Below are 933,402 nucleotides of genomic sequence, written 5' to 3'. Positions count from 1 at the left end.
AACAATATTTTTTACACTGTACTGTATCACATGATTCTGTCTTTTTCTTCTGTTCTTCACCACATGTGTCAGTCAAATAAGTTTGCCACTCTTGACCTTCATGAACAGAGGACAAGGGAACTGAGTACTAGTAGGATGATGATAAGATACTATTATTCATGACTCCCTACCCAGAGAACTGACCATAGGTACCATGTAGCGAAGGAGAGACATCACAGGTGTTGACAGGTGGGAAAGTTCATTTTTTTTAACTACTGGGGGCCATAAGGTCATGTTAGTGGATAATATATTGTTTATGGGATGTAGTCTTGTTGAAGGAGCGACTACTACTAAGCGTATGTAGCATTACCCCCAGTGGAGCTTCTGGATTTTGGGGCGGTGTGTTACCTCGTGGCTCCTCCTAAATTCCTAGGGGTGAATGATGCGTATTGCATGTAGTAGAAGTAAAGGAATGTCCAGACAGGTGCTCTTTATTACCCAGCCGGGTAAAAACAGTAAACTTGTGGTGAGGAAAGTAAAGCTGAAGAAGATAGGAGAATAGCAGATTCAGGCGTAATGATAGGAAACAGTCCTGCTCCCAAACGTAACACTTTTTAGCACCACTCCCACCGGAATGGGTTTAGTGTACCCGGACAGGCCTCTCTCGCTGACCAGGCAGCTGGAGTATCACTCGGACAATTATAGGATAAAGTCTCCTTGGTGAACTTGAACTTGGGAGAAAGTCTCTGCCACAGACCCCTCTCAATGAGCCTTAGAAAGATACCTCTGCCACAGGTCCCCTCTGGATTGAATTCTTGGAGATAATCCTCCTTAAATGAGTTACGTCTGGATCTCCTTCAACTTGTCCCCCAGATACCGACTGACAGGTGATCAATCCCATGGTGTCCGGCTACCTCGATCCCTGGTGGTTTGTCCAGGCCCCTTTGGACCGCCAGCCTTTCAATGGCGCTCCTCAGACTGACTCCCCACCGAAGAGCAGTACAGCTTGAGATCCTCAAAGTGGGAACCCAGTCACTCACTGGGTCCCCGTCGCTGTTCAGATGCTCCAGGTCAGCATGACCCCGGAAACCAGGAACACCACGTGGCACGCATGCCCTGGCCAGGTAGGCCATAACGCCAGGCGCCATGATGTGGCCACCCTAAAGGTGGGTGCCACACTGGACGAAGAAGACCCAGAACCAATGGCGTCTGCCCCATAAATACCCCTACCCAGCATGCACAGCGAGGACAAACACTTGTGATTGGCTGCTGGGAAAAAGCACCCAAACCTTGACTCCACTGCTGCCACCTGCAGCACCAGGGCTGGAAGAACACCCCAGCACAGCAGAATGGGCTCACAGCACAGCCAAGCTGAGACAGAGACCGCATTTAGCTACTAAAAATATGGATCAGAACTACACTCTGATCTACCCTTAAATTTAACTAGCACCAGTACTGTAAACTGTAAACTGTAAACTGTAAAGTACATAAGCGCTACTTGCATATGGTTCCACCGCATGCTAATTTTATGTTGCTGTGGCGATAAGGTCATGTAGGAGACCCATGTTATGAAGAAAGCTCTGAGTACAGTTTCTGTAACTGTAGAGACTGGGAAGTCTATTTTATTATAGCAATTAAAAGGTACACAGAATTTGGCTACAACAACCTGGTCCTCATTCTCTACAATGTGGTACATTAGAATACAAGGTTTAGATCAAAGGAATGCACTCTGTGGAAGGCTGCAACTGTCTAATTTGCCCCAATGCCCACGCCACTCCAGCCACAACAATGTAGACACAGAGGAGTTGATTTACTAAAGGCAAATAGAGTGCAGTTGCACTCTGCAAGTGTAGTTGCTCCAGAGCTTAGTAAATGAGCAGAAGATCTGCTGACTACCATCATTCAATCATGTGCAAGCAAAAATGCAGTTTTAACCACTTGCCGCCCGCCCTATTACAAAATGACGGCGGCAAAGTGGTTTCAATATCCTGACTGGACGTCATATAACGTCCTCAGGATATTGAGCCAATGCATCCCGGCGATCGTTGTTGCAGGGTGTCAGTCTGACACCCCGCAACACCGATCTAGGTAAAGAGTCTCTGACGGAGACTCTATACCACGTGATCAGCCGTGTCCAATCAGCCAACTGGCTGCTCCTCTGACAGGGGGGGTTTGTGCTGATCGATTATCAGCACAGCCCCCCCGAGGATGCCCACACTAGACCACCAGGGATGCCACTAGACCACCAGGGATGCCACCAGACCACCAGGTATCCCACCCTAGACCACCAGGGATGCCAATCAGTGCCCACAATGGATGACAATCAGTTCCCACAATGGGCATCACTGATTGGCAGGCATTGTTGTTTGGTACTGATTGGCATCCATAAGTACAATACAGTACATCCATGCCACCTATCAGTGCCCATCCATGTCACCTATCAGTGCCCATCCTTGCTGCCTATCTGTGCCCATCCGTGCTGCCTATCAGTGCCCATCCGTGCCGCCTATCAGTGCCCCATAAGTGCTGCATATTAGTGCCCATCAATTCCACCTCATCAGTGCCACCTCATCGGTGCCCATCAATGCCGCCTTATCTGTGCCCATCAGTGCAGCCCCATCAATGCCCATCAGTGAAGGAGAAAACGTACTTATTTAAAAAGTTTTGTAACAGAAACAAAAAAAAGCATTTGTTTTTTAAAATTTTCGGTCTTTTTATTTTTTTTTTGCAGAAAATAAAAATCCCAGAGGTGATCAAATACCACCAAAAGAAAGCTATATTTGTGGAAACAAAATTATACAAATTTAGTTTGAGTACAGTGTAGCATGACCGCGCAATTGTCATTCAAAGTGCAACAGCGCTGAAAGCTGAAAATTGGTATGGGGCAGGAAGGTGTGTAAGTGCCCTGTATGGAAGTGGTTAAAAAAAAAATCCTTGCATTACCTCATTTAATAAACTCTGGAGCAACTGCACTTGCAGAGTGCAACTGCACTTTGAAAAATGCACATTGTGGGGTAGATTCAGGTAGGGGCGCGCAATGATACGGCGGCGCAGCGTATCGTATTTACGCTACGCCGCCGTAACTTACAGGAGCAAGTGCTGTATTCACAAAGCACTTGCTCCGTAAGGTGCGGCGGCGTAGCGTAAATGTGGCTGGCGTAAGCCCGCGTAATTCAAATGTGGAAGGGGGCGTGTTTTATGCTAATGTGTGATGACCTGACGTGATTGACGTGTTTTACGAACGGCGCATGCGCCGTCCGTGTACATATCCCAGAGTGCATTGCTCTCAAGTACGGCGCAACAACGTATTGGTTTCGACGTGAACGTAAATTACGTACAGCCCTATTCGCGAACGACTTATGCAAACGACGTAAAAAATTCAAATTTCAAAGCGGGAACAACGTCCATACTTAACATTGGCTGTGCCTCCTAATAGCAGGAACAACCTTTACGCCGAAAAAGGCTAACGTAAACAACGTAAATAAATTGCGCCGGGCGTACGTACGTTTGTGAATCGGCGTATCTAGGTAATTAGCATATTCTACTCCGACAACAACGGAAGCGCCCCTAGCGGCCAGCGTCAGAATGCACCCTAAGATACAACGGCGTAAGAGACTTATGCCAGTTGTATCTTAGGCTAATGTCGGCGTATCTAGCTTTCTGAATACAGAAAGTAGATACGCCGACGCAGATTTGAATTTACGCGGCGTATCTATGGATACGCCGGCGTAAATTCTCTCTGAATCCCCCCCCCTCTATTTGCCTTTAGTAGATCAAATCCCAGGTTCTTGCTGTCCCAAGAAGTAGTTACAGATAAAAACAACAAAGGGAGGTAGCCAGTGCAAGTAGACAACCATGCGTATGCAAAGTGTATGAGTTCTTTCACTAACACAAAGACAGAGTTTGTTAATTTTACTGTACAACATAAATGTACATTAATTACTAAGTAAATTATTCCCTAACACAAATTAACAGCAAAGTGTATATGAACTCCATATTTACATTAGTTTCGATTAAACAGAGAATTTGACTCAAGGACTTTTACATTACTTTGCATTTGAAAAACACTTGGCAATTAAGTTTTAACGCATACAGACTGTACAAATAGATCATAAACATCCTGTTAACTCTGTATTATAAAATTGTAATTCTGCATAAGAATTTTCCATGCACATCACATATTAGTTTCATTGTTTTTATGCACACATCTAGGGCTGCAACTAATGATTACTTTCATAATCGATTAGTTGGCCGATTATTGTTTTGATTAATTGGATAATAACCTTAAAAAAAGTGTGGTGTATAATTTAGTTAATATGTACAGTTTAAAATAAAAGGCTATTTATTCTTATGTAGCGGGGTCATCCTGTTGGAGTCTCACGACAGGTCATCCCCACTGGAATTACATTCACATTTGTAAATATGTTGGACATTGTTATGAAGTTATGCATTGCGGGGCTATGAGTAGCAGGAGATATGGACTCCATTGACTCTGAGGAGAAAACAGACTACGCCCCTCGCAATGCCCTGTACCATTGGAACACATGACAATTCCACTCAGCCAGTCAGAACGGACATGGGAAGTTATTTAAGAAATGGGAGGGGCTAATTTCGCTCTCTCGGGATCTGCACTCTCTCCTCAGCGGAGCTGCTGATAACCACAGCCGTACCACTAGGCCAGAAGCCTGGGCCTATTCACAGAGAGACCAGCCATCCAGATAGAAGCAAGACCCCAGCATCTAACCTGTGTTCCCGGAGGTCGAAGAGGCAGCCCAGCTGACAACAGAAACAGTGGAGCACCCTCGTCCGGGACCCCTCGTGCTCTGGAGCAGTGCTTTACCAACGCGCCCCTTTCTGAAGAGAAAAATCAGGCGGGTCGGCCTGTCGGGTGAGAGAGTACATGCTTAGTTTCTGACTTTCTGGCTATTATAGACACCCAGTACCATTTCATCGGCCACAGACACCTGTTTGGCCCATAGCTGAAACTTAGAGGCCTAGTAAATCGTGTCAGTGATCCGTAGAAGGGATTGATGCTGACGGGCGATCACTCCACCAACGCCTTGCTGTCTTAGACATTGTTGTTATACAGTTTGTTCCGCTGATCGTTACCCGTGGATTACAATTTATGTACACCGACCGGCCGCAACACAGATATTGACTGATCTGTAGAACTGTCCGTTAGGGGCCGCTCATGAGCATAGACTTCCTTTTAGTTTAATGGATGGTACCATGCCTAGATTCAGAGATAAATGTCATCAATTACTGATTACTGATTCCTGCAAGGGCCCTTGCGAATCAGATTGAGTTATTACCATTGATTGTGATTATTTACAGTCCTACACCTGTTGTTTTCTGAGTCTTTATATAGTAAACTCACCCTGTGCATTCAAATATATTCACTGTGTGGAGTACATTTTCTTGTTTGAGGGACCGTTCTTCGCAGCAGGCAATTCTTTATCATCACTGTCATTGAATATTGCATGCTTGCTATTGTGACTTCAGCCCAGCAGGGGTCACAACAGTGGCGGCTGGTGACATTTTAGGATGGGGGGGCGCAAGACCCCGCCCCTCCACATTTGGTCCCTCCCACTTCTCATAAGCCACACCCCCTATAGAATACACCCACTCCGTCCCCTGTATTCCACTTGCTTCCACTCATAGTGTCAGGAGTATACAGCTCAGCATCACAGCACAGAGTATATAGCCCCAGCATCACAAATCATGGTATATAGCGCAGGCTTACAGATTGGCGCAAACAAACTAAAAAATTACACTGTTAGTTATGAAGGACTCTAAATGGGCATGAGATTATCAGAGACTGCGGACATACTGCACGAGATTACCAGAGACTGCGGACATACTGCACGAGATTACCAGAGACTGCGGACATACTGCAAGAGATTACCAGAGACTGCGGACATACTGCACGAGATTATCAGAGACTGCGGACATACTGCACGAGATGACCAGAGACTGCGGACATACTGCACAAGATTATCAGAGACTGCGGACATACTGCACGAGATGATCAGAGACTGCGGACATACTGCACGAGATGACCAGAGACTGCGGACATACTGCACAAGATTATCAGAGACTGCGGACATACTGCACGAGATGATCAGAGACTGTGGACATACTGCACGAGATGACCAGAGACTGCGGACATACTGCACGAGATGACCAGAGACTGCACACATACTGCACGAAATTATCAGAGACTGTGGACATACTGCACAAGATTACCAGAGACTGAAGACATACTGCATTACTTGTCCTGCGACTTGGGAATTCAACGTTGCATGACAAGTCGTACCCCGTATCTGTGCGACTTCAAGTCACAGCGACTTCAAAGTAGTCCCTGCATTACTTTGGTCGCACTTTGATGCAACTTGAGGTCCATAGACCTCCAGAATACACAGGCATTGCTTTAAGTCGCATCAAACTTTCAGACTGTTTTAGCCTGAAAGTCGCAAGATTCTGCCACAATTTTTTGCTGCGATTTTGCAGCGACTTGAAGCAATGCCTGTGTGTTCTGGAGGTCTACGGACCTCAAGTCACATCAAAGTGGGACAAAAGTAATGCAGGGACTACTTCGAAGTCGCTGTGACTTGAAGTTGCACAGATATGAACGGTTCTGATCAGGTCCAACTTATCCTGCAACTTTCCAGTCCCAAGTCGCTATTTCCACCAATTAAATATAAAAACCAATTGAATACGCGGGGGGGGGGGGGGGGGAGTATGGGTTCCCTTCCTGCCGCTATTTCCACCAATTAAATAAATAAAAAAAATAACATTTTAACAAGCCCGGAGGGGAGGGGGGATTGGATAAGGTCCAAAAAGAAATGAATGAATGAATGAATAAGCGGGGGGGGGATGGTTTGGCTATTTCCACCAATTAAATAAAAAAAAACAATGTTAAATACTTTTTTTTTTTTTTAACAAGCCTGGTTTGGGTGGTGCCGTTAATGCTGCTCTTTTGACATTGACAAAAAAACATCTGAATCATCTGAATAAGCGGGGGGGGGGGGGGGGAAGTTCGGCCGCTACGGTCGGTATTTTTGCCCAAAGTTTTTTTTTTTTTTATAGGTCGGGTGCGGGAAGGGGTCCGTTTGCTGGCTCTTGCATACATCAAACATGTTAGGCAGGGAGGGGGTTCATACCTGTTACTGCAGGCATGCTGGCAGATAGCTTCGAGGCGCACTCAGCTCCTGAGTCCCGACGTCACTTCCGGTTCTTCCTGAGACGTCGGGACTAGCACAGAGACGTGCGGGTGCACACAGAAAGTGTGCACCCAAGCCATAGAAAGACAGTCCATCGCGCCTGAAGCAAGTGGCGCGATGGAGAACGCCACAAAGGCATTTTTTTTTTGCCAATGTAGCGCCTCGTCTGCAATCCCGTGATTGCACAGACGTGGCCCTACCCACACAACACTGTGTCCAGCGCCCGGCGCTCGGACACAGTGCACCTAAGTACCTTTTTTGGAAAAAAAATTTCCTTAAAGGGACATGTTTAAATAAACATTTTTTTTTTTTTTTTTTTTAGATTTTTTTTTTTTTTTTACTGATTGGGGGAGGGGGGTGGCGCCCGGGCGCCCTCTATGGACGGGCCGCCACTGGGTCACAATATTCCTCTACCAGGCGTCTGATGTGTCAAGGGGTGATTCGAGCCAAAAGAGAGTAGATCCCAAACTAACCAGCGGCTCCTTCGGGGGTAGCGCTACACTTAAATATCTATATGTAGTGGTAAATGTAAATAACCAACTATATAGTTAGGGAGTAAAATCTCAAATCTACTCTGAAAATAACAGACAGAAGAGATATACCGTGTATACTATTAGAGGTTGAATCTTGTAAATATCATCAGACTTTTTTAATTTAAAGAAAAAACTATTTTGTGGACTTTCAGACATAACTGTAATTTTACTATGTATGACAGACTGACTCACTTGTCATAGGCAGGTGGCTTGATAAAAGCTATCTGGGCCTGCTGTCACCTCTGCTGGCCATACAAAAACAAAGGAATCCCCCATCGATGCTTCTGGCTCCTCCTGCCTTCAGAGTGCCCCAATAGTAAGCTGCAAAGTATAGTATAGAGGCCCCTATAGCAAGGTAAAGAAAACAACTTTTGCCTTGACATTTGTATAATCCATTATTTGTCAATTTATCGATTTGTTGTTTCGGCCCTACACACATCATTTAATTAATTAATTTAATGACATTTTATTGAATACTCTGTGCAAAAAGTCAACATGACATGATTTTGCATTCCTACTAATCAGATTCCTTTCTGATCACAGAGACCGTGACAGAATGAAGACAATCTAATTGGATAGACTTTCACTGGATTTGTTCTGTTTTCAGAAAGACAATGGGGTTATTTACTAAAGGAAAATAGACTATTCACTTTGCAAAGTGCAATTGCACTCTGCATGTGCAGATTCTCCAGAGCTTAGTAAATGAGATAACTCTTCATTTTGCAAAGAATACCCAATCACATGCAAGGAAAAAAAAAAAACAGCATTTTTGCTTGCATATGATTGGATGGTAGAAGTCAGCAGCGCTTCTGCTCATTTATTATTCTCTGGAGCGCTCTTGCATAGTGCAACTGCACTTTGCAAAGTGCACAGTCTTTTGGCTTTTAGAAATCAACCCCAATGTATGTTTGTAATGCGGAGGAGCAACTTGAGTGACAATATTCTAAAACATGGAAAATGTGTCCCACAGTCTCTGGGATAACAGGTAACAGCAGAACCTTGCAAGGAAAAGCTATGGAACTACATGTACCAGCATGCCTGTTCGTCAATGGGAATAGAAGAAACAAATCAGCAGCAAAGTTGCAGATCTGTGACAACAGAATTGTAAGGCTTTTGCAATGACAGCTAAAGTACCCGATAACATAAGTGTGCTCTTTAATGGTTTAATTTAGTGTCGGGGACCAGACCAAGGTAGCAGGTATAAATTGACTGTAGCAGTGCTTTCTGCAAAGAATGTAGGTCATAGTATTAGTTATAAGAAGGAAGGGTAATGAGTGTCTTCTTTTTACTCCTGTCTACTTTTTATATTTAAAAAAAAAAATCTAGGTTTTATTCTAGATTTTTTAGGAAGGTGTTTAATAGTTTAAAAACATGTGAAACCCGATTTTCACTTGGATTAGGGGCAGAGTACTATTACATCCTCCAAAAGCTTCACTTTCCATCAGTGTTGTATAGGCTAGCTAGACAGCTAGGGAATAAAGAGCTCGAAAGAGAGCATTAAAAGCACTGAATTTATGCACAGGTTGTACTATAAAACTATAACCATTGCCTGGGAGCCTAACCTATTCAGTCAGACACATTTTGTGCCTATGATATAAAGGAAGATGGATTTTAGATTTTCTATGGCAAAAAATGTTATTGTCTTATTTATTTTTTAATATACAAAAGGCATAGTGAAAATGGTCAGTCAGTAATACAGATAACATCACTGCCTAATATACATTCGGTATTGCTGCACATAGACATTGGTGTAACCATAAAATATGACAAGGTGTTAGGGAAAAGAGGTGTCACAAACCTCAAAAACAGGAGCATTACAATATGGGCATCAGGAAGGTGGCAGTGGTAGTGGTATATTTTCTATTTTTACAAGCAATAGGAAATATCAAGGGTATGCAGAAGGATTTTGGTTAGCCAGTTGAGTTGTTGTCAGTCAGGGCATCAGTTCAACTGAGGGGTAGAGGTCTTGAAAGTTCTTCAGTCTTGCAGGGTGTAATGGAAGTAGGGGACTGGAGATATTGCTACATTATATAGAATCTGATGTTAAAGACTTCAACATTTTAAAGAGATAGCAATGTTAAAAACAATGCTAAATGGGAAAAATAATACTAAGCTATAGAGACTACTATATCAGATTCATGGTGGTATAAAGAAATCCCCCTTAGGTCACTAAATTGCAATTCGTTGGAGCATCCTTGGAAAATCAATGCTCATCCAGAAACTGACTAGCACACACATAGGTATTTCTGTCATGTGACGTATAAGGTCTTATTCAGTTTATCAGTCTGGTTCGGAGTCTGGTTCCAGTTCTGTTGGGAAACAAATAAAGTTGCCTTGCAAGTTTTTTATTTTTTTTTGTCTGACAAAACTCAGAAAATCAAAAAATTAGAACCCCAAATAATTCTGAAATGTACATTACACACAGAAAGAATCAGTACTGAATTATATTTCTAATTGTTTTCTTTCACCTTCAATTGTATTAGAAATAATAAGAAAATGGAAAGTTACATAGCAAAAAATACTATTCGGAAATGTAATCAAGAACACGAGAAGTTTTCATCCGCAGATTGTCATGGATATGCAATAAAGTCTGGCAGCTTACCTGTCTCCACGTGTTCATTAGAGGCCTGACTCTCTTCCTGGCTGTCTTTTATCACCTTCCACCCTGTATGGCTCCACCCCAGGCCATCCCAGGAAGCCTATATTAACCACTGCACTGCTAGTCTGCTTTGCTGTTCAACCTTTGTTTGTAGCTTGAGTTCCTGTCTGCTGTGTGCTAAGTTTACCTTCCTGTGTACCGATTTTGGCTTGTATCTGACCACTCCTGCTTGCCGGTTTCCCTGACCTTTTGCCTGTCCCTCGGTTACCCTTGTCTGCCTGTTGCCCTGACCTCAGCTTACCCATCACTATCGCTTGTCCTGATTGCTCTCTCCCTGCAGAGCGTGACCTAGGGGACCCCAGGGGTCGCGACCTGGATCCTGCTGCAGCGAAGGCCATCCTCACTACCAGAGGCTCTGGTGAACACCAAGCTGGGTCTTAGACTCCGCGCCCTGGGGAATCTTGGGCTCCCGCTTCCTCTCTGTTCACAGCAGTCGGCTATAGGGTTCACTACCCTGTGGTGCATCCCTGACCCTAACGGGGTGCACTTGTCAACTGGCCACAGGTGACCTGACACAGATATTGAACTTTTAACAATGATGAAGGTATGAAAAATGATCGATCAATACAACATTGAATCATTAGATAATTAGTTATCAGAGCCCTCCTTTAAAATGCAATGCACTTTGTTTTTGAAAAAGGCACTTTAACTGAGGGTCCTAGAGTAAGCGAAAACAATACAGTCGTTCCAAAAAAAGGGGTGGGGGTGTTTTAACACTCTTACTCATGGCCTTAAAGACAATACTAAGGCGGAGAGGATAAGAGGAGAGGGGTAAAAAAGTAAGAGAATAAGATGAGAAATGGGAAATAAGAAAATGGGAAGAGGGGGAAAAGGGGGGTTTGGAAGGAAAGAGGAAGCCATCTCTGTTCCGGAGGCTCACTATAGGTATGTCAAGACATTGTGTAGATTAAAGTTCCAAGAAGAGCATAGGTGGTTGCGTCTTTGGGAAGAAATCTAGCCAAAGCTGCCAGATACATAAAAATGTATCATGTGTGTCAGTTAGCATCGCCATCAATTTATTGTTCACCAGGGTGCCACAGGGCATTTCTCATAGATGGGCTTATTTTCTACTGAGCATATCATCTGCATGCAGTTTGTTCTGTATGCAGAAAACTTGATGAAGGGGCATGCTCCAAAACATGTATTCAAGACAACCGGCTGTTCTTATAATTTACTTGTTATTGATTGCTGCCAGACCATCCAGCAATTTGCCCTTCCAGTGGCTTTCCCTTGGAGTGTTACCGTAAGCTTGTGACATCACATCTGGGCAGGCCACTCCCTACATGATCCGCACCGAGTGCAGACTCGGCTACCTGACACAGCGCTGTTCCGCACAGCCGTGGCACTCTCACTGATACTGCACCTGATACTGTCACAGCCAGAGATCAGTGAGAGAAAAAGTCCCCTTCCTTGCTCCGCTCATATGATAGACCTGGGAGGACATTTCTCACACAAGCTCCTGAGCAGGGGTGGTGCCAGGTGAGTCTGTATACCCTATCCTGTCTGTATATACCCTAGCCTGTCTGTGTATACCCTAGCATGCCTGTTTATACCCTAGCATGCCTGTGTATACCCTAGCCTGTCTGTGTATACCCTAGCCTATCTGTGTATACCCTAGCAGGTCTGTATACCATAGCCTGTCAGTATATATCCTAGCCTGTCTGTTTACCCTATATACCCTAGCCTGTCTGTATATATTATAGCCTGTCTGTATATACCCTAGCCTGTCTGAATATATCCTAGCATGTCGGAATATACTAGCCTGTCTGTATTTATCCTAGCCTGTCAGTATATATCTTAGACTGTCTGTGTATATCCTAGCCTGTCTGTATATACCCTAGCCTGTCTATACACTACACTAGTCTGTCCTGATACCATGAGAACGGCTTTGGATACACCCCTAACTCTGCTGTATTAGGGTATGTGATTAAATTGTTCCAATTTGGCAAGCTGGCAATTTATGTGCAATACATTTACTATATAATTTGGATAAATAAACTATGTTTTTTACTGCTATGCCTGGTGTTTTTGTGACCTTGGAGATAACATGTGGCACTCCTGAATGACTTTGGTCATTAAATATCTCAGTTGCAGTAGATTAAAATTGCCCATGTAGCTTTAGCCTTAATTGGCTTCAACACAAACTGTCCCTGGTGAGTATGGGGGTTATTTTGTTGCGGACATTAGATTGTAAGCTCCTCTGGGGGCATGGATTTATTCCGAATAGATGGATTAAATAAAGAATGTTCATTCTACTTCAGTTAACATAATACACAAATATTATACCATTAAAACAGAACATGAAAACGGGTTAAAGGTGGTTTAGCCAAATCAATAATATAGTACTTAACTTTCTTAAGGTATGCATAAATGTAATACACAGCTACTGGCTACTGTTTTAAAAAGGACATATCAGCTGAGAAAAATTATGAATAGTGCTTTTTTTACTAGTGCTACCTTATAAATATTTTTTTCTGTAGTATGTATAACAAAAAAGCACTACCACAACTGTTTTCTCAGTGTAAAGGTTATTTTTATAGCGGAGCTCCATCCTATTTCAATACATTATCTTAATTAAAAAGCAGACTAGAATGCATTAAGGAACGGAAGGTTTTTTTTTTGTGACAGTACCTTTGTTATCAGCAGCTGTCACTCGGCTTCCTGTCTCTCTTTTGCGGGTATTCTGCGAGTAGTGCGTCATATCCTTTACCCGCAATGCCTCCTGGGAGTTTTTCTGCGGAGGTTTCCTCTGAGTTATCGCGGGATTTCCTAAAGCGCGACGCTGCTGGCTCGTCACATCAGGCTCCCCATCACAGATTGCTTCGGAAGTGACGTTCCGTTGCCGCCATCTTGCTACTCCCCACACTCATGCACAGTAATGATAGAGTGAGAAGGGTCAAACGGTGTAGCAAGATGGCGGCGACGGTACATCACTTCCAGAGCAATCTGTGATAGGAGAGCCGAATGTGACGCCCGTTTAGATGGAAACCCGGAAGTCGACGTCACTGCTCGGAACAAGGAAATGAGTGCTTGTGGGCTTCACAGTGCCCACAAGCAAAATGGAAACAGTGCTGCAAAGATAGTATAAGTTCTAATTCCAGACAAAATCGGACAGCGGACGGCTTTAAACAGCAAAAGCGTGAGTCCTTTGTTTATACGCCATAAATTATTTAATGCCCCCAAAAATAAAAACGAATGGCCGCGGGAGATCCGCTTTAACATATATTTATTAATTTTCAATTAATTCACATACAAAACATTACAATTATTTGTCATTCAAAATTTTCATTGTACAAATCCTCACCCTCTCTCTCCCCCCTCCTTTTTTAATTCTCTCTTTTATTCCGGTTTCTCTCTTCTCTTCCTTCAACCTCATTCTCTCAAACTCCCATAATTTCTGCATATTTCCTTGTTCTTTTACATTTAAAATGTTTTCACTCTTGTCCCTTTTACCACAGTGCCGATGTTCCATTTTATATCTATATTCAACTTTTCTAATCCATTCTCCTACTAAAGGGCACTCTCGTTCCTGCCAGTATCGTGGAATTAAGCTTTTCACTGCATTCAATTAATGTGGTATCATGGTATTTTTGTAATTTTTTATTGAATTCTCTGTACCATGGAATAAACAGACCCAGGGGTTTTCTGCCTTTATCTGTAATAACACTTATCTCCAATATTTCTTTATTTGAGGGAATTCCCACCATATGTGGGCCATATTTCCCCATTGTTTCACAGCCTCGCCAACAGTTGATTTTCCTATTTGATATTTATGCGCTTTATCTGGTGTTATATACCATCTAGAAAGACACTGTATAACTTGTTTCAATGGTGTTTATATCTACAGCAGAGCTATGTACCATTTTTGTAATTTGATCATTTTGATCATTCACACGTGCTCCCTATTCCTTTTCACATTTTTCGATGTATGGCAGCATTTTAGGTTCGGCTAACATCATCAGTATATTATAGATGCTGTGTCTAGTATTCAATGATAAATACAGAAGTTCTAGGTAATAAATTCTCTGCCTATCTTATTGTTTGCGGCAACATTGACACAAAATGCCTCAACTGAAAATACCGCCAATCATCATCAATTCTTTTTTGTGCTTTAGATCCTGTAGTGTGCATATTTCCCCATTTTGTATTATATCTTTCAACTGTGCATTTCCATCTTTTATCTACTCCCAGATATTCTCTCTTTCCCAGGTGAAAAGTAACTTGTTTCCCTTAATGGGATAAATGGTGAATTAAACTTCCAATTTGCTTTTGTTAAATCCCAAATTTTGAATACTCCCAATGTCATTACTAGGGATGAGCCGAACATACCCGCGTTCGGTTCGCACCAGAACTTTCGAACGGACCAAACGTTCGCGCAAACATTTAAAACCCCATTGAAGTCTATGGGACTCGAACGTTCGAATTCAAAAGTGCTCATTTTAAAGCCCAATATTCAAGTTATTGTTGGAAAACTTCTTTGAGAACCCGGGTCTTGCCCCAGGGAACATGTATCAATGGAAAAAAAAGTTTTAAAAACTGTAGTTTTTTCTGGAGCAGCGATTTTAATGATGCTTAAAGTGAAAATAAAAATCTAAAATTCCTTTATATATCGTACCTGCTGGGTGTCTATAGTAGTGGCCCGTGTTTAGAAATGTCCCTGCACAACATGAGATTACTATAAGAAAAAATAAACTTAATACTGCTTGCGGCTTTAATGGAATGTTTGGTCCCTGCAATATGGATAAAAATCATTGAAGAAAATAGCATGAGTTTCCCCGCCACCACTCCCCCCAGGTCATTACAAGACCCAGTGCCGATCCTGACCTCCCTGGGGCCCTAAGAAAAATGACATGGCACATTAAAAATGAGAAGCGGGGGGCGCTGACGACAGTGACATGTCACATTAAAGAAAGTTGAGAAGCGGGGGGAGGGGGTGTTCTGCTGTCGTAAATGACTCAGCTAGCGTGTTAAGAAGCGGGATGAGGGTGCGAAAATTACTTCTCACCAGGCGGGGCCTCTAGTAATTTGGGGGGCCCTTTGCAGCTTTGCGGGGCCCTAAGCGGCTTGCATAGTGAGCCTATAGGGAGGATCGGCCCTGACAAGACCCTTTGGCCCTATATACTTTGAACAGCAGTATACAGGCGGTGCAAACAAGACAAGGACTGTAGGTTTGTTAAGTAGAATCTGAACCATGTCATACGTTGCTGCTGCATATTGCACAATTTCCTAAAGAGACCCTCAACAAACTACATGACACTTGTGCCTGGTGATGAGGCCATTGATGTGCCAGTGGTGGCCCGTGAGCCTGTGGCCATACAGGCTTGGCCCCCCAAAGCGCATGTGCTGTGTGGCAACAATATGTCGATTATTTTAGGGGTGGGCCATTACAATGTCAGATCTTTTTGGGAAAAATTCTAGAAAAAAGGGGTGTTGCCATCCGGGGCCCCCTTTGAACAAATTCTGTGAAGAACTCCTGTTCTCTGAAGGCCTCCATTATTTCTGCAAGTCAAAATTTAGCAAAAAAAACTAATGTCAGTCAAGCCTTCACTTTCTCCCCATATCTAACCCACAAACTCATCCACTGATCATAAAGTCCAAAAATCAAGTTTCGTATCGTCGTACTGCACGATCGTTTTCCCGACGTTTTCTACCGACTGCGAACGACGTTCTCACTCACGCAATATCCCTTTATACACTGCGCATGCGGGAAGCTCCGCACGTATCCCCGCCCATGACGATCGTTCTAGTAATTTCCACACCCCTTTTCAGTCGGTCATTGCACTTCACTGAAGACATGATGGAGGAGACTCAGGAGAGACAGGAAGCTGCAACCTCAAGCAAGGAGAGAGGCCAGGCACACACCAGGAGCAGGAGGAGGTACAAAGCCATCAACATGTCCTTTGATTAGATGGTGGAGATGGTTGCCATTCTTAAAAAGGAGGACTACGATTGTGAAAACGGGCCTTACAAGAACCCCAAGAAGGTCAAGGCCAAGATAATGGAGAGTGTGCAGAGGACTCTCCATCAGAAATTCAAGGTGCATAGGTCAAGGGAGCAGTTGAGGAAGAGGTGGTCAGACCTCAAAAGAAAAGAGCCGGAGTAGCTGGAGAGGATTCAAAGAGTCATCAGAAGACGTAAGTAATTTTAATGTGTACTCTGATTATTTGTTTATATTATTTTGCGGCATGTGCTTTTTCTTTCAGGTTGTGTATATATACAGTTCAAGAATAGATGTACTCAAGGTTCATGTTTATGTTCATTTTATGTGAGACCAATTTTTTATTTAATGTAGATGTGTTATTAACTAGATTTAAATAATACAACTTAAGTCAATTTACAGTAAAAGGAGAGTATGCTCAGCACAGCAGTTGATTACACATATGGACTCAGTAGCACAATGGTTGGCATGGCCGATCCGCCCTATAGGCTCACTATGCAAGCCGCTTAGGGCCCCGCAAAGCTGCGAAGGGCCCCCCAAATAACTAGAGGCCCCGTCTGGTAAGACGTCATTTTTGCCCCCTAACCCCGCTTCTCAACTCGCTGGCTGCATGGGAGAAGAGGCAAGAAGTCAGCACCCCTTGCTTCTCAATTTAATGTAAGATGTCATTTCCCACTTCTCAACTTTCTTTAATGTGCCATGTCATTTTGCTTCGGGCCGAAGGGAGGTCAGAATCGGCACTGAGTGTTGGCAACAAGAACAACCTAGTTAGGGTGTCACACAGAGGTCATAAAGTGGATACTTGGTGTTTTTCCATGTAGGAAACTTGGCCAAAGATAGAGAAATGCAGCAGCTTTAGTAATGGATAAAATCCTGTTAAGCTTAGAAGGATTGTAAAAACAGACAATTGTACCACACTTTATAAAAAGAATGATTGATATTCCTCTTTCAGGCCTCTAATCTTTTTGATTCATGTATCCTTTTTTTACAATCTCATAGGGCGCAATCAAGCTGCAGCAGTGGAGCCGACCAACCCCACACAGAGCCAAGCCCCACCCTCGCCGGATGTGCAGGAAGTGGAAAATGCCACCACATCAGGTCAGTGTCATACAGCACAGCTTCAGGTAATACATGTAGGCCTGCATAATTGTAATACATGTTTTTTCCCAAATTTCAGGAGGTGTTCGAGCTGTTGGTGGCGAATTGGACACCTACAGTGCCCAGGTCTTAATTGGGGAGATCATGTCCTGCAGGGCAGAAATAGAGGACACAAACCTCGCCTTAGAAAAGCTTAAAAAGAACAACCAAAAGGTGGACCAAAAACTAAAGAATCTCATCGATGTGCTGGGCAGAAATAAAGAAAAAAAATAGATGTAGACAAGTATTTCAAAGCAAAAATATATTTCTTGACAAAAAAAAAAATGTAAGAATTTCTATTAAGATATTTTTTGAAAAAATAAAAATGACACATTTTAAGTGTGATACAATAAATATTTTTGGATACTCTACAATGTGTGGCTTCTTATTATATCAATGCTGCCTAAAAGAACAAATCTAGATTTGTGGTTTTTACATTGACAATGATGAGTATTTAGTACAGGAAAATAAACATGACACTATGATAATGTAGGAGAAAGCTAGAATGAACTCAAATTAGAAAAGAATCAAACAAAGAAAAATACTAGAACAGGGGCAGAAAAATTGGGCCTTAGGCACTGGTGGTGGTGTCACAACACTGCAACCCCTCACAGATAATGTAATTGGAGCTCAGCAAAGAGCCACATGCAAAGTATTGCATCAAAAATTGTTATTAGACGCCCCTGTTAAACAGGGGTAGAAAAATTGGGCCTTTGGCACAACACAACACTGCAACCCCTCACAGATACTGTAATTGGAGTGCAAAAAAGAGCCACATGCAAAGTATTGCATCAACAATTGTTATTAGACGCCCCTGTTAAACAGGGGCAGAAAAATTGGGCCTTAGGCACAACACAACACTGCAACCCCTCACATATACTGTAATTGGAGCGCAACAAAGAGCCACATGCAAAGTATCGCATCAAAAATTGTTATTAGACGCCCCTGTTAAACAGGGGCAGATAAATTGGGCCTTAGGCACAACACAACACTGCAACCCATCACGCATACTGTAATTGGAGCTCAGCAAAGAGCCACATGCAAAGTATTGCATCAAAAATTGTTATTAGACGCCCCTGTTAAACAGGGGCAGAAAAATTGGGCCTTAGGCACAACACAACACTGCAACCCCTCACAGATACTGTAATTGGAGCGCAGCAAAGAGCCACATGCAAAGTATTGCATCATAAATTGTTATTAGACGCCCCTGTTAAACAGGGGCAGAAAAATTGGGCCTTAGGCACTGGTGGCGGAGCCCAGAAACAAAAAAAATCTTACTAGCTATCAGCAAGATCAGTGAGGAGGAAAAGGATATTCAGTCAGCAGCATAACAGGACAGTCACTCAGCATCAGCATAGGCAGTTTCCAAGGGATCTGTAATTTCAAAAAAAGTATTCAGTTACATCAGCATCAGGTGCTTGGTAGCTGGTGTTGATCCAAGCCTGATTCATTTTTATGAAGGTCAGTCGATCAACGGAGTCGGTGGAGAGGCGCACCCTGTGATCCGTCACAAAGCCTCCAGCAGCACTGAATGTGCGTTCTGAAAGAACGCTGGATGCAGGGCAAGCCAGTAGCTCAATTGCGTACTGTGCAAGCGATACCACGAACATGAGGATCCTTACGCAGGCTTTGCAGGATCAGGGAGGCCATGCAGCGTAGGTTTGCTGAGGCATTTGGGGCACTGTACTATGGGTCACAGAGGACTACAGGATCCGCAACCACCTCATCCCAGCCACGTAAAAGTCCATGGGTTCCTTGGGACTGTAAGTGATCCCTTGAAGACTGCTGATGCTGAGTGCTAGGCTCCACCTCCATGCTGCTGATACAATCCTCCTCCTCCTCGTCCTCTTCCTGTGTGCTAGGCGGGCATGCAGGACCACTGTCTGGATAAAGGGGGCCTTGAGAGGTAAGGAAGTCCTCCTCTTCCTCCCTCTGTTCTGCCGCAAGGGCCCTGTCCATTATTCCATGTAGCGTGTGCTCAAACATGTGAATAAGAGGGACAGTCTCACTGATGCATGCACTGTCACTGCTCACCATCCTCGTGGCCTCCTCAAATGGTGACAGGACAGTGCATGCATCCCTGATCAAGGCCCACTGGCGTGGGGAAAAAACCAAGCTCCCCTGACCCAGTTCTGCTGCCATATGGGCACAGGTACTCATTGATGGCCCTCTGCTGCATGTGCAGCCGCTGCAGCATGGCCAATGTAGAGTTCCATCTGGTGGGCATGTCACAGATTAGGCGGTTCTTGGGCAGGTTGTATTCCCTTTGGAGGTCTGTCAGCCGAGCAGTGGCATTATATGACCTTCGGAAATGCACACAGACTTTCCTGGCCTGCCTCAGGACATCCTGTAAGCCCGGGTACCTGCCCAAGAACCACTGCACCACCAAATTCAGAACATGAGCAAAACAGGGCACATGGGTCAGTTGTCCCTGTCGCAGGGCAGAGAGGAGGTTGGTGCCATTGTCGCTAACCACCATTCCTGGCTTAAGCTGGCGTGGCGTCAACCACCTCTGAGCCTGTCCCTGTAGAGCTGCCAGAACCTCTGCCCCAGTGTGGCTCTTGTCTCCCAAGCACACCAGCTCTAGCACCGCATGGCATCTCTTGGCCTGCATTCCTGCGTAGCTCCTCGTACGCCTACGGAGCATGGCTGGTTCCGAGGAAACATCAACACAGGAAGAGGCCGCAGAGGAAGAAGAAGAGGAGGGGTGGAGGAGAGAGGTGTGTCACAACCAGTAGTAGTGTTTTGGAGGCGTGGTGGCGGAACAACCTCCAACACTACTGTACCTTGCCCTGCGTCCTTCCCAGCTGCCAGCAGAGTCAACCAATGCGTCGTGAAAGAGAGGTAACGTCCCTGTCCATGCCTGCTGGACCATGAGTCAGCGGTGATATGCACCTTACCACTGACCGCCCTGTCCAGCGAGGCATGGACATTGCCTTCCACATGGCGGTAGAGAGTCGGAATCGCCTTCCGTGAGAAAAAGTGGCGTTTGGGGACTTGCCACTGAGGTACCGCACATTCCACAAACTCACGGAAGGGGGCAGAATCTACCAACTGAAAAGGCAGCAGTTGAAGTGCTAGCAATTTCGCTAAGCTAGCATTCAACCGCTGTTGAATGCTTGCCAACGAACTGCATGGCAGGTTGACATATGTCTGGTCAAGCATGTGGTGCCCAAGCGGGTGATGTTTTGGCCACGCGAGATACGCTTGAGACATATGTTGCAAATACCAAAGGTGCGATCTGATGCACATGTCTCAAAAAAGGCCCACACCAAAGAACTTTTGCAGTACCGTTGAGACACAGCAGCGCCCTGCACAGGCGTAGCTCTGCGATGTAATGCAGTTGGTGTGCTGCCCTTAAGCTGGCCCCTGGAGGGCACCCTGCCTCTCTGGGCTCACATCAATGCCTTCCTCTATCTGTGTTTCGTCATTGGAGCCTTCAAAACGCTGCGCATCTTCATGCAGCATGTACCCAACACTGTGTTGAAACAGTTCGGGGGACTCCTCAGGAGGACATGGTGGGACTAGGGAAGGATTGTGTGATGCCATTGTGCAGAGGGAAGAGGATGCCTTGGCAGCTGCTTTGCCAGACAAACTAAGTTCAGCCTGGGTGAGAGAGGATGAGGACGGCTTGGTCATCCACTCTACTAATTTCTCTACATGTTGAGGCTCAACACGGCCAGCTCCCGAAAAGAAGGACGAGCGTGTCAGACGGCCACGTGCTGAAGAGGATGCACCGTGTCCACCACCAGCGTTGCCTCTAGATGCAGAGCCTGCTTGCCCTCGTGACTCTCTGCCTCTCTTTGTTGTCCTTCCAGACATTTTAATGGCCTGCACAGGACAAAATCAGAAATAAACAGCACACGTGCAGTAAAAGCAACTGCGTTTATGGGCAAACAGCACACGTGCAGTAAGAGCAACTGCGTTTATGGGCAAATAAACAGCACACGTGCAGCAAGAGCAACTGCGTTTATGGGCAAATAAACAGCACACGTGCAGCAAGAGCAACTGCGTTTATGTGCAATTAAACAGCACACGTGCAGTAAGAGCAACTGCGTTTATGGGAAAAATAAACAGCACACGTGCAGTAAGAGCAAATGTGTTTATGGGCAAATAAACAGCACACGTGCAGTAAGAGCGACTGCGTTTATGAGCAAATAGCACACGTGCAGTAAGAGCGACTGCGTTTATGGGCAAATAAATAGCACACGTGCAGTAAGAGCGACTGCGTTTATGGGCAAATAAATAGCACACGTGCAATAAGAGCGACTGTGTTTATGGGCAAATAAATAGCACACGTGCAATAAGAGCGACAGCGTTTATGGGCAAATAAACAGCACATGTGCAGTAAGAGCAACTGCGTTTATGTGCAATTAAACAGCACACGTGCAGTAAGAGCGACTGCGTTTATGGGCAAATAAATAGCACACGTGCAGTAAGAGCAACTGCGTTTATGGGCAAATAAATAGCACACGTGCAGTAAGAGCAACTGCGTTTATGGGCAAATAAATAGCACACGTGCAGTAACAGCAACTGCGTTTATGTGCAAATAAATAGCACACGTGCAGTAACAGCAACTGCGTTTATGTGCAAATAAATAGCACACGTGCAGTAACAGCAACTGCGTTTATGTGCAGTTAAATAGCAGACTGCAGTAACAGCTAATGCGTTTATGTGCAATTAAATAGCACAAGTGCACTAACAGCAACTGCGTTTATGTGCAAATAAATAGCACACGTGCACTAACAGCAACTGCGTTTATGTGCAATTAAATAGCACACGTGCACTAACAGCTAATGCGTTTATGTGCAATTAAATAGCACACGTGCACTAACAGCAACTGCGTTTATGTGCAAATAAATAGCACACGTGCACTAACAGCAACTGCGTTTATGTGCAATTAAATAACACACGTGCACTAACAGCAACTGCGTTTATTTACAATTAAATAGCACATGTGCAGTAACAGCAACTGCGTTTATGTGCAATTAAACAGCACACGTGCACTAACACCGAGTACGTTTAGGTGTAAACTAAACAGCATACAGGCAATACAACACGTTAGAGCACTGCAGCTAGCACAATCTACTGCCTGACAAATAGGAATAGCTGATCTAGCTAAGCTATACAGTGTATAAATATATGTACAACTCCTAGGATGTATATATATCCTCTACACACTATGGGCCAAATTCTCAAAAAAGCTGCCTAACTTAACTTTCAGCAGTTAAGTTACACAGGCGTTAAATTTCTACCTAAGTGCCCGATCTTCAAAGCACTTACCTAGAAATTACACGCCGTGCTCCGGTAGGTACCCACGTGGGTAGGCACCCACCACGTGGGTACCTACCGGAGCATGATGGGACGGTGATGCCTATATAAATGGGATGCAAGGCGCGCTTCCATCATTGCAGTGAGAAGAGGCGTCGAGTCAACATCGGAAGAAGGGAGAAGAAGAGAAGAAGATGACGTCACAGAAGACCGCGCTGGCTGCCTGCTAGTAATTGAGCTAACACACGAAGATAGCAGGCAGCCAGCGCTGAAGGAGAAGGCACCGGACAGCTGGAGAAGAACCGGGGTGCGCCGAGTCAACAGCGGAGAGCGGCGAAGATAGAAGAAGACCCCCGGAGAGCGGAGAAGACCCCCCCGGAGAGCGGAGAAGACCCCCGGAGAGTGGAAGAAGAAGCCCCCCCTGGTATTAGAGCTAAAGAAGACAGGGGGGCCTCCGGAGTAGACTAATAAATGATTTTAAAAACCCTTGTGTTGTGTATTTAATAACTATCACTTTGCCTCCAGGTGAATGGGTAGGGGTACGATGTACCCCATATCCATTCACTTAGGGTGGGGGGTCGGTATCTGGGGGCCCCCTTATTTGAGGGGACTCCCAGATTCCGATAAGCCCCCCGCCCGCAGACCCCGACAACCAACGGCCAGGGTTGTCGGGAAGAGGTCCTGTCCTCATCAACATGGGGACAGGGTGCTCTGGGGTGGGGGGGCCCGCAGTGCGCCCCCCTGCCCCAGAGCACCCAACCCCCCCATGTTGAGGGCATGCGGCCTGGCACGGCTCAGGAGGGGGGGGGCGCTCGCTCGTCCCCACTCCCATTCCTGGCCGGCCGGGTAGCGTGCTTTGGATACGGGTCTGGTATGGATTGTAGGGGGACCCCCTACGTCGATTTTTCGGCGTAGGGGGGGTCTCCTTACAACCCATACCAGACCTAAGGGCCTGGTATGCTCCTGGGGGGGGAACCCATGCCGGTTTTGATTTTATAAATTGCCGTGGAGTTCTCCCTCAGGAATGCATACCAAATGCCGTCGCTTGAATGGGCTTTTACATGGTGTTACTAACTTTCCACATTGTAAAACCAGCCCTAGTTTTGCGCAAGCAAATCGGAACTTACGCAGAAATCACAATGCTTAAAAGCTTTGTGGATCTGCTTAAGTCCTCATTTGCATACTCAAAGCGGCATTTCAATGAGAAATGCCCCCAGCGGCGGATGCGGTACTGCATCCTAAGATCTGACAGTGTAAGTGTCTTACACATGTCAGATCTTCTGCCTAACTTTGGAAAAAGCCTTTTGAGGATCGTTTCCAAAGTTAGGCACAGAGATACGCAGGCTGAACAGCAGTTCCACCTGCGTATCTCTTTTGAGAATTTGGCCCTATAAATTTAACTAAACTGACTAGCCTGCCTGCTCTATCTATCTATCTGGTAGAAAAGACACTGTGTCTCTCTCTATCTCTCTCTCTCTAACTGACTGACTGTCTGATCTGTAACAACGCCAGAACACACTACACGCGGCCGCCTTGTAGGCGGCCTTATATAGTGTGGGGCGTGTACTAAACCCCCTGAGCCATAATTGGCCAAAGCCACCCTGGCTTTGGCCAATTATTGTTCTCCGTTTTTTGCGCGCTGTGATTGGCCAAGCATGCAGGGTCAAAGTGCATGCTTGACCAATCATCAGCGCGCAATGCCGCAGTGAATTATGGGCCGTTGCGCGTCACTCGAAATTGGCGCAAACGACCCATTTTGTTCGAAATTCGTCGAACGTATGAACAGACAATGTTCGAGTCGAACATACGTTCGAATCGAACACAAAGCTCATCCCTAGTCATTACATGTGTATTTGTGTCCAACTCTCTATATTGTGGTGGAATCCAAACAACTTTACTCAGTGTTGTGCTACTAATTATTTTCTAAATTTTCACGCATCCTTCATTTGTTTCTTTTGTCCACTCTATTATTTTTGATAATAATACTGCATTATAGTATTTTTTAACATCTGGTATAGCTAACCCTCCTTTCAGTTTATTTTTACTTTTTGACAAAAACTGTATTCTCTGTTTTTTATTCTGATATATGTATTTTAATATCATTGCTTTTAACATCTTAAAATATGTTTAAGGCAAGGGAATAGGTAATATTTGAAATGTATACATGATTTTTGGTAATATTACTGTTTTACCATGTTCACCTGCCCTATCCAGGAGAGAGGTCTAGTCGTTAGACCTTTTATTACCGTTTTTATTTCATTAAGGAACGGTGTATACAGGGCCGGCCCTACCATGGGACCCGATGGTACCATTGTACCAGGCAGCACTTTCAGGGGGGCAGCAAATTTCCTGCCCGCACGCCATCCCATTCCGCCAGTTCCACTCTCCAGTCCACTGTGGGGCTAATTGCCGCCTGACCGCTCCTCCCGTTCCGCTCTCCGCTCCACTGTGGGGTTAATTGCATGAATAGAGCCATAACAGGTCCTTTTTATACTCCTATATACATGTATAGAGCCATGATAGGTCCACTTTAGTTATCATGATATAAAATAATGGATGTGGGGGCATTTTGGTGGGCGTAATTTTTTTTTTTGGGGCGGGGGGCAGCATTTCATTCTTGGTACCAGGCAGCACAATGTCTTGGGCCGGCACTGGGTAGATAGTTTGTTTGATATATTTTTCCCCAGGATGATGACAATTTTATTCCTAAAGATTCATTCTGATTTTTTTTCTATGTAAATGAAAATTCCCGTTTTAACTCTTGTTCTACTTGTTTACTTACATTTATGTTCAAATTTGACATTTCTCCATTATATATTCAAATAGTTTAATAAAATTTGGCAATTATCCTTATATAATTTTTGTGGGGCTTTTTGTTTACATTGACCTTTACATTGACCTTGTGTATATGTAGAAGGATATTGTTTCCTTCGTAAATACAAAATGTTTTATTTATCTAGTTTAGACTATACTTTAGGGTTACTATAAAGGTCCTCTTGTTTTTGTTTTTTGTTTTATATAAAGTTTTTTTGTGAGATACACTTTTAACCACTAGGTGGTACAGTATGTTATCCAGGGTGACAAGAAATCATATCCATGGCTCTAGGTATAGGGATTTCTTATGTAATTATTCATTATGTGTATTTTTAATAATAACCGCAAGATGGCACAGGTAAAATTGTATCCTTAATAGGCGGAGTATTTTGAACAGTCTTTTGTTGTTAACGGACCGTGAATAGTTTAATCATGGCACAGGTGTTTCGGCTTGATCAGCCAATAGGAACTCCTCTCTGAATACTGAGTATTGTACTTATGCGTGGCATGCAGCGTGTGTACGTAACTTCACTTGTCACGTTTCGTCATAGGTGACATCACCTATGACGAAACGTGACAAGTGAAGTTACGTACACACGCTACTGCGCATGCACGACCAATGTTCCTACATCTTGTTTTTGGGAAATGGATTTGTTCCTAATTACATATGTTAAAGTGTAACTATGTAATTTTAAACGTAAGTGCAGTACTATTCTTTTAAATAAACATTGTGAGTTATACGGTATTGCGCTGGAGCCATGCCTGATGTTATTCGAGCTGAAGCTACTGGATCCAAAGTCTAAACAAAGCGCATATTGATCTCCTTGAGTAAGGGGGGTCGCTGGCTCTCTGGTAAGCCTCCAGTGTGAGCTCAATGTGTGTGACACCGTTGCAGCATTTGGATTATTTATTGAGCACAGATTTTCAATTTGGGACTTTCCTATTTATGGACAATGTTTTCTGATTTCACATATTTTTTGATTCGCAATTTTCTAATTTTTTCACTTTATTTTGCTTAAATGCACATAATATTTGTATAGCGCAGTACTTTGTTTTTCTATTTTTTAGTGTGCTCAGTAATCAGGTTATAGTGCTTGGCTGCTGACTTAGATTCCAAGCGCAGATATGTTGGGATAAAGGACACAACAGGATGTCAGGTTGTGGGTCTCGTTTCTCATCTCTCTTTCTCCCTACACCAGTTTACACCATGTGCTTATATCGGCTGAACTATATTGTACTGAATAATTCAGTGTACTGCTTCCTTTCTCCAACCTACAGTATATGAGGACATCTCCTAGAAAAAGGGCTTGGGTCCATGCTGACATTATGGGGTCCATTGCCAGCTAAGCCTGCAGTAATATGAGGAGGACTCTGGGGAAGTTCTGGTTAGGCCAGCAATCATTACCTACAGTAAGTTTGGAGCACTAGGATCGATGGGGCCTCAGTCAGGTAGTATTCTGCCAGATTATAGGAGTTAAATGGGGGCCAGGCAGGAATAGGTAAAAAGTTAATGTGCTCCGTTGTTACATAGCATAACAACACCTGACCCAACTGAGCTACTTGATTTTAGTGACACCTGAGCTACTCAACTGTAGTGACAGCTAACCCACCTGACACATTTGATTATAGTGACACTTGACTCACATGATCCACTTGATTCACGAAAAGAGAACAAGTGACATCTGACTAATGTGACTAAATGTACACATGCCTGACGAAGGGATTCTGCGTAGTTCCGAAACGTTGAACTCTTCTTATGTTGTGATCATGCAATAAATTACCTATTTGGACGCTAATTTTTGTTAATCCATGGTGTGCTGGCAAATATCAGATTTTTGACTTGAACTAGTATCCAGCTGGTTGTTGCTGCAGCACCCAAACTTTGAGAGCTTATCCAGGAAAGTGTGTGATTGGAATATGAAGTATTAAATGTACACTGGACTCGGACAGCAACAGAGAAACAGAGGATTTTGACAAATCTTCATTTAGTTTTTAAAAGCATGGGAACATGTTAGAAACATGGTCAGGTTTATGATTATTGTGTGTTACCTTACTGTCTATGTAATATGAGAAATATAGATAATTAAATAAAAAAAAGACAAAGGGCCATATCCTCAAAAGAGATCTGACGGCGTATCTACTGATACGCCGTCGTATCCCTGTTTCTATCTTTGGAACTGATCCACAGAATCAGTTTCCAAGAGATAGACAGAAGATCCGACATGTGTAATTGAATTACACTGTCGGATCTTAAGGATGCAATTCTAGGCCGGCCGCTAGGTGGCGAGGCCATTGCGACCGGCGTAGAATATGCAAATGAACACTTACGGCGATCCACGAGCGCTCCGACGGGCCCGTCGCTCTAAATCTACGTTGTTTACATCGATTTACGCCGTGTAAAAATAGGGCTGAGTCCTATTTTAATAAGCCCTATTAAGTATGGCCGTTGTTCCCGCGTCGAAAATTCAAACTCTACGTCGTTTGCGTAAGACGTCCGTGAATGGCGCTGGACGCCATTTACGTTACCGTCTAAGCAAATGACGTCAGAGCGACGTCTGTTAGCGCAATGCACGTCGGGTAAGTTACCCGACGGAGCATGCGCAGTACGTCCGGCGCGGGAGCGCGCCTAATTTAAATGGGACTCGCCCCATTAGATTCGGCACGCCTTGCGCCGGACACATTTAAGTTACACTGCCGCAAATTTCAAGGTAAGTGCTTTGTGGATCGGGCACTAACTTGGACAATTTGCGGCAGTGTAACTTAAATGGGAAAAGTTAAGTTACGCCCGATATTTGTGGATCTGGCCCAAAGATTGTAACCCTTCACCACCATTTTAAAATGCTGCATATACTTCTAGGTCCCTGTTGGAAGGATTAATCTTAATTCTTTATGCCAATGGCATGTCAGGAGATAAAGAGCAACTCTAATAATGTGGTAACACTGATATAAAAAAGTCTGTACAGAGGTTTTAACCCTTCTGTCCTTTATCATCATCTAGCATGTCTGTTCTGGCATTGAAAAGGCCACTGCAATGATTACATTCTGTTAATTGCTGATTCTAAAACTGTCTTTACTACTGTGTTTCTGTGTGGGGCAGTGTGATTAAATCAATTGTGAGTGTGGACAAAACATGTTCATGCATTAAATGAGAACTAGAAGGAAGGAATAACTGGAACACTAGGAAAAGCAAAGGGAGAAGGAATATAAAAAAGGCGTTCATAGAGATTATCAAATCAAATCTAAATGTAAAATATATTATTTATTGAGAGGATGTTGTGCTGGTCATTTTAGAAAGTGAAAAGACTATAGTAAAACTGTTTTTTTTTTATTATAAAGGGCTGAGGCGTCATTTCCTGTCATCACATTTGGATGGGAGCACACGGATGCTAATGTGCCCATTACACACATGCCGTTTTTCATCTGCTGGCATGTAAGTGCATTACTTTCAATAAAAGTCCTGTTAAGATTTTAAACTATTGTGGCATTTTATCTCTTGTTGGGGTATGCCAGTTGGTTCTTACGCTTGGAACAAGAGGATTTGTGATTTCCCTACTGGATGCCTGGAGTGATCTCCCCTGCCTTCTTTGACCCCCTGTAATAGGTAGGTGGTCAATGCTCTCTTAGCGCATCCTTAGATTGGTGGTGGTTTTATCACAAGTGGAGGATTCTGTTGGTGATTCATCGTTCAAGATACCTGTTCACTTATTTATGTCACGTTGGTGACTCGTGGACTCACTATTTTTGTTTAATAATACATAAATTATTTGAATTTAAGCACAACTCATTTTTATACAAAAAGACTGTATAGGACATGGGGCTGTCATAACCCTAGTATCCTCTTCAAGAGCGGGCGATCAGCTTCAAGATAAAAGTGGTCTTTTTGACCCCAGATCTCATATTTAAGAGGTTCTGTCATGCTTTTTTTCTATTAACCTCCCTGGCGGTATGATTCTTTCTGGTTTTAGGTGCTGAAAGCGGTACAATTATTTTGCATGAAAATTTGGCGTTTTACATTGTAGGCCTGTAATTCTTAAATCTGTCCAAACAAGAGTCTAGTAGACATCTCGGGTATGATAAAGTTTGAAAAACAAAATCATAAATTATAATATAATAAATAATTATAACAAATAATAATGTAATTATAATCAAAATTATTCAATAATGTAATCAAATCAAAAACACTGATATTTGCTCAGTTGCAGAATTGTCGCTGTCATTACTTTTATTTTTTTATGACGAATTTCCCCACAAAACGCTATCGCTCAATTCTGCAAGTGATTATAATTTATTATAGCTGTTTTCTAGCTGCTCTAAAACCATTTTTGACATAAAGGGACACTTTTGGTTGCTATGGACAATCTACAGTTTGCAGGCAGAAAGAACAGTTTTTATTTTATAAAAGTGCATGTAAGACACTGGGCAGACCACTAGGGACAAGGGGGTGTGTATTTTTCACATACAGTACTGTAATCTGTAAGATTACAGTATACTATATGTAATGTGTTTATTTACTTTTTTAAATTTGGTGCCGTTCTCCGCCCCGTGCGTCGTAACGTCGCAGGGAACGGAGATCGGCAGCACAAAGGCACTGTGTGAATCGAGCGAGGACGCTGCTCGCTCACACAGCGGGGAGGCATTGCAGGATCCAGGGACAAGGTAAGTAAACCATGCCTGTGGATGCTGCAAGGCGATCCCGAGTCTGGCTCGGGGTTACCGCTTTTGGTATTGAAATCTTACACAGAGCCAGACTCGGGAATACGGCCAAGGGGGTTAAGGGATGTTTACATTCCCTGTAATAGGAATAAAAGGGACATTTAAAAAAAAATAACGTGCCCCATCCCGCTGAGCTCGCGTACAGAAGCGAACGCATACGTGAGTAGCGCCCGCATATGAAAATGGTGTTCAAACCACACATGTGAGTTATCGTGAGAGAGCGAGAGCAATAATTCTAGCCCGAGACCTACTCTGTAACTCAAAACATGCAACCTGTAGAATTTTTTAAACTTTGACTATGGAGGTTTTTAAGGGTAAATGCTTGTCGCCATTCCATGAGTGGGTGTAACTTTGAAGCGCGACATGTTGGGTATCAGTTTACTTGGCATAACATCATCTTTCACAATATATAAAAACATTGGGCTAACTTTATTTTTGTCTTATTTTTTAATTAAAAAATTTTTTTTTCCAAAAAAAGTGTGCTTGTAAGACTGCTGCGCAAATACAGTGTTTTTTCACCTAATGCATCCTATGCTATGGACGCCGAGTGTATGACACGGCAGCGTGCCTTCAAGGTAACCCTTCGGGTTAGAGCTTCCCAGAGGGGGTTATCTATTGCAGGGAGGACCCGTGAGAGCTGCCGTGGGACCCCAGAAGAGGACGATTGAGGGGCCACCCTGTGCAAAACGAACTGCACAGTGGAGGTAAGTACGACATGTTTGTTATTTAATAAAAAAAAAAACTGAACCCATAGTATCACTTTAACATTTAAATACCAAATCTCAGAAAGAGGCTCGGTCCTTAAGTGGTTAAGTATAGTTTTACAAGGCCTTTGATGTTTGATAAAATCTGAAATAATCAATTTACCCACCTCCTGTCTGGCCCATGTAGATAACTATAACCAAATGTGAGCATAAACAATGCAGGTGGATGTACCAATAAGTCAGTGGCTCATGTGCAGCTCTTAGAGCGTGCACCGACTTAGCCTTTAAAAAGTTCAGTCGGGTAGCTGGATAAACCTATAATTAAAATAGAAAGGAAATATACTGGTTTTATCACAATGCTATTTGAATGTTGTCTTGCACAAAGCATTCAGTAAAAATGTTTAAAATTATAAACCATTTACACATCTAAAAAATATATATCTACATCTGATCTGGTTACTTCAGTGACAGTATCTTGGAGGTACGCGATGTATTCAGCATTGTAACACATTGCTGATAAATGTTAGCAGATAAATCCTTCTGTTCTAAAGATTATTTTTTGTTTTACTGCCAAATTGTCTTGTTAGAGGTGGAAAAAAGAGATTGTGCGTCTAGAAACCATAGAGACGGGTGACATGGAAACTACAAGTGTGAAAGGGAGCAAAAGAATTCAGACGTTACCCATTTGTCTTAGCAAGGGATAAGGTTTTAATGGAACAATGTATACATATGCCTGTTTGAATATTTTACATATCCTGCAATGTCACATACTATAAATGCAAAATGCTTTAGCAATATAGACATCAAATTGGCTTGATGGGATAAAGCAATGTACAAAGTGTAATAACCCCTAGAGATAAGTTGTATTTTTATAGAGATCACTGAAGTACATTCAAATTTGATTTGGTTTATATGGGTTACTCTGCTTTTCCCACGGTCTGCTTTTTGCAGTTCCTCACTAAAGCTTAACATTACACACACAGGGCCAGATCCACATACCCAAGCGCACTGTTGCGTCCGGCGTAGCGTATCTATGATACGCTACACCGTCGTAACTTACAACGTAAATTCCTGATCCTGAAAGAATTTGCGCCGCCAGTTACGGCGGCGTAGTGTAACTTTGGCGGCGTAAGGGCGTGCAATTCAAATGGTGGGGATGGGGGCGTGTTTTATGTAAATACGTCTTGACCCGACGTAATTGACGTTTTTTTTAACGGCGCATGCGCCGTCCGTGGGGGTATCCCAGTGCGCATGCTCGAAATGAACCCGCAACAAGCCGTGACGTTACGACGTGAACGTCATTCTACGCAACGCCCTATTCGCGAACGACTTACGCAAACGACGTAAAAAATTCAAAATTCGACGCGGGAACGACGGCCATACTTAACATTGAGTACGCCTCATATAGCAGGGGTAACTATATGCTGAAAAAAGCCTTATGGAAACTACGTAAAAAAAAGCGCCGGCGGACGTACGTTTGTGGATTTGCGGATCTAGCTAATTTGCATACTCAATGCGGAATTCGACGGAAACGCCACCTAGCAGCCAGCGTAAATATGCACCTACGATCCGACCACGTACTAAGATGTACGCCAATCGGATCGAGCCCAGATTCGGTCGTATCTTGTTTTGTTTATACAAAACAAAGATACGGTGGGGCATTTTAAAAATTACGCAGCGTATCCATAGATACGCCGGCGTAATTCATTTGTGGATCTGGCCCACAGCCTGTATTAATTTTTAGTTTCAAGAATGCAGGCATTTGCTAATCCTAATGTGGAAATTATGAAGACAGTGCTTTAAAATAGATATCAGTCAAAATTAAAAATCAGTATCACATCCAACATGTTTAGCGCTTTTATTTCTCATCCATAGCTGTAATGCACAAGTTCCCTTACTCCCTTTTGTTGGTGATCTGTTAACTTCTTTAGCTTAGCCATACCTCCCAACATTTTGAAATGGGAAAAAGGGTCACCTATTAGCAAAAACATGTTCACTTGGGACACACACCCTGCCACACCCCCTTAAAGAAGAATTATAAAAAAAAAAAAAGATTACTTAAACCCACAAGTTTTTATTATTTTTTTTTTTTTTACAACTACTATTCCTTTATATTGGCTTTTGACATTTACAAATTCAGCAATTTAGATATTGGATGAAAGGGTTAGCACTGGGAAACTTTTTGAATGATAAATAGTGCATTTTATTTACAACTGTATATATATCAGACCAAAATTAAGGACAAATGAGGAGAAAAGGGGACAGAGGGACTTTGTTTGAAAACAGGGACAATTGGGAGCTATGGCTTAGCTACCTGTAAACCAGGAGAGATATATAGACCCACTGCAGAATTATTGCTGCCCCTACCCTCAGAAAGCTTGATGTTCCTATTAAGAAGTTTCTCACAGCCACAAAACAAATTCAGACTTGCCTTGGAAATTAAAATCTCAATAGTGATACAGCAAGCAGAGGACGAGAAAACTTCACAGTAGGGTTGTCCCGATACCACTTTTTTAGGACCGAGTACAAGTACCGATACTTTTTTTCAAGTAGTCGCCGATACCGAATACCGATACTTTTTTTAAATGTGTCCCCAAATGCAGCCATGTCCCCCCCCATATGCAGCCATGTCCCCCACATATGCAGCCATGTCCCTCTAGCCATGTCCCTCACATATGCAGCCATGTCCCTCTAGCCATGTCCCTCACATATGCAGCCATGTCCCTCACATATGCAGCCATGTCCCTCTAGCCATGTCCCTCACATATGCAGCCATGTCCCTCACATATGCAGCAATGTCCCTCTAGCCATGTCCCTCACATATGCAGCAATGTCCCTCTAGCCATGTCCCTCGATGCGGCGGCGCGATGCGGCGGCAGCGGCGGGGGGGGGGAAAGGGGGGGGGGGTATTCTATTTAGGTATCGGGGGTATTTGCGCGAGTACGAGTACTCCCGCAAATACTCGGTATCGGTCCCGATACCGATACTGGTATCGGTATCTGGACAACCCTACTTCACAGAAAATGCTTCAGGAAGTGAGCCCATGCAATTCACATGTGAGAAGTTCACACAGTGCAGTGGATTATGAAGATAAAGATAAAACTACAGTGCTTGCTTAACCACTTAAGACCCGGACCAAAATGCAGCTAAAGGACCTTGCTCCTTTTTGCGATTCGGCACTGCGTCGCTTTAACTGACAATTGCATGGTCGTGCGACGTGGCTCCCAAACAAAATTGGCGTCCTTTTTTGCAACAAATAGAGCTTTCTTTTGGTGGTATTTGTTCACCTCTGCGGTTTTTATTTTTTGCGCTATAAACAAAAATAGAGCGACAATTTTGAAAAAAATTCAATATTTTTTACTTTTTGCTATAATAAATATCCCCCAAAAACATATATAAAAAAAATAGTTTTCCTCAGTTTAGGCCGATACGTATTCTTCTACCTATTTTTGGTAAAAAAAAATCGCAATAAGTGTTTATCGGTTGGTTTGCGCAAAATTTATAGCGTTTACAAAATAGGGGATAGTTTTATTGCATTTTTATTATTTTTATTTTTTTTACTACTAATGGCGGCGATCAGCAATTTTTTTTGTGACTGCGACATTATGGCAGACACTTCGGACAATTTTGACACATTTTTGGGAACATTGTCATTTTCACAGCAAAAACTGCATTTAAAATGCATTGTTTATTGTGAAAATGACAGTTGCAGTTTGGGAGTTAACCACAGGGGGCGCTGTTGGGGTTGTGTGTGACCTGAAGTGTGTTTACAACTGTAGGGGGGTGTGGCAGTAGGTGTGACGTCATCGATTGTGTCCCCCTATAAAAGGGATGACACGATCGATGACGGAGCCACAGTGAAGAACGGGGAAGCCGTGTTTACACACTCCAGCGACGATCGGGTCTGCGAGTCCCACGGTCACGGAGCTTCGGACCGGGTCGCGACCCCGCGGCTGGGCTTCAAGAGCAACATACCTATACGTTGATGTGCCCAGCCGTGTCATTCTGCCGACGTATATCGGCGTGAAGGGGTCCTTAAGTGGTTAATAGTATCCTTAGCTCACTCATTAATATAATATGTAAGGCCAGATTCCAGAATAACCAAAATAGGTCATAGCATAAAGCATTAGGGTTGCCAGGGGCAGCACGTAGTTACCTACACATTATATGAGTAAAATAGTGCCATGTATAAACAAAAGTTCCGAATTGCCTCCCTGCCACCCAATGCCATCCTGCTCCCCCTCCATAGTTTGCTCTTTTTTTTGGCCAAAAAAGTGTACCTTGTACTTATAGTTTACTCTCTCTGGGTCCTTACACCTTGAAATGAACTGTTAGAATAGTAGAGTGACAGATTGCCTTTTTTATCTTGAGGGTTCAGGGTGTCCTGACACAAAGTGGGCAAACTGTCTTTCACTCTCTCTGCCCTTAGCTCAAGCACATGGAAGGGAAAGGAGTACATTTATTCAATGCATGTTAACCACTTAAGGACCGCCTCCTGCACATATACATCAGCAGACTGGCACGGCTGGGCACATGTACGTACAGGTACGTCCTGTACTAGTACCCAGCCGTGGTCCGAAGTTCCGTGACCGCGGGACCAGCGGACCCGATCGCCGCTGGAGACCCGCGATCGGTCCCCAGAGCTGAAGAACGGGGAGAGCCGTGTGTAAACATGGCTTCCCCATGCTTCACTGTGGCGGCTGCATCGATCGTGTCATCCCTTTTATAGGGGGACACAATCAATGATGTCACACCTACAGCCACACCCCCCTACAGTTGTAAACACACTTCAGGGAACACATAACCCCATCAGCGCCCCCTTGTGGTTAACTCCCAAACTGCAACTGTCATTTTCACAATAAACAATGCATTTTAAATGCATTTGTTGCTGTGAAAATGACAATGGTCCCAAAAATGTGTCAAAATTGTCCGAAGTGTCCGCCATAATGTCGCAGTCATGAAAAAAATCGCTGATTGCCGCCATTAGTAGTAAAAAAAAAAAATTAATAAAAATGCAATAAAACTACCCCCTATTTTGTAAACGCTATAAATTTTGCGCAAACCAACTGATAAACGCTTATTGCGAATTTTTTTTTACCAAAAATAGGTAGAAGAATACGTATCGGCCTAAACTGAGTAAAAATGTTTTTTTTATATATTTTTGGGGGATATTTATTATAGCAAAAAGTAAAAAATATTGCATTTTTTTTCAAAATTGTCGCTCTATTTTAGTTTATAGCGCAAAAAATAAAAACCGCAGAGGTGATCAAATACCACCAAAAGAAAGCTCTATTTGTGGGAAAAAAGGACGCCAATTTTGTTTGGGAGCCACGTCGCACGACCGTGCAATTGTCAGTTAAAGCGTCGCAGTGCCGAATCACAAAAAGGGGCAAGGTCCTTTAGCTGCATTTTGGTCCGGGTCTTAAGTGGTTAATAAAAATATAAAAAAAATATAAAAAAAAAACAGTCAGGGTGGACTGGAGATTAAGTCAGTGGGTCAGTTATGTTCATCAATATCTGCTAACAGAAAATCATTGTGATCTAAACTAGACCTTAAACACACTCGGCTCTGTATGGCAGGGTTCCCGCTGTACTGATATGTCTCTGCTGTATGTAGCCAATGCACTGATCGGTCCGAAAAGGCCAACTTAAAGTGTTATGGAATCACTGATAAGTGATAAGTATCTTACTTTTCTTTTCCAATGGTTTTAATGGCCTGTCACATAGTCACTGAGATAAATAGAGGGCATGATTTTCCTAAGTGGGTTACAGACAGCAATAAAAACTTCAGTGATCCCATACCCCTCAACTTTTTGAGATGGGAACGAGGGACACCTATTAGCAAAAGTATGTAGACATAGGACACACCCTCTGCCACGCCCCCTTAAAGGAGAATTCTAAAATAAAAAAAAGATTGGTTAAACCCACAAATTATTATTCTTTTTTTAATCACTATTATTGCTTTAAAGTGGCTTTTGACATTTACAGATGCAGAAATTTGGATGGAAGGTTTAGCATTGTGAAACACTTTTTGAAAGATAAAAAGTGCATTTTATTTACAACTATAGAGATCAGACCAAAATGAGGGACAAATGAAGCAGAAAGAGTGACAGAGGGACTTTGTTCCAAATCAGGGACAGTCCCTCAAAATCAGGGACAGTTGGGAGCTGTGAAGATAGACACACAATTCTGGATTATTTGCATCTAGAGCTGTGCGACAGTCCCTCTACAGATGTAAACACTGGCACATGCATTAAGATATGTACAGCCACTGCATTTCCCCGTGTGTCATTGATTTTAACAAACTGACTGCTCGGAAGACCTGTTATTCACAGGAGGCAAAAAAACATGAGCCTATGCGCCTGCTTGAATAAATCCTGATCTACTCTATCCAAATTAAACTAAAATGGCTTTAGGTACACTTTAAAATGTATTACTATTGTTTCGATTTTAATTTAACCGAAAGCATACTCAATTGATTATTCGCATTGTAGACATAGTACCCCACACACTTGGGGGTGCATGCATAATCACATAGTATCAGTGTTGCCAACCTACCAGATTAAAATTTACTGACACAATCAGGGCCGTCTTTAATATGGTTTGGGCTCTGGGCAAACATTTTTTTTGGGCCCCCCTCCAGCTTATTTTGGGCCTGGCTGGTTCACATGTATGTTTTGGCGGTCTTCATTTGTGCAGGTACAGCAGCCCATTGATTTGAATGGGCCGCCATGCCTTTGTTTCCTGCAGAAAAAAGGTGCATTCAGCATTTTAAAAATACAGTTGCCTTGAAATCCATTCTACTTTTGCACCATGCTACTTACCTGCAGTTCTTGCACACACAAACACACTGTGTTTTTAAAAGCGTGACCTAAACGTCTAAAAATGCAGCAAGTTTGACAGTGCGGGAACTGCAGATAAGTCACAGCAGACAGCAGAATGGACAGACAGTGCTGTATTTCAGTACTTGATGGACATAGGCGTGCCTATTACATGAGGCATGCATATTTCTTTGCAGGAAACGCAGGCATGGCGGCCCATTCAAATGAATGGGCTGCTATGCCTGCGCAAATGTGGGCTGCCAAAACACATACATGTGAACCAGCCAGGCCAAAAATAAGCCCATCAAGCAGTTAAATACAAACAGTAATGCCATGTGCTCTGAGGCCTTACTCAGCCTGGACTGCAGGTCTGGTCTGTGATTTAAAGAGTTCCTCTATTTTACACATGGCATGGCATCCCATGGTGCTAAAGCAGAATGGACAGACGGTGCTGTGACCCCATGCCATGCCATGTGTAAAATAGAGGAACTTTTTAAAACACTGACCAGACCTGCAGTGAATCATCAAATATTATAAAGACTTTGGGCACACTCTACAGAAAACTTCTATTTACAATATAGATGAGCAAACAGTGACATACCTTGAGGAGCAGGACATGAAGAAGTCAGCCATGGGAAGAGCAAACTGGGGATGTTATAAAATCACATTCTAATTCACTTTTATATACAAGCAGCACCCAGTGGCAGGAAGGGAGAAGTGCACGTCTAAAGGGAAGCCAGGGGTGCTGTACATTTTAAAACACTGGGAAGGTAAGCAGTACTGTCACTGGCTGCGTGCCGCTGATGATTTTCAGCCTGATTTGTGGGCAGCACAGGGGCTTAACGGGCAGCAGGGCCACCATCAGGAATTATGGGGCCACTTACACATCTTCAGGCATGGGCCCCCTGGAGCAGAGAACCGGGATGGGGGGGTGCTGCCGCCTGAAATTGAGAAGCAGGGGCGGCTGCCGCGAATTTAGAAGCGGGGGCCCTTTACAAAAAAAAAAAAAGAAATAAACAAAAATATATATAAAAAAGGGGGTGTAGCCATCCTCTGGGCCCTTTAATAAAAAGAAAAAAAGAAATAAAAAATATATATAAAAAATATATTTTAAAAAGGGGGTTGCAATCTGGTGCCATGGGGACCTCTGGGCCCTTTAATAATTTTTTTTTAATAAAAATAAATTACAAAAAAAAGGGGGTTGCCATCCGGGACCTCTGGGCCCTTTAATAAAAAATAAAATATATAAAAAAGAAACATTTATAAAAAAAAAAGGGGGGGTTGCCATCCAGGGCCCTGGGGACCTCTGGGCCCTTCAATAAAAAAAAAATATAAACAAAAATAAAAAAATAAACATTTATAAAAAAAAATAAAGGGTGTTTGCTACATGGGGCCCTGGGGACCTCTGAGCCCTTTAATATATATATATATATATATATATATATATATATATATATATATATATATATATATATATATACATATATATATATAAAAGAAATAAAAAGAAAAAAAGAAATAAAAATTGAAAAAAAATTTTTTTTTATAAAAAAAGGGGGGTTGCCATCCGGGAGCCCTGGGGACCTCTGGGTCCTTTAATAATAATAATAACATTTATATATTATATATAATATATATATATATATATATATATATATATATATATATATATATATAAGAAATAAAGAAATATATAAAAAAAATTTTTTATGTAAAAAGGGGGGTTGTCATCCGGGGCCCTGGGGAACTATGGGCCCCTGGGGACCCCCAGACCTCTAAAAACAAATGGCCCTTTAATAAAAAAAAATATATATATTTATATAAAAAAAAAAATTGTATTTAAAAATAAATTAAAAAAGGGGCGTTGCCATCTGGGGCCCTGGGGGCCTCCGGGCCCCTGTGGACCCCTAAAAAATTGTCCCTTTAATAAAAAATAAAAATATATTAAAAAAATATTTTTTTTAATTGAAAAATAAATAAAAAATTGGGGGGTTGCCATCTGGGGCCCTGGGGGGCTCCGGGCCCCTGGGGGCCTCCGGACCCCATTTGCCCTGCGGTAAAGACGGCCCTGGACACAATATCCAAAACTTACGGGTACAGCCCAGTTTTTACTGGCATTTCCAAAAGTTACAAAATTACAATTTTAAGTGCAAATTTGAGTATTTAGGCTACAAACAAGTACAATATGCAATTAGCAATGTGATTTAAAGTAGATAATAAGGCAAAAAACATATTTTACTTATTTTATTTTTAATATATTAAAAAAATTGTCCCTTTAATAAAAAATAAAAATATATTATTTTTTTTTATTTTTATTGAAAAATAAATAAAAAATTGGGGGATTGTCATCCGGGGCCCTGGGGAACTATGGGCCCCTGGGGACCCCCAGACCTCTAAAAAAAAATGGCCCTTTAATAAAAAATAAAATAAAAAAATATATATATATAAAAAAAAAAGTATTTAAAAATAAATAAAAAAAGGGGCGTTGCCATCTGGGGCCCTGGGGGCCTCCGGGCCCCTGGGGACCCCTAAAAAAATGTCCCTTTAATAAAAAATAAAAATATATTAAAAAAAATATTTTTTTTTATTGAAAAATAAATAAAAAATTGGGGGGTTGCCATCTGGGGCCCTGGGGGGCTCCGGGCCCCTGGGGGCCTCCAGACCCCTAAAAAAAAAGTTTTATTTAAAAATAAATAAAAAAAGGGGCGTTGCCATCTGGGGGCCTCCGGGCCCCTGGGGACCCCTAAAAAATTGTCCCTTTAATAAAAAATAAAAATATATTAAAAAAAAAAATTTTTATTGAAAAATAAATACAAAATTGGGGGGTTGCCATCTGGGGCCCTGGGGGGCTCCGGGCCCCTGGGGGCCTCCGGACCCCTAAAAAAAAAAATGTATTTAAAAATAAATAAAAAAAGGGGCGTTGCCATCTGGGGCCCTGGGGGCCTCCGGGCCCCTGGGGACCCCTAAAAAATTGTCCCTTTAATAAAAAATAAAAATATATTAAAAAAAAAAAATGTTTTTATTGAAAAATAAATAAAAAATTGGGGGGTTGCCATCTAGGGGCCCTGGGGGCCTCCGGACCCCTTTTTTTTTAAAGGGGGTTGCTTTGGGCCCCCAACAGTGACAGGGCCCAGGGCACCTGTCCCATTTGCCCTGCGGTAAAGACGGCCCTGGACACAATATCCAAAACTTACGGGTACAGCCCAGTTTTTACTGGCATTTCCAAAAGTTACAAAATTACAATTTTAAGTGCAAATTTGAGTATTTAGGCTACAAACAAGTACAATATGCAATTAGCAATGTGATTTAAAGTAGATAATAAGGCAAAAAACATATTTTACTTATTTTATTTTTAATATATTAAGTAGATCAGGGACCAGTCTCAGGAGGGCAAGAAATTAGAATGGGCGGCAAACACACATAAAATTGACTCTCACAGTGACACTGACAGCAGTGTGCAGCAGCACAGATGATAATGAGACCTCACTGACACAACACGTCACCTCCTGAGTCACAGTGACAATCTCTCTCCAAGCCAAGTGGTCCCTCCAGTCTAAACAGCACTGATTGTCCTGGTCCCAGCCTGCCTTGCTCCCATACCGCAGACCCGGATACAAGGCTCTGGCCACTCTGCTTGGCTCCATTGCACCATGACATTACATGACATGCTCAGGCACCGCCTCCACCAGAGCTGCCCGATCACACTGTAACAAGCACTCGGATGGTCCCAGCCAACTCCGGACCAAGACGAGCGCCACAGCCATATTTTTTACTGGCAACCTTTTACTTTTACTGGCAGGAGAAAATTGCCTGTTTTTTACTGGCTGCCAGTAAAAATACTGGTGGTTGGCAACACTGCATAGTATACGTTGGTATAAAACACAAATGAAAATGTATATTCATGTTTTCATCAGCAATTGTGATTTTACAGATATACAAAACAGATTTACATAGACTCATGTAGACATGCTTTAAAAATTGCCTAGATAGTCAAGCTGTAGTTCTAACAAATGGTGTGTACTAGACACATGCTATCATATCTTTCTTTTTATGATACTCAGTTGTTGTTAAAATGCTAGAATGTTTTAGTTATATGTTTTACAATAGCAGTTTCCTCATCCCATGACACAGTAAATACTCTGTAATGAATTCAATACATTAGCATTTAATGGGAAACATTCAAAAATAACTCAACACCCTTTTCTGCAATTGTAAAACATAACACTTGGATAAAGTGTTAAAATGATCAAATACAGCATGTGTAGTACCATAAAATTAGTATTTCCTGCTACTGCTTCTACAACTATGACCTGAGAATAACACACTTCTATTTACTTGCAATTACAGGCAATCACGTATAGCAAAGCATAGTAATCAGTCTTAAACTGGAAGGTTTGTAGATGGTTTAAAGAAAATGTCCTCTGCTTGCTGCTGATATGCAGGGGTCTGCTTGTTCAGAACTGCTGATGGTCAGCTCTTGTAAAGGTGTTACTGTCTTCAGTTTGAAAAACTTCTGAGATCATGCTGATTATTAACAAGTGCATTTGACCTACAACAAGGGCTGTATTTTGGCCTAGGCAGACAAGGCCCAGGCCTAGGGCGGCACTTTGCGGGGGGCGGCTCCCCAGTGGCGTCACTAGGGTTGGTGTCACCCGGTGCGGTAAAACATGGTGTCACCCCCCTCTGTCTAGGCTGCCCAGCACCAAGCAGGCAGCGCAAAGGCACGGGGCGCACCCCAAACCAGCCCCTGTAAATGATAGTATAGTGGCAGTTTAGGGTAGTATAGAGTGGTATAGTGGCAGTTTGGTGTAGTGGGGTGGTATAGGACAGGTTAAGGTGGTATAGGGCATGTTGGGGTGATATAGGGTAGTTTGGGGTGGTATAGGGCAAGTTAGGGTTGCATAGGGCTGGTTGGGGTGGTATAGGGCAAGTTAGGGTGGCACAGGGCAGGTTGGGGTGGTATAGTGCAAGTTATGGTGGCATAGGGCAAGTTGGGATGGCATGGGAAAGGTTGGGTGGTACAGGGCAAGTTAGGGTGGCATTGGGCAGGTTGGGGTGGTATAGGGCAAGTTATGGTGGCATAGGGCAGATTGGGGTGGTATAGGGCAAGTTAGGGTGGCATAGGGCAAGTTGGGGTGGCATGGGAAAGTTTGGGGTGGTACAGGGCAGGCTGGGGTGGTACAGGGCAGGCTGGGGGGGGTACAGGGCAGGCTGGTATAGGGCTGTTTGGGGTGGTACAGGGCAGGCTGGGTGATTCAGGGCAGGCTGGGGTGGTACAGGGCAGGCTGGGGTGGTACAGGGCAGGCTGGGGTGGTACAGGGCAGGCTGGGGTGGTACAGGGTAGGCTGGAGTGGTACAGGGCAGGCTGGGATTGCACAGGGAAGGCTGGGTGGTACAAAGTAGGCTGGCATTGCACAAGGCAGGCTGGGTGGTACAGGGTAGGCTGGCATTGCACAAGGCAGGCTGGGTGGTACAGGGTGGGCTGGGGTGGTATAGTGCAAGTTAGGGTGGATAGGGCAAGTTGGGATGGCATGGGAAAGGTTGGGGTGGTACAGGGCAAGTTAGGGTGGCATTGGGCAGGTTGGAGTGGTATAGGGCAAGTTATGGTGGCATAGGGCAGATTGGGGTGGTACAGGGCAAGTTGGGGTGGTATGGGAAAGTTTGGGGTGGTACAGGGCAGGCTGTGGTGGCACAGAGCAGACTGGGTGGTACTGGGCAGGCTGGGGTGGTACAGGGCTGTTTGGGGGGGTACAGGGCAGGCTGGGGTGGTGCAGGGCAGGCTGGGGTGGCACAGAGCAGGCTGGGGTGGCACAGAGCAGGCTGGGTGGTACAGAGTAGGCTGGCATTGCACAAGGCAGGCTGGGTGGTACAGAGTAGGCTGGCATTACACAAGGCAGGCTGGGTGGTACAGGGTAGGCTGGGGTGGTACAGGGCAGGCTGGGTGGCACAGGGCAGGCTGGGTTGGTACAGGGCAGGCTGGGATTGCATAGGGCAGGCTAGGTGGTACAGGGTAGGCTGGCATTGCACAGGGCAGGCTGGGTGGTACAGGGCAGGCTGTGGTGGCACAGTGCATCTTGGAACTCTATGTAGTGACACTGCAGAGTAACTTACTTACATAGCATGAATGCAGATGAAGACCCGGGCTTGTGGGCGGGGCTGCTGTGTCCTCACCTCTAGCTGCTTGAGCTGCAGCATCATCAATGGTGAATGAGTCTGTGGGAGGAGAAGAGGAGGCAGCCACACCCACAGCTCCGCCCACCAACTCCGGCTCACACAGGGATATCCTGACTGAGGAATGTTACAGGCAGCTTCCCCGCACGGCTAGATGCCCTGCTCCAATCGATACAGTACGGTGTTTAGCGGCGCGGCGGCCCCGGTGTCACCCCTCTGGCAGGTGTCACCTGCTGGGCATGTCGGCTAAAAAACAAAACAAAAACGGGATGGTGTCACCCCTCTAGCGGGTGTCACCCGGTTGCGGACCGCACCCCCCCTAGCAACACCTCTGCGGCTCCCGCCTGCACAAAAACATCCCCCCGCCTGTCCTCCTGAGTCCCGGCTCCCGCGGCCTCCTCCCGGCTCACATACAGCCTCTGAGGTGCCTGACCAGTGCATAGTTATCTGCAGCCTTGCGTGCTGTGCCAAGGTCTGGGAGCCTGGATGTGTCTTCTTCAGACATCCCGCCCACTGCTTCACCATGCAGCGTGACATCCAGCCCAGACTCAGGTAGGAGGACACCATTGTAAGGGGAGAGTGGGGAGCCTGAGTGTATGGCAGCCAAGGAGTGAGTGTATGGGAGGGGGTGGAAGGCTGTGCAGTCTCGTTGTTTTGTGTTTGGAGGACTGGTGGCAGCCTGTTTTTGCTGGGGCTTGTAGTGCCCCATTTTTGCTGGGACTTGTAGTGCACTGTGGGGGCTGAAATATGGCAGCCCCGTTTTTGCTGGGACTTGTAGTGCACTGTGAAGGCTGAAAAATGACAGCCCCGTTTTTGCTGGGACTTGTAGTGCACTGTGGAGGCTGAAATATGGCAGCCCCGTTTTGCTGGGACTTGTAGTGCACTGTGGGGGCTGAAATATGGCAGCCCCGTTTTGCTGGGACTTGTAGTGCACTGTGGGGGCTGAGATATGGCGGCCTTCTATGCTGGGACCTGCTGTGCACTCTGGGGGGGGGGGTTGACATATAGCAGCCTCCTATGCTGGGACTTGTAGTGCCTTAGACTGTGGGGGGACTGAGGAATCCTCATTCCGCCACTGAGGGCACTACAAGTCCCAGCAGAGTGGGCTGCCATTCTTCCATCCCCTGTAGTCTAGGGCACTACAAGTCCCAGCATAGGAGGCTGCCATATCTCAGCCCCCCGGAGTACACTACAAGTCCCAGCAAAGGAGGCTGCCATATCTCAGCCCCCCGGAGTGCACTACAAGTCCCAGCATAGAAGACTGCCATATCTCAGCCCCCCAGAGTGCACTACAAGTCCCAGCATAGGAGGCTACTCTTACAGAACAGGAGAAAAAGCTGGGGGGGGGTGTGCTGGGAGGGGAGAGGAGGCACAGGTTTGAGATGAGGGGGGGATTTTTTTCTGAACGTGAGGATTTATGCTGGAAGGGGGAGATGGGGGAGGATTTGTGATGGGGAGGATTTGTGCCGAGAGATGTAATTTATGCTGGGAGGGGGATATGGGGGAGGATTTGTGATGGGAGGGGGAGATGGGGAAGGATTTGTGGTAAGAGGGGGATTTGTGCTGGGAAAGGGGTGGTTAAGGCAAGGGTTTGTGCTGAGAAGGGGGATTTTCACTGGAAGGGGTTATATGAGGGTGAGGATTTGTGCTGAAAGGGAGTATTTTTGCTGCTAGGGGGGACCACCACCCTCCATCAGTACAGACCACCACTAAGTATAGATCCCACCTCAGTACAGACCCCCCTCAGTACAGACCACCCCCTCATTAAGTATAGACCTCCCCATCAGTATAGACACCCCCCTCAGTGCAGACCCCCATCAGTTTAGACACCCCCTCAGTGCAGACCCCCCATCAGTATAGACACCCCCTCTCAGTGCAGACCCCCCATCATTATAGACACCCCCTCTCAGTGCAGACCCCCCATCAGTATAGACACCCCTCCTCAGTGCAGACCTCCCATCAGTATAGACATCCCCTCAGTGCAGACCCCCCATCAGTACAGGCACACCTCCATGCAGACCCCCTCATCAGCATACGCACCCCTCTCCCCTCCCATATCACCCCCCCTGCACATGTCCACCTACATACTGTATAGTAAAGTGTAGAGACCTCAGAACAACGCAGACAGATATAGTGTACACAGCGCTGTGTCCCTCAAGCTTCTCCTCCTCCTGTGTGGATGTAAACAGAGAGGAGGGGGAGGCAGCATTCGGTTCATTCTGCTGAGGGAGATAGCCGCCGAGACCCGAGAGTGTAGGGCAGTGGGCAGTGTCGCTACCCATGGGTGTCACTTCTTTGGCGTCACGCACCCCCGCCCCCCTAGCCATGCCACTTTCTCAGGCTCATGCTGTGTCACTCAGGTTATGTGACATCCAGGGCCGTCTTTAATATGGTTTGAGCCCAGGGCAAACATTTTTTTTGGGCCCCCCTCCAGTTTATTTTGGGCCTGACTGGTTCACATGTATGTTTTGGCGGTCCTCATTTGTGCAGGTACAGCAGCCCATTCATTTGAATAGGCCGCCATGCCTTTGTTTCCTGCAGAAAAAAGGTGCATTCAGCATTTTAAAAATACAGTTGCCTTGAAATACATTCTGCTTTTGCACCATGCTGCTTACCTGCAGTTCTTGCACACACAAACGCACTGTGTTTTTAAAAGCGTGACCTAAACGTCTAGAAATGCAGCAAGTTTTACAGTGCGGGAACTGCAGATAAGTCACAGCAGACAGCAGAATGGACAGACAGTGCTGTATTTCAGTGCTTGATGGGCATAGGCGTGCCGTGTGCGCAGCCTATTACATGAGGCATGCGCTTTTCTTTGCAGGAAACGCAGGCATGGCGGCCCATTCAAATGAATGGGCTGCTGTGCCTGCGCAAATGTGGGCCGCCAAAACACATACATGAACCAGCCCGGCCCAAAATAAGCCCATCAAGCAGTTAAATACAGACAGTAATGTCATGTGCTCTGAGGCTTTACTCAGCCTGGACTGCAGGTCTGGTCTGTGATTTAAAGAGTTCCTCTATTTTACACATGGCATGGCATGGGTCCCATGGTGCTAAAGCAGAATGGACAGACGGTGCCTTGACCCCATGCCATGCCATGTGTAAAATAGAGGAACTTTTTAAAACACTGACCAGACCTGCAGTGAATCATCAAATATTATAAAGACTTTGGGCACACTCTACAGAAAACTTCAATTTACAATATAGATTAGCAAACAGTGACATAATACCTTGAGGAGCAGGACATGAAGAAGTCAGCCTCGGGAAGAGCAAACTGGGGATGTTATAAAATCACATTCTAATTCACTTTTATATACAAGCAGCACCCAGTGGCAGGAAGGGAGAAGTGCACGTCTAAAGGGAAGCCAGGGGTGCTGTACATTTTAAAACACTGGGAAGGGAAGCAGTACTGTCACTGGCTGCATGCCGCTGATGATTTTCAGCCTGATTTGTGGGCAGCACAGGGGCTTAACGGGAGGCAGGGCCGCCATCAGGAATTATGGGGCCACTTACACAGCTTCAGGCCTGGGCCCCCTGGAGCAGAGAACCGGGATGGGGGGTGCTTCCGCCTGAAATTGAGAAGCAAGGGGGGGGGCTGCCGCGAATTTAGAAGCGGGGGGCCCTTTACAAAAAAAGAAATAAAGAAAAATATATATAAAAAAGGGGTGTAGCCATCCGGGGCCCTGGGGACCTCTGGGCCCTTTAATAAAAAGAAAAAAAGAAATAAAAAATATATATAAAAAATATATTTTAAAAGGGGGTGGCCATCTGGGGCCCTGGGGACCTCTGGGCCCTTTAATATTTTTGTTTTAATAAAAATAAATTACAAAAAAAAGGGGGTTGCCATCCGGGACCTCTGGGCCCTTTAATAAAAAATATATATAAAGAAACATTTATAAAAAAAAAGGGGGGGGGTTGCCATCCCTTAAATAAAAAAATAAAATAAAAAATATATAAACAAAAATAAAAAAATAAACATTTATAAAAAAGATAAAGGGTGTTTGCCACATGGGGCCCTGGGGACCTCTGAGCCCTTTAATAAAAAAATAAATAAATATATATATATAAGAAATAAAATATATAAAAAAAATGTTTTTTATAAAAAAAAGGGGGGTTGCCATCCGGGGCCCTGGGGACCTCTGGGTCCTATAATAATAATAATAAACATATATATATATATATATATATATATATAAAAATATTTTTTTTTTTATAAAAAAAGGGGGGTTGTCATCCGGGGCCCTGGGGAACTATGGGCCCCTGGGGACCCCCAGACCTCTAAAAAAAATTGGCCCTTTAATAAAAAATAAAATAAAAATTTATTAAATTGTCCCTTTAATAAAAATATATAATTTTTTTTTTAATTAAAAAAAAAAACAAAAAAAAAGGGGGGGTTGCCATCTGGGGCCCTGGGGTCCTCCGGGCCCCTGGGGGCCTCCGGACCCCTAAAAAAAAAAAAAAAAAAAAAATTTTTTTTTTTTTTATTTTTTTTTTTAGGGGGTTGCTTTGGGCCCCCAACAGTCACAGGGCCCAGGGCACCTGCCCCATTTGCCCTGCGGTAAAGACGGCCCTGGTGACATCCCTTGTTGCTAGCCGCTGGGCAGTTCTAGCAAGCAGTGCAATGGTAGAACAAAGTAAAATGGGCAAGATGTTAGTTATCTGCATGGCACCGACATCCATGAGAGATTTGGGGCTATGGGCCCCAGATTCGGGGCTATAGCCCCAATAGCCACCCCCTAGCGATGCCGCTGACAACAAATGTAGTACCACGTGTATATATTATCAGAATACCTAAAAAAAAAAAAAATGCATTTTCATAATATAGATTCAGAAGTAAGATGGGAAATGAACACATATTTATTCAGATCTCCTTTGTGGATTAATATTACCTAAAAAATAATAATCTCTGGATAAATCACACTTCTTTAACAAATATCACATGACTGTAATGATAGAACAAGCGCAACTACATATTTTTCCAATGATAGAACATCCTATAATAAGGATAACATTTACATTTAATCCAGGGATAAAAATATTAAAGCGGAAGTAAACCCATCGATGTAACACTTAAAAAAACTGTTAACATTCCCGGCATGCCGGGAATGCTAACTGCACATTGGTTGTGCTCTCAACCAAACTGTCAAACCATCCAATGGCTGGTGTCATAACTGATCACATGTGCAGCTTCATGGCAGTTGAAGATTGAACAAAGGCCAAGATGGCAGCTTCCTTGGCTAAAAAAGATAGGAGGGTTTACTTCCACTTTAAGCCTAGGTTCACACTGCTGCGAATTCAAAATCGCGGTAAAATGCGCAATTTTACCGCGATTTTGGCCGCAATTTAATGTAAATCGCGGCCCGAAATCGCAAAAAGTAGTACAGGAACTACTTTTTGAAATCGCAGATGCGGCGTCGCACTGATTAGGACAGTGCCATTGCCGACAATTGCCGCTGATTTGAGATGCGATTTGACATGTCAAATCGCATCTCAAATCGTTCCAAATCGTACCCAGTGTGAACCAGGGCTCCATGTCCCAAATAGGGTTGAATTGAATAGCCCCAATTGTATTTCCAGAAAACCTAAAACGGGAATTCCAAGCTAATCTTATAGCGCCATCTGGTGGACAGGTACAGTCAATGCCTAAAGAAACAATGAGGGTTATTTACTAAAGGCAAATCCACTTTGCATTACAAGTGCACTTGAAATTGCACTGAAAGTGCAGTCGCTGTAGATCCGAGGGGGACATGCAAGGAAAATAAAAAACAGCATTTTAGCATGCACATGATTGGATGATAAAATCAGCAGAGCTTCTCCTCATTTCAGATCTACCCTGCAGATCTACAGTGACAGTGCAATTTTAAGTGCACTTTGCACTTGTAAATGCATAGTGGATTTGCCTTTCGTCAATAACTCTCATTGTGTTCATTTATAGAGGTACCTTCCAATCAGATGTAGGTAAATATTCTGAACTACACCCTCTAGGCCTGTTCTTAGATAAGGGCATTTTATAAATAAAAAGGGAAAGTTCAGAGAGGAAATAGATCATCATCACTCTTCCCGGATCACACTTCATCACTTTTCAACAGACCATCATCTCGATCATGGATTCTTCTTGTCCAACATCAGTGCCCGATCGCAAAAATGCGCTTCTGGAAGAATGGTCAAACATTCCCATTGACACACTCCTAAACCTTGTGGACAGTAGGGATGAGCCGAACCCTCCCCCCCCACCAGAGACTGCGAACAGACCAAAAGTTTGTGTGAACTTTAGAACCCCATTAAAGTCTGTGGGACTCGAATGTTTGAAATCTAAAGTGCAAATTTTTTAAGGCTAATATGCAAGTTATTGTCCTAAAAAGTGTTTGGGGACCCAGGTCCTGCCCCAGGGGACATGTATCAATGCAAAAAAAGTTTTAAAAACGGCAGTTTTTTCGGGAGCAGTGATTTTAATAATGCTTAAAGTGAAACAATAAAAGTGAAATATTACTTTTTCGTACCTGGGGGGGGGATAGTATGCCTGTGAAGTAGCGCTTGTTTCCCATGCTTAGAACTGTCCCTGCACAAAATGTAATTTCTGAAGGAAAAAAATTATAATTTAAAACCACTCGTGGCTATAATGTATTGCTCCCGGCAATAATGGATCATGGATAAAAAAAAAAAATATGCGTGGGGGTCCCCCCTAAATTCAATTACCAGGCCCTTCAGGTCTGGTATGGATTTTAAGGGGAACCCTGCGTCAAATAAAAAAAATGACGTGGGGTTCCCCCCAAATATCCAACTCCACCCCAAATTTAAAAAAAATGGTGTGGAGTTCCCCCCAAAAATCCATACCAGACCCTTTATCCGAGCACGCAACCTGGCAGGCCGCAGGAAAAGAGGGGGGGCAAGAGAGCGCCTCCCCCTCCTGAGCCGTCTGTGACCCCTCAAAGCACCATGTCCCCATGTTGATGGTGACAAGGGCCTCAACCCCCCTCAAACCTTGCCGGGTGGTTGTGGGGGTCTGCAGGCGGGGGGCTTATCGGAATCTGGAAGACCCCTTTAACAAAGTGGACCCCCAGATCCTGGCCCCCCCTATGCGAATTGGTAATGAGGTACATTGTACCCCTATTATTTCACAAAGAAAGTGTAAAAAATTTTAAAAAAGCAGACACCGTTGGGAAAGTCCTTTATTAAAAAAAAAAAAAAAAAAGATTCCAGCGGTGGTAATCCACTCTCGGTCTCCGCTCCAACGCTGTCGGTATCCTGCGATGGGTGATCTCCTCTCCAGGGTCCAGCGATGAGATGATCTCCTCTTCATCCAGGTCCAGGATCCAACAATGAGATGTCCGCAGCGCATCCTGGAGATACCCTGGGAATGATGCTGCGGGAGCCAGTGACAGCTCTTATGTAGCTGAGGGCGGGGCCACCCGTCACGTGACCCCATCCCCCTCTGACGCAACGGGAAAACCAGACTTTCCCATTGACGTGCGGGTGACCCCGTCCCCCTGTGGTGCAATAGGAAACCTGCGTTACATCAGGGGGGGGCGGGGTCACCCGCACATCACTGGGAAAGCCTGGGTACTCAAACCTAAAGAAGGTGAGTCTTAGGGCTCTTTCACACGGGCGGACCGTACGTCCGGTTTTTTATCCATCCGTGCACAGATGAAAAAGGGACATACATTGGTCCCTATGAGATTGCGGGTGTCGGCAGATGAACATCCGCCGACACCCGATCTCATCCGGTTCCGCAATCCTCCGATTCTGCAGACGGAGGAAAACCATATTTTCTCTAGTCGTCTTCCAGGACAGCCTCTTGAGACCTTGGGCTCCTCCCTCCGGGACAGGAAACACGTACACCCTTTTCTTTAAAGGGCAGTCCTCCAGGTCTCCTCCTCAGTTATTTGTGTTTCCTGCCAGAAGGGAAGGAGCACGTCAAGGGACTAAGAAAATGCTGGACTTCCCTCCATGCCTTGGTACCCCTCTGTTCCTGGTCGGAAGAGGAGGTCACCAAGTTCCTGCTGCTGTCCTTACGCTCGGGGAGAGCGGGGACCCTTGGGGCTTAAAATCCTCCCCCCTATCCCCAGTACCTGGCCTCAGTAGCGTGGATTTCCACAGCAGGGGACTCAGCATGGCGGCGGTGAGTGACGCTGGCTTAGCCATGCCGCCCGGCACTTACTTCCTCTTCCGGAGCGGCGCTGAGGGGCGGGGCGGATTCGTTCCTCGGGCGGAAGTGCGTCAGAGGAACGAGTCATCAAGGGGCGCCGACGGATGTGGTCCCGTCCGTCAACAGGCGCAGCAGAGGAACGAAGGCTCCAGAGCGGCGTGTTTCACGGCAGCAGCGCTGTTTACAGCACGGGGACTGATGGAGGAAGCGAGGGCTACAGACTCCGGGTCCACCGGCTCCGGCATCTCCCAGGTAAGGGGGCGAGGCCGTTCTGCCTTACTCTGGGGGATTAGGTCTGGAAACAGACCACTATCACTTCTCCCTCCCTGGGTGGGGAACTTGGTGGAGGGACTCCCCCGCACTTATTTTCTGACCTATCTCACAGTGGTGTGTGGTCATAGGGGCTGTTTTCTGACGATTATGCTTGACTATGTGTTTGCTTGCAGGTCAAAGCTCAGGACAAGACAGCAGTCCAGGCCCCAAAAAGAAAGTGCGCTGTGTGTGGGGAGAAGTTAGGCTCTAGCTGGAAAAAGCCTCTATGTGCTGAGTGCATCGCCAGTTTAGTTAAAGACGACTCCACTGCGGAATGTCATAAAGTTTTGACATCTGTCAGGGACGAATTGGCATCCACCTTCAGCTCCTTTAGGGGGATGATGGATAGGGTACAAATGCCATCCCCAATTTATAAAGCCTCTAGTGCACCATCCTTGGTGGCCACTCCCGGAGTGTTTGAGCAGGAGGAAGAGGAGGCTGGTGGGTCCACGCGGTCCCAAGCCTCGTCCCAGATGGACTCAGCATCGGGCTCAGAGGTAGAGGAAGATTCCTCAAGGGGGACAAGATACAAGTTATCTCTAGAGGACGTAGGAGAATTGCTTAATGCTATCTACGAAACCTTAGAGATTCGAGAGGAACCGGTCCAGCTATCAAAGCACGACCAGTTATACCAAGGGTGCAGTGCTCAAAAGACCAAGGTCTTCCCTGTCCACAAGTCGCTAATAGAAGCTATCTTGCAGGAGTGGGAGCAGCCTGAAAAAAGGCCCTTTTTTGCGGGGAATTTAAAAAGGAGATTCCCTTTTGAGGATAATGCATCACAGCCCTGGAACAAAAACCCCAAGCTTGATGCACCCCTAGCCAAGGTCTCTAAAAGAACCGACCTGGCCTTTGACGACCTTGGATGTCTTAAGGATCCCATGGACAAAAAGGGGTGAAATACTACTCAAAAGAGCATGGGATGCCTCCACCATTGCACTAAAACCTGCTCTGGCAGCTACGTGCGTGGCTAGAAATCTAGAATGTTGGCTCAATCAGCTTCAAGCCCACATTACAGCGGGTACTTCTAGGCAACAGATTCTGAAATCTTTCCCGTTGCTTATGAAAGCTGTAGGCTTTCTAGCTGATGCTTCTTCTGAATCAGTGAAGCTGGCAGCTAGATCAGCTGCCCTGGTTAATGCGGCCAGAAGGTCAGTCTGGTTAAAGACGTGGACCGGAGATGCAGCGTCAAAACTAAAACTCTGCGGCTTGCCTTTTTCGGGGGACCATTTGTTTGGTCCAGGCCTCCAAGAGGCTCTGGAAAGGACGCAGGATAAAAAGAAAGCTTTTCCCGAGAGAAAGAAAAAAGATGGGAATATAAAGTTTTTTCGAGGGTTCAAGCAGAACCAAAAAGACGATAACCGTCCTAAAAAACACTGGGCTAACCAGAAAGGACGAGGTCGAGGGGGTATCTTGTTCAACCCTCCTCAGGCTACCCCCAAAACCCAGTGACATTCAGGTCCCCGTGGGAGGAAGACTGGGGGAGTTCCTCCTGCAATGGACAAAGTCTACAGTCAGTCCGTTTGTTTTGGATATAATAAAAAACGGTTACAGACTAGAATTCCTGTCCCCTCCCCCTCCATTACTTCTAATCACCCAACTACCAAAAGATCGGGAGAAAGCGGAAGCCTTGAGCCTCCTCATAGGAGACTTATTAGACCAGAGAGTCTTGGTGGAGGTTCCCCTAGCGGAAAAGGGTCTAGGAGTGTATTCACACGTGTTCGTGGTGAAAAAACCCTCAGGAAAATACAGACTGATATTGAATTTGCGCCCCCTGAACAAGTTTGTCAGGTACAAGCGCTTCAGAATGGAGTAAATTTTTTCAGTGACCAATCTTATCTTTCCAAATTGCTTTATGGCCACGGTGGATCTGAGGGATGCATACCTGCATATCCCAATTCGCCCGGAAAGTCAGAAATTTCTGAGGTTGGCAGTGAAGATGGGGACGACAATCAAACACTTCCAGTTCAGGGCTCTCCCCTTTGGACTGTCGTCCTCCCCAAGAATCTTCACCAAAGTGCTGGCAGAAGCCTTGGCGCACCTGAGAACACGGAATATCACAGTAATTCCATACTTGGACGACCTCTTATTCTTAGCCACAACTGGTACCTTCCCAAGAAGTCATGTATTTGGGATACAGAATTTCCTCGGTGGAAAGAAAGACCTTTCTCCCACTGGAAAAATTCCACAAATTGGAACAGGCAATTGCACAGCTTCAAACAAATTTAGAAGCCAGTATCAGGGAGGTGATGAGGGTCTTGGGACTCATGTCAGCATGTTTCCCAGCGGTGCCCTGGGCCCGGTTCCACCTACGCCCCCTACAGGGGCTTATGCTCAAACATTGGAATGGCAGGAAGGAAGGGTTGGACCTTCCAATGCCTATCCCAGACAGAATCAAAAGAGATCTGTGGTGGTGGCGGTCCAAAAAGAACCTAGTGGGAGGGCTCTCATGGCAACCCCCAACTGCCCTGGTGCTGACCACCGACGCCAGCGGAAAGGGTTGGGGAGCCCACTTAGAGGAGACTTGGACCCAGGGACAATGGTCCTCTTTAGAAGTCCTAAAGTCATCAAACCAAAAGGAGCTGTTGGCCGTCCTGAGGGCCATACAGACTTTCGGGAGTCGCCTAGTAGGACAACACCTACAAGTAAGGACAGACAATGCGTCTACGGTAGCCTACCTAAACAAACAAGGGGGCACAAGAAGTCCAGCACTTCAGGCCACGGCGACACAAATTCTAAGCTGGGCAGAGAAGAATTTGATATACCTTTCGGCAGTCCACTTGAAAGGATCTCTAAATACCCTGGCCGACTTTCTCAGCAGACAGTCAGTAAATCAGGACGAGTGGTGTCTGAACCAGGTTGTGTTCGAGCAAATAGTGTCTCTCTGGGGATTACCAGAAGTGGACCTATTCGCAGCAGAAGGGAACAAGAAAGTTCCAGTGTTCTTCTCTATCCACCATCAGGACAGGTCGAAGGGCATAGATGCCTTCGCCCATCCCTGGCATTTCAACCTAGCATATGCCTTTCCCCCAGTGAGATTAATTCCCAGGGTAATTCAGAAGTTTATCAGGGAATGCACGGACCTGTGAAGGGGTGTGCTTCCGCGCCAAAATAAAATAATTAATACAAATTCACCAAAGTAAAAAATAATTAACTACTAGGGTATTAAGCTGCTCCTCTGGGTCAGATTATTATGAAAATAATGTGCAATAGGATAAAAGTGTGAAAGAGGGCGCTAAGGAAATGTGGACTCACTGGTAAAGATACCCTCACACAGAAAGGGACCTCTCAGTAAGTCTAATGAATTGACTATACTAAACACTCCTGTGACAAAGAAAACAAAAAAACACAATATGATAGATAACTATATAAAGACAATAAGGTACTAAATACTGTGAATAAAATACTGAAAAAATATATATTTCACGATCCCGTGAATGTGCACAAAATGCTGTGAAAAGAAAATAAAGTGTCTCTCTTTGGCACTCTAATTATTGCAGTCCATTAGGTGTGATTTTCCCGATGAAATAAGTGATCATACGATACGAGGTGAATATTCATACAGCCATCACCAACTAATTACAGCTTCACCCGATGTGTTCTGATCTGTAAAACTCTTACCAGAAGGTGTGGACCCCTTTAATTAAAAAGGATGGTCTGTTGAGCTGAACAGGTTAATGTGCCTGCACACTTGGACACCATCTATTCAGACTGCTGTGATTGGCTCAATCGTATCTCAGGAATCCAAAAAACAAAGGAGAGCTAATAGTGCATTATTGTTTATTAAAAATACATAAAAACAAAGTGGCTGAATGGCCCCTTACTTGGTGGGTGCCTGCCCGGCACTAGGATGGCATGCGCTGGATAAGACTCTGGCTCGCGAATGCAGAGATCGTCCGCTGTGCGGGGAGTCCTATTGGCAGCTGTAGCGTCTGAGTGCGGGATCAGCTGGGGAGCAGAGAAGTCAGACTGCCTCCGACATATGCCACGAAACATATGTCGGAGGCAGTCTGACTTCTCTGCTCCCCAGCTGATCCCGCACTCAGACGCTACAGCTGCCAATAGGACTCCCCGCACAGCGGACGATCTCTGCATTCGCGAGCCAGAGTCTTATCCAGCGCATGCCATCCTAGTGCCGGGCAGGCACCCACCAAGTAAGGGGCCATTCAGCCACTTTGTTTTTATGTATTTTTAATAAACAATAATGCACTATTAGCTCTCCTTTGTTTTTTGGATTCCTGAGATACGATTGAGCCAATCACAGCAGTCTGAATAGATGGTGTCCAAGTGTGCAGGCACATTAACCTGTTCAGCTCAACAGACCATCCTTTTTAATTAAAGGGGTCCACACCTTCTGGTAAGAGTTTTACAGATCAGAACACATCGGGTGAAGCTGTAATTAGTTGGTGATGGCTGTATGAATATTCACCTCGTATCGTATGATCACTTATTTCATCGGGAAAATCACACCTAATGGACTGCAATAATTAGAGTGCCAAAGAGAGACACTTTATTTTCTTTTCACAGCATTTTGTGCACATTCACGGGATCGTGAAATATATATTTTTTCAGTATTTTATTCACAGTATTTAGTACCTTATTGTCTTTATATAGTTATCTATCATATTGTGTTTTTTTGTTTTCTTTGTCACAGGAGTGTTTAGTATAGTCAATTCATTAGACTTACTGAGAGGTCCCTTTCTGTGTGAGGGTATCTTTACCAGTGAGTCCACATTTCCTTAGCGCCCTCTTTCACACTTTTAATGCACGGACCTGATTCTGGTCACGCCGTTTTGGCCGAAGCGACCTTGGTTCACCAGCCTAAAGAGACTGGCTCTATATCCACCTTGGTCACTTCCGGAAAGAGAGGACCTACTGTCCATAGGTCCGGTTCTTCACCCTCGGATAAAGAGCATGAAATTAACTGTTTGGTTTCTGAGGAACAACTCTTAAAAGCCCGTGGCTTTTCAGATAGGGTAGTGAAAACCCTACTGGAATGTCGCAAGCCAGTGACAAGGGCTATCTACTCCAAGATCTGGAAAAAGTTCAATTCCTGGAGGTTGGAGCAAGGGTCTTTCCAAACTAATATTCCAGCAGTGCTGGATTTTCTGCAAGCTGGGGTAGAACTGGGCTTATCCTTAAGCACCCTCAAGGTACAGGCTGCGGCCTTAAGCATTTTTTTGGAGACTCCCCTTCAGCAAGATCGCTTTGTTAGGAACTTTTTCAAAAGCCTGGCAAGATCTAAGCCCGTTAGGGTTAAAGCATGTCCTACATGGGATCTCTCGCTGGTACTAAAAGCTCTTACCAACAAACCTTTTGAGCCGCTGGAGGAATCTTCTCTGAAGCATGTGACGTTGAAGACAGCATTCCTAGTCGCCATAACCTCGGCTAGGAGGGTTAGTGACCTTCAGGCCCTCTCTATTAGAGAGCCCTTCCTGAAGGTTTTAGATGATAGGGTCATTCTTAGGACGGACCCAAATTATTTGCCAAAAGTGGCATCGACATTCCACAGAACTCAGGATATTATCCTACCAACTCTGCATTCCTCGTCAGAGAATGATGAGGGGGAATTGTCGTCCCTACTGGACGTTAAAAGAAATATTTTATTTTATTTAGAGGCCACTAAGCAGTTTAGACTTAGTGATTCCCTTTTTGTTAATTTTTCTGGTACCCGTAAAGGTTACGGGACGTCTAAATCCTCTATAGCCAGATGGCTAAGGATGTTAATTACTGAGGCTTATCAGATAGGGGGTAAAGAACCACCAATTGTCAAAGCACACTCTACCCGGGCAGTTGCAGTTTCTTGGGCAGAGAGAGCCGGAGCTTCCCCGGAAGAGATCTGTAAGGCGGCAGCCTGGACATCCTATTCAACCTTTGCAAGGCATTATCGGTTGGACCTTATGTCAGATAAAGATCAGGCCTTCGGACGAAGGGTCCTACAGACAGTGGTCCCACCATAAAAAAAAGTAAGTTTCTTGCTTATCATCTCAAGAGGCTGTCCTGGAAGACGACTAGAGAAAAACCGGAGTTAGGCTTACCGTTAACTCTGTTTCTAGGAGTCTTCCAGGACAGCCGGAGTTTTTCCCACCCGGTGTCAATCTAGGAACTGGTAGTGTGGTAATGATCTAACGATGTGTAGATTGTGTCTTTCAGAGTCTTCTGTTATTTCTCGGGCAAACTGAGGAGGAGACCTGGAGGACTGCCCTTTAAAGAAAAGGGTGTACGTGTTTCCTGTCCCGGAGGGAGGAGCCCAAGGTCTCAAGAGGCTGTCCTGGAAGACTCCTAGAAACAGAGTTACCGGTAAGCCTAACTCCGGTTTTTTCCATCCGTCTGCGGATCGGATAAACACGGACAGACGGTCCGTGTTCATCCGATCCCCCCGTAGGGGAGAGCGGAGATCTGACAGGGCAGTCCCTGCACAGTGTGCGGGAACCGCCCTGTAATCCGGCAGCTCAGCCAGGATCAACGGAGCAATCCCCGCTGAGCAAGCGGAGATCCACGGGGCGGATCATCACGGATCCGTCCCATGTGAAAGAGGCCTTAGACTCATCGGGCCAGATCCACGTAGATCGGCGTAATTTTAAATGGGTGTATCGTAGTAACGCTACGCCGCCGCAACTTTGAGAGGCAAGTGCTGTTTTAACAAAGCACTTGCCTCTAAAGTTACGGCGGCGTAAATCTGTCGGCGTAAGGGCGCGGAATTCAAATGACAAAGATGTGGGCGTGTTTTATGTTAATTCTACTTGACCCCACGTAAATGACGTTTTTTTTAACGGCGCATGTGCCGTCCGTGGGGGTATCCCAGTGCGCATGCTCGAAATCACGTCGCAAATAGTCAATGCTTTCGACGTGAACGTAATTTACGCAAAGCCCTATTCGCGAACGTTTTACGCAAACGACATACACGACGGAAAATTCAACGCTGGCCCGACGTCCATACTTAACATTGGCTGCGCCTCATAAAGCAGGGGTAACGTTACGCCGGAAAAAGCCTAACGTAAAAGGCGTATCTGTACTGCGACGGTCGGGTGTACGTTCGTGAATTGGCGTATCTAGCTGATTTACATATTCTAGGCGTAAATCAGCGTACACGCCCCTAGCGGCCAGCGGAAATATGCAGTCAAGATACGACGGCGTAGGCGACTTACGCTGGTCGTATCTTAGCAAAAATCTGGCGTATCTTGTTTTCTGAATACAGAAAAAAGATACGCCGGAGCATCCTAGAAGTTACGCGACGTATCAATAGATACGCCAGCGTAACTTCTTTGTGGATCTGGCCCATTAAATATAAAATACATTCCATGCATTATTGTATACACAACACTTTAAAACAAGAAAAGACAGCAATGGTTTTTCTCTGCATCAGTTTTTTTTTTTTTTTTTTCGAAATATACCATTGTGTTTTTTCATCCTTCGCTTTCTGGCTCTGCGAGCAGGAAGCAGATGCACAGTATTATTCTCATTCTTGATTCATGTAAACATTACAACCTTGACATTTAGCTGTCGCTTTATTACAAGTTTTACTCCTGGAATCCAATTAGATGTTAGCAGACTTTCTTTTTTTTTTTTTCATGTTATATATACAAATATTTATTGTTGACAGAAGTATTTCTACACTGCTAAAATGATATAAACATTTTGAGAAATCAAAATGGTCTTAAAGTTACAATATGGATACATAATAGATAACATTTGTATTCCATATTTCATGACACTTTATGAAGCTGTTCCAAAATCAAAATGAGGATTTGCTACTACAATGCCCTGTCCATGTTATCTTTAAATTCAAATTGGTAAGAAGGGCAACATTTCAAGGTTTTGCTCTGCTATGTTTAAAGGAGAAGTGACCTGGCATGCTAGGCAGACAGGAATCCATTTTTCTGTTATGGGTGCAGGCACAACAGCTGCATCAAAAATTCTGAATGAACAAAATAGTAGCGCTAAAAAATAACAACGTTTCTAAATATTAAACAATACATTCGTGATACAGAAAATATTGTGAGGAATGCAGGAATATATAAATAAAGTGAAAAAATTGTATAAATATATATGTGAAAAAGCGTCCACATAGAAAATCCAAGGTGATAATATTCCAGGTGAAAACAATTAAAGTGTCCAAAGGAAAACAAATCTTCAAAAAATCTTCTTAATATGAGACCTTTCACCACACCAAAGTGCTCAGTGACTCCACACCCATAAGAATTGCCTTACCAATGCGATATGCCTTGCATTCTCATGATTGGCACAAACAGCAAAATATTTCTCCACACGAACTGACCAATTCCACCAGTGATTCTCACAAGCCGAATCGTTCCACATGAAAGGTAAAGTGACTCCAATGGTGAAGTATATCAAACTTGTTTATTTAAAATCAGTAAAAAAGCTTCACACATTGCACTCACATTTGACACAGCAAATCAAGGCACTTCAATAGTGAACTAAGCAGCGGGTTCCTCACAGGTGATTATCTTGTTGCATTATGGTCACAGCGGACCTAAATAAAAACCGTCATCCTCACCCCCTGCTCCGTTCGTCTCACTCGTCACTTCAAAAAACACACTACACATGCGATGGTCGGTACTCGGACGCTTCCTTGGTGTGCCGTGTAACTTCCCCTAGACTAGTTTCGTCGCTCTGGACTTTTTCACACAGGGTACAACAGCTGCATCCACGGCTAACTCCCTATGTGGGTAAATCGGTAGACTGTTAACGTTGACCTCCAGTCTTAGCTGTAGTCTTTCTCAGGCTCCTCTTCTGTACTAATATTGCTTACTCTGATTTCACTGCACATTGTGAGCTGAATCGCATTAATGTGAACGAGCACCATTGAAAACAATGTGATTTCCATTGTCATGTGATTCTGTGTGACTGAAGTCACATCAGAAATTGTACTAGTGTGAACCAGGCCTTACAACGAGCAACACAATCAATTTATTTAGATACAATATGTAAGATGGGGAGTTAGGTTAGGATTAAGCTCACATTGATGTATTAACCTGAGCAGTGAGCTTGCATTATTTTTTTTTTCCTAAAAAAATATTTGAATAACTCATGTCTGCCTTCCCTCTTCATTGAAGAGATATCAGCCAGGTAAAGCAGGCATGAAGCTGGTATTTTACAAGGAGGGCTGGAGAGCAGTCCAAAGCTAAAGTGCTATCTGCCGTTATGACGTATACCACCACCAGAGTGTGTGGGGGAGATGGATGGCCTTTCAAAATAAATAGGACTAAGTAATGTATTCTGCACCACCTTGTTCCATAAATAGTCGTGCTGATGATACAGACTAGGAGGAGATAGATTTGCTGAACCTTTCCCCTGTGAACTAGTATAAGTCCTTTATCAGTTCATCGTGGCACAAGAATCTTACAAATAAAGTGTTATTCATTATTTAAGTAAATTTTGTACAGACAAACACGGGAAAAACAGCAATCAGAGTTCACTGAGAAATACAATCTATGTTATACACCACATTGTGAGATAACAAATAGTCAGACTCCACACATAAGTATAACTATTGATGTTTTTACCACTCTAATGCCGCGTACACATGACCGTTTTTCACGACGTGAAAAATTTAATTTTTTTAAATGGTCATTAAAAACGATTGTGTGTAGGCTCCAGAGCATTTTTCTCGACGTGAAAAATGGGCATTAAAAATTTAGAACATGCTCTAATTTTTCTTGTTGTTTTTCACGTTGTCGTATTTCACGTCGTGAAAAACGGTCGTGTGTAGGCTTGAACGACGGGAAAAAAACGCGCATGCTCAGAAGAGACGGGAGCACTTGTTCTGGTAAAACTAGCATTTGTAATGGAGATAGCACATTCGTCACGCTGTAACAGACTGAAAAACACGAAGACTGAAAAGCGCGAATCATCTCTCACCAAACTTTTACTAACACAAAATCAGCAAAAGCAGCCCAAAGGGTGGCGCCATCTGAATGGAACTTCCCCTTTATAGTGCTGTCATACGTGTTGTACGTCACCGTGCTTTGCGCAAGCATTTTTTTTCACGATTGTGTGTATGCAAGGCAGACTTGACAAGAATCACGTCGAGAAAAACATAGTTTTTCTAGGACATTAAAAATGGTCGTGTGTACGCGGCTTTAGGCCTCATACACACGATCGGACTTCCATCGGATAAACACGTGGATTTTTGTCCAAAGGGCGTTGGCCGTGAACTTGTTCTGCATACAGACAGCAGAACTTTTTCAGCCAACATTCATAAAATTAGGTGTTTTTTCTGCTCTTTAGCGCCACCCTTTGGGCAACTTCTGCTAATGATGTCTTATGGTTAGCATTGGTTTGGAGCATGCGTATTTGTACTTGGATTTTAGTCCTATGGATTTGTGTACACACGATCGGATGATCCGACGGAACACATTTGTTGTTGGACAATTTGACAGCATGCACAGCCAACATTTGTTGTCGGAAATTCCGACAACAATTGTCCGATGGAGCATACAGACGGTCGGATTATCCGACAAAACACGTCCATCGGACAATTGTTGTCGGAATATCCGATCGTATTTACGGGCCTTAACTGTATCTTAAATTTTCAGTGCATATTTTAACAATACAACACCAAAACAGAACAATACGAGAGCAAAATAAAAACAAAAAATAATAATAAATAAAAAAGTAAGGGGGGGGGGGGGAGTGGAAGGAAAAATGGGGAGATAAAGAAAGGGGGGTAAAATCTAAAAGTAAAATCCTCTGGGGTTCTTTTTCATTGTCCCATAATGAATTCATAAAAGGGGTTGTAAACCCTTGTGTTTTTTCACCTTAATGCATCCTATGCATTAAGGTGAAAAAACTTCCGACAGTGACCGGCCCCCTAGCACCCCCCGTTTTACTCGGCAGAGATTCGCACTCCCTGTCTCAGCTATTGATTGGATAGATTGATAGCAGCGCAGCCATTGGCTCCCGCTGCTGTCAATCAAGTCTAATGATGCAGGCGCTGGAAGGCGGGGCCGAGTCCTGCGTAAATACACACATAAGCAGGACTCGGGAGCGTGCCTGCGCGGGAATCCACCAAGGAAAACGCTTCTCCAACGTGGACACCTGTTGCGGGGAGGAGCTACCAGCGCTGCCGGGGGACCTCAGAAAATGGGCCATTCTGTGCAAAATTAACTGCACAGTGGAGGCATGTATGACATGTTTGTTATTTCATTTTTTTAACACAAGGATTTACAAACCCTTTAAAGCTGAACTCCAGCCTTACCTTATCTTTAGAACATGAATTCACACTCCCATTCTGTGCTGATGCTTAATAATTTCAAGATCAGACGGTTTCACTTTCATTTTGCAGATTTCAATGCATTCACACTTTAAATGACAATTAGTCATGCAACATTTAACCCAAATAATATACATTTTATATAAAAAAAAAATTAAGACAGATAGAGCTTTCTTTTGATGGTATTTAATCACCACTGTATTTGTCTTTAAATAAAGTAAAAAAATAAAAATACAGTTTTTGTTATAAGATTTTGCAATCTTTCTTCATAAATTTAGGCTAAAATGTATTCTGCTATACTTCTATAGTAAAAAATAACCCATATCAGTGTATATTATTTAGGCTCTGTGAAAGTTATACCTCAATAACACCTCAAGACACATTCTGCTTTGCCTCCCGATTATGGGGGCAACACATGTGTGAGAATGTAGGAAACAAAATGAAAATGTATTTTTATACAAAAAGCTTTCCATTAAAGGGGAGTTCCAGGCTTTTTTAATGTCTATTAAAAGTCAGCAGCTACAAAAAGTGTAGCTGCTGGCTTTTAACACCTTCCATACCGCGTCATTGTAAAATGACGGCGGCAGAAACCCCTCACCGATCCGGGTGGACGTCATATGACGTCCTGTGTTCCCGGCGATCTAGGGCGCGCGCCCGCGGCGACGCTTGTGACCCGGCGGCCGCGATTGCCGTCGGGTGCCCGCGAATGTCGGTAATCACGGCAGGAGTGTGGATCTGTGTGTGTAAACACACAGATCCACCTCCGGTCAGCGGTGAGGAGACCAATGTGTGTTCCCAGTACAGAGGAACACACATCGGTCTCCTCCCCTTGAGAGTCCCCTCCCCCCTACAGTTATAACACACCTTAGTGAACATATTAACCCCTTCAACGCCCCCTAGTGGTTAACCCCTTCCCTGCCAGTCACATTTACACAGTAATCAATGCATATTTATAGCATTAATCGCTGTATAAATGTGAATGGTCCCAAAAACGTGTCAAAAGTGTCCGATGTGTTCGCCCGCAATGTCACTGTGACAGTAAAAAAATCTTTAATTTGTAATTATTTTGTAGACGCTATAACTTTTGCGCAAACCAATCAATATACGATTATTGCGATTTTTTTTTACCAAAAATATGTAGAAGAATACGTATCGGCCTAAACTGAGGGAAATTTATTTTTAAATTGTGATATTTATTAAATAAAAAAGTAAAAAATTGTGTTTTTTTTTTAAATTGTTGCTTTTCTTTTGTTTATAGCGCAAAAAAAAAAAAAACGCAGAGGTGATCAAATACCACCAAAAGAAAGCTCTATTTGTGGGGGGAAAAAAACATAAAGATTTCGTTTGGGTACAGTGTTGCATGACCACGCAATTGTCATTCAAAGTGCAACAGCGCTTTTCTTGTGAAAAAAAAAGTGCAACAGCGCTGAAAACTAAAAATTGGTCTGGGCAGGAAGGGGGTGAAAGTGCCCTGTATGGAAGCGGTAAATAAACATGCACTCACCTGCTCCACGGTCCAGCGACACGCCGGCCAGAGCTCCATTCCTCTCCACTCCCTCTTCGGCCGGCGTCTTCATTGTGAGTGTGGGCACCCAGCCGTGACAGCTTTTGGCTTCACGTCCGGGCACTCACTGCGCATGCGCAAGTGGCGCTGCGCACTGTGATTGGTCAGGTGATCGCCTGGGACCTGTCACTTGTCCCAGGCGATCGCCTACAGGGAGGGGCCGGTGTACGCGATATGATGTATCACCTAGGCGGTCCCTGGGTGGACGTAGGAAGTGGGACAGGAAGCCCCCACTCCCCCCTCCCAAAAAAATTACATGCCAAATGTGGCATGTAAGGGGGCAAGGAGTGTATTAAGCGAAAGTTCCGCTTTTGGGTGGAACTCCGCTTTAAAAACACATTTCTAACACACAGTCATACTTGGAATCACACCCAAAAACCCATTCTGAAACCAGAACAGAAACGCCTACAAAAGTACCACACTTTCAAGAGGTATATTTTAAGTGGCATGGTGAGTCTTTAACCACTTCAGCACCGGACCATTTTGCTGGTCAACGACTGGGCCACTTTTTGCGATTTGGCACTGCGTCGCTTTAATGGACAATTGCGCAATGTGGCTTCCAAACAAAATTTACGTCCTTTTTTTCCCACAAATAGAGTTCTCTTTTGGTGTTATTTGTGGTTTTTATTTTTTGCGCTATAAACAAAAATAGAGCGACAATTTTGAAAAAAAAAATTATATTTTTTACTTTTTGCTGTAATAAATATCCCCCCAAAATATAAATAAAAAAAATTTCCTCAGTTTAGGCCGATACGTATTCTTCTACATATTTTTCGTAAAAAATAAAAAAATCGCAATAAGCGTTCATTGATTGGTTTGCGCACAAATTATATAGCCGGATTCAGGTAGAGCGGCGTATTGTTTGGCGGGCGTAGCGCAGCTCATATGCGCTACGCCAACGTAACTTAGAGATGCAAGGCCAGTATTCACAAATCACTTGCTCCCTAAGTTACGGCGGCGTAGCGTAAATTGGCCGGCGTAAGCCCGCCTAATTCAAAGTAGGCAGGTAGTGGGCGTGTTGTATTCAAATGAATCGTGACCCCATGTAAATGAATGGCCGTACGAACGGCACATGCGCTAGCATGCTCAAAATCACGTTGCAAATACTCCCTAAGATACGACGGCTCAATGCGTACGACGTGAACGTAACTTACGCCCAGCCCCATTCACGTACGACTTACGAAAACAGCGTAAAATCCGATGTCCATACCCTAAACGACTTAGACCAGTGGTTTAACTTTACGCTGGAAAAACGCCTTACGTAAACGACGTAGATTACAGCGACGGGCGCAAGTACGTTCGTGAATCGGCGTATCAGTTGTCAATTTAATAAGATATTTTTCACACATAGCATGGGAGTACTTAGAATTATAACCCAAAACACATTCCACTACTCCTCCTGAGTATGGTAATAATGCGTGTGTGACTCTTTTTCACTGTCTGGACTGCTTATGTACTGGAAATTGTATCACACAAATCAACCAACCAATTGTATCAAAACCAATGTGCTACAATGGTCCCCCTCATACGAGTAGTCAGGGAAAATAGCTAAGTGTAACGACACTATAGCAGTCCCTGTTCCTATAAGCCAAGCAGGCCTAGCTTACTGGTATGTGGCTGCCCCCAGGAAGTACAGAAGGCTGAAAAAAGTAAGAACAAAAAAGAGTTCTTGTGCTTCCAGTGGTGCGGTTGCCCGTAGGGGGTGGCTGGGACTGGTGTCTCGCAGGAACATAGTAAGTTGGACAGATGAGTCAGTTCAGGCAGAGACATGGTCAGCAAACAGGCAAAGTATTGGTCCAGGCAGCAGGGAAAACATTGTGAGTAAACAGGTCAGAGTCAGTACAGACAGCAGGCAGAGGCAACATTGTACTGGTGTGGTGGTAATTAGGGACACCTAATAGGGGTTTATTTACTAAAGCTGGAGAGTGCAAAATCAGGCTCCCTTTTACATTGAAATCAATCAGCTTCTAGCTTAATTGAACAAGCTGAGGGTAGAAGCTGATTGGCTACCATGCACAGCTGCACCAGATTCTGAGTGCACCAGTTTTAGCAAATCTACTCCATAGTTATATCAGAGCAGTGAGCCATTGTACATGATCACCGCCACAGCAGTACAATCTTACCATGGTGACGCTGCATATATATTTTTTACATACTGTGACCAGAGCAGTGCAGTGTCACCCTAGTGACACTTTACTGCTCTAGGGGGTTAATCAGATTTTTTTTTTCACAGGGATTACTTAGACAGTCATGATGACCAGTGTAGGCAATCCTTTTCTAACACCTTTTGGCTGCATTAAGTCTGTTTACTCCCATGATTGGTCACAGGGATTACATGGTACAGGGCGATGGTCCACCTTTTATTCCCACTGGTTCCTGCTGCACATCAATCTTCCCTGGCTCAAAGTTCTTAAATCTAAGCTGTGGTGAAGTGAATGGGGTGTCTTCCAGCCCTTCCCACATACAGTAGCACAGGCTTGAGAAGAAGAAACCCCCCCGAGGGATCCCCATGTTAAAGTGACACTAAATTCTAGTTTAAAAAAACGAAATATTCAAGAATGTATTCTTAAAGGATCACTAAAGGAATTTTTTTTTTTTAGCTAAATAGCTTCCTTTACCTTACTGCAGTACTGGTCTCATGTCCTCATTGCTCGTTTTTGCTTTGATGTTGCTGTAAAACTGCTCTGATCTCCACACTTCCTGGTTGTCTATTTCCTTATAACCATCATACTGGGAGCTGTTCACAATGGTCTAAGCTGTCATTACTGTGTGTCTAAAATTTAACAGAACCAATCAGATTCATTTTAAAAACAAAACACTGCCCTGGATTTGTTTTTTTTTTGTTCTGTGGGTCTCTTTACTTCACAGAAACATGAAACCAGTTTAAAAACGAAAGTGAAACTGTAGGCACATTATATGATTGAATTTAATTAATTTTTAATCATTTTTAAAAGGAATCAGTTAACTTTTATGTCTCTATACCCTGTAAACAGTCATTTCAGCAAAAAAATGTTTTTCCTTTAGTGACCCTTTAAATCGAAAAAAAAATAAATATATACCTTCTATAGCTTTGAGCCGCCTCCAAATTTCTTTTTTCTTTTTGCTGTGGTCTGATTTTCTTAGGGGGAAGCTATATTCATTCTTCATGGTCCCAATGTAGGAATGTAGCCACCCAATCTTGCTCATGCACGAGATACTTGGGACTATGGGGTTTGTAAGGTACATAGAGCATTGAACATGACTGCAAAGAACATGCACTGCTCATTCAAAATAAATTTAAGTGAAGGGGAAAATAGGATTTTATACTCACCGTAAAATCCTTTTCTCCGAGTTCATGGACGGACACAGCCTTAATCTTGACAAAGTGGGTATTCGCCTTCATTTAGGAGTGACTAGGCAGAAAGTGTTAACAACTTCAAAGTTGAACAGCCCCGCCCAGGGGGCAGTCCTACTGGCTATAAACCCTCAGCCTGCACCAAGCAGTTCAGTTTGTAGCAAGCAGTACAAACTTAAAAAAAAAAGAGGGGTGGGTGCTGTGTCCATCCATGAACTCGGAGAAAAGGATTTTACAGTGAGTATAAAATCCTATTTTCTCTTTTGTTCATAGACGGACACAGCCTTAATCTTGACAACGTGGGACGTCCCAAAGCAGTGTCAAAATGAGGGGTGGGAACAGCATAAAATTAAACTTCACCCCAAAACAAAACAGAGCTCCCCAACTGAGGAGTTGTAACTCTAAACCGCCGCCTGCAAAACTTTACAGCCGAAGAAGCATCCGAAGATGCACTCACATCAACTTGTAAAGTTTAGTGAAAGTGTGACCGGGCGACCAGGTCGCCGCCTTACACACCTGGGAAACAGACGCTTGATGTCAGAAAGCCCAAGAGGCACCATTGCCCTGGTCGAATGCATCGTGACAGGGAGGCGCCCGACCCTTTATGGTGTAAGCCTGATCAGAATCTGTCGGATCCACCTTCGAAAGTCTCCTTAGGATTAGACGGATGAGGACACAAGGATGGCAGTACAATGACTTCCTTGAGATGGAAGATCGAAATGACCTTAAGAAGAAAAGAAGGCTGCGGACGCAGCACAACCTTATCCTTGTGGAAGATCAGATAGGGAGCCTTTCATGACAAGGCTGCCAGCTCAGAACCCGTCTTAACTGACATAACAGCCACCAAAAGGACCACTTTCTGAGAAAGTGTCAAAAAGGGAACTTTCCTAATGTTCTCAAATGGTGGTTTCTGAGGCACCTAGAGGTCATGCCGTCAAGGCTATAGTGGAGGACTGACCGGAGGGGCCGCATGCCGAAACCCCTGTACAAACGTTCTCACTAGAGAGTGAGCCGCCAGGGGTCGTTGAAAAAAAGACAGCCAGGGCAGATATCTGCCCCCTAATTGTACTTAAAGCAAATTTTTGGTCCGCCCCACACTGTAGGAACAGCAGGACTCTGGGAACCAAATAAGCATGTGGATGTCACCCAATTTCCTCACGAATGGATATGTAGGTCTTCCAAGTGCGATGGTAAATCTTCCTGTAGGGCGATTTCCGAGCACTCCTCATGGTAGAGATCACTGAGTCTGACAGGCCCCTGTCTCTTAGCACCTGGCTCTCAATAGCCCTGCTGTTAAGCCAGTGACTGTAAAACAGGATGGCATATGGGACCTTGAGACAGCAGGTCCTTTCCTAGCAGTAGACACCAAGGGACATCTGCTACTAGACGCACTAGATTGGCGTACCAAGGATGCCAAGGCCAATCCGGAGCAATTAGGATCATTGGAATCCCCTCTCTGCGAAGCAGATGAGGAAGGAGCTTTAGAGGAGGGAAGGCATAAGTTAGCCAGTACTGACTCGGAATGTATACAGCCGACAGGGCCGGTATGCTCCTTTCTGCCCACCTTAAGGTGTGAGTGACCTCTGACGCTGCAGCCAAGCTTCTTGTTCCTCCTTGATGGTTGACATATGCCACAGCAGTGGCGTTGTCCGACTGGATCCTGACTGGACGCCTCTGTAGCCTCCGAGACCATGTGAAGAGGCACAGCCTGATCGCCCGAAGCTCCAGGACATTGATCGGCAAATGGGAATCCTCCGGAGACCAGCGACCCTGGGTCGACTGAACCCCCCAGACTCCCCCCCAACCGGTAAGGCTGGCGTCTGTCGTGATGACTATCCAGTGAAAGGGATGGAACGACTTCCCGGACAGAAGTGCTGGTGAGGTGAGCCACCAAACAAGGGAGGTCCTGAGCAGATGGCTCACCTGGATTTGATAATCCAGGGACGATGGGCGCTTGTCCTATCTGGACAGAATTTCCTTCTGTAGCACTCGCGTGTGAGATTGCGCATATGGTACCACCTCGAAGGGGGCCACCATGAGGCCCAGGACTCACATGCAAAAGCGGAGTGATGTCAACTGCCGCACCGCAGCCTGAAGGGTCTGCAACTTTTCCACAGGGAAGAAAACCTTTGCATCTAAAGAAGTCCAGAATCAACCCCAGATATACTAGGCGTTGAGTTGGTACCATTACTGACTTCTGAATGTTTAGTACCCAACCAAAGCGTCGGAGGGTTTGACAGGTTATGGACACCCTCACCTATAGACCGCGTATCAGCAGGTCTTGAACTGCCCCAAATAGGGCTTCCAGACGAGTCGGTTGTAGCTGGAGGTTGGAGGGAAAAAATCTGTTTGGTGGGCAAGATAGAAATTCTATCTTGTACCCTGAAGACGCTACTTCGCAAACCCACCGGTCGGGGACCTGAGATGTCCACTGGGTCGCAAATTTGCGAAGACCTCCCCCCACCAGAGAGATGGTGGGGGCAAACCATCATGCGGACGTAGCTTTGTCTGCAGGTTTGTTGTGTTTGCGAAACCAGCGACGTCTCTGTCCCTGAGCAAGCACTTTATCGGCCTGTGGTCTTTTACCCGCCGTACTGGGCGGACGAAAAAAAACGCTTGTGTGCGGTAAAGAAGGGCCCTTGCCTACGGCGTGGCTCCTTCCCCTTTTCGGACTGTGGAAGCAGTGTGCTCTTACCTCCTGTAGCATCTTTAATTATGTCATCCAGGGAAGCTCCAAAAAGTCTGTCGCCCTTAAAGGGCAAGTCCATCAGGGCTTTTTTGGAAGATTGGTCGGCGGACCAAATCTTTAACCAAAGTAGACAGCGTAACACCACCGCCTGATTTGAAGCCCTGGCCAGCAGAGGAATGGTGTCCAAGGCTGATTCGCAAAAGAAATTTTAGGCCTTGTACTAATTGGTCAGCTAGGGTTACCTCGTTCGGGGAAGCCCGACGTGCTTGTAACCCATTGAGTAGCAACTTTGCCCATTCCGTGAGTGTCAGACACCAGGGCCCCAACTATGGTTGGGCGTACCGCCGAACCCACTACCGTGTACATGTTACGGGTGATTGCCTCAGCCTTCTTGTACGTAGTGTCTTTGAAGGAGGGAGCCCCCTTCACCGGTATGGTGGTTAGCTTGTTTAATCTGGACACAGGAGGGTCCACTATCGGGGGCGAGGTCCATTGTTTCAAAAAACACTTTAAGAGGGTAGCGCACCGCTAGATTTTTAGGGACTGAAAAAAACTTCTGTGGTTTATCCCACTCGTTGTATAAAAGTTTGTCTAAATAAGACACACAAGGAAACACCTTAGCAGTGCGGGTCGCCTTACGGAACGCGAAGGGGACCGGCACATCTGCTGCTTCTGTAGACCCCTGTATTTTGCACTGCGGTAATAAGGTCACTTACTAGAGCCCTATCGCGTGCTGACCTGGGTCCGAAGTCGTCCTCACTGTCTGGGTGATCTTGGTCCGCATCCTCAGATACCTGAGCGCTAGCTGGACCCGGCTCCGCATCTGAGTTGTCCCCAGAAGATGGCGGGGGGAGGGGGAGCTTTCTAGCCCCCATTCTCCCACGTGCTGCTTCCACCTTGGCCACAAAGGCATCTAGGATTGCCGACATAGCGTCCACCGATACATCGGGTGCAGGGGCATCAATTGCCAGCTCAGGTGTCTCGGGGGAAAAAGCATCTGCTTCGGACGCCATGCTGTCCATACACCTGACACGGACTCCCAAACAAGTAACCCACCACTCCTGGCTGCAGCAGAGATGAGGGGTTCCCCCCCCAGAGGATTCACCACCAAGGAACCGTAGTAGATGGTTTAGCTAGCAGAGCTGCTTCCTGCAGAGTGTGTCTGTCGATCTGTGCTCTCCAAAGCTGGGATCGAAGTCTGTTTGTGGGGCTGCTATTTTTGTCAATCTTTCAGACTGCTCAGTCAGCAGCGTGTATCTGTTCATCTGCCGTTTTTAAATGGTCTGATCCATGTTAAAATGGCCGCCGATCTGACACTAGAGGCCAACAGGGTGTGGGCCACAAAAGCTTGGTCGCCAGCGTAGATGGATCTACAGGAAAATGGCGGCTAGAGGCCGACCCAGCGCGGCTACAGGAATGATCGTTCAGGGCACCGCCGTATCTGGGAGCCTGGAGAAAAAATGCGGAGTTTTAGCAGAAAACCACAGTGCAGCAGAGTAATGCAGCAGTCAGGAAAATGGCCGCCGAGCCAATACAGATGCGGCTACAAGAACATGGCCGCCAGTGCAAGTAAAGAAATACAGCATGGACACACCAAACATGGCCGCCGACAGCATGGAGCAGGACACACAGGTAAGCAGAATCTCTTATGCAGCTTTATATACTGATTTAGTGACTTATGGTTCCCCAAGTGAAGCTCCCCAGAGGAACCCCTGCCCAGCAGCTAGCTCAGAGAGTCTAAGGAGGAGGGAAGGGAGGGAGGGGAGAAGGGGGATAAAGCCCTTTACTCACCTCTCCAGGGATACCCAGCTCTGTCTTCCTGCCGAAGCAGGGAAATACTACTTACCCTTCCTGAGGGTTGTGCTGGAAGCATCCTAAGCAGACCATCTCCCGCATGGTAATGGATGTGACTGTCGGCCTGGCTGCTGCCAATTTAGCCCTATAGACCGGTCATATGCGGGGGGTGGGCATGTCGTGGACAACCCAGTGCGTAACTATGGTCGGCACACGCTCAATGGCCGAAACTGTGGGGACTACAAGGATCTAGGATCCAGCCTATCGCCCAGTCGGCAGTTGATCGAAGATCACAGGAAGAAAATAAATTAAAAAAATAAAACCAAAAATCCAAAGTAGATTTGAAATAAAACCTCCAGGTCTATGGGCCCCGAAGGGAGCCATGTCTTCTCCTTAACTAGGCAGAAAAAAACTGAACTGCTTGGTGCAGGCTGAGGGGATATAGCCAGTAGTTGTTAACACTTTCTGCTTAGTCACTCCTAAAGGAAGGCCAATACCCACTTGGTCAACATTAAGGCTGTGTCCGTCCATGAACGAAAGAGAAAAGGAGAGGTTCGGAAGCTCATGGAGGACACTACAGCAAGGATGATAAACACAGTAATGGTTTAATGAAAACTAGATTACAGGGCCAGTAAGCAGTGGATGTGTATTACTTTTGGACAATATGGCTATAGTGGAGTGTAACTTTAATTCACTTATTCAACAGGGAACATAAACTGCTATGCAATAGATGCATAACGTAGCCAGACAATGGGAACAGGGACATTTTTCAGGTGCTAGTTACTAAACGAATTCTCAATTAAAATTAGAAATGAGGTGGTGGGAAGTTTCATAGTACAGACATGGGGAATTATGGAATCCCCAAGATTAACACATCCGATACATTAGACAATGTATTTTTCAATACAAGGACAATTAATAATAAAAATCCCACTGAATTATTTATTATACATTTTCATAAAAATAGTCAATGGGAGGGCCAAGTATTTTCTTAATTTTGAATTGTCTTCATGCAAGCAGTTCTCATGCCGTGATAATGGTTTAAAAAAGAATGGAAAAATTGCTTTGGTGAACTAAGCCTGTAACCCCTTTTCCGACCAGCCGTCACAGTTGTACTGCCGAAGGTTGGCTCCCCTGGGCAAACTGACTTAACTGTACGTCAGTTCGCCTTTTGACCACTAGGGAGCATGGGCGGGATGACCACCGGGCACCTGCGATCGCTCGTGACAGTGTGATCCTGGTTCTCTCAGGGGAGAGGAGACAGATCGTGTGTTCATACTAAGTATGAACACGGATCTGTCATCTCCCCTAGTCAGTCCCATCCCCCCCAGTTAAAACACACCTAGGGAACACAGTTAACCCCTTGATCACCCCCTAGTGTTAACCCCTTCCAGTGACATTTATACAGTAATCAGTGCATTTTTATAGCACCGATCGCTCTATAATTGTCAATGGTCCCAAAAATGTGCCAAAAGTGTCCAATTTGTCCGCCGCAATATCGCAGTCCCAATAAAAACCGCAGGTCACCGCCATTACTAGTAAAAAAATTATAAAAATGCCATAATTTATCCCCTATTTTGTAGACACTATAACTTTTGCGCAAACCAATATACGCTTATTGCGATTTTTGTTTTACCAAAACTATGTAGAAGAATACATATCGGCCTAAACTGAGGAAAAAATTCTTCTTTTTTTTTTTTAATTGGCAAAAAGTCAAAGATATTGTGATTTTTTCAAAATTGTCGCTTTTTTGTTTATAGCGCAAAAAATAAAAACCTCAGGAGGTGACCAAATACCACCAAAGGAAAGCTCCATTTGTGGGAAAAAAGGACGTAAATTTTGTTTGGGTACAGCGTTGCACGACCGCACAATTGTCAGTTAAAGCGACGCAGTATTGAGCAGCCAAATCTTCCGGGGCTGAAGTGGTTAAAGTACACTTATGGCATTGCTGAAATATTTGATACGTTGGAGAGAAGGCATGTCCCCATACCTGCACATGCAGATAGTTTCTTTCTGGAGCATATCACTTGCTATAAATCACATGAAAACTGTGACCAGAGATTGCATGTGTTATTTGCTGCTTCCTGCTGCCAGTGAGGACACCTGTCACATCAACAAACTGGAATGTGTAGGTGACAGTGAGAGCGAGTTACACAAGGACTATGCAAACTCTGGTTTTAATTTTATACGGACAAAGGGAGGTGCCCGATATCCAACCTAGATGACCATTTATTAGCTTAATCTGTCTGAAAATAGGGTCTCTCAATACTACAGTAGTGTCTGCGCCGGGCCAAAAATGATGGTCTGTTTTCTTGTGCGTTGCTTTTTTTTTGGGGGGGGGGGGGCAAGGAGGGAGAGTGGAAGCATAATAAAAGAAGTAGATTAAAGCTGCATCTATCTTTTGAAAGAGTTTTGTATATTGTCCTGTTGTTTAACGGTCCAATTATTAAATAATACCTGGTAGTTACAAAATAAAAGTTAAAACCAATACAGGAATTATGTAGACATGCACATGAAATCAGGACAAACAGTTTAAAATGCACGGGTCAGAACACAAATATGGGAACTATTGCTTACTGCAAGTATTTGGATTTTCATACTCACCCTTGATTCTCTGCCCAGTAAATTACTAGTCTGAAACAAACATTTAGTTAAAAACAAAATTGGCACATTTGCATTTTCTGTATCAGTGACTAAGTTTGTAGTTACAATTACTAGAGGAGACAGGAGGATGAATGTGAGGAAGGCTTGCCCTGATACATCCTAATAAATATACCAGCTTGGTTTATATTGGGAGAATCTAAGCTCAGAGGTAGCAGAGCTGCAGAACAATATATACTCTAGTAACCAGGAAAAATACTGTGGCAGTGAGAATGCGGATAGATGCGCAGCAATCGCAAAACAGGCCCTGGTGCTAGGTAATTGTTGTCAGATGGGCAGATTAGGCAATATCCCAAAAAGTTTGTAAATGGGGGGCGTGGCCAGGCAGCGGATGTAGCCGGACGCATCTTCAGCTCTTCTCCTCCGAATCTCCTGCAATCCATCCTGTTCTAATACCCAGCTTACCTGCTCTTGTCGCCTGATCGCTGCTGGAAGGTCCCCTGAGTGTCCCGGTACCTTCTGAGCCCCGGTACGAGTCGGATGTCGGCTGCTAGAAAGCAATTCGCGGCCTGATCCCTGGACAGCATGGCCCACCAAAATGGCGCTCAGCCAAAGAGAAACACAGGGAAGAAGCGGAAAAGCTTTTTTCCATGACGCTGGCCGCGGACCCCAATGGGGTACATGGAGAGTCGCCCGGTGGCTCGGCAGATGCAGATGACACGGTCCCCCTGGAGGCGGATCGGGGTATCCTTGGAGCGCAGTGAGTACTCCTAATGGCAGCTCTACTAGGCCGCAAGCCCTCACCAGCCCTACATCAGACGGTGAACCCTCACTCAGGGACATATTTGCAGCCATAACCACATGCAATACATCCCTAGCTGCCCTGACCGCTGATATTAAGGGAGTAAAGGCAGAAATATCCTTTATGAGACAGGATGCACAGAAGCTGAGGGAGAGGACCTCTGCGGTGGAAGGGAGGGTGAGGTCCATTGAGGATGACATGGCCCCCATGCAGAGGGATCTTACCTATAACAACCATCTTCTCACACAACACTCAGCTCGTTTAGAGGAATTGGAGAATAGGATGAGAAGAAATAACGTAAGGCTGGTTGGATTGCCTGAGAGAGCAGAGGGGAAGAATCCTGTAGAATTTATTGAGAACTGGCTGGTGTCTGCATTTGGCAAGGAGGCATTCACTCCATTATTCTCTGTGGAAAGAGCTCACAGGGTGCCTGCTAGGCCTCCTCTGCCGGGGGCTCCCCCAAGATCCTTTCTCTTCAAGCTACTCCACTATAAAGATAGAGATGCTATACTCCGCAATGCCAGGGTTAAACCAGAGGCCATGAAAGTTGACAACGCCAAGATCTCTTTCTTTCCTGATTTTTCTGCTGAGCTGCAAAAGCAACGCGCAAAGTTTCTTGATGTTAAACGTCGCCTTAGAGCCCTAGATGTTATACCCTTCCAGACTGAGGCTCCGCTCACTTCTTTGATCTACCTTCTGCGGCCGCACAATGGATGGACAGGGAGGAACAGTCGATCCGAGAAAGCCGCAACCGGCATCGGGCTCAACAGGACGGGAGATGTACTGTTTAAATCATTTAGTTCTGATCCATTTCTCCCCACTTGTCAAGGCGGAGAAGCTGCTAATGTTTTTCTGAAGCCTCCGCTGTGGGATCACCGCCACTGACATTACAAATGTTCCTCAGGGCCACTGGCCCCCACGTGACTGCCTTACCTGCCTACTGTGCGTTATACCTTACATTGGGCCTGACACCGTTACTGTGTTGCTTTATTTTGCTTTGCCTTTTTTTGGATTCATCTGATAGACTGATGCTAAATTTTTTCTTCAGGATACTTCCCTACCTCATCCCACACTGCTATGACTATACCAGAGTTGTCCTTATTCTGATAATTTCTGTAATGCAATGTCTAAGATAACCAGGTTTATGTCCTGGAATGTTCGGGGATTGAACAACCCTGTCAAGCTCTTGGCTGTACTTCGTGTAGTCAGGCGAGTGAACGCGGATATTATCTGTTTGCAGGAGACTCACCTCCCCCCCGACCTCTACACCCCAATTCGCTGTAAGACAAATCAGTCACCAGTACCATGCTACTTTCTCGGTGTACGCGAGATCTGATCAAGATGGTCGATATGTTTTTATTCTGTGCTCCCTTTACGGGACTAAATGTATTCTTGCAGGGATGTATATTCCTCCTCCCTTCTCAGCTAATACCCTGAAGATATTGACTGATTTTATTGTTCGCTTCCCGGGTATTCCGGTATTGGTGATTTCAATAATTATCTAGACCATACTAGGGATAGGCTCTCTGTTCAAGGAGGGAGTGGGGTGCAGAGACGGAGTGGGCCTACCCCATTTGCCCGTTTATTACTAGAAATGGGCCTAACGGATGTTTGGAGGATTCATAATCCTGATGCCAAAATTTACTCATGCCAATCTGCTTCTATAGGGGGTTTGTCCAGAATTGATCTAGGGTTAGGGAATGACTTGCTCCTGCCATTGTTGGAATCATCTCAATATCATCCCCGACAGGTCTCGGATCACTCCCCTCTGTCGATAGATGTTCGATTTGGGGCGTGCAAGGGTAACGCCCTCTGGAAACTTAACCCTTTTTGGCTTTCGCTTATTCCGGACCCTGACCCCATTCCGGAACTCCTTACACACTTTTTTAGGCACAACCTAGATTCTGCTTTCGATTAACGGTAGAATTAATTTAATCAAGATGATATGGGCACCTCAACTTCTTTATATTTTCCCCAATACCCCGATTTGGATAACACACAGGTGGTTCACCCGAATAGACGCCCAGTTCGGGGAGTTAATTTGGGGTAACAAGCCGGCTCGTATCAGCTTGCGCTCTTTGCAACTTGCGAAGGACCAAGGTGGTATGGCGGTTCCTCATGCTAGGTATTACTTCATAGCCTCGCAGCTCCAACACCTGGGTAATTGGGGGGTGGTGGATGAATCTGACCCGATTAGGTCCCTGATAGTTCTTGATAATTCTGATCTTCCAGCTTTGGTGTATCTGGAGGCGGGCCTCACGCAGTTTCCAACTACCCTCCCCACGATTTATTTACTGAATAAACTATGGGAGTATGTACGGTCCATTTTTAAAATCAGAGCGGTGTGTCCGTTTACTCCAATTTGGAGAAATAAATATTTTAAGGAACTCTTTAAATGCAGGGGGTTCGGCCCATGAAAGGAAGCAGGAATTTACTATATCGCTCAGTTATACTCCGGCACGGTACTTAAATCCTTTGCAAATATAAAAGAGGAATTTTATCTACATAACTCCCAATTCTATCAGTATCTTCAATTAAGGCATGCTATATATTGCGAGAGTAGGTTGTCCCTATTTGTTCAGACGGTGCACCCTCTGATGAGGGAGGTACTCTCGACAGATGAAAGGACAGGCATGATATCTAGGGCAGCCCTCAAAAATCCACTCGCCTGCTCGCATTTTGCGAGTGGATTATGAGGTCTGGCGAGGAGGGGCTGCCTGGGAGTCGGGGGGGCGAGCAGTCAGCGTGTTTTAAATGGGAGTCCTGCTCCCAGCGATCACCGAGAGAGGGGGAAGAGAGAGAGAGCCGCCTGTTAAGGTGTTAAGAGCGCAGCGGGGGGCACGGCGTGCGTGTGCACGTGAGGATGTGAGGAACGACGCGCTCATGGGTGGGGGTGTGAGATGAGCTGCTGGGAGGAAGGACGGGACGGTGCCGAACGCCGAATGAGGAGGAGAGACGCCAGCTTCCCTGCAGTCCCCGCTCAGCCCTCCGCTCCCACAATACCAGCCCTGCATAGGATCTCCAAGCCCGCTCCTACCGCAGCGTGGTAGGGTCGGCGGGTCGGTCGGACGGGACACGCAGCGCAGGACAGCTGATGCTGGAAGACAGATACGAGACGCATGGGAGCCACGACCATCAGCTGGGAAGGTATGGTAAGCGGGGCAAGCAGCTGGAGGAGGCACCTGTCATCCACGATCAGATTATTCACCTACACTGATGTGAGTATGTGGAACCAGTGGGTCTGCTGAGCCTAGAGGATCCACCCCTGTACTCCCCTTCTCTGATGCACCAGATAGAGAGGTACTCTGCAAGCTGTGAAAAATCTCTGTTGCAATAGATGCAAAAGATCCAGAAAGTCTGTTAATTATAGCACGACTGAATTGATTGAATTCATTTGACTCATTGTGGATGAGATTCACCATACATTAAGTATATTCTACGCTGTGAATATTAAATGTCAGGTATATTGATGTAAATGCGTGCCAGTCAAATGTGACCTGTAATACATGAAGAGACGCAGTGTAAATCACCACATGATAAGGATGGCGGAAGATGTTTGAAATTCGGAGCTAAGAGGCTGTTGGTGAAAAACGGACCATACGTACGGATTCTATGGGAAGGCAGGGGGGGAGAAGGGACATGGTGAACTGTCGGGTATAGCTCCCTCCCTACTCTGAATTACATACATAGGACCTGAAAAAAAAACCCCCAGGTGTAATATATAGGCCAGGCTCATATACTGGTCTTGCTGAATTTCTTGGAGGCTGGACGGGATATGCAATACCGGGAAAAGGTCTGAGAAGGAAGTTCATAGCCAACCTACCCTTCCTCTATTACAAAACTTCTATATTTAAAGGGAAAAAGGGGGTCTCTGCCTGATCGTAACTCTTTGCGGTCGGAATATTACTCCCCGGTTAAGACTAGGCAACGTCCTGTAATAGGAGACGATTAAACAAATAGGGGAAGAGGCCTTTAAAATCCACCTTTAAAAAAAAAAAAAAAAGGGGGAAAGAAAGAAAGAAAAAAATCTACTGCTCCACCTATCCCTGCTTTTTACATGAATTACCCCAGTCCAAAGGAACCTCTCCCCAATCGCCAATTCTCTCAAAAATTCGATAAAAGAGGTCAAGCTGGGGAAGAGAATTAGAAGGAGAGAAAATAAGAATATGAGTAGAATGACGAGTAGATCAACTAAAGGGGGGCCCCCAATTACCCCAAGTAATACAACAGCGACAAGCTCAATTAGACCATTTGTGACCAGGGGGGAAAGCCCGCGTGCCCCTGGGGGCCAGGGAACAACGAAGCAACAACAACAAGCAAATAAAATCAAAAGGACCGATAATAAGTTACCCCAGAGTGACACCTCCAGAGAAACATCTATAGAATTAGGAGAGGAAGGGCCCAGGGGAAGTGGACTGGAAAGCAGTAGAATGGAAGAACGAAGTGCAGATACACAGTCCCCCTCAAAGGGAGAAATGGCAGAGATGCTGCTTAAGTTGGAAAATGTGATAAAGGGGGAGATACAGAACTTACGGGCAGATTTTGGTCATATGCTTTCCAGAATTGAATCAGCAGAGGAACAAATAGAGAAACAAGAACAGGAATCAAACTCACTAAAAATTCAGATCGAGCAGATCAAATTACAACAGAGGCATATTCTCTACAAATTAGAAGACCAGGAAAATAGAAATCGGAGACAAAACTTGAGGATCAAATCAATACCAGAGAAGAGGGGCGAGGATCTCAGGGCAATCATGCAAACAATATTTAACCCTGTACTAGAAAGAACAGAGGACAACCCAATTAAGATTGAACGGGTACATCGAGTAGGAAACCCGAAAAGAGGGCCCCCAGAGCGAACTAGAGATGTTATAATAAGATTCAGATTCTTTGAAGAGAAAGAAGAAATATGGAAGAAGATGAGGGGGAAACCCCCGATAGTTTTTGAGGGGGCGGATCTCCGGATATTTACCGATGTGGCCCCAGAAACCTTGGCAAGGAGATGGTTGTTAAAACCACTCCTAAAAAAGTTGATGGATTTAAATATCAAATATAACTGGGGTTTTCCAGCATGTTTGATAGGGACAAGAGAGGGTAGATCTGCGACCTTGAGATTCCCCGAGGACTTAAGTGAATTTTGCAGGAAACTGGATATTCAGATCCCCGACTTGCCGGGTTGGGAGTAGGGGGGGGAGGGACGAGGGAGAAGGGGGGCTCTTCTATGAGACCCCCCATCCCGTCCCCTCTCTTACCCCCCCGGCTCCTACTTAGGTAAAAATCTGCCCCCTTAGGACCCCCTTCGATGGTGCCCTTCTCTCCTTACTTTCCTTCCATCTATCCTGGGGGACAGGGGGACACATGTTGGGCACAGGAGTGAACGACCGAAGCAAGGCCCTTTTTTCTCCTTTGTTTCAAAAAGATCAAAATCACCCGGGGTTTTCCTGCTTGTTGAACTGGGTCTTGAAAGGGGAGATCTACTGTGTTAAGAATTTCTGAGGACTTAGCGGGCTTTGCGGGGAACTGGAGATCGGGCACCAAATCTTTTCGGGGTGGGGTCGGGGGGGGGGTCGAGGGGGGCTCTATTCTGAGGCCCCCCTGTCCTCTCCAATCTTCCCTTCCCAGCCCTGACCATTAGCACAGTGTGCCACGTTAGGACCCTTCTTTTTGAGGGCTCCCTTGGTGTGTTGTGCTTTCCTTTATATCTTTTTTCTTTTTTCTTCTTTCCTTTTTTCTATCTATCACCCTGGTCCGCTTTCGGGACCCGAGAGGGCCCCAGGCGGTCACGGGGAAGACGATCGGAGATTGTTCCCCTCCACCCCTATCTAAATGATAGAGGAGGGGGAGGAAAACTCTAAACCTCACCCAGAGCGATCTGGACCAAGACATGGTAGTTGGTCTAGTGGTCTTTAATAGACCAAACGGGAGGGTTGGAAAAAGGGAGGGGGGAGGGGGAATGAGGGGGGAGGGGGGAGGAGGGAAGGGGGGGGAGGGATGGAGGGGGGGGGGAAGATGCCCTGTCTCACCTGGACAATTAGATGTGAGCGTGAACCATAGAAAGGAAAATTGTAGATCTAGATCGAGGATTAAAAAACAAAAAAAACGAGGATGCCAGTAATTAAATGCCTATCATACAATGTTAAGGGACTAAATAGCCCATACAAGAGACATAAGGTGTTGAAGGAACTGAAATATTATAGGGCAGATATCGCATTCCTACAAGAGACCCATCTGACAATAGGATCAAACGTTAGGATGCACTCGCCAGACTTTCCCACTTGGTATTATGGAGATACCATCTCCAAGAGGGCTAGAGGGGTCGCAATTGGGGTAGCCAAGGGTACAAGGTTTGTGCTTACAGATAGACTAATTGACCCAGAAGGGAGATTCCTCTTTTTGAGAGGAAAACTGGAGGAGGAAGACTATACCCTTGTAAACGTATATGCACCTAACATTTCCCCAATGAAATACATTGTGGGAATTTTGGGGAAATTAAAAGATTTCAGTAGGGGAAAGATAATACTAGGAGGAGACCTAAACTTCTGTATGGATCCGAAAGTGGATAAATCACACCGGACATTAGAAACTCATGACACACAATTAAGAAAGGCCAAAGCTAGCTTATACAGAAGTCAGTTAGTGGATACATGGAGGATTTTTAATCCTAGTCAACGAGATTATACTTTTTACTCCCAGGTGCATGGTAGCTATTCTCGGATCGACCACATCTTCGTTGATCATAGAATGCTGGAGGGCGTGGTGGAGACGAGAATAGAGCCCATGACGATCTCTGACCACGCACCCATTAGTATTTCTATAAAAATCTCGGGCAATCAAAGGCCCTATCAAAGCTGGAGAATAAATGAGGAACTATTGATTGAGGAGAGAAGCGTAACAAGGGTCAAAAAAGAACTAGAAGAATATTTTAAGATCAATGAAACGGAGGAAATCTCGGCGGCTACCCTATGGGATGCCCATAAGGCAGTAATAAGAGGGGTCCTGATCTCCGAAGGAGCAAGGAGAAAAAAGGAAGCGATCAGCAAAAAAGTTAAATTAATAGACGAGATTTTCAGCCTAGAACAAATACACAAAAAAGAAAGTAAGCAACGAGACGTATACCTATCCCTTGTTAACAAACGAAATAAACTTAAAGATCTCATGGATCAGGAAACAAGAAAAGAATTCAACTTAATAGCAGGGGAAAGATATAGGTGGGGAAATAAAACAAGCAAACATCTGGCTCGGTTGGTGAAAAAAAAAAAATCAAGGAATTACATTGACAAAATCAAAAATGATAAAGGAGAGGTTGCCCATACAACAAAAGAAATTGCCGAAACATTTAGATTATACTATGAAAAATTATACTCAGTTGAACAAAAGATTTGGCAGACAGGAGAGAAAGAAAATAAGATCACAACCTTTTTAAAAGAAGCAAGACTCCCAAAAATTAGTCAATTCGACGCAGAGGGGATGGACAGGCCAATCACGGAGAATGAAATTAAGTTAGCATTAACAAACTCAGCCTCAGGTAAAAGCCCAGGCCCAGATGGCTTTACAGTAATGTACTACAAAAAATGTAAAGAGATACTACTACCAAGGCTATGTAAGTACTTCAACGGCCTTGGGAAGGGGTACAAATTAAGTAAGGAGGCCTCAGAAGCAATTATCACTGTCATCCCGAAGGAAGGCAAAGACCTGAAAGGATGCTCGGGGTACCGGCCAATATCCTTGCTAAACACGGATATAAAACTGTTCGCAAGGATTTTGGCCGGGAGAGTTAAGCAGGAAATGAATAAATTGGTGCATCCAGACCAGACGGGGTTCATCCAGGGTCGAGAGGGGAGAGACAATGGCGTCAGAACACTTTTGATTATCCGGAAAATGAGGACAATGGGGTCCCCAGGTCTACTCCTGTCAATAGACGCAGAAAAAGCGTTTGACAGGGTAGACTGGGGACTCATGCTCTCTACTTTAAAGGAAATGGGGTTTGGCCAGGGGATGATGAACTGGGTGGCTGCCCTATATCAGTCCCCTATGGCCAAAATTAAAATAAACGGCAGCTTCTCGCAAACATTCCAAATGAAAAATGGAACACGGCAGGGGTGTCCATTGTCACCACTGCTGTTTGTGTTGTCAATGGAACCCCTGCTAGCCAAGATTCGTAATAGCCAAAAAATAAAAGGGATCAAAATAGGAGAGGAGGAACATAAACTTGCAGCTTTTGCAGACGACGTCCTCTTCTATTTAACTGAACCCAAAATATCAATTCCAAACCTATTAAGCCTCTGCTATGAATATGGAGAAATTTCTAATTTTAAATTAAATATCACCAAAACGAAGATCATGAGCATAAATGTTAGTAAGATAGAAGAAAAATCCCTGGAAAAAAAACATCGTTTCGACTGGGTCAGTGAACTTAAATACCTTGGGATCATGTTAGCCAAATCAATTAAAAAAACGTACGAGATAAATTTTATCCCATTGCTAAACGAAATTAAGAAAGAGACAAAAAGGGTGGAAAATAGAGCAATATCATGGATAGGACGAATCAATTATTGCAAAATGGTCATCATGCCAAAGGTCCTATATAAATTCCAGATGATCCCCATAGCCCTCCCGAGAACTCTACTCTCAGCCCTTAATAAATTAATTATGAACTTTATATGGAAGAACAAGAAACATAGGATATCTTCTCAAACATTAATGCAACCAAAAAAAAAGGGAGGACTCGCCGTTCCGGATGTTAAGAGATACTACGATGCGGTTATATTGACAAGGGTGGTGGAGTGGGCCAGACTCAATAAAGAAAAAAGATGGGTAAGTTTAGAAAATGAATTATCACAGGCAAGGTTAGATAAGATAATTTGGAACCCCCCCAAATTTAGGACACTGGACATAAACCTACACGAGATAACAAAAAAGGCACTGAAAACATGGGATATAGTATATAAAAAAATTGAGAAAGAATATAACTCACCTCTCATAGCACTGAAAAACAACGATTTCTTTGCACCGGGTAAGACACAAGTGGGGGGGCATTGGATTAAAAAAGACACGGCACAATTAAGAGACATAATGAGTGAGGGTCACATTAGAACACTGCAGGAGCTAAAACTTAATAAAAATTTTATGGAAATCAATGAGTGGAGGTATCAGCAGCTTAACCATTTCATCCAAGGTCTCCCCCACCCTTTGAGGTCAGGAGACCAGCTGTCAGACTTGGAAAAAATCTGTACCACGGAAAGATCCAAAGGTATTGTTTCAAAACTTTATAGGATCCTAATGAAGATGGGGGAGCCGGGTATACCCCCATTCATTGAAAAATGGGAAAGGGAATTGGGCACAAAGCGGGATAGGACTACAATAGAGAGAATGTTGACTCTGACCCACTCCTCCGCGGTGGATAGCCGCACGGCGGAAATGTGCTTTAAATGCATTGCCGGTTGGTATATGACACCGGATAAATTAAAACAATTTAAAGAAGGGCAGACAGGGAACTGCTGGAGGGGGTGTAGCACACTAGGAAATATGGCACACCTTTGGTGGGGATGCCCTAAGATAAAAGAGTACTGGGAAAAAATATTGGGATGCGTTGAGGAGATCACAAAGAAAAAGATAAAGATGGACCCATGGGTTGTTTTATTTCATGGGGGAGAAGAAGGTATTAAAAGGTACAGGGAATCACTGATACCGCACCTCCTGAACGCCGCCAAGAGATTAATCCCTAGAAGGTGGCAAGACCCAGACCCCCCTCTGATTTGGGAATGGATCGACGCAGTCGAGGAAACATACAAAATGGAAGAACTGAAAGAGGGTTTAGAGGGCAATAATATTTTATTAAGCACAAAATGGGAAAACTGGAGGATCTTCAAGAAAACTTGGAGCTACGCAGAAAAGCTAAGGGAAGAATTTTAAACGCTCTCCTAGAAGAATATTAGAAAGATCTACAGGTCTGAAGAAAATGTCTAAGGTGAGACAGGGGAGGGGGGGGGAGGGGTAGAGGTAAGGGGGGGTAAAAATTTGAAATGGTCAACCTTTTGGTATTTTTATTTGCTCTTTTGCAAGAGGAGGTATATATATGGGTTTATATGGGTTCATTGTATATGCGCATGTTACAATAGCATATGAATAATAAAAAAAAAAAAAAAAAAAAAAAATATCATAATAAAAAGGAAATAAATAAATAAATAATATATTAATTAAAAAAAAAAAAAAAAGAGAAACCCTTATAAAGAAAAGCGACACTAATGATGCAAAACCAAAATAGAGATGCAATGGGCTGGTACGTAGAACATGAGCATATATCCGCACTCTATGAGGAAGAGTCTGAAGTGAAAAAAAAAAAGAAAGGAAAAAAAAAAGAGCGCAGCGGGGGGAACAGACATAACAGCTTTAATTTCAATAGCCGTGTTCCCACCGCGCAACGTCATATAAGCCCCACCCCCTGGCCGGGGAACTTTGATAGACAGGTCACCCGTCCAATCCCAGTGACAGGTGACCTGTCAATCAAAAAACAAAAGAACAAAAGCTGGACAGCCGCACTCCAAAATTTTCTTTAAAAGAGATGTCTTTATTTTCAACTGTGCATACAGTCACTGCAAGCCCACAAAAATCAGTATGGCCAACGTTTCGCACTGGCGTCAGTGCTTAGTCACCTGTCAATCAAAGTCCCGGGACCAGGGCTGTATCTGACAGCGAGCGATGGGCAACACGGCTATTGAAATGAAAGCTGTTATCTCTGTTCCCCCAGCTGCGCTCTTAACACCTTAACAGCTTTCATTTCAATAGCCGTGTTCCCCGCCGCTCGCTGTCAGATACAGCCCCGCCCCCTGGTCCCGGGACTTTGATTGACAGGTCACCCGTCACTGGGATTAGACGGGTGACCTGTCTATCAAAGTTCCCCGGCCAGGGGGTGGGGCTTATATGACGTTGCGCGGGGGGAACACAGCTATTGAAATGAAAGCTGTTATCACTGTGTTCCCCCTCTGCACTCTCATCACCTGGTCAGCCCTCCTGTTCCTCGGCTCCACAGGTAGGCTGCAAGGTCGACACAAGGCTCTATGGTGGACAGTGGCCACACAGCTGCAGGGTGGGCACATGGCTACAAGGTGGGCACACGGCTGCTAGGTGGGCACTGGGCCCATCATCTCCAAGGTGGGCACTGGGCATACAGCTGCAAGGTGGGCACTGGGCACACAGCTCCAAGGTGGGCACACAGCTGCAAGGTGGGCACACGGCTGCATGGTGGGCATATGGCTGCAAGGTGGGCACACGGCTGCTAGGTGGGCACTGGGCATACAGCTGCAAGGTGGGCACACGGCTGCAGGGTGGGCACATGGCTGCTAGGTGGGCACACAGCTGCTAGGTGGGCACTGAGCACACAGCTCCAAGGTGGGCACTGGGCACACGGCTGCAAGGTGGGCACACGGCTGCATGGTGGGCACACGGCTGCATGGTGGGCACATGGCTGCAAGGTGGACACAAGGCTCCATGGTGGGCACTGGGCACAAGACTGCATTGGTGGGCACATGGCTGCATTGGTGGGCACACCTCTGCATTGGTGGGCACACAGCTGCATTGGTGGGCACACAGCACTGGGCACATGGCTGCATTGGTGGGCACTGGGTACAAGGCTGCATGGTGGACACAAGACTGCATTGGTGGGCACAAGGCTGCATGGTGGTCACTGGGCACACGGCTGCATTGGTGGGCACACAGCTGCATTTTTGGGCACTAAGCACAAGGCTGCATTGGTGGGCACTAGGCACAAGGCTGCATGGTGGACACACGCAGCCTGCATTGGTGGGCACGGATACAGTTGTTAATATTTATTTTAATAACTTAATTCTGCATAATACATTTGAGTGTCATTTTATGAGAGCGTGTTTAGGGGCGGAATTAGGGGAGGGCTGGGTGGGACAACTGGTGGCGAGTAACCCTTGAGGCCTGGCTAGTAGCTCAGGACTTGAAATTTTGAGCCCTGATCTAGGGTGTACGCCAGATTACTTAATTCCACACATGATGCGAGTAAACTTCCCTGCAGGAGAGGGGGGAACGTGACCTGGGTCCTATTGATGGAGAGGTTTGGGAGCTATGCCTGACTTCTGCTCCTATGGTTTCTGTCTCTGCATCACAGAGGTTGTCTCATTTGTACCTTTTACATAGGGTGTAAAGAACACCGGCCCGATTACACAAATGGGGTCTTAGAGACACCCCCTTGTGCCCAAAATGCAACGCACATACTGGGGATCTCCAACATATGCTATGGAAGTGTCCAAAACTTTTCAGGTACTGGAGGTACGTCCTCGATACTATATCGCAAGTATTTCAGATACCAAATCCAAATCCTATCCAGTCTAGTTTTTCCTATTCATCCTCTATTGGAGTGAGTAATATTACCCAGGAGTGTGACCGCTAACCATTGTGGACTTGCCTTCGGGCCTCATACTATAAGGATTTCCATCAGGGCAGCTATTGTACTGATTTTGATATCATTTCCGATACTGGTTTCATCACGACACACTGTTAAGATTTTTTACACTTGATGGTTTTTATATCAGTGTATATTTTCATCCTAATTGATACAGATTTACACTGCACCAATTTATATTTTATTTATTTTGTTTTTAAATTCACAGATTTATAGCGCAGTTTCTTTCTTCCCCTGTTCATGAATTACAAACATTGGCCGCTAAGGGGCTTAACGAACAGCTAAGCCTCAATTGCTTTCTATGATCCTTTGGAAGTTCTGGGAGATTACCTGTTGGTGTTTTTGGCACCCTCATTCATGGAGAAATGATGGGCTGGACAATTAGTGGTATATATGTTCCCTGACTGGATGGATATCCAGTTGATGGTCTTCACACTTATGTGTTCTGACCCTGATCTCTTTGGCAAACTGTTTGACATATATGTGCTAATTTCTATGTTTTTACACTGTTTGCCATTAATGTTGCATATAAGACTGATTCTTCTGTGGGGTGTTCTGGGCATCTATACCCATTTTAAGTGGAAGCCTCACTAGGTTTCCATACCCACTTCTTTTGTTTGGAATGGCATGCCCTTTTCCCAGTGCCGTTAGTCTTTGGGTTCTCACCGTTATTACTCCTCTGCAACTACTCATATTTTGTCTAGTCCTCGGGTTTCTTCCAACTGGTTATGAAGTATTGATTTACATTTGTACAATATGTATTCCCATCTTTGTGCACTGTGTTTTCTGTGGATCTATTGTCTGTCTTTTGTGGAGTGCTATTCACACTCTTACACGTATTTACTTTTGGCACATGTGGTTTCTTGGTCTTGCATTGTATTTTATTTGTGGCTATTTTTCATTTGTTGCTATATTGTTCTAGCACATCACTTGTTTTATCATTATGTCATGTTACCAATTATGCACTTTGTGATGTCATCACTAGGGGGTATTGTTGGTTGGTGGGACTTTGGGCTTATTGGTCTTTTCACCTCCATGGTGTAGTTTCTTGGGAAAGATGGAGCTTCATTGAAACATCGTCAATAAAAATATTGCTCTTTGGATCCATCTCCTCTGCAAGACCTGCGAGTGCCTCTATACCGGTTTTGGAATATATAGCTATATCTATAATGGAAAATGCCCTATTAGATTGCATTTCAGTAGGAAGAAGTGCAGGAGCAGAAGCTGTGTCGTGTCTTGCATCAAAATAACTTTTGTACTATTTGCAACAAAAGGCATTGAGTTTTGCCAATGTTTTTAAAGAGTGAAAGCGCTAGTTATTTACATACCAATTGCTGCTGCTCTAAGGAAATGTCAGCAATAGACATTTCAAAACACCAAATTGGTCACTAAAATGTTAACTAGGAAATTTACATTTCAATGTGCATGTTGCGTGCGCAGTCCCAAACTGTTGCAAGCAAATTTGTCAGACTATTAGATTTGCTGTCGGGAAAGATTATAGTCTCTGGTCTGAAGCTGCACAAAGAGATGAAATCACAGCTGCAATATCTGAATACCAAATGATCATATTTTAGTATTATAATGACATAAATATGCATGCTTGACTCAGCTAAGTGTTTGTGTAAAAACCTCTGGCCTTATGTCTTAGGAACAAGGGTGATTAACAAGGAAAATCCATTTCAATAAAGTATTTTCTTAAGAAAGCCAGGGAGTGGTTTCAGCCTGCTGGCACACATACAACTGCTCCTTGATCCAACTGTGGTCAGCCAGTCATTAATTGTTTATGGCAGGTTTCTAGTCCATATTTTATACATATTATTTATACATAAAGATACAATTTATGGAAAACATACTACCAATACAAAAATGGGATGACTGCACAGATGACAGTGTTTTCTCTAAGACAGCAATGCCCAATGTGGCCTGGTTGTCAGTGTTACTGCTGCCTGACAGCCAACTCACTGAAAGATTGAGTGGGGGCTTGGCAAACAGCTGAGGTCAAGTGAAGGGCACAACAAGAATCAAGAGCAAAAAAAAAAAAAAAGTTATATCTAGGTTCATATAGATAAATTTAAGCCACTTTTTTCATGCATTTAAAATGCGGCGACGCTTGTTCCAGATTTTCCTCAATTTAGAGATATGTATTTTCACTTGCTTTTTTGTCTATAGGACAGGAAGAAAAAAGGTAAATCTCCTAATCCGTACAAAAAAAAATGGCTTTAGAAATACTTTATGCTTAGAGAGTAATAAGTACATACTCTAAGACAATCAAAAAGCATAGCATTCTATTTACCAACAGATTTTTGAAAGCCAATCATGTAATTAATAAGCCATCTGGATTAAAACTATTTTTAAAAAACAGACTTTTAAACCAGTTTAAAAATGGAACAGGATTGTAAAACTTGATAGTTTTAGACAGCAGATATAATGGAACAGACATTTGACACTTTTTGTTATGGTTGTTTACATGGACATTAGCAGACTTAGTAAATAAAGCACTATAAAAAGCATGGACGACAAGTCAGTTGTAATCAATGGTAAGCAATCAGATTTCATTCTACTGTTTTGCGTAACGAGAACTATTAAAAATAGCTCATTGGATTCCCTGGTTTACCAGGCTTCACATATTTCTTAGCTGTAAAAAATAAATAAAAAATCTGTCTGAAATATTACCTTGTTATTTGAAGGCTAACTTCAGCAAAACGTTTCATATTGTATAAATCAGGGGAAGGTTAAAAAGCCTCTGACAGATTGTATTGGCTTCTGGTATCTTTATTGGAGATTTCTCCTCACTAGCCTAGTCGGGACTAGATATGATGTAAAAACAGAGGTACAAAAGAGAAGCACATTGTTAATTTGAGTAAGGATTAATTCTCACCATGTTTAGTGCTGTCCATAGGGGCAGAAAGTGAGGGGAAAAAAATTCTCCCCGTTGCTGTCTTACACAAAAACTGAAGACGGTCAGATATTTTAAAGGATATATACTTATACTTTTTGCCCCATGCCTTGGTGTATACTTACCCTGAGCAGATAGCCAAGGCACCTGGCAGTGGTGCCCTATAGGCAGAGGCGGCTCTCTAATTAGGCGGCCGCCTAAGGCCTCGCCCTCCCAGGGGCCGCCTAATTTGCCTTACGTGTGAGTGGTGACCGTGAGTTGGAAGGGATGTCCCCCGGTCGGTGTACCCGTCTTGCGTCCGGGACTGCAACTAGTTTTCCCCGTCCAGGGGATGGGGTAGACTGTGACTGACCACTTACGCAATGACCGAGGTCGCAGGGTCAGTGGGTGGCACCATGTACTCCTCTCTTCTGGCTCCTCCCCTCCTGCCGTGCACCCCAGAATCTCTCCGGCCATGTGCAGAGCTTGTGGTGGCTAAACAGCAGCTCCCTGATCTCTCAAGCAGGATGGACGATCACGATCTGTGACGGAGGACCAAGAGGACCTGCCAGAGCTGGAGCCTGGCGATCATCCAGGAGCCAGCCTGCAACAGCCTCAAAGGTACCGCATGTACGGTCCTGCCCAACACTGACACATCCTGTGATGTCACCTCCTGACTGAGGACTGCTGCCTTCTGCCCGTGACCTCACACACAGCCCTGAGTGATGATATACATGCCATCCCGCATATGCCACCTACTGACCCCCTGCCATCATTATCCTTCTCATCACCCCCCTGTTCCTGGCATCCTACCTCCTGTAATTACTTCCCACTGTCAGCTTCCTACTAACTACCCCGTCATCATCCCATCCTTATCCTAATCCCCCTGTCTCTAGCATCCCACCACCCTACCATCATCTCTGCTGTACCCCACTGCCAGCTGCCTACCATTGTGCCTCCTGTCATCATCATCCCCCCGTACCCCACCTCTGACATCCTTCCACCCTGCCTCCTGTCATCATCCCCCCATACCCCACCTCTGACATCCTTCCACCCTGCCTCCTGTCATCATCATCCCCCCTGTACCCCACCTCTGACATCCTACCACCCTGCCATCATCCCCCCTGTACCCCACCTCTGACATCCTTCCACCCTGCCTCCTGTCATCATCACCCCCCCTGTACCCCACCTCTGATATTCTACCACCCTGCCTCCTGTCCTCATCACCCCCCCTGTACCCCACCTCTGACATCCTTCCACCCTGCTTCCTGTCATCATCCCCCCTGTACCCCACTTCCGACATCCTACCACCCTGCCTCCTGTCATCATCATCCCCCCGTACCCCACCTCTGACATCCTACCACCCTGCCTCCTGTCATCATCATCCCCCCCCTGTACCCCACCTCTGACATCCTTCCACCCTGCCTCTGGTCATCATCATCCCCCCTGTACCCCACCTCTGACATCCTTCCACCCTGCCTCCTGTCATCATCACCCCCCCTGTACCCCACCTCTGACATCCTTCCACCCTGCCTCCTGTCATCCCCCCTGTACCCCACCTCTGACATCCTTCCACCCTGCCATCGTCATCCCCCCTGTACCCCACTTCCGACATTCTACCACCCTGCCTCCTGTCATCATCATCCCCCCCTGTACCCCACCTCTGACATCCTTCCACCCTGCCTCTGGTCATCATCATCCCCCCTGTACCCCACCTCTGACATCCTTCCACCCCTGCCTCCTGTCATCATCACCCCCCCCTGTGCCCCACCTCTGACATCCTTCCCCCCTGCCTCCTGTCATCATCCCCCCCCCCCCCTGTACCCCACCTCTGACATCTTTCCACCCTGCCATCGTCATCCCCCCTGTACCCCATCTCTGACATCCTTCCACCCTGCCTCATGTCATCATCATACCCCCTGTACCCCATCTCTGACATCCTTCCACCCTGCCTCCTGTCTCCCCGCCCCCCCACCAAATTCTGTTGGGGAATGTAACATCTGTCTTTTTATAAACAGAAAATTTGAAAGAAACCAGATTTAATTCTGAAGACCGGAACCCTTGTTGAAGGCAAATATCATGCTATAGGTTGAAAATGCTGAGAAATAGAGTCTGCAGGGCGCTCAAAGCCAATGTGTCGGCTTCTTCTGCTTCTAGTAGGGGATGGAGGAGTGTATAGAGGGATCATCTGTCTGCACTGTGTGATTTTCTGTGGCTTTAGTGTTTGGGGCTGCAGCAATATGATGTTACCAGGTTAGCCATGTGAGAGTTTGCTTGTCATTACCATAAGTCCACCTCTTGTATCATGTCTGCACAGTCTCTGACTATCTCTTGTTTTGTGTCTGCAGTCTCTGGCCATCTCTTGCATCATGTCTGCAGTCTCTCACACTCTCTTGTATCATGTCTTCAGTCTCTGACTATCTCTTGCATCATGCCTGCAGTCTCTGACCATCTCTTGTATCATGTCCGCAGTCTCTGACCATCTCTTGTATCATGTCCGCAGTCTCTGACCATCTCTTGTATCATGTCCGCAGTCTCTGACCATCTCTTGTATCATGTCCGCAGTCTCTGACCATCTCTTGTATCATGTCTGCAGTCTCTGACCATATATTAACCTGACCTTCATGTAAATGGATAAATATGTTTTTTGAATTTTGTTATAACTTAAATACATTGCTAGAAGCAGCTGCATAAATTGTATCTATATTTGTGTGTGTGTGTGTAAAAAAAAAAAAAAAAAAAAAAATATATATATATATATATTAATAAATTTTCCCCATTATGGGCGTGAGTGGGGCCTCATGCCATAGATTTGCCTAAGGCCTCATAAAGCCTAGAGCCGCCTCTGCCTATAGGTAAAAGTAAGCATCTCTGAAGAGCTATGTAGGATGAAGAGGTCAAACAGGATACGTGCACCATGGTCTGCTTAGCCTTTTCCTCTTTCCTAAACTATCAAAATAACTTGGGCTTCAATATCAGAATGTCTGAAAAGATGACTCATCACTAGCCTCAGATCTCCTGAGCCTTTTGAGTGGGTTCAATTGAGTTGGGAATACGTAAAGAACCAATGTTATCAGAACATTCTTTACATTAATGTAGATGACCAGGGTGGCAGGTCGAGTCAAGTCAACTTGTTGAATGGATATAATGCCAAAGACATATGATGGCTTTACATGTCATTTTTAAAGATATACAGTGGAACTTTGGATTGAGAGTAATGCGGGTTTCGCAATACAAGCACTATATTTAAAAAATCCTGACTTGGTCTGCGAGTGTTGTCTTGCAACACGAGCAGGATTCAAGCCAAAGCGGTGTGCAATAAAATCTCGGAAATACTCTGTTCCCGAGCCTTTCCGAATTCAGCCGAGGTGTTCTCGGCCCTGTCCGAGTGTTTACGAGGCTCTCCGGCGTCCCCCACCTCTGGTCGCATGCGGTATTGCATGCCATTAAAGTCCATGCAGAACAAATGGTTTTGGTTTCCATTGACTTCAATTGGGAAACTCGCTTTAATATGCAAGTACTTTGGATTACTAGCATTCTCCTGAAACAGATTATGCTCGTAATCCAAGGTTCCACTGTATGTGTATTATCCCTATTGATTCAGCCACATTTCTTGCCCTATTTGAAGCAACCTGCTTTTGCACCTTAGGAAAATTACACCTGATCTGACAGAGTTAATTAACAACAGTGAACAGCAATCTGTTAAAGCATTGCCAGAAGAAAGGATCCTTCAATATATAAATACTTCAAAATATTTATTAGATTACAAAATATAGTCATATGTTATTGATGAAATCCATGTGTTTGTATAGTCAGCAAAATGGAGCTTTATCTTATTCTGTGTCATCTTCTCTAGGGCGCTTACGTAGATTTATTTCAGGATTTGGGGAGTCCATCCCAGGATAAGGAGCTTGCACATCACGGAACCCTTGGTGCTGCAAAATATTAAGTAACTGCATGTAAAAGTGGTAATAAAATATGGTAAACACATTCAAGATAAAACTATATTTTGTGAATACATTTTTACCCCCTTCTTGCCCAGGCCAATTTTCAGCTTTCAGTGCTGTCACACTTTGAATTGTACGGTCATGCAAAGCTGTACCTAATTTTTATAATTTTTTTGAGACATGTAGAGCTTTCTTTTGGTGTAATTTAATCATAACTGGGTTTTCAATTTTTTTCTAAACAAATGAAAAAAAGAAAAGAATTTGAGGAAAAAAAATCAATTCTTCGTTTGTTGTAGTAAATAAGTAATTTTTCTTCTTCACTAATGTGCACTGATAGACCCTGATTATTAGTGTAAAAGATGTGTCGACAGTCTTGCCGGTTATGGGCTTTCCTTTCCTTCCACAGACAAAGAATGGTAGGAAAGGACTGCTGATAACCGGCAAGTCTGTTTACAATGTGATCAGTTGTGATTGGACACAGTTGATCACATGGAAAAGGGCCGCTATGATTGGTCATTTACCCCCATCTGTGTCACAGAGCACACCTGATGTGCACCGCAGGACGCCCTCCCAAAACAAGATGACTGTGCATTAGCCGTCTTTAGGCTATAGAGCAGTCAATAGTTAAATACTCCCACTAAAAAATTATCTTTTCTATTTCTGTCTTTACTATTTCTGGAGGGTGTACAGGCAATACAAAAAGCAAGGTGGCCCTTAACATTAAAGTCTACGCAAAGTGTGCTGTAACATTTCATATATATGCTGTTAAAGTGGACCTAACCTCACAAAAAAAAAAAAATCTAAAGTGGCCCTAAGGCACTGTTGCCTCGTGCTGCTAGTCCCAGGTGATATAGAGTAAGATTTTGTTTTTAATGATCACCATTTTGCTGTCCCCCTCCCCCGTTTTCTAGTTGGGGGCTTTGATAAAAGCAAGATTTGCCTCTACCAAAATAGCCACCTTCACACAAAGGCACAGTGCAGAACAGAACATACAAGTAAGATAACTGCAGGCAGACCATAGGCAATACTGGTGACTTGTTCTTTTCTCTCTGCCTCCCTCTTTATGGGCGCACAGTTTGCAGAGATCAGTTCCTCTTATTATCTTTAAATTCTTAATGCAATTTTGAAAGGTCAGACATCAAAATGTGTTTTATTGTTGGGAGAAGTGGGATTTTGTTTTACTCAGTTTAAAATACCCTTTTCTGCAGGACACAGCTCTGCTTTAGATAATTACCACCCACCTGTAGGAGTAGGACACTAGCTGTGCTAACAAAACAAAAAAGACAGTTTAGGTGGCGGCCCCTGCTGGTGGCCAAAACCCCATCAACAGCTGTGAACACTCAAGTTACACGGTATAGAAAATAAACTATGACCTTGTTCACACCAAACATATTATACCATATGCCTGCGTTTACCCGCACTGGAATACACAAGTGTTCTGTGCATTCCCATGCAGACAGTCCAATAGATAGCTATTGGGACACCGCAGCTGTGTCCCAATATAAAATCTCTGTGGGTGCGTGTCCCTGAATGCAGACAGTGACACGCACCCACATAAAATAAAAATTTGGGACACAGTGGTTATGACAGTGCAGCTCCTGTGTCCCAACAGACATCATTGGAACTGCCCTGGTGCCCAGGACCGATGGCAAGCTAGTCACAGTGTGAAATATGTCAACTTTTACTGTACTCCACACTGCCAGTGATGTCTTTTGCATGAAGGATCAATAAAAGTGCAGTGTTGCAGCGAATTCTGTATTTCTTTTGATTAAGCCAGGCACATCTCTCTATACACAGGATTCTCGGCGTTAAACTTAAAATTATTATGCTCCTGGAAGAGCCTTTCCTGATACATCCACATGGACCATGGGGCGGCTGATTGGAGAGCAGGCTATGTCTGTGTCTGCTCTGCATAAGCAGAGCAGACATTGACCAGCCACCCGCCTGCTCAGTGGGGACCAGTGTACAGATGCCCCGCTGAGTAGATGGACTCTTCCCGGAGTCCGCGCTGCTTGAAAGGTGCCTTAAAGATATTTCACAAGGAGAACTTCCCAGGTTGAATTAAGAGATATCTACAACATGCAAAGTGGGCAGATTTTTGTATGCACTTTACACTACCAAGTCACAGATTTTTTCCATTGAAATCCCATGGCGTGTAAAACACACTCAAAAAACTTCACCCGGTTCCAAAAAAATGTGCACAACATAGAGAGGTGACACAAAAACGTGCAACGGGTGTACACAAGCCCTCTAAAATCAGAGGGACTTGCCCTGAAACCCCTAGGGCGTTAGGCCTCGTACACACGGGCCAGAATCTAGTCGGGAAGAAAACTTGGCGGGAAATCTTCCGCCCGAGTGTACACACAGTCCTTTCAAAAGAACCGCGGTTCTTTTGAAAGCAAGAACGCAGTGACGTCATCGTGTAAGACAAATATGCACTCGTCACATTCGATGCCGTCGCCGCCATCTTGCTTCACCCTACCTATGCTGTGGAAGCTACCGCGCATGCGTCAAAGTCATTTCGAGCATGCGCGGGTTTCCATGGCGACAGATAAGTATACACACCCTCGGGTTTCTCGTCTGGAAACAGGCCGACAAGAATCCCAACGAGAAAATAGAGAGCAGGATCTCTATTTTTCTCGTCGAGATTCTGGGCAGATTTCCCGACGAGAAACCTGAAAGCCTCGTACAGACGCTCGGTTTACTCGGCAAGAAAGCTCTGCCAGCAGTTTTCTTGCTGGTTCTTGCTGAGAAAACCGAGCATGTGTACGAGGCATCAGGCTCCAGACAGAGAAAAGAGTACTTACACTTTGGTCTATCTGGCAGAAACCAGACTGACCCCGTTCTCTGGAGGGTCTTCCGGAACAGACCCACCCAAGTACTAGGTGGGGCTCGCCTAAAGGGAGACCCCATGAGAGAGGGCAAACTAAGCCAGAAGGCCATGTCCACCCACTCCCAAGACTTTCAGGGCAGGCCCGAGGACCAACACCCTACCAGCCACACAGTGCAAACCATGTACAAACATAAAAATACAAAAAGGTGACACACAAACAGAAATAAATAAAAGAAAGTGGGGGAGGAATAAGTGGAGTGGAGAGTGAAAGGTGGCCATTGTGCAATACAATTGCCAGGCCCTCCGGCTAGGAATAAAAACATTCCTCCGGTCCCGACCAAAAGGCCCAGCCCAGGAGGCAGGTGCTAAAAAAAAAAAAAAAGCGTGTTCTGGTGCAATGACTGTGGTGCCATAAATCAATGTGACCCCCCACTCACAGCGATTTTTTTGGCACCCCTGGACTTCCACTCCAGGGGCACATACTTTTTTTTTTTTTAAAAGCCTATGGCATGTGTAACACACCAAAAAAACTCCACCCGGTGCAGAAAAAATGTGCACACACATAAAGAGTGTTCACAAAAACGTGCAGACGGGTGCAACGTCAAGTGGTCCTCCTTTGAAGAGGGACCCAAACCCTGATCTCCCGGAGCGTTAGGCTCCAGACGGGGACTGAGGTAATGTGGTCTGAGCAACCGAAGCCGACACGGACCCAACTTCCTCGGAGGGACTGCCGAAACAGAACCCTCCCAGTACTAGGTGGGGCTCCCCCGAAGAGAGACCCCAATGAGAGCAAGTGAACTAAGCCAGAAGGCCATGTCCACCCACTCCCAAGACGTTCAGGGCTGGCCCGAGGACCGGCACCTTAATAATCTCACAGTGAACAAAACGTGCACAAACAAAAATAAGACAAAAACGTGACAAACATAGGCTTAAATAAAAGAAAGTGGGGGAAAGGGATAGTGAAGAGGAGAGTGAAAAGAAATGGTCATTGTGTTCAACAATGACCAGGCCCTCCGGCCAGGAATAAAAAATTCCTCCGGTCCTAGCCAAAAGGCCCGGCCCAGGAGGCAGGTGCTAAAAAAAGCATGCATCTGGTGCAGTGACCGTGGTATCTTAAATCAATGTGTCCCTCACACACAGTGATCTTCAGATACCCCTGGACTGCCACTCCAGGGGCACATGCACCATAGGCTTTTCGTTCCATATCCGCCCCCCCCGACCGGCCAGTGCAGCCCTCCACCCCTGCCAGCTAGAGAGCCCTTGAAGGTTTTCTTGGGGAGAACTGCCTCTCAGGTAGCAGCCTCCACCAATTCTAGCCCCTCCAGACCCTCCGTCAACCCGGTGGATTTGCATGGTCCTACCCCGTCCTAACACAGGGCATTACCAGCTCCTCCTACCGGATCGCTGACAGAGATAGCACTTACACCAGCCAGCAGGCCAGACTAGAACTCGGCAAAAAGACCAAGACCAAGTGCAGCACCCATCCTCACCAGGAGCACCCTTCCAGATGGCTCAGACTCAACCATGGGCCGGCCCCCAGTAACTGTCGGGCAGCACAGCGTAGTCCCTGCTGAAACCATCCTTCCAGTTGCAATGACGCCATTGGATTGCATCCACCCTCCCCATGTAGGAGGTGCTTTAGCGCTCCGCTGACAACTGATAAGAACAGATTTTTTTCTGTTGAAAAGCCTGTGGCGTGCAAAACACAACCCAAAAACTCCACCCGGTGCAGGGAAAAATGTGCACACGCATAAAGAGTGACATCACAAAAAAACTGCGACGGGTAAGAACAGATACCACACCTAGTCCTAGCCAAAAGGCCGAGAAGCGACAGGGAAGACACCACGGTCAGCACAGCCAGAGTGCAATGGCCGAGCCTCGCCCTGGGAGAAACACCTTCATGATCATGGTGTCTCCCCTACCAGGTAAGTAGGGGCAATATTTAAGTTTATTTTGCAAAGCAAATATACAAAAATCAAAGTAGGTAAGTAGGGGCACATTAGGCTTTCTGGTTCCTATCCGACCCCCCGACAAGGTCAGTGCAGCCCTTCGTCCCTGCCAGATAGAGAGCCCTTCAAGGTTTTCTCAGGGAGAGCTGCCCCCTTGATAGCAGCCTCCACCGATACTAGCCCTTCCAGGCCCCCCATCAACCCGGCCGATTTGCATGGGCCTACCCCGTCTCCATTCCAGGGCAGATCCAGCTCCTCCTACCAGATCGCCGACAGGGACAGCACTTACACCGACACCAGCCAGAAGGCTGGAATAAGACCCGGAAAAAAATCCAGACCCAGTGCAGCCACCCATCCTCACCAGGAGCACCCTTACGGACGGCTCAGACTCGACCACGGGCCGCCCCCCAGTGTCTGTCGGGCAGCTCGGCGTAGTCACTACCGAAACTGTCCTTCCAGGTGCCATGACACCATTGGATTTGCCTCCCCATGTAGGAGGTACTACAGCGCATCCTCTGGCAACTGATAAGAACAGATACTACACTTGATCTTATCCAAAAGGTCGAGAAGCAATATCAAGTTATATACTGTCAAATTGCATTTCAACGGGTGTGATTGGGGGGGGGGGGGTTCACAGGCGCGAAGATTTATTAAACTGACAAAGAAACCACAGGTGAAGAGGGGAAATCTTCAGACATCCATAAAGTCCATCAATTTGTAGTCTGAGCAGACTGTAAACCAGTCTGCGACAGTCCTCGATGGACATCCTCTCCCACTAGTGGATGAGGTGCTTTCTGGCGCACAATAAAGCGTCCTTGAAGCAACACAGCACCCGCCAGACGATGTCAACGTCCTTCTGTGAATGAGTTCCACAAAATTGTCCATTCAACACACCGAAGTGTGCAATAGTAGTCTGTGGCACAAAGTCTTTAAGTTCAGATTCCAAGGCCCTGTGCAAAGGGGCACTCCCGGAAAACATGCAAAGCAGTTCCTCCTGGATGATACAAAAGGGGCAGCGCCTGTATCTGCACAGGTTTCTGGCATGCATGTATGTCCTGAGCAGCAATCCCCCTTGGATTGCCATCCATGCAAGATCTTTGTGACCGTTGGTGAGTCTCTGAAGAAACATTCCTCCAGACCACTTTGCAAGTGGCTGAAGGAAGGCCTGGAACAACAATGTCCGATGCTCTAACCAACTTGTGGATAGTTTTTGGCTTCCACAAGTCCGGCTCAACTCCATGCAGCCCCAGCTCCCTGATACACTTAAAAGTATCCAAGTAATACCAAGGAGTGTCCCAGTTGGGATTGTTCCATCCCCTACATTAGAGGTGATTTATTCTTCTAAAGTAAATACACCTTGTTCCAATGTCTCTCTTCTACCTCACTCTACTAATGTGACCCCAGCGCAGACAGAGGGGCAAACAAGGATGCTTTGCAGGCGCATAATGTCCTCCTTCGCGTACCATGATTTTTTTTTTTTTGAAAAGCCTATGGCGTGTGAACACACCCAAAAAACTCCACCCGGTGCAGAAAAAATGTGCACACACATCGCGTACCATGATGTCATTGGTTGTTAGAACACCATCAGATAGATACGTACTGGCATGTATACAATTTTTGGGCAATTTTTAGGCAGGGCACCCCTGAAGAAACCTACAGAAAGTACAGTGTATCTGGTTGTTAAACAGCTAAGGTTCTCCTGACAACCTTACAGGAGGCGGGATAAACTTCAATTGGGTAAGGGTTGCCAGATATGCAAATGTTTTGACTGAAAGACTTGTAAGCTAGATAATTGAAATGGGAGTAAATACATAGAAAGACACATGTTATGTAATTAGAAACACACAACACATTTCAGAAAACAGTATAGTGTTTGGGAATGGTATTGGTAACTTTTTTGAGTGATTTGTATATATTTTTTTTGTGTATGTTAAAGGTCACTACAACTTGTAAGGGGTGCTCGTAACATGTGCCCTTTAAACAACACAGTATCTGGTTAAGACTATACTTTCAGGGATCATTTCTATAGTTTTTGACTGTCGAAATGTGCTCTAAAGTGTACAAACTCACCAATCACGATGAAGAGTGTTAGTGTTTCTTTCTGAGCGCGAAGTGGGCTTACAGTGCTGCTTCTAATTGTAGCTGCTGTTAGTTGTTGATGACCGTTCTCTGCTTTTATTTTAAAGGCAAGGAGGAAAGAAACACAAGCTGAGTGATTGTTTTATTGGTTCTAAATAATAGATCATATTGTATATCCCCCAGAAGTTGTCTAAAAGCATATACATGCAAATAGTACGTGCTTTTTGATGTCTCTTCTCCGGGTAGCAGAGTGAGATTTTCTGGTTTCTGCCTAAATTATTAAAAGCAAAAATGGTTGTTTCGAAATTTGCTAATGTCTTCATTACCCATAGTTTCCTATACTAGCTTTTTTTAATTTTTAAAACAGTTTGGCAGTCGCTTCCCACCCTTTGGCTAAGATCAAGTGTAGTATCTGTTCTTTATCAGTTGTCAGAGGAGCGCTGAAGCACCTCCAAAGGGGGAGGGTGGATGCAATCCAATGACGTCATTGCACCTGGAAGGATGGTTTCAGCAGGGACTACGCTGTGCTGCCCGACAGAATACTGGGGGCCGGCCCATGGTTGAGTCTGAGCCATCTGGAAGGGTGCTCCTGGTGAGGATGGGTGCTGTGCTTGGTCTTGGTCTTTTTGCCGAGTTCTAGTCTGGCCTTCTGGCTGGCTGGTGTAAGTGCTATCTCTGTCAGCGATCCGGTAGGAGGAGCTGGTAATGCCCTGGGATATGACGGGGTAGGACCATGCAAATCCGCCGGGTTGGCTGGCAGGGGTGGAGGGCTGCACTGGCCGGTCGGGGGGTCGGATATGGAATGAAAAGCCTATGGTGCATGTGTCTCTGGAGTGGCAGTCCAGGGGTATCTGAAGATCACTGTGTGTGAGGGACACATTGATTTAAGATACCACGGTCACTGCACCAGATACACGCTTTTTTTAGCACCTGCCTCCTGTGCCGGGCCTTTTGGCTAGGACCGGAAGAATTTTTTATTCCTGGCCGGAGGGCCTGGTCATTGTTTCACCACAATGGCCACTTATTTCACTCTCCTCTCCACTATCCCTTCCCCCACTTTATTTTATTTAAGCCTGTGTTTGTCACTTTTTTTGTTGTGCACGTTTTGTCACTGTGTGATTAGTAGGGTGCGGGTCCTCGGGCCAGCCCTGAACGTCTTGGGAGTGGGTGGACATGGCCTTCTGGCTTAGTTCGCCTGCTCTCATGGGGTCTCCCTTCGGGGGAGCCCCACCTAGTACTGGGAGGGTTCTGTTTCGGCAGTCCCTCCGAGGAAGTTGGGTCCGTGTCGGCTTCGGTTGCTCGGACCACAGTACCTCAGTCCCCGTCTGGAGCCTAACGCCCCGGGGGATCAGGGTTTGGGTCCCTCTTCACAGGAGGACCACTTGACGTTGCACCCGTCTGCACGTTTTTGTGAACACTCTTTATGTGTGTGCACATTTTTTCTGCACCGGGTGGAGTTTTTTGGGTGTGTTCACACGCCATAGGCTTTTAAAAAAAAAAAAAAAAACAAGTCCGCTGAAACTGGTCTGCTGACCAGTTTCAGCGGACTTGTTCGGTCGTGTGTACGGGGCCTTAGAGGTAACTGAGGGAATGGAAACACCTATAACAAAGAAAACTGGTCACGGTGATAGATTCCTCTAAATTAGGGAAGGCCCCAGTCCCAGATGGGTTAAATCTTGTTTATTAAATCTATATATTTCAGGATGTTCTCTCTCATTTTTTACATGCCTACAATTTCTTTTTTAGCTAACTAAGTTAACAGATGATGCCTTGAGGGCTCATATTATGGTCATCCCTAAAACAGGACAATGACCACAATCAATGTGGGAAATATTGGCCCATAGCTCTCTTAAATGCAGACTTAAAACTATTTTCTAAAATGTTAGCGAATAGGCTATTGCCATATATTCCCCATCTTGTCAGACAGATCAGGCAGGTTGTATCCCTCAGAGAGGGGCCAGGGACAATACCATAAGGGAAATAGATCTGATCCACTCTGCCCAAATGGAAGCCCGACCTTTTTTTCTTTTATCAACAGATGCCGAAAAGGCCTTCGATCAGGTAGACTGGCAGTTCTTACGATCCACTCTTATGCCACGCACACACGACCGTTTTACATGATGAGAAAAATGCAATTTTTTAAATTGGTCGTTGAAAACGTTTGTGTGTAGGCTCCAGAGCATTTTTCTCGACGAGAAAAATGGACATGAAAAATTTAAAACATGCTCTATTTTTTCTCGTCGTTTTTCACATCATCGTTTTTCTCGTCGTGAACGACGGGGGAAAAAAAATGCGCATGCTCAGAAGCAAGTTATGAGACTGGAAATTAGCATAATCAGCCCAAAGGGTTGCGCCATTCCAAGTAACTTCCCCTTTATAGTGCCGTCGTACGTCACCACGCTTTGCTCAAGCATTTTTTATCACGATCATGTGTATGCAAGGCAGGCTTGAGAGGAATCACGTCGAGAAAATGTTTGTTTTTTCCATGACATGAATAACGGTCGTGTGTACGCAGCATTAGACATATAGGTCTGGGGCTACAAATGCAGACTTGCATTCAGGCCTTATACACTGGCCCTACAGCCGCTGTGTTGGTAAACGGGGCCCGATCAGAGTACTTTGTCCAATGAGACACGACAGGGTTGCCCCCTTTCCCCATTAATCTTTGTGTTATCCCTTAAACCTTTTCTGTGCAAAGTTAGATCAGACCCCTTGATCAGTGGAATACAGGTATCAAGTAGGGAGCATAAAAATTGCAGCGTTTGCAGACGATCTTTTATTTTTTCTCACTGATCCGGAGGTCTCGCTAATTTTTCTATAAATGATCTTAAAAGTGAGGCGATGAGTATCCTTCTCACTAAAGAGTGTATTAAAAAGCTACAAGGCCTTTATCGGTTTCAGGCTGCATTCACACTTCGGCGTACAAAATCGCAGCGTTTTGTCCCGCGAATTGCGGCGACAAATAGCGGCGTTTTGTACCGCGATTTGCGGTGACAAAACGCCGCGATTGTGAATGCAGCCTTCACCCCCTCTATGGAGATGGTTCACATCTCTTATGCCGAACGCCGAAAGCCGCCTGAAAAAAAGGTCCGGGACTTTCCTTTAGGCAGCAGGCGTTTGGCGTGGAGATGTGAACCATCTCCATAGAGGTGCATGTGTTTTCGTCCCTCTGGCATCTCGGGGCTGCTGCGGCGTCACACACTACAGGCGACAAAACGCCTAGGTGTGAATGGGGGCTAAATGTGTCCAGTCTTTTTAAATATCTGGGGGTTAAATTAACACTGGATACAGGGTCACTATATTAAATAGATTTCCGTCCACTACTGGCTAAAATACGATCACATCTCCAACTTTGGCAAACTCTTACCCTTACGTGGTTCGGGAGGTGTAATGCATTTAAGATGACATTACTCCCACAGATTTTATATCTAATGCAAGCGATACCCATTAAATTACCTCAAGCCTTTTTTTTGTCCGTGTCGGACATGGTTACTTACATTTCTTTGGAATAATAAAGTCGCCAGACTCCGTTACTCATTTTTAGTTTTGCCTAAATCCCAGGAAACACCTATAACAAAGAAAACTGGTCACGGCGATAGATTGGCCTACCAGACTTGATTTCATATTATCGGGCTCTACATTTGTCTAGAGTGGTGTCATGGTGTATTTCCTCGCAGACCAAACCCTGGGTACAAGTATAACAACAAGTTTCACTGATCGCTTTGTCAGTGCTTCCTGCGGTCGCACATAAATACTATCAGGGTTTAAAGAAGCATCCTACAATTGGGGTTACTATTGCATTTTTTTTTTATTTTTATTGTTTTTTTTATTTGTTTGGTAACTTATTGAGACACATGCTGTGTCTGGTATTGTATCACTGAACAAGTGTATAGAGAACCATTTGATGGTAGTTGTTGAAGGGTATCAACCTTTAAAGTTGCACAATTATGCAAACATTTTTAAAATAAATTTAATTATTGCACATTTAATGCCGAATTAGAAATGTTTAACCACTTAAGACCCGGACCAAAATGCACAGGATAACAGTTTTCATTTTAATTGCCGTGTTCTCCGCCGCTCGCTATCAGATCCAGCCCCGCCTCCTGGTCCCGGAACTTTGATAGACAGATCACCCGTCCAATCCTGGTGACAGGTGATCTGTCAATCAAAGTTCCCCTGCCAGGGGGCGGGGCTGGACATTGAGCGGCGGGAACACGGCAAGTAAAATGAAAACTGTAATCCTGTGTTCCCCGCGCTCTAAACATCCGGGCGTCTCTCCTGTTCCTCTCCTCCCCTGCACACAGGAACCAGGTAGGCTGCATAGTGGACAAAGGCTGCATTTGGTAAACACAGGCTGCATGGTGGACACGGGCTGCATTTGGTGGACACGGGCTGCATTTGGTGGACACGGGCTGCATTTGGTGGACACGGGCTGCATTTGGTGGACACGGGCTGCATTTGGTGGACACGGGCTGCATAGGCAGCCTGCATTGGTGGGCACGGCTACAGTTGTTAATATTTATTTTTATAACTTAATTCTGCATAAAACATTTAAGTGTCATTTCATGAGATTTATGAGGGCGTGTTTAGGGGCGGGGCGGGCTGGATGGGGCAACTGGTGGCGAGTAAACATTGAGGCCTGGCTAGTAGCTCAAGACTTGAAATTTTGAGCCCTGCTTGTATAACAGTGTACTGGATCCAGCGTGAGATTGTAGTAGTCAACAATGCAAGGCCCTTACGTATGCCCTCTACAATCACAAACATGGAGTTTGTCCCAGCAGTAGCATTCAAGTGCACCTTAATTGCCCTGACTACATCAGAGGAGTGTAGAGCCACTTCTTGGGTAGACTGGATTAGAACACAGTGATGGAAGCAGGATGTCCTTGGTGAGGTGGAAATCTAGCCACTGTTCTCCTCCACACTGGAAAACCCAGAGCAGAAAAAGGCCACTGAGAAGAATTGAGGCCATACCCCAGGGATTTACACAATGCAAAATGCACCTTCTGCGTACAATTGCAGTTCATAAAAGGTTGTGAACTTGCATGCCTTGAGCATGCTACTGATGACTGCATCTGACAACCTATGCTCTCAGAACTTGGCTTTCAAAAGTCAAATCTATAAAGCCAATGACTAATGCAGAGTAGTAGATGGGCCCCTTAAGATAGCAATTCTTCTAGGAGCGGTAGATGTCAGGGAGCATCCACTACCAAAAGAATGAGCCATGTGTACCATGATCTGTGGAACCAATCTGAAACCACCATGATCACTTGGATCCTCTTGGATTTAATCCAACTTATCTTCACCAGAAGAGAATCATAAATCGAAGTTCAGCAGTCCCATGCAAACCAATAAGTCCACTGTGTCTGCTGGCATTGAAATGCAACACCAGCAGATCTACATCTGGTGACAGATCTGTTGGTAGACCTCTGGATGAAGGGCCCACTCTCCCTGATCCAGTCTTTCGGCAGAGACAATAATTTCCCTCCAGGAGGAGCATCCCGCAAAGCAGAGTCTACTTTATCATTCAAAATTTCAGCACACTGATGGAAAAGCAATGCCTCCTCCAAACTCCAAGACCTGAGGGGGGTGGAGACCCAGTATTCCCCCGGAGCCATGCAGACTGGCTTCTGATATTTTCCAGCGCACAGTTTGAAACCATTTCCTGGCTAATAGCGGGGAAGAGAGCCATCAAACTAAGGATGACTTAACTTTGTCTAGAAACAGAGGAGATCTGTTCCACTATCACAGGATCTTGTGCTGGAATGTCCTGGTGTGATGGGTGATGGTTATAAGGAATTGCCTCGAAGTATAGTACGTCATCATGAAGCCCAAAACTTTCATGCCTTGCCAGAATGGAGAAGGCATACCTAAATGTGTAGCTTTCCCTACAGAAGAAACATATTGGCCAAGTAGATGACCAAGACCAGCCCCAAGTATTCCAGGAAAAGTGACAGAATAAGTGAGGATTTCTTTAGGTCCAACATCCACCTGAGTTCTTCCAGAGTCTGAAGGGTGAATAAGGTTGGACTTCAGCTCCAAACAAGTTTTGCCAGCAAAAGGAGATCATCCAGGTATTCCACAATTGTTAACACTGGCGATGGGAGGCCTTGCCTTCCTTAAGCTGAGGCAAGGTGGTACTTTTTTCCTCCAGTAAAGCCCTGTACACACGACCGTAAATCCCGTCGGGAAAAAAAAACGTTGGTTTTCCCAACGGGATTCCTGGCAGGCTTGCCCTGAAAAGCCGTGTTAACACACGGCCACACAAAAATCCACTGTTCTTTTTAATGGCAAGAACGCGGTGACGTCATCGACTATGACGTGCCGGTGTCTCGTCACATTCGATTCCATCGCCGCCATCTTGCTACACCCCAGACGAACATTGTATGCTACTGTGCATGCATCGAAGTGTTATCGAGCATACGCGTTTTTCTAAACTCAGGTAAGCATACAGACGACCGGTTTTCTCGGCAGGAAACACTCTACCGGGAATCCCAACAGGAAAATAGAGAGCAGAGTTCTCCATTTTTTCCGTCTGGATTCCCAGGCTGTTTTCCTGACGGGAAAACTGCTAGGGAGCATACAAACGGCCGGGATTCCCGACCAAATGCTCTCCTGGCAGTTTTCCTGCCGGGGAAAACCAGTCGTGTGTACAAGGCTTAAGGCTTTTATAATTCCATCCAACAATGCGCCAGACGGTCCCCTGTCAAGGATGCTTCTGCATCCAACTTCAGATTGCAAACATACTAGGATAGGATAAGTTCACCTTTCTGAACATGTTACCATTTTTAGGGTGTAACATGTAAAGCATCTACCCACTAACCCCCGCCTTGTGACAGTGGGCCATGGAACTTCTTCCTGCACCTTCTGTCACTAATGAAAAAAGCGTGGCTGTGCAGGGATCCGCCCACAAAGCAACATCATCGATCCACAGATCCCTGTGAATCAATGAACTACAACTACCATTAGTCTTTGCGACTAGTAGATCTCAATGAACAACTAGGGCGCCGATGAGTGCTCTAGGTAGTTCACTGAGCTTCCTGTCATTCAGAAACTGCCTGTCTCTATCAGAGGTATGGGCAGACAGCTACAAAGACAGTCTGCAGGAGCCACTGAAAAACCTGGAAGAAAGAGGAGAAAATATTTTAAAGTGTAAATAAAATCAACTTTTTTTTTTGGGAAGAGTAGAGAGGGATTAGAATAACTATTAGGTTTTTATTACTGTCTGTGTCCTCGTTGGGAAGATTCACTCTCCCTCTTTGTCCTGTCCTGGGTTGTCCCTAGAGGGGAAACTTTCTAATTAGGACACTAGTTCTGGTGATCTAGGGGTGATCTAGGGGGCCCCAAGGGACTTCCTTAATTTGCAGGTATTTCTCCTCACTTCCTGTTTTGGTTATGTGACAGGAAGTGATGGTAAATCTCCCCAATGGGACTCAGACAGCAAAAAATAAATCTGGCAAGGGTTATAACCCTCCCTTATTCTACCCAAAATTAAAAAGATTTGGCTATAGTTACACTTTAAGCTCAGCATTAGATGTTTTAGATGCACAGACATTGTACAGCTTACATTTTAGTCAGTGACATATTGCTGCTTACCGTTATTTGATATTGTACGGTGCTTTCTTTCTGGCTTGGTGACTTGCAGAGTGTTGCATATCTGTAATGATAACAGGGGTCAGCTAATCTATAAACTAACAGCGTCTTACATAAACATTAACAGATATGTTACTTCAGGAACAGTCAACAAAATTAAGAACTAGTTGACCGACACAGAAAAGGGTAACTAAAACACCTCTTAAAATGTTTGTTTTTTAAATGAACATCTAAAACATTTTATATGTGCAACCCCATTGAGATAGCATCATGATTTTAGTAGGCTATTCAAAGGGGTTGTAAAGTCAGAAGTTTTTTTGTATCTTAATGCATTCTATGATTTAAGATAATAAGCCATCTGCGTGCAGCAGCCCCCCTCTGCCTCCTTAATACTTACCTGAGCCCCCTCTATGTCCAGTGATGTCCACGAGTGTCTTGGTCATCCGAGACACAGCAGTTGCGCCATTGGTTACAGCTGCTGTCAATCAAAGTCAGTTAGAAAGGAATACTTTTCCTATCTCTAAGGTCTCCAACAACTATATGACAAGGAACATACCCTTTAAGAGACTTGCTATCTCGAGTAGCTTTAGCAACTCTTAAATACCCCATGGTCGGTCTGACTAGATAGATGTGCAACTTCCCCTCAACTGCCCCCCCCCATTATCTTTACAATCAAGATACATCCTTTTTGACAAATTCAAAATTCTGAGTGCCACTTTTCTTGTCACTTTGCTATGACTTTGTATTTTATTTCTTTGACAATAAAATGTTTTGAAAAAAAAAAGTCTGTTAAGAGGGAGAGAGAGAGAGAGATGGGGCTGAGCTGGGCCGTGGCTCTGTGTCTGAATGGACACAGAGCTGTGACTCAACTCAAGTGAACCCCATATGAAGCTGCTTGCTGTGGGGGCACTTGACAGGAGGGAGGGGCCAGAAGCACCGGCGGGTGACTCGAGAAGAGGATTCTGGCTTCTCTGTGCAAATCTACTGCAACAGGACAGGTAAGTATAGCATGTTTGTTATTTTTATAGAAAAATAAACAAGACTTTACAAATCACTTTAAGTGACACTGAACAATGTTCTTACTCTCCAAAAATAACATCCACTACTTATTAGCCCTATAAACTATTTTTCAGAGTGCAATCCCAGCACAGAGACCGTGGTCCAATGCGAATGGTCGGGACCCGAAACTTCCGATTCCGGGTAACCCGATCGCTGCAATACAATTCAATTTGATTAAAAAACATATTTTTTTTAACTATTTGGGCCATTTTCCCTTTGAGAATAAAATAATAATAATGAAAATAAAAAGAATCCATATGTGTGTCCCAAACCAATGAGAACCCCTGAGAGCCGATTCTGCAAACCAGAAATGGCTGCAGAGAATTCCTCCCTAGACAAAAAGGAACTGGAGGATTGTGCCCCTGAGATGGTGGAAAACCAGAGCCCCTGAAACATAAAGCTTCTCCCATTGGGACAGGAAATAAGTTACCCCCAAGAGGTAAAAAGGCAGTACTCCAGGCCTCCACCTCAGTATACTCAAGCCTCAGGACTGCACTAAAAAAATAAACACGGGTAAAAAAAACAACAGATAAGGTGGGAATTGGACTTTCCTGGAAGACTACTGGAAATTGAGTTACCAATAAGCCAAACTCCAGTTCTCCCAAGTCGTCTTCCAGCCTAAGAGACAATAAGCCAGAACTTACCAGCCTAGGGACGGACGACTGCCTAGAGGACTTTTCTTCCGAATGCCTGGTCTTGACTTCATCTTTTGTAAAGCATTTTCACCTGGAAAAACTGGACCAGGTGGCTGCCTTACATATCTGCTCTGGTGTGGCACCTGCCCTCTCAGCCTAGGAGGCAGACAAGGACCATGTAGAATGTGCGTTAAAGAATGGAGGAGAAACATTCACGATTCTATATGACTTAAAAAAAAAGCCTGCTTAAACCATCTGGCTATGGTAGATTTAGAGGCCCTTTAACCTCTACGGGTAACTGTAAAAAGAAAAACCAACGCTTACCACTTCCAAAAACCTTTGGTTACCTCCAGGTAAGACAAAAGACACTCCTTACATTTAATAACCTAAAACTTCTCTTTTCCCCCCCCACAAGAACAACTACAGAAAGTGGACAAAACGATGTCCTGAAACCAGTGAAAGGAGCAGGATACCTTTGGCAGGAACCATGGGTCAAATCTTTACAACTACCCTATCCTCAAAAATGGTAAGGAAACGCCTCTTATAGACAGTGCTTGCAATTTTCTAAACCTATGGGCAGATGGGATAGCAACAAGGAAAACTGTCTATAGGGTAAGAAGTTTGATGGACGATTCCTCAAAAGGCTCAAAGGGACTTAAAACAATCACCTAGAGGGCTAGATATAAAGCCCAGACCAGACAGGACCTAATCATAAAGAAAAAGTTACGCCAACATGGCCCAATTGGTGCTGTGTGCTGAAAACAGCTACCCGAAGGTTAAATTAAGCAAAATAGTGACTGTAAGTGAATAAACTGGTCAATAATTAAATCAAAATGTGATACATTGAATGCATAATATACATATGAAAATCAGTAAACACAGTCACAAATGAACTGTGATCCAATATAGAGTCCACCATATAGGAAAGAAAGTTCATAAGTATAGTCTCCCAAGTGAAAAGGTCATCAAAACATCCCAGGGAAAAAGGTGATGAGAAAGGCACTTCCACCAAGATCACACACTGCCTTTTACCGAATTTAAATGATCTCTAAATTATAGGAGATCAAATACAGCATAAACGATGATATCCTTGAAAGGTTGTCCAGCTCAAAATGATCAGAATGGTGGATGGTCTCAATCGGTATGCCAACACGGGATGTATATGGAAAGGAAGAGGGGACTCACATAGTGTAAAATCCTCAAGTTTAATACGTAATAAAAGGAATTGCACTTACATCAAGTCAGTAGATATAAAGCATACAGTAAAATCAGCCGGCCGGCTCTCAAAAACAAACAGCCCGTATCTTCCGGGTCAGATTACAAAGCGCAGTGACGTCAGAACGTCGCCTCCCTAATCATGGCTGGCCTCATTCCAGCATCTTCTTTGAAATGCCTAGCTATTGCAAGATTTTCTAAAAGAGAATCCTGCACGAAAACACTGAGAGTAGCGACCTTAACGTTTAACGTGCTGAGGGAAAGCCAATGGTCTGCACATCCGAAAAAAACTCCAAAACAGAAGAAATATCTAGGGGAAAATTTTTGATCCTGCAACATCCCAAGCATTAAACATTTTCCAGACATTTGAGTAGATTGCCCTTGTGATTGGCTTGTGGCATTTGATCAAAGTCTTAGCGACTCTATCCGAAAACCCCCCGGGGCTTCAATAACTGTTCTTCAGACACTAGGTCCTTCCTTGCCCTCTTGGACCAATAAGGCACGATTATAATTTTTCTACCTGAAATTTGCTGAGCACGTCTGGAATGAGCCTGAATGTTCAGGGACTTGCTGACACATCTATCCCCATCACTGAATCCAACAGCCAGTGTCATTAGTACAGTGACAGTGTATAGTATTAGCACTGATCTCTGTATTAGTATATATAAATGAGTTTTCACCATGTCAGAGATAAGTGTGTTGTTGCCACATCCCTGATATATAGGAAAAAAGGACCCCCCCCCCCTAGGCAACAACACAAGTATAGAGTAAAAAGAATTTATTATTACACATAAAATTTGATCATACAAACATGTAATGATCAATTAAAAACATACTATAACAAAAGACAAAAAATAAATAAAAAATTACGTAGCACACATATAATTATATCATAAATACTCTTCAATTATTAAAAATTCTCCGGTAACGGACGTGTTTTGGGTACAAGCCCTTCATCGGGGGTATTGGATAGTAGAATATGTATTCATAAATTTGTCAAAAGGTAAGCAGAAGCTGATTTAAAGGAGTATATACTCTACTATGTGTAACACTGCAGAAGATGGTGTCACTGGAAGCCTACTGACACTGCCTCACGGAGTCAACAGGTATCAAATCGGAGCCCTCCATACTGGTTGGTCACAGATCAAAGTGGTTTGTGGAGTGCAGCAAGGGAGTTGTTAACACAGCTTTCAATCTGATGATTGAATCATCTTGAAAAAAAACTCCCTGTACTTGGAGCAGCTCATCAGCATTGCCGGAGAGATGGATTCCGGACGCTGATGAGCTATTCCAAGTATAGGTAGGGGTTTTTCAAGTGACCCTGAGTGCGCTACAAATGGACCAAGAGAGGCTATGGATAGCATCACTCAACAATCATTAGATTGAAAACTGTTAACTCACTCGCTGCACTCCGCATACCACTTTGATCTGTGACCAACCGGCTCCCATTTGATACTTGTTGACTCCATGGAAAAGTGTCAGTATGCTTCCAGTGACGCCATCTTCTGCAGTATTTCACCAACTTTTTTTTGTTAGCATAGTAGAGTATACTCCTTTAACCGGTTGCCGACCCGCTCCTGTACATTTACGTCGGCAGAATGGCACGGACAGGCACAATCACGTACCTGTACGTGCCCTGCTCGACGGGGTCGGGGGTCCGATCGGGACCCCCCCCCCGGTACATGGCGCGGGTCGGTACGCTGCAGAAGCGATCCGGGATGTGGGGGCGGCTGTTCGTTTTCAGCCACCCCCTCCGGATCGCTCTCAGCCAATGCCAGCGCTCCCCTCCTCCTCTTCCTGTGTTTAGTGTAAACACAGGAAGCAGGAACTGTGTGATGTCTCCTCGTGGTGGTCATATCGACCACCGCTGAGGAGAGGAGACATCACAAACGTAAGTTGCACCCAACACCACACTAACACCAGCTCACATAGGCACATTTAACCCCTTAAGTCACCGCCGATCGCCCCCCCCAGTCTCCTGTAACAATGTCACTGAATGCAGTGTCATTTTTTTTTTGATTACTGCATTTAGTGTCAGTGTTACAGAAAAAAGTGTTAGGGCAGTTAGTTTTAGCCCCCTTTAGGTCCAGGGTAGCCCCCTACCCCCCCCTAATAAAGGTTTAACCCCTTGATCACCGCCCTAGTTAACCCTTTCACCCCCTATTGCCAGTGTCACTAAGCGATCGATTTTCTGATCGCTGTATTAGTGTCACTGTTGCCGCTAGGCAGTTAGTTTTTTTTTGAGGTTCGCCGCCAGGTTCTATAGCATTAGGTACCCCCATAAATAAAGTTTTTAACCCCTGATTGCCCCCTAGTTAACCCTTTCACCAGTGATCACCGTATAAGTGTTACGGTTGACGCTGGTTAGTTAGCTTGCTGTTTATAGCATCAGGGCACCCGCCGTATATAACCCAATAAAGGTTTAACCCCCTGATCGCCCGGCGGGTGATATAAATTAAATTTTAGCGTCAGTCAGGGTCTGCGTCGCCCCAGGTAGCGTTAGGTTAGTGCCAGTACCGCTTACACCCACTCGCAAAGCATACACCCCCCCCTTAGTGGTATAGTATCTGAACGGATCGATACCTGATCTGATCAGATCTATACTAGCGTACCCAGCAGTTTAGGGTATCCAAAAACGCATTGTTAGCGGAATCAGCCCAGATACCCGCTAGCACCTGCGTTTTCCCCCTCTGCCCAGCCCAACCCACCCAAGTGCAGTATCGATCGATCACTGTCACTTCAAAAACACAAGACACATAACTGCAGCGTTCGCAGAGACAGGCCTGATCCCTGCGATCACTAACAGTTTTTTTCAAAGTGTTTTCTACATTTTCCTTTCTATAGTCAGGTGCTTTTTTTACCTGTGAATCATCACCAGTGTAGCACTAAATGTAGAGCCCAAAATGGCAAAGCGAATGTACACTGGTGAAGAGGCCGTCAGGATTCTGTGCATGTCAGATAGTGAAGAAGAGGAGGTCACGCATCTGTCAGAATCAGGCTCAGAATACAAACCCGTTTACGACAGCGGCTCCATGTCAGATAGCTCGGACGACGGAGTGGTGGTCCCTGCTAAGGCCAGGCGTACCCGACCCCGTTCTGATGTTGTTGAGCAGCAAGAATCGCAGGTCCCTCGTATGGAGCAGAGAGCCAGTACTAGTGCCGCTATTCCTTCTGGTGGATTGGCAAGCACCAGCGGCCTAGTACACCCTGGTCGTTCATCCAGCACTGCAGTAAGACGTGGCGACGTGGCGAGTCCCATAAGTGCAGTTCAAGCTGGTGAGGTGGCAAGCACAAGTAGTGTCCCGCTGCCACCAAGAAGAAGACAGAGACAGGCCCGTCGTGCCCATAGTGCCCTTCCTGCAGAATTTGCCTATCCTGATTGGGTCCCCACCACTTCTGCAGAACCCGTACTTCCCCCATTCACTGGCCAACCCGGTATTCAGGTGGATACAGCGAACTTTACGTCACTTGATTTTTATTCGCTGTATTTCACGGAAGATCTCTTTAGATCTATTGTGGACCAGACTAATTTATATGCTGGTACCTACATCGCCGCTAACCCCCAGTCTCTCCTTGCCAAAGAATGGAAACCTCTTGAGGTTTCCGAATTTAAGATCTTTCTGGGCCTTACCCTCAACATGGGCATACACACATTTCCGGAGTTGCGGATGTATTGGTCCACACATCCCATCGACCATATGCCCGTGTTCTCTGCTCACATGGCCAGGAAACGATACGAGGCGATCCTGCGGTTTCTGCATTTCAGTGACAATGCACTTTGTCGTCCACGTGGAGACCCTGAATTTGACCGGCTCTACAAAATTCGGCCCCTCGTAAACCATTTCAACGAACGTTTTGCAGCCTTGTTTAATCCCCAGCAGGTTGTTTGCGTTGATGAGTCCCTGGTTAAATTTGCTGGCCGCTTGTCTTTCAAACAGTACATTCCCAGCAAGCGTTCCAGATACGGGGTCAAGCTCTATAAGCTCTGTGACAGGGCCACAGGCTACACATGGAGCTTTAGGGTTTACGAGGGCAAAGATAGTGAGGTAGAGCCGGAAGGATGCCCAGATTACATGGGGAGCGCTGGCAAGATCGTTTGGGACTTGGTGTCACCCTTATTCGGAAAGGGGTACCACTTATACGTGGACAATTTTTACAGCAGCGTGCCACTTTTTAGTCACTTGTTTGATCGTCAGATTGGAGCATGTGGCACCGTGCGACCTATTCGCCGGGGCTTCCCCCAGAGGCTTGTAGATGCCCGTCTTAGCCTGGGGGCGAGAGCCTGCTTCAGATGTAAAAATTTGCTCGCTGTGAAGTGGCGGGACAATAGGAATGTTTTCGTTCTTACCACCCTTCACGCAGACACGACAGTACAAATTCGTACGGCGACTGGTGTTGTAGAGAAACCCCTCTGTGTCCACGAATATAACCAAAACATGGGAGGGGTGGACCTCAACGACCAGCTGATGGCGCCATATCATATTGCCCGCAAGATGAGACGCTGGTACAAAAAAGTGTCTCTACATTTATTTCAATTGGCTCTACTGAATGCTCATGTCTTATACAGAGCTTCAGGACAGAATGGATCCTTCCTTCAATTCCAGAAGGATATCATCACAGAACTCCTGTATCCAGGCGGTGCTGTACCTCACCATCCCCAACCAAATGCAGTAAGCCGACTGCATGAGAGGCATTTTTCGTATGCCCTCGAGAGTACCCCTACCCAACGAGCCCCCCAAAGAAGATGTCGTGTCTGTAGCAAGCGCGGATTTAGGCGTGACACCCGTTATTTTTGTCCCAAATGTCCTGCCGATCCTGGTCTTTGTATTGGGGAATGTTTTGAACGCTTCCACACACGAGTTAATTATTAGTGTAGGGTAAAAACATTTCACAGGCTAGGCTCACTTACACAGGGTCTCCCAAGATGCCATCGCATTTTGAGAGACCCAAACCTGGAACCGAAAAGTTGAACAGTTACAAAAAAAAAGTGTTAAAAAAAAAAAAGAGGAAAAAATAAAAAAAACAAAAATAGTTGTCGTTTTATTGTTCTCTCCCTCTCTATTCTCTCTCTATTGTTATGCTCTTTTTTACTGTATTCTATTCTGCAAAGTTTTATTGTTATGTTTTTTCATGCTTGCTTTTCAGGTATGTAATTTACTTTACTGTTTTCAGGTACGCCATTCAGCTGTTGTGCGGACTTATTTATCTCGACAGCAACAGCGTTTGCTCCCACGATATATAAAGCCGCGACTCCAGTGCTGTAGGAGGTGATTTCACCACCACAGTTAAAAAAAAGAGCATATATGCCGAAGCATGGGGGCAGCAGGGGCGGAGGAGCGATTTTGCTCCTAATGCCGCGTACATACGGTTGACATTCCTACGGAGGCTTTCCCGTGGAAAAGTCTGACCATGTGTACACGGCATAGAAAAGTCCGACCGTGTGTACACGGCATAGAAAAGTCCGACCGTACGCGGCATAACTTTTTTGCGGGAGGATGCCCCCATGCTTCGGCATATATATATTTTAGGCACAGGTTGCGTTAAAAAATTTTTTATTTTTTACTATGTTTTTTTTAATGGTATTTGCTTTGCAGGTATGGTATGATCTTACTGTTATACTGGAATGTTACTTTGTTTTAATGTTAACCATCATTTGCTTAGCAGGTACGCCATTCAGTTGCAGCGCGGATTTATTTAGCGTGACAGCAACAGCGTTTGCTCCCACGATACATAAAGCCGCGACTCCAATGCTGTAGGAGGTGATTTCACCACCACAGTTCAAAAAAGAGCATATATGCCGAAGCATGGGGGCATTAGGGGCGGAGGAGCGATTTTGCTCCTAATGCCGCGTACATACGGTTGACATTCCTACGGAGGCTTTCCTGTGGAAAAGTCTGACCATGTGTACACGGCATAGAAAAGTCCGACCGTGTGTACGCGGCATAGAAAAGTCTGTACACACGGCATAACTTTTTTGCGGGAGGATGCCCCCATGCTTCGGCATATATAAATGGTGCATGTATGCCCATCATTAGAAGTGGGTGGATGAAGGGAGGTATTCTAATGGTGGGCATAAACACCGATCAATCTTTTTTTCGTTCAGCCAACAGGCTGCATGAAAAAAAAAGGTTACAATACATGTCCAACAAGAACCATCAACGTACTGGTATGTTGCTGGACTTTGAATGGTTATACCAGAATGATGCCTGCGGGTTTAGGCATCATCTTGGTATCATTCTTTTCAGCCAGCGGTCGGCTTTCATGTAAAAGCAGTCCTAGCGGCTAATTAACCTCTAGACTGCTTTTACATTCAGTGGGAGGGAATGTCCCCCCCCCTGGATATAAACAGCGCCATTGGGAATATGGGGAAGCATTTTATCACACCGATCTTGGTGTGGTCAGATGCTTTGAGGGCAGAGGAAAGATCTAGGGTCTAATAGACCCCATTTTTTTTAAAAAAGAGTACCTGTCACACTATTGCTATCATAAGGGATATTTACATTCCCTGAGATAACAATAAAAATGGTAAAAAATAAAAAAATGGAAGTAACAGTTAACAAATAAAATAAAAAAAGCGAAATAAATATATAAAAAAAAAATAAAATAAAAAAAAGCATCCCTGTCCCCCCCTGCTCTTGCGCAAAGGCGAATGCAAGCGTCGGTCTGGAGTCATATGTAAACAGCAATTGCACCATGCATGTGAGGTATCACCGCGAAGGGCAGATCGAGGGCAGTAATTTTAGCAGTAGACCTACTCTGTAAATCTAATGTGGTAACCTGTAAAGGCTTTTAAAGGCTTTTAAAAATGTATGTAGTTTTTCGCCACTGCGCGTTTGTGCGCAATTTTAAAGTATGTCGTGTTTGGTATCCATGTACTCGGCCTAAGATCATAATTTTTATTTCATCAATAATTTGGGCAATATAGTGTGTTTTAGTGCTTTAAAATAAAAAAAAAAGTGTATTTTTTCCCCAAAAAATGCGTTTGAAAAAACGCTGCGCAAATACTGTGTGGAAAAAAAAATTGCAACACCCACCATTTTAATCTGTAGGGCCTTTGCTTTAAAAAAAATATATAATGTTTGGGGGTTCAACTTAACTTTCTTGCAAAAAAATAATATGTTTTTATGTAAACAAACAGTGTCAGAAAGGGCTTTTTCTTCAAGTGGTTAGAAGAGTGGGTGATGTGTGACATAAGCTTCTAATTGTTGTGCCTAAAATGCCAGGACAATTCAAAACCCCCCCAAATGACCCCATTTTGGAAAGTAGACACCCCAAGCTATTTGCTGAGAGGCATCTCAAGTCCATGGAATATTTTAGATTTTGACCCAAGTTGCGGGAAATATAACTATATATATATATATATATATATATTTTTTTGCGCAAAGTTGTCACTAAATGATATATTGCTCAAACATGCCATGGGCATATGTGGAATTACACCCCAAAATACATTCTGCTGCTTCTCCTGAGTACGGGGATACCACATGTGTGAGACTTTTTGGGAGCCTAGCCGCGTACGGGACCCCAAAAACCAATCACCGCCTTCAGGCTTTCTAAGGGTGTAAATTTTTGATTTCACTCCTCACTACCTATCACAGTTTCGAAGGCAATGAAATGCCAAAATAGCACAAAAAAAACCCAAATGACCCCATTTTGGAAAGAAGACACCCCAAGGAAACTGCTGAGAGGCATGTTGAGTCCATTTATTTTTTTATTTTTTGTCCAAAGTGATTGAATAATGACAAAAAAAAAAAAAAAAATTGTCACTAAATGATATATTGCTCACACATGCCATAGTTATATGTGGAGTTGCACCCTAAAATACATTCTGCTGCTTCTCCTGAGTACGGGGATACCACATGTTTGGGACTTTTTGGGAGTCTAGCCGCGTACGGGACCCCGAAAAACCAAGCACCGCCTTCAGCATTTCTAAGGGCGCAAATTTTTGATTTCACTCCTCACTACCTATCACAGTTTCGAAGGCCATAAAATGCCAAAATAGCACAAAACCCCCCCAAATGACCCCATTTTGGAAAGTAGACACCCCAAGCTATTTGCTGAGAGGCATGTTGAGTCCATGGAATATTTTTTTTTTTTGCCCCAAGTGATTGAATCATGACCAAAAAAAATAAAAATAAAAAAAATGTACAAAACATTGTCACTAAATGATATATTTCTCACACATGCCATGGTTATATGTGGAATTGCACCCCAAAATACATTCTGCTGCTTCTCCTGAGTACGGGGATACCACATGTGTGGGACTTTTTGGGAGCCTAGCCGCGTATGAGACCCTGAAAACCAAGCACCACCTTCAAGATTTCTAAGGACATAAATTTTTGATTTCACTCACACAAATCTTGAAGGCTTAACATCCCTCTCAGCAAATAGCTTGGGGTGTCTACTTTCCAAAATGGGGTCATTTGGGGGGGTTTTGTGCTGTTTTGGCATTTTATGGCCTTCGAAACTGTGATAGGTAGTGAGGAGTGAAATCAAAAATGTATGCCCTTAGAAATCTTGAAGGCGGTGCTTGGTTTTCGGGGTCCTGTACGCGGCTAGGCTCCCACACATGTGGTATCCCTGTACTCAGGAGAAGCAGCAGAATGTATTTTGGGGTGTAATTCCACATATGCCCATGGCATATGTGAGAAATATATCATTTAGTGACAACGTTTTGTAAAATAATTTTTTATTTTTTTTTGGTCATTATTCAATCACTTGGGGCCATAAAATTAAATATTCCATGGACTCAACATGCCTCTCAGCAAATAGCTTGGGGTGTCTTCTTTCCAAAATGGGGTCATTTGGGGGGGTTGTGTGACATCTTGGCATTTTATGGCCTTCAAAACTGTGATAGGTAGTGATAGGTAGTGAGGAGTGAAATCAAAAATTTATGCCCTTAGAAATCTTGAAGGCGGTGCTTTGTTTTCGGGGCCCCGTATGCGGCTAGGCTCACAAAAAGTCCCACATATGTGGTATCCCCATACTCGGGAGAAGCAGCAGAATGTATTTTGGGGTGCAATTCCACATATAACTATGGTATGTGTGAGCAATATATCATTTAGTGACAACTTTGTGCAAAAAAAAATCAGCTTGTCATATTCCCGCAACTTGTGTCAAAATATAAAATATTCCATGGACTCGACATGCCTCTCAGCAAATAGCTTAGGGTGTCTACTTTCCAAAATGGGGTCATTTGTTTTTTTTTTTGCTATTTTGGCATTTTATGGCCTTCGAAACCTTGATAGGTAGTGAGGAGTGAAATCAAAAATTTGTGCCCTTAGAAATGCTGAAGGCGGTGCTTGGTTTTGGGGCTCCGTATGCGGCTAGGCTCCCAAAAAGTCCCGCACATGTGGTATCTCCGTACTCAGGAGAAGCAGCAGAATGTATTTTGGGGTGCAATTCCACATATAACCATGGCATGTGTGAGCAATATATCATTTAGTGACAACTTTTTGTAAACATTTTTTTTTTTTTGTCATTATTCAATCACTTGGGACAAAAAAAAAAAAAATATTCAATGGACTCAACATGCCTCTCAGCAGTTTCCTTGGGGTGTCTACTTTCCAAAATGGGGTCATTTGGGGGGGTTTAGTACTGCCCTGCCATTTTAGCACCTCAAGAAATGAGATAGGCAATCATAAAATAAAAGCTGTGTAAATTCCAGAAAATGTACCCTAGTTTGTAGACGCTATAACTTTTGCGAAAACCAATAAATATACGCTTATTGCGATTTTTTACTAAAGACATGTGGCTGAATACATTTTGGCCTAAATGTTTGACTAAAATTTAGTTTATTCGATATTTTTTACTTTTTGTTATAAGAAAAATATTTTTTTTTCAAAATTTACGGTCTTTTTGCGTTGATGGCGATCAAATACCATCAAAAGAAAGCTCTATTTGTGGGAAGAAAAGGACGCAAGTTTCGTTTCGGTACAACATTGCATGACCGCGCAATTACCAGTTAAAGCAGCGCATTGCCAAATTGTAAAAACACCTTGGGTCTTTAGACAGCGTAATGGTCCGGGGCTTAAGTGGTTAAATCAGCTTCTGCTTACCTTTTGCCAAATTTATGAATACATATTCTCCTATCCAATTCCCTGAAGAAAAGCTTGAACCAGAAATGCGTTGGTTACCAGAGAGTTTTTAATAATCGGAGAGTATTTAAGATATAATTCTATGCTTGATATGTAATTTTGTTTTGTCTTTTGTTATGGTATGTTTTTAATTGATCATTACATGTTTGTATGGTCAAATCTTATGTGTAATAAATGCTTTTTACTCTATACTTGTGTTATCTTTAACCACTTAAGCACCAGACCATTTTGCTGGCCAAAGACCAGGCCACTTTTTGCGATTCGGCACTGCATCACTTTGTCAATTGCGAAGTCGTGCGACGTGGCTCCCCAACAAAATTGACGTCCAAAATCGCAATAAGCGCGTATTGATTGGTTTGCGCACAAGTTATAGCATCTACAAAATAGGGGATAAAATTATGGCATTTTTGTTTTTTTTACTAGTAATGGTGGCGATCTGCGCTATAAAAATGCACTGATTACTGTGAAAATGACACTGGCAGTGAAGGGGTTAACCACTATGTGGCGCTGAAGGGGTTACGTGTGCCCTAGGGAGTGCTTTTAACTGTAGGGGGGATGGGCTGTGTGTGACACGACAGTGATCGCCGCTTCCGATTACAAGAAGCTGTGATCACTGTCCTGTTACTAGGAAGACTGGAGAAATGCTTGTTTACATCAGCATTTCCCCCGTTCTTCCTCACCGTGACACGATCGCGGTCGGAATCACGGAGCTCGCGTCCACAATGCCGTTTCTTAAAGGGGACGTATATATACATCCTTTTGCCTGTCCGTGCCATGCTGCAGATGTAAATCTGCGTGTGGCGGTTGGGAAGCGGTTAAAGTCCCAGGCAGTGGGGTTCCTTTTTTCCTTGATCACTGTATTCGTGCCACTGGTGAGGTCAGTGGCAGATTACCCGCAGCACTATCGCAGTTCCATTATATATATCCCTGTATAAAGAAAAAAATATTTTACCAAAGACATGTAGTAGAATACATTTTGCCTAAATTTATTAAGAAATTGGATTTTTTTTATCTTTTTTATTGGATATGTTTTATAGCAGAAAGTAAAAAAACATTGCTTATTTTTTGGTCTTTTTTCATATATACTGTAGAATAATAAAATATATAAAAGCAAGCTATTTTTGTGTGAAAAGAAATATATCAATTTGGTTTGGGTACAGCGGTGCATAACAGCACAATTACCAGTTAAGGTAGTGCAGTGCTAAATCACAAAAAAATGGCCTGGTCATGAAGGGAATAAAACCCTCCGGAGCTGGGGTGGTTAATAAACACATTTCTTTCTACTAAGGCCCCTTTCAGACTGGGGCGGGAGCTGCGGTGGCGGTATAACGCCGCTAAAAATAGTGGCGCTATACCGCCGGAATTGCCGCGGGTATCAGCCGCTAGCGGTGCGGTATTAACCCCCGCTAGCGGCCGATAAAGAGTTAATATCGCCCGCAATGCGCCTCTATAGAGGCGCATTGCGGGCGGTATTGCCGCGGTTCCCATTGTTTTCAATGGGAAGGAGCGGTGAAGGAGCGGTATACATGCCGCTCCTCTCACCGCTCCAAAAATGCTGCTGACAGGAGATTTTTTTGTCTCCCGCCAGCGCATCGCCTCAGTGTGAAAGCCCTCGGGCTTTCACATTGAGTCTGCAGTGCAGGATTTTTTCAGGCGGGATAGCAGCGCTATTTCTAGCGCTTTACCGCCTGAAAAACTCCTCAATGTGAAAGGGGCCTTAAACTGACTTGTATGTCTATTCTACAACAGCCTTAAAGGGGTTATAAATTATTTTTTTTTCCGACCATTCTCCCATCTCAATGCGACTTAAAATAGGAGAGAAACGGGCAAATAATATGAATTGGAGGCTTAATGAAGATCTCCTGCAGGACAAAGATATAGAAATCAGTGTAAGAAAGGAATTGGAGGAATTTTTTAAAATAAACTCGACAGAGGACATCTCGGAGGCTATAGTCTGGGACACGCATAAGGCATACGTGCGGGGAGCATTGATTAAGATCGGGGCGGAAAAAAAAAGAAAAAATAAGGAGAACAGATTAACTCTTACAAAAGAAATTTATAAACTAGAACAGCAACATAAACAAGACAGAAATAAAGAAACTCTGCTAAAATTAAACATTAAGAGAGAAGAGTTAAGAGAGACAATATAACAAGAAACCAGAAGTACATTTAACCAAGTAAAGTAAGAGAGGTACCTATGGGATAATAAACCAGGGAAACATCTGGCAAAGTTATTACAAAAGAAAAAAAATCTTAACTTTATAGAGAAAATACAAACAAGTCGGGGGGAAGTAGCATATAAATCTAGTGAAATAGTAGAGAGTTTCAAGGAGCATTACGAAAAACTGTATTCAATTAATAAACAGGAAACTCAGGAAGAGCAAAGTGTAAAGGAAAAAAAAACATATGAATTTCTAAAGGAAATAGAGTGGGAGGAAATATCTGAAGAAAATCTTAATAAGCTTGAAGCTCCGATATCTGAAGGAGAAATTAGAGACATAATCAAAAACGTACCAAACGGTAAGAGCCCAGGACCGGATGGTCTAACGGTGTTATACTACAAAAAGTTTGTCGACATTCTGGCCCCGAAAATGTGCTCGTATTTTAATGGCTTAGGAGATAAGTGGAATATGAGTAAAGAAGCCATTGAAGCTACTATCACTCTAATCTTGAAAGAGGGGAAGGACAGCACATTATGCACAAATTACAGACCGATTCCCCTATTGAACTGTGACACCAAGATCTTTTCCAAAATTTTAGCAGAAAGAATGAAGGGTATAATGAAGGACCTGATCCATACCGACCAGGTGGGGTTCGTACCAGGACGGGAGGGGAGAGATAATGGGATAAGGACGTTGTTAGCCATTCAGAAAATTAGGGACGGTGGTGCCCCAGGCCTACTCTTATCAGTAGACGCTGAAAAAGCGTTTGATAGAGTGGCCTGGGGCTTCATATATAAGACACTAGAGAGAATAGGAATAGGGCCAAAAATGTTAAACTGGATCAAAGTATTGTATAACAAACCGGTTGCTAGAGTAAAAATCAACGGGACTCTTTCAGGGAGGTTCGAACTTTATAACGGCACAAGACAGGGATGTCCCTTGTCTCCCCTTTTGTTTGTCCTAGCATTAGAGCCACTCCTAAGGAGTATAAGGGAGAAACCAGACATAAAAGGCATAGAAGTAGGACAGGATGAACATAAACTCGCGGCATACGCGGATGACATCCTGTTCTACTTAACATGCCCAAGAACAACGTTACCAAATTTACTAAAACTAATGAAACAATATGGAGAGTTGTCCAATTATAAAATGAACCCAACCAAATCTGAAACTCTCTCTATTAATATAACTAAGAAAGATCAAAATACTTATCAAAAGGAGTTTCCATTTGTATGGGGGAAAATGGAAATAAAATATCTAGGGGTAAACATAGCTATCTCAAAAGATGGGATATATAAAGAAAATTTTGCACCTTTACTGGAGGAAATTAAAACAGAAGTGAGCAGACTTTCCACTGGACAGGTATCCTGGGGGGGGGAGAATGAATATTTTTAAGATGGTAATTCTACCAAAAATCATGTATAAGATACAGATGTTACCGATTGCTTTACCGCAGAGGTATTTTAAGACCCTACAAACGATCTTATTAAAATTTGTTTGGCAGGGTAAAAAAGCACGTATCAGCTGGGCAACTTTAAAAAAAATAAGACACAAGGGGGATGGGGAGCACCGGATATTAGAAGCTATTATGAAGCAGTAATACTCACTAGAGTGATAGATTGGATTAGGGACACCAAGCAAAAAAGATGGGTAAGCATGGAATACGAGTTGAGCAAGGCCAGTTTAGGGAGTATTATTTGGATTCCTTAAAAATATAGGGAGTTAGATAAACAATCACATAACATTACACGGCACGCTATTAAAGTCTGGGACAGAGTCCATAAGAGGGAAAAATGGGACTTTAACTCACCACTTATACCACTAAAGGATTCAAGATACTTTGCACCTGGGTTAGAGAAAAATTTTGGGAAATGGATCAAGAAAAAAAATGCTCAGTTGAGGGATGTCATGACGCAGGAAAAATTAGGTACCTACGAAGAATTAAAGGAGAGAGGGGAGATAATAGACATAAACAAATGGCGGTATGGCCAGCTAAAACACTTTTTTGAATCTCTCCCACAGCCACACAGATCGATGGAAAATCTTCGCCCCCTAAAGAGAATTAGTCAGGAGGATCGCGGGAAAGGAGTCATTTCTAAAATATACAAATGCCTAATAGAAGTGGGACACATGGACATCCCACCATATATCAAAAAATGGGAGGAAGAACTGGGATATTCCCTGAGTCTTCCTGAAATAAAACAAATATGGAGAAGAGTGTTCACCTCGTCAGTTAACAGTAAGATAATCGAATTAAATTACAAATGTCTGACGCGATGGTATATTACTCCAGACAAGGCCCACAAAATCAAGAAGGAGGCCTCAGAATTGTGCTGGCGAGGATGTAGACAGACCGGAGACTTGTCGCATATTTGGTGGCAATGTCCTAAAATTAAGTGGTTCTGGAGAAGGATTAGACAGCTTATTACTAAAGTAACAGATATAGAGATACCAGATGACCCATGGGGCTGTTTACACCAAATGATTAGAATTTCAACGAAACAATATAAAAAAAGTCTTTTACCCCATCTATTGACAGCTGCCAAAAGCTTAATAGCCAGTCATTGGCAAGACAAGGAAAGTCCCACCATTAAAGAATGGTTTAACAAAATAAACTACATTCAAAACCTAGAGCTCCTAAGGTTTAGCGATACAGATGGTTTGGAGGAATACGCTAAGACATGGTCGAAATGGTCGGAGTTCAAACACTCTATGGTATTTGCAGAGTTGATGGGCGCATAGGGCACGGGATAGGACGATGTAAGAAGTTCTATCTGTTCATGGCGGGATACAACTTAAGTATGCAACAAGAAGATTGATTATAAGATATAGAAAAGTAAAAGGAGGTACTGGGGGTGGGGAGGGGGGCGAGGAGGGAAGGGGGGGGGGGAAATAATTTGTTTATAAAAAAAAAAAAAAAAATGTAACAGATAAACAACGAATAATATTGCTCCTTAAAAATTTGGGGAAAAAAAAAAAAAAGAGAAAGATTCCACACATGATGCGAAACCAGAAGGAGACTTGTTGGGCAAATGAAAGGCGGGAAAGGCTCGCTACCTTCCTCCAGAAAATGGTTAAGTCTGAAGTGGAAAAAAAAAAATAATTATTTTTTTCCCCCTAAATAGCTTCCTTTACCTTAGTGCAGTCCTCATTCACTTACCTCATCCTTCGATTTTGCTTTTAAATGTCCTCATTTCTTCTGAGAAATCCTCACTTCCTGTTCTTCTGTCTGTAACTACACACCGTAATGCATAGCTTTCTCCCTGGTGTTGAGAAAGCCTCTTGAGGGGGGAGGGGGCGAGCAGGCAAGTCAGGACACTCTCTACTTTGCAGATAAAGAAAGGAGCTGTGTGTTAGTGGGCGTCCTGACACTCCTGCTCGCCCCCTCCCCCCTCAGGAGGCTTTCTCCACACCAGGGAGAAAGCCTCGCATTACGGTGTGTAGTTACAGACAGAAGAACAGGAAGTGAGCATTTCTCAGAAGAGATCAGGACATTTAAAAGCAAAATCGAAGGATGAGGTAAGTGAAGGAGGACTGCACTAAGGTAAAGGAAGCTAATTAGGGAAAAAAAATGGTTTTCCTTTACAACCCCTTTAACATGAAAGTGAAAAGTCAAAGGACTCAAACAGAAAGGCCAAGGCTGAGATTTGTCACTAATGGTGACAAACGCTGGTCCAGACCAGATTGGAAAAAGGACAGAATATGTTCTACTGAGTACTTTCTAGAATGAAAATTTGTTGACTTCCTCCAAGCAAGATAGGTCTTTCAGGTGCGATGGTGGACTTTATGAAACTTTACAGCCATTCCAAAAAAGCCATTTACCAAGAGGCTGGACCAGAAGGACCCATGGAGTGTTTCCCAGGAGCTAGAATATGTCATGAATACCATTTCCTCCCAGGCCAAAGGTGTTCTATCGTGTTGAGGCCTGGACTCTGTGCAGGCCAGTCAAGTTCCTCCACCCCAAACTTGCTCATCCATGTCTTTATGGACCTTGCTTTGTATACTGGTCCAAATCATTTGGTGGAGGGGTGGATTATGGTGTGGGGTTGTTTTTCAGGGGTTGGGCTTGGCCCCTTAGTTCCAGTGAAGGGAACTTTTAAGGTGTCAGCATACCAAAACATTTTGGACAATTTCATGCTCCCAACATTGTGGGAATAGTTTGGAGGATGACCCCCTTCCTGCTCCAAAATGACTGCGCACCAGTACACAAAGCAAAGTCCATATAGACATGGATGAGCAAGTTTGGGGTGGAGAAACTTGACTGGCCTGTACACAGAGTCCTGACCTCAACCCGATAGAACACCTTTGGGATGAATTAGAGCGAAGACTGCAAGCCAGGCCTTCTCGTCCACATCCGTGCCTGACCTCACAAATTCGCTTCTAAAAGAATGGTCAAACTTTCCCATAGACACGCTCTTAAACCTTGTAGACAGCCTTACCAAAAGAGCTGAAGCTGTTATAGCTGTAAAGGGTGGGCCAACTAAATATTGAACCCTATGGACCAAGACTGGGATGTCATTAATGTTCATGTAAATGTAGGTGTCCCAATACCTTTGGGAATAGTGTGTGTGTGTGTGTGTGTATGTGTGTATGTGTGTATGTGTGTATGTGTGTATGTGTGTATGTGTGTATGTGTGTATGTGTGTATGTGTGTGTGTATATATATATATATATATATATATATATATATATATATATATATATATATATATATATATATATTATATATATGTATATATATATATATATAGTAAGATTGGGGTTATTAGACTCCAGTGATAGATGCGTTTTCCAGTGAGTACGCCAATCCAGAACAGAGTTTTTAAGGGCCCGGTAGCCCACTTTTATTTAAAAGAACAAAAGTTCACAAATACAATAGCAGCCCTCGCAGGGGGTTTCACCATTCCTGTATCTTGCAAAATCAACAGTTTAGCCTCCTGGCTGTCACACTTGCCATCCGGCTGTTTCAGGCCTTTAGCCTAGGCCCCAGTTCTGTTCCTCAGAACAAACAGTTTCCCAGAGTTAAGCACACACCCAGGGCCGGCCTTAGGCCTTTAGGCGCCCTGTGCGAGAAAGAATTACAGCGCCCCCTAGTGACCACGCCCCTCAGTAACCACACCCCTCCATAACCACGCCCCTCCATAACCACGCCCTTTCAGTGTCCACACCTTTCTCCAATACCGGCTCCATTTAAAGCCTTCCATTCCCAAAAAAACAGATTACAAACTATGATAAAAATACAATTTTTATTTACATAATAATGCCATCTATACTGTATATCACACGCTATAATAACACTGCCTATACTATAAATCACACGCTATAATAACGCCACATATAAAATAAATCACATGGTATAATAACGCCACATATAAAATAAATCACATGGTATAATAACGCCACATATAAAGTAAATCACACGGTATAATAACGCCACATATAAAGTAAACCACATGGTATAATAACGCCACATATAAAATAAATCACATGGTATAATACCACTACCTGTAAATTTACTGTCAAATATCAAACATAATTACAATAAAGTATTTTTTAACTTTTGTATTTACTGTTCCTTTAAGAAACACCCTATTTAAATAAGAAAATACAAAAACAGACAATAAGCAGTACACTGCATTTATAAAAAAATAATTTACTTACAGAAAAAAAGATTTTTACATCCGCTGCCTGCTTCTGTGGATTCTTGCGCTCCTTTGTCTTCTCAGTGCGCATGGCATATGAGCTCCTCATTCCTGCTCCTCATAGCAAGGCAAGGACAGCCGCCCACGCCGTCTTTCCAGCAGAATCCGCCTGTGGCCTGCCAGTACTTTGTCCAGTTTTAAAGATGGCCGCCGCACTGTTGCCGAGCGGCGGCAATCTTAATGAGTAACCCACAGACTGCCAGTGACAGTGATCTCCGACTCCTAACAAGGCAGGGACAGCCGCCCACGCTGTCATTCCTGCAGAATCCACCTGTGGCCTGGCTGTACCTAGAGCATTTGGCACCCAGAACGGATCCTATATCTGCCCCCCCCCCCTACGGTAAAATTTTAAATCCCACTGTGCCCCCTGCATCCTTCAATATCTCTGTCACTACTGTGTACCCCTCTCCACAACTGCACCTCTGGACCCCTTTACATTATACAACACCCTGCATCACTTTACAATTCACAGCCCCCCACAGCTCTAGACACCTATATGTTACACAGACACCCCCCTAACAGTTCTGGACCCCCTGCATGTCACGCAGACCTCCCTACAGTCTCCCCCTACAGTGCAAACCCCCCTTACAATACAGACCCACCCACATACAATACAGATCCCCCCACAATGCAGAACCCCCCCCCACACACAATACAGACCCCCCCACAATGCAGAACCCCCCCCCCCCACACACACAATACAGATCCCCCCCACAATGCAGAACCCCCTCCCCCCTACAATACATAACCCCCTACAGTACAGAACCCCCCCGCAATACAGAACCCCCTCCCCCCTACAATACAGACCCCCCCACAATGCAGAACCCCCCCCCCACACACACACACACACACACAATACAGACCCCCCCCCCCCACAATGCAGAACCACACACAATACAGACCCCTCCACAATGCAGAACCCCCCCCCCCTCCCACACACACAATACAGACGCCCCCCCACAATGCAGAACCCCCCCCCCCCACACAATACAGACCCCCCCCACAATGCAGAATCACACACAATACAGACCCCTCCACAATGCAGAACCCCCCCCCCCCCCCCACACACACAATACAGACCCCTCCACAATGCAGAACCCCCCCCCCACACAATACAGACCCCCCCCACAATGCAGAATCACACACAATACAGACCCCTCCACAATGCAGAACCCCCCCCCCCCACACACACACACAATACAGACCCCCCCCCCCCCACAATGCAGAACCACACACAATACAGACCCCTCCACAATGCAGAACCCCCCCCCACACACACACAATACAGACCCCCCCCCACAATGCAGAACCCCCCCCACCACACAATACAGACCCCCCCCCCCCACAATGCAGAATCACACACAATACAGACCCCTCCACAATGCAGAACCCCCCCCCCCCACACACAATACAGACCCCCCCCCCCCCCACAATGCAGAACCACACACAATACAGACCCCCCCACAATGCAGAACCCCCCCCACACACAATACAGACCCCTCCCGGCCCCCACAATGCAGAACCCCCCCACACACACACAACATAGATCATCTGAGCCTCTGAGCCACGTGCTGCACACACACACAGCACAGGAAAAGGGGGAGGCGGCTGCACTCAGTGCACTCGGCTGGGCTGTCTGTCTCAGTCACAAGCAGCTGAGACTCAACAGACCCGCGGCGCTGCAAAGGGAAGGGGGATTATTGCTGCCGGGTCCCGGGTGTGCTGACGGCTCGCTCGGGTGCGACTTGCACCCTCCATGCCTGCTGTGTGTCTGCCGCTGCCTCCCGGCTGTCACCAAGCATGCCACCCGGCGCCCGCTAACGGCGCTAAGTAGTATTCAGTCGCGGGGGGGGGGGGGCGCCGCGCCGCCGAATCTGACTTTGACCATCGGAATCTGTGCAGGTCGTCAGGCGCCCATGTTGCTATGGCGCCCTGAGCGACCGCACAACCCGCACACCGCAAAGGCCGGCCCTGCACACACCTAGCTTACTCCTATCAGCGTCTTGCTGCTCAATCATTAAGGACATCTGCCTCCTGCAGACATACATACAGCCTCCGACTCCACTCAGAGGGATTTGGGAATCCACCCGATTCCCGGGAACAGACTTCCTGTCTGTGGGTGGGGCCCTGAGCCATAGTCAGGTCACAACGAAATAGCCCAACACACAGCTGTGCAATCAGCGTGTCTTTCTCTCTAAAATCTGGCGTAAACCAGCAATCTTTCCAATAGCACAGAGTCCCACCTTCACTATATATATATATATATATATATATATATATATATATATATATATATATATATATATATATATATATATATATATATATATATATATATATATATAGTAAGTCCATAATGGAGAGATTATACACCATCAATGATTTATGTAAGTCAAGTAAAGTAAAATTGCACCTTTGGTGCAGTTGCTGGTATTCTGTAGCTTGCCATGCCCCCAGCCATTCTTATACTCTGATCCAGCAAAACATTGCCAAGGAAGCCTTAGAGCCAGACCCAGCACATTTTGACAACCAGCTGTACAGTTTTGCGGAGGATATCTGTGGATTGGGACAAGTATGTGTAAAGGTGGCCATAGCTAATCTGTAATTGATTTAGGCAAGTGTGATCATCAACAAGCAATTTGTCATTGTTTAAAATAACAAATGATGCAATGCATATGGTGTCAGAAGCAAATCTATTCGAAGTGATCAACTAAAAATTATAGCTTAAATCGATCTGTATTAAGATCGGTTGCTTGACGCAGCCAAATGACTTGTCAGCATTGAAATTGATCAAAAGCTCAATAAATTGTTCGAATAGAGGGGGTCTGAGGTTTAAAATTCTTATTCAATTACGTAATTTTAGTCACCTCAAATGATAGACTGAATGATCATATTGATGCAAAGACTTACATGGGGAGGGGGAGCATGGCAAGCTAGAATTTTTTTAAACATATGATATAGTTCTGAGACTGAATACATTACAGCTGATACAGCTACAATCTAACGAGAGATTCACTAGTGCTTTGGCGGCAACCACTATTCTCCCATCACTGAGCAAAGACTGGGGGTCACTGCACACTGTAGCAGTGAATACAGTACCATCTAAGTTAAAGTCATATGATTCTTCTTTATGTGCTGGAATGATGTGTGCAGCCTCCTGGTGCCCTCCAGATGCCTATTGACTTTATTGTGACCTTGCAGGAACAAATGTGTTCTTATTTGACTAAAATAGTTAAAACACATAAGTAATAGAAGAATACTTATGTTCTTAAACACTAAATACAATGTAAGAGATTAATTCCTCCACTGTTAATATCGATTTACAGCGCAAAAAATGTGAAGACATTTAAAGCAAACTCATAATTGAAAAATGGAGAGAAACGTAATGAACTGTGCTTTCAAACCAATTAATGAAATTACTGAGATAAGCTAAGAGTGTGCAATTTCCACATCATATTCAGTTATGGGTCTTGCAGTGAAGCACCATTTTAAAATTCAGTTTGACACACACAGAGGACCTTCATTATAAAAGCCTTATGTAGATTTTGTAGAAAAGCTGCCTGGGTAGTTATGCTGTTTACATAAGAGTACACACTCGGCTATATTCATATTTAAACTAATTGTCCCCAAGTGTGATACGATAGTCAGTAGTGGCTGAATAATATCATCATGTAGCTATTCTCGCTGCTTCTTCATTTAATCTATCTAAATAACAGTACTTTACTTATATCATTTCTTTTTAATTCCTTTATGTGACTGTAACCATGTAATCACATAATGAATATCATATTGCATCTCTGAGAAGGGCTTTAAATAGAAACCGGCATCTAAAAACAGCCGTTTAGCCACGTTTGCGTCTAGGAGCGTTTGGAAAAAATAAATAAAACATTTTTGTTAAAATGAAAAACATCTGTAAACGAAACTGCATTTGGCGCTTGAAATGCCTCTAAACACAGCTTCTGAATGCATTTTTGTGGGTTCCTGAAACAGCCTAAAACATATTAAGGTGCCAAAACACAAGAGTAATATTTCTTGTTCAGTTATTTTTGTTAAACATTTTCAATACAAATGCAAAAGAGGGAAGGCCCTAATATGGTACATCCAAAGACAAAGACATGATAGGATGTATTGTAAGCATATGGTATTATCAAGGTATACAGATATCAGTTACAAATATGTTGCACACATTATGTAATTGAAGGTCATATATCTTGTGTAGGTTAACCACTTGAGATCCGCGCTATGGTCGAAAGACGTCCACAGCGCGGCTCTCAAGTGCCGGGTGGACGTCCTGCTGTTGTTGTTCCCTGTGCGCGCCGCTGGGGGCGCGCAGCGGGGAAACAACGTGCCCGGCGCATCGCTCGGGAGCCGATGCGAGTGCCTGGCGGCCGCGATGTCCGCCAGACACTCGCGATCGTCGGGAACACAGCTGGTAACACAGCAGGACGTGGAGCTCTGTGTGTAAACACAGAGCTCCACGTGCTGTGAGGGAGAGAGGAGACCGATCTGTGTCCCTTTACATAGGGACACAGCATCGGTCACCTCCCCCAGTCACCCCCCTCCCCCCACACAGTAAGAACACTATGTAGGGAAACACATTTAACCCCTTCCTCACCCCCTAGTGTTAACCCCTTCACTGCCAGTCACATTTATACAGTAATTAGTGCATTTTTATAGCACTGATCGCTGTATAAATGTGAATGGTCCCAAAATTGTGTCAAAAGTGTCCGATACGTCCGTCGCAATATCGCAGCCCTGACAAAAAAATCGCAAATCGCCGCCATTACTAGTAAAAAAAAATAAAAAACAAAAAACTAAATCTATCCCCCATTTCGTAGGCACTATAACTTTTGCGCAAACCAGTCGCTTATTGCGACTTTTTTTTTTTTTACAAAAATACGTCGAAAAATACGTATCGGCCTTAACTGAGAAAAAAAATAGTGTGACGGTATCGGTATGATATCCCCGTCAAAGATTCCCTTCTTCCATACGAACATCACCCCAATATTCCACTAGGAGGAATATTCCTGAGATCGCCCATTAAGCCACACATTAGTCCAGGCTTACTGCTAGAACAAGACAGACTTTAATGTTATATCACACAGCTTATATGTCATTTCCAAAACTGTTACAATGACAAATCTCCGCCCCCTCACACTGGGGCTTCCATACAGATGATTAGACAGACACGACGGAGCCGATGCTGAAAACACATTTTCTTTAGACAATGACATCAAGGACGCTGATTACTAGTTGTACTGAATACATTAACTAGACCGCTCGACCCCGCATATAGAGAGATAATTACCACAATGGAGCAATCAGAATAATTAACACAAGCCACTTAAACACAGATCTCCTTCACACAACACAATAGATCAATTAACCTTTAGAAATAGTGAGGGGACATTAGCACGTCAATAACCTGGTAGCCGAGGACAGAATTACACAGGGCAAGCAGGGAGAATTAGACTGAGACATATAGGCAAATGCATCACAAATAGTTTTTTAAAAAATGAGAGATTTATTATATAATATATATATTTTTTTAAATTGTCGCTCTTTTTTTGTTTATAGCGCAAAAAATAAAAACCGCAGAGGTGATCAAATACCACCAAAATAAAGCTCTATTTGTGGGGAAAAAAGGACTCCAATTTTGTTCAGGAGTCACGTTGCACGACCGCGCAATTGTCAGTTAAAGCGACGCAGTGCCGGAATCTGAAATTTCGCCTGGGAACGAAGGGGGTTTATGTGCCCAGTAAGCAAGTGGTTAATATCCTAGGAATGTACAATATTAGGTTAGGTTCACACTGTTGCGGTTGGTGCTTGCCACATTTGAGTGAGCATGGCATTTTTTTTTTTTATTAATCACTTTTTTCCTTTATTACAACAAATCTTGTTTTACAATCCAGTATATATAAAAAAACAATAAACAGAGACAGACAAATACAATGCTTACAATTTGCCCCAATAAATCCTTTTAACAATTATTCCCCTTATGCCTCGTACACACGGGCAAACATGTACGATGAAAACGGTCTGCCGGACCGTTTTCAGCGGACATGCCCGCCCGGAGATTTCTGTATGATGGCTGTATACACCATCATACAGAAATGAGACAATCCGCGCGGACAGACAGCGCGGTGACGTGTTCGCGACGTGCGCGACGCTGAAAGGTCAATGCTTCCACGCATGCGTCAAAGTCATTCGACGCATGAGAGGGATGGCGGCCGCTCGGACATGTACGGTAAGTCTGTACAGACGACCGAACATGTCCGACGGACAGGATTCCAGCGGGCATGTTTCTAAGCAAGTTTAGAAACATTTGCCCGCTCGAAAACGGGCTGGCAGGCAAATGTACGCTGGAATCCTGTCCGATCAGCCGTACACACGACCGAACATGTCAGCAGACATGTTCGGTCGTGTGTACGGGGCCCTAGATTTCTCTGATCTATCCTCCTGTATTGCCCTTTCATTCTATTCTTCCCTCCAGGGCACCCTTGGGTAACGGGAAACGCTCACATACACACATTATCCTCCAATCTCCAAAGAGAAGACGAGAGGAACGACAACTAAACAAAACAAACCCCCCCCAAAAAAAACCCTGGCTCTCCTCCCCACCCCCTGGGTCAGTCCGTCACTATTTCAGCAGAATAGTATAACCATCCTGCCCATATATCCTTAAATATGTCCTGTTGATCTCTTACTGTATGTACCCATCTCTCCGCTTCCATAATCCTCTCTACCTCCCCCTTCCATTCCTTTATCGTGGGGCATCTGGATTGTTTCCAGAATCTAGGAATTAGGGCCAAATCCACAAAAGGGATACGACGGCGTAATTGCTGTAACGCCGTCGTATCCCTGTTCCTAACTATGGAACTGATCCACAGAATCGGTTATCCATAGTTAGGCAGAAGATCCGGCATGTGTAAGGGACTTACACTGCCGGATCTTAGGATGCAGTACCGCATCCGCCGCTGGGGGCATTTTGTGTCGAAATGCCGCCTCGGGTATGCAAATTAGCACTTAAGGAGATCCACGAAGCTTTTCAGCTTCGTTTTTTCTCCGTAAGTTTTAGTTTGCATACGCAAAATTAGGGCTGCTTTTACATGGTGTAAAGTTAGTACACCATGTAAAAGCAGACCTTTCTGTCCAGCGACGCGATTTTTTTTAAATTTTGATTTTTTTTTCCCGCCGTATCTTTTTTTTTTCCCGACGCAACTTTATTGACCCGTCGCAATCCACAAAGCTTGTCGTAACGTAATTTTGCGCTATGCACGTTGGGAAAATGACGTCACGAGCATGCGCAGTACGGCCGGCGTGGGAGCGCGCCTAATTTAAATGGGAATCGCCCCCATTTGAATAGGAACGCCTTGCGACGGCGGAATTTAACCACTTGAGATCCGCGCTATAGACGAAATACGTCCGCAGCGCGGCTCTCAAGTGCCAAGTGGCCGTTTAAAAACGGCCTTTATGTGCATTACCCGCGCGCGCCACTGGGTGGCGCGCGGCGGGTAAAAACTGTCCCGACGCATCGCCGAAGACCCGATGCGTGTACCTGGCGGCCGCGATGTCCGCCGGGTACACGCGATCGTCGGTGACACGGTAGGTGACAGCAGGAACGTGGAGCTCTGTGTGTAAACACAGAGCTCCACGTGCTGTGAGAGGAGAGGAGACCGATCTGTGTCTCTTGTACATAGGGACACAGCATCGGTCCCCTCCCCCAGTCACCCCCCTCCCCCCACACAGTTATAACACACCCAGGCTACACAGTTAACCCCTTCCTCACCCCCTAGTGTTAACCCCTTCACTGCCAGTCACATTTATACAGTAATTAGTGCATTTTTATATCACTGATCGCCGTATAAATGTGAATGGCGCCAAATTTGTGTCAAAAGTGTCCGATACGTCCGCCGCAATATCCCAGTCCCAATAAAAATCGCAGATCGCCGCCATTACTAGTAAAAAAAAAAATAATAAAAAAAATCATAATTCTGTTCCCCATTTTGTAGGCGCTATAACTTTTGCGCAAACCAGTCGCTTATTGTGATTTTTTTTTTTTTTTTACAAAAATACGTCGAAAAATACGTATCGGCCTTAACTGAGAAAAAAAATAGTTTTTTTAAAAAAAAATTGGGATATTTATTATAGCAACAAGTAAAAAAAATATATATTTTTTTTAAATTGTTGCTCTTTTTTTGTTTATAGCGCAAAAAATAAAAACCGCAGAGGTGATCAAATACCACCAAAAGAAAGCTCTATTTGTGGGGAAAAAAGGACGTCAATTTTGTTTGGGAGCCACGTCGCACGACCGCGCAATTGTCAGTTAAAGCGACGCAGTGCCGGACGCTGAGATTTCGCCTGGGAACGAAGGGGGTTTATGTGCCCAGTAAGCAAGTGGTTAAGTTAAGTTACACAGCCCAAAATTTCTAGGTAAGTGCTTTGTGGATCGGGCACTTAGGTAGAAATTTTAGGGCAGTGTAACTTAAATGTAAAAAATTAAGTTAGGCACGATCTTTGTGGATTTGGCCCTAGTGCCTTAGCTGCATTTAGCAAGTGTGGAGTGACACTTCTTTTATAAAATGTAACAGATGATGGAATCCCGTGAAAAAGGAAATGTAATGGGGAGGACTCTATAGCTCTGAGTGTTAACTTTTTTATCCAGGGTGTTCTCTCCTCCCAGAATTTCTTAATCCTGGGACAGTACCACCATAAATGTAAAAACTACCCCTTCTGGTTGCATCCCCTGCAGCAATTAATATCGGCAGAGGGGTACATCTGCACCAGGCGGGTCAGAGTACGGTACTATATAGTAAGAAATTTATAGGACATCTCTTGTATATAAGAGTTAATTGAGGAATGGTGTGTTGTCTCCATCAATCTATCCACTTGTTCTATCGTGAAATTATGGCCCAATTCCTTTTCCCACTCACGAATGTAGTAGGGAGCTGTATGACCATGAGCACTCAACACCAACTTATACATTCGAGATAACATTCCCCCATTACTAAATACCCCAATGGAAGAAGTTTCTCTTGTGGTGCCACTCCTGTGCAGTTTCCTTTCCCCCTCCCTACCCCAGCACCCTAAACTACCTCTTTTCTCCCCCGGGGGAAACCAGGGAAAACCTTCCAGAGGTGTCAAGGGTGATATCGGGGGAGCGAATCTTCCTGTCTTATTCATTCTGTCCCATATTGTAAGTGTTGTTTTGGTCAGGGGTGATACATATTCCGACAATCCCCTGTGAATAGCCGGTATCCATGGTGTCCCTGCCAAATTCCTTCCTGCTAACGTTTTCTCCACTGGTACCCATCCTTTACTGTATGTATCATGGCACCAGTTCATAATACGAACCAGGGCCATGGCTCTTTAGTAGATCCTTATATCTGGGAGGCCTACCCCTCCCTCCCCCTTTGGTCTCCTCAGCATGGCACTTAATTCATTTGAATGGGCTGCTGTCCCTGACCCTTTTTTAACCACTTGATTTCCAGAAGATTTACCCCCCTTCATGACCAGGCTACTTTTTGTGATACAGCTCCACATTACTTTAACTGACCAATTAAATTTATGTATTTTTTCCCCCACAAATAGACCTTTCTTTTGGTGGTATTTGATTATCACTGCACGCTTTTGGGCTAAAAATAGCACCTGTAAAGTGCACAAATACTGCAGCTGCCGACTTTTAATATATGGTCACTTACCTGTCCTGGACGCCCGCGATGTCGGCACCCGAAGCCGATCTCTCCCTCGGGTGCTGCCCCAGCCATTTTCGGTAAGGGAATCAGGAAGCAGGCACAAAAACAGGTAATCAAAACTTTTGGACAAAAAAAAAAAGGGCTAACTTTACTGTTTATTTTTTATTATTCATTAAAGTGTATTTTTTCCCCAAAAATTGCGTTTGAAAGACCGCTGCGCAAATACCGTGTGACATAAAATATTGAAACCACCGCTATTTTATTCCCTGGGGTCTCTGCTAAAAAATAGGCCGGCGTAGCGCATCTCATTTCCGCTACGCCGGCTCAACTCAGAGAGGCAAGCACAGTATCCTCAGAGCATTTTCTTCCAACGTTGCGTCGGCGCAACATAAATTCGTAAGCGTAAGCTGGTGTAATTCAAAGTAGGAAGGAAGTGGGCGTGTTCCATTTAAATGAACCGTGACCCCCATGCAAATGAAGGGCCAAACGAACGGCGCAGGCTCACAACTCGGCCCGGCGTAGCCCCTGAGATACGTCCAGGGCATAAATACGCCCAGACAGGCGCCTGTCGAGCGCAAAAGTACATCTGCTTCTTTCCCCCCCTGAAGCAAGGTACTTTTGTTTGCCGTGTATTTTCGAGCCATGTCTGCTCCAGCTACTGAGAAGGACAAGAGGAAGAAACATTTTACGGACCAGGAGAAGGATGTTATCATCAGGGCCATGTCCAGGTATGATGTGTACCTCCATGGTGCAGAGAGTGGCAACACCACTAAGGCCAGGAAGGCGGAGATCCTGATGCAGATTGCGACAGAGGTCAATGCCCTGGGATTCGAGGTCAGGTCTTCCAAGGACATCCAGAAAAAAAATCAATGACCTGCGTCGCCTGGTCCGAGGGAAGCTGTCCAGGATAAGGAGTCATGCCAGTGGCACTGGAGGGGGACCAGCCACTACTATGACACTCACTCCTGATGAGCAGGTGGTTGCCCAGTGTCTCCACAGGCATCAAGTGGAGGGCTTTGACTCCATTGAGGAGGCCTTGAGGACAGGTAAGTGTGCGTTTTATCTCCTATCTGGTGTGTAGCATGTGAGGGGGTGCAAGGGACAAGTGTGTGTCTCCACCAACATGTGAATGTTTTGTGTCATCTGCTGCCAGTGGCCATTCCACACCATCCCCCGAACATCATTCCGAGCCTGACCCCCTGGGAAGCCATGAGTCATCGGTGGAGGGGAGTGGCCACACCTCTCCTCAGGAGGTGTTTGAGGAGGAGACGGTGAACAGTGACAATGATGTTTGCCTCTACTTGGAGGAGTCTCCCCCTTTGGCCCGGACCACTCAGACCTCCACCTCCATCAGGGGGAGCCCCTCAGGGTCCTCCCCCAACAGGTCTACCCCCTCAAGGGACTCCCCTTATAGACGGCCCCAAGCCTCTCCTGGCCCCAGGAAGGCTACCAGGACGACTAGGGGGGTGCCTGAGTTCCTCCCGGAACATCTCAAGAGGGAACAGGCCCGCCAGACCCGACATCTGGGTGAGGTTGCCGTCCAGATGCAGCGAGTGGCAGACAGCATGGCCTCCTCTGCCAACATCAATGACAGTATCCAGGATGTCAACGCCAACTGTGGTCACCTGCCTGGGGGATCTGCAGGCCACCACAGCAGGCCTTGTGGCAGAGATCCAGACCCTGGCAGAGGCCGTACGGGACAATACTGCTGCCATCCAGGTGGAGGGGAGGCAGTCAAGGCTTTTGCAGGCCGAGACCAATGCGGTTCTCACCCGCATCGCCCTGGCGTTGGAGGGCAGGCAGCCAGCGAGAGACCAGGGGATGCTCCTCCTCCTCCTGGTTCACCCCCCACCTGATGCTCCCACCATGCAGTTAAGGAGCCGGGGCCGTGGCACCAGGCGTGGGCCACGACAGCGCAGATGAGTGCGTTTTTTTTTGTGGATGTTCAGGTTATGTTTTTTTTTTCTCTTTTATACATGCTCAGGTTATGATTTTTTTTGTTTGTAGACCCAGCACACGGTCTGTAGTGCAGGCTACAGTGTGACTGGTGTGTGAATGTGGGGGTGACACTCCTGACAGTAAGGTGTGTCACCCTCGGTCGTCGAGCAGAAGTTATCCCCACGGCCGTGAGAATGTGGTATGAATGGACAGCGACATATTTGGGGCCTTGCGTGCCGTTGCTGCTACCAAAGTCCTGCATGGTGGACTTGGCTTATCCAATGTGATGAGGATGTGGGGTGTGTGAGCTAGGGACCACAGTGGTGTGCATGCGTGCATTGTCCGTGTGCCATGATGAATGTGTGTGTTTAACGTGCAAAGAAACGTTCCACGAGGCATCTCCTGACTGCTGTTCCATCAGCAGAATGGGTAGCTTCGGTCAGGGGGGGACTGTGTGATTCGGGGGTCAGGTCATCACGTATGTCAAGCTCCAGGCCCTTTCTCACGGCGAAGTTGTGTAGTATGCAACATGCACCGATGATCTGGCACACAAAGTTTGGGGAATACAACAGGCTCCCCCCGGACTTATCCAGGCATCGGAAACGGGACTTCAGGAGGCCAAATGTGCGCTCCACCACTGCACGGGTACGTATGTGTGCAGCATTGTATTTTTATCTCTCCTCTGGTTTGGGGATTCCGGTATGGAGTCATGAGATGGGGCCCAAGTGCATATGCAGAGTCACCTGGAAGGGAAAAGACAGGAGGATGTTAGTCGTGCATGTGCCCCTTGTGATGTCTGCATCATGGGGTCGGACAGTCATGCCTGACACCCATGTCACTCACCAACCAGCCAGCTGTCCCTATACACGGTCTGTTCTAATTCTGTTGGGATGTTGCTTTGATGGTATATGTAGCTGTCGTGGCTGGCCCCAGGGTGTTTGGCACGGACGTGCCATATGAGGCATTGGGCATCGGCTATCACCTGTACGTTGATGGAATGCCAATGCTTCCGATTGCGGTATATGTGCTCTGTGTCACGGGGGGGGGGGGGGGGGCGTAGTGCCACATGTGTGCAATCAATGGCCCCCACTGTGCGTGGGAATCTTGCAATTCTGTAGAAATCCTGCATTGCCTTCTGCCGCAGATGCTCCTGGGTGGGTCTGATGATGTGGTGGGACATGCGTCTGAGGATTAAGGGGACAACCTGGTGCACACATCTGCTCATGGAGGATTGTGCCATCCCAGCCACGACTCCACTTGTACGCTGGAATGATCCACTGGCGAGGAAATGGAGTGTTGCCAGTACCTTGACCAGTGGCTGCACTGCTTGTGAGCGATCTGTCTGGCTGGTGAGGTCATCACGCAGGGCTGTGCCTAATTCCAGGATGGCATCAGGGCTGAATCTGAAGATGCGATACACCTCCGAATCCCCCATGCCAAAGACGTTTATACGCGGTCGGTATATCCTCTCCCATGTCCTCCTCCTACGCGCCTGTGAAGCCAGTAGTATAGCTATGACCATGGCTGCCCCTGGCATGTTGGCATACAGATTGTTGTCCTGCAAGTGTGGATGCTCAGCTTGTCCGTAACGGTGCTGCTGCAGCTGCTCTCCGGCTGACCTGTGCATGTCTGCTGCTGACTTACCCCTGCTTTATGAAGGGTAACTTTAGGCCGGACGTACAGCTTACGCGGGGCGTGCGTAGCCGGCTTCGGGCGCACGTACGTTCGTGGATCGCCGTATCTTCTTCATTTGCATATTTGAATAGGAAATCAATGGGAGTGCCAGATGCGTCCAGCGTATATATGCGCCCACGCTGCGCGGGCGTAGGAGGTTACATCGGTCGGAAGAAGCCTCGTTTCAGACGTATCTAGTTCTGTGGATACGGCGCATAGTTACGCCGGCGCATATATACACTTACGCCGCGCATCTCAAGATACGCCAGCGTAAGTGCTTTGTGGATCTGGCCCAGAGTCTTTAAATGGTTAAACTGAGAACTTCTACACACGAAGTTCAGTTCATTGATAAGTAGCAACATTATATTCTTTTCTCACACTTGGCAGGCTGTCCAGAGACAAGTCGCTCTACAGGAAACTTCAGGCAACTTGCAATGACTTCTGTATCATAGAAGTCAATGCAAGTCGCGCTGAAGTAAATCAGCTTTTTCTTTTTTAAAACAATCGGCCGATGACGATTAATTAAAAAGTGCCAAAAATCAGCCGATATATTGGTCGACCTCTAGTGTGGGCCCCATCGGACTTTTTTTCCGATCGGTGTAAAAAAATAGAACATGTTTTAAATTTTTCCGATGAAAAAAAACGATAGGAAATTCCGATCGTCTGTGTGGAACTCCATCGGAGAAAAATCCATGCATGCTCAGAAGCATTGAACTTAATTTTTCTCGGCTCGTAGTAGTGTTTTACGTCACCGCGTTTTGGACGGTCGGAATTTAGTCTGATAGTGTGTAGGCAAGACTGATGAAAGTCCGCTTCATCGGAATTCGGACAAAAATTTCCATCGGATTTCATTCCATCGGAAATCCGATCGTGTGTATGCGGCATAACACTTTGTGGGAATCAGTGATCTAATACAGTAATCAGTGCTAAAAAATATACACATTCACTGTACCGACACTGGCTGGGAAGGGGTTAAACATTTAGGGCGATCAAAGGGTTAAATGTGTGTCTAACCAGTGTTTTGGTGTACCATGTGTGCTGTGTTTACCAAGGGACCTGATGGATTTTCTTTCCCTGCATTGTAGATCAGTTCCCTGCTCACAGAACAGAACTCTGCCTTGTTTACACACAGAGCTCTGTTCTGTGTCTCTCCTCATCGATCAGCGGGTGCTGGCCAACATCCATTGGCTGGCACCCACTGATCGGCTTGTGCTGATCGGCTTGTGCTGTGTCCAATTGTGTGCTTCCTACCTGGAAGGGCCAGATCACATACTAGGTACATGATCCTCTGCAGAGCGCCCACCCTGCCACAGCGAAAGTACGTTAAATGGTTAAATGTGGCCGCATAGAACCTCATGGTATTGGAACCATGCAATTTCACACACGCAAACATGCGCCACATTTTTCGCTGCATGGATGGCACCCCTGCGCATCTGGAAAAGAGCAGTGTGTTATTGCTGCAGGTGAGGGAACACATGCAATTTACATGCATTTCTGCACTCACAATAGTGTAAACCTAGCCTTAAAAGAGAAACAAGGCATCTAAGTAGCAAGTGTATGTCAACCAGGCACCAAACTCTGACTTTGAAATGCTCTTATGAGGTGGTGAGTTGTAAAGTGTTACAGAAGAAAGGGCTGAAAAGAAACAATTTAAAGAAGGAAAAGATTTTGAGGTAAGAACAGAAGGGTGATAAGGGAAGCAGGAGAGTTCCCTCCTCCCATGGGGTATTCAGGTATTTAATTGGCTCAAAAGTGTAGAGCCCTCTGGTTTGGCTAGGACTGTGAAATCCAAAGAGGCTATATTTTTTAATTAATTTGTCATGGGTATCAGGGAAACTTGGGAGTATCGTGGTGGTGATTCAGTGAGGCCTCTTTTGGGTCCTTGCATTTGTTTGCAGCCCAAAAATGTACAGACTCCATAAGAGCATAATTCCCATACCACTCTGTAACTTATGGTAATATGGAGTGGTTCGCTTCACTCTAGGGATTGTGGAGCCACATAAACATTTTAGTATCTGGTTTTGTAGACATTGGGCGAAGAACTTGGGAATTCTAATTGTTAGCACTTGAAAATGGTAAACGAGTTGAGGAAGAAATGTCAGTTTTAGTAAAGCTAAGATATAAGGTGCCAAACAAGTATTTTTTTTAAATTTATAATTCAACACAGACTATTGCAGCTGCATCAAACTAGGGAACCCAATGACAACCCAGAACAGAAGGCAAACACTAATAACTATATATATACTAGTGCTGTCAGTTAAACGCGTTATTAACGGCGTTAACACAAACCCATTTTAACGCCGTCAATTTTTTTATCGCGCGATTAACGAGGTTCACCCTTTAAAAAATTTTTTTTTTGTCAGCACGTACCTCTTAACCCTTTCACGCCGACGGGACGCATATATGCGTCCTCGGCGTTCGGGGGTTATACCGGGTCGCAGGCATCATCCCGGTACCGTTGTTTAGAGCGGGCGATCGGCTATCCAAACATAACAAGCCGCTCGGTTGTTATGCCGGAGGAGCGGGAGGGGACATCCCCCCCCTCCCGCCGCCTTTCGCCGCTCATAACAGCCTCCCGTCCCACCGGGAGACCGGATCCTCCATCCGCCGCGTTCTGTGTTCAGGCGGAGACTGACACTAAGCCGTAAACAGCTTTGATTCAGTCTCCGCATTGAAACCACGGAAGCGGCGTCATGACGTCACTTCCGGGTTTCTCGGCTGCCAATGGCGCCGGATTTAAAAAAAAAGTACACAGTATTCAGAATCGCAGTTTTCGGCGATCTGAATACTTTGAAGTGCAAAGGAGGGCTCGGAGGTCTTTTAGACCCTGATTCCTCCATAAAGAGTACCTGTCACCACCTATTGCTGTCACAAGGGATGTTTACATTCCTTGTGACAGCAATAAAAGTGATCAAAATGTAAAAAAATAAAAAAACACAATTTAATATTATAAAAAAAATAAAAATAAATAAGAAAACAAAAAAAAAAAATGTTTTAAAGGGTGAACCTCCTTAATCGCGCGATTAATCGTGAGTTAACTATGACATTAATGCGATTAATCGCGATTAGAAATTTTAATCGCTTGACAGCACTAATATATACACATACATACGCACGCACACACGCACACACACACACACACACACACACACACACACACATTATATACAGTATCTAACTGAGTTAACTATGACATTAATGCGATTAATCGCGATTAGAAATTTTAATCGCTTGACAGCACTAATATATACACATACATACATACATACGCACACACGCACACACACACATTATATACAGTATCTAACAAAAGTGAGTACACCTCTCACATTTTTGTAAATATTTTATTATATCTTTTCATGTGACAACACTGAAGAAATTACACTTTGCTACAATGCAAAGTAGGGAGTGTACAGCTTGTATAACAGTGTAAATTTGCTGTCCCCTCAAAATAACTCAACACACAGCTATTCATGTCTATACTGCTGGCAACAAAAGTGAGTACACCCCTTAGTGAAAATGTCTAAATTGGACCCAATTAGCCATTTTCCCTCCCCGGTGTCATGTGACTTGTTGGTGTTACAAGGTCTCAGGTGTGAATGGGGAGCAGGTGTGTTAAATTTGGTGTTATTGCTCTCAGTCTCTCATACTGGTCACTGGAAGTTCAACTTCTAAAGATGATGCACAAGAAAGCCTGCAAACAGTTTGCTGAAGACAAGCAGACTAAAGACATGGATTACTGGAACCATGTCCTGTGGTCTGATGAGACCAAGATAAATGTATTTGGTTCAAATAGTGTCAAGCGTGTGGAGCGGCAACCAGATGAGGAGTACAAAGACAAGTGCGTCCTGCCTATAGTCACACGTGGTGGGAGTGCCTAAATGCTTCCGGCACTGGGGAGCTACAGTTAGGTTATTGAGGGAACCATGAATTCCAACATTTACTGTGACATAGTGAAGCAGAGCATGATCCCCTCCCTTCAGAGACTGGGCCACAGGGCAGTATTCCAACATAACGACCCCAAACACACCTCCAAGACGACCACTGCCTCACTAAAGAAGCTGAGGGCAAAGGTAATGGACTGGCCAAGCATGTTTACAGACCTAAACCCTATTGAGCATCAGTGGGGCATCCTCAAACAGATGGGATATACTCGCTATACTGTGAGGGGTGTACTCACTATTGTGAGATTATATATATTTTAAAAATGTACATTCTTTATTTTCCAAGAATTTGGGTAGTACACGGGCAATGACAAGGCAACTACTTTATTTTTGTTCCGATTCTAAAAATAGTTGCCCTGTCATGCCATTTTTTTCTGTAATCTTTAACATGTACGAGAAGTAAAATCTATATAATCAGCTAAATTACTGAAGATTTAAATGGGTTTTCAAGTTTACAAAAGAAGTGAGAGTCGATTTACAGTACACCCCTTACATTTTTGTAAATATTTTATTTATTTTTAATTTTATTTCATGTGACAACACTGAAGACATTGCACTTTGCTACAATGTAAAGTAGTGAGTGTACAGCTTGTATAACAGTGTAAATTTACTGTCCCCTCAAAATAACTCAACACACAGCCATTGTGGTAATGGACTGGCCAAGCATGTCTTCAGACCTAAACCCTATTGAGCATCTGTGGGGATTTTGGAATACATTTTTAACACCTACTAAAATCCTTCCCAGCTGCATGGTGTGTAATGGTGTACTAAGCTATATGTTAATTGAGTATGTGCTGATATAAGCACCAAGTGAAAAACGTAAGCTATGGGCTTCAATTGATTGAATCACTTTCCCAGGCAGTTCCCTTATGGGCAACAGCATTCTCAGGAAAAAAATAGAGCCTGTGTAACAATGATGATGTGTCCTTGTAGATTTTGCCTCTGTGTGAACCTATCTTTAGGCTGCTGTTCATTTTTATTTAATTTTTTTAAACAAAGCAGCTCATGTTGTAGCCCACTACTGAGATTACACAGAAAAGAGGCGATTAGTGGAGGTCTCAGTGAAGGAGACCTTGTTGGCTAGTAGAGATGGGTTTGGGCATGTTTGGGATCCCATCTGCCAGATCCCGCCAGAAAAGCAGACAATGCACATGGCTAATCACAAGCAGTGAGAAATTTCTCGATCCGCAGCTGCACATATCAGGAAATGTCTCACTGTCTGTGGATCCTGACCTCCCTGGGGCCCTAAACAAAATTACATGTCACAGATTAAGGTTGAGAAGCGGGGGGGAGGGGGTGTTTTGCTGTCAGAAATTACATCTTACATTAAAGTAAGAAGCGAGGGGTGCTGACTTCTTACCTCTTCTCCCATGCAACCAGCGAGTTGAGAAGCAGGGTGAGGGGCCGAAAAGGACTTCTCACCAGGCGGGGGCCTCTAGTAATTTGGGGGGCCCTCCGCAGCTTTGCGGGGCCCTAAGCGGCTTGCATAGTGAGCCTATAGGGCGGATCGGCCCTGGTGATTAGCCATGTGCAGTGTCGGCTTCCTGGCGGGCTTGTGGGGTTTCGAACACGTCCGAGCCCATCTCTATTGGTTAGCATAAAAGTGGAAACTAAGGTGTTAAACGACTGTTGATTAACTTAATGGAAACAAAAGTGGACAATCCCTTTAAAATGGATCAAAAAATAGTAGACGGCAGTGAAATAGTAAAAAACAAGCTCACAGCCCAAATAACCCCTACCTGATGCTCATAGGGCTGGTTCACACCATAAAGCGGTGCGGGAAAGGTGCATTCCATTAGCATTTCCTGCACCACATTCATAATGCACTGCTGGAAGGGATGACAACACATTAACAGCAACTCAAACACAGATAACAAATGCAGTGCATTTGCAGGCACGTGAGGAAGTGGAAGCAGGATGCCTCTAAAATGTGTATCCCCCCCCCCCCCCCATAAAAAAATGACATGCCAAAATGTGGCATGTCAGGGAGTCACCTTCACTAAATCGGAAGTTCCATTTTTGGGTTGAACTCCGCTTTAACAGAAATTGCACAGGAACCCATTTCTGTGCGATTCAGCAGTAAAAAAAAATCCCAGCTTACTCACCAGCCAGCCCATACTGGCATGCAAACTCATAGCATACAAGTATGCATGTATATGCCATTTCAGAAATAATACACCGGAAGTGTAGGTTAGAAACATTTTTCATCTAGTTTATATATGCTACACTCTTGTGAGATGCTATGTGCAATAACTATTAGTTACAAAAGCTGCCACTCCCTTAAGGATAATTTCTACAATCAAAAGATATAAATTTATTGCAGTGATAAGGATCACTTGTTATTTTCTGTGTGGACTCACAAGGAGAGAGATGTCTTAAAGAGATGACACAAGGTTATATATACAGTTGCCATAAAAAGTATGTGAACCCTTTTGGAATGATATGGATTTCTGCACAAATTGGTCATAAAATGTGATCTGATCTTCATCTAAGTCACAACAATAGACAATCCCAGTCTGCTTAAACTAACACAAAGAATTAAATGTTTCCACGTTTTTATTGAACACACCATGTAAACATTCACAGTGCAGGTGAAAAAAGTATGTGAACCCCTAGACTAATGACATCTCCAAGAGCCAATTGGAGTGAGGTGTCAGCCAACTGGAGTCCAATCAATGAGAGGAGAGAGGAGATTGGAGGTGTTGGTTACAGCTGCCCTGCCCTATATAAAAAACACACACCAGTTCTGGGTTTGCTTTTCACAAGAAGCATTGCCTGATGTGAATGATGCCTCACACAAAAGAGCTCTCAGAAGACCTACAATTAAGAATTATTGACTTGCATAAAGCTGGAAAGGGTTATAAAAGTATCTCCAAAAGCCTTGCTGTTCATCAGCAAGACAAATTGTCTATAAATGGAGAAAGTTCAGCACTGTTGCTACTCTCCCTAGGACTGGCCGTCCTGTAAAGATGACTACAAGAGCACAGCGCAGACTGCTCAATGAGGTGAAGAAGAATCCTAGAGTGTCAGCTAAAGACTTACTAAAGGCTCTGGCATATGCCAACATCCCTGTTAGCGAATCTACGATACGTAAACTACTAAACAAGAATGGATTTCATGGGAGGATACCACAGAGGAAGCCACTGCTGTCCAAAAAAAACAAAACATTGATGCACGTTTACAGTTTGCACAAGAGCACCTGGATGTTCCACAGCAGTACTGGCAAAATATTCTGTGAACAGATGAAACCAAATTTGAGTTGTTTGGAAGAAACACACAACACTGTGTGGAGAAAAAGAGGCACAGCACACCAACATCAAAACATCATCCCAACTGTGAAGTATGGTGGTGGGGGCATCATGGTTTGGGGCTGATTTGCTGCGTCAGGGCCTGGACGGATTGCTATCATCGAAGAAAAAATGCATTCCCAAGTTTATCAAGACATTTTGCAGGAGAACTTAAAGCCATCTGTCCACCAGCTGAAGCTCAACAGAAGATGGGTGTTGCAACAGGACGACGACCCAAAGCATAGAAGTAAATCAACAACAGAATGGCTTAAAAAGAAGAAAATACGCCTTCTGGAGTGGCCCAGTCAGAGTCCTGACATCACCCAGATTGAGATGCTGTGGCATGACCTCAAGAAAGCGATTCACACCAGACATCCCAAGAATATTGCTGAACTGAAACAGTTCTGTAAAGAGGAATGGTCAAGAATTACTCATGACGTTGTGCACATCTGATCTGCAACTACAAGAAACGTTTGGTTGATGTTATTGCTGCCAAAGGAGGTTCAACCAGTTATTAAATCCAAGGGTTCACATACTTTTTCCACCTGCACTGTGAATGTTTACATGGTGTGTTCAATAAAAACATGGTAACATTTAATTCTTTGTGTGTTATTAGTTTAAGCAGACTGTGATTGTCTATTGTTGTGACTTAGATGAAGATCAGATCACATTTTATGACCAATTTGTGCAGAAATCCATATAATTCCAAAAGGGTTCACATACTTTTTATGGCAACTGTACATATATTGTTTGTTCAGACTATTGCACATATGAACAAATAGGAGAATTATTTGAGTACGAGTAAGCGCTGCATTCATTATAGAAGTCTTTTTCATCCAGCCTTTTTCCCAAGGTGGTGGTTCTGTCTGAACCAGCTGCAGTTGAGTTGAAAACGACAATGCATGATGGGAAAGTATACAAAAGCTTTATTTTAAATAAATAAGTTTGACACTTCAAGCCACTGCCTACCTTTAAAAATATTCATCATTCATAGTAACTATTCTACCTGTAGAGGTAACAGTTCCTATGTGTACTCTCAGCTGAGTTGCCAACTTTCAAGTACTATGTACTGGCAAAGACGCTGCGATTTTATAATTACATGACTCAAATTGTTTAAAAAATATGGAAATTCTTTAATATAATAATGCCACTCGTCATTGTGAAGAGCTAAACATCTTTCCTATGAGAACCGTGTTAAGAAGCCACAGTATTATTGTAAATGTAATCTTAGAGAGTGGCATTCTACTCAGCTGAACAAATTATGTATTGTAAAAGCATTTTCACAGCTTTCCACTTTTGCGGACTCCATGGCAACTTATTGCTGACAAAGACGTACTAATCCAGAAGAAAGTCAGGATGAAAGATGTTTGTGCATTTTAAAATCACTGAATTAGAAACAAACAAATAATGGACCAAGTGTTATGCTCTGACTACAGCAAGACTGAAACACTGGATCTGTTGTTTATGTGCTTCAATGAGCACAACCACCTTCGGTAAATTCTATTTACATTTCAAAAAGAGGCAAAATCCCACAGTCCATGCATAATGAATAAAAAAAACATAAACAGCGGTAAATTTAAAAGAGCGTATGCATTAAAAACCTACAAAAAGAAAAAACTCTGGGAATAATTTGCTTGGAATAATATACTGTACATAGCTGAATAGGTGAAAAGAAGGAAATCACACTGCTATAAAAAATACACAGGGATATTGAAGTGGTAACAATCCCTAATCTACTCATGTGCTATACATGCAGAACCATCAGTCTCTATGATCGATGCACTTGCTGTGACCAGCACTAAAAAAACCGCAGGATTTCTTTTGAGTGCACAACACTAAAATGTAGAATGTACCTTAAGAGACACGGTCACCTGCCTATTCAGGACAAAGTAACAGTACCCCCTGATAGCCTCTGCTGCCAGAAAGGTATATTCATGGATCAAATCTCCCAGCCTACCGCTACAGAAGTCAACCCCAAGTTGTGTCAAAAGTGGATGACACTCCCCAAGTGGATGACATCATGCCCTGCTACCCTATTTAACAGTGGGCTCTAAAGATTGGCCACTTAGGCCCGAGCACTGAAACCAGCTCTAACCATACCAGGAAGCCCTGCACTGTTAGAGCAATGATGCAAGGGCTCTGACAGAGTGGGGAGGTGGCAAAGGATTGCAGTTTGCTCCGTTGCCACTTTCTTGCTGGGGATGAGGTTTTCGAGTGGGGATAGCGGGTGGGCTAGTAAAAAGCATAGTCCCCCCCCTCGAGTTGAACAAAAAAAATAGGATTTTTTGTACTCACCGTACAGCCTTCTCAAGTCTTGACATATGGGTTAATGTTCCTGTTCATAGGAGAGGACAAGGCAGAACATGTTAGATATTTAAACGCATTTTACTTTAAACAGAGTTGAACAGAGTCCAGACATAACCCTCCGCCCTGCAGTTAGCAGCTCAGTTCGTAACAAGCAGTACAAACCTAAAAAGGAGGGGTGGGTGCTGTGTCCATCCATGGACGACAGAGAAAAGGATTTTATGGCGAGTACAAAAAATCCCATTTTCTCTTTTCGTCCATAGACGGACACAGCCTTCTCAAGTCTTGACATATGGGACATCCCCAAGCAGTGTCAAAAAAACGAGGGGTGGGAACAGTATAAAAAAAAAAACTAACTTCACCCCAAACAAGCAGAGCTCCTCAACAGAGGAGTTGCAACCTTAATAGCCGCATGCAAAACCTTGCGGCCAAAAGAAGCATCTGAAGATGCACTCACATCAACCTTGTAAAATTTGGAAAAAGTGTGAACGGACGACCAAGTCGTGGCCTCACACACCTGTGAGACAGACGCTTGATGTCGAAAAGTCCAGGAAGCACCAATTGCCCTGGTTGAATGTGCCATGACCAGAAAGGGAGGCGCCCGCCCCTTAAGGGCATAGGTCTGTATGACGGTCTGCCTGATCCACCGAGAAATAGTGGCTGGCGAGATCGCCAGGCCCCTTTGTGGACCAGACACCGACACAGTGAGTCAGACCTCCGAAACTGAGCCGTAGCAGACAGGTACACCCGCAAAGCAAGTACCACGTCTAAAGTATGGAGCGCAGTCTCTCTGGGATGCGACGGCCTAGGACACAAGAATAGAAGCACAATGTCCTAATTCAAATGGAAGGCCGAAACTACCTTTGGAAGGAAAGAAGGCCGCGGGCGTAGAACCGCTTTATTCTTATGGAGGACCAAGTATGGCGACTTGCAAGACAAGGCCGCCAATTCAGAAACCCTTCTGACAGATGTAATGGACACTAGAAAGGCCACTTTCTGAGATGGTGTCAAGAGAGGAATCTCTCTGATGTTTTCAAAGGGAGGTTCCTGGAGAACCGAGAGCACCAGATTCAAATACCATGGAGGAAGTACATGACGAACCCCCTGCACAAAAGGTACCTACCAGGGAGTGGGCCGCCAAAGGCCGTTGAAAGAACACAGCCAAGGCTGAAATCTGCCCCTTAATGGTGCTTAAGGCAAGTTTCTGATCTAGGAAAGATGAAAAAATGGTGCGCATACCAAATGAATATAAAGAAGAAGCAGCAAACTCAAAAATGTTATACAACATGAATACCATAGGACAAGAAATGGAGTCGCGCTAAACAAGGATGAATATACCTTAGTGAAAAAGTCATGTATAAATCATATGAATAAAAATGTGAAATAGCTAGCAATAATTAAACAGAAAGAGAATAGTCCCAATAGCAAAAACTTTTGCAAAGTAGAAGTGCAAAAACGCAAGTCCAATGACGTATTCAATCTGTTGTAGTATTGAAAATGCTGCTACGATAGGTGAAAATTCAGGAACCACCACCTAATAATAATACTGACCCTTACCAGAGTCTAAGATCCTGACGGATCAAATAGTGCAGCAAATGGACAGATCCAATGGATGCACCGTAGCTCGCCTCCTGACAAGGTCTTCAGAGCTACGGTGCATCCATTGGATCTGTCCATTTGCTGCACTATTTGATCCGTCAGGATCTTAGACTCTGGTAATGGTCAGTATTATTATTATTATTGGTATTCATTCTTGTTTAGCGCGACTCCATTTCTTGTCCTAAAGTTTCTGATCTACTCCACGATGTAAAAACAGCAGGACCCTGGAAACCAAATATGTCCGTGGATGCCACCCCTTCTCTTCGCACATAGAGATGTAGGCATTACAGGTGCAATGGCCCGTCCGTCATAATTACAGTCCAATAGGAGGGAAGGAAAGACTTCCCGGACTGAAGAGTCGGGGATCTCAGCCACCAACTCAGAGAGGCCCTGACAGGTGACTCACCCAAATCTGACAATCCAGAGATAATGGAGACTTGTTCCATTTGGACAGGATCTCCTTCTGCAAGACTCAAGTGTGTAATTGGGCATACGGTACTGCCTCGAAGGAGGCCACCATGAGGCCCAGAACTCGCATGCAAAAACGGAGAGACAACCATTTGCGGGATTGCTAGCAATTTCACAGCTGACTGGAGTGTCCGCAACTTCTCCAAAGGAAGGAAGACATTCGCCTCCGCGGAGTCCAGAATCAGCCCTAGGTACTCTAAATGCTGAGTCGGTATCAGGACCGACTTCTGAATGTTTAACACCTAACCAAATTCTCGGAGGGTCTGACTGGCTATAGACACATCTTCCTCTAATTCTGAGCCAGAAGCTGCACTCAGAAGAAGATCGTCTAAGTAGCCCACGATAGCAATGCCTCGCTGTCTCAGCAAAGCTAGAATCGGGGCAAGCACCTTGGTGAAAACCCTCAGTGCTGACGCCAGGCCAAAGGGAAGAGCCATAAACTGATAGTGGTCCTCGCCGATTGCAACCACTGAACAAATGGAGTGCAGCAACCACTGAACGAATGGATTCCATGCGGAACTTCCGAACCTTTACAAAGGCATATAACAGACTTCGAGGTCCAAGATTGGACGGACTCCGTCCTCCTTTGGGACCACAAACAGATTCGAATAAAATCTCTGAAACCTCTCGTTCAGTGGTACAGGCAAAATCACTCTGCACCTTAGCAAATCTTGCACTGCCCCCAATAGGGCAGACCGACAAGTCGGGAGGAGAGGGAGATTTGAGGGAAAGAATCTGTTCAGCAGGTAGGAAAGAAACTTGATATTGTACCCCGAAGTGACCACCTTGCAGACCCACTGGTCGGAGAGCAGGGAGGCCCACCGGGCTGTTAACCTGCAAAGCCGTCCCCCCCCCCCACCAATGAGTCAGGTGGGGGCAAAACGTCATGCAGTGGCAGGTTTGTTTGCTGCCTTGTTCAGCTTACGCAGCCAGGGACGCTTCTGTCCCCCAGCAGGCCCTTTGTCAGCTTGGGAGGGTCTACCCGCGGCCCACGACTGACGAAAATACTGCTTCTGCGTGGGAAAGGAAGGACCTGGCTTACAGCGCGGCTCCTTCCCCTTAGTGGACTGAGGGAGAAGAGTGCTTTTTTCTTCAGTGACATCCTTAATAATGTTATCCAGCCAGGTACCAAAAAGCATCCCACCCTTGAAGGGCTAGTCTGCCAGTGCTTTCTTAGAAGCCTGGTCAGCGGACCAGCATTTCAGCCAAATTAGGTGGCGCAATACCACCGCAGAAACAGAGGCCCTGGAGATTAAGGGGGTCGCATCCAGAGTGGCATCACAGACATACACAAGGCCCTGCACCAACTGGTCAGCCAGTCTCACACACTCAGGAGGGAGCTGATGCTTCCTCACCGTCTGGTCCAAAATCTTTGCCCATTCAGTGAGTGTCTGAGACACAAAGGTTGCAGCTAAAATAGGCCGCAACGCAGACACCGGCATGATGAACATGGACCTGCTCCCCGCCTCGGACCTCCTATCAGTATGGTCCTTAAATGCAGGAGTCCCTTCTACAGGGAGAGTGGTTACTTTATTCACCCGAGCGACTGGGGGTTTAACAACCGGAGGAGAACCCCATTTTTCAAAAGGATACCTGACTGCCAGGCACTGAGGGACCACAAAGAACCTATGCGGCTTTTCCCATTCCTTATCTATGAATTTATCAAAGAAAGACACATAGGGAAACACCTTTACAAAGCGGTTCAACTTGTGCGACCCAAAAGAGACTGACCCCTTCGTGGACACCTGAGCTGCACCTTCCAGCTTAAGAGAGTCCCTTACAGCATTGATAAGCGCACTAACAAGTGCTCTGTCTTGCACTGACCCGGACGAGGGGTCCTCCTAACAAGGAAGGTCCAGGTCCGCATCTTCTGACAACCCAGAACTTGGGTCATGTGCCGCAGCCAGGCCCGGGTCTGAGTCAGAACATTCCCCGGGAGATGGCGGGGGAAGGGGGTGCTTTTTAGCCCCTTACGCTCGCACGCCGCTTCCATCCTGACAACAAATGATTCCAGGACTGCCGACAAAGTGTCCATGGGAACCGCAGGTGCAGGGGCACCGGCTGCTGCTTCTGGCATGTTTGGGGAAGAAGGGCCAGACACCGACTCCATAGTACATCACTGACAGCTCTCAGGGACACAGTCAATAAAACTGAAAAATCCACCCTCCTTGCTGCATTGACCGGGGGGGTTACCCAGGTGACTCACACCCAGCAAGAGGCCGCTCAGCGTGTGTAAGGAAAACTGAAGAAAACTGCGAGGAGAATTGTGCTGCTCGCTGTTCAGGAAGCCAGCACTAGAGGCCAAAACCCACACAAAAATGACCACCAGACGCCTCAGAGAAAAAAGGGCACAACCACAAGAAAATGGCCACCCGCAATAACAACCTGCGCCACGGCAAGATGGCCACCAATTGGAAAATACAATGGAAGCAGCAGGCACACTAAAAATGGCGTTGCCGAAATGGTGCCCGAGCACCGCAATGTGGACGAGAAAGCCACGGCATGGACTTCCCTGGAGGCAGACCACCCCCCACAGAAAAGCGACACCCCAAAGTCCCCCACTGGGACCCGGTCGCAGCGAGCCCTGCTAGTGCAGAAGGGGAAAAATGACAGAGAGCAGGGAAAGGGAGGACAGGAGGAACCATACTTACCCTTCCATGCGAGGACCTGCTGGTGCGTCCCTGACAGACCTACAACCCAGTTGGAGTACCTGTCAGCCCGGTCCACTGTGAGTGAGACAGCAAGCAGCCCAGTCATATGTGGACCCTGGAGCAAAAGCCCACCTGCAGCCCCTGGAGCCATTGGGGAATGGCCGACCCAGCGCGTAGCCAAGGACTGCTCACACTCGCTGGCCAGACTGGGGAGACTACAAGGATCTATAATATCCAGCCTGTCACTCATCTGACAGTTGATGGAAGAATCGCAAAAAAATTTAATAAAAAATGTCTTCAGGACTCTGGGTCCAAAGGGAGCCACGTACTTCTCCTCTGCTAGGCAGAAAAAAACTGAGCTGCTGACTGCAGGGCGGAGGGTTATGTCTGGAGTGACCACCCCCTGGACAGGGCCAGGGATGGACTGGCCATTGGGACTACAGGGAGTTTCCCGGTGGGCCGATGGCTCAGTGGGCCGGCTTCAGTAACAGCGGACCGCCGCCCCCTCTGCTCCTCTGTCTCTCCCTTCCCGCAGCCCTCACCTGGGGGAACAAAGAAGCAGGGGTGGACCAGAGGAGCAGGGACGACGACAGAGGAGCATGGGGGAGGGGACAGACAGCTGACCCAACAGATATGGCCTGGGAGTTTCTCACTTCTGCCTAATCCTGTCCCATAAGGGGGGGCACCGAACCGATTCTTTTCCCAGGGTGAAATAATGTCTAGCTTCTTCACTGGTACTGCCTATAAGAGTACCAGTACCAGCCGTTCTACTCTAATAAAGTAGAACGGCTAGTGGCTAGTGAAGGGGGAGAGGGGGCTTGGGTGGCCGGGGGGGTTGCGGTAGTTGTCCGGCCGTCATGGGAGAGACCTGTCAAGGTGGGCCAGTCTGGATGAATTCCAGGGCCATATTTCTGTCCCAGTCCAGCCCTGGGCAGGGCTGGTTAACTCTGTTTAAAATAACGTGTGTTTAAATATCTAACATGTTCTGCCTAGTCCTCTCCTATGAACAGGAACATAACCCATATGTCAAGACTTGAGAAGGCTGTGTCCGTCCATGGACGTAAAGAGAAAACATTGTTTTCCTTTAGCCTCAGTTCACACTATTGCGATGCGGGAACCCATGCGATCCGATTCCATGCAGGGAAAAAAAAAGGTTCCTGCAGTATTTTTGTGCAAATCCAATGCGAGTTCAGCCATACACACTGTATGGCTGAATTTGCTATGCACAGACATCACATGCAATCTGCACATAAATGCAGCGCCAATCAAATGTGATGTCTGTGTTTGCAATAGTGTAAACCCAGGCTGAATGATCTGGCTTAATTAAACAGAAGTTATTTTTATCAGAAAATGGGTCTACTACTAGGCAGAGCTTTTGCGTAAAAATATATATATTTTTTAAACCTAATTTTCAGAACTGCTGTTTCCCATTTAAACTTTGACCAGACATTAAACCTAACAGCTAAAGAGAACTAAACAGTGTGACCATACTCTGATAGAATACAATATACACACACACACACATACACACCTTTGCATACCCTCCCAGTGAAGTGTTAAACGACTGGTTGCTGTATGTGCCCAACTGTCCCCTGGAAAAAGAAGAAACATAAAAATATGAGTTCAAATTGTGAAAGTGTTCACAGATAAGTCCATCTAATACATAAAACTTAGTTTTAGAAGAATCTGATGTGTTTAAAGTGTAGCTCCACCCAAAAGGGAGGCTGGAGCTTCTTTTTAAGCATGCCATGTTTGCTACATGCTCTGGTACATTGGTACCACAATCCCTCTACTAGAACTCCTCCCCCCTCAATATTGTGCTATAGAGGGCAAATTGGACCTCTGCAGAGACGCTGCTGCTTCCACACAGAGAGAAAAGGTTCTTGTCAGCATGCCGTCAGTGGACAAGCTTTTAGACTTATGGTATGCCTCCTTTATAATGGAAAATTACCTATATTACCTGGAATACCTTTTATTTTGATGCACCAGGAATGTATTTATCAGATTTAAACTGAAGGGTCAACTAGACTTTTCATATACTGTACATCTCATGCTTATAATCTAGTTTGGGTTTGCATCATTGCGCTATGGTATCGTTGGTGCACCACACAGTGCCTTTCAATCACAATGCTACTCCAACACAACATTCCAGCGCACCTGAATTTCTAAAATAGAACAGCCTAGTGTAATGCACTACTGTACATTGCAGAGAATGTTGCATGCACGATTTTTGGTCTGTTGTGGTACATTAGGTAGCCCTTTCAAATAGGCAGAACAATGCGTCTTTCACACAAGCTGATCTAGGAGGAGGGCGGGACTTTTGTCACAGTGCGGCCAACGTTTTCACACTAGGCTCCAATACATACAGTGGGAGATGCCTGCTGTTTGTGAAGTGTAGAGGAGGGAGGGAGGGAGGGGAGCGCTGCAGCCACACTGGCAGTGTGTGTGATAAGTTCTCTCTCATGTCACGCTGTCCCGGCGGCCCCTCTTCTCTTCTCGTCCATCCCCATTTGCTTGTGACATCATCTGGAATGGATGAGAAGAGAGGAGAGGCCGCCAGGACAGCGTGACATGAGAGATAACTTATCACAGATGCTTCCTGCATACTGGCTACCAGGTAAATGCTATGCCCCAGTGTGCGCCAAGTGCCCCATGCCCTTATGTGCCATGTGTCCTGATGTCCGTGCCCCGATGTCTGGTGCCCCAGTCTGCTGTGCCTCAATGTCGTGTGCCCTGATGTGCTGTGCCCTTTACCCTGATGTGGCCTGGTGTGCTGTACCCTGATGTTCACTGTGCCCTGATGTGCTGTGCCCTGGGCGTCAAAATGCACCTTCGCCTGAGTTGGCAAAAATCCTTGCACCGGCCCTGTCTATATCTATGAAGTTTCTGTCCCGATGTGGCCAACTCAATAGCAGATTTTTGCATGGATGTAAACACAGTGGCAGGCTGCCATGGACAGGTATGCGCAAGGGTGGGGAGTTTTAGGTTAGATTAGGTGGCTGGGGAATTATTCACAAAAACTGTATTTGTCTTAAGAAAAATAAGTCTTAAAACTACCCGATAAGCAGTTAAGGGAAAAAGGATAACCAAACAGTTTAAAAATACCCATAATCTTATTTTTTATACAGTACACAAACACTCGTTATGTCAGGCAACCTCACTGGTACATGATTTAACTTCTGATGTTTTTTTAATGGGCACTGCCAAAGCCAAGCAGGAAAATAAAGTGAGCAAGCGGAAGTAAAACTGCAAACATATTCAGCCCAGTGATTTCATTTTGCATTTAAATAAATATAAGGAAGTAATTTTGTCTCCTGTAAAACATCTAGTTAGTCAGCTCAAGGCAACCCAAGCCTCTTTTATAATTAAAGGATTTCCACTTCAGGCAAATTAAATAGGCGAGCAAAGATTAATGTCTCCACTGGGGACTGCATCTTGCACCCAGTCAATAAAGCGCCATTTAGTACGTAAGGGAGGAAATCCCTGAGGACAATGTGACTGTGAATACAAATTCTCTGAATAAGTATCATGTGGAGATCTGCTGAGATTTCCCTGACAGTATGACAGATATGAATGTATGAGGAAGCCTGTAGCCTTTGTTATATACTACAGGCAGCACGGACAAGTACAAAAGCAGAATCTGAAATATTGCAGTTGTGGTGAAAAAACATAAAATGGCAAATAAGTGAGAAGGCTAACATGGACTTCTAAATGAATTTGTCGTTTCTAAAGTTGATTAAAAGTAAAATACTGGGCCAACAAAAAACTATATACAGGGATATTGGACATACTCCAGCTTTATTTGCCAATTATTTATTCATTTCTCAGCCTTTGTTGCAATTCACAGACCTCTGCTACACTGCACAATCAGGAAGATTACTCCACTCTGACTCTAACCTGTTATGAGAGAAATATGCGGGCTGCCACTGCTGACCTATTGAAAATGCTAACTGTCTGGTTGTCTCTGTATTCAACCATTTCTCAGTGACCCTAAGCAAGCATTTACGCAGTAAAGTCTGAAATCACAATCAAATCAGATGGGAGGTGCTTCATTGCAGTCTACAGCATCTAAGCAGAGCGACATTGGTACTACAACTATGCAGGCAACTAGGGATCGGATATCACTCTGCCCAAAATGATGCTAGGCCTGGAGCACTGGGAAGGAGATCCATATGCCAGGTGTCTAAATATGAGGATTCCTATGCAAAAGTTATTAAACTGCATAAATATATCTTATGGAGGCATTATTGCCTTGAAAATATATCAAAGGGTTGACACACAACCTTTATAGGCGAGATATGCTACTAATGGCAACCAAGGCAATGGAATGTTTTACTAAACCTGGTGCAGTTCTGCATAGAAACCAATCAGATTCCATATCTTTTTGTCAAAGCTTAATTGAATAAGATGAAGTTAGAAGTCAATTGTCTATCATGCACAGCTGCACCAGTTTTCATTAATCAGCCCTATAGTGTGAACATGTCCTTCAGGTGCACCTGTGCTCAGACTGTGGAGTTATAGAGCTTGCTTATATTTGTGGTTGAAGGCAGAAAAACAAACGATTGAGTGGCAGTTTTACTGCCCCTAAACTGACGCCCCTTAAGCTGCAAAAGCCGGACAGGGGTTAATATATGCCATAGCAAAAGTTATACCCAGTTGCATTCGATGGGCAGTACTGCCACCAAATGCAACCCTTTCAAGTAAAAGGGCTGCATTGAAACCACGTCTCATGCACATCCAGTGTTCTGCAGAAAAATGCAGCTGCACTGCATATCACGCCTGCATTGTGGGGTGAATGGGCACATAGAAAACCAAGGTTTTCTTTGGGCCCCTGTGGTGACTGGTGTCCACTGCCGAAAAAAGGCAGTCACTGCACTAAAACTCGAGAGTGCAAAATCTTGTGAAGCGCTGCACAGAAACTAATCAGCTTACAGGTTTTTTTGGTCAAAGCGTAATTGACCAAGCTGATTGGCTACCATGCACCGCTGCCACAAATTTTGCACTCTCCAGTTTTAATAAATCCATGCCAAAATGTTTTTCAGCTGTAGATTTATTTTGAGTGGTACTTCAAAGTTAACATTTTTGTAATGTTGTAACAAACATGTTATTTTGTGAGAGAGGGGAGTCTAGCAATGGCACTGGTACCGGCCCAGAGCACGTAGAGGGAGTACCTGGTCTCTCACCCCACTCCATGAACTAACCAGTGACCGCCCGACCTGCCTAGTCAGCCTCCCGCCTTGTACCATCCCATCCCCTCCCGCAATACCCGGCCTGTTCCAGGCACGCCGGTCGGAAGCTGCTATGGTGTATGTGCCCCTAGAGTAGCAGTGCAGGGGTGCTTCTCTGCCTTTTGGCTAAGATCAAGTGTAGTAGCCGTTCTCATCAGTTGCCAGTAGGTGGTGCTATGCTAACCGTCCTGAGTAGACGGCGAGGTGGCAAGGGATGACGGTTGGCAGATGCTAAACCTGCTGGCGTGGAGGTGGAAGCCTTCTGATTTGGACGGAGAAACATGAGGTCGAAGCTGAGGGGCCGGGCCCCTGGCCTCGATTTGGTGTAGTATACGCCCTTTTCAGTTGGGAAAGCATGCCCCTTTTCGGTGTTATTGAGGGGAATTGGCCGGTACCACCGAATATAATTAGGTGGGAGCAATGGAGACTCTTCACCTCCATTGGGTCCCATTTGTTCTGATACCTTACTGACTGGGGTGGGGCTGCATCGGTCTGGGCCGGGGGTCAGGGTCCGTTGAAAAGCCTATGGTGATGTGCCCCTGGAGTGGCAGTCCAGGGGTGCCCTCATTGCACTAGTGTTTTTATCGGCACTTTTTGCTTTTTGGCACCTTGGTCACGTCACCATACCACACTTTTTAACACCTGCCTCTAGGGCCGGGCCTTTTGGCTAGGACTAGAGGAATTTTTGATTCCTGGCCAGAGGGCTGGCCGTCGTATTGCACTATGGTCTCAGCTTGATGCCGGAAATCCGACAGATTAGTACAATTACGCCTGATCCGCAGTAATTGACTACGCGATACAGATTTTAACCAAGCCGAGTGGTGGCAACTATCGACCGGAATGCAACCATTCCGGTCGGTCGGTTTGAAAAAAGTTTTTGTTTTCAGTAAACCATCACTGGAAAATATTTCCAAGTCTAGGAAGTGTATACTTGTATAACTTGCTTCATGAGATAACTTAATACCAATCCCATTGTTGGTAAGGGTGGACATAAAGGTCTCTAAAGAGCTCAGGTTTCCCTTCCAGAGGAGGAGAACAATCTTAGGTCGATTAAACGCATAGACGGACATCCTCCTTCCATTTAGCCATAAAGATGTTGGCCAGGCTGGGAGCAAATTTGGCCCCCATTGCGACCCCCTTTGTTGCAAAAAAAAAAAACTTTTTTCAAACCGACCGACCGGAATGGTTACATTCCGGTCGATAGTTGCCACCACTCAGCTTGGTTAAAATCTGTACCGTGTAGTCAATTCCTGCGGATCAGGCTCAATTGTACTAATCTGTCGGATTTCCGGCATCAAGCTGATATACTGAAATCAAGATTTATAGATAAGGGGTATCAATCTTGTGCCATAGATGATGATATTCAACAATTTTCATCCATGGACAGGAACTCTTTAATGACTGAGAAGCCACAACCTATTCAGGATTCGAAATATAAATGGTCTTTTTTCACCACATTTTCAGTTCAACACAAGCAGATTAAGGACATTTTTCAAAAACATTGGAATGTCGCCAAAAATGATCATATTTTAGGCCCCAACGTTAGCTGTTAAAGCAGGAGTAACATATAGAGGAGCAACCTCGCTAAGGGGTCAGATTGCGTCAAATGTAACTGGACCCCCTACAGTTCCAGTCTTCTTTTCACATCTGAAGGCTTACTATCCTTGTCGAAGATGTAAAATGTGTAAATGGAATTCATGTGGACGCGGAAAGATGGAAAACTTCCGTTCAGCTGCCACTGGGGTGGAATATAAAATTAAGCACTTCACTACTTGTGCAACCAAGTATGTCATATATTTGATCACCTGCCCTTGTGGGAAACAGTATGTGGGACGCACCATCAGGACTTTCTCCACAAGGGTAGGTGAGCACATAGCCAGTATAAGAAAGGGGAAAACCAATCATAGCGTCCCAAGACACTATTTAGAGTCCCATAGTAAAGACCCTACGGGTACCAAGTTCCAAATCATAGACATTTTAGTCCCTAAGTGGAGGGGCGAATCATGTCTCAGGGGGGTCTCCAAGTTGGAGACCTTCTGGATTTACCAGCTCAAAAGCTATAGGCCACATGGCCTTAATATAGATTGGGAAATTAATGCATTTATAAACAAAGCATAGTTCTCCAATAGTGTTGGATACTTTTTCCAATAGTGTTGGATATTTTTCCCTTTTTTCTTCGTATGTCTTATGTATATATTGGTCAGATGCTACTCCAACGCATTTTGAGGTGTACGTCAATAGTCAATAGTCTGGTCGATTATTTTAATTGGAATGGATCTTTCCACAACAACCATTAATAACATTATTTTAGACTCTTTGGGCTAGATTCAGGTAGATCAGCGGATCTTTAGATCCGCGTGATCTATCTGATTTAAGATACCCTGCCGCAAGTTTGAGAGGCAAGTGGGTAATTCACAAACCACTTACCTCCAAACTTGCGGCGGCGTCTCGCAAATCCCCCGGCGGAATTCAAATTCCGCGGCTAGGGGGGAGTGTACTATTTAAATCAGGCGCGTTCCCGCGCCGATTTAAATGAGCATGTGCCGTCCGCGAAATTTCCCGGCGTGCATTGCTCCCACTGACGTCACTAGGACGTCAGTGGTTTCGACGTGAGCGTAACTTGCGACGCGCGGGTTTCTGAATCGGCGTACGCAAACGACGTTAAAAAAATTCAAAATCGACGCGGGAACGATGGCTATACTTAACATTGGCTGCGCCTCATAGAAGCAGGGGTAAGTATACGCAGGGAAAACCGATACGGAAACGTCGTAACACTGCGTCGGGTCCGCGTACGTTCGTGAATTTGCGTATCTCGCTGATTTACATATTATTCAACGTAAATCAGCGGGAACGCCCCCGCGCCATTTTTAAATTACAAATAAGATCCGACGGTGTAACACAGTTGCACCTGTCGGCTCTTAGCCATATCTATGCGTAACTGATTCTGTGAATCAGGCGCATAGATAAGACCAGTGTAAGTCAGAGATACGACGGCGTATCAGGAGATACACCGTCGTATCTCTTTGTGAATCTGGCCCTTAGTATTACATTTCCTCTTTTCTGACTTTGATCCGTTGTACATATGCTTTTCATATATCTCATATGGTTTCGACTAGTCTTTGCGGTCTACTCATTATCCTTCATGACAGATTTTTTATGCCCAGTCTCTCATCGTTAGGGTATTATAGTTGTACATTCCATCTAGGTGACGTGTACATGTGTATATATTTTTTCCGTTTTCTGTTTTGATCATATACTTACCTTTTGATGATCACTGTTCATTACAATTGATTATTATACTGACATTGGGGTAGATCCACAAAGCGAGTACGCCGGCGTATCTACTGATACGCCGCCGTACTTTCAAATTACCCGCGTCGTATCTTTAGTTTGAATCCTCAAACCAAGATACGTACGCCTTCGGATAGTAGATGCAATACTTCGGCGCCCGCTGGGTGGAGTTCTCGTCGTTTTCCGCGTCGAGTATGCAAATTAGCTATTTCCGTCAATCCATGAACGTACGCGCGGCCGTCGCATTTTCTAACATCGTCTGTAGTCGGCTTTTTCCGGCGTATAGTTAAAGCTGGTATTTTGCGGCGTATAGATAGACTTGCCATGTTAAGTATGGCCGTCGTTCCCGCGTCGAAATTTGTTTTTTTTTGCATAAGTCGTCCTAGCGACGTCATTTAGCGCAATGCACGGCGTGAAATTTCGGGGGGACGCATGTTCAGTTCATTTGGCGCGGGGACGCGCTTCATTTAAATGAAACCCGCCCCCTAATTGCCGATGTGAATTCCGCCGCCAGAAATACACTACGCCGCCGTAACTTATGGAGCGAAATCGTTGAGGATTTGAAATTCCGCCAGGTAAGGTACGGCGGAGTGGATCTAATTCTATGTGGATCTGCCCCTTAGGAGTTGATATTGTTAAGTGATTTGTACATGTATGTCATATTGCTGGTACCATGACCTGGGATCAATATCATAGACATGCACAATGAGTATGTTTAGTCATATTGCTACACATCTCTCTCGTAGTCCACTTAAGTGGCTCATTTTATTAGTATATACATATTTCCTTTCTGCTATTTAATGTAATTGTGGGATGTAATTACTACCTGTAGCAGACTGGTTATCTAATTATTTAATCTAATTTACGTACTCTTCCCATGTTTTATGCTCAAGACTACACATTCCAGCATGCACCGCTGCACGCTTCGATAGCTGTGAGACGTGATTGCTGCGTGGCTGTATGATGTGTGGTTAATACGTCAATGCATTGGAGGGTTTAGTCATGGGACTCTGTTTATCCCAGACTACAGGTCCCTACCTGCATTGCGGTTCTTTCCCCTCTTGGTTGCGTATTGCCGCTATGAGACGTTGAGTCGTCCTTTGCGGTGGGGGGCGTGTTCGGGATTTACCAGCAGTGGTGACGCGGGCACGCCAGCTGGGCCCTACAGGTCACCCGGATTGGCTGACGTCACACGTTTTTTGACGTTGTGATCCCGGAAGTGTGTTCCGCAGTAAGACAAAACGTGGGGATTGGTTTTCAATGTACTCTCTCTTCCTAGTGAAGCGTGGGGACAGCGAGCTGGTGTGTACCCCAGTTGATGTCTTTTTCATGTGGAGGATTTCCCTTTCTTTTTCATATGTTTGACATCTGGGAATGTTTTTTTGGTCTGGATATTCTATCCCACCATATCGGGTCCCTGCTTTGGAGTTACCAATCCTGAAGGAGGTGCCGTGGATGAGAGAGGAGATGACCTGCAGATCCAGTTCCCTCAAGTCCCTGATGGGATGTAGTTAGCCTGATATCCGACCGTCGCATACAGCGCGTCACGAGTTGCTGAAAGAAGCCGGACTGCGAGTCGGCTCTATAAGGCGCCTGCGCACCAACGTTCGGCTTCTTTCGGCAAATCGTGACGCGCTGTATGCGACGGTCGGAAGCCTGTCAATCAATTAGGAACGCCCAATCCCGCAGATTATACCCGGAAGCCGCGGAGAACATCTACCTCTAAAACGGTATGTACGGCAATGATTAAAAAAAAAAAAACACCTGATTGCGCTTCTAACAACTCGCCTGAATCTAATGTTAAAATTTTGGGTGAGCCCCTGCTTTAACAATGCGCAAGGGCAAGGAGAGGAAATCCCCAATGCTGCTCATGTCAAAGCATTTGACCGAGTATATTGGGGATTTTTTTAAAGGGACACGCTCCGAAGTATAGGCCTGGGACAAAGATTCATGAGATGGATTAATAACCTATATAACAACCTACGGTCATGGTTAAGGTTAATTGAAGTATGTCGTCAGCCTTTGAGATGTTCAATGGAACAAGAAAAGGATGCCCGCTCTCATCACTACTATATGTAATCTCATTAGAACTACACCCACCCTTGATAAGCTATATCAGGCTAACTACATCCCACTACTCAATAAAAAATAAATCCGAGCTAAAAAATATATCGAGGAGAACTATCTCCTTGATAGGAAGGATACATTTATTAAACATGGTGATTTTACCAAAAACAATATATAACATTTCAAATGTTGCCTATAGAAATCCCACAACGTGTTTTTAAAGTAATTAAAACAATATTTTTGAAGTACATTTGGCAGAATAAAAAAAGCTAGGGTAAAGAACATACTCTTAACTAAAAAAAAAAAAAAATGGGGGGCTGGCAATTCCAGATGTAAAAATATATTATAAGGCGGTCATATTGGCAAGGCTATTAGAATGGGCAAACACACATACTATAAAGAAATGGGTGAAAATGGAAGACACACTAAGCGTGACACAACTTCCAAAAAATATTTGGATACCACTGAAATCAAGAACATTGAGCACAGATACAAACGATTTAACCAAAAATGTATTCAAAACATGGGACACAATACATCGACAAGAAAAATGGAAGTACAATTCCCCTTTAATTCCACTAATGGGCACAATTTTTTTTATCCCAGGGAATGGGACACGGATGGGAAATCAAATGGGAACCGCACAATTAAAGGATATTATCATCCAGCAAGGTATAATTAGGACAAGACAGGACTTAATAACGATGCATGGGTGGCACCAGGTCAATGATTGGGAATATTTGCAACTGAAACATTTAGTAAGCACAATCCCCTAACCAGAGACGAGAAAACGCTAAATCCAATTGAAAAGATTTGTAAACTAAAAACATAATATAAAAAACACGGAATATCTCAAATATATGAAATATTACCAGAACTAGAAGGACATGGGCTACTACCCTTCATAGAAACATTAGACCAAGAACTGGGCATAAAACTAGATGAAACACAAATGATTGGAGCAGTACATAATTTCGCATCTGATATAGCCACGATTGAAGCAAATTATAAGTGCATGGTACAGTGGCAGTTGACACCAGAGAGAATTAATAAAGTCCAGCCAAGTAAATCCTCCCAGTGTTAAAGGAATTGTAAACAAATAGGAACGACAATACATATATGGTGGGAGTGCCCAAAAATAAAAAAGAGTATTGGCAGGAAATTTTAGAATATATCGAAGAGATAACCGTGGAGAGGATCCCACAAAACCTGTGGACCCGTCTGTTCCATGGCACAAATAAAACAAAAAACAATATAAGAAAACTTTGATCCCGCCCCTGCTCAATGCAGCAAAAGGACTAATTCCAAAAAAAGGCTACGTACAAGGAAATCAAGTATAAAAGAGTGGATACAAAGAGTAGATCATAATTGTAGGATGGAGTACCTATGCAGCAGAGAGCAGGGGCAGGAAGAAAGATACAGAGTAACGTGGGAGAAATAGGGGTCCTTTAAATCGTCAGAGAAATACGTCCAGGGTATGACCGAAACAGACGGATGAGACAGAAGACTAGGAAGGGAAGATGAAAGATCGGGGGAGGGTAAGAGGGTTAGAGTAGGGGGGGGTGATAAAGGGGATTAGAAAATAACAGGATGTATGAAAGATTTTAATATGTGCATAAATGTGTTTTGTATATGGACAATTCCTTAATAAAAATTAAATAAAATAAAAAATACATGTTATTTTGTCCACCTCTTTATCCATATATTAACCTCCCTGGCGTTATGATTATGTCAGATTTTTGGTGCTGAAAGCGGTATCATACATTTGCATGGAAATTTGGAGTTTTATATTGTAGCCCTGTAATTCTTAGGAATAACTCACCTAAATCTGTCCAAACAAGAGTCTAGTAAACATCCCAGGTATGATAAAGTTTGAAACACAAAATCATAAATTATAATATAATAAATAACTATAAATAATTATAACAAATTACATGTAATTACATGTAATCAAATCAAAAACACTGCAATTTGCTCAGTTGCAGAATTGTCGCTGTCATTACTTTCAGTGTTTGATAACAAATTTCCCCACAAATCGCCATCGCTCAATTCTGCAAGTGATTCTAATTTATTATCGCTGTTTTCTAGCTGGTCTAAAAGCACTTTTGATGTAAAGGGACACTTTTTGGTTGCTATGGACAATCTCCAGTTTCCAGGCAGAAATTAAAGGTATTTATAATATGAAAGTGCATGCAGGGCACTGGACAGACCACTAGGGACAAAGGGGATGTGAAATAATTATTTTTTTTACTTTTTTAATTTGGCGCCGAACTCTGTTCATGTGCGTCGCAACGCTCGGGAACGGAGCTCGGCACTGTGAATCGAGCGAGGAGACAGCTCACAATCAAATCAAATCAAATTACGAGGAGCAGTTGTTACTGACACGAATATATTTTTACAAAAAGCCACAACATTTTGCTTTGATTTATTGCATATGCTACTATATTGAATCAGTTGCTTATATAGAGTTTTGGTTTCTAACCACAACATACCTAAAGCTGGTACCAAAAAGGACTCTCTGGGTCCAATTCTTGTAGTCATCTGGTTTGTTAGGATTACCTGTAGGGAAAAAAAAAAAACACATAAATATCACTAGCAGTTGTATTCCAATATCACCAGATTACAGGAAAACGAAATTGGGGATTGACAACCAGCAAACTCTCGATGAAGGACTGAAATACTGAAAGGGAAAAACTTGTTCCATAACTAAGGTAAATTTACCTTTTGACTGGAATATTCCTTTAAAAACAAAAAGTTTGGATAATTATGGCAATACATCAAAGTATTGGGATGAACCATTACAATGGAATTGTAAGGGTTACTTTCTATAAAGAGAAAACCTGAATCTACAAAGTATATGTCTTATTTTTACATGGCTGCAAATTTGATTTGGCTGGCAATTTAAAAAAATAAAATAGGTACTGTCACACACACACACGTATACGATGTGTGTGTATGTAGTTTTATATATATATATATATATATATATATATATATATATATATATATATACATATACACACACACACACACAGTATATATATATATATATATATATATATATATATATCAGGGCTCAAAATTTCAAGTCCTAAGCCACTAGCCAGGCCTTAAGAGTTACTCACCACCAGTTGCCCCACCCAACACCTCCCCTGCCCCACCCCTAAGTCCGCCCCTAAACACGTCCTTGTAAATTATCTCATGAAATTACACTGTTAAATATTTTAAGCAGAATTAAGTTCCAAAAATAAATATTAACAATAGTAACATAAAGCATATCAGTACCCATCTGTGCAGCCTCAGTGTGCCCGTGAACGCAGCCTTACAGTGCCCCATCAATGCAGCCTTACAGTGCCCCATCACTTGCAGCCTTACAGTGCCCCTATCACTTGCCGCATTACTGTGCCCCATCAATTGCCGCATTACTGTGCCCCATCAATTGCCTCTCAGCACAAATCCCCCCCAATATTCCCCCTCTTAAAAATCTTCACCCCCATATGCCACCTTTCAGCACAAATCCCCCTTCTCAGTAAAAAAATGCCCCCCATATCCCTCGTCCCAGTATAAATCCCCCACAAACCCCTCCTTATACAAATTATTTTACCCCCCAAATGCCCCCTCTCAGCACAAATCATCCCCCCATCTCCCTGCACAGATCCCCCCTCTCAGCCCAAATCACCCCCCCCCCCCCATCTCCATGTACAAATTTTCCCTCAGCATAAATCATCCCCCATCTCCCCCTCCCTGCATAGACCCCCCCCTCTCAGCACAAATAATCCCCACATCTCCCCTCTTTCAGTATTAAACCCCTCTTCTTGCCCAAATTCTCTTATTCACCCAACCAGCCACCCTCAGCAGAAGACTTACCGGTTATCAGAGACCGGGTCCTCAGTGATTGATGGCTGACACTTTAGCAGCTCCCATCTGTCCCAGCCGGCTACCTGCATGTTAGTGTCAGAGCGCCGGGGGATCGCCTTCGAGTGTGTGTCGGCATTTGCTGACATCTCCTGCGGGGTGTCCCCGGGTCTCCAGCGCAGTGATGGCTGATACATTAGCAGCTCCTATCTGTCCCAGCCAGCCGCATGTCAGCCGTGTCAGGGCGCCAGGAGATCTCTTTCCCAGGTTCCTTCTCTGCTTTGGCGTGTCTTCTGATGGGACGGGAGAAGGAACCTGGGAAGGAGATCTCCTGGCGCCCTGACACGGCTGACATGCGGCTGGCTGGGACAGATAGGAGCTGCTAATGTATCAGCTATCACTGCGCTGGAGACCCGGGGACACCCCGCAGGAGATGTCAGCAAACACACACTCGAAGGAGATCTCCCGACGCTCTGACACTAACATGCAGGTAGCCGGCTGGGACAGATGGGAGCTGCAAAAGTGTCAGCCATCGCGATCGCTGCGCTGGGGACCCCCTGCAGGAGATGTCGGCAAATGCCGACACGCACTGTAGTAGCCCACTCGCTATCACCTGAGACTGAAGCCCCACTCTTGCCCATGCAGTCCCGGCCCCTGGTGTCACCCCTTTGGCGGGTGTCACCTGGTGCGGTCCGCACCCCCATAGCAACGCGCTGTAAACCCCTCTCCATGACACACAGCGGAAGATGCCCGCTGTGTGTGATACAAGAGGGGGAGAAGGAGAGAGCTGCAGCCTTGGCTCAAAGAGGGCTGTGTATATATATATATATATATATATATATATATATATATAAACACACACACACACACACACACACACACACACATTTATAAATATAAATGCAGCAAATACCTCATTTAAGAGCCGAGATTGTGATCATATGACCAGCCAGCTCTCTCCTCCTCCCCTCCAGACTGACATCAGCAGAGGAATCTCAATATCGCCGGCTGCATCTCTCAGGAGGAGAAAGCTGGCTAGTAATGCGATCGCAATTTTGTCAGTGAAATTAGGTATTTGCAGCATTTATTTTTATAAATCATACACGAAGGGGGATCCTAAAATAGGAGGCAGTGCTGATGATGGTGTATACAGGTTAGAGTGGCTTAAGAATCACTTGAAGTGCTACTCATGGCCATCATCCATATTGTGCACATGATTTATCAGCACTAACAATAGTTTTTTTCATTTTGGACGTACAATAGATTATTTTATTTTACTTTGATATCAATAAATTGTGTAATTTTTGTGTGGCCTGTAAAGTCTGAGATCTTTCTTATTTGTTTCTCCAGAAAATACAAAGTCAACACATCCAGATCCATCCATCATTTAGGTACGACTTGCAAAAATATGTGTGCTGATTAGGTCAATTTTATTGTACCTGACTCAGGGGGTTAGCGGCTCATAACCCATGTTCAACTTATATGGCTTTCTAATTCTTATGTTACGGGCTTGACCCTATGAACTGTACTGAGTTTCCTTCTAATTCTACCCGTTTGTAAGATGATTAAAATATAGAAAAAAGTTATAACTTACTAAACTGCTAGCACTGATAAAATGCAGGCACAGTACTTTAGAAAGGAAGAAGAAGGAAGACATGCCAGAGCTTAAAGTGATTGTAAATGATCACCTTGTAAAACAACCCATTCAGTTTAAAATTTAAATAAAAGGCACAACATTTGTGTATAGATATAACAAAACATTATAAATACCGTTTTTCCCTTTTTTATACAACTGATCACATTCCCTCTGTTCTCAGCTGCATAAGAGCTGGGTTAGGAGAAGCAGCAGGTCACTGAACTTTCCAATCAAAGGCTGTGAAGGGGGTGTGTATCAGGATAAGTCTGATCATTGGAGGAGAGCACACAGTTTCCAGCTTAGCTAGGGAACTGACCATGCTGTGTTCTCTGACATAGTGTGGTCAGTTATTAAAAGGAAAGCAGAGGGACTGTCAAGAATGCTAGGGATTTCACACAAATGAAGTAATACAAACAGGATACTTTTTCATCGAAGTACATGGTACAGCAGGAGCATATCAGGAATATGAAATGTTAGGGTAACAAACACTTTAACATTGTTAGCGGAATAAAGATCTGTATAAATGTATACCCTTGCATTAAATATGCAAGCACCTCCATGTCCACAGTTTAGCAAGTTATAGCAGTGCATGGTAATTATATGTAGACATTGATTTATTCTGTCCAAAAAGAAATGACGCTCTGTGAATTTAAAATACATATCAAGTCAGAAACACTGCTCTCCTACCAGTTCTGAGACAACGCTGATGTCAATTGTGCTTACTATTTTTTATTACACAGGCTCTATGGTGAAAACTGAGTCTTTTAAAAGAATCAGTGGGGAAATACCATCTGTCAAACTGGTTTCCTCTTACAGACTGCACATATTCTTTAGTTATTTATAATATGACTAATGAGTACTATGTATTATTATTATACATGATGTATATAGCACCAACAGTTTACGCAGCGCTTTACTATGTACTTTCTGTCCTGAAAGAAACTAACTCCGGCATCAGGTCTCTTGTAAAGTAGTGTGAATATATTGGTTGGGACAGCCAATTTAGCTTTTTCGTCAGATGTACGGGGCTTTAGTCCGTAGGGTTCAATATTGAGTTGGCTCACCCTTTGTAGCTATAACAGCTTCAACTCCTCTGGGAAGGCTGTACACAAGGTTTAGGAGTGTGTCTATGAGAATGTTTTAACATTCTTCCAGATGCACATTTGTGATGTCAGGCACTAAATGTGGATGAGAAGGCCCGGTTCACAGTCTCCGCTCCAATTAATTCCGAAGGTGTTCTACTGGGTTAAGGTCAGGACTCTGTGCAGGCCAGTAAATTTCCTCCCCCAAACACTTCCCACAAAGTTTGGAGCATGAAATTGTCCAAAATGTCTTGGTATGCTGACACCTTAAGAGCTCCCTCCACTGGAACTAAGGGGCCAGGTCCAACCCCTGAAAAACAACTCCACTCCATAATCCCCCCTCCACCGAATGATTTGGACCAGTGCAAGGTCCATGAAGACAGGATGAGAAAGTTTGGGGTGGAGGAACTTGACTGGCCTGCACAGAGTCCTGACCTCAACCCAATAGAACACCTTTGAGCTAAACTAGAGCAGAGACTGAGAGCCAGGCCTTCTAGTCTACATCAGTGCCTTACCTAACAAATGCACTTCTGGAAGAACGGTCAAACATTCCCATAGACACACTCCTAAACCTTGTGGACAGTCTTCCCAGAAGAGTTGAAGCTGCAAATGGTGGACCTACTCAACATTGAACCCTATGGACCAAGACGCCAATTAAAAAATCATGTGTGTGTAATGGCAGGTGTTCCAATACTTTTGATAATATAGTGTATCTTTTTCCACAGAGAAATGGAAGGGATCCACCACTTTTATAGATTTTTACATATCTATGGGCCAAGTAGGAGTAGATGTTACAACACATCCTGATGTGGTAAGGAGGGGAGATCACCACAGTGAAAATGTACCTACCTTTGCAAAAAAAAAAAAAAAAAAAAAAAAAAAGTCAGTCATTCATACAATTAAGTGGTACGATACGATAGCTGCCGATTCTAGTAGTAAATGGCAGCCACTGAGTTTATATATATATATATATATATATATATATATATATATATATATATATATATAGATAGATAGATAGATAGATAGATAGATAGATAGATAGATAGATAGATATATGCTTAAACAACAGATATGATGCAGCATACTGTAAAATTCCTTACAAGAATACAATACTTGTTATTACCTGACCATTACACTCCTAAATTATCACAAAGTATGTCTCATCGCCAACATTAATTTCATGTTTAAAACCATAAAAACTGTTTTACATATGAAAAAATGTAAACATACGAAAGTGGAATTGAAAGAGAATATTTCACCAGAAAAGAGTGCCTAAAATCTATATCCGTTAATGGTTTGATACAAAAATATACAATATACTAAATTAACCACTTAACAACTGCGCTATAGCCGAATGACGGCTACAGCGTGGCTCGATAACTCTGGGAGATCGTACTAGGACATTCTCTCAGAATCGGGCACGCACACGGGTGTATCCGTGACAGTCGGGTCCGGAGGACCCAGCATATTACGGTAAATGGCTGCTGACAGCGGCCGTTTACCACGTGATTGCTCTGTCAAATGACAGAGCAATCACTTGTAAACAAATTGGCGTCATGTCCAGTTCCTCTTTCCCCTCTCTGTACCGAGTGAGCAGAGAGGAGAAAGAGAGCGCTTCTCTGTGCCCATTGCAGCCTCATCCATACTCACAGCTATGCTATCCATACTCAGCCATACCTAGAAATACCCAGCCATCCCCATTCATGCCACTACAGTGCCCATCATTGCCTCACAAAAGTGTAGTAGGTAGTCAAAAATGCCCCTAGAACACCTGATGGTGCTCCCTGCATGTTGGGCCTCTGTATGTGGCCCAGGCTGTGTAAAAGTCTCACACATATGGTATCACCATACTCAGGAGTAGTAGAATGTGTTTTGGGGTGTAATTTGTGGTATGCATTTGCTGTGTGTAAGAAAAAAACTGCTAATATGACAATTCAGTGAAAATAATATCTTAATTTTGAAAAGAATTGTGGGAAAAAATGTACAACTTCAAAAAACTCACCATGCCTCTTACCAAGTACTTTGGAATGTCTACATTCTAAAAAGGGGTCATTTGGGGGGTATTTGTACTTTCCGGGCTTAATAGGGTCTCAAGAAATGAGCGTGTGGACTCTAACCTTCACACAGACCAAATATACACAAATTTGAGTTATTCTTACCAGAGATATGTAGCGGTATAAACTTTGGCCAAAATGTATGAAGAAAAATTTCAAAATTTGCTAAATTTTATAACAGAGACTAAGAAAAATGCATTTTTTACAGAACTTTTGCTCTTTTTTCTTTTTAAGCGCAAATAATAAAAAACACAGCTGTGATTAAATACCACCAAAAGAAAACTCTATTTGTGTGAAAAAATTCACATATGTACAGTGTTTCATGACTAATTGTCATTCAAAATGTGAGGGCACCGAAAGCTGAAAATTGGTCTGGTTGGGAAGGGGGTTTTAGTGTCCAGTGGGCAAGTGGTTAATGGTGGGTGAAGCCATACTTAATAATAATGTAGAGAGTCCAAGCACAGTAGTGGCTAGAAATCCTGACTCCATGCAGCTTTCTGGTGTAGAGTTGGTGATTTAAAGTATATATAACCCAACCTTCAAAAATAATGTGCACTTTTTTGTTTTTTATTCTGCAGCCATCACCAAAACCAGAGGGGACATGGTCCACTGTTCTCAACATTGGGAAACTTGCAATGAGAGAGTGGGTAACCGCTCAAAGAGAACCAGGTAATCTGATTCCTGTGGTCCGAGCCAAGGGTGCAGGCAGTGCAATCAAAATGCAGGTTAGGATGAAGGAAAAAAGGTGGGACAGCCGCACTCCAAAAAAACTCCTCCTTTAATTAAAAATCACAAAATACATGCCACAGCAAAAAACAGCACAACAAAAGAAAAGCTGACGTTTCGCACTATGCCTTAGTGCTTCTTCATAGCTAGCTGGGAAACTTGCCCTAAGAAATGTAGCAATGGCTGCTTGGAATGCATATATATTTTTATGATAAACAGTACAGTGCTTTAGGAAATATAAATTATTATTATTACAGGATTTATATAGCGCCAAAAGTTTGTGCAGCAGTTTACAACATGGTGGCAAACAGTACAGTTACAATACAATTCAATACAGTAGGGATTAGAGGGCCCTGCTTGTTAGAGCTTACAATCTAGAAGGGGGGGGGGGTGTCAAGTGGAACAAAAGGTAACAGCTGTGGGGTAAGATCAGATGAAGAAAATGAAAATAAAGTTGTTAGGTGGGGGTAGGACAGGTGTTAGAGAAATTAGATGCTTATGTTATAATCATTTATGCTTAGAAGTAGAATTATTTCATATAAATTGAGATTTTCCTAGCTTGTGACGGAAAATATTAGTTATATGAAGACAGGAGGCGAGTATCTTGCATTTATCTTTCTTTATTAAATGCTCATAGCAGAAAATTTATTCTTTATATTTTATGTAATTTGTTAACTTTTTCACCTAAAATGGTGGATAAAAGAAACTACAATTCCCAGCAGTCCCTGCAAGTCTAAGCCACACCTCCCGGTGGTATGTATATAAGGGACTGCTCTGATGTACTTCTTCCTCTTTCTTGAACGAATGGCATAACAGGATACCTCCAGAAACTTCACACCGGAGTCATCAGCCCGTCGATCCTTCTTGTCGTGTTGTCGGAACAAGGTAGTAAATGAACAGCAACCGCGCTGTCAACGACTCCAAACGGAGAAACGGAACAAAACTTCGCCCCAACGGGGGCTCAGGATTCCACTGCTTTAAGCGTTAACGATAACTTGATATGGAGATTCAATAACCTGAAAATAGAATAGACAAATATCCGTGATAGGGTGGGTCGGGAGGGAAGATACTCGCCTCCTGTCTTCATATAACTAATATTTTCCGTCACAAGCTAGGAAAATCTCAATTTATATATCAGACAGGAGGCTCATATCTTGCAAGTTCAAAGCTATAATTACATATATATATAATCTGTCAGATCATAACAATACAATATACATGCAATATTCAAAACACCCACTGGATGAGTAGTGGAACAGTTAGAGATTATACCATATCTTAAGAGTTAATGACAGATAATGAGACATGATTCTCTGGTCTAAAGTAAAATTGCCGAAAAGTCGATTCTGACGACCAGTCGGCTGCCGCCAAGAGGTCTGAAAGAGAACCCCCTGAAGTAACCACCTTAGTGGCCATAGCCCCCCTAGTCGAGTGTGCGCCGAAGATGGATACATCTATACCCGACATTGCCATCACCAATCTCACCCATCTAGCCAAAGTGGCTGAAGATACCGGATGGTGTGGATGTACGTATGAGACTAACAATTGAGGGAAGTTAGGAGAACGAAGATTTGATGTGCGCAACTCATATGCTTGGAGGCAACGGACCACGCATAACCGTGGATGCGATAGAAATATTGGATAGAAAACCGAATGTAATCTCGTTTTGGTTCTGCGAACCACTGAAAACCTAACTCCTTCTGGTGAGAATTGTCGCCTAGAAATATCTAGGGCTCTCACGTCCGAGATTCTTTTTATGGAAATTAGACAAAGTAGCGTAGTCAGTTTAAGGGATAGCATCTTTAAGGAAAGTCGATCGTTGTCTTCCCACGAGGAAAAAAGTTGGAGGACCCTGGATACATCCCAGGTGGACTGGTAGCGTGGACGGGGTGGACGTGTATACTTAATGCCACGAAGTAAGCGACATACCAAAGGGTGTCGGCCGATAGGTAAACAGTCTACTGGCGAATGATAAGCTGAAATAGCAGACCTATAAACGTTAAGGGAACTGTATGATTTTCCCGATTCGTAAGATTCTGCTAGGTAGTTTACCACCGAAGCGATAGAAGCCTGAGTGGGATCAATCTGTTGTCTATCACACCAACGAATCCATAATCCCCAGGCAGATCGATATGCCGATCTAGTCCCTGGGGCCCAGGCCAGGGCGAGGAGGTCTCTAGCTGATTGCGAAAGGTCTGTACCCGATCCTGACATCCCGAAACCAACCATGCCAGGAGAATCAGTTTGCCTCCCAGAAGTAATGGGTGTAGACCCTTGGTCGGATTTGTCAACAGATGTGTTGAGTGGGGAAGGAGTCTGGGATAGTCGATCGACATTCCCAGAATCAGAGGGAACCACGGTTGTGTCGGCCACCAAGGAGTGATTAGAACAATCGTCGCCCTCTGAGAGGCTATGTGAAGGAGAAGCCTGGTGATCAGCGTGAATGGTGGAAACGCATAATGTATTCCCTCGGGCCACCTCTGGAGAAATGCGTCCACTGCCATTGCTTCCGGATCCGGTCTCCAGCTGTAGAAGTGGGGCAACTGTCGGTTGAGTCTGGAGGCGAACAGGTCCGTGTGAAACGGACCCCAGAGATCTTGTAGGACCCGAAAAACCGATCTGTCCAATCTCCAGTCGCTGGAATCTGTCAGATATCGCGAGTTCCAGTCTGCTACACAATTGGACGTCCCTGGAATGTATTCCGCCACCGGGATAATGTCGCGAGATAGGCAAAATCTCCAGAATTCGGCTGCGACGTCCGCAAGCAGTTTGGATTTCGCGCCCCCTAGGCGATTGATATATTGCACCGCCGCTACATTGTCCATGCGTAAAAGAACGCAACAGTTGGAGCTCTGAGAGAGAAAACTCTTGACAGCGAAGAGAGCCGCCAGTAACTCCAACGCATTGATGTGGAAAGCGGATTCGCCTACTGACCAAGTCCCTCCTGTGGTGTGAATGCCACAACGAGCTCCCCAGCCCTGCCGACTCGCATCTGATTCTAAGATGACGTCCGGTCGAGAGCTGAAGATTGTCTTGCCATTCCACTCGACTGCATGTCGTAGCCACCACCGCAGTTCTTCTTCCGATTCCGAGCAAAGGTTGACCTTGTCCGAGTAACGGAGGCCTTGCCGTAAATGGAGGGTCTTGAGCCGTTGTAAGGCCCGATAATGTAATGGGGCTGGGAAAATTGCCTGAATAGAGGCCGATAGAAGCCCGACTACGCGTGAGAGGACTCTCAAGGATACCTGCCCTTTGCGTAACACCGTTCTGATTTCTTTCCTGATCAAGGCCAATTTGGATTTGGGTAATCGTAAGACAGCCTGTCTGGTGTCCACAGAAAACCCCAAAAACTCCATTTCTTGGGCTGGATATAGAACCGACTTCGAGTGGTTGATCAGGAACCCTAGATCCTGCAAGAGTGACACTGTCCATCGTTTGTGTAGCTCGGCCTGTGTTTTGGAACGGGCCATAATTAGAAGGTCGTCCAGATAGATTATCAAACGGACTCCTCTGCATCGTAGTGCTGCCACCACTGGTTTCATAATTTTGGTGAAGCACCATGGGGCTGACGATAGGCCGAAGGGTAGGCAAGTGAACTGCCACATGCGATCTCTCCACATAAATCTTAGGAAATTTTGAGATGATTGGTGCATAGGGACCGTTAGGTATGCATCTTTGAGGTCTATCTTGACCAGCCAATCTCCCGGGACTAGGAGATCTCTCAAAAAATGTATTCCTTCCATTTTGAAGTGACGATACGTCACAAATTGGTTTAGTTCTTTCAGATTGATCACCGGTCGGTACCCTCCGTCTTTCTTCCTTACTAAGAAGAGGTTGCTCACGAACCCGGGAGATAAAGGGTCTACTTCTACCACCGCCTGTTTTGAAACTAGTTCCTGCAGTTCCTCGTCTATGAGGTGTATGTTCTGCGTTGTAAGATGTATGGGTCGGGGTTGGATAGGCCTGATCGGTTGAGATATAAAGTCTATTTGATAGCCCGCTACTGCGGCCAGTATCCACGCGTCTGCTGTAATCGTGTACCAGACGTGGGAAAAATGTCTCAGCCTGCCCCCTACAGGTATATGCGTGTGGTAATTCGTAGATGCACTTACCGGTGTATGGACGGGATCTGGGGAAACCTCTGCCACCGCGTCCTCTCCAAGGGCGTCCTCTAGGAGGGAAGAATGGAGCTGGTTGTGCCACCGGTACGGGATACTGCTGTTGTACTGGTGCGTAAGCTCGAGCGGGTGCCCTAGGGTAGGCCCTGTAGTAATTGTTTCGGCCGGCAGATCGGCCTCTTCCTCTGCCGGCCTTGTTAAAAACCTTAGGGCCATATCCGGATTTCTTTAGAGAAGTCTGAGCCTTGTCTAGACTATTAAAGAGGCCCACAAAACGGTTGATGTTTTTCATCAAATCGTCTCCGAATAGGAGACCTTCTGCTGATGGGCCAGGTTCTGCTTCCGCTAAGTGCGAGAGTTGCGGATCAAGCTTCATCAAAATGGACCTGCGGCGTTCCACCGCGCAGGATGTGTTGGCTGAGCCCAACAGACAGATGGCCCGTTGTGCCCATCCTCTCAATTGGCCTAAGTCCACTGCATCTTCAGTGGCGGCTGCTTGCTCCGATAAATTAAGTATTTTTTGTTAAGGGGCCTAACATGTCTAAAATGCGATCCTGGATCGCTTTGAAAGAGCGTTCTATGCCCTTCTTAGCATACTTGCCCGATTTTGTCAGGTATTTTAGCAATACCGGGTCAATTTCCGGAGTAGCTGTCACCTTTTTAGGAATGACAGGTCTGGGGCACTCCGCTCTCAGTTTGTTTCTGTTTGTTCTATCTAAGGACCTCCTAGTCCAGTGTCTGGTTTGCAGTAAATAACTGCGGATTCTCAGAGTCAGCCCCTGTACCTGATTGATCCTTCAATACTCCAGATCTTTCTGCCATATTAAAGATATTAAAATGCAGTACCGAAAACCTAATGATAGTACCTAAAAACGGACCACTCTGCTATGAGTGCTCCGTTCACATCCACTATCCTTTGGTAAAATTATCTAACTGCTCGTCAGAGATCTAAGGGGTTTTCACTCCTATGAATGCTCCGATATGCTAATAAAGTATTGGTAAACTTATCTGCCAGTGAACTGCCGCCGTGACCTGTCAGAAGCACCGCTCTCCGCACACTGGAGGCTAGTGCAAAGGCGCGCAGTCCAGCTCAAAACTGCAGTCTCGTGAGACTGCAGCGAGCCGCGATTGGTTGACAGTGTCCCTCAGTCCCGCCCCTAGGAGTGCCGGGCGGGAGAGAGGGAAAACGAGAGCGCGCGTGAAGGAGCGCGTCCTGTGAAGGAGACAGGAGACGCTGCGAACGATGCGGCCAGCAAGATGGCGTCGAAGTCTCGCGAGACTTCGGAAGGTCCGTGAAAATACCGTCTGAGGTAAATTCACTGCCGTCGGAAGGCGCCAGCAAGGGACCCGGATTGTCTGCACCGGACGAGTGCTGACCGGAAGGTTGCGACTCAAGAGGGTCGTACAGGGTGCTAAGCCCTCTATCCCAAGCGATGTAGCGCCAAAAACCCCCGCGAATCGGTACCAAACTGGCGGGAGGGAGGGATGGAGGAGGGGGGGGATATCCCCCGACCCCAAAACCAACTCAGATATAATAAAACACTATCAATCCAATAAATAAATAAATAAATTATCCCACAATGCAATAAATGATCAATGAAATAACTGATCAAACTTAGCGGGAGAGTGGGGGGGGGGGGGGGAAGGGGGGGGGGGGGGTCCTAGACCCAATACCAAATGCCAACAATGTTAATATTAGTAATATTAATCAGTAAGAACAATCAAATAAATATCAAAAGAAATAATTGATTGGCTGTCTCTACTTATCTTTTCTCGCCATGAGCAGAAAGAAAGAGGAAGAAGTACATCAGAGCAGTCCCTTATATACATACCACCGGGAGGTGTGGCTTAGACTTGCAGGGACTGCTGGGAATTGTAGTTTCTTTTATCCACCATTTTAGGTGAAAAAGTTAACAAATTACATAAAATATAAAGAATAAATTTTCTGCTATGAGCATTTAATAAAGAAAGATAAATGCAAGATATGAGCCTCCTGTCTGATATATAATTCATATTAGTTTGCATATATTTTATTGATAATATAATTATTATCAATATTATTCATATTATTATGAATAAGTAGTGTTCTTATCAATATTATTCAATGGTAAGCAATAGTTATTAAATCTTTATTAGTGTTATTCTATTATTCTATAAGAATACAGAATGTCTTTATTTTACTGAACTTTAGCTGGTATTGTTAAGACAGTCATAACTAGGTGAAAGTGCACTGAAGACAGTTTATTCCAAGTTCAACTAATTGGACAAAGGAACATTCTGACAACAGTTGAAATATAGCTGATGAGATAAGCACCAAAGATAGTGATACAGGCGGTTTAAAAGAATAAGGCAGTTTTGAGAAAGTTATGCACAGACATTAATCAAGCCTGACAGGGCCTATGTGTGCCCTATTAAAACTTAAAATACATTGTATAAGTTACATTAATAATTAGACAATATTGATATTAGACAATATTAGCTATGTGTGTGTATGTGTATGTATATATATTATATATATCTATATCTATATATATATCTATATATATATATATATATATATATATATATATATATATATATATATATATATATATATATATGTACATGTATGTATATATAATATAGATAATATAGTGTATTTTATGGAACCAAATATATAGATACATACACATAGAAATAGTAAGACAACAGATAAGGTGGGGTTATTGAAAGTTCATTCTCTGAAAGTTATAAATCTGTCATCCTTGAAGTTGTGGCTAACATAGCTGGGTGCCAGACTGTCTACACAGATGTCGTTAATTGGACACAACCAGTTATAAATCCCTTTTAATGAACATATAGGAATTCTGTCAATAATTAAGTTTGTTTGGTTGTAGGACAGGTGTTACATTGACGTAGATCTTAGCAACCAATCACATCTAGGAGAGATGGCTTAAATTAAGCTTGTGAGGGTATATAAATGCCAGTTTTACAATTGTTAGTCAGACAAGTCAGATAGGCGTCTATCAGGCTGACCGCTTGTCCATGCAGCCCTATAGCAAGGGTGGCAAGCGGTCAGAACCAATAGGCAAGTATCTGTCCTTTTGTTGTAACTTGTCTCCTCGTACGAGTCAATAAAGAAAACTTCTTAACTTGAGTGTGGTCTCAGGTGAATTTCTCTCACAATAGGCTTCTCTGAAGAGGGGGGTTTTCAGGGATCGTCTAAAAGCTCCTAGAGTAAAAGATAAATCGGACAGATTGGGGTAAGGAGTTCCATAGGATAGGAAAGGCTCTTTAAAAGTCCTGGAGTCGATCTACTGATGGCTACTAAACATAAGGAGCAACTTATTCTGATTATTTAATGTCAGAATTAGGAAAAATTGCTTGAATATCCCTTGTTTTGCTCTACAAGGATATATATGTGACAGGTTCTCTTGATACATGAATTACAATAGATATACATACATATTTACAGAAAAGGGATCTTATAACACTTCAATATTTAGATAAATTTGTGAAGTGTAGCTGCAGCACAGACCTCAATAAGGAGCCATTAGGCTGTTATTTCTTCTCATGATTGTACTGCTGTTTTAACGTTAACATTCTGTGAGCAAGTGTCTCCAAGGATCATGCCAATCATGCAAATCCTTTCTTTGGTGCAAATAGCATGTAAAACGTTGAAGCAAGGGGGGTGTGGTTCCTTTCAGCAGACGGCATTATGAGAATGCAATTTTGCATTATTTCTTTGAGTCTCAGCTAAAACAGCTCAGACCTCAGCACTATTCATTTGAAAGCCTGCCAGGTTATTATCTCTGGAACAATAAATACATTATACAAATAAAATAGAATCTGAGCGTCGAAGAGTAATGGAATAAAGCAGGCATCTGCTGAATCCAAAAAGCCCAATCAAGCAAGGCGACTTGCATGTTGTTTCCAGCTAAAATGTATTTGAACTGGCGCAATGACAGAAACTATGCATAAGCATGGCCCCTTTTATATCTTCTACATTAACTAGCTAATCAGGCATATCATGCTGTTAACTCCTCCAGCACTGAAGCCATTACATTGCCCGCTGATAGATCTTAGCTATATTTAGGCTGCTGTTAGAGCAGCAATTCAGTTGATCAGAGCCTAGGAGGCTTGGATGAGAGCAGAAAGTACATTTTATTTATATATGTACAGCACTGTAGCAGGCAAAACAAAGGGTTTTACTTAGGGAGGAAGGATTTAGAGAGGAGTCTTCTAGTTCATCAGTAAGCACTGTGTAATTAAGCCATAACTATACCCTTTTTAACAACATTTAGCGTGCTGCAAACGGCTTGAGCTAGAACTTTGCTGTTACAATTGTAAAAATGGAAGTAGAATAAATATGCTGAACTATTGCTGTCAATGTTTTCCATCAACAGCATCACAGATTCTTTTAAAATTGAATAAATCTAGAAAAACATGAAAAGATAATTACCCCAAAAACGCAATCAGATGTAAAGACAAAAAAACAAAAACCCTGTTGCTTGCTTTATGTTACTTCTAAAGTTTTAAATTCTAAAATCTAATTTTTTTTTTTTATTGAAACGCCTATGGCGTGCAAAACACACCCAAAAACTCCACCCGATGCAAAAAATATTGTGCACACAAAGAGGTGCGACAAAAAACGTGCAGACGGGTGCTTACGTCAATTGGTCCTCCATAAAAAAAAAAGGACCCAACCCTGATCCCCCGGGGCGTTAGGCTTCTGACAGGGACTGAGGTACTCACATGGTCCGTGCAACCGAAGCCGACACGGGCACCATTCCTTGGAGGGTCTGCCGAAACAGAACCCTCCCAGTACTAGGTGGGGCTCCCCCAAAGGGAGACCCCATGATGGCAGGCGAACTAAGCCAGAAGGCCATGTCCACCCACTCCCAAGACGTTCAGGGCAGGCCCGAGGACCGGCACCCTTACATCACACTGTGACAGACGTGACACCAAACAAAAATAAAACATAAAAGTGACAGAGGGTAAAATAAAAAAGAAAGTGGGGGAGAAGGAAGATGAGGAGAGTGAAAAAGTGACCATTGTGTAATACAATTGCAGGCCCACCGGCCAGGAATCAAAAATTCTAAAATCAGCTAATATAATATGCAAACTTTGCCTTAACACTGAATTAACCCAAAAACTGAAAGCTGAAATCAGGCTATTTATGAGTGCAATGTAATCTGATGGGAAGGAGAGAGGGGTACTCAGGTGTGCTTACAGGAGGAAACGAGTTCAAGATGGGTCACCAATTATTGACTCACAAACAGTAACCTAAACACAGCAAGGTTGAGTCTATATTGATTGTTGGGTACACTAGGCACTCACCATGGGTGCATTAGATTAAAAACGAGGATGAAACACATACACAAAGTGGTACCAAGAAAAAATTGCTTTTGTACGGTTGTTTATAAGCAAAGCGAGGACCACATCTGGGTCGCTAACCGCTGCACAGCAGATTGCAGTGTCTGGAGTTCTTCCGTCGGGAGAAAAACTCGCTTCTGAGCAATCGAGGACCAACCCCAGGTATTCCAGTCGCTGAGACGGTACCAACATTGACTTCTAGACATTCAGTAGCCATCTGAATATTTTGGAGGGGCTGGCAGGTGATGGACCATCCTCTCCTAAGACTGAGCTTAAAGAAGCTCTCAGGAGAAGGTCGTCCAGGTATCCCACAAAAGCGATTCCGCGCTGCCTTAGCAGGGCCAGAATCGGAGCAATCACCATTGTGAAAACTCGTGGTGCCGAAGCCAGGCCGAAGGGGAGGGCCACAAACTGAAAATGGTCCTCTTCGACCGCAAAACTCAGAAACCTCTGGTGTTTTGCGCGTTTGGGAATATGCAGGTACGCGTCCTGAGTACCCAAGGACGCCCCAAAGTCCCCCTGATAGAGAGCCGCCACTATAGAGCGAACAATTCCATCCTGAACCTTTGCACTTTGACAAAGGAGTTAAGGGCCTTAAGGTCCAGGATTGGACGGACCCCTTCCTTTTTTGGGGACTACAAACAGATTGGAGTAAAAACCCCTGAAACCGTTCCCTTGAAGGAACCGGTATAATCACTCCCCTGACCAGCAGATCCTGACCAGCCCCTGACAGGGCCACCCGGCGTACCGGAGGAAGCTGGAAGGAAAAAATCTGTTTGGTGGACAAGAGAGAAACTATATTGTACCCCGAGGAAATTACCTTGCAAACCCAGCGGTCAGAAAGAGGGATCTCCACCGAGCCGTGCATCCGTAAAGTCGGCCCGAGTGTGGGGGGCAGACCTACATGCAGAAGCAGGCTTGTCCGCAGGCTTGTTGGGCTTGTGGTACCAGCTGCGCTTTTGATCTACAGCGGGTGCCTTAGCACCCTGGAAAACGTTTTCCTGCCGCACCTGGGGGGGGGGGGGGCGAAAGAAACCACTTGGGGGAGGTAAAGGAGGGACCCTGCTTATGACGAGGCTCCTTACCCTTCCCAGATTGTGGAAGCAGAGTGCTCTTAACCCCTCTGTAGCATCTATAATGATGTCATCCAGGGACGCCCCAAAAAGCCGTGCACCCTTCAAGGGTAAGTCCCCTAAGGACCCTTTAGAGGTTTGGTCCGCAGACCAACACTTTAGCCACCCAAGGTGGCATAGTACCACCGTGTAGGCGGAGGCCCTGGAGAGCAAGAGGAGCGTATCCAGGGCCAATTCACAGACAAACTGCAGGCCCTGCACTAACTGGTCAGCCAGGCCCACACAGAGCTCAGGAGCATTATGCGCCTCCAGCTCCTGCAGCAGGGACTTTGCCTGCTCGGTAATTGCCTGTGACACTAGAGCTCCGGCCAAAACCGGTCTCACTGCCGACCCCACTACTGTGAACATGGAGCGGGCCACAGCCTCAGCTCTCCTATCTGCGGGGTCCATAAAGGCGGGAGCCCCTTCCACAGGTAAAGTGGTAGACTTGTTCAGTCTGGACACAGGGGGGTCTGCTCAAGTCTTCCTCAAGAGGATAACGGACCGCAAAGTATTTTGGTACATCAAAAACTTTCTGTGGCCGATCCCATTCCTTGTATAATATTTTGTCCAGGTAAGGAACACAAAAAAACACTTTTGCGGTGCGGGGCGGCGTGCGGAACCCAAAAGGGACCAGCATCTCTGATGTCTCTGCCGTCCTCAAGTTTTTGAGTATCCTGCACCGCAGTGATAAGAGCTCCAACAAAACGCCTTATCAAGCGCTGACCCTGAAGCAGAGTCATCCTCACTGACCGTGTGGGCTAAGCCTGCAACATCTGACATGACAGAACCAGAGCCAGCAACAGGGTCTGGTTCCGTGTCAGAGCCGTCCCCAGAAGCAGGCGCAGGGAGGGGGTTTTTACCCCCCTTCTGGCCGTTTGTCACTTCAATCCTGACGATAAATGCCTAAGGGACTGCCGTATGGGCTCTACAGAGACCGCAGGGGCACTAAGGGTTAACTCAGGCATGGTTGGCCTCTGTTCAGACTCCATGTTGACCCACCGCTATGCCGCCCTAGTACTGCAAGGCAGAGACCCACAGGTCACCCTCCCGGCCACAAAACAGAGAGCAGGGGACCCCCAGGTAACTCGCCACCCGGCCAGGCTGTAGTGCTGCTGAAGCGCTGTCTGCTCTGTGCTGTCCCTCAGGAAGCAATTCGCGGGCTGCAAAATGGCGGCCATACACGTGTTTAAAGCAACAGTGACACAGCAGAAAACACAGCCCAGCACACACAGCAACTCCAGTACAACAAATTAATAAGAAGGGAGATGCTGCTGCTCCAGGTGAGCACACCTGAGCAATCAATGTCCTCTCAGAAACAGGTGGGTGCCTGCAATGCATGAGGCAAAAACTTGAAGGCAGGGTATGGACAGCCGCACACCAATGAATCTTAAAAAAGTAAGCCTTTAATGGTGAAAGCGTAAAAGGCACTACAAAAAATTAATAGCACCACACAGCAGCACAGCCCCCGTAGTGACAGAGCCCCAGGCGGACCCCCCCCCCCCCTTACAGTCGCCACCCAGCATGGGGAAGGAGGGAGAGGAAGAGAGAGAGGAAAGCAGGGCGGACCCTCATTCGACCTCCCCAGGAAAGCATCAGCCATACCACCATGCCAGGGCAAGGGGACACTACTTACCCGTCCTGAGACCACCGGCTGGAGGCATTCCGGGCAGAACCAACGTCCGCTATACGGCATGGCTGTCGGCCAGACACACTGTCACAAAGCCATAGAGACCGGTCATATGTGTGCACTGGAACATGTAGTTCCCTGGCCACCCCTGGAGCAACGGGGCATGTCGTGGACGACCTCGAGCTGAGGGCCGGCACACGCTCGATGGCAGAGCATGGGGGGACTACAAGGATCAAGATCCAACCTGTCACCCAGTCGGCAGTTGATAGTAGATCTCAGGATTAAAAAATGCAGGAACAAAACAAAATAAAAGCGAAAAAAAAAAAATCGCTAAAAAATTGCAGAGTACATGGACTCCAGAAGGCCATGTCTACTCCTGACGCTAGGCAGAAAAAAACTGGGGCTGCTGAGGCAGAGTGAGGGATATACCCGGGGGCCCCGCCCCCTGGGAGGAGCTATACCGAGATTTTTTTTTAACACTTGAAGTGCTGTTTTTTTCTGCCTAGTCTCTCCTGAATTGCTGCTGTGTCCGTCCATGAACGGAAGAGAAATCTAATTAGCCACTGGGAATGGGCATGAACCCCCCCCCTCTCCCCCCAGGCAATGCCGTGTTCTTCTCACACTCCTGAAACAGGCTTCTTATGGGACTAACCCTACCTGGGTCCAGCATTTTTTTCCCTTCTTCTCTCGCCTTATCTGTTTTTTTTCTTATAATACCTCATACAGGCTCAGGTCTTGCCATTATGCCTCCTGCCTAGACCGAAGGCACAAACAAACCCTTTTATTCGCCTGATTTCCTTGCCCTCACTTCCATCATCCCCCTGGATTTACCACAACCATGAAATAGAGGAGCACTAGAGGCATTAATGATATTCGCAAGTTTATTCCTTTGTTTTCTTCCATACACTGCTCGCAATAACATGAGTACATGTCAATTTGGTTGTTAATGTCATTACATTACTGTCAGATTGCCTTCTGTTCCAATTGCACATTCTTCTGGAAACTCATGTGAACTGTGATTGTAATATATTATGACGATTGTACTCCTGCCATGTCTTGTACAAACTGTTTCTCCATTTTCAATAAAAACTTTATGTACCAAAAAATTGTTTTTTAGTACCAATCCTTTTTTGTTTAATTAATGCTTCAACCTAAATACTGTACTATGAAGCCTCTGTGATTTTTCCAGCAACATAGCCGAATTGTTAAGAATGGACAGATCTTTCTACAGGGCCAGTACATGACAGTTGTACACAAGAAATGGCTTTCATTCATAGCCATTGTATACTGGTATGTTAATCACTGTGATTGATCACAGTGATCACATGGTACAGACAGGGCCAATCACAATGTATCTGTACTATGTGATAGCTGTGGCCAGCCAAAGCTTTACAATAGTACACCATGAATGGAATGGTTGGTATTCATAAAAATGATTGCTTTGATCATCACTGTTCAAGGCAATCAGTGTTTTAACCACTTCCCGACCTCCTCATGTACATTTACGTCGGCAGAATGGCACGGACAGGCACAATCACGTACCTGTACGTCCTCTGCTAGACGTACCCCCCCGGTACATGCAGAGGTCGGGTCCGCTCGGGGAGCGATCCGGGACGACGGCGCGGCTATTGGTTTATAGCCGCTCCGTCGCGATCGCTCCCCGGAGCTGAAGAACGGGGAGAGCCGTGTGTAAACACGGCTTCCCCGTGCTTCACTGTGGCGGCGCATCGATCGGGTGATCCCCTTTATAGGGGAGACTCGATCGATGACGTCATTCCTACAGCCACACCCCCCTACACTAGTAAACACATACACAGTGATCCCTAAATGTTACAGCGCCCCCTGTGTTTAACTCCCAAACTGCAACTGTCATTTTCACAATAAACAATGCAATTTAAATGCATTTTTTGCTGTGAAAATGACAATGGTCCCAAAAATGTGTCAAAATTGTCCGAAGTGTCCGCCATAATGTCGCAGTCACGAAAAAAATCGCTGATCGCCGCCATTACTAGTAAAAAAAATAAAACAAATAAAAATGCAAAAAAAATTATCCCCTATTTTGTAAACGCTATAAATTTTGCGCAAACCAACCGATAAACGATTATTGCCATTTTTTTTTACCAAAAATAGGTAGAAGAATACGTATCGGCCTAAACTGAGAAAAAAAAAATGTTATATATGTTTTTGGGGGATATTTATTACAGCAAAAAGTAAAAAATATTGATTTTTTTTCAAAATTGTCGCTCTATTTTTGTTTATAGCGCAAAAAATAAAAACCGCAGAGGTGATCAAATACCACCAAAAGAAAGCTCTATTTGTGGGGAAAAAAGGACGCCAATTTTGTTTGGGAGCCACGTCGCACGACCGCGCAATTGTCTGTTAAAGCGACGCAGTCCCGAACTGTAAAAACCCCTTGGGTCTTTAGCCAGCATATTGGTCCGGGGCTTAAGTGGTTAAAAGAAAATCCTGATCACTTTCCCAGAGTAGTACAGTGTCACTATGACAACACCGTTCTGCTCTGTAAAAAAATTGTGACAAAAAACTTACCATGTCTCTTATTAAATACATTGGACCGTCTACTTTCAAACAAACAATGGTCATTTGGAGAGTACTGTCCTGGAATTTAGGCCCTCAAGAAATGAGATAAGCAGTCAATACATCAGGACTAATAGATTTTCAAATATAGGAGTATATACTATAGATCAGTGGTCTCCAAACTGTGGCCTGAGGGTCGAATGTGGCCCTTTCCTTGCTTTTATCTGTGCCTCGAGGCATCCTCCTCCCCCCCACAGTCAGCAACAGTGGGGCATAGTTCCTGCCACCGACATTGACCATGGGACACTATTCCTCCCACTGACACCAATGAAGCACTATTCCCCCCACTGACACAAACAATGGGACACTATTCCTCCCAGTTACACCACTGATGGGGCACTATTCCTTCCACCAATGATGGGGCACTATTTCTCCCACTGACACCAATGAAGCACTATTCCCCCCACTGACACCAACAATGGGACACTATTCCTCCCAGTTACACCACTGATGGGGCACTATTCCTTCCACCAATGATGGGGCACTATTCCTCCCACTGACACCAATGATGGGGCACTATTCCTCCCACTGACACCAATGATGGGGCAATATTCCTCCCACTGACACCAATGATGGGGCAATATTCCTCCCACTGACACCAATGATGGGGCAATATTCCCCCCACTGACGCCAATGATGGGGCACTATTCCTCCCACTGACGCCAATGATGAGGCACCATTCCTCCCACTGACACCAATGATGGGGCACCATTCCTCCATTCACCTCCATCCTCCATTCACCAGAGCTTCACAGGTTGCCACTGGAGTCCTCACCCACTCCTCCATGACGACATCTCAGAGGGTTTAGGTCTGGAGATATGCTTGGCCAGTACATTACCTTTACCCTCAGCTTCTTTAGCAAGGCAGTGGTCATCTTAGAGGTGTGTTTGGGATCGTTATGTTGGAATACTGCCCTGTGGCCCAGTCTCCAAAGGGAGGGGATCATGCTCTGCTTCAGTATGTCACAGTACATGTTGGCATTCATGGTTCCCTCTATAACTGTAGCTCCCCAGTGCCGGCAGCACTCATGCAGACCCAGGCCATGACACTCCCACCACCATGCTTGACTGTGGGCAAGACACACTTGTCTTTGTACTTCTTACATGGTTGCCGCCACACACGCTTGACACCATCTGACCAAATACATTTATCTTGGTCTCATCAGACCACAGGACATGGTTTCAATAATGTCCTTAGTCTGCTTGTCTTCAGCAAACTGTTTGCAGGTTTTTTGGTGCATCATCTTTAGAAGAGGCTTCCTTCTGGGACGACAGCCATGCAGAACAATTTGATGCAGTGTGTGGAGTATAGTCTGAGCACTGACAGGCTGACCACCCCACCCCTTCAACCTCTGCAGCAATGCTGGCAGCACTCATACATCTATTTCCAAAAGAAAACCTCTGGATAAGACGCTGAGCATGTGCACTCAACTTCTTTGGTTAACCATGGCAAGGCCTGTTCCGAGTGCAACCTGTCCTGTTAAACCAATGTATAGTCTTGGCCACCATGTTGCAGCTCAGCTTCAGGGCCTTGGCATTTTTCTTATAGCCTATGCCATCTTTATGTAGAGCAACAATTCTATTTTTTTTAGATCCTCAGAGAGTTGTTTGCCATGAGGTGCCATCTTGAACTTCCAGTAAACAGTATGAGAGAGTGAGAGCGATAATACCTGCTCCCCATTCACATCGGAAACCTTGAAACACTAACGATTCACAAGACACCAGGGAGTGAAAATGGCTAATTGGGCCCAATTTGGACATTTTCACTTAGGGGTGTACTCACTTTTGTTGCCAGCGGTTTAGACATTAATGGCTGTGAGTTATTTTGAGGGGACAGCAAATTTACACTGCTATACAAGCTCCACACTCACTACTTTACATTGTAGCAAAGTGTAATTTCTTCAATGTTGTCATTTGAAGATATAATAAAATATTTACAAAAATGTGATCGGTGTACTCATTTTTGTGAGATACTGTACATGTTTTCACTTGTATCTGTACTTCTGTTCTACGTTATGGGATCCTGTATTTATCCATGCTGTAGGTTATAGGCATGTAGGTTCTGGTATGCCATTATATACTGGACACTTTATGGATATCCAGGGTCACATGGTTATCATACCCTATCGTAACGTATACCTAAAGGAAAACTTTTTTTTAAAGCGGTTCTCCACCCTAAAGTGAAGTCGCGCTGATCGGCACCCTCCCCTCCTCCGGTGTCACATTTGACACCTTTCAGGGGGGAGGGGGTGCAGATACCGGTCTAAAGACAGGTATTTGCACCCACTTCCGGCCCAGCATTCACGGGCAAAAGACGTGCATTGCGTCACATCCCGTCGCCCCCCCCCCCCCCCGTTGTGTGCTGGGAACACTCGGCTCCCAGCACACAGCGGGAGCCAATCGGCGGGCGCAGCGCGACTCGCGCATGCGCCGTAGGGAACTGGGCAGTGAAGCCGGAGCGCTTCACTTCCTGGTTCCCTCAGCGTGGATGGAGGGGGGAGCAGCAGGGTGACGAGCAATTGCTCTTCATCTGCTGCGGACGGCGCTGGACTCCAGGACAGGTAAGTGTCCTAATATTAAAAGTCAGCAGCTGCAGTATTTGTAGCTGCTGGCTTTTAATATTTTTTTTGGAGCGAACATCCGCTTTAAGCTTCAGACATAGTGGAGAGGGATTAGAAAAGTAATCAGGTTTTTATTGCTGTCTGTACCCCCGTTACAAAGATTCTCCCTTTCTTTTTTTGAAAGCAAAGAAAACAAAAAATGGGTTGTCCGCGGAAAAGGAATAGAAGGGAAACCTCTCAATTGGGGACACTAGTTCTGGTAACCGGCAATCAGAAAATACACCCCTTTGAATTAATTTCCTGTCACTTTCTGTTTTGGACAAGGGACATGAAGTGAAGGGATATCCTCCCAATAGAAAAAAGATTGCAAAAAAATAAATAAAAAAAATGGAGATTATAACCCTTGCTTACTTTATTCAAAATGGGGAAAAAAAAATAAAACAACAATATTGCTTTTTGCCCCTATATTATTTGATTATGGCTGCAAATCAATATGCACCAGTTCAAAAATGCACTTACTGCTAATTTCCGATGAGTAGCAATGCCGATCAACTGCTGAGCTAAAGTGTTTAGCAAACGTGTCCGTAAAGACAGGTCTTCAAGGTCATGCCGGAAAGGATATGCAAGGCTGTCAATAACTACAAGTTTGATCTAAAAGGGGGAAAAAATAAATAAATAAAACATGCAGATTAAAAACGTATGCTCTCTCTTTTAAAACACAATAATATACAAAAAGTAGTGTGTCAACAAGGTAATTAAAATTTGTAAACAAATACATTCACGTTAAAGATCTGGGTTCATTTCATTTTAACATAAAATAAATATTTAGCATTTTTAAAAGAGAGAAATGATTCTAGTATGCCAACATATGCTGTTAAACCACACCTTCTAAAAGTTGATGTTTGTGGGGAATTACTGGCTTTCATCACTGCCAACTGCAAAAACAGCAATGACGACATGTTAAATTCAGTACCCCATAAAACAAATAAAATACGGTTTACTGTAGTCTGATAAAATACCTACATATTTTGGCTGGTTATTGGTTTTATTTTCTATCCAATGTGTGGTAGTACTAATGCATGTGGGAGACTACGAAACAAATGTGGCCCTTCTTCTCCTTTATGTAGGGTTTTAGGTTTGTGGTGATCAGATGCGGTGTAGTTCCGTTTTGACGTCTATAGGTTTACCACCTCTCTAACCAACCAAAGGCAAAAGCTTAATTCTGAATGGAGTTGATTATTACATTCATTTTCTTAAATTTCCTAGACCTTACTTAGGTTTACTCTTCATAGTATAACAAAAACAAATCTTCAAAGATCCACTGGTGAGATCTAAGCAAAAAACTCCACAAACCAAAAAAATAAAAAAAGTTTAACCCCTTCCATACAGGGCATTTTCACCCCCTTCCTGCCCAGACCAATTTTTAGTTTTCAGCGCTGTTGCACTTTGAATGACAATTGCGCGCTCATGCAACACTGTACTCAAATGAAATCTTTATGTTTTTCCCCCCCACAAATAGAGTAAACAAAAGAGCCACAAAACTTAAAAAAAAAAACTTTTTGATTTAATACATATCACAATTTAAAAAAATAAATAAAAAAATCCTCAGTTTAGACCGATACATATTCTTCTACATATTTTTGGTAAAAAAAAATGTCAATAAGCATATATTGATTGGTTTCCGCAAAAGTTATAGCGTCTACAAAATAGGGGATAAATTTATGCAATTTTTATTTTTTAACTAGTAATAGCGACGATCTGAGATTTTTTTTATTGTGACCGTGACATTGCGGCGGACATATCGGACACTTTTGACAAGTTTTTGGGAGCATTTTACATTCATACAGCGATTAGTGCTATAAAACTAACGATTACTGTGTAAATTTGACTGGCAGGGAAGGGGTTAACACTAGGGGGTGCTGAAGGGGTTAATATGTTCCCTGTGAGCGATTCTTACTGTTGGGGAGGGGGGACTCGCAAGGGGAAGAGACTGATGCGTGTTCCTCTGTACTGGGAACACACATCGGTGTCCTCACCTCTGACAGGAGGTGGATCTGTGTGTTTACACACACTCCTGCCATGATCGCCGGCAATAGCGGGTGCCCGGCGGACATCGCGGCCGCCGGGCACACGCACCGGGTCACGAGCGGTGCTGCGGGCACACGCGTCCTAGATTGCCGGGAAGAAAGAACATCATATGACGTCCACCCTGAGGGAGGTCGGGGTTCCTGCCAGCGTAATTTTATAATGGCCCGATAAGGAAGAAGTTAATACCAGGTACTTTTGCCCCCTTAAGCCAATTTATCTTTAAAGGATCACTAAAGGAATTTTTTTTTTAGCTAAATAGCTTCCTTTACCTTACTGCAGTCTTGGTTTCATGTCCTTATTGTTCGTTTTTGCTTTGAAGTAGCTGTAATTCTGCTGTGATCTCCACACTTCCTGGTTGTCTGGCTCCTTATAACCACAGTACTGGGAGCTTTTCACGGTGGTCTAAGCTGTCATTACTGTGTGTCTAAAACTCCTCAGAACCAATCAGATTCATTTTAAAAACAAAACACTGCCCTGGATTTGTTTGTTTTTGTTCGGTGGGTCTCTTTACTTCACATAAACATGAAACCAGTTTAAAACCGAAAGTGAAACTAGAGGCACATTATATGATTGAATTTAATCTATTTTTAATCATTTTTAAAAGGAATCAGTTAACTTTTATGTCTCTATACCCTGTAAACAGTCATTTCAGCAAAAAAATAATTTTTCCTTTAGTGACCCTTTAAGTGCTGTAAACACTGTACACAAACAATTTTTTTTTATCATTTTTGTTCCCACAAATAGAGCTTTTTTTTGGGTGGTATTTGATCACCTCTGAGGTTTTTATTTGTAAACAAATGAAACCAGACCGAAAAAAATAAATAAAAAAAAAAGTTTTTATTTGTTTGTTATAAAGTTTTGTAAATAAGTATGTTTTCTCCTTCACTGAATGAGGCTGCACTAACGGGCACTGATAAGGAGACACTTATGAGGTGACACCAATGAGTGACACTGATGGGCACTCATAGGCGGCACAGATGGGCATTGAAAGGCTGCAGTGATAGGTGCCCCTAATGGGCATCACTGCTATGGAGGCACTGGCAAGGTATACTCACTTGCAGTTTCTGTCCGAAACCAGATGGACTCCTTTCTCTGGAGGGTCTTCCAAAACAGACCTACCCAAGTACTAAGTGGGGGTTCACCGAAGGGAGACCCAATGAGAGAAGGCGAACCAAGTCAGAAGGCCATGTCCACCCCCTCCCAAGACTTTCAGTGCAGGCCCGAGGACCTACACCCTACCAGTCACACGTGCAAAGAAACGTGTACAAACATAAAAATACAAAGTGACAAATATAGGCTTAAATAAAAGTAAGTGGGGGAGAGTAAAAAGTAAAGAAAAAAATGTGCACACACATAGAGAGTGAAACACAAAAATGTGTAACGGGTGCTGCGTCAAATGGTCCTCCTGTGAGGAAGGACCTGACCCTGATCCCCTGGGGCGTTAGCCTTCAGACAGGGACTGAGGTACTTAAGTGGTCCGAGCTGCCAAAGCCGACACGGACCCCATTTCTTGGAGGGTTTGCCGAAACAGAACCATCCCAGTACTAGGTGGGGCTCCCACGAAGGGGGACCCCCATGAGAGCAGGCAAACTAAGCCAGAAGGCCATGTCCACCTACTCCCAAGACAATCATGGCTGCCCCGAGGACCAGCACCCTACTTATCACACAGTGAACATAACGTGCACCAACAAAAAAAAGACAAAGTGACGAACATGGGGTAAAATAAAAAAGAAAGTGGGGGAGAAGGAAGATGAGAGAGTGAGTGGAAAGTTACTATCGTGCAATACGTTTATTTTGCAAAGAAAATATACAAAAAACAAATACTTCAACAGGGTAATCGCTTCTCTGCCTTTTGGCGAAGATCAAGTGTAGTATCTGTTCTTATCAGTTGCCAATAGGTGATGCTAAGCTGACTGTCCCCAGTACCCTGTGAGAGGGGGAAAGGGATGGCAGTCGGAGGACGCTAAGCCTGTTGGCGTGGAGGTGAAAGCCTTCTGATCGGGACAGAGAGGCATGAGGTCGAAGCCAAGAGGCTGGGTCCCTGGCCTTTGGTGGCATCTGCCCCAGTCAGTTGTTCTGGAGGGAACCCTTGCTCCTCTTTTTACCGGGAGGTGCGGGTAGTACTTCCAGAATGTGATTAGGTGGGAGAGTTAGGGGTTGTGGGTAGTAGCCTGCTTAGGTGGGCTCTCCCCGACCTCTTCTCCCACCTTCCTGGCTGGGAAGGGTGCTGCCAGTCTGGAACGGGGGCTAGGGACCGTTGAAAAGCCTGTGGAGATAGTGCCCCTGGAGTGGCAGTCCAGGGGTGCCATACATTGCACTGAGTGTGTGGGGGGCACTCAACGTGTGGCACCTTTTTGGTCACTAATCTACACAAACACCTTTTTGACACCTGCCACTAGGGCCCGGCCTTTTGGCTAGGACCAGTGGAATTTTTGTTTCCTGGCCGGAGGGCCGGCCAATGTATTGCACATTGGTCACTTTACCTCACTCTCCCATCTTCCTTCTCCCCACTTTCCTTTTTTATTTTACCCCGTGTTTGTCTTGTTTTGTCACTTTTTTTGTTTGGTGCTTGGCATTTTATGTGTGGCAAGTAGGGTGCTGGTCCTCGGGCCTGCCTCTGAAAGTCTTGGGAGTTGGTGGACCCGGCCTTCTGGCTAAGTTCGCCGGCTCTCATGGGGTCTCCCTTTGGGGGAGCCTCACCGAGGAGGGTTCTGTTTCGGCAGTCCCTCCGAGGATGTTGGGTCTTTGTGGCTTCGGCTGCTTGGACCAAGATGGGTCCATATGGCTTCGGCTGTATGGACCACAGTTACTCTAGTGCCAGGAGCCTAACGCCCCGGGGGATCAGAGCTGGGTCCTCTTTTGAGGACCATTTGACGATGGCACCCGTCGCAGTTTTTTGTTTCACTCTTTATGTGTGCACATTTTTTCCTGCACCGGGTGAGGTTTTTGGGTTGCTTTGCACGCCACAGGCTTTTCAATAGAAAAAAAAAAAAAACAGGGTACATTCCACTCTGTACTGCGACGCAGCGCATAAATACACTACATAATAATACAGTTCCAAGCATACAAATAACTTACATTCTTTAATCCTGCGATATGATGCCTGATGTGTTGCGCAGAGTAAAATCACATCATGCAAGACGCTGCATTACCCTGAAAGCAGTACTTTAAAAACGTGTCATAAAATTTCAAGTCATTATACTGTCAAAAAAGCCTTCAACTGGGCAACGGGTGCCCACTCCAGGGGCACTATCTCCACAGGCTTTTCAACGGACCCTGGCCCACAGCCCGGACAAGCAGCACCCATCCCAGCCAGGAAGATAGGAGCTCTGAGAGATGGGGGAGAGCTCACGTCAGCAGGCTACTCCCACTACTCCCCCCTAATCACGTTCGGGAAATACTAGCCGCTGCCCCTGACAGAAAGAGGAGCAAGTGTTCTGTCCCAAACAACTAACTGGGGCAGGTACCACAAAATTGGCCCCTCAGCTTCGACCGCATGTTTCTCCGTCAAAATCAGAAGGCTTCCACCTCCACGCCAGCAGATTTAGTATCTGCCAACCGCCATCCCGTTCCACTTCGCCATGTACTAGGGACGGTTAGCATAGCACCACCAGCAACTGATAAGAACAGATACTACACTTGATATTAGCCAAAAGGCCGAGAAGCGAGCCCACTCCAGGGGCACATACACCACAGGTTTTCATTCAACCCTGGCCCACAGCCAGACCGGTGCAGCACCCACCCCTACCAGGAAGGCCTGGAGCTCTGAGAGCTTAGGTAGAGACCCTACTCATAGGCTCAACCATCACTCCCGTCACTCCTGCCCAATTATATCCGGGAAATACTAACCGCTCCCCCCCGATGCTAAAGGGGAGCCAGTGTTCTTTCCTGAAAAACTGCCAGGAAAAGAGGCCACACAGATCTAGGCCAGGGACCCGACCGTCCGGCCAGACCCGGTGAAGCACCCATCCTCACCAGAAGCACCCTTCCGGCCGACTCAGCCATTGATCGGCCTCTATGACCTGAGAGCGCCTGATGTAGCCCCTACCAAAACTGACCATCCAGGTGCAATTAGGTCACAGGATTTGCATAGCCCTCCCTGTTGGGAGAATCACAGCGCCTCCTCTGGCAACTGATAAGAACGGATACTACACTTTATCAAAAGGCTGAAAAGCTCTTGCAGACTGTCAGTTTAGCTGCTTGCTCGTACTTTCAATACAGGCAGGCAGTTATTTCAGTCTAGGAAGATTCAATGAACTACGATGATTCTCACCAGCACCCTCATAGTTCATTGAGAACTACAAGTGATTAGTCGCAAAGCCTGTTGGAACTTGCAGTCTATTCATTCACAGAACTCTAAGTGAATGGCGCGTTCGTGTGGGCGGTTACATGTGCCACCAAAAAAAAGGGTGGAACATGTTCCCAAATGTGAACTTATTGTTTAATTACATTTTACCACCCAAGCTTTCAGTGTCCAAATCCATGTTATGTTTTATACTATATTCGGTGTGCTGCAGTATTTACGCAGAGAACAGCATTAAAAGCTGGCCTAAGCTTTCTGCAATAATGTCAGAAACGTTTCTGATTTTCCACTGTAAATACCCAAGGAACAACTGCAGTGGCAAGTAATAGAAATGTAATACTCACTGTGAAATCCTTTGGTTAGAAATTCATTGATGGACACAAGAAGCATTTAACCTATGGTTTATACTGCCGCCTACTGGAGAATTGGAAAATAATAAAATGGTAGACCAGCTCAAGATAACCCATCCTACTACCTAATCAAACAATCAAAACAAAAGCCAGTGCTCCCCAAAACTGCCTCTGTAGTGTCTTTAATCCTCAAAGAAAGATTATCTCATGATTGCAGCACTATTCCACCAATATATCAGAGTGCAGATATATTATCACACTGCTTATCCAACTATGCAGCTCCAAGATGTAATCCAAAAACAACTGTTCTCTTAAATGGTTCAAATACATACACATTTATATATACACTGTATATACCCATAAGTAAATATATGTGAATGAAAAAAACAATACTATGAATTCAGCTGATTTGAGCGTCCACAAAAGGGAAAGTACAATGCAATAGGTCACCAATTCTCTCAATCCTTTGCTGACAAAATAGTTACAACTTAAAACAAAAGACCTGGTGGATCTTCCTACGAACATGTATCAGTTTAAGGTTTGGTTCACATTGGTAGGATGCCAGAACCCTGCGAATCCAGTGCGGGTTCCCACATTACACCTGAATCTCACAGCGGTTCACACTGACTTATGCGGACCGCTGGGAGTGTCAAAACAAAGTTAATGACACCCCTAGATCGGTTCGCATATCGCATTGTGAACTGTCCTTTTGGACATAAATTGGATCGCATGAGTGTTGTGATCCGATTCTGTATGGCTGAAATTGCATCGCACAGACATCAAATCACATGCAAATGCAATATCGCACAGTGCACCAGTGTGAACTGGGACCAAAGCAGTGCTTCTCAACCTTGTGAACAAAACGTGCACAAACAAAAATAAGACAAAAACGTGACAAACATAGGCTTAAATAATACTGGCCTGTGTACAATTTTTGGGCAGGGTACCCCTGAAGAAACCTACAGAAAGTACAGTGTATCTGGTTGTTAAACATTTAAGGTTCTCCTGACAACCTTACAGGAGGCGGGATAAACTTCAATTGGGTAAGGGTTGCCAGATATGCAAATGTTGTGACTGAAGGACTTGTAAGCTAGACAATTGAAATGGTGGTATAAGTAAATCCATAGAAAGAGACATGTTATGTAATTAGAAACACATAACACATTTCAGAAAACGGTTTAGTGTTTGGAAATGGTATTGGTAACTTTTTTGAGTAATTTGTATATATTTTTTTGTGCATGTTAAAGGTCACTACAACTTGTAATGGGTGCTCGTAACATGTGCCCTTTAAACAACACAGTATCTGGTTAAGACTATACTTTCAGGGATCATTTCTATAGTTTTTGACTGTCGAAATGTGCTCTAAAGTGTACAAACTCACCAATCACGATGAAGAGTGTTAGTGTTTCTTTCTGAGCGCGAAGTGGGCTTACAGTGCTGCTTGTAATTGTAGCTGCTGTTAGTTGTTGATGACCGTTCTCTGCTTTTATTTTAAAGGCAAGGAGGAAAGAAACTCAAGCTGAGTGATTGTTTAATTGGGTCCAAATAATAGAGCATATTGTACATCCCCCAGAAGTTATCTAAAAGCATTTACGTACAAATAGAACATGCTTTTTGATTGTCTCTTCTCCAGGTAGCAGAGAGATTTTCTGGTTTTCTGCCTAAATTATTAAAAGCAAAAATGGTTGTTTCGAAATTTACTAATGTCTTCATTACCCATAGTTTCCTATACTAGCTTTCTTTTATTTTTAAAACAGTGTGGCCATCGCTTCTCGGCCTTTTGGCTAAGATCAAGTGTAGTATCTGTTCTTATCAGTTGTCAGAGGAGGGCTGAATCACCTCCTACATGGGGAGGGTGGATGCAATCCAATGACGTCATTGCACCTGGAAGGATGGTTTCAGCAGGGACTACGCCGTGCTGCCCGACAGTTACTGGGGGCCGGCCTATGGTTGCGTCTGAGCCATCTGGAAGGGTGCTCCTGGTGAGGATGGGTGCTGCACTTGGTCTAGTCTTTTTGCGGAGTTCTAGTCCGGCCTTCTGGCTGGCCGGTGTAAGTGCTGTCCCTGTCAGAGATCTGGTAGGAGGAGCTGGTACTGCCTTGAGAGTGGACGGGGTAAGACCATGCAAATCCGCCGGGTTGACGGGGGGTCTGGAAGGGCTAGTATTGGTGGAGGCTGCTAACTGGAGCGGCAGTTCTTACTAAGAAAACCTTGAAGGGCTCTCTAGCTGGCAGGGGTGGAGGGCTGCATTGACCGGTCGGGGGGTTGAATTTGTAACAGAAAAGCCTATGGTAAATGTGCCCCTGGAGAGGCAGTCCAGGGGTATCTGAGAATCCCTGTGAGTGAGGGTCACTTTGATTTAAAGATACCACGGTCACTGCACCAGCTACACGCTTTTTTTTTTAGCACCTGCCTCCTGGGTCGGGCCTTTTGGCTAGGGCCGGAGGAATTTTTTATTCCTGGCCGGAGGGCCTGGTCATTGTATACCACAATGATCACTTCTTTCACTCTCCTCTCCACTATCCCCCCCCACTTTATTTTATCTATTGCCTATGTTCGTCACGTTTTTGTCTTTTTTCTTGTTTGTGCACGTTATTTGTTCACTGTGTGACTAGTAGGGTGCGGGGCCTTGGGCCAGCCCTGAACGTCTTGGGAGTGGGTGGACATGGCCTTCTTGCTTAGTTCACCTGCTCTTATGGGTTCTCCCTTCGGGGGAGCCCCATCTAGTACTGGGAGGGTTCTGTTTCGGCAGTCTCTCCGAGGAAGCTGGGTCCGTGTAGGCTTTGGTTGCTCGGACCACAGTACCTCAGTCCCCGTCTGGAGCCTAACGCCCCGGGGGATCAGGGTTTGGGTTCTTTTTCACAGGAGGACCACTTGACGTTGCACCCGTCTGCATGTTTTTGTGAACACTATGTGTGTGCACATTTTTTTCTGCACCGGGTGGAGTTTTTTGGGTGTGTTCACACGCCATAGGCTTTTCAAAAAAAAAAAAACCCTGAAGAAACCTAAAAACACCCTGGTTGAAAAACGCTATTTATAGCACAAGTGTTAAAAACAAAATAAAAACAATCCAACAAAAACAGTTTGTCTGTCCCAACTGCAAAAACTAAAACAAAAAAATTATATAATCACTTCTGTACCATAAAAATGGCAAGGTAATTGCTAAATTAGCTGAACATAGCTGAGAAGTTAAAATAGCTAGAAGTCTGACATCCAACAGACAGACATTCTAGGCTTACCAGATTTAAAATATTTCAACTATAATGGAGCAAATAAAAATCGTGACAAAGCTGCAAGAGTATAAATGATGCATTACTGCTCTCTGCTGGCAGAAGTGAATACATGTTAAAACATATTTTTAAATAACAAATACACATAAAGTTTGAGTACAATGTGCATGCCCACTTTGCATTTTTAGCCTGCAGGGTTTTAAAAAGCGGCACCAATGGCGTAAAGCGCACCACCATTACAAATACAGTGGTCAATATATGAAATCTTTTAGACACAGTGTTTGAATAACTCAGAAGAATATGTAGGTAGATAAACCAGGCTGCATGACTAAATTCCTGGTATATAACGCTCCGTTTCATTTTAGGTTTTTAACTGTAATTTAAAATGCACAAAGTGACACTTTATTAATAGCTCCATAGTGCAGTGCCATCCAGTGTCCTGCAGAAAAATACAGCATTCCTTTATTTTTCTGTACAGTATATCATGTCGGCATTGTGGGGTGAATGGGGCACATAGAAAAACCAATGATTTCTTTGTGCCTTTGTGGTGACTGGTGTTTATTCACTGCAGAAAAAATGTCAGTCACCGCACAAAGTGTGAACAAGTCCTTTAAGTGCTGTAGAGCTGGCTTACATTTGCGGTAGGCAGATTTTTTTTTATAGTTGAGCTGCATTTTTACTGCCCTTCAACTGACCCCCCTTAGGCTATAAAAGCTAGATAGGGGTTTACATATGTCATAGCAAAGGCTACAACCAGTTGCATTTGGCAAGCAGCACTACCTCTGAATGAAAGAGCCAGAAGTAAACTGGTCAGAGAGGCTACCAAGCGGCCTACAGAAACTCTGAAGCAGTTGCAGGAATTTATGACAAAGAGGTGTCATGGATCCCTGTACTCAAGAGTCTGTCCGCCGTATAAGCTTCCTTTGCCCGGTACCAGCACGATCCAAGGTCCCTTGGTCCAGCCAATCACTTGTCGAAGCATCAGTGTAGGGTGGTAACAAACATAAGACTGTTTATTCAAACACAGGCACATAAAGATATACACTCAGGGGACATTATGCTTTGCATAATGACACAGGGTGAAGTAAAGTACATTCAGTAACAAGAGACACACACGTGTTATTCAACTTTCCAGCAGTAGACCATCTTATTAGCAGGGAGGGCTGTTGGAGGAATTCCCCCCTCCCTCCACACATTAGAAACACATCTACATCCCATAATAGGTTGCTTCCGAGGCAGACAAACAATAGAACAATGGGATACAGCCATACCTCAAACAATCTGGTGCAGGGCCAATGTGGTGCCCATATTTAAAAAGGGATCAAAATCTTTACTAAGTAACTATAGACCCGTTAGTTTCAAGTCTATAGTCGGGAAGATACTGGAGAGATTAATAAAAGACCACATAGATGAGTTCTTTCTGGAAAAAAATAATATTTTAAGCAACAGACAGCATGGATTCATGAAAGACAGAAGTTGTCAGACAAACCCGATTTCTTTTTATGAAGAGGTAAGTAAAACCCTGGACAGAGGGGTGGCTGTGGACGGGGCATACTTGGATTTTGTAAAAGCGTTTGACACAGTTCCCCACACACTGCTCATGTGTAAAGTAAAGACTGAATTCAGAGAGTAGTGGTTAATGATTCTTTCTCTGAATGGTCTACGGTTATCAATGGATGCAAATGGGTTATAGGATGCAAATAAAGCAGAGTTAAAGAGTCACTAAAGGAAAATTTTTTATTGGTTTAAAATATAGTCTTCACACATATGTGAACGAAAAACGTCATAATTATTGTTTAAAATCTTGCTGTACCTGTTTAAAAGGACATTCATTGTATCTTCCGTCCGTCCTGAGTTTTCTTTCCCCTGACTACCTGGTTTTGCGGTGCGCGTTCTTGTTCTAAACGTCACCGCCTAATGGGAACTACAGTTCCCATTAGGCTTAGCGGTTCGCGCATGTGCAGAAGCGATTTTTTAGTTTCCAAGTGTGGATGAGAACGAGCAAAGTTCTCATGCACACTTTAGCAGCACTCCGCCCAAACCACCCCCAGTATACACCCCTTCCCGCCCCTCTGCCTATACACATTAGTATCTCCTCCCTCCTCCCACACATATTCCCGCCCCTCTGCCTATACACATTAGTATCTCCTCCCTCCTCCCACACATATTCCCGCCCCTCTGCCTATACACATTCGATTCTCCTCTCTCCTCCCACACATATTCCCGCCCCTCTGCCTATACACATTCGATTCTCCTCTCTCCTCCCACACATATTCCCGCCTCCTCCAGCCCACTAACCTTCCTCCAAGTTTACAGAATGGTGTCTGTGTTACATGCAGGTGATCCAGCTCTTTTATGTGCTGCATAACAATACCAGTCTGCCTGGCTGTCATTACCCACAAACAATACCAGTCTGCCTGGCTGTCATTACCCACAAACAATACCAGTCTGCCTGTCATTACCCACAAACAATACCAGTCTGCCTGGCTGTCATTACCCACAATACCAGTCTGCCTGGCTGTCACTGCGAACAATACCAATCTGCCTGGCTGTCATTACCAAAAATACCAGTCTGCCTGGCTGTCACTGCGAACAATACCAATCTGCCTGGCTGTCATTACCAAAAATACCAGTCTGCCTGGCTGTCACTGCGAACAATACCAATCTGCCTGGCTGTCATTACCAAAAATACCAGTCTGCCTGGCTGTCACTGCGAACAATACCAATCTGCCTGGCTGTCATTACCAAAAATACCAGTCTGCCTGGCTGTCACTACTAACAATACCAGTCTGCCTGGCTGTCATTACCAACAATACCAGTCTGCCTGGCTGTCACTGCGAACAATACCAATCTGCCTGGCTGTCATTACCAACAATACCAGTCTGCCTGGCTGTCACTGCGAACAATACCAATCTGCCTGGCTGTCATTACCAACAATACCAGTCTGCCTGGCTGTCACTGCGAACAATACCAATATGCCTGGCTGTCATTACCAAAAATACCAGTCTGCCTGGCTGTCACTGCGAACAATACCAATCTGCCTGGCTGTCATTACCAAAAATACCAGTCTGCCTGGCTGTCACTACTAACAATACCAGTCTGCCTGGCTGTCATTACCAACAATACCAGTCTGCCTGGCTGTCATTACCAAAAATACCAATCTGCCTGGCTGTCACTGCGACCAATACCAATCTGCCTGGCTGTCATTACCAAAAATACCAGTCTGCCTGGCTGTCATTACCAACAATACCAGTCTGCCTGGCTGTCACTACCAAGTCCGCTGTCCCTGTCCTCCACCTCCAGTACCATGTCCGCTGTCTCTGTCCTCCACCTCCTGTATCATGTCCGCTGTCTCTGTCCTCCACCTCCTGTACCATGTCCGCTGTCCCTGTCCTCCACCTCCTGTATCATGTCCGCTGTCCCTGTCCTCCACCTCCTGTACCATGTCCGCTGTCTCTGTCCTCCACCTCCTGTACCATGTCCGCTGTCTCTGTCCTCCACCTCCTGTACCATGTCCGCTGTCTCTGTCCTCCACCTCCTGTATCATGTCCGCTGTCTCTGTCCTCCACCTCCTGTACCATGTCCGCTGTCCCTGTCCTCCACCTCCTGTATCATGTCCGCTGTCCCTGTCCTCCACCTCCTGTACCATGTCCGCTGTCTCTGTCCTCCACCTCCTGTACCATGTCCGCTGTCTCTGTCCTCCACCTCCTGTACCATGTCCGCTGTCTCTGTCCTCCACCTCCAGTACCATGTCCGCTGTCCCTGTCCTCCACCTCCTGTATCAAGTCCGCTGTCTCTGTCCTCCACCTCCTGTACCATGTCCGCTGTCCCTGTCCTCCACCTTCAGTACCATGTCCGCTGTCTCTGTCCTCCACCTCCTGTACCATGTCCGCTGTCTCTGTCCTCCACCTCCTGTACCATGTCCGCTGTCTCTGTCCTCCACCTCCTGTACCACGTCCGCTGTCTCTGTCCTCCACCTCCTGTATCATGTCCGCTGTCTCTGTCCTCCACCTCCTGTACCACGTCCGCTGTCCCTGTCCTCCACCTCCTGTACCATGTCCGCTGTCTCTGTCCTCCACCTCCTGTATCATGTCCGCTGTCTCTGTCCTCCACCTCCTGTATCATGTCCGCTGTCTCTGTCCTCCACCTCCTGTACCTTGTCCGCTGTCTCTGTCCTCCACCTCCTGTACCATGTCCGCTGTCCCTGTCCTCCACCTCCTGTATCATGTCCGCTGCCCCTGTCCTCCACCTCCTGTATCATGTCCGCTGTCTCTGTCCTCCACCTCCTGTATCATGTCCGCTGTCTCTGTCCTCCACCTCCTGTACCTTGTCCGCTGTCTCTGTCCTCCACCTCCTGTACCATGTCCGCTGTCCCTGTCCTCCACCTCCTGTATCATGTCCGCTGTCTCTGTCCTCCACCTCCTGTATCATGTCCGCTGTCTCTGTCCTCCACCTCCTGTACCATGTCCGCTGTCTCTGTCCTCCACCTCCTGTATCATGTCCGCTGTCCCTGTCCTCCACCTCCTGTACCTTGTCCGCTGTCTCTGTCCTCCACCTCCTGTACCATGTCCGCTGTCCCTGTCCTCCACCTCCTGTATCATGTCCGCTGTCCCTGTCCTCCACCTCCTGTACCATGTCCGCTGTCCCTGTCCTCCACCTCCTGTATCATGTCCGCTGTCCCTGTCCTCCACCTCCTGTACCATGTCCGCTGTCTCTGTCCTCCACCTCCTGTACCATGTCCGCTGTCTCTGTCCTCCACCTCCTGTACCATGTCCGCTGTCTCTGTCCTCCACCTCCAGTACCATGTCCGCTGTCCCTGTCCTCCACCTCCTGTATCAAGTCCGCTGTCTCTGTCCTCCACCTCCTGTACCATGTCCGCTGTCCCTGTCCTCCACCTTCAGTACCATGTCCGCTGTCTCTGTCCTCCACCTCCTGTACCATGTCCGCTGTCTCTGTCCTCCACCTCCTGTACCATGTCCGCTGTCTCTGTCCTCCACCTCCTGTACCACGTCCGCTGTCTCTGTCCTCCACCTCCTGTATCATGTCCGCTGTCTCTGTCCTCCACCTCCTGTACCACGTCCGCTGTCCCTGTCCTCCACCTCCTGTACCATGTCCGCTGTCTCTGTCCTCCACCTCCTGTATCATGTCCGCTGTCTCTGTCCTCCACCTCCTGTATCATGTCCGCTGTCTCTGTCCTCCACCTCCTGTACCTTGTCCGCTGTCTCTGTCCTCCACCTCCTGTACCATGTCCGCTGTCCCTGTCCTCCACCTCCTGTATCATGTCCGCTGCCCCTGTCCTCCACCTCCTGTATCATGTCCGCTGTCTCTGTCCTCCACCTCCTGTATCATGTCCGCTGTCTCTGTCCTCCACCTCCTGTACCTTGTCCGCTGTCTCTGTCCTCCACCTCCTGTACCATGTCCGCTGTCCCTGTCCTCCACCTCCTGTATCATGTCCGCTGTCTCTGTCCTCCACCTCCTGTATCATGTCCGCTGTCTCTGTCCTCCACCTCCTGTACCATGTCCGCTGTCTCTGTCCTCCACCTCCTGTATCATGTCCGCTGTCCCTGTCCTCCACCTCCTGTACCTTGTCCGCTGTCTCTGTCCTCCACCTCCTGTACCATGTCCGCTGTCCCTGTCCTCCACCTCCTGTATCATGTCCGCTGTCCCTGTCCTCCACCTCCTGTACCATGTCCGCTGTCCCTGTCCTCCACCTCCAGTACCATGTCCGCTGTCTCTGTCCTCCACCTCCTGTATCATGTCCGCTGTCTCTGTCCTCCACCTCCTGTATCATGTCCGCTGTCCCTGTCCTCCACCTCCTGTACCATGTCCGCTGTCTCTGTCCTCCACCTCCTGTATCATGTCCGCTGTCTCTGTCCTCCACCTCCAGTACCATGTCCGCTGTCCCTGTCCTCCACCTCCTGTATCATGTCCGCTGTCCCTGTCCTCCACCTCCTGTACCATGTCCGCTGTCTGTCCTCCACCTCCTGTACCATGTCCGCTGTCCCTGTCCTCCACCTCCAGTACCATGTCCGCTGTCCCTGTCCTCCACCTCCTGTACCATGTCCGCTGTCTCTGTCCTCCACCTCCTGTATCAAGTCCGCTGTCTCTGTCCTCCACCTCCTGTACCATGTCCGCTGTCCCTGTCCTCCACCTTCAGTACCATGTCCGCTGTCTCTGTCCTCCACCTCCTCTACCATGTCCGCTGTCTCTGTCCTCCACCTCCTGTACCATGTCCGCTGTCTCTGTCCTCCACCTCCTGTACCACGTCCGCTGTCTCTGTCCTCCACCTCCTGTATCATGTCCGCTGTCTCTGTCCTCCACCTCCTGTACCACGTCCGCTGTCTCTGTCCTCCACCTCCTGTATCATGTCCGCTGTCTCTGTCCTCCACCTCCTGTACCTTGTCCGCTGTCTCTGTCCTCCACCTCCTGTACCATGTCCGCTGTCTCTGTCCTCCACCTCCTGTATCATGTCCGCTGTCTCTGTCCTCCACCTCCTGTACCTTGTCCGCTGTCCCTGTCCTCCACCTCCTGTATCATGTCCGCTGCCCCTGTCCTCCACCTCCTGTATCATGTCCGCTGTCTCTGTCCTCCACCTCCTGTATCATGTCCGCTGTCTCTGTCCTCCACCTCCTGTACCTTGTCCGCTGTCTCTGTCCTCCACCTCCTGTACCATGTCCGCTGTCCCTGTCCTCCACCTCCTGTATCATGTCCGCTGTCTCTGTCCTCCACCTCCTGTATCATGTCCGCTGTCTCTGTCCTCCACCTCCTGTACCATGTCCGCTGTCTCTGTCCTCCACCTCCTGTATCATGTCCGCTGTCCCTGTCCTCCACCTCCTGTACCTTGTCCGCTGTCTCTGTCCTCCACCTCCTGTACCTTGTCCGCTGTCCCTGTCCTCCACCTCCTGTATCATGTCCGCTGTCCCTGTCCTCCACCTCCTGTATCATGTCCGCTGTCCCTGTCCTCCACCTCCTGTACCTTGTCCGCTGTCCCTGTCCTCCACCTCCTGTACCATGTCCGCTGTCCCTGTCCTCCACCTCCTGTATCATGTCCGCTGTCTCTGTCCTCCACCTTCAGTACCATGTCCGCTGTCTCTGTCCTCCACCTCCTGTACCATGTCCGCTGTCTCTGTCCTCCACCTCCTGTACCATGTCCGCTGTCTCTGTCCTCCACCTCCTGTACCATGTCCGCTGTCTCTGTCCTCCACCTCCTGTATCATGTCCGCTGTCCCTGTCCTCCACCTCCTGTACCACGTCCGCTGTCCCTGTCCTCCACCTCCTGTATCATGTCCGCTGTCTCTGTCCTCCACCTCCTGTACCATGTCCGCTGCCCCTGTCCTCCACCTCCTGTACCATGTCCGCTGTCTCTGTCCTCCACCTCCTGTATCATGTCCGCTGTCTCTGTCCTCCACCTCCTGTACCATGTCCGCTGCCCCTGTCCTCCACCTCCTGTACCATGTCCGCTGTCCCTGTCCTCCACCTCCAGTACCATGTCCGCTGTCTCTGTCCTCCACCTCCAGTACCATGTCCGCTGTCTCTGTCCTCCACCTCCTGTACCATGTCCGCTGCCCCTGTCCTCCACCTCCTGTACCATGTCCGCTGTCCCTGTCCTCCACCTCCAGTACCATGTCCGCTGTCTCTGTCCTCCACCTCCAGTACCATGTCCGCTGTCTCTGTCCTCCACCTCCAGTACCATGTCCGCTGTCCCTGTCCTCCACCTCCTGTACCATGTCCGCTGTCTCTGTCCTCCACCTCCTGTACCATGTCCGCTGTCTCTGTCCTCCACCTCCTGTATCATGTCCGCTGTCTCTGTCCTCCACCTCCAGTACCATGTCCGCTGTCTCTGTCCTCCACCTCCTGTACCATGTCCGCTGTCTCTGTCCTCCACCTCCTGTATCATGTCCGCTGTCCCTGTCCTCCACCTCCTGTACCTTGTCCGCTGTCCCTGTCCTCCACCTCCTGTACCATGTCCGCTGTCCCTGTCCTCCACCTCCAGTACCATGTCCGCTGTCCCTGTCCTCCACCTCCTGTACCATGTCCGCTGTCCCTGTCCTCCACCTCCAGTACCATGTCCGCTGTCTCTGTCCTCCACCTCCAGTACCATGTCCGCTGTCCCTGTCCTCCACCTCCTGTACCATGTCCGCTGTCTCTGTCCTCCACCTCCTGTATCATGTCCGCTGTCCCTGTCCTCCACCTCCTGTACCATGTCCGCTGTCCCTGTCCTCCACCTCCAGTACCATGTCCGCTGTCCCTGTCCTCCACCTCCTGTACCATGTCCGCTGTCTCTGTCCTCCACCTCCTGTATCAAGTCCGCTGTCTCTGTCCTCCACCTCCTGTACCATGTCCGCTGTCCCTGTCCTCCACCTTCAGTACCATGTCCGCTGTCTCTGTCCTCCACCTCCTGTACCATGTCCGCTGTCTCTGTCCTCCACCTCCTGTACCATGTCCGCTGTCTCTGTCCTCCACCTCCTGTACCACGTCCGCTGTCTCTGTCCTCCACCTCCTGTATCATGTCCGCTGTCTCTGTCCTCCACCTCCTGTACCACGTCCGCTGTCTCTGTCCTCCACCTCCTGTATCATGTCCGCTGTCTCTGTCCTCCACCTCCTGTACCTTGTCCGCTGTCTCTGTCCTCCACCTCCTGTACCATGTCCGCTGTCCCTGTCCTCCACCTCCTGTATCATGTCCGCTGCCCCTGTCCTCCACCTCCTGTATCATGTCCGCTGTCTCTGTCCTCCACCTCCTGTATCATGTCCGCTGTCTCTGTCCTCCACCTCCTGTACCTTGTCCGCTGTCTCTGTCCTCCACCTCCTGTACCATGTCCGCTGTCCCTGTCCTCCACCTCCTGTATCATGTCCGCTGTCTCTGTCCTCCACCTCCTGTATCATGTCCGCTGTCTCTGTCCTCCACCTCCTGTACCATGTCCGCTGTCTCTGTCCTCCACCTCCTGTATCATGTCCGCTGTCCCTGTCCTCCACCTCCTGTACCTTGTCCGCTGTCTCTGTCCTCCACCTCCTGTACCTTGTCCGCTGTCTCTGTCCTCCACCTCCTGTATCATGTCCGCTGTCCCTGTCCTCCACCTCCTGTATCATGTCCGCTGTCCCTGTCCTCCACCTCCTGTACCTTGTCCGCTGTCCCTGTCCTCCACCTCCTGTACCATGTCCGCTGTCCCTGTCCACCTCCTGTATCATGTCCGCTGTCTCTGTCCTCCACCTTCAGTACCATGTCCGCTGTCTCTGTCCTCCACCTCCTGTACCATGTCCGCTGTCTCTGTCCTCCACCTCCTGTACCATGTCCGCTGTCTCTGTCCTCCACCTCCTGTACCATGTCCGCTGTCTCTGTCCTCCACCTCCTGTATCATGTCCGCTGTCTCTGTCCTCCACCTCCTGTACCTTGTCCGCTGTCTCTGTCCTCCACCTCCTGTATCATGTCCGCTGTCTCTGTCCTCCACCTCCTGTACCACGTCCGCTGTCTCTGTCCTCCACCTCCTGTATCATGTCCGCTGTCTCTGTCCTCCACCTCCTGTACCTTGTCCGCTGTCTCTGTCCTCCACCTCCTGTACCATGTCCGCTGTCCCTGTCCTCCACCTCCTGTATCATGTCCGCTGTCTCTGTCCTCCACCTCCTGTATCATGTCCGCTGCCCCTGTCCTCCACCTCCTGTATCATGTCCGCTGTCTCTGTCCTCCACCTCCTGTATCATGTCCGCTGTCTCTGTCCTCCACCTTCAGTACCATGTCCGCTGTCCCTGTCCTCCACCTCCAGTACCATGTCCGCTGTCTCTGTCCTCCACCTCCAGTACCATGTCCGCTGTCTCTGTCCTCCACCTCCTGTATCATGTCCGCTGTCTCTGTCCTCCACCTCCAGTACCATGTCCGCTGCCTCTGTCCTCCACCTCCAGTACCATGTCCGCTGTCTCTGTCCTCCACCTCCTGTATCATGTCCGCTGTCTCTGTCCTCCACCTCCAGTACCATGTCCGCTGCCTCTGTCCTCCACCTCCAGTACCATGTCCGCTGTCTCTGTCCTCCACCTCCTGTACCATGTCCGCTGTCTCTGTCCTCCACCTCCTGTATCATGTCCGCTGTCTCTGTCCTCCACCTCCAGTACCATGTCCGCTGCCTCTGTCCTCCACCTCCAGTACCATGTCCGCTGTCTCTGTCCTCCACCTCCTGTACCATGTCCGCTGTCTCTGTCCTCCACCTCCTGTATCAAGTCCGCTGTCTCTGTCCTCCACCTCCTGTACCATGTCCGCTGTCTCTGTCCTCCACCTCCTGTACCATGTCCGCTGTCTCTGTCCTCCACCTCCTGTATCATGTCCGCTGTCTCTGTCCTCCACCTCCTGTACCATGTCCGCTGTCCCTGTCCTCCACCTCCTGTATCATGTCCGCTGTCTCTGTCCTCCACCTCCTGTATCATGTCCGCTGTCTCTGTCCTCCACCTCCTGTACCATGTCCGCTGTCCCTGTCCTCCACCTCCTGTATCATGTCCGCTGTCTCTGTCCTCCACCTCCTGTATCATGTCCGCTGTCTCTGTCCTCCACCTCCTGTATCATGTCCGCTGTCTCTGTCCTCCACCTCCTGTACCATGTCCGCTGTCCTCCACCTCCTGTATCATGTCCGCTGTCTCTGTCCTCCACCTCCTGTACCATGTCCGCTGTCCCTGTCCTCCACCTCCTGTATCATGTCCGCTGTCCCTGTCCTCCACCTCCTGTATCATGTCCGCTGTCTCTGTCCTCCACCTCCTGTATCATGTCCGCTGTCTCTGTCCTCCACCTCCTGTATCATGTCCGCTGTCTCTGGATGTAGGTCAGACTGATAAGAGCGAAAGGGATTTGATGGATGGATGTATATAGGACAGTCTGATCCGTTCATCAAATCCCTTTCGCTGTTATCAGACTGTCCTAATATCCATCCATCCATTCATCAAATCCCTTTCACACGTATTAAACTGTCCTCTATTTATCCATCCATTCATCAAATCCCTTTTGCTCTTATTAGTCTGAACTACATCCATCCATTCATCAAATCCCTTTCGTACGTATCAAAGTCTCCTCTATCCATCCATCCATTCATCAAATTCCTCTCACAGCTCAGTCTGACCTACATCCACACGTGCGATAGAGATTTGATGAACGGATGGATGGACGTAGGTCAGACTGAATTGAGAGAGTGATTTGATGAATGGATAGATGTAGGTCAGACTGATAAAAGCGAAAGGGATTTGATGAATGGATGGATATAGGACAGTCTTATGCGTGCGAAAGAGATTTGATGAATGGATGGATGGATATAGGACAGTTTATTACATGTGAAAGGGATTTGATGAATGGATGGATGAATGTAGAACAAACTCATAACAGCCAAAGTTATTTGATGAATGGATGGATAAATAGAGGAGAGTTTAATACGCGCTAAAGGGATTTGATGAATGGATGGATGGATAGAGGACAGTCTGATACGTGCAAAAGTGATTTGATGCACGGATCAGACTGTCCTATATCCATCCATCCATTCATCAAATCACTTTCGCACATGTGGATGTAGGTCATATTGAGGTGAGAGAGGGATGGGATGAACGGATGGATGGATGGAGGTCTTATTGAGGTGAGAGAGGGATGGGATGAACGGATGGATGGATGGAGGTCATATTGAGGTGAGAGAGGGATGGGATGAACGGATGGATGGATGGATCTAGGTCATATTGAGGTGAGAGAGGGATGGGATGAACGGATGGATGGATGTAGGTCATATTGAGGTGAGAGAGGGATGGGATGAACGGATGGATGGATGGATCTAGGTCATATTGAGGTGAGAGAGGGATGGGATGAACGGATGGATGGATGGATCTAGGTCATATTGAGGTGAGAGAGGGATGGGATGAACGGATGGATCTAGGTCATATTGAGGTGAGAGAGGGATGGGATGAACGGATGGATCTAGGTCATATTGAGGTGAGAGAGGGATGGGATGAACGGATGGATGGATGGAGGTCATATTGAGGTGAGAGAGGGATGGGATGAACGGATGGATGGATGGATCTAGGTCATATTGAGGTGAGAGAGGGATGGGATGAACGGATGGATGGATGGATCTAGGTCATATTGAGGTGAGAGAGGGATGGGATGAACGGATGGATCTAGGTCATATTGAGGTGAGAGAGGGATGGGATGAACGGATGGATCTAGGTCATATTGAGGTGAGAGAGGGATGGGATGAATGGATGGATGGATGGAGGTCATATTGAGGTGAGAGAGGGATGGGATGAACGGATGGATGGATGGATCTAGGTCATATTGAGGTGAGAGAGGGATGGGATGAACGGATGGATGGATGGAGGTCTTATTGAGGTGAGAGAGGGATGGGATGAACGGATGGATGGATGGAGGTCATATTGAGGTGAGAGAGGGATGGGATGAACGGATGGATGGATGGATCTAGGTCATATTGAGGTGAGAGAGGGATGGGATGAACGGATGGATGGATGTAGGTCATATTGAGGTGAGAGAGGGATGGGATGAACGGATGGATGGATGGATCTAGGTCATATTGAGGTGAGAGAGGGATGGGATGAACGGATGGATGGATGGATCTAGGTCATATTGAGGTGAGAGAGGGATGGGATGAACGGATGGATCTAGGTCATATTGAGGTGAGAGAGGGATGGGATGAACGGATGGATCTAGGTCATATTGAGGTGAGAGAGGGATGGGATGAACGGATGGATGGATGGAGGTCATATTGAGGTGAGAGAGGGATGGGATGAACGGATGGATGGATGGATCTAGGTCATATTGAGGTGAGAGAGGGATGGGATGAACGGATGGATGGATGGATCTAGGTCATATTGAGGTGAGAGAGGGATGGGATGAACGGATGGATCTAGGTCATATTGAGGTGAGAGAGGGATGGGATGAACGGATGGATCTAGGTCATATTGAGGTGAGAGAGGGATGGGATGAATGGATGGATGGATGGAGGTCATATTGAGGTGAGAGAGGGATGGGATGAACGGATGGATGGATGGATCTAGGTCATATTGAGGTGAGAGAGGGATGGGATGAACGGATGGATGGATGGATGGAGGTCATATTGAGGTGAGAGAGGGATGGGATGAACGGATGGATGGATGGAGGTCATATTGAGGTGAGAGAGGGATGGGATGAACGGATGGATCTAGGTCATATTGAGGTGAGAGAGGGATGGGATGAACGGATGGATCTAGGTCATATTGAGGTGAGAGAGGGATGGGATGAACGGATGGATGGATGGAGGTCATATTGAGGTGAGAGAGGGATGGGATGAACGGATGGATGGATGGAGGTCATATTGAGGTGAGAGAGGGATGGGATGAACGGATGGATGGAGGTCATATTGAGGTGAGAGAGGGATGGGATGAACGGATGGATGGATGGAGGTCATATTGAGGTGAGAGAGGGATGGGATGAACGGATGGATGGATCTAGGTCATATTGAGGTGAGAGAGGGATGGGATGAACGGATGGATGGATGGAGGTCATATTGAGGTGAGAGAGGGATGGGATGAACGGATGGATGGATGGAGGTCATATTGAGGTGAGAGAGGGATGGGATGAACGGATGGATGGATGGAGGTCATATTGAGGTGAGAGAGGGATGGGATGAACGGATGGATGGAGGTCATATTGAGGTGAGAGAGGGATGGGATGAACGGACGGATGGATGGATCTAGGTCATATTGAGGTGAGAGAGGGATGGGATGGATGGATGGATGGATCTAGGTCATATTGAGGTGAGAGAGGGATGGGATGGATGGATGGATGGATGGATCTAGGTCATATTGAGGTGAGAGAGGGATGGGATGAACGGATGGATGGATGGATCTAGGTCATATTGAGGTGAGAGAGGGATGGGATGAACGGATGGATGGATGTAGGTCATATTGAGGTGAGAGAGGGATGGGATGAACGGATGGATGGATGTAGGTCATATTGAGGTGAGAGAGGGATGGGATGGGATTAGGAGGCACATGCATTATTGCATAGGGAGAAAAACCAGCAACATACATTTGATAATAAGTTTTATATTGCAATGATATTGTATCTGATGATGAAACAGAGTGAAAGATTTCCCATTTTTTTTTGGGCTTTTCTGCAACGTTTGTCCTCCCTCAGCAGCTGCTTGGAAAGTCAGTGTCTTTAGTGAAGTTTTCCTCTTAGCAAAGGGGGCGGGATCCAGGCAGGGCAGAGCCTGAAACGAATCTTTCAGATAGAGAGGAGGTGCTGGAGTGTTAGACACACCCACGATCTCACAGCTCCTTCTAGTCTACACAGACGTGCACAACGTTCTCACGCAGACCTGTAGTCTAAGCAGAGGGAACGAGCACGTTACTGACCACACTGAGAACTCCTCGCTCAGTGATCATTTTCTTATCTACACAACCAGGAAGTGGAGAGAAATGACAAGACAGAACTCAGAATTCAGAGGAAAAACGAACAAGCAGGAAATGAAAACTGCACTGCAATGAGGTAAAGGAAGCTATATAGCTGATAAAATTTTTTCCTTTAGTGACCCTTTAAGGTCAAGCCATGTGTTTGGACCATGATGACTTTGATAGGCTCAACACGTTTTGTGGCCATTTGCAACTCAGGAGCATGTCTCTGTGCAATATCACCAGGTAACTGTCCCCGTCATTTCCCCTCCGTCACCAAGACTGCACACCTCTGTTTTTCTTCACCCTTTCCCCTTTGGGGAATTTCATGTGATTTTTCACTTTTTTTTTTTGTTCTTTTCCTTTCTCTTTGTGATATACGATTGCCTTCACTTTGTATCGACTATGCTTTTCACTTTTTCAGGCAATAATGCGGGTTGGTTTATAGTTCATGAATACTGTATGTATATACTGGTATTATTCATATATATTGGTCCATTATCATTTACTCTACAGACATATTAGAATTTTTTCACCTTTGCCTATTACATTTGGAGGGTGCTCCTGGGGTGTGTTGGTGCACTCGCTTCCTCCTTGGGTTCATTCCCTGAGCTCCCGTGATAAACTTGCCTCACAGATAATGACTTTCAACACTGCTTATTTGGAGCTTTTTATACGCAAGTATTCCAGGGAGATGCACACCTTGTTTCCCCTTGCCCCTACCTTCTCTCTCACTATCTAGGCAAAACATTAGATCCTATTTGGTACCTTTTTTAATTTCTTCAGATATGCTATGCGTTTGCTCATGAGTTGCAACTGGCCGCAAAACGTGTTGAGCCTATCAATGTCACCAGGTTCCCAACACATAGCTTGACCTCAACGCTCATTTATTTGCATCCTTTAACCCATTTGTAGCCATTATTTAATAAGCATTGGCTTTTTATACTAGTTATTTCTATGGGATACTATGCAATTTGAGATGTGTGCGTGTACATACATGAATTCTTTTTTGCATGCCATCGCCTTATGTATATAGATAAAATATGTTCAACGCTTTGTTTATATGCAAATTAAACAATTTTACAATTTCTCTTACGACGTGTCTTGCGCTTCCCTCCCCCCAAAAACTAACTGTCTTCCACAATCTCACCTTAGTAGCAGAGTTAGCCTGTTTGTCACCCAGTGTTAAGCCTCCTACACAGCCGTTTCTGTTTCAGTTAGTGACCGCGTTTCAACCAACATATGAAATTGATGACCATTGGCACTTGCTTAAAGGGGTTGTAAAGGTAAAAAAAAAAAAAAAAATTCCATAAATAGCTTCCTTTACCTTAGTGCAGTCCTCCTTCATTTAACTCATCCTTCGATTTTTCGATACTTACCTGGCAGGGGAGACACCATGATCATGAAGGTGGTTCTCCCAGGGCAAGGCTCGGCCATTGCACCCCCCAGGCTGTGCTGATCGTGGTGTCTTCCCTGACGCTTCTCTGCCTTTTGGCTAAGATCAAGTGTAGTATCTGTTCTTATCAGTTGTCAGAGGAGCGCTGAAGCACCTCTGTTGGGAGGGTGGATGCAATCCAATGACGTCATTGCACCTGGAAGGGTGGTTTCAGCAGGGGCTATGCCGAGCTGCCCGATAGATACTGGGGGCCGGCCAATGGTCGAGTCTGAGCCATCTGGAAGGGTGATCCTGGTGAGGATGGGTGGCTGCACTTGGTCTGGTCTTTTTGCCGAGTTCTAGTCTGGCCTTCTGGCCGGCTGGTGTAGGCGCTATCTCTGTCAGCGATCCGGTTGGAGGAGCTGGTAATGCCCTGGGATGAGACGGGGCAAGACCATGCAAATCCGCTGGGTTGACGGGGGGTCTGGAAAGGCTAGTATTGGTGGGGGCTGCTAACTGGAGCGGCAGCTCTCCCCAAGAAAACCTTGAAGGGCTCTCTATCTGGCAGGGGTGGAGGGCTGCACTGGCCGGTCGGGGGGTTACATTTGGAACGAAAAGACTATGATGCATGTGCCCCTGGAGTGGCAGTCCAGGGGTTTCTGAGAATCACTGTGTTAGGGACACTGATTTAAAGATACCACGTCACTGCACCAGATACACCCTTTTTTTAGCACCTGCCTCCTGGCTAGGACCAGAGGAATTTTTTATTCCTGGCCGGAGGGCCTGGTCATTTTTGAACACAATGACCACTTCTTTCACTCTCCTCTTCACTATCCCTTTCCCCCCACTTTCTTTTATTTAAGCCTATGTTTGTCACGTTTTTGTCTTATTTTTGTTTGTGCACGTTTTGTTCACTGTTTGACTATTAGGGTGCCGGTCCTCGGTCCAGCCATGAACGTCTTGGGAGTGGGTGGACATGGCCTTCTGGCTTAGTCTGCCTGCTCTCATGGGGTCTCCCTTCGGGGGAGCCCCACCTAGTACTGTTTCGGCAGTCCCTCCGAGGAAGTTGGGTCCTTGTCGGCTTCGGTTGCTCGGACCACAGTATCTCAGTCCCCGTCTGGAGCCTAACCCCCCCGGGGGATCAGGGTTTTGGGTCCCTTCTTCACAGGAGGACCACTTGACGTTGCACCCGTCTACACGTTTTTGTGAACACTCTTTATGCGTGTGCACATTTTTTTCTGCACCGGGTGGAGTTTTTTGGGTGTGTTACACACGCCATAGGCTTTAAAAAAAAAAAATCCTTTGATTTTGCTTTTAAATGTCCTTATTTCTTCTGAGAAATACTCACTCTTGAGGGGGCAAGCAGGAGTGTCAGGATGCCCAGTAACACACAGCTCCTTTCTCTATCTGCAAAGTAGAGAGTGTCCTGACCCTCCTGCTTGCCCCCTCCCCCCTCAAGAGGCTTTCTCCACACCAGGGAGAAAGCCTCACATTACTGTGTGTAGTTACAGACAGAAGAACAAGAAGTGAGGATTTCTCAGAAGAAATAAGGACATTTAAAAGCAAAATGGAAGGATGAGGTAAGTGAAGGAGGACTGCACTGAGGTAAAGGAAGCTATTTAGGGAAAAAAATGTTTACCTTTACAACCCCTTTAACCACTAGCCGACCAGCCACCGTCATTATACGGCGGCAGGTCGGCTCTCCTGGGCGAGAGCCCGTAGCTATACGTCCTATCGTATAGCCGCCACTAGGGGGCGCGTGCGCGCCGCCGGAGGCGCGCGCTCCCCGCTCGCCCCCGACTCCCGTGCGTGTGCCCGGCGGGCGCGATCGCCGCCGGGCACACGCGATCGCTCGGTACAGAGCGGGGAACGGGAGCTGTGTGTGTAAACACACAGCTCTCGTTCCTGTCAGCAGGGGAAATGCTGATTTTCTGTTCATACAATGTATGAACAGAAAATCAGTGTTTCCCCTAGTGAGGCCACCCCCCCCCCCCACAGTAAGAACACACCCAGGCATACTTAACCCCTTCCCCGCCCCCTAGTGTTAACCCCTTCACTGCCAGTGGCATTTTTATAGTAATCTAATGCATTTTTATAGCACTGATCGCTATAAAAATGCCAATGGTCCCAAAAATGTGTCAAAAATGTCCGAAGTGTCCGCCATAATGTCGCAATACCGAAAAAAAAATCGCTGATCGCCGCCATTACTAGTAAAAAAAATATTAATAAAAATGCCATAAAAATACCCCCTATTTTGTAAACGCTATAACTTTTGCGCAAACCAATCAATAAACGCTTATTGCGATTTTTTTTCCGAAAAATATGTAGAAGAATACGTATCGGCCTAAACTGAGGAAAAAAAAGTTTTTTTATATATTTTTGGGGGATATTTATTACAGCAAAAAGTAAAAAATATTATTTTTTTTTTTAAATTGTCGCTCTATTTTTGTTTATAGCGCAAAAAATAAAAACCGCAGAGGTGATCAAATACCACCAAAAGAAAGCTCTATTTGTGGGAAAAAAAGGACGCCAATTTTGTTTGGGAGCCACGTCGCACGACCGCGCAATTGTCAGTTAAAGCGGCGCAGTCCCGAATCGCAAAAAGTCCTCTGGTCTTTGGGCAGCAATATGTTCCGGGGGTTAAGTAGTTAACATAACTGTGTAGCCACCCTGGGCGGTATGATTATGTCAGATTTTTGCGACTCAAATCGGTACATTGTTTTGCATAAAAAGTTGCCGTTTTAAATTGTAGGCCTGCAAATCTTATTCATAACGCACTTAAATCTGTCCAAATTAGTTTAGTAAATATCCCAGCTATGATAGTTTGAAACACTAAATAATAAATTATAATATAATAAATAACTATAAATAATTATAAAAATAATAATAATAATAATAAGATGGATTGACACAGATACAGGGCAATCTTAGAAGAAAACCTGTTAGAGTCTGCAAAAGACTTTAGACTGGGGTGGAAGTTGAAACTTCCAGCAGGACAACAACCCTAAACATACAGCCAGAGCTACAATGGAATGGTTTAGATCAAGGCATAGAATGGACCAAAGTCCAGACCTAAATCCAATTGAGAATATTTTGCAAAGAAGAATGTGCAAAAATGTCACTCTCCAGATGTGCAAATCTGATAGAGACATCCCCAAATAGACTTGCAGCTGTAATTGCAGCAAAAAGTGGTTCTACAAAGTATTAAATCAGGAGGGCTAAATACAAATGCACACCAATCTTTTCAGATATTTGTAAAAAAATAAAAACATTTATAATTTTCCTTCTAATTCACAATTACGTGCCCCATTGTGTCGTCGGTCCATCACAAAAAATCCCAATAAAATACATTTAGGTTTTTGCTTGTAACGTGACAAAATGTGGAACATTTCAAGGGGTCTGAATACTTTTTCAAGGCATTGTACTGTATATATAAAAGAAACATATACAATTTCAAGGAGCTACATGTTTCTAATGGTTACCTATATGATTTCTGGGATTACCATGTTTCTAATAGTCATCTATACAACACAATGCTATGTTACATCAGATCCCCTGGCTCCAATAGTCATGCCTTTTTCAAAGTCGTTTAGGTCACATTTTAAGGGCTTATTCACATTTGCACTTCCTTTTTCATGTGTTGCTTACACTTGTTGCGCATTATGTATACTCACAGCCTGTGCCGACGTGCCAGTGGGTGGTGGTGAAGCATGAGTTCTAATATTTCCCCTAGAGGGTGTTTTCTTAGTGGGATTGCTGTTTGCTTTAAAGGAACCTTTTTTTGTGCTGAATTTCTACTTTATATGGAAACCCTTTGTGTCAGCAATAACTGGTGGTATAAGATGCGATTCCTCTTTTATGCCTGTTCTTAATTTTTTGATATGTTCCACCTGTGTTGTGGACCCTATTATTGTGAACTTTCTAGTGAAGTATCACCTTTATCTGAGCACTGATAAATGGAGGGTTTAAAGTAAGTTGTTGTTTTTTTGGCCCATTCATACTTACCTAGGTGGATGCAGCATCAGTCCAATGTCCCCTGCCGCCTCTGCACTGAGAACCGAGCGATCGAACACAGCCGATGGCTCAGTTCTCACAGATCCCTGAGCAGAGAGCTGCCGACGTTCGATCAGCAGCTCTCCTATCGGCTCCTCCACGCTCACTGGAGCTCTGAGCTGTGGAGAGGCGGGGAGCGTCTGTCATAGTCTTTCGGTGGCTCGCTGAGACAGGCATCAGTCCAGGCCCCTGGCAGATCCAGACTTTATTGTCTAAATGATGCTGTACCTCAGGCATGTCCAAAATCCGGCCCGCGGGCCAAATGTGGCCCACGTTTCAGTTTAGTATGGCACCCCTGATGACTTGGATATATATCTTTTGTGGCCCCCAGGGCCACAAAACATATATACCGTATTTATCAGTGTTGCCTCGGAGGGGACAGGGAGGGGGCGGGATGAGCGCCTTCAGATTACATACAGGAGAATCTCCTGTTTACTCGGCGGCATATGTAATAGGAAGTCCCGTCTCTTGGGATGCCATTGGATGACTGTTCTGTCTGTCATAGGAGGCGGAACTTCGTATTAAAGAGCAATTATGGCAATGGTGAGGCTGCATTGATGGGCACTGACCCTTATTTTGCTTCACAGTTTTTTATTTACATTTTTTTTCCCCCCTAAAACTTCCATCTTAGTGAAGGTGTGTGTTATACGCCGATAAATACAGTATATCCAAATAACACACTCGAGATCATCTCTTCACCACACACAAAGGCAAGATAATTTTTGTTGGGCAGTGTATTAGTGCTCGGATGAACACACTTAAACCGAATTTTAATGGTTCAAAGAATGTCAGGCAAAATGGTCGGCCCTCACGCATATTCACTTCATCAAATCTAGCCCTCTATGGAAAAAGTTTGGACACCTCTGCTGTACCTGGACTGATTCCAGTGATGTCAGCAGAAAGCGGACTTCAGGCTGCTCTCTGCTGAAAACTGGTCACAGGAGTGCAAAACAAATTGCTTGCCTGTGACCCATAGGAAAAGCCCAGCCAAATGAGCTCAAGCTGGACTTCCTTCTTTTTGTATCTGCCTTTTAAAATATGTTGACAAAGTCACCAACCATGGGGTGTCCTTAATTTTTTACATGACTGTATTATAGAGAGGATGTTTTAGTACACTTGATTAAAATAAACTTACTAACCTTTAAGTGCTTTGCTAGGAAGTCTTTGAGGGTATGTATATGAGCAAGTAGCTCAATGTAGTCTTGACAAGAAAAGTAATAAATCTGTGATAGGATGTTATTAACAGTAAACCTTTGCATAGCTAGTCTGTGACCTGAAAAATACATTATAAAAAAATTATTTAGGACAAAACTGAAAAAAATATTGCTCCACAGTTAGTAAACATGTGTATATAGGGTGTATGCATGACTATTAAATGTGGAGTAAAAATTTCACTACGATTACATTTCATTTATTAGGACTCGTTTTTCTACAGCCAACAGAAACATTTTCTAGTGCCTAAAAATCGTATAGATTTACAATTTAGCATTAAATCCTTGCAGCAGCTACCTACAGAAGTGATATGATATATTACAAAAGGTCTAATGTTTGTACACAACTTTGTATCTGCTTATCTGCTGAAAACACCTGGGAAGAAACAGAGAGTTCCCATAGAGATTAAAGTGGAAGAAAAACCACGGTCTAACAACCACCCTGCGCCCCCCCCCCCTGGCGGCACCTCAAACACCCCCCCCCCCAGCCCACTGTCATACCCCATCTAGTTGGCGGGCATCGGCAGTGGGCCCTGAGGGAAGTGGGATCAGGCATTTCCTCCATCCTAGTGGCCCTGCATCTCCTCCCCTCCTCCTAGGCATCCAATAGGATCACCTGTCTTTTCAGCTAATTGGGTGATGGGGGTCTCACGACCCGCTTACTGATTGGCTGGGAGGAGATCAGTGTTTTAATAGCAAATATTTAGTCGCTATTGTAACATACCTGGGTGGGCTCTGTTCATATTCTCTGCGCCCCAAGTCCATCCTGTTTTGAAGCCTATTAGAGCCTCTGGCTCTAAACAGTGCTTCAAAACCCCCTCCCCGCATTGGAATCCAGGCATCCGGCATCCTGAAAGGGGCCGGATGCATAAATAAAGAGGGCAGCACCCTTAATAGACATGCTGCCCCTGTTGGGATGTAGGATAACACCTTGGCCTAGGCCAGAAACCAGGAAGCAACTGAAGAAAAGCAAAAAAAAAAAAAAAAATATTTAAAACAAATAAATATAATATACCTGCTTATCTTTTTACTAAGGCTAGGATGTTGCCAGGATGTTATGGTGATTTCCTTTAAATGGTGACTTTTTCCATTTAAAGCAAAATACCAGGGAAACGTCTAATGCCCCATACAGACGGTCGTTTTTTGTGATGAAAAAAAAATGACGTTTGAAGTGATGAAAAAAAACGACATTTTTGAAACTTCATTTTCAAAAATGATGGAGCATACACACCATCGTTTTGAAAAATGATGAACAAAGTGACGGCACTCTAAAGGGGAAGTTCTATTCGCCTTGAGGCTGCTTTTAGCTGGTTACTTGTTAGTAAAAGATGATTCGTGCTTTTTTGTCTGTTAAAGCGTGATGAATGTGCTTACTCCATTATGAATGGTAGTTTTACCTCCCGTCTCAAAACTTGCTTCTGGGCATGTGCGGGTTTAAAAACGTCGTTTTGCCCACACACTATCATTTTCATTGACACAAAAAATGACATTTTGAAAAACGACAAAAAATTCGAGCATGTTCGAATTTTTTTTTGGTCGTTTTTCTGAAGACATAAAACGACATTTTCCCCACACACTATCATTTTAAATGACGTTTTCAAAAACGTCATGTTTTTTCATCACAAAAAACGATCGTCTGTATGGGGCATCAGAATACTGCTGCACTCCGTATATGTTTATTTTGTACCTGCAAAGGGATTTTTAATTGTGTGCAGCCATGCAACAATATGGTTGCTAATTAACCCCTTCATGCTGACTACCAGCTTATATGTGGCAGCTGGGCATTGATTCCATATTTGTGTTGTATGGTCAGTAAGATGTAAAAAGAGACTTTAACCTTGAGGTGAACGTTCTTGCAGCAGCCAGTTTGGCATTACTATGACAGGCTGTATGCCTGGCTATTAAAAACCTTTGGGATGCAGGCAAGCTTTGACACTACCAGGAAATGTCAGAACCTGGGAGGTGAGGGAGGTTAGGACTGCCGTTTACCTCTTCAGTTGCTGAAAAAAAAATCTAAGCTGGATATAGACGATGTATGGCGAAATTACCCCCGCTGGGGTATTGTATTCTGACAGTTACCACTGAACAGTGGCTACAGCTACTGATCAAAAGTTTTCCAGCAAGTCCCTTGCACAGAAATTGATCAAACAGATCAGGAATGGCCACAAACTGAATTGAATTTGGTTGGTTCCAGCTGAACTATGGCCAGCTTCAGCCGTCCCCATCTATGTAATGTTAAGACTTATTTTTAACATAGGTAACCCTGTCTGTACTGTGCTGGCAGATCTTACTTATCAGTTGTAAACTAGATTTTAACACTAACTTTACAAAGGGTTAAAGATCTCATGGCTTGGGTAGTATGTACTTTTAATCCAAACTGTCCCCAAAGTGTTGCTAAATAAGCACATAGCAATTTACTCTGAAAAATACAAGCTGTCAGTAGAGTACTGAGTGTAATACAGCTTCAAGGAAAAACTAGAAATTACATTTTTTTCACAATTTTTTTTACAGTAAGCTGCAATGGTGAATTCCTGCGTCTGGAAAAAAAGAAAACGCCTCCTTTTTACTATTATATCGGATCAGCTTTGACATTGATAGCAGTAGCCAAGGACAGTTTTTGTTTAGTGGAGCTCTCTTTTTAAATTACAGAACCCATTAATTGGAAATACATTTTGGTAATCTAAAGCCAGCCATAGATGGAGCAATTTTCTTTCGCTAGTGATAATCCCATGTAAAAGCCGATAGGCTGGTTGTACCAAAGTTGTTCGTTCGATCAACTTGGGTACATTTAGGCTGCCCATTCGAGATTCAAACCATCTATGGCCGGCTTTACTGTTCAAAGAAGTACATACATTTTTTTTTTAATACACTAGAATGTAAAAAAAAAAAATCAAGCCACTTAAAAATTACACACACACAACACACACCTTCTTCTTGGTGGGCTTGAGTAATAAGACTACAGTGCAAAACACAAGCATTTGCAATTTCCACCAGTCTTTCCACTCTGAAGCTACTCTCGGTATCAAAGTAAACAGTTTCGCCATCATTGCCTCCAAAGCACTCTGGTATCTGTACATCCACTGCCAGCTGCATACTGGGGGAAAAAAATGGAGACCAGAGGGGGAGCTTAAACAAAAGAAAGAAAATATGACACCACATCACAGTTACATAAATTGAAACAAATGATAAGAAATTAAAAAATATTATATTACAAGAGAAAAATTATATAGTATCCCACAAAAGTGAGTGCACCCCTTGCATTTTTGTAAATATTTTATTATATATAATTTCATGTGACAACACTGAAGAGATTACACTTTTGCTACAATGTAAAGTAGTGAGTGTACAGCTTGTATAACAGTGTAAATTTGCTGTCCCCTCAAAAACGCAACACATGAAAAGATATAATAAAATATTTGCAAAAATTTGAGGGGGTGTACTCGCCTTTGTGATATACTGTATATTATAGAATTAAGGCTTTTCCCCACGGTTTCACTAAGACCCCTTTCACACCGAGGAGTTTTTCAGGCGGTACAGCGCTAAAAATAGCGCTGCTATACCGCCTGAAAAACTCCTTCACTGCCTACTCAATGTGAAAGCCCGAGGGCTTTCACACTGAGGCGATGCACTGGCCGGAGAGAAAAAAATCTCCTGTCAGCAGCATCTTTGGAGTGGTGAGAGGAGCGGCGCATTGCGCATGGCGGGCGGTATTAACCCTTTATCGGCCTCTAGCGGGGGTTAATACCACACCGCTAGTGGCCAATTCCCGTGGCAATACCGGCGATATAGCGCCGCTATTTTTAGCAGCGCTATAGCGCCACCGCGGCTCCCGCTCCAATGTGAAAGGGGCCAACACCTTCTGAAAAACAATCCATGGTGGAATGGAATGCAAACTGGTCAGGGGAAGGATAAATGCAGACCACATTTTACCACCCGGTTGACACCTGTGTGAATTATCCCTTTGTGTATACAATGGAGGGAAAGCAAAAATGTACGTGTTAAAAACAGAGTGAATATTGTAGGCTAAAATCTCTACTGCATATTAGCCTCCTAGTCTTCACAAACAGACAAAACTCTTGTAAAGAATCACCTTGTAAAACAACCTATTCCGTTTAAAATAGATATTTATAATGTTTTTTTATAAGTGATCACATTCTCTCTGTTCTCGGCTGCAAAGGAGCTGGGGAAGGGAGACGCAACAGTACACTGAGCTTCCCAGTGAACTGGTGTCTGTTGTGTGCCAACCATGAAGAAAAGTGCTTTAGCACATCACATGGTTTACATTTTTAAAGTTTCATAAATGGCACCTTATTAAACATGCCTGCATTTGTCTGCACAGCACTGCACATCATTGCTCTGCTGTGGTGTGAATGAAGCACATAGAAAACAATTGTTTTCCATTTTCTTTAGCAGTGACTCGTGTTATCCTTGTGCAGAAAAATGTAGGTCACAACATATACCTGTAATGTGAACGAACCCTAAGGGCTCTTTCACACGGGAGGCCCGTTCAGGTCCGCCTGCCAGTCCTTTAGGCGGACCTGAATGAATGCTCCTCTATGGAGCCGCGGATGTCAGCGGTGACATGCCCGCTGACATCCGACCCGCTCCGCCAAAGTGCGACGGAGGAAAAACCTACTTTTCCACCCGTCTGGAGGATCGGGTGAACACGGACAGACGGTCCGTGTTCATCCGATCCCCCCATAGGGGAGAGCGGAGAAAAGACAGGGCGGGTCCCTGCACAGTGTGCGGGGACCGCCCTGTAATCCGCCGGCTCATTACTGATCCGCCCTGTGTGAAAGGGGCCTAAGGGAACAATATTTTTCAATAATTAAGGAACAGGTACTTCCATTCAAGCACACACGGCATAGGGCCTTTGGACTTGAGCAGCCATATACTACTAGTAGTTTTTGTTCAAGACAACTCTGATGTTTTGTACTGTAACTACACTATAGAGAAGACAAATTCTTTGAGGCGACTAGATCTGCCCACATTTGTCCAGCAGGTTTATTTATATAGTGACCTTGAAGAGGATGTAGAGAATTAAAGACAAATACTCCTTTACCTCTCTGAAGGAGTCTGAATGTCTACAGTAGTGTGTGTTGAGAAGGTGGGGGTGTTCCAGGCATTAATAGCATCTCATTGGTCAAATCGAATGCTATTATATTGCAAGTGTGCTAAACGTTATTGAGGCCTGCATTTTCCACAGAAGAATGATAATTCAGACATGCTGTGGCTTGATCTGGCAATCAGCCTCTGTCGTATAAATCAGCCCCTATGTATAGAACACATATATTGCACACTACAGTATGGAACCAGTGTGACAGATCAAGCTCCTTTACCATAACTGTGTCTTTCCCACACCAGGGGGCCCACAAATCTCAGTGATCTTTCCCAGTGGCATGCCTCCCCCAAGGATTTCATCCAAGGCTGAGCAGAATGTGATGATACACCCCTGAGCTTGCTCCTGCTCAAGCAGTTCCAAAGCAGTATACTTTAGTATCTGTGAATCACGGCCTTGTCTTTTCAAAATCTGCAGTGCTTCCTGAGCGGCTTCTTCAGATATCCCAGCTTCTGTTGGCCAGAAGAAAATGCTAGTTAGGAAAACAGTAATAAGATATATCATACGGTCATTTCAGAATCAGTAAACAATTAATTAAAAACGTATCTTTACCACACATCTCATACTGTATTACGGGGAAGTGGAATAATTGGTACTGTTAATACTACACTGTCATTTGTATAGTTATATTACAACTGTATTGTCTTGAAGAATCCAGCGTGTTCATATTGTTTATTGCTATGGGCGAATTCTGGATACAGCAAGGAATGATCTTTTATTGGCTCACAGCTACACTTTCTAGGGATCTTTGAGGTCAACAATGAAGCTGAACCAGAGCCCAAGTCAGCAAATCAGACACACATGAGCAGCTGTTACTTATTATCATGCCATGTAGGGTTGGCTTTAACCACTTCAATACAGGGCACTTTCACCCTCTTCCTGCCAGGCCAATTTTCAGCTTTCAGTGCAGTCACACTTGAATTGACAATTGTGTAGTCAAGCAACACTGTACCCAAATTCTATTTTTTTCCCCACAAATAGAGCATTCTTTTGGTGGTAGATAATCACCTCCGGGTTTATTATTTTTGCTAAATAAAACAAAGACAGAAGATTTTTACAAAATAAAGCACATTTTTCTTCCATTTCCGTTTCAACATTTTGAAAATAAATAATCTTTCTTGATAAATTTAGGCCAAAATCGATTCTGCTTCATTCCTTTGGTGAAAGTAACCCAAATCACTGTATATTATTAGGTCTGTAGGAAAGTTATAGAGTCCACAAACTATGGTATATACAGTGGATATAAAAAGTCTGCGCACCCCTGTTAAAATGTCAAGTTTCTGCAATGTAAAAAAAAAAATGAGACAAAAGATAAATCATTTCAGAACTTTTCCCACTTTTATCCCAGGTTCACACTAGGCTGCGGGAGTCCCGATATTGGCTGCGATTACAGAGCCATGCAAGTCGTGGGCCGAAATCGCAGATGCTGCGTCTCACTAATTAGGACATGTCAAATCGCATGTCAAAACGCACCAGTGTGAACCAGGGCTAAATGTGACCTCTAAACTGTACAACCCAATTGAAAGACAAACTCAAATCTTTTAGGGGGCAATAAACGAAAATAATGTGGTTGCATAAGTGTGCACACCCTCTTATAACTGGGGGTGTAGCTGTGTTCAGAATTAAACAATCACATTCAAACTCATGTTAAATAAAAGTCAGTACACACCTGCCATCATATAAAGTGCCTCTGATTAAGCCCAAATAAAAGTTCAGCTGTTCTAGTAATTCTTTGCAGACATTTTCTTAGTTACCTCCTACAGCAAAAACCATAGTCCACAGAGAGCTTCCAAAGCGTCAGAGGGATCTCATTGTTAAAAGGTATTAGTCAGGAGAGGGGTGCAAAAGAATTTCCAAGGCATTAGATATACCATGGAACACAGTCATCATCAGGTGGGAAAAATATGTCACAATAGTGACATTACCAAGAACTGGACGTCCCTCCAAAATTGATAAAAAGACGAGAAGAAAATTGGTCAGGGTGGCTGCCAAGAGGTCTACAACAACATTAAAGTGGTTGTATACCCCACTTTCACATTTATACCCAGTGTTGCTCATCTTACTTTAAAAAAGTAATTAGTTACAGTCAGGGCTGTGGAGTCGGTAGATAAATGTTCCGACTCCTCAGTTTTATGTACTTCCGACTCCCCGACTCCGACTCCTCTGTATTAATATGCAAATGTATTTTATACATTCCTTGAGGGAAAGAAACGCAACCTACCACAGGACTACTGGCTGGGAAGCCAACAGTCTACTGTATTGCACAGTTTAAGCAAAAGACAAACACAATGAAAACAATCAAGTGGCTGTATAGTAGCAGCAGGCATAAACATCAGGAACAGGATCTTTACCAGTTCAAAAATACAAACCACATTATTTGGTTGATTTAGAACAAAAACAAAGCTTATCTATAATGAACCAAAAACAAAATCTGTAAAACCTAGAAATGGTTTATATTAATCTTGAAATGTAGTTATAGGCTTAGCAAATGCAAATCAATTCAATGTAGAGTTCTAAGGAAGAGAATTGCCTCTGCCAGATCCTCTTTCATAGAGGCTCTTAAGTCAGACTTTATTATTTTTAGGGCTGAAAAAAGAGATTTTTAATACAGCTTACCTGTAAAATCTTTTTCTTGGAGTACATCACGGGACACAGAGCGGCATTCATTACTATATGGGTTATATGGAGTACCTTCAGGTGTTGACACTGGCAATCTCAAACAGGAAATGCCCCTCCCTATATAACCCCCTCCCATAGGAGGAGTACCTCAGTTTTGTAGCAAGCAGTATGCCTCCCAAAATGGTCCCCAAAAGAGGGGTGGGAGCTCTGTGTCCCGTGATGTACTCCAAGAAAAAGATTTTACAGGTAAGCTGTATTAAAAATCTCTTTTTCTTTATCGTTACATCACGGGACACAGAGCGGCATTCATTACTATATGGGATGTCCCAAAGCAATGCTTACAATGAGGGGAGGGAGAACATCTCCAAGACAAAAGGATTTAATTTAGAGATATACTCAAATCATAATAAATCCAACTTAGTTGAGAAAAATAATTTTAAATTTTAAATTTAACTCAAAAAAGAGGAGCCCCCGGCATCCGAGGGTCTCAAACTGCAGCCTGCAGCACTGCCTGCCCAAAGGCTGTATCAGTATTCCTTCTTACGTCCAACTGGTAGAATTTTGTAAACGTGTGGACAGAAGACCAGGTTGCCGCCTTGCAAACTTGAGCCATAGAGATCTGGTGATGTGCTGCCCAGGAGGCGCCCATGGACCTAGTAGAATGAGCCTTTAATGATACTGGAGGAGGCAACCCATTCAAGCCGTAGGCCTGAGTGATTAACTGCTTAATCCACCTAGAGATGGTGGACTTTGCAGCTGCCTGCCCTTTCTTGGGCCCATCCGGTAAAATGAACAACACATCCGTTTTCCGGATCTCCTCTGTAGCTTTAAGATAGGCCTTCATGGCCCTGACAATATCCAAGGTATGCAGCAACCCTTCCTTTCTGGAAGTAGGTTTAGGGAAGAAGGATGGTAATACCAAATCCTGGTTTAGATGAAAACTGGATATAACCTTCGGTAGGAAGGAAGGATGAGGGCGGAGAACGACCTTGTCCTTATGAAAAATAAGATATGGTTCCTTACAGGATAAGGCCGCCAGTTCCGATACTCTTCTTGCGGAAACTATGGCGACCAAAAATACTAACTTCCTTGTCAGTAAAACCAAAGGAATTTCAGCCAACGGCTCAAACGGTTGTTTCTGCAAACTTGACAGAACAAGATTTAAATCCCACGGACAAAGCGGGGATTTAACTGGAGGTTTAATACGTAAGACCCCTTGAAGGAAGGTCTTAACCAGCGAGTGGGTGGCCAGCGGCCGCTGAAACCACACTGACAGAGCTGAAATCTGTCCTTTGATTGTGCTTAATGCCAATCCCTTATCCACTACTAGCTGGAGAAAACTTAAAACTCTATCGATGGTAAACTTGCGAGAAAGCCATAGCTTGGACTCACACCAGCCTACATAGGCCTTCCAGACCCTGTAATAAATCACCCTAGAGACCGGTTTCCTGGCTCTGATTAGGGTAGAGATTACCTTCTGAGACAGACCTCTACCCCTGAGAATCAGGGATTCAGCTTCCAGGCCGTCAAATTTAGATGCCGTAAGGCAGGGTGGAGGATCGGACCTTGCGATAGCAGGTCTGGCCGTAGAGGAAGAGTCCAAGTGTCCCATACTACCATCTTTAGGATTAGTGAGTACCATGCCCTTCTGGGCCATGCTGGAGCTACCAGAATGACTGGTATGTGCTCCACCCTGATCCTGCGCAGCAGGCGGGGTAGTAACTGGAGCGGGGGAAAAGCATAAAGAAGTTTGAACTGATGCCAAGGGCAAACCAGCGCATCGGTTCCGCAGGCCATCGGATCCCTTGAGCGGGATATGAACCTGTCTAGCTTCTTGTTGAGTCTCGATGCCATGACATCCACGTCCGGCACTCCCCATCTTTGGCAGAGTGCTTGGAAGATTTGTGGATGCAGAGACCATTCCCCCGGCAATAGAGTCTGGCGGCTTAAGAAGTCCGCCTGAAAGTTGTCCACTCCTGGAATGAATATTGCCGATATGCAGGGCACATGAGCCTCTGCCCATAAGAGAATCAAGCTCACCTCTCTCTGAGCGGCTTGACTCCTGGTTCCCCCTTGGTGATTTATGTATGCCACAGCCGTGGCATTGTCTGATTGAATTCTCACCGGGAACCCCTGTAATTTTGACGTCCAAGCCCTGAGGGCTAGTCAAGCAGCTCTGAGCTCCAAGATGTTGATGGGCAACTGCCTCTCTGGCTTTGCCCAAGTACCTTGGCGAGTGCAACCATCCAAAATTGCTCCCCAGCCCGTCAGGCTGGCGTCTGTGGTCACTGTCTTCCAAGCCACTGGGCTGAAAGACTTCCCCTTCAGTAGATTCTGAGGGTCTAACCACCAACACAGACTTTGTCGGACTCTTGATGAGAGCGGCAACGGGATATCCAAGGCCTGTGGCCTTCTGCTCCATGCTGACAGGATGGCTGCCTGCAGGATGCGAGTGTGGCTCTGGGCGTACGGCACCGCCTCGAATGTGGCCACCATCTTGCCTAGTAACCTCATACATAGGCGAATAGTCGGTTCCTTCTTGCTTAGAACCAGTAGGATTAATTCCTTGATGGCTTTGACCTTCATCAGAGGTAGAAACACCCTTTGTTGTTCTGTGTCTAACCTCATGCCGAGATATTCCAACTGCCTTGTGGGCTGGAATGTTGACTGTTCTCGATTTAGGACCCAGCCGAACCTCTCAAGGTATTGGACCGTGAGGGCCACTGCTCGCTCCAAGCCGGGAGACGAGTGATCTATGACTAGGAGGTCGTCCAGGTATGCTAGGATCGTGACCCCTTGGATCCTTAGCTTGGCTAGGATTGGAGCTAGGACCTTCGTGAACACCCGGGGGGCCGTAGCCAACCCGAAGGGAAGCGCCACGAATTGGAAATGACGCGGAGCCACCATAAAGCGTAGATATCTCTGATGTGGCTGAAAAATTGGAACATGAAGGCAGGCATCCTTTATGTCTATGGACGCCATGAAGTCGTCCTTTTGGAGTGTGGCAGCCGCTGACCGCACGGACTCCATCCGAAATGAGCGGATCTTTAGGTAAGTATTTACCATCTTTAGGTCCAAAATTGGCCTGACATCTCCATTGGACTTTGGGATGATGAAAAGGTTGGAGTAGAAACCCAGCCCTTGTTCCAGGACTGGTACCTCTACTATTACTTCCTGGGAAAGTAGATGATTTAATGCCGACATTAATGCGGCTCCCTTCTCCGGATCGTTTGGAATCCTCGACTCCTGGAAATGAGGAGGAGGAAACCTTAGGAAATCTAATTTGTAGCCCGTGGCCACGGAAGACCGTACCCACTTGTCGGGAATGCTTGCTTCCCAAACCTCTGAAAAGAGTCGCAGCCTTCCCCCCACCTTCGTGGGTGGGGGCGCCCCTTCATAAGGTCGGCTTGGGGGCTGGTTTTGCTGGTTTGCGAAACCACTGCTTTCTGCCTCTAGCAGCCTGTCCCTGCGACTTGCTGTTGAAGCTGAAGTTTGCTTTCGCAGGAGGCCGTCGATACTGTTTGGCATTAGAGGGCCCCTGCCCAGGGGAGCACTGTCGTTTAAACCCAGGCCCCTGAAACTTCTTTTTTGTTGGCAAGAGAGTACTTTTGCCGCTTGAAATGGTCTGAATGTATTTATCTAGGTCTTCTCCGAAGAATCGTCCTCCATGGAAGGGGAACCCTACCAGGAGCTTCTTGCATGGGGGCTCGGCCTCCCAGCTTTTTAACCATAAGAGTCTTCTCATATGGATAAGGGATAACGATAAACGTGACGCTTGCTGGATAGAATCCTTAATTGCGTCTACCGTAAAGCATATGGCCCTAGGGACATCCGAAAATTCTTCTGCCTGCTGGGCAGGAATAAGTTTAAGCATCTGCTTAATTTGATCCGATAATGCTTGAGCAACCCCAATCGCAGCCACAGCTGGCTGCACTACTGCCCCTGCAGTAGTGAAGGAGTTCTTAAGTAGTGCTTCCAAGCATTTATCAACTGGATCTTTGAACACCTGTATGTTTTCTACAGGGCATGTTAACGATTTGTTAACACATGAGATGGCTGCGTCCACCGCAGGAGTAGCCCATCTCTTGGAAACTTTATCTTCCATAGGATACAGGGCAGAGAATTTTTTAGGTGGTAAAAAGATCCTATCTGGCTTGCTCCAATCTTGGAATAAAACTCCCTCTAGCAGAGGATGGATCGGAAACACTGCATTGCTTTGAGGCGCCCTTAGTGAGCCCAAAGCTGAAACCGTCGATACTTGGAGATCTGGTACCGGCAAGTTGAATGCACTATGGACCAAGTCCGTTAAGGCTTGAATCCACCAGCTCTCCCCTTGGGAGACTGCTCCAGACTCCTCTGTATCCGGGTCTTCGATCCCTGAACCTGCTTGGTCCTTGTCCAAGAGGTCGTCCAATTCCCCTGAGGAAAGGACCTCCTCTTCCGAGGGTCCACGCTCGGGCGACGGAGACCTAATCCGTTTACTGCCCCGCATAGCTGTGGCTATCATTTTTCCCATTCTTTTCTCCATCTCTTTTAAAGAGGTGAGTAATACCTCGTCCGTGACCACCTTAGGGTTGGACTGACCCGCGCCAGCTCCAGCCCCAGATCCCGATGGCCCCAAGGCTCCTTCTGGGGAAAGCAGCGGCATAACCTTGTCCGAGACCTCAGACTCTCTGGGGGAATCCCCACCTCTTGTACCCTCTGACCCGGATGCCATGGTACAATACCGAGGTACACCTGCTAGCTTATTGGTACTTGGAACTATAAATAGTTAATTGTCCAAACACCTGTTTGGGGGATAAAAAAATGCCTCCTCTCCCCTAGATGACCTTTTTTTTTTTTTTTTTTTCAAATCCAGGAAAGAAAAAGCATTCTGTCCCCCTAAGTAGTATTGCCAAAGAAAAACTATTGAAATGGAAAAGAACAGCCTATTTCTAGGCTTGAAAACAGTCTTCTGAAGACTGTAATATCTTTTGTGGCCACTGTGTGTCCTCAACGCCCCGTGCTGCCGCTCTGTTCTTTCCCTCCTCAGTTCCAATCTTAGAATGAGCTGCTGGAACGAAAAAGGAAGGGCCGCCCCTTCCTTAAGCAGCTGACCCGCCCTTCCCCCCTCAGCTCAACGGCGCGAATTGCGCCTATAACACGGGGATGCGCGCGCCCGCCGACAGGGGGGGGGGGTTGGGGGGAAGGGAGCCTCTCCACGAGGAGGTCAGCGTCTGCCTGCTTTGAGGAGGAAGAACCGATGGAGCACCGCCTGGAGGCCTGCAGGTAAGCACAGCTCTCTGAACACACACACCATCACACAGGCCCCACTCAATGCTTTTCCAACACTACAAGGGAGGTCACTTCTTATGGGGAAAAATACACATAGAGCCATCCTATCATTAAAGATATGTGACTAGTTTGCCAGATGCAGTGCATAACTTTAGGCATGTCCCCTGTGACCCCCCAGAAAAAACCTGCTAAGAACCAAGTTCCGCAAGTTTTCCCCTCACTTACCTGCTCCATGCCGCAGGACTTTGCCAAGCAAGAGGCCCAATCTTCCCCCATCTCCGTGGGGCTGTCTAGACCTTCAGGCCCTGGGTTCCTATGAAGGATCCACTGTCCTGGGCCCATATAGCACCCTGGCAACAGAAACATTAGGCCCCCAAAGGTTTCTAAGTTCTGGGACCAGGGTCCAGCTCTCTAAAAAGAAAAGCATTATGGGCTATACCCCAAGGGTTTGGGGTCCGGTTACTGACCACTTTAGCACTGAGGCCTTTGGACAGAACCGGTTAGCTCACCTAATCCCAAGGATGCGGAGGCAAGCTAAACCATGACCAACACCTAAGACACTGGCGTAAAAACTGAGGTACTCCTCCTATGGGAGGGGGTTATATAGGGAGGGGCATTTCCTGTTTGAGATTGCCAGTGTCAACACCTGAAGGTACTCCATATAACCCATATAGTAATGAATGCCGCTCTGTGTCCCGTGATGTAACGATAAAGAAATAATCTTTCGACACTGACTTGGGTGGGTGGCATTGCAGTAACTATTCTGGCCACATCACTAACGATCTCTGGATAAACAAGGATGGCTTCTTCAACAGTAAGTTTTGATGAGCGATCATACTTTTCAACTTCTTTTAGTGCTTTATAAAACTCCTGTTGGAATTTTTTTATTTGGACACTTACTGGTTCTCTAACATGCGTTCCCTGTAAAAGCAGAACACATCACTATGGAAAGTATAAGTATTGCAGCTCCTAATTGTGCGTTGTGTGCCATATAGTGAAGCACATGAAAAGCATGCTTCTTCACGGTCACTTAACGTGTTCGTTTTGCGGTTACGTGAGGCACTGCATGCATTGGTCTTTATTCTTACAGTAGAGAAGTCATTAATTAGAACTTTTTGTGAATTGGGACATTTAAACTTGCTTTTTTTTTTTTTTATTCCAATCTAAATTTAGTAGGAGTCGGAGCATTGTTTGCCGACTCCGACTCCAGGTACCCAAAATTTCCCTCGACTCCGACTCCACAGCCCTGGTTACAGTTACAAATTACTCCTCTGAAAAAGTAATTGCGTTAGTGACTCAGTTACTACATTGAAAAAGTAATTACCGTATTTATTGGCATATACTTAAAATAAGGGGAAAATCGTGTGTGCGCGATATACGCCGATACCCGTGCTCAGTTTGAACGCCGCCGTCGACATATACCGAGCGCAGTACACTCGGGTACAATCGGCCAGGCTCGTGGTCACACTCTGTGACGTTTATGCATGAGAAGCCGAGCGTGCCCGAGTGTACTGCGCTCGGTATATGTCGGCGACGGCATTCAAACACAGCGCGGGAAGCGGGGATTCGACTCGGAGACAGCGCGGGAGAAGCGGGGAGGACACCACCGAGGCCGCCGGACCGGACAAGGCCGCCGTTGGAGGCCTGGCAAGACACCAAAACTGCAAGTAACTGTAAGTAATAAAATGTTTTTTTTTTACAGGAATTTCAGGTCAACATTAGGGGTGCACGCTATACACCGGAGCGCGCAATACCCTGATAAATACGGTAGTTACTCAGCAAAGTAACTGACTTTTTTTTTTATATTCTACAACATGCCTCACTGTGCCATCTGTAACATGCCTCACTGTGCCATCTGTAACATGCCTCACTGTGTCATCTGTAACATGCCTCACTGTGCCATCTGTAACATGCCTCACTGTGCCATCTGTAACATGCCTCACTGTGCCATCTGTAACATGCCTCACGGTGCCATCTGTAACATGCCTCACGGTGCCATCTGTAACATGCCTCACGGTGCCATCTGTAACATGCCTCACGGTGCCATCTGTAACATGCCTCACGGTGCCATCTGTAAGCTACAGATGGCACAGTGAGGCATGTTACAGATGGCACAGTGAGGCATGTTACAGATGGCACAGTGAGGCATGTTACAGACTGTAACATGCCTCACTGTGCCATCTGTAACATGCCTCACTGTGCCATCTGTAACATGCCTCGACGATCTCCCTACCTTCTCCTGTTTGCCGAGATGTCAGACGCCTATCACGGATGTCCTCTCGTCCGAGGCCGAGGATGAGAAGGCATCCGTGATAGGCTGAACACTAAACAGAGGCTCTGCTGGGAAAATTAGTGTTCCGCCTATCACGGAACAGTCAGAGGAGGCGCGCTTTTTTAAATAATGGATGGCCGGCGGCTGACACACAGGTAGGTGTAATTGCGGTAACGCCGTCCAAGTAATGGGAACGGCGTTACCGCGAGGGGAAGAGTAATCTGGTAGATTACTTGTTACCCTCAAAAGGGGCATCGTTAGGTAACAGCGTTTATTTTAACGCCGTTACTTAAAACACTGTTTATACCTATAGGTAAGCCTATAAAAAAAAAAAGCTTACCTGTAGGTAAAAAGAATATCTCCTAAACCTGTACAATTTAGGAGATACTGACCTTGCATGCAGCCGCTGACATTAGCGACGCATGCGCTCTGAAGGTCCGGCGCCGGCGGATGCTGCCGCAAAATAAGAGCTCCTTGCCGGAAAAAAGAACTCCCGCACTAATACTCTGGGGAGGTGATCAGGATTTTTTTTTTTTTTAAACACTGATTGTTTATGATCACATGGCCCTGTCTGTACCATGTGATCACTAAACAATCAAAGAGATCAATACAGTATTACACAATAAGTGTCATTAATCAAAGCCATTCATTGTACACAAAATTGTTATGTGATCTGCTGTGATTGGTCACAGCGATCACATGGTACTGGCAGTGGGCTGGTAGACTGATCTGTCATTTGCTGTGTCCAACGATGACAGATCGCGCCGGAAGGTTGACACGTGGGGGTTGCGAGGCATGATCCTGGGAGGACATCATTTCACATCCACCCAGGATAACAGGGCTGTATTGTAAAGTGACATCTGGGCAGGAAGCATTTAAAACAATATTTTACAAAAAAATAAAAAAAAAAGGTTGTGAGAATTTGCATGCCAGGAAGGTCAAGTCTGTCATTAAGCACAAGAATTAATGCGAGCACATGTTTATACTGTAGTATGGGACCTAGGAACTTGGGGTCTACACTGCAAATCCAACACTAGCACAGGCACCACTCTGCCTATTTAAAGTGGAAGTAAACGCTCTATAATAAGGCTTACCTGTAGGTAAGGTGAATATCTCAAAAATCTGCACTGTTTAGGAGATATTCACACTGCATGCAGCCCGTGCTGTTCCTTCAGAGCCCTGTGCCTTGGTCCGTGACTCCCATGTGAATGTGATGAATTTGCAGGACAGCCAATCAGATGGTTGGAGCATGCAAAACCAGAAGGAAGACCGGGTGAAGATGGAAGCCCTGTCAGCGCACCACTGGAGGGCTTCGTTCGAAGGCAAGTATTTTATAATGTGCTAGCATGCAATGCATACCAACACATTATGCCATTACCTTGCAGGATAAAAAAAAGGGGTGTGGTTTACCACCGCTTTAAACCCCAGCATGACTTGGGAAAGTTGCCGATGATCCTCAGCTATTTCTGTGACCTTGAGCTGACTCCATGGTTCTTACATTCTGTTATTGACCCTGTTTCTGGATCTATTCTGTTGCTGATCATGGCATGCTCTCCACACCTTTCTTACTGTCTGCCCATTTGTTACACCCTGCTGTCCACCTGAGCCTGACCTCAGCCTGTTTCCTGACCTCACTTGCTGTCTCGTTACAACCAAGGTATGCAGAATACCATCTCTGAATGCACATCACATAGAATCTTGAAGCAGACGGGCTACAGAAGCAGAAGACCACACCGGGTGCCACTCCTGTCAGCTTAGAACAGGAAACGGAGGCTACAATTTGCACAGGCTCACCAAAATTAAACAATAGAAGGTTGGGAAAAACGTTGCCTGGTCTGATAAGTCTCGATTACAGCTGTGACATTCAGTTGGTAGGGTCAGAATGTGGCATAAACAACATGAAAGCATGGATCCATCCTGCCTTGTATCAATGGTTCAGGCGGGTTGTGTAATGGTATGGGGGATATTTTCTTAGCATACTTTGGCAGGCAGGTTCACCCAGCTTCCCTTCATCCAGCATCCAACCTCTAAATCTCTGCCCTGCATGTACCGGTCTATGGTCCACCTGACACGGTCTCTTTCTCCCAGCCCTCCCCTACCAAACAATAGCCTACCCCAGCCGCATCTGTCACCTGTTCCATGCCGCCCGAGTGACTTACACTTAAGCCTGGCTGTATAGGACAGACCGCGGCTGAGGCCTAATCCATCCTCCTCCCACTGCCCCTTTTATACCTTTTCCTCCCTCTTTCTCCCGCAGAACTGCCAGGCATCGCTCTCCCCAGAACCCTCAGTGAGATTCGCAGTCAATCATAGACAGAAAATACACGACCTCATCACCCAGGACAACTTAGACTGCCCCTTCATTACGTAAAGTTGGCTAACATTGGATTGCAACACCATTCTTGGAGAACTTGTGCCAGAGAATTATGGTATCATAACCGAAAATAGACATGGGCAAAGAGGAGGAAGCCTGGCAGTGATATACAAGTCTCACCTTGCGCTCATCAAACCAGACCTACAGAGTTCACTGCCATCCATGAAAACTCTTAGGCTCCATTCACATTTATGCGACAAAACTAGAGGTAGACCGATATGGGTTTTTCTCTGGCCGATACCGATGCCGATATTTCAAAATTGGGGCGGCCGATATTTTAGGCCGATTTTTTGCGGCCGATATATTTTTTTTTTTTCATTATCTCAGAAAATCTAGGTTGGGGAGGAGGTTATTGTTTAGGGTGGAGAGGTAAAGTGTAGCCTATCAGTGTCCAACAGTGCCACCTCATTAGTGTCCACCAGTTCAGCCTGTCAGTGCACCCTCATCACTGCCTACCAGTTCAGCCCATTAGTGCCACCTCATAATTATTAAAAAATAAAAAAAAATACAGTCTTAGTCATTTTAAGGAGGGGGGTACAGAGAGGTGGTTGTGGAGGAGGGGGGTACAGAGAGGTGGTTGTGGAGGAGGGGGGTACAGAGAGGGCTGTAAAGCTACTTCTCTGTACCCCCTCCTCTACCGCCACCTCTCTGTACCCCCCTCCTCTACAGCCACCTCTCTGTACCCCCCTCCTCTACAGCCACCTCTCTGTACCCCCCTCCTCTACAGCCACCTCTCTGTACCCCCCTCCTCTACAGCCACCTCTCTGTACAGCCACCTCTCTGAACCCCCCCTCCTCCACAGCCACCTCTCTGAACCCCCCCTCCTCCACAGCCACCTCTCTGAACCCCCCCTCCTCCACAGCCACCTCTCTGAACCCCCCTCCTCCACAGCCACCTCTCTGAACCCCCCCTCCTCCACAGCCACCTCTCTGAACCCCCCCCTCCTCCACAGCCACCTCTCTGAACCCCCCCCTCCTCCACAGCCACCTCTCTGAACCCCCCTCCTCCACAGCCACCTCTCTGAACCCCCCCTCCTCCACAGCCACCTCTCTGAACCCCCCCTCCTCCACAGCCACCTCTCTGAACCCCCCCTCCTCCACAGCCACCTCTCTGAACCCCCCCTCCTCCACAGCCACCTCTCTGAACCCCCCCTCCTCCACAGCCACCTCTCTGAACCCCCCCTCCTCCACAGCCACCTCTCTGAACCCCCCACTCCTCCACAGCCACCTCTCTGAACCCCCCCTCCTCCACAGCCACCTCTCTGAACCCCCCCTCCTCCACAGCCACCTCTCTCTGTACCCGCCTCCTCCACAGCCATGTGTTGTGGAGAGGGTGGATGGTGCTAGGCGTGGGTGGGGATGCGTTGTGGAGTGGGATGGATGGTGCTTGGTGTGGGTGGTGATGCGTTGTGGTGATGCGTTGTGGAGAGGGGTGGGTGGTAATGCGTTGTGGAGGGATGTATGGTGCTGGGCGTGGGTGGGGATGTGTTGTGGTAATGCGTTGGAGAGGGGTGGGTGGGGATGCATTGTGGAGTGGGATGGATGGTGCTTGGCGTGGGTGTGGATGCTTTGTGGAGAGGGATGGATGGTGCTGGGTGTGGGTGGGGATGTGTTGTGGAAAGGGATAGATTGTGCAGGGGATGCGTTAGAGAGGGATGGATGGTGCTGGGTGGGGATGAAGATGATTATGTTGCATTGTGAAGATGGATGAGGATGACTCTGTGGGGATGAGAGTTACATTGTGAAGAGGATCTCCACAATGTAACTCTCATATCCACCCAGAGTCATCCTCATCCATTTTCTCAATGCCAGCCTGTCAACCTCAGCCAGGTTTCCCTTTAAACAAAAGTCTGCAGGGGGGGGGGGGGGACAGTAACACACACAATTTCTGTGATGTACCCTCCATCCATGCTGCTTCCTGGTATTTATACAATATCATTAGCATGAGACAAGCCGGAGCCTCTGCTGCCTGACTACTATAGTAACTCGACCCCAGCAGGAGATCGTGGCCAGCACTAGCTAAGCTTCTCTTCCTTCCCTGCTGAAGGGAGCATGCTGGCTGCTTGTAATTTTTTTTTGTGATGGACGCTGATGAGCTGACCAGCCAATCTGCATGCACATGATAGGGCTAGGTGCATGCAGATTGGCTGGTCAGCTCATCAGCGTCTATCACAAAAAAAATACAAGCTGCCAGCATGCTCCCTTCAGCAGGGAAGAGAAGTTTAGCTAGTGCTGGCCACGATCTCCTGCTGGGGGGAGTTACTAGTCAGGAAGCAGAGGCTCGGGCTTGTCACATGATGTTATTGTTCTTCTGCTACAGCTCGCCGGGGGAGGGGGGCGGGGCAGTGCGGTGCCAGTGAAACTTTTTCTCCCTCCCTTCTCCTCTACAGTGGCCAGCTGCCGCGCAGGTGAATGATTCATTTCACATGCTGCGGGAGCGGGGCCCTGGTCAGTACTGCTGGCGGCCGCGAATCGGCCTGACTTCCACAATAATCGGCCAATGCCGATTACTTAAAAATGGCCAAATATCGGCCGATATATAGGCCGACCGATATATCGGTCGACCTCTAGACAAAACACCCGACGCAGGACGCTTCTGCCACTAGAGGGGAGAATTCCCATTGCTGTCTATGGAGATGGTTCACATCTCATAGACGCCGAACGCCTGTCGCCTGAAAAAAAGTCCCGGACCCTTTTTTTCAGGCGACATTGCCGTTCGCCCATTGACAGCAATGGGAAGAATCTGAAAAAAAAAAAAAAAAAAGATACACACTCGCGGCAAAATACGCCACGTACGCCGCTGTCGCATAGATGTGAATGCAGCCTTACTCTGCAACTACAAACAACACCCCAGGACACCGTTCACATATTCTGTGCTATAGACGGCCAGGACCAAAGACGCATCTCCTCACATCACTAACGGAATTTATCTCAACGTATACATTGAACACCAAACACCTCCTGCTACTCTGAGACTTCAACCTCTGGGCTAATTCCCCACAGGATCCCATTGCCAAGGCCTGCATTGACCAATTAGAAGGACTAGGTCTGCAGCAACTAATAGGTGCACCCACGCATGTATTAGGTCATACCCTCGATCTTATCTTCAAACAGGATATAGACATTAACATAATGGAGAATAGACCGTTACCCTGGACAGATCACCATGCAATCAACTAAAAAATAATCAACAATACTGTCTTTAAAAAAAAGACAAACCCGTTAACATCACACTGGACAAGATCCCAGAAGAAACTCCACTCAGAACTCTTCAAAACCACATTATCAAATAAAATAACAACAATAAACCAAAATCAATCGACAGTGGAAATACTCAATTCCATTAAAGCGCATTTCCCGCGCCCCCTCCCTTTTTTTTTGCCATTATATTATTGAAAGAATATCAAATGAGTACTCACTTCTCTGCCGTTTCTAATCATCCGCACAGCGATTTAGTCTGAAATCATAACTTTTATTTTGTCAGGAAAGCCATTTCCATTTTGCTTGTGGGCATGAGAAGCCCACAAGCACTTACTTCCTTGTTTTGGTGAATGCTGAACTCCCAGCATTCACCGCCTCTCGTTCCCGCCATCTTACTACACCCCGCACTCCTGCACAGTAATGATAGTGAGAAGGGGGCAAGCGGACATATTGTTACACCCACCGGAGTTTTAGACTTCAGTTATTTTAAACACAAAACGGATACTGTATTTAAGCATATAAGCTCTAAGTTTTGTGTTGAAAATAACTGTGAAATCTAAAACTCTGGTGGGTGTAACAAGATGTCCGCTTGCCCCTCACTCTATCATTACTGTGCAGGAGTGTGGGGTGTAACAAGATGGCGGCGAGACTCCGCAATGACTCCTGGGAGCAATGAGAAGGATATGATGCACTACCCGCAGAAGAGGGGACAGGAAGCCGAGCGACAGATGCTGTAATCAAAAGGTACTGTCACAGAAAAAAAAAAAAAAAACGTCAGTTTTGTACTGCATTTTGATTAAACAAATGTTTAAAAATAGGGTGGAGCTCCACAAAGCTTTACTACAGACTGCAGACTAAATCGCTCCAAAACGCAGAACGCTCATACGAAAAAACAACTCCGGCTGGTTCAGTGACGCTCTCACACTATTGAAGCAAGAACGCAGAAGAGCGGAAGGCGCCTGGAGAAGAAACCCAACTACTGAAACCCACAAAATCTACAAATTAATCACGAAGAAATATCATAAAGAAATCTTCAAAGCAAAAAAAGTAAACTTCTCAATCATCCTCGCAAAAGCCCTGAATCGTCCGCATGAGCTCTTCAACTTAGTCGCGCAAAACATGAATCCAGCCTGCCTAGAGGCTCAGAATCATGATACTCAAGATTTTTGCACTGAATTATCGGATTTTAATTAAAAAAGTCAAAAATATCCGTGAAACAATTCAGCAAAATAAAACCACCAAGCCCGTCCCTACAAATCAAAAAGGTGACAATAATACAAATATACCACAATCTATAAAATTTAAACTTCAGCCCATTTCCATCGACACTAGAGATCGACCGATATTTGGCAGTTTTGGAGAAATCTGCATCGGTCGATTTTTATCCAAAATTAGGCAGATATTTAACATGGCCGCTAGCGGTGCCACGGCTCCGGAGCTAGGCCAAAGCCTTTCCTGATGCTGTGACCGCGGCGGCAATCCGTCACAGCATCAGGAAAGGCCGCGGCTTCGGCCTAGCTCCGGAGCCGTGGCCATCTTGGTACACCCAGCGCGGCAGCCAACCAGCGGGCCTGTAACAGCCAATCGGCGGCCGCCGCTGCCGACATCCTCCACTGTAAAAAAAAAACATCCCCTGACGTGCTGCGCGCCCTGCCTACAAACCCCAGAATGCAGCGCGGGCCGGTAACTGCCTCGGCCATCTTGTGGGGAAGGTGACAAAAATATCCGCAACTAAGGTTCCCAGAAGGGAGGACAGGATACCTGTGGAAGACAGGTATCCTCCCCCCAGAGTGCCAAACGTGGCACCGAAGGGGGGGGGGGGGAGTATAATGAGCGGAGGTTCCACTCCCCCCCTGTATAAATGAGGCCTAAGAGACAGGCACCCACCTGATGATACACATTAGAATACCCCACTGTCCATGGGACAAGCGACAGATATCCCAGGAGGCTTTGGAGAGTAGATGTCATTCTCACCTAGGTAAGAACACAGAAAGTGTGGGAGAATTCCCCAGAAGGGGATTAACTGCTTAAGGACCGCCACACGACGATATACGTCGGCAGAGAGGCACGGCTGGGCAAAGGCATGTACAGGTACGTTGCCTTTTTTTTAAAAGTCAGCAGCTACAAACACTGTAGCTTCTGACTTTTAATAAGGACACTTACCTGTCCTACTCGCTTGCGATGATGCCCCCCCCCCCCGATCACTGCAGGTCCCGCGCCGCCATCCTCACTAATGGAAACAGGCAGTGAAGTCTTACTGCCCGTTTCCTACTGCGCATGTCTCGCAACGATTTGTGAATGGGCGGCTGCTCTCTGGGATTACACACAGTTCCCAGAAGGCAGCGCGCCCCATTCACTAGAAGAGGATGCGGAAGAAGACCCACCGCGGATAAGGAAGAGGCAGATTAGGAACATCCACATAGCAACAGGTATTTCGGGTGAGTATAAAAAAGTTTTTTTCAATTTTTTTGCAGCATTTGTGTATTTTTTTTTTCAGGGTGGAACTTCACTTTAAAGAGGAGTTCCACCCTAAAAATTTACCTCCGCTTAACCCACTCCTCGCCCCCTTACATGCCACATTTGGCATGTAATTTTTTTTGGGGGGGAGTGGGGGCTTCAGGAGAAGGGGACTTCCTGTCCCACTTCCTCTGAGGGGCTGCAAAGGCGATACGTCATATTGCCTTTTGGCAGCCCCTCCCTGTAGGCGATCGCCTAGGACACGTGACAGGTCCTAGGCAATCGCCTGTCCAATCAAACAGCGCAGCGCTGGGCCGCACGCGCAGTGCCGCTCGCGCATTCGCAGTGGGTGCCCGGCTGTGAAGCCGAAAGCTGTCACGGCCGGGTGCCCACAGTGACAATCAAGACGCCGGCCGGGGGGAAGAGGAGCGGAGCCCCGGCCGGCGCGTCGCTGGAACGTGGAGCAGGTAAGTGTCAGTTTATTAAAAGCCAGCAGCTACACTTTTTGTAGCTGCTGACTTTTAATAAACTTAAAAAATGGGTGGAAAACCCCTTTAAGAGCCCAGCCGTAGATCTAGTGCGCACGCCGCCGGCAGCGTGCTTGCGACCCGGTCCTGAGCTCCGTGACTGCGCCACCGGTGTCCTGCGATCAGGTCACAGAGCTGAAGAACAGGGAGAGGTAAGTGTAAACACACCTTCCCTGTGCTTCCTAGTGAGAGTGTCACTGATCGTCTGTTCCCTGTCATAGGGAACGACGATCAGTGACGTCACACACCAACCCACGCTCCCTAACAGTTAGAATGACTCACTAGGAAACACTTAACTCCTTTGGCGCCCCCTACAGGTTAACCCCTTCACTGCCAGTGTCATTTTCACAGCAATCAGTGCATTTTTATAGCACGGATCGCTGTAAAAATGACAATGTTCCCAAAATAGTGTCCTATGTGTCCGCCATAATATCGCAGTCACGATAAAAAAAAAAAAAAAAATCGCTGATCACCGCCATTACTAGAAAAAATTAAATAATAATAATGCCATAAAATTATGCCCTAATTATTAGATGCTATAACTTTTGCGCAAACCAATCAATAAACGCTTATTGCGATTTTTTTTCCCAAAAATATGTTGAAGAATACGTATCGGCCTAAACTGAGGGAAAAAAATAATTTATATATTTTTGGGGGATATTTATTATAGCAAAACATATTGCATTATTTTCAAAATTGTCGCTCTATTTTTGTTTATAGCGCAACAAAGAGAAACCGCAGAGGTGATCAAATACCACCAATTCTGAGAGAAAGAGGGTTGAGATGGCTACAAATGGCTGGGGAGAGTTCATGTGTTGCATTCTCAAATGAAGCCCAGCTAAGGCAACCCCCATAACAAGTCCTGGTGATGAGCGTTAATCCTGTCCATACAGGTGACAGCAGCATTTACCTCCAGCCACTTCACTGACTGCCAAGTCTATGACATCGTGCAGTGTATGGAAGCCTGCAGCCACCAATCTCGCTCTGATGGCAGGAGCGATAGGAAAGCTGCCCACCTCCCGCTGCATACCCCGCACCGATCTTCCGTGCACACCGCCGCCAAATGACCAAGCCACGCCCAGCAGAGGGCGGGACCGGCGCTATAAAGGACCGAATTCAGCGACACGCGAACTGTAGTTCTAGCAATTCTGTTCTGCCAGTTGTTTTTTTAGGTTCGCATTAAAGTATGGAGTCGCTCATTCTAGCAGAAGAAGTAGCTTTATCATCGTCACAATGTTATATCGCTGGCTGTGGCGTGTTCTGCTAGGCTTAGCGGGTCTTCGGAAAAATGGCCGCCTCAGTCAGACACGCTGGAATGAGATGACGTCCTCTAGTGGCGGGACATGTACCCGCGCCTTCTAAGGTGCTGTGACGACGAAGAAGAAGGGTGTTGGTGGATGAGGTAACGGTAAAGATATGGAAGAATACTTAAAGTTGCTATCTGCCTAGAGCAGAATAAAGTGACATGTTGGAATCTATTCTCACTCAGCATTTGGATAATTCCCAGATATGTCTCTTTTTTTTTTTCACATTTATATTTATTTCTTGCATTGATGTCCTCAGTATAACAAACAGTAGGTATGCATATATGTCTCTTTCTAGTGTTCAATACTGACCCCCACAAACAGCAAATGCCACCAATGTGTAAAGAATTATTCTATCCTGCTATGTACACTTTTTAAAAATATGTTTTTTTTTTTGGGATAAAGTAGGAAGAATTTAAAGTATAAATAAAGGCAAACATTGTTTTGAAGTTTAGACAAAGCGGAGAGGAATTAGAACCCCTGCCAGGTTTTTATTGCTGTCTGTGTCCCCGTTAGGGAGATTCTCCTTCTCTGTTTGTCCTGTTTACTATTATTAAAAGTTAGGGCCCTTTCACACATACGGACCGTATGTCCGCATTTTCATCCGTCCGTTTGCGGATGAAAACGGGACATACATGGGTCCCTATGTGATTATGGGTTCATCCGCTGACACCCGTAATTTGTCCGCCTCCGCAAAGATCCGCATTTGCGGACGGAAGAAAATCCGATTTTTCTGCCGGATCGGATGAACACGGACATACGGTCCGTGCTCATCCGATCCCCCATATGGGAAGAGCGGAGGAAAGACAGGGCGGTCCCTGCACAGTGTGCGGGGACCGCCCTGTCAGCTCAGCTGGGATTTTACGGAGAATCCCCGCTGAGCTTTGCGGACACACAGAGTGGATCATTACTGATCCGCCCCGTGTGAAAGGGCCATAAAAGGGAATCCCAAATTGTATCTTCCACTGGGGACAATAGTTCCAGAGACTACCGGGGATTGTCCCCATCAGGGGTGTGATCATTTACTAATTGTCCAAGGGACTGAATTGAGGGGCCTAATCTACTTGTCCCTCATGACAATCTACTTGTCCTGATAAAAAAACAATAATTGCCCCAGACGCTTTTACCCCCTTAGTGACCAGGCCAGTTTTAGCGATACAGCACTGCGTTCGCATTAATTGACAATTGTGTGGTCGTGCAACGCTGTAACCAAAAAAAACATTGATGTCCCTTTTCCCCCACAAATAGAGCTTTGTTTTGGTGGTATTTTATCACCTCTGCGGTATAAACAAAAAAAGGCCGACAATTTTTCTATTATAATACATATCCAAATAAAATAAAAAATCAATTTAAGCCAGGGGTATCAAACTGGCAACCCTCCAGCTGTTGCAGAACTACAAGTCCCATGAGGCATTGCAAGGCTGACAGTGACAAACATGACAGACAGAGGCATGATGGGACTTGTAGTTCCGCAACAGCTGGAGGGCTGCCAGTTTGAGACCCCTGATTTAAGCCAATATGAATTCCGCTATATATTTTTGGTATAAAAATCCCAATAATCGTATATTGATTGGTCTTACGCAAAAGTTATAGCGTTTATGGACTTTAAATTTTTTTCATTGTTTTTACTGGTAATGGCGGCGATCAGCAATTTTTAGCGGGACTGCCACATTGCGATGGACAAATCTGACCCTAAGTGACACTTTTTGGGTACCAATGACACCAATACAGTGATCAGTGCTAAAAAAAAAATGCACCGATCACTGTATAAGTGACATTGGCAGGGAAGAGGTTAACTCAGGGGCAATCAAAGGGTCAAGTATGTTTCCTGCAAGTATTTTCTAACTGTGGGGGGCGGACTGACAGGAAGAACACAGAAATCACTGTTCCCGATTACTAGGAAGAGACGATCTGTGTACTTCCCTGTCAGAATGCTGATCTGCCTTGTTTACATTGACAGATATCTGTTTTGCCTCTCTGTGGAGTTATCGCTGGTGGCCGGCAGACATTGGGTCCGTCGGACCCACAGAATGACTGCTCCTCTGTGCAGCGGGTGCACGCCCACATTATTTTAACCGCTTGTAGCCCAAGGACGTCATATGACGTCTTTGACTTTCGGTGGTAATATCTGAATGATGCCTGCAGCTACGTTGTGATGTCACGTACGGGCCGCGGTTGTAAACATGAGATCATGATTTTTTTTTTTTCGATTTCTCATGCTTTCCAGTCTGGAGGAGAGATGTGTGGTCTTATTGACCCCGCATATCTCCATAAAGAGGACTTGTCACAAACGATTCCTATTACAAGGAATAAAAGTGATTAAAAAAAAAAGTATAAAAAGAAAGTAAAATTATATGTATTTTTTTAAAACCCCCCTGTTCCTGGTAGCTCGAGCCCGGGAGCGAACGCACACGCAAGTCCCACCCACATACTGTATGTAAACGCCGTTCAAACCACACATGTGAGGTATCGTCGCGTGCGTTAGAGCACGAGCAACAATTCTAGCACTAGACATTCTCTGTACCTCTTAACTGGTAACCCTGTAAAGTGTCGCCTTTGGAGATTTTTAAGTACCGAAGTTTGGCACCATTCCGTGAGTGTGCGCAATTGTTAAGTGTGACATGTTGGGTATCTATTTACTCGGCGTAACATGATCTTTCACATTATACAAAAAAATGGGCTAACTTTACTGTTTTGTTATTTTTTAATTCATGAAACAATGCCTGCCATTTTATTCCCTAGGGTGTCTGCTAAAAAATATATATATCATTTTTGGGGGTTCTGAGTAGAGGTTGTGGAACCACCTCTCTGTACCCCCCTCCTCCACAGCCACCTCTCTGTACCCCCCTCCTCCTTCACAGCCACCTCTCTGTACCCCTCCTCCTTCACAGCCACCTCTCTGTACCGCGCCTCCTCCACAGCCACCTCTCTGTAATGGGCGTGGGTGGGGATGCATTGCGGAGAGGTATAGATGGTGCCGGCAGCTGGGCGTGGGTGGGGAATGCGTTGTGGAGACTGGATGGATGGTGCTGGGCGTGGGTGGGGATGCCTTGTGGAGAGGGATGGATGGTGCTGGGCGTGGGTGGGGAAGCCTTGTGGAGAGGGATGGATGGTGCTGGGTGTGAATGCATTGTGGAGAGGGATGGATGGTGCTGGGTGGGGGTGCATTGTGGAGAGGGGTGGGTGGGGATGCATTGTGTGTGGAGTGCAATGGATGGTGCTGGGCATGGGTGGGGATGCCTTGTGGAGAGGGATGGATGCGTTGTGGAGAGGGGTGGGTGGGGATGCGTTGTGGAGAGGGATTTATGGTGCTGGGCGTGGGTGGGGAATGCGTTGTGGAGATGCGTTGTGGAGAGGGGTGGGTGGGGATGCATTGTGGAGAGGGATGGATGATGCAGGGGATGCGTTGGAGATCGATGGTGCTGGGCGTGGGTGGGGCATGCGTTGTGGAGAGGGGTGGGTGGGGATGCGTTGTGGAGAGGGATGGATGGTGCAGGGGATGCGTTGGAGATGGATGGTGCTGGGCGTGGGTGGGGATGCGTTGTGGAGAGGGATGGATGGATGGTGCAGGGGATGCGTTGGAGAGGGATGGATGGTGCTGGGCGTGGGTGGGGATGCGTTGTGCAGAGGGATGGTGCAGGGGATGCGTTGGAGAGGGATGGATGGTGGTGGGGATGCGTTGTGGAGTGGGATGGATGGTGCTGGGTGGGGATAAGGATTGCATTGTGAAGATGGATGAGGATGACTGTGTGGGGGATGAGAGTTACATTGTGAAGAGGATTTCCATTATGTAACTCTCATATCCACTAGGGTTGTTCCGATACCGATACTAGTATCGGTATCGGGACCGATACCGAGTATTTGCGGGAGTACTTGTACTCCCGCAAATACCGCCGATGCCTGGCCGAATACTAAGCCCCCCCGCTGCCGCTACACCGCATCGCGCCGCATCGCGCCGCATCCCGCCGCCGCTGGGTTAATACGGGCGGGGAACATTACAGCTTTCATTTGAATAGCTGTAGTGTTTCCCGCCGCACCGTGTATAGACACTCCCCCTTGCTCGGGTGATCTGTCCAATCCCGAGCAAGGGGGAGTGTCTATACGCAGCGCGGCGGGAAACACTACAGCTATTCAAATGAAAGCTGTAATGTTCCCCGCTCGTATTAACTAAGCGGCGCGGAAGCATCTAGGTATGGGGGGTGGCTGCTTATAAGGGGGACATGGCTGCATATATGGGGGGACATGGCTGCATATATGGGGGGACATGGCTGCATATGTGTGGGGACATGGCTGCATATGTGTGGGGACATGGCTGCATATGTGTGGGGACATGGCTGCATATGTGGGGGGACATGGCTGCATTTGTATGGGGACATGGCTGCATTTGGGGACACATTTAAAAAAAAGTATCGGTATTCGGTATCGGCGAGTACTTGAAAAAAAGTATCGGTACTTGTTCTCAGTCCTAAAAAAGTGGTATCGGGACAACCCTAATATCCACCCTCCTCATCCATTTTCTCAATGCCAGGTTTCCCTTTAAAAGGAGTTTAAATAAAGTCTGCAGGGGGGTCACAGTAATACACACTGAATTTGTGTGACTTACCCTCCATCCATGCTGCTTTCTGGCATCTATCTGCATGCACCTGATAGGGCTAGGTGCATGCAGATTGGCTGGTCAGCTTATCAGCGTCAATCACATAAAATACAAGCAGCCAGCAGGCTCCACTTCAGCAGGGAAGGAAGAGGAGCTTAGCTAGTGCTGGCCACGATCTCCTGCTGGGGGGAGGTGGCAGAGGCTCGGGCTTGTCATTGTATTGCATCCTCTGCTACAGCAAATCGACCTGGCTTCCACAATAATCGGCCGATGCCAAATATCGCCCGATGTATCAGTCGACCTAGTTCTGAGTAATTTTCTAGCAAAAAAAATATGATTTTTACATGTAGGTGAGGAGTGCCAGAATAGACCCGATTTGGAAGTGGTTAAAAGAAAGGCTCCAATCCTTAGAACATGCATATTTTAGATACTAATGACCTCAATATTAGATAATACATTCATATATAACAAGTTAAAGTGGAGTACCCCCAGTTTTTTTTTTTATCCTAAAAATCTTAAAAAAAAAAAAAAAAAAAAAAATTGCTATGCAGAAGTAGCTCTTCTGCCTCTTCTTCCACCTCGAGGGATCTTCAGGCTCGTCCTACGTCGCTGTGTCTGCTTGTGAATGAGCCGCGCTGCCTTCTGGGAACGGTGTGTATCCCAGGAGGCAGCCGCCCATTCATAAAGTGCGATTCGCGCGTGCGCAGTAGGAAATGGGCAGTGAAGACGCAAGGCTTCACTACCTGTTTCCCTTAGTAAGGATGGAGGCGCCAGGACCGAGCGATCGCCATCGCTGTTGGGGACCGACATCGTGGGCGACTACGGCATGGCTGTTAAAAGCCAGGTGCTGAGAGGCCGAGGCCTGTCGGATTCGGTTATTTCCACCATGCTGAGGGCACGGAAGAAATCTTCTCGGAAGATTTACCATCGCAAGTGGAAGGCCTACATCTCTGTGTGAAATGATGGGGTGGCATCCACGCACATATTCTGTTTCTAGGATCCAGCTGTTTTTATAGCGGGGTGTAAATCAGAAGCTTGCCTTAGGCACCATTAAGGCTGCATTCACACCTTCACGCCCGACTCTCGTGCCGCTGGAGGGGTGATTTAACATTGATGTCTATGTAGATGGTTCACATCTCCACGCCGAACGCCGAAACGCTGTACGCCTGAAGCTCAAAACAAGTCTCGGACCCTTTTTTCCAGGCGGCTTTCGGCATTCGGCATAGACAACAATGTTAACAATGTTTTGTAAAAAAAAAAAAAAAAAGGTTAAAACTACTCGTTTTGTTGTGGCAAATCGCGGTACAATACGCCGCAATTTGTCGCGGCAAAATACGCCGCGTTATAGTGTGAATGCAGCCTAAGGGGCAGATTTAAGCTTTAGCTGTTTTCTTTCAACGACCCTTGGCGTCCCACTCACTGGTGAGTACATTTGTTCAAGGGATTTGACATGTCACTCCTCCGGTTCGACCACCACTACCTCCGTGGGATTTGAACCTGATGCTCTCGGTGCTTCAGAAACCTCCTTTTGAGAACATCAGAGAAATGCCTTATTGACGCTCTCTCAGAAAGTTGCCTTTCTAGTGGCCATTACATCTGTCAGATGGGTTTCTGAGTTGGCGGCTTTGTCTTGTAAGTCCCCCTACTTGGTCCTTCATAGAGATAAAGCGGTGCCACAGCCTTCTTTTCTTCCAAAGGTGGTTTCAGCTTTTCATCTTAATGAGGACATTGTACTTCCATTCTTGTGTGGAGGCTGCGTTACGTTCCTTACACGTGGTACGTGCTCTGCGGGTGTATCTGTCTGCTACGGCTCAGTTTCGGTGGTCAGACTCACTGTTTGTATCGGTATCTGGTCCAAAGAAAGGCTTGGCGGTCTCGTCGGCCACCATTTTTCGGTGGATCAGACAGATCCCGATTCAGGCTTAAGCCCTGAAAGGGTGGGCACCTCCTTTTCCTGTCACGGCGCATTCGACCAGGGCAATTGGTGCTTTCTGGGCTTTCCGACATCAAGCGTCCGGCTCACAGGTGTGTAAGGCGGTGACCTGGTCGTCCGTTTACACTTTCACCAAGTTTTACAAGGTTCATGTTAGTGCATCTTCGGATGCCTGCTTCGGCCGCAAAGTTTTGCAGGTGGCAGTTTAACTTCTTGAGACCCGCGCTGTAGCCGAATGACGGCTACAGCGCGGACCTGAATATCCAACTGGACGTCAATTGACGTCCGCCCCTTTGGGCGTTCCCCGCGCGCGCTCCAGAGCGGGCAGCGGGGAAACTCTGTGTTGGCCGTGTCCCTTGGACACAGCCAATTACAGATCGCCGCGAACGGCCAATCAGAGTGGCCGTTTGCGATGCGATCTGTGCGGCCAATGAGAGATGATCTCATATGTAAACATATGAGATCATCTCTCATTGCCGGCTCACACAGAGACAGCGTCCTGTCTCCGGAGAGGAGACCGATCTGTGTCTCTTGTACATAAAGACACAGATCGGTCACCCCCCCCCCCCCACCTACAGTTAAAACACTATATAGGGAACATATTAAACCCCTTCCTCACCCCCTAGTGTTAAGTTAACCCCTTCAATGCCAGTCACATTTATACAGTAATTAGTGCATATTTATAGCACTGATTGCAGTATAAATGTGAATGGCGCCAAAAATGTGTCAAAAGTGTCTGATGTGTCCGCCATAAGTCGCAGTCCCAGTCCCAATAAAAATCGCAGATCGCCGCCATTTCTAGTAAAAAAAAAAAAATAATAATAATTCTGTCCCCCATTTTGTAGGCACTATAACTTTTGCGCTTATTGCGTTTTTTTTTTTTACCAAAAATATGTAGAAGAATACGTATCGGCCTAAACTGAGAATTTTTTTTTTTTTTTTTTTTTTAATTGGTATATTTATTATAGCAACAAGTTAAAAATATTGTATTTTTTTTCAAAATTGTCGCACTTTTTTGTTTATAGCGCAAAAAATAAAAACCGCACAGGCGATCAAATACCACCAAAAGAAAGCTCTACTTGTGGGGGGAAAAAGGGACGTCAACTTTGTTTGGCAGCCACGTCGCACGACCGCGCAATTGTCAGTTAAAGCGACAGTGCCGGAAGCTGAAATTTCACCTGGGCAGGAGGGGGGTATATATGCCCAGTAAGCAAGTGGTTAAGGTTGCATCTCCCCTGTTGAGGAGTTCTAGTGTGGTGGGGTGAAGTTTGGTTTTTCATTGCTGTTCCCACCCCCTCGTTTCTGACACTGCTTGGCGACATCCCTACAGTCAAGAGTATAAGGAAGCTGTGTCCGTCCATGGACATAAGAGAAAATAGGATTTTTGTACTTGCCATAAAATCCTTTTCTCTGAAGTCCATGGACGGACACAGCACTTCTTTTTTTTGTTTTTTAGTTTGTACTGCTTTTTGACGAACTGAGCTGCTCATGGCAGTGTGGGGGGTTATGACCAGAGGGACCACCCCCTGGTATAAGGAAGCTGTGTCCGTCCATGGACTTCAGAGAAAAGGATTTTACGGTGAGTACAAAAATCCAATTTTTTTTCCAAAATTGTTGGTCTTTTTTTGTTTATAGTGCAAAAACTAAAAACCGCAGAGGTGATCAAATACCACCAAAAGAAAGCTCTATTTAAAAAGGGTCATGTGCCACATTCACATGGATTTAGTTATGAGTAATTCTCTAGCTAAAAAAAAAAACACCTCTTTATTAGTTTCTGTCATCTGGATTTATTCTGGTTTATGTAACTGTATTTGCAACATTCAATGGTTAGCACACTGGCAAATGTTGCCAATGAATTTGAAATAACACAGTCAGGTAAATGTGCCTGGATTAGCCCATCATTTATAATTGAACCTGATTATATGCATCACACTCAGATCTCTCAAAACTGAGGGGATAACTCTTCTTTGACAGCTCTCACAATATCCCCTCACCCTCCTGTTGCTGTGACAACTCAAAATTGTTGGATTTCCTAGCACTTGTTGTAACTAAAAATATTGTTAAAGCGGGGGTTCACCCTTAGAGGGCACTTTTTCCCCTTAGATTCCTGCTCGTTTTCTCTAGGGGAATCGGCTATTTGTTTTAAAATATGTGCAGTACTTACCCGTTTACGAGATGCATCCTCTCCGTCGCTTCCGGGTATGGGCTGCGGGAATGGGCGTTCCTTCTTGATTGACAGTCTTCCGAGAGGCTTCCGACGGTCGCATCCATCGCGTCACGATTTTCCGAAAGAAGCCAAACGTCGGTGCGCAGGCGCAGTATAGAGCCGCACCGACGTTCGGCTTCTTTCGGCTACGAGTGACGCGATGGATGCGACCGTCGGAAGCCTCTCGGAAGGCTGTCAATCAAGAAGGAACGCCCGCTCCCGAAGACCCATACCCGGAAGCGACGGAAGAAGATGCAGCTCGAAAACGGGTAAGTACTGCTCATATTTTAATACAAATAGCCGATTCCCCTAGACCGAACAAGCAGGAATCTAAGGGGAGAATTTTTTTTTTTTAATACATGGGTGAACTCCCGCTTTAACAGGGCCAGCAGTGAGGTTGACTCTCCCCAGCATGGATGCAGGCACCAATCAAGACCCATCAAGGGTTCTAACATCTCACTATTCTATCCAAAAAAAAATGTTTATTTCACATGCACTTCATGCCTCAGCTTACAGACAGATTCAGCCTGTGAGCTCATGCTTTTAGTTTGAGACGTGAGGCTGGGTTCACACTTAATAAACGCAGCGGCTCACAGCAGGAGTTCATTGCGTCTCCATTCACCATTTCAGGTCCAATTTCAGCCCAAATTTTGGGCTGAATTCGGACCTGAAATGCACCAAAAGACGTACAGGGCTTCTGTGCAATTTGTACCGAAGCCGCTGCCGAGATGTGTGAACTGACTTCATAGAGAGCCAGGTCACAATCTCCTGCTATGCGAATTGGATGCAGGGGAACTCATATCCAATTCGCAATAGTATGAACCCAGTCTTACAATTGATGATGTCTGGTCAGTATCTCATCAGCTGAGGTTCTTACCTGTGAGCTGGCCTGATCACATTTCACCTCTAGCAAATACTTTAAAATTATAAAAATGTTATGGGTATGCTAGTATATAGGGAAGAAACATTGTTTGCATGTAAGCTAATATATATATCGTGTGTGTATGTGTGTATGTGTATGTGTGTGTGTATATATATATATATATATATATATATATATATATATATATATGTATATGTATGTGTGTGTGTGTATATATATATATATATATATATATATATATATATATATATATATATATATATATATATATATATATATATATATATATATATATATATATATAACATGTTCACAAACATTGACAACTGTGTTACTAATGTAATCGAATGCCTGTATTTTTTCTTTCCCCAGAAATACAATGTCACGTTCAAATATTGTTCTACCACCTTACCCTGTCCAGCTTGGATCAATAAAATTTGACTCCTGTGAAAAACGGCTTCATGAATATGTAAAAAGTGGGAACTATGTCAAAGCTAAACAAATGCTTAAGAAAGGTAAGCATTTTGCCTGCTTTTACTGCTCCTTTCAGTAGAGTTAAACGTGCGTTTTTTTAAATGATACTTACATAAGTGGATGCAACATGGATACTATGCTGCATCTGTCCCCCGCCATCTCTAGGGGTGAGAACTGAACGATCAAACACTGTCAGTCACCGCTCTGATCTGCCCCCCCTCCCAGGGTCACTGGAATACTGGGCTGTGGAGAGGGCGGGAGCAGCTTTCTGATATAGTCATGGTCTTTCCCCAGCCATTACTGGCTCTGTGACACAGAACGAACTGCACTCCTGTGATCCACAGGAGAAGTACAGCCAAATGAGCTTTGGCTGTACTTCTCCTTTAACCCCTTGCCCACCAGCGCACGCAGATTTACGTTGGCACAATGGCACGGCTGGGCAAATGGGCATACCTGTACGTCCCTTTTAAATTGCGGCATAGTGGGCACGTGCGCCGGGGGCCCGCGATCGTGTCAGTGGCAGAACGAGGAGATGCCTATGTAAACAAGGCATTTCTCTTATCGTCCATGGACGGACACAGCTCCTTAAATCTTGACAAGTGGGTTATGTTCCCTGTTTACAGGAGAGGACTAGGCAGAAACATGTTAAATAGTTAAATACATGTTACATTAACAGAGTTGAACAGCCCCGCCCAGGGGGCGGTCCCTCCAGACATAACCCTCCTCACTGCAGCTTGCAGCCTCAGTTTCGTTCTGCCTAGCAAAGGAGAAGGACGTATGGCTCCCTTTGGGCCCAGCGCCCTGAGGAGAAATTTTATTTTATTTTACTTTACTTTTTCTTGAAGAATCTTCTTTCAACTGTTGGCTGAGAGACAGGCTGGATATTATAGATCCTTGTAGTCTACTCAGTCCGACCAGCAAGCGTGGGCACACCTTTGCAAAGAGGCTTGGTCTGCCACGCCATACCTCATGACTCCTGAGGTGGCCGGTGAGCTTTGCTCCGAGGTCCACATATGACTGGGCTGTGGTGTTGTCTCAATCACAGTGGACCGGGCCGACAGCTACCTCCATTGCGGTTGTAGGTCTGTCAGGAATGCGTCAGCGAGTCCTCGCTCGGACGGGTAAGTACAGTCCCTCCTGCTTCGGTGGGTTGGTACAGCTGGGCATTCCTGGGGTTCGGGGGTCCCTTCCCCTTACTTCCCTGCTCCTTTCCCTTGCTGCATTGCTAACATTGCTGCTGTCAGGGGGGAGGGGGCCTTCCTGAGGGGACTGTGTTATCTGGCCTGTGTTTTCCTTTTTTGTATTGGGCTTTCCTGTGAGGTAAAAAGCCCTGTGATGAGCACAGATGTTTATGATTATACTTCAGCAGACGCTGACTGATTGGTGACACCTGTAATGGTTTTGCTTTTTATGCTGTATCTGTGACTTGTCCTTAAATAAAACAGCCCTATGAGGCTTTTCCTGTTTAAACACAGGTCCCTGCAAAAGTTACCTCACGGTTCTTTTCCTCACAGGCAGCGCTGGGCAGTCTCCTCCTGAGGGAGTCCCCTGGTTACCCCTGGTCAGCGCAGCAAGTGGGTGAGAGGCCCTGAATAGGGCTCTAGGAGCTTTTGTCTATTTGTATGGACAGGTGTGCATATTATAATACACACTATATGTAAATATTGGAGTCAGTATCTGGGTCCTTCCCCACATGCTGGTGGTGGCAGCAGGTGTTAGCACCTGTGATTCCCACAGAGTTTTTATTGTTAGTCCTGGACACAGTTTGTGCCAGGGTGGGGGTGGACTGCGGGCGGGCGGTAAAAGAGTGCCCCCTTCCCCCGTTATCCCCTGGGGAATGCTCTGTTATGGAGCCATGGACTAGGTACCTAGTTAAAAAAAAAAAAAAAAAAGGCAGAATAAGGCATTTATGGGTGCGCTTTTTACTGCTGCAAGGGACTCTCCTAAGCTGCATAGTGCAGCTGGGTTTCCGCTGAGGGCTCGGTCTTTTTTGGATCACACAAATCAGACCGCTGTGTAGGTTTTTTCCTTCTGTGCCCTTCTTTGATAATTTCTGAGATGCGGAATGAGAAAAGCCACTGAGGGCTTTTGTAGTCCCTCACCGCCGGGCGGGAACCCCTACTTGTATGGATCTGACTGATAGAAGATCCGAAGTACTGACCCGTTCCATGTTTACCATGCTGGGGTCTGGCTTGCGGCCTATTGTGGCCACTACACTGGGGTCTCAGTGGTCGCTGGCGCTATTTTTTGGGAGATTTTTCAATTACATTGAAAACTCCCATTGGCGCCCATTTTGTCGTAGCCACGCTATGGCGCAGCTTACATTGTGCTGGCCTTTTTCCTGTGGCCGCGTTCTGAACGCTCGGCGGCCATCTTGGAGTAGTCCTGACCCCTAGTGCTGTATACAACTCACAGAGTGAGCATTTTGCACCAGACAGTGGAGGAGCACCGACTCTCTCCTGAGGTTATTAGCCTAGCGGACCAGCTGGTCCAGGGCCTCATATAGGTCTGTGATGCTTCATTGAATGCTGCGCCCTTGTTATCCAGGGCGTCTGTTTCAGAATGGTTTTATGCACACGGTGGTGTAGTGCTTAACTCCATTACTTGGCAGCAAAAGAGTCATTGGTTCAAATCTGCACACTGACGCCAATCTGCCTGGAGCTTGCATTGTCGCTCCCTGTGTCTGTGTGGGTTTCCTCCGGGTACTCCGGTTTCCTCCAAAGACATGTGTGCATACACCTACATAATATACATACACACTATGTGTGTGTGTATTATTTAGGGGCAACCCTCCCAGGCCGTCAAAGGCCCAGCTGGGGGACTAATCTGTCCCTGGGTGCATAAGCCGATCACGCCGGCACCCAAATCCTGCCAATGTATATAGCCTTCCCTCCCTGTCTCTAGGTGGGAGGGGCGGCTTGCAGGTTCACAATTCAGTGAAACCTCCCTGCTCTCCGACTAGTGGGTCTGCGAGGTGGTCTCTTCGGAGTACTAGATAGGGTTTCCTCCTATCCACAGAACAAAGTTCTGTCCTTGTGTCTTCCCCTCCCGGCACGTCGGTCTGCCTTGGGCAGTGTGGGATTTGCTAAGCTGCAAGGTAATTTTACCTTTCCTGCAGGACGAGAGTTTTGGGGTTTTCTATGGGCCTCAGGCCCTAAATACCTTTGTGAACGTCGGGTAGTTCCGCATGGAATCCATTTGTTCGGTGGTAGCTGCGCTTCATCCGGGGGATGTCCTGACGTCCTCGGACATCAGGGACGCATACATGCATGTCCCGTTTTGCACATGTCACAGTGTTTTTTTCTGTGCTTCATGATGAGAGAAGGGTCTCTGTCAGCCTGTGGCCCTCCCTTTTGATCTGGCGTCAGCACCATGGGTTTTCAGCTAGGAGCTCGCACTTATTTGAATTTTGTTGGGACAGCGAGGCTTTGCCTCATTGGCTACTTTGACGACTTTCTTCTGAGAGCAGCTTCTGTCTCCGACCTAGTGGATAGGTTATTCCCATTCAGACCCTCCGAAGATTCGGGTGGATGTTAAACGTTTAGGCCAGAAAGTGTAGCTCAGTGGCAGCAAGCCTGCCCTACATGTGTGCGACCCAGGGTTCAAATTATGGGCATGCTAGGTTCCGACTCAGCGTTGGAGTATCTAGTGTTGATCCAGACTCCTCAGTGGCAAAGGTCCTTCTTCCCCTGGAGAAATTGCAGACTCTTCAGTCTGCGGAGAAGGTATTGGCATCACGCAATCGGTCTTCTCTCCGGGCGCCTGCTGGTTCATGGTCTGTGGGTAGCCTACTTCAAGGTGGTACAGTATTCCCAGTTCCACACCCTGGTTTTCCAGTGGAACTACTGTCCAGGTGGTAAAAATCTCTTGTCTCTGAAATCATTAGATTCCTGTGCGCCACCTAGTCAGAGTCTCTCTGAGTTGGTGACAGAGATTCCCGACTCTTCGGTCCGGGAAGTTGTTCCTTCCTTCCAGTGGTCGGTGTTTACGACGAATGCCAGCTCACGGGTTGTGAACCTGGAGGTTCACAAAACTGGGGGGTCCAGTCGGCCCTGAGTCGCTGGACTTGCGTGGACCTATGACCACACCTCCTTGAATGTGTCTGGTCTCGGTAGCTACCCAGGGTCGGGCCTGGCTAGTGCCTGGTGGAAGACCGCCTGGGAATACCAGGTGCTGTCTACTGTTCATTGTCCTACTATTTTAGGCGATCAGGCTATGCTTCTCCTTGTGGTCGACCAATCTGGTTTCAGCCGGACAACGCCACGGCCGTGGCTTCAGTCTACCATCAGGTATGCCGGCAGGCAGACTACTGGAGTCGCCAGATGCTGGACCAGGGCGACTGGTCTTTGTGCTTGGGGTGTTTCGGCTCCCTTGCAGGAGGTGAGCCTCACATGGCATGGATCTCCTGGCAGCTTGTCTCCGCCGCAAGGGTGTCAGTTAGTGGCCAGGTCTAGTGATCTTGTACAGACGCGTCAGTCGCGCTGGTGGCCCTGTGGGGTCTGTATCGGTGATTTTTTTGCCATTCCTCCATGGTAGTTGCTTCCTCGGCCGCTCCACAGAGTGGATGCTGAGGAGATCCCGATGATTCTAATCGCTCCAGATTACTCTCGGCGTCCTTGGTACGCTGATATCGGGCGCCTGGTAGCGGAGGCACCCTGGCGATTGCCAGGGCAGGAGGTTCCTGTCTCAAGGTCCCATACTTCCTCCTGTTGTACAGTCACTGACTTGCTTAACATGGTTATTGGAAGCCAGACTTTAGGTGACCAGGGTCTGTCTGACTCGGTCATCTCAACAGGGCACCGTAGTCTTCTTCCGGAGGATCTACCGTCGCACCTCTCTTGGTGCGAAGGGATGGAGTGACGTCCACGGGCGTACTTTCAATGTCCAGGGTCCTGCTGTTTTTAAAGCTTGGATTGGATCTAAAAATTGCTTAAAGCACCGTTTGGGGGCAGATTTCAGCCTTGGCTGTGTTCTTTTAGTGGCCTTTTTGCGGCCCGTTCCCTGGTGGGTCCCCTTTTTTTGTGTGCAAGGGGTTTGTCATATACTTTCCCCTCTTGGCCCATCTCTTCCCCCATGAGTTTTGACTCTGGTGCTCTCGGTTCTTCAGGAACCTTCCTTTTGGAAACATCAGAGAGATTTTCTCTTGACACTATCTCAGAAGGTGGCCCCTTTAGTGGCCTTTACCTCTGTTAGAGGGGTTTCTGAGTTGGCGGTCTTGTCTTGCAAGCCGCCATGCTTGATCCCCCATAAGGATTAGGTGATGGTGCGCCCGCGACCTTCCCTTCTTCCGAAGGAGGTTTCGGCCTTTCATACTTTAGGCGTGGTACGCGCTTTGCGGGTATACCAGCCTACTACGGCTCCATTTCGGAGCTTCTGACTCTCTTTTGTGTCGGTGTCTGGTCCACAAAAGGGCCTGGCGGTCTCGTCGACCACCATTTCTCGGTGGATCGGGCAGGCCGTCATACAGGCCTATGCTCCTAAGGGCGGGCCCCCCTTTCCGGTCACGGCACTTTCGACCAGGGCAATTGGTGCTTCCTGGGTTTTTTTTTTTTTTCCCGACATCATGCGTCGGTCTCACAGGTGTGCGAGGCGGCGATTTGCTCGTCCGTTCACGCTTTTTCCAGAATTTACATGGTTGCTGTGAGTGCATCTTATGATGTTTTTTTCAGCCGCTAGTTTTTGCCGGCGGCTGTTTAAAGTTGCACCTCCTCCGTTGAGGAGCTCTGCTTGTTTTGGGGTGAAGTTAAAATTGTTTTTACTGATATATTTCCCACCCCTCGTTTTTTGACACTGCTTGGGGACGTCCCACTTGTCAAGATTTAAGGAGCTGTGTCCGTCCATGGACGATAAGAGAAAATAGGATTTTTTGTACTCACCGTAAAATCCTTTTCTCTGAAGTCCATGGACGGACACAGCTCCCACCCCTCCTTTTTAGGTTTGTACTGCTTGTTACGAACTGAGGCTGCAAGCTGCAGTGAGGAGGGTTATGTCTGGAGGGACCGCCCCCTGGGCGGGGCTGTTCAACTCTGTTAATGTAACATGTATTTAACTATTTAACATGTTTCTGCCTAGTCCTCTCCTGTAAACAGGGAACATAACCCACTTGTCAAGATTTAAGGAGCTGTGTCTTCTGCATCAAGAAAAAACCTGAAGAGCCGCATTGCAAAGAAGAGGTCGCAGAAATCGGAGAGCTCCGTAAACTTGAAGACAAGGCGGCGCCCGAGGGCGAAGGCGAGAAGCCACAGGCGGCCGAAGCGGAACAGTTCTTGAAAGAGGACGATAAACAGAACGGCGAGGTGGTGACAAATCCCGAGACGTGTGTGTGAAGAACAAAAGAGACGTTTACTAAATGATATTTCTAGGATTAGTGTTAGGGCTGTGCCAATTATCTATCACCTTCCAGCTATTCGGGAGCCAAGCATACATGATACCACCCAAGGGCAAGAAGTCTCTCGCTCTACAATGATTAAATGGTCCTCATTCTTCATAATGGATGTCCGTTACCTGTCAAGGCTTTGGCACGTGTTTGGGTTGACACATTTTAGATTGTAATTTTTTAACTTTTTTTTTTTAATCTGTTGTAAATTCTTACAGTCCTGATTGTTATATATTGTTTATTTATGAACTTTATAAACTGTTTTTTTGTTTTATTGATTTTGGTTGTATTTGCTATTGCACTGGAAAACTATTAAATTATATATATATAAAAAAATCCTATTTTCCCTGTTCTGCCTAGCAACATGACAAGGAGCTATTGGTCCCCGTCATCGGGAGCAGTGATCTGTCATGTTCTAGTGAGAGAACACCCCCCCCTACAGTTAGAATCACTCTCTAGGACACATTTAACCCCTTGATCGTCCCCTAGTGTTTAACCCCTTCCCTGCCAGTGTCATTTACATAGTAATCAGTGCATTTTTATAGCACTGATCGCTGTATAAATGACAATGGTCACAAACTAGTGTCCGACGTATCTGCCATAATGTTGCAGTCACGATAAAAATCGCAGATCGCCGCCATTACTTATAAAAAAATAAATAAAAATGCCATAAATCTATCCCCTATTTTGTAGACGCTGTAACTTTTGTGCAATCCAATCAATATATGCTTATTTTCTTTAGCCCTAACTCTAACCCTTACCCTCAATAACCCTACCCCTAACCCTTTTTTTTTTTTTACCAAAAATATGTATAATACATATATCGGCTTAAACTGAGAAAAAAAATTTTTATATGTTTTTTGGGGATATTTATTCTAGCAAAAAGTTAAAAATATTGCTTTTTTTTCAAAATTGTTGCCTTTTTTTTTTTTTTTTTTTTAAAGCGCAAAAAAATAAAAACCGCAGAGGTGACCAAATACCACCAAAAGAAAGCTCTATTTGTGGGGGGAAAAAGGGGTCAATTTTGTTTATGTGCAACACAGTGGCGTATCGCAATAAGTGCTCTGATCAGGAAGGGGGTAAATCCTTCCGGGGCTGAAGTGGTTAAGCACAACATCAGGTACTAATTTGCAGAAAAAACCCAACTAAATCACACAGAAGTTATTATTTCTCAGCATTTACCATCTATGACCCCTTGGGGCAAAACCTAGTGGTATGTTAGAAAGTGGCGGCAATCTATTCACGCTCATCTAGATTTGGTAAAATTTATGCTCCCATCCCAACATTTTTAATCTAATGGCCAAATATAAATAAAACATCTTCACTTGCATTTCTTTCTCATTCATTGAGAAACAGTTTGATGATAATTAAACAACGTAGGGGTATACTGCTGCCTACAGGAGAAACAGTCACTAGGCACATGGAAAACTGAAGGCCTGTCCCTTTGAGGAAAACACCTTCCCCACCTCACGCCTGCCCATTTTTCCTTAATGTCTTCAGGAGAACGGATGTCTCCTTCCTCTCTGTTGTATTTTTTGCTTGAATTGGAAGACTTACAATTGATTGCTACTGGTAGATTCATGCTGGATATTAACCTTTCCTATTTGCGTTTGTCTACTGTGGCTTGTCAATAAATGTGTCAATTGTTTAAAGTGGTTGTAAACCCACTATTTGGACTTTTACCTACAGGTAAGCCTACAACATGGCTTACCTGTAGGTAAGGATAATATCTCCTAAACCTGCACGGTTTAGGAGATATTACCCCCGCAATGCGGGCGGCGCATGCGCAGGGGGGACTCCACGGCTGAAGGACCGGCATCGCCGGACCCTGACGATTTTAAATCTCCCGCGCGCACGCGCGGGAGTGACGTCATCGCCGCTCCAGCCAATCACAGCGCTGGAGCGGCGATACCCGGAAGACACGCCGGAGCAAGATGACATCCTGCTCGGCGTGGACCAGGTAAGTGGTACACACCTCGTTCCGAGGTAAGTATTTCATAATAGGCTAGTATGCGATGCATACTAGCCTATTATGCCTTTTGCATTGCAGGTTTGGGGGGAAAAAAAAAAAGTTTATGCGGTTTACAACCGCTTTAAGAGCAACGACCGGAGTGCGGATCGTCTTTTCATCATGCTGGATATTAGCCGCTTCCTTCCCATCCAGCCAGTGTATATAAACGAAGCAGCGATGCAGGTAAATGTTTGCACAAGTGTGCATCTGCCACTCGTGCGCTCTAAAGTGATCAGACATTTCGGATTTCCGATCGCTGTAATAAGCAATCAAAGTGTACAAACCCCCCCAGGAGTACAGCATGACCATGTTGACAATATGTAAAAAAATAATAAAAATGTGTTCCCCTGATTGCTGCCACAGCAATTCCAGTGTCCCTGATTACAGCCACACCAGTCATATTGTCCAAAATCACTGCCACACCAGTCATATTGTCCAAAATCACTGCCACACCAGTCATATTGTCCAAAATCACTGCCACACCAGTCCCAGTGTCCCTGATCACTACCACACCAGGTACAGTGTTCTTGATCACTGCCACACCAGTCCCAGTGTCCCTGATTACATCCATACCTGTTACAGTGTCCCTGATCACTGCCACACCAGTCATAACAAGCAAATAAAGAAGCTTTATATTGCCCCCTCACCAGCTGCTTTAACCCCTTAGACCATGCAGAAGCATCCCTATTCACTTTAATGGGTCACGATCAGCGGGCGTACAGGGGGGTATATTTTCTGGTTCAGCTGTAAGGCAAAGCATCACAGCCATGGCATGTGTACACCCGGAGATGCTGCCTCTGAGGGGTGGTAAAACGTATCCACAAGGTTTTATTATCACCCAACCCCATGTGTGAACGAACCCTAAAAGTGCAGCCAGTCACAGTTGGTCTCCCTGATTGTGGTCTGTACTAACCCTGGCCTCTTTATTGACCATGTTTCTACCTGTTTCCTGGACTGATTCTTTGCCTGTTTTCTGACCATGTCTTTGTCCACGCCTGAACTGACCCACTTGCATGTCCGTCAGACTATGCTCCTGCGAAACACCATACCAGCAACCCTCTGTGGACAGCTGCACTCCTGGAACCACAGAAAATCTTTTGTTCTTCCTTAATTTAGTCTATACTTCCTGGCCAGTGAATATTGGCATTCCTGGGGGTAGCCATGCACCAATAGACCAAGCTTGCTTGGCTTATAGGAACTGAGACTGCTATAGGTGATACTACACTAGACTATGGGCCATATTCAGGTAGAGATACAACGGCGTATCTCCTGATACGACGTCATATCTCTGAGTTCCGTCGGTCGGATCTATGCGGCTGATTCATAGAATCAGGTTCCGCATAGATCTCCTTAAGATCCGACAGGTGTAAGTGACTTACACCGTCGGATCTTAGGCTGCATTCTCACGCTGGCCGCTAGGTGGCGCTTCCGTTTGTATACGCGAGGAATATGAAAATGAGGAGTTGCGCCGATTCAGAAACGAACGACCGCCCGGCGCTTTTTTTTTACGTCGTTTGCGTTCGACTTTTTCCAGCGGAAAGTTACCCCTGCTATATGAGGGGTATGTGCGGCGTATCCTATGTTAAGTATGGCCGTCGTTCCTGGGTCGAATTTTGAATTTTTTACGTCGTTTGCGTAAGTCGTTCGCGAATACGGATGGACGTAATTTACGTTCACGGCGAAACCATTGACGTCCTAGTGACGTCATTTGGAGCAATGCACGCTGGGAAATTTAGCGGACGGCGCATGCGCCGTTCATTCGGTGCGGGGACGCGCCTGATTTATATATTACACTCCCCTAGCCGCCGGGGGATTTACGATACGCCGCCGCAACTTTTGAGGCAAGTGCTTTCTGAATAAAGCACTTGCCTCAAAAACTTGCACCGGCGTAACGTAAATCAGATAGGTTACGCGGATCTAAAGATCCGCTAACCTATCTGAATCTAGCCCTATATTCCTTGATCACTTTTATAAAGGTGAGCATAGTGTTTAAATGAGAATAAATTCAGTTCCTCTAATCTTTCCTCATAGCTGAGCTCCTCCATGCTTCTTATCAATTTGGTTGCCCTTCTCTGCACTTTCTCCAGTTCCCTGATATCTTTGTCATGGTTATGCAGTATTGTTTGTCTGTCAGCTTACCTCTCTCTCTCTCCATGTGCTGATGGAGAGGCCAGCCACTCTTACCTGGCTGCTTAAGTAATCTCTCCTCTAAGCATGGCTCCACCCCAGGCCCTATCAGGGAACTCTATATTAACCTGTGCACTGCAAGCCAGCCGTGCTGATCAACATTGTTAGATTTCGTGTGTGTCTTCTACGTCTGATTCCAGTTACCGATCTTGGCTTGTTCGCGGCTTTCCCGGCTTGCTTGTGACCCTGACCTTTGGCGTGTTCTATGTTTATCCTTGTCTGCTAGTCGCCCCGACCTTTGACTTATCCCCTTACAATCTCTTGTTATCCTGGGCTTTTGCGTCCTCTCTATCCTCCTGTAGCCTACTGTGAGCTGGGAGACTCTGGGGGCCACCACCTGGAGCCAGTTGCAACATAGTCCACCTTCACCACTAGAGGCTCTGGTGAACACCTGCTGGCTCTTAGACTCTGCATCCTGAGAAATCTTAGGCTCTAGCTCCCTGTGGGATCTGTGTTGGTGCTCCTGTGCACCTGCCGTAGGGTCCACTACCTTAGCGGTGCACTCCTGACCCCAACGGTGTGCATCTGACAATCTTTTTTGAGAACTGATGCCCAAAACTGAACTACATATCCCAGATGAGGTCTTACTAATAATTTCTACAGGGGCAAAATGATTCTCTCTCTTTCTCTCTCTCTCTCTCTCTCTCTCTCTCTCTCTCTCTTCTTTTTCTCTCTCTATCTAATTTTTTTCCTTCATCTTACTTACCTAGGTGGATGCAGCATCGGTCCCCCGGTGCCTCTACACTGAGACCCGAAAGATCGAACATCGCTGATGGCTCGGATCTTACATCTTACCTGGCAGGGGAGACACCATGATCATGAAGGTGGTTCTCCCAGGGCGAGGCTCGGCCATTGCACTCTGGCCGTGCTGATCGTGGTGTCTTCCCTGACGCTTCTCGGCCTTTTGGCTAGGACCGGGTGTGGTATCTCTCCTTATCAGTTGTCAGCGGAGCGCTGAAGCACCTCCTACATGGGGAGGGTGGATGCAATCCAATGACGTCATTGCACCTGGAAGGATGGTTTCAGCAGGGACTACGCTGTGCTGCCCGACAGTTACTGGGGGCCGGCCCATGGTTGAGTCTGAGCCATCTGGAAGGGTGCTCCTGGTGAGGATGGGTGCTGCGCTTGGTCTTGGTCTTTTTGCTGAGTTCTAGTCTGTCCTTCTGGCTGGCTGGTGTAAGTGCTATCTCTGTCAGCGATCCGGTAGGAGGAGCTGGTACTGCCCTGAAAGTAGACACGGGGTAAGGCCATGCAAATCCACCGGGTTGACGGAGGGTCTGGAGGGGCTAGTATTGGCGGAGGCTGCTAACTGGAGCGGCAGTTCTCCCCAAGAAAACCTTGAAGGGCTCTCTAGCTGGCAGGGGTGGAGGGCTGCACTGGCTGGTCGGGGGGGTAGATTGGAAGGAAAAGCCTATGGTGCATGTGCCCCTGGAGTGGCAGTCCAGGGGTATCTGAAGATCACTGTGTGTGAGGGACACATTGATTTAAGATACCACAGTCACTTCACCAGATACACGCTTTTTTTAGCACCTGCCTCCTGGGCCGGGCGTTTTGGCTAGGACAGGAGGAATTTTTTATTCCTGCCGGAGGACCTGGTCATTGTTGAACACAATGACCACTTCTTTCACTCTCCTCTTCACTATCCCTTTCCCCCACTTTATTTAATTTAAGCCTATGTTTGTCACGTTTTTGTCTTATTTTTGTTTGTGCACGTTTTGTTCACTGTGAGATTATTAGGGTTCCGGTCCTCGGGCCAGCCCTGAACGTCTTGGGAGTAGGTGGACATGGCCCTCTGGCTTAGTTCACTTGCTCTCATGGGGTCTCCCTTCGGGGGAGCCCCACCTAGTACTAAGAGGGTTCTGTTTCGGCAGTCCCTCCGAGGAAGTTGGGTCCATGTCGGGTTCGGTTGCTCGGACCACAGTACCTCAGGCCCCGTCTGGAGCCTAATGCCCCGGGGGATCAGGGTTTGGGTCCCTCTTCACAGGAGGACCACTTGACGTTGCACCCGTCTGCACGTTTTTGTGAACACTCTTTATGTGTGTGCACATTTTTTCTGCACCGGGTGGAGTTTTTGTGTGTGTTCACACGCCATAGGCTTTTAAAAAAAAATAAAAAATCTCCTTGAGCAGAGGGCTGCTGACTATCAATCAGCAGCTCTCTGCTCTGTTCCTTCAACTCACTGGAGCGCTGAGCTGTGGAGGGCTGGGGAGCGGCCATCTCAGGCTCTTAGCAGCTCGCTGAGACTGGTATCAGTCCAGGCACCTGGCAGATCCAGACTCCCATTGTCGGGATGACGCGGTGCCTGGACGGATTTCTGCAATGTGATGTGGGAGTGAGCTTCCTTCCAGTTGTATTCCCAGACTTCCTTGCCTCCCCACACCACATTTATATGAATCATCTATTCATTGAACTTCCACGTGGGCATCCATGTTGTCAGTCCTCTAAAGACAGCCCAGCTGTCAGTGTAGATAGTGACACGTAAAGAAAGATCAGCTTTCAACTCCGCATACTGACTGGATCCTCCAATTCTGTTCTCCTACAGGACCGTGTCTGTACTCTGGTGGTAGGCTGTTGCTGTCCATTTACGCCCAGACGAGATGACTATGGCTGAATCATCAGTGAAACATGCTGACTCTTTCATGTCTTCTGACAGAGACTCAAAGGGTGGAGCCTCTTGAATTGGGGATGACTGCAGCACAGGAATTTCTTCTGGCTAGGTGCTGGCAAAAGTAAAACTTCCATTTCATCAGTGTCTGGTTCTGAGCTACAGCTGCCCTAGTGGTCAGTCCATTATCCTGTTAGTGACACCTATTCTGCCATTGGCGTAAAACAATTGCATAAAAAATCGCATAAAAATCGCAAATGTGATAAAACCCTTTAAAATTACAATTATAAAATGTTATACTAGAATTAAGTCACTGATAAAGCAATTTAAGTCTAGCTCCACGTTCATTCCTTTTGGGCTGAGAGTATATGTCAAATATATCCATTTTGTTTTGCATTTAGATAGTTCCCTTACCCTATTGCTCCCTCTCCAATCAGGGTGCAATTTTTCAATTCCCCAGAATTTTAATCCTGAGGAGTCACATTTATGCTTCATTTTAAAATGCATGGAAACGCTATGCTCCTTGTAACCAATCTTAAAGGGTCACTAAAGGAATTTTTTTTTTTAGCTAAATAGCTTCCTTTACCTTACTGCAGTCCTAGTTTCATGTCCTCATTGCTCGTTTTTGCTCTGATGTTGCTGTAATACTGCTCTGTTGTGGACACTTCCTGGTTGTCTGGCTCCTTATGAAAAAAGTCATGGGAGACTTTAGTTTCGTTTTCCTAGCCATGACTCTCTATTGCACTGTCCAGCACAGAGGCATAAAATAACATGCAAAGACTAAACTAGTTTCAGTTTAGTTTTTGCATCTAGGAGGCACATTATATGATTGATTTTTAATCGTTTTTAAAAGGAATCAGTTAACTATTATGTCTCTATACCCTGCAAAAATGTTTTTTTCCTTTAGTGATCCTTTAATGTTGTTAATGTGCTCTGATACTTTTACCTAAAGTGCGTTTAGTGCGACCTATGTACACTGAAGTGCATATACTACATAAGTAGACATACATGAGATAAAGTATTTGGCTATAAAAGTTCTGAGATTAGCCGTTGATTGAAACTCAGTTAATCCTCTTAATCTCGTATGCACTTGTCGGCAGGATATGCATTTAAGACAGGCATGGAAACCTGGGCTGTCCCTGGACATGGTTAGTCTTATTGGTGGAGTTAATATTTTTTTAACCACTTTGTCTCCAAAGGATTGTCCTTTTCTGTAGATAAATACAGGGTTATCAGGGAGAGCCTTAGTTAATAATTTGTCTGTGCTTAATAGTGCCCAATATTTTTTTTTTTTAAATCGCATGGTAGGCACTAATAAAACCCCATTTAGTGTTCCTCTGTTTAGTTTTTTCCATCAGACATCCACTTTGAGGTATTTTTCACCTTAATGCATTAAGATGAAAACACTTTTACCTTTACAACCCCTTTAAGTCAGGCCAAGTAGCGGTGAAAACAAGAGACAAAAACATCTCGCCATATGGCTCACCTGGTGTGAGGTCAGTCATCTCTGCCACGTGCAGGCTTGTGCTCCAGCCAGGAGATGACCTCTCCAGGATTCTCAAAGAACAATACACGGCCATCATGCTCCACTCTCAGACATGCAGGGAAAAGCATAGAATAGTTCAGGTGACGGCTGCGCAGCCTGCGTTTAGCTTCCATGAAGCTCTGCCGGCGTTTCTGTATCTCGGCCGAGAAGTCAGGAAATATTGCCACTTTGATGTTTCCTACTGGGATGTTACCCGTCTCTCTCTCTCGCCAGCCTGTGCAGCATCCCGGTCTTTATAGTTTAAAAGTTTTGCAATGAAGGTGCGGGGGAAGCCTCCTGAGGAGAAATTTCAGCAGGCTTCCTATGAGCCCTCTCCACCACCAGCATGGGGGAGAAGGCCTCCCGGCCATATGTGGTTACTAGGAGTTGTTCCAGGAACGATGACGGGTCCCTACCTTCTGCCCCCTCCGGGAGACCAATGAAGTGGAGATTGCACCTCCTCAGGCGATTCTCCATGTCGTCTTGCTTGGCGAGTAACTGGTTAATCTGCCTCTGCATGTGGTCAGAGCCGAAGGGTGTCAATAGCCTAACATACACTTCCACATCTGGTAAAGACCGTAAATAATGTGCCAGTTGAAATCCTGACCAGGAGCCCAAAGGGGGCAGTGAGAGGATAGATAGTTCTTGCGTAGACTTCCATCCCTGCAGGGTATTGAAGTGCATATATCTAGTTATGCCCTGTCCTTCCATACCCCGAAGCTGTTTGTTGTCGAGCACTGGCGTGAAATCTGAATTCTGGATCACTGGTGTTAAAGGGGATGGATTGGGAGAGAGGCCCTTTATTAAGAATGTTTGGGTAAAAACTGCAATAGTAACCCCAATTGTAGGATGCTTCTTTAAACCCAGATAGTATTTATGTGCGACCCAAGGAAGCCCTTACAAAGCAATCGGTGAAGCTTGTTGTTTTACTTGTACCCAGGGTTTGGTCTGCGAGGAAATACACCATGACACCACTCTAGACAAATGTAGAGTACCGAATACCGATACTTTTTTTTAAATGTGTCCCCAAATGCAGCCATGTCCCCCACAGATGCAGCCATGCCCCCCCCCCCCATATGCAGCCATGCCCCCCCCCCATATGCAGCCATGCCCCCCCCCATATGCAGCCATGCCCCCCCCCCATATGCAGCCATGCCCCCCCCCATATGCAGCCATGTCCCCCCCCATATGCAGCCATGTCCCCCCCATATATGCAGCCATGTCCCCCCCATATATGCAGCCATGTCCCCCCCATATATGCAGCCATGTCCCCCCCATATATGCAGCCATGTCCCCCCCATATATGCAGCCATGTCCCCCCCATATATGCAGCCATGTCCCCCCCATATATGCAGGCATGTCCCCCCCATATATGCAGGCATGTCCCCCCCATATATGCAGGCATGTCCCCCCCCATATGCAGGCATGACCCCCATACGAAGATTGGGGGGGGGGGTAGGGGAAAAGTGCGCAAGTTTTAACCATTGTTTGGTAAAAGTGTATGTAAGATCCTGCATCAATGATGAGTGTGTGGCCGTAACCAATTGGCATATATCAAAATTTAAAGTTATAAAGGAAAGAAGGATAAGGTGAGCAGAAAATGACCTCAGGGGAGGTCATGGAAAATAGGGGCTACTATAGGTCACACAATAATGATCTTGTACCTGTTGAATATAAACTCATGATTGAATTATCAAAAGTATTTTAATTTTAAATAGTCTTCAAAAAGGTAAATACAAAAAAACACACAATACAGTCTACTAAAACATGATATAAGATGATGGGTATCACCATGAACACATACAACGTACGGGACATACAAAAGACAACCTGAAATCACAACGCTGTCCGGACATGCAGGGGTCAGACATTAGTTATCAGCACTATACTGGTAAGGTATTATATTTAGGTTCTGGACGGGAAATATAATAGTGTGGAAAGATATCAGAGATATATCAAATTGTCAGGCCTCCAGACTAATCCAATAAGTGCATTTACTAGTGGCTGAGCCCTGGGGGTGTGGGGGAGAGAGAGAGAGAGTAGAATGAATGAGGGAGTACAGCTGCAGCAGTAATTGGCCGTGATACGAGGGGAAGGGTAATGGTATTGAGTGGAAATAATCAGTTGATTATTGATTTTGTCTGATGTTCCTTTCATCCATTAATTAGGACAATTAGCCCCTGATATTGGTGGGTGGAACTCTGCAAAGTTCAGTCCCTCAAGATTTTTTGGGTGGACAAAATATTGAGGATTAAGACACTTATATCCTGTAATGGGTCCAAATGGTTTTCCCAGAAGCCCCGGTGTATGGACTTGACTAATGACTGTGTTGCAGGGCTGCTAAATATTGCGTGATGGTAGCTGTAGAGACTATGGTAGTATGCAAGCGTGACCGTTTTACTGGAAAGAAGTTAGTACATGACAGTACAACGTTCACACGTTAGACCAACTGTACCCTAACTGAAACAACACATTTGATCCAAATTGGGATTGTGTTTCATTGGAATCAATGGTACAGTGAAAAGTTAATTATGGTTTCAACGCAATACAGTGATCGGGTTTGCTGTGTTGAAAATAAAGCAATGCAAAAATGCTCAATACGGCCGTCTGTGAAATTTCTGAAATAGTACAGACTCATCCAATTCAGGCTTGATTGTCACTGAATTGGGGTACAGACCTTATGTTGATGCTTGCTCCACGCAAAGCTGTAGTCATAGTTGCAGCTAGCCTGATCAAAGGGAATCTTATAAGGGCTCATCCCTGACTGTATCCCATTTTCGCAGGGTTCCGTGTATGCTGGAATTTATTCTATGTCTGTGTAGCGGACATAATTGCTGAAGCCGGATACAATTCCTCCGTGTCTCCATGTCTGACTCTCTCTCACTCCGAGTCACGTGACCAGCGTCGGATGGTGACGTCGACGCGTTTCGCCGTACCCAATGGCGTAGCTTCTTCTTGGACGTAGTTTGGTATCAGCTGATGGCTGTTTTTATTTACAGACATCAGCTGTTCCTATCACCAGTGCGTGATGGAATGACGCTGGGCTAGTGTATGTAACAACGGACATTGCAGCGGTCATGGAATTGAGTTCTTATTTTTTCTCCTTCTTCTTGGGGCATAGCTATTGATACTATTGATGTCCTATATACATAATTTAATACATTTAGAAGAAAATTTTCATTATTAAAAAGGAAAATAGTGGCACAAGGACAGAGAGAGCAGTGGGTATTGACATTCAACAGTGAACACACATATATTTTATATATATATAGCAGTTTCCATTCAGTGATTGAGAATGGAGTTTGATCAATATATATAATATAATATAATTTTAGTCCTGATACCGAATTGGGATCAGGACAAGAAGTTGGAACCGAGGAATAAATCATATAGGTTTAGAAAGAAGGGAAGTTCTAATTATTATAATTATCAAAGGAGAATGCACTTCTTTGGCATTTTTGTATTTTTACAGTTTTGCATGTTAGTGAACCAAGCTCTGAAGTATAGTAGTATGAAAATATATATATTGGTGAACAATATGAATACAGTGAATTATAGAAAGAAAGTAAATGAATGGGAATTAACTGTGGAATGATTAGGACTAAATTAATCAATATAATATGTCATGACCAAACCACATGAGAGCAACCCTAGGGGTTCAAGAAAATTTGTAGATTTAATTCAGTGTTTAAGCCGACAGAGACTAGGGACTTGAGACGGTATACCCACCATTTCTCTTTTGGTTGAAGTATACGGTCAAAATCCCCTCGCCTATTTGGCAACTTGAGGGCGTAAATTCCCTTTACTGTCATCCCCTTGGAGCTTCTGTTGTGATGTTCAGCAAAGTGTTTAGCAAGGTGTTTTTCAGGATTTTTTAATTTCTCATTCATTTCTCTTAGATGTTCACCGATGCGTACTTTAAGAGGGCGTTTGGTTTTACCGACGTATATTTTGGCACATTGGCAGGTGATCAAATAAATCACGTTACAGCTTTCATTTGAATAGCTGTAGTGATTTGCGCCGCGTATAGACACTCCCCCTTGCTCGGGATTGGACAGTTCACCCGAGCAAGGGGGAGTGTCTATGCGCGGCAGGAAACACTACAGCTATTCAAATGAAAGCTGTAATGTTTCCCGCCCGTATTAACCAAGCGGCGGCGGGATGCGGCGTAGCGGCGTCGGCAGGGGGGGGGGAGTATCGGATCTGGCATCGGGGGTATTTGCGGGAGTACAAGTACTCCCGCAAATACTCGGAATCGGTCCCGATATCGTTACTAGTATCGGTATCGGGACAACCCTAGGTAATATAATGGGTATCGCTTGCATTAGATATAAAATCTGTGGGAGTAATGTCATCTTAAATGCATCACACCTCCCGAACCACGTAAGGGTAAGAGTTTGCCAAAGTTGGAGATGTGGTCGTATTTTAGCTAGTAGTGGATGAAAATTAATTGAATATAGTGACCCTGTATCCGGTGTGAATTTAACTCCCAGATATTTAAAAAAAGACTGGACACATTTAAACTGATAAAGGTCTTGTAGCTTTTTAATACACTCTTTAGTGAGAAGGTTACTTATCGCCTCACTTTTAAGATAATTTATAGAAAAATTAGAAAGATCTTTATACTGGGCAAAGCATTGAAATAGACGCGGTAGCGAGACCTCCGGATCAGTGAGGAAAAATAAAAGATCGTCTGCAAACGTTGCGATTTTATGCTCCCTACTTGTATTCCACTGATCAAGGGGTCTAATCTAACTTTTCACAGAAAAGGTTCGAGGGTTCACACGAAGATTAATGGGGAAAGGGGGCAACCCTGTTGAGTCTCATTGGACAAAGTAAAGTACTCTGATCGGGCCTCGTTCACCAACACAGCGGCTGTAGGGCCATTGTATAATGCCTGAATCTAAGTCTGCATTTGTAGCCCCAGACCTATATGTCTAAGAGTGGATTGTAAGAACTGCCAGTCTACCCGATCGAAGGCCTTTTCGGCATCTGTTGGTAAAAGCAAAAAAGGTTGGGCTTCCGATTGGGCAGAGTGGATCAGATCTATTGCCCTTATGGTATTGTCCCTGGCCCCTCTCTGAGGTGATACAACCTGCCTGATCTGTGTAGACAAGATGGGGAATATATGGCAATAGCCTATTCGCTAAAATTTTAGAAAATAGTTTTAAAGGGGTTGTAAAGGTAAACATTTTTCTCTTCCGTTCATAGACGGACACAGCCTTCATTGACATTAGGGTTATGCTTCTTCCTACCAGGAGATTTAGGCAGAATTTAACAGCACTTAATGTGTTAAAACCTTTCCTTCGTGCCGCTCCTCCCAGGGGGCGTGGCTCCCCCAGGCATAACCCACACCCTGCTCTAGGAGCCTCAGTCTTTTTCTGCCTAACGACAGGAGAGTCAGGCCCTCTCTGGAGTCCTGGACTCTGGAGTTATTTTCTTGCGATTTTTCTCGCTTTTATTGTTTTTGTTCCTGCATTTTTTTGAATCCTGTGATTCTTCTATCAACAGCCGACTGGGTGACAGGCTGGGTCCTCGACCCTTGTAGTCCCCCCAGGTTCGGCCTTCGAGCGTGTGCCGGACCTTCGCTTAGCTTTGGGACGTCCACGACAGGCCCCGTTGCTCCAGGGGCGGCCGGGGAACTTCGGTTCTAGGGCACACATATGACCGGTCTCTATGGCCTTGTCACAGTGTGTCTGGCCGACAGCCATGCCGTTCACGGACGTTGGTTCTGTCTGGGATACCTCCAGCCGGGTAGTCGCAGGACGGGTAAGTAGTGACCTCTTACTCAGGTAAGTGATCTGGCTGGAATGTTTCCCTTGGGAGGTCGACTGAGGGTTTTTTCCCTGCTTTCCTCTCTCCCTTATTCCTCTCCCTCCTTCCCTTTTTGGGTGACGGCTGTGAGGGTTTTTTTTTTTCTGGGGCTCATGTCACTGGGCCCGGGTGTAGCAGGGGCTGTGTGTGTGTCACTGCAGGGGGCTGTGGTGTTCACTTCTGGGCCTTAGCAGTGTGCTGTGAGGTGTTTTCTGTGTGACAGTTGCTGACAAAAAAAAAAAAAAAGTCACTGTCTTTTTAAATCTGCGTCATTGGCGGCCATTTTGCCGGAGCCTAGCCTTATATAGCCCGGCGGCCATTTTCTTGTAGTCCTATGCTGTTTTTTCAGCATTCGGCGGCCATCTTCATATTTTCGTCTGCCTCATGTGGCGGCTGTTGGCGCTGCAATCACCTCGGATGTGTCTCAGAAAGCAGACACAGCGCTGCACGGCTCTCAGCACACCCTGTCCTTCTCGGACCACGCTGCAACGGGTGGGGTGGTGAGTACCAGAGGCCCCCATGTTCTCCTTTAGCTGCAGGGAGGTGACCAGTGGGGATTTTTTTGTCCTGCCTTGCAGGGGGGGTGTCTCAGCGCTGGCACTATGGAACCTGAGCCAGGTCTCCCTCTCCACTAGGCCTGAGTTAACCCTTAGCGTCCCTTCCCCTGCCACATCTGTTATGTTGGCTGTCCTGGTTTTTCTTGCCAGGTTTGAAGCAGCTAGTGCCCGGATGGGGGGTAAAAAAGCCTGCTTCTAGGGATGTCTCTGACATGGAATCTGGTTCTGGTTTGTCAGAGGCTGTGGACTTGACCCACATGGATAGTGAGGATGTCTGCTGCAGTGTCAGCATAGGTTGTTGGAGCTCTTGTTTTTTTCTGTGGTGCGTGAGACTCTAAATATTGAGGATGTGGCGGAGACACAACCGTGTCAGTACCTTTTTGATCCGCAGACCGCCACACACTGCTGAAGGGTTCCTTGTGTTCCTTACTTGGTCAATATGTTATACAAGGAATGGGATGCACCGCAAAAAGTTTGTCAAAAAACTTTGCAACCCGTTACCCCCTTGAGGGGGTAAAAAAGGGTCTCTCCTCCGCCAGTGGACCCCCTTTGTCCAGACTGTGCAGGGCCACCACGTTGCCTGTGGAAGGGGCTCCTGCATTTCAGGATTCCGCTGATAGGAGAGTGGAGGCCGTGGCCCGCTCCCTATTCACGGTGGTGGGTTGGGCGGTGAGGCCGGCTCTGACCGGGGCCCTGGTCAGGCCCCGAATGAAAGGGCGAAGCTCCTGCTGCAGGAGCTGGATGAAGGGGACGCTTCCGAGTCCTCTTGGGACCTGGCTGAACGATAGTTCAGGGTTGGAATTTTCTCTGCGAGGCGGCCATGGATACGTTCCGGGGCTTCCGTCTCTGCAGGGTTCTGCGCCACCTTGGGTGGCTGAAGAGCTGGTCTGCGGACTAGTCCTCTAAGGAGGCCTTGGTGATGGCCTTTAAGGGTGAACGGTCCTTTTGGGACTTCCCTGGGTGGCATCATTGTGGATGCCACGGGTGGTAAGCACATGCTGTTCCCACATTCTGGGAAGGGCTTGGGACCTTGCCCTGCGCAAGGACCCTCCTTGACTACCTCCGAGCGTTTTTTTTTTTTCCGCCCGCCCTGTGCAGTGGGGGTAGGTCTACATGGTGCTTAAACCCCCGCCGCTGGGTAGCAGCGCACCTGATACCGCATGCCTAACAAGTCTGCGGACGTACCTGCTTCCGCCTGTAGGTCTGCTCCTGCCCGTCTCTGGGGTGGGTGACTGGCTTCGCACATTCATGGCTCGGTGGAGGTCTCTCCTCTCCGACCGTTGGGGTTGCGAAGTGGTTTCCTTGGGGTACAAGATTGAGTTTCTCTCTTGTCTGCCAAACAGGTTTTTTTCCTCTGGCCTCCTCCGGTTCGCCGGTTGGCTCTGTCAGGGGCTGTCCAGGATCTTCTGGTCAGGGGAGTGATTGTGTCGGTTCCCTCGTTGGAACGGTCTCAGGGGTTTTACTCCATTCTGTTTGTGTCCCCACGGAGGATGGGGCCCGGTCAATCCTGGGCCTCAAGTCCCTTGTTTGTTTTGTCAAGGTGCAAACTTTCAGGTGGTGTCGGTTCGCTTGGTAATAGCGGCACTCCATCAGGGGGATTTTTTTCTGGCATCCTTGGATGTCATAAACGCGTACCTACTTGTTCGCGCATCCTCAAAGCACCTGAGTTTCTGTGCTTTGCGGTCGGGGGGGACCATTTTAATTGGTGTCCTTCCCATTCGGCGGGTTTTCGCCAAGGTGCTCGTCCCGATACTGGCCCGGCTGTGACAGCGGGGGTTTTGTTATCATGGGATGTCTGGCCGACATTCTCCTTCGAGCTTCTTCGAGCTCTGCATTGGTGGAGCCGTGTCTATCACGTGTTACCTGGGACTAGTACTGGATTCCGCCGGGGCGGGAGTGTTTTTCTCCTAACGGAAAAACTTCAGACTCTGCTATCTGCTGTGCAGCAGTTGCCGACCCAGAAACGGTCATCTCTGCGATTCTGCAGGAAGGTTCTGGGTCCGTTGGTGGCCTCGTTCGAGGCGGTTTCGTATGTCCAATTCCACGCCAGGGTACTACGGAGGGAATTGCTGTCACAATGGGAATAGCTTCCGACATCTCTTGATTACCAGATTCAATTGAGTCATCTGATCAGGTCTCCCCTGGTGTGGTGGCTGGCGTTTCCGGTGCTTCGGGCCGAAAAGTAGTTTTTTCTGCTGGACAGTGGTCACGGATCGATGCCAGCCTCTCTGGTTGGGGAGGGGCGCTTGGGGCACCCAATCAGCCCAGGGGCACTGGACTCAGGTGGAGTCCTGCCTACTGATCAACGTTCTGGAGCTCCGAGCGATCAAGCTTTGCCTTGCCAGGTGGTCCCTGGATCTACAGGGCCGACAGGTCAGGATCCTGTCCGATGACGCCACGGCCTTGGCGTAGGTTGATCATCAGGGAGGCACACGGAGTTCTGTTGCAGCGACGGGGGTCGCGCACATCCTTCGGTGGGCCGAAGGGTCCGTTCCGGCTCTATCGGCCGGGTACATTCCGGGAATACGGAATTGGCTAGCCGACTACCTAAGTCGCACTGCACTGGGCCAAGGAGAGTGGTCTCTCCACCCGCAGGTGTTTCGGGGTCTGTGCCGAAAGTGGGGCACTCCGGACGTGAACCTTCTAGCGTCCCGTCTCTATCGGTAGGTGCCACGGTTCGTGGCCAGGTTTAAGGACCCGTGGACGGACGCGTCAGGCGCGTTGGTGGCTCCTTGGGGTCATTATTGCCTACTTTACACCTTCCCTCCTCGAAAGCTTCTTCCTCGCCTGCTGCGCTGAGTGGAAGCTGTAGGGATTCTATCAGTTCTGATTGCCCCAGTTTGGCCGCGTCGCTTCTGGTACGCGAACCTAATGCGTCTGGTGGCAGATGCCCCCTAGCGTCTTCCCCTGGGAATTGATCTTCTGTTACAGGGTCCGATCTTCCACCCTGTTTCACAGCCACCGGCCTTAGCGGCGCGGCTGTTGAGAGCCAGGGGCTTAAGAGCCAAGGCCTATTGGGCTCGGTGTTCTCTACCGTGCTGCGTGCACGGAGGTCTACCTCACGTAGGTTTTTTTCCTCATACATGGAAGGCCTACATCTCTGTGTGGGGGGAGATGTACTGGCACTCTCGTACATACGTTGTGTACAGGATTCTGCTGTCTTTGCAGCAGGGAGTGGTTCAGGCCCTCGCCTTACGTACGGTTAGGAGCCAAATTTCTGCTCTGGCTGTTTTTACTTGCGGCGACCCTGGCGTTGCACTCCTGGGTGCGTACGTTGGGTCAGGGGGTCTGCCCCTCCGGTGCGCCCTCCTTTACCCCCATGGGACTTGAATTTAGTCCTTTCAGTGCTTCGGGATGCTCCCTTTGAGGACATTCGGGAGGTTTTTTGTTTGTTGTCACTAAAGGTGATTTTATTTCTGGTAGCAATTACCTCGATCAGACGGGTGTCTGTCTGATCTGGCGGCCTTGTCTTGCAAGGCTCCCTACTTGGTCATCCGTATGGATGAGGTGGTGCTGCAGCCTTTTTTTCTCCCCAAGGTCGTTTCGGCTTTTCACATTGTTCTTCCATCCTTATGTCCTCGGCCGAAATGCCAGGAGGAGGCCACTTTGCATCCTCTGGATGTGGTTCGGGCCCTACGAGTGTACTTATGTTGCAGTTGCGTTCCGGAAGTCGGGCTCACTGTTCGTGTCGGTGGCGGCCCTACAAGTGGGCCTGGCAGTCTCGTCGGCCACCGTTCCTAGGTGGTTCCGACGGATTGTGCTTCAGGCCTATGCCCTGAAAGGGCGTGCGCCCCCCTTTCGGGTTATGGCGCATTTGACCAGGGCGATCGGGGCCTCTTGGGCTTTCCGGCATCTTGCCTCTGTTACAGCGGTGTTGGGATGCATCCTGGTCGTCAATCCACGCTGTTTCAAAGTCTTACAAGGTGGATGTGGGTGCATCTTTTGATGCCTTCCTCAGCCGCAGGTGTTACGGGCGGCAGTTTATGGTTGGAGTTTCTCCCTTGAGCAACTCCGGTTTTTGTTTGGGGTGTAACCTGGTTTGCTGTGTTACTTTCCCACCCCTCTAATTTTTTTACACTGCTTGTGGACGTCCCTAATGTCAATGAAGGCTGTGTCCGTCTATGAACGGAAGAGAAAATAGGATTTTTGTACTCACCGTAAAATCCATTTCTCTGAGTTCATAGACGGACACAGCACCCACCCCTCCTTGGTTTGTACTGCTTGTTACGGACTGAGGCTCCTAGAGCAGGGTGTGGGTTATGCCTGGGGGAGCCACGCCCCCTGGGAGGAGCGGCACGAAGGAAAGGTTTTAACACTTTAAGTGCTGTTAAATTCTGCCTAAATCTTCTGGTAGGAAGAAGCATAACCCTAATGTCAATGAAGGCTGTGTCCGTCTATGAACTCGGAGAAATGGATTTTACGGCGAGTACAAAAATCCTATTTTTTCCCTAAATAGCTTCATTTACCTTAGTGCAGTCCTCCACTTACCTCATCCTTCGATTTTGCTTTTAAATGTCCTTATTTCATCTGAGAAATTCTCACTTCCTGCTCTTCTGTCTGTAACTCCACACCGTAATGCAAGGCTTTCTCCCTGGCGTGGAGTGTTGTGCTCGCCCCCTCCCCACTAACACACAGCTCCTTTCTCTATCTGCAACGTAGAGAGCGTCCTGACTCTTCTGCTCGCCCCCTCCCTCCTCAAGGGAGGGGGCGAGCATGACACTCCACACCAGGGAGAAATCCTTGCATTACTGTGTGGAGTTACAGACAGAAGTACAGGAAGTGAGGATTTCTCAGAAGAAATAAGGACATTTAAAAGCAAAATCGAAGGATGAGGTAAGTGAAGGAGGACTGCACTAAGGTAAAGCTATTTAGGGAATTTTTTTTTTTACCTTTACAACCCCTTTATGTCTGCATTTAAGAGAGCTATTTTTTTTTTTTTCTGTTGAAAAGCCTGTGGCGTGCAAAACACAACCCAAAAACTCCACCCGGTGCAGGGAAAAATGTGCACACACATAAAGAGTGACATAAAAAAAAACTGCGACGGGTGCAAACGTCAGTGGTCCTCCGAAAAGGACCCGTCTCTGATCCCCCGGGGCGTTAGGCTCCTGACAGGGAAAAGAGTTACTGTGTTCCATACAGCCGAAGCCATATGGACCAATTTGATCCAAGCAGCCGAAGCCACAAGGACCCAACATCCTCGGAGGGACTGCCGAGACAGAACCCTCCTCGGTGAGGCTCCCCCGAAGGGAGACCCCATGAGAGCCGGTGAACCTAACCAGAAGGCCGAGTCCACCAACTCCCAAGACTTTCAGAGACCGGCCCGAGGACCAGCACCCTACTCGCCACACTAAAAGTGCAAGCACCAAACAGAAAAAGTGACAAAACAAGACAAAACAGGGGAAAAATAATAAAAGAAAGTGGGGAAAAGGAAGATGGGAAAGTGAGGAAAGTGACCAATGTGAAATATATGGCAATAGCCTATTCGCTAACATTTTAGAAAATTGTTTTAAGTCTGCATTTAAGAGAGCTATGGGCCAATAATTCCCGCATTGATTGTGGTCTTTGTCCTGTTTAGGGATGACCATAATATGAGCCCTCAAGGCGTTATCTGTTAACTTACAGTTAGCTGAAATGGAATTGTAGGCACGTAAAAAATAAGGAGAGAGAACATCCTGAAAGGTTTTATAATAAACAAGATTTAAAGGGGTTGTAAAGGTAAAGAAAAAAAATCCTAAATAGCTTAATTTACCTTAGTGCAGTCCTCCTTCACTTACCTCATCCTTCTATTTTGCTTTTAAATGTCCTTATTTCTTCTGAGAAATCTTCACTTCCTGTTCTTCTGACTGTAACTCCACACAGTAATGCAAGGCTTTCTCCCTGGTATGGAGTGTGATGCTCAACCCCTCCCCTGGAATACAGGAGAGTCAGGACACTCTCTACGTTGCAGATAGAGAAAGGAGCTGTGTTAGTGGGCGTCCTGACTCTCCTATATTCCAGGGGAGGGGTCGAGAACGACACTCCACACCAGGGAGAAAGCCTTGCATTACTGTGTGGAGTTAGACAAAAGAACAGGAAGTGAGGATTTCTCAGAAGAAATAAGGACATTTAAAAGCAAAATCGAAGGATGAGGTAAGTGAAGGAGGACTGCACTAAGGTAAAGGAAGCTATTTAGGAAAAAAAAATTGTACCTTTACAACCCATTTAACCCATCTGGGCCCAGGGCCTTCCCTAATTTAGAGAAATCTATCGCTGCGACCAGTTCTTTCTTTGTTATAGGTGTTTCCATTCCCTCAGTTACCTCTAACGGGCGCACATCGCGGCACTGGCTCCCGAGCGACACAACGCATGCCCCCTAGACGGCAGGGAAGCCCAGGACGTCATATGACGCCCGCCCAGGATGGTAGATCCCTCCTGCAGACGTCATATGTCTATAGCTGGGATGGGAAGTGGTTAAGGAAGAATTTGAGACATACCATACCTAGCCAATGCCCCTGGAAGCTGGAAATTACTGAAGTAGACACCACTACCTGAGTGATCGCCACTTGTTTATGGTCCTGATGCATTTTGAACACTTCTGGGGGGCACATTTCCAGGGGTCAGATTATCAGAAAGTGGAAAGTCAGTAGTGTGTGGGAACCCCCCTCCTGCTGCTACCGACGTAAGCTTTATGTCAGTGTCAGTAATAGGGCTAAAGCCCCACATCTGGCACTATGTGAATAAACCCTCCTACCCACCCTACAAATCTTTTTGCTTCTCTTACCTGGTGAATATTTTTCTTTATTGTACACCATGGGACACAGAGCCTTTAGTCTTTACATAGTGGGTTGTATGGTCACAAGAGGTGATTGGACACTGGTACAACCTATGAGAACAAGTTTCCCTCCATATTACCCCTCCCATACAGGAAGTACCTCAGTTTTTTCGCCAGTGTCTAAGAAGATTGTATGCTATGAGAATACGTGCTAAGGAAGCTCTGCCATGGAGGCCCTTTGGGCAAAAGAGCTACACTTCGGGTCCATCCAAGATGCTCATTTTATTACGCCCCATTGGATGGGGCATCCTTTAAGTAGGAACCTATATCCCTGAAGGTTGGCACACAATACCCGCAGTGATGGGTGAAGATTGGTTTGTTAGCTGACCTTCAGCAAAACCTGCGGCGTGGACAAGGTAAGCAGACAAATGTATTACGTTTTAACTTGTAGACTTTTTTTCTTATAAAGTGGGTGTCTTCTCTAATAACGCCACTAGATGGAGTAAAGAGCTGAGTCTCACTCACCTAAATCTCTATACAGTGTCAGGTCTTTTCAGCCAGCACACTCCTCGCTGCAGAACTCTGCCTTCCGACCCAGTCCCTCTTTCCTGCAGGGAAGGGCTGGTTTCCCTTCTCTGCCTTTTAGTATCTGTTCTTATCGAGTTCTGGTCTGGCCTTCTGGCTGGCTGGTGTAAGTGCTATCTCTGTCAGCGTTCCGGTGGGAGGAGCTGGTACTGCCCTGAGAGTAGACGGGGTAAGGCCATGCAAATCCGCCGGGTTAACGGGGGTCTGGAAGGGCTAGTATTGGTGGAGGCTACTAACTGGAGCGGCAGTTCTCCCTAAGAAAACCTTGAAGGGCTCTAGCTTGCAGGGGTGGAGGGCTGCACTGGCTGGTCGGGGGTTTGGATTTGGAATGAAAAGCCTATGGTGCTGGTCTGGGCCGCGGGTCAGGGACCGTTGAAAAGCCTGTGGAGATAGTGCCCCTGGAGTGGCAGTCCAGGGGTGCCATACATTGCACGAGTGTGTGAGGGGCACTCATCTTTTGGCACCATGGTCACGATCTCCACAAACACACTTTTTAACACCTGCCTCTAGGGCCGAGCCTTTTGGCTAGGACCAGAGGAATTTTTGTTCCTGGCCGGAGGGCCGGCCATTGTATTGCACGGTGGCCACTTTCCACTCACCATTCCCACCTTCCTTTTCCCCCACTTTCTTTTTTATTTTACCCCCGTTTGTCACGTTTTGTCTTCTTTTTGTTTGGTGCACTGCACTTTTAGTGTGATGAGTAGGGTGCTGGTCCTCGGGCCTGCTCTGAAAGTCTTGGGAGTGGGTGGACATGGCCTTCTGGCTTAGTTCGCCTGCTCTCATGGGGTCTCCCTTCGGGGGAGCCTCACCGAGGAGGGTTCTGTTTCGGCAGTCCCTCTGAGGATGTTGGGTCCTTGTGGCTTCGGCTGCTTAGGCCATGGTGGGTCCATGTGGCTTCGGCTGCATGGACCACAGTTTACTCTTTTCCCTGCCAGGAGCCCAACGCCCCGGGGTCTCAGAGCTGGGCCTTTTTCGGAGGGCCACTTGACGATGCACCCGTCAGTTTTTTTGTGTTTCACTCTTTATGTGTGTGCACATTTTTGCCTGCACCGGGTGAAGTTTTTGGGTTGTGTTATGCACGCCACAGGCTTTTCAATTGAGCATGTGCCCTCTGGTTTCACTTCAGAACGAAGGAAATCTTCTCGACCCTTTGGCTAAGATCAATTGTTGTACCTGTTCTTATCAGTTGCCAGTAGGTGGTGGTATGCTGGTCGTCCCTAGTACTCTGCGAGGGGGAAAGGGATGGCGGATGGCAGACGCTAAGCCTGCTGGCGTGGAGGTGGAAACCTTCTGATTTGGACAGAGGCATGAGGTCGAAGCTGGAGGGCTGGGCCCCTGGCTTGGATTTGGTGGTGCCTGCCCCAGTCAGTTGTTTGGGAGAGAACCCTTGCTCCTCTTTTCGTCGGGAGTTAGTATTTCCCCGAACGTGATTAGGTGGGAGGGATGGGGGTTGTGGGAGTAGCCTGCTGAGGTGGGCTCTCCCCAATCTCTCCTCCTACCTTCTGGCTGGGAAGGGTGCTGCTGATCCGTGCCGGGGGTCAGGGTCCGTTGAAAAGCCTGTGGAGATAGTGCCCCTGGAGTGGCAGTCCAGGGGTGCCATACATTGCACAAGTGTTTGAAAGGGGCACTTACCGTATGGTACTTTGGTCACGATCTCCACACACACCTTTTTGACACCTGCCTCTAGGGCCGAGCCTTTTGGCTAGGACCTCTCCCACCTTCCTTTTCCCCCATTTTATTTTTTATTTTACCCCTGTAAAAAAAAAGGGCTGGTTTCCCCAGCACAGCTTCAAGTTGTCTTCCCCAAGCTAAAAACTATAAGAGGCAACATTAAGCGTGCTCGCACGGGAGCACGCTTTAGGGGCGGGCAGGACCAGGCGGGTCGCGGACGTGCACATGCCTGTGCGCGTGCAAGTCGTCACAGCGTTTTTTGTGACAGGCAGAAAGGTTTTAAAAAGCCAGGCAGCCCTGCAGCTCTCCCTGGATGGGACACAGCAGCCAAGGACACGTAAGGTCTCTATGTGGATGGTTATCTTGCACCCCCAAGAGAGGACACCCACTTAGCATGAAACGGTGTGATTAGTTGCATACTGTATGTAAAAGGCTTAACTAGCACAGAAGTATATGCAGTTGATAATACCTTGGCTTTGTTGTTTGGTATTATGTCTTCCCAAAGGATAAAAGGCAAAAAAACATTGCCACCTAAGACGAGAGCCTCTACCCGGGCCCGCTTGGTACCCTCATCTCCGGTGATTTATGATGCACCTGTGCAGGATGAGCCATTGACTCCGGCTGGGGTCATAACCTCTCCTGGAGTGTCAGGGTCTGCATTTGTCACTGAGGATTCTTTGGCGGTAGCCCTCAGAAATTTTGAGGGGAGACTTGCTTCTTTAATCGCAAAATCCTCGCAGGGGGCTAATACGCGTAGTAGAATACCCTCAGTTGCTTCAGATCTCCCGTCGGAAGTCTGATGAGGGTGAGGAGGACATACCTCTATCTGATGGTAAAGATGAGGACTCCGAGGCATCAGATATTTTGGAAGAATATTTTTCTGCCTCCCGGACTGAACAATTGCAGGTGCAATATTATACTGAGATGGTAGGCTCTGCATTTAAGTTTCCTCCCTCTGAGCTAACTGACTCACCTGTGCCCGCGTTGGGGTCTTTAAAGTCCCGGAAGGTTACTTGTTCCTTTCCGGTTCATCCATTTTTGGAGGAACTGGTTTACGTAGACTGGATGCATCCAGACAATTGCTTCTCTCCTCCTAGGAGATTTGAGATCCTTTACCCAATGGAGGAAAAGTTTGCCAAAAAATGGAGCTTGCCTTCAGTGGATGCAGCAATCTCTTGCGTTAATAAGAGTTTAACCTGTCCGGTAGATAATGCCCATGGATTTAAGGAACCTTCTGTGAAGAAATTGGAATTTCTATTAAAATCTTCCTTTCTCCTGGCAGGCGCAGTAACCCAACCTGCGGTGGCGGCAGTGGGTATGTGTCAAGTCCTAAGGGATTAATTAAGGAAGGGTTAAAAGACCTACCCTCGGAGCAAGCCAAATTATGAGAGAATATGCCCAGGGCTTTATGTTTCGCAGTAGACGCCATTAGGGATTCTATACAGCAATCTTTGCGCCTTATACTCCAGCTAGTGCACATGCGTAGAATCCTTTGGCTGAAGCACTTGGGTCAGCAGAAGCCCCTTGTAAAAAACTTTTGACCAGTTTCCCCTTTCATGGGGAACAGCTTTGTGGGGAGGATTTAGAGAAATATGTCAAGATATCAAGCGGCAAGACTACTATGTCCTTGTTTTAAGCTCTCCCCAGCTCCTGGGCCATCGTCTAGGGAAGTGGCGACGGCGTTCGCAGACAGCCACAAAGCCTAAAGATCAGGGAAAGGCCCAGAAGTTCAGGAAGCAGTGGGGTCAACAATCTATTAAGCAGAACCCAAAAGCTTCATCATGAAGGGGCTCCCCCGCTCGGCCGAGTGGTGGGCGGCTTCTGCAGTTTTCAGGAACTTGGCAGACAGAGCTCCAGGACAGATGGGTAGTCTCTGCTGTATCCCTAGGGTACAAACTGGAGTTTCGAGAGATCCCATCCCATCGGTTCCGAAGTTCTGGGGTCTCCAAAGATCCAATAAAGAGGGATTCTTTTTTCCGCTGTTTGGATCATTTGCTGTCTCAGGGGGTAATCAAAGAGGTTCCCCTAAGGGAGCAAGGTGCAGGGTTTTATTCAAACCTTTTTGTAGTTCCAAAACCAAATGGAGATGTCGGACCCATTCTGGACCTGAAAGATCTAAACAGTATCTGATCATTTGCCATTTCCGAATGGAAACCATTCGGTCCGTGGTCGCCACCCTACAAGGCGGAGAATTTGTGGCGTCCATAGACATCAAGGACACCTATTTACATGTGCCTATTTATCCTGCTCACAAAAAATTCCTAAGGTTCGCGGTGAAGCATCGCCATTTTCAATTTGTGGCTCTACCTTTTGGTTTGGCAACTGCACCCCGGGTGTTTACAAAGATCCTGGCCCCTGTGTTGGCGAACCTGAGAGCACAAGGGGTAACGGTATCAGCCTATCTAGACGATCTACTTGTAATAGATCAGTCAAAGGCGGGGCTAGAACACGCCATACTCAATACGGTGAGATACTTGGAGAGGTTAGGATGGGTAATAAACCAACAGAAATCCTCTCTACTAGCTCAAAGAGCAGAGTATCTAGGCATGATCATAGATGAAGCCCTAGGCAGGATATTCCTGCCAGAACCAAAGGTCAAGTCCCTAAGGAATTTAATCCACAGGGTCAGGACAGAGAGGAGACCATATATTTGCCTGTGCATGAGACTATTAGGAAAGATGGTGGCCTCCTTCGAGGCAGTCCCTTACGCCCAGTTTCATTCTAGGCATCTACAGAGTGGCATTCTAGCTGCCTGGGACAGGAAGAGCCAAACTTTGGATTCCCCATGCACCTGTCGCCACAGGTGCGCCAAAGACTCAGTTGGCGGTTGAAAAGCGAAAATTTGCGAAAAAGACGGTCCTTCCTTCCAGTGGTTTGGAAAGTGGTATCCACGGATGCCAGCCTGTTAGGCTGGGGAGACGTGTTAGAGGAGGCCTCAGCCCAGGGTACCTGGGCCAAAACAGAAGAGAACCTGCCCATCAACATATTAGATATTCGGGCAGTATATTTAGCTCTCAAAACCTGGACACACAGGTTACAGGATTACCCTGTTCGGATACAATCCAACAATGCTACTGTTGTAGCCTACATCAATCATCAAGGAGGCACCCGGAGCCGGCATGCCCAGAAAGAGGTGAATCGAATATTAGTTTGGGCAGAAAAACATGTACCTTGTCTGTCTGCGATTTTCATTTCAGGGGTAGAGAACTGGCAAGCGGACTATCTAAGTTGCCAGCGATTAATGCCACTCCATCCGGAGGTCTTTCAGGCAATATGCCAGTAATGGGGGACCCGGATATAGACCTGCTAGCCTCCAGACTCAACAAAAAGTTGGACAGCTTTGTTTCCAGGACAAGAGATCCGCAGGCCTACGGAACGGATGCGTTGACAATTCCGTGGGATCAGTTCTCACTGATCTATGCATTCCCTCCGATCCCTCTCTTACAGAGATTGCTGTGCAGGATCAAGGAGAGAATACCAGTGCTCCTAGTGGCCCCGAATTGGCACAGGAGACCCTGGTACGCCAAAATCATAAAGATGGCAGTAGGAATACCTTGGGTACTTCCGCTCCGGCAGGACTTGCTGTCACAAGGTTCATCCTTCCTTACAGAAGCTAAGTTTGACTGTCTGGCTACTGAGACCTACATCTTGAAGAAACGAGGAGTCTTGTGTCCAGCACTTTCTACACTCGTTAGTGCAAGAAAGCCAGCCTCTAGGCTAATCTACTATAGAGCCTGGAAAGCATTTATTTCTTGGTCTGAATCCAAGAAATGGAATAATTTAAAATACGACATAAGTAGAATTCTCGCCTTTTGCCAAGTCAGAGTGGATATGAAATTAGTCCTGAGTACTATGAAGGGTCAAATCGGCTCTATCAGTCTTTTTTCAGAAACCATTGGCATCTCATTCCCTAGTTCGGGTGTTTATTCAAGGAGTAGTGAGGATAAATCCACCAGTCAAATCACCCTTGTGCCCTTGGGATTTGAACCTAGTATTGTCAGCTCTGCAAGAGCACCCTTTTGAACATATTCATCAGATTCCTTTGATTCTCTTGAGCAAGAAAGTGGCCTTTTTGATTGCTATGTCTTCCGCCAGAAGGGTATCGGAGTTGGCAGCTCTTTCTTCTAAAGAACCTTATTTAATTTGTCACAAAGACAAAATTGTTCTACGCCCTCATCCTACCTTTCTGCCAAAGGTGGTATCAGCGTTTCATTTAAATCAAAACATTGTGCTGCCTTCCTTTTTTCCTGAACCGCAGACAGCGGAGGAAGAATTGCTGCACTCTTTGGATGTAGTAAGGGCAGTTAAAGTTTATCTGCAGGCTACAGCTCAGATACGTAAAACGGATGTTCTGTTCATTATACCAGATGGCCCCAAAAAGGGCCAACCGATATCGAAATCCACCATTGTCAGGTGGATTCGTCAAGTGATTAGTCAAGCTTATGATTTAAAGAAGGTAATTCTTCCATTTCCTGTTAAGGCGCACTCGACCAGAGCGATCAGTTCCTCTTGGGCAGTGCATCACCAGGCTTCAATGGCTCAGATCTGTAAAGCTGCTACTTGGTCTTCAGTCCATACGTTTACAAAATTCTATCAAATAGATGTGAGAGGACATGAGGATTCTGCCTTCAGGCATAGTGTGCTGCAGACAGCGGTCTAGGGCTTCTTGTCCGTTGGCGGCCTGATGGATCTGTGTCTCCCACCCTTCATATGGAGCATTGCTCTGGGACGTCCCACTATGTAAAGCAGGGGTCTCAAACTCAAATTACCTGAGGGACACAAGACAAGTTTTCATATGCCATGGGGGGCCGCATGCAAACTTTCAAACTTCAAAAACAGTACTGGTGTCAGCGAACACATTATTAACCCCCAGCACTGGTGTCAGCGAGCGCATTATTACCACCAGCACTGGTGTAAGTCAGGGGTTGACAAATTTGCTTGGAATCTAGGAGCCAGCTAAAAAAGTTAGGAGCCAGAAAACGCACACCGTCCCGACGAGCTTGCGCGCAGAAGCGAACACATACGCGAGCAGCGCCCGCATATGTAAACTGTGTTCAAACCACACATGTGAGGTATCGCCACGATTGGTAGAGCGAGAGCAATAATTCTAGCACTAGACCACCTCTGTAACTTAAAACCTGCAACCTGTAGATTTTTTTAAACGTCGCCTATGAAGATTTTAAAGGGTAAATTTAGGGCCATTTATAACTGGTCCGCGGGCCGGTACTTTGAGACCACTGATGTAAAGACTAAAGGCTAAATGGTGTACGATAAAGAGAGAAGGATTTTTGAATAACAGCTTACCTGTAAAGTCCTTTTCTTTAAATACACCACGGGACACAAAGGTCCCCCCCTTCTATGGGATACGTACTGCTTTGCTACAAAAACTGAGGTACTTCCTGTATGGGAGGGGTTATATGGAGGGAAACTTGTTCTCATAGGTTGTGCCAGTGTCCAATCACCTCTGATGACCATACAGCTCACTATGTAAAGACTAAAGGCTCTGTGTTCCGTGGAGTACTCAAAGAATAGGATTTTACAGGTAAGCTGTTATTCAAAAATCGTTATTTTACCCTTTCGTCTTCCAGGACAGCCCTGTAGATGTAGCTCCTCCCTCCGGGACAGGAAACACAATCACCCCCAATTATAAAAGGCGGTCCTCCAGACCTTCTCCTCAGTTTTTTGTGTTTCCTGCCGGACGGGAGGAGATACAATCAGGGAACGTATCTTTTTTCTTTTGTGTGTGAGAGAACCTACCTCAGACCTTCAGCACTCCTCTGGCCCTAGGGGTAGAGAGCGTAGCTGGAGTCTCCCCCGCCGTGAGCTCGGCGAGAGTCGGACCCCGTTGACGGCGGGACCCATCCCCTGGAACGATCCGGATGGCATGGCTGCGAGGTGAGAGACGCCATCGAATCGGCGCGCCACTTCCGGTGTTTCGATAGGGGGCGGGTTCCATGCGTTCCAAAGAGAGGAAGGTGTATTCTCGGCGGAAGCGCGTCATCAGGGGGCGCCCGGAAGTATCGTTCCTACTTCAAAAAAGGGCGCGGAGGAGACTCGATGGATCCCGGCGCTAGTTTTTGTTCAGTGAGACTGAAACGAATAACACAAGACCATGGATGCAGCAGCGGCTATTTCCGATCCTGGTCCAACAGGCACCGGTACCTCTCAGGTAAGGCCTGGTGATGGCACATGGCTTACTCTGTTAGGTAGGGGATTGTTACCCCAGATACCCCCCCTAGGTGGTGAGCCTGTTTGGTGGAGGGTTTTGCACCTTCTAGGAACCTTTTCACAGTGGTGAATGTAGGTCTAGCTGGTTGTAATGTGGTCAAACTGTGTTATTTATTTTAACAGGTCAAGGCCCATGATAAGAACCAGCCTCCTAGGAAGAAATGTGCAGTGTGTGGGACAAAGCTAAGTTCTAACTGGAATAAGCCTTTATGTCCTGACTGTGTTAATAGCTTGGTTAAGGAAAGTTCGATAACCACTTGTAACCAAATGTTATCATCTTTTAAGGATGAAATGGCATCCACATTTCAGTCGTTTAAGGGACTGATAGACAGGATGCAGGGTCCAGCCCCGTCCCTAACTAGGGCCTCTAGTGCTCCTTCCTTACAAATTCAGGAAGAAGAGGAGGAGGTTAGAGACAGAACTCCCAGATCAGTTGTTTCCTCTCAGGCAGGTTCAGCATCTGAATCAGAGGGAGAGGAGGATTCCTCCAGGGCGGCCAGATACAAATTATCATTAGATGATGTGGGGGATCTTCTAAATGCTATCTATGATACTTTAGATATCCGAGAGGAACAGGTTCAACTCTCAAGGCATGACCTTATGTATCAGGGGAATGCGACTAGAACCAAGGTTTTTCCGGTTCATAAGTCTTTGATTGATATGATTCTGCGAGAGTGGGAACAACCTGAAAGAAGACCCTTTTTTTTCAGGCAGCCTCAAACGGAGGTTTCCATTTGAATCAGATGTGTCTCATCCTTGGAACAAAGTTCCTAGACTGGATGCCCCTTTAGCCAAGGTCTCCAGGAGGACAGATTTGGCATTTGATGACCTAGGTTCCCTTAGGGACCCAATGGACAAAAGGGGAGACCTACTATTGAAAAGAGCTTGGGACGCCTCTGCGATCAGTTTAAAACCAGCTCTAGCAGCTACTTGTGTAGCAAGGAACTTAGAGTGTTGGCTCACCCAGTTACAGGCACACATCTTGGCCGGTACCTCTAGACAGGAGCTTTTAAAATCTTTTCCACTCTTGTTCAAGGCAGTGGGTTTTTTAGCTGACGCATCAGAGGAGTCAGTAAAGTTGGCTGCCAGGTCAGCAGCCCTTGTCAATGCAGCCAGAAGATCAGTATGGCTGAAAACCTGGACGGGAGATGCCGCCTCAAAATTAAAATTGTGTGGTCTTCCGTTTTCAGGAGACCATCTTTTTGGACCCGGCCTCCAAGAGGCTTTGGAACGTACTCAGAACAGGAAGAAAGCCTTTCCTGAGAAAAAGAAAAAGGCTGAGGGAAAGAGTTTTTTTCGTGGCTTCAGGGGTTCAAACTTTTGGCAAAACCAGAAGAAGGAAGGCCAACCCAAGAAGCACTGGGCAGGCCACAAGGGGCGTGGTAGAGGAGGAATCCTGTTTAATCCTCCTCAACCCCCCCAAAACCGCAATGACTCCTGTGTCCTCGTGGGAGGAAGGTTGGGGCAGTTCCTCCCACAATGGACCAAGGCAACTTCAAGCCCGTTCATTCTAGATCTAATAAAGAACGGTTACAAGCTGGAGTTTGCATCTCTGCCTCACTGGAATTTCAGGGTGACTCATCCACCCAGGGAAAAAGCAAAAGCAGAAGCTCTCACGCTGTCCCTAGGAGAATTAGTGGATCAGAGGGTCCTAATTCCGGTACCCCTGGAGGAGCAGGGACAGGGAGTGTATTCCCATGTTTTCATAGTAAGGAAGCCATCAGGGAAGTTCAGGATGATCCTGAACCTTCGGCCCCTGAACAAATTTGTAAAATACAAAAGGTTCAGAATGGAGTCGATCTTTACAGTATCAAGATGTCTGTTCCCGGGGTGTTACATGGCGACCCTGGATCTCAGGGATGCTTACTTGCACATCCCTATACATCCAGATTACCAAAAATTTCTCAGGGTAGCAGTAAGTGTAACCCTAGGGATTCAACACTTCCAGTTCCAAGCCCTGCCCTTTGGTCTATCCTCGTCACCAAGAATTTTTACCAAGGTTCTAGCAGAAGCTCTTGCCCCTCTCAGGGACCAAGCGATCACAGTAATCCCATATCTGGACGATCTACTGTTTGTGGCAAGATCGGCTCAACAGTTAGAAAGGGATTTACTGGTTGCGCAGGAGTATCTCTCCTCACTCGGGTGGATAATCAACCGGGACAAATCCCAGTTGGTGCCATGCCAGGAGGTGGTATACCTAGGGTACAGGATATCTTCGGTAAAGAGAAAAAATTTTCTCCCCGAGGAAAAGGTTACCAAAGTAAGTCAGGCTGTTGCCCAGCTTCAGTCCAATCAGTGGATTTCAATCAGAGAGGTAATGAGAGTCCTGGGATTCATGACATCCTGTTTCCCTGCAGTTCCTTGGGCAAGACATCATCAACGCCCATTACAGGAACTTATGCTCCGTCTCTGGAGTGGCCTAAGTCAGGATTTAGAGTCTCTGATTCCAATCTCAGCCAAGGTAAAGAGGAAGTTGTGGTGGTGGCGAGGACATCACAATCTGAGCAAGGGTCTAGACTGGTCCTTCCCGGTAGAAGTAATAGTGACAACGGACGCAAGTGCCTGGGGCTGGGGAGCCCACCTAGAGGAAGCAGTAGCCCAGGGAGCATGGTCTCCAGCGGAGGCAAGTCGTTCTTCCAACCAAAGAGAGCTGTTGGCAATCCTAAGGACAATAGAGTCATTTCAGGAAAGGTTGGTAGGACATCACCTGCAAGTTCGCTTGGACAACGCAGCGGCTGTCGCGTACCTGAACAAGCAGGGAGGGACAAGAAGTCCGGCCTTGCAAGAAATATCCAACAAAATCCTCTCCTGGGCGGAGACCAACTTGTTTTCACTGACAGCAGTCCACCTAAAGGGTACTCAAAACTCTCTGGCAGATTACTTAAGTCGCCAGCCAGTGAAGCAGGACAAATGGTCCCTAAACAAAGAGGTATTCGCTCAGATAACACAGAGGTGGGGTCTTCCGGAAATAGATCTTTTTGCCTCAGAAAAGAACAGGAAGGTAACCCAGTTCTTCTCAATACATCCCAGAGACCAGGCCTTAAGGATAGACGCATTTACCAGTCCTTGGAGGTTCAACATCTGCTACGCCTTCCCCCCAGTAAGGATGATAGCAGCAGTGCTCCAGAAATTTCGGTTGGAGGCGACAGACTTGATTTTGATCGCGCCCTGCTGGCCAAAGAGGCCCTGGTTCGCAATCCTGAAGTAACTATGCATTCTTCCTCCATTTCCCCTTCCAATCCGGAAGGATCTGATCTCGCAAGGTCCAATCCTACACCCGCAGATAGATAGACTGAGTCTAACTGCGTGGTATCTGAGGAACAGTTATTGAGAGCAGAGGGTTTCTCAGAGAAGGTAATAAACACCCTACTGCAGTGCAGAAAGCCAGTTACGAGAGCAATCTATGCCAAATTCTGGAAGAGATTTTGTTCCTGGATGAAAGAACAGAAGTTAGATCATCCAGGTATTCCAGCTATTCTGGATTTTTTACAGGCTGGGGTAGATCTGGGTCTCTCCCCTAGCACCCTAAAAGTACAGGTAGCAGCCCTGAGTGTCTTCTTGCAGTGTTCCCTTCAGCAGAATTCATACGTTAAGAGTTTTTTCAAGGCCTTATCAAGATCAAGGCCAGTAAGGGTTTCGACCTGTCCTTCTTGGGATCTTTCGTTGGTGCTCAGAGCACTTTCAGGCAAACCTTTTGAACCTCTGGAGGAATCCATCCTTAAATGGGTTACACTTAAAACAGTCCTCTTGGTGGCAGTGACCTCAGCCAGACGGGTGAGCGAGCTACAGGCTCTGTCAATTTTGGAGCCTTTTTTGTTAATTTTTGATGATAGGATTATTTTGAAAACAGACCCCAGTTTTCTTCCTAAGGTTGTGTCCAAGTTCCATAGGACACAGGACATTGTCCTTCCTTCTTTTTGTTCCACCTCAGACTCAGAGGGAGCACCCCAAAACTTATTAGATGTTAGGAGGTGCCTTTTAGTTTACTTAGAAGCTTCCAAAGAGTTTAGGAAGAGCGATTCCCTTTTTGTTAATTTTTCAGGTAGTAAGAAGGGACATAAAGCGTCCAAATCCTCCATTGCCAGATGGATCAGGATGGCAATAGGAACGGCTTATGAGTTAGAGGGCCTACAAGCCCCATTTGTTAAAGCACACTCGACTAGAGCAGTTTCGAGTTCATGGGCTGAGAGGGCCGGAGCCTCACCAGAAGAGATTTGCAAGGCGGCAACGTGGTCAAGTTATACTACTTTCGCCAAGCATTATCGCCTGGACTTGATGTCTGAGAAAGATCAGGCATTTGGTAGGAGGGTCCTCCAAGCAGTAACCCCACCCTGATAAGTAAGTTTCTTGTCAATCATCTACAGGGCTGTCCTGGAAGACGAAAGGGTAAAACCGGAGTTAGGCTTACCGGTAACTCTGTTTTCAGGAGTCTTCCAGGACAGCCTGGCTTCCCACCCGGTGTTTATATTTCTAAACTGGAAATGGAAGTTTGTACTAACGATGTGTTGGTAGATTATGTTTTTCAGAGCCCTTCAGGAATTCTTGGATGAACTGAGGAGAAGGCCTGGAGGACCGCCTTTTATAATTGGGGGTGATTGTGTTTCCTGTCCCGGAGGGAGGAGCTACATCTACAGGGCTGTCCTGGAAGACTCCTGAAAACAGAGTTACCGGTAAGCCTAACTCCGTTTTTTTTGTCCTGGAGAATCACTGATGCCGTTCCTAGGTGCAGGGTGTGACGGTATTAGAATGATATCCCCGTCAAAGATTCCCTTCTTCCATAAGAACATCACCCAATATTCCATGAGGAGGAATATTCCTGAGATCGCCCATTAAGCCACACATGAGTCAGAGCTCACTGCTGGAACAAGACAGACTTTAATGGTTTCTTCTCAGCTTTATATACAGTACCAGGCATTAAAGCAACCATGAGATCTCCACCCCCCCTAATCACACACTAAGGCTAATTACTACAACATTCTAGACAGGTCAAAATGGAAAAAATGACCTAGGGGCAAGTCATGAACTTTGAGGGCACTGTAAACTGGTAAAGATAGTAGTCACCACAAACAGGGGGAAATTTTTGCTAAAAAAATATATTTATTACACAAGGTATTATTAAACACTTTAAGAAAATCTCCATATGATTGAATTTGCACAAAAACAAAATTACACAGCGTTACAGTATTCAGTGAGAACCATCAGGAATTGGTAATTAAACATAATTACATAAAAAAGAATTTCAACTGGTTATTGAGATATACTGTTGATAAAGACAAACAAAGAACCTCCAACCACTTATAGATTATATAAGTTCCTGAGGAAGGACCGAAGACTGCATAGACTGAAGGTCTAAACGATGACAAAGGAATCGCTGTGGCCTGACATGTTTCGCGCTGAGATATGGCGCTTCTTCAAAGGACTTTTTGTTATAAATGTGCTACAATAATGGAGAAAAAACATGAGTATATAAATACCTTTCACATGCATATATTATATAGTGAACCAAGATAAAAATAGAAATAGAGTAGCTGTGGATGCTGGCAGGCAGGCTAAATGCATGCAGGAAAAAAGACAGGGGAGGGAAAGCCCAAGGGTAAAAACCCGTGGGGGAGGGGGGGGGAAATTGGAGAAAGATGAACTCTCAGGCCCAGAAAACACCAAGCCGCAGAGTGTCCCTAATCCTACATAGCGGGGACAAGGTAACATGGTAATAGAGGTCATACAGGGTATGGTAAAGGTAAAGATAATAATATAGTAGATATAGTACTGACCAAACTGGCTTACCTAGAGGAGCATCAGTTGAGATTAGGGGTAACAGTAACCCGGAGTCTGAACTGGTGAGGGGTTAATGGTTAAAAGAATAAACTTGTACTGGCATCCAGTGAAAAAGTTCCATCTGCACCATAGTAGTATATAGCCAATGCAGATTGCAGCTAAAAATCTATGGATAAATATATAGCAATAAGATGCTAAGTTCTAAAATGACATGCATAACCATTTAAATAAAATAGCAAAACGAGGCTTACCCAGTGAAGGTAGATAGAGCTAATCAGGCTGTAACCATGGTGAGTTGAAATTAACACAGGAGTGTAAGCTGATCATATAGCAATACAGTGAATTTAAACACAATATTCACAATGGATGCACCCCAGATAGGTAACAAGGGGCCAAGTATAGACAAGCCCTGTCAGGTCTCTGAAATAGACAAATAGAGGGCTTAGAATGGCACTGCCATAAGGAGTCAACCAGATTGAACTAGCTTGTAAAGGAGGTAGAAAAACATACCTGATAGTAGAACTGCAGGCATATAAATAGTGTCCGTATGCCTCCCGGGAGGCTACAGATGTATGTGCTAGGGCTAAGGGCCCTTAAATAGCTCCCTGTCCCGCCCGGATCGACATACACTGCCGGGTGATGTCATCAGAGCTGGCCGCATAGTTACCAATGCGTGCGCCCCACAGGTGGAACGAGCGTACTGCATTGGATATAGTAATCACAGGGATGGCGCGGGATCGCCACCCTGTGGTCACTAAAGATATAGCAGTAAGAAAACTGGCTATATCTTATGCGGCCACGCTATGTAGGATAAAGAAGGGGCAGTAAAACGAGCCGCAGGTTGGTGAATAGTGGGCCCTCCCCAGAGATGTTATAAAACTTCAACCCAATAAAAGCCCGCAAGCACAGCGAGACACCAGCAAGCACAGCAATTGATTATAGAAAAAAGAAGATATTTAAACAAAATAATGACAATTATTAATGATTAGTTCACATAGCAAATAAATAGCAAAGACCTCTTTAAAATAGAGCAGCAGATTGAACTATAGAAATTATTTCCAAAGGTAAGTATTGATACAAAGGAAATAACAAAGACATGTGAACTACTTAGTTAGTACTCCCCCTAATTTATACATATTGATATATAGCGAGAACTAAAAGACAGGGCTGCTGATGGGAATATAAGCATTAAGTGTAGATTTGGGGAAAACACCTGACTATGCAAATTGCATTTCGAGAAGCATAGGGCCAGATTGTAAAGTCGAGTATATGCAGCATAAGAGCTTACAGAAAGGATTTATAGGATTGAGATTCATTGAGGCCTGGGGGCTGAAGAGCCCCAAGTCGCTCAATCCACAGGGCTTCCTTCTGAAGTACCTGTTTATCCCAGTTGCCTCCCCGATTGTCCTTAGGGATAACAGCTAGAACTATAAAGGAGGCTACCGAAGTATCGAACCTATGATAAAGGTCGAGGTGGCGACTAACAGATGTCACCATTTTCCCTTCCGAAGAAAAATAAATGTGGTCCCTAATCCTGCATTTCAGATTCCTAATGGTCTTGCCTACGTAGAACGCTTGGCATTTGCAAATCATAAGGTATATAACGCCTTGCGTGTTGCAATCCGCGTAAAAATTGGGAATAAATTGTTCACCATTAGGTAAAATGAACATGTTTCCTTCTTTAACCCAAGGGCAGAAGGCACATTTCCCACAACGAACAATCCCATTAGGGGGCCTATGTTTTTTTTTTTTAAATCAAAGATGTTTATTTAGAAAAGACAGAACAAAAAAACAAAACAGAAAGGAAAATCACAGCGAATACACAGCTCATTAACACATCACCGGAACATTCCACCAGTGCAAATAACAGTTCACACCTGAAGCACCGCAGACTCCCAAATAACAGAAGACCTCAGTGCGAGGCCACTATTTAAGAGGCACTAGCCCCACTGGAATACACACGTCCCCCAAATCGTATACAAACAATAAAACCAATGAATCAAACCCCCCATTCTCCGACTACCCCCCATGGCTGACCACCCCCCTCATCTACCTAAGCAGCCTTTCCATGACCAGATCCACCGGGGATAAGCCAGGTGAATCCAACCACGGGGCCCACACTTGTTCAAATTTTCTCGAGCAGCCCCTGTGTTGATAGACATACCTCTCCAATCTTATGGTGTCACCCATTTGAGCAATCCATTCCTTCAACGTTGGAGGATCAACTGCCTTCCAATGCCGAAGGATTAGCCTACGGGCCTGAAACAGAGCTCTCAATATGGCTTGCCTGCTATTGTCGTCCAGTGACGCATCATCTATAATGCCAAGAAGACATTGTTTCGGATCAACAGGAATGCTAGTCAGATAAACTCTGTTAAGGAGAGTCACAACCCCTGACCAAAATAAATGAAGCTTGGGGCACCGCCACAGTAAATGGATCAAGTCGCCATGATCCCTTGCGCACCTGGTGCAATTGGAGTCTGGCCTCACCCCCATCTTAAATAGTCTGACGGGTGTGTAATGCACTCTGAGCACAATGTACAATTGAGATAATTGCTGAGCCACATTCAGGAAGCACAACTGCACTGCCTCAAGTGCCTCCTCCCATTGCTCATCCTCAAAGGCCCCTACGTCCCTCTCCCACTTCGTGGACACTCCAAGTGGAAAGTCATCTAAGTAGATATTTAAGATCATTGAGTAAGCATCGGAAATAAAACCCTTAAACTGAGACACTTCGGCCATAAATTTGAATATCGGCGTCTTCGAAAGGACCCACGGGGCCCCCCCTGCCTGCGCCGTCACAGCATGCCGCAACTGCATGTAATGAAAGAGCATAGACTGTGGAAGGCGATACCTCTCCCTTAGTTCAGGGAAGGGGATCAACGCGCCCGCAACAAAAATGTGTTTCAGAAGCGTAACACCATGCCTGCTCCACCGCGTCCCACAGTCCAATGAGAGCAGTTCTCCATAGTACTTATTTTCCCAGATCGGGCTGAAACCTGTGAACCCCTCTACCTCCTGCATCTGTCTAAGTTTGTTCCATATTTTTTGCAGTAGCGCATATGTGGGAAACTTTTTGTTGGATAATGCGTATGCCAGGGCCTCCATACCAGTAGGTACACTATCGAAGCCAGTGGCATAACACATCAGGGCCCTAATGGGATCCGATCTCCCCTCTCCACCCTCAGGGGCCTGCCTCTTTGGCATAGCCCTGGCAATATGTTGTGCCTGAGCCGCCAAATAATATACCCAAGGATTAGGGAGGGCGAGGCCTCCCGCCATCTTAGGCTTCTGAAACTGCTCCAACTTCACCCTAGGAGACTTGGCCTGCCAGATAAAGGTCCTGAAAAGGGAATTAATAATCCTGAACACCTTCAGAGGGATGACCACAGGGGTATTGTGCAGGATATATAAGAGCTGAGGCATAAAGATCATTTTAATGAGATTGACCCTACCCACTAGGGACATCCTAAGGCGGGACCAGATCTTAACCTTATCTCTAATTCTATTCAACAACGGTGTCAAATTGAGTGCTAGAAAATCACGTGGTTCAGGGGTAACCTGGATACCAAGATACTTAAATCCTGTGGATACCGGTACCCTGTGAATCATCCTCTCCCCTCCACCCTGGACCTCATCCAGCAATAAAAGCGAGGACTTAGTCCAGTTAATGACTAGGCCAGAATAGGACCCAAACCTGCCGACCACTGCCATCGCCTCCTCCAGGGAGCCAGCAGTGTCACCCAAAAGGAGCATGGTGTCGTCGGCATACAACATAATTTTCTCCTGGATCTCCCCATATTGTAGGCCCCTCACTCTCTGATTCGCTCTGATCCGGGCTGCCATGGGTTCAATGGCGAAGAGAAGCGGGGACAGCGGGCATCCCTGCCGGGTACCTCTATGCAGGGTAAACGGTTTAGAGACATGGCCCGCCTCCCTAATCACCGCCCTGGGCGAGCAGTATAATAGCTGTACCCACGACAGGAACTGTTCACCGAAGCCAAATTTACCCATAACAGCCCAAAGGTAACCCCATTCTATACTGTCAAAAGCCTTGTGGGCATCTAACGACAATAGGGCCCTGTTACCCATGTGCTCTGACACTGTCTGAATATTCAAATAAAGCCTGCGGAGATTGATGGCTGTGCACTTTTGAGGCATAAAGCCGGACTGGTCTGAGTGGATGATGCAGGAGATAACCCTGTTGAGCCTCAGAGCTAGGACCTTCGCCAAGATTTTAATATCGCTCTGTAAGAGCGAGATCGGCCTATATAAACCCGGGTCAAGAGGATCCTTACCCGATTTCAGAAGAAGCACAATGCAAGCTCTGGACATGGAATCTGGTAAACACCGTTGTTCTCTAGCAAAATTAAGAACCCTAAGCAGGTGTGGCAAGACTATCCCCCCATACTGTTTGAATATTTCCATGGGTAGGCCGTCATCCCCCGGAGATTTCGAATTAGGAAAAAGACAGAGCCTCTTGCAACTCTTCCAGCCTAATCGGAGAATCCAGGAGTGCCCTCTGGGCAGCCGACAAACTAGGTAGTTCAATTTCCCGCAGGTACTCCTGTAACTCCAAATCCGAATAAGCCACCCGGGACCTGTACAGATCAGAATAGAACCTAACCAGCTCCTCCATAATTTGTGCGGGAGTATTTACGAGGCCCACCCCCCTCCTTTCGCAGTGCACCAATAGATGGGGATGTTTGGGATGCCTTCACTATCTTTGCGAGCAGACGGCCTGTTTGTTCACCCTCCTCGAAGAAAGCCTGTCTATTGAAAAAACGTTTTCTATCAGCCGATTCCCTAGTAATCCTATCCACTGCCTCCTGTGCTGCCATCCATGCCTCTCTAGCCGCATCTGAGGGATCTGCAATGAATTCTGCCTCCAGCCTGCTCACCAGTATTTCAGATTTCTCCCGTAGCCCATTCGTCTTGGCCTTGATACCATTAACCTCTGTTATCAAGATTCCCCTGAGAAACGCTTTAAACGTCTCCCAGATCAATCCCAAATTCGGGTGACCCTCATGGCGCCGCCAAAACCCAGCAATCTCCTCCGCCACTTGTGCATGGGAAGGGAACAAGTTGAGCCAAAAGGCGTTGAGCTTCCAAGGAGCCCTAGGGAGATCCGTAGCGGGCCTAACAATCAGGGATGCCAAAAGAGGGGAATGATCCGACACCCCTCTTACCAGGTATCTAAGATTCTCTAACAGATTGACCATCTGGGGCGAGCATAAGCATATGTCAATGCGTGACAGAGAGAGGTGAGATTTGGAAAAACAGGAGAACAGCTTTTGCTGAGGGTTACGGCTGCGCCACGGATCAACCCACCCTACCTCCTCCGTGAACTTCCGCAATGCTGTTCGAGCTCTGTTGCGAGAAACCAATGGAGGCGGATGTTTGTCCATGACAGGATCCATATAACAGTTGAAATCCCCCATAACGACAAACGGTACATCAGGGTGATCCAACTGATACATTAACAAAATCCGCAGTACTTCAGAGTTGAAAGGAGGGGGCACATATACAGCAGCTAATATACATTTCAGTTGACCTATTTTACACAGTAGAACCACATAACGTCCCTCGTCATCTATCAATTTGTCCAGCAGAAGAAACTCCAGGGCCTTGTGGACCAATACACTCACCCCTCTCGAATAGGAGGTATGGGTAGAGTGATAGGCCCAACCCACCCAAGAAAAACTCAGGCAAGAAACCGTGTCCGGCACAAGGTGAGTCTCCTGCAGAACATAGATAGCAGGGGAGTACTTCTTCAAAATAGTAGTAACCATGGTACGTTTCAGAGGGCTCTGAACACCTCTAATGTTCCAAGACAGTAATGTAACAGTACTCATGTTCAGTCCGTCCTAAGATCTGAATAACCTAAAATATCGTGTACCCTAGGCGCCGTAGGGTGTGCATATGTCCAGTGCGCCAAGTGTATCAAAAACACAGTACCTGGGATCTGCTTCAAGAGTTTCCTGTGAGTACATCGGCGTTGTCCAGAACTGCAGCTGTGATAATAAAGAATTAAAGCATAAAAAAGAAAAACGTGTATGCAACTAGCAAACAATACCCCCCAGCGACCATCAGGAGAGCCCTCCATAGTGCGGGGTTGCAAAGGTATCAACAATGAAAAAATAAAAAAAGGGGGGGAGAACAAACACAAAGGGGTAGAAAACCCACCCAAGAGACCCTGTAGGTCGAACCTAACACCCTGAACCTACACTGCAGGTGTCTCCTGAGGAAAACTGCCACAAGGACAAAAATATGAAAAAAAATCACTTAAGTTCTCGTTAGAAATATTCACTTGCTCACAACACTGTCAGAGAAAAGCTGTAGGTCGTGGCTTCCCAGCCAAACTGGAATGAACAAACCTGTACTGGGCCGGAACCTGCGAAGGCCATGAATCAGTCTCCCTCTGCCGCTGCTCTCCTGCCCTCTTGACGAATAGCGTGTTCGTTGGCGTCCAGCCAGGATGATGCATCAGCCGCCGCTTCAAAGAAATGAGACTGACCGCCAACTATGATCCGGAGCTTCGCCGGAAACAGCATGGCATATGAGGCCCGCAGCCGCTGCAGCCTCTTGACATCAGCAAACCTTGCTCTTCTCTTCTGTACTTCCGCCGAGTAATCAGGGTAAAACGATACACGAGCCCCATTAAACAGGATATTGCGCCGCTCCCTCGCTTGTCTGAGCACGATTTCTTTATCTTTATAGTTGAGCAGCCTCGCAATCATGGTGCGCGTTTGGTGACCCGGCGGTAAGGGTCTAGTTGGTACCCTGTGCGCTCGCTCCACTGAATATAACCGGGTAAAGACCTCCTTCCCAAACACCTGGAGCAACCATTGTTCAACAAATTCGGTGGGGTCCCTACCCTCGGTTTTCTCGGGGAGCCCCACTATGCGAACATTATTTCGTCTTAAACGATTTTCGATGTCGTCAGACTTGAGGTCGTTCGCCCTAGCAATCCTGGCAGTGATTTGCACATCTCTTATGAGTGGTGTCAGCTTGTCCTCCAAATCACTGATGCGTCCCTCAGCAGCAGTGGTGCGCTCCCGTGTCTTCTGCAGATCATGTCTAATGAACCCCAATTCCTCCTTCAAAGTACCAAAGTTCTCCTGTAATGAGTGTACTGACGCCGTGCATTTATTCACCGCACGCAGTATGTCAGCCAGGGAAGGCTGAGTATCACTCCCATCCTCCTCTTCCTCCTCCATCATCAATAAGTCCCGCACTGAGGAGGCCTCAGGGCCCTGAGTGCCTGCCTCATCCTCTGCCTGCGTGTGAAAGACTGCAGGGGTTGCTGACATGTCCTCCCCACTCCCATGTGCAGCTGCGCTCGTTGGCTTCTGGGCATAGTAAAGTATGTCCTTAGGGGGGTCTTTCCCAGTCCCTCGAGGGGTTTTAGGAGGCTTACCCGTGTCCCTGCTTTTATCCGTGCCTCGTGCGCGCTGTGAGAGAGGAGCCGCGGCGCCATGTTGGATTTCGGGCGGCCCGGTCTCCAGCTGTTTGTGGGTCAGCATGACTTCCACGATCGCCGCAAATGTCACCCGGGATGTCCAGACGGGAGTCTGCACCGAATCGGTCAAGTTCCGCAAGGAATAGCTGGCTGGGAAGAGGATCTTTGGAGGATTAGTGCGGGAGCTCCGTGATGCACGTCCTCTCACATGCCGCTCTCGGCCACGCCCCCCAGGGGGCCTATGTTGACTTTGATTGGTGTTATAGTGGCTAGAGGTTAGTTTATCACGTAGGGCGCGTGATTTTTTATACGTAATGTCTGGCTTTGGTCCAATGTATTTACTGAGAATGGAGTCGTTTGTCAGTATTGACCAGTGTTTGATCAGTATATTGCGCACTTCGTGATGGTGGCTGGAATATCGCGTGATAAACCTAACCGGTTGGGACGAGGGAATAGTTTTCTTTTTAAATAGTAAGGTAGTACGTGATTGACGCATGGCCTTGTTGTACGCCTTGCGTATTAATGATTTGCTATAGCCTCTGGCCAAGAGTCGCTGCCTGAGTAAGCTGGCTTGAAAAATAAAGTCCTTGGTGACAGTGCAGTTTCTGCGTAATCTCAGGTATTGAGCATAAGGTATGCTCTTCAATAAATTAGCTGGATGTGCGCTGGCCGCGTGGAGCAGTGTGTTCCCTGCAGTCTCCTTTCTAAAAAGGGAGGATGTAATTCTACCATCTATGTCCTTTAGAATTGTCAGATCAAGGAAAGTAACTTGATCTAGTGCGCTTGTAAATGTAAATTTTAGGTTGAACCCATTGGTGTTGAGAGCATCAATGAATTCAGAAAGTAGGGAGCTTGAGCCTGACCATATAATGAACACGTCATCAATGTATCTTAGCCAATTGATGACATGTCCGGTATAGATTGATAATTGGTCATCTGAGAAAATATCTCGTTCCCACCCCCCCAGGTACAGATTGGCGTAGCCAGGGGCACAACAGGTGCCCATGGATACGTCTATACCACTCCCTATTTTGTAATATGTTGAAGACCATTTTTTCATAGTTGGATTTTGTCATGAGAACTACATTGCCGCCTTTATCAGATGCTTTTATTTCTAAATCAGGGTGACGTTGAAGATTTTGTATTGCCTGTCCTTGTTTTTTAGTTAAATTGCTAATTAGGGAATTCGTATCCAGTTTTTTACAATCATTTGGAAAACACATAAGGAGTGAGGTTGATCACATCCAGACTGGAATTGGACGTTAAGTTTGTGGGGGGGTCGTCAGGGGCAAGTGAAAACTTGAAGCCTGAGTGGTGATATGTGGATCAAGGGTCCCTTGTCTAGTACATTGGTGTAGTTGTAAGGTTGTTTGAGAATTATCAAGGGATATATTCCTTCTAGGGACACCAATATTGGGGTCCAAGGGCCCCACATTGGTTCCCGTTGCAGAGGCGTGTGCTGTAGACTGGGCTTGTAATGTTTGTATAGCTTGGGAGGCTAACCCTCCCATGTAGTTGCTTTGTACACAGGCTCCATCACCACTAGGAAGGGTATCCGCCCGAGTGCGTTGTGGCATAGTGCTATCCTTAATGGGGGGATGTTTAGAATAAGGTGCATTAGACCCACCACCAAGACCCCTCTTACGTGAACCGGGAGTGGATGAAGTAGAAGTAGGATAGTTCCGTCTTGAAGGTTGCTGTGAGGGAAAAAAGGAAGAAGAGTCAGATTCAGTGTCATCCTCAGTTGTATAATGGTTACTATCCTGATTCCGGGGTACCCGAAAATTGGAACGTGAACCTCTAGATTGTGTGGAAGCCTGCCAACGATAAGCAAAGCCTTCACTAAAGGCCAATCTGTCTTTGGAGAGTTTGATCTGTTTTTTATGGATAATATCTTTTGTGATTCTAGTTATGAATTCCTTAATTTCCTGACATCGTTTCTCATAGTGAGTATGAGACTTAATGGTCTCATTACTGGACTGTAGTAAGAGAATATCTTGCTCTAATGATAATAGTTCTGATTGATGATGTCCCACCAGTAATTTCATTAATTGCGTACTGCAAGCCGTAAGTATTTGCTCCCAGGCCACTTTGAAATCAGAAGTGGCATTTTGGAAGGAAGGAAATACCTGCACTCGGAGACCTAGCGGGCTGATGTTTTCCCTAGCATATTTATTGAGGAATTCAATATGCCAATATAGATTGGATTTTTTCTTTAGGAGACGTTTCATTTTAGCCATATACTGGTTGATATTGATTTCTTGCTCATTGTCTACGTTACAATTTGTTTGGATTTCCGACATATATCCTAACCAGCCCGCACCTGCGCAGTCCATGGCTAATCAAATAAAAAGGGGGGGGGAAGGGGAGGGAGGAGGAAAAAAGGAGAATGATTGTAATATTGTATTCGAGAAGTACTGCTGCTAGAAAAGGGGCTTTTATGCTAAAAAATAGTAATGTGTAGCATAAAGTTATTAAATAATAAAAAAACACTAACAGCCCTGAAGGGTTAGGGCTGTAGATTGCCCGGGTGCTTCCACCCTTTATTAATTCAGGAAGAAGAGAAATTTTGATGCATCCTCACATGTAGTGAGCATGTGGATGCATGATCATAGTGCGTGTGCCGCGTCCTAAATATATTCAAAATGGAAAAAATGACCTAGATCTAGACAGGTCGGCACCGGCCTATAATTATCATGTCTAATCACTGCACATTCCTTAATTAATGGCATCAAACAAACCACCTTCACACACTGAGTTTCCTAGGCAGACGTTTCGTCTCCGCATGCCGCTTGACACCTATTCACACCTCTGAGCATCAATAGGTTTTAGACAGTGTTATCGCACAATTAAAGGCCTTTCAAAAGCTAGCCTTATTTAACATATTAACAGTGTTCACAGAGAGATGAGTCACACATGAAATCACCTTTTCATCTAAGACACAGCATTAAACTAGCAGGGAGAGAATTAGACTGAAGCATATTTGATATTTGCATAAAAGTCCGTCACACAGGGGATCACTAATCCAGAGCTGAAAATGCTCCCAGGACCATTTGCCACGTGCAGTCCACACTACTGATGTCACGCCTATAGGTACCTATGGCTCTGCACCCTATAATACAAATGCCTTTATATCACAAATTTGTTTTATACCCTACTAGACTCCTCTTATCGCTTCTCGGCCTTTTGGCTAAGATCTGCTGAGTTCTAGTCCGGCCTTCTGGCTGGCCGGTGTAAGTGCTATCCCTGTCAGCCATGCAAATCCGCTGGATTGACGGGGGGGTCTGGAAGGGCTAGTATTGGTGGAAGCTGCTAACTGGTGCGGCAGTTCTCCCTAAGAAAACCTTGAAGGGCTCTCTATCTGGCAGGGGTGGAGGGCTGCAATAGCCAGTTGGGGGGTTGGATTTGGAACGAAAAGCCTATGGAGAATGTGCCCCTGGAGTGGCAGCCCAGGGGTACCAGAAGAATCACTGTGAGTGAGGGTCACTTTGATTTGACTGGTACCACGGTCACTGCACCAGAACACGCTTTTTTTTTTTTTTTAGCACCTGCCTCCTGGGCCGGGCCTTTTGGCTAGGACTGGAGGAATTTTGTATTCCTGGCCGGAGGGACTGATCATTGTATAACACAATGACCACTTCTTTCACTGTGTGATTAGTAGGGTGCCGGTCCTCGGGCCAGCCCTGAACGTCTTGGGTGTGGGTGGACATGGCCTTCTGGCTTAGTCCGCCTGCTCTCATGGGGTCTCCCTTCGGGGGAGCCCCACCCAGTACTGGGAGGGTTCTGTTTCGGCAGACCCTCCAAGGAAGTTGGGTCCGTGTCGACTTTGGTTGCTCAGGCTCCAGACGGGGACTGAGGTCCAACGTTTTGGGGGATCAGGGTTTGGGTCCTTTTTCACAGGAGGACCACTTGACGTTGCACCCGTCTGCACATTTTTGTGACCACTCTTTGTGTTCTGCACCGGGTGAAGTTTCAAAGCGCAAAGCTTCTTCATCAGAGCTCAGCAGTGTACTACCCTCAATGGATCCCCTTTAAATACACCCATGTACACATGGATGTGCACCACTAAGCAAGCCATGGAGGACCTACCAGGGGTAATAGACTCCTCCCACCAAGGTGGGAGGTCTTGCATAACTAACAATAATAAATGTGGTACCTATTTACTACCCATGTGCAATTTTTTTTGTTCACTTGGGCTCATAAAAAAAACTTGGGCTTGTAATTTGGTTTTTAATTATTGAAAATTACCGGATTACATGGTGATTTTAATTCTCCTGTTTCATTGTTTATGGCAATGTACATTTTTTTTTATATATCTAGTCAATAGTTCAACATATTTTCTTATACAGCTCATAAGTCTTTAAACCTTCACTTTGTAATGTTTTAATTTTTTTTATATTGCAGTTTCTTTATTTGTTTTAGTTTATCTAAACGACTTAGAAATTGATTAAAACAAAACTTGTTTGAACAGGACCTGTTATTCAATTTTTCTGTTATTTTATAGTGTGTGTGTGAATATATATATATATATATATATATATATATATATATATATATACATACACACACCTTTAGCTGGTTAACAATTTTTATATATATATATATATAATTGTTAACCAGCTAGTCATGTAAATGGTAGATTATTAGGTAGTTAAATAACTTTTTAAATCTAGCATTTATCAGCAACAAAGGTAAACTGTTTTGTTAGGAAAGTACAGTGTATCTGGTTGTTAAACAGTTAAGGTTGTCCTGATAACATTACAAGAGGCGGGATAAACTTCAATTGGTTAAGGGTTGCCAGATATGCAAATGTTGTGACTGAAGAACTTGTAAGCTAGATAAATGAAATGGGAGTATAAGTAAATACATAGAAAGACACATGTTATGTAATTAGGAACACGCATAACACATTTCAGAAAACAGTTTAGTGTTTGGAAATGGTATTGGTAACTTTTTTGAGTAATTTGTATATATTTTTTTGTGCATGTTAAAGGTCACTACAACTTGTAGTGGGTGCTCGTAACATGTGCCCTTTAAACAACACAGTATCTGGTTAAGACTATACTTTCAGGGATCATTTCTATAGTTTTTGACTGTCGAAATGTGCTCTAAAGTGTACAAACTCACCAATCACGATGAAGAGTGTTAGTGTTTCTTTCTGAGCGCGAAGTGGGCTTACAGTGCTGCTTCTAATTGTAGCTGCTGTTAGTTGTTGATGACCGTTCTCTGCTTTTATTTTAAAGGCAAGGAGGAAAGAAACACAAGCTGAGTGATTGTTTTATTGGGTCTAAATAATAGAGCATATTGTACAGTGAATATGTCCCCCAGAAGTTGACTAGGAGCATATATTTATATATATATATATATATATATATATATATATATATATATATATATTACATGCTTTTTGGTTCTCTTTGCCTGGTAGCAGAGTGAGATTTTATGGTTTCTGTCTAAAATATTAAAAGCAAAAATGGTTGTTTCTTAAATGAACTAATGCTAATGTGTTCATTACCCATAGTTTCCCATACTAGCTTTTTATTTTATTTTAAAAACCGTGTGGCCTTGCAAGGCTCCACCCACACTGCCATGTCATTCATACACAGAGCTCTGTGTATGAATGAACTACAAGTCCCAACATTCGTTGTGGATGTCAGCTTGTAGTTCATTGATTCTTCCTGTCAGATTGTATCTGCTTGCCCTTACTTGGATATACAATACAGCCACACAGATACACTGACAGATTTGCTGGTGCAATGCTTTACAGGCTCCAAAAAAAAAAATGATTTTTTTTTATCTGCAAAAAAAATGCATTTTGTTTATTTTTTTAAATAAGTGAGTTTATCCTTTAACCCTTTTTATGCCAGGTCCATACGCCGTACAGAAGTTACCGCAGGTGGTCACTTCAATGACCATAAGCTTATATCAGAATTGTTCAGCAGACTTTGCTGAACAATTCTATAACTGATCAGCAGATTATAACCCGCTCATCAGAGTTATTAACCCCTAAAGTGACCGTCCACCCCGCCGCCTCACTGTCCCCTGCCTCCCCACCCTGCCGCACCCTTTCATGTAAAACGACCCCCCCACAGAAGTTGGGGCTTAGTAAACATTGGTTCGATAAACATTTTTGCAAATACCGCAGGAGTCTAAAAAATCGGTAGCACCTTCTTTTTATTCTAGAGGTCATATGCTTTCAGCAGGGCTCAAAATTTCAAGTCCTGAGCTACTAGCCAGGCCTCAAGAGTTACTCACCACCAGTTGCCCCACCTAATTCATACACTGCCCTGCGCCTAATTGCACCCGTAAACACGCCCTCGTAGATTATCTCATGGAATGACACTGTTAAATGTTTTATGCAGAATCAATCGCTTCTCGGCCTTTTGGCTAAGATCAAGTGTAGTATCTGTTCTTATCAGTTGCCAATAGGTGGTGCTAAGCTGACTGTCCCCGGTACCCTGTGGCAGGGGGAAAGGGATGGCAGTCGGCGGACGCTAAGCCTGTTGGTGTGGAGGTGGAAGCCTTCTGATTTGGACAGAGAGGCATGAGGTCGAAGCCAAGAGGCCGGGTCCCTGGCCGTTGGCCTGGATTTGGTGGTAACTGCCCCAGTCAGTTGTTCTGGAGGGAACCCTTGCTTCTCCTTTAACCGGGATGGAGCGGGTAGTACTTCCAGAATGTGATTAGGTGGGAGAGATAGGGGTTGTGGGTAGAGTCTGCGTCAGTAGGCTCTCCCCAACCTCTTCTCCCATCTTCCTGGCTGGGAAGGGTGCTACCGGTCCGGACCGGGGGCTAGGGACCGTTGAAAAGCCCGTGGAGACTGTGCCCCTGGAGTGGCAGTCCAGGGGTGCCATACATTGCACGAGTGTTTGAGGGGCACTCACCGTGTGGCACCTTCAGGTCACTGATCTCCACACACACCTTTTTGACACCTGCCGCTAGGGCCCGGCCTTTTGGCTAGGACCAGTGGAATTTTTGTTTCCTGGCCGGAGGGCCGGCCAATGTATAGCACATTGGTCACTTTTCCTCACTCTCCCATCTTCCTTCTCCCCACTTTCCTTTTTTATTTTCCCCGTGTTTGTCTGTTTTGTCACTTTTTTGTTTGGTGCACTGCACTTTATGTGTGATGAGTAGGGTGCAGGTCCTCGGACCCGCTCTGAAAGTCTTGGGAGTTGGTGGACCCGGCCTTCTGGCTAAGTTCGCCGGCTCTCATGGGGTCTCCCTTCGGGGGAGCCTCACCGAGGAGGGTTCTGTTCCGGCAGTCCCTCTGAGGATGTTGGGTCCTTGTGGCTTCGGCTGCTTGGACCAAGATGGGTCCATATGGCTTCGGCTGTATGGACCACAGTTTACTCTTTTCCCTGCCAGGAGCCTAACGCCCCGGGGGATCAGAGCTGGGTCCTCTTCGGAGGACCACTTGACGATGCACCCGTCACAGTTTTTTTTTTGTTGCACCTCTTTATGTGTGTGCACATTTTTCCTGCACCGGGTGGAGTTTTTGGGTTGTGTTTTGCACGCCACAGGCTTTTCAACAGAAAAAAAAAAAAAAAAAAAAAATGTTTTATGCAGAATCAAGTTACAAAATTAAATATTACCAACAACAACTTTAACAAAATGGGACAGGGCACTGGGGTCAGATCAGAGGGACAGGGCACTGGGGTCAGACCAGAGGGACAGGGCACTAGAACTGGGTCTCTTCCCCATTCTCTTGCTGTCTCCTCTGCAACTCCCATCCATCCTCTCTCTCTCCCATTCATCTCATCATCAGGAGCCTGTGTGTGCGGCTCCACGCTTGCATGTCCCCACTTCCCCCTTTTATTCAGGCTGGCAGTGAGGAGAGGAGGTGCAGCACAGCAGGAGGGAGTACAATCCAGCGCTGAGATCCACACAACTGCACAGCCATTGACACCATAGCACAGCGCACACTGACAGCGCACAGCACACATTGAGACCAGTCTGTTCAGTGCTCAGGCTGAACTGCTGGACACTTACATAGAGCACAAGGAGAAGAAAACTGTACAAACTGAAAGGCTGCCGCTGTCATGTCAGGGCAACTTTCAGTGAGCGCTGCACCGGAGTGGTAATTTTTGCAATCCTCCACCTCACTCATTACTTTCTGCTCTCCAGCTACATTGGTCGGGGGAGGGGGGGCAGGCTCAGAGAGGTCATACTGTTAGGTCCCATGGCTTAATGAGAATTGTAAGGAGAGCACCTGTGTACTGCTCTGCCTGTGCGCGGCTCAGCAGACTACTTTTCCCGAGCATGCACCTTTCCTCTTCGGCCGCCAATCTCATCGGGACTCTAAGTGTAGGCACAGATTGGAGGGAGATTGGTCATGTAGCCCTGTTATCACTCGCCCCAGCTTAAATCCACTCGCCAAATGCTAGTAGGCGAGTGGAAATTTTGAGGGCTGCTTTCAGAAAATGTTTTTTGGGGGTCTTTCACAAATTCTGAAAGCTGTAGGGAAAAAATGAAAACCTTCAGATTTTTTGAGAAAGTTGGATATTTACATTTTTGCGTACGTTCGATTTTCACCATTTTGCACAAGGGCGCAATGTCAAAATTTAAACTTGTTATTTATTAACTCCATACAGGTTAAGCTTTTATATTTAGTAGGGATTTAGCTGGAATTTTGTAAAATTAGCTGTGTTTTTATCTGCTAATAATGGTTTTAATGTTTTTTTGCCAATATATTGGTTTGATAAACATTTGTGCAAATACCGCAGGGTCTAAAAAAATCAGTAGCACCTTTTCCTTTTAGAGGTCATATGCTTTCAGAAAATATATGGTTTTGGGGGGTCTTTCACAAATTCTGAAAGCTGTAAGGGAAAGATGAAAACCTTCCGATTTTTTGTGAAATTTGGATATTTACACTTTTTCGTCTGTTCAATTTTCACCATTTTGCAAAAAGGCGCAATTTAAAAGTTACAAATATTTGTTATTTATTCACTCAATACAGCTTAAGCTTTTATATTTAGGAGGAATTTTGTAAAATGTGCTGTGTTTTTGTCTATATAAATCTATTATATATATATAATGGTTTTAGTGTATTTTTTGCAAATATATTGGTCCGATAAACATTTGTGCAAATACCACAGAGTTTATAAAATGAGTAGCACCTTGTTTTTATTCTACCTATCATGTGCTTTCAGAAAATATATGGTTTTGGGGGGTATTTCACTAATTCTGAAAGCTGTAAGGGAAAAATTAAAACTTTCAGATTTTTTTGAGATTTGGATATTTAGATTTTTGCGTACGTTCGATTTTTCACCATTTTGCAAAAGGGGGCAATGGAAAAATGTAAACCTTTTTGTTATTTATTAACTCCATACAGGTTAAGCTTTTATATTTAGTAGGAATTTTGTAAAATTTGCTGTTTTTTTTTTCTGCTAATATATTTTTAGTGTATTTTTTGCCAATATATTCGTTCGATAAACATTTGCACAAATACCATGGGGTCTTAAAAATCAGTAGCACCTTCTTTTTATTCTAAAGGTCATATGGTTTCAGAAAATATATGGTTTGGGGGGTCTTTCACAAATTCTGAAAGCTATAAGTGAAAAATAAAAAACAGGAAAAACTGCAAAAATGGTCTGACCACCTGACTGTACAAAATGGAGCACAGGGCCTGGCAGCGAAAGGGTTAGATAAAAGAAAAATTAATACTATAGCTATATGTAGTAATCACCCACGGTTATCGGAATGCAATTTTTATTTTTTTTTATTTTTTTTAAAAGCATGTGTCAGGGAGAATAAAAAACAAAACCATATTCATTACTTCTCTGCAATATACACCCATGTTTTATCTCACAACACTAGGAGTACAGGAGTTAAGTTTCTCCTGACTACATTGGTAAGAGCTACAGGAGGCGGGATACATTTTCATTGGTTAAGGGTTGCCAGATATGCAAATGTTGTGACTGAAGGACTTGTAAGCTAGATAAATGACATAGAAAGACACATGTTATGCAATTTGGAACATGCATAACAAATTTCAGAAAATAGTTTCGCGTTTGGGAATGGTATTGGTAACTTTGTTGAGTGATCTGTATTTTATTTGAATTTTTTGTGTATGTTAAAGGTCACTACAACTTGTAATGGGTGCTCGTAACATGTGCCCTTTAAACAACACAGTATCTGGTTAAGACTATACTTTCAGGGATCATTTCTATAGTTTTTGACTGTCGAAATGTGCTCTAAAGTGTACAAACTCACCAATCACGATGAAGAGTGTTAGTGTTTCTTTCTGAGCGCGAAGTGGGCTTACAGTGCTGCTTGTAATTGTAGCTGCTGTTAGTTGTTGATGACCGTTCTCTGCTTTTATTTTAAAGGCAAGGAGGAAAGAAACACAAGCTGAGTGATTGTTATATTGGGTCTAAATAATAGAGCATATTGTACATCCCCCTGAAGTTGTCTAAAAGCATATACATGCAAATAGTACGTGCTTTTTGATTGTCTCTTCTCCAGGTAGCAGTGAGATTTTCTGGTTTCTGCCTAAATTATTAGAGAAAATTGAGTACTGTCCGTGATACTTTTTTTATTTGCACTAACATACAATTACAAATACAAATCTCTATGACAATTGCACTAATACCGCTAAAATTACGTCAAGTATGCCTAAATTATTAAAAGCAGAAATGGTTGTTTCGAAATTTGCCAATGTCTTCATTACCCATAGTTTCCTATACTAGCTTTTTTTTTTTTAAACAGTGTGGCGGTGCGAGGCTCCACCCACACTGCCAGGTCATTCATACACAGCTCTGTGTATGAATGAACTATAAGTCCCAACATTCTTTGTTGATGTCGGCTGGTAGTTCATTGATTCTTCCTGTCAGATTGTATCTACAAATTCAAGGAGGTCTGAAGATTTCCCCTCTTCCCCTGTGGTTTCTTTGGCAGTTTAAAAAAATCTTCGGGCCTGTGAACCCCTCCCCCCTTCCCCATCACAACCGTTGAAATTAAATTTGACAGTATAACTTGATTTCGCTTCTCTGCCTTTTGGCTGAGATCAAGTGTAGTATCTGGTCTTATCAGTTGCCAGTAGGGGGGCGCTATGCTAACCGTCCCTAGTACACGGCGAGGTGGAAAGGGATGGCGGTTTGCAGATGCTAAACCTGCTGGCGTGGAGGTGGAAGCCTTCTGATTTGGACAGAGAAACATGAGGTCGAAGCTGAGGGTCCGGGCCCCTGGCTTTTGGCCTGGATTTGGTGGTGCCTTCCCCGGTCAGTTGTTCGGGAGAGAACACTTGCTCCTCCTTCCCCTTGGGGGGAGCGGTTAGTATTTCCCGAACGTGATTAGGAGGGAGGGATGGGAGTTGTGGGAGTAGCCTGCTGAGGTGGGCTCTCCCCATATCTCTTGGAACTCCTAACTTCCTGGCTGGGAAGGGTACTGCTGGTCCGGGCCAGGGTCCGTTGAAAAGCCTGTGGAGATAGTGCCCCTGGAGTGGCTGTCCAGGGGTGCCATACATTGCACGAGTGTTTGAGGGGCACTTGCCGTATGGCACTTTGGTCACGATCTCCACAACACACTTATGTTGAGACTATCACTTGATGGATTTTGAGGAAGAAGACGTCTGAAAATTAACCCCCCTCCTTTTCGGCCTTTTGGCAAAGATCAAGTGTAAAAATGTATAAGAAATAGTGCAGCGCAATATAAATACAATTAAACTAAAGTGCAAAACACAGTTGTTTGTTTTGCACTGGAGAGGATACAACGCTGGTGGTGGTGTATAGTGACTTCATCCTTGCCTTCACACATCTATCCCCTGCTGTATGGAATCTGGATGCAGTTTTACCTGACATTTGATTGGTTTTCTCCCTCTGTTCTGCTTCAATATTGGAACTGTTTGCTACTTTCTTCAATTTACCTGCATATTTAATGCATTGGACTTTTTATGGCTGTCCTGATTAGAACTCTTCATATATATATATATATATATATATATTCAATTTTTGTCATTCACTTGAATTTGGTTAAGTCACATTCATACTTTTATATTTAGTGTGTGTTTATGCTCATAGAAGTACTTGCCCTTTGGAGTACATTCATTTATATCACGTATTGTTATAATATTCATTCAATATGATTAGTTATTCACTTTTTATTTTTTAGCGCAACTTATTATTTTTCTTACCATTGTCTGCATGATTGTCACGTGTTTATGTTGCTGCTTTAATTCCTCACCTTTTTTCTTCAATATACTATCCTAGTCAGATTAGCGCAGAATATACCCCCCTTTTTTTTCCAAAACACAGTTGTTTTACCAATAACAAATTAATCATGAATGGTGCATAAATAATGCAAAAATCAGTCCTAAAAGTGAAAAATGCCAAAGGAATAGGGTGACAACCACTCCAAATCTTCACCGGTGACTTTAACTTTAAATAAGTGATCCCTCCACCGTTAGAAATGGCTACTCTCACCTTAAGGTATGGACCCCTGTTTTACCAGGCAGTCATACCAGCAGAAATCGACAGATTGGTGCAATATGTGGATAGCAAACTTCTTAGGCTCGGCAGCATTGAGATCGAGGATACAAAACAGATCTAAGTGCTCTCTGCTTTACAAACGGCTTAGGTTTATTAACCACTTGCTTACTGGGCACATATACCCCCCTCCTGCCCAGGTGAAATTTCAGCTTTCGGCACTGCATCGCTTTAACTAACAATTGCGCGGTCGTGCGACGTGGCTCCCAAACAAAATTGACGTCCTTTTTTCCCCACAAGTAGAGCTTTCTTTTGGTGGTATTTGATCGCCTGTGCGGTTTTTATTTTTTGCGCTATAAACAAAGAAGTGAGACAATTTTGAAAAAAATACAATATTTTTTACTTCTTGCTATAATAAATATCCCAATTTAAAAAAAAAAAAAACATTTTTTTTTCTCAGTTTAGGCCGATACGTATTCTTCTACATATTTTTGGTAAAAAAAAAAAAAAAATCACAATAAGCGACTGGTTTGCGCAAAAGTTATAGCGCTTACAAAATAGGGGACAGAATTTTTTTTTTTTAATTATTTTTTTTTACTAGAAATGGCGGCGATCTGCGATTTTTAATGGGACTGCGACGTTATGGCGGACACATTTTTGGCGCCATTCACATTTATACTGCGATCAGTGCTATAAATATGCACTAATTACAGTATAAATGTGACTGGCATTGAAGGGGTTAACACTAGGGGGTGAGGAAGGGGTTAAATGTATCCCTGCTTAGTGTTCTAACTGTAGGTGGAGGGGGGGGGGGGTGACTGGGGGGGTGACCGATCTGTGTCTCTATGTACAAGAGACACAGATCGGTCTCCTCTCCAGAGACAGCACCGCTGTCTCTGTGTAAAACGGCAATGAGAGATGATCTCATATGTTTACATATGAGATCCTCTCTCATTGGCCGCACAGATCGCCTCGCGAACGGCCACTCTGATTGGCCGTTCGCGGCGATCTGTAATTGGCTGTGTCCGAGGGACACGGCCAACACAGATTTTCCCCGCAGCGCGCTCTGGAGCGCGCGCGGGGAACGCCCAAAGGGGCGGCCGTCAATTGACGGCAGTTTGGAAATTGGGATCCGCACTGTAGCCGTCAATTGACGGCAGGCGGATCCCAAGTGGTTAAAAAGGCATTAACAGGCTACTCACATTAGCCCGAAAGGCAAAACGGCAGAAAGGAAATACACACAACATGTGTCTTCTCAGAGATGGCATCAAGCGACTTCAGGCTCCTTCCCCCGTACGCGTTACGTTGTAGCAACTTCCTCAGCCTTTTTAATAAACCTAAGCCGGGCGTGCGCGGCATGAAATCCTGCATGACGCGCAAATCCTGCATGAAATCCTGCAGGACGTCCATAGACGTCCAGTCAGGATTTCAGAACCACTTCCCGGATGTAAATCTCCTATTGACTGGGCGGGAAGTGGTTAAACATTTCTAATTTGGCATTAAATGTGCAATAATTAATTTATTTTAAAATATAATGTGAAATCAAGTCTGGTAGGCCAATGCCCCCCTGGGATTTAGGCAAAACTAACAATGAGTAACAGAGTCTGGTGACTTTATTATTTCAAAGAAATTTCAGTAACCATGGCCCAGATTCAGGTAGAATTGCGCTATATTTGAGCGGGCACAGGGCAACCATTTTGGCCTGCGCCCACGCAAATATTTTGCGCTGCCCTCGATTCACGGAGCAGTAGCTCCGTGAATTGCGAGGGCGCGCCGGCAAAATTGCCCGGCGTAAGCGCGCGCAATGTAAATGATCCCGCCGGGGGCAGGAATCATTTAAATTAGGCGCGCTCCCGCGCCGAGAGTACAGCGCATGCTCCGTCGGGAAACTTTCCCGATGTGCATTGCGGCAAATGACGTCGCAAGGACGTCATTTGCTTCAAAGTGAATGGCGTCCAGCGCCATTCACGAATCACTTACGCAAACGCTGTGAAATACAAATTTCATAGCGCGGGAGCGGCTGGTATACTATAGCATTGGCTGCCCCTGCTATTAGAAAGGGCAGCCTTGCGCTAAAGTTGCCGTACGGAAACTCCGTACCTGGCTTGCGTGGGGCCCGCGCAAGTTTGTGAATCAGTTGGTAGTATGCAATTTGCATACTACACGCTGATCAAAATGGGAGCGCCCCCTAGCGGCACACGCAAGAATGCAGCCTAAAATCTGCGAGGCATAAGAGCCTTATGCCGCGCAGATTTTAGGCTGCAGTCGTTGTAACGAGGTTCCTGAATCAGGAGCACTCGTTACACCGGAGCAAGTAAGAAATTGCGCCGTGTAACTTATGGTTACACGGGCGCAATTGCTTCTTGAATCTGGGCCAATGTCCGACACAAACGAAAAAAGGCTTGAGGTAATTTAATGGGTATTGCTTGCATTAGATATAAAATATGTGGGAGTAATGTCATCTTAAATGCATTACACCTCCCGAACCACGTAAGGGTATAAGTTTGCCAAAGTTGGAGATGTGATCGTATTTTAGCTAGTAGTGGACATAAATGTATTTAATATAGTGACCCTGTATCCGGTGTTAATTTAACCCCCCGGTATTTAAAAAAAGACTGGACACATTTAAACCGATAAAGGCCTTGTAGCCTTTTAATACACTCTTTAGTAGAGCTGCACGATTAATCGTCATGAATCGTTATCGCAATCTTTTTCCGTTGCAATTCTTGACACAGGGTTCCTCTATCTTTGACATGAAAATAATTTTCTCTTTGCACTTTGGTATGCAAAGAATTTCCTGTCTGCTCTCAGCCAAAAGTCAGTCTGGGCAGCCTGCCAAGTTTTAAAAACATTCTTTATCAGTGGAAAGTTAAATCTAAACATTGTATCACTTCAAAGGAATAAACTTCTGTATGTAAATTAGGGAAGTTTAACCACTTAAACACTAAACCTTTTTCTGACAGCTCTTTTCAAGTTAAAATCATTAATTTTTTTTTGCTAGAAAATTACTTAGAACCCCCAAACATTATATATTTTTTTAGTAGAGACCCTAGAGAATAAAATGGCGGTTGTTGCAATATTTTATGTTGCACTGTATTTGCGCAGCAGTCTTTTTAAATGCAATTTTTTTGGAAAAAATTACTTTAATGAATTTAAAAAAAAAAAAAATAGCCAGTAAAGTTAGCCCATTTTTTTTTTTTTGTATAAATGTAAAAGATTTTACGCCGTGAGAATCGTGAGAGAATCGTGATCTTCATTCTAAGCAAAAAAAAACGTGATTCTCATTTTGGCCAGAATCGTGCAGCTCTACTCTTTAGTGAGAAGGATACTCATCGCCTCACTTTTAAGATCATTTATAGAAAAATTAGCGAGACCTCCGGATCAGTGAGAAAAAATAATATATCGTCTGCAAACGCTGCGATTTTTATGCTCCCCACTTGATACCTGTATTCCACTGATCAAGGTGTCTGATCTAACTTTGCACAGAAAAGGTTCGAGGGATAACACAAAGATTAATGGGGAAAGGGGGCAACCCTGTCGTGTCTCATTGGACAAAGTAAAGTACTCTGATCGGACCCCGTTTACCAACACAGCGGCTGTAGGGCCAGTGTATAAGGCCTGAATGCAAGTCTGCATTTGTAGCCCCAGACCTATGTCTAATGCTGCATACACATGACCGTTATTCATGTCATGGAAAAAACAAAGTTTACTCTCAAGCCTGCCTTGCATACACATGATCGTGATAAAAAATGCTTGAGCAAAGCGTGGCGACGTACGACGGCATTATAAAGGGGAAGTTCCTTGGAATGGCGCAACCCTTTGGGCTGATTATGCTAATTTCCAGTCTTATAACTTCTGAGCATGCACATTTTTTCCCCCCTGTCGTTAAAGCGTACACACGACCGTTTTTCATGACAAGAAAAACGGCGACGTGAAAAACGACGAGAAAAAATAGGGCATGTTTTAAATTTTTAATGTCCATTTTTCTCGTTGAGAAAAATGCTCTGGAGCCTACACACAACCGTTTTCAAAGACCAATTTAAAAAAATTGCATTTTTCTCATCATGTAAAACGGTCGTGTGTACGTGGCATAAGAGTGGATCGTAAGAACTGCCAGTCTACCCAATCGAAGGCCTTTTCGGCATCTGTTGATAAAAGCAAAAGGTCGGGCTTCCAATTGGGCAGAGTGGATCAGATCTATTGCCCTTATGGTATTGTCCCTGGCCTATCTTTGAGGGATAAAACCTGCCTGATCTGTGTGGACAAGATGGGGAATATATGGCAATAGCCTATTCGCTAACATTTTAGAAAATAGTTTTAAGTCTGCATTTAAAGCGGTTCTCCACCCTAAATTGGAGTCCCGCTGATCGGAAGCCTCCCCCCCTCCGGTGTCACATTTGACACCTTTCAGGGGGGAGGGGGGTGCAGATACCTGTCTAAAGACAGGTATTTGCACCCACTTCCGGCCACACGCTACGGGCAAAAGACGGGTTTTTCTGACTTCCCGTCTGTCGCCCGTTGTGTGCTGGGAACACTCGGCTCCCAGCACACAGCGTGTGAGCCAATCGGCGGGCGCAGCGCGACTCGCGCATGCGCCGTAGGGAACCGGGCAGTGAAGCCGCAGCGCTTCACTTCCTGGTTCCCTCAGCGTGGATGGCGGGGGTAGCAGCAGAGAGACGAGCGATCGCTCGTGCTCTGCTGCGATCAGCGCTGGACTCCAGGACAGGTAAGTGTCCTAATATTAAAAGTCAGCAGCTGCAGTATTTGTAGCTGCTGGCTTTTAATATTTTTTCCCCATGGCACATCCGCTTTAAGAGAGCTATGGGCCAATATTTCCCACATTGATTGTGGTCATTGTCCTGTTTAGGGATGACCATAATATGAGCCCTCAAGGCGTCATCTGTTAACTTAGTTAGCTGAAATGGAATTGTAGGCATGTAAAAAATGAGAGAGAACATCCTGAAATATATAGATTTAATAATCAAGATTTAACCCATCTGGGCCTGGGGCCTTTCCTGATTTAGAGGAATCTATCGCCGTGACCAGTTTTCTTTGTTATAGGTGTTTCCATTCCCTCAGTTACCTCTAATGGGCGTATTAGAGGTAAATCACCGCTGCCGTTCCTGGGTGCAGGGGATCACTAATCTGGAGCTGAAAATGCTCCCAGGAACATTTGCCACGTGCAGTCGACACTACTGATGTCACTCCTATAGGTACATATGGCTCTGCACCCTATTATACAAATGCCTCTATATCACAAATTTGTTTTATACCCTACTAGACTCCTTGATATTACTCCCTATTTACTACCCTTGTGCACTTTTTTTTTATTCACTTGGGCTCATAAAAAAATCGGGCTCGTAATTTGTTTTTTAATCATTGAAAATTACCAAATTACATGGTGATTTAAATTCTCCTTTGTTTCATTGTTTATGGCAATGTACATTCTTTTTTATATCTAGTCAATAGTTTAACATATTTTCTTATACAGCTCATAAGTCTTTAAACCTTCACTTTGTAGTGTTTAGAAATTGATTTAAAAAATGTATTACTATTATTCTATTTTTCTGTTATTTTATAGTGTGTGTGTGTGTGTGTATATATATGTGTGTGTATATATATATATGTATGTATGTATATATATATATGTATATATATATATATATATATATATATATATATATATATATATGTATATATATATATATATATATATATATATATATATATATATATATATATATATATATATATATATATATATATATATATATATATATATATATATTATAAATTGTTAACCAGCTAGTCTTGTAAATGGTAGATTATTAAGTAATTTAAAGAACTTTTTAAATCTAGCATTTATCAGCAACAAAGGTAAACAGTTTTGTTAGGAAAGTACAGTGTATCTGGTTGTTAAACAGTTAAGGTTCTCCTGACTTGTAACAAAAAAAGTTTGTAAGCTCTACAGGAGGCGGGATAAAGTTCAATTGGTTAAGGGTTGCCAGATATGCAAATGCTGTGACTGAAGGACTTGTAAGCTAGATAAATGAAATCAGAGTGTAAGTAAATCCATAGAAAGACACATGTTATGTAATTAGGAACACACATAACACATTTCAGAAAACAGTTTAGTATTTGGGAATGGTATTGGTAACTTTTTTGAGTGATTTGTATATATTTTTTTATGTATGGTAAAGGTCACTACAACTTGTAAGGGGTGCTCGTAACATGTGCCCTTTAAACAACACAGTATCTGGTTAAGACTATACTTTCAGGGATCATTTCTATAGTTTTTGACTGTCGAAATGTGCTCTAAAGTGTACAAACTCACCAATCACGATGAAGAGTGTTAGTGTTTCTTTCTGAGCGCGAAGTGGGCTTACAGTGCTGCTTGTAATTGTAGCTGCTGTTAGTTGTTGATGACCGTTCTCTGCTTTTATTTTAAAGGCAAGGAGGAAAGAAACACAAGCTGAGTGATTGTTTTATTGGGTCTAAATAATAGAGCATTATGTACTTACCTGGCAGGGGGAGACACCATGATCATAAAGGTGGTTCTCCCAGGGCAAGGCTCGGCCATTGCACTCTGGTCGTGGTGTCTTCCCTGCCGCTTCTTGGCCTTTTGGCTAGGACTAGGTGTGGTATCTGTCCTTATCAGTTGTCAGAGGAGCGCTGAAGCACCTCCTACATGGGGAGGGTGGATGCAATCCAATGACGTCATTGCACCTGGAAGGATGGTTTCAGCAGGGACTACGCTGTGCTGCCCAACAGATACTGGGGGCCGGCCCATGGTTGAGTCTGAGCCATCTGGAAGGGTGCTTCTGGTGCGGATGGGTGCTGCGCTTGGTCGTGGTCTTTTTGCCGAGTTCTAGTCTGGCCTGCTGGCTGGTGTAAGTGCTATCTCTGTCAGCGATCCAGTTGGAGGAGCTGGTAATGCCCTGTATGGTGGAGCGGGGTAGGACCATGCAAATTCGCCGGGTTGGCTGGCAGGGGTGGAGGGCTGCACTGGCCGGTCGGGGGGTCGGATATGGAACGAAAAGCCTATGATGCATGTGCCCCTGGAGTGGCAGTCCAGGGGTATCTGAAGATCACTGTGTGTGAGGGACACATTGATTTAAGATACCACGGTCACTGCACCAGAAACACGCTTTTTTTAGCACCTGCCTCCTGGGCCGGGCCTTTTGGCTAGGACCGGAGGAATTTTTTTATTCCTGGCCTGAGGGCCTGGTCATTGTTGAACACAATGACCACTTCTTTCACTCTCCTCTTCACTATCCCTTTCCCCCACTTTATTTAATTTAAGCCTATGTTTGTCACTTTTTTTGTTGTGCACGTTTTGTGTCACTGTGTGATTAGTAGGGTGCGGGTCCTCGGGCCAGCCCTGAACGTCTTGGGAGTGGGTGGACATGGCCTTCTGGCTTAGTTCGCCTGCTCTCATGGGGTCTCCCTTCGGGGGAGCCCCACCTAGTACTGGGAGGGTTCTGTTTCGGCAGTCCCTCCGAGGAAGTTGGGTCCGTGTCAGCTTCGGTTGCTCGGACCACAGTACCTCAGTCCCCGTCTGGAGCCTAACGCCCCGGGGGATCAGGGTTTGGGTCCCTCTTCACAGGAGGACCACTTGACGTTGCACCTGTCTGCACGTTTTTGTGAACACTCTTTATGTGTGTGCACATTTTTTCTGCACCGGGTGGAGCTTTTTGGGTGTGTTCACACGCCATAGGCTTTTCAAAAAAAAGTGTACAAACTACCAATCACGATGAAGAGTGTTAGTGTTTCTTTTTGAGCGCGAAGTGGGCTTACAGTGCTGCTTGTAATTGTAGCTGCTGTTAGTTGTTGATGACCGTTCTCTGCTTTTATTTTAAAGGCAAGGAGTAAAGAAACACAAGCTGAGTGATTGTTTTATTGGGTCTAAATAATAGAGCATATTGTAAGTCCCCCAGTTGTCTAAAAGCATATACATGCAAATAGTACGTGCTTTTTGATGTCTCTTCTCCAGGTAGTAGAGTGAGATTTTCTGGTTTCTGCCTAAATTATTAAAAGCAAAAATGGTTGTTTCGAAATTTGCTAATGTCTTCATTACCCATAGTTTCCTATACTAGCTTTTTTTTTTTTTTTTTTTTTTTTTTTTTTAAACAGTGTGGCCGTCGCTTCTCGGCCTTTTGGCTAAGATCGAGTGTGGTATCTGTTCTTATCAATTGTTTGAGGAGCGCTAAAGCACCTCCTAAGGGGGAGGGTGGATGCAATCCAATGACGTCATTGCACCTGGAAGGATGGTTTCAGCAGGGACTACGCCGTGCTGCCCGACAGATACTGGGGGCCGGCCCATGGTTGAGTCTGAGCCATCTGGAAGGGTGCTCCTGGTGAGGATGGGTGGCTGCACTTGGTCTGGTCTTTTTGCCGAGTTCTAGTCTGGCCTTCTGGCTGGCTGGTGTAAGTGCTATCTCTGTCAGCGATCCGGTTGCCCTGGGATACGACAGGGTAGGACCATGCAAATTTGCCGGGTTGACGGAGGGTCTAGAGGGGCTAGTATTGGTGGAGGCTGCTAACTGGCGTGGCAGTTCTCCCCAAGAAAACCTTAAAGGGCTCTCTAGCTGGCAGGGGTGGAGGGCTGCACTGGCCGGTCAGGGGGTCGGATATGGAACGAAAAGCCTATGGTGCATGTGCCCCTGGAGTGGCAGTCCAGGGGTATCTGAAGATCACTGTGTGTGAGGGACACATTGATTTAAGATACCACGGTCACTGCACCAGATACACGTGTTTTTTTTTTTAGCGTCTCCTGGGCCGTGCCTTTTATTTAAGCCTATGTTCGTCACGTTTTTGTCTTTTTTTGGTTTGTGCACGTTTTGTTCACTGTGAGATTATGGTGCCGGTCCTCGGGCCAGCCCTGAACGTCTTGGGAGTGGGTGGACATGGCCTTCTGGCTTAGTTCACTTGCTCTCATGGGGTCTCCCTTCGGGGGAGCCACACCTAGTACTGGGAGGGTTCTGTTTTGGCAGTCCCTCCGAGGAAGTTGGGTCCGTGTCGGCTTCGGTTGCTCGGACCACAGTACCTCAGTCCCCGTCTGGAGCCTAACGCCCCGGGGCATCAGGGTTTGGGTCCCTCTTCACAGGAGGACCACTTGACGTTGCACCCGTCTGCACGTTTTTGTGAACACTCTTTATGTGTGTGCACATTTTTTCTGCACAGGGTGGAGTTTTTGGGTGTGTTCACACGCCATAGGCTTTTCAAGGAAAAAAAAAAAAAAAAAATGTGCTCTAAAGTGTTCAAACTCACCAATCACGATGAAGAGTGTTAGTGTTTCTTTCTGAGCGCAAAGTGGGCTTATAGTGCTGCTTCTAATTGTAGCTGCTGTTAGTTGTTGATGAACGTTCTCTGCTTTTATTTTTATTTTTTTGGTCTGTCAGCCACCCACGATCTCTCCACAGATAGCCAGAAGGGGGATCTGCCTATGTAAACAAAGCAGATACCTGTTCCTAGGGATTAGGAACCGCAATCTCTCTGTCCACTGCCCCCACAGTTACAAACACCTCACTAGGACACACTTAACTCCTTGTTAACCCTTTCCCTGCCAGTGTCAGTTATACAGTAATCGGTGCATTTTTTAGCAGAGATTGCTGTCTGCCGCAATATCGCAGTCCTGCTGATCACCAGCATTATGTGTGAAATTGATAATAATAAGTGTCATGAATCTATCATGAACCTATTTTGGAGAAGCTGTAACTTTATTTTACCAAAAAGATGTAGAATACTTTTTGGCCTAAACTGATGAAGAAAATTGCTTTTTTTGGGGGGATATTTATAGCAAAAAGTACAATTTTTTTTTTTCAAAATTGTCAGTCTTTTTTTGTTTATAGCGCAAAAAATTTAAACCGCAGAGGTGATCAAATACCATCAAAGGAAGGGTCTATTTGTGGGAAAAAAAAGGACGTCAATTTTGTTTGGGAGCCACATTTTCATTCAAAGCGCGACAGTGCCGAAAGCTGAAATTTCGCCTGGGCTTGAAGGGGGTATATGTGCCCAGTAAGCAAGTGGTTAAAGAACAAATAAATGACAATACAAGTTGCAAATTCGCCATGGTAAAAGGCTGTCACTTCTGATCCATTCTGTACACAATATGGCATCGATAGTCAATACCCTTCGAAAGGGTATAAGGCATCCTGCTGGCAGCAACGCCAGGAGAGGGGGTCCAAATCTGACTCTGTCAAAACCTTCCCTGTCACACCGCCCAATACGGGAATGCCTGTGACAAACAGGTGGTGCCAGGAGGGGAAAAGATGCCAACCCCAATAAGGGGGGCTCCCTCCGCAGCATAAAGATACTGTGGCCATAATTCCAGTTAGTGCAAAACAAATTAACAGTCCAAAACCGTGTAACCAAGAGGCTGTAAATTGAGAATGAACTAGGGAAAGGGAGAAAAAAATAAGGAAAAGTAAGGAAGAAATTTAGAAATAGAGGGCAAAGGGGAGTCAGAGCATATCTGCAATTAAGTGTGGAGTCCTCAAGTCCACAACGGGGGCCGAGCCACCTCCAGAGGGAGCAGAGGGACATTTTCCTGATGCCAAAGCTCCACCGCCTCCACGGGATCTAAGGGACAATATTAACAACGTCAAATCTAGACTAGAGGGTACATGCCCTGGGTCAGCCACGTAGGCCATCCAGGGTGCCCATATGATATTGAAGCATTCCATGGTACCTCTACAAGTTGCTATCCAATGTTCAGCTTTTCTAATGTAATTTGCCTTGCCAACCCATTCCTCCCTTGTAGGGATTCGGGACTGTTTCCAGTAGATTGGAAGTAAATGCCTAGCCAAATTTAGAAAATGCGGCAGTGCGCTCTTCTTATATCCACTAATCGGGACCTGAGGACATGTAAGAGGAAGTGGACCGGGGATAGAGGAACGTCTAGGCCTAGGATCTCTTTTTTTGGGATTTAATGTCTACCCAAAAGGGTTTGATCTGGGGGCATTCCCACCATATGTACATAAGTATGCCTCTGTGGCCACAATCTCGCCAGCATAGGTCCGATACAGAAGGGTAGATATGTGCCAAATCAGCTGGCACCCTATACCAGCACGACAGAATTTTATAATTCGTTTTTTTTGGGGGTTTTAGACTCAATAGAGCTGGAGTGGGTGAGCTGGTAGAGGTGGGTCGGCTGAGTTGTGGTTAGTTCAAGGTTTAGATCTCTCTCCCAAGCCTGCACATGTGCAGGCTTAGGGTCCAGGGTGGCGGAGCCTAGCAGGCGGTACATTTCCGAGATCATGTGGGGAATTTGATCGTCTTCCACAAAAAGGTGCTCAAAAGGCGTGAGGGAGGAGATGTCTCTTATAGAATGGCCATGGACCTCGAAAAAATGGTGAAGCTGCCTATACCTCCAAAAATTCATCTGGGAGCCACTGTGCCTGGCCTACAAGGTCTCAAAACTCAATAGTTTACCATTGCTCATGAGCTTTCCACAACTGGCGTTGCCATTTTCCACCCAAGGGCCAAAGAAGGCAATTTGCTCACCCGGAGGGAACCACAGAAACCCACCCACGGGAGGGGGTAGGTTTAGGGTGGGGTTGATTCGTTCCCAAATTGAAAGAGCATATGTCGTCAGCAGGGAGGTAGTGTCTGACAGCTCGCTATGCTCACGGGACAGCCACGATGCGTATGTTAAATTCCTCCCTGCCAAAAATTTCTCCAGGAAGACCTGCCACGACATTCCCCCTGACTCTTGGGGTGGCCGGTGAGCTTTGCTCCGAGGTCCACACATGACTGGGCTGTGGTGTTGTCTCACTCAAAGTGGACCGGGCCGACAGCTACCTCCATTGCGGTTGTAGGCCTGTCAGGAATGCGTCAGTGAGTCCTCGCTTGGACGGGTAAGTACAGTCCCTCCCGCTTCGGTGGGGTGGGTTGGTACGGCTTGGCATTCCTGGGGTTCGGGGGTCCTCCTATCCTCCCTTCCCTGCTCCTTTTTCCCTCTGCTTCATTACATTACTGCTGTCGGGGGGGGGCACCTTACTGAGGGAACTGCGGTACTTCTGCCCTGTGTTTCTTTTTACTGCTGGGGTCTTTTTCAAAGAGGAGTTTGGACACTGTTTAGCCTCTTTGGGCTTTCACTGTCCAAAATGCTGCATTTTGCCACCACTTTTGCAGTGCTGTCGCCATTTTTTGGGTGATTTTCAGTTACTATTGAAAATCCCATTGGCGGCCATTTTGTTGTAGCCACACTATGGCACAGGTTACTATTGCGGTCGGCCATCTTCCTGTGGCCGCGTCAGGCTCTATATGCAGCGTTTGGCGGCCATCTTGGCTGAGTCTTTGGCCTCTAGTGCTGGTCCCTGCAGTGCGCAGCACAGTTCTCGTTAGTTCCTCAGTTTATCTCAGTTTTTCCTCCTCTCACACACGCTGTGCACTGAGGATGGGCAGCTGTGCTGTGCAGTCTTCTCCTGTTATGGTGAGTCCCTTGGGACCCCCCGTTCAGCGCAGTAAGAGGGTGGGTTTTCAGTCTAACCTGAATAGGGCCCTGGGAGCTTTTGAAATGGAGTCAGTCTCTTCCCCAAACATGCCTGAGGTGGCAGCTGGTGCTCCTGCACCTGGGATTCCCACAGACACTTTGTCAGTAGTCCTGGAATCCTTTGTTAGCAGGGTGGGAGTGGAGTGCGGATGTGCGGGGGGTACAAAGCGCCCCCTCCCACCGCTATCCCCTGGGGAATGCTCTGTATCAGACCAGGACCTGGCTGAGGCTCAGGTCCCCGGTTCTTTTTTATCTGGAGACGTGGACGGTGGTGTAGTGGTTCACTCCCTCACCTGGCAGCAAGACAGTCACTGGTTTAAATCTGGACTCCAACACAAACTGCCTGGAGATTGCATGCTTTCTCCCTACGTCTGCGTGGGTTTTCTCCGGTTAATCCGGTTTCCCCCCAAACTCCTATGACATGTGTGTGCGCTGTATGGAACTCCCTTATGCTGTCTGTGCAGCGGAGGTTAACTCTGAGGGCTCTGTCTTTTTTGTGCAAACAGACCGCTCTGTCTATTTTTTTTCTTTTCACTAGTTAATTTATAAAGAATGGAAAAAATGCCGCAGAAGTCTTTTTAGTTCCTCAGCTTTTGAGGAGAGTTTAAAAAAAAAAAAATTCTCCTCAGGTTAGTGCTCTCCCTATAGAAGGGACACCTACCTTCAGGGACCTTAATGATAGGAGGTCTGAGGCGCTGAACCACTCCATGTTTACCATACTGGGATATGCATTGCGACCTGTTGTGGCCGCAACCTTGGTGTCTCTGAATGGGCAAGGTTTTACACAGACTGTGGAGGAGCACCAGCTCCCTCCCTAAATTGTTAGACTGGCCGACCAGTTGGTCCAGGGCCTTCTATATGTCTGTGATGCCACACGGGGCTTCCTTGATGTCCAGAGCCTCTGTTTCGGCAGTGGTTTTGCGCCGGCTGAATTGCTGGTCTGCTGACCTAGCATCTTAAAATGCCCTGGCTGATTTACCCTTCAGGGGTTGGAGGTTTTTTGGTACCTCGTTGGATGACATTATCAAGGATGTCACTGGGAGTGAGCGCACTCTCCTCCCTCAGTCCACCAGGGGAAAGGAGCCGTGCTGTTGGCCGGGTCCTTCAGTTTTGCATCAGTCAGGGCCCGCGGGTTGACCTTCCCAGGCCGACTAAAGGCTCAACTGGGGGACTGAAATGTCCCTGGGTGCGTAAGCTGAACATGCCGGCACCCTATCCCGCCAATGTATGTAGCTTCCCCCTGCCCGTATCTTGGGTGGGGGCACGTCTTTGCAGGTTCACAGCTCGGTGAACCTCCCTGCTTGCCGACCAGTGGGTCTGTGGGGTGGTCTCTTCGGAGTATTAGATAGGGTTCCTTCCTATCCACCGAAAAGATTTTTCCCCTCGAGTCTTGCGGCTCTTCGGGAACCTGAATTCAAACCTGAATCTGTTCTTGGTCCCAAAGATGGACAGGGTCTGTCTGATTTTGGGCTTCAAGGACCTAAAATTCCTTTGTGAACCATGGGTTGTTATGCACGGAATTCATTCGTTCGGTGGTAGCTGCGCTCCATCCGGGGGACTTTCAAGGACGCATACATGCATGTCCCATTTTGCGCAAGTCGCAGAGATTCTGTGCTTCGCGATTGGGGAGGTCCACTGTCAGTTTGTGGCCCTTCCTTTTTGATCTAGCGTCGGCACCAAGAGTTTTCACCAGAGTGCTCACACTTATACTAGCTTTGCTGGGACAGCGAGGCTTTGCCATCATGGGCTGCTTAGACACCCTTTTTCTGAGAGCAGCTTCTGGCTCAGAATTAGTGGAGGATGTGTCTATAGCCATTGTCGACCCTCCGAAAATTCGGGTGGGGGTTAAACATTTTGAAGTCGGTCCTGGTTCCGACTCAGCGTTTGGAGTACCTAGGGTTGATCCGGACTCCTCGGTGGCAAAGGTTTTTCTTCCCCTGGTGAAATTGCAGACTCTTCAGTCTACAGTGAGGGTGTTGGCTTCATGCAATCGGTCATTTCTCCGTTTTTGCATTTCGAGTCCTGGGCCTGTTGGTAGCCTCTTTTGAGGCGGTACCTTATGCCCAGTTCCACACTCGTGTTTTCTAGTGGGAGATACTGTCCAAGTGGTACGAATCTCTTTTGTCTCTGGATCATCAGATCTGGTGAGCCACCTACTCGGTCCCCCTGAATTGGTGGCTGGGATCTTCGGTCCGGGAAGTCGTTCTTCCCGTTCAGTGGACGATTAATATGACGGTCGCCAGCCTCACGAGTTGGGGGGATCGCCTGGCGGGTCCAGTCGGCCCAGGGTCACTGGGTTCTAGTGGACTCCTGTCTACCGATCAATGTCCTAGTACTTTGGGCGATCAGGCTGTGCCTCTTCTCACGGTCGAGGAGGTTGCAGGGTCGCCCGATCTGGATTCAGCCAGACAACGCCACGGCCGTGGCTTCGGTCTACCATCAGGTATACTGGCAGGCAGACTACCGGAGTCGCCAGATGCTGGACCAGGGCGACTGGTCTCTGTTCTTGGAGGTGTTTCAGCTCCCTTGCAGGAGGTGAGACTCACAGGGCATGGATCTCCTTTCCGCTCGTCTTGACCACAAGGTGTCAGAGTTCGTAGCCAGGTCTAGTGATCCCTGTACGGACGCGTCAGACGCGTTGGTTGCCCTGTGGGGTCTGTATCGGCTACTTTCCTACATTGTAGTTTCCAGAGTGGAGTTCGAGGGGATCCCGATGATTCTAATCGCTACAGATTGGCCTCGGCATCCTCGGTACTCCAATCTCGGGATGTACCCTGACGGGAGGACCTTCTGTCTCAAGGTCTTATATTTCCTCCTGTGGTACAGTCGCTGGCTTGCACGACATGGCTGTTGGAATCCAGACTTTAAGAGACCGGGGTCTGTCCGACTCGGTCATCTCACCCATGCTGAAAGCAAGGTAGTCTCCTTCCAGGGGGATTTTCCATCGCATCTAGAAGGCCTACGTCTCTTTGTGCGAAGAGATGGGGTGACGTCCACGGTGTCCAGGGTCCTGCTGTTTTTTACAGCTTGGAATGGATCTAAAAATTGCCTTAAGCACCGTTTGGGGGCAGATTTCAGCCTTGGCTGTGTTTTTTGTCAGTGGCCTTTTGCGGCCCATTTCCTGGTGGGTACCTTTTTGTGCTAGGGGTTTGGCATATACTTCCCCCTCTAGGTTCACCTCTTCCCCCATGAGTTTGGACTCTCGATTCTTCAGGAACCTTCCTTTTTGGAAACATCAGTGAGAACCTTCCTTTTTGGAAACATCAGAGAGATTCTTCTCTTGACACAATCTTGGAAGGTGGCATTTTTAGTGGCCGTTACTTCTGTCAGAAGGGTTTCTGAGTTGGCGGTCTTGCCTTGCAAGTCGCCATGCTTGATCCTCCATTAGGATTATGTGGTGGTGCTTCCTATGGTGGTTTTGGCCTTTCGCCTGAATGAGGACTTTGTTTTTCCATCCTTATGTCTTCGGCCGGCACATCCTAAGGATGCTGCGTTTCCTACATTAGACGTGGTACCCGCTTTGCGGGAGTACCTGCCTGCTATGGCTCAGTTTCAGTGATCTGACGCTCCTATTGTGTCGGTGTCTGGTCCACAAAAGGGCCTGTCGGTCTCGTCGACCACCATTTCTCAGTGGATCAGGCAGTCATACAGACCTATGCTCTTAGGGGGAGGATGCCCCTTTTCCGGTCACGGCACTTTCGACCAGGGCAATTGGTGCTGCCTGGGTTTTCTGACATTATGCATCTGTCTCACAGGTGTGCAGGTGGCTACTTGGTTGTCTGTTCACACTTTTTCCAGATTTTACTTGGTTGCTGTGAGTGCATCTTCTGATGCTTCTTTCGGCTGCTAGATTTTGCAGACAGCTGTTTACTGTTGCACCTCCTCTGTTGAGGAGCTCTGCTTGTTTTGGGGTGAAGTTAAAATTGGTTTTTGGTTCGAGTATGCTTATAGTATCAATGATCTCATACACTGATTAAAAAAATAAACATTAACAGCGCTTATTTCAAGCTCTCCGTGCTCAAAAAAATAAAATGTGTCACCACATCCTGCTAAAAACCATTAAATTCATGAGAGGTCACTATTGGAAATTACAAATGTGAATAAACCACACTAGTTAACCTTAACAGGCCTCAAAAGACAGTGAATAAATCCCAAAGTCCTTAGTGTAACTATACAGAAACTTCAGACAGTGATGGATGTCTATGCTACTGTAATGCACAGATACGCAGGGTCCTCCTATCAGTCCTAATCTCAAAAGAAAAAGCTTGAAAAACACTTCTGCAATGACTGTGATGGTGCAAACATTTGACACGAAGGGGTCCCCCTAAGAAACCTCACTCACCAGATGGATGTCATCAATAGGCATGAAATGCTGACTATCTCTGAGGAATGCTTTGAGGTACAGCTGGATCTCTCCTCCGTCCTTCTACTGACACCTGGTAGTCTCTGGTTGTGCTCAAGTGGATGCGATCATGTAAGAACAAGGGGGAGACTCCACATAGTGTAAAACAGTTTATTTCAACAAACAACAAGAGCTCTTCAATGTTAAGCTTACAATTAAACAATTCAAATATGGCGCTGTGTCTCAATAGGTTAGCGTGGCTCTCACTAGTTCTGCTGCATGGGGATTCCTCCTCCTGACGCCGTGAGTCCCGGGATCCCGCACACCTGATTGGACGATTAGGTCACGTGGCCACGCCCTGACGCGTTTCGTGATTGCATGTCACGTCTTCAGAGGGCGTGGCCACGTGTCGTGAGCCTACCGTATTTATAGCGCCGTTTATTCAAGCCGCCCGCCCTCTGCATGACGTCGGCTGAATGTGTAATGAGTACTGGGGACGCCCTGTGTTTTACAACAGCTGATCAGACGTAGCAAGCGTCACGTCTCCAGCTGATGGCTACGTTGAGCGAGTGACTATTCATTACTTAATATGAACTCACCGCGCCCCCAGTGGTCATTGTTCTTAGTGCGCTCGCTTAGTGCTAAGCCTAGTGTGCATTCAACCACCAAAATTAGGCATGTCATCACAGCAAGCTAGTGTATACTTGGTACCTTTCAAGCTTGTCTAAGCACCCTAACTAAATACACATCAAGATGCACTAGGGCGACCAAACGTTGACAGTCTCATAATAAATAGTAATAAAAGAGAATAAAATTGCATAGTACATAATAATAAAATGTTACAATTGCACTAATTCTCAATCTGCATCTATATTCTTCCTTAACTTAAAATTGGGGAGAGAGAGACAGAGACAGAGAGAGAGAGACAGAGAGAGAGAGAGAGAGAGAGACACAGAGAGAGAGAGAGAGAGACAGAGAGAGAGAGAGAGACAGAGAGAGAGAGACAGAGAGACAGAGAGAGAGAGACAGAGAGACAGAGAGAGAGAGAGAGACAGAGAGAGAGAGAGAGACAGAGAGAGAGAGACAGAGAGAGAGAGAGACAGAGAGAGAGACAGAGAGAGAGAGACAGAGAGAGAGAGAGAGAGAGAGACAGAGAGAGAGAGAGACAGAGAGAGACTCCAAATTGATCAACAAAAGTGACATTGGTGGTGTGGGCATACTTCCTGCTCGTACCCAATAGAAAAAGTAGCCAAAATCATATTTATCTCTACTCGGCCTCTATATTACTATAGGTACTATCTGATAATTATGCCATTCCTAATGGCAAGTCGTGCCTTGTCTCATCAGGTTGTAATATGCCCTAACTCTCATTAGAGTATGACAAATCAAAGCGATAAAATATTATTAAAAAATTAATTAATTAATTTACAGGGTCTCTTTTTATATTTAATGATTACTGATAAAACAGTTGAGGTCCAGTTCTATGTTTAACCCCTTTGGGCTTAAAGTGTTGGTCATTAATATCCATTTCCCGTACCATATTGGCTCCTCTCCATTTCGGATGAATTTTGTCCACTCCCCAAAATCTTAAGCCTCGATCCTGTTTTTTGAGGAAGTGCAACGACACGCTGTGATCCTCATAGCCTGTCTTAATGTTGTATATATGTTCCGAAACTCTTTTCCCTAGAGTGCGTTTAGTACGACCAATATACATGAGGCCACAAGGGCACTCCAATGCGTAAACGACATGTGTGGACGCACAGGTTATACATTCCTTAATTTGGAATTGTCTACCATTGGCTGTAGAGGTAAAGCTTGTGAGACCTCGTAAATGGGTGGATACCTGTTGGCATGCTTTGCAGCGACGGCATGGAAACCTTTTTTTTTTTTTCTTTTTTTTTTTCTAGTGTATTTTGTGCGTGTACTCGAGAGAGGAGCCGGACTGCAGGAGTTGGGAGTAGGCAGGCCTCCCCCAGAGGCAATCTGCCACCTTTCTCCATGCCCCGGGTGGCAATGGCGGGTGTGTGAGGGGATCCTCCCACACAGCCCGCCCTACCTGCTCCGCTTTGAAGCCCAACGGGGCAGAGGGACTCCCTATAAGGGAGTGAGAGGATTAGCCCGCTCAACCAGCCCCGTTAGTCCTTCGCCTCTCTTTAAGAGACCGCGTGGTCAAAGTGCGTGTGTGTTAACCCAATTTCAAGTGCGTGTGTAGGTGTGGTGGTTTTTGTGGGAGGGGGGTGGGCGTACTAAGCGCAGGCTTACCTCGCATAGCACACCCACCGGGAGCCGGGCTGAGACCACCAAACTCAATTCACATGTAGCCGAGACCGGGAACCGAACCCCTAGCTGCAGAGATGAATGGCTTGTCAGCGCAGTGCCAATCGCGTTGAGCCACCGCAGCTCCCTATGGAAACCCTTTTGTTCCCAGAACATCTGTAATGCCGCGTACACACCATCACTTTATGTGATGAAAAAAAATGATGTTTTTAAAAACGTCACTTTAATTGACTGTGTGTGGGGGAAAATGTCGTTTTATGTCTTGTAAAAAACGACCAAAAAAAAATTGAAGCATGCTTCAATTTTATGTGTCGTTTTTCAAAAGTGCACTTTTTACTTCACAGAAATTGACCGTGTGTAGCAAAAAACGTCGTTTTCTAAGACGTTTTTTCATCCACGCATGCCCAGAAGCTACTTATGAAGCAAGCTTCAATGGTAAAACGTGGTGGAACGTAACCTCACTTTGCAAGAACATTGTGAGAAAAACGATGGTGTGTAGGCAACTTCGTCTTTGAAAATTGAAGTTTCAAAAACGTCATTTTTTACTTCACAGAAAGTGTCGTTTTTTTTCATCACATAAAGTGATGGTGTGTATGCGGCATAATGGTTTAGGTTGATCAAGGACCTTTTTAACCACCTGGTCTCCAAAGGATGGAGTCTTCCTATAAATGAAGGTTGGTACTTCAGGTAAGGTTGGTTTGAGTATTTTGTCCATAGTTAAGATGTTCCAATGTTTCCTGAAAATATTCTCCACTTCCCTATATTGCTCGTGATATTGGGATATAAATCCCCATTCATGCTTCTGGTCAGGGTTTTTGTTTTTGGGTTGTAATAATGACTCCTGAGTGTTCTTTCCAACTTCTTCTCTGATTTGTTCCAATGTATCATGATTGTACCCTTTTTCAATGAAGTGTTCTGCAATTTTTGATGATTGTATTTGTTTGAGCACGGAGAGCTTGAACGGAGAGCTTAAAATAAGCGCTGTTAATGTTTATTTTTTTAATCAGTGTATGAGATCATTGATACTATAAGCATACTCGAACCAGATACCTGGGGTTAATCCTGGATTCCGCGGAGGCGAGAGTTTTTCTCCCAACAGAGAAACTTCAGACACTGCGATATGCGCTGCAGCAGTTGTCGACCCAGAAGTGGTCATCCCTTCAATTCTGCATGAGGGTTCTGGGTCTGATGGTGGCCTCTTCCGAGGCATTTCTGTATGCCCAATTCCACACCCGAGTGCTACAGAAGGAAATTCTGTCACGTTGGGACAAGCTCCCTTCATCTCTGGATTTCCAGATTCAGATGAGTCACCTGGTCAGGTCCCCCCTGGTGTGGTGGCTGACGTCGCCGGTGCTTCGGACCTGGAAGTCGTTTCTGCCGTGCCATTGGACAGTGGTCACGACGGATGCCAGCCTCTCTGGCTGGGGGGGGGGCGTTTGGGGCACCCAGTCAGCCCAGGGGCGCTGGACTCAGGAGTCCCGCCTTCCGATCAATGTACTGGAGCTCCGAGCAATCAAGTTGTGCCTTGCTAGGTGGTCCCTGGAGCTGCAGGACCGACCGTTCAGGTTCCAGTCAGACAACGCCACGGCCATGGCGTACATCAATCATCGGGGAGGCACACGGAGCTCAGCTGCAGCGATGGAGGTCGCGCACATCCTTCGGTGGGCCGAAAGGTCCGTTCCGGCTCTGTCGGCCGTGTACATTCCGGGAGTACAGAATTGGCAGGCCGACTACCTAAGTCGCCAAACACTAGACCAAGGAGAGTGGTCACTCCACCCGGAGGTGTTTCAGAGTCTGTGCCAAAAGTGGGGCACTCCGGACGTGGACCTTCTAGCGTCCCGTCTCAATCGGAAGGTACCACGGTTTGTGGCCAGGTCGAAGGACCCGTGTGCGAACACGTCAGACGCGTTGGTGGCACCTTGGGGTCACTATCGCCTAATTTACGCCTTCCCTCCTCTGATACTTCTTCCTCGCCTGCTGCGCAGAGTGTAAGCCGAAAAAGGGATTCCAGCAATCCTGATCGCCCCAGATTGGCCGTGCCGCTCCTGGTACGCGGACCTGGTGCATCTGGTGGCAGACGTCCCTTGGCGCCTACCCCTGAAAGAAGATCTTCTGTTGCAGGTGTCCGATCTTCTATCCTGCTTTACAGTCGCTGGTTTTAACGGCGTGGCTGTTGAGAGCCAGGTACTGAAGGAACGGGACCTGTCAGGCTCGGTGGTCTCTACCATGCTGCGTGCACGGAAGTCTACTTCACAAAAAATTTACCATCGTACGTGGAAATCGTACATCTCTATGTGTGAAGAGATGAAGTGGCACCCCCGTACATACGTGATGTCCCGGATTCTGCTGTTCTTACAGCGTGGAGTGGATCAGGCTCTCGCCTTGAGTACGGTTAAGAGTCAGATTTCGGCTCTAGCTGTTAACTTTCAGCAACCCTTGGCAGCGCACTCCTTGGTGCGTACGTTTGTGCAGGGGTCCGGCATGTGGCCCCTCCTGTGCGTCCTCCACTGCCCCATGGGATTTGAATTTAGTCCTCTCGGTGCTTCAACAAGCTTCCTTTGAGGACATTTGGAAGATCCCTTTGACTCTGTCACAGAAGGTGGTTTTTCTGGTAGCATATACCTCAGTCAGACGGGTGTCTGAACTGGCGGCCTTGTCCTGCAAGGCTCCCTACTTGGTCATCCATGAGGATAAGGTGGTGCTCCCAAAGGTTGTTTCGGCTTTTCACATTAATGAGGACATTGTGTTACATCCTTGTGTCCTCGGCCGGAAAACCCGAAGGAGGCCACTTTTCATTCCCTGGATGTGGTTCGGGCCCTACGTGTGTACTTATCTGCTACGGCTCCGTTCCGGAAGTCGGACTCACTATTCGTGTCAGTGAATGGTCCTAAAAAAGGTCCGGCGATCTCGTCGGCCACCATTTCTAGGTGGATCAGACAGGTTGTGCTTCAGGCCTATGCCCTGAAGGGGCGGGCGCCTCCCTTTCATGTTACGGCTCATTCGACCAGGGCGATCGGTGCCTCTTGGGCTTTCCGTCATCAAGCCTCTGTGTTACAGGTGTGTAAGGCAGCGACCTGGTCGTCAATCCACACCTTCTCAAAATTTTACAAGGTGGATGTGAGTGCATCTTCGGATGCCTCCTTCGGCTGCAAGGTGTTACAGGTGGCAGTTTAAGGTTGGAGTTCCTCCGTTGAGAAACTCCGGTTTTTGTTTGGGGTGTAGCTTGGTTTGCTGTGTTGTTTTCCCACCCTTCAAATCTTTTTGACACTGCTTGGGGACGTCCCTAAGGTCAAAGGCTGCTGTGTCCGTCCATGAACGGAAGAGAAAATAGGATTTTTGTACTCACTGTAAAATCCATTTCTCTGAGTTCATGGACGGACACAGCACCCACCCCTCCTTTTTGTTTGTACTGCTTGTTACGAACTGGAGCTGCTGAGGCAGAGTGTGGGTTATACCCGGGGGACCACGCCCCCTGGGAGGAGCTGTACTGAGGAAAGTGTTTTAACACTTAAAGTGCTGTTTTCTGCCTAATCTCTCCTGGAAGGAAGGATATAATACCCTAAGGTCAAAGGCTGCTGTGTCCGTCAATGAACTCAGAGAAATGGATTTTACGGTGAGTACAAAAATCCTATTTTTTAAGGCCTGGAAGACTGCTTCAGCCTCTGGGGTCCACTTAATCATGACCGAGTCTTACCCTTTGGTCATGTTCGTTAAGGGCACCGCCTGAGAGGCAAAGTGGGGGATAAATCGCCGATAATAAGCGATGCCCAGAAAGGCTCGTACCTGCTTTTTGCTGTTAGGATGAGGCCAATTCTGTATGGCCTTGACTTTATTGACTTGGGGTTTTATCACGCCCCTCCCAATGGTGTACCCAAGATATTTGGCGTCTTCCTTTCCAATGGTACACTTCTTTGGGTTGGCCATAAACCCAGCTTCCCAGATGGAGTCTAGGACTGCTTGCACTTTTTGCAGATGTGATGCCCAATCTGGGCTATGGATAATTACATCATCCAGGTAAGCTGCAGCATTTTTCTGATGGAGCCTTAGAATCTGGTCCATTTTCCGCTGAAAGGTTGCCGGGGCATTCTGTAACCCAAACGGCATTCTTTTATACTGAAACGCCCAGTCTGGGGTTACAAACGCGGTTTTCTCATTGGCCGATTTAGCCAGGGGAATTTGCCAATACCCTTTTGTGAGATCGAGAGTTGTCATGTCCTAGCTGGTCGATTAACTCATCGATACGTGACATGGGGTAGGTGTCAAATTTTGTAACTTTGTTCAGTTATCGAACTTCGTTACAAAAACGCCAGCTCCCATCCGGTTTAGGCACGAATAGCTAGATTTAGTAAGAGTTACTCGGAATCTGCGCCCACCTAAGTTTAAGTGTATTCTCAAACAGAGATACACTTAAACCTATCTAAGCTATGACGGCTTTCGCCGTCCTATCTTGGTGCAATATTAAGGCTGGCCGCTAGGTGGCGCTTCCATTGCGGTCGGCGTAGAATATGTAAATCACTAGATACGCCTATTCACGAACGTACGCCTGGCCCCCACAGTACAGATACGCCGTTTACGTAACGCATTATCAGGTCTATAGTTATTCCATCAAATAGTTGGAATAGTAATGTTAAAGTATGGCTGCCGTTCCTGCTTTGAAATTCGAAAATTTGACGTCGTTTGCGTAAGTCGTCCGTGAATAGGGATTTAAGTCATTTACGTACACGTCAAAATCAATAGGACCGTGCGGCGTACTTGGCCGCAATGCACACTGGGTAATGTAGGCGGACGGCGCATTGCGCCGTTCCAAAAAAAGTCAATCACGTAAGGTCAAACATATGTAACAGTAGGAGCTACTGTGACGGTAAAATGGACCCAGGGTATGCACACTTGAGATGTGAAAAACTACAGAGCATAGCTGTGGACTGGAGAAGACTGCTTTTGCAGCTTTCTCCAGGTTTTGGTAATCCAGGCTTTGTTCATTACCAGCAGGGTGTGTGTGTGCTCAGGTGAGCACAGCCCTTTATAATGAGTGTGTGGGAAGACCTCATGGCTGCCAGTTGAAGACAGCTCCACAGGAAGAGACTGGAGGTCTCCAGGAATCAAAGAGGCTGTAGGAGACAGCCAGAACCTTGTGTAGACGCTGAAGGGAAGCCGTCTACGCGCAGAAGTACTGCTACAGAGAGCCAGGTGCGCTAGTTTTTTCTGTTGTGTATTTTATGGAGAAGAACCCCCTGCGTGGGAAAACGCTTGTTTGGATTTTTATTTTGCCTTTTTAATAAAAATGGGCTACCATGCCCTTAAACATAGTTCCTGGCTGGAGTGAATCACTGAAAAAAACTCCAGTACTTTGAGAATACAGTCCTTGCCTCTCTGACTTAAGGCGGCGTAGCGTAAATACGATACGCTACGCCGCCTTAAAGTTGCGGTGGCGTCTGTGAATCTAGCTATAAGAGTATAGGACTGGACCAATCACTTTGGGATTCCTCTATCACCCCCAACTTAAGCATTTTCTCCACTTCCTCCCGTATTGCCTCCCGGCGGGCCTCTGGGATGTGATAGGGTTTTAGCTTCACCCTTTCACTGGGCGGGGTAATATCATGCTCTACCCCAGACGTTTGTCCCGGCAACTTAGAGAACTTCTTTGTTGCGAAGCAAACTCCTTAACCTCCTGTTGTTGGGGCTTTGACAAGGTGACTGCTATTCCAACCTCAGGAATCACGCAATCAGACTGAGCTGTTGATAACGTTTCTGCGACTAGGGATTCCCTATCCCTCCAGGCTTTCAACAGATTGATGTGATAGATCTGTTCGGGCTTTCGCCTTCCTGGTTGTCTGACCTTGTAATTCACTTTGCTCACTTTTTCCAATATCTCGTAGGGGCCTTGCCATTTGGCGAGGAACTTGCTCTCAACTGTAGGGATAAGTACCAATACCCTATCCCCCGGGGAGAAGGTTTCGGGTCTTGGCCCCACGGTTATACACTCTGTTGTGCCAACTGTGCTTGGACCAAATGTTCCCTTACAATTGCCATTACCTGTGCAATTCTATCTTGCATCAGGGCGACATGCTCAATCACACTCCTGTTGGGAGAACTCTCACTTTCCCAAGTTTCCCTGGCTATAGCCAACAGCCCTCTTGGGTGTCTCCCATAGAGCAACTTGAAGGACGACAAACCTGTAGAGCAGGGGTGGCAAACTCAAATTCATCGGGGGCCGCATCAGCAGTATGGTTACACTCAAAGGGCCGGGTGCGCTACGTATACAGTGCATGGGTCAGGATTGCGCTACGTATACAGTGCAGGGGTCAGGATTGCGCTACGTATACAGTGCAGCGGACAGGATTGCGCTACGTATACAGTGCATGGGGCAGGATTGAGCCAAGTACACAGTGCATGGGTCAGGATTGCGCCTAAAAATTCCTCACATCTGTACTCTATCCTACTTTCCTACCTGGACCAGCTCTGGTACCTCCCTGTGTAGGCTGCTCCCTCCCTTTGTATTGTGCTATAGTACCTTTTTTTTTAATTGGGCTATAGTGGTACCATCCCTCTGTGGGCTGAATCCTGTGTTATCAGTACTTTGTTTTGTTTTTTTGTTTTTTTACGATAACTGTAAAATAGCAGCACATAGTGCAAAACTGCCAGCAATCTCTGCCACAACATTCAGTGGCATGCAAAAAAAGCCGGCATCGCTGGCTGGAAGGACTGGGGAGGCGGGGTGGAGGTGGAGACGGAGCGGTGGTGGAGGCGGAGAAGGAGGCGGGCACCAGATCGGCATTGTAAGCCGTCATGCCTGCAGAAAGAGCGGAGGCGACGGTGGAGGCGGAGACAGGGCGGAGAAGGACGCGGGCACCAGATCAGCATTGTAAGCCGTCATGGCTGCAGAACGAGCAGTGGAGGCGGAGACAGGGCAGAGGAGGAGGCGGGCACCAGAGCGGCATTGTAAGCCGTCTTGGCTGCAGAAAGGGAGGCGGAGACAGGGCAGTGTTGGAGGCGGGGGCGTAGACGGAGTGGCACAGAGTAAGGGGAATATGTAATGCCTGCTCAGACTGGCCGCGCCGCTCGCTCAAACCTGGCAAAATGAGGTGGCTGCTGTGCGGGCCACATTACAAGGTCCGGCGGGCCAGATTCGGCCCGCGGGCCTTGTGTTTGCCACCCCTGCTGTAGAGGATTGGGGTACCTCCCTAATGGCAAACAATAAATAGGGAATAAGACAGTCCCAATCCTTTCCATCTCTATCCACCACCTTCTTTAACATTTGTTTAAGGGTTTTGTTGAATCTTTCAACCAACCCATCTGTTTGGGGGTGATACACAGATGTACGCAATTGTGTCACTTTTAACAACTTTAACAATGTCACATGATGATGCCATTTTAAAGATTTTATGAGTTTATTCTCACATCTATTTTGTGGTACACTTTTCACAGTATTTGGACACTTTATCAGTCCATTGTTTATACTGTCGCAGCTGATTATTTATATTTTATTGTTGCTATTTTGACCATTCATTTATTGCCTTTCAAGTGTACCTGTCACGTGAGCACATTTGCACTTTATCACCTATTTATGCACATCGCAGCACTACTTCTACATTTATACTTACCTGGGTCTTGAGACTACCTTCAGTGCTTGCTGCAGTACCCCACCTTTTAGACTTGGCCAGCGTGGGAATGTCTTTTTATTGCGGTATGGGAATCCTGCTTCCTGGATCACAGTCAAAAGGGGGCGAAGTGCCCTGCGCTACATAAGGGTGCGCCTGGAGATATCCTGGTAGAAAAAAACGTGCACCATCAAAGTCATAAAAGGGCTTGCTGCACATTTTTTGCATGATGCCGTCCTTGAGAGTGTATTTGTGAAGTTTGCAGTTTATATTTCGGGGATTATCCACATCTCGAGATGGGGGTCTCAGTGCTCTGTGTGCGCAGTCTATTTTGATGGGAGTAGATGCTGGCAGGCCCAGTATGTCCCGGAAGATATCTTGTAGCGTGGGGATAATGTCCCTTGGGGCCGTGGCTTCTGGCAGACCCTAAATTCTGATATTGGCCTTCCTGCTGTGGTTTTTGACATCCAATTGACTTTTTGTTTTTTTCTAAAAAAAAATATTTTTTTAATTTTTTATAATATGAAAGATATTACTCAGAGTAAATAGATACCTAACATGTCACGCTTTAAAATTGCGCACGCTCGTGAAGTTGCGCCAATCTATGGTCTAGACTTAGAATTATTACTCTCGCTCTAACATTTGCGGTGATACTTCACATGTGTGGTGTGAACACTGTCTACATATGTGTGCGTGACTTGCGTATGCATTCTCTTCTGTGTGCGAGAACAGGATGGGGGGCGCTTAACCACTTAAGGACCGCCGCACAACTATTTACGTCGGCACAATGGCACGGCTGGGCACATGAACGTACAGGTACATCCCCTTTAAGATGCCCAGCCTTCCTGTCCTCCGTGACCGCGCCCGCAGGACCCGATCGCCAACGGTGTCCCGAAATCGGGTCACAGAGAGGAAGAACGGGGAGAGGTAAGTGTAAACAAACCTTCCCCGTTCTTCCTAGTGTGGCTGTCAGTGATCGTCTGTTCCCTGTGTTAGGGAACGACGATCAGTGACGTCACACGCACAGCCACGCCCCCTTCACAGTAAGAACACTCCCTTAGATCACACTTAACCCCTACAGCACCACCTCCTGGTTAACCCCTTCACTGCCACTGTCATTTTCACAGTAATCAGTGCATTTTTATAGCACTTTTCGCTGTGAAAATGACAATGGTCCCAAAAATGCGTCAAAAGTGTTAGATGTGTCCACCATAATGTCGCAGTCAGGAAAAAAAAAGCTGATCGCCACCATTAATAGTAAAAAAAAAAAAATATTAATAAAAATGCCATAAAACTATCCCGTTTTGTAAATACTATAAATTTTGCGCAAACTAATCAATAAACGCTTATTGAGATTTTTTTTTTTACCAAAAATATGTAGAAGAATACGTATGGGCCTAAACTTAGGCAAGAAAAAAATATATATATTTTTTGGGCATATTTATTATAGCAAAAAGTAAAAATATTGCATTTTTTTTTTAAATTTGTCGCTCTATTTTTGTTTATAGCACAACAAATAAAAACCGCAGAGGTGATCAAATACCACCACAAGAAAACTCTATTTGTGGGAAAAAAAGAACGCCAATTTTGTTTGGGAGCTACGTCACACGACCGCGCAATTGTCGGTTAAAGCGACGCAGTACCGAATCACAAAAAGGGGCCAGGTCCTTTACTTGCATGGAAAAAAGAAATTATCCTGGACTGCCACACTCTGATTTTTTGAAACAAAACGAACAAAGGATAAAATCCAAAGCTGTATAACATCCAAAAATTCATGCAACACTGCAATCAATGGTGGGAAGTGGATGCAGGGGGGGGGGAAAGGCTGACATGTTTCACATCATGGATAGATGCATAAAGCGGTTGTAAACCCGCATATACATATATTTTTTTTTTTTTACACCTGCAAGGCAAAAGCCATAATGAGCTAGTATGCACCGCATATTAGCTCATTATGAAATACTTACCTCGGAACAAGGTAGGGAACTTACCTGGTCCACGCCGAGCGTGTCTTTCGGGTATCGCCGCTCCAGCGCTGTGATTGGCTGGAGCGGCGATGACATCACTCCCGCGCATGCGCGGGAGATTTCATTCCGGCATGGGTCGGCGGGGCCGGCCCTTCAGCCGAGGATCCCCCCTGTGCATGTGCCGCTGCAATCAGCGGCGCATTGCGAGGGGAATATCTCCTAAACCGTACAGGTTTAGGAGATATTCTTTATACCTACAGGTAAGCCTTATTATAGGCTTACCTGTAGGCAAAAGTAAAAAAAGTGAGTTTACAACCACTTTAATCATCTTTTTTTTCCACGAATCAGCGCAGAGTCTGCACCTGTCAGTGCTACAGGGCGGGAGCACAGCATAGGTCGCAGGGCTTGGAGCGGTACTTTTTTCCATCCTTTACTTGCATATTGGTCCGGGTCTTAAGTGGTAATTTTATTTTTATTTTTTTAATACACTGTACCTTTTATTTTTATTTTTTTTATCACTTTTATTCCTATTACATGGACAGTCATCTCTTTTATAAGGATAAACATCCCATGTAATATAAATAAGGATGACAGGTCCTCTATGTGGAGCGATCTTGGGTCAAAAAGAACCCAAATCTCTCCTTTACCTTTAAAAGCAAAAGAACTAACAACTTTTTTTTAAAAAATCTTTTGCTTTAAAAAAAATTTACTGCCACCCTGGACCGAAAGTGACATCATGACGCCGCTCTGGTCCTCCAAGGCCATAGAGGCGATCAAAGGCGATCTAGTCTTTGATCGCCTCTGTGACCATCTGGTTGAAAAATAAAAATACAGTGGTTATGGCTAATCAGTTCATCTATAATCCTGGAAACCACTTGCAAACTGCAACGTACCCTGTATATACCTATCTGCACCTGAAAACCTTTATTCTGATGCAGTCAACCAAGTCTCTTCATAGTTGATTTCTTCCATTGCTATCATACCTCACTACGATTTTAGTGAAGGTATGGGGAGGGTCTCTCTCCTATTTCTGATTACCCGCATGTTGCCTGTATCTGATGTCCTGTGTACTTTGTCTGTTTTCTCAACCACCTTTCTACCTGCTGCCTGGACTGACCCTTTGCCTGAATAATGACCATGCCTCTGCCTGGTCTGAACTGACCCTGGCTTGATAATCAACCATATTTCTGCCTGCCACCTGCACTAATCTTTTGCCTGCATACTGACAACATCTCTGCATGCTGCCTGAACATACCCTGGCCTGTTAATTGACCATGTTTCTACGTACTGCCTGGAATGATCTTTTACCTGCATATGGCCACATCTCTGCCTTCTGTCTGAACTGACCCCAGCTTGTTTATCGACCATGTGTCTGCTTGACGCCTGGATTGATCTTTTCCTTGCTTACTGACCATGTGTCTGCATGCCGCCTGAACTGACCCTGGCCTGTTAATTGTTTTTGGCTGCCGACTTGACCATTCCTTGGCATTAGTACTGACTCATTTGCATGTCCCACTGACTTTGTTCCTGAATAATCTGTATTCCACCCATTCTCTGCGGACAACTGCACTACTGGAACCATAGGTACTCTTTTGTTTGCTCTCTTTTCAGCCTCCTGTACTTCCTGGCCAGTGAATATAGTATTGTTGCTATAGGTTCAGCTGAGTACCAGTAGATTAGGCCTGTTTTGCTTTTTAAAACAGGGACTGCTGTAGGTGAAGCTACACTATACCAGGGCTCGACAAAATACGGGCGCCCGGTCGCAATTGCGACAAGAAATTGTGACCTGGCGCCCACGCCCACCGGTAATTGAGGTCGCAGCTTTGCGGCCTCAATTACCGGCCGTCGCGGGCCCGCTGCTATCGCGAGGTGGGGACGCACGGAGGCAAAGGATCCTGTGTCTCCTTGCGCTCCCACGCCGCATGATCGCTGCGGGCCCGCGACGGCCGGTGATTGAGGCCGCGGCTTTGCTGCCTTGTGAAGGCCCAAGCTTCCTTCTGTGACTTGGCGCCATGTGGTGGTGGCCGTTGGCATTACAAGTAAAACAGCAGCTCTAATTTGTTTTTTCACTGCCATCTCCTTCCCTCTAATTAGGACCCCCAAAACATTATATATATTTTTTTATTCTAACACCCTGGAGAATAAAATGGCGATCGTTGCAATACTTTGTCACACCGTATTTGCGCAGCGATCTTACAAGCGCACTTTTTTGGGGAAAAAATACACTTTGTTTAATTAAAAAATAAGACAACAGTAAAGTTATCCCAATTTTTTTTTATATTGTGAAAGATAATGTTACGCCGAGTAAATTGATACCCAACATGTCATGCTTCAAAATTGCGTCCGCTCGTGGAATGCCGACAAACTTTTACCCTTTAAAATCTCCATAGGCGACATTTAAAAAATACTACAGGTTGCATGTTTTGAGTTACAGAGGGGTCTAGAGCTAGAATTATTGCTCTCAATGTAACGATCGCGGCGATACCTCACATGTGTGGTTTGAATACCATTTACATATGCGGACGCTACTCACGTATGCGTTTGCTTCTGCGCGTGAGCTTGGCGGGACAGGGCGCTTTTTCTGGCTCCTAACTTTTTTAGCTGGCTCCTAGATTCCAAGCAAATTTGTCAAACCCTGCACTATACTATATTCCCTGATCACTTGTTCAGAGGTGACTATTACAGTACATTGTTTTCTATACATATTTGGTTGATTTTAGTGATTGAAAATGCAATGTCAGGTATATATTCAGTCCAAACATTGTAAAGGTCTTACACATGTAGTAGTATACCCATACTTGGGAGGAGCAGCATAATGTGTTTTGGGATGTATTTTGAAGTATACTCATGCTTTGTGTTAGAAATATCTTATTACTTGACAATTTTGTGTACAAAATACATTTTTTAAAAAAAACTCACAATGCCACTTAGAAAATGCCTTGGGGTGTTTGCTTTCCAAAATGTTGTCATTTGCGGGTGTTTCCGTTGTCCTGGTGCTCCAGGCCTCCAAAAATGTGATAAGTGGTCATGAAATGATGTGATTAATGTATGCCCTTGGAAAGCCTGAAGGTGCGCCTTGGATTTTGCACCTCTCTATGTGACTAGAAGTGTTAATTTATAGTGGTACTGCGATTTTGCGGCGGAAAATCAGACACTTGACACTTTTTTGGGAACCAGTGACACGAATACAGTGATCAGTGTTAAAAATATGCACTTTCACTGTAGTAATGACTCTGGCTGGGAAAGGAGTTAACATCAGTGGTGATCAAAGGGCTAACCCTGTGCCTAACCTGTGTTTTTTTATAGTGTGGGAGGTATTTTTATTTGGGGAAGACATGTACCCATGTATCCGCTTTGCAGACACATGATCCATGCCTTCTCTTCTGTTAAAATTGCAATCTGCCTTGTTTACATTAGGCCCCTTCCACACTGCCACGACTTGAAAGTCGCACAATTTTGCCACGATTTTACCGCAATTTCGCCATTATTTCAGCGAATGCTTTTGTAAACCTGAGGTCTATGGACCTCAACTCGCATCAAAGTGCTAGGCCTGCTTGTTTTGATCTGGGGGCAGGGAGTGGTTAGTGCAGCAGTGGGTGTGACCACCTTTGCTTCAGTTCTTGGGCGCTTCCCCTGCTTCCAGGGAGAATGTTCTGGCAGGGGGGCAGGGCTGGGATCTGGAGTGACAGGGAGCTCATGTGAGGAGCCCTGACCAATCACCAATTGGAATTGGCAGGGGGCAGGACTCCTTGATAAGCTCAGGTCCAGCCCACTGGAGGGTAGTTGTCGGCTGGGGGACGTGAAGAATGGAGTGCTAGATCACAGCAGGATGCCCATCCCCATCTGGGGGTGCCCTCCTCAGCGGAGGAGGCCGGGAGCTGGGAGGGAGCCTCGTCCTTACACGGTCATGGAAGAGGTGTCCTGGAACAGAGGGGCTGGAGAAGTCATTGGAACGCATGTCCGGTTAAAGCGGATGTGCCACTAAAAAAATATATTAAAAGCCAGCAGCTACAAATACTGCAGCTGCTGACTTTTAATATAAGGACACTTACCTGTCCTGGAGTCCAGCGTCGTCCGCAGCAGATGACGAGCGATCGCTCGTCACCCTGCTGCTCCCCCCTCCATCCACGGTGAGGGAACCAGGAAGTGAAGCGCTCCGGCTTCACTGCCCGGTTCCCTACGGCGCATGCGCGAGTCGCGATGCGCCCGCCGATTGGCTCCCGCTGTGTGCTGGGAGCCGAGTGTTAACAGCATACAACGGGGGACGGATGGGAAGTAAGGAAAAAATCCCGTCTTTTGCCCGCATCGTAGGGCCGTAAGTGGGTGCAGATACCTGTCTGTAGACAGGTATCTGCACCCCCCTCCCCCCTGAAAGGTGTCAAATGTGACACCGGAGGGGGGGAGGGTTCCGATCAGCGGGACTTCACTTTAGAGTGGAGATCCGCTTTAAGTTCTTCACCATGGATTCGGGGCAGGAGAAGGTCGGTGAGTGAGGCACAGTGGATATCTGGAAGAGGCATGCCACGGGAGCTGGGTTCAAAGCTAGAGGAAAGACTGTGGGGTTTTGTGTCAAATCAATGTGGCCTGCGGGCACAAGATTTGAAAGTCATGCTGGCTGGGATCAGTAGTCCACCAACTAATGCAAGCTGCTAAATAATTAGGCTTTAAGAAGGGGTAATGCAGTTCAGCAAGTCCGCAAGCATCTAGGATTATTTAGAGTAATCCTTGGTGTAAAGTAAAGATGATGAGGCGTAAAGTCTAATAGTTCACAGGGAAGTTTTGTGCAAGAGGAGAGGAGTCCTGGGAGCAATAGTCTGCAGGAGTTGATGCAGAGGAGGAGTAATGGCCTAAAGGAGTTTATGCAGGGAAAGTGACTGTGAATATTAGTCTATCAGTACTTCAAAAGCTCAATTCATTTAACTAATACTTTAAACATGATGGCAAAGTGATCTGTTCTGTGGGCATCCCATAGATTTCCCCAACCAAGTTATATCCCCCAAATAAACAAAAACAAAGCAAATGACTGTTCATTGTCTCTGAGAGTACTATATGGAGAACTGGCAGCCGGGTGATATGGTGAATGTTAGTATCTAGTAGCAACCATCCATCTGTTGAAGCAGAACTCCATGAAAAAACTTCATTCTCACTTGCAGTAGGGCTGTGCCCGCACTGCATGGGTTAACTGCTTTTTTAGTCTAGGGGCGCAAGAGAAAGCTGTACTTACCTGGCCCTTCAATCCTCTGAAAACCACACTCCCCCATGTCCAGCAGTTGATTGTTCCTGCCATCCTCATGTCCAGAGATGGTCTATGGGCATGATGAGGTCAGGAACAGTCAATTCACAAGACCACTGGCACGTGGGTGGGGGGGGGGTTGTGCAGGAGCGGTGGGGACCGGTCTTGCGGTCAGCAGTTTAGGTACCGTGTTTTTCACTCCATAAGACACACCTATGTTTTAGAGGAGAAAAACAAGGGGAAAAAAAATATTCTGAGCCGAATGGTGTACTAAAATATTTACCAGTGCCCATTAAATGCAGCCCAACCTGTGCCAAAAAAATTCAGCCTCACCAGTCCCATAGATGCAGTCTCACCAGTCCCATAAATGCAGCCTGACCTGACGTCATCAAATTCGCCTGACAGAAGACAGAGCAGCCCGAGCGGCCGCCGTGGCCATACTCCATTCGGCCGCTCTGGGTGCTCTGTCTTCTGTCTGAGTGAAAGGCCCAGTGGGAGATCGCCCAATGCTCATGGGGGCTTGGGATGTCTGTCCTCCGCTCTTCTGGCGGTAATAACATGGTGGCGGGGGTCAATGCCTGGTCAATATTTGCTCCATAAGACGCAGAGGCGTTTTCCCCCATATTTTTACTAGGTAGTTAAAAGTAGTTATATTTTCTGTGTGATTTGTTTGTCTTAATTTGCAGTGATGGGCTTACATATTGTGGCTTCAGTTTTCAGTGTCAGGGCTGATTGCGTCCCCTATGTCCATGTTTCCATTTGTCAAAGGCACAGACAACATCTTATTCTGGGTTACATAAAGTCCAATCCATTCCTCTGTGTTGTATCATAAATGTAAATGTCAGAGTGCTAAAGCGATGAAAGACTGACTGATGAGCTCTCTGTTAATTGCTCAATCGCCTGTTTTTTGTCTGTTTTTCAATCTAATTTCAGTTTAGCTCTCACCTGCAGAGCACTTGACAGAGAGTCCCAGAGATTGGGGGATATGTAGTGTTTTCACCCTTTTGGCTAAGATCATCAGTTGCCAATAGGTGGTGCTAAGCTGACTGTCCCCGGTACCCTGTGGCAGGGGGAAAGGGATGGCAGTCGGCGGACGCTAAGCCTGTTGGCGTGGAGGTGGAAGCCTTCTGATCGGGACAGAGAGGCATGAGGTCAAAGCCAAGAGGCCGGGTCCCTGGCCGTTGGCCTGGATTTGGTGGTATCTGCCCCAGTCAGTTGTTCTGGAGGGAACCCTTGCTTCTCCTTTAACCGGGAAGGAGCGGGTAGTACTTCCAGAATGTGATTAGGTGGGAGAGATAGGGGTTGTGGGTAGAGCCTGCTTAGGTGGGCTCTCCCCGACCTCTTCTCCCACCTTCCTGGCTGGGAAGGGTGCTGCTGGTCCGGACCGGGGACTAGGGACCGTTGAAAAGCCTGTGGAGATTGTCCCCCTGGAGTGGCAGTCCAGGGGTGCCATACATTGCACAAGTGTTTGAGGGGCACTCATCGTGTGGCACCTTCAGGTCACTGATTTCCACAACACACTTTTCACACCTGCCTCTAGGGCCGGGCCTTTTGGCTAGGACCAGAGGAATTTTTGTTTCCTGGCCGGAGGGCCGGCCAATGTATTGCACATTGGTCACTTTACCTCACTCTCCCATCTTCCTTCTCCCCACTTTCCTTTTTTATTTTTCCCCGTGTTTGTTTGTTTTGTCACTTTTTTTGTTTGGTGCTTGGCACTTTATGTGTGGCGAGTAGGGTGCTGGTCCTCGGGCCGGTCTCTGAAAGTCTTGGGAGTTGGTGGACTCGGCCTTCTGGTTAGGTTCACCGGCTCTCATGGGGTCTCCCTTCGGGGGAGCCTCACCGAGGAGGGTTCTGTTTCGGCAGTCCCTCTGAGGATGTTGGGTCCTTGTGGCTTCGGCTGCTTGGACCAAGATGGGTCCATATGGCTTCGGCTGTATGGACCACAGTAACTCTAGTCCCTGTCAGGAGCCTAACGCCCCGGGGATCAGAGACGGGTCCTCTTCGGAGGACCACTGACGTATGCACCCGTCGCAGTTTTTTGTGATGTCACTCTATATGTGTGTGCACATTTTTCCCTGCACCGGGTGGAGTTTTTGGGTTGTGTTTTGCACGCCACAGGCTTTTCAACAGAAAAAAAATATGTAGTGTTTTCACAGTAAGTGTCAGTTCCCCTCACTATGAAGGATGTGTACTGACCTGCCTAATGCCTCATGTTTGAACACAGACAATCACAGGAATGTGAAGATTTACTCTACTATAGCTTTTTGGCTAGGACAAGAGGATTTTTTGATTCCTGGCCAAAGGACCGGCCATTGTATTGCACAATGGCCACTTTCACTTCTCCCACCTTCCTTCTCCCCACTTTCTATTTATTTTATCCCCGTGTTTGTCACTTTTGTACTTTTTTGTTGACTGTGTTACGCGTTTTGTCACTGTGTGATTAGTAGGGTGTGGGTCTTCGGGCCTACTCTGAACATCTTGGGAGGGGGTGGTAATGGCCTTCTGGCTTAGTTCACCCTCTCTCATGGGGTCTCCCTTCGAGGGAGTCCCACTGAGTACTTAGGCAGACCCTCCAAACCTCCAAAGAAAGGGGTCAGTCTGGTCTCGGCCAGATGGACCTAGTGAGTACCTCAGTCCCCGTCAGAAGCCTAATGCCCACGGGGGATCAGGGTAAGGTCCTTCCTAGTGGAGGACACCCGTTGCACGTTTTGTGTCACTCTTTATGCGTGTGCACTTTTTTCGCACCGGGTGGAGTTTTTGGGTGTGTTTCACACGCCTTTGGCCTTTCAAAAGGAAAATAGACTGGCCATGGTTGGCAATCTAAGGTGGGTTGTCGCTCAGGACATTCGTGCATGCCAGAAACCTGTTAACAGAATAGGGTACTCACCAAGGCCAAGATGCCGAGAGCGGCACTCTGTTGCGACTAAGTGCAGTCCGCCCCCTGGAGGTGGTACAGAGGGTGGATGGCACAAAGAGGCACAAGCTACCAGCAGGTAGGGAAGAGCTTGCGTGGAAGTCCTGTAGAACTGGAGCAGGGACCGAGGGTATCAGGATCCAGCAGGAGAAGTCGGGTAGAAAGTCCGGAGCAGGCTGAGGATCAAACACCGGTAAACAGACAATCCAGGTCACAGGCTGGGGGTCAAGGCACTGGAGACAGGAGACAAGACTGGGTCACAAGCAGAAGGTCAAGGCAAAGGAGACAGGAACAAAGTCTGTAAAACAAGCCGAGGTTGGGTCCAGGAGAAGACCATTGTAGGTCAGGGTCAATCTGGGTCACAGCAGGTAATCAATCAACAGGAAACAGGAACTCAGGTACAGGAAGTGGAAGACAAACCAGCAATTCCTCTGAGCACTTGCTCAACTTTTATAGGCAGCCAGGAAGTCTTGTGGAAGTCATGTGGTGCATGTCATGCGACGACCAGTCTGCAGCTAAAGGTTTCTCTGACAGCTCTCACTGTCAACTTTGCTGCCATCTAGTGTTCAAAGTATAATATGTTTCTTTATAATATGTTTCTCTGACACCTGTGCAGATACAGGCACTGCCCTTTTTGTATCATCCAGGAGGATACTGCTTTGCATGTTTTCTGGGAGTGACCCTTTGCACAGGGCCTGTTGAGGGCCTTAGAACCTGAACTTAAAGACTTTTAGCTAGATTCAGTAAGAGTGATACGCCGACCTAACTCAGAATCTGCGCCGACCTAAGTTTTAGTGTATTCTCAAACTGAGATACACTTAAACCTATCTAAGATACGACGGCTTGCGCCGTCCTATCTTAGGGTGCAGTATTTAGGCTGGCCGCTAGGTGGCGCTCCCATTGCGTTCGGCGTAGAATATGTAAATCACTAGATACGCCTATTCACGAACGTACGTCCGCCCGTCGCAGTAAAGATACGCCATTTCCGTAAGAGATAGGCCGCCTAAAGATAAACATGCCCCCTAGGTGGCGTAGCCAATGTTAAGTATGGCCGTCGTTCCCGTGTCGAAATTTGAAAATATTACGCCATTTGCGTAAGTCATCCGTGAATAGGGCTGGACCTAATTTACGTCCACGTCGAAACCAATATGTCCTTGCAGCCTACTTTGCCGCAATGCACACTGGGATATGTACACGGACGGCGCATGCGCCGTTCGTAAAAACGTCAATCACGTCAGGTCACCCTCCATTAACATAAAACACGCCCCCTCAGCCTAATTTGAATTAGGCGCAATTACGCCCGCCGCATTTACGTTACGCCGCCGTAACTTAGCAGGCAAGTACTTTGTGAATACAGTACTTGCCTAGCTAACTTACGGCGGTGTAGTGTAAATACGATACGCTACGCCGCCGCAAAGATGCTGCGGGATACTTGAATCCAGCTATTTGTGCCACAGACTGCCATCACACACTTTGGTGTGTTGAATGGACTCTTCTGTGGAACTCATTCACAGGAGGACATTGACAGTGCTGGCGGGTGCTGGGTTGCGTTAAGCACACTTTATGGTGTGCCAGAAAGAGCCTCATTCACCAGCGGGAGAGGATATTCATCGAGGACTGTCAGTCTGCTCAGAGACTATGGCCCATATTCTCTGTAAATGTCCGCGGGCGGCGCGTAAGGCATTTACACTCCGCCGCCCCAAACTACAGGAGCAAGTGCTGTATTCCCCAAACACTTGCTCCGTAGTTTGGGGCGGCGGAGTGTAAATGGCCCGGCGTAGCCACGCGCATCTTCAAGGGGGCGGCTTCTATTCAAATTAAGCGCGCCCCCGATTCTAATTAACTGCGCATGCGCCGGGCTTAAAAAAGCCCAGTGCGCATGCTCCAGTTCTCGGCGGAAAACGTCAATGACGCCGACGTGTGCGTCATTGACGTAAAGTCGTATTCAAGAACGACTTAGGGAAACGACGTAGCCGACGGAAAAACACGACGCGGACCGTAAAAGGCCTACGTGGGACATGCGGAAACTTACTCCTCATATAGCAGGAGTAAGTTTCCGCTTACGCAAACGACGTTAGCGACGGGTACGCGATGCAAAATCGTTCGGGAATCGGCGTAGCAGGCTCATTTGCATAAACAAATGATACCTTCACGTAAATGCCATCTAGCGGCGGGCGGCGCAATTACATTTAAGATCCGACAGTGTGAGTGACTTATACATGGCGGATCTTAAGTGTATCTATGCGAAAATGATTCTAAAAATCAGTCGCATAGATACACGGGCCAAAAAAGAGAGATACGATGGAGTATCCCGAGATACTCCATCGTAACTTCTCTCAGAATATGGCCCTATAACTTGATTGACTTTAAGGAGGAAGAGGAGGTCTGAAGCTTTCCCCTTGCCCCCCTCCCCCCATGTACCCTTTGGCATTTCAATAAAGCTTTGGGCCTGTGAAATCTTATTCCCCCCTACCCCCCCCCCCCCAACCCTCATCACACCCGTTGCCTGTTGAAATGCAATTTGTCTAAAAGGTTGTATGACTTGCTAGTAACATGTTTTTAGTTAATGCTTTCGGGGTAATGAAGCGTCATGCATGTGATGTTTCGGGGTATTATTACTCTGCGCAACACATTAGGCATCATACCGCAGGGCGAATGTAATTTTATTTGTATGCTTGGAACTCTATTGTAGTGTATTTATGCGCCGTGTCGCAGTACAAAGTTGAATGTACTGTACCCTGTTGAAGTATTTGTTTCTCTTTGGTTCATGGACGGACACAGCATCCTTTGTGTAGGGTTATATTCGCTTCCTTCCAGGAGAGTTAGGCAGAATTACAGCACTTAAAGTGTTAACAACCTTTCCTTTAGTGCAGCTCCTCACAGGGGGCGTGGTTCCCCGGGTATAACCCACACCCTGCTCTAGCAGCCTCAGTTTTTTTCTGCCCAACGACAGGAGAGGTCAGGCACTCTGGAGTCATGTACTCTGGAGATTTTTTTCTTGCGATGTTCTCGCTTTTTATTTTTTTGTTCCTGCATTTTTTGAATCCTGTGATTCTTCTATCAACAGCCGACTGGGTGACAGGCTGGGTCTTGACTCTTGTAGTCCCCCCATGTTCGGCCATCGAGCGTGTGCCGGCCCTAAGCTCAGCTTTGGGACGTCCACGACAGGCCCCGTTGCTCCAGGGGCGGCCGGGGAACATCTTGTTCTAGGGCACACATATGACCGGTCTTTATGGCTATGTCACAGTGTGTCTGGCCGACAGCCATGCCGTTTAGCGGACGTTGGTTCTGTCTGGGATACCTCCAGCCGGTGGTCGCAGGACGGGTAAGTAGTGGCCCCTTGCTCAGGTAATGTGGTATGGCTGGAATTTTCCCCTGGGAGGTCGACTAAGGGCTTGCCCTGCTTTCTTCTCTCCCTTATTTCCTCTCCCTCCTTTCCCATGGGGTATCGGCTGCGAGGGGGGCTTTCTGGGGTCTCTTGTACACCTGGGCGCGGAGCGGGGGCTGTGTGTGTTCACTGCAGGGGGCTGTGTGTTCACTCTGGGTCTTTTGTGGTGTTCTGTGCTGCGCTGTGCTGCTGTGTCACTTTGGGCTTTTTAAATGCGCAACGGCCGCCATTTTGCCGAAGTCACGCTTTATATGGTCCTATGCGTTTTTTTTACACATACAGCGGCCATCTTGGATTTCGTTTGGCCTCGTGTGGACGACAACGAATCTGACTGAGGGGACAGACGCAGCGCAGCCGGCTTCTCAGCACACCTTAGGCTTGTCTCAGCTCGTGCTGCACCGGGAGGGGTGGTGAGTTCCCAGGGGGCCCCCATACTCTGTCGTAGCAGCCAGGAGGTGACCAGTGGGGGTTTTTCTGCTTTGCAGTAAGGGTGACACAGCGGGGGGGCATTATGGATCCTTAACCAGGGACTTCTTCCCCAGCAATGCCTGAGTTAACCCTTGACGCCGCTCCCCCTGCCACATCTGTTGAGGCAATGTCGGCTGTCCTGGAGTCTTTTCTTGCCAGGTTTGAAGTGGCTAGTGCCCAGAAGGGGGGTAAAAAGCGCCCCCTCCCTGAGCCTGCTTCTGGGGATGTCTCTGACGCAGAATCGGACCCTGCTATTGCTGCTTCTAGTTCTGTAGTGTCAGAGGATGCAGGCTTAACCCACGCGGACAGTGAGGATGACTCTGCTTCAGGGTCAGTTGCTGACAAGGAATTTGTTGGAGCTCTTATTTCTGCGGTGCGTGATACTCTGAAACTTGAAGATGTGGCGGTGGCACCTGACGTGCCAGTCCCCTTTGGGTTCTGCAAACCGCCACGCACCGCTAAAGTGTTTCCTTGTGTTCCTTATTTGGACAATATGTTGTACAAGGAATGGGATACACCGCAAAAAGTTTTTGCCGTTCCAAAAAACTTTGCAACCCGTTACCCCTTTGAGGAGGACTTTTTAAAAAAAGTGGGTCTCTCCTCCGTCAGTGGACCCTCCCGTGTCCAGACTGAGCAAGGCCACCACGTTGCCTGTGGAAGGGGCTCCTGCATTTAAGGATAGGAGAGTGGAGGCTGTGGCCCGCTCCCTAATCACTGTTGTGGGGTCGGCAGTGAGGCTGGTTCTGGCCGGGACTCTGGTGTCACAGACTTTGACTGAAAGGGCGAAGCTCCTGCTGCAGGAGCTGGAGGTACGGGACGCTTCCGAGTCCTGTAAGGACCTGGCTGAACAATTGGTTCAGGGTCTGAAATTTGTCTGTGAATCGGCCCTGGATACGCTCCCCTTGCTTTCCAGGGCTTCCGCCTATGCGGTGGTATTGCGCAGCCTTGTGTGGCTTAAATGTTGGTCGGCGGACCAGTCCTCTAAGAAGGCTTTGGTGGATTTGCCCTTTAAGGGTGAACGGCTTTTTGGGGCATCCACAGTCTGGGAAGGGTAAGTAAGGACTACCCCAAATCGTTTTTTTTCATGCGCCCGGCGGGAAAAGGTCCTCAAGGTTCTAAGGCCCCCGCTGCGAAGCAGAAGCGCACCTAGTACCACAAGCCCAACAAGCCTGCGGACAAACCTGCTTCCGCATGAAGGTCTGCCCCCGCCCGGGTCTCGGGTGGGGGGCCGGCTTCGCGAATTCGCGGCTCGGTGGAGGTCTTTTCTGTCCGACCGTTGGGTCTGCGAAGTGGTTGCCTCGGAGTACAAGATAGTTTCTCTCTTGTCCCCCAAACAGATTTTTTCCTTCCAACCTCCAGCTTTCTCCGGTTCGCCGGCAGGCCCTGTCGGGGGCTGTCCAGGATCTACTGGACAGGGTGGTGATTGTGCCAGTTCCCTTGCAGGAACGGTTTCTGGGGTTTTACTCCAATCTGTTCATGGTCCCCAATAAGGATGGGGTCCGCCCTATCCTGGACCTCAAGACCCTCAATTGCTTTGTCAAGGTGCAAAAATTCAGGATGGAGTCGATCTGCTCAGTGATAACGGCACTCCATCAGGGGGACTTCCTGGCGTCCTTGGATATCATGGACGCGTACCTGCATGTTCCCATATGCACAAAGCACCAGAGGTTTCTGCGCTTTGCGATCGGGGAGGGCCACTTTCAATTTGTGGCCCTCCCGTTCGGCTTGGCCTCGGCACCGCAGGTTTTCACCAAGGTGCTCGCCCCGATACTAGCCCTGCTGAGGCAGCGAGGGATCGCTATCGTGGGATATCTGGACGACCTTCTCCTGCGAGCTTCCTCAGGCTCAGAATTAGAAGAGGACGTGTCTATCTTGTGTCAGACTCTCCAAGAGTTCGGCTGGCTTCTGAATCTCCATAAGTTAGTGTTAGTTCCGTCCCAGAGACTGCTTCTGCATGAGGGTTCTGGGTCTGATGGTGGCCTCATTCGAGGCGGTTCCGTATGCCCAATTCCTGTCACGTTGGGACAAGCTCCCGTCTTCTCTGGATTACCAGATTCAGTTGAGCCATCTGGTCAAGTCTTCCCTGGTGTGGTGGCTAATGTCTCCTATGCTTCGGACCGGGAAGTCTTTTCTGCCGTGCCGCTGGACAGTGGTCACAACGGATGCCAGCCTCTCCGGCTGGTGGGGCGTTTGGGGCACTCAGTCAGCCCAGGAGCGCTGGACTCGGGAGGAGTCCCGCCTGCCGATCAATATTCTGGAACTCCGAGCAATCAAGCTGTGCCTTGCCAGGTGGTCCCTGGAGCTGCAGGGCCGACCGGTCAGGATCCAGGCCGACAACGCCATGGCCGTGGCGTACGTCAATCATCAGGGCGGCACAAGGAGCTCAACTGCAGCGATGGAAGTCGCGCACATCCTTCTGTGGGCCGAAAGGTCCGTTCCGGCTCTATCGGCCGTGTACATTCCGGGAGTACAGAATTGGCAGGCCGACTTCCTAAGTAGCACAACTCTGGATCAAGGGGAGTGGTCCACCCGGAGGTGTTTCAGGGTCTGTGCCGAAAATGGGGCACTCCAGACTTGGACCTTCTAGCGTCCCGCCTCAACCGGAAGGTGCCACGGTTCGTGGCCAGGTCGAGAGACCCGTCGGCGGACGCGTCAGACGCGTTGGTGGCCCCTTGGGGTCACTATCGCCTAATTTACGCCTTCCCTCCTCTGAAGCTTCTTCCACGCCTGCTGCGCAAGGTGGAAGCCGAAGGGATCCCAACAATCCTGATTGCCCCAGATTGGCCGCACCGCTCCTGGTACGCGGACCTGGTGCGTCTGTTGGCAGACGTCCCCTGGCGTCTACCCCTGAGAGAAGATCTTCTGTCGCAGGGTCCGATCTTCCATTCTGCTTTACAGTCGCTGGCTTTAACGGCGTGGCTGTTGAGAGCCAGGTGCTGAAGGACCGGGGCCTGTCGGGCTCGGTGATCTCTACCATGCTACGTACACGGAAGTCTGCTTCACGAAAGATTTACTATCGTACATGGAAAGCCTACATCTCTGTGTGAGGAGATGAAGTGGCACCCTCGTACATACGTGGTGTCCCGGATTCTGCTGTTCTTACAGCGGGGAGTGGATCAGGCTCTCGCACGGTCAAGAGCCAGATATCTGCTCTGGCTCTTTACTTTTAGCGTCCCTTGGCAGCACACTCCTTGATACGCACGTTTGTGCTGGGGGTCTGCCATGTGGCTCCTCCGGTGCGCCCTTCACTGTCCACATGGGACTTGAATTTGGTCCTCTCGGTGCTTCAGCGAGCTCCCTTTGAGGACATTCGGAAGATCCCTTTGTTGACTCTGTCACAAAAGGGTTTTTTTCTGGTAGCTATTACTTCAATCAGACGGGTGTCTGAACTGGCGGCTTTGTCCTGCCCCTACTTGGTCATCCATCAGGATAAGGTGGTGCTGCGCCCGCAGCCCTCTTTTCTTCCTAAGGTCGTTTCGAGGACATTGTTCTTCCATCTTTATGTCCTCAGCCGAAGAACCCGAAGGAGGCCATTTTGCATTCCCTGGATGTGGTTCGGGCCCTTCGAGTTTACTTATCGGCGACGGCTCCGTTCCGGAAGTCGGACTCACTGTTTGTGTCGGTGTCTGGTCCCAGAAAGGGCCTGGCAGTCTCGTCGGCCACCATTTCCAGGTGGATCCGATAGGTTGTGCTTCAGGCCTATGCCCTGAAGGGGCGGGCGCCTCCTTTTCGGGGTAACGGCGCATTCGACCAGGGCGATCGGTGCCTCTTGGTCTTTCTGGCATCAAGCCTCTGTGTTAAAGGTGTGTAAGGCAGCGACCTGGTTGTCGGTCCACACTTTTTCAAAGTTTTACAAGGTGGATGTGAGTGCATCTTCTGATGCCTCCTTCGGTCGCAGGGTGTTAGGCGGCAGTTTAAGGTTGGAGTTCCTCCGTTGAGTAACTCCAGTTTTGTTTGGGGTGAAGCTTGGTTTGCTGTGTTTTTCCCACCCCTCGAATTTTTTGACACTGCTTGGGGACGTCCCTACAGTCAAAGGATGCTGTTGTCCGCCCATGAACGGAAGAGAAAATAGGATTTTGTAAAATCCATTTCTCTGAGTTCATGGACGGACACAGCACCCACCCCTCCTTTGTTTGTACTGCTTGTTACGAACTGAGGCTGCTAGAGCAGGGTGTGGGTTATACCCGGGGAACCACGCCCCCTGGGAGAAGCTGCACTAAAGGAAAGGTTGTTAACACTTTAAGTGCTGTAATTCTGCCTAACTCTCCTGGAAGGAAGCGGATATAACCCTACAGTCAAAGGATGCTGTGTCCGTCCATGAACTCGGAGAAATGGATTTTAAGGCGAGTACAAAAATCCAATTTTTTTGTATATTTTTATGCAAAAAAGTATCAATTTTTCTCACTGAAAATCATGGTAATTTATATTTTAAATACTAAATTGTGGGTGATATGATGCTATAGTTGTCACTTGTTTCTTTTCAGGAATCCTACCTGATTCAGTAAATTCTCTTGGACAAACGCCATTGTTTGTTGCTGCATTACTTGGGCTCCAAAAGATAGTTGATTTACTCTTGGAATATGGATCCAATCCAAACCAGTAAGTGTTATACCAAAAGGTTTCAAAAAGTCTTAAATGTACAGCTTATTATAATACACTGTTAAAATTTGAAATAGACTGGATAATCTGGCGTTGTATTCTGCCTAATATTTGTAAAAACTTCTGTTGTGTCCTTTGGCTTTTAAGAAGGAATCCACTAATATACTGTATATGGTCTAAAATGGAGGCTCTTAAATACAAGAGTTAGGACCGCACTTTACAGAGGGGTCTTGACGAGGGAGTGCGGTCTCTACATTTATTTGCAAATGTGTGCAACTTGAAAATGTGTGAATCCTCCATCTTGTGCCTCCCAATCTAAAGCAAAAGAAAAATCAAAATTTCAAAAGTAAGCACACATGTGAATGCTGGGGCCCTCTGTATTAATAGACATAGTAGTAGTAGATATTTATACAAATCCATGAAGGGAAATGGTAAATACTGACCTTCACATCCACAGAACCACAAAAGATCCAAAGGAAACTCCTGCTTCTCAGGATCATGGTCATTGTTAGGGGGGGGTCTGTGCACTGTATGGGGGGGTTTGTATTGTTGAGGGGTCTGTATTGCTAGGGGGTAATGTAAAGGGGTCCAGAGGTGCTGTGTAATGTAAGGGGGCCTGAGGTGCAGGGTGCTGTGTAATGTAAAGGGGTCCAGAGGTGCAGGGTGCTGTAAAATGCAAAGGGGTCTAGAGGTGCTGTGTAATGTAAAGGGGTGCAGGGTGCTGTGTAATGTAAAGGAGTGGAGATGTGAGCGCATATGGACTTTCACTCTTCCCCTCCCCTCTGTGAAAACCATGCCGATGCCCTGTTGCTAAAAACGGATCCCTATCCCTGGAAGTCGCAGCTTTAAGGCCATTTCTCACCTCAGCTTCTGTTGCCCAGCTGGAGCCTGGAGTAGCCGGTGTCCGGCTGCAGCTGTGTTCCCTGGCTGCGTGATCTTGCCTGGACGGAGCCGGTCCACACTACACGGAGGAGCGTCGGGTAGGCAGAGCTGCCCGACGCCACCTGACTCCAGAGATCTCGCGAGACTACGGGCTCCTGTAGAACGAGCGAGTCTTCTCGCTGTACAGACCAGAACCTGGGGAGGCGAACCGGAGGAGAACGGCCGTCGCCGCCAGAGCTGCCACCGGAGCCAACAGAGGACCGTCACACCACATGGGAGGGTACTGGTAAGACAACAGCTGCTGTTTGCAGGGATGAGAGCTTGAGGCTTCCGTGTGGCTCCCTGGGTCTACCGGTGTCTCATGTACCAAAAGTATTGCTGATTCTGTGTGCCTCCCTTCCATGAACTGACTGTTTTCTTCAAAAAGCCTAAATAGCCAAAGCTAAAGAGGATTGCAAGTTTGGAGACCTCCCCCCCCCCCTTTTTTTTTTTGGGCTGTACAGGGTAGAAAAACGCATTCAATAAAATTGCATATATCACAGCTTGCTGCTTAAATTAACTTTAAAGAGGGGGATTGATCGGCTTTTAATCCCTTTGGTAATAACAGACTGTGTTTATTAAGGACTACAACTGCTGGCTAAGAAGGCGGGGAGAGGAAAGGAAAGGGGAAAGAGAGAGGTGAAAGAAGTGGACTTTAATATTTCTTTAAAAAAAAAAAAAGGAAACATTTTTGGTTCGTTGGCTGAGTGGTCTAATAGAGAAGGTGTATGGGAGATATATCTCACTGCATTTGGCATAAGTAGCAGTTCATCTAACCCCTAAGGGGTATTTTCTCCATATACGTACTGCCACGAACTGGGGAGATACGTGGGTTATTGATAAATCCTGGGGGCTCCTAAGAGTCTTGTCACCCCCCCTCCCTCCCCCTTCTTTGTTGTTTTTTTTTTCATTTCTAGGGGGTCATTCCATTTTTTATCCTCCCCTTTATCTTCCCCACTATGTTTACCATGACTAGTAAACGCGGGGCTGAGGACCAGCAACATTTAGAGGGTGCCCCGACCACACGGTCCGCCAAGGGAAAGGAAAAGGGTAGCCAGGCTGCGGCAGCTAAGCTGGAGCGCTTCTTTCACCCTTCCCAGACCATACCTCAATCACCCACTAAAAGAGGCCCATCACCATCACCTCCAGCTATACAGCTCAAGGGCTCTGCAGTAGTATCAGGGGCTAGGAAAAGTCTGGGGACGGCAGTCTCTAAACCAACCAACCCCACAAACTCAAATGCAACCAAAGCCCCGAATATTATTAAAGGGCTTGGGGGGGGGGGCACACGTGACTGCGCCTGCATTAGCTGGACAAGTGGCACTTGATACCAATACCCCACCCGGCCCTGAGCTAGTAGAAGAGCCAACATTGAAAGATGTTCTGCGGGCTGTCAATGACTGTAAAGAGTTTATGGTGGGATTTGATAATCAGCTAAAGACTCTGAGGGATGAGCTTGTCTCAATACATCAAGACATGCGTAAAACTGTTGAAAGGGTTACCACCCTTGAAGAACGAATGAGTACAGTTGAAGATACTTTATATCCATTTGAAAATGAACTCAGAGGTTTACAGGAGAAAACGAAACAACAAGCAGCAAAAATAGACGAAATTGAGAACAGGCTCCGAAGGAATAATGTCCGTGTGATCGGCTTACCAGAACGGAGTGAGGGGCCCAATACTATAGCTTTCATGGAGGGCTGGCTCAAGGAGATTTTTGGCCCTGCTACCTTCTCGTCTTTTTTCTCTATCGAGAGGGCTCACCGTGTGCCCTTTAAACCCCTGCAGGAAGGAGAGCGGCCTAGACTATTACTCTTCAAACTCTTCTATTACGGTGACAAGGTCACTCTCCTTCAAAAAGCCAGGGGAATGGGAGATATCATGTACAAGGGAGCCAGAATTTCATTCTACCCCGATTTCTCCCCTGACCTACAAAAGCGCAGGGCCGAATTTATGCCAATAAAGCGCATCCTACAACAGCACAAGGTGGTATATGCCTTACAGTACCCAGCCCGCTTACGGGTTACAGCCTTGGGCAGGACCTTCTTCTTCAACTCCCCGGCAGAGGGGACAAAATGGCTGGAAGCAAACTCCAAGGACCTATAGACATTAACATAATTGTTTACCCTCCCCTCTCCCCCCCCCCCCTTTTTTTTTTTTTTTTCTGGAGGGCCGACCTTCCCTTTTTTTGTGAGGGGAGACTCTTTATCGACTTTAATTATTTTTTTAACTGCTAGGTACACAAAGTCCATACGGATTTTATGGAATCCTTTTCTTTTATAGATCACTCTCACAAGAAAACCTAGCATAAGAGAATTTGTACCACATGATGAACGGCACTTAATACTTATTTTTTTTGTTTACTCCCTTTTTTTTCTGGGTACACTATATGGACTTTTAACTATTTTTCCACTTATTAGATGCACATGAATTTGGATCCTATGGATCCTCCCCTTTTTCTTTTTTTTCTTAGAGAGTTTTCACAAGAAAAATTAGCACAAGAAAACTTGCACTATAAGATAAATTGCACTCAAGTCTTATTAACCTAGGGGGTCTTTTCTCTTAGGAGGGGGGAGGGGAGGGGAATGAGGGGTGATTTTTCCTTTCCTCTCGGGGGGGGGGGCACTATGTACTTATTTGACACTTTTATATTTTTCCTGGGTTCGTTTTTTTTGTATTCTTAAAGGTTCTATTTGATTTGAGATGGCACACTTAGCCATAATTCGATTTTGATTTAATTGATGGGGAGGGAGGGTGGATATTTTCGCACTTCAAAGGAGGGCGAGAGGCAAATGAGTGTAAGAATGGGAGTATGGCTGTGGGTAGATGGGAGAGGTGAGGCCACAGGTGTAGCCCCATGGGGGAGCCCAGGTGGGCAGGGGAGGGAGGGGAGAGGGAGGGGGGTCTGGGGGAGAGGGAGGGGGGTTTAGGGGGGACGAAGTTGGGAGGGAGTTCTGAGAGAGGGAGGTACCTTAATTAATACAGGAAAAGGGAGGAGCTTTAGTCCGGATGGGGGTCTGGAGGAGAGGGGAGGGGGAGAGAGGGAGGAGAGGGGAAGACCAGAAGAGGTGGCTTTTTTCTACTATCTTTACTTTTGTATGGTACTGCTACTCTTTATAATTGCTTGTTTCTCTATAGTCTATGGCCTGGAGGATTAGATCATGGAACGTGCGTGGATTGGGGGACCCTATTAAGAAAGCCTTGGTACTAGCATCAATCGACGGTAGGGGGCCAGGGATACTCTGCCTGCAGGAGACACACCTAACTAAAGATACAATGGCCCAGTTGGGCTCACGGAAATTTCCATTCCGCTATCATTCAGTTCACTCCTCTTATTCGAGAGGGGTGAGCATATTGGTGGGAAGGGATGTGCCATTTACCTGCGAGAAAAGCTGGATCGACGATCAAGGTCGGTACATATTTTTGGCCTGCTCTATCGGGAACAGGCCATTTGTACTAGCCAATATTTATATCCCCCCTCCCTTTAAATTCGACATCCTACAGAGGTTGGTCGAATTTATGCTGGATAAAACCGATACCCCCCTGATTGCGGTAGGCGATTATAATGAAGTTCTAGATAGAGCCTATGATAGATTTCCCCTGACACACGAACCAAAGCTAGAACAAGTGAGCCGATTGACCCATTTCCTAGACGAGACAGGACTAATGGACATCTGGCGCACTCGCCATCCTGGTATCCGACAGTACTCTTGTTTTTCTAGCTCCCATTCTACGTTGTCGAGAATCGATATGGCCCTGGGCAATGAGTTGGTACTAGATCTAGTGGAGAAGGTAGAGTATGGGCCAAGGGGGGTCTCAGACCACTCACCCTTGGAGTTGGTTATTAGGACAAACATGAGAACTTTTCCAAGAGAATGGAAAATTAGCCCATACTGGCTTGAGCTACTGGGCGAACCACGGGAACTTCTTAATAGTCTGAATGAATATGTGCAAATAAATACAGGCTCGGCGAAGCCTGGAGTGGTCTGGGACTCGCTGAAGGCCTATTTAAGGGGCTTGTTGATTCAGAGCGTGGCCAGAGTACGCAGGGAGTCCAGGGCATGGGAAGAGGATCTAAGGAGTAAAGCGATGGTAGCCGAACAACGATTTATCGAGGCCCCATCTCTAGACACCCAAAAAGAGTGGCGGGACAGACAAGAGGTTTATAGAATGGCTACTATGAGAAAAGCACAGAATCATCAAATATTCCAGAGACAAACCCATTTTGGGGAAGGGGAGAAAGTTGGACGATTGTTGTCCATGCTGGTACAGGCCAACTCTCCCTCCTCCAACATTGGGGCAATTAGGGCCCCTGCAGGGGAGATTTGCACTGATGGTAGGGAGATAAGACATATAAAGAGATTTATAGAAATCATAGAATATAAGTCCAAGGGAGTAAATGAAGGAATGGAGTCCTTTTTTCGGGGAACTCCGGTTCCAACTCTGTCAGATAAGGATAGAGAGGAATTGGAGTCCCCTGTCACACTGGAGGAACTTCGGCTGGCGATGGAGGGGATGTCTAACCACAAATCACCTGGCCCTGATGGGCTCCCAATAGAGATCTATAAGCGGTTTGGTGCAATCTTGCTACCAGAACTGCTTCAGACATTGAAAAGTGCGCTTTTGGAGGGACAGCTCCCTCCCTCTATGATGGAGGCAACGGTTGTGGTAATCTATAAGGAGGGAAAAGACAAATTAGACCCTTCCTCTTATCGCCCAATTTCATTGCTGTGCACAGATGCAAAAATCCTTGCCAAGGTTTTGGCAAATCGCTTAAAAGGGTGCATTGAGAGTCTTATCCACTCTGACCAATCAGGGTTTATCCCGAACAGGTCTACCAGCATAAATATCAGAAGGGCCTTCCTAAATATCCAGATCCCCACTGACATCGAGCGGCCCAGAGCACTGTTGGCCTTGGACGCTGCTAAAGCGTTTGACAGTATCGAATGGCCATACTTATGGAAGGTATTGGAAAGCTTCGGATTTGGTCCAATATTCACCAAGTGGGTCAAACTCCTATACAACGAACCAATAGCAAAAATTAAAATTAACGGTGATGCCTCAGATACATTCAAACTTGAGAGGGGAACGAGACAGGGGTGTCCCCTCTCCCCACTCCTGTTTGCATTGGCTATGGAACCTCTTGCTATTAAAGCTAGACTAAACAAAGACATACTGGGGTTTAGAAGGGGTTCGGAGGAAGACAAGATATCGCTTTATGCGGACGATGTCTTGTTTTTCTTAGGAGATGTGGATAGATCGTTGGCTCCAGTGGTTCGAATGGTTAGGGAATTCGGAAGGTTCTCGGGACTAATTGTCAATTGGGATAAATCGGCTCTACTTCCAATAGATCCAATATGCGAACAGACAACCGCCGAGATACCCCAGCTGAGAATTACAACAAAACTGAAGTACCTAGGGGTCTGGATTACCAGCGAGGCTAAGGAGTATACCAGTAACAACATAGCTCCACTTTTGTTAAAACTGAAATTAAAGAAAGACATTTGGAACCGTCTCCCCCTCTCTGTAGCTGGGAGATGCAACCTGATAAAAATGATCTGGCTCCCCCAGATATTATATGTGTTACACAACTCTCCAATTTGGCTGAACCAAATATGGTTTAAACGGATTGAAACATTATTTAGGGAGTTAATGTGGAAGGGAGGCCAATCCAGAATTAGATTGCATACGATGCAGCTCCCGGTGAAGGAAGGGGGGATGGCGGTTCCACACCCGAGATCATATTTCCTGGCGTCTCAGTTACAGCAGTTAGCGGGCTGTGGCAATCTAAATTTGGGCAATAACTGCTTTAGGCTATTGCTATCAAGGGCTCCACACAAAATTTTAATAGAAGCCCTGGAGGCAAACTCATTTGTCCAAAGATGCCCGACTATAAAGCTAATTAACAAAGTATGGCAGACCACGAAAGCTTTATTGGGCTATATTGGGATAACTGAATTTGCTCCCCTCTCGCATAATAAGAACTTAATGGAACTTAAAGATCTAGAAATCCCCAAAATTTGGGAGATCCAAGGAATAACACGGGTACTACATATGTATGAGGGCAACCTTATCAAAACGTTCTCAAAACTGAGAGAAGAATTTGATGTACCTAACAAAACTTTTTTTAATTACTTACAGATTAGACATGCCCTCCAGACTCAGTTTAAGGTTTATCCAATGGTTAGGACACATATCCCTGTGCTTCTTAAGACAATTCAAACAAATATAACGAAAGGCCAAATCTCGGTACTATACGACAAAATCGGCACTAAAACTATAAGTCAAAGTGGGGCTTTTAAGAGCCGAGAAAGATGGGAAAAAGACATTGGGTCACTAACCTCGGAGCAATGGAATGATATTTTACATAGAGGGACATTGGTGTCAATCGCCCCAGCACAGAGATTGTCCCATTTATTTCTATTGCACCGGGTCTATCATACCCCTAAAAAAATGTTTCTTCTAGGTTGGAACCAGAGTGATGAATGCCCCAGGTGCAAGACACCGGGGGATCTTACTCATATGTTCTGGAGATGCCCCAAGCTCTTCAGATACTGGATAGAAGTGATAAACAGGATTAATAAAACCTTTAAAACTTCCTTAGAGCCGGAGGTTAGAACCTGCTTGTTAGGAGGTATGGAAGACCATAGAATCCCTCCAGGAGCAATGGAAAGTGTACTTAGGTGCTTATTCCAAGCCCGGAAATTAATAGCTCAGAGATGGCAAGCGCATGCTCCTCCATCTGTGGAGAACTGGGTCAAAACTATCAATGCACTGGTATGGTGCGAGAGGGTGGCCTTTATTAAGCAGGGAAACTATGGTAGATTTAGAAGAGTGTGGGGACCTTGGCTAAGAGAAATGGGATTCCCCCTGGATAGATAACTTTGATAGGGGGTCTTAAAATCCTCTCACCCCAATGGGTGTCAAAGATTCTCTATAGCCGTAGACTGTTGCTGAAGAAAAGCAAGGTCTCCCTATTCTCCTTTGCTCTTGGCTTGCTTATTTGCAGTGCCCTTCGGGCTCTCTCTCTCCTCTTCTCCTTCTAATCTATCTCTCTTCGCCTGATCAATGGACAATTCAGACGATGATACCTCCTCCTAGGTGTATCTTTCTCTTTTTCCTCTTTTCTTTTTTTCCTGTAAATTTCTATAATGATAATTGGGGGCTGGACGGGGGGGAGGGGGAGGGAGGAGGAGGGAGGGAAGACACGAAACTAGATGATTTATAAACTATATTATTGCTGTATACATGTATATAGTGTATTAGATAACGTGTATTATCTGCATGTAACTTGATCCCTTTTTTTTTTTACAAAAAGAAAACGGAAAATAATAAAGAGAAATTAAACTTAAAATGTAAAGGGGTGCTGTGTAATGTAAAGGGGTCCAGAGGTGCAGGATGCTGTGTAATGTAAAGGGATGCAGGGTGCTGTGTAATGTAAAGGGGTCCAGAAATGCAGGGTGCTGTGTAATGTACAGGTGTCCATAGGTGCAGGTTGCATGTTTTGAGTTACAGAGGAGGTCTAGAGCTAGAATTATTGCTCTCGCACTAACGATCGCGGCGATACCTCACATGTGTGGTTTGAATACCGTTTACATATGCGGGCGCTACTCACGTATGTGTTCGCTTCTGCGCGCGAGCTTGGCGGGACAGGGCGCGTTTTTTGGCTCCTAACTTTTTTAGCTGGCTCCTAGATTCCAAGCAAATTTGTCAAACCCTGTCCTAATGGTTCTTATCAGCCATGAGGCTATTGTACGTGAAGAAGCTGCCTGACCTCTTTTAGTGCCGTGATGTATAACCAGAAGATTTTATTCCTTTCTGAATAGGTTTGTAGCTTCCAAGTATGCAGTAATATTAGTTTTGATATCCAATGGATGTGGATCTCCCTGGCTAGCGAGAAATGCTGGTAGGTTGATTTCTGGTTTGAATTGGAAAGCAGATGCTACTTAAGGTATGAACTGTTCTGAAGGTTTAAGTACGACTTTATCTGGATAGAAGACCAGATGAGGTTCTTTTATCAAGATCCCCCTTTTTGCTGAGTTTATGACGACAACAACAAAGGTTAATTTCAGGGTTAAATCCCATAGGGTTAGTGACTTTAAGGGAAAATACGTTTTTTGACAGCGCTTCCAATATGGATAGATCCCTTGAAGGAAATGTTGGTTTTACTTGGCGGTTTTATTTTTAAACATGCTCTTTGGAATTGTATGATGAGGGGATTTGAAGCCCATCTGATTCCCATCATGGCCGATAAAGCAGAGGCTAGAGCCTTTAGAGTGTTAGAACCAAGACCTCTTTCTAGGCGTAACTGCAGAAATTTGAGTACTTGTGATACTGTAGGTGACAGTGGATACCAGGATTGTTGTGCAAATGCAGTAAACCTTTCCCACCCTCTATTGTAAGTCCTGTTAGTGGATTTCTTCCTAGCCTGTTGTAAGGTAGTGTCACGTACCTGGTTGGTGAGCCTGACGTGTAGAGGAAGGCCTCTTGTACAGCTTTGGCTCAAGCACCTTTAATGGTGAGACAACAGCTACTAGAACGCGGCGGGGTATATTATAGGATCAGTCCAGAAGTCTGTACAGATAGTAGCCAGGAACCCACGGGCAGGAAGCCATGCTTGGCTGGTAGAAGTCAAACACAGGAATCAGGATATACACAAACGCTGTAGACCAATCAGCTGGTGACAGGCGCGTGTACGAGCGTTCGCGCATTTACGCTTGCATATGTGCCCGTAACTGTTCTGTTCATTCCCTGACGGCACCTGCGCACATGTGTATGTCTGGAAACAGCAGCTGCAATATGCAGACGTCTTTCCTTACAGGTAACTACCACCCTAAGTGAACATCCTTGATTTAGTAGCCTCTCCCTTTCACTTTCCATGCCATCAGGTGTAGTTTTTCCGGTGCTGGGTGCAGAAACTGGCCATGTGAGAGCAATCCGGTGTTACTGGTAGAGGTACCGTGTTTCCCCGAAAATAAGCCCGGGTCTTATATTAATTTTGGCAACAAAAGACACAGTAGGGCTTATTTTTGGGGTAGGTCTTACCATGTAATGTGCGGTCTTCTCTTCCCCTCTCTCGACCTGCCTGTTAGGAATCCCCAGTGTGAACTTAGTTAAAATGCTTGTAAAATCTTGTAATCCACTCTATTACTGTAGTATATAATGTACAATGTGTGTATTTCTGTAATATAATTGTGCCAAATACTTTCATTATAGCACCACTGTGCGCTTTTGTGACCTGCCGGAGCTCTCTTCCCTGCATTTATGTTACAGAAACACACACATTGTACATTGTGTACTACTGTAATAGAGTGGGTTATAGGATTTTAAACTAGGGCTTATTTTCGGGGTAGGGCTTATATTGCAGCCCTCCTGGAAAATTACGCTAGGTCTTATTTTAAAGGGGTAGGTTTTATTTTCAGGGAAACAGGGTAACGGGTCCTCAGTACTCACATGTAGAATGGTTGTGAACCACGGCCTCCTCGGCTGATGCTGGAACGTATACTGCTTTCAGGTCTGCCAAATGTATCTGAACCCGGTCGAGGATAGGGCGTACTTCCTTCATGAGTGTGCTGCTCTTGGTACCACCCTGTCTTTGTATATAAGCTACCGCTACCTTGTTGTCCATGCGAAGTAGGACACTTTTTTTCCTCTGAGGAATGGACTGAAAGCTAGGAGGGCTTGAAAGGCTACGCTGAGCTCCAGGATGTTCGAGACTATGCCCTGTGGTCTGAAATGCCAATGCCCCTGTGCCTCATGATCCCAATAGTGGGCTCTCCATCCTTGCAGACTGGTATCTGACGTTATTATTTCTGGTTGGGGAGAAACAATAGGCCGATGATGTTTGAGGTTGCGAACCTGATTCCACCACCATACAGATTGTTTCACCGTTTTGTTGACAAGGATCTGTTGATGCATTGATGTTCCATTCCATTTTGTCAAAAACAAATTCTGGAATGTCCTCATATTCCATTGGGCCCACTGGACCATTGGGAAAGTCGATAACATTGATCCCAAAATGCTCAGGCATGCCCTGGTGGGTAGATAAAGAGACTGATGGCAGCAGTTTATCTTTTGAACTAACAGAACTATTTTCTCCTGAAGGATTTCTTCTGTGTTAAAGTTGGTGTTCAATTCCGCTCCCAAGAAGGTCATTTTCTGATCCGGTTTCAAGTTGCTTTTCTTTCAATTTATTATCCACCAAAATTGTTGTAGTGTGTATATTAGTATTTTCCAATGGTGGAGGAGAGACTGCTGACTGTCGGCTAGGAGGAGGAGGATTTCATTGAGTTAATAGTGGACTCTTAATCCCTTCTCTCTCAGATATGCCATCATTGGCAATAGAACTTTCGTGAACATTCTGAGAGCAGCCGATATTCCAAACGGCAGGCTCTGGAATTGAAAGTGTTGCTGTTTTACCTAAAAACGTAGGTATTTTTGAAAGGCCTGGTGTATAGGGAAGTGTAGATAGGCGGCCGATAAATTGATTGATAGCATCCAATCTTTTGCGTTTACTGCTAGTAATATCGATTGGAGGCTCTCGATTTTGAAGGATTCCACTAGGATCTACCTGTTGAGGCTCTTTAGATCTACTGAAAAAAAATTATATATATAAATAATATATATTAGTGGGAGCGCTGGTTAAATAGTGTACTAATTAAATGATAACATAATAGTTAAAAACATATATATAAAATAAACAAACACCAGCCTGCCTACAACACAAAAATGTTGATAGGCTTGAAATATATATAGTGTGGTGATACACTAATACAGTGAATTGGAATCTAAAAATACACAGAGTGAAACCATTGCACAAAAGAATCACCAAAAGTGCAAACAAAAGTCTGTACATAAACCAATGAAATTGGTCACAAACGTGATAGTCCCCAACGTTCCAATGCTGAAACCAGACCTGAAAACAAGTCTTACTAACGGTGAATAAATCAGTGAATGTGATCACTTAAAAAATTATTAAATGAAATGTCCAAAGCAAAAAAACTATTGACAGTCTTAATATCAATTCTCTGGATAAATAGCAAATAGTGAACAATGACACTCGCAGTGGTGTAATCTGAAAAACATCCTGTTGGAATCCAAATCCAAGAAAGGTATCTTGCTATGTTCCCCTTCACCAAAGAACAATTATCACCCAAACGTGCTCAAAGTAAGATAGCAGCTTACCAGAGAGCAATGACCCTTTTATTAAAAAAATAGGTCAATTGCGCTTGTAGTACAATGGGGCTGATTTACCAAGCCTTTACTCCATGACTCATGGAGTAAAAGCAGGAGTAGCAGCCGTTTTGCCATTTACTAAAGAAATACGCTGCTAGTGCAGTGTATTTCCCTAGTTACTAATGTGCTCCGTGCGCCCAGGAGAGGGTGCATTGTGCACCAGTACAGACCTGGTGCACGGCACATTGAAATGTAAATTGCGGGAGTTTATTAGGGGGGGAGGTGGGGGGATGCAGGGGAAGTGAAGTGACATGTGTTTGAAAGTGTTTGGCGGGCCGAATTGAAAGGGAAAGTGTTTTTTGAAAACAGATCCCCGTACGCTTGCACAGTGCGCCTGAACCTCGGCATACTGGGCATGCGCAGAGAGACATTTCGGCGCTTCCCGTGCGCCTTGTCAGTACGCCGTGAAAATCTTGGTAAATACCAAGCGGCGTACCCGTGAATGCGCTGCGTGACACGGCGCACGGGAATCTCCGAGCTGTTTTCAGCAATGAAGGGGAACTCCGCGCCAAATTTCAAACTTGAAATCGGCGCGGGTCCCCCTCCAGGGCTACATTAGGCTCTTAGGCGTGGTCCGGAACGTGAGGGGTTAAACCCGCGCCGGTTCGGCGCGGGGGTCCCCCCCCAGATCCAAACCAAGCTCTTATCCCAAGCACGCAGTCTGGCCCGGACAGGAATGGGGGTGGGGACGAGCGAGCGCCCCCCCCCTCCTGAGCCGTACCAGACCGCATGCCCTCAACATGGAGGAGTGTGTGCTGTGGGGGAGGGGGGCACTGCCCCCCCACCCCACAGCACTCTTGCCCCCATGTCGATAGGGACAAGAGCCTCTTCCCGACAACCCTTGCCATTGGTTGTCGGGGTATGCGGGCGGGCGGGCGGTCTTCCTGGTCTTCTGCCGGGGGTGCTCTCCCAGGTCTTTTCTCTTCTGTCTTCTCTGCTCCCTCTTCTGCCTGGCTCCCCCGCGGAGCCAGGGCTTTCTTCCATCTTCTTTCTTCTCTCTTCCTTCTTCTGCCTGTCTCCTCCGGGAGCACAGGGCTTGTCTGCGCTGTCCTCTCCCTTCTCTTCCATTGGATGTTGACACGACGAGGTTCCGCGCTGACATGCCGTGTCAGCGGCGGGCATGGACTTATATAGGGTAATGCCACCATGTGACCTCAACCCATGTGACATCACATTCCCTGGGCATGATGACATCCTCCCCATGTTGAGGGCATGTGGCCTGGTGCGGTTCAGGAGAGGGGGGGGGGGCCGCACTCTGTCCCCCCCTCTTTTCTGCGGCCGGCCAGGTCAATGTGCTCGGATAAGGGTCTGGTGTGGATTTTTAGGGGGACTCCACGCCATTTTTTTTTTAAATTTGGGGTGGAGTTCCCCTTAAAATCCACACCAGACCTGAAGGGCCTGGAATGGATATATGCCGGGAACCGCACGTCTTTTTTTTTTTTTGGTTTTTACGGCGGGGTTCCCCTTAATATCCATTCCAGACCTGAAGGGCCTGGTAATTTAATTTGGGGGAACCCCTACACATTTTTTGATTTTGTTTTATGAATGAATCCCTTTAGAATTGTCAGAGCCGACAATTCATTATAGCCGCGTGTGAATTTTTAAATGACTTTTTTCCTTCTGAATGTCATTTTGTGCAGGGGCAGTTCTAAGTGCGGGAAAAATGCGCTATTTCACATGCTGACATTACACCCCCCCTAGGTACGAAATTTAAAGGAATATTTCACTTTTATTGTTTCACTTTAAGAATTATTAATTTCACTGCTCCCGAAAAAACAGCCGTTTTAAAAAATAAAAAAAGCATTGATACATGTTCCCTGGGGCAGGACTGAGGTCCCCAAACACTTTTTAGGTCAAAACTTGCAGATTAGCCTTTAATATGAACACTTTTGATTTCTCCCATAGACTTCTATAGGGAGTTCGGCGCGGCTTTACATATTACTTTCAATGCGCCGGCTGCTACGCTGGTTCATGCGCCCAATTAAGCCTCCACCCGGAGTACTAATTAAGGCATGAACCAGCGCAGCGCACAGAGCATAGTAAATCAGCCCCATTATGTTGCTGACATGGATGGAAATGAATGGTGTGGATGGACTCGAACCCCTGCCTCACTAATAGGCTCAGATCAGGATATGAAAAGGAAGGTAAACGGCAAATAGTGTAATCCCATTTAATAGGTTAAAAACAATGTACAAATAAAAGCCAATTGGCTGCTTACATTATAGGGTGCCAAGTGACCCGGCACTGAGGCTGGATGGCAATCTCTTAAGTGGCAATGAAGCCCCGAGTAGAGATATCCTGGCATGCGTTCCACCTGTGATATTGGTGAGCCAGCGGGACTGGAGGTTGCGTATGGTGCGTGACCTAGTGACGCCTCGACAGCTGTTTCGTATTGCACGTCTTAAGGAAGCTTTTATTTGTACATTGTTTTTAACATATTAAACGGGATTACATCTAAACTGAGGGGGAAAAAACGTTTTTTTTATATATTTTTGGGTGATATTTATTATAGCAAAAAGTAAAAAATATTGAATTGTTTTTCAAAATTGTTGCTCTATTTTTGTTTATAGCGCAAAAAATAAAAACCGCAGAGATGATCAAATACCACCAAAAGAAAGCTCTATTTGTGGGGGAAAAAAGGACGCTAATTTTGTTTGGGAGCCACGTCGCACGACCGCGCAATTGTCAGTTAAAGCGACGCAGTGCCAAATCGCAAAAGGGGCCTGGTCCTTTACCTGCATTTTGGTCCTGGTCTTAAGTGGTTAAGAGCTTTTGCTTTTGAAAGATGATGGAAGTTTGGTAGTTTAAAAATGATCTTTGGGAATTATGGACTTGAATCTCCACTTGTGACCCACATGGACGGGGAATATTGTCCAAGGATCCTTTTATATAATTCGCCCAGACCTGCATGAATAGCCTGAGTCTGGCTCCCACGCCTTCAAAATAACTTTTGTTGTTTCCCTGCCATGGGGAGTTTTGGTTTTTGCATCCTCAAAAAAGAAAATTTTGAATTTTGCCAATTTCGCTTGAATACCTTTCCCGGCCTATATGATCTTGCTTCCCTATATCTCGGGAAGATTACATCTGTCTGGTGGAATTTTTTGTTGCTTTGGCCTTCTGTCGGAAGAAATGAGGCCCGTCTTACCACCTGTGACCTTTAAGATGGCCAAGTCTAGCTTGGAACCGAACAAGTTGGTCCCGTCATAGGGTACTTTGCACCAGTTAGGGCCCTTTCACACGTGCGGACCGTACATTAGATCAGTTGTTGTCAGTAAACATCAGTTTTCGTCCGTTTTCACTTCCGTTTTTCATCCGTTGTCATCTGTTTTCCGTCCATTTTCCATCCGTATAGGTCAGTTTTTTTTTTTAAGAACTTTATTTAATCAGTTTTTCATGAATTTTCCCATGATTCTTTGTTTTCCCCAGCGTGCATTGTGCTTTCAATGCTGCTTTGTGGTTCCAGCTCACTTTGTGCTTCCTGATACCTTGCTGTAGTGTTCGTGCTTGTACAGCAATGAATTTGGGCAGATTTTTGGAGCATGTGACATTATTTGTCATGTTATCCTATTTGAGGAGACAAAAAAGCATGACCAGGAAGATTTCTGCGAGAAGACGCAGGTACTGGACACATCCCATGCTGCTCAAGAGGCCAACTGAGGTTTTTTTTGCTCTACACTATGCAGATCTGCAAAGTTTCCCTCAAAACATTTTAAAAATTTTACGCGAATGTCTGTACCAACGTTTCAGTTTTTGTTGGAAAAGTTGCATCCCCGTTTGGAAAGGATGAACACGGATATGAGATGTTGTGTGCCTCCAGAGGAGCGACTTCTACTTACCCTGAGGTAATCTCCTAAGGCCTTATGCCAGGCACAATCTAACTCCCCCCAAAAAATGTTTTAATTATCAGTTGAGTCGTGCAAGGCGCCTTATTGAATGCACCTTTGGCATTTTCACCAGCAAGTGGCGCATATTCCATACAACAATTCAACTGAGCCTGGAGAATGCGTAACTAGTTATACAAGCATGCTGTGTCCTCCATAATATTATACGTGAGAAAGAAGGAATTACTGTTGAGGAAGAGGACGAGATCAATTTACCTTCTGTACGGTTTACCGGACTGCGGCCCAACAATTCAGTCATTACCATGCGTGATACGTTTGCAAACTATTTTATGTCCCTAGAGGGAGAGGTTCCATGGCAATATCAACATGTGTAAAAACACTCACCAGGCACTTTATTATGTGCACCTTGCTAGTACCATGTTCGACCCCCTTTTGCTACCCTGCATTATATTTGTTTTCCCACAGAAAATGGAAATGCAATAGTTTAAACAAATACTACTTTTTCTTGTTCGCAGTATAGCAGTCTTGTGACTTCTATCAGTGTATGCTTAAAGCTGGTAGTTTTCATTTTCCTAGTGTCATCACTGACCCTATGACCATCACATTCTTTTGTATCAGTTGCTTTTGGTTTATATAGAGTACAATAAAAAAATTAACTTTTCCATGCAGTCAATTATCTTCATTAATGTCATAGACAATAAGTGACCGCAACATATATATAACAAAATATATTAAACTGTACAAACAAATATAACCTAAAATACACAAAACATGGTCAGAGGATACAGATCAAGAGCCAGAGTAGAGATGGGAATTGTAGAATATGAACAATCACTCTTGAGCTGTGTGCAGTGCAAAATTGGTGGCCAACTCAAACGGGGCAACTTAAAATGGGGATTCCTTAAAGATCCTGATAATAAGGACTGGGGGAAGTGGAATAGGGATTGGATGACTGGGAGGAATTGCCATATGAAGTGGCCTGGGAACTGGAGGATTCCTAGGTGGGTGCCACTTGGGGTGGGGGTACAACATTTTGGGCAGTGGTGGCTGGTGCATGGTGGTGATGGGGGATAATGCCTGGGTGGTATTGATGATGAAAAGTAGGTGGTGGAGCTTGCTCGCTATAGTATGGGCGTTGGAGAGGGGTAATGACTGGTGGCATGGGATCACCGGACATTGCAGCTTTTATACACACCCCAGTAAAATTGTAGATTGCCATTTGGACATCCATTTTCCGAGGAGTGGGGACTTTTTGAAGATGGTGGTACAAACTTCTTACAAAAGTAGCATCTTCGTTATTGGGGTCAGAAAATGGATCCTTGTTGTCAGCCCTTCGCATTCCCCTCATCTCCTCCTTGAATGTCAACATGGCTCCATCCATGTCATGTTTTTGTTTTCCACGTCGTTTACTGCCTTTTGATGCAGTATCAACAGAACGAATCTGAGGGGTGGAACATTTATTGGCACATTTTATTTTGTCAAGATTTCAACATGAAGCATTTTATATAGGATACTTACAGGCACACGTTGTCTTTGTAGCGTGGCTGTTGCTGCCGCTTGGGAAGACGGGTTTTCTTCTGGACTAGGCTGGTTATCTCCAACTCCCATCTCTTCCTCTGGCTCTTGCTGGGTATCCTCTGCATCCCCCTCCTCTTCTGTTTCCGAAATATTGCTGGCGGTACTGTAAAATATTCGTTGATAGATGAATTAAAGGTCAATACAGAAGAGTTATTACAATACATAGATCCATGTGTGTGATTACTGTTGTGGTAAACCCTGCAGACCAATTTTACCTACAATTAAGCCTAGATTAAGGCTTACCTGTAGGTGCAAGAAATATCTCCTAAACCTACACGGTTTAGGAGATATTTGCAGAAAACACGTAGACACCGGTGCCTGACTAAGCGTGCCATTTCTGAAGGCGATCGGAGCCGCAATACCCAGAAGTCACTCCAGGAGTGATGGCGGCGACGAAGGAGGGGAAAGAAGACCACTGCAGGGGCTTCAATCTCAGGTAAGTAATTCATAATGAGCTAGTATGCTATGCATACTAGCTCATTATGCCTTTTTCTTGTAGGGTTCTTTTTTTTTTTGTGGATAGGGTTTACTTCCTATTTGGAGTTTACTAGGTTAAATAATTTATTTATTTACCTTCTTAAGTCCACCACATTCCTTAAATTCCAGCATCTCAAAAAGGCCTTTTTTTTTTTTTTTGGGATGATCCAGCTCTGCTCCGACTCTCTTTAGCGTCCTCTTTCAGCTCCCGCCTATACCGGTCTCTGATCGATCGCCACCTTGTCATGATTTTCTCTCTTGCATAGGAACAATAGACACAATGAACTGATAGAATTCCAACATGTACGTATACTATTTGAAACCCATATTTGGAATACAGTGGTTTTTAAAAACTGTTTTTGTCCGTTTTACCTATAGGTAAGCCTATGCTTGCGATGCATATTGGCCCATTTTGGTTTTTACTTTGTAGACAATCCACAACTTGTGGCAAGTGGACAATCCACAACTTGTGGCAGGTGACGTGGCAAGTGGACAATCCACAACTTGTGGCAAGTGGACAATCCACAACTTGTGGCAGGTGACGTGGCAAGTGGACAATCCACATTTTGTGGCAAGTGGACAATCCACAAATTGTGGCAAGTGGACAATCCACAACTTGTGGCAGGTGACGTGGCAAGTGGACAATCCACAACTTGTGGCAGGTGACGTGGCAAGTGGACAATCCACAACTTGCGGCAGGTGACGTGGCAAGTGGACAATCCACAACTTGCGGCAGGTGACGTGGCAAGTGGACAATCCACAACTTGCGGCAGGTGACGTGGCAAGTGGACAATCCACAACTTGTGGCAGGTGACGTGGCAAGTGGACAATACACAACTTGTGGCAAGTGGACAATCCACAACTTGTGGCAGGTGACGTGGCAAGTGGACAATCCACAACTTGTGGCAGGTGACGTGGCAAGTGGACAATCCACAACTTGTGGCAAGTGGACAATCCACAACTTGTGGCAAGTGGACAATCCACAACTTGTGGCAAGTGGACAATCCACAACTTGTGGCAGGTGACGTGGCAAGTGGACAATCCACAACTTGTGGCAGGTGACGTGGCAAGTGGACAATCCACAACTTGTGGCAGGTGACGTGGCAAGTGGACAATCCACAACTTGTGGCAGGTGACGTGGCAAGTGGACAATCCACAACTTGTGGCAGGTGACGTGGCAAGTGGACAATCCACAACTTGTGGCAAGTGGGCAATCCACAACTTGTGGCAGGTGACGTGGCAAGTGGGCAATCCACAACTTGTGGCAGGTGATGTGGCAAGTGGGCAATCCACAACTTGTGGCAGGTGACGTGGCAAGTGGACAATCCACAACTTGTGGCAGGTGACGTGGCAAGTGGACAATCCACAACTTGTGGCAGGTGACCTGACAGGTGACGTGGCAAGTGGACAATCCACAAATTGTGGCAAGTGGACAATCCACAACTTGTGGCAGGCATATGGATGCTGACATATGGGTGGACTACAAGTTTAACCATGCCAACCCACCCCCCATCCCACAAACTGCTTACCATGTATCCAACGCTGCTTATTGCTGAGCGACAACTAGTTCGGTGTGACCTCCTCAAAAATTTCTTCCCACTTTATACTAATGGTGTTTCTATCACTGTATTCTGTGCTTCTTTTGTCCCATAAAGCAGGCCTGACATGGACAAGTTGTATGAGCCGTTCAAGGGACACATCTCTGGCCATTTTTTCTCTCCAGGCACTGTCTCTTCTCTCCAGGCACTAGGCAGCATGTAATAAGCATGTGACTTTCTTAAGACCACTACCTGGGTCAAAGGGTAAATTGTAATGTATGCATATTGTATGCATATTATTAAAGTTACATATTTTGATGAAAAACGGATGTCAGCGGATCGGATGTTAACGGATTGTCCGCTAATATCCGTTTTTCGTCCGTTCCGTTTTTTTAACGGAAGAAAATAGGGTTTTATTCCGTTCAAAATGGAGCTTAACGGAGACGGATGTTAACGGACGTTAGCGGATGCTCATCCGCTAACGTCCGCTATCCCATAGGAAAGCATTGCAGTCCGTTTTAATCCATAAACAGACGTATGAAAAAATGGACTAACGGTCCGCACGTGTGAAAGGCCCTTAGTCTTGGAAGCCGCATCTGCGACTCAGGGTTTTAACCACAACACTCTTCTTCAACATGGCTCTTTCTGATCTTATTATATCCTCTGATGCTTCTGCCACAAAGTTTCCTGCTAAACTGAGCTCTTGGAGTGCAGACACAATTTTCTCTTGGTCGGCTGCTTCCAAAAGCAATTTCTCGACGTTGGAGGTCCAGCTAGTAATTGCTCTACCAACCGCCACTAGGGTGATTGCTTGTCTGCAGACACCTCCTGCTGCTGTGAATAGGCTTTTTTTAAGGTCGAGGTCAATTTTTCGGTTTAATACGTCTCTAATGTTACTGCGTCCTCGATTGGCAAGGTTACATGCCTAGCCAGGCGCATTAGAGATGCGTCCACTACTGGTGTTGAGAAGACTGGGTTTACATCTGGTTCCCTTAATGGGTATAATTTTGATAGCCTATTGTTAATGCTAGTCTTTTTGTCAGGTTTTAGCCATTCATCTTTTATTAAATCTTCTAGCTTGTCAATAAATGGGAAGGTCTCTGGATCCTTCTTTAAATTCGTAAAGTATTTTCTGAGCTTGCGAGGGGCTTCCTTTGATTTTTCCCAACCGATCACTTCTTTTAATGACTGCGAATGGGTTTATTAAAGTAAAGTCAAACCCAGTGTATGCCTGCAACTCTTCTTCGTCCAATGAATCGTCTGACTTTTGAGGGATACATGAAACAGCCGATGAAGCAATTTGAGCTGGTCTATTCGGTTCTGTGGTCGATACTTGCAGAATTAACTCCTTAACGGATTCTCTGATTATATTGGATACCTCCCTTGCATCTGTTTCTTTTTCTCTGGTTGCCTACTCAAAGCAGGCCTGGCATACCAGCTTGTCAGGGAGGGCCTGAGCCTCGCATACCCAGCAAGCATTGGCTGTAGGGTGGGTACGATGTCTATCATGAGATCATTGATGATTTCCTGTGGGAAAGATGGTGATCTAAGGAGGTACTTGACCAACTTCTTGTAGAGCGTATGTGCCTAGAAGGTGAATGCTCCCTGCGTTTAGAGTGAGAAGATCTTACAGACCTGCCAGGGCTATCAGGATAAGACGATGTTAGTGGCAAGGCTCTCTTTTTCTACTTTTCTCTACTTACTAATCATGACATCCCTTACCTTACAGGCTGTGGATGGTCTGCTGGGGTAGCGGACTCCATGAGCAGAGGATAGTATGCACCTAAAGAATGTAAGATTAGCACCAGTGAGGCAAAGGCAAGAGGTTTCTTTCTCGTACATCACGGGACACAGAGCGGCATATTCATTACTATACGGGTTATATGGAGTGTGTAAAGTGAAATTCCGCGCCTAATCACAATATAAATGAATAATATAATAAGCTGCTCCTCAAAGACAAAAATAATTTGTAAATATAGAGTAGAGGGCGCTAGGCCCATACAATTAAGTGTAAAGTGCCGTGAATCAATCACCTATGATTGACAATCAATAACTCATAAAGTATAAAATTGATTAAAAATAACAAAATAAAGTCCCATCATATTGCAGTCAGCGCTGCACTTTGGAAAACACACACAAAGTAAATTCAAATGTGATCATAAAATAATATGCAGGAAAAGTCCCAAATGATATAAGAAGACGATATTATAATCCACTTCGTTATTAACAGTTGTCCTGTGAAAAGAGAAAGTGCCACCACCGCTTCTGAATAATTAATTTCAATTCCACCCAAGGTGCTTGAGAAATGAATTGCTCTTACCAGAGCTCGTTGACCCCTTTAGTGAAAAAGATGGTCAAACGAGCTTATGCAGGATTGTGCCTGCACACATGAGGATATGGACAGACCGCTTTGCAGATCCAGGAACTCCAAACGGGATTTTATGCAAAAGAAGAAAAGCCAGGAAGCCCAATAGCGTGATACCGTTTAATTAAAAAGTGTTAAAAAATACATAAAACAGCCAAATGGCTCCTTACATTTGGGGGTGCCCACCCGGCACTGAGGCTGCGGACCTGTCACCGCTGAGTTGCGGTTTCAATTGGTAGGACTCTGCGAGGGGATGAAAGCCGCCGCTGACACACCATCAGATGGATCCTCGCCGACACTCCACAGCGCGGGTGGTAAGTCACGTGACCAGGCTGCCTCCGACGTACGTTTCGTTATAGCAGTGTTTCTCAATTCCAGTCCTCTGGCCCCCCCAACAGGTCAGGTTTTTTAGGATTTCCCTCAGATTAAAAGGCTGTGGTGATTACTAAGGCAGTGAAACTGATCAAATCACCTGTGCAAAATAATGGAAATCCTGAAAACCTGACCTGTTGGGGGGGCCTGAGGACTGGAATTGAGAAACACTGCGTTATAGTAACGTCATCAGGGGGGCGTGACGCCCATAGGTATTACAAACGTTGGGTTGATATAGAGCAACAGATTAGCCCAATATCATTATGCAGAGCCCCCTGGTGCTACAATGTATTACCAAGTAAGTTGAAGAAACACCCTATAATCGGCCCAACGCTGCTAATTGCAGCTAAAGTCTGTAGAAATCCAAAGTTTTCAACGAGCCAATCTCCCTTGTTCCCTATAATGGGGAACCCAGGTTTTAAACCAGGAACAGAGGGAGCAGTATTCAACAAACTAAAAGAAAAGGGCGTGGTGCAGGTCTCACATTTTTTGCAAACAGAAACTTGGCCATCCGTCGCTGTCTTAATGAAGCCAGGGGGAAACTTTGAGTTAAGCTTTTGGCAAGCTTTACAAGTAAATAATTTTATGAGATCCCTAGGACAGTTAACAAAATTTGAGAGCTATTGCGATGATGAGGAACCAACACAACGAGTGAGTTCTAAGATGTATAGACTGTTGAATTCTCCTCAGGAGGACTTTGTGTTGTCAGGAATTAATAAGTGGGAAAGAGATCTGGGGAGGAATTTTTCACTAACTCAGCGTAAACACATTATCTATCTAGCACTAAACTCATCAGTATCTATGCAAATACAGGAATCCAACTACAAACTATTGACCCAATGGTACTACACTCCAGTAAAGATGCATACATTTTCTATAGAAAATTCAGAGTATTGCTGGAGATGTGGACTGGAGCAGGGAACTTTGTTGCACATATTTTGGTCCTGTGTAAAAGTAAGAAAATATTGGTTGGAAGTCCAGAGAATATCTCAAAAATGCACGGAAATTCAGATACCGGATGATCCGGCTTTTTCCCTGCTCCACAGTTCACAGATCCCGGTGCGAGCGTATAAAAAATCGGTGCTATGTCATTTGATAAATGCTGCTAAAAGTGGAATAACTTTACAGTGGAGAGACACTAGGCCACCCTCCATTACGAGATGGCTTAATAGAGTCCGAGAGATAGGAGCCATAGAAGATCTAGTTCTTTCAGCCCGAAATAAAAGAGAACAGTATGTTGAAACATGGACAGGATGGAATCTGTTTATGTATTCTGAAGAGGGGATGAGACTGATGGAGTAGAATAAGGAGTGAAGAGTCATCCCCGGGAGGAGTGTGTATAGGAATCCGATGAATAGAAATAAGAGACAGTCCCTCCATTTCTTGTGCAGGGGATAGGGGGGGGGGGGGGGGTTGGAAGGGGAGGGTTTTTTTTTTTTTTTTGGTTAGAGGGAGGGATAGGTAGGGTATATAGGGACAAGGGAACAGAGAGGTCTAAGGTGTATGAGAACAATACAGTTTCTCTAGAGATTCCGATTAAAAGGTTAAGGCCCCATGCACACGGGACGCTGCTAAACTCGAGTTCAGAGGCATTTGGGCATTTTTTTCAACTGCCCCTGAACACATTTAATGTTATCCTATGTGTCCATGCACACAATCACGTTTTTTGGCGTTTCAAAGCAGTTGGGTTTAGGGCCGTTTTTCCAAACCCAAAATTTTGGGTTCAGAAGCTTTCAGCTTTTGCGTTTTAGACGCAAATCGCGGCAAATCGCGGTACCGGCGTTTTGCCGCGATTTCGTTTATAGGCGTTTTTAAAGGTGACCTATTTTTTTACATTGGAAATCTCAAAAATTATGGCAAATGATGAAAAACCATAAAAAAAATAAAAAATGTAATTGCTTGCATTGCATTGTGGACAATCCACAACTTGTGGCAGGTGACGTGGCCAGTGGACAATCCACAACTTGTGGCAGGTGACGTGGCCAGGTGACGTGGCAGGTGATGTGGCCAGGTGACGTGGCAGGTGACGTAGCCAGGTGACATGGTAAGTGGACAATCCACAACTTGTGGCAGGTAACGTGGCCAGGTGACATGGTAGGTGACGTGGCCAGGTGACGTGGCCAGTGGACAATCCACAACTTGTGGCAGGTGACGTGGCCAGGTGACGTGGCAGGTGACGTGGCCAGGTGACATGGCAGGTGACGTGGCCAGGTGACGTGGCCAGTGGACAATCCACAACTTGTGGCAGGTGACGTGGCCAGTTGACGTGGCAGGTGACGTGGCCAGTGGACAATCCACAACTTGTGGCAGGTGACGTGGCCAGGTGATGTGGCAGGTGACGTGGCCAGGTGACATGGCAAGTGGACAATCCACAACTTGCGGCAGGTGACGTGGCCAGGTGACGTGGCCAGTGGACAATCCACAACTTGTGGCAGGTGGGGTGGCCAGGTGACATGGCAGATGACGTGGCAAGTGGACAATACACAACTTGAGGCAGGTGACGTGGCCAGGTGATGTGGCAGGTGACGTGGCCAGGTGACGTGGCCAGTGGACAATCCACAACTTGTGGCAGGTGACGTGGCCAGGTGACATGGCAGGTGACGTGGCCAGCTGATGTGGCCAGTGGACAATCCACAACTTGTGCCAGGTGACGTGGCCAGGTGACGTGGCCAGGTGACATGGCCTGGTGACGTGGCCAGTGGACAATCCACAACTTGTGGCAGGTGACGTGGCCAGGTGACATGGCAGGTGACGTGGCCAGGTGACGTGGCCAGTGGACAATCCACAACTTGTGGCAGGTGACGTGGCCAGTTGACGTGGCAGGTGACGTGGCCAGTGGACAATCCACAACTTGTGGCAGGTGACGTGGCCAGGTGATGTGGCAGGTGACGTGGCCAGGTGACGTGGCAAGTGGACAATCCACAACTTGCGGCAGGTGGGGTGGCCAGGTGACATGGCAGATGACGTGGCAAGTGGACAATACACAACTTGAGGCAGGTGATGTGGCAGGTGACGTGGCCAGGTGACGTGGCCAGTGGACAATCCACAACTTGTGGCAGGTGACGTGGCCAGTTGACGTGGCAGGTGGCGTGGCCAGTGGACAATCCACAACTTGTGGCAGGTGACGTGGCCAGGTGACGTGGCCAGGTGACGTGGCCAGGTGACGTGGCCAGGTGACGTGGCCAGGTGACGTGGCAGGTGACATAGCCAGGTGACATGGCCAGTGGACAATCCACAGCTTGTGGCAGGTGGCGTGGCCAGGTGACGTGGCAAGTGGACAATTCACAACTTGGCAGGTGACGTGGCCAGTTGATGTGGCAGGTGACGTGGCCAGTGGACAATCCACAACTTGTGGCAGGTGACGTGGCCAGGTGACGTGGCAGGTGACGTGGCCAGGTGACATGGCAAGTGGACAATCCACAACTTGTGGCAGGTGACGTGGCCAGGTGACATGGCAGGTGACGTGGCAGGTGGCGTGGCCAGTGGACAATTCACAACTTGTGGCAGGTGATGTGGCCAGGTGACGTGGCCAGGTGACGTGGCCAGTGGACAATCCACAACTTGTGGCAGGTGACGTGGCCAGGTGACGTGGCAGGTGACATAGCCAGGTGACGTGGCCAGTGGACAATCCACAACTTGTGGCAGGTGGCGTGGCCAGGTGATGTGGCAAGTGGACAATTCACAACTTGGCAGGTGACGTGGCCAGTTGATGTGGCAGGTGACGTGGCCAGTGGACAATCCACAACTTGTGGCAGGTGACGTGGCCAGGTGACGTGGCCGGTGACGTGGCAGGTGATGTGGCCAGGTGACGTGGCCAGGTGACGTGGCAAGTGACACGCTAAATACACGTACACTGCTGCTCTCTCAGCTGCTCTGGTCTCACAAAATAGCTGAAATGGTTAAATAATATTGTTTTTTGAGCTTAGGGAGGGTCTTATGATGTTTCTTAACCAAATGCTTATAAACGCAAACGCGGTAAATCGCGGTAAAACGCCGCGAAATTCGCGGCAAAAACGGGCGTTTTAAACGCCGGTTTTTGCGTTTGAAAACTTGTGTTTAGATGAGTTTGCATTTGCTTCTCGTGTGCATGGGGCCTTAAGATGTGTTGTTAATTATACAACAATAGGGTAAGGGAGAGGATTGGATAAGCCTTGGTTGGTTGCTACTTTTTTTGTGTTTTTCGCTGACTGGAGCGATATGTATATGATTATGAATTCCTTGCTTTTGTTATGTTAACATCTCTGTGACCTTGAATATAAAAATAAAAACAAATAAATAAGAAAAAAAACAAAACTTCCACAATTAAGTTTCCCCCTGACTGTGTTGGTTTGTATATATTGCTGCACCGCATGACATTTGGGGATATGGGCTCTGTGCCTGATTCTGTAAGGAAATACAGGGTAGCCCACCCCCCTTCCTTCTAAGGGCCCTTTCACACTGGGGCATTTTTCAAGCGCTTTAGCGTTAAAAAAAGCGCCTGTAAAACGCCTGAAAGAAGCTGCATCTGCAATCCCAATGTGAAAGCTCGAGTGCTTTCACACTAAAGCGCCTGAAAAACACCCCAGTGTGAAAGTGGTCTTAGCGTTAAAAAAAGCGCCTGAAAGAAGCTGCATCTGCAATCCCAATGTGAAAGCCTGAGTGCTTTCACACTGAGGCGCTGAGCTGGCAGGGCGTCAAAAAAAGTCCTGCATGCAGCTTCTTTGCAGCGCTTTAGGAGCGGTTAATACACCGCTCCTAAAGCCCCCTTCCCATTGAGGAAGCTTTTTTTAACGCCAAAGCGCCTCAGTGTGAAAGGGGTCTTAGCAGCGCTTTACCAGCGGTTTTCGGGCGCTGGCAGTGTGAAAGGCCTCTGAAAGCACTTGGGCTTTCACATTGGGATTGCAGATGAGGCTTCTTTCAGGCACTTTACAGGCTTTTTTTAAACGCCAAAGCGCCTAAAAAACGCCCGAAAAACGCCCCAGTGTGAAAGGGGTCTTAGCAAAGTCTGTGGGCTGGCTTGTCTGTCTGTCAGGTACTCACCACATGCAGGTGGTGAGGATCACGCCGCGCTGTCCCCGCATGTTCCCCCTTCCTCCTCCGCCGCCGGCGTCTGTAAACAGCCATCTGGTACGCGCGCGCAGGCACGTGCAGGAGATATGCGGCGACGCGCGGAGGGGGGCGGGGAGAGCGTCAGCAACGTCGGAAGCAGGGGGGCGTTCCCCCCTCGCTGTTATCTGCGGGCTGCTTTGGTTTCAGCTCTTCTAGATTGTAAGCTCTAACGAGCAGGGCCCTCTGATCCCTCCTGTATTGATTTGTAACGTGACTGTACTGTCTTCCCTGATGTAAAGCGCTGCGCAAACTGTTGGCGCTTTATAAATCCTGTATAATAATAATAATAATTCAAAGAGCTGGAGGGACACAGATCGGGGGCTGCAGAAGCATCGTGGCGACCTGATGGCGGTATAGAGACCTGCGGGTCTGGAGCTTGCTCCATATAGATCTATAATTAGCCTAGAAGAGTCTCTGGCAGCGCTGGCAATTAACACAGTCCCTGGGGAACAGTGCAAAAAAATAAAACATTCTATAATTTAAATGCACTGAGCCCCACCGGTTTTTAGGCATTAATGGTCCTTGTCCTCTAAACCCTATTGCACTCCTGGCTATACCAGTCTGTTATATGCGGAGTCCCTCGGTATTGTATCATGGCTCCCAAAGGTTCAGGATCAAAAGGTACAAAGAATGCCAAAAAACAGAAGGGTTCCCCCTCTGATTCTGATGTCAGTCAGGCTATGCCAGTACTCTCCCCTCCCGTTAATCCAGTGGGGGTCGCCTTGGATGAGCCATTAGGGGGATCTGGTGCTGAGGCTGGCCCAGATCCGCCCAACCCTGTGTTCTTCACAGAGGAGATGCTAGCTGTCAGCCTAGGGGGGCTAGAAAAAAGATTAGCAGCTATGATCACTAACACTATTCCAGGCAAGAAGCGGACTAGATCCCCATCGCCTAAGTGTGTATCCTCAGATGCTGAATTTCTCTCTCTGGAGGAATTAGAAGTTCAGGAGGATCAGTTGGACCGGAACCTGGATGGTTCAGAGATTGAAGAATCCACTACTGAGGAACCGTTTTCAGCCTCCCAAGCGGAGAGCTTGTGGGTCCAGTCTTTAACAGACATGGTCCGCTCGGCATTTAAATTGCCCTTACCAGAACCTCAGGTTCCTGCGGTATCCTCTTTGGGCTCTTTGAAGGCGCCTTTAAGTAACGCAATTTTTCCGGTCCATCCTCTGTTAGAGGAATTGATCTTCCAGGATTGGGTACGACCGGACAGAATTTTTCTGCCGCCTAAGAGATTTTCTGTTATCTACCCTATGGAAGAGAAGTTTTCTAAGAGGTGGGTGCTCCCAGCTGTGGACGCAGCCATCTCCTGTGTAAATAAGTCATTGACGGTGGAAAACATACAAATGTTTATTGATTAAACATAGGTTGATAAACGTTTAGAGACACTTTTAAAGGCATCCTTTGCTACGGCAGGAGCAGTGGTGCAGCCAGCAGTGGCTGCAATTGGGGTCTGTCAGGCGTTAAAAGACCAAACAAAACAGATGCTTAAGGACATTCCTGCCCAGCAGGCAGAGGACTTAGCTGATATACCCAGAGCTCTGTGCTTTGCGGTGGATGCTATAAAAGATTCCATCCAACAGGCGTTTCGTTTGTCACTGTTTTTAGTGCATATGAGAAGGCTCTTATGGTTGAAGAACTGGTCGGCCGAGCCCCCATGCAAGAAACTACTGGCAGGCTTTCCCTTCCATGGTGGAAGACTCTTCGGAGAGGAAAACCTGAATAAATACATTCAGACTTTATCGAGTGGCAAAAGTACTCTTTTACCAGTCAAAAAAAAGTTTCGGGGTCCTGCTTTTAAAAGGCAGCTCTCCCCTGTTCCGGGGCCCTCGGCTTCCAGGCAATATCAACGGCCTCCTGCGCGATCAAACTTTAACAATAAGTCGCAGGGACAGGCCCCTGGGGGCAAGAAGCCATGGTATCACAAGCCAACAAAGCCAGCCCCTAAGTCTGCCTTATGAAGGGGCGCCCCCACTCACTTCCTAATTTTCAGGAATCGAGGGTACCAAACGATCCAATAAAGAAGGCCTCGTTGCTGGCGGCATTAGATCGTCTGCTTTGCCAGGGCGTGATAGTAGAGGTACCAGCCCAAGAGCAAGGGCTAGGTTTCTACTCCAATCTGTTTATCATACCAAAGCCCAACGGCGATGTCAGGCCAATTTTGCAGCCGCCGCCCTCCAGAAAAGCGATTTTCTAGCCTCTATAGATATAAAGGATGCTTACCTTCACGTACCAATCTTTCAGCTACATCAAAGATTTTTACGCTTCGCGGTGGCTCAGCGTCACTTCCAATTTGTGGCTCTCCCCTTCGGGCTAGCTACAGCCCCCCGGGTGTTCACGAAGGTCCTAGCTCCAGTTCTAGCCAATCTAAGGATCCAAGGGGTCACGGTCCTGGCATACTTGGACGACCTCTTAATCATAGATCACTCGCCTCCTTGCCTGGAGCGAGCAGTGGCCCTCACGGTTCAGTACCTCGAGAGGTTCGGCTGGGTCCTAAACCGAGAAAAAGCAGCATTTCAACCTACAAAGCAGTTGGAATATCTCGGCATGAGGTTGGATACGGAACAACAAAAGGCGTTCCTGCCCCTGGTAAAGATCGAGGCTATCAAGGAATTGATTCAGGTGGTTCGAAGGAAAAAAGAACCAACTATTCGCCTATGTATGCGACTACTAGGCAAGTTAGTGGCCACGTTCGAGGCGGTACCATACGCACAGAGCCACACTCGCATCCTACAGGCAGCCATTCTGGCAGCTTGGAGCAGGAGAGCAAAGGCCTTGGATGTCCCGTTGACACTATCGTCAAAAGTCCGCCAGAGTCTGTGCTGGTGGTTAAACTCTCAGAATCTTCTGAAGGGAAAGTCTTTCAGCCCCGTAGCCTGGAAAGTAGTGACCACAGACGCCAGTCTGAAAGGCTGGGGCGCGGTCTTGGATGGGTACACTCGCCAGGGAAGTTGGGCAGAGGCGGAAAGTCGGCTGCCCATCAATGTCTTGGAGATCAGAGCTGCTCGGCTAGCCCTCCTGGCTTGGACATCCAAGTTGCAGGGATCCCCGGTGAGAATACAGTCAGACAATGCCACAGCTGTGGCATATATAAACCACCAAGGGGGAACCAAGAGTCAAGCCGCTCAGAGAGAGGTGAGCTTGATTTTTCTATGGGCGGAGGCTCATGTACCCTGCATATCGGCAATATTTATTCCCGGAGTGGACAACCTGCAAGCGGACTTTTTAAGTCGCCAAACTCTGTCGCCAGGGGAATGGTCTCTACATCCCCAGGTTTTTCAGACAATCTGCCAGAGGTGGGGGGTTCCAGACGTGGACGTCATGGCATCAAGAGTCAACAAGAAACTAGACAGGTTCATGTCTCGGACAAGGGACCCGATGGCCTGCGGAACCGATGCGTTGGTTTGCCCTTGGCATCAGTTCAAACTTCTATATGCCTTTCCCCCTCTACAGTTACTACCCCGCCTGTTGCGCAGGATCAGAGTGGAGCACAGGTCAGTCATCCTGATAGCTCCAGCTTGGCCCCAGAGGTCATGGTACTCACTAGTCATAAAGATGGCGGTGGGAGACCCTTGGGCTCTCCCTCTAAGACCAGACCTACTCTCGCAAGGCCCAATCCTCCACCCTGCATTACGGCGTCTAAATTTGACGGCCTGGCGGCTGAATCCTTGATTCTTAGGGGTAGAGGTCTGTCTAGTCAGGTAATCTCTACCCTGATTAAGGCTAGAAAGCCGGTCTCCAGAGTAATTTATTACAGGGTTTGGAGGGCCTACGTAGGCTGGTGTGAGTCCAAAAAATGGCACTCCCGCAAGTACACCATTGATAGTGTTAAGTTTTCTCCAGCTAGGAGTGGATAAAAACCTGGCATTCAGCACAATCAAAGGACAGATTTCAGCTTTGTCAGTATGGTTTCAAAGGCCGTTGGCCACCCACTCTCTGGTTAAGACCTTTTTTCAGGGGGTCTTACGTATTAATCCTCCGGTCAAGTCACCACTCTGTCCGTGGGACTTAAATCTGGTTCTGTCAACACTACAGAAACAACCTTTTGAGCCGTTGGCTGAAATTCCTTTGGTTTTACTGACCAGGAAGTTGGTATTTCTGGTCGCCATAGTTTCTGCCAGAAGAGTATCAGAGTTGGCAGCCTTATCTTGTAAGGAACCATATCTCATTCTGCATAAGGACAGGGTGGTTCTCCGTCCTCATCCTTCCTTCCTACCAAAGGTTATATCCAGTTTTCACCTAAACCAGGATTTGGTACTACCATCCTTCTTTCCGAAACCCACTTCTAGAAAGGAAGGGTTGCTGCATACCTTGGATATTGTCAGGGCCATGAAGGCCTATCTCAAGGCTACAGAGAAGATTCGGAAAACAGATGTGTTGTTCATTTTACCGGATGGGCCCAAGAAGGGACAGGCAGCTGCAAAGTCCACCATCTCGAGATGGATTAAACAGTTAATCACTCAGGCCTACGGCTTGAAGAGGTTGCCTCCTTTATCAATAAAGGCTCCCTCTACCAGGGCCATGGGCGCTTCCTGGGCAGCACACCATCAGCACACCGCTTCCTGGCAGCACACCAGTTGGACGTGAGAAGGAGTGCAGATGCAGCCTTTGGGCAGGCAGTACTGCAGGCTGCGATTTAAGATCCTCAGGATCGGGGGCACCCTTGAGTTAAATTTGAAAATTTATTTTCTTGACTAAGTTGGATTTATTATTATTATTTGAGTCTACCTCTAAATTAAATCCTGGTGTCTTGTAAAGATGTCTCCCCCCCCCTCATTAAAGCATTGCTTTCGGACATCCCGTATAGTAATGAATATGCCGCTCTGTGTCCCGTGATGTACGAGAAAGAAAAAGGGATTTTTAATACAGCTTACCTGTAAAATCCTTTTCTTGGAGTACATCACGGGACACAGAGCTCCCACATCTCTTATGGGGAACATTTTGGGAGGCATGCTGCTTGCTACAAAACTGAGGTACTCCCTCTATGGGAGGGGGTTATATAGGGAGGGGACTTCCTGTTTGAGATTGCCAGTGTCCATCACCTGAAGGTACTCCATATAACCCGTATAGTAATGAATATGCCGCTCTGTGTCCCGTGATGTACTCCAAGAAAAGGATTTTACAGGTAAGCTGTATTAAAAATCCCTTTTTTGCTAAGGCAAAAATCATGCAGGAAGAGCATCCCTTATCAGTGTAGAGGGCACCGATTGGCAGCAGCAGGAAGGATATGCAGGCTGGAACAGAGTGGAGAACCTTCTGTCAGTATTTGCAGAGAGAAAGCTGTTTTTTAAAAACGTTGCGGTGGAAGTGACGTCAGTGCCGCGCATGCGCCTAAGTAAATTCCGGCGCCTTCTTTCGAATTAGCAAGAATGGGATAACACCCTGCGTCACTTCCGGCATGCATGCATTTGGAAGACTAAAAGGAGACTGGAAAACACAAGGCATAGTGTAAAAAGGTAGGTAAAGTGGAGGTCACTGCAGTTAGTTTAAGCCTTTTTAAGGCTTGTATGGCACCAGAACGTATAGACCCCCGAGACTATCAGAGTGGGGTTCCCTGCATAAAGCAGGGAGGGAAAAAAAGAGAATGCCGTGGTGGACTCCTCTTCAAAACTTATAGCTAACCAGATCTATCAGGTTGTGGGGGCAGAGTCACAACCCAGTTTGTGTGCTGCCAGGATGCAACAGGAAAACCTGTTTTTAAAGTAAATTGCTAGATAGTGCCATTTTTGTTTTTTTAGCTGGTTGGCTAATAAGTGTGCTAGAAAAACTTTTGCTTTTTTGATTAGTAATATTCTGCATTTTTTTGCGATTCGGCACTGCGTCACTTTAATTGACAATTGCTCGATGTGCCTACCAAACAAAATTTACGTCCTTTTTTTCCCACAAATAGAGCTTTCTTTTGGTGGTATTTGATCACCTCTGCGGTTTTTATTTTTTGCGCTATAAACAAAAATAGATTGTCAATTTTGAAAAAAATGCAATATTTTTTACTTTGTGCTATAATAAATATCCCCCCTCTATAAAACAACAAAATTTTTCCTCAGTTTAGGCCAATACGTATTCTTCTACATATTTTTGGTAAAAAAAATCACAATAAGCGTATATTGATTTGCGCTAAAGTTATAGCGTCTACAAAATAGGGGATGGTTCTGTGGCATTTATATATATATATATATATATATATATATATATATATATATATATATATATATATATATATATATATATATATATATATATATACACTGATTACTGTGAAAATTACACCGGCAGTGAAGTGGTTAAGTGTGCCCTAGGGAGTGATTCTTACTGTTAGGGGGCGTGGCTACGAGTGACACGTCACTGATCGCTGTTCCCGTTGAGAGGGAACAGACAATCAGTGACAGTGTCACCAGGCAGAACGGGGAGATGCATGTTTACACTTGCCTCTCCCCGTTCTACAGCTCTGTGACCCGATCGCGGGACACCGGCGGACATCAAGTCTGCTGGTCCCGCAGGCACGGTCACGGAGCTTGCGGCAGGAGCCGGTCGGGAACCGGTTAATTGAACAAGCTCAAGCTAGAAGCTGATTGGTTACCATGCACAGCTGCTCCAGACTCTGCCTACACCAGTTTTAGGCCAGTTTCACACTGGTGCGACAAACGCTCCGACATTGGGAGCTCATGTTGCATGACGTGTGAAAATCAATGTTTCCCTGTGGGAGCCATCTTAACTGGTCCGACACGTCGGTCCGATTTTGTACTACTTTGGTTCGACTTTGATCCTAATTCAGCCCATTGAATATCATTGAAGTCGGATCAAAGTCGGAACGCCGTCTTGCAAGTGTCGCAGTTAGTCGCCTTGTCTGTAAGTCCCCCTACCTGGTTCTGCACAGGGATAAGGCGGTTCTCTGCCAGCGCACCTACTTCCTGCCGAGGGTCATATTTGATTTTTTATCTGAACAAGGACATTGTCCTACCAGCCTTGTGTCCACACTCTTCGCACCCTAAAAAGATGGTGCTGCATTCTGTGGATGTGGTCTGCTACAGCTCCCTTAAGGGGGTTGGATTCACTGCGGGGGCTTGCGAATGGCCAACAAACAGGCCCAGTGGTCTTCTCTGCCACCAATTTTCAATTGTTTAGGCTTATGCTATCGGGCTCCTCCCTCCCCCAATACCGGACACTCTTCCAAGACGCATAGTGCCTCCTGGACACTCTGACATCAGGTGTTTTTGTTTCAAGTTTGTGTGGTTGCTCCTTGGTTTTCTGTGTATCCTTTGCAAAGATTGAGGTGTTTTGTTTACATCCTTGGAAGCTTGTTTTGGTTGCACGGTTTTTGCAGGCCACGGTTTGAGATTCCTTTATTTCTTTATCGTACATCACGGGACACAGAGTCTAGTAATTACTAAGTGGGTTATATTCCACCTTCAGGTGCTGGACACTGGTGTAATCAATTAGACAGGAATTTCCCTCCCTAAATAACACCTCCTATACTGGGGCACCTCAATTTTTTCACCAGTGTCTTAGGTGTTGGTCACGTTTGAAGAAAGCTGTGCTTATGGGTCCTTTGGGGCTAAGGCAAGTTGGAAAAGACCGGATCCGTCCAAGGTGCTTCATAGCCAAAGTGGACGGTACCCGGGCCTCGGTACGAAGAACGAGGTTTAGCCATAATGCCTCTCTGCGGGGGGCTGGATCCTGGGTTCCAGTACTTTTAGTCAGTTTCAAGGACCAAATGTTTTTTCTGCTGCCAGGGTGCTATATAGGTCCAGGGGAGTGGTGTTCCTGCTCATGGACCCCAGTCCCTGAAGGTCTTGGACAATATCCACGGTGAAGGGTGAAGATTGGGTCTTCTGCTTTTGCAAACCCTGCGGCGTGGAAGGTAAAGGGAAGTACCTGCAGAACTTGGATCGACAGGAGGTCTTCCATAAGGGGCTATTGGGTCTTGCCTGTCATGCATGTGTGCCTGGGCAAATAAACCACTATGTCTGTTGAGACAGGATGGCTGTAGTACCCACAGATCTACCCTTGAGGGTTGCTGGTACCTCAGTCCTATGATAAAAATAAAAAGGATTGTCTTAGTAAAGAGACATACCTGGTGCTTCGCTTACCATGCTCTCCAGGAACGGAAGCTCAGTGTTAGCCGGTCTATTGTGCGGCTCACTTCCTCCGCTTCAGGCTCTGCCACAGTTGTGTGGGGGAGTCCCTCGTAGTACGGGTCCATGGCGCTCCTTGGGGGATCTCTCTCTCCCCCCACCTCCACCATTTCCCTGCGCGAGGGGGGGCACGCTTTGTAGGCGGGGGACGATGTGGTTGCCGCTGGCGCACGCGCTCACCGTCTCATGGTGCAGCCGCAGGGGGTAGGAATATAAAAGGGCACCAGGGTATCGCCACCTGAATCTGGTGGCCCTTATCATGCTTGCATGATACCATCCTCCCCTGTAGAGACTTGAGGCAGTCCACAGATTGAGCCTTCAGCCCTGTCGGGCATTGAAGCCTCCCCCAACATTGCATCCACTCTGCATATGTCTGGACATTTTTTGCATTGCATTTGTTGGTCTATAAGAGGTTAACTGCTATATTCGCAGCATACTCACATGAAGCAGAAACCGGGGTGTGCCCCTTTCTCTGCTCTAAATCCTCAAACAGAGGGATTAGAAGACCCGAGGATGAAGGTTGACTGTCAGGAACAGGTGCAGCCTAAACAAGGAGGAGCTATCAGAAGCCTCAGAGATTCATGCTGCATATAACTTCCCTCAACCTAGACTGCCAAAAGCCTCGTTCTCGTCATTGGGGTTTAAAAAAATAAGATTTCTATAGGTTGCTAGAAAAACCTCCAAAGGATCCTCATCCTGGTGTTGGCTTCAGGCTAACCATATGCACAACTGTGGGATGCACAGTTGCTGGTGCACATTGCTAACGCACAACAGCTATATCGCATGATTGCAGAAACGCACGTCTGCAGAGGATAACTTCCTCTTTATCAGTCCGCATGTTTGCATAAAATACGTGAGTTTGGAATGTTCAAAATGCATGTGGGGTAAAAACAAGTAACATAACATGTTTTATTGTTGATCACATAAAGATACGTGTTTCTGTCTGTATGGATTTTTACATAGTCGCATAAGGATGCTTGGTCACATTAAAGTGCTTAAGTTGAACAGAGAAGTTTATCTGCACAGAAATTCCTATAATCGCATAAAAATGCTTGATTGCATAAAGATGCTGGATCACACAAGGTTGCCTGATCACCCGATCCTTTGAATACCCAAGGATATTAGGTCACACAGAGAGGCTTGTTTTTGCAGTAATGCCTAGAATCGCATAAAAATGCTTGAGTGAATAAACATTCTGGATCACACATGGTTGCTTGATCACCCGAGTCCTTGATTACCCAAGGATACTTGATCACATAGAGAGGGTTGTTTTCACAGAAATGCCTAAAGTCGCATTAAAATGCTTGATTGCATAAAGATGCTGGATCGCACAAGGGTGCTTGATCACACAAGAGTCCTTGGTCACACAAGGGTACTTGTCCGCACTGTAGTGCTTAAAATGCATAAGATGTTTGATTGCATGAAAAATGCTTAATCGCATAAGGATGCATAATTGCTTAAAGTTGCATGTTTGCCTTGATTTTGTATGGTTGCTTAATGAGGCATGATAATTTAAGTTTCCTTAATTATACAGGATTCTTTGTGTTTACATAGGAATATCTGTCTGTATGGGTACATGTTGCGCAATGTTGCATAACAAGTTCATAACGCATGCTTGCTTGCAAGATGCTCGTTCCATAGCACACATGCTATATGTATGCGTGTATACAGCACGCCTTTTTTTTTTATGTTTTGCCTAAAACATATTTATATGATTTCATGCGTCCATGAACACTCTTCCATAGAGGCATATGTGTTTATTTACATGGGACTGCAGAGGTTGTCTGCGTTTCGTAGGGGAACAGCACTGTCTCCAGTTGGTGGTCTTGCCCCTTGGGTTAGCCACCGTGCCCGAGTTGACAGGGTGCTAGGGCCCTCCTCTAGCAGGTCTAAAAGCCCAGCGTACAGCAGTAATGGCATACCGAGGCAAACTCCTGCTGATGAATCAATCAGTAGCATGGCTGGACCTAAGGGTGTCCAGCATGGTCAAGTATCTGGAACTCCTGGGTTAGGATCCCAGTCTAAAGGTACATTCTTTCATTCAGTAAGAAGCTTGGAATGTTTGGGACACAGCCCAAAAAGGAGAGGTTTTTTTTTTGGCCTCAGACAAGATCATCGCTATGAGAAAGCTGGTCTATGTGGTCAAGGCAAGGAACCATTCCTTACATGTGCCTTTTGCTTAAGGTGCTAGGGAAGATGGTGGCTTCATTCAAAGCAGTTCCCTATGCTCAGTTTCATTCAAGGCTGATATAAACATTATTCTGTCGGCCTGGAACGAGTGGATCCTAACTTAACCAGGGATATGCTGGAATTTCAGTTGATGGTTCTTAACCAAAAGATTGGCAGAAAGGAAGATCCTTCATGCCCGTTACCTGGGAGGAGGCGGCTACGAAGGCTGGCCTATAGGGATGGAGGCCAGGCCTGGAAGAGACCACTGCCCAGGGGAAGTGGTCAAGCTCCAAGTGAGCCTTATCCGTCAGCATTCTAGAGCTACTGATGGAGCATCTGGCTTAAGGGCCTGGACGTTTATGTTGCAGGATTGTTCTGTCAGAGTACAATCCGACAATGCCACACTAATGATTTACTTTGTTTACCAAGGAGGCACTAGAAGTCACACAGCCAGAGGGAAGTAAGCCATGTTCTGGCTTGGGCAGAGGAGCTTGTGCCTTGCCTATTGACAATCGTCATTTCATGGAATGCAGAATTGGCAGGCGATTCTCTGGAGCTGTCAACTATTGTTTCCGGAAGAATGACCTCTACTACCTGACTTTTTTCTGACCAAATGCCACAGAAAGGGTACCCTGTACATAAAATGTATTGGCATCCAGGTTCAACAAGAAATTGAACAGCTTTGTGTCAAGGACAAAGGATCCACTCGCATGCGGGACAGATGCGTTGGTGATCCTGTGGGACCAGTTGTCACTGGTTTATGCGTTCTCTCCCCCCAGTGCCGCGACTTTAGTGGCTTCTATGCAAAATCTGAGGAGAACTGAAGCCGGCCTAATTGCTCCTGCATAACCCAGACAACCTTACTGTGCAGGAATAATAAGGGTGGTAGTAGAGGACCCAGGGTTCCTTACATCTTGTCCAGGCCTACTTCGCAAGGGGGTACTGCATCCTGTCTTGCAAACATGAGAATTAATGGTCTGGCTGTTATAGCCTGCATTCTTGAGGATCAGGGCTTTCAGAATCAGCTGCAATTACCTTGATTCATACAGGAGAGCTGGCCTCCAGGACCATGTATCATAGGATCTGGTAGGCCTACGTTCCTGGTGTGAAACCAAGGGGTGGCATCCTTGGAAGTATGTCATAGGTAAAATTCTTGCCTTTCTACATTAGGAAAGGAGATGGAGCTAGCCTTAAGTTCCATCAAGGATCCGATCTCTGCCTTGTCAGTGTTTTCAAAGGTAGCTTGCTTCGCACTATTTGATCCGGGCCGTTATACAAGGGGTAACGTGTAGAAGTCCGCCAATTAGGTCGCCCTTGTGCTCGGAGGATTGGGTCTAGTTTTTGTCGGCTTGCAGGGTCAGCACCTTGGGCCGATGCACCATATTTCCCTTCATCCTTCTAACAAGGGAATTGGTGTTTTTGGTTGCGGTAGCCTCCACAAGAGAGTTTCAGTATTGGCAACTTTCTTTGTATAGAGCCATACTTAATTATTCTTACAAGTAGGGTGATGTTAAATCCTCACCCAGCCTTATTTCCTAGAAGGATCTAGTGTTCATTTGAATCAAGATATTCTTGCCTTCTTTTTTCCAGAACCTTGTTCCGCGGAAGGAAAAGTTATTGCTTTTCTCTCAATAGAGATGAGAGCAGTTAAAAATCTGAAGGTTTCAGATATAGAGAACTGACGTTTTGTTGTGCTGCCAGAAGACCCTAGATGTGGGCGGGCAGTGTTCAGATCAGCTATTTAAATGGTTACACTCTCTCTCGTTAGAGTTAGAAAGGTCAAGGCCTATCTGAAGCGGCTGCTCGGATACGGAAAACTGATGTTGTTGCGCTACCAGGAGGCCCCAGGAAAGGGCAGGCAGCGTCTAAATCAACTGGTTTCAATGTTGATTCATCAGGTTATTATTCAGGCTTGTGGTTTAAAGAGAGGGCTTCCCCCTGTTTCTTTTTGGTGTGCACCCTACCAGGATAGTAAGCGCTTCATGCGTGGTGCATTACCAAGCCTTTATGATTCAGATTTGCAAGGCCGCAACTTGGTCGTCAGTACTTACGTTCACTAATTCCTATCAGGTGAACATAAGACGGCAAGAGGATGCCGCTTTTTTGGCGCAGTATGCTGCAGGCAGCATTATAGGTCCTCACGGCTGATGGCGGTCTGCGTTATTTGTGTCTTACTCCCCTCAGTAAGCATTGCTTTGGGACATCCCACTTAGTAATTACTAGACTCTGTGTCCCGTGATGTACGATAAAAAAAATAGGATTTTTATAACAACTTACCTGTAAAATCCTTTTTTTGGAGTACACCACGGGACACAGAGCTCCCGCCCCTCTTGTTTGGGGATATTGGGACACGTATTGCTTGGCCTCAAAAACTGAGGCGCTTCCAGTATGGAAGGGGTTATATAGGGAGGGAACTTCCTGTCTAATTGATTACACCAGTGTCCAGGAATATAACCCACTTAGTAATTACTAGACTTGTGTCACGTGATGTACTCCAATAAAAGGATTTTACAGGTAAGCTGTTATAAAAATACTATTTTTCCTTTTTCTGGGGGTGTTTTTCATTAAGGCACTGCTTTGGGATGTCCTTATGTTCAAGATTTAGAAAAGCTGTGTCCATCAATGAATTGAAGAGAAAACAGGATTTTTGTTACTCGCCATATAATCCCTTTCTCTGAGTTCACTGATGGATACAATATCCACCCTTCTTCTCTTATCCTTGTACTGCTAAGTGACTAGCTAAGCTGCCTATAGCAGAAAAGGGGGTTTTATGCCAGCCTACGCTGCCCATAGGTGGGGCTGAGTTCTATTTCTGTCTAGTGTCCCACTCTTGTAGACGGTACTTTAATCCTACGGCCAACATTAAGACTCTGTGAAAGTGTCTGCGCTGTGAAATAAAGAAATGGGGAAGGGGAAAGGGAGGGGTGAGTGGGCAAAGATCCGTGGACCTGTGGGGTGGTAGGGTGTACAGACACAAGTGGAAGTGACCTACAACCGAAAATTAGATGAGTGCAGTCTAGCCTAGACTGTATAGCAGTGAACACACAGAAAATCTTCCAGTGTAAATGGTTAATATACTACAACTCAAAAAATCTTGAATTGGAGATGAAAGTGAAAAAAATAAATAAATAAACAGAAATGAAATCCTAAAAAAAGTACAAAACTGAGTGCAGTCCAAAATACCAAACAGGTTCAAGGTGGAGGTAAGTGAATAAATGGTTAAATGTGAAAGGTACCAAACTCAGGTAAGTGAAGGTATGTAGCCAGGTGAAATCCACACACCGTGCGCCCCTAGTAGTGAATAGTCCGTCAGGTACTGCTCCTGGTAAATGCTCTGTTGTTCGGGACAACAGAGCATTTACCAGGAGCAGTACCTGACGGACGGTGGACGAGTGCGGTGCTCGTGGCTACGTGACCGCCATTAGACTGCCCCATGTGAGTCTTTTACCGATTGTTTTTATGACCCATTCAATTTTATCTTGCTGTACGGTTTTATGCGATGTGCCCCCTTCTCTTCTTCCACCCCTACCCTCTCATACCTCGCTACGAGCGGACGGCTCTATGGATGTTAAGGGGAGAAATTGGTAGCAGGAAGAAGACAAGGATACGAGCTCGGCGCTCGTGGAGATAGGCACACGCTCCCTACACACTTTGTAAGTTGTGTAAGTGGACATCTGACCACTCTCTTGCGCAGTATTTCCCTCCTTGTCTAACAAGAGGATAAGGCTACAATACTTTTACCATTATCTTTACATGTATGATCAACTACTGAGATCTGACAAGAAGACACCCACCAAATAGGAAGCTGGTATAGTGATTATCCATTTGGCTCTGAATGTCAGTAGGGAGGTAAGCTGTCAAGATTCACTATTGGTGAGGGGCGCACGGTGTGTGGATTTCACCTGGCTACATACCTTCACTTACCTGAGTTTGGTACCTTTCACATTTAACCATTTATTCACTTACCTCCACCTTGAACCTGTTTGGTATTTTGGACTGCACTCAGTTTTGTACTTTTTTTTAGGATTTCATTTCTGTTTATTTTTATTTTTTTTCACTTTCATCTCCAATTCAAGATTTTTTGAGTTGTAGTATATTAACCATTTACACTGGAAGATTTTCTGTGTGTTCACTGCTATACAGTCTAGGCTAGACTGCACTCATCTAATTTTCGGTTGTAGGTCACTTCCACTTGTGTCTGTACACCCTACCACCCCACAGGTCCACGGATCTTTGCCCACTCACCCCTCCCTTTCCCCTTCCCCATTTCTTTATTTCACAGCGCAGACACTTTCACATATTTTTTGCATTATTATTCCTTGTCTTGAGAGGACAATATCCTTTTTGTTTGCTGCAGTATTCACGTTCATTCACTCCCCTGCCCCCTTTCACCTATATCCCATACAGCGCAGGAGTTCCACTTAGTACACAACATTAAGACTCGCTGTGTCCGTCGATTAACTCAGAAAAAGCCATTGTATGCATTAGTACGTTTTATAGCATAGACAGTAACGTCTGAACTTTCCTTGCCTCCATTCCAGCTAAACTTCAGTTCTATAAATACTTTTTCTTTTGTTTTGTCTTGTGATGATTATTTTTTTATTATTATTATTATTATCTTCTTTGGACTTGCCATAACTTAATATAAAATGAAAATTACATTTTTTTTTTCAGGCGCTGTTTTGATTGGAGCACCCCTGTCCATGCAGCAGCATTTTCCTGTAACCAGTGGATTATGAGCCAGCTTATTGATGCAGGAGGAGATTTACGACTTCATGATGAAATGTCCAGAAGACCATATGACTGGGCCATTATGGCAGGAAGAGATCAACATGCTCAGGTTATTTAAACTAAATTCAGTATGCCATACAGTATAATCTTTTGCAATGTGCAACCAATGCTTATTTACTCATACCTTGGAATTCTGGTGTAAACTATATATTTTTAGGTAAAAAGGGACCCAGGTAAGTTAGTTATGTTGCCTAAGAGGCACTGTTTAAAATTGTCTGTAGGGGAAAAAAAATACTGTATTTATCGGCGTATAACGCACACTTTTTTCCCCTTAAAATCAGGGGAAAATCGTGGGTGCGCGATATACGCTGATCCTGCTGTCTCTGGGCACCGCCGAAATAGACCGAGCCGAGTGTACTGCGCACTCGGCTAGGCTCGGCCACGCTCGGCTCCGACCGCAGGATAGCGAGAGGAGCCGAACAGACAGGAAATCCGGCTCTGTACAGTTCGGCTGAGGCGCCAAACTCAAAAATACACGCCGGGCAAGACAGCAGACGGACACCTCCAAGCAAGTCCGCAGACGGACGCCGGACAAGACCGCCGATGGACTCCGGACAAGGCTGCCGAGAAGAGCCGGGCAAGCCGCAGATGGACACCCACAAGGCTGGAGGGACTCTACGCAAGTCCGCAGACAGATGCCGGACAAGGCCGCCGATGGACGCCGGGCAAGACAGACACAGCAACGAGCATTCAAAATGTAATTTTTTTTTTTTCCCCTTAAAACTTCCCTTAAGCTTGGGGGTGCGCGTTATACGCTGGCGCGCGGTATACGCAGATAAATACGGTAATTGTAATGTTTGAACGTACATTATATTATTTTAATTATACAGTACAGGATACAGGCTGGGTGTTTATTGACCCTGGGTTATAAACTGCTACCGTCACATGGACACTTGCAAAGCTTTTGGGCATGTCCACTTGGGTGTACCCCTATAAATCTAGCTCACTCTGTGAGACCTTATTGTTTTGCTAGTGTCCTTAGGTAATGGACCTCTTCTCCCTTATGGAGAAGTTTTAATCCTTAAAGGGGTTGTACAAAATGTCTCTACATTTTAATCATTCTGCAGACAGAAAATTTGAGACACTCTTAGGCCCCGTACACACGTCCGAGGAACTCGACGGGCAAAACACATCGTTGCTGCTGATCTGAGAATTGTAGAGGGGACTCTTAATGGCAACTATAATCACAGGTAGTGTTACTCACTGTGTCTCCAACTTTGTGGTGTCTTGTAGCAGTGACACCTATGCCGAAATTAGCCCCTCCCACTTCAAATTCCTCACCAGTCAACGGACCTCTAGTTTCTGTTCCCACCCATGTAGTAAACTGAATGAGCGGCTGCGGGCTCCAGGAACAGCCAAGCTGGGTGTCCCCAAAAAGGCTATGAGAGTGGTGCAGGCTTCAGGAACAGCCCAGAATTCGGCAAATCGCCATTCGACCCCCGCGGGGGTCCCGACCACAGGTTGAGAACCACTGCCTTAGAACAAGTCATAACACAAGTTTCCAGAATGGCTCTGGTTTTTGTCCATATGCGCAAAATCAAAATGAAGCCTGGTGTTAAGACCAAGTTCGTCTGCTGGTAGCACTGTGGTGCTCTGGGAAGAAAGCAGAAGTTTTGGTGTCCAACAGCAGGTGTCTCCCAGCAGCCAGTAGGTTCCAGCGATCGGCTCCACCAGGCCACACCTGCTTGGAGAGTACTTAAGTTCCACCTTTGCTACGGCTCCCTGTGTCAGGAGTTTGATTGCCATCCTTGCTGCCAGATCATTATGCTTGTGTAACCTGCTGCTTAGTCCTGCTCTTTGTTCCTGTACCCAGTCTTGATTCCCCCCTTCCTTGCACACCTGGTATTGCCTATTACCCGCGTCCCTCATTTTGTATATATTCTGTATATAGTTGTTAGGTGTTTTGTCACTGGAGTTTGTTCATGTTTACTGTTTGCTGGTGTGCGATTGTCTTTTGTTTCACTGTAATAAATCTCACTATAAAGATATATACTAGCGGTGCACCGAATGGAAATTTTGGTCCCGAAACAGAAACTTAAAATTAAGGATGCACTTGGCTGAAACCAAAACCGAAAATGTTTTTTTTTTTTTAAATATATATTTTTAGATATATTTGTATTATAGTCGACTTTTTAATTAACATCATAAATGTAAATGAATATTAATTAATTGATGGTCATTATCGGAACCTTTAGGGCAAAAAAAGCTCAAGTAAAATGCATCCCTCTAAATTCTACGTATGTCTTTACACTGGTCCATTGCACTTCCATTGTGGTATTAAAAATCTTGCTTGCTGCATTTTTGGTCAGTTAAAAAAACGCACCAACAACGCACCTCCCCATTGAAATGAATTGAAAAAGCAGCAACAACGCATTAATTACACACCCGTGTTATGTTTTTGATGCGGTTCTTGAGTCACATGACCTAAGAAAAACACCATTAGCACAGTAAAATCGTGTGCTTTTTCGGAGTCCTTAACGGCACCTTTTTCTCTATTGGCAAAATGCCAAAAACTGTTTTAGACTGATAAGTTTCAGCGGCTGAAATTTCAGTGCATCCGTTATATATACATATTGTCTGGTCCCAGTTTCGCTGTGTAGCTACATATATCTGGCCTCCCAGATGCTGATTCCTGCCACCTGGACAGCTAAAGCTGCCTATGAAAGATGTTTCACCTTTTATGCCTTTTTGAAGGAGGATCTCTAGTGAGGCCCTTGACAAGTTTATAAATGTTAAAAGAAAAAAGAGTCTCATTCCTCAGCAGAAGATTCCAAACTCCACATCTTTAGAAGGCTTCTGCTTACTCCTCTTCAAAGCCACAATTTAGCTCTTCCTTTTGAGCAAGACTTGGAACACAAAGCCCACTAAGTTTACCCTTAAAGCCTCCTTCACAATAAAGGGGCTCCCTCACTCCTAAGAGTGATAGGACGTCTGTTACAGTTTGCAATCCTCTGTGTCACAGACACCCAGACTAATGGGTTTAATTGGGTGTACAAAAAAAGCTCAAAACTCTGCCCCCTGGCTGCTTTGTTCTTTAAAATTAACTAAAATATGCCCAAGGACAATCTGCTTTGCAGACTTCCTTGAACCATCTCTTCTTTCAGGGAGTAATTGTGCCAGTAACCATAAAGGACAGGTTAAATAGATCCAACTGAAACCTGTTCATGATACCAAAGCCCAATGGGGGTATTCCTATCCTGGACCAAAATTCCCCTAACTCAAGGGTGCCCAACATTTTGAAGAGCGAGGGCCACTTAAGCAACTTAGTAACCAGTCGAGGGCCACAATGAGCGGAGCGGCCAGATGACAGGTCACGGCAAATATAGGCCCCTCTGATTTGCCCAGATGAAAGTGGAAGAATTCCCTTCTGTTTTTTGGATTGGAGGTAGGCGGGCATAAACGGACATCTGTTGCTCTATAGAGGTGAATTGAGGGTCCCGTTTGGTCGGGCTGCACTCCCAACTGCATACCCCTGAATGCCCAGAGTACATCGGAGCCAGCGGAAAAGTGGTCTGGGAGCTTGCCTATCCACTTCTTGAAAAGGGATACCACCTGTCATGTACTGGAACGTACCTTGTAGCCAGAGCCTAGTGTGCAGGAGGAGGCCTCTCTTACAGCCCCGGCTCTGGAGCTGGGACAGCAAGCTCGGGAGCGCGGCGAGGTAGGAGTGCCTGGTGATGACAGCAGTCTGGCACGGTTGGTGGTCCTTCAGGACGGTAGGTGCAGAAGACAGCGTCTCTGGAGCCGGCACAGGTACTGGATAGAGACAGCAGGAACTGGTGAAGCAAGCCGGGTTAGGTGCGGAACAATAGCTGATATCAGGGTCAACAAGCCAGGTCAAGCAGGTAATCAGGTGGTTAATCGTGTAAGAGTAAGCGTGGTCAGATTTCAGGTGCAGGGTCTGGTAACGGTGGGCAGGAGAGCAGAGCAGAGTCAGAGCAAGCCAGGGGTCGGATTGGACAGGTTCGGATGGTCAGACAGAGCCGGGTCGGTTTAGGTAACAGGTTCAACAGGTCACATGTTTTCAGGTACAACGCTGCAGATCAGACAGCAAAGTGTCACTGCAGCTGCTGGCTTTTTAAAGGCAGAGTGGCGCCAATCGCGCGTTAACGAGTACGCGCGTTCCCGCCGCGCGTGCAATTGTCGTGCACGTGCGTGTGTATTTGGCGCATATGCACAAGCATTTGGTGTGCGCCTGCGCACATTTGGTGCACAGATGCGAGCATTTGCCGTGCGACTGCGCACAGGCATAGATGATTGCTGCTGGTTCTGTCCATTAATATGTGTGCGCATGCGTGCCCGCCGGAGCCTATTGGCGGGTCCCTGACACCACCTTTATGTGGATAATTTTTATACCAGCTTGCCCCTGTTCCGCAATCTTCACCGGAGGGACACCCCAGCATGTAGTACAGCAAGAGCCAATAGAAAGGGCTTCCCGCAAAAACTCATTAATGAAAGGTTACGACGAGGGGAGACGGCATCTTTGCGGAACCAGGCGCTATTGGCTGTCAAATGGAGGGACAGACGAAATATCCACATGCTCGCATCAATCCACAACGACACCTTTGTGGAAGTCCTCAGAAGAAACGGCCCAGTCCAGAAACCAGCATGCATCTACGATTATAATTTGTTTATGGGGGGAGTGGACTTCAACGATCCCTTATAGGGAGTCCCTCTGCCCCGTTGGGCTTCAAAGCGGAGCAGGTAGGGCGGGCTGTGTGGGAGGACCCCCTCACACACCCGCCATTGCCACCCGGGGCATGGAGAAAGGTGGCAGATTGCCTCTGGGGAGGCCTGCCTACTCCCAACTCCTGCAGTCCAGCTCCTCTCTCGAGTACACGCACAAAATACACTAAAAAAAAAAACGATCAGATGATTGAACCCTACCTTCCCACAAGATAATCCCCCCACTGGTATAAGAAAGTGTCCATTTATTTTTTTTAGTTTGGCCATGTATAACACTTATGTTATTTACAAAAATCTACAGAGAACCCCGTATCCTATCTGCACTACCTGCACTTTTGTACCCTGAAAGACCACCAGAAAATATTCGCTCTGATTCCGTGAGCAGACTCCACGAACGCCGCTTTCCTGAGAAAATCCCAAGTCCCTGTGAAACAGGCACAAGAAGTCAGAAGAAATGCCGGGTGTACTCCAGAGGAGGAGTCAGAAGAGACGCCACGTTTTATTGTCCCGATTGTCCTTCCCAACCAGGCCTCTGTATAGGTGTATGTTTCCGCCATTACCATACTTCCCAGGATTATTAGGAAAGTATGGTAAACGTAGTTCTCATTTCCTGTCATTTTTTTCCACACCCCTAATGCCACTGCACTGAACTGTACATACCTCTGCTTTCTCCATAACTGACCCTGGCCTGTTATACGACCACGCTTCTGCCTAACGCTAAACATACCTCTGCTTTCTCCGGAACTGACCCTGGCCTGTTATACGTCCACACTTCTGCCTAACGCTAAACATACCTCTGCTTTCTCCGGAACTGACCCTGGCCTGTTATACGACCACGCTTCTGCCTAACGCTAAACTGTACCTACCTCTGCCTGCTCTGGAACTGACCCTGGACTGTTTGACCACGTTTTTTGCCTGCCTCTTGGAATGATCTTTTACCCTGCTATTCTAGTGGGAACACATATGTGAGGGGCTCCAGAATTGTTTTTCTGGATGAAGAAAACAAATTTTTTAGTTTTCTCATTCCCGGATTAGGGTCTGGAGAATTTCATATGGGTACAGTGTTGCATGACTAATTGTCATTCAAAATGTGAGAGCACCGAAAGCTGAAAATTGGTCTGGTTTAAGTGCCCAGTTGTCAAGTGGTTAAGGAATCCGCCTCCCAATCAGGCTTCACCCAAAACACCTGTCTCAAAATAGTGCTACATGCAAAAACATTTTACATTTCAACTGACATACTTAAAGGAACACTAAAGGCAAGATTTTTTTTGTTTAAAAAGAACAAACATGTTATACTTACCTCCGCTGTGCAGTTAGTTTTGCAGAGTGGCCCCGATCCGTGTCTTCTGGGGTCCCTCTGCGGCTGTCTCTGCTCCTCCTCGCAAAAGCTTTCCACCTTCATGCGAGCTGAGGTAAGTAAAACGAGTAAGTAAAACGAGGGCTGTCAGATGTTTTTTTTACCTTAATGCATAGGATGCATTAAGGTAAAAAAACTTTTACCTTTACAACCCCTTTAAAAACATTGCAATGTTTAAAAAGCATATATGTGTGTGTGTATATATGTGTGTGTGTATATATTGTGACAGGAAGTCAGGTAAATCTGTGGGTGTTGTCACTGCTGGGACATACATTTCTGCCTTGTTTAGACGATACACAGATTATTATCGGGCGTCGGCTACAAACATAGACAGAGGAAGGCTAGAGGCCTTTAGAAAACTTCAGCTGTTCAGAATGAAGCAATCAAGGCCTTTATAAGTAGCCAGAGGGTTACCACTTGGTTGCTGCATCACTCCTAAGGCTGTGTGAGTAGGAGAGCAGTGCCTGATGAGGTGAGGAGACCATTGTTTTCCTGTGTGATACAAAATCAAAAGACTATTGTTTGTGCTGTATGAGCAGCACTGTCTATCCAGCGGTAGGCTGTGTTAGGCCCCATACACACGACCAAACATGTATGCTGAAACTGGTCCGCGGGCCAGTTTCAGCATACATGTTCGGTCGTGTGTAGGCGCGAGCGGGCCGAATTCCAGCAAACATTTGCCCGCCGGGCCTTTTCCCAGCGGGCAAATATTCCTGGACGTGTTTTAAAACCGTCCGCTGGAATCCTGCCCGCTCGGACATGTACGGTCGTCAGTACAGACCTACCGTACATGTCCGAGCGCCCGCCGTCCCTCGCATGCGTCGAATGACTTTGACGCATGCGTGGAAGCCTTTAAATGGCAGGCCCGCCCACGTTGCCGCGTCATCGACGCGGACACGCCCCGCGTAGTGTTTACGCGCGGACTTCTGTACGATGGTTAGTACAACCATCGTACAGAAGCCCTCTGGCAGGCATGTACGGTGAAAACGGTCCGACGGACCGGTTTCACCGTACATGTTTGCTCGTGAGTACCCGGCCTTAGACTTCATAGATAGGTTCCTGTGTGGAAGGTAGACGCCCAGCGTGGCTAGGATTTATTTTATGTTTTGATTTTGTTTATGCTGTTTGGATACTTGCAAGTGTTTTCCAGCAAGATGGAAAAATAAACCAGAAACTTTGTTTTCAACCGTTTTTGATTGCCAGTCTGTATAAGTTCAGTGTGTGGTGAACCCATCAAAGGGGTCACACACCCCGCTACCGAGCTAACCCCTCACATATGGTGGAGTGCCGCAGGCAACTAAAGTGAACCCAAAATGGAGGAGATACTGAAACAGCTGGCTTTAGCAAATGCAAATCAACAGGCAAATGCAAGTCAACAACAGACGAATGCAGCTTTGCAGCGGAGCATTGCAGCTCAACAACAGGCCTACGCAGCTCAACAACAAGCTCACCAAGAGAGCATTGCAGCTCAACAACAAGCTCACCAAGAAAGCATTGCAGGCTTGGAACAGAGACACCAGCAGCAAATGGAGGCCATTGTGAAACAACTTCAGAGACAGCAGACCGAGGCTGGGAGTCAGGCCAGTAACGTACCGACTTTTCAGGTGCGACACTTATTGCCAAAGATGACTGCAGATGAGGACCCTGAGATGTTTCTGACCACGTTTGAGAGAGCAGCGGAAAGAGAGAATTGGCCTAAAGACCGGTGGGCTGGACTAGTGGCTCCCCTATTATCTGGAGAAGCCCAAAAGGCATATTTCGATTTGGAGCTTGCAGACGCAAAGAACTATGATCGATTAAAAGAGGAAATATTGGCACGTTTTGGTGTAACCCTGGATGTCCGTGCCCAGCGCGTCCACAATTGGAGTTAGCAGAGGAAGCCACCTCGGTCACAGATGTATGATCTTATCCATTTGGCTAAGAAGTGGCTGCAGCCAGAAACTCTGTCTGGACCAAAAATTTTGGAGCAAGTAGTCATGGACAAATATCTTAGGTCTCTTCCGAACACCCTGCAGAAATAGGTGAACCATGGTGGTCCGGATACTGCAGACAAACTTGTAGACCTGGTCGAAAGGTACCCAACAACGGAGAGTTTGTCCTCTTCCACCCGAGACGCACAGACTTTTCACCCCAAGACCAGACCGTCCCCACCTATAGGTAAGACTGCATCAAGGGATGGGGGTGGAGAGAGGTACCAAGGAGCAACTAGAGGAACTATCAGGACTACTGCTAATGTTTGGCGAGAGCGGCCTGGAAGACCCATCCCACAGGAGAGGACCAGAAGGTTGATCTGTTACTGTTGCCATGAAGAGGGACATGTAGCAGCCGTTTGCCCAGCGGGTGATGAACCCATGCAATGTGACTTTCTTACCGAGAGACGACAGTCCCTTTTTGCAACCACATGCACTGCAGTAAAGGGAAATAAGAAACCGTTATATAGAATGTGCTTAGATGGTAAAAATGTTGTGGTATTGTTGGATTCAGGTAGCCTGGTCACCCTAGTGAAAAGTGACCTAGTGGTAGGAAAAACCTTACATCCGAGGAAAATGGCTGTAGTTTGTGTACATGGGGACACTCGAGAATATCCGGTGACTACCGTTTCCTTTGAAACCTCCCTCGGTAACTTGTGTCACCAGGTAGGTTTAGTTCCCAAAAAAGGGATTTCCCAAAGTTCTGGGAACTCTGGGACTGCCCAGATTCCTCATTAGGTGGTTCTTCTGAGTCTGAACCATCTATTCCAGAAACCTCTAACTGTGAGGATTCTCCTGAGTTTCCATTCTCAGTCTTAGCAGGGGAAACCCCAGTCCATAGGGAGGAGCCTGCTACCTCAGAAGAGGAACAGCGGCCGATAGGGTTTGATGACCTCGAGGTGCACAGAGAAAACTTTGTCACTGAGCAATTAAGGGACCCCACATTGCTAAGAGCCCGAGAGAATGCAGTGAAGGTAGATGGGGAGTTGGTTAATCCTGACAAGAGGGTTGCCCTCCCTTACTTTATTATTGAAAGGAACCTGTTATATAGAGTGTCACAGAGGATAGAGGACACCATTGAGCAACTGGTAGTTCCTAAACCGTACCGCAAGATGGTTTTGGAACTGGCCCATGGGCATATTCTTGGGGGACATTTGGGAGCGGAAAAAAACCCGGGAGAGGATCACCCAGAGGTTTTATTGGCCCGGAATCACTAAAGAAGTGGAATTGTACTGCTCTTCCTGTCCAGTGTGTCAGATTACTGCACCCATGCCACATTTCCGCAGTCTGTTGGTACCCCTGCCCATTATCGAGGTTCCTTTTGAGAGGATCGCCATGGACCTGGTTGGCCCCTTGTTGAAGTCCACTAGAGGGCACCAGCACATCTTGGTAATAATGGACTATGCCACCCGGTGCCCAGAAGCGATTCCTCTCCGAAACACCTCTGCTAAAACAATTGCCAAATAATTATTTCAGGTTTTCAGCCGTGTGGGTCTCCCTAAGGAAGTCCTAACTGACCAGGGCACCCCGTTTATGTCTAGGGTGACCAAAGAACTTTGTAAACTCCTGAAAGTGACCCAACTACGTACATCCGTATATCACCCTCAGACAGACAGGTTAGTGGAGAGGTTTAATAAAACCTTAAAACAAATGTTGAGGAGGGTGGTGGATAAAGACGGAAAGAATTGGGATTATCTGCTACCTTATCTAATGTTTGCAATAAGAGAGGTTCCCCAATCGTCCACAGGGTTCTCTCCGTTTGAGCTATTGTATGGGAGGCACCCTCGGGGCCTACTGGACATTGCCAGGGAAACATGGGAGAGTGAGAGTTCACCCCATCGAAGTGTGATTGAACATGTGGCCCAAATGCAAGACAGAATTGCCCAAGTAATGCCGATTGTGAAGGCACATATAGCCCAAGCCCAATTGGCTCAACAAAGGGTTTACAATCGTGGGGCCCAGGTCCGTTCCTTTGCACCTGGTGATAGGGTGTTGGTGTTGGTCCCCACGGTCGAAAGTAAATTCCTAGCCAAATGGCAGGGTCCATATGAAGTGTTGGAAAAAGTGGGAGTGGTGAATTATAAAATTAGCCAACCGGGAAGACGAAAACCTGAGCAGCTCTATCACGTGAACTTGCTGAAACCATGGAAGGATAGAGAGTCCTTGGTCGCTGAGACTGCCCGAGTTTATGCTCCATTGGACCGGACTGTCCCTGAAGTTGGGATAGCGGAGACTCTATCCAAAACGCAGAAACAGGAGGTTAAAGAATTTGTGCTCCGTAATAAGGAGAAGTTTTCAGACCTGCCAGGTTGGGTCTCCGGAGTTGAACATGACATTATCACCACCCCAGGGGATAAGGTCAAGTTGAAGCCCTATAGAATTCCAGAAGCCCGGCGAGAGGCAATTCGCCAGGAAGTAAAACAAATGCTTGAGCTGGGGGTGATAGAGTCAAATAGTGATTGGTCAAGTCCCATTGTCTTAGTGCCCAAACCCGATGGAAATTGGCGGTTTTGTAATGACTTTCGCCGCCTTAATCAAATCACTAAGTTTGACACCTATCCCATGCCCCGCATAGATGAACTGATTGATCGCCTAGGCACTGCTCGGTACATGACAACGTTAGACCTTACCAAGGGTTATTGGCAAATTCCTCTCTCGAAGTCGGCCAGGGAAAAAACAGCATTTGTGACTCCAGACGGATCTTTCCAATATCGGAGAATGCCTTTTGGGTTACAAAATGCTCCCGCCACATTCCAACGCACCATGGATAAGACCCTTCGGCTTATCGAGCCTATGCTGCTGCATACCTCGATGACGTTGTCATTCACAGTGAGGTTTGGGAATCACACTTGCCAAAAGTTCAGGCTGTGTTGGATTCCATCTGGAAAGCCGGGTTTACAGCTAATCCAAAAAAATTTACCCTTGGGCTAGAAGAGGCGAAGTATCTGGGGGTATACTATTGGAAGAGGTCTAATTAGGCCCCAAATAAACAAAGTTGAGGCTATTCAGGATTGGCCACGTCCCACAAACAAGAAACAGGTTCGTGCATTTTTGGGGATCGCGGGCTACTATCGCCGCTTTATCCCCCATTTTGCCTCACAGGCTGTTCCCCTGACCAATTTGACCAAGGGGAAGGAGTCTGTAATGACCAAATGGACTCCCGAAGGAGAAACGGCTTTTCAGGCTTTAAAACAGGCCTTATGTAGTCAGCCAGTTTTAAATTCGCCCGATTTCTCACGGGACTTTGTGGTTCAGACAGATGCGTCAAATGTGGGTTTAGGAGCTGTACTGTCTCAGGTTATCAAGGGGGAGGAACACCCTGTTATGTACCTCAGCCGAAAGTTGAAGGCCCATGAAGAGAATTATGCCACCATTGAGAAAGAATGTTTGGCGGTGAAATGGGCTTTGGATTCTCTCCGGTACTACCTCGTGGGTAGACAGTTTGAGCTGGTGGACGGATCATGCCCCGTTGAAGTGGATGGCACAGAACAAAGACCAATAGGAGGATAAATAGGTGGTTCCTGGCCCTCCAAGAATTTAGTTTTGTGGTGACGCATTGCCCCGGTGCTGAAATGGGGAATGCAGATGGGTTGTCCCGAGTGCATGCCTGCCTGGCAACCTGTGTCCCAACCCTAGGGTTGAAACAAGAGGGGGGGTATGTGACAGGAAGTCAGGTAAATCTGTGGGTGTTGTCACTGCTGGGACATACATTTCTGCCTTGTTTAGACGATACACAGATTATTATCGGGCGTCGGCTACAAACATAGACAGAGGAAGGCTAGAGGCCTTTAGAAAACTTCAGCTGTTCAGAATGAAGCAATCAAGGCCTTTATAAGTAGCCAGAGGGTTACCACTTGGTTGCTGCATCACTCCTAAGGCTGTGTGAGTAGGAGAGCAGTGCCTGATGAGGTGAGTAGGTGTAGGCGTAGTTATAGGCTTAGCAAATGCAAATCAATTCAATGTAGAGTTCTAAGGAAGAGAATTGCCTCTGCCAGATCCTCTTTCGTAGAGGCTCTTAAAGGGGAGTTCCAGCCTTTTTATGTTTATTAAAAGACAGCAGCTACAAAAAGTGTAGCTGCTGACTTTTAATAAACAGACACCTGCTCCACGGTCCAGCGATGCGGCCGCCCAGAGGGTCACTCCTCTCTCCGCCGGCGCCTCCATTCACACTGTGGGCACCCAGCCGTGACAGCTTTCGGCTTCACAGCCGGGCACTCACTGCGCATGCACGAGTCGCGCTGCACTCTAGGAGTGGACAGGCGATCTCCTGGGACCTGTCACAAGTCCCAGGAGATCGCCTAGAGGGAGGGGCCGCCTAGGCGGCCCGTAGGTGGAAGTGGGACAGGAAGTCCTACTCCTACCGAAGCCCCCACTCCCCCCCAAAAAAATGACATGCCAAATGTGGCATGTAAGGGAGTAAGAAGTGCTTATAGCGGAAGTTCCACTTTTTGGTGGAACTCCGCTTTAAGTCAGACTTTATTATTTTTAGGGCTGAAAATAATCTTTCGACACGGACTTGGGTGGGTGGCATTGCAGATTCTATTCTGGCCACATCACTAACGATCTCTGGATAAACAAGGATGGCTTCTTCAACAGTAAGTTTTGATGAGCGATCATACTTTTCAACTTCTTTTAGTGCTTTATAAAACTCCTTTTGGAATTTTTTTATTTGGACACTTACTGGTTCTCTAACATGCGTTCCCTGTAAAAGCAGAACACATCACTATGGAAAGTATAAGTATTGCAGCTCCTAATTGTGCGTTGCGTGCCATATAGTGAAGCACATGAAAAGCATGCTTCTTCACGGTCACTTAACGTGTTCGTTTTGCGGTTACGTGAGGCACTGCATGCATTGGTCTTTATTCTTACAGTAGAGAAGTCATTAATTATAACTTTTTGTGAATTGGGACATTTAAACTTGCTTTTTTTTTAAAATTCCAATCTAAATTTAGTAGGAGTCGGAGTCGGTGCATTGTTTGCCGACTCCGACTCCAGGTACCCAAAATTTCCCCCGACTCAGACTCCGACTCCACAGCCCTGGCCTCACCGAGGAGGGTTCTGTTTCGGCAGACCCTCCAAGGAAGTTGAGTCTGTGTCGGCTTCGGCTGCACGGACCACAGATTACTGCCAGGAGCCTAACGACCTGGGGATCAGGGTTGGGCCCTTTTCAGAGGGCCATTTGACGATGCACCCGTCAGTTTTTTGTGTATCACTCTTTGTGTGTGCACATTTTTTCCTGCACCGGGTGAAGTTTTTGGGTTGTGTTATGCACGCCACAGGCTTTTCAATAGAAAAAAAATAAATAGGACAGGGCATATTTACTACTATTTCTTATCTCCCAAAATTAGCTAGATGCAGAAACCTGTGTACCAGGAGCAGGATGATGCCCCGTAGATTGTGTAATATTGCCAACAGGATGAAGCTGGACTGGTGGAGTGAATTCCATGTGTATTGCAGGCACTGGTGCTTCTCCATGAATAATGAGGTGTACATTGGGGAATATAAGGTAAAAGGGGAGAAAAGAGGTGGGTAAACCACATACTTTTGTATGTGCACAACAGTTGTAGTGCTGGAAGAACAGTGCTAGCTGTACTATCCAGAATATGCAAATTTAACAGTAATTTGAAGCTAACTCACAGATAATGCCCTGAACAATTGTTTTGCACTTGAGAATTTGTAAAGATGTCTATGTCTGGAATACTGCTTTAAATCACCCCAGGCATGCATGCTCAATGTCACCCATCCTGCCAACTATGCAACAAAGATGTGACACTAGTAGATGAGCTGGCTGGATGTATGCATTGGCTGCCAGCACTGATTAGATGCTGGTTGGATGCTGGTTTTCCAGCATGCCTGTCTGACTGAAGCTGGCTTCTGTCGGACAGGGAGCTGGACACATGGGCCAAACCGACCGCTTTCGGACGATTTTTGGCCTGTGTGTACCCAGCCTTAAAGGGGTTGTAAAGGTTTGTTTTTAATTTTCTAAATAGGTTCCTTTAAGATAGTGCATTTTTGGTTCACTAACCTTTTCATTCGATTTCCCTTCTAAATGTTTTTTTTTCTTTGTCTGAATTCCTCACTTTCTGTTCCTCCTCAGAAACTCCTTGAGGGCAGGGACTGAGGTACAGCTTGTAAATCGCTATGTAAATTGATGGCACTATATCAAATCCTGTAATAAACAAATGGCATATTGTATAGCTAGCTGTAGTTAGGACTTCAAGCTGCTTATCTTTTACATCAATTGGACTGAAAATTTAATTTTCAATTGAGTAAATGAATGTTTTAAAAATATTATTCAAAAGCAATAGGTTTATTTTAGAAAGTTATATTTTCTTTGTGTTCTATTTCAGATGCTGGAGTTCATTGATCAATGCTCTGCACATATGCATGTTTTGATCCATGGCTTTAATTGCAAATCCAAAAATATTATTTCATCACAAGAACTCATAAATAGTTCATCTCTGATTGGACGTCTTTCACCAAGGTGCGCATTTTAATATCTGACTTTTTTAGAAGTATTTTCTTTTATATTGATTGTATGCAATTCTAAATTCTGTATTTTATACATAACCTTTTTTAAAGGGATAGTTCACTTTTACCAGACTGCCTATGCAAATAAGGAGTGTCTGTAAATAAAAACAAACTGCAACTTAGATTGAAGTTGAATAATGCCCTTGCTGTATGTGTAGGCCATTTATGTACCTCATGAAGCCTGACTGGATATTTCTCAGGATGTTGCTAAGAGAGGCTCAGCTGTTACTGTTCCCCTTGACCATCACAGGAGCAAGCTACTTCAAACCTCCTCACATGTACTTTCTCTCCCCTGATGTAGTAGCTCTGAGCTCGCTTGGCACAGGTGTCGCTTCTCGGGCCTTTTGGCTAAGATCAAGTGTAGTATCTGTTCTTATCAGTTGACAGTAGGTGGTGCTATGCTAACCGTCCTGAGTACACAGCGAGGTGGAAAGGGATGGCGGTTGGCAGATGCTAAACTTACTGGCGTGGAGGTGGAAGCCTTCTGATTTGGACAGGGAAACTTGAGGTCGAAGCTGAGGGGCCGGGCCCCTGGCCTTTGGCCTGGATTTAGTGGTGCCTGCCCTGGTCAGTTGTTCGGGAGAGAACACTTGCTCCTCCTTCCCCTTGGGGGGAGCAGTTAGTATTTCCCGAATGTGATTAGGTGGGAGTGGTAGGAGTAGCCTATTGGCGTGGGCTCTCCCCAATCTCTCAGAGCTCCTACCTTCCTGGCTGGGAAGGGTGCTGCTGGTCCGGGGGTCAGGGTCTGTTAAAAAGCCTGTGGAGATAGTGCCCCTGGAGTGGCAGTCCAGGGGTGCCATACCTTGCACAAGTGTTTTGAGAGGGACACTTACAAGTGTGGCACCTTCTCCACATCTCCACATACACTTTTTTACCACCTGCCTCTAGGGCCGAGACTTTTGGCTCGTACATGGGGAATTCTTGTTTCCTGGCCGAGGGGCCGGCCATCGTATTGCACGACGGTCACTTTCTACTCCCATCTCCCACCTTCTTTCCCCCAACTTTATTTTTTATTTTACCCCTGTGTTGTCACTTTGTCTTTTTTTGGTGGTGCATGTTTGTACACCTTGTGTGTGATGATTAGGGTGCCGGTCCTCGGGCCAGTCCTGAAAGTCTTTTGAGTGGTTGGACATGGCCTTCTGGCTTAGTTTGCCTGCTCTCATGGGGTCTCCCTTCGGGGGAGCCCCACAGAGGAGCGTTCTATTTCGGCAGACACACCAAGGAATTTGGGTCCGTGTCGGCTTCGGCTGCACAGACCACTATTTTCTATAGTACCCGTCTGGAGCCTAACGCCCGGGGGATCAGGGCCAGGTCCTTTGTGAGGAGGACCGTTTGACGCAGCACCCGTTGCACGTTTTTGTGATTACACTCTTTATGTGTGTGCACATTTTTTCTGCACCCGGTGGAGTTTTTGAGGTTGTGTTTTTGCACGCCACAGGCTTTTTAATAGAAAAAGGTGTCGTTTAGAGAATTCCCTCAATTTTTCTCAATTAATGCAAGCTATTCTCTGATTTAACAAGATTGAGATTGTGAATGTCTCCACCCTGCCTTTCTCATTCTGCAACTTTCACCCATATCTATTGTGGAGGGAAGCTATGACAAAAGCTCTGGCAAGCATTTGCTCTGCCGAAGGCCTGCACAATACTCTGTGACGATACTTATCTTGCACCAGAGCAGGAACTGATTTTAAGGCTACATGCCCACGGACGTTTAAAAAAAAAAAAAAAAACGGGCTGTAAAGCTAGTACAGACTCCAGGAAAAAATCGCAAACATTACTAGTATAAAAAAAAAACATAAATCTATATCATAGTTTGTAGACGCTATAACGTTCTTGTAAACCAATCGATATACGCTTATTGGGATTTTTTAAAGCAAAATACATTTATTTCTCGTACATCACGGGACACAGAGCGGCATATTCATTACTATGTGGGTTATATGGAGTACCTTCAGGTGATGGACACTGGCAATCTCAAACAGGAAGTCCCCTCCCTATATAACTCCCTCCCATAGAGGAAGTACCTCAGTTTTTTTCGCCAGTGTCTTAGGTGTTGGTCACAAATTAGCTTGGCTCCACGTCCTTGGGACCAGGGCAGGCTAAACAGATCTGTCCAAGATGCCTCAGTGCTAAAGTGGACAGTACCCGGGCCCCAAGTCGTGGGGCGTTGCCTATAATGCCCTCCCTGAGGGCTGGGCCCAGGGCTTTGGTTTTGTTAAAAATCAAAAGTTCCTGTTGCCAGGGTGCTGTATAGGTCCAGGGCAGAGGTGTTCCTTGGGACCCCAGTACCTGAAGGTCTAGTACGCTACCCACGGAGAAGGGAGAAGATTGGACCACTTGCTATGCAACTGTCCTGCAGCTTGGAGCAAGTAAGGGGGGGTTTGCGGGACTTGGTCCGTTGGCAGGCCCCCCCGGGGAGATTCTGGTGGTTCAGCCTGGGTATGCTCTGCATTGGCAAACGGGTCCACTATGTCAGTTTAATGACAGGATGGTCTAGTCACCCCAGTACCTAGCCCCCCTTTTTGTGTGTTTTTTTCTCTGCTGCTAACCCTACATCTACCATGACAATAGGTCTACGGCCTGAGTTGCCTTACCTCCAGGGTTTTTTCTTTTCCACCGCAGTCTGTGTGTGAGGCAAACTTTGGTAAGAGGTCGTTTGGCGTCCTTCCATGTGTGGCGCGCGCGCGCGGGTGGGCTCATAGTTATCCGCAGCATGGCGCGCACCGTTGTGCGCATGTGTGGTGGGAGGAGGCGGCCAATTGCGTCAGGAGGATGGGGGCGTCCCCTCCTCTCTGTTATCTTCAGCTCAGTTAGTTTGCTGAAGGGCTGAAGGAAGGACACAGAGCGGTGGTGCTCCTAGGGTGATGCTGACACCCAGTGGCGTAAAAAGGGTATTGCAGGTCCAGGGCTTGCTCCCCCAGGACTGATTTTTTTCTGTAAGCCTAGACCCTTGCAGCAGCTGGCAAGCGCACAATATTGGGAACAGTCTTTTAAAAAAAAAAAGGCTGTTTTTTTTCCCAGTAGCTCAGGAACATTAGGTAAAACTTATTTACCCTAGCTAAATTTGTTTACTCCTTGCTACAACAGTAGGTTGTTGTTTCACGGAGTACCTCGGTGTTGTTTCATGGCTCCCAAGGGCTCAGGAACCAGGGCGGAAAAAACTGCAAAAAAACCTAAGGGTTCCCCCTCTGGTTCTGAGGATCTCAATCAGGCTATGCCAGAACTATCCTTGTCTAATAATCCAGAGGAAGTTGCCTCGGATGAGCCATCGGGTGCGTCTGGTGCTTCGGCTGGCCCTAACCCACCCAACCCTGTGTTTGTCACAGAGGAGATGCTAGCTACATCTCTGGGAGGGCTAGAACAAAGATTGACAGCTATGTTAAGTTCTTTCCCAGGCAAAAAACGCTAGATCCCCATCGCCTAAACTCGCATCCTCGGATGCTGAGGTTCTTTCTCCTGAGGAATATGAATCTCAGGAGGATCAAGGGGAGCAGAACCTGGAGGGTTCAGATATTGAAGAGTCCACCATAGAGGAACCATTTTCAGCCTCCCAAGCGGAGAGTCTGTGGATCCAGTCTTTGACAGACATGGTCCGTTCGGCATTTAAATTGCCTCTAATAGGGCCTCAAGTCCCTACGGTATCTTCTTTGGGCTCCTTAAAAGCGCCACTAAGTAATGCTCTGTTTCCAGTCCATCCTCTCTTAGAGGGTCTGTTATTTAAAGATTGGGTACGACCAGACAGAATATTCGTACCTCCTAAGAGGTTTGATGTCCTCTACCCTATGGAAGAAAATTTTTCCAAGAGATGGGCGCTCCCAGCTGTGGACGCAGCCATTTCCTGCGTGAATAAGTCTTCCAGCCTAAATCGAGCAGTAGCCCTTACGGTTCAGTTCCTCAAGGTATTCGGCTGGGTTCTAAACCGAGAGAAATCAGCCTTGCAACCCACAAAACGGTTGGAATACCTCGGCATGCTGCTAGACACGGAACAACAGAGAGTGTTCCTACCTTTGGCAAAGGCCGAAGGTATCGGAGAGTTAATCCGGTTGTGGCTTTTGCCTGGGGGGGCATACAGAGGTGACTGTGGACGGGGGGGGGGGGTACAGAGGTGGCTGTGGACAGGGGGGATACAGAGGTGGCTGTGGACAGGGGCGGATATAGAGGTGGCTGTGCATGGGGGGGGGGCAGAGGTGGCTGTGGACAGGGGGGGTACAGAGGTGGATGTGTACAGGGGGGGGGGGGAAATAGAGGTGGCTGTGGATAGGGGGGTACAGAGGTGGATATGGACAAGGGGGGATACAGAGGTGGATATGGACAAGGGGGATACAGAGGTGGATGTGGACAAGGGGGGATACAGAGGTGGCTGTGGACAGAGGTGGATGTGGACGGGGGGGGGGTACAGAGGTGACTGTGGACACGGGGGGTACAGAGGTGGTTGTGGATGGGGGGTACAGAGGTGGCTGTGGACGGGGGGGAGGTAAAGAGGTGGCTGTGGACAGGGGGGGGGTAAAGAGGTGGCTGTGGACAAGGGGGAGGTAAATAGGTGGCTGTGGACAAGGGGGGGATACAGAGGTGGCTGTGGACAAGGGGGGATAGAGAGGTGGCTGTGGATAAGGGGGGGGGGGTTTAGAGGTGGCTGTGGACAAGGGGGGGGATACAGAGGTGGCTGTGGACAAGGGTGGATGGTACAGAGGTGACGGGGGGGGTAAAGAGGTGGCTGTGGACAAGGGGGATACAGAGATGGCTGTGGACGGGGGGGATATAGAGATGGCTGTGGACGGGGGGATATAGAGATGGCTGTGGACGGGAGGATACAGAGATGGATGTGGACAGGGGGTACAGAGGTGGCTCTGGACAGGGGGGGATACAGAGATGACTGTAGACAGGGGGGGATACAGAGGTGACTGTAGACAGGGGGGGATACAGAGGTGGCTGTGGACAAGGGGGGGATACAGAGGTGGCTGTGGACAAGGGGGGTACAGAGGTGGCTGTGGACAGGGGTAGTACAGAGGTGGCTGTGGACATGGGGGGGATACAGAGGTGACTGTGGACAGGGGGGGATACAGAGGTGGATGTGTATGGGGGGGGGATACAGAGGTGGCTGTGGACATGGGGGTACAGAGGTGGCTGTGGATGGGGGGGGTACAGAGGTGGCTGTGGACAAGGGGGAATACAGAGGTGGGGGAGGGGGGGGGGTTGTACAGATGTGGATTTGGACAGGGAGGGGGGAAACAGAGGTGGCTGTGGACAGGGGAGGGTACAGAGGTGGCTGTGGACAAAGGGGGAAATACAGAAGTGGATGTGGAGGGGGGGTGGGTGGAGGTGGCTGTGGGGGGGGGGGGGGTACAGCAGTGGCTGTGGACAGAGGATACAAGAAAATGCTTGCCCAGGGTCCAAACAATAAGGATGGTCCTGAATATTCCTATTATTCACTCTGTTTAATAATGTCATCTGCTAAAGTGTCTGTGTTGTATAATAAAAATGCAGCTATATACCTCATTAAGAGCGCTGCTTGGTGCTTATGTGACCCGCCGCCTCTCTTGTCCTCGTCTGACAATTGTAGCGGGCGGGCTGAGAATGACATCAGTCAGGAGGGGAGGAGAGGAGGAGTTATGCTGTAATGTGTAGAATGGGCTTCCTAGTTTACCTGTGCAAATTCAAACCACTTCAAATGGATTACTATAACAATTAAAAACTTTATTTCTTCTGTATTTCAAAGAAACTAACTCATAGTTTGTGTATTTTATTTTTTAGAAAAGTTGTTAAATCTCTCGCAAAAGACCATAAGTGTAAAAGTATTTCAATAAAGAGAATGTGTAGCTTTGGATATGGAGAGGTAAGGACTGAAATGAATGTACCACTAAGAAGTTAAATGTGTGTATGAACATCGTAAGCTTGTTCAGAAAATATATGTATGCATAAAATTATTTTCATTTTTCTAATTGGAAATAATCATTGTTTAATTTCAGCTTTTCTTAATAGACAGACAGGTTGGCTTTATAGCAACAGTTCCTTTAATTGAAGATAAAAGTGTTGTACAGGATGACTGCAAGCCTGCTTTCTGCTTTGCTGCTGGACCGTATACGACAATGACAAAGTAAGATGTTAAAGTATAAATTTGGAATTGCTGATTAAACATTATAAACAGCAATGATTGCGAAGAGAAGGTGAATTCCTCTTAGACCTAATTGAAAATCAACTTGCTCTTGTCAAAGATTTATAAAGCATCCTAATTTGTCATGTTGTATAGATTTTTGAAGGGGAAAGAAAGTGATGTTGCATAACTACAGTAAGTTCATTATTTAAATGGAATCGTAGCTTTACTATTAGTTCCCCTCTCTCCATGCAGAAACAACTTTGATAATCTGTTAAAACTGAAGCTTTATTTAAACTTTCACATAATATACAGTACATAGTAACATTACTACATTTGAAGAAAAAAACTATTTACACAGATTTGTACCATGCCATTTTACATACTTGTGCCATATCATTTTTGCAAATCATATTATATACTGGCAAACCAACATTTCCATTAAGTATGTTTCCAGATAAGCTATGCCTTTTCTTCTCCCATTTGTTTTTGATCCAGAAAAAACTAAAATTCACATTTAGAAATTAAAATTTTGCATGCCTTGCTAACAGATATAACTTCTTTTTTAAAAACTAAAAGGTTACGAACATCCCATAAAACTTCTTTAAGTGTGCAAAAGAAAATCCATGCCATTCTTGCTTTGTACTTCAGTGCTGTGTTAAACAAAAAATAATCTAGACATGTCACCCCCGCTACTTCTGCCAGAAATGGCTTAAAATTATCCCTGACTTTGGATGCAAAATCACAGTTCCAGAACAAATGTAACAAACCTCTCCCCGCGCTTCATAATGAGACTGTCACTGATCGTCTGTTCCCTGTCATAGGGAACGACGATCAGTGACGTCACACGCCCAGCCATGCCCCCCTACAGTGAGAAACACACATTAGAAAACACTTAACCCCTTTAGCGCCCCCTACAGGTTAACCCCTTTACTGCCAGTGTCATTTTCACAGTAATCAGTGCATTTTTATAGCACTGTTTGCTGTAAAAATGACAATGGTCCCAAAAGTGTCCGATGTGTCCACCATAATGTCGCAGTCACGATAAAAATAGCTGATCACCGCCATTACTAATGAAAAAATTATTAATAAAAATGCCATAAAACTATCCCCTATTTTGTAAATGCTATAACTTTTATTATAGGAACAATTAAAAAATATAGATTTTTTTTCAAAATTGTCGCTCTATTTTTGTTTATAGAGCATAAAATAAAAACCGCAGAGGTGATCAAATACCACCAAAAGAAAGCTCTATTTGTGGGGAAAAAAGGACGTCAATTTTGTTTGGGAGCCACATCGCACGACCGCGCAATTGTCAGTTAAAGCGACACAGTGCCAAATCGCAAAAATTACCGTATTTTTCGCCGTATAAGACGCTCCGGCATATAAGACGCACCCAATTTTAAACAAATTGTGGGTATACTGCGCAGCTTATAAGAAAGTGAGACCAGCTGCTAACACAGCTAACAAAGACAAATCAGCAAAACGAAAGATAGAAGGAAATAGTGTAGCGCTACGGTCAGTGACATGCGTAAATTTCAAAACCATTAGCAAATCCTGTAAGGAAAATATATAATAATAATAAAATCACATGTAGATTCCTGAATGGAAATTGGTGAAAAAATTATAAAGTCCGATATATATAATAAAGTCTGTGTAAACGAATCACCACGTGAATAAATGCAGAAAAATCTTGATGATGTTCCAAATATATATTCAATTGTAAGTGATCACCACCACCAGTGAGGATAAATGGAGGCTTACCAGAGCAGATGGACTTGAGCTGACATATGTCACTACAAGTCAGATTAGGCTTATAGTACTAGTTCTAGTACGTGGGATCAGGTGGTACGAACATCCAGAGCCTTGATTCAGCTGTCAGTTCAAATATACCGATAAAATGAGGAAGCCTTTGATCCATAGAGCTCCATAGTGAGCCGGGTAGTTCAAAAAAGGCAAGGGAAGAAAGATGGCCACATAGTGTAATCCAGTAAAAACTATGTAATTTATTTGTAAGTAAGTCAAGTACACTCACATGTATCCTGATTCAAAATCGCATGGTATATAAAATTGAGGCGGCAGTGGAGACGGCCCAACGTTTCGTGTTAAAAACACATCATCTCCAGATGATTTTACACAGACTTTATTATATATATATATCGGACTTTATAATTTTTTCACCAATTTCCATTCAGGAATCTACATGTGATTTTATTATTATTATATATTTTCCTTACAGGATTTGCTAATGGTTTTGAAATTTACACATGTCACTGACCGTAGCGCTACACTATGCACCCAATTTTAAAGGAGGAAAATCTAGAAAAAAAAGATTCTGAACCAAATACTGTAGTAAAATATTTGCCCCCCACTGGTCATCACCATCACACCACCCCCACATTAGTAATCGCCAGTAACATTGCCCCCACATTAGTAATAGCCAGTAACATTGCACCCAACATAGTAATAATAGCCAGTAACATTGCCCCCAACATAGTAATAATAGCCAGTAACATTGCCCCCAACATAGTAATAATAGCCAGTAACAGCCAGTAACATTGCCCCCAACATAGTAATAATAGCCAGTAACACTGCCCCCAACATAGTAATAATAGCCAGTAACACTGCCCCCAACATAGTAATAATAGCCAGTAACATTGCCCCCCAACATAGTAATAACAGCCAGTAACAGCCAGTAACATTACATTGCCCTGCCCCCTAATAGCCAGTCCAACACACCTCACTGTTCCTCCGATGCGCGCTCTGTTAGGATCCGCGCACAGAGGGGTGATGATGTCAGTGCGCACCGCCGCTGGGTGTACCAAGATGGAGGACGGGGCTCCGGAGATAGGCCAAAGCTGCGGTCTTTCCTAAGGCAGCGGCGGCGTTCTGTTCTCGTTCGGATCGCCGATCGGACAAGTAAACTTGTCTATTCGCCGTATAAGACGCACCAACTTTTCCCCCCCAGTTTTGGGGAAGAAAAAGTGCGTCTTATACGGCAAAAAATACAGTATTTTCAAACCTTTTTACAAGTCAGTACTTTTGTAGAGCCACCTTTTCTCCCTCGTCTTCCAGGACGGCACGCTGAGAGTAGACTGGCCACCTGACAGGAAACACAATCAAAAAAGAGGTTAAAAGGCCCCACCCTTCCCATGTGCCTCAGTTTCTGATTGTGTTTCCCCTACAGCGAAACAGTTTTTTATTTTCAAGCTGACCTAAGGCCTGGGGCTGGTGGTCCCCCCCCCGGAGTCTAGACCTCAGGTACTGGGTGCTTTTGGGTCCGGTCAAGGTGCTTGCACTTTCCCGGGGGGGTATCCCTTCTTTATGGTCTAGGGAGGCTGAAAGTGCTATCTAAGAAGAGTGCCTCCCTGGACGCCAGAGCCTCCTAGCTAGCAGGGCTTCCCTAGTGCTCTGAGGCGGCCGTACCTCTCTCCCCCCCCGTCTTCCCTCCTACCTTACAGGGAGACTTCCCCTCTGCAGCGTGGTGTCGGCTGGGCTGGGCGCCGCTCCGAGCGGCGCCGTCACTTGCTGGGCGCGTATTGATGACGCGCACGCCGTCCGACGGCGTGACGTCACTCCGCCCCTACAAGATGGCGGCCTCCACCGACGGATGCCACATTTCGCTGCAGAGCACAGCAGAGGCAGAGCAACGCGCAGCCGGGGAGAGAGAAGGGCCGGGCGCCCTCATCATGGAGGACCGTCTGACAGACATGGCTGCTGAGGAGTCCACCCGGGGTGAGTCCTCCTTGTGTTCGGGGGGGGGAATGGCTGCACTACCCCCCCCTCTTGTTGTAGAACCTCAGCTGTGAGAGTATGTTGCTAATGGGCCTTTCCATTTTACATTGTGTTTTAGGAGAGGACCCTTCTGCCCAGGGGGAAGCCAGTAGATCCACTAAACCCCTTAAAAAAATTAAGAAATGTGGGAATTGTAATGATAAGCTCCCGACAGACTATAGCAAACCCTTTTGCTCCAAGTGTATCCTTAAACTAGCTGGGAAAGAGACCTCGCAAATCATGAAGGATTTTCTCTCTGTGCAGTCAGAAATGCTCGCCACTCTCAAGGATTTTAAATCTTCCTTGAAAAGTAGGGAGTCTGATCCCCCTGTACCTGGTCCTTCGTCTCAGGAGGGATCCACTTCTGCGCGGCTGGGTTCCCGCCAGCGAACTAGGAAGGCTCCTTCCTCTGACTCCGAGGATTCTGAGGTCACTCTTCAAGAAGAGGGCCTGGTGGAAAGCCAGGCGGAGGAAGAGGACGAGGATGCCAGGTCTGGGAAATATATATTTTCCGCAGATGATATGGAGGGTCTTCTCGCAGCCATTTACGCCTCTGAGCAGATCCAACATCCAGCGGAGCAGGTTTCAGCCCAGGACAGGATGTATTTGGGTTTAATTAAGCCTCAGTCTAAGACTATCCCAGTGCATCAATCCCTCAAGGATATTATCCGGAGGGAATGGGCTGAGCCAGAAAAGAAACTTCCCAAGTTTAAAACCTGGAAACGCCGCTGCCCCTTTAAAGATGAGGTGGAGGATACCTTTTTTAAAGTTCCTCGTCTTGACGCATCTTTAGCTCAGGTCTCTAGACAATCCGATCTCTCTTTTGAGGATGCTGGGAGTTTAAGGGATGCCATGGATAGGCGTGCGGATACCTCCCTCCGTAGAGCCTGGGAAGCCAATGCAGCCGCTTTGGGTCCTGCGTTAGCTTCAGCATGCGTCGCAAGGAACACTGCCGCTTGGACTTCCAGGCTGTTAGATCATCTAGCAAGTTCTTCCAAGTCTAGAGAAACTCAAGAGTCCCTCCAGGTGATCGGCAGTGCGGTAGCCTATTTGGCAGACGCAGCTATTGAGACGGTTCGCGCTTCAGCCAAGACTGGAGCACTTATTAATGCTTCTAGGAGAGCTGTCTGGCTGAAAACTTGGAGGGGCGACCTTGCGTCAAAAAACCGCTTGTGTGCGATTCCGTTTGAGGGTTCCCTCTTGTTCGGCACCGCATTAGATCAGGCCCTAGCGAGATCCTCTGAAAAAGGAAATAAATTTCCCTCCAAACCTAGAGCAAATAGGGGGAAGTTTTTTCGTCCCAACCAGAGGAAAACCCCCCCCCCAGGGAAGAAATCGGCACCCGGCAGGCGCTGGGGGTTTGGAAAGGATAAGCCAAAGAGTGGGATTCTTTTTTCCAGCCCCAAGCCTGGTGAAAAGGATCCCAAGTGACGAGAGGGTAGGGGGCAGGCTCTCCAGGTTCCTTCCCGCTTGGGAGGAAATAACCAGGAGTCCTCACGTCCTTCAGATCATCAGGGAAGGTTACAGGCTAGAATTCCGCCAGTTTCCTCCCCCCATTTTTCTCCTCACACACCTACCAAGCGATCCTCGCAAAGCCGCTGGACTTTCCCAGAACGTTGCCAGCCTGGCCGAACAGGGAGTCATAGTCCCAGTCCCTCCAAATCAAGAGGGCCAGGGAGTATACTCCCATATTTTTGTCGTTCCCAAACCACTCGGGAAATTCAGATTGATCATCAATCTCAGACCCCTAAATGTTCATCTTCAATACAAGAAATTTCGTATGGAGAATGTGTACAGTCTCAGGGGCCTCTTGTTAGAAAGCGTGTTCATGGTGACAATAGACTTGAGGGATGCTTACCTTCACGTTCCTATTTGTCCGGATCACCAGAGATTCCTCAGATTCGCCCTCACCTCTGCCCAAGGAGTTCAGCACTGGCAGTTCTCGGCCCTCCCCTTCGGACTGGCTTCCAGTCCGAGGGTGTTTACGAAGGTCCTGGCAGAGGTGATGGCTTTTCTACATTTAAAGGGGATCTCCCTCGTCCCTTACTTGGACGACCTTTTGCTCTTCAACCTGAGTCGGGATCAGCTCCTTCTGGACCTGGCCACTGTCATAACCACCCTGGAATCCCTTGGTTGGATCGTGAACAAGGAGAAGTCTTCTCTCCTTCCAGAACAAAGGAAGATGTACCTAGGTTTTCTTATAGACTCCCTAGAAAGGAAGCTTGTCTTATCCCAAGACAAAGCACAGGGTCTTATGACAGCGGTCAGGTCCCTAGTGGCGGCTGTAGATTCCTCGTTCAGAGAAATCATGAGGTTGTTGGGACGGATGACTTCATGCATCCCGGCAGTTCCCTGGGCACAACTCCACTCAAGGCCCCTGCAGGCCTTCCTTCTCTCATCTTGGGGGGGAACGGAAGAGACGTTGGATACCAGGGTCAGTATCCCGGTTCCAGTAAAAGACACCTTACAATGGTGGCTATTGCCCCAGAACCTTTTAAAGGGTCGTCTGTGGAGTCAGGTCAACCCGATCAAAGTCACCACAGATGCCAGCAGCTGGGGGTGGGGAGCCCATACGGAGGAACTTCGAGCCCAGGGTTCTTGGAATCCCCAGCAAAGGCGGGCTTCTTCCAACTACCGGGAGTTATTGGCGGTTGGGGAGGCTCTGGAAGCCTTCGAGGAGAGAATTCAGGGCCGAGAGGTCCTAGTCCTCTCCGACAACGCGACTACGATCGCCTTTCTCAACCGGCAGGGGGGCACCAGGTCACACTCTCTCCTAGCCCTCTCCCTGAGGATCCTAACTTGGGTAGAACAGAGGGTGCCCTCTCTTCTAGCGGTCCATATAAGAGGGTCCCTCAATCTGGAGGCCGATTTTCTGAGCCGCCAGCCCATCCTTCAGGGGGAATGGGAATTATGCCCGGAGACCTTCAGCTGGATTTGCCAACAGCTCGGTCGCCCAGAAGTAGACCTCTTTGCGTGCAAGGGGAACAAAAAGGTGAGCAGGTTCTTTTCCCTCTCCCGAGAGCAGGGTTCACTGGGGGTGGATGCGTTGGCTCAACCCTGGAGATTCCGGTTGGCCTACGCCTTTCCTCCCTTGAATCTCATCCCAAGGGTTCTGCAAAAATTGAACGCCTCAGACACCAACCTGATTTTAATCGCTCCTTGGTGGCCCAAGAGGTCCTGGTTCCCCACCCTGAAACATTGGGCTCTAGCTCCCCCGCTTCCTCTCCCTCCCCGGGCGGGTCTTCTGCGGCAGGGGCCGGTCTCTCATCCGAACCCAGAATTCTTCAGCCTGACGGCATGGCTCTTGAGAGGTGGAACCTGCAGCAGAGAGGCTGTTCGGAAAAGGTGATAGGAACCTTGTTGGCTAGTCGCAAGAAAGTCACCAGACTCATCTATGCAAGAATCTGGGGGGTCTTTTCGCGCTGGTGCTCCGCGAAACAGATCTCCTACCCTGACATCCCCGTCATCCTGGATTTCCTCCAGGATGGGGTGGAACTAGGCTTAGCCACTAAGACCTTGAGAGTCCAAGTTACGGCCTTGTCCTATTTTTTGGACAGGAGCCTTTCTGGGGATCCTCTTATTAGGAGGTTTCTGACAGCCAGGGACAGACTTTCCCCTATAAAAGTCTCTAGAGTTCCCCCTTGGGACCTCTCCCTAGTCTTAAATCAGCTATCTAAGGCACCATTCGAACCTATAGATAGTATTCCAATTAAATTACTTTCCTTTAAATTTACTTTTTTGTTGGCTATCACGTCTGCCAAAAGAGTTGGAGACATGCATGCTTTTTCCATTAAGGAACCCTTTCTTCGGGTTTTTGAAGACAGGGTGGTACTGAGTCAGGATCCTCTGTACCTGCCCAAAGTGGCAACTAAATTCCACAGATCCCAGGAGGTAGTCCTCCCTTCGTTTTGCGCAGATCCCAAGAATGAGAAGGAGGCTACTTTTCATTGCTTGGACGTAAGACGTTGTCTTTTGATTTATTTAGAGAGGGTAAGTGAGTTTAGGAATTCCCCTCATCTTTTGGTTAATTTTTCTGGTCAGAAAAAGGGTCAGCAGGCAACAAAAGCTTCTATATCCAGATGGATCAGGCAGGCTATTTCTTTATCCTACACCTTAGCGGGTAGACCAGTTCCTGTTATCAAGGCCCATTCCACCCGATCACTGGCAGCCTCCTGGGCAGAAAGAGCAGGAGCTTCCATAGAACAAATATGTAAAGCGGCGACCTGGTCAAGCCAGAATACGTTCGTCAGACATTACAGAGTCGAACTGCTGTCACCGCAAGATCTGATGTTTGGTAGGAAGGTCCTACAGACGGTGGTCCCGCCCTAAGGTAGGCCCAAAGATTGCTTGCTTTTCTCTCAGCGTGCCGTCCTGGAAGACGAGGGAGAAATGACCAGTTACACTTACCGGTAGCTGGATTTCTACGATGTCTTACAGGACGGCAGGCCTACTTCCCTCCCTGTTATTTACTGCTATTCGGAGTTATTTTTTTATTAGGTCCTAGGACCGTGTTCTAATAGCGGTTACTTATCTACAAACTGAGGCACATGGGAAGGGTGGGGCCTTTTAACCTCTTTTTTGATTGTGTTTCCTGTCAGGTGGCCAGTCTACTCTCAGCGTGCCGTCCTGTAAGACATCGTAGAAATCCAGCTACCGGTAAGTGTAACTGGTCATTTGCTGCAATTACAGCTGCAATTCTTTTTGGGGATGTCTCTACCAGCTTTGTACATCTAGGAGAGTGATATTTTTGCCCATTCTTCTTTGCAAAATAGCTCAAGCTCTGTCGGAATGGAGGAGAACAACTGTGAACAGCAATTTTCAAGTCTTGCCACAGATTCCCAATTGGATTTTGATCTGGACTTTGACTCTGCCATTCTAAAGGCCCATACACACGGTCGGACTTTTTGCCAACAAACTTCAAAATCTGCAAGTTTTCAAATTTGTCCGATTGTGTGTACGCTCCATCGGACCAACTTTTTCGGGTTTCATCGGACAAAAAGTTCGGTCTGCAAACGGACAAACAGAACCAATGTCCAAATCAACCAACAATATCAGAAGTTAACCAAAGGGTGGCGGTAAAGAGCAGAAAAGAGCAGAAAAAACACGTGATGTTGGTAAAGTTTTAGAAAAGTTTGCAGAAAAGTCCGAGTGTGTGTATGCCATGGGTGTAATCGGACAACTCCCTTCGGACAACAATCCAAGGGAAAGTTTGTTTGATGTCCGACCGTGTACGAGGCTTTACACATACATTTGCTTTGATCTAAAGCATTCCATTGTAGCTCTGGCTGTATGTTTAGGATCGTTTTCCTGCTGGAAGGTGAATCTCCTCCCCAGACTCCAACAGGTTTTATTCTAATATTGCCCTGAATTTGTCTCCACCCACAACAAAATGCTGCCATTACCATGTTTCACGGTGGGGTTCAGGATGATGTGCAGTGTTAGTTTTCTTCCACACTTACTTTTTGGCCTAAAAGCAAAACTTAACATTTTGGTCTTATCTGACCAGAGCACCCTCTTCCACATGCTTGCTGTGTCCCTAATATGGCTTCTCGCAAACAGCAAACAGGACTTCTTATGACTTTTTTCTTGCCACTCTTCCATAAAGGTTAGATTTCTGGAGTGCACAACTAATAGTTGTCCTGTGGACAGATTCTCCCACCTGAGCTGTAGATCTCTGCAGCTCCTTCAGAGTTACCATGGGCCTCTTGGCTGCTTCTCTTATTAATGCTCTCCTTGCCCAGCCTGTCAGTTTAGGTGGACGGCCATGTCTTGGTAGGTTTGCAGTTGTGGATGATGCATTGAACAGTGCTCCGTGAGATCAAAACTTGGGATATTTTTTTATAACCTAACCCTGCTTTAAACTTCTCCCCAACTTTTTCCCTGACCTGTCTGGTGTGTTTATTGTCCCTCGTGATACTATTTGTTCACTAAGGTTCTCTAACAAACCTCTTCACAGAACAGCTTTATTTTTTAAATTGCACACAGGTGGACTCTATTTACTAATTAGGTGACGTCTGAAGGCAATTGGTTGCACTAGATCTAAGAATGGCCATACACCTATAGAGATTACCTGCAGATTTTCTATGGTCAGATGGAAAAAGTGGGAGATTCTTTCATCCACACAGTTAAGCATACATGGAGAAATCTGTTGCACTTTTCTCTTTCATTCATGGACGGACACAGCCTTAATCTTGACAACGTGGGAATTGGCCTTTCTTTAGGAGCAACTAGGCAGAAAGTGTTAACAACTTCAAAGCTGAACAGCCCCGCCCAGGGTGCGGTCCTACTGGCTATATCCCCTCAGCCTGCACCAAGCAGTTAGTTTTTTTTTCCTGCCTAGTTAAGGAGAAGACATGGCTCACTTCAGGCCCATAGGCCCGGAGGCTTTATTTCAAATCTACTTGGGATTTTTGGTTTTATTTTTTAACTTATTTTTTTCCTGTGATCTTCGATCAACTGCCGACTGGCCAACAGGCTGGATCCCAGATCCTTGTAGTCCCCCCAGTTTTGGCCATCGAGCGTGTGCCGACCATAGTTGCGCACTGGGTCGTCCACGACATACCGTCGCTCTACGGGTGGCCGGTGAGCTAGACGCTCCAGGGCACTCATAGGACCGGTCTAAAGGGCTGAGTCGCAGCAGCCGGGCTGACAGTCACCTTCGTTACCATGCGGGAGATGGTCTGTCTTGGATGCTTCCAGCACAACCCTCAGAAAGGTTAAGTAGTAATCCCCTGCTTCAGCAGGAAGACAGAGCTGGGCATCCCTGGAGAGGTGAGTAAAGGGCCTTATCCCCCTTCTCCCCTCCCTCCCCTCCTCCTTAGACTCTCTGAGCTAGCTGCTGAGCAGGGGTTCTTCTGGGGAGCTTCACTTGGGGAACCATAAGTAACTAAATCAGTGTATAAAGCTGCATAAGAGATTCTGCTTACCTGTGTGTCCTGCTCCATGCTGTCGGCGGCCATGTTTGGTGTGTCTATGCTGTATTTCTTTACTTGCACTGGCGGCCATGTTCTTGTAGCCGCATCTGTATTGGCCTCTAGTGACGATGATGTGTACTGACTCCTGCATTACTCTGCTGCACTGTGGTTTTCTGCCCTGTTGGCCTCTAGTGTCAGATCGGCGGCCATTTTACCATGGATCAGACCATTTAAAAACGGCAGATGAACAGATACACGCTGCTGACTGAGCAGTCTGAAAGATTGACAATAGCAGCCCCACAAACTGCCTTCGATCCCAGCTTTGGAGAGCACAGATCGACACACACTCTGCAGGAAGCAGCTGTGCTAGCTTAACCATCTACTACGGTTCCTGGGTGGTGAGTCCTCTGGGGGGGGGGGGGAACCCTCATCTCTGCTGCAGCCAGGAGTGGTTGGTTACTTGTTTGGGGAGTCCCTGTGTCAGGTGTGTGGACAGCATGGCGTCAGAAGCAGACACTTTTTCCCCCGAGACACCTGAGCTGGCAATTGATGCCCCTGCACCCGATGTATCGGTGGACGCTATATCGGCAATCCTAGATGCCTTTGTGGCCAAGGTGGAAGCAGCGCGTGGGAGAACGGGGGCTATAAAGCGCCCCCTCCCCATCTTCTGGGGACAACTCAGATGCGGAGGCGGGTTCAGCTACTGCTCATGACCCTGGCTCTGAGGTAGCTGAGGATGTGGACCAAGATCGCCCAGACAGTGAGGACGACTTCGGACTTCGGACCCAGGTCAGCACGCGATAGGGCTCTAGTAAGTGACCTTATCACCGCAGTGCGAGATACTCAAAAAATAGAGGGATATGCAGAAGCAGCAGACGCGCCGGTCCCTTTTGGGTTCTGTAAGGCAACCCGCACGGCTAAGGTGTTTCCTAGTGTACCTTTTTTAGACAAACTTTTATACAAGGAGTGGGATAAACCACAGAAGGTTTTTTCAGTCCCTAAAAATCTGGCGGTGCGCTACCCTCTTGAAGAGAGTTTCTTTAAAAAAAATTGACCTCGCCTCCGAAAGTGCACCCTCCTGTGTCCAGATTATCGGTGGAGGGGGCTCCCGCCTTCAAAGACCCTGCGGACAAGAAGGCTGAGGCGATCACCCGCAACCTATCCATGGTAGTGGGTTCGGCGGTACGCCCAACCATAGTTGGGGCCCTGGTGTCAAAGACACTCACAGAATGGGCAAAGATGCTGCGCAATGGGTTACAAGCACTTCAGGCTTCCTCGAACGAGGTAGCCCTAGCTGACCAACTAGTACAAGGCCTAAAATTCGTTTGCGAATCAGCCTTGGACACTATTCCTCTGCTGGCCAGGGCTTCAAGTCAGGCGGTGGTGTTACACCACCTACTTTGGTTAAAGATTTGGTCCGCCGACCAATCTTCCAAGAAACCCCTGATGGACTTGCCCTTTAAGGGTGACAGACTTTTTGGAGCTTCCCTGGATGACATAATTAAAGATGCTACAGGAGGTAAGAGCACACTGCTCCCACAGTCCAAAAAGGAGAAGGAGCCACGCCGTAGGCAAGGGCCCTTCTTTACCGCACACAAGCATTTTTTTCGTCCGCCCAGTGCGGCAGGTAAAAGACCTCAGGCCAATAAAGTGCCTGCTCAGGGACAGACGTCCCTGGTTTCGCAAGCCCAACAAACCTGCAGACAAAGCTACATCCGCATGAAGGTTTGCCCCCACCCATCTCTCGTGTGGGGGTGATGTCTTCGCGAATTTGTGCCCCGGTGGACATCTTAGTTCCCCGACCGGTGGGTTTGCGAAGTAGTGTCTTCAGGGTACAAGAGAGAATTTCTATCTTGCCCACCAAGCAGATTTTTATTTTCCCTCTAACCTCTAGCTACAACCGACTCATCAGACAGCCCTATTTGGGGCAGTTCAAGACCTGCTAAAACGTGGGGTGGTTATTCCTGTCCCAGTTTCTGGAACGGTTTCAGGGGTTTTACTTCAATCTGTTCATAGTACCAAAGAAGGAGTGCGTTCCCCCAATTCTGGACCTTAGGGCCCTCAATTGCTTTGTGAAGGTACAAAGATTGCGGATGGAATCGGTTTGCTCTGTCGTCACTGCCGGGGGACTTTCTGGCATCCTTGGACATCAGGGATGCCTATTTACATGTCCCCACAAAGCATCAGAGATATCTGCGTTTTGCGGTCGGGGAAGATCACTATTAATTTGTGGCTCTCCCCTTTGGCCGGGCATCGGCACCAAGGTGCTTGCCCCAATTCTCGCCCTACTTGGACAACATGGCATCGCTTTCGTGGGCTACTTGGACAACCTGCTTCTGAGGGCTGCTTCAGAATTAGAGGTGAGCGTGTCTATAACCTGTCAAACCCTCCGACACTTTAGTTGGGTACTGAACACTCAGAAGTCAGTAATGGTACAGACGCAACGCCTAGTATATCTGGGGTTGATTCTGGACTCCTCAGAGGCAAAGGTTTTCTTCCCTGTGAAAAAGTTGCAGACCCTTCGGGCTGCGATTCGGCAGTTGACATCCCAGAAATGGTCGTCACTCTGCTTTTGCGTGTGAGTCCTGGGCCTCATGGTGGCCTCCTTCGAGGCGGTACCCATAACGCAATCTCACACGCGAGTGCTACAGAAGGAAATTCTGTCCAGACAAGTGCCCATCATCCCTGGATTATGAAATCCGCTGAGCCACTTGGTCAGGACCTCCCTTGTTTGGTGGCTGACCTCAGACACTTCTGTCCGGGAAGTCGTTCCTTCCCTTTCACCTACTCTAAAGCTCCTTCCTCATCTGCTTCGCAGAGAGGGGATTCCAATGATCCCAATTGCTCCGGATTGGCCTTGGCGTCCTTGGTACGCCGACCTAGTGCGTCTAGTAGCAGACGTCCCTTGGCGTCTACTGCTAGGAAAGGACCTGCTGTCTCAAGGTCCCATATGCCATCCTGTTTTACAGTCACTGGCTTAACGGCAGGGCTATTGAGACCCAGGTGCTAAGAGACCGTGGCCTGTCAGACTCTGTGATCTCTACCATGAGGAGTGCTCGGAAATCGTCCTGGAAGAATTACCATTGCACTTGGAAGACCTACATATCCACTTGTGAGGAAGTTAGGTTATTTGGTTCCCAGAGTTCTGCTGTTCTTACAGCGTGGGGCGGACCAAAAATTTAAGTACACTTAGGGGGCAAATATCTGCCCTGGCTGTCTTTTTTTTTTTTTTTTTTTCCATCGACCCCTGGCAGCTCACTCTCTAGTGAGAACATTTTTACAGGGGGTCGGCATGCGGCCCCTCCGGTCCGTCCTCCACTACCTCCGTGGGGAATTGAATAGCAGACGTCCCTTGGCGTCTACCGCTACGAGAGTACCTGCTGTCGCAAGGTCCCATACGTCATCCTGCTTTACAGTCAATGGCCTTAACGGCATGACCACTAGGTGTCTCAGAAACCACCGTTTGAGAACATTAGGGAAGTTCCATTGTTGACACTTTCTCAGAAAGTGGTCCTTTTGGTGGTTGTTATGTCAGTTAAGACGGGTTCTGAGCTGGCTGCCTTGTCATGAAAGGCTCCCTATCTGATCTTCCACAAGGATAAGGTGGTGCTGCGTCCGCAGCCTTCTTTTCTTCCTAAGGTCATTTCGACCTTCCATCTCAAGGAAGACATTGTACTGCCATCCTTGTGTTTTCATCGTCGAATCCTAAGGAGACAACGTGGCATTCCTTGGATGTTGTTCGAGCTCCGAAAGTATACTTGTCTGTTACTGCTCCGTTCCGGAGTTCAGACTCGCTGTTTGTTTTTTGGTGGCTGGTCCCAAGAAGGGCCCAGCGGTCTCATCGACCGCCATTTCGAGGTGAATCCGACAGATCCTGATCAGGCTTACGCCATAAAGAGTCGGGCGCCTTTCTGTCACGATGCATTCGACCAAGGCAATGGTGCCTCTTGGGCTTTCTGACATCAAGCGTCTGTTTCCCAGGTGTGTAAGGTGGCGACCTGGTCGCCCGGTCACACATTCACTAAACTTTACAAGTTGATGTGAGTGCATCTTCAGATGCTTCTTCGGCCGCAAAGTTTTGCAGGCAGCTGTTTAGAGTTACAACTCCTCAGTTGAGGAGCTCTGTTTTGTTTTGGGGTGAAGTTTAATTTTATGCTGTTCCCACCCTGCTTTGGGATGTCCCACGTTGTCAAGATTAAGGCTGTGTCTGTCCAACGAAAGAGAAAATAGGATTTTATACTCACCATAAAATCCTTTTCTCTGAGTTCATGGACGGACACAGCACCCACCCCTATTTTCTTAAGTTTGTACTGCTTGCTACGAACTGAACTGCTTGGTGCAGGCTCAGACGATATATCCAGTAGGACCGCACCCTGGGCGGGGCTGTTCAGCTTTGAAGTTGTTAACACTTTCTGCCTAGTCACTCCTAAAGGAAGGCTAATTCCCACGTTGTCAAGATTAAGGCTGTGTCCGTTCATGAACTCAGAGAAAAGGATTTTACGGTGAGTATAAAATCCTATTTTTCCATCTAACCATAGAAAATCTGCAGATAATCTATAGGTGTGTGGCCAGCTTTAGTTGGGGGTTAGGGGTATCAGAGTAAAGGGGGCTGAATATAAATGCATGCCATAGTTATCGGATATTTATTTGTAAGAAAAGGAGGAAATAATTTTCCTTCCATTTCACAATTATGTGCCACTTTGTGTTGGTCTATCACATAAAATCCCAATAAAATACATTTACGTTTTTGGTTGTAACATGACAAAATTTCAAGGGATATAAATAACTTTTCAAGGCACTGTATATCTGTCAGTCAGACAGATATGATCGCTCATTGTTTGGTGCTAAAGTAACTTGTGCAACCCCTTGGCTATGTAAGTTCTCTGGTTTTTAACACTTTGGTGCCCGCTGCGCGGCGTCTGGTCCTTAGCGTCGAGTGCCAGCATATGTGAGTTAAAGGGTCACTAAAGGAAATACATTTTTTGCCTAAAATTAATGTCTGCAAGGTAGACAGACAGAATAGTGTAATGATTCTGTTTAAAAACTAGTAAATACATATTATATTCCTTCATCTATATCACCTCCGGCATTTTAATTTATGTTCTCTCATTCACTTCCTGGTTTGCATCGTTTGTTCATGTAAGAACTACATTTCCCAGTATGAATTGCGGCACGCCCAGTAATTCACACCTCCTTGAAGTCTCTAACACATAGAGAGCATCCTGCCGCACAGATGTAGTTCCCAGGAGGGGGTGAGCATGTTACTCACCACCGCAGTAAAGCCTCCCATCACGGTGGTGAGTAAAATCAGACAAGCATGAAGTGAACAGAACAGAGAAGAAATAGAGCAACTTCTGAGCAAAAACGAACAATGAGGAAGTGAAAAGAGGAATGTCTGCCGGTAAAGGATGCTTATTATGAAAAAAATAAATAAAATCCTTTACAACCCCTTTAACTACCCTCAATACACTTGTGCCGAGAGTGTGCGCACTGTGCGCCCCCAGCACAGTTACCATAGCTTTACCAAAAGCTCCCGCTGGCAAGGAATTTTCGGACCACATGACCGCTGTGACAGTGATACTAAAGGTTTGCATTTTTTTATATAAATAACAAACATGTCATACTTGCCTCCACTATACAGCTCGTTTTGCACAGAGTGGCCCCGAACAGCGTTTTCTGGGGTCCCCCGGCGGCTCTCTCGGCTCCTTCCTGCCTCAGATAACCCCCTCTAGGAAGCACTATCCCAAGGGGGTTACCTTGCAGGTGGGCGCCCGAGTCCTGCATTCTGCATCCAAAGCTGCTGAGTGCAGGACTCGGCCCGACGCCCGCGTCATTGGATTTGATTGACAGCAGTGAAAGCCAATGGCTGCGCTGCTATTAATCCAATGAAGAGCAAAAATCCAGCGCGTTCGCGACGCAGGACTTTCCAGGGCTCAGGTAAGTAAAACGGGGGGCTGGGCGGGAGTTGGTAATCGTCGGTTGTTTTTTCACCTTAAAGGGTCACTAAAGGAAAAAATATTTTTTGCTGAAATGACTGTTTCCAGCAGGGGTCTCAAACTCAAATTACCTGAGGGCCACAAGACAAGTTTTCATATGCCATGGGGGGCTGCATGCAAACTTTCAAACTTCAAAAACAACAGTACTGGTGTCAGCGAACACATTATTAACCCCCAGCACTGGTGTCAGCGAGCGCATTATTACCACCAGCACTGGTGTAAGTCAGGGTTTGACAAATTTGCTTAGAATCTAGGAGCCAGTTAAAAAAGTTAGGAGCCAGAAAACGCACCCCGTCCCGACGAGCTTGCGCGCAGAAGTGAACACATACATGAGCAGCGCCCGCATATGTAAACGGTGTTTAAACCACACATGTGAGGTATCGCCGCGATTGGTAGAGGGAGAGCAATAATTCTAGCTCCTCTGTAACTTAAAACATGCAACCTGTAGATTTTTTTAAACGTCGCCTATGAAGATTTTAAAGGGTAAAAAAGTTTGTCGGCATTCCACAAGCGGACACAATTTTGAAGCGTGACATGTTGGTTATGAATTTACTCGGCGTAACATTATCTTTCACAATATTAAAAAAAATGGGAATAACTTTACTGTTGTCTTATTTTTTAATTAAAAAAAGTGTAATTTCTTCCCAAAAAAGTGCGCTTGTAAGACCGCTGCGCAAATACGGCGTAACAGAAAGTATTGCAACGATCGCTATTTTATTCTCTAGGGTGTTAGGATAAAAAAAATATATAATGTTTGGGGGTTCTAATTAGAGGGAATAATATGGCAGTGAAAATTGTGTAAAATTACATTAGAATTGCTGTTTAACTTGTAATGCTTAACTTGTAATACCAATGGCCACCACCAGATGGCGCCAGCTCACATCTGGTGGTAATAACTTGTAATACCAACGGCTCACCACCAGATGGCGCCAGCTAAAAAAAAAAATATTATTATTTTTTTTTTTTTTTTTGCTCCCCTCAATTCCACCCTGCCTGCGGGCCATTTATAACTGGCCCGCGGGCCGGTACTTTGAGACCACTGGTTTACAGGGTATAGAGACATAAAAGTTAACTGATTCCTTTTAAAAATGATTACAAATAGATAAAAAATCAATCATATAATGTGCCTGTAGGTTAGTTTCATTTTTAAACTGATTTCATGTTTATGTGAAGTAAAGGGACACAAAACAAAAACAAACAAATCCAGGGCAGTGTTTTGTTTTTAAAATGAATCTGATTGGTTCTGTTAAGTTTTAGACACACAGTAATGACAGCTTAGACCTACAGTTAAAAGCTCCCAGTACTGTGGTTATAAGGAAAAAGACAACCAGGAAGTGTGGAGATCAGAGCAGAATTACAGCTACTTCAAAGCAAAAACGAACAATGAGGACATGAAACCAGTACTGCAGTAAGGTAAAGGAAGCTAATTAGCTAAAAAAAAAAATATTCCTTTAGTGATCCTTTAATGCATACGATGCATTAAGGTGAAAAAACATGAACCTTTACAACCCCTTTAAGCCACGCCCCGCTTCCCAGCATCATAAAACATGTCATACTTGCCTCCCCTGTGCAAGGGTTTTGCACAGCAGTCCCAATCCTCCTCTTCTGGGGTCCCCCCGTGGCGATCCTGGCTCCTCTTCTTAAGTGCTCCAACGGAGAAGCGTTTTCCCTGTTGACACTTGTGCGGGCACGCTTCCATGTCCTGCTGCTGCATCCATTGACACAGACAGCAGGATCCAGCCCCGCCCTCCAGCTCCAGCTCCTGCGTCATTGGATTTGAGTGACAGCAGCAGGAGCCAATCTATCCAATGAGGACCGGAGACACCGTCTGGAGCTGGTGTGCTCGCCCCCGTTGCTGGAAAGACCGGGTTTGGGGGGCAGCTGCAGGACAGGAGGTTTTTCACCTTAATGCATAGAATGCATTAAGGTGAAAAACCCTGAGCGTTTACAACCCCTTTAACCGCTTCAATACAGGGCAATTTCACCCCCATCCTGCCCAGACCAATTTTTCGTTTTCAGCGTTGTCGCATTTTGAATGACAATTGTGCGGTCATGCAACACTGTACCCAAATGAAATCTTCGTTTTTTTCCCCCCACAAATAAGAGATTTAGTTTGGTGGTATTTGATCACCTCTGCGGTTTTTATTTTTTGCGCTATAAACAATTGAAGAGCGTCAATTTTGAAAAATCACAATATTTTTTTCTTTTTGATTTAATAAATATCGCAATAATTTTTTTCCTCAGTTTAGACCGATACGTATTCTATTGCAATAAGCGTTTGATTTGTTTGCACAAAAGTTATAGCATCTACAAAATAAGGGATAGATTTATGGCATTTTAATATTTTTTTTACTAGTAATGGCGGCAATCTGCTATTTTTATTGTGACATTGTGTTGGACACTTTTGACACGTTTTTGGGACCATTTACATTCATACAGCGACTAGTACTATAAAACTGCACTGATTACTGTGTAAATGTGACTGGCAGGGAAGGGGTTAAATATGTTCCCTAGGGAGTAATTCTAACTGTAGCGGGAGGGGACTCATAAGGGGAGGAGACCGATGTGTGTTCCTCTGTACTGGGAACGCACATCGGTCTCCTCTCCTCTGACAGGACATTGATCTGTGTGTTTACACACACAGATCCATGGTCCTTCCATGATTGTGGGAATCGCGGGTGCCCGACAGACATCGCGGCCGCCGCGCACGCGCACCGGGTCCCGAGGAAGCCCGGGACATCATATGACATCCACCTAGAGGGTAGGGAAGGGGTTAAGTAAGCCAGTATAACATGACATTGCTAGAGCATTGAACTGTGGAATAGTCTCTATGGGTTTTCAGCTGTGGCTTTCCACTGGAAGTTAACGTGGTTGTATACTCTTTTGTGTGTTTTTTTCCTATAGGTAAGCCTAGAATAAGGCTTGCCTATAGGTAGTGGAAATATCTCCTAAACGTGCGCCGCTTATGAGATATTTCACTTGTAGTGTGCCGATGATGTAATCGGTGCATGCGCTGGGCATAAACGGACCTACATGCCGTTTCTTCCCTAGCGTGTGCCGTTACTGACGGCTCATGCGCGCGATGCATACTAGCCCATTTTGCTTTTAATTTGCAGAGTTTGCAGTGAGCAAAAGAGGAAGTAAAACCCATCAGGGTTTACTTCCTCTAATTGTTAGTGGTAGAAGGTGCTATCTTTTGCTGTGTACAGTAGCTACATCCGTGTGGTGGATTTGAAGTTCTGCAGGCATTTGCAGAGGTCTCAGTATTGAGAGACAGAATAGTGTTGCTAGTAGGAAGTACAGGAGACGGCTCTGTATCCTTGCAAATATAATTATTCAGTTGTGTGTTGAGCCAGATTTTCCAGCTATAATGGAATTAAACTCTCTAGATTGTTACTTTTTCTTATTGCTTGTTCAAAGACTTTTAGGTTTGCTAGAGCGACCGCTTCTTCCTTTTTCATTTGGAGAATTTATTTTCAACTTTTATTTGCGCTTGGTTCGTTGTCTCCTTTGCTTTCATCTGAGCCTCTTTTGCTTAAAGAATTTTGCTTTGAGCTTCCATCTGGGCTTCCATTTCTAGCAAAGGAGTTTTTTGCTCTTTAGTTGCTTTTGCATTTGTACAAACCACTATAAGCTTGTCACCTCACCCCTTAATCCATGGGGATCCTGGAATACAACTGCTGATGCCTTAGCACACATTTAACCCTTTCACTGCCAGGTGCGTATGCTGTATCGTGATAATCATTGGCTATTTACCGTCATGGTGAAATGGGCTATGTCTGAGGGGACACACGCCGTCCCTGATCGCCACGCTGCTTACCACTGTGACCCCATCGGCTGTGTCCAATCACAGCTGGTCACATGTCTCAACAGTAGAGAAGGCGCGCACTGCGGTAATCGGGCATGGCACATGCCCATCCCCTGATCAGGGTAAACAGCCAATGAAATTGGCTGTTTACCACGTGATCCGCTGTGTCCAATCACAAGTATAAACATAAGAGCTGTCACTAGGAGGTCCCTGCTCAGATCAGTGAGTGATTGTCTGATTACTGATTTCACACAATACTGTGCACCAAACGCCCGCCACCCCCCACCCCCCAATAAAGAGAACCTGTCACCATAGTATTGTCACACAGCCCACCTGGATCTGTCATACAGGCCCACCCCCAGTACCGCCATCAATATGGCCATCGGAACCACCACACAGACCCGTCATCAGTACCATCACACAGGCCCGCCATCGGTACAATCACCCAGGCCTAGTACTGCCCTCAGTACCGTCACACAGGCCCGCCATCAGTACCGCCACACCGGCCCACCATCAATGACCTGTCGGTACCATTAGCAGAACCGTCACAAAGGCCCGCCATTGGTACTGCCATCAGTACCGTCACACAGGCACACCATCAGTACCGTCATCATGGCCAAAAGAGTTTACAGACCTGAAAAGGCATATACCATGCTTACCATGTCGGATAATGAGAGCAGTGGAGAGCTCCCATCATCCAATTCTGGTTTGGAATACGAGCCAGTAGAGGGTAGTGGATTCAGAGTCTCGAGTCAGCAGAGGAAACTGTCCTTCCCAAAAGAATAAGGAGATCAGGACCAAGATCAGAAGACCTGCCCACCACCTGTAGCGCAAGACCCGAAGAAGAGGATCCCAGCACCAGTACTGGAATTGCACACCCAACCCAAAGAATCCGGGCCCAGTCCTACCTTCCCGATGCCCTGGCAAACCCCTTTTGGTTGTCTGTCAGCTCAGGGTCAGCTATAATCCCCCCTTTCACTGCACAGCCAGATGTGTAGCCCAACACTACACATTTTTCCCAATTAGATTATTTTTATTTATTTTTCCCAGATTTGTTGCAGAGTATGATGGACCAAACAAATCTGTATGCAGAGAAATGTAGTGCCTTCAACCCCAATTCATCCTACGTCCGTATGTTTCAATGGCGACGTCTCACACTAGACACATTTTAATTGTTTTTTGGCCTTACTTTTAATATGGGCCTTACAAAGAACGAACTGCATGCCTACTGGTCCAAAAATCCCATCCACCACATGGTGTTTTATTCTACTGTCATGCCCAGTGGTGTATTTAGGTTTTGTGCTGCCCTAGGCCTGACTAAACTCGTGCACCCCCTAATTTAAACATGACCCACCCCTTCCTGTCAAGGCCACATCCCTTTCTGTCTAAGACCCGCCCCACTTTGATTGGGAACACTAGTTCTGAGGGCCTGGGGGGGCAATGGATTCCCTTAATTTGCATAGATTTCCTATCACTTTCTTTGGCTATGGGGCAGAAAGTGAAGGGAAATCTCTGCAATGGAACAAGGATGGTAAAAAACAAACTGACAGGGGCTATAACTCTCCCTTACTCTATCCAAAATTAGAAAAAAAGTGTTGCCTCTAGTTCTACTTTAAAGTGGTTGTAAACCCTCGGAGACATCATTAGCTTAAAAAGTAGCCCATAAAACAAGCAGCTGATCGCTGCATGTGAAAGTTTACTCACCACTCTCATTAGCTTTAAAATCTTCTTTTTATTTCTGATGACGTCACCGCGCTTGCGCACTATTGTGCCTCAAAACCGGCAGCTAAAGTCTGCCGAATTTCATTGTAATGGTTTCTGCTATTGTCACCATGCAAACTTCTCCTCTGTCCGACACAGAGGGGAAGTCTCGCGTTGTTGTGTTCCTTCTCCCCTTCCTGATACTCCCCCGTGTGACTGAACAAGACGTCACAAGGGGGAGTGACATGAGACAGCAGCCGCAGACACAGTGTACACATAACATAGTAGCTGGCTCATCTATTCGGCGCATGTGCGAGGTTTCGACCAGAGACACAGTAAGGGCGAAAGTGATGACAGAAGATGAATCCAGAAACAGGAGAAAGAATGGCGCTGTTAGTACCCGGAAGTGGAGGAAAGGAATTCTGTTTAAAAAAAGGTATTTGCGGGACTCGTTTTTGTAATTGATCAATGCAGTATGCATAGCGCTGCCAATGTGTAAACAAGCAATCAAAAAGCAGAAAAAATCGGGGAGGGTTTACAACCACTTTAAGCACAAATTTCTAATAATTTTATGGGGAGGACTAAGAAGATATAACCATGCCAATGGTGCAGCAGAAAACATATAGCACAGTGAGGAAGTTTTGTTGTCCAGGATGATAGGACAGTCAAAATTAGAAGCAGCTCCACACACACACAGTTGCGGAATGTCGGCCGCCCGCATACGGGATGCAGTGCGGCTGCTTTATGGGGCGCTGAAGTCATTTGCGCCTCAGCCCAGTCCGGCCCATAAGACTGGTACTACACTAACAGTGTAGCACAAGCCGGCGGGGACTCTTTCCGTGCTGCCCCCCTGCAAAGTGCTGCCCTAGGCCTGAGCCTTGTTGGCCTAGGCCAGGAAATAGCACTGGTCATGCCCAGGACAAGCTATGACATGATTATGTGTTTCCTACATTTTAACAACAATTTACAGCGCCCTCCCTGAGATCACCCCAACCACGACAAATTGTACAAAACAACTCCCCGTAATATATTATTTTTTACAGCGATTTGCTGAAATGTTTATCCCAGACCAAAATATTTTGTGTGGAGGAATCCCTTATCCACTTTACTGGCCGACTGCAGTACAAACAATATATTCCAAGTAAGAGAGCCAGGTATGGGTTTAAACGAAACACTTTGTGATAGAGCCACTCGATTCGTGTACACCTTCCGCGTTTATGATGGCAAAGACTTCCAGCTTCAGCCCCCGAGTGCCCCACATATATCGAAACCAGTGGGAAAATTGTCTGGGAGCTGACATATACCCCCTGTTCAAAAAAAGAATACCATTTATATGTGGACGATTATTATACTAGCTTGCCCCTTTTCGTCTCGTTTACCATAAAATAAACCCTGGCCCTGTGGTATCTTAAAAAAAAAAAAAAAACAGGAAGGCCTTCCTACAAAATTTATTAACAAGAAAGCTACAAAACGGGGAATCTGCATGTATAAGAAATGAGCAAGTGATGGCAATGGAGTGGAGGGAAAAGAAAGATGTTCACATCTTCTCTACCATCCAGAATGACAATGAGAAGAAGCGGCCCCGTTGTAAAGGCTGAATGTGTCCACGACTATAATTTGTTCATGGGGGGGGGGGGGGTTGTTTTAAATGATCAGATGCTACAACCATATTTGTCAGCCCAAAAGTCCCATTACTGGTATAAAAAAAGTTGTATTTCATCTCTTTCATATGGCCATGTTTAATTGTTTGTCTGCTACCAAAATGCATCCAGTAACCAACCCATCACTTACCTCAAATATATTAAAGGAAATGTCACTGCCCTGATTTACCAGCAAGGACCCGCCCCAGGAAGCATTCGTGAGTGGACTTCATGAGCAACATTTTCCCTATAGCATTCCCCCCACAGAATCAGGAATAAGACACCAAAAGAAATGTTGTGTATGCAGCAGAGGAAGATTTACAAGAGATACCAGTTATTATTGCCCACAATGTCCCTCCCAACCAGGACTGTGCATTGGAGATTGCTTCAGAAGTTATCACATTAGATATTAGTTCCCCTTATTTTTAACAGACTGCCATTTCCCTGTTTCAAATACTGTGTGGATCATTTGCCTGCTACCATACTGAGCACAGCGAACAGGTACTTGAACTTAGCACATTACCCCCCTCGGACCCCCTGGAGCAGGTTTGTCAGGATTCTGGCAATAGAAGTTCCATTCAAGTCTTTTCCCATGAACAGATGCAGCTGGGACACATGAATTTTCCTCAGGGCTGAAGTCCTTCTAGGCAATCAGATACTGGAGAGAATTCCTCACTTTCCTGGAGTCAGAATTCCTTCCACTTTGTATCCTCCCTTTTCGTTGACCATGAGAAGAGGCTGAGATGAAACAATGGTATTCTTCTGAAGTTGTTTTAGAAGAGAAACATGAAAGACATTAGGGATCCTCATTGAGACAGGAAGATGTAGTCTAAAGGATACCTGGTTAACCTGGTGAATAACTTTGTAAGGCCTGATAAACCTAGGGGCCAGTTTCTGAGAGGAAATTCTGAGAGGCAGATTTCTTGTAGATAGCCAGACCCAATCCTCAACTTTAATCCGAGGAACCTGACAGTGGAGGCAATCCACAAAGTGTTTTTTGGGCAGTATAAATCGAGGACAAGTTACCTTGTATGTGCGTCCAATCACATTTTGGGACAGACAAAGGGGTAATCCAGAGGGCAGGGCTTAACTTTCGACATCTTACAGCAAGCACTGGTTTTGCAAGCTTTTACATAGAAACGGGATTCCTTTACAGAGAGAGGGCCACCAAAGCCTTTGAGAAACAAAAGAAAACTTTTGGTAATCCCTAGCTGCTCAGCCATCTTAACGTCATGTGCTTCTGAAAGCGCATAAAGCTTAACCACTTCTGGTTTTGCCCCCCTTCCTGACCAAAGCACTTTTTACAATTTGGCACTACGCTGCTTTAACTGGTAATTGCGCGGTCATGCAATTTTGGTAGTATTTGATCACCTCGCCATTTTTTTTTTTTTGCGATATAAACAAAAAAAGATTTCTGTTATAAAAAGAAAAAACATAAACTAAATTTTAGTCATACATTTAGGTAAAAAAGCATTCAGCCAGAGGTAAAAAAAAATTCAATAAACGTATATTGAATATAAGGAAAAAAACTGCGCTTGTCAGTGCATGAAAAAAATGTCAGTAGATAGACACAATAAATTGGTGAAGCTGCAGCTCATGTGCGGATGCACTGGAACATGTATAGAAAAAAGAGGGGGGTTGAGCTGCGCTGTAGAACCCGGACTGGTGTGATCTCAGTCCAAAACTTCAATAGATAGAGATCTATCTATTGAAGTTTGGACTGTAGTGGCAAAATTGGCCGTACGCAGAGCACAGCGCCATTTTGCCCTGTGCTATTAAGCACAGAATCCATCTTAATGAAATAATGCATATTTAAACTAAATATATTCACTCACCATCCATACAAAAAGACACCATCACCAGCTTGTTCTCATATCATTCTCCCAGCATCACTGCCATTCCTGGCTCAGCCAAGCACCCTTTATTTACCCAAACAGGAAGTGCTCACTGCACCAGTTAAACACCTCCCTCATGGGAGTGGTTAATACATGATGTCCCCTGGACACAGCTAACACCATATAAGGACATTCCTTCTAACAGGAAGGCCCATAGAATACATGAATAGAATATAATACAATGGATACAATACAATGCATAGAAATACATACAATGCTGCTAAAGGCTTATGGGCGTGGCAGGGAGTGCCCCCCCTGCCTCTAACCGTCCATAAGCTCATTATACCCTTATTAAGGTGGAAAGGAGGCTATCTACAGGCGTACGCTACGAATCCCAAGCCCTGCTGATCAGACAAGACCCTGATAAGAACGCACATCTGTCCATAACCATCCGTGTGCTTGCGGAGTGAGCGCACCCCCCCAACGATCGTCTGTGCTAAATGCACAGAGGGCCCCCTGTTAGCGGACATATGTCCACGCCGCAAACATCACATTCCAACCTCAAGACATTTTCTACTACCAGACGAGATTCAACCAGCCTCAGACTGCCCCAGTCAGTTCTATTTAGAGCGGGCTGCGGAAGTACTAAAACTGGGTGACATTATGACAATACATCTTTAAATTTCCACAACAGGACTGAGATCACACCCAGTCCGGGTTCTACAGCGCAGCTCAACCCCCCTCTTTTTTTTTTAATAAACGTATATTCATTGGTTTGCTCAAAAAGTTATAGCTACAAACTACACTACACTACTATTATTTTGTGAACATAAAAAATAAATTTCCAAATCACAGTGTGTCCAGGCATTTTGAAAGATACCATCAAAGTGATCCATCTTTATTCCAATTTTATGGGATCGACAAGATATCAAATCATTGGCGAGGCACTCATATGAGAAGAGCCATCTCCCAGAATGAGATCATGTGGCTGTATAAGCTCAGGAGTATGCAGCCCCTTGGTTTAAACATCGAACTCGATCTTGATTGTTATTTATCGAACGATTGATATATATGTATTACCCACTCCATCCCCATAAATAGCCACGGGTATTAAAACATTTATTGTAGATATTGCGAGACACATCTCTTGTTACATTCATTCTGGTTTCTGCGTCAGCTAATACTGAGAAGGAAAATATGCTTGCAATAACATTAAAATATCTTTTTGCCTCCCTCCCACCTCAACTTTGATCCTTATGGACTCTGGTATTGTAGCTCACTGAGGCTCTAACCTTGGTTCATGTGGATATATGTGGTCTTTCTTTCTTTAATATAAAAAAAACATTTTCCACATCCCCCCCCTTCCTTGTTTTCAAAAGGTCTGCATTAATTATCTGTTCCAAACACTATTTATGGAATTCCTCCTGAGCTCCTGTAGTGAATGGATAAGACGTGAGCGGGGGTGCCATCTAGTGGGTCAGATATATATGGCACATGTTCAATTAATGTGCTAAAATATTTCCTCCGTTATTCAAAGACACTTCCTTAATCCAATTAATGTTTGCCAATATATATATATATATATATATATTTTTTAGTTTCACATTGTCTTCTAATTTAATGTAATTATAGTAGATTTTAAATTAGTGACTATGAGAATGACAGGATGCCTGGTGTGATTAAGCAGATATATGTAGTCTATTGCTATTCATTAGTATTGTACTGCCAGCTGTAATTGCCCAAGCCACCACTGGGACTGCGCTGTAATTGGCCGCAACTCTCGTCAATCATTTTACCCTCTTCCGTTTTTCCCAGTCCACCAGGACTGCGCTGTAATTGGCCGCAACTCCCGTCAATCTTTTTAGTCACTTTTTTCCCCAGTCAAGTAAATGTGACCCTAGTGACCAGGCACGCCCCCCTGAAGACATATTACGAAACGATCGTCGGCGGCGTAGCCTGGTCACGTTTGAAGTTGATTCCCCTACCATCCGTCCCTGTGATCTGGCGAGGCGATAGGAGGACACACGCCACTACAGGAGTCTAGGCATTTGCCTCTTATATCGAGCCTGCAGACCCAGTGCCGGGATGGGCACCTTTTAGTGTAAGTGGCCACTTGGTCCATGTCTTGTTTTTAAATAGTTTTAAATAAAACCGGTTGCACTGTGGAGCTGTCTTTCTGTTCTATGTTCCACCTGTGAGACTCCTTGAAGAGGAAGTGTCTATGCTAACAGTGGAGGACGCATCATATGCTTGCAGGCATTAATCTGCACAAGCGAATTTGACTCTTTTTAATTAAAGAAGTCCAATCGCTTTGGTAAGCGCATTATTTTATATCAGCACTTTCTGGGTGTCGATCGCAAGTGGTGGAAGAGAATATTGAAGCACACTGTTTATGAGAAGATTGCATGCCTATTGATTTCCTGACATACACATTGGAATTGTTACCATTTGGAATAGTGGTTTACCCTCACTTTGGGAATTCACGGACAGTTTTATTATATTGGACTATTTTTTGATTTATGGTTTTGGGAGCACACCATATAGTACCAGAATTTGGTTTCACGAGATTGGTCTCATATTGTTCACTCAAATCAATTGTTGTGGATATTGGCACTGATATATGTAATTTTGGATTTATCACAGATTTTTTTGTAATTGTTTATCACGTAAGCTGTCATTTGTTTTTTATATTTATGTATATTATTTATACACCTTTGACACTTTATAATAGGTTATTTATTTTCCCTATTACACTAGCGCCCCCTATCATCTACCATTCACTAAAATAAGAGGTCTATCACTTATTTTTTTCAGGGGAGCAGCTTTTTATTTTAATATTATTTTATGTTCCACATTTATCCAATTTTTTTTGGCGCAAAAATCATTCATTACCATTTATTTTGTGACTGCCTATTTCATTTCTTGAGGTGCTAAAAGGGCATGGCAGTACAACCCCCCCCCCCAAATGACCCCATTTTGGAAAGTAGACACCCCAAGGAATTTGCTGAGGCTTGTTGCGCACATTGAGTATTTTATTTTTTTGTCACAAGTGATTACATTTTATTTTTTTTTTTTAAAAGAACTATTTTACACAAAGTTGTCACTGAAATGATATATTGCTCAAAACATGTGATGGGCATATGTGAAATTACATCCCAAAATGCATTTGGCTTCTTCTCCTGAGTATGGGGAAACCAAATGTGTGAGACTGGCAGTTTAGCCGCGTAGGGACCCCAAAAACCAATCACCTAATTCAGGCTTTCTAAGGGCGTAGATTCTTGATTTCACTCCTCACTACCACAGTTTCAGAGGCCATGAAATGCCCAGATGGCACAAAACCCCCCAAAATTACCCCATTTTGGAAAGTAGACACCCCAAGCTATTTGATAAGAGTGATACTGAGAGTGATGTTGAGTATTTTGCAGATCTCGCTTTTTGTCACAAAGTTTTGAAAATTAAAACAAATAAACATACATTTTCTTTATCGTACATCACGGGACACAGAGTCTTTATTCATTACTATGTGGGTTAATTCCACCATCAGGTGCTGGACACTGGTGTAATTAATTAGAACAGGAACCCCTATATAACCCCTCCCATACTGGGAGCACCTCAGTTTTTTTCACCAGTGTCTAAGGTGTTGGTCACGAATGAACATGTGCTCTAAGGAGCTCCACTGGAGGGATCCATGCTGGATTTAAAAAGCCTCCATAGAATCCGGATCCGTCCAAGGTGCTTCATAGCCAAAGTGGACAGTACTCGGGCCTCGGTACGAACAACAAGGTTTTGCCTATAATGCTTCTCGCTAAGAGCTGGACCCTGGGTTCCAGAGCATTGGTTGATGCCAAAGACCAAATGTTTTTTTCTGTTGCCAGGGTGCTGTATAGGTCCAGGGGAGAGGTGACCTTCTATGGACCCCAGTCCCTGAAGGTCTGAGACGAAGCCCATGGTGAGGGGTGAAGGCTGGGCCTCTTGCTTTGCAATACCCTGCAGCATGGAAAGGTAAGCGGAGGTACCTATGGGACTTGGTCCGACAGTAGGCTCTCCATTGGGGATTATGGGTCTCGCCTATCTTTATGCTTCTATGCATGGGCAACTTAACCACTATGTCTTTTGAGACAGGATGGCTCTGGCACCCATATACCTCCCCTACTTGGTCCTAGTCCTCTGCTGAAGGGGCTATTGGACCTATAATGCTTATTGCCTGGGCAAAGAAACCACTATGTCTGTTGAGACGGGATGGCTGTAGTACCCATAGACCCCCCTTCAGGAGGCTGGTACCCCTAAGTCCTATACAAAGGATTGTCATGAGTATGTCTTATCTGTTTTCCACCACAAAAAGTAGTAAAGGCACATACCTGGTGTTTCACTTACCATGCTTTCTAGGAACGGAAGCTCAAGGTTAGCTGATCTATGTGCGGCTTGTTTCCTCCGCTTCTGGCTCTGCCACGATGGGGGGGGTCCCTCATAGTCCGGGTCCACGGTGCTCCTTGGGGGATCTCCCTCACCATTCCCCTACGCGCGAGGGGGGCGCACTTTGTAGGCAGGGGGACGCGCTGGCACACGCGCATGTGCGCCGGCTCATGGTACAGACGCAGGGCGGCCCTTCGGTAAGCCCAGACGTCAGAGCTCTGTAAAGCCGGGGGGACACAGTAGCTTGGGCACGTAAACACCTTGTGGAAGTTGGTTACAGATTCATCTAAAGACACCTACTCAGCATCTGGCTGTGCAGATTAGCAGGCATTATTTGCTAGATTAAGTTCAGCTGTTGATGCACCAGGGTTAAGTTCCTCTTCTTTGGCTTACTACTTTTTTTTGTCTCCCCGTAAAAGAGGGTTCAGGGGTAGGAAGGTATCACCACCTGAATCTGGTGGCCCTTTATCATGCTTGCATGATACTATCCTCCCCTGTAGAGACTTATAACAGCTCACATAATGAGCTATCAGCCCTGTCAGGCAGCCTCCCCCAACAGTGCAGTCACTCTACATATGTTTTGTGCCTCATGGGTCTATAAGAGGTAATTCAAGTATCCACACAAGCAGAAAACAGGGTGTGTCCCTTTCCCTGCTCTAAATCCTCATACCAGGGGATTGAAAGACCTGAGGATGAAGGTTCACTGTCAGGCCTCGTACACACGACCGAACATGTCCGCTGAAACAGGTCCGGACAATTTTCCGGCCGACCGGACAGGTTTCCAGCGGACAACTGTTTCTTAGCATGCTAAGAAACATGTCCGCTGGAACCATGTCCGCCACACATGTCCGATGGTCAGTATGACTCATTGGACATGTCCGCTGGCCCGAGAACCCGCGCATGACGTCTAAGTGATTGGACGCATGCTTGGAAGCATTGAACTTCCGGGTTCGCGCACGTCGCCGCGTCATTGTCGCCGTCACGTCACCGCGTATTCTGTTCTCGGGGATTTTGGTTTGATGGTGTGTACAACCATCAGACCAAAATCTCCGAGCGGACATGTCCGATGAAAACGGTCCGCGGAGCGTTTTCATTGGACAGGTCCGCTCGTCTGTACGCGGCCTCAGAGAACAGATAACAGGTGTCAGCCTAATGAGGAGAAAACGATCAGAAGCCCACAAGCTCTGGTTGCAGCTGCAGTCTTTTTCAGAGATTCAAGCTGCATATAACTTCCCTCAAAAGTGAAAAAGTGAAATTCAGCGCCAAAAATATAATAAAATAAATATAAAAAACAAATTAAGCTGCACCTCTTAAACAATGCTGATTGTAATGTATGAAGAGATAGGTAGAGGGCGCTATACCACTCAGTGATAAGTAAATAAGTATAATGATCCTGTGAAGGAAATAATGATATTAAATACAAAAAACTATAATTAAATATAGGATATCAAAACAATGTCTCATTGTCATGAACACATGACATTAAAGTCCCAAATCTTGTGATAAATGTGTCATATACGAAGTACACACAACGTGAAGGAAATTCTTCTTGGTTGATATAATCTTGCTCTTTAGTGAAAAAAAGGAAAATGCCACCACCACATTCCAGTCTTCTTAACCACCCAATAACTGTGCTGATGAGAAAAGGATGCGCTTACCAGAAGAGGTAGACTACTTTAGTTAAAAAGTTAGTCAAATGAGCCTATGCAGGATTGTGCCTGCATACACATCGGACAGAAAGCACATAATATCCTCATCCCAGGACGTCCCAATTAGGATATGCAAAAAAACAATGGAGGTACCAATAGTGTAATTCTGATAAAAATGTATTAAAAATACAAAGTAGAAAAAAATATAAAACAAACAGCCCAAATGGCCTCTTACTGTAGGGGTGCCTACCCGGCACTGGGGCTGCGAGCCTGTCACCGCTACCTTGCGGTACAATAGGTGTGTGGGTCACTTCAGTAGAGAAGCTACCTTCATAGCGTCGCTTGGCATCCCAGCTGACAGCTACACGAGCTCCACGAGCAGGGAAAGGCACGTCACGTGATCGGGTCCGCCTCCGACGTACGTTTTGTTGGATAGAACGTCTTCAGGGGGGCGTGCCCGATCACTGGTGCATGATGGAATATGTAGTCCCGGAAAGGCTAATCATTGGTCCAAATAAAAAATCCATCTGCAGCAGCCGCAGTGCCGTTTAGACTACAAGTTACATCACGATTCCTCATGCATATCTGACATCCAGTATGCAATAAGAGTGCAAATGCCACAATGTAGACGGCTAAACCGCCAACACGTCACGTTTGCACAAAACAAAAGAAATAAAAGCGGCACACTGCCCACGCATCCCTCCGGACGTGCAAGGCACTAAAATCCTACCTTTAGGAAATAGGGAGACTAATAGTTGGGTGAAATTAAAATTAGTTAATGGAAATAACATAGGCCTAATTAACAACTTAAAAAGTACTATGGTTACGCCATGTAGGTTACATTAATAATCGGCATTAAGGTTTATTAACTTCAAGAGAGGGAGGGAATACTCTGGACGTGCAGGGCGCTCTTTCCACATAAGGCAAAAAACAACCCCTACCATCGGAAATAATAGCTTGACCACTTCATATCTACATATATGTGGGTGCTTAAATAGAACTACTCACATATTTTAGTACCCAGTCCCATTTAATCCATAATATGCTTCCCTCACTACTTTAAGTTGTCGAGTGGTCCTGCCCACATACTGAAGTGGGCAAGGGCACTTCAGTATTGGGTGGTTAAGAAGACTGGAATGTGGTGGTGGCATTTTCCTTTTTTTCACTAAAGAGCAAGATTATATCAACCAAGAAGAATTTCCTTCACGTTGTGTGTACTTCGTATATGACACATTTATCACAAGATTTGGGACGTTAATGTCATGTGTTCATGACAATGAGACATTGTTTTGATATCCTATATTTAATTGTAGTTTTTTGTATATAACTTCCCTCAGCCTAGATGGCCAGAGCCTCTGTCTCTATAAAGTCCTCATCCTGGTGTTGGCTTCAGGCTAACCAAATGCACAACTGGGGGGTGCACAGTTGCTGCTTTGCACATGGCTAACGTTGCAGGTTTGCGGAGTCGCATAACTGCCTTTTTACCAGTCCGCATGTTTGCATGAAATACATGCGGACTGTCTGAGACTCCTCTAACAGGCCAGAAACAAATGTGCCTTAAAAAGCCCTGGATGGGTTGGCTGTATCAGGCCCCATACACCTCTAATTCCCGTGGAATTGAGATTGTTGTCGCCAAGACTGTGCAGTTCTGCCTCGACACCGTGCAGTCGGACCCCCAGGGCAGGTTCTCCTTCTAGCCTTCTACATCCCTCCCCCAGGGGGTGGTCACCACGTGGGGGCATATTCTCCGCTTTTGGGGATGCACTCACCGAACTGTGAAATAAAAACAGCCTGGAATAGTCATCTGCATCTGTTCTGAACATTGCACTCTCCACCGCTTGTTTTCGCTTGTTGGGTCCACACCGCAATAACATATAAGGAAATAAATACATATAGTGCAGTACCGTTTAAAAGTTTATTGAACCCCACAGGTACAACTTATAAATTATGCATACCCCAAGATAAACAATCTCAAGCATGAAATGTGTTACTGTGCCTGTGTATTTGCTCCAGTCTCCATGACAATAAAGTTGTTCCTGTTAACTTCCTTGTTCCTGGTCCTGGAGCGTTCACAGTGCTTCTGGTCTTTCGATATCGGTCACGCCCTATCCAGCCCGTCTTGTGGTATGACTTCCCACCTTAGACTCCTCATAATGATTTTTTCTTTATAATGTACTGTTCAAGGGTACAAATGTCCCACCAAGTTCTCACTTGTTTTTCTAGAACATTTCCCAGTGCTGACATAGCACTGTTATAATTAACTTGAGTAGTGGTGGGTTCATTATTGACAAATAAATTGTTCATATCTATATTCCTGTTGCTCAAAAATCTTAATGCGTCCATAGCGGCTGAGAAACCAAGGTTCAAATATCCAACAAAGAGTGCTAGTAATGCCCTTCCTCCAATGTTTTAGCACTACTCGGCGCTCAGGAATAAGCAATCAAGAAAATTGGCAGCAGGATGTGAGATGAAAAAAAATATATATATACCGTCAAGCAGCTGCTTAAAAAATGTGCAACATCTAACAAACAGTAAAAAAAGGGAGAGAAACTTATGAAAGTCCCAAAGTCCAGTATGATACTGTAGCAGCGCTATTTTCAAACCACCGTTTGAAAGCCCTCTACAGTTGTGGCCAAAAGTTTTGAGAATGACACAAATATTAGTTTTCAGCTTTTAGATCTTTGTTTCAGTTGTTTCTGTGATGTAGTGAAATATAATTACATGCACTTCATACGCTTCAAAGGCTTTTATCGACAATTACATGACATTTATGCAAAGAGTCAGTATTTGCAGTGTTGGCCCTTCTTTTTCAGGACCTCTGCAATTCGACTGGGCATGCTCTCAATCAACTTCTGGGCCAATTCCTGACTGATAGCAACCCATTATTTCATAATCACTTCTTGGAGTTTGTCAGAATTAGTGGGTTTTTGTTTGTCCACCCGCCTCTCGAGGATTGACCACAAGTTCTCAATGGGATTAAGATCTGGGGAGTTTCCAGGCCATGGACCTAAAATGTCAACGTTTTGGTCCCCGAGCAACTTAGTTATCACTTTTATATATACAATATATTGCGCTAAACTAGTACAATGTTGGATGTTGATGAAGAAACCGTGAAAAGTAGTATTAATTAATTAGGGCAGCCAACACACCAATGGATAAAAGGGTAAAAATATAAAAAGAAAAAGTGCAGCGCCAAAATTACTTGAATATGTGTAATCCACCAATCAAGGTGGTATTAAAGTGTAATGAGATCACACCATAGGAAAAAACCACAAGTGATCTCAAGTGAACATGTAATAACACTGTGCAAGATCATATATCAAAAATGAACTTTAAGGGTCGGTGGTGATAAACCAAAACAACCAGGTGAAAGAATTAAACAAATCAGTCCAGTGATTGTCAAATTACATAAAATAAATGCAGGAAAAAAGTCCAATCCCATATGTGTATATGGATGATCCTTAACCACTTCCCGCCCGGCCTATGGCCGATTTACGTCCGGGAAGTGGTTATGAAATCCTGACAGGACGTTCTAGAACGTCCTGCAGGATTTCATGCCGCGCGCGCCCGTGGGGGCGCGCATCGCGGCGATCGGTGATGCGGGGTGTCAGTCTGACACCCTGCATCTCCGATCTCGGTAAAGAGCCTCCGGCGGAGACTCTTTACCACGTGATCAGCCGTGTCCAACCACGGCTGATCACGATGTAAACAGGAAGAGCCGCCGATGGCTCTTCCTCACTCGCGTCTGACAGACGCGAGTAGAGGATAGCCGATCTGCGGCTCTCCTGACAGGGGGGGGTTAGCGCTGATTGTTTATCAGCGCAGCCCCCCCTCGGATCGCCACACTGGACCACCAGGGATGCCCACCCTGGAGCACCAGGGTGGGCAAAAAAAAAAAAAAAGTCAAAAAAAAAAAAAAAAAGTCAAAAAAAAAAAAAAAAAAACCCATAAAGAAAAAAGATGCCAGTCAGTGCCCACAAATGGGCACTGACTGGCAACAATCAGTGCTGCCACCCCAGTGTCCATCAGCGCCACCCCAGTGTCCATCAGCGCCACCCCAGTGTCCATCAGCGCCACCCCAGTGTCCATCAGTGCCACCCCACAGTGCCCATCCATGCCCAGTGCCCACCTAGCAGTGCCCATCTGTGCCACCCATAAGTGCCCATCTGTGCCGCCCATGAGTGCCCATCTGTGCCGCCTATGAGTGCCCAGTGCCGCCCATGAGTGCCCATCAGTGCCGCCTACGTGTGCCCATCAGTGCCGCCTACGTGTGCCCATCAGTGCCGCCTACGTGTGCCCATCAGTGCCGCCTATGTGTGCCCATCAGTGCCGCCTATGTGTGCCCATCAGTGTCGCATACCAGCGCCGCCAATCAGTGCCACCTCATCTGTGCCCGTCAGTACTACCTCATCGATGTCCATCAGTGCCATCTCATCGGTGCCCATTAGTGCCGCCATATCAGTGCCCGTAATTGAAAGAGAAAACTTATTTACAAAAAAATTAACAGAAAAAAATAAAAACGTAATTTTTTTTCCAAATTTTCAGCCTTTTTTTAGTTGTTGCGCAAAAAAAAAAAATCGCAGAGGTGATCAAATACCACCAAAAGAAAGCTCTATTTGTGGGGAAAAAAGGACGCCAATTTTGTTTGGGTACAGTGTAGCATGACCGCGCAATTGCCATTCAAAGTGCGACAGTGCTGAAAGCTGAAAATTGGCTTGGGCGGGAAGCTGCGTAAGTACCTGGTATGGAAGTGGTTAAGCTCTCATGGATGCATACAGGTCCCCTCTGTCAACCATATCATAAATCCAGGCAGATAATTCTTGGCAGGTAAAGTAAGGTTATAATACGCTTACCGAATGGCGTTGACCCACAACTCACCGTACGGTGGGTGGATCCCAAAAGCTTGTATGGGCCGAACGCCCTCCTTGGACGCCGATATGGATATGACTCCTTAAGGTGATGTTCCAGATGGAATCAAGAAATTGATTGATGAGAGTATCCACAGGAATATCCAATAGAATGACGTGGGGGGGATAAATAAATCAAATAAATCAATTAACTTTTATGTCTCTATACCCTGTAAACAGTCATTTCAGCAAAAAAATGTTTTTCCTTTAGTGCTCCTTTAATTTTCATGGCAAAGAGGAACTTTGCAATTAATTGCAATTCGTCTGATCACTCTTCATAACATTCTGGAGTATATGCAATTTCCCATCTCAAAAACTGAGGAAGCAGACTTTGTGAAAATTAGTATTTGTGTCATTCTCAAAACTTTTAGCCATGGCTGTATATGTTACACATATGAAACAATAATGGTGCAGGTGAACAAAATGTCATTGATCAAAGTATTCCTTATCAAGTGCTCCTTTCACCAGGGGGTGGTCACCACGTGGGGGGATGTTCTCACCTTTTGGGGATGCACTCACAGAACTGTGAAATTAAAAACTGCCTGGAATAGTCATCTGCATCTGTTCTCACTTGTTGGGTCCACACCGCAATAACATATAAGGAAATAAATACATATAGTGTAGTACTGTTTACAAGTTTATTAAACCCCACATGTACCCCTTATAAATTATGCGTACCCCAATATGTACTCAACTTCCCATCACACCCAAGATGAACTCTCTGCATTTTTGCGGGACATCAACTTTCCCACACTTGCACCCCCCCCCAGGTGGCCCTGTTGGAGTCGCCTATCACCGAGGAATGCGTCACTGAGGCTTTGGCACTGCTCCTCACATCCAAGGCGTCCGGTTCCGACGGTCTCCCCCTCGAGTTTTCTAAGCAATTCGGCGAGACCCTTATCCCACGGCTCTGCCAATTATACACGCACATATTCGATACGAGATCCCTCCCGGCGTCTATGGGCGAAGCCCTAATTGTACTCATCCCCAAGCCGGGTAATGACCCCCTGTTCCCTGAATCATATAGGCCTATCTCTCTCCTCCAGCTTGACATCAAAATTCTGGCCAAGATCCTAGCCCTACGCCTCAACAGTTATCCTTAGCCTCATACACCCTGACCAGTCTGCATTTATGCCAGGCAAGAATACGGCTTTTAACCTTAGGCGGCTCCATATGAAACTCCAGGCCCAGCATACGGATGTGGGCTCCAGGGTGGTAGTCAGTTTAGACGCTGCCAAGGCGTTCGACTCCGTTGAATGGAGCTACTTGTGGGAATGCCTTCGCAGGTTCGGCTTCGGCCCGAAATTCATCAAGTGGCACATGTTCTTCCGCTTCCTTCAACTCTGACACGCACTCAACAGGCAGCTCGGTAACTCCATCCCAGCCCTCGAGGTCCCCCTGCTAGTTGACATTGTGTCAGGAACAGACCACAAGAGACTCATCTCCCAACTCTACACGTACCTTTTGCAACCCGTGGCAACCACCACTGCCTACCAGTTGAAAACCCGTTGGGAGCCTGACCTGGGCGCTGTGACTGATGGGGATTTGGAGGAAGCCCTTACTAACTGTAAAGCTGTCTCCCCCAAGCTCTCCGACCGCCTTACACACATGTTTATCCTCCACAGATCGTACCTGACGCCCTACCATATCTCCAAATACAGACGAGACCACGACCCTAACTGCCCCAGCTGTGGCCACCCCAACGCCTCCTTCTTTCACCTATTCTGAAATCAAAAATTTACGCCCTTAGAAAGATTGAAAGCGGTGCTTGGTTTTTGGGGTCCTGTACGCAGGTAGACTGCCAAAAAGTCCCACACATGTAGTATCCTCGTACTCAGGAGAAGCAGCAGAAGGTATTTTAGGCTATAATTTTGCATGTGCCCATGGCATTTTAAAGCAATCTATCATTTAGTGACAACTTTGTGAAAAAAAATACACTTTAATGCACTAAAACACACTATAATGCCCAAATGTTTGGTAAAATATAAGATGATTTTATGCAGAGTACATAGATACCAAACACAACATGCTTTAAAATTGCGCACAACTGTGCAGCAGCGACAAGCTACATACATTTTTAAAAGCCTTTACAGAGTATCACTTTCGATTTTCAGAGGAGACCTTCTACTAAAATTACTGCCCTTGATCTGACGTTCATGGTGATGCCACACATGCATGGCTCAATTGCTAAATAGAAGAGAAGTAGCTGGGACAGCCGCACTCCAAAAACGTTCCCTTTAATAAAACTGGTCACAAAAATTACATGCCACAGCAAAAATGAGCACAAAAGACGACGCGTTTCACACTGTACTTCAGTGCTTATTCATAGCTAGTGTGCATAGCAAACAGAAGGAAAATATATACTCTACCAAACAATGAAAAATGGGAGTTCTGAGAACTAATTCGTTAATCAGAATCTCCTGTGAACACAGATGTATCCCAACATGTGATTGAAAGTGCTTCACACACACCCACTATAGGCCTGCCACCGCCAATTGATGCGATTCTTGATATGTGTGTTAACTCTAAAAATGTGGTATGAGAGACAAAACATAATGTGTGTAAGTGAAAATAGACAAAGAAAAATGTGAATGAAGAGAGTTAGAACATTAAGGAAGAGGAACTAGAAACAGAAAAAGAAAAGAAAAAAAAATGAAGTGGAAGGATGAGGAGAATGGGTGTGTGTGTGTGTGTGTGTGTAGTGGAGTGGAACAGGTGAATGTGTATGATGAAATGTGAACGAACAATGTCATATTGGGTAGTGCGTGTGTGTAGAATAAGTGTTTGATGAACTAATGCTTGCATGTGGATGGTGTGTCAATGGTTAACAAGGTGAAGAACCCCTAAACCTAATGAGTGTGGCGGTGTGCAGGGAATGTGAAGGTGTGAGGGAATTTATTTATATAAATATAAAAAGGATTGATATGTGAACGATCCTAGTGTAAAAAAAGAAAATTCATACATGTATGTCATGGTTGGAATCCTTAGGTAAGGGGTCATATGAGTAAAAATTTTCTAATAATGAACTAAATACACAGGATGAAGTCCCGTTCCAAAGATGCCTAAAATTTATGAAAAACTCATCAAGCATACAAATGAAATTGTAAAAGATCTTCAAGAGGAGTAGCGACGAGTTGTGTTTCAAACATAAAGACATGGATGTACTCATAATGTTTGTTTATTTATTTGTTTTTGTGTTTAATAAACGTGTCACAATGTCATATCTAATTTTTTAGCATGTACAAAAGAAGAAAAAAATATTAATATGTCATTAAAAAAAAAAATAGAATAAACTGCAATGAATGGGACTAGCTATGAGGTGTCACCCGTACTGGTTTAGATTTAAATTTAGATTTGTTTATTGGCTTGCTGATATTATTTGGTAATTAAGGGAAGGAGCTGTGTATGTTTAATAATACAAAGTGGCCAAATAGTGTGATGTAATTTATAGCAACATGAATGACTGGAGTCAAATAAGGCCATACACATAGGCATCTCTTCCCTTATGTTAGAGATCTCTGTTTTGAGTGAGAATGTGTGTGGGCTATTCTGATAGTTTGATGATCGCAGGACAGGACTGGTGCGCACGTGTCCCTCTGGGTAAAGTGTAGTGGGACACAATGTATCTAAGACAAGAGAAGGGTTAATATGCTCTGGTGTGTGGAAAGCACAGCCCAATCCCATACCTCGACAAAGCCCAATGGACACAAGAAATAAATTTCTCACATCTTATCGGACCGCAAAGCATGCCATACATATGGCAATGGTTATGCGATCCTGCGGAGATTCACATGCAGAAATTAAAGCAAATAAATAGAAATTCTAAAATTGTAAAAATCTTGACTTAAAAACAATTCATGTGCAACTACATAGTACACTTTTATAATGTCGTGATCAAAGTATGCATATGTGACAGCATGCTATATAATCTTGATCGAATCTTAATCGAAAAAAAACAGCAATGTTACACTTGTTCATTATCTATCGCTTAGATCGAGGAGCATTCTTTTTCCTCTTATCTTTTGTCTCGTTGCTGTCCCCCCCCCCTTTTGACCTGGGCAGATGCGGGTTTGCACCCCCCTTTCACCATCATATTTTAGAGTTCTGCTGGTTCTCTGGCTCTCTTTCCCCGTTTCTTTTTTCCTTTCCCTTCTCTTCCTACATCTCCGTTCTCCCATCTCTTTTTTCCTCTTTTCTTGCTTCTCTGTTTCTGCCTCTTCTTTTCCTCTTTCTTTCTACTTCTCTTCTTTTCATTCATTTTCGTCTACATTTTCTACCTAAACTGCTCCCGTTTATTTCTTTTTATTGTCCATGTATGATGTCTTCACACAAGACTATCATCTTACACAGTAGTCATAGAAGGACAGGGTTCGTTTATACAATATGTTTGTATCCTTAGCACACCATTTAGTGTTCCAAGTTGGGGGCACTGAGATTGTTTTCATCTCAGCGCTCAATATGAGAACAAACATATATACATTGGACAAAAACTTTTAATAAGTGTAACATTGCTGTCTTTTTTCGATCAAGATTATATAGCATGCTGTCACATATGCATACTTTGATCACGACATTATAAATGTGTACTATGTAGTTGCACATGAATTGTTTTTAAGTCAAGATTTTTACAATTTTAGAATTTCAGTGTTCCCAAGGGAGGTGTTTCTAACTGTGGTTGGAGTGGACTGACTGGGAGTAGAGAGAAATCGCTGTTCCTGATCACTAGGAACAGCAGATCTTTCTACTTCCCTGACAGAACGGGGATCTGTCTGTTTTTCCGAGGAGTGATCGCAGGTTGCCGGCAGACATCGCTGTTCCCAGACACACGCGTCGCCCCCCTACAGCTCTTAAAGCAGCCGACGTACATCTACGGCGATTTGTGCAGCCATGCCAATCTGCTGCAGTATAATGACAAGCAGTTAAAGTGGTACATTTATGGGGCGTGGCCTGGCAAGCGATGGAGTAGGACGTGGGAGAGAAGAGCTCCTCTGGCTGAAACTCCTGCATACCATCCTGGCGAACGAATTTAATCGCTAAACTCCCTGGAACCCTGCCTGAACATACAGGGACAACTGAGAGGCATGTCACCGCTGAAAAAAACATCTGCTACGACAGATAAACTGGCCAAATTCCGCCACGATGGGGGAGAAGGACAGGCCAAAGATGGCGCCGAGGAGGCCTCAGGCGGGGATCGCCACGCGGCGGAGACGGCCAAAGTGCTGGAGGCGATAGCGGTGTTGCAGGGGACCCTCACAACTAAGATCGATGAGGTGAAAATAGACATTTCACTCATGAGGCAGGATCTATCAGCGGTCCGGGAGCGGGTCAAGGAGACGGAGGAACGCATAAGCGCCGCGGAGGATGTATTGTATCCCATGCAGCGGGCGGCGGAGGGGGTGCAGAGACAAATTCAACAACTGCATGCACATCAGGACGAAATGGAGAACAGACTCCGCCGCTGCAATTTGCGTTTCATTGGGATTCCGGAGAGCACGGAAGGAAGGGATCCGGCTGATTACCTGGAGCAGCTCCTGATCAAGGTGTATGGAAGAGAGGCGTTCTCAGCCATGTTTGCGGTGGAGAGAGCACACAGGATACCAGCAAAGCCCCCTCCTGAAGGGGCGCCTCCACGCACATTTATCGCTAAATTTCTGAACTTTCGTGACAGGGATAAGATTATGCGATTTGTCCCGGGAAAAGGGGAACATGAGAGTGGAGAATGCGCAGGTGGCGGTGTTCCCGGACTTCTCCGCGGAGGTGCAGAAGAAAAGATCCCAATTTCAGGATGTGAAACGTCGCCTGCGTGTGTTACATTTAAAGTACGCCATGTTGTTTCCAGCCAGGCTGCGGGTGGAAGAAGATGGACGGGTGTTGTTTTTTGATACCCCAGCAGCAGCTGCAGAATGGCTGGATCGGAAAGGGAGACAGGAGTGAGGACTGCTTTGGAGCTATGTGAGTACTACGCAGGGGGGGTTGGGGACAGAATTTTTGGGGTGAAGAGAGGAGTCCCCCCCCACCCCCTCCTACTATCCTGTACAAAACTATGTTAAGAAAACGCTCTGCTGCGCTTTGGGGGATCCCCTGTATAAATAACATTGTTGTTTTGTCCTGCCCTGTCCCCCATACTCTATAGGCCTTGATTACAGGACCCGGGGATCCGGGAGAGACAGCCTTAGAGAAGACATCCGGACGGCTATTGACCCCCTTTGGGGCTCCAAGGGGGGGGTGGAAATTCCCTTAAAAATACTTTTTCATTTTTTTTGCTGTTCTTTTTCCCCCTTTTTTTGTTGTTTGTTCTCTCTGTTACTACTACAAGCTACAGCAGATCAGAACTTGACCCTGCAAAAGAAGGATACAGCGGAGGGGAGTGCTAATAGTAACGGCAATAGACAGCCAGAGGAGCAAGGAACTACGACGCTGGGGATATGTTATGTTTTTTGTTTCTTCCCCATGTCGAATCCACGTGTTGCTCAGTGAACAATCGTTCCGTTAGACGAATGTATGATGGCTTATCCATGATACACACAGAACCTAAGTATCAGGCCTCCAGTCAGGTTTTCCTGCTGGAAGAAGAGTATTGTTATTTTTGTTTAAGGGTTCTGAGAGTTGGGGTTGGAATGCTCACACCATGTTGGGGAGGTGCTGGGCTGGGAGGGGGGTGGGGGGTAGGGAAGCTTCAGGGTCGCAGTTGGGACCCAATGCAGTTGCCAAGTTTGTGTACGCATGATAGTGATGGAAGAGGACAAAGAGTTAGTGCCAAAACAGAAAAGTGGGCTGTCAAGGGAGTATTGAAGGACACACAGGGACACTGGAATGTAGTGCTGCAGATCCGACTCCGTGAGATTTATTTGAAAGCACTATGACCTCAATCAAATTTCTAACCTGGAATGTGAGGGGGGTGAGGAATAAAATTAAGCGCACGGCGGCGTTAGCGTATCTTAAAGCGCAAAAGGCGAACATTATTGCTTTGACAGAAACACATGTTACCGGTCATCTACAGTCCGCACTAAAACGCCCATGGATTGGCTGGGCCTATCACAGCACCTATTCTAGCTTCTCCAGGGGAGTGTCGCTCCTAGTGTCGAAGGCCACACCTTTTGAATTACCATCTTTGGAGTCGGATCGGCAGGGGAAATATTTATTCTTACATGCACGAATTGGAGGGGTTTATATGTTATTGATTGCCTGCTATATCCCCCCTCCATTCAGCTCGGAGGTCGTCACTCAGGGCTTGGCATTTATGGCTAGGCACCCGACGGTACCGGCAGTGTGGATGGGGGATTTCAATATGGTAATGGACCCCAGTTTGGATAGACCGGCACTGCCGGGAGGACCTGTAAGGGCCCCCGGCTTGTCGAGACTGGGTCGCCTAATGAAGGAATTCGCCCTGGTAGATGTCTGGAGGCAAAGAAATCCTCAGGTCAGGGCCTATACATGCCATTCGGAGAGTCACGCCACCATGTCCCGCATAGACTATGTTCTGGTTTCGGCTACTTTAATGCCCAAAGTGGGGGGGGGCTGGATTTGCTCCTAGGGCCCTGTCAGATCACTCGCCATGCTGGATACAGGTGTCCCTGCTAGATAGGGCCCCTGTAAGGGGGTGGAGGCTTAACCCTTTTTGGTTGACGGCCCTGACGGACCATGATAGAACTGAACGGGAGCTGCAATTCTTACTCCCTGAGGGCCAGGGGTATGCGGATATCAATTCCGGGTGGGATACATTTAAAACCCAGGTGTGCAGGGTGTTGGATACTAAAATCCGTAGACTTAAACAGTCCTCCAAAATAATTGTAAATGGCGCGGAAAACGCGTTGCAGGAATTAGAGGGTACATTTAACGCACAGCCCACAATAGAGAACCTGACCAAAGTAAGAGTGCAGACGAGGATGGTAACACAGTTACACGTGGAAAAGGCCAAACAGCGTATCTTTTTTAGTAAAACGCGTATATATGAGCATGGGGAAAAGGCTGGGAAGATGCTGGCGTACTTGGCGCATTTAGAAGATAGGCCGCCAGTGGTGGTGTCATTGAAGGAGCCGGACGGCTCGGTGATCACAGACCCTCCGGTGGTGGCAGATAGGTTCAAGACCTTTTATGCAGACCTATATAGATCCCAAAGCAATCACACGCCGCAGGAAATACGGGCATACTTACACACTCTGAGATTCTCAAGGTTGAGTCGGGGGCAAGCGCAGATTCTGGAAGCCCCAATTACCACTCAAGACATAGCTACGGCAATGTCGCAATTGGCCAAATCTAAGGCACCCGGCCTGGACGGCCTCCCTTTAGAATTTTACACCACTTACTCCGAAACACTGATCCCCAGATTGAGGGCACTGTACCTCTCTATATTTGAGACAGGAATTCTCCCCTCTTCCATGCAGGAAGCCCAGATAATTGTACTTCCTAAGCCGGGCAAGGACCCGCATTACCCCGAATCTTACAGACCAATATCACTACTACCAGTTGACATTAAAATCTTAGCTAAGGTACTAGCATCGAGGTTAAACTCAGTGATTTTGTCACTGATACATGGAGACCAAACGGGATTCATGCCGGGGAAGAACACTGCCATGAACATCAGGAGGTTATTCATGAACATACAGGCGCAACATGACAATGTGGGTACGCGGGTGGTAGTAGCTTTGGACACGGCCAAAGCCTTTGATTCAGTCGAGTGGCTATATCTGTGGGAGTGCCTGAGATGTTACGGCTTTGGCCCACACTTTATCAAATGGGTACAGCTGTTATATCAGACACCTAAGGCTAGAGTGTTTGTGAACGGGTGGCTTTCAGAACAGATTTCCCTGGAGAGAGGCACAAGGCAGGGATGCCCACTGTCCCCGCTGCTATATGCGTTAGCGGCGGAGCCATTGGCGATAGCCATTAGAATGAGCTCAGAGGTGGTAGGTCTTAGGAGGGGTGATACCTGGGAAAAAATTGGATTATACGCAGATGACACGATCTTATATCTGGAGGACCAAGGCCCATCACTAAAAGCAGCTTTACATATTATAGAAGAGGTGGGGAAGTTCTCCGGCCTGCGGATCAATTGGGACAAATCTAAGATTCTCCCACTGGATCAGTTCCCCCCCCCAGTAGTGTCTCATGACCTTCCATTACAGAGAGTGGCAGAGGTTAAATATTTAGGGGTAAGGGTCACAAGGAACCTTAAAGAATATGTCCCTCTCAACGTGGAACCACTTTTTGCGGTAGTCAAGTCTAGAACGCAGGCATGGGCAAAGTTACCCCTAGGGGTGATGGGTAGAATCAATTTGATAAAAATTATCTTATTGCCGAAAATTCTTTACATGGTTTGGCATGCTCCCCTGTACATACCTCTTAAGGTTTTCAAACAGTTTGAAGCAATCCTAAACTCGTTTGTCTGGGGCTACGGTAGGCATAAGCTGGCATGGCATATACTCCAGAACCCGACCATGGAGGGGGGATGCTCCCTCCCTGATTTACAGGATTACTACATAGCATCACAATTGTCTCACCTGTACTATTTCAACACATCTGAGTCGCAGAAATATAAGTCGTTAGTGTGTAACAAACCAGACAGCCCCTTTCACACCCCTGCACAGGCAATCTTTAGGAGAGGGCATGGAGGATGCAAGACTGCCCGATTCGGGGCAGACATGCTGACACATCATCAAAAGGTATGGGATGTGGCTCTTAAAAAACTTGGCAGGACCCACATGCATTCACATACTCCGCTATGGAACAATAGTTGCATGCCGGAGCTAAGCACAGTGCCAGACCCAGGGGTATGGGCATCATACGGGATACTGTTTTTGTCTCAGGTCATGTCCAGTACGGGACCTAAGCCATACAACAGACTCAGGGAGGAGTTCTCGCTTCCGCCGCAGCTTCACTTCAGATATCTACAGCTCAGGCATGCTCTCAGAGCCCACATGGGATCGGATAGTATAGAGGTGAGCTCACCACAGGTGCTGGATGTGGTCTTTGGGAAGGACTCGGCTGGGCTCACGTCCAATTGCTACTATGTCATCAGGAGGCGTAGGACCAGCAAAATAGCACAGGTAGCCAAACTAAAATGGGAGAGGGATTTGGGCCCAGTGGAGGACACGGAGTGGGATGAGATATTGGAAGGGGTGAAGACGGCATCCCCTAAATTATCGGACAGGCTAACCCAGCTATATATAGTGCACCAAGCGTATATCACGCCGCAGAAGTTGGCAAAGTTTCAGTTCACAAGGAGCCCTGTATGTCCCAGGTGTGCGGCGGAGGAGGGCTCGTTCTATCACTTGTTATGGCACTGCCCAGACATACAGGCGTACTGGCTACAGGTCACACAGTTTCTTCATGACAATATGGGAACCCCGGTGGGCATGGACCCAAAGCTGTGTCTTTTGGGACTATTGCCGGATGTGGATACCAAAGTATCAGGCAATCTTTATGTATGAAACTTTATTTTTGGCTAGAAAGGTGGTGGCAAAAGTATGGATGCAACCTGAGGCACCGACACTAAGGGACTGGAAGAGGGAGGTGAATGCTACTCTCCCATACAGGAAAATGATCTATACACATAGAGGAAGACCACAAAAATTCTCCAATGTATGGGATAGATGGCTGGAGGATGGTGAAACATGTACAGTCTAGGTGTCAGTGTGTTAGGACTCGGAGAGGGTCGAGGGAGGAATGGACGGACGGGAGTAGTTGGAGTCCAAGGGGTGGAGCTAGTGCATAGAAGGGCCAATATGCCATACATGGTTGAGGCCGTGACTGAGTTAATTCATCGGTGCTTAGGGAAACACATACGAAAGGCACTGGAGATGTTATGGATCGGAGTAAATGTTACCATACCCTTTGACAATGCGGGGAATGTTGACCCACTGTGTGTTTTTTCTTTTATGTTTTATATTTTTCTTTTCAAAAAAAAAACTGTGTGTATACCTTTTGTCTACAACTTAATAAACTTGGTTTATTTGGAAAAAAAAAAAAAAGTGGTACATTTATGAGCTTGTCTGATGCCGCGTACACACAACCGTTTTTCGTGATGTGAAAAATTTCATTTTTTTTTTTTTGTTTTTTTTTTATTTAATTTCTTTTTATTTGATTTTAAGATGACTTATACAGCAGACAGTTATTTAGACACGTAACCATCTAGTATTATACAAACAAAAAAAAGAAAGAGAAAACAACACACTACAATCGAAACTAAGCATATTCTTAGCCTGTATAGACAGATGTACCTCATATCTACTAAGTCTTCTAATCCAATATCCAATTTCCCCCCCCCTCCCCCCAACTACCTAAGGGAGCGTACTACCCCATTAGTTAATCCACTGAGCGTACAGGCAAGAACAGAAGAGAGGAGGTGGCCGTACTTTACCCTTGTCTTTTGTGTTGGTGATAAAAGTCACGTACCCTATATCGCCGATCCCCATTAGAGCACCTGTCAACCCTGCTCCCGCCGCCTTAGATGACAGCCACTTCCAAGGGGAGGAGGAGAGGGGCGCGTTACCCTGGAGTCACTTCCTCTAGTGCCATCCTCCTATGTTCCGCACCGCCCACTGCCACGGCCCCCATATACTAGTGAATTTCCCATGGTTCCCCTGTCTAGTGAAATGTACTCTCTCATTTGAGATTGTTAGGTTCATAGTCGCTAACCAGTTTTCTACCGATGGAGGTGTCTGCACCTGCCATTTTTGGGCTATCGTTTTTCGTGCTTGGAAGAGGCATCTCAATATAGCTTCCACGGTGCCTTGAGGTGCTCTTATATCTTCTATACACCCCAGAAGACAAGTCCTAGCCACTGGATTGAGGGATGTTCCAAATACCTTGTTTATCCTCTCTATTATTTCTACCCAATAGTCATAAAGTTTGGGGCACTTCCAGACCATGTGAATTAGATCCCCTTTATCTTTGCATCTCGGGCATTCGTTATTTTGTCTCCACCCCAGTTTAAACATTTTATGCAGGGTATAATATACCCTATGCAGTAAAAACAGGTGGGACAGTCTTTGCGCAGGGGCGATTGAGACACAGGCACATTGATGAAGAATTCTCTCCCACTGTTCAGATGATATTGTTCCCAGGTCTCTTTCCCACGCTGCTTTACTCTTAACCGGGCCTGCTCTGCTTATCGCACTAGCACTCAAGCTGTTGTATGTTGCTGTTATTAAGCCCTTGGCAGTGCTTGCCCTGATTACTTTAAGAAGGACGGGGATCTGGGTCCATACGACTGTTTAGGAGCTGAATTGTGCTTGGATAGCATGGCGGACCTGCAAATATTTGTAGAATGTTTTGTTGGGAATATTAAATTCTCTTGTTAAATCTGAGAATGATTTTAAGGTATTACTCAAACAGGTGCTTTAAGCGAGTTATACCTTGACACCTCCATTCTCTTGATTCTTCTATGCTTGTTATTTCCTGTAAATTATTGTTTTTCCATATGGGGGAGAATTCTGTTTGGCCACTATATCCCAATAGGGTCTTTATTGTATGCCATACTTTGGTAGCCAGTTTTATAGTTGGAAATTTGTGGGGGAAGTGGTCTGCCTCTAGGGCTTCCACCAACAATTTATGGGGATTACCCGTTAACATCAAGCGGCTAATAGAGCCGTCTCCCTCAGTGGTTCCACACCCTGCCAGGTGTTGCAGTTGTGACGCAATAAAATATAACTTTGGGTGTGGAACCGCCATACCCCCTTCTTTTACTGGTAGCTGAAGTGTTTGCAAGCTTATCCTGGCTTGGCCTCCCCTCCATATAAGTTCTCTAAATAGTGATTCTATGTTCTTGAACCATTTGTATCCCAGCCATAAAGGTGCATTATGGAGCAGGTATATTAATTGCGGCTGCCATATCATTTTTTGTAACGATTGTGTGTGGGCTCCAGAGCATTTTTTTGCGACGTTAAAAATGGCCATTAAAAATTTAGACCATGCTCTTTTCGCATCGTTTTTCACGTCGTTTTTATCGTCATAAGAAATAGACGTGTGTGTGCTTTAACAACGTGAAAAGAACGGTCATGCTCAGAAGCAAGTTATGAGACGGGAGCGCTTGTTCTGGTAAAACTAGCGTTCGCAATGGAGATGGCACATTCATCACGCTGTAACGGACTGAAAAGCGCAAATCGTCTCTCACCAAACTTTTACTAACACTAAATCAGCAAAAGCAGCCCCTAAGGGTGGCGCCATCCGAATGGAACTTCCCCTTTATAGTGCCGTTGTACGTCGCCGCGCTTTGCTAGAGCATTTTTTTTTTCACGATCATGTGTAGGCAATGCAGGCTTAACAATAATCGGGTTGAAAAAAACTTTGTTTTTTCTAGAGTCTCTAGACCATTAAAAATGGTTGTGTATACGTGGCATGAGAGTTCAGAAAAAAGGGGGTTGGGGGCTGAACTTACAATCTGCAGAGCTCAGCGAGGAGAGGTCTGGGAGCTGATTGGAGTGAAGGGACAGACCATTCTTCACACAGCTTAGAGGAACAGAGCTGAGGCTGTAAATCTGCTGGAGGTCTACAACTACTTTGAGGGCCGGATCACACCACATACAGTCCAGTGCATTTTTTTTTCTGCATCAAAAACGCATGGAAAGTAGGTTATATGATTTTCAATGGCATAGTTCACACCAGTGTTTTCAGTTCCAGTGTATTCTAGTTTCAGAAAAAAAAGGACATGCTGCATTTTTCTTACACTGGACTGTACTGGAATGCTGTAAAACACATCAAAATTGCGCTGGAACACACCGGAATGCACCGAAATGCACCACAAAATTATTGGAACACATACTCTATATCCTTATTTAAGGTTAAGAACAAAGATGTGGAATAAATGCACTAGACTGCATCAAAAACGCATTGGAACGCCTCAAAAACGCATTCTGGAACGCATTAAGACTCCGTTTCTATGGTGTGAACTTAGAATGTGACATATGATGCAAAAATTTGAAAAAAGAGGTTACATTGGATATCTTGTAGGAAGTACACTGCTATTGACCCTGTATATAGATGTGTGTTCCATATCTGCAAAAGGGGTATTACACAGACCTTTCAGTGAATTTTCTAACTTTAGCACACTTGCTGTGTATAGTGGCTAGTATAAGTAGGTAACTAAATGCTGGATTTTATGTTTAACAATGTTTGTCATTTTTTTTATATAGTTTGATGTGGGGGTGTACAGAAGTTACAGTAAAGGGCCTCAAAGTGATGACTCATGAAAACTGCAGTAAGGAGCGCTTTGCTGATCTTCTTATAGAGGAACAGAAAAATATCAGGTAAAATATGAATTGATCAAGCAATGAACTAATTACGGAAGTAGATAAACAGGTACCGCAGGTAAAGTGATAAGAAACATGTTTTTCACAGTAGTAATTGAAAATGAGAATGGTATACCAACTGTTGTAAAAACAAATTATAATTACTGTATTCATTGGCGTATAACACTCACTTTTTACCCTGAAAATAGAGGGTAAACTGTGCCTGCGTGTTATACGCAGGGGGCTGTGGAAAGTCCTGAAACTTCCCTCTTAAAGTTAGGGTGCGTGTTATACGCCTATAAATACGGCAATACTACAGAATAATGGTGCTATGACCACAGAAAAGAACAATGGGCCTGATTCCCAAAAGAGATACGCAGGCGGAACTGCTGTTCAGTCTGTGCCTAACTTTGGAAACGATCCTCAAAAGGCTTTTTCCAAAGTTAGGCAGAAGATCTGACATCTGTAAGACACTTACACTGTCAGATCTTAGGATGCAGTACCGCATCCGCCGCTGGGGGCATTTCTCATTGAAATGCAGCTTTGAGTATGCAAATGAGGACTTAAGCAGATCCACAACGCTTTTCAGCATTGTGATTTCTGCGTAAGTTCCGATTTGCTTGCGCAAAACTAGGGCTGGTTTTACAATGTGGAAAATTAGTCACACCTTGTAAAGGCCCATTCAAGCGACGGCATTTGGTATGCATTCCTGAGGGAGAACTCCACGGCAATTTTTAAATTCAAAACCGGCATGGGTCCCCCCCCCCCAGGAGCATACCAGGCCCTTAGGTCTGGTATGGGTTGTAAGGAGACCCCCCCTACGCCGAAAATTCGACGTAGGGGGTCCCCCTACAATCCATACCAGACCCGTATCCAAAGCACGCTACCTGGCCGGTCAGGAATGGGAGTGGGGACGAGCGAGTGCCCCCCCCCCTCCTGAGCCGTGCCAGGCCGCATGCCCTCAACATGGGGGGGTTGGGTGCTCTGGGGCAGGGGGGCGCACTGCGGGCCCCCCCACCCCAGAGCACCCTGTCCCCATGTTGATGAGGACAGGACCTCTTCCCGACAACCCTTGCCGTTGGTTGTCGGGGTCTGCGGGCGGGGGCTTATCGGAATCTGGGAGTCCCCTCAAATAAGGGGGCCCCCAGATACCGGCCCCCCACCCTAAGTGAATGGATATGGGGTACATCGTACCCCTACCCATTCACCTGGAGGCAAAAAGTTAAAGTTATTAAACACACAACACAAGGGTTTTTAAAATAATTTATTAGTCTGCTCCGGAGGCCCCCCCTGTCTGCTTTATTAGCTCTAATACCAGGGGGGGCTTCTTCTTCCACTCTCCGGGGGTCTTCTCCGCTCTCCGGGGGGGGGGGTTTCTTCTTCCGCTCTCCGGGGGGGGGTCTTCTCCGCTATCCGGGGGTCTTCTTATATCTTCGCCGCTCTCCGCTGTTGACTCGGCGCACCCCGGTTCTTCTGCAGCTGTCCGGTGCCTTCTTCTTCAGCGCTGGCTGCCTGCTATCTTCGTGTGTTAGCTCAATTACTAACAGGCAGCCAGCGCGGTCTTCTGTGACGTCAGGTTCTTCTTCTCCCTTCTTCCGATGTTGACACGTCGCCTCTTCTCACTGCAATGATGGAAGCGCGCCTTGCATCCCATTTATATAGGCATCACCGTCCCATCATGCTCCGGTAGGTACCCACGTGGTGGGTGCCTACCCACGTGCACCCACCACGTGGGTACCTACCGGAGCATGATGGGACGGTGATGCCTATATAAATGGGGATGCAAGGCGCGCTTCCATCATTGCAGTGAGAAGAGGCGACGTGTCAACATCGGAAGAAGGGAGAAGAAGAACATGACGTCACAGAAGACCGCAATGGCTGCCTGTTAGTAATTGAGCTAACACACGAAGATAGCAGGCAGCCAGCGCTGAAGAAGAAGGCACCGGACAGCTGCAGAAGAACCGCGGTGCGCCGAGTCAACAGCGGAGAGCGGCGAAGATAGAAGAAGACACCAACGGAGAGCCCCCCCCGGGGAGAGGAAGAAGAAACCCCCCCCGGAGAGCGGAGAAGACCCCCGGAGAGTGGAAGAAGAAGCCCCCCCTGGTATTGGAGCTAATAAAGAAGACAGGGGGGGCCTCCGGAGCAGACTAATAAATTATTTTAAAAACCCTTGTGTTGTGTGTTTAATAACTTTAACTTTTTGCCTCCAGGTGAATGGGTAGGGGTACGATGTACCCCATATCCATTCACTTAGGGTGGGGGGCCGGTATCTGGGGGCCACCTTATTTGAGGGGACTCCCAGATTCCGATAAGCCCCTGCCCGCAGACCCCGACAACCAACGGCAAGGGTTGTCGGGAAGAGGTCCTGTCCTCATCAACATGGGGACAGGGTGCTCTGGGGTGGGGGGGCCCGCAGTGCGCCCCCCTGCCCCAGAGCACCAACCCCCCCATGTTGAGGGCATGCGGCCTGGCACGGCTCAGGAGGGGGGGGGGCGCTCGCTCGTCCCCACTCCCATTCCTGACCGGCCGGGTAGCATGCTTTGGATACGGGTCTGGTATGGATTGTAGGGGGACCCCCTACGTCGAATTTTCGGCGTAGGGGGGGTCTCCTTACAACCCATACCAGACCTAAGGGCCTGGTATGCTCCTGGGGGGGGAACCCATGCCGGTTTTTTCTTTGAAAATTGGCATGGAGTTCTCCCTCTCAGGAATGCATGCCGAGCGACGCTGTAATTTTTTTTTATAATTATTTGTTTTCCCGGCGCGTATATTTTTTTTCACCCGTCGCAACTTTAGTGTCCCGTCGCAATCCACAAAGCCCGGCGTAAATTACGTTTGCGCGCTGCACGTCGGGAAAATTACGTCACACGCATGCGCAGTACGGCCGGCGCGGGAGCGCGCCTCATTTAAATTTTAAACGCCCCCCGGAGAGGAGGACCGCCTTGCGACGGAGGCACTTAAGTTACACGGCGTGTAATTTCTAGGTAAGTGCTTTGTGGATCAGGCACTTAGGTAGAAATTTTAAGTCAGTGTAACTTAACTGCTGAAAGTTAAGTTAGGCAGCTTTTTTGGGAATTTGGCCCCATGACTTTTTGGTATGTGCCTCTAATGGCCCTACAAAACTAGCAGATTTATGACATGAAGTGAAGAGTGTCCTTTAATCACTTAAGACCCGGACCAAAATGCAGCTAAGGGACCCGGCCAGGTTTTGCGATTCGACACTGCGTCGCTTTAACTGACAATTGCGCGGTCGTGTGACGTAACTCCCAAACAAAATTGGCATCCTTTTTTCCCCCACAAATAGCTTTCTTTTGGTGTTATTTAATCACCTCTGCGGTTTTTATTTTTTGCGCTATAAACAAAAATAGAGCGACAGTTTTGAAAAAAATGCAATATTTTTTACTTTTTGCTATAATAAATATCCCCCAAAAATATATAAAAAAACAATTTTTTTCCTCGGTTTAGGCCGATATGTATTCTTCTACCTATTTTTGGTAAAACAAATCGCAATAAGCGTTTATCGGTTGGTTTGCGCAAAATTTATAGCGTTTACAAAATAGGGGATAGTTTTATTGCATTTTTATTATTTTTTTTTTTTTTTTACTAATGGCGGTGATCAGCGATTTTTTTTCGTGACTGCGACATTATGGCGGACACTTCGGACAATTTTGACACATTTTTGGGACCATTGTCATTTTCACAGCAAAAAATGCATTTAAAATGCATTGTTTACTGTGAAAATGACAGTTGCAGTTTGGGAGTTAACCACAGGGGGCGCTGATGGGGTTATGTGTGACCTCATGTGTGTTTACAACTGTAGGGGGTGTGGCTGTAGGTGTGACGTCATCGATTGTGTATCCCTATAAAAGGGATGACACAATCGATGACGCCGCCACAGTGAAGAACGGGGATGCCGTGTTTACACACGGCTCTCTTCGTTCTTCAGCTCCGGGGAGCGATCGCGGGACTCCAGCGGCGATCGGGTCCGCAGGTCCCGCGGTCACGGTTTACCCAGCTGAGTTTGGCTGATGCATTAAAAAAAATACCCCACATAACCTACACCCTTTTGGACTTTCCCTTGAGGTCCTCAAACTTACCTTGCTCCCCTGTAAGCCTGGTACTGCTGGAGGAGAAATTGTGAGAAAAAGTGAAAGGAGAACCGAGAAATGTTCACTGTGCTAGGCTTAATGAACTGAATTGCTGCATACACTATCGGAATTTCCGACAACAAATGTTCGATGTGAGCTTTTCGGAAAATCTGACCGTGTGTATGCTCCATCGAACATTTGCTGTCGGAATTTTTGACAACAAATGTTTTAGAGCTGGTTCCAAATATTGTGACAACAAAACTTGTCAAATTCCGATCATGTGTACACAATTCTGACACACAATATTCCACGCATGCTCGAAATCAAGCAGAAGAGCCGCACTGGCTGTTGAACTTAATTTTTCTCGGCTTGTACGTCACTGCGTTCTTGACGTTCGGAATTTCCGACAACATTTGTGTGACTGGGTATGCAAGACAAGTTTTAGCCAACATCTGTCTGAAAAAAATCCACGGTTTTGTTGTTGAAATGTCCGATTGTCTGTACGCGGCAAAAAAGTGTCAAATGAGAACATGTTCTTGTGACGCCTGTCTATAATTCACTTTTAAAAATTTGCTCACATTTCTTGTTGCAATTCCAGGACAGGGGTTGAAGGTAAATCTCTCCAGCAGGCAGCATTAAATAACCTGATATCCTACTCTGCTAAAAATTTTGGCTTTACATAAACTTAAAAAAGAAAAGAAAAATGCATTAAAAATAATTGTATGGGAATAAAAAAAACTCGCTTTTTTCCAAGTACCATCCATTTACTTTTTCATCCCAGCCAGGTAAAAAATAAAATCTTGGAGAGATCACTGCCATTAGACTTCCCCCATCTATTAAGTATATTGTTGGCTGCAGTTGGGGAAAGTCACCAGAATGGATGAATACATTTTATAAATGAAATTACAAAAGAACAGAGAAATGTCTGTGGTCAAATCCAAATAGCTTACACGCGCGCACACACACACACACAAACCAAGTCAGGTGCTAAAGAGGCGTAACTACTTGTTGACACTGATTTAAAGCAGAGTTCAGCCATAAGTGGAACTTACACTTTGCTTCCTCCCTGTCTCCTGTTTGTGAAACTGAGCTTTTGGGGAAGCATAGGGGAGCAGGTACCCGCTCCCACTTCCTTTCCGGTCACCTTAGGCAAATAAAGCGAAAGTTGTCCCTCCCAAAGACTTCTGGGACACATGACAGGTCCTAGAAGACATCAGGCCCTGTCACACTGCAAGCTGTCACAGCCGGGTGCCCATAATAGGGATGCCGGCGCTGCAGAGGGAGGACACAGGGAGAACACAGTGCGGGAGAATTCACAGCTGGATCAAGGGACAGGTGAGTGGCTGTTTATTAAAAGTACACTTTTTGCAGCTGTTGACTTTTAATAAACAAAAAATATGACTGGAACTCCGCTTTAACCCTTTTGAACACTTCTACTGTATATAACCTTACGAAATTCTAGCAAATTTTTGGATACAATCTGGGATTCTTGGTTTGCATATGTTGCAATTTGCACATTTGCGCATTTACAAACTGGCCATTCATTACTGTGCAACATGATTAAAACTTGCTCATAGCGCAGTGCTCGGACATGCAGGGGTACTGGTTGCAGGTGACGCGTTTTTTGCATGACAACATGGGGTCCCCTGTAGGTATGGACCCGAAACTCTGTCTATTGGGGCTTATACCGAATATTGAAGTGGATAAATATCAGGCCATTTTTATCAATGAGACACTGTTTATGGCCAGGAACGTGGTGGCTAAAGCATGGATGTGGGCGGCTGCCCCATCCCTGAAGGATTGGAAAAGGGAGGTAAATACCACTCTACCATACAGGAAGTTAATATATACGCACAGGGGACGGCCGCAGAAATTTTCCAGTGTATGGGGATAGGTGGCTGGAAGACGGGGAAACGTGCACAATATAAGGTACTGGACATGTGGCTCACTAATGTCCGATGGAATAGAGATGGGGGGTGGGAGTGCTACCAGATTTACACGAGTGCACAGGTTACAGTTTATTGTCCGATTTCAGATGGGTTGGGATGTGGATTGTGTATCTCTCAGTTCTCGATTGGTTAAGGTACTGCTATGCACATGTATTTTTGAGTATGTTCCGGTTCCAAGGTTGGAATGGTGTTATATGTGGGAAGAAAAGATAACGTGTATTTAATGAATAACTAGACAATGTTGGTTCATTCTGATGTATATGCATATGATTTGTTTACATCTCAATACACTTTGAATTTCTTGATAAAAAAACTTGCTCATAGCATACTTTAATGGACCTACAATAAAGTGCCAGTATAAGGTAAACAGACACAAATGAAGCAGAACTACAGATCGTACAACTTTTTTTGCTTAATAGTCGCAACTAGAAATTGAATAGGGTAATAAAGTCACAAATTCTCGTACGACAGAAAAAAAAATCGGAAGTGATATCATGTGTTGTAATGTATTCTGGTATCGTACAAGGAAAACTTTTGTGCTGATCCGATCGAATAATATCGGATGAACCGTCGTGATTGGCCCTCGAAAGTATTGTACGCACGATCCGAAAATCGTACGATTCTTCCTCAGAGGACCGTTTTCGTCCGATATTCGGATCGTGTGTACGGGCCATTACGTACTAACGGTACACAATTGTTGGGCCAACAAACACGAACTCAGTGACGTACTAATAGGATTTTCAGCTCTTGAGTGCCACCCTTTGGGCCCCTTCTGCTAATTTTGTGTTTGAGCGTTGATTCCGAGCATGCATGTTTGTACATTTGACTTTTGTGTGACGGACTTGTGTACTGACAATATGAAAATTGGACAACAGACCGTTGTCTGCCTAAAGTTTACTAGCCTGCCATCCAACATTTGTTGGCCTAAAGTTGGACAACAATTGTCTGAAGGAGCGTACCAACAATCTAATTTTAGGACAACAGTGTCAACAGACAATCCCCTGCTAACAATTGGATCGTGTGTACGAGGCTTAAGGCTACTTTCACACTAAGGCGCTCTGCAGGCACTATAGAGCTAAAAATGGCGCCTGCAAACCACCCTGAAAAATGTTTTATAGCGGAAAGTAAAAAATATATATATTTTTTTTTTCAAAATTGTCGTTCTTATTTTGTGTATAACGCAAATCAAATACTACCAAAATGCTCTATTTTGGGGGGAAAAATACATACATTTAATTTATGTACAGCGTTGCTTGACCACACAATGGTCAGTTAAAGTCACGCAGTGCTGTATCGCAAAAAATGGCCTGATCATGAAGGAAAGGAGGGGATAAATTTACCTAGTAGGTTTGCCCTAACTAATGTGAAGAGCAATGGGACCTTTTCTGCTCAAAGCAACACTGTCGTTTTGCTAACATAGGGGTTGATTTGCTAAAGGCACATAGACTGTGCGCTTTGCAAAGTGCAGTTGCAGTCTGCAAGCACAGTTGCTCCAGAGCTTAGTAAATGAGTAGAAGCTCTGCTGACACCCATCATCCAATCATGTGCAATCAAAAATGTTTTTTTATTTTTTCTTGCACGTGATTGTGTACTCTTTGCAAAGTGAAGCTTTACCTAATTTCCTAAGCTCTAGAGCAGTGGTTCTCAACCTTCCTAGTGCTGTGACCCCTTGATAAATTTTCCCAAGTTGTGGGGACCCCTAACAGTAAAATTAGTTTTGTAGCGTGGGTAGTCAGCACCCAAGGCAAGGCAAGTAATTTGCACCCCTAACCCGTGGACATTTACCGCTTCCAGAGTCCCTTCTACTCCATATTTTAGGATGTACCACTCTTTCGCGTTGTTCTCCTTTCTTTCCCTTTTATCTCTCTCTATCCTAATTTCTTGTTTTTTCCCCATCTCTCTCTCTCTAGCCATCTTTCTTGTTCTTTCTCTCCCTTTTTCTTTGTTCCACCCCCTTCCATGTATTCTCTATTTTTATTCTTTCTCTTACTCCTTGTTGAGTGGGTGGGGGGAATGGGAAGAGTAGCAGTGCTGGGGGAGTTCTGATCATCCCATTTAGGTGTTCTTGATCAAATCTGCTGATCTGAGAACTGTAGTGAGGACTTTTAATGGCAAATATAATCACAGGCAATGTTACTCACTGTGTCTCTGGCTTCGTGGTGTCTCACAGCAGTGACCCCTATGCTGAAATCAGGAAATAGGGTCTCCTCCAGCCCCTCCCACTTGACATTCCTCACCAGTCAGCTGACCCCTAGTCTCTGCCCCATCCATGCCGTGAACTGGGCAGCTGTGAATAGGCTGAGTGGGCGTCCGTGAAAAGGCTGGGAGAGTGGTGATTCAGGAACAGCCCAGGGTTTGGTGACCCCTGGCAAATCGTAATTCGACCCCCGAGGGGGTCCCAACCCCAGGTTGAGAACCACTGCTCTAGAGCAACTGCATTTGCAGAGGGCAACCTCACTTTGCAAAGTGCACAGTTTGCCTTTAGTAAATCAACCCCATAGTATTGGGTCTATTGCTTTATGCATAGAATTTTTGTTTTGATGTTTTGAGTGGATGGATTTGAGTTTGTTCTGTGTAGTTGTGAAGCATTTTCCAATGCAGATTCAAGTTTCAAAGAGAAGTATGGGGTTGTTGTTTTTTTCCATATTCATACTTGCCTAGGTGGTTGCAACATCAGTCAGATGCTGCATCTGTCCCCTGGTGCCTCTACACTGAGAACTGAGCGGTTCTTACAGCTCCCTGAGCAGAGAGCTGCTGACTCAGCAGCACCCTGCTCTTCTCTCTCCTCACTCACTGGAGTGCTGAGCTGTGGAGGGGTGGGGAGTGGCCGTCTCAGGCTGTGGAGGAGTGGCTCGCTGAGACGGGTGTCAGTTCCGGCACCTGGCGGATCCAGACTTCCATTGTCGGGATGACATCTGTGACGTCAGCAGAGAGCGGACTTCAGCCCACTCTCTGCTGAAAACGGGTCACAGGAGTACAAAACTAATTTCACTTCTGTGATCCATAGGAGAAGCCCAGCCAAACAAGCGTTTAAACCAGTGACCCTTTTGATGCTAGGTGGAATGCTAACCACTACACCACTGTGCTGCCCCGTTAGTAATAACGTATTCTCTGGCAATAGTTTTAAGTTTCTCTAAAACCCCTGAATGTGCCAAGTATGAATCATTGCGGGACCATGAAGTTTCATGGGGTCTGTGTAAAACGGAGTGACAGTTCACTATCATGATCTGACCAACGTGCTGATAGAATTTTAACTCTAGAGGGTACTGGGAGGGAAAAGTGCTTAACCCAGATGTGGTCTATGAGGGTGTAGAGATCATGGGAAGCATGGTAAGAAGTGTAGTCCTTAAGAGGGGGTTTTAGTTCACAGCAGGCATCTACAAGATCTGATTTTATAAAAGCGAATGTGGCTGAGATTGGAGGAGGGATCACTTAAAATGCTTAACTTAAAATTATCTCGGCCTTGCATTTCTCCTTACAACAATGGATATTGACCCTGAGGATCAGAGATCTGTTTTTTACAAATTTAGTTGGTATGTTTGTGAATAGGTATAAAGGACTCCTCTATGGTTTCTAGGTGTTGGATAACAAGTAAGTGTATGGATAAGCGGGATAAAAATAATGTGGAGCCAGATTGATAGATGGGTTTCCTGAAGACAAACAATATACATTTTGGCAAGTGTAGCAAGTTGAAGGCTTTATGGCGTTTAGAGGGAGAATTAAGTCCTTGAGTGTTATGGGTCAGAATTTTTAGCGCCATAGTAGGCAAAGTGGGGTGAGCAGTTATTTAGGCCTGCTTGAGGCTGTGGTGTAAATAAGAATGGGGATGAAACCTGGCTGGGTCCCCAAGAGGAAAGAAAGAACGGAAGGGGGGGGGGTATAAAAGGGCAGAAGTGGGAAAGAGGAGTTAAAAGGAAGAAAGCTTTATTTTGAGAAATAATTTTTTTTTTTTTGAAAAGCCTATGGCATGTGAACACACCCAAAAACTCCACCCGGTGCAGAAAAAATGTGCACACACATAAAGAGTGTTCACAAAAACGTGCAGACGGGTGCAACGTCAAGTGGTCCTCCTGTGAAGAGGGACCCAAACCCTGATCCCCCGGGGCGTTAGGCTCCAGACGGGGACTGAGGTACTGTGGTCCGAGCAACCGAAGCCAACACGGACCCAGCTTCCTCGGGGGGACTGCCGAAACAGAACCCTCTTAGTACTAGGTGGGGCTCCCCCGAAGGGAGACCCCATGAGAGCAAGTGAACTAAGCCAGAAGGCCATGTCCACCTACTCCCAAGACGTTCAGGGCTGGCTCGAGGACCGGCACCCTAATAATCTCACAGTGAACAAAACGTGCACAAACAAAAATAAGACAAAAATGTGACAAACATATGCCTAAATTATATAAAGTGGGGGGGAAAGGGATAGTGAAGAGGAGAGTTTTGGCTATTCAATGTGGGGACACATTCTTTTGAAAGGTGTTAATTGCATAGACTCCTAGAGATTTCATTGTCCCTTGTGTAAAGGTGTTATGTATGCTAAATACTGTTTATGTGTGGAATGTACTTATCGGAGACAGAACGTGCTAAAAAAAGCGTGTAGCTGGTGCAGTGACCGTGGTATCTTAAATCAATGTGTCCCTCACACACAGTGATCTTCAGATACCCCTGGACTGCCACTCCAGGGGCACATGCACCATAGGCTTTTCCTTCCAAATCTAACCCCCCGACCAGCCAGTGCAGCCCTCCACCCCTGCCAGCTAGAGAGCCCTTCAAGGTTTTCTTGGGGAGAACTGCCGCTCCAGTTAGCAGCCTCCGCCAATACTAGACCCTCCGTCAACCCGGCGGATTTGCATGGCCTTACCCCGTGTCTACTTCAGGGCAGTACCAGCTCCTTCTACCGGATCGCTAACAGAGATAGCACTTACACCAGCCAGCCAGAAGGCCAGACTAGAACTCTGCAAAAAGACCAAGACCAAGCGCAGCACCCATCCTCACCAGGAGCACCCTTCCAGATGGCTCAGACTCAACCATGGTCCGGCCCCCAGTAACTGTCTGGCAGCACGGTGTAGTCCCTGCTGAAACCATCCTTCCAGGTGCAATGATGTCATTGGATTGCATCCACCCTCCCCATGTAGGAGGTGCTTCAGTGCTCCGCAGACAACTGATAAGAACAGATACCACACTCGATCCTAGCCAAAAGGCCGAGAAGCGACAGGGAAGACACCACGATCAGCACGGCCGGAGTGCAATGGCCGAGCCTCGCCCCAGGAGAACCACCTTCATGATCATGGTGTCTCCCCGGCCAGGTAAGTATATTTTGAGAAAGAATGCAGAATGAGAGAAATGCGCGTAGGGCATATAATGATCTATGCTCTATTGATACGGAATTGTGGTTTGCTCTAGTTGTGGCTCACTAAGGGAGAGTAGTGCTGCAAGGATGTAGCATGTGTCTTCAAATGGGCAAATCTTCTATTGCTAATTAAAATGAGTACCATGAGGCCAATGAATATATGTAGATGTGGTGGGGTGGAGAGAAGTGAATATGAAAGCCACATTAGGAGGATGATGGTTATGCATGCACAGGCTGTAGTTTATATGCAAGGTTACAGACCAGTGGTCGATGTGTGTGCATAACTACTTAAGGACCGGAAGGATTTGCGCCCTTAACCACTTCAGTCCCGGAAGAGTTTACTCCCTTCCTGACCAGAGCACTTTATACAATTTGGCACTGTGTCACTTTAACTGACCATTTCGCGGTCATGCAATGCTGTACCCAAACAAAATTGATGTAATTCCCCCCCCCCCCCCCAAACAGAGCTTTCTTTTGGTGGCATTTGATCACCTCTGCGGATTAAATTTTTTGCGGGACTGTAACATTGCGGCGGACATATAGGATGCTTTTGACACATTTTTGGGACAATTAACATTTATAAAGCAATTGGTGCTATAAAAATGCACTGAATACTGTGTAAATGTTGCTGGCAGGGAAGGGGTTAACACTAGGAGGTTATCAAGGGTTTAAATGTGTTCCCTGGGAGGTATTTCTAGCTGTGGGGGATGGGACTGACTGGAAGAGGAGAGAGATCACTGTTCCTAATCACTAGGAACAACAGATCTGTCTCTCCTCCCCTGTCAAAATGGGGATCTGTTTACATTGACAGATCCCTGTTCTGGCTCTCTGGAGCGATCGCGGGTGGCCAGTGCACATAGTGACCGCTGGCCACGAGCATTGGCTATGGCGCCGCAGGCGCAAGCCCCCTATTGCTCTTAAAGGGGCCGACGTACACCTATGGCCCTTCGCCCAGGAGAGCCAACCTGCCGCAGTATAATGACTGCAGCCTATTCTTAAGAGGTTAAAGTGGATGTAAACCCAATTCATGAAATTTTAGCTGAATACATACAGTATCTCACAGGAGTGAGTATACCCCTCACATTTTTGTAAATGTTATATCTTTTCATGTGACACACTGAAGAAATTACTTTGCTACAATGTAAAGTAGTAAGTGTACTGTACATCTGGCATAACAGTGTAAATTTGTTGTCCCCTGTCCAGGGGTACGCGGCAGGGCTGCCCTCTCTCTCCGGCCCTATTTGCCATCGCAATGGAACCGATTGCGTATGCCCTTCGCACTTCCGCTGACCTTGCCTGGGTTGGCTGGCTGGAGGAGAGGGTCGCCCTGTATGCGGACGACCTCCTCCTATTCCTTAGCGATGCAGGTCCGTCACTCGAGAGGGCCCTGTGGGTCCTCAACTCCTTTTCCTCCTTCGCGGGCCTCAGGGTGAACTGGACAAAGTCCCTGCTGTTTCCTGTTGACCCTGCGGCCCACGCCACGGCTTCCACTGACACTCCCCTGCAATGAGTCAACAGCTTCAAATACTTTGGGGTGGTGGTCTCTAGGCAGGCTTCCGACTATATCTCCCTTAACCTGTCCCCAGTGGTTCAGGAGAGGAGGTCCGGCAACGGCTGAACGCGTGGGAGTCTCTGCCTCTCTCAATTTTGGGATGTATCAATTTGCTTAAAATGAAAATATTACCCAAATTCACATACTTGTTTCGTCACTCCCCGCAGTGGATCCCTAAATCCTTTTTCATGCGTCTCCATCGCCTGTTCGCCTCTTTCATATGGGGGCCCCAATCCCCCACATACAGCTGGTCCACGCTGGTGCGCCCGGCCTCCCAAGGCAGCTTGGCATGTCCTGATCTGTACAAATACTATCTGGCCACCCTGCTGGTCACAGCGGCCTGGCGGCTCAACCCAGACATCTCCAATCCCGCTAGCCAGGTCAAGGCAGCAGTGCTGGGTTCCCTAGAGGCGCTCAAATTTTTTTTTCGTGATCCCCGGGCCCCCTATCCATTGACACCCTCCAAGCACACCACACTACGTGCATGGGGGGAAGGTCTAAAATTAGAAAGATACCCCCAACAGGCGATCTCCCCCAGTGCCCCTCTATGGCTGAACCCTACCCTGAAGCACATCTACAAATTGCCCGAACCTCATGCCTGGACCAAATTTACCATCAAAACAGTGGCCCAAGTTATCTCTGGCCAATCCCTGGTCCCACTTTCCAAATTAAACTCTGATTATAATGTTCCACAGTCCTTCTTTTTTCAATTCCTTCAACTCTCCCATGCCTTCAGCCGCCAATTTGCAGGCTCCCCCCTCAGCTGGTCCAGTCTGCATTAGAAGACCTACTTGGATCAGATTGTGTAAAGAAACCCACTTTTCACCTATGACATTTGATAATCACCTCCCTTCGTCTCTGGAGAAGCTGAGATCTCAATGGTCACACGATATCCCCGACTTTGATAACGATGACTCGGATGACTTATGGGACTTCCCCTTTAGCTCCCTATTCTCTTTGAGAGACCGCTTGATCCAATTCAAAATAGTCCACCGGGCATATTTCACCCCTCATAGATTACACAAAATGAATCCTGACTCCTCCCCCGAGTGTTGGCACTGTGGTGAGACTCCCGGTGACTTCACTCATATTTTCTGGACCTGTCCGGTAATTGTCGAACATTGGAGAGAAATAGTAGACTGTATAACACAAGTTACCTCTGTCTTGTTGCAACCATCAATGCCAATCTGCATGCTAGGCTTGGTAGAACAACTTATTCCAACGGTGGCGGGACACACCCTGTTAGAGTTGCTCCTGTTCTATGCCCACAAAGCTATAGCCCTCAGCTGGCGCAAGTCCACTCCCCCACCTCTTTCCCTGTGGAAACGACAAATTAACGATAGCCTACCACTCTACAAAGACACATATGCCAACAGAGTCTGCCCGCTCAAATATGACAAGGTCTGGTCCAAATGGCTGGCGGATCCATCCACTGCCTCCGGGCCCCCAAATGTTCCAGCTTGTAAAATAGCTCCAGGTTGGGTACTAGGTGCTCACTGATATATACATACTGTAATAATTGACACTGTACAGCTGTGAACTGCCCTATCTCATGGCCCCATGAGCCGCACTGCTATACTCTATTTCATAACTAATACTGAATGCTTTGTTTTATTACTCTGCTATTGTGCTGATGTGCTCCTGGCAAGGATTGACTTGACACAATGTAAGACCATTGTATGTATTACTGTTTGAAAACCAATAAAAAGTTTTATAAAAAAAAAAAAAAAAATTGTTGTCCCCTCAAAATAACTCAACACACAGCCATTCATGTCTAAACCACTGGCAACAAAAGTGAGTACACCCCTAAGTGAAAATGTACAAATGATGCCCAATTAGCCATTTTCCCTCCCCGGTGTCATGTGACTCGTTAGTTTTACAAGGTCTCAGGTGTGAATGGTGAGCAGGTGTGTTAAATTTGGTGTTATCGCTCTCTCTCTCATACTGGTCACTGGAAGTTCAAAATGGCACCTCATGGCAAAAAACTGAGGATCTGAATAAAATAATTGTTGCTCTACATAAAGATGGCTAAAGCCTCGTACAGACGGCCGAGGAACTCGACAGGCGAAACACAACGTTTTGCTCGTCGAGTTCCTTGTTAGGCTGTCGTGGATCTCGGCGAGCCAAATTTCTCCATTGCCGTCAAGGAAATAGAGAACATGTTCTCTTTTTGGCTCGACGAGATCCTCGACAGTTTCCTTGTCGAAAAGTGTACACACGACCGGTTTCCTCGGCAAAAAAAAAAAACAGCAAGTTTCTTGCTGGTTTTTGCAGAGAAACTCGGTCGTTTGTACGAGGCCTTAGGCTATAAGAAGATTGCCAAGTCCCTGAAACTAAGCTGCAGCATGGTGGCCAAGACCATACATCGGTTTAACAGGCCAGGTTCCACTCAAAACAGGCCTCACATGGTCAATCAAAGAAGTTGAGTGCACACAATCAGCGTCATATTCAGAGGTTGTCTTTGGGAAATAGACGTATGAGTGCTGCCAGCATTTCTGCAGATTTTGAAGGGGTGGGGGGGTTAGCGTGTCAGTGCTCAGACCATACGCTGCACACTTCATCATATTGGTCTGCATAGCTGTTGTCCCAGAAGGAAGCCTCTTCTAAAGATGATGCACAAGAAACCCTGCAAACAGTTTGCTGAAGACAAGCAGACTAAGGACATGGATTACTGGAACCATGTCCTGTGGTCTGATGAGACCAAAATAAACCTACTGTATTGGTTCAGATCAGATGGTGTCAAGCATGTGTGGCAGCAACCAGGTGAGGAGTACAAAGATAAGTGTGTCTTGCCAACAGTCAAGCATGGTGGTGGGAGTGTCATGGTCTGGGGCTGCATGAGTGCTGCCGGCACTGGGAGCTACAGTTCATTGAGGGAACCATGAATGGCAACATGTACTGTGACATACTGAAGCAGAGCATGCTCCCCTCCCTATGGAGACTGGGCCTCAGGGCAGTATTTCAACATAACAACCCCAAACACACCTCCAAGATGACCACTGCCTTGCTAAAGAATCAGAGGGTAACGGTGATGGACTGGCCAAGCATGTCTTCAGAACGAAAACCATATTGAGCATCTGTGGGGCATCCTCAAACAGAAGGTGGAAAAACGCAAGATTTCTAACATCCACTAGCTCCGTGATGTCGTCATGGAGGAATGGAAGAGGACTCCAGGGGCAACCTGTGACGCTCTGGTGAACTCCATGCCCAAGAGGGTTAAGGCAGTGCTGGAAAATAATGGTGGTGACACAAAAAAATGACACTTTGGGCACAATTTGGACATTTCCACTTGGGGTGTACTTACTTTTGTTGCCAGTGGTTTAGACATTGACTGTGTGTTGAGTTATTTTGAGGGGACAGCAAATTGACATTGTTATACAAGCTGTACACTCACTACTTACATTGTAGCAAAGTGTCATCTCTTCAGTGTTGTCACATAAAAAGATATAATTAAAATATTTACAAAAATGTGAGGGGTGTACTCAGTTTTGTGAGATACTGTATATCTACAGCGTTTTCTTATCTCTCTTCGAAGCACTAAGCCCCGTGGCTTTCTCCTGCTCCATTCTTCTGTTATCAGCATGATAACTTCTAGGGTTGTCCCGATACCGATACTAGTATCGGGACCGATTCCGAGTATTTGCGGGAGTACTTGTACTCCCGCAAATGCCCCCGATGCCTCATCCGATACTCGGCCCCCCCACCGCCGCTACGCCGCATCCCCGCTGCCGCTTGGTTAATACGGGCGGGTAACATTACAGCTTTCATTTGAATAGCTGTAGTGTTTCCCGCCGGGCCGCGTATAGACACTCCCCCTTGCTCGGGTGAACTGTCCAATCCCGAGCAAGGGGGAGTGTCTATACGCGGCGCGAATCACTACAGCTATTCAAATGAAAACTGTAATGTTCCCCGCCCATATTAACCAAGCGGCGGCGCGGCAGCATGCAGGTAAGGGGGACATGGCTGCATATATGGGGGGGACATGGCTGCATATATGGGGGGGACATGGCTGCATATATGGGGAGGACATGGCTGCATATGGGGGGACATGGCTGCATATGGGGGGGACATGGCTGCATATGGGGAGGACATGGCTGCATATGGGGGGGACATGGCTGCATATGGGGGGGACATGACTGGATATGGGGGGGACATGGCTGCATATGGTATGGTATGGTTTCGGTATCGGCGAGTACTTGAAAAAAAGTATCGGTACTTGTACTCAGTCCTAAAAAAGTGGTATCGGGACAACCCTAATAACTTCTGACAAGTCCTTGGTTATGCAGTCTAGGCTCTATAAACATGTGGACTGACCAGCCATATTCTACAGGTAAATACCGCTTAAACACTTGTACCTAAAGGTAAGCTTTTAATATAGCTTACCTGTATGTACAAAGAATATCTCCTAAACGTGCACTGTATAAGGTATATTTAGTGTTTCCGGTGACATCACCGACACATGTGCTGTGAAGGGACAGCGTACCCAGGCTGTCTCTTCAGAGTTCTGTGCCACGCCATGCCTCCCTCATGCATGCATGGGAGTGATGTCATCGTGGCTTGGCCATTCAAACGACCAGAGCCGAGTGTATATGGAAGCCCTGTCAGCAAGGACAACGTACTGCCGGAGGGTTTTCGTTTTCAGGTAAGTCTTTCATAATGTGCTGTTGTCTAATGTTATTCAGTCGCTTCAGGCTGGGGAAAGATCCCGACCTTACAGTTGGGGTCCACCTATGTTCCTGGGCACTGGAGAGACAGGGCAGAGAGCGGTGACTGACAGTCACCAGCTCTCTGCTGAGAATGGAGGGGAGGGGATGATTGAGAGATCAGCAGTGTTTGCAGAGGCAGTGGGTGACATTGATCAATGCTGCATTCTACTATGTGAGAATAGGATTTTTATTAATTTTTTGTTAACCCTGTACTTCTCTGTACATGTCAGAGCAAGCGTAGGCCATTTTACAGGAGAGCAGCAGTGGTGAAGAATCTGGAGATAAATGGATGCCTAGGGATGTTTCGACAACACTAACCGAGGGATCCTCCAGCTCTGAGTTAGAAGACTGAGACACAACAGTTTGTAGGGCCAGAGCTGACAAGCAAAGTCATTTGGCACCATACTTGCTATCAGGAATGATAGCGATTCTGGGCCTCTCATTTTGGAAAGCCAGCTGGCAGCAGATCAATTGAGCGCAGTATATGATGTCAGTAGTGACAGTGAACCTGAGAATGAGGAACCTTCAAAACAACGTAAAGGAGGGATGACAATGGGGAGCAGTGTGGCTAGTACCAGCATAGCAGGTTGGGCAGTGAGATCAGAGACATGCAGCGAAAAGACCAGTCAATCAAGTGTAGCTTGGAAGGAGGAAGTACTATCTGAAATTGCATTTCCACAGTGGACATCTCCAAACTTCCAATTTTGGTGGCTACAGAAAATCTTAAAACAATTGATGATTTTCACCTCTTTATTACAAAGTCATTCATGGAATAATTTGTTTAGCAACCTAAGTACCAAACAATTCCTGCTGGAAATCCTTCTTTTTCTTATGCTTCACAATGGAAGTCCACAAATGTACCACAACTTAAAGTGTTTCTGGGTTCCTGTAAGCCACAAATAAGGTACTTATCCAAAAAGTCAATATACTGCAACCCTATATATTCTGCCACAATGACCAGGCTACAGTATGAGATAATACTTACATTTTTAAGTTTTAACTTTTTACAGCCAAATCCGCAGTATGGGTGACCATTCCTATGACCGCCTTTTTAAGTTAACTACTCTTTTGTCCCACATGTATGAAATGTTTGTGCAATATACACACTAGGGTGAGATATTGTAGTGGATTAGTCCCTTGTACTTTTTCATGGCAGACTGTGGGCCAGATTCAGAGAGACGGTCGCATCTTTACATTGGCATAGCGCATTTCATATGCGCTACGCCGTCGTAACATTGAGAGGCAAGTTCAGTATTCAGAAAGAACTTGCTCCCATATGTGCGCCAGCGTAACGTAAATGGGCCGGCGTAAGCCCGCGTAATTCGAAGTAGGCAAGTAGTGGGCCTGTTGTATTTAAATTAACCGTGACCCCATGTAATTGCATGGCCGAACTAACGGTGCATGCGCGTGCATGCTCAGAATCACGTCAAATTTTCTTCCTAAGATACGCCGGCTCAATGCCTGTGACGTGAACGTAACCTACGCCCAGCCCCATTCACGTACGACTTACGTAAACGACGTAAAAATATACGCTTGTTCCGACGTCCATACTTTGCATTACCTGCGCCTCATATAGCAGGGGTAACTTTACGCCGGATGTAAGCCTTGCGTAAACGGCGTAGCTGAATGCGACCGGCGCAAGTACGTTCGTGAATCGGCGTTTCTAGGTCATTTGCATATTCGACGTGTAAATCTACGGAAGCGCCCCTAGCGGGCAGCGTAAATATGCACCCAAGATACGACGGCGTAAGAGACTTACGTCTGTCGTATCTTGCAAAAATTCAGGCGTATCTGCTTTTCTGAATTGGCGTATAGCTACGATGGCGCACATTTGGACTTACGACGGCGTATCTGGAGATACGCCGTCGTAAGTCCTTTCTGAATCTGGCCCTATGCTTTCAACAATCTATCCCTACCAAGATAGCCAGGTATTGGGTGAAGCTGTAAAAAAAATTAGAGAATTGAACTGGCTATACATATGCATTCTGCATATGTGAGGGAAAATATGCTAGCTACACACTGATGGATGCACACCATACATGACTAGACCTGGTAAATGCATTGCTGAATAGCGGGTAACATTTATATGTTGACAATTTTTACATAAGTGTGCCACTATTTAAATTTGTATATACAGCAGATACCATAGCCTGTGGTGCCATAAAGCCGAATCGCAAGGGCTTTCCGCAACAGGTCGAAAAAAAAAAAAAAAATGAAGAGAAGGGAGTCATGCAGCCTCACAAGCAATGAACTTAAAAATAAAGTAAAAAAATATGTATTGCTTCTGAGTACAAACCACACAGAAGCCAATGTGTCCGTAAGAACTCGTAGGGCACAAGGGTTAGAGAGACCTGTCTTAGATAAATGTTTTTTTTTTTTCTTTTCTTTTTTATACTCCTCTCCTCCTCGTCTCGCTCGTTTCTCTCCATAGAAAGGGTGGGGGGAGGAAATGGAGACTGGAAGAGGAAGGGAACGGGATTTTTTTTTGTGTATGTATATAATTCACAAAGGGAAATATAAAATAAATGTTACAAACACCAGAGACACATGTCGACACTAACTAACACAAAATAAACACAAATATACAGATAGTACAAAAATAAACCTGAAATGGGCCTAAATTTTTATATCTATATATATATATATATATATATATATATATACTGTGTATATATATATATATATATATATATATATATATATATATATATATATATATATATATATATATATATATATACTGTGTATATATATATATATATATATATATATATATATATATATATATATATATAAATATATATATATATATTAGGGCCGAAACAACTAATCAGTTAATCGACAACTAATCGATTATGAAAATAGTTGTCAACTATTTTCATAATCGATTAATCGGCCAGTTGATTAGTTGGCCTGCATATAGAATGCATTCTTTTTTACATATCAGGAAATACAGTGCAGCACACATACAGTTCAGTACACCATCCATACATGTCACTAAGTGCCTGAGAATTTGTGATTGTGAAAGTGTGAGGAGCAATGCCTCATGGGACATGTAGTCCTGGGCAGGAAGTGAGTGGTTCTAAATGCAGAAGTTTTGTTTTACCTTGCTATAGCGGGCGCTCTATACTATACTTTGCAGCTTGCTATTGAGGCACTCTGAAGGCAGGAGGAGCCATAAGCATCGGTGAGGGACCCCAGAAGTGGAGGATCTGGGCTGCTCTGTGCAAAACTATTACACAGAACCGGTAATATGACAAGTTTGTTTAAAAAAAAAAAAAACTTTAAAGACTCTATGCAGGGAAGATCAGCATCTGATCCCAGAGAAAGTGGAGGTAATAGAAGTCATTACAATTACTGTAGTTGGTTATTTATATTTACCACTGCATATGGATATTTAAGAATAAATTGCCTTTTTTTATATTTACATATTAACTAAATTGTACACCACACTCTAAGATTATCCGATTAGTCGATTATTCGAAACAATAATCGGTCAACTAATCGGTCAGCCCTAATATATATATATATATATATATTGATGGGGATATTCATGCTCCGAAATAGGAATACACAAACACGATAAATGCACAAGAAACAAAGGGGGAATCCCCTAATGGGGAGTAATTTTGGTATAATATTTATGGGGGGGGGGGGGAGAGGGGGAGGAAAGGGAAGGGAGAAATATCGCTTTCTCCCCTTTGTCAGGTCACCTGTGGCCAGGTGACAAGTGCACCCCGTAGGGGTCAGGGATGCACCACAGGGAAGTGAACCCTATAGCCGACTACTGCTGGCAGGGAGGAAGCGTAACCCAAGATCACCCAGGGCGCGGAGTCTAAGACCCAGTTTTGTATTCACCAGAGCCTTTGATGGTAAGGATGGTCTTGGCCGCAACTGGGTCCAGGTCGCGTTCCCGGGATTCCTTAAGTCACACTCCGCAGGGAGAAAGGGGAAGCAGCCAGCAGGACAAACAGTGGTGATGGACAGGCCGAGGTCAGGGCAACAGGCAGACAAGGATAACCGTGGGACATGCAAATAGTCAGGGGCACAGGCAGACAAGGAAGTCGGGGACAAGCCAAAACGGTACACGGAAAGATGATCGTAGCACTCTGCAAACAGGAACTAGCAAACTACACTGCAGACAGGAACTAAGCACACTGTTGAACAGCACTGCAGACCTGTAGAGCAACAGTTAATATAGGCTTCCTGGGATGGACTAGGGTGGAGCCATACAGGAAGAGGAAGTGATAAAAAGGGAAACCAGAACAGGGTCAGCTTCTAATGAACACATGGAGATCAGGTAAGCAGACAGACTTGATGCATATTCATGAGACCCTTCCCTCTTTTATTTTTTATTTTTTCTCTTCTTTTTGTTTGTTTGTTGTATCTGTTGGGTTTTTATTTAGAAATGTTATGAATTTTGTCCCCAGTTGGTGGATGTTCTGTATACATGTATGTGATGTAAAGAAATATATGAGAAAAAATTAAGAATTATGCAAAAAAAAAAGAGACCTGTGGCCATTACTCAGTTCACAAAATATACAGTACAAGGGTGTTGATTTTCTAAGCAAATGCTTTTCTTCTACCTGGTTGTAAGTAAAACAAAAGCTTGGCACAAAAGTGTCAATATACCTTTTGCAAATGATCTTGTATAATTCTTACATAATTTACAAAAATACAGGCACTCTTTCCTAAAATATCAGGAGGAGGTGATTACATTACTCATATATGAATCAGGCCATACCCCCGGAAGGACAGATTCCGCCATCCAGAGCAAAGAAATTGAAAAGATGCATGACAGACATAATACATTATTGAAAACTCAATTAAAAATCATGGCCTTTATACGCACATATGTTTAAAATTAACAAATTTATTGATCTACATTAATAATTTGTATACAATATAGCAATTGAATACAGAGATTCTTTCTACTAAAATTATAGTTGGTCGCGGACTAAATGTATATCCCCTAGAGAATAATATAGAATATATGAAAACTTGTGCATAGTAAATACACACCAAAATTCACATATCATCCAGACAGACAGAACAGGCACTAACCTGCATTGCTGGCTAGTTGATGTTGACCCATTTCAGAGGCTGTGTGAAGCAACTGTATATTTAAATGTTGAAAATGGGGCTTCATAATGCAAAATGTACACCTCAATGATCTGCTGTGATCTGCTGGCCAAAGAACTCCTCACCACCCTCAGGCACTGACCAAACATTCACGGGGACCACGGACTACAGACAGCTGGAAGAGTAGTACAGGGCTACAAACCCGGTAAGTAAGGGCCATCCTTGGCTCCCCTCCCCATTTTTTTCCACCCCCTTTGCACTTTCCTTCCCCAGCTCACCCATCACAGCTCAGCCTACATCGGCCAGGTAAGTCTAATCCGGGGTCCATCTAGCAGCTTGATCCAGGGTTCTCCGATCTCCTCTGGGGTCAGGAAGGATTTTTTTTCCCTTGCTGTAGCAATTGGCCGCTAGGCCTTCCTCTGGATCAACTGAGGGGGCGGTTTAGGCCGGGCCACCATCTTTTTCTGCAGCAACTTCACCGATCCCCATCACTGGCAGTGAGCGAATTCAACCATCCATCCACCATCCTCATCACAGTTGGATCAACAGGATCACTGTATCAGCACATGACCAACAAGTCATCTCCCACCATGCTCATCATCAAGTACACAGCGGACACCCTCCGAAACTTAAGGAAGGCGGCCGCACCGCTACCAACCTCCACTCAAAAAACACTACGGAAAGAACAACTACTAAGAATCTACCGCCAACCAAACCCAAAAAACGAGAAGCCACCGCAGCGACTACAACACTTAGAATGCGCCCTGATCAACACAAGATCTGCAGTCAAGCACAGAAAGGAAATCCACGACTTCATCGTCCAACACAACACAGATTGCCTCTTTATCACAGAAAGTTGGCTAACACCCGACTGTAATCCCATCCTAGCAGAATTGGTGCCCGAGAACTATCGCATCCTAACCGATCATAGAACAGGACAAAGAGGAGGAGGCCTTGCAGTGATCTACAAATCCCACCTCGCTCTCACCAAACCTACTCTACAGAACTCACTGCCCTTTATGGAAACACTCACCCTGCAACTTCAAGCTTCACCCGAGGAAACCGTCCACATACTACTATGCTACAAACCGCCCGGACCAAAGATGCATCTAAAAAAGACCATTTCGCAAACACCATCTCGAAAGCCCTAAACCGTCCACGGGAACTTTTTAAACTAGTCGCTAAGGCTATGAACCCCTCCTGCTTGGAGCCCCCTGCAAGTGAGACACAGGAATTCTGTAATGAACTATCTGACCTTTTTATCGACACAATCGAAAAGATTCGGGCAATAGTTCAACAGAAAAAAAACACCAACCCCACTCAGATAAAGCAAGAAGAAGAAATCAACATGAATAGTCTAACGCACATCAGAAACCAATCATTCAGGGAAGGGATTGTTCCTCAAGCAAGGCATAATAAAACCCCTCTTAAAGAAACCCAACCTCGACCCGAAAGACCCAAACCAGCGCAGACCGGTAACCAGCCTCAACATGATCTCCAAGATCATGGAGAAAGCGGTAGTACAACAGCTTCAGCCCCACCTGGACGATCACAAACTCCTAGATCCTCTACAATCAGGTTTTCGCCCAGGCCACGGCACAGAAACGGTTCTTTCAAGATATGGGATGACACCCTCGAAGCAGCAGATGGCGGAGAATCCTGTCTCCTAGTGCTGCTGGACCTTAGTGCAGCCTTCGATACGGTAGACCACAACATATTGCTCACACGACTCAAAGAAGTAGCAGGAGTCTCTGACGCGGCTCTACCGTGGTTTGCATCTTTCCTAGAAAATCGCACTCAGACCGTGAAACTTGGAGGTTTTACATCAGAAACACGGACCATTACATGCGGAGTCCCGCAAGGATCGCCCCTCTCACCTGTACTCTTCAACATCTACATCCGCCCGCTCCTCAAAATCATCAGCAAACAGGACCTGCGCTACCACTCCTATGAGGACGACGCGCAGCTTTACCTTTGAATCACCAACAAAAAAGACCAATTTCATGAACTTGAAAAGTGGCTTACACTGATCGACAATTGGATGACTGAAAGCTCCCTCAAACTCAACGGATCCAAAACAGAACTACTCACTCTTGAGTAAAAAAAAAAATATATATATATACAGTATATATATATTTTTAACTTTTTAGGTCTAATGAGCACAATAATGAAAAAAAAATATTTTGGGATGGAAACTCCACTTTAAGCTGGAGGATGAGCCTGCATCTGCCACTGAAGCGTTGGTCCCTTTTGGGTCTCACAAACCGACCCGCTCTGTTTAGGTTTTTCCTTATGTACCTTACTTTGACAAGTTCATAGATATGGAATGGGACAGGCCGCAGAAATCCTTTGTGATCCCTTAGCGCATAACGACCCGTTATTCTTTTGAAAAAAATGGGCTTCTCCGGTCGTGGACCCCCCGGTGTCACGGTTAAATAAGGCAACCACTATTCTGGTAGAGGGGACTCCTGCTTTTAAGGACCCTGCTGATAGGAGGTCCGAAGCGGTTAGCTGGTCCATGTTCACCATGCTGGGGTCGGCCTTGCGACCTATCCTGGCTGGTGTCCCAGACGCTCACAAAATGGGCTAAAGCATTACACCAAGCGGTGGAGGAGCATCTGCTTCCTTTGACCAGTTGGTTCAGGGCCTTGTGTATGTCTGTGATGCCACTCTGGGTGCGGCCCCTTTAATCTCCAGGGCCTCTGTGTCGGCGGTTGTATTGCGCCGCCTGATTTCGCTTAAATGCTGGTCCAAAAAAAGCTCTGGCAGATTTTTTGTTTTCTTTACCCTGCATGGTGACATACTTTGGAGCTGTCTTACCTTGCTGACCACCCAGCATGGAAGGAAGCCTTAACCCCCTAGGTGCCACACCACTGGAAGGACGGATAGGATATATCCCCTCTACCCCCGAGTGATTCCATTGGTTTTATTGAAAGCTGCTTACCTTGCAGCCGTAAGGTAATTTTGCTAGCACACCTTCGGGTGTCACTATACACCGAAGATTCACCAACAAGTCACCTTGCCATCTGCTGATGTAATTTAGCACCCAGTACTTCCCTCGCACTTTGCAATTTCTTTTGATTAAATTGCATCACTTCTTGGACTGAGTCGCAGTTGCATCATCCATCATTGGTGTATATATGTTATGTTCAGTCATTCATGTTGATGGGAGCATAACACAATCCTGCGATTTCCTCTGCGACTGCATATACTATTATCTTTATATTGTGATTTTATTTATGCACCCGAGTCACCTGAGCGACTGCATATATTATCTTTATGCTGCGATTCTATTTCTGCACATAACACTACTTGCACCTTGCAATTTCTTCACCTCTTGGACTGAGTCGCAGTTGCACCATTTACACTTTGTAACAATTGGACAATCTTGCGGTTCCATCCACCATTCATATGATGTGATTTTACTTACATTATACAGTCACCTATTTGTATGTATTTGCACTCTTATTCAGTTCACTGTTTTATTCATCCATCATTGTCTTATATCAGTTATGTCCAGTCATTAGTTTTGATTGGAGCACAACACCATCCTGTGATTTCCTCTGCGACTGCATATACTATTATCTTTACGTTGTGATTTTATTTATGCACCTGAGTCACCTTATCTGCACTCTTTGCACATTCATTCAGCACACCTTTGGATGCACCTTATCTTAGCATTTATAGCGATTTTTATCTTTCAGTCAGTCTATTTGCATATTTGCACATTCATTTATCAATTATACTATTTTGGTTATTTATACCTTTTACCATGCAATTACACCATTCTATGCTGTTGGAGCCCAACACCATCTCTTGATTTTTTCCATGTCTCACTGTGGGTAGGGGTTGGCCCATACGGTAATTGCCACACCTTTACCCTCTGCACACATATAGCCAGATTCAGAGAGACAGGCGCATCTTTAGTTTGGCGTAGCGCATCTCATATGCGCTACGCCAACGTAACATTGAGAGGCAAGTACTGTATCCACAAAGCACTTTCTCCCATATGTGCGCCGGTGTAACGTAAATGGGCCGGCGTAAGCCCGCGTAATTCAAAGTAGCAAGGCAGTGGGCGTGTAGTATTCTAATGAAGCGTGACCCCATGTGAATGCATGGTCGAACGAACAGCCCATGCACGCGCATGCTCAGAATCACGTCGCAAATACTCCCTATGAAACGACGGCTCAATGCGTACGGCGTGAACCTAACTTATGCCCAGCCCCATTCACGTACGACTTACGTAAACGTCGTAAAATCCGACGGTACTTCCGACGTCCATACCCTAAACGACTCAGACCAGCTTTTTGGTGGTTTAACTTTACGCCGGAAAAACGCCTTACGTAAACTACGTAGATTACAGCGACAGGCGCAAGTACGTTCGTGAATCGGCGTATCTAGCTCATTTACATATTCAACGCGTAAATCAACGGAAGCGCCCCTTGCGGCCAGCATAAATATGCACCCAAGATACGACGGCGTAGGAGACTTACGTCGGTCGTATCTTGGCAAAATTCAGGCGTACCTCATTTTAAGAATGAGCACATAGATACGACGGCGCATTGTCGGACTTACGACGGCATATCTACTGATACATCGGCATAAGTCTCTCTGAATCTGCCTAATAGTTTCCACTGTAGCACAGGAATAACTACTTTACCCATCTCTGGCAGATTTTCCTTTTAAAGGGTTACGGTCGGAGCCGCGCCGTAACCCAGGGCCCTCCTTTCCCACGCATAGGCGGTATTTTCGTCAGTCGGGACCCAGCAAGGCATTGCTATCGTGGGCTACTTGGATGATCTTCTGAGGGCTGCTTCAAACTCAGAATTAGAGGAGGATGTGTCTATAGCCAGTCAGACCCTCAGAGTTTTGTTGGGTACTCAACCTCCAGAAGTCGGTGTTAGTGCCATCTCAACGCCTGGAATAGATGCTGGACTCATTGGAGGCAAGAGTTTTTCTCCCCTTGGACAAGTTACAGATACTCCAGTCTGCGGTAAATTGTTGACATCCCGCAAACGGTTGTCTCTCCGTTTCTGTATGAGAGTCCTGGGCCTCATGGTAGCCTCCTTCAAGGCAGTACCATATGCCCAATTCCACACTCGAGCCTTACAGAAGGAGATTCTTTCAAAATGTAACAGATCTCCGTTGTCTCTGGACCGTCTGGTTCAAATAAGTTACCTAGTCAGGGCCTCTCTGGGTTGGTGGCTGAGATCCCTGGCCCTTCAGTCCGGGAAGTCGTTACTTCCCTTCCATTGGACTGTGATCACGACGGACGCCAGCTTGACCGGTTGGGGGGGGGGGTGTCTGGGGGGTTCAGTCGGCCCAGGGCCTCTGGACTCCGGAGGACTCCAAACTACCGATCAACGTCCTGGAACTTCGGGCAATCAGGTTGTGCCTCTTCAAGTAGTCACAGAGGCTTCAAGGGCGTCTGTAACAGCACTGGAGAAACGGGAGTGAATCACAACTGCGTATACAAGGCCTCAATGTGCTTCTGTATGCGACAACTCAGTATTGGCCCCAGGCGTCACTCCTAGCAACAGGAGTTTGGGGGGTCTCTACATCTTGTTTCTGTCACACAAACAAGGGCGTTGACTTACTAAGGTTGGAAGCATTTAGGGCCGAAACAACTAGTCGATTAATCGACAACTAATCGATTATGAAATTAATTGATTACAATTTTCATAATCGATTTATCGGCCAGTAACATGGGGTTCTTATAATATGTCAAAAAAAGTTAGATGATATTTACATCATTTACACTTTCAAAATTACAGAAAACAAAAAAATGGCGTCTGCAAAAGCTTGGGCACCCTGCAGAGTTAATATCTTGTACTGCCCCCTTTGGCAAGTATCACAGCTTGTAAACACTTTTTGTAGCCAGCCAAGAGTCTTTCAATTATTGTTTGAGGTATCTTTGCCCATTCTTCCTTACAAAAGTTTTCCAGTTCTTTGAGATTTCTGGGCTGTCTGTCACACACTGCTCTTTTAAGGTCTATCCATAGATTTTCAATTATGTTGAGGTCAGGAGATTGTGAAGGCCATGGCAAAACCTTCAGTTTACACTTCTTGATGTAATCCCCCGTGGATTTTGAGGTGTGTTTAGGATCATTGTCCATTTGTAGAAGCCATCCTCTCTTTAACTTCAGCTTTTTCACAGATGGCATCAAGTTACCATCCAAAATTTGCTGACATTTTATTGAATCCATTTTTCCTTCTACTCGTGAAATGTTCCCTGTGCCACTGGCTGCAATACAACCCTAAAGCATGATTGATCCACCCCCATGCTTAACAGTTGGACAGAGGTTATTTTCATTAAATTCTGTGCCCTTTCTTCTTCAAACATACTTTTGCTCATTCCGGCCAAAAAGTTATATTTTAACCTCATCGGTCCACAGAACTTGTTTCCAAAATGCATCAGGCTTGTCTATACGTTCATTTGCAAAGTTCAAACGCTGATTTTTGTGGTGAGGACATAGAAGAGGTTTTCTTCTGATGACTCTTGCATGAAGACCATATTTGTACAAGTATCTCTTTATAGTGGAATAGTGTACCACAACTCCAGTGCCTGCCAGATCTTTCTGGAGGGATCGTGCAGTCAAACGTGGGTTTTGAATTGCTTTTCTCACAATCCTGTGAGCTGTTCTGTCTGATATTTTTCTTGGTCTTCCAGACTGTTCCTGATGACTGCCATTTCTTAATTACATTCCGAACAGAGGATATTGACATCTGAAAACGCTTTGCTATCTTCTTATAGCCTTCCCCAGCTTTGTGAGTGTCAACTATTTTCAGTTTCAGTTTTCTAGACAACTGCTTAGAAGAACCCATGGTGCTGATTGTTGGGGCAAGGTCAGATGAGTCTGGGCATTTAAAACCTTTGAGATTGACATCACCTGGTCTTCCCAGACGATGATTGAGAACAATCCATGACACTGGCAGGTCTCAGCTTTGCAAATGGGGCAGTGCATGCTATAAATTCTGCAGGGTGCCCAAACTTTTGCAGATGCAATTTTTTTGTTTTCTGTCATTTTGAAAGCGTAAATGATGGAAATAAAATCGAACTTTTTTTTTACATATAAGAATGTCTAATCTGTAATTTGATGCCTTTTGGAGATTTTTCCATCTTTCCTTGGCTTCGTTATACACAATAATACAAATTTTTACCTGGGGTGCCCAAACTTTCGATCCCCACTGTATATATAAGGCGGTCTCCCCATCTATCCCGCAGCCATCCAGGGATTGCCCTCCCTTTGTAAGGCATCATAGTCAGACAAACCTCCCAGCGTCGAAAAATTGGTGAACATGAATAGTGCCGATAAGTTTCTCCCCTACCTCAACCCAGGGTGAGCATGTGAGGGCCGTCTTAATATCCGATGGTTCGGACACATGATGTACTCAGGTGCGGTAAGCAAGCGGCACGCCACATCTGGGGAACCCCTCTCTCAGAGCATCAATCAAGGAGGACAAGCATGAAACTCTCTCCAGGGGCCAGGATCAGGCAGACAGGGCATTGCGTGGAAGCCAGTATAACTAGTCTCCAATACATACATTTGACCTGTGTACAACATGCCTGATACTGTCACGTACCTGGGTGAAGTCTGAAGTGATGAGGTCAGCCTCTCTTGAATCTCTGGCCCTGGTCCCGCTGAGAGTGGAGACAGTAGAAACCAAGGGCCTGGGGAGACACGAGTGCCCACAGATGAAGCTCTGGAAGCCCGCAGCAGGTGATGCAAATCTTAAAAGGCAGGAAGTCGCTGCAGGTTGCAGGGACAAAGTCGCAGCAGGTTGCATGGATGAAGTTGCAGCAGGTTGCATGGATGAAGTTGCAGCAGGTTGCATGGATGAAGTCGCAGCAGGTTGCATGGATGAAGTCGCAGCAAGTTGCAGGGACAAAGTTGCAGGTACCCGGGAAGTAGAGCAGAGCCAAACAGGAGACAGAAGCGTGGTCACATGGATTGCCGGGTTCAGCAACGAGCGGGCAGCAAGGCGCAAAGTCATCAGGCAGAAAACAGGGTCACGTGGGAAGCCAAGATCAGGAACCGAGAGTCAGAGGTGAAGCGAATCCAATAGCAAGGTCAGGGAAGCCGAGGTTCAGTAACAGGGATCAGGAGCAATAGGAAAACACACAGGATACAGGGACTGGAACCACTGTGATCTGCCGGCACTAGGCTGGGGTCAGTGCTCCCTTTAAATAGGCTGTATGGCGCCAGGGGGCGCGCTCCTGCGGATTCGCGCGGAACGCTTTAATAGCTCTCTTACATATACCATCGATCTATTCTGCATGCAAAAGCAAACATTAAGGTGCAAAGTCGTTCATTAAGAGAAGTAGGTGTAACACTATAAAAACATAAAATGGCATTAGTGCAGCATAGATAACTTTCATTGTACTGTGGAGCTTGCAAGTTCCGGACCCCTGCAACCAGCAAGTAAGCAATACTTAATCTGCAGCAGAGGTAAAACATTAGGGAACAAATCCCCCCAATAGATCACTCACAGTGGATGTGGGAAATAGGTGCACATCTGAGGGTCAACAGGCAGTCAAGAGACATGATGGTGCTCGGGTCCTCCCTCTGCGGTTGTCCATGCACAGTGTAGGAAGTTTCGTCATTAGGGGGTCAAAACACCCTGCTAGTCCAGAGAGGGGGTGAACTCGGGGGGCCTGAGGGGAGGGGGTCTGCAGTAAAGCGTCCGCTACTGGCAGGCAGTGGGCCATTCACAGGGCTGGTCAGCTACAAGGTCAGGGGGGGGAACAAAAAATGACATCTTGCTCAGGACTTACTTGACCTTTCCATAGAGGGCGCCCGGGATCTTCTGGATCTTTGCCGGCAGGCGTGTAGTGGGCCTCGGTGTGTACAGAGGCCCTATCTGCCGGTTTGACGTTGGAGGAACTGGAGCCAATCCCGGGACCTGTATTGGGTTGGTGTCTAGGAAGGAGAACAATGCTGGCAATTCTGCTGGTGTGTGCAGCGTGAAGGAGGCCATATCCTTTCTGAAGGTGACTGCCAGCGGGTAGCCCCAGCCGTAGGTGCATCCTACAATCTGGCAGGATCTAGTGACCTAGAGCCCAGGGCTCTATGGTCCCTGTCTATTTCTAGTGTCACAGGGGGCGGGGGTGTCTCCAAGACCTTGTAGAAGATCACTATGACAGTCTCCCTGAGGTTTTCCGTGCCCGTGGCTTCCGCGAGCCACAGGTTGTTGCGGCGGCTCCGATCTTTGATGTCCTCGGTGGAGCTGTAGCGTAATGGCCGTGACCTGATCAGTGTTTCAGGATTGCTCCAGAGCTGAAACGCGGTGTGCCAGGGTGGAGAAAGACGCTTCTCCTGTAGCCACCCTTCCAATGAGTGTGGTCATGTCATCTCTAACCTCCTAGATGTCTTGGCAGTGGGTTTCCCCCAGCCAGAGAATCAGGGCTTGGATGTCCATCCTAGTGGGGAGGGCCTGCAGTAATGGCCGAATGTCCTGGTCAATCTGGCTTGCGATGGTTGTGGGGAGGCAGACATTTCTGGCTGAAAGTCTCTGGGAAGCAGTCCAAGGCAGCTGAGGGTCTGGGAGATGGAGGACACATGTCTGGAGCCTGGGCCTCCTGTGGGGAGCCACCACTCTATCTCCACTCCTGGGGAGAGTCTGGAGTTGCGGAAAAAAAGTGCTGTATATCGCCCTTGGATGTGCTGGAGCGCTTGTTCTATTTTGTTTTGCTGATACCATACCGGTGGTAAATGGTTGATTTAGCCGGGAAGGGCAGGGTAAGGCCAGAAGCTCTCACAAGATGTGACTTTACTCAGCCATTCCAGGCCACGCCCCCCACATATATACAATGTTATCTTTTAGGGGTTTACTGTAAGACAAAATGTGGTTGTGGGGTATATATGTTTTATTTTAAATCGGTAAGAACTTTAAATTACTGATGCACTATGAGAAAAATTAAATATATATGAAACATTAAAAAAAATATGGTCATTTCTTTTGTAAATAACTTTAACACGTTTTCCCCACAGTTATGGTACCTGTGTTTAAAATATTGCTGATCAAACTTGAAAAAAAAATAAAAAAAATGTTTACTCTTCTTTTTTTGCCCTTAAAATGCAAATACATTTAAAAAAAATCTCAAAAGACCTTAGATCACAAGAATGCCCAGTTTGTCCCAAAAAAACAATATATACATTTACTCTATCATAAGTAATGACAAAGTTATAGGCTCATGAATCGACATATAGTGGAAATGTGAAAATATGGTCCGGTCCATAGGGAGTAAACAGGTGTGAGAGCTGAAGCAGTTTGTCAGGTCACCTGTGGCCAGATGACAGATGCACCCCGTTGGAGTCAGGAGTGCACCACAAAGGTAGTGAACCCTATGGCAGACTGCTGCGGATGGACCACAGAGTGGATATGGAGGACAGGTCCACTGGAGCACAAACAGGGATCCCACAGGAAGCTTGAGCCCAAGGTTCCCCAGGGCGTGGAGTCTAAGATCCAGCTGGTATTCAACAGAGCCTCTAGTGGTGAGGATGGCCTTAGCTGCAACTGAATCCAGGTTGCTGGCCCCAGAGTCCCCTAGGTCACGCTCGGTAGGCAGAGAGGGGAAGCAGCCACTCAGGACACAAGAGATAGTGAAGGGTTAAGCCGAGGGCGGGGCGACAAGCAGACAAGGATAAACAAGGGACAGGCCAAGGGTCAGGGTCACAGGCAAACAGAAGTAGTCGGGGACGAGCCAAGATCGGTACACAGAGATAAGCGTAGCACACTGCAAGCAGGAACACAATGCTTAACAAACAACGTTGATCAGCAAGGCAGACCTGCAATGCACTGGTTAATATTGAGTTCTTGGGATGACCTGGGGTGGAGCCATACAGGGAGGCGAGATGATACAGGCAGCCAGATAAGAGAGCCTGGCCTCTAAGGTGAACACATGGAGAGAAAGGTAAGCTGCCAGACATTACTGCATATCCACGACACAGTTAAATAGTGTGTTTTTTCTTATTTTTTTTTCTTTGGATTCTTTAATCAGCTTTTTAATCAACTATTCACTGTCTTCTAAAACAACAATATAAGCAATGCATCCAGATCAGTGCAACCTTTTTAAAACCTAAGGAGCCAAATTCTGTAGTGTTGTTTTAGGCACTGGATCATACTTGTGCACTCAATCACCTTGGCATTTGTTGCAGTGCATGTAGTTAGGTGCTATTCAGGTCCAGGGCCGTGGTCCATTCCTATGTAACCCACATCAGGAACACCCCTGCTGGTGTATGTCCACCATAGCTGGTGAAGCTTTTATAGGAACCAGCACCATGGACAAATAATACAGGGTCACCCTGTTTATTGGACCATAACTGTAGCCCCATAGCCCGTATGAGACATAATATCTTAGTTACTTGCTTTACACTGTGTGTATCCAAAATAGTATTTGTTTATATGTTAACGTAGTATGGGTTATATGTGAAATGTATTCGCTTGTGCAGTGTTCAAGCTTTCAAATTTGGCAGTAAAATTTCCACTATTGAGAACTTAGTCTCAGGTGGATTATTTTTTTCTTTTCTTTTTTTTTTTTTAACATTCCAAGTTTATTAAAGTTTTACTTACTTTACTAAGTGAAACAAAACAAATCATTTGCAGATGCAACTGCTCGCAATATAGAATTGTCATGTATGTAGAGATATCACATTACACATAGAACTAGTAACCGTAAGATAATAAAATCAAATCGTCAATCTTTTACTATTAGAAATCAGCCTAATCAACTGATAGACCCCATCTATTCTGATGGTTTGTTGGATGATTTAAGTCGCGTTGTCATGGCTTTCCCCTCAGGATAAGGCTGTAATGTGATAGAATAGTAACACTTATAACAAGCGGGTACGATACCATCTGTAGTCTATAACCAGAATAGTAGATCAATATAGAAAGTATAGAAATCGGAGCACTAGGCAGAAAAAAAGAAAACTTGGCATTAGTCATATTTCTGTGGGCGTGTATAGTCCAAAAAAGGTAAAAGAGGTCTAGGGGAAAAAAAGGTTCTCCCAAGTCAGATCTAGGTACATTTTTTAGGTGGGAGGTATGGATTTCTTGGTGTTATGCCACATCAGAGGTTGCATTATTACCACTACTTCCGGCTAGACCTAGAGCCTCTTATAAGGTACTCAGTAACTACCTTCCACCCTTTTGCAATGAAGTTTTTGCTACAGGGAAGTCACAGTTTCGTCCCTTGGACAAAGCCCAGCCCCGATCAGGGTAAAGAGCAAATGAAATTTGGCTCTTTACCACGTGACCGGCTGTGTCCAATCACAGCCGGTCACAAGTGTAAACAAAGATGACTGTAACGGCTGTCTCTAGGTTCTCCTCCTCACACACTGATCCTGTGTGAGAAGGAGAAATTAGAACAGTGAGTTACAGTGTCTGTCAGTACTGTGCCCAGATTGCCCCCCCTCGAATAAAGAGTACCTGTCACCCCCCATCAAAAGTACCTGAGTACCCATCACCTCCATCAGGAGTACCCGTCACCTCCATCAGGAGTACCCGTCACCCCCATCAGGAGTACCTGAGTACCCGTCACCCTGATCAGGAGTACCCGTCACCCTGATCAGGAGTACCCGTCACCCTGATCAGGAGTACCTGTCACCCCCATCGGGAGTACCTGTCACCTCCATCAGGAGTACCTGAGTACCCGTCACCCCCATCAGGAGTACCTGTCAACCCCATCAGGAGTACCTGTCCTGTGAGCCCAGCAGTGCCTGGCGTGCAACCAATTTCTAGCTGACGTACAGCCAATTAGTCCCTGTCGTGCAGCCCTGTCATACAGCCACCATGTCCAAATGCTAACCCAGACCGATGAGAGCAGCGGGGAGCTCTCACCACCCCAGTACAGTTCTGATTCTGGTTCGCAATACAAGCCCCCCGAAATCAGTACATCCAAATCGGAGGAGGAAGTAGTCCGTCCAAAAAGAAGATGGTCAACTCCAGGCAGCTACCAGCAGCACCAGACACCCCAATGGCCAATCAGCAAGTGCTAACGGTGCTAGACCCCTGGAGGAGAGGCCCAGTACAAGCGCTGCTAGCCCCCAGGAGGAAAGGCCCAGTACAAGCTCTGAAATTCCACACCGAGGAAGTAGGGCCCAAACCCATCTTCCGGATGGCTTGGCCAACCCATTGTGGCTGCCTTCTAGCACAGGGTCAGCCACAATCCCCCCTTTCACAGCACAGCCAGGTGTGCAGGCCAACACCGAAGGTTTATCTGAAATCAATTTTGTTAATTTATTTTTCCCTGATGAGTTACTTCAAAGACCAAACAAATCTTTTTGCCCGTCATTACATACAAAACAACCCCAACTCATGCTATGCCCGCCCTTTTGAATGTAGACCCCTAACAAGGGAGGCACTTAGATTGTTTTTAGGCCTTGCGCTGAACATGGGGCTTACACAAAAATGAACTTCATTCATATTTGTCTAAAAAGCTCATCCTTCATATGCCAATTTTTTCAGCTGTGATGTCCAGGTCCCGCTATGACATTATTATGCGGTTCCTGCATTGAGGGGCTCCAGAATAGTGTTCGGAGTTGAGAAAAACTGTTTTTAGTTTTCTGTGTTCCCAGAACAGGGTTTGGTTGCCCGGAGGCTTCAAAGCGATTTGGGTGGGAGAAGCCTCCACCCCTGTCACCATTCTTTCCTGACTGAGGCCCTAAACTTGATGGTCCTGCCTGCTGCCTGGACCAATACTTTGGCTGCACTAACCATATCTCTGCCTGTTGCATGTACTATGGACAGTATTTCTGCCTGCTGCTACTACTGACCACATCCGCCTGCTACCTGGACCGATGCTCTCCTCTGTGGACCACTGCACTACTAAAACCGCAGGTTATCTTTTCTTTACTCTTTGCTCTGAAGAATATATTTTGGTTTGTAATTGGTATGTACAGTACATGCTATGGGTTAGAAATTTGAAGGGCCTTCAACAATGTGATAGTTTGGCAGGAATTTGTGTGTGTAATTTATGCTCCTAGAACGCCTGGAGGTGCTACTTGGATGTTGGACTTCTGTATGTGTCCAGGCTATGTAAAAGTCTCACATGTGGTATTGCCATACTCAGGAGAAGTAGCAGAATGTATTTTGGGGTGTAATTTTTGCTATGTACATGCTATGTTTTAGAAATATCTTATAAATGGACAACTTTGTGTAAAAAAAAAAAAAAAAAAAAAGTTTTTCACTTTTTTTTTTCACATTTTACAAAAACTTCAGGAAAAAAATGAACCGTTCAAAAGACTAATTATGCCTCATAGATTATACGTTGGGGTGTTGGCTTTCCAAAATGGGGTCATTTTGTGTGCGGTTCCATTGTCCTAGTGCTCCAGGGCCTTCAAAAATGTGATGGGTTGTCATCTGAGATGTGTAATTTCTGCTCCTAGAATGTCTGGAGGTGCTACTTACATGTTCGGCCTCTGTATGTGGCCAGGCTGTGTAAAGGTCTCACACATGTGGTATCACTATACACAGGAGGAGCAGCAGAATGCATTTTGGGGTGTCATTGTAAGTATGTGCTGTGTGAGAGAACTAACTTGTTATTATGACAATTGTGTTAAAAATATATATATATATATATATATATATCTTAATTTTCCCAAGAATTGTGGGGAAAAATTACAACTTCAAAAAATTCACCATGCCTCTTACTAAATACATTGGAATATCTACTTTCCAAAAAGGGGTCAGCTGGGGGGTATTTGTACTTTCATGGCTTGTTAGGGTCTCAAGAAATGAGATAGGACGTCAGTACATCAGGTGTGATCAGATGTGATAATTTTTCTTTGAATCAAAACTTTTTTTATTGACAAGACTGAGTCAAAATAAGGGGATAAACATAATTCCCCACAGTTGAATTATACACAGATCACACATGCACATACATATGATGCAGTTACCTAGTGTAAAGTGTATATATAATCTAATTTTTCATAAACAAAACTAAATAAAATAAAAAACAAAGGAAGATAACATAAAATAGAGTAAAATAGAACATTACAAGGAATAGTCACCTTCCTCCAGGCTTGTCAATAGGCCCTTAGATGTGATAATTTTTCAATGATTTGCACCATAGCTTGTAGACTCTGGGGTAGATTCACATACAATTAGATCGGCGCAGCGTATGTGAGATAAGCTACGCCGCTGTAACTTACTTTTGGCCGTAAGTTAAGGCGGCGTAGTGTATCTCTCGGGGCGTAAGGGCGCCTAATTCAAATCGGCGAGTAGGGGGCGTGTTTCATTTAAATGAAGCGTGTCCTCGCGCCGATTGAACTGCGCATGCTCCATTCCGAAATTTCCCGCCGTGCTTTGCGCTAAATGACGTCATTTTTTTTTAACATAGACGTGACTTACATCCATCCTGATTCACGGACGACTTACGCAAAAAAAATAAAAAATTCAAATGAAACGCGGGAACGACGGCCATACTTAACATGGCAAGTCTAACTATACGCGACGAAATACCAGCTTTAACTATACTTTACCAATATCATCAAAAGCAAATGTAAAAGAAAATACCAAATTTTGGGCTGTCCCCAGAACACTATTAAGGGGGAAATCTTACAATGCTGACACTAGTTCTGGTGAACTGTGGGGAGCCAATGGGTTCCTTTTAATTTGCAGGGATTTCCTCTCACTTATTGTTTTGGATATGGAACAAGAAGTGAAGGTAAATTTCTCCATTGGGACACAGATGGTTAAAAAAAACAAACAGGGGGTTTTAACACTCAACTTTAGTCAAAATGAAAAAAAAAAAAAGTTTTGCCTATAGCTCTACTTTAAGGTGTTTCTGAGATCAAACCACCTTTATAGCACCATATGTTTCCTTGGGACCTTTATTTGGTTCTCTACTATGTAGTAAACACTCCCCTTGGATGATCTCTCATGCACGGTAGCCATCTCGGTGGCCATTAAGTTTGTCGCACGTGCCCCTGAGTTAGTGGCATTCTCTTGTATAGACCCGTTCCTCATTCTTCACATAGATAAAGTTGTCTTGCAAGACCTTTCTTCCTAAGGTGGTGTCAGCCTTCCACCTCCACAAAGACATAACCCTTCCTTCTTTGTACCTAAAAGTTACAGCTTCTATCAGAAAGATGGATTAACTATTTGTCTTAACCTCAGGATCTTGTAATGCACATCCTGCTTCAAGATCCATCATTGCTAAGTGGACAAGACAACTTGTCTCAAGAGCTTACACCCCAAAGCAGTGATATGCAATTAGCGAACCTCCAGCTGTTGCAAAACTACAAGTCCCATCAAGCCTCTTCCTCTGGGTGTCATGCTTGTGGCTGTCAGAGTCTTGCTATGCCTCATGGGAATTGTAGTTCTGCAACAGCTGGAGGTCCGCTAATTGCATATCCCTGCCCTAAAGGATCAAGCACATCTGCTCTATTATGTGTGCTCACTCCACCAGGTCGGTAGGAGTTTCCTGGGCAATCCAACATCAGGCCTCTGAAAACCACCACACAATCTTCATCATTGTCCAAACCTCTGCAGATGAAGCTTTTTGCCACAAGGTTTCTGCTGTGACACCCGGAGTTGGGTCTGTTGACCCTTGTTAAGGTTAGGCCTGTGTTTCCTTATTGTTGTTTGGTCATCTCAGTCCTAGCTTGGGGATGTCTGAGAGTCTATGAATATCAAGCCACTGTTCTGTATGGTAGGATTGCAATAAAATATATTTTGTCTTACCTGTAAATTGTATATCTTGAATTACAGTACAGGACACAGGGCAACCTCCCCCTCTGTTACTGTGTTTCTCTGCATTGCTTGCCAACAAACTGAAGACTCACAGAATGGGGTAGGGTAATAGGGGACACCCAGATGGTGTGTTCTCAAACGTTTTGACAGCACGTGAAAGTCTATAACCCAGGGTCCTTTATCATCAAGCCTATGTCTTGTACTGTACTCCCTAGATATTGAATTTTTTAGCCTTTAAATCAAAACTGGTCTTCTAAACATAACTTGTCATACAGAAGCTATTTCTGTAATTCACCATTACAAATCTGCAACTCATTCTAGAAAATGTGCTGCTACTTGTAATGTAGATTGAAAACTGTCTATGCGCAGAATTAACAGTACAGTATTTATCATACTACTTGCAATAATTCAGTTTGGGAAAACATGTTTCTTTTTTTCTTTTACAGTAATCTACACCATCCTTTTATTCTCCATCTATTAGCTGTGTGCACCTCATCCACTCTGGAGAGAACAAGCCTTGTATTTGAGAGGATCAATTTTGGTTCCTTATACCACATTTTACATGAAAAGGTGATGTGTTTTTGCTTGTCATATTGTACACGAAGTAAGCTCCTTTTTGCATAAAGTGAAATTAAAAGTATAGCGCAACAAAGTAATGCAATATGTTGCCTGGTTGGAAGTTAATGAGAAAAAGTTTAAAGTGTAGCACTGGAATATTTTGTCAACCTTCTTACTGTTTGTTTTACCGTTAATGCATTGTGCCCCTTGTGCTGCTGACTACAGATTTAGTTGATTTAGAGGATTGTCCTCCGATCTTCCACCAGTCCTCACCACCATAATTTTCCGGTGCTGCAGGGGTTAATAGAGCTTGGAGACCTGTCATATGCATTTATCATGAGTGCTGACTATGTCTGGCATTTTTTTCCCCACTCCTTCATTTTTAGAAGCTGTACTATAGTTTCTATGAATGAAAAATTATCTATGAATGGGGGAGGTGGGCCTTTCATTTAAAGGGGAGTTCCAGTCCCCAGACATTTTTTTTTTAAAACACTGCTCTGTAACTATCAAAACCTGTAAATGAACATTTCTAACTTGTCATACTTTTTGCGCTTTTACTTTCTTTTAAAATAGTTATTTACTTACTGATCTCGGAAGCAGGCAGTTTCCATTTTAGTTGTGGGCATCTGAAGCCCTCTCGTGTTCATTTCCTGGATTTCTGTCCAAATCTCGCACATGCTCAGTAATGCTTTAGGGAGGCTGTCCTTCCTGACAGGTTGCTATGGCAATGTTCCCGCCCCCATGCTATAGCAGCCTGTCAATCACAACACAGGCGAGTAAAGGAGAAGTCGGATTAGGCAGGGAATGCATCGGCAGCACTAGGGGGTGTGGTCCGAAACCGGGTGACACCATCCTGATGGTGTTATAAATCATGACTTAATATTACACCTCTGACGTTCCTGGCTGTTTTTTTTTTTTTTTTTCACTGACGACTTCCTGAGTTTGCCCTGTCACTTTATACAGCAATGTCTAGCTCTTGCTGGCTGAAATAATATAGCATTGAGAACGATATTGGTTCTGGAAGCTCTGTTTTGTGTGACACTGTTTTATAATCCAATATGTGCAGGGAGAGAGAGAAGCTTTCAGAATATTCATCGGCAGTGTAGGGGTGGGCGGGACAGAGCAGCTATCTATCGCCAGCCAATAGGATGGGGTCAGGGCGGGCCGCTACGTGTATGTGGCTCCGCCCCCTTTCTTAAGACGCCATATAATTGGCTGGTGTTCCAAGCCTGCTCTGTCCCGCCCACCCTGACATCGCCAATGAATTCTAAAAGATCCTTTCTCTCTCCCTGCACACAGTTAGATTACAAGACAGTGTCACACAACTGTCACCTTAGAGAGAAATGTCTAGCCCACGCTGGAGGGAGAGAGAGAGACAGGAGCTTTCAGAATATTCATCTGCGATGTCGGGGTGGGCGGGACAGAGCAGCTATCGAACATGAGCCAATAGGATGGGGTCAGGGCGGAGCCGCATACACAAATAATTGCCTGGTGTTCAATAGCCGCTCTGTCCCGCCCACCCCGACGTCAATGTTGAATATTCTGAAAGCTCCTCTCTCTCCCCACACACAACAGGTACAAAAAAAAATGAGATTTCATTATGCCTATCTCCCAGGAACCCTTGCTTAATCGCCTAGGCTAATAAGACCAGGAAGCTGTAGAAAAACGGGGAAAAAATTTATTTACCAGCCAAAAAAAAATAGAAATATTGCCCATTGTGAAAACTATAGGGCATGCAGCACAGCCAAAGATGAAAAAATGAGTGGAACTCCTCTTTAACCGCCCATCCTCCATTTACAGATCCTGTTTCATTTATGGAAGCTAATGTAATTACATTATGATCACTCAAGTTGTCCCCAATTTTCACATCTGCAATAAGCTGCATTTTGTTTGAAATTAGTAAATCTAACAGAGTATTTCTCTTGCATTCATTCTTCTGATTCTTGACCATAGGGTTTATAGCACCACCTACAGGAGTAGGACACTAGGCATAAAAAGAACACAGCACCGCCTATGGGCAGTCCTAGCTGGTATAAACCCTGTCTTTGCTATAGGCAAGAAAGTTAGGAACAAAGAAGTGTAAAAAATATAGGAAAGAAAAATGAACTGGAATAAGGGGACTTTCAAGGTACCTAAAACAATTAAACTATAACATGTATAGTAAAACTAACACATATTATTTAATACATTTGTTAAAAAAGATATAACAATCTTTAATTTAAAATAACATAATCAGATAAAAACATTAAAGAATGAAGTACTGTACAAAACCTTGCTTCTCAACATGTTTCACTATGTATATTGTAGCTTCTTCAGGAGAAATCATAATTGGTTGTGTACAGCATATTCACTGCAATATATAATGAGGAAAAACATAAGACAAAATGTAATGGTGAAAACTAACAACAAAATGTCCTTAATCAAACATCTTAAAACAAAAAGAGAAAAAGAAAAGAAAAAAAACAAGAGAGGACAAAATTGCACAGGATCGACTAGAGCTGTTCTTACCCCAAAACTAATTTCAGGTCAGTATGCGAACACACCCAAGTATGGCTATCTATTCAAAGACCAAAATGAGCCCCATTGGTGGCCTCTGCCTGTGTAGTAATAATTGGCTATTGCATGTAAAAGGCTTGGACGATTAAGAAACTGCAATTTATTTTATCAACCATCAGTGGGAACCAAAATGGTAGGCTGAGAATATAACAGAGGAAAAAAACTACATTCAAATCTCAATGCATCCTGATCTATGACTGGGATATTTAATAGATATATACAGCCACAGTAAGGCCCTTACAACTATTCACAGCAGAGAAATTTGAAGCAGTCCAGAATCAAATTTCAAAACATGAACTTCCAAAGAGTTATGCAAGGCATAAAAAAACTTTTGCCATAGCAATAAGGACAAGAATTAAACAGGAAGAATGGTATAATAAAACAGAAAATGTTGCAATATTTACCTTTAGGCTACAGATATCAGTGTGGGGCTCCTGAGTGAACACAGTGCAGATGGTCTAAGCAAGTCAAACCACCACCATGCAGGGCTATTTATGGTCCTCCCACTTATAGGCAGAAGTTTCTGCCAATCAAGTGCGGATGCCTGACTGCGCCGATTGCATAGACATGATAACGTCATACGCATGCGTGAAGTCCTGTCAGCCATTTTGGAAAGTTTGCAATAGCCTAGATAGACACAACAATGCCCACAGTTGGCAATTCACTGAAACATTGAATAGAATGAAGTCAGAGGAAATCCATAATTACAAATCGAGCCTCTAAGGGGACAATACAACAGCGGCCTGACTTCAGGCACAATATAGTGTGACCAGCACTATCATTAAAGGGCCAGTTACACTTTTCTATGTCGTCATGGCTTTAAAGTGAGGAGCAAACTCTTAAAGGAATGGCTTGAAACTGATGGCTTCATTCAACACAGAATGCTGGTAGCTGATAAATTGTAGATCCATTATGTCTCATGTTGCTATAAAGATTTATGAATATCCCCACCCCATTTGTGCTGGGGGATATGTTCTAGGGCAAAGAATTTAATCTTGGATGCATTGAAATTATGGTAGAGACCTTACCAATTACCTAACCTATCATTGAGACGTGATTGCGAATATGATGGAAAAACAGACGCTTTATCTTACCAATGTAAAATACGCCGCATTCACATATATACATATAATATACAATTCCTATAGACTGACAATTTGCAGAAAAATTTGGTCCATAGGTACCATTCGTCAAAATAATTTGGTCAGCAACCAATATATACTGGAAAAAATTGTATCTGTCATATCTGGTAGTACCAGAAGTTCTCAAACTGAACTGTTTCTTCCTGGCAGAATGATGACTGTGAACTAGTTGATCACGCAAGGATTGAGATCTTCTAAAAGTTATTTTGGGATATTCTTTCTCATATTTAGAAATATCATCTGCTGACAACAGATGCCAGAATTTTTCCATTATGCCCCAAACTTGTTTGTGCTGCCCTAAATATCGGTGATCAACCTTACATTAGGAACTTGTGGTTTATCTTTTTTTTCCTGTGTATCTCCTGAATAAGCTATATACTCTAGCGAAACATGTCGCTAATTGCATTTTTGTACAGTAGTAATACTTTGTTCTTTAATGTTTTGGTCTGATTATGCTATTTTAAATTAAAGATTGTTATATCTTTAACAAATGTATTAAATAAAAATGTGTTACTTTTACTATACATGATATAGTTTTTCATTGTTTTAGGCACCTGAAAGTCTCCTTATTCCAATTTCAATTTTTTTTTTATTAATTTGAGATGTGGTGCCTTGTTCCACCTATCCTTGGCTGATTCACTTTACTATTAAAAAATAGGAGTGGATGCTGTGTCCGTCAATGGACTCCGAGAAAGGGGTTTTACGGTGAGTAACAACAATGTCGTTTTCTCTTACATTCATTGATGGACACAGCACTTCTGAGCTCTGCGTCAAGCCCACCCGTCGAGAGGCCCGCATATTTGTTTGCGTCTGGCACCAAGTGGTTGAACAAATCACTGGTTGAATGTATCCTTTTGCCCTAGCAAAATAAGGCTATGGGAACTTTTTTTGTCCGAACCTGGGAACCCACTCCAGCAAAAAGCCTGGTCCCCTAAAGCTGCAAGTTCTCCTTACAATGAGGGGACACCACCATATCTAAACGTGTGAGATTCATTGCTGCCCTTTGCGACTGTTTAGTGCCAGGATATTTCATACACCTGGGTTCAAAGCTCAGCTCAAGGGGTTACAGGTAGTGTTCCAGGCTCTACCTCTACTCCAATTTCTATTGTCCAAACTTCCTTCAACTCAAGGTCACGCTTCATTGTCGAAACTATTGGCTGAGGGTGTCATAGGTTTTAGGGGCTCTACTCCCAACTTGATCGTTAAAAAAAAATGGGGCATTCACTTCATCTTAGATTCACAGAATATAAAGTTTTTCAATGTCATGCTGTGGGTGAAAAGTTCTGTATTGCCTCATTTCCACTGAGCAGATTGGTTCGGTACGGTACGCTATTTTGGGTGTTTCCATTATGAAAATGTGCCATAAAACCGAACCGTACCGCACCATTCAGGGTCCTGCTTCAGATGTGGGGCCATAAAAAATGGAATGGTACGGTTAGGGCGGAGCTACTGGCGTCACACTGTACATTCCACTGATTGGTGGACAGAATACATCAATGCTGAGCGCCAAACAAACACCACTTCGCCTTTCAGTCCATATGGAGAAGGATGCCGGCAAACAACAGCAGGGTCTGGTTATCCCAGGAACTATCTACTTTCTTAGCAATAATTGGTGATAGCGTTATTCAGAGTGAGCTTGATGGATCAGTGAGAAATGAAAAGGTGTATAAAGATATTTCTCAACGGATGGCAGCCAAGGGATTTGAACGGACGTCGGGTCAGTGTAGGGCAAAGCTTAAAAAGCTTAAAGTACAGCCGTAGTGGAAACTGTCCGAGTACTTGGAGGTGGTACGACGCTATGGACGCCATTTACGGTCATCGGCCGGCAAACCAAGGCAGGGACTCTGCAACTGTAATTCTCGAATCCATGGTAGACCCCTTTGGTAAGTGTTTTTTTTAAACTTGGCATAGGATATCACTCTGCTAACCATTTAAAAAAATATATATAACTATATGTTTATTTTCTGAAACAGTTGATGGACTCTCAAATGATGCGTCAAAATTTTCAGATGATGGACCTTCAACGTCTTTCAGCAGCACCAGTAGTTTTTCATCAAGCCAACCACAGAGTAGCCAATCACAGAGTAGTCAACCACAGAGTAGGCCCAATGCACCCCGGCACAATGGTAAGACATGATCATAGAGAAATATTTAATTGTGCATTTTCTTAAAGTAAATCCACAGTGGGGCAGATATGCAGGGGGTACAGTGGTGGAAGAGATGAGAAGGGGGGTTCAGCAGTGGGGCAGATGTGCAGGGGGTACAGTGGTGGAAGAGATGAGAAGGGGGGTTCAGCAGTGGGGCAGATGTGCAGGGGGTACAGTGGTGGAAGAGATTTTGGTATTTTGTATATTATAGGTGAAAGGAGACGGTTGCAGTTGGATCTGCGCACAGTCATGGAGGATATGCGGGCAGCAAAAGAAAGGCAGCTAGAAAGAATGGAGAACCTTTCTGAGAGGCGGTTTCAGGCACTGCGTCAGGATGCACAGGAAGCTATGCGCCAGGAAGCAGAAATCGCCCGGCAGCAGATGGAGCAGTTGGCTACCTTCAACCAGGCCTTCCTCGGTGTCCTTGGTCAGCTTGTTCAAGTGCTTGGAGCCAACCCAAGTCACCACCCAGACAGTAGTGCCTTTCATGCAGCACGGGACCTGTACCCATGTTTTTGTTTTAAAAAAATTAATTAAAGGAGGTTTTAAAAGGTTAGATTTTATTTTCTAAATATGTTCCTTTAAGCTAGTGCATTGTTGGTTCACTTACCTTTTTCCTTACAGTTCCCTTCTAAATGTTTTTTTTTCTTTGTCTGAATTTCTCACTTACTTTTCCTTCTCAGTTAACTTGACACCATCATCTGAGCTGTGTTTAGTCAGTCAGAACAGCTTACTAAACAGCTTACTGAGGAGGAACAGGAAGTGAGAAATTCAGACAAAGAAAAAAACATTAAGAAGGGAAATCGAAGGAAAGGGAAGTGAACCAACAATGCACTAGCTTAAAGGAATTGAGTTAGATAAAAAACAAACCTTTACAACCCTTCAAGTTTTTGTAAAAAAAAATCTATATTTTTAAAATGTTTACTTTAAAGAATATATAGAAAGATGAGTTTTTTGTTGAATAAAAAACACGAGAGACTTCTGAGTATGTCCGATTTCATTTTATTAAAAATTAGGGCTGTTACTGATCAAATATTTGGTGTTCAATTTTTTTTTTTAATCGATCAACTAATTTTCGATTAATTATAACGCACATACAGATCCAACTACTTTTAGCTGATCTCCTCCTTGCAGGCTGATTCCCAATGCAGCTACCAACCACTGGAAAAATGGTTAGCAGGATACAAAAAACACACAGGCAGCGCTCGATGGGAATAGCATTAAAACTTTTATAGTCTTCAAGTAGGTAACAAAATAAATATTGCACTGGAGATAAAATCGATGTAGCTACATAAACTGTAAAAATGGTGTGAGTAATACCAAACGGTAACAAAAGCAGTCATAAAAACATGTAGATAAGTATGATACTGGTATAAAAATGTGTACAACGATACCACTGCTGAATCCAGATGAGGAGAAGTTAACATCAGTCCGTCGGCATGTAGATGTCCCATGAAGGGAACTATCACAACTCCCAGTGGATGGTTGATAGAGGGAAGTGTAACAGCCCTTGCGTGTGGCAGATAGTAAGGTCCCGCCGACATGCAGATATGAAGGCACAGCAAAGGAGCCCTTCAGATGGACACGGCAAGCCCCACTGGTGGCCATGACGTCACCAGATCTCCCACAGAACTCCCTGAAGCCGGCGGAGAGGTGAGTACAAAATAAATTAAAGATTAATCGATGAATTAATAGTTAATTTCCACAGCCCTATTAAAAATATAGCAAAAAGTAATTAAACATTTTAATTAATAATTCATGGTAAGAACTTAAACGTTAAGGTGCCGCATCAGAGCCTGACATATTTCACTGCACTCTGCTTGCATATCATGTGCTGCTATTACTAGTACTGGCTCTTCTGGAGATGTATTCCAATCCTGGTCAAAGTCTTCTCCATGACTTTCACAGATTGTGAAGAGCACAGCAAGTTAGTACCATGGATTTGCAAGTTTAATGTCACTGTCATTCCTCTTCATAAGACACCTCCATCTACCCTTAAGTCTTCCAAAAGCATTTTCCACTACGACACGTGCCCTGGATGTTTTCTTGTTGTAGGTTTGCTGTTCTGTTGTTATTCGGCCATTGTCAGGAAATGGTTTCAGAAGCCAATTTTGTAAAGGGTAGGCAGTGTCCCCAAGCACATAATAGCCAACATTCACCCCACAAATGTTCTTAGTGCAAACAGGGTACAGGCCTCCCTGGCCAACCCAATCTCAAAATGTGGACAATCAGAGAACCCGAGCATCATGCAAACTCACAGGCTTTCCTACATTCACATTCCAGACTAGTCCCTTGCCATCCACTACACCCTGGAGAATGATGGAATGCCAGCCTTTTCTGTTGAAGTAGTCAGTGTGGTATTCTTGTGGTGCTATTATTGGTACGTGTGAGTCATCAATAGCACCAACACACTGTGGAAGGCCCCACCTGTTCTCAAAGTACTCAGCCATGTCTTTTAAGCTTTTCCCTGTCTGTAAAATAGCTGGTAAGATAGCGCAGGGGGCTAATGCTCCTTTGCAGCAGTCTGTGAGTGTCCCAAAGGGTTGCAGGTTCGATCCCGGCGGGGTCCACTCAGCCTTTCATCCTTCCGAGGTCGGTAAAATGAGTACCATTGAGTTGGGTAATAATGACAACCATTATCAGCGCTTAGACACATCGGTAACGGTGTAATTTGCGCTATATAAGTGTAAACATTATTAAAATTAACAATTTTTAGGAGCTAGCAATGTGCACACAGCCTTACAGAAGTCCTGCACACACCGGCACGCTGATGATATACTGACACCAAAAAGATGACCTATACTTCTGTATTTACTGTTGATAGCCAGCTTCCACAGGGCACTGGCAACTCTTTTCCTCACAGGCAAACTGGCTCTGAAGTTGGTGCTTTGCTTTTCCATCGCTGGACGTAGCTTGGCGCAAAGGTATGAGAAGGTTTCTTAAATTCTGCACCCACTGTGTGTGTGAATCCTGGGACGGTCACATGCCATCACTCATTGGCACGGGGGAAAGCCCAAATGACTGGTCGGTAGTGTTGCTTTGCCCAAAAAATAAAATAAAAATGGTAACGTATCACAAAAAATAAAACATCATTCAACATATGTAACATAAGTGTCAGTCAGTGTGTGTATGTGTGTCAGGTTGGCAGGTCAGTGTGTGTGTGTGTGTCAGTGCTTGTGTGTGTGTGTATGTCAGGTTGGTGGGTCTGTGTTTATGTCAGGTTGTTGGGTCAGTGTGTGTGTGTGTGTGTGTGTCAGGTTGGTGGGTCAGTGTGTGTGTGGTATGTCAGGTTGGTGGGTAGGTGTGTGTGTGTGTCAGGTTGATGGGTCAGTGTGTGTGCATGTCAGGAAGGTGGGTCAGTATGTGTATATATGTGTTTTTAGGTAAGTCGGTCAGTTGTGCTTACCGTATAGCGCTGCCGTCTTTGTCTTAGCCGCACAAATGTATACTTCTCCTCCCAGCTAAACATCCAAGCTAGAAGTTTTCTTTTCTGCTGTGTTTCTCATTGCCGCTCGCAACCTTCTCTCATACGCATCTATTTTGACTAAAAAGAACCAAAAGGCAAGTAGAGAAAAGACGAGCTGCTGAATGACCTCCATTGTTGTTGTTGTTGTTTGGCTGATGCTGAGTGACGCTGCATCACGTTTCTCGTCGCACTAGTGTGACATCACGAGAGGCATTTTTTCTAAAACCTGTATGGCCCCTGGCGGTCTGACTTGCTGTGGAAACGCTCACCAGAATAGACCGGACCATTCTAAATGTTCCATAATGTACCGACCTGAACCGATCCTCTCAGTGGAAACATAGCATAAGTAATTACCAGATCCATCATTGCTTCTGTTCATCCAGGAGATTTTTCAGCAACTGTAGACATCAAGGATGCCTACCTACAAGTTCCTATCCTACCAGCACATCAATGAAATTTTGAACGTCAACGCAGTGATGTACAACACTACGACGAGCTGAGAAAAATGAAGTTCAATGATTCCGAGCATGCGTAGGATTTTTGTGCGTCGGAATTGCATACAGACGATCGGAAGATCTTTTGCTGTCGAAAAAATTGAGAACCAGCTCTTAAATTTTTCTTGTCGGAAATTCTGACAGCAAATGTCCGAAAGAGCGCACACGCGGTCGGACTATCTGACCAAAAGCTCACATCGAACATTTGTTGTTGGAAATTCCGACCATGTGTACGCGGCATAAGTTTGTTTTCCTACCCTTTGGACTGTTCACTGCACCTCGGGTATTGACAAAGATGCTAGGCCCCATGCTTGCTCTGCTTCGCTTTCAGGAAATTTGACCTCTTTCTGAAGGGAACAGTCAGCATAGGTCATTTTGGCTAGTGTCTAACAGATTGTTCAGACTTTACAGAGGTTCAGGTGGATCAATACTGAAACTAACTCATTGTTTGAAATATCTGGGACTTCTCTTGGATATGGCCCTGGCCAGTGTTTTTCTGTTGCAAGAAAATAAAGATGCTCCTCTCCCACGTTCAGACTCTATGAAAAGCCATGCATATAAAAAGAAAGATGAGCAAGACCTCCTCTGACACACTGTGTTAAGGTTATTGATGTCCCAGTTTTATACACGTTGTCGCTTCCTCTAGTTTAGGGGAACGCCACCGCAGCCAACAGGCATATACAAAAGAAAAGATGTTGCCCCTGCAGGGAAACCAAGAGGTGGTGTCCCCTGGGACAACCGAGAGGCTACTATGGCAGTGACGGACAATCTGTGTAATTAAAATTATGTGTTTAATAAATAGTAACAAATTACATGGTATGGTTTATACACCTGGGACAATGGTACAAGTATAACACTACTGGAGCTAAAATAGCTCTAATTACAACCTGTAATCAATGGCCGGCCAAAAAATGCACGTATGAAGCTAGTTCATATAGCGTGCAACAAACAACACATAAAAGGACATAGACAATGACAAACATGTGGGACATAAATAACTATGGCAATCCGGACGCCAGATGGATACCTTTTGCTGTCAATTCTATTCGGAAATCCGATATAATGTACTTGGCAATAAGCCTTGTGAGAAAATAAAGAGAGTTGGCAGCAAGAGTACCCCCGCAGTGGATGACTGAGGTTACCGGACCTGAATTCCGTAGGAATGGTGGTCTTGCATGCATGAACCTGATGGCAAAATCAGATAAAGGTTCATATGTTTAAGGCTTGGGCATACATTTTGGGTAAATTGCCAAATGAAGGAAAATAAAAAATAATAATTCTGTGTGGGCTGCCCTGCCTGCAAGAAGGATATATTGTACTGTTCCTATTTGTTCTCCAGAAATTCCGGTATGTGGTTCTGTTCCTGAGGAAGGTCTTTTTTCGATCTCTGTATCAATCCGGGGACACCGATGGTGTAATTACTAACTCACAAGTGGACCCGGCTGACCAGCAGGCACTGGAAATTCTCAATGCCTTACTGGAAGAGTCGGAAGGTACCCCTGAAAACAGCTCACCATCATTAAGAAAGGCCAACCTAAACATCAAGTCTAGCAAAATGCCTCCATTTAACAAGAATCGCTGGCTGAATATTTTCCTCGAGGTAGTAAAGAGGGACCTGGAGGGATTGCCGTGGCAAATTAATAACCAGGACAATCTCTCCAAAACGGAACGTAAAGCCCTCATGGAATTAAAAAATGCCAAGGAAATCACCATCAAAAAAAGCGATAAAGGGGGGAACGTGGTCTTAATGAATAATGAAGACTACGAAGTAGAAGTTAAGCGCCTGTTGGGAGACCAAAAAACGTATCGCAAACTGGGATGTGATCCTTTCCCAACAGTAGTTGGAGAACTGAATAGCAAACTGGATGATGCAGTGGAAGCAGGTCTTATCCTAAAACGGGAATCTGACTACCTTATGGTTGACGATTACAACATCCCGACATTCTACTGCATCCCAAAACTGCATAAGTCTCTCCAAAAGCCCCCCGGACGCCCAATTGTATCAGCAATTAGAGGTCCTTTGGACAGAATAGGTGGATATCTGGATTCCCTATTAAAGGAGATGGTCCATGGACTAGAATCATATGTCCAGGACACCCGAGATGTGCTGTCCAAAATTTCCGAAATACATGTTGATGAGGGAGAGGTGTGGTTAATTGGAATCGACGTAGAATCACTGTACACCTCAATCCGTCATCAAGTGGGGGTTGATGCAGTAAGGTTCTTTTTGGAAAAACATTTCCCATTATTGGGGCAACAAAATGAATTCCTTCTAGACCTTTTAGAATTTGCACTACATCACAACTACTTCCAATTTGCTTCATGCTTTTACCAGCAGATTAAGGGTACCTCCATGGGGGCAGCCTGGGCTCCGGCATACGCATGCTTGCATTTGGGCCTCTGGGAGGAGAGGGAGGTCTATATATCAACATTGTATCGTAGTCATGTACATACATGGCTACGATACATTGATGACGTCTTTGTGATCTGGAGAGGTGACATTGAGAGCTTACATAATTTTATCAAAGAGCTGAATGCAAATGAGCGAAACATCAGACTCACTTACACTTTTGACAAAATTCTAATTTCCTTTTTGGACCTTAAAATAGGCCTAAAAGATGGCAGGATATGTACCAGTACTTACAGGAAGGATACCGCCGCAAACACTTTGCTACAGGCGGAAAGCCACCACCCATAATGGCAAAAAAATGGTATCCCAATGGGGGAATTTGTCAGGATCAAACGTAACTGTTCGGACACCTCCACGTTCCAGACGGAAGGCAAAGAACTGTATGCCAGATTTCGGGAAAGAGGGTACTCCCACCGGCAAATTAAGACAGCGAAACGAAAGGTAGCCGCACGCAGTAGAAAAAGCCTGCTTCTTAAAAAGACACATAACAGTAATGCTAACAAAAAAGGTGAGAGTGGACCAGTGAGGCTAATCACCACCTATGGCTCCCAATGGGACAGGGTAAGAGAAACACTTTCAAAACACTGGGGCATTCTCACCAGCAATAAAAACTTAGCAGACATCGTCGGCGAGCGTCCTAAAATGGTGGCTCGCAGAGCGAAAAATTTGGGGGACATTCTGGTCCAATCGGAATATGTCAGACAACCTAACAAAACATGGCTGTCCGAGTACCCACGTAGCCTGGGCATGTTCCCCTGTACGAGATGTCAAGTCTGTCCCTTTGTCGACAGAACACGTACCTTTATGGATGCCACTTGTTCCAAAGAGTACGAAATTAGGGATCTCATCAATTGTTCGACCGAACGGGTTGTCTATATGATAACCTGTCCCTGTAAAAAGATGTATATAGGGAAAACCAAAAGGCAGCTCAGAACTAGAATAGGGGAGCATCTGCGAGAAATAAAGAAGGAGAAAGACAGAGACAGGGAACCTAAACAGGAAAGTCCAGTAGCACAGCATTTTGCGGAATGCCATCAGGGCAAACCGGACGGCATGAAAATTAAGGGCATATATGCGTTGCATCTTCCCACCAGAAGGGGCGATTTTGACAGAATTCTTCTCCAGAAGGAAAAATGGTGGATCTTCACCCTTAAAACTCTCATGCCTCTTGGCATGAACACGGAATTAAGTATGCAACCCTTCCTGGACCAGTAGGCTGTCAGCCTCTTTTTCTGGTTAAATCTCTACTCTATTCCAATCAATCTTAGAGCATATTTAATTCCTGCCTTCTTCTTGGTCCAATTATATAATTGTCCTTTAAAGCAAGTATATATTCTTCTGCCTGCATACTGTGCCCCCGGGGGCGGGGGCCGTGTCTCTGTCTTCACTCCTAGCGCTGTTGCTCTGCTTCCCCCCTTTTTCCCTTTTTCCCTTCTTGCACCCACATATCCATAGAAGTTGAACCAATGTCTGTTTGTACAGTTATATGTATACACACATTGGTACATGGGTCTTTGATTAATAGCATTCATGTCCAGACTAGCTCTATTGACATATGACATTAAAAATATTCAGTCCAGGCCATGCCTGCCCATCTGGGCTGACTTTCTATTTAACATTTCTCTGCTTTCTCTCCTGCTAGTCCTTACAAGTCTCTCCATAGCATTTTTTGGAGTATGGGCCCTGTACGGGGCACCAGTACTAAACCATACATGCCAAGTGTGATCTCATCATAAGCATGTAACCAGTAGGGGCAATAACAATATATTATTTCCCCTTAAAATCACACTACGGGCTAAACTATACACATGAGAGGCTTTCATCTGTAAGTCTGTTTGCCCAACATTGAAGTTCCCTGTGCACCCCGAGAAACTTAGTTGCCTATATCTATTTGTCAACCTATATATTTATATAGCTTTACTATGTGTGTTTTGTTATATGTGACAGGCTTTATGGGTTTTGTCTGATTGGATGGAGGCACTCAGCACTAAAATGACATCTAAGTCTATTAAGCGGAACTCCGCATATTTTTTCACTTTTCAAATCAATGAGAGACAGGCGTGCGCCGATAGCATATAAAGGAGCGACGCACGCCTCTCTCTCACCGTCCAGACAAAGTTACGTATCAACACTACGAAACGCGTTGACGTCATCACGGCTCCGGACGCCTCTTTCAATGCCCCATAGCAGCGGGAAACTGAAGCGGTGACTCGCGGGAATACGCGAGTGAGAAGAAGCGAGCGGATGCTCTACACGACTTCTAGAGAGCACTAGATACCTGGTGCGCACCAAAGTCACATATTGACTACCTCCAGAAGTGTATAGCTGGATTTGCCAGCCTAGCGGATCCGTGGGAACTGAATCACACAACCGGACTGTATGGCTGCATCATCCTCCTTGTACGCTGACACGCATAGGCGCATCTGACTGATTACAGACGCCGACTACAGCGACTGGACTATACAACAGTCAGGAGGCAATCATTAGCCAACGGATCCCGGATCATTGTGAACCTGTGAACCTTACTGGTAAGATCGTTCCAAAATCTTTTTCCACATGCTCTGCTAACATTAGGAAGTCTACAATACAGATCTTCGGTGGTAACATATAAACTCTCTAATTAAATTCTTCATCCAACCGCTTCACATACCGGAATTTCTGGAGAACAAATAGGAACAGTACAATATATCCTTCTTGCAGGCAGGGCAGCCCACACAGAATTATTATTTTTTATTTTCCTTCATTTGGCAATTTACCCAAAATGTATGCCCAAGCCTTAAACATATGAACCTTTATCTGATTTTGCCATCAGGTTCATGCATGCAAGACCACCATTCCTACGGAATTCAGGTCCGGTAACCTCAGTCATCCACTGCGGGGGTACTCCTTGCTGCCAACTCTCTTTATTTTCTCACAAGGCTTATTGCCAAGTACATTATATCGGATTTCCGAATAGAATTGACAGCAAAAGGTATCCATCTGGCATCCGGATTGCCATAGTTATTTATGTCCCACATGTTTGTCATTGTCTATGTCCTTTTATGTGTTGTTTGTTGCACGCTATATGAACTAGCTTCATACGTGCATTTTTTGGCCGGCCATTGATTACAGGTTGTAATTAGAGCTATTTTAGCTCCAGTAGTGTTATACTTGTACCATTGTCCCAGGTGTATAAACCATACCATGTAATTTGTTACTATTTATTAAACACATAATTTTAATTACACAGATTGTCCGTCACTGCCATAGTAGCCTCTCGGTTGTCCCAGGGGACACCACCTCTTGGTTTCCCTGCAGGGGCAACATCTTTTCTTTTGTATATATCTATGAAAAGCCAACCTTCTCTTACACAGGATTTCTAGGCTTAATTATAGCCATCTTCAATGCAGTCCCTTTTGCCCAATTCCACTCCCGATTGTTGCAACCCACCACTGCTGCTGCTGGATGTCAGGACCTGCCATCCTACATATCCACAGTATGTTTTTCCACACTGAATAATTTTTTTACTTTTGGGAACTTTTTGGACTTTGAGCACCAGAGGCCTTTATTATGATTGTGTTATAATCACCTTGCAATATTAATGCTTTGTTATACATGACAGTAATCACAGTGCAAGTGATTTGCAGTGGTATTTCTATTCAATTTATAGTATTGACACTTTATTTATAATTTGTATATTACTGTAGATCCGTTAACACTAAGCACAGCAATTTAGTATAACTTGAAAAAACATGTTTGCCTATAGTTCTACTTTAAGGTAACAAATAGGAAGGGTGTATCCATAAGAAATAAAATTGCCAGAGCACAGGATTACTAAAAACGTTTATTAAACATATCCACACTTGCATGTAAACAGAAGTGTTGCTTGGATGTAGGGGGAGATATTGTGTAACAGATGGAAGTCAGACAGCTGCTAAAGGGAATAGCAACTGATACACCATGATGCCCGACCCACCAGAACTAGCAACACATGGCGGCATCTGTGGCCATGCTGCATGTTCATTGCCAGCACCAGCGCAAGAAGTGGGCAGGCACTACGCGTTTCATGGGCCCCTACCCTTTATCAAGACTTAATTAAGGGGGCAGGACCCCTGAAACACGTAGTGCTCGCCCACGTCTTGCTCTCAGTGCTGGCCATGAATGTGAAGGACAGCCTTAAACTCTGCTGTTTGTTGCTAGCTCTGGCTGGTCCTGCTTCATGGTGTATCAGTTGCTATTTCCTTTAGCGGCTGTTTGCCTCCCATCTGTTACACAATATTTCCCTGTGTTCAAGCTACACTTCTTTTTTTACATGTAGATGTGGATATGTTATAATAATAAAATGTTGCACATTTTTAATAATCCTGTGCTCTGGCAAATTTGTTTCTCCTGCATACTGCTGTGGATCCTTCCCTGATCTGATCTGCGGAGTAGCTGCAGATTCTAACAACCTCCAGTCCATGTTTTCTTGATCCTTTCATCCATCCATCCATTCCACAACCATATAATCACCTCTGCCCAGTGGACGTCCCAAGGAATCTGTTCTACAAAGCAAAGTACTGTGACCCATAAGACTTTTACTTTGGATTTTTGTTCTTACAACAGATCACCAGTGTCTTTTTAGCTACCACTTCGCTAATATAATTGTGGACTCTTATCACATATATACTGTGAGTGATTGATATTGTTTGTTGTTTTTTCGGGTGTATCCATTGAAAACTCTTATATGGACAAACTGTACATTTAAGTTGCATTTTGATCGCTGTAACTTGTCTTAAAAAAAGTAGTTTGTGCAATACAGAGACTTAACTATGTTTTATAAAATTCCAGCGCTCAGAGTGCCCAATATTGCCAATGGAAACTATATTGAACCTACTACTTCAAGCAATTGATGCCCTCATGTTCCTTCACTGGCGTGGTTTTGTTCACTGCTCCTTTTCCTCGCATGCCATACAGGTTGTATCTGCAGGGCAGGCAAAGATAAGCCACTTTGAATACATGATACAAAGGTAATATAATACTTGCAACTTTGTGATATATTTAGACTGCCTTCATTTCATCTGTGTATGCAGTGTTTTATAAGGGTATTTCGATAACTGCCTTCAGTGCATATAAGTAAGCCTAGTTAATCCATATCTCCAATGTTAGGCAGTCACACTGAAGCAAGCAATATTATTTACTATGATCAGAGAGATTTTAATTTCTCTTCTGTTCATTGAATGGCACAGCTGAATGGCGAGTCTTTAAGATGTTGACTGATAGGTTACAGAGCCATGTGCAGGAGTAGGACAATCAGTACAAACCAAAAACACAGCCCATGACTGCCCCTGCTGGCAGTAAAATCTCCCATCTGAAACAGACTTTTTTTTTTTTAGCCTAGCACCAATGAGTTTGTTAGGACTTCGTTTTTGTTCCTGTCAATTATTATTTTCTACAGTCAAGCTGCTGGCTGGGGGACAGGTCAGATATATAGATCCTGGTAGTCTCCCTAGTGCAACTTGCGAGTGCATGTAGTTTAAAGCTCCCCAGCAAAATCAGATACATTTTGTCCCTCAATAATCCTCATCCCTGCTGTGCAGTTGCAGCCTGTGTGGATTGTGGCGGTGTCTCCAACCGCTGTCTTTGTTTTGGGCTTCTGCCCTTAGCATGGTTCTCTTCCACCCTATGGTGCAGATAAGTGTTGAAGTGGATGGTGGGTGGTTCTTTGGCTGTCAAAGTCTGACACGGCTGCAGCAATTTCTTTGATTTCCTATTATGCATGGCATGCTTTGCCATGGACACAGCAGGTGCATGCTTTGTCTGGGGGCAGTAAGTTTACATCTGCTGAGGGCCTCATCCTGTCTGTACACAATCTTGCGTTTTCTGTTAGCACAGTGCATAGAGTATATGACGGATCACATAGGGCCAGTTAGCAGGCAACTGAGTACTCGGGAACAGAGGCTTCTTTCCCTATTTGTGCCAATTGTGGGATATCTAATGTGATTTACTTTGCCTTGCTTGCAAATTTTCCCGACCTACAAGCTTTGCTCACATCCTTAGTCTCCTTATATGAGGCTTTGGGTCCACTTGGAGTTGATTCCTTCATCTCTGGGATGGAAGAGTTTATATTATGTAGGAGAGTGGCTTTTCACACAAAATGCTAACTACTGTTTAATGTCCCTTGCAAACAGGACCACCTAGCTTCATTGTTTCCCTCTCAGAGCTTTAGTACGCCCAGAAGAGGAACAAGTGCAGCTTCCAGCTTTATTTCAGGCAGCCTGTCAAAGTCTATGGCAGGCTGTGGCTGAATGTGGCTAAATGCTTAATCAAGTGGTATTAGTGTTTAGGGTTCTGGACGGGGTTCCACTGGTTTTAGTGTCATTTGTACTGCAAGTTTTGGCATTGGAGCACGTTTCTTTAGCATAGGTTGAGTTGGCAGATCAACTGGTTCTGGGCCTTAAATATGTTTGTGAAATGGCTCTGGATTTGGGACAGTTAATCTTGTTTGTCTGTTCTGGTGTTTATCCTTCAATGCGTGTTATGGCTCTAGTGTCGGTCAGCAGATCAACTCACTGAGATGCCTTCTGTGGTTGACTGTCTGTTCCTAGTTTTGCTGAATGAGAATCTGACAGGAGGTAAGAACATATTTCTCCTGCAAATGAAAAGGCTAAGGAGACTTTGGAAATCTGGACCTTCCTTTTTAGCCCTCAAGCATATTGTTCATGGCCAAGGCACTTTCACACAAGGGAGATATCCTATCACAGGGTCTGATTTTCCATCCTGGGTTTAGTCACTGGGTTTAATTACATAGTCATGTCACAACGCGGCTCAGGGCCCCAGGTTCCACCTGACCTCCCCGGCTATGATGGAGGCCTACCACCCTGCTCGGCAAAGGAAGCTGCACAGCGCCCCTTCAAAAAAATGTGGGATACAAGGATCCCCTCTACTCCGCTTACCTGACCCTGCAGAGGTGCACCTGGAGGATAAGATTGGGATCTCTGGATGGGATTTCCCAGCTACTGGCAGAAGCACTGGCCTCACATGTGAGTACTCTACCCCATGCTTCCAATATGGCTGCTGAGTCACAGCAAGTGAAAGCTGACCCTGAGTCCACGCTTAGAGACATTCTAGCTGTTGTTTCATCCTGCAGCTCATCTACCACAGATTATTATTTTATTTTTTTTAACAAAAAGTTTTTTTTTTTAATGTAAAACAAAAAAAGCAAAGGACAGTCACCAGGCAATGGTAAAACATAGAGCAATGATAACAATAGCAGTGAGTACATAAATTCTCATACATACAATACAATGAGATGAGCATCCATTCAAAAATAAAATCTCAAGAAGACAATAAACCAGTGGTACAAAAGCATAGAGTTCAAATCAGGAGTCAATTGGATTGTAGTACTGGAGGGTACCATAAACCCCCGCTACAGGGAATATGTGGATTGGGAACCATACAAGTACCAGATAGGTGGTAGAAGAGGCGGGGATGAGTTCCCATGCCAGGGAAAAAGGGGAGACCCCCACCGCTGCACCAAGGGGTGCAAGACAGAGGGTGGAGGAAGGGGGGCGGGGGGGAGGCAAGCCTCACAGCACCCAACACAGGGTGAGTCATGGCCAGAGCTGCACCCTAGAGAATCCCCACATGGCTCCCACATCAGTCAACCTTATTACTAAAAAAGGACAGCTAGGCACTCCTGACACCCCATCCACCTAGGCCAGATCCAATTGCTCCTCATGCACCCATGCCGCCCAGACCTTATCAAACTTCCCGGGGCAATTACGACCCAGATATGTGAGTTTATACAGAGGAAGGGCCCCATTGATTAAAGCTTTCCACTGCTGTACTGAGGGGGGGGGGGGGGCTCCTTCCACCGTATCAGGATTGCCTTCCTAGCATAGAAGGCGGCAAAAAAAATAAAGAGCTTCTTGGAGTGAGTACCATTCAGTGTATCAACTATCCCCAAAAGCAGCGGCAAAGGGTCACAGGTCAAGTGTACCTTGCTGACAGATCTAATGACAGTCACTACCCCCTGCCAGAAAGATTGTATCACAGGACAGGACCAGACAACATGAAAAAAGGATCCCTCCTCCCCACCACATCGGGGGCAGACGGTGCTTCATTGCGGGTATATTCTAGCCAGGCGTTGGGGGGGAGAAGTAAGCTCTATGTAAAAATTTGACCTGAAGAAACCTATCCCTGGCAGAAACCACCAGGGCGAGGTATTGCTGAATCCCCTCCCAGTCATCATGCCAAACCGAAAACAGCTGAGAGACCTTGGAGGTGTCTAAATCCACCAAAAGAGAGTACAGGGCAGAGTTGTAAAGGAATCTTTTACTGAAATGACTGTTTACAGGGTATAGAGACATAATAGTTAACTGATTCCTTTTAAAAATGATTAAAAATAGATAAAAATCAATCATATAATGTACCTGCAGTTTCTAGTTTCGTTTTTGCATGTACAGGGCAGTGATGGTTTGGAAAACGAAACTGATTGGTGCTGTGGGGTTTTAGACACACAGTAATCACACTTGATTAGTGACCACAGAGAGAAAGCTCCCAGTACTGTGGTCATCAGGAAACAGACAACCGGGAAGTGTGGAGATCAGAGAAGAATTACAGCATTTTGAAAGCAAAAACGAACAATGAGGACATGAAAACAGCACTGCATTAAGGTAAAGGAAGCTATTAAGATAAAAAATAAATTTACTTTACAAACCCTTTAACCTCAAATCAGACCCACAGAACAGGATCAGGGATAGAGTGAAAGTGCGGCAGCCACGGGTTCCCCCACAACGGAGTATGTGGAGACCAGCCATTAGGCTTCTGAACCTTAACCGAACAACCTCCCACACCTTCAGGGTAGTCCTCATCCAGGGGGTAATATTAGGATTAGACCTGGGTCCTCGGTGCATAAGATTACGCAGCTCAGAGTAGGAACCGAGCAGCGCAGCTTCAAGAGTAGCTGCTGGGTTAGCTGGCTCCTCCGATAACCACCATCTGAGCATAACAAGGACCGCAGCCCAATAGTACTTCTGGAAACAGGGCAAGGCCAATCCACCGAGGGTGATCGGCAGCTGCAGGGTGGACCTGGCAATCCTAGGGGTACCCCCATTCCAGATAAAGGAGGTAAGTAGGCTATCTAATTTCCTAAAAAACGCATTCGGAATAGGCACGGGGGTCTGTCTAAAAATATACAAAAATTTCGGCAGGGCGGTCATCTTGACCAGATTAACCCAACCGACCAGGGTAAGGGGCAGTGTCTTCCAAGCAGTACACCTCTGAGTCAGGAGCGACAAGACCGGAGTCAGGTTAAGGGGAATGAACTGCTTCAGGTCCCTGTGGATCTCCACTCCCAGGTACCGGAACTGTGAAACCCGTCGCAGGGGGGTATCCGCCGAAATCGACGCCTCGGAGGGATGTAGAGCAAAAATGACAGACTTCCCCCAGTTAATACATACGCCAGAAAATCTGCCGAACGTATCAATAAGTGCCAGGGCCGCCCAGAGGGAATCAGCGGTGTTGCGCAAGTATAGCAGAGTGTCATCCGCATAAAGAGAAATGTTTTCTTGGACCGGGCTTATAGGGATACCGGAAACCGCCGGGGAAGATCGAAGAAGAATCGCCATAGGCTCAATGGCCAGAGCAAAAAGGGCAGGGGAAAAAGGACAGCCCTGCCTAGTGCCCCTATAGAGGTGAAAGCGCGGGGACAGGATTGAACCCGTGCGGACCCTAGCAGTGGGTGACCTGTACAGGGCCTGCACCCACGATATAAACCTGGGACCAAAGCCGAATCGCCGCAGGACCTCCCACAGGTAATTCCACTCTACCGGATCGAATGCCTTTTCGGCATCGAGGGAGGCCACAGCGTCGGACTCGGCCAGGGAACCTTGTGCACCCAACACCGTATACAACCTACGGAGGTTTATATCCATGCCCTTACCGGGCATGAAGACGGTCTGGTCTTCATGTACCAAAGTAAGGATGACAGTATTGAGTCGTCTAGCCAGAACCTTAGTAAGGACTTTAGCATCCGCGTTTAAGAGAGAAATGGGCCTGTAGGAGGCACAGAGCTCAGAGTCCTTACCCGGCTTGGGGATCACCACAATGACAGCCTCAGCCATGGAGGGAGGGAGGTTGCCATCTCTCAAGGTTGCGACCATCATAGCATGGAGCCTGGGTGTCAGTAGCTCCCCGTATTGCTTATAAAATTCCAAAGGGAAGACCATCCACTCCCGGCGTTTTCCCCACCTGCAGGTCCCCCAGGGCCTGTTGCACCTCCTCAAGAGTTATTCCACTGTCTAGATAATCACTAGCCTCATCACTAAGGGTTGGGAAGATCAACTGCCCCAGAAAGGAGACCAAGTCCTCCTCCGTGTAAGCCACATTAGACGAGTACAAAGCCTCATAGTAGGAGGCAAAGCATGCATTTATGGCCACTGGATCCACCTCTATCGACCCACTAGCGTTCTGGACTCGGGCAATGGTAGCAATAGGTTGCTGCTCCTTGGCCAACCAGGCCAAGAGGCGCCCTGTTTTTTCCCCCTGCTCAAAGATGCGCTGGGCCAATTGCTATTTACCCACCTTAGCCACACGGAGGAGCATAACCTCACGATAGGCCGCCTGCATATCCAAGTACGTGACCGGATTTTGGGTAGTGACATACTGAGATTCCAAATCCTGAGCTTTGGCCTCAGCCTACTCCAGACAGATAGTAGCATCGCGCCTCGACCGTGAGATAGAGGACTGGTAGCACCCCCGAGTGTAAGCCTTGAATGCATCCCACCTATTGCCCACAGCCGTGGATCCCGCATTAGTCACCCAGAACTCAGAGATGCATCGAGAAATCTCAGATGTAATTATCTCATCGGAGATCCAGTAGCGAGAAAGTCGCCACAGTCTCTCCGACGGAGGTGTCTGGGCCCTTAGACCAAAAGAGCACGGGGGCATGGTTCGAGATACCCCTAGGGAGTATTTGTACCTCACAAACCCGTGGGAGCAACCCCCCACTGACATAAACCAAGTCTATTCTGAACCATCCCCGGGAGTGGATGGTATTCCCCCGGAGGTGGAATGACACGTGTGAGGCCCCGTACACACGACCGGTTTTCTCAGCAGAATCCAGCAAGAAACTCGATGGGAGACGTATTCTGCCGAGAAAACCGGTCGTGTGTACACGTTTCGCCGAGAAACCCGTCGGGAAACTCGTCGAGCCAAAAAGAGAGCATGTTCTCTATTTTCTCATTGGGCAATGGGAAAATTTGGCTCGACGAGTTTTTTGACAGCCGAACAAGGAACTTGATAGGGAAAACGATGTGTTTCGCCCGTCGACTTTCTCGGTCGTGTGTACAGGGCCTAAGCCTTGACATTTGGATACTTCAAACGCCATATGTCCGTGAGACCATACAAGGAAGCCCAACGTTGCAGGGGAGAGTCATTGTTAGTATCAGAGGTCAACCTATCCAGAGACGGGTTCGGGACCATATTAAAATCACCTACAATGATGAGATTGTCTGTGGGGTACGTGGCCAGAAGAGGGATCAGGGACTTCAGGAGAGATATCGTGGCCGGTGGCGGTATGTAAATGCCCAGAAATATCCTTTTCACGGTGTCCCCTACGGCATGCAATAGCACATATTTACCCTCAGGGTCAGTTCTAACATCCAGAATAGTATATGATAGAGACTTATGTACTAGTATGCTGACCCCCCTAGCATAGCTCGAATATGTGGCATGGTAGGAGTGACCCACCCACTGCTTCTCCTTGAGTAGACATATATGGGGAGAATACTTCTTGAGGTAGGCCATGACCAGGGATCTTTTTATTTTGTCATTGAACCCGCGGATATTCCACAAGAGTATCTTAATGGGAGCCATAGGAATATCATCATAATATGACTGGTAGGAGGGTAATAGTGGAGCCAATGCAAGGGAGGGTACCCATCCGGCCACATGGATGCAAACACTGCAAGCGCATTGGACACCCGGCCCACGCTTCCAGCGCAGGTCCAAGCAGGTGACCAAGGCGTCTCACTGCAAACATTAGCCTGGCATAAGAAACGGTGACTCAGGGAAAGAAAAAAATTGGAACCAAAACAGAAACAAAACAAACTGAACATCCCAACCCCCCCCCCCCACCCCGCACGCCTGGAGAAAAAGACGGAGTGCACCCCAAACCAAACCCATTAAACCGTAGGAAGTTCTTCTATGGGGACAACTGGCAAGGCATCCAGCCTGTCAGGGGATGCCCACGCAGGCATCCGAGTACTGGGTGCAGGTCAATGGGCTGCACTAACGGAAACAGGCACCAAGATAGTGGAAAATATGTTTTATTAAAGTTAAAGCACACGTGAAAAACAATCAAAGAAAGGAAGCGTGACACAGCAACCAAAAACCACTAAGCAGGTAATGCAGGGATAAGACATAAGCAAGTCCGAGGTCCAAGCCAGGGGTCAAGGATAGGAGAGAGCAGCAAAGTCCAAAAATACAAGCCGGGGTCAATAAGCGACAGGGTCCAGGGCAGCTAACAGGTCAGGCAGGGAACAGGCTGACAAGCAAAATACTGAAGCCCTGAACTCCAGTTTAGGGCGGGCTTAAATACCTGTGCAAATATACATAGGGAGACACCTGCTGGTGGCCACCAGAACTGCACCCCTGTTACTGGAGGGAACAGTGCCACCAGCAGGTGACCAGAGTCATGACACGGATCATGACACAGCCCGAAAGGCCAAGGATATCAAACAACCGTCTCAGTAGTGCATTCCGGGGAGGAGACCACCCCAGACCCACGGAGAGTGATCGGATATCAGGGGATCTACATGCATCTTGCTATATAAAGACAAATAATAAAAAGAAAAAGAATACATAACACCCAGGCGAAGCCAGGGGGCACAAACTTAAACGTTACAACCAACATTACCCAGAAACGACAAGATCCCGGGAGGCCATGAACTGACCCACATGCTCCCCGAACCCCCCCCCCCCCCAAGAACCAGCACCAACCCGGCCCCACTATGCCAGAACCCCCCTTGGTACATGTACCCAAAATAGCCAGGATTTCAATCCAGCGGAGAGCAGATGATCCTCAAGAAGAACACCAGAGGCAGGGTACAGCACAAGGCAAGGCAAAGTCCCACATCTAACAGCAACCCCCCTGGGTCCTTCAGGAGGAGAGGGGGGCCCAGTCAGGATAGTAGTCCAGGGCCAAGTTAACAAGGCAACAGAGAGGCACAGTCCTGCCCCATAACACGGATGGTAAAGAGTACAGGGAGCAACATTCAAGTGCAAGCAGAAAAATGGTGAGTACTACATACAGTTACCAAACTTGAGGCAGGGTGTTCAGCCAGTGAGAAGCATCTGGTAGACTCCCCATCAATGACCCGTAGCCGAGCCGGGAACAGCATGCTATATTTCAATTCCTTGGTGCGGAGCTGGGCTTTAACATGGTCGAAGGTTCTGCAGAGCCGCTGTGTGTCCACGGAGTAGTCAGGAAACATCAGACATGCATTTTCATACCATAGTTCCTCCACCTTCTGGGGCTCCCGAAGCGCCAGATCCCTGTCCCGGAAGTTAAGTAAACGGAAAATGAAAGTACGCAGGGGAGCTCCAGGCGGGACACGGCACGGTGGCATCCTATGGGCCCTCAACAACAAAATGCGAGGAAAACTGGGCCCACAGCTGAAGGGTATGGATGGATGCACGATGATCCCAGATGGAGTCCTCCGAGTCTCCCACCCGCCGCTCTGTCTCTCCAAGCCGCTCCTGTATACCATCCAGGTCTCTCCGTAGGATCCCCAAGTCCAGCTGTATGGTGTCCATCTTCCTAAATTACTAGAACCTCAATATCCAAGGCCAGGTCGGCTGGAATCCTCAAAGTTGATAATGCCAAAGTATCCTGCGGGCTCTCAATGTCCAATATTTCATGTTATGCCCGGCAAAGCTGAAGGTCCTTGCCAATGGCAATTGCTATTTCTTTGATAATCCCACTGCAGCGATTAACTGGCTTGACAGAGAGGAACAGATCCTGGCACAGCATCCTCCATTGGAGCAGCGCAATGTCCCTCACATTAGCCTTTGCTTTTGCAGGTCCCTTACTGCAATATAGTTGACTGACAGGGAAGGTTTGTGACAGTTTTGTTTTCCCTACGCACTGGGCTTTCACCCAACTGTACTAACTGTACTACAGCCCCGAAAACACAGTGCTGTTCATTGTGAGTTTATGCAAGTAGAGAAGTTATCTTATTCCAGCTCTCTGCCCTCTGGGCTGCAATTGTACCAAAGAATGGTACTGCAAGGACTCTACCCCCACTATTGCTGGGGAGTCGTTTGGTGTTTGGCCGACCATTACACTAACTTTCAGTTTACAGGAACTTTTTTGTACTTTTTGTCTCCCCTCTCTTCCCTACAGATGGAACTGGCTTCTGCTTATACATCATTAAAGATTACCTCAGCCTCCACTAGGTGGCACACTGTGCTAAGATTCCACTATATACTGTTTTTTGTTGTATCCTATTTACCCCAGTGCCCTGTGTTTGTCCTTTTTGATGGGTTAGCACTTTCCTGGTGGTGCGTCAGTTGGCACCAGCCGTCAACACTCAGCTACAAATATTCTAGTAGGGGTTCCCCCTATTTGCTATGCAAGAATCTAGATTTTACAACATCCATGTCCCCTAAACAGAGAAATAGCGAGAAATAGCCCCCCTTCTATCTCTTGGAGATAGTTCTTAAATCCAGAGAGGACATGCTAGGAGTAGTAAGCCATGAACCCCATGTTATGTAAAATAATAAAATTTCTATTACTATAAGGCTACTTTCACACTGGGTTGTTGGAGGCGTCAGCGGTAAAACTAGTCACAATTTATCGTAATTTTTGCAGAGCTTTTCGGCCGATAGCAGGGCACTTTTAACCCGAAAAAGGGTTAAAAGCGTCCACTGCATCGTGCTTTGTCGGCGCTGCCCATTGATGTATACACCCCTCCTACAGTGCCTCAAAGATATGGCTTGCAAGACTTTTTTTGGAGTCCTGCCTGCGCACCGCTCCAGTGTGAAAGCACTCTGGCTTTCACATTGGAGTGAGAGGTGAGCCTCTTTACAGGCGCTATGTAGGTGCTATTTTTAGGGCTATAGCACCTCTAAAGCGCCTCAGTGTGAAAGCAGCCTAAATATGCTTTACTATATGAAGTTTATTGTACATCTAGTTTTTCCACTCATCGAGTGTTGGGGGGAGACTGCAAATTTCTTGGTTGAGCACTCATCTGCTGCCTCCTGCTTAAAATGCGTTTTTGTTGGCTAAAAATGTGATGGAGTCTCAATGACAAATGGAAGGTGTAAGACCCCTTTCACACTGAGACAGTTTTCATGCATTTCAGCTCTTGATATAGCCTCAAAAAAGCCCCTGAAAACTGCCTCCCATTCTGTGCAGTGTGTGCTTCACACTGGGGCGGTGCACTTACAAGCAGGATCTTTGGGGCAGCTTGGGAGTGCTCTATTTATTGCTTCCAAAATGCCCCTGCCCATTGCGCTGCCCATTGGGCAGTGCTTCCAAAGCGCTGCAAAACGGGATGCCCCGCTAGCGAACAAAAAGCGCCACTAAAAACACAGCTAAAGCGATTCAACACTAACTGAACAGTGCTGCAGTGTGAAAAGGGGTCTAAAGGGCCCATACACACGATCAGATTTTCCGACAACAATTGTGTGATGGCAGTTTTTTTGTCGGATAATCTGACCGTTTGTACACTCCATCGGACAATTGTTGTCGGAATTTCCGACGACAAATGTGGGATCGCATGCTCTCAAATTTTCCGATAACAAATGTATTCCCAGCTACAGGTAGATAACTCGCAAATACCCCCTATAGTTGTACAAATTATATATAATTAAAGATATCAATAATGAAATTAGATATAGACAAAAATAGATGACAATACTGCTTCAACACAATGCAGTGCCTTTTTAGTGTCTCTTGATAGATAGTCCCAATCTGTGCATTACAGTGAATCTGATGTTAAAATCTTCTTATCAACTGTATTCTTGTTTAAGTGATAACTTTACGCCACCAAACATTAAAATCTTCTTTCACCCAAAACGTGCTCAAACATATGGATGCGCTTACCAGAAATATCTGACTTCTTTAATGAAAAAGAGAGTCAGATAAGGCTTTAGCAGGATTGTGCCTGCACACATGCTGACAGGAATATTGCTTTTGTGAACCTCATTCTCAGCGTCCCAAGTAGGATATATAAAAGACCGGAGAAAAAGCCAATAGTGTAATACTGTTTATAAAAGTATAAGAAAAAGCCCCCTGAAGACGTTAACCAACGAAACGTACATCGGCGGCGGTACCTGGTCACATGACAGCCTGACGTCCTCTCCGACCAGAGGAGCTAGCAGCACCCGGCGACCTGTACGTCCACCACAGAGGTGGAAGCAGACTCAGCCGCACAAAGTGAAACCGCTACGAGCGGTGACATATTTGCAGCCCCAGTGTCGGGGGCACTTTTAAAGTAAGAGGCCACTTGGCTCCTTTTTTTCTTATACTTTTATAAATAAACAGTATTACACTATTGGCTTTTTCTCTGGTCTTTTATATATCCTACTTGGGACGCTGAGAATGAGGTTCACAAAAGCAATATTCCTGTCAGCATGTGTGCAGGCACAATCCTGCTAAAGCCTTAACCTGACTCTCTTTTTCATTAAAGAAGTCAGATATTTCTGGTAAGCGCATCCATATGTTTGAGCACGTTTTGGGTGAAAGAAGATTTTAATGTTTGGTGGCGAAAAGTTATCACTTAAACAAGAATACAGTTGATAAGAACATTTTAACATCCGATTCACTGTAATGCACAGATTGGGACTATCTATCAAGAGACACTGTCATCTATTTTTGTCTATATTTAATTTAATTATTTTTGATATTTTTTAATTATATATAATTTGTACAACTATAGGGGGTATTTGCGAGTTATCTACCTGTAGCTGAGCGCCCCCTATACTCACTTTCACTAATTGCAAATAATTTTTGCCACTGAGGAGCAGCTTTAAATCTTATTTTATTTATTAGTATTTGGCGCTGAATATTTCTACACACAACAAATGTGTTCCGTCTTTAATATTCGATCGTGTCTACACAAGTCTGTTGGACTAAAATCCAAAGTACAAACACGCATGCTCCGAACCAATGCTAACCATAAGACATTAGCAGAAGTTGCCCAAAGGGTGGCGCTAAAGAGCAGAAACACCACATAGTTTTGTGTATGTTGGCTGGAAAAGTTCTGCCGTCTGTATGCAGAACAAGTTCACGGTCAATACTCTTCTCACAAAATTCCACAATTTTTTTCCGATGGAAATCCGATCGTGTGTACGAGGCTTAAAGGGGTTGTAAAGGTTTTTTTTTTTTTTTTTCTAAATAGGTTCCTTTTAAGCTAGTGCATTGTTGGTTCACTTACCTTTTTTCCTTCTATTTCCCTTCTAAATGTTTTTTTCTTTGTCTGAATTTCTCACCTGTTTCTCCTCAGTAAGCTTGCCCCCATTGTCCGAGCTGTTCTGACTGGGGGTTAGTCAGCGTGCTCGCCCCCTCCCTTGGGATTACATCCCTGCGGGGAGACACTGCTTCCAGTTTCATACATGTGTTACTTGAGTAAGAACCAGTGAGCCATTCAAAACTGTTGTACATACTGAATGAAACTGTCACGTGCGAAGTTTGTGGATTTTGCAAACTATTAAGTAAATCGCTGGAGGTGCTATAGAACTACTATCATGGATTTTCTCCTATCTATCTATCTATCTATCTATCTATCTATCTATCTATCTATCTATCTATCTATCTATCTATCTATCTATCTAGAATATATACTGTATATATGATTTTGTTTGTAATATGATAACATGAAAATTAAATTTTTTACCCACCAGCAATGATGGCAGAACACACAATGAGGTTGCGTGTTTCCCTATTCCTGATCAGCTGTATCGCTGGTCATCTCCAGAAATAATTTTACGAAACAGTGTGACTATGAAGTCTGATCTGTACAGCTTTTGTGCAGTCATGCAGGAAAGTTTAACAGGTAAGTACAACATTTTATTATCTCTCAACCTGGTAGCATACAGCTGAACATCCCGAGTCTAGACGGCTCAAATTTTAGGCGATTAATATTGAATTGTATGAAGTTTAAGCCATGGAAGGCCCTGCAAGCACCACCTGCCTCAACAAACGTAGATTAAAAAGCATCTGAGCTAGGTGGAAAAAAAACTAAATGAACAGTGACTGCATAAATAATTTGGCTGGCAGTGGAGATTTGATTGATTTTTCCTGCAGGCTAAACTAGCGGCAATTGGTCTTGCTGAATGTGGAAAATGAATCTGCGCAATAGGACCAAATATTGCCTGTGAGTGAGTATAAGGTTTTTACGCCCTTAATTAATTAATTTGAGCAGCTGCCCCTACCTGATTTATTTTACCTAGGTGAGATAATTATTTGAGAGAGGATGGAAGTAGGAATGGCGCTAGCTCTTAAAGTGCAGTGCTGATGTGGTAAATAGTGTTACAGGCGCCTGTACTTAATAGTGAAAAACGCAGTGACGTACAATCAAATACAGGTAAATTGGTGCATTTTAATAAAACCTAATTTTGAAATCATAGTACGGAAAGTAAAGGAAAATGCTGGTGATATCCAAAATGTGTATGTAAATAGCAATGCGATTAAGTGAAAATAGATTAATTAAATTGCTTGAGCAGCTGCAATAAAAACGCAGTTCCAAGTGATCCAAAAAAAATGTAATAAAATAGTGCACCTTAATAAAATCCTTGTGCTACAAAGACTAGTGATATCCACTCCAAAGGTGTGAGAAATGACAAAGACAAAAATAATTAAGTGCAATTAATTATAAATAAATTTGTTTTTTTTTAAAAGTGCTTCATGCTGTTGTGAACGTCTAGTTCTATGCTTCACACAGTGATCCACTCCAATCTGTGCTCCTCACCAGATTTGTTCCCCCTCTTGGGGTTTGCAGCATTCACAGTGTATGCCACTGTGCAGCACTCTGGCAAAGGCATGTCCTGCTGTGGTCCTGGTGGTGCTCTCAGTGTTTATCCCATATACAGGAAAAAAGAAGGAAGGGGTCCCAAGATAGTGTAGTACCGTTTTTAAAAATTCAGCTTTTATTGGTAAAAGACAAATGAATTGTTGAAATGAGAGAGCATTACTTTAGCATGCAGAAAACGGAAGTGTTGTGGCGTTGCTGATTATACTCCTGGGTGGGAAATGTCTAGTGTAGTAGTGTGTAGTAAGACTTGTACGTAAGCTGGTGAATTAATTGATCTTTGAGATGCTAAGGCCTACAGTAAAAAATGTCTCACTTTTTTGAATGAAGCTTAATAGTTTAACCCTTTAATGACTAATTACACCTCTTTTTTTTCAGAATAAATTGGGCTGTCATCTGGTGGTAAATAGTAATGAATATCTGTTGAGGTTTTTTTATCAAAGAAAAACTGGCTCAAAATAGTAAAGATTTTTTTTTTTTTAAAGAGTAGCTAAATATTTCTTGCTATTGCTATATTGCTATGGCCTACTACCAAAGAACAACCTAAAACAAATTCTCCTACTCTTGACGACCACCATCGTTCCACATACGTGTCTTTTATCTGATGTTTGCACATGTAGTATGGCCCAGAAACAAGAGTGTGCATTTTTTTTTCATCCTATCTAAAACACACTGACACTGATACTAAATTAAATAATGTTTTTTTTATTTTATTTTTTTAATCCTATTTAACCACTTCCCGACCACCGCATGTATATGTACGTCCACAGAATGGCACGTACAGGCAAATGGGCGTACAGGTACGTCCTTGCCTTCTAGCGGGTGGGGGGTCCGATCGGGACACCCCCCCCCCCGCTACATGCGGCGGTCGGATTACCGTGGGGAGCGATCCGGGACGACTGCGCGGCTATTCGTTTATAGCCGCTCCGTCGCGATCGCTCCCCGGAGCTGAAGAACGGGGAGAGCCGTATGTAAACAAGGCTTCCCCGTGCTTCACTATGGCGCTGCATCGATCGAGTGATCCCTTATATAGGGAGACTCGATCAATGATGTCAGTCCTACAGCCACACCCCCCTACAGTTGTAAACACACACTAAGTGAACACTAACTCCTACAGCGCCCCCTGTGGTTAACTCCCAAACTGCAACTGTCATTTTCACAATAAACAATGCAATTTAAATGCATTTTTTGCTATGAAAATGACAATGGTCCCAAAAATGTGTCAAAATTGTCCGAAGTGTCCGCCATAATGGCGCAGTCACGAAAAAAAATTGCTGATCGCCGCCATTAGTAGTAAAAAAACAAATAATTAATAAAAATGCAATAAAACTATCCCCTATTTTGTAAACGCTATAAATTTTGCGCAAACCAATCGATAAACGCCTATTGCGATTTCTTTTACCAAAAATAGGTAGAAGAATACGTATCGGCCTAAACTGAGGGAAAAAAAATTTATATATGTTTTTGGGGGATATTTATTATAGCAAAAAGTAAAAAATATTGAATTTTTTTCAAAATTGTCGCTCTATTTTTGTTTATAGCGCAAAAAATAAAAACCGCAGAGGTGATCAAATACCACCAAAAGAAAGCTCTATTTGTGGGGAAAAAAGGACGCCAATTTTGCAGAATCGCAAAACCTGGCCTGGGCATTTAGCTGCCTAAAGGTCCGGGGCTTAAGTGGTTAAAGTAAACTGATCCTGAACTTTGACACTGACCTAGATCAAACCCCGATCTAGCCATTTTATCTGTTTTATTATGTATCTTTTTCTCCAATCAAGAAGAGAAAACAAACACAGGAGTGGGCTAGACAGTAATGGATCACTGTGATAGCCAATCACAGGCTATGACAGCAATCAGGTGATCTGGAACTAGTCCTCCCTGTTCCCAATAATTAGTATGAGACCCAGAGCTGTCTGTGACAGCTCAGTCTCTGTGCTGTAAGTGCGCTGTGGAGCACGCTCTCAGCACAAACAGTAGTTAATATATGCTGCTTCAAAGATAAAGACCCACTTCCATAAGGCCATAAGTGGATGCTCGGTGGGAAGGGGTTAAAGTGTTATCATATATTAATTATAGTAAGCATGTTGCTGCTACAAAGTTATGAAGAATTATTCAAATTTAGAACAGTGACATATAGAAGGATCTTGATAAAATAGGCAAATATCAAATTAGGTTGAAACATTAAGGCTCTGTTCACACTTGTGCGACTTGTCATGCGACTCTGGACACAAAGTGGCATGGCAAGTCGCAGCCCATTGACTTCAGTGAAACCCCTTTAAACCTATGTGACTTAAAGTTGCATCGACTTTGAAAAGGTTACTGCACTACTTTGATGCAACTTGATTGCCAGAAATTGTAAAAGTCGCATCAAAGTTGCATTCCAAAGTCAAAATTGAAATTGCGTGACTATCAAGCCGCACAAGAGTGAATGCAGCCTAAGACCCCTTTCACACTGAGGAGTTTTTCAGGCGGTACAGCGCTAAAAATAGCACTGCTATACCGCCTGAATAACTCCTCACACTGAGGCGATGCGCTGGTGGGAGAGAAATAAAACTCCTGTCAGCAGCATCTTTGGAGCGGTGAGAGGAGCGGTATGTATACCGCTCCTTCCCATTTAAAACAATGGGAAGCTGCGGCAATACCGCCCGCAATGCGCCTCTGCAGAGGTGCATTGCGGGCGGTATTAACTCTTTATCGGCCGCTAGCGGGGGTTAATACCGCACCACTAGCGGCCGATTCCCACAACAATCCTGGCAGTATAGTGCCGCTATTTCTAGCGGCGCTATACCACCAGCGCGGCTCCCGCTCCATTGTGAAAGGGGCCTAAGCCTCAGTTCACATATATAAGGGAAATGCATTGAATACTGTGCATTTCCCACATCGCATTGAAATTGCACGGTGTTCATGCAATCTGCTGCGGGTGCCGGTGTTAAATTAACGACAATCCGAAACAGCTTGCAAACTGTGGTGCAATTGCCTGAAACAGATCGTATGTGTGTGAACACCCATGTAATCCAATTCCGTTGCAGCAAAAAAAGGTCCTGCACCATTTTGGTGTAGATGTTGTGCGATTTGAGCCATACAAAATCAATGGCTCAAATCGCACCGCACAAACATTGTATGTGATTTGCACAGAAATATTGTGTGATTCCTGTGCAAAATGTGAACCTAGGCTAATGGTCCTTAAAGCGGAGTTCCGGCCACAATTTTAAAAATAAAAGCTTTTTAAATATGAAAACCCCTGTAATACACAAGCTTAATGTATTCTACTACAGTTAGTCTGTAAACTAAGGTCCGTTTTGTTAGGTTGTTACAGCATTTAGACACTTTATAAAACAGAAATTGACTGGGGCCATCTTAAGTGTGGGCATCATGAAGCCAGACTGTATGACTTCCTGGATTTCAGCCTCGCACATGCTCAGTGCTGTCCAAGCAGTGTAATGGTTTCAGATCAGATTTCAATAGCAACGGGAGTGTCAGAGGAAGTTACCGCCCCTTATCTATGCAAACCTCTCCTCCCCTCCTCCTTCCAGGAACCAGTAAATATACGAAATAATTTGTTCCTGTGCAGATATATCTACATAACAAGATGATCTATATCTCTTGTTATATATGTGGTGTGTATACATATACCAGACATGTGCACTGTCAATAAATTCATTTTGTTTAGTTCCGTTTCGCATTAGCCGTTATTTCGTATTTTGTGCCCGAAACTCAATTCGGATTTGTACGCTCATAATGAGCACAGCAGGAGTACAGCCACAGGAAGTCAGCACAGAACAGGGATGGTGGGAACCCTTCATGAGGGATTCCCACCATCCCTGCACTCAGTTCCCGGGTCTGTACACCCGCTGTGCCCATTATGAGGGCTTCCCACCATCCCTGTGCTGAGTTCCCGGGTCTGTACACCCGCTGTGCCCATTATGAGGGGTTCCCACCATCCCTGTGCTGAGTTCCCGGGTCTGTACACCCGCTGTGCCCCATTATGAGGGGTTCCCACAATCCCTGTGCTGAGTTCCCGGGTCTGCACACCCGCTGTGCCCATTATGAGGGGTTCCCACCATCCCTGTGCTGAGTTCCCGGGTCTGTACACCCGCTGTGCCCCATTATGAGGGGTTCCCACCATCCCTGTGCCCCATTATGAGGGGTTCCCACAATCCCTGTGCTGAGTTCCCGGGTCTGCACACCCACTGTGCCCATTATGAGGGGTTCCCACCATCCCTGTGCTGAGTTCCCGGGTCTGTACACCCGCTGTGCCCATTATGAGGGGTTCCCACCATCCCTGTGCTGAGTTCCCGGGTCTGTACACCCGCTGTGCCCATTATGAGGGGTTCCCACCATCCCTGTGCTGAGCTCCTCCTGTTTCCTTCTTCCCCCAGCACAGCACATTGCCACCATAACATTGCCCACCGCATCGTCTCCGGCACAGCACCCCGCATCCGCCCCGGCACCCCGCATCGGCCCCAGCCCACCGCATCATCCCCGGCACAGCACCCCATGTCGGCCCCGGCACAGCTCCCCGCATCGGCCCCGGCCCCCCGCATCGGCCCCAGAACCACAACCAGACCCAAATGTCAGGGTACACCAGTGCAGATTATCAGTGCCCACAAGTGTGACAACATTATTAGTGCCCATCAGTGCGGTGACAACATTATTAGTGCCCATCAGTGCGGTGACAACATTATTAGTGCCCATCAGTGCGGTGACAACATTAGTGCCCATCAGTGCGGTGACAACATTATTAGTGCCCATCAGTGCGGTGACAACATTATTAGTGCCCATCAGTGCGGTGACAACATTATTAGTGCCCATCAGTGCACTGACAACATTATTAGTGCCCATCAGTGCACTGACCACATTATTAGTGCCCATCAGTGCGGTGACGACATTATTAGTGCCCATCAGTGCGGTGACAACATTAGTGCCCATCAGTGCGGTGACAACATTAGTGCCCATCAGTGCGGTGACATCGGTGCGGTGACATCGGTGCGGTGACATTGGTGCGGTGACATTGGTGCGGTGACATTGGTGCGGTGACATCAGTGCGGTGGAATAAGTGCGGAGACATTAGTGCGGAGACATTAGTGCGGAGACATTAGTGCGGAGACATCAGTGCGGTGACATCAGTGCGGTGACATCAGTGCGGTGACATTAGTGCGGTGACATTAGTGCGGTGACATTGGTGCGGTGACATTGGTGCGGTGACATTGGTGCGGTGACATTGGTGCGGTGACATTGGTGCGGTGACATTAGTGCGGTGACATTGGTGCGGTGACAACATTTTTAGTGCAGAGTGGGGGAGGTACAGATGATCAGGCATACAGAGCGGATCTCTGTCTGTGTAGATCTGTATGTGAGTACAGTGATCGTAGTACAGCCCCGCCTCCCTGCACTAGAATTGTAACAGACCGTGTAGAGCAGTGGTTCTCAACCTGGGGGTCGGGACCCCCTCGGGGGTCAAATGATGATTTGCCAGGGGTCACAGAATCCTGGGCTGTTCCTGAATCCCACACCGCTCTCCCAGCCTTTTCATGGCTACCCAACAGGGCTGTCCCTGGAGCTTGCGGTGGCCCACTCAGCCTCAACGTAGCCACCCATTCAGTTCACGGCGTGACTGGGGGGCAGAGACTAGATGTCAGATAGTGGGAGGGGCTGGAGGAGACCCTATCTCCTGATTTTGGCATAGGTGTCACTGCTCCAGAGACAGTAAGTACCATAAGGGGTTTTAATACCGTACGAGTGGAAGGGACTCGGAGCGCTAAGTATCTGTGGGTTAGGGGTGCAAATTACTGGTCTTCCCTTGGGTGCTGACAACCCATGCTACAAAAATAATTTTACTGCTGTGGGTCCCCACAACTTGGGAAATTTTATCAAGGGGTCACGGCACTAGAAGGTTGAGAACCACTGGTGTAGAGCGATGTTTCAATGTACAGGGAGGCGGGGCTGTACTACGAGCTGTGCTCTCAGATACAGATCTATCAGACAGAGATCCGCTCTGTCTGTCTGATGATCTGTATCTCCGTGCACCGGAGACAGACGGCAGGCGGGCGGGTGGTGGAGGGGGGAGGACGGGGGCGGTGCTAGGACGGGGGAGGAGTTAGAGAGGGAGAAGAGGAAGGACACCACCTCTATGGGCGGCACTGCCCTCCCGCCCCCCGAGATGTTCAACTACGGCTGCGATCTTCAGCCCAGCCTCCTGGGATTGATGACACACATCTCCCAGGAGGCATAGCAGCGCTAGATGCGGCAGGGAGGCCATTCCGCCGCGGCGGGGGAAAGAGACTCACACCAAGAAAACCGTGAGTTTTTAAAAGACAAAAAAAAAACCATCCCAAATGTATTTAAGGGGGCAGTGTAAAAACGAATGCAGATAAGTTGAAAAATAGGGTGGAACTCCGCTTTAAAAAAGGAAAGAAGAAAAGAACTCTGAAAGCAAAGTTGCAGCAGCTGAACTGAATTGACAAGTCATCCTCCAGTGCAGTTATATATCAATAAGTAAATATATCTGTTGAAATCACCTAAAGGGCTTATTTTTGCTCCTAAATCTCTGGAAGTCTCTATTAAACGCTATAATTAATCATTGTAAAATTGAGGTGATTAACCCAAACCTTATTTTCTCTGTAGACTGTCTTCCATGGGATGGACTGGATGCCCCAGCTATTAAGCATGCAATGGTTTCAGGTCGTTACTTGGAAGCTGATCCAAGGCTCTTTAAGCCTTTTGATACAATTACATGTACAGGTCTACAGGCCAGGCCTAAACAAAGAACGATCAATCTGCAGGACATCAAATACCTAATTAAGAATGATTTCAAGGTAATTAGAAGTTTATGGCTTATGCACATTATGGTTTATGGCCCAACAGTGAGCAGCCTGTCCTGGTAATAAAATATAATGGAGGAAAAAGTACAAGGATGCCTCTCCTTATTCATGTCTAGATTTCTAAGCAAACATTTTGTGTTTATGGCACCTGCAGACAGGACTTGTTAGCAGTTCTGTAAAGGACAGAGGTAATAACCAATTTTGATCACTTTTTCACTTTGAACTGGTCTTTGTGTAGTTTTCTCTCCCCCCACTTGTTAAACCATGTGTACATACTGCATGTATAGAGCTAGATCTAAAGACTGTTTTACCTAAAGGTATTCATCATTTTGCCTCCATTGTATCTTGCTAAGTTTAGAATATTGCAGAACGTTAAGATTGTTCTAGACCGGTATGACTTTTATATCGGCAGTTTTAATTGTTTCATTATACGTATATATTGCGTCATTGACTGATTTGTGTACAGTTTTTGATTGCCTGAAGAAAGAATTGTTTTAATTTTCATTGTTGCAACCAATAAGATTCTTTTTTTCATAATTCTCAAGACAATATGACTGATGGGAATCCTTGCTTGATATGACCTGCCCTGGATAGAATCTGGGATAGACCGTATGTTGAATGCACCCAGGAATGAGCACTCTTTACCCTTCAAGACCTGTGCATGCTTAGTGTGCTACCCCTCTCTTAGCTGAGCACAGCCATTGTGGCAACAGAGGGAGGGAGAACGTAATGTGCTGAAATGGTGTGAGCTCTTGATGTTCCTTTTTGGGGTTACAAGTTATATAAATATTCTTTGGAGGGAAATAAAACATTGAGGGGCGTGACTGGATGAGGATGTGAGTGTGTGTGTGTGTGACGCCTCTCCTCCTATCCAGTTATCCTGTATTGCTGAGCACTGGCAAAGGAGACCAAGGGATTGACGGGCTGAGCTGAGTAGGGGTCCTGGTGAGCAGCAGTGACCCCCGTAATTACCGGAGCTACCAGGTGACTAGTGCATAGCTAAGCGGTGCTGGAAGTGGCGGTGGTGTGAGAGGCTAGCGCTGACCCTTCCCCCTCCCCTGGACGGAGAAGTACCTGGCCGAGCAGTGGTGACGGAGGTCGAGTTAGAGGCTGCCACTGGAAGCGGCAGTGGTGGTGTGAGATGCTAAAGCCGACCCCCCCTAGACGGAGAAACACCTGCCAAGTGGCGATGGTGACGTGAGAGGCACCCGCAGCGCCCCCCCCTGTACAGAGGAACACCTGGCTGAGGGGCAGCAGTGGTGTGAGAGACTCCCGCTGCGTCTTCCCCGGAAAGAAGGAGGAATACTTGGCTAAAGTGGTGGAGATGGCGGAGGTCTGAGAGGCCCCCGACGCGACCCCCCCTTAAAGGATGGAGGGCAGCCCTGCAAGGATAACGGCTGAATTGTGACCTAGAAGTCTCTTTTTTACCTCTCCTGTATTGGGCGACAAGAGCTAAACAACTCTGGCTCTAAAACCTGACCGATAGGCGAACAGCGGATGAGTGAGAGACAACTATTGCATCTTTAAACAGAAATAGATCTTAACCAGTGGGAAAAACTGGGAGGTAAAAGGCTAGGACTCTAACGTGAGTGCATGGATCAGGGTTATATGTCTTGTGATGATGTCCAGCCATTGGTCCGTTTGTGTTGAACCGGCCCTGTCGTTCATCCCAGATGGTGGTGATGATTTCTCTTTCGTTCATAGACTGACACAGCCTTCATTGACCTTAGGGTTATGCTTCTTCCTACCAGGAGATTTAGGCAGAATTCTACAGCACTTTAGGTGTTAAAAACTTTCCTTCATGCCGCTCCTCCCAGGGGGCGTGGCTCCCCCAGGCATAACCCCCACTCTGCTCTAGCAGCTTCAGTTTGTTTCTGCCTAACCGACAGGAGAGTCAGGCTCTCTCTGGAGTCCTGGACTCTGGAGTTTTTCTTGCAATTTTCTTGCAATTTTTCTTGCGATTTTTCTCGCTTTTTATTATTTTGTTCCTGCATTTTTGAATCCTGCTATTCTTCTATCAACAGCCGACTGGGTGACAGGCTGGGTCCTCGACCCTTGTAGTCCCCCCAGGTTCGGCCTTCGAGCGTGTGCCGGCCCTCAGCTCCGCTTTGGGACGTCCACGACAGGCCCCGTTGCTCCAGGGGCGGCCGGGGAACTTCGGTTCTAGGGCACACATATGACCGGTCTTTATGGCCTTGTCACAGTGTGTCTGGCCGACAGCCATGCCGTTTAGCGGACGTTGGTTCTGTCTGGGATACCTCCAGCCGGTAGTCGCAGGACAGGTAAGTAGTGACCCTTGCTCAGGTAAGTGGTCTGGCTGGAATTTTCCCTGGGGAGGTCGACTGAGGGTTCGCCCTGCTTTCCTCTCTCCCTTATTCCTCTCCTTCCTTCCCTTTTGGGTAGCGGCTGTGAGGGTTTTTTTTTTCTGGGGTCTCTTTATTATCACCGGGGCCTGTGTGTTAGCTGGGGCTGTGTGTGTTCACTGCAGGGGGCTGTAGTGTTCTCTGCGGGACTTGTGTGCTGTTTTACTATGCTGCTGTGGCTGCTGGCTGTCTGTTCTTTAAAAAAAATAAAAATTGAAAAGTGTGCCACGGCCGCCATTTTGCCGTAGTCGCGCCTTGTGTATCTCGGCGGCCATTTTCTTGTGGTCCTTGGCGGTTTTTTGCAATTACGGCGGCCATCTTTCTTTTTCGTTTGGCCTTGTGTGGCCGTTTTAGCGCTCGGAGAGACCGCGAATCTCTCCGTGGGGACTGTCAGCAGCGCAGCCGGCTTCTCAGCACATCATCAGGCTCCTCTCAGCGCGATGCACCAGGCGGGGTGGTGAGTTCCCTGGGGGCCCTCATGCTCGGAATAGAGCTGGAACAGCCGGGAGGTGACCGTGGGTGGTTCTCTGCTTAGCAGTTTGGGTAACTCGGTGGTGGGATGCCCTGGAGCCTGTACTAGGTACTATCCTCCCCACTAATGGCCTGAGTTAACCCTTGATGCCCCTCCCCCTGCCACTTCTGTTGAGGGAGTGTTGTTTTTGAAGCAGCTAGTGCCTGGTTGGGGGGTAAAAAAGCGCCCCCTCCCTGGGCCTGCTTCGGGGGATGCCGCTGACATTAGACTATGCCCAGCTATTGCGTCTGGCTCTGGTTCTGTGGTGTCAGTGGATGCGGGCTATAAAACCCACGCGACCAAGGAATTTGTTGGAGCTCTTATTTTCTGCGGTTAGAGCTTATAGCTCAGTAACTAGACGGTTTGTGGTTTTGGCGGAGGTACCAGATGTACTGGTCCCTTTTGGGTTCCGCAAACCGCAGCGCACTGCAACTGTGTTCCTTATTTGGACTTTTTATGTTACACCGCAGTATATATATATTTTTTTTTTTGCAGTCCCTGAATGCTTTGCGACCCCTTTGTAAGTAGGTGGGTCTCTCCTCCTGTGGACCCTCCAGTGTCCGGATGGAGCAAAGCCGCCACGTTGCCCGTGGAAGGGGCTGCTGCCTGTGGGGACCCCGCTGAGACCGGTCTTGACGCGGTCTCTGGTGTCAGACTCTGACTGATGCTGCTGAGCCCTGTAAGGACCTAGCTGAACGTTTGGTTCGGGGTCTGTAGTTCGTCTGTGAGTCAGTCCTGGATGCGCTTCCCTTGCTTTCCAGGGCCTCCGCCTCTGGGGGGGTGTTTGCGCCGCCTCGTGTGGCTTACATGCTGGTCTTCGGACCGATCCTCAAAGGGTCCTTGGTGGACTCACCCCTTTAGGGGTGGGCGGCTTTTTGGGCCTCCCGGGTTGACACCCCTAGGGATGCCACGGGTGGTAAGAGCACGCTGCTTCCTCTGCTAGGAAGGGCAAGGAGCCTCGCCGTCGGTGAGTGCCCTCCTCTCCCGAGCGGTTCGTGCGCCCAGCACGGTGGGTATTCTGCAGGGTGCTAAGGCCCCCGCTGCGGGGCTGTGACGCGCCTGGCACCACGTGCCTTACGGGCCTGCGGACGGTATTGCTTCCGCATGTAGGTCTGCCCCCGCCCGTGTCGGGTGGGGGGCTGGCTTTGTGGTTTTGCTGCTCGGTTGACGCCTCTTCTTTCCGAATGTTGGCTTTGCGAAGTTGTTTTCTCGTGGTGCAAGATAGATTTTCTCTCTTGGCTACCTAACAGATTTTTTCCCTCCATCCTCTGGCTTCCTCCGGTTCGCCGGTTGGTTCTGTCCAGGATCTTCTGATCGGGGGAGTGATGGTGCCAGTTCCCTCGATGGAACGGTCTCAGGGGTAATACTCCAATCTGTTGGTAATCCCCATGGTGGACGGGGTCCGTCCAATCCTGGGCCCTCGTTTGTTTTTTTGTAAAGTACAAAATTTCAGGATGGGAATTTTTTTCTGGCGTCCTTGGATGTCATGAACGCATACCTGCATGTTCCCATATGCTCTAAGCACCAAAGATTCTGGGCTTTGCGGTCAGGGAGGACCTTTTTCTTTTTGTGGCCCTCCCGCTCGACTTGGTGTCGACACCACAGGTTTTTACCGGGGTGCTCGTCCCGATACTGGCCCGGCTGTGTCAGCGGGGGTTTATCGTGGGATGTCTGGACGACATTCTCCTACGAGCTTCTGAGAACTCTGCATTTGTGGAGCCGTGTCTATCACGTGTCAGACTCTCCAGGAAGTTTGGCTGGCTTCTGTTTTTGTCCAGAAGTCAGTGTTGGTCCCATCTGGGACTGGAATTCCTGAGACTAGTCCTGGATTCCTACGGGGCGGGAGTTTTGTTCTCCTAACGGAAAAATGTAAGACTCTGCAATCTGCTGGGCAGCAGTTGTCGACCGAGTGGTGGTCATCTCCGCGATTCTGCTTGAGGGTTCTGGATCTGACGGTGGCCTCTTTCGAGGCGGTTCCGTATGCCCAATTCCACGCCAGGGTGCTACAGGAGGACCTGTTGTCACGTGGGGACTAGCTTCCGTCATCTCTGGATTACCAGGTTCGGATGAGTCATCTAGTCCCTGGTGTGGTGGCTGATGTTTTCCGGTGCTTCGGGCCGGGAAGTCGTTTCGGCCAAGCCACTGGACAGTGGTCACGACGGATGCCAGCCTCTCCGGTTGGGGAGGGGTTTTTGGGGCACCCAGTCAGCCCTGGGGTGCTGGACTCAGGTGGCGACCCACCTACCAATCGTTGTTCTGAATCGAGCTTTGCCTTGCCTGGTGGTCCCTGGATCTACAGGGCCGACCATTTGGGACCCTGTCCGTCAACGCTGTGGCGTACGCCGACCATCAGGGAGGCACACAGAGCTCTGTTGCAGCGACGAGGGTTGCGCACATCCTTCGGTGGGCCGAAGGGTCCGTTCCGGCTCTATCGGCCGTGTACATTCCGGGAGTACGGAATTGGCAAGCCGACTCCTAAGTTGGACTGTGCTAGACCACGGAGAGTGGTCTCTCCACCCGTAGGGGTTTTTCAGTATCTGTGCCGAAAGTGGGGCACTCCAGGCGTGGTCCTTCTAGTGTCCCGCCTCAACCGGAAGGTGCCATGTTTTTGGCCAGGTCACGGGACCCGTGGGCTGACGCGTCAGGCGCGTTGGCTCCTTGGGGTCGCTATCGGCTGCTTTACACCTTCCCTCCTCGGTAGCTTCTTCCTCGCCTGCTGCGCAGAGTGGAAGCCGAGGGTATTTATCAATCCGGATTGCCCCAGATTGGCCACGTCGCTCCTGGTACGCGGACCTGGTGCGTCTGGTGGCTGACGCCCCCTAGCATTTTCCCCTGGGGGTTGATCTTCTGTTACAGGGTCCGATCTTCCACCCTGTTTTTACAGCCACTGGCTTAGCGACTTGGCTGTTGAGAGCCTGGGGCTGAAGGCCCGAGGCCTATTGGCTGGCACGGTAGTCTACCTCACGTAGGATTTACATCATACGTGGAGGGCCTGCATCTCTGGTGAGAAGATGAAATGGCACCCTCGTACGTACGTACGTACGTACGTACGTACGTACGTACGTACGTACGTACGTACGTACGTACGTACGTACGTACGTGGTGTCCAGGATTCTACTGTTTTTTACAGCAGGGAGTGGATCAGGCTCTCGCCTTACGTACAGTTGGGAGTCAGTTTTCTGCTCTGGCTGTTACTTTCAATGAGCCTTGGCGTCGCACTCCTTGGTGCTTACGTCTGTTCTGGGGGTCTGGCATATGGCCCCTCCACTACCCCCATCGGACTTGTATTTAGTCCTTTTGGTTCTTCTGGATGCTCCCTTTGTGGACATTCGGGAGGTTTTTTGTTGACTGTCACGGGATAGGAACAGGTTTAGCTCAAGTGCTTGAGTACCTGCCCTTCAGGCATTTGACTCTGGGTTCTAGCCCAGGAAGGTCTGCATTGTCACGTGGCCGTGGCTCGTCGTGGGCATTTCCACTGTGATTTTTTCTGGTAGCAATTACCTCGATCAGACGAGTGTTTGTCTGAACTGGAGGCCTTGTCTTGCAAGGCTCCCTGCTTGGTCATCCATAAGGATGAGGTGGTGCTGCGGCGCAGCCGTCTTTTCTCCCCAAGGTGGTTTCGGCTTTTCACGTTGGTGTGGACATTGTTCTTCCATCCTTATGTCCTCGGCCGAAATGGAGGGAGGTGGCCACTTTTACATCCTCTGGATGTGATTCGGGCCCTACAAATGTACTTCTCTGCTACGATTCCGTTCCGGAAGTCGGTCTCACTGTTCGTGTCGCTGGCTGGTTCTACCAGGGGGCCTGGTAGTCTCGTTGGCCACCTTTTTCCGGGGTGAATCCGACGGATTGTGCTTCAGGCCTATGCCCTGAAGGGGCGGGCGCCTCCCTTTTGGGTTACGGCGCATTCGACCAGGGCGATCGGGGCCTCTTGGGCTTTCTGGCATCATGCCTCTGTGTTACAGGGGTGTATGGCAGCGACCTGGTCGTCGTTCCACACTTTTTCTAAGTTTTACAAGGTGGATGTGAGTGCATCTTCTGATGCCTCCTTCGGCCGCAGGGTGTTACAGGCGGCAGTTTACGGTTGGAGTTCCTCCGTTGAGTAACTCCGGTTTTGTTTGGGGTGTAACCTGTTTTTGCTGTGTTATTTTCCCACCCCTCGAATTTTTTTGACACTGCTTGGGGACGTCCCTAAGGTCAATGAAGGCTGTGTCCGTCTATGAACGAAAGAGAAAAAAGTATTTTTGTACTCACCGTAAAATCCATTTCTCTGAGTTCATAGACGGACACAGCACCCACCCCTCCTTGGTTTGTACTGCTTGTTACGAACTGAAGCTGCTAGAGCAGAGTGGGGGTTATGCCTGGGGGAGCCACGCCCCCTGGGAGGAGCGGCATGAAGGAAAGTTTTTAACACCTTAAGTGCTGTAGAATTCTGCCTAAATCTCCTGGTAGGAAGAAGCATAACCCTAAGGTCAATGAAGGCTGTGTCCGTCTATGAACTCAGAGAAATGGATTTTATGGTGAGTACAAAAATCCTTTTTTCTCTCCTCCCTTCAGTCGTGACCAAGTTGAATCCTTGATGTGGTTGTTAGAGGATGGTCCAGTTTCTTTTGATGAACATTGTTCCTCTTGTTCCCAGCGGAAGTTGTCTGAGTGCATTAGTTCAGTGCAGTCTCTGATTAAACAGGGTGTGTGTGAATCTGCTTTTGTTCAACCTGTGCTGCAGGCATGGTCAGATCTCCTGATTTCAGCCAAACCACTACATTCCAGCCCTGCCATTAATCACCTGCCTTTCCAAGAATCTATCCACCCATCACCCATGGCAACCCCAGTCGCAGCTCAGTATACACTGCTTCCCACCAGATACCAATACCCAGTCTCTGCTACCTGTACCTATCCTGCATACAACCCACCTGTCTCTTCTCAGCCGCCTACAAACCCACAAAAACTTCCTCCAGCTATTGTTCCCTCTTCTCTGCCATATCCCAATCCTCCTTTCCAGTCCGCTGCACCCCTTACCTACAGAGCTTCTGTGGCTAAGCCCAAGAAAAAACGAAAGTTTTTCCCAACCAAGATGATCCTGCCAGTAACCCAACCTGTCTCCAGTCTGCTTGCAAGCCAGCTGAACCTGATAACCAGCCTGATTCTGCCAAACCTCTACCTGCTACCCGGCCAGTGCCTCCGCCTGAAGTTCCCCGTTTGCCAGCCTGAAGTTCTTGTGCCAGTTTGCCAGCCTGAAGTCCTTGTGCCAGTTTGCCAGCCTCAAGTTCTTGTGCCAGTTTGTCAGCTTGTTGTTCCAGTGCCAACTGCCCAGCTTGTTGTTCCAGTGCCAACTGCCCAGCTTGTTGTTCCAGTGCCAGCTGCCCAGCTTGTTGTTCCAGTGCCAACTGCCCAGCTTGCTGTTCCAGTGCCAGCTGCCCAGCCTGTTCCTGTACCAGCGGCCTAGCCTGTTCCTGTTCCAGCTGCCCGGCCTGTCGTGCCAATTGCCCAGCCTGACGTGCCAGTTACCCCGCCTGACGTTGCAGTGCCAACCGCCCAACTTCTTGAGCCTCTGTCTGTTTTCCAGCCCGATGGGGGGGTACTGTCAGGGAAGGTTCCCCTTGCTGGTCTTACTGCCTGGTATTTGGCGTGCAGTACTGTGGCCCACCACCAGGTGTCTCCCGACGACCCTGAGCCTCTGTCTGCTGCCCAGCTCGACGACCCGGAGTTTGCAGCTCGACGACCCGGAGTTTGCTGCCCAGCTCGACGACCCGGAGTTTGCTGCCCAGCTCGACGACCCGGAGTTTGCTGCCCAGCTCGACGACCCGGAGTTTGCTGCCCAGCTCGACAACCCGAAGCCTTTTGCCCAGCTCGACGACCCGAAGCCTGCTGCCCAGCTTGACGACCCGGAGCCTGCTGCCCAGCTCGACGACCCGGAGCCTGCTGCCCAGCTCGACGACCCGGAGCCTGCTGCCCAGCTCGACGACCCGGAGCCTGCTGCCCAGCTCGACGACCCGGAGCCTGCTGCCCAGCTCGACGACCCGGAGCCTGCTGCCCAGCTCGACGACCCGGAGCCTGCTGCCCAGCTCGACGACCCGGAGCCTGCTGCCCAGCTCGACGACCCGGAGCCTGCTGCCCAGCTCGACGACCCGGAGCTTGCTGCCCAGCTCGACGACCCGGAGTTTGCTGCCCAGCTCGACGACCCGGAGTTTGCTGCCCAGCTCGACGACTCAGAGCCTGCTGCCCAGCCCGATGACCCGGAGTCTGCTGCCCAGCTTGATTTGCCCTTGTCTACTTCCCAGACTTCCCCCAGCAACATCTAATTGGAGCGTCTGGAGGCCGCTCCTTTGGGGGGGGGTACTGTCAGGGAAGGTTCCCCCTGCTGGTGTTACTGCCTGGTATTTGGCGTGCAGTACTATGGCCCACCACCAGGTGTCTCCCGACGACCCTGAGCCTCTGTCTGCTGCCCAGCTCGACGACCCGGAGTTTGCAGCTCGACGACCCGGAGTTTGCAGCTCGACGACCCGGAGTTTGCTGCCCAGCTCGACGACCCGGAGTTTGCTGCCCAGCTCGACGACCCGGAGTTTGCTGCCCAGCTCGACGACCCGGAGCCTGCTGCCCAGCTCGACGACCCGGAGCCTGCTGCCCAGCTCGACGACCCGGAGCCTGCTGCCCAGCTCGACGACCCGGAGCCTGCTGCCCAGCTCGACGACCCGGAGTTTGCTGCCCAGCTCGACGACCCGGAGTTTGCTGCCCAGCTCGACGACCCGGAGTTTGCTGCCCAGCTCGACGACTCAGAGCCTGCTGCCCAGCCCGATGACCCGGAGTCTGCTGCCCAGCTTGATTTGCCCTTGTCTACTTCCCAGCTTGATGTACTTTTTGCCCAGCCTAAGATTTCTGTACCCACTGCCCAGCTTGAGCTGCACTCTGCCCTGTTAAAGGTCATGGACTACCCTCCGGCCCAACTTGTTGTGACTTTATCTGCTGCCCAGCTTGACACCACGGACTTCCCCCAGCAACATCTAATTGGAGCGTCTGGAGGCCGCTCCTTTGGGGGGGGTACTGTCAGGGAAGGTTCCCCCTGCTGGTGTTACTGCCTGGTATTTGGCTTGCAGTACTGTGGCCCACCACCAGGTGTCTCCCGACAGTCTTGGACTGTCGGGGGAGTTCTTTACTGGTGGTGTTATGTTATCCTTGGGCTGCAGTACTGGCGTCCACCAGCGGGGGATTCTTGGCAGTGTGGAGCACACAGCCCTTCCTGCGTTCAGGTGTAACCTGAACGTAATTAGCAAGCATATATATACCCGGCGTGTGCAATCAGTCCTGGCCCTGGTATCTGTCTATTTACCTTGATCCTGAGCCTGTATCCTGACCCTGATTTTTGGACCCTGATTCTGATCCTTGATCCTGATGCCTGCCTGGACTTTCCTCCCTGTATCCTGATCCTTATCCCTGCCTGGACTTTCCTTCCTGATTCCTGCTTCCCTTGGATTCCTACCTCACAGCCCGTCCATCCATCCGCTCCCTGAGCCGCTGTGTTCCCATCCTCCCCCATCTGCTGACTTCCCCTGTGTATGACCTCGGCCTGGCTTTGTTTATGGATACGGTATCTCCCTTTGATTGTACATACTGTTTGCTGGTTATTGTGCACTGGTTGTCCCACATGTTTTGTTCACTTATTTGTAAATAAACACCTTTATTTCACTGCATACAGTCTTGGTCTCCTCTGTGTAGGCACACAGTACTGGTCTACTAAACTCTCCTGACAGTCCCCCTCCTGCCACCCTCCAGTGCTTCTACCAACTCACCGCTACGATCGAAGCCAGGACCTTTTTTTTTATTTTAGGCTTTCCAGCCTAGAGGTGAGATGTGGGGTCTTATTGACCCCACATCTCACTGTAAAGAGGACCTGTCATGCTATATTCCTATTACAAGGGATGTTTACATTCCTTATAATAGGAATAAAAGTGATCAAAAAGATTATTTTTGGGGAAAAAAGTGTCAAACTAAAATAAATAAAGTAAAATGAACAATAAATGTATTTTTTTTTTAAAGTGTGTCTGTCCCCGTGTTCTCGCATGCAGAAGCAAACACATATGTAATTCCCGCCGACATATGAAAACGGTGTTCAAGTTACACATGTGAGGTATCGCTGTGAACATTAGAGTGAGAGCAATAGTTCTGGCCCTAGACCTCTTCTGTAACTAAAAACATGTAACCAATAAAAAAATAAATATTAAAGCCTATGGGGATTTTTAAGTAGCGAAGTTTGGCGCCATTTCACAAGCTTGTGCAATTTTGAAGGGTGACATGTTGGGTATCTATTTACTCGGCGTAACTTTATCTTTCACATTATGCAAAAACATTGGGCTAACTTTACTGGGTTTTTTTTTAAGCACAACACTTTTTTTTTTTTAAACGCGTTAAAAATTGCTGCGCAAATACAGTGTGAGATAAAAAGTTGTAATGACCGCCATTGTATTCTCTAAGGTCTTTGCTAAAAAAGCATATATAATGTTTTGGGGTTCTATGTAATTTTCTAGCAAACAAATGATGATTTTTACATGTAGGAGAGAAATGTCAGAATTGGCCTGGGTGCTCCAGAACGCCTGATGGTGCTCCCTGCACGTTGGGCCTCTGTATGTGGCAACGCTGTGTAAAAGTCTCACACATGTGGTATCGCCATACTCGGGAGGAATAGCAGAATGTTTTTTGGGGTGTAATTTGTGGTATGCATATGCTGTGTGTGAGAAATAACCTGCTAATATGAAAATTTTGTGAAAAGAAAAAAAAATATTGTTTTTGCAAAGAATTGTGGGGAAAAAAAATGACAACTTCAAAAAACTCACCATGCCTTTTTCTCAATACCTTGGAATGTCTTCTTTCCAAAAAGGGGTCATTTGGGGGGTATTTGTACTTTTCTGGCATGTTAGGGTCTCAAGAAATGAGATGGGCCGTCAGTACTTCAGGTGTGATCAATTTTCAGATATTGGCACCATGGCACTCTATAACTTTCACAAAGACCAAATAATATACACCAATTTGTACTTATTTTTACCAAAGATATGTAGTAGTATAAATTATTTTATTTTTTTTCCATAAAAGTTTTATTTATTGAGAATATAGCATAACATACAAGACAACATAATTGTCACAAAACAGGAAACAACAAAGCGTCGTGAAAGGGACACATGACATGATACAACATGAAGTCACCAGTTGACATTTTCCGACCATAACCAAGGCACAAAAAGTGTGATGTAGCGGAAAAGGGCGGAGGGTCGTAAATTTAAATTTTCCCCTCCCCCATTCCCCCCCCCCCCCATTAGGTTCTGAGGGGAGAATGCGGCACAAGGCACCGATCATGTTCAGTACTTAGGGTGCAATGTATCATGACAGCACAAGGGCCAGGTACCCAGAAAGAGAGAAAAGAGAGAGGCAAGAAAGAGAGAGGCAAGTAAGGGAAAGAGAGAGGCAAGAAAGGGAAAGAGAGAAAGAAAAGCAGGAGGGGAGGAAGAATTAAAGACAAGGACAAGTAAGCACAGTAGGGGGGGGAAACAGAGTGGGGGTGAGTGGATCCGCGCCTGCCCCCCCCCGGGCCCTTCACAATACAGGAGAGTCGCCCAATACATCAGGCGACCTAGGAGACACACTGACGGTAGCGATCAGTGGTAACAAAATGGTTCCAGCAAGCCCAAATTATGGAGAATTTATGCATTCTATCTTGTGAAATGAAAATAAATTCCTCCATTTCTTTTATGGAGGAAATCTGCGCAAGCCACTCCCTGACTGTCGGGACGGCCGTGGAGCACCAATGTCTAGGAAACTCAAATTCTGGCAGCATTGACCATGTGCATGGCTAAGGACTTGAAATAGTCTTTTTTGGGAAGCGATGTGTGATGCAAGAGGAATTGGGATGGGGTATAGTCCAGAGTGTAAGTAGTGAGATGAGATCATGAACCTCCCTCCAAAAGGGTTGAAGGGTTCCACACTCTCACCACACATGTAGCATAGTTCCCACCCCCGCTTCACACCTCCAGCAAGTGTCAGGAATACTAGGGGAGAATTTGTGAAGGCGTGACGGGGTCCTATACCACTGAGGCCCCGTACACACGATCGGACAAAACCAATGAAAATGGTCCGACGGACCGTTTTCATCGGTTCACCGCTGAAGTGGCCTGATGGTCTGATGTGTGTACACACCATCAGTTCAAAATCCGAACGGGTCAGAACGCGGTGACGTAAAACACGACTTGCTGAAAAAAACGAAGTTCAATGCTTCCAAGCATGCGTCGACTTGATTCTGAGCATGCGCGGGTTTTGAACCAATGCTTTTCTGTACTAACCATCGGTTTGGTCCGATCGGGCAGCGGTCCATCAGTTCGGTTTTGAAGCATGTTTTAAAAATTTGGACCGAAGGAAAACAGACCGATGGCCTATACACACGGTCGGTTTGGTCTGATGAAACTGAACTTCGGTTCATTCTCATCGGTTCGGTCCGACCGTGTGTACGGGACCTTAGTGATCACCTTGTAACCATTCTCTTGAATGGCCACATTTGTAGAGCCTTTGTGGGCGTATTCATAGATAGTGCTCCAATCTTCCACTGACAGGGATGTCTGGAGATCTCTATTCCAGGAAAGCTGTGGCGGGGTGGGAATCTGTGATGGGGCTTCCACAAGGAGGGTGTACAGAAGGGAAATTAGATGTATTTGTGGCGTTTTACGGTAGCACAAGGATTCAAAGGGCATAAGATGTCGTGACCAGAGTGACTGACTAGCCGTAGTTGTGAGAAAGTGTCGGATTTGTCTGTAAGTCCAAAAGGGTAGAGAGGATGTCTTAGTAAAAGATTTCAAGGCTTCAAAAGATAAAGGCCTCCCCGCAGAGTAAAACTGGAGTGCTAGTAAATCTTCAAAGGGCCATTCCTGTCTCAAAAATTCCCCAGACATTCCCGGTGGAAAATCTGGGTTCCCCCGTAGGGTTGTCAAAGGGCTCGGGAGAGAGGGCGATGACCCGTGTAATGAGGCCTTCTTGAAAGCCAAAAGTGAAGGATAGATAAGTGGATGGGCTAGTAAGAATTTGAACCAGCTCCTAGAGGGTAACCATGGGACTACAGTAGATGCAAGGGCCCTATCGAGAAGGCCTTCTCAAGGAGGACCCATAGCTTTTTGGAGGCGTGGATATTCCAATCCTCGTAAGATGACAAGCGCTATGGTACTTTTGGAGGTCCGGAAGACCAATTCCCCCACCAGATTTAGGCAAGGTGAGTCAGGCGTACTTTATGCGAGGTTGAGAACCCCTCCACAGGAAGGCGGAGCAAGCCTTCCTGTAGGATGTAAAAAATCCCGGGGGTAGGGAAATAGGGATTGATTGCATTAGGTAAAGTAAACGGGGCAGAATTATCATTTTGATCAGGGCCGACCGACCGAACCAGGAGACGTTCAGGCCCATCCATTCTTTAAGGCATTTTTTAACCTGGAGGAGGGCAGGATGGAAATTGTTTGAGTACAAATCTGCCAAGCGAGTGGGAATGCGAATGCCAAGGTAAGTAAGTGAATCCTGTACCCACCAGAAAGGAAAATAATCCTGACAGTGTGACACCTCCTGGGAGGGAAGGGAAACGTTCAGCGCTTGCGATTTTGCGTGGTTAATTTTCAAGTTTGAAAGGGTACCGAAGTGGTCTAGATCTTTAAGAAGGTTGGGTAAGGAAATTCAGGGAGACCGTAAAGAGAGGAGGACATTATCCGCAAAGGCAGCGACTTTGAACTCCCTCCCCTTCACGGTAATCCCCAGAATATCTGGATTGTCCCTCAGTCTGTTAAGGAGGTGTTCCAGGGTAAGGATATATATCAGAGGCAATAACGGGCATCCCTGGCGTGTACCATTGCTGATGGGGAAGGCGCTTGACAGGTGGCCATTAACTTTCACTGCGGCCGAGGGGCCAGTATACAGGGCTGTAATGTGCAACAACATACGGGTCCCCAGACCCAAAGCTATGAGTAGCCGTATACAATTTTGCCAACATTTTTTTTTACAGAATTTTCTGTTTTTTTCTTTTATATCGCAAAAAATAAAAACCGCATAGGTGATTAAATACCACCAAAAGAAAGCTCTATTTGTGTTAAAAAAAAGGACAACATTTTCATATGGGTACAGTGTTGTATGATGTGAGAGCACCGAAAGCTGAAAATTGATCTGGTTAGGAAGGTGGTTTAAGTGCCCAGTGGTCAAGAGGTTAAAGGAACCTATTTAGAAAATAAAAAACAAACCTTTACAACCCCTTTAAGAAAATATTTGCACAGGAATCCTTTTCACCTTTTTTTTACCGAGAGAGCACATAGGGTCCTCTCTAGACCTCCTCAACCTGGAGGTACTCTGAGATCCCTTCTGGTAAAAATGCTTTTATGTAAGGACACAGTGACTATATTGCACAAAGCCAGAGAAATTAGTAATATTCTCTATCACTGTACTAGGGTATCTATATACCTAGATTTTTCGCCTGACCTTCAAAAGCGGAGAGCCAAATTTGAGGGAAAAAAAACACAAACTACAGCAATTGAAAGTAACTTGCGCATTATTATACCCTGCAAGATTGCGGGTAACTGCCTTAGAGGAGACAGTGTTCCTTGACACTCCTGAGGGGGTAGCGGAGTGGCTAGCAACCCATAAGGGGAGAGTGTAGAAGAACTGGACTGCTTCACCCAGGAACCTTGTGATAGCACAATTGAGTTTAGGCTATAACACAGCACTAACAATTTTGTTTTGAACACTAAGGAGATGGGGGTGGGGTAGGGGGATGTTGTGTTTGGAATGAACGGGAAAAAAGCATGTTACCCCTTGTGTTTTTTTCTTTTTATGCTATTTTTGTTGGTCTATGGAGTCTTTTTTGGGGGGAGGGTTCGAAACTTGAGGATAATGAAGATGACAATATTCAAAATGGTGGGTACATGGGAAGGTCACATTAGAAAGCTCCAATATAAACCCAGAGAGGTGGTGAGAAAGATATGTGAGAAAATCAGATGATATGATTGATATGTTTGGCACAAAAGGTTTAGGAAGGAGTGCATGGAAAAAAAAAAATGTTTTTCTTTTTTTATTAGGCAACACTTGGTCACAAAATATCACAGAAAAAACACATTAAGGAGAATGGGTATTGCTTATCAAGGAAAAATTATACAAAATGTATCGAAATTTGAATATTAATGGCTAGATGTACACAGACAAAAAAGTAAATTTTATGTTCTTGGAATTTCCGGGGCTTGGGAGATCCAGGGAAAAAAGCTGCAGTTTTATCGATGGCAAAAATATATGGGGCCGCGCTTCTAAGCCTGCAGGAGACACATCTTACTAATATCTCCTTACCCCAATTGGGGTGGGGAGATTTTCGAACACAGTATCACTCTGTCCATATCTCCTACTCTAGGGGGGTGAGCATTTTGATCAGATCTGGAGTAATAGTTACCTGTATACAGAGCAGGATTGATGAACTAGGACGTTACTTATTTTTATTCTGTAAAATAGAGAACAGAACATGTGTTGGCTAATGTGTTCCCTCCCGTCCTTTAACCACTTAAGACCCGGACCTTTAGGCAGCTAAAGGACCCGGCCAGGTTTTGCGATTCGGCACTGCGCCGCTTTAACAGACAATTGCGCGGTCGTGCGACGTGGCTCCCAAACAAAATTGGCGTCCTTTTTTTCCCACAAATAGAGCTTTCTTTTGGTGGTATTTGATCACCTCTGTGGTTTTTATTTTTTGAGCTATAAACAAAAATAGAGCGACAATTTTGAAAAAAAATCAATATTTTTTACTTTTTGCTATAATAAATACCCCCCAAAAATATATATAAAAAACATTGTTTTTTCCTCAGTTTAGGCCGATACGTATTCTTCTACCTATTTTTGGTAAAGTAAAAAAAACGCAATAAGCGTTTATCGGTTGGTTTGCGCAAAATTTATAGCGTTTACAAAATAGGGGATCGTTTTTTTGCATTTTTATAAAAAAAAAAATTTATACTACTAATGGCGGCGATCAGCGATTTTTTTTCGAGACTGCGACATTATGGCGGACACTTCGGACAATTTTTACACATTTTTGGGACCATTGTCATTTTCACAGCAAAAAATGCATTTAAAATGTATTGTTTACTGTGAAAATGACAATTGCAGTTTGGGAGTTAACCACAAGGGGGCGCTGAAGGGGTTATGTATGACCTAATATGTGTTTCTAAGTGTAGGGGGTGTGGCTGTAGGTGTGACATCATCGATTGTGTAACCCTATACAAGGGATCACACGATCGATGACGCCGCCACAGTGAAGAATGGGGAAGCCGTGTTTACACACAGCTATCCCCGTTCTTCAGCTCTGGGGACTGATCGCGGGACTCCAGCGGCGATCGGGTCCCGGAGCTTCGGACCGGGTAGCGGGCCCGCAACTGGGCACTAGCAGAGGACGTACCTGTACGTGCATGTGCCCAGCGTGCCATTTTGCCAACGTAAATGTGCAGGAGGCGGTCCTTAAGCGGTTAATACCACGATCCTATATAGCAGGGCTCAAAATTTCAAGTCCTGAGCTACTAGCCAGGCCTCAAGCCGTACTCGCCACCAGTTGCCCCGCCCAACCCCTACCATGTCCCGCCCCCTAAACACGCTCTCATAAATTATCTCATGAAATGACACTTAAATGTTTTATGCAGAATTAAGTTATAAAAACAAATGTTAACAACAACTTTATGCGTGCCCAAAAATGCAGCCTGCCCCCTCCACTAAGTACTGCCCCCCCTCCCTTGGTACAGATCCCCTTCACCAAGTACAGTCCCCCTAAGTACAGACCAACCTCCCTCAGTACAGACCCCCTCCACGAAGTACAGACCCAATTCACTAAGCCAAGTCCCCCTCAGTCTAGATGACAGTGGAAAAATAAAAACAACAAAATAAAATGGGTAAAAAAAAAAAAAAAGTGGTGCCTGCAAATGTAAACCATGTTCAAACCACACATATAAGGTATCACTGCGATCGTTAGAGCGAGTGCAATAATTCTACCACAAGACCTTCTCCAACTCTAAAAAATGTATATTTGTATATGATGCACATATACTACTGCGCTGATACTGTGCAGAATGAGCATTTAACCCCTATGAATATAACACTTTCAATCTCTTTGAAACATAAATCATTTAAATATACAATAACACCAGCGTGCTCAAAACGTGCCCCGCGATATACAATCACGGATAATTAAACCAAATAAACCATGCACAAAGAAAAAAGTTCAATGTTCAAAGTTTACAGAAAACTTTTCCAAGAAAATATATATATAGTGCCAATATTCTTGACTGAAATTCCGTGACTTTTTCACCCTCTGTGTGATGCCACCACCTCTTATGTGCTAAACTCTCACCAGATAATGGTAGGTATATAGCCTGTAATCAGTATCCAAGTGTGTATCTCCTCAATTGTATGGCAATATTTCCGTCTCTCCTTTTAGATGTATGCTAGATCAACATGCAGGAAAATACTTTTGCATCCACACCAGCCGCTTTCCTTGCTCCAAAAGAAAAAAAACTCCATATGGTGTAGTATGTAAAAGTTAAGGCAAGTTTATTTATAAACATAAAATTTTCCACTCACATTTTCAAGTGCCCAACTGGCACTAGTCTGTTCAGCGTTACTGCTATGGCTCTTCGGCGTGCGTTCCACGCCTCAGTGTTGCGCTGTTCAGTATGCGGAAGTGCCGTGGAGGTGACGTGTTTCCGGTTGTGAAGAAATTTCCCATAGGCCTTTACACGTTTCGCATGTACGCATGCATGACACCACACACACTTCTCCAACTCTAAACTGGTAACCTGTAGAACTTTTTTTTTTAATCAGAAAAATATTTTATTGTGTTTCCAACGCAGAAGTACAAACCCCCCCCCCCCCCCCAAAAAAAAAAAGATGGCACCAAAAGACAATTTAATTAGTACATACAGTGAAGGGGGTATAGTACACAAACAATGGATTTGGAACATCTGTAAATATAGGTGAAGAGTTTTGCTGACGTACCACTGCCTAAGGTTATAGTGGTATTCTGCACCACACACACACACACACTATTCTGCACCACAATCACACACACACACACTATTCTGCAACACAATCACACACACACACACACACACACACTATTCTGCAGCACACAATCACACAGGTACGGTATGTGAAGAAGCTGAGGTGCCTGTCCATGTCACAGTGTGTGCCCCATATACACAGCGATCGTTACACCTAATCCTCCTGTAAGAAGCATTGCAGCCTAGGTACAGTGCCATGCCCGCTCCCGTGCCCAGGCGAGCTTGTACCCCGTCCCTCACCTGCACCACTTGTACATGACCCGGTCGGAATCGGATAGAACTTATGGGAAAACTATCGGCAGTAATCGTGATGCATCGCAGAATCAAATCATTCCCATGATAATCGAATCGTGAGACCACTGAAGATGCGCACCTCTACTATATAGTCTGGTGGAGTTTGTGCTGGATAAGCCGGGTGTCCCGGTGATGGCTATGGGGGACTTTAACATGGTCATGGACTGAAAACTGGATAGGTTCCCCTTGGGGACACAATTGGTCAACACCATGGATGACCGACTATCCCAATTTTTCATCGGGCTGAAGGACATCTGGAGAATATGGAACCCAGAGTCCCGGCGATACGCATGCTTTTCCAGGACACATTCCACACTCTCTCCAGGATTTAGTTTTAGGGAATGAGGAGGTGTTACCTGCAGTAAAGAACATAAGTTATATGTCAAGGCACCTTTCGGATCATTTCCCGGTGACAGCCTCACTATAGAACTAGAGGAAAGTAATCACCCTGTGGAGTGGAGAATAAGCCCCTTTTAGATAGGACCTCATCTGGTTCTCCCATAAGTTCTAACAGCTTTAATAGAATTTGTTGAATTTAACAAAGTATGACTTTGGAGGGGGTAGTATGGGATACCTTGAAGGTTTTCCTCCGAGGTATGATACAAGTATCAAAAAGCAAACCAAGGAACGAGAAAGGATGGCTGGAGAGAGGGTGACAATAACGGAAGAATATGTGACTAACCCAATACCTGATAGACTTAGGTTATGGATAGAGGAACAACAGAACTACCGTCTAATGATGCTCAGGAAAGTAGAGAACAGACAACTTTTCCAGAAGCGACTAGCCTTTGGGGAAGGAAAAAGTGTAGGGAGAATGCTGACCTTCCTGGTTAAAACAAATTCACCCCATCTGTAGTGCCAACGATTACTATAGGGGAGGGGAGGGTGTCTTCACATACAGAAATGGTGGACAGGCTTAGAGATTATTATGAGAACCTGTATAGCTCCCGGCAGGAGGAAATGGGGGAAGAAATGGATACTTTTTTCCAGAAACTTGGTGATCCCCATCTTTCTGAGATAGGAAAGAACTTAACATGCCTATAACGCTGGAGGAAATATGGTTGATAACACAGGAGATGACGGGTCAGAAGTCTCTGGGTGTAGACCGGCCAGGCTGCATTCTGCTCCTGGTGGAAGATGCTGTTGGCATCTTCCAGTCTTCAAATGGCTGTTCCACCACTGTTATAGTTGTAAGTGGATCCGGACAGGTGTGTCTTACTACTGGGCCCTTTTTGTAATTGCTGAACTTTTGTATAATATATTGCCAAACTTGGACTCTATGTGCTCACTGCCCGCCGCACAAAGCTGCACCTATCCCACAGGCAGATGAAGTGTATTCAGGGGCAGGCAGTGTTTGATGAAAATTAACTCTGGTCATGATCAAGGCTCACAGTGTACAGCACACACACACTGTGTAGAAAGTACTGTGACAAGCCAAGAGCCCTGTACTTGTGGGATTCAAATAGGGTGCACATCTTTGATGACTAATGGTAACAAAATAGGCTAGGCAGATAGAGCTGACCTGCTGCCTACCAACAAGGAAGCAGCTCTAAGGTCTGATTCACACCTATGCATTTTTTTTGCTTTTTGCAGATTTGCACTGCAGAACGTGATCCATAGGAAACCATGTTAAATAGACTGTAGTTCAAATATTAAAAAAAGCACTAAAAATGCATAGGTGTGAATCAGGCCTAAGGGAACACTGCTGCTGCTGGCCAGTAGGTGTCGATGATAAATAAAAAGGAAAATTTATGGTTCCCCACAACGCATTTTCAGCGCAAGTTTCTATCTTGTTATGACAAACTGTAGAAAGATACCTGAATGCTATTAGTAGCTCTTTTATTTATTTCCGTGTATTTTCAAGTTTTGACAATCTTCTAATCAATTATATATTTCTATATGATTATTTGGCAGTTCAGTTTTAATGGTCTCTTGGTTCTTAACTTGCACTTGGCAAAAATATGATTAACAATGCGACTTCCATCTCTTTTAGGATGCAGCTGATAGACCGACACACATTTTAAGGAGTGTTAATACAGAGAGACTAGGAGATAATAGTATACAGCATGCACAGCAACCATGTCCCGGTGGTATGTTAACATTTTTTTAGGCTGATAAATGTTGAATAATTTTATAATGAAAAAGATAACTTTGTAAAAACGGAAGTGGCTTAGAAGCAGTAATCCAGACTGGATGGTATGAAATTATTATTTCTATTGGCGCAAAAAAATTATTAAAATTGGTGACAACAAATATTACTAAACCTGTAAAAAAAATGTGCAAAATAACAACGTATGTGCACATTTGCAAAATACAATTTCAGTGAAAAATAACAATAGGATGTAATATTACACCTCCACCTAATTGCTAGTACCAATCAAAAATATAGAATGGTGCTGCGCTAATGACACATAAAATTATATGAATTCAATTGCATATAAAGTGATAAACGTGAAAGTGATGAAAAAAGTCTTCAGTTCCTTCCAAATTGAAGACTTCACCAAATAGTGCACACCAAATTGAATTTGCTGGTGCTCTCCTCCACCTCAGTATCCTAGCTGCTCACCTTAAAATCTGACCCCTGTTTTACCAGCAGGTCGGAAAAAGCAGATTCCCTCTGGGATTAACTGATTAATCAGCCCGGCGTGGAGCTTCTAATATCCCTGTTTCACCCACTCTCTCTTTTTGCAGGCTTAAGCAGTCTCAGACCTCCCTCAGGTTGCTCTGTTATGACATAAGATTAAAAAAAAAAACACCAAATCTAGTGCTCTGTTTGCCAAAGGTTTATTTGTCTAAATAGGAACAACATATGGGGGCTGATTTACTATTATCAGTGCGCTGCGCTGGTTCATGGCTTAATTAGTACTCCGGGTGAAGCCTTAATTAGGCGCATGAACCAGCGTAGCAGCCGGCGCATTGCAAGTAATATGTAAAGCCGCTGCCGAACTCCCTATAGAAGTCTATGGGAGAAATCTAAAGTGCTATTTTTAAAGGCTAATATGCAAGTTTTGTCCTAAAAAGTGTTTGGGGACCTGGGTCCTGTCCCAGGGGAAATGTATCAATGCAAATTTTTTTTTTTTAAGCGGCCGTTTTTTCGGGAGCAGTGAATTTAATAATGCTTAAAGTGAAACAATAAAAGTGGAATATACCTTTAAATTTCGTATCTAGGGGGTGTAAAGTCAGCATGTGAAATAGCGCATTTTTTCCGCACTTAAAACTGTCCCTGCACAAAATTACATTTTGAAGGAAAAAAAGACATTTAAAATTCACACGCGGCAATAATGAATTGTCGGCTTCGGCAATTCTAAAAGGATTCATTCATAAAAAATTTAAAAAAAAAACGTGGGGGTTCCCCCAAATTAAATTACCAGGCCCTTCAGGTCTGAAATGGATATTAAGGGGAACCCCGCCGTAAAAAAAAAAAGACGTGGGGTCCCCCCCAAATATCCATACCAGACCCTGAAGGGCCTGGTATGGATATTTGGGGGGACCCCACGTATTTTTTTTTTAAGGCGGGGTTCCCCTTAATATCCATTCCAGACCTGAAGGGCCTGGTAATTGAATTTGGGGGGACCCCCACGTTTTTGTTTTTTTTTTAGTTTTAATGAGCAATGACTATTCTTTATAGCCATGAGTACTTTTAAATTACTTTTATTTTTCACTTCACAGGCATGTTATACCCCCCTCCCCCCTGTATGAAATTTAAAGGAATATTTCACTTTTATTATTTCACTTTTAACCACTTCCATACCGCGCCTATTCTGGCACTTCTCTCCTTCATGTAAAAATTATATTTTGTTCCTGAGAAATTACTCAGGACCCCCAAACATTATATATATTTTTTTAGCAGACACCCTAAGGAATAAAGTGGCGGTCATTTTTTATTTGATTTCCAACGGTATTTGCGCAAAAAATTTCCGAACGCCTTTTTTTTTTGGCCCAAAAAAAAAACGGTTTCATGAATTAAAAAATAACAAAACAGTAAAGTAACCCCAATTTTTAGGGATAATGTGAAAGATGATGTTACACAGAGTAAATAGATACCTAACTTGTCACGCTTTAATATTGCACACACTCATGGAATGGCGCCAAACTTCGGGACTGAAAAATATCCATAGACGATGCTTGATTTTTTTTTTACAGGTTACCAGTTCAGAGTTACAGAGGAGGTCTAGGGCTAGAATTAGTTCTCTCGCTCTAACGCACGCGTCAATACCTCACATGTGTGGTTTAAATGGTGTTTACATATGTGGGCGGGACTTACATGCATGTTCGCTTCTGAGTGCGAGCTACTAGGGACAGGGGCATTTTAATTTTTTTTTTTTTTTTTTACCTTATATTTTTCTTTTTGCACTTTTTTGTCCCTTTTTTTTATTTTGGATCACTTTTATTCCTATTACAAGGAATGTAAACATCCCTTGTAATAGGACTAGTGTGTGACAGGTCCTCTTTACGGAGAGAGGCGGGGTCAATAAGACCCCACATCTATTCTCCAGGCTGGAAAGCATGAGATCGGGAAAAAAAACACTGATCTCATCCTTTCAGCCGCGATCATGTTCGTTCAGCACAGTGGTGTAGTGGATAGTACTTTCACCTAGCAGCAAAAAGGGTCGCTGGTTCGAATCCCGCCCGTGACACCATCTGCCTGGAGTTTGCATGTTTTCCCTGTGCCTGCGTGGGTTTCCTCCCACAATATAAAAACATGCTGTAAATCGGATCCTGTCTAAATAAGCCCTAATATGCAGTAGTATATTTAGGTTTTGTGCTGCCCTAGGCCTGACTAAACTTCTGCACCTCCTAATAGAAAAATGACCCACCCCTTCCTGTCAAGGCCACACCCTGTTTTTTTAGGACACACACAGAAATTTTCAGGGGGGGACACACTAGTTCTGGGGGGAGGGGGGCACTGGATTCCCTTAATTTGCATAGTTTTTCTCTCACTTCCTGTTTGGCTATGGGGCAGGAAGTGAAGGCAAATCTCCCCAATTGGACAGGGATGGTCCAAAATAAACTGACAGGGGCTATAACCCTCCCTCCCTCCAAAATGAAAGAAAAAAAGTGTTGATTATAGTTCTACTTTAAGCACACATTTCTGATAATTTTATTGAGAGACTAAGAAAATATAACCATGCCAATAGGCCAGGATACAGCGTTGCTAATATGTATGAGTGTGTGTTAGGGCCCCCCACAAACACCACCCAATGTTAAATAAAAAATTATTAATTTGCAAATAAGTATTATCTGCTCATTTTTTGGGGATGTCTGCACCCCTGATAGTGACAACATTTGTGAGGTGTCTTCACCCTTTCTAATTCAAATTCATTCACTTCCTGTCACGTAGCCAAACAGGAAGTGAGGGTAAAACCTTACTAATATCTTTTCTTGGGGACACATGTCAATCTAAATAGTTTCCCATTATGTAAATTGCACTCTAGCATTTTGCTGTGTACACCCCAAGTTATTAGGGATCTTGGACTTTGGGGTCCATTTACTAAAGGCAAATCCACTTTGCACTACAAGTGGACAAGCAAGGAAGAAAATAAAAAAACGTTGCTTCTACAGGATTGGCTGTTAAAACCATCAGTGCTTCCCCTCTGATTTTCAGCGACTACGCTTGTACTGCAGAGTGGCTTTGCCTTTACTAAACCCCAAACTAACTAATCATTTGGGGTGTACACATCAGTGCTGTTGTGCAATTTGCTTAATGGGGACACTAGTTAGATTGACCTGTGTCCCCAAGAAAAGACACTGGTAGGGTTTTAACCTCACTTACTGTTCAGCTGTGTGACAGGAAGTGAAGCCAATTTTAAGAAAGGGGACACAAAGATCAACCCAAAAAAAACACAAGCAGGGGTTCTAACCCTCACTTGGCTTTTCTCAAACACCCACAATTTGAATAGGATTGCCTTGCGCTAGATTTAGGCACAGTGCTGTAAATCAGCACTTCAAGCCTGTCCCCCCCCCCCCCCCCAACAGGCCATGTTTGCAGGTTTTCCTTCATCTTGCACATGTGCTTTAAAAGACAGTCTGGACAGCAATTCTTGATAAGATAAATCCACAAAACATGTCCTGTCGGGGGTACTTAAGGGCCACTGCAGGAAAAAGGAAATGCTTACCGCTGTCTTTTTCATTTTCTGGTGAATAAACATGGAAGCAAACATTTCATGATTACACACCAGGAAAGAAGCTTACAGACAAAAATCACACCTGATTGTTTAGGCCCAAACTATTGCAGCTGCAGCTGACAAAATCTGTAGCATGAAAAAGTAACAAAAAAAACCTTCAAAATTTGAAAGTAATTTTATTGGTCAACAAAACAAGGAAAGAAAAACTAAAAAATTAAACATAAAAACACAAACAAACAAATATAAAAACTAAAAATATACATTTGAGACAGTAAACAGCATACGGTTTATGCTTTGGAAATAGCAGGATAGACCCACAGACAGAATTGGAACATTAGTCAAAACATCTTGAGAAAACTTTAGCAAAATAAGGCACCATAGACAAATAAATCAAAGTGAACATCATTAAAAAAAACATACATTGCCAAAAAAAAACTTGATCTGTTTATCAAAGACATTCTTGCCAGCCGTCCCCACACACACAACCTGCCCTCTCTCTGGGCAACTGACAACTGCTACAAACACGCTTTATATAACGTGTGCTGATCAAGCAATTGAAAACACATGGAGAAAGTTCAGTCTCTCTCTTTATTGGGTGATTGCTCAGAGACATCCAAGTGATTTTCACCCACAAAAAGCAACACCGAAATTTCTAAGTGTCTGAGCATGCTCAGATCAGCAGACATGCAGAAACATAAACAAAGCTGCAATCGCGGCTGAAAGGATGAGATCTGTGTTTTTTTTCCCCCTGAACTCATGCTTTCCAGCCTGAAGGGGAGGTCTTATTGAATTATTACGTAAAAAAATAAATAATAATAATTAAAAGGCCCCTGTCCCTAGTAGCTCGCACTCAGAAGCAAACGCGCATGTAAGTCCCGCACACGTGTGAGGTATTGACGCGTGCGTTAGAGCGAGAGCAATACTTTTAGCACTAGACCTCCTCTGTAACTCTAAACTGGTAACCTGTAAAAAAAAATTAAAAAAAAGTGTCGCCTATGGAGATTTTAAAGTCCTGAAGTTTGGCGCCATTCCATGAGTGTGTGCAATATTAAAGCGTGACAAGTTAGGTTTCTATTTACTCGGTGTAACATCATCTTTCACATTATCACAACAAATTGGGCTAACTTTAATGTTTTGTTATTTTTTAACCACTTGAGCCCCGGACCATATTGCTGGTCAATGACCGGGCCAGTTTTTGCGATTCTGCACTGCGTCGCTTTAACTGACAATTGCGCAGTCGTGCAACGTGGCTCCCAAAAAAAATTGGCGACCTTTTTTTTCCCACAAAGAGAGCTTTCTTTTGGTGGTATTTGATCACCTCTGCGTTTTTTTTTTTTGGAGCTATAAACGAAAATAGAGCGTCAATTTTAAAAAATAAAGAATATTTTTGACTTTTTGCTATAATAAATATCCCCAAAAATATATATATAAAAAACTTTTTTTTCCCTCAGTTTAGGCCGATACATATTATTCTACATCTTTTTGGTTCCAAAAAATCGCAAAAAGCGTTTATTGATTGGTTTGGGCAAAAGTTATAGCGTCTACAAAATAGGGGTTATTTTTATGGCATTTTTATTAATAATTTTTTTTTACTAGTAATGGCGGCGATCAGCGATTTTTATCGGTACTGCGACATTATTAGCGGACACATCGGACACTTTTTTAGGACCATTGGCATTTTTATAGCGATCAGTGCTATAAAAATGCATTGCTTACTATAAAAATGCCACTGGCAGGAAAGGGGTTAACACTAGGGGCGAGGGAGGGGTTAAATATGTTCCCTGGGTGTGTTCTAACTGAAGGGGGGGTGGGACTGACATGGGTAAATGACAGATCGCTGTTCATGAAGGGGACGGTGAGCATGAAGGGGAACTCCAGACCAAATAAAAAAAAACGTGGGTTCCCCTCCAGGTGCATACCAGGCCCTTAGGCTTGGTTTGGAACGTAAGGGGTTAAACCCACGCCAAAAACCAGCGTGGGGTTCCCCCTAGATCCAGACCAAGCACTTATCCCAAGCACGCAGTCTGGCCGGACAGGAATGGGGGTGGGGACGAGCGAGCGCCCACCCCCCCTCCTGAGCCGTACCAGACCGCATGCCCTAAACATGGGGGAGTGTGTGCTTTGGGGGAGGGGTGCACTGCCCCCCCCCACCCCAAAGCATTCTTGTTCCCATGTCAATAGGGACAAGAGCCTCTTCCCGACAACACTAGCCGTTGGTTGTCGGGGTATGCGGGCGGGGGCTTATCGGAATCTGGGAGCCCCCTTTAATAAGGGGGCCCCCAGATGCCGGCCCCCCACCCTATGTGAATGAGTATGGGGTACATCATACCCCTACCCATTCACCTGGGGGGGGGAAATGTAAAGAAAAAAAAAACACACCACACAGATTTTTTAAATAATTTATTAGTCAGCTCCGGGGCCCCCCCTTTCTTCTTTAAGCTCTTTTAGAAGGGGGTGTCTTCTCTCTTCCGCCGGGGCCCTGGCCTTCGCCGTTTTCTGCCAGGGGAGGGCGCCATCCCTTGGTCTTATCGGGTGCCTTCCGCCGGGGCCCCCCAAACCCCTTTAAGCTCTTTTACATTAGGGGGGGGGGCATCCAGGCTTTGGCGATTTCTGCCGGGGGATGGCGCCTATCCCCCGGTCTTTCTGGTGCCATCCGGTCTTCTTCCTTGTTTTCTGCCGGGGGTGCGCCAACTCCCCGGTCTTTTCTCTGCTGTCTTGGTGTTGCCTCTTCTGCCTGTCTCCCCTGTGGAGCCAGGGCTTTCTTTCCGCTTTCTTCTCTGTTCCCTCTTCTGCCTGTCTCCTCGGGGGACAGGGCTTTCTTCTCTGTTCCCTCTTCTGCCTGTCTCCTCCGGGGGACAGGGCTTTCTTCTCTGTTCCCTCTTCTGCCTGTCTCCTCCGGGAGCCCAGGGCTTCTCTCGGTGTCTTCTTCCTTCTTCTCTTCCAGCAATGTTGACACGACGCGCTCTGCCGCTGTAATGCCATCTGAGCGGACCGCATTGACTTATATAGGCATAGGGCATGGTCACCGGGTGATGCCAACTTGCGACCTCAACCCATGTGACATCACATTCCTGGGGCATGATGGGAATGTGATGTCACAAAGGTCGCAGGGTGGCATCACCCAGTGACCACGCCCTATGCCTATATAAGATGACGCGGTCAGCTCAGACGCCATAACAGCGGCAGAGCTCATCGTGTCAACATCGCTGGAAGAGAAGAAGGCACCGAGTGTGGTGGCTGACGTCTCCGGTGCTTCGGACCGGGAAGTCGTTTCTGCCGTGCCATTGGACAGTGGTCACAACGGATGCCAGCCTCTCCGGTTGGGCGGGGGGGCGTCTGTGGCACTCAGTCAGCCCAGGGGCGCTGGACTCTGGAGGAGTCCTGCCTTCCAATCAATGTACTGGAGCTCCGAGCAATCAAGCTGTGCCTTGCCAGGTGGTCCCTGGATCTGCAGGGCCGACCGGTCAGGATCTAGTCTGACAACGCCACGGCTGTGGCATACGTCAATCATCAGGGAGGCACACGGAGCTCAGCTGCAGCAACGGTGGTCGCGCACATCCTTCGGTGGGCCGAAAGGTCCGTTCCGACTCTATCAGCCGTGTAAATTCTGAGAGTACAGAATTGGCAAGCCGACTACCTAAGTCGCCAAACACTAGACCAAGGAAAGTGTTTCAGAGTCTGTGCCAAAAGTGGGGCACTCCAGACGTGGACCTTCTAGCACCCCGTCTCAATCGGAAGGTGCCACGGTTCGTGGCCAGGTCGAAGGACCCGTGGGCGGACGCGTCAGACGCGTTGGTGGCACCTTGGGGTCACTATCGCCTAATTTACGCCTTCCCCCTCTGAAGCTTCTTCCTCGCCTGCTGCGCAGAGTGGAAGGGATTCCAACAATCCTGATCGCCCCAGATTGGCCGCGCCGCTCCTGGTACACGGACCTGGTGCGTCTGGTGGCAGACGTCCTCTGGCGTCTACCCCTGAGAGAAGATCTTCTGTTGCAGGGTCCGATCTTCCATCCTGCTTTACAGTCGCTGGCTTTAACGGCGTGGCTGTTGAGAGCCAGGTGCTGAAGGACCGGGGCCTATCAGGCTCGGTGGTTTCTACCATGCTGCGTGCACGGAAGTCTACTTCAAGAAAGATTTACCATCGTACGTGGAAGGCCTACATCTCTATGTGTGAGGAGATGAGATGGCACCCCCGTACATACGTGGTGTCCCGGATTCTGCTGTTTTGACAGCATGGAGTGGATCAGGCTCTCGCCTTAAGTACGGTTAAGAGTCAGATTTCGGCTCTAGCTGTCTACTTTCAGAGACCCTTGGCAGCGCACTCTTTGGTGCGTATGTTTGTGCAGGGGGTCCGCCATGTGGCCCCTCCTGTACGCCCTCCACTGCCCCCATGGGACTTGAATTTAGTCCTCTCTGTGCTTCAAGATGCTCCCTTTGAGGACATTCGAAAGATCCCTTTGTTGACTCTGTCCCAGAAGGTGGTTTTTCTGGTGGCAATTACATCGATTAGTCAGGTGTCTGAACTGGTGGCCTTGTCCTGCAAGGCTCCTTACTTGGTCATCCATGAGGATAAGGTGGTGCTGCGGCCGCAGCCGTCTTTTCTTCCGAAGGTGGTTTCGGCTTTTCACATTAATGAGGACATTGTATTACCATCCTTATGTCCTCGGCCGAAGAATCCTAAGTCGTGTGTACTTATCTGCTACGGCTCCGTTCCGGAAGTCGGACTCACTGTTTGTGTCGGTGAACGGTCCTAAAAAAGGTCTGGCGGTCTCGTCGGCCACCATTTCTAGGTGGATCAGACAGGTTGTGCTTCAGGCCTATGCCCTGAGGGGGCGGGTGCCTCCCTTTCAGGTTACGGCGTGTTCGACCAGGGCGATCGGTGCCTCTTGGGCTTTCCGTCATCAAGCCTCTGTGTTACAGGTGTGTAAGGCAGCGACCTGGTCGTCAATCCACACCGTCTCAAAATTTTACAAGGTGGATGTGAGTGCGTCTTCGGATGCCTCCTTCAGCCGCAAGGTGTTACAGGCGGCAGCTTAAGGTTGGAGTTCCTCCGTTGAGTAACTCCGGTTTTGTTTGGGGTGAAGCTTGGTTTGCTGTGTTGTTTTCCCACCCCTCTAATTTTTTGACACTGCTTGGGGACGTCCCTAAGGTCAAAGGCTGCTGTGTCCGTCCATGAACGGAAGAGAAAATAGGATTTTTGTACTCACCGTAAAATACATTTCTCTGAGTTCATGGACGGACACAGCACCCCCTCCTTTGTTTGTACTGCTTATTACGAACTGGAGCTGCTGAGGCAGAGTGTGGGTTATACCCGGGGGACCACGCCCCCTGGGAGGATCTGTAATGAGGAAAGTGTTGTTAACACTTAAAGTGCTTTTTTTCTGCCTAACTCTCCTGGAAGGAAGTGGATATAACCCTAAGGTCAAAGGCTGCTGTGTCCGTCCATGAACTCAGAGAAATGGATTTTACGGTGAGTACAAAAATCCTATTTTTTGATTGGTATTAGAAGCAATTAGGTGGAGTATCATCCTATTGTATTTTTGCACATAGTATTTTGCAAATTTTTTTGCAAATGGTATCAAGTTCAGTACTAATTTATATGATTGGCAGCGCAGCATTGTTTTGGTATGAAATTATTGTTATGATGATATGGTAGAACAAGCATAGACTATTATGAATACAAAGGTGATGAGCGCAATTATACACTAAGGTGATGAGACTCGATGGCACTGAGAGGGGGGTGCAAACAAATGACAAAGCACAAAGCAGTCAAATGACAAACCAAAGGTAATCACTATAACTGAAAATAAACAGTGAATGGGAAACCAAAAATATGCAGAGTGTGAAACTGCAACTAATGTCCATAAAGGTGGGTAAAATGAAATCCATAAACTGCTGATAATATGGTGAATCACAAAGTGATGGTGTCTGGATAACAATCTTCACAGGACACTGGGCTCACAGAGCGCTTACCTCCCTGAAGTGGGGAAATCACTTTGAATGAATCCTCAGATCGGGTATATGGAAGCTGCTGTATCCTCTCGGTTGTAGTCCGCAATGCTGGGCTTCAAGAAGATGGAAAAAAAAAAGTCAACACTTGACCATAATCAAATATATAATAAATACTGATTAAATTCAGACTACCCAAAGATCTATTCGGTCGTACAATTGAATGTAAACCAATATAATAGAAAATGATACATAGATCAAATGGTCTCCTCATCGCTTATTAAAATTAATGGGACTAGACAAAAAATTCCTATAATGTAAATTGTGAGGTAAACATACAGCTCATAATACTGAAATTGAACCTTAAAGCGGTGGTTCACCCTTAGAGGGCACTTTTTAGCCTTAGATTCCTGCTCGTTTTTACTAGGGGAATCGGCTATTTGTTTTAAAATATGAGCATTACTTACCCGTTTACGAGATGCATCCTCTCTGTCGCTTCCGGGTATGGGCTGCGGGAATGGGCGTTCCCTCTTGATTGACAGTCTTCCGAGAGGCTTCCGACGGTCGCATCCTTCGCGTCACGATTTTCCGAAAGAAGCCGAACGTCGGTGCGCAGGCGCAGTATAGAGCCGCACCGACGTTCGGCTTCTTTCGGCTACGAGTGACGCGATGGATGCGACCGTCGGAAGCCTCTCGGAAGACTGTCAATCAAGAAGGAACGCTACCGAAGACCCATACCCGGAAGCGACGGAAGAAGATGCATCTCGAAAACGGGTAAGTACTGCTCATATTTTAATACAAATAGCCGATTCCCCTAGACCGAACGAGCAGGAATCTAAGGGGAAAAGGGAAAAAATTTTATAAATGGGTGAACTCCCGCTTTAATAAAATTGGATAGGGTATTGACCATAACCACTGCCCAGCTAACCGTAAATACTGGGGAATTAAAATGAATAAAAAATTAATAAAAAAATTAATAAACAAGTGCAGACTAAACAGGGGTGACCCGTAACTCCTTTTGACTGCATGAATATACATAGTTAATCCATATGTTTAAAATCATTAAATTCAATATCAAAACTCCACAAATTAAAAATTACTTAGAAAACAATTGATATCAAACTCCGCATTTAAACCATCTGGCACCATTGTGTGTAAGGTATGAATCCACTGGGATTCTTTTTGGCTTATTGTTCTAACTAAGTGGGCGCCTCTCCATGGTTTATTGAACTTGTCTATACCCCAAAACGATAAATGTCGGGGGTCTTTGTTATGTACCTCCGCAAAATGTCTGCCCGGTGGGTTATTCATATCTTTATGCAATTTCGGAATGGTGTATATATGACTGGGATTCTGCATGTTTCTGGTAATAAAAAGAGTGATTCTTTTTTGTTTAAAATATCTCTTTTGATACCTAGGTGAATAAGTTGTTTTAATTGTAATCTGTATTTGGAGGTGGGGTTTCCTAACAGCTATAATAAAAATGTTTTTTTTTTTTCAATGTAAGTACTGTTATGCCTGTAAACATTCAAAAGGCCCACAACAAACAAGGGCAGATTTTATGTCCACCCACACTGTGTGTCACCCTATTAAGGATTTTATCAGTTGCCACACGGAGGGTGTGGTATATGTTCTACAGTGCTCATGTAACCTACAATATGTAGGAAGAACAAAGAGACCGCTAATGGTTCGAATCAAGGAACATATCAAAAATATCATAAAGGGCTTCCGCAAACATAATGTCAGCAGACATTTTGCGGGGGTACAAAACAAAGACCCCCGACATTTATCGTTTTGGGGTATAGACAAGTTCAATAAACCATGGAGAGGCACCCACTTAGTTAGAACAATAAGCCAAAAAGAATCCCAGTGGATTCATACCTTACACACAATGGTGCCAGATGGTTTAAATGTGGAGTTTGATATCAATTGTTTTCTAAGCAATTTTTAATTTGTGGAGTTTTGATATTGAATTTAATGATTTTAAACATATGAATTAACTATGTATATTCATGCAGTCGAAAGGAGTTACAGGTCACCCCTGTTTAGTCTGCACTTTTTTATTCATTTTAATTTCCCAGTATTTACGGTTAGCTGGGCAGTGGTTATGGTCAATACCCTATCCAATTTTATTAAGGTTCAATTTCAGTATTATGAGCTGTATGTTTAGAATCCCCACCTGTACTGATGTCCGCGGTGGTTGCTTAAGGGCATCCAGTTTCCAAGATGGCCGCGGCTCCATTTCCGCCCAGTAATACATATAAACAAGCACATCCCCACCAATCAGCAGCCTCTGATGAACTCGCGTGCCGTGACGTAACGCGTAAGGCCGTATCCAGACGTAAACCGGAAGTGACGCGGAACCCCGTTCGTCTACCCGGAAGGATTGTTTCTTGGCGTCCTGATGTTTTTATGCGTTGTAAGCATATTTTTAGTCCAATAAACTTCTCCGTATTTTGATTACTTCACGATGGGAGTCCCATCTTTTCTATTCTCTTGTTTGGGCCACTAATCTACATCCCCGGGTGAGCCTCCATCTTCTTGAAGCCCAGCATTGCGGACTACAACCGAGAGGATACAGCAGCTTCCATATACCCGATCTGAGGATTCATTCAAAGTGATTTCCCCACTTCAGGGAGGTAAGCGCTCTGTGAGCCCAGTGTCCTGTGAAGATTGTTATCCAGACACCATCACTTTGTGATTCACCATATTATCAGCAGTTTATGGCTTTCATTTTACCCACCTTTATGGACATTAGTTGCAGTTTCACAATCTGCACATTTTTGGTTTGCCATTAACTGTTTTTTTCTTGGCAGAAAGTTGTTTATTTGGCCTATATCAAACAGGCTTCAGCTAGAATAAGAGCAGTATGAAGAGCAAGCTTTGACAAAGAATCCGCAGAGTCTTTAGCAAGCATTTTTTTAAGCTTTTAAAGTACCATTCAGCTCCAGTCTGTAAATGCTGAGCACAGACCCCAACGGGAGCGTCCACTGCCACCTTCAGCAAGCTGCTGGCAAGCCTCAGCTCTTCTTGAAGCTTGTTGAAAGCCTGCTGAAGCACGCCAGCAGTTCGCTGAAAGCGGCAACCAATACTCCCGTCAGGATGTGTGCTCAACACACACAAGCCGGAGCCGAAGGAATGCTCCAAATGCTTCAACAAAGGTTACTGAAAGCTCTGCAAATGCTTTGGCAAAGCTTCCTCCTCCTTTTCTTTTTTTTTATAATAGTTTTTATTAAGAGTTTTGCAATTATACAAAGAAAGGCATAATTCGGCCAGAGCAAGATAAAACATTAAGTAGCCAGCTCCATAACAGCATCAAAGAGCAATTACAGTTATATCATACTAAGATGGCTGGAACTCCCGTCCCACCCTCCCCCCAAGCCCCAAAAGGGAGCACACTGCCCCGGGGGTGGGCGGCCTAGGGCCCCCCCAAAATAACATTCGCCCCAAATAAAGTATCAGAAACATGGATAGGCATGTTAAACTATACGAAGCTCTGGTCCAGGACCAACTCGAGCAGAACATAAGGGCCATCAAAACCTAGGAGCCAGAAAAGAGGGGACTACCCTCGTCCTCTGGTTCCGAAAATGACATGCAATAGACCCTTAATACGAAAAACAAAACAGTATTCAATCAGAGAAGAAATGCATAAATGACCTTTAAGGTCCATAACTGCTTCGGAAGCTAAATTAAATATACTAATAAAGTAGAGCAGTAGGGAAAAAGAAGGTAAAAGAAAAGAGAACAGATGAGGAAAGAGAAGGACAGAAAACTAGGAGACAGAAGACAGGAGACACACGGAAGGCCTAGTATGCAGAGGATTCATGAGCGAGCGGAGAGAATCAAAGGGGGACTCCAACATATGAAGCCCAAGGTTCCCAGATGAGCTTGAAGCCATCTACAGTGTCTAGAATAATGTTGGAAATTTTCTCATTGGACATTATCCAGGAGATTTTTCTTTTGGCCATTAAAAAGGAAACTGACGGGGACTTCCAGGCCTTGGTAATAGTCATCTTGGCTCCCAAGAAGATGAAAAATATCAGCGCCTGTGTGCATTTGGACATTTTAGGGATAGGGTTGTTGAGTAAGGCAATGGTGGGATCATGAGCAATCCCCACTCCCGTGAGTTTTCTAATAAGGTGGAAGATTTTATGCCAAAATGATCGGATTCTAGGGCATTCCCACAGTGTGTGGAGGAAGGAGCCAGTAAGCCCACAACCCCTAAAACACAAGGGGGAGGATTGTGAGTAAAATTTGGCCAGGCCAGTTTGAACCAAGTACCAGCGGGTCATGACCTTGAGGCTCGCCTCAACAAGCGACACATTCAAAATGCCCTTGAAGGAACGAGCCAAATTAGAATGCCACCGTTCTAATGACCAATCAAGGTCAAGGTCACGATCCCAGCTCGTCATGTAGAGCGCTTTCTCCAGAGGCTCGGCCAGAGCTGAGTAAATTAAAGAAATACCTCCTCTTGTGTCCATGGCTGAGGAACACCACTGCTCGTAGGGGGTCACAGAAGGCTGATCCGGACAGGCCCTCCTAATCTGGTTTAAAAAGTGGGAGAGTTGGAAAAAGCGAAATTTCTCAGATGGGGGCATTTTAAGTCTAGAGGTGCAATGGCCTAGAGTGAGGGGTCCGTTTGAGTTAAAAAAGTGGCCAATTCTGTATAAGCCTTTGTCAAGCCACCATTTAAAGGCAACTATGTCTAGTCCGGGGGGGAATCGGGGGTTGTGAAAGATATGTGCCAGAGGGTGCCAATGGGATACCAGTGATTTCAGTTTGTGAATGAAGTCACATAAGGACATGGAGTGGGAAAGTGTAGGAGCTAAGATCGGGGGTCGGTTCCTAGGGTGGCACCATAGAAGGAAGTCTAGGGTAATTCCTGGCTTAGCGGCTCTTTCCATGGAGACCCAGTCGGGCTTGGGACCTTTTAGATAGATTATCGAAAACTGGCTAAGTTGGGCCGCGCGATAGTACCACCACAAATTAGGCAGTCCAAGGCCCCCCTTCAGTCTAGGCCTAAAAAGGACCGTCTTGGAAAGGCGGTTTCCCTTCTTATCCCAAATGAATCTAGTTATAGCAGACTGAAGAGAATCAATGTAAGATTTAGTGATCGGAATGGGCAGGGAGCGGAAAAGATACAATATTTTGGGTAAAAGGGTCATCTTGACTGCATTAACACGGCCCAGCCAAGATAAATTATACAGGGACCATTGGCGTAGATCTTCCGTTAACTTTTTGACCATGGGTGGGTAATTATGTTTGTGTAGAAGCTCAATCTGTGAGGTAAGGTTAATGCCTAAATAGGGAATAGAAGTAGAGTTCCAGGAGAAGGGGAAGTGACTTTTCAGGCTATCTACTTGAGACTGAGGGAGGGAGACATTGAGGGCTACAGATTTGGACATGTTAACTTTAAGGCCTGATATGTTACTGAAATCATTAAGAAGGTGGATCACATTAGGGGTCGAGGTGAGTGGAGAGGTGATAAAAAGAAGAACATCATCCGCGAACAAGGCGCATTTGTGCGTCGATTGGCCACAGCGAACCCCTTGGATGTCCGGATGATTTCTGATCGCGATAGCCAGAGTTTCTATGGCTACCGCGAAGAGAAGGGGGGAAAGGGGGCAGCCCTGTCTCGTACCCTTCTTAATGGAGAATCGATCTGAGAGGTGACCCTGGAACCCAACCTGTGCTGTCGGTTGGGAATAGAGTGCCTCTAAAATTTTAATAAAGTCGGGACCAAAACCCCATTTGCGAAGCAAAGTGAAGAGATATGGCCACTCAACCGTATCAAACGCCTTCTGTAGGTCAAAGTAAGTAGCCTTCTTGGGGTAAGCCGCCATCCCAACCTGACCTCATAAGTGAAATAGCATCTACTGCCCTCCGAACCTGGTCCGGGCCCTGTCTCCCCGGTATAAAGCCAACCTGGTCCTTGTGAATGTAAGAACCAATAAAGGATGCCATTCTATTTGCTAAAACTTTTGTCATTATCTTCAAATCGTTGTTAATCAACGAGAATGGTCTGTAGTTGCTTACTTCGCTAGGGTCCTTCCCCGGTTTAGGGATTACAGAAATAAAGGCTAGGTTCGCCGAGGGATCCACTAAGGAATCCTTGCGCAAGGAGTTAAAGAACCGGACCAGATAAGGGGCCAAAATATCAGAGAATGTCTTATAGTAATGGTTAGAAAACCCGTCAGGGCCCGGGGCAGAGTCCTTCTTAAGATCTTTGATAACTGTGCATATCTCTGTCACCTGAAATGGGGAGTCAAGAATAGAACGATGGGAGTCCGAGAGTCTGGGAAGAGGGACATTCTGTAGAAAGGTGTCAAGGTCTGTCTGGAAGTGTCGAGAGTCCAAAGAGTACAGGGTAGAGTAGAATGATTGGAAGGTCTTGATAATCTTTTCAGGGTTCTGGGTTAACGAACCGTTTGAGGCCTTGATCTTGGGAATTGCGTACGTCCGCAATTTGGGGGTGAGTTTGGCTGCTAGCTGAGGGCCAAACTTGTTCGCCCTCATGTAGAATTTACTATTCTGCCATTGCAGATGTTTATCTGCCGAGGATGTGAGCGACAAATTGAGCGCTAGTCTGGCCGAATCAAGTTTGGCAGTTCCCGCTTCAGTTTCGACGAAAGCTGAATGATCTTTCCCCTCAGCACAGCCTTATGGGCTCCCCAAAGGGAACTGGGGGAGATATCATTATTGTCATTGTTCTCAAAATATTCCCGAATCTCCCTCTCCAACATAGTACAATGCACCGGGTTGGATAGAAGTGAAGCGTTAAGGCGCCACGGACGATACCCAGGAGAGGAAATAGTATCGGAGAGCTTAATGAGTACTAAGGAATGGTCAGACCAAGGGACTTCAAAAATGGATGCATGAGAAGCAGTGTGAATGTCAGCGGCAGGTAGGAAGATATGGTCGATTCTGGCATAGGTTTTGTGAGGTGCCGAGTAGTGTGTGTAATCCTTCACTTTAGGATTAAGTTCCCTCCATGTGTCAATGAGGCCTAGAGAGTGTAGGAGACGTGCAATGTGAAGGCTTTGTTTAGGAGGCCTTTTGAGGTGGGGGATCCCTGCTGAAGATTTATCTAAAATATTGTCAAAGGTTATATTGGAGTCCCCGCCCAAAATCACCCTACCCTCAGAATGAGGTGAGAGAGTGGAAAACAATTTGGAGAAGAAGTGGGACTGTCCACTGTTGGGAGCATAGTAAGAGACTAAGGTGTGAACCCTGCCTTCTATCGACCCCTGAACAAGAATGGAACGCCCCTCCTTGTCTGTGATAGTTAAAGAATGTACGAAGTGGGTCTTTTTTTAAATAATGGCTACCCCTCTCTTCTTGGACTCAGCATTTGCTAAAAAGAAGGTCGGGTATCCGCGGTGGAGAAAAGGGGGGTTGTAGGTGTTGGGGAAATGGGTCTCCTGGAGTAGGACGACGTCAAGGCCCCTTGAATGATAACTCTGGAAAGCCTTACGCCTTTTGGTCGGGGAGTTTAGGCCTTGTGTGTTGTGCGAGGCTACCCTAAGCGCAACTCGTTTAGGAGGTGTATCAGCCATGGACCAAAACGGGTGTGTGCGAGCATACAGGAGAAAGGCCTACCTTAATCCACGAGAATCCGGAGGTGTGTAGAGAAGAGCCAAAGGGGAAGTCTCAGTTGCATTATGGATAATGTGAAGGCCTTCCGTGTGAACTCCTGTAGAATCAAAAGAACACAAAAGGAATAGAATAATATTCAGACATGAGGATGAGGAAAAGAGGAAAGAGAGGAGGAGAAAAAAAAAAAAAAAGCAGACCTAGGCAAAACTGACTAGGAAAATAAGTAGACAGGACTGGTCGGCCCAGTCTTGACTGAAGCCCAACACAGGGGTGGGCCCAGTAAGGTGACGGCCCCAATGGGGGTCGTGTACCTGCAGACTCAAGAAGAGCAAGCTCTGTCTTGGTACCGCAGAGGGAGTGACATGCATGTCCGCCCCAGCCTAAAGGCCCACAATAAAACTATTAAACTATAGGTGGGAGACCTCCAGGCACATGGGCCCAGACAAAAACAGTTAAAATTAAAGTTCACTAAATAAGGTTGGAGCACAAACAATATGGCAAACATTATAATCATTGATCACTTAACTGGACAGAACTCTACCGTCCCCGGGGGGAGGGCAGGGTCAACAAAAGAGGCCAATTCCGGCAAAAAAAACATGCTTAAAAATTCTAAGAAAAAAGAGCCAATTGAGTGGCGCAAACTCGGTGTCCCATTAACTGTTTATTTTCAGTTATAGTGATTACCTTTGGTTTGTCATTTGACTGCTTTGTGCTTTGTCATTTGTTTGCACCCCCCTCTCAGTGCCACTGAGTCTCATCACCTTAGTGTATAATTGCGCTCATCACCTTTGTATTCATACCACTTGATTTGTTGTTAGTAACTATTTAGATTTGAGCAGCGGTTTGTTTGCACATTCACTTTAATACTTATACACCTCACGTTTCACTATTGGCTAGCACTTTAGACTTTCTTCTTTACTAAGCATAGACTATTGCATTCAAAGTGTAATAAATATTCTGATGTTTATACTACTCTCTCTCCTGTAAATATTTTTCCTCCATGTACATTGCCAACGCCACTTTGCATAGATGTGCCCAGTAGAGACATCAGTAATATAGCGAAGAGCAGTAAATAGAATATTGGTTCTCTGGTTTCTAGTCATGCCACTTATTATTTTAGCTAATCCATAGCACCATAATTTTCAAAAGTCACAATTTTTTTCTGAACCCGAGAGAAGGGAAATTCAGGGAGGAAGACTGCTGGAACATTAAAGTGAAATCACTTCAGAATTAATAAAATGCAAAAGGAGTAGTTAGGAGAAAGTACAATAAAAACAGGCTAGTCCCTAATAACAATAGCATCAGTGTAATCTGCCCCCATCACACACCGTTTACTACCCACTAACCATAGCACCACCAATGAGATCTCCTCCCTAGCCCACACTGCTCATTTCCACTCTGCCACTCTGTATTAGTAGTTAAATCTGTCCAAAAACACACAGCTATTGCATCACTATCAGTAGCACCAGTGAGATAACCCATAGTAAAACCTGTATTCTGACACACACTATTTCCTCCGTTCTATCCAGTTAACAACAGAAAAAAGGTACATTAACCACTTAAGGCCCGCCGCACGACGATATACATCGAGAGAATGGTACGGCTGGGCACAAGGGCATACCTTTAAGAACCCAGCCGTGGGTCGCGAGCACGCCACCGGCAGCGTGCTCGCGACCCGGTCTGAAGCTCCGTGACCGCACCGTGGGACCCACGGACCCGATCGCTGCCGGTGTCCCGCAATCGGGTCACAGGAGCTGAAGAACGGGGAGAGGTGAGTGTAAACAAACCTTCCCCGTTCTTCTCTGTGGCTTGTCACTGACCATCTGTTCCCTGTCATAGGGAACAACGATCAGTGACATCACACGAATCACAAACTAGGACACACTTAACCCCTTTAGCGCCCCCTAGTGGTTAACCCCTTCACTGCCATTGTCATTTTCGCAGTAATCAGTGCATTTTTATAGCACTTTTCGCTGTGAAAATGACAATGGTCCCAAAAATGTGTCAAACGTGTCCGATGTGTCCACCATAATGTCGCAGTTACAAAAAAAAACGCTGATCGCCGCCATTAGTAGTAAAAAAAAAAAATGCCATAAAACTATCCCCTATTCTGTAAACGCTATAAATTTTGTGCAAACCAATCGATATACGCTTATGTAGGAGAATAGGTATCGGCCTAAACTGAGGGAAAAAAAATGTTTTTTTTTATATCTTTTTTGTGAATATTTATTATAGCAAAAAGTAAAAAATATTGAATTTTTTTCAAAATTGTCGGTCTATTTTTGTTTATAGCGCAAAAAATAAAAACCGCAGAGGTGATCAAATAACACCAAAAGAAATCTCTATTTGTGGGAAAAAAGGACGCCAATTTTGTTTGGGAGCGACGTCGCCTGACCGCACCATTGTCAGTTAAAGCGACGCAGTGCCGAATTGCAAAAAGGGGCCAGGTCCTTTACCTGCATAATGATCCAGGTCTTAAGCGGTTAAAGCACATACACCCCTCATGTTTTGGTATTCATAGGTACACAGGTAGTACTAATAATGAAAATGTTCACATAAATGCAGGCTGGGGGAAACCATAGACATGCATATAATACTACTTAGAGAATAATTATGCAGTGGGAGCACAATGTAACATTGTTAAGGATTAATCAGTGTGCACCCCTAATTGGTTTGGTATACTTTTCCTGATAAATCAGGGCATCTAATGCTTGTCTTACCATGACTGCATGTATGCCCTGTTTTTATCATTATATGGCATTATCTATGATAGTATCAGTTCTGCATCCAAGCTGGTATTTATCAGCTAGGGGACTTTTCTGAATCCCTTACACTCCTGTAGTATTGTCTCATCTATGTCCAGCATATTAGTAGGACCATTTTAATGTTTTTATTTTATTGATTGCTTAACCACTTGACCACCGCCCCATGTCAAAAAGACGTCCTGTTTTTAAAGTTGAATATCTCGATAACGGCAGCAGCTGCTGCCACAACCGAGATATTCATCTTTTCAGGGGGCGGTGGTGTACACGATAACGGCGGTCTCCGCGGCGGATTCGCCGCGAGATCGCCGTTATCGGTGGCGGGAGAGGGGCCCCCCCCCTCCCGCGCCCTCCGCCGCTTACCGGAGCCGTCGGTAGCGGCGGAGGGGATCGGATGTGTCCGGCAGCTGAGCGGGGACGGGACTGAAGGAGAAATCTCCTTCACCCGTCCTCATAGCTCTGCTGGGCGGAAGTGACGTCAAAACATCAGTCCCGCCCAGCCTCTTAAAGAAACATTTTTTTTTTTTGTCATTTGAAAAAATGACATTTTTTTTTTGCATTTAAGTCTAAATATGAGATCTGAGGTCTTTTTGACCCCAGATCTCATATTTAAGAGGACCTGTCATGCTTTTTTCTATTACAAGGGATGTTTACATTCCTTGTAATAGGAATAAAAGTGATCATTTTTTTTTTTTTTTTATTTCAGTGTAAAAAATTATAAAACTAAATAAAAATAAATAAGAAAACAAAAAATTTTTTTTTTAAAGCGCCCCATCCCGACGAGCTCGCGCGCAGAAGCAAACGCATACGCGAGTAGCGCCCGCATATGAAAACGGTATTCAAACCACACAAGTGAGGTATCGCCGCGATCGTTAGAGTGAGAGCAATAATTCTAGCCCTAGACCTACTCTGCAACTCAAAAAATGCAACCTGTAGAATTTTTTAAACGTCGCCTATCGAGATTTTTAAGGGTAAAAGTTTGACGCCATGCCACGAGCGGGCGCAATTTTTAAGCGTGACATGTTGGGTATCATTTTACTCGGCGTAACATTATCTTTCACAATATATAAAAAAATTGGTCAAAATGTATTGTTGTCTTATTTTTTAATTCAAAAAAGTGATTTTTATCCAAAAAAAGTGCGCTTGTAAGACCGCTGCGCAAATACGGTGTGACAAAAAGTATTGCAATGACTGCCATTTTATTCCCTAGGATGTCTGCTAAAAAAAAATATATAATGTTTGGGGGTTCTGATTAATTTTCTAGCAAAAAAATTGTGATTTTCACATGAAGGAGAGAAGTGCCAGAATAGGCCTGGTGGTCAAGTGGTTAAAGAGGAAGTAAACCCTCTCTAAAAAAAAAAAAAAAAAAACACCCTGCAAGACAAAGGCATAATGAGCTAGTATGCATAGCATACTAGCTCATTATGATTTACTTACCTGAGATCGAAGCCCCTGCAGCGGTCCTCGGTCACCGTCGCAGTAATAATACAACAAACAAAAGTCACTGCCCCTACCTATGACTGGTCTATAAAATAAGGAGCGCTGGAAAGGGCGGATATACATACAAAAACATACAGAACAAACAGAATATCTAGGCTCAAACTTACCGACCAATCAGCAACCAACCAAATTCACCTGTCTAACTGTGTGCGTTAAAAACAGAGGTTTAGTTACACATGCATTTGCAAATGCGTGCAAGCTGCAGGCCCCGTCAAGGCGCTTTGTATACTGCAGTCCTAACTATAACATTGCATTTTAAGTCTCCTCAGTAGGAGCACATGACTGCTGATGGATAGATAAGGGACAGGTGACTGGAGGTAGCCCAGCCCTCATTAAAGGGGCAGGAGCCCACTGCACACTCAGCACATGGAAGCAAAGGTGGCAGTGTGCTGCCTGACCACAATGACATAAATACGACAAACAAAAGTCACTGCCCCTACCTATGACTGGTCTATAAATTAAGGAGCACTGGAAAGGGCGGATATACATACAAAAACATAGAATATCCAGACTCAAACTTATGCCTCGTTTCCACTGAGCGGATCGGTTCGGTACGGTTCGGTTCGGTACGCTTTTTTGGGTGTTTCCATTATGAAAGCGTGCCATAAAAGCGAACCGTACCGGACCATTCTGGGTCCTGCTTCAGATGTGGGGCCATAGAGAATGGAACGGTTCCATTAGGGCGGACCTACAAATACATCTCACTGATTGGTGGACGTGCTAGGCTTTTTTTCTAAACCTTGCATGGTCCCGGATGGTCCGATTTGCAGTGGAAATGCTCTGCAGAATAGACCGGTCCCATTCTAACCGCTCCATTCTTTCTGACCCGAACCGATCCGTGCAGTGGAAACAAGGCATTACTGACCAATCAGCAACCAACCAAAATCCACCTGTCTAACTGTGTGCGTTAAAAACAGAGGTTTAGTTGCACGCATTTGCAAATGCATGTCATGATACATGATGAGTGACTTCCGGGTATCGCTGCTCCGGTGCTGTGACTGGCCGGAGCAGCAATAACTAATGCCATGATCGCCGTTAGAAGCGGCACGCTCAGTTCGCCTGCACCCGATGTCTACGGTGCCGCTATTTCTGCAAATATCTCCTAAACCTTTTAGATTTGGGAGATATTTGTTGCAGTTACAGGTAAGCCTTAATCTAGGCTTGCCTGTAGGTTAAAGTGGCTGTAATGGGTTTACAACCACTTTAATTGCATAATTAACTGCAAACACTTTTATTTAGTACAGTATACTAAGTCTGTTGAAAAAGTTAATACGTTTAGTTCTGTTTTTCTATGCTTATTTATTCAGAATGGGCTCATAAAACCAGTTTATTTTTGAATGATTTAACTGAAAATATTTTTTGAACAGAGTTGGAAACAGAAACCATGTATAAAATAGCAGAAAAGGCAGATACAGAAGACAATTACACATGGTTACCAGAGAATAAAAGTCTCAGTAGTACTGAAGATTTTGAAAAGCAAGATTTTATCAACTCATCATCATCATCATCATCATCACAACACTATGCATATGAGACAAGTTTAAATTCAGATTTAGAGGAAGACACTGATTATGAGAGCTCAGAACCAGATGCCACATGTCAGATTGCATCACAAAGAATTGAGGATGGATTGACTTCCATCCTGGCTCATCAAAAATCTACTTTGAACAATCTTTTGTACATTCAGGAGTTTATTCCAATGTCTATAATGGCTCTTCATGATGGAGAAACATTTCAACAGCCTGAAAATGTCCAGACAAGGGAAACGGCAAAGTGTTTTCCTCACACAAGTACAGATGAGGTAGATGGTACAGTACCACAATGTTCAAGTAAATTTTACGCTGGATGCTCTGCTGTTGCCCCACCTCAATTGCATTATGTGCCCCCTGACATTGCTTCAGATTCTAGAAATGTGTTTGTTGAAGCGCAGAAGGCCCCACCAATAACACAGAGTGAGTGCTTTGGAGGAACTCGGAGAAAGACCATAAAGAAAAATGGGAAGACTCCTCAAAATCCAGTAACCACTCAGGTAATTTAATATTATTATTATCATACAGGGTTTATATAGCGGTAAGGCTGCGTACACACGGTCGGTCAGAACCGATGAGAATGGACCGAAGTTCAGTTTTATCGGTCCAAACCGAACGTGTGTACGGCCCATCGGTCTTTGGTCCCTCGGACCAAAATTTTAAAATCGAACCGATGGACCGCTGACCGATCGGTCCAAACCGATGGTTAGTATACAAAAGCATCGGTTCAAAACCCGCGCATGCTCAGAATCAAGTCGACGCATGCTTGGAAGCATTGAACTTCGGGTTTTTTTCAGCACGTTGTGTGTTTTACGTCACCGCGTTCTGACCTGATCGGATTTTGAACTGATGTTGTGTACACACATCAGACCATCAGGCCACTTCAGCGGTGAACCTATGAAAACGGTTCGTCGGACCATTCTCATCGGATGAACCGGTCGTGTGTACGCGGCCTCACAATTTGTGCAGCACTTTACAAAATAAAGGGAGACAATACAGCCACAATGCAAGTCAATATAAGAGGGTTAGGAGGGCCCTGCTCATGGGAGCTTTCAATTTAATAGGGAGGGGCTGGTGGAACAAAAGGTAATAATTGTGAGGAATGAATTGATGGGAGAAATCAAAGATTCAGTTATTAGCTAAAGGAAGGATAGGCTTTCCTGAAGAGATGAGTTTTCACGGATTGCCTAAAAGTAGACAGAGTGGGAGATAGCTGGACAAATAGGGGTAGGGAGTTCCAGAGGATGGGAGAGGCTCTGTAAAAGTCCTGGGGATGAGCATAGGAGGAGGAGACAAGGGATCTAGAGAGCAGGAACGATTAGGTCAGTATTTTGCCATTAGGTTAGTGATGTAGCTGGGGCAGAGTTGTGGATCGCTTTGTAAGCGTTAATAATTTTAATTAAATTTGTTGGGTGAGCGGAAGCCAGTGGAAGGATTGGCAGAGTGGGGTAGCAGACACTGAGCAGCTAGTAAGGTGGATGAGTCTGGCAGCAGCATTTATGATAGACTGAAGGAGGGAGGGGGGGAATGGCCTATGTAAAGGTAAGCAAAGAAAAAGAAAATAAGGAAAATGTATTTGTCTCTTAAAACAGTCTTGAATTTACATCGCTAAATTACACAATATTTTTTTTAATTGATTGCTGGAGTGCAAACTAGTATAATTCTAAAATAGAAATTTTATTTTGGTTCTAAAAAGATCTATCATTACAATGTCTTTTCACTGTTTTGCCCTCCATTGAACTAACTACATGTAATATTTTGTCCCATGTGTAGCTAGGAAGCCTCTTTCTGCTAACTATTAAACATGAATTTCATTCAGAACAGCTGGGATTCATATAATGATGCTGTAATTGGCCCACAGCTATCACATGGTACATGGGCCAAACCCTGTACCACATGATAGCTGTGGGCCAGTCACAGCTGTTTTGAATGTAACAGTTCAGAACATTGCTGTTATGATTATTATTATTATTTCAGGTACTTATATAGTGCTGTCAAATTATGCAGCGTTTTACATATTCATTGTACATTCACATCAGTCCCTACCCTCAAGGAGCTTACAACCTAAGGTCCCTAACACACATTCATACGTATACTGGGGAAAGATTTGGGAAATTACTGCATTTACCCAATCAAATGTAAAGCTGCTAACACTCAAACAAAGTCAAGGAAATATGTGAAAACACAGTGTAGCCCTGAAAACCTTCAAAGAAACAACATAATATACAGTGCATTGAAGATTCTATAGACAGAAATAATAATGTATACAGTGAATTAATGTCCAGTGAATTGCTTGTGCTCCACGATGGTCCTGGATACCTCCGAGCAGCTATCTTGCCACATTCCACACTGCAGTACTTCATGTACTACATGGCCAGAAGAGCACCAGAAGCGCCCGGGACATCCCACATACCTGCACAGGCGGAAGCCGGAACATCCCACATCACTGCAAAGGCAGAAGTTACACTTACAAGCAGTGTTCCAACTTACGAACAGATTCCACTTACGAACAAACCTACAGTCCTTATTGCGTTCGTAAGTCGGGGACTGTCTGTATTAGGGGTCGACCGATTTATCGGCCGTTTTGGAGAAATCGGCATCGCCCGATTTTCATCCAAATTAGGCCGATATTTAACATGGCCGTTAGCGGTGCCTCGGATCCGGAGCTAGGCTGAAGCCGCAGCCTTTCCTGATGCTGTGACCGCGGCGGCCATCTTGGTACACCCAGCGCGGCAGCCCTCCCCTCTGTTTACACCCAGAGGAGGAGGGGCCCGCTCGCTGCTATTTGCTGAAGTCGGCAGCGGGCCTGTAACAGCCAATCAGCGGCCGCCACTGCCGACATCCTCCACTCTGGAAAAAAACGTCCCATGGCGTGCCGCAGCAGTTACCGGCCCACGCTGCATTCTGGGGCTTGTAGGCAGGGCGCGCAGCAGTCAGGGGACGTTTTCTTTATAGTGGAGGATGTCGGCAGCGGCGGCCACTGATTGGCTGTTACCGGCCCGCTCTGCATTCTGGGGATTGTAGGCAGAGGCGGGGCAGCAGCACGTCAGGGCCAGGGACGAATGGAGTCTTGTGCTAGGCTGGTGGGCATTGATGAGTGAATGACATTGGGCTGTACTGGTGGGCACTGGTTTGCACTCATGAGGTGATGCACTGGTTGGCACTGATGAGGTGATGCACTGGTTGGCACTGAGGTAATGCACTGGTTGGCACTGATGTGATGCACTGGTTGGCACTGATGTGATGCACTGGTTGGCACTGATGTGATGCACTGGTTGGCACTAATGTGATGCCCAGAGGCGATTCAGTTCGCATGTGCCGCGCTATATACGTTTTTCATTCATTCATTCACTGGTTGGCACTGATGTGATGCACTGGTGATATGCGCTGGTGGGCAATGATGGGATGCATTGGTGGGCATTGATGAGGTGGCAATGATGGACTGCACTGGTGGGCACCAATGAGGTGGCACTGATGGACACTGATAGGCTGCACTGGTGGGCACTAATGAGGTGGCACCGATGGGCTGCACTGATGTGGCACTGACAGGCTGCACCCCACCTCTCCACCCTAAACAATTATCTCCTCCCCACCTCTCCACCCTAGGTTTTTTGAGATGAGGGGGAAAAAAAATCGGCCTAAAATATCGGCAACACATATCGGCCTTCCCGATTTCCAAATATCAGCATCGGCCAGAGAAAAACCCATATCGGTCGACCTCTAGTCTGTATTATAAAAAGTACATACATCAAATCACAGATGTGTACTTAAATGTGATATCAACGTTAAAAGCGATGTAGGGAGTAATATAAATGCAACTCTGATGCATTTCATCTCAAACGGACTTCAACTGGAGATATGCCCCAGTTAATGCCCCCCGCCGCTGCCAATACCGGGCTGGCTGCTCGGCTCCTCAGCTGTGGGTTGCCTGCTTCTCCCTGTCAGGACCGGAGCGTCTGTGAGTGTTCCTTCTCCGTGCAGAGTGGGCTCTCTGTATTCCCCCCGCCTTCTCCCGGCAGAGCAGGCTCTCTGTTCCCGCTCCTTCCTTGGGAAGAGTGGACTGTCTGTGTCCCCCCCCCCCCTTCTCCGGGCAGCAGCACAAGCCAAGCAGGAGATTAAAGATGCACAGAGCGGGCTGTGTGTGCATTGCATTTCCTCACCCTTCTTCTGTCAGCAGTAGGGGGTGGAGATTAATAAAGCAGTGATCGGACTGAGTAGCTTGCAGAAGGGGACACTGAATTTCCGGCAATAAGTGTGCAGTAACCTCTAGAAACTGAATAGTAAGTAGCAATGTGTAGTAACCTCTAGCAACCAATCAGCAAGCAGTTAATGTGTAATATCTCTAAGCTAACACACTAGGCTGGTGCGCCTTTTTCTTTTCTTCTTTTAGTAATGTGTAATAACCTCTAGCAACCAAATGGTAATGTATAGTATCCTCAGATTTTTTTTTCTTGTTTTCCCCCTCTTAAACCTAGGTGCGTCTTATGGTCAATTGCGTCTTATGGAGCGAAAAGTACGGTATATCTTTTCATGTGAAGATCTGAAGAAGTTACACTTTGTTACAATGTAAAGCAGTGAGTGTACAGTGTGTCGCCTCAAAATAACTCAACACACAGCCATTAATGTCTAAAGCACTGGCAACAAAAGTGAGTACACCCCTAATTGAAAATGTCCAAATTGGGCCCAAAGTGTCAATATGTTGTGTGGCCACCATTATTTCCCAGCACTGCCTTAACACTCTTGGGCATGGAGTTCACCAGAGCTTCATAGGTTGTTACTGGAGACCTCTTCCACTCCTTCATGACGATGCTCAATAGGGTTTAGGTCTGGAGACATGCTTGGCCAGTCCATCACCTTTACCCTCAGCTTCTTTAGCAAGGCAGTGGTCGTCTTGGAGGTGTGTTTGGGGTTGTTATCATGTTGAAATACTGCCCTGTGGCCCAGTCTCCATAGGGAGGGAAGCATGCTCTGCTTCAGTATGTCACAGTACATTTATGGTTCCCTCAATGTACTGTAGCTCCCCAGTGTCGGAAGCACTCATGCAGCCCCAGACCACGACACTCCTACTACCATGCTTGACTATAGGCATGACAGACTTGTCTTTGTACTCCTCACCTGGTTGCCACCACACACGCTTGATATCATCTGAACCAAATACGTTTTTCTTGGTATCATTAAACCACAGGACATGGTTCCAGTAATCCATGTCTTTAGTCTGCTTGTCTTCAGCAAACTGTTTGTGGGCTTTCTTGTGCATCATTTTTATAAGAGGCTTTCTTCTGGCACGACAGCCATGCAGACCATTTTTATGCAGTGTTCGGCGTATGTTGTAAGCATTGACAGGCTGGCCCCCCAGCCCTTCAACCTATGCAGCCATGCTGGCAGAACTCGTACATCTATTTCCCAAAGACAACCTCTGGATATGACGCTGAGTATGTGCACTCAACTTCTCGACCATGTCAAGGCCTGTTCTGAGTGGAACCTGTCCTGTTGAACCGCTGTATGGTCTTGGCCACTGTGCCAAAGCTCAGTTTCAGGGTCTTGGCAATCTTCTTATAGCCTAGACCATCTTTATGTAGAGCAACATTTTTTCAGATCCTCAGATAGTTCTTTGCCATGAGGTGCCATGTTGAACTTCCAGTTTTAGAGAGTGAGGGCGATGGCACTAAATTTTAACACACCTGCTCCCTCCCCATTCATACCTGAGACCTTGTAACACTAACGATACAAAACAGATTATAGCGCACACATGCAAAAATGACATTTATCCTGCAAGGCTAGTTAAAAACACCTGAACATATTTAAAAATACAGGGGTTTGGTTACACTATATGGTCATATAGTGCTAAGCCCACTTACTGCAACAAAATGCCCTGAATTAGTGGGTCCTAACCTGTTAATAGAATGAAAGAACCTGTGTCTCAACCATGGGAGATAAACTCCGCCATATGGGAGAACTGAAGGGATTCCTCCTATGCACTGGTGGCCACTAATAAGAGGTAATGAGGAGAGGGGTGCTCCAGCCCAAGAGACCTAGTCAGGGTCTATACAACATACAAAAACATACTTGGGGGGCACACCCTAAAAATGCTATACATCTAAGATGGTGCTGCTATAAGACCAAAGACAGTTCAAACAGATTATAGCACACACATGCAAAAGTGTCATTTATCCTGCAAGGCTAGTTAAAAACAGCTGAACATTTTCAAAAATACGGGGGTTTGGTCACACTATATGGTCATATAGTGCCAAGCCCAACAAAGTACCCAGAATTTGTGGGTTTTTGCTTGTAACACTAACCAGTCACATGACACCGGGGAGGGAAAATTGCTAATTGGGCCCAATTTGGACATTTTCACTTAGGGGTGTACTCACTTTTGTTGCCAGTGGTTTAGACATTAATGGCTGTGTGTTGTTATTTTGAGGGGACAGCAAATTTACACTGTTCTACAAGCTGTACACTCACTACTTTACATTGTAGAAAAATGTAATTTCTTCAGTTTTTTCTCACAATGAAAAGATATAATAAAATATTTACAAAAATGTGAGATGTGTACTCGCTTTTGTGAGATACAGTATATACCATAGTTTGTAAACGCTATAACTTTCATACAAACCAATTAACATGCACTGATTGGGATTTATTTACCAAAAACATGTAGCAGAATACATTTTAGTCTACATTTTTTAAGAACTATTATGTTATTGGGTACTGTATGTGTTCTAACAGAAAGTAGAATATATATATATATATATATATATATATATATATATATATATATATATATATATATATATATATATATATATATATATATATATAATATATTTTTTTTTCCTTTTTATGTTGTAAATACAAAACCCAGTAGTGGTCAATACCACCAAAAGAAAGCTCTATTTGTGTGGGGGGAAAAAAATATGTAAATTTTATTTGCCTACAGTGTTGCATGATCACGCAGTTGCCAGGTAAAGTAGACAATTTCTGATGGCAGATATGGCCTGGTTATGAAGGGGGTAAAACCTTCCAGAGGTTAAGTGGTTAAGGTATTATTACAATTTCCTACAGTAGAATGGTTGCTGGGGGTTTACTCCAACCTGCTCACCATTTCCAAACCCAAAGGGAGCAATCCCTCTAGTCTGGATGTGAAAGCTTTGAATGTCTCCATTAAAGTATACAAATTCCACATGGAGATTACCAAATCTGTCATTGCCTTGCTTCACCAGGGAGACTTTCTGGCCTTTGTGGACATCAAAGTTGTTTACTTACATATAGCCTTTTGCATTTGGGTGTGCACTTCAAAGCTTAAATGTGTATTTCTATATAGTGTACACTGATGGTGTCAGTAGGACAATGGATGGTGTCAGTAGTTTTTATTTTATTATTTTATTTTTTATATTTGTTTTGCAATTATTTTTTTATGTATTTTTTTCAATTGTTTTTTAGGAGCCCTGCTATGGGGCTTTGGTGAAATATCAGGGGTTCCAACAGGGGGAATCTGCACCACATAGGGTGATTAGGGTGTTCCCAGGCACACCATGCACCATGATGCCCATCTTTTCTGTGCATCAGTGACTCCTACACCCTACACTTTGCTGTGGGGCCCCTGCACTACCAGTTTTCAGCCCTGTCCTTCAGCTTCTTGTCCATTTACACTTTGGGATCTGGCTCTATACTAGCCTTTCTGCCACATGGTAGCCTATGTTGAGTCAGTCTTATTTGCCCAGTTTTACTCCAAATGTATACACAACAGTTTGTGATCTTGGGTGTCCATTTTCTGGACAGACAAGTTCATCTATAATCGAGGACCAGGTTGTCCTTGGTCTGGCAGCTCAGAAATTCAGTTCTAGAGTCAATGAAATCTTTTCTTTCTATATTTTGAAGGTTTTTCATGATGGACACCAGCCTGCCAGGCTGGGGATGCATCTTAAAAACCTTGGTAGTACAGAAAACTTGGTTGTTAGAGGAGCCCTGGTTGTGCAGGAAACTTGGTCAATGTAGGAGTCTTGTTTACAGACAATGGCATAGCATTGAATAATCAGATCAGTCAGCAGTCTTCCTGCGACAGGAGAGGTAGATCGATTCCTGTCCTTGGAAGAACTTCACATTCCATCCTCTGGAGGATGCTCTGGTGGCACGTGATCAGTACATGCTAATCTATTCCTTTTCCCCTGAAATTTCTTCCTTGTTTGCTTCATTGGATCGAGCTGGAGGGCTTTCCAATGATCTTCATTGCAGGCAAATGTGTAATGCGGACCTGATAGGACTCCTAGCAGATGCTCCGTGGGCTCTAACGGATCCTCATATTTCTTCTGTCCCGAGGACCAATTTGCCATTCTACTCCATACATGCCAGCTTTAAGGGCATGGCTTATCCAAAAACTACATAGGGTGTATACTCATAACTATGACAAGATTTTTAACCACTTGACCACTGGGCACTTAAACCCCCTTAATAACCAGACCAATTTTCAGCTTTCGGTGCTCTCACATTTTGAATGACAATTACTCAGACATACAACATTGTACCCAAATTAAATGTTTGTCCTTTTTTTCCCCCCACAAATTGAGCTTTCTTTTGGTGGTATTTAATCACCGTTGGGTTTTTTATTTTTTGCGCTATAAAAGAAAAAATACTGAAAATTCTGTAAAAAAATGAATTTTTCTTTGTTTCTGTTATAAAATTTAGCAAATTTGTAATTTTTCTTCATACATTTTGGCCAAAATTTATACTGCCACATATCTTTGGTAAAAATAAGTACAAATTGGTGAATATTGTTTTTGTCTTTGTGAAAGTTATAGCGTCCACAAGCTATGGTGCCAATATCTGAAAATTGTTCGGGGGTATTGCAGAGTATTGTGCGGGGGTATTGCAGAGTATTGTGCAGGGGGTATTGCAGAGTATTGTGCAGGGGGTATTGCAGAGTATTGTGCAGGGGGTATTGCAGAGTATTGTGCAGGGGGTATTGCAGAGTATTGCGCAGGGGGTATTGCAGAGTATTGCACAGGGTATTGCAGGGATGGCTGGATTTGTGACTGCAATAGTCACAGATCCAGCCCGCAGCGCTGCTGACACCCGCTCTCTCCTCTCACACTGTACCGATCGGTACAGAGAGGGGTGGGAGGAACCGGCGTCATCAAATGACGCCGGTTTGTTTACATGTGATCACTCCGTCATTGGACGGAGCCATCACGTGGTAAACGGCCGATATCAGCGGCAATTTACAGCGATCCGTGATGCGCCTAGTCCTCTGGACCCGGCGGTCACGGACACCCCAGGGGGCGTGCGGGAGCGCGATTGCACTTCTCTCCTACATGTACAAATCATCATTCTTTTGCTAGAAAATTACTCAGAACCCCCAAACATTGTATATTTTTTTTTTTTTTAGCAGACACCCTAGGGAATAAAATGATGGTCATTGCAACTTTTTATCTTGCACGGTATTTGCGCAATAATCTTTCAAACGCCTTTAAAAAAAATGGTTTAGTGGATTAAAAAATAACAAAACAGTAAAGTTAGCCCAATTTTTTTGTAAAATATGAAAGCTGTTACGCCAAGTAAATGGATACCTAACACCTCCCGCTTTTAAATTGCGCACACTCATGGAGTGGCGCCAAACTTCGGTACTTAAAAATCTCCATATGCGACGCTTTGAAATTTTTTACAGGTTACCAGTTTAGAGTTACAGAGGAGGTCCAGTGCTAGAATTATTGCACACGCAATAACACACACAACGATACCTCATATATGTGGCTTGAACGGCGTTTACATATGTGAGCGGGACTTGCGTGTGTGTTCGGTTCTGAGCACGAGCTACCGGGGGCAAGGGCGTTTTTACATATTTATTTATTTGACTTTTTTTTTTTTTTCGTTTTTTTTTTTTTATCACTTTTAATAAGACCCCACATCTCTTCTCCAGGCTGGAAAGCACGAGATCAGGAAAAATAAATCACAGATCTCATGCTTACTAGCCGCAATCACGGCTTTGTTTACTTCCGGGAACCCGGGCGTGACATCATAACGTCGCGGCGGGGCCTCCGACGGTCATAGAGATGACTGGTGACCATCTGGTCACAGGAAATTTCTATGCTCGTCATCCGGCGCCGGACGATTCTTTCTCTGGGCCCCCGATGGCATGGGAGAGCCCGTAGAAGCACCGGATGGCGGCGGGAGGGGGGATGTCGCCTATAAGAACAATCAATTGGCGAAACTGCCGCTATGATCGTTCCTATCGTGCACAGAATCGCCGGCATGAAAGAATGATATCTGAATGATGCCTCTAGCTGCAGGCATCATTCAGATATCCCCCCCATAAAGTCAAGGACGTCATATGATGTCCACCCAGGATGGGAAATCCCATCTGTGGACATCATCTGACTATGGCTGGGTAATGAAGTGGTTAAGCAATACAGCTATTATGGAGAGCTCCTCCACACACTCAATGCATTTCTTGAATAGAAATCCACTTGATCAGGAGCTTATTGGTGGAGCATGTATGTATCAACTAAATTTAAAAGAAGACAACATTTTTGAGTATGGCCTCATTTGAAACTGATAAATTATAAAATACAATAAGTGCCATCATCCAGAATAAATTATACAAGAATGGGACTGGATGAGCATAGGGTGAGGGCTGCTAGTGCCGTCTAACCTGTAAATGATCACCAGTCATGAGAATGTTGACTAGGACTTTTCCGGGCACTGATAACACAACAAAGAATTAACATAAAAAAAGTATTTATTGCCAAAAAAAAAGGGGAATGGGGGAGGCAGGAGGAAGAGAGGGGGAGGGGGGAAGAAGAAAAGGGGAGGAGGGAAGAAAATGGTTAAACGGAGGGAGGGGAAAGTGGGAGGAGGGGGAAGGAAAGGAGAAGGGAAAAGGGAATTGGGAAAGGAAGGGGGGAGAGTGAGGAGAAAAGATAGAGGGGAAAAAAGGGGGGGAGGAGGGAGAGGGGCGTGATTGGAGAAGGGGTATAAAATGGGTGGGGGGGATAGGAGGGAAGGGGGTGTGGAAAAAGGGAAGGAGAACAGAGGGGGAGGGGGTAAGAAGGCAAGAGAATGGAGGGAGAAATTGAAAGGGAGAAGTGAAACCTTCACCATAATACAAGCGATCACAATAGTGAAAATTGGTTCTTACCAAAGGGAACAATAAAATAAAAACTAAGAGTATAAATAAAAAAAATCCAGTATTACATTTACAACATCAAAGAGATTTATTTGACCTACTCATTGTTTTAATCTATGCAAAGATTAGCTGGGATTACCTGAACACATGCGCACAGAGAGGAAGACACTTGACCACCCTTGTAGGGAGAAAAACATTAACTGAACCCTTGGAGGGACATGATGCCAGTGAAAAAGACACAGATGTTACACACAAATTTTTGTAATGGATACTGCAGGACACATATGTGTGTACATCATATCTATAAGGAGCAACAAGGAAAAAAAAGGAAAGGGGAGCATTTTTATTATTATATAGATGGAAGTTGGATTGTTCATTTTATCCATACTATAATTTACTTTAAATATATTTTAATTTGCAGTGGATCAGTAGAGACTTGGTATTTGTTTTACCTGTTGGGTTCACAAGATGGCTTGTATCTGCATTTGTTTGATCTAACCTTCAGGTGCTTTGGATCTATAAAACTAAATTTAAGCAACATGCTCATCCTTATTGTATGTGTGATTAAATAGAAAAAAACATTCACATTGCCTCATCCGTAATTAATTATGGGGATACAAAAAAGAAGGGGAAACCCAAAGGGTGACCGCAGGTCGGATTTTGACGGCACAGTAAACATAAGTGAGAAATTCAAACAAAGAGAAAAATCATTTAGAAGGGAAATCCAAGGAAAAGTCAAGTGAACCAACAATGCACTAGCTTAAAGGAACCTATTTAGAAAATAAAAGACAAACCTTTACAACCCCTTTAATGAAACATAAACACATACATGGTATACAAAGGGATAAACAGAAATGATTAAAAAAAATATGCATAGAACTACAACGTTTATGATATGAGCCCAAGTGCATCAACGCGTTTCACTGTTAAGCTTCATCAGGACGCATTCGGGTTTTGCGACAACAGAAACAGGTCTCACTTGCAGAAGGATCACTCTTGATCATTATCTAATAAAAAGGTGTTTTGTCCAATAAAGGGAGAGACAGGGTTAGCTCCCATAAACAGAGCAGTTCTTGTAGCGAGGAGTCAGAAAGTCAGATGGCCTTAGATGGCTCCGAGATTAAGGTGTCCTCATGATATAGCCTCAAGAAACAGGGGGAGATATGTACAAAAGACTCAGAAAGTGCCCCTGTACAGGGTGTATATATGTGGGTGGGTATTATAATCGCATCCGGAATGCTCAAAAACCAAATATACAAAGCTGCACCCAGGCTTAGAAATATATGAAGCTTAGAGCTGTATTAGAATGCTCACACTGGATTGGTGATATTGACGTAACACAGAAACCCCCTGGGAGAGAGCGGAATTCATTCCGCTCTCTCCCAGGGGGTTTCTGTGTTACGTCAATACCACCAATAGCGTTCCAATTTTGGACGGTCCGCCTGGTAATTTTGACATATATATCTTTTGTGAATCCCCAGGCGCTGGGGGCCACAAAAGATATATATATGCTGACTGCCTTGGAGGGGACGGGATGAGTGCCGTACATACAGGAGAGGAGTATTTCCTACTTACACGGCATCCTGTGTATAAGAAAATCACGCCTCCCTTACGTCTTCTACACTGCCATTGGATGACTGTTCTGTCCATCATAGAAGGTGGGACTTTCTATTGAAGAGGCCGCCGAGAAAACAGGAGTTTCTCCTGAATGTCCGTTGGCGCTCTTCCTGCCCTCTCCCTGTCTCCTCCAAGGCAGCAAATTGGCGTGAATCAAGCTGCAATGGTGAGTCTGTGTTCATGTCAATGCGGGGTGCTGCATTAATGGCAATGTGGGTGCTGCATTAATGGCAATGGGGTTTGCTGCATTCATGGCAAAGGGGGTTTGCTGCATTCATGGCAACGTGGGGGCTGCTTTCATGGCAATGGTGAGGGCTGCATTCTTGGCACTTGTGAGGCTACCGATGGGCACTGACTAGGCTGCATTGATGGGCACTGACCCTTATTTTGCTTCACGGTTCGTTATTTAAAATTTAAGATTTTTTCCTGAAACTTCCCTTTTTAAGGTGCGTGTTATAAGCCGATAAATATGGTATATCCAAATAACACGCCCAAGCTCATCTTTTGAACATACACAGCCACAAAGGCAAGAGAATTCTTTTTGGGCAGTGTATTTGTACTCGGACGAACACACTTAGACCGAATTTTAATGGTTTAAAGAATGTCAGGCAAAATGGTCGGCCCTCAAGCATGTTCACTTCATCAAATCTGGCCCTCTTTGAAAAAAGTTTGGACACCCCTGGCAAAAAACCCCAGCAAAGCATGCTCCAATTTGATACAGCAAGGGAAAAATTTCCTTCCTGATCCCACAAGATTTTCCCTATATAAACTTTACCTATAAATGTTAGTACCTGGTTATATTATGTACATTTAGGAAAGAATACAGGCCTTTTTTTAAAGCAATCTACTGAGCTGACCAGAACCACCTCTGGAGGGAGTCTCTTCCACATTTTCACAGCTCTTACTGTGGAGAAATCTTTTTGGATATGGAGGCTAAATCTTTTTTCCTCTAGATGTAAAGAGTGCCCCCTTGTCCTCTGTGATGAACTTAAAGTGAATAACTTAACACCTAGTTCACTATATGGACCACTTCTGTATTTGTACATGTTGATCATATTCCCCTTTTAAGAGGGAATAGATTCAGTTCCTGTAATCTTTCTTAATAGCTGAGCTCCTGCATGTCTCTTATTAGTTTGCTTGCCCTTTGCATTTTCTCCAGTTCCCCGATCTTCTTTTTGAGAACTGGTGCCCAAAACTGAACTGCATATTCCAGATAAGGTCTTATGATTTGTACAGGGGCAAAGTGATTTCTATCCCTCTCTCCCTCTCCCTTGCTCGCTTTGGAAACCACAGCTTGGGATTGCTTGCTATTATTGAGCTTATGATCCACCAAAACCCCCAGATCCTTCTCTACCATTGATCCCATAGTATGCATGCATATTCTTAGCCCCCAGGTGCATCACTTTACATTTATCAACATTAACCACTTGCCGACCTCCCACCATTGTTATACGTCGGCTGTTTGAAGAGGAATACCGTTGTTATGGCAGCAGCTAACTGCCATAACCCCAGTATCCTTTTCTTCAGCGATAAAAGTGGTCTCTGGCGGATTCGCCGCAAGATCACTTATATCGGTGGCGGGAGAAGGCCCCCCCTCTGCCGTGTTCCGGTGCCCTTCACCGCTTACCGTAGCTGTCAGTAGCAGCGGAGGCGATTGAATCCTACTTCTTTAAATTGGTTCTTAACCACTTCAGCCTCAGAAGATTTGGCTTCCCAATGACTGGGCCATTTTTTTTCCATTCAGCACTGCGTCGCTTTAACCGACAATTGCGGCGTTATTCCCAAACAAAATTGACATCCTTTTTTCCCACAAATAGAGCTTGCTTTTGGTGGTATTTGATCATATCTGTGCTTTAAATTTTTTGTGCTATAAACAAAAAAGTAGTGGCAATTTTGAAAAAAAACACAATATTTTGAACTTTTTGCTATAATAAATATGCTATTTTTTTTTTTTAAGTGAATTTTTTCTTAGTTTAGGCTAATATGTATTCTTCTACATATTTTTGGTAATAAAAATCGCAATAGGCGTATATTGATTGGTTTGTGCAAAAGTTATAGCATCTACAAAATAGGAGATAGATTTATAGCATTTTTTAAATTCATTTTTTACTAGTAATGGTGGCGATCTGCGATTTTTATCAGGACTGCAACATTATGCCGGACAGATCAGACACTTTTGACACATTTTTGGGACCATTGCCATTTATGCAGCGATCAGTGCTGTAAAAATGTCACTGGCAGGGAAGGGCTTAACACTAGGGGGCGATCAAGGGGTTAAATGTATTCCCTATAGTGTGTTCTAACTGAAGGAGGGATGGGACTGACTAGAGGAAATTACAGATCGTGGTTCCTAGCTATTAGGAACTCACGATCTGCATTTCCTCAGCTCACAGAACAGGGACGTGAGTGTTTACACACACACGTCCCTGTTCTGCTGCTCATGCCCGAAGATCGCTCGTGGCCGGCAGTCATGAGCATCGGCTAACACTGCTTAAAGCGACCGACGTACAGCTACAACGGTTCACCCAGTGGAGCCAACCTGCCGCAGTATACCTGCGACGGCTGGTCCGCAAGCGGTTAGGAACCTCCACCCTTCATATATCCTGTCATTGGTCAACGTGGACCATGACAGCTGGGTAATGCCCAGCCCTTCCCAGTAATTTATCAACCTGGTCCACCACATGGTGAACCCTGGCACCAGGGAGACGGCAAACCATTTGGTTGAGACAATCCTAACAGCATGCCATTTGATAAAGATATATATTAGGGTTGTCCCGATACCACTTTGTTAGGACCGAGTACAAGTACCGATACTTTTTTTCAAGTACTCGCCGATACCGAATACCGATGCTTTTTTTTAAATATGTCCCCAAATGCAGCCATGTCCCCCCACAGATGCAGCCATGTCCCCCCATATGCAGCCATGTCCCCCCCATATGCAGCCATGTCCCCCCATATATGCAGCCATGTCCCCCCCATATGCAGCCATGTCCCCACACATATGCAGCCATGTCCCCACACATATGCTGCCATGTCCCCACACAGATGCCGCCATGTCCCCCCACAGATGCCGCCATGTCCCCCCACAAATGCCGCCATGTCCCCCCACAGATGCCGCCATGTCCCCCCACAGATGCCGCCATGTCCCCCCACACATGCAGCCATGTCCCCCATATATGCAGCCATGTCCCCCATATATGCAGCCATGTCCCCCCATATATGCAGCCATGTCCCCCCATATATGCAGCCATGTCCCCCCATATAAGCAGCCATGGCCCCCCATATAAGCAGCCATGTCCCCCCATATAAGCAGCCATGTCCCCCCATATAAGCAGCCATGTCCCCCCATAAGCAGCCATGTCCCCCCCCCCCTTACCTGCATTATGCCGTGCCGCTAATACGAGCGGGGAACATTACGCTTTCATTTGAATAGCTGTAATGATTCGCGCTGTGCTGCGTATAGACACTCCCCCTTGCTTGGGATTGGACAGATCACCCGAGCAAGGGGGAGTGTCTATGCGCGGCGGAACATTACAGCTATTCAAATGAAAGCTGTAATGTTCCCCGCTCATATTAACCAGGCGGCCGGCGGGATGCGGTGTGGCGGGGTGGGGGGGCTGAGTATTCTATTTAGGCATCGGCGGTATTTGCAGGAGTACAAGAACTCCCGCAAATACTCGGTATCGGTCCCGATACCGATACTAGTATCGGTATCGGGACAACCCTAATATATATATATATATATATATATATATATATATATTATATTGTGGGGCGGGGGTTAGCTCAGCAGTGGGTGTGTGTGACCCCCTTGATGGCTTCACTACACAAAATCAGGCACAGCAGACAGCATTGTAGGTGAAAAAAAGGGTGAGGTTTATTTATACTATATACAGTTGTAGCATCTTCCTAAGAATGCTGGGTTTTTTATAGAGGTCTTAATGAGCCCACTTAGTTCAGCTGGGCTCATTAACTCTTCCCCTGCAGGACTCCCAGCACTTGCCCCTAGTGGTATAAGTCGGTATAAAGTCTGAATCTTTGACATACATATTTTCCATCCTGGATGCAACCAGGCAATTTTACCTGCCTACTGTCAAATTTCCCCCCCTTGTTTTAATCTTGGGGTTGGAACACAAGCAGTCAGGCATGCATGTACCCGATAAAAAGCATCCACATTCCCCACTTGAACACCAGGGCGATGCTTTACTGTAACGTTGAATTCCTGTAGGGCCAGGAACCACTTATTTACCCTTCTATTGTTCTCCTTGTTTTAAGGCCATCCACTTTAAAGGAGCGTGATCAGTAACCAGGTCAAAGTGCCTACCTAGCAGATAGTACCGAAGGGAATCTAAAGCTCACTTCACCGCTAAACACTCCTTCTCAATCGTGGCGTAATTTACCTCATGGGACTTAAATTTCCTGCTGAGGTAAATGTTCTTCCCCGTTCCGTACCTGGGACAATTCTGCTCATAACCCAACATCTGATGCATCAGTTTGTACAACAAAGTCCTTAGAGAAGTCTGGTGAGTACAACACTGACTGGCTACATAAGGCTTTTTTTAAGGACTGAAATGCTGCTTCAGCCTCTGGGGTCCATTTAGGCAGCAAGTCAGATCTCCTCAGCTTCATGGCTAATCTGAATCCGAACACTAGGGGCATTAATTTCAATTTTGAGACTAGTCAACATTCTATTCATTTTTTGGATCTCCAGATCACTATCACCAGGCATATTTGTCACGTCCACTTTTTTTAAACCAACTGATCGCAATTCGTATATTCCTTTAGACAGTTGCCATTTACCAACTTGGTTAAAATCCGTGCATGGAAACTGCATTAGAGAAACTAGCTGCAGAGAAGGAGTCAGCGGCTGCTGCAGCCGAGGCAGATATTCTAGAAGAACTTGCAAAGCCCACCAGTGAGCGGCTCAGCAACGTGCTTGGGGAAAAATCAACTCCCACCATTCACACGCTTTATATCAAGCAAGAAAGTAAACCTGCACTCAGTCAGTTTTCAGCACATTCTGCATCCAGGCTATCAAAACTACGTCACAGTTGACCAAATCGAAAATTAAGAACAACAGGTTAAAAGACCCAGCGACAGCATCTCTGATGATCGCATCTACTCCACAAGTTCCTGGCACAACAAAGCGCCCCCTGGCTACTCACACAACGATCCAGGTATGTCAGATCTCTTCAAGTTCTTAGCACGACGTGAACTGTTAGTAAAGGGACTTGCAAAGTTTAACGATCGCCCTGAAAGTTACAGAGCATGGCGTTCGTCCTTCAGAAATGCAATTAGGGATCTTGGTTTTAAAGCAAGCGATGAAGCGATCTCTTAGTCCAATACCTGGGGAATGAGTCATCCGAGCATGCAAGGAGAATCAGAGTAATTAGCATTAATTACCCAACCAACGGGCTGAGCACTATATGGGAGAGGATTGATGAATGTTACGGTTCCCTAGAAGTTCTAGAAAACTCTCTTTTTAAAAGAATAGAGGACTTTCCCAAGATTCCTAACAAATGATACCAGAAGCTGAGAGAATTGAGTGACCTAGTGACAGAACTCCAAATAGCCAAAACAGAAGGAGACTTGCCAGGCCTTGCCTTTTTGGACACAGCTCGTGGCGTTAACCCTATAGTGCAAAAGCTACCTTACAGCCTTCAAGAAACCTGGATTACACAAGGCTCCAACTATAAGCAAAGGCACAACGTCCCCTTCCCACCATTCTTTTATTTTGTGGACTTTTTTCGCCATCAAGCAAAGGTTAACAATTCTAGTTTTGACATCTCATCATCTGACTCTGCTCTCTCTAGGTCAAGTAAGCCTGCTCTAACCCGCAACTTCGAAGTCACACCTGTTGCAGTACGCAAAACAGGGGTATCTCCAGCTGAGAATCCAAGCAGAGAGTGCCCTCTTCACAAGAAGCCTCATTCATTGTTAAAGTGCAGAGGTTTTAGAGAAAAGACTTTCCAAGATCGCAGAACCTTCCTCAAAGAAAACAGAATTTGTTACAGGTGCTGCGCATCAACTTCTCACATCGGTAAAGACTGTAAGGTGAGCATCAACTGCTCTGAGTGTAACAGCACAGAGCACAACACAGCTCTACATCCAGGGCCAGCGCCATGGACTCTTACCCCCTCACTCCCGGTGGAAGAGCACGGCGGGGAGCAACAAGACACAGTACCTCCTGTAGTTACACCCCAGTGCACCCAAGTATGTGGAGAAGGTTCGTCTAACAAATCCTGCTCTAAGATTTGTCTTGTTACAGTTTACCCCACAGCTCACAGAGAAAAAGCAGTGAAGCTATACGTGATCCTGGACGATCAAAGCAACAGATCACTCGCCAGCTCAACCTTCTTTGACACCTTCAAAATCAAGGAAGAAAACTCTTCATACTTACTCAAGACTTGTACAGGGGTAAGTGAAGAAACTGGGAGAAGAGCCGTTGGTTACCAAATCGAATCCTTTGATGGTCAGACAATCCTGTCTCTGCCAACTCTAATCGAGTGCAATCAGTTCCCAACTGAAAGAGAGGAGATCCCTACACCAGAGGTGGCACTTCATCACAGTCATCTGAAGGGCATAGCACACCTCATCCCTGAACTGGATCCCCAGGCTGAGATAGCACTTCTCCTTGGGAGGGACATCATCAGAGTTCACAAGGTGAGAAAACAAATCAATGGTCCCCACAACTCCCCTTATGCCCAGAAGCTAGATCTCGGATGGGTCATCATAGGCAACGTATGCCTAGGGAGTGTTCACAAACCAACCAGCGTGAACTCTCTCTTTACAAAGACACTAGAGGGTGGGCGTCCATCCTTATTTCAGCCTTGCACCAACAGATTCCTCGTAAGAGAGAAGCCTGCCAGTGTGATTCATTCCAACCCTTACACCGCTAATCTTCTTTGTGATGAAGACAGAGATCATTTAGGATGCTCAGTTTTCCAAGGGACTAAAGAAGATCACAAACTTGCCCCATCCATTGAAGATCATATCTTCTTGGAAATGAGACATGGATTCCACAAAAACAATGAAAACAGCTGGGTAGCACCCCACCCTGTCTTGCTAACAACAGAGAACAAGCTTTAAAGCGCTTTTCTTCCCTTAAACGCAATCTTCAAAGGAAGCCAGAAATGAAAGGGCATTTCTTCTCATTCATGAGTAAGATGTTTGAGGATGACCATGCTGAGATAGCCCCACCTCTAAAAGACAATGAAGAGTGCTGGTACCTACCAATCTTCGGTGTCTACCACCCCAAGAAGCCAGGTAAAATCCGGGTAGTGTTCGACTCCAGCTCTCAGCACAAAGGGGTCTCACTAAATGATGTCCTCCTAAAGGGACCAGATCTCAACAACACACTTCTTGGTGTTCTCATCAGGTTCCGCAAGGAAGCAGTTGCCATAGTTGCAGACATACAGCAAAAGTTTCACAGCTTCCAAGTTAAGGAAGAACACAGGAACTTCTTGAGATTCCTATGGTTCAAAGACAATGACCCTACTAAAGACATTACAGAATACCGCATGAAAGTGCACGTTTTTGGAAACGGTCCATCCCCTGCTGTTGCCATCTATGGACTTAAGCTATCTGCCCAAGAAGGTGAGAAAGACGTTACACAGTTTATTGAAATAGACTTTTATGTAGATGATGGTCTGAAATCACTTTCTTCACCCGAAGCTGCAATAAGTCTACTCAAGAGGACTCAAAGCACACTTGCCTCTTCAAATCTCAGACTGCATAAGATGGCATCAAACAGCAAGGTCATCATGGAGGCCTTCCCTTCTCAAGATTATGCCAGTGACTTCAAAGATCTGGACTTGGCTACAGACTCCCTTCCTATGCAACACAGCCTAGGACTCAACTGGGACCTCAAGACTGACACCCTTACCTTTCAGGTCGACCAAGAGCCAAATCCCTTCACTTTGCGTGGTGTCCTATCCACCATCAACAGCCTGTATGATCCACTTGGGTTTGCAGCACCGGTGACCATCCAAGGTAAGATTCTGCTTAGAGAGCTTACTGCAGACACATGTGATTGGGATTCTTCACTACCTCCTGAGAAAGAGACATTATGGGTAACATGGAGAGACTCTTTAAAGACTTTACCTAACCTACATATACATAGACCATACACCCACTTTCCTCCTGAAAGGGTTCAGTCTAGAAAGTTATGTGTATTTTGCGATGCTTCAGTCAAGGCAATAGGAGCAGTAACCTACCTCAAGTCAGTAGACATCGAGGGCCAAATTCATATTGGGTTCGTTATGGGCAAGGCCAAGCTAGCACCATGTCCTGAAACCACCATTCCAAGATTGGAACTGTGTGCTGCTGTACTAGCAGTAGAACTAGCAGAACTTATTACATCTGAGATGGATATAGAACTCGAGGACACAGAGTTTTACACAGACAGCAAGGTAGTGTTGGGCTACATTTACAACGAAAGTAGGAGATTCTATGTCTATGTACACAACAGAGTCCTAAGGATCAGGAAGTCTACACAGCCCACCCAGTGGCGTTATGTCTCAACTGATCATAACCCAGCAGATCATGCCACAAGGTCTGTGCCAGCATCCCGTCTCAGACACTACATGGCTCACAGGACCACCCTTCCTGTACAAGTCAGTGCCTACCACTCCAAAAAAGGAGACATATGAACTGTTAGAACCCGAATCTGACTCAGACATCCATCCTCAGGTTTCCACACTACATACAACAGTTTCTTATCAACTGTTGGGATCCAAGCGCCTCCATAAGTTCTCCACTTGGAAATCCTTACAAAGAGCTACAGCTTGCTTGGTTCACATAGCCAGATCCTTTACAGGCACCCCTACAAGACCAAGTTGTTGCAAAGGTTGGCATTATTGTCACAAGCCATATACAGTAGATGAGCTCACAGAAGCGAAAAATTTAATCATCCGCTGTATCCAACAAGAGACTTATGCACTAACACTAGAATGTCTTCAAAAAAACAAGTGCATTCCAAAGAACTGTCCTCTAAGGAAACTCAACCCCTTTATAGACAATGAAGGACTGTTATGAGTTGGAGGGCGCATCTCAAATGCAGGACTTGATAGTGGTGAAAGCAATCCTATCATAATACCAAATAACCATGTTGCTTCTTTACTTGTGGAACACTACCACACACAGATAAAACATCAAGGATGTTTGTTAACCAGACCCTTGACATCTATACCCAATGATCCTGAAGATCCCTTCTTGCTTACACCTTCCACATTGCTCACTCAGAAAGTCCAGGTGACCACAGTTCCTTCAGTCAATCTGGATCCAAAGGACTTATACAGATGCCAATGGAAAAGAGTACAAGTGTTAGCTGACACCTTTTGGAACAAGTGGAAGAAACAGTACTTGTCTAATCTACAGACCAGGAACAAATGGCAAGACAGCAAGCCCAACCTAGAGCCTGGTGCCATTGTTCTCATGAAAGACTCTCAAGCCAGGAGAAACCAGTGGCCTTTGGGTCTGATAACCCAAGTGTTTCCCAGTGAAGATGGACATGTCAGGAAAGTTGAACTCAAAGTCATTAGGCAAGGCCATCCTAAACTTTTCCTCAGACCTGTTTCCGAACTTGTTTTGTTACTCTCCTCCGGAGTACCATGATGTGTGGTATCCGTGGGAAACCAGGCGGGGAGTGTCATGCCTTCATTAAATAAGGCTCATAGTCTTCATTGACTTTAGTTTGTTTGAATTAAATCAGTGCTGCCATCTAGTGGACATTCTGTTTAGCTGCACCTGTTCTATCTTAATACAGTCAGCTAGAATAGTTTATTAGTTTGACCCATGTAAGCCTCCGTATTTCAATCCCATGAGGCTTTGCTCCATCTTCAGGCCTTTCTTTTTCCATTTTCTCCTTGGAAGCAAGCACATGTCTGCTGAGTTCTATCCCACGTCAGCCATACCGATCCATCTCCGGTACGTTTATCTTTGTGTCTCTAGCTAGGTAGTTAGGGTTGCTCTAATTGTGTGATTATTTACTAATTGTACTTGTTTGTATCTGTTTCAGTTTTACTCTATCTTGTACTAATAAAAGTTCAAAAGGATTCTGCGCCTACTGGAATGCATTGGTATGAGAAGAGTTATTAGTGTTCCCCAATACACCTCAGTCACGTGTAGTGAGGGGCATAACATTCAGTATAACCAAAATGTACTGATGCCCCCTAGCGGACTTCATTATCGGACCTACAAAATCCATTGCAATCCTCTCAAAGGGGACCTCAATGATGGGAAGAGGGACTAGCGAGTTACGGAAATGTAAGGCCCCAGGCCAATAGAACCTCTGCAACAATCTCTCTCTGTTTTTTTTCTGCCCCAAATGACCTCCCAGAAGGTGACAATGGGCCAACTCTAACACCAACTTCCTATAAGGTTTGGGCACTAAAAGTTGCTCAATGATTGCTTCCACCCCTTGAGCAACTCGATAGAGTAGATCCCTTTCCACCATGAAATATGGGTAAGCGCAGGTCTTTTCTGGGTTCACTAGTCCGCCATCTATTTTTACCACATTTTCCCATGCTTTTATCAGTGTGGGGTCTTTTAACTGTTCTGTGGCAAAATTGTCCCTGTGAACCTCCTAGATCAGAAAACTCAACAGATGGCGCGTTTTTGTCTGAGGATGTTGGCTCCTCTCCAGTTTCTCGAGTCTCTCCTGCCAACACCGACAAGGGGAATTTTGGAGATCCCTCACCACAGAGGACTTCTGGGATTCACCTTTCTGGTCCACAGGGGCATCATTGGGGGGCTCAGGACAATCCCAAAGTTCCCAGAACTTTGGAAAATCCCTTCCCACAATGCCATCAGGTGATAAGTGAGGCACTAACCCCACCTGATGAGAGAGGTTACTTTTGGGGTTCTCAAACAGGATACTCTCGGGTGTCCCCATGCACACAAATAACAGCCACCTTGTTATTCCCAGAGACCTCTGTAGTAACTGATTCAGCTTTTACTAATGTCACCCTGAAACTGAGCTGCAGCATGGTGGCCAAGACCATACATCATTGTCCATCTGTATTGTGAAGCGCTGTACAAATCGACTCTCTAAACACTGCAGAATTCATCCGCTGCTTCTGTCTTCTGTCACATCATCAATAAACACCAATGACTCGGTGCCACTGAAAGCCATGCATGCCCATGCCATCACACTGCCTTTGCCATGTTTTACAGAGGATGTTAAGTGCTTTGGATCATGAGTTGTTCCTAGCCTTTCATACTTTTTTCTTCTTGTCATTCTGGTACAGATTAATCTTAGTTTCATTCATCCAAAGAATGCTTTTCCAGAACTGGTCTGGCTTTTTTAGATGTTTTTTGGCAAAGTCTAATCTGGCTTTTCTATTCTTCAGGCTTATGAATGGTTTGCACCTTGTGGTGAACCCTCTTTATTTGCTCTTGTGAAGTCTTCTTTTGATTGTAGACTTTGACAATGATGCACATACCTCCTGGAGAGTGTCCTTCACTTGTCTGGATGTTAATGGGTTTTTCTTTACCATAGAAAGGATCCTGCGATCATCCACCACTGTTGTCTTCCGTGGACGTCCAGGCCTTTTTATGTTGCTGAGCTCACAAGTGCGTTCTTTCCTCAGAATGTACAACAATGTTGAATTGGCCAATTGGTGCTGGTCCCCACGGTCAAAAGTAAATTCCTAGCCAAATGGCAGGGTTCATATGAAGTGTTGGAAAAAATGGGAGTGGTGAATTATAAAATTAGCCAACCGGGAAGACGAAAACCTGAGCAGCTCTATCACGTGAACTTGCTGAAACCATGGAAGGATAGAGAGTCCTTGGTCGCCAAGACTACCCGATTTTCTGCTCCATTTAACCTGGCTGTCCCTGAAGTTGGGATAGCAGAGACTCTATCCAAAACTCAGCAACAGGAGGTTAAATAATTTGTGCTCCGTAATAAGAAGTTTTCAGACCTGCCAGGTTGGGTCTCTGGAGTTGAACATGACATTATCACCACACCAGGGGATAAGGTCAAGTTGAAACCTTATAGAATTCCAGAAGCCCGGCGAGAGGCAATTCGCCAGGAAGTAAAACAAATGCTTGAGCTGGGGGTGATAGAAGAGTCAAATAGTGATTGGTCCAGTCCCATTGTCTTAGTGCCCAAACCAGATGGAAGTTGGCGGTTTTGTAATGACTTTCGCCGCCTGAATAAAATCACTAAGTTTGACACCTATCCTATCCTATAGATGAACTGATTGATCGCCTAGGCACTGCCCGGTACATGACGATGTTAGACCTGACCAAGGGTTATTGGCAAATTCCTCTCTCGGAGTCAGCCAGCGAAAAAACAGCATTTGTAACTCCAGACGGATCTTTCCAATATCGGAGGATGCCTTTTGGGTTACAGAATGCTCCCGCCACATTTCAACGCACCATGGATAAGACCCTTCGGCCTCATCAAGCCTATGCTGCTGCATACCTCGATGACGTTGTCATCCACAGTGAGGATTGGGAATCACACTTGCCAAAAGTTCAGGTTGTGTTGGATTCCATCTGGAAAGCCGGGTTTACAGCCAATCCAAAAAAAATGTACCCTTGGGCTAGAAGAGGCAAAGCATCTGGGGTATATAAATGAAATGTGATTCTGCGCAACATATCACGCTGGAATTAAGGTGGTATCACATAAAATGATAAATGTAGGAGCTGACAATTTCAGCATGCAATATCAAAATAAGTGGAGAAAAAATAAATAAATATAAATAAAATAGTGAGTCCAAAAATGGTGAATCCAAAACTAGTGGTGAGTCCAAAAATATATATATATATATATATATATATATATATATGCTCAAAGAGTATAAGTGCAAAAATATGTACAAATAGACTGTTATGTGGAAAGAATGGAATAGAAGAGTTCAATCCCAATATATAAACACGGGTCAGCTGTCAGAATGCACTGGATAAAGATGAATGCCAGCTCTATAGTGTGAATGCACAGCCGTGCAGTAGCAGATGAGCCAGATCCCTGGCTGAGCTCCCAGGACTCTTACCTCTGAGCCCTCCTTAATGGGCAGTGGTATACAGGTCACTCGCAGCCTTCTATGGGTGGTCACTGATGCTTCCTCTCTCGATATAGTGTATCCTCCCTCTAGTGAGATAAATGCTCCTGTACACTACTGGTATGTAAGTTTGCAGCACTAGCAGCCAAGCACAAGGAATATCTCGAGAGTGTCCGCAGCAATCTCCTCATAGCTCACTTCTCCTCAGAGTACAGCCGCGCTTTCCTCTCCTCACATGAACGCCCGCGTCTTTTCCCGCAATTGGCTCCTACCACATTCGACGCTTTTCTGGGGTATACCATTGGAAGAGGTCTAATCAAGCCCCAAATAAACAAAGTTGAGGCTATTCAGGATTGGCCCCGTCCCACCAACAAGAAACAGGTTCGTGCTTTTTTGGGGATCGCGGGCTATTATCGCCACTTTATCCCCCATTTTGCCTCACAGGCTGCTCTCCTGACCAATTTGACCAAAGGGAAGGAGTCTGTCACGACCAAATGGACTCCCGAAGCAGAAACAGCTTTTCAGGCTTTAAAACAGGCATTATGTAGTCAGCCAGTTTTAAATTCGCCTGATTTTTCACGGGACTTTGTGGTTCAGACAGATGTGGGCTTAGGAGCTGTACTGTCTCAGATTATCAAGGGGGAGAAACACCCTGTTATGTACCTCAGCCAAAAGTTGAAGGCCCATGAGGAGAATTATGCCACCATTGAGAAAGAATGTTTGGCGGTGAAATGGGCTTTGGATTCTCTCCGGTACTACCTTGTGGGTAGACAGTTTGAACTGGTGACGGATCATGCCCCATTGAAGTGGATGGCACAGAACAAAGTGACCAATAGGAGAATAAATAGGTGGTTCCTGGCCCTCCTGGAATTTAGTTTTGTGGTAACGCATCGCCCGGGTGCTAAAATGGGGAATGCAGATGGGTTGTCCCGAGTGCATGCCTGCCTGGCAACCTGTGTCCCAACCCTAAGGTTGAAACAAGAGGGGGGGTATGTGACAGGAAGTCAGGTAAATCTGTGGGTGTTGTCACAGACGGGACATACATTTCTGCCTTGTTTAGACAATACACCAATTGTTATTAGGCGTCAGCTGCAAAAGTAGCCAGAAAAGGTCTAAGGGCGTTGGAAAGCTTCAGCTGTTCAGAATGAGGCAATTAAGGCCTCTATAAGTAATCCAGAGGATTACCACTGATTTGCTGCATCCTGAGGCTTTCTGAGTGAAGGAGAGCAGTAGCTGAAAGTCTTCTGAGGAGGTGAGGTGGTCATTGATTTTTCTGTGTGATAAAAAAAAACTATTGTTTTTCTGCTGTATGACCAGCAGTGTCTGCCCAGCACTAGGCTGTGCCAGACTCCCTAGATAGGTTCCTGTGTGGTGAAGGTAGATGCCCCAAGTGGCCAGGGTTTATTTTATGTTTGATTTTGTTTATGCTGTTTGGATGCTTGCACTTGTTTCCAGCAAGATGGAAGAATAAACCAAAATCTTTGTTTTCAACCGTTTTCGACTGCCTGTCTGTATAAATTCAGTGTGTAGTGAACCCATCCAGGGGGTCACACACCCCGCTACCGAGCTAACCCCTTACAATATATATAACACACAATAGCTCACAAATATGAGTACACCCCTCACATTTTCGTAAATATTTTATTATATCTTTTCATGTGACAACACTGAAGAAATTACACTTTGCTACAATGTAAAGTAGTCAATTTGCTGTCCCCTCAAAATAACTCAATACAGCCAGTTGTCTAAACCGCTGGCAACAAAAGTGAGTACGTCCCTGTGACAGACTCAGGTTCTCCTATGTCTAGGGTCACCTTATGTCCAATAGGGCCATAGGGTGACTAAGAAATTATATCATAAATTCTATGTGATGGGACATTACTGATACTGATAGTTCATATTCCAGGATGTCTTGGGATATTACAGGTGATTTTATTCTGACCCCCAACCAAGTCAATAGACTCAGAAGATATACTAATTGTCCATTGTGTAAGGCTGTAGAGGTTTTAATTCTGGTCTGCTCCTAGACCTTTCTATTGTGTGATAACTTTTGATTATCAGGTGTAAACACCTTTCTGTCAGAGACAGACACTCTGTTTAAAGATGTGGATTGAAAGACATACCAGGTTCTTTTGTGTTTGTGTAACAGGTGAGGGGAACGTATTGTGTGAATTCTAGTGATAATAGATGTGTCTTGTCAGGTTCGGTGCCAGAGTGTATACCTAAAGTCTGTATTAAAGCCCCCCTGTGTGAGGAGGGGGCGGAGAGTTTCATTGTTCCTTTGATTACTCACAAGCCTGTAACTAGATATAAACCAGGAGAATGTACCATTAAAGCATCCATACTTAGCACACAGACAAGTCTTGTCTTGTTGTGTGTTAAAGGCAGCTAACATATCTGGTATCTATGTCCAGACTGATGGGAAGCGCTGTATGACAGAAGCATTCGTTCTGAGTGCAGGGACCTTCCGTGACAGTCCCTAAGTGAAAATGCCCAAATTTGGCCCAATTAGCCATTTTTCCTCCCTGTTACAAAGTCTCAGGTGTGAATGAGAAGCAGGTGTGTTAAATTTGGTGTTGTCGGAGGGCGTGGATGGCGATGGACGTGCTCTGGATGAGCTTGGTAGAGCAGGATTGAATCTAGAGCCATCCGGTGTCGGTTTTGGACTTTTCAAGCCCCAAACCTCCCATCCTGTGCCCGGGACTCTCCCTGATCAGCCTCGTACCGATTTTGAAAGACCGAGTGGTCTGCCCGCTCTCCGGTGTGAGCCGAGGCCTATTCCATAATTGAAACGCTGCCGCCATTTTGAGGCCTACGAAGCCTCGGACAACGCCGCACTCGAGTGCGGCTGGAACACTCGGGACCCCCCTCTATATCCATCCAGGATAAAGACGAATAAGGCCCCTGGTCCTGATGGTTTTTCATCACCTCATTACAAAAAGTTTTCGGTTCTTTTGGCGTACATATCTGTGATAAGCCTGATAAGGATTCTAGCCTCGTTGACAATTATAGACCAATATCTTTAATTAACAATGACCTAAAAATTTGGACTAAAATAATGGCTAATAGGCTGTCGTCCTTCTTAGGTCAATACATACATAAAGATCAGGTTGGATTTATCCCTAATAGGCAAGGTCCGGACCAGGTTAGAAGGGCGGTCGACTTAATTTCAATATTGCAATCTGGTTGGATTGGAGATCATAGACAGGAGGGTATGCTTTTGTCAAGAGACCTTCAGAAGGCTTTTGATTCGGTTTCCTGGCCGTATATGTTTGCTGTACTGAGACGTTGGGGATTTGTATCTAGAATGTTAGGTTTATTATCTGCTCTTTACTCTTCACCTGAGGCCAAAATAAGACTGCAGGGACTATATTCTGAGACTATTGAAATTAAAAGGGGTACACGTCAGGGCTGTCCTTTGTCTCCTCGGGAACAACCCGAATATCAGGGGAGTTAAGTGTGCCCGGAGAGAACACAAATGTGCGTCTTTGTCTGCAATATATTCTCTTTTGGATAAATTCTCTGAAGTTTCAGGCCTTAAAGTCAATATTGCCAAATCCAAGGCCCTTAATGTGTCGCTCTCTGAATCTATGGTATCCCTCATTCAAAAACATTATAATTTTTGTTGGAATGCATCATCCATCATATATTTAGGTATTAATCTAACCTCAAAAGTTGAGGATCTTTATCAGGCCAACTTTCCCCCCATATATAAGAAACTTGAATCTGATCTAGGGGAGTGGGGCTCACAAAATATAGGCTGGATGGGAAGTATAAATTCCATCAAGATGACTCTCTTGCCCAGGATTTTATACCTATTTCGTTCGCTCCCAATACCGATAAAGGTGAACCATTTAAAATCTTTTCAAAGTAAACTTACCAAATTTGTTTGGAATAAAAAAAACCTGCGTGTTTCTTCATGCTCTCTTTTTAATTTGCCTAAACAGGGTGGTTTTGGTCTTCCAAACCTATTGTGGTATTACAAGGCTGCTAGATTGGCTCAACTATCAGATATATACATCCAAGGGGATCGCCCTGACTGGATCAGTTTGGAAGAACAGGCAACTCCCACATACTCGTTGGAAAGTCTGTTATGGGCCACTCCTAGAAGTAGACTATTATGTCTCCGACACTGTCTCAAACCATGGTTCTGTGGGATTCACTTAAAAATAATTCTTCTCTGATCGTCAAAGGTCGCCCATTAGCTAATATATTCGAGGATCCTGCTTTTACCTCTGAGGTGGATAGGGAATCCTTTAAATGGTGGCGTGACAAGGGGGTGTACCGCATTGGGCGTTTTTTCTCACATTCAGGTCCCCATTCCGAGAAATATTTTAAGGATACTCTGGATCTTCCATCCTCCGAAAGGACAATGTTCGCTCAAATTTATGATTTTACTCAAAAACTTTGGTTGGATAAGGTTGTAACTGGATATAAGACTCCTTATGAAAATAGATGTGATCAGGCCTTGGGAAGGAAGGGAGGAATTTCTGTAATATTTAAATCACTTGCTACTAATGATCAAAAATTACCTCATATGATAGCTTGGGAGAAGGATCTTCAGGTTGATTGGGATTTGAGAGACTGGTATTCTAATTTTAATAGATCCGTGAAGGGCGTTACCAATGTTTCACTTATAGAGGCTAATTTGAAGATATTTACTAGATGGTATCTGGTACTCTTGAAATTGGCCGCTATTTATCCCTCTCTATCACCTTTATGCTTTAGGGGGTGTCGAGGGGTTTTATTCTATGATCCATACATGGTGGGAATGCCCAAAGATACGTGGGTTCTGGAATAAAGTTTTTCATATTATAAGATGAGTCACTGGTTGTAATATTCATCAGTCTTCAGCGATTGCTTTGCTGAATGGACTTATTCCTCAGGCCCATAAGTCTACCAGGAGACTAATATTATTTATCCTAATAGGGGCCAGAATCTCTATAGCGGCTGCTTGGAAAAAACCGACTGTCTCAATATTGTATATGAAACAGAAAGTCACCTGGATAATGGAACAAGAAAAAAGAATTGGCTTAATGTTAGATATGGATAATCAGTTTAATAAAGTTTGGGAACCATGGCTGAAGTACTTAGGAATCTCACATACCATATGAATTTGGTAATACAATTCTCTACTTAGAGCTGTATTCATTTGGCAGGTAGGCTGTCTATCTTTCTTTCTCTTTACTCTTTCATCCTTGCATTCTTTTACTTTTCCTCTTTTTCCTTTTCTTCTTTTCTAATTCCTTTTTCTGGATCTTCCTCTCTTTGATTTACTTTCTTTCTTTATTTTTATTTTTATATATTGTTTAAACAACACAAGGTTATTTCTTTAGACGAATGTGTTATTTATAGTTTAGTTATTTTCTTTTTCTTTCTTTTTGTTATTAGAAAGAGTATACTACTAAATGTGTCATTGTGTAATGCAATGTAATGACTCTTTTTACTATATTGTATCAAATGTACCGTCTTTATTTTGAAAATAAACTTAAACTTGATTGAAAAAAAAAAAATTGGTGTTGTCACTGGAACTTCAATATGGCACCTCATGGCAAAGAACTCTGAGGATTTGAAAAAAATAATTGTTGCTCTACATAAAGATGGCCTAGGCTAAAAGGAGATTGCCAAGACCCTGAAACTGAGCTGCAGCACAGTGGCCATGATCATACAGCGGTTTAACTGGACAGGTTCCACTCAGAACAGGCCTCACCATGGTAGACCAAAGAAGTTGGGAGCATGCACTCAGTGTCATATCCAGAGGTTTTATCTTTGGGAAATGGAGGTGCTGCCAGCATTGCTGCAGAGGTTTAAGGGGTGGGGGTCAGCCTGTCAGTGCTCAGACCATATGCCACCGTACACTTTATCAAATCAGTCTCCGTAGCTGTCATCCCAGAAGGAAGCCTCTTCTAAAGATGATGCACAAGAAAGCCCGCAAACACAGACTAAGGACATGTATTGCTGAAACCATGTCCTGATGTCTGATGAGACCAAAATAAACTTATTTGGTTCAGATGGTATCAAGCTTGTGTGTCGGCAGCCAGGTGAGGACTACAAAGACAAGTGTGTTTTGTCTACAGTCAAGCATGGTGGTGGGAGTGTCATGGTCTGTGTCTGCATGTGTGCTGCTGGCACTGGGGAGCTACAGTTCATTGAGGAAATCATGAATGCCAACATGTACTGTGACATACTAAAACAGAGCATGATCCCCTCTTTTTGGAGACTGGGCCACAGGGCAGTATTCCAACATAACGACCTCAAACACACCTCCAAGACAACCACTGCCTTGCTTAAGAAGCTGAGGGTGGTGATGGATTGGCCGAGCAGGTCACCAGACCTAAACCCTATTGAGCATCTGTGGGGCATCCCTCAAACAGAAGGTGGAAGAGCGCAAGGTCTCTAACATCCACCAGCTCCATGATGTCTTCATGGAGGAGTGGCTCCATTGGCACTCTGTGAAGCTCTGGTGAACTCCATGCCCCAGAGGGTTAAGGCAGAGCTGGAAAAGAATGGTGGCCACACAAAATATTGACACTTTGCACTCAATTTGGACATTTTCTCTTCAGGGTATACGTACTTTTGTTGCCAGTGATTTAGACATTAATGGCTGTGTGTTAAGTTATTTTGAGGGGACAGATTTACACTGTTATACAAGCTGTACACTCACTGCTTTACATTGTAGCAAATTGTAACTTTTTCAGTGTTGTCACATGAAAAGATATAATAAAATATTTACAAAAAATGTCAGGGGTGTACTAACTTTTGTGAGATACTGTGTGTGTGTGTGTGTGTATATATATATATATATATATATATATATATATTGTAAGATTGGGGTTATTAGATTCCAGCGATAGATGCGTTTTCCAGTGAGTATGCCAATCCAGAACTGAGTTTTTAAGGGCCTGGTAGCACACTTTTATTTAAAAGTTCACAAATACAAATAGCAGCCCTCGCAGGGGGGTTCCACCATTCCTGTATCTTGTCAATTCAACAGTTTAGCCTCCTGGCTATTAAACTTTAAGCACACACCTAGCTTATTCTTGCCATCCGGCTGTTTCAGGCCTGTAGCCTAGTTCAGAATTCTGTTCCTCAAACAGTTTCCCAGAGATAAGCTCAAACCTCGCTTTCCTTCTGTCAGCGTCTTGCTGCTCAAGTTCTGTTCCTCAGAACACACGGTTTCCTGGAGTAAAGCACAAACCTAACTTTCTCCAGCCAGAGATGCCGACATGCATCCAGCCTCTGAGTCCTCTCTCTCAGAGGGTTTGGGAGTCACCGGACTCCCAGCACAGACCTCCTGTCTGTGGGGTGGGGGCACTGAGCGATGTTCAGGTCAGAACTATATAGCTGAACACACAGCTGTCCAATTAGTGTGTCTTTTCCTCCAGAATTTGGCGTAAACCAGCCATTTCTCACACAGCACAGAGTCCCACCCTCACAATATATATATATATATATATATTATATATATATATATATATATATATATTAGAGCTTCACGATTCTGGCCAAAATGAGAATCACTATTTTTTTGCTTAGAATAAAGATCACAATTCTCTCATGAAAAATTTGGGCTAACTTTACTGGTTAGTTTTTTTTTTAATTTTTTTTTATTCATTAAAGTAATTTTTAAAAAAAAAATGCATTTGAAAGACTGCTGCGCAAATACAGTGCAACATAAAATATTGCAACAACCACCATTTTATTCTCTAGGGCAGTGATGGCGAACCTTTTTGAGCCCGAGTGCCCAAACTGCAACACAAAACTATATATTTTTTTGAAGTGCCAACACTGCAATTAAACATGAATACCGAGGTTTTGGTTTAGAAAAAACAACTTGTACACTTGTCCAAACTAATTAACAGCTTTTTGCAATGTTTCCCAATGACACCTATAATTAGGCCCAATAACAGCAATGATGGGGCACAATGTTTCCCAATGACACCTATAATTAGGCTCAATAACCGCAATGATGGGGTGCAATGTTTCCCAATGACACCTATAATTAGGCCCAATAACAGCAATGATGGGGCGTAATGTTTCCCAATGACACATATATTTAGGCCCAATAACAGCAATGATGGGGTGCAATGTTTCCCAATTACATCTATAATTAGGCCCAATAACAGCAATGATGGGGCACAATGTTTCCCAATGACACCTATAATGAGGCACATGAACACTAATGAGGGGGGTAATATGTTTCCCAATGACGCCTATATTTAATGAGGCACATGAACAGCAATGTTTCCCAATGACACCTATAATTAGGCCCAATAACAGCAATGATGGGGTGCTATGTTTCCCAATGACACCTATAACTAGGGCCTAATTATAGGTGTCATTGGGAAACATTGAGCCCCATCATTGCTGTTATTGGGCCTAATTATAGGTGTCATTGGGAAACATTGCACCATTGGCTACTGGCAGCAGTGTCCACAGAATACATTCAAAAGTGCTATAGAGTGGGTACTAGGGCTCTTTAATATCTGAAAAAACAGTTGTATCATTTATTTTAACCTACTGCATTGTAGACACAAGAGATTGGCCACTGGTGGAGAATGCTTTGCATGTTCTCTAATAAATGCAAAGTACTCTCTGATTAGACAAGGAGGAAAGCTTGATGTCACTGTCCTGTCTCTCCACCTCGTCCAATCAGAACGCTTTGCATTCAATGAGAAAATGCAAAGTGATCTCTGAAAGGTGCCTTTGCCTTTCACTCGACCTCCTGCATACAGAATGCAGCAGGGCAGCTGCACGCAGGACTGGACCCAGAAGCAAGAGGAGGTCACTATAGTAGCTGTGTTTGACAGTGATTTTCAGCTTTGAGAGTGATCCCGCAGACCAATGTAACTATGTAAAACAATATCCATACTTGGAATTCTTCTGTATTATTTATACACTGGGCCCAATGTCATACTTGTTTGTGTCAAATTAAAACATGTACAGTTGTGCTCATAAGTTTACATACCATGGCAGAATTTATGATTTCTTGGCCATTTTTCAGAAAATATGAATGATAACACAAAAACATTTCTTTCACTCATGGTTAGCGTTTGGCTGAAGCCATTTTTATCAATCAACTGTATTTATTTACTCTTTAAATCATAATGGCAACAAATACTACCCAATAGAACCCTGGTCAAAAGTTTACATACCCTGGTGATTTTGGCATGATAACATGCACACTAGATGACACAAATGGGTTTGAATGGCTATCAGGCCCCTTACACACGACCAAGTTTCTCGGCAGAATTCAGCCAGAAACTCGATCAGAGCCGTATTCTGCTGAGAAACCCGGTCGTGTGTACGCTTTTGGCCGAGGAAGCCAACATGTTCTCTATTTCCTCGTTAGTCAATGGGGAAACTTGGCTCGCCGAGATCCTCGGCGGCTTCACAAGGAACTCGACGAGCAAAACGATGTGTTTTGCCCGTCGAGTTCCTCGGATGTGTGTACGGGGCCTCAGGTGTGTGTGTATAGAAGGTCAATGAGTTTATAGACTCCTGACAGACCCTTGCATCTTTTATCCAGTGCTGCACTGACGTTTCTGGATTCTGGGTCATATGAAAAACAAAAGAATTGTCAAAGGATCTGTGGGAAAAGGTAGTTGAACTGTATAAAACAGGAAAGGGATATAACAAGATATCCAAGAAATTGAGAATGACAATCAGCAGTGTTCAAACTCTAATCAAGAAGTGAAAAATTAGGGGTTCTGTTGAAACCAACCCACGGTCAGGTAGACCAACTAAAATTTCAGCCACAACCGCCATGAAAATTGTTCAAGATGCAAAGAAAAACCCACAAATAATTTCAGGTGAAATACAGGACTCTCTGAAAACATGTGGTGTGGCTGTTTCAAGATGCACAATAAGGAGGCACTTGAAGAAAGACGGGGCTGCATGGTCGAGTCGCATGAAGAAAGCCATTACTACGCAAATGCCACAAAGTATCCCGCTTACAGTATGCCAAACAGCACAGAGACAAGCTTCAATCCTTCTGGCACAGTCATTTGGAGTGATGAGACCAAAATTTAGCTTTTTGGCCACAACCATAAACACTACATTTGGAGAGGATTCAATAAGGCCTATGATGAAAGGTACATCATTCCTACTGTGAAACACTGTGTATCGCTGATATTTTGGGGATGTGTGAGCTACAAAGGCCCAGGAAATTTGGTCAAAATTGTTGGCAAGATGAATGCAGTATGTTATCCAAAAAAACTGGAGGAACATTTGCATTCATCAGCCAGGAAACTACGCATGAGACGTACTTGGACATTCCAACATGACAATGATCCAAAACACAAGGCCAAGTTGACCTGTCATTGGCTACATCATAAAAAAGTGAAGGTTTTGGAGTGTCCATCTCATGCCGCGTACACACGATCATTTTTCGGCATGAAAAAAAGTTTTTTTTTAAAAATGTCATTTAAAATGATTGTATGTGGGCTTAACATAATTTTTCGGTTCTGAAAAACAACAATTTTTTTTTTTTAACATGCTGCATTTTTTAACGATGTTTTAAACAATGTCGTTTTTCGGGTTGTAAAAAATGATCGTGTGTGGGCTAAAATTACGTTAAAAACCCGCGCATGCTCAGAAGCAAGTTATGAGATGGGAGCGCTTGTTCTGGTAAAACTACCGTTCATAATGGAGTAAGTACATTCATCACGCTGTAACAGACAGAAAAGTGCAAATTGTCTTTTACTAACACTAACACATCAGCTAAAGCAGCCCCAAGAGTGGCGTCATCCGCATGGAACTTCCCCTTTATAGTGCCGTTGTACGTGTCGTACGTCACCGCGCTTTGCTAGAGCATTTTTTTAAAACAATGGTGTGTGGGCAAATTCGTTTTAATGATGAAGTTGGAAAAACATCGTTTTTTCTACATGCCGGAAAACTTTTTTTTTCATACCGAAAAATGATCGTGTGTACATGGCATCATTCTCCTGACCTAAATATCATTGAGCCACTCTGGGAGATCTCAAGAAAGTGGCATTTCATGCAAGACAGTCCAGGAACTGGAGGCTTTTTGCCAAAAGGAATGGGCAGTTTTACCATTTGAGAAGATAAAGAGACTCGTCCACAAATACCCCACAAAACACTTTAAGCTGTCATTGATGTTAAAGGGTGCAATACACGGTATTAAGAACTGGGATATGTAAACTTTTGATCAGGGTCATTTGGGTAGTTTATGTTGCCATTATGACTTAAAAAGAGTAAACACAATTGATAATAAATGGCTTCAGCCAAACACTAACCATGAGTGAAAGAAAAGTTTTTGTGTTATCATTCATATTCTCTGAAAAATGGCCAAGAAATCATAAATTCTGCCAGGATATGTAAACTTATGAGAACAACTGTAAAACATGCTTTAGGCCCCTTTGACACTTGTGCGACAAAGTTGCGCGACTTTGCTGCCACTTTTCCACAATTGTAGCAGCGATTTTGCTGTGACTTTGACTCAATTTTGCACGTCTTGAAGCAATGCCTGTGTAATCTAGAGGTCTACCGACCTCAAGTTTTATCAAAGTCGGACCATAGTAGTGCAGGGACTACTTTGAAGTTGCACAGATATGAATGGTTGTCGTTGAAAATCATGGGGTACGACTTGTAATGCGAGATTGCAGTATATGGTATAAACAGTGCAGCGCAAAGGTGAAAAATCAAACTAAATACATAAATATATAATCACAAGTTCATAAAAGAACATGTGAAAAAGAAAAGATGTGTCCATGTGAATAAAAGTCCATATAATAATAATAAATCCAAAGATCCAACTCAGAAGAATCCAAATAGAGTGTAAGTGAAGAGATGACACCAAACTATATCCACCACCAGTGTAAGATGGACTCTCACCTTACAGCTTCGACCCTGCCGGGTCACAAAGCATATCAATTTGAACCAAGGATCAGATTGAAACTTCCATAGGAAACAAATGGCTGAAGATGGCACCACGGATCCAAACCAGATCACTTTCCAGCAATATTGCCACCATGTAATAGGGAAGAAAAAGAAGATCTAATGCTCTCTGGTAGACTTCATTTATTTAGGACAAAATAAGCAAAAATGTACACTCACATGTTAAGACACTCTATACGCCGAGTGTCAGCTGTAACAGCGTGTAGGCATAACAGTCTGCGGTGGCCGTGGGTGACGTCCTGCGTGGCTCCTCCCCCCGGTACGCGTTACGTCCCAGTGGGCGGAACTTCTTCAGCGTGGGGTAAGGGAAAGCACACTGGATTCTTCTGAGTTGGATCTTTGGATTTATTATTATATGGACTTTTATTCACGTGGACACATCTTTTGTTTTTCTTTTTCACATGTTCTTTTATGAACTTGTGATTATATATTTATTTATTTAGTTTTATTTTTCACCTTTGCGCTGCACTGTTTATACCATATAGTCCAATTGGGAATTTTTTATGAATTTGTCCTTAGTGCTGGCTTGCATATATATTAGGTTATTTAATTTATTTATTTTTCCAGCGCTGAATACTTTTTATTATTTATGCGAGATTGCAGTCCCAAGTGTGAAAGCATTTATAATCCCCCAAAAAGTTATATATATAATATATATCTATCTCGTTCTTTTAACTGCTTGCCGACCAGCCGCCGCAGTTATACGGCGGCAGGTCGGCTCTGCTGGGCGAGATCACGTAGCTATACGTCATCTCTCCCAGCAGCCAATCCTCGTTACAGAGCGAGAACTGGGAGCTGTATGTGTAAACACACCGCTCCCGGTCCTGTCAGGGGAGAAATGCCTGATCTCTGTTCATACAATGTATGAACAGCGATCAGTCATTTCCCCCAGTCAGTCAACCCCCCTTTCCCCTTCAGTTAGAACACACCCAGGGAACATACTTAACCCCTTCCTCGCCACCTAGTGTTAACCCCTTCCCTGCCAGTGGCATTTTTATAGTAATCAATGCATTTTTATAGCACTGATCGCTATCAAAATGCCAATGGTCCCAAAAATGTGTCCGAAGTGTCCGCCATAATGTCGCAGTACCGATAAAAATCGCTGATCGGCGCTATTACAAGTAAAACAAAAATATTAATAAAAATGGCATAAAACTATCCCCTATTTTGTAAACGCTATAACTTTTGCGCAAACCAATCAATAAACGCTTATTGCATTTTTTTAAACGAAAAATATGTAGAAATATGTAGAAGAATAAGTATCGGCCTAAACTGACAACTTAATATATTTTTGGGGATATTTATTACAGCAAAAAGTAAAAAATATTATTTATTTATTTTCAAAATTGTCACTCTATTTTTGTTTATAGCGCAAAAAATAAAAACCGCAGAGGTGATCAAATACCACCAAAAGAAAGCTCTATTTGTGGGAAAAAAATGACGCCAATTTAGTTTGGAAGCCACGTCGCACGACCAGGCAATTGTCAGTTAAAGCGACGCAGTGTCGAATCGCAAAAAGTGGCACGGTCATTGACCAGCAATATGGTCCGGGGCTGAAGTGGTTAAAGCATGTTAAATAGCACAGTACTTGTGCCATGTCATTTGTCCCTTTTGTATGATGTGCAATACCTGGCTGATCCTGCCTGTTCCTGTGTCCCCATCTTTGCTGATCACAATAATCAGGGCTCCTGATCCAGGATACCGTGGTCAGATTACGTGCCTCTGTTATCACGCTGTCTGCTCTCTCCACTCTTCTCTGTCACTCCCCCTCCCTCCCTTCCTGTCAGTTCTGGTGCCTGTGTGAGAGCGATCTCCTTCAGCTCCTCCCTCCTACTGCTCTTCCCTGTTTCTTGAAATACCTTGCATGTCCTCTGTTTTATCAAGATCTTAACTACTAGGACTCTAATCTTAAATTCCTTATCTCACAGCGGTCACATGACATTCCTCTGGTGGCCGACTGATTTCTGAGGATTATCTCAGGAAGACTGAGCACAGGAATGTCATTGACAACAAGTTATTGCTGTAAAATAAGGTATTTATGATTTAGAATTAAAAAAACGGACACATAGTACTATAGCTCTTGATAAAACAGAGGGGATGGCAGTGTTTTATCATCCTGACTTTACAATAACTTTAAGAAATTATGTGATCCTTACTAACAGAATGCACCAGTGAGTTCATAGAAGTTGTTATATTTTTTAGTTTGCCAGTAGTGGGATACGTGATTTGCATAATCACTAAAAACTATATTTTTGTCAAAACTGTTTATTTCCTGTGATATGCAGCAGTGATTGATAGTTATTTATTTTTGTTGTAGATTTACACTTGCGTAGCTTCAAATATGTCTGGAAACTCTGAATCTGAAGATGATGCTCTTTTTGGAAAACGGTAGGCACATACAAAATGTTCATACATTTTTCTTCATATTAAAGCAGAATTCTGGGATTTTCGAAAAATCCCCCATTAGTACACCCCACACAAAACACTAAACGGTTATTACATTTGTGAAATTTCTTATCGTTTAAGAGGTATGACTAATTGAATTGTCAGGAAGTCAGCTTTGTGATTCAAAAAAGGCATCATCTTTTCTGGCAGGGAGGATCTCTCTCTAATTATAATCAGCCTACATTTCCCATGAATCCTTGGGATGGGAGTGAATGTGGGAAGAGCACTAGGCTTGTACATGTAATTGTGAACTCGCCCACTTCAACATAAATCACACCCTTCATTCTGCAGCCAGCAAGCCATACATAACACACAGTATGATAGGTTACAATCTTCTAAATACAAAGCATTTTATTATAAATGCATAATAATATAATGAACTAAGTGAAACTCCTGCGCTGTGTTGGATAAACGGGAAAGGGAAGGAGGTGATGGGGGGCCAAGGAGTGAATGTGGACACTGCAGCAAACAAAGAAAAAGTCTGTCCAATACAGACAGTGGATAATAATGAAAAAGGTGTAAGTGTCTGCGCTGTGAATTAAACTAGTGATTGAGTGGGCAAAGGGAAAGGAGGGGGGGGGAGGAAAAGAGTGGGGTGATGTGAACCTGGGAAGTGGAAAACTATACAAACAAAAATGGAAGGGACCTTGATGATGATCTATAGGTGCAGTCCTGACTGGACTGTGTTAAAAGTCCATGGTGTAAATACTCCAGTGAAAAACCATATGGATAATGGAAAAAAATGAAAGTATAAAACTAAAAATGAAGATAAAAATAAAGTATACTGAAAGTCCCAGATTAATCCAAGCAAACAAAAAAAACAGTTCCAGGTGAAGTTGATGAAGTAAGTGAATGGTTAAAAGTGAAAACAGAATCCAAATTCAAGTGGGTGGAAGTGTGCAGTCTAATCGAATCCACAAAACATGCAGCCCACACCATAAGTGATCCTGTCAGCTTACCTCCCAGCTGTCACTTAAAGCCAAAGACAGTTACCAATACTCCAGATTCCTGTTAGGTGGGTGTCACTCTGTATAATCTCGGTGGTTGGTCATACATATAGGAAGAAAGAATATAAGGTGTAACCTGGTCCTCCTATCACATATAAGGAAAGGGTTTTGCCAAGGTGGGTAAGTATACACTTACACTACTTACACAATGTGTAAGGAGAGGGTGCCTATCTCCACGAGCGCCGAGCTCGTCTCTTTAACCTCTCTCCGCCACAGTTCTAATCCCTCAGTATCCTCTGAGCCGATTGCTCGTAGTATGGTGGAAGAAACCGGGGAGGGAGAAGTGAGAGAGGGGGGGCACATCGCGTAAAACGGTACAACAAAAGTTTAATAGAAACACAAAAGTGACGGTAAAAGACTCGCATGGAGCAGTGATGGAACGGTCGCAAATCCATGAGCGCCGCGCTCGTCTGCCGTCCGTCTGGTGCTGCTCCCAATTGGTGCTCTGGTGTCCCAACACCAGAGCACCAATCGGGAGCAGCACCAGACGGACGGCAGACAAGCGCGGCGCTCGTGGATTTGCGACCGTTCCATCACTGCTCCATGTGAGTCTTTTACCGTCACTTTTGTGTTTCTATTAAACTTTTGTTGTACCGTTTTACGTGATGTGCCCCCCCCCTCTCTCACTTCTCCCTCCCCGGTTTCTTCCACCATACTACGAGCAATCGGCTCAGAGGATACTGAGGGATTAGAACTGTGGCGGAGAGAGGTTAAAGAGACGAGCTCGGCGCTCGTGGAGATAGGCACCCTCTCCTTACACATTGTGTAAGTAGTGTAAGTGTATACTTACCCACCTTGGCAAAACCCTTTCCTTATATGTGATAGGAGGACCAGGTTACACCTTATATTCTTTCTTCCTATATGTATGACCAACCACCGAGATTATACATTGTGACACCCACCTAACAGGAATCTGGAGTATTGGTAACTGTCTTTGGCTTTAAGTGACAGCTGGGAGGTAAGCTGACAGGATCACTTATGGTGTGGGCTGCATGTTTTGTGGATTCGATTAGAATGCACACTTCCACCCACTTGAATTTGGATTCTGTTTTCACTTTTAACCATTCACTTACTTCATCAACTTCACCTGGAACTGTTTTTTTTTGTTTGCTTGGATTAATCCGGGACTTTCAGTATACTTTATTTTTATCTTCATTTTTAGTTTTATACTTTCATTTTTTTCCATTATCCATATGGTTTTTCACTGGAGTATTTACACCATGGACTTTTAACACAGTCCAGTCAGGACTGCACCTATAGATCATCATCAAGGTCCCTTCCATTTTTGTTTGTATAGTTTTCCACTTCCCAGGTTCACATCACCCCACTCTTTTCCTTCCCCCCCCCCTCCTTTCCCTTTGCCCACTCAATCACTAGTTTAATTCACAGCGCAGACACTTACACCTTTTCCATAATAATATAATATTAATTTAATGCATTTAATAAATACATTTAAATTAAATTAATATATTGAATGCATTTAATATAAATTCAAACCAGTGCAGATTATCAGTGTGCAATGCGAATGTCAGGGACCACCAGTGCCGCTTGTCAGGGACAACCATGCCAGGGACTACAAGTCAGGGACCACCAGTGCCGCTTGTCAGGGACCACCAGGGCTGCTTGTCAGGGGCCACCAGTGCCGAATGTCAGGGCCCACCATGTCGGGGACCATCATGTCAGGGACCACCAGTGTAAAGCCGGCATCATGAAAAATCACTTGTATGGCGCAGTGGGGATCTCCAGTGTGTCAGGTAATGTATGTGAGAACACTGTTCACTGATGCCCTGTCCCCTGCTGTTATGATTCACAGCATACTGTTCCTATAACGGCGGGAGATCAGCAATCAGTGTTTTCATAACAATACATTACACAATGGGAGATCCCCGCTGTGTCATACAAGTAATTACTGATAAAAATCCACTCTCTGCACAAGGGGGGGGGGATGCGGAGTGGAGGGGCAAATTGCTGGCAGGAGCAGAGGAAGAGGAGGAGAAAACCTCCTCCATGGGTGGCACAGACCAGGGGTTGTGAGACTATTTTGCCCAGACTTCTGCTTTAAAGCATATTTAAACCCCCAAAAAAGACTGTTATATAATGCAGCTTACCAGTCCTTAAAGCAGAACTTCACACAAAAGGGTAAGTTCTGCTTTAAAGACCTCCTCTTTAACATTTGCCACACTTTTTGGGGGCTGTAGGCACCTGGTTTTGACAGGTACTGCTCCTATGTTTGCTCGGAATGGCTAGGCAGATGTTCTCAAACCCTTGCCCTCCTCTGCAGGCCATTCACATTGCACAGCTTGCAGCTGGCTGTGAACTTGCAAGCTGTCACAGCCTGGTGCCCACAGTTAAGATGCCGGAGACCGAAGACCGGTGAAAAACAGGATGGGTGAGCACAGCACTGGATCCCGGTACAGGTGAGTGTCTATTAATTTACTTAACTACTTTATCAGGACATCACAACAGAAAGCGGATAGGACTACAGGACTCCTCCCTTCTGCTATTGTCTATAATATAGAGGCACATGACAATGCAGCTGATATGAGTCAGCGCAGGCAGAGGGCACAGAAAGTTGTGAGCTTACAAGATTTCGGGCAAGATCAACAGGCATTTTTTTTACTTTTCAAATGGATGAAACAAAAAGCGTTCAGGTGTATATGTAAAGCAGAGTTCCGCCGAAAATAAATAAATGTGGCAGCTGCTGCCTTTTAAAAGAAGGACACTTTCCTGTCCAGGGCGCCTGCGATGTCTTCACCCGAAGCCGACCCATTCTTTCGGCTCCCGGGTGCAGGCGCTGGTATCTTCAGTAAGGGAATCAGGAAGTGAAGCCTTGCGGCTTCACAGCCTGGTTTCCTACTTCACAGCCTGGCATCCTGACTGGTCCCTGCTGTCTTCTGTGACCTGTGTGTCTCCCAGAAGATAGCTAGGGGAACGGAGGAGGGGCCGGACATGTCGTAGATAGCCGCGGATTCTACAGCGATCTATCGCCGGAAGTGGGAGCAAATACCTACATTAGACATGTATCTGCTCCCCCCTTCCCCCTGAAAGGTGGCAGATGTGACACTGGTGGGGGGGGGGGATCCATACAGGGAGCCGGACTATGGATTTCATAGGTTTTGAAGCACGTGATTAGAACAAGGGCTGTGCTGGAGGACACCAGAGCTGAAGGAGCAGAGAGGAGGTGAAGAGGAGCCGCAGCCTGCCACCATCCGCCGTGCTGGAGGACACCGAAGGAGATGGAGAATACACCGGAGCTGCAGGCCGCCATCCACCCCCCGCCACCTAGATGGGGTAAGTGCCGGACTGACCAGCAGACAGTGACCAAAGGGGGGTGCGGTGGTTAGTGCCGCCCCCCCCCCCCCAAAAAAAAAGATCACCAGCCGCCACTGACTATAACATATTTCGAATGTGTGGGATTCTGTGTGACAACAGCTTTGGAACGACGAGGATCCCCGGAATAAGAGCAGCAATGACTTTCTTAAAGATGACTCTGACTTTGGGAAAAGAAGGCTGTGCAAGACCTGTAGTTTTTATTGCGAATTTAAAAAAATTGTGGAAATTATTAATATAGGTATTAATAATACAGTCATCATTTCTAAGTGTATGTGCTGGTTAAAAATGTATATTGAAAATATGTGTGTGGGTTTAGCTCCTGCTTCAAAAATACCTTAACATCTAAAGCCTCGTACACACGATCAGTCCATCCGATGAGAACGGTCTGAAGGACCGTTGTCATTGGTTAACCGATGAAGCTGACTGATGGTCCGTCGCGCCTACACACCATCGGTTAATTAACTGATCGTGTCAGAACAAGGACATGTAAACCACCTACGACGGCACTATAAAGGGGAAGTTTAAATCCAATGGCGCCACCCTTGGGGCTGCTTTAGCTGGATTTGTGTTAGTAAAAGACGATTTGTGCTTTTCTGTCTGTTACAGCGTGATGAATGTGCTATCTCCAAAACGAACGCTAGTTTTACAAGAACGAGCGCTCCTGTCCCCTCATTTAGTCTGAGCATGCGTGGATTTTTAAATTTTAAAGCAAGTTCCTATTTTTTTAACCGAAAGTTACATACCCTATGGGGCCCACACACGATCGGTTTTGACCAATGAAAACGGTCCTTCAGACCGTTGTCCTCTGGTTATCCTATCGTGTGTACGAGGCCTAATTGTTTTCTGGAGGCTACTGTCCGTAGCATATGATTTTTTTTTTGCATTGCATATTTGTATGTTGACCAATTGTTTTATTGTTGTTTTTTATCTTATTTCATTGAGCAAGTTGATGGAAAAAAAGGGGCCGTCTGTTTGAACCACCCCCACTGCACTTAATTGGAAATTGAATAAATAATACTAAAGTGATATGTAGCTGCTGCTATTAAGTAAACAGAAATGAAAAAGTATACGTGTAATAACACCTAATTGTGAATAATGTGTCAATAGTTGTATAAAGCAGCGCTCACATAAATATATAAATACATTAATCAACATATAATTTAAATGAATAAATAAATAAGTGTACAAACACCCTATACGACTATACGTGATTAAAATTAAACAGTGCAAATATAATCACACAAAAAAAAGAAAAAAAGAGAATAAATGGCAATGGTATCTATAATCCGTGAACTAAATATGTGGACATTGAAATAAAAGTTCATAAGTGAAAATTTCTTCCAGGATCTTCAGATGTACTTCCACCACACCACAGTGTTAGCGTGATTCCACCACCCTTCAGAAATGCGCACTCACCGCAACAAATGGCCTCACACTCTCGTGTTTAGGCAAATAAGCTTAAACAGGATCACTCAGCTCAACAGGTGGGAATCCGTATCAAAGTAATAAACTCCAAGAGGGTTGCCACATGAATAATGAAGAAAAAAAGCACAATAGTGTGATATTGCAAAGCAACTTTAATAAAACACTATAAACATTTTTTATAGTAGAAGAAATATATACTGGAAGAAATTTTCACTTATGAACTTTTATTTCAATGTCCACATATTTAGTTCACGGATTATTGATACCATTGACATTTATTCTCTTTTTTCTTTTTTTTGTGTGATTATATTTGCACTGTTTAATTTTAATCACGTATAGGGTGTTTGTACACTTATTTATTTATTCATTTAAATTATATGTTGATTAATGTATTTATATATTTATGTGAGCGCTGCTTTATACAACTATTGACACATAATTCACAATTAGGTGTTATTACACGTATACTTTTTCATATCTTATTTCATTGTTGTTACTACTTAAAGGGGTTGTAAACTCTCAAGGGTTTTCACCTTAATGCATTCTATGCATTAGGATGAAAAACCTTCTGTCACTCATCTGATACTCATCTTATACTCACCTGAGCCCTGGGTTTCTCACGATGGGTACGAGCAACGCAAGCTCCGGCCGGTGCTTTGTATCTTGATTGGATAGATTGATAGCAGCACAGCCATTGGCTGCCAATGAAATCCAGTGATGCGGGGGCGGAGCCGAGATCTGCTTTCAGTGTCAATAGAAGCAGGACAGAGGAGCACGTCCGCACGGGTGTCCCGAAGGAGAGCACTTTTCCAACGAGCATTCGAGAAGAAATGGAGCCAGGAGCGCTGATGAGGGACCTCAGAAGAGGAGGATCGGGGCCACTCTGTGCAAAACCAACTGCAAAGCGGAGGTAAGTATAGCATGTTATGTTTTTTTTTGTTTGTTTTTGCTTTTTTAAACCCTGAACCTTTACAAGCCCTTTAAGGTAGTAACCGTCTGGGTTGGCTGTGAGCAAAACCTTCTGAATTCCCTCCCTAGAATACATTTCATACTAATTCCTATTCCACTGTGAGCAATTTACCTTGGCCCCCCTTTTTATGAATGTTTAATGGGAATATATAGAGCTTACACTTCATAGAAATTAATCGGAGTAGAGCAGAGGCTGTTATGGAAAGACCAGAGGTTTAAAATCTGTACCTGTTTTACCCTCAAGAATGGCCATATAGGGGGATCTAGTTCAGTTTCACGTTATCCAAACCAAATAAATAATAGATTAGATTTTACCTAAAGAATGTGTTTTTTGTTTTTTTGTTTTATTGTTAACTTACTTGAATGTATTATTGTTATTGAACAGATATGACACAAAGGGAAGTTCCACTCAGCAGTTACCAACAATTTCATTTAATGGGCATAGAAAAGCATCAGACTGGTCTTGTAAGTTTTATGTAGTCTAAAATGAGTTGTTAATTTTCTTCTCTTTTTACTATACAGTATTACATAAACCTCTTATCTTCAAAATAAGCTCAGGGCTCGTTTTTACGCGCCTTACCCTCCCAAGAATAACCATTTGCAGTGGAATGCTTTTTTGGTGTTCGATGGGCATCGAGGAGGCATTGTGTTGCTCCTCACCACCTGTTTTAACCCCTAAAATCTCACACCACCCGCCGCTGCTCAATTCAGGTGAATGGGACAGCAGGCTATGCTGTCCACTAAGCATGTTGGGTGGGGGGTATATTTTGTAAACGCGATAACTTTTGCGCAAACAAATCAATATACGCTTATTGCAATGTTTTATTTTTTTTACCAAAAATATGTACAATACATATTGGCCTAAACTGAGGAAGATTTTATATATATATATATATATATATATATATATATATATATATATATATATATATATATATATTATTTTTTTTTTTTTTTTTTTTTTTTTTTTGGGGGGGGATATTTATTATAGCAAAAAGTAAAAAATATTGCTTTTTTTTTTAAAAAATTGACGCTCTTTTATTTGTTTATAGCGCAAAAAATTCAAACCGCAGAGAAGATAAAATATCACCAAAAGAAAGCTCTATTTGTGGGACAAAAGGAACGTCAATTTTGTTTGGGTATAATGTCGTACGACCGCGCAATTGTCAGTTAAAGCGACGCAGTGCTGTATCTCAAAAATGGGCTTGGTCAGGAAGGGGGTAAATCCTTCTGGGACTGAAGTGGCTAAGCACCAGAATTTATTTCATTTTTTAGACCTGTCCCATCCTGTTTAATCTATTAAGTATTCAGACTATTCACGTTCTTCTAAGGCTTGAATGGCTATAAGCATGGCATATATTTGTATTGTGCTAAAGCACACTATAACATGCATTAAGACAGCCTATTAATTTCGAATGGACTGTTCATACACCCTAGCAAATGGGTGGGCTTCTTCTCCGGTGGTGGACCCTCCGGTTACCCGGTTAAATAAGGTGACCACTCTCCCTATAGAGGGAACCCCTGCTTTTAAGGATCAGACTGATAGGAGATCGGAAGCACTGACCCATTCCATGTTTACCATGCTGGGGTCTGCCTTGCAGCCTATTGTGGTCACTACCCTGGTGTCTCAGACTCTTACTGAATGGGCAACAGTTTGCACCAGACTACGGAGGAGCACCAACTCCCACCCAAAGTTATTAGACTGGCGGACCAGCTGGTCCAGGGCCTTGTCTATGTCTGTTATGCTTCACTAGATGCAGCACCCTTGATATCCAGGGCTTCTGTTTCGGCGGTGGTTTTATCCTTCAAAGGTGGGAGGCTTTTTGGTTCTTCACTGGGCGACATTATCAAGGATGTCACGGGAGGGAAGAGCACGCTCCTCCCTCAGTCCTCCAAGGGGAAGGAGCCCCACCATAAGCCGGGTCCTTCCTTTCCCACGCAGAAGCGGTATTTTCGTCAGTCAGGGTCCGTGGGTAAACCCTCCCAGGCTGACAAAGGCTTAGCTGGGGGACAGAAACGTCCCTGGGTGTGTAAGCCGAATAAGCCGACACCCAAGCACGCCACTGCATGAAGGCCCGCCCCCACCCGACTCATGGGTTGGGGGATGGCTTCACAGGTTCACGACTCGGTGGACATCTCTGCTCTCCGATCAATGGGTCTGCGAGGTGGTCTCTTTGGGGTACAAAATAGTTTCTTTCCTACCCCCCGAACAGATTCTTTCCCTCAGGTCTCCCTCTCCTACCGGCTCGTTGGGCTGCCCTGTTGGGGGCAGTACAGGACTTGCTAAGTTGCGGGGTAATTTAACCGTTCCGCAGGACGAGAGGTTTCAGGGATTTTATTCAAGTCTGTGGTCCCGAAAAAGGACGGGGTCCGTCCAATCCTGGACCTCAAGGCTCTAAATGCCTTTGTGAAAGTAAGGAAGTTCCACATGGAATCCATTCGCTTGGTGGTAGCTGCGCTCCACCCGGGGGACTTAGCGTCCGTGGACATCAAAGACGCATACTTGCATGTCCCAATCTGCGCAAGTCAGCAGAGGTTTCTGCGTTTTGTGATCGGGGAGGACCACTATCAGTTTGTGGCCCTCCCTTTTGGCCTGGCGTCAGCACCAAGAGTTTTCACCAAGGTGCTCGCACCGATCCTAGCTTTGCTGAGACAGCGAGGCATTGCCATCGTGGGCTACTTAGACAATCTTCTGAGAGCAGCTTCTGGCTCAGAATTCGAATTTGGGTGGGTGTTGAACGTTCATTCTGGATTCTGGACTCCTCGGAAGCGAGGGTCTTTCTACCCCTGGAAAAATTGCAGACCCTTCAGTCTGCAGTGAGAGTGTTGGCATCCCGCAAATGGTCGTCTCTCCGATTTTGCATGCAAGTTCTGGGCCTCGTTCGAGGCAGTTTTGTATGCCCAGTTCCACACTCGAGTACTACAGAGGGAGATCCTGTCCAAATGGAACAGATCTTCATTGTCTCTGGATTGGCAGATTCAGGTCAGTCACCTGGTCAGGGCTTCTCTGAATTGGTGGCTGAGATCCCCGTCTTTTAGGGCAGGAAAGTTGTTTCTTCCCTTTCAATGGACTGTGATTACGACGGACGCCAGCCTCATGGGCTGGGGGGGAGGCCTGGGGGATCCAGTCGGCCCAGGGTCGTTGTACTCTAGAAGAATCCTGTCTACCGATCAATGTCTTGGAACTTCGAGCGATCAGACTATGCCTCTCCTCGTGGTCGAGGAGGTTGCAAGGTCGCCCGATCAGGATCCAGTTGGACAACGCCACGGCGGTGGCTTATGTCAACCACCAGGGGGGAACTCAGAGCTCGGCTGCAGCGTCCAAGGTCGCTCACATCCTAAGGTGGGCGGAAAGAAGCGTGTCGGCCGTCTACATTCGAGGCCCGGAAAACTGGCAGGCGGACTACCTGAGTCGCCAGATGCTGGACCAGGAAGAATGGTCATTGCATCCGGAGGTGTTTCAACTCCTTTGCAGGAGGTGGGGCACACCGGACGTGGATCCCCTGGCCTCTCATCTCAACCGCAAGGTGTCGATGTTTGTGGCCAGGTCCAGAGATCCTTGGGCAGACGCGTTGGTAGCCTTGCGGGGTCAGTATCGGCTACTTTATGCCTTTCCCCCATTGAAGTTGCTTCCTCGGCTGCTCCGCAGAGTAGAGGCTGAGGGGATCCGATGATTCTAATCGCTCCAGATTGGCCCAGGCGTCCTTGGTACGCCGATCTCGTGTGCCCAGTGGCGGATGCGCCTTGGCGGCTGCTAAGGCGGGGGGACCTTCTGTCTCAAGGTCCCATACTCCATCCTGCTTTACAGTCACTGGCTTTAACGGCATGGCTATTGAAAGCCAGGTTCTAAGGGACAGACGTCTTTCCGACTCGGTCATTTCAACCATGTTGAGGGCACGGAAGTCTTCTTCTAGGAATATCTACCATCGCACCTGGAAGGCTTACATCTCTATGTGCGAAGAGATGACTTGTCGTCCACGGACGTATTCTGTGTCTAGGATCCTGCTGTTTTTACAGCGTGGTGTGGATCAGAAGCTTGCCTTAAGCACCATTAAGGGACAGATTTCAGATTTTAGCTGTGTTTTTTTTGGCGGCCCATTCTCTGGTGGGTACCTCCGTGCAGGGGGTTCGTCATATACTTCCCCCTCTTAGACCGCCTCTTTCCCATTGGGATTTGAATCTGGTGCTCTCGGTTCTTCAGAAACCTCCCTTTGAGGACATCAGAGAGATTCCTCTCTTGACACTTTCTCAGAAGGGGGCCTTTTTGGTGGCCTGAGTTGGCGGCCTTGTCCTGCAAGTCGCCATACTTGGTCCTCCATAAGGATAAGGCGGTGTTGCGCCCGCGACCTTCCTTTCTTCCGAAGGTGGTTTTGTCATTTCACCTTAACGAGGACATTGTACTTCCACCCTTGTGTCCTCGGCTGGCGCATCCTAAGGAGGTTGCACGTCATTCCTTAGACATGGTACGTGCTCTTCGGGTGTACCTGTCAGCTACGGCTCTGTGAGCCTGACTCACTTTTTGTGTCGGTATCCGGTCCACAAAAGGGCCTGGCGGTCTTGTCGGCCACCATTTCTCGTGGATCAGGCAGACAGTCATACAGGCCTATACTCTTAGGGGGCTTGCGCCCCCCTTTCCGGTCACGGCACATTCGACCAAGAGTGTTCACCAAGGTGCTCGCCCCGATTATGGCTTTGCTGAGACAGTGAGGCATTGCTGTTGTGGGCTTCTTAGGACGATCTTCTTCTGAGAGCTGCTTCTGGCTCAGAGTTAGAGGAAAACGTGTCTATAGCCAGTTAGACCCTCAGGGAATTTGGTTGGGGGCTGAACATTCAGAAGTCGGTCTTGGTTACCGACTCAGTGTCTGGAGTACCTAGGGGTGACCCTGGACTCCTCGGAGGTGAAGGTCTTCCTCCCTTTGGAGAAGTTGCAGACACTCCAGTCGGTGGTGAAATTGTTAGCATCCCGCAAATGGTCATCTCTCCGTTTTTGCATGCGAGTTTTGGGCCTCGTGGTGGCCTCCTTCGAGGCAGTACCATATGTCCAATTCCGAGTATTGCAGAAGGAGATTCTGTCCAAATGGAACAGATCTCCACTGTCTCTGGATCGTCGGATTCAGGTAATTCACCTAGTCAGGGCCTCTTTGAGTTGGTGGCTGAGATCCCCGACTCTTCAGTCCGGGAAGCCATTCCTTCGTTTCCAGTGGACTGTGATCACGACGGACGCCAGCCTCACAGGTTGGGGGGGAGTCTGGGGAGTCCTGTCGGCCCAGGGTCGCTGGACTCCGGACAAATCCATCAATGTACTAGAGCTTCGAGCAATCAGGCTGTGTCTCTCCTTGTGGTCGCAGAGACTATAAGGGCGTCTGATCAGGATCCACTAGGACAATGCCACGGCTTATGTCAACCATCTGGGAGGAACACGGAGCTCAGCTGCAGCGTCGGAGGTCGCTCACATCCTAAGGTGGGCGGAAAGGAGCGTGCCGGTTCTATCGGCCGTTTACATTCTGGACGGACTATCTGAGTTGCCAGATGATGGACCAAGGAGAATGGTCGTTGCATCCGGAGGTGTTCCAACTCCTTTGCCAGAGGTGGGGCACACCGGATGTGGATCTCCTGGCTTCTCGATTCAATTGCAAGGTGTTGAGGTTCATAGCCAGGTCCAGAGATCCCTGGGCAGACGCATCAGATGCATTGGTGGCCCTATGGGGTCGGTATCGACTAATTTATACTTTATACACCACTGCATGGTGAGGGTTTATGACCGGAGGGACCGCCCCCTGGGCGCGGATGTTAAACTCTGTTAAAGTTACATGTATTTAAATATCTAACATGTCTGCCTAGTGCTCTCCTAATAGACGGAACATAACCCACAAGTCAAAATTTAAGGGGGCTGTGTCCGTCCATGGACGACAGAGAAGCCCGGACCGGAGGGAACCCTACCCCGCACATTCATATTAAGGCTGCTAAATTTTCTGGACCGTGATGAGTTGCTTAGGGCTGCCCGAGTATGGAAAAGTTCAGCTAACGCGCAGGATAGATACAGGTGCACTACTCTGCACCCGCGGTGTGAGCAAACCACAGAACATCAGTGTGAAAGCAGTCTTAGGCCCTTTTCACAAGATCAGCCTGACCAAATGGAACCCTCAATTCACCTGTATAGAGCGACAGATGTCTGTTTTTCGCCCACCTACCTCCAATCCGAAAACAGAAGGTAGTTTGTACCCTTTTGTCTGGGCGGATCGGAGGGCCATAGCGTATCCGTGACCTGTCATCCGCCCGCTCCGCTCATTGTGGCCCTTGACTGGTTGCCAAGTTAGTTAAGTGGCCCTCGCTTTTCAAAAGGTTGGGCACCCCTGGACTAGGCCATGCTAGGACATTCAACTTTTTTTCCTTAAATCACTGTGTGGTAATTTTTGCTGTGTGCTTTGGGTTATTGTAATGTTGGAAGACTGGATGGGACTTCTTCCCATTGACAACTTTCTGGCAGAGGGCAGCATATTTTTCTCAAGAATTTGCCACATCTGTTTCCTTCTATCCTGACAAGTGCTTCAGTCCCTGCTGCAGAGCAACGCCCCCAACAGGATATTACCTCCTCTGTGTTTTATTGTAGGAATGGTGTTATTTGGATTGTGAGCTGTATTGGATTTCCGGCAGGCATATCGTTTGGTGTTGAGGCCAAATAATAAAATTTTTGTCTCATCTGACCATCGCACCTTTTTCCACGTGGCCCCAGAATCTTCATTTTGGCAAAGCTCAGTCGTGACTGCATGTGGCCTTTATGGAGGAGTGACTTTTTCTTGCAACTCCCCCCACCCCCTATAAAAGCCATATTTGAGGAGAATGTGTGACATTGTTGTCATATGCACACAATGACAACTCTTTGGCCCCGTACAGACGGGCAAACATGTACGATGAAAACGGTCCGCCGGACCGTTTTCAGCGTACATGCCCGCCTGGAGATTTCTGTATGATGGCTGTACACACCATCATACAGAAATCCGCGCGTACACGCGGCCGCGGCGACGTGCGCGGCCCTGGCAGTTCAATGCTTCCACGCATGCGTCAAAGTCATTCGACGCATGCGAGGGATGGCGGCCGCTCGGACATGTACGGTAAGTCTGTACAGACGACCGAACATGTCCGACGGACAGGATTCCAGCGGGCATGTTTCTAAACACGTTTAGAAACATTTGCCCGCTCAAACGGTCTGGCGGGCAAATGTACGCTGGAATCCTGTCCGCTCGGCTGTACAGACGACCGAACATGTCTGCTGAAACTGGTCCGGGGACCAGTTTCAGCAAACATGTTCGGTCGTCTGTACGGGGCCTTTGTCTTAAATTCCTGCTGTTGCTTCATAGTTGCTGTAGGCCTCTTGGTAACCTCTGACCAATTTCCTTCTGGCTCATTCATCCAGTTTGGAGCGATGTCCTGATCCAGGGAGGTTCTGTGTTGTACCAAATACCTTCCATTTCTTAAAGCGGGGGTTCACCCTTAGAGGGCACTTTTCCCCCTTCGCTTCCTGCTCGTTATTACTAGGGGAATCGGCAATTTATTTTAAAATATGTGCAGTACTTACCCGTTTACGAGACGCATCCTCTCCGTCGCTTCCGGGTATGGGCTTCGGGAATGGGCGGTCCTTCTTGATTGACAGGTTTCCGAGAGGCTTCCGACGGTCGCATCCATCGCGTCACGATTTTCCGAAAGAAGCCGAACGTCGGTGCGCAGGCGCAGTATAGAGCCGCACCGACGTTCGGCTTCTTTCGGCTACGAGTGACGCGATGGATGCGACCGTCGGAAGCCTCTCGGAAGAATGTCAATCAAGAAGGAACGCCCGCTCCCGAAGACCCATACCCGGAAGCGACGGAAGAAGATGCAGCTCGAAAACGGGTAAGTACTGCACCTATTTTAATATAAATAGCCGATTCCCCTAGACCGAACGAGCAGGAAGCTAAGGGGAGATTTTTTTTTTTTTTTTAAATGGGTGAACTCCCGCTTTAATAATAGACTTTACTGTGCTTCTAGATATTGATAAAGCCTTTGAAATGTTTCTGTATCTGTTTATGTCTTGTGCCTGTCCACAACTTTATACCGGATATCTCAGTGACAGTGCCTGGCCACCCATAGTTGATTGTTTGCTGTATTTGAACTACCAGGGACTATAATGCTCCAGGGAAGCTCTTGCTCATGCTGAGCTAATCAAAATGACCACTGCTGATCACAGCTGAAAGTCAAATGGCTTTGAATGCTATTGAGAAGGTGATTAGCTACACCTAATTGAGTTTATAATTTTAAGGATGGGGTGATCCTGTTTTCCAACTCAGTGATTCTGTTTTTGATTTTTATTTTCTGACATGTTGGTGTTATATCTTTCACTTGGATGTTATAAGTTGCTGGATACAATACAAATGTTGTATTCATTTTAGGCTGCAAAGGCTACAGCTTTGAGTAGAAATATCCTATTGAGAATAATTTCCCGAAAAAGTGGCGAATTCCTGTAGTAGACCCTGCCATTTCTTGCCAGGACCTTCAGCCCTGGTTCACACTGGGTACGATTTGGAACGATTTGAGATGCGATTTGACATGTCAAATCGCATCTCAAATCGGCGGCAATTGTTGGCAATGGCACTGTCCTAATCAGTGCGACGCCGCATCTGCGATTTCAAAAAGTAGTTCCTGTACTACTTTTTGCGATTTTGGGCCGCGATTTACATTAAATTGCGGCCGAAATCGCGGCAAAATCGCAGCGGTAAAATCGCGCATTTTAACACGATTTTGAATTTGCAGCAGTGTGAACCTAGGCTCAAAGCCATGAAGAGGATATTCCTGTGTTTAAAGACAGGGTGGATAAGAGGTTAGAGGCCCTTTTTAAAGCCCTCTGCTCTTTAGAAGATCCCTGCCATGCAACCTGTATGTCAGAGCATTGTTGTCTAAGCTAAGCATTTTGCCCCGAGATCTTGGCACCATCCTACTGGATGCTTCAGTCAACTACAGCCCTTACCAGTGGCCTTACATTATTGTGTAAATTGGTTATTAAGCCTAAAGATTTTTTACCTCAATGCATTCCTTGCATTAGGGTAAAAAATGTTTAGGCATCAGTATTCCCCCTCAGCCCCAAACACCCCCCCCCCCTCTTTCATTACATAAGCCCTTATTCGATCCAGCGATGTACCCGTTTGCAGCTTTTCTCTCCATTCGCTTCCTGGTCTCAAAGGCTTTGCTGAGGCAGTGGGAGCTCCCATAAATCAAGACCAGTGACTGGGGGGTGGGGCCAAGTCCCACTGTTTGTGTCTATAAACCCAGACAGCATAAGGCTCGGGAGCAAGCCTACATGAGTGCCCCCATATAATGCTGCTTTCTTTGAAGACACTCTCCAGAAAGCAGGAGCCAGGAGGGCTGGCAGGGCATCCCAAAACAGAAAGTTTAGGGCTGCTCTGTGCACAGAGAAGGTAAGTATACATTTTTTTTATAAAACAAGCATCTGCAATCACTTAAAAATGCTTTTCAGCGAATCTCCTTGAGTGGCTATCTTATGAAGGTGAACGCTTGTTTGTCCTCTCCTTGGATAAGTACATCGAGGAGATCACATGGGGCAAGAGTACTCTCTTCCCCCCCCCCCCCCAGAAAGTCTCATGTTTCTACAGGTAGAACTTTTATTCCAGCGGTTAGTCTGGTTCACTTACAGTAAGAGTGGGGGGACGTCTGTCAGCCTTTTAGTCTGAGGAAATCATAGATGTCTGGGTCCAGGCTGTAATTTTTTAAGTGCTGCAAACAAAGTTTTGAATTATTTTTCTTTCCCGCTTCATGTTTTTCCAAAATGTCTCTCCCAGCTAAGAAGCACAGATGTTCTTGCTGCTATTGAGCAGCTTCTGTCTCTTGGCTTGTGTCTACAGAGTCAGAAGTTCTCCATGGATACTGCCAAGTTGGTCATTGTCTTCCTCCTGGCATCAGAAGACATTCCAAATGTTTGCTTGCACATTCCCATTTTTCCTACCCTTCATTGCTATCTGCATTTTGTGGTGGGTGATTAACATTACCATGGGTCATTCTTCCCTTTGGCCTATCCACAGCCCCCTGGGTTTTCACCAAGAATCTTTCTCCAGTCTTAGGTCTGCTCCATGCTTAAGCAATTCATGTTGTGGACTTCCTGGATGATCTCCTACTAAAAGACCAGTCCCGTAGAACTTATAATTTAGCATGTTTATTGAGAACTAGCTTAGATTGGATTTCGCAGTCATCACGATATTCAAACTATCCTTTGGAATCTGTTATGGCACATCCTTTCTCCCTAGTCGCCCTTCTACACTGCAAATGGAAGTCGGTTCCAGCCTTGTATCAACACAATTTACTACTGAGAGACACGGTTATCGCCTGGAGAGAAATCAGGAAAAGCCTCACGCTATCCCCCTTCATGTCGAGACACCTACCAATTCTGGGGAACCCATGTTTCCCCCCAGGTCTGGACCACAGGCCTTTCAAAATGTGATACCTCCTCAGGTCGCCCCTTATCCTTTGCGACCGTTGCTACAACTTTCTCCTTGCCCCAATCTCATGTTTTCCACTTTTGGCAATGCACCAACTATTTGAAGGCTACCTACAACGAAGCATGCAAGCGTTTTTCGCCCAACTTTACCGACCAGCTCCTTCTAGAGGGATCCTACAAAATCTCTGCCATTTACAAACCTTTACTACAAAAAACTACCCCCTCTCTAGCTTCCTCATCTGCAGCCAACTGGGGGAAAGACTTCCCAGATGAAGACTTAATAGACAAAATGCTACAGGGCTTCAACGAAGTTCAACGACTGACCCCTAATGAAATTTGGAAAGAAACTAAACTGAAAATCCTCCACTGGGCTCACATACCATTTCTCCATTCCGCAACGGATCAAAATGGCTCCAACTGTCCCTTATGTCACCTACCTAGACCTTCTTTGACACATCGCTTCTGGGCATGTTCCTACATCTCTTCCTTCTGGGAACAGGTACTGGCCTACATTTTTGGAATTACCCTGCTGAAACTGCCTAAAGACCCTCTGCTCCTCATCTTTGGATACTGGGACCCCCTACTGCTGCAATGGTCCCGTCAGTCTAGTTCAATCTCTCCTGGTCTTCCACACCCTTCTCGAGCCCTAAAGGACTGGTCTCTAATCTGCCTTCTTGTTGCTCGAAGGGCTATTCTGAAAAATTGGACCTCTTCTCACTGTCCTTCAGTTACCCAAGTACAACGTGAGCTCCTTCTCCTCCTCTACAAAGACCGAGCCACCTCGGATTTTAAATGCGAAGCTTCCAAAGCTCGCTTTCTCTCCACTTGGGATCCCTTTATGCGCTCATCATTATCCCCTGAGGACTACGCCAACTTTGAGCACTACTTCTTCTCCTTCTTCAAATCTCCTCCGCCATCTTACTCCGGAGAAGCAGCCTCCCATGATGATTAAACCACCGCCATCAACTGACCAACAGCTGTATGTTACCTGAACAGTCATCTTCTCAACCTGGATACCACTACAATTATACTAGGTGCCCGCCCCCCATCCCCTCCCCTTGTTCTTACTCTCTTACTATCTTATCTAGTTACCTTGTCCGTTGTAATCATAGGACCTTACTACATTTTGAGATCCTTCCAGTTTGCCTGCTTGCCGACGGCAATATCTGTTTGATGTTTGATGCTTGTTACCTCAGGACTTGTATGTTTAGTTTGCCCTTTTAAGACTTGTATTACCTGGTACTTGGATTACAGGATCCTACACCATCTACTTGTATTGTTATTTTATCTGTACCATGTTATGTTCACAACTACCTCTTTTTTCCTTTATTGTTTTCTTTTTTGGCTTCATTTTTTTTCTTCTTCCTGTATGACTTTTAAAATCAATAAAAATTATAAAAAAAAAAAAAAATGAAAGACCAGTCCCCTCTACCCTTGCCGGCCAATGTCCAGCCAATAGTGTAGACTAAACAGATCTTTCAATTGTTCAACTTCCCAACCCCCCGGACAACCGCTCCCCTGACGGCACATCACAACTTCCAAGTCGTGATCCGCCAGCTGCCCTGATGGCAGTCTCAATGTCTCAGACAGCCTCTCCCCACCCCTCCACTGCTCGGCGCTCCAATGAGCGCTGAGAAGTAGAGCAGAAGCCATGCTGACTGACAGTTAGTATGGCTCTGGGAGGAGTGAGAACCAAGCCATCGGCGGTCGCTCGGTTCTCGGTGCAGAGACGCCGAGAGACAGCGGCAGGATCAGCCTGATGCTCCATCCACCGAGGTAAAAAAAAAAAAACATACTTCTCTTTTAAGACAAAGGTTGTAAAAGTGGGTGAAACTCCACTTTAAGATAAGCTTCAGGTAGCCTACAAACAATGCTGTTGACTTTTCTTTTGTTACCTGCTTGCTTTATTTGGTCGCACCTTCACACCACAGGAGAAGTCATCTTTAAGAACTTGCAAATATATATTGTGTTTATTGGTAATGCGTTCACTGTTTCAGGTTGTGACCACTATGGAGACACAGTACAGGGTACAAGGAATTTGTATTATGGTTTGTTGTTATCATTCATTTCATAAGGATGCTTGTTCTTCATACATTTCAATCTCAGTCCCACACTTAAAGAAGTACTGTCTTGAGTATGCAAATTACCTTTTTTTTATTATTATTTAACCCTGTGTGTGATATATACTTTGCAAAACAGTACAGTCAAGCAGAACGTTTCCACATAGCAAGCAGATGGGTGAATGTGCCAGTAATAATGAAAGAGGAAAGAATCTTCAAGGATCTTTCATAGTGTGCAGACAGGAGGACAAAGATGGCAAACTGGAGAAATTGTGTCACGTTGCAGGTTTGTACTGTGTTATATCAGTTTAGTTACCTATTTAACTATCTGAAAACACTAGAGGCATTGAGAAGCCTGGATCTATAAATGCAAAAGGTTAGCAAAGTATTTGCTTGGCTAAATGCTCTTGCAAGCTTTATCTCATATGATTGGTTTCTGACAATAGCACCCATTCCGGACCCCTTGATTGGAACAGCAAAGTCACCTCCCTTGGCATGGGAGAATGCAATACCATGTCCAGACACAATGTGCAATTTAGTATTTAGAATGATATAAATGTTGGTGTTATTACCAACAGGCTTAACAAAACATTACAGAACATGTGGCTTTGCTTTGCGTCATTTCACCAACCTGCTTCTGTAATTCCTCCAGTTATTTTGTCATGAAATAATCCATTGGGTCCAATTTACTCATTATGTGGTGCTTTCTAAGCTCCTTCTGCTATATTTATATATAAGACCTTTGTAACAAATCTCAGTACAAATATGTTTGAAAACCTGGTTGTGATGTGATTTTGTCCACAACAGTGTTTATTACAGATGTACGCATCTATGTATTTATGTGTTGCCTATTCGGTAAGAAAAAAAAAGAAAGTAAAATAGCATTTTCTGTTTTTATTTTTATTGTAGTGAAGCCTGCATATTTAAATTGCAATTTACTGTTATTACTGGTTTTACAAATACAGTGGAAGATGTTTACAATATGGTAGTGCACGTTTTAACTTTGCTTTGTTTAAGGCTCCTATCACACTCCTATCGCGATTTGCCATGCAACTTTGAACAATAAAGTCGCATGACAAGAGGCACCCCGTTCTTTCCAAAGGCCCCTGTTCAAATTAGTGCAACTTTGAAAAAGTGCCTGCACTTTGGTGTGACTTTTTATGCGACTTAGATCCATTGAGTGTAAAGTCACATCGAAGTCACAACCCAAACTTGCACTGGAAATCATGCAACTTTGGAGATGCGCTAATGTGAATGGAGGCTAAATGTAAATGTGAATCAGTAATGTGAAATGATGCATAGAGTTGCTTCGTAGAATAAAATATAAAATAAAATATAATTAAAGGGATCTTAAAGTTAAGAAATACTCACTAATGGTGCTGATGTCTGCAAACTGGAGTCATGTTGTCCTCTGATCTTACAGTCTATCCTGTTCTTGGAGTCTTTGCTCCATCAGGTGTGACTGGGATCTCGGTCCTTTCATCTGAGGTGTTTACCACTTTCATACAAGACTTTAGGACCCATTTCAGCCTTTTATTTTTTGACTCAGATCGCTAAAACCACAAGTGCACTCCTATACCCTCTCTACCAGATTCTGTATCTGATTTAACCACTCAAATTGTTATCATCTTACCCCTAAGGAGTCAGTGTATTGCGATTACTCCCAAGTTAGACTGTTTCAGCTCTTGTCTATGCAGTGCACACCACTTGAGACACAAGGAACGGCCCATTGCTTTTACTAGTGCTGTTTCCAGTCTGGGGTTGCTTTAAACTACTAAGGAAGCAAAGTCATTCCCTGATCCCTGATTTTCTGGGGCTAACTGTATGATTACCCATTGGGACAACAGGTGTTCCAAAGCCAAAATCAAAGGCCTTCTTTTTTCTGGATCTTTTGCAATTCTTGAACTCAGAAAACGGGGTGGTGGAAATTCCAGCTTGTAGCCTGAGGACACGTGGAGATAACCCACTTGTCCTGAACTTCTTCCCGCCAGGCGTTTGCAAATTGCAGCAGCCTTCCCGCCACTCGGCTGAGCGTGGGCGTCCCTTCATAGGGAAGTTTTGGGGTTCTGCTTGGAAGATTTTGTACCCCAAGTCCTTTTCTGCCCTTGGGCTTGGCTCTGGGCCCTTCCCCTAGTGTAAAGCCTTATACACACGCTCGGTTTTCTCAACAAGAACCAGCAAGTAAACTGCTGGCAGAGCTTTCTTGCTGAGTAAACCGAGCGTGTGTACGAGGCTTTCAGTTTTCTCGACAAGAAAACTGCCCAGAATCTAGACGAGAAAAATAGAGAACATGTTCTCTATTTTCTCGTCGTGAGATTCTCGGCAGTTTTCTTGCCAAGAAACCCGAGAGTGTGTATACTTACCTGGTCGCCGTGGAAACCAGCGCATGCTCGAAATGACTTTGACGAATGCGCTGTAACTTCCTAGGCATGGGTAGGGTGCAGCAAGATGGTGGCAACGGCATCGAATGTGACGAGCGCATGCTCTTTATACGCAATGACGTCACCGCATTCTTTCCTTTCAAGAAAACCACAGTTATTTTGAAACGAGAGTCTGTACACTCGGGCGGCAAGAAATTCTTGCCAAGAATCTCGTCAGGGAAAACAACGTTTTTTTCCTGACAAGATTCTTGCCCGTGTGTACAGGGCTTTAGACTGGGGAAGCCGTCGCCACTGCCTGGAGAATGAGGATTTAAGGGCTGGGGAAAGAGAACGTTAAAATGAAGGACGTTTACTCTTCTTTTTAACAGGCAAAATAGTAGACTTGCCTCCGGTAATCTTTTGGATGTTTTTATCCAAATCATCCCCAAACAGGCGTCCTCCACCAAAGGGGAATGCTGTCAAGTATCTTTTGCAAGAAACCTTGGCTTCCCAATGTTTCAACCAAAGGGACCTGCACATGTGAACCAGCAGGAGATTCAAGCGGGAAGCTTGCTGAACAGAGTCCATAATCGCATCAATCGTAAAACATAGGGCCTTAGGAAGGTCCTCATGAACCTCAATCTCCTCTGTAGGGAGGAGGTTAACTATCTGCTTCATCTGATTCTTAAGGAACTGACATATGCCAATCGCTGCAACTGCAGGTTGTACTACAGCACCGGCCATAGAGGAGGAGGCTCTCAATAAAGATTCCAGCTTTTTATCCGTTGGATCCTTAAAGCCCTGAGCATTGTCTATAGGACAGGTCAGGCTTTTGTTTGCACAATAAATAGCTGCATCTATAGCAGGTACCCCCCATTTCTTAGTGAAACCTTCCTCCATAGGATAAAGAAGGGAAAAATGCTCAGGAGGAGAAAACAGTTTCTCTGGATCAAGGGATGAACTGGAAAAGAGCATGCAGCCTGTGTGGATTTCCGAGATCCCAAAGAGGAAACAGAAGATGTAGAAGCTTCAACAGGAGGCAATTTGTAAGTGACACGCACCATCTCTGCATAATATTGCACCTGCATCTTAACGACTGAGAGGTAGAAGGAATCTTCTCATCCTCTGAGTCCTCAGACTGCACCTGATCCTCATCTCCAGAAAGGGATTTTTCACCCTCAGAATGCTCACCTGATGAGAGAGCCAGAGCAGATGAAAGGGATCTACCCCGTTTTCTGCCACCTTTTAAGGAGGTTGCGATTATAGTAGCAATCCTTCCTTCCAAGCCATCCAAAGCAACTTTTAAAGCGTCGTCAGTGACCTATACAGGTGCTGCCATAGGAGAAGCTGCAAAACCAGACAGGGGCACATGATCATCCTTTGAGGCTGCTACCAGACTGACATAAGCAGGGATTTCCTAGTGCCTCTTTTACTAGCCCTTGTACCTCTTCTGGGGGACATAGTCCTTACTGCAAAGCAAAGGTACTATCACAAAAATGCAATCACTGTTATGCTATAGTCTTACAATACACAAATATTAGCTCACTGCACAACCTGATGCTGAGTAGGAGTCTTAGGTTTGCCTGGTTCAATCCACAGGGATGCTTTCAGCCCACAGCTCTGTGTTAATGCCGCTTTACAGAAGGCTCTGGCGGGCTGGGCCTTTTAAACAAGCCTCTTGGCGCCTGCCCACAGGTGCGCCGTGCACGGGCACAAGCAACCATGGCCCTCCCCCTCTCCAGCTGCCTATAGACAGTTAAAGTGCACATGTGCACCGACCATTATGGCGGCGCCCTATGGCAAAAGATGGAGAGCAAACAACTGGGGGGCTTCATTGTGGGGACCCCTGTATGTGTTTTGTGGCAGAGCCTGCAGCGGAGGAGGTGAGTGGTGTTTAAATTGACCGACTTCACTGAGCGTGTCCTGGATGGCTTTGTAAGAATTTACCAGGTATGTAACTCACTCCCTAGTGGTGAAAACCAGGTAAGACATCCTACTCACAGACGATAAACATTTTTTTTTAATTATCCTCTCTTACTTTTATCCCTGCCGCAGGAAAGGTCCTAAAAATAGTAGATCCAGCCTTCACCCATCACGGCGGGTAATGTGCCAACCTTCAGATTTCCATGGGTTCCTACTTAGAGGAACCTCATACCTGGACCTGTAGAAGACTCTTCCAGTGACTTTCCGTGCCACAGTTGAATTAGTACACCAAAGCCTGCATCCCAGAGCCCAGACCCCCGCAGGGAGAGACATTACAGGCAAACCTTTCTTCTTCATACGAGGCCCGGATACCACCCATCTTAAGCTTTTGATATCGGCCCGAGGTATGGATCCGGTTATAGCTCCTAGGCCTTCCGCAGAAGACCATCAAAAGAGCTTTTTCTTCTTAGCACATGTTCAACGTGATCAACCACCTTAGACACTGGCGAAAAACTGAGGTAGTCTCCATTTGGGAGGGGTTATATAGGGAAGGAACTCAATTCTAATTGGGTTTGCCAGTGTCCAATCACCTGTGGTGACTACATAACCCATTAAGTAATTAAGGCTCTATGTCCCGTGATGTATGCCAACAGGCAATCAGATATTCCATGGATTTATTTACCTATAAATAGTAGTAACTAGTTATATTATGTGCATTTAGGAAAATATCCAGGCTTTTTAAAAATGATCTACTGAGCTAGCTAGAACCAGCTCTTGATGGATAATGATTCAAAGAAGGGAGGGGTTGGTTAAAGAACCTAGGGAAAGAGTAGAGAGGAGAGAAAGAAGAGAGAGAGGAGAAAAGAGAAATAGGAAAGAAGAAAAGAAGGGGAAAGAAGGAGGGAAAAAGAGAAGCGTAGGGGGAGGAAGAAGAAAATTAAAGTGGAAACACAAGGATAGCACTCACATGGGCCACATCTGTAATAATATTAGGGGAGAAACAATATCAAGCAAGTGGACATTGATGGTCAGACTTTAAGGCCAAGGAAGTATGGTTTAGTAAAAAAATATAATTTAATAGCATATAAATAAATTAGACAGGATATACATAAAAAAAATAAATTCAAGAAAAATTATCACAAATTCATCAACAACAGATGACCACTGTACATTCCTCCGAAGTCGCCAACGCACGTTTCGCCGTGGGGCTTCTTCAGGGCGAGGATGAGGAATATAGAGTTAGCAGAGAGATAGAAACTTATATGGCTGGTGGTCCCTCGATGGGTGCGTCCACGGGGCATATAAGAAATATACCAGGTCGGAAGGTGAGCTTTAGGCATAAGCTTCCATATATCGAAAATCTTAGGTGAGTCGAAAGAATCAAGACTACAAGTCCAAGAGGTGGGAGATATATACCACAGGAAAGGTTGATACTCAGACTATTTTTATGAAGTCCTGAGCACACTGGGACAGCAGATGGCAGTATAACAGCAATGTGGGGGGGCTTACATAAAGAAACCCTTTCTGTAGCAGCCTTTATATGGGGCTTTTGTACAGGCCCTATAACTGATTGCAGCAATGCGTCTGTGTCCCAGGGTGTACACCCTGGGACACAGACGCATTGCTGCAATCAGTTATAGGGCCTGTACAAAAGCCCCATATAAAGGCTGCTACAGAAAGGGTTTCTTTATGTAAGCCCCCCCACATTGCTGTTATACTGCCATCTGCTGTCCCAGTGTGCTCAGGACTTCATAAAAATAGTCTGAGTATCAACCTTTCCTGTGGTATATATCTCCCACCTCTTGGACTTGTAGTCTTGATTCTTTCGACTCACCTAAGATTTTCGATATATGGAAGCTTATGCCTAAAGCTCACCTTCCGACCTGGTATATTTCTTATATGCCCCGTGGACGCACCCATCGAGGGACCACCAGCCATATAAGTTTCTATCTCTCTGCTAACTCTATATTCCTCATCCTCGCCCTGAAGAAGCCCCACGGCGAAACGTGCGTTGGCGACTTCGGAGGAATGTACAGTGGTCATCTGTTGTTGATGAATTTGTGATAATTTTTCTTGAATTTATTTTTTTTATGTATATCCTGTCTAATTTATTTATATGCTATTAAATTATATTTTTTTACTAAACCATACTTCCTTGGCCTTAAAGTCTGACCATCAATGTCCACTTGCTTGATATTGTTTCTCCAGCTCTTGATGGAGTCTATTCCACATTTTCACAGCTCTTACTGTGAAAAAGCCTTTCTGTATTTAGAGATTAAACTGCCCGTTTCCTACTGCGCATGCGCGAGTCGTGCATCGCTTTGTGAATGGTCGACTGTCTTCTGGGACACACACAGGTCCCAGAAGACAGCACACCCAATTCTCCAGAAGACAACACGAGGAGGAGAAGACAGAAGATCACAACGGGATAGGAAATGGCTGGTAAGTATAATTTTTTATTTATTTTATTTTCAAATATATGGGAGCCTTTTTGTCTTTTATATATATATATATATATATATATATATATATATATATATATATATATATATATATATATATATATATATATATATATATATATATATATATATATATATATATATTTTAGGGTGGATCTCCACTTTTTAAATAACTCTGCACCGAGTTCACTTTATGGACCACTTATTTATTTATACACGTTGATCATATACATCCCTTAATCTTCTCTTCTCAAGAGAGAATAAATTCAGTTCATCTAATCTTTCCTATTAACTAAGCTCCTCTTATCGATTTGGTTGCTCTTCTCTGCACTTTCTCCAGTTGCCCAATATTCTTTTTGTGAACTGGTGCCCAAAACTGAACTGCGTATTCCAGATAAGGTTTTATTAATGATTCTGGATGAGCTTTGAGTTCGAGTCAAACTCATGTTCGACTCTAACATTGCCTGTTCGCCCAACAGCAAACAATTTGGGGTGTTCGCGGCAAAGGTCTATAGGAGAAATCTAAAGTGCTAATTTTAAAGGCTTATATGCAAGTTATTGTCATAAAAAGTGTTTGGGGACCTGGTCCTGCCCCAGGGGACATGTATCAATGCAAAAAAAAAAGTTTTTAAAACGGCTGTTTTTTTGGGAGCAGTGATTTTAATAATGCTTAAAGTGAAACAATTAAATTGAAATATTCCTTTAAATTTCATACCTAGGGGGTATGAAATGTATGTCGACAGAATGGCACGGGTGGGCACCTGGACGTATATCGGAACCCCCCCCCCCCCCCATGCCTGTGGCGGTCCATTTTGCTTCAGGTGCGATCCGGGATGAGGGGGCGGCCATTGGTTTCTGGCCACCCCCTCACAATCGCTCCTGGCGAATGAAATGCTTCCCCTGCCTGCGAACTGTAACACAGGCAGGAGGAAGTGATGTCGCGCTCCTCGAGGCGGTCTTTTTGACCGGAGCTCGAGGACAGAAGACATCACAAGTAAGTTGCACAAGCACTACAGTGACACCAGCACACAAAGGCACACAATCCACCCCCGATCACCCCCCTGCACCCCCAGTCACAGTGTCACTGATTGCAGTGATCATTTATTTACTGATCACTGCATTTAGTGTCATTTGTGACTGTAAAAAGTGATAGGGCAGTTAGCCTTATGCCCCTTAAGGTCCAGGGTAGCCCCCTACCCCACCTAATAAAGGTTTAACCCCGTGATCACCCCCCCAGTTAACCCTTTCACCCCCTATCACCAGTGTCACTAAGCGATCGTTTTTCTGATCGCTGTATTAGTGTCGCTGGTGCCGCTAGGTAGCCAGTTATTTTTTTAGGTTCGCCGCCAAGTTTTTATAGCGTCAGGTACCTCCCATATATTATCTAATAAAGGTTTTAACCCCCTGATTGCCCCTAGAGTTAACCCTTTCACCAGCGATCACTGTATAAGTGCCACTTGTGACACTGGTTAGCCAGTTAGTTATTTAGGTTCCATGTCAGGTTTTTATATAGCGTCGGGTTCCCCCATATATTACCTAATAAAGGTTTTAACCCCTTGATTGCCCCCTGGTTAACCCTTTCACCAGTGATCACTGTATAAGTGTTACGGGTGACACTGGTTGGTTAGTTTACTTTTTATAGCATCAGGGCACCCGCCGTGTATAACCCAATAAAGGTTTAACCCCCTGATCGCCCGGGTGATATCAATTACATTTTAGCGCCAGTCAGGGTCTGCGTCGCCCCAGGCAACGTCAGGTTAGTGCCAGTAACGCTTACACCCACGCGCAAAGCATACACCTCCCTTAGTGGTATAGTATCTGAACAAATCAATATCTGATCTGATCAGATCTATACTAGCATACCCAGCAGTTTAGGGTTCCCAAAAACGCATTGGTAGCGGGATCAGCCCAGATACCCTCTAGCACCTGCGTTTTGCCCCTCCGCTCAGCCCAGCCCACCCAAGTGCAGTATCGATCGATCATTGTCACTTACAAAACACAACACTCATAACTGCATCTTTCGCAGAGACAGGCCTGATCCCTGAGATCGATAACAGGTTTTTTTTTTGTAGCGTTTTCTACATTTGCTGACAGGTCAGGTGCTTTTTTACCTGTGAATCCTTACTAGTGTACCACTAAATTTAGAGCCCAAAATGGCAAAGCGAATGTACACTAGTAAAGAGGCCTATGAGTTTTCTGAGCTTGACAGATAGTGAAGAGGAGGTCACGCATCTGTCAGATTCTGGCTCAGAATACATCCCTGTAGAAGACAGCGGCTCCATGTCAGATGGACATGTAGGTCGACCAAGTTGTGGTCCCTGCTAAGGGCAGGCGTACCCGACCCCATTCTACTGTTGTTGAGGTGCAAGAACCGCAGGACCCTCGTATGGAGCAGAGAGCCAGTACTAGCGCCGCTATTCCTCCTGGTGAACTGGCAAGCACCAGCGGCCTAGTACACCCTGGTCGTTCATTCAGCACTGCAGTATCACGTGGTGAATCCCATAAGTGCAGTTCAAGCTGGCGAGGTGGAAAGCACAAATAGTGTCCCGCTGCTACCAAGAAGAAGACAAAGACAGGCCCGTCGTGCCCTTCCTGCAGAATTAGCCAATCCTGATTGGGTGCCCACCACTTCTGCAGAACCCGTACTTCCCCCATTCACTGGCCAACCTGGTATTCAGGTGGAAACAACTGATTTTACACCACTTGATTTTTATTTGCTGTTTTTCACAGAAGATCTCTATAAATCTATTGTGGACTAGAGTAATTTATATGCTGGTAATTTAATCACCGCTAATCCCCAGTCAGTCCTTACCAGAGAATGGAAACCACTTACGGTTTCCGAATTTACAGTAAGACCTTTCTGGGCCTTTGCCTCAACATGGGCATACATCAATTTCCGAAGTTGCGGACGTATTGGTCCACACGTCCACATGACCATATGCCTGTGTTCTCTGCTTCCATGGCCAGGAAACAATACGAGGCGATCTTGCGGTTCATGCACTTCAACGACAATGAACTTTGTCGTCCAAGTGGAGACCCTGAGTACGACCGGCTGTACAAAATGCGGCCCCTCATAAACCACTTCAACGAACATTTTGCAGCCTTGTATACTCCCCATCAAGTTGTCTGCGTTGATGAGTCCCTAATTAAATTTTCTGTCTGCTTGTTTTTCAAGCAGTACCTTCCCAACAAGCGTGCCAGATACGGGTCAAGCTCTATAAGCTCTGTGACAGGGTATACAGGCTACACATGGAGCTTTATGGTTTATGAGGGAAAAGATAGTCGGGTAGAGCCGGAGGACTGCCCAGATTACATAGCGCTGGCAAGATAGTGTGGAACTTGGTGTCACCCTTATTCGGAAAGGGGTACCATTTGTATTGTGGCAGAGAGAGGCTCTGTCCCTATGAAGATGGTGTTGAAATGGACACAGAGTCTGCATATAGCCAGATTGCAGAGCTGCAGAGCTTAAATTTAAAGACCGAGAAAACTGCTCCAAGCTGGGGCTCTATGGCTTGGAGATCCTTCAGAGATATGGTTGGGACGGGATCTCCAACCCTGTGTCCAGATCTTAAAGACAGCCTGCAAGGTGTGTGTCCAGGTGCACACAACTCATATAATGAAGGGCTGGTCAGAGCAGAAGTGGAAGGTGAAGTTGGAGCAGCGGCTGCTAGTGAGTGTCTCTGTGTGAAGATAGATGCTGTGTGCATCAAAAAGTTCAAATCTGTGTGCGTTGAATGGCTTCAAAGCTGTGTGCGCCCAAGGAGCCTAAAGCTGTGTGCATTAAGGGACTTCAGGCTGTGTGCGTTTACGAAGCCCAAAGCTGTGTGCGTCCAAGACTGTGAGACTGGAAGATCTGGTGGTTTAAGGTACCAGTACCTATAGCAGCAGTGCTGTTGAAGAGTAGCCAGGTGGACTGGTATTTTCATTTATCTTTGAATGTCATTTAAACCCCTTCCTTGGGATTCCTGAGTGGACTTTTGTTTTGTTTTTCCTCATTAAATAAATGTGGGCTACCAGGCCCTTAACAATATATGCCTGTTTGGTGTGGACTCACTACAAGAAAATGCATCTGCCACGAGAGCTAACAACCCCCAATATCACAGTATGTGGACAATTATTACACGAGCGTGACACTTTTTAGTCCCTTTTTTGATCATCAGATTGGAACATGTGGCACCGTGCGACCTATTCGCTGGGGCTTACCCCAGAGGCTTGTAGATTCCCGTCTTAGGCTGGGGAAGAGAGCCTGCTCAAGGTGTAATAATTTGCTTGCTGTGAAGTGGAGGGACAATAAGAATGTTTTCGTTATTACCTCCCGACACGCAGACAGTCCAAATTTGTATGGCAGCTGGTGTTGTGGAGAAACCCCTCTGTGTCCACGAATATAACCAAAATATGGGAGGGGTGGACCTCAACCAGTTGTTGGCGCCGTATCATATTGCCCGTAAGGCGAGACGCTGGTACAAAAAAGTGTCTCTATACTTATTTCAATTGACTTTGCTGAATGCTCATGTGATATACAGAGCTTCAGGACGGACTGGATCCTTCCTTCAATTCCAGGATGAGATCATCATAGAATTTCTGTATCCAGGCGGTTCTGCACCTCCCAACCAAATGCAGTAGACCGGCTGCATGAGAGGCATTTTCCTTTTGTGCTCGAGAGTACCCCTACCCAAAAAGCCCCCCAAAGAAAATGTTGTGTATGTAGAAAGCGCGGATATAGGCGTGACACCCATTATTATTGTCCACTCTGTCCTGACAATCCTGGTCTTTGCATTGGGAAATGATTGAACGCTATCACACACTAGTGAAGTTTTAGCGTAGGGTACAGCATTTCACAGGCTAGGACACACTTACATAGGGTCTCCCAAGATGCCATCGCATTTTGAGAGACCCAAACCTGGAACCGAAAAATTGAACAGTTACAGTTACAAAAAAAGTGTTAAAAAAAAATAACACAAAATATAAACAAAAAAAAAAAATATTTGTTGTTTTATTGTTCTCTCCCTCTCTATTGTTCTGCTCTTTTTTACTGTATTCTATTCTGCAATGTTTTATTGTTATGTTTTATCATGCTTGCTTTTCAGGTATGTCATTTACTTTACTGTTTTCAAGTACGCCATTCAGCTGTTGTGCAGATTTATTTATCTTGACAGCAACAGTGTTTTCTCCCACGATACATAAAGCCGTGACTCCAGTGCTGTAGGAGGTGATTTCACCACCACAGTGGTCGAAATTCAGATGGAGGCTTGCTCGTGGAAAAGTCCGACCGTGTGTACGTGGCATAACTTTTTCGCGGGAGGATGCCCCCATGCTTCGGCATATATATATTTTAGGCACAGTTTGCGTTAAAAAATGTTTTATTTTTTACTATGGTTGTTTTGGTATTTGCTTTGTAGGTATGGTATGATCTTACTGTTATACTGTAATGTTACTTTGTTTTAATGTTAACCATCATTTGCTTAGCAGGTACGCCATTCAGTTGCAGCGCAGATTTATTTAGCTTAACAGCAACAGCGTTTGCTCTCACAATACATAAAGCCGCGACTCCAGCGCTGTAGGAGGTGATTTCACCACCACAGTTAAAAAAAGAAAAGAGCATATATGCCGAAGCATGGGGGGCATTAGGGGCGGAGGAGCGATTTTGCTCCTAATGCAGCGTACATACGGTCGACATTCCGACGGAGGCTTGCCCGTGGAAAAGTCAGACCTTGTGTACGCGGCATAACTTTTTTTGCGGGAGGATGCCCCCATGCTTCGGCATATATAAATGCTGCATGTATGCCCATCATTAGAAGTGGGTGGAAGAAGGGAGGTATTCTAATGGTTGGCATACCCACCGATCAATCTTTTTTTTCGTTCAGCCAACAGGCTGCATGAAAAAAAAACATTACAATACATGTCCAACAAGAACCATCAATGTACTGGTATGTTGCTGGACTTTGAATGGTTATACCAGAATGATGCCTGCGGGTTTAGGTATTATCTTGGTATCATTCTTTTCAGCCAGCGGTCGGCTTTCATTTAAAAGCAATCCTAGCGGCTAATTAGCCTCTAGACTGCTTTTACAAGCAGTGGGAGGGAATGCCCCCCCCGGATATAAACAGCGATATTGGGAAAGCATTTTATCACACCGATCTTGGTGTGGTCAGATGCTTTGAGGGCAGAGGGAAAGATCTAGGGCCAGATTCACAAATTCTACAGATACACCATCGTATATCTGACTTACACTGGTCCTATCTATGCGCCTGATTCATAGAATCAGTTACGCATAGATAGGGCTTAGATCCGACAGTGTTACAATGTGTTACACTGTCGGATCTTATTTTCGATTTAAAAATGGCGCCGGGGGCGTTCCCGCTGATTTACCTTGAATAATTTGTAAATCAGCGAGATACGCAAATTCACGAACGTACGCGGACCCGACGCAGTCTTCTTACGACGTTTCCGTAGCGGCTTTCCCGTCGTATACTTACCCCTGCTTTTATCAGGCGCAGCCAATGTTAAGTATAGCCGGCGTTCCCGCGTCGAATTTGAATTTTCTAACGTCGTTTGCGTACGCCGATTCACAAACACGGACGGAGCATGCGCATTGAAAACGGCGCGGGAACGCGCCTGATTTAAATAGTACACTCCCCCTAGCCGCGGAATTTGAATTCCGCCGGGGTATTTAGGATCCGCCGCCGCAAGTTTGGAGGTAAGTGGTTTTTAAATTAGCCACTTGCCTCTCAAACTTGCGGAAGCGGATCTTAAATCACGTAGATCGAGCGGATCTATAGATCCGCTGATCTACGTGAATCTGGCCCCTAGGGTCTAATAGACCCCAATTTTTTTTTTTAAAAGAGTACCTGTCACTAACTATTGCTATCATAGGGGATATTTACATTCCCTGAGATAACAATAAAAATTGTAAAATAAAAATCGAAGGAACAGTTTACAAATGAAATAAAAAAGCGAAATAAATAATAAAAGAAAAAAAAAAGCATCCCTGTCCCCCCTGCTCTTGCATGAAGGCGAACGTAATCGTCGGTCTAGAGTCATATGTAAACAACAATTGCACCATGCATGAAAAAAAAAGATGATCTTAGGCCGAGTACATGGATGCCAAACACGACATACTTTAAAATTTACTGCTAAAATGACTGCCCTCGATCTGACCTTTGCGATAATACCTCAAAGGTCAGATCGAGGGCAGTCATTTTAGCAGTAAATTTTAAAGTATGTCGTGTTTGGCATCCATGTACTCGGCCTAAGATCATCTTTTTTTTCATCAATAATTTGGGCAATATAGTGTGTTTTAGTGCATTAAAATAAAAAAAAAGTGTATTTTTCCCCAAAAAATGCGTTTGAAAAATCGCTGCGCAAATACTGTGTGTAAAAAATAATGCAACACCCACAATTTTGTAGAGCCTTTGCTTTAAAAAAAATATATAATGTTTGGGGGTTCAACTTTCTTGCAAAAAAACTAACAAAAAGTGTCAGAAAGGGCTTTGTCTTCAAGTGGTTAGAAGAGTGGGTGATGTGTGACATAAGCTTCTAAATGTTGTGCATAAAATGCCAGGACAATTTTTTTTTTTGCGCAAAGTTCTCACTAAATGATATTTTGCTCAAACATGCCATGGGCATATGTGGAATTACACCCCAAAATACATTCTGTTGCTTCTCGTGAGTAAGGGGATACCGCGCGTGTGAGACTTTTTGGGAGCCTAGCCGCGTATGGGACACCAAAAACCAAGCACCGCCTTCAGGCTTTCTAAGGGTGTACATTTTTGATTTCACTCCTCACTGCCTATCACAGTTTCGGAGGCCATGGAATGCCCAGATGGCACAAACCCCCCCCCCCCCCCCCAAATGACCCAAGTTTGGAAAGTAGACACCCCAAGCTATTTTCTGTGAGGTATGGTGAGTATTTTGCAGATCTCGCTTTTTTTCACAAAGTTTTGAAAATTGAAAAAATAAAAACATTTATTTTTTTTGTCATTCAATCACTTGGCACAAAAAAAATATTCAATGGGCTTAACATGCCTCTCAGCAATTTCCTTGGGATGTCTACTTTCCAAAATGGGGTTATTTGGGGGGGGGGGGTTTGTACTGCCCTGCTATTTTAGCACCTCAAGAAATGAGATAGGCAGTCATAAATTAAAAGCTGTGTAAATTCCAGGAAATTTACCCTCGTTTGTAGACGCTATAACTTTTGCAAAAACCAATAAATATACGCTTATTGACATTTTTTTTACTAAAGACATGTGGCTGAATACATTTTGGCCTAAATGTATGACTAAAATTGAGTTTATTAGATTTTTCTTATAACAACAAGTAGAAAAAATCATTTTTTTTTTCTAAATTTTCTTTTTTTTCCCTTTTTATATCGCCAAAAATAAAAATCACAGAGGCAATCAAATACCATCAAAAGAAAGCTCTATTTGTGGGAAGAAAAGGACGCAAATTTTGGGCCAGATTCACAAAAGAGATACGACGGTGTATCTCCTGATACGACATTGTATCTCTGTGATCCTGTGGTCAGTAGAAGGAATAGTGCCCCATCGTTGGTGTCAGTGGGAGGATTAGTGCCCCGTCATTGGTGTCAGTGGGAGGAATGATGCCTCATCGGTGGGTTGAGTAGGAGGAATGGCACCCTATTGTTGGTGTCATTGGGAGGAGTGGTGCCCCATCGTTGGTGTCGGTGGAAGATTCAGTGTCCCATCGCTGATGTCAGTAGAAGAAATAGTACCCCATCATTGGTCAGTGGAAGGAAAAATGTCCCACCATTAATGTCAGTGGGAGGAATTGTGCCCCATGATTTGTGTCAGTGGAAGGAATGAACCCCATCATTGTTGTCTGTGAAGGGAATAGTGCCTTGTATCGGTATGAGGAACAGTGGCCAAAGGGCCGCATGCAGGCAAGCAAAAGGGCCCCTTTCGGCCCATGGCCCACAGCCCACAATTTCCCTGTAGCAACTGAACACAGTGTACATAGATGCAATGTTCCTTAAGAACCTGGAATATGGGTTTTTACTCTTGAAAGCATTTAGTTTATGAGCTTATGCTTGTTTCTTGTTTTACTATCTAGGTAGTATACTGATGATCAGATGTAGCAAAATAGGATGAATATTTTTTCTTTATTTAAAGGGTCACTAAATAGCTTCCTTTACCTTACTGCAGTACTGGTTTCATGTCCTCATTGTTCGTTTTTGCTTTGAAGTAGCTGTAATTCTGCTGTGATCTCCACACTTCCTGGTTGTCTTTTTCCTTATAATTATCGTACTGGGAGCTTTTCACTGTAGGTCTAAGCTGTCATTACTGTGTGTCTAAAACTTAACAGAACCAATCAGATTAATTTTAAAAACAAAACACTGCCCTGGATTTGTTTGTTTTTGTTCTGTGAGTCTTCCCGACTCACCTCTCACCCGGAACTTCATGTATGTACCTTTAAAACCGAAAGTGAAACTAAAGGCACATATGATTGAATTTAATCTATTTTTAATAATTTTTAAAAGGAATCAGTTAACTTTTATGTTTCTATACCCTGTAAACAGTCATTTCAGCAAAAAATGTTTTTTCCTTTAGTGACCCTTTAACTTTGGCATTGCTGCATAGGGAAAAACTATCTTGCATGAATTTAGTATACAGTGCCATGTAGAAGGATAAGAACAATATAGAGTAGGAACAGGGAAGAGCATAACTTCAGTAAAATCATTTTTACACAACCTGATAGTTTGTACAGAATGTACACAGTTTATGACAAAAGCCTTTTTTTTTCTTTTTTTTTTCTAGCTAGAAGATGCCCTTCTCCAGTAGATGAGGAATCCTGTGCTACCGTAACAGAAATTATTCCACCTGCAGTAAGTATATGGCCAAAAAACATTCTCAACCTTTCATACACAGTAGAACAATACTTAAAGTGATACTAAAGACAAACTCAAAATGACATATATTATGCAGTCTGTCAATAGCATTTACAAAGCATTGTATATTTTTAACTTCTTTTACCAGACCAAGCTGTGTAGCAAAAGAAAAAGTTGGAGGGTTGAGACAAACCATATAAAAGTGGAACTTAAGTTCTACTGCAACTCACTGTAAGCAGGCAGGCTTTTAGGGTCAGATTCACAAAGCACTTACGCCGACGTATCTACAGATGCGCGGCATAATTGAAAAATGTGCCGCACGTATCTTTGCGCCTGATCCTCAAAACGAAATACGCCTGAAAACCAGATTTTTCCGTCCGACGTAAAACGATTACACCGGCGCATCTTGAAGCGCAAAATACTCTAGACCATGGGTGCTCAACCTGTGGCTCTCCAGCTGTTGCGGAACTACAATTCCCATGAGGCATTGCAAGCCGCTGACAGGTACAAGCATGTCTCCCAAAGGCTGAGGCATTATGGGAATTGTAGTTTTGCAACAGCTGGAGAGCCACAGGTTGAGCACCCATGCTCTAGACACACCATAGAATTTCTATGCTAATATGCAAATGAAGGAGATAGGGCGATCCACAAAAGTACGCTTGTGCGGCGTAGGCTACGCCCTGTGCGCATCTGCTAGTTTCACGGTGTAAAATTACACCTTATAAAAGCTGCCCTAACTTTACACCAGCCGTGTAAATGTCAGCTAAAGCAACACCGTTAGGGAAGAGCTGAGCACACACACTTGCAGGACAACAATCTTTATGCCAACATGCCAGGGGCATCCATGCTCATAGCTATACTAGTGACTTTAGTAACCGAGGGTACCCCCTCTTCTGAGGGAACAGCAGCCAGGAGACGCCTCGCAGAATGCATCTTTGCACAGTAAACCCACACGTTAATCATGGCACAATGAGAATGCATGCATGCACACCCACTGTCGTCCCTAGCACAGACACATCACATCCTCATCGAATTGGATTAGACCCAAGTACCCCCACGATGGTACTAGGGAGCAGCAACGCCACGGCTCCAATTATGTCACTGTGCATTCATACAACATTCACATGGACCTGGGATCACTTCTCCCTGGTCCTGGGGATCCCTAATCCACCAAAACTGAGGGTGACACCCTTTTTCCATCAGGAATGTCACCCCCACATTCATACATCATTCACACACATAAACCAAATCATAATCACAGTATAATTTAAAAAATAAAAAAACAAAAGTACAACCAAAATTAATGGCGGCGGCGTGAGCTACGCCTGGGCCGGCCACAGCCACGGCCAACCAGGGGAGACTCATGGGGGGGGAGCAGGGGAAGGAGGAGCCTCCCCTGGTGACTGTCCTCCTGCTGGCCTGCCCTCCAAGGCCACGGCGATCCTGGTCAGACCCACAGTGAGGGCAGCCGTATTGGCCTGGACAGCCTGGGTGTTTGCGTGGACAGCCTGGGTCAGGGCACTCACCTCCAGGGACACGCCTGCTGTGGCGGTCTGCAGGTCACAAATGCATGTTATGACCGCCAAGGAGTTTGTGCCCACATCACTGACCGAGTCCTTAATTGAGCCCAGGCTGTCCTGCATCTGGGCCAAAGTCCGTGTGACCTGACCCAGATGTTGGGTCTGCCGGGCCTGGTCCCTCCGCAGATTGGCCGGCAGAACCTCGGCCACCCCCCTGGTCTTCTGGGTAGCCTTCCTGCCTGCAGCTGAGGCTTGTGGCCTGGGAGGAGGGGAGAGAGAGACCCTTGGGGCGGGAGCCCTGTTGGGGGAGGAGTGGGAGGGGCTACCCCCTGATGGAGGCCTGCCTGCTGCCAGCCACAGGGGTAGCCTCAGGGGGAACCACATCCAAAGTCAAAAGGATTTCCCTGGCAAGGTCCATCCGATCATCCCCATCCTCCTCCCCCTCAACCTCCTCATGATGTGAGGTGTGGCCACTCCCCTCCCCTGAGGACTCCTGCCCTTCTTGGGGCTCTTCTGCAGTCTGTTGTCCGGGGGTTGTTGCAGACTGGCCTGATGGCCCAGCAATCTCCTGGCCATCTGTGGATGACACAAAACATACACAGGTTGGAGGATCCACACACTTGGCACATATTCCCTTCCCCCACCCACACATGCTACTCACCAGATTTAAATAAAAAAAAATATTACCTGTCCTCACGCCCTCCTCGGATTCAAAGCCAGGCAGGCCCACCACTTGTTGTCTGTGGAAGCACCGGGCCACTGCCCACTCCTCCTCAGTCAGCCTGACGGAGCAGGGTGGTCCTCCGCCAGTGCCCGTGGCATGGGCATTTATCTTGGCCATCTTGTCACGGACCAGGCTCCTGAGATCATTGATCTTCTTAGCTATCCCACTGGTGGTCCTCGTCTCCCCCCCCTCCGCATTGATCTGATCCGTAATCTCCTGGATGATCGCCTTCTTCCTGGCCGGGGGGTGTCCCGGCTCTCAGGGCCATGTAAATATCGCCCAAATCGGGTGATGGCCCTGGCAAGTATTTGCTTTTCTCTCACCGAAAAGTTCAACTTGCGTCTCTTTGGTGCCATCTCACCCAACACTCAGCACCAAACGCACACAAAAAACAAACACAACAAACACAAATACACACAGAACAAACACACACCAAAAGACACAGAACAAACACACACAAAAATCAAACCGCAAACACAAGACACCAAAATCAAACACAAGCAGACAGTTAATACAAATTCAAAAACAAACACAGAAAAAACAAACAGAAAAAACATTCAGAAAAAAACACACAGCTACTACAACCTCCTACTACAATAAATCTTTAATCTAACAATACTACACTCACCAACAAACACCAACAGACAACAGAGCAAAAGCAACTTTAGGAAAGGGGAACAGATTGTGTGGGGCTATTTATACACAGGGCGTATCTCACTAAGTCTGCTTGGCCTTTTTCCTATCTCACTGATTGCGCCGGCCCGAGTTCTGAGCATGCCCAGTAAGGTGCAGGTTTGTGCGCGCATGCGCATTACGGCCGGCCCTTCATTTGCATGGGGTCACGGCTCATTTCAATGGAGCACGCCCACTTCCTTCCCACTTGCAATAACCCCGCCTTACGCCTCTGTATTTACGTTACGCTGGCGCACATTTGGGCGCAAATGCTCTGTGGATACGGCACTTACGTCACAAAATTCAGCCGCCTTAACTTAACTGACATACGTTAAGACAAACTAAATTTGCGCCGCTCTACGTGAATCTGGCCCTTAGTTTTTTATCAAATATCTCTTCTGCATTGAACTACACCTACCTGTCTAATCACAGCGATCCCCGAAACTTAAGCTGAGCTGCATACACACCGCTCTGTTTACAGCAGCTAACATAATCCTGTGTGCTGGGTTAGCTCCTGCACATGAGCAGTAGTGACCTCATCACGCATCGGCCAATGAAGAGGCGTGGAAAAGAGCACACAGGAGAAGATGCTGGCTCTTGAGGATTTGTTAGAAAGGTTAGTATCTCTGCCTTTAGTTCCGCTTTACCAATGTTCAGCTTTTTTTCATTTAGTTAAATTTAGTTAACCTTTATTTACTCACCAAAAAATCCTTTTCTCTGAAGTTCATTGATGGACACAGCAACTTAAATCTTGACCTTAGGGTTATATCACCACCTTCAGGAGAGGACTAAGCAGAACATGTAAAAACAACAAAACTGACCAATGACGCCCAGGGGGCGGTCCTACTGGCTATAACCCCTCACACTGCATCCAGCATCTCAGTTTTTTCTGCCTAGTGTAGGAGAAGGACCTGGCTGCCGCTGGGGACCATTGGTCCTGGAGATTTTTTCTGCTTTTTGATTCCTGTGATCTACTATAAACAGCCTTAGCGTGAGCAGGCCTTAGCTACGCGCTGGGTCGGCCACGACATGCCCGGTCTGATCCGGGGCACACATATGACCGGGCTACTGCTGTTTGTGTCACAGTGCCGTGGCCGACAGCCACCCCGTACCGCTCGGGTGATGGGTCTGTCTGCAGAATGCATCCAGCAGTCCCCATAGGAGAGGTAAGTATGGTTCTGCCTGTCTCGGCAGGACGGAGCAGCTGGGCATTCCCTGGGAGGTCGAATTGGGGGTCTCTCATTCTCCTCTTCTCTCCCCGTCCTTTCCCTCCTCCTCATGCTTGGGCCGCTGCACAACTGAACGGGGGTCTTCCGGGGGCTCTGTGTCTGGTGAGGGGGCTACGCTGGGTGTTGGGGTTCGCTGTTCTCTTCCCTATTTTTGGGCATAGTGGGGTGTTTTGGTGTGCACATTGTGAGAGACCAACGCGCGGAGCAGCGTGGTCGCGCTATTTTCTTGTAGCTTTAGTCAGGAAGTGTGGCTGCCATTTTCCTGTAGCCTTAGTCAGGAAGTCCGGCAGCCATTTTCCTGTAGCCTTAGTCAGGAAGTCCGGTGGCCACATTTCCGGAGCCCTCAGGGTTTTTTCTTGCTGAGGCGGCCGGTGCCGATTTTCTTATAGTGTCAGCTTGTTTTTGCCTCTAGCACTGGTTATCCTTCTGGAACGGTACAGCACACCTCGTGAGGGAGAGCGGACAGCACAGCGCAGTACCCGGGCCTGGGTGGTGAGTACTGCGGGGGACCCCTCAGTCTGTGGCAGCTAGAAGGGTGGACCTTTGGTGTAACTGGCCTGCGGTCCCTAACGGGTGTCAGGCGAGGGTGGGTCAGCATGGCGCGAGAAGCTGGCGCTTCTTCTCCAGACATCCCTGTGGTGGCAACCGGTTCCCCTGCACCTGCGGTGCCTATGGACGCTTTGTTGGCAGTCCTGGAGTCCCTTGTTGCCAGGGTGGAAGCGGCGTGCGGGCGCAGGGGGAAAGCTCTGATTCAGACTCGGGCCTTGCTTTGGCAAACAGTTCCTGTTCTGAAGTTTCAGAGGATGCGGACCAGGACCATTCGGACAGTGAGGATGACTCCGTGTCCAGGTTAGCGCAGGAAAGGGCGCTTGTAGGAGCACTTATCACAGCGGTGTGGGATACCCTAAAGATGGAGGATACGGCGGGGACATCTACAGAGGTGTCGGCCCCTTTTGGATCCCACAAGCGCCCCGCACGGCGTTTCCCTACCTAACTTACTTTGATAAGTTTATTTGCAAAGAATGGAAATGGCCACAGCAGGCTTTTTCGGTCCCAAACGTATGGCGGTGCGTTACCCCTTTGAGGAGAGTTTCCTGAAAAAATGGACATCAACCCTGGTTGTAGACCCCCCGGTCTCCAGGTTAAATAAGGTAACCACAATTCCGGTGGAGGGGACCCCGGCTTTTAAAGACCCCATCGATAGGAGGGCCGAGGCGGTCGCCCGGTCCATTTCATGGTGGTGGGGTCAGCATTGCAGCCAGTAATGGCCACAGCCCTGGTGTCACAGACGCTTACTGAATGGGCAAAATTGTTGCACCGTGAGTTGGAAAAGCAACAGGCTTCCCCGGTCTGCGTGGAACTGGCAGACCAGTCGGTGCATGGCCTTAAGTATGTCTGCGATGCGGCATTAGATATGGCCCCCTTGCTTTCTAGAGCCTCAGTATCTGATGTGGTGTTACGTTGCCTGATTTGGCTAAAATGCTGGTCTGCGGACCAGACATCTAAGAAGGCTCTGGCAGATTTGCCCTTCCAGGGGGAGAGGCTATTTGGAACCTCGCTGGATGACATTATTAAGAATGTTACTGGAGGAAAGAGCACGTTGCTGCCACAATCCAGAAAAGGTAAGAAGCCACGCTGTAGGCCAGGGCCCTCCTTTTCCGCTCAGAAGCGGTTCTTTCGTCCGCCAGGGTCCGCAGGTCAACAAGGTGCCCGATGAGGGACAGAAGCGTCCCTGGTTTCGCAAGTCTGCGAGCAAATCTATGGCTGCATGAAGGTTTTCCCCCACCCTACTCTCGGGTGGGGGGGGTTGCCTTTGGGAGTTTGCAGCTCTGTGGACCTCCCTCCTTTCCGACCAGTGGGTTTTCAAAGTGGTGTCATCAGGATACAAGATAGTTTCTTTATTGTCTGCCAAACAGGTTTTTTCCCTTCATCTTCTTCCGGCGCGTCGGGGATGCCCTGTTTAGGGCAGGGCATGACCTGCTGAGGTGTGAGGTGATAGTACCTGTGCCGTCACCGGAAAGGTTTCAGGGATTCTACTTCAATCTGTTTGTGGTCCCAAAGAAAGATGGGGTCCGTCCAATCCTGGATCTCAAGGCCCTTAACTGCTTGTAAAAGTACAAAGGTTCAGGATGGAATCAGTTCGCTCTGTGGTCGCTGCACTCCATCCGGGGGATTTTCTGGCGTCCTTGGACATCAAGGACGCATTCTTACATGTCCCCATATGCGTCAGGCCTTGTACACACGACCGAAGATGTCTGCTGAAACTGGTCCGCTGACCAGTTTCAGCAGACATGTTCGGTCGTGTGTACGGCCGACCGGACAAATGTCCGGCGGATCGGACAGGTTTCCAGCGGACAAATGTTTCTTAGCATGCTAAGAAACATGTCCGCTGGAAGCCTGTCCGTCGGACATGTTCGGTCGTCTGTACGACTTACCAGACATGTCCGCTGGGCCGCCATCCCTCGCATGCATCGAAGTGATTCGACGCATGCGTGGAAGCATTGACCTTCCAGGGTCGTCGCGGCGACGGCGCGGCCACGTCACTGCGCTTTCTGTCCGCGCGGATTTCGGTTTGATGGTGTGTACAACCATCAGACCGAAATCTCCGAGCGGACATGTCCGATGAAAACGGTCCGGCGGACCGTTTTCATCGGATTGTCCGCTCGTCTGTGCAGGGCCTCAGGCATCCGAGGTTTCTGCGGTTTGCGGTCAGGGACGAGCACTACCAATTTGTAGCTCTCCCTTTTGGCCTAGCATCGACACCAAGGGTTTTTACCAAGGTGCTTTCCCCCGATTCTGGCCTTGCTGAGACAGAGAGGAATCGCAATCGTGGGCTACCTGGAACACCTCCTTCTGAGAGCAGCTTCCGCCTCAGAATTGGAGGAGGTTTTGGCGATCGCCAGTTAGGCTCTCCAGGAGTTCGGTTGGGTACTGAACCTCCAGAAGTCGGTGTTAGTGCCGGCTAAACGCCTGGAGTACCTGGGCTTGATTCTGGATTCCTCAGAGGCGAGATTTTTCTCCCTTCATACAATCTGCATACTCTTCAGGCTGCGGTGAAGTTGTTGGCGTCCCGCAGGTGGCCGTCACTGCGCTTTTGCATGCGAGTCCTGGGTTTCATGGTGGGTGGCCACTTTCGAGGCGGTACCATATGCTCAATTTCACACTCAAGTCTTGCAAATGGAGATTCTGTCCAAATGAGACAAGTCTCCGTTGTCTCTGGATTATCAAATTCGCGTGAGCCACCTCGTCTCCGGTTCCTCAGTCTGGGAGGTCGTTCCTTCCTTTTCATTGGACGGTGATCACGACAGATGCCGCCTGACCGGTTGTGGGGGAGTCGGCACAGGGTTGCTGGACTCCCACCTGCCGATCAATGTGTTGGAACTCAGGGCGATCAGGCGGTGCCTCTCCACATGGTCACAGAGGCTGCAGGGACGCCCAGTCAGAATCCAGTCGGACAACGCCACGGCGGTGGCGTATGCCAACCATCAAGGAGGAGCTCGGCTGCAGCATTGGAGGTCGCTTGCATCCTGCGGTGGGCGGAGCAGTGTGTGACGGCTCTATCGGCTGTGTACATTCTGGGCGTAGAAAACTGGCAAGCGGAATACCTAAGTCGTCAGATGCTGGACCAGGGGAAATGGTTGCTACATTCGGATGTATTTTGACTCCTTTGCCTGAGATGGGGCATGCCAGACATGGATCTCCTAGCTTCTCGACTCAATCGAAAGTATTGAGGTTTGTGGCCAGGTCCAAAGATCCCTGGGCGGACGCATTGTCTTTTTTCAGCGACCCTCTGCGGCTCATTCATTGGTGAGTACTTTTGTGGAAGGGGTTTGACATGTGGCCCCTCTGGTTCAGCCACCGCTGCCTCCGTGGGATTTGAATCTGGTGCTCTCGGTACTTCAAAAACTGCAGTTTGAAAACATTAGGGAGATCCCCTTATTAACACTCTCTCAGAAGGCCTTTCTTGTGGCTATTACATCTGCCAGGAGGGTTTCTGAGTTGGCGGCCTTGTCTTGCAAGTCTCCCTACCTGATACTCTACAGGGATAAGGCGGTGCTATGCCCGCAGCCTTTATTTCTTCCTACGGTTGTTTCGGCGTTTCATCTAAATGAGAACATTGTACTTCCATCCTTGTGTCCTCGGCCGTCGCATCCCAAGGAGGTTGCTTTGCATTCCTTGGACATGGTCCAGGCTCTGCCGGTGTATCTGTCCGCTATGGCTCCGTTTCGGAGGATGGACTCACTGTGTCGGTAACTGGTCCAAAGGAGGGCCTGGCGGTCTCGTCGGCCACCATTTCACGTGGATTTAACAGGTCGTGATACAGGCTTATGCCCTAAAAGGGCGGGCACCTCCTTTTCCTGTCACGGCGCATTCGACCCGGGCAATTGGTGCCTCCTGGGCTTTCCAACATCAATCGTCCGTTTCCCAGGTGTGTAAGGCGGCGACCTAGTGGTCTGTTAACACCTTATACATTTTTACAAGGTTGATGGGAGTGCATCTGCGGATGCTTCCTTCGGCTGCAAGGTTTTGCAGGCGGCTGTTTGAGGTTGCAACTCCTCTGTTGAGGAGCTCTGGTTGTTTGGGTGGAGTTTTTTTGCATGTTCTGCCTAGTCCTCTCCTTAAGGTGGCGATATAACCCTAAGGTCAAGATTTAAGTTGCTGTGTCCATCAATGAACTTCAGAGAAAAGGAGTTAGACTTTAATTTGTTAGTTAGTTATATAAAGCCCATTTAAATCTACTAGTCTGTCTAACATTACTCTCTTCAGACAGTGCTGGCGTCTTAGAGTGATTCTTAGAGTGACTCCATTGCTCATCATAGAGTGATTCTAAGTACAGTGGGTGACTGCGATATTGTGTCAATCTCGCTCCCTTTCTCGGCGAGATTGAGCACCTACGAGCCCCATCGCGGGAGCCAGCGCCGAGCTGGCTTGCCGCGATGGAAACAAAGCAGTCATAGAAGCGACGGGAGATCCGACTTGGATTCCCACCAATTCTACACGTGTGCGGCGTTTGTTATGAATCCTGAGGGGGAAGTCCCCGCCAGATTTTAAATAAAAATCCGGCATGGGTTCCCCCCTCAGGAGCATACCGGGCCCTTAGGTCTGGTATGGGTTGTAAGGAGACCCCCTTATGCCGAAAAAACGGCGTAGGGGGTTCCCCTACAATCCATACCAGACCCGTATCCAAAGCACGCTACCCGGCCGGCCAGGAAAGGAGTGGGGACGAGCGAGCGCCCCCCCCTTCTGAGCCGTACCAGGCTGCATGCCCTCAACATGGGGGGGTTGGGTGCTCTGGGGCAGGGGGGCGCACTGCGGGGCCCCCCCACCCCAGAGCACCCTGTCCCCATGTTGATGAGGACAGGGCCCCTTCCCGACAACCCTGGCCGTTGGTTGTCGGGGTATGCGGGCGGGAGGCTTATCGGAATCTGGGAGCCCCCTTTAATAAGGGGGCCCCCAGATACCGGCCCCCCACCCTAAGTGAATGGATATGGGGTACATTGTACCCCTACCCATTCACCTGGAGGAAACATGTTAAAGTTAATAAACACGACAAAAGGGTTTTTAAAATAATTTATTAGTCTGCTCCGGAGGCACCCCCTGTCTTCTTTAGCTCTTTTCACCAGGGGGGGCTTCTTCTTTGACGTCTTTGGGTGGGGGTCGCTCTTCTTCGCCGCCGTCTGGTTCTCTTCCACCGCCGGGGGGGGTCGCTTTTATAAAAGCGCCCACCCCCCGGCGGGTTTCCTCCGACATCTTCGGCGGGGGTGGTGTGCTTCTCAGGGGGGGGATTCTTCTTCCGCTATCCGGGGGGTCTTCTCCACTCTCCGGGGGTCTTCTTCTATGTTCTCCGCTGTTGACTCGGCGCACCCAGGTTCTTCCTCCCGCTGTCCGGTGCCTTCTCCTTCAGCGCTGAACGTCTTCTTCTTCTTCCGTGCTGTGACGTCTTCTTCTTCTGTGCTGTGACGTCTTCTTCTTCTCTTCTCCCGATGTTGACACGTCGCCTCCTCTCGCTGCAATGACATGTGCGCGGCTTGCATCGGACTTATATAGGCCTCACAGTCCCATCATGCTCTGGTACCTACCCTATTTTATAGACGTCACAGCACGGAAGTAGAAGAAGACGTCACAGCACGGAAGAAGAAGACGACGTTCAGCGCTAAAGGAGAAGGCACCGGACAGCGGGAGGAAGAACCGGGGTGCGCCGAGTCAACAGCGGAGAGCGGCGAACATAGAAGAAGACCCCCCGGAGAGTGGAGAAGACCCCCCGGAGTGCGGAGAAGACCCCCCCCGGATAGCGGAAAGAAGAAGCCCCCCCCTGAGAAGCACACCACCCCCCGCCGAAGACGTCGGAGGAAACCCGCCGGGGGGTGGGCGCTTTTATAAAAGCGACCCCCCCGGCGGTGGAAGAGAACCAAACGGCGGCGAAGAAGAGCGACCCCCACCCGAAGACGTCAAAGAAGAAGCCCCCCCTGGTGAAAAGAGCTAAAGAAGACAGGGGGTGCCTCCGGAGCAGACTAATAAATTATTTTAAAAACCCTTTTGTCGTGTTTATTAACTTTAACATGTTTCCTCCAGGTGAATGGGTAGGGGTACAATGTACCCTATATCCATTCACTTAGGGTGGGGGGCCGGTATCTGGGGGCCCCCTTATTAAAGGGGGCTCCCAGATTCCGATAAGCCTCCCGCCCGCATACCCCGACAACCAACGGCCAGGGTTGTCGGGAAGGGGCCCTGTCCTCATCAACATGGGGACACGGTGCTCTGGGGTAGGGGGGCCCCGCAGTGCGCCCCCCTGCCCCAGAGCATCCAACCCCCCCATGTTGAGGGCATGCAGCCTGGTACGGCTCAGGAGGGGGGGGGGGGCGCTCGCTCGTCCCCACTCCTTTCCTGGCCGGCCGGGTAGCGTGCTTTGGATACGGGTCTGGTATGGATTGTAGGGGGACCCCCTACGCCGTTTTTTCGGCGTAAGGGGGTCTCCTTACAACCCATACCAGACCTAAGGGCCCGGTATGCTCCTGAGGGGGGAACCCATGCCGGATTTTTATTTAAAATCCGGCGGGGACTTCCCCCTCAGGATTCATAACAAACGCCGCACACGTGTAGAATTGGTGGGAATCCAAGTCGGATCTCCCGTCGCTTCTATGACGCACTTGCTGGGATGTGCTTTTACTATTCCAGTGAGTGCGAGATGTCGGCACCCTGTCGCCGAGAATCAGCGCGATGCCGTCGTGCTAAAAACACATTCTCGGCGGTAGGCACTGTATGTTACTGACAGGATTATCAGGTTTTTTATTCCCTCTACTTTCAGCTGAAGATTGGTAAGCTGCAATATATTACATTTTTGTTTTTGAGTTTAATACTAATCCATCATATCCTTTACAGCAGGGGTAGGCAACCTGTGGCGCTCCAGCTGTTGTGGAACTACATTACCCGTGAGGCATTGCATGGTGGCAGTTACAATTAATTCCAGAGGCATGATGGGGCTGGCAGTTACAATTGTAGTTCTGCAACAGCTGGAGTGCCACAGGTTGCCTACCTCTGCTTTACAGCATAGAAAGCTACCATCTTAGCCTCTGTCTGATATGCAGTGGCCATGGTGCTGCACATGTGATCATTTTTGGCCCCAGCCATTTCATTGTTTGACAGTTCAGTTTAGAGAACAAGCAGCTGTAAAGGTTCTCATTCACGACATGCCTTGAATGTAACCATTTTGAGAAACCGTTAAAATGATGGGTCTAGCTAGCCTCTAGTTACATTTTAAACTGCATTTCTTTCTTCTCCTTTGAAGCAGAACTTTACCCATAACAACTTGCTTGAGGCTGCCATTTTCCTGAATCCCAGAGCCCCCAAACAGCAGTAAATCAGTCAAGTGGAACTAAACCCATTGATTTAACAGTTTCAAAAAACAGTTACATTCCTGGAATGCTGGGATTGCTAATTGTCAGTTTACTTGTGTCCTCAACCAAACTGTCAAACCATCAAATGGCTTGTGTCATAACTGATCACATGTGCAGCACCATAACAGTTGCAGTTTAAACAGAAGCCACAAGAGGCGGTTAAAGCGGAGGTTCACCCAAAAATCCACTTTCTGTCACTAGATCCAGCATACTGCTGACATCTGCAGTATGCTGTTTTTTTTTTTTGTACTTATCGTTTTAGCAGTATGTCTTCTCCGGCTCCGAGCGGGGAATCCTTCTGGGAATGGGCGTTCCTAAATCAAGCACAGTTGATTGACAGGCTTGGATAGCGCGTCACGCCATCCGGAAATAGCCAACGTGACTCTCGGCTGCTTACGGCGCCTGCCGTGTAGAGCTGAGTGCGCAGGCGCCGTAAATTGCCGAGAGTCACGTCGGCTATTTTCAGAAGGTGTGACGCGCTATCCAAGCCAGACAATCAACTGCGCTTGATTTAGGAACGCCTATAACCGGAAGGATACGCCGCTCGGTGCCGGAGAAGAAAAACCGTTAAAATGATAAGTACAAAGAAAAAAAAAAAAATCCAGCATACTGCAGATGTCAGCAGTATGCTGGATCTAGTGACAGAAAGTTGATTTTTGGGTGAACCCCTGCTTTAATCCGAAGAATAAACTACCATAGAAAGTCTCTCTTGATATGTACAGGGAAATTGATAAAATATTGATTCCAAAAAGTGCAGTAGAAAGTGATAAGGTTGGCACGCTTACCAGAAGATGATGGACACACGTGCTATATAGCAGGTGTGTCAAATAGGCATGGTTGATGATGAACCTCAACAAAATCCACCACAGGAAGACACTGTAAGCAGGATAGGTCCCATGCAATATACCCCAATGGTTCCCGGTAACAAGACACAGACTCCAAAACTTGCAATGAACCGCATCAAATGGTGCAATGATCCATGATGTGCATGAAAAAAAGAGAACTGCACATAGTGTAATACCGTTTGGTATATTGTAAAAAAAAAAGGGTTTACACTTACAAAAATTCCAGATAAACAAGCTTGTAACATGTAGGTAAGTATGCAATGATTCCACGACTGTCACCCATCAGGCCCACATCCAATCCCTGTCCAAATCGTGCCGCCTTAGCCTCCGCAAAATTTCCATAATACGCCCCTGTTTAACTAATGACACCACCAAGCTTCTAATTCACTCCCTGGTCATCTCTCGTCTCGACTACTGCAACTCACTCCTCATTGGATTACCTTTACATACAATCCATAATGAATGCTGCTGCAAGACTCATCCACCTTACCAATCGTTCAGTGTCATCTACCCCTCTCTGCCAATCCCTGAACTGGGTTCCACTCACCAAACTAATACAATTCAAAGTACTAACAATAATTTACAAAGCCGTCCGCAACTCTGCCCCCAGCTACCTCACTAACCTAATCTCAAAATTCCATCCAAGCCGCTCTCTCCCAAGACCCCCTGCTCTCTAGCTCCCTTGTCACTTCCTCCCATGCTCGCCTACAGGATTTCTACAGAGCTTCTCCTATCCTTTGGAACTCCCTACCCCAATCTGTCTGACTGTCCCCTAATCTATCCATATTTAAACGATCCCTGAAAACCCTTTTTTTTAAGAAGCTTATGCTGCTTCTAATACACTGTTTTACTTTCTCCATCAGTTCATCCCCACGGCTATTAACTTTTGTATCAATTGACCCTCCCTCCTAGATAGTAAGCTCTAGCGAGCAGGGCCCTCTGATTCCTCTTGTACCAAATTGTAACGTCTGCCTTCTTCAGCACTGCGCAAACTGTTGGTGCCATATAAATCCTGTATAATAAATAATAATGTTACAAGCTTGTTTATCCAGAATTTTTGTAAGTGTATATCGCTTTTTTTACAATAAATACCAAATGGTATTGCACTATGTGCAGTTCTCTTTTTTTCATGCACATCATGGAGCATTGCACCATTTGATAAGGTTCACCGCAAGCTTTGGAGTCTGTGTCTTGCTACCGGGCTTCTTTGGGGTATATCTGATGTGACCTAGCCTGCTTATAGTGTCCTCCTGCGGTGGATTTAGTTGAGGTTCATCCTCACCAATGCCTGTTTGACACACCTGCTATATAATACGTGCGTCCATCGTCTTCTGGTAAGTGTGCCAACCTTATCACTTTCTACTGCCTTTTTTGGGATCAATATTTTATTAATTTCCCTGTATACGTCAGGAGAGGCTTTCTATGGTCGTTTTTTCTTCGGATTAGCTGCCTCTTGGTGTCTCCACATGAATTTGGACTTTTTTTATCATTTTTTTTTACTTATATATATGGGTTGTTTATTCACTTATGTTCACTGTTGAATTGGCATTCACCTTTTATGTTTATTCATTTACTTTTATATTCACCATTTTGAGTGCAACACTAATTTGTTTACATGTTTTTTTTGCACTATATTGTCTAGTGGAGTGTTGGCAGCTTATCGATTTCTAGGCACTGGCCCAGATTCAGCATAGCTTGCGCTATATTTGCGGGGGAGCAGGGCAACGATTTTGCCCTGCGCCCCCGCAAATATTTTGCGCTGCCCTCGATTCACGAAGCAGTAGCTCCGTGAACTGCGAGGGCGCGCCGGAAAATTTGCCCGGCGTAAGCGCGCGCAAGTTAAATGATCCCGCCGGGAATCATTTAAATTAGGCACGCTTCCGCGCCGAGCGTACAGCGCATGCTCCGTCGGGAAACTTTCCCGACGTGCATTGCGGCAAAGTTTGCCGTACGGAAACTCCGTACCTGGCTTGCGCGGGGACCGCGCAAGCTTGTGAATCAGTGGAAGTATGCAATTTGCATACTACACGCTGATCACAATGGGAGCGCCCCCTAGCGGCAAGCACAAGAATGCAGCCTAAAATCTGCGAGGCATAAGTGCCTTATGCCGCGCAGATTTTAGGCTGCAGTCGGTGTAACGAGGTTCCTGAATCAGGAGCACTCGTTACACCGGAGCAAGTAAGCAATTGCGCCGTGTAACTTATGGTAACTTACTTATACTAACCTCTGATGGCATGCTAGTTAACTCCTTAACAAAAAAGGGGGCATGGCACCCCAATGATCTTTGCTCTGTTTCATGTTGTCATAGTCGATCTCCCCTCTCAAAGGTTGCCTACCCCTGCTGTAAGCCAAACCAGGATGATAGCAACATGCCTCAGTGTGTTAGCAAAGCAGTACCAAAAGCTTGATCATAAAAATAGAGGAATGGGACCTGTGTCCCCCAATGGAATCCAAAAATAAAAACGAATTTAAGGGTATCAAAATCGAATACAAAGATCCTATTGATTTTTGTCTATTGAGTAACACAGAAAGTGAATAACTGTCAGGATGTCCCAAAGCAGTGAAAGGCAGTAGTAAACAAAAACTAATAGGTACACTGTTAGTAATGGGAGACTGCCTGCAGCTCAAAAAGCTAGCTGAAAGACCCTATGGCATCAGATGAGGCCTGAGTATCCACCTGTTAGAATTTGAAAGTGTTTGCACAGAAGCCAGGTGGCAACCTTGCAAATCTGGGAGACCATAATATAATAAAGCCCCCTCCCCCCCCCGACCATCATGCCTCAACTTTGTAGTAGGCAATATAACCTAAAACGTATTGACTTCCTGGGCCCCTAATGGACCCCTAAGAAAATATGCTACAGTGAGTACAAAATCATATTTTCTCTGTATGATGTTGACAAAATAGGCCTTTTTTTTCTGTCACATTTCCATACCTGCAATCTATTTTCTTACACCTTTCTATTAAACAAGTGTTGACAATTATTATTAACATGAAGACTAAAATAGATGAACAGAAATTGGTTAAAAATGCACAGAAACTTGTCTTGTAATGTATAACAGAGTTTTGTCTTCGGCTTTGTGTGCTTGGGTGTTTTGTATGTCACATTTTAGCTCAATTCCTCTCACAACATGATAAAAAGAGACCTCCAAATGCTGCACACACCTTCACATTTACTTTCCCAAATAGTTTTGGGTTCATTTTTAAATCTATGACTTCTATGTCATAGAAGTGTATTTAAGTGTACATACTGTATATGGTGTATCAGAATTGTAAAATCTTTTCTGTTATTACACGCAATCAAGATTTATGCTAATCAATTATCTTGTAAATATTTTTTTTTTATAGCAGGATACTTTTAAGGATACAGATGACAGCTCAGAGACCAGTTATTTTACACCAGAACTTGAATTGTCTGTTGAGAATTCTCAAGAAAAGGTAATATTAATGAAAAGCTTCATATAGCCAACCTTGTCTTATTAGGGAAGATATCTATGGTCAGGCAATGCCACATTATACACTATGGGAGATTTTTTTTTTTAATGCTTTAAACAAGCACATAGTTAACGGTACTTGAAAGCTGGAGTTTAGAAAGCATTGTATATTTATTTTTTTCTAAACTCCAGCTATCAAGTACCATTAACTATATGCTTGTTTAAAGCATGAACATTTTTTCTCCCATAGTGTATAATGTGGCATTGCCTGACCATAGATATGTTCCCTAATAAGACAAGGTATGGGGGGATATCTGCCCATCACCGAATAAGAACCCCCTGTGATAGTTACCCTACAGTGCATGTATTCCATCAGGTTGGAAAAATCTCCCAGTGTGTATACAAGCACCTCTGATTACTGGAGGCGTTTGTTATAACTTCTTGGCAGATCAGAAGTGTTTGTTCATACAGTGAATATATTGGAGTCCTCTTCCACTTCTCCACGATGACATCCCAGAGCTGGATGTTCGAGACCTTGCGCTCCTCCACCTTCCATTGGAGAATGCCCCACCGATGCTCAATAAAGTTTAGGTCTGGTGACATGCTTGGCCGGTCCATCACCTTGACCCTCAGCTTCTTTAGCAAGGCAGTGACCATCTTGGATGTGTGTTTGGTGTCGTTATCATGTTGGAATACTGCCCTGCAGCCAAGTCTCTGAAGGGAGGGGATCATGCTCTTCTTCAGTATGTCACAGTACATGTTGAGTCCATATTAAATTTAAAGAAATCTGTAAAGTGCTGGGATCGGATCAGGGTCCGGTAAAGGGCACAAACAAAATGGGTTAAGTTTCCAGAGGCTATTACCTTTCAACGCCCCCACCCTTAAATCTATAGTTAGCGGGGAGTGGTCTGAAATTTGCCTTGGATGGTACTGAGATGATTCCACCATGGGTAGCAGAAGATCATTACCCAATCCCAAATCTATTCTTGATAAACCCCCAATGGAGGCTGACTGACATGAAAATACTCTGGCTTCCTGGTTACGCATTCTCCAGACATCTGTGAGGCCCATCTCCAATAGAAGACAAGCAAAGGGAGTAGGACCCTGCCCTCCCAGTGGTAAGGCACCCAAATTAGATCTGAACTTGTCTTTCCCATGATCTAGATAATTATTGAAATCCCCCAGGACCAAGACCAGGATACCTGGAAGGCGTGACAGAAAATCAGCTAAGTTTTTGACGAGGACTTCTGAAAACGGAGGAGGAATGTATAACCAAACCAGTACACATTTCATCCCATAAATCTATACACGAGAACTGAATACCCTGTCTTATCAGGACACTCACACCCCTCAAGTACACCGAATGAGTGGCATGATATTGATGACCAAACTGTCGTACGGCAAATTTCGGGTTGGTGACCGAGGGGAAGTGAGTCTCTTGCCGACAAATCACACCCGCGCCCAAACTCTTAATTGTGGGATGCACGGCTAGACGATTGACAGGATTATTCAAACCCCGTACATTCCAAGACAAGAATCTGGTTAACTTAGACATTGTAAATCTATAACAATGAGAATAGGATAAAGACGTATATGTGCAATCCAAGCAGAAACCTGGCAGTTAGAGCAATGAACAAACAGAGACATATACCAAAGTACCCAAATCAAAGGAGATGAAAGAATAAACTGTTCTGGTGAGCAACCTTGTGGTGTGGGTAGAGAAGCAACACAGTCATGAGAGGCAATGGTCACAAAAAGCAAAAAAGGTGATTAAAAAAAACAAGGAAAAGAAGGCCATGGTGGAAGTCTCAGTCAGCAGAAACATGAACAAACCAGCCAACATTGCCAGATTAACTTGCCAAGGGGCTGCGCAAGGCCTGTGTCAGACCTTTCTGGGGACAACAGTGGAAGTGCACAACAGTGTCTTAGTAACTTCTCAACAGCAGAAAACAAGGGCCTTTACAACAAAAGCAGCCTCCGCCTTGGTACAGAAAAAGTGGAAAGAACAGACGTGATACATAAAGGTATTACAGTTTCAGTCATGAAGGAGCTGGGCACCAGTTGCGGGCTTCCCGGATCAATTGTTCCTCTCGGTACAGCCATTGTGCAACAGCGGAGGGAGAATCAAAAAATTGCACTGAGCCAAATACCTCGTCTCGTAGGCGGGCAGGGTACAACGTGGCATATTTCAATTCAAGATCCCTTAGGCGGCGCTTGACATCCATGAATTTGCCTCATGGTTTCTGCAGCTCTGCGGAGAAATCTGGGAAAAGGGACACTTTGGTGTTGTCAATCTTCAGAGCAGCCGGTTTAATTCTAGCATTGTGTAGAATAGCATCTCTATCCTTATAATTAAGGAGCTAAAACAGGAAGGGACGTGGAGGCGCTCCCGGTAGCGGAGGTTTGGCAGGTACCCTATGTGCACAGAAAACATAGGAGAGAATACTTATTTTCCAAAGGCATTAACCAGCCATTTCTCTATGAACTCCACAGGATGTTTCCCTTCTATTCTTTCCGGCAATCCGATCGCTCTCACATTGTTTCTTCTCATCCTATTTTCTAAATCCTCCAGACGGGAGGAATGTTGTGCAACTAGGTGATTATTATATGTGAGGTCTCTCTGCATGGGCGTCATGTCATTCTTCATAGTACTCACTCTATCCTCGAAAGCAGATGTCCTTTCCCTAATCTTCTGGGCATCCTGCCCAGATTTCATTCCTTTAATCTCAGTAGTAAGGACTGCAATAGACATATTACAGGAGGTAACCGCCGCAAAAATGTCCCTCAGTGTGGGTTCCCCCTCTATGGTAGGGCTTGTGGGGACATGAGGCCTATTAGACAACGGCTCAGGGATACTCACTGTGTCCCATACTAGGCCTGAGCCGACCGTGTCTTCCAGGGGCACTGTGTCATCAGCCTCAGACACTCTGCCGGATATATCCTCTGGTGTGCTGGAGGATGCTGCAGGATCTTTCGTAAGCGACATGGAGAACAGCTTTTTAGCTACCTCCCTGTGTTTCTCCTTGGCCATGCAGCCCGTCTGGGCGCAATTTTGGGGCATGAGGTCCACAGGCTTGGCAGCGAGTTGGCGCCTAGCAGAAGACATTGATGGGGGGATAGAACCAGAAAAGGTATGTTTGTGTACCCGGTACCTTCCGGCACCCTCTGTACCACTTTAGGGGCAATATAAAGCTGTTCCTCAGGATAAGAGAATAGTTTCAGCGGAGCTCACTAGAGTTGCGTCCGGCTACATCCGCGACCTGGCCATGCCCCCGTCACAGTACATGTTGGCATTCATGGTTCCCTCAACGAACTGTAGCTCCCCAGTGCCGGCAGCACTCATGCAGTCCCAGACCATGACAATCTGAACCAAATAAGTTTATCTTGGTCTCATCAGTCCACAGGGCTTTCTTGTGCAACAACTTTAGAAAAGGCTTCCTTCTGGAATGACAACCATGCAGACCAATTTGATGAAGTGTGCGACATATGGTCTGAGCCCTGACAGGCTGACCCCCCCACAAGTTAATAGTCATTATGGGTGTACCATCATCTAGGTAAGTGTGAAACAACGAAAGGAGATGGGGAAAAGAGGAAACAAGGGACAGAGTCTGACCCCATAACATTCCCTCCCCCTAAAAATTAAGGACTATCTTGGTACGATAAGATTGGCATACATATAATGTAAAAAGAGGATTTATTGCATGTAACAAATTATACAATTAATACATAATTAAAATTGAAAAAACAGAAGCCTTGTCAGGAACTTGGTAGGAGGCCGAGATGCTGGGAGGGCTCCCCTTGCGGCCGAATGCAGCACACCACTGAAGGTGACACAGCAGGTGTGGTGCCCACAGAAGCACGGATGCCTGGATGCTGAAGACAGACGTGCTTGGGAGGTCCGGGAGACAGAGACCAGTGGAGCAACTGGAAGCTGAGCCGGGAGCCAGGCCAAGGATCATTCACAGGAAGACAGTCCGTAACCAGAAAGACCAGGGGTGAGCCGAGTCTTAGTACAGGTAGCAGGATAAACAGAGTCCAGTAAACAAGCTGCGGTCAGATGCAGGGAGCAGACAGAAGGAGGTCAGATGCAAGCCAAGGGTCAAGCCAGTGGATCAGGAAGAGCGGGTCAGAACAAGTCTGGTCTGTACACAGGAGATCGGATCAACAGGAAATTCAGGAACACAGGGGGAGCTGAAGATAAACCAGCAAATGCAGACACTAACAGACTTCCTTATATAGGCCCCGATCTCCATGTGTTCCACATTTTCCAAGGTAGGTGTGTGTGCATCCACAGGAGCGTCAAGGCTTTGTGGTGTTAGAGCTTCATGGCTGGGCACATACAGAGCTTCATAGCTTGGCACATACTGGGCTGGCTTGGTGTTGTGTCTGTACAGAGTATTTCTGACCGTGGATACCCATAGGCCACATGAACAGAGAGCAGACTTGGGAGCACTGGTTTTCTTGGAAACAGGAATGTGAGCGTCCAGAGCAAACATGAAGGTTTCCCAGCTGTCCAAGACTGGACTCTTTTCCTGCAACAGCTGATGAGCCCATGATTTGATTTGCCCTGTGAGCAGGTTGATGGAAGCGCAAACCTTAACATAGTCCGTGGCATAGGTCCTAGGTTTAAGAGCAAACAGCAGCTCACAATCCATCTTAAAACACAAGAAGGATGCACGGCTACCTTCAAATCTCTCTGGCATCGTAACAAATGGCTCAGGATATGCTGGTTCCGGGGGTAGGCGTGCTGTCCCTTTAAGTAATTGAACTTCCTGCTGTAGTTCCAAAATGGTATGGCCCAGGCTGGAGACTTGCAGAGCCAGGGAGGTGAGCATTTTGTACATCTCTGCGGGCTCCATGTTGTTGGTCAGTTCATTATGTAAGGGCTTATCTTGGTTGGAGTCCATAATGCAGAGTTGTATGCTCACCCTTGGAAATACACACAGCCCACGGTACAAGGTAAGAAGCTACCTGGGCTGTGAGTCTGTGTACGGGGGCTTGATAGGGATTTGCCAAAAGATAGTCGAAGTAAAGCCATGGTCAGGGATTCCAAAATTCAGAATAAACGATCAACATAGCCAGGGTCAGAAGCCAGAGTCAGTCTTGTAGCTGTAGCTGAAACAGAACACAGGAATACAGGCACCTTTGGCAATGACAGGACAGAACAATGAACTGACAAATCCCTCAGAGTGAGGCAGTGTTTTATACCCTAGTTGATTGGGTAACCTGCCTCAGCTGAACCAGGAGAGACAGGTGCAGATTGCAAGGAGATCCAGAGAAGGGCGATCAGCACATCATTCAGAACCAGGCTTAGCTGGAAAGCAGGCAGAATACCAAACTGAGGAGTGGCTCAGAAGTAAAGAACCGAAGCAGCAACAGAGAGGTCCCAGGTTCAATACCACCCAGAGCCATTTGGGGCACGACCACGTCTCGCCGTCTGCTTGGCACGGTAGGGACCGTGACAAGCCTGGAGTGACTTCAGGTAATATCTGTGATTACAAACATATGGAATGGTCTGAGTCTCAACTAGTTTTGTGGTGTAACCACTTCTTCAGGAGAACCACTCTAAACCACACTAAAACAAACAATACAGTAAAACAGACAAAATGATATAACAAAATAAATACAGCATAAAAATGAATAAGGATGAAGATAACAATTGGCTTACCCAATTTAGGGTGGCCATGTGCGGCACCAAGCCGCCCGAGCCAATGGGGGGATGTACGAAGATCTCTAGGGGGGGCAGAGTATAAATAAGAATTAAGGTGAAGGACATTGGTGGAAAGATGGGGGGGCAAAGGGAAGAAGGGGGAGGGGAGGAAAGGGACCACCAGTGTGGAGAGGAGGGGGGAGGGAGAAAGGAAGAAGGTTGAGGGTGAAATTGAGGGGGAAGTGCCCAACACCTAAGATAGATGACGCCAATTAGAGTAGCGGTGCAAACACAGTTGGCTCACCGGAGGTGAAAGAGCGTACTGTACATACCATAAATACCAAGCCATATGATGGTTGATGATACTGCGTGGGCAGGTACACTTAAGGTTGAATAAAAAAACAACAAGAAAAAGCAGGCCCCACTTAGTAAAACTGCAAAACTTTTACTAGAAAATGTAATAAAAGCACTCACATGTAATTTATGTAGATTCAGGTATACGTATGATGTCCAGCGATACGTCTGAGCACAGCCAATAGATGTCCCTTCGGTCTCTGTTACAGCTCTGGTGTTTGTGCTGTATAGCAGATCAAACCTGCTTTGTCCTTGCGATGCGGTGTGGAGAGGAGGTGCACAGATGTGCTCGCAGGGATGCCGGTTCCCTGCGAGCACATCTGTGCACCTCCTCTCCACACCGCATCGCAAGGACAAAGCAGGTTTGATCTGCTATACAGCACAAACACCAGCGCTGTAACAGAGACCGAAGGGACATCCATTGGCTGTGCTCAGACGTATCGCTGGACATCATACGTATGCCTGAATCTACATAAATTACATGTGAGTGCTTTTATTAAATTTTCTAGTAAAAGTTTTGCAGTTTTACTAAGTGGCGCCTGATTTTTCTTGTTGTTTTTTATTCTATGTACCTGGAGTGTCGCTTCAACTCCCTTGGCATGGCTGCCCAGTACCATGAACTGTAAACTCATGCAAAAAAGCTCACCTAGCTTATAGGACTTCTACTGAGGACTTTATTTTGATCTACATGGTACACCACATGCGCTTTATTGTATATAATTGTCTACACTTAAGGTTGAGTACGTCCACTTTGACCACTAGCATACAGACAAATGGGTAAAAGGAATATAAATGGATCCGGCAGACCAGGTAACTGCCCAACCCAGATGGATGGGGATCTATAAATATAAACGTAAAAAAAGTGTCAAATGTATCAATGGTAGTGGCAGTGGTAACATCAAGGACATGGTAATGTCCCTAAGAATCAGGGGAACCTACCTATGGAGGTTTGCTGAAAGATATTTGATAGCGGCCTACGACCTCTGCCCGCATAGAGAGACCATCAATGGAGAGATCCAACGTGCTCATTCAGGCCGAGGTCCGTTAAATGAGCTCCCCAATAGAAAGAAAGAACCGCCGCTCCAAATGATGTACCTCAGTGATGAATAAAATAGCCCAAAATCCAGTGGGTGCAGGCAATGCTGTGACTAAGCATTGGTTATCAATGTGAAACTAGTTAGCTCTATTACCCCACTGTTTGCTGTTTTTTCTTGCTTTTGTAGTATTTTTTACTAGAATAAAAGGCAACACCCTTTTACCTTTTATTGGAGTGCGGCTGTCCAAATGAGCTCCCCAACCTGGAGACGCCCAACACACCGCCGGGTGGCGATGTGTGACGTCACCTGGTCCGTTTCTCCACGCAGTGCGGGTGCGTGAATGACGCTACCGCGCATTCGCGTTCAGCCCGAGCCAAGGGGCGATGAGCCTGGCTTGGGAAGAACAAGAAGGAGATGAAATGTGGTCACCCCTGCCAGGGGAAACAAGAGTCCACCACAGGGGGGGAAAGAAGCGGGCCGCACAGGACTACCAGGGGTTGCCAGTTACAGATTACAATATGGCATAGAATAATAACATTCAGTTAAACAATATGAACAAAATACAGTGTAAGGGGGATATATAAAACCCCCTAGAACGATTACTTGCATGCGCCCAGGGAAGCTTAGGCCTGCAGAAGGCCGCAAAGCCACGGCCTTAATTACATGTGTCTCCGTGCGCCCCCACCTCCCCCGCCACGCCAGCCGGTAATTGAGGCTGCGACTTTGTGGCCTTCTTCAGGCCTAAGCTTCCTTCTGTGATCTGGCGCCATCTTGTGGTGACCGTTGGCATGACAAGTAAACCAGCAATTCTAATGGAGCTTCCCCAGTGTTTTCACTGCCATCTCCTTCCCTCTAATTAGAACCCCCAAACATTATATATTTTTTTTTATTCTAACACCCTATAGAATAAAATGGCGGTCGTTGCAATACTTTCTGTCACGCCGTATTTGCGCATCGGTCTTACAAGCGCACTTTTTTGGGAAAAAATACACTTTTTTAATAAAAAAAAAAGACCAAAGTAAAGTTAACCCAATTTTTTTGTATATTGTGAAAGATAATGTTACGCCGAGTAAATTGATACCCAACATGTCACGCTTCAAAATTGCTTGTGGATTGGCGACAAACTTTTACCCTTTAAAATCTCCATAGGCGACATTTAAAACATTCTACAGGTTGCATGTTTTGAGTTAGAGGAGGTCTAGGGCTAGAATTATTGCTCTTGCTCTACCAATCGCGGTGATACCTCACGTGTGGTTTGAACAATGTTTTCTGCACGTGAGCTCGGCGGGACGGGGCGCGTTTTCTGGCTCCTAACTTTTTTAGCTGGCTCCTAGATTCCAAGCAAATTTGTCAAACCCTATGTTAGATATTTAAATACATGTTACTTTAACAGAGTTGAACAGCCCCGCCTAGGGGACCGTCCCTCCAGACATAACCCTCCTCCCTGCAGCATGCAGCCTCAGTTTATTTCTGCCTAGCAAAGCAGATGGACGTGGCTCCCTTTGGGCCCAGCGCCCCGAAGAAATTTTTTGTTTTATTTTCTTTTTGATTTTCTTTATTTAAGATTCTTCTATCAACTGCCGGCTGGGTGACAGGCTGGATATATAGATCCTTGTAGTCTCCTCAGTCCGGCCAACGAGTGTGAGCACACCATTGCTAAGGGCTGGGTCTGCCACGACATACCCTATGACTCCTGGGGTGGCCGGTGGGCTTTTTGCTCCAGGGTCCACACATGACTGGGCTCTGGTGTTGTCTCACTCAGTGGACCGGGCCAACAGCTACTCCAACGCAGTTGTATGCCTGTCAGGAATGCGCCAGTGGCTCCTCGTATGGACGGGTAAGTACAGTCCTTCCTGCCTCGGCGGGTCGGTATGGCTTGGCATTCCTGGGGTTAGGGGGTCTTCTTATCTTCCCTTTCCCTGCTCTGTCATTTTTCCCTATGCTGGCTACCGCTGCTTACCGGGGTGGACCTGTGAGGGGGCTCCTTTTCCACCAGGGGACTGTGGGGTGTCTGGGTACATTTTGGCTGTGGGGGTTGTGCTTTGCCTTTGGAGGCCCCTTGTGGCCTTCTCATCCACATCTCTTCGTTTTGCCGCCATTTTGGCGGCACCAGCGCCATTTTTAGCAGTCTGCTTTTTACATTGAAAAATCCCATTGACGCCCATTTTGTCGTGGCCGCGCTATGGCGCAGCTTATTATTGCGATCGGCCATTTTACTGTGGCCATTCCTAGTCATTTTTGAGGCGTCTGGCGGCCATTTTCTTTTTACCTCTAGTGCTGGCTTCTGAATGGCGCGCAGCACATATCTCCTCACAGACCTTTTACCTCACAGCTTTAACTCCGTTTTTTCCTCACAGCACACGCTGTATACTGAAGGCGTGCAGCATCGCTGAACAGTCTCCTGCTGGGTTGGTGAGTCCCCTGGGTAACCCCCCCCCCCCAGTCAGCGCAGCAAGGAGTGTGGGCTTTTTCAGGTCTGAATAGGTCCCTGAGAGCGGTCTGTGGTTCTGGAGTCAGTATCTGGCCCTTCTTCCCCAAACATGCCTGAGGTGGCAGCTGGTGCACCTGCGGTTTCCATGGACACTTTGTCGGCAGTCCTGGAAACATTTGTTGCCAGGGTGGAAGTGGCGTGCGGCCGTAAGGGGGGTACAAATGCCCCCTCCCCCTGCCATCTCCTGGGGAATGCTCTGACTCAGACCCAGGCCTGGCTGTGGCACAGGACCCTGGTTCTGGGTTGTCAGAGGATGTGGACCAGGACCTCCCTTGGGTCAGGACAGGGCACTTGTTAGTGCCCTTATCAGTGCTGTAAGGGACTCCCTTAAGCTGAATAGTGCAGCTGAGGCATCCACTGAGGGTTCTGTCTTTTTTGGGTCCCACAAGTCGGACCGCTCTGTGAAGGTTTTTCCTTATGTGTCTTTTTTTGACAAGTTCATTGATAAGGAATGGGAAGAGCCACAGAAGTCCTTGGTTCCTCAGCGCCTTGCGGTCCGTTACCCCTTTGAGGACAGCCTGTTAAAAAAATGGGCTTCTCCTATTTGACCCCCCAGTTGCCCGGTTGAATAAGGTGACCACTCTCCCTATAGAGGGGACTCCTGTCTTCAAGGACCATACCGATAGGAGGTCCGAGGCGCTGACCCGCTCCATGCTTTTTTTCATTCCCTTCTTTTTTATTTAGAAATGTTGCTCTTGTGATACACTCTGTGTTTACAATCATATACAAAAATATATTTGTATATCGGTATAGAGTATGGTAAACTAGGCAAATCCATTTCCAAGTGTGCTGCTGCCTCTAATGTAGGAACAGATATAGTCACCAGCTTACATATTGGGTCCTCACTCATTTCCCGTCCCCATCCTGCCAGCTGCTGGAGCTGGGAAGCCAAGAAATACATTTTGGGGTAAGGGACTACAAGACCCCTCTATCTTTTCTATACTGAAGGGTAGCTAAGCTTATCCTGGCTACCTTCTTCTTCCAGATTAAATCCCTCATTAATGTATCAATTTGTTTAAATCATTTATTTGTAATCCATATGAAAGACGTATAGAAGCTGTGGCGCCCATACCATTTTTATTAGGTTTGCCCGTCCTACCACTGACAATGGTAGTTTGCACCAACTATTGCATTTCTCCTTCTGTCTGTCCAGCAAAGGGCCCAGGTTCAACCGAAGGTACTCCGCCGGGTCTGGGGATACCACCACCCCCAAGTACTTAAAGCTATCGGCTATCTTAATCTGTACTGGCAGGTGCTCCCTTAGCTTATCTATAGGCATCAAAATTGATTTGGACCAATTGATGCCAAAACCCGAGAAACTTCCGAAGTTTCCTATTATCCCCATCACTTCCCGCAACGAAGCGGCCTGGTCGCCTAGATAGATAGGTGCATCATCCGCATACAACGATATTTTATCTTCCCTTTGTTATGGGTGAATTCAGCATTTCCCTATCTTCCTCTGATAACTGTGGGAACGGGCAAGTTTGTAGGAACAGATCCATATCCGATGGACTGTAGCTGGCTTTAGAGGAGTATATATCCTTATAAAATTTTTGAAAATCCTTTAAAATATTAACCCCATGGGTATGCGTCTCCCCCGTTTTAGCCTTTATTGCCAAGATATTGGATGATTCCCGCTGCTCCCTAGCTATAAGGGAGAGTAGAGGAAAGGAAGTAACCACTCCAGGTGGGTATGTTGAACAATCAGCAACGGTTCAGGAAATCAAGGGTGCCGGCAATGCACAAAGCAATTGGTAGAGGAAAAAACAATGGACAGCCGCACTCCAAAAAAACATAAGGTTGTCTTTAATGGAAAAATGCACTACAAAAACATTTTTTCTCTATCATACATCACGGGACACAGAGCGGCATAGTAATTACTATGTGGGTTATAGAGCCTACCTTCAGGTGATGGACACTGGCACTCTGACAGGAAGTCCCTCCCTATGTAACCCCCTCTCCTAAGGGAGTACCTCAGTTTTTTCGCCAGTGTCTTAGGTGTTGGTCACATTGTGAAGCTGTGCTAGGTCCTTTGTGGCTGAGCTAAAGCTGTCTAAACCGGATCCGTCCAAGGTGCTTCATAGCCAAAGTGGACGGTACCCGGGCCCCGGTGGAAGAACAGGGTTTTGCCTATAATGCTTCTCTCTGTAGGGCGGATCCTGGGTTCCAGAGCATTGGTCAGTTTAAAGGACTAAATGTTTTTACTGCTGCCAGGATGCTATATAGGTCCAGGGGAGAGGTGACCTGCTAGGGACCCCTGTCCCGGAAGGTCGGTGACAAAGCCCATGGTGAAGGCTGGGCCTCTTGCTTTGGCAATACCCTGCAGCGTGGACAGGTAAGTGGAGGGTCTTCGGGACTTAGTCCGTCAGCAGGTTCTCCATAAAAGGGGACTATGGGTAAGCCTATATTATGCTGCTATGCATGGGCATGTCCACCACTATGTCTGTTGAGACAAAATGGTTCTTTTGTAACCCATCTGGCTGGTGCTAGTGGTCTGTTGGGCTAACAGGTATAGGGTGCATTATGGAGGTGAAGCAGGTAAAGCTTACTGGCCTGAAGACTTTGGCCTGGGTGTTCCTCGGGTCCCCCCTGTAGCGCGGTCTCCATCCCTGGCTGCAGCTTTCCCTCGGCGGCCAGCCGCTGCCGTGCGCGCACGTGTTTAATAGGCGGAGCGGCGTGACGCAGCGGGGCGGAGTAAGGCAGCGTGCGGCGTCTCTTCAACAACAGAGGCACAATGCCGGCGGTGGTGGAGGAGACACAGAGCGCGCGGTTCTGGAGCCTGTCGGCGCCTTCTACTCCTCAGGAGTTTTCAGGTATGGTGGACCCAGGTACCCTAAGTGCACCTGTTCAGAGGCTGAGAGCCCAAGTCTGGGCACATTATTTGGTAGTACCTGCCTTTAGCCTCCTCCCCCAAAACAGGTCTCACTAGTTCCAGTTTTCTGGTGGAAGCTTCAGCCCATAGGCAGCTCCACAAGTATTCCTAAGTAGTTGTTTTTTGTAACAAGACCCTTGCTCACTCGCTTCCGCTCTCCCGACACTCCTCTGCTACTAGTGAGTCAGCTTGCAGATTGCAACGTCTGATGGTTCGGCCATCCAAGGCTCTGGGATCCGAACTACAGCTATGTGCCGTTCGGGATCCATTGGAACAAAACACCAGGCAGGCTGTATGCAAGTTCAAACAGGAACACCTTTATTGGAAGTACACAACACACTTTTAAACAGAATTTGGAACATCCCGCCCCCAACAATCGCTTTCCTATTGGTCAATTGTAAAGTACATCGCGTTCTCCTTCAGGTCCTCATAACCATGCAAATGAGGACTTGAAAATTAGTTCAGCAGGGATTGGTCTGATAGCTTGAATGGAGGGGCTGTTATGTGTATTGAGACAGAAGCCCCAGGGGGCAATCAATGTACACAATAGCCAGACACAGAACAATGGAGCCGTCTGGCCTTAAGACAGAGCAGAAGACCCCCCACTGTGTAACAGATTTCAAAGAGATACCCTTCAGCATTCCAAGGTCCATGACATTTTTCACTACATAAGGGAAGACTTTATTGTGGCCTAAGATTCCTGCTCGATCTGTATTGGATACAGAGGAGTACCTCGGGTTTGGGCAAATGGCTCCCAAGAGGGCAGGCTCTGCTAAGGCGGCAAAGACCGCAAAGAAACCTAGGGGATCCCCATCGGGCTCAGAGGATCTGGGCCAGGCCTCAGCAGCACCTCTCTCCCCTGCAAACCAGAGTGTAGCGTCCGGGTAGAGCCGGTGGATTTGCCTGGTGCTGTAGCAGGCCCTAATCAGCCAGCCCCTGTGTTTGTTACAGAAGAGGTCCTGGCTACCACCCTGGGGGGATTGGAAGAGAGATTGGCAGCCTTGATTGCTGCTTCCCTTCCTGAGAGGAAACGGGCTAGATCGCCTTCCCCTAAATTACGGTCCCAGAGTTTGGATAGCCTTTCCTCCGATGAAATGGACTTCCTAGGGGATCATGGGGAGGATCTGGAAGGGAAAGATTCAGAAGAATCTACCATTGAGGAACCCTTTTCAGCTTCCCAAGCTGAGAAGCTGTGGATCCAGTCCTTAGCAGACATGGTCCGCACAGCTTTTAAGTTACCTTTACCGGAGCCTCCGGTGGGTGCAGTGTCCTCACTGGGGTCTTTGAAAGCACCATAGACTAATACCTTCTTTCCTGTCCCTCCTCTCCTAGAGGACCTTATGTATAAAGAGTGGGCACGACCAGATAGAATCTTTTAGGTAGATTCAGGTACAATGGCTTATAGTTACGGCGGCGTAGCGTAGCCTGTTTAGGCTACGCCACCGTAAATTAGCTAGGCTAGTAATGATTCTCTATATACTTGCCTGCTAATATACGGCAGCGTAGCCTAAAACTAGCGTGCGTAAGGGCGCCTAATTCAAATGGGTTGGGGGGGGGCGTGTTTAATGGTAATGAGGCTTGACCTCTCGTTTTTGACCTTTTTTTTTTACTGCGCATGCGCCGGGCGCCTACATATCCCAGTGCGCATTGCGGCTAAGTACGCCGTACGGGCCTATTGATTTCAACGTGGACGTAAACGATTCGCGGACGACTTACGCAAACAACGTAAAAAATTCGAACCTCGCGGCGGGAACGGCGGCCATACTTTAACATTGTTATTCCACTTAATAGGTGGAATAACTTTAGGCCTGTAAAGGCCTTACAGAAACGGCGTAAATTGACTGCGGCGGCTGGGCGTACGTTCGTGAATCGGCGTACAAACTCATTTACATAATCTACGCCGGCCGCAATGGAAGCGCCACCTAGCGGCCATCCGAAAAATTGCAATCTAAGATAGGACGGCGCAAGCCGTTGTATCTTAGATATGTTTAAGCGTATCTCTGTTTGAGCATACGCTTAAACATACGTCGGCGTAGATTCTGAGTTAGGCCGGCTTATCTACTGATTAGCCGGCCTAACTCTTACTGAATCTACTTATTTATTCCTCATAAAAGATTCTCAGTATTGTTTCCAAAAAATGGTCAGTCCCAACTGTTGATGCCGCTATATCAGACTAAACAAGTCCTTAAAGACATTCCAGCCCAACAAGCGCAAGAATTGGCAGACTTGCCTAGGGCGCTTTGTTTTGCAGTAGATGCAATAAAGGATTCTATCCAACAGGCATCTTGTCTCTCGATGTTTATTGTGCATATGCGCAGGCTCCTGTGGCTGAAGAATTGGTCAGCCGAGACTCCTTGCAAAAAACTATTGACGGGCTTTCCCTTTCACGGTGAAAGGTTATTCGGTGAAGACTTGGACAAATACATACAAAAAATAACAAGTTGGAAGAGTGCTCTTTTGCCGGTGAAGAAACGGTTCAGAGGCCCCACTTTTAAGCGTCCAGCATCACCAGCGCCGGGCCCCTCTAATCCCAGGCAATATCGACGGCCGCCAAGCCGACCCGGTAGTGACAACAAGCCACAGGGCCAGTTTTCAGGAAACAAGAGGCCCTGGGTCCGTAAGCAGAGTAAACCTGCTCCAAAGTCGTCCTTGTGAAGGGGCGCCCCCATCCTCTTGGGTGGGTGGAAGACTCCAGCTATTTTCAGAAATCTGGAAGAAGGGAGTCCCCGACAAGTGGGTTCTCTCTACCATGGCTTCCGGTTACCGGCTGGAGTTTCAGGAGATACCCCTGCCTCACTTTCTGAGTTCAAATGTGTCAAGTGACCCAGTAAAGAGGGACTCTCTTTTGGCATCCCTAGACCGTCTCTTGGCCCAAGGGGTAATTGTGCGGGTACCCGCTCAGGAACGAGGTCTGGGATTTTACTTAAATTTGTTCATAATCCCAAAGCCAAACGGCGATGTCAGGCCGATTTTAGACCTAAAACGCTTAAACAAATTCCTGGATGTTCAGACCTTTCGGATGGAATCCATTCGTTCGGTAGCCACATCGCTACATGGGGGAGATTTTCTAGCGTCCATAGATATCAAAGACGCATACCTCCACGTCCCGATATACCCAGGTCACCACAAATTCTTGCGGTTCGTGGTGGGTCAGCACCATTTTCAATTTGTGGCACTTCCGTTCGGTCTGGCCACAGCCCCAAGGGTCTTCACAAAGATCCTGGCTCCATTATTGGCCAATTTAAGAACCCGCGGAATCCTAATTCTGGCATATCCGGACGACCTGTTGCTGATAGGTCACTCAGCCCCCAGCTTGAAGCGAGCAGTCCTAACCACCGTTCGATATTTAGAGGCCTTAGGTTGGGTCATAAACAGGGCCAAATCTGCCCTGCAACCAACCAGGAGCCTGGAATATCTAGGCTTATGCCTCGATACAACCCAGCAAAAAATATTTTTGCCTCAGGCAAAGATCGATTCCCTAAGGTTGATTATACTATCGTTGCTAAGCAGGCAAAAGCCAACTGTTCGGCTCTGCATGCAACTGTTAGGGAAAATGGTGGCAACCTTCGAGGCAGTGCCCTACACTCAATTCCACTCAAGGAAATTACCTAACGAGATCCTGTCAAAATGGAACCGAAAGATTCAGTCCTTGGATTGTCCCATGGCGCTCGCCCCGTCAGGGGGAGTCTCTGCTGGTGGTTAACACCCCAAAACCTGAGAAAAGGAAGATCCTTCAATCCAATAGCTTGGAAGATAGTCACGACGAATGCCAGCCTAACAGGTTGGGGGGCGATCCTGGGAGACTTATCCCAGCAGGGAGTATGGTCAAACTCGGAAAGCTTCCTGCCTATCAATCTCCTGGAGATTTGAGCGGTTCGGTTGGCACTAAGGGCTTGGACGACCAGACTGCAAGGCACCCCGGTCAGAGTACAGTCGGACAATGCCACGGCCGTGGCATACATAAACCACCAGGGTGGCATGAGGAGTCGGTCAGCCCAGAGGGAGGTGGATCAGATCTTTATTTGGGCAGAAGCCCACATACCGTGTCTGTCAGCAGTATTTATTCCCGGGGAAAAAGGGAATTGGCAAGCAGATTATCTCAGCCGTCGGCAATTGTTCCCGGGGGAGTGGTCTCTCCACCCCGAGGTTTTCCGGACCATCTGCCAGAGATGGGGTACTCCGGATGTGGACCTGATGGCATCAAGATTAAACACGAAGCTGCCCAAGATCGTTTCCCGGACAAGGGACCCTTGGGCTTGCGGGACGGATGCTCTGGTGTGTCCTTGGCACCGTTTTTCCCTGATTTATGCCTTCCCGCCGTTGCAGCTGTTACCCAGACTCCTGCATCGGATCAGGATAGAGGGCAAACTCATAATCCTGATAGCCCCGGCTTGGCCCCGGAGGTCATGGTACTCACTGATCGTCAAGATGTCAGTCAGGGACCCCTGGCTTCTACCAGTGCGGCTAGACCTACTGTCCCAGGGGCCGATATTCCACCCTGTCTTGCGGTCGCTAAGTTTGACGGCATGGCGGCTGAATCCTTTGTCTTAAGAAAAAGGTGATTGTCGAAGTCAGTACTCTCTACTCTAATCAGTGCCAGAAAGCCAGTTTCTAGGCAGATATACTACAGGGTGTGGAAGGCCTATGTCTCTTGGTGTGAAGCCAAGAAATGGCATCCACGGAAGTTTGTCATCGGTAGAATCCTGGAATTCTTACAACATGGTGTAGACATGAAGCTAGCTGTCAGCACCATCAGGGGCCAGGTCTCGGCATCATCGGTGCTATTTCAGAGACCGTTGGCCACGCACTCCCTGGTCAAGACCTTTTTACAGGGATCTCTGCGGTCAGACTCCCCTTGTGTCCGTGGGACCTAAATTTGGTCCTGTCAGCCCTTCAAAAGCAGCCCTTTGAACCCTTAGGTCAAATTCCCTTGATTCTGCTGTCCAGGAAGTTGGTTTTCCTGGTGGCTATGGCTTCGGCCAGGAGGGTGTCAGAATTGGCAGCTCTTTCCTGTAGGGAACCTTACCTAATAATACATAGTGACAAGGTCGTGCTAAGACCTTTGTCTACCTTTTTGCCCAAGGTGGTCTCAAGTTTTCATTTGAACCAGGACCTGGTTATCCCATCTTTCTTTCCTAAACCATGTTCGGTGGAAGGAAAGGTTACAACATGCCTTAGATGTGGTAAGAGCAATAAGGATTTATCTGATGGCTACGGCCCAAATTAGAAAAACAGATACTTTGTTCATCCTGCCAAATGGGCCCAAAAAAGGGCAGCCAGCATCGAAAGCCACTCTAGCCAGATGGATTCGGCAAGTAATCGCTCAGGCCTATGGCCTGAAGGGTAAGGAGCCTCCGGCTTCCATTAAGGCTCATTCTACTAGAGCTTTAGGGACTTCTTGGGCAGTACAGCACCAAGTTTCCATGGCCCAAGTATGTAGGGCGGCAACCTGGTCATCAGTCCACACGTTCACAAAGTTTTATCAGCTGGACGTGAGGAGGCGCGGGGACCTGGCCTTTGGGCAGGCGGTCTTACAAGCCGCTCTTTAAGATCCCTGCGCCCAGTGGCACCTTTGGGTCCTTCTTCTAGCTCTCCCTCCCCTCATTTGGCATTGCTTTTGGACATCCCACATAGTAATTACTATGCCGCTCTGTGTCCCGTGATGTATGATAGAGAAAAAGGGATTTTTATAAACCGCTTACCTGTAAAATCCTTTTTTCGTAGTACATCACGGGACACAGAGCACCCACCCCTCTTGGGGAAGATTGGGAGTAATATTGCTTGCTACAAAACTGAGGTACTCCCTTAGGGGAGGGGGTTATATAGGGAGGGACTTCCTGTCTGAGAGTGCCAGTGTCCATCACCTGAAGGTAGGCTCTATAACCCACATAGTAATTACTATGCCGCTCTGTGTCCCATGATGTACTACGAGAAAAGGATTTTACAGGTAAGCTGTTTATAAAAATCCCTTTTTTTATAAGGGCGGGTAGTCGGCCCGTGTTTTCCCCCTCCTCAAAAAAACGTTGCTGTTGGAAATATCTACTTTTCTCCGCTGCTGACAGCAGAACAGAGTTATACAATGATTGCGCCTCTATCCAGGAGTCATGTTTAGCTTGAGAGGGGTCTGCTACCAATGCCTGTTCTCTGTCCTTCAATTCGTCCCAAACCCTATTCTCCCATTCCCTAGAGCGAGTTTTAATACCAGATATTTCTTTAATAAGGCATCCCCTCAGAAATGCCTTAAGTGTATCCCACACCATCCCTGCACTTGCGCATATTCTTTATTAAAGTGTAGAAACTCTCGTACTGCCTCTCCCGTTTCATCCGATCGAGGGAACAGGGTCAGCCAGTATGGGTTTATTTTCCACATTGGGCGGTCTGATGTCACAGAGACATCGAGCCGTACCCAGAATGGTGAATGATCTGATATTAAACGGGGTTTATAAGCCGAGTCTTCTACCCGCTGCATTAACACCTAATTTCCCAAGCCTAGATCTATACGGGAGAGACCATCATACGTGGTAGAATGGCACGAGTAGCATCTATCATCTACATGCCTCTCACGCCAAACATCATGAAGTCCTATTGTTATATCCTCTGTGTTGTGAGGGACACAAGACTCTGGTCTGGAACAATGGATGTTTATTCAGTACAGGCCGTACACTGCAACATGCATCTCAGGACAATACATATCTCTGCTTTCTACATGTACTCTCTCTAAGATGGCTACTATGCCCCTTTCACCCTTGTCATCACTGCTGGGTGGAGCCAGCCTTAAAGTGCCAGTACATGTGAAACCCTTCAGGTATAACACCTATTTCCGAGAGCAGGGAGGCAAAAGTCGTTTTACCAGTTGTCCGCCTCGCCACTCTGGGTGAAAAAGATATTCTATCCAGGCCTCTATCCAGAGTATTATTAAAATCTCCCAGTGCTAATACCGGTACATCAGGGGATGAAGCCATAAATTGCGCTAGATTTCTAAGTGGCGCTGCTGTAAACGGTGGGGGGACATATATTGAAGCAATAATACACATTAAACCATTCAGTTTACAAAGCAAGAAAACATATCTGCCCTCTCCGTCCACCTGCTGTTGAATACATTCAAGAGTAACATTAACAGAAACCAACACACTTGCACCCCTAGAATATGAGGTGTGCATTGAGTGGTGTTGCGTTGGATATTTACGCGAATTCAACAGGTGGACAGTGTCGGGCCGCAAATATGTGTTTCTTGTAAGCATATTACCTCGGGTTTCATTTTATCAAAATATTTAAACATCACGTTCCATTTAACCTTATCCCCCAAGCCCCTAACATTCCGTGTCAAAATATCTTTATTTTGCTTCAGCAATAGAAAGTATACAAACATTTTCAAATAAACATGTCTTATACAGAGAGAAACTCCTTCTCATAACGGTAGCCTAGTTAGCATGAAAAGCATTATAACTCTATCAGATATATTCACTATTAGGAGTAAAATTAGAATTAACTCGAAAATTGAGAAAACAATTGACACATATCACTAGTAATTTGAGGTACTGTCGTTATAGTCAAGTGTCTCCATTCCTTGTGTCATAGTGCTCTCGTGGCACTAGGAGTTTCTTGCTAGTTGTAAAGTTCCTGAATTTCCCAACGGAATAGTTGCTACAGTTTCAAGACAAAAAGAAAAAATCAAAAGGGGAGGAAAGGTAGGGATGGGGCGTCAGCCCCTAACATTCCATGTCATTAATACTATACCCTTATTATTCCTATTAACCATTACCGCTGACATATAGACAGTTACATGTATACCAACAGGCAATAAGCCATAGAACTTTTACCCCCCTAAGTGACCTACCCCTGTAGAGCTTCTCTTTAACGATACATTTCCCCACAAAATCTGTTACTATTCTCATTACTCCCATATAATAATCCTTCCTCCTCTAGTGAACCTGTGTTTCCTATATATCCTGTGTAAGAAAGTTTATATTTATGCCTTTTTCAAATAATTATTTGTGGTGTGGCTCAAACTCCCACCCACCCTCCCTCCACCCCTCACCCACCCAACTAGGCCTACTCTGGGGGTCATAACCTTTACTCTCCACTCATCCCCTCTCCCCTTCTCTCCACCATACATCCCTTGAGCCCTTATTCTAAGGCCCTTCAGCCTCCTCCCACCCACCCACCTGCTTTAGTGCATTTAAAGTGCTTTACCGACTGTGACGGTATCGGTATGATATCCCCGTCAACGTTCCCTTCTTCCCATAACTTAAATCACCCCAATATTCCACGAGGAGGGATATCCCTGGAATCGCCCAGAAAGCCACACATGCCAAGCTTACTGCTAGAACAAGACACTTTAATGACACAAAAACTCAGCTTAAATGTGGTTACAGCCTGTTAGGAACGCCCCCCTCACACAGTGGGGTTTCCCATACAGATTATAGGAGACAAGTCGGAGCCGACCATGCAGACACGTTTCTTTAGATAAAGACATCAGTGAAGTTAATTAATACACTGAAGCAATCAGAATAATTAACATACTACTTCTCTAATCATTTAGCCTGATGATACAATACACATCTTTTAAGGGTAAACACAGATCTTCTTCACACAACACAATAGATCAATTAACGTTTAGAATAGTGAGGGGACATTAGCACGTCAATAACCTGTCAGAGGAATGAATCACACATGAAATTCCTTTCTACCTCTACCCATAGGGCTAGCAGGGAGCAGTGAACTGAGACATATAGGCAAATGTATCACAATGGCCCCCCTTTTGCTCCCTGCTCCGGCAAACCCGGTTGGACCTTCCCTGGTCCAGTAGGGTTGACGGGTTCAGAGCTTTTAGTCCGAGGTTAACTCCCTTGACAACTGCTTCAGACTCAGGTATGTCACCGGGTCGTCAGATCACACGCCGGTCAGTCCAAGTCTGTGTGTGATCTGCAAAGTCACCAGAAGTCAGTGTGAAGACAGCGAATGGGTCTGTGCGCCGCCGTCTAGGTGTCCCGCTATGGGAGGGGGCAGGTTATGGCTCTGAAGTGACAATCACAGGAGATTCATAAAAAGAAAAAGTTATATTTGTTGAAATGCTGTAGCACTGGTGCTCAGAGTTCGGGGGGGGAGGGGAATCAGAATCCCATAGGATCAGCCACCCCCTGCTCCCTCCGCAGCCGCCGGTTCTCCTCTTGGAGCTTCTCCAGCTCCATCTCCAGTTCATGGAGCCTGGGGGGGTCAGCCTGCTGTGACCTCAGGTGGTTGTTCTCCTCCTCCATGCGGCTTATGCATTCCTCCAGCTCTATGTACTCACGGATCAGCTCCTGCTTGCTCATGTCCTGCAGGCTCTCCACGTGGTCCTTCATCATCAGGAACTGGGTGGTGGTGTAAGGGGCCACCAGTGGGCCCTTGGTGAACATCTCGGCCCGCATCTGGGATGCCCGCTGCGACTCCCTCTCCTCCAGTCGCTTCTTCTCCTCCCAGGTCAGCTTGTTATACGGCTTCCAGGACCTCTTCTTCTTGGGGGGTAGCTGGCGGTGCCTCTTTCTGCCCAGCTCCCTCCAGGGCCCCTCCGTCTCATGGCTGTCGCCCATGACCAGCTGACAATGGTGTTCCCTGTTGTCCGTAATACCCGATTGTACCGTGAGGACTTCGTAAACGGTGTCCGATGGTTCTTCCGGACCCAGCTCCTGGAGATCCCAAGCCGAGTCTACACAATGGGCTGCTGCTGGTGGGCGGTACCCAGGTTGAGACCAATTTGACCTGGTGTTGTCGTTCATGTGGCAATTCTGCTTGAAGTGACCCAGCTGTTTGCACCGGAAGCAGCGTTGTTCGTTGTCCTCCTGGCGTGGGTAGCGAGGGCTAGATGTCACCGGTCTGTTAGGAGGTTGGTATCTAGCGGCTGGTGGGTGTGAGGGCGCCGTTGGTTGTGGAGGTTGTACCCGTGGTGTGACCTGGTTCGTCTTGCGAGTATCCGCATATTCATCCGCCAACTTCGCGGCCTCTGGTAGAGTCATGGGCCTGCGATCTCTCACCCAATCTTTGACATCCGTCTGGATGTGATTGTAAAATTGCTCCAGGAGCATTAGTTGCAAAATGTCCTCTGCGGTGGTGGCCTGGCTGCTGTTAACCCAGTTAGAGGCCGACAGGGACAACTGGCATGCCCACTCCGCGTAAGAGTCTTTCGTGGTTTTGCGTGAGTCCCTGAACTTCTGTCGGTGGGACTCTGGGGTTACTGCATAACGAGCTAGGAGCACTTCTTTAACCCGGGCGTAGCTATGGATATCCTGATCTGGCATGGTTCGGAAAGCATCAGAAGCTTTGCCTGACAGTTTGCCTGACAATATTGCAACCCAGTCTCCTCTAGCTATTCGGTGCAGGTTACATTGTCGCTCAAAGTCTGCCAGGTAGTTATCAATCTCACAGTCCTTTTCATCAAAAGCTTTAAAAGCGCTAAACGGGATCTTCCTTGTGTCTGCTGTGCTGTACTCACTGTTTGGAGAAGGTGCGGCTGCTTGTTGGACTGCTGCCAGTTTTAACTGTAGCTCTGCGTCTCTTATTTGTTTATCCTTCTGTAGCTCTGCGTTTACTAACAGGTCCATCACTTTCAGCACCACATCCGGCGTTGGGTTCGGGCCGAACCACGCTAGCTTCTCTCTCATTAGCTTGTTGGCTGGCGATTCCTCCTCCTGAATCACTGGTGTCTCCATCTCTTGTACTGCTGGCGTTGCTGCAATCCCGTCCTCCTGGTCTATCTCCATTGATTCTGCTATGATGACCCGCTTGGTTTTGTTGCTAGCAATCCTTCCACGAACTTCCAGTAGTTCTTCCAGTGTCTGCTTGGAATCCGGGTGTGAAGGGGAATAGAAGGGAAAATCCCACTGCTACCAACCAATTGTGACGGTATCGGTATGATATCCCCGTCAACGTTCCCTTCTTCCCATAACGAAAATCACCCCAATATTCCACGAGGAGGGATATCCCTGGAATCGCCCAGAAAGCCACACATGCCAAGCTTACTGTTAGAACAAGACACTTTAATGACACAAAAACTCAGCTTAAATGTGGTTACAGCCTGTTAGGAACGCCCCCCTCACACAGTGGGGTTTCCCATACAGATTATAGGAGACAAGTCGGAGCCGACCATGCAGACACGTTTCTTTAGATAAAGACATCAGTGGAGTTAATTAATACACTGAAGCAATCAGAATAATTAACATACTACTTCTCTAATCATTTAGCCTGATGATACAATACACAGATCTTCTTCACACAACACAATAGATCAATTAACGTTTAGAATAGTGAGGGGACATTAGCACGTCAATAACCTGTCAGAGGAATGAATCACACATGAAATTCCTTTCTACCTCTACCCATAGGGCTAGCAGGGAGCAGTAAACTGAGACATATAGGCAAATGTATCACACCGACTTTGCCTATTACTAGATCAAACCTATCCCCTTCCTTTAATACTATTCTATTTTGTCTAGTGCATCAAATAATAAAAAAAAAAGGGGGGGGGGAGCCCCAGAGGGAAGTCCCATCTGTCTCTTGATCCATGGTATTTTAAGATTCTATGTTCTTCTTTTATTTTCTTCCAGCCATTTTTCTACGCTTATTGGTGAATCAAAAAAAAAGTGTACTGTCCGGTGTAGTTACTCGCAAACGGGCAGGATATAGCAGTGCGTATGTCATCTTATGTTGTTGAAGAGTTTGTTTAATCGGTCTTAAATTTGTCTCTGAAAATCTGGGGAGAAGTCCTGGTAAAATAAAAAAACTGGCCCCATTATAAACAATTTCCCCCTTCTCTCTGGCCTTTTGGAGCAGGGTCGCCTTATCTCTATAACTAAGCATTTTTATAAGCAAGGGTCTTGGATATTCACTTGCCTGACGAATTCTAAGGGGGACCCGATGGGCTTGTTCGATGCAAAAAAAAGATGAAAACGATGTAGCCCCGAATATCTCCCTAAACCATCCCTCCAGGAATGGTGCCGGATCAGCTCCCTCACTCCGTTCGGGCATACCTATTATTCTAATGTTACTTCAACGATTTATGTTCTCTAAATCGTCGATCTTAGCGGCCTGTTTATCCATTTGTTTCTTCAGTTTCAAGACTTCTTTTTTAAGCGGGAGTAAAACATCCTCCACTGCACTTACTCTTTCTTCCAGAGCAGTGTTTTTCCTCTGTCTCCCTCAACTTTCCTCCCATAGAGACTAGTTCTTCTTTAATGCCCTTCAGCTGCTTGTCCATGCCAGTCACCATTTCCTTACATGCATTTATGGCATGCAAAAGGTCCCTCAATGTGGGCTCTCCTTCGCTTCCCGCCGAACTACCTTCCATGCTCACCTCAACTATATTAGGAGAACTTATAACAGTGGTTGCTGTGCTAGATTTTTCTCCCCCCCCCCCCCCCCCCCAGCACTTTTGTATTTGCTTTTTTAGAACTTGATGCCATTGCCGGGGCTCGCTGGTACTTAAGTGGTACCTTTGCTTTTTCTCACCACCGAGGTTCCTGGTTGGGTCAAATGTTGGAGTTTTGCAGGCGACAGGGTAGCGCTCTAATTTTGCTGCTGCCTTTGCTTGATTCTTTGCTGCCCTTGTTATCTGAGCTCCTTCCTGTGGTAGCTGGAGTGGCTGGTGCTGGAGATGTTATCTGTTCCTCTGCACCCTTCTTCCCGGGCATATTAGGAGAACCCCTTTCTACTGTTTGTCTCTTCGCACCTCTAGGTTTTTTTCTATCCGGGGGGCTCCTTCTTGCCCTAACTCTTAATGGATGGCATGCTAATGGAGGGTGACTTTGTTCTAAATTTATCCTAGAGCAGGCTTTATTCCAAATTTATACAGGTATTTATGCAGGTATTACAAGATGTTACACACCCCTGTTTCATCACTATTTTCCCTGTAATACCATAACACCAATATAATAGTCACTATCCCTCAACGGGAGTAATGTAAGTAGAGGCAGTTATTTTGTAGTTTTAAAAAAAAAAACGTTTATAAATAGACAAAATGAGCAAAGCAATTTGTCCCCTGGTTGCTTTTCTGGTTACTTTTCTCTTACTTTTCTCTTTTTGTGCTGTATACCATAGAGGTTATCCCCTTTCAGTTCACATTTTCATTTCCTGCTTTTGTCTCAGCAGGGTGCAGCAGAGTACACTCACTTGTCCCCTCGCTCTGCTGGCTCCAGCTCCGGCTGTAACCTATCCTGCCGTGGTCTCACGAGACTTCCAACCAAATTCACACTGGCACTGTGCGGTGAGCTCCGAGCCTCCCTCCACATCCAGCGGCACCTGGCGATCCACAATGAGCCGCCGACCCCTCTCTCCACACAGTCCCCCAGCTCAAAAACGGAGGTAAGTTCCTGAGTGCGGGCAGATCACACAATGTTGCAGGTCTCACAGAGAAAGGAATGGAGGGAGTAAATTGCATAAGGTGCGATATGGTGGCTGGCTATACAACACCAAATAGGGCAAACCGAGGCAGGGATTATTGGGGCTATGCCGGCTTGAGCCCAAACCTAAGCCCAAACAGACAGCACTAATTCGGCATGATCTCAGGCAGAGGTGGGGGTATGGAGTGGAGGATCTCACTCACTCCGACATTCCCACACCGCTCCTACATCCGGCCACGCCCCCTGCTAATTGACCCGCTTCATGTTTACCATGTTGGGATCTGCATTGCGGCCTATTGTGTCTGCTACCTTGGTGTCTGACACTCACTCAATGGGCAAAGGTTTTGCACCAGCTCCTTCCCGAATTTATTAGACTGGCCGACCAGTTGGTCCAGGGCCTTGTATATATCTGTGATGCTACATTGGATGCAGCCCCCTTGATATCCAGAGCCTCTGCTTCGGCGGTGATTTGGCTTAAATGCTGGTCTGCTGACCAAGCATCCAAAAAGGCCCTAGCAGATTTACCCTTCAAGGGTGGGAGGCTTTTTGGTACCTCGCTGGACGACATTATTAAAGATGTCACTGGAGGTAAGAGCACTCTCCTCCCTCAGTCCACCAAAGGGAAGGAGCCGCGCCGTAAGCCTGGTCCTTCGTTTCCCACTCGGAAGCGGTATTTTTATCAATCGGGGTCCGCGGGTAAACCCTCCCAGGCCGATAAAGGCTCAACTGGGGGACAGAAACGTCCCTGGGTGCGTAAGCCGAACAAACCGGCATCCAAACCCGCCACCGCATGAAGTTTTGCCCCCGCCCGACTCATGGGTGGGGGGGACGGCTTCGCAGGTTCACAGCTCGATGGACCTCCCTGCTCTCCTACAAGTGGGTCGGCGAGGTGGTCTCTTCGGGGTACAAGATAGTTTCTTTCCTATCCACCAAACAAATTCTTACCCTCAAATCTCCCTCTCCTTTCGGTCTTCCCTATTAGGGGCAGTGCAAGACTTGCTAAGTTGCGGGGTATTTTTACCCGTTTCGCAGGACGAGAGGTTTCAGGGATTTTAATTAAATCTGTTTGTGGTCACGAAGGACGGGGTCCGTCCAATCTTGAACCTCAAGGCCCTAAATGTCTTTGTGAGAGTGAGGAAGTTCCGCATGGAATCCATTTGATCGGTGGTGGCTGCACTCCATCCGGGGGGACTTTCTGGCGGCTTTGGACATCAAGGACCCATACTTGCATGTCCCAATTTGCTCAAGTCACCAGAGGTTTCTGCACTTTGCGATAGGGGATACCACTATCAGTTTGTGGCCCTTCCTTTTAGACTAGCGTCAGCACCAAGAGTTTTCACCAAGGTGCTCGCACCGATTCTAGCTTTGCTGAGACAGCGAGGCATTTCCATCGTGGGCTACTTAGATGACCTTCTGAGAGCAGCTTCTGGCTCAGAATTAGAGGTGGATGTGTCTATAGTCAGCCAGACCCTCTGGGAATTTGGGTGGGTGTTAAACATCCAGAAGTCGGTCATGGTACCGACTCAGCATTTGGAGTACCTAGGGTTGATTCTGGACTCCTCAGAGGCGAGAGTCTTTCTTCCCCTGGTAAAATTGCAGACTCTTCAGTCTGCGGTGAAGCTGTTGGCATCCCGCAAATGGTCGTCTCTCCGTTTTTGCATGCGAGTCCCGGGCTGATGGTAGCCTCCTTCGAGGCAGTACCGTATGCCCAGTTCCACACGAGTATTGCAGAAGGAGATCCTGTCCAAATGGAACAAATCTCCATTGTCTCTAGATCGTCAGATTCAGGTAAGCCACCTAGTCAGAGTTTCTCTGAATTGGTGGCTGAGATCCTCGGCTCTTCGGTCCAGGAAGTCGTTTCTTCCCTTCCAGTGGATGGTGATTACAATGGACGCCAGCCTCATGGGTTGGGGGGGCGCCTGGGGGGTCCAGTCGGCCCAGGGTCAATGAAATCTAGAAGAATCCCGTCTGCCGATCAATGTCCTGGAACTTTGGGCGATCAGGCTATGCCTCTCCTCGTGGTCGAGGAGGTTGCAAGGTCGCCCAATCAGGACCCAGTCGGACAACGCCACGGCGGTGGCTTATGTCAACCAACAGGGGGTAACTCGGAGCTTGGCTGCAGCATCCAAGGCCCCTTACATCCTAAGGTGGGCGGAAAGAAGCGCCAGGCGTAGAAAACTGGCAAGCAGACTACCTGAGTCGCCAGATGCTGGACCAGGGAGAATAGTCATTGCATCCAGAGGTGTTTCAACTCCTTTGCAGGAGGTGGGGCACACTGGACGTGGATCTCCTCGTGTCTCGCCTCAACCGCAAAGTGTCAAGGTTCGTGGCCAGGTCCAGAGATCCCTGGGCAGACGCGTTGGTGGCCCAGTGGGGTCAGTATCAGCTAATTTATGCCTTTCCCCCATTGAAGTTGCTTCCTTGGCTGCTCCGCAGAGTGGAGGCCAAAGGGATAACGATAATTCTAATCACTCCAGATTGGCCCCGGCGTCCTTGGTACGCCGATCTCGTACGCCTGGTGGCGGATGCACCCTGGCGGCTGCCAATGCGGGAGGACCTTCTGTCTCAAGGTCCCATACTTTATCCTGCTTTACAGACGCTGGCTTTAACAGCATGGCTATTGAAAGCCAGGTATTGAGGGACCGAGGTCTTTCCGACTCGGTCATCTCAACCATGCTGAGGGCATGGAAGTCTTCTTCCAGAAAGATCTACCATCGCACTTGGAAGGCCTACATCTCTTTGTGTGAAGAGATAGGGTGGCGTCCATGACATATTCTGTTTCTAGGGTCCTGCTGTTTTTACAGCGTGGAGTGGATCAGAAATTTGCCTTAAAGGGTCACTAACGGAATTTTTTTTTTTTGCTAAATAGCTTTCTTTACCTTACTGCAGTCCTGGTTTCATGTCCTCATTGCTCGTTTTTGCTCTGATGTTGCTGTAATTCTGCTCTGTTGTGGACACTTCCTGGTGCTCCTTATGAAAAAAGTCATGGGAGACTTTAGTTTCCTTTTCCTAGCCATGACTCTCTATGGCACTGTCCAGCACAGAGGCTTGAAATAACATGCAAAGACTAAACTAGTTTCACTTTCGTTTTTGCATCTAGGAGGCACATGTTATGATTGCTTTTAATCGTTTTTAAAAGGATTCAGTTAACTATTATGTCTCTATATCCTGTAAACAGTCATTTCAGCAAAACATTTGTTTCCTTTAGTGATCCTTTAAGCACCATTAAGGGACAGATTTCAGCCTTAGCTGTGTTCTTTCTGCGGCCTTTGGTGGCTCATTCTCTGGTGGGTACCTTTGTGCATGGGGGTTTATCATATACTTCCTCCTCTTAAACCACCTCTTCTGCCATGGGATTTGAATCTGGTGCTCTCGGTTCTTCAAGACCCTCCTTTTGAAAACATCAGAGAGATTCGTCTCCTGACACTATCTCAGAAGGTGGCCTTTTTGGTGGACATTACTTCTGTCAGTTCTACTGCTGAGTTGACAGCCTTGTCTTGCAGGTCGCCATACTTGGTCCTCCATAAGGATAAGGCGCGTTGCGCCCGCAACCTTCCTTTCTTCCAAAGGTGGTTTCAGCCTTTCACCTTAACGAGGACATTGTACTTCCGTCCTTGTGTCCTCGGCCGGCGCATCCTAAGGAGGTTGTGCTACATACTTTGGACGTGGTACGCGATTTGCGGGTGTACCTGTCTGCTACGGCTCCGTTTCGGAGGTCTGACTCACTTTTTGTGTCGGTATCTGGTCCACAAAAGAGCCTGATCTCAGTGGATCAGGCAGACCGTCATACAGGCCTATGCTCTTAAGGGGTGGGTGCCCCCCTTTTCGGTCACGGCACATTCGACCAGGGCGATTGGTGCTTCCTGGGCTTTCCGACATCAAGCGTCTGTATCACAGGTGTGTAAGGCGGTGACATGGTCATCCGTTCACACCTTTTCCAAATTTTACAAGGTTAATGTGAGTGCATCTTCAGATGCTTCCTTCGACCGCAAGGTTTTGCAGGCGGCTGTTTAAAGTTGCATCTCCTCCGTTGAGGAGCTCTGCTTGTTTGGGGTGAAGTTGTGTGTTTTTTACTGATACTGTTCCCACCCCTCGTTTTTTGACACTGCTTGGGGACGTCCCACTTGTGAAGACTTGAGAAGGCTGTGTCCGTCCATGGACGATAAGAGAAAATAAGATTTTTTTTGTACTCACCGTAAAATCCTTTTCTCTGTCATCCATGCACGAACACAGCACCCACGCCTCCTTTTTTAGGTTTGTACTGCTTGTTACGAACAGGGGCTGTTCAACTCTGTTAAAGTAACATGTATTTAAATATATAACATGTTCTGCCTAGTCCACTCTTATGAACAGGAACATAACCCACTTGTCAAGACTTGAGAAGGCTGTGTCCGTCCATGGACGACAGAGAAAAAGATTTTAGTAGTGAGTACAAAAAAATCCTATTTTCTCTTACGTTCATTGACGGACATAGCTGCTTCTTCTTTTATCCATGACCAAACAGGGCTTTATAGCCCCACCTACAGGAGTAGGACAATAGGCAGAAAGAGCTTGTTGACTGCCGTTCTGGCCAGTGGACACGCTGCAGCAGTTTTAAAGCCCCCTTGCCCTGGTGTTCCTGTGTGGTCACCTGTCTGGCTGCTGGGTACTATGGGCATCCCTGGGCTAGGGGGGGGGGGCAGTGCTGGCTCTGGGGAGGTGGTGGTTTTATAGGTGACTCTATTCTACCTGCCTCCGGATCCTGTGTGGGTTCTCCTGGCCGCATCATAGATCTATTTTGCTGGGAGACATTTTTCCGGAGCCGCGGCTGCTGTTTTCCCTGTGTTTTGGGATACATCTTGAATTGGGCATGCTCGTGGATATTTTCCCTGAGCCCAAATGCCTGTATGGGCTGGAAGAGATATATAGAGATGCCTGTATCCAGGGTATGGCATGGGACTTACAAGGTCCTCTTTAATTGATTAGATCATTAAATTTAGGGTAAGGTAACTTTGTCCATGCAAAAAAATAAATTTAGAAAATGCATATACTGTCATTACAGCAAATTTTATTGTACACAACTAGAAAACATTAAAAAGAATAGGAGATGGAGCACATTAAAACCAGTATTTCCTATGGGCTGGAAGAGCTGCTAGGGGCTGTCGTGAGCGGCTATTTTCTTGTAGCTTACGCTTTCTCAGAAAGTTGCTTTGCTGGTAGCTGTCACTGGCACAGCACTTCACTTGGGCTCTGTTCTGTTTTCCGCCTGGTGGTCTGTTGCCCGTCCCGGCCTCTCTACTTGCCATGCTGTAAACACAGCATCACGTCCCATATGGCCAATCACCACAGAGGCACAGCGCCTCCCACTCCACCGCCCGCCAATCGCGCACAAACGAGCCTAGGAAAAAAAACTTTCCCCGCCCGCCGGGGAAAGTTTTTTTTTCTAGGCTCGTTTGTGTGCGATTGGCGGGCGGCGAAGTTTTCAATGCTAGTTTTCAATGCTAGTTTTGGCTGCAAAGTTTTGCAGACGGCTGTTTAGGATTCCTGGGCTCCTCCTGGGATGGTTTGGAGTGTTGGCATTTTGCCCTGGGGGTTTTTCTACATTAGTTAATTTGCCTAACCCTCGTTATGGCACTGCTTGGGGACATCCCTGTTTGATCATGGGTAAAGAATCAGCAGCTGTGTCCATCAATGAACATAAGAGAGAACAGGATTTTTTTGTTACTCATCAAGTTCATTGACGGACACAGCACCCACCCCTCTATGGAGTTTTTCTCCTTCACACAGCTTGTGCCTGACTGGAGTCCTATAGCAGAGGGGGTTTTATACCCAGAGTGGACTGTCCATAGAAGGTGCCGAGTTTTGTTTCCGCCCAGTGTTGTACTATAAAATCCCTATTTGGTCATGGATAAAGAAGAAGCATTTGATAAACTCAGAGAGGGATTTTACAGCGAATAAAAAAAATCCCATTTTTACAATGTAAAACATATAAAGGCTCACATTGCCTTTATCCAGGAAACACACTTCAGAGCAGACATATGACCTTACCTAAGAAACTGCATCTATCCCCTAGCCTATCATAGTTTTAACAGACTGACTAAACCCAAGAGTGTCCATCGTGATCTCAAAGTTTGTTCGTTGGATGTGTGCAGTGGGGAGGATGGTGGATATCTCTTCCTAAAGTTAACCATTTATGGTGTCAAGGTCACTTTTGCCCCCTGTATACTGCCTCAATATTATTTAGAGGCAGTGTCTCTAACCCCCCCCCCCTTCACAAACTAACCTCATTCTCAGAAGTTCTCCTGATTTTGGGGTGATATTTTATTATGCCCCCTGACCTCTCCCTTGCCTTTTGTAAGTGTGTCTCTAACTCCTTCTATAACTCTAAATTGATATCTGGAAACTGCAACACCCTGCCTCTAGAGCTTACATCTTCTTTTCAGCCCCTCACCAATAACATTCTTGCATTGACTGGTTTATGATATGACATCAACATATTCTCTTATTGAGCCATATGGACACCTGCACCATAACATGGTCAAACCATGCCCTTATTTACCCTCATGAGGGATAATCTCTATTTTAATACAGGCCCAAATAGTAGCCTACTTTTTAAATCCACTGATCTTAGCAGACTTGATCAAGGAACTGGGGGCCTGATCCACAAACAGCGGCGCAAATTAAGTTAGTCAAAACTTATGTCATTTAAGTTACGGCGCCCTAATTTGGTGTTGTAAGTGCCGTATCCACAGCGCATTTGTGCACAAAATTGCGCAAGCGTAACTTAAATCCCGAGGCGTAAGGCGGGGTTATTGCAAGTGGGAAGGAAGTGGGCGTGCTTCATTGTAATGAGCCGTGACCCCATGCAAATGAAGGGCCGGCCGTACTGCGCATGCGCGCACAAATCTGCTGCTCACTGGGCATGTGCAGAACTTGGCTTGGCGCAATCAGTGAGATAGGTAAAAGGCCAAGCGTACTTAGTTTGAGGATCGCCCTGTGTATAAAAAGCCCCACACAAACACACTTCCCTTGCAAAAGTATATCCCTATGTTCCCCTTCCTAGAGCAAGTTGCTTCTGCTCTGATCGTTTGTTGGTGAGTTGTGTGTGATAGAAAAGTTTTGGAGGAGTATTAGATTGTAGTTGGTGTTTGTTTCTGCTAAGTGTATTTTCTGTTTGTTTTTTTCTGAGTGTATTTTCTGTTTGTTTTTTTCTGATTGTATTTTGTGTTTGTTTTTTGCGTGTTTGTTTTTGAATTTGTAGTAGCTGTCTGCTTGTGTGTTTTGCTTTTTGTGTGTTTCTTCTGAGTTTTTTTGTTTGTTTGTTGTGTGTGTATTTTTGTTTGTTTGTTGTGTGTGTATTTTTGTTTGTTTGTCCTGTGAGTTTATTCTTGTTGCTGAGTGGTGTCTGTGATGGCACCCAAGCGCAGGAAGCTCAATTTTTCTCTGGTAGAGAAGCAAATTCTTGCTCGGGCCATCGTCCTATATGGGCGTTATTTGCATGGCCCTGATAGCCGGAACACCTCCCCGGCCCAAAGGAAGGCGATAATCAAAAAAATAACGGATCAGATAAATGCGGCGGGGGGGGGGGGGAGACGAGGACCACCGCTGGCATACAAAAGAAGATTAACGATCTTAAGAGCGTGGTCCGTAACAAGGTGGCCCAAATAAATGCCCATACCACGGGCACTGGAGGAGGCCCAGCCTGCCCCATCAGGCTGAGTGAGGAGGAATGGGCAGTGGCCCGGTGTTTCCAGCCAGAGCAGGTGGTGGGCCTGCGTGGATATCAATGTGATGTTCCTGTGAGGACAGGTACATTTTTGGTTTTTCTATCTGGTGATTAGCATGTGTGGGTGGGGGAAGGGAAGATGTGCCAAGTGTGTGGATCCTCAAACCTGTGATTGTTTTGTGTCCTCCACAGATGACCAGGAGGTTGCTGGGCCATAAGGCCAGGCTGCTGCACCACCCCAAGGACAAGAGGCTGCTGAGGAGTCCCAAGAAGGGCAGGAGTCCCCAGGGGAGGGGAGTGGCCAAACCTCCCCTCATGAGGAGGTTGAGGGGGAGGAGGATGAGGGGGTGGAGGAAGAAGATATGCAGATTGGCAGGGAAGTCCTTTTGGCCTCGGATTTGTTGACCCTTGAGGCTGGCAGCAGTTAGGCCACCATCAGGGGTAGCCCCTCCCACTCCTCCCTCAACCCACAAGGGTCACTCTCTCCCCCCTCCTCCAGGGCCACAAGCCTCAGCGGCAGGCAGGATGGCGACCCAGGAGACCAGGGGGTGGCCGAGCGTCTGCCGGCCAGTCTGCAGAAGGACAATGCCCGGCAGACCCGCCATCTGGGTCAGATAAAAGAGACTCTGACCCAGATGGAGCACAGCCTGGGTGCAATGAAGGAGTCACTCAGTGATGGGGCCACAAACTCATTGGCGGTCATCACATGCTTGTGGGACCTGAAGACCGCCACAACAGGCTAGGCCCAGGAGGTGACTGCCCTGACCCAGGCTGTGCAGGATAATACCAGGGCTGGCCAGGCCAATACGGCTGCCCTCACTCTCTGTCTCACAAGGATAGCAGTGGCCTTGGAGGGAAGGCCAGCAGGAGGACAGTCACCAGGGGAGGCTCCTCCTTCCCGTGCTCACCCACCCCCCCATGAAGATACTCCCTCCCCTGCTCACCCACCCCCCCATGAAGATACTCCCTCCCCTGCTCACCCACCCCCCCGTGAAGATACTCCCTCCCCTGCTCACACCCCCCCCCATGAAGATCCTCCGGTTGGCCGTGCCCGTGGGCGGCCCAGGCGTAGCAAACGCCGCCGCTATTAATTTTGCAGGGGTACTTTTGTTTTTTATTTTTATGATTTTGTTTGGTATACTGTACTTATGATTTGTTTTATGTGTGTGAATGATGTGTGAATGTGGGGGGGGTGGCATTCCTGATTAAATAAGGGTGTCACCCTCAGTTTTGGTGGAGAAGGGATCCCCAGGACCAGGCAGAAGTGATCCCAGGTCCCTGAATGGTGTATGAATGCACAGTGACATAATTGGAGCCGTGGCGGGGCGTTACTGCTCCCAAGTACCATTGGGGGGGGTACTTGAATCTAATCCAATTCGATGTGCATGTGATGTGTCTGTGCTAGGGACCACAGTGGTGTGCATTCATGCATTCTCATTGTGACATAATTAATGTGCGTTTACTGTGCAAAGATACATTCTCATTGTGACATGTTTAATGTGCGTTTACTGTGCAAAGATGCCTTCTGCGAGGCGTCTCCTGGCTGCTGTGCCCTCAGCAGACCGGGTAGAGTTGGTTGGGGGGGATTGTCTGGTTCAGGGGTCAGGTCATCACATATGTCAATCTCCAGGCCCCTTCTCACTGCGAAGTTGTGCAGAATACAACATGCGCCGATGATCTGGCACACAAAGTCTGGGGAATACAACAGGGTACCCCCAGACTTATCCAGGCATCGGAAACGTGACTTCAGGAGGCCAAATGTGCGTTCCACCACTCCACGGGTACTTATGTGTGCAGCATTGTATCTTTCCTCTCCTGGGGTTTGGGGGTTCCGGAATGGAGTAATAAGATGGGGTCCAAGTGCATATGCAGAGTCACCTGGAAGGGAAAAGACAGGAGGATGTTAGTCATGCATGTGCCCCTCGTGATGTGTGCATCATGGGGGGGGGACAGTCATACCTGACACCCATGTCACTCACCAACCAGCCAGCTGTCCCCATACACGTTCTGTTCCAATTCTCTGGAGATGTTGCTGTGACGCAATATATAGCTGTCATGGCTGGATCCTGGGAATTTGGCACAGACGTGCCATATGAGGCATTTGGCATCCACTATCACCTGAACATTGATTGAATGCCAATGCTTCCTATTTGGGTACATGTGCTCTGTCTCATGGGGGGGTTGTAGTGCCACATGGGTGCAATCAATGGCTCCCGATGGTGCGTGGGAATCCAGCAATTTGGAAAAAATCAGTCATTGTGTTCAGTCGCTGGACCTCCTGGGAGGGTTTGATGAATTGATTGGCCATGCGTCTCAGGATTGCAGGGACAACCTGGTGCACACATCTGCTCATGGAGGATTGTGCCATCCCAGCCACACCTCCACTTGTGCGCTGAAAAAAGCCAGTGGCAAGGAAATGGAGTGTTGCCATTACCTTGATCAGTGGCTGCACTGCATGTGAGCGTTGTGTTGGGCTGGTGAGATCATCCTGCAGGATTGTGGTTAATTCCAGGATGGCTTCACGGTTGAATCTGAAGGTGCCATACACCTCAGAAGCAGTCATGCCAAACACATCTAGGCATCTGCGGTAAACCCTCTCCTGTGCCCTCCTCCTCCTCCTCCATTCCTTCCTCCTTCTTAGCGCGTCTAAAGTCACTAGTGCAGTTATGATCATGGATGGCCCTGGCATGTTGGCAGACAGATAGTAGTCCGGCAAGTGTGTGTGCTCAGCTCTTCCTTAATGGTGTTGCTGTAGCAGACCTTTACACGGCAGGTGTAAAATTAGGGCTGCTTTTATAAAGTGTAAAATTGCTCCGGGAAACGAACAGAAGCGCACACACTTAATTTTGTAGATCTCCCTATCTCCCTCATTTGCATCTTTGCCTACCAAAACAGCGGCGTGTCTAGCGTAATTTGCGCGCGAAGAAGCGCCGGTGTAATTATTTTATGTAGGACGGAATAACCTGGATTTCAGGCGTAACTCATTTTGAGGATCAGGCGCAAAGATACGTGCGGTGTAAATTTCAATTACGCCGTGTATCTCGAGTTAAGTCGGCGCATCTGCTTTGTGGATCAGGCCCTGGGTTCCTACTTTCAACTTAATTCAACAGAAGATTGTGACCGTATGTTCTTATGGAAGGCCCACAAACTCTAAATAAGGTGCATCCATATTAAACCGCTACAGTCAAATGGGAAAGTGAAGTCACTATTTCCCAACTCTTGCACGATATCCATCAGTTAGAAATCCAACATAAGAGCTCCCTCGACATTACTATTGTAATTACCTCCTAGCTCTGCAACATTGCCTCAAAGACCTCTACTCCTTTCAGGCTAAAGCCACTCTTGCCCACTGTCATGAAACCATTTATGAATACAGGGACAATTGTGGCTGCCTTCTTGCCAATGCTTTGAAGGTGCAGCGACTTCTCTCTTATGTTTCTGAGATATCCACCCCCAGAGCCACACAGTTAAAAGTCTCAGAGATATGGAAAATGCCATGCCATGTTGACTCGCAATCTTCCTCCAGCAGATTAATCTACAAAAATCTGTCAAGCCCACACTGCTGTCTGAAATCCAATACATTTTAGATGCCCCCATCAATCCAGAGAAACTACAATCTGCCATTGCCTCTGCAAAGCCAGGCAAGTCTCCAGGTCCCAACAGACTGACCATACAATATTATAAACTCATTTCCTCACAACTTCTCCCATATATTACCGCAACCTTTAATGCTCTCACTCAACATTCTTCCCTACCCAGAGACTCCCTGAACACCTATATCACATGATTCCTAAAGAGAGCAAGGATCCCACCTCCTGTGCTAGGTACTGCCCATTTTTCTTCTTAAATGTTGATCTAAAATTGCCGATGAATGTTCTGGCTAACTGCGTGTTCCTCCACATTGCAAGCATTATGGACCTGGTCCAAGTAGGGTTCTTGCCCTCGAGGGAAGGCCATGGCATCTTTGTGAAACCCATGACATCTGCTTCCAACTCCAAAACCTCCTGCCTTTTTCTTTAAACTGATGCCGAAAGAGTCTTTGACAGGGTAAATTGCCCTTTTCTGACCAAAACCCTTCGCTTTATCGGTTTAGTACTTAACGTCCTGAATGAATTACAGTGATATACTCTATCCCCTCAGCCAACTTTGCATGCATAGCTAGCCTGGTTGAAAAAAATACATTATCCAGTCCATCCAGTTGAAGCAATAAAGTTCAATGTTAAAGTCAATGGACTTGTCTCTGACCCTTTCCCTATCACTAACTGCAGGAGATAGGGCTGCACCTTATCTCCTTTTCTGTTTGTGTTCTCTGTAGAACCCTTCCTTTGCACTGTGGGATCTAATCCAAACATAAATGATCATTGCCACAAAATCGAAGCATACACTTATGACCTTCTTTTCTTGCTTACATATCTCTATTCCCTACCTTATGCAGGATTTAAAGACTTATGGCAATCCCTCCTTACTGAAAAATACCTTTCAAAAGTAGGAAACCTTGGGAATTTCCATTCCTCAGAAAACAGCAAAACACCTTAGAGCTAATTTCACATTTAAGTGGACCTCTACTGCCTTAAATTATCTGGGAACCTTTCTGCCTCCAACCCTCAGATACATTTTCTCCTAACTTCTACACTCTTCTCAAACATGTGAGAAACATGTTTCAATGCTGGAAATCAGGTAAGTTCTCCTGGTTCGAGGTGTGCAACATTCTCAAAATGGCTATCCTGACAGAATTCTTAAATCTGTTTTAATTTTATTTTTTTGACCCTATGGATCACCATCCCCACAACTTTTATAAAAACTGCTAACTTCCAATTCTCTATATTTATCTGGGCCCACAAGAAACCAAGACTAAATAGGATCCTCAACGAAACACAAGGGGGAGCCAGACTAAGTACAGTATAAGAAAGACCAAACGTATGTATTAGAGACAATTAGTGACTCACATGTTAAAAGGAGCAACAAGCAGGCATACCACATGGTCTAAGGCACTGTTATGATGGTCCCATGATCATCTCTGAAGGGCTCATCAAGGCTCTGTGTTCCTGTGGCAGAAGTATCCGGATGTCAGCCAAGGAAACGCCAGTCCAGACTATAAACCAGCGTGGCGCACAGAAGTCACTGGGACCTTAGAGGGGGACCAGAATTGCTGCCTAACAGAGCCAAAGCTAGATCAGAAAATAAGTGTACCCCACAGATGTCAGAGGCCAGAGAGAAGATTGGATTTCAACATGAATTAACTAAATTACAATCCCACAGTAAGTATACATGAGATCCTGTTTATCCAGTCTCCAAAATTTAGGAGAATAGGCAAGGTATAATTTGGAAAGTTTGTAGGGAGTTAGGCACCAGCGGTGTTAGATCTTTTGGTAAAGTTCTCAGTGATTCATGCAATGGGAAGCCAAATAAGTATAAATGAATGCCTCTGCGCAATCTGTTCATTATAAGGCTTTAGGAAACTGTTAAAAAAAAATAAAGAAAACTATAGTCAATTCTGAGAAAAATATTATGCAATCACTATGTACTTTGCAGTTCTTATTTTTATTTATTTTTTTATTTGATTTTAAAATGACTTGGTACAACAGGCAGATGTTTAAACAGGTAACAGTGTTACAGCATACAAGAATGCATACAAACCGAAGGAAGAAAAAGACCGCAAACTTCAGCCAATACTGACCATATTCTTAGCTTGTATAGCCAAGGGTACCTGATGCCTGCTATGTCTCCTAGCAATAAATCTAATCTTTTCCCCCCCCATCCCCCCTCCCTACCCCTAACTAAGAAAGCGTATTACCCCTTTAATTGATCCGCTGTGCAAGAAGACGAGAAGAGAGGGGAGGAGGCCATTGCGCTTTTCTCTTTGTGTTGATGTGGAAGGTCAAGTTCCCGGGGGTGCTGAACCCTATTGGAGCTCCCGGTAGTCCCACCCCGGCCGCAATGGGTGCCAGCCATCGCTGCCGGGGGGGGGTGGGGGGGGGTCATGGTATCCTGGAGCCATTTTCTCTGGTTCCCCTAGCCTAGGTTCCCCACCGCCCTCTGCCACGGCCCCCATATTCTTTCAAATTTCCCATAATTCCCCTGTCTGGTAAAATACACTCTTTCATTTGAATTTGTTAGTTTCATGGATGCTAGCCAGTTCTCTTTTTTTTTTTTTTTATATTTTATTGAAATTTTAAGAATTAAATACATAACAATAAATATACATAAATCATATAATTCATATAATATGTAGATTACACAAAATACTTCTCAAAAGGAGAATTCGAATGTTGTATAGATACATACCATGTCCAAAGAGGACAAAGACAAAAAGAGGAAGAGGGAAAGGGGAGGAAAAGGAAGGGAAAGAGAAAAAAGAAGAGAGGGAATATATATATATATATATATATATATATATATATATATATATATATATATATATATCAACGGATAATAACCTTATCAAGATTACATAAGAAGGAGTGTTGGGAGAGAGTGAAATATAATAATTTCACGGTGAGGCATTTTTAAACGAATGAAACTCAGTGGAATTTTTAAAGTGTAACCAACAAGCCCGCTTGTCATAAAAGGATTTGGGCGAATCTCTGGATTGAGAAATTAATTCTTCCATTTCGGCTATGTGTTCAATTTTATTAAACCAGTCTGAGATGGTAGGAGGTGAAGATTGTGTCCATCTAATAGGTATACAAAGCTTAGCAGCATTGATAAGGTGAAGCAATAATGATTTCTTATAAATGTAATGAGGGAATGAGGAATGGTGTAGCAGATATTGGGCAGCAGTGAAATCAGGGGTAAATGTTGTAATGTGGGAAATCAAGCGATGGACATCTTTCCAGAAGAGTTACATCGCCAACATAAAGGTGAAATGTTTGTATTATATTTGTGAATGATGACAGGAGTCCTATACCATCTAGAGTATAATTTATAGTTGTTTTCTTGGGTCAATACATTTAAGGAGCCCTTATGGATATGCTGAAAGACATGTTCCCATTCATCATGGGAGAGGGAGATGTTAAGATTGTTTTCCCATTTGAGATTTACTATGTCTCCCTTGAGGTCGTAATCCGTGAAAAAAGAGGTATAAATCGTGGAGATTAAATGTTTCTGAGGTGAATTTTTGAGACATAAGATCTCAAAAGGAGTTTTGCGTCTATGCCATATGGAATCCGAGCCAGTTTTACAAAAAAATCGTTTTATTATTTCATATTCAGTAGGAGGTATAACAACACCAGGGTGGGTAAGCTGAAATGAATCGAGTGTAAGAAGGTTTCCTTTTTCAAAAAAGGATTCAGCTCTAATTGAATTGAAGCATGTAGAATCAGACGTATTAATAACAGAATATTTTGGAGAAATTTCTGGATTAAAATTTATAGGAGTCAGGGGACCATAGATAGAGGAAAATTGAAAGTTCTTACAAAGAGTTCTAAGAATTTGTAAGGTGTCACCTATAAGAGGGTGAGAACAATTGACAGGTGGGATTTTGCGTGCAGTAATCCAAGGTAAGTGGATCAGTGGCAGAACAGGAGAGGAGGATACTCCCTCCAACTCAACCCAAGCTTTAGTATGGGCATGTAAATGCCAATCAAGTATGCGAGTTATGTGGCAAGCCCAGTAATACTTTTGTACGTCCGGTAGTCCTATACCACCCAGAAGTTTGGGGACAATGAGTTTGTCCCATTTGATACGTGGCTGTTTTAGATTCCAAATGAATTTTGTACATATACGTCTAACATCTTTAAAAAAGGTAGAAGGAATTTTAATGGGTATAGTCTAGTAGATAGAGAATTCTGGGAAGGATATTCATTTTAATGATATCCGCTCTTCCGAACCAGGAAAAAAATCCTTTATCCCAAGATAACAAATCATATTTAATGTTCTTGAGTAAAGGTAAAAAATTCTTGCTATAAAGGTCCTTTATATTCGGAGTCAATTTTATACCTAGATACGTCAATGAATCTTCTTCCCAGTAAAAAGGAAAATTAGTTTTGCATAAGGAAACCGTAGCATCAGGTAAGGAAATGTTCAAGGCCGTGGATTTAGTAAAGTTAATTTTTAGATTAGAAAGCGAATTGAAGAGGGAGAAATCCTTTAACAAATTGGGGATCGTTATTAAAGGGTTTGAGAGAAAAAGAAGGACATCATCTGCAAATGCAGCTAGTTTATCATTTTTCCTCTTGATCTCAACACCTACTATGTCCTGGTTGTTTCTAAGTCTATTGAGCATGGGCTCTAAGAGAATGACAAAAATAATTGGGGACAAAGGGCACCCCTGACGCGTCCCATTGGACACGGAGAAGGCTTTCGACAGGCAACTATTCACTTTAATTTTAGCTGTGGGAGAAGAGTAAAGCATAAGAATAAAATGGATTATACGTTCTCGAAATCCTAGCGCTTTTAAAGCTTCACTCATATAGTCCCAAGCTATTCTGTCGAAAGCCCTCTCCGCGTCAAGAGAGAAAGAATCCAGGAAACCCAGATTTCGTGAGCCAATTTTGTATATTTATGGCTTTAATAGTATTATCCCTCGCTTCCCTACCGGGGATGAAGCCCACTTGGTCAAGAGAGATAATCTTAGGTAGCAAGGGGAGGAGGCGATTAGCAATAATTTTAGCATAGAGCTTAATATCTACATTTAAAAGCGAAATAGGCCTATAGTTAGAAACCAGGGATGTATCTTTGTTAGGTTTAGGGATCATGGTAATATGTGCTTCCAGAATATCTTTGACAAAAGGGGATGAAGAGGGAATATTATTAAATGTTCTTAAAAAATTAGGGATAATAGAGTCTGAGAAAGTTTTATAGTATGATACAAAGAGGCCATCCGGGCCAGGGCATTTACCTGTCTTAAGTTGTTTGAGAGCAGCAACAGCTTCCTCTTTTTCAATGGGTCTGTCTAAGTTATCTGCTTCATCAGCAGTAATAGGGTTCGGGCTATAGGATTGTAAGAATTCAGTAATCAAGTTTCTCCTAATAACCACGTTATCAGGTGTATCATTTACGGGTAGGTTATATAATTTGGCATAGAACTGTTTAAACTGATTGGCAATTTCAGAAGATGTAGATGTTTTCCATTAGGGTCTGTGATGGAATAAATATTATTATTATACATTTTTTTATTAGATTGAAGAGTTCTAGCGAGAAGTCTACCAGACTTATTGCCAAATTCATAAAACATTTTTTGAGATAGAGCAAAGTTGCGTTTTATTTTTTTATCTAATATTTTTAAAAGAGTTACCCTAGTTTCCAATAGTTCAGATAGAGTGTCTAAAGCTAAAGATTGTTTGTGTTTATTTTCCAGAAAATTGATTAGTTCAGTAAGGGATTTGATGCGAGCTTGTCTCAATTTATTTCTTTTTGCCGAGATAGAAATTAATTCACCCCTAATTACACATTTATGTGCAGACCAAATTGATGTAGGGTGAATATCCTCAGTGTCATTTTCTGCAAAATAAAGGGCAATCCTTGAGTTGAGTCAGAGAAAAACATTGGTTCAATTGAAGTGTCAATAAGGTCCTCAAGATCATTCTGAGACCAGAAAAAATAATCAATTCTTGAATATCTATCGTGAGGGGGGGAGTAAAAAGTGTAATCTTTGGCGGTGGGATTCAATGTGCGCCACGTATCATGAAGGGACATGTCTTTCAACACATTCTTTATCGAATGTAAGGCTCTATATGAAACATTAGAGGAGCCTGAAGAAGTGTCGAGCAAGGGGTTTAAGGCCAAATTGAAATCACCACCTACAACAAGCATCCCAGACTTAAAGGCATCAAGAAGCTGCAATGTATTTTTAAAGAATGATACCTGCATTTTATTAGGTGCATATATGTTGGCCAGAGTAATAGGCTAGCCAGTTTTTTAGTCTGCGCCTGCCATTTTTGGGCTATCATCTTACGTGCCTGGAAGAGGCATCTCAGTATAGCTTCCCCACTGCCTTGAGGAACTCTTATGTCCTCTATGCACCCCAAGAGGCAAATCCTAGCCACTGGGTCATGGGATGTTTCAAATGCCTTATTTATCCTCTCTACTATTTCCACCCAAAAGCTATAGAGTTTGGGGCACTTCCAGACCATGTGTATTAGATCCCCTTTATCTTTACATCTCGGGCATTCGTTATTTTGTCTCCACCCCAATTTAAACATTTTGTGCGGGGTATGGTATACCCTGTGTAGTAAGAACAAGTGGGACAGTCTTTGCGCTGGAGCAATTGAGACCAATGCGCCTTGTTGAAGGATCCTATCCCACTGTTCGGGTGATATTATTCCCAAATCTCTTTCCCACGCTGTTTTACTCTTGGCCGGGCCCGCTCTGCTTATCGCACTAGCACTCAAACTATTGTTTACTACTGATATTAAAGGATCACTAAAGGAATTTTTTTTTTTAGCTAAATAGCTTCCTTTACCTTTTTGCAGTACTGGTTTCATGTCCTCATTGCTCGTTTTTGCTTTGATGTTGCTGTAAAACTGCTCTGATCTCCACACTTCCTGCTTGTCTATTTCCTTATAACCATCATACTGGGAGCTTTTCACGATGGTCTAAGCTGTCATTACTGTGTGTCTAAAACTTAACAGAACCAATCAGATTCATTTTAAAAACAAAACACTGCCCTGGATTTGTTTGTTTTTGTTTTGTGTGTCTTTTAGCTCACAGGAACATGAAACCAGTTTAAAAGTGCAGGCACATTATATGATTGATTTTTTATCTATTTGTAATCATTTTTTAAAGGAATCAGTTAACTTTTATGTCTCTATACCCTGTAAACAGTCATTTCAGCAAAAACATTTTTTTCCTTTAGTGACCCTTTAAGCCCTTGGCGATTCTTGCCTTAATTACCTTAAGAAGGACGGGAATCTGAGTCCATATGATTGTTTTGGAGCTAAATTGTGCTTGGATAGCATGGCGAACCTGCAAGTATTTGTAAAATGTTTTGTTTGAGATATTAAATTCCCTTGTTAGATCTAGGAATGTTTTTAGGGTGTTACCCTCGAACAGGTGCTTTAGGCGGGTTATACCTTGTCTCTTCCACTCACTCGATTCTTCTATATTTGTTACTTCCTGTAAGTTGTTATTTTTCCATAGGGGCGAGAATTCTGTTAGGCCAACATACCCCAGTAAGGTCTTTGTTATATGCCATGCTTTAATAGCTAATTTTATTGTTGGGTATTTATGGGGGAAAAAATCTGCCTCTAGAGCTTCCACCAGCAATTTGTGGGGGTTGCGTGTTAACATCAAGCGGCTAATGGAGCCGTCTCTCTCAGCGGTTCTGCACCCTGCCAAATGTTGCAATTGTGACACAATAAAATATAGCTTTGGGTGTGGAACCACCATACCCCCTTCTTTTACTGGTAGTTGAAGTGTTTGCAAACTTATCCTGGCTTGGCCTCCCCTCCATATAAGTTCTCTAAATAGTGATTCTATGTTTTTGAACCATGTGTATCCTAACCATAAGGGTGCGTTGTGGAGGGGGAGGGTACGTTAGCAACCTCAACCTACATTTAGAAAAGGAAAAAAGGAAGGGAGAGGGGGTTTTTTTGTATTTTTATTAGATCTTGTATAGCCCCAAAAAAAGTAAAAAACAAGGGAAGAGGGGGAGAGGAGAAAAAAGAATGAGGGGAGAAAAAAAAAGAACCCCATCGCCCAAAAAAATAAAAATCACAAAAGAATGGGGGGAGCAGTAACGATCTCCAAAAACACCAGGTCATCCAGTCCGCTTATGTTTTTATTGAACCGTCCATGGCCTGGACCCTCTACTGAACTGTCCTCCAATATCGTGTGTTATTTTTCTTTTCCTTTCCCTTAAGGAAACCCTGTTTGGACCTTTAAACGTTGATTTGTCGGGCTGGTTTTCATCTCCCTTTTCCTCCCCCCTATCTGATCAGTCCATAATGTCAGGAGTAGTGTCCAGGTCCAAAAAAAGAAAAAAACGGGAGGGGGTATACTCTTTTCTCCTTCCTTTTTCCTCCCCTTTTCCCTCTATTTCATCTATGTGGGCTTTGCATGTTTTCATCTTCCTCATTCGTCATTAGACCTAGCCCCCCCTGTCTCTGGGGAGCTATAGAGCTGATTTATTTGTCTCTAGCCAGTTGGAGACTTCCATTGGGTCATTGAAAAAGATAGTCCTGCCCAGAGCTACTATTCTAAGGCGAGCCGGGTACAAAAGGGCATATGTTATTCTATATTTCTGTAGGGACTTTTTGATTGGTATAAACTCAGCTCTCCGTTTCTGTAAATCTGGTGAAAAGTCGGGGTATATTATATGCTCCATTATATGTGATGTCCCCCATCTCTCTAGCTTTTTGCAGCATGGTCATCTTGTCGGTGTAATTAAGCAACTTTAGTTGCATATGCCTTGGATACTTCCATTGCTGAGGTACCGCTGAAACTGGTCCGCGTATTTGTCCTGATCCTGAAAAATAATGTCATCACCAAACATCCTAAGATGTTGGACTACTTAAGGACCAGAAGAATTTCCTCCTTAATGACCAGGCCATTTTTTTTTTCGATACAGCACTGCGTCACTTTGACAACTGCGCGGTCATGCGACGCTGTACCCAGACAAAATTGGTGGTATTTGATTAGCTCTGCGTTTTATTTTTTTTGCGCTATAAACAGAAACCCTGTGTCATCAATGAATGTGGAAATTTGCATGTTTTCTTCAGGCAGTCGAATTTCATTGGAACTGCATCAAAAAAAATTCCAGCATCATCACCCTGCCCAATGCAGATTCATGAATCATCACTGAATATCACTTTTATCCAGTCATCCACAGTCCGTGATTAATTTTCTTTAGCCCACTGTAACCTGTAAGCAAACTGGTAGACCAAGGAAGACAGTTGCAACTGACTACAGTTTTCTTAACCACTTCAGCCCCAGAAGGTTTTACCCCCTTCCTGACCAGAGCACTTTTTATAATTTGGCACTGTGTTGCTTTAACTGACAATTGCTTGGTCATGCAATACTGTACCCAAACTATTTTTTTTTCCACAAATAGAGCTTTCTTTTGGTGGTATTTGATCACCTCTGCATTTTTTATCTTTTGCGCTATAAACAAAAAAAGCGCAACAATTAAAAAAATATATATTTCTCTTTTCGTCCATGGACGGACACAGCCTTCTCAAGTCTTGACATATGGGTTATGTTCCGTCTAATAGGAGAGGACTAGGCAGAACATGTTAGATATTTAAATACATGTTACTTTAACAGAGTTGAACAGCCCCACCCAGGGGGCGGTCCCTCCGGTTCTAACCCCTCACTGGATGCACCAGACAGTGGAGGAGCATCAGCTTCCTCCAGAGTGCGTAAGGCTGGCTGACCAGTTGGTACAGGGTCTTGTGTATGTCTGTGATGCCACTCTGGATGCGGCCCCCTTAATCTCCAGAGCCTCTGTATCTGCGGTGGTATTGCGCCGCTTGATTTGGCTGAAATGCTGGTCCGCTGGCCAAGCTTTTAAGATAACTCTGGCAGATTTGCCTTTCAAAGGTGGGAGGCTTTTTGGTACCTCGCTGGATGACATTATTAAGGATGTCACTGGAGGTAAGAGCACACTTATCCCTGAGTCCACAAAGGGGAAGGAGCCGCGCCATAAGGGACATGCAAGGACGCATACTTGCATGTCCCCATCTGCGCCAGGCACCAGAGATTTCTGCGCTTTGCGGACGGCGAAGACCACTATAAATTTGTGGCTCTTCCCTTTGCGTCAGCACCAAGAGTTTTCACCAAGGTGCTCGCCCCCATTCTGGCTTTGCTGAGACAGCGAGGCATTGCTATAGTGGGCTACTTGGACGATCTTCTGAGAGCTGCTTCTGGCTCAGAATTACAGGAGTACGTGTCTATAGCCAGTCAGACCCTCCAGGAATTTGGTTGGGTGTTGAACATTCAGAAGTCGTGGTGGTACCGCCTCAGCGTCTGGAGTGCCTAGGGTTGATTCTGGACTCCTCGGAGGCGAGAGTCTTCCTTCCTTTGGAAAAGTTGCAGACACTCCAGACTGCGGTGAAGTTGTTAACATCCCGCAAATGGTCGTCTCTCTGTTTTTGCATGCAAGTCCTGGGCCTCATGGTAGCCTCCTTCGAGGCAGTACCGTATGCCCAATTCCACACTCGAGTCTTGCAGAAAGAGATCCTGTCCAAATGGAACAAATCTCCATTGTCTCTGGATCGTCAGATTCAGGTGAGTCACCTGCTCAGGGGTCTGCTGTCCGGGAAGTCGTTCCTTCCCTTCCAGTGGACTGTGATCTCGACGGACGCCAGCCTTGCAGGTTGGGGGGAATCTGGGGGGTCCAGTCGGCCCAGGGTCGCTGGACTCCGGTCGAATTCTGCCTGCCGATCAATGTACTGGAGCTTCGAGCGATCAGGTTGTGTCTCCTCGTGGTCACAGAGGCTACAGGGGCATCCAATCAGGATCCAGTCGGACAACGCCACGGCGGTGGCTTATGTCAACCATCAGGGAGGAACAAGGAGCTCGGCTGCAGCGTCGGAGGTCGCTCACATCCTGCGATGTGCGGAAAAGAGCGTGCCGGCTCTATTGGCCGTTTACATTCCGGGCATAGAAAACTGGCAGACGGACTATCTTAAGCCAGTTGCTGGACCAAGAGGAATGTTCGTTACATCCGGAGGTGTTTCAACTCCTTTGCCAGAGGTGGGGCACGCCGGAAGTGGATCTCCTGGCTTCTCGACTCAATCACAAGGTTCGTGGCCGGTCCAGAGATCCCTGGGCAGACGCATCAGACGTGTTGCTGGCCCCGTGGGGTCAGTATCGGCTAATTTTTGCCTTTCCTCTACTAAAGTTGCTTTCCCATCTGATCCGCAGAGTGGAGACCGAGCGGATCCCGGTGATTATAATTGCTCCAGATTGGGCCCGGCGTCCCTGGTACATCTACATCGTGCGCCTGGCAGCTGCCAATGCGGGAGGACCTTATATCTCAAGGTCCCATACTTCATCCTGCTTTACAGTCGCTGGCTTTAACGGCATGGCTATTGAAAACCAGGTACTAAGGGACCGAGGTCTGTCGGATTTGGTCATTTCAACCATGCTGAGGGCACGGAAGTCATCTTCCCGGAAGATCTACCATCTCACTTGGAAGGCCTACATCTCTGTGCGAAGAGATGGAGTGGTGTCCACGGGCATATTCGGTTTCCAGGGTCCTGCTGTTTTTACAGCGTGGAGTGGATCAGAAACTTGCCTTAAGCACCATTAAGGGACAGATTTCAGCCTTGGCTGTTTTCTTTCAACGACCCTTGGCGACCCATTCATTCACTGGTGGGTACGTTTGTACAGGGGGTTTGACATGTGATTCCCCCCAATTAGACCACCGCTTCCTCCATGGGATTTGAATCTGGTGCTCTCGGTTCTTCAGGAACCTCCCTTTCAGAACATCAGAATAATTCCTCTCTTGACACTATCTCAGAAAGTGGCCTTTCTAATGGCCATCACTTCTGTCAGACAGGTTTCTGAGTTGATGGCCTTGTCTTGCAAGTCACCATACTTGGTCCTCCATGAGGATAAAGCGGTGCTACGCCTACAGCCTTCTTTTCTTCCGAAGGTAGTTTCAGCTTTTTATCTAAATGAGGACATTGTACTCCCTTCCTTGTGTCCTCGGCTGTCGCATCCCAAAAAGGCTGCGTTACATACTTTGGACGTGGTACGTGCTCTGCAGGTGTACCTGTCTGCTACGTCTCCGTTCCGGAGGTCAGACTTGCTGTTTGTAGCGGTGTCTGGTCCGCAGAAGGGTCTCGTCGGCCACCATTTCTTGGAGGATCAGGCAGACCGTCATTCAGGCCTACGCCCTTAAAGGGCGGGCGCCTCCATTCCCTGTCACGGTGCACTCGACCAGGGCTATTGGTGCCCCCTGGGCTTTCCAACATCAAGCGTCTGTGTCACAGGTGTGTAAGGCGGCGACTTGGTCATTCTTTGACACGTTCTTCCAATTTTTCAAGGTTGATTTGAGAGCATCTTCGGATGCTTCCTTCGGCCACAAGGTTCTGCAGGCGGCTGTTTAACCACTTAAGACCCGGACCTTTATGCAGGTAAAGGACCTGGCCAGTTTTGTGATTCAGCACTGCGTCGCTTTAACTGACAATTACGCGGTCGTGCGATGTGGTGCGATGATCCTTTTTCCCCCACAAATAGAGCTTTCTGTTGGTGGTATTTGATCATCTCTGCGGTTTTTATTTTTTGCGCTATAAACAAAAATAGAGCGACAATTTTGAAAAAAATTCAATATTTTTTACTTTTTGCTATAATAAATATCCCCCAAAAAGATATAAAAAAACTTTTTTTTCCCCTCAGTTTAGGCCGATACATATTCTTCTACCTATTTTTGGTTAAAAAAAATCGCAATAAGCGTTTGATTGGTTTGCGCAAAATTTATAGCGTTTACAAAATAGGAGATAGTTTTATTGCATTTTTATTCATTATTATTTTTTTACTACTAATGGAGGCGATCAGCAATTTTTTTCGTGACTGCGACATGGCGGACACATCGGACAATTTTGACACATTTTTGGGACATTGTCATTTTCACAGCAAAAAATGCTATAAAAATGCATTGTTTACTGTGAAAATGTCAATGGCAGTTTAGGAGTTAACCACTAGGGGGCGCTGTAGGGGTTATGTGTGACCTCATATGTTTTTCTAACTGTAGGGGGGCAGGGCTGGATGTGTGACGTCATTGATCGTGTTTCCCTATATTAGGGAACACACGATCAATGAAGCTGCCACTGTGAAGAACGGGAAGCTGTGTTTACACACAGCTCTCCCCGTTCTTCAGCTCCGGGGACCGATCGCGGGACTCTGGCGACGATCGGGTCCCGCGGCCGTGGTCACGGAGCTTCAGACCGGGTCGCAGGCGCGCGCCCGTGACCCACAGCTGGGCACTTAGAGGACGTACAGGTACGTGCTTGTGCCCAGCCGTGCCATTCTGCCAACATATATCTGCAGGAGGTGGTCCTTAAGTGGTTAATATTGTGCCTCCTCCGTTGAGGAGCTCTGCTTGTTTGGGGTGAAGTTAGTTTTTTGATTGCTGTGCCCACCCTTCGTTTTTTTGACACTGCTTGGGGACATCCCATATGTCAAGACTTGAGAAGGCTGTGTCCGTCCTTGGAGAGGGGGCTGTTCAACTCTGTTAAAGTAACATGTATTTAAATATCTAACATGTTCTGCCTAGTCCTCTCCTATTAGAAGGAACATAACCCCCATATGTCAAGTCTTGAGAAGGCTGTGTCTGTCCATGGACGACAGAGAAAGGGATTTTACGGTGAGTACAAAAATCCTATTTTTACTTTTTGCTGTAATAAATATCCCCAAAAATATTTTTAAAAAACAAATTTCTTCAACTTTAGGCCAATATATATTTCTCTACATATTTTTGGTAAGAAAAAATGTAATAAGCTTATATTTATTGGTTTGCACAAAAGTTATAGGGTCAGATCCACAAAGAGAGTACGCCGGCGTATCTACTTATACGCTGGCGTACTTTCAAATTTCCCACGTCGTATCTTTGTTTTGAATCCTAAAAACAAGATACAAAGGCATCTGGGTTAGATCCGACAGGCGTACGTCTTCGTACGCCTTCGGATCTTAGATGCAATACTTCGGCGTCCGCTGGGTGGCGTTCCCGTCGTTTTCCGCGTCGAGTATGCAAATTAGCTATTTCCGACTATCCACGAACATACGAGCGGCCGTCGCATTTTTTTACGTTGTCCCTAGTCGGCTTTTTTCGGCGTATAGTTAAAGCTGCTATTTGGTGGCGTACTCAATGTTAAGTAAGGCCGTCGTTCCCGCGTATAATTTTACATTTTTTTTTTCGTTTGCGTAAGTCATCCGTGAATCGGGATGGACGTAATTTTCCGGATCTGAATACTTTGAAGTGCAAAGGAGGGATCGGGGGTCTTTTAGACCCCCGATCTCTCCATAAAGAGTACCTGTCACCACCTAATACTGTCACGAGGGATATTTACATTCCTTGTGACAGCAATAAAAGTGATTACAATTTTGTATTTAAAAAAAAAACACAATTTTATATTAAACATAAATAAGAAAAAACAAATTCAAAGCGCCCCCATCCCGCGAGCTTGCGCAGCAAAGAAAACGCATACAGAAGTTCTGCCTGCATATATATGTAAGGTATATGTGAGGTATTGCCGCGATCGTTAGAGGGAGAACAATAATTCTAGCCGTAGACCTCCTCTGAAACTGTAACCTGGTAACTGTAAAAAAATAAAGTAAAGCGTCATCTAAGGAGATTTTTAGGTACCGTAGTTTGTCGCCATTCCACGAGTGCGTGCAATTATAAACCGTGACATGTTTGGTATCTATTTACTTGGCGTAACATCATCTTTCATATTATACAAAAAAAAAAATGTAATTCATGAAAGTGTCTTCTTCCCAAAAAGTTGCGTTTAAAACACTGCTGCACAAATACTGTGTGACATAAAATATTGCAACAATAGCCATTTTATTCTCTAGATTCTCTGCTAAAAATATATATATATATATATAATGTTTGGGGGTTCTAAGTAATTTTCTAGCAACCTATACGGATTTTAACTTGTAAACACCAAATGTCAAAAATAGGCTTAGTCATATAAAAGGGTTAAGGTGGCAATCCTGCCCGCTGTCGAGTGGGTATGAAAATGTAAATTGTTTAGATCCTGTGGTAGGTTTGACAGGATTTTCTTTTGTATATGTAGAAAAAAATATGTGGGGATGTTCTGTTTTTGACAACACATCTATAATATTTCCCTTATTTCTCAGTGGACATCATCCCTGTATATATCAATAGATTCACCCCCCCCCCCCCTTACCTACAATAGTCTGTGTGGCAAAGCTCATACAATGTTCCATTATTCTGATACAGTGGAATTCATCACAGATTTCCAGAGGGATATGATTGATAAATATAACTATCCCATTTGAAGTAATCCAAACCACATTCTTAGCATCCATTAAGTAGTTGTCCATTATTTTCTCAGTCACCCTGTGCTCCTAATAGACACAGGGAAACTTAAGCAGGACATGGGGAGCTGAAGCAAATGTTTCCCAGTCCTCTCCAAAAGACCCTATCCCAGATAGGTCTGTAACAATTCTCCCCTTTTGGAAGGAGACTAACACAGAAGGAAACCCTAGAAGGGTTGAAGTTAGTCCATAGTTCCAGTACCCACACAGTACCCCAATTGTCCTAAACAGAGCATTACTCACCCAGCCAACCTCTGCTTTTCCCGTAGGACATACTCACCGCTGGGGAGAAGTGTGGACCAGCCCATCTCCCTGGAGTCCTTTCAGCCACTGAGGAGAAGTCACAGGGGCTGGGCTCACTCTGTCATGCTGTTACAGATCTGCACCGACTGCCCAGCATCCCTGGGGTATACAGGTGGAAACTAGTCCAATCCACGTTTGCTAGATGAAAATCCCTCAGTGCTTGCAGAGCATGGCCGATATCCTCCTGCCCCAATGCTAGACCCTTTTCTGGGGTTGTGTCAGTGGAGAAGTCCCGTCCAATTTGACAAGAAATCTCTCTTTTGTCAGTTAAGGGCAGAAGCCAGTAGTCATTATGGGGCGCCCACTGCTGCTTGGGAGAGGGGCCAATCACCCCAGCTCCCTGAAGCTGTGGAGACACTGTGGGTACTAGGCAGATTCCAGCAGCGCTCTGCCCTGTTGCCAGCAATTCAGCTGGGTGTAGGAGCTTTACTACATCAGCTTGTCGCTGGAGAGAGGGGCCAACTGCCCCGGCTCCCTGGAACTCCACAGTTGTTGCCAGTGCTGGGCAGAGTTTGGAAGAACTCTCTCCTGTTTCTAGTAATTCTGCTGGGGACTCCACATAATCCGCTCTGGCTAACTGTTGGGGAGAAAGAGCCTGCTTCCTCCACTCCCAGACTGTGGATCGGCTGCTGGGGAGGAAGGACAACCACATTCTCTCCCAAGCTAAGGCGATTGCGCCATCTCCCAGACTCCTGGACTCTGACTGTTCTGCTTCGCGTTATTGAACTGTTGTATAACACTAGTCAGACAGCTTAACAATAATTCAGAAGTCAAGAAACGTGAGACATCAGATTTGTATGTATTCTTTTTTCTGAATAACTTTGTAAAAATACAACATAATCATACACAAAACATATGTGTCAGTACATTAAACATTATACAGCAGCCTCACTCCATCAGTAAGAGTACTCAGACAATTCCATCATTAGTCCAGGAACAGATTGAGAGCTCCTCTGCATGAGGTCTGCTAGATCCAGAAGCAGTCATGAAATGGTGGAAATACAGTTCCAGGTTAAAGGTTAATGCCTCTCGCTCTGAGGAAAATACAACTTCCTGTCAAGCTCTGGCAAAATAACTAACTCTGACCACTAGATGGCAGCAACATCAAACTAATATTGCAGTATAATCTGTAACAGCACATTGCACACATTTACTATGAACAATATGGGCAGAACACCGACTGTGGAGCAAGGACAACTTCCTTCGGTCCTAAGTCACTACACTGCCATTGGGGAGGGAGGAGAAACACCTCCTCTCCCTTCTCCCCCTGGATCCTGATCTACTGCTGGGGAATGACCACCACTTTCTCACCCTAGGCCTGGAACTACCGCAGGTGTGGGGCAGGGGTCTTGGAGCCTCTGTCGGGTTGTCAACACTTCAATTGGAGACATTTTGTGTAACTCCACAGATGCTGCTGGCAGGAAATCCCATGTCCTTGTCAGTGGTGTGGGAGAAAGGCCTGGCTGCCTCTTCTCTCAGGAAGCCTGAAGCTGCTGGTGGTGTTCTGCCCTGATGCCAGCTGTTCCGCTGGGAAGATGACTGAAAAGTTGGTGGCCTAGCACAAATTCTCCAAGGTCACCGATTTTGGCAGGCAGAGGTCAGCAGCGCTATGCCTGGATGTGCGCTCTTCTGCTGTAGGCTCACTGGGTTGTTCCTCCTCAGCAGAAAAGTCTTTTAAATCCCCGGTCTCTGGAACTGGTGTCTGCGGATAGACGTTCACCATCTCCTGTCCCTGAAACCCAGAAGATCTTTCCGGTGCTGGGCAGAGGCTAGCAGAGCTCAGCACAGCCTTGTTGTCAGGCATTCAGTTGAAAGCTGTGGCTGGAGACATGAGCAGGCTTCTCCATCTCTCATATCCTGCTGGACCGACGCATACATGGCAGAAACAGGATGTCAAGGAGTCAGCACTTGCTGCCTCCTCCATAAGACCTCTGCATCCATTGTGTAGTATTTAAAACAAATTAAATTTATTAAAAGTAGTAATTTACATCTTAAAAAGCGCAGATCGACACGTGTAAGACAAAGGGATTTCTGGTCTCGGCTGTGACTGGAAGTGACGTCATCCCACTCCTCTCAAATATGGTCACGGCCGAGAACGGAAGTATCTTTGTTTTACACGCTGTTGATCTGTGCTTTTTAAGATGCAAGTTACTACTTTTAATAAATGAAATTTGTTTAAAATGCTACAAAAAACACATAACATCCATTAACTGGAGGATACTTGGAAAATGGTCTGCAAAGACGTGGAATATAAAGGATAAGAGCCTTCACCATCTGCAGATACTGCTGTTTCCCTGTTATATTGTGATATCCCCAAGCAGCAAGGAGAGGAGTGTAGATTGTCTTCAAGGAGTACTCAGATGTGTGACTAGACCCACCGGCATCTATATTGAAGGTGAGAGACTAGAGCACACGCGTGGATTGCTAAAGAGGTCTGCAAGTTTCTGATCATGTTTACGTTGAAACTTCCCTTCATTTGGACCCTCTTTTCCTTTCTGTGCATTTTTTGCACAGTTTAGAGAGACTTATTTTTCATTCTATTTTATTTTTGTTTTTTTGCACTGAATTGATTGGACTGTTATTCATACATTTTTAACCTTCATCATGAATTTTTATTACGAATTTTGAATATAATCACATTTTTCACTTTATTAAATATTTTGCATCAAGGAATTATCTTTGTGATATTGTGGAGATTATATCATATTTTTTGAGTCACTTAAAGTGGATGTAAACCCACTCTCATCCTTGCTAAACTACTGCCCTAGTGCTGATCTATAAGGATATACATGCCTCCTGCATGTATCCTTACCTGTCAAATGTTTCCCCTCTGTCTGTTATAAGAACTGAAAAACTGCAGATTCTTTGGGTGGATCTGTTGTCTGGCGCTTAGTGGGTGGAGTCGTGATGTCAGTAGACTCCCCGCCCACCTCTACACTTCCCTTGTCAACATGCATTTTCTCCTATGTATTCTTTACACTAAATTCTGCTATGATCACTAACTTCCAGTCAAAATCCAGAAAAGTAACCACATGACTTCAGAAAAGGAGTGGAGCTTGGAATTAAAAAATAATGCCTGTCTCAGGCTAGTGCATGAGATATGTAAATAACCTGTCATTCACAGCAAGGGGGGAGAACGGACAAACGTTTTCTGACTTTTCTCCTGTTTTCTCCTGTTTGTCCGTTTATCTCACTGAAAAAAGAAAAAAGGATTGTTCAGAGCTGGATTAACTCTTTGTGGCAAAACTGGGCACAGATGATAGGAAATCTTATACTCTACCTTGTGACAGCAAAAAAAAAAAAACATTAGGTTTACATCCACTTTAAGTGTTTACATATAGCGCTTCTCCATTTGATTGTAATCATATTTTTATGACACTCATTGCACTTTATTCATTTATTCACACTTTGAGTAGCGAACAAGTACTTTATTCCTATTTCAATCTTAGGAGAAAACCTGTTAAGTCTCGTACACACGATCAGATTTTCCAACGGCAATTGTGTGATGACAGCCTGTTGTACGCTCCATCAGACAATTGTCGGATTTTCCACGGACAAATGTTGGATGGCAGGCTTTAAAATTTTCTGCGGACAACAATCTGTGTACACAAGTTCGTCAGACAAAAGTCCAAAGTACAAACACGCATGCTCAGAAGCAATGCTCACCAAACACAACCATTAGCAGAAGGTGCCCAAAGGGTGGCACTGAAGAGCTGAAAAACGACGTAATGCGTAACTACGTTCGTGGTTTTTGGCTGACAATTGTGTGGCGTTTGTATGCAAGACAAGTTCCTGGCCAACGTCCTTCGGACAAAAGTCTGAGGCTTTGTCTGCAGATAATTAACAGAAACTACAAATATTTAACCACTTACGGACTGCCCGCCGTCGTTCTACGTCGCTACTTTGAAGAGGAATACCGTTGTTGTGGTAGCAGCTAGCTAATATAACCCTGGTACCCTCTTTAAGAGTGGGCGGTCCTCTTTCAGATAAAAGTGGATACGCCGCAAGATCACTTTTATCGATGACGGGATAGGGGCCCGCCGCTTACCAGGAGCCGTCTGCAGCGGCGGAGGCGATCGGATCCTCTCACGTCAGTGGCCTGGAGTCAAGTGAAGGGAAGGTGGCACCTACCCATCTCTATACCACTGCAGTTTTGATGTTGCTTCCGCCCAATGCTCTTAAAGGGACTTTTTTTTTTTTAGAATGACCTAAAACATATTGCATTTCAGTCTAAATATGAGATTTGAGGTCTTTTTGACCCCAGATCTCATATTTAAGAGGACCTGTCATGCTTTTTTCTATTACAAGGGATGTTTACATTCCTTGTAATAGGAATAAAAGTGACCCAAATTTTATTTTATTTTTAAAAAACAGTGTAAAAATAAAGTAAAAGAAAAAAATATTTTTTTTAAAGCGCCCTGTCCAGACAAACTCGCAAGCAAAAGCGAACGCATACTTGAGCAGTGCCCACATATGAAAACGGTGTTCCAACCACACATGTGAGGTATCGCCGCAATCGTTACAGCGAGAGGAATAATTCTAGCCCTAGGTCTCCTCTGTAACTCAAAACATGCAACCTGTAGCATTTATTAAACGTTGCCTATGGAGATTTTTAAGGGTAAAAGTTTGTCACCATTTCACGAGCGGGCCCAACTTTGAAGCGTGACATTTTGGGTATCAATTTTGCTCAGCGTAACATTATCTTTCACAATATAAAAAAAAATGAGGCTATCTTTACTGTTGTCTTATTTTTTCCCAAAAAAAATTGCGCTTGTAAGACCGCTGTGCAAATACGGTGTGACAAAAAGTATTGCAACAACCGCCATTTTATTCTCTAGGGTCCTAAAAATATAAATATATAATGTTTGGGGGTTCTAAGTAATTTTCTAGCCAAAAATAATGTTTTTAATGTGTCAACACCAAATCTCAGAAAGAGGCTTGGTCCTTAATTGGTTAAAGAGACCAAATTAGACTAGTACTCTTGATAACTTCAGCTCACAATTCAGCTTAGAATGTTGGCGTATGGTGCTAAGCGCCATCTGGGGACGTCTACATCGGGAACTATGGGATCAATCCATCAACGTATTGCAAATTTTCAAGGACGGCAGAAGAGGTGCAGATTCATAGTGGGATACATAATGGCAAAGCTAGCAATCCTTAAGAGATTTTACAAAAAATATTTATAATCTGTATTTATTGTTTGTATTATATATATATTTTTTGTATGCATGAATCTTTTTTTAGATTTATATGTGATACCTGTTATCCACCGTTAGTGATGCACCTTATTCAAAGTCCCAACCCTTTCCTCTTTTTCAAAGTACACTGCTCAAAAAAATTAAAGGAACACTTTTGAATCATAACTCTTGGGATATTGATCTGGTCAGTTAAGTAGCAGTGGGGGAGGGGTGTATACAGAGGGGGTTGTTAATCAGTTTCAGCTGCTTTGCTTTTATTTGAAATTAACAACACTAGATGGGCAACAATGAGACGACCTCCAAAACAGGAATGGCTTTTCAGGTGGAGGTGTCTGACATTTGTTTTCCCTACTCATCTTTTCTGACTGTTTTTCACTAGTTTTGCATTTGGCTAGGGTCAGTGTCACTACTGGTAGCACAAGGCGATACTTGGACCCTATAAAGATTGCACAGGCAGTCCAACTCCTCCAGGATGGCACATCAATGTGTCATTGCCAGAAGGTTTGCCGTGTCTCCCAGAACAGTCTCAAGAGCATGGAGGAGATTCCAGGAGACAGGCAGTTACTCTATGAGAGCTGGACAGAGCCGTAGGAGGTCCTTAACCCATCAGCAGGACCTGTATCTGCTCCTTTGTGCAAGGAGGAACAGTATGAGCACTACCAGAGCCCTACAAAATGACCTCCAGCAGGCCACTGGTGTGAATGTCTCTGACCAAACAATCAGACACAGACTTCATGGGGGTGGCCTGAGGGCCCGACATCCTCTAGTGTGCTCTGTGCTCACTGCCGGACACTGTGGAGCTTGATTGGCATTTTCCATTGTACACCAGAATTGGCAGGTCCGCCACTGGTGCCCCATGCTTTTCACAGATGAGAGCAGGTTCACCCTGAGCATATGTGACAGATGTGAAAGAGGCTGGAGAAGCCGTGGAGAACTTTATGCTGCCTGTAACATCATTCAGCATGACCGGTTTGGTGGTGGGTCAGTGATAGTCTGGGGAGGCATATCCATGGAGGGACGCACAGACCTCTACCGGATACACAATGGCACCCTGACTGACATTCAGTATCGGGATGAAATCCTTGGACCCATTGTCAGACCCTACGCTGGTGCAGTGGGTCCTGGGTTTCTCCTGGTGCACAACAATGCCCGGCCCCATGTGGCGAGAGCATGCAGCCAGTTCCCGGAGGATGAAGAAATTGATACCATTTAATGGCCCCTACGCTCACCGGACCTAAATCCAAAAGAACACCTCTGGGACATTATGTTTCACGCCATCCGGTGCCGCCAGGTTGCACCTCAGTCTGTTGAGGAGCTCAGTGATGCTCTGGTCCAGATCTGGGAGAAAATACTCCAGGACACCATCTGTTGTCTTATTAGAACCATGCCCTGATGTTGTCAGGCATGCATACAAGCACTTGGGGGCCATACAAACTACTGAGGACCATTTTGAGTTGTTGCAATGAAATTTCAGCAAAATGGACTAGCTTGCTGCATAATTTTTTCACTTTGATTTTCGGGGTGTCTTTGAAATCAGCCCTCTGTAGGTGGATTATTTTCATTTCCATCAAATGATATGCCATCCTTTCATTCCTAACACATTACCCAGTCCATATCAGTATAGATATCCAGCATGAGAGTTTTGCACGTTGAGATCTGATATGTTTTGAAAGTGTTCCTTTAATTTTTTTGAGCAGTATATTTAATGGGTTCACAGCCAAGGGAGTAAAAGTTGTAAAGTCAAGTTTTTAAATATTTATTAAAAAGGTGTATATTTTGCCTCAACATTGTGGAATATACAACACTATTATGTAGATCAGTAACATAAAACCCAATTAAATCCATTTAATTCTCAAGCCGTAGCACTGCCAAAGGTGGAAAAGTCAAAGTAAAAAGTTTTGATACCACTGATAGCCAACTAAGACTGGATTTACACGTTTTGGTGCTTTTTGCAGGTTTGCACTACAGTCCATTTAACATGGTTTCCTATGGAACACATTCTGTAGTGCAAATCTGCAAAATGCAAAAAGCACTAAAAATGCATAGGTGTGAATCTAGCCTAAATGTGAACATTTCCTACTGAGCACTACTGTTCAGACTTTTCTGAACAGGATAGGCAACAAATTGTGTTAAGTTTATTGTTACATTTTTTTTTTTTTTTTTTATTATTCATTTTCCAAAATTTGCCACCACATTAACCACTTGAGGACCGCCTCCTGCACATATAAGTCGGCAGAATAGCACAGCCACGTACCTGTACGTCGCCTTTAATAGCCCAGCAGTGGGTCACGCGCGCACGGACCCGATCGCCGCTGGTGTCCCGCGAACGGTCACAGGAGCTGAAGAATGGGGAGGGTTGTGTGTAAACACACCTTCCCCGTTCTTCTCTGTGGTAGTGACACTTATCGTTTGTTCCTTGATATAGGGAACGACGATCAGTGACGTCACGCCTACAGCCACACCCCCCTACAGTAAGAATCACTCCCTTAGGGCACACTTAACCCCTTAGCGCCACCTAGTGCTTAACTCCTTCACTTCCATTGTCATTTTCACAGTAATCAGTTCATTTTTATAGCACTTTTCGCTGTGAAAATGATAATGGTCCCAAAAATGTGTCAAAAGTGTCCGATGTGTCCGCCAAAATGTCGCAGTCACGAAAAAAATCGCTGATCGCCGCCATTACTAGTAAAAAAAAAAAGTATTAATAAAAATGCCATAAAACTATCCCCTATTTTGTAAACAATATAACTTTTGCGCAAACCAATCAATAAACGCTTATTGCAACTTTTTTTTACCAAAAATAAGTAGAAGAATACGTATCGGTCTAAACTGAGGGTAAAAAAAAAATTATGTATTTTTTGGGGATATTTATTATAGCAAAAAGTAAAATATATTGCATTTTTTTCAAAATTGTCGCTCTATTTTTGTTTATAGCGCAAAAAATAAAAACCGCAGAGGTGATCAAATACCACCAAAATAAAGCTCTATTTCTGGGAAAAAAGGACGGCAATTTTGTTTGGGAGCCACGTCGCGCAATTGTTAAAGTGACGCAGTGCGGAATCGCACAAAGGGGCAAGGTCCTTAACCTGCATAATGGTCTGGGTCTTAAGTGGTTAAAATATAAAAAACTAAACACTTAAACATAATTATATATCATGCTTATTTTTTATATGTTGTACTTTGCTTTTATTTGATTCAGCATTCAAATTCTAGAGGACAAGATACACCAGAGCAAAGCTCATCAGACCACAGCGAAAGTAGTATACTCACTACAGAAGGTAATTCAATTCCATTTTCTAATCAATTACTTAAACAATTTGAACATACATGATTTTCTACCTTAGGCTGGATTCACACCTATGCATTTTTAGTGCATTTTGCAGATTTGCACTACAGAATGTGTTCCATAGGAAACCGTGTTAAATGGACTGTAGTGCAAATCTGCATAAAGCACTAAAACTGCATAGGTGTGAATCTAGTCTAAAAGCTAGTAAAAAAAAAAAAAGTTTTTGTTACAATGCTGCCGTTGTTTTTCCTCTAGAGTTGGCTTGGGTCTATTTAGAAAAATTAGGAAAATCCTTGTACTGCATTGACCATCTTGTGTGGCAACAATTACTAGATTTGTTTTAAAGCTATCTACAGTGACTTGAACAAGTATTTACACCCCTTGAAATTTTCCACATTTTATCATGTTACAACCAGAAACGTAAATTTATTTTATTGGGATTTTATGTAATAAACCAACACACATTGTGAAGCTGAAGGAAAATTATAAATAGTTTTCAAAATATTTTACAAATAAATATGTGAAAAGTGTGGCAAGCATTTGTATTCAACCTACTTTGTAGAACCACCTTTTTGGGGATGTCTCTTATCAGCTTTGCACATCTAGAGAGTGACATTTTTGCCCATTCTTTTTTGCAAAATAGCTCAACCTCTGTCAGATTGGATGGAGAGCATCTGAACAGCAATTTTCAAGTCTTGCCACACATTCTCAGTTGGATTTAGGTCTGGACTTTGACTGGGCCATTCTAACACATAAATATGATTCGATCTAAACCATTCTATTGTAGCTCTGACTGTATGTGTAGGGTCATTGTCCTACTAGAAGGTGAACCTGTGCCCCAGTCTCAAGTCATTTGCAGACTCTTAGGCCCCATACTCACGAGCAAACATGTCTGCTGAAACTGGCCCGCAGGCCAGTTTCAGCAGACATGTTTGGTCGTGTGTGGGCGCGAGCGGGCCGAATTCCAGCAAACATTTGCCCGCCGGGCCTTTTCCCAGCGGGCAAATATTCCTGGACTTGTTTTAAAACAGCCCGCTGGAATTCAGCCCGCTCGGACATGTACGGTCGTCAGTACAGACCTACCGTACATGTCCAGGCGCCCGCCGTCCCTCGCATGCGTCGAATGACTTCGACGCATGCGTGGAAGCATTTTAAAGGCGGGCCGCCCACGTCGCCGCGTCATTGTCGCGGCGACACCGCGTCATCGACGCGGCGACACCGCGGACACGCCCCGCGTATTGTTTACGCGCGGACTTCTGTACGATGGTGTGTACAACCATCGTACAGAAGCCCTCTGGCAGACATGTATGGTGAAAACGGTCCGACGGACCGCTTTCACCATACATGTTTGTCCGTGTGTACCCGGCCTTACAGGTTTTCTTCTAAGATTGCCCTGTATTTGGCTCCATCTATCTTCCCTTCAACTCTGATCAACTTCCATGTCCCTGCGGAAGAAAAGCATCCCCACAACATGATATTGCCACCGACATGTTTCCCGATGGGGATGGTGTGTTCAGGGTGATGTGCTGTGTTAGTTTTCTACCACACAGCGTTTTGCTTTTAGGCCAAAAAGTTAAATTTTGGTCTCCTCTGACCAGAGCAACTTCTTCCACATGTTTGCTATGTCCCCCACATGGCTTCTCGCAAATGGGACTTCTTATGGCTTTCTTTCAACAATGGCTTTTTTCCTGCCACTCTTCTATAAAGGCCAATTTTGTGGAGTGTACGACTAATAGTTGTCCTGTGGACAGATTCTCCTACCTTTGTTGTGGATCTCTGCAGCTCCTCCAGAGTTACCATGCTTGGCTGCTTCTCTGATTAATTCTCTCCTTGCCCGGCCTGTCAGTTTAGGTGGACTGTGGCCATGTCTTGGTAGGTTTGCAGTTGTGCCATACTCTTTCCATTTTTGGATGATGGATTGAACAGTGCTCTGTGAGATGTTCAAAGCTTGGGATTTTTTATAACCAAACCCTGCTTTTGCCACCAGGACCGTCATACAGGCCCAACAGTGGGGGTATCACACACAATCTGGTGTCGCCGATCGCTCTCACACACAAACCCCCCCGTTACTAGCGCTAAAAGTAATAAATTATTATTTTCTTTTGCAAATTAATAAAGTTACACCTAAGCACATAAAATCCCCTCCCGTATTTTTAAACGCATGCGCCAGGGCACCTACGCATGAAACCTTTGATTGCGATACATATGTCGCATATCACCGCGCACGCCAGAGTAAGAGCAATAATTCTAACATAAGACCTCCTCTGTAACACTAAACTGATACCGATAGGGGGCTTTTGAACATTTCCTATAGAGAATTTAGGGTACTGAAGTTTGACGGCATTCCACTGGCACACAAAAATGTAAGGTTTGGCATGTTGGGTATCTATTTACTTGGTGTAACCTCGTCTTTTATATTTTGCCAAAAATGTGGGTAATTTATTGTTTGCCCTAAAATTCACGTTAGTGTGTTTTTTTTTTTTACGTAAATTTTACGGTTAATATTGTGTGACATGAAAAATTGCAACTACCACAATTTTTTTCTCTAGGGTGTCTGCTTTCAGAAAATATATAATGTTTGTGGGTTTGGTGTAATCTTCAGGCCTAAAATGATTTTTTAAACGTGTGCTAAAAACGCAAAAACTGCTATGGCAGCGAAAGAGTTAAACTTCACAACTTTATCCCTGACCTGTCTGATGTGTTCCTTGGCCTTCATGATGCTGTTTGTGCACCAAGGTTCTCTAACAAACCTCTGAGGGCTTCACAGAACAGCTGAATTTCTACTGAGATTAAATTACACACAGACTCTATTGACTAATTTGGTGACTTCTAAAGGCAATTGGTTCCACTGGATTTTAGTTCTGGTCCATACACACGATCCGAAAAATACAGCTTTCGCCGATAATCAGATCCTTCCTACAGAGCTTTCGAGAGCCAATTATGACAGTTCATCCAATATTATTTTATCGGACAAGCGTGAAAATTTGTCTCGTATGATACCAGACCGTTCGATTTTCGTTTAATCAGTATACAAATATACTACATGTAACACATAACACCACTTTCGATTTTTTTTATTCTGTAGTACAAGAATTTTAATAACTTCAGGTTCGATATACGACTAGCATGCAAAAAAAAGTATGATCTGTTGTCCGATTTTCGGATTGTGTGTACGGGGCTTTAGGGGTATCAGAGTAAAGGGGATGAATACAAATGCACGCCACACGGGGGCGTGGTCTGGAGCTGCATGGAGTAGGACGTGCTGGGTGAGAGCTCCGCTTGTGACCGATCCTATCTATATCCATCCTGGGGGAAATATCCCTTAAATCGGCTTCTGGCTTACCCTCCTATGCCTCTGCTATTCGACTGCACCATGTCACCCCCTAAGAAGTCCGGTGCCCTCGCTAAACTGGACAAGAGCCGCCATGGAGACCGAGACCAGGGAGAGGAAGATGGCGCCGCCATACCTGTGGAAAGTGAGGCCCGTCCTTCTGGCGATACCGCCCGGGTTCTCGAGGCCATCGCAGCCTGCCAAACGTCCCTCACGACCAGGATTGAGGAGATCAAGGTGGACATTTCCCATATCCGACACGATATGCACAAACTGCGGGACCGCGTCTCGGAGACGGAGCGCAGGCTTGACCACGTGGAAGATGGCCTGCACCCGCTCCAGGTTACTGTGGAAGGCCTGCAACATCAGCTCCAAGCGGTGCTCTCCAAACAGGACGATATGGAGAACCGCCTTCGCAGGTGTAATCTGCGCTTCGTGGGGCTTCCAGAACGCTCTGAGGGAACGGACCCCCCCACTTACCTGGAGAACCTACTTGTCCGCACATTCGGTAGGGCCGCCTTCTCCTCCACATTCGTCGTGGAGCGTGCTCACCGACTAGCTGCAAAACCTCCTCCTGAGGGAGCACCCCCGAGGACCTTCATAGCGAAACTTCTTAACTACCGCGACCGCGATGCCGTCCTCCGCCTTACCCGGGAGAAAGGGAACATCCCTCTAGGCAACATAACGGTTGCTGTATACCCAGATTTCTCATCGGAGGTCCAGAAGAGGAGGGCGCGCTTTACAGAGGCAAAACGACAGCTCCGGATGCATCACCTACCATATGCAATGCTTTTCCCTGCACGGCTCCGTGTTGTGTGTGATGGCAAGGCTCAGTTTTTTGAGGATCCTCGAGCTGTCCTGTCCTGGCTGGAACGCCGTGAGAGAGCTGGTTCGCCCCGCAATTGACCCATCATTTAATTGCGCTTTTCCACCGACTACACTTCTCCGCCATATGCTACCTGGACGCCACATGCTGCCTGGACACTCCTGAATGCCGCCGCCACTACAACTTTAACCATTACAACTTTAACCTGCTGATCGTGAGTTGGCCGTGCTGCCTTCGGGCTCCCCATTCCCTCTTCACCCTTGTTTATCCTGTCCACCGCCCTCTCTCCTCCCTCCCCGCTCCCCCCTATCATCCCCACTTCTGACATGAGTCACAAGCGGCTCACCCATGCTGGTATCTCACCTGAACTGATACCTCCCTCTTACACCTGTGCAAGCTTTTCAGTTTGGTCGCCCCCCGACCCTGCTGGCTGCCCTGAACTTGGGGTACCTCCAACACCCCTGGCAACCATTGCTAAGCTACAGTTTCCCTGGCCGGCCCCTGCCCTCAGACATTTGGTGGGTGGTGGGGTGTTATGCCTGCTATGTCGGTCCAGTGCCACCGCAGGTTATGTTTTAAGCGCTTATCGCAGTACTGTTATTTTTGTTTATTGGTTCTTTTCTTTTGTTTCTTTTCTCGTTATGGTAATGTCGGAGTACTATACAAACCTTAATGTACATATTGCTGTGTTCTTAATGGGACTCTATGGGTTCTCATGTGCTGGGCGGGCCCCGCTCCTTCCTACTCCGGGTCCCCTTTGGTTCCCGGGGGGGGGAGCGGATCCCGCCTGCTGCTTCCTGGTCATCTCGTGCGGTCCTCGGGGCTGCCCGGGGTGCTCTGCACTGGTTACCGCCCCTTTGCTATTGGGGGGGCGGATTCGCCCCTTACACCCTTACTCTTGCCCATGGCGCTCCTAAAGATTGTGACTTGGAACGTCCGGGGTCTGGGAGACCGAGCTAAACGTTCGGCGGTCCTGTCCCATCTAAAATCCCAACATGCTGACGTTTCCGCGCTAGTAGAGACACACCTTGCAGGTCAAAAACAGCTGAGCCTTAAAAAGGCCTGGGTTGGGTGGGTTTACCAGGCCCCCCACACCTCTAACTCTCGAGGAGTGGCGGTGCTTGTGGCGAGATCGCAACAGTTCCAACTGCACACGCTACAATCTGATCCGCAGGGTCGTTATTTATTTCTACACGCCACCATTGGAGGCCTCGAGATGTTGCTCCTTGCTTTTTATGTCCCTCCCCCTTTCCAATTCGAGGTCCTTCAGCGGGGGATTGCCTTTATGACCTCCTATCCGTCAGTGCCGGCCATATGGGCAGGCGACTTCAATATGGTTATCTCCCCGTCCCTCGACAGGCTGGGCCAGAATGCCCTTGCGGGCCCCGTACCTGAGACTACCAGGTTTGGCAAGTTCCTTGCTGAGTTCGCCCTAGTCGACACCTGGCGACATAAGCACCCTACACAGTTGGGATTCTCCTGCTTTACCCCTTCCCGCGCGGTAATGTCACGTATAGACCTTGTCCTACTGACCCCCCCCCTCCTCCCCCATCTGATTGAGGTAGGATTTGACACTAGGACGCTTTCGGACCACTCCCCATACTGGATCAAGCTGAGGCTTCCGTCACCCCCTACATCCCAGACATGGCGCCTCAACCCATTTTGGTTGAGTGTTCTACCGGACCTAGCGTCCATAAGATCTGAATGGGACCGCTTCTTTAATACAAACGACGGCTCTGCCTCGGCGGGTCCTGTGTGGGAAGCCTTTAAGCTTCACGTCCGCATGTTTCTCTCCTGTCGTATCAACAGGCATAAGGCCTCTTCCAGACTGTTGGTCCAGCAGGCCGAGACACAGCTTAGGGCCCTTGAACGAGCCTTTCGGGCTGACCCGTCAGACACTACAGCCTCCCAATTGCGCCTACAGTCCAGGCTGACGGATCAGCTACACCTCGATAGGGCTCGTCGGGGTATTTTTTTCAGCAAGCAGCGTACATATGAGCACGGGGAACGAACTGGTCGTCTCCTTGCTTATATGGCACACCTAGATCATAAACCCCCAGTGATTGTGGCCCTCCGCGCGGAATCGGGGGTCCTACTTTCGGACCCCGATCGGGTAGCAGAGGAATTTAGGGCCTTTTATTCGAAGCTCTACACCTCTACAGCGCATCGCTCCGCGGAAGACCTTACTGCCCTCCTGCAGGGTATTACCTTCCCTACATTATCTCCGGACCAGGTTACTATGCTTGAGGCCCCCATTACCACGGTTTGTATCGAGACGGCCCTTGCCAGCCTCCCCACCTCTAAAACCCCGGGCTCGGACGGGCTACCCCTAGAATTTTATAAATCCTTTCGAGATACCCTTGTTCCCAGGCTTTGCGCACTATATAGCTACGTTTTTGACGCGGGCGCGCTTCCCCCTTCCATGAGTGAAGCCCACATCGTCCTCATACCAAAGCCAGGCAAAGACCCCCTGCTCCCTGAGTCCTACCGCCCCATCTCACTCCTCCAATTGGACGTGAAGATTCTTGCTAAAATCCTTGCCTTACGTCTCAATAAAGTCATCGCTAGCCTAATTCACCCTGATCAGACCGGGTTCATGCCCAACAAAAATACGGCCTTTAACCTCCGTAGGCTGTATATGAACCTCCAGGCCCAACATGCGGAAGTGGGCTCCAGAGTACTAGTTAGCCTCGATGCGGCCAAGGCCTTCGATTCGGTTGAATGGAAGTACTTGTGGGAATGCCTGGATAGGTTTGGATTTGGCCCCCGCTACATAAAATGGATTCAACTGCTATATCATGCCCCCACGGCGCGTATTAGAGTTAATGGCAGAACCTCCCCCCCCTTCCCCTTGTTCCGTGGCACACGTCAGGGCTGCCCTGTCTCGCCCATGCTGTACGCTCTGGCCGTCGAACCCCTCAGCATAGCCCTACGCAGCCACCCTGGGATCAGCGGGTTGCGCTGCGGTCGCGTCACTGAACTTCTTAGCTTATATGCAGATGACATGCTCCTCTACCTGTCGGATGCAGGTCCCTCCCTACAGACGGCCCTTCAAGTCATAACTCAATTTGGGGAATTTTCAGGTCTACAGATTAACTGGGCTAAGTCACATATCCTCCCTCTAGATCTAGGCCCCCCCACCGCGAGCCAGGCGGCCCTCCCATTGGTGCGCACGGACGTTATCAAATATTTAGGTGTTCATGTTACCAGATCCCCCTCAGACTATATACGCCTTAATGTTGAGCCACTCTTCCACACCCTAAAATCCAAAACGCAGACATGGTCCCGACTCCCTCTTGGGGTAATGGGCCGCATAGGCTTGGTTAAGATGATCCTTCTCCCGAAGCTACTCTATGCCTTCTGGCATGCCCCGCTATACATCCCTCCTCGTATTTTCAAAGCTATGGAGTCCATCCTTAACTCATTTATCTGGGGCCCCTCTCGGCATAAATTGTCATGGCGGGTGCTGAAGTGCCCCTCCAGTCAAGGTGGCACCTCGGTTCCTGACCTTTTTCTTTATTATGTTGCATCCCAGCTCTCCCATTTCTACTACATTCATCACTCCGACAGGGGACGCTACCTGGCCATGGTGTGTTCTAAAACCCCGGGCCCGGTCTCGCACCCCTTCCAGCTTATGTTCTGCGAGCCTCGCGGCTCCAGGCGGGCGGATGCTGGGAACCAACTGCTCTTTCATCACCGCAAAATTTGGCACATCACCATGTCAGTCGGTAAGGCCCCCAATCCGCACTCCCATACACCCCTTTGGGATAATCCTCTCGTGCCCGAGCTTGCCACGGTCCCCGACCGTGGCGCCTGGATCAGGAGCGGTATTATTTACCTTACACAAGTCGTCGCGCACGGTTCGGTCAGGTCCTTCCAATCCCTCAAAGATGCCCATTCCCTAGCCAACCACATGTTTTTCCGTTATCTCCAACTTCGCCACGCAATCACCACACAATTCGGTAATAATATCCCACAGCTCGAAATCCCACTTCCCGTTGATATTGTTTTGGGATCGGACCCTAAGAAACTGATCTCCCAACTGTATTCATACCTCCTGGTTCCCTCGGCGGACGCCACCCTTCAGCAGGCTAAGACCCACTGGGAGCCCGATCTGGGGGTGCTGTCGCCGGGTGAATGGGACGAAGTCCTTACTAACTGCAAGCTGGTCTCTCCTAAAATTTCCGACCGTCTGACCCAATTATATATCCTGCACCGGTCCTATCTGACGCCTCGTCGGCTCTCAAAGTTTAGGCCGGGTAGTGACCCCAACTGCCCGGGCTGTGGTTCCCCTGAAGCTACCCTCTACCACCTCCTCTGGGAATGCCCCTGTGTGAACGGCTTCTGGACCCAGGTAGTCCGTTTTCTCCACGACCGAATGGGCTCCCCTCTCTCCCTTAGCCCCCGGCAATGTTTGTTCGGGATATTTTCGCTGTCTGAGGCCGAGAAATACCTTAACATATTTTTGCAAGAGACTCTTTTCCTCGCGAGGCTTCAGATAGCGAAAACCTGGCTGAGGGGTCCCCCTCCCACCCTGCAACAATGGATCAAGTCCGTCAACGACACCCTGCCTTTTAAGAAGCTTCTTTATACACATAGGGGATGCCCCGGTAAATACAACAAGATCTGGGATAGATGGCTGGGGGAAGCCTCCTCCTGTGATACCCCTACTGGTTAACGTCCCTCTTAGGCACCTGCTCGATAACCCCGGGACAAGGCCCCCCTCACTTTCGTGACATGTCTCTTAGCCCTTTTTTCGCACTTCCATATGCCACTTATTTTGTCTCGCTATGTCTGTTGTACCTGTACTTTTGACATTACCATGTATCCTTGCTTGTGGTGCATGTTGCACCGTTTACTGCACTGTTTGTAACCATCCCTTGCTCTATGCTCAATAAACGTCGTTTTGATTTAAAAAAAACAAATGCACGCCACACTTTTCAGATATATATTTGTAAAAAGTTTTGAAAAACATTTATAATTTTCCTTCCACTTCACAATTATGTGCAATTTTTTGTTGGTCTATCACATAAAATCCCAATAAAATACAGTTATATTTTTGGGTGTAACATGACAAAATGTGGAAAATTTCAAGGGGTAGTAAATTGGGGTAGTAAATTTTGCAGGGGGCACATGCAAATAAAGAGAAATATTTTTCTTACATGACGGTAATTTTCCTTTCCTGATGCAAAGCATGACAACATATACGTATGGTAGCCTCCGCCCCCTGCCCTATTCCAGGACCGGTTATACTATATAAGGAAGTCTCCTCCCTTTAGGCCACATTCTCGTAACTTAGTATCACTGCAAAGCCCTTTCGGGAGGGACCTAAATGCTGTCATGCTTTTCATCATTAAAAGGAAAATTACTGTCAGGTAAGTATAACATTTTCCTCTTTCCTGAGACAGCATATACATATGGGATGTACCAAATTACCAGACAACAAGGGTGGGTACTGCTGAAGTGTTTAAGTCCGATGAATGTCCATCCATGGCATCATGATGAAGGAGCAATGCCTATAGACCAGATGCCATCACCCCCCTCAATTCCTGATCCTGAGGGAGGGATGTCTCCCTCATATAGGCGTTCATTTCAACCTGTACAGCGGGGAGTTTCGACTCAGGAGAGGCTTGAACCTGTGCGGCTTGGCCAGATGAATCCGGCAAGGTGAGGGGAAAAAAAATCCTGACTTCAGCAGCAGCATAAGCAGTTGTAGCAGTGAGGAAAAAGAGAGAATGTGGCCTACAGGGAGGAGACTTACTTATATAGTATAACCAATCCTGGAATAGATCAGGGGCGGAGCCTACCATACGTATATGCTGTCATGCTGTGTCAAGAAAGTTCTTATCCAAATTAGTGATGGATGTGAGAAAAATATTGTGGGTCTCCATAATAAACAATTGGATTCACAGTTCAGTGACAGATGTTAACGCCTCATCTTTACTACTGTGAAAACGTAAAGAGAATGATACAGCACTTGATGTTAAAAAATAAGATTAATAGCAACAGTAAGAGTAGCAATGTGTATATGTAGCCTCGGTTCACACTATGAACTGCATGTGAATCTCACAGGAACTGCACCAGTTCACATATATGCAGTGTGGGAAATGCAGCAAATACTGTGCATTTCCAGCACCATATTGGAATTGCACAGCATTAATATGACCCGCAGTTGGTGTCAATGTTAATTTAACAACACCCCAAAAGAGTTTGCAAAACGCAGTGCGACTGACCGAATAAAATTGCATAGGTGTGGACACCCATGCAATCTGATTGCAGTATGGAAAAGGTTCCTGCACCCTTTTTTGTGCAAATGTGGTGCGATTTGAGCCATACAAATGCATTGCATGTGATTTGCAGACATTGCATGTGATTTGCACAGCAAAGTGGTGCGATTCCTGTGCGAATCACATGTGATGTGCCACACCACATATATGTGAACCGAGCCTCAATGTAGTGTGTTTAGCATGTGTCTGCACCTTGGCCCACCGCTGTTGTAAAATGTGGACCACGTTATACAGTGTATATGCATTTATGTGGTTCCAGTCAGAGATTACACTAAAAATAGGTCTCAGGGTATCCATTGTGTATAGATCTAAAAAATAAATGTGTTTTACATTTGCAAACATGCTAACATCATCACATTTGCTAAGAGCTGGTTCACACAGGGGCAAGGAACTATGTCTTCCAGTAGGAGGAATTCAGGGGCAACAAAGAGGAATAAAGCATCGCTGCCTTAGTCGGGGGGCTCTAGCCATTCCTGCCTGGTGCCATCTTCTCCTGTAAGACAAGAAGCACCAGTACAGGATGAGCCATTACTTTTGTCAGGAATAGAAGCCTCCCCGGTTGTGCCCACTCCTGCCTATGTCACTGAAGACACTCTGACAGCAGCTTTAAGCAACTTAGAAGGAAGGATCGCTATTTTAATCGCTAAATCCTCTCAGAAAGAAAAAAAGTGGAGTAGGCCCCCTTCTGTTGTTTTAGATCCCTCTTCAGAAAAATCTGATGTTGAGGAGATTGAGGATATATCCCCGTCAAGTGATAAGGAGCAGTCGGATGAATCAGGGGTATCCGAAGAACCCTTTTTATGCTTCCCAGGTTCTAAAATTGCAGTAGCAATGTTATGGTGAAGCGGTGCGTTCTTCGTTTAAGTTGCCTGCTTTTGGATCAGCTGAGTCATCTATCTCCTTCCTGGATTCATTAAAAATCCCCACAGGCTGCATGTTCTTTTCCAGTTCATCCTCTGTTGGAAAATAAAATTTTTGCAGACTGGGAACATCCAAATAAGCGTTTTTCTCCAGAAAGTTTGATATTCTTTATCCTATGGAGGAAAAATTTGCCAAGAAGTCGAAACTGCCTACAGTAGATGCAGCCATTTCTTGCGTAAATAGAAATTTGAGTTGTCCGGTGGACAATGCTCAGGTATTTAAAGATCCTTCTGAAAAAAGACTGGGAACTTTACTTAAATCCTCATTTATTATGGCTGGCGCTGTAACCCAGCCTGCTGTAGCTCCAGTGGGTATGTGTCAGGTCCTAAAGGAACAGGTGAAGCAAGGGCTTAAAGATCTTCCTCCGGATCAGGTCAAACTTTGGGAGAACCTGCCTAAGGCCTTATGTTTTACAGTGGATGCCATTAGGAATTCCATTCAGCAGTCAACTCGTCTCACGCTCCAGCTGGTGCACATGCATAGATTTCTTTGGTTAAAATATAGGTTAGCAGAAGCTCCATGTAAAAAGCTTTTGGCCGGGTTTCCTTTTCATGGATAACGTCTTTTTGGAGATGACATGGATAAGTATATCCAGAAGATTTCCAGTGGTAAAACTACACGGTTACCAGGTAAAAAGAAGATTAAGCGCCCTTGTTTTAAACGTTCTCTCTCCCCGGTGCCCAGAAATGCTGCCTCCAGGCAATGGCGACTGCATTCTCAGTTAGCCACAAGACCCAGAATCAAGCCCAGTGTCACAAAAATCTGTGGGTTCATAAAACTAACAAACAAAACCCCAAAGCCTTCTTGTGAAGGGGCGCCCCCGCTCGGCCGAAAAGGGGGGGCGGCTTCAGCAGTTTTCAGCGGCTTGGCAGAAAGAGATCCAGGACAAGTGGGGAGTTTCCACAGTATCCCTAGAGTACAAACTGGAATTCAGCAAAATCCCACCTTATCGGTTCCTAAACTCGAACATCTCCAAAGATCCAGTAAAGAGATTCTAAGCATTGGATTACTTGCTGTCCCATGGGGTAATAATGGAAGTCCACCTAAAAAAGCAAGGTTCGGTGTTCTATTCAAACCTCTTTGTGGTTCCATAACCAAATGGAGATGTCAGACCCATTCTGGATCTAAAAGCTCTGAATCAATTTCTGAACATTCGCCATTTCCGTATGGAAACTCTTCGTTCTGTAGTCTCCACCCTGCAAGGTGGATAATTCTTGGCGTCAATAGACATCAAAGACGCCTATCTACACATGCCTATCCACCCCACTCACCAAAAGTTCCTATGGTTCACAGTAGAACACGTCACTTCCAGTTTGTGGCTCTGCCTTTTGGCTTGGCTACTGCACCCCGGGTATTTACAGAGGTTCTGGCCCAGCTCTAGGCAAATTTAAGATCAAGGGGCATAGCGCTGGCGGCTTATTTAGACGACCTACTGCTGGTAGAACAGTCAGTGACAAGGTTAAATCACAGTGTACTCAGTACAGTAAAGTGCCTAGAGTATTTGGGATGGATCCTGAATCTACAGCCCCTAAAAAGGCTAGAATATTTGGGTATGGTCTTGCACACAACCCAAAACAGAGTATTCCTTCCAGAGTCAAGATCCAGGCTCTAGACTTTCCAATGCGCCTGACTCCAGAGGTGCGCCAAAGCTTCAGTTGGTGGTTAAAGACCTAGGATTTTCGGACCGGGAAATCCTTCCTTTCCGGTCACCTGGAAGGTGGTGTAAACGGATGCCAGCCTTTCGGGCTGGGGGGCAATCCTGGAAGAAGCCTCGGCCCAGGGAACTTGGTCCAAGTTCGAAAGAAGCCTGTCCCTCAACATATTAGAGATTCAGGCAGTTTATCTAGCTCTCAGAACCTTGACACGCAGGTTAAAAGGTTACCCTGTTCAGGTTTAATCCGACAATGCTACTGCAGTAGCTTACATCAATCATCAAGGGGGCACCCGAAGTTGGGATGCTCAGAGAGAGGTGAATCCAATTTTAGTTTGGGCGGAAAGTCCTATCCCGTGTCTTTCTGCAATCTTCATTCCCGGGGTGGAGAATTGGCAAGTGGATTTCCTGAGTCGCCAGCAGCTGCTGGCAGGAGAATGGTCTCTCCACCCCGACATTTTTCAAGCTATATGCCAGAAATGGTTGACCCCAGATGCAAACTTGCTAGCCTCCTGGTTCAACACCAAGCTGGACACTTTTGTACCGAGGATAAGAGATCCTCTAGCCTATGGAACAGATGCACTAATGATTCCTTCAAATCAATTTTCTCTGATCTATGCATTCTCTCCGGTTCCGCTCTTACAGGCCTCGTACACACGACCGAACAGGTCTGCTGAAACTGGTCCGCAGACATGTTCCGTCATCTGTATGGCCTATCGGACAATTTTTCGGCCGACCGAACAGGTTTTCCAGCGGACAAATGTTTCTTAGCATGCTAAGAAACATGTCCGCTGGAAGCCTGTCCGTCGGACATGTTCGGTCGTCTGTATGACTCACCGGACATGTCCGCTCGGCCGAAAGCCCTCTCATGCGTCAAAGTGATTCGACGCATGCGTGGAAGCATTGACCTTCCAGGGTCGCGCACGTCACCGCGTTCGCTGTCCGCGGGGATTTTGGTCTGATGGTGTGTACACACATCAGACCAAAATCCGGCAGCGGACATGTCCGATGAAAACGGTCCGGCGGACCATTTTCATCGGATTGTCCGACCGTGTACAAGGCCACAGAGGCTACTTTGCAAAATCAGAAAAGAGGGAATACCAGTGCTCCTGGTGGCCCTGAATTGGCTCAGAAGGTCCTGGTACACCAAAGTCATAAGGATGGCAGTGGGGGAACCCTGGATTCTTCCACTTTGTCAAGACCTGCTCTCGCAGGGTCCAGTGTTCCATCCTTTCTTACGAAGGCTAAATTTGATGGTTTGGCTGTTTGAAACTTGCATATTAAGAAAATGTGGGCTCTTGGGTCCAGTCCTCTCCACTCTCATTAATGCTAGAAAGCCGACCTCCAGGCTCATCTATTATAGAATCTGGAAGGCATATGTTTCCTGGTGTAAATCCAGAGGGTGGAATCCACAAAAATATGTCATTAGTAGGATTCTAGCCTTTTGTCTATTGTGGGTAGATATGAAACTAGCCCTGAGTACTATTAAAGGTCAGATATCAACTATATCAGTTTTCTTTCAGAGTCCGCTGGCATCTTATTCCCTAGTCCCAGCATTTATTCAGGGGGTACTGAGGGTAAATCTGCTAGTCAAACCCTCCATTGTGTCCCTGGGATTTGAATCTTGTGTCATCGGTCTTGCAAAAGCAGCCCTTTGAACCTATTCGTCATATTCCGTTGATTCTTTTAAATAGGAAGTTGGCCTTTTTGGTGGCTATCTCCTCTGCTAGGAGAGTGTCTGAATTGGCAGCTCTTACGTGTAAAGAACCTTATTTAATTTTTCACAAAGACAAAATTGTATTACGTCCCCATCCTACCTTTCTTCCCAAGGTGGTATCTACAGTTTATTTGAATGAAGATATTGTTTTACCTTCCTTTTTTTCCTCCGGGGGAAAAATTATTGCACTCTCTAGATGTAGTGAGAGCAATAAAAGTTTATCTGCAAGCAACTGCTCAGATACGTAAAACAGATGTTTTGTTTGTTCTGCTAGAAGGTCCCAAAAAAGGCCAGGCAGCATCGAAATTGAATGCAATTAATTACAAATATAAGTGTGCATGGGTGAGAATAAATAATAAATAATGAGATGATGTGTAATGAAAATCTGCTTGTTTAAAGATGTAGGTAAAATAAATGGGAAATAAGGAGTGATAGGGATATACAATAGTGTAAAAGTAAAAAGGTACCTTATTAGATGTTAGGATATTAGTATGGAGATGATCTCCAGGAAAGACACAGGTAACCGTATCTAAAGAGGGGAATTATTGGTTTGTTGTAAGTAAAAGAAACAATGTTGCAGATATATAGGTAAACTTAAAATAAATAGCTTGTGCAGTATAGGAATGTTACCTTACCGCATGCGTGGTGTATTCAATCCTAGCATATGGAGATGGGATCACAGACAGGCGTAATGAGTGCACGCCGTCTATATAAATATGTGCATGTCAGGTGCCATGAATTTTGGCAATTACTGATTGGCAGTGGAAAGCGCTGTGCTAGGGCCGCCCCCCACACCTATGAGTCCGCCCCCGGGCGTCCAGCTCAATGTAAGGAGCCAGGGTAAATAGAGGAACGACCCTCCCAGCCATGGGTCCCTCGGCGTCAGCAAGGGGGATTTCCCCAGCCCTCTGCTGCAGTCGTCCATCGCGCCGGTGATGTCACACGCACGCGCAATGCGCGAGCGGGACGCCCACGGCGCTGGAGAACGTCACTGACGCCGTCAGTGGGGAGGAAATGTCTCCATAATGCCGAGAGGAGCTCGCCATCTAGTGGAGAAATAAGAGAGCACAGGGCCCTGTGTCTCCCCCTCCCCACTGAGAGGCCAGGGAAAGGCATCAAAGTAGTCACCGAACGGGGAAGCGCCACCCAGCGGAGATGCACCATGGTCCTAGAGAAATAGGATTACAACATAAGAATTATTACATAGTACATACAAAAATGAAGACAATAATGAAAACAAACATTATATATTATTGAAAATAAAAAAGTTATAGCCAAATGGAGATCATGAATGGGCACCATTGGGGTATATGGAAACCATATTAGATATATGGTTATAAAGGTTGTATGAGCACAGGCAGTACAGCTACTGGTTGGTAAGCAATAGTCTGTGATTGCGTTAGAGGGGTTTATACTTCAAGGAATACGGGGATGTAGAGGTATTTAAAGCGACAAAGCAAGGCTCAGAGACATATGATTTGAAGTTGGTACTATATACAATGCATGGAATATGAAGTAAATATTAAAAATATTATGCATTTGTCCATGACATAGCAATGGAAATAATATAATGGGGTAAATGTAAAACTGAAACAGGAGAAGGGAAAATTACTGGGTTTTCCCTGAGGTAAAGCCTTTTAGGAAAGGGGCAAATGAGAGTGTATCATTCAGGCCAGGGGGCAGAGTGGCCCCAAGTCTAAAGATCCATCTTTGTTCTCTTTGTAATAGAATTTTGTTCCAGTCACCCCCCCGGTCTGGGATTAAAACCCGATCGAGGGCGGCGATTGAAACATATGGTACATGATAGTTGTGAAAAAGGGCAACATGTCTACCTATGGGAGATAGATATTCCCAATATCCATACTGTATTTGTGTTTGGATATTCGTTTCCAAAGCTCCTGTTTCGTTTTGCCTATATAATAGGCTCCACATTCACACTCCATAAAATAGACCACTCTGCGTGTGCGGCAATTGATAAAGTGTATAGGTTTAAAAGTCTCTCCATTCGGGAGGCCAAATATTTTGTCTTTCCTCATCAAGGAACAACATGAACAGTGTCCGCATTGGAATGTACCAAGCAACGGACAGTGTAAGTTTTCATGTGGAGCCTCTTTAAATTCGCTTGATACCAAAAGGTCCCTTATTGACATAGCCCGTTTATGCACAATAGATGGATACTTAGTGATGAAAGGGTTCATTTTTGGGTCGTCGGTTAGAATCATCCAATGCTTTTGCATTATATTTTTTATGGCCTTGTGTTGCAAGGAATAGCGAAAGATTATCCTTGTGGTCTCAGATTTAGGGTCAGTTTGTATTTTCTTTTTCAGAAGAAGATCATTTCTTGATTGGATAGAGGTTTTATTGTAGGCCCTGCGCAAGCAGTTTCTACTGTATCCTCTAGCCAATAGTCTTGTCTGGAGTTTGTCTGCCTCTTCTTTAAAGAGCATGTCGGTAGAGCAGTTGCGGCGTAAACCGCAGGTACTGCCCATAGGGGATGGAACTTTTTAGAGAAACTGGATGGTGACTGTCAAAATGTAGAATTGTATTGCCAGCTGTGGCTTTCCGAAACAGAGTGCTACATAGGCATCTATCGGGATCGATAAACAGTTTTACATCAAGGAAGGTTAAGGTACTTTTGTCATGTATCATGGTGAAAGTCAAATTGTAATCATTGATGTTCAATGCATCAAAGAAAGCCAGAAGGTCCTGTTCTGGGCCTTCCCAGATGACGAAGATGTCATCAATATACCTTCGCCACAGTTTAATGTGGCAGAGGTATATGGCGAGATCCTCGTCATCTGGGAGGGATCGCTCCCACTCCCCCAGGTACAGATTGGCATAGGATGGGGCACAACATGTCCCCATCGCTACGCCTTGTACCTGGAGGTAGTGGGAGCGATCAAAGGAAAATAAGTTGTGGTATAAAATATACCTTAAACCTCTAGTCAAAAAGTCATTGAGGTCAGAATCATATATATGTCCGCGTATAAGAACTTGTTCAACAGCAGCAAGACCCTTTTCATGGGGAATGCTGCTGTATAGCGCCTCCACATCAATAGAGACAAGGATAGCTTTGTCAGATAATGTTAGACTTTCAATGGTTTGTAGAAAGTGTATGGTATCTTTCGTAAAGGAGGGGAGGGATGTAACGTAAGGTTGAAAATGCAAATCTATAACTTGACTAAGATTTTCAGTTATGGAACCAATACCCGAAACTATGGGTCGTCCGGGGATGGGTGTCTTGTTTTTATGAATTTTTGGCAAGCTATAAAAGGTAGCAGTTTTAGGGTATTTTGTCCTGATGAAGTCTCGAAGGTCTGTAGTGATAGCTCCCTCAGAGTGTGCCTGATCGATAAAGTTATAAAAGTCAGTATAATATTGAGAAATATTATGTATGGGCAATTTGTGATACCAATCGCTGTTATCTAAGATCGTTTGGCACATATTAAGGTAGGCTTGGTTGTCCATCAGGACAACATTGCCCCCTTTATCAGATTGTTTAATAACAATTTGCTTGTTTTTGCGTAGAGAATTGAGAGCCATGAATTCTTCTTGACTAAGGTTGTCAGGATGTGATTGGGTAGTGACAAGTTTACACATATCTCGCATGGTCTGTCGTACAAAGGTAAGTATGCTAGGGTTAGTTCCAAGTGGGGGGAATTTTTTAGAAGGAAGTTTGAACATATGAATAGCATTATCGGGTACCAAAAGGGGTTCCTCAAGCAATGTGTCAATGTCAATGAGGTCAATCAGGTCTATTGTGTTATTTTCCTGATATAAAAGAGTGAGGTCCCTAAGTGCCTTGAACTCCCGCATACTACAGCCTGACCAGTCTGTTGTATCTGTGTTAGTCTGTTTAGAATAAAGGCTTGTCAATGTCATGTGGGTTTAAAGTTTTACGTAAAACAGATTCGGATGTACCCAATATACTAGTCTTGTTAGCTTGTATGTCAATTAAGTCAAGATCATTGAGATGTGTGCTGGCACTAGTCGTGGTCGGCGGTGTAGCATCATCATCAGTAGTAAAATCACTAGTTACTGTTCGTTTCTTTACGTCTTGTTCACCGGAGCCCCTATTATTACGATTTCTTTTATATTTACCTCGACCCTTATGGACAGGGTTATTATCCCGTCCTGATGGAGGGGGAGGAAACATGTTAGAAGTTTTTTCCATTGGATTAGATCCCTGTTTGTACTCACGTGGTGCTTTTTTATATTGCATTTGTGCAGAGGTAGTGTTCCATCCATAGGCGCGCTGTTCAGAAAAGGCAGATTTATCACGCCAGAATTCGATTTCTTTATCCTGTAAAATGTTCTTATTAAAGGATAACAGGTTAGTTTCAAGAATTGTTTGTAATTTTATGTATGCATCAAGTTTTTTATGAGGGGACAATAGAGTTTCCAGGGTGCAAATCTCAGTATCCAGTATAGAAATCTGTCTATTGTATTCCCGAGATAGAATGTTCATCATCTCTTGAGAACATAATTGTAAGTTGGTCTCCCATTCTGATTTGAAGGGGGTGTCAACTTGTTCGATATGAGGAAAAATTTGTATGCGAAGACCAAAGGGGTTTATCTTAGCGCTAGTATATCTTTCGAATGACTTAATGTGACTTAATGCGCAGGGCCTACAATAAAACCTCTATCCAATCAAGAAATTATCTTCTTCTGAAAAAGAAAATACAAACTGACCATAAATCTGAGACCACAAGGATAATCTTTCGCTATTCCTTGCAACACAAGGCCATAAAAAATATAATGCAGAAGCATTGGACGATTCTAACCGACGACCCAAAAATTAACCCTTTCATCACTAAGTATCCATCTATTGTGCATAAACACAATAGGCGACAGAAGCCCGGGCACCGCCCCTCCCGAAGACGTCGGAGGAAGCCCGGGAGGGGGCCGCTGTGAAAGAGCTAAAGAAGAAAGCGGCCCCCACCCGGCAGAAGAGAACCTGACGGCGGTGAAGACTGGGACCCCCCAGAAGACTTCGGAAGAAGTAAGCCCCCCTCGTAAAAGAGCTAAAGAAGAGAGGGGGGGCCCGGAGCTGACTAATAAAATATTTTAAAAACCTGTGTAGCGTGTTTATTTTTTTTAACACTTTACTTCCAGGTGAATGGGTAGGGGTACGATGTACCCTATACTCATTCACCTAGGTTGGGGGGCCGGTATCTGGGGGGCCCCCTTGTTAAAGGGGGATCCCAGATTCCGATAAGCCCTCCGCCCGCAGACCCCGACAACCAACGGCCAGGGTTGTCGGGAAGAGGCCCTGTCCTCATCAACATGGGGGCAGGGTGCTGTGGGGTGGGGGGGCCGCAGTGCGCCCCCCTGTCCCATAGCACCTACCTCCCCATGTTAAGGGCATGCGGCCTGGCACGGTTAAGAAGGGGGGGCACTCGGCCGTCCCCACCCCCTTTCCTGACCGGCCGGGCTGCTGCTCGGATACGGGTCTGGTATGAATTTTGGGGGGACCCCATGTAGTTTTTTCGGCGTAGGGGGGTTCCCCTTTAAATCCACACCAGACCCATGGGCCTGGTATGCTCTTGGAGGGGAACCCATGCCGTTTTTTTGCTTAAAATTTGGCGTGGAGTTCCCCCTCAAGATTCATATCAAACACAGTGCCTGATATTGGCAGGGATCCAAGTCGGATCCCTGCTCATTGAAAGTCGGACTTCAAGTCCAGGGCAAATTCGGATCAAAGTAATATCCTGTTCATGAACGTCGGATGGATGTAGGACCAATGTAGGATAAATGTAGGACCAATGCAGTATCAGTGTAGGAGCATTGTCGCAGAGCAAAGAAGGATGAAAGTCGTGTAGTATAGTGTGAACCCGGCCTCAAGGATGATTAGAAGAAATGGACAGCACCTGAGTTAAATATGAGTGTCGCAGCAAAGGGTCTAAGGGCCAGATTCACAAAAGAGATACGACAGCGTATCTCCTGATACGCCGTCGTATCTCTGTTTCTATCTATGCGACTGATTCATAGAATCAGTTACGCATAGATATCCATAAGATCCGACAGGTGTAATTGTTTTACACTGTCGGATCTTAGGATGCAGTACCGCGGCCACCGCTGGGGGGAGTTTGCGTCGTAAACCAGCGTCGGGTATGCAACTTAGGAGTTACGGCGATTCACGACGGATTTTCGCGTTCGCTACGTCGCCGCTAGTCTAGTTTCCCGTCGCAAAGTTAGTCGTTATTTGACCTGCCTTAACTTTACACAGCAATCGTATTGCTGTATAAAGTATGGCCGTCGTTCCCGCATCGAAATTTAAAAATGAACGTCGTTTGCGTAAGCCATTCGAAAAATTGACGTCACTGCGCGCAAAGCACGACGGGAATTGCGAAACGGGGCATGCGCTGTAGGTCCGGCGCGGGAGCGCGCCTAATTTAAATGGCACACGCCCATTTGAATTGGCCCGCCTTGCGCCGGACGTCTTTACGATACACCACCGCAAGTTTCCAGGTAAGTGCTTTGTGGATCGGGCACTAGAACTGAAAACTTGCGGCGATGTAACGTAAACGGCTTACGTTACACCGGCGCTATTGTTCGTGAATCTGGCCCAAAAAACTTAGGACCATGTGATATTTCAGTTTTTCTTTTTTAACCACTTAACTCCCGGACCATATTGCTGGTCAAAGACCAGAGCACTTTTTGCGATTCGGCACTGCGTCTCTTTAACTGACAATTGTGCGGTCGTGCGACGTGGCTCCCGAACAAAATTGGCGTCCTTTTTCTCCCACTTTCTCTTTCTTTTGGTGGTATTTGATCACCTCTGCGGTTTTTAGTTTTTGCGCTATAAACAAAAATAGAGCGACAATTTTGTAAATAAATTTATTTTTTACTTTTTGCTATAATAAATATCACCCAAAAATATTTAAAAAAACTATTTTTTTACTCAGTTTAGGCCGATACGTATTCTTCTACATATTTTTCGATAAAAAAAAAAAGTTTATTGATTGTTTTGCGCAAAAGTTATAGCGTTTACAAAATAGGGGGTAGTTTTATGGCATTTTTATTAATATTTTTTTTTTACTAGTATGGCGGCGATCAGCGATTTTTATCGGTACCGCGACATTGTGGCGGACACTTTTGACACATTTTTGGGACCATTGGCATTTTTATAGCGATCAGTGCTATAAAAATGCATTGGATTACTATAAAAATGCCACTGTCAGGGAAGGGGTTAACACTAGGGGGTGGGGAAGGGGTTAAGTATGTTCCCTGGGTGTGTTCTAACTGTAGGGGGGTGGACTCACTAGGGGAAATGACTGATCGCTGTTCATACATTGTAAGAACAGACGGTCAGGCATTTCCCCCCTCTGACAGGGGGAGCTGTGTGTTTACACACACAGCTCCCGGTCCTTGCTCTGTAACGAACGGTCGCGGGTGCCCGGCGGTGATTGCACCCGCTGGGCACGTGCAGAGGGATCAGGAACGAGCTTCGCGAGGTGACGTCATACTACGTGCTCTCGCGCAGGGGAGCCGACCTGCCGCCGTATAACTGTGGCGGCTGGTCGGCAAGTAGTTAATAAATCTGCACAAATTTCAACAATTCTGTGTTTTTCTGTCAATATAGGGTGCTATGTGTACATTGAGGAAAAAATGAACTTAAATGATTTTAGAAAATGGCTGCAAAATAACAAAGAGTGAATAATTTAAGGGGGTCTGAATACTTTCCGTACCCACTGTATATAATATAATAATATTTGAAAAAGTTCTGATCATACTTGATGGCTCATTACAGGACTGACATAAATGCTTAAATTCATTTATATAATTATTTTTTTTAGGGAAATTAGTTTAGTGCAAATTTTTTTTGTTTTTCATTATTATAAAGCAAAGCCCGCTCACCGCTCATACCAAGTAATTGTTATGTACCATATGTCAATGTCCTATGTAGTTTCTTGTGACAACATAATGGAGATATGTTTTTCATTTTAGGTCACAAGAGCGCCAAATGCAATAAATATGTAAATGTTCAGCACTGTGTTCTTAGCTAGCTTTCATGTGTTTTTATAATTAAAATAAGAGCTCTTTATGCTTTATGTATAGAAAGAAACCAGACTGTATGTTATGCCAGGAACAGGACATTTGAAAAGGATATGCCAATTGTGACAACATTTAGTTTGTCACCAGATTCAAGGTAAATGCAATGACAGCATAGAGCTAATATTGTATATTTATGATTGTTCACAGTTTTCCCCATAATGCATATATGTATAGTTATACATAGTTACTTAGTTTTGGGTAAAGCCTTTTCAACCCTAGATAGTATTTAGGGGAGTTCCATCGCTTAGAGATATGGTGGCCGTGGCTCCTGGTGAATGTGACCCTCCTAACATCAAACCAATGATTTTTCAGAATATGGTGGGATTTTACAAGTGTAAAAAATGTGCTGTGTGTTCTATTAATGGAGTTGGCAATAAAAAGACCACCCATTTTAGTTCACACAGTACAGCTCAGGCATTTCAAATTAAAACCTTTTATCACACGTTCCACTCTTAATGTGGTATAACTTCTTACCTGCCCTTGCGGATTCCAGTATATTGGGCGTATTGTACGCCTATTGCAAGTTAGGCTGAATGAGCACAATGTTAACATCAAAAGAGGCTTTAAAGGACATCCGGTCTCCAGACACTATTAAGAGGTCTACACAAAAAACTTGGCTGGGACCTGTCTTTTGGGAATAGATAAGCTCAAATTGCACTGGAGGGGGGGTCTAGACGAAGAGAAATCTAAACTTGAGATGAGTTGGATCTGTAGGGTTAAATGTATTGGACCTTTGGGTTTAAATGCTGATGTAGAGATAATTGCCTTTCATAGACAATGCTTGAATTAGCAATTTTCTTGGAATTTTGGTATTTTTATTTTCATGATTTTTATAAATATGGGGATCGATCAAATTTATATCAAATTTTAACTGATCTTTTTATAAATTTTGGTCAGTGCTGGAGATCTCTTTTAGAGGCCGTTAGTGTTTATTTGCTGACTTGGGTCACTTTATTTAAGAAGGAAGAGCATGCGGAAATTCAAAGACCGCAATGGTACGTATAAAAATAACCATTCCCAAAAACATAGTCAACATGGTACCAACATCACAGTGTAATAAAAAATGATCACCTATCTAAAGGCAATCACATCGAGCTTCAGGGGGCTAGGAGGCCTCCGTACCCCGCACGACCATTTATTTTTTTCTTGTTGATCAACGTTTTTGTAAATGGGAATGAAGACAGAACTGAACTGACCCATAGGTCTTAGCAACCATAGAAATACATTATAGAAAGAACCGAGGGAAGAAGAGAGAGAGAGGAAGAGGGAAGAGAAAAAAAGGGGGTGGAGGGGAAGAGATAATAACACCGTCCAGTCATACCAACTCTGTCCGTGGAGCCTCCAAAGTCATCAACCTTCAGGGGAGCTAAGCCACCAGCTTCCCAAGCTCCTCAGAGTAGGTAAATTCATGGCAATACATTTTTTTTTTTTAAATGTCACACTTTTTCTGTGGCCTTCAAGTCCTCCATTGCGTGAATGTCCTCTACTTTCTTCAACCAGACGGCTACCGATGGTGGCTGTGTCTGCTTCCAGCACAAGGGGATGCAGCTTTATGTCACGTACCTGGTAGTAGAGCCCAACGTGCAGGGAGCAGCCTTTTGTAAACCTCTGGCTCAAGAACCCCTGGTAGAGTAGACAGGAGCTCTAGAGTGCAAAGTGGCACAAGTGGCTGGCAGGTAAGCTGGTGTAGAGGGCTGGATGCAGCAGCAGGGAGGTGTACTGTAGTCCAAAGCAGGATGCAGACAGCAGGCTGAGAACTGTAGACAGTGGCACGGCACTCGTGGAACAGGAGATTGGCAGGTGAGGACAGGTCGGGTCAAACATAGGCAGAAAGGGGGGTGAATGGCAAATGTATGCTTGTGCCACATCCAGTATATATGAGAAAAGAAAAAAGGGGGTTCCCCTGGGTGGACTTTTAAGGCACTAATAGTATTCCAAAATATACAGCATATTGAGAGTAAAAAAATATATAGTTTTATTCACAATTGTACATATTTATCAAAAAAATGTAATATTGAATTAAAATATACAGTTCCAATGATTGTCACCATATAAGTAAATACATGAAGAACCTTCTTTACACCCGATGCGTTTCGGGGTAACCTTCTTCAGGGGTGTGTAGATAAGGACAATTAGTTCATCTAAGCATAAGAATACATAAAGTTAAAGGGTCACTGAAGGAAAAAAAAAATTGCCTAAAATTAATGTCTGCAAGGTAGATAGACAGAATAGTGTAATGATTCTGTTAAAAAACAAGTAAATACCTATTAAATTCCTTCATCTATATCACCTCCGGCATTCTAGTTTCTGTTCTCTCATTCACTTCCTGGTTTGCATCGTTTGTTCATGCAAGAACTACATTTCCCAGTATGAATTGCGGCACGCCCAGTAATTCACACCTCCTTGAAGTCTCTAACACGTAGAGAGCGTCCTGCTGCACAGATGTTGTTCCCAGGAGGGGGTGAGCACGTTACTCACCACCGCAGTAAAGCCTCCCATCACGGTGGTGAGTAAAATCAGACAAGCAGGAAGTGAACAGAACAGAGAAGAAATAGAGCGACTTCTGAGCAAAAACGAACAATGAGGAAGTGAAAAGAGGAATGTCTGCAGGTAAAGGATGCTTATTATGAAAAAAAAAAATCCTTTACAACCCCTTTTAATTTCATGCATTTAGAACATTATTAAATATATAGAAAAAGTTTCTTTATATGTGATGTATATACATGTAATCATTCACTTACGTATTATAAAGGATGATGAATATTTCATTGGATAAGTTTTTTTAAAAGAATTGAAAATATAAAACCCCCTCAACATGTGCAAGAGGGCCAGGGCAGTGGCGGTACGTCCATAAAGGGCGCAGGAGCACCGCCCCCTCTCTCCTGCACCGCTCTAATTACCATAGATAGATTCATGCATTGCATGAATCTATATATGGTTGCTGCTGACACCTCCTATTCAGGTGTCTGGCCCCTTTTCGGGCGGCGGACACCTGAATTACAGTAGGCTCTAATAGGCGCCCAAAAATGTGAACAGTGGGCATTCGCTGTTCACTCAGCTGTGTGTTAGCAAAGGAATTTGCTCTGCTAACGCTGAATCCACCTCTCAGCCATACAGGTTGCCGGGTCTGTTAGCGGTCACCTGATTGGCTGAAACGTCAGGCGCTGTGATTGGACAACTGAGAGAGGATAGAAGAAGACGTGGAGGGCGTGCAGGAGCATCTGATGGGGCACAGTAGCGACAATTGATGGGCACACTGGCAGCATCTGATGGGGCACAGTAGTGGCAATTGATGGGCACACTGGAAATATTTGATGGGGCAGGCTGGCAATTGATGGGCACCGTATCAGCAATTTATGGGTACAGTGGCCAGGGGATCCCAGCACAAAAACAACAAGCACCCAAATAGTAGTAAAAGTCCAATACCGGAGAGGCTCACGGATAGTTCAAGGCACAGCCTCTGGTTCTATGCTGGTAAGGATGTGCTGCTGAGTATCCAGGGGATCAGGAAAGTGAAGGCACTCCAAAGAGTCCAGGGAAGGAGGATGAGAGTGATAGGAGTGATCCGGGGGCGGTTACTTCTAGAGTGGGGCTGGGAACAAATGGGAGGGGGGATCCACTGAGACTGCGGATACAAAGCCAATGGACCTCTCCCCTCATCACAATACAACATGCAAGGGCCCGGGCAGAGATAGGAACCCCTGGACAATTGCCAAGGCAGACCATGGGCAGTCCATTACCATTAACACTCATGGTTGTCGCTCCCGGGGCTCATATTTTGGGCACATGTACCCCCACATTTGTCTGGTAGAGCGGCGGGGTAGACCCGGTTTGGAGGCTTGAGGTGCAGAGCGAAAATCCCTGGTAGGCAGCGGGCACAGCCAGTGTGGAAGGGGAATTGACTCCATATCTTGAAGAGCAAACAGGTCTGGGAGAGTCGTATGGTGGCGCAGGATAAAAGAGGAGTTATCCTTGCGGACAGTTCGTTGCAGTGGGAACCGGCAGTGCTGCTCGGCACAACAGCTCCAGCAGGGGTTTCAGCATGGCCTGTATTTGTAGAGTGGCCCTAGACACGTCAAGGATTATAGATATTTGAGCACTATCAAAATCAATCTGGCCCTTAGACCACGCTGCACTGAGAATAAGGTCCTTCTGGGAGTACTGATGGAGATGGCAAATCACATCCCGGTAGCAGTAATATTCCGTCAGTCTAGGCACAAGGGCCCGGTGCACCCGATCAAACTCCATATTGGCGGGAGGTTCTGTGTCCAAGACCTGATGGAAGATCGCCAGACCGGTGGCCTGCAAGTTATCAGGGCCCGTCTTCTCAGGCAGCCCCCAGATCCATAAACTGTTGCGGAGGCTCCGGTTCCCCAAATCCTCCGCATGGAACTGTATTCCTGCCAGTTGCTCCTGGAACGCTGTATGTCCCCTCTCCAACTGGGTGACTCGGAGCTCCAGTGCGCTCCCCTCTGATTCCCCCTTACTCGATCTGTTATCCAACACATAGACCTTGGAGCAGTGCTCATGGAAGTCACGGCGATGTTGCTCCTCCACCCGCATGACAAGAGCCTCCATGTCTGCTTTCGTTGGAAGTGCGCGAAGCAGGGCTCTGATATTGGCATCGGCCTGGGGCAACCGGGTGGAGGTTCCCGAGCTGCTCAGACTGTTGGGTGAGGGGTCCAGGAGTGAAGGTAGCCCCTTTAGCGAGTTAGGCACAGAGCGCTGTGAAGCTGCCATGGATGGGGATGGTGAGTCTGCAGGACCTCTCCCGACACATGTTACTTCAGGAGAGGCCGCAGGGCGAGCTGTAGCCTGAAAAAAACAACTGATCTGGGACGCTGGAGTAGCTTTGTATGAACCCCTGGTCCTCCTGCATTTGTGGTAGGTCATGGCAAATCAAAAGGGAGTGTTAGGTAGGCATGTCAGCCTTTTTAGGCAGGTCGGGAGTCAGGAGTTCTAGCAATGAGCATCTTCACTCCACCATGTCCAAGAGATATCTAATTTTAACATTATTGATATATTATTAGTATCCGTTTTCTAACTACTTCTGTAGGTATCTATGTTTGATTCAGTGGATTAATACGTGATATGTCTGTATGGTTTAAATACGAATTTGCTGACAGTGAGGAATGGGAAGGAGGCTTGGTTCTATTGTATACTATTGTCACGTGAAAGCAAGGCTTGGTTTCTGTAAGTTCTATGTATAGCGATGGCTCAGTGCGTCGTCTGTGCCTCAGGAAGATGTCATGTGTGATGAAACATGTTGGGCGGTGCTACGCGCTGACGCCAACACGCCCCACGTGATCCCGGAAGCTCAGGCTTGTTCCTTTGCTGGCAATTGCTTTTATCCATGCACATCTTTTTTATACTCCTTGTAAGTAGCTAATTGGCTGTTTTTTTCAATACATTTTATTTTTGCGGTATCACCTTACTGGAGCTTTTGTTTTATATGATTACTTCCCACCCCTGGATATTTTTGACGTCCCGCTGTAAGAGGAGATTCACTATCCCAATATCCTGGAGATTTGTTTGTCATCATTATAACCCGCAGAGGTATTCTGTTTGCCTTGTTTGACCATCCTAGGGGTAGCTGGTTCCGACGAGTCTGTAAGGCCTCGTACACACGATCAGTCCATCTGATGAGAACGATCTGAAGGACCGTTGTCATCGGTTAACCGATGAAGCTGACCGATGGTCCGTCGCGTCTACACACCATCGGTTATTTAACCGATCGTGTCAGAGCGCGGACACGTAAACCACGTACGACGGCACTATAAAGGGGAAGTTTAATTCCAATGGCTCCACCCTTGGGGCTGCTTTAGCTGATTTTGTGTTAGTAAAAGACGATTTGCGATTTTCTGTCTGTTACAGCGTGATGAATGTGCTATCTCCAAAACGAACGCTAGTTTTACAAGAACGAGTGCTCCCGTCCCCTCATTTAGTCTGAGAATGCGTGGATTTTTAACCGATGGTCGTGCGTACTAACGATCGGTTTTGACCTATCGGTTAGGCGGTTACATTTTAAAGTAAGTTCCTATTTTTTTAACCAAAGGTTAAATAACCTATGGGGCCCACGCACAATCGGTTTTGACCAATGAAAACGGTCCTTCAGACCGTTGTCCTCTGGCTATCCTATCGTGTGTACGAGGCCTAAGAGTCCCAGACTTCTGTGTGGGGTGCATCACAGAAAAGTTTTACTATATCCAAAGGACTCTGTCACCATTTTTTTTTTTGCTTTTGTATTTAAATTGATCTTGTGTTACTTTTCACCTTTGCTATTTTTCCTTTATTTTATAGTGTGTCATAACACTACAAGTTTATATATTTCAGATTTTTGCTTTTGACTAGTGTGATTTTATATTATTTAAATAAAATGACAACATAGAGATAATATTGTATATTTATGATTGTTCACAGTTTACCCCATGTATAGTTACATAGAATTGATATAATTTATTATAACATCTTTGATAAAGACACTGACAAAGCTCCTCCATCTGTCAGTTGGTGGTGATCTTTTTTTCTTGTTCTATAATTTTTTTATTGAATTTCCAAAAGTAAAAACATAGAATGTACAAAAGAAGCTCCATAGCCACTTTAAATTTACAAAGAAGAAACTGAGGTATACAGTAGAAACTGTTTACACAATCAGCAACAAGTAAATAAATATGTGCATAAGCTACAGTTTTTGTTGTAGGATCATTTGTAAGAATACATAGTTTGGATAAAGTATCTATATTGGTCATACATAGAGTTTGTGTAGTAGAGAAGAAAAGAAGAGCTAAAAGATTTAGAAGGAAATAGAAGAAGTAAAAGAGGGGGGGTGCTTGGGGAAGGGTATAAATCGGGCAGGGTGAGAAGGGGTAGTGGCAGAGTCGGTCGGCAGGGTTATTGGTACCGGCGTACCATAAGGCCGTTTGTCACAGTTCCAGTAATCTGCTGTCTAAATTTCTCAGGATAAATGTAGTGATCAATGGTCCCAGGCTTGACAGAATTTGGGCATGGTATTCTGGAGTTGGGGTCCAATGGACTTTGGATTTAACCTTTGAGATGGAAATTTATGTTGATAACCAAGCCTTTGCAAGGACTTGCTTGTCTGCTGTGAGAATATAAGTCATAAGGGTAAATTGAGATTTAGAAATCTCTTTGCACTTATGGTTTAGTAAAATGGATTTAGTATGGGGGTTGGGTGAAATAGAGTGTGGAGGAGTTGGTATACTTGTTGCTAAAAACCTTGAGCCACAGGACCGGTCCACCAGATGTGTAAGAATGATCTAATGTCGGGATAAACCTGTGCCAGTCTGCTGGGAACCATATACCACCAAAGTGATTGTAATTGGTCTCCACCGCCGATGTGTTTCATAAGTATGATTTTGTGGTAGCCCATAGTTCAATGGGTGAGATATACATTTTGTTGTTAGATTGCATAGAATATTTTTTACTTTTTGCTATAAAAAAAATTCCCCCAAAATATATAAAAAAACAAATTTCCTTCTCAGTTTAGGCCAATATGTATTCTTCTACATATTTTTGTTAAAGAAAATTACGTTATAGCGCCTACAAAAGGGGATAGATTTATATATATATTTTTATTAATCATTTTTTTACTGGTAATGGTGGCGATCTGCAATTTTTATCATGACTGTGACATTATGATAGACACATCGGACACTTTTGATGCTTTTTTGGGTCCATTGTCATTTATACAGCAATCAGTGCTATAAAAATGCACTGGTTACTGTGTAAATTACACTGGCAGAGAAGAGGTTAACCACTAGGGGGCGTGGAAGGGGTTAAGTGTGTTTTAAGGAGTGATTCTAACTGTGTGGGGGCTGGGCTACCAGTGACACAACATTGATCACTGCTCCCGATGACAGGGAGCAGTAGATCAGTGTCCTGTCACAAGTCAGAACAGGGAAATGCCTTGTTTACACAGGCATCTCCCTGTTCTGCGCTCCGTGACACAATCGCGGGACACCTGCGGACATCGAGTCCACGGGCACGATCACAGAGCTCGCAGCAGTGGCGCAAATTCAAAGCAACGTACCTGTACGTTGCTTTGCGCAGCCGTGCCATTCTGCCGTTATATATCTGCAGGAGGCGGTCGGCAAGTGGTTAAGGAAGCATTCAGTAATTTGTTTAGAATTATGGTGGATTGATTTATTAAACAACATTGATATGTTGTAAGAGGTCTTTATAGTCATGCACCGACCTGTGTGGCAATGGGGAACTAGTGCGACTATCTCCCTCGTCTTCTCTGCTGGGGAGCAGTGTTGACAGCCTGAAAAAGAGGTTTGGAGCAGCCGGTTGCATCTCGGCTGTGGGGTGGGAGAGAGCTTCTTTGATGGAGCTGCTCTGCACATGTGATTTTACTCTTTATGGAACTATAGTAAGTATCCCATGTGTTTGTGAGAGAAAGACAGCAAGGAATGGACCAGGCCGAGCATCGGTTTGCTAGAGTCGGCCGCTTCTCAGCCCAGAAGGTGCAGAGCTATCCTAGTACATGTCTGCCATTGGCACTTTGTGCATGCACCCCCCATCGGTGGTCTTTTTTCAGCTTAACAGTACATTTAATTGTGTACAGTTATGGTACCCATACTCATTAGATATTATTTATTCCCCAAAAAAAGCATCTTTCAGGCACAGCCAGCTAGTAGCATCTGACTTTACTCCACACTGTTATTACCCATTGCTAACCATTCCTTTAATTTTTAAAACTTTTGGAACAGATTTTCAGGTAGTAATTACCCACTTCAGGTGCCATACAGGGCACTTTCCCCCCTTCCTGCCCAGACCAGCTTTCAGCGCTGTTGCATTTTGAATGTCAATTGTGCGGTCATGCAACACTGTACCTAAACAACATTTTTATAATTTTCTCCTCCCACAAATAGAGCCTTCTTTTGGTGGCATTGGATCACAACTGTTTTTTTTTTTTTGCGCTACAAATAAAAAAAAGACCGAACATTTTGAAAAAATATTTTTTTTCTTTTGTTTCTGTTACAAAACTTTGTAAATAAGTAAGTTTTCTCCTTCACTGATGAGGCTGCACTGATGAGGTGGCCCTAACAGTGGATCTAATAAGTCTACACACTAAAAATGGCAGGTTTCTGTGATGTAAAAAATAAATGTGACCTGTAAATTGTACATCTCAATAACAAAAATAATAATAATCTTTTAGGGAGGGGAAGTAAAAATTAAAAAAATAAAATAATGTGGTTGCATAAGTGTGCACTAAAGGAAAGCAAAAGGAGAAGAGAGAAAAGCACCAAGCCAATCCTTTAAACGGCTTAGGAATTTATTCAGTATATAAGTATAAAACAACACTAAAAACTTGCGTGAAAAATGTTGCCTTCTACACAGATCAATAAAGTAGGTCCAGGATAATACATTACAGCTGGGGCAAGCATATATCTGACTTTGACGTAATTCAAACTTGACAATAGATTAAATATTACACTCTTAAGTATTTGGATGCTAGTTAACTCAATTGGGAGCCTAGCCATGCCTACAGATTGAACCCAATAGGGGTAGGCTGGTACAGGCTACCAAATAATGTATTGTTATAAGAACAATCTTATGAACCAAGGTAACTCGGTTGGTTACTTAGGATTAATGTGACAATTTTAATCTGTACTGTTAAGTTAATACTTTCAATAAAAATCTATTGTTAAAAAAAAGAAAAATGTTGCCTTCTTCAGGCACCATATTAGCTTGTGGACTCTATAATTTTCACAAAGACCAAATAATATACACCAATTTGTACTTATTTTTACCAAAGAGATGTAGCAGTATAAATTTTGGCCCAAATTTATGAAGAAAAATTACAAATTTGCAAAATGTTATAACCGAAACAAAGAAAATTTATTTTTTTTACAGAATTTTAAGTCTTTTTTTCTTTTATAGCGCAAAAAATAAAAAAAACAACGGTGATTAAATACCACCAAAACAAAGCTCCATTTGTGGGAAAAGGACAAAAATGTCATTTGGGTACAGTGTTGTATGACTGAGTAATTGTCATTCAAAATGGGAGAGCAACCGAAAGCTGAACATTGGTCTGGTTATTAAGGGGGTTTAAGTGCCCAGTGGTCAAGTGGTTAAATAGAAGTTAGTACACACCTCCCATTATTTATAGTAGATTACAAATGGGAGTTTCACCTAGAAGGACCTGATTTGTTGCCAAAACCCCGAAAGTAGATTGAAAACAAAATACCCCCCCCACACACACACACAAAGGTGTGTGGCTTTTCGGGCAACTTGAAGAAAGGCTCATGGAAGTATATAGAAAAAGTTCATTAATTTATTAAAGTGATTATTTAAAATCTAACATCGAACATATGCCACCATCTAGGACCCATGATTAACAATGCAAACAATACAGTTGATATAAATTCAAAATGTAAATCTTCTTATTGTTTCTTCCGACGCATTTCAGGATCTTGGTATAAATCCCTTCATCAGGGACATTTCTTTTAGGAGAGGTCAAAATGTATGACAATCTATAACAAAGCACAAAATATGTTGAGCATTTAGAACAAAGAGCAATGAATGAGCATTGTTTGAGGGTGAAAAAGGGAATCACTCACCAATCAACTGTGAATCAAAGTCCTGTACTGCCAAGTTTTATATATTTTGTTGATATCTGTTGAGGAGCTAGTCTACACCGACATGAAATAGTTCTGTATGCGAGTTAGTCCCGATTACCTCCTACTGACCAGATTTGAGGAACTGTATGGGCACGATGTTGGGCGGTGTGGCCCATAGATCAACGACCGTCAACCATATGCTGACCCAATGTAACTTGAAGTCCAGGGCCCAAAAGACTTGATGAATTTTACCCAGAAAATTCTAGAAAGGATTTTAGACAGATATAAACCACGCATGTCAGCATTTATCAGGTGTATCTATATGCTTGAGTTAATTTGCGCTAGTCTATCATCTAGACCAGGGATCCTCAAACTACGGCCCTCCAGCTGTTGCGGAACTACACATCCCATGAGGCATTGTAAAACTCTGACCTTCACAGACATGACTAGGCATGATGGGAATTGTAGTTCCTGAACAACTGGAGGGCCGTAGTTTGAAGACCCCTGATCTAGACTGACAGCGTGAGGCATTGCATCAAAGGAGAAAGTAAATGTGTTTGAATTATTAGTATGAATGGGTTCTGGATTGCTACAAGAAACCCCCAAATGTGCCTTCAGTACAAAAGTGCATACATATCGCTTTGGCAGTACTAGAGATGTGGCTGACAGCAGAACTTTGTCATTAAATGATCATGTTCAAAATCATATGCATAGACTAAAAAAGAATTGAAAATCCAGCCATTTAGCAAATAAAAAGGGGGGAGGGGTTGGTTCAGGGTTGTCCTTCCCTCCATAGGCAGCCACATGAAAGAAGGGGGGGGGGGCATATTATACACCTGTCCAACATGGACATAGATGGCAGCATCTATCAGCACAGTCGTGGTTTGCCCAGTATATCATACATAGATAAAAAGAGCCCAAGGAGCACAGCAAGTAAAACTAGCTCTTGGATTGATAAATTTACCTGTTGAGCAAAATCGGCTATTGTCAGGAGATTTCCTGTTGGCAGTATGTTAGCCCAACTGGTTGTGTTTATACTTTGTGGAATGACGAGCTGATTCCACACAACTGCATGTTGGGGGCAGCGGCGCCACGGCACCATTGCATCTGTCTATGCAAGGAGACTGGCGTGCCGTGGGTGGGACAGCTGCACGGCATAGATGTGTCATCACCCAGCCTAGATGAAGGCGAGAAGGGCCTGGCTTGCTGGACCCAGCAAGCTGTGTGGTGTCTAACAGCACCTGTATTGTCGGCGCATCCGTGTTGAGGACAACGGCACCACATAGCGTCAGTAATGTGCATTTCTAGAGAAACCAACAAGCAAAGTTGCACTACATTCAAAACAAGAGTAGGGGATGCTTGATCTATCACCCCCAGCACTTGTGTATTTCCAGAGAAACCAACAAACAAAATTGCACTATATTTAAAACAAAAGCAAGGGATGCTTGATCTGTCATCCCTAGCATTTGTATTGGTGACATGACCTGCATAGAAAGTGTAGGAATGATGGTGTAATATATAGAGAGGGCTGGGAACGGGGACAAGAATATAAGCATTATTTGTTTTTTTTTAGACAGAAGTTGAAGAGGGACACTTGGGACTAAAACCACAATATAAATGTGTATCAATACAGAGCCACATATTCGTGTAGAGGTTTGCAGTAACAGATTGAAAGAGCAGCAAAAATCACAAAAGTTTATTTTTTCTATGCAGTTGGACTTACGGATCAGCCAGCAAATCCCAATCTCGTTGACAAGTTTGGAATCTAAAAAAAAAAAAAATATTGCTCATATTCTTGTCCCCATTCCCAGCCCTCTCTTTGTTTGGTATTTTGTTATCTCAGCCAGTCAGTTTTAATACACAATAACGCCTTTGAATAAGCATAGGTGTTTAAATGCCTATTTCAGACGTAGATGTATATATATATTTTTTTTACTATTCATAAGATCCTTGGCCGTATGGTTTCTCACACATAGCATATTATATGGAATTTTGTTTCATTACTTCGCTTCTACAACATTTCGCCTTTGCTTTGCTTGGTTTGCTGCCATGCTTCAAAGGATGCAGATTTTAGAAACAAATATTTATATGAGTGTTTCTCTTATAGGTATAAATATACCATAAATATGCTATATGCGTCTATTCAAAAATAATTCTGGACTTTAAGCATCATGGCTTTGGGATTTATTTTGTATGCTGTACATTGCTAGGGTCTTGGGACCTTTTGACTCACCGAACCTTCAGGTATCTCAGGTACCTAACTTCCACCAGGACCTGTATCGGTAAGCCTCTGTTTTCTATTCGGTCCTGCCTCCGGCTTTTCGGCTTTCTCAATACCACCGGCGAGTTTTGCAGAGATCCGCCGAGATATTCCGATCCCTGCCACCGAGGGGATCCCGAAGCTGTCTGCTCGTGACAAGCCCGCAGACCCGCTGTCTGTTCTCCCGGCTCACAGAACGTCACATATACTACCCCGTGCCTCGGCACAGCCTTCCCGGAGTTCACAGCCTTAGTCAGATCACAAAAAGTCCGGTCTAGACCCAGTCACAGGTCGCCAGGATCCAGATTTCAGCCGTCTCCGCATTAGGTATCCATCAAATAGCCATCAAGCTTTAAAGCCATCCAGTTTGTTGTAGGTGTTAAAAGTGTTGCACAGCGGAGTTATCAGAATTTTTTCCCCCAAGCTTTTGAGTCCATAATTACACCATCCAGCTTTCTTCATACAAGCCTCTGCAGCATGCTCATCTCACGGAGCAGCCATCTTGGTCAGCAGCAGTGGCGGCCCGTCCATAGGGGGCGCCCGGTAGTCATAAAAAAATAAAAACGAGCCCTTTAAGAATTTTTATTTTTTCTAAAATGTCGTTTTTACTCTTTACTAGCTGCAGTGATGGCGACCATCTATAGAGGGCGCTGCAGCGCCACCCACTCTTGCAAATAACATACATTTATGCATTGTATTGCACGAATGTATGTTATTGTTGGTTGCCAGCTGCCTGGTCTAATCAGATAACAGGACCTTAGGGCGCCGGTTACCTGAATAACGGCAGCTGGTTGGCTGAGCGGAAGTGCCTATCAGAGCCAGCGGCAAGAACAGCCCTCGTCTCCGGGAAGTCTATTCTCGGAAAGCACGGTGTGTGCGTTCCTTGGATATGACTGACAGGCATCTCAGCCAATCAGGTAATCTGATTCTGGTAATCAGGTTACCGATTGGCTGAAGCGTCATCGAGGGCGGGTCGAGGGACGGTAGAAGCACGGCTGGGCTGACCCCAGAAAGGTAAATGCCAGGGTGTAATCTCCTTTTCCTAGCTGCTGTTCATATGTGGAATGAATTGGATACTTGCTAGATGGTATGGACAGCAACCAGCCATGAGACCTGCGGGTCCCTCTGCTCTGCTGGGACTTGTAGTGCTGTGGTATGTTCTGGATCTGATGGGACTTGTAGTGCTGTGGTATGTTCTGGATCTGATGGGACTTGTAGTGCTGTGGTATGTTCTGGATCTGATGGGACTTGTAGTGCTGTGGTATGTTCTGGATCTGATGGGACTTGTAGTGCTGTGGTATGTTCTGGATCTGATGGGACTTGTAGTGCTGTGGTATGTTCTGGATCTGATGGGACTTGTAGTGCTGTGGACATTTAGATTCTGGCTCTGCTGGGACTTGTAGTGCTGTGGTCATGTATGTTCTGTCTCTGATGGGACTTGTAGTGCTGTGGTCATATATGTTCTGTCTCTGCTGGGACTTGTAGTGCTGTGGTCATCTATGTTCTGGCTCTGCTGGGACTTGTAGTGCTGTGGTATGTTCTGGCTCTGCTTGGACTTGTAGTGCTGTGGACATCTATGCTCTGGCTCTGCTGGGACTTGTAGTGCTGTGGTCATCTATGTTCTGGCTCTGCTGGGACTTGTAGTGCTGTGGTCATCTATGTTCTGGCTCTGCTGGGACTTGTAGTGCTGTGGTATGTTCTGGCTCTGCTTGGACTTGTAGTGCTGTGGTCATCTATGCTCTAACTCTGCTGGGACTTGTAGTGCTGTGGTATGTTCTGGCTCTGCTTGGACTTGTAGTGCTGTGGTCATCTATGCTCTGGCTCTGCTGAGACTTGTAGTGCTGTGGTATGTTCTGGCTCTGCTGGGACTTGTAGTGCTGTGGTATGTTCTGGCTCTGCTGGGACTTGTAGTGCTGTGGACATCTATGCTCTAGCTCTGCTGGGACTTGTAGTGCTGTGGACATCTATGCTCTGGCTCTGCTGGGACTTGTAGTGATGTGGACATCTATGCTCTGGCTCTGCTGGGACTTGTAGTGCTGTGGACATCTATGCTCTGCCTCTGGCTCTGCTGGGACTTGTAGCTCTGTGGACATCTATGTTCTGGGCCTTGTGGTGCTGCCAATGCACAGTGACTGCATTTGATGGCATGGCACAGTGGTGCGAATTGCAAAAAATGTGTAGAGAAAAACCGGGACGGCCGCACTCCAAAAACAAAAATTTGTTCCTTTTAATAAAAACTGGTCACAACATGAATATATCACAGCAAAAAATCAGGAAAAGAGCTAACGCGTTTCACACTATCATACAGTGCTTATTCATAGCTTAGCATTTTTTTTTTTTTTTTTTGCGACAATTTTGAAAAAAAAATATTTTGTACGTTTTGCTATAATAAATATCCCCATTTAAAAAAAAAAAAGCTAATTTCTCTCTCAGTTTAGGCTGATATGTATGACATATTTTTGGTAATAAAAATCACAATAAGCGTATATTGATTGGTTTGCGCAAAAGTTATAGCGTCTACAAAATAGTGGATCGATTTATAGTATTTTTATTATTATTATTTGTTTACTAGTAATGGTGGCGATCTGCGATTTTTATCGGGACATTATGGCGGACACATCGGACAATTTTGACACATTTTTGGGACCATTGGCATTTGTACAGCGATCAGTGCTAAAAAAAAATGCATTGTTTTACTGTATAAATGTCACTGGCAGGAAAGGGGTTAACACTAGGGGGTGATCAAGGGGTTAATTATGTTCCCTAGGTGTGTTTCTAACTGTGGGGGGTGGGGACTGGCCTAGAGGAAATGACAGATCGATGTTCCTAGCTATTAGGAACTCACGATCTGTCATTCCTCACAGAACAGGAACTTGTGTGTTTACACACGTGTCCCTGTTCTGCCTCTCGTGCCCGCGATCGCTCGTGGCCAGCAGACATCGCGACCGCCTGTCACGAGCATCGACACCCCCGCGATGAGGCGGCGTGCGCGCCTGCTATACCGCTTAAAGGAGCCAACGAACAGCTGCGACGGCTCGCGGGATCGTGCCAACCTGCCGCAGTATAATGGCAGCGGCTGGTCGACGAGCGGTTAACTAAACCAAGTAATAATCGCTCTCAGCCTGTTGGCACTTAGATTAGGGTCCTGGAAGCTTGAAAATTTGTGTGCAGGGTGGGGCTGAGAATGTCATTGTTGCATATCAGTGACAGCGCAGTGTGAGGTTGACCAGTCATTTGTCACAAGTTGGTGAAAAGGACCATGATCTGACCCTCGTTTGTCACAGTGGGTTGTGATGTTTTTGCAAATTGGGCACCCCAAAAACTGTGTGAGAAGACACAGGGCAGTCAGTCATCTGGGCGGATACCAACATAATTATCAGGACCCTGCATAGCCTGGACTGCCTCTGTGATGTCGGCCAACAGCGGGCTAAAGCTAAACCTGGGTCACAGGAGAGCACAAGTAAGTGCACTCCTGTAATCCATAAGAGAAGTATGGGCAAAAGATTTTTGCCCCTATTTTTTAACTATATACTACCAGACACTAGAATTACCTGTTTAGTAATATACATATATAAACAGATAAAGGTGGAATAAATAACATTGCTGTGTGTTTTGCAGATCAATTATTGATGTAGAGGGGCTATCAACCATTTTGTTGGACCTTAAAAGCCCTGCAAAGCACTTCACTCCCTCCAAATCCATAGAGGCTTCAACTAGACACAGCACTCCAGTCAACCAAGGTATCTATTCCTGAAAGTGTTTAGACCTTAAAGTATTTTCTTATTTTCCTATTTTTTTTTCTTTCAATTATTTCCCAATTCGTGCTGTAAATCTGTTTGAAATTGGTAAAGATTCAGTAACCTTCTGGCATCAAAACTAGATATAGGCTATTTGTCTTGTCTCGTCTTGCCTCAGTGTAGTTCAGGAAATGGAAAGTCGTTATTTTTTTTTTTTTTTTAACCACTTCGTTACCGGGCCTATTTTGGCACTTCTCTCCTTTATGAAAAAATCTAAAAATTTTTGCTAGAATTTTTTTTAGCAGACACCCTAGGGAATAAAATGGCAGTCATTGCAACTTTTTTTCTCGCACAGTATTTGCGCAATAATTTTTCAAACGCCTTTTTTTAGGGAAAAAAACAGTTTCATGAGTTAAAAAATAACAAACCAGTAAAGTTAGCCCAATTTTTTTGTATAATGTGAAAGATTATGTTACGCCGAGTAAATAGATACCTAACATGTCACGATTCAAAATTGCGCACACTCATGGAATGGCGCCAAACTTCGGTACTTAAAAATCTCCATAGGCAACGCTTTAATTTTTTTTACAGGTTACTATTTTTGAGTTACAGAGGAGGTCTAGTGCTAGAATTGTTGCACACGCTCTAACGCACGTGATGATACCTCACATGTGGGATTTGAACGGTGTTTACATATGTGGGTGGGACTTGCATGCGCGTTCGCTTCTGCACGCGAGCAACCGGGACAGGGGCGTTTTTTTTTGTTTTTGTTTTTTTTACTTAATTTTTTTATTTTATCACTTTTATTCCTATTACAAGGAATGTTAACATCCCTTGTAATAAGAATCCCTGTGACAGGTGCTCTTTATGTGGGGTCAATAAGATGTGGGGTCAATAAGACCCCACATCTCTCCTACAGGCTTACAAGCATGAAATCGGTGAAAAAAAATCACCGATTACATGCCGACAGCCGCGATAGTGGCTTTGTTTACTTTCGGGTACCGGGCGTGATGTCATAACATCGCGCCCGGTCCTCCGACAGTCATAGAGATGACTGTGACCGTCTGGTCACCAGTCATCTCTATGGTTCACCAACAAGCGCCGGCCGATTCGCTCTCCGGGCCCCCGATGGCACGGGAGAGCCCGGAGAAGCACCGGATGGCGGCGGGAGGGGGGGGACGTCCCCTCCCGCTGCCTAGAAGAACGATCGAGCGGCGCTTTGATCATTCTTCTGGTGCACAGAATCGCCGGCTGAAGACGGCGATATCTGAATGATGCCTGCAGCTGCACTCATCATTCAGATATCACCGCACAAAGCCGATGACGTCCCAGGACGTCCTCCCGGTCTCAAGTGGTTAACTATAGCATTGCATTTACAGTATTCCAAAATCCATACCAGACCTTTATCCGAGCATGCAGCCTGGCAGGGAAGGGGGATGAGCGAGCACCTCCCCCCCCCCTAACCATACCAGGCCACATGTCCTTAACCCAATGTTGATGAGGACAAGTGCCTCTTCCTTGCAACCCTGACCGGTGGTTGTGGGGATCTGCGGGCAGGGGGCCTTTTTGGAATCTGGAAGCCGTTTAACAAGGGGCATCAGATCCCAGCCCTCCCATATGAATGAGTATGGGGTACATTGTACCCCTACTCATTCACCAAAAAAAGTGTCAAAAAGAAAAAAAACTCACTAAATAGTGAGAGAGGCTTATAGTCAATGGGGTACGAGAGCTCGCTCTTGTCCCCTCATAATATTAGTATATGGAGGGCACAGGGTTTAAACGTTTAAGAATAGAAATGAGCACTAGGCACTTTAGATCCCCCCCCCCTCTTTTCACCAAGTTCCCACAAAATTTTACCTTCCCCCCCTCTGTCATCCCTTCCCCCTGGCGGGAGGGGGGAGGCAGGGGTAGAGGAGAGAGTAAAAGATTAAGAGGAGGCAGGATTGTCCCACACGGTAGTGTTATGTGTAATTGTTTATCGTTGTGATTTACAGTAGGTGTTTGTGATATTGTGCTTTTAGCACGACAGCGTCGCGCTGATACTCGGCGACAGGGTGCCGAGATCTCGCCGACATCTCACACTCACTGGAATAGTGACAGCACATCCCAGCAAGCGCGTCATAGAAGCGACGGGAGATCCGACTTGGATTCCCGCCAATTCTACACGTGTGCGGCGTTTGTTATGAATCCTGAGGGGGAAGTCCCCGCCGGATTTTAAATAAAAATCCGGCATGGGTCCCCCCCTCAGGAGCATACCGGGCCCTTAGGTCTGTTATGGGTTGTAAGGAGAGCCCCCCTACGCCGGAAAAAACGGCGTAGGGGGTCCCCCTACAATCCATACCAGACCCGTATCCAAAGCACGCTACCCGGCCAGCCAGGAAGGGAGTGGGGACGAGCGAGCGCCCCCCCCCTCCTGAGCCGTACCAGGCTGCATGCCCTCAACATGGGGGGGTTGGGTGCTCTGGGGCAGGGGGGCGCACTGCGGCCCCCCCCACCTCAGAGCACCCTGTCCCCATGTTGATGAGGACAGGGCCCCTTCCCGACAACCCTGGCCGTTGGTTGTCTGGGTATGCGGGCGGGAGGCTTATCGGAATCTGGGAGCCCCCTTTAATAAGGGGGCCCCCAGATACCGGCCCCCCACCCTAAGTGAATGAGTATGGGGTACATCGTACCCCTACCCATTCACCTGCAAGAAAAGTGGTAAAAACACAAATAAACCACACAGTGTATTAAAATATTTTATTTTTCTGCTCCGGAGGCCGCCCCCTGTCTTCTTTATTAGCTCTTTTACCAGGGGGGGCTTCTTCTTTGACGTCTTCGGGTGGGTGGGGGCCGCCGTCTGGTTCTCTTCCACCGCCGGGGGGGGGTGGCTTTTAAAAAAGCCCCCACCCCCCCCGGCGGGTTTCCTTTCGGCGTCTTCGGCGGGGCTCTTCTTCTTCCGCTATCCCGACGGGTCTTCTCAACTCTCCGGGGTTCTCCTTCTGTCTTCGCCGCTCTCCGTTGTTGACTCGGCGCACCCCGGTTCTTCGTCTCGCTGTCCGGTGTCTTCTTCCGTGATGTACGTCTTCTCCTTCCGTGCTGTGATGAGTTCTTCTTCCGTGCTGTGACGTCATGTTCTTCACTTCTCTCCTTCTCCCGATGTTGCCACGCCGGTCCTCGCTGAAATGACGGATGCGCGCCTTGCATCGGACCTATATAGGCCTCACAGTCCCATCATGCTCTGTACCTACCCATGTGATACCTACCACGTGGGTAGGTATCACATGGGTAGGTACATAGCATGATGGGACTGTGAGGCCTATATAGGTCCGATGCAAGGCGCGCATCCGTCATTTCAGCGAGGAGGACCGGCGTGGCAACATCGGGAGAAGGAGAGAAGTGAAGAACATGACGTCACAGCACGGAAGAAGAACTCATCACAGCACGGAAGGAGAAGACGTACATCACGGAAGAAGACACCGGACAGCAAGACGAAGAACCGGGGTGCGCCGAGTCAACAACGGAGAGCGGCGAAGACAGAAGGAGAACCCCGGAGAGTTGAGAAGACCCGTCGGGATAGCGGAAGAAGAAGAGCCCCGCCGAAGACGCCGGAGGAAACCCGCCGGGGGGGTGGGGGCTTTTTTAAAAGCCACCCCCCCCCGGCGGTGGAAGAGAACCAGACGGCGGCCCCCACCCACCCGAAGACGTCAAAGAAGAAGCCCCCCCTGGTAAAAGAGCTAATAAAGAAGACAGGGGGCGGCCTCCGGAGCAGAAAAATAAAATATTTTAATACACTGTGTGGTTTATTTGTGTTTTTACCACTTTTCTTGCAGGTGAATGGGTAGGGGTACGATGTACCCCATACTCATTCACTTAGGGTGGGGGGCCGGTATCTGGGGGCCCCCTTATTAAAGGGGGCTCCCAGATTCCGATAAGCCTCCCGCCCGCATACCCCGACAACCAACGGCCAGGGTTGTCGGGAAGGGGCCCTGTCCTCATCAACATGGGGACAGGGTGCTCTGAGGTGGGGGGGGCCGCAGTGCGCCCCCCTGCCCCAGAGCACCCAACCCCCCCATGTTGAGGGCATGCAGCCTGGTACGGCTCAGGAGGGGGGGGGGCGCTCGCTCGTCCCCACTCCCTTCCTGGCTGGCCGGGTAGCGTGCTTTGGATACGGGTCTGGTATGGATTGTAGGGGGACCCCCTACGCCGTTTTTTCCGGCGTAGGGGGGCTCTCCTTACAACCCATAACAGACCTAAGGGCCCGGTATGCTCCTGAGGGGGGACCCATGCCGGATTTTTATTTAAAATCCGGCGGGGACTTCCCCTTCAGGATTCATAAACGCCGCACACGTGTAGAATTGGCAGGAATCCAAGTCGGATCTCCCGTCGCTTCTATGACGGCTCTGTATCCATCGCGGCAAGCCAGCTCGGCGCTGGCTCCCGCGATGGGGCTCGTAGGTGCTCAATCTCGCTGAGAAAGAGAGCGAGATTGACACAAAATCGGGTTCACCTACTGTATGTATATGAAATGTGGAATCTATTTTTATTATAGAATTGTTTATGTATGTTCATTGAAAATATGTTGTAAATTATTTATGCTTAAAAAATCCAATAAAAATAAATTTAAATAAAAAAGAAAAAAAAGACAGTTTTTTTTACATTTATTAATGTTGACCCTTGTTGAGTGCATGTGACCTGGTATGGTTCAGGAGGGGGGAGTGCTTGCCCCCCCCTTTTCTGGTCTGCCAAGCTGTATGCTCAGATAAGGGTTTCATCCGTTGTTAAGGTCGCAATGTCTGGCTTCCCAAACCACTCCTTAACAACCAGCTAGTTGCATCTAAATCGCAGCTGAACAGCTGCTTTGGAAATTTGCAGTGAAAACTGAGGGGAAATTTGCATCAGACATGTGTGAACCTAGCCTTACAGTGAAATCAAGGACAACAGTACATTGTTCTTTTTGCTGATCTGTGAAATATTTTAAAGTAGATTTGTACTAATTTTAAATGACCAATGTGATATCCTTTTGTTTGGGATATTATGATCTGAAAATATGTTGTACACTGTATTAAATTAGACATTCTCTTCCAATTTTCTGTTTTGCTTTTTAATTTCATTTTTTGTGCTACAGTAGTTAAAAGGACACAAACAATGGCACTGCATGAAGGAAGTCTTCAAAGTTAGCCGTTTTACAACAAAGGAAGTAGAGTTATATTCTCTCTATATACTATGCAGTTGGATATAAAAACAATGATTTAAGAAATCTCTTCATATGATGACTGTATCTGGCCATCTGTATTGTGTTTGTACATTTTCTTCCATTGTTATGGCAGTTGAATGTCCATATCTGTCAAATTTTTCCGTAAGTGTAAATTTCGGAATCTGTTAAAGGTTGTACCACTCTGCCAAATCAGTTAGGCCCCGTACACACGAGAGGATTTATCCGCAGATACGGTCCAGCGGACCGTTTCCACGGATAAATCCTCTCAAAGATTTCCGCTGATTTCGATGGGATGGAGTGTACACACCATCGCATTGAAATCCGCGCGGAAATCCTCTGCCGATGACGTGTCGCGCCGTCGCCGCGATTATGACGCGGCGACGGGCGCGACGCTGTCATATAAGGAATTCCACGCATGCGTCAAATCATTACGACGCGTGCGGGGAATCCCTTTGGACGAATGGATCCGGTAAGTCTGTACAGACGAGCGGATCCATCCGTTGGAATGGATTCCAGCAGATGGATTTGTTGTGCAGCACAGCAAATATCCGATCTGCTGGAATCCATCCCAGAGGAGATTTCTCCGCGGAAACAGATCCGCTGGCGTGTACACACCATAGGATCTATCCGCAGAAACCCATTTGCTGGGATTTATCTGCGGATGGATTCTATCGTGTGTACGGGGCCTTAGGCTTAGGCAAGTTGATCTTTTTGTGTATTGGTACCTTTTTGTTTTTAATTCCGTGATCTACAGAGGGGCTCTTAGAATGTTTCCCCACTTAATTTATTGGAGAATTCTTTGGACACCTTCTGTGCGGATGAGTCTTTTAGAGCAGCATATTTGCAAAATTGAGATATGTGTAATGTTTAAAAAATACTTACCTAGTCCCACTTGTTGGCTTGTGAACACAACTTCATCCCTTACCTTCCTTTGCATCAGCTACGTGTTCCAAAATAAGACCACTACAAAAAGAGAAAAGTCTTGAAACATCTTGTTGGGAAAGCTTGAAATCATATAAATCTACCAAATCCTCTGTGACATTTTTGTCTGCAGAAGTAAGTACATTTAATTTTTAGGTTTGAAAGACAACAGCATTATATCTCTGTATTAGGCAGGGCAGAATGAAAGTTACAGAAATGATAAAAGTGGTAGAAAATATTCTAGAAGTATATTTATGTATACTTGTATGGATAGTTATTTGTATATGTACCTAAAAAGGTTAATAGGAATTTTAGCATCACTTTAATTTATTTGCAGTTTATTGGTGAACTTGATAATATATGGTCTGTGTTCATTACAACTCACAGGTTCATGTGAGACATTCTAATGTAACTTAAGCTTAAGGAGAGGAAACATTCATAATCTCCGCATGCTACAGACACATTTTATATAAGGGACAGCACTCCACTAATACTTCATGTAGAATGTCAGTGTAGCAATGCACTGTATTAGTCTATAAACCTGAACACCAATCTATAAAAGCAGAGAGCTAGAAAAGGGTTTGGATTCTATAATATGAATTATATCCTTGAGTAGGCAGTTGCCAAAGATTTTAGATTTTTTTTTTTTTATAAACTCTGTATATTGAAAACAAGGTAACCACACAGAGGAAATTCCACGTGTACATAAATGGTCTTGTTACATGCATAGACCTTGCCTGTGTAGTAGTAAAACAAAAAAAAAAAAACTAAAAATAACACAAACTCGTTTGTCTTTTATACACTAAGGTCTGTTTTACATATGCAGAGAAATATCCGTATCCATAGGAGTTCAGCCTGAATTCCTCCAAAAAGTCCAATACTTTGTTAAATGTATCTAGGTGTTTCCTGTTAGTAAATATGACTCATATGGAATTATTTGGTTAAACACAAGGATCCATTGAGGTAGAGTAGGGGAAGTTGTTTGCATCCACCTCACACTATTTCTTTATGAGCTATAAATAGTTTTTTTTCTCAAAATAAAATATGTGTATGGTGGGGCCACAACTCCTCATCCAAAACACCAAACAGCCAAATCTCCAGGGAGCAGGGAAAAGGTATTGCAATCAAAAACGTCAGGAAATTGGGACCAAAAAGTTATTAATTTATATGACTTCACCAAATCAAGAGGACAAACTCTGCTTGGGGCTTGTGACAGTGCAGGCAATTTGTATGTGGTAGCCGACCCATTTTGTGTAAATGAGTCCGTGTTAGCTATGTTTGATGCATAATATATAACTTAACCTCCCTGGCGGTATAATTATGTCAGATCTTTGCAATAGTGAAAGGAGTCTGCGCTGTGATTAGACTAGTGACAAAAAATATATATTATGAACAAAAAGTGAAAAATGTGTAATTACTAAATAATGATGATGAAGGGAGGGGGGTGAATGGTGGAATGAAAGGAATGAACGTGTACAAATGCAGCAAAAATGTCTTACACAAAAGTGAAACTAATCCTATTGGACCAAGTAATAAACCACAAAAAGGAAGTAGGTCTCCACTTGTCACCCCCCCATTCTCATTATCCACTACAGCGCAGGAGTTCCACCTATTACCATATGTCAGATCTTTGATGCTGAAAGAGGTATAATTGTTTTGCATGGAAATTTGGAATTTTATATTGCAGATGAATACAGAAGTGATTTTGCGCTTAAGAGTGATGTCACTACTAGTGTTGAGCAGAATATGCCATATTCGATTTCGCGATATATCTCGAATATATATTCGAATATTCGAGATATATTCGCTAAATTCGAATATTCGTGATATTGCGAATGCGAAAATAATTGCGATTTTTTTGATAACTGCGGTAGGAGCACTCTGATTGGCTCAGAATATTCGTGATATTTTATCGAAATATCGCAACATGCGAATGCGATATTTATTGCGCAATTTCGAGATATGCTGGAGGAGCGCTCTGATTGGCTCAGAATATTCGTGATATTTTATCGAAATATCGCAACATGCGAATGCGATATTTATTGCGCAATTTCGAGAAATGCTGTAGGAGCACTCCGATTGGCTCAGAATATTCGTTATATTTTATCGAAATATCGCAACATGCGAATGCGATATTTATTGCGCAATTTCGAGAAATGCTGTAGGAGCGCTCTGATTGGCTCACTCTGAAATCGAATATTCGAGATATTTTAACGCAATTTCACAAAATGCGAATGCGAAATTGATTGCAGATATTTCGAAAACTGCTGTAGCAGCACTCTGAAATCGAATTTTTATGATATTTTAGTCAAAAAACATATTGCGATTGCGATTTTTCGAGAAAATTCAATGAACGCTTCAGCTACTCGGCCCAGGGTCTCTAATCATACCAGCAATTCTTTTAGACGTCGATGGAGATATCTAGGATGTGATCTGTTTTAAAAAAAAAATTGTAAAAAATCGAATATTCGGAATTGCGAATATTCACCGCGAAATTCGAAATATAGCGCGATTTCTCGAATATGCTATATTCGAGTCGAATATTCGCAATGCGAATATTCGTGAGCAACACTAGTCACTACAAACACTGAAACCTTGTTAAGGTGAAATAATGTTCAATGTGAAAACAATAAAGAGATATTGAATGAACGAAAAGTGAAGAAACGATCAATACACAATGTCCCAAAACTTCAAAGATACTGGAAAAGTCTTCGCAATCTCTAAGGCCCCGTACACACGACCAAACATGTATGCTGAAACTGGTCCGCGGACCAGTTTCAGCATACATGTTCAGTCGTGTGTAGGCGCGAGCGGGCAGAATTCCAGCAAACATTTGCCCGCCGGGCCTTTTCCCAGCGGACAAATATTCCTGGACTTGTTTTAAAACCGTCTGCTGGAATCCTGCCCGCTCGGACATGTTCGGTCGTCTGTACAGACCTACCGTACATGCCATCCCTCGCATGCGTGGAATGACTTCGACGCATGCGTGGAAGCATTTAAAAGGCAGGCTCGCCCACGTCGTCGCGGCGACGGCACGGACACGCCCCGCGTATTGTTTACGCGCGGACTTCTGTACGATGGTTAGTACAGCCATCGTACAGAAGTCCCCGGGCAGACATGTACGGTGAAAACGGTCCGACGGACCGGTTTCATCGTACATGTTTGCCCGTGTGTACCCGGCCTAATTTAGCTAACATAGGCAAGTGCTCCAAGTAAAATGAGGTTACTAGATGAATGTAGGACCTTCCTGTGAACTCAATAGCAATCTGCAATGAATATTTAGGTCCCAATGGAAATGTCAACAATAACTTCATAAACATAACAACTTCAAGAAAATGGTCGCTCAGTTTGGTCTTTTCCTACCAAGAAAATTGCCGCAATATAACTAACAAAACGGACCACAACAAAATGGCCGAACGGCCATTTCGGGTCTATGCATTATATAAATAAAGCCTCAACAACCAATCCGGTTCCCCTGAAGAAGTCACGCGGTGTGACGTAACGCATAGGGAGGGCTAGCGGCTGAAGCAAACCGTAAGTGACGTAAGAAGGCGCTGGAAACGCATTTGCTTGTTAGCAGGGTGTTTCTTTTTTTGTTTGTTTCATAAAGCAGGGTGTTTCAGTGTTTGTAGTGACATCACTCTTAAAGGGTCACTAAAGGAAAAAAAATGTTTTAGCTAAATAGCTTACTTTACCTTACTGCAGTACTGGTTTCATGTCCTCATTGTTCGTTTTTGCTTTGAAGTAGCTGTAATTCTGCTGTGATCTCCACACTTCCTGGTTGCCTGTTTCCTTATAACCATGGTACTGGGAGCTTTTCACGGTGGTCTAAGCTGTCATTACTGTGTGTCTAAAACTCCTCAGAACCAATCAGATTCATTTTAAAAACAAAACACTGCCCTGGATTTGTTTGTTTTTGTTCTGTGAGTCTTCCCGACTCACCTCTCACCCGGAACTTCATGTATGTACCTTTAAAACCGAAAGTTGAAACTAGAGGCACATTATATGATAGATTAAATTCAATTTTTAATCATTTTTAAAAGGAATCAGTTAACTTTTATGTCATTATACCCAATAAACAGTCATTTCAGCAAAACATTTTTTTTCCTTTAGTGACCCTTTAAGCGTGCGATCACTTCTGTATTAATTTTGTGTATGGTGAACACTGTTAGATTTTGCAGTTTTTGAGTTCTTTATCACTTTTCTGTAGTTTTCACATTCACTGATTTACTCTCAGTAGCGCAAAAGACCCACTTACATTTATTTTATATTGTAGATCTGTAATTCTTAGGTATAACTCTCTTAAATCTGTCCGAACCAGAGTCTATTAGACATCCCGGGTATGATAAACTTGGAAACACAAAATCATAAATTATAATATATTAACTAATATAATAATAATACATTTTATTCAATACATTTTTGTCAATAATATAATCAAATCAAAAACACTGACATATTTTTTTGTCCAAACAAGGGTGCAATATTACCAGTCATATTGCTTCAGTAAAGATCCCGGGGATGATACATTATTAAACATGGGACCGAACAAAGTACGACATCAAAATCAGGACAGTAGAACCTGGTTTCCACTGTCATCACACTTTGAACAACAAACCACACACATCCTTGTGAGTGCTGACTTTTTTTCAGTTGGTGGGATGTGGTCCATGAAGTGACGACCAGTGAAGCGTTCCGGGTTGACAACGCCAGCAGCATGACGTCCAGCTCTATTTACAGCCGTTGGTGTTTGGTGGTTCAGAAAGATTAGTTCGGCAACTTTCCAAACAAAGTCAGCATGAACCACAAGATTTGCACAATGTAGGCATTCCACAAGCATTACTCAATAAGATGCCTAAAGATCTTGTAATACTTTTTTTCTCTTATCGTCCATGGACGGACACAGCTCCTTAAATCTTGACAGGTGGGTTATGTTCCCTGTTTCAACAGAGTTGAACAGCCCCGCCCAAGGGGCGGTCACTCCAGACATAACCCTCCTCACTGCAGCATGCAGCCTCAGTTTCGTTCTGCCTAGCAGGGAGAAGGACGTATGGCTCCCTTTGGGCCCAGCGCCCTGAGGAGAAATTTTATTTTATTTTCTTTTACTTTTTCTTGAAGAATCCTCTTTCAACTGTCGGCTGAGAGACAGGCTGGATAATATAGATCCTTGTAGTCTACTCAGTCCGACCAGCAAGCGTAGGCACACCTTTGCAAAGAGGCTGGGTCTGCCACACCATACACCATTACTCCAGGGGTGGCCGGTGAGCTTTGCTCCGAGGTCCACATGTGACTGGGCTGTGGTGTTGTCTCACTCACAGTGGACCGGGCCGACAGCTACCTCCATTGCGGTTGTAGTTCTGTCAGGAATGCGTCAGCGAATCCTCGCTTGGACGGGTAAGTACAGTCCCTCCCGCTTCGGTAGGTTGGTACGGCTGGGCATTCCTGGGGTTCGGGGGTCCTCTTCTCCTCCCTTCCCTGCTCCTTTTCCCTTGTTGCATTGCTAACATTGCCACTGTCAGGGGGAGGGGGCCTTCCTGAGGGTAATGTGTTATCTGGCCTGTGTTTTTTTCTTTTTTGTATGGGGTTTTCCTGTGAGGGGTTTTTCACTGTTAAAGAGCCCTAGGAGGCTTTTCCTGTTTAAACGCGGAATTTTGCTGCTATTTGGCACACAGGTCCCTGCAGATGCCGCTCAGTTACCTCACGCTGTGTGCTGAGAGTGGACGGCAGCGCTGGGCAGTCTCCTCCTGGGGTCTGTGTCCTTCTTTGATCATTTCTAAGAGGCGGAATGAGAACAGCCGCTGAGGGCTTTTGTAGTCCCTCACCGCGGTTCAGTGCCCCTTTGAGGAGAGCCTTTTCAAAAGGTGGGCTTCTTCTCCGGTGGTGGACCCTCCGGGTGTCATGTATAGGTGACCACTCTCCCTATTGTGGGAACCCCCGCTTGTATGGATCTGACTGATAGAAGATCTGAAGTACTGACCCGTTCCATGTTTACCATGCTGGGGTCTGACTTGCGGCCTATTGTGGCCACTACTCTGGGGTCTCAGTCGGCGCTGGCGCCATTTTTTGAGAGGTTTTTCAATTACATTGAAAACTCCCATTGACGGCCATTTTGTCGTACCCGCGCTATGGCACAGCTTACATTGTGGTCTGCCATTTTCCTGTGGCCGTGTTCTGAATACTCGGCGGCCATCTTGGAGAAGTCCTGACCCCTAGTGCTGTATACAACTCACGGAGTGAGCATTTTGCACCAGACAGTGGAGGAGCACCGACTCTCTCCCGAAGTTATTAGGCTAGCGGACCAGCTGGTCCAGGGCCTCATATAGGTCTAGAAAAAAGGAGTCGCACTAAATGATTGAAAATTGCATATAGAAAATAGACTAAAGAAGGGACACACATGTCTCGATCGTGAAGCCGCTGCCCGCCAGCCTGAATCCCGGAAGTGATGACAACAACATCATCATCACATCACGTAGCCTTTACGATCCCCAGCCGCCGGCCAGCGCTGTACACATTCAGTGCAGACAGGAGTGCTACAGGACTCAGATCGCAACCATCAGCCCGTGATGTACACACACCACCAGGACTAATGCGGATGAAACACACTTAACCCTTGACATGCCTGATTATCTCTACTCAAATTAACTATTTGGGCTGCCCAGTGAGAGAACCATAAGTGGATGGATGAGTGAGTCTGTTTTCCCAGTGGAGAGTGGATATCGTTATTGCTGTTTTTTATTTGCTCTGTGGTAAGAGTCAGTGTTACCCGTTGGTGGAGGTCTCCTGTTTGTCAGTTATCACGACGCTGTGGATATATTCAACACCTTGGGACTTTTCTCTACTACTATATTTGGGACTGTGTTTTTATACTCATTCAGTATTTTGTTTGAGTACATTTCCCTCTTTTTCACCAATTACTGTGTGGACCACATCTATAGACTTTATTTGTTATGATTATTTTGGTTCATGTTTTTTAGATTTGCACATAACCACTCACTGGATATTTTCTATATGCAATTTTCAATCATTTAGCGTGACTCCTTTTTTCTGTAGTTATTGGTTGATGTTATATAACATTTGAGACGCAGCTGCTACACACTCACTTTGGTATGCGCAATATTTTTTCTGTTTTTTTACTCATATAGGTCTGTGATGCTTCATTGAATGCTGTGCCCTTGTTATCCAGGGCTTCTGTTTCAGAATAGTTTTATGCACACAGTGGTGTAGTGGTTAACTCCATTACTTGGCAGCAAGAGAGTCATTGGTTTGAATCCGGACACTGACGCCAATCTGCCTGACGCTTGCATTGTCGCTCCCTGTGTCTACGTGGGTTTCCTCCGGGTACTCCAGTTTCCTCCAAAGGCATGTGTGCATACACCTACATAATATACATACACACTATGTGTGTGTATTATTTAGGGGCAACCCTCCCAGGCCGTCAAAGGCCCAGCTGGGGGACTAATCTGTCCCTGGGTGCGTAAGCCGATCACGCCGGCACCCAAATCCTGCCAATGTATGTAGCCTTCCCTCCCTGTCTCTAGGTGGGAGGGGCGGCTTGCAGGTTCACAATTCGGTGAAACCTCCCTGCTCTCCGACCAGTGGGTCTGCGAGGTGGTCTCTTCGGAGTACTAGATAGGGTTTCCTCCTATCCACAAAACAAAGGGCCAAATCCACAGAAAAGCTGCCTAACTTAACTTTTCAGAGTTAAGTTACACGGCCGCAATTCTCCGAATTTAGGTAGCGATCCTCAAAGCACTTACCCGGAAAATTGCGGCAGTGCAACTTAACTCCGTGCATCCTAAGGCGTTCCTAATTAAAATGGGCGATTCCCATTTAAATTAGGCGCGCTCCCGCGCCGGACGTACTGCGCATGCATGTGACGTCATTTTTCCCGACGGGCAGCGCGCGAACGTAATTTACGCCGGGCTTTGTGGATTGCGACGGGACAATAAAGTTGCGACGGGTTAAAAAAAAGTTACGCGGCGGGAAAAAAAATCAAAATTTAAAAAAAACAAGCGGCGATCGAAAAAAAGGTCTGGTTTTACATGGTGTACTAACTTTACACATTGTAAAACCAGCCCTAATTTTGCGCAAGCAAATCGTAACTTACGCAGAAAACACAAAGCTTAAAAGCTTTGTGGATCTGCTTAAGTACTCATTTGCATACGCTAGGTGGCATTTCGACTCGAAATGCCCCCAGCGGGCGGATGCGGTACTGCATCTTAAGATCTGACAGTGTAAGTGTCTTACAGATGTCAGATCTTCTGCCTAACTTTGGAAAAATCCTTTTGAGGATCGTTTCCAAAGTTAGCCACAGAGATACGCAGGCTGAACAGCAGTTCCGCCTGCGTATCTCTTTTGTGGATTTGGCCCAAAGTTCTTACCTCGTGTCTTCCTCTCCCAGCCCGTCGGTCTGCCTTTGGCAGTGTGGGACCTGTTAAGCTGCAGGGTAATTTTACCTTTCCTGAAGGAAGAGAGGTTTGAAGTTTTCTATGGGCCTCAGGCCCTAAATACATTTGTGAACGTCAGGTAGTTCCGCATGGAATCCATTCGTTTGGTGGTAGCTGCGCTCCATCCGGGGGACGTCCTGGCGTCATCGGACATCAGGGACGCATACATGCATGTCCCGTTTTGTGCATGTCAGTGTTTTTTTCTGTGCTTCGTGATAAGAGAGGGTCTCTGTCAGCCTGTGGCCCTCCCTTTTGATCTGGCGTCAGCACCATGGGTTTTCAGCTAGGAGCTTGCACTTATCCTAACTTTGTTGGGACAGCGAGGCTTTGCCTCGTTGGCTACTTGGACGACTTTCTTCTGAGAGCAGCTTCTGCCCTCCATGTGTGCGACCCAGGGTTCAAATCTTGGGCATGCTAGGTTTCTGACTCAGCGTTGGAGTATCTAGGGTTGATCCGGACTCCTCGGTGGCGAAGGTCTTTCTTCCCCTGGAGAAATTGCAGACTCTTCAGTCTGCGGTGAAGGTATTGGCATCACCCAATCGGTCTTCTCTCTGCTGGTCTGGGGCCTGTGGGTAGCCTCCTTTAAGGCGCTATTGTATGCCCAGTTCCACACTCGGGTTTTCCAGGGGAAATACTGTCCAGGTGGTAAAAAATCTCTGGTCTCTGAAATCATCAGATTCCGGTGCGCCACCTAGTCAGAGTCTCTCTGAGTTGGTGACGGAGATCCCCGACTCTTCGGTCCAGGAAGTTGTTTCTTCCTTCCAGTGGTCGGTGTTTATGATGGATGCCAGCTCACGGGTTGTAAACCTGGGGGGTCCAGTCGGCCCTGAGTCGCTGGACTTGCGTGGACCTACGGCTACACCTCCCTGAATGTGTCCGGTCTCGATAGCTACCCAGAGTCGGGCCTGGCTAGTGCTGTCTACCGTTCATTGTCCTACTATTTTAGGCGATCAGGCTATGCTTCTCCTCGTGGTCGAGGAGGTTGCAAGGTCGTCTGATCTGGTTTCAGCCGGACAACGCCACAGCCGTGGTTTCTGTCTACCATCAGGTATACCGGCAGGCGGACTACTGGAGTCACCAGATGCTGGACCAGGGCAACTGGTTTTTGTGCTTGGGGTGTTTTGGCTCCCTTGCAGGAGGTGAGCCTCACAGGGCATGGATCTCCTGGCCGCTCGTCTCCACTACAAGGGTGTTGAAGTTAGTGGCCAGGTCTAGTGATCTGGTACAGACGCGTAAGTCGCGCTGGCGGCCCTGTGGGGTCTGTATCGGCGACTTTTTGCCGTTCCTCCATTGTAGTTGCTTCCTCGGCTGCTCCACAGTGTGGAGGCTGAGGAGATCCCGATGATTCTAATTGCTCCAGATTGACCTTGGCGTCCTTGGTACGCCGATATCGGGCGCCTGGTATCGGAGGTACCCTGGCAGTTGCCAGGGCAGAAGGTCCCACTGTCTCGAGGTCCCATACTTCCTCCTGTTGTACAGTCACTGACTTGCTCAACATGGCTATTGGAAGCCAGACTTTATGTGACCGGGGTCTGTCTGACTCGGTCATCTCAATAATGCTGAGGGCACGGTAGTCTTCTTCCGGAGGATCTACCGTCGCACCTGGCAGGCCTACATCTCTTGGTGCGAAGGGATGGAGTGACGTACTCGGTGTCCAGGGTGCTGCTGTTTTTACAGCTTGGAGTGGATCTAAAAATTGCTTAAAGCACCGTTTGGGGACAGATTTCAGCCTTGGCTGTGTTCTTTCAGTGGCCTTTTTGCGACCCGTTCCCTGGTGGGTCCCTTTTTGTGTGCAGGGGGTTTGTCATATACTTTCCCCTCTTGGTCAATCTCTTCCCCCATGAGTTTTGACTCTGGTGCTCTCGGTTCTTCAGGAACCTTCCTTTTAGAAACATCAGAGAGATTTTCTCTTGACGCTATCTCAGAAGATAGCCCCTTTAGTGGTCTTTACCTCTGTTAGAGGGGTTTCTGAGTTGGCGGTCTTGTCTTGCAAGCCGCCATGCTTGATCCTCCTATTAGGATTAGGTGATGGTGCGCCCGCGAACTTCTCTTCTTCTACGCGCTTTGCGGGTGTACCAGCCTGCTACGGCTCCGTTTCGGAGTTCAGACTCTCTTTTGTGTCGGTGTCTGGTCCACAAAAGGGCCTGGCGGTCTTGTCGACCATCATTTCTCGGTGGATCAGGCAAGCCGTCATACAGGCCTATGCTCTTAAGGGGCGGGCCCCCCTTTCCGGTCACGGCACTTTCGACCAGGGCAATTGGTGCTTCCTGGGTTTTTTTCCGACATCATGCGTCGGTCTCACAGGTGTGCGAGTCGGTGACTTGCTCGTCCGTTCACGCTTTTTCCAGAATTTACATGGTTGCTGTGAGTGCATCTTCTGATGCTTTTTTCGGCCGCTAGTTTTTGCCGGCGGCTGTTTAAAGTTGCACCTCCTCCGTTGAGGAGCTCTGCTTGTTTTTACGGCGAGTACAAAAATCATATTTTTCTTGTTTTCTCATTGCTGGATAAAATGTCATTGCCTGGTCGGCTCTGTCAACACCTCCCATTGTGGTGTTTTAGTCTATCACTACCTCTGGCTTCATGATGTCTTTCCCACCTTTTTGTATGCACCATGGCATTTGAGGTGTTATGGATTGTACTCATTAGACACACATCTTTTTTGTCACACCATCGCAGTGCCATATTTTTGTCTTTCTGCCAAGCAACCATTTCTCCTGTCTTGAGCTTCTTATTTCCAAAGATTGGTGGCATGTCATGCCGCTTAGCCTTAACGGTTCCATAGGCATCCGTTTTGTTCTGTAGAAGGAACTCATAAAGTTCAGGAGATGTGTAAAAGTTGTCTGTAGTTACACAATAGCCTTTATTTAGCAATGGCTCAATCAGTGAAAGAAGGGAAGATGTTGCCATACCATAATTACTGTATTTTGGGTTGAATTTGGTTCCTTTCCAAGTATATAGGACAGAATTTCAAATGTAACCAGTGTTCGATTCACATAGCATGAAGGATTTTTTGCCAAATCATGCTCTTTGATGCCATGTATTGTATCCAGCTGGGCCTTCCCTTATAGACAATTAGATTTTTATCTATGCTGATGTCTTTATCTGGCACATAGCTCAGTTGGAAATTCTTCTGAATCATTTGATATACCGTATTTTTCGCACCATAAGACCCCCCCCCCCCCAAAAATGGGGGAAAATGCCTGTGCGTCTTATGGAGCTAATATAGACCAGACCCCCAGCGCTGCCGAATGCTGAGCCAGCCGCATAACTCCTCAGCTGTGGGTTGCCTGCTCCTCCCTGTCAGGATGGGAGCATCTGTGTGTCCGTGACAGGGAGCGTGTTCCCCCTCCTTCTCCGGGCGGAGCGGGCTGTCTGTGTTCTCCCAGCTTCTCCAGGCAAAGTAGGGTGTCTGTGTACACCCCCCCTTCTTATTTCAGAGCGGGCTCTCTGTGTCCCCCCCCTCCTTCTCTGGGCAGAACGGGCTGTCTGTGTTCTCCCAGCTTCTCCAGGCAAAGTAAGCTGTCTGTGTACACCCCCCCTTTTCACGGCAGAGCGGGCTCTCTGTGTCCCCCCCCCCCTCCTTCTCCGGGCAGCAGCACAAGCCGAGTAAGAGATGAAAGACACACAGAGCGGGCTGTGTCTGTGTGCATTCCATTTCCTCTCCCTTCTTCTGTGAGCAGTGGGGGTGGGGATTGTTAAAGCAGCAGCAGGACTGAGCAACTTGCAGAGGGGGACCCTGCATTGCATTTACTGTGCAGTAACCACTAGCAACTGAATGGTGAGTGACAATCTGTAGTAACCTCTAGAAACCAATCAGCAAGCAGTAATGTGTTGTGACCTCCAGCAACTAAATGGTAATGTGTAATAACCTCCTCAGAATATTTTTTTTCTTGTTTTTTTCCTCCAAAGCTTAGGTGAGTCTTATGGTCAGGTGCGTCTTATGGAGCGAAAAATACGGTACCTCCCAAATCTTCTTGAGTTTTGGTGCTGGATGAGTAGTTTCATTAAATTCTTCATTGTTTTCAAAGTGCAATACATTATCAGGGAAAAATTGTACTCTGACATGACCAGGCCAAAGAATTGAGTGGCTAGTAATTTATTGGTTGTCCAATACCACTTCTGCAGTGGTTTCCCCACCACTCCCTGAAGAAGAATTATTAGGCCCAGAAATTCCAAATGTGCTCTTTGGTCACTGGTTCCCACTGTCTGCTCCTTGAAAACCTCTGATGCTTAGCAGCTTGTTGCTCATGGTACCGGTTTGTCTCCGTAACAATTTTTTCAATAAACTCATCGGTCAAAACATCCACTTTAATACCAGGTGCTCCAGTAAATGGGAATCTTGGGGGAGCTGGTGATCCATACCACAGTCAATAGAGCACCAAGTCCACACATCACTGAGCTCAGTTGCAGGATCATCGCTGAAATCACTTTCTGTGTCTGTTGACGAATTTTCCCACGAATCACTATCACTCAATTCTGCAAGTGATTCTGTATCGCTATCGCTGTTTTTCAGCAGGTCATAAACCACTTTTGATGTAGAGGCTCGCTTTTTTGATGCCATGGTCGTTCTCCAGTTTCCAGGCAGAAAGAACAGTAAAACTGCAGGCAAGGGCACTGGACAAAGCACTGGGGGGCAAACTGAGGTCAAATTATTTTATACAGTAATGTAATCCAATAAGATTACAATGTATTGTGTGTGTTGTGATTTACAAATTTTGAATCTGCCATCGGTTCCACCCCCCTGCATTGCGACGCTCACAGGGAAGCCGGAACACACAGAGCATCGAGCTCAAGATCCAGCTGTCGGACACAGTGGGAATACATCATGGGATCCCAGGGACAAGCTAAGTCACTTCTTCCAGGACCCAGCGATGCAATCGGTATTACCCCTAATGGTACTGAAATTTCACCCTGAGCCACACTCGGGAATACCGCCAAGGAGGTTAATACGTTTATTATTGACTTACGGAGATACCGACAAGTATGATTGCCAAATATCATCCCAATCTTCAGCTGTTTTTTTCGCCTGTCCCCAACCACCAAAGTAGATTTGCCCAGTTTGGTATGAAGTAACAGAGTGCAAGACAGATATCAACCCCTTAGGCCCCTGAGATGTATTCATTATAATTAAAGGGTATTAGCAGTGGAAGAAACCTCTAGGGAAAGCAAAAGACTCCTGAAATTGGTCATAGGTACATAACTGATTATTAACATACAGTATCTCACAAAAGTGAGTACGCCCCTCACATTTTTGTAAATATTTTATTAAATCTTTTCATGTGACAACACTGAAGAAATGACACTTTGCTACAATGTAAAGTAGTGAGTGTACAGCTTGTATAACCGTGTACATTTTCTGTCCCCTCAAAATAACACAAACACACAGCCATTAATGTCTAAACCGCTGGTAACAAAAGTGAGCACACCGCTAAGTGAAAATGTCAAAACTGGGCCCAAAGTGTCAAAATTTTGTGTAGCCACCATTTTTTTCCAGCACTGCCTTAACCCGCTTGGGCATGAAGTTCACCAGAGCTTCACAGGTTGCCACTGGAGATCTCTTCCTCTCCTCCATGATGACATCACGGAGCTGGTGGATTTTAGAAACCTTGCACTCCTCCTCCACCTTTCGTTTGAGGATGCCCAACTGATGCTCAATAGGTTTTAGGTCTGGAGACATGCTTGGCAGTCCATCACCTTTACCCTCAGCTTCTTTAGCAAGGCAGTGGTCGTCTTGAAGGTGTGTTTGGGCTCATTCTGCCCTGCGCGTCAGTCTCTAAAGAGAGGGGATCATGCTCTGCTTCACTATGTTACAGTACATGTTGGCATTCATGATTGCCTCAATGAACTGTAGCTCCCCAGTGCCAGCAGCACTTATGCAGCCCTAGACCATGACACTTCCACCACCATGCAAGACAGTAGGCAAGACACACCTGTCTTTGTGTTCATCACCTGGTTGCTGCCACACATGCTTGACACCATCTGAACGAAATACGCTTATCTTGGTCTCATCAGACCACGAGACATGGTTCCACTTATCTATGTCCTTAGCCTGTTTGTCTTCAGAAAACTGTTTGCGGGCTTTATTGTGCATCATGCAGACCAGTTTGATGTAGTATGCGGCATATGGTCTGAGCACTGACAGGTTGACCCCCCCACCCCTTCAACCTCTGCAGCAATGCTGGCAGCACTCATACATCTATTTCCCAAAGACAACCTCTGGATATGACGCTGAGCACATGGTCAACTTCTTTGGTCGAACCTGTTTAACTGCTGTATGGTCTTGGTCGCCGTTCTGCAGCTCAGTTTCAGGGTCTTGGCAATCTTCTTATAGCCTAGGCCATCTCCATGGAGAGCAACAATTATTTTTTCAAATCCTCAGAGTTCTGTGCCATGAGGTGCCATGTTGAACTTCCGGTGACCAGTGTGAGAGCGATAACACCAAATTTAACACACCTGCTCCTCATTCACACCTGAAACCTTGTAACACTAAGGCCGCGTACACACGGTCGTTCCAAACCAATGAGAATGGTCCGACGGGCCATTTCCATCGGTTCACCGCTGAAGTGGCCTGATGGTCTGATGTGCGTACACACCATCGTTCCAAAAACCGATCGGGTCAGAACGCGGTGACGTAAAACACACGACGTGCTGAAAAAAACAAAGTTCAATGCTTCCAAGCATGCGTCGACTTGATTCTGAGCATGTGTGGGTTTTGAACCGATGTTTTCTGTACTAACCATCAGTTTGGACCGATCGGGCAGCGGTCCATCGGTTTGATTTTAAAGCATGTTTTAAAATTTTGGACCGATGGGCCTTACACACGATGAACCTGGACTTAAGGCCGTTTTCATCGGTTTGGACCGACCGTGTGTACGCGGCCTAAGGAGTCACATGACACCAGGTAGGGCAAATGGCTAATTGGGCCCAATTTGAACATTTTCACTTAGGGGTGTACTCACTTTTGTTGCCAGTGGTTTAGACATTAATGGCTGTGTGTTTGTAAATTTGCTGTCCCCTCAAAATAACTCACTTATACAAGCTGTACACTAACTACTTTACATTGTAGCAAAGTGTAATTTCTTCAGTGTTGATTTAAAGTTGATTACAGTTGCCCTAGGGTGGTAATCAAACACCCTATGTAAAATAAGTGCCACATCCTATAATATATGGGTTAAAGAAAAACCATAGTAATAATATTTTATTCAAAAAAGATGGACTTTGTAGGCACATTGAGATAATATCAAAAAATGATTTTAAAGGATCACTAAAGGAAATATTTTTTTTAGCTAAATAGCTTCCTTTACCTTACTGCAGTACTGGTTTCATGTCCTTATTGTTCGTTTTTGCTTTGAAGTTGCTGTAATTCTGCTCTGATCTCCACACTTCCTGGTTGTCTGTTTCCTTATAACCACAGTACTGGGAGCTTTTCACGGTGGTCTACGCTGTCATTACTGTGTGTCTAAAACTTAACAGAACCAATCAGATTCATTTTAAAAACAAAACACTGCCCTGGATTTGTTTGTTTTTGTTCTGTGTGTCTCTCTAATTCACAGGAACATGAAACCAGTTTAAAAGTGAAACTAACCTGCAGGCACATTATATGATTGATTTTTATCTATTTGTAATCATTTTTAAAAGGAATTAGTTAACTTTTATGTCTCTATACCCTGTAAACAGTCATTTCAACACATTTTTTTCCCTTTAGTGACCCTTTAATAATACATAAATACATTGATGCATCTATAAAAATTTATGACACAATAAATAGAAAAAAGGCCAAATGGTCTTCCAGAGAATGTACTCAATAGCCTCAGAACTTGTTGTGGAGCTGTAACAAAGCACAGATCCCATGCTGGGTGGAGTAATAATTCCTGGATTGGGCCAGATGGAGCCTTGAAGCATTAAAAAACAGCTCTACATGTTTCGCAATTTCAAATATATCGCTTCTTCAGGAGCTTCTGGATTTTAAAGAAATAAACTTCAATTAGAATACAGAATAAACTTATACAGTAAAGCATACAGACAGTTTGCACTCAATATATGGATATAGAAACATCGGGGCAGATTCTCGTAGAATGGAGTAAATTTCGGCGGGCGTAACGTATCTCATTTACGTTACGCCGCCGCAAGTTTTTCAGGCAAGTGCTTTATTCACAAAGAACTTGCCTGTAAAGTTGCAGCGGCGTAAATCACCCGGCGTAAGCCTGCCTAATTCAAATTTGGCGGGTAGGGGGCGTGTAGCATTTAAATGAAGCGCGTTCCCGCGCCGAACGTACTGCGCATGCGCCGTCCGTAAAATATCCCAGGGTGCATTGCTCCAAATGACGTCGCAAGGACGTCATTGGTTTCGACGTGAACGTAAATGGCGTCCAGCCCCATTCACGGACGACTTACGCAAACGACGTAACTTTTCAAATTTTGACGCGGGAACGATGGCCATACTTAACATTGGTTGCGCCTCATAGACCCAGGGGCAACTTTACGCCGGGAAAAGCCCAACGTAAACGTCGTAACTTTACTGCGTCGGCCGCACGTATGTTCGGGAATTCGCGTATCTAGCTCATTTGCATACTCGACGGGGAAATCGACGGAAGCGCCACCTAGCGGGCAAAAAAAAATTGCAGTTAAGATCTGACGGCGTAAGAGGCTTAAACCTGTCGGATCTAATGGATATCTATGCGTAACTGATTCTAAGAATCGGTCGCATAGATACAACGGCCCAGATTAGGACTTACGACGGAGTACATGGCGCTGCGCCGTCGTAAGCCCTTTGAGAATCTGGGCCATCATGTATATTGGTATATGCACACTCACCAATAAATGGTGCTTAATGGATATTATCAATGGTAACCTTGATTCACAAACCAGCACCTGGCTAAAAATCACACCTCACAATTTTTTATAGATGCATCAATGTATTTATTTATGTATTATCAAAAAAAAAAATTATATTATCTCAATGTGCCTACAAAGTCCATCTTTTTTGAAAAATATATTATTACAATGTTTTTTTCTTTAACCCATTTCTTCAGTGTTGTCACATGAAAAGATATAATAACATATTTACAAAAATGTGAGGGGGTCTATTCACTTTTGTGAGATACTATATATATCTGACAGAATCAACATCACTTTAGCTCAATAGGATACAGTGTCTGGTAGAAATTTTAACTGGACAAGTATTGGGTTGTCCTATAGTATTAGATTATCTGGAAGTTCCTCATAGGTGCAGGTTTTTAACTACTGTTGAAATTGATTTAGCCAATCTGAGCATCAGAAGTTGAGGTTTAGAGGCAAATAAATTCAGGGCCTCCAGGAGCATTTTCCAGTTCTATGTATTCTACATATTTTTGGTAAAAAAAACGCAATAAGCGTATATTGATTGGTTTGCGCAAAAGTTATAGAGTCTATAAAATAGGGGATAGTTTTATGGCATTTTTATTTTATTTTTTATTAGTAATGGCGGCGATCTGCAATTTTTATCGTGACTGTGACATTTTGGCGAACACATTGGACACTTTTGACGCTATTTTGGGACCATTGTCATTTATACATCGATCAGTGCTATAAAAATGCACCGATTACTGTGTAAATTACACTGGTAGTGAAGGAGTTAACCAGTAGGGGGCGAGGAAGGGGTTAAGTGTGTCCGAGGGAGTGATTCTAACTGTGTGGGGTCTGGACTACCTGTGACATGACACTGATCACTGCTCCCAATGACAGCGGAACACGGGCGGACACAGAGTCTGCGGGTTACGCGTGCACTGTCACAGAGCTCACGGCGGGCCCGCGCGCCTGCAAGGCAGGTTTTTTAAAGCAATGTATAGGTACATTGCTATATGCACAGTAGACATTCTTCCAATGTAAATGTGCGTTAAACGGTCGACAAGTGGTTAAAGACAGGGAATACAAAGGAAGGCCAAAAAAGGGATGCCCAGACTCTGTAGCATGGAATACAGAGTATAAGGGAACTCCACAGGAATGCAGCATTTGCAGGATCAGGTCCAAAAGTATTTGTACAATTGAGTGTTGTCTTAAAGAACTCCAGTTTAATAAAAAAGGAAAAAAAAAATATTTGAAAGAGCCACCTGTTAAAATTAGTAAAGATAACCAATCAATGGTTCTTTCTACTTTCCTCACAAGTGAGAGAGATCAGTTAGTAAGCAGTACTATTCCCAGTACCTAACACTCTTGAAAATCCATAACAAAGCTGGAAGAACACTTAAGTTTGAGTTGTTAGGCATTTTCTGGTGTAAATGTAGGTTGGTTTTGAAGAAAATAGCAAACTTTTTCTAAAATTATAATGGTATAATATTATATGACTATCTTTAGATGTCAATTTAGTAATTTATTCATAGAAAGACTAAATGCTGAAAACAAGATTCAATATACAGACTTATTAAATTGATGTTCAGTGTTTTCTTGGATAAAGCAGACATCAGATACCCGTTTCCTTAAAGTGGTTGTAAACCCAAATATATACCCAGTGAAGTGACTGGCCTCAGGTGATGCACAGAGATGAAACAAATTCTCCTACATAAGTTGTACCTGTTTATATACAGCCATCTGTCCTGTACAGTCTTCTGTCACAGTGGGATGTGGTTTATTCTTTTTTCATGTCTGAGGCCTCATACACACGACCGAGAAACTGGTCGTAAAAGAAACATCGTTTTCCTCGACGAGTTCCTTGTCAGGCTTGTCGAGAATCTTGTCAAGCTTTATTTGCGTACACACTGTCAAGACAAAATCTTGTCGTTCTCAAACGCGGTGAAGTAAAACACGTACGATGGCACTATAAAGGGGAAGTTCGATTCCACTGGCACAACCCTTGGGTCTGCTTTTGCTAATCTCATGTTACTGCGTGTTAAGTCAAAGTTTGGTAAGAGACGATTCACGCTTTTCAGTCTGTTACAGTGTGACGAATGTGCTATCTCCATTACAAACGCTCTGCCACCAAGTTTCTTGATGGATTTTGTCGAGGAAAACGGTCGTGTGTACAAGGCCTCAGGTTTACAACCACTTCAAACATTATTATGTCATAGTTAAAATAGTCATAATTTAGGGACATCTAGATTGGCTATATTTTTTAAATATACAATGTTAACTTTGTTTTTATAAAATGTATTTCTGTTTCATTGCATATATCTTTTTAAGTATGACGATAATTTTGTGGATCAGCTTCAGGAAAAGGTAACAGATGTACAGGAGACTTTCATCAAGAACCAAGGATTAGGTACATCAATGACTGTTCTGTGTTCATGTAATTTTCCAAAACAGTACAAACTTAATTCAGCTATAATTTTTTTTTTAGATTATGCCTTTTTGTGTATGCATGGGGCATATTTTGATGAAGTCTTTTTCACATAAAAAAATGAAATGTAAACTGGTACTGTACAAATTTCTTAAACCATCATATAGTGTCGCTTTGTAAGTAATCAACCATATTTTTTTTAATTAGTCATTTCATTGAATGTTTTAGTTTGACATATCAAAATATGTGTTAGTTGCCAAAGGTTTTCAGATATGCATGCGTAAGGTTGCCAAGTGCCCTTTTTTAGTCACAATTACCGGATATAAAAATACATGAGGATTATAGCTGGCAGGATGACCTTTAACAATAGCTGGATCTAAAATATAAGCTTAATTTATGGCCTGATCTTTGTACATTGTGAGCATACCATATATTGCTAGACTGGAACATACATTTATATGTGGTCTTAGTGATCAGGCAGATCACACCTGCATTCTTCTATTACCAGGTTGGGTATAGTCTTTTTTTTTTTTTTTTTTTATCTGATGTTATCAATATGCCAGATAATATCCTCTTGCTTTCTGTAAGATTATTTTAAACAAGACAAATCAAACAAGAAATATTTGCCTTTGACTCAACTCCACTATCATTATTTCTAAATTATAACTGCCAGATATTATTCCCCAAAATGTATGTATATTATTTTATTTAGTCAAGTATTAATAAAAACATATGAACTGGCACCCTCACTATAATTAGTGCCTATTAGGTACTGTATGATGCGAAAAATTATAGCAGCTCTCTTCATGCAGTGGATCAGTGTAATCATGCACATACAACTCATAACCTTTTTTCAATAATGTTGGCAATAGCGTTTTCGAACATCGGATGTACACACGTGGAACATAGTCATGCGTGCATAATAACGTCATCACACAAATGATATTGATGCACTTTAACCACTTCGTTAACGGGCCTATTTTGGCACTTTTCTCCTTTATGTAAAAATCAAATTTTTTTTGCTAGAAAATTAATCAGAACCCCCAAACATTATATATTTTTTTTAGCAGACACCCTAGGGAATAAAATGGCGGTCATTGCAACTTTTTTTCTCGCACTGTATTTGCGCAATAATTTTTCAAACGCCTTTTTTTAGGGAAAAAAACAGTTTCATGAATTAAAAAATAACAAAACACTAAAGTTAGCCCAATTTTTTGTATAATGTGAAAGACGATGTTATGCCGAGTAAATAGATACCTAACATGTCACGCTTTAAAATTGTGCACACTCATGGAATGGCGCCAAACTTCGGTACTTAAAAATCTCCATAGGCGACGCTTTAATTTTTTTTACAGGTTACTATTTTTGAGTTACAGAGGAGGTCTAGTGCTAGAATTGTTGCACACGCTCTAACACACGCGATGATACCTCACATGTGGGGTTTGAACGGTGTTTACATATGTGGGCGGGACTTGCATGCGCTTTCGCTTCTGCACGCGAGCGACCGGGACAGGGGCGTTTTTACATTTTTTTTTTATTACTTCATTTTTTTATTTTTACACTTTTTTTTACATTTTTTTTTTTTTTTATCACTTTTATTTCTATTACAAGGAATGTAAACATCCCTTGTAATAGGAATCACTGTGACAGGTCCTCTTTATGGAGAGATGTGGGGTCAATAAGACCCCACATCTCTCCTACAGGCTTTCAAGCATGAAATCGGTGAAAAAAAATCACCGATTACATGCCGACAGCCGCGATAGCGGCTTTGTTTACTTCCGGGTACCGGGCGTGACGTCATAACGTCGCGCCCGGTCCTCCGACGGTCATTGAGATGACTGTGACCATCTGTTCACCAGTCATCTCTATGGTTCACCAACGAGCGCCGGCCGATTCGCTCTCCGGGCCCCCGATGGCACGGGAGAGCCGGAAGAAGCACCGGATGGCGGCGGGAGGGGGGGACGTCCCCTCCCGCTGCCTAGAAGATCGATCCGCCGCTTTGATTGTTCTTCTGGTGCACAGAATCGCCGGCTGAAGACGATGATATCTGAATGATGCCTGCAGCTGCACTCATCATTCAGATATCACCGCACAAAGCCGAGGACGTCCTCCCGGTCTGAAGTGGTTAAAAACACGTCCCAAACAGGGTTCCTGCCATTTCACACATGTAACCTGTATTGGCACACATTTTTTTCGTACTATTTACACCTCTTTACCTTTTAAGGCAAATCAGGGTGGGTTTTATTTATTTTAAATTTTCTTTACAAAAATTTTGTATGTTTTTTTGTATACTAAATATTATATATTTATACAGTGGATATAAAAAGTCTACACACTGTTAAAATGTCAGATTTCTGTGATGTAAACAAATGAGCCAAAGATAAATAATTTCAGAACTTTTTCCACCTTTAATGTGACCTATAAACTGCACACCTCAACTGAACAACAAACTGAAATCTATTAGGTGGAGGGAAGTAAAAATAAAACATGAAAATAATAAGGTTGCCTAAGTGTGCACACCCTTAACCACTTCAGCCCCGGACCATTCTGCTGGTCAATGACCGGGCCACGTTTTGCGATTCGGCACTGCGTCGCTTTAACTGACAATTGTGCGACGTGGCTCCCAAACAAACTTTTCTTCCTTTTTTTCCCCACAAATAGAGCGTTCTTTTGGCGGTATTTGATCACCTCTGCAGTTTTTATTTTTTTGCGCTATAAACAAAAATAGAGTGACAATTTTGAAAAAAAAAATGAATATTTTTTACTTTTTGCTGTAATAAATATCCGCCAAAAATATATAAAAGAAACATTTTTTTTCCTCAGTTTAGGCCGATACGTATTCTTCTAAATATTTTTCGTAAAAAAAAAAAATCGCAATAAGCGTTCATTGATTGGTTTGCGCAAAAGTTATAGGGCAAGATTCACGTAGAATCGCGGCGGCGTAACGTATCGTAGATACGTTACACCGCCGCAAGTTTTCATCGCAAGTGCCTGATTCACAAAGCACTTGCGTGAAAACTTCCGCCGGCGGCCTCCGGCGTAAGCCCGCGTAATTCAAAGGGACGTGTGCCATTTAAATTAGGCGAGCTCCCGCACCGGACCTACTGCGCATGCTCCGTTTTGAAATTCCCGCCGTGCTTTGCGCGAAGTGACGTCATTTTTTCGAACGGCGACGTGTGTAACGTACTTTCGTATTCCCGGACGTCTTGCGCAAAAAAAAAAAATTTGAAATTCGACGCGGGAACGACGGCCATACTTTAACATGGGCTGTGTAAAGTTAGGGCACCTAAAACGACGACTAGCTTTGCGACGGGAAACTAGAGTAGCAACGACGTAACGAACGCGAAAAACCGTCGTGGATCGCCGTAACTACTAATTTGCATACCCGACGCTGGTTTACTACGCAAACCCCCCCCCCCCCAGCGGTGGCCGAGGTATTGCATCCTAAGATCCGACAGTGTAATTCAATTACACCTGTTGGATCTTAGGGCTATCTATGCGTAACTGATTCTATGAATCAGTCGCATAGATAGAACAACAGATACGACGGCGTATCAGGAGATACGCCGTCGTATCTGTTCTGTGAATCTGGCCCATAGCGTCTACAAAATAGGGGATAGTTTTATGGCATTTTTATTATTTTATTTTTTTACTAGTAATGGTGGCGATCAGCGATTTTTATCGGTACTGCGCCCTTATGGCGGACACTTTTGATACATTTTTGGGACCATTGTAATTTTTATAGCGATCAGTGCTATAAAAATGCATTGATTACTGTAAAAATTCCACTGGCAGTGAAGGGGTTAACACTAGGGGGCGAGGAAGGGGTTAATTATGTTCCCTGTGTGTGTTCTAACTGAAGGGGGGTGGGACTGACTAGGGGAAATTACAGATCGCTGTTTATACATTGTATGAACAGACGAACAGTGATTTTTCCCCCTGACAGGACCGGGAGCTGTGTGTTTACACACACAGCTCCCGGTTCTCGAGCGATCGCGGGTGCCCGGCGGTGATTGCACCCACCGGGCACGCGCGTCGGCACCAGGGGCGAGCAGGAGGCGTGCGCGCCCCTAACGACTGGAATGCGAAATGACGTATAGCTACGTGATTTCACGCAGCTGAGAGGACCTGTCACCGTATAACTGCGGCGGCTCGTCGGTAGTGGCTAAACTAATAATTTGTTGAAGCACCTTTTGATTGTATTACATCACTCAGCCTTTTTGGGTATGAGTCTATCAATATGGCACATCTTGACTTGGTAATTTTTGCACACTCTAAATCTGTCAGATTGCGAGGGTATCTTCTGTGCACAACTCTCTTCAGATCACCCCACAAATTTTCAATCGGATTCAGGTCTGGGCTCTGGCTGAGCAATTTCAAAACGTTTATCGTCTTCTGGTAAAGCCATTTCTTTGTTGATTTAGATGTATGCTTTGGGTCATTGTCATGCTGAAAGATGAAGTTCCTCTTCACATTCAGCTTTCTAGCAGTAGCCTGAAGGTTTTGTGCCAATATTGACTGGTATTTGGAACTGTTCATAGTTCCCTATACCTTGACTGAGGCCCCTGTTCCAGCTGAAGAAAAACAGCTCCAAAGCATGATGCTGCCACTGTGATGCTTCACTGTGGGTATGGTGTTCTTTTGGTGATGCACAGTGTTTGTTTTTGCGCCAAATACATCTTTTGGAATTATGGACAAACAGTTCAACCTTGGTTTCATCAGACCATAACACATTTTCCCACATGCTTTTGGGAGACTTCAGATGTGTTTTTGCGAAATTTATTCGGACTTAGATGTTTTTATTCATAAGAAAAGGCTTCCGTCTTGCCACTCCACCCCATAGCCCAGAGATATGAAGAATACAGGAGATTGTTGTCACATGTACCACACAGCCAATACTTGACAGATATTCCTGCAGCTCCTTAAATGTTACTGTAGTCCTCTTGGCAGCCTCCCTGACCAGCTTTCTTCTCGTCTTTTCATCAATTTTAGAGGGATGTCCAGTTCTTGGTAATGTCACTGTTGTGACATATTTTCTCCACTTGATGATGACTGTCTTCACTGTGTTCCATTGTATCTCTAATGCCCTGGAAATTCTTTTGTACCCTTCTCCTGACTGATACCTTTTAACAATTAGATCCTTCTGATGCTTTGGAAGCTCTCTGTAGACCATGGCATTTGCTGTAGGATGTAACTAGGAAAATGTCAGGAAAGACCTACTAGAATAGTTGAACTTTATTTGGGGTTAATCAGAAGCACTTTAGATGATGGCAAGTGTGTACTGACTCCTATTTAACATGCGTTTGAATAAGATTTCTTAATTCTAAACATGGCTACATCCTCAGTTATAAGAGGGTGTGCGAACTTATGCAACCACATTATCTTATTTTTTATTCCCCCCCCCCCCCCCCCCCCAAAGCATTCAATTTGCAATTGAGTTGTACAGTTTATAGGTCACATTAAAGTTGACATTTAACCACTTCCAGCCAAAGGCCGTCATATGACGTCCTTGACTTTCAGTGGGAATATCTGAATGATGTCTTCAGCTACAGGCATTATTTAGATATCCACTTTTTTAGCTGGCGATTCTGTGAACCGTAAGACCGATCATAGCAGCAGTTCATCCCTCCGGCTGGAAAGCATGGGATCGTGAATTTAATTTTTTTTCTATCTCATGTTTCCAGCCTGAAGGAGAGATGTGGGGTCTTATTGACTCTGCATCTTTCGATAAAGAGGACCTGTCACACACCATTCCTATTACAAGGGATGTTTGCGTTCCTTGTAATAGGAATAAAAGTGATAAAACATTTTTTAACCATTTAACCACCGCATGCCGTAAAATAACGGCTGCAAGGTGGTTCCTTAACTCTGGGAGGACGTTATATAACATCCTCCCAGAGTCGCTCTCCCGCGCGGCCCCCTGGGGCACGCACACGGGAATGTCCGTGACTGCCGGATTCGGGGGACATCACGGATTGTGGTAAATTGCCGCTGATAGCGGCCGTTTACCACGTGATCGCCCCGTCCAATGACGGAGCGATCACAATTAAACAAACCGGCGTCATTTGATGACGCCGGTTCCTCCCTCCTCTCGCTGTATCGAGCGGTACAATGTGAGAGGGGGGAGCGCGGGTGTCAGCAGCGCTGTGGCCGTACAATACTCTGCAATACCCCCGGCACAATACTCTGCAATACCCCCGGCACAATACTCTGCAATACCCCCGGCACAATACTCTGCAATACCCCCGGCACAATACTCTGCAATACCCCCGGCGCAATACTCTGCAATACCTCCGGCGCAATACTCTGTAATACCCCCGGCGCAATACTCTGCAATACTTCCTGCGCAATACTTTGCGATCGTTTTTTTTTTTTCAGGCTTCTCAGCCTAGAGATGAGATGTGGGGTCTTATTGACCCCATATCTCACTGTAAAGAGGACCTGTCCTGCTATATTCCTATTACAAGGGATGTTTACATTCCTTTTAATAGGAATCAAAGTAATCAAAACATTTATTTTTGGGGAAAAACATGTCAAACTAAAATAAATAAAGTAAAATGAACAATAAAAAAAAAATCACAGCGCCCCTGTACCCGTGTGCTCAGATACAGAAGCAACCGCACACGTAAGTCCCGCCCACATATGAAAACGGTGTTCAAACCACACATGTGAGGTATCGCTGCGAACGTTAGAGCGAGAGCAATCATTTTGACCCTAGACCTCCTCTCCAACTAAAAAGATGTAACCAGTAAAAACATTTTTTAAGCGTCACCTATGGGGATTTTTAAGTAGCGAAGTTTGGCGCCATTCCACAAGTGTGTGCAATTTTGAAGGGTGACATGTTGGGTATCTATTTACTCGGCGTTACTTCATCTTTAATATTATGCAAAAACATTGGGCTAACGTTACTGTTTTTTTTTTAAAGCACAAAACTGTTTTATTTCCAAAAAAAATGCGTTCGAAAAATTGCTGTGCAAATACCATGCGCGATAAAAAGTTGCAACGACCACCATTGTATTCTCTAGGGTCTTTGCTAAAAAAGCATATATAATGTTTTGGGGTTCTATGTAATTTTCTAGCAAATAAATGATGGTTTTTCCATGTAGGAGAGGAATGTCAGAATTGGTCTGGGTGTTCCAGAACGCCTGATGGTGCTCCCTGCATGTTGGGCCTCTGTATGTGGCCACGCTGTGTAAAAGTCTCAAACATGTGGTATCGCCATACTCGGGAGGAATAGCAGAATGTGTTTTGGGGTGTAATTTGTGGTATGCATATGCTGTGAGTGAGAAATAACCCGCTAATATGAAAATTTTGTGGAAAAATAATAACAATGAAAAAAATCTTGATTTTGCAAAGAATTGTGGGAAAAAATTACAACTTCAAAAAACTCACAGTGCCTCTTTCTAAACACCTTGGAATGTCTTCTTTCCAAAAAGGGGTCATTTGGGGGGTATTGTACTTTTCTGGCATGTTAGGGTCTCAAGAAATGAGAGAGGTTGTCAGTACATCAGATGTGATCAAATTGATCAATTTTCAGTAATTGGTACCATAGCTTGTAGACCCTATAACTTTCACCCAGACTAAATAATATCCACATTTTTTTTGTTTTGTTACCAAAGATATGTAGCAGTATACATTTTAGGTTAAATTTTTGAAGAAAAATTACTTTTTTGCAAAACTTTATAATAGAAATGAAGAAAAATTCATTTTTTTACAAAATTTTCGTTCTTTTTTCATTTATAGCGGAAAAAAATAAAAACCGCAGAGGTGATCAAATACCACCAAAATAAAGCTCTATTTGTGGGGAAAAAAAGGACACAAAATGTCATTTTGTTACAGTGTTGTATGACTAAGTTATTGTCATTCAAACTGTGAGAGCACCGAAAGCTGAAAATTGGTCTTGTTATTAAGGGGATTTAAGTGGCCAGTGGTCAAGTGGTTAAAGAGAAAGTGCAAAAAAAAAAAGCAATAAACTATTTTTTTTTTTTAAAGCGTCCCTGTCGCACATGAAGTGAACACACATGTAACTCCCGCCCACACATGTCAGGTATCGCTGCATGCATTAGAGCGAGAGCAATAATTCTAGCACTGGACCTCCTCTGTAACTCAAAACTGGTAACCTGTAAAAAAAAAAATTAAGTGGCGCCTATGGGGATTTTTAAGTAATAAAGTTTGGCGCCATTCCATGAGTGTGCGCAATTTTAAAATGTGACATGTTGGGTATCTATTTATATGATTTTTTACATGTAGGAGAGGAGTGCCGAAATAGGTCCGGTATGGAAGCAGTTAAAGTTGGAAATAGTTGTGAAATCATTTTTGTCCCATTTTTTTACATCACATAAACCTGACATTTTAACTGGGGTGTGTAGACATTTTATATCCACTGTATATACAGTATTTGGGGAATTATTATCTGGAAGTTCTCATTTAGAAATATTTTCCTTCTTTTTTGATAATGGAGTTGATTCAAAACTAGGTTTTTACATTGTTTGATTTTTCTTTATAGAATTTAGGGTCAGTGACTCCTCCGCCATGTGAGTGAGTTAAGAAAAGTGTAATGATGTGAGACTTTGAGGACATTTTTATTGGTTGTATTTGCAAGATTATTTTTAAACATCAAAGTTGCGTTGATCCAAAAAAGTTATATTTTATCCTGTTTATATTCATAATTGGTTATATAAAGTTTAATCAGGCTTTTTTAAGCTAACATGAATCCCTTCCCTTCTCGTGAGATTTGGGCTGCTTAACATTCCCTGGGATCTTAGCAGGAATACAGAAGCCAGAAGAATGTATGTGTCATGGATATGCAGTAATGTTTGTCTGTCAGCTTATCTCTCCATGTGTTCTGCTTGAGAGGCCAGCAATTCTCACCTGGCTGTTTAAAGGGGTTATAAAGGATCCTGCTTTTTCACCTTCATGCATCCTATGCGTTAAGGTGAAAAAACATCTGACAATTACTGGCCCCCCGTTTTACTTACCTGAGCCCTGGAAAGTCCCACGTTGCGAACGTGCTGGATCTTTGCCCGGGCTTCTTGGCTCTTTATTGGATAGATTGATAGCAGCACAACCATTGGCTCGCACTGCTGTCAATCAAATCCAATGACCGGGGGCGGGCCGAGGCTATGAATGCCGAATGTAGGACTCAGGAGCGTGCCCGCAAGGTAACCCCCTTGGGAGAGCGCTTCTCAAAGGGGGTTATCTGAGGCAGGGAGGAGCCGCCGAGGGACCCCAGATAACACCGTTCAGGGCGACTCTTTGCAAAACGATCTGCACAGTGGAGGTACCGTATATACTCGAGTATAAGCCGACCAGAATATAAGCTATAAACCGAGGCACCTAATTTTACCACCAAAAACTGGGAAAACGTATAGACTTGAGTATAAGCCTAGGGTGTCCATCTGCATGCCTCACTTTGCCTCACTGTGTCCATGTGCAAGCCTCACTGTGCACATGCCTCACTGTGCCCATGCCTAGACTGATGTTTAACATGGGAGTCTATGGAAGGGGTGCCGGTTTTGAAAAATCGGTGCTCCCCGGCTGTAGGTCCCCCGGACAACAAACTTGCACACTTGTAGAGGAAGAGTGGGTCTACATGTGTGCCAAGTTTAGGGTCCAGGGGACCTACGGCCGGCCAGTACAGGGTCCCCAAAGTCAGGGAGATCAGGTGCAAAAAGGTGACTCGAGTATAAGCCGAGGGGGGCATTTTCAGCACAAAAAAATGTGCTGAAAAACTCGGCTTATACTCGAGTATATACGGTAAGTATGACATGTTTGTTTGTTCTTTTAAATGTGGACCTATAGTTTCACTTTAATCTCTCCTCAAAGCATGGCTCCACCCAGTCCCTATCAGGGAACCCTATATTAACCTGTGCACTGCAAGCCAGCTCTGCTGATGAATATTGTGTGTTTGGCTTTCGAGTGCGACTTGCTGTGTCTTCTATGTCCAATTCCATTTACTGATCTTGGCTTGTTCTTGACTATCCTTACCTTGTCACCCCGACCTTTGGCTATCGCCTGACTATCCTTTGTTGTCGCAAACTGCTACTTCCCTTCTACCTCCCTGTAGTCGTGAGCGTGAGCTGGGAGGCCCTAGTGGTTGTAACCTGGAACCAGACTGCAGCTAACTCCATCCCCACCACTAGGGGCCTCTGGTGAACACCTGCTGGCTCTTAGATCCCAGCAACCTCAAGTACAATCAGCGGCTGCACCTATTCTGGTCGCAGCCACACATTTACTACAACTGCCGGCTCCGTCCCGTTTCTCTGGGGACTTTAAGGCCTGCAGGGGGTTCCTCAGCCAATGTACCATTAATTTTCAGCTCCAGCCTCAAAACTTCTTGTCTGATCGGGCAAAGGTAGTCTATATGATTTTCCTCCTCTCTGGTGAAGCTTTAGCCTAGGCTACCCCCCTGTGGGAGAATAATGATTCTGTGGTTTCCAGCCTGTCCGACTTCTTGAATCTTTCGTAACATCTTTGAGGAGCCGGGTCAGGTTCCTTCAGCGGCTAGTGCCCTTTTACATCTTCGCAAAGGATATTCTCAGTGGCACACTTTGCTTTTCAGTTCCGTATCCTTACAGCTGAATTGAGCTGGAACAATGAGGCCTTGGTTGCAACCTTTTTACATGGCCTCTCTGACCGAGTGAAAGACAAATTAGCAGAGCCATCCCAGCCGGTCTGTACAATGTCATTTACTTGTGTAACCAGATTGACATTAGTTTTCAGGAGAGATCCCTAGAAAAGACGCCAGCACTCACTGGGCCCTAGCCAGTCTGAGCTCTCCTCCCTTCATCCAATGGAGCATCTTCTGCCTGCTGAGGAACCTATGCAGCTGGGCCAGACCAGACTAACCCCAGAAAAACATGCTAGGCACAGAACTCTGGGCTTATGTCTCCATTGTGGGGGCAAGGTTAATTTTGTGACTCCTGTTCGCTTCGTCTGGGAAACGCTCGGGTCAAATACATCTGGAAGGATGAGTTTTGGACCCAGAAACATCACCTTCTTGTCTTATTCTTGTTCTGGTGTTCCTTCATGTAGGCGCTTCTCCTCAATCGATCTTTGTATATATGGATTCCGGGGCTGCTGGCAATTTTATGGACTGGATAACTGCTTCTTCCATGAAGCTTACCCTTTCGTCCCTCACTACGCCATTGGTAGTCTCTGCAAATGATGGCACTGTTCTCCCAGGGGGCTCTATCCGCTTCCAGACTCTACCTATTAGGATGTCTGTAGGGATACTCCACCAGGAGTGGATATCCTTCCTCGATTTACCCAAGGCCTCTAACCCCATTGTATTGGTCCTTCCTTGGCAACAGCTTCACTCTCCACATGTGGACTGGGCCTCTGGGCAGATCCTGACTTGGAGTTCCTCATGTTTCTCATCCTGCCTTCTCAAGGTGGCCCCCAAGGAGAGACTTCCAGTTGCTACCACATCTGTATCTTCTAATCTTCCCGCTGCATACAGCGATTACCGGGATGTGTTCTGTAAGAAATCAGCGGAGCTGCTTCTGCCCCACAGGTCTTTTGACTGTGCTATTGACCTTGTCTCTGGAGCAACTCTGCCCAGGGGTCGTACCCAGGGCTGTGGAGTCGGAGTTGAGGAGTCGGAGTCGGGGGAAATTTTGGGTACCTGGAGTCGGAGTCGGCAAACAATGCACCGACTCCGACTCCTACTAAATTTAGATTGGAATAAAAAAAAGCAAGTTTAAATGTCCCAATTCACAAAAAGTTATAATTAATGACTTCTCTACTGTAAGAATAAAGACCAATGCATGCAGTGCCTCACATAACCGCAAAACGAACACGTTAAGTGACCGTGAAGAAGCATGCTTTTCATGTGCTTCACTATATGGCACGCAACGCACAATTAGGAGCTGCAATACTTATACTTTCCATAGTGTTGTGTTCTGCTTTTACAGGGAACGCATGTTAGAGAACCAGTAAGTGTCCAAATAAAAAAATTCCAACAGGAGTTTTATAAAGCACTAAAAGAAGTTGAAAAGTATGATCGCTCATCAAAACTTACTGTTGAAGAAGCCATCCTTGTTTATCCAGAGATCGTTAGTGATGTGGCCAGAATAGTTACTGCAATGCCACCCACCCAAGTCAGTGTCGAAAGATTATTTTCAGCCCTAAAAATAATAAAGTCTGACTTAAGAGCCTCTATGAAAGAGGATCTGGCAGAGGCAATTCTCTTCCTTAGAACTCTACATTGAATTGATTTGCATTTGCTAAGCCTATAACTACATTTCAAGATTAATATAAACCATTTCTAGGTTTTACAGATTTTGTTTTTGGTTCATTATAGATAAGCTTTGTTTTTGTTCTAAAACAACCAAATAATGTGGTTTGTATTTTTGAACTGGTAAAGATCCTGTTCCTGATGTTTATGCCTGCTGCTACTATCCAGCCACTTGAATGTTTTCATTGTGTTTGTCTTTTGCTTAAACTGTGCAATACAGTAGACTGTTGGCTTCCCAGCCAGTAGTCCTGTGGTAGGTTGCGTTTCTTTCCCTCAAGGAATGTATAAAATACATTTGCATATTAATACAGAGGAGTCGGAGTCGGGGAGTCGGAGTCGGAAGTACATAAAACTGAGGAGTCTGAGTCGGAACATTTATCTACCGACTCCACAGCCCTGGTCGTACCTACCCTCTGTCCATCCCAGAGACCCAGGCCATGTCAGAGTATGTCACTGAGAATCTAGAGAGGTTCCACCTGGAAATCCTCATCGCCTGCAGAAGCAGGGTTCTTTTTCTTTCCAAAAAGAATTGTACCCTGAGACCCTGCATCGACTATCAAGGTTTAAATGCTGTGAATATAAAAAATCGATACCCCTTACCGTTAATATCTGAGCTATTCGACAGATTCACCAAATTGGATCTCAGAGGTGCATACAATCTGATTCGGATACGGGAAGGTGACGAATGGAAAACCGCGTTTAGCACTAGAGATGGGCATTACGAATACCTTGTTATGCCTTTTGGTTTGTGTAATGCCCCATCTGTGTTCCAAAACTTTGTCAATGAAATCTTCAGGGATCTGCTGTACCAGTTTGTTGTCATCTATCTGGATGACATTCTCATTTTATCGGAAAAATATGCTTGTCCACAGATGTCCGCACTGTACTTCAGAGCCTTAGAGAGAATAATCTGTATGCCAAGCTAGAGAAATGTTCTTTTGAATGTTCTGAGTTCCTGTTTTTGGGATGCTTTGTCTCGAGTTTGGGTCTTCGTATGGATCCTGGAAAGGTCTTGGCCATTACCAACAGGCCTCTTCCTGCTAGCCTCAAGGCCACACAGCATTTTTTTGGGTTCACAAATTATTATTGGTTGTTCATTGCTGCGCCTATTATTGCTTTGACAAAGAAGGTTGTGAATGCCAAGGACTGGCCTCCTGAAGCTGTCTCTGCATTTCACAACCTGAAACAGGCCCTTGTTTCTGGACCTCTTGAGGAGACCTAATCCGGGGATCCATATTTTATTGTAAGTGGATGCTTCTTCAATGGGGGTGGGAGCTTTGCTTCTTCAATCTTTTGAGAAAAGATGTCAACCATGTGTGTTCTTCTCCAAAAAAAATCTCAGGCAGAGAAAAAATTATGCTATTGGTGATCGGGAACTTCTTGCAATTAAATTTAGTGTTAGAGGAGTGGTGTCATCTCTTGGAGGGTTCTCCTCACTTCATAACAATTTTTACTGATCACAAGAATCTACAGAATGCTAAACGTCTGAATCCCAGACAGGCCAGGTGGAGTCTTTTCTTTTCCCATTTCAATTTCACTATTGTGTACAAACCTGGTTCCTGCAATGGTCGGGCTGATGCACTCTCTAGGTCATTTGACACTTTGGATGAGGAGTCCACCCCTGAACCTGAGCCGATCGTCGCGACCTCATGCATTGTTGCCCATTCTACTACCCTAGAGTCAAAAATTCCTCCTGGCAAGACCTTTGTCCCCACTGAGCTAAGAGCTAAGATCCTTTGTTATGGACATGATTCCAAGGTGACAGGTCATGCTGAGTTCCTCCAATCCTTCCTGCTCATCAGTCATCACTACTGGTGGCCTAATCTCTGCTCGGATGTCAGACTGCTTTAACCACTTAAGCCCCGGACCATATTGCTGCCTAAAGACCCAAGGGGTTTTTACAGTTCGGGACTGTGTCGCTTTAACAGACAATTGCGCGGTCGTGCGACGTGGCTCCCAAACAAAATTGGCGTCCTTTTTTCCCCACAAATAGAGCTTTCTTTTGGTGGTATTTGATCACCTCTGCGGTTTTTATTTTTTGCGCTATAAACAAAAATAGAGCGACAATTTTGAAAAAAATGCAATATTTTTTACTTTTTGCTGTAATAAATATCCCCCAAAAACATATATAAAAACATTTTTTTTCCTCAGTTTAGGCCGATACGTATTCTTCTACCTATTTTTAGTAAAAAAAATCGCAATAAGCGTTTATCGATTGGTTTGCGCAAAATTTATAGCGTTTACAAAATAGGGGATAGTTTTATTGCATTTTTATTAATTTTTTTTTTTTTACTACTAATGGCGGCGATCAGCGATTTTTTTCGTGACTGCGACATTATGGCGGACACTTCGGACAATTTTGACACATTTTTGGGACCATTGTCATTTTCACAGCAAAAAATGCATTTAAATTGCATTCTTTATTGTGAAAATGACAGTTGCAGTTTGGGAGTTAACCACAGGGGGCGCTGTAGGAGTTAGGGTGCACCTAGTATGTGTTTACAACTGTTGGGGGTGTGGCTGTAGGAATGACGTCATCGATCGTGTCTTCCCTATAAAGGGAATGACGCGATCGATGCGCCGACACAGTGAAGCACGGGGAAGCCGTGTTTACACACGGCTCTCCCCGTTCTTCAGCTCCGGGGAGCGATCGCGACGGAGCGGCTATAAACAAATAGCCGCGCCGTGGTCCCGGATCGCTCCCCGAGCGGACCCGACCTCCGCATGTACCTGTACGCCCATGTGCCTGTACGTGCCATATTGTGGACGTATATGTACATGCGGGGGTCAGGAACTGGTTAAGGCTTGTCATGTCTGTGCTCAGACTAAATCCTCCACACAAGCTGCTGCTGGTTTTCTCATGCCCTTGCCATTCCTAAGAAGCCCTGGTCTCACATTGCCATGGATTTTATCCCCGATCTCCCACTATCAGAGAATAATACGGTTATTTGGGTGGTAATCGATCAGTTCTCCTAGATGGCTCATTTTGTTCCTCTTTCTGGTCTTCCTTCTGCTCCTGCCTTGGTTCACATTTTTGTTCAAGAAATTTTCCGCCTCCATGGGGTTCCTTCTCATATTGTTTCTGACAGGGGCATTCAATTTACGTCTTGTTTTTGGAGAGCTTCTTGCAAATCCCTCAATATTGTCTTGGATTTTTCCTCTTCTTACCACCCTCAATCCAATGGACAGACTGAGAGGGTTAATCAGGATTTAGAGGTCTTTCTTCGCACCTAAGGCTTCGTACACACGATAGGATAGCCAGAGGACAGCGGTCTGAAGGACCGTTGTCTTAGGTTAACCGATGAAGTTGACTGATGGTCTGATGTGCCTACACACCATCAGTTAAAAAAACGATCGTATCAGAACGCGGTGACGTAAAACACAACGACGTGCTGAAAAAAACGAAGTTCAATGCTTCCAAGCATGCGTCGACTTGATTCTGAGCATGCGTGGGTTTTTTAACCGATGGTCGTGCCTACTAACGATTGGTTTTGACCTATCCTTAGCAATCCATCGGTTACATTTTTAAAGCAAGTTCCTATTTTTTTAACCTAAGGTTAAACAACCTATGGGGCCCACACACGATCGGTTTTGACCGATGAAAACGGTCTCTGCTCATCAGGACGATTGGTCTTTCTACGCCCGTGGGCAGAATTCTCTTACAACAATCATGTAAATATCAGTTCTCAGAAAACACCCTCACCCTTTTTCGCAGTTTATGGAAAACTCCCTCAACTCCCTCTTCCCATAACCTGTTTTCCAGATATTCCAGCTTTGGCTATGGCTCAGTCTTTCAATTCCATTTGGGGTGATGTTCATGATTCCCCTGGGCAGCTGCTTTCAAATTTGAAGGCTTTGCCGACGGCCACATGCGTAAACTCCCTTCTCTACAGCCAGGGGGCAAAGTCTGGCTCTCCACCAGGAACATCAAGCTCCGAGTTCCTTCTTTGAAGTTTGCCCCATGATTCATTGGCCTGTACACTTTAACCTCTAAACTGAATCTGGTTTGTTTCAAACTCCAGATTCCTAGAAGCCTCAAAATCTTTAACTCCTTCCATGTTGGCCTTCTGAAGTCCTCAATAAGTTCTCTCGTCTTCTCCCTACCGTGTCCCCGGTCTCTGAGGATAATCAGAAGTACAAGGTTAGTCAAATTCTGGATTTCCAGATCTGTAGAGGCATTCTTCAGTACCTTGTGCACTTGGAAGGGTTTGGCCCTGAGGAGAGGTCTTTGCGCCTCATCTGTTCAGGAGGTTTCATCTAAAGTTTCCCTCTAAGCCTGGGCCCAGGTGGGGGAGGGGGAGGCCTCATAAGAGGGGGGTATTGTCATTGATATGCAATCATGTTTGTCCATCAGCTTACCTCTCCATGTGTTCTGCTTGAGAGGCCAGCCACTCTCACCTGGCTGCTTAAGTAATCTCTCCTCAAAGCATGGCTCCACCCCAGCCCCTATCCGGGAACACTATATTAACCTGTGCACTGCAAGCCAGGTCTGCTGATCAATATTGTGTGTTTGGCTTTCGTGTGTGACTTGCTGTGTCTTCTACGTCTGATTCCAGTTACCGATCTTGGCTTTACTATCCTTACCTGCTTGTTGCCCTGAACTTTGGCTCCTGACTATAATTTTTGTTGTTGCAGTCTGCTGCTTCCTCTCTGCTTCCCTGTAGTCTACCGTGAGTGTGAGCTGGGAGGCCCTAGGGGTCGCGACCTGGAGCCAGACTGCAGCTAAATCCATCTCCACCACAAGGGGCCTTTGGTGAACACCTGTTGGCTCTTAGATTCTGTGCCCTGGGAAATCTCATGCTCTAGCTCCCAGTGTCATCCTTGTTGGTACTGCTGAGTACCTGCTCTCCTGTACCACCTATAGCTCCATCCACAGCAGTCAGCCGTAGGGTCCACTACCTTGTGGTGCACTCCAGACCCCAATGGGGTGCATCTGTCACCTGGACTCAGGTGACCTGACAGTATCTTAGCTATTTTCCCCAGTTTGATGCAACTTTTTAATTGGGGGAAGGGTGCACACTAAATACAGGGATTTTGCTTGGACCTGTGACCAGGTTGTGTCGATTTAAGTATTTACATGTTCTTTCGTAAACATTAAGATGTAACATTTCAGTTCCACAGTGCCTCCAGCTACAAAATCAGTGAGAACTTTTTTAAAAGCACATTTTCTGCTTACTAAATCAACATAGCCAGGTCACAGGGACATTTTAAAGTATATCTAACTAGAGACAGTTTTGAATAAAGTAAGAAAATATCAAAACCCTATCAGGTTTAGATTGCGCCCTGTGTCCCTGCTGGAAAATTTATCCTCTGTATTTGCCCTTTTGAGCATTTTCAATGGTACATTTTCAGGTGGTAAGAAATCCAATATCTTAAACTGTCAAAATTAAGGGTGAATTTCCCTTTACAAGGATAGTTTGCTAATAATTATTTATTTTAAGACATGATGTAAGGGAAATCTTCCTAACAAGGCATACAAACATGGGTTTATTAACCCTTTCCTACTTTATGAAAATATAAACAAAAAGCTAATTTGGCTGTACTTCTCCTGTGGATCACAGGAGTACTGTTCATTCTGCACTCCTGTGACCTGTTTTTAGCAGACAGCAGGCTAAAGTCTGCTGACTTCGCAGAACCGGCATCCGGCTCAGCCTCTCAGCAGCTTGCTCCTGCCCCTCCACAGCTCAGCACTCCAGTGAGTGGGGGGGGGGGCAGAGCAGAGAGCTGGTGACTGATGGTCGCCAGCTCTCTGATGATGAAGCTGTGAGATTGGTGGTGTTTAATCACTTGGCTCTCAGTGTTATAGCCAGCGGGGGACAGATGCAGCATCCCCCTAAGTAAGTATGATTCTCTAAAAGAAAATTCATTACTTCTCTTTTCATTTAAAGCGTAACTCCACTTTTGTTGAGAAAAAAATTCCCCCCTGGGTGATGTTATGTATTTATGTATCTGGGTGATGTTATGTATCACGTAACATACAGTAGCCTGCTCGGATTGGCTTTGAGAGTCAGAGGCGTGGGCTGATGATGTTACAGCCTCTGCCAATCCAAGCAGGCTTTGTATTCATTAATAGAATACATCGCTCGCCGTGATTGGCTCCAGCTCAAGCAAGAAGGAAGAAGAATGTGGCTCCAGCTCCAGCAAGAAGGAAGAAGAATATGGCTCCAGAAGGAAGAAATATGAAGCGTCGGAGGCCTCGGAAGGGGGGTCGTCTTATACAGTGAGTACAGGCAAAAAATCTTAAAAAAAACTGTAAAATTAGGGGGTCGTCTTATACTCCCAGTCGCCTTATACACCGGCAAATACGGTATATATATTTTTTTTTTACAAATAAATATGTGAAAAGTGTGGCAAGCATTTGTATTCAGCCCCCTTTACTCTGATACCCCTAACTAAAATATAGTGGAACCAATTGGCTTCAGAAGTCACCTAATTAGTAAATACAGTCAGGTACATAAATATTGGGACATCGACACAACTCTAATCTTTTTGGCTCTATACACCACCACAATGGATTTGAAATGAAACAAACAAGATGCAGACTTTTAGCTTTAATTTGAGGCTATTTACATCCAATTCAGGCGAACGGTGTAGGAATTACAACAGTTTGTATATGTGCCTCCCACTTTTTAAGGGACCAAAAGTAATGGGACAGATTAACAATCATAAATCAAACTTTCACTTTTTAATACTTGGTTGCAAATCCCTTGCAGTCAATTACAGCCTGAAGTCTGGAACGCACACAGACATCACCAGACGCTGGGTTTCATCCCTGGTGATGCTCTGCCAGGCCTTTACTGCAACTGTCTTTAGTTCCTGCTTGTAACGAAAAGAGTTTTCCCAGATGGGGTTGTTGCGCAGCTCTGATAGAAAAAGGTTTAAACCATGTAGTAAAAAATGTATATTTTATTTTGATTCACATGTAAAAAATGAGAACAAAGAGGGATGGCGCAATGGATGGAACATGAGTTATAGCGGGTACACAAACAGCGTTTACATGAATGTATAAAACGGTACACAAATGGTGTTTATACGATCAAAAATATGCATCATAATATAAACAATTCTAACGAATGTTTCGACCTGTTAAAGGTCTTCTTCAGAGAAATTTTGTGTAGCTGAAAGGGAACAGATAGTGGTTAGACATCTCATGATTGTAATTTTAGATATTGGAAAATACATTGTTACGTTTTAAGTTTGTGTCTGCTAGTACAAAAAGGCCTGGAAGTGGAGAAGCAGTAAGCTACAATGCAATACAAGCAGTTCATATGTATTTAATACAGAACAATGATATTAAATGTGTTTTTTTGGTGGATTTGTAGTCCCCTTACCTTGATGCGGTGTCACAGGTAAGTGCTGCAGGCCGGACGGCTAGATCAAATGGCCCACCCAAAAACGCCCCCCATCCCAGGGAGTGTGGCAGCTCGCCACGCCGTGTGGAGCTCCTCGTTCGACACCACAAGAGGTCACCCCCACCTATTTTGGGGGTGACCTCATTGTTCTGTATTAAATACATATGAACTGCTTGTATTGCATTGTAGCTTACTGCTTCTCCACTTCCAGGCCTTTTTGTACTAGCAGACACAAACTTAAAACGTAACAATGTATTTTCCAATATCTAAAATTACAATCATGAGATGTCTAACCACTATCTGTTCCCTTTCAGCTACACAAAATTTCTCTGAAGAAGACCTTTAACAGGTCGAAACGTTCGTTAGAATTGTTTATATTATGATGCATATTTTTGATCGTATAAACACCATTTGTGTACCGTTTTATACATTCATGTAAACGCTGTTTGTGTACCCGCTATAACTCATGTTCCATCCATTGCGCCATCCCTCTTTGTTCTCATTTTTTACATGTGAATCAAAATAAAATATACATTTTTTACTACATGGTTTAAACCTTTTTCTATCAGAGCTGCGCAACAACCCCATCTGGGAAAACTCTTTTCGTTATATTTTTCGGGGTGAGCAGCCCCATTCTCTCCACTTCAGTGTCCAGTCCTTTCTATAGTTCCTGCTTGTTGTTTGGGCATTTTCCCTTCAGTTTTGTCTTCAGCAAGTGAAATGCATGCTCAATCGGATTCAGGTCAGCTGATTGACTGGGTCATTGTATAAAATTCCACTTCTTTCCCTTAAAAAACTCCTTGGTTGCTTTCGCAGTATGCTTCGGGTCATTGTCCATCTGCACTGTGAAGCGCCGTCCAATGAGTTCTGAAGCATTTGGCTGAATATGAGCAGATAATATTGCCCAAAACACTTCAAAATTCATTCTGCTGCTTTGTCAGCAGTCACCTCATCAATAAATACAAGAGAACCAGTTCCATTGGCAGCCATACATGCCCACGCCATGACATTGCCACCACCATGCTTCACTGATGAGGTGGTATGCTTTGGATCATGAGCAGTTCCTTTCCTTCCCCATACTCTTCTCTTCCCATCACTTTGGTACAAGTTGATCTTGGTCTCATCTGTCCATAGGATGTTGTTCCAGAACTGTGAAGGCTTTTTTCGATGTTGTTTGGCAAACTCTAATCTGGCCTTCCTGTTTTTGAGGCTCACCAATGGTTTACATCTTGTGGTGAACCCTCTGTTTTCACTCTGGTAAAGTCTTCTCTCGATTGTTGACTTTGACACACATACACCTACTGTGATAGATTTCTGTAAAAATGCCTATTTGATAAGCTGAGCTATTTTTTTATTAGAACTATTGATAATGTTTAGTATTATTTTTTATATATTCTTTTTGATACCTTTGTATATATAAATATATATGCATGAATGCAATCATATTAGTGCCTATTTTCCTTGATGATATATATAAGATATGTTTAATGTGTTTCAAAAGTGTTTTCCACTCCATTTTCTTCTTGTCTGCTACCTCCCATCAAAGGAATTTGTGTTCTGGACTGCTTATGCCCTTAAAAGGCAATAACCTTGCTCTTCTTGCGTATGGATATTTAAAAGGACTATTTTCTGGACTATTTTGTTTTGAACAAAGGACTTTGCCATGTGCTTACAAGAGGGGAGGGTAAATGGGTGGGGTCCAGGGTGATTGGGAGGGATCGATGGGTGTGTACTTAATGTGAACCAATCAAATGTATGTATTTTTGTGAGGTCATGAGGGAAATAAATCTAAGGTGAGAAGAACGCCTCCTTCTCTTTTCGCACAGCCATCCAAGTAGTCTGGTCTCAGCTCCTTGTAATTTGGTCAGCAGGCAAAGTAGATATTCACCCTGAGAAATTGTGTCAGGAAATCTTTATTAAGTCTCTATCACTACCTCCTGGAGAGTGTTCTTCAACTGGCCAACTGTTGTGAAGGGTGTTTTCTTCACCAGGCAAAGAACAGTTGTTTTCCGTGGTCTTCTGGGTCTTTTGGTGTTGCTGAGCTCACCGGTGTGTTCTTTCTTTTTAAGGATGTTCCATGCAGTTGATTTGGCCACACCTAATGTTTTTGCTATCTCTCTGATGGGTTTGTTTTGTTTTTTTTCAGCCTAATGATGGCTTGCTTCACTGATAGTGTTGGCTCTTTGGATCTCATACTGAGAGTTGACAGCAATAGATTCCAAATGCAAATAGCACACTTGAAATGAACTCTGGACCTTTTATCTGCTCCTTGTAAATGGGATAATGAGGGAATAACACACACCTGGCCATGGAACAGCTGAGCAGCCAAGTGTCCCATTACTTTTGGTCCCTTAAAAAGTGGGAGGCACGTATACAAACTGTTGTAATTCCTACACCGTTCACCCGATTTGGATGTAAATACCCTCAAATTAAAGCTGAAAGCAGTTAAAGAACATATTGTTCATTTCAAATCCATTGTGGTGGTGTATAGAGCCAAAAAGATTAGAATTGAGTCGATGTCCCAATATTTATGGACCAGACTGTATATTCCACCTGTGTCTAATTTAATCCCAGCATAAATAAAGCTGTTTTATGAAGCGCTCAGAGGTTTGTTAGAGAACCTTAGTGAACAAACAGCATCATGAAGGCCAAGAAACACACCAGGCAGGACAGAGATAAAGTTGTGGAGAAGTAGGGTTAGGTAAAAAATATCCCAAGCTTTGCACATAGCACTGCTTAAAGGGTCACTAAAGGAAAAAACTTGTTTGCCTAAAATGAATGTCTGCAAGGTAGACAGACAGAATAGTGTAATGATTCTGTTAAAAAAACTAGTAAATACCTATTAAATTCCTTCATCTATATCACCTCCGGCATTCTAGTTTCTGTTCTCTCATTCACTTCCTGGTTTGCATCGTTTGTTCATGTAAGAACTACATTTCCCAGTATGAATTGCGGCACGCCCAGTAATTCACACCTCCTTGAAGTCTCTAACATGTAGAGAGCGTCCTGCCACACAGATGTAGTTCCCAGGAGGGGGTGAGCACGTTACTCACCACCGCAGTAAAGCCTCCCATCACGGTGGTGTGTAACAATCAGACAAGCAGGAAGAGAACAGAACAGAGAAGAAATAGAGCAACTTCTGAGCAAAAACGAACAATGAGGAAGTGAAAAGAGGAATGTCTGCAGGTAAAGGATGCTTATTATGAAAAAAAAAAATGTTTTCCTTTACAACCCCTTTAAATCCATCATCCTAAAATGGAAATGGTAGGTTTGCAGTTGTGCCATACTAAGACATGGCCATCCACCTAAACTGACAGGCTGGGCAAGGAGAACATTAATCAGAGAAGCAGCCAATTGCTACAATTTCAGGCCTCCAAATCAACATACACAGAACAACTGCCCTGAACATTATTCTCCCAGGTCCCCAAGCCCTACATCTCCAATCTTCCTTCCCTTACCGTTGGGCAAGCTCCTCACTGGACTACTTGGGCATCAAGTTGACCTCTCTTATGCTTCCCTTTTCTCTGCCAACTACTACCCACTCTTGCACACTATCACGGCTCTCATGGCATCTTGGCGTTTCCACGCGGTCAAGATGACCATCCACCTGAAGATTCTTTACTTTTTTTGGACCCTTCCTGCCTGGGTCCCTGCTTTCTATCTGCGGCTACTTCAGAATAGACTTCTTGGCCCAGATTCAGAAAGACTTACGCCAACGTATCTACTGATACGCCGCATAAGTGCACGGATGCGCCGTCGTATCTCTGCGCCTGATTCTGCAAGTAAGATACGCCTGAAATTTGGCTTCCTCCGACCGACGTAAGTTTACTACGCCGTCGTATCTTGGGCGCATATTTACGCTGGCCGCAAGGGGCGCTTCCATTGATTTACGGGTCAAATATGTTAATGACCTAGATACGCTGATTCACGAATGTACTTGCACCCGTCGCAGTAATCTACGCCGTGTACGTCCGACGTAAAGTTATTCCACATATAAGGAGGCGCATCCCATGCAATGGTATGGACGTCGGAACAGCCGTCGTATTTTACATTGTTTACGTAAGTCGTACGTGAATGGGGCTGGGCGTAGGTTACGTTCACGTCGTAGGCATTGAGCCGTAGTATCTTAGGGAGTAAATTCGACGTGATTCTAAGCATGCGCCGTTCTTTCGGCCCATCATTTGCATGGGGTCAAGCTTCATTTAAATGGATCACGCCCACTTCCTTCCTACTTTGAATTAGGCGGGCTTACGCCGGACAATTTACGTTACGCTGGCGCAACGTTGGGAGCGAGTGCTTTGTGAATACTATTCTTGCCTCTCAATGTTACGTCGGCGTAGCACATATGAGATGCGCTACGCCCGCACAAATATACGCCGCTCTACGTGAATCCGGGCCCTTGCCTTTATCTGGGCACATAAACGCCCCAGAGTTTCCCGCTCTACTCTCTACGTTCATAGGTTACGGGGGCGGGCTGGGTGTTCCTGGACATTGCAAAGTATTACCAGGCAGCTCAAATTTCCCAACTCTCCATGCAACATCTGACATCCCCCTATGGGTTTTTCTGGAGGTGCCTAACTGCGCGCGGGTCCCTATCTCTGCCTTACTGTGGCTACCCCCTAAAATGCGACCTCCTTCTGTCCGTCCTCTCATGATATACAGCTTTAAATTATGGGACTCGATACGGTACTCGGGCAAACTTATGTCCCCATTCCTGCCGATACTTCCCCTATTGAATAATGCCATCTGAGATGGCCTGGTTATGGGTTCTCACTGGTTCGTCACTTTCTTCCCACCTGTGCCTTCCCTATGTGGTCCTCGATTCAAGAGACCCGTGGAGCTCCGCCTGCCGAACTTTTCCGTTACATTCAGCTGCGACACTTGATAACCTCCCTCTGGCGCCTTGGCTCCCTTCCATTTTAAATGACTGCCTTTGAGCAGACCTGCCAGCATTGCCCAGGTGCTCGCGGCACCATCTCTATGATCTACTCCTTACTGACTGCTCGCAGCTCTTCCACTACCCTTTCCTATGTGCTTAAATGGGAACGTGACCTACTTCCAGTAGCCTGTGCTCAATCAGGAAAAAGTCTAATCTTGAGTACGTCCCATGTACAGGGGAGTGGAATGTGTAGTCCCGTTGTTTAGTATATTGTGTTCTCCATACATACACTAATTGGTGTTGGTGCATTTTTTTTTTTAATTTATTCCTCAAGGCTATTCCAGTCCCCTGTACATGCAATGTACTATCTATCTTGGGCTCTAGGTATACATTAAAGTCCTCTGCCATAATTCCCGCCCCTTTCTTAAATTCCATGAACTCAGCCATAACCCCTATTAAGTATTTAGTTGAATTTTTATTAGGGCCATATATGTTTGACAGAGAGATCTCAGCTCCATTCAGTTTTCCTCTAACGCACTTCCGGATCCTCTTTCCTCTCCTCTCGGGTGAATCTCTCTCTCTCTCTCTCTCTCTCTCTCTCTCTCTCTATATATATATATATATATATATATATATATATATATATATAATGTCTCTATCTATCTATCTATGTGTCTCTCACTCTCTCTCTCTATCTGTTTATCTATCTGTCTGTCGAATTATCTATCTATCTGTATATCTCTCTATCTATATCTATTTCTATCTCTCTCTCTCTCTCTCTCTCTCTCTCTCTCTCTCTCTCTATCTATCTATCTATCTATCTAATTATCTATATATCTGCATCTATCTGTATATCTATCTGTCTGTCTGTATAATTATCTGTATATCTATCTATCTGTGTGTGTCTCTCTCTATCTACTGTATCTATCTATGTGTCTCTCGCTCTCTATCACTATCTTTCTGTCTAATTATCTATATATCTGCATATATCTGTATATCTATCTATCTGTCTGTCTCTGTCTGTCTATCTGTCTGTATAATTATCTATCTATCTGCATATCTATCTGTCTGTGTCTGTGTGTCTCTCTTTCTCTTTGTCTCTCTCCCTCTCTCTATGTGTCTCTCTCTTCCCTCTCTCTTTCTATATATCTATATGTCTCGATCTGTCCCTCTATCTATCTATCTGTGTGTCTCTATCTATCTATTTGTCTTTCTCTCTCTCTATCTCTCTCTGTCTCTATCTCTCTGTGTGTGTCTCTCTCTACAGTGGGGATCAAAAGTTTGGGCACCCCAGGTAAAAATTTGTATTAATGTGCATAACGAAGCCAAGGAAAGATGGAAAAATCTCCGAAAGGCATCAAATTACAGATTAGACATTATTATAATATGTCAAAAAAAGTTGGATTTTATTTCCATCATTTACACTTTCAAAATTACAGAAAACAAAAAAATGGCGTCTGCAAAAGTTTGGGCAGACTGCAGAGTTAATATCTTGTACTGCCCCCTTTGGCAAGTATCGCAGCTTGTAAACGCTTTTTGTAGCCAGCCAGGAGTCTTTCAATTCTTGTTTGAGGTATCTTTGCCCATTCTTCCTTACAAAAGTCTTCCAGTTCTTTGAGATTTGTCTGTCTGTCACGCACTGCTCTTTTAAGGTCTATCCATAGATTTTCAATTATGTTGAGGTCAGGAGATTGTGAAGGCCATGGCAAAACCTTCTGTTTACGCCTCTTGATGTAATCCCCTGTTTAGGTGTGTTTAGGATCATCATACATTTGTAGAAGCCATCCTCTCTTTAACTTCAGCTTTTTCACAGATGGCATCAAGTTACCATCCAAAATTTGCTGAAATTTTATTGAATCCATTTTTCCTTCTACTCGTGAAATGTTCCCTGTGCCACTGGCTGCAATACAACCCCAAAGCATGATTGATTCACCCCCATGCTTAACAGTTGGACAGAGGTTCTTTTAATTCAATTCTGTGCCCTTTCTTCGCCAAACGTACCCATTCCGGCCAAAAAGTTATATTTTAATCTCATCGGTCCACAGAACTTGTTTCCAAAATACATCAGGCTTGTCTATATGTTCATTTGCAAAGTTCAAACGCTGATTTTTGTGGTGAGGACGTAGAAGAGGTTTTCTTCTGATGACTCTTCCATGAAGACCATATTTGTACAAGTATCTCTTTATAGTGGAATAGTGTACCACAACTCCAGTGTCTGCCAGATCTTTCTGGAGGGATCATGCAGTCAAACGTGGGTTTTGAACTGCTTTTTTTTACAATCCTGCAAGCTGTTCTGTCTGATATTTTTCTTGGTCTTCCAGATCTTGCTTTAACTTCCACTGTTCCTGATGACTGCAATTTCTTAATTACATTCCGAACAGAGGATATTGACATCTGAAAATGCTTTGCTATCTTCTTATAGCCTTCTCCAGCTTTGTGAGCGTCAACTATTTTCAGTTTCAGTTTTCTATACAACCCATGGTGCTGATTGTTGGGGCAAGGTCAGATGAGTCTGGGCATTTAAAACCTTTGAGATTGACATAACCTGGTCTTCCCAGACGATGATTAAGAACAATCCATGACACTGGCCGGTCTCAGCTTTGCAAAGGGGGCAGTGTATGCTATAAATTCTGCAGGGTGCCCAAACTTTTGCAGACGCCATTTTTTTGTTTTCTGAAATTTTGAAAGTGTAAATGATGTAAATAAAATCTAACTTTTTTTAACATATTATAAGAATGTCTAATCTGTAATTTGATGCCTTTTGGAGATTTTTCCATCTTTCCTTGGCTTCGTTATGCACATTAATACAAATTTTTACCTAGGGTGCCCAAACTTTCAATCCCCACTCTCTCTCTCTCTCTCTCTCTCTCTCTCTCTCTCTTTCTTTCTCTCTCTCTCTCTCTCTCTCTCTCTCTCTCTATATATATATATATATATATATATATATATATATATATATCTGTCTGTATGTATCTATCTGTCTGTATATATGTGTGTGTGTGTGTGTGTGTGTGTGTGTGTGTCTCTCTCTCTCTCTCTCTAATTATCTATCTATTTGTGTATCTATCTATTCTATCTATATGTCTATCTCTATCTACAGTATGTGTCTCTCTCTGTCTGTCTTTCTCTATCTATCTGTCTCTTTATCTATCTCTATCTATCTTTCTCTCTCTCTCTCTCTCTCTCTCTGTCTATTTATTTGTCTATCTCTCTCTATCTATCTGCATATCTATCTTGTGTGTGTGTCTCTCTCTCTCTCTCTCTCTCTCTCTCTCTCACACTCTCTCTACCCCCCTCTCTATCTATCTGTCTATCTGCCTGCTTCTCTCTATCTATCGATATGTCTTTGTAATTATCTATCTTTCTGCATATCTGCATCTATCTATCTGTGTGTGTATATGTGTGTGATCTGCGATTTTTTGCAAGGAAGGGGTTAACACTAGGGGGAGATCAAGTGTTTACACACACAAATTCCCGTGCCCACGATCGCTGGTAGCTGGTAGCTCCACAGGGAGTGCCCAGGGTGCATGCTCTCGGCACAGCTCTATTGGGGGCTACTGCAGGCAAATATGCATCCCCCCTGCCGAGAGGCTGCATCTTTGCGTGTGTTTAAAGCCTAGGGGTTAAACTAAAACTATATAATGTTTGCAAAGCCTGAACAACGTAACTAGTTTTTATAATGAAGAAAAACACACAATCCATTTAAACTACTCCTCTATGTTTACAAAGCCTTCAAATCTCACAAATATGTATTGTTGAAGAGACATCATCTGTTTGCCCAGATGACCAAGAGTCAACAATCTGGGATAAATACAGTGCAAAGTTTGCCGCTTTAAATAGACAGTGAAACATAGAATGATGATAAATGCAATATGTGTAGAAAGCAAATAGTCCTCCAAAAGAAAAAAAATAATAAATTAAAACAGTGAAACATCCAGGTGCACCTCCACCATATACTGAAGAGTGGCTGCTTACTAAAAAGAACAGACACTAAATTAGAAGATATCCCCTCTGAGTTAGAAATCCATAGATGGTGATAGGTGGTTCATTCAGCATAACATACATGGAAATATATCAGAATATTCCCATAGTGTAAAACTGTACATACATTTTTTTTTAAAACCTGAAATACCAATTGCTTAAAATATAGTGGTTTAAAACATGTATATATGCATCATAAACTAGTCGCGGAAATTAAACCAACAGCCTTATGGAAACAGCCGGCTCCTCCCTAAGCTTTTCATCAGAATTGACATGATCGGGGCATGGCCGAAACACGTAGTGAGGATTTCACGTTCATGACATCACTATGCCCGCCGATTCCACAAGGCGGTTTGTTCGATTCCCAGGACTAGTTTATGTGTGCTTTTAACCACTATATTGTAAGTAATTGGTTGAACCACATATCACCGCCTATGAGAGGGTCTTAATTGGAAGAAAGGAAAGGAGTTGAGGACTTCTATCTCAGGGGATGTCTTCACAAACTGTTCTTAATGCCGCGTACACCCGATCAGTCCATCTGATGAGAACGGACCAATGGACCGTTTTCATCGGTTAACCGATGAAGCTGACTGATGGTCCGTCACGCCTACACACCATCGGTTAAAAAAACCATCGTGTCAGAACGCGGTGACGTAAAACACACGACGTGCTGAAAAAAAACGAAGTTCAATGCTTCCAAGCATGCGTCGACTTGATTCTGAGCATGCGTGGATTTTTAACCGATGGTTGTGCCTACTAACGATCGGTTTTGTTCTATCGGTTAGGAATCCATCGGTTATATTTAAAACAAGTTGGCTTTTTTTTAACCAATGGTTAAATAACCGATGGCGCCCACACACGATCGGTTTTGACCGATGAAAACGGTCCATCAGACCATTCTCATCGGTTTAACCGATCGTGTGTACGCGGCATTAGACTCTTATCATTTAGAGTCTATTCCTTCTTGTAAGCAGCCACTCTTTATTATATGGTGCAGGTGCACCTGGGGATTTCACTGTTTTCATTTATTATTCATGTTCACATGAAAGAGAAATCGATTCTCCACTGAGCATTGGATTTTCTTACAGTTTTGAAGGGATTATGAACTGTTAATATTGGATCATCATCATTTAATGGTACTTTTTTCTTTTGAGGATGGTATTTGATTTCAACACATATTGCATTTATCTTCATTCTGTGTGTCACTGTCAATAACGCAGCGAACTTTGCACTGTATCTACAAACACATCCGATTGTCAGCTGCTTATTTTTAAATCTTTCAGCGTAATAACATTTAGAAATAACAATATGGTATACCCCAGTAAATAATAGCTCCTCCATTGTTCACTGATGTGAAGTGCAACCACAAACTCAACATGCAAGAAACTTACTGAAAGAATCTTAACCAGGGGGAAAAAAATGATATTTCTCTTATCGTCCATGGACGGACACAGCTCCTTAAGTCTTGACAAGTGGGTTATGTTCCTGTTTACAGGAGAGGACTAGGCAGAAACATGTTAAATGGTTAAATAAATGTTAAATTAACAGAGTTGAACAGCCCCGCCCAGGGGGCGGTCCCTCCAGACATAACCCTCCTCACTGCAGCATGCAGCCTCAGTTTCGTTCTGCCTAGCAAAGGAGAAGGCTCCCTTTGGGCCCAGCGCCCTGAGGAGAAATTTTATTTTATTCTATCTTCTTTTATTTTATTTTCACTTTTTCTTGAAGAATCTTCTTTCAACTGTCGGCTGAGTGACAGGCTGGATATTATAGATCCTTGTAGTCTACTCAGTCCGACCAGCAAGTGTGGACACACCTATGCAAAGAGGCTTGGTCTGCCACGCCATACCTCATGACTCCTGAGGTGGCCGTGAGCTTTGCTCCGAGGTCCACATATGACTGGGCTGTGGTGTTGCCTCACTCACAGTGGACCGGGCCGACAGCTACCTCCATTGCGGTTGTAGGTCTGTCAGGAATGCGTCAGCGAGTCCTCGCTCGGACGGGTAAGTACAGTCCCTCCTACTTCGGTGGGTTGGTACGGCTGGGCATTCCTGGGTGGTGCCCTGACAGTGGAGGAGCACTCCTCCCTTCCCTGCTCCTTTCCCTTGCTGCATTGCTAAGGCACACTGTCCGGGGGGGGCTTTCCTGAGAGGGCTGTGTTATCTGGCACCTTTTACTGTCTGATACAGGGTTTTTCCTGTGGGGGTTTTCACTGTAAAGGCTCTTGGAGGCTTTCCCTGTTTAAAAGGTGGCGTTTGGCCGACGCTGGCACCATTTTTTGGGAGGTTTTCAATTACATTGAAAACTCCCATTGGCGGCCATTTTGTCGTAGCCGCGCCATGTGCAGCGGGCGGCCATCTTTGTGCAGTTCTGTCCCCTAGTGCTGTATCTACGGCGCACACAGGTCCCTGCAGACGCCGCAGTTCCTTCATGGTTTATTTCCTCTCCACACGCTGTGTGATGAGAGCGGTCGGCAGCGCTGGGCAGTCTTCTCCTGAGGTGAGTCCCCTGGCTAACAGACTTATATTGGGATACGTTTTTAACTCCCCGGGTCAGCGCAGCAAGTGGGTAAGATGCCCTGTATAGGGCCCTGGGAGCGTCAGTTTTTATGTTAAGACAGGTATTACATACACATGTAAATGTCTTTTATATTTGGAGTCAGTATCTGGTCCTTCCCTTACATGCTCAGCGGCAGGTGTTAGCACCTGGGATCTCCACAGAGACTTCTTTGTTAGCCCTGGACACTTTTGGGCCAGGCTGGGGGTGGAATGCGGACGGGCGGGGGTTAAAAGAGTGCCCCCTCCCTCTGTTATCCCCTGGGGAATGCTCCGTATTATTGAATTTGTGACCATATGTGTGTTTTATCTTTTTGTCTATGGTTTATATGACTCTTTTTTTGTGTGTCACCTTTTAAAGTCCCACCCTCAGGGGGGTACTTTTGTTTTTTCTGCTATGGAGCCATGGACCAGGTACCTGGGTAAAAAAAAAAAAAAAAAAGCAGGATAAGGCATTAATGGGTGCGCTTCTCACTGCTGTAAGGGACTCTCTTAAGCTGTATAGTGCAGCTGTGTTTCCGCCGAGGGCTCGGTCTTTTTTTGGATCACAAATCAGACCGCTCTGTGTAGGTTCTCTCCTTCTTGCCCTTCTTTGATAATTTCTAAGATGCGGAATGAGAAAAGCCGCTGAGGTAGTCCCTCACCGCCTGGCGGTTCAGTGCCCTTTTGAGGAGAGCCCTTTCAGGGGATCCTCCGGGTGTCATGTATAGCTGACCACTCTCCCTATTACGGGAGTCCCCGCTTGTATGGATCTGGCTGTTAGAAGATCCGAGGTACTGGCCCTTGTCATGTTTACCATGCTGGGGTCCGTCTTGCGGCCTATTGTGGCTACTACTCTGGAGTCTCAGTCAATTTCTGAGTGAGCATTTTGCACCAGACAGTGGAGGAGCACCGTCTCTGTACCAAGGATCTTAGGCTAGCGGACCCGTTGGTCCAGGGCCTCATATAGGTCTGTGATGCTTCTTTGAATGCTGTGCCCTTGTTATCCAGGGCTTCTGTTTCAGAGATGGTACGCGGTGGTGTAGTGGTTAATTCCATTACTTGTCAGCAACAGTCATTGGTCCGAATTCCGGACACTGACACCAATCTAGCTGGAGCTTACTTTGTCGCTCTCTGTGTCTGCGTGGGTTTCCTCCGGGTACTCCGGTTTCCTCCCACCCTCCAAAGACGTGTGCATACACTTCCATAATATACATGCAAACTTTGTGTATGTATTAGTACGGGGGCCGACAAGGGCTCAACTGGGGGACTAAATTGTCCCTGGGTGCGTAAACGCTATATGCAGTCGTCTTCCCCTGGAGAAATTGCAGACTCTTCAGTCTGCATTGAGGGTATTAGCATCACGCTATCGGTCTTCTATCCGGGTGCATGCTGGTCCGGGACCTGAGGGTAGCCTTCTTCGAGGCGGTACTGTATGCCCAGTTCCACACTTGGGCTTTCCAGGAAATACGGTCCAGGTGGTAAGAAATTTCTTGTCTCTGTAATCGCCAGATTCAGGTGCGCCACCTAGTCGGAGTCTTCTGAGTTGGGACGGAGATCCCCGGATCTTAGGCCCGGGAAGTTGTTCCATCCTTCCAGTGGTCGTTGTTTTACGACAGACGCAGGCCTCACGGATTGTGGGAACCCCTGGGGGGGTCCAGTCGGCCCAGAGTCGCTGGATTTGCATGGACCTACGGCCACAACTTCCTGAATGTGCCTTCTCTCTTCTGATCTTGGTGGCTACCTAGGGTCGGGCCTGGTTAGTACCTAGGTGGGAGGCCGCCTGGGTGCTGGGGACCCTGTCTACCGTTCTTTGTCCCACTATTTGGTTGATCAGGCTTTGATTCTCCTTGTGTTCGAGGCGGTTGCAAGGTACTAGCCAACAACGCCACGACCGTGGCTTCGGTCTACCATGGGTATGCCAGCAGGCGGGATACTAGAGTCACCTGATGCTGGACCAGGGTGACTGGTTTTCTGTGCCCGGGGGTGTTTCGGCTCCCTTGCAGGAAGTGAGTCTCACAGGGCAGGCGAGATTATGGCTCAGCGTAGACTGCCTGCCCTGCAGGCAGTTGCCTCTGGGTTCAAGCCCAGGAAGATCTGTGTCGTTACGTGGCCCGGGCTCGCCTTGGTTTTTTTTCCACTCGTGGATCTCCTGGCCGCTCGTCTCCACCGCAAGGGTGTCGAAGTAGTGACCAGGTCTAGTGCTCTGGTACTGACGCGTAAGTTGCGCTGGTGACCCTGTGGGGGTCTGTATCAGCGGCCTTATACCCTTCCTCCATTTGTGTTGCTTCCTCAGGTGCTCCATAGAGTGGAGGCTGAGGGGATCCCGATGTTCCTAATCACTCCAGATTGACATTGGCGTTATTGGTACGCCGTTTTTGGGCGCTTCATAACGGAGGTACCCTGGCCGTCGCCAGAGCGAGAGGTCCTTCTGTCTCGAGGTTCCATACTTCCTTCTGTTGTACAGTCACTAACTTACTCAATATGGCTATTGGTAGCCAGACTTTAAGATACCGGGGTCTGTCTGACTCGGTCATCTCAACCATGTTGAGGGCATGGTAGTCTTCTTCCAGGAGAATCTACAGTCACACCTGGCAGACCTACATCTCTTGGTGTGAAGAGATGAAGTGACTTCCACGGACGTATTCGATGGCCAGGGTCCTGCTGTTTTTTTTTTTTTACAGCTTGTTGTGGATCTCAAATTACTTTTAAGCACCGTTTGGGGGCAGAGTTCAGCCTTGGCTGTGTTCTTTCAGTGGCCCTTTGGGGCCCGTTCCCTGGTGGGTACCTCTTTGTGCAGGGGGTTTGTCATATTCTTTCCCCTCTTGGCCCATCTCTTCCCCAATGAGTTTTGACTCTGGTGCTCTTGGTTCCTCAGGAGCTTTCCCTTTGGAAACTTCAGAGAGATTTTCTCTTAACACTATCTCGGAAGGTGGCCCTTTTCTTCCGTTAGAGGGGTCTCTGAGCTGGTGGGCTTGTCTTGCAAGCCGCCATGCTTGATACTCCATAAGGATTAGGTGGTGGTGCGCCCGCGACCTTCCCTTCTTCCGAAGGTGATCTCGGACTTTCGCCTGAATAGGGGCATTGTTCCGTCCATTCTTTTTGCCCTCGGCAGGCGCATCCTACGGAGGTTGCTTTTCATACTTCAGGCGTGGTACGCGCTTTGCGGGTGTATCTACCTGCTACGGCTCCGTTTTGGAGATCTGACCCTCTTTTGTGTCAGTGTCTGGTCCACAGAGGGCCTGGCGGTCTCGTCGACCACCCTGTCTTGGTGGATCTGACAGACCGTCATACAGGCCTATGCTCTTAGGGGGCGGGCCCCCCTTTTTCCGGTCGTGGCACTTTCGACCAGGGCACCTGGTGCTTCCTGGTTTTTTTTCCGACTTCATACGTTGGTGTCACAGGTGTGCAGGGCGCCAACTTAGTCGTCCGTTCATGTTTTTGTTTTTCAAAATTTCCTGGTTGCTGTGAGTGCATCATATGATGCTTTCGCCCGCTAGCGTTTGCAGGCGGCCGTTTGAGGTTGCATCTCCTCCGTTTGAGGAGCTCTGCTTGTTTTGGGGTGAAGTTAAAATTGGTTTTACTGATATATTTCCCACCCCTCGTTTTGACACTGCTTGGGGACGTCCCACTTGTCAAGACTTAAGGAGCTGTGTCCGTCCATGGACGATAAGAGAAAATAGGATTTTTTGTACTCACCGTAAAATCCTTTTCTCTGACGTCCATGGACGGACACAGCTCCCACCCCTCCTTTTTAGGTTTGTACTGCTTGTTACGAACTGAGGCTGCATGCTGCAGTGAGGAGGGTTATGTCTGGAGGGACCGCCCCCTGGGTGGGGCTGTTCAACTCTGTTAATTTAACATGTATTTAACCATTTAACATGTTTCTGCCTAGTCCTCTCCTGTAAACAGGAACATAACCCACTTGTCAAGACTTAAGGAGCTGTGTCCGTCCATGGACGTCAGAGAAAAGGATTTTACGGTGAGTACAAAAAATCCTATTATTTTAGAATTTTATAACATAAACTTGATATTTTTGGAAGACTAAAAGACAAAGTATCAAAACCCTTGTCAATCCATATGTATGAATATCCAAAACAAAATATCATATTATCTAAAAGGAGGCTATAATCTCATTATATTTTTGGTTTGTTTTGTTTATTGTCCATATTGTTTGAAATGTGTGTGTTTTATAATGTAGCCATACACAAGTAGTAGTTTAACTATTTCTGGAATGCCCCACGTACATATACTGCAACAGGGCGGACTCACGCTCGGGGGCGGGCGCCCCCGTTGTCACCGCGGCAATCGGATTCCGTTCAGAACCGATCACTCATCAGGTCCAGGCCAATGATTTGTGGCCTGGACCTGCTGATCGGTTCTGACCAATGGAAAAACTTCCTATGCCTGTGTAATCTAAGCACAGGCACAGAAAGTGATGCAATTTCCCCTCCTGGAGCCCTTTCGGTTCCAGCGTGCAGGGAGAGAGCATCTCACTGTGAGAACTACACTAACACCAGTACACAGAGGCACATATTTTTCACCCCCTGACCGCCCCCCCAAAAGCAGCAGAATGTAACTGCGATAGTTGGCGAGGAGATGGTGAGGAGTAAAATCAACAATTTATGCCCTTATAAATCCTGAAGGCAGTGATTGGTTTTCGGTGGTCCTGTACGCGGCTAGGCTCCCAAAAAAGTCTCACATATGTGTGCAAGTGTACTTCGAAGCATTGATGCTGTTTTAAAGGCAAAGGGTCACACCAAATATTGACTTTATTTGGATTTATCTTCAGTTCATTTATATTCCATTTTGTTATTTGATAAAAAACAAACTACAAGCACTTCTATTTTTTAAATAATTAATTATTTTGCACAGTAGTGTATAAGCAATATATTTTTAACCAGAGGGAAGGAACACTTCAGTCTATTTTTAAAATTCATGGAATATAGAGATTACTTTCAGTATCAATGGAGCCACTAAACCAATCTAGAGAACTAGAAGATAGAATCTTTGTTTCTAGATCTGAAAGAAAAACTATCCAAGGATCTTACTGAAATTAAGGAGCCAAGAGCAACATCTCAGGCAGGAAGTAGGGTCATGTGACTCCAGCGCAAAAAAATGGCATGTTTTAGTTTTTATTTGATATGGATAATGTATACCTTTATCATAGTACATGCTCAATTTCAATGTGTTTCGCTGCAGCTTTCTGACTCAATTTTCTTTAGTTTCTTCTGGTACATGGATTATCCTGTCTCCTGGTGGCCATTTCACTTTTGGTCATATGTTGCTGCAGTATTTATTGTAATTTTTGTTTTGCCATCTCCTTCCCCTTTTTCACTTTTCTTGAATGTTTATTAACATCACACACTTATAGGGACACTAAAGGTTCAGATTTTTTTTTTTAAATAACAAACATGTCATACTTACCTCAACTGTGCAGTTTATTTTGCATAGAGTGGCCCCGAACGTCCACATCTGGGGTCCCACAGCCGCTGTCTTGGCTCCTCCCCGTAAGAGCTAACCCCCTCTGGGAAGCTCTTTCCCAAGGGGTTACCTTGCGGGCTTGCTCCCGTGTTATACACTCTGCGTGCATAGCCGCCAAGTGTATGACTCGGCCCCGGTGTTCGCGTCACTGGATTTGATTGACAGCAGCGGGAGCCAATGGCTGCGCTGCTATCAATCTATCTAATTAGGAGCCAATCAGCCATTGAGAGAACGACGCAGGATCATAGCCACGGAGATTCAGGACTCGGGTAAGTAAAATGGGGGCTCGGGGGGGGCCGGAGAGTGTTTTTTAACCCTAATGCATAGGATGCATTAAGGTGAAAAAACATGAATCTTTACAACCCATTTAATACAATGATCCTTTATCTACACGTTAGGTGGAAACTCATTGTTACTGTTTGTGGTATTCATATTTTTTTTTGTGTTTTTTTTATTTATTTTTTTGTGTTGCTTTTTGACCTTACTTCAACCTGCACTTTGTGATGCCACTTAATAGATGTTTTGGGAGTGGGATTTAGGATTACATACTGTATGTTTGCACATTAATTTGGCTCATTGCCTTGACAAAAAGATGGACTTGCAATCATGTTGGACATAATAAGATACCTCTTGTTTGAACATATACCCCTGTCAAGAACAATTACACCTCCATTACTTTTTTAAATCTTAAAACTTTTCCCCCAACAATAACAGTTTAGTGCAGGAGTTCTTGCTCTTTCATATGTCCTTTTTTTTACCTTTCCCGTAATTATTTTCTATTAAATATTCAAAATTTGTTGCATTTACTCTGTGCTGGATTCTTGTTATAATTATAAAATGTATAATATATATGCACTCAGTTTGTATTGTAGGTTCTTTGGAAAATTCAGAAGGCAATAATTTACTAAGTAAAACAGGTGAGCTAAAAATATTTATCAACGCACGACTAGGAGACTAACGCTGCGTATCTGAGGAAAAAAAAAACGGAATTTTTTCATCGGATATTCTGACCGTGTGTGTGCCCCATCTGACATTTTCTGTCAGAGTTTAGAAAGAAAACATGTTCTCTTTTTTTCGGAAATTCCGTTCATCTGTAGGGAACGATGGAGGAAAAAAAACAAGCATGCTCAGAATCAAGTCGACACATGCTTGTTTCATTTTTCTCGGCTCGTGGTAGTGTTGTATATCACCGCGTTCTTGACGGTCGGAATTTGGTGTGACAGTGTGTATGCAAGATAGCTTGAACAGAATTTCATCAGAAAAATCTGTCTAAATCTATCCCGATGGAAAATCAGATCGTGTGTACAGGGCGTTAGACTTTGTAGCGTATACCTTTTGAAAAGCTTGATTTTCATGTTCCAAAAGACATTAGGTTTGATTTTCTAAAGGCAAATAGACTGTGCAAGTGCAGTTGCACACATTTTTGCTTGCCCATGAATGATTTGATGATGGAAGTGAATAGAGCATCCCCTCATTTACTAAGTTCTGGAGCAAATGCCCTTGCAACTGTACTTTACAAACTGCGCAGTCTATTTGCCTTTAACAAATCAACCCCAGAAAGCTTAGCAGAAGTGAGTACATCTTTCTAACATATAGCTGAATTGAAGGTTGCATTTGAGAGGGTCGAGGTTGATCTTCCAAGAAGAATTTACTAGAGTACACTTTGAAAGTACTGGTACCGGTGTCAAAATAAGCAATTATACTGTAATGTTTGGCTGTAGCTATCTTTACTTGTAGTACTGACTCACTTTTTTAGCAAATGATAGACATGAAGTGGGGGTCCAAAGATATGACTGGTGAAAAATCCTTATCTAAACATGCACAACTCTTTTGCTTTATATACCAAGCAGGCAATTCAGAAATAATTGCATAAGTATTTATGTATGGAAATTCATTTAACATTTTTTCCCCTCAAAGATAGGCCAGCCAGAGGGCTTCAATTGGTTTTTCAGTGTTTTCACAGACATATACGCCGATCAGTCATAACTCTATAACCACCCACCTAATATTGGGAAGGTCCCCCTTTCCTGCTAAAACAGCTTTGACCTGTCGAGGCATGGACGCCACTAGACCTCTGAAGGTATGCTGTTATATCTGGCACCAAGCTATCTGTATCAGATCTTTTAACTCTTATTAGTTGCAAGGTGGGGCCTCCATGGATTGGACTTGTTTTTACAGCACATTCCACAGTTGCTCAGTTGTACTGAGATATGGAGAATTTGGAGGCCAAGTCAACACCTCAAACTCGTTGTGTTCCTCAAACTATTCTTGAACCATTTTGCAGTGTGACAGTGTGTGTTATCCTGCTAAAATAGGCCACTGCCATCAGGGAATACTGTTTCCATGTACTTGGTCGGCAACAATGTTTAGGTAGGTGGTATATGTCAAGTAACATCCACATGAATGGCAGGATCCAAAGTTTCCCAGCAGAACATTGCCCAAGGCATCACCTAGCCATCCACATGATGTAAAAAAAACATGATTCATCAGACCAGGCCACCTTTTTGCATTGCTCCATGGTCCAGGTATGATTATCATGTGCCCATTGGCTGTGGGCACAGGTCAGCATGGGTAATAGCTGTGGGGGATGAGCCGATGGAGGAAGTAAAACTATTAGTTAGAAGAAGGATAGGCTTCTTTAAAGAGAAGTGTTTTCAGGGATCGTCTAAAGATGGATAAATTAGGGGACAGATTGGGGTAGGGAGTTCCAAAGGATGGAAGCTCTGGAGAAATCCTGGAGGCGAGCATGAGAGGAGGTGGCTAGGGAGCTAGAGAGCAGGAGGTATTGGGAGGACCGAAGAGAGTGGCTTGGTTGGTATTTTGAGACTAGGTTAGTGATGTAGCTGGGGGCAGAGTTATGGATGGCTTTGTAAATTATTGTTAGTACTTTGAATTTTGGCAGAAATTGGCAGAGAGGGGTGAAGGACACTGAATGGTTGGTAAGGTGGATGAGTCTTGCAGCAGCATTCATTATGGACTGAAGGGTGGTGATAGTCTATGTAAAGGTAATCCAATGAGGAGGGAGTTGCAGTAGTCGAGGCGATAGATAACCAGGGTGTGAATCAGCTTGGTGGTGTCATTAGTTAAAAAGTGGCGTATTCTAGAAATGTTGCAGAGGCTAAGGCAGCATGGTTTGGACAAGGATTGGATGTGGGCCTGAAAGGGCAGATCAGGGTCTAAAGTTACCCCTAGGACCCTGGCATGTGGGGATGGACTGATGTGCCATTGATCTTGACATAGAAGTCAGGGGAAGGGGCATGTGGGGTAGGAAATATTAAGAGCTCTGTTTTAGATAGATTCAGTTTGAGGAAGTGTTGTGACATCCAAGCTGGTAGTAAATAGTCTGTTAGTAAATCAGTGATGCATGAGGGGACTGATGGGGTTGAGGGGCAGAGAGATAGATTTGCATATAAATGGTAGCAGAAGCCATGGGAGGCTATCAGCTGACCCAGGGAGGACATGTAGATCGAGATTTGTAGGGGTCCAAGGACAGAACCTAGGAGGGACCCAAACAGTGAAAGGAGGAAGTGGAGTTGTAAGTGACACTGAAGGTGCAGTGAGATAGGTAAGATTCGAACCAATGGAGAGCGCAGCCATGGAGACCAAGCAAATTTCTTTTTTGAGGGGAAGGGGGTGGTCCACTGTATCAAAGGCTGCAGAAAGGTCCAAGAGTAAGGCCCCATACACACCATTAGATTTTCTGCAGATTTTTGTTTTCAGATTTACCAAAACCATATAATATGAGGTCAAACCTTAAGAGTTTCAATTTGTATGCAATCAGGCAGGCCCTTGCACTACATGGTTTTAGTAAATCTGTAGACAAAAATCTGCAGGAAATCTAGTGTATATGGGACTTTAGAGTACGGAAAATTGACCGTAGGTTTTGGCTGTTTGTAAGTCGTTTGTGAGTTTTAGAAGGGTAGTTTCTGTGAAGTGCTGTAGGCGAAATCTAGACTGAAGGGGAGCAAGAAGGTTATTCTCAATGAGGTGGTCGCTCATTCGTTGAAGACTAAGGGGCAGATTCACGTACGATCGTGTATCTTTGCGGCGGCATAACGTATCCGATTTACGTTACGCCTCTGCAACTTAGACAGGCAAGTGCTGTATTCTCAAAGCACTTGCGGCGGCGTAGCTTAAACCGGCCGGCGTAAGCCCGCCTAATACAAATTTGGATCAGGGGGGCGTGTTTTATGTAAATGTACTGTGACCCAACGTGTGACGTTTTTCCCGAACGGCGCATGCGCCGTCCGTGTAATTTCCCAGTGTGCACTGCTCCAAAGTACGCCGCAAGGACGTCATTGGTTTCGACGTGAACGTAAATGACGTCCAGCCCCATTCACGGACGACTTACGCAAACGACGTAACTTTTTCAAATTTTGACGTGGGAACGACGGCCATACTTAACATTGGTACGCCGCACTTACGCCACGATATAGCAGGGGTAACTATACGCCGGGAAAAGCCGAACGTAAACGGCGTAACTTTACTGCATCGGCCGGGTGTACGTTTGTGAATTTGCATATCTAGCTGATTTACATATTTCAACGCGTAAATCAGCGTACCCGCCCCTAGCGGCCAGCGTAAATTTGCAGTTACGATCCGTCGGCGTAAGAGACTTACGCCTGTCGGATCTAATAGATATCTATGCGTAACTGATTCTAAGAATCGGGTGCATAGATACGACGGCACAACGCAGAGATACGATGGCGTATCTGGAGATACGCCGTCGTATCTCCACTGAGAATCTGGCCCTAAACGTTCAAGGAGTTTGGAGGCAAAAGGGAATAATGAGATGGGTCTTAGGTTGTTTGGGTTTGGTGGGGTCCAGTGAGGCCTTTTTTGTTATGGGCGTGACTAGCGCATATTTTAGAGTGTTGGGGAAGAGCCAGAGGGTGACCATAGTATTTAAGAGGGAACAGGGGGCAGAAGGTTAGGTGGGTGTTTAGAAAAAGTTTAGTGACGTCCTCTATTGTAGTTGTGTTAAAAGAGGGAAGTATTGATTGTGCAGGAGGACAAGGAGTGTAAAGTGAGGGAGATATCTGTAGAGGAGTGGAGATCTCAAGACGAATTGTCTCAATCTTATTTTTGATGTGATTGTCAGTGTTAATCCATTAATCAGCGTAATTCACTTAAAGTGGTTCTAAAGGCAGAATGTTTTTTTACCTTAATGCATTTTATGCATTAAGATAAAAAAAAAACTTCTGTGTACAGCAGTTTCCCCCAGCCTTATACTTACCTGAGGCCCATCTCGATTCAGCCACGTGCACGAGAGCCTCAGCTCTCTTGGGACTCTCCCTCATTGGCTGAGATGGCAGACTACGGCATTGGCATTGGCTCCTGCTGCTGTCAAAGTCACTAAGCCAATGAGGAGAGAGAGGGGGTGGTGCCAAGCCACGGTTCTGTGTTTGAATGGATTGCACAGAGCAGGTAAGTATGACCTGTTTGTTTAAAAAAACATAGCTTTTAATATCACTTTAAAGCGGTGGTACACCGCCCAAAAAAATTGGGCCCCCTGCAGGTTTATTTCATAATGTGCCAGTCTTTCCTTTCAAACAGAGCCCAGTGCACCAGCACTTGAATCTTCACCCAGTCTTCCCTTTCAAATGGCTGGGGCCATGATGATGTCACCGCGGCACGCTGCTCTGCATTCCCCCGCACACTGTGGGCCCTGAATGCAGAGCATCACTGCGCAGGTGATGTCATCGGCTATTGCGGATGTAAATATTTCCTAAACGATGCATGATTAGAAGATATTCATTGTACCTACAGGTACACCTGATTGTAAGCTTACCTGTGGGTACAAGTTAAGACTTTACTACAACTTTAACCTGCCGTGGGCATAAATTTATGGCTTATTGATGTAGACATTTAGATCTCTTTCCCACTCCTAGCTCTAAAAATAGTGCCTGTAAAGCACCTGAAAAATGCCTCCCCTGCAACCCCTTTGTGAAAGCTCCAGTGCTTTCACACTGGAGCGGTGCGTTTGCAGAACAGGAAAAAAAGTCCTGCAAGCAGCATCTTTTGGGTGGTGCGGGTGCGCTCCTAAACCACCCTGCCCATTGAAATCAATGGCAGCGCTGCCAAAGCACCTGTAAAGCGCTTCAGCAGAGGCGCTTTTCGGGGACTTTTACCACTTCTGGGGAGTTAAAAGCGCCCTGCTAGCGATGGCAAAGCGCCAGTTAAACAGCGGTAAAGTGCTGCTAAAACTAGCAGCGCTTTACTGCTGATGCCCCATAGCGAAAGTAGTCTTAAACATTTCCTGATCTGATCTTTACCAACTGGAGCATGTACAGTGGGTGACCGCGATATTGTGTCAATCTCGCTCCCGAGGCGAGATTGGCCACCTACAAACCCCATCGCGGGAGCCAGCACCGAGCCGGCTTGCCGCGATGGGGAAAAAGCCGTCATAGAAGCGACGGGGATTCCCACCAATTCTAGCCGCGACGTTTGGTATGATTCATGAGGGGGAACTCCATGCCAAATTTTAAATAAAAAAACGGTATGGGTTTCCCCCCAGGGGCATACCAGGCCCTTAGGTCTGATATGGATTGCAAGGAGACCCCCCCTACGCCGAAAAAACGGCGTGGGGGTCCCCCCACAATCCATACCAGAGCCGTATCCAAGCACGCTGCCTGGCCGGTCAGGAAAGGAGTGGGGACGAGCGAGCGCCTCCCCCCCTCCTGAGCCGTACCAGGCCGCATACCCTCAACATGGGGGGTTGGGTGCTCTGGGGCAGGGGGACGCCCTGCGCCCCCCCCACCCCAGAGCACCCTGTCCCCATGTTGATAAGGACAGGGCCTCTTCCCGACAACCCTGGCCGTTGGTTGTCGGGGTCTGCGGGCAGGAGGCAAAGTTTCAATAAAAATAAACACAACACAGGGTAGGTACCGGAGTATGATGGGACTGTGACATCATAAGAGGCCTATATAAATCGGTGCGAACCCGACATTACAGCAGGAAGAAGCGTTGCGTCAACATCGGAAGAAGAGAAGAAGACGGCAGAGAAGAGCGGGCTTGCGCCGCCGCTAGTAATTGAGCTAACACGAAGATAGCGGCGGCCAGGCCCTGAAGAAGAAGGCACCGGAGAGCGAGCGGGAGAAGAACCGGGGAGCGCCGAGACGACAGCGGAGATGGAAGAAGACCCCCGGAGAGCGGAGAAGACCCCCGGAGAGCGGAAGAGAACCAGACGGCGGTGAAGACCGACACCCCCCCCCATCGAAGAAGGCCCCCCCTTGTAAAAGAGCTAAAGATATTATATTCATTCACCTAGGGTGGGGGGCCGGTATCTGGGGGCCCCCTTATTAAAAGGGGGCTCCCAGATTCCGATAAGCCCCCCGCCCGCAGACCCCGACAACCAACGGCCAGGGTTGTCGGGAAGAGGCCCTGTCCTTATCAACATGGGGACAGGGTGCTCTGGGGTGGGGGGCCGCCTTTCCTGACCGGCTGGGCAGCGTGCTTGGATACAGGTCTGGTATGGATTGTGGGGGAACCCCCATGCCGTTTTTTCGGCGTAGGGGGGGTCTCCTTGCAATCCATATCAGACCTAAGGGCCTGGTATGCCCCTGGGGGGGAACCCATGCCGTTTTTTTATTAAAAATTTGGCGTGGAGTTCCCCCTCATGAATCATACCAAACGCCGCGGCTAGAATTGGTGGGAATCCAAGTCGGATCCCCGTCGCTTCTATGACGCGCTCACTGGAATGTGCTTTTTCTATTCCAGCGAGTGCGAGATGTCGGCACCCTGTCGCCGAGAATCAGCGCGATGTTGTCGTGCTGGAAACACATTCTCGGCAACAGGTACAGTAACAATAATCTTTTGTCTATACATAGGCTTTGAAAACCAACTGCTAAATAGTAACCTTTAAGTAGGTACATGAGCATATAGGTATGTGGCACCTTAGTATGCATCTTCAGACAGTATGTATCCTTGCTGCCTTAGATTGTAACTTGGTTGAAGCAGTCATTGAGAAACACTATATTACCAAAATTTTAAAAGTTGTGGTTGGGCTCTTTCCAGAATAGACACCATGCTCCATAAAGTGTTAAAATAAAGAAAAATGGGCAAACTGAACAGACTTGCGTCTACTCATAATAAGTACGACCTTGTGGAGGTAGTGTGTCTATTGATAGGTGAGCATATTAAACACAGAGGTTTTTGAAAAAATACAAAATTTATTAAATATAAATAAAATGACATAATCATAAAATCATTCTAAACCCTCATTGAATGCTAGTTACAGAGTTGCTAGACGGTATTGATGCTGAACACCAACATGTTTCACATTCTAGCGTCATCAAGGGCGCCGCATCCGTCTATCTTTTCATCTGGTCATATACAAAACAAAATATATGTTGTTAGTATAGATCTACATTAAAGGGTTTTATTTAACATCATTTTGAGTCATTACATTCTTAGTAGTCAATTTTATACATTATGCTCACCTAGTCTGAGGGACTATGAGGAGACTGCATATAACGCCGCGTGAGCACCAAAACAGTACTGATCAGTTCTCTGAGGTCATACACCCGGTGGGAGCCAGACCCATCCGGTTGCTGTGGCGCTGTCGGACCTTGCTAAAAGGTATGGAACGTGTTGGGGTCAGAATCTACAAAGATTCAATCTGATCTTTAATATAGTAATAATATAAAGTTAATCTAACATAAAAAGACTCAAATATATATCATTAGAAATCAAGGTGCCTGCTGTTTTAATGGATATGATCCCACATGGTTATTTCCATATGTATAAATCTAGGGCTGTCAGGCAGATGGAAACATGGAGCCAACAAGCACACAGCTAGACTGGCGCTGAAAAAGTAGTAATAAAAAAAAATATATATAAAAAAGTATTATATTAAGACTATATTAGAAAATGGCCAGATAATATATACTATACTAATAATAATGATAGTGATTTTGCTACTTGATATAGCGCCCCTTGTAAGGGGTGAACTCTATGTGATGCAAACAGCATGTACTTAGTTTAGTGTAAATATAGACGCTAACCACTATAGCATTATTGAGATATTCTGTCATAGTCATTAGCCGCCATTTACCTGATGTAAGCCGAGCGCTGCTGAATGTTCCCAGATGTGCTCCTTTTCCTAGTGCCTGTTTAGTTATGCAGGAACAAAGATTGTCTCTGGACAGCCGCACTCTGAACAAATTGTAGCCTTTTATTAACAGAAGGACAGCACTACAAGTCACAGCAAAATAAAACCTGACTTCTGACGCGTTTCGCACTGAAACTAGTGCTTAGTCTAAGCACTAGTTTCAGTGCAAAACGCGTCAGCAGTCAGGTTTTATTTTATTTTTCTGTGACTTGTAGTGCTGTCCTTCTTTTAATAAAAGGCTACAATTTGTTCACTGTGCAGCTGTCCAGAGACTATCTTTGTTCCTGCTGTGCTAAGTGCATTGCCTGCACCTGAGTTGTCTGCAACAGAGGATATTCATCCGGGTTCCCACCTGGAGCGGCTATTCCCTTTTCGCCTGTTTAGTTATAGCCCACAAGACGCAAAATGTCGCCTGATCGTCGGCATCTTAATATTGCAAAGTCTACCCGGAAGTGAAGGGTCATTGCTGACCCCTGACATCACTTCCGGGCCGGGTGTCCCTGGTCGACGCATGCGCAGAGGGACCAATAGAAGCGGCCACATCGCGCTTGCGTCCCATCCCGCATGGTATATGCGGGTTGGGTTAGAGGAAGACGTTCCCCCCTCCCATCTGAAGGGACAGCCGAACAGCTCCATCTAGCGGTATCTCCTCAGAGTTTCACCAACTGTAAGGGAAAACATACACACGGCGCCATATCGCCCCCTTACTAAGTCAACACAGATAGTATGATACATTAAAAGAAATACTTTGTTCAGCATATATTAAAAACTTTGTTTAAATATCAGTATTAAGTACATGATTTGGCAAATAAACATATAGAAAACCAAAACATTTTGATTTGAGTATACAATAGCTTAGTCTTTATCCATCGTTCAACATATAAGTGACCTCTAGATGGCAACAGAGTGTCACATTGGTTTGAGTGATTACAAATGGCTCGATATTCACATACAGGATACAGACCTATTATTGCATGATAAACCTCCGGTTTTTGATGAATCACACTACAGGAAAGGTTTAAATGATAGGGCCGTGTTGAGCCCTGCTACATAGGTGGCTCTTTGATTGAATATCCACCTTGCCTCTTGCTGGAGGACTTTTTTATCAAAATTGCCTCCTCTTTCCTGTTGTGGAATCCCCTCACTTAAAAAAAAAAACATATTTAGGAGGGGTCATAGCTGTGCTGCAGACCAATATGTTTACATATGGGGGTGTACAATAGTCCCGCATCTAAATAATATAGATGGTCTTGTATGAGCCTGGCAAACAAGCGTTTTGTTTTGCCAATGTAAAATGCGCCACACAAACATGTGGCTAAGTACACAACCCCAATTGTAGTGCAGTCAGCATACGATTTTGACCTATGGTATCAACCCCTAGGTAGAGGGCAACCTGTCACTTCTTTTACCCAGGGACATTGCTCACATTTTCCACATCTAAATGTCCCTTTGCAGCTGCATCTAGGGGATCAGGGGTAAGATGGCTATGAACTACCCTATCTCTGATGGATTGTGGACTTCTATACACAATTTCAGGTTTCTGTGCAACATACTTTGAAATGATCGGATCATCGGCCAAAAAATGCCAGTTACTGGCTATTACATTTCGGAAAGTGTCCTGATTAGAACTAAACGTAGTAATATATTTGGTAGTGGACATCTTTTCCTTCATTTTTGGTTGGAAGATCGTTTCTTACGTTTTGGCCTTAGCTCGTTGGTATGCCTTTTTAAGGACTTTCTTACTATAGCCTCTCAATGATAGTCTGAAAAATAATGCTTTTGCTTCCTGTTCGAAATCCTCGTCCTTGGCACAGTTTCGGCGTAACCTGAGGTACTGCCCAAACGGAATACTTTGCACCAAGGAACGAGGATGGGCACTAGAATAATGCAGGATTGTGTTCTCTGCTGTCTCTTTTCTATATAGGCTACCGTGTATTGTGCCATTTGTGTCAAGAAAAAGTCTCAAATCCAAGAAGGGGATATTTGAAGTGTCTGGTTGTATGGTAAATTTCAAATTAAATGAGTTGTGAGAAATGAATTTCATAAACTCTAGCAACTCATTCGCCGAACCTGTCAAAACGAGTAGGACATCATCAATATACCTTCGCCACAATAGGATGTGGCGGAGGTATACAGTGGCGCCATCGTCTGAAAACAAGGCTCTTTCCCACCCCCCCCAGGTACAGGTTGGCATACGATGGGACACAAGATGTCCCCATCGCAACCCCCTGTACCTGGAGGTAGGTACAGTTGTGTTCAAAATTATTCAACCCCCCAATGCTGTAAAGGGTTTTAGGGAATTTAGTGTACATTTGTAATTGTATTCAGAATGAAATCCTACAAGGACTTCTTAAAGAACCATATGCAACTAAAATGACATCAATCGGTTTTGTAATACAGTAGTAAATATTTATTTTGTGAATTCTTCATTTACACAATTATTCAACCCCTTTAAAGACTACCACTCTGAAGAACAGAGGTTCATTGAAGTGTATTCAATCAGGTATTGAAAACACCTGTGGATGTCAAGGAGCAGTAATAAAGCCCAATAAGCATTAATTAGGCAGCTTTAAAATGACTGTGATACTCGGCTCCTTCTAGACATTTACTGGTGTGGTTACAAACATGGTGAGGTCAAGAAAATGGTCTAGGAAGACAAGAGAAGAGGTGATTACTCTTCACAGGAAGGGCAATGGCTATAAGAAGATTGCAAAGATGTTAAACATACCAAAAGACACCATAGGAAGCATCATTCGCAAATTCAAGGCAAAGGGCACTGTTAAAACGCTACCTGGTCGTGGCAGAAAGAAGATGCGGACTTCGACTGCTGTGCGCTACCTGAAGCGTAGAGTGGAGAAAAGTCCCCGTGTGACTGCTGAGGAACTGAGAAAATATTTGTCAGATGTGGGTACTGAAGTTTCTGCTCAGACAATATGGCGCACACTGCGTAATGAAGGCCTCCATGCCAGAACTCCCAGGCGCACCCCCTTGCTGTCTCTAAAGAATAAGAAGAGTCGACTGCAGTATGCCAAAAGTCATGTGGACAAACCACAGAAGTTTTGGGATTGTGTTCTGTGGACTGATGAAACTGTTTGGGCCCATGGATCAACGCTTTGTTTGGAGGAGGAAGAACAAGGCCTATGATGAAAAGAACACCTTGCCCACTGTGAAGCATGGCGGGGGTTCAATCATGCTTTGGGGCTGTTTTGCTTCTGCAGGTACAGGGAAGCTTCAGCGTGTGCAAGGTACCATGAATTCTCTTCAGTACCAGGAGATATTGGATGACAATGTGATGCAGTCCGTCACAAACCTGAGGCTTGGGAGAGGTTGGACCTTTCAACAGGACAATGATCCCAAGCATACCTCCAAGTCCACTAGAGCATGGTTGCAGATTAAAGGCTGGAACATTTTGGAGTGGCCATCGCAGTCACCAGACTTAAATCCGATTGAGAACCTCTGGTGGGACTTAAAGAAAGCAGTTGCAGTGCGCAAGCCTAAGAATGTGACTGAACTGGAGGCTTTTGCCCATGACGAATGGGCGAAGATACCCGTAGATCGCTGCAAGACACTTGTGTCAAGCTATGCTTCACGTTTAAAAGCTGTTATAACTGTAAAAGGATGTTGTACTAAGTACTAAGATTGAATGTCACTTGGGGGTTGAATAAAACTGATAATGATGTGAGCACAGAAAAGACATTTGTGGTTATTTTATTATAAATGTTATGTTATATTTGTCTGACCTACACGTGCCTCTTTGATTTAATTGTAAGCAGGATGACTGAATGATCAAAATCAATGTCAAACTGGCCAAAACAATCAATTTCAGTGGGGGGTTGAATAATTTTGAATACAACTGTAGGTAGAGCCATTGAATAGAAAGATGTTGGTTGTAAGAATATGTTGCAACAAAGTGGTAACAAACTGGCATAGTTTCCAATTATGTCTATCCTGTTCCCTCAGGAAACTAGAGACTATTTCTATGCCCTTAAGGTGTGGTATACTTGAATAAAGTGCTTCGATATCAATGGCAGCCAGGATTGCTCCCACTGGAACTGTGAGTCCCTCAATTATGTTCAATAGGTCAAGGGTATCCTTCAAATAGGATGGTAAACCCATCACATGCGGGCGAAGTAGACAGTCGACATTTGCTGGCTGTCTCCGTGTGACAACATATTCCCTAAACTATCGAGCGGCCCGGAGGGTTAGTTATACTCTTGTGAACCTGACTGCACTACAATTGGGGTTGTGTACTTAGCCACATGTTTGTGTGGCACATTTTACATTGGCAAAACAAAACACCCTTTTGCCAGGCGCATACAAGACCATCCATATTATTTAGATGCAGGACTATTGTACACCCCCATATGTAAACATATTGGTCTGCAGCACAGCTATGACCCCTCCTATATATCGTTTTTTGTACTTGAGGTGATTCCACAACAGGAAAGAGGAGGCAATTTTGATAAAAAAAAGTCCTCCAGCAAGAGGCAAGGTGGATATTCAATCAAAGAGCCACCTATGTAGCAGGGCTCAACACGGCCCTATCATTTAAACCTTTCCTGTAGTGTGATTCATCATAAACTGGAGGTTTATCATGCAATAGGTCTGTATCCTGTATGTGAATATCGAGCCATTTGTAATCACTCAAACCAATGTGACACTCTGTTGCCATCTAGAGGTCACTTATATGTTGAACGATGGATAAAGACTAAGCTATTGTATATTCAAATCAAATTTTTTTTTTTTTCTATATGTTTATTTGCCAAATCATGTACTTAAAGGGTCACTAAAGGAAAAAAAAAATGTTGCTGAAATTACTGTTTACAGGGTATAGAGACATAATAGTTAACTGATTTGCTTTTAAAAATAGATAAAAACCAATCATATAATGTGCCTGCAGTTTAGTTTCGTTTTTGCTGTTGTTTCCTGGTACTCTGATGTACAGTACCTGCCGCCGAGAATGTGTTTTTAGCACGACAGCATCGCGCTGATTCTCGGCGACAGGGTGCCGACATCTCGCACTCGCTTGAATGGTGACAGCACATTCCAGCAAGCGCGTCATAGAAGCGACGGGAGATCCGTCTTGGATTCCCGCCAATTCTACACGTGTGCGGCGTTTGTTATGAATCCTGAGGGGGAAGTCCCCGCCGGATTTTAAATAAAAATCCGGCATGGGTTCCCCCCTCAGGAGCATACCGGGCCCTTAGGTCTGTTATGGGTTGTAAGGAGAGCCCCCCCTAAGCCGAAAAAACGGCGTAGGGGGTCCCCCTACAATCCATACCAGACCCTTATCCAAAGCACGCTACCCGGCCGGCCAGGAAATGAGTGGGGACGAGCGAGCGTCCCCCCCCCTCCTGAGCCGTACCAGGCTGCATGCCCTCAACATGGGGGGGTTGGGTGCTCTGGGGCAGGGGGGCGCACTGCGGGGCCCCCCCACCCCAGAGCACCCTGTCCCCATGTTGATGAGGACAGGGCCCCTTCCCGACAACCCTGGCCGTTGGTTGTCGGGGTATGCGGGCGGGAGGCTTATCGGAATCTGGGAGCCCCCTTTAATAAGGGGGCCCCCAGATACCGGCCCCCCACCCTAAGTGAATGGATATGGGGTACATCGTACCCCTACCCATTCACCTGGAGGAAAAATGTTAAAGTCAATAAACACAACACAAGAGTTTTTAAAATAATTTATTAGTCTGCTCCGGAGGCCGCCCCCTGTCTTCTTTAGCTCTGTTTACCAGGGGGGGCTTCTTCTTTGACGTCTTCGGGTGGGGGCCGCTCTTCGCCGCCGTCCGGTTCTCTTCCACCGCCGGGGGGGTCGCTTTTATAAAAGCGCCCACTCCTCGGCGGGTTTCCTCCGACGTCTTCGGCGGGGGTGGTGTGCTTCTTCTTCCGCTATCCGGGAGGGTCTTCGGCTATCCGGGGGGTCTTCACTCTCCGGGGGTCTTCTGCTATGTTCGCCGCTCTCCGCTGTTGACTCGGCGCACCCCGGTTCTTCCTCCAGCTGTCCGGTGCCTTCTCCTTCAGCGCTGAACGTCTATCTTCTTCTTCTGTGCTGTGACGTATTCTTCTTCTTCCGGGCTGTGACGTCATCTTCTCTTCTCCAGATGTTGACACGCCGGCTCTTCTCGCTGAAATGACGGGTGCGCGGCTTGCATCGGACCTATATAGGCTTCACAGTCCCATCATGCTCTGTACCTACCCATGTGATACCTACCCTGAAGGAGAAGGCACCGGACAGCTGGAGGAAGAACCGGGGTGCGCCGAGTCAACAGCGGAGAGCGGCGAACATAGCAGAAGACCCCCGGAGAGTGAAGAAGACCCCCCGGATAGCCGAAGAAGACCCTCCCGGATAGCGGAAGAAGAAGCACACCACCCCCCGCCGAAGACGTCGGAGGAAACCTGCCGAGGAGTGGGCGCTTTTATAAAAGCGACCCCCCCCGGCGGTGGAAGAGAACCGGACGGCGGTGAAGAGCGGCCCCCACCCGAAGACGTCAAAGAAGAAGCCCCCCCTGGTAAACAGAGCTAAAGAAGACAGGGGGCGGCCTCCGGAGCAGACTAATAAATTATTTTAAAAACTCTTGTGTTGTGTTTATTGACTTTAACATTTTTCCTCCAGGTGAATGGGTAGGGGTACGATGTACCCCATATCCATTCACTTAGGGTGGGGGGCCGGTATCTGGGGGCCCCCTTATTAAAGGGGGCTCCCAGATTCCGATAAGCCTCCCGCCCGCATACCCCGACAACCAACGGCCAGGGTTGTCGGGAAGGGGCCCTGTCCTCATCAACATGGGGACAGGGTGCTCTGGGGTGGGGGGGCCCCGCAGTGCGCCCCCCTGCCCCAGAGCACCCAACCCCCCCATGTTGAGGGCATGCAGCCTGGTACGGCTCAGGAGGGGGGGGACGCTCACTCGTCCCCACTCCTTTCCTGGCCGGCCGGGTAGCGTGCTTTGGATACGGGTCTGGTATGGATTGTAGGGGGACCCCCTACGCCATTTTTTCGGCATAGGGGGGGCTCTCCTTACAACCCATAACAGACCTAGGGGCCCGGTATGCTCCTGAGGGGGGAACCCATGCCGGATTTTTATTTAAAATCCGGCGGGGACTTCCCCCTCAGGATTCATAACAAACGCCGCACACGTGTAGAATCGGCGGGAATTCAAGTCGGATCTCCCGCCGCTTCTATGACGGCTTTGTCTCTATCGCGGCAAGCCAGCTCGGCGCTGGCTCCCGCGATGGGGCTCGTAGGTGCTCAATCTCGCAGAGAAAGGGAGCGAGATTGACACAATATCGCGTGCACCTACTGTACAGAGCCAGAGAGCCAATAGAGGGCAGTGATGGATTGTAAAACGAAACTGGATTGGTGCTGACACACAGTAATCACACCACCTTGATTAGTCACCACAGTGAGAAATCTCCCAGTACTGTGGTGATCAGGAAACGGACAACCAGGAAGTGTCCAGAACAGAGAGGAATTACAGTAACATCAAAGCAAAAACAAACAATGAGGACATGAAACCAGGACTGCAGTAAGGTAAAGGAAACTATTTAGCTTAAAAAAAAAATTCCTTTAGTGACCCTTTAATACTGATATTTAAACAAAGTTTTTAATATATGCTGAACAAAGTATTTTTTTTAATGTATCATACTATCTGTGTTGACTTAGTAAGGGGGCGATATGGCGCCGTGTGTATGTTTTCCCTTACAAGCTGGTGAAACTCTGAGGAGATACCGCTAGATGGAGCTGTTCGGCTGTCCCTTCAGATGGGTGGGGGGAACTCCTTCCTCTAACCCAACCTGCATATACCATGCGGGATGGGACGCAAGCGCGATGTGGCTGCTTCTCTTGGTCCCTCTGGGCATGCGTCGACCAGGGACACCCGGGCCGGTAGTGATGTCAGGGGTCAGCAATGACCCTTCACTTCCGGGTGGACTTTGCAATAATAAGACGCCGACTATCAGGCGAAATATACGTCTTGTGGGCTATAACTAAACAGGCACTAGGAAAAGGAGCACATCTGGGAACATTCAGCAGCGCTCGGCTTACATCAGGTAAATGGTGGCTAATGACTATGACAGAATATCTCAATAATGCTATAGTGGATAGCGTCTATATTTACACTAAACTAAGTACATGCTGTTTGCATCACATAGAGTTCACCCCTTACAAGGGGCGCTATATCAAGTAGCAAAATCACTATCATTATTATTAGTATAGTATATATTATCTGGCCATTTTCTAATATAGTCTTAATATAATAATTTTTTATATATATATTTTTTTTTTATTACTACTTTTTCAGCGCCAGTCTAGCTGTGTGCTTATTGGCTCCATGTTTCCATCTGCCTGACAGCCCTAGATTTATACATATGGAAATAACCATGTGGGATCATATCCATTAAAACAGCAGGTACCTTGATATCGAATGATATATATTTGAGTCTTTTTATGTTAGATTAACTTTATATTATTACTATATTAAAGATCATATTGAATCTTTGTAGATTCTGACCCCAACACGTTCCATACCTTTTAGCAAGGTCCGACAGCTCCACAGCAATCGGATGACCTCAGAGAACTGATCAGTACTGTTTTGGTGCTCACGCGGCGTTATATGCAGTCTCCTCATAGTCCCTCAGACTAGGTGAGCATAATGTATAAAATTGACTACTAAGAATGTAATGACTCAAAATGATGTTAAATACAACCCTTTAATGTAGATCTATACTAACAACATATACAGTGCCTTGCAAAAGTATTCAGCCCCCTTGAACTTTGCAACCTTTTGCCACATTTCAGGCTTCAAACATAAAGATATAAAACTAATTTTTTTTGAAGAATCAACAACAAGAGGGACACAATCATGAAGTGGAACGAAATTTATTGGATATTTCAAACTTTTTTAACAACTGAAAAATTGGGCGTGCAAAATTATTCAGCCCCCTTAATTTAATACTTTGTAGCGCCACCTTTTGCTGCAATTACAGCTGTAAGTCGCTTGGGGTATGTCTCTATCAGTTTTGCACATCGAGAGAAATTTTTGCCCATTCCTCCTTGCAAAACAGCTCGAGCTTAGTGAGGTTGGATGGAGAGCGTTTTGTGAACAGCAGTTTTCAGTTCTTTCCACAGATTCTCGATTGGATTCAGGTCTGGACTTTGACTTGGCCATTCTAACACCTGGATATGTTTATTTGTGAACCATTCCATTGTAGATTTTGCTTTATGTTTTGGATCATTGTCTTGTTGGAAGACAAATCTCAGTCCCAGTCTCAGGTCTTTTGCAGACTCCATCAGGTTTTCTTCCAGAATGGTCCTGTATTTGGCTCCATTCATCTTCCCATCAATTTTAACCATCTTCCCTGTCCCTGCTGAAGAAAAGCAGGCCCAAACCATGATGCTGCCACCACCATGTTTTACAGTGGGGATGGTGTGTTCAGGGTAATGAGCTGTGTTGCTTTTACGCCAAACATAACATTTTGCATTGTTGCCAAAAAGTTCGATTTTGGTTTCATCTGACCAGAGCACCTTCTTTCACATGTTTGGTGTGTCTCCCAGGTGGCTTGTGGCAAACTTTAAACTACACTTTTTATGGATATCTTTAAGACATGGCTTTCTTCTTGCCACTCTTCCATATAGGCCAGATTTGTGCAGTATACGACTGATTATTGTCCTATGGACAGAGTCTCCCACCTCAGCTGTAGATCTCTGCAGTTCATCCAGAGTGATCATGGGCCTTTTGGCTGCATCTCTGATCAGTCTTCTCCTTGTATGAGCTGAAAGTTTAGAGGGACGGGCAGGTCTTCGTAGATTTGCAGTGGTCTGATACTCCTTCCATTTCATATTATCGCTTGCACAGTGCTCCTTGGGATGTTTAAAGCTTGGGAAATCTTTTTGTATCCAAATCCGGCTTTAAACTTCTCCACAACAGTATCTCAAACCTGCCTAGTGTGTTCCTTGTTCTTCATGATGCTCTCTGCTTCACTGTATTCAGAAAGCACTTGCTCCCAAAGTTATGTCGGCGTATCGTAAATGGGCCGGCGTAAGCCCACGTAATTCAAAGTAGCAAGGCAGTGGGCAGTAAAAAATTCTTCTGTTATATCTTGATAACTTAATATATATTTGGTGTTTATATTGAGATAACGCAAAATTATATATATATATGTCCTATATATGTTTTTGATATAGCTTATGGCCCGGATTCAGAAAGGACTTACGACGGTGTATCTCCAGATACGCCGTCGTAAGTCCAAATGAGCGCCATCGTATCTATGCCCTGATTCATATAGGCAGTTAAGCCTGAATTTGGCCAAGATACGACCGACGTAAGTCTCTTACGCCATCGTATCTTGGGTGCATATTTACGCTGGCCGCTAGGGGCGCTTCCGTAGATTTACGCGTTGAATATGCAAATGACCTAGATACGCCGATTCAGAAACGTACTTGCGCCCGTCGGATTTAGCTACGCCATTTACGTAAGGCGTCGGTCCGGCGTAACTTTACCCCTCATAAAGCAGGGGTAAGTCATGTTAAAGCGGGAGTTCACCCATTTAAAAAAAAAAAAAAAATCTCCCCTTAGCTTCCTGCTCGTTCGGTCTAGGGGAATCGGCTATTTATATTAAAATATGTGCAGTACTTACCCGTTTTCGAGCTGCATCTTCTTCCGTCGCTTCCGGGTATGGGTCTTCGGGAGCCGGCGTTCCTTCTTGAGTGACAGCCTTCCGAGAGGCTTCCGACGGTCGCATCCATCGCGTCACTCGTAGCCGAAAGAAGCCGAACGTCGGCGCGGCTCTATACTGCGCCTGCGCACCGACGTTCGGCTTCTTTCGGAAAATCGTGACGCGATGGATGCGACCGTCGGAAGCCTCTCGGAAACCTGTCAATCAAGAAGGAACGCCCATTCCCGAAGCCCATACCCGGAAGCGACGGAGAGGATGCGTCTCGTAAACGGGTAAGTACTGCACATATTTTAAAATAAATAGCCGATTCCCCTAGTAATAACGAGCAGAAATCTAAGGGGGAAAAGTGCCCTCTAAGGGTGAACCCCCGCTTTAAGGTATGGACATTCGGAAGATCCCTTTGTTGACTCACAGAAGGTGGTTTTTCTGGTAGCTATTACCTCAGTCAGACGGGTGTCTGAACTGGCGGCCTTGTCCTGCAAGGCTCCCTACTTGGTCATCCATGAGGATAAGGTGGTGCTGCGGCCGCAGCCATCTTTTCTCCCAAAGGTCGTTTCGGCTTTTCACATTAATGAGGACATTGTGTTACCATCCTTGTGTCCCCGAAGGAGGCCATTTTACATTCCCTGGATGTGGTTCGGGCCATACGTGTGTACTTATCTGCTACGGCTCCGTTCCGGATGTCGGACTCACTGTTCGTGTCGGTGAATGGTCCTAAAAAAGGTCTGGCGGTCTCGTCGGCCACCATTTCTAGGTGGATCAGACAGGTTGTGCTTCAGGCCTATGCCCTGAAGGGGCGGGTGCCTCCCTTTCAAGTTACGGCGCATTCGACCAGGGCGATCGGCGCCTCTTGGGCTTTCCGTCATCAAGCCTCTGTGTTACAGGTGTGTAAGGCAGCGACCTGGTCGTCAATCCACACCTTCTCAAAATTTTACAAGGTGGATGTGAGTGCATCTTCGGATGCCTCCTTCGGCCGCAAGGTGTTACAGGCGGCAGTTTAAGATTGGAGTTCCTCCTTTTGAGAAACTACAGTTTTTGTTTGGGGTGTAGCTTGGTTTGCTGTGTTGTTTTCCCACCCCTAGAATTTTTTTGACACTGCTTGGGGACGTCCCTAAGGTCAAAGGCTGCTGTGTCCGTCCATGAATGGAAGAGAAAATAGGATTTTTGTACTCACCGTAAAATCCATTTCTCTGAGTTCATGGGCGGACACAGCACCCACCCCTCCTTTTTGTTTGTACTGCTTGTTACGAACTGGAGCTGCTGAGGCAGAGTGTGGATTATACCCGGGGGACCACGCCCCCTGGGAGAAGCTGTGCTGAGGAAAGGGTTTTAACACTTAAAGTGCTGTTTTCTGCCTAATCTCTCCTAGAAGGAAGGTGCATAATACCCTAAGGTCAAAGGCTGCTGTGTCCGTCCATGAACTCAGAGAAATTGATTTTACAAAAATCCAATTTTTTTTAATTCTTCAATTTCTTCTTCATTACTTGACTACTTAATCTATACATGATAGATTATGTACAGATTTTCTATATTCAGTCAAATAATCTTTTCAGTCAGAAGATAAGAAGTATAATGTCTAGGGAAAATATTGTTATTGAGAGACAATTGGTACAGTTATACGTTTTTTTTAAACTCGCATAAAGAAAGTAGATTTAAAAATGGCTATATCAGTTAGTTGACACTAGCCCATAGCCAGTTTGCACGGAAACTTAATGAAAGTGAGAATGCGCTGTTTGCAGCAGATAAAATTTAGATAATATTAACCTCTTCACGCCGACCGTACACACTGGACTTTTTTCCGTAGGGCCACATATTTGCATATCTCCCTTTGTGCTGGGAGTGCACTGCACGGCGCTCTCCCAGTATAGAGACCAAGGTCTCACCAAGAGCCCTGGGCCCCATTCTAATGATTGGCACCCGAAACGTCAGATTCCGGGTCACCTGATCGCTGTGATAGCCACTGATTGGGTATCACAGTGATCAGTCACTTTGAAGCCTTCCCCCGTGTCTTCTGTTTCTGTGAATGGACCAGACAGATACTTTGGGGTTATTTATGAAAGGCAAATCCACTTTGCACTGCAAGTGCACTTGAAAGGGCACTGAAAGTGCCCTTTCAATTGCAGTCGCTGTAGATCTGAGGGGGACAAGTAAAATAAAAAACATAATTTTAGCTTGCACATGCTTGGATGATAAAATCAGCAGAGCTTCCCCTAATTTCAGAGCTTCCCCTCAGATTTACAGTAACTGCACTTTCAAGTGCACATGTAGTGCAAAGTGGATTTGCCTTTCATAAATAACCCCCATTGTATCTTTCAGAGATTTTGGACTTTTCTTTTGCTCATCTTGCTTTTTCATGCTTTTCTTTTTTTATGTGAAAACAATAACTTTGTTTAGATATTTTGCATTATTAAAAATGTATATTGCTCATTTGAAACACTCTGTTTGTATACAGATTGTGAATGCCAAAATATGGATATCTCTTCTCTTTCAAGTGAGAACGAAAAGACCAACAATTGTGGTAAGTCAGCAAAGAGTTATTTAGCAAATAAATCAAAAACGGTCATTTAACAACAGGTTTGACCCCCAAAAACTGAATGGCTAAAGGGCATTAACCTGAGCGTTCACAACTATGTCACATTATATTCACTGTAGAGGTTATGTGTCTCATTACACCGACTCCCTCCCTAGCAAAAACACAATCCACCAAGCACAAAAGGGGTTATTTACTAAAAGCAAATCCACTTTGCACTACAAGTTATTCATTTTTTTGGTTGAACTAGATGGACTTATGTCTTTTTTTCAACCTGTCTATGTAACTATGGAAGTGCAGTCGCTGTCAATCTGAGGGGAAGATCTGAAATGAGGGGAAGTGCTGCTGATTTTATCATCCAATCATGTGCAAACTAAAATGCTGTTTATTATTTCCCTTGTATGTCCCCCTCAGATCTACAGTGACTGCACTTCCAAGTGCACTTTAAGTGCAAAGTGGATATGCCTTTAGTAAATAACCCCCGAAGTCCTTTTATTTGGCTTCACAGATGAATAAATCGTGCTTAGAATCCCCAGCCTTGTCAATGAGGAATTCTTAAAAAGGCAAAATAACTGGGATTCTGCCGACCTTTAATCCACAGAAAATCTGTGGTTAGTTCTACCTGCTGAGATCCTTCAAAAACTGTATACAAGTGTACGTCGAAGAATTGGGCATCTGGCCACACCAAAAATGTATTTCCATTTTGTTAATTAACCGCTTGCCGACGGCGCCACGCACTTTTACGTTGGCAGAATGGCATGGCCGCGCAAAGCAACGTGTATATATATACACGTTGCTTTAAATTTCACACCATGCAGGCACGTGTGCCCCTGCCGTGAGCTCCGTGACCATGCCCGCAGACTCGGTGTCCCACATTCGTGTCATGGAGCTGCAGAATGGGGGGGGGGTGCCTGTGTAAACAAGGCATCTCCCTGTTCTGCATCTTCTGCTCCCTGTCATCGGGAGCAGCGATCAGTGTCGTGTCACATGTAGCCCAGCCCTCCACAGTTAGAATCACTCCCTAGGACACACTTAATCCTTTCCCTGCCTGTGTCATTTACACAGTAATCGGTGCATTTTTATAGCACTGATCACTGTTTAAATGACAATGGTCCCAAAATAGCGTCAAGTGTCCGCCATGATGTCACAGTCATAACAATCGTTGATCGCCGCCATTACTAGTAAAAAATTTTTTTTATAAAAATGCCATAAAACTATCCCCTATTTTGTAGACGCTATAACTTTTGCGCAAATCAATCAATAAACGCTTATTGAGATTTTTTTTCTTTTTACCAAAAATATGTAGAAGAATACCTATCGGCCTAAACTGAGGAAAAATAAAAAAAATTATATCTTTTTGGGGGATATTTATTATAGCAAAATTGTTCTATTTCTTTTTTATAGCGCAAAAAAAAAAAAAAACGCAGAGGTGATCAAATACCACCGACATTTGTGGGAAAAAAAGGACATCAATTTTGTTTCTGAGCCACGTCGCACGACCACACAATTGTCAGTTAAACAACGCAGTGACGAATCACAAAAAGTGGCCCGGTCATTTGGATGCCAAATCCTCTGGGGCTGAAGTGGTTAAAAAAAAGGATTTATTAAACACTTCTATTTCTGAAAGCATTTTTAACCCTTTCATAACTATTTTTGACATTTGTTGCTTGCAAATTAAAATCTGTAATTTTTGCTAGAAAATTACATAGAACCCCCAAACATTTATATATATATATATATATATATATATATATATATATATATATATATTTTTTAGCAGAGAAGCTAGAGAATAAAATGGCGATCGCTGCAATATTTTATGTCACACAGTATTTGTGCAGCGGTCTTTCAAATGCATTTGTTTTATAAAAAAAGACACATTTATGAATAAAAAATAATAAAAAAAAACTAAACAGTAAACTTAGCCCAATTTGTTGTATAATGTGAAAGATGATGTTACGCTGAGTAAATAGATACCCAACATGTCATGTTTTGAAATTTCACACACTTGTGGAATGGTGACAAACTACGGTACCTAAAAATCTCCATAGGCAGTGCTTAAAAAAAAAAAATACGGTTACCAGGTTAGAGTTACAGAGGACGTCTAGTGCATCTTACATGTGTGATTTGAACACCGTTTACATATGCGGATGCGACTTAAGTGTGCGTTATTCTTTGCTGCGCGAGCTGGCGGGGACAGGGGCGCTTAAAAAATGTTAAATTTTTTTTTCTAATTTCTTTTATTTTTTTATTTTATTTTTTTGCCACTTTAAAAAAAAAAAAAAATGTGATCACTTTTATTGCTGTCACAAGGAATGTAAATCTCTTGTGACAGTAATAGGTGGTGACAGGTACTCTTTATGGAGGGATCCATCTAAAAGACCCCAAATCCCTTCTTTGCATTTTAAAGTATTCAGATCGGCAAAAATGGCGATTCTGAATACTGTCACTTTTTTTAAAAACCGCGCCATTGGCAGCCGAGTAACCGGAACTAGAGTTGTGACGTTGCTTCCATGTTTACAGAAAGAAGACTGGAATTAAAGGATCACTAAAGGAAAAAAAATTGTTTGCTGAAATGACTGTTTACAGGGTATAGAGACATAAAAGTTCACTGATTCATTTTAAAAATGATTAAAAATAGATTAAATTCAATCATATGATGTGCCTGTAGTTTCACTTTCGTTTTTAAACTGGTTTCATGTTTATGTGAAGTAAAGAGACCCACAGAACAAAAACAAACAAATCCAGGGCAGTGTTTTGTTTTTAAAATGAATCTGATTGGTTCTGAGGAGTTTTAGACACACAGCTTGGACCACAGTGAAAAGCTGCCATGAGATTTTTCATAAGGAGCCAGACAAGCAGGAAGTGTGGAGATCACAGCAGAATTACAGCAACTTCAAAGCAAAAACGAACAATGAGGACCTGAAACCAGTACTGCAGTAAGGTAAAGGAAGCTATTTAGCTAAAAATAAAATTTCCTTTAGTGATCCTTTAAGCCATTTGTGGCTTTGTGCCAGTCTCTCTCTAGCCAGCGGAAGTGCCGGGTCATGGACCAGGTCTCCCGGTGTGACGGGAGGCCCGGTAAGAGCGGCGGGTTATATAGGCGGGCGGCTTTTAGCCGCATCGAATGTTGATCTCTGAAGAGCCAACTGCCCGCTCTAAAAAAAACGGTACCGGGATGATGCCTGCAGCTGCAAGCATTATCCCGGCATAACCCCCTAAAGCCCAGGCAGCATATCTGCGTACGCTTGGCGGGAAGGAGTTAATTTACAGCATTTTTTTACATTTGAAGTTTACTATCCGTTTCAACGATAGTTTCACCCTGATTTTTGTGTAATTTATCAGGAATACAAGTTGTGTGGTAATCTGTTAATCAGTTAGCACATTTTTTGTTAATATTCAGACACATCAGACCGCAAGAAAAAGAGTTTTAAACTGAATAAACTGGTAAAAAAATGTAACTTTGTTTTAACTGACAATTAAGCGGTCGTGCGACATTGTACCCAAATAAAATTGACGTCCTTTTTTTCACCCCAAATAGCTTTCTTTTGGTGGTATTTGATCATCTCCTGCGGTTTTTGTTTTTTGCGCTATAAACAAAAAAACAATATTTTTCACTTTTTGCTATAATAAATATCCCCATTTTTGTTTTTTAAAAAGCAAAGTTTATACTACATATTTTTGGTAATAAAAAAAAATCACAATAAGTGTATATTGATTGGTATAGTGTATATTGATTGGTTTGCGCAAAAGTTATAGCGTCTACAAAATAGAGGAAAGACTTATGGCATTTTTTTTTTTTTTAACTAGCAATGGCGGTGATCAGCGTTTTTTATCGGGATTACAACATTATGGCGGACAGATTGGACACTTTTGACACATATTTGCAACCATTGGCATTTATACAGCGATCAGTGCTATAAAAATGCACTGGATTACTGTGTAAATGCCGCTGGCAGGGAAGGGGTTAACGGGGCGATCAAGGGGTTAACTATGTGTCCTAGGGTGTAATTCTAACTGTGGGGATGGGAGAGCGATCGTTGTTCATACTCAGTAAGAAAAATTTAGATCTGTTTACATTGACAGATCTCTGTTCTGTCTCTGTGTGGAGCGATCACGGGTGCCCGGCGGTCATTGCGACTGCCGGGCACGCGCATCGGCTCTGACGTCGCCCCCCTAGTGATCAAATGGCGAACCATCGGTAGCCAACCTGCTACTGTAAAACTGTGGGGGTTGGTTGGGAAGGGATTGTTTGTGCTTTATCATGTTGCCTACATACACAGGCTCACCTAAGCGTACTTGGATGTAGGCCCTTGAAACAACTTTTTTTTTTAAAGAGGAACAATGGGGTATCAAAAGAGAATTTCCAAACAGGTCCCCTTTCTGTTGTAACGATTGGTAGTTTATGCAACAGCCTGATTGTCACCTGGACTACAAGTAACATAATAGGGGTGTCTATATGCACCGTTATATATATATATATATATATACATACACAGTTGTATGCAAAAGTTTAGGAACCCCTGACCATTTCCATGATTGTCATTTATTAATATTTGGGTGTTTGGATCAGCAATTTCATTTTGATCTATCAAATAACTGAAGGACGCAGTAATATTTCAGTGGTGAAATGAGGTTTATTGGATTAACAGAAAATGCGCAATATGCATCAAAATGAAATTAGACAGGTGCATAAATTTTGGGCACCCTTGTCATTTTGTTTATTTGAATACCTGTAACTACTTAGCACTGATTAATTTGAAACACACAATTGGTTTGGTGAGCTCATTAAGCCTTGAACTTCATAGGTGCATCCAATCATGAGAAAAGGTATTTAAGGTGGCCATTTGCAAGTTGTTCTCTTTGACTCTCCACTGAAGAGCGGCAACATGGGGGCCTCAAAATAACTCTCAAATGACCTAAAAACAAAGATTGTTTTACATTATGGTTTAGAGGAAGGTTACAAAAAGTTATCACAGAGATATAAGCTGTCAGTGTCCACTGTGAGGAACATAGTAAGGAAATGGAAGACCACAGGCACAGTTCTTGTTAAGGCCAGAAGTGGCAGGCCACATAAAATATTGGAGAGGCGAAGGATGGTGAGAACGGTCAAAAACAGCCCACGGACCACCTCCAAAGACCTGCAAATAAGAACAAAAGATGATCAGGAAAGCCGCACTCCAATCCAACGTAACTTTAATGTAAAAAAATGGAAACAGGCACTACAAGTCACAGCAATGGAACCTAAGACAGTTGACACGTTTCACACTAACTTCAGTGTTTACTCATGAGTAAACACTGAAGTTAGTGTGAAACGCGTAAGCTGTCCTAGGTTCCGTTGCTGTGACTTGTAGTGCATGTTTCCAGTTTTTTACATTAAAGTTACTTTGGATTGAAGTGCGGCTGTCCTGATCATCTTTTGTTCTTATTTGCCATGTGCATTGCTAGCACCCTCAGTTCCTGAGAAGAAGATTGCACCCAACAAGACCTGCCTGGAGCGACACTCTCTGTCTCTCCAAAGACCTGCAACATCAACTTGCTGCAAATGGTGTCACTGTGCATCCTTCAACAATTCAGTGCACTTTACACAGGGAGAAGCTGTATGGGAGAGTAATGCGAAAGAAGGCTTTTCTGCACACGCCACAAACGCAGTCGCTTGAGGTATGCAAACGCACATTTGGACAAGCCAGCTTCATTTTGGAATAAGGTGCTGTGGCCTGATGAAACAAAGATTGAGTTATTTGGTCATAACAAGGGGTGTTATGCATGGCGGCAAAAGAACACGGCATTGCAAGAAAAACACTTGCTACCCACAGTAAAATTTGGTGGAGGTTCCATCATGCTGTGTCGCCAGTGCCGGTACTGGGAATCTGGTTAAAGTTGAGGGTTGCATGGATTCCACTCAATTTCTGCAGATTCTTGAGAATAATGTTGAGGAATCAGTAACAAAGTTGAAGTTACGCCAGGGCTGGATATTTCAACAAGACAACGACCCAAAACACTTCTCAAAATCTACTCGGGCATTTATGCAGAGGAACAGGTACAATGTTCTGAAATGGCCATCCCAGTCCCCAGACCTGAATATCATTGAACATCTGTGGGGTGATTTGAAGCGGGCTGTCCATGCTCGGTAACCATCAAACCTAACTGAACTGGAGATGTTTTGTAAGGAGGAATGGTCCAAAATACATTCACCCAGAATCCAGACACTCATTAAAGGCTATAGGAAGTGTCTAGAGGCTGTTATTTATGCTAAAGGAGGCTCTACTAAATATTGATGTGATTTTTCTGTTGGGATGCCCAAATTTATGCACCTGTCTAATTTCGTTTTGATGCATCTTTTTTATTGGATTTAAAAGATAATGTATATAAAACAGCAAAGGAAAGGCCCCCAGTGGGGTTTTTAAAGCAGTGAAGTTTGAGCAATAAGCTAAGGTATAAGTTAAAAAGGTTTATTAAATATCTACATAAAAATACAATCAAATAAAAGCTCTGATAAAGGAATTGTATAAATACACACACAAGATGTACAAGCACAGCATTACTATACACTTATACATGTTAAATGCATCTGTATATGTTTGTGACGCGTTTCGATCACAAGGGATCTTCTTCAGAGGATATGTAGTTTACTGTAAAGAATTATATAGCATCAATTTATTACCTGAAAGTCTTCCCAAAGGTAAGAGATACAAAATGTATGGTTACCAGTTAGCTGTGTGTTAGAGACACAGCTTCCAATCAGAGCTCCACCAAAAAAGATGCTTTCAGGGATCCAACAACCTCCTAGCCACCCGACACACTGAGACACGGTACCACCAATGTATACAAAACAAAGCCTATTGGGCATATCCAGGCTTAAGAATAAAAAAATAGAAAAACACACACAAACAAACACAAATCTTTGTCGAAGGTAACCTTACTCATTACTGCTGGTAGGCACTGAGTAGATGTCAGGAGAACATGTCTCCACAGTACAATGAAATCAGGTAATGAGAAGCAGATCAGTGCTCATTATTGGGGCATTGCTGTTAAGGCAACAGTGTTCTTGGACTTTGTCCAGATGTTCCAAACCATAGAGAATTTTTTGGGGCATCCTCTAGACCAGGGGTGTCAAATCCAATTCCATTGTGCGCCGCATCAGCATTATGATTGTTCTTAAAAGGGCCGGTTGTATCTGTAAGATTTGAAGTCCAGTGCATCCCCTCACCTTACATTAGATGTCAAGAGCCACCCCACCTTTAGAAGTTGAGTCCCCCACTCTCCCTTATATCACAGTGCACCCACCTTTCCTTATGCTGCTGCTGTGAAGAAGCTGGATGCATTGCTTGAAAGCATAAATTAGGGGTCTGGAGGAGGACCAGAGGAGGGCTGGAGCTCTCTTGCAGCTGCAGGAAAGGTGCGACGGCCACATGAAATGGCCTGGAGGGTCAGATTCTGCCCATGGGCCTTGTGTTTGACACCTGTGCTCTAGACCAGTGTTTCTCAACTCCAGTCCTCGGGGCGCACCAACAGGTCATGTTTTCAGGATTTCCCTCAGATCAAACTGCTGTGGTAATTACTAAGGCAGTGAAACTGATAAAATCACCTGTGCACAATAATGGAAAGCCTGAAAACAAGACCTGTTGGTGCGCCCCGAGGACTGGAGTTGAGAAACACTGCTCTAGACTCATAGGTGAATTTATACAATGGCACCATTTTGTCAACAACAGACTTCCAGAAGTCTAAAGTAGGGGCTTTCCATTTAGGGAGTATAGACTGTAATATTTCTTAGTAATAAATGTATACATATGTTTTTAAGAATCCAACCATAAATATATTTTTATTCTTTGTCTTTTAGGGTAAACCGATAAGCAGAATTGATGTGCCAAGTAAAGCTAGATAACTGGCCCCTTTCTTTCTATTTAATAATTTGTTCTATGTTCAAATGACATAAGAATGTTTGTCAAAAGGTTATTAGTGGTTTGACGTCACGTGATGCATTTTGTTCATACTGTTAAAAAGTTAATAAAAAACTGTTTGTTGCATTTGTGTTTTTTCTCATTATGAATGAAAAGTAATTTCTTAATTGTACAGTATAGGACACAGACATATTCATAGATAACTGGTTTATATGCCACCTTCAGGGGATTGGTCACCGACAAACACAGCTGTTGGGACCTCCAACCTCTCCTGCTCCTAGCAATTCTGAGTTTTTGGCTAGTGTCGTAATGTGATGGGTGTCTCCTTTCAACTGTAATTTGTTATACCTGTCATTTTTCTTGAGTGAATTCCAATTACAAGGTACACATCTAAAGTGCATCCAGAAAGTATTCACAGCCCTTCACTTTTTTCACATTGTGTTATGTTACAGCCAGGAGCGTAACTAGAAATCACAGGGCCCCATAGCAAAATGTTGTATGCCCCCAAACACCCCCCCCCCCCCCCCCACAAAAAAAAAAGAACTAATGCCATTGAACAACAGATTACCACACTCATGTGGCACAGTACCCAGGCAACAGTTTATATTAATCTCAAACAACAAAACAAAAATTTGACAATAAAATCTACAGATTACATTCAGTACATTATAGTGTAAGTAAAGTCAAGTGGGGGAAAATAAAGCGTGCATCGGCGAATAATGGGTGTGGTTTAAGGGTAATATTGGGTGTGGCTTAAAGGGGCGTGAATCAAAGGGGTGTGGTCAGAGTCTGAGATGAGAGAGAAGAAGGAAAACGAGAGGAATGGAGGGACAGCAGGCCCAGATCCTACACAACAATCGAAATACGTGTGTTCCAGAAAGTTTAACAATCAGCAGATAAAGATACTCCAAACATCTGGTGTTAGCGCCTCAATCATCCCGGGACCATGGTTGTTATGGTTTCAGGGTGATTGAAGCGCATTATTTCTATTATTACATTGTAATATAAAATGAAATAGTTCAACTCACCGTAATGCAGAATCAGTGGTAGCTCTAATGTCACTGTCCCCAGCCAGCGGAGTGCTTCCTTACATCTCAGGTGTCCCCAGCGGAGTGTTTCCTTACATCTCAGGTGTCACTGTACCCAGCCAGCAGAGTGCTTCCTTACATCTCAGGTGTCACTGTCCCCAGCCAGCAGAGTGCTTCCTTACATCTCAGGTGTCCCATCCCTATTGGAGCCCTCTCTATATCCCAGCAGCGGTGTCTCTGCCGCCATTACTGAAGGCTGAGGGGGAGCAAATTAGATGCGGTCATTTTCCAGAAGACCACGGACGAGTTATAAAAGAGAAGGGAGCCTGCCGAGTGGGTACAATAGAAATTGAGCTGCGGCACCCCCCACGCGCCACCCCTTTCCAACAGGTCACAGATGCCAGACAGACCGGGGGCGGGGGGCACAGCAGCTCTATTTCTATTGTATATAAAGAGAGAAAGCTGCGCTATAAATTAAACCTGTGTGATATATTAACATTAGGTAACTCACAGTCAAATAGTATAGTGAAAAAAGAGTATTGCTACGGTAAATCCTTAACACACAAAAACATTTTTATATGACAAAGGTTGAAAACCCTGTCAAAATCTATCAATGAGAATGTGAATGGTGCATACACAAATACTGTGATAAATCAACGACCACCAAGACAATAATTAATCATCAAGGAAAAATGTATAATCAGTGAAAAACAGTGAAATTGGATTATCCAAGTGCACGTCTGAGCACAAACCAAGCCATGAAGGCCAAGGAATTGTCTGTAGACCTCCGAGACATGATTTTATTGAGGCACAGATCTGAGGAAGGGTAAAGAAACAAGCACAGTGGCCTCCACCATCCATAAATGAAAGAAGATGGAACCACCAGGACTCTTTCTAGAGTGGGCTGCCTGGCCAAACTCAGCGATCGGGGGAGAAAGGCCTTAATAAGGGAGGTGACCAAAAACCTGATGGTCCCTCTGACAGAGCTCCAGTGTTTTTCTGTGGAGAGAGGAGAACCTTCCAGAAGAACAACAATCTTTGCAGCACTCCACCGATCAGGCCTGTATGGTAGAGTGGCCAGACGAAAGCCACTTCTCAGTAAAAGGAACATGACAGCTCCCCTGGGGTTTGCCTGAAGGACTCTCATGCAGTGGCGGCTGGTGAAGTTTTAGGATGGGGGGTGCAAGACCCCGCCCCTCCACAATTGACCCCTCCCACTTCTTGTACATCCATCCACCTCAGAGCCTTATATTATAACCTGCTGGGACTTGTAGTTCCCCATCTTCTCCTGGGCTCAGGTGCATGCCATCCACCTCAGAGCCTTATTGTATGTATAACCTGCTGGGACTTGTAGTTCTCCAATCTCCATCTTCTCCATGAGCCCCAGGAGAAGATAGAGAACTACAAGTCAAAGCAGTCTAACTACAATAACAGGCTCCGTGGTGGCCCACCCATCCACCTCGGAGCCTGTTATTGTAGTTAGACTGCTGGGACTTGTAGTTCTCCATCTTCTCCTGGGGCTCATGGAGATTAGAGAACTACAAGTCCCAGCAGGTTATACATACAATAAGGCTCTGAGGTGGATGGCATGCACCTGAGCCCAGGAGAAGATGGGGAACTACAAGTCCCAGCAGGTTATAATATAAGGCTCCTAGGTGGATGGGTGTCCGGACATCCATCCACCTCAGAGGCTTACTTGCCGGAAGTAACACTAGTAATACTATTAGTGCTCCCAGCGCCCATAGGAAGCTATTCAGCGCTTTGCAATGCGCCCATAAGGCGGGATAAAGCCCGCAAATGAAGCGCCATGTCTGCAATCTAAAGATTGCATTGACGTGGCGCTTCATAGAGCAATGGTGGCCGGCACTCAATCTTATGTTATTTTATTAAAGTGTAAGTAAACCCACCTATCATTTTCAGGCAAGGAAGCTGCCATCTTGGCCTATGTTTAATCTTCAACTGCCATGATGCTGCATATGTGATCAGTTATGACACCAGCCATTGGATGGTTTGACAGTTTGGTTGAGAGCACAACCAATGTGACAGTTAGCAATCCCGGCATGCCGGAAATGTAACTGCTTTTTGAAATTGTTAGATCGATTGGTTTACTTCCGCTTTAAGGACCGCCTAACGCCGATATACGTCGGCAGAATGGCATGGCTGGGCACAATCACATACCTGTACGTGATTGTATAATTCCCAGTCGCGGGCGCGTACCCGAGACCCGGTCCGAAGCTCCGTTGATGTCACACCTACAGCCACACCCCCCTACAGTTGTAAACACACATGAGGTCACACATAGCCCCATCAGCGCCCCCTAGTGGTTAACTCCCAAACTGCAATTGTCATTTTTTCTTTTTTTTTCAAAATTCTTTATTTTATTATTTTTTCAAAGTTATCCACATCATGTTAATACATTTACACACAAATATGGCTTCTATATGTTACTACATAACTCAATATATTCAACTTCTCTGCTTCTTAAATTCTTTCTATAAGTGTTTACAGTGGTAGCTATAGTTTCTGAATAACCCATACATATATCCCCCCCCCCACCTCCCACTCACCTCCCATCCACCCTTCCCCCTCCCAAAAAAAAAAAAGGGGGCCTCTCCAGGTTATTGTCGCCGAGGCCTCTCTCCTCTCTCCTCCCTATTCTCTCAAAGGTCTCCCTCTCTATATCTTATATAGGGTGTCCATATCAGTCTGTACTTATCCTCTTGTTCTCTTATGCCCATGGTAAGTTTCTCCATCTGTTGAATTTCTGATATTCTACCTAGCCATTGTTTGTTTGGGGTGTTTGCGCTTTTCCATAGAATTGGGATACATGCCCTTGCTGCAACCAATAGGTGTCTGATCAGGGACCTTTTAAACCTGGCCAACGAAATTGGTATATCCAGTAGAAGGTAGGTGGCCGGGTTGATTCCCAGATCCACCTCCAAGATATCTTTAACTATATCCCTGACCATTTTCCAAAAGTCTTTTAACTTTGCACAGGACCAAAAGACATGTAGCATTGTGCCCTCCTCTTTACCACATCGCCAACATCTATCTGAAACTTCCGGGAATATCCGATTTAATGCTACGGGAGTTTTGTACCATCTGGTTAGGATTTTATACCCTCCCTCTTGGTATCTGGTCGCCAATGAGGCTTTATGTGTAAAGTTAAAAATCTTTTTTATCTGATTCTCTGAAAACACGACCTCCAACTCTCTTTCCCAGGTACGTATAAACGGCAAATCCCTTGGTGCTTCTGTCTCCACCCAAATGCTGTACATCACTGAGAGACCGTGTCTCAACTCCCCTCCATTCAGACATATTTCCTCAAATCCTGTGAGGTCTCTGAGCGGTCCTATTTTTAATGCTTTAATGGCCATCATTTTAAATGCATTTTTTGCTGTGAAAATTACAATGGTCCCAAAAATGTGTAAAAATTTTCCGAAGTGTCCGCCATAATGTCGCAGTCACGAACAAAATCACTGATCGCCGCTATTAGTAGTAAAAAAAAGAAATGCAATAAAACTATCCCCTATTTTGTAAACGCTATAAATTGTGCGCAAACTAATCAGTAAACGCTTATTGCGATTTTTTTACCAAAAATAGGTAGAAGAATACGTATCGGCCTAAACTGAGGAACAAAAATTGTTTTTTTATATATTTTTGGGGGATATTTATTATAGCAACAAGTAAAAAATATTGCATTTTTTTCAAAATTGTCGCTCTATTTTTGTTTATAGCGCAAAAAATAAAAACTGCAGAGGTGATCAAATACCACCAAAAGAAAGCTCTATCTGTGGGAAAATAAGGACGCCAATTTTGTTTGGGAGCCACGTCGCACGACCGCGCAATTGTCAGTTAAAGCGACGCAGTGCCGAATCGCAAAAAGGGGCCTGGTCCTTTAGCTGCATTTTGGTCCGGGTCTTAAGTGGTTAAAGTTTTAAAGGGGCCATTGAAAAAAATAAATACATTTTATTTTTTGTGCCTACAGGAGGGGGGGCGGCGCTCTCAGACCACGAGAAGTCTCTGGTCTGATGAACTCTTTGGCCTGATTGGCAAGTGTCATGTCTGGAGGAAACCGGGCACAGCTCTTCACCTGGCCAATACCATCCCTACAGTCAAGCATGGTGGTGGCAGAATCATACTGTGGGGATGTTTTTCAGCAGCAGGCTGTGGGAGACTAGTCAGTATTGCGTGAAATATGAATGCAGCAATGTACAGAGACATCCTTGATAAAAACAAAAACCTGCTTCAGAGCACTCTGGACCTTAGACTGGGGTTCACCTTCCAAAAGGACAAGACCCTAAGCACACAGCCAAGATAATAAAGGAGTGGCTATGGGACAACTCTGTGAATGTCCTTGAGTGGCCCAGCCAGAGCCCAGACTTGAACTTGATTAAACCACTCTAGAGATCTAAAAATGGCTGTGCACCGTCGCTCCCCATCCATCCTGATGAAGCTTAAGAGGTCCTGCAAAGAAGAATGAGAGAAACTGCTCAAAAATAGATGTGCCAAGCTTGTTGATCATACTAAATAAGACTTGAGGCTGTAATTGGTGCCAAAGACTGTAAATACTTTTGTACATGTGATTTTTATTTATTTTTTATAAATTTGCCCAAGATTTCAAACAATTTTTTTTCACGTTGTCATTATGGTGTATTGTTTGTAGAATTTTGAGGAAAATATTGAATTTAATCCATTTTGGAATAAATCTGTAACATAACAAAATGTGAAAAAAGTGAAGCTCTGTGAATACTTTTTACGGATGCACTGTACATACCAGTCTTCCAGATCAATGCCCTGGATATGCGGCCGGGACTGTGTCTGGATCACACTAGACGAGAAGTGAGGCCTACCTATGTGACTTTGGTACTGGACCCTGCTTTTGGTGCTCCTCTTGGTACTTTGGACATCATGTGGAGTCGGCCACCGGGTGCTCTACAAGTTCAAATCCGTAGCATTTCATAAGGTGTGAGCCCACCCCCGATGACCCCTCAGGGGTACACCCATCCAGAGTGGGTCGAGCAGGGTGACGAAAATCCCCATCTGTGAGTCTCAGTCCTTAGGATGGTAAGTCTGGGCCTGACCTTTTAAGTATGTACTTGGGTATCCCTTGTCTGCAGTCCCCTGTCTTGGGCAGCAGAAAAGCTTTCTTCTTACTTGTCTCCCTTTGGGGTTCCTAGAGGTTCGTGTCTAGCGAGCACACTTTTGGTTGCGGGTGTATGCCCCTTTGTTGAAATGTTTTGCCCATATGTTGTATCCTATTGCAGCTTTCATGTAGGCAATAGACTTGCCACATTTCACCCCTGGGGTCCTTTAGTGGATATACACATGCCCAGTGTCACGGGGTAGGGCTGGTGCAATTTTGTAACTTTCAGTTCGTTCTGGTCACGGAGTCTGCTCCACCAAGGTAGTAAGTGGCCCAGGTGAACTGGTGTGTTCAGGCAACCCACAGCCAGATGATTTTTTTCATTGCAGCCATTTCACCCCTCACCCACTGCTACGGTGTGTGCCCCCTGGGCCCTATTCACCCACATAATGTGGAATCCCCATAGTTATAAGCTGGTCAAATAATTTTTACAATGTATAATCCATGTCATCAAAGGGATATACCACACCTCACATTACTGATTCTATATTAGGGGAACAAAAAATCCCCTCCTATCAATCCCACCGCCCACCTAACATTACATCTATCTATCCATAAAAAAATATGAATGAACACTTACACATAGACAAATAGTATAGTGTACCCCTAGTTGTATACAAGGTATTATATTAGGTAGGTAAAGCGGTTCCCATCATGTCATTCCGCAGATCAGCATGGAGTGAGATAGATTCTGATCTGGCTCCAGTCATGAAGGCTATAAAGTAAGGCATGGGGGCAGGGAAACCCATCTGGCACTGCTGAAGCCTGAGTGGTGTCATCAACTTGCACCTGGCAAGCCGACTACACCCTCCCAGTGTGTGGTCATTTCAGGTATTACAAGTTGGGACAAGACATGGTATATTGCTCACCATGAAAAGAGCGACCACATGTTGTAGATCACATGATCCATATCGTTAGGTGACTACACCCTCCTGATGTGTGGTCATTTGAAGTACTACAGGCTAAAAGATGCATAATACTTCGCTCAGCATGAAAGAAACAACATTGCTCAGGGTTCTGGCATGATAGCTCCTTGTTGACATCTATCATTACAATGCATCTTTAGTAAATAATGTTAATCCCCTATAATATTCCCTTAAATTAAGAAAACCTACCCATATTGCACCTCAAACTATATGCCTCCTTACGCCTAGATTTATTTCAAATAGGGAAACAGTAAAGGGCCCATCTATGAGTATCAGAGGACAATAACCAGTTGTTTACATATTGAGGACCGTATATATAATTAGCATTTATAAATGTTCAGTCATATAAACAAGACAAATGCAAAAACACGAAACCCACACTGTCCCACACAACATATAATAGCATATTCACCCCATAATTCCTTTATGCCCACCAAATTAACCCATTATGCTTAAATACGTGCAATATGATTACGCACTGTCATTATAGATGGTGCCATGATGTCTTTATGATACACTTTCAGATACCTAGGGCCCGATCCACAAAGCACTTACCTAGAAATTTTGAGTGGTGTAACTTAAATCCGTCCGGCGCAAGGCGTTCCTAATCTAATGGGGCGAGTCCCATTTAAATTAGGCGCGCTCCCGCGCTGGACGTACTGCGCATGCTCCCGACGCGATTTTCCCGACGTGCATTGCGCGAAATTACGTTACGCCGAGTTTTGTGAATCGCGCCGGGTAAAAAAAGTTGCGTCTGGAAAAAAAAAGAGATGCGGCGGGAAAAAAAAATAAAAAAAAAAAATTGACAGCGTCGTGGGAAAGAAGGGTCTACTTTTACATGGTGTACTAACTTTACACTTTGTAAAAGCAGCCCTAATTTTGCGACGGCAAACTAATACTTATGGAGAAAAAACGAAGCGTAAAAGCTTTGTGGATCTTCGTAAGTGCTAATTTGAATACCCGACACTGGATTTCGACGAGAAATGCCCCCAGCGGCGGCTGCGGTACTGCACCCTAAGATCCGACAGTGTAAGTCTCTTACACATGTCGGATCTTCTGCCTATCTATGAGAAACTGATTCTGTGGATCAGTTCCATAGAAAGAAACAGGGATACGACGGCGTATCAGTAGATACAACGGCGTATCCCTTTTGTGGATCAGGCCCCTAGTTCCAATTACATAGATAAGAACGATTATCTTGGAAAACAAGGAGGACCGTTCTGTGGCATTATATGGATGACTATGAACATGTGTAGGAGGAACATTCAATGTGTTTCTATTTTGATGTTTGACTGTACCATTCCATTTTCAGTGTTCTTGCTGAAGCGGGTTATCTCCTGCAAAACAAAATTACAGCAACTCACTGTACTCCACCATAGGGGAGCCACCAAGAACCTGTATTCAAGGAGTACTAGATGGTTTTGGTTATGTTTTATGTGCAGCTTTTGTGTGTTTTTTTATGTTTTTTAATATGTATACATGTGCAATTTGTATTACATAATATTTTTTTTATATACTTTTTACAAAAATGGTTATCGTTATAGTCCTTATATATTTAGTTTGTTGGGGTGCATTATTTGTAAAGCTTTAAGTAGGCTCCTTAATCCTTCCCTGTACACTCTGAAGTGGAAGACACACTCTATAACTGGCCTCACCCTGGAAAGGTAAACAAACGTTTCTCCCTAGGGCTTTTATCAGAAATACCTGATGCAGGAGGGCTTGATCAAAAAATGGGTGGTACCTTCAGTGGATCCCACCAATTCCTGCCTCAATAAGTCTCTAACAGCCCAGTTGAGGACACGTCAGTCTAAAACAGGGGTGTCCAAACTTTTTTTCAAAGGGGGCCATATTTGATGAAGTGAACGTGCGTGAGGGCCGACCATTTTGTGTGACATTCTTTGAACCATTAAAATTTGGTCTAAGTGTGTTCATTCGAGCAACTAATACACTGCCCAATAAGAATTCTCTTGCCTTCATGGCTGTGTGTGGTGAAGAGATGAGCTTGGGCGTGTTATTTGGATATACCAAATTTATCAGCGTATAACACGCACTTCACTTTAGGAGGAAAGTTTCAGGAAAACACGTACATTTTAAATAAAGAACTGTGAAGCAAAATAAGGGTCAGTGCCCATCAATTCAGCCTAATCAGTGTCCATCTGCAGCCTCACCACTGCCATGAATGCAGCCTGATCGATGCCTAGCCTCGGAGGGGACAGGGATGAGCGCCAACAGATTACATACAGAATAATCTCCTATTTACTTGTGGCCTCTTTAATACAAAGTCCCGCCTCCTATGAGAGACAAAACAGAGGCCACCGAGTAAACCGGAGATTCTCCTGTATGTAATCTGTTGGCACTCGTCCTTTCCTACCCCTGTCCCCTACGCGGCACCGATAAATACTGGTATATACTTTTGTGGCCCCCGCAGCAGTCTGGGATTCAATGGGGCCACAAAAGATATATATCCAAATTACAAGTGGGGCCACTTGAAACTGGAACGCGGGCCGCATTTGGCACGCGGCCCAGACTTTGGACATGCCTGGTCCAAAAGGACTCAGTTGGCAGGAGGCTTTAATTTAATTTAATCTCCTCAAAGTATCCTTTGCATTATTGGTCAGGCCACTCAACCAACTATTGTTTTCATGGTAATCTGTGAAACCCTGATGGTTTGGTACAGGCGTATGACCTAATTTTTATCCTCACTGACCCGGCGTCCTACATCACCTGGGATAACCCAAAATATTGCGTAGATGAGCTATGGGGCGCCCTCCAACAGAAATCTCAAAGTCACTGACAGTTTGCAAGAAGGCTTCAAAAGTGTCTTCAGGTAAACCCACAGCTTCCGGCTCTCTGAAGTATCCTTTTTGTTCTTCCCAGGCCTCCACTTCTAAGCCAAAACCCAAGGCTCAGTTGCTGGACTGCCAAGCCCGCCTCAAACAATGTGAACTATAGAAATACATATACCGCGCTGTCTAAAGAACAGGATAGCAGCCAGCACAGCAGTGGATCAGTTGCAATGTGTGACAAAAAAGGTAGAAAAGTGCAGCACTAACAAATTAATCTATAGAACAAACTATAGTCTAATATTACATGCGTGAAATGAGTAAACTAATGACATAAACTCAATATATAAAACACAAAAAAGTGTCCATATGTGAAAATTCAAAGCAAAGAATGTCCTTGGAAATGAAAAAAGTACAATGTAAAATATCCAAAATAATTAGTGACAATCGGTTGAATCATAAGTGTAAATCAAACGTTGTGGCAAACAAATTGATAGAATATTCACCACCAGAAACACCAAACGCTTACCAGAGGGATTGAACTCAAGTACACCTAATGAGTCAATCAAACTTTGTGATGTAATGTACCCTTGACAAATTCAGGCTTACTTTATGAACATAAAGATGTTCAGGACGGTGGATGTCAGTTGGATTAATTGAAACAGGCAATCGGCCCAAACATTCAATTGATGGAAAAGAAGGAAGGCGTATAGCGTAATTCCATTAAGAAGAAAAATTAGATGAATATTTAATGAATAAAACAGAGGAATTACACTCACATTTCTGTAGTAAAAAAGCATTGTAAAAAGACAGTGACATCAGCATAGCATCCCAATGTGTTTCGTCTTATAAGACATCATCTGGTGTGCTGATCCACTGTGGTCACTGTATATTTATAGATAATAGGTTCCCCCCCCCCCCCCCCATGAACAGCAGCTCTGTCTGGTAAATTGTGCATATCTGTGGAAGCGGAAGTGACGTAGCTCCAAGTTAAACAACCTCTGATAACCAACAAAATGGCGCCGCCGTTTATGAGACACATCCCTCTGGAAAAGGGTCCGGAACTGGAAGCAGTGTGTTTGGGGTCATTGTACTGCTGGAAGGTAAACCTCTGTCCTATGAGCAAGTTGGTAGTAAAAAAAAGGGCGTCTGTTTGAACCACCCCCACTGCGCTCAGCTGGAAAAGTAAATTACATTAAAGTGATCTGTAGCTGCTGCTCTTAAATAGAATATAGTGAAAAAATATGTGCAGTGACACCTAACTTTGAACAATGTGTCAATGGTTGTATAAAGCAGCGCTCACATAAATAAATCAACATATAATTTAAATGAATAAATAAGTGAGTTAACACCCTATATGTGAATTTGAAAAAACAGTGCAAATAAATACACAAAAGATAAGGCAGTAATATCTATAATCCGTGAACTTGGTGAATGTGTATTGAAATTAAAGTTCATAAGTGATAATTCCTTTCAGGGTCTTCAGATGTTCTTCCACCACACCAAAGTGTTAAAGTGATTCCACCACCCTTCAGAAATGCGCACTCACCGCAACAATTGGCCTCACTCTCGTGTTTTGGCAAATAAGCTTAAACAGGATCACACAGATGAAAAGGAAGGAATCCGTATCAAAGCAATGAAATCCAAGCGGGTTGCCACATAAATAATGAAGAAAAAATGTACAATAGTGTAATACCGCAAAGCAACTTTAATAAAACACCATATAAAATCCTCCAAAAGATGCACTCACAATCTCTTTGAATCAACAGTGAATAACTCCAAATAAATCACAGTGTTGCACAAAAAAAGCTTCTCCAGATGAACCAGTGGTCACGGCGGACCAGCGAACAGCCCAAGCGTACTCACAGCCCTTTAGTAGTGTACTGGAGCGATTGCTGTAATAGGTGTCTGCTTCAGCTCAAACCGTCCCACGTCCAAGTAGTTCAGGATAGATAATGGTAGTGACCACGCCCCGACATGTTTCGTCACATGGACTTAGTCTTGGGGTTGGCCACCAGGTTCCAGGTCCTCCCTTAAATATGCTGCCATCTAATTACAAAATTCCCACATACGGCAGCGCGTCATCCATCAATTGCTAGCAAGCGCTGAGTCAACTTACGTTTTCCTCAGCCGTACTTGCATGCATGCGTGCACTCAGCAATGACCAGTCAGAGTCACGCCAAATCACGTGTCAATCAGCTGACGGCTTGCTCGTACGTTTTTAATATAATTTTTAGATATCGTTTTGATCTTAATGATATTTAACCATTCAAGTGCTCCATATGTTAGAATAAGGGCATTTCTGTGCATGTATTTTGAATTGATACCTTTTTTAATGTATCTATGTGTTAGAGGTGACACGTGGTCACGGGGACACCCGATAAGCCGATTAGCAGCTCTAGACATGTTGTTTTCTTTTACCATTCATTGCATGTATCAGGAGTGGCTGTAGTTCACCAGCGTATCCACTGGGGACTCACGTTCCGGACGCACGTACGTAGCGCCCAGAGGCGATTCAGTTCGCATGTGCCGCGCTATATAAGTTTTTCATTCATTCATTCAGCAAGCCGTCAGCTGATTGACACGTGATTTGGCGTGACTCTGACTGGTCATCGCTGAGTGCACGCATGCAAGGATGGCTGAGGAAAACGTAAGTTGACTCAGCGCTTGCTAGCAATTGATGGATGACGCGCTGCCGTATGTGGGAATTTTGTAATTAGATGGCAGCATATTTAAGGGAGGACCTGGAACCTGGTGGCCAACCCCATGACGAAGTCCACGTGACGAAACATGTGGGGCGTGGTCACTAGGTCACTACCATTATCTATCCTGAACTACTTGGACGTGGGACGGTTTGAGCTGAAGCAGACACCTATTACAGCAATCGCTCCAGTACACTACTAAAGGGCTGTGAGTACGCTTGGGCTGTTCGCTGGTCCGCCGTGACCACTGGAGAAGCTTTTTTTGTGCAACACTGTGATTTATTTGGAGTTATTCACTGCTTGATTCAAAGAGATTGTTTGTGAGTGCATCTTTTGGAGGATTTTATATGGTGTTTTATTAAAGTTGCTTTGCGGTATTACACTATTGTACATTTTTTCTTCATTATTTATGTGGCAACCCGCTTGGATTTCATTGCTTTGACATGGATTCCTTCCTTTTGATCTGTGTGATCCTGTTTGAGCTTATTTGCCAAAACACGAGAGTGTGAGGCCCATTGTTGCGGTGAGTGCGCATTTCTGAAAGGTGGTGGAATCACTTTAACACTTTGGTGTGGTGGAAGAAAGAACATCTGAAGACCCTGAGAGGAATTATCACTTATGAACTTTAATTTCAATACAAATTCACCAAGTTCACGGATTATAGATATTACTGCCTTATCTTTTGTGTATTTATTTGCACTGTTTTTTCAAATTCACATATAGGGTGTTAACTCACTTATTTATTCATTTATTTATTCATTTAAATTATATGTTGATTTATTGATTTATTTACTTATTTATGTGAGCGCTGCTTTATACAACCATTGACACATGGTTCACAGTTAGGTGTCACTGCACGTATTTTTTCACTCAAACCTCTGTCCTAGCCTCAAATCACACACAGAGTGGTACAGGTTTTGCTCAAGAATCTCCCTGTATTTAGCACCATCCATCTTTCCCTCAACTCTGACCAGTTTCCGTGCCATTTTGTTTTTTGCTGAAAGTAATGTTTTTCTTCTCTGCCATAAAGCCCATTTCTATGAAGCGTGCAGCTTATTGCTGTCCTATGTACATATACTCTGCAGCTCCTCTAGGGTTACCTTAGGTCTCTGTGCTGCCTCTCTGATTAATGCCCTCCTTACCTCTGGATCAACTGTGGGTATGGAGTTGGGTGTATGGGATTTTACTGTGTTTTTTATTTTGTTTTTTTATTTTTTGTGGTTGAACTGGATGGACTTGTGTCTTTTTTCAACCTGACTAACTATGTAACTATGTACCTGCTCCATGAGTTTTGGTGTGCGGCCGGCTCCTGGCAGGTTTGCTATTGTGCCATGTTATTTCCATTTGGTTATGATAGATTTGATGGTGCTCCTAGGGATCATCAAAGATTTGGATATTTTTTTATAACCTAACCCTGACTTGTGCTTCTCAACAACATTGTCCCTTACTTGTTTGGAGAGTTCCTTGGTCTTCATGACAGTGTTTGGTTAGTGGTGCCTCTTGCTTAGGTGTTGCAGTCTCTGGGGCCTTTCAAAAAGGTGTATATGTAATGACAGATCATGTGACACTTAGATTGCACACAGATGGACATCATTTAACTAATTATGTGACTTCTAAAGGTAATTGGTTGCACCAGAGCTATTTATGGGCTTCATAACAAAGGGGTTGAATACATATGCACGTGCCAATAATTTTTTTATTTCTGAAAAATAGTTTTATGTATATATTTTTCTAATTTTACTTCATCAACTTAGATTATTGTTGTAACGTCACACCATTAACTTTGCACTAAGTACAACTCTAGTTGCTTCTTTCCCAGTCAACTCACTTCCTTCTTCCTGAATAGCCTCTCATTTCCTGCAGCCTTGCTCCCCACGGTGGTTGCGGAGGTGCGCCACCTAGTGGTACTTCCTGGTTCGCTCCTGTGCTGCCTATTTAAACTCCCAGCACTGACAGGAAGGTGTTCCTCTATTGCTGACAGAACGCCACTGTCAGCTGGGCTTCCAGACTCACCTGAACTGAGCTCCAGCTTCCTGAACTGGATCACCAGGACTCCTTGTTTGCAGCTACCGCTCTCATCAACCAGGTCCAGGCTCCCAGGACGCACATGCATGCCCAGCTATCTGCAACCGCAAGTACTCTGCTATAGAAACCAATTACTAAACGCTGATCTCCATACTTGCCGCTTGCTTCCAAGTTATGTTCACTGCTATGTTAAAGTACCAAGGACTTTCACTCAAGGTTGAACTGCAGCTCACATGTTATGCTCACTGCTATAGATACCAGTTACCTGCTTTGCTTCTATCCCTGTGTTCATTACTGACCTCTAGTGTGCAGTCCCAGTACTGCGGCTACACCTATCCTTATACCAGTTCTATACCATTAATACCAAGATTTACTTTTATGTTGCTTATGCTGGAATAAGCACTATTTACTTTACTGAGGCTGTGATGATAGAACCCAAACTCTTAACTGAGTTAAGAGTGAAACCTGGGTTCGAACCTGAGAAGTCTCCGCAGTTGCGATCCATAAACCTGAAACTAACTTGGCGTATTGTTACATAATAGAGGAACCATTTTCAAAATGGATCCAGCGGAACTAACCAATCATCTCGTAGGTCTCTCTGGTGATAGGAAGTTATTCCGTAATTTTGTCAGCTCCTGTCAGTTAACCACTTCAGATCCGCGCTATAGACAAAAGACGTCCGCAGCGCGGACCTGAAGTGCCGGGTAGACGTCCTGGGACATCCTGTGTTTACATCGCCCTGCGCGTCCCCGCGATCGCGCATCGGGCGAAAAACTGTGTTGGCCGTGTCCCTCGGACACAGCCAATCACAGATCGTGCTGAATGGCCAATCACAGCGGCCATTCAGCACTCGATCGAGCCGTCCAATGAGAGATGATCTCAAATGTAAACATATGAGATCATCTCTCATCGCCGGCTTTCTCTCCTCACACACAGACCCCGTGTGAGGAGAGAGTGAGAGAACAGTACCGTTACAGTGAGTGAAAACACACACATCAGTGCCCACAGTCCCTGCCAGTGCCACCTGCCAGTGCAATCAGCCAGCGCTACCTGCCAGTGCTACCAGCCAGTGCCACCTGCCATCAGTGCCACCTGCCCCTGCCATCAGTGCCACCTGCCCCTGCCATCAGTGCCACCTGCCCCTGCCATCAGTGCCACCTGTCCCTGCCATCAGTGCCACCTGCCCCTGCCACCTGCTTGTGCCATCAGTGCAATCTGCCATCAGTGCTACCTGCCAGTGCGATCTGCCATCAGTGCCACCTGCCAGTGCAATCTGCCATCAGTGCCACCTGCCCGTGCCACCTGCCAGTGCCATCTGCCTGTGCCATCTGCCCGTGCCACCTGCCTGTGCCATCTGCCTGTGCCATCTGCCCGTTCCATCTGCCTGTTCCATCTGCCCGTGCCATCTGCCTGTGCTACCTGCCTGTGCTACCTGCCTGTGCCATCTGCCCGTGCCATCTGCCCGTGCCATCTGCCCGTGCCACCTGCCTGTGCTACCTGCCCGTGCCACCTGCCCGTGCCACCTACCCGTGCCATCTGCCCGTGCCATTTGCCGTCATCAACAACAATGGCTAAACGATCGTTTTCCCTCAAGGAGGCGTACGAAATTATTGCGGCCAATGGGAGCAACGGGGAGCTCCCCGATTCGATTCCTCCGCAAATTTAGACGCCGAATCTGACGTTGACTACGAGCCGGTAGTCAGCAGTGGAGCAGAGACATCCCCGGAGGAGGAGGAAGAGGAAAAGGAAGAAGAAGAGGAGGAAGAAGAAGAGGAGGAGGAGGGTCCGCCCGTCAGACGAAGGCGTATTGCTGAGGAGGCAGTGCCATCCACCAGCACCGTGGTGCCATCCACCAGCACCCGTGTTTCATCCACCAGAACCGCAACACCTCGGCAAGCAAGGTCACGTACCAGTAGGTCCCATGCCAGCCTTCCCTATTCCCTTCAGTACCCCTTGTGGCTTCCTCCTAATTCAGGAGAAGCCAACATTCCCCCTTTCACGGCCCAGCCAGGAGTCCAAGTGGACACAGAAAATTTTGCCCCGATCGATTTTTTTAATCTAATTTTTACTGACGACTTTCTTTCCTCAATTGTTTCCCAGTCCAATCTATATGCCGAACAATTTATTTCCAGTAACCCCACGTCCTCCTATGCCCGTCCCTTCGAGTGGAGACCCGTAACAGTGGAGGAATTCAAAACATTTTTGGGCCTCGTATTCTGTATGGGACTAAACTATAAAAACGAAGTACGATCATATTGGTCAAAACGCCCCATCTACCACATGCCCATCTTTTCCTCAAAAATGCCCAGGTCCAGATATCAAATGATTATGCGATTCCTACATTACAGTGACAATACCCAGTGCCCTCCCCGAGATGACCCAAATTTTGACAAACTTTATAAAATTCGGCCACTACTAGATTATTTTTCCCAAATTTTCCCCCAGTTGTTTACCCCGGACCAAAACATCTGTGTTTACGAGTCACTTGTGAAATTTTCTGGTAGGCTCGGCATAAAGCAATTTATTCCCTCCAAAAGGGCCCGCTATGGAGTGAAGCTCTACAAATTATGTGACCGTGCCACCGGATATACCTATGCCTTCAACATATATGAAGGAAAGGACAGCCAGCTACACCCCCCTAATTGTCCAGACTACATTGGGACCAGCGGGAAAATAGTTTGGCAACTCCTAAACCCACTAATGGAGAAAGGCTACCACTTGTATGTGGACAATTTTTATACAAGTTTGCCCCTGTTCCGAAACCTCTACAGAAAAAAAACACCCGCATGCGGCACCGTACGGTCGAACCGGAAGGGCTTTCCTCAAAGCCTCGTCACCAAGAAACTAAAAAAAGGGGAGACGGCGAGTGCACGCAATGAGGAAGTTCTGGCCGTGAAATGGAGGGACAAAAGGGATGTGTACGTTCTTTCTACCATCCACAAAAACACATTTGTTACCATCAGGAGGAGGAATGGGCAAACCCGGAAACCAAAATGCATTCAAGATTATAATAAGTTCATGGGGGGGGTCGACTTGAACGACCAGATGCTGGAACCGTACCTTTCCTCGAGAAGATCTTACCAGTGGTACAAGAAAGTTTCTATTTACCTATTCAATTTGGCCATGTACAACACCTACGTATTATATCGGAAATCCACTGCAAGACCCAAATCCTACCTTTATTACCAGGAGGAAGTCACCACTGCCCTTTTATACCCCAGAAACCCACCAGCAAGCATTCGTTCCGATGTGGTTAGCCGTCTTTACGAGCGCCACTTCCCAGATAGAGTCCCTCCCAGACCAACAGGCCAAAAACGTCAAAAGAAATGCCGGGTGTGCTCCAAAGGAGGAGTGAGAAGAGACACCACTTATTATTGTGCCCAATGCCCTTCCCAACCAGGCCTCTGCGTAGTTGACTGTTTCCGCATTTACCATTCCTCACTAAATTATTAGTCCCTTCCTGCCATTTACCTTCACACCCCTTATACCTCTGCTTATGACCCTGGCTTGTTATTCGACCACGATTCTGCCTACCGATTTTGTTTATACCTCTGCCCGATCTGGAACTTACCCTGGACTGTTATTTGACCACGCTTATGCTTACCGATTATGTTTATACCTCTGCCTGATATGGAACTGACCCTGGACCGTTTGACCACGCTTATGCCTACCGATTCTGTTTATACCTCTGCCTGATCTGGAACTGACCTTGGACCGTTTGACCATTCTTTTTGCCTGCCTCTTGAACTGATCTTTTACCCTGCCAGTGGACTAGTGGGATTCAAAGCACAGGGGTCTCACATGTGAGGGGCTCCAGAATTGTTTTTCTGGATGAAGAAAACTATTGTTTGTTTTCTCATTCTAGATTAGGGTCTGGTTGCCCGGAGGCTTCAAAGAGATTTGGGTGGGAGAAGCCTCTACCCCTGTCCCCATTCTGTCCTGAACGAGGCCCTACTTCTGCCTGCTGCCTGTAGGACCTATGCCATCATGCCTGAGGTGACTATTGACAATATCCCTGCCTATTGCCTGGACAATTGCATTTTCTTTTGCTGACCAAGTCCCTGCCTGCTGCCTGGACCAGTGCTATTGTCCCGTGGACAACTGCGCTACTAAAACCACAGGTACATTTTTTTGTTTACCCTTTGCTTAGCATAATGTATTTTGGGGTGTAATTCTTGTCATGTGCATGCTATGTGTCCCTAGAACACCTATTGGTGTTCCTTGCATGTTGGGCCTCTGTATGTGGTCAGGCTGTAAAAAAGTCTCACACATGTGGTATCGCCATACTCAGGAGGAGCAGCAGAATATATTTTGGGGTGTAATTTTTTCTATGTACATGCTATGTGTTGGAAATATCCTATAAATGGACAACTTTCTTTAAAAAAAAATGCGTTTTTATTTTTTCCCACATTTTCCAAAAACATCTGGAAAAAAATAAACCGTTCAAAAGACTCATTATGCCTCATAGATTATACGTTGGGGTGTTAGCTTTCCAAAATGGGGTCACTTTGTGGGCATTTCCATTGTCCAGGTGCTCCAGGGCCTTCAAAAGTGTAATAGGTAGTCAACAAGTTAGATGTGTAATTTATGCTCCTAGAACACCTGATGGTGCTCCCTGCATATTGGGGCTCTGTATGTGGTCAGGCTGTAAAAAAGTCTCACACATGTGGTATCGCCATACTCAGGAGGAGCAGCAGAATATATTTTGGGGTGTAATTTTTTCTATGTACAGGCTATGTGTTGGCAATATCTTATAAATGGACAACTTTGCATAAAAAAATTGCGTTTTCATTTTTTTTCCACATTTTCCAAAAACGTTTGGAAAAAAATGAAACGTTCAAAAGACTCATTATGCCTCATAGATTATACGTTGGGGTGTTAGCTTTCCAAAATGGGGTCACTTTGTGGGCATTTCCATTGTCCAGGTGCTCCAGGGCCTTCAAAAGTGTAATAGGTAGTCAACAAGTTAGATGTGTAATTTATGCTCCTAGAACACCTGATGGCGCTCCCTGCATATTGGGGCTCTGTATGTGGCCAGGCTGTGAAAAAGTCCCACACATGTGGTATCGCCATACTCAGGAGGAGTAGCAGAATGTATTTTGGGGTGTCATTTGTGGTATACACATGCCATGTGAGAGAAATAACCTATTACAATGACAATTTTGTGAGGGGGAAAAAATAAATAAAAAAAATATTAATTTTGCAAAGAATTGTGGGAAAAAATTACAACATCAAAAACCTCATCATGCATCTTACTAAATACCTTGGAATGTCTACTTTCTAAAAAGGGGTCATTTGGGGGGTATTTGTACTTTCCTGGCGTGTTCAGGGCCCCAAGAAATGAGATAGGCACCGGTACAACAGGTGTGATCATTTTTTTATGATTTGCACCATAGCTTGTAGACTCTCTAACTTTCACAAAGAGCAAATAATATCCACTAATTTGGGTTATTTTTTACCAAAGACATGTAGCAGTATAAATTGTGGCCAAAATTTATGAAGAAAAATTAATATTTTGCTAAATTTTATCGCATAAACTAAGAAAAATTCATTTTTTTTCAAAATTTTCCGCCCTTTTTTCATTTATAGCGCAAAAAATAAAAAGTCCAGAGGTGATCAAATACCACCAAAAGAAAGCTCTATTTGTATGGAAAAAAAGGACAAAAAAATCATTTGGATACAATGTTGTATGACTGAGTTATTAACATTCAAAATGTGAGAGTGCTGAAAGCTGAAAATTGCTCCGGGAACGAAGGTGGTTTAAGTGCCCAGTAAGCAAGTGGTTAATGTTTGAATTACAGCCGCGCACTTACTACTCTGACAGGATCAGAATACTCACTCTCATTTCTTACCTCAAAGAAGATCCCAGAGCGTGGGCAGACACTTATGTAGAAGAACATGGGGAACTCTTGGGTTCTTTCAACACTTTCCTAGGAGATATGTCCCTCCTCTATGAGGATTCTAACAAGCAGCTTACCGCTGAAAATACCCTCAGGAATCTTAAACAAGGTAAGAGACCTGTAGAGGATTACATTTCCGAATTCAAGCCCTGGTGTTGTGACTCCCAGTGGAACGACATCGCCCTCCGGAGCCAATTCCGCTTGGGCCTATCGGAGGCCATGAAAGATGAGCTTGCACGCACTGAAATGCCTGCATCCTTAAAGGACCTCATGCGTCTCACAGTTGCTATAGACCGCCGCCTCAGAGAATGAAAGGCCGAACGTGCAAACTCATCTATCCCTCCAACTTCTAAAAGAGCTAGATCACCTCCTAAAGGGGTACCCATGGACTTAGGGTCAATCAGGGGGCCCCTATCCCCTAAGGAGAAACAACGAAGGAGAGATCAAAACCTCTGCTTATACTGTGCTGGCTCTGACCATTCAGTTTCTTGCTGCCCACTTCTTGCAAAGAAGTCTGAAGGTAATATATCACATATTTGTAAAGACACCTGCTATCCTACCTCTCCCATCCTTGTAGCTGAGGCTCACTCAACTGATCTTCCAGATCTTCCAGTCCATCTGCAGGACTTTGCAGACGTCTTCAGCAAGACCAAGGCCGAGATCCTACCCCCACACCGAAGTTATGACTGTCCCATTGACCTTGTTCCTGGTTGTCCAATCCCTACTGCAAGGATTTAACCTCTCTCCCAACCAGAACTCGGTCATCTCAAGGTCTACAGTAGGTGCACGCGATATTGTGTCAATCTCGCTCCCTTTCTCGGCGAGATTGACCACCTACGAGCCCCATCGCGGGAGCCAGCGCCGAGCTGGCTTGCCACGATAGACAAAGCCGTCATAGAAGCGACGGGAGATCCGACTTGGATTCCCGCCAATTCTGCACGTGTGCGGCGTTTGTTATGAATCCTGAGGGGGAAGTCCCCGCCGGATTTTAAATAAAAATCCGGCATGGGTTCCCCCCTCAGGAGCATACTGGGCCCTTAGGTCTGTTATGGGTTCTAAGGAGAGCCCCCCTACGCCGAAAAAACGGCGTAGGGGTTCCCCCTACAATCCATACCAGACCCGTATCCAAAGCACGCCGGCCCGCCAGGAAAGGAGTGGGGACGAGCGAGCGCCCCCCCCCCCTCCTGAGCCGTACCAGGCTGCATGCCCTCAACATGGGGGGGGTTGGGTGCTCTGGGGCAGGGGGGCGCACTGCCGGGCCCCCCACCCCAGAGCACCCTGTCCCCATGTTGATGAGGACAGGGCCCCTTCCCGACAACCCTGGCCGTTGGTTGTCGGGGTATGCGGGCGGGAGGCTTATCGGAATCTGGGAGCCCCCTTTAATAAGGGGGCCCCCAGATACCGGCCCCCCACCCTAAGTGAATGGATATGGGGTACATCGTACCCCTACCCATTCACCTGGAGGAAAAATGTTAAAGTCAATAAACACAACACAAGAGTTTTTAAAATAATTTATTAGTCTGCTCCGGAGGCCGCCCCCTGTCTTCTTTAGCTCTTTTTACCAGGGGGGGCTTCTTTGACGTCTTCGGGTGGGAGCCGCTCTTCGCCGCCGTCTGGTTCTCCTCCACCGCCGGGGGGGTCGCTTTTATAAAAGCGCCCACTCCTCGGCGGGTTTCCTCCGACGTCTTCGGCGGGGGGTGGTGTGCTTCTTCTTCCGCTATCCGGGGGGGTCTTCTTCGGCTATCCGGGGGGTCTTCTTCACTCTCCGGGGGTCTTCTGCTATGTTCGCCGCTCTCCGCTGTTGACTCGGCGCACCCCGGTTCTTCCTCCAGCTGTCCGGTGCCTTCTTCAGCGCTGAACGTCTATCTTCTTCTTCCGTGCTGTGACGTATTCTTCTTCCGGGCTGTGACGTCATCTTCTTCTCTTCTCCCGATGTTGACACGCCGGCTCTTCTCGCTGAAATGACGGGTGCGCGGCTTGCATCGGACCTATATAGGCCTCACAGTCCCATCATGCTCTAAGGGCACACAGTACTGCAGCAGATCACAGTTCACATTTATTTATTTATTTATTTATTTCCTTTTGCGCCGGTGACACTCACAACCATCATGCTCTGTACCTACCCATGTGATACCTACCCACGTGGGTAGGTATCACATGGGTAGGTACAGAGCATGATGGGATTGTGAGGCCTATATAGGTCGATGCAAGCCGCGCACCCGTCATTTCAGCAAGAAGAGCCGGCGTGTCAACATCGGGAGAAGAGAAGAAGATGACGTCACAGCCCGGAAGAAGAATACGTCACAGCATGGAAGAAGAAGATAGACGTTCAGCGCTGAAGGAGAAGGCACCGGACAGCTGGAGGAAGAACCGGGGTGCGCCGAGTCAACAGCGGAGAGCGGCGAACATAGCAGAAGACCCCCGGAGAGTGAAGAAGACCCCCCGGATAGCCGAAGAAGACCCCCCGGATAGCGGAAGAAGAAGCACACCACCCCCCGCCGAAGACGTCGGAGGAAACCCGCCGAGGAGTGGGCGCTTTTATAAAAGCGACCCCCCCCCGGCGGTGGAAGAGAACCGGACGGCGGTGAAGAGCGGCCCCCACCCGAAGAAGTCAAAGAAGAAGCCCCCCTGGTAAAAGGAGCTAAAGAAGACAGGGGGGCGGCCTCCGGAGCAGACTAATAAATTATTTTAAAAACTCTTGTGTTGTGTTTATTGACTTTAACATTTTTCCTCCAGGTGAATGGGTAGGGGTACGATGTACCCCATATCCATTCACTTAGGGTGGGGGGCCGGTATCTGGGGGCCCCCTTATTAAAGGGGGCTCCCAGATTCCGATAAGCCTCCCGCCCGCATACCCCGACAACCAACGGCCAGGGTTGTCGGGAAGGGGCCCTGTCCTCATCAACATGGGGACAGGGTGCTCTGGGGTGGGGGGGCCCAGCAGTGCGCCCCCCTGCCCCAGAGCACCCAACCCCCCCATGTTGAGGGCATGCAGCCTGGTACGGCTCAGGAGGGGGGGCCCGCTCGCTCGTCCCCACTCCTTTCCTGGCCGGCCGGGTAGCGTGCTTTGGATACGGGTCTGGTATGGATTGTAGGGGGACCCCCTACGCCGTTTTTTCGGCGTAGGGGGGCTCTCCTTACAACCCATAACAGACCTAAGGGCCCGGTATGCTCCTGAGGGGGGAACCCATGCCGGATTTTTATTTAAAATCCGGCGGGGACTTCCCCCTCAGGATTCATGACAAACGCCGCACACGTGTAGAATTGGCGGGAATCCAAGTTGGATCTCCCGTCGCTTCTATGACGCGCTTGCTGGAATGTGCTGTCACCATTCAAGCGAGTGCGAGATGTCGGCACCCTGTCGCCGAGAATCAGCGCGATGCTGTCGTGCTAAAAACACATTCTCGGCGGCAGGTACTGTATCTAGACAAAAACTTAAAGAAGGTATTTATTAGGCCATCCACTTCCCCAGCCAGTGCTGGAATGTTCTTTGTTAAGAATAAGGATGGTTCTATAAGACCCATTATAGATTATCACTCTCTCAACACGATTACAGTTAAGGATCGTTATCCTTTACCTCTCATCCCTGAGTTATTCGAGCGACTACAAACTTCAATTTTTTTTACAAAATTAGACCTCAGGGGTGCCTACAATTTGATTAGAATTCGTTCTGGTGACGAATGGAAAACAGCCTTCAGAACTCGTTATGGATTATTTGAGTATACCGTCATGCCATTTGGTTTGTGCAAAGCACCAGCAACCTTTCAGCGATTCATCAATGACATTTTCCGTGACTTGCTTGATGTATGTGTTGTCATCTATTTAGATGATATTCTGATATACTCTGACAACCCTCAAGAACATGCGAAACATGTGCGTTGGGTTCTAGCCAGACTCCGAACACATTCTTTATATGCCAAATTCGAAAAATGTGTCTTCGGTCAAGCCTGCATCTCCTTCCTAGGATACTACATCACTCCTGAATGCATTCAAATGGACCACTCGAAGGTAGAGTGCATCCTCTCTTGGCCTGTACCACGTTCCCGGAACGCGTTACAACGTTTCCTTGGTTTTTCCAACTACTACCGCAAATTCATCAAAAATGTCTCCGCTGTTGTGAAACCACTCAGTAGTCTAACAAGTTCAAAGATTCCTTTTGCATGGTCCAACGAAGTTCAACTCTCTTTTGATTCTCTAAAGCAAAGGTTTACCACAGCTCCAATACTTCAATTACCTAACCCAAGCTATCACTTCGTTCTGGAAGTGGATGGTTCTGATTCTGCTTTAGGTGCTGTGCTTTCCCAACGGGAATCTCCTGATAAACCTTTACATCCTGTTGCCTTCTTCTCCAAAACTTTGTCACCTGCTGAGAAAAACTACCCTGTTGGAGAGAAGGAATTACTTGCCATCAAAGTTGCTTTAGCTAATTGGAGGCATCTTCTAGAAGGTACTACGTACCCTTTTACTATCCTCACGGATCATCACAACCTGCAGTATCTCAAGGCCTCTAAAACCCTGTCTGCCCGACAGGTCAGATGGAGTCTCTTCTTCGACCGTTTTGATTTTCAAATCACTTATCGTCCCGGATCACAAAATGTGAAGGCTGATTCATTATCCCGATTGAATGAAGAAGACACCACTGACGTTCTACCTCTTCCTATTTTGCCTTCGAACCGGTTCATCGGGGTTACCACCAGTTTCAAACAACTACTCATTCAATATACTTCCAATGATCCCACCTTACCCGATGGACTCATTAAGCAACCTAATGTGTTATATACCCACAACAATAAGCTTTATGTTCCACCTACGTTGCATCTTCTACTCCTTAAACAAATTCATGAAAGCCCCTTGGCTGGTCACCCTGGCATTACAAAGACTAACCACCTTGTAAAAAGAATTACTGGTGGCCTGGTATGACTAAAACTATACAAGACTATGTTTCTTCTTGTGAGATTTGCGCTTGTAGAAAACATTCACGTAAACCTCCCTTTGGTCTTCTAACCTCTCTTCCAATTCCGAAGAGACCTTGGGAGACTATTTCAATGGACTTCATCGTCGAGCTTCCCACCTCTCAAGGTGCCAATACCATTATGGTTATTGTCGACTCACTTACTAAAATGGCTCATTTCCTCCCCATGAAGGGGTTCCCCACAGCCATTCAGACTGCCAAAGCCTTCATTGCCCACATTCTCAAGCTCCATGGCTTACCATCTCGCATCATCTCCGACAGAGGTAGCCAATTCATCTCTAGATTCTGGAAGGCACTCTGTGCAGCATTACAGATTGACCATTGCATGTCCACCGCATATCACCCGCAAACCAACGGGCAAACTGAACGTGTTAATCAAACACTTGAACAGTACCTTCGCTGCTACTGTACTCACCTTCAAGACGACTGGTTCCAAGTACTCCCTCACGCTGAATTTGTGTACAACAACGCTACCAATTCATCTACACAGTTCTCCCCATTCCTCGCGAATTATGGGTTTCACCCCACGACTCTACCTTCATCCTTCCTAGTAATGTGCCATCGGTGGATGACTACCTCTACTTTGAAAACTACTTCTGCACCTCTTCGTTCTAACCTAGAAGCAGCCCAACAAAGGCAGAAAATGTACTACGAATCACATAGAACAACTCCCCCTTCATACAAAGTGGGAGATTTAGTTTGGTTGTCTACCCGTAATCTACGTCTCAAGGTCCCTTCCAAAAAACTTGGCCGTCAGTTTGTCGGTCCCTTCCCAATTCTACAAATAATCAACAGCAATGCTGTAAAACTCAAGTTACCTCCGGATTGGAAGATACACCCTTCGTTCCATGTCTCTCTCATCAAACCCTTCCAACCCAATCCGTTTCCTGGCAGAGTCCCACGACCTCCTCCTCCCATGGAGGTAGTGGGCGAGATTGAATACATAGTAGAGAAGATTTTAGATTCCAGAATGCGTGGATCTACTCTACAATATTTAATACGTTGGAAAGGCTATGGGCCTCAAGATGACTCTTGGGAAGACGCTTCACATGTTCATGCTCCTCGTTTAATCAAGCTCTTCCATCGCAGGTACCCTAATCGGCCATCTGGTCGGCGAAGCCCCGGAGGTGCTCCCATGAGGAGGGGGCTATGTAACGTCACACCATTAACTTTGCACTAAGTACAACTCTAGTTGCTTCTTTCCCAGTCAACTCTCTTCCTTCTTCCTGAATAGCCTCTCACTTCCTGCAGCCTTGCTCCCCATGGTGGTTGCGGAGGTGCGCCACCTAGTGGTACTTCCTGGTTCGCTCCTGTGCGGCCTATTTAAACTCCCAGCACTGACAGGAAGGTGTTCCTCTATTGCTGACAGAACGCCACTGTCAGCTGGGCTTCCAGACTCACCTGAACTGAGCTCCAGCTTCCTGAACTGGATCACCAGGACTCCTTGTTTGCAGCTACCGCTCTCATCAACCAGGTCCAGGCTCCCAGGACGCACATCCATGCCCAGCTATCTGCAAACGCAAGTACTCTGCTATAGAAACCAATTACTAAACGCTGATCTCCATACTTGCCGCTTGCTTCCAAGTTATGTTCACTGCTATGTTAAAGTACTAAGGACTTTCACTCAAGGTTGAACTGCAGCTCACATGTTATGCTCACTGCTATAGATACCAGTTACCTGCTTTGCTTCTATGCCTGTGTTCATTACTGACCTCTAGTGTGCAGTCCCAGTACTGCGGCTACACCTATCTTTATACCAGTTCTATACCATTAATACCAAGATTTACTTTTATGTTGCTTATGCTGGAATCAGCACTATTTAATTTACTGAGGCTGTGATGATAGAACCCAAACTCTTAACTGAGTTAAGAGTGAAACCTGGGTTCGAACCTGAGAAGTCTCCGCAGTTGCGATCCATAAACCTGAAACTAACTTGGCGTATTGTTACAATTGTGTTCTGATCCCTCACATATAATTCAGATTAAAAAAAACATTGAACCAAAGGCTGTAATGTAATAAAATAGGTTAAAAGCCAAGGGAGATTAATACTTTTGCAAAGCACTGTATGTAAAAATGTGCATGTGTAAAGTTCTTCAGGCCACTGTTTGAAATGGGGTTGTTAGATTAAGTTTTTTTTGGGTCTGTTGGCATTTGTTTGCACTGTTGGCCACCCCTCATCGTATTGTTTTTGGATGTTCTAGTCATCTATGAATATGCCAGTGTCTGTTACTCTGAGATTAACCACTTAAGTACCAGCCTATAATACCCCTTCATTACCAGGCCATTTATGAGTTTTCACCACTGTGATAGTTTGACTGATAATTACTCCATTATGCAACACTATACTAAATTGGGGATACACATGTGAGACTGGGTTTTTTTATTGGTGGTATTTAATAGCTGATGGGTTTTTTGTCTTTATTATAAAAAGGAAAAAACACCAAAACTTTTGAAAAAGAAAACTTGTTTGCCTTACGAAAAATGCCAGAATAGTACGAGAACTCCTGAAATTACCCTTTTAGGAACGGAGACACCCCAAAGTGATCTAACTTTTTGGGACAACTTTTTGGAAATTAACCTCCCTGGTGGTATGATATATTCAGGTTTTAGTTGCTGAAAGTGGTAACATTATTTTGCATGGAAATTTGGCGTTTTATATTGTAGGTCTGTAATTCTTTGAAATAACTCACTTAAATCTGTCCAAACAAGAGTCTAGTAGACATCCCGGGTATAATAAAATTTGAAACACAAAATCATAAATTATAATACAATATATAAATAATTATAACAAATAATATAATAATAATGAAAATTATTACTTTAAATTTTTTGATGACGAATTTCCCCACAAATCACTATCGCTCAATTCTGCAAGTGATTCTAATTTATTATCGCTGTTTTTTAGCTGGTCTAAAACCACTTTTGACATAAAGGGACACTTTTTGGTTGCTATGGACAATCTCCAGTTTCCAGGCAGAAAGAACAGTTTTTATTATATAAAAGTGCATGTAGGACACTGGGCAGACCACTAGGGACAAAGGGGGTGTGTATTTTGTACCAACAGTACTATAATCTATAAGATTACAGTATACTGTATGTATTGTGTTTATTTACTTTTTTAAATTTGGTGCTGATCTCCGCCCTATGCGTCGTAACGGAGCTCGGTGGCACTCTGCACTGTAAATAGAGCGAGGAGGATACCGCTCGATCACACAGCGGGGAGGCATCGCAGGATCCAGGGACAAGATAAGTAACTTGTGCCTGTGGACTCTGCGAGGCGGTCCCGAGTCTGGCTCGGGGTTACCGCTTTTGGTCCTGAAATTCCACCCCGAGTCAGACTCAGGAATATCGCCAGGGGGGTTAATAAACATGCTGGGGCGGAGAGGATGAAAACGCAGAGCTTGAGAATGGTGCACTAGATGCATAAATGTACAGGTCATACACAGAGGAAAGAGGAAGTGAAGTGGTTAATGTAGTGGTCATATACAGTGTCAGAATGAAGATGTTTAAATGTGAAGGATAAGGGAGTTGAAGGGCTAATTTACAGGTCACTAGGAACAGCATTGGAGATGCATTGGAGTATATGTTGGAAAGGAGATGGTTAAAAAAATGGTTTAACCGGTTAAGACCCGAACCAATATGCAGGTTAAGGACCTTGCCCCTTTTTGCGATTCGGCACTGCGTCTCTTTAACTGACAATTGTGCGACGTGGCTCCCAAACAAAATTGGCGTCCTTTTTTTCCCACAAATAGAGCTTTCTTTTGGTGGTATTTGATCACCTCTGCGTTTTTTTTTTTTTTTGCGCTATAAACAAAAATAGAGCGACAATTTTGAAAAAAATGCAATATTTTTTTTTTTTTTCTCTTTTTTTAAATCCACTTTATTTTTATTCTTTTCTTATTACATACATAGATATGCCTATTCGGCATCCATTACATTTCATTTGACATACATTTTACCACATTATACCACATTTTTATATTCCTATAATATTCCAATGTACGTCATCTTTTTATATCCCCCCCCCTCCCCCTGTCCTCTGCACTCTACATAGAAAATCTGTCCGTCACCAATTTTGGTGGTGCAACACTCACATCTCTCAGCCAGGAGTACCAAATCTCCTCAAATTTACCCTCTGCTTTCCTTCGTTTATAAGCCAGGTGTTCTCTTCCCAACAGGGAGTTGACATATGCAATCCATTGCTTCCCCGTGGGGACCCCCGGAGCCATCCAATAACGTGCAATGAGTTTTCTTGCCAAATACAACAGTCTTGTTACCATATAGTACTTTCCTTTTGTAAACTCTCCAGCGTCGATGGCCCCTAACAGGTATACTAAAGGGTCCAATGGGACTGGTACCTGTGCCACTCTAGTGATACACTGTGATACTTCCTCCCAGTACCTGTGAAGCTTTGGGCATCTCCAAATCAGGTGTATAAAATCCCCCTGCTGAACTCTACACTTTGGGCACATAGGGGTATCCCTTCTTCCCCATTTATGTAGTTGAGGTGCTGTTCTATAAGCCCTGTGTGGGATAAAGAGTTGCGACAATTTGTGCGACACAGAGACAGATACCGCTGGAACAGATTCCAGCGCCCTCTCCCACTGATCTCCGTCTATCTCCCCAATGTCTTCCGCCCACTTCCTACGACTTCTCAGGGAGGCATGGCTCTGAATTGTTGCTAACAGTTCCTCGTATATTTTTGTTATCAGTCCTCTCCGAGCTTCTGCTTGCAAAACCGCCGTCATCAAAGATGACGGTGAGGTCACCACCAGTGATCGTGTTTGTTGTTGTTTCTGTAGAGCATGCCGGAGCTGGAGATACTGATAGAAGCCCCGTGGGGCTAATTGGTATTCTCTACACAGCTGTTCGTACGTTTTCAGTACCCCACCCTCGTACAGCTGTGAAAAGAACCTAATTCCCTTCTTTTTCCAGGAGGTAAAACCTGCTAAATCCTGTAGCTCTACATATCTAGGATTATTCCAAATTGGAGTGAATGGTAACACCCCCCTCTGTCCTCACAGTCTTCCGTAACTCCCCCCATACCTTTCTAAGGAGGGTTCCTGTGGGTGCTGCCTGTGGCAAACTGGGAAAGCCCATCTCTAGATGGGAGGCTGCCTTTAATGTGGGGGCAGTACCAATTACCATATTTCTATTCGGGTACTCTCTTTCTTCCCGTTCCCATCCCGCCAGCTGTTGTATCTGAGAGGCTAAAAGGTACGTTTTGGGGTGAGGTACCGCCGAACCCCCCCTATCTTTTCCATATTGTAGGGTGGTTAAACTAATCCTGGCTACCTTTTTCTTCCATATCAACTCCCGCATCTGGGTATCAAATCTTTTAAACCATTTGTTCGATATCCATATCGGTGAATTATGGAAGATGTATAAGATTTGTTTAGCCCATACCATTTTAATTAAGTTAGCTCTCCCTACCACTGATAGGGGGAGTTTGCACCAGCTGTCACATTTCTCTCTTTGCTTTGCCAGTAGTGGACCCAGGTTCAGCTGAAGATATTCCGCCGTATCCGGATAGGAAAAACTACTTGATATAGTAATCTGCTCTGCTCCTACAGGTAGCTGCTCCCTCATTGGGTCCATAGGCATTAATATTGATTTGGACCAGTTTATATTAAACCCAGAGAAGCTTCCAAATTCTCCTATTATCCCCATTGCTGTTCGCAGTGAAGCTGCCGTATCACCTAAATACATAAGTATATCATCTGCATATAAGGAAATGTTTTCCTCCCTCTGGCCCCTGCGAAACCCAACCACCTCTGATGTATTTCTAAGCAGTATCGCCAACGGCTCAACTGCCAGGGCGAACAGCAATGGGGATAGAGCGCATCCCGGTCGGGTGCCTCTATGTGACTCAAATGGGAGGGAAAGATTGTTATTAACTCAAAGTTTAGCTCTAGGTTTGGAGTAAAGCACCTTTACCCATTTTATAAACCTATCTCCCAGTCCAAACCTAGTTAATATTTCCATGAGGTAGGGCCACTCCACACTATCGAACGCTTTAGTAGCATCCAGTGACAGAATAGCCCTACCCCCCGGATTATCCACCGGCACCTGGATATTCATATATAATCTTCTTATGTTATCGGCCGTTGAACGATTAGGTATAAACCCGGACTGATCTCGATGCACCAGCCTATCTATAACATGCGATAACCTTTTGGCCAGAATTTTAGCTAGAAGTTTAACGTCCGTATTTAATAAAGAAATTGGACGATATGAATCTCAAGACAATTTATCTTTGCCAGGTTTGGGAAGTAATATAATTATAGCCTCCTGCATACTGTCAGGTAGAGTTCCCTTTTCCACTGCTTCAGACAATGCTTCCAGCAAGGGCTGCAATATGACCTCTCCATATTGAGAGTATACCTCCACTGGTAGTCTATCCGGACCTGGGGATTTATGTTGCGCAGCCCCTTCCAGCGCTTCCTTCAGTTCTATCATTGTGATAGGGAGATTTAACATCTCCCTGTCCTCCTCAGCCAGTTGGGGGATGGGGCAACCCCGTAAAAACGAAGCCATCTCCGAGTCTGCATTCTTAGTTCTAGTGGAATATAACTCCCTATAAAACTCATAAAAGTCGTCTAAAATATTGGAACTAAGAGTATGTATCTCCCTGGACTCCACTCTTATAGCCAAAATGTTCGAGGACACCCTTTGCTCCCTGGCTACCAGTGCTAGGATATGTCCCGTATTTTCCCCCTCCTCAAAGTGACTCTGTTGGTGGAAGTATCTCCTCTTCTCCGCTGCCGTCAGCAGTACCGAGTTGTACAAAGATTGTGCTTCAACCCAGGAATCCCGATTACTTTGAGAGGGATCTACTACCAGCGCTTGTTCTCTGGTTTTCCTTTCATCCCGGACTTTATCCTCCCATTCCCCCGAACGGGTCTTAATGCCGATATTTCCCTGATCAGGCACCCCCTCAAAAATGCTTTTAATGTATCCCATACCACTCCTGCATTTGCAGTACCCCTATTATGTTGCCAATACTCCTGCAACAGGCCTACCGTCCTGTCTGGGGCTGGTAGTAAGGTCAGCCAAAATGGGTTTACTTTCCACAATGGGCGGCCCATTACAACCATATCATCCAGTCTAACCCAGAATGGAGAGTGGTCCGACAATAATCTTGGCTCATAGGCCGAGTCCCTTACCCTATTCGAGAGAGTCCGCCATGCGAGGCCGAGTGACACGAATAACATCTCTCATCACCATGTCTCTCCCTCCACACATCACGGAGTCCCACTTCTGAAAGCAAAAGAGCGAAGGTAGTTTTTCCAACCTTCTGTCCTGTCGCCTTGGGTATCAAAGACATTATATCTAGTCCCTGATCCAAAATATTATTAAAATCCCCCAGTGCTAGCACAGGAGTGTCTGGGTATAGAGCCATGAATTGTGCCAGCCTTCTCAAGGGTACCGCAGAAAACGGGGGGGGGGGGGAATGTATATTGCAGCAACAATACATTTTAACTTATTAAGTTTGCATAACAGGAACACGTATCCACCTTCTTTGTCCACTTGTTGTTGAATACATTCAAATGCAACATTTGCAGACACCATTACACTAACCCCCCTAGAATAGGAAGAGTATGTGGAATGGTACTGCCTCGGGTATTTACGTGAACTCAGCTGGTGGATAGAATCAGATTGCAGATGCGTTTCCTGTAAACATATTATTTGAGGCTGCAGCCTATCAAAGTATCTAAACATTGCGTTCCTTTTATCTCTGTTCCCTAAACCCCTGATATTCCATGTCATAAGTAGTACTCCCTTCTTTGTTACCTTATTCATTGAGACTTACAAAACCAAATTATACTTAAAATTTCTAAGACCATAAAGGAAGAAAGACTTACAGGGTTTCCCTCTATTATAATGTGTAAAACAATAAGTCTGGCTGTGGTCGTGTTTCTCTATTAATACTCATATACCGTCTAAGGCGTGCATAACTCATATCTCGCCACCTTACTGTTTGTGCTTGTATTTGTAGATTAGTGTTTAGTGATTTCTCTTCCCCCCCCTTCCTACCCCAGCCCCCCACCCCCCCCCTGGCCCATCTAGGCCTACCCCCTGGGTTGTACCTATGGCCTCACTACCACTCCTACTTCTCCACTCTTCTCTCACATGCCTCCCTCACTCATACCCATTCGCTCTTTCCTTCTACCATACATCTAACTCCTTGTATACCTTTCCTCCCGCTCCTCCCCCCCCCCATTTTAATTAACATTAGTGCTTCCGTGCCTCTTCCTTGTTTTGTGTTTTGTTCAGTTAATTTAAAGTGTATATTCAGAATTTTAACTTCTAGTTATATCCTACTTCCCCTAAACTCCCACACCACTTTGTATTAGCAGCAATTTTCTTAAACCCTCCATACTCTCACCCTACTGCTTTGTTATACAAATCTATACTTTCTATGAGTTTTGTGCATTTTTCATTGTAGCTAAAACATTCAAAGAAAACCATACTCTTGTGCTACTACTAGATTGTGCAGTTTTGTGCTTTCCATGCAGGAAAAAAAAAAAAAGTTCTCAAAGCCAGTCCTATTTTACTCCTAGCTTATGTCCCAAAGAAAAAAAAAATGGTTTTAAACGTCCCCTTTGTTTTCTTTGAGCCACTTTTCCGCACTTTTTGGGGTATCAAAAAATTTGGTACCCTCTTTCGCCATTACTCGCAGGCGTGCAGGGTAAAGTAACGCGTAGTTTAATTTATGTTGTTGAATCATTCGTTTGACAGGTATAAATTCTCCTCTTCGTTTCTGCAAGTCTGGGGAAAAATCCTGATAGAATGAAATTCTCGTCCCATTAAAAAAAAATATCTCCCTTCTCTCTGGCCTTTCGGAGCAAAGTCACTTTATCAGTATAATTAAACATTTTGATGAGTAGTGGCCTGGGATATTTATTTGCCGGTTGAGGCTTAAAGGGGTACGATGGGCTCTCTCAATACCGAAAAATGGCCAAAGACCTCCCTAAACCACCCCTCCAAAAATGCTATTGCATTAGCTCCCTCACTCTGTTCGGGCATTCCTATTACTCTAACGTTGTTTCTGCGATTTCTATTTTCTAAATCGTCAATTTTTGCAGAGTGTATATCTATTTGTTTCTTCATATCGGTAATTACTTGTTTAAGGGGATAAAGATCGTCTTCCACTGTACTGAGTCTCTCCTCCAGCACAGTCATTTTTTCCACAGTCTTACTCACCCTAGTCTCCATTGAAAGGAGCTCACCCTTAATGCCTTTTAAGCTCTGCATCCAGGCCAGTTATTGAGTCTCTACAGGCATTAATGGCATGCAACAAATCCCTCAACGTAGGCTCCTCCTCCCTTTCTATGGGTGCTCCCTCCATATTAATTTGAGTTGTCTTCACAGGGGGTAAAACAGCAGTTACAGTGTTGATTCTTCCTCCCCCTGCCCCTTTGGTACTCACAGTTTTCGTACTAAACTTCACAGCAGTCGATGGGCTGGCCGATATCTGTCCACCACCCTGACTTTTCCGAACCACTGCCGATCTTGCTTGAACCGTTTGCTGAGGGTGAGTCCCCTTTGTTGGAGTTAGGGAGGTTTGGGCAAAGCGCTCCAGCTTTGCTGCCACTACTGCCGCCGCCTGATTTGTTGCAGATCGAGTATTCCTGACCCCCTCCTGTGATGGTTGTCCTGCCTGGGTCTTTGTATGGCGGGAGCCTTGAGTTCCTCCTTGGACTGAAAAATGCCGGACTAATTGCTCCTTTTCTTCTCCGCACTTTTTGAGCATATTACTATCCTCCCTTAACCTTTGATGCCCCTATATAGTCCATTCATAGTGTTGTCACATTGGTGTAATACCAGCACTATATCACTGATTGTAACTCAGTCCTTTATAGCCCACGGGAAGTGCTGTTACACCTTTTTCTATTTGTGGATCACTTAAGGAAGACGAGCAGAAAAAAAGGGGAGTAAAAAGGGGGAGCAAAAAAAAAAGGGGGAGCAATTATTAGACTGCGGTTAATGGGGATAAGAAAAAAGGAATCATCCCAGCCATGGCTTATGGGTTAGACAAGCAGAATTAGTGTGAATTTTTACTGATTTCACTGGTTCTGCAAAAGTTTAACAGAGGGGAAGATATTTAATGTTATATAGCCAGACAGCATCTTATGCATCCAGATCTGGCACAGAGAGCAGCAGTCCTCATCCCCAGTGCTCAACGGTCTCCTCTCCCCCTTATGGGGTTCTCTCCATGTGCACTATGGAGATCTCTCACTGCAGCGCCAGGCTCAGTGACCCGAGTCCGAACAGAGCAAAAAGGTAGGTGCCGTAGAGCCTCTTATCTATGCCCGCCGATCCTTTACACTTCCAGAATGGTACATGTAATTCATATGGACACCTGCATTCTAGGTCCTTGCACCTCGCCGCTGATTCCTTCCGACTTAAGCAGTGCACGATTTCACGGTCCCAGCACTGGAGTATATCATGGAGTGTTTTATGTTTTTTTTTCAGAGGGGTAAAAAGATACGAATTTTAGTCCGAGTTTACATACTTTTTCTCGGCATGATTTTTCTCAGGCAGGTAGGGGAGGTGGAGGCTCTCACACCCTCACTCCAGAGATCTCACTCCCTCTTGCATCCGGCCACGCCCCAGACTGAACATATTTTTTTGCTTTTTGCTATAATAAATATCCCCCAAAAATATATAAAAAAAAATGTTTTCCTCAGTTTAGGCCGATACGTATTCTTCTACCTATTTTTGGTAAAAAAAATCACAATAAGCGTTTATCGATTGGTTTGCGCAAAATTTATAGCGTTTACAAAATAGGGGATAGTTTTATGGCATTTTTATTAATAATTTATTTTTACTACTAATGGCGGCGATCAGCGATTTATTTTGTGACTGCGACATTATGTAGAACACTTTTGACACATTTTTGGGACCATTGTCATTTTCACAGCGAAAAGTACTATAAAAATGCACTGTTTACTGTGAAAATAACAATGGCAGTGAAGGGGTTAACCACTAGGGGGCGCTGTAGGAGATAAGTGTGACCTCATGTGTGTTTCTAACTGTAGGGGGCAGGGCTGGACGCGTGACGTCACTGATCGTCGTTCCCTATAACAGGGAACAGCCGATCACTGACATTGCCGCACCGAAGAACGGGAAAGGTGTGTTTACACTCACCTCTCCCTGTTCTTCAGCTCCTGTTACCCGATCGCGGGACACCCACGGCGATTGGGTCCCGCATGCTCGATCACGGAGCTTTGGACTGGGTAGCGAGCGCGCCGCCGGTGGCGTTCTCGCGACCCACGGCTGGGCTCTTAAAGGGGACGTATATATACGTCAATGTGCCCAGCCGTCCCATTCTGCCAAATGGATCAGCTGCTGATACATTTATTCTGTGCCCTTTTATAAGTCCATCTACCCTGTTGTAGAAGGAAAGGAAGAGATCAGCACTTTAAACAATTATATGTGATAGCTGTGATTATCAACCACAACAATCTAATGTCTGCTCGGAACACAGACGGATTGGCCCACCTGACAGATATCCAGTACCGTTCGTAAATGACACTGGGTTATAAAAGGACCACCAATCCACCATTGAAAAATGCACCACAATAAAAAAAGTGGTTAATAAAATGTTTTTGTTTTTCTTTCCTTTCAAATCTATTTCCTGAAGTACAGTACAGATCATGTGACTATCCAATCTTTGTCATTCTTTATTGCTTGCTAGAAAATTTACAGTTGCTGAGAGTGGGAGGGGTTTCATTGGAGTCAGTGTTTGCCAGTGTCCTATTACCTGAGGGTGGTATTTAACTCAGTTGTCTATACATATGCCAGTGTCCTGTACTGTACTTCAATTAAAAGATTTTACATACAAGTTTGTCATTTTTTTTAGAGGATTTTACCAAAGTTGGCGATTCCAGTGTTCATACATGCACAGGCGGAGAGAACAAGGTCAACAACTTAAAGACCTACTTCAACAGGTTGCTGATCTAGATAAGAAACATAAACTGTCTCTACATAAAGCCCATCTGGGAACTCTTATGCAAAAGAGGGAAGAATTGAGGGCTCTTCTTGACAAACAAACCAAAAGAAAGTTTCAAATGTTTGGTGCTGGATATGGGCTTGCTTCTGGATTTGCTCATCGATCCAGTAGTTTGGCCAGGAACAGGGGGAGGAGGCGTTCCTGAACCAAGAATTGGTTGCGCCAGCGTGACCAATTCTCTCATATGCCTCTGCTTAGGGAAATCCAGGAGAATAATCCTAATGACTATAGGAACTTTCTCCGTATGACGAACCCCGTTTTCAACCATCTGCTGGATCTTCTGTCCCCCTATATCACGAGGCAGGAGACTGTGATGCGCGAAGCCATCACGGCCGAGCAGAGGCTTATTGCCACGTTGCGGTACCTGGCAACTGGGAGGAGCCTGCAGGACCTCAAGTTCTCGACCGGCATCTCTCCCCAGGCGCTTGGGATCATCATACCGGAGACGTGTTCTGCCATCATACAAGTTCTGCAGGAGGATTATCTTAAGGTAAGTTACCTCATTTTAACCTCACAATCTGTCTTTAAGAATGTGTGCAAATATTTAATATTTGTTTTTTTTGTTTTACAGAATAACCATGATTGTAATATGCTGTGTGTTGAACGTTCCCTTTTCTCCCTATGCATGTTGATATAAGCTTTCCCTGTTTTTTTTTTTGGGCCTACCTGCATATTTTTACCTTACCCACTAATCACCTGTCCAGCATGCTATCCTAGGGACAAACACACCTAGCCTATATATTTCTTTGCATTTTTTGGGCTACTCCATTGTAGTTCTCCCCCCCCCCCCTAAAACTGTTTATTTCCCCATCAGAGGGGTGTGGAGTCTATAAATTAAGTGGCCCTATATACTGTATTTGTGGCCAGAAATTCTCCCTGCACAATTTGTTGACGCAATTTAAATACTGTGATGTTGCACAAGGATGCTTGTAGGATTATGTTTGCAATGTTTATGTGCCAAATTGCTAATTTTCTTTATTTGTTTGTCCCCACAGCTTTCCTCCACGCCACAGGAATGACAGACTGTGGCTTCCCAATTTGCCCAGCGGTGTGGTTTTCCAAACTGCGGTGGAGCAATAGATGGGAAACACGTCCGCATAGTGCCGCCACCCCGTTCGGGGGCCTACTATTTTAACTATAAAGGTTTTCATAGTATCGTGTTGACGGCGGTGGTCTCGGCACACTACGAATTTTTGTATGTGGACGTGGGGAAGAACGGCCGGCTGTCTGATGGGGGAGTGTTCGCGCGGACTGAATTCTACAGGCGTCTACAAACTGGTGGTCTGGAACTGCCACTGGATGAAGACAATGTGGAAGGACTTCCGTTTGTTTTTTTTAGCAGACGAAGCTTTCGGGCTTGGACCTCACCTCATGCGGCCTTTTCCCCAGAGGACCCTCACCTCAGAGAGGAGGGTGTTCAATTATCGGCTGGCCAGAGCCCGGAGGGTAGTCGAGAATGCCTTTGGGATACTCACCAGCCGGTTCCGCCTGTTCCTGACAGCGATACACCTGGCGGAATATAAATTGAACACCGTTGTTTTTGCCTGCTGCATTTTGCACAATTTTCTACGCAGGCACTCCCAGGCGTACCTACCCAACATCGGTGCTGAGGCAGGACTACCCTCAGATACCCTTCCTGGGCTGGACACTGGTCGCGCTGGCTCGGCCACCCAATCTGCTCGTGAGGTACGCGACAAATATGTTGAGTACTTCATGGGTCGGGGGGGCCATTGCTATGCCTGATCATATTTCTTTCTAATTCGGCCCCCAAAAGAAAGAAATATTCACAGAACTAATAAATAATTTGACCATTGGACTTTATACAGTTGTTTGTCATTATTGCTTTTTCTTTTTTTGTCTGTCTTCCTGGTTCTCCAACTAACTAGTGCACTTCTAGTGACAAATTTCTCCTGTTTTAGTAAATAACCACAATTGCACATTATTCACTCATCTACAAAATGGGTATTGAGCATACAAAGAAGAAGCCACTAATTTTGCAGATTTTGATGTCAATGTTTTTATTTGCAGCTTGTTCATTACCCCCAAAAGTAGGTTTTTTTTCTTGAAAACATGGCTTTTTACTTTTTAGTAAACAATTTAGTAAGCTTTTTTTGTTGGTATTTTTTTATTTTTTTTTGATAAATTTTTTTTGTTGATTTTCAAGAATATAGGGCCTGATTCCCAAAAACCTGTGTAAATTTAGGATTATCTAACTTATGTCATTTAAGTTACGGCGCCCTAAGTTGGTGTCGTAAGTACCGTATTCTCAGCGCATTTGCGGTCAAAATTGCGCCATCCTTAACCTAAGTTTCAATGCGTAAGGCGTGGTTATGGCAAGTGGGAATGAAGTGGGCGTGCCTCATTGTAATGAGCCGTGACCCCATGCAAATGAAGTGCCGGCCGTACTGCGCATGCGCGCACGAATCTGGACCTCACTGCGCATGTGCAGAACTTTGGTCATCGCAATCAGTGAGATAGGTAAAAGGCCAAGCGTACTTAGTTTGAAGATCGCCCTGTGTCTAAATAGCCCCAGTCAAACACACTTCTATTGCAAAAGTATTTCCCTGTGTTCCCTTCCTAAAGCAAGTTGCTTCTGCTTTGAACGTTTGTCAGTGTTTGTTGGTAAGATTTGTTTGTGAGAAAAGTGTTTGTGGAGTTGGAGGGTATAGTTGGTGTTTGTTTTTGCTAATTTGTTCTTTGTTTTGATTGTTTGCCTGTTTGTTTTTGATAAGTGTTTCTTTTTTGGTGTGTGATTGTTTTTTGTTTCCCTTTTTTGCCTGTTTGTTTTTGATAAGTGTTTCTTTTTTGGTGTGTGATTGTTTTTTGTTTCCCTTTTTTGCCTGTTTGTTTTTGATAAGTGTTTCTTTTTTGGTGTGTGATTGTTTGTTTTTTGTTTTCCTTTTTTGCCTGTTTGTCTTTGAATTTATAGTAGCTGTCTGTATTTTTTTTTTTTGCTTGTTTTTATTTTCTTTGTTGTGTGTGTGTATTGTTGTTTGTTTTTTGGGTGAGTTCCCTGTTGCTGGGTGTTGTCTGTCATGGCTCCCAAGCGCAGGAAGCTTAATTTTACACTGGCAGAGAAGCATATACTTGCTCAGGGCATCATTAAATATGGGCGATTTCTCCATGGCCCTGAGAGCCACAACACCACCCCGGCCAGGAGGATGGAGATCCTTAAAAATATTACCGATCGGATCAATGCGGCGGGGGGGGGGGAGACCAGGACCATCGCTGGAGTTCAAAAAAAAATAAATGACTTGAGGAGCGTGTCCCGGAACAAGCTGGCAACGCTGCATGCCCATACCAGGGGCACTGGAGGAGGGGGACCCTGCCCAGTCAGGATGAGTGAGGAGGAATGGGCAGTGGCCCAGTGTTTCCACCCACAGCAGGTGGTGGGCCTGCCTGGCTTTGACAATGATCCTCTTATGAGGACAGGTAATTTTTTGGCATTTCTATCTGGTGATTAGCATGTGTGGGTGGGGGAAGGGAAGATGTGCCAAGTGTGTGGATCCAACAACCTGTGATTGTTTTGTGTCCTCCCCAGATGGCCAGGAGGTGGCAGCCCCATCAGCCCAGGAGGTGGCAGCCCCATCAGCCCAGGAGGTGGCAGCCCCATCAGGTCAGGAGGTGGCAGCCCCATCAGGTCAGGAGGTGGCAGCCCCATCAGATCAGGGGGTGGCAGCCCCATCAGGGCAGGGGGTGGCAGCCCCATCAGGGCAGGAGGTGGCAGCCCCATCAGGTCAGGAGGTGGCAGCCCCATCAGGTCAGGAGGTGGCAGCCCCATCAGGTCAGGAGGTGGCAGCCCCATCAGGTCAGGAGGTTGCTGGCCCATCAGGTCAGGAGGTTGCTGGCCCATCATGGCAGGCTGCTGCACCACCCCCAAGACAGGCTGATGCAGAGTCCCAAGAAGGGCAGGATTCGCCATGGGAGGGGAGTGCCCACAACTCCCCTAATTTGGATGTTGAGTGGGAGGAGGATGAGGGGGAGGAAGATGACAATATTGAGATTGGGCAGCAAATCATGATGGGCCAAGATATGACCTTTGAGTCATCCCCTGAGGGAACCCCACAGGCGCCCAGCAGTCAGGCCACCATCATGGGTCGCCCCTTCCAACCCTCCTCCAACATGCAGCAGCACCCATGGCTCACTCCAACTCCTCCTTCAAGGCCACAAGCCTCAGGGGCAAGTAGGAGGCCGACCCCGGAAAACAGGGGGGGGTTGGTGCGTCTGCCGGTCAGTCTGTTGAGGGACAATGTCCGGCAGACCCGCAGTCTGTCTGCAATCCAAAAAACTATGACTAAGGTGGAGCACAGCCTGGGTGCAATGAGGGAGTCACTGGGTGAGGTGGCCACCAACTCAGTGGGGGTCATCACGTGTTTGTGGGACCTGAAAAACGCAACAACAGGCGTGGCTCAGG

The 933,402-nt window shown here is 45.5% G+C and overlaps 2 protein-coding genes, 1 long non-coding RNA gene, 5 other non-coding genes and 14 pseudogenes across 16 annotated transcripts; 16 read left to right on the top strand and 6 right to left on the bottom strand.

Moving 5' to 3' along the window:
* Positions 1-95,476: 95,476 nt before the first annotated feature.
* RAD51C (RAD51 paralog C) lies at positions 95,477-251,823 on the bottom strand. 4 transcript variants are annotated; one of them, XM_040336822.1, is made up of 9 exons: positions 251,643-251,822; positions 232,230-232,461; positions 229,818-229,984; positions 226,819-226,952; positions 196,400-196,531; positions 171,647-171,713; positions 160,100-160,160; positions 110,142-110,202; positions 95,477-95,675 (listed from the first exon to the last, which is right to left on the bottom strand). In XM_040336822.1, the coding sequence occupies exons 1-9, from the start codon at positions 251,758-251,760 to the stop codon at positions 95,574-95,576; spliced, it is 1,074 nt and encodes a 357-aa protein (XP_040192756.1). In that variant the 5' UTR covers positions 251,761-251,822; the 3' UTR covers positions 95,477-95,573. The 4 variants fall into 4 exon arrangements, with proteins under 4 accessions (XP_040192756.1, XP_040192757.1, XP_040192759.1 ...); XM_040336823.1 differs by having other exon boundaries at positions 95,586-95,675; positions 160,110-160,160; positions 251,643-251,823; XM_040336825.1 differs by lacking the exon at positions 160,100-160,160 and having other exon boundaries at positions 95,586-95,675; positions 251,643-251,823.
* Positions 100,304-100,453, bottom strand: LOC120929862 (annotated as a pseudogene).
* LOC120929979 lies at positions 100,942-101,043 on the bottom strand (annotated as a pseudogene).
* Positions 102,468-102,686, top strand: LOC120930037. The gene has a single exon (XR_005747571.1). It is a non-coding gene; the product is annotated as a small nucleolar RNA U3 (small nucleolar RNA).
* On the top strand, positions 199,805-199,899 carry LOC120929963 (annotated as a pseudogene).
* On the bottom strand, positions 201,511-201,637 carry LOC120929981 (annotated as a pseudogene).
* Positions 203,931-204,149, top strand: LOC120930043. The gene has a single exon (XR_005747576.1). It is a non-coding gene; the product is annotated as a small nucleolar RNA U3 (small nucleolar RNA).
* LOC120929919 lies at positions 204,386-204,492 on the top strand (annotated as a pseudogene).
* LOC120929852 lies at positions 221,623-221,775 on the top strand (annotated as a pseudogene).
* Positions 251,824-251,868: 45 nt separating the features above from the next.
* TEX14 (testis expressed 14, intercellular bridge forming factor) lies at positions 251,869-891,613 on the top strand. 5 transcript variants are annotated; one of them, XM_040336817.1, is made up of 27 exons: positions 251,869-252,134; positions 262,025-262,167; positions 369,260-369,374; positions 411,766-411,931; positions 426,246-426,379; positions 432,177-432,258; positions 432,392-432,519; positions 483,286-483,399; positions 523,247-523,370; positions 540,383-540,561; positions 553,445-553,596; positions 561,196-561,386; positions 582,639-582,735; positions 605,944-606,605; positions 646,091-646,161; positions 653,338-653,417; positions 665,632-665,778; positions 682,011-682,078; positions 698,316-698,402; positions 759,532-759,610; positions 782,413-782,503; positions 798,874-798,995; positions 805,130-805,245; positions 824,712-824,790; positions 862,134-862,190; positions 883,509-883,574; positions 891,427-891,613. In XM_040336817.1, exons 1-27 carry the CDS (start codon positions 252,076-252,078, stop codon positions 891,429-891,431), a joined length of 3,414 nt encoding a protein of 1,137 aa, XP_040192751.1. In that variant the 5' UTR covers positions 251,869-252,075; the 3' UTR covers positions 891,432-891,613. The 5 variants fall into 5 exon arrangements, with proteins under 5 accessions (XP_040192751.1, XP_040192753.1, XP_040192750.1 ...); XM_040336819.1 differs by having other exon boundaries at positions 698,313-698,402; positions 862,146-862,190; XM_040336816.1 differs by having other exon boundaries at positions 698,313-698,402.
* On the top strand, positions 273,488-273,636 carry LOC120929851 (annotated as a pseudogene).
* Positions 303,514-304,821, bottom strand: LOC120926683. 2 transcript variants are annotated; one of them, XR_005746981.1, is made up of 3 exons: positions 304,463-304,821; positions 304,221-304,377; positions 303,514-303,873 (listed from the first exon to the last, which is right to left on the bottom strand). It is a non-coding gene; the product is annotated as an uncharacterized LOC120926683 (long non-coding RNA). The 2 variants fall into 2 exon arrangements; XR_005746980.1 differs by having other exon boundaries at positions 304,221-304,821.
* LOC120930036 lies at positions 316,729-316,947 on the top strand. The gene has a single exon (XR_005747570.1). It is a non-coding gene; the product is annotated as a small nucleolar RNA U3 (small nucleolar RNA).
* LOC120929931 lies at positions 318,041-318,171 on the top strand (annotated as a pseudogene).
* Positions 321,811-322,029, top strand: LOC120930040. The gene has a single exon (XR_005747573.1). It is a non-coding gene; the product is annotated as a small nucleolar RNA U3 (small nucleolar RNA).
* LOC120930026 lies at positions 322,650-322,786 on the top strand (annotated as a pseudogene).
* LOC120930038 lies at positions 330,355-330,573 on the top strand. The gene has a single exon (XR_005747572.1). It is a non-coding gene; the product is annotated as a small nucleolar RNA U3 (small nucleolar RNA).
* Positions 330,606-330,779, top strand: LOC120929848 (annotated as a pseudogene).
* Positions 331,751-331,984, top strand: LOC120930049 (annotated as a pseudogene).
* On the top strand, positions 332,233-332,338 carry LOC120930011 (annotated as a pseudogene).
* On the top strand, positions 426,754-426,889 carry LOC120930000 (annotated as a pseudogene).
* LOC120929838 lies at positions 494,569-494,723 on the bottom strand (annotated as a pseudogene).
* Positions 891,614-933,402: the final 41,789 nt, after the last annotated feature.

Source organism: Rana temporaria, chromosome 2 (assembly GCF_905171775.1).
Source record: "Rana temporaria chromosome 2, aRanTem1.1, whole genome shotgun sequence".
Classification (NCBI taxonomy): Eukaryota; Metazoa; Chordata; class Amphibia; order Anura; family Ranidae; genus Rana; species Rana temporaria.
Note: the sequence above shows the minus strand (reverse complement) of the source record. Positions and strands in the feature narration are given on the sequence as shown.

Coding starts and splice junctions, on each gene's coding strand:
- TEX14 (XM_040336816.1), top strand. CDS start 252,076: ATGTACCCGCGCCTTCTAAGGTGCTGTGACGACGAAGAAGAAGGGTGT. Junction 483,400..523,246: donor GAGGAACAGAAAAATATCAG/GTAAAATATGAA, acceptor TTTCTTTTACAG/TAATCTACACCATCCTTTTA. Junction 862,191..883,508: donor TAATTTACTAAGTAAAACAG/GTGAGCTAAAAA, acceptor GTTTGTATACAG/ATTGTGAATGCCAAAATATG.
- RAD51C (XM_040336822.1), bottom strand. CDS start 251,760: ATGCAGCGGGAGGTGGGCAGCTTTCCTATCGCTCCTGCCATCAGAGCG. Junction 232,462..251,642: donor AGTCAGTGAAGTGGCTGGAG/GTAAATGCTGCT, acceptor TCTGGCCAACAG/AAGCTGGGATATCTGAAGAA. Junction 95,676..110,141: donor CCGTACAATATCAAATAACG/GTAAGCAGCAAT, acceptor AATATTTTGCAG/CACCAAGGGTTCCGTGATGT.